This window comes from Eschrichtius robustus, chromosome 2 (genome assembly GCF_028021215.1).
Source record: "Eschrichtius robustus isolate mEscRob2 chromosome 2, mEscRob2.pri, whole genome shotgun sequence".
Taxonomy (NCBI): Eukaryota; Metazoa; Chordata; class Mammalia; order Artiodactyla; family Eschrichtiidae; genus Eschrichtius; species Eschrichtius robustus.
In genome coordinates, this window is record NC_090825.1 from 91694895 (window position 1) to 92848248 (window position 1153354).

The 1153354-nt window shown below is 39.3% G+C and overlaps 5 protein-coding genes, 3 long non-coding RNA genes and 1 other non-coding gene across 20 annotated transcripts; 4 read left to right on the plus strand and 5 right to left on the minus strand.

Moving 5' to 3' along the window:
• The first annotated feature begins 1561 nt into the window (after positions 1-1561).
• REEP5 (receptor accessory protein 5) lies at positions 1562-44345 on the plus strand. Its single transcript, XM_068535722.1, has 5 exons — positions 1562-1775; positions 2456-2549; positions 26787-26925; positions 36928-37096; positions 41929-44345. Exons 1-5 carry the CDS (start codon positions 1658-1660, stop codon positions 41976-41978), a joined length of 570 nt encoding a protein of 189 aa, XP_068391823.1. The 5' UTR covers positions 1562-1657; the 3' UTR covers positions 41979-44345.
• A 6833-nt stretch (positions 44346-51178) lies between these two features.
• On the minus strand, positions 51179-57415 carry SRP19 (signal recognition particle 19). Of its 2 annotated transcripts, XM_068535725.1 has the most exons (5): positions 57265-57415; positions 56518-56593; positions 54126-54197; positions 53924-54035; positions 51179-51725 (listed from the first exon to the last, which is right to left on the minus strand). In XM_068535725.1, exons 1-5 carry the CDS (start codon positions 57303-57305, stop codon positions 51592-51594), a joined length of 435 nt encoding a protein of 144 aa, XP_068391826.1. In that variant the 5' UTR covers positions 57306-57415; the 3' UTR covers positions 51179-51591. The 2 variants fall into 2 exon arrangements, with proteins under 2 accessions (XP_068391826.1, XP_068391825.1); XM_068535724.1 differs by lacking the exon at positions 56518-56593 and having other exon boundaries at positions 57265-57394.
• A 7884-nt stretch (positions 57416-65299) lies between these two features.
• Positions 65300-201928, minus strand: APC (APC regulator of WNT signaling pathway). 8 transcript variants are annotated; one of them, XM_068535729.1, is made up of 17 exons: positions 201637-201718; positions 154490-154642; positions 144515-144599; positions 137779-137980; positions 133568-133676; positions 129960-130073; positions 120126-120209; positions 102563-102667; positions 90361-90459; positions 87478-87553; positions 85675-85770; positions 84325-84378; positions 80464-80603; positions 79822-79899; positions 79416-79532; positions 74416-74630; positions 65300-72834 (listed from the first exon to the last, which is right to left on the minus strand). In XM_068535729.1, exons 2-17 carry the CDS (start codon positions 154622-154624, stop codon positions 66249-66251), a joined length of 8295 nt encoding a protein of 2764 aa, XP_068391830.1. In that variant the 5' UTR covers positions 154625-154642; positions 201637-201718; the 3' UTR covers positions 65300-66248. The 8 variants fall into 8 exon arrangements, with proteins under 8 accessions (XP_068391830.1, XP_068391827.1, XP_068391828.1 ...); XM_068535726.1 differs by having other exon boundaries at positions 87478-87856; XM_068535727.1 differs by lacking the exon at positions 201637-201718 and adding an exon at positions 168728-168777 and having other exon boundaries at positions 87478-87856.
• A 167913-nt stretch (positions 201929-369841) lies between these two features.
• On the plus strand, positions 369842-636789 carry EPB41L4A (erythrocyte membrane protein band 4.1 like 4A). 3 transcript variants are annotated; one of them, XM_068534088.1, is made up of 23 exons: positions 369842-369975; positions 484581-484685; positions 516848-516899; positions 523255-523333; positions 532995-533092; positions 534256-534376; positions 536978-537065; positions 539335-539423; positions 539977-540040; positions 561120-561211; positions 562594-562671; positions 568797-568918; positions 590230-590320; positions 592823-592906; positions 593895-594008; positions 602646-602693; positions 603791-603868; positions 614436-614555; positions 629529-629576; positions 630166-630234; positions 630845-630955; positions 632038-632119; positions 636632-636789. In XM_068534088.1, exons 1-23 carry the CDS (start codon positions 369877-369879, stop codon positions 636758-636760), a joined length of 2061 nt encoding a protein of 686 aa, XP_068390189.1. In that variant the 5' UTR covers positions 369842-369876; the 3' UTR covers positions 636761-636789. The 3 variants fall into 3 exon arrangements, with proteins under 3 accessions (XP_068390189.1, XP_068390197.1, XP_068390203.1); XM_068534096.1 differs by having other exon boundaries at positions 632038-632123; positions 636632-636756; XM_068534102.1 differs by lacking the exons at positions 602646-602693; positions 603791-603868.
• A 114-nt stretch (positions 636790-636903) lies between these two features.
• On the minus strand, positions 636904-640725 carry LOC137757416 (uncharacterized). Its single transcript, XR_011072337.1, has 5 exons — positions 640463-640725; positions 639662-639755; positions 638595-639297; positions 638403-638479; positions 636904-637157 (listed from the first exon to the last, which is right to left on the minus strand). It is a non-coding gene; the product is annotated as an uncharacterized lncRNA (long non-coding RNA).
• On the minus strand, positions 639824-639958 carry LOC137760355 (small nucleolar RNA SNORA13). The gene has a single exon (XR_011073309.1). It is a non-coding gene; the product is annotated as a small nucleolar RNA SNORA13 (small nucleolar RNA).
• A 163-nt stretch (positions 640726-640888) lies between the features above and the next one.
• On the plus strand, positions 640889-951449 carry LOC137757429 (uncharacterized). Its single transcript, XR_011072339.1, has 4 exons — positions 640889-641102; positions 821250-821403; positions 896469-896526; positions 950505-951449. It is a non-coding gene; the product is annotated as an uncharacterized lncRNA (long non-coding RNA).
• LOC137757423 (uncharacterized) lies at positions 746514-759562 on the minus strand. The gene is made up of 3 exons (XR_011072338.1): positions 759487-759562; positions 757325-757435; positions 746514-749111 (listed from the first exon to the last, which is right to left on the minus strand). It is a non-coding gene; the product is annotated as an uncharacterized lncRNA (long non-coding RNA).
• A 7274-nt stretch (positions 951450-958723) lies between the features above and the next one.
• On the plus strand, positions 958724-988500 carry NREP (neuronal regeneration related protein). 2 transcript variants are annotated; one of them, XM_068535736.1, is made up of 5 exons: positions 959290-959458; positions 959646-959687; positions 960995-961063; positions 982396-982473; positions 986748-988500. In XM_068535736.1, the coding sequence occupies exons 3-5, from the start codon at positions 961061-961063 to the stop codon at positions 986871-986873; spliced, it is 207 nt and encodes a 68-aa protein (XP_068391837.1). In that variant the 5' UTR covers positions 959290-959458; positions 959646-959687; positions 960995-961060; the 3' UTR covers positions 986874-988500. The 2 variants fall into 2 exon arrangements, with proteins under 2 accessions (XP_068391836.1, XP_068391837.1); XM_068535735.1 differs by lacking the exons at positions 959290-959458; positions 982396-982473; positions 986748-988500 and adding exons at positions 958724-959093; positions 973439-974195.
• The last annotated feature ends 164854 nt before the right edge of the window (positions 988501-1153354 follow it).

Genomic DNA, 1153354 nt, shown 5'->3' on the forward strand with positions numbered 1-1153354 from the left:
CATCTGCTACCCCAGTTGTCACCACTCGTCTGACAACCAAAGATGTCTCCAGACATTGCCACATGTCCTGTGGGGGACAACATCACTGCTGTTTGAGAGCCACTGAGACAGAAGAAAAGTAAAAGCCCAGGGGCAGGAGTGGGCTCAGCTTGTTTGAGGCACAGCAAGGAAGCAGGCAATAGGAGATGAAATTAGAAGGGAGAAGGATGAACCACACATATCATCTATGACCTTGAGGCCACTCTTTCAGCAGATGGGAAGCTACTGGAGGGTTAAGAGCAAAAAGACAACACAACCTGACTCACATTTTAAAAATATTCCAATTGGCTGCCACACTGTGAATTGCCTGTAGGTGCAAAGACAGAAATGGACACCTCAGCGGGGAGGCTATCACAGTAATCCTATTATTGGTTTATTTACTTTTTTTTTTTTTTTTATTTAATTTGGTCACTGATTTGCCTGGATGGTCATGGGACTACTGAGAGAATTGAGCTAAGATCTGGGGAAGAAAAGAGGAAGGAGAATTAGCACAAAAGGAAAAGCCTAAGAGTGGGCAAGGTAGCTTTTCACCGAAGTGTAAGGCAGTACTGTAAAGTCAATTTGAAAGAGCAGAGGGGTTGCACAGCACAAAGAGAGAATGTTGGGGGCAAGTCTGCGCAGGGCCAGTGAATGCTATACTAAGGAATGGGAGCTCTGGTCTGTAGGGAACGGAGAGCCTTTCAAGCTTAAGCAACGAGGAAAACTGCAGCAGGGTGCAGATCACAGGAGTAAGAAAGAATACTTTCAAAGGGAGTTTCCTGAAATAATACAGGCGAGCGATAACAAGAGCCTAAGTTTAGGTGGAGGAAGAGCCTGAGCACGACATTCTGAAGGAAGCAAAGTGAAGTCCTGCCCAAAGATTTGGAATTACCTTCTGCAGGGTAATTTTGCTTGTAGGCAAGCGCACACTACTGTCTTCGCGGCTGGGGTCTGGAAAAGTTTCCAGGGTATCAGAGATCAAGCAAATGCCAAGCCCACCATGAAATGGCTTAAGCAGTGTAGGGCAGGACTCTTCTTGGAAATGGTGTCCCCAGAGGAGGGTCTGTTAAGTTTCTTCAAGGGTCTTTTCAAAAAGACTACTATCTGTAAGTGAGAACTATGCCGAGTACTGACAACGAAGGGAAAAGTAGGTCTGCAACCAAAGAGTTCTTTCAGGATGGTCGAGCATTTCAATTTCTAGACTTAAAACGTCTCAGCAGGTTTAGCAGAGCAGGGTAGGTACATCAAACCAGTCCCGCTACTTTTTAGGTGGGAGCAACAAGGCCGCCTGCCCCCTCCTTTCCACGTCCTTTCGAGTACGATTTCCGAAGGGACCTCACAAGACTCACCACCCTCTTTTTACCCAGTTAACAGAGGCGGAGGGCGGCCGCCCCGCAGGGAGCAGCGGCTGCTCGGGCCGCCGCCCCTGGTGTGGCGCTCGCTGCGGACCGCGGGAGGGAGAGGGGGCGGCGCGGCTGGGCGGGGCGAGGAGGGGGGCTGCGGGGCGCGAGCGGAGGGACTCGGGAATCGCCCGCCTCCCGCCCCGCCCGCCGCCGCCGCCGCCGCCGCCCCAGTCACCTCGCTCTGCGGCCACCCGGCACCAGGAGTAGCCCCAGGCGGCGGCGCGACGGTCCCCGCCATGTCTGCAGCCATGAGGCAGAGGTTCGACCGGTTCCTTCACCAGAAGAACTGCATGACTGACCTCTTGGCCAAGCTCGAGGCCAAGACCGGCGTGAACCGGAGCTACATCGTCCTCGGTGAGTGTGGGGCTGCGGCCCGCGGGATCCCGCCGCTTGCCCGGCCCGGGAGCAGCTGTCGCATCGCAGCTGGGACCACGGGCTCGGTGACAGACGGGGGTCAGTGGCGTCGTCGGGGACAGAACTGGCCGCCTGCACAGGCCAGGGACCAGAGACCGCGCCCGGGGCGGCCCGGTGACGAGGCGCCCGGGACGTGGGGTCGGGGACCGGACGGCGCTGACGTGTCTGCCCTGCGGCCCAGTGCTGCGTGCCAGTGGCCGAGAGCAGAGCTGGCGCCGACTGGCGGGGCCCCTGCGGGAGGGAGCGCGGTCCCCGTGGCGGAGTACCGGGTCGTAGCCAGCCCCTCCGCGGAGTTGGGCGCGGGACGGGAGGGGCCGCGGGCAGGCGCCGGAATCCCGGCCTCCCCAGACCCTCCGGGAAGGAAGCGGGGCTCCTGCAGCTGGTGCGCAGTGTGGCGTGGGGCCCCTTGCGGGAGGGACTGGGGAAGGAAGGGCACAAAGGTGCGGCCTGCCGGGTATCCCCAGACCAAAGGCAAAGCCCCGAGAAGGCGCGGGCCCAGCCTCGGTGCGGTTTCTTTTTCTCCAACGCTTAGAACGGGCCACGCTTTGCGGTGTTGGCGGGGGCTGCCCGGCTGGAGCGCCTGTGTGCCACCCGACCCACTTCTCTCCTCGTGTCTGCAGGTGTCATCGGGCTGGTGGCTTTGTACCTGGTGTTCGGTTATGGAGCCTCTCTCCTCTGCAACCTGATAGGATTTGGTTACCCAGCCTACGTCTCGTAAGTGGCTCCCCCTGCAACCGTCCCTTCCTCCCCTTCACTCCCCCCTTCCCCCATCCAGAGCTGTGCTAGTTACTGTACCATCCCCATTTCCCTGGGAGAGTGGTCAGAGGAGTAGTAACTGACTGCTTAAGGTTACACATTTTAGAGCCTTACCTTGACACCTGATCTCCTGATGACTAGCCGAAATGTATATTTCATCAGCTTAAACTGGCGGAGCGTGTGCCTTCTAACAGCTGCACAAATGAAAGGCAGAGCAAAGTCGACCTTTACTGGTGGGACGATCTCAACGGGTACAGAGAGCCGATTCTTTCTCCCTAATAATTATTTCAGTGTGTATTTCACCTTATATTTATGTACACAGTAAAACCCCATCAATTAGAGCTTCTTTAATTCAGAGTTAATGTTAATTCAGACACTGGGGAGAATTTTGTCTTCTTTATATTAAAAAGGCTGGCCACTTATTACAGGCAAACGGGAAACACTTATCCTAGTATAAAAACAAAAACAAACCTTATAAAATGCATCCCTAATATATCTCCTTGGTTATATAAATGACCCATTTATATAATTAATCTAAATTACAAGTGAATCTTATCAGATTACGATCTGACTTTTCTGCTGGCTGAGGCTGTTTTTACTCTACAGTGTGTTTAATTTGAAAATATTCTACAATTTCATTTTTCCATTCATTCAATAGGAATTATGCTTCCCCACAAATAAATTTTGTTTTATTCTACAGCTCTTTCCAAGAAAGCTGGTGGGTTTTACTTCTATTGAATTGGTCTGTACAACTTTCCTCAACCATAGGGATAAAAAAAAAGGAAGAAAAAATTTCAGCTGGAAGGCTAAGACACCAATAACACATTATTACAACTGTGTCTATCATAGGCCAGGCTAGAATTTAGTATATGACTAGAAAGGGGAAATGTGTTTTAGAAAAAGTTCTGAGAAATTAAATCGAAATTACATAAGTAGTAATTACTGAATTACTGAATTAGTCTGGTACAGACACTTAGTGGCTCCAGAAAATCTAGCTACATATAGGACACTACTTGCTTTTGAATTTGGAGATCTTCTCCAGCATTATCTGCTAAAGTACCATCCACACTGTTTGTGTATACCACACGATTCTGAAGACAGACCAGAAAAACTGGTTTGACTTTCAGATCAATGAAAAAGTTATAAGAATAGCAGTTCTCCATAAAATAATAGATGGTGTAGATAGAAAGTCTGTAGGCAACACTGGTTCAAAATGGCTTGCACATCACTGTGTCTGGACAAAATAACCAGGTAGAACATTCCTTTACTTTTCTTCTGTTTGTGTATTCTACTTGTAAGAGTTCTTTTAGTAAGAAAGATTTTGAAGCATTTTTCAAGTTTGTGCTTTAGATGTTATTGATCACATTTAGTAACTGCCTAGCTGCTTGAATTGTTTTGAACTAGGGAAGACGGTGGATCTTTAAAAATACTGAAGAGCATAAAAAACATTTTTTCCACATCAGTGCTATTTGGTGAGTAATCTTGTGAGAAACATAACCTTGTCTGTTGGTGTGATTAGATGATTGATACGAGCTTTAGAAAAGTAAAAATCTGTTTCTGGGTGGGATGTGTAGATCTGTGTATGAGGAAGTGGATGTGACTGAAGGCAGACAGGGCTTGGACATGCTTTTCTTTGACCTAGTGGATTAATTCTAGCAGGAGCCGCTTTGTTTGTCTGTTTTTTAATTAATTTTTATTAGAGTATAGTTGCTTTACAATGTTGTGTTAGTTTCTGCTGTGCAGCAAAGTGAATCAGTTATATGTATACATATACCCACTCTTCTTAGATTTCCTTCCCATTAGGCCACCACAGAGCATTGAGTAGAGTTCCCTGTGCTATTCAGTAGGTTCTCATTAGTTATCTATTTTACACATAGTAGTGTCTGTATGTCAATCCCAGTCTCCCAGTCCATCCCACCCCGCCCTTCCCCCCTTGGTAACCTTAAGTTTGTTCTCTACATGTGACTCTCTTTCTAGCAGGAGCCATTTTTATAGTCATATTTTAAAGTAATTTCAAGCAAGTCAGTTTCAGTTTTTTATCATTTGTTTGAACTCATTCTTTCATTCATTTTCTACATAGTCAATTTAATATTATTGGCTCTCTTTATTTACAAGAAGCTAAGTGTTCGTGTCTATTGCTAGGAATTCTAGGAAATGGTAGAGATGGTCATGTACCTGAGTAGTTCAGGTAAGTGGGTTTTATATATTTTAGAATTTTTTTATTCACCAAGTAGACACACTTTTCTATCTGAGTATTCTGAGGCAAAGTGACATTTGTAGTACACTTTAATAGGAGTTGGAAGAGTATTAAAAATCTAAAAAAGGGGATTTAATGATTTAAATAAACATTCAGGAAATAATTTATGAGTATCTCTAGATTAATATTTATTCATAGGATGCTTCCTTTTGGTACACCCAGCTCTTTTACCTTTAAAATGAATACAAGATCCTATTATCATAAGGGAATTAAGTGAAGGTTGGTCTCTGTGGGTACTTGGATTTTTCACTAAAACAGTGCTTCTCAGCCTTGGCTGCCCATTAGAATTATCTGAGGAGCCTTAAAAAGTACTGATGCCTGGGCCCTGTCCCCAAAGATTCTGATGTAATTGGTCTGGGGCGCAGCCTGGGTTTTGGAATTTTTAAAGGAGTCTCATGTGCAGCCCACGCTGAGAAGCCCTGCTGTAGAGCAGCAGCATAACCTGTGCTTGTTACACTTGAAGAGGGGGTGAAAGGGGCAGAAGAACAGCCTGCTAACCCTGGGAAGAGTCCAGAGGCCCACCTGGCCTCTGCTTTGTGAAGGAGGTTCAAGGACACATGGGATTGTGTGCACAGTAAAAGCACACAGACCCCCAGTTAGTAAACATTCAGGCAATCACTGTTATATTAGTCAAATCAAGTCTGTTCATTGCTTAACCGATGTAATTGTATAATTGTCAGAAAGAAAGTCCTTGTAAGTGGTACTGTTAGTAGCACCACAATCAGTGTTACTTAAGATGTGATCTGTGACCACTTTAATTGTTCTCCTTGTCTCTTGGAATTCTCCCCAGCCAGAGTTATTTTTAAGAATACAGGTTCATCTATTTAGCAAACATCAAATGCCAACCGTGCGCCAGACACTGTGGCAGCACCTCAGATACACCAGGGACTAAGTTGCACATACTCCCCATCTTTGCATGACTAGTCTACGGGGTAAACTGCAATAAATAGAAAAGTAGTGACAGTGTGGTGAGCCCTCCACAAAGCACCCACAGGGAGCTGTGGTAGAGATTAACGGGAGGGGCCCCCTGTAGGTATTTATCTGAGCTGCTATTTGAGTTAAGACTTGAGGGATGAGAAGCTGCCCGCTGAGAGCAGAGTCAGGCAGAGGGAGCAGCGTGTGCCAGGCCCTGGGCAGCCAGGCGCTTGGGCTGTTGGAGGACCTGGTGCGTTGGAAGCTCTGAGAGGGAAGAGGGGCGAAGGAGGACCAGAGAGGTGCAGGTGCCATCAGGCACAGCTGGTGGCTGGCACACCAAGTGTGCATTTTATTCCAGGTAGCTGTGGGGAGTTGGCATGTTTTCTGATTGCCTTGGATGGGTTCTAAGTAGGAGGTGACATGTTACAATGTACATTTTAAGGTCATTCTGTCTGCTGTGATTCCTGGAAGGAGTTGGTGATCCTGCCAAACTATTGCTAATCCCTTCCTTTCTCACCTTTCAGCTTTTGCTCCTGCTGCTTCCTTTCCTTGGGCCACCATAGAGTGGCCCACAGATTGTGCTTAATGGTCAGTGATAGGCTTAGAGGCTGCAGGGTGCAGAAGTAAAATAAGGAAAAGCCCATTTGGCTTCGTAGCTTTTCTCGTGACTCACTACCCGGGGAAATCTTTGGGTGGGGCCCAGGTACACCTGGCTTCACACCACGCCTTGTCATGTTGGAGCACTGGACAGCTGGAGGCCTGGCTAGCCTTCGGGGTGGGGCAACCAGTGCCTTATCAGGTAGCCCCTTCCTACTGGTTACTCTTACTTTCGGCATATGTAATTTCTCTTTGAGAGCAGGGCCATTAATCCTCTACCTCTAAGTTTCCAGACTTTTTGGCCACCCTTTATATGCAATTTGAAATATAATTCTAGACTTACCATTATCAAGAGCTGTTGACAGAATGACTTTAATCTCCCTACTTCCTTCTATTTCTGATAAGAGAAGGCAGACTACTGGATAATAATAGGAACCATTATTATTACAGCAGACCTGCCCCTCCCCCCATTTTTTGCTGAGATGTAATTTCCATGCAACCCTTTTAAAGTGTACAATTCAGCGGTTAGTATAAGGTTTTGCAACCATCACTGCTTTCTTTCTTTTTTTTTAAATAAATAAATAAATTTTTTTAAAAAAAAGATGATGCAGGAAATATAACAGAAGCAGAAGTAAGATCTCACCCAACAATTTTTATGTAATGTTAACTGTAGCATTACCATTACCATTAAAAAATCTCCAAGGATTTTTAATCTTTTTTGTATAAATAACTTTCACTGCTCTTAAGTTTATGATCCCCTCTCCCGACTATGATTCTCAGGTCAAAAAAACAATGAAAATCGTCTAACAAATAAACCCTTAACAGCCACCAAGTGTGTCACTTTTATAAGAAAATTACTGAAATTTTGAGAAAAATAAGGTAAAATAAACTGGAATATAGAAAATTCATGACGCAAAAACTAAACTGTAATCCCTTGTGTTTAAAAATCTTAAAAAATTGTTTTACCTCTGGTGGAGTTCCAGATCCACCCCATTTTTCTCTCACACATTATTATGAAGAGAAACTACTCCAAAATAAAAATAATAATGTCCTGCATACTAAATACAGTCTTTAAAATATGTTCCACGTAAGAGCTCTTCCAAAGAAAAGCCACAAATTTCCTTTAATATGGAAAGTAAGAGTTCCAAGCAAGTATCTCTTTTGTAACAGTAAGTCTCTTAACAGTTTTAATATCCAGGTTTTATAAAACTATTGGCTACCATTCAATCCGAAATGTCTAATCCACAAAAAACAAAGTATGAATAGGTATCTTGCTAAGTATCAGCACCTAAGGAACTTATTAAAAATACACCTGGGGCTTCCCTGGTGGCGCAGTGGTTAAGAATCTGCCTGCCAGTTCAGGGAACACGGGTTCGAGCTCTGGTCCGGGAAGATCCCACATGCCGTGGAGCAACTAAGCCCGTGCGCCACAACTACTGAAGCCCGCGTGCCTAGAGCCCGTGCTCCGCAACAAGAGAAGCCACCGCAATGAGAAGTCTGCGCACTGCAATGAAGAGTAGCCCCCGCTCACCACAACTAGAGGAAGCCTGCGCGCAGCAACAAAGACCAAAAGCAGCCAAAAATAAATTAATTTATTAAAAAAATAAAATAAAATAAAATAAAAATACACATTATTTCAGGCCCTACATATTTATATGTCTCCCTTGTTTGACTTAAACAGGATAAACATTCAAGTCTAAGAAATATCGTTCCTAACATGGACACCAAAAAGAAGATTCCTATAATAAAATGTTCCCTACTTTTACAGGTTTCACACATTCTCCACAATAAATGAACATTCATTCATATTGCCAATGCAATTTTTGTTCTCTATCCATTATCATAAATTATAAAACGTATATCCCATCAGTTTGCAAAAAGTATGATGGAATAGTAGAATTAAAGATTCCACAAGTTTTTCTTTTTATATTAAAGCCAACTGCCCATCTATTCAGTTTAACTCTTTAACCTCCTTCAAAACCTGTCTAAACTCCTAAACCTAGAACTCTAGTGAGCAAAAGGCTAGAAGCACTTCAGGTGCCAATTAGAAAATACCTGGTCATTTGCTCTTATCATTTACACTATATCAAGAATATGATTTACTAACAATGTACTACATTAAAATGATAAAATTCTATAATAAAGCCATTGCAACTATCAAATATATCAAAAGAATAGAATTTTTCTTGTATCCCAATATTTAGTACGTTTGGCCTGTGTAGGAGATCTGGCTGCATCTTTACATAAGACAGCCATGAGAGTATAATCATCACAGAGTGACCAGCGGTTTCTAAGTACCCTGACCTCTCCTTGCTCTACCCTCTGAATTTCCCCCCAAAAGAGGGCTCCCTCAGCCTAATGACTGCAACTATCTACCATTCCCATAGTCAAGTCTCATGGGTCAGATAGAGATAAAGTGGCAGGGCATGTAATATTGAAGGAATGACCCAAGGTGCCTCTTACCCAGTCTCTCCACAATAATTTTATACTCTTATTTTCCATCTTGTACCTTTATACCCAGCCCTCTGGCGACCCTGCCCCAGTCAGTCAACCCACAGGTACAGAAATGAAAGAAAGTTTGAGCTCCCAAGAGAAAAAGAAAGTTATTTTGATTTCTGTTGCCACATGAATGAAATCTAGAGGCATTTAACATGAAAATATTGTTATACCTAGCAGACGGGTTCCATATGAATATACTTCAAGTACATCAGTGTTTAAATAAGCTGCTGTTGACTAGTATGGAAATCTAAGAATTTACAACATTAAAACCTCAAATACATTTCCTTATAGAGAAACAGTCAGACTAGTGTACATTTATAATACAGTCAATTTGTAGCTGGGAAATGCCTTTACTAAGATATGTAAATCTTATTCGAGTGCATTTATAATACTCAAAAGTACACTATATAAAAAAAAAATCACAGGACAGTCTTACTAACATCCCCCCCATTGCCTCAAAAATTTTATAATTCAATTTAAAAATATTCAAGAAAAAAACCAATCAGGTCAATTAAAAAAAAAAAAAAAAAGACAAACCTTTACATATAAAAATTAGTACCTGATCCATCTGTTCCTGAACCAGATCTGACAGACCCATCTGTGAAGGAAATGGATTCAGAATCAGAGTCACTAGCCTCACTTCGGGTGTCATAATCCTTTCCCTCTTCCTTCTGGTCTCTCTCATCCTGTTCATATTCTTCTTCCTCCTCCTCCTCCTCTCCATCGTCATCCACCTCTTCATCTTCCTCTGCATCTTCTACTGCTTCATCTTCTTCCACATCTTCCACCCCTTCCTCCTCATTCTCAGTGTTGTTGCCTTGCTTGTCGGAAGAACCACTGTTGCCAGTCTCATGGTCAGAGCCACCTTCTTCAGAGTTCACTTCCTCCTTAGGAGACTGGCTGTGTCTGCTTGCACGTCTGTCCACTTCAAGCCCAATTCTCTCAGAACCATCTGGCGTAAGGGATTTGACCCTCCTTTCAGGATCCCTTTTCCGCAGACAGGTTTTTTCAGGTTGACTCTTACAAGGTTCTCTGGAGGCACTGCTTGACAAACGAATTTTCCGATCAGCTTCTAGACGTTTGTTTGTTTCAGATCTTTGATATTCCTCATTTTTATACTCTGTGACTGACTTTCCTTTTGTACTAACCATCCTTTTGTTATTGTTAACTGATGAGCTCAGTGGCTTAGAAATCAATCGTCTTGAATGAACAGAAGGCTTTTGTCGCTTTGTGTCAGTAGATTCCATTTGGTCACTTTTTCTTTTTGAACCCTTTTTCTCATTTTTATCTTGTTCACTCTCTGAATTATAGAGTTCATTATCCTGTTCTGGTACTTCAGTCAAAATATCATCTAGAACATTAAGTTCTCCATCTGCTAGTGTTGGAAGGGCTCCTGCAGAGGTGGGGGGCGGCTGTGGCTCACCACGGGGACAAGGACACTGGCAGCAGAAATTCTGGGAGGTCCTCCTTGGTGTGTGCCCTCCTGGAGTCTCCATCACCGCTTTCTAATTCCAAAACGTGTTCATCACCCCAAAGGAAACCCTGTACCCATTAGCAGTCATTCTCCATTTCTTCTACACCCCAGTCCTCAGAAACCACCAATCTACTTCCTGTCTCTATGGATTTGCCTGTTCTGGACATTTCATACAAATGGAATCATATAATAACGTGGTTCTTTGTTTCTGGGGCGGCCCTGCTTTGAATGGCACAAAAGCGAGTCTTTCTGAGAGACCTCTCGGGGAGTGTGCTTTGCTGCACCGTCACATACACAAAGTCGGAGCCGGAGACCGAAGGTTACTGCCTCCCAGTGGTGCCAGAATGTGGAGGCTGCTCCTGCCCCTGCTTCTTTATTCAAGTGGACTTATGACGGAAGTCTATGACTTTGTTTTCTATTTTTATCTTTGCCCTGCAGCGAAGGGAAAGGATGAGGGTTGGATTTTGTCCAACTCAGCCATCTTTTTGTTTAAAATTCTATTAAAACGTCTTTTACTTTTCCTCTCATTTATTTCATACATTTCTTAAGGATCAGGTGGCCACCTTCCTGGGGCTATCAGAGCTGGGCCTTAGAGATCAAACATGTAGTCTGATCGCTTTTCAAAAGATCAAGGGACAGAGAGAGTTAGAAGGTTTTCCAAGGTCACACAGAGGCTAGACTTGTAACTGAGGGTTCCAGACCTACACAGAAATGTGAAAGCACATTTAAGCATACTTTAGTACCAAGCTTGAAAAGATTAAATATGCTTAGAGTCCAGAATTTTAACGTCTGTATTTAATATTTGGCAACACTTTTCAAATCTGATACCCAATTTAGTGATGTGTCATTTTATCTTCTGTGTGTCCTCACCAGCCCATTTTAACCTTTTGCTATCAGTACAAAGAGTGTTACTGCTTTTAGGTCTTTGCACGGCTGCTGAACACCTGTGCAGCCCTTAATTTAATAAACACTTAAATACCTCTGTTTAAGTGCTTTATAAATATAGCTTATTTAATCCTCATAACAACCCTGTGATATAGGTATTATGATTATTCCCATTTTACAGGTGAGGAAACAGAGAAAGAAGTAACTTGATTAAGGTCTCATAACAGTAGACGGTGACACTGATATTTAAACCTAGGGAGCTTGGCCCCAAAGCCCATGTTTTTAACTTTTCGTTATATTGCTTCCCATATGGCTCTTCGAGTGTCCCACAGATACATGCCATAACCTTATATAGAGATGAAAATTAACTATTGATGTAACTTTTTCTTTTATCAGTTTGACACTGTCGATACAAATACATGATCTTCATGCAGTGTAGTTCTCAAATAAGGTACTACCATCCCAAATCATATATCTGCACACATAGTCATTTGCAGCGTTTTGTGAACATGAGTTAGAATATATTACTAACAAGTTCTTTCTCGTGTTGGCTGTGGTACAGCATTGATTTCCAACAGCAGCAATATAGCTCATCATGTGCAGAGACCTGCTCTTTTTTTAAGCAGTGCATGCCCATCTGAAGATGACACACTGCTTTGGATCTCCTGAGGAAATGCAGCCTTGTCTGTAGTTCTTTGTCAGGAGGCAACGAATCTGAAGGGGGAGATGTTTGGGGATGGTCCCCCTATGAGGTCAGATCAGAAAAGGGGATCGTGGGGGAGAATATTTGAAGGAGACAGTCAAAATAACTACAAGAGTTGTAATACAGTCAACCACAAGTAAAAGCTACAGCATCTTAGCAAATGATGCACAGCAGATAACATGAGGGAATATAGGTTAAAAAGGGTTGAAATCTACTTATTTACAGTTTGCAATGGCAGATTGCTGAACAGGTTTACTACCCAGACGAGAATTTGGGAAAGTCGCCATGGTTCTGACTGATGGTTCTGAACCACTTTCTGTTTCTCAAGAGCAAGTCATCTGAAGCAGAGCTAGGCTTCCCTAATGTTGCTGGAGGATGTGTATTTGTGGTTGTCTTCATGGACTCATTAGTAAGGGGTGTGTTTGTTTTCTTGTGTTTTTTAAAGAACTTGTACTTATTTTTTTTCTTTTTTTACTCATGAGCACTTGGGAGCAGATATATTTTCTACTAAGCCGCTTATGTTCCTATTACACCAGCTTTTCTCTCTGCAACTGTGTGTTCTTTGTTACTAGCGCTTCAGGGCAGAGCAGCTCACGCCCACACTTTCCTTCTCTGGGTAGTGTGAAGCACATGCACATATTCTGGCCTACTGGGCACTTGGACCAAAAATATAACTGGCATTCTGTAAATGCCTTAAGCAACAGTGTAGTCGTAAACATTTAAACGTTTACCTTTGTCAGCTTTTTACTGGTTGTGTTTTTACTTAGTATTATGGCTAGCATTACTGAACTATTTTAAAAGGAAGGAGTTGTGGAGAAAACTTAAATGTTGATAATTAAAGCCAGCATTTTGGTTATGTTTTTGTTTTTTTCCCTTTGCCTGTGTCATAGAGAAAAGAAAGTTTTGAGGAGCAAATAAGATTTAAACGATTTATTCATGATCTAGTTTCTGGGCTCTAAAGCAGTTATGGAGGGTGATCTTATTCCTAAGACTGTTCTGGAGTGTTCCCTATGAACTTTAATGAACTTTTTTTGTTCTCTTTATGGAGGCGCTGGAGATAGGGTCTATTTGTCCTTCTGAGCTGTGTCCCTCTCCTCCCGTTCTAGAGCTCTCTTTTTTAGGACTTTGAATGAGAACTCTGTTTTTCAATTTAATATCCTCAGATAGTATTTAAAACAAGTATAAATATTTATGGGCCATTTTAAGACATTTAGTGCCTATCAATAATATTACCAAGTAATTAATTTTTTGAATAAATGATTATAGCAGAAGTTTAAAAACAATTTCAAAAATTGCTAATGAAATTACTTTTGTAGCAGTTGAAATATAAGCAGGGGCTGCAGAAACCTATCCTGATTTCATTCTAACACTCCCTGATTCCTGGGAGTGGAAGAATCAGGGAGTGGAGCTATCATGCGTCCCTCTCACATGGCTACTATATATATCCTGCAGCTTCTGGTAGTTTGGCCAGGTGATCTAGTAAAGGGATCACTTACACGTCAGAGGTAACTCTGGACTGCTGTCTACATCTTGATGTGGCCCTCTTTTGTCTGGGAAAGGTCAGTTTAGGTTGTTCTTGTGCAGGTTGTGAGGGTGCTTGAGCACAAGTTAAATTTTCTGATGCCAGACCTGACATAGATATTATATATACAGAGCCATCAATTTTATTGACAGAGGGTTGTCCCAGTAGGATTTGTGTCTGCTGTTTTTTTGTTTGTTTGTTTACTGAAGTATAGTTGATTTACAAAGTTGTGTTAGTGATTGCAATGTGGTGTACAGCAAAGTGATTCAGTTTTACACGTATATTCTTTTTCATATTCTTTTCCATTATGGTTTATTACAAGATATTGAATATAGTTCCCTGTGCTATGCAGTAGGACCTTGTTGTTTGCATCTGCTGTTTTATTGCTTCAGGCGTTCATCTTTTTTAACTGTCTGTTGAATAGTCTAAATGCATTCTGTTTTGAGTTATAAAATGTTAGCTAGGAGAGGTCTTAGAGATCAGGCTGCTGGGGCTATAGCCATCTTTAACATTTGGAAACCGAGGAGACAAAATGAAGTTTTATGACTCAGGTCACAAGTCTGTTGAGGCAAAGCCAGGCGTAGGTGTAGGGGTGCCTGACTCCCCTGGCCCGCCCACTGCCAACATTCCTCATGCTTTATATTCGACTGTGACTGAAGCTTCCATTTTGCATTAAAAAACAAAATGGTGAACAGTTGACAAATAAGATCGGTATAATTAAACACCAAAATATTTGACCACTAAATGACTGCTTTTGGTTTTTTTGTAATTTAATCTCCGTTAGAGATGTTTTACAGACTCATCTTAAAATGCATTTGCTTGTGAATTTACCTTATATTATGCATTTCATTAAGTCAGTCATTTTATACTATAGGAGAACACTATATTAAAAATGAAAGGAGCATGGTATATTTTTTTCATTGTTCTTGTATAGTCATCTTATAGTTTCTACATATTTAAGAAGCATATTTGCTGCTAGTGATTGTATCTCTTTTGTGGTGGGGAGGAGGATTGGGCATGATATAAACAGTAAATAAGCAAATTGGTTTTATTGTATGTTTAGTTTTTTCCCTTTGTTTGTTTGATCTCTTGCTCTGTTGGTTCTCTCTCTTGCTTTGAAAGCACACCTACTCTGCAGTGAAAAACAAGTGTACTTTTCTGAGTGCCCATAGTTTCTGACCTTCTTTTTTCCATGAAGAAGAAAAATCTTTTCCTTACTGGCATGGAAATAAAATACTGTTCATGTCTTAAAATGTGTGATTTTTTTTCCTTCTAATTTGACACACTGTATGTGTCAAATAATATTTGCAATGGCAGACTGCTAAACAGAGGTAATAGGAAATAGGAAAATTATTTTGAGCTGTTAGGAATTCCTGCTTCCCATTCTCTAATAAACACAGCCAAAAGCAGTCCTACACATAGTGGGCACTGTGGATGGTCACACTGTGTGTCTGCTGTATCAGAAAGGATTATGAACATTATGGTCCGTATTCTTCATATTCATGCTTCAAAGACTCTACCTTGAACTCTGGAATATTTATTATTAAACATAACTTACCACGTTAGAAATAAAACAAAGCAAATGGACCCAAAGTAGATTCCTTTCTGTTCTTTACCAACAGCACATCTCAAAGCTTTTTATTGTTATAGGTTTTTTTCATGAACTGCTTTTTTGATGTCCTGTCTGGTAATATAATCAACTCATTAAAATTAAAATCCTATTGATGAGTACAACTGGTTTCAGTAGTAAAGACATGGTCTGAAGACATATAATATTACTTAATTTTATGTCATTTGGCTAGTGTGAACTGTAGTGGCTAAGTTACATATGAACCATGTACAGTACAGGTAGCGTGTACCTAAGTTTCTTTGGTGTGAGTGATCAGAAACATATGTACATGGACCTGATAATTACTAGTTGAATTAACCCTTGGGGAAATAGATTAACTTTTATAGTACTCAATTTTCTCATATGTAAAAGGAAGGGATAAGTTAAACACTAGCACAGGATCAAGATTTTAGTTAAGTGCTTAATTAAGTGTGGCTACTTTTGATTAACATACAAAGAGGAAAACTGACAATCATAGTCATGGTTGTCTAACTCCATGTCATTGAACTTTAAATGATTAAGGAAAAACCTCCCAAGTAGTATTTTCTTTCACTTATTTTTTTCACTTACTCTTTTTCTGTTCCTTATCTTACTTTTTCCTGTACTTAGATCAGCAGCTTAAGACTTTGTTATTCTAAGGTGCAATAAAGTACCATAAAGTTTTCTTCTTCCAAGTTATAAATATGTGATATGGCCAGTGGTTTTCTTTTCTTTTGGTACCGTGGTATACATGTTCCTAAGCCCTGGGCATGGTTTAACGAACAATTTTTAAATATTAAACCTATTTTTTACTTGTTTTGTTTCCATTGAGATTTCCAGTTTCCCATAACTCCTTCATTGGACCCCTCCCCAAGCACACCTGTGCTGCTTACTTAAGAATGGAATGATCTTTTGACTGTTTTTGACTTTATGTCCTTGAGCATCACTGTTTTGGCCCCAGAGCTTCAGTACAGTGTCAGTGCATGGTCAATGCTCGGCTTATGCTTGCATCCAAATGAGCCTGTCACTGACAGTTGCGGTGGATTACCTAGACAGGGCCTCTCTGGCCATTTCACTTCACCCTCCACCACTAGGAATTGAGTGGAGAAAAGTAGAGCCAGTTAGGTCTTTGGTTTGTACTAATGGTAAACAATCTTACTTATTTTTTCATTTCCTTTTTATCTTAAGAAAAATTTTAACAAAGAAGATTAAGCCAGACAGTCTTATTCCCTGTTAGAAGCTACCTTTAAAGTAGACCATTTGGAATATAGGACATAGGAATAAATAATTGCAAAACTTCTCAATGAGCTTTTTGTATTTGTCATCTATCTTATGCTTCTCCTTCATTGTAGACATACATGTATATAATACTAAATATAATATACAGTTTATCCTTCATACTATTGTAGGAAATTGACATTTTTCAACTTAATGACATGAATGAAGGTTTTGAAATACCCATTAACCAGGAATAACCTTTGAGTCTGAAAAAGTTAATATAGTGTTAAAAATGCTTAATTTGTAACTACATCAAAGTAAGAGAATGCAACATCCATCCCAATGATAAACATAACTAAAGTTGTCATTGATGGAAGAAGAAAATCTCAGTAACAAATATCTATGACATATCTCAAAGGCTTAGAAAACATGGCTTTCCTCCACATATCTGCTTTTCCTATTTGCTAGTTTTAATTTCTTAATGATATAACGATAGAATATTTATAATAGTAAATATTAGGTAAAAGTTGGGTAGCATATTATTTGACATATTATTGTTTATATTTGTTAATTGTTTATACCTCTGAAAGCTATTTACATGTTACACATAATAAACATGGACTTTGTCCTAAAAAGACAAGAATTAGAGACAGAAATATAAATAGGTTGTACAATTCATATATAGAAAAGCATTTTTATCTATTTTGCTTACTAATAACATGAATCTGAATTAAGAGGATGTGTGTAAAGGTGAATGTTTCCCTGATGGATGTGTTGTGTCTGAAATAATTCTAAAAATAGTATGGAGAGTTAATCTCTTTCCTGCCCTCCTACGTGAGCATTAACTGTAAACAATGATATATTTAATCAATAGATAAAATAAAACCTCAGTAAGGGAAGCAGAGCTGTTTCTGACAGTTACCTAGATATCTAACGTAAGTTTGGTTTAGAAAGCTTTTGGTGAGGCCACTCACCTTTTATATCAGGGTTCAGTAAGCTGCTTCCATTAACAGTGGCCTGAGCCACTGAATTATCTAGCATAATAAGAAGTCTGGAGGTTGATATTCCAGGGCTGGGACAGCAGAGGTTCAGTCTTTTTTTCTGGTGACCTTGGAGTGCTGGCTTTCCTGCCCATGCCCATAGCTCCAAGGTATCACAAGACTGTTGCCTCCGTTAATGATTTTTGAACTAGTTCATCTCTAAAATACCTTCCTTTTGCCTCACAAAATTATTTAAACCCCTGGACTGTCCTTAGTTTACATGATTTCGTTCTAATAAAGTACTCAGGGGATTTGCAGTTTAGTGGTGCCTGTGGGTCAAAGCATATTTAGGTTCTCTGAATGATGACTCTTAATTTGGGAGGGAGAGGATGCTGGTAGCCCAGGACTGTATCTGCTCAAACTTTGGTTTCTTCACACATGTTTAATGCTATCCTTTGGCCATTTTTAGTTCATGATCTTGCGTTTAGAAAAAGCAGCAAAGAAAGAAATAGATGAGCCAACAAGGTAGAGGCAGCCAGTACCAGTCACTGGCGCTGGGTGGTCTGGACAAGGGCTGGCCAGTGGTTACCTCCCTATCAGTACCAATCCAATACCAGCGTCAAGACTTTTGGCCAGTCCTCCCCTGTAGCGTGGGCCTGAAAAATGTTTTCAGCAGCGTCCAAATTTGTTGCCATTGACCTGCAAATAGGATTTTTGGATTTCAGCTAACCCTTTACTCTCTGTAGCATTTGGGATTTGGAGAGTGAGGTACAATTAAAATTCACGAGTAATTCCCTAATCACCCTTTAGCCTTATTAACAATGCTATTAATCCTTTACCCATTCTACTTAGCCAGAAGGACTGGAGTGTTCTTATTGCTCTTTTCTTTTTAATCTCTTGCCTCCCTATGATAATAATAAACTATCACCACCATATTATAGTTACTACCTAATAAGGTAATATTTCTGAGTGCTTACCCTGTTTAAGTGCTTAACATGTATCAACTAAGTTGATCTTCACAGCAACACAATGAGGTTTATCATCTCTACTTGACAGATGAGCACACTGAGGCCCACGGTCATGTGTTGGGTTGGCCAAAGGTTCATTCGGTTGATGAATACGTTGTTCAATTAAGTTCTTGGTGAAAATGAAAAATGTGTCTACTTAAAACCAAACGAACTTTTCGGCCAACCAATACCTAGTAAGTGGTAGAACCAGGATACGAAGCTGCGAGCCAAGAATGGTGAAATGATGTAAAGCCAGATGAGCATTGGGAAGAAATGAAGGGAAAAGCCTGGCTCTTTCATAGTTCAGTGTAATTAATAATTTTTTGATAGTTTGCTTTGTTTAAGGAGGAAATCAGAATGAGTCAATCGCATAAGATAGGCTGTGTGACTTTCTTTTCTCCCTCTGTGTCTTTCTGTGTGTATTGAAGCCCTTTTAATGCCCTAAAACACAATAGATTGTGTCTGATCATTGTTAGAGAGGTTTGTTTGTTAGAAAATCATGAGCTGTTTCTTCAAGAGAGAAATTAAATGAATGTGTCTGATGTTCACTTTAGTGTTTGTTTTTAACAAAGCCCTAAAGAGAGACCTAGTCTCATAGGCGAAAGTAGTTGTATAAAGTCTGGTGCCCTGTGTTTTTTTTTCCTTCCAAACAGAAATATTTTTCCTCACTTTCATTATTAAAAGTAGTACATGCTATATATGTATAACTGATTCACTTTGCTGTACACCTGAAACTAACACAACATTGTAAATCAACTATTCTCCAATAAAAAATAAAATTGTACATGCTAGTAGACTCACAGAGAATAAACTAGTGGCTACCAGTGGGGACGGGGGTGGGGTGGGGCAATATAGGGGTAGGGGATTAAGAGGTACAAACTGTTAGGTATAAAATAAGCTACAAGAATATATTGTACAACACAAGGAATATAGCCAATATTTTATAATAACTATAAATGGCATATAACCTTTAAAAATTGTGAATGTCTGTACTGTACACTTGTAACTTATATAGTATTGTACACTGGCTGTACCTCAATTAAAAAAAATAGCACATACTCATTGTAAAGACCTTAAAAAAGTAAAATTCTGCAATCCCAATACTCAGGATTAACTGTATACAACTTGAAATATATATTTCTGAATACCATTCTTGGTCTGTAAACACATACAAATATATATCTTTCTTTTTTCTTTTAAACACAAAATTAGTAATCTCTTTTGACACAGCACTATATCTTGGACATCTTTTCCTGTTAATATCCTTTTCAAAGGCTTCAGAATATTTCATTGTATGGGTGTACCCAAATTTGTTTAAACAGTCCGTTCTGCCCTTAAAAAAATGTGTAAACACATGCTTCTATAATCTTTTTTTTTTCTATAATCTTTTAGTTTGAGTTGAGATTCATTTTAATATCACTCTTTCCTCTTTGAACTTCATTTTTTGTGTCTATAAAATGTAGAATTTGAACTAGTTCTTTAAGATATCTTCCAGCTCAACATTCTACAATTTCTGATTCGCTCAGTGAATTTTTTTTTTTTTTTTTTTTTAAATTAATTAATTTATTTATTTTTCCTGTGTTGGGTCTTCGTTTCTGTGCGAGGGCTTTCTCTAGTTGTGGCAAGCGGGGGCCTCTCTTCATCGCGGCCTCTCTTGCTGTGGAGCACATGCTCCAGACGCGCAGGCTCAGTAATTGTGGCTCACGGGCCCAGTTGCTCCGCGGCATGTGGGATCCCCCCAGACCAGGGCTCGAACCCGTGTCCCCCGCACTGGCAGGCAGACCCCCAACCGCTGCGCCACCAGGGAAGCCCACGCTCAGTGAATTTTTAGAACTGCTAGCTGCTCCCGTAATATTGCCAACCATCTTCCTCACCCTAGGCCCATCTCCTGCTCACCCAGGCCTTGCTTCCTTTTGCCACCTGCTTGAGGGAGGTGAAGCTCTGCGTCTAGGACATGGCAGGTGGCTCAGGAGAGAATAAGGAACCACAGCTCTGGGCTTAGGTGGCCAGGCTTTGGGCCACTGGTGAGAATGTGGCAGTAACAGTGGGCAGAGAGCAATGTAAGACCGTGGTGCCCGTCTTTTGTGAATTTATCCTTCCCGAACCCCTGGGAGTAGTTCTGAGCCCAAGGTCACTGCTGACACCTGCCATTTGAAGACGAGGTGGCACTAGAGAGACAGTGGCCCAGGACTGTGGAGAGAGTGGTGGAATTGCTGTCAGCTGCTGTTGGGACAGTTCCAGAGCTCCTCTAGGATTGAGCTTTTCTTCTCTCTTGGCTTCTCATTCATTGCTGGAAAGGGGTAGCCTCCCCTCTGGCTATAGCTGATGGGACCCAAATCAGTCATTTTGATTTTCTGTCCTAGAAATGACATGACGAAGTGGTACTGAAACTGGAACTTGGAGCTGGTGATTCTGAAACTTGGCTGTGTGTTAGGATCACCTGCACATGTTCCTAAAAGCACATACCTGTGCTGTATGTGGTAGAGAGTTTGAGTCACTAGATCTGAAGAAGGACCTGGGCATGTATAGTTTTTAAAAGTTCCCAAGGTGGATGTGGACCATCATCTAAGTTTGAGAACCAGTGGACCAGCAGCGGTGCCCAGCCTTTTTGGCACCAGGGACTGGTTTCGTGGAAGACAGTTTTTCCACGGACGGGGCGGGGGATGGTTCAGGCGGTAATGCGAGCGACAGGGAGTGATGGGGAGCGGCAGATGAAGCTTCAGTCGCGCACCTGCTGCTCCCCTCCTACTGTGCGGTCCGCTTCCTAACAGGCCACGGACTGGTACCCAGTCCACGGCCTGGGGGGTGGTGCACCAACTCAGAATACCATCCTGTTCACTTTTTTTTTTTAATTAGTTAATTTGTTTATTTATTTTTGGCTGCATTGGGTCTTCATTGCTGTGCGTGGGCTTCCTCTAGTTGGAGCGAGCAGGGGCTACTCTTCCTTGCGGTGCATGGGCTTCTCATTGCGGTGGCTTCTCTTGTTGCAGAGCACGGGCTCTAGGCGCGCGGGCTTCAGTAGTTGTGGCTCGCGGGCGCTAGAGTGCAGCCTCAGTAGTTGTGGCGCACGGGCTTCGTTGCTCCGCGGCATGTGGGATCTTCCCGGAGCAGGGCTCGAACCCGTGTCCCCTGCATTGGCAGGAGGATTCTTAACCACTGAGCCACCAGGGAGGTCCCATCCTGTTCACTTCTAATGATCCCCCCACCTCAAGGAAGCAGGATAGAGGGTGGAATGGTCCTTTAGGAATCTGGATGTTGAGACTATGACCTTTTCTCCTGTTTGCTCTGTGCCCAAGTTAACCTTTCTAAGCCTTGATTTTCTCCAATAGAGGACTCTGGTCCCTTCCAAAAGTAAAATTATGAACTCCTTTTGTATTTATATTTATGCAATAAATATTTAATTTATTAGCTGCCCACTTAGCACCAGACACTTTGCTAAGTGCTGTGCAGTCGGGTAGTGAGTGGTTCTCCCAATTAGGAAAACAGCTTGGGATAGAGAAACAGACACAGGCTTTGTTGGAGTTAGTCTTGGGTGTAAACCCAGTCTCTGCTACTGCAGCTGGGTGCCCTGTCCATGTTATTTTTCTTCCCTAAGCCTCAGTTTCTTCCTCTCAAAAATGAGAATAACGTTACCTATTCCATAGGGCTATTCTCAAGGTTACAATAAATAATTTTTAGGTTCCTACCCTTCCCATTCTTTAGCTTTGCCACTTTGGCTAAAGACCAAAAACTACAAATGACCTAAGGATAGAGATTGCATCTTAGGATTTCTTGAATCCCCTGTGTTGCCTGAAAAGTTGATACATCCTCATTCTGATACGTGAGTTGAAATACCATTTAGCATAGGTACATGGCAGTAGACCACACTGTCAAAGAATCACCCACGTGCAGAGGGCCAAATTCGAAGGCTTCTCCACACCAACAAGCAATTCTCAGATGCCAGCAGAGAGTCCAAGAGTTCAACTCAGTTCTGACACTTTCTACCCAGAGATAGAATCAAATTCCACAGGTAAAGGGCTCAGTCCAACAAGACTGCCTTCCATTTCAGACACCAGTAACAAGCCCGGGTTGTTAACCTGTGCTTCTGACCAACTGGCTATAAATCAGAGGTCCCGACGTCCCCCTCTTCAGGTTCAATTAGAATGGCTCACAGAACTCAGGAAAACCATTTACTCACTAGATTACCAATTTATTATAAAAGGAAACAAATCAATAGCCAGATGAAGAGATACATAGGCGAGGTCCCAAACAAAGGAACTTTTGTCCTCATGGAGTTTGGGGTCCAGCACAGTGGCACAAGGAAGCATTGTGGTTCCCCAACATGGAAGCTCTCTGAAAAGGGACAAAAAGCTGTCCTTTGGGGTTTTATGGAAGCTTCATTACATAGTCATGACTGACTAAATCATTGGCCATTGGTGATCGATTTAACCTCTAGCCCCCTCCCCTCCCGAGAGGTCAGCGATGCGACTGAAAGTTCCAGCCCTCTAATCACATAGTTGGCTCCAGGGACATCCAGCTCCCCTCCTTATGTGCTTTATAAAAGTCACCTCATTAACATAACAAAAGACACCTTTATCCCTCTCAACACTTCAGAAATTGCAAGGGTTTGGGGAGCTGTGCAGGAACATGGATGAAGACCAGATATATAGGAAAACTATATTTTGGTCTTTCGAATGACCAAATATATATTTTGCTTATAAATCACAATTTTGCATCCACTCATTTGGACAAGAAAGTATATACGTAAATAGCATTCAGAAAATCCCAGTATTAAGCTCTTTTCTTCTCTTACCTCTTTGAGTCTTAGGTTCCTCAACTGTACACTGAGTGGGTTAGATTATCTTTTACGTTCTTTCTTGTTCTGACTAGCTTATGATGTTATGACATGTAGACACATTTTAAAAAATGAACATTGTGCTATTTTAAATTAAAACTAATTAAATGCTTCAATAATAGAAGTTCTATTTAAAAAATCTCTTTACCTTAATGAGACTCTGTGATCTTTTCCTGTCTTTTTTCCTGGGCCTTGCTTTTCTACAAAGTTGTGTTCAATATATGTGTTCAATTTTGAGTTCTTCCTACTTTTCAGTGTTACTATAGAGTGTTCCAAGTGTATCAGCATGGAAACTTTTTTTTTTTTTTTCTTTTAACTGGTTGTGGTTATACTGTCCTATTCTGCAAATTTTTAAGAAACATAATTATATTAATTAGGGCTCCTTAGAAGAGGCCTTATGTGAGAGGCCATGATTCTTTTATTCCATTAGCTTCCCAGTAAATCTGCCTCTGACCATAACCCCAGCACCTAGAGTATATGGTGTATAGTAGGTTTATAAAAATGAGTTGTTAAATGCATGGGTTAATATATTAAAATGAAGAAAAAAGCAATGTAATATTGAATATAAGAATGACTGCTCCCTAATAAGTTAGGGAGCTTATTCCTTGAAGGACTGAACTTGAACTGTTAGAGTAGTTTTTCTGTTTTTGAACCTGTGGATCTTGACTAACATCTTAAAAATAATGACATAACAGTCTTCCAAGGCAATAGAAATAAAAGCAAAAATAAACAAATGGGACAAATGGGACCTAACTTATAAGCTTTTGCACAGCAGAGGAAGCCATCAACAAAATGAAAAAATAGACTACAGAATGGGAGAAAATATTTGCAAATAATATGACCGACAAGGGATTAATTTCCCAAGTATACAAACAGCTCATACAACTCAATAACAAAAAAACAAACAACCCAATTAAAAATGGGCAGAACCTTACATAGACATTTCTCCAAAGAAGACATACAGATGGCCACTAGGCACATGAAAAGATACTCAACATCACTAATTATTAGAGAAACACAAATCAAAATTACAATGAGGTACCATCTCATACCAGTCAGGATGGCCATCATTAAAAAGCCCACACTGGGCTTCCCTGGTGGCGCAGTGGTTGAGAATCTGCCTGCCAATGCAGGGGACACGGGTTCGAGCCCTGGTCTGGGAAGATCCCACATGCCGCGGAGCAACTAGGCCCGTGAGCCACAATTACTGAGCCTGTGCGTCTGGAGCCTGTGCTCCGCAACAAGACAGGCCACGATAGTGAGAGGCCTGAGCACCGCGATGAAGAGTGGCCCCCACTTGCCGCAACTAGAGAAAAGCCCTCGCACAGAAATGAAGACCCAACACAGCCATAAATTAAAAAAAAAAAAAAAAAAAAAAAAGTCCACAAATAACAAATGCTGGAGAGGGTGTGGAGAAAAGGGAACCCTCCTACACTGTTGGTGGGAGTGTAAATTGGTGCAGCCACTATGGAAAACAGTGTGGAGATTCCTCAAAAAACTAAAAATAGAGTTGCCATATGATCCAGCCATCCCACTCTTGGGCATATATCCAGATAAAACTATAATTGGAAAAGATACGCATATCCCAATGTTCATAGCAGCACTATTCACAATAGCCAAAACATGGAAGCAACCTAAATGTCCATCAGCAGATGAATGGATGAAGAAGATGTGGTGTGTGTGTGTGTGTGTGTACACACACACACACAATGGAATATTACTCAGCCATAAAAAAGAACGAAATAATGCCATTTGCAGCAACATGGATGGACCTAGAGATTATCATACTAAGTCAGACAGAGAAAGACAAATACCATATGATATCACTTATATGTGGAATCTAAAATATGACACAAATTAACTTATCTACGAAACAGAAACAGACACACAGAGAACAGACTTGTGGTTGCCAAGGGGGAGTGGGGGTGGGGAGGGATAAATTAGGAATTTGGGATTAGCAGATACAAACTATCATATATAAAATAGATAAACAACAAGGTCCTACTGTATAGCACAGGGAACTACATTCAGTGTCTTGTAATAAATTATAATGGAAACGAATATTAAAAAGTATGTATACATACACCTATATATAACTGAATCACTTTGCTATACACCAGAAACTAAGACAACATTGTAACTCAACTATACTTCAAAAAAAAATCATAATGACATAGAATGGAATTGAAAATATCAGTGGTTTCATAAATGTTTGTTTCAGTTTATATTTGTGTGTGGATGTGTGTTTCCTGGTTAGTCATGGACTGCTTTGGTTCCCAAAACTAAGACCTTAAGTGAAATATAACTATGTATCCCCTCTGCCCAGGATAGGTGTGTAAGAAACAGTTTTTATCGTAGTGATAACTTTAAAAATCCACTTAAATATAAATAGGTAAACCATATTCTATACTAAATAAAGCACAGAGGGGGAAAAAAATCTTACGTGTGAAGGGTATACATTTGTTAGTTCTTTGGTTCACATGCTTGCCTACGCTTTTCCTTTGGCCTTCTGTTACATCAGCTAGCTTCTACCTGAGGAAAGCTAAAACACACACAGTCCACATGTGAGAAGCCATTATTTTATAATTAGCTGCCTTCAATTCATTTTATGATTCTGTGTTTATTCTTGATGCTCAAAGCAGCATTCATTTCATCACTCCCTCCTCTCCTTTTCCTCATTAGCAGTCATCTCATTCAGCTATAATTTTTACCCCCTCGTCATCTTCTTAAAACACTCATGCAGGCACACACACCTACACCCACGGCTACTTCCAGTTAATTCAGAGGCGTTCTTAGGGGATGACTCAGCATGATTCATCAGCCTGTCTCTTTGGTGAACCCGTGTTACCAAGTAGCCAATGTATTTTTAATAGTTAACCCATCGCATAGGCCAAACAAGATTCAGGTTTCTTCTAGTTTACTGTTGTAGTCCAGCTCAGGTACGATAAGTATCCAGGCATGTATCAGGATAGGATAAAAAATTATGGAATTGAGGTTTAGAATGAAGGGATTCCCAGGACTGGAAGAAATTCCTGTGATGCAGAAGTAAAAGAAGGTTATTTTAAATTTAGTTCTATTCATTTACAGAATGAATTTTGTTTAAGCATTAGTTGATACTGAGAAAGTCATATTATTAACCGATAAGAGGAGGAAAGGTCACAGCCTGAGGATCACGTAATGTCAGTCGAAACCAAATGGACACCATGATGTTTGTTTTCACCTCTTTGTAATGAAGTGTGTTGTGAACTTTGGACAGTGCCTAAACTATATTCCAGAAGGTCTTTTATGGAATGCCTACTCACCATGATGTACTTCAGTTATTAGAAGTGCATAAGAACTGAGTTACATGAGTGAATTATTGATATATCCCTAGTGGCAGGACCCCACTTGAGAGTGGGGATTACTCTAGTTCCGAGTCATTGGTGGTGTTTCCTGGAGCCTTGGTGGAGACTCAAGCAGAGTGGAGATCCAGGGGACAACTGGTGCTGGTTTCTCTGGTAACCAGAGAACTGGTAACAGGTAGTTATAATGGCTTGTCCTGACATCTCTACATTGCTGCCTGTTTTCATGTTGTACTTTTGCATCTAGTGACATGATGCATGCATTTGCCTGAGTTTCTCAGTTGGTGTTGGAGGGCAGCTGTGAAAGTATAATGTTTGAAAATGTCTCATTGAGATCTTACTACATGATACCCTTGCTTTTGTGTTGCCTTTCAGAATTAAAGCGATAGAGAGTCCAAACAAAGAAGATGATACCCAGTGGCTGACCTACTGGGTAGTGTATGGTGTGTTCAGCATTGCCGAATTCTTCTCTGACCTCTTCCTGTCATGGTTCCCCTTCTACTACATGCTGAAGGTACGTTGGCTTTCCTGAACTGCCGTTTTCTTCCATCTGTGTTTTTGCTTTGCTCCCTACCCCTGAAATAAACTCCATCTCAGGACCTATATACAAGGAATAGGAACAGATGCTTGAATGTTGGACATCTGTGGCTCTGCCTCAGATTAATAAACAGGAAGACAGGATTCAACATGTCTAACTTATTTTGTATATTGTCTTGGAAACAGCCAAAGCAATTGTGTCTTTACAATGTGTTTGATAATAATAAAAGATGGAAATACTGTGAACTAGCTCAAGCATTGCTGTTTGCCAAGATCCTATCTTCATGCTCTGTTGTCTGTGTTTGATGCGTCAACATTGTAAATGTTACCAAGTCATCAATTATTCACAGTGGTGTGCTGGAGTCATTATTTCTGGAAAAAAATACTTATTAATAAGTTTGGAAAAAGCAGATGTGAAACGGGCTCTCTGAGGAAGTCATTTTAATAACTCTGGCAGGTGCAGTAGTCTGGGATCAGCCCTGCCACACCTTGTGTTTGCCAGAGAACTCACCTCGGCTACTACTGTGTGAGGAAAGGGAGTAGGACGTTGAACTCGTCCCTAATGGCACCTGTATCAACTCCAGCCTTGGCCTCCAAGGCAAATGACGATGAAAAGTTTGCATCTTTTGATAGATAGAGTGGTTGGTTCTTTTTCTCTAAATGGGACAGACTGTCTTCAGTTGATTCCTCAGGTGTCTTCCATGGAAGAGGCTTGCTTCCGGTTAGTTGCATAGGATGTAAATAGTTCCTCAGGTTCACTGACCCAGACTTCCCAAGCTGCCAAGGGTGGTGAGTGCAGCTCTTATGAATTCTGGGTCCTCTTCTTTTCCGTCATACTCTTATGTATTTGCTTTAGTAAGAGTTACACATGACATAGTTTAAAGACTCAAATAGCTCTGGAAGAGTTTTGAAGATCTGCACTCCTGCCCCTTATATTGCCCTTCCTTAAAAGCAACCGCTGTCCCTTCATTTATGACAGATTATTTTGTCATTTACCTCTGTTTCTAAATAATATCCTTGTTTAGTTACCTTTTAATTTTTATGTTTTACACGTTAGCTCTTTTATTTATTTATTTATTTATTTGACTGGGCCAGGTCTTAGTTGCGGCATATCTGGAGGATCTAGTTCCCTGACAAGGGATAGAACCTGGGCCCCCTGCATTGGGAGCACGGAGTTTTAACCACTGGACCACCAGGGAAGTCCCTACACATTAGCCCTTGATTCCCACCAGAAGATAAGGATTTGGCTTTCTTTCCTCCTTCCTCCCTGCCACACATGCAGGCTTGATAGTAATAAAAGATGTCCCCATCTTCCTCAGGGATAATTTTGGTTAGATAAGGCTTCACTGCTTTTATTATTATGACTTGTTAAGCACTGTTTAGTTGGGCCATATAGTATATATATAATGTACATGCAGTGTTAACTGCAGCTTTTTAGTTTCCCCGGAATCAATAATTGTTTCCTTATTTCTATATTTAGGCCTATTTTCAGTGTCCTTGTTGTTTTAATTTGTCCTAGTGTCTACATTTCTATTAACTTGCTTTTTAAATTTTCTATCTAAAGAAATGTAGTTACAGGAAATTAGACAGCGGAAGCTCTGTCATCCTTTGGCCTCCTTCCCCGCAGCCGCCACCACGTTGATATTACCTTGATTTTTAATTCTTGGTAATTATGGATATATTCTTTCTTTTCCTCTGGCCTTACTTATTTTTCAAACATATTTATTTGTATTTTCCTTCTTTCTGGGAGATTTTCTCAATCCAATCTTCCAATTTTCAGTTTTGTTCCATTCTGCTGTTTATGCCATACATTGTGTTCTTATTTCAGCTGTTATATTTTTCATACCTAGTAGTTTTGCTTGGCTCTTCCCTATGTTTTCTTGTTCTTCTTTCATGTCGCTGTATTTCTTTTAGTATAGCTGTTTTTAAATTCTTGGTCGTTCACTTCTAAAATTTCTGCTGCTGATAGAATCTGTAGTTGATTGTGTTGTCTCTGTTTTGAACTGGTTGTACTTTTCAAATACCTTGTTATTTTGGCCTGTAAGTTCCTTCTCCTCCAGGAGTATCAGCTATTCCATCGGGTGTTAGAATGGAGGAGGCCACACCCTGATCCATGCTAGTCCATAAGCTCAGGGTAGGGGTGTGTGAGTCCTAGGGTGGGGACTCCCAGGCAGCAGAAGAGCCACAGGTGATTACCCTTCCCCCGCTAAACAGCTCCTCAGGTGCAGGTGTCACCCTTTCCTCCCCAAGCAGCGCTAGAAGCAGCTGCTCCTAAGTTGGAATTCACAGCTCTAGGGGTTGGAGCAGGAGGGCTTGAGGAGGAACTGCCCTGGCTACTTAGTCCCTAGCTGTTCTCCCCAGTGCCTCACAGGGCAGGACTTCTATGCCAAAACCTCTGTTTTAGAAAAAGTATAGGAGAATGTTTTTTAACTTGGAAGTATAGAAACTAGACAGAAATTTCTATATGACAATGGGCAGTATAAGCAAAGATAAAATCATGACAGACTAGGAGGATGTATTTACAACACTTACACCAGATAAGGAATTAATATCCAGAATATATAAAAACATTTACAAGTAAGAAGAAAAGGAGAAAAATGAACAAAGGTTATAAATAGACATTTCACAGAAGAGAAAAAAATATGCGTAGTCAGTGATCTGGGAAATGTGAGTTAAAATAGTGAAATACCATATTACATTTAAATACCTGCTCGTTACATTGGCAGGTATTTAAAAGGTTGAGAATATCTGGTATTGGTGAATATATTGGGAAATGGATGTGTGGTGGTAATGCTATAAATTGGAATAGCCTTTTTAAAGGAGGCTTTGACAGTTTCTTGTCAAAATGAAAATGATACTCTAGCAATTCTAAGTATCCATCCTAAGGAGATATTCACCACGCATAAGAGAGCTGCATAAGGACATTTATTGCAGCATTTTTGGTTATAAATAAAAATTATTAAAAAAAAAAAACCCTGCAGGGTCCGTCAACTGGTAAATGGTAAAATGAATTAATAGTACATCCATACAAGTTAAATGAAATGAAATCCATTTGTAGAGATATAGAAATTTTGCATAATTCATTAATTATAAAAAATTATAGAATATTACAGTATGAAACCACTTATGGTTAAAAAAAAGAAAAGCTAAATAGTTTAAAAGCTTAAATGAAAACATGGATATTCTCTTAATTTTGAATGCTGTTACCACAGAGCACCTTTAACATAGCTGAAAATTTTTCCTTCAAAACAAATGGGAAAAAAATTGGTCTGTGGGAAGATTTAAGATTCCAGAGATTGCTGGATTTTTCGTGTGCTTTTGTTATCCAAAGATATTTAGCACTTATAAAAATAATTTTATAATCTTTAATTTGACTGTCCATATTTTAAACTTAAAATATTTTTGAACCCCTTAATAAGATCCATCTAACGGCAGTGACATCACATTGCGGTCTCTAACAGAAGGAAACTGGGCTTTTGCCTTGGGCCCCACTGCTCGCCCTGAACAGTATCCCGTCCGCAGAACCACTCACACCAGTATCTGACCTCAGACTTCCGAAACACAAGCCCGACTTCAGCCTGCTCCTGATCGCCTCTGCTAATGGGAGGCCCCTTGAGGTAGAAAGTATCCAGAATAAAAGATAATCACCAAGTCATTTGTATTTGATTTTGAAGTACATTACAAAAATTGCTTTGCAACAAATTTTCCTCCCTAACAGTAAAACAAATGCACATCCATTAGTAGTGAGCGTCCAGCTGTTTGATGTCACGGCGTCCAGAATGAGAGAGTGAATTTACCGCATATGTTCCAAATAGATAATATACTTGAGATGATTAAAAATTGATTATGCTGTCAATAAAAATGCTTTCTTCCTGCATTAGTGGCGTATTCTGAGTGGCTTCAGTGAACTGACTGAGAAAAGGTCTCTGAATTGCAGAGTGCGTAGGAGAATATCCCATTTTAAGGACTAGCATAGATCTTACCTGCCCCATTGCTACAATCACAAGGTGATTGTGTGGGAGGATGAAAAGGAGACCTGCAACTAAGGCCATGTTTACTATTTTATCTTTTGCAGAATTAGTATTGTTGGCCTTTTCCCCCCATTTTTCTAAAGCAGCCTGTAAGATTGCAGGAATATAAGAGGAGCCAATGATTAGGCATCAAGGGTTAGTCGAGAAGATACTGTTCAATGTATTGAGCTAGAAAAAGTGGATCCTGCCTGTTCAGAGCTTTGCTCTGAGGTCCATCTTTGAACAGAAGGTTTAAAAATAAATGTATTTATTTAAAAATAAATTTTTTCTCTGATTGTGAAAGTAGTGTATTTCTTTATTCAGCAGATATTTATTTAGAACCTCTATGTGCCAGAATCTGTTCTAGGTCGGGGGATTTTGGTGAATAAAACAAAATCCCTGCTGTCACACTGTTTGCATTTGTGTTGTGTGTGTGTGCATGTGTGTTGGGGCATGTTTTAGTTAGGGAAGAAAATAGTATTTGGAAGACTACCACTGTTATAATCTTAGGGTAGTCTTCCTTTTTTTTTTTAATGTGCAGATAAATTGCTTGATGTAAGACAATTGTTATTGTCTTAACCATCTATGTATGGTTGAAACCATATATATCAGGGGTCCCCAACCCCCAGGCCGTGGACCAGTACCAGTCCGTGGCCTGTTGGGAACCGGGCCACAGAGCAGGAGGTGAGCGGCGGGCAAGCAGGCGAAGCTTCATCTGCCACTCCCCGTCCCTTGCATTATCACCTGAACCATCCCCCCGCCCCCCCCACCCCCCCGCAGAAAAATCATTGTCTTCCACGAAACTGGTCCCTGGTGCCCAAAAGGTTGGGGACCGCTGATATATATGATATATGATTCTATAACTCACTTTTTTCAATTAACACGATATTATGAGTATTTTCTCATTCAATATTCTTTGACATAAATGTCTAATCCATTATAGGTAACAACTTATTCATTCCCCAGTTAATAGACATTTAGGACATTTACCTTGCTATTTTAACTAATGCTGCAGTGAATATCTTTGCACCTCATCTTTACTCTCATTTGAATCATCTTCTAGATTTATTTTTAAAACAAGGTTGAATAAACTTTGGCAAGTTGAAGTCCTGATCCAGACCGTCACCTGTATTGTTTCACCCATTGACAGAGAGCATAACATTTCTCTTCTTAACTTTGTAGGAGGCAAAAAAGATAGAAAAATCTTCCCCTTCCCATGTTGGTTTTTACCTTTCATTTGTGCATGCTGAGCAGTCTGTTTTAACTTTAGCCCATGACTATTCTCGTGGCTGTGTTGCAAAGGCTTCCCAAAGCCTTCTGTTTCTGATCAAGTGATTGCAGCATACCAGGAAGTCAGTGTTGAAATACATTTTTTTCTGACATTAACTCTCAGTTCTCACCAGGCTAGTCCCAAACCGTGCATATTAAGTATATCCCTACCTTGGAATATCTCTTCTAGGGGAAAATTGAATAGTGACAGCATTAGAATCATAGACAGAATTATCTGGCCTGTTGTAATTTGTAATTTAAGGATTTAGTGTGTCAGTGCTAATAGTGCCGAGAGTTGAGTTGAAATGGCATGCCCGGACTCTTTGTCTGAGTGGGCTTGTGTTTGCTGTTGCAAGTATCGTCAGCTGGCACTTTGAGGGCAGCTTGATTAAAAGGATGGCCAGATCTGTGTAGCTCAGGGTATGCCTCGGCTGTAGAGTAGTTACATAGATTAAGAAAAGGGAGTTGTAAAAGCTGGTGGCTGAATATCACCTTGAGAGTTGAATAGTAATTAACTTCATTTTTAATACAAGAAAGTTACTTCATATGAGAACTGGAAAATGCTCACGATGTAGGTAAAGAGCAGTAATTATTTTATTGTCTCAAGACGATAGCTAGAGGGTACCAGAAAGAACTAACTGAACAGCCTGGAGAATAGCCTATAAAGTTAATCACATTGCAGAGGTACAGAAATGTAGGCTCTTGGCTCTGGTCCTGTCTGGTAGCCATGCTTAATTCATCCAGAAAAGGTGAATGAATCAGCTTTTCTGGGTTGCTGAAGGGCTGTTATCTGCATAGGCAGGTAATATTTCAGAGATTTTTCAACAACAGTTAAGAACTGTAGGATGTGGTAATACTACTACTATCTTGTACGTTTTTTTAATTTGTGACTTTCCTAAAAATCCTGCAGAAGAGAAAATCGACTCTTAGAGAGGTTGTTTGATTTACCTAAAGTCATAGAACAGATACCAACTCTCCTGGTTCTTAACCCAGTGAGTCATTTCTACTTCACCTTGAGGCCTGTGGGCATGTGTGTCTACATCAATAATCCATTCCTGACAATTAGATATTCTACATAGGAATACGAGCCAGGAGACTATTTCTTACAATTTTAAATAGTAACAATTAAAATGTATTACATGTCAATTTAAAACTCCATGCCAATTTCCTAAATATTAATACAGCAAGATGCCCCTGTATAAATAACAAATATATTGGATGTTAGATGCTAAAAACTAAATCCAAATAGTTCCTGCTCTCCAAATAGTTAATATAGTTGGTGGGAAACTATTGCTTTGTTTGCAGTAAGTAGTACATGGCACATCCCCTTGGACACTGCATTCTCTTCAGAATGTCCACACAGAATTCCGATGTTCTGTCAAGCATGTAACTTTTCCTTTTCCTGTATATCATTTTGTCTAAATTGTTGTATTAAGTTTTAGGTGTGTGTGTATGTATTAGCGTTACCTATATAAGCAGCCGATGGAGGGATTTCCCTGGTAGTCCAGCGGTTAAGACTCCACGCTTCCACTGCAGGGGGCGCGGGTTCCATCCCTGGTTGGGGAACTAAGATCCCGCATGCTTTGTGTGTGGCCGGAAAAGAACCCCCCAAAAAAACAAATGATGGAAAACATGAATGTTTGGATACTAAAAACCACAGGGAAATGTTAACTAGAGAGATGGTCTCTAGGGTCTGCCTGTTAATAACCTGGCTGTAAGCAGAGGACATTAAAGCTAAAGCCAGTGAAAACTGCAGTCACGCTTAGTTCTGTGCTTTGGGTTAATGCAAATGTGTAGTTCAGAAAACCAGGTTTCTCTGGCGTATCTTCACAAGGATGGCTGGCCAAGCCCAGTGTGTGCTGGAGCAGAGTCACTTGGAAAACTAAAAGTAAATGTGGAGCTACACACACACACTAAAGACTGAGGATATTTCAAGGAATTGGCTTCATTTAAGAGCTTGGACCTGTAACAGAAGGTCTTACTTGCCACTGTGTGTCTGTGCGGGCTCACTTGCGTTTTGGGTGGTTGCATGTACAGCTGTAGTGAGACTACGAGATGGCCAGTCTGAATCTTTGCCCTTCCCCTTACTACTGCCATGCTTTCCCATCCTTTGCTTTCCTAACTCTGAACATCCCATTTTCAGTAAATGAGTTTTGGAGTCTGTCGCACGTAAGGGGTGGGAGAGGTAAAGAGAGGGCTGGCTTAAAATCATAACTTGTAGATTATGGCAATGAATTGCATTTGGCTGAATTCTCTGATATGGAAAGCAGGCAACCTTTTGGGAATACATGGAGAAAATTTTGTCTGTAGCTGTTAATAGTCACTGATTCTACTTATTATTTTATGTTGTTTTCTAATATAGTTTGGCTTGAATATTTACATTTTAAAATACATTGTTTTTTTATAAATTACTTTCACTTTGTTTTTTCTTTATATTCCAGTTAGAAGACTGTTTTGTTTTTTTTTTTGTAATTGTGTATGTAAGTATGTCATGACTTTGCATTTCATTTCAGGTAGTAAAAGGAGAGGTAAGAACAAAATAATTGTTTAAAAAGGGTGTATGTTGGTCCTGGGATTTGATTTTACCTGGCTTAAAGCTCTAATGAGGTAGCTTGTTACTGTTTCATGGATGTTGGTAGAAGACACAGTATTCTTGGGATAGGGACAGAGCCTTACTATGCTAGATGCTCCAAGTGTTTCTTATTTTCTTACAAAATCTGTATGAGGTAGATTTTTTTAAATTTCTATTAATATTTTTTTTTTTATAGAGTCAAAACAGACTTAAGCAATTAGGTAACTTGCACAAGGTTTTCCCAGCTAGTGAGAAGACTGGAACCAGCTTTTCTGAGCCCAGTTCTCTTACCTCTATATACTGTAGTATACAATTCTCTTAGTCCCCAGTTTGTTGGGTGGAGAGATCTGTGTATATCTTTAGATCAAGATTTTAAATTTTGTGTATTTTGCTTTGTATTCTTACTGATTTCTAGTTTTTTGATATATCAATTTTTGATGGAAATGTTAAAAATCGATTGTGGATTTTGTCCATTTATCTATATAATTCTGACTTTCAAGTTTATACATTTCAAAGCTATATTGGAAGTGATATATAATTATAAAAATTAAAATTATATAATTGTAAATATAAAAAACACAAACCTGTATATATTTACGTATTTCAAAGACATATAGGTTCAGGCAAATTGTTCTCCTTGACTAACTGTTTTCCTTCTTTATCACTGTTTACTTATTTTGCCTTATGTTTATGTATTATTAATATTACTATAATATATGAGCTAATTTGAGAGTTGGTATTTGTCAGATACATCTTTTTTCATCTCCTTATTTTCAGTGTTCCTAATTGGTTTTACCTCTGGTGTGTTTCTTATCAGAAGCATATAGCCATAGCTTGTTTTTTTAAAATCCAGTCTGGTAACCCCTGTCTTTTGAAAGCTCGCCCTCCGACCCTAATCTGTTTAGAACCTGCATTTTGTTTTGTATTTTGAGTGTCATAGAAGTTCAAAGTGTAATGGAAATTTCTCAGAGCCAACGTGGTACTGCTGGGGTGAGTTTTGGGCACAAATGTGTGCATTTTAACTCAAGCTCTCTGTCATTAGTAGTAGCCCCTTAGCAGGTTTGCATCTTTAGAGCAAACTTAAAAGACCATCTTAGAAAGGAACGTAGCTTCTTGATTATTTGAATACATTCTTTGGTTTGGAATAAAAGGACTATAGAAATAAATATATATGGCATAAGAAGTTGAAAGGTTTTTACTTTAAGGAGGAGAAGTAAAAACTACAGATTTGGAATCTCAAGAAATGACTTCTGTTTTTTATAGAGTCACCTATGCTGTGTGGAATACAATATAGTTAGAAGCTTTTAAGCTGAAAGAACACAGTATGCTGTTTACCAAACATTCTAGGGAAATGAGCATATCATTCTGAATGTTCCCTTTTTTGCTCATTCATTACATTATAGCGGAATAAATTGCTTGGACAACTTAAAGTGCTGAGTTATCATTTGAATAAACAGTAAAGGTTTTTTCAAAGTAAACATAGTGTGACAGTTCTTGTTGTGTAAGTGTTTAGGGTAGAACTCTTGTCAATTTTTCATCTCAATAGCAAAGTAGAGCCATAAAGGAAGAGTTAAGAATAATATCTACGTTCAAGGTGAAAGATGATGAACAGCTGACTGTAAAGATTCCTTGAAGGCTAAGATCTACCCAAAACTGAGATCCCACTAAGGGAAGAATTCAAGAATGGCCAGGGTATTTTTTTCTATAACAGGATGAATAAAGGTGACAAACTTACTGAGGTAAGCCTGTTGAGAACAAGCCTCATAGATACCTACGTGGACAGGGTTTACACACACAGATAAATACTATTTTTTTAATTGATTAAGAGTTATAATTAATAAAAGTCTCTTGTAACTCTCAACTAAAAAGTGGTCCAAGTTAGGAAGGAAGTTAAGCTGCTGGACTTGGTGTGTTTTGCCTTTCTTTTGTCAGTCTCAGCTTTTCCTTACTAGGTCATTATTTGTCATGTTTTTTCCACCTAAGAAAAGCGCACCTGTATCCTGCAGGAAACACTGGAAATGCTGTTGGGGCAAATAGCAGAGGCAGTGCCATCCCCAGAGTAGTGGTGGCAGCGTGTGTCGTCGGATGCCGCTGCCCTCTGTCACCATGCTGCCTCTCCTCTGTGCAGTGCGGCTTCCTGTTGTGGTGCATGGCTCCCAGCCCGGCCAACGGAGCGGACCTGCTCTACGCGCGCATCATCCGTCCTTTCTTCCTGAAGCACGAGTCGCAGGTGGACAACGTGGTGAATGACTTGAAGGACAAAGCCAAAGAGACTGCAGATGCCATCTCTAAAGAAGGTATGGCTCGGGGACAGCTGATTCAGCGTGTGAGAGGACATGGGATATACTGAGCCCACATAACAAGCTTCCTCACTTCATGTCCTATAACCTTTCCTCAGCCGTGTGCCAGGGCTAGTCTGGGATTTCTTTCCCAAGACTTTGCCTGTTGCCTTTACTTTTCCTGACATTCTTCTACCATGTCACATAGAACACATCATTCGGTCAGCACATTAGGAAAAATGACTTTCCTTTGGTGGGTAGAGATTTCAGAGAGTCATCTGTATTTATACACAAGTGCAGTCTCTTTACTTCATTTCAGGTTGAACTGCTTAATATGCTGTTTACACTGCTTTTGTTAGAGGGCCAAGAGAATGCCCTCTCAGCTCTCCTGATCCTTTCATTCAAATACTTATTTGTTGAGGTGCTTAATATGTGCCAAGCATGTTCATAGCACTGGGCATGAACCAGGGAACCAGACAGACCAATGGACCATAGTGAACTCATGAAGGTTACAATCTTGTTGAGAGAGAGAGAGAGACAATACCATTGAAAAGCAAGTTATATGGCATACTTAGCAGATGATACAGAGAAAAATTAAGCAGATAGAAAGATAGGGAGTGCCAGGGGCTGAAGGGAAGGTTACAATTTTAAATAGAGTGATGTAGCAAATCCTCACAAAGAAGGCTCTACTGAGTCAAAGTTGAAAGTGTTAAGGGTAGGAACCATGGGGAAGAAAGCTCCAGATAGAAGAAATGGCATGTGCAAAAGCCGGGAGCGGGCAGAGTAGGATTGGTAGGGGGTGATCTAGAGGGAGAGTTGAAGGAGACAAGGTTAGAGAGGTTGGGGAGTGGAGCTGGAAGAGGACAGATCATATAATGCCCTCCAGGCTGTTGTAAGGGCTTTGGCTTTTATTCTGCGTGAGATGGGCGTGAGATGGGCGTGAGATGGGGTGCCACTGGAGAACTGTGAGCAAAGGAGCAACATGATTCGTCCTCTGTTGGAACAGGCTTATGTTGGCCACTGTGTTAGGAATAGACTGAAGGGGGACAAGAAGGAAATCAGGAGACCAGTTAAAAGGTTATTGCGGTGATCTGGCTGAAGATGGTGGTGGTGGCTTGACTTGTTTGTAGTGGTAGCAGTAGGAGGTGAGAAGTCAGATCCTTGATATGTTTTGGAGTTAGAACCAGTAGGATTTGCTTATGGATCAGTAATGGAGTACGAGAGAGGAGTCAAGGACGAGGCCAAGCGTTTTTAGCCTGAACACATGGAAGGATAGAATTGCCACTGAGCTGGGGAAGACTGGGTGTTAACAGGTGTAGAGGGGAAAATAAGGAATTTAGTTCTGGACATACCTTTGTGTCTCCTGGGTACATGGAGAAGTCGGCACAGCCAGGTGGATATGGATGTTGAGAGTTCAGGAGACAGGGCAGGGCTAGGGATAGAAATTTGGTGGGGGTGTTACCCACATATGGACAGTATAATAAGCATGAGACTGGATGAGATCACAAGGGAGTGAGTGTAGTTAGAAAAGAGGACGTCTGAGGCCTGGGCCCTGTGGCCACCAATAGTTAGAGATTGAAGAAATGAGAAGCAACCAAAAAAGCAGACTGCTAAGGACTGGCCAGTTGAGAAAGCAAGAAAGCTCGAGACTGTGGTATCCTTGGGGCCAAGTGAAGACACTGTTTCAAAGAGGAGGGAGGGGTCCGTGGCCACATGGTGCAGACGGGTCAAGGAGGATAAAGGCTGAAAACTGACTCTTGGATTTAGCAGTGAGGAAGGCGCTAGTGGTCTTGACAAAACAGAGTTTGTGGGGTGGCGAGAGCAAAATCCTGATCAGAATGGATTTTATGGGAGGAAGGGCATGAGAGAACGTAGATTAGTCTTTTGAGAAGTTTCCCGCAGAGAGGAGTAGAAGAATGGGGCTGTAACTGGAGGAAGGTACTAGGGTCCTGAGGATGTTTATTCCTTTTTCTTAAGGTAGAAGAAACAAAGTAGGTTTGAAAATTAATAGGAATGATCCAGTAGAGAGCAAAAAAAATGATAGGAGTGAGAAGGTGAATTGCTGGAGCTCTGTCCTGGAATAGACCAGAGGAGACAGGGTCTAGAGTACAAATAGAGGGATCGGTCGTAGGAGCAGGAACAGTTTAGAATTATAGGAGGGGAATCAGTGTTGATGGGTGAAGATGCTGGTAGCTGAGCGTATGTGATGGTGAGAGCTTACAGAAGTGATTTTCTCATCACTTCAAATTCCTCAGTAAACTAAGAAGAAAGAAGGTCAACTGAGAGAGGGTGGGGAAGGAGGTGATTGAAAGGGGAGATGGTATAAAATAGTTACTTAGGACGAGGGTCAGCAAGCTTTTTCCGTAACGGGTCAGATAATAAATACTTCAGCTTTTGCCGGCCGTCAGGTCTCTGTGGCATCTACTCAACCCTGCCATTGTTGCTTCACGCAGCACGCAGCCAGAGGTGACACGGTGACCAGTGAGTGTGACTGTAGTGTGCTGGCCGCTCTAAGACAGGGGAGAGTGGATGGACTGGGTCAGTGTTGTGTGATCGCCAGGGGGCATTAGAGGCTCACTGGAGGTTTGTGTTCCTGAACTTACAGTGAGGCCGCGTAGTCTGCTTGTGTCTTCTTTTCCAGCCACATTTCCAGCTGCGTGGGTGCAGCTGTGGGATAGATGGAGAGCTGCGTCTGGGTTGACTTGGTTAAGTAGGAGCTCTGAAGGGGGATCTAATGAGTGGTTCATGTTTGATGGTGGAGGAGGGAAGTGAGGACAAAAGGGAAGTGAGGAACAGTGAAAGGGGCGATAGAATCGATGGATTATACAACCAGGTGGCGGGGGAAGAAGAACTCGGAGTCAGGAAAATAGAGGGAGCGGGCTGCAAAGATAGGAGGTGATGGTGGATTGGGACGCTCGGCACTGAGACCAGAAAGGGGCAGCCATTACTGGTTGTGACAGTGAGGACGTGAGGTAGGCTGGAGCAGGTAGGGTGGAATGTCAAGGTTATTGGAGGGGAGGAACCAAGAGGCCAGGATACTGGAAGAATATCGTAATCACTGATAATTAAAGTAAGAGTAGTGCTAGAGAGTGATATTAAGTTTGGAGGTAAAATCTTAAAGAAATGAGGCAGCACAGCCCAAGGGTCAGCAGACTGGAAAAAGAAGGGCAAGTGGGAAAGATAATCTGATGACATGAGATTCTGAACATGGCCCTGAAGAACAAAGGACGCTTTCTGGACCTCCAGACCCAGTAGTACCAGGGTCATGGAAGGAAAAAACAGCCGACACTTGAGAAAGCAGTGTCCTTAGGGGACAGCCAGGTTTCTGTAAAAGCAACAAGGTAAAGGACACATTCAGAGAAATGGATGAGGATAGAGGAGATCTCGCTAATGATGGGACTTAAATTCCAGAGGGCACAGTAAGGGTTTTAAAAAGTGGAGAATGGGCATAGAATTAGAGAATTAAAAAAAAAAAAAAAGTTCTACAATAATGAGAAAGTGGGAGACAAGAGGTGACCTGGCCCCTGGGGAAGGAAGATCCCCCAGACGGTCCCCCAGCAGCTGTGTGTCCCAGCAGTGGTGTGCTCTCCCCTCCCCCGCATCACAGGCCGTTCTCTCCCGACGCTTGCTCCTGGGCACATGGCTCCAGTCTCCTTCAGAATGTTTTTTACAGTTTCTTCACATCCTCCCACGTTGGGATCGCCAGTTCCTTTTTAAGAGATTTCTTAACTGTTCCTCCTTGCTCTTAGCCTAACCAGCAACCTCTGATGATGTCATTTCTGTCTAGTTTGCCCACATTTCTTAGTCTTTGATTCTCTCAGATCTCAGTACTCTGAAATCCGATTTTACTTTGATCCGATTTTACTTTGATACATTCCTAAACAGAGGTGTGAGAATGAAAATAAGTTAAGAGGAATTTAGGTGCTGACACATTTTAGACTTTTCTCCGAGTTTCTGGATTCTCCAAAAAGGACATTTTTGCAAAAGGCTAGTTAAGAGAGAAGCTGCAGTTTCTGTGTAAACTTTGTTCAGCAATTTTAATTGAGTGAAGGGAGAGCAGCTGTCAGGCAGCTGGTGAACAAGGAGGGTCTCCTTGGCTGGCATTCCCCTTGGGGCTCCATCAAGAACAGCTGCAGTTTGTGGAATCTCAGGAGGCCTGGAGGCTTCCAGAACACTCCCCGCTGCCCCATCACACATATCACACTCGTTCTTACAGCACATTCCAAGCCACTTGGTAATTAGGCAGGGTAGGTGGGGCTTAATCTCCCACAGATGTAAGAATATTTTCCTGATGAATGTAGCTTTGTGCCACGAACTTGAAGACTTACAGCAAACTCTTCCCATCATACAAGGAAATGGTGGCACAACGATAGAACATAAACATGCATATAAGTATTCCGTCATTTCTTGATTCGGGGAATGATGATTTTCTCTGATTTTTGTCACTAAGGCACAGACAGCCGACCCTGTTGTCATCAGATTGAGACATAGTGAAATTGTACAGGTGAGCGCCCAGACACAAAGGAGAATTTCTTGAATGTACAGGGGACACTATACGCTCAAGGAATCTCTACTTCTTGTGATGCTTAAAGGACAGAGGGCAATGGCTTAGGTGACAGTCAGTACAAGGGGGCTAGGCCAGACGACCTTCAGTAACTCTGCTCAGGTACTCAGGATTTGCCCTTGAAGAGGTCTCTTGTCCATTTCCGGGAAACTCTCCTAGCCCTGCCCACGAACCTCGGTATGTTCTCATCTGAGCATGAGTCATTCAAGTTGTTAATCTAGTAGCTACGTTAGGCACAGAACCGCATTGCAAGTAGCTCTGATGTAATTTTCTTTCCTCCTAACAGCCAAGAAAGCTGCTGTGAGTTTACTGGGTGAAGAAAAGAAGAGCACCTAAATCACTGACTGGATGAAACCTTTCTGCCCTCTCTGTACCTTCCTTTTAGAGCTTGATGTTATATTAGGAACTGTGGTATAATCATTTTAATAATGTTGCCTTGGAAACATTTTTGATATATTAAAAAAAGGAATGTGTAAGTTTTTTTGCTTACTTTTACTGTCTGTATACACAGGGAGCATTTAAATTTAATGTAATGGGCAGTGTCCAAGTTTTTGGAAAGTACATTTTGCCTCTGGGTAGGAAAAGACATAACGTCACCATCCTGCAGGAAATATAAACTTAAAATTATATATCCTACAGGCTTTGTACTTCAGTGGGCTCTCTCTGCATGCATCTTCTCTGTACTTTTAGGATACTCTATAACGGTCTACTTCATGTAAAGTACAACTTTGTATTAAATGTTTTTGATGTATTTGTGCACACACACGCATAGGGAAGTGTTACTGTCTGTGCATAACGCTCATGGGGAGCTCCTGCCGAAGGCTGAAGGTTCCACTGTGCCGGTGTGATCTGAGTAATACTTCAGAAAATCAATACACATGAGTAATGTTTCATATGAACAGTTAAGTGATAAATGAGGCTGAACTGGAGGTTGGCCTGGTGGTTTTCCTAACATTGTAGCAGCTGAATACAAAAACAGCTTTGTACAGCAGTCAGTTGAGTGATAAATGGGGAAATGTACACACACACATCACAGCTCCCAGTTCTGTAGAAATACTAATATTGTCTTGTAGCTCTTTAAGAATTGGCTGATAAGCTTTCAATCTGTCTGTTTTTAAGATGCTATAGTGGAAACCATCCCTGGTTTCACCTTCATAGCTGAATAATATGTTGGTTTAGTCTTGTTTCTTTTCCAGTCTTTTTAAAAGCAGTTAAGGAACCTCCGGAGGCTTGCCCACTTCTGATTACATGTACATTCTTGTTTTTATCATTAGCAACTACATGCTAATGATGACACCAGGCTCTAAGAGCAATTCTCGGAGAAGAAAGGAAGTGTGATATAACCCATAATCCAGTTGGCAGTGATTAAGACAAACGGCCTTCACCTTCTTTCCCTGGCCTTTAAGGTCAAACACCAGACGCTTCCCTAGTTTACAAATCAGAATCATTTGTAGTCCATTTACACGCCTTCACCTTTATGCGTTATTTTGATAAACTGCATACAACCTCATAGTTTAAGTACAGAACACAAAGTTAAAATTAATGTCACTAGCTTGATTAGCCACATAGCTTATAGGGACCTTGACAACTTGTCTGTACTACAGAATCTGAGCTTTGCACCAACCATACTGCTAGGATGCTTCTGAATTAGACTAAACTGACCAAAACAAGAGCCTAACAAAACTAAAAATTAAATATCCAGGCCTGTAAAATATTTCTTAAAGCAAATAAAGGTGATTACGTCCCTTTTAGATAACAATTAGGTAAAATCATAATGATGTCTCATGAAATCATTTCTCATGAAATATCAAAGATATCAAAAATAGGGCATAATATCACCCTAATATTATAATAATATGGAAAATATCACACCCAATATTATAATAATATTTTTTGGGGGGGGGAATGTGATGATTAGGCATCTTATTAACCATACCTTAAAAAATAAACTTTCAGAAAGCAAACAGAATTAGTTGTTATTGGAAGAAAATCAAGCCTCAGGTTAAAGATTTTAAAAAGTACCTCTAGGAGTATTTACATCCCTTTCTCTGTAAATAAACTATGCTTTTCTTGGTGGCAGAAGAATGAAAATTAGCAACTTCTAGCTAATCAGAATATATAATCAGATTGTTAGTATACAAAATATGTAACTTTTAGTATACAAAGTATCAGGCAGGGTGGAGCATACAAGTTACTATTGCTCATAACTACTTACAGGCTAATACCAGTTTTAAAACTACTAAGAAAATTCTGAATGCAATTTTTTTTTTTTTAATCCCTATAGCTTTATCCTACAGTGCATTCTGTAAGAAATTTTAGTTACTCTTTTTGGCAGTCAACGTGTACATATTAATGACAGGAGAACTTATATGAGTTGAGCAATTCTGTCTCAGTTTAGTTTTCCCAAATAAGATACTGCCATGGCTAGAGTATTTGAAAAACTAATCGAGCCTGTGTCTAGCTATAAGACAAGCATTTGTTTATACATGAACGCTATTTCGGGGATATGTAAAGGCAAAGAATTCCTACGACAATTCTTCTCCTACTTAAGAGCTTCTGATTGACAATTACTGCTACTCTGGGGAGTCTTGTACCTACAGCCTGAAGAACATGAGCATAGCCTTTAAATAAGTTACCACCTATCCTGAAGATGTGATATAGTAAATGAAAATGGATGTAAATAAAATTCCGTTATCTCATTGAGCTGTTTTAGTTCATTTTATTTGATGGGGCTTAAAAGAAATCTAGAATAATTTAAGCAAAATCTTAAGTAAATACAGATAAGTGAACCTTAAACACTGCTGTTTATTGACCCCATTCCTCACCTGGCCTGTAATTTTCCCCTGGTGGTAACTACCTGTCAGAGGAAAGACTTTCCCTAAAAACATACCAACCAAAAAAAGAGTTTCTACCAGTAATTAGCATTAGATGTAGAGGAAACCTAAACTACTCTTGACCTTTGAAATAACACAGGTTTGAACTGCACGGGTCCATTTACATACGGATTTTTTTCAATAAATACATACTACAGTATTACACGATCTGCGGTTGATTGAATATCCAGTTGCAAAACTGCAGCTCTGGAGAGCCGTTTGTTTGCAAAGTTATCACTGGATAGTTGACTGTGATAGCTGTCAGCTGTACTGCTTTCTACTGGCATAATGTATTACACACAGTCACATACAACTACTAGTTGGTGTTATTATTGCATGTAAGTATATTTTGATGTAGTAAACACGTATGTGCCTCCAAATCACTCTGTAGTTTAAGAGACCAAGAAAAGAATTTGGGATTTTATTTAAAATACCTACTTCTGGAGGGCGTACTTTGGTCAGCTTCATCTCCTACATTTGCTTATTACATGTCTGTATGTCTAGAATCATGGTGTTTAGAGTAATAGATACAATTCACATCCTTAGCCATCAAATATTACAGTTCTATATAATATAGCAGGAGAAAGTAAATATATTTGAGAATGACCTTATTTAGACGTTTTTCTGGCTTCTTACTACAATATTAGCTTATAAAGTATCTTTGTAAACACACACCTCAGAGAATTAAGAGCAATAAAGAGGTTATTTGGTCAAATCAGTGGTTCTCAAACTTGTGTGCATCAGGATTTCTTGGCGGGGGTTGCGGGAGCGGGAATTGGTAAAACAGATTGCTGGCCTCATCCCCAAAGTTTCTGATTCAGGAAGTCTATGGTGGGGCTGAAAAATCTGCATTTCCAACAAGATCCGAGGTGATGCTAATGATCCAGGAATCACAATTTGACACAAAACCACTGGGTTACACTTAGTATACAGAGGTTTTCAGGCCTGGGCTGTGCATTACAATCATCTGAGCAGCTTTCAAAAAATACTGGTATCTGCCTCCACTACCAGAAATTCTAACATTAATCTACTATACACCCAGGTGCCAGTATTTTAAAACTCTTCAGGTGATTCAAATATGCAGCCAGGGTTGAGAATGTGAAATAAAATTCGTATTTATGGCAAGACAAGAAAAATTTAAACATAAAAATTCTTCTCTGTCCTTTGGTCTCCCCTCTCCCCCCAGTGTGCATTGTGTACCCACATTATGCATTGACCAAAGCTCCCCCATCAGCAGGAATACCTGCAGGAATACCATAAATAGCAACATTCTCCTAGCATCAACAAGACAACTCCTTGAAAGATAACAGGCCTTCTTGAGCTTGTAAAGGTTCACATGACCCACCACGATGGCACTTAGATCTGGATTATGAAAACTGTCAAGTACAAACACATCATTTAACATACAGCCCTCTGTCTCCAAAAAAACCATATATAAATTGTGTCTTGACTTCTAATGGGCAGGACAATTCTCAGAGCTTTCTGAGATGCTCTTCCCGGGTTTGAGGATGCTCAATCCTCAAATTTGGCTTGAATAAAATTTTCCCGTTCTTTCTTAGATCGACTGATTAATTTTTTGCCAACAAGAACTACTGGTAGAGACTACTAGTAAGGTCAAGAATCCCAAGGTCTGGAGAGTTTGTCTTAGCTCATTAGTTCACCTGGTGTGTTAGTTTCCTATTGTTGCTGTAACATATTACCACAAATTCAGTGGCTTAAAACAACACAGATGTATTAGCTTACAGTTCTGAAGGTCAGACATCCAAGAGGTTGGCAGGGCTGCATTACCTCTGGAGACTGTAAGGGAGAATCCATTTCCTTGCTGCTTTCAGCTTCTACATGCTGCCTGCATTCCTCGGTTTGTGGCTACCTGGTACTCTGACCTCTGCTTCCCTTTTATAAGCACCTCTGTGATTACATTGGGCCCACCTGGATAATCCAGGATACTCTCTCCAGCTCAAGATCCTTAATCTCATATGCAAAGCCTTTTGCCATGTAAAGTAACATACTCACAGGTGGTTTTGTTTTTTTCGTTTTTGTTTTTTTCTTTGCGGGGGTGGCAAGTGGTAGGGAGAGCGGCCCATTCTGCCTACCCCACCTAGTCTCTCTTTGGGTACAGAAATTTCATTATAGTTACCCTCAATATCAAAATAACTGCAAAGAGCACCTTAATGTTGGGAGGAAACTAAAAAAAAAGAGGGTTTAGGGAAGAACTATTTATATCCAAGTAAAGACTGGAGGTTTATCCTCTGGAGATAGTAAGAGGATCTTTGGAGTAGGGGACACAGGCAGAGTTAAGGGAGGGAAGTTGCATTAAAAACAGGATTGAGCAACTAAATGCTGAGACCCATTAGCCCCACCCTGCCTTCTCCCACTAGGCTCCCAGATCTTTATCCTCCTGGAAGCTTCTTAGACTTCTCTCTGGGGAAGCACATCAGCCTAAGAGAAAACACCTCTGATCTTGGAAGTTTCCCCTAAAATGTCTCAGCCAGATATCCCTTTAGTGAAACTCACAGTCTGCAAGCCCTTCTTATGTGCTCAGAACTTCCAATCAACTTTTTTGGTCTTTCACTCTTAAAAAAAAAAATTAAGGAAAGCCACTTAAACATGACAGGGATCTAAATAAAAGCAATTTTTTAAAAAAGTGACTTGGAAGTAAAAGGATATAAACCATGCCCTCTAAGAAAGAATAAATTACATCCATGAAATAAGAATAGAATGCTAGAAAAAGGAAACATTTAGATGACAAAAGAGCTTCCAGAAGTTGAAAATAACAAGAAAAATGAAAAGTTCAATAGAAGGGTTGGAAGATAAAGCTGAGAAATTCTAGGAAACAGAACATAAAGACAAAGAAATGGAAATAAGAAGAAAAAAAGATAAGAAAATTTTAGGACTTGCCCCGCAGCTCCAATATTCAAATAAGGAATTCCAAGATCAGCTCTCCGGCTATAGGATGTCTGGATGCTCAGAGCCTGAGGTCGATGCCACAAGGACCCTGGGGGAAGAGGGGCTCTGTTCTCATCTTTCAATAAAGCTGTTGGTCTAATTTTTTTAAAAAAGCAATTCCAAGATCAGAAAGGGGAGAAAAATCATCAATGAAATTTTCAAGAAAATCTCCCAGAACTGAAGAACACAAGTCTCCATATTGAAAGGGCCCATTAGGTACCCAGTACAATAGACAAAAGGAGACCCACACAAAGCACACTATTGTGATATTTAAGAATACTGAGATCTGAGTTTCAGTAAGAAAAATGTGAGTCACGATAGATCATGAACTAGAATGGCTACAACAGAAGACCATGAAGCAATGCCCGTAGACTTCTGAAATAAAATGATTTCCAATTCTAGTTCTATACCCAGCCAAACAGTGTGAGGGTAGAATGATGACACTTTCAGATATGCAAAGTCTAAGAACATTTACCTCCCTTACCTTTTTCCCAGGAAGATCCTGAAGATGGGCTACACAAAACAAAGAAGTAACTCAAGAAAGAATACATAACATGCAGAAATACAGGATATCCAAAAACAGCAAAGTAGTGAAGCGAGTCACACTCTGAATGATGGTTAAGAGAGAGCCCTGAGTGAAGCTGTGCACTGGGTGGAAAGGGTAACTAGTAGAGATTAGAGCCAGGTGAAAGGCTCCAGAAGAGACTTCTTTAAAAAGATGAAATGAATGAACTACTTGGGCTTCCCTGGTGGTGCAGTGGTTAAGAATCCGCCTGCCAATGCAGGGGACACGGGTTCGAGCCCTGGTCTGGGAAGATCCCACATGCCACGGAGCAGCTAAGCCCATGCACCACAACTACTGAGCCTGCGCTCTAGAGCCCATGAGCCACAACTACTGAGCCTGCGTGCCACAACTACTGAGCCTGCGCACCTAGAGCCCGTGCTCCAAAACAAGAGAAGCCACTGCAATGAGAAGCCTGCTCACCACAACGAAGAGGAGCCCCTGCTCGCAGCAACTAGAGAAAGGCCGCACACTGCAATGAAGACCCAATGCAGCCAAAAATAAAAATAAAATAAATTAATAAAAAACAAAAAAAATAAACTATCTGACGTGAACAAACTATTTGTAAGGACGTTTTGACAACTGATAGTTTATGGCTGAGTTAGTGACAAATATTCAGAAAACTGAGCAAATAAAAGAAAAAAAATTAGCCCCAAAGAAATAAAAAATAACCGTAGCATACTCAAGAGTGTTTCTGGAGATCAGCTGGGGATCTTCCTAAATGCATTCCAGTTCTGGGCTTGGGCCAGAGATTCTGCATTTTTCACAAGCTCCCAGGGGAGCCCAGTGCTGCTGGATCCCTGACCGTAATTTTGAACAGCGAAAGTACTACGTGGTTCAGCTATGAATGGAATACAGGATAATAATGTAAACTCTGAATAGTGATTAAAATTATAAAATACAGTGGTAGGAGGGAAGATGGGAAAGATGCATGCATGTGTTGGGGGTAAAGGAAGGAAAACGAAATCATCCTCTTTTACAGATGGAAATTAATGCCTAAAATTGAAACTATTAAAACTGGCTGGCTCTTTAAATTATGTACAAGTATAATATTGATAACAATAAAGTCCTTAAAAAAAAAGGCAAAGGATGTGAACATAATTCACTGAAATAAATACAAATGACATTTCAACATATGAATAAATGCTCAATTTTGCTCATTAGAAAAGAGTCTATTTTTCACTTGATTGGGAAAGAAGCAAAGTTAATTATTCACTGATTGCAGCAAGATGAAGAAACAGCAATATGTTACAGCAGTAGTTGTGAAACCTTTTCTGACAATCCTATTGCCCCATAACTAAAAGAATTTTAGATTCTAGTCATCTTTCTGTAAGAAATCTTTTAAGTTGACTGCCCCAGTACCCACTCTCAACTACTCACTTCCTTGGCTGCGTCTACTATCAGGACTGAAAGGCTGTATTTCACTTTGTGCCAGAGTTCTCAACAATGAAACTTAAGTGAAAGTTGGCCAGGAGGGATTTTGAGAAATCTTTGGCTTTCCTTTTAAGGGGGGGACAGATGTGGAACTCTGATACAATGTTGGGTCTGGTAACAGCCCTTTTACAAGCTTGCGACAACTGTAAGGATGTTAGAAACATGCCATGGATAGTGGAGTAGAAAGGTATGAGGGCATCACTGAGCAACCTAACCAACACCTATAATAACCTTTGGGTTTCATGTTATTTGAAAAAATTTAATTCCTGCTTAAGTCCCTCATTGTTTTGTTACACAGCCAAACACATTCCTAAGTGATACACTTCCCCAAAGAGGGCTTCTCTGAATCATGTTTTGCACCCCTGTATTTATTTGTAAGTCTGATATATAAACTGCTGTACTATTATGTTCACTATAAAACGTATTAACAACAGAAGTCATTAGAGAGAAAAAAACCTAAGTAGCAATTCTAATACTTCTTCCTGCATACCAGTGGATCATCTCATACAGCCTGGATGTGTAACCCCTTTTAAAGCTCTGAAAGTCTGGCTTCGTTTATTCTGTAATCACTTGGAATTGTTTGATATCAAGCAATGAAAACTTAAAGAAATGGGGATTTAAAGAAGGACATAAGGGAGCTCATAAGATTCACAGAAGAGCTATACCAGGCCTCAGGAAGACAGGAATCAGGATAGCTCAAATTTGTAAACAATTCCCATCACCATCTGTACTTGTGTTTCTACTCCAGATTTAAAATTCGTGAGAAATAATCCACTGGCCTGGCTTGGATCATATCCTGTGGTCAGGATGCAGTCCTGTAATTAACTGCCCTTCCAGAAGCACATGGAGTCAGGGAAGGCAGTTCCCCAAGAGATGATCAGTAGACAAAAACATATGGCTGGATAAGGAGTCTCTTAAATTTTATACAAAATCACCACTTTTAGAACAGTGCTTTGGAATAAAGTCAGAATCACCAATCCAATTTAGTTTCTTGAAAAACTGTTTATGTCAAGGTGCTAAAGCATAGGTAATTTTAGAACTCCAATTAAAATAATATTCTTAAGTCTACACAATAAGCAAATCTAAAGCTTAAACTCCAGGACTTTCCACATGCCAACAAACTAGTAATTGATTAAACAATTCAATTACAATAATTGAGTAGAAGAATATATCTACAGAGTGAAGTCAGAAAGAGAAAAACAAATATCATATATTAATGCATATATGTGGAATCTAGAAAAATGGTATAGATGATCTTATATGCAAAGCAGAAAGAGAGACACAGACATAGAGATCAAACATAGGGATACCACGAGGGAACGGGGGGGTGGGATGAACTGGGAGATTGGTATTGACATATATACACTACTCTGTGTAAAACAGATAACTAATGAGAACCTACTGTATAGCACAGGGAACTCTACTTGGTGCTCTGTGGAGACCTAAATGGGAAGGAAATCCAAAAATGAGGGGATATATGTATATGTACGGCTGATTCACTTTGCTGTGCAGCAGAAACTGACACAGTAATGTAAAGCAACTATACTCCAAGTAAAAAAAAAAAAAAAGAATATGATCTACAGACTGCCTGTTCATAGACCTCCAAAAGGATTTAACCACTTTCTTCTGGTTTTAGGCTCACACTACGCTTCCACTCCCCGTTTTATCCTCTTTATCTCCTCTACTGGCATTAATTAGTTCGTAAGCAAAAGCTACAAAAGTCAGTTTGAAATTTTATTTCATTAACTTAAAAAGATGAACAAAATGTGTACTTCAAATCTCATTAAACTCATTTATCTGAAACACGTTTACACAGAGGACAAACAGATATAGGATTTCAAGTAACTTATGGTAGAGTCCACTGTCCATTTAAAAATATGATTCTTTCTTTCACAAAAATTCTGCATTAAAAGGCAAAAAGAAAAAATTTCTTTTATACTGCCTAAGAGCTGGATGCATACTTCTGATGTAAATTTATTTCATTGTCAACTCTGATGCTGAAGCTGGTAGGCACAAATGTTCATAGTTCAGTTAAATGATGCAAACAGAAAGCTTCTGTTTCTCTCAGATACAAATGAGAAACCTCCATTCATGTCTCTTACAGTAGTACCACATCCTTGATTCTCATACCAGGTCACTTCTTCTTCTTTCCTTTCCCTTTTTTACTTCCCTCTCCTTGCTGAAGACTTTGGTCACCACCTCCTGTTTTTTGTGTCCTTGTTTTCAGTTTAGGTATCATTTCTGCAGCATACAACATTACTGACTTACCTAGGAACAAGAAGTTAGGCTTAGTGTATAATCTGAGAAATAAGACATAAAAGGTTGCTAACTTGAAAATCATAAAGTTTAAGAAATCATCACCACATCAAGAAAATAAGAATTTAAAAAGAAAAAATCAAATGACCATGAAGACAATGATTTGCTCAAGTGGGGACCTTTCCTGGAGAAAACGTATTAAGAACAATGCTGAAATATTTAAATGAACAAAATAAAAATTTTGATCTTGGTCCTAGGAATTGACTTGAAGATCAAAGGAAAATATATCTAAACATAACAAGCTGGAAACAGAGTCAGGATATCATTGTAACTTAAGCTAGGAAGCACAAGCCCTCTCAGTCTTACAACAAAAACCCATGTCATTAAGCTACAAAATATGTTACTCACATGTCCAAATGATCTATGCATACATGCACCCCTGCTCTGGGCACCAACCACCTCCTCCAGCTCCAGTAGCTGCTTTCAACACACCCCACTGCTCAGCTTTGTTCTTTTTACTTTCTTACTATTTTCTTACTGGAAACAGTAAGCAACATCTTTTCAACTGTAATTTTTACTTCTATGTTATTAACTAGTCAAAGCAAAAGGTTGATGGTTTTTTTGTTTTTTTGTCTTTTGACTTGTAAGAAGTAGTGTAGGAAGATGCCAAAGAAAAGAAAAAATACACTGAATATACTACCTGTCATTCCCGAGTCAGACCCTTAAGTTTCTAGAAATATCTACCAATCCTGACAGGTTTTGGTAGATACTAATAACCAAATAATTATGTTAGAATAATAACCAGTTATTTTAATTCAATTAAAAACAATTCAGTTGTCACTTTGGGGTTATTGTGTCAAGAAAAAAATTAGCAGCTCCATTTAAAAAACCTAGAACATATTTTTTACAAATAAAAAATTCAGAAAAGTAAAGAATTACATGTAAATAAATACTCATCTTCCCAATACACCGAGTTAATATATTGGAATACTGAAGTATGTTTTGTTTGGTTCTCGTTGTTTTTTAAGAAATAAAACACTAGAACTAATGCTACAATCTACTCTGACCATCACACCCCTGACCACACTCCTCACCCCCTACTCGCCATTAGGTTAACTAGTACCTTGAGACTTGGTGTTTCTTTCCAGTCCATTTCAAAAGTGTTTATATATATATCAATAAACAATACTGCATATACATCAATCAATAAACAGTAATATTTTGTATTTAAATGTATACCTAAGTGGCACCACACTATGCATATCTCTTGCGTTTTTCACTCAATATGGCTTTTTATTTTTAATTTTTAAAATTATTTATTTATTTTGGCCACCCCACGCAGCTTGTGCGATCTTAGTTCCCTGACTGGGGATTGAACCCCAGGCCCCTGGCAGTGAGAGCACAGAGTCCTAACCACTGGACCGCCAGGGAATTCCCTCAATATGGCTTTTTATTTTTTTATTTAATAAATTTATTTATTTTATTTATTTTTTGGCAGCGTTGGGTCTTAGTTACTGTGCGCGGGCTTTCTCTAGTTGCAGTTAGCGGGGGTTACTCTTTGTTGCGGTGCGTGGGCTTCTCATTGAGGTGGCTTCTCTTGTTGTGGAGCACGGGCTCTAGGCACGCGGGCTTCAGTAGTTGTGGCACGTGGGCTCAGTAGTTGTAGCTCACGGTCTCTGGAGCGCAGGGTCAGTAGTTGTGGCGCACGGGCTTAGCTGCTCCACGGCATGTGGGATCTTCCCGGACCAGGGCTCGAACCCATGTCCCCTGCATTGGCAGGCAGGTTCTTAACCACTGCGCCACCAGGGAAGCCCTCAATATGGCTTCTTAAATTTACTGATAGAAATGAATAACAGACCTCAAGGGTCTCTAGGATCTGAAATAGCAGTAATGTATGACCATTTAATAATTTCACATTCTTAACCTGGGGACAATGATAGGACTTCCAGAGGTTTATAAAATGTTCACGCAACAATTTTTTTTTTTGGAGAAATGATTAGTAGGTTTCATCACATTCTCAAAGGTCCTTAACTTAAAAGAAGTTAAAAGCATTGTTTACCTCTCTGCATCAGCAGTAGCCCTTTTTCTAAATTAATCTATAGAATGCAAATTATGTTTTTGACCTGTCAAAAGGTCAGTTTTAGAACATTTTTGGCAGTGTAGAGGAGTAACCTATCCCAAACTTAATTCATTCATTAAAAAAAGCTTACGTGATGGGAACTGTACAAGACAGAGGCTGCCATCTTCCTGTTTGAGCTGGACCCGGACTCTGCCCCTGTACTGAAGATCACGATTCCATTCTCTAGAGTACATTTTATTTTTCTAACATAAAGAAATAAAAACAGGCTTTAAGAAAGTTATTATGTCAATGAGATGAGTATGGAAAATAGTGAACAAAGAACCACATCATACCTCAAGAAATACATTAAGTCCAACTGCTGAGCATACATCTTGAATCTCTGTAGCTGTAGGATTTTCAACAGCCTGAAAAGTTAAAAACAAAAACACTAAATAGCTCAGCTTTAAGTGGATATTGCTACATTGTTGTATAAATCATTTCAAATACTATGATCAAAACACATACCAAAATCCTAGGTTTCTTTTTTTTTTTTTTTTTTTTTACTAGGTACAGTTGTTTCAATTGTAATTTTTAAATTCCTGGGACTCACACTGATTCATACTTGTGTATCCACCTCCCTTCCAAGAGAACATAAACTTCACAGGGTTAATACCGGTTAAACAACTATTACAGATGCAACCATTTCCTCCCTCCCTCCTTTCTTTCTTTCTGTCTGTCTGTATTTACTCTTTGGTTTCCATACTCAGCAAATTATAAGGTATAACAACAGTATTCAGGATAGACAAAGCTTAGTATGGGTAATGGAGATTCCACTGCTTAATGAGGAGCAGTGTTTGTTCTTATCATCAAGTACCCTTTCTGGCTCCTCCAGAAGCCCTCAGAATTCTGTAGTCATTAATGGTACACTTTGATGGACACATCTGTCTATTAAATAAATATATGCTAGGAACTGTCTTTGCCACAAGGGTCTTTTTTTCAAGAAGTCTACATAATACAGATGCAACCACTTTAGAAAACTGTTTGGCAGCATCTACTAAAGTTAAATGTATGCTTTTTTTATGGCCATGCAATTCCACTGCTATAGGTATGTATTGAGGAAAAATACAAAATAGACAATCTCAACAATGTTCACAGTAGCACTATTTTTAATAGCCCCAAACTAGAAACAACCCAACTATCCATCAATAGTAGGCTGGACTGTGGTATATACACACAATGCAGTGCTACAGAGCAGTGGCTTTCAGCAAGGTAATTTTGCCCCCTGACATTCAGCAATGCTAGGAGACATTTTTGATCATCACAACTAGGGTGGGGTAGGGCACTGGCTTCTGGTGGGTAGAAGCCAAGGATGCCGCTAAACCCCCCACAGCACAGCACAGCACAGCCTCTGCAACCATGAATCATCTGGCTCAAAACGCCGGTGGTGCTGCTGTCGGGAAACCCTACAACAGAGCAATGAGATTCAACAAACTACACTCACAAGTGCAGGGTATAAGCACTCGTAAGCTGAAACGTCATAAGCTTCATGTTCACTGAAATCAGACAGACATAAAAGTACATAGTGTGTAATGCCACTGAAACAAAATAAGAAACAAGCAACAGTAATCTACGGTATCGGAAGTCAGGGCAGGGGTCATCCTTTGTAGTGAGTGTATGTGGAGGGAACAGAGACTAGGAAGGGACATAAAGGAATCTTCCTGAGTGCTGGTAACATGTTCTTTTTAAAATCTGGGTGCTTGGTTACCCATGCGTACTCATTTTATGAAATTTAATCAAAATAAACACAAGATTTACATATGTTTATGTATGTATGCTATAAATCAATAAAGCTAAAAACAATTCAATCATTCTCCAAATTATCCTGAGAGCTTGCTTCCAGAGGCCTCTGTCAATGTGGCTTGATGTTAGGCATTACTCTGAATCAGTGCTTTGGCGTCTTCTCTTTTACCCTGTAGCAGCAAAGTAGACTTTCCTCTACACATTTAAGCAGTAAAATGAGAGATATTAAATAACACAAAAATAATGTATTGCTTCAGGTCAAGTTCCTTAAATCCATCATCAGATTATAAAATGTAAATTAATCTTAAAAAATATAGACTATAACATTAATTTTGAAAATGAAAAGCTACAAAGACCCCCTTCACTTGGCACTAGGCACTTTCTAAACTTAAGCCACAAGGCCAACTAAGAACTCGGGTTTTTCTACTGAAACAGCACAAGGGGGAAATCATCTCTTTTAAAACTATAAACACCTACTTTTAAAAAGTATTAATTTTAAAGTAACTTTACCCCTCTCAAAAAGAAGACGATGACGATGATAACAGACATAAAACTGTAAAACTCAACATATCTGAATTTTCTGCAAGTCTTGTTTAAAAACTCAGCTGCATTCTGTATATCATATTGTACAATGCCATAATTTTGGTTTCCTTTATTAAGGGAAAGAGTGTCATAACCTTAAGTTTAAAAAAACAAAAACGTGCAAACCCTACAACGCTCCACCCACAACTTCCTTCAAACACAGGCTCATGAAGAACCACTTAAAAAATTCTTTCAGTTATGAATCAGTGCCCTCCTGCATCACCATTATTAACGAAAGCACCCCAATTGTTGGCTGCCGTTCTCCTCATGCCCCAAACAATGGAGTAAAGTAAAAGAAGTCTTTGTGGCCCTGACAATACAACCTCCCCAGGCCCTCAAGGACAGAAGCACCAGCCCGCTTACCTTACTTATGGGGATTCGCCGCCCCTCCGCTATGGTCTTCTTGTTATTTAAATAAGCAGGATAGATACAAATGAACCTGCCACAGGAAAAGCCCAGCTGGTATCACTAGAGAAATATTTCCAAAAATTCATTCATTCTTTCTTTCATCATCATCATCATCAGGATTGCCGGTACACCTATACTATTATGTGCTTAACTTTTTTTCTTTAAACTGCCTCCCCTCTACTTAAAAAGCGAACTTTAACTTACTATCTTAGATGGAAAAAAACATCACTTGCTAGAGGGAGGAAGGGAGGGAGGGAGAGAGGAAGGAAGGAAGCAGCGCCGTAACTGTTCAGTTAGATACAGGTGCCTGTCAAAAGCTTCTGAGGGCGGGGCCTGCTCTCTCATATAGAAACTAAGGAGTCAGAGGTATTAAAGGCTTGAAAGAACTCAAACGAGCCTTTCCGAACATACCAACAACTGAAAGAACAGATTTTTCACACTGTGATTACTTAACGTCATGTCCACGTAGCACCCAAAGTCCTCTGTCTCACGTACAGGTAAACACTGAGCTAGGTTAAGTTGGGATCTAGGGACCTGCGAACAGCCCTGGCGCAGCCGGCCTCAGGGAGGAACGGACGCCGGAGGACAGGCCCGGAGCCCGGGGCTGGGGCTGAGCTCCCCCGGCGAGCCTTCCTCAGGGCTGGGGAAGGCTGCGCAACACCCGCGGGCTCGCCGCAAGCCCCGTCCTCTCTCCGGACTCACCTGTCCTGGTCGGCCGGGGACCGCGCAGCGGCACAAGCCATCTTCACCCAGCCCCCAAGCCAAACCTGCAGGGAAACACCCGGCCTGAATTCAGCTCGGAGATTTCCCAGACCACCCCATTTCCGGCGGAAGTCCTGCCCACCGAAGCGCCTATGCGTCCGCCGCTTTTCACCGTCGGTTTGTTCCAGCACCTGTCGCTCGGCGTCAGGATGTCTAGTTTCTGACGTGGCGTCGAAACCTCTCGCGAGAGGGTTCACGAACGCTACTAATTACTTCGCTTCTCAAGATCTCGCCAAAACCAGCCCTTGGGGCGCTTGCTCTTTCACTAAAATTGGCTTAAGCGTTTACGCGCTTTCTTGGCCAATTTCACATTGCGTTTGGATGGTGTTAACTTCTCTCGTCCTTAGAGTAGGGCTCCACACCACGGGTGATCTGTGAGTTCCGAGCAAGTTGTTAGAGTAGGCAAGAAAATACCCTTTATGTTTAATCTTTAACCGCTCCTGGGCCCTGCAGCTTGCTTTCAACTTGGCAAAAATGGAACTAGCAAAATTACTTGGCAGTGTATTTCAGTGTGCTGTGTAATGTTAGAAATTTGACTATACACTTTTCAAAACCTTTACCCTAAAATTCACTGTATTTTTACATACCTTAGGTTAATTGCAAAGCACTGTTTGAGCATCCCATTCTTTAAACACAACTTTATTCCTATTTTCGTAGCGGCCGTTTATTCAGAAAACCGTACAAGGTAAAATAGGTATTTTCTTCTAAAAATGAAAAAACAAAATAAACAAAACAAAAATCTGCCCAAAGGCTTGAGTCTCCGCGAGTCTCCGCGAGGCTGGGTAATTTTCGCCATTCAACGCTAATGATGGCTGAGCATAAATACCCAGCTGGTCTGACTGGAAGCCCCTGATTTTTCTCCATCCCCTCAGTTCCTGTCTCTCAATCTTCCTTGTACTAGTGTCTTAGTTTGGTGGATTAGTTTGGTGCTGATGTATATAAATGTCTTACTTCTTTCTGAAGTGCACAAGATTCCCGTAAAAAGAGCTTCATGCAATGACCAAACCAAACCAGTTTCTACAGAAGTCTGAGAATTTGCCCTAGGATAACTGTCACGGGGGGTGGGGGGGGGGGAATTCCAGAGCACACCGTGGTGTTTATGAGTAAGATTTGTCTACATTCCATCTCCAGTCTCTGTTGGATTCATATCTATTGATATATCTTGGTGTAGGAGGGTAGACTGTAAGTAAAATTACTTTTAGTGAACCTGTTTCATTACAAATCCTTTAAGGCATTTGAACACAAGCAGTACTGCTTTGGTACTCTTACGGGGAAGTGTTATACCAAATACCAAAGTGGAGGACAGGTGTTCTTCCACTTCTAGAGGAATAGAGTGCAACTTCTGGACACCAAGAACTCCTGACAGTATGGTCCCCACTTAGGCACCACCAAGATTCTGGCTGGTGTCTAATGGAGAGCACTTTTGGTAGATCTGGTTGGTTTGAAAAGACATAACATGAGAACATTTACTGAGCTGAAGACTCAAGATTGAAAAGACTCAGTACTAAAAGATAGGGCTGTGAAAACAAACACACACATGGACTTACACTAGTAAAACTGCTTTATTTCAAGGATAAAAACAAAACTCTAAAAACACCAAGTTAGGAAATAAAAGTTATCTATAGGAGAAAAGAACTCTGACTGACTGTTGAATTTCTTAGACACAGTAAACATTAGAAGTTAAGAGTTTTGAAGAAAATGAACTGTGACTGAAGTTGTGACCCAAATTATCCTTTGTGTGAGGGCAAAAGAAAAACAATTTTAAACAAGCAAGGATTTAGAAAGTATATTCCCAACTTAGCTTTTCTGGGAAAAAACAAACAAACAAAACAAAACTATTTAAGGACATACTCCAGCCAAGCCAAATTATATTAACATAAAGATTTGAAGAAAGTGTTTCCTCTATGCTATATAGGGGAAACAGTGGTGAACACTTATATCTAAGTGAATTCAAATAATTATTAATAATGTGATGGTGAAGATAACTGCAATTGTTAAAACAAGATTCTGAAAATTAAAAACAAGTGAATCCGTTACTACTGGAACAGAGATTTTGCAGAGAACTTAGATTTCAACTGAAATAGTGTATGTCTCTGTTTCTAAAATCATTACCTGCTACATCACCAGGGTTTTCATAGGACCTTGACTTCTTACCATTTTTTCTGCCTTCTCTTTCCTTTTGTCTTCCTGTCTCTGTTCCTCAACCCCCCCATTCCTGGGTACCCCAAGAACCCCACGTTCTTGCCTCTCTTAAGCACACCTATGAGATTTTCTCTAATCCTCCTCCCACTCAAACTCCAGGCTTGGCTTTACAGATCCCAAACCCACCAACGTCCTCAGCTAAAGAAAAGGACCTTTTGAGAATTTTACCTTAACAAGAGCCACCCTTTCTGGAAGGAAGTTGTGGTTTTAAATAATAACTCTCCTTTTGTTTTGTATAGACGAAGTCATCTGTCAAAGACTGACAGTGTCACTGGTTCCATGGTTTTTGTCAGTATCCCTTTGTGTTTGTAATTTTGTTTCATACACTTGATGCTCTATCATTTGATGTTTAAAGAAAGTCATAACTGATGTTCACCTTCTTTTCATTATGTTTGATGTCTTTTATCCAGAATTATAGTTTGACATAAATTTACCTTTACTGTTTTCTTTGCATTTGCCTGTGCAAAAGTGGTTGTGCTTTTAGTTTTATACATTCTGGATCATTTTTAAAATTAATTAATTATTTATTTTTTATGTTTTTGGCTGTGTTGGGTTTTTGCTGCTGCGCGAGGGCTTTCTCTAGGTACGGCAAGCGGGGCTACTCTTCGTTGCGGTGCACGGGCTTCTCATTGCGGTGGCTTCTCTTGTTGTGGAGCACGGGCTCTAGGTGTGCAGGCTTCAGTAGTTGCAGCACAGGGCCTCAGTAGTTGTGGCACTCGGGCCCTAGAGTGCGTGGGCTTCAGTAGTTGTGGCACGTGGGCTCAGTAGTTGTGGCTTGTGGGCTCTAAAGCGCAGCCTCAGTAGTTGTGGCGCATGGGCTTAGTTGCTCCACGGCATGTGGGATCTTCCCAGACCAGGGATCGAACCCGTGTCCCCTGCATTGGCAGCTGGATTCTTAACCACTGTGCCACCAGGGAAGTCCCCATTCTGGATCATTTTAAATGTGTCTTTTACTAATGGCGTATAATTGGAGGATATTTTTTTTTACTTGACTCCAACCTGAGGGTTATTTTACCATATGTGCTCAATCCACTCATTATTTGGTATTACTGTGTCATTATATGCTTCTTTGTGGCTAATTCTCCCTCTCCCATTTTCTCCATTCTTTGATATTTTGTTCAAGTATTCTTAGTTATCTTTGACTAATGCTTTGGATGGAAATTTTTCTTTCTTTTTAACATTGGGGTTACCACTAAATAAAAAAATTGAATTTGTATTTTTCCAAGTTAAAAGTAAAATAGTATCTTTTGACACTGCCTACTTAAGATTAGAAATTTAGCATGCTTTTACGTCTTCTCTCCCTTGTTTCCCAGTTTGGGTTGGAATAATCTGGAATTTAAGATTATTAAAATTATTAAGCATTTCATCTTTTCAGTTTTGAGTTACATGGACATTCACAATGAGATTCATTATCAGATTAACCACAATTATTTACACATTCATTCAAGTTTAAAGGTTTTATTGCTCAAACCATTTCCTTAATAGTTTCCCATTTATTTTAATTGCTTGGGCAGCAAGAATACTATGGTAGAGGTATGTCATGGATTCTGGTTTCCCAGTGCTTTAGAAACGCCCCTCATAGATTTAGAGAATTCATGTCTCATGCATCCTGCTTCCTCAATGGAGAAACCAAACAACCGAGCGTTCCCAGACTCTACAGGCAGGTGACAGAGCTTCTGCCAATCATGTCCACCCAAGCAAGACTTCAATCCAGAATTAAGCAGTGTGAGGAAGCAAGTGCTGCACAGAATCTTAATTTATGGGGAGGGTGGTGTCAGAGGGTTCCAGAGGTTAGGGGCAACAACTTGTTCTTTTTGAAGCAGTCTCACAGTATGGTTTGGGTATTATTTCCACTGTGGTTTCCAAGTCTGATTTTCTGGCTCTCATACAGCTCCTGTGAGCTACCTAAGATTCCTTAAATGAATGTCTTGTCTTTCAGAGAAGGTCTTGTTGTTAATAACTATAATAAGAATCCCAAATGATACAAGTATTCCAGATAAATTAAATGCTAGTTTGGCTGGTTTCAGAATTCTTAGGTAGTATTTCCATTTGCTTCCAAATGCTGTATATATTGTTCCATTGCTTTATTTTCCTTTTTGGCATTTGGTATTGCAAGAAGAAATCTGATGCCAACCTATTTTTTTTTTTTTTTGGTAGGCAGCCTATTCCTCTCTCCCCACAGATGATTTTAGAAAGCTTTCTCTATATTAAAAAATCAAAAAACCTCACAAAGATGTGTCTAAAGAGTCTTCTGTTAGTTTCAAGTTACTTCAGGAACAAAGTGAGTTTAGAAGTTCATAAATGCCCCAAACACAAGGAAAAGTAGAACTAGGCCCCAGAATCAGCAGGGACTGAGGTAACGCCAGGAGCTAGTGACTCCTGTCTGTCTCTCACTTGCTTTCTATGCCTCCCTCCCATATCTGTTCCTTCTCTCTCTAGTGACTTGACTTTCTCTTACTTTTAGCTTCATGATGCCAATCATGGTGGCCTCAGCCTTAACTCTACACGATCTTTTAGTTCCAGCACTCAATCACCAACCAGAAATTTCCTTTGACTCTTATTTAAAATTGGCCCAGTCTTTTTTTTTTTTTGACAAGCCTCACACGTCTTTGGTCACTGGTCAGTTAATGATGAGTCTCCCCTGGGTCAGGCATCTGCCTCTGGTGCAAACAGCCATGGTCGGGGGGAAAGACTGGGTACGGGGTTCAGTGACCAACAGTGAGACTAAGTGTCTGGGTTCCAAAAGGTGGTGTAGCTGGGGCAGGTAATGTGTGCAACATTCTCAATAGTTCATTTTTCACTACTGTTGCTTTATATTCAGTGGTCACCTCCACTAGCATAAAGTTGAGTATTTTTAATTAAAAAAAGGAACAGTCTCGTAACTTCAAGAAAATAAGCAAATAGTCACAGATTTTGAGAGTTATCCTGAATATCAGAAGTGTATTTAGCACCAAGAACAACATTATACACACAAAAAAACATACAGGTTGAGAGAAGCATCAATGGTCTAACAAAAACCAGAATATAGTTTTATAGACCAAAGAACAGAGGAGAATGGCAGGAAAATGACCTGGTGTTTATAGGAGTCAAAGTCCATAGGTTTCAACGCTACAAAGTAATATTTAAAAGTAGGCATAATATGAAGGAATTAGAAATTAAAAAAAAAATTTATACACTCTATTTCAACCATCAAGACTCTTGAAAAATTATTTTTGTTTGGTAAGTGTGAACAATCTGATTACTGAAATACTCTTCAGCTCTTGGCAATTTTCTTTTTGCATTTGTGGCACTCTGTTCTTTTGCTATCTTAGATACAAGGAACCCCCTGTGATAACATGAATGCAGATATAGTGCAACTGGCTCCCTTCTCCAGCAAGACTCATCCCTTCAGTTAATTAACCTTGTGGTAACTAGTCTATGGAAAAAGTTTTTTGACTGTACTTAGAGTGCAATTTGATTCTTTTGGGCTTATCTTTCATTTCATTATTTCCCTCTCATTAACTTTCCTGTTAGTGCAAGGTAACTTGTAAAGCTTATTCTCAAATACCAATTTGCCATAGTTAATTGGTTGTTTGTATACTAACAAAACGGGTGCATTTTTCTTTCATCTGAAGTCAATCTGCCTTCACTTCGAAGTTCTCTTTCCCCTTTTCTTGGTGTGTGTCTGTCTCTTTCGATCTTATTGCAAATCCAAATTAGATATTTGCTGAAATTTTTGCCTTTTTGATAACCGTTCCAAAGGGAACACTAGTCAATCCCTCAGACACAGTCACTGTCTTTAGAATTACCTGCTCGTTCATGTCTGGCAAATTTGTCTACTATTGGGAGCTGCGATGGGCTGTATCAGATTGTATGGCTCAATATTCGAATCTTTCCTGCCTAAAGGAGAGGGAAGTTTGGTATACTTTCTCGTATGTCGAGTCCAGTGGTTGAGAAGAGCAGCTGGAACTGAAGGCAGTCACTCAAGGAGCTTCGCTGTGGTGACACAGGGCAGTGGCTCTCAGAGTGTGGTTCCCAGACCAGCAGCATCAGCATCACCTGAGAACTTGTCAGAACTGCACGTTCTTGGGCCTCACTCAGAATCACAAAGTGTGGGCGTGTGTCTTAACATTTTTGGTGATTCAAATGCACTCTAGTTTTTTCTTTTTTTTAAACCACAAAGGACATATATTGAGCATGTTTTCGTATTACAACATTACAGAATAAATGTATGGATTAATTTAAAAAATACACACAAACATACAATAAACAAATGTGGCTTGGATTTGCACTAAGATCAAATGCACTCTAGTTTGAAAACCACTCACTGCCTTAGGAGTGCTGTTTGCTGCCGTCCAAAGATAACAGGGCACTTCCCTACTTCTCTTAACAGGCGTTGCAACTCCACGCTGGGCTCAGTACGCCGTTTGTAACAAGCATAAACTGAGAATATTTGGCCTGCTATCACTTATGGCAGCACTCTGTGAAGTTCTAAAAGTAGAATTGAGATTTGCTCCTTTACCAATTCAGAGCCATTCTCTCTAACTAGAGGGTCTCACACAGCAACTTTTTCCTCAATGGGCAATGCAGACTGATTGCACCTTCTCCCAGTAGGCGTTGTCTACCAGAATTCCTGAATTTTCTGGCATATGGAAGGCACCCTTTTTTCATTTTCAGCATTGATGTTTTTCTCCTTCCTTGAGAAAGGCAATTTTATTCTAATTGACTTATATCCCATCTCTTTCCATAAAAGTATTTGAAGTGGTTTATAAAAATTGGCACGAGTAACTCAAAAAAATAGAAAATCAGGACTAAAGGAAAAGGAAATATGACCTATATCCATGTGTCCCTGTTGGATAAGGCAGCCTTTGAGAAAAACAGAATAATTTAGTATTATTACTTAAAAACTATTTCATTCAGATAAAATTTGACAAAAATTTAAATGTAGATATACTCCAAAGGTCAGTAAATTGAGGTGTTTGCAAAGTGGTGCAGTAGAAAGAGTATGGGCTTTGGAGTCAAATGCCTTATTTCAAATCACAGCACTTATTTACTGGCATGTTAGTAAATGACTTTAAAAAAAAGTCATTACCTGTAAATGATAAACACAGGTAAGGGTAGATAATTAACTACATGATGTGATTTCAAAGACACCAGGTAGATGTGCTTACTCCTCACCCCTTTTCCCAGCATCCTGCTATATCCAAATACCTTTTCCCTTCCCCCCAACGCAGAGTGCATGAATTTTATTATTAAAAATAAATTTTCATTTATTCAACAAATATGTGAGCATTTATCATCATCCTTACCCTCTGATCATTTAGAACAAATTCTGGGAAGATATATTAAGTTAGCTTTTTAAATACTTCTATCAGTTTATCCTCCTTCCTGAAGGATTCTCTCCCTGCTGTGTGAGGAAGGGGGAGCTTGAACACATACTCCGCAAACCTATCAAAAACAAAGTTTCCCTTAACAGACAGGGGTTTCTAAATAGTCTTTTGAATATCTTAATAGTGTTAAATCTACCTTTGAAGTTCAACATGATTTGCATTTTCTGAGCATGGCAAAGTGCTGATTTATACTTGGTGCTAATCACACAGTAACTTTTTTTTTCAGGAAAGGTTAAGTGCCAATGCATGGAATGGTTAAATGCCAACAGTCAGCTTCAATTGTTTTTATTACAGTAAGAGGAATTTTACTCTTAATGCATAGAATTTGAAGAAAAAAATTATATAAGCTTTTAAAAGAGGCCCTTTTGATAATTATTAATACAAATGTGAAATAAGACCCTTAAACAAATACCGATTTCAGTAAGTTTATACATACAGCAATAATTTATTCTGAAATGTTCATTTAGTTTCTGTTGAGACACGATTCATGTCTCATTAATAAAAGAGCAGCCATCTCACCTCAAATACCAGAATATACAACAAGTTACAGCATAGCAAAAATTCTACCTACTTTCAGATAAAATCTAGTTCAGGTAAAATAGTTTCATTCAATGTTTTACAGTTACACAGATTTTGTTTTGTTTGTTTTGAGCACAAAATAGTGTAAGTTGTTACACTATAGCTATCTATATGAACATCATGTGACCACAGAATTGTTAATCATTACTTCTGAAATTGAACCATCAGTTTCATTCATGCAGTAAAGCAAAGCAGGCTGGGTAAACTTGTTCGTCGGGAACCATATTACTGTGAATTTCACAGCCACATGATTATGATGTCAGATGGACTCACAAGGACTAAAACAGAATGGTTTTTGCATAAATACCAATTTCTCCCTGATGTAAGTTTAGTCAGTTTATAATCTAGAAGTGATTGATAACAGCAATATATCATATCTTCTATCTGTAGTGTTATTTTAAGACAAGCAATAATTAAAGGATGATGGGATGGGATGCTACTTAAATACATGAAAAACATACTGTACAAATATACTTGGCTTTACCATTTTCTTCCTAACTATCAAGAGTGCCTCCCAAAATATGACCAGTGAAGATGAAGTATACTATCAAATATGGCTTCCAGAACAAAAACCCTCTAACAAGAATCAAACCTATTTACAAAATTTTTCAGTCTTTTAGTTTCATTTGAAACAAAAATTTTTTTGAATTTTATTTTTTATACAGCAGGTTCTTATTAGTTATCTGTTTTATACATATTGGTTGAAACAAAATTTCTACATAGCAGTTGTAATTAACACATAACACATTCTTAGTTTCATCATTCCAGCTCTTTTTAAACAGATGTCACAAGGTAGGACCCAGAATGGCGTTTAGGACTTTGAGTTCCACTGGATTCTGTATTGTCAGTTTTTGAATCTCGTTTCTTTGTGTTGTTATTCACTGGTGTTGGGATCTGAGATGGTCGGGCTGAAGTGCTATCTGCGCTGCTTTTCCTTGGGCTTGGGTTGTAATTAAAAGGACTCACTCTGGCAGCAACAGTCCCACTCGGTGAACTGTGCTTGCTTGAGCTGCTAGAACTAAATGGGGTACGTTCAGCTATAGAACTTTCATTAGTCTCTGATGCAGGGACAGGATTACTTTGTCCCGGTTTTGCCTCAGTTCCTTTTTGGTCTGGGGTATCTACCTGAATAAAGGAGTTCAGGCGGTTTTCCAAACCCATGGTGCGTACAGGAGCACTACCATTGCTCACATTTTGTTTTCCCTGATTATCTTTTGAATCTTTAGTGTTTGGGTTTCCCTTTTCTGAAACAGTGTCAATCACTGGGGGAGTATTTCCTGTTGGAGATCTTCCAGATCTAGGGTTGTTAATGGGACAGTCCTCAATTCTCACCCAAACATCCTCTGTTTTAGAAACAGCAGGTGCCATTTGATAAATCAGAGTCTTTGATTCAGCACCATTTGCAGCACCTGAGGAAGTGGTCTGAGAAGTACTACTGGTGGGAGAAATTTCACTTTCTTTTATTTTTCTCCATGTTCCTTTTGTGGATACTTGGTTTTCTTTAGTTTGTTTGGTTCCTGAAATAGAGTTCACATGTTTTTCATCCTCACTTTTTGCTTTTTCACTAGATTCTGATGAAGCGGAAAGAATTGAAGATGAACTTCCGGTTCTCCTCCAAGTGCTTACTCGGGGAAGGGATGATGAGTGTTTGCTGTGCTCACGTTTCCAGGTTCCTGACCTATTGATGGGAAGTCTGGAAGGACTTTCGGAATGAGAGCGTGCTATATCATGGCGCTTTACTGGTCTTCCATCATTATACTCTATGGTGGGACTGAGATTAGGTGGGAGTTTTCGCCATCCACCAGCCTGAACAGACGAATGTGTAGACAGAGACATATCAGGGAGGGAAGGACTTAAAATTGGAGTCTGTGCCTGGGACCTAGTGGGAGAATCTGGTCTAGAAGATGGAGAAAGAGATTCAAATGAAGCAGATTCCTCCAATTTTCTCCTTAGGGTTGGGCTTGGAGCTTCTTTGATGAAAGTTGACTGGCGTACTAATACAGGTCTCTCTGACCTATCAGATTCACTTCCACTTGATTTAGTTGAAGACATTCTAGAAAGTTCTACCTTTTTATTGGCTCCATTGCTAGTACTCATTTGATTTAGTCCTTTGGAGGCAGATTCACTTCTTGGGACACTACTGACATTCTTGGATAAACCCGTTTGTTTGGTGAGGTTCTGTTGGCTCATCTGTCTGCCAGGAGATGTGTAAGACATTTTCCCAGAACCCGAGGACTTAGTTGAAGCAGTACTAGGGGATGACGTCCTTGGCAGCTGAGATAATTTGTTAGGAGGACTTATTCCATTTCTACCAGGAGAAATTGAGTTTCGCCCTGGAGACTGCATAGGTCTACTTAATGGCTGCTGGGCAGGTCTTGACGGAGTGGAATCTCTAGATCCTGATCTAGAAGGCCCTTTATTTGACCCAGGTGTCTGGGATGCCTGCCTCGTAACGGGGCTTAATTCTGACTTCACTGATGGCTTGGCTCCTCTGGGGGAAGTGGTAGCTGCCTGACCTTCACTAGGGCTTTTGGAGGCTGGAGTCTTAAGGGGTGGGCCTTTTTTAGAAACTGGACTTGTACTTGAAGAGCTATTCCGAACTCCTGGAATGTGAATCATTGTCCTACCTCGAGAGATTGAAGGCATGTTTGTTTGAAGGGGTTGTTTCATTTGGCTTGAAACTTCCGAATTAGATCGAACTTTTCCAGTAATCAAACTTTTATAAACTTTTTTCCCTCCTTTTATTCCTTTATTTTCAGATTCTAACTTCTTAGTTTCCAATGTACTTTTCTCCCCAGGTTTTAGAATTCGTGGGCCTTTATTACTTGCAAAGGGTTTTTCCTCTTGATCAGGTGTAAGATGAAATGGTGATCCCAGAGAGATTCCTGATTTCAGGGAAAGGATGGAATCTGAATCAGACGAAGCTTGTCTAGATAAACATGCGGCAGCAGCAGCTTGATGTAAACTACTTACTATGGAATTTGCACCTTCCTGAATAGCTTTCCAATCGAAATTTTCTGAATCAGGGGATAAACCATGTTCTGAATCTGGTCTCTGTATATCTTTCAAATCGAGTGTCAAATCTTCTGCTAACATGCCACCCATATTTCTGGGACTATGCTTTTCATTATCAGCCTTGAGTCTTGAAGGCTTTTTCTTTTTTGGCATTGCAGAACTTATACATTCCTGCAACAGGTCATCTTCAGAATCAATACTGAGAGAACTGAGAGAACTGTTTCTTGAGAAACAAACAGGGGTATCTTCAACGTGAAATGATTTAGGAGCATAACCTGATGCCTGAGGTTTACTTGGCTCTCCCTGTGAGTCAGGGGGCTCTGTCTCTTTGATAGGTTCATTTTCCTTGTTGTTGTTGTTTTCTTGATCAATGTCACTAAGAGAACTTAGAGAGGAATTTCGGGAAAAGCAAACCGGAGTATTTTCAATAGCAAAATTCTGTAATTTCTCATCTGTTGCTGCCCCTCTGTCTGGTATATCTTTGGAGGACTGGGGAAAAGTGGATTGCTTCTGCAGCACGGGTTTAGGCTGACCTCGATTTATTGGATGTTTTGGAACAGCTTGTGTCTTACTAGCTGATTGTTGGTTTGAGGTTAGTTCTGTGTGGTTGGTAACTTTAGATTCTGATTCCTTATTTTCCTTCCCCTTTCTTAATTCAGCCTTTTCCCTGGAAAGGTCGACATCATCATCATCAAAATCTAGAGAACTCAAAGAATCATTTCGTGAAAAACAGTATGGAGTGCCTTCAATAGGTGTGTAATGATGAGGTGAATCAAAAGTAAAACTTCCTCTGACTCGATCTTCATTATTTGGGACCTTATCATTGAAGTCCTTGGAACTATTTTTCAAGTTCTGTTTCTTTGAATCTTTGTTGTCTGAGAAATTTCTTTCAGCATTTAAATTATTTTTTGAGTCTGTATTTTTTCTTACACGTGTCCTGTATTCAGTATTTTGTGGTATAGGTTTTACTGGTGAAGTAGGTTTCTTTTTCTTACCATCTAATTGATTTTTGTTAGTTCCAGATGAAGACATAGATGCTTGTTGGACCTGGTCCATTATCTTTTTCACACGGAAAGGCTTGTGACTTTTTCCTTTGGGCATAGCAGAATTAATGCATTCTGCAAGAATATCGCCTTCTTCTGTTTTATTGTCATCCAGTTCAGGTATAGTTACAGATGAGGCTTTCCCTGTTTGAGCCTCATCTGTACTTCTGCCTTCTGTAGGAATGGTGTCTCGTTTTTCAAATTCACCTGACTGTGTTCCTGCTCTAACACCTTCTCCAGCAGCTAACTCATTTGGAGGGGATTCTATTGTTAGATCACTTAGAGATGTAGCTGTGGAAAAGTTTATAGGTGTCCCTTCTACACAATACACCCGAGGCATATCATCTCCTGGTGTAAAACTAACATGCTTTTGTGCTTGTAATCTGTTTTGTGATGGCAGAAGTTTGTACACAGGCAGTTGACTTGGTTTCCTTGCCACAGGTGGAGGTAATTTGGAAGAAGTCTGGGCTGGCTTTTTGGCTTTGCGTGAAGATTTTGTTGGCATGGCAGAAATAATACACTCTTCTAGTATTTCAATATCATCATCATCTGAATCATCTAATAGATCTTTTTCAGAATCAGTGGGTTTTTCTGCCTCTTTTTCCTGGTTTTCATTTGATTCTTCAGGCTGCTCATTTTCTGTTTCATTCCCATTGTCATTTTCCTGAACTGGAGGCATTATTCTTAATTCCACATCTTTCTGAATAAATGGCTCATCGAGGCTCAGAGCACTCAGGCTAGATGAACAAGAAAATCCATCAGGAGTACTTTCTGTGGCAAAATGTAACAAAGTATCAGCATCTGGAAGAACCTGGACCCTCTGTACTGCAGCATTTACAGCAGCTTGCTTAGGGCCACTTTCTCTCTTCTCAGCACTAGGTGCTTTATTTTTAGGTACTTCTTGCTTAGTCTGAGCTGTTTGAGGAGGAGGGGGAGGAGGGGTTTTACTTCTGCTTGGTGGCATGGTTTGTCCAGGGCTATCTGGAAGGTCACTGGGGCTTATAATGCCACTCACCATTCCACTGCAGGGTTCACTCTGAACGGAGCTGGCAATCGAACGACTCTCAAAACTATCAAGTGAACTGACAGAAGTACATCTGCTAAACATGAGAGGAGTCTCCTGAACGTAGTGCTCTGGTGGACTTTTAGGTGTCTGAGCACCACTCTTTGATGGAGATTTGGCCCCTGAAGAAAATTCAACAGCTTTGTGCCTGGTAGATTCTGAAGATAAACCAGAAGCCTGGAGTCTGCTGGATTTGGTTCTAATGTGCTGTGACACTGTTGGAACTTCACTCACAGAATCTTCAGTTGATCTAGTTCCACTGTTTTCTTTTATTTCTGCTATTTGTAGGGTATTAGCAGAATCTGCTTCTTGTGTTGTCTGATCACACCCTATTTCATCTTCAGCTGATGACAAAGATGATAATGAACTACATCTTGAAAAACATATTGGGGTATCTTCTACACAGTAAGTCTGTATTGTTTCTTGGTTGATAGAGGGAACTTTGCAAGAGGAAGAGGTGGCTTTTTGGGTCTGACCGCTTCTGCTCTGTGCTGAACTTGGATGGAGCTGATTCTGCCTCTTGGCATTAGATGAAGGTGTGGATGTATTCTCACTGCTTGAAGAGATGTGTTCAGTTTTAGTGCTTTGTCCAGATGAATTCTTTGAGAATGAAAATGCTGGTTTCTGTGAAGAAGGAATGTCTGTGGTATATTTTAAACTATAATCAATAGGCTGATCCACATGATGTTTTTCTTCATTATATTTTATGCTATAATTGGTTGGTCTCTCTTCTTCCTCATGTTGCTCTTCCTCAGAGTAACGTTCACTATAGTTGGTTGGCTTATCATCTTCATAGTCATCTTCCTGACACAAAGACTGATTTACATTTTGATTAATTCCATGATTAGAACCTACTCGATTTGTTTCTGAACCATTGGCTGCTCTTGACCTATATGGGGAAACACATTCTTGCTGTCCAAAATGTGGTTGGAACTTGAGGTGTTTATCATCAGTGCTCTCAGGATATACAGGATAAGTTGTGCTTTGACTCCTTGATTGTCTTTGCTCATTTTGTTTTATTTCATCTTCTATTATATGTTTGGGTCTTGCCCATCTTTCATTCTGTGAAGGACTTTGCCTTCCGGAGTTCAACTGTTCATCAGAATATTTAAGACTATAATTTATTGGTGTATCTAGTTCTCCATCATTATCATCCATATGATTTGCACTATGTATTTTATGGGCTAGGTCAGCTGGATACTGACCATAGCTGCAAAATTTACTTTCATCATCTTCAGAATAGGATTCAACTGAAGGTTTCATTTGACCTCTTTTACCATAACCATCACTACTGCTGACACTATTTAAACTATCATTTGAAGATCTCTTGTATTCTACTTTGGCATATGGCACTGGACATGTCCTGTTTGAGTTTTCTGACTTGGGGAAGTTGTAAGAGTTTGCATGTGTGTGGGCAGTAGAGCTTCTTCTTAGTGCATTCCTCTCATCTGTCCCACAGTGTAGTTCTGGGGTAGACCCAGAACTTCTGTCTTCCTGGGAGGTATGAATGGTTGATACTTCTTCCATGACTTTGGCAATCTGGGCTGCAGTGGTAGAAATCTGCAAACCTCGCTTCGAAGAGGTTCCTGGATTTTCTGTTGCTGGGTGGTAGTTGACTAGGCTAATACCTCGTTCTCTCTCCAAACTTCTATCTTTCTCAGAACGAGAACTATCTAAACTTCCCCTTGACGAAGAGGAGCTGGGCAACACTGTAGTATTTAAATATGGTGACAGGACAGTCATGTTTCCAGTATTAAAATTGTCTGACCTATTATCATCATGTCGATTGGTGTCAAAAACATAGTCACCATAGAGATTTTGCTTGTGTCTCTGCTTACTACGATGAGATGCCTTGGGACTTAAATTGTCAATATTGTCAAAAGTTTCTGATAAATGCTGAGCATCTAATTCTGCTTCTAGGGCTTTTTGTTTCCTGACATGAAGAGAAGGCAAGCTTGAACCAGGAGACATGATATTGGCATCCTTATACTTTGCAGGTCTATTTGCCATGAGATTCCTTAAAGCTGCAGCACTTCCCATAGCAATCATCTTGTGCTTTGAATGAATGAGGTTCTTGAGCATGCTGACTGCTCCCATGTCCCATAATGCTTCCTGATCTTTAGGATTTCTTGCTGAGAGATTCCACAAGGTTCCGCATGCATTACTGACTATTGTCAAACTGTGAGATTTCAAGTGTTGTAATAAGGTTTGTAAGCAATTATTCTCTCTTAGGATTTGCCTGAAATAAAAATATCACAAAAGTAAGGTAAAAATCTGTTCATAGTAACAACAAATAAAAGGACAGAAAACAAATTTAAATCTAAGGATAACTACTAAAGCTTATTAACAACAGGCATAATAAAATTACACCAAATTATACTATAAATTTCAAGCATTACCCATCTCCTTTTGTTCTATCTTAGTTCATTTAATGTTTATTGTTTTAAAGTACTCATCTGTCAGACTAAAAGAAGTAAAAGCATTAAGTTTAATCAATTCTGCATTTCCTATTCTGACCCAATAGCTTTAAACATTTTTTCTTGAGCAGATGTATTTACTTTATTTACACAGTGACGGAGTTTCTCAGTTTGAGGAGTACAGATGTATTATGAAATCTTAAGCTGAACAGGGGCTGTGGTAATTTAATCTCTGGATGGGCACCACAATGTCGACAAACTGAGACATCTCAGAAGAGGTAGACAGAAGAAACTGATTGACAACAGATCTTTACAAAGTCAGGGAGCACACTGTAAGCTCCTAGGTCAGCAGAATGACTTTTAGATAATCTTTCTGCCTCTGGTTTGATTATGTAATACTGCCATTCCCCCTTACATGTGTTCTCGGGCAAACTGTGTGTAGTCGTTATTTCTAAAAATAAAGTGAAAGAAAAGTTTTCAAAACATTAACTATAAAAACAAGAGTTAAGAGTCAGCATAATGAATGTTAGGATCTGAAAGAGCTATGGCTTGTTTAAGGCATGGTAAAATGAAGCTTAATGACAGCACAGTCGGCGCTGGTGGGCTTTAAAACTGATAGGCAAGGGTGCAGTAAGCTTTACCATGGCGGCTCTCTAGCAGTCCAGTAGACACCTGAGTGCTTACTGAGTCTAAGAGGTCTTCTATGAACAGAAGAAAGGGCTATAAGGCTTGTAGCTGGTGCATCAAAAACTTAAAGAAAAGATGTTTACATTCTTTTCAAAGCCATTTTACTAAAAGTACCTCATAGTCTTTTTGAAAATGAGAGAGGAACAATACAGGATAAAATAAGTAAATATGCTGTGAAAGATACCCATATTTTTTGTTGAGATAATACAGAGCTCAAGTTCTGAAAATATGTGCCTTGTATCTGAGGCGCTCTCTTAGGTTTCACAGCTCTAACAGATTGGATGAATGGCGGTTGGCTGAAAAATATTATGATTATTGATGTTATGGCACCACTAGAAAAATGTGAACCATTGTACTCTCCGGATCATAACCACAAGGTTTTGTTTTTTATAAACCTCATACTCGTTTAAGCCATGCTAACATATAGGAAAGGATTTTCTTCTCTGTAATATTTATGACTTTCATTTTTTCTTCTACACATGGGTTATACCTCTCAAGTATCATTTATTTCTAGACATCTTTATGATACTATGAACTTTTATTAGAATAAATATGTTAACGAATAAGTCAGGAATTAATAGTTATATTTTCATTGTCATAAATGTCATTTGGCTTAGAACTTGCATAATTACACAAAACACTGCATACAGCTGAGTCTTTCTGAGAGTATGAATCTTACAATTTCATTTAAAAGTAATATAAAACCCTGTATTTACCTGTGGTCCTCATTCGTAGCTATCAAGCTGGACACATTCCGTAATATCCCACCTCCGCTTTCAATAATAGCTAAAGTATTTGTCTGGCTCCGGTAAGTGAGAGTGCCAACCAAAAATGCAAGCGCACCATCTACGGCACATATATCAGCTTTATTCTCAGTGCAGTGTGCTGACAAATTCCATAAGGCACTCAATACGCTTTTGAGGGTTGATTCCTATCAAGAAACAGAATATGCGTCATCTAATTAGAGTTGGAATTTCCTTCTTATAACGTCTATGTTTACTTCTATTGAGGAAGCTTTTTTTTTTTTTCCTCTTTAAATCTTCCCTGCTGCCCATCCTTCACTGGTAAAGTATTAGGAACTCCTCATTTAGAAAAACTTTCATAAAATACCAAATCGAACTTAAGACAGTGATATCCCCATGAAACAAGCAAAACGCAATATTAAAATAATGACCTTTATGAACTTTATTCTAAGTGTTTAGATGGTGCACACATATCTCACAAGAGCTTATATTACAATATGAAACAGAACTGATGTGCATTCTGAAAAGATAGCATTTTCAGGACAACAGAAGCTAGAAAAAACCCTCTACATGCCAATATGGAAAGATATCTAGATGTATCATTAAATGAAAAGAGCAAGCTGCAGAAGAGTATCTGCAATCTTGTTTGTATAAAAACACACATACATATATTTATGTGTGGTTGATTCAAAAGTAACAATGTAACTTATTAAAAAGAAAGCATACTAGGAAAACTCCAATTTCTTAAAATCCCCAAAGAAACAAAGTAATTGAAAAACCAGAACTCCCTGGTATACAGTATCACAGTAAACTGACAAATTATAAATGTCACAGAAAATACTCTGAGTATACAGTTAAGGATATTTGGTCAAAACTTGCCATGATCCTGATGTCAGTCTTTCTTCTTACTACAAATCAATCAGCGAACAAACAAACATTCATTAGAGATCTACTCTGTGCCTATCACAATTAGAGGCACTCCAGAAAACATAGCAACTGATACTTGCTTTGAAGGTGCTAACTGTTTACTCTGGGGAAAAAAGAATGCAAAACCATACTTGAAACCAAGGGCTCTAATGGAAAGATTATTGCCATCTGAATTTAATTAAATAAGTAAAATATTTCATGGAGGAGAGCAGCTCTGCAGAAGAAAAGACCCGTACATTCAGAGAGAAGGCAGGGGAAGTAGAAGGAGGAAAGGCATGGAAGTGGAAATAAGCAAGGGAGGACTAAAGGACAGAAAGAAGACACAGAGGAAGTCAAAGTCCATGCTGGGGCATTGTGGGAAGTAAGGTCAGAGAGGTAAAAGAAGGCCCTGAATGTCATGGCAAACATTTTGGGCCTAACCCAATAAGGAACTAGCCATTGTATTCTCTTCATCAAGGTAGTAAATGAATAAAACAGTGTAGGAGCAGGTTTAGATACTACTTATCAGGAAGCAGGGAAGAAGTGCTTTCACCACTGAAGATGTGAAAAGGCTAAGAGCTCAATTTTAATTATATTGTGAATGAGGTAAAGGTGGGACATTCAAAGTATCCTGAGAACAGAAAAAAATGGCAAGAGTTTAGAGGAGTGAGCTAAACTTACAACTGACCTAGAGGTGAGAGTTGAAGGTAGGAAAATAGAATTTGCTCTCTTCAAGACTACATGTAGAGGGCCAAAGGTCTTGTTTCAAAGAAGCTTTATAGTTAAAGGAGACAAGGAGAAATGATTAGGTTTGGAAGTACACGTGGTAAAAACAAAGGGAAGAGATTCAGTAAGGAATGTGATCAAAAAGTATCAAATATAGGTGTAGGTAGAAAAGAAATACCCTAGTTAATCTATAAGTCTAGATTTTGTTAGAAGCAATATTAGAAAGGACTGAAGAAGGTATGGCCAGTTAAGAAATGAAGCAAGTGACTATGTGTTCAGGGTTTTGGTTCTTATAGGAAAAAGAGAAACACTGCAGAAGTTAGAAGAAGCAACAGAGGATTTTTGTTTTCATTTTCAAAATACTGGGCTTCTTACAGATAGCTGAAACATAAAAAAGCCTACTTCTCTACACCCAGTAGAGAAGATACAGAAGACAAGAGCAAGGGACTAACAGCTTTGTGTAAATAGCCACGCTTAGGGCACAGAGTGCAGGTGAAGGAAAGATTCTGCTGTGTAGAAGAGTAAGAGCCAGCGAATGATGGTAAAATGATGCAGTACGTGGGGAACATGGAAGGTAGTTTTGGTTCTTGTGGTCATTAGTAGTAAATGAAGTTGACAAGGAAGAGATGACAAATTAAAAAAAGAGAAAAGAACGTTCATAATGACGGTTGCACTGAATGTAGAAAAAGAGGGAAAAAATAAATTCTAATACTGCTAACCAGAGCAGGCCCAAACCAGAATTGGATATTATAAATTACTGATGGGCTACTTTTTCCAAGATTGGGCTTGCATTAAAAATATATAGATGAATTTAGGGAGAAATGATCTTTAAACTACTACTCTTCCTTTACAAGAACAGGCTATGTCTTTCCATTTACTATGGTCTTCTCTTATGCTTCTCAGTAGGATGTGTCTTTTAATCTAACTTTCTTGGTTTGTAGCAATTAGTTTGTATGTAGATCTTTGAGGTCCTTGAGCGACAATAAAATAATGAGCTATTCAGCAGCAATACAAGTTCCCATAATACCTACAAATACATTAAATCTTTCTGAAAATACACAAGCTTGATGAGAAAGGAGTCTTAAAGTGTACATGGCGCTAATTTTTTTTGTATACTTTTATTAAGGTATAATTAGAGAACAATAAACTGCACATATTTCAAGTGTGCAATTTGATCATTTTTGATGTGTGTGTATACCAAGATAACATTTATATCACCCCTTCCATTTTCCTCATGCCGCCCATAATCCAACCCCAACCCCAGGCAACGGCTATTCTGATTCCTGTCATTGCAGATTATTGAATGTATCAATAGGTCATTCTTTTTTTTTTTTTTTTTAATAGCCAAACTGTATTCCACAATTTGTTTACCCATTTACCTATTGATGGACATTTGTGTTATTTTTAGTTTTTGGCTATCACAAATAATCTCTCTGTGAATATTTGTAAGTCTTTGTGTGAATTTAAGTTTTTGTTTCTCCTGGGTGGCCAGGTTGTATGGTACGTAAATGTTTAATTTTAAAACACTGCCAAATGTTCTCTAAAGTTGGATAGGCATACCTCAGAGATATTGTGGATTTGGTTCCAGACCATTACAATAAAGCCAATATCGCAATAAAGCCAAGTCACATCATGTTTTTTTTTGGTGTGCATATAAAAGTTATGTTTACACTATACTGTAGTGCATATAAAAGTTATGCTTACACTACACTGTAGTCTATTAAGTGTCCAATAGCATTACGTATAAAAAAATGTACATACCTTAACTGAAAAATAATGCTGTTGGAAAAATGGCACCGATAGACTTGCTTAATGCAGGGTTGTCACAAACCTTCAATTTATAAAAAATGTAATATCTGCAAAGTGCAATAAAGCGAGGTATGCCTGGATGCCATGTAACATTCCCGCCAGCAGTGCGTGAGAATTCCAGCTGCTTAACATCCTTGACAACAGTTGGCCAATCTTTTAAATTCTAACCAATATAATATCTGTAATGGTATCTTGTTGTAATTTGTATTTTCCGGATGACTAACAATGTTGAGTATCTTTTCAAGTGCTTATTGGCTATTCACGTATCTTCTTTTCTGCAGTGTGAGTACAAGTGTTCTGCTGATTCGGTAGTGTTTTAAAGGTATCTTTATGCAGACCCTAAGTATATTTGAGTATTACCTTTTTTTCCTAGTTTTGAGATATAGTTGACACGTAACACTGTTTAAAGTATAAAGCATAATGATTTGACTTATAAACATCATGAAATAATTACCACAATAAGTTTAGTGAACATCTATCATCTCATACATACACAAAATTAAAGAAATAGAAAAAAAATTTTTTTCATTGTGATGAGAACTCAGGATTTACTCTCAACAATTTTCATATATAATGATCCAGCAGTGTTAATAAGATTTATCACACTGTATATTACATCCCTAGTACTTATTTATCTTATAACTGGAAGTTTGTGCCTTTTGACCACCTTTGAATATTATCTTTATATCCAGTTATTTAGTTGAATACTTATTTCTAACAATTCTTCAGTTGATTTTCTTGGGTTTTTCAGGTATAAAATAATATAATTTAGAAAAAATACATAAGTAAACAAACAAAATCCGCAGACTCTTCCTTCTCTGAAAAGGAAATTTTGAAGAGAAAAACATGTAGGCTCTGGATCAAGGAGGACTGGTTGGGTGAAAGGAAATTCAGATTAGCTAAAAAGACTTGCTTAGTTCCTCTCAAATTTCAATTAAAAAAAAAATTAGCTTAGTTTCTGAAGTAGATATACTATCTGGAGATTATTTCCTTTTGTAAACAAATTATTATTTGAGGGATTTCTCACCTTTGGGTCTGATTACCTCTTGACAGGGTGACTATCAGAATTTGAGGACTCAGGTAGATTGAGATTTGGGCAGCGAAGAGTTAACACTTAACACCAGTGATTGGCAACTGAGGGTGATTCTGTCCCTTTTCCTTTACAGAGGACATCTGGTAATATGTGGAGATATTCCTGATTGTTATGACTGAGGGGAAGGTGTATTGGCATCTACTGCGCAAAGGCCAGGGATGCTGCTAAACATCCTACAAGGCACAGATCAGTCCTCCAAAACAAAGACTTATCTGGTGCAAGATGTCAACAGTGCTGAGTCTGAAAAACCCTGACTTATACTAGGCTACTTTGTACAATCTTTTCCAGCTTAATACTTTAGGAGTTTGGAGCAGTCTAAGTCTAGGGATAGGTAAGATAAGAGGGTCAGAAATTAGTGAGTCTCAGGGGTGGGAGATGGCAGCAAAAAAGTAACCAAAGATGAAATCCATATTGCAATACTAAATGTTTTCAAAGGTACCTTTTTCACTTCCAAAGCACATTCCATCAATGCTTTCACACTTCCAACTTCACGCAAAGTCTTTTTACTATTTACATCTGCTCTCCAAGACAGATTTCTCAAAACACTTGCAATAACCTGCAAATGAATCAATTTTAGAATAATTTGTTTATAAAATTATTCATACTAGTTGCTTTCTTGTTCGCAATATTAAGAGTAGAAATATATTAATAAATAAATTTCTTCTAAATGCTAATATAGTGCCAAAAGGAATTCCTACAATATAATTATTTTCCTCTATTTTGGTGTTAACGTAGCCACAATTTAAACATGAGATGCTAAACACTGAGCCACAGCTTAAATTAATCTAAATCAGGGTATTAACCCACTAACAGCCACGAAAAACATTTGACATTCTAAGCAGTACCTGCTGTAAGTCCTCACTTTCAGATTTTAGTTGGGCCACAAGTGCTCTCATGCAGCCTTTCATAGAGCATAGTGTAGCCTGTAAATCAAATATTACAGAGGGTCAATAATAAGGCAACCTGGAGCCATGCTTTATTTTTGACTAGTAAACTTCAAATCCAGTTTCAATCGTCTCATTCAATCCTAACTAATGTTTTACCCATAAAAGAACTAGAACCAGATTACATAAATGAAAGACAAATACCCTCCTAATCCTTTGGTATTTGTTCTTCTCTTGGCAAACCGGAAAAATAAAGTGAATAAATGATAAGAAACAAAAAGCAAAGGGTTTTAAAGTCTTTTATTCGGATGGAACCAACACGTGTATAACACTTGCACCAAGATTTCCAGATTTTTGTTATCATTCCCAGGAATAGTATTTTAAATGTGATTACATAAATCCACTACTGTGTTCCATCTTTTGCCTTTGTTTAGGCATAAGACAACCAAATGAGTAAGGATATGCAGTGAGGTATGAAGTACAGGTTTTTGTTGGTCAGTGTTTAATGAGCAGAGTGACAAAAAGTCAGTGAAAAGTAGTTTGTATGAAAGTAAAATAACTCATACCAGAGATATCATAAGAAATGGATCTTATAAAACATACCTTGTTGGCTACATCTCCGAAAGTCAAGTTTGTCAAAGCCATTCCTGCATATCGTCTTAAGGTAATACTGTAGTGGTCAGTAGTAAGTCCATACATTTCACAGTCCACTTGCAATAATTCTGCAATGGCCTGTAGTCCCCCTAATTTAAAAAGGGCAAGAGGAAAAAGATAATAATCTAAAATAAAACAAATGGGTACCAAGTTTATAAATTATTAGGAAAAAAACCTCAAAGAATGAGAATATATAAATTTAATTTTGTCTTTAGAATTACAAGCTACAGAAAATATTATAAAGGACTCTTGTGTAATATACTTATAAAGTACAAGTGACAACTATTCCATTTTCTGCCAGTTTCTCCACCCTCCAGCCCCTTGCCTTACCGAGTGAAATGAACATTATACTCTATTTACTGCACGTACACTGTATCTTGTCATGGATGAAGAAGGCTGTTTTCTAACACTAGGTCTTCCTGAATGTAAGCAGTAAAAGGTAACTTATTTTTATTATTAGGACTTTACAAACACTCTTCATTGTCACACACTGTGGCCTAATTACTTTAATATATTTTTATCTCCCAAATAATTTTTAGTATCCTTAGGAATACTAAAACTTCTAAATGAAACTGTGCATGAAGCAAAGCTTATTTTTTTTTATGAAAAAGAATTACCTATTCAACTTATTACTGAACTCTATAAAATCATTTTTAATTTTTACTTTTTTAATTCTTACTTTTCTTTGATACTCATGAAGTGTCAAATACCAATACTAGGATTTAGTATTTTCTTTCCCCTTGATTCCCACCAATGGGTATACTTAACAATGCCCACAGTGGTCAGCAGTAGGAAGGCAAGGAGGAAAATGAAGGGAAAGGAAAGGAAAAGACATAAAGGAAGGGGTGGTAAAAAGATAAAACAAAACAAAAAGACAAAAGGTGAAGCAAAATGGTGAGGGAGTGAATAAAAAGAAAAATAAAAATGCATATGGAGGTTATTCAAAATATTATTCATCATCAATATTAATCATCACGGGACTAGAGATATTCTTTTGTCAGAGAAGTGGCTTAGACAGAAAAAGAGAAGATGAATATAAACAGGCAATTCTTGGATACTGTAAGTCTAAACAATCAGGTCATTAATCTGAAAGAGGATCGGTACATTTTTGTAAATGATCTAGAAGTGTCAGTATGTAGATGAATCAGCAAATCTGCAAAATAGACCAAGTTCTATCTTGGGTCAAGAATGCCAGGTCAGGGGATTTAACTCTTGGAACATTGGTGTAAATCTTTATAACTAGCACCAACGACAGATGAGTTTGAATGTAGGTAAGTAAAAATTAATTTGGTTAAGGAAAATCCAAACCATATTTAGGAAGATTTTCCTCCATCCACCCATGATGATGGGAAGATAAACAGCCAACAAAAAAAACAGCCAATGTCTTTATGGAGCTTACAGATTAGAGCAAAGACAGCCACTGAACAACTAATTTAAGTGTACTGGATTGTGTAGAAGCACAGGGCAAGATAACAGGTGAACTTAACCTAGACTGGGAGGATCAAGAAAATGGCTGAGGAAATAATGTTTAACTTGAGACTTAAAGGATGAATGAATATCTAAAAAGGGTGGGGCAGAAACAATAAGGAAGCATTTCAGGCAGATGAAACAGCATGTGCAAGGACTGCTGGGCCTGAAATATACAGCAACAAGGAGAGGGTCACAAGGTGAGGCTACAAAAATGGGTAAAGGCCAGATTATGCAAGACTTTGTGTGCCTCACCAAGGATTTAAGGCAGGGGAAGGAATAATCAGATGTATGTTCTAAACAGATTCCTATGACTGTAGGCTGCAGAATGGATTATGATTGGAAGTGAGGGGACAAGTAAGACAAACTATGGGAGAACAGGAGAGACGATAGAGGCTTGCTTGGGGTGGGGATAAAAAGAGCAGTGATTTGAGATATATTTAAGAACCAGAATTAAAGCATTTATGAGATATAGGGGATAAGAATAGACTCATGGATGTCTTCTAAGATTCTGGCTTCAGCAAGTGGGTTGACTGGAAGACCATTTTCTGAGAAAAGGAACCCTGGAAGAGACAGAGGTTTAGGGATGGAGGAGACAACAAACTCAGTTTCTGTCAGCTGAGTCAGAAATGTCTGAAAAATCATCTAGGTGAAGATGTCAAATGAGCAGTTTGAAAAATGTGTGTAAATCTCAGGAGAGAGAACTTGGATTAAGCTGTAAATTAAGCTGAAAAACAACTGTAACTGAAGCCATGGAGTAGAGGATGCTGCCTAGGGAGAGTGGAAGGAAGCCTAGTACAGAGCTTCAAAAAAGTCCACTATTTATTACTTTGGTAAAGAAGAAGGAACCACCGGTAAAAGAACTGAGAGTTTTGACCCAGGAAACAGATCCGGCAGTCATTGTTGACCTGAAGACAGTGGCCTTGTGTACTGAGGAGATCACCAAAATGTTGAGGATTATAAAGCAGACGATCAAAGCCAAAACAAAACATACTATGCTTCGTGCCTACATAAAATCCTGCCTGGCGCAGCAGTATCTGTGATACTGTTTTAAGAAAGGTGAAATGATCTAAAGAAAATCCCAAGAAGGCACTTGACTACTTTTGTATGGAAAAACCAAAAATCTTAGGACTTGATTGTGAAAACGAAGATTAAAGAAGGATTTGGTCAATGCCAATAAAACCATGAAGAACGTGGCTAATGAAAAAAAGGACATTCAATAAAATTTAGTGTGTCAGATAAAAGAGAGAGCCCTTTATGATTTCAGGCAGGTAAAAAGAAAACTTTCAGTGAATTTTAAGGCAAAGAATCTATACATTAAAACTATCAATGGATTCACAAAAATATGATGTGAATTCATGATCAATACAATAAAAAATAGGTTGCCCTAAGAAATATTAGGATGTTTCAAGGTAATGCAAAGGTCATGAACACATCCTTCCACATTTTCTTGGTGTCTATGTTAGAGAACAGTGGTCCAGATGAACCAAATACTATCTCATATGGTATCTCATAACCTTACAGATAGTAGAGGATCAATGGCTTCAGGTGACATTTAACAAAATCCTTAATTTAAACTTATCAAAAAGAGATAATAGAAAGATGATACTTAAGTTTTAAAACAGTATATTACTTTTCTTTTACTTGGTTTAGATAGTCACCATTAGCATGAAACGCCTCATTCTAAAATAAATATTAGGGGCTCAGCATCAATATTCTATATATTGGTGTTTCACAAAATTTCCCGATCATAAGAATCACCTGGGCCACTTATTAGATTTGATTCCTAGGTTCCCTCCTCCGGAGATTCTATTTTACTAAGCTTGCTTACCACGCACGGGCCAGAGAAATACATGGTTTGACAACTGCCTCTGGTGATCATTATGATCTAGTTTGGGAAACACTAATGCAAATTAACTATGAATTCCTTGAAAGTCAGGACCACGTCTTAATCATTTTTATACCTAGTGCCTAGCACAGTTTCTGAGACAGAGCTGGGAATTAATAAATGTATACATTACTGATACTATGGCCTGAAACTTGCAATACTAATAGGTGCAAACTTAAATGACCCTAATAGTTGTAGAATTTTCTTCTATGTACAAATGACAGTCCTAGCTGACTGGGCTTAGAAATTTCCCTTCATCCACCTGGGACTTCTTTCCTCCTTATTCCTCACTGTCAGATCCCTTGTGCTGTCTTAATCCATCTCCCCACGGTCCACACACCTTGATCCTTCTTTTGCTCCAATGCAAATTCAGAGGCTAGGAGTGAGAAGAAGGTAATCCCCTGTGGCTATATCCCCAGCAGTCACACCCCCAGAGGCCCCATCCTGCTCCTCACCTGAAAGCCCCTGCCCTAGCTCCTGTGATGAAATGCCCCGGGTAGCCTTCCTACCTGAAGAAGGAAGAGGAACAAATACTGAGTCTAGATTTTACTTGGAAATTCAGATGATTAATGTGTCAGTCCTAGTCTATAGTTCATTGGAACACAGGAACATTTATAAAAAACGTTTGTGGGAGCTAAAAATTGGATTAGTTTTCCCGTTTATTCATTATTTTCCCCATTATTACTAGCGTTAAAAAAAACACCCAAACTTAAAATTTCACCAATGCTGAGACAGTACTGAGGAGGGGAGAACTCATACGCTCATACTCAGTTTCACAGGAGGCTGGGGGCATGAGGGAAGGAAAGAGAATCAAGTGGGCCGACTGCTAGGGCTTGTGGGAAGAAAAGCATGGCTGGAGGGCAGGCGGAAATCACAAAGTACACAGCCTCCCAAAGTGATGACTCTGAAGGAGACAACACTCATTTTTGGCCGTTCAGGTTCTCTGTGTTTAAGAGTGTCATGACTTTGTCACTTTTAAGATAAGTGATGAATGATAATGATGAGGGGTGGCAGGAATACAAGGAAGGGGCTTGAATGAAATGTAACATAAACGGCACAAAAAGCAAGGGCACAGCTACACTAAGATGGAAACTCAGTGTATGGTTCTTGCTTGTGGCACGATTAGAGCGATCCAGTTCACATGAGATGGCTCAGCATGATGCAACTTATAAATACCACATGTGCAAAATGAACCTAGAAATCAAAGAAAAACCATTACATGAAAAATGGGGGGCACAAATGCAGGTTATATAAGGTTTAGAGTATGTGAGAACACATACCTAAGAGTAATCCTTCCACAATTAATGGAATGTTTCTAACATAAATCAGAGCATAATGCTTTTCCGTATTAATCAGTTTCAGAGATACCACGCTGCTTATCATGAAAATCTAGTAAAGTACTGATAACCATGAAGATAAATGAGAATCTTAATAATAATTCCTTCTGATGTCTTTCAGAAGTGACTGAGTTCAAGAATAATTACGTAGCCCCACGTCTCAAAACAATTCAAATTACCCTCCCCGTCAACTGTCACCCAGAGTCTACCTTGACAATAGGGGCAAGAATGGACCATTTAGTATTTTTTCCAACCTTTGGCTAAGATTTTAAAAATCCAAGTTAGGTTACAAGGGTAGCAGTTTCTGCCACTTAGGACATTGTCTGTCTCCTCTGGAAACCAGAGTATAGTCATTTGCTACAAGGAGGAAGCAGATGGTAATAAAAGTTAGTGGCCTTATATCCTAATTCAACAATGATGAAAAATCTTTAGTATTCTTCTATGGCATTAAGAAACATTTTGTCTTACCAAGTTCATTCATTGCGTGTCTATGCTCCTCATCAAACGAAAGTTTCATTAGAACACACACAGCAGGACAGATTTGATGTTCAACAGGAGCTGGCACTGAAAGATAAAATTGACATAAACCATATGCTTTGTTTTCTCAAAAGTAGTGATATTTATTATACTTAAAAAATACTCAGGGCTCACTAATACATCCCTAATGCATAGCAGTTTAGTGAATCAACAAGTTATTTGCTGAAGAGATGAATAAATACTACAAACATGGAAAGGAAAACGTAAGGGTTTTTTTTGGTTCCATAAAAATGTCTACCTCTCATCAGCCTTTGACCAAGTCTGCTGGACTAAGTCCCATGCAGGTTTATGCTATAATTCAAATAACTTAAAAATTATATTGGCTATATGAAATAATAAAAACGTTTTGGTATAAAACTTTTTATTTGCAATCTCTATTTAAACTTAAAGACACATGGCTGTATACAAATGTAGTAGAGAAACCTAGTATAAACCTAGTATAGAAAGCTTACTATACAGATACCAGATAGTAAACAAAAATTTAAAGACAAGGTGTCCAAGAAAATGTACCTGCACATTTAATACTATGCACAAAGTTTCAAAACTGTTACTTGAAATAAAAATTTAAAAAGCAAGTCTATTTTTCAGAAGTAATAATATTTATTCTATTTAACTTTTCTGAGAATAGGTATTAAGAGCACAAAATGCGAGTCATTATACAATTGTGGACAAAGAAAACAATCCAGAAAGACAATGTTCTTCCAGTAAAGCATCCTATAGTTCTCCTCATCCCTAGGACAAATAGATATAAAGGACATTTCTGCTGTATTCTATTCTTGAAAACTTTTAAATTTTAAATAAATTCACCTTTATACCTACCTAAAAAAAATCTAAATCTTTATAGATCATGTTCTCAACATCACTCTTTCTCCTACTCCCGCAATCAAGATACTGATACAATAGTCCTTTGTCATGTGTGTGTGCGCATGTGGGTGTTCTTATCAGGTGAAAGGAAGGTCTTACCTTATATACTTACTGCTTTTGGTTCTTGCTACAGGAATGAAGTAAGTTATGTCCCCAAAGGTCCCAACTCCCATGTTCCCTGCTCCTGAAGGAGAGGGGCTGGTGGCCAAGGGTTTCTCCCTGAGCAAAGAGCTGGGAGGCTGATCACCCCAGCAACTGGGGCCCCATGGCCTGAAGCAGGATGGTGAAGTAGGAAGAGCACTGGGCTGAGAGTCAGGAGATCTGACCTCTGATCCTGCCTCCACCACCCACTAGCTGTGAGGCCACAGGCAAGTCTTTTAGCCTCTCTGAGCCTCAGTTTCTTCATCTGTAAAATGGAGATGATAATATCTTCCCTTCCTACTTCACAAGGTTGTTGTAAGGATCAAATAACATATATAACACAGCTCTGTATCCACTGAGTAGAGTGATATGCAAATGTAAGAGATTATGGGTTGGTCACTAACAGCTGAAGGAACTTGTGTAAAGTCACTTTCTTGAGCTTAATCTCAAGAGATGGAGGACATAATCGCTCAAGTTCTTTCTAGATCTGCTATGCTATGACTCTGTCTTGATTTTCTGTTCTTTTGTGGTTGCACTGTAGTACATATAACATTTTCCTTTGCTAATTTTTTCTAGAGAAATAGAGAAATTAAGCTTTAAACTATGTTAGCAGCGTAGATGGCTAATATGAATTTCCCACGCCTATTCATAAAGACACCATCCTAATTTAAAGTTTTCATTTCAAAAACTTTTACATTTGCTTTGTAACATGCACCATACGGAACATACTTGGATTTTTGTCCTGGTCCATGCCTTGTTCATGGGCTTCCTGCCACTCCCAACAGGTTTCACAGTAAGCTCGTATCTGTTCCAAAAGATGAAGGACTCGGATTTCACGCCTGCCTCTCTTGTCATCAGGCTGTGAGTGAATGATGTTGTGGAGTGCTGCACTGGCCCTGGCCCGAGCCTCTTTACTGCCCCGGGAATTTCCCAACAACACAGAGTCTTTGTCATTGCCATGTAAAAGCTGGATGAGGAGAGGAAGACATCCAGACTGTCGCATGGATATACAGCTGTCTTGGGAGCTAGACATAGCTAGCAAAGTTCGCGACATATCATCCTTATCATGAGTACCAAGCATTGACAACAATGAATACACCATTTCCACCTGTGGGCCAAATGAGTTTAGAAACAAAATTATGACTTTAATATCCAAAAGCCAACACCAATGAAGTGATGAATGGGATATTTATTGTAACTCATTAAAAACAAAAACAAAAACCGCTTTCCAGGATGAAGTAATGAGCGTTATTTCAAAATCCATATAATATAATCATCACCAACTTGTTTATGAGTAAATATTAGTAGTGGTAGTATATAGTGTTGAAAAAGAGAAAGTAGGTTCTTGCATAAACCTAAATTGCTGTTTGTCTGGATCAGCTGGTGATAATCCACTGATTATAATGAATGACAATCAACTGATTTCTCTCTCTCTCTCTCATATCTCCCCCCGCACCACACACACCCACCCCCGCCAACACACACGCAGAGTCAGAAATGTGGTTTATCTAAATTCTTTACACAATTTAAAATTTTAATTTTTAAAATCTACAACCATAATCAATAAAGAGAAAATATTTTTCTGCAATTATTACTTACTAATAAGTACTAGCTCTCAGCAATTGGTAACCTTCACCAGATTATAATCACAGTTAAGTCCCCTACATATGGACGAGTTCCATTCTGAGAGCATGTTCACAAGTCCAATTTGTTCATAAGTCCAACAAAGTTAGCCCAGGGACCCAACTAACACAATCGGCATTTAGTACTATACTGTAATAGGTTTACAATACATTCGCATCTTTGAAAGTTCGTAACTTGAAGGTTCATATGTAGGGGACTTACTGTATAATATTGTTAAAGTTATGATTTCTCCCTTATACATGTAAAAATATCTTGTTATAAAAAGGAGAATGCTCTGATCATACAGGGATACAAAGCCAGGATTCTTATTCAATTTTTTTTTAAAAGCAGCTGGTAAGCATCAATTACTCCCTGACCATAAATTCTAAGAATTTACTTAGAAGCAGATTAGAAACAGGAAACAGTATCCAGTTATCCTGCACTGTGACCAACCTCATTTTAAAGTGAGAGCTACTGCATAAAAGTAGAGGCCATTACATAAATGTATCATATCTGTAAATTAGTGATTCTTAACCAGGGGCAGTTTTAGCCACCCTGAGACACTTTTGGCAACGTCTTGGAGACATTTTCGGCGGTCACAACTTCGGGAGGAAAAGCTTCGGGCATCTAGTAGGTAAAGACCAGGGATGCTGTAAACATCCTACAATGTAATGAGGAATTATCCAGCCAGTAATGCTGAGGCTGAGAAACTCTACTCTAAATGGGTAAACACACACTACTCTTAGATATGAAAGTTTTATTAGGAAGGCAGTACAGAACTGTGGATAAATAGTCTTTCAAATTCTGACTCCACCATTTACAAGTGAGTGGTGTGACACGACCAAGTTATTTGAATTCTCTGAGGCCCAGTTGTCTCAGTTTAAAAATGGAGAAATTTACCTAATAGGGTTTTCTTTGTGAAGATTAAATAAAAAACACATGTATAGCACAGTAACTGGCATTCAAAAATGTAGTAAGGTCTTAATATTATCATACATAAATCACTTCAAAAGGAAATGGTATTCTAGCTGCCAGTTTTCATGCAATAGTACTGTTGAATATTAAACATTTTCTTTATAGTGAAAACTACTTGTTGATGTTGGACAGATCTGGGGTTGAATTCCAATTTAATTACACGATTCAGCTGTCTGAATCTTTTTTTGGCTTCAGTATTCTCATTTTAAAAAGAGGGGCAAGAATACCTCAAAGGGTTTTCGAGAAGATCAGAGATAATAAACATACAACTCCCAGCAGTTACTGGCATCCTAGTGGTCCCAAGTAGTAACCATTGTGAGTTATTAAAAGGATTAAGTTTCATATTAACAATACCATTGATACTCTAAAATTCATTTCTTAAATCGACATTAGTTATTTCAGTAATGCTTTTCCTAAGAGCCACTATATTATTAAAGTAAAAAAGACTATGTAGAGTATGCTGTGAAAACAACTAGTGGAATTATTTAGATTTAACTGAAAATATACTGCTTAGTAATATTAGAATTTCATCTTTGTTCATATAATAGTAAAGCCTCTGGCTTTAAAACAATAATAAAATAATTATTTTCTTTTCAAACATACTATTCTCAAGTCCCCCAAAATATTTACTAACATCTAAGAGACCCTAAGAAAACTCACTTATCAGCAGTGGATAGGATAACATTCAATTTCAATAATTTTTCCATCCACTAAGTATTTATTAAACACTCATTATGTGCAGATTCTGTGCTGGATGCTGCAAAGGATAAAAAACAGTCCCTGTGCTCCAACTGTAGTGATTCAAAGGAGGTAGACAGATTGCATGGGGAGGTGAGAGGACCCTGGAAATCAGAAAACGTTTTGTAAAGAAGGAAAGCCCAAGAAGGTTTCTGAAGGCTGGCTAGGACTCTGACAGTCATTTTTCGGTGGGGTGGGAAGTGGAGGTGTGTGCCGCTGCAGGCAAGGCACAGAGGCAGAAGTCACAGGGAGTGCTCAGTGCTTATAATCTATTACCTTGGTTCCCAGATGACTTGTCAGCCTTCGAGGAGCAGAATGTGTGCTGCTAGAACTCAAAACACTGGCTGTTTCGTGATCTATTCGTGCAGTTGAACCCTAGAAATTAAGCAAATTATAGACAGTATAATTTAGATTATAGATAAATACAGCTAACTTCATGTTAAGGTACTCCAAATGAACTGTCTTTAGGGTAAACAGCTAAATATACCATTAAAAGTGTGAACATTATAACTGCTCAAAATGAATATTTTTACCTATAAACTTAAGTAGAGTTTAGAGAAACACTGAAGGAAAAAAGATTGTTGCAAAAGACAGTTAAAGTACAATGTGGAAGTAACCGAACACTGCAGAAATTCTAAGAGTAATATTCTTTCACAAATTAAAAGGCATGAAACCACATTCAGTTAAATATAAATTGATTGGTAGAAAGCTCCACTGAGTGACGAAATGCTCTAAATTACCACAAAACTAACTGTGAATTTCGTACAGATCAAGTTCTCCAGGAGCTCAGAGTAGAAAAAAGACTACTTGAAACCTCTATTGGAGAAAGGCATGAAAAAATAAATAATTGTACTGAGATATCATGAGCACTTAGTAAGAAGAATGCATAAAATACTGACGGAAAACAGAAACAACTACTTGCTTAAGAACTATTAAAGACTGAATAAGATAAGTTATACTTAAAGGTAGGCCTTGGATTTTTGGGAGAATGATGGAAGAGTCTGTGTAAAGGGATAAATATGGAAAGCATGCTAGAAAAGAATATAGGCAGAACACTCTCTGACATAAATTGTAGTAATGTTTTTTGGATCTGTCTCCTAAGGCAAAGGAAATAAAAGCAAAAATAAACAAACGGAACCCAACTAAACTTAAAAGCTTTTGCATGGCAATGGAAACCACAGACAAAACGAAAGACAACCTACAGAATGGGAGAAAACATTTGCAAATGATGTGACCAACAAGGGATTAATATCCAAAGTATATAAACAGCTCACATGACTCAGTATCAAAAAAACAAACAACCCAATCAAAAAATGACCTGAAGACCTGAATAGACATTTCTCCAAGGAAGACATACAGGCACATGAAAAGATGCCCAACGTCACCAGTTATTGCAGAAATACAAATCAAAACCAGATATCACTTCACACCTGTCAGAATGGCTATTATTAAAAAAAAAAAGTTTTAAGAGAAAATTACATTTGTAAATGTAACTGCAGAAAAAAACTGTAATGTGAAATCCATTTAACTGTATATTTTAAATGAGTATGTTAGTCTTTCCTCAATAAAGCTGATTTTAAGAAGTTGCAACTTGAGAGGTCTTTTTTATGTCTCCGCATATAAAAGCATGAAGACCCACTTATTCACACCCACATAGGGAAATCTAGGGTTAGATTAAGAATACTAGAACAGAGTCTCAGAGTGGCTACCCTTTCTAGTCTCTACTCCTTCTATGGGTCTGGATGCTTTATGTTGGTTAGTCCTCTAGGGATACTTCTCAATCTGGAGCAGCAGGTTAGTACCCCTCAGGGTAGGGAGAACAGGCAGCAGAGAAAGACATCCTGCAACTCCTTCCACTGCCACTAGCTACTGGGTGCTTCTATAATGGTATTTCAATTCACATGCAACCAAACAACAAACATTTACTGAGCTCTTGCTACTTTCTCGGTACAGTGCTGGTCACTAGGGATATAAGTGAGTAAGATATTCCCATCCTCACCGCACACAGACTCTAGACAGGTTGCTCAACATGTAAATATACAGTAGTAAGTGCTTTGACAGAGGCCACATGCACACACAGGAATGGCATATACTCATTCCTGGGAGTACAGAGTAAAGTGCTATTGATTTTGAACTACGAGGAAGAGTTTAGCTAATAAAAAGGAGGAGAGTTAGCCACAGGGCAGCCCAGATGAGGCAGAAGCATAAGCAAAGGTCAGAAAGAACGTGTGTGTGTGTGTGTGTGAGTGTGTGTGAGAGAGAGAGAGAGAGAGAAAGAGGGAGAGGGAGAGGGAGAGAGGGAGAGAAAGAAAGAGAGGGGAGAGACAGAAGCTGATTCACTGATTGATTTGGAGATAAAGAGCTTATTCTTTTTTTTTTTTTTTAATTTATTTATTTATTTATTTTTGGCTGTGTTGGTTCTTCCTTTCTGTGCGAGGGCTTTCTCTAGTTGCGGCAAGCGGGGGCCACTCTTCATCGCGGTGCGCGGGCCTCTCACTATCGCGGCCTCTCTTGTTGCAGAGCACGGGCTCCAGACGCGCAGGCTCAGTAGCTGTGGCTCACGGGCTTAGTTGCTCCACGGCATGTGGGATCTTCCCAGACCAGGGCTCGAACCCGTGTCCCCTGCATTGGCAGGCAGATTCTCAACCACTGCGCCACCAGGGAAGCCCCTAAAGAGCTTATTCTGATTGCAATAAAGAAGATGGAGTCGAGGCACGAAGACTCAAGGTAAAGAGAATAGTCAGGGGGCTTTTTAAGGAGACTCAGGCAAGGGGCCTCTCTTGCTCTACAGTAGAAGGGGAATGACTCCTTATCCTGAAGCAAACATACTGTCTCTTTTTAAAAAAATTAATTAATTAATTTATTTATTTTTGGCCGTGTTGGGTCTTCGTTGCTGTGTGCAGGCTTTCTCTAGTGGTGGCGAGCGGGGACTACTCTTCGTTATGGTGCATAGGCTTCTCATTGCAGTGGCGTGTCTTTGTTGTGGCTCGCGGGTTCTAGAGCGCAGGCTCAGTAGTTGTGGCGCGCAGGCTTAGTTGCTCCGCGGCACGTGGGATCTTCGCGGACCAGGGCTCAAACCTGTGTTCCCTGCATTGGCAGGTGGATTCATAACCACTGCACCACCAGGGAAGTTCCAAACATATTGTCTTTGAGGATATCTAAATATTTTTACTGTTTCTGGTAGTGAGGATCTAACACAACCCCTAACGATCCTTGTTTCCTGGTATTCACACGTAATCGCCCTGCCTTTGACTGTGGGCTAGATTTAGTGAATGGCTTCTAGTGAACAGACTGCTCAGACGTGATGAGAAGTCACTTCCAAGATAAGGTTACGAAGACTGTGGCTTCCATCCTGGACATCCTCTCTTGTGCTCTCTGAGGGAGGCCAGATACTACGTTGTGAAACGCCCTTTGTAAAGACCCTGGCGGCAAGGACATGATATCACTGGCCAACAGCCTGAGGACATGAGGCCTGCCAACAGCCATATGAGTGAGCTTAGAAGCACATCTTCCCCAAGTCAAGTCTTGAAATGACTGCGGCCCCAGCTAACACCGTGACTGCAGCCTGTGAGAGACCCTGAACCGGAGGCACTCAGCTAAGCTGCACCAGGATTCCTGACCTACAGAAACAATAATAAATGTTTGTTGATTTTGCTAAAATTGTCAAGCAGCAATAGATAATTAACACATTGTTTGAAACAAAAGAGAAATAAGAGGTTAAACTATGAAACAAGGGAAAACCCATGTCCACACTAAAACATGTTCCGGACATTCATTTCAGTGTAGATACCAAATCATCTTTAAGCTTCAGTCTCCGTACCTTCCTATACAGCTCCTTGATTTTGGGACACTCACCGCTCTGTTCTCCCAAACTCTCTAGCTAGAAATCCAGATGCATTTCTTATAAGGAGATTCCAAGAGAACATTCCCATACCCACACTACCTATAGGCCTAGAACTGGAGCCCTGAGAATCTTTCCTGGGCCTTTTTATTATGGCTAGGCCTGCGCCGACATCTTTCAGAGGAACCAGAGAAATGGTAACCTGCAAGAAATGGTACCTTCCTAAGAAGTATTTCCCACCCGACTCATCACTAAATTCTGAAGAAATGAGCGTCATTAACTCTCTCTCAAACTCAAGACCTATTAAATCAGCCATATTTTACATCCACTAAATCAGCCTTGCTCACTGTCCAAAACCTAAGTCCAAAAACATATCATTTCCAACTGTCAGCCTTAAGACGTGTGTGAGACACTATTTCCTACTATTTTCTTTCCTATCCAAACTTCCTTGTGAAATTTAGGTTCCATGCTCCATAAATACCCATACCTCCTCAACTTTTCACATAATGATCCTTTCATTCCTGGCCTTAACTGAAACCTAGCTCTTATTGGACACCACCTCCTCCTGCAGCCCTCTCTCCTATATCCCATGTACTTTGGCGTCAGGAGGTAGCATAAGCCTATGTTTTCCTCACTCTTCAACACCACTTTGAAACTATTATTTCTCCACCTTCCGGTAATAGCCCCAAATCTCCTTGTGTTATAATCACTTTTCCCTTTCCCCAGTGCTATCACCTACTAACCACTCAATCACTGTCTTCAATCATTAAACAACTTGGGCACAAGGGTCACTGACCTCCTTCTACTTCAATTACTGCCACCATTCTGGGTAACTTATGCCCCATTCAAAACCGTGGTCTCTCAGTTCTCTGGTATCTTCAGTGACGTTTTTCTCCTCTACTCCATTTTAGTCACTGACATCTATGGCTGTATCCTAGACCATTTCCATCACCCTAAAATGTACCATCTCTGAATAATGCATTTAGTTATCCTGTGGTAACTCTGAAAACCTATTCTTCTGGCAATCTCCTTTAACCTTCCCCAAGAAAGTGTCTTTAAAATGATTGGAATGTCCAGCGCATGAATGTCTCTACATACTCCACCTTGAATTTTTTCGTGGTCCATCACTTCCGTAATTCTTTTGTCAGTTTTCAATATCTTTGCCCCATGGCTATTCCATCCCACCTGCCTGGAAACATTGCAATTGTAGATGAATCCAACTGTCTGTTTTCTCTACACCCTAATATGGACTGCTGAGCAGTATTTGAGAAATATGAGCATGTGAGAATATCACACAATTCTCCAGGGTGCTGCCCATGTAACATTTATGGTCACCAATACACCTGGGCCCTTAGTCCTCCATCTGTAATCCTTGTGTTTCCCTAGTCAGCTCTCCCTTCTTTGCTCACAGTGGCTATTTTGGATATGTCTCCTTTACCACAAATAATTTTACCTTCTAATTTGCAGAGAAATAGAAGCCATCAGACAAAACTCCCTCAAACTTGCTGCTACCAAACTGACAAAATTACCTGCCTCCACACCCATCTCCATCTCCTCCTGCTATTGCTTCAGAGGCACCCCTTCTGCTACCTAAGGCCCGTCCCTTCATGTGTGCTCTAGATCCTTTCCCTCCCCATTCCTCTTTGCTCTTTTGGACCTTCAATCTTTTTCTCTACTGGCTCCTTCCCATTACCATTCAAATATGCTTATCTCTTCTATTTTATAAAAAGAAAAATAATCTCTCAATTTTCTCTCAAATCTCTACTCTGTGTCAGTTAATGGCCTTTTCTCTCTTGGGCAGTTCACACTCAGACTTTCTGAGTTAGCTAAAATTGCTCTCTTCTACTTTTTAACCTTCCAATTTAAACCTCAACTCACTCCAATATCACATGGTAGAGAAGAAAGCCAATGAAATGGCTCTTGCCAAGATCAGCACTGCAGTTCTTTTTTTGGTGAAACCTAAAGGAAAATTTTCAAGTCCTTACAGTCAATGGTGGATATTGTTAACTATTTCCTCTTTTGGAACAACAATGTTATTCCCTTGCTTTGGAATTTTTTAGCCCAGGTCTTCATCTTCTCTTTCTATAATCACAGGGGATATAAAAATCTCCCATACCTTTAATTATCACATTTTTCACCCTTCCCTTTGATTCCAAACCCACTATCTAATAGCCTACTTGACATTTCTGCTTCATTGTCTCAGACTTAACATCTTGAAACTTAACATTTTTGAAACTAGATTATTTTCCCTCACAAACTTGTTCCTCATCTAGTGTTAGCACTGAAATGTATCACCATCCTTGTAGCTGCCTATGACAAAAACCTGGAAGTCATTCCTGACTTCTCCTTCCTCCTCAGCCCTCGCATCCAACACTAACCCTTATGGATTATAGTTTCTAAATCCTCTCAGATACTCAGATATCTGCTGACTAAATGACTCTCTCACATCTATCAATTCTTCCCTAACCCCCAAGGCCACCATCATCTTTCACCTAGATTACTGTTCCTAATTTACCCAATCATTCTTAAGGTGTCAGAATAAATTAATTTGTAACTTCCTCTAGGATGAAAATCACCCCAACACTAGGTTAAGTGCTGTAGCACTACGTACTTGCCCTTTCATACTACTTAACACACTTTGTGGAAAATGCTCATCTGTCTTACTTCTAGATGATAAGTTTCTTGAGGACAAGGTAGCATCTACCTAGCCCACCACCACACCCGAGGGTTGAGAACAGTCTTGGCATAATGCAGATCCTCAGTAAACAGATCCTGAACAGTGATGAGTTTTATATTATCTTTCAGGTAAAAGGGGTGGGGGAGAAAGTTAACAGCAGAGTGAAAAATGGGCTAAGGAGCAGAGAGGTGGGGATAAGATGAACTGTCTGGAGGGGGCCCCTCCAAGTAAATACAATTCCTTTTCACTACATATTAGAATCAAGCATCTATCTTCTGATTCCCCTTTATTCACCCTTAAATATCCATTGCCATTACAGGCACTCAAATGTTTGCTGAGGGACCCTAGAAGGACTATGCCTGGCAGTTAAATTAGCACAGCTGGGATACAGTCAATTTCAATTACACTTGCTGGGTTGGAACCCCTCTTCTATCCTCTGCTTGCTCACTTTACAAAGTGACTCAAAAGGGTTCACCATAAAGGTAGCAACAGTCTCTAACTCACTATGAAACTTGACATGAGGGGGAAGAAGAAACCACTCCCCTCACCTTGCCTTGTTTTCATACAAACCGTATCTGGAAGTAGTCAAACAGTAGATAAGGAGAAGTTTCTCTTTATAGAAATACTACAGCTAATTTTGTAACCCCTAATGAATTAATGGAGCTAAGCATTAAGTATCAATGGCTGTTAATACCACAAAAAGAGAGAAAACCAGACATTTTGTGCTTCCTGATGGAAGACCACAATGCCATCTATGAAAAAGTCTTGTCCAAAAAAGGGGGGGGGGCCTTGAAACCAAATCTGATCACATCTCTAGATCTAAATACCAATTTATAGGAAATACAGAAGATAGAGGATCATGTCAAACTTCACCGTGGAGATGTTATCAGCAAAATCCAGACTATGGAAAACACTAGAAAACAAATAACTTTGGTTAGTCAACAAACATATAGCAAAAAACTGAGAGACAAAGAGGAAACCTATAGATTAAAAGAGGCTTCAAAGACATATTAACCAATCTCTGTGCACGAACCTTATCTGACCAGAGTCAAATAAACTGAAAAATTATGACATTTATGAAACAATTGCAAATTTGAATACTGACTAGATATCTGATGCTACTAAGGAATTACTGTTAGTTTGGCAGTGTAATAATGGCACTGTAGTTATGCACTTTAAAAAACTGTTCTTTGTCCTTTTTTCCCAGGATTGCTTTAGCAATTTTGGGTCTTTTGTGGTTCCATATAAATTTTAGTATTATTTGTTCTAGTTCTGTGAAAAATGTCATGGGCATTTTGATAGGAATTGCATTAAATCTTGTAGATTGCTTTGGGACTTCGGACAATACTACAAAGCTACAGTAATCAAAACAGTATGGTGTTTGCACAAAAACAGACATATAGACCAACGGAACAAAATAAAGAGCCCAGAAATAAACCCACACACCTACGGTCAATTAATCTTTGACAAAGGAGGCAAGAATACACAATGGAGAAAAGACAGTCTCTTCAGCAAGTAGTGTTCAGAAAGCTGGACAGCTACATGTAAATCAATGAAGTTAGAACACTCCATCAACCATAAACTCAAATTGGTTTAAAGACCTAAATATAAGACATGACACCATAAAACTCCTAGAAGAAGACATAGGCAAACATTCTCAGACATAAATTATAGCAATATTTTCTTAGATCAGTCTACCAAGGCAAAAGAAATAAAAGCAAAAATAATCAAATGGGACCTAATCAAACTTAAAAGCTTTCACACAGCAAAGGAAAACCAAAAAACAAAAAACCCATCAACAAAACAAAGACAACCTATGGACTGGGAGAAAATATATGCACAAATGATGCAACTGACAAAGGGTTAATATCCAAAATGTACAAACAGCTCATACAACTTAATATCAAAAAAACAGACAACCCAATCAAAAGATGGACAGAAGGCCTAAACAGACATTCCTCCAAAGAAGACATACAGATGACCAACAAGCACATGAAAAGATGCTCAACATCGCTAATTATTAGAGAAATGCAAATCAAAACCACAATGAGGTATCACCTCACACCGGTCAGAATGCCCATCATTAAAAAGTCTGGGAAGAATGTGGAGAAAAGGGAGCCCTCCTACACTGTTAGTGGAAATGTTAATTGGTACGGCCACTGTGAAAAACAGTATGGAGGTTCCTTAAAAAGCTAAAAATAGAACTACCATATGATCCAGCAATCTCACTCCTGGGCATAAATCCAGAAAAGAGGAAAACTCTAATTCAAAAAGATACACGCACCCCAATGTTCACAGCAGCACTATTTACAACAGCCAAGACACGGAAACAACCCAAGTGCCCATCAACAGATGATCAGTTTAAGAAGATACAATGGAATTTTATTCAGCCACAAAAAAGAAGGAAATACTGCCACCTGCAGCAACATGGATGGACTTAGAGAATATCATACTAAGTGAGGCAAGTCAGACAGAGAAAGACAAATATTATATGATATCACTTATATGGGGGAATCTAAAAAATAATACAAATGAATCTATATACAAAACAGAAACAGACTCATAGACGCAGAAAACAAACTTATGGTTATCACAGGGGAAGGAGAAAAGAATAGATTAATGGTATGGGATTAACAGATACAAATAATCTGAATAAAAAATTACTGAATCACTTTGCTGTACAGTTGAAACTAACGTAATAATGCAAATCAGCTATACTTCAATTTTAAAAAAAGTAATCTTAGACACAGAAAACAAACTTATGGTTACCAAAGGGGAAAGGGAAGGAGGGATAAAACAGGAGTATGGGATTAACAGATATACACCTCCATATATATAAATTAGATAAACAACAAGAATTTACTGTATAGCACAGGGAACTATATTCAATATCTTGTAATAACCTATAAGGGAAAAGAATTGGAAAAAAATATATGTATAACTGAATCACTTTGCTGTACACCTGGAAGTAACAATATTGTAAATCAACCATACCTCAATTAAAAAAAAGTATTCTTTTTTTTAAAAAATGTATTTGGTTGTGCCGGGTCTTCATTGCAGCACATGGGCTCCTTAGTTGTGGCATGCATGTGGGATCTAGTTCCCTGACCAGGGATTGAACCCAAGTGCCTCGCACTGGGAGCATGGAGTCTTAACCATTGCACCACCAGGGAAGTCCCCCCAAAATGTGTTCGTATCTTTTGGAAATACACAGTGAAGTATTTATGCAAGAAATGATGGCTGGGATCTTTTCCAAAAATAAAATGGGAGGGCAAGTAGACAGGGTACATGTAGATTACTATATTATTCTCTCTGCCTCTGTATATATTTGACATTTTCCATAATAAAAGGTTTAAAAACACATTACTAGCAGCAGAAAAGGTCCTCCTACCATTTTCTCTCTTTCCCACTCTTTGTTGAAGTTCATTACTACTTACTGGTTATATCACTAGAGATCTGGTTCTAAACATTAAACAGAAAAGCTGAGGATCAATTCATAAATGAATTACACACATAGTTATATACTAAGCAAGCAGGGATCTGATCTGTATAATTTACTTTTAGCTTTCTCTTTTCATTTAACTTCCAGGGGAGATTAATCACAGGTCAAGAAACCTTATTTCTAGAAGGGATGTTAGTCATTCCTTCCAACCTACATATATTTATTGTTGTTATCTACTATTTATCAGGGATTGTGGGGATATAAAAATGGATAAAACTGGAAAGGATCTTTGCCCTTCTGGAGCTTACAATCTACTGGGGAAAACAGAAATAATCACAGAAATAAACATAAAACTGCAAATGTGGTCTGCAAAGGAGAAGAACAAGCTAGGACAGCCTTAAATAATGGGATGTGGAGAGTTCAAGCCTCTTGAGAAAGTCATGCTGAAGCTCAGACACACACAAACGGATGTTAACTGAGTGGAGTGGGACGAGAAGAGCACTACATGGAACAGGAGCAGACGGTGTGCGGGCTGCAGAGGAGAAAGCCCAGGAAAGGTCAGCGCGGCAGAAGTGCCGAGAGCAAAGTGTGACATAAAGCTAACACGTTGCGAAGGAGCCAGATTATATAGGTCACAATAAAGGGTTATCTTATTCTAAGAACCAAGGGACGCCAACAAAGGATTTTACAAAGAGGGTGATTTACTCATGTAAAGATCATTCCGGCAGAGTGGATGTGGGCAGGAAACCAGGTGAGGTAGAATGAATTTCCACAAAGTGGTAGAGATAAGGGCACCAGGATAGCAGCTTTGGTAGATCATGCTACTGTGATCCTGAGAGAGTCAAAAAGATTATTTTCATTTTTAATTAGTGTCAATGGTTTTTGTCTCTGGAGCAAATAATAAAACAAAGCAAATGAACAAACCCCAAGCGGTTGTCACATGGGTAGATCCTATTAAGACAGGTTAAAGGAATCTTGGCATAACTGAATCACAGTCCCACAGATATATATCACTCATCTACATTAGGATCTGGGAGTAGCTGTAGCATCATTAATGTGATCTTGTAACTTTGCTATGATTTTATGGCATACTGAAGTTTTACATTTTTATATGAAACCTACTGTTCCTTTCTCTTATGGTTTCCTACCCACTTCATGATTATAAAAATTCTACCCTCATTTTCTTCTTATCTTTTGGTATTTTTAATAGTTTTCATTTTTGACATCAAATCTAATCTACTTAGAATTAATTTTGATGTAAGAAGTGTAATAGGGATCCGATTTTTTTTTAATGAATATCCAGCTTATTGGATAGGTGAGGCGTTAAAGTATATAATAATTGGAATACAACCCAAAGCACTAATAGTGGGTCTAATCCTACGCAAACAATTTTTTTTTTCTATCAAAAAGACAGAACTTTTTTTCTTTCTACATATGTGTAGGAACACATAACGTTCCCAAAGAATTCCCTGAACAATACACAAAGAAATAACCCAAATGTGCTATTTAGATATAATTTCCCTAATTTACCATCTATAGAGTTTTCTCCACTACAGTGCTCACCAGTAATATTAAAATGAATTATCTTTTTGTTTTAACTCAGTAAAATAAATTTAAGTACTCAAGTATGAGACATTTTAAGCTTTAAATTTTAATGAACTAATAGAAGCAGGCTCTTTTAAAATAAATAGTATCATTAAAAGTAACCTACGGACACTAAGGGAATATTTTATATCAACAGTAAGAAAATTTCCTTAAAATTAACTTAGTGAAATTGTATTTAAAAAAATGATTCATTTACAACATAAAATATTCATTGAAAAAATGTGGAGAATACAGAACACTCCAAAGAAAAATACTGTCATAGTAGGATGCATTCCAATAAAACTCTAATAGAAGACTGATGGCAACATAACAAGATAATAGTTCTACATTAAAAAAAAAAAAATTGACTTCCATAATTTTGCTAAAGATGACAATAGTAAACATCATTAGGCTATGTTTCTACTTGGTATGAGCATTAGAATCATCTTTTTCAGTGATAGGATTTAAATTTCTAGATTTATGTAACCTTGAAGTACAACATAAAACAAGAACTATAAGTTCTTATGACCATTTTTTAAAAACATAAAAATGTCTTTGCAAAGAATGCCACAGAGAAAGAGCAAACCTATTCAAATGCAAGCAATAATAACTAGGTCAAATCACATATGACCAAAATGCAGCTTAGTATTTATTTTTCAAAAAAATTCTTCTCACGCTAATCATTTTAGGCTAAAACAGTGACACACAATTTAGAGCTATAAGATATACTTAGAAATTTTGAAAGCATTATTGTTAGATATAATAAAGAAAAATGACATAGCATTTTGGTACTGAATTCTTCTGGAGATATCCATTCAAGACTAAGAAAGTAGATAAGATTTACAGATCTTTCTGAGAATCATCTCACTCTGTATTCCTTTTTAAATATTTAAATAGTTAATTGGAAAAAAAATTAATAAAATAATTTATTTACCTGACCACTACCCGAAGTTGCCATGTTGATTTCTGCCACTCCTTGACTTTCATTCTGTCGCTCAGCTTCATGTGAGCCGGCTTCATGCTTGCTCTGAGATGACCTCTGTCAATATGGAGTTAACATCATTACATACAAAAATGGTGTATGCTTTCTTAGCCCAGAGCTTTCCTTAGTTCTTGCTTTAAAGCTTTGAATGCCTCAATTATACAGGTTTACAAAAGCATGGAACTGCACTTTATACTTCATCAGCTCCAGCAGGGTTGACTGTCGACTATTGCGGTAAAAGGAAAGTGAAGTGTGTCCCTCGAGCATTAGAGCCACACAAGACAAAGGATTTTCTGAGACTCACAGAAACACCATCCTCTACCAGCTGTGCTCACATCACTATCAGGGATATAACCCAACTAGAACAAATAACTGTCTTTTCCGCAAGGTCACATGGCTCTGGCGTTTACTAGAGCTGCAAATATAACAGTTAAACTATTAACCTAAGCTTAAAAACACCTTCTGTATAACTATGTTTATACACAGAATATATATATATACATCTTCTGCTAATAAAAGTCATATGAAACCAACAGATAAGTTCTTAAGTTTCTCATCTGAAAAAAACCAAAAACCTTTTCTAATGTAGCCACCATCTGCTATGTAAAATGAAAGTGACAGATTATATCCAGTAAAAGCAGTCATTTCAAGAGAGATAATATCCAGTACAAAGCAGTCACTTTGAAAAAATATCACTGCAGAATCAAAGAAATAAAATAACTTTTCCATTATCTTTTATAGAAACAATCACAAATGTGCCTACCCTAGGAAAATGATGACGCAAAAATAAAAATTACACTTTAAAAAATTTGACATAATAGTGGAAAACTGTATTACAAAATGGCTTCCACTAGAATTTCTTTAAACATAAAGCTTTCCTAGACCATTTAAGATGTGACTTAATAATTTACCAATATTTCCATCAATAAACTAGTATAAGTTATATACAGGCAAAAGAGAGGTAGTCCCAATAATTCAGAAACAGAAGAAAAAATATCACCATGGGAAAGTTACACTACGAAATTCAACAAAATCAACCAAAGTAGAGAATACAAAATCAATCTAGAGACAAAATGAATCAAAAACCACTAAATCCACCAAGATTTGACACTAACATAATTGAAGACGTCAATATAAGAGTACTGAGTATCTGCCACGTTGGTTACTTTCACTAGGTGCTGGGGAATACAGCGCTGGCAAAGCCAGACACTGCTCAACGCACTCTTCAAGCTTCAGTCTAGTCAGGGATACTATCAAATAATGAGAGAAATGACAATAGAGTTAAAACTTTGACAAGTACTCTGAAGAAGGGTACAGGGCGCTGTAAGGATATACACCAGAGGGACGCCATATGTTGTGGGGACTTGGGGGGAAGAGCTCCCTTAGGAAGCCTTGTCTGAACTGAGATCTAAATACAAACAGGAGTCCTAGGAAATGGGATGGGGATAGAAGGTGAAGGTTTTAGGTAAACAGAAGACCATGTGCAAAGAACCTGGGCTGGGAGGAAACATGGCTTGCTCTAGAACATCAAAGAACTACAGTGTGAAGAGTAGAACAGAAAGATGGTAAAAACAAAAACAAAAAACTTACTGATTTTACTGAATTTAGTGTGATTCTCAGATGGCACTCTTGCCCTCACATAACTAATACCAGTAATACTAATGGGAAAAGGTGCATGTATTTTGATTTTTTTAAGTCAAATTTAAAATGGTCTATGTAGGTAGGAAAGAGAAGCGACCAGTTTGGAGACTATGTCTTAAAGTAAGTATTAGATAATGGTACTTTACACCTAGGGAAGCAGTGATGGAGATGAAAGCAGTGGAGACAGAGGTAAATCTGAAGGACTGCATGATAGATTGGATATGGCGAGTGGAGGAAGAGGTCTGGTGTCAAGAATTACTCCTGTGTTCTTTAGCTCACACGACTGAATAATGATGGTACCATTCACAGAGATAGGTAATACTAAAGGAGAATGAGGGTATTTTGGAGGATGTGGGGCTCATAAGGAGGACTTAGGAGGAGAAGATCATTAATTATGCTTTGGATATGTTGGATTTAAAGTGACTTTAAGACAACTAAGTAGAGATGCAGAGTAGGTACACAGATTTAGGAGTCTGGAGCTCAGGGCTAGAAAAATGAATTTGAGAGCCAAAAGCATACAGATGGTGAGTGAAGCCCTAAGCATAAATAAGATGGTCTCAGGGAGGGAGAGAAAATAAAGAGAAAAGTGAAATATGTCTTAAGGAATGTGTATGAACCAAAAAAGATGCCAAGAGTATAATATTTCAAGCAACAGTGTTCAGTAATGTGGGAAATATGAAGATGAAGACTGAAAATGTCAATTAGCAATATGGAAGTCATCAATGATCCATTTCAGTGAAACTATGAGAGCAGAGACTAGACTGGTGTGTGTGAATGGTGGGGAGGAAATACAGACTTGGAGTCTAGAAACACCTTTGGAGTGAAGATTAGGAAAAGACAATGAGGACGGGAAGGGGACAGATGAAGAACAGTTGCAGGGAGAGGTGGAATTGAGGAAAGTTCATTTTCTGTTTTTAAAGATAAGACTTGAGCATGTTTAAATGCCAATGAAAAGATGCTACAGAAGAGAAAGAAGATAAATATGAGAGAAACGAGGTAAGAGTACTAAGTTCCTGAGAAGGCAGGAGCTGAAAATCCAAAGCACAGGAAGGAAGGCAGAATGCTTCCTGGTAGGAAGGAGAGAGAGCTCTGACGATAGCTACTGTTTTCTCTGTGAAGGAGGAGATGAAATTATTAGAAGGATGAAGATTAGTAGACATCAGAAATAGTCGTTTCCAGTAGAGAGAGAATGGGGGATCCAGAGAAACACAGTAGGCCTGCAGGACTGCCAGGCCCAACTGATGATGGTGATAATGATGAAAATAATGAAGTTAAAAAAAAAATCTAATGTTTGTTATGCACTAATCACTTGGCATCTATTGATTTAATCCTTACATCAACTCTACGAAGCACGTACTATTATTATCCTCATTTTACACATGAAGAAACTGAGGAGGCACAGATGATAAGTATCTGGCTTTAGGTCACATACCTGGTAAACGGCAGAGCCAGAGCTGGGATCACAACCCAAGCAGTCTGACTCTAGGGCACAAAGTAATATTTAACACTTACTATCTTTATTTTCTTTGCTTATTTACTTCCCTTTATTCTTTCATTGATCCTAGGCGACAGGCCTGTCTGTGTTCTTTGATCACTATCTAAAACTACTGCTAACACTGAGAACAGAGAGATTGCTTCTGATTCCTTTGAAAGAATAATCCTATCTAGTCTCCTTATTCCCATAGTTGCTGGACACCTTCCCCAGTTTTCTATCCTAGGACTAAAAAAATTAAAAAAACAAACAAAACAATTTTGTTGAGGTATTTACATATCTCAAAATTGGCCCACTTTAAGTGTACAGCTCAATGATTTTTAATAAACTTACCAAGCATCACAATACTCCAGTTTTAGAACATTTTCATCACTCTAAAAAGATCCCTTGTGCTCTAAAAGAACCCTTTATAGTTAATCCCAATTCCCACCCACAGCCTCAGGTAACTATGAGTCTACTTTGTCTTTATGAATTTGTCTTTTCTGTACATTTGTTATAAGCAGAATATGTGGACTTATGCGTCTAGCTACTTTTATTTAGTATAATGTTTTTGAGGTTCATCTGTGTTAAGAGTATGTGTCATCAATGTGTTCCTTTTTATTGCCAAACCGTATTCCATTGTAAGGGTATACCACATTTTGTTTATTAATTCACCAATTGATACACATTTGCATTTTTCTACTTTTGGGCTATTGTGAATAATACTGCCATGAACATTCAAGTGAAAGGCTCTGTGTGGACATGTTTCCATTTCTCTTAGATAGATACCTACAAGTGGAATTGCTGTGTCATGTAATAATTGTACGTTTAATACTTTAGGTGACTGCCACACTTTTCAAGTGGCCAAACCATTTTAGATTCCCATCAGCAGTGTATGACGGCTTCTATTTATCCATAACTCTGCCAATGCTTACTGTTTTCTTTATGATTACAGCCACCCTAATGAGTGTGAAGTGGTATCTCATTGTGCTTTTAACTTGCATTTCCCTAGTGACTAATGATGTTGAGCATATTTTCATGTGTTTATTAGCCATTCCTATATATTTTTCTGGTGAAACGTGTATTCAAATCTTTTGCTCATTTGTAAGTGGGGTTGTCTCCTTATTAATGGGTTGTAAGAGTACTCTGCATGGGATTTTTTTTTTTTTAGCATCTTTATTGGAGTATAATTGCTTTACAATGGTGTGTTAGTTTCTGCTTTATAACAAAGTGAATCAGTTATACATATACATATGTTCCCATATCTCTTCCCTCTTGCATCTCCCTCCCTGCCACCCTCCCTATCCCACCCCTCTAGGTGGTCACAAAGCACCGAGCTGATCTCCCTGTGCTAGCTGCATGGGATTTTAATAAATATTTCTCACTGGCTATTTTCTAGAGATTTTTAAACCGTGCCATAATTTTCCTCACAGTTCGCACCCGTCTGAGCCCCCCCCGCCCCCAAATGTACCTGTTTGCCAGTAAACAACCTGTCTGAAATGATACATAAGAAAGTGGCAGCAAGGTCACGGAAGCAACCTAAATGCCCATCAACAGACGAATGGATAAAGAAGTTGTGGTACGTATATACAATGGAATATTACTCAGCCATAAAAAGGAACGAAATTGAGTCATTTGTTGAGAAGTGGATGGATCTAGAGACTGTCATACAGAGTGAAGTAAGTCAGAAAGAGAAAAACAAATATCGTATATTAATGCATGTATGTGGAACCTAGAAAAATGGTACAGATGAGCCGGTTTGCAGGGCAGAAGTTGAGACACAGATGTAGAGAATGGACATATGGACACCAAGGGGGGAAAACTGCGGTGGGGTGGGGATGGCGGTGTGCTGAATTGGGCGATTGGGATTGACATGTATACACTGATGTGTATAAAATTGATGCCTAATAAGAACCTGCAGTATAAAACAACAAACAAACAAAACAACTAATACTAAACTTTCATTGGGTTATTTGTATGGAAATATGTTAATATAAATGTTTCAGACATTACATGAAATTTCTAAAAATCTTATATTTGTATTTGTATGGAAATATGTATGGAAATATGTTAATATAAATGTTTCAGACATTACATGAAATTTCTAAAAATCTTATATGTTCTGGTATAATGTTATAAGTAATAATCCTAGTTATTACTTTAAAATGTATATCGCAGAAATAACTAATTTTCTTGTCAACTGCATTATTATGAACTTTCATCAAATCTTTAACTGTGGTCATTTTTAAGTCTTTTGTCATTTACAGACAGTTCTGGGTGTACTCTGATGCTTTTGCAAATATGTTCCTATAAAAGGGTTTCATCTTCAGGAAATTCATGGAAAAGACTCTGACAAGTACAGGTTTCTGGTAACTGACTGTACTGCTGAACTGAATGAATAAGCATTTTCAGAACTCTAATGAAAAACTGATGAACTCATAAAAGTGCTAACAAAAGATCAAGATGGAAAAAAAATTAATTACATGGGACTGAGTGAACTGATGAGGATCAGTATAATTTTTGTGACTTTCTGTCTGAATTAAAAAAAAAAAAATCCCAAAAGGACTCAGAGGCAAAGAATATACAAATCAATTTTTCACTGCAAAGTAAAGGAGCTGTTACAGTGGAGGATTACTGCAGTGAATGTCAATATTATGACATAGTATGAGTGTGTTTCATGTTTGGTAATTGCAATCATTGTTGCTTTTGTTGTGGTCATCCATGTACAATGCTTGGTGTCAGTCTATCTATCTCTTGTAAAAATAAAATACAGTGTGTGTGTGTGTGTGTGTGGGGGGGGGGGGGGGGGGGAAAATAAATAAATAAATTACTTTTAAAAACCCGTGGAAAAAAAAAAAGAAAGTGGCAGCACTGGTTGCCTCACATAGCCTTTTGGAACTTTTGAGATTTCAATCATGTGTAATAATTACATCATCTGAATTACGTTCCACATCTAGACCCTAAACCAGAGTTGTCGGCAGGTAGGGCAAAGACAATGTTATAAGATGCTTCATGGTAGAGAAATTATTTAGCAGACATCTTTTCTTTTCTTGTCTACACTGTATGTGACCTAATTTACGAGTATCTGATTCCCAGTTTTCTCTATTTTCAAGCTTCTCTCTCTGATCTATATTAGCAGAATGATAATAATGGAATAAAGAAACATCAAACAGCAAAATTAGAATTTTCTTTCTTGAATAAGACATAACACCTTCTTTTAGTTTTCATTCACTGAATAAATGTAAACATTTTAGACTATGAATGATATGACCATTATTATAACAAAAAGAAACAAAAATTAGATTAGGTCACAGTGGTAGACAGCCCCAAATCCAATGATCTAAATAAAATTTTGAACAAATACAAAAAACACAAACAAGCCCCCAACCTGCAATAACCTTATAATTGTGCTGGAAAATGAGAATTGCTATTAACAAATGACAATTTTTTAAGGAATTGTCAGAGGCCAGAAAGTTGGTAAAATTTGGAAATATACAGACAGGGAATATGTTACACCAAGCAAATGATGACACAAAGAAGGCCAGTGCAGTAATACTAATAGCAAACAAAATAAAAGTCAAGGTGAAGAGCATTAAATGGAATAAGGAGGGCTATTTCATACACATAAAGGAGTCAATCAAATAGAAAAAATGTGAATACTGATTTAGAAATAGAAAAAAACTCTGCTGATGCAGCCAAATAGCAATAATCAGAATATAAGAAAGATGGGGGGAATAAAAACTAACTATAACTAAATAAGATAGAAAGCAGCAGAAACTCAAAGCATAAAATATCAAAAAAGAAAATACAGGGCTTCTCTGGGGGCACAGTGGTTAAGAATCCGCCTGTCAACACAGGGGACAGGGGTTCGAGTCCTGGTCCGGGAAGATCCCACATGCCGCAGAACTAAGCCCACGTGCCACAAGTACTGAGCCTGCGCTCTAGAGCTTGCGAGCCACAACTACTGAAGCCCATGCACCTAGACCCTGTGCTCCACAACAAGAGAAGCCACTGCAATGAGAAGCTGATGCACCACAACAAAGAGTAGCCCCTGCTCACCGCAACTAGAGAAAGCCCGCGTGCAGCAACAAAGACCCAATGCAGCCAAAAATGAATAAATAAATAAATTTAAAAAAAAAACAACACAGTGCTGCTCAATAAAAACAAAAGCTGCCTCTTTAAAAACAATTTAAAAAATAGAGTGTAGTTAAGTTCGATCAAGGAAAAAAAAACACAGCTGCACAAGCCTCTTAGATAGCCTCATCCACCAGAGGGCAGACGGCAGAAGCAAGAAGAACTACAATTCTGCAGCCTGTGGAACAAAAACCACATCCACAGCAAGACAGACAAGATGAAAAGGCAGAGAGGGCTATGTACCAGATGAAGGAACAAGATGAAACACCAGAAAAACAACTAAATGAAGTGGAGATAGTCAATCTTCCAGAAAAAGAATTCAGAATGATACTGAAGATGATCCAGGACCTTGGATAAAGAATGGAGGCAAAAATCAAAAAGATGCCAGAAATGCTTAACAAAGACCTAGAAGAATTAAAGAACAAACAAACAGAGATGAACAATACAATAACTGAAATGAAAACTACACTAGAAGGAATCAATAGCAGAATAACTGAGGCAGAAGAACGGATAAGTGACCTGGAAGACAGAATGGGGGAATTCACTGCTGCAGAACAGAATAAAGAAAAAAGAATGAAAAGAAATGAAGACAGCCTAAGAGACCTCTGGGACAACATTAAACACAACAACATTCGCATTATAGGGGTCCCAGAAGAAGAGAGAGAGAGAAAGGACCTGAAAAAATATTTGAAGAGATTATAGTCGAAAACTTCCCTAACATGGGAAAGGAAATAGCCGCCCAAGTTCAGGAAGCGCAGAGAGTCCCACACAGGATAAACGAAGGAGAAACACGCCGAGACACATAGTAATCAAATTGGCAAAAATTAAAGACAAAGAAAAAATTATTGAAAGCAGCAAGAGAAAAACGACAAATAACATACAAGGGAACTCCCATAAGGTTAACAGCTGATTTCTCAGCAGAAACTCTGCAAGCCAGAAGGGAGTGGCATGATATACTTAAAGTGATGAAAGGGAAGAACCTAAAACCAAGGTTACTCTACCCAGCAAGGATCTCATTCAGATTCGATGGAGAAATCAAAAGCCTTACAGGCAAGCAAAAGCTAACAGAATTCAGCACCACCAAACCAGCTCTATAACAAATGCTAAAGGAACTTCTCTAAGTGGGAAACACAAGAGAAGAAAAGGACCTACAAAAACAAACCTAAAACAATTAAGAAAATGGTCATAGGAACATACATATCTATAATTACCTTAAATGTGAATGAATTAAATGCTCTAACCAAAAGACAGGCTCGCTGAATGGATACAAAAACAAGACCCATATATATGCTGTCTACAAGAGACCCACTTCAGACCTAGGACACATACAGATTGAAAGTGAGGGGATGGAAAAAGATACTCCACGCAAATGGAAATCAAAAGAAAGCTGGAGTAGCAATACTCGTATCAGATAAAATAGACTTTAAAATAAAGAATGTTACAAGAGACAAGGAAGGACACTACATAATGATCAAGGGATCAATCCAAGAAGAAGATAAAACAATTATAAATATATACGCACCCAACATAGGAGCACCTCAATACATAAGGCAACTGCTAAAAGCTATAAAAGAGGAAATCAACAGTAACACAATAATAGTGGGGGACTTTTAACACCTCACCTACACCAACAGACAGATCATCCAAACAGAAAATTAATAAAGAAACACGAGCTTTAACTGACACAATAGACCAGATAGATTTAATTGATATTTATAGGACATTCCATCCAAAAACAGCAGATTACACTTTCTTCTCAAGTGTGCACGGCACATTCTCCAGGATAGATCACATCTTGGGTCACAAATCAAGCCTCAGTAAATTTAAGAAAATTAAAATCATATCAAGCATCTTTTCTGACCAAAACGCTATGAGATTAGAAATCAATTACAGGGAAAAAAACGTTAAAAACACAAACACATGGAGGCTAAACAATACGTTACTAAATAACCAAGAGATCACTGAAGAAATCAAAGAGGAAATCAAAAAATACCTAGAGACAAATGACAATAAAAACACGATGATCCAAAACCTATGGGATGCAGCAAAAGCAGTTCTAAGAGGAAAGTCTATAGCTATACAAGCCTACCTAAAGAAACAAGAAAAAATCTCAAGTAAACAATCTAACCTTACACCTAAACAAACTAGAGAGAGAAGAACAAACAAAACCCAAAGTTAGCAGAAGGAAAGAAATAAAGATCAGAGCAGAAAAAAATGAAATAGAAACAAAGAAAACAATAGCAAAGATCAATAAAACTAAAAGCTGGTTCTCTGAGAAGATAAACAAAATTGATAAACCATTAGCCAGACTCATCAAGAAAAAGAGGGAGAGGACTCAGATCAATAAAATCAGAAATGAAAAAGGAGAAGTTACAACAGACACCGCAGAAAAAGAAAGCATCCTAAGAGACTACTACAGGCAACTTTATGCCAATAAAATGGACAACCTGGAAGAAATGGACAAATTCTTAGAAAGGTATAACCTTCCAAGACTGAATCAGGAAGAAATAGAAAATATGAACAGACCAATCACAAGTAATGAAATTGAAACTGTGACTAAAAATCTTCCAACAAACAAAAGTCCAAGACCAGATGGCTTCACAGGTGAATTCTATCAAACATCTAGAGAAGAGCTAACACCCATCCTTCTCAAACTCTTCCAAAAGATTGCAGAGGAAGGAACACTCCCAAACTCATTCTATGAGGCCACCATCACCCTGATACCAAAACCAGACAAAGATACTACAAAAAAAGAAAATTACAGACCAATATCACTGATGAATATGGATGCAAAAACCCTCAACAAAATACTAGCAAACAGAATCCAACAACACATTAAAAGGATCATACACCATGATCAAGTGGGATTTATCCCAGGGATGCAAGGATTCTTCAATATACGCAAATCAATCAATGTGATACACCATGTTAACAAATTGAAGAATAAAAACCATATGATCATCTCAATAGATGCAGAAAAAGCTTTTGACAAAATTCAACACCCATTTATGATAAAAACTCTCCAGAAAGTGGGCATAGAGGGAACCTACCTCAACATAATAAAGGCCGTATAACACAAACCCACAGCCAACATCGTTCTCAATGGTGAAAAACTGAAAGCATTTCCTCTAAGATCAGGAACAAGGCAAGGATGTCCACTCTCACCACTATTATTCAACATAGTTTTGGAAGTCCTAGCCACAGCAATCAGAGAAGAAAAATAAAAGGAATACAAATTGGAAAAGAAAAATTAAAGCTGTCATTGTTTGCAGATGACATGATACTATACATAGAGAATCTTAAAGATGCTTCCAGAGAACTACTAGAGCTAATCAATGAATTTGGTAAAGCTGCAGGATACAAAATTAATGCACAGAAATCTCTTGCATTCCTATACACTAATGATGAAAAATTTGAAAGAGAAATGAAGGAAACACTCCCATTTACCACTGCAACAAAAAGAATAAAATACCTAGGAATAAACCTACCTAGGGAGACAGAAGACCTGTATGCAGAAAATTATGACACTGATGAAAGAAATTAAAGATGATACCAACAGATGGAGAGATATACCATGTTCTTGGATTAGAAGAATCAATATTGTGAGAATGACTACACTACTCAAAGCAATCTACAGATTCAATGCAATCCCTATCCCTAAATTACCGATGGCATTTTTTACGGAACTAGGACAAAAAATCTTAAAATTTTTATGAAGACACAAAAGACCCCGAATAGCCAAAGCAGTCTTGAGGGAAAAAAATGGAGCTGGAGGAATCAGACTCCCTGACTTCAGACTATACTACAAAGCCACAGTAACCAAGACAATATGGTAGTGGCACAAAAATAGAAACATAGATCAATGGAACAAGATAGAAAGCCCAGAGATAAACCCATGCACCTATGGTCAATTAATCTATGACAAAGGAGGCAAGGATATACAATGGAGAAAAGACAGTCTCTTCAATAAGTGGTGCTGGGAAAACTGGACAGCTACATGTAAAAGAATAAAATTAGAACACTTCCTAACACCATACACAAAAATAAACTCAAAATGGATTAGAGACCTAAATGTAAGACCAGACACTCTAAAACTCTTAGAGGAAAACATAGGAAGAACACTCTTTGACATCAATCACAGCAAGATCTTTTTTGATCCACCTCCCAGAGTAATGGAAATAGAAACAAAAATAAACAAATGGGACCTAATGAAACTTAAAACCTTTTGCACAGCAAAGGAAACCATAAACAAGACGAAAAGACAACCGTCAGAATGGGAGAAAATATTTGCAAACAAATCAATGGACAAAGGATTAATCTCCAAAATACATAAACAGCTCATGCAGCTCAATGTTAAAAAAAAACAAACAACCCAATCCAAAAATGGGCAGAAGGCCTAAATAGACATTTCTCCAAAGAAGACATACAGATGGCCAAGAAGTACATGAAAAGCTGCTCAACATCACTAATTATTAGAGAAATGCAAATCAAAACTACAATGAGGTATCACCTCACACCAGTTAGAATGGGCATCATCAGAAAATCTACAAACAACAAGGGCTGGAGAGGGTGTGGAGAAAAGGGAACCCTCTTGCACTGTTGGTGGGAATGTAAATTGATACAGCCACTGTGGAGAACAATATGGAGGTTCCTTAAAAAACTGAAAAGAGAATTACCATATGACCCAGCAATCCCACTACTGGGCATATACCCAGAGAAAACCATAATTCAAAAAGACACATGCACCCCAATGTTCACTGCAGCACTATTTACAATAGCCAGGTCATGGAAGCAACCTAAATGCCCATCGACAGATGAATGGATAAAGAAGATGTGGTACATATATACAACGGAGTATTACTCAGCCATAAAAAGGAACGAAATTGGGTCATTTGTTGAGACGTGGATGGATCTAGAGACTGTCATACAGAGTGAAGTAAGTCAGAGAAAAACAAATATCGTATATTAACGCATATTATGGAACCTAGAAAAATGGTACAGATGAACCAGTTTGCAGGGCAGAAGTTGAGACACAGATGTAGAGAACAAATGTATGGACACCAAGGGGGGAAAACTGTGGGGGTGGTGGGGGTGGTGGTGTGATGAATTGGGCGATTGGGATTGACATGTATACACTGATGTGTATAAATTGATGACTAATAAGAACCTGCTGTATAAAAAAAAAACAAACAAAAAACACCAAAACACAGATAAACTACACTGGAAAGCCAAAAGGGGTCATAATAACCAGAATGCCACATACAGCAATGCCAATGACACTGAAAAAGAAGCAGAGATACTGTTTTTTTGGGTTATTTTTTAAAGTTCCTAAGAGTCAACATTGCAAAAAGGACACTTATTCTTTATATCACAAATATTTGGTTTATATTGACTTAGGACAGCCAGGTTAAACTACTTTGAGCAATATGACTATTACACTGTACTTAAACTGCCTATTTAGCAAATACATGTTTCTACATATTTCAAATTTAGATGTACTGAATCCAAAGATATTTAAAATGACAAGCATGGATGAAAATAGTCTTAAAAAGGACTCTACACTTTCAAAAATTGTACTTTTAGAATTAGAAACAGTTGTCTTCCCTGTGTATAAACGGGCCTGCACTGTTTTGGGCTCGAAACAGAACTGTTCATTATTTGATCAAATTTTCCACGGGTGGAAAATACGTGCTGGCCATGACAGAACATGACAAATTTGTTTTGTATACAAAAGTTTTCTCTCATTATAAAAACTGTACATAGTTAGTATAAAAAAATTACAAAACAACTGGCTAAGCCAGAAAAACAAGGAGGTATTAACAATGGTTATCTGCCTTTTCATACTATTTCTGATACACTATGTTTGTGTATATCTTTTAAAAAGTGGGATCAAAGTGTACATACTATTTTGTGTATCATAAACATTTAAAAATTTCAATAAATGCTTCATTGTGTTTTTAGGAATTATATTTAGAAAACAGCACTAAGCTGATGTTTCACTCTTTGCAGTCTCTTCTTTCTTCATGATCTGGAATGTGAGTCTGAATCTGGCTGCACATTAGAAACTTTCCACTGATGTGTCTCAAATCTGTCCCCAAATACTGGGCCAATTTTTCCTAGCAACAATTCTGTTGTTTATTGTTCAATGTGGATTTTTATTCAGCTTTTCTTTTGCTCCTGTTGCACAGAGACAGGTCTTCCTGCAGTTGACTAAAGAAGCAAATAATTTCCTGAAAATTTATTTTCTCTGAGCCTCCCACATGCTTCTCCGAAACTTACTCAGCAATAGTTCACTTAAGTCCCATGTAGGTTTTCTTATTATTTACCTATAAACAAGGTGAGAAGTGCCCAAATTCGCTGGCTATAAACAGATACGTGAGGGGATGGTCTTTTACACCCCCATCCTTCTATATGGTGATCAAAACCAAATTTCAGCTGCAGAGCTGACAAATACGCACAAGTCTCAGTAACATTCAGTTTCTAGCATGTATAAATATACAGTATTTGTGTTCCACTGAGATAGTACCTTCCTCTTACTTCCACTGCTTGGTCTTCTTGTTACTCACTGATAGTATATTAAACATGACTTTTCCTAGGATATACTGCTACCAACGTTTTTGCTTTCTCTAAGCTCCTCTTAAGTTCTTTACTAATCATCATTATCAAGGTATAATTATTAAGCCAATCCAGATTATAGAGGAAGTATAAATATCTTCTAAATGATAGCCTTGGCTCTTTTAAATGCTTTATTTTTATCATAGTTACACATAGTTGAAATAATCATTAGTTCTAAAGCCTTGTGACAATGAACAGTGGTCTTTCACACTTGCTTACTCTGTCCCATTTCCTGTTATCTTAAGGCAAACATTTTCATCTCCTTCAGAGGATTTTTATTTTTATTTTGGAACTCACCTCTCTATCTCTAAATAACCTGCTTGTGTTGCTAGGTTCTGCTTTTCTTAGTTTAATGCCTCATTTATTGACTTCCTATTATGTAAGATGAGGACTGATTTCTCTTTTATCAATATTCCACCCTTAACACACCATACTCATCCTGTTCCTCTATTTGTCCAATTTACATTTTATAGTTAGATAAATTGTTCACTATTTGCATTATTTTGACTATTAAATTATAGTCATGAGTATGATTCTTTCCTTTACAACTTCCTGTTGTCCATGGAGTAAGATTATCTTTTTTTTGTTTTGTTTATTTGGTGTTCTGTGTACTTGTGACACCCTCAGTTTCTCTCCTACTGTGTAAATTTCTTTTCCTTTCAATAAATTCAGAAACATTAAGTAGTCTACTGATTTCATCTTCTTAGACTCATCTCTCCCAGAATCTTCTCAACTGTGCCAATAGGGACTCGTTACTTTCTCTATCATTAGTCTCAGAATCTCCCTTCATCTTCATTCTGGGGAGTCTTTCATGTCTTTCTCTTGTATTGTATTCTTTATGTCTTGGATCCCAAATCTTCATTTTTCTTGCTTTACCTTCTCATTTTAACTATATCCTCTAATAGCTTCCAGAAAACAGTATAGAGAAATACATATTTTTGATACTTTGACTATCTGAAAATGCATTCTACTCTCAAATTTAATAGGCAGTTGACTAGAGATAAATTTACAGGCTCGTGTGGTATAATAAAAAATACATATATCTGGTCTTTGTCCCTTTGTTCTTTGCACAGAGCTTCAAAAACCCTTGGAATTTCCTGAGTTTGCCATGCAGATGAGGTGACCCATGGGGGATCCCTAGATAGCTTCAGGATGGGTGCTGGTCACCTGAAAGGCCAACCACATGACTAGAGGGTTGAACTAGTCAAGACTGACCTCCAGGGATGGGAAGGGTGCTGGAAACTGAGTTCAATCATGTAGCCACTTGTTTAATCAAGCATGCCTACATAATGAAACCCCAATAAAAACTCTGGACACTGAAGCTCAATGCAGCTTCCTGCTTGGTGAACACAAAGATGCCCTGGGAGAGTGATGTGTCCAGATTCCATGAGAGATCATGGAAGCTCTCTGCATCCTCCACCCTCACCTTCTCTAGGTCCTGCCTTACATGTCTCACTCGGCTGTTCCTGATCTGCATCCTTTATAATAAAACTGTAATCATAAGTGTAGTGCTTTTACTGAGTTCTGAGTCACTGAAGTGAATTATCAAACCTAAGGTTGTTGTAGGATACCCCAAATTTGCGGAAGCATGGGAGGCTTGGCATCTGAAGTGGGAGTAGTCTTGTGAAGGGCTCTGCCCTTAACCTGTAAGGTCTAGGCTCCCTCCTGGTAGTTAGTGTCAGAATTGAACTGTAGTGTAATACACCCACTTGGGTAGGATTTATAACAAGCTGGGCAGAGTGCAGGTGGTTTGGGACATCTGAAACTTGCCTGGTACCTGAAGTGAGGGCAGTCTTGTGAATGACTTCACCCTTAAATGTAGGGTCTATGCTAAGTCTGGGTAGTGTCAGAACTGATTTGAACTGTAGGACAACTAGTGGTGTCAGAGAACTGGTTTGGGAACATAGCTGAAGATAATCTTTCAGAAGTTTTAAGAAATTGCTACTCTACTTCCCAGCTTCTAGTGTGCTGTTTATATACCTAAATACATTTGTATTCCTGTTTCTTTGTGTGAAATTTGTTTTCTTCTCCTTCTCTACAAGGTTTTAAGATTTTCTCTTTATTCCCAGTGAGATGAAATTTCACCATGATGTGCCTAGTGTGGGATTTTCATCTGTGGCACTGGATACTGGAAAGACCATTTTACTTGGAACACTATGCCCTTCAGTTCTGGGGAATTTTAATTTATTTTTATGATTTCCTTCCTCTAGTTTCTCCATTCTCTTTCTGGAACCCCCTTTTTATTCGGATATCGAACCCTCCTAGAATGATTCTCTGACTTTCTTATCTTTTCTATTTTCCATTGCATTATTCTTTTGTTCTACTTTCTGAGAAATTTATCTTTTAACCTTTCTGTTGAGATTTTCATTTCTACTATTACAATTTTAATTCCCAAGAACTCTTTTTTAAATTCTCTGAATGTTCCTTTTGTATACCATCATTATCTCACTTTATGGATGCATTATCTTTTATCTTGAGAATATTAATGTTAGTTCTATTTTTCTTAAGTTTTCTTCTTCTTGCATAGTCTTTATTTCCATTAAATCTTTTTTATTAGAAACTTTCTTAAAATGTCTGGTGGTCTTTAGCTGTCTAGCCGTATTTAGGAATGGACTGCCTATGAAGCTCTGTGCCTAAAGGTTGGAGTCTGTCAGCTGTAGCCATCCAGTAGGGTGGTCTAGCTGGGATGTTTTATTGAGGAATCTGCCAGTGTCAGTACCTGTAGGTCTCTCTTCCTGGGTTAGTCACACTTCTTAGAGAAGTTGCTTCTAGAAACTTGCCTGTATTATAAACCTGGATGCCAATGAGGGTTTCAGCATTCAGTAAGGGAATTTTCACTGATTTCAGTTTTTAGTATGATACCTCCCTCCCAACGTCAACTATACTAGGATTACCCTTATCCAAAGACCCTTTGTTTTACCTTTTCCAGAATAAATCTCTCAGCTTTTGCTGAGACTGGAAAGTAGCAGTCACTTAGCCATGCAGAGTTGAAGAGAGGTTCTGGAGGCTCCACCGGCTTCTTAAACTTTCAGTCATCCTCTTGCTTTTAACGTCTTTCTTAATCCTCACATCCAGAGGTAGCACATCCAGGTGTAACCAATTCTGGGACCTTGTAGGACTCCACAGTGTAAAATGGGTTGCTACTGCTGACTCAGGGGTCAACTCTCTACCATATGCCAGAAGAGTAATTTGTTTATCTGCTTTCCAGCTCCCCAAATTTTATCGATGTCACCTCCCCCTGGTATTTGTGATTTTTCATTTTATCCTTTTACTGTCATTTTAATGGAGTTTGTAGAGTAAGCATAGATATATGTGTATGATCAATTTTTACTATGGATTACATACAAAGAGATAGCTTATTTACAAATCGTTAGTAGCCAAATTAAGTTAGTTATCTGATTATATGAAAACAGATAACTGAAGTAAAGTATCTGTATTTATGGCTCTACAAATTTTAACTGCCTTAAAGTTATGAAGAAACCAAAGTAGTAAAGGTTTTTGAAATCTATTTAATTTAATGAAAAAACTTATTAAGTGTCTCAATTCTTTAGAAGAACACCTATTTTGATGATGCCACGTTAATTATACCTATTTCTTCTTCTTAGAATAACTACCTATATTTATGTCTGCAAACAAAAGAGACAATTTACTAACCTCTGCTTCTGTTGCTTGGGACTGTAAAAGCTGTCGTATACGAAGTATGTCCTTCTCTATTTGTTGAATTCTGGTTATTCTTCGCTAAAATAAAATAAGTAACCAAATTAGATCTATTCTTATTAAAAACATTAGTTTAAATAACCGTACTATGGTTACCATTTAACAGCTTAGGGTTATACCAAATCACTCTTATATAAGAATTAGATATGTATATATATTCATACACTGATGACATATTAGGATCAGTTCAATTTTTTAATAAATCTAACTTTATACAACAGATCTCTAGATCTACTTAGGGAAACTGTAAAAATATAAGTCATATATCAAATTGTATGATGCATATAGTGTGAAATTGGTATTTAAAAGCTAGTCTCAAAAACTACTTCAACAAAGAGAAAATTACATCTGAATTTAATCTTCTATATTAATCCAGATGTCAGTACAGTGTAATGGATTTATACAAAGCATGGTATACCTGTAAAGGGAAAGAGCAGCTGATTTGTTTTAATAAACATCAGGCTTTAAACAGTAAGAATAATCTTCCCCAAAGTTATTCTCATTACAAGTCAGTGGTACCTTTCAGATTTAGCTTTCCCAAATACCTACTGCAGCTAAACATTATTTTTATTCCCAACACTAAGATCACAATGATGGTAAGAGCTACTGCTCTGCCCATATCCTGAGACCTTCAAGTGAACACAAAGCAGTAACTACAGATCAAACAATGTGGAACTGAAAAAATGTGGGAAAAGTGTTTTCAAGTATATGTTTTAAAAACAAGTACTGCCAGTGTTGTAACATCTTCTGTAATAATTCTATAGTTAACATCCTAATATTGGTATAAAAAAAATTGTATTATTAAGAGTAATTGTTTCAATGGGGAAAAAAGTGTTAGAAGCTAGATGGAGTCATTTCCAAACTTTTATGATTATGCACCCATCAATAAAAGATTTCTGAGCATGTATACCTCAATAGATAAATAATAAAAAGTACTGTAACAGGGCTTCCCTGGTGGCGCAGTGGTTGAGAGTCTGCCTGCTAATGCAGGGGACACGGGTTCGAGCCCTGGTCTGGGAGGATCCCACATGCCGCGGAGCAACAGGGCCCGTGAGCCACAGCTACTGAGCCTGCGCGTCTGGAGCCTGTGCTCCGCAACAAGAGAGGCCGCGATAGTGAAGAGGCCCGCGCACCGCGATGAAGAGCGGCCCCCGCTTGCTGCAACTAGAGGAAGCCCTCGCACAGAAACGAAGACCCAACACAGCCAAAAATAAATATAAAAATAAATAAATAAAATATTTTTTAAAAAAAGTACTGTAACAAATAGCTTTAAGTATATATAGTTATAAAACTTACATACAAAACTTACCCTTTGAGCATATCTAATTTTGCTTAAATACAATGTCCTTACGATTTTATTGCCATAGTAAAAATGATTATTGTTGCTATTTTCCAATGTTATGATAAACAAACACAGAAAAGCTCGAAAAAGTTGCGCTCACCAAAAATGAATCCTTCCTTCCTCCCTCCCTCCCTTCTTTCCTTCCTTTGTAACACTACAACTGTGCTGATCCTATATCATAATTCTGAAAATAGTGAACCTAAGGTAAATAATATTCTTTAATTAAGAAATTTTACCACATCCAATTTTCATCATGAAAACATGCTGAAGAAGAAATACCTGTGCTTTTGGTAGCTTTCTAAAGAGACTGCAAAGATGAGTGATCACCTCTACATCAGATGGTAAATACTTCCTGCCATTACATAAGCAATGAAACTACACACAATTAGTGGCTTTGTAATATTTTATTGTTCTCCCCTCTCTATGTAACTAGCTCCCCTTCACCAATAAAGTCCTAAGTCAAAATTTTTAATATTCAGAGGATGAAAAAAGGAAATCATATCTAATACTCCTCTCCACAGAACTACATTTCTGTATTGCTATCAGGTCACTAAATTCTGAAGTCAAGTCTGTGCCTTGATGATTTCTGACACAACAACCTTTGTGCTTCTGTTACTCAACATGAAAATGGAAGAAGCCCGTAGTATTTCTTTCCATTCCCTATATGACAATCTTGAATATTTATGAAATTATGTTTAACAAAAAATGCTTACTTGTTCAGGCATATGGAGATGGTATGACTTTTGCAAAACTGATTTAAAAAAATCATATAGTAATACAGTTCAATATGAATTCAGGACAACTCTCAACAAATTAGGAATAGAAGGTAAATTCCTTAACTTGATAAATGGTATCAAAAACCTTGAGTAAACAACATACTTAATGGTGAAATTTCAGAAGGATTCCTTTTAGAGCCAAGAGAAGATGAAGAAGACCAATTATCACTGCTTTTTATTCAAAGATGTATTAGAGTTCTTATTTAATACAAAGAGAAAAAAAGGACTGGAAAAGACAAAGTTATCATTACTTGCAAACAAAATAACAGTTTAAATGGAAAATCCAAGAAAATCTTAAACTACTGAGACAATCTACTAAAAGAGTTCAGGAAGACTGCTGGACACATAACAAATCAAACTTAGTAATGTAATTAAAGAAAATCCCATTCACAATGCAACAAAAACTGTAAGATATCTAGAAATAAATGTAAAAAAAAAGATGTGTAAGAGTTTTATGAAGAATATTACAAAACTTTTTCGAAGGACATAAAATAAGACCTAAATGAACAGAGAGATAAAAAATTAATAACAATACCTAATTATTTCCTGAGTTTTTTCTGTTTGCTGGATTCCAAGTGTTTTACATATATTAACTCATTTAATCCTCACATTTTACAGGGAATCATTATTTGTATTTTACCAATGGGAAAACTGAGACAGAGAGTTTACCCAAGATCACAGTGCTGATAAGTGACAGGTAGGGAACTGGAACCCAGGAGGACTGGCTCCAGAGTCACCCTTTCAACCAAGAACCAATCCTTATATTGTAAAGATATAAATTCTCCTCAAATTAATTATAAATTCAATGTAATTCTAATCAAAAGCCCATAAGGCTTTTCCTTGAATTAGATGAGTAACAAAACAGAATATAAACACATTTTTACAATCAAAAATAAGAAGGACTCACCCTACTAGGTACCAAGATTAATAAAGCTATAGCAAATAAAACAAATGTGGTTATCAGCACAGGGACAGAGAAGTTAAAACAGACTAACGGAATAGAGTCTACAAATATCCAGCAAATACAAACTTCTCAGATGCCAGAGACAGCATTACCAATCCATGGGGAAACAGTGGCACATCCAGTAAGTGATAATGGGAAATTTAGTTAAACAACATAAATATGCATCGATCTGTGTGTATCTGTGTTATGTATATGTATGTGTGTGTATACATGATTAATTATATATTATATAACCATTAATAATATATATTTATTCAATAATAGAAATTATATTGCATATAATATATATTAATTGTATGTACATTGATATAAAAATCATGTGTGTGTATATATATATAATTAGATTCCTACCTCCAAAACATATATAATAGCAAATTTGAGATGAATTAAAGACCTAATTGTAAAAATAAAACATTAAAACTATTAGAAAAAAATACAAGGGTATCTTTAAGGATAGGAAAAGATGTATAAATAGATCAAAGAAAGCACAAATATGGCAATACAATTAATTTAGCTTTATAACAAAAAATAATTTTTGTTATGAAGCTAAAGTAGGTAACATATTTGGCAGGGAGGGGTTGTGATATACATTATGTATAACAGATTGGTATCTAGAGGATATTAAAATATCTCTCAAATACATAAGAATAAGACATTTAACATAATAGAAAATGGGCAAAGGATACGGAAAAATGACAAAAAGAAAATCTAATGAATACATGAAAAGATAATCAGCTTCAGTAGTACTCATGGAAGTACAAACTAAATGACAAGATAATGTTTCAAATGCCCATTGTTTGTTAATTATAAAATGTGACTCACAATTGCTGAAAAAATCAGGTAAAAGAAACAGGAATTCTCACATATGACTAGGAGAAATGTAAACTGATAAAATCATTTTGAGCGCAATTTGGCACACACTATTCAAAACACTCATACCTTATGACCAGCAATTACGCTTTTAGGTACATACCCTAGAGCAGAGGTCAGCAAATTAGGGCTTGCTAGCCATCTGTATTTATGAATTAAGTTTTACTGAAATACAGCCATGGCCATCTGCTTATATATTGTCATCTATGGTTGCCTTCTTGCTACAAAGGCAGATGGCCACAAAGTCTAAAATATTTACCATACAGCCCTTTAAGAAAAAGACTGCTGACTCTTGACCTAGAGAAACTGTTGCACGTGTTTATAGGATATGAATAAGTATGTTTATCAGAGTTGTTTTTTTTGTTTTTTTGTTTTTTTTTAATTAATTTATTTTATTTATGGCTGTGTTGGGTCTTCGTTTCTGTGCGAGGGCTTTCTCTAGTTGCGGCAAGCGCGGGCCACTCTTCATCGCGGTGCGCGGGCCTCTCACTGTCGCGGCCTCTCTTGTTGCGGAGCACAGGCTCCAGACGCGCAGGCTCAGTAGTCGTGGCTCACGGGCCCAGCTGCTCCGCGGCATGTGGGATCTTACCAGACCAGGGCTCGAACCCGTGTCCCCTGCATTGGCAGGCAGATTCTCAACCACTGAGCCGCCAGGGAAGCCCCCCAGAGTTGTTTTAACAGTGAAAAATTTACACATAGAGGAGAGCAGGGACCACCATACTGGGTGCAAATATGTGTTGAACAAATAATGGAGAGAATAAATAAATAACCAAACTGTTAACAGAGACAGAGACTAACTCACACACGCATGGGCAAGAGTGGATTTTGTTTCAACTTTCCCTAAATTGTTCGCCAGTCATTTGTATGTTTTACTGGTCATTTGCATTTTCTTTTCAATAAATTGAATGATTACATCCTCTGCCCATATTAAAAGAGTTGTCTTTTTCTTACTGTTTGTAGGAATTCTTATAGTACAGGGATATTAACCTTTTCCCCTTATGTGTACAAATATTTTCCTTTAGTTTATTTTCTGCAGGATGAATGTTTTAAATTTTTATGAAATAAATCCTGTTTCCCACCCCGCCTTTATTGCTTTTGAGTTTCCATTCTTAATTAAGATCTCTCTTGTCCTATTAAATTTTATGTTTAGTTTTTACATTTAGATATTTAATCCACCTATAATTGTTCATGTACAAGATGTGAGTTAGGGATCTAATTCAATTTCTCTTCTACCAAACAGGTTCCTAGTTATACCTATGCATTTATTGAGTTATTTAACATTTTCCCCCAAATTTATAACTTTTATCATTAAAAGATTCCATGTTTTCTTATATCTTTTTCTAGTTTCTGTTCTGTTCTATTTGCCTACATCTATACCTGTGCTATCATACTGTGATTAGTACACCTTTACAGTAAGTTTTAACAAATGGTAAGGTAAATCCTCACTCATAATTTTCTTAAATATTTTTGGAAATTTTTACTTTGCAAACTTTAGAATCACTTTTCCGGGCTCCAAAAAAAATGTAAGGTTATGACTGGAATTGTATTATATATCAACATTTTAAAGGATATTAATAAAGTCTTCTCACCTAGGCTTCTTTATTTATTTATTGTTTTCAGCAACAGAGACATCAATGGTTTAATGGATGGGGGATCTTACACACCTGAAGCAAGGTCCCGGAGTGACACCCCGCCATGTGCAGCGGACAGCGGGCAGGACATGGCAGCGGGCAGGACATGGCAGCGGGTTTCCCTCCCGGTGGAAGGGGAGATTTGCTAGTTATAGGGAGAATTACCTCAGGCTGGCTCATTAGTTACCAGGGAAGCCAGCAGAAACTAGCAGAGGGGGACGTCCCTCACCGCCCCTTTGATGAGAACAATCACTAGCTGGGGCCTGGGGCAAGCGTGCAGGAAGGTCAGTCATGTGAGTGGGGTGTAGGTGAAGCAGGCACTGGTCGAGCTGGGGACGTACAGAGAGCAAGACAACAGCCATCTTGGGTGGCCTGACCACACGCTCCACCCCTCCATACCCTGCACGACCCTTACCATCAGGGTCCGCCCCTCTTCCGCGATTCCCTGGGGTCAGGTATGTAGGGGACACTGCAACCAGATACCCCAAATACAATACAGACAGCAGCACAGGCTCCTCTATTTTTAAGGCCACATTTTGCATCCTTTAGCAATTTTATATTTTTCTTCATGTGGGTATGCTCTAGGTATTTTAAAGTGTCCTGTTATTGTAAACAGGTCCTCCTACCCCATCTTCCATTTCCAAGTGGTAGCTATTGCTACTAGAGAAAACCTACTAATTTTAGTAATGTACCTTAACTCCAGCCACCTTACTCAATTCTCTCATTAGCTGAAATATTTTTTGACTCTTCTCTACGGCTTTTCTAGGCAAACAACCATATAATTTACAAAAGACAATTATTTGGTCCCTTCCCTTCTAGCTGGAAAATAGTGTAGTATTTAAACAACTTATTTTCTTTCTAACTGAATTAGTGGAGCCTCCAAACACAGTTAAATAATAGTGATGACAGTAAGCACCCAACCATATTAATGAGTGCAATGGTAATAATCTTATTATTTCTCTATTCAAGTTAATATAAAGTTGCCTTCTGGTTTCTGATACATAATTATTCCTTAAAAAACTTTTACTCTATTCTTATTTTATTTGGAATTTTTATCCATCTTTTCTCCTTGCAAATGAGATCCCACATTTTTTTCTCATGGCTTCAGGTCTTCCTGGGATCCACTTCCCCATGTCCATTAGCTGGCCATTCTAGTCTTACATGTTGAGTCACTCAAGTAGAGAGTTAGGAGGGAAAGATGTACGGTGGACAATTACTAACAAATAGCTAACAGAAACTAGCTATCAGCTACAGAAGATCAGCATCTAATTCTTCTTCCCTCATAATTCCAAGGCATAGCAGAACAGTATCAGGGAAATGAAATATGAAGCGAGAATTATTTGAACACTGGTTATGTTGCCCAGCAGCCACGGTAAATTATTCTTTTTTTTTTAACGTTTTTATTGGAGTATAATTGCTTTACAATGGTGTGTTAGTTTCTGCTTTATAACAAAGTGAATCAGCTATACATATACACATATCCCCATATCTCCTCCCTCTTGCGTCTCCCTCCCACCCTCCCTATCCTACCCCTCTAGGTGGTCACAAGCGCCGAGCTGATCTCCCTGTGCTATGCGGCTGCTTCCAACTAGCTATCTATTTTACATTTGGTAGTGTATATATGTCCATGCCACTCTCTCACTTTGTCCCAGATTACCCTTCCCCCTCCCCATATCCTCAAGTCCATTCTCTAGTAGGTCTGTGTCTTTATTCCCGTCTTGCCCCTAGGTTCTTCAGAACCATTTTTTTAAAATTCCATATATGTGTGTTAGCATACAGTATTTGTTTTTCTCTTTCTGACTTACTTCACTTTGTATGACAGACTCTAGGTCCATCCACCTGACTACAAATAACTCGATTTCGTTTCTTTTTATGGCTGAGTAATATTCCATTGTATATACGTGCCACATCTTCTTTATCCATTCATCTGTCAATGGACACTTAGAATGCTTCCATGTCCTGGCTATTGTAAATAGAGCTGCAATGAACACTGTGGTACATGACTCTTTTTGAATTATGGTTTTCTCAGGGTTTATGCCCAGTAGTGGGATTGCTGGGTCGTATGGTAGTTCTATTCTTAGTTTTTTGAGGAACCTCCATACTCTTCTCCATAGTGGCTGTATCAATTTACATTCCCACCAACAGTGCAAGAGGGTTCCCTTTTCTCCACACCCTCTCCAGCATTTACTGTTTGTAGATTTTTTGATGATGGCCATTCTGACCGGTGTGAGATGATATCACATTGTAGTTTTGATTTGCATTTGTCTAATGATGTTGAGCATTCTTTCATGTGTTTGTTGGCAATCTGTATATCTTCTTTGGAGAAATGTCTATTTAGGTCTTCTGCTCATTTTTGGATTGGGTTGTTTGTTTTTTTGATATTGAGCTGCATGAGCTACTTGTAAATTTTGGAGATTAATCCTTTGTCAGTTGCTTCATTTGCAAATATTTTCTCCCACTCTGAGGGTTGTCTTTTCGTCTTGTTTATGGTTTCCTTTGCTGTGCAAAAGCTTTGAAGTTTCATTAGGTCCCATTTGTTTATTTTTGTTTTTATTTCCATTCCTCTAGGAGGTGGGTGGGTCAAAAAGGATCTTGCTGTGATTTATGTCATAGAGTGTTCTCCCTATGTTTTCCTCTAAGAGTTTCATAGTGTGTCTGGCCTTACGTTTAGGTCTTTAATCCATTTTGAGTTGATTTTTGTGCATGGTGTTAGGGAGTGTTCTAATTTCATTCTTTTACATGTAGCTGTCCAGTTTTCCCAGCACCACTTACTGAAGAGGCTGTCTTTTCTCCACTGTATATTCTTGCCTCCTTTATCAAAGATAAGGTGACCATATGTGCATGGGTTTATCTCTGGGCTTTCTATCCTGTTCCATTGATCTATATTTCTGTTTTTGTGCCAGTACCATACTGTCTTAATTACTGTAGCTTTGTAGTAGTCTGAAGTCTGGGAACCTGATTCCTCCAGCTCCGTTTTTCTTTCTCAAGATTGCTTTGGCTATTCAGGGTCTTTTGTGTTTCCATACAAATTGTGAAATTTTTTGTTCTAGTTCTGTGAAAAATGCCAGTGGTAGTTTGGTAGGGATTGCATTGAATCTGTAGATTGCTTTGGGTAGTAGAGTCATTTTCACAATGTTGATTCTTCCAATCCAAGAACATGGTATGTCTCTCCATCTGTTTGTATCATCTTTAATTCCTTTCATCAGTGTCTTATAATTTCTGCATACAGGTCTTTTGTCTCCTTAGGTAGATTTATTCCTAGGTATTTTATTCTTTTTGTTGCAGTGGTAAATGGGAGTGTTTCCTTCATTTCACTTTCAGACTTTTCATCATTAGTGTATAGGAATGCAAGAGATTTCTGTGCATTAATTTTGTATTCTGCTACTTTACCAAATTCATTGATTAGCTCTAGTAGTTTTCTGGTAGCATCTTTAGGATTCTCTATGTATAGTATCATGTCATCTGCAAACAGTGACAGCTTTACTTCTTCTTTTCCGATTTGGATTCCTTTTATTTCTTTTTCTTCTCTGATTGCTGTGGCTAACACTTCCAAAACTATGTTGAATAATAGTGGTGAGAGTGGGCAACCTTGTCTTGTTCCTGATCTTAGTGGAAATGGTTTCAGTTTTTCACCATTGAGGACAATGTTGGCTGTGGGTTTGTCATATATGGCCTTTATTATGTTGAGGTAAGTTCCCTCTATGCCTACTTTCTGGAGGGTTTTTATCATAACTGGGTGTTGAATTTTGTCAAAAGCTTTCTCTGCATCTATTGAGATGATCATATGGTTTTTCTCCTTCAGTTTGTTAATATGGTGTATCACATTGATTGATTTGCATATATTGAAGAATCCTTGCATTCCTGGGATAAACCCCACTTGATCATGGTGTATGATCCTTTTAATGTGTTGTTGGATTCTGTTTGCTAGTATTTTGTTGAGGATTTTTGCATCTATGTTCATCAGTGATATTGGTGTGTAGTTTTCTTTTTTTGTGACATCTTTGTCTGGTTTTGGTATCAGGGTCATGGTAAATTATTCTTACTTTGAACTAGTGTCAAAGTAAAGACGGACTTTAACATATCTCTAATAATAAAATTTAATCAATGGTAACAGAGCTGTGTAATTCATTAGATTCTTAATAGATCTCTAGCTAGTGCTGTTTCATAGTTTAATAATAAATAAGTTACCTGTGCTCGTTTTTCCATATCCTGGCAAGTACCCAGTTGTTCTTCCATTGCAACTCTGATTTGCCTTGCTTCATATTCCAATTGCCTTCTGGTCATATCTGTTTGTAAGGAAAACTAAAACCACAAATAAAATGGAAATGTTAATATCTTGTGTGTTTATCAGTAAAAATAAAAAAGCATGTGAGTACCAATAAAGAAAATGAATAAGCAAATATGTAAGTTACTGTGCATGAGAAAATTAATTTTTACTCCAAGGACTCCTAAAACTTGATTATAAGTGCTAGGCTCAGACTGGGTCTCTGATGTGAAATGCAGAGTTGAAACACTTTTATTGCCCCATAGTCACAAACAGCTTTAATTAAATTGTACTCTTTCATTTAAAATATAATAATTGGGGACTTTCCTAGTGGCATAGTGGTTAAGAATCTGCCTGCCAATGCAGGGGACAAGGGTTTGAGCCCTGGTCCAGGAAGATCCCACATGCTGCGGAGCAACTAAGCCTGTGTGCCACAACTACTGAGCCTGCGTGCCACAACTACTGAGCCTGCGTGCCACAACTACTGAAGCCTGCGCGCCTAGAGCCCGTGCTCTGCAACAAGAGAAGCCACCACAATGAGAAGGCTGTGCACCAAAGAGTAGCCCCTGCTGCCAGAACTAGAGAAAGCCTGCGTGCAGCAACGAGGACCCAATGCAGCAATCAATCAATCAATCAATCAATTTTATAAATAAATAAATAAATAAATAAATTTTATAAATAAATAAAATAAAATATATAATCGGTCCAGTTAGGGTAAGCCTATCTTCAGTCACCTTATAATCCTTCTGCTCTGAAAAGGTACTACTTTGAATTATTAAAAACCAGATAGTAATAGTAATGTGGACAACACAGAATAATCAAGAATCAGGTCCATCATCCTTCAATTTATACCTGAATTTTAGGTACGGACTGTTGTATACATGTAGACTAAACAGAGAGAACTTTTCCATTTGTAAAAAGAAGAAAATAGAATAAGAAAAAGCTTTTATATAATACAATCATTAATTGTGAGACAACGCAAACTTTTTGGTAAAAATCCAATTGTGAACCCAAGTTGAAACAAACCAAAAAAAGTACTTCTTCACAGAGTGGGTGTTAATTCATTCAAAATTTTATTTGCCCTTTAACTAAAATTTCAGGTACTGTGGTAACTGCTAGGCATAAAAAAGGATGAAAAGGACAAGGTAAATAAACTTGCAAAGACATGCTCCAAGAGGTGATAAAGGCTAAAAATATGATTAGACAAAATGATAGGTAACAGAGTTATAATTTATGGGCCATGACGGGAGTAAGGAAGTGCTGTAGATTTTTCATGCTCTACACACCCAATAAAAAGCTGCATGTGTGGAATCCCGTGGTGGCCCAGAGGTTAGGACTCTGTGCTTTCATTGCTGAGGGCCTGGGTTCGATCCCTGGTCAGGGAACTAAGATCCCATAAAAAAAAAAAAAAAAGCTGCACGTGCACATGTCTGACTCAGAATAGCATTCTGTAGGCCTAAGGATCCCAAATTGTGTTGTCAGATAAGTTAGAGGAGCACTCACCCATTTCCCTTGCAATATACAGATGACATAAGCAGAATGTATTCCTAGAGGCATACCCACATTACGGGTTGCAACACAGATGAAATAGTCTGCATGTTATTTCTAATTCCCAGTGAGCCAGCTGTAACTACACTTATTTGTCCTCCACTTCCCCAACCCCCCTGCACAAAAAGTTGAACGTGACACAGAATGTTATAATAATGCAGTTTAGATCTGATGTTTTAAGCAATACCTAGTATCTTTTTTTTTTTTTAAATAAGTTTATTTATTTATTTTTAGCTGTGTTGGGTCTTTGTTTCTGTGCGAGGGCTTTCTCTAGTTGCGGCGAGCAGGGGCCACTCTTCATCGCAGTGCGCGGGCCTCTCACTATCGCAGCCTCTCTTGTTGCGGAGCACAGGCTCCAGACGCGCAGGCTCAGCAGTTGTGGCTCACGGGCCCAGTTGCTCCGCGGCATGTGGGATCTTCCCAGACCAGGGCTCGAACCCGTGTCCCCTGCATTGGCAGGCAGATTCTCAACCACTGCGCCACCAGGGAAGCCCAATACCTAGTATCTTAATAAGTATTTCCATATGAGAGTGTTCTTAACTTGGCTTCCCAATATAAAAGCAAAGTTTTGTGAAATTAAAAAATATTTATGAAATGGAAGCAATTTACATTCGCTAATGTTGCCAAATGGTCCATAACATCTTACATATCCTCTTAAATAAGCATGATTGGCTATTTAGTAAATTAATATGGGAATGAATGATTTGACAATTAATCTTTGTTTCAGATATTAACCAATCGATCTTGAATTGTCACATACACGACTGCATGCAGACAGTTGGACTCTAAATTTTGTATAGTCTAATTACCAAAGTGAATGTTGAGCAAAACAATGCTTTACTATTTTTAAGAGTAAAAATCCCACCAAACCCTCCTGAGTTCCTAATCCTCATGTGCCAAGAACTCTCCATGAACTGTTCTTTCACTAGTGGTGTCTCCTTAACGCCCGAAAAGACGTTAAGACATCGTCAGGAAGGGAGATTCGTTCCCTCTCAAAATCCTGGATGACTGTTCTAGGAGGCTGAGCACTTAAGCTTCTAGTTCTAGCTCCCACCAGGCAATGCCCACTCCAGTCAGGAAACTGACTATGTGTTTTGAAAAAGGTTTTCCTTCTTTGCACTTTTGCCTTTTCTTTATTATGCTCTCTCAAAAGTGCTATTAGAAAATGAAAGGGAGTTCCCTGGCGGTCCAGTGGTTAGGGCTCCCTGCTTCCACTGCAGGGGGCCCGGGTTCAATCCCTGGTTGGGGAACTAAGATCCCACGAGCCGTGTGGCGGGACCAAAAAAAAAGAAAAGAAAATGAAAAATTTAAGCTAAGAGAGGAAGATATATTTTAATTAGCCTATTTTTTCTCTTTTTAAAAATTATTTTTAAATTTATGGATAACAGTTAAAGTCTTGTTTAAAATTACTAATGTATTTCAGAAATGTTCTTACATGTGCCACCCCATGAATAAAACAGTTCACATGGAGAGGCTGGGTGGGGAAGAAGAGGCTGACAGAATTAAATTACTTTTTACATAGTTATATTTGCAAAACAAATTTAGTATACCTGCAAAAAGCCCTAAGATCCATACCACCAGATACTGTCGTTTGAATAGGACACACGTTATCTCAAAGATACTTTTATTGCAAAAATTATCTGGCATGAGTCCTGTAATATGGTTCAAAAAACAGACAGATGGTAATAAACATTTCTACAGAGTATGTCTGGTAATTGAACACACAGAATAAAAAACCAGTTTCCTAGTAGAACCCTGAGTCCTTTAGTATTCAAACTTAAGAGGTTTTCTTAACAAGGGACTTAAAATAAATATGCTTGAGCGTAATGAAGTTTTATCATCTTTATAAACAAAATTCATTATTACATATTTAGGTTTAAAGTTGGATAAAACATATTACTGTTTACAAATAACTATAAATGCAGTTATAAATTTATATATACTTTTAGATATTAAAAATAAGTCATTTTGTCAAGTTACTTACATTTTCAGTTAAAGGAAGACTATCTATTCTTTTAGTGAGATTCTGAAGTTGAGCATAATACCAGTCTTTTTCCTTTTCTTCTTTGTCAAGGTCAGCAAGAAGCAATGATCTGTTTTTCAAAAAAAGTTAAGTTTACACAATGCTAATATAGCACACACAACAGCAGTTCTTATAAGCTGTAACTGTACTGTTCTCTATTTAAAGTATAATGAATAAATGAAAATTTTATTAATTTTGGATTTTTGAAGGTGGGACTTAATACAAGAATAAAAAAGTATAATAAAGGAGTAAAGAAAAGCAGTAACTATGCAAAAAACAAACCTAGAGTACAGGGAACTACTGCATTGGACATAGATGTAGCTTTCGGCTTCTCAGCAGTCAAAACACTAAGAAATATATTGTCACTGTGTAATAAGAGGAAGTTATTCTGAGGGAGAGAAACGTTTCCTTAGTTTGGAATTTGAAGATGAATTTGTTACATAATTCCTCACAACCTAATCGATGATGTCCTCAATAACAATCTATATCAAGATACTCCATATCTGATCATTATAAAGATAAATGCAAAATAAGAGTGTTAATGGGAAAAAATCAGTAGGTACAAGAAGTATATGATCTATCTCCTTTCATGTGGCTCTTTCCCAAAGAGACCATTATCACTCTCTTGTATATATTTCCAGAGATACTCTATAAAAATGCAAGGATATATGTATATAATTACATGTACATTTTTAAACATAAATAGTAGCATATTTTTATGTGTGTTGTCCTATAACTTTTTTTTTCCCACTTAAAAATCTATCTTGGAGATCATTCTGTATCAGAACATAAAAAGGTCCTATGTGTTTTTTGCTAGCTGCAAAGATATTCATGAATCCATACAGGGATAAACTATAACTGGTTCTATGTTGGAGGGCATTTAGACTCTTTCTAATCTTTTGCTATTAAAAACAATGCTATTATAAACAATGCTGCACTGAATAACCTTATACATAAGTTCATTTCACAAATGTTCAAGCATGTACAGAAGATAAATTCCTAGGGTATGTACATTTTAAAATTACTGCCCTTATTAGGTATTGTACCTATTTATGCTCTTGCCACCTTCACCAATGCAAACGTTTTATCAAATGTTTAGAAAATTTTTACATACCTAGGATTTTAAGAAATGGTACATCACTATGGTTATAATTTGATTTCTATTAGTATGAGTAAGGTTAAGTATTTTTTCAAGTTTAAAATCCATTTGTATTTCCGTTTCTGTGACTTTTTCTTACTTATTTATAGGACCTCTTCTATATTAAGAATGATAGCACTTTGTCAATTATAAATATTTTTTCTCAGTTTACACTTGTTTTTTCACTATGTTTTTGCCATGTAGAAAATTTTAATTTTCCCGTAGTCAGATCTGAGGATATTTTTTATTATGGCTTCTGGGGTTTGCTCTTACACAGAGTTGTTCCCCACTCTGACACTGTTACTTTAAAATTCTATTTGATTATATTTTCTTGAAGAATATGTATGCATGTGAGTATGTGGAAGGTTCTATTCTTGCTAAAATTCCCTTTCCTTTACTGAGAAGCAATTTAAAAAATAAGAAATAAGCCTTCACTTTTGATGTGGCGACCTCAGTAGTGACGGAATCCATGGGAAGGAAGCCAGGCCCTGGTTATGATGTAACAACCTGGGGCAGGGGAGGTGTGCTGACCAATGAGAAGCTGTCCCCTCCCTTCCATTTTTGACAACAGAACCAGGAGAAAGCAATGTAGAAATCTTGAATCTCTTTCACAGGCTGGATACTAAAACTGACATAAAAATGAGATCTGATTCTATTTTTCAGTGTTCCCTGGTGAGTACCTGTAGGACCTACCAGGACTAAGGTGGGGAAATAAGGGATAGATGGAGATGCTATTTCTTCTGATTACTCTCCAATAAATAGGCTTATTTAAATAAGATCTGGGTGCTAAAAGTGCTTAAATGGATAGGCTAAGGTTAGTGATGGTAGTGGAGTGAGGAAAATGTTAAGGAGAATAGGGACAAGTTGTTACTCTCAAGTTTAAGACTGAACTGTGGCAAAATGCTCTGGGGAAGCAAAAGTTACCGAGTCTTGAGCCAGCATGATAACAAGTGGTTAACTGAGCGTAGTTGATCTTGTAACTCACACAACAGTGCTTAAGACTCAAAACTGAAACAAGGTCCAGACCCAGAAGCTGGTGGGTCTCTATGGTTTGTTTAGTGTATTAACGGCTTATTTACTGACTGCCAAGAGTCTTCTTTAAAATGTAAATCTCATGTCTTCTTAGTCCTCTAGCTAATTCAGGATCATCTAGAAGAGCATGGCACATGTATTATGCACTTAAATATTTGTTAAATGTATTAATGGCTAATGTGACAATAGCTGCCTATTGAGTGTATCAGAGTGCTAAGTACTTTTTTAAAAATCGAATTTTATCCTCACAACATCTTTTAAGGTAGTTATTCTTATGCTCATTTTACAGACTGGAACACTGAAGTTCAAAAAGGTTATGGACCTGGGTTTGAGTCCTGGCTTGACTAATTTCTAACACTTATCTCAATTATCTTGGGCAGTACGGAAGACAAGAAAAAAAGAGACACAGAGATAGTTGATCTATGACTTAAGGGATGTCTAGAAAGAAAGAATAGAAAAACAGAGGGAGAAAAATCATCAAAGAAACAACAGAATTTTCAAAAGCTGAAGAAAATAAATTTCCAGAGCAAAAGGGCACAGCGAGTGTACAGCATGATGAATCAAGAAAACACATATACCAAGGCATTCTGAAAGTTTCAAAAGAAGAAAAATGGTTCCCTGAAAAGGAATGTGAATCAGACCGATACCAAATTTCTCATCAGTGACATTGATTATGAAGAAGGAAAATAAGTTTGAGCCTAAACCTATCCAAACTATCAGGTGTGAGAGCAAAATAAAGATTTTGTCACATAAACAAGAACTAAATTTACCTCCAAACACAGTGAAAACCAAGAGGACACAAGATATATCAGAACTACACACACATATACTCTCCCCCCTCTCTCTGCTAATACAATTAGATTTTTATCTACATGAAGCAAAGTAAGTTCCTAGGAAAGTCAGTATGCTCACATTCCTCTTAACAGAACTCAAAGGGGACAAAGAGATGGAAGATTGTAGACCCTAGTTATTAGCTTCTTATTTTTCAAGATAGTGTTTCCTAGATTCTCAGAAACAGTCACGGTTCAAGGTACGAAATAGACTCATGTAAACTCAGGACAGTAAAGAAAGCTTAACACTATTTCTGGTCCAGATGATTATCCCTATTTTTAGAGATGGACAGACCTGAAACCAGAGGGAAAGTAGTAAAAGGTCTTTTGCCTCTCAGTGAGATATGCTAGGTATTTTCCATATATTAATATTCATTTTTGATAACTCTACAAGGTAGAATCATACCCCTATTTTACAGAAGGGAATGACACGAAAATTTAATGACTTGACCAAGGTCCCAGAGGTAATATGTAACATTTATACATTTGAATATTTCTTGAAAGTCTAATAGAACTTTTAGGAATATAAATATAATATGGTATTAATCACATATAAAGGAATTTATAATTTTTTAGAAGGTACAAAACACTTGACAAAGTTCCTAATAACGATATATATTCTGATACTCGTAGTGAGATGATTTTAACTTCAAGAAGAAAAGAATTAATAGGCTAGCTCTGAGAAACCAGAACTTATTCTATGTCAAGTAATGTTTTTTAGACTCGGAAACTGATAAATTAAAAAATGTTTCAATTGTGGCCACTTGTAATAGGCTTTTAATAATGAAACAGTCATCTTATACTGGATCTAGTAGTTATTTAATTCATTTCAAAAGATAACCAGAAATTCAATTAAAAATCAGTTACATACTTTAGCCAGATGTAACTATTGCGATCATGTGTATTACTCAATGTACAGAGCATGTGAGTATTTAAGTGACAAAGTAGAAGTTGAGAATCCCAAGAAATTGCCTCCTTTACATTTTTTCGATTTAAGGTAAGTACAATCAATAACATATTGTTTTTGAGATAATAAATGCAAAATGCTCTCTAAGTGTTTGTGATCATCCACTATACACGCTTCATAATTCCTATCTTGTATCATTAAAAAATGACAAAATACTAGCAAAAATTGGAGCATAAAAGTTTACTATTTAATGAAGAAAAGTTACCTCTCTTTTTCAAGTTCTTCTAAATAACCGGTATTTTCTCTGCTTCCATTTACAAACCCTCTTCTTGGAAATGAACCCATAGGAACAGGACTGCACTCTCCTGAACGACTAGATACAGATCCTTCTCGGCTTCCGTAAGAACGGAGGGACATTTTTGACCGTAGTTTCACTCCAGGGAAATTACTGCTATCTAAGTTAAGTTCTAAATAAAATACAGACAAGTTTTTAGAAAACAATTGCTTTAAGTGGTCTAAAATATTGCTAATGCAATTATATTATCTTCTTATTTTTTTAACATCTTTATTGGAGTATAATTGCTTTACAATGGTGTGTTAGTTTCTGCTTTATAACAAAGTGAATCAGATATACATATACACATATCCCCATATCTCCTCCCTCTTGCGTCTCCCTCCCACCCTCGCTATCCCGCCCCTCTAGGTGGTCACAAAGCACCGAGCTGATCTCCCTGTGCTATGCGGCTGCTTCCCACAAGCTATCTATTTTACATTTGGTAGTGTATATATGTCCATGCCACTCTCTCACTTTGTCCCAGATTACCCTTCCCCCTCCCCATATCCTCAAGTCCATTCTCTAGTAGGTCTGTGTCTTTATTCCCGTCTTGCCCCTGAGTTCTTCAGAACTTTTTTTTTTAATTCCATATATGTGTGTTAGCATACAGTATTTGTTTTTCTCTTTCTGACTTACTTCACCCTGTATGACAGACTCTAGGTCCATACACCTGACTACAAATAACTCAATTTCGTTTCTTTATATGGCTAATATTCCATTGTATATATGTGCCACATCTTCTTTATCCATTCATCTGTCGATCGACACTTAGAATGCTTCCATGTCCTGGCTATTGTAAACAGAGCTGCAATGAACATTGCGGTACATGACTCTTTTTGAATTATGGTTTTCTCAGGGTATATGCCCAGCAGTGGGATTGCTGGGTCGTATGGTAATTCTAATTTTAGTTTTTTAAGGAACCTCCATACTGTTCTCCATAGTGGCTGTATCAATTTACATTTCCACCAACAGTGCAAGAGGGTTCCCTTTTCTCCACACCTTCCCCAGCAATTACTGTTTGTAGATTTTTTGATGATGGCCATTCGGACCGGTGTGAGATGATATCGCATTGTAGTTTTGATTTGCATTTGTCTAATGATGTTGAGCATTCTTTCATGTGTTTGTTGGCAATCTGTATATCTTCTTTGGAAAAATGTCTATTTAGGTCTTCTGCCCATCTTTGGATTGGGTTGTTTTTTTGATATTGAGCTGCATGAGCTGCTTGTAAATTTTGGAGATTAATCCTTTGTCAGTTGCTTCATTTGCAAATATTTTCTCCCACTCTGAGGGTTGTCTTTTTGTCTTCTTTATGGTTTCCTTTGCTGTGCAAAAGCTTTGAAGTTTCATTGGGTCCCATTTGTTTATTTTTGTTTATTTATTTCTCTAGGAGGTGGGTGGGTCAAAAAGGATCTTGCTGTGATTTATGTCATAGAGTGTTCTGCCTATGTTTTCCTCTAAGAGTTTGATAGTGTCTGGCCTTACATTTAGGTCTTTAATCCATTTTGAGTTTATATTTGTGTATGGTGTTAGGGAGTGTTCTAATTTCATTCTTTTACATGTAGCTTTCCAGTTTTCCGAGCACCACTTATTGAAGAGGCTGTCTTTTCTCCACTGTATATTCTTGCCTCCTTTATCAAAGACAAGGTGACCATATGTGCGTGGGTTTAACTCTGGGCTTTCTATCCTTTTCCATTGATCTATATTTCTGTTTTTGTGCCAGTACCATACTGCCTTAATTACTGTAGCTTTGTGGTATAGTCTGAAGTCTGGGAACCTGATTCCTCCAGCTCTGTTTTTCTTTCTCAAGATTGCTTTGGCTATTCGGGGTCTTTTGTGTTTCCATATACATTGTGAAATTTTTTGTTCTAGTTCTGTGAAAAATGCCAGTGGTAGTTTGATAGGGATTGCACTGAATCTGTGGATTGCTTTGGGTAGTATAGTCATTTTCACAATGTTGATTATTCCAATCCAAGAACATGGTATGTCTCTCCATCTGTTTGTATCATCTTTAATTTCTTTCATCAGTGTCTTATAATTTTCTGCATACAGGTCTTTTGTCTCCTCAGGTAGGTTTGTTCCTAGATATTTTATTCTTTTTGTTGCAGTGGTAAATGGGAGTGTTTTCTTAATTTCACTTTCAGATTTTTCAACATTAGTGTATAGGAATGCAAGAGATTTCTGTGCATTAATTTTGCATCCTGCTACTTTACCAAAATTCATTGATTAGCTCTAGTAGTTTTGTGGTAGCATCTTTAGGATTCTCTATGCATAATATCATGTCATCTGCAAACAGTGACAGCTTTACTTCTTCTTTTCCGATTTGGATTCCTTTTATTTCTTTTTCTTCTCTGATTGCTGTGGTTAAAACTTCCAAAACTATGTTGAATAATAGTGGTGAGAGTGGGCAACCTTGTCTTGTTCCTGATCTTAGTGGAAATGGTTTCAGTTTCTCACCACTGAGAACGATGTTGGCTGTGGGTTTGTCATATATGGCCTTTATTATGTTGAGGTAAGTTCCCTCTATGCCTACTTTCTGGAGGGTTTTTATCATAAATGGGTGTTGAATTTTGTCGAAAGCTTTCTCTGCATCTATTGAGATGATATGGTTTTTCTCCTTCAATTTGTTAGTATGGTGTATCACATTGACTGATTTGCGTATATTGAAGAATCCTTGCATTCCTGGGATAAACCCCACTTGATCATGGTGTATGATCCTTTTAATATGTTGTTGGATTCTGTTTGCTAGTATTTTGTTGAGGAATTTTACATCTATGTTCAGCAGTGATACTGGCCTGTAGTTCTGTTTCTTTGTGACATCTTTGTCTGGTTTTGGTATCAGGGTGATGGTGGCCTCGTAGAATGCGTTTGGGAGTGTTCCTCCATCTTCTATATTTTGGAAGAGTTTGAGAAGGATAGGTGTTAGCTCTTCTCTAAATGTTTGATAGAATTCGCCTGTGAAGCCATCTGGTCCTGGGCTTTTGTTTGTTGGAAGATTTTTAATCACAGTTTCAATTTCAGTGCTTGTGATTGGTCTGTTCATATTTTCTATTTCTTCCTGGTTCAGTCTGGGAAGGTTGTGCATTTCTAAGAATTTGTCCATTTCTTCCAGGTTGTCCATTTTATTGGCATAGAGTTGCTTGTTGTAATCTCTCATGATCGTTTGTATTTCTGCAGTATCAGTGGTTACTTCTCCTTTTTCATTTCTAATTCTATTGATTTGAGTTTTCTCCCTTTTTTTCTTGATGAGTCTGGCTAATGGTTTATCAATTTTGTTTATCTTCTCAAAGAACCAGCTTTTAGTTTTATTGATCTTTGCTATTGTTTCCTTCTTTTCCTTTTCATTTATTTCTGATCTGATCTTTATGATTTCTTTCCTTCTGCTAATTTTGGGTTTTTTTTGTTCTTCTTTCTCTAATTGCTTTAGGTGTAAGGTTAGGTTGTTTATTTGAGATGTTTCTTAAGGTAGGATTGTATTGCTATAAACTTCCCTCTTAGAACTGCTTTTGCTGCATCCCATAGCTTTGGGGTCATCGTGTTTTCATTGTCATTTGTTTCTAGGTATTTTTTGATTTCCTCTTTGATTTCTTCAGTGATCTCTTGGCTGTTAAGTAGTGTATTGCTTAGCCTCCATGTGTTTGTATTTTTTACAGATTTTTTCCTGTAATTGATATCTAGTCTCATAGCGTTGTGGTCGGAAAAGATACTTGATACGATTTCAATTTTCTAAAATTTACCAAGGCTTGATTTATGACCAAGATATGATCTATCCTGGAGAATGTTCCATGAGAATTTGAGAAGAAAGTGTATTCTGTTGTTTTTGGATGGAATGCCCTATAAATATCAATTAAGTTCATCTTGTTTAATGTATCATTTAAAGCTTGTGCTTCCTTATTTATTTTCGTTTTGGATGATCTGTCCATTGGTGAAAGTGGGGTGTTAAAGTCCCCTACTATGATTGTGTTACTGTTGATTTCCTCTTTTATGGCTGTCAGTATCTGTCTTATGTATTGAGGTGCACCTATGTTGGCTGCATAAATATTTATAATCGTTATACCTTCTTCTTGGATTGATCCCTTGATCATTATGTAGTGTCCTTCTTTGTCTCTTGTAATAAATAGTCTTTGTTTTAAAGTCTATTTTGTCTGATACGAGAATTGCCACTCCAGCTTTCTTCTGATTTCCATTTGCATGGAATATCTTTTTCCATCCCCTCACTTTCAGTCTGTATGTGTCCCTAGGTCTGAAGTGGGTCTCTTGTAGACAGCATATATACGGGTCTTGTTTTTGTATCCGTTCAGCCAGTCTATGTCTTTTGGTTGGAGCATTTAATCCATTTATATTTAAGGTAATTATCGATAAGTATGTTCCTATTACCATTTTCTTAATTGTTTTCGGTTTGTTATTGTAGGTCTTTTCCTTCTCTTGTGTTTCCTTCCTAGAGAAGTTCCTTTAGCATTTGCTGTAAAGCTGGTTTGGTGATGCTGACCTCTCTCAGCTTTTGCTTGTCTGTAAAGGTTTTAATTTCTCCGTCAAATCTGAATGAGATCCTTGCTGGGTAATCTTGGTTGTAGGTTTTTCCCCTTCATCACTTTAAATATGTCCTGCCACTCCCTTCTGGCTTACAGAGTTTCTGCTGAAAGATCAGCTGTTAACCTTATGGGGATTCCCTTGTGTGTTCTTTGTTGTTTTTCCCTTGCTGCTTTGAATATTTTTTCTTTGTATTTAATTTTTGATAGTTTGATTAATATGTTTCTTGGCGTGTTTCTCCTTGGATTTATCCTGTATGGGACTCTCTGTGCTTCCTGGACTTGATTCACTATTTCCTTTCCCATATTAGGGAAGTTTTCAACTATAATCTCTTCAAATATTTTCTCAGTCCCTTTCTTTTTCTCTTCTTCTTCTGGGACCCCTGTAATTTGAATGTTGGTGTGTTTAATGTTATCCCAGAGGTCTCTGAGACTGTCCTCAATTCTTTTCATTCTTTTTTCTTTATTCTGCTCTGTGGTAGTTATTTCCACTATTTTATCTTCCAGGTCACTTATCCGTTCTTCTGCCTCAGTTATTCTGCTATTGATCCCTTCTAGAGAATTTTTAATTTCATTTATTGTGTTGTTCATCACTGTTTGTTTGCTCTTTAGTTCTTCTAGGTCCCTGTTAAACGTTTCTTGTATTTTCTCCTTTCTATTTCCAAGATTTTGGATCACATTTACTATCGTTATTCTGAAGTCTTTTTCAGGTAGACTGCCTATTTCCTCTCCATTTGTTAGGTCTGGTGGGTTTTTGCCTTGCTCCTTCATCTGCTGTTTCTCTGTCTTCTCATTTTGCTTAACTTACTGTGTTTGGGGTCTCCTTTTCCAGGCTGCAGGTTCGTAGTTCCCGTTGTTTTTGGTGTCTGCCCCCAGTGGCTAAGGTTGGTTCAATGGGTTGTGCAGGCTTCTTGGTGGAGGGGACTAGTGCCTGTGTTCTGGTGGATGAGGCTGGATCTTGTCTTTCTGGTGGGCAGGTACACGTCTGGTGGTGTGTTTTGGGGTGTTTGTGGCCTTATTATGATTTTAGGCAGCTTCTCTGCTAATGGGTGGGGTTGTGTTCCTGTCTTGCTAGTTGTTTGACATAGGATGTCCAGCACTGTAGCTTGCTGGTCGTTGAGTGGAGCTGGGTCTTGGCGTTGAGACGGAGATCTCTGGGAGATTTTCGCCAGTTGATATTATGTGGAGCTGGGAGGTCTCTTGTGGACCAATGTCCTGAACTTAGCTCTCCCACCTCAGAGGCACAGCCCTGACGCTTGGTTGGAGCACCTAGAGCCTGTAACCCACACAGCTGGTCACACAGAAATCCACGGGTCAGTGAGGACAGGTGAAACTTGAGGCTGGTTTCAACTGAAACTTGAACTCCAGAGATAACTTGCCACGTGAACCCAGCCCCCCCCCAGAGAAAACTTTACACACAGGGCAGTGAGCCACCCCGCGACTCCCTCCTCGGCACCGCCCGGCGCTTCTATCTTTTAAAAATGAAATCTTTGGTTCATATTTTAGCTCTCCAATTTTAAGCCATTTTATAATATAATTGAAAATACATTATATATATTACATAAAGCCTGTAGGAGCACTAAATTATGGCAGTTATTGAGCAGCAAATTTATACAGGAAACAGAAGAAATCCTTATCACAAATGCTGATGCTCAGAGAAATTCATTGACTCCTGGTTCTATAAGAGAAACAGTCCCACGAAAAATCAGGCCATATGTACATGAAGATAAAGCACTTCTATGCTGGACGGAACAAAGAAGGTCACTGACTCCTTCAAATGAAGCAATGGGCCCACTCTGTGGCATACAGCTTATTAAAGGCCTATTTAGTGACTAGCAGAACAGCAATGAGTTTTAGAAAGAGCTGAAAATTATCAAGGAAGGAATCTAAAATAGTTTATTCAAAGCCAAGAAAACCCAATACCAACATTCTAATCAAGAGAAACTGTACTTGGGTATATACACCTTAAGCTGACAACTGGAGCTTAAAAAAATTACTTTAAAACACTTCTTAAAAATCTATCTTTGATATATATATATGTATAGCTGATTCACTTTGTTATAAAGCAGAAACTAACACAACATTGTAAAGCAATTATACTCCAATAAAGATGTTAAAAAATAAATAAATAAAAAAGCTACCTTTGAGACGCTCTAATAAATCAATCTGTCCAGACGAAGCCATAGCTTCATCTTCAATACTTCCTTGTAGTTGTTTAAGTACTTCCTGTAAAAAAGAACACAATATATTAACATGACAAAATTCTAAGTAATTTTTTTTTAATAATATCAATTTTATTTTTAAAATTAAAAAAAAATTTTTTTGCTGCATTGGGTCTTCGTTGCTGCGTGTGGGCTTCTCATTGCGGTGGCTTCTCTTGTTGCGGAGACGGGCTCTAGGCACGCAGGCTCAGTAGTTGTGATGCGCGGGCTCAGTAGTTGTGGCTCATGGGCTCCAGAGCGCAGGCTCAGTAGTTGTGGCTCACGGGCTTAGTTGCTCCATGGCATGTGGGATCTTCCTGGACCAGAGATCGAACCCAGGTCCCCTGCATTGGCAGGCAGATTCTTAACTACTGTGCCACCAGGGAAGTCCCCTAAATAACTTTTTGAAGACATGCTTCTAAGTTTCTTGGCATTTAGGTCTGCTCGGGGAACAAAGTTATTTCAGATCTATCTGAAAACGTATCTATCTGTAAAGTACTCTACATATATTACCTATTACTAATTATGAATAATAAATTATAGCCCAACAACAGTGATATTTTGTGATAATGGTGATTATGGGTAGTCTCCATGCAATATACTATATATATGGAATAGTTAAGATATATTATCTGTAACTTCTGAAATAATATAGCAAAGTGGATCATTCTCATCTTTCAGACAGATCAACTGAGACTCAAAGACTTGCCCGAGGCGCAAAAGCTAGTTATGTGTTTAAAATCCATGTCTCTTAAGCTTACACCAACATGGCCATGAAAAACACCAGATTAACACAGTATGCTGTTTTATTTAACACCCCAATAAACAGCAAGCTTTTATATACTACATTTACGTACATTCTACTAGTACACTGATTTATAATCAGCAGATAGTTAAGTGACTGTATGCTCACTGTCTCCTGACTTTTGATCCATTATTTCTTTTCCCATCTAAATCCTTCTCTTGATAAATTTTTGTCAAAGAAGGTTGGGAACTTTCATCTTCTACTAGTTTTTCTATAATTTATATACATTTACATTTTATATATTCTGAGGCGTCCCATTCTAGTTCACAACAAAATCTTTTGTTGGTCAACTAGGTTTCCCAATGCAAAACAGTGTATTTGAACATTTACAGTCTTATAGCTATGGGCAGTGTTCCTCTATATGAAAAATGATCCATAAATAGATTGAAAAGGAAATCTGTCAAAAAGTGAGTAAATGTAGCAAAGACAACTTCACTGGTTTACCTTGACAGTGACATTATAAGCATTAAGAAAAGAATCCCTATGTTAACAACAAGAATTAGCCTGTGACCTTAAGATCTGACCTTCAAATAACAGACCATGTGGGAGGTTAAAAGGCTTAGATAAGTAGACGTGGGAACGTGGAGGTGACTGATATTCATGTTCAGAAATTATGTCAGAGTGTATCACAACTGTGGGATAGGAAATAAATTTGCACAGTGATGCCTTTCTCGAATGAATGTAGATTACTCTAAAACATTTGGTATAAACATCAGGACACCATCTCTTCCATAAAGTTTGATTACCACTGTAGGCTACCTGCAGTGTTTAGGATCCCAATTCTCCTTCCATCCACTGCTGCTTGTAGTCTTTCAATGATCCTTTAATCTTTTTTTTTTTTTAATTAATTAATTTATTTATTTATGGCTGTGTTGGGTCTTCGTTTCTATGCGAGGGCTTTCTCTAATTGCGGCAAGCGGGGGCCACTCTTCATCGCGGTGCGCGGGCCTCTCACTACCGTGGTCTCTCTTGTTGCGGAGCACAGGCTCCAGACGCGCAGGCTCAGTAATTGTGGCTCACGGGCCCAGTCGCTCCACGGCATATGGGATTATTCCCAGACCAGGGCTCGAACCCGTGTCCCCTGCATTGGCAGGCGGATTCTCAACCACTGCGCCACCAGGGAAGCCCCTGATCCTTTAATCTTATCCCTATTTCTTATAATCCCCAGTCTCACAATTCAACAACTGCCTTTCTCAAATAACTTCCAATTATATGTCTAATCCTAACCTCACTTGCAAATTTCAGACTCACTTTCCCAGTATGACTGATAGATGCTTTACATCCAGTGCATCTGGATGATATGCACTGCACGTGTAAATGTCCGAACTATCATTTTGTGCCACTAAAACCTGTTCTTCGCCTTGTATTCCTTCAGTTAAATGGCAGTAGCCTTCTTTTGTACCTCCAGGCTCAAATCCTCAGCATCCCCTCCTTCATCTTCCCAATCAGTTATCAAATTCTGTATTCTAGCTCTATCATCTCTCTTATAGCCATCTCTTTTCTACTCTGTCACTATCCTGGTTATTAACCTCAAAACTACTAAAATAAACTCCTAAACGGTCCTACCTTGCACAGAACTATCAGAGTAAGCCTTTTAAAACACAGCTCTGATCAGGTCTCTCTTTATACAAGATTATTCTCCAAAGCCTATCATCAAGAGTTAACAGGGGTATTCTATGGAAGTTAGAATTGCAAGCAATTTTTTTGCTTGTTTTTGGTTTCCTAATTTTAAAACAACAGGTGTTACAAAAAAATATTGTTTTTAGAAAAGGTACAAGTACTTAAGAGTTCAAAAACAACAAGAAAAAGAAATCCTTGGCATCTCATAGGACATACACCTAATTTTTCAAAACTACTGGCACATTAACAGTTTTTTAAAAACATGTTAAAAAATAATAAAGAAAAATTAAAATAACACCAACAATAGAAATTAAAAGGCTATGTAAACCTGCATGTCCAACAATAAAGGATTAAATAAATTTATGGCATTAGCCATACAACGGAATATTATAGAACTATGAAAATATTATAAAATATTTAATGACATGAAAAGATGACTATATTAAATTAAAAAGCATGCTTCAAAATATGATCCCATTAAATGCATGACTGCATAAAATGCACAGAGAGAAAAATATACACATTATCAAAGGTCACTGCTGGTATTAAAAACATTTTTTAAATGGGTGAATTTGATATCTCTTTTTGTTTGCCCGTATTTCCTAATTTTTAAAAATAGTAAATATGCACAACTTGTAATATGTTTTTTTAAAGTTTCTCTGCATGTGGTTAGAAGTCTGTTGATAAAAGCTCTAACCACAAAAGTAAAAATTATTGAAATTTATGGTTTAAAAAAATTTTTTTTAAGACTTTCAAAGCAGCCACCTTGGAAGCTACTTATTCCAGTATGTTCCATTAAACTTTTTTTGTACATTCTGAGTTATGAACCTCACCAAAAAAAGAAAAAAAATGCACACATTAATTCATAGTCAGATCCAGTTACCTTGCCTCAAGATGACATCATCCAGCATGACTAGATTACTCACTACTTTGTTGTGAATAGTTTATGGCTATTCCATGACAAAAATTAGCCCTAATTTTTTTTCTGTTTTACTGAGATACAACATACATATGAAAAGTAAACCAATGTTAAGTTTCTGATGTAATCTAAGTATCCATGTAATCACTACCCAGGGAAGACAGAGAACATTTCCAGCATCTCAGAAGGTTCCCTTTTGCCCCTTACCAATCAATATTCACTCCCCAGAGGTAACCAGTATTCTGATTTCTGTATCTATTAGTTGGCATGCCTGTGAACTGCATATAAATGAAATCATACAGTATAAAGCCTTTCGTGTCTCACGTTTTTTGCTCACCAAAATTTCCAGAGATTTATTCATGCTGTTGCATGTATCAGTTATTTTTTTTTAATGCTTTGTAGTTATCCACTGTATGAATGCACCTCAACTGATTTATCCTTTATCCTCACTCTTGATGGACATTTGGGTTGTTGCCAGTTTGGAGGCTATTATGAAGAATGCTACTATGAACATTTTTGCACATATCTTCAGGTGGACACATGCACTCACTTCTCTTGAGTATATATCTGAAAGTTTAAACGCTGAGTCATAGGGTTTAACTTTAAAAGAAACTGCTGAATGGTTTTCCAAAGATGATGTGCCATTTTATACTCCTACCAGCAATGTATAAGCATCTTGATGTTCCACATTTGGCATGATCAGTCTTTTAAATTTTAGTGATTTGAGTAGGAATGAAATGATATTTGCATTTCCCTGAGGATAAAGGATGTTGAATCCCTTTACATGTGCTTACTGACCGTTTACCTTCCTTTTTTAATTGTCTTTTCAAGTTTTGGGCCAGATTTTAAAAACTGGACTTTTTAAATTATTGGTTTGTAAAAATTCTTTGTATATTCTGAACCAAGTCCTTTATCAGATATACATACTGCAAATATTTTCTTCCAGTCTATGCCTTGCCTTTTCATTTTCTTAATGAAGTCTTTTGAAAAGACTTTTAAGTTTTAAATTTGATGACATTCATTTCATACCATTTTTTCTTTTATGTTTAGAGCTTTATGTGTACTAAGAAATTTTGCCTTCATGAAGGTCAAAGCAATATTATCCTATATTTTCTTCTAGAAACATAATGGAGTCTTTTGATGAAGAAAAGCTGTCGGTTTTAATGATGTCCAACTGATAAATTTTTAGTACTTTGGCGTTCTATTTAAGAAATCTTTGCCTACTCTAAGGAGATGAAGCTATTCCCTAAGTTTTCTTCCAGAAGGAAACTGTTCTGTCTTCACATTTACTTTTTTTGCATATGAGTTACTTGAATTACTTTTTTGCATATGATTTGAGGTAGAGCTCTTGGTTCTTTTTTGGTTTTTTTCCCTTCATACAGATATTTAATTGCCTCTGCACCATTTATTGAAAAGACCAGCCTTTCCCCACTGATCTGCAGGGATGCCTGGATCATAATAAATCAGGTGACCATATATACGTAGGTATTTTTCTCAACTCTATTGCTGTTAGTCTACTAATCTACTCTAATTACCACATTGTCTTAATAACTTTACAACAGCTTTACATTAATTCTCAGCCAATACGTCTTTAAATATTACTTTTGCTCCATTCTCTTCCCCTGCCCCTTCTAAGACTTCAATTATATTTGCCTTTACCTATTTGCCTGTGTCCCTCATAACTCTTACATACTCTTTGTTTTCCATTTTTCCTCTTCTGTGCTTCAGTTTGGATATTTTTCTATTGACCTTTTTACATGTTCACTAATTCTATCTTCTCACTAGTTCATTAATCCTGTGTTTAACCTGTGGTCAAGCCCATCCAATAAGTTAATGTCAAAAATATTTCAGTTATAGAATATCTATATGATTCTTCTTAATTACAGATTCCAATTCTCTGTTGAGATTTTCTGATTTTTCATCCATTTAATCCATCTTTTCCTTTTTTTTCAAAACATTTAAATTATGTTAAAATCTTTGACTACTAATTACAACACGTGGATCATCTTGGGATTTGCTTCTATTTTCTATTTGTTCTTTTGATTATCAGTCATTTTCCTATTTCTTTGTATTTCTTGTAACTTTTAACTGCATGCTAGTCATTATGTATACAAGAACAATAAAGACTTCAGATCAGATTTTGCCTCAAAGAGTTTGCCCTTTCCACCACTGGGGTCTGATTTCCTTCATCCAATAACTGAAAATAGGTTGCAGCTGCAGTTTAAGTGAATTTCATACCTGATTTGGTTTGCCAAGTTCCTTGACTGTCTCTCTCCTCTACACTTAGCCTGAGGAGACCTGTGGTATGAGTATTCCTCTAGCGGGACATGGCCTCCTAACATCCTGCCTCCATAGTCCATCCCCAGCATCCTTCCCCACAGCAAGACTCAGCCAATGCCCCATGCATTTGGATAAAATTTGGGAAAACTAGCCATGCATTTGGAGCTCCTCTAAATGTCAATACTTCACATCTGCCCACATGTTTGTCAAGACCTCCAACAGTTTCTTTCCTCCAGTAGAGTCCTGTGCCAGTGCTGAATTATCAGTCTGTCCCTAGAAATAGCAAATACCCCTGGGGAAGAAAATTACCAGTGATCTCAGCTCATCTAGAAAGGGCTCTTTCCTCTTAGGAATTTTAGTTAATACAGTCCCTGATGATTTCACAGTTCTCCAATGTCTTTAAAAGTACGATTTTTATTTTTTATCCAGTGTTTTCTACTTGCTGCAGTAGTACTGACTGATTGCCTGGGGCTGCATGCTGCATACAACCTAAAAGAAGTCCTCAATTTCAGAGAGTTTTTAAGAGAAAATGCAACACAACTGCAAAGCAATTCCAAATAAAATACTTCAAAAAATGTTTTGAGAAACGACAGCTTTTTAAATTAATATGTAAATTTTAAAGGAGAGAATATTCATTTGTATTTATAAATTCTGGAAGTTTGGTTTTAAAAAATTACTTAGTTACATTACATAATCACATTATTTTAAAAAACATTTTAAGATTTTAAAAACATCAGAGACTTAATTAGTAGAGACAAAATATGCTGTGGTCATATCAGTAAATAGGAAATATTTATCAATGAGCAACTGTGTCATTTCAAGGGGGTTTCTGCTTGACCCACTTCTGTTTTCCTCAATATATCATAGTTATTTATTCTTTTCATTACCAGATAAAAGTATACTTGGTAATTAAATCTTCAAAATAAATTATGAAATGTGCCAATTTGAATTTCTACTTCTCATTTTTTCTTATACTCTGAAAATAAAAGATACTTTCCATGTATGGTTTTATAGTTTACAGAGCAAGTTATAAATATTTCATTTTGCTAAAATACAAAAAAGATTAAAATGGTTGATTAATAGTTTACCTAAAGATAATTTTTTCTATGCCATGCCATATCTCAGTTTAAATGCTTCACAACTCACCATATTTACCTAGTTGCTATGCTCACCATTTTAAAGTAAATCACGTTGATTTCTAGCCCTGGAGTAAAAAATATAGTACATAATTTCTCTTAAGTTTAGCTGTAATTGCTGCATTTATCTGATCTAGATCCCACAAAATCTGTATTTTATTTTAATTACAGAAATGTCAAGTATATACATAAATGTAGAGAACAATATAACAAACTCCTATGTATCCTCACATCTTACTTCAGTAACTATCAACTCATGGGCTTCTTTCATCTATACCCATAACCATTTTCTCCATTCCCCCACAACCCAAATTTATCTGAAAAACAAATCTCAGACACACTGTCTCTTCTGTAAAAAAATTCGATATGTATATTTACACAGGGATTCTTTCTAAACACAACCACAATGCCATCATTATACCTAAAAAATAAGCATTTCCTTAATATTCTCAAATATAGAGTCAGTGTTCACATTTCCCTAACTGTTGTACACATATTTCCCTGACACACACACAAAAAATATTTTTATAGTATCAATGACATGTAATCAATAGCAAAGCAGTGTTCTCTTTTGCCACTAGATGGTACTACTGCATAAACTTCAGAAATCCTAAGATATCTAGTTGGAGGAGACACACCTTGCCTTCCATAGGGTAAATATGTTAATGATCAGGAAACATAATTCAAGATCATATGATGTATTCCGAAGTCTAATAGGTGATTTTTTGAGAAATAACCATTGTTTTGGACTAACTTTAATCCAATGTAGGAAGTGCCAATGTTTCCAAGTGTCTTTTCACAAATCGATATTCTAAGACAAAGTAAACAGGTCATGGTTCCTATTCTTTAACACCATAAAGCCTCTTAAAAGGAGAGATACATAAATAATTTCAGTACAAGGGCGTAACTGCTATGATACCATACACCCAATCCTGAAGAAATATGTGGATGGCTTAGCAAGGATGTCTGTAAAAGCACTTGCTGAGTAATGATCAATTCACAGTTGAATTCAGACAATATTAGTATTTAATTAGTATTTAATATTAAATAGTAATATTCATGATGTATATTATACCACATGGCTAAGAGGTCACCCTGATATTCCACTGTAGAAATTTAAGGGTCTGACTTGTATTGTTACTCTGAGAGACATTCCATTTCAACATGGAGATGGATCTAAAGATAGGTTAAAATGTTTCCCAAAAATGAATTTTGAATTTGCTCAAGCAGTTTAAGAAAAAAAAACAACAACTTTTAAAAGGGACCTCAGAATTCTGCACTACAAAAGAGACATTGAGATAGGCGTGCCAGGAAGAATTCCCTACTAAGTATACTTCTGAAGTAGATGAAAGAGTAGTCCTGCTGGGAATTTTAAGTTTTTTATCTTTAAACTTTTAAAACCACATGCCATGTACAATAATTTTAGATATATTATGTTGATCTGTGTTAAAATACCAGACTATTCTTTTTTAACCTAGTAGATAATTGAGTCAGCTGTTTTTAAGGTCACCCAAAGTCTGTGGTGAGAAAAAATGTTTCTTTATAGTCTACTTAATCTCCAAAAGGACTTGAGGTAGGTATCTTGGAGATCTGTCAATTGCTATTGCCATAGAAATAAGCAATTAGAGTGGAAAAGATTTATAGATACATAGGGAGGGAGGCAGGGAGGGAGGGAGAGAAAGAAAGAAAGAGAAAGAGAGAGAGAGAGAGAGAGAGAGAAAGAGAAAGAAAGAAAGAAAGAAAGAAAGAAAGAAAGAAAGAAAGAAAGAAAGAAAGAAAGAAAGAAAGAAAGAAAGAAAAAAAAGAAAAAGAAAAGCTCATATGAGTAAAAGGCTGAACTGTTATGATAATGAATACAAAAGTAAAAGAGGAGAGAAAATAGTTCAGGGATATACAGAAGCTTGAAGAATAAGGGAGACCTCAAAATGCATGGAAAAATAACTAGAAGAGACTAGGAAATGAATAAGGAATAAGAGTAGTGAGCAGACAGGAAGAAAGGGTCGGAAACCCAGATGTTAAAATAGCCAAGGCACAGAAACAAGACGTAGCAGGAAGAATTTTTTAAAAGAGAAGGAGGTTAACAGTTTTGTTGAATCTCCAATTCTATAAAGTTATTAAATTCAGTGAGAGGAGAATCTGCCTAAGTAGCTGGAAAGTAAAACAGTTAAAGTTTTAACCTTAATTATTTTGAAATTAGAACGTATTTTCCCCAGTGCAGACTGAATATTTTATAACTTTTCGTGGAGGTTATCACAGCTTTTCAATGTTATTTGGGAAACCAATTTCAGGGCGTGAAGGTGTCATGGAAATCATCTATGCTAGTGCAATGACTGTATTTTCCAAATAAGGCAACTTAATTCTAGAAGGGTACCCTAGAGTATGTAGTTTAGCTTATGGCAAAACCAGGAACAGGACCAGGTACTGACTTTCAGTTCAGGACTCTTCCCACTAGGGCACCCTGATTTTCTTGATCATCTATCATTGCAGCACTTAAGTGAAGACAAGATCTGAGAGAGTTGGGGATGATGGTAATATTTAATACTTGAGATATATTCTAAGGTTGTGAGGCTAGTTTCTATGAATTACACAGAACACCCAGCCTCACTATAGTGATGGTTAAGTTGGCCTTTTATTTTTAAGCTTAAAAATAGTTATTATTATTATATATATATATATATATATATATATTATATATATTATTATATATATATTATATTATTATATTATTATATATATTATAATATTATAATATATTATTATATTATTATATTAAATTATTATTTTTTATTATTATTTTTAAATTATTATTATTTTATTAAATTATATTAAATTATATTAAATTATTATAATATTATAATATTATAATATATATATATATATTATTATATATTATATTATTATAATAGTTATTATTATTTAGAACTAACTAATGAGTCACTGGGGTTTTACAATCATTTTCTTTATACGATTTGCTGGATGAATTCAAAACATTTTGTTTAAAAATATAAATGTTAACCTTTGCAAGGAAGAGTTTACATATTACTGTTTAGCTTACAACACACGTTTAAGTAAGTGAAGTGTCTAATCCCCAGTTTACAGAAAGGAGTACTGAATAAAAATGGATAAACTACAATTAAAAGTCACAGTCTTGATACCTTCATATTAGATGCCTCAGTTTCCAGTTTTGTAAGATGATTGGAATTATCTTCTAGCTCTTGTCGAAGATTTGAGTTCTCCATCTTCAGTGCCTCAACTTGCTTTAACAACTGATCATACGAAGCGGCAGCCATCCTTGGCTACCCTTGGACCTGTAAGGTTAAAAAGGATTTTGAAATTCACTACTAAAAATATAGTGGCTGCCTGTTTACAAAGAAAGGGATAAAGAAACAAAACCCTGGAGACACTTAATAAGAAGAATTGTGTTTATGTAGTAGTTTCCATCTCAAAACAACACTGTGCAAATAGCAGCATCTTTCTAAGAGGATGAAATACTGGGGTCTTAATTAAAGACAGATAGGACTAAAACAGACGAGAACTTCAGTAGTGTTTGAAAACATTTGTCTTTTCACAGGTGGAGGAGATTTCTATCAGGTTAGAATTTTTCCAAAGGTTTTAAAGCTATTTTAAATGGCAAGACTTAGGAAATATAATCATTGATAAGAAATTTATTTATATTGGTAATATGAATATACTTCTGGATTTTGCCCAATAGTCACACGATTTTAAAGCCAGAATGGATTAATGAGATTAGGTATTGCATTCTACCACTTTTCATTTGATAAAAGGCTAGTCTTAAACATTATCCATAGGGAAGTATGAAGTTCCAAGAAGGCCTCATTAAAAAGGCAGTCATTAACAAAATGGACACAAGGGAGAAGTTTAGATTGAGACTTCAAATCTTTTGGATAGAAAGATGATAATAATTACTAGTATAAATTCTAATACATTCATCCAAAAGGATGACTATAACAGGCCATGCTATGGCATATGCATCTTGGGACCCACTGTGTTCAGACTGAGGCTGAAAGACACTTAAAGAAAACTGATGATTTTAGGAGTGGAGACTGTCAAAGAGAAGTGAAGAAGAGCCTGGCTATTAATTACGTGACTACGAAAGAAGAGGGGAGAAAAGAAAGACATAGAAGATAGCCAGGTAATAAGAGGTCCTTGGCCTGAAGAATTAGAGAATGCTAGGAGTTACGTTCAGACTAACCAAGTTTCAAAGACCCAGATTCTCTTTTTAGTTTAATCCCAAACTCACTTAGGAATAAATAAAATTCTACCTATATTTAAAAGCTAAAAAGTACAACAAAGTTTGTACTCCAGGAATACTTAAAGATCTGGACATTAAGAAAAATATTTCTGTAATAAAAATCCACTACACAAAATAAGGCAGACAAATTATAACACTGGCTAGTCATTACAATATTGGGGGTTCAGCAACTGGAAGGTCCCTAACAAGGGAAATCAAAGGACTCAGGTCTCGTCTGTTCTCGAATGGCTAGAGTCAATGATAAACCTGGTGCGACCCACCGTCTCCTGAGGAGGAAACGGAATCCTGGGAGGAGGTGGGGATCACTCACAAAAGTCTTTACTGCTGAAAAGAATGACTTGTATTTGGAGATCTGGGTCTTAGTTTCAGTCTTGGTCCTGTTCTTACCTTTGCCCCTTCATTGCAATTCATTTCACCACTTGTACAATGGACATTTACTACCTGTTCTAATATAATTTACAGGGATATTGTTAGAATTAAGAAACAAAAGGAGGGTCTAAAAATAAAAGTGCTGTGTAAGTTATATTACGAAAATACACTTGAAACATAACTTCCTTAGTAAGACCTACTGTTGATCTATTGTTGTAAGCCCCAGTCCCCCAACCAAAGGACAGGAGGTGAAGAATAATTCACCCTCTTGCAAAGGACAGAGATGTCTCAAAAACAAGGGAGAAATTCATAGGTGGGGTCACTTATCTGTTTTACACCATACCACTAATAAGCAGGTCTGGAAAGAGCACATTAAAAACCATGTGACAGAAGTGGGGATCTGACAGTATTTAATAATGTAAGCCCTAAAATTCTTCATTTCAAATAAAATCCTAACAGGTAATTTTCCACTAAAACAATAAAATAAGAGAAAAGGTAATAACACGGAGAAAGAGCAAAGTACACAGAAGTATGCTAAGACACAGAGGTTATAACCTCACACAATCACAAAAAGAACCAGATGGGCAAAATGAACACGAGACTACTAAAAGTGCTCTTTACTGAAGGGAAAAGAATTCAGCCCTTCAGATGGACAATTAAAACATCTGACCATGGGACTTCCCTGGTGGTCCAGTGGTTAAGACTCCACGCTCCCAATGCAGGGGGTCCGGGTTTGATCCCTGGTCAGGGAAATAGATCCCGCATGCTGCAACTGAGGCCTGGCGCAGCCAAATAAATAAATAAATATTAAAAAAAAAAAAAAATTCGATCACCTTTTTTTCCCCCCTCCAGAATCAAATCATTTAAGTCATTTCTGCTTTAGAAAGCAGGGTGCTTTCATACAATTTTACAGGAAAAATAAGACATTTCATGGAGTAATACTTTGCCTTATATCCTTGCAGGATGTTGCAGCCATCCCTAAGTCAAAACTGCTTACTGAAAAATTTAAAAAATCATAAACTTACTTTAGAATGCCTTTTATACAATCACATGAATTTCATACCAAATATATCTTAAATGAAAGTCACTCAGCATCATTAAAAATATCAAAATTTATCACATGAAATGGGGAAAAACTCTGAATCTTTCACGCTACTGAGAATATACAAAGATCTAAATTTGTTTTTCAGTAAGGATACCCAGTAAAGAGATCCTCACCCCTTAAGAGTAAGGTAGGGGAGAAGAAAGCAAAAGGACTGTTATTTAGATTTTTATCCAAATGTTGACTGGAAAACAAATTTACAAGCATCCTAAGAAATTAATGCAGGGAGGCAGAAAAGCTTAGGCAGGCAATTAGAATTAAATCTGAAGGATTCAATCAGAATTAAATCTGAAGGATTCTTTATTATAATTTAAGAAGTTTGGGATCACTTTTTAAAAAATTAGTTAAACTGCTTTTATTGTTTTGTTTTAATGAATTAAAAAAAGATGTATTTGCCAGTACTGTTAGATGGTAATGAAAAAAGAGGAAAACACCAATAGAAAGAGAAGAAACCAAGAGTCATAAAAGACTACTTTGCTCAATTCTATGTAAATAAATTTGAAAACTAAATGAAACAGATAATTTACTAGAAAATGTAATTTATCAAAACTAACAACAGGGCTTCCCTGGTGGCGCAGTGGTTGAGAATCTGCCTGCCAATGCAGGGGACACGGGTTCGAGCCCTGGTCTGGGAGGATCCCACATGCCGTGGAGCAACTGGGCCCGTGAGCCACAACTACTGAGCCTGCACATCTGGAGCCTGTGCTCTGCAACAAGAGAGGCCGCAATAGTGAGAGGCCCGAGCACCGCAATGAAGAGTGGCCCCCGCTTGCCACAACTAGAGAAAGCCCTCACACAGAAATGAAGACCCAACACAGCCATAAATAAATTAAAAAAAAACAAAAACAAAAAGAGATGGAAAACCTAAAATTTACAACAAAAATCACTATTATAAAATTGACATTATTCAACATATTAATAGGTCTACACAGAAGAAAAATATTATCATGCCAAAGGTGATGAAAAGATGCTTTACAAATTCAATGTCCAGTTTTGTTGAAAATACTGAATATAATAGGACACTTTTTTTTTTAACACAATATATAGCAGCCCAAAGCCAGTACCACAGAATATGGAAACACTGGATATACTATATTGCTAAACTAAGGTAAAGCCCATTTTTACCACTCTTACTCATTATACCAGTCAACACAATTAAAGAATGAAATTAGAAAGGAATACTATTGGCAGATGATATAATTATATACCTAGAATATCCAAAAGAATCAACTAAATATTACCACAACAAGATAGTCTAGTAATTTAGTGTAGTACAAAATATACAGAAATCTTTCCTTCATATGTGCAAAGAGAAACCAGAGAGAAGATGAAATGGAAGAAAAGATCTTATTTATAATTAAAAAAACACACACAAAAAACACAGGCATAAACTGAACAAAGAGTTCAAAACATATTATGAGGAAAACTATAAAACGCTTCTGAAAGACACAAAGGTACATTTCAACAAATGGAAAGACATACCTTGTTTGTGTACGTAAAGATTCAGTATCATAAAGATGTCATTTCTCCCTAAGTTAATATATAAATTTTATATGGTCCCAATATAAATATTATATAAGACTGGTTTTTATTTTGTTTTCTGCAGCTAGAAAACTGAAAAAAACAAACAAGCAAAAAAGGGAAAACATGAAAAGAGAAGAATAGGAGTACACCTACCACATATTAAATTACTATACAAAGCCATTATAAGTAAAATAGTATGAAGTTAACCGTACTGTACCAGTAAGTTAATTTCTTAGTTCTGATCATTACACTATGGATATGTAAGATGTTAACATTAGGAGAAGCTAAGTGAAGGGTACATGGGAACTCTCTATTATTTTTCCAACTCTTTTGTAAGTCCAAAGTTATTTAAAAATAAAAAGGCTTTAAAAAGCCATAATAGGACTTCCCTGGTGGCTCAGTGGTTAAGAATCCGCCTGCCAATGCAGGGGACATGGGTCCGAGCCCTGGTCTGGGAAGATCCCACATGCTGCGGAGCAACTAAGCCCGTGCGCCACAACTACTAAGCACTCTAGAGCCCGAGAGCCACAACTACTGAGCTCACACGCCACAACTACTGAAGCCCGTGTGCCACAACTACTGAGTCCACGTGCTGCAGCTACTGAAGCCTGCACGCCTAGAGCCCGTGCTCCACAGCAAGAGAAGCCACCACAATGAGAAACCCGTACACCGCAATGAAGAGTAGCCCTCACTCACCACAACTAGAGAAAGCCTGTGCACAGCAACGAAGACCCAATGCAGCCAAAAAATAAATAAAATTTAAAAGAAAAAAAAAAAAGCTATGATATTGGCAGATGAATAGATCAACCAAGGGAACACATTTTTTTAAATTCCGGAAGTAAATATATGTAAATTTAGTCATAATAAAGGTAGCATCTCAAACACATGTGAAAAGATTAACTTTAAATAAACGACAATGGAAACAGGACAGCCGTGAGGAAACAGACAAAACTGCACCCTTCCTTGTACTACACACCAGCGTAAATTACAAAAGAAACAGGGATTTAAATGTTTAAGAACATTACGTGGCATTTAAATCATAGAAACAGTTCTGTTTTTAACTAAAGATACTTAAATGGAATATACCTGCTTCCAAGGAGGCTATTATGGAGCAAATGAACATTTTAATTTTAACTGATTAGTTAATGGGTAAGGCACATGGAGGGCCTGTCTGAGCTCTGAAGTGATGATGTCTATTACTAGACTAGGAGTGACAGATCGGGTTCTTAGGTTCCTTTAAACAAATGCGAAAGTTTTTACTTGGTATAAAAGCTTAACTACTTTCAAATAAATAGGATACATCCATGCAGTGGAATATTACATTGGCATTAAAAAGAATGAGGTTGATGTAAAAACAAACAAAAAAAAGGGGGAGAAATAAAAAAAAGAGTACAGATCACTATGTCTCATACTGTCCATCTTGTTCTAGTAAAAAATAAAAGGATTGTATAAAGATAAAATTGTCATTGAAAGGATATACAAAAGTACAGTCACTGCCTCTGGAAAAAACGGTCTCAGGTCTGCTGAGAAGAAGCTTTCCTTTTCATTGTACATCTTTGTGTAAAGTTTGAAGATCAGAGCAAAAAGTTGGTTTTTTGAAGAGACTGATTATGATCAGAGAGAGAGAAGAGCCCAAACATTTAAAATGAACAAAATTCAAAGGTGGGGGGGGAACTGACTCAAGAAGATAAAGAAAATCTTAAAAGTTCTGCAACAATTGAAAAACTGGAGCAGCAGTTAAATATTTCCCCTTTCCTTCTCCTAACACAAAAAATTCCAGATTCAAATGGTTTTACAGACACGTTCTACCAAACATTTGAGGAACAAAGTATTCCAACCTTTTCTTTGTTTTTTATAAATTTATTTATTTAATTTATTTATTTTTGGCTGCACTGGGTCTTTGTTGCTGCACGCGGGCTTTCTCTAGTTGCGGCCAGTGGGGGTTACTCTTGGTTGCAGTGCACGGGCTTCTCATTGCTGTAGCTTCTCTTGTTGCAGGGCACGGGCTCTAGGTGCGTGGGCTTCAGTAGTTGTGGCACATGGGCTCAGTAGTTGTGGCTCGCGGGCTCTAGAGCGCAGGCTCAGTAGTTGTGGCACACGGGCTTAGTTGCTCTGCGGCCTGTGGGATCTTCCTGGACCAGGGCTTGAACCCGTGTGCTGTGCACTGGCAGGCGGATTCTTAACCACTGCACCACCAGGGAAGTCCCTAAGGTACTAATTTTCTTCTTGATACAGCTTTAGCCATGTTTCATAGGTTTTAGTATAAAATGTTTCCGCCTCTATTTCTTGATAATTCATAATTTTAATACTGATTTCCTCTTTGACTCAGGGATACTTCAAAGATTCTTCTCAATTATTAGGTGTATAAGATGACTTGTGAGTCATCTTTTTATTGCCACTGATTTATTGTTTATTAGATTGATTGGAGATTGTTGCCTACAAATGTTACCATTCTGAATTTTTTAAGGTTTGCCTTGTAGTCAAGAACATGACTAATTTTCATAAATAGCTCACTGAAATTTAAAAAAAGGAAAAAGTGTACAAAGTCCTCAAACTTATATACCTATTTATTGACTGTAGCATATTATTTAAATCCTCTGCATATCTGTTAATTTTTGTACTTGATAGGTGAAATTTAGAAACCCTACCATTTATTGCATATTTACAATATGTCATGTAATACAATAAGTACCATATATTAATATATATGTAATTTAATCTTCCCAACTGTGAAGTAGGTATCACTTCCCATTTTAGAGTTAAGGAAGCTGGGACTTCAAAATGGCAAATAATTTTCGTAAAAACACAGATCATGTGGCTAAACCAGGATTCAAACTCATATTTGTTCCCAATGCTCATGCTCCTAAGACCATGTAAGACCTCTACAGGGCTTTCATGACCTGGTGTACCCGATACCAGTCTATGTTCCAAACTTATTTTCTATTAAGTTCCAGTATAACCCTTCTCCTTAAGTAATTCCCTCTTCACCACTCCATACAAACTATTTTGTACTTCTGCTCATAATTCATCTCCTTTTTTGAATGCCCCATCCTTTTCCCCTCTGCTTTGCTATCCTTTAAGGCCCAATTCTGTTGCCTTACGTAAAACCTTCCTGTCTCCTACAGCCAGCCAGTAATGAGTCTTCCTGCTGATTGTACAGTAAATACTATACAACTTGGCTTAACTGTTCTCTAATTATTCCACTTTACTTTGGCAAGTTTTGTTTTCTACCTTTAAGACAAGGTTTGTATCTAGTACTTAGCTTTTGTAATTCCCAAAATGCTTTACTCAGTGACAGCCACAAAAAGATAAATACATGCAAGAATAAACAGCCATGGAGAGCAAAGAAGAGAAAAAAGAGGGCACAAATTCAGAGAATGTCCAGGATGACTTCCCCATTAAAAGAGTAAGATGATGGATTTCTCTCTATGCGATTCAAATCGACAAACATTTGAGAACTTATTATTCACAAGACACCGTGCAAGTATTATAAGGAGATTTTTGTGGGTTGAATTGTGTTTCCCAAAATGATACATTGAGTCACAGGTAGCTAATCCCTGGTACCTGTGAAAAGTGACCTCATTTGGAAACAGGGTCTTTGCAGCTGTAATCAAGTTAAGATAAAGTCTTACTGGATTAGGGTGGGCCCTAAATCCAATGACTGGTACGCTTAAAACAAGGCCACGTGAGGAAATGAACACAGAGACACAGGAAAAACGCCAAGTGACAATGGAGGCAGAGACTGGAGTGAGGCAGCTGCAAACCAAGGAATGCCGAAGACTGCCAGCAACCACCACAAGCTAGGGAGAAAGGCATGGAACAGATGCTCTCTCGGAGTCTCCAAAAGGAAACAACTTTGCTGACGCTCTGATTTTATACTTCCAGCCTCCAGAAGTGTGACAGAATACATTTCTATGATTTTAAGCCACGAGTGTGTGGTACTCTGTCACAGCAGCTCTACAACACAGGGGAAAAGATAAATTGACATGTTCCTTATTCTCAAGTATCTTATTAACTAGCAAATGGGTAGTATTCCAGTAGGAAGGGGAAATAGGATCCATATACAAATAAATCAGACGTTTGTGTCTCATCTTACATTCTCTTGGCTCACTTTAACTCTAGTCATTGCCGCATCAATCAGCTCACTGCAAGATATAAACTGACAGCACAACGGCTGTCAGGTATCCTTTTGCTTTCTGTTCTAGTCTCAGTGACACCCCAGTGTGGGTCCCCACCATTCATGCATATACAGCCTATAAAAGAGTGAACACTTGATGGGACAATCCTTGACTAAAGGGGAATGGGAGCTAGTAAATATAATTCTTTTCCTTAGATGGACAATTTTATATGGCTTCTCTAAAAGCCCCAGCTTTCCGGACTTTCCAAATTATCCAAAGTGGTGACCAACTTGAGAACATATACTTATACTGGCTGTCCCTCTTCGCTATTTAACACTTTCTAAGCCACTACTCCTGTTCCTGGATCACTTCCCAAAGCAAGTATTTCGCACAAGGCCTTGTCTCAAGATTCTGACTTACAGGGGACCCATGCTAAGATACAAATTACCTACAATTCAGAGGCAAGTTTGGGTCCAAAAGATTGATATAGAGTCTATGGGAGTCACACCTTGCTGAGAAAATTGGAGGTAAGGGCACAAATATGGACTGGAGCTTCATTGTGGCTAGCTATCTTCACAGTGTGAAGAAGATGAGATTTGGATAGAGAACCCACAGAAATGGTACGATAACAAGGCTAAAAGGTACAAAGTCACGTTGCTTTAACGTTTCTCAGTTTCTATTATAAACAATGTCATTAGTAGCTAATATACTGACAGATAATTTATCATTTAATTAATGATAATAAAACCAAGAATCTAAAAATAGCTAGTGGAATATATATTTCAATATTCTTCATTGGATATCTGCTTACTATCTTAGTCACCATTGTATACCATACTATAAACAAATCTGGTAAATGAAAATCTGAATTTACCCAAAAAAGTAATGTTCATCCACAAAAATACAACTTAAAAAAAACCACTTCAGCTTAATACAAGGAACTGTATGTGTATGTCTGAAAACAGATGAAGACCTGTATGTGTATGCCTGGAGTAGACAGAACAGTGGCCCCACAAAGATGTCCATGTCCTAGTCCTGGAGACCAGTGAATATGTTAACCTTACAAGGCTAAAGGGACTTTGCAGATGTGAACAAGTAAAGGCTCTTAATATGGGCAAATTTTCCTGGATTATACGGGTGGACTTACTGTAATCACAGGGTTTTATAAGAAGGAGAGAAAACTCAGAGTCAGAGAAGGATATGTGAAGACAGAAAGGGGGTCGGAGTCAGAGTGAGATTTATTGTGCTGCTCGCACAAAGATGGAGGAAGAGGCCATGAGCCAAGGAATGCAGTTGGACTCTAGAAGCTGGAAAAAAGCAAGGAAATGGATTCTCCAGATAGCCTCTGAAGGAAGTACAGCACTGCTGCTATTATGATTTTGGTCCAATGGAAACCATTTCAGAATTCTGATCTCCAGGGTTGCAAGATAATAAATTTGGGTTGTTTTAAACACTAAGTTTGTGATAATTTGTTACAATAGCAATACCAAAAATTTCCTATGATCCAGTGATCCCTCTCCAAAGAATAAATTTCAGTGAAATCTCACTGACTGTGTAGTGATCTTAAAATAGATCCACAATTTCTTTGACCTTATACCTTCAACAGTGGAGCTTAATTCATCTCCTCTTGTGTGGGCTGGACTTAGTGACTCACTTCTAATACAAAGAATATGGTAGAAGTGATGGGCTATGTCATAAATGGCTTCCTTCTTGCTCTTTCTCTCTGGGATCACTGGGGAAGCCAGCTGCAATGTCATGAAGACTCTCAGGCAGCCCCTTGTAGAGACCCATGGAAAAGAAGCGAGGCCACGAGAAACAGACTGTGAGTGAGCCATCTAGGAAGTGAATCCTCCAGTCCAGTCAAGCCTTCAGATGACTGTAGCCCTGGCTGACATCTTAACTGTAACTTCATGAGAGATTCTGAACCATATACCCAATTAAGATATTCTTGAATTTCTGCCCCAGAGAAACTCTAAAGTAATAAATATTTGTTGTTTAAGCCACTAAGATTTGGGGTAATTTGTTGTACACCGATATGTAACTAAAATAGTCCATAAGAAGTCATATACAAGAATGTACACCATAGCAAAGTTTGTGGTAAAGAGATTTGGAAAAAACCTAGGACCTTCACATCTGATAAGACACTACAGAACATTAGATAGCAGCGTTAGAACCACAAACTACATGGACATAAAGTAAAATAGGTCTTAAAAACAGTATCGAGTTAAAAATGTTCAAAAGTTATGTAAATTAAAAACATAAATTTGGGTACATACCCCCAAAGAAGTGAAAGTAGGAACTCAAACAGATATTTGTGCATCCATGTTCAGAGTAGCATTATTCACAAAAGCCAAAAGGTGGAAGCAACCCAAGTGTCCATTGAAAAATGAATGGATAAACAAAATGTGGTATACATACACTGGAATACTATTCCGCCTCAAAAAAGATGGAAATTCTGACACATGCAACAACATGGATGAAACTTGAAGACATATCTTATATGAGGTTCTTAGGGAAGTCAAATTCATAGAGAAAGAAAACAGAATGGTGGTTGCCAGGAATTGGGGGGAAGGAGAAAACGGAGAGTTAGTGTTTACTAGGTAGAGTTTCAGTTGGGGAATGTGAAAAAGATCTGGAGATGGACTGTGATACATTCACAGCAATATGAATGTACTTAATGCCACAGAACTATATATACACTTAAAAATGGTTAAGCTGGTAAATTTTATGTAGGTATATTTTACCACAATTAAAAAAACCCTCATTAATTATAAAAAAGACAAAATGCTAAATATTTCACAAGAATTAACGCATATTTAAGAACATATGTGAATGAATGCCTATAAGGGGAGTGGGAATAGGGCCTGGGAATAAAGGGGAGAAGGCTTGCCTTTTATGGACTGATGATGTCATGATTTGATTTACAAAAACAATGTTCAAGAACATATCTATTACATAACATGTGAGATGTCACCTATACCAAAACAAGAAACCGTCTAGGTAGCTTTCCTTCTAAGAGGTGAACTTACAGAAATCAAGAACCACAGATTATTGACTATTAGAACTAGAACATCTAGAAATCACTTCATCTAACCTCATTTTACATTCAAGGCACTTAATACTTCAAAAGTAATTTGCTTTTCAGAATTATCTGCTATTCCAAGCAGATTTTACAAGGCATGGTGTTTCAAAGAGCAAACCACCACATTCTTTCAGTTAGAAGACATTTTAGATGATATAAATCTTTAAAGATCCTAGGAGTAGCCAAAGCAATCAGTGTTTTCAATGCAATAGCAATAATATTTCACATAGTTCTATTGTAAGTTTCTTAGAGGTTAGCTTCCATGTCTTATTTGATTCTTCTGAACCTTTATAGGTCTGGCATTTAGTAGGTACTCAAATGTGTAGTGAATGTATTTCCTCAAGTCATCTTTTCTATATTATATTGCCCTATCCTATATTATGTGCTATGTAAAATTCCAGAGTGTAGTACCAAAAAAAAAAAAAAAAAAAAAACAGAGGGAGGTCAAAATTAAAGAGAACATTTAATATAAAAGGACTGTTAAATTATGTAAAATTAGTAAAAAAAAAAAAAAAAAAAAAAAGAGAGAAAAATGGTAAAATAAAAATCCAAAGAGCAATGCATGAAAAGACTGCAATTAATAGCTTTGATTCAGTTCATAGACCTACTTATGAATATTTAACCTTTGAACTCCTTAATAGCTCAATTCTGGCAATATCAACTAACAATGAATAATTTCAAAGACCACTAAAGCCAACAGTACAGTCTTATATTAGGTATTTCATAATATAAGGGGAAAGAAATCAACTTTTCTTACTTTAGTTCTTTATTTCTTATTTAATTCCAAAAAATATCTCAATCTAATACTGTTCTGTTTAGTTGAGTTTAAGTTGATTAATAAGATGATAGTTTCATAGAGTTAGAACAAAATAGAAGACTTATGTTCTTTACATCCCTATATAATACATGACCTTGGATAAAGTCACAACATATGCAATTAGGAATAATCTAACATTAAAATGAAAATAATGCTACATTGAGCTGTTTAAATCATAAAATAAGATAATTTATGTAAAAATAAGAATCATAAACTCTCAAAAACTATACCAATTGGAGTTCAAAGAAATGAATGGTATTAGCTGTTAAATTTCACTTGAAAAAATTTTTTTAAATTATTGAAAAAAGTATCTTGAAGGATCTTCTGGAAAATTTGGATAAACTGCAAAAAACAAAAAATAAATAAATTTCACTTGAAAATTTAATGCAACACCTTTAATTCTAGGTACAGTTTCCATAAGATTTTAAAAAGAGATCCTAAGAACTATTAACCCTGATACCCATGACTAAATAATTCTTAAAGCAAAAATAGTTTTAAAAATAAAGAATAAAATCGCTTATTTATCAGTGAAAACTTTACATAGTCTAATTTTATTCAAGTCCAATTCCTTATTATCTTGAAAAAAATTACTGAAACAAAAATTATAGGTTCTTTCAAGACTTTCTATTACATAAACACTACTTAACAGACATTGATCCTGGAGGGCTTTATAAAGCCACTGCCATCCTGTTCAGAGAGTAGGGAGATGTGACAAGCTGGCTACCATAAATAGGCATAAAGATAAGGCATTTAAAACTGTACTCAATCTGAAAACTTGTTTTTAGACATTTAATGAAACAAAAATACAGTGCAACGGAAACACTCTATATCAAGAGTATATCTTATGAATATTCACTAAACAGAAATATACCTAAAAGAAAAATCATACTGCTTTAATTTGAAATATTTGCCTATAGACTTTATTCAATGATATCTAAAACTGACCAGAGTAATAAAAAATTACTTAATAAACACAGACCTTAAATATTAAGCCTATGAAAAATTTATCACTGTAACTTTTCACAAAGTGATTTACATTATAAAGTGATTTACTCTTGAGTAACCTAATTCATAGCATAAAGCTATACTAACAAAGGAAAAGATCCACTGCTTCATACATAATTTATTAAGATTTCCTATAGGATTTATTTAAAGCAAAGAATTTGAGCATCTCTTTTGTGATATAGAATCAAAGTGTCTGATAAATTCCACTGTCAAAACATTCATAGCCTGATATTCTTCCTACTTTAAAAAACTAAGTTATTCTTTCTATCCAGGTTGTAATTATAAACTATGGCTTTTTGTAAATAGACTTCTACCGCCAGCATTGCTGCAAGGGTTCTTATTCCTCTGCAGTTATCTTTCCAGCCTGGGAAGGAGAAAAGCACTGCTGCAGTCATCTGCAAAAAGGCACTACCATTGCATCTTAAAACTAACAAAGACACTGGTATCTTTTTGCCACCCTATACACTGGCAGTTCACTTAGAACTGCAAAAGCAGGCACTTTTGGTAACCCAAATTTCACCGATCAACCAAAACCACCACTGAAGCTCTGCAGTTCCTGCCTCCACCTCTTCCTCCTCTCCCAAGGAGCCCTTTCCACTAGGTTCGTAACAGCCATCAGCAGCAGCTTCGTAACCCCTCTCCTGGCTACCACTGCATGTGTCCTTGTGGCCAGGGAGGAAAAGCAGCCTTTCAGTGGGCTAAAGCTTTTGCTCCTCGCCATGAATATGCTCCATTCTTTGTTGTCCTCTACCCGTTTCCTTAGATACTGTTATTCCACTCGACTCTGTCAACATGCATTATAAAAACAAAACCTCCTTCTAGCTTCAAAAACAGCTCTTTCTCACCAGACTCCCCTTAACACTCCCACCCCTCCCCCCCTTCTTCCTCTTCTGTCAAAAACCCTGGATCAGAAGCACAGGAAATCCATCTCCTGTGCTGCAATGGGGGGTGGGGGGGTGGGGGGGAGACGCCCCTGCCTCCTCGCTTGGCATGTGGCATCAGACCCTGTGCCAAGGAAAGACCATCGGCTTTAGGCAGTGCAAGGGAAAATCGCCTCCTTCTCCCCCGGCAGCTAGCCGGGCCATCGTAGCTCCAGCACCTACCCCATTTCCGAGCTCAGCAGCACCTCCATTCCGTCTCCAGTGACACCCAGGCGGGCTGCGCCAATACAGCCACATGTCGGTCACGTGTGCCCACGCCCAGCCAATCGGAGGGTCCCCGACGGGAAAGGGGAGCGCCCTGGTCCGCATCCAGCGGATTACACAGCTGCTTCACGCTCCGCTTCCCGAGCCACGCTCCGCTTCCCGAGCCGCACTCCGCAGCACTCCGCACTCCGCACTCCGCAGCAGGACACAGGGCCCCGCCCCGCCCCACCTCACGGCTCCGAGCCCTAGCCCGCACTTAGTGCTCACCGACTCCACCTCCGGGCAACCCACTGGAGCTGATGGAAGCGGACAAGCATAATGCGGGTGGGGGTGGGGGAGGCCCACGGCGCAGGAAGATTAGCACAAGATACAGGCGGTGGGTGGGTAATAAATTACATCTCATTCGCTATTTTCTAAGATTTACATGCTTGCAACACAGAGAAACAGAATTTTACTAAATGTATTAAAACGAATAATTTTACATTACGTATCACCGATTTGTTAGGTAAATCACTGGAACTGTGTTTGAATTAAAAATACAGTCTCCAGAAAAGCTATGGTGGCAGTACAGCAGAGTAGTTGAGATCAGAATCATGGAGCCACACACTCTGGACTGAATCTTTGCTCCCGTCACTTACTAGCTGTGTGACTTTAGTCACTTTCATTTCCCCAGCAAAACGGGAGTAGAAATGTTGAATAGAGAAGTTAATATATAGGAAGCAGTATTTAGAGCAGACCCTGACACAGTAAATGCTGTTAGTCACTACTAATCTGAGACTTAAATATTTTAATGCAAATTCTGCATTTCACTTAAATTTAACCAAGTGAAGTTTGAATTACTAATTTTTTAAAATAAATTTATTTTATTGTTGGCTGCACTGGGTCTTCGTTGCTGCGCGCGGGCTTTCTCTAGTTGTGGTGAGCGGGGCCTACTCTTCGTTGCGGTGCGTGGGCTTCTCGTTGCAGCGGCCTCCCTTGTTGCGGAGCACGGGCTCGAGGCACGCGGGCTTCAGTAGTTGTGGCAATGTGGGCTCAGTAGCTGTGGCTCGCGGGCTCTAGAGTGCAGGCTCAGTAGTTGTGGCGCACGGGCTTAGTTGCTCCGCGGCACATGGGAATCTTCACAGACCAGGGCTCGAACCCTTGTCCCTTGCACTGGCAGGCGGATTCTTAACCACTGTGCCACCAGGGAAGTCCTTGAATTACTAATTTTTATGAGTTAGAAGGACAAAATCCAAATTGCCAAGAATTTAAAGTGGATTTAAATTCTGTTTAAATGGGGATGGGGGTGGAATCAGTTTTCATGATCTATTTCAAATTTAAAAGGATACTTAACTTTAGGTTTTTTAATGAAATGTATTTACTCTAATCTTTTAATTTTTCAAATTAATAGCATGAAAAGCAGCAAGCAAGCTATTAAACAGCACACTTGGAGCAATTTCATTTTATTAAAAATGGTATAAATTAGGAAAGTAATAGACAAATAGCAAAATGCTCGTAGATGTACACACAATGGATGTTCACAGTGGTTATCCATGGAAGGTGGGATTATGGAGTGACTTCTGCTTTTCCTTTCTGCTTTTGGATATTTTTTCTTTATCTCTGTATTATAATGCCTAATATATAGCAAATACCCCCTAAATATTTGTTGAATGAACAAATGAACCAACATCAATCACATATTACTAGTAATTTACTAGTAAGTAGAAAAATTATATATTATATAAAAGTTTAAATATATTTAGAAACACTTTCCCTTGATATTTGAAATAAAGGAAACATAAATCAATTTGGTTCTATCTTAAATATCTCTTTTGTCAAGATGACTTAGTTTTACAAAAGGCTTTCAAGATTCTCTTACTGAAAGTGCATGATTCATTGAACAGGCTTATTTATACAGTCATCAACTATTTGTGACAAATTCTGAATAGGTAATTTCTCATAAGGCCTAAAACTTCTGGAAAGGAAAAGTACCCTTCTAAACAAAGAATACATTTTAGAAGCTCCTAACAATAACTTAGTACCCTAAGAAACAACTCTATTACTCTTGACTCAGACTATGACTCAAGCTATTATTTAGTATACCAGTTTGTAGCCAAAATATTTGTCTAAATTTTTATTACATGTGTTGTAACAGTGTTTCAAATGACAAAATTTTAAAGAAAGCTATGACCATTATATGTTCACCAATCAATAACACTCAAATCAATCAAAAAGCAAGGCAATCTAAAAACTTTACATTTTACAATGTGGCCAACTGAATTTTTTCAGTAAAATTTTCAAACCAGTTTTCTCAGATTCCACAAAAGTTTGATTTGAATTTTGTATTAAAAATATACTTAGCTATTTTTAAAACTACAATTAAAAACATATACAATCAAAATGTTTTAGACCAAATTTGAAAACAATGGAGGTCACTGAAGCATTAATTTGTGCTACTAGGTTTATATGTATCTCAGGAATAAAGCTCCTGCCATCCCTATTTATATAAAAATGTTATCATTCAGGCTACATACATATGTATGCATTAAAAGTATTTTCTGATCAAAATTTACTACAGAAATAAATTGTACATTAAGGTTATTATAAGACTGTACTGACAAACATGCCCCTGATTTCAAGTATCTGTGCTCATTATGATTAGCTTTACTGTTTTTAATAAATATTACTAAGTAAATGTTATAAATATGAACACATAGTTCACGTTAAAAAAATAAATAACCTCTGAACCTTCTGTAACTTAAAAAAAAAATTGATGACTCAATAGAAATAATAGGATTCTTAATGTCTTAAATCCTGCATTCTATTTTAACATGAACATGTTAGGCTTAATTTAAGACTTGTGATTTTAAAAACTGACAAGAATATGGGCAACAATATCAACTAGAATAAAATGAGTTAAAATCAGTGCTCTGAATTCAGTTATCTCAACTCGTACTTCAATACTTAACTCTTTCTTTACTGGAGACCTCAGATACATTGATAGCAGAACAGAATCGATTTATGCCTACAAAGAGATCAACAAAAGTTTTTTTTCTTTAAAAATAATAATTATGTATTGTAAAAGCACATGCTAGTGCAAGTTCTCCAGGTGCTAAGCAACCAAATAAAGCTCAAATTCATTTAAAAATCTTCCAGTCTTCAGATTCATACTGGGTTAGGGTATGACAAAAAATCCTAAGAACAGAATAAAGTGGGTCAGAGACCGAAGACCAATTCTCCCAGTGTTTCTGTACTTCTCCTGGGACATGGGAAGGAGCTGAAATGTTGCGATGGAAATTGAATTTTTAGTGATGTATAAACTAAGTGAGAGATATATGCATGGTCTTCTACAAGCCAGACATATAGATGTGTTCTGTGTTACCTCAAAAAGCAAAAGTTTCTCAAAAGAAATGTTTCTAGCACCAATAATAGAATCTTAGTGTTTTTCCCTCCAATCTTTCTCCTCTCTAATCAGCAAATATCAAAATAGATTTTTACACCCCTGCTCAAGAACATTTCATGGCTTTCTGTTACTGACAGTGGAAGTGAGATAGTTTGGAGTTTAATTGTAGAGTGCCTACGCTAAAAGGCTTCCTACATGTATTAAGTTTTCCATGGCCGCCATAACAAATTACCACAAATTTAGTGGCTTAAAACAACAAAATTTATTATCTTACAGTTTTGTAGTTCAGAAGTCCAAAATGGGTCTCACTGAGCTAAAATCAAGGTGTCTGCAGGGCTCTACTTCTTTCAGGAGGCTCTAAGGGACAATCTGTTTTCTTGCCCTTTCCAGGTTCTAGAGACCAACTATATTCTTGGTCCAAGGCCTTTTTCCTCCATCTTCAAAGCTAGCAGTGGTGGCCTGAGTCCTTCTCAATTTGCAGCACTGTCACTTTGCTTCTATTGTCATTATCTCTTTCTCTGAATCTTGTTCTTCTCTTCCCTCTTTTAAGGACTTAAAAACCGTTCTTACGTTGGCCCACCTCAATAATCCAACAATCTAGGGTACCTCATTAGCAACTTTATTCCACCTGCAACCTTAATTCCCCTTTGTAACATAATCTAACATATTCATAGGTTCTAGGGATTAGGAACTGGACATCTTTAGGGAGCCATTATTCTGCCTACCACACTAAAGCTTTATCTTCAACTCTTCCAGAACTTGCATCCTAATTCCAGTCCAATCAAACTAAACACTTAGCCATTTCTTTTTTAAAAAAATAAATTTCTTTATTTATTTGTTTATTTTTTGGCTGTGTTGGGTCTTTGTGCTGTGCTCAGGCTTTCTCTAGTTGCGGCGAGCAGGGGCTACTCTTCATTGTGATGCGCAGGCTTCTCATTGTGGCGGCTTCTCTTGTTGCGGAGTATGGGCTCTAGGCGCGCGCTCTTCAGTAGTTGTGGCTGGCGGACTCTAGATCGCAGGCTCAGTAGCTGTGGTGCACAGGCTTAGTTGGTACGCGGCACATGGGATTTTCCAGGACCAGGGCTCGAACCTGTGTCCCCTGCACTGGCAGACGGATTCTTAACCACTGTGCCACCAGGGAAGTCCCCACTTAGCCATTTCTAAAACTCACCTTAGACATAGAACTTTCTGCCTTTACTATAATGTGGTACAGTAGAAGGCTCCAGCATATGGAGACTGAAGAATCAGGTTTAAAGTTCTGAATCTTTCACTTTGTAGCTCTGTGACTCTGGATGTTACTTAACTATCCTAAGACTTGGCTACTCTTTCATCTGTAAAATGAGAATAACTGTTTGGCTTATTTTATAGAGCTGTTATAAGGATCAAATGTGTAACTGTGAACAAACTTTATAAACTATGAAATATGTTTTACAAGTAAAGGATTATTAATTGCTCTATTGGTCCAAATCAAGATTCAGCTTAAACATACATTTCCATGAAGTAATCTACCATCCCACCTAGACTCCTAGACTCCTCACCCTCCTCTTCCCTCCATTGTTCCCTCCTTTTATGGCACAAACACATTGTAGCTCTGTGTGTACATCTCCTTTCCCATTCCTGACTATAAGAATCCGAGGGAAGAGCCACACCTGATTTTATCTTGAACGTCTCATGGTGTATACCATAATATTTTGTACATAACAGGTGTTCATTAAGTATTAGTATAAGGAATGATTTAAAATTAATCTCCAAAGGGCACCCAATGCAGATGCTCTCAAGGAATAATAGTAGAGCAAATGCTGAATAATGAATATTAGTACAAAGTATAACTTTTTACAGAGGAAATGGAATGCTTTAAATAAAAACCCTAGGCGCTGTAAGTGAAAAAAATGTGACGCAGCCTTGGGGCTAAGTTTCTGAGGTTAGGTGGCTGCACAGTAGAATCACTTTAGGAGCTTGAGAAGTTTTAAAAACACCATTAAGTCCGAATCTCTGAGGATGAGGTTCAGGCACTGGTGTGTGCTGCCAGGATTGCGAAGCACCACGCACCACTCTAGCTTCTGCTATCAAAGCTCCTACTGCACTATGATAGGGAGACCATTTTGAAATGCCTTTTAATTCAGAGTGCTATACAGATTGAGGCATTTGCTTACAGAGGAAAAAAACCTTCCTTTTTCCTGTCAAAAAGCTTCCTAGTCATATATTAGCAATTAACATAAGAAAAACAATAGGGACTAATAAATGCACAGAATATGTTCTACTACATTAAGGAATCAAAGAAATAAAAACAAAAGAGTATCATTTTCACCTATTAAATAGGCAATGATATTTTAAAATAATATTGCAGGTCAGAGAGGATACATTAAAAAAAATAGGCAGTAGCTTTTGAAAATCCTTAAAATGTTTAAAATGCTTATACTGAAATAAATCCAGTTAAAAGAAATTATCTTATGTACAATCAGGTACATGCACAAAGATTTATATTCAAAGATACTCAGTATTGTTTCCACAAGTGAAATTTTACAAACAACCTCAATGATTGATAACAACAGCTTGGTTAATTATACTTTTGGCACTCTTAAAGATGATTAATATTATGCCAGATATACAATTACATAAAAAAGCATAAAATACATAAGAATAAATTTACCCAAGGAAGTGAAAGATCTGTACAGTGAAAACTATACGACAGTGATGAAAGAAATTGAAGAAGACACAAATAAATGGAAAGATATTCTACACTCACTGATTAGAAAAATTAATATTGTTAAAATGTCCATACTACCCAAAGTGATCTACAGATTAAATGCAATCCCTTTCAAACCTCCAAGAGCATTTTTCACAGAAATAGAACAAACAATCCTAAAATGTCTATGGAACCACAAAGGACGCCAAATAGCCAAAGCAATCTTGGAGGAAAAAAAAGAAAAAAAAAAAGAACAAAGCTGGAGGCATCACACTTCATGGTTTCAAACTATATTACAAAACTACAGTAATCAAAACAGTATGATAATTGTATATCAACTATACTTCAATTAAAAAAAAAAAAAAGCATGGTACTAACATAAAAACAGACATGTAGATCAAGGAACAGAATAGCAAGCCCAGAAATCAACCCAAGCAAATATGGTCAATTAATTTATGACGAAGGAGCCATGCATATACAGTGGTGAAAAGACAGTCTCTTCAATAAATGATGTTGGGAAGGGCTTCCCTGGTGGCGCAGTGGTTGAGAATCTGCCTGCTAATGCAGGGGACATGGGTTTGAGCCCTGGTCTGGGAAGATCCCACATGCCGCAGAGCAACTAGGCCCGTGAGCCACAACTACTGAGCCTGCGCATCTGGAGCTTGTGCTCTGCAACAAGAGAGGCCGCGACAGTGAGAGGCCCCCGCACCGTGATGAAGAGTGGCCCCCGCTCGCCACAACTAGAGAAAGCCCTCACACAGAAACGAAGACCCAACACAGCCGAAAATAAATATAAATAAGTAAAAATTAAAAAAAAAAATGATGTTGGGAAAACTGGACAACCACATGCAAAAGAATGAACTGGACCCCTATTTTACACCATACACAAAAATCAACTAAAAATGGATTAAAGACTTACATTTAATACCTGAAACTGTAAAACTCCTAGAAGAAAACGTATAGAATAAGCTCCTTGACATCAGTCTTGGCAATAATTTTTTTGGATTTGACACCAAAAAACAAAGGCAATAAAAGCAAAAATGAACAAGTGGGACAATATCAAACTAAAAAGCTTCTACACAGTGAAAGGAACCATCAGCAAAATGAAGAGGCAACCTATCAAAATGTAGAAAACACTTCCAAATCATATATCTAATAAGGGGCTAATACTCAAAAAAAAAAAAAAAAAAAAATATATATATATATATATATAAAACAACCTCATAAACTAAATAGCCAAAAAACCAAACAACTGGATTAAAAAATGGGCAGAGGAACTGAACAAACATCTTCCCAAAGAAGACATCCAAACGGCCAACAAGTACATAAAAAGATGTTCAACATCACCCATCATCATGGAAATACAAATCAAAACCAAAATGATATCACCTTGCATCTGTTCGAATGGCTGTCATCAAAAGACAAGAAATAACAAATATTGGGGAGGATGTGGTGAAAAGGGAACCCCAGTGCACTCTTAGTGGGGATGTAAATTGGTGCAGCCACTATGGAAACAGCATGGAGGTTCCTCAAGAAATTAAAATTTAACTCCCATATGATCCAGCAACCCCACTTCTGGGTATATATCCAAAGGAAGAGAGATCTGCACTCCCACGTTTATTACAGCATATTCTTAACAGCCAAGATATGAAAGCAAGTGTCCATCAGTGGATAAGTGGATAAAAATCTCACACACACACACACACACACACGAAATGAACTATTATTCAGCCATGAGAAAGAAGGAAACCCTGCCATTTGGGACAACATGGATGGACCATGAAGGCATTATGCTAAGTGAAATAAGCCAGGCAGAAAAGACAAATACTGCATGGAATCACTTATATGAGGAATCTAAATAAAAAGCCAAATTCACAGAAAAAAATAAAATAAAATTGTCAAAGAAGGTAATTATATATAACTGCATTAAATAATTCATATAATATTAAGCGAAAATGCAGAACACTGTATATGCGTAATATGGTACCAACTAGCCTTGTCTTTTTTTAAATGAATTATATATAGGTGCACAGAGAAGATTGAAAGAGATCAACAAAATATCAAGTGTCCTCCCTGGGTGTGGAAATTATAAAAACTGCAATTTTTCTTAATTTTATAAAATTTCCACAACCTAACACACATAATTTCTGTATTTTTTTCCAAAAGTTAAGTGCCTTTTGGACACAATTTGAAATCACCACATGAGAAGAAGAGAGAAATTAACATTTCTTTCTCATCTCATCTGTAGCCAAAGGCAGATCCAGATTTTGTGGGGTTCAGGATCATATATAAATTATGGGGGAGCCTTCCTTAAGGAAAATACAAATTAATTCAAAATTGCTATTGCTGCTGCAAAAGAACCTAGGAAGGGTCCATGAAATTAGGTGCATTAAACTTCATTAGTTTCATGATAAATCTTCTAAACCAGTAGCAGACATTTTGATCAGCAAATATATATAATCAACAAATTCATCTAACTTGAATTTCTATAGAGATTAAAAACAGATCACTGTTCACACACATAGGCTCAAAGAAATTTCAAAATTCACTCAGGTCCCCACACAGTGAAGTGGCAGTCTGCCTCCTAAGCCAGTGTTGGTCAAACTGCCTCACCCTCCAGGTCTCATGAGCACTTCATGTTAGATCTTCTAATTAGATTTAAATGCAGTAGGTGCTCCATATCCTTGGGTTCTTCATTCAACCACTTAGGATTCAACCAGCCATGGATCAAAAATATACAGAAAAGATTCCAGAAAGTTCCAAAAAGCAAAACTTGAATTTGCCAAGCAGCCTCCAACTACTTACACAGCATTTACAATGTATTAGGTATTATAAGTAATCTAGAGATGATTTAAAGTATAGTGGGAGGGATATGTGTAGGTTATATGTAAATACTATACTGTTTTATATAAGGGACTTGAGCATCCCTGGGTTTCGGTATCCTCCAGGGTCCTGGAACCAATCCCTCGTGGATACCAAGGGACGACTGTGTGTCATCTCCTAGAGCAGCTTGTACTTCCTCCTTCAGAGCCTCATGCTTCATAAAAAGTTACTTGTTCAATTATTATCATCCTGATGATTACTGCAGCACCTAGCTCTGTAGTAGTAGGTGCTCAATAAATCCTTATTGAGTGAATACATTTTTTAATAATCAGAATAAGTGAAAACAAGAAATCTCAAACAGCTTTGAAAATGTCAACCTGGAATCTACAAAAAATCCCCTTAACCCATAAATTTTTATCAATGGGTAACCACAGATTTCTCCGGAAGATATCTAGAACAAAATTTCTTTAAATGCAGGAGACATTTTCACATTGTCATGTTAATTTAGTTAAATAACTAAAGAGAAACAGTTTGGGGTTGTCTTATGGGCGTGTGGCAAATACAAGGTAATGACTGATTGTGGGCATATAAGCAAAGGCAAAAGAAAGCAGAAAAACTGTGAATGACTCAAAAAAGGCTACTCTGTCAGAGTTAATTCTGCTTCACTGCTCTTGTATGATGTTAAATATGTTAAACATGTATTAGGCTAAATATGCCCTGGTGTTACAGTAGTGAATACGCTACATTACATGGTAAGAAGGACTTGGCAGATGTAATTAAAGTTATTAGTTGGCTGACTTTAAAATAGGGAGGTGAAATTCACTACCTGTCACTGGTTCGGCACTTTCTCTGCATGCCATATGGTATTCTGCGCCCCTAAAGGAGGTAACACACCCTGAAGGATGAGCTTATATGGGGAAGATGACCCCCAGAGCATTGTGACCCTTGCCCAGAAGTTCAGGAGTGATCAATGGCAGGATTTGTTTGGCTTTGTTTAGCTGAAATTTATCCAATAATGGTACTGAAAACATCTGCTTTTTTTGAGGCAAGTATGAATGTAATAAAATAAGTGCATTATTGCAGATGAAGAACCATGTGGAGACATGAGAAGAGAAACTGGTAACTTGTAAGGAACAACTCTTATAGCCGCAGTCAAACTCTTGAGATTCAAGTAGGCCAGCTCCAGAGCACTGCAGTCCTGGGCCTTTAGACATGGACTTTCCTTGAGAATGCAGGTCACTTTTGCCTTGTTTTTACATGACTTTTGGGTTAAAATCTTTGCTTGTTCAATAATGCAAATCAGTGCCTAATATTGTGCTAGTCATACGGTACACTCAATAAATGCTTGTTGAACAACAAAAAAAGGGGGAAGGGGGAGATGATCCTGGGTGGGCCCTATGTAATCATGAGCCCTTAAAAGCTACAAGCTGTTCACTGGCTTCCAAATGAAGTTAGAATAAATTTCAAATTCCTTAACTCGGTTTACAAGACTCTGTATAACCTACTTCCTGCTCCCATTCCCGCCCTCCTCCCTAACTCTCCCTTTCTTCCCTCTCTCTAATGCCTTTGCACTGCCTTTCTTTCAGCTTCAAGAACTCTGTTCCCAAATCCTCAAATGACTGCTCTATTGTATCATTCAGCTTTGGCATAAATGCCTCATCTTCAAAGAGACCTTCCATGACCATCGAATCAACACTGGTACTGTCCTTAAATTTCTATCACATCATACTGTTTTCTCCTCAAATCATTTAAGACCTAAAAGGTTCTACCTATGTATCTATCTGTTTGTTTAATTTTCTGTCTCCCTCATCGTTTCCCAAACTAGAATACAAATGTCATGAGGACAGGAACCTATATTCTCATGCACTGCTGTTTCCTTCACACCTAGAACAGTGTCTGGTGCACAGTAAGCATTCAATAACACTGTTGAATGCATGAATGTAGATGATACAAAGATGAATAAGACATCAACTTACAATCTGATAGGGGATCTAAAATGTGCACAAGAAAAGTTTTAATACAAGGCAACATGTATATCAAAGGATGAAAGATTAGATAATTTCTGGCCAGGTAATCAAGAAAGATTTCAGAGAGAAAGCAGCAAAAGAACTAGCCTTCAAAGATGTTTAGGAATTTTTTAGGACAGAGATTTAGATTTTGTCTGTTAGATTAAAAATTTTAGATATCTTATAGGCAACGAAAAATATAAACATTTCAAATAAGGAAGGATACATGATTACAGCAAGATCTACAAAAATTAACAGAACTAGTTGCTAGTTCCTACTCAAAAGAAGAAATAATCAGAAGTCATATGCATACTATTACTAATTTATAGTTAAATTTAATGGTCAAAGGCTTTTTCAATTGGAAAATATAATAGCAGGAAAAAAAACACAAAATTTTACACTCTATGAGAAGTTTAATTTTGTTTTATTTGGTCTTATTTTGGCAATTTTGACTACACACTTACTTATTAATTTATGTTGTTAATAAGACAAAAAACTCAAAATCACCTTTGGCAACCATTTTGCCCAATTAACAAATATTCAAACATTTCCATGCAAGTAAAGAAAAATTTTTTTCTAAATTCTTAACATGCCCTAATCTGATAAAGTTCCAGTTTCCGGTCAACCAATGTTTTAAGCTACCCTTCCCCTAGGGGGAAAAAAAACAAATTCTGATTAATTTTTTAAAAACTAAGTGTTTAAAGCAGAATTTTATGCTTGCCCATGTGTGTGTTTTAAGTATGTCTTGTTTAATGTTTTTAGTTTGATCTTTACTGAACACCCAAAGCAGCTGTAAGACTGCTCCCAAAGGTACAATTTACAATACAAACTTACAAACCCTATTCATAAAAATAACATTTTAACATTAAAGACTTCAGTGACTTATGTCACCAAAACAGCACCAAATGTTTACAGTGTCACTGTGAATTCAAGAAAAAGGAGCACACAGAATGAGTTTTTTAAAAATAGTCTTTCTCCCCAAATATAATTAAAACTCCCATCATTTCAACATTTAAAATATCATAAAATACTTAGATTACTTGACAAATCATTTATCAATTTATAACACACAAATTACCCCTTGAAATACATCAGAATTAATAACAAAAAATCCAATTTTTAAATTGATGTTTAAAACAAAATTTGGTGTATATGAAAGAATAAATTTATGGCCTAGTAATGGTGTGTATTTATTAGAACCTTAAACCAAATCCTTGGGTCAAGACTTTTATCCTTACACAATATCCCCAAATTCTTACCTTGAATGAGAAAGCAATGACTTTTTCAATACCCTATATACCAACTGAAGATGGTATTGCCTAATTCTATAATACCATTTCCTTCCTTTTTGAATAGCTTCTCTCCTTCTTGCTTTATGCTGAATTTTAATATATAAGGCACAGTACAGACTATAAAATTATTTCACTTCTGGATATCTAAAGATAAATGTTTGCTATTATAGGCTTAAAAATCCAAATGTCTTATTAAGTAAAATGAAAAAACAAAATCTACCTAGCATTACTGGACTGTGTCAATCAAATCAGAAACCTCTGGGTGACTTGGACTACCCACAATAGTATCTAATATATAGATTCATTTTAAAGATTAAGAGAATGAGTCATCTCATAAGAGTTCAACATGAACACTTAACTTTATGTTCTAAGAGGGAAGAGAGAAAGAAAAATCAAGGCAAACTAATAAATTTAATTCCTTTTTTCAATATAGATTGTTTTTAAAACTAAAACTTCATATTTATTTTGTTAAGTCTTTTAAAAAAACTTGCTTTGCCAAGTTCTCTAAGATTGGGTAGAATTAGTTGAATTGTCACATAGCTTTTATAGAAGCAAAAAGTAAGACTTCTTAAGAATTGGACTAAATTTCATTCACATTCAAATACCTTCCTCAACAGACACCAGCAGTCAATAAGTACCTTGATTCTCAAACCAGTCTGTACTTGATACAATATGAAAAAGGCATTTTCTTATTCTGTTCCCAAAGAAGGTCTGCTATTTAATTCAAACTAATAGTTACATCTGCTCAATTAAAACACTTGGAACTTTCATAGAAAAGATATTTTTGATACTTGTTCTAGAGAACGCAAAGTTCTTAGAAAAAAAAAAGTCTCCTGTGAAGTGATAAGACAACTCTAATCAACTCCAAAATCTTAATAAAAAAATCTCAATTCCCAAAGTTTCAGTCTCTGAAGCATACTTCCTATCCCTCTAGTTTATGCTACCGTCTCCGAATACAACATTCTTTTACCTCACTGGCTTCTTCAATCCAATGTTCTCATCAATTTTCACTATCACTTTCATCTTTACTTTCTTCCTTAGACCCAACAATAGCCATTCCCTTTCACTCAAACCCTTTATTCTTCTCTCCCTCTATTATATTTACCTGGTAAAACCCCAAATCTGGTTGAACGGAATGAACTATTCTACTTTTGCATGCCTTCATCAGGGCAGCTGTGTGTGTGTGTGTGTGTGTGTGTGTGTGTGTGTGTGTGTGTGTGTGTGTTGGGGAGAGTGGGGGTGGGGGAATGATCAGATAATAGGGGCTGGGCTGGTTTCACTTTAAATTCACAACTATAAACATGGAAGAATATTTAACACCGCCTGGCAGGCCTACTGTGTTTCCTATAAAGTCTGCTTTCTCACTACTTGAGTTAACTTCTTTACACCTTTTTTCTCTCCTCAAACCTGTAACATCTATTTTCCTACCTATGCCACTCTCAGTTGAAGATCTACTTCATTCCATTAAAGAGAAATTCCCTCATATTTCCCTACCATGCCTACACTGCTTCTCTCCTATTAAAATAGAAAAAGCATCCCTGCTCCTATCAAAGACCAATACCTTACTTGGGCAATGGAGTCCAGCTAATCAAGAAAACCTTTGATTAGCCCCTCTCTCTCCTGTATAATCAGTTTCTCCTTCTCTACTGGATCATTATCATGAACACACAAACATGCTCTAATATTACTCATCTTTACAAATTCCTCTCCTGACCTTAGCTCCCCTCCACGCACCCCCTCCACTAGATAAGACCATTTCTTTGTTCTATTCACAGCCAAACCTCTTGATCTAGTGGCCTTCATTTCCTGTCTCTATTTTCTCACCTCTAATTCACTCTTTAACCCACCCCAATCCTAAACAATCTCCTGAAGCTCAAATCAAGGTCACCAATGACCACCATGTGGCCAAATTCCATTGCCCTCATCTTAGTACAATAACCTCTTAGTAACATTAGACCAAGCAGATCACTCTTTTCTACCTGAAGTAGATGTCTTCTCTTGGGCCCTAGTGACATATTCTCCTGGTTTTCCTCCTCCCTCTAATTTCCTTTATTGGTTCTGTCTCTTCACTAGTCTTCTAAAACATGAGTGCCTCTGGGCTTGTACCAGGACTGCTTTCTCTCTTCACTGTTTTCTCACCTACTCCCAAGGCTTTTAACCATCATCTATATGATGTTAAATCTCAAATTTGTATCTCCATCCTAACCCTCTTCTGTGAATATCCAACTATCTATTTGATTATTTCGCTTTGATATCTGAGACATTTAAACTAAACAGATACTTGATCCACAAATCTTCCTGTCCTCTCCCTACCAGACTTAAATCTTCAAATTCTTACTCCTCTAAAGATTTCTCTCAAAAACAACACAAAGGGCATTTTTTTTTTTTCTCTTACAGTGGCAGCCTTATTCTTCCATACTATTCCAGCAGCGTAAGTATGCCAGCACCTAAAATCTCTGAAGACTATAGTCGGAATTCATTACTTTGTGAATGAAAGATGCCCTATATCTAGTCAGGTTTCTGAATGACACCTGGATCCAATGGCTAGATTAAAGCAGTAACATCAATAGAAGGTAGTGAAGATTTCAGCACTGTGTTAAAGCTCGAGGATGTATCCTACAATTTCTAAGAGGAAGCCAGAATTAGTATCTTCAGATATTCCCAGATTATGTGAGTTTTGTTCTTATCAGGCATCAAACATAATAAAAAATAAATCATTGTGAAAAGCTTGGCAATCAAACAGGCATTTTCCTGAACAGTGCATAAATAACAGAAAGGTGTGCAGCATTCTAAAAGCCTTACTTTTTTTTGCATAAATTCACCTTGAGATTACCATAAACACCTAATATAAGATTGCTGATCCAATACTTATTGAAATGGGGGGTGGGGCTATGGTTGGGAAGTACCACAGCCACTTTCCAAGATTATCCCTAATGATCTTTAAATTCTGCTATTCAAGCCTTTGTACAGTGCTCTCCCATGCTGAATAGAGCTGACATGTGTGACCAGTAAAATACTGCAGAAGTGTGTGACTTCTGAGGCTAGGTCATAATAGACATTGTAGCTTCTACCTTGGTCTCCTGAATTGCTTACTCTGGAGCCAGCCTCTGTGTTATAAGGATACTCAGGTAACCTTATGGAAAGGCCAACATGGGGCCCAAACCACTAACAACTTGCCAGCCAAATGAGTGAGTGAGTGACCTTAGAAGCAGATCCTCTAGCCCCAGTCAACATTTGTTGCCCATGTAGACAGGGAAAAAGCAAAATACACAGATTCTCTCACCTTACTGTAACCCACAATGGAAATTCCTCACAACCACCTTCTTGGGTAGCTAGCAAGTGAGCCATCCTTGTCAGATTTCTCCGAATTATCTTCAATCATGGAGCTGCTTTTGTTAAACTCCAAACCAGTAGGATTTCCACACTGAAGTACTGGATAATCAGATTTAAGTAGAAAGCTTTTTATCCTCTTCCAGGATCTGCTTTGTAATTTTTGAAGTGAAAAACTGTTCTGGAGCTTGAATGAGTTATCATTATAATTTAAAATTCCTAAGTATGTCATGTTCCAGAATGCTACTTTTTGATGAAAGCACAAATTAGATTTTACCACAATAATATATATTTGCCCTTCTAAAGAACATCCAACAGCTATGTTTGTGAGATTTGGGTTTCTGTGGACTGTAGTTTGAAAAGCTAAACAAGAAACTGGTAACAGCGATTGCCTCTGTGCAGGGGATGTGTGCAACTAAGGAACAGGGGTAGGAAATTTATTTTCATTTCATTTCATTTTCTCTTGTACTTTTTGAAATGTATACTACATGCATGTAACATCTGCTCAAGGATATAAATTTTAAAGTCTCTTTTCCTGACAAAACTACATTTTTTAATGTTTAAAATAAGAGAAACCTAAAACAACTTCAGTACTTATTCAAAATCATGCTCATTACTTTTTAAAGTGTACCAAGTAAGACATTATCTCAGTATCTTACTAGTGCCTACATTTAGGTTTGAGGCCAAGAAGCACGTTACATGTTACAACTCTGGAAACAACCAAGAAGATATGACAAGAAACAATCTGGCTTTAGTAACATAAAAGAGAAATATGATTTTTAAAATTGTATATGTAGATCTGCATTAGAAAAGTTATCTGACAGCTGTTCGCTATATCACTTCAGAAAAATATTCGAAAAAAAGCATAGTTAAAACGTTCTTTGGGGCTTCCCTGGTGGCACAGTGGTTAAGAATCGGTCTGCCAATGAAGGGGACATGGGTTCAAGGCCTGGGCCAGGAAGATCCCACATGCCGCGGAGCAACAACTACTGAGCCTGCGCTCTAGAGCCTGTGAGCCACAACTACTGAAGCCCACGCGCCTAGAGCCCGTGCTCTGCAACAAGAGAAGCCACCACAATGAGAAGCCTGCGCACTGCAATGAAGAGTAGCCCCTGCTCGCCACAACTAGAGAAAGCACGTGCGCAGCAACGAAGACCCAACGCAGCCTAAACAAAACAAACAAACGTAGTATGTCCTCATTTCGTGGACGAGAAAGCTAAATCACAGGAAGGTCAAGTGATTTGTCCTGATCTAGTTAGAGGCCGAGCCAGACTTGAATCCAGGTTTCATTTTCCACTGAAAAAAAGTAAATTACTTCTGATTTAGAAACCTAAACATATTTACTTTTAACAAAGAGATGTCTTCTTGTGCCACTGGTTGGTCCTTAATTTCAATAAAAAAATGGACAAATATAATGAGACATAAGTGTCAGATATGAAGAAAACTGTGTAAAATACCCAAAACTTAAATTAAATGATGAATATAGGTAACCTAAGTAATAAAACCAGAAGCCTCCAGTACTAGGTTTACAGAGTTCCTTACACAACTTCATTAAGAACCAATTAAAAAAATAAATAAAAAAAAAACCAATTAAAAGCCAAATAAAAGATTTTAATTTGCAATTCAGCAATGGTGATAGATTAGAATAGAATTTTTTAAAATTACATACAATAATCTACTTTTTTCAGGAATATAGTAAAGCAGTATACCAAACACTGCTTACAGAAGATGAGAAGAACTCTTTTCCCCATTCAGCTATTCTTTTCAATTCCTTACATTTTGGCAAGAAAACTGTCATGGTTCAAGTCCAGTCCTCAAGGTCCTAATAATAATATTTAATTAGCTGATTGTTATCAGAATTGAGATTTAAAACTTTTTGTCAAAGACCTAATTGGACACTAAATGAAGAATCTCATTAGTCCAACATAACCAATAGGAAATCATAGCATGTGGCAACTCATCATAAAATATCATTAAGTTGTGGGGGAAAAATTCTACCAATATGTACTTCCAACAGATAGAATGTAAATTCTTCTATAAAAGTGAAGCAAAGCTGGATTTTAAAGCTGGCCTAACACATTATATTGGTACAACAGAACTGACTTTTCTGCCACATGACTTTTGGTGTTTGAGTAAGCATTAAATTTCTGTGAAATTTCAAACTTAGTTTTAACTGAGACCCAACTCAGTAATTCATTAGAATAATGTGATATGAATGAGCACATAATTGAGCACTAAATGAGAACATAATTAAAATATATTTGTATATTTTGTCCAGTGTGACATTTTTCCAACCAGAGTTTATTTTCTTAACTGATGGCTAATATCTTTCAGTGATACTAATATATAACTTGACGTCTGTTAGAGAAGGCAGAGGAAAAACTCTTTTGTTAGAACTCCAAAGCCATACAAGAAATGCCACTGAAATATTAGAAAAGATATCAGCATCTCTGAAATGAAACTAGAGCAAAGACAGAAGAAATGAAAGAATGACTACAGTGAGAAGAGAAAATGCCCTAGGCCTAATTAAACAGAGGTACTAAAATCAGGCTCTAATGAACACGGATGAATACAACAAGGAAAATGTGTGGCAAGCATTGCAAGATTTCGGAAACAAGTTATTTAACAATGACTAAATATGCTAAATGTGTTATCATAGTAGAACAGTATCATTCATCCATTGTCTTAAGTACTTACTCTAACATAAGAGTTGCTTTACAGGTGATATTATTGAAGTAAAAATCTCCAGAAAATATATGTAAGAGTCCAACTCAGAAACAGCACAGACATTAACAAATGCTGAGACTGAATACCAAGACAGACACACCTGAGTTTAGTCACAGACAGCAAACTTTACAAAATTAAACACTAGACTCACGAATTGAGTTTAGGAAGTATAAAATTAATTGCATTTGCAATAAACATGTGGCTAATCAAGATGCATTAATATCTTACCAGATCTTAATAGTTACAGATAAATCATCATCTTATCTATGTCTGGTATAGCTAATGGAGTCATCTGGCTGAAAAGAACCTCAAGAAACTATGATGAGGAAGAGATCTGGGTATCAGTTCAGCGTAACTTTAGGCAAATCAAGTCACCCAGATCGGGCCTCTGTTTTCACATATTTAAAAAGGGAAAGGTGTGGGAAAGGGGCGCACATGAGAGAATTGATTCCTAAAATTCTCTGTCACCTCATTTCACCCTTCAGTTTTCTGAAGGGAAGCAAGCAAACCAAAAACAACCACTGTTTAAATCTAACATAGCAGGGAAGGGAAGGAACTATAATTAACAAGAATCTTCAACTTATTTTCTTTTAGCAGAGAGAAAAAAAGAAAGAATCAAGTAAACAAATACAAGTCTAGGTTTCCTTAAAAGAGAACTGCTTTTATATTTTGTCGATGCACCAATGTAATCACAAAGTGATGGATGGCATTTCATACTAAGAGCTGTGATTAACATCAAATGTGTCTTTAAAATAAAAATATATTGGTATGTTATACTAAATTTTCAACGTCCTTGCAACCACAGAAGAAAGTCAATTTATGTAAAGACTACTATAACTTAGTTTGCCTAGTGTGATTTCTAACCTGTGTGTTTAACCTCCTATTTAACAGATTTAATCTCAGAAATCAAATGCAAATTGTACCTATAATATTTTAAATAGATGTGAGTAGAAAGATTCAAAAGTTATATTCTGTCCCAGAGGTATACCAAAAAATATTTTTAAAAATAAAAATAAAACATGACATATATAGAGCTGTTGCATTAATTATTAGAAAGGCACCCCACTTCCAACAGAAATACTAAAGGAAAAATTTGTTTGCAGTCCCTCCTCAGTTCAGAGCATTCTCCCTCCCTCTTCACACATCTCCACTTCAAAAATGTTCACTTTGTATTCTCTTTGCTCACATAAAGGACAATTCCTACCCCAAAGCACTACCCACATGCTACAAGTATTTCTGACTTCTCCCATGAAATAAAATACCGTCTGCCTCCTTCCTCTGGAGCTTTGCAAAGTAATAAGAACTGAAGATTATTGCAACACACGTTAAAGTATTAAAAGGCAACCATACCTTAATGTTTACCTTTCCCAGGTATCTCATTTGTACCACAAAATGTGCCTTAAAACAAAGGAATGACTAACATAGAAATGTCAAGTTCTCCTTGAACAGTTAGTCAAAGAAATAGTTGGACTTCCACTTGTAAAAGTAGCAAACTACACAATTCGGACCAACTATCCTTCTGAAGTCAACTTAAAAAGTTAGACAAAATATTAAAATAATCTTAAAACCATCACATAACTACCAACATAGTGAGGAATGAATCACTAGTTCAAATTTACCAGAAGTCAAAACTCAGAAAGGTAAGCTCAGCTTTTGTGTGTGTGTGTGTGTTTATTTTTTTTTGAATTTCTCAATTTTATTTTACTTATTTTTTATACAGCAGGTTCTTATTATTTATTTTATACATATTAGTGTATATATGTCAATCCCAATCTGCCAATTCATCACACCACCACCTCTCCCCCATCGTCACTTTCCCCACTTGGGTCCATACATTTGTTCTCTACAGGTAAGCTCAGCTTTTGCCTTTTGTGGGTTTGCCAATAAAAAAGTGTTTAAGAGGCTGAGCTTTTATAATTTGTTGCCTGCCTTGCAGGACTGGGGGACAAAAGTCAGAGTCTAGGACCCACCGAAGGTAAGGATAATAAAAATGCCCTTGTCTTTGGGCTGGGACTCCAAAGGGATGCACCCTAAGAAGAGTAAGAAAGAACCAGATGGTGGTCCAGAAAAGGTAAACATTTGAAATTGGATTAAGATGGTCTCCTATTCTTCGCAATAGCAAATGAAAATCTTCTCTAGAGAAAAATTCACTTCATTTTATACATCAAATTATTTCTACAACAGACAACAGAATCAGACCCACAGAAACTTAACAATATTGGAATCATAAGACACAGACTGAAAAATAACTATGCTTACTACATTCAAGGGTATAAAAGTTGAGCTTAACTATTTTTGAATAGTTGAAACTGAAAACTGAATAGCTTGAAACTGAAAACTATAAAAAGTGACATGGTAGATTGGAAAAAGAACCAAATAAAAATTCTAGTACTGAAAAAGACACTAATCCACACATTCATGAAGCCCTAGGAATCCAATGCCTAATCACAGCATAATAGAACAACAGAAAACCAAAGACACAGATAAAAATCTCAAAAGCATCCAAAGGAAAATGTCAGATTTTTTTTTAAGGAAAATGAGACACAAAGAGCTGAGGATTCAACAGCAATGAATGTACTGAAATAAAGTAACCACCAACTTACCATGTACTGAAGTAGCTGCTAAACTAGAATTTTGTACCTAGCAAAAATATCCTTCAAGAATGAGGTAAAATAAAGACATTTCCAGGCAAACAGACTAAAGGAAATTCTAAAGAGTGTGTTTCACAGTCCTCAAGATCAAGGAAAATGGCCCTAAATGGAAGATCATAGGAAACGTAACGACATGGTAGACATATGCATTAACCTGAACTGAATATGGATGGTATAAAACAATAACAACAACGAGGAAGAGAATAAATAAGAATGAACTAAAATGCACAACAATACTATATAAGTAGGGCTGCAAGTGAATATAATTAAAGTGTATCATCTGAGAAGAGGATAAAGGCATTGATTAACATTAGACTTTATAAAATGCATATTGTATTTCTTGAATAACTAGTAAAAAAAAAGAGAAAAAGAGGTCATAATTTCCAAATAATAAGGGGAAAAATGTAAAATGATAGAATAGCCACCTCATCTAGATGGCAAGAAAGAGGAACAATTAACAAATAGGACAGACATAAAGTACATGATAAGATGGGAGATTTAAACCCAATCATGTCACAGGAGACACATCTAAAACGTAATACAGAAAGACTGGAAGTAAAAGAATGGAAAAAGATAAACCATGCAAACAATAATAAAAAGAAAGCTGGTATTTTCGTATCAATCCCAGACAAACTAGACCTTAATGCAAAAAGTACTTTCAGAATAAAAGAGAAATACTTCATAATGTTAAGTCACTAAGAAGATATAACCATTACACATTTCTATCCACCTACTAACACTGTCTGAAATATATAAAGGAAAAGTTGACAGAATACAAGGGGAAAAATCCACAACTTAAATGGGATATTTTAACACACTCTTGTCTGTAACTAATACAAGCAAACAAAGGTCATTAATGATCCTGAAGATTTGAAATACGGGACTAACAAGCATGACCTAATGGAAATATATAGAACATCAAATTCAATAACTGCAGAGAAAAAAAAGATAATATACTGGGCCATAGTGTAGTTCCCAAATTTTAAAGGTCTGAAGTCAGACCGCTGAAACACTGAAAGTGTTCTCTGATTAAATTATGTTGTTAGAAATAAGAAACAAATTCAAAAATAATCAGAAAACCTCCACGTGTTCAGAAATTGAGAAATATAATACTTTCAACTTATCCAAAAGTCAAAGTAGACACCAATAAAAATTAGAAAACATTTTTAAGTGAATTATAAAAGTACTACATATTAAAATTTGAGTAATAGAGCTAGCTAAAACAGTGCTTAGAGGGAAATGCTTAGCCTTAAATGCATATATTTAAAAGGAATAAATGCTGAAAAACAGTGATCTACAAGAAGTTAGCAAAAGAACAAAAAGTAAATCCCAAAAAAGTAGAAGGAAGGAAATAAAGAGCAGAAATCAATGCAACAGAGAACAAATATAAAATTTTAAAAAAAGGATTAGCAAGATTCAAAACTTGGTTTTTTGAAAGACTACTAAATCTCCAGTGAGACTTATAAAGGAAAAAGAAAATGTACATATAGCCTATAGCAGACGTGAGAAGGTAATTCTTTCCTGCAGTCATTAAAAGGATAATGATATTTATTATAAACAATTTTATGCCAGTAAATTTAAAAGTTTAGATGAAAAAGACAACCTCTTAGGGGGAAAATACCAAAATAATCAAGAAACAGAAAACCTGAATAGGCTTAAAAATGAGAAATCAAATTAGTAATTAAAAACCTTTCTGGGACTTCCCTGGTGGTGCAGTGGTTAAGAATCTGCCTGCCAATGCAGGGGACACAGGTTCGATCCCTGGGCTGGGAAGATCCCACATGCCACGGAGCAACTAAGCCTGTGCGCCACAACTACTCAGCCTGAGCACCACAACTACTGAGCCCACGTGCCACAACTACTGAAGCCCGCATGCTCTATGGCCCGTGTGTCGCAACTACTGAGACTGTGTGCTGCAACTACTGAAGCCCGCGTGCCTAGAGCCCATGCTCCGCAACAAGAGAAGCCACCGCAATGAGAAGGCAACGCACTGCAACGAAGAGTAGCCCCCACTCACCGCAACTAGAGAAAGCCCGCGCACAGCAACGAAGACCCAATGCAGCCAAAAAATAAATTAAAAATTAAAAAAATATATTGGAAAAAAGAAAGCAAAAATGGTGAAATAAACATAAGTCATATATTAAATAAAATAAATAAAAACCTTTCCACAAATTAAATTCCCAGCCCAGATGGCTTCTCTGCCAGATCCTCGTAAAAATTTAATGAAAAAATAATTCTAGTCCTACACAAACTTTTCCAGAATAGAAAATGAGGATCAGCTCATTTTACAAGGCTAGCATAATGTTGACTGTTGATTTCAAATCCTGACAAGGACAATACAGGCCACGTCACTCGTGAACACTGATGCAAAACCATTAGCAAAATATTAACAACCTGAATCCAGAAATATATAAAAAGAATAATACAGTAAAACCGAATTAGGTTTATCTCAGGAATTAGGTTAGGTTTAGCATTTTAAATAATATATAATTCAATATATTAACATAGTGAAGGAGAAAATTAATATGGCAATGAAAAGCTTCAACAGCAACAAAAAAAGCATTAAATTCAAACAAACAGAACAAAACACAAAATTCTTAGTAAACTAGGTATAGGAGCGAACTACTTTAACATAATAAAGGTTTTCACAAAAACAAAACAAAACAGAAAACAAACATTCAGCAAACATACTTGGAGTGAAAGAGTAAAAGCTTTCTCTTTTGAGATCAGGAACTAGAAGGGAGAGTAGCTCTGGGATGATGGCAGTGCTCTATTTCTTGACCAGAGTAATGACTTCACATGTGTTTACAGTAACACGTTAAGTTCTTCATGTTATGTTTTATGTACACTTTGAAATATATGTTAAAGACAAAAAAGAAAGAAATACTTGGAGATGAACAAAAGGTTGACCTAGGCTATCACTCAAGCTCAGCAACTCTGTAGGTCCTAATTTTTTCCCCGTAATGATTACTGTACTTTCAAACCAATTAACATTTATTGGGCCTATAAGACACTGTACAATTTGGCAATATGTATCATAAACCTTAAAAATGTGTAAGTGAATAAGGCCATGAAGCCTTATCCAGTAACTCCATCATCTATGAGCCTATCCTAAGGAAAAAGACCAAGATAAAGAGAAAAAAAATCCATAACGTGTTAAGATGTTCATTGCCCATATGATAATAAAATAGAAAACAACTAAATAACCAACTACAGGAAATAGTTAAGAAAAATAATTTTTATAATGGGATTATTATACAATCAATAAAAATAAGATTTACAAAATATTCCAAGAAATGTATATAACCTAATTTTTTAAAAATTAGAGATATATACACATGTTTATACTATAAAGTGGGGAAAAAGTGCTAGGCACAGACAAAGGAGAAAATGAGAGAGAGAAGGAGGGAGGGTAGGGAAAGAGGGAGGGAGGGGTTGGGAGAGACAAAAACTACACTGGTTTTCTTCATATAAGCTTATGAATGTCATCTGTACTTTTTTATCTGTACTTTTCATTGCATTTCCTGAATTTTCTTTAATGACTACATAAAAATTTAGTAATGGGGTATATAAGAACTGAAAAAGGGGCTTCCCTGGTGGCACAGTGGTTAAGAATCCACCTGCCAATGCACGGGACGCGGGTTCGAGCCCTGGTCCAGGAAGATCCCACATGCCGCAGAGCAAATGGGCCTGTGTGCCACAACTGCTGAGCCTGTGCTCTAGAGCCTGCGAGCCACAACTACTGAGCCCACGTGCCACAACTGCTGAGGTCCACGTGCCTAGAGCCCGTGCTCTGCAACAAGAGAAGCCACCACAATGAGAAGCCTGCGCACCGTGATGAAGAGTAGCCCCCACTCACCACAACTAGAGAAAACCCACGCGCAGCAACGAAGACACAACACAGCCAAAAAAAAAGAACTGAAGACAATAATCACAAATCTAAAGTATCCTAAATATTAAAAAAAGTTACTTTAATATTTCAATTTTTATCTCAGTATGATTTTATTTAGATAAATTATTTTCTAACATTTAAACTGTGTAGTCTATGATATGCTAATTACTTAGAACAGAGATAATTTCTAATTATTTAGTATTTAAAATATTATAACCTCAATTAGATCCCCAAAGATATATCATCTCCAATTTTCTTTCTTTCTCCAATAACATTCCCATAATTGTAAACCAGTTTGCTCCTTGACAGCTAAAGGAGAAAATGATCTACAAACAAGCTTCAAGTAGTTATTCCTATAAAAACAAAATAACTGTTAGTCTCTGAATATAAGACTGTTAATGGCTCCTCAGTTTCTTGAGCAGCCATTTTTCTACCTCGGTGTTGGCAACCCTGGTATTTTCTGACCAGTTTTGAGAGATGTTGCAAGTAATTTGATATCAATAATAAAGTATAACTGTTTTTAAAGCTTCTCATTAGAAATAATAATAAATTGAAGCAAACATAAGGTTATCCCCATATGACTTACTATACTTTGCATCCCAGTATACTTTATTGAGAGAGAGAAAATACTGTAAAGATAAAGCTTACATGTTGGGAACTCCACATTCACTTATTCAATGTTTACTAAGCATCTATTAGAGGCCAGGAACTAGAGGCACTGTGCTAACAATTGAAATAGAGTTGAAAATCATTAGATCATAGGGTTAAATATAACTGGCATTTTAGCATTTAAAGCCTTAAACAGACTAACCCAATCCTACTTTTCACTACTTGCCCAACACAAACTGTCTTCTTTAGTTCTCTGACTTTCTTTTAAAACACTGTAGACTTTGCCTGCTGCCATACCTCTGCTCAAGCTGTTCCCTAGCCTAAATGCTTTTTTGTTCATTCACCAGCACCTTAGAATGTTCACCACAAGCCAGGCACTATGCTTGGCATGATAGAAGAAAAAAGCCTTTTCTATCCTTTGTATCCTTTGAAGTCCAGGTCAAGTTCCACCTCTTTCTCAGAGATTTACTCACTAACCTCTCCATACTCGGGATGCTATAACTATTATTGTCCAAAACAATAGCTCCCAATCTTCGATATAAGAACCCATTTTTAGTACCAAAATGTTTCATGAATTCCATTCTCACTCCCCAGGTGATCTCATCTGGTCCCATGGCCCTAAATACCATCTATACACTGATAATTTCCAAATGTTTCCAAATGTTCCAAATGTTTATCTCTAGCATTGAATATATATACCTATTGAATGTCTCCAGTTGGTTTATGTAATAGGTATTTCAAACAAAGCCACATCCACAACAAATCTCCTGATTTAACTTTCCAAACCTGCTTCCCACCAACCCCTAACCCTTGCCCCATAGTCTCTATCTCAATAAGATATACCGTCTTTCTACCAGTTGCTCATGTCAAAAAATTTGAAGTCATCCTTTATTTCTCTTTCCCTCACACTCCACATCAATTCCATCAATGAATTCTCATTACTTTACTATCTAAATATATCACAAATCTGACCACTTCTCTGGCCCTCCACCACGACCACCCTGCCCAAGCACCATATTTCCAACCTAGATTACTGTAAGATTTTCCTAACTGGTCTTCCTGCTTCCATTCTTGCCTCATACAATCAATTTTCTACACATAGCCAGAGTAAACCTCTCAAAAAACAAGTCAAACCTGGATATTCCCATGCTTAACACCCTTCAATGGTTTCCATCTCACGCAATAAAATCAAGTCTTCAAATGACCTTCAAAACCCTACTTGATCTAACCTCTGTGTACCTGTCCTACCACCTCTTCTGCCACACTCCCCTTCTCTCTCTACTTCAGCCACACTAGCCTCCGTGTTGTTCTTCCAACATACCAAAGACACTTACTTCTATCTTAGAAGTCGTTGCTTCTTCTACCTGAACATTTCCCCCCAGATAGTTCCATGGCTTACTCCACTTCATTCAGGTCTCAGCTCAAAGGGCTTCTCAAAAAGCCTTCCCTCACCAACCTAGCTGAAGTAGTACCCCGTTACTTTTTATCCCCTGAAACCTATTTTATTTTATTTCAAAGCCTATTAGCTACCTGATGTGTGTGTGTGCGTGTGCGTGTGTGTGCGTGTGTGTTTGTGTGTGTGTGTGAGTGTGCACACATGTATAATGTCTACTGTCTCCCTTACTAACATTTAAGCTCAAAGAAAGCATAGGCTCTGTTTTGTTCCCCACTGTTGTCACATTATGTGCAAACAGCAGGCTCTCAAAAATATTTGTTGAATGAATGAATGATGGTAATTGGTTTTATTTTTGTTGAGAAAATAATGACAAAACACTACTAGAATTCAGTAAGGCTTTCAAATGAATTCATACGCAATCACAAGAGCATTACATACATACTTTGGTGGTAGAAGGAGTACAATGTTCATAATTCAAGGTTCAATAACAGCTACTGAAGGAATGGGGCCTTCTTGTATTTCTCTGCCCCTTCCCATATCCTTCCTCCGACATTCATTAATTCTTTCCATAAACGGTTACTGTGTACCACTAAGCCAGAGAGTATTCTGGACATTAAGAATACAAAGATAAGTAAGACAAGGTAATTCATGAGACATAAAAATAATACCCATAGAGTATGACATGTAATAGAGATATATAACTTGTAACATAACAGAGGAAGTAATCAACAAATACTTGCAAAATCAAATACAAAAGATATTCTTCACTTTACCTTATATATGAAATGAGGGTATTAAGTCTGAAAATGTTACAGTAATTTGCTACCATGAGATAAGCTAGCTTGAGAATGAAATCAAAACAAGGGGAATGACAGAGCAGAACGAATCACAGAGAAATTGAGCCAAGGTCCTTGATGATTTCAGGCTGGATGAAGCCCTAGCTAAAGTTCAACTACAAGATCTAATCATGCCTTTTATTGTTTAAGCAGTTTGAATTTGGTTTTCTGTCACTTGTAATATAAGAATACAGATGAATCTCAGTGAATTCTTTCAAAAACCAAAGCATTTGCTATTTCAGTGTATAGGGTTACTACCGGCATTTTGGAAGGGACAATTCTTGTTTTGTGGGCAAACATCACAGGACACTCAGTGTACCTGGTCTCTACCCGGTAATTGTCAGTAGGACCTCACAATCACTATGACAACCAAAAATATCCCCATATATTTCCAAATACCTCCCACCTCCAAGGGGAACCACAAATCTATTCCCTAATAGTTGTTATATATATATCCATTTCCCACAGTGCATGCGTAAATGTACTTAACAACAACCTTAAAAGAACTGGGATATACCACTCAAATATCCTAATTTTATATAATAATCCAATTTTAATCAGTCATCCATGACTATCTAAATGATTGGCCAAAATCCCATGTATAGCTTATATCAACTCAGTGCTTTAAGTCTGCTAATACTATCTGAAAATTCTCATTTATTTAAGCTTACTTCTCCACACAATACTATCAAGATACGTCACTGACATTGTTGGTTACCTTCCCTGTAGCCATTCAGCTAATTTCCTTCTAGACTGAAATGCCAGATATTGGTTTTTCCAGCCCCCTTGCAACTAGGGCATAAGCATGCCAGGATGACATCTGATACAGGGCTTCAGTGAAGGGTTTACTTGTCCCATCAAGAGATGGGAGGGCAAACTTCCTCCTGTCTTTGGTGGCTATGTAAGCATGTGATGCCTGGAGCAGAAAGAGCAACATGCAACCATGAGAGGATAAACCTGAGCACAAAGGTCAGCAGCTGTGGATACAGATTAAAAGCACGTGGATCCTTGATAACATCATTGTGCTGTTAAACTGACTCACCATGGAATCCTCCAACTCTGAACTTCTTTCTATGCGAGATACTGTTTGAATCACTGTTAGTTCAGTATTACGTATCCTGGGGCCCAACTAATTTAAGGTATGTTCAAGCTCTGATATCTGAATGAAAGTGGGAGAAGAACCAAGATGACTACAAGGTTTCAAGACTGGGTGGCTGAGAGAAAGGTGGTTAGAAAAAGGAAATCAGGAGGAAAAGGAATATATATACCTTCACACATGCACATGTAAACACATTAGGTGAGGGTAGGTGAATGGAAATCAGATTGATTCAGTGTGGTATGAGGTAAGCTTACATTAGTATATCTAAGGTAGAGATATATATAGCAAGGGGTAGAAGGGAAGTAGAGTTACAGCACTGAGAAACATACAAAAATGATGACTTACATCATTTAAAAGAGGACATGATCACCAAGAGAACACAGTGAAAAGCAAAGAAACCCCTGAAAACGCTTGCTATCTCCCCATGATCCATTCCACCTCCCTCTCATTTTAGATGGGATTTATCCACAGATTAGGCCAATTAGAATAGTTCCATCCCTCTTGACAAAGCTATTGTGACAAACTTGGCAGCATGATCTTCTCCGTTTGTTCAATCAAAGTACAGCTTAGGACTTTTGGGAAAAGACTAGGAGAAGAGAAGCCTTCTCTCTTTGGAAGTCAGTGAAGAAGGGTTTAACACGAGCATTGCCGACACCTGTCTTTTTCTAGAAGGGAAGCCAGTCTGAGCATGAAGCCCAAACAGGAGGACAAAGTTTAGCAAAAAGCAGAAAAACAGAACCTCTCCCCTGATAACAAAGCTAAGTTTATGAACAAACTACTCTTTAAACCAATTCTACCTATGCACTTGCCAATTACCTGAGCTAATACATTTCTTTTGTTTTTAAGTCCAGTTTGCATCCTAACTGATGTAGGAAACAGCTATGTTTAGCGGGAAGAGCAAAATCAAGACAGTGCAGGAAATGCAAAGAAGTTTTCAGAGAAGTAAGAGAATCAGGAAGTAAAATGCACAAGAACCAAGAAATCAGATCATTTTATTCCTTTAGAATATATTTCAAAAATGGTCTAAGGAAACCAAGGATGACTGAGGAAAGGCCATTAGATTTGGTAATTAAACTGTCATAGGTGACTTTTAAAAAAGCAATTTCAGTGCTGAAATGGTAAAGGAAGTCAGAGTGTAAAGGAAAGAATAATTTATATTTTTAAGAACTCCAGGGGCTTCCCTGGTGGTGCAGTGGTTGAGAATCTGCCTGCCAATGCAGGGGACACGGGTTCGAGCCCTGCTCTGGGAAGATCCCACATGCCGCGGAGCAACTGGGCCCGTGAGCCACAACTACTGAGCCTGCGCGTCTGGAGCCTGTGCTCCGCAACAAGAGGGGCCGCAACAGTGAGAGGCCCGCGCACGGCGATGAAGAGTGGCCCCCACTTGCCACAACTAGAGGAAGCCCTCGCACAGAAACGAAGACCCAACACAGCCAAAAATAAAAATAAATAAATAAATAATTAAAAAAAAAAAAACTCCATAATGTACCAAACCCTTGGAAAGACATGTAACATGGGTTAAACTCCTTCTATTACAACTCTGTGAGGTAACTGTAGCATTCTATTTTATAGATAAAGAATAGAGTCTCAGTAGTAACTTGCCCACAGACACACAGCCAGTAAATTGGTTTTAGCAGACTTCAAAACCAGATCTATGTGGCTTAAAAATCAATGTTCTTCCTACTATACCAGGCTCCTGGGATTAAAGAATAAAAATACAGTGGCACAACAGGCTCAAGATTCAGACTGGCCTCCTTGAATTGCACAGCACAGAGCACTGTATTTTGACAGCCCTGGAAAAGGTATACATAAACATGTATATAGGCTAGAGAGGGAGAGACTGAAAAAGGAGTGATATTGGACAATTATGGAGAAAGAAAGATGGAGAGGGATGATCGTGGACACATCTGGAGAGGGTTGCTCTTGAAAAAAAAGGAAGGACATTTCTTCTCTTGAGATATGAGTAAATAAGGAAATGACACCAAGATAGAAAAGATTATACCTCAGGTGGTTGAGATTTTTCTCAGGAAAGGAAGAGTTATTTGCTATAAAAACCTTCAGGAAATAAGACAAAAAGGAACACAATCAACACTAAAGATCCAGCAGATAAGCAGAACACTAATTGGTATGGAAGCAAACCAATATCCTCACATAACTGTCTCTTGTATCCTTCAAGATTTCTGGGATCAAACTGACAAAGCTAGTGATGAGACTTGTTCAGGACAGGGGACTAGAAAGATAAATCTACAGAAAGTAAAGCATTCTAAAGCATCAATGACAGCTTGGTAAAAACTGATGACCATGGGAATCCTAGTTACACGGGAAGGCAAATGAGTTGCAGCAGTAGGCTAATGGGTTGAATGAACAGAGAGACAAAGAGGGGTGTTTTCCTAAAGAGAGGAACAGGGGGAGAGAGAGAGAGAGAAAACAGGTTCCATTAAGAGTGGAAGAGTGATTGTTTGTGGCCAGAAAGGTCTCAACACAATGCCAGGGGCAGTGAGCCACTGATTGGGGCTCAGCAGTCCTACATCCTTTCAGCTTAAAGCACAAAACTGAGAGACAACCAGCTCTAAAAACATGCAGTCCTTGGTTGTAGAAAAGTGAAGGCTAGCAACAAACAAATGAATTAATTAGACCATACAGGAATCAAACATTAAACTACCTCCTCTCCTTTTAAAATGAACAATTCTAGCTCCAAAGTCAAAAGTCTACAATAAAGGGTAAGGCAGATGTGTGTCATGAAGAAGAATGAAAAGTTAACAAATCTGTCAGGCCAACTGTAACCCACCTGTTAAAGATTTTTAGTATAGAATTCAAATAGGGCAAGGATAGTTTGTGCTTTAATAACTTTGGAGAGCATCTAGCAAAGCTTCAACAAAATGATATCACTCAATTTAATGTTAATTTTAAAAGGTCCACCCGTTTGCAATCTCAATGGACAAGTTGCCATTTATATTTATAACCTCATTTTTACCATTCTGGGGCTCTTGATACATCATCCAACTACAGGAAAAGATGGGAGAATCAGCCATGGCAACTTCCTCCCCTACCACTTCGATCCTGCAGTTTGCACTTAGGAACTCTGGCAAGGTACCATGTTATTTAGGACAACTTCTTACACCATTAATTCTGACTACTCTTGCCCCAATATTAAAGGAAGGAGAAATGAGACTGGCACAGGCTAAATTTAACAGAAAATATCAAGTACTATACAGATTGTTAAGTAGTAGCAACAACTGAGAATCCAAGAAATTTGAGAAGTTTTGAGTTTAAAAAGCTTTTTCTCCATTTTAGTCCTTTCTAAATAAAACAAAGGGCTTGGACAGTATGGGATTCTAAGGCTTCAGTGGACAATGTAAGCTAACACTGAATAAAAGAATCACTTAAATCACCCTTTCTTGTACTATTACATTTCTTACATTCATAAAGCCTTCTTTTTAAGAAACGAACACTTCCCAATTCTTTCCCTAGATCTAGAACACTTACGCCCCCCGCCCAAAGTTTACAGACCAGATTTGCGATAGTCAGAAAAAGATTAATTTAGATGATCAGTCATTTGCCGTCACCGGCACCATTCCTCAACTCTACAGGAGTTCGATGGGTCAAGGAGTCAAACTCTCCCAAACCATCCCAGTCTCCTGGGGACTGGATTCCCCCAACAAGGTGAACAAAACCCACTGGCCTCTGGATAACAAGCTTCTTCTTTGTAACTCTGTAAGCCAGGCTATCGGCTAAGCTTCCCAGACAGTTAAAAACTTTTAAAGGAAGCAAGAAGATCGAAACCAGGAAGATGGGGAGGCGACTAAAACAGGAGGACGACCCACCCACCTAACGCGAAGGAGAGACCGCTTGCAGGGCTGACGCTTCACTAGGAGCCAGGAAAGGTGCGGAGGGCGTCAGGCGTCGCAACCCCCAACCACTGGGTGAGAACGGAGGACCTGCAAAGCCAGGGGCCAACTGGAGGCCTGAAAGGGGGCGCGGGGCGGGGAGGGGGTGGGACGTGGACACAAGGGAGCGGCAGAGTCCGGCTGAGCACCACTAGGGTCTAAGCACCGGCGGGGCAAAGCCGACAAAGGTCGGGCAAAGCCGACAAAGGTCTGCCAAAGGAGGAGACGCCGAAGCTTGCAGCTTCACTCACCTGCCAGACGTTCGCCCCGCGGACAGAAGAACGGACGCAGCCCCGGCGCTTCCTCTCCTGCCGGACACAGCCCCTGCCGCCGCCGGAGCTCCAGGACCCGAGAGGACAGGGTGGTGCCGAAGCAGGCAACGCGGCGACCGGACCCGAGCCGAGGGAGGCGTACATAGGGGGCACCGGGGGGCTCGAGAAGGCAACTCTGTGCTTCGCCTTCCTTACCGGTAGCCAACAATGCTTCCCAGGAACAGCATCCTGCCAGCCTCAGCCCACTGCTCCCGGGCCTTCACCCGCAGCTCCCCCCACCCGCCCCCCCCCCAGCAGCGGCCGGGTTTCCGGCGGCCACACCCCGCCCCCTCGCTACTTGGCCTCCGCCATCTTGTCGGAAGCGGGGAGAATGCAGTGCGCAGGCGTGCGCCGAGGTTGCGGGCGTCCCCTAGCCTCGCGGAGAGGGAACTATATAATGCGCAGCCGTATCGGCCACTGCGCACGGCTGTGGTGTTCCGCTTCGGCGTCGCTGTCTTCTGTCTAGCCCGCGTACTGCCGGCTTTTCCTGAATTGTACTGCGGCCAAATTAATAAACCCTTCTGCGCACCCCACAGTCATTCTGCAAAAACCTATCTCGTGCCTACTATGTGCCAGCTCCCAGGCTAGGCGCTGATGATAGATTAGTAGAACTCGGCTCCAGCGCTAAGGATGCTCATAATCTACTGAAAAAGCGAACTTTTCTTCTAGTGAAAAAGAGAGTAATTTCCTAATTTCTTGTTTTGTAACTGCACACGACCTCCTCTCTCTTGCCCCCGCAATTTTAATTCAAAACATACCTCTTCCAGGAAGTCCTCCCTCTCACACTGTTTGATCAGTTCTTTTACCTTGCGTTACCTCTTTAGCTTTATTTCATTCAGCATTAATTCAACAAATATTTGAGTTTCTATTATATACTAGATATGATTCTAGGTTTATAGCAGTAAGGAATATAAACTCATGGGACTTACATTCTAGGGGAGAAAATAATAAAAGACTAAAAGAAATCAACAAAATAACGGTCGATAGTGAAAAGGGATGGGAAGATAACAAACCACGAAAAGATGATGGAGAGTGAGAGGTGGTAATTAACGAGCGATCTCTCCAGAGATGACACTTGATCTGAGGCCTGACTGACCATAGGAGCCAGAAGTCATGAGACCATCTGGGGCAGAGCCTTCCAGACAGAGGAAACAGCAAAAGCAGAGGCGTGAGGTGGGAATGAGACCAGCACTTAAGGGACAGAAAGAATAGGTGGCATGGACACCTGGGGAGGAAATGAGGTCAGGGGGAGGCAGGGGCCAAATTAGGTAGGGCATTGAGGCCATGGTAAGAGTTGGAGTTTACTCCAAGCAGCCCCTCTGTCTCGGTGACACTGCCTGAACTACTCCTCCTCAGTCACTTCTAGCTCCTGACTGCCTCACTGCACATGCTGATTCCACTGTCTTGAAGACCCTTGCTCTGGTTCTTTACATATCTAGCTTGTCATCTTTCATGTTTCAGTTTAAATGTCACCTCAGAAAGGCTATCCTTCCTAAACTAAGTCTCCCTCCTGCCCTCTCATTAGTCTCCATCATTGCACCTGATCATTTCTTCCAGGGCACTCAACATATTTTTAAATTATATGTTCATTGTTCTCCACTGGCTCTCCACTAAACTGTGAACTCCACAAGAGAGGGAAGATGTTTCATGTACCAGTGAATACCCCATGCCTAGCTCCATGCCTGGCATGGGTGGTCACTCAGTATGTTTGTTGTATCATGAATGTGGAAGTTTGTCAGCACCTAAATAGTCAATGGTATACTACATTGTTTTGCACTTGTTGGTTTTTAAAATTAAATGAAAGTCATTTCCTGTTTATGTCTCCTCTGCTAGATTATAAATAGGAATGAGAGAGGGGGGGAGAGAGAGAAAGAGAAAGAGAATGAGATGAAGAAGAGTAGGTGATGGTGGGGTAGTGGGCAGAGATTGTATTGCATATTTTTTTAAATAAATTTATTTTATTTATTTTTGGCTGCACTGCGTCTTCGTTGCTGCGCGCGGCCTTTCTAGTTGCGGCGAGCGGGGGCTGCTCTTTGTTGCGGTGCGTGGGCTTCTCGTTGCAGTGGCTTCTCTTGTTGCAGAGCACGGGCTCTAGGCGCATGGGCTTCAGTAGTTGTGGCTCGTGGGCTCAGTAGTTGTAGCTCAAGGGCTCTAGAGCTCAGGCTCAGTAGTTGTGCTGCACGGGCTTAGTTGCTCTGCAGCGTGTGGGATCTTCCTGGACCAGGGCTCAAACCTGTGTCCCCTGCATTGGCAGGCGGACTCTAACCGCTGCACCACCAGGGAAGCCCTGTATTGCATATACTGATATTTGCAGGACTAGGAGGACGAAGGCTTCAACTTAATGGAGCACCTATTATATGTGCTGTGTACTCTGCTAGACACTTAATCCTCACTACACCCCTGCTAGGTAGTTATCCTTGTTTTTATACATAGAAAACTTCAGAGAGATTAAGTCACTTGCCCAGGGTTCTACATTAAGAGATAGTGCCGAGCCTAAAGCCCATGTCCTTCCCATCTAGAGAAACTGGATTTCGAGATGGGCTTGTTTGGTGATTTGAGTCTGTGTCATTAGCAGGCTCTCATTAGCGATTTCAGCTACTGCCATTTAAGAATCCCAATCATACTGCTATTCTTGTGCAGGATCTCAACAAAGGGCCTGATTGGAAACTGCTGTCATTCTTTTCTATCAGACTAGAGCAGAACTCAATTTACCATTTCCTTTTCATGTCTTTTTAAAATTTGTATTTCTTTTTATTAATAACTTCTATATGTTTGATCAAGGGAAAAGAGGAGATACAGAAAAATGGGTGCGTTCCCTAAATGCTAGCTGCATCCCCTCAGTTAGGCTTGTTACTGAATGACTAACTCTTTCATCTAGGTCCCAAGTAATACTTTAGTCATCAGAGACAGTTCTCTGGCAAAGAGTGACAGGGTTACTGCAACAGTCACTTATCCCATCTACTCATCAGAATTATACACCATTGTTTCCCTCTAAACAGGATAGCTGCCTCAGGATAGCTGTGAGGAACTACTAGAAAGGATGGGGCCACTATCTTATACCCAGGGCCATTCAGTTTTTATATGAAGGCCATTCATTTTTTTATTCTGTTAACTCACAATAACACACACTTGTCCACCAAACCCAGTTAGTCCATAAGCAAACCAAGTAGTGGGTGGGAATATATACCGAAAAAGACTCCTCTGCCTTCTACCCCACTGTAGTATGATTCCTCCTTGGAATAAATCCTGGAATCAAGGCAATGTCTTTGGTTTCTATGGTATTCTCTCCTCTTACGGTTAACATCTGTTATGGGTTGAATATTCCCCCACTCCTCAAAAGATATGTTGAATTCCTAACCTCAAGTACTAACCAGTATGAACTTATTTGGGAGTAGGATCATTGCAGATGTAATTAGTTAAGTTAAAATGAGGTCATACTAGAGTAGGGTGGACCCCTAATCCAATAACTAGTGTCCTTATAAGAAGACAGCCATATGAAGAAAGAGACACACAGGGAGAAAGCCATGTGATGACAAAGGCAAAGATTGGAGTTATGTAGCTACAAGCCAAGGAACACCAAAGTTTGCTAGCCAACCACAAGAATTTAGGAAGAGGCAAGCAAGGATTTCTCTACAGGTTTCAGAGGAAGCATGGTCCTGTCAATACCTTGATTTCAGACTTATGCCCTCCAGAACTGTGAGACAATAAATACCCATTATTTTAAGCTACCCAGTTTGTGACACTTTGTTACAGCAGCCTTAGAAACAAATACACCATCATATGTGTGTGCGTGTGTGTATGTGTGTGTATATATATATATATATATATATATATATATATATATATATGTATATGTATATATATGTATGTATGTATATGTTAGGGCCTGAAGTATAGGAAAGAGATGGGGATGAGCAGTGAGGAGGTCTGGGTTACTGTCTCAATTTGGCAGCAACCAGCTGCAAGACTTTGGGGCCAGTCCCTCCACCCCACGGAGCAAGTCTCCTCATCTGCATGAACAGGAATTATGATAGCTGCTCTGCCTACCTCAGAGCTCTGCAGCGATAGCTAACAAGTATTCCTCCAGAGATGATATAACCAAGATGACCTGACAGCTACTGAGAAACAATTATGCAAAAAAACAGGGTTCCTGCCCTGGGGAATTTTACAGTCTGGTTGAGGAGAAATGTACTTTCCTGTGATAATATAACTAGCACAGGTCAAGTGTCAAGTGTGTAGTTTGGATCTGATTCACTGTTGATATGGAAAGAAGAATCATTGTGGACAGGGGTGGAGAGGAGAGAACTCATGAAGAACCTTAGCAGAAAAGGCATTCATTAGAAGAATATTGGGTGCCTGCAGGATATTCAGGAGCAACACTCAACATTATGCCCAGAACTGGTCCCGAGGAGCCACCCCTGTATCCACTGCTAGATACAGATAACCAAAACTGGGACCACCAACACCACTTGACCTAGACACTGGCTGATGTCACTGCTGCCCCTGGAAACAGATACAGTTACTATTGCTGCCACTACTCTCATTAGAACAGAGGGTCACTGTGACTTCACCATGCTAGCTGTCAGTCCCAAGCCTGGGGACAAATGATTGACACAACCCAGACACATGTTAACACTCTAGCTCAATGCTGTCCAATAGAAATATAATGCACGCCATATACATAATCCTAAATTTTCTAGTAGCCACATTAAGAAAATTAAAGAAAAAGGTGAAATTAATTTCAACAACATATTTTATTTTAGCCAATATATCCAAAATATTATCATTTCAACCTGTGACGCTACTGCATTTCATGTGCTCCGTAGCTACATGTGGCTAGTGGCTATCATATATGACAGCACAGCTCTAACTGATAGGGAGGCTGGAAGAATGACCGCATGGACTTTGGATTTCCATTGTGAGAGGTGGGCTCTGCTTCATGAGGAAGGCAACTTCCCAGACACCAGAAGAGGGTTCAGATGCAGTCCTGTGAATGGAAGACAAAGTTGAAGGAAAACAAAGACTGGATTGTAGAGAAAGGGAAATGGTAGTGTAAGGATTTTCATTATCAGTCTTATCCTGTAGTGACTGGGAACCACAGAGGGTTTCTGAACTGGGGAAATCCTTTGAAAAGTTTAAGAAAAGTACCATGCAGATACAGGTATAACTTTAAGAATACTAAAAGTGGAATTAGAATCCTGGATTTTAGTTATGCTTCCTATCTGTGCAGCCCTAGGCAGGTTGTCCCTCTGGATCTGTCTTCTCATCTTCAAGGATGGGGATGATGATATCTGTCTCTCAGGCTTGTTGTGAGGATTAAATGAAATATTGTATGTGAAAATGCATGGCACCTACCAAGCACTCAATAAATGTTACTCAAATCTGGATGAATCTGAGTATTAGAGATCTAGATAAAGAGCAAAGAGGTTGAACTATTTCCCCAAAGCCAAGATGAACATTCTAGAGTGAAAAATCAGAAATATGTATTTCAGATACTTCAATTCTGTCTCAGCTTGAACAAGTTAAAAAAATGTACTTGTTTCCTAAGTAGCCCATTTCTTCCTTGAAGCTTTTACTGGTCATTCCTGGCTGAAGGTGTTCTCTCCTTCCACGGTCCCGGGTTCTCCTTTGGGCAGTATGACATGGTGTGTTGGGCTCATGCCTCATCTTCTTCACCAGGTACATACATGAGGGCAGAATCCATGTCTCATTCATCTTTGTATCTATGCCCTACAATGCCTTGAACTGGAAGCATCCAAACAAACAAGATCAGCAAAATTTGATAATTTTAGAACTTGGTTGATGAGAACCATGAATATCCATTATACCATTCTCAGTGCTTTTGGGTATACTTGGAAACTTTCATAATAAAGAGTTAAAAAAAAAAAAAAGACATCCAAGAAACTTCTGCTTCAAGATAGCAGACTAAGTACAAGTGTTTACCTCCCTTCTCTCTATATCCCATTAAAATGTCAGCAGGGCTTAATTTTCAATGAAACTAATGAAGGTTAAGCTTCAAAGACCCCCATTTGCACAGGCCCTTTCCAAGGTCCTGGAAGGTGCCTTAGCAATATGTTCATGTGTTTGTACGATTTTCTAAAACCTGCAAAAGTAATATACTTCAACCACAATTGGTTAAGGGCATTGTCTCTTCCTACTCTGATTTCCCCTCTATCACAGCTCTCCTTGTGTCAGGTAGTATTAGAGTGGTTGGAGTCATTTTGGGATCCAGTTAAAGGAAAGTTGAGCTTGGGATACAATTTGTTAGAATTGAGTGGGAGAATATTTATACGATTCACAGTCACTTCTGTGAGTAGTATTTTATTGCTAGCCATCCTTGCAGAGGAATAGCTTCCAGGAATACTCCTCCAGCCATTGTCTGACTTTCCCTGCATCGTAACACCAAGGTGCAGGGCCAGAGGTTGTGTTGCAATATGAACACATCCTATGGTACTTGTACCAGAAGTAAGTACAGAGCCAGAAGCTAGTCTGTAGAAAATTCTTCCAAATTTTATAGCTCCTATAAATGAAACCTAATAGAAACGTCCCCAAATGTGACTACAATCTTAAAAAATTACAAGATGCCAAGCTAAAAAAAAAAACCTATCAGTAATAAAAAAATTTTTTGATCAACCATACTTGAAGAAACACTGAATGATCTGTTCAATTGATACAAATATGATAAAACAAAATCACTGTCATATGCAGAGGCAAGTAAAGAGCATCCAGACAAAAAATGTAGGGAAAAAGTATTATAGAACTATGTCAGGCAGTAAAATAATAAACATACTATATTGTTTTTTGGATTTTGTGATATTTGTGGATTTTATGTTAGCATTCCAAAATGTATAATTTGTTGTGATTTTTCCTCATTCTAAATTAATATTTACTTCCTTACTTAAATTTGTATTCAAATTTTCTATTTTTTCTCTTACACAGGGACTCCAAAATTGATCTCTCATTAAACATTGATACCTGAAATTATAATTGGGGACTTCAACATCCCCCTCTCAGCAACTGATAGAACTAAGAGTCAGAAAATGAGCAAAGATATAGAAGACCTAAACAACACAATCAACCAACAGGATCTAAATGACATTTATAGACATTCTACCCACAATAGCAGAATGCACATTTTTTTCTTCAAGCACTGATAATAGACCAAATGCTGGGTCAGAAAACAAATGTTAACAATTTAAGAGAATTGAAACTATACAAAGAATGTTCTCTGACCATTATGGAATTGAATTAAAAATCAGTGAGAGAAAGGAAACAGGAAATTTTCCACATACTTGGAAATTAAACAACACCCTCTAAAATCATACCTTTTGGGGAATCCCCTGGTGGTCCAGTGGTTAGGACTCCGTGCTTTCACTGCTGAAGGCCCGGGTTCAATCTCTGGTCAGGGAACTAAGATCCCGCAAGCCACGCAGTGCAGCCGAAAACAAAAAAATATCACATCTTGTCAAAGGAGAAGTCTCAAAGGAAATTTAAAAGAATACACAGAACTGGGACTTCCCTGGTGGTCCAGTGGCGAAGACTCTGCGCTCCCAATGCAGGGGGCCCAGGTTCGATCCCTGGTCAGGGAACTAGATCCCATACGCCACAACTAAGAGTTCGCATGCCTCAACTAAAGATCTCACATGCAGCAACGAAGATCCTGCATGCCACAACTAAGACCCAGCGCAGCCAAATAAATAAATAAATATTAAAAAAAAAAAAAAAGAATACACAGAACTGAATAAAAATTAAAATACAACATTTCAAAATTTCTGGGTTACAGCTAAAGTAGTGCTGAGAAGGTAATTTATACATTAAATATTACTCAGAAAAATTAGAAAGATTACATTAGGAAAGTCTCATATCAATAACCTTAAGAAGCTAGAAAAAAGAAAGAGCAGAAATCAATGACATTGGAAAACAAAATAAAACAAAACAAACAAATGCAACAAAAAGCTAGTTAATAGACTTCCAGCAAGACTGCCAAAGGGAGAAGACACAAATCATCAACATCAGTAATGAAACAGTTTATCATTACAGTTCCTGCAGCCTTTAAAGGAGTAATAAGGGAATATCACAGACACCAATAACTTATAATTCAACAACTTAGAATAGACCAATTCTACACACCACCAAAACTCAAACAAGATGAAACAGAAGAGTCCGATAACCATTAAAGAAATTGAACTTGTCATTATAATTCCCTGGAAAAAGAAATGGAGAATCCTTTCAAGTATTCTGAGAAAAATTAGCACCAATTTTATAGAATCTGTTCAGAGAACAGAAGAGGAAGGAATACTTCTCTATTCACTTCATAAGGCCAGTATTACTATGATACCAAAATTAGATAAAGACATTACAATGAAGAAAACTACAGACCGTCTCCCTTAAACTTAGATGAAAATATCATCAGTAAAATATTAGCACATCAAATCCAACACTGTATTAAAAAATATACATGACCAAGCAGGACTTATTCCAGGTACGCCTGACTGTTCAACATTAAAAAAAAAAAAAAAAATCAATCAATGTAATGTACATATCAATAGGCTAAAGAAGAAAAACCACACGATCGTTATCAAATGATTGAGAAAAGCATCTGACAAGGTCCAGATCCAAAACCTATTCATGACAAAACCTGGACCTGCTCCCTGACCAATAAGTGTACATAAAAGGGAGAACACCCATGAATGTTGAGAATGGGAGAGTGTTCCGTCAGTTCATGAGAGATTTTTGACAAGTAAGACGGGAAGTGACAGAAGAACCAAGGTGGAGGAAAGACTCCAGCCCAGAACATAAGGGGAGGAAGACTCCAGTGGAGGACCACAGCAGCGGTGGTTGCTAGTTCTCCTTGGAGAAGTCTAGCAAAGATGCAGTTTAGCCAGTCATAGTTACAAACAGAAATGGGATGTGGAGCACTGTCAACACTAGTGCTTCCCAACCATTTTTATGTCATGGCACATGTGGGAAATAATAATATGCGTAAGGGATGGTTCTAAGGACGTGATTTCGGATCAACAACTTTCCTATGACTTTGTCTCTGAAACTGATTTGCCTGAGAAGGCATCCGGAGTCATACTGGTTCTCTTTCTCGACTCCAGTTCCACACAATAGCTATCCCACCACTTCACCAAAGAGAAGCAAGCATTTCTCAACGATTCATTGCCCCGAATGCCAAGCAAAAGAATAATTTAACATTTATTAATGCCCCCAGTCCATCTCATTAAGACACTGATTTCTAATTTTACTTTTTGTGCTGGTAATTTTTCTTTAATCAATAAGAATAATTTTAAAACACATTACCTTGTGCTTACAAAAATAAACATATAAGAAATTAAATTAAATTTGTTTCTGGCAGAGAAGTATGATAGGATTATTAATAAAGGTTTTCAGACACTTCCACTTCTGGATAAGATGGAGTAATAAGTACCAGGTACACCCTCAAGCTTTAAACAACCCAAAACTGGATGAACTGTGTGAAGCACTGTTTTTGTTTGGTTGTTTGTTTTTGAGGCACTGGACACCTGGCAGTGGAGAACAGTGAGCTCTGAAAGACAGGAAGCAAATATTATACCTTAGATGTTTCTCTTGCCTGTTTGCTCTAAGGGGGCCAGCTGCCATGGTGTGAGCTGCTTTATGGAGAGGCCCATATGACACGGAACAGAGGAGGCCTCTGGCCAAAAGCCAGCAAGATACTGAGGTTCTTAGTCCAACAGTTCACAAGGAATGCAATCCCACCAACAATCATGTGAGTGAGCCTGGAAGTGGATCCTCTCCCAGTCAAGCCTTCAGATGATACCACAGCCTTGGCTAACAGCTTCATAGAAAGACCTGGAGCTACAGGGAGCCAAGTAATTCATAAACTATGCTCAACTTCCTGACATATAGAAACTGTGAAATAATAGCTATTGTTTTTAGCTGCTAAGTCTTAGAGTAATTTGTTACACAGCTACAGATTAATACAGGAAGAAGATTAATACATGAGAAGGGATAAATTCCATTTCTAACACTGCTGGAATTGGACAAAGAGCAGGCTTAAAAATCTTCATCACATAACCAATTACACATTTTAACTCTTTGCCTTCTATCTCTTGTACCTGCTTCAACTTTTCATTCATAATAGAATAAACTGTCATTTATCTAAGCTCCACCTATTCCTTAAAGCTTTCCAACGAAAGTGACTAAATGTAATAAAGTAAGCAGCCAGAGATACTGTGTTTTTCCATCTAATGATAGAAAAAAGGAAAACACTTCATCTGGGTAGAAATTGATAATTAGCCATATCCAATTCCTGGACATCTGGCTTTTAAATGAAACTGAACATAGTAATGTTTGTTTCCGGGGGCATTCTTTTACCGAAAATGCAACTTATTCTTTTGGTCTTTAAAAGGATAACATCAATGCACTTTTAAATATCAAGTTACCAAAGATTTGTCTCAATTTTTTTACATATTACCATGGTGTTACATGTTTATTGTAGAAAATCTGTAAACCACAGAAAATTGCAAGAAGAAGGAAAAAAACCTCACCATCCAAGATAATTGTTCACATTTTGATGACTATCTTCCCATATTTGACTTTAAAAATAAAAGGAATTTCAGAATAATATTTTTTCCCTGAACAACAAATCCTCATTAGCAACAAGAGAATATTTTAATGGATGAAATTTAATGAAGAACACCAAACCATTTATGCCACTGAAATCCACATCCATTTTCTCATACAGTTTAAGATGTGGCTGATGACACTGATATTTTAGCCCGGACAACCAGTCTGAATGGCTCAGGGAAATATCCCACAAGGCTAAAGCAGCCCTGGCAATATATTGAGGGTAGTGGCGCTTGGGGAAGCAACATAGGTTTGCACGCATTCTCCCTTCATACTGCCTCTGCTGCTACAGAATTTGTGGTGGGGCAGGGGCTCATAGCCTTGCACTCGGATCCTTAATTGGCTGCAGCCAGCTCAAAGAAGTGCTAGAAAACTGACTGTTAAATTTCAGGAATTTTGTGAGCTAGTTCCTAAACACAGTCATTACTAAAAATTCAATGATGTAAGCTTTCAATTAAATAAATTACACTCAGAGCAAAGGTCATACTCAAAACTCATCATTTTTAATTATTTTACTACATTTTGCTGTTGCCTGTGTTCCTGATGCTGTTTCCATCTACTGTATCTGGATGGTGGAAATAGTGTATAACGGTGTGCTGGAGGACTTCTCTTTGTCCAGTGATTTCACGTTGGTAGTTTGGAATTGTTCAGTCTGAGAGTATTTAAACCATGGAAATAGAAGGATGCTCCAAATTTGGGCTCAATTTATTGTTTTGCTGATTGTATAGTGATGGAGAAAATGTTAATACTGTAGATTAAACTTAAAAATATGTCGTGTCTATAGCTGTTACACTGTGACTAGCACAAAGTTCAAGGAATTATTCCTCCAGTATTGAAAAACCATTATCAAATTCATCCAAGTCACTCAGGTCATTGGTGAATGAGTCAAGTTCCAACACATATCTTTGTTGTTTCACTTTCATCTTAATCATTAATGTCAGTGAAAATATCAGCCAGGATTCTTGTCAAAACTACACTTGTTTGTTATTTACAATGGTATGTTGGCTACAGATACAAAAGTTCAGCAAAAATCAGTGAAACATTCACTGGGAATCAATTGGGTATATGGAATTCACACTAAAGAATAATGTATATTCTATTATTATTTGTAAACTATGTGTTCTATATCCTTTATATCAGTAGAATTTAAAATAAATCTGTGTGTGCATTCACGTGTGTGTTTCAGAAAGCTGGTTGTTAATCATTTACTAGTACACTTCTATTCAGAGCAAATGCTTCCCTTTGCCCCACTCACCATAGCCTCCAGCAGATCCCTTTCAGCTAGGCACAGACTGATAAGTCAGTAGGGAAAAGAAGTGAAAGAAAAGAGCTGGGGGGAAAGCAGAAAAGGGAGGAAGAAATAGAAAAGAAAGAAAGGAAAGAGAAAGTTCTCCTTGTCTTGTCTTTCAACATCAGTCAGCAGCTGTCTACGAGAAAGGAGACAAACCACTGCACAACCCGTGTGACCTGGAATAACAAACATGTGTGGGATTAGCTGGCAACCCCACTTTTAGAGAGCTAAGAAGCCAGCAGTCTCCGTCAACAGTGACCATGCTGACTCTGGGTCAGAGGTTGTTTTAGGGTTTTTTTTGTTTGTTTATTTTTAACATTTAAACAATTTAGGTATAATTTATACACAGTAAAATTCCTCATAGGGTACAGTTCTATGTGTTTTGACAAATGCATATAGTCATGTAACTACCACTGCAATCAAGATATAGAACATTTCCATCATCCCCCCAAATTCACTTAAGCCTATTTGTGATCAACCCCCCTCCCCATCTCCAGATGCTGACAGCCACCAATGTTTCCTATCCTTCTCGTTTTGTTTTGTTTTCCAGAATGACATTTAGAAGGACTCATATAGTATGTAGCCTTTTGAGTCTAGCTACTTTCACTTAACATAATGTATTAGAGACTCCCTCATGTTGTTGCCTGCATCAGTAGTTCATTTCTTTTTATTGCAGTATACAGATTGCAGTATACAGTACCACAGTTTGTTACCCATTCACTGGTTGAGGAACACTTGCGTTGCTTTTAGTTTAGAATGATTATGAATAATTCCACGTGTTTATTTACTTACTTAAAGACTTTTTTGGAAGAGCAGATTTAGGTTCACAACAAAATTGAGAGGAAGGTACAGAGATTTTCCACATATCCCCAAGCACCTTGCTACATGAATCACCTTCTGCATTATTAGCATTACTCACCAAAATGGTACATACATTTGTTACCAAGTATGAAACTACCGTGACACATCACAATCACTCAAAGTTCATATTTATCTTAGGTTCACACTTGGTATTGTACATTCTGTGGGTTTGGACAAATGTATAGTGACATATAGCCATAATTAGAATCTCATACAGAGTATTTTCACTGCCCTTAAAAATCCTCCGTGCTCTGCCTATACCTTTACCGCCCCTCCCCAAGAAACAGTGATGTTTCTATTATTGCCATAGAGTTGTCTTTTCTAGAATGTCATATGATTGGAATCATACAGTATGAAGCCCTTTCAGATTGGCTTCTTTCACTTAGTAATATGCATTTAAGTTTCCTCCACGTCTTTTAAGGACTTGATAGTTTATTTCTTTTTAGTGCTGAATAGTATTCCATTATATGGATGTATTACAGTTTATTTATTCATTTATCTACTAAAGTACATCTTAGCTGCTTCCAAGTTTTGGCAATTATGAATAAAGCTGCTATTAACATCTGTGTGCAGATTTTTGTGTGGATATGTTTTCAATTCCATTGAGTAAATACCAGCATGATTAATGGATTGTATACTAAGAGTAAGAAACTTACAAAACTTAGTTTTGTAAGAAACTGCCAAACTGTCTTCCAAAGTGGCTGTACCATTTTGTATTCCCATCAACAATGAATAAGAGTTCCCATTATTCTACATCCTTGCCAGCATTTGGTGTTGTCAATGTTCCAGATTTGGTCTTTCTAATAGGTGTGTAGTGGCACTTGTTTTTTATGATTGAGTTTAGAGAACTCTTTACATATTCTGGATACAAATCTTTTAACCGACATGCATTTTACAAATATTTTCTCCCAGTCTGTAGCTTGTATTTTCATTTTGCGGTGTCTTTTGAAGAGGAGAAGTTTAAAATTTTGAAATCCAAATTATCAGTTGTTTTTTAAATAAAACATGTTTTTGGTGTTATATCTAAGAAAACTTGCCTAACTCAAGGTCAAAATGTTTCTCCTATGATTTCTTCTAGAAGTTTTACAGTTTATAGGTTGTACATTTATGTCTATTATCTATTTTTGCACATAGCACAAGATAAGGGTAGAGGTTCCTTTTGTTGTTGTTGTTGAACATGGATGTTGTAAATTGCTCACCAGTTCCCAGGGGTTAGTAAATTCCTGAGACAGGAAGCTTGGAGGAAGGCTCAGGCCTATTCTTCTTCTACCTTGAACTGGAGGGAATGGGAAGGCAGGCATCTGCTAAGAAAGAGAGGCATTATTTCCTTTCACTCTAGTGGCAGGAATAAAAGGCTTTAAGAAAATTATGATTGAAGCAAGAAAAGTCTTCTATTCCAGGGCTATCTTCCCTCCTATACTAGTTCACATACCTCCCCCTCCTCAACACACACCATAACCAGGTGTTACTAATCTAGTATTCTGAGGCGGAAGAGAGGTCAATTATTTTTGTAAAAATATTTTATGCTGGGATGTAGAATGGAGGTCACTTTGAAATACAATAGCATCATCTCTTCTTTTGTGTGCAGTTTCATTTCCCAAGTAATAGGGTTTTTTTTCAAACAGAATTTGCTTTGACCTAATCCTTTAAATTGTACGTGCAACCAAGCAATATGTGTACAAAGGTGAGTACATATTAATTCTAAAACTGATTCTATTTCTTAAATGTTTTACTTTTCTCAAATGCTTACTGTAGTGTATTATTTATGTTTCAAACCCCTTTACTCATCCATGCTGTCTCAGTAAAACATTAAGAGCATAGCATTACATTAATCTCCACAGCAATTAATATCATAAACCCCAGATGATGGCTTTGTTACTACATGTAGCAGATGGGAGACAGAGCTGAGAAAAACAAAGCTCCCTTCAAAACATGGTATTTTAAAAAGTTATTAAAACTGATAGCGGAGGGAGTACAGGAGTAGTAGCTCAAAGTAACTTGCATGATATTTACCTAAATTCCTTATTTACTTCTAAGAAATGTGCTTAGGGCCAAAATCTTATCTCACAAATTAGCTCATAGGAGTTACATAAGAATGAAGTAGAACATTTTGGCAAAATCTCGCCATAAGGAACTACTTGGATGTATTGTTTCTAGGTGTATTACCCATAAATTGCTATTACAAACTGGCTTTTCAGGTATTAAACACAGAAGATGCTGGACTTGCCTTCAGTAAAAGAACAAAAGGGCCCCTTTGGGTACCAGAATTTAATTAGTTTCTGGCTGAGGTTGGAGAAACATGATGCCCACCATTTGTTCCTGCTGGAGGAGATAGAAAGTTGCAGGGGAGGAGAAGATGGGGAGAGGGCTCCATTGCTGTACTTAGAACCATCAAATCCTGATGCTAGGAATTTAGGAAAAGCAGCCCTACAGAGCACAGAGCTTCCTTTTCTCAGTGCTTTCTGAAACAAAGGAAACAAGCCAGATCTCAGATGGACTCTTGTCCTGGACTGAAAAGCTTGCAGAGGGCAGGGCGGCAGTGAGGGCGGTAGCATGGATTGGTTTAGTCTCCACTTCTGCCTCTAGCTCCTTGGCTGAAAGCTTTTAGACTTAGGGGACCAAAGACTTCTGGGTCCTTAAGGTCCCCAGGGAACCATTTGGGCGGGGTCATCCCAAGCAGCATTTGACTAAAATTACCAGAGTGTCAGCTGGATCAAAGTGATTCTGAAAATTGAGGCAAATTGCCTAAATAATTCTGTTCAAACATACAGCTGGCTGATGCAAAAGTAGTCTTTTTGGCTTATCTTAGATAACAATGAAAGTTATTCACATCATTTAGTAAGTATACGTGAGAATTAAAATAATTTTTTTAGGAAAATGTATATATTAATGTGGATGAAGTTGTTAGAATACATTTATCCACAGCATTTACTAAGAGCAGATGACAATGTCTAAAAGACAGACTCTGATGGCAAAATTGTAGAGTGAAGTATGAAATCTACACATACCTTAATCTCAGGGTTAAGAGTCATAATGGTGACTTCCTCCATTGGGCTGTTGGGAAGCGTGTAATATTTTGGGTAAAAGGGGGCTCTTTGAGGCAACCAGTGGCTCTAATATACCAAGAATACCACAACATCTTTCTTAAATTTTCTATCTTAGTTTACTAGGCTGAAGTTAGTGTTGGCATTAGTTAGTGAAGATATTATTCTAATCTATATCCAAAGAGTTTACAATTCCTGGGCTCACAGAGCTCATGCTAATGCAAATTCCATCTTGTCATTCCACTATGTACTAGAGTGATGTGAGCTTTGCACTGGGCAAAGCTTCAAAGAGTTGGCAAGAAAATGAAGGGCCTGCCCCAAAGAATGTCCTGCTTCAGCCTCCACTGAGGAAAAATTCTTCAGTGGAGCATACCAGCTGCCCCAGAAAAGCAGAAGTACAAAATCCCAATCAGTGAGCCTAGAACCCACACTGTCCAACTTGAAAGTACATTGGTATTTGTTGAAGCTCACTATAGAACAGGCTATTGTCAAGTTCTCATGGTAAAAGACAAATAGAATCTCTTTTTCATTAGAAAGAAATGTTCATAATAAATACGATACATTTAAAATTGGATTTTATTGTGAAGATAGACTAGTTTTTTTTTTTAAGGTTAGCATTATCTTAATTTAAATATCTACAAAATGAGCTTCTTCCTTTGTACATTCAATGACTCTAGCTTATTTTCCCAAAATACATCACATAGTCAAACATTCCCACCAAGCTAAGAATAGGAACAAGCTGTTAGTAAGAGGGAGTGATGGGTGAGGACTAGACCTGCCAAGACTGAATGATTATAAATGATCCTAAGTTTAAAAAGGCAGAGATTTCCCCCCACTCCATTGTGTTATAACATCTTGCAACAGTAGCACAAATGCTTCTTTGATTTACAACCAAAATGGCAGTATTCCTTAGGTCTGGTGACTTAAAGAAGGAATCCTCCCCTGACCTCCTCCCGTAGTGGGGCATAGTGGGCCAGATGCAGCTCTCTTGCCCTTTGACTTCTTCAAAAGCAGATAATTGATTTTTTAAAATATCATGCTTTTCTTGTTTCTGATTAAGCAAAATGAAAGTTTATTACAAAGAGAATGTTGATTGGCTATTCCTCATCTCTGGTGAAGATGGAGAGCGAGGAATAGGGTTCAACTTCATTAGAAGGAATTTAGGGTTGACGGAGGAAGAATTTCGTGAATCCAGGAGTTATGAGGCACAGAGCAGATCCTGATGAATGTGCTTTTCCTGTCCTTGGAGAACTTGCAGGAACAAGAAGACATACATTCACGGGGAGAACTTGCAGGGACAATATGGCATACATTTAGGAGGAAGGAGGGGGTGATAACTGTAGTAATGGAATCAGGAATGCAAAATATTAGTTACGGAATAACAGGCCACTCAGTTGCTAAGGAATCCTAAAAATAGGGATGAGAGACTGGCTGAGAGGGGTGGGGAGGAGTAGATATTTCCGTGGGTTTCATCGGGCAGCCCAGACCTGACAAAGGCAGTGCAGAGCTGCTTCTGCAGCTGCAGCAACAGAGCAGCAGTGAGCATGCGCAGCTACCTGACCGCCGGCTATCTTGCAGAGCTATTCTCCACAGTGGCTGCACTTTCTTCCCGTGCAGGCCGGCCCCAAGGAACACAGACCTCAGAACCACAGTAAGGGCTGGAGGCTCAGGTCCTATAGAACAGGGGTCCAGCGCTCCTCCAAGAACTGTACCCATTTACACATCCCCAGTCCCACTCCCATCTACTTTTGACACTGATCCTCCAGCTTGGAAATATTTTGGATTACAGACTCACACCCATCTTTCCACAGGGTGTAAAGCTGACTATTGGGGAAGTGATGAAAGGAATCTAAGGGTAAGGAGCAGGATGGGAGATTTTATTTTAGAGGAAAGTAGTTTTTGTTTTCATCCTGGACAGGTGACCTTTTCAGTCTGATGATTTCTAGTCTGATGGTAAAATATTTTAAACAAATTTCACTGCATATTAAATAAATGGAAACACTCTCTAGGGAATTTGCCTGCATAGTTGCCACATCCTCTAACTGATAGCCTATCAATACTGTGCTACTGTTTTTCTCTAAGAGAAGTTCCTTTAGAGATTGTGACTTTCATCTGTTATTTCCTGCTTGGTGGTGTTTAAAAACATTCTGATGTTGCTATAAGGAAGCACTTTGCTCACCAGTTTATTTTTCTTTTGTTGATGGTAAAGCATGGTAGAAATGATATTTGGTCGCTGTGTGGACACTGGGCAGATGGCAGGAAAATGGAGAGAGGTGGGGACACATGGTAGAGGACATCAATTGTGAAACAGAACCCAACTCTCCTCCTCTGAGCAGGTGTTGCTACAGGACACAGCAGGTTGGGTTCATGTTCTCTGAATGCCTTTGATGCCTTTGTCCATTCTTTAAAAAACTGGCCCCCAGAAAGAAAGCTCAGGGCTGTTTCCACAGATTTCTACTTTAACCTTGATAGCAAAAATATTAGTTCGTGGGCTTAGAGGCTCACTTAGTGACTTTCTGTCTGTAGGGTTACACAAAGGACATCCTAACCCACAGGAAAAAAAATCTTTCCCTAAACTTTCACTGAGATTCTGTTTGTTTGTTTTTTTAAGTCATTATCTCTCTCTGAAAGGCTCTCTTAAATTCAAAAACCAAAAATAAGAAATCCTTGGTAGGAAAGAACTATTATCAGTATTAGACATTATAGCCTTACAGTCTGATGACAAACTAATAGGGTATAGGATACAGAATAGCTTTTTTCATTTTTAAAACAAAATATAATTTAGATTCAGTAAATTTTAGCCCTTTTACTGTCCAGTTCTGTTAGTGTTGACAAATAAACACAGTCACGTAACCAGCACCACAAACAAGGTGATATGGAACACTTCCATCACAGCAAAAAAATTCTTCTATATCCTTTTGTGTCAAACCATTCTCCATTCCTTAGCAACCACTGATCTGTTTTCTGATCTGATAGGTTTGCCTTTTCCAGAATGTCATATAAATGGGCACATATAATATATAGCCTTTTAAATCTGGCTTTATCACTTAGCATAATTTGAGATTCATCCATGCTACTTTCTGTTTCAATAATTTGTCCACTTGTATTGCTGAATAGTATCTCACTGTATGGAGGTACCAGATTTTATTTATTCATTGCACATTTAAGGGACTGCTGTGGACTGAATTGTGTCCCCCACAAAATTCATATGTTGAATTCCCTAACCCACAATATAATTGTATTTGGAGATAGGGCCTTTGGGTTAAATTGATTATAACCTTAATTATGGTTAAGTGAGGTCAAAAGGGTGGGGCTCTAACCCAATAGGGCTGGTGCCCTTATAAGAAGAAGAAGAGACACAAGCGTTCCCTCTCTGAGCACACACACTGAGGAAAGGCCATGTGAGCACACAGAGAGAAGGCGGCCATCTGCAAGCCAAGAAGAGAGTCCTTACCAGAAACTGAATCAGCTGGCACCTGGATCTTGGACTTTCCATCTTTAAGAACTGCAAGAAAATAATTTCTGTTGTTTAAGCTACCCAGTGTGTGGGATTTTGTTACAGCAGCCTTAGCAGACTAATACAGGGACGTTTGGGTTGTTTTTATTTTTGTAATTATGAATAAAGCCATTATAAACTAGAACTGGTAAGTTTTTAATTTTTTAATTTAATTTTTAGAAATAGCTAAAACACTTTCTTGTGGCTCAAAATTGTAAACAGTAATATTGTAGCAAATCCAATAGATGGGCTTGTTCAGCATATACAACTTATTGTACTGCACAGCACCAACACAGTGTATTATCAAATTTCTTTCTTTTTTTTTTTTTGCCAATCTAATAGGTGAAAAATATTGTCAGTGTATTTTAACTGAAATTTTTTTCATATGTTTAGGAGCCATTTATATTTTCTTTTCTGGTGAACCATTTATCTCTTTTGTCCCTTTTTCTATTGGTCTTTGGTTTTTCATTCAGCATCTTATTTGTAACAGCTATACTAAGTTAATTAGCTATGTGTTTATAATATGATTTGCAAATTCTTTTTCCAAGTTTCTTTCTTTTATTTGATTTTAGCATGTACTTTAAAATTATGTTTGATGTTTTTGTGTTATAGTTTAGAAAGGCCTTTACCATTCTGAGGATTTTCTCTCTTTTTATCATTCTTATATTGCTTACTTTTTGGAAAACGTTTAATTCTTTGATCCATTTGGAATTTATATTGGTATAGGGGAAAGGTAAGGGTCTGTGGGAAGTTGATTCTCCATGGATCTCTCATGTTTCTGTACATCTTATGACAGCTTTTGTTCTGAACTATCTTTTCAAGGATGTTTGTATAATAATCAGCCTTGGGAGATGGAAATAGTGTTTTCCTCCACGTCGAAGGGCAGATTTGTTTGCTGTCCAGCGTGATAAAGGTAATGTTTCCCTCTGGATCAGATTTGCTAGCAGTCCCCTTATAAGATAGAGAATTTCCTAAGCTCAGAGTTCCTCAACCATGACACAAACCCACTGTGTATGCAGCTTCTATCTGGACCAAACTCTGCATTACCTAGGGAGCAAGATGAACTAACGCAATCGTGAAGCTCATGCTTCTTGCTGGTCCATGAGTAAGAAAATCTTTTGTCTCTGGCCTAGGAGTCTCATGTCTTCTGACAGCACCTATGAAAACCTAGTAGGCGAACTTGTTAGCTTACAAGCAGGGTAAAATCTCAGACTCATCACCGTTCTTGACAGGAACTGCCTCTATTTTTTCCATATGGCTGTTACCCCATCACTATTTGTTTTGCAAGTGGGGAATAGTTCCTTTTTTCCCAACTGATTCTAGATGCCAATTTTGTTGTATGCTAAATTCTTGTATGAGTTCAGGTTCATTTCTGAGCTCAGATTCTATTCAGTCAATCTGTCTATGTGTGTGCTAAAAATTATTGAGACTATATAATGTTTAACATCTGGTGAAATAAATTACCACTTACACTCTTATTTTCCAGAAATTCCCTGTAACTTCCCACATGATTGTTCTGCTTATGAAATTTAGAATCAACTTATCCAGTTTTTTAAAAATTCCTTGTATTTATTAATGACAGTGTCAAACTTATAACTTAATTTAAAGAGGATTCACATCTTTATGATGTTGAATCTTCCTATGCAGGAACATGTTTTGCTTTTCTTTTCATTCATTTTTTTCTTCAAACACATGAGCTCTGTTGATTTCTGTATGTGAATTTTATACCCTGCTATTTAAAGAATTTTCTTACTATTTGTTGTAGTTTTTCAGTACTCTTTCTTGGATTTTCAAGTTTTACAATTATAGTAACTAAAATGTAGATAATTTTATTTCTTCTTTTAACACCTCTAAATCCCTTCTTCTTTCTGTTTGGTTTGTCTACTGCCTCAGAAATAACGTTAAATAATTGCAATGGTAGCTAATATTTACCAAACACTTACATGCACCTATCAATTACTTTGTTCCTATCAAGCTGTTAATACCTCATAGCAAGCAGCCTTAAGATTTTAAGTATTATCATTATCTCCATTTACAGAAAGGGAAACTCAGCAGAGAAATATTAAGTAAATTGCCCACAGTCACACAGGTTCTAGGTGGCAAGGTTGGGATTTGAACCTTGGTAGTGGTAGTTGAATACCAAAGTCCACAAGATTTACCATTTACTACAGCACCTCTTAAGAGAAGTGTGAGTAAATAAATATCCTTTGTTTGTTTCTGACTCTGGTGGAAATAATCCTGGTGGTTTCCCATTAAGTATGATGAAGGCTTTCAGGTTAAGACAGATCTACTCAGTCATGTTAGGGACTGAGAGTTTTTATGAAGAATAGATGTACATTTTTTTCAAGAGCTTTTCCAGCATCAGCGTAGGTAATATTAGATGACTTTTCTTACAAGATCTATTAAAATGAATTAAGTTAATAGAGTTCCTAAAATGGACTTACCCTTGCATCTCTGGAATGAAACCCACTTGGACTTGGTGAGTTATTCTTTTGATGTATTGCTGGATTTGTTTGATAATATTTAATTTATAATTTCTGCATTGTTATTAATAAGTGAATAGGCACAGTTTGACAGTAGAACAAATTCTGGTGTAGAGAAAGGAAGAGAAAGTTTTAGTTGGAGACCCCTTAGTGAAGAGGAGGGGCACTAGGGTGATGGCAAGCAGAGGAGTACGACAGCTATGTGTTCTCATCAAAAGAATTGATGAGGAGACTGAGGAATTCCCAAGCAATAAGAAAAGCATTAAATAGGAACTCTACCTACTTTATACGAGTTTCGTAAGAAATGGTTTCAAATCATTCAAAGAAAATGTTCCTATACCTCCTATATTTTTCCTATACCTCCTATATTTTTCCTATACCTCTTATTGTATGCTTTCTATTTAAAATATTCTAGGGCCTTCCCTGGTGGTGCAGTGGTTAAGAATCCGCCTGCCAATGCAGGGACACAGGTTCGAGCCCTAGTCTGGCAAGATCCCACATGCCGTGGAGCAACTAACCTGTGTGCCACAACTACTGAGCCTGCAACCTAGAGCCCATGAGCCACAACTACTGAGCCTGCGTGCCACAACTACTGAAGCTTGTGTGCCTACAGCCTGTGCTCCGCAACAAGAGAAGCCACTGCAATGAGAAGCCCGCGCACCGCAACGAAGAGTAGCCCCTGCTTGCCACAGCTAGAGAAAGCCTGTGCGCAGCAATGAAGACACAATGCAGCCAAAAAAAAAAAAAATTTAATTAATTAATTAATTAATTTTAAAAAAGGAAAGCACTAAAAAAAAGCACTAAAAAATAAAATAAAAATAAAATAAAATATTCTAGTGGTCAGAAGGGAAAATCCAGCTAGAATTCTAGTCACACCATTACATTATTAGTGACTAATAAAAGGATAATCATTTGATAACTGAATCATTCCCTAATGATTCATTCCCCTATGATGATGCATAGCTTTCTGCTCTGTTACAAAACTGTAAATGAGAATAACTGAGGGTCCATGGCTAGACCACAAGGGTTCATTTCATCATGGAGAAAAATTGAAGAAATGCCAGAATGAGAAAAGATGAATAAGTTGATAGCTGTCAAAGTAATGCTACTAACTGCCCTTAAGTCCTTTTTATGACTAGTTCTGCCTAAAATAATTCAGTATTGGAAATGCTCAATTCCGTCCTTCCACCAAGGGGAGAATTCAGCTCAGTTCCTCTGAGGGAGTCCTCTGCTGTTTCCTCAGGGTAGTGTTTGTTAGATGAGAGATGATGGGGCCATCTGCATCAGAATCCCCTAGGTGTTTGCTAAAAAGCAGGGTGCCCAGGCCCTACTTGGGGTGAAACTCTGAAATATAAAATTGTTAAAGTCAGACCATTCTGATGCAGGCAGTCCTAGGACCTCATTTTCAAAAACTGTTCCTTAAAGGTGGTTGATTTCTCCACTCTACCTTTTGTAGAATCAAAGCAAAATGCCATATTTTATTTTATTTTATTTTTAAAATCAATTAATTAATTTATTTTGGCTGCATTGGGTCTTCGTTGCTGTGAGCGGGCTTTCTCTAGTTGTGGCGAGTTGGGGCTACTCTTTGCTGCGATGTGCGGGCTTCTCATTGCGGTGGCTTCTCTTGTTGTGGAGCACGGGCTCTAGGCGCATGAGCTTTAGTAGTTGTGGCACGTGGGCTCTGTAGTTGTGGCTCGTGGGCTTTAGATCGCAGGCTCAGTAGTTGTGGCGCACGGGCTTAGTTGCTCCACGGAAAATGCCATATTTTAAACTTATCATGACTTAGATCCAAGGCCTGCTTCCCAGAAAGATGCATACAGACGGCCTATGATACATTTATGCAGACAATGCATATACATACTGTGACCATTTCATTATTTTTATGCAGAGAAAACCAGACAAATTGATATTACTGAAACAAATTCATCTAAAGGTAGACAACTGACCTTCCAGGATCCATGGGTTTCTCTCCATAAAACCTTTCAGTCAAATCCTAGATGTCAAGGATGCTAAATGACTGCACATCCTTTCACACCTTTTAGTGGGTTGAACACTGAAGGGAAAATTTCCTGTGGGCGTCGCCATGGGGCATTACAGGAAGACAGCTGTCCCTGGCTTCTGGTCAACAAAATCTGCAATGAAAAACGAATGTTTCAGTATTTCTGAATAATCTGCTTAATAATTTGGAAAGCAGAACCCATCTTCTGACGCTTACTAAGCATTTCTGGCTAGTAATTTGGACACATTTATCGTCTCTGACATTGCCTAATGGAGCTATCTACTACCCTCGTGAATGTTGAAAGTGACTGGATGAAGTGTATGCCTTCTGAACTCTACAATAAAGTGTGTGCCCCACAGATGGAAGCAGACCACCTTGGGCAGCCAGCCTAAAAAGTTAAACTAACCAGTTCTCCAGGAGCTATTCAGTGGGGGTATTTGTTATTTTAACCTCTTAAGTAAAATCTCAGATCTTTCAGGGCTGGTCTCTAGGAGTTAAAAAACGTTTTTAATCCCAGACCATCAAAATATATTCCAGTTTAAAAAAATATTCCATTTTAAACTGAGTGGGAAACAAACACTAGAAATTAGTTAAAGGGAACATTGTGATTGCTTTACCCAGGTCTCAATTCTTGAACCTGGAGAATGTGGTGATACTAGAAAAATGTGACTTATTAAGACAGTATAGATAGTTTTACAACTAGAATAAGAATCTCTGATGATACAGCGTGAAGTAAGTCAGAAAGAGAAAAATAAATATTGTATAATATCGCTTATATGTGGAATCTAGAAAAATGAGACAGATGAACTTATTTGCAAAGCAGAAATAGCGACACAGATGTAGAGAACAGATGTGTGGATACCAGCTGGGGAAGGGGGAGGTGGGATGAACTGGGAGACTGGGATTAACATATGTACACTACTATGTATAAAATAGATAACTAGTGAGAACATACTGTATAGCACAGGGAACTCTACTCAATGCTCTGTGGTGACCTAAATGGGAAGGAAACCCAAAAAAGAGGGGATATATGTATATGTGTAGCTGATTCACTTTGCTGTACAGCAGAAATCAACACAACATTGTGAAGCAACTATACTCCAATAAAAATTAATAATAATAAAAAAAGACAACAAATGACAAGTGTTGCCCAGGATTATGGAGAAAAGGGAACATTTGTGCACTGTTGTTGAGAATGTAAATTGGTGCAGCCACTATGGAAAACATTATGGAATTTCCTCAAAAAATTAAAAATAGAACTACATGACCCATCAAAAAAATAAAATAATATAAAATAAAAAATATTTCATATAGAAAAAAATCTCATGATGATGATGATGATGATGATGATGATGATAAAGAAGAAGAAGAAGAAAAACAATTGATGGAAGTTTTGGTCCATAATATCTTTAGTAAGTCTGATTAGAAATACATGGCCCCTAAATTAAGAAAAATAAAAGGGAGGGCAGGGGGCAGGCAGCCAGAGAAAGGAAGAATCCAAGATCCATGCTTATATCTTGTCCTTAAATTCATCCACAAAATGGCATAAATCTTGTAAAAGAAAGGTAAGCAGTGGGTTTTCATTGGCGCAGTCAAGTATGTACAGGCTCCTTCTAACTATCTGAGGAGAGATAATTCTAGGAGACAGGCTGCTTTTGCTGTAGGGGCATGTTCACTACTCTGATTATAAACTTTGGCACGGTAAGTCTTCCCAAACCTGTCTTTACCAATTCATACCTCCCAATTCAACACTTAACACTGTCAGCTTAGTTTTTCATTCCAAGAAAGGTGATAAAATCAAATATTACTAAAATGGCTCTTCATACAAAAACCTATTTGCATTTTATCCAGTTTCATAGAATTTCTGAACAGCTATTGAAAACTGAGTAACTGAAAGTTACAGATGGATATAAATATTTCAGTCATCCACTGTAATAAGTGTAGCAAATAAATGTTCTTGATGCTTTGGGACGCTTTTCTTTCAAGATGAATTCCAAATGTTAAATGCTACATTTTAGAGTTAGGGTTAGAGAATATTCAGACAGCACTGGTAAAGTCAGTCAATATATTTTCTTGAATTGTGACTATTCCCATTCAATCAGTAAAGCAGTTTCCCCAGAACAATCTCTAAATCTCTTGCTTTCATTTTGCTAAGGAAGTATGGGTTTTTGCTACTTTGGGAAGTTAAAAAAATAGTATTTCCATCCCTACCCCTAACCCAAAGATCAGGCCACTGGCTGCCCTTCCCCTTCCCAGATAGAGTTCACTATTGGTATAGCATCCTTAGAATCCGTTAAACTGATTATATGACAACATGGAAAATGAATAGGGTATAATAATAAGTAAATAAACCAAGGTTCAAAACTGGATTCATGAAATGATTGCAATTTTGTTGATATCATATATACATGCAGACAAGATTCGAAGGAGACAGGGGAAAGTGAAGCCAAATGATTTTTTGGGAAGTGAGATTTGGGATGAATAACTCCATTTTAAAATTTCCATTACTGTTCTCATTATATTGTTTGAAAAAATAACTTCTTTTAAAAAAGAATCTGATTGACTTGTACTCTGAAAACTATAAAATGTTGTTGAAAGAAATTACAGAACACACAAGTAAATGGAAAGCCATCCAGTGTACATGGATTGGAAGGTGTAATACTGTTAAGATGTCAATACTACCAAAAGTGATCTCCAGATACAATGCAATCTCTATCAAAATTCCAACAACCTTATTTTCATAAATAGAAAAATTCATCCTAAAATTTCATGTGGGATCTCAAGGGATCCCAAATAGCTAAACAATCTTGAAAAAGAAAAGCAAAGTAGGAGGTCTCACATTTCCTGATTTCAAAACTTTGTACAAAATCCCAGTAAACAAACAGTGTGGTATTGGCATAAAGACAGCCATATAAACCAATGAAATAGAATAGGGAACTCAGAAATAAACTCTCTCATATATGGTCAAATGATTTCAACAAGGATGCCAAGACCGTTGAATGGGGAAAGGACAGATTTTTCAATCAATGGTGTTGGAAAACTAGATATCCATATGCAAAAGAATGAAGTTGAACCTTTACCTTATACCATGTACAAAAATGGACATAAAACGGATCAAAGACCTAAACATAAGGGCTAAAACTATAAAACTCTTAGAAGAAAACAGAGGAAAATCTTCATGACATAGAATTTGGCCATGTGAAACTAAAACCACAGGCAACAAAAGAAAAAAAATAGATAAATTGAATTTCATCAAAAATAAAAATGTTTGTGCATCAAAAGACACTATCAACAGCGTGAAAACGTAACCCTCAGAATGGGAGAAAATATTTGCAAATTGTATATCTGATAAGGGATTGATATCTAGATTATATAAAGAACTCCTATAACTCAACAACGAAACAAACAACCTGATTAAAAAATGGGAAAAATGAGCTTCCCTGGTGGTGAAGTGGTTAAGAATTCGCCTGCTAATGCAGGGGACACGGGTTCGAGACCTGGTCCGGGAAGATCCCACATGTCACGGAGCAACTAAGCTCGTGCGCCCCAAGTACTGAGCCTGCGCTCTAGAGCTCGCGAGCCTAGAGCCCGTGCTCTGCAACAAGAGAAGCCACCGCAATGAGAAGCCTGCGCACTGCAACGAAGAGTAGCCCCTGCTCACTGCAACTAGAGAAAGCCCGCATGCAGCAACAAAGACCCAACGCAGCCAAAAATAAATAAATAAAATAAATAAATTTTTTTAAAAAATGGGAAAAGGACTTGCATAGACATTTCTCCAAGAAAATATACAAATGGCCGCTTAAGCAGATGCAAGAATGCTTAACATCATTAGTCATCAGGGAAGTGCAAATCAAAACCACAATGAGATACCACTCATTAAGATGGTTATTAAGATCACACTCATTAAGATGGTTATTATTTAAAAAAAAAACAAAACAGAAAAGAACACGTGCTGTCAGGGACGTGGAGAAATTGGAACCCTTGTGCATTGCTTTCGGGAATGTCAAATGGTAGAGCTGCTGTGGAAAACAGTATGGCAATCCCTCAAAAAATTAAAAATAGTATTACCACATGATCCAGCAATTCCATTTCTGGGTATATATCCAAAAGAAATGAAAACAGGGACTTGAACATATATTTATACACCTATGTTCATAGCAGCTTTATTCCCAATAGCCAATGGTGGAAGCAACCCAAGTGTTCTCTGATGGATGAATGGATCAACAAAATGTGGTATACACATACAATGGAAAATTATTCAGCCTTAAAAAGGAAAGAAATTCTGACACATGCTACGACATGGATGGACCTTGAAGATATTATGCTAAGTGAAATAAGCCAGTCACAAAAGGACAAATCTTGCATAATCCCTCTTATATGAGGTACCTAGAGTAGTCAAATTTATAGAGACAGAAAATACCTCCCTTTTCTCCTTTCTTCCACTCCCTAGGTTGCTAGGGTATTTTTTTTAATGAGTTTCTATTTTGTATAGAGTTTCAGTTTTGCAAAATAAAAAGAGTTCTGGGGAATTCCCTGGCAGTCCAGTGGTTAGGACCCTGCACTTTCACTGCTGAGGATGTGGGTTCAATCCCTGGTCAGGGAACTAAGATCCCACAAACTGCATGGTATGGCCAAAAATTTAAAAAAAGAGTTCTGGAGATGGTTGGTGGGGATTGTTGCACAACAATATGAATGTATTTAATATCACTGAACTGCACACTTAATAATGGTTAAAATGATAAATTTTGTTACATGTATTTTACCACAATAAAAGAATCTGATTAATTGCACACTGTAACTATTTTATCCTAGGCAGTACATCCTGATGTCCTTGTCCCTTTCTTTATATTCCCATTTCCCTTGGCTTTTCTCTTAATGAGATAGTTGCAGATTAATTGCCCTAATCTCAAATCTGTAGCAAGTTCTCTTCTGACTACTTCAGCTGTCAATTTCTGTGCTAATGGATTCAATTTTTGAGTTATAAGTATTTACTGATTGTGTAATATATGTGGGGCCCTGTGCTTGCTAGTGTGGACAATAAAGTAGAATATGGACCCACAGACTTGCAGCAGCAATACCCTGACAAGATGGGGTGCATGGGACACAGAGCACTATCTCCAAAGGAAAATGATACACACATAGGGAGTGCTTCCACCCAAAAGTGCCTTAGGAATTCAGGGAGAGAACTGGGACAGGTGGAGTTGAAGTAAGCTTTGGAGAATGAGTAGGATTTGATTACGTGGAGATGGGAGGCATTGAACTGAGGGGGCAATTGATGAATTAATTATTAACATGTGCACTTTCTCCATCTTGGCACCACTGACACTTTGTACTGTTCTATTTTTGTTGGAGGGAGCTGTCCTCTACATTGTAGGATGCTTAGCAGCAACCCTGGCCTCTAAATACTAGATGACAGTAACTCCCTTGTCCACCCCCATTGGGACAATCAAAAATGCCTTCTGTTTGAGAACCACTGATATATGGAGCCTGTCCCTGAGCTAGAAAAGACATCAATTTGATCGGAACAGAAAGTCCACTCATGAGAGTATCTTTCACCTATGTATTCCAAGTGTCAGTTTTGGCACTTGACACATCATGGATGGTGTATAAGTCTTTTTTGTTCATTCCTCTTTGAATGGTGCTATAAGAAAGTTGATTTGAAACCTTTAAAAGTTGGATAGAGAAAGCCTAGAAGTAGATGGACCATTCAGGAAGCTTCTGTAATAATTGAGAAAGAGATGTAAAGACCTGAACTAAGGCTGTGATAAGTGAAATAGAAAGGGGATGGATGCAAGAATTCGTGTGAAGGAAGAATGTACAGAACTTGGGGGCAGAGGATAGTACATCTGGGTAAGCTGCGTAGAAGACAGAAAGGGCCCTGGTCTTACTGAGAAGCAGGGAAATCAAAGTATATACAAGCAGAAGTCTCTAAGTAGATAACTGAGGGTTGAGTGTGAATAGTTATTGGTTATCAAATCATGGAAAGAATTTCTGTAGCAAATAAGCAAGCTGAATATGGAATTATCTTGCAGGTAAAGAAGGCAAGCAAATTTAGACTTTCTTTAATCTTCTCTCAAAAAGAAAAGAGAAATATAAGAAGGACAAGGAGAAAAGTACTACAAAATTTATCTTTCTTTTTTGTTGTTTCTGCTCTGTAATATCAGTCTGAGATGTAAAGATGAATAATCTCTGATTTAGGATTCTGAAATCTGCATTTGAAGCTCAGCACATCCCTTTAAAAGCCCTAAGAGAATAAAAACAGTGCTTTTTAAAATTCTAAACCATTTCCCCATCTTCCCGGAGGAAATGCAGACAAAGTAAGGGCAAAATTTCAGCATGAGGGCCTCCCCCTGGCTCACGGCCTTGGCCGTCACTAAGCTGGTGAGCATCCCATTGTCATTTGAGAAAGCCAGCTGCACAGCTAGATAGAGTGAGCCTGTCTCTGCAACTCCAAGACTGTAATTATGCTAAAATGGGATCTTGCAGCAGTGAATATAAAGAGAAGCCTTGGAATATCTCTCCTACACTAAACAACTTTATGGTTGAAAGGAAGCAATTACTGAGAACAAGATGAGGCTAAGGAAAAATAGCATAACTTTTCTAACTTGGTTACTGAGATTGTGCTGACCTCAAACAGTTTTTGCTTTTCTTTCCCCTGAAGCCATAGTAATTCCAGCTTCTTAGCCTGATTTTTAGATTAAGTGGGAAAAAAATTTTTAATTAACTATCTCCCTCACTCAATTTAAAGCAACTTTCTACATTGGCTTAAAAATATCAATAATTCTACCAAAGTCTTTAGGTTTAGTTATCCCTCCCACCAAAACCTGGAGAGACACTAGTATCCAATTAAGTCCTTTGCTATTTACTTGAAGCAGCAGCTCTACCTTCCTAAGTCACCACCGTCCAGCTGGGAGTAGAGTTATCTGGGGATAGGACAGATCTGAAAACAGCAGAACCTGAGGGCTCCTAATTACTTTCTTCTCCTGTGATAGAAGTTGGCAGAAATAGGAAATTGCAGATAGAACAGGATTATGTCTGAGGCTGGAAACTGCAAATGAGTATCACCTACAAAAGTGCACCCATCACCTTCTCATTCTGCCTCAGTTGTCTGCGATTAAAAATGTCCACCTCGAAGCTGTATCAAGATGGCGGACTAGGAGGACATGGAATTCACGTTTCTGCACAACTAGGGCACCTACCAGGCACCGGTGGGGGACCACGGACACCTAAGGGGACGGGAGGAGCCCCCAGCGACTGTGTAGGATGTGGGGTGTGGGGGGAGTGAAGGGGGAGGAGAAGTGGAGGCGGGATGGGACTGACGCCCCTGAGGGGTGGCTGGGGGAGGGGAAGGGATCCCATGCCCGAAGGGGGAAATTGGGGGACCACTGGGAGGACAGAGGATCAAAAGGGAGCGTGGCCAGGTTTCCCCTGCCCACTTGGGTCCCCGGGAGCCTGTTGAGACCCTGGGCCTGATCCTCTGCCCACCTAGGCCCCCTCCAGCCACGCAGGTCCTGAGGGAGTGGGAGGGAGGGAAGGGGGAGCAAAAGTAAAGGCCAGACCTCCAGGACCGGCACCCCTGAGGGGTGGCTGGGGGAGGGGAGGAGTTCCTACACCCAGTGGGACCCACCCACGGTTAGGGGTCCAGCAGGGACAGGGGAGACCCTGGGGGAGATGGTGGGGGAGGGGTGTGAAGGAATGGAAGGGAACGCTGGCCAGTGCTTTCCCTGTCCACTTAGGCACCAGGAAGCCTGTTGGGCTCCCATGCCTAATCCTCTGCCCCGGAGCCTCCCTCCTGTTGTGCAGAGCCCAAGCCCCACCCCTACACCCCCACCCAGGGCCCTACCTCTACAATTGGAGACCCCCTACAATGCGCTGGGCCTAAACCCCACCCACACACCCTCACCCAGGGCCCTAACTCCAAACTCCGGAACCCCACACTCCAGAGGCCCTCCTTTCCACGTGCTGCCTCTCCCCTTCCATGCAGGTCCTAAGCACAGGTCCTGCCCCACCCTAAACCTCACCCCTGCCTAAGTTCTACCCCCGCCTAAACTCCGCCCCTATAGCCAAGGCTTTTCTTATCTTTTTTTTCTTTTTTCCTCTTTTAGATTCGGATTCTGTTTTACCTTGTTGATTCATTGTTGTTGATACTTTTATATTTTTATTTTTCCTAATAAATTTTTTATTTTTCTAATTTTATTTTATTCTTTATACTTTGTTATTGTTCTCTCCTTTTGGCTTGTTCCCCCCGCTCCCTTTTTTGTTGTTGTTGTGGTTTTATTTTACCTTGTTGTAGTTGTTTCAATTATAGTTTTATTTTTCCTAATATATTTTTTATCTTTCAAATTTTATTTTGTTTTTATTCTTTGATATTGTACTGCCTCTTTCTTTCTTTCTTAACCCCACCACGAAGCTTGCAGCATCTTGGTTCCCAGGTTGGAGGTAAGGCCCAAGCTCCTGTGGTGGGAGCTCTGAGTCCAAACCGCTGGACTAACTGAGAACCTCAGACCTCAGGGAATATTAATCGGAGTGAGGCCTCCCAGAGGTCTTCATCTCAGCACCAAAACCTGGCTCTATCCAACTGCCTGCAAACTCCAGTGCTGAATGTCTCAGGCCAAACAACCAGTAAGACAAAAATACGGCCCCACCCATCAAAAAAAAAAAAAAAGAAATGACAAAAAGTACGTTACAGAGAAAGGAGCAAGGTAAAGACCTACAAGACCAAATAAATGAAGATGAAATAGGCAACCTACCTGAAAAAGAATTCAGAGTAATGATAGTAAAGATGATCCAAAATCTGGGAAACAGAATGGAGAATATACAAGAAACATTTAACAAGGATCTAGAAGAACTAAAGAGCAAACAAACAGTGATGGACAACACAATTACTGAAATTAAAGATACTCTAAAAGGAATCAGTAGCAGAATAACTGAGGCAGAAGAACGGATAAGTGACCTGGAAGATAAAATGGTGGAAATAACTGCCAGGGAACAGAATAAAGAAAAAAGAATGAAAAGAATTGAGGACAGTCTCAGAGACCTCTGGGACAACATTAAACACACCAACATTCAAATCATAGGGATCCCAGGAGAAGAAGAGAAAAAGAAAGGGTCTAAGAAAATATCTGAAAAGATTATAGTCGAAAGCTTCCCTAACATGGGAAAGGAAATAGTCAATCAAGTCCAGGAAGCACAGAGAGTACCATACAGGGTAAACCCAAAGAGAAACATGCCAAGATGCATATTAATCAAACTATCAAAAATTAAATACAAAGAAAATATATTAAAAGCAGCAAGGGAAAAGCAACAAATAACATACAAGGGAATCCCCATAAGGTTAACAGCTGATCTTTCAGCAGAAAATCTGCAAGCCAGAAGGGAGTGGCAGGACATATTTAAAGTGATGAAAGGGAAGAACCTACAACCAAGATTACTCTACCCAGCAAGGATCCCATTCAGATTCGACAGAGAAATTAAAACCTTTACAGACAAGCAAAAGCTAAGAGAATTCAGCACCCCCAAACCAGCTTTACAACAAAGGCTAAAGGAACTTCTCTAGGCAGGAAACGCAAGAGAAGGAAAAGACCTACAATAACAAACTGAAAACAATTAAGAAAATGGTAAGAGGAACATACATATCGATAATTACCTTAAATGTAAATGGATTAAATGCTCCAACCGGAAGACATAGACTGGCTGAATGGATACAAAAACAAGACCCATATATATGCTGTCTACAAGAGACCCACTTCAGACCTAAGGACACATACAGACTGAAAGGGAGGGGATGGAAAAAGATATTCCATGCAAATGGAAATCAAAAGAAAGCTGGATTAGCAATTCTCATATCAGACAAAATAGACTTTAAAATAAAGACTATTACAAGAGACAAAGAAGGACACTACATAATGATCAAGGGATCAATCCAAGAAGAAGATATAACGATTGCAAATATTTATGCACCCAACTTAGGAGCACCTCAGTACATAAGGCAAATGTTAACAGCCATAAAAGAGGAAATCGACAGTAACACAATAATAGTAGGGGACTTTACCACCCCATTTTCACCAATGGACAGATCAGCCAAAACGAAAATAAATAAGGAAACACAAGCTTTAAATGACACATTAAACAAGATGGACTTCATTGATATTTATAGGACATTCCATCCAAAAACAACAGAATACACTTTCTTCTCAAGGGCTCATGGACATTCTCTAGGATAGACCATATCTTGGGTCACAAATCAAGCCTTGGTAAATTTAAGAAAATTGAAATCATATCAAGTATCTTTTCTGACCACAATGCTATGAGACTAGATATCAATTACATGAAAAAAACTGTAAAAAATACAAACACATGGAGGCTAAACAATACACTACTAAATAACCAAGAGATCACTGAAGAAATCAAAGAGGAAATCAAAAAATACCTAGAAACAAATGACAATGAAAAACACGATGACCCAAAACCTATGGGATGCAGCAAAAGCAGTTCTATGAGGGAAGTTTATAGCAATACAATCCTACCTCAAGAAACAAGAAACATCTCAAATAAACAACCTAACCTTACACCTAAAGCAATTAGGAAAGAAAAACCAAAAAAACCCAAAGTTAGCAGAAGGAAAGAACTCATAAAGATCAGATCAGAAATAAATGAAAAAGAAATGAAGGAAACAACAGTAAAGATCAATAAAACTAAAAGCTGGTTCTTTGAGAAGATAAACAAAATTGATAAACCATTAGCCAGACTCATCAAGAAAAAAAGGGAGAAGACTCATATCAACAGAATTAGAAATGAAAAAGGAGGAGTAACAACTGACCCTGAAGAAATACAAAGGATCATGAGAGATTACGACAAGCAACTCTATGCCAATAAAATGGACAACCTGGAAGAAATGGACAAATTCTTAGAAAAGCACAACCCTCCGAGACTGAACCAGGAAGAAATAGAAAATATAAACAGATCAATCACAAGCACTAAAATTGAAACGGTGATTAAAAACCTTCCAACAAACAAAAGCCCAAGACCAGATGGCTTCACAGGTGAATTCTATCAAACATTTAGAGAAGAGCTAACACCTATCCTTCTCAAACTCTTCCAAAATACAGCAGAGGTAGGAACACTCCCAAACTTGATCTACAAGGCCACCATCACCCTGATACCAAAGCCAGACAAAGATGTCACAAAAAAAGAAAACTGGAGGCCAATATCACTGATGAACATAGATGCAAAAATCCTCAACAAAATACTAGCAAACAGAATCCAACGGCACATTAAAAGGATCATACACCATGATCAAGTGGGGTTTATCTCAGGAATGCAAGGATTCTTCAATATACGCAAATCAATAAATGTGATACACCATATTTACAAATTGAAGGATAAAAAACACATGATAATCTCAATAGATGCAGAAAAAGCTTTCAACAAAATTCAACACCCATTTATGATAAAAACTCTCCAGAAAGTGGTCATAGAGGGAAACTACCTCAACATAATAAAGGCCATATATGACAAACCCACAGCCAACATCATCCTTAATGGTGAAAAACTGAAACCATTTCCATTAAGATCAGGAACAAGACATGGTTGCCCACTCTCACCACTATTATTCAACATTGTTTTGGAAGTTTTAGCTATAGCAATCAGAGAAGAAAAAGAAATAAAAGGAATCCAAATTGGAAAAGAAAAAGTAAAGCTGTCACTGTTTGCAGATGACATGATACTATACATAGAGAATCCTAAAGATGCTACTAGAAAACTACTAGAGCGAATCAGTGAATTTTGTAAAGTAGCAGGATACAAAATTAATGCACAGAAATCTCTTGCCTTCCTATACACTAATGATGAAAAATCTGAAAGTGAAATTAAGGAAACACTCCCATTTACCATTGCAACAAAAAGAATAAAATACCTAGGAACAAACCTACCTAAGGAGACAAAAGACCTGTATGCAGAAAACTATAAGACACTGATGAAAGAAATTAAAGATGATACAAACAGATGGAGAGATATGCCATGTTCTTGGATTGGAAGAATCAACATTGTGAAAATGACTACACTACCCAAAGCAATCTACAAATTCAGTGCAATCCCTATCAAACTACCAATGGCATTTTTCACAGAAATAGAACAAAAAAATTCACAATTGGTATGGAAACACAAAAGACCCCGAATAGCCAAAGCAATCTTGAGAAAGTAAAATGGAGCTGGAGGAATCAGGCTCCCTGACTTCAGACTATACTACAAAGCTACAGTAATCAAGACAGTATGGTACTGGCACAAAAACAGAAATATAGATCAATGGAACAGGATAGAAAGCCCAGAGATAAACCTACGCACATATGGTCACCTTATTTTTGATAAAGGAGGGAAGAATATACAATGGAGAAAAGATATCCTCTTCAATAAGTGGTGCTGGGAAAAGCGGACAGCTACATGTAAAAGAATGAAATTAGAACACTCCCTAACACCATACACAAAAATAAACTCAGAATGGATTAAAGACCTAAATGTAAGGCCAGACACTATCAAACTCTTAGAGGAAAACATAGGCAGAACACTCTATGACATAAATCACAGCAAGATCCTTTTTGACCCAGCTCCTAGAGAAATGGAAATAAAAACAAAAATAAACAAATGGGACCTAATGAAACTTCAAAGCTTTTGCACAGCAGTGGAAACCATAAACAAGACGAAAAGACAACCCTCAGAAGGGGAGAAAATATTTGCAAATGAAGCAACTGACAAAGGACTAATCTCCAAAATTTACAAGCAGCTCATGCAGCTCAATATCAAAAAAACAAACAACCCAATCCAAAAATGGGCAGAAGATCTAAATAGACATTTCTCCAAAGAAGATATACAGATTGCCAAGAAACACATGAAAGAATGCTCAACATCATTAATCATTAGAGAAATGCAAATCAAAACTACAATGAGATATCATCTCACACTAGTCAGAATGGCCATCATCAAAAAAATCTACAAACAATAAATGCTGGAGAGGGTGTGGAGAAAAGGGAACCCTCTTGCACTGTTGGTGTTAATGTAAATTGATACAGCCACTATGGAGAACAGTATGGAGGTTCCTTAAAAAACTAAAAATAGAACTACCATATGACCCAGCAATCCCACTACTGGGCATATATCCAGAGAAAACCATAATTCAAAAAGAATCATGTACCCCAATGTTCATTGCAGCTCTATGTACAATAGCCAGGACTTGGAAGCAACCTAGGTGTCTATGGACAGATGAATGGATAAAGAAGATGTGGCACATATATACAATGGAATATTACTCAGCCATAAAAAAAAACAAAATTGAGTTATTTGTAGTGAGGTGGATGGACCTAGAGTCTGTCATGCAGAGTGAAGTAAGTTAAAAAGAGAAAAACAAATACCACATGCTAACACATATATATGGAATCTTAAAAAAAAAATGGTTCTGATGAACCTAGGGGCAGGACAGGAATAAAGATGCAGATGTAGAGAATGAACTTGAGGACAGGAGGAGTGGGAAGGGTAAGCTGGGATGCAGTGAGATAGTGGCATGGACATATATACACTACCAAATGTAAAACAGATAGCTAGTGAGAAACAGGTGCATAGCACAGGGAGATCAGCTCAGAGCTTTGTGACCACCTATTGGGGTGGGATAGGGAGGGTGGGAAGGAGACGCAAGAGGGAGGGGATATGGGGATATATGTATACATATAGGTGATATATATATATATATAGCTGTATATTCCATTCTTTTCAGTGGTCTGTATGTTGTGTTTCCACAGAAGCAGAACCTGAGGGAAGGAAATGAGTGGAAGTGGTTTATTTGGGAGGTGATCCCAAGAAGCACTGGTAGGGGGAGAAAAAGTGAGGGAGGGTAGGGGAGGAAGGCAGTAAATGGTGTGGTTTGAGTAGGGTACTTGTGTGGGCAATAGGAACCCTGGGAGACAGTGTAGAACACATAGCAGAGTCAGCATAATTGAGAACAGAGGAACTGGATATTTACCCCTGGTTGTCAGTCACTGACCGAGCTTTGCTTGAAGGAGGCATTACTTCCCCAGCACTTCTCTCTGCCCCACAAGAGGTCATGTGGGCTCAGCTGGTCAAAAACAAATACAAAAACAAATCAAAATGCTCAGAGAGTTGTAGGTGCTAGCGATTGGAAACCTGAAAAGCAAACATGGCAACTGTGAATGTTGAGGGGGTGTGGGCAGAGCCCCGACAGTGTCGATAGATACCTTTGGTTTTGGATTTTTTCCCCAATTCACCCTGGAACTCGAATCCTTGATGTTTTCCAGAGAGAGTCAACACCATTGACTGCCCCGTTCTCTATTTTTTTCCTTTCTCTCCATATCCATTTCCACGCATCCTCAGTCAGAAGATGAAAGAGATATACATATGTACTCAATATATTTCTCTTCAGATTGGTGAGAATCCTCAGGATTTTATTGCCTATCTTCTACAGTTTCTGGGAGTGGAGTGAAGTTAGGAGCTGAGCTTTCCTGTGTATCTAGCTTCTATGCTCTGTTCTTGAAGCTGGTGCCCCTCCTAAGCCCTCCATACTGCCCACACAGCCTTCCAGCTGCCCAGTTTTAGAAGTTTGTTGTGCTTCGGTTTAAAAATATATCCACAAATTCTTTGACATCCTCTCCCTAAAAGGCAGAGGCGCATTCCCCTCCCCTGGAGTGTAGGCTGAATTGTCTTCTAATGAATAAATATGGTGGAAGTGAAGGTATGTGATTAGGTCATGAAAGGCATCCTTTCTCCTCGCTCCTCTCTCCCTCTCAACATTCGCTCTGAGGAAAGCCAACTACCCTTTCGTGAGCACACTCAGCAGCCCGATGGACAAAGCCACACGATGATTCTGTGAACAGCCAGCAAGGAACTGAAGCCTCTGGACAAGAGCGTATGAGTGAGTTTGGAAGAGGATCCTCCATCCCCAGGCAAGTCTTTTTATGGGAAAACTGGAGCCACAACCACCCAGCTAAGCTGTTTCCAGATTCTTGACTCCCCAACACTGAAAAAAAATGTCGTTTTAAGCCACCGAGTTTGGGAGTGATTTGTTAAGCAGCAAGAGATAAATAATAGAATTGATTAGGATTTTCCATTTCCTAGTTAGGTTCTTTTTGGTAAATTTGGAGCTGGCTTTTTTTTTTAATTTTTAAAAATTTACTTTATTTATTTATTTTTGGCTGTGTTGGGTCTTCGTTGCTGCACGCGGGCTTTCTCTAGTTGCGGCGAGCGGGGGCTACTCTTCCTTGTGGTGCATGGGCTTCTCAATGCGGTGGCTTCTCTTGTTGCAGAGCATGGGCTCTAGGTGCACGGGCTTCAGTAGTTGTGGCACACGGTTTCAATAGTTGCAGCACATGCTCTCAGTAGTTGTACCTCGCGGGCTCTAGAGCACAGGCTCAGTAGCTGTGGCGCACGGGCTTAGTTGCTCTGCGGTATGTGGGATCTTCCTGGACCAGGGCTCGAACCCGTGTTCCCTGCATTGGCAGGCGGATTCTTAACCACTGCGCCACCAGGGAAGCTGGGGGCTGGATTTTAAACTATTTTTTGCTCTCCTTTTTTAAAATATGCAATTTAAATTCACCATGTTAAACACCTTTGAAGTTAACTCTTTTGTCTTGAACGTGGCATAATATGTTAAACTTTGCTTTTTACTCCTTTCTGTTGTATGTAAGTCATAGGGGACCTAGGGAATCTTTTGTCACTTTATTTCTTGGACAACAGTGAAGGCGGAAGCTGTTCAGTATGTCTTTTCCCTTCACATTTTATCTATAAAGAGAACAAGGTAGGAGGTTAATACTTTTAGTTGACAGAGGTACTCTAACAAGTTCTAGACAAGGGAAGGCTTTGATGCCATCTCCAAGAATCTCTCCGCTTTTTTCTACCTGCTTCTAAAACTCCTCTTGGATCCTCTGGAATGTCAGATCCTTCAGTCACCAGCACCGCTACTGTCTTCCCTCTGCTTCAAGCTGATTGGAATTGATTGCTCTTCTGTATCACGAGGTTCATAGTTTCAATCTTCTCTGTTTGAAATCTCTAAGAAGTACTTTTCTCCTATAAAGTTCACAGTGGCACTTCATTCTTAGAAATATTGCATGAAGGACATGGAACAAAGTGCGGAATCAGACAACTAGGGAGATTATGACTTCATGAATTTATGGTAGACTCTCTTCACACAGAAACTAAATAAAACAGATATTCCACTAGAAGCAACTCCTGCAACTCAGTTTTTATAATAACTTAAACCACTTTAAAATAAAAATCTTCTATTTTGAAACGTAAGAATTAGAGAATAGGGTCTCAAGCCAACCTTGATGACTTGAAGAAAAAAATCTCCATTAGAAACACAAAATCAAACATACTCTATGATACAAATCATGTGAAAAGTATGTGTATATGTGGAAAAAGATTAGGAGAACTAAAGGAATGTAAACAATTATTTCCTTTAGGCTGAGACATTATAGGTAAACTTTTTGAAACTGTGAAATCAAAATCTTTCCGGAAGAAAGAAATATAACTACGTATGCCTGGGTGGATTTCTGTAAACACTACAGAATTTCAAAAAGTAAACTGGGCTGGGTTATGAAGGAGAGAGAAAGAGACCATTCTTTCATTCTGGCTGAAGGGAGGCGTCTGAGCTGAGACTGCACTCGTACTGCTGAAAAACTCCCTCTGCTTCCTTCCCTTTCCAGCTCAACCCCATTTCACTATAGTCTGCTTTTCTTCTCTCTTGATAGAAAAATCTCCAAATTAGTTGAGAGTTGATTATTTTGTCTGAACAAAAATAATGATAATAACACTTCTAAAAAAATGAAGTCTGATAAGTCCCAATTTAGAAATCAAACCAACCAGGCGGCATCTCAGGGGCTGAGGCTGCTGTCACCTTTGGCTCTTAAGAAATGACAGCCTGCATCCTCCTCCCATGTCTGTAACTCTCTGAGTGTGGAAATGACCTTAGGGAATCAGCAAATCAGGCTGTGGAGCAGTCTTACAACTGGAAAAAATAAGTAGGCCTGCTTATTAGGTCTGTCTATAAAACTCTGATCTGTTACACCCCATTCATTAAAAAAGGTAATAAGCACCACAGGTTACATTACAGATGTGCATGTGGTTAACTTTAAAAATGTGACTATCTCCAGAAGGAATTACATTTGGAGAAGGGCCAGTTGCTGGGCAAGGTCAAACTTCTTCCATCCGCCCTGGGAACTGCTGAGCACCGATCTCTTATGCCAGGTTTTAGCATTGGAGTCAGCAAGGTCTTTGTCATCTCTTGGCAAGCAGAGAGGGGGCGGAGGTGTACAACGGACCAGAGGCGATAGATCTCTATCCAGAGGACCCAGCCCTGACCTTGGTGCTTGAGTAGAAGTGACCTTGCCGAAGGCTAGGTTTGTTTTTGTAGTCTTTTTCATTTTTTACCTAATTTTTTTTATCAGTCTATCTCCCTCCTCTGGAATGTAAGCTCCATAAGGGTAGGGAATGTTTGTTCATTGCCATATCCCCAGCATGAGAGTGCTAGAAAGTGGTTTGGTCAGTGTGTCCAGGCTGGGTAGGGATGACACAGGGGAAGGAGTTGGGGATAGGGGTGGGGTAAAATCTGGGTCAGAGAAATTAGATGTTTTCCAGAGATTGCCAGGGCCACGAGTCAGAAATCATCACCAAGAGAAGCCAAGGACAGAGCTTAGGTAGGTTTAGGGTGAGGCCTGAGGCTCTGCATTCTTAACAAGCTCCCAGATCATGCTGATACTGTTGGTCCAGGGACAACATTTGGAAGAGCAAGATTCTAAATTCAGGTCTGCTATGGACTACAGCAGAAACCTCCGTGTAGGAGCCTGGGTACGCTGTGATGAGTGGGAGACAAGAGTGAAGACCTGGGCAGGGTGATGGCCACGGTGGGTGTGTGAGCAGCTCGGGGCATGGGCAGTCGGTGTGCAGCCTCAGCTCTGGCTTTGTTAGCCCCTGGCTTTGGGAGAGGTGAGGTCTTTTATCTTTTTAGAAATAACCTGCTGCTCATTTTCTTACGTCCCATTTCATGCTGTGACTTGACTCCTACTACAAGGGCGGAGTGGTTAAGGGACCTGGGTGTGGGGAAGGACGTGCATAGGAAGTTCTCTGAAGTACCCCATTCTCTTTGCCCTCCCATTTTATCCTTCACCTTCATCTTATCCTTTACCTATGCACAGTGCTCAGAGCACTGGGCTGAGATATAGTGAGGTGAGTGGGAGGAGCCCTGAACTTGAGTCAAAAGATTGAACTGAGTCCTGGCTCTGCTGCTTATGGGGTGGCCTTGGACAAGTTGCATAACCACAGTGGCTTGCAATTTCCTCAACCATAAAATGGGTTTTGTAAGACCTGCTCTGAGTATCTCATGAGAGTATTGTGAGGATTGAGTTAATGTGTATGAAACAAGAGTTATTACATCAGTGACGTTGCTCCCTTTGCCCTTGACTTTGGGTATACCTTGAGTGTCTTGAAATGAACAAGTCACTCAAGTAAGTGTTTCTACTGCTAGCCTTGACCAGGACATATAACAGGTGACTTGTTTTTGTAAAGGTCATTTACATTTGGAGTGTTTTAAAAGTTGACTTCATCTATTTCTTCCCTCAGGAAAATCTCTGTTCTCTGCATGATAGAATCCTTACTCATCTTTTAAAAATTCTACATAAATACTGTAATCACTTTAAAGTCACTGGTAGGAAAAATAGGTTTCTTCAAGACTCCATCATTTGCTACAAAGGGTAAAAGATGACCTTGTCTGAAATACAGGGTGTAATTATTTCAGATTCTGAAAAAACTGTTCTTTGAACAGTCCATGCCTCTCCTTTGCTTGTTTCTTTTAAAAGAACTGCAAGCTCTAGTGAGAAGGATGCCACAAAAATAGAAATGCCAATCTCTAAGGATCTCAAGGCACTTGCAAAACGATAAATAATTAATTTTCACAGCATCCCTGATATGATTAATCTTGTTTTAGAGATGAAGCAAGGGAGGCCAAAAGAAGTTAAGGGACCTGCCCAAGGTTATAAGCAGCCAAGCCTGGAATAGAAGCCAGACTGGAACTCAGGGCTTGTAACAAAAAGGTTTAGTTTAGTACATTTACTGAGCATGCACTATATCCTAGGTACCATGGGGACTGTATCATCTAGGAGTTCATGATCTAGTGGGGAACACACACACACACACACACACACACACACACACACACACACACTCCCCTAATATAAAGCAAACAGCAATGAATACTATAATTAGATACCAAAAGTATATAAAAGTAGAAGAGGAGAAAAATTAATTATGACTCAGGCAGAGGGGGAATTTGGGAATGTTTTTATAGAGGAGATGAGATTTGACCTGAGGCTTGGAGAATGGGTTGAGCATTGATAGGAGAACATAGGAGGGGAAACAAAAGGATATCCCTCCAGGCTGGCCATTCAGGTTTGAGTCAATAACCAGGGTTTGGAAAGCAAAGGAGACATTCTTACAAAACAGCAAGTAGAACTGGGTTATATGCAGAGTAGGGATCAGATTGCCAAGGATCTTGAATTCTAAATTGAAGAGGATGGATTTTGTTAGCCATGATGAGCCATCAGTGGCTTTGGGGGTAGGGAAGATATAAGGTATCTGTTCTAATAGGAAGGTTACTATGGCACCGATATGTAGGATAAATGAGAAGAAGGAGAAGTAGCAGGCAGGAAACCAACAGTAACTTCTTCCAGTCATTGAACAAATGTTTGTGGGATATTTTATTATAATTGTGTGCCAGTTGTAATGTTGGGCACTAGGGATACCAATACAAAAAAGACATACCCTCTGCTGCTAAAGTGAAGCAGTGCTTACAGAACAGCCCAAGAAGTGCTGAGAGTGGTAGGAATAGGGTGCTGTGGAAGCATGGACAGGGCCATCTAAATGAGGGAAGACTGGGTGGGGGCAGGGAGATAAATTACGAGGTTGGGATGAACATATACACACTACTCTATACAAAATAGGTAAACAACAAGGGTCTACTGTATAACACAGGGAACTATATCTTGTATATATCTGTATCTTGTACAGGGAACTATACCTTGTAATAACCTATAATGGAAAAAAATCTGAAAAAGAATGTGTGTGTGTGTGTGTGTGTGTGTGTAACTGAATCACTTTGCCATACACTTGGAAATAACACAACATTGTAAATTAACTATACTTCGATTTTTAAAAACTTCAAAAAAAAAAAGAATCTCTAAACTCAATAACTAAAAATAATAATATAAATAAATAAATAAATAAATAAATAAATAAATAAATAAATAAATAAATAAATAAATGAGGGAAGACTTGCTGGAGGAAGTTTCCCTCTAGCTAAGTCTAAAAAATGAATGGGTGAATGGGGATTGGTAGGTGAATGAGGCATGGAAGCACATTCCAGGTAATGGCACATGAGAGGTACGAATCAGGATGACAGGTTCAGGGAACAAGGGGCTCTGTGTGACTGGGTTGAAGTTGTGTGTGATGGTGAGGGAGGAGAAAGCTGGGAGATGAAGCCAGAAGGCCAGCGAGTCTGGAGCATGAGAGGTTGTGTGTGTTGGTTAAGGGAATGAACTTCATCCTGAGAGCCTGTGAAGGACTTCTAAGTAGAGGAGGTACTATATCAGACCATTTAAGTGCTATTGAAATCATTCTGGTGAGAGATTATAGGGCTTGACCTAGGTCAGTGGGCAGGTGGTGAGACTAGAGAGGACTTTATCATTTGGATGGAGAGTTTAGACTAATGTACAGAATGAGATTAAAAATCAAGGTGAGGTATACTTAGTGAGATTAGCCAGACAGAGAAAGGCAAATATATATCACTTACATGTGGAGTCTAAAAAATAATACAAATGAATGTACACTTAGAAACAAACCCACAGACATAGAAAACGAACTTATGGCTACCAAAGGGGAGAGGGAAAGGGACAAATTAGGAGAATGGAATGAAGAGATACAAACTACTATACACAAAATAGATAAGCAACAAGGATTTACTATAAAGCACAGGGAACTGTATTCAATATCTTGTAATAACCTGTAATGGAAAATAATCTGAAAAAAAATAACTGAATCACTTTGCTGTAAACCTGAAACTAACACAATATTGTACAATATTGTAAATCAATTATAATTCAATAAAAAAGGAAACAGAAAGAAAGTCAAGGTGAGGTAAAAGGCTGAATTATGGATGGATGTCAAGGGCTCTGGGATTTTGAAGAGAATAATGTGAAGCCTGGCATATATTGGTAGGCAGGGCTCCAGGAAGGGGTAGGGCCTGCACTGAGGATGGTGTTCCAAGTAAGGACAACAGGGCAGGTGGAAAGAGGCAAGGTCAACTTCCATAACCATGAGAAGAAAGGGCTGCATCAGTGGAGAGCTTGTTTTATCATATGGATGGTAGTATGGTAGGGCTGGTTTATAAAAGACTTTAGAAGGAGCAAGACTAGATGAAATAAGCAAGAAAGAGACATTGAAAACTTTTGAACACAGGAGTGATCTAATAAAAATGACATAACTTGAGGGAGTTATGGGATGGCCAACTTTTGAAGGTTCTTGGGGTGACTTAGGAGATGGAGAGCGTCTCTTAATATCCTGCAAATCTGGCTGCAAGATGTGGATCCTTTCAACTTCTCTAACTATATGATCATATCTTCTCAGGGGATGGCCATGAAATAAATCTTTTTCTGTCACCACCAATAAAAATCTTAGAGTATTAGCCATCACTGGCTAATCTAAACTGAACAGTTGCTAGAAGAGAAGGACTACTTCTGGAAACCTAACCTCCTAAGGTGTAGAGCACTCAACTTCAGTGAAGAAAGACCCTGTGTCTCTCAGTGAATTTTCCTGGGACCACTCTGTGTATCCCTGATGAACTACTGTGTACAGACGCCAACAGAGTGGCAACTTTAAACCTGAGTGATTATAGCAAGGCTCAACAGCTAAACAAAGAAAGCTAAAGGCTACATAAAAGAGCAACAATTTGACATAAATCACAGCAATAATGTTTTTGGATCTGTCTCCTAAAGTAAAGGAAATACAAACAAAAATAAACAAATGGGACCTAATTAAACTTAAAAGCTTTTGCACAGCAAAGGAAACCATCAACAAAATGAAAAGACAACCTACTGAACAAGAGAAAATATTTGCAAATGATGTGACTGATAAGGGATTAATATCCAACATATATAAACAGCCCATACAACTCAACATCAAAAAAACAAACAGCCCGATTAAAAAATGGGCAGAACTGAATAGACATTTTGCTAAAGAGGAAATGCAGATGGCCAACAGGCACATGAAAAGATGCTCATCATTGCTAATCATCAGGGAAATGTAAATCAAAACCACAGTGAGATATCACCTCATACCTGTCGGAATAGCCATTATCAAAAAGTCTACAAATAATAACTGTTGACGAGGATGTGGAGAAAAGGGAACCCTCGTACACTGTTGGTGGGAATGTAAATTGGTGCAGCCACTGTGGAAAACATTATGTAGATTCCTCAAAAAACTAAAAATAGAGCTACCATATGATCCAGCAATCCTGCTCTTGGGCATATATCCAGATAAAACTCTAACTGGAAAAGATACATGCACCCCAATGTTCATAGCAGCATTATTTGCAATTGCCAAGACATGGAAACAACCTAAGTGTCCATCAACAGAGGACAGGATAAAGAAGATGTGGTATATACATATATACACACACACACATACATACATACATATATACACACAATGGAATACTACTCAGCCATAAAAAAGAATGAAATTTTGCCATTTGCAGCAGTGTGAATGGACTTGGAGGGCATTATGCTAAGTGAAATAAGTCAGATAAAGGAAGATAAATACTATATGATATCACTTATATGTGAAATCTAAAAAAATACAACAATCTAACGAATGTACCAAAAAAGAAGCAGACTCACAGATATAGAGAACAAACTGGTGGTTATCAGTGGGGGGGGGGGGGGTAGGGGAGGGGCAATATAGGGGTGGGAGAGTGGGAGGTGCAAACTGTTGGGTGTAAGATAGGTGCAAGGATGTATTGTACAACATGGGGAATATAGCCAATATCTTGTAATAACTGTAAATGGAAAGTAACCTTTAAAAATTGTATTAAGTAAAAAAAAATTTATTTTAAAGGAAGGCAATGAGTAAGAGAAAGACAAAGCCAAGAGGAGAGTTTAGAAATTGACTAAGTGTATAGATCTGTGACCTCGTGACCTAGGAAGGGTAGGCCTATGGTGGTGAGATTCTTAAATCATGGCTAAGACTTGAAGAAAGAATAATATATCTGTTATGGGCTGAATTGTGTCCCCCCCAAATTCATATGTCAGTGTCCTAATCCCCAGCACCTCAGAATTCAACTGTACTTTGAGATAGGCTCTTTAAAGAGGTAATTAAAGTTAAATGAGGTTATTAGGGTGGGCCCTAATCCAATATGACTGATGTCCTTCTAAGAAGAGATTAGGACACAGACACACACAGAGGGAAGATCATATGAAGGCAAGGATGAAGATGGCCAGTTACAAGCCAAGGAGAGGCCTCAGAATGAAACCATCTCCGTTGACACCTTGTGCTTATACTTCTAACCTCCAGAGTGGTTTAAATATTCGCTGTTTTGAGTCATCCAGTCTGCATTTTGTTATGGCAGCCCTAGAAAATTAATACAGTGCTCTAGAAAACTAATACAATAGTTCCCTTGGGGCTAGAAGAACTCAAGGACTTGGACCAGAGCCAGAAGTACAGCAGACTGGAAAGCAAGGTAGGAAGAGAGAGGCCAGGGCAGACGGAGGCACACAGATCTAAGGATCTCTGAGTGAGACGTCTCTCAGACAAAGTATTTAGGTTCTGCCTTGAGTCATCTGCTGGTTTTTAGGAGTAGCTTGGTTGCACTTGGGATGCCTGGCCTGAGGGTGTGTGCCTTTTGTGATTTAATGCTGATGAAAGACATGAGAGATGATAGTTCTACATCCTCAAATTATCCCGCTTCTGAGCAGCATTCAAAACAGTTGACCACCCCTTCCTTCTTGAAACTCTCTCCTCTCTTGGATTCTGTGATACCATGAGTTTCCTCTATTTCTGCTGGCTACTTTTTAATTTCATTTGCTGCCTTTTTTGTTTTTTTCTCTACCTAAATTCTAAATGATGGAGGTCCTCAGGGCTCCATCATGGATCCTCCTGTCTTCTCTGCCTACCTGATTTCTCCCGGTGAACTCATCCAGTCCCTTGGTTTAAACACCGTGTATAAACAGATGACCCCAAATCTACATTGCTGGCCGCTCCCTTGAGCTCCTGACTCATGTAAACAAACGCGTACTTGATGTTTTCCCCCTGGATGTCACACAGACATCTCAGACTTTGTGAGTACAAAATTATACTTGATTTTCCTGCTCAGTCTTGTTCCTTTGCCCATCCTTCCATTCTCAGTTATACATCATCACCATCCACTCAGTTGCTCAAGCCAAGTCATCCTTGATCCCTTCCTTTCTCTAACTCAATCCATCAGCAAGTGCAGACCATTCTACTTTTAAAACATATCCTAACCTGTCCATCTCCTTTTATCACCTCTGCCAACATTACAGTACAAGCCACCATCTTTTGTTGCCTGGACTACTGTTAGAGCCTCCTGCTTTGTACATCTACTAAACCCAGTCTGCACCCAGAACCATGGAGTATAACATTCTCGATTCTGCATAGTCCGCTCCCATCCTGCAATTCCAGCCTCATCTTGCTTTACTCTCCTCTTTGCCCACTCCCTTTAAGACCTTTTTTCAGTTCCTCTAATGTGTGTGTATCCTAGATTGAGTTCCTTTGAAATGACTTAGGGGCAAATTGGTAGTGGGAGGCAGGTCAGTGATCCAAAAGGAGTGAGGGCATGAGAAGAATGAGAAGGAAAAGGAGGGGAAAAAACAAAGAGCACAGTTTTGGAAATTGCTGTTGTGAGCAACATGTCTCTCTTTTGCTGAGACCTCCTGAGAAGTGTACAGAACGTCTCCCAGTGATGTTCACCTAAAGGAGGGGAGGCTGAGACATTTGTGGACCAGCTCCTGTGCCCCGCAGTTGAGGGTTGCCTGGCGGGGGTGGGAGTAGGGGACAGCATTAATACCCTGGCATTTCTAGGCTGCACTTGTGCCATTATCAGAGAAAGAAGAAAAATGCTCAGATGCTTGAGGTGGGTGGCTGTCAGACGGATGTGAGTTTGAGCTGTCAGGGACCGTCCGCCATAGCTGTGGCTGAAACAGAGGAGGGCTGAGAGGATGTAACATGGGGCACCAGAGGTGTCTCTGACTCCAAACTCTTTCTTGCATTGGTGACTTTGTATATGCTGTTCCCTCGGCTGGCCTTCTCCTCCTTCCTCCTTTGTGAGTAACTGGATCCCTTCCACAGCCTTAGGTCTCAGCTTAAATATCACTTCTTCAGAGTTGCCTTCCCTGATTTCCCAGTCTAAATTATGTCTCCTTTGGTAGCCTTTCTCATAGCACCTTCAGTGCATGTGCCAGGAGCTGTGATTCTATATTTGTGTATTCAGTGTTGTATCTGTCATTCACACAAGAATGTTCATCTCTGTACACCCAGTGCCTGGCATTAGACCTGGCACATAGTAGGTGCACAAGTGACAAATGAATGAAGAAAAATTATAAACCTAAACGTGTATCCCAGAAACCTGTCTCAAGTCTTTCTTTTGGCAGCAAAGGCAGGGAGCCTGGTTCTCCATCAGCCTGCATCGCTGCTGGAAGAGTTCAGGTTTCCCGGGCAACAGTTGGACAATAGTGGGAGGAAATTTAAGGACAGCAGAGAAAAACAGGGAATGATTCAACAAATATTTGTGGAGCTTCCACTGTGGGTTAAACCCTGCCTAGGTGAAGGGGATACAGAACTAGTGAAGACACAGTACCTCTTAAGGTGGTCATGGGGGCAGTCATAGGAACGTATAAGTGGCAAAGTGATTGGAAGACAGTAAATACCAAGCAATGTGAGGCCGTATGGTGATGAAAGATGCAACTAGATGGTTCTGAGGAGGCTTCCAGCCTTTTAATCAAAGGCATTCATAGTCAAGTGGGGCCAGACCAGGGGGGTGTGAGCATCTGAGGGAGATTCTTGAACTATTTAAACTCAAGGGGTACTGAAAATAGTTTTGCTCACAACTCTCCAGGGCTGCCCAGCACTTTGGAAGATAGTTTCAGATATAGAGTGCAGCTGTGCCATTCCCAAGCCAGAAGGGAGAATGTTGGTTCCCTGCCACTTTCCCTGTGGTAAATGAGTAGTCATGTAGGGTTAAAATGGGCCTACTCTCTTTAGTCTAAACTTTCATGATTTAATACATTTCTTTTTTGTGGCAATAGCCAAAAATGAGTGGTAACATTGAATAAAATTTGATGTAATTTATCTCTAAACTTGCAACTCAAAAAGTACATGTTTATATCAAAGATATTCTGTGGTAACATTTGCTTTAACACAATATCTATCTATCCCGTATCTACCAGTACGGGAGCTGAGTGGTAGAAAGACCCTGAGAATTGAACTCCTTCATCACGGTCCCAGGTCTCTCCTAAAACCACTTCTCCTAAACTACTTCTAAGTGTAGATGCTCCACTCATGCCTAAAGTGTTCAGAACTTCTCAGGAATTCAAAGAGACAACATTCTGAAGGCACTGGCAGGTCACGAAGGGTAGTGCAATGCGCCAGGATCTGGGAACTGGGAGACCTGGTTTCTAGTTCAGGCCCTGCCACTACCCAGCTGTGCAGCAGTGAGCACCAACCCCTCTGGTCTGTTTCACCACCTGTGAAGTGTGGCCTGGCTTTTCGGATCTAAATGCACAGGGAAAACACGAGAGGCAGGACACTGTGTTTGGGCCTTAGAGCCAGACTATCTGGATTCAGATCCATGCAAATCAAAGCCACTTACTAGCTGTGTGACTTTGGGCACATTACTTATCTCTCTGCCTATTTTCTCATCTTTAAAATGAACTAATGGTAGTTTCTGTGTCATAAGATAGTTATGAGGATTAACTGACTTTCTGTACATGAAAAACACCAAGTAAGAACTATCCAAGTTTTCGCTAATACTGCTCATTGTAGGGCTTCCCTGGTGGCGCAGTGGTTGAGAATCTGCCTGCCAATGCAGGGGACACGGGTTCGAGCCCTGGTCTGGGAAGATCCCACATGCCGCGGAGCAACTAGACCCGTGAGCCACAATTACTGAGCCTGCGCGTCTGGAGCCTGTGCTCCGCAACAAGAGAGGCCGCGATAGTGAGAGGCCCGCGCACTGCGATGAAGAGTGGCCCCCGCTCGCCTCAACTAGAGAAAGCCCTCGCACAAAAACGAAGACCCAACACAGCCAAAAATAAATAAATAAATTTTTTAAAAAAATTGCTCATTGTAGCACTGTTTGTAACAGAAAACGCTGGGCATAACCTAAGTACCCATCACTAGGGGACCAGTTACATAGACTATCAAACAAAGAATGAGGCACAGCTTGCATGTTCTTATTGAAGATCTCCAAGTCACTGGTTAATTGAAAAAAGCAAGGCACAAACCAGGGAAGAGCCTGCTGTCATGTGTGTGAGTTCACCTTTAAAGAGCACATATGGATAGAACTGGGCTAGTGTGTACACAGAATTTCTAAAAGGACATAGAGAAACTCTTAACAGCAGTTATATCTCAGGAGGAGACTAGGTGGGGACAGGTTAAGAGGGACTTAACTTTCTATTTATGCCCTTCTACTTGAATTTGTTGCCCTGTGTGTGAGTGTATTTTTCAAGAAATAAGCTAGTTAAAACAAAAAACGATAATGCTTGCTTTGTCTGTCTCAGAAGACCATTTTGAAAAATGTGAGATAATGTATCTAAAAGCATAGTGAAAATTGGAAAATGCTACATCAATGTAATGCATTATTAAAATAAGAGTGTTTGGCCTACAAGATCTAGAAGCCCTAAATGTACATGGTTGCTGAAATAAATCAGTGTGGCTTTAGAGTATTTGCCTAACAATGGTAACTTTCACAGTAGTATTAACAATAGTATTGACTAATGATAGTAAGTAGTATTGGGGTATTAGCAGCACCATTAGAGTAGTATTAGTAGCACCCAGGGTTCCAGAACTTTTCTGTCAGAAATCAACTTATTTTTCCATTTAAATAAAGGGTAAGGGTCCCTCCCCAAGACTTTTTTCCTTTGGAGTTCTAATTATTTTGCAGCTTTGGAAAAACAAATCCAATGTTAAATTTTACAGTATTTTAAGTATTTTCTCCTTCCTCCCAAGATGTATAACCATTAAGAAAATGTTCCCACATTAGATACCTTGCATCTTTCATTAGATATCCAACTGGTGAAAGAGATTTATCTAAATTGAAACTTAAAAAAAAAATTAAAATCAGTAAGAAATTAAAAGTCAGGTTAATGTCTAAGGTGAGGATTATATGTATAGGTGTTTTGATACCAGGCCTGGAGAAGAGAAACCAGGTGGGGATGAAAATGATGAGAAACCCTCCCTTCCCTGTCTCTCATTTCCCACAAAGTGGACATTTTGAGTCAACCTTAAGAAACACAGAGTTCCTGCCTTGTGGCTCGATTGTGAAAAAGGAGGTTGTTTAATTGTGTACATTGATTCCACACAGCATACACAAGAATGATCCTCAAGACTTCTCTGCACTGGGGTTTGTGAGTCTGGACACACAGCTTCAGGTTACCCGCTTTCCAGGCACAGGCCCTTTGGAACAGCTCCCAAACGTGAGCTTTCTCTTCCCTGTGCAATTTTGCAAGCAGGCGATCTCAGCTCATTCACCAGCCCCCAGCACTTCTGGTTTGTGGTTTCTAAGCACACTCTAGGGTCCCTGACAACTCAGTTTCCATCTCACAGACCTTTGATTAGAAAGCTGCAGTGTGGCTTTGTGTACACCGCTGGTCCCATCCATCCGAACAGTTTCAAGTCTCAGGGGCCGTCCACTGGGAGCCGTGCTGGAGTGCTGCCTCTTTCCCACTCCTTCCCACATCCTAGAGAAAGAGAAGTACATCTAGGGCGACTCCATTTTCCTCTCCACTGCAACCCTCTAAACTGGATTGCAAAGAGCTGCTTTCCCCCAGCAGAGGACTCTGCTGGTCATCCTGATTTCTTCGGTTGCCTGGAGGGCAAAATGCAGAAATGCTCATAGTTCATCCACTCTTTCCTGTTTCTCTCAGAAAAGCCCTCTTCCATGCAGTGGCTGCTGGGTGCAGTGACTCTGGCCCCTAGCTGCTCTGGGCAGCTTCTTACCTCTCCTCCCTGCCAAGGCCCTGACCATTTCTGCCTGCTGAGCTGCATGTCACAAAAACCTTAATCTCTCCAGATTTGGAGAGAAAGATTCGGATGCTGGAAGTAAAGTTATAAAGCATTCCTTTCCCCCAGTGACACAGGAATTCACGATCCTGCTTGTGTTTGGGAAAGGTGGCTATAAGAGAGGAGAGCACTTGGGATGAGACTGTGTTCCTAGGCACAGACTGCCTCTCTGGAGAGCCAAGGGAATGCCTTCACCACAGTTGCCTAAAGGCAAGAATGGAAACAAAGAAAGCTCTGCCCTGGAAAAACAATTGGCTATTGGGCTCTGATTTTGACAGTGTTCTTCCCCCTTCTACTACAGCCCCCAGGACCACAGCTCCGGCCCCCCAATCCAGAGCAGACATTCCTGCAGTCTGGGTAGCTGGGCAAGGAGACTGCCAATGAGCAATGACAGGCAGCAGGGGACAAAGGTCTAACGTTTAATTCCTTTGTCCACTTTTGGGGGGCAAATTGTGGACAAGTTGCAAAAATATATAACAAGGTCAACATTTAGGCTTTGAGGTCACAGAGATAATAATAAGTGATACTTTATAGTGCTCTCCAGCACCAGACACTGTCTTAAGTTTGTTAATAGTAAGTCATTTCATCATTAAAATAACACTTGAAGGTGGTTGGTTTTATTACCATCCTCATTTCACAGTTGTAGAAACTAAAACTTGGAAAGGTTAAGCAACTCAAGGAGGATCACCCATTCAGTAAGTTATCCAAGTACAACTGAAACCCTAGTATTCTGTGCCAGTGTCTGTAATTGGAACCACCACATTCTTCACCTTTCTCGGGTACTGCTGGTTTAGGGCTCTCTAAGGTTCCTGATCTTTGTTCTATGGGATAGACATATGAGTAGTCTGGAGACAAAAGAGGCTACTCCTAGCTTTATGCAGGGCTGTTGACCAAAAGAACCCAATGTGTGGAAGAGTTGATATGAATTTTGATTTTGATCTGAAAATGAAATGAAATGAAATAGAGGAAAAACAGAAAACACTAAGTAGGAAAGGAAGCTGAAAAAGAGAGAAAAAGGGGAAGGAAAAGTAGGTTTTATTCATTCATTTGTTCATTCATTCAGTTAATAGATGTCTTCTATGTGTTAGGCAATGTGCCAGGCACTAGGAACCAATGGTTAGCAAAAAAAAAAAAGAAAAAGAAAAAATTTTTGTCATTGAGGAACTTGTAGTTTAATGGGGGAAAGTGACCTTCATCAAATAACCACATATGTAGATGTCACATGACAACCCCTATTTAGTGCTACGAAGGAAAACATCTTGAGGCTCAAAATGGTATAATGGGGGACCTAGCCTAGTCTATCTCCTGGTTGAAATGTGTAGGGCAGAGGTTTAATACGTTGCCCGTTTCAGGGGAAAGGTCGAGTTGATTCTGATATTCTTGAATGAATAAATCTTTTTTTTTTTTTTTTTTATAAATTTATTTATTTATTTATTTATGCCTGTGTTGGGTCTTCGTTTTTTTTTTTTTTTTTGCGAGGGCTTTCTCCAGTTGCGGCGAGCGGGGGGCCACTCTTCATTGCGGTGCGCGGGCCTCTCATCGTCGCAGCCTCTCCCGTTGCGGAGCACAGGCTCCAGACGCGCAGGCTCAGTAGTTGTGGCTCACGGGCTTAGTTGCTCCGCGGCATGTGGGATCTTCCCAGACCAGGGCTCGAACCCGTGTCCCCTGCATTGGCAGGCAGATTCTCAACCACTGCGCCACCAGGGAAGCCCGAATGAATAAATCTTGCAGACATGATAGTCATCTTCATTTTTCATTACAGGAGCTTAGAAAGGGAACCACAATCAGTATGATTTTTTGCCTTTCAACTCTCCCCAATCTGCTCTAATTTTAACTTTCTTTCTCCTGGTTCAGTGCCCTTTTCCCTACAGTGTGTCTCCTAAATCACTTCGCTTCCTCTTCAGTAACAGGTTCTCATTGGGCAACTGTCTATTGAAGCACTCATTTGTCAATGCTGCTGCTGTCACTCCCTGAGCTTTGCAAGAACACATGGGAGCCAGTTGGCTAACCTCAATTTCCCTTCAGCATTTGGTTTACCCCCAGAAGGTTTACCTGAACCCAAGGCTCCAATATTCTCCATTGTTTATTAAATTCATTCTCTCTTTAAATTAACTATAGACTCTTTGTCATTATCTTTTTCAATGCATACAGTAAATCCTGTTTCTCCTAGTCTCCCTTCACTCCATATAGGAAAGCTTAGAACACTCGAAATTCTAAGATAATGATGTAAAACAACTAATTATACAGAAATCCATAATATCTTATGTCATAGGTAATAACGAATTTGTATATCCGAGGTAACATTTATTTTCAAACTGTTTTGTTGGAACAAAAAAAATTGATTAGTTTATAGAACTTTAGCTATCAGGAGTTATATTTAGTTGAAAATTGAGAGAATGATTGTTATTTTTACCACTATCATGCTGTAACTGCTCTTTGCCAAGGACATTCTTCATGTAGATGTTGAATGGAGTCCAAAGTGGTGGGTCATTGCCTCCTGACATAGGCTTCTTGTGTTTGGATTTTGGGATTTATAGCCTTCGTGGGAGTCAGCAGGCACCAGGGGAAAAAACACACATACTCAAAACATATTCTCCTTTCCCCCTACACACAACCAGGGCATAAAAATAGACACCAGAAGCTGAGGGTGCATGTTTACTATTTCTTTGCGGGACACACTGGGAACTCAGGCAAGAGCCCCTGAGGAAGAAACCTCCTCACAGCAGGGTGCTGAGCCCAGCTCCTCTCCAAACACGAAAGGGCATTAAATACCTTGTTTTCAAAAAGATGTGTTTCCCTTGTTTCTGGAAATGTTTCACAGCTGGAGGTGGCTGTGAGACTCTTTCTAGAATTTCCTGCTGTAGGCACTTGAAAGGCACCCTGGGTGACTGTCCTGACCCCTTTCAACCTGAGCTTTCACTTTGGGTCATTGCCTCATCCTGCCTGTAGCACCTTCCAGGAAGAGTGCTGTAGGGATTTCATTATCGAGAAATGTCAAGTGGAAACCGACGTTCAGATAGAAAGTGATACCTTCCTAAGGGAATAAGTCAAACTAAGTACCACGCATTCTGTCATTCATTCAGGCACTATCAATCAAGCAGCACTATTCACTCTTCTGGGGCTAGGGGCTGTGGCATACACAGTGGGAAGCAAAAGAGCCCTGGGCTCTGTCCTAGTAGAGCACACCATCTACCAGGGAAGATGTGGGAAATGATCAAAATGATCCCACAAATACATGAATACAACTGTGAGAAGTGTTGAGTGAAAGGCAGGAAGCCAGGAGAGTGGAGGTGGGTCGGGCAGGTCCACGGTGAGCTCAGACCTGAAGGACATCATCCTTCCGTGCCTTGCACTTGGCTGGCTCCTGCCTTTGTCTATGCAGTCTGCTCTGGAACATGGCCACCTAGTGGGGTAGGGATTTCACAGGGAGTAACTCATCCACGGAGGCTGGTATAAGTCTTTGTTTAGCACTTGGTGCATGATGCCAGGCCAGCTTCTTGTATCTTATGGAACCAGAGCCTGGGTTCTTAAAACAAGAGAAGTGTTGTTACAAATCTTTCTTGGCAGCATTTAAATGATTTCAACAGAGGATGTGACTAGGAAGTATAACTAAGAGTCATTCCACTTAACAGAGACTTTAACCACATCATCTCATCTGGTTCTCATGCCTGCCCCAAAGGTAGATATTCTTTTTATCATGCCCAGTTTTTAGATGAGGACGTAGGCAAGATTGGTGTTTCAGCTACTCATCCCTTCATGTCCCTTACTGTAACACTTAATACACTTTATTGTCATGACTTATTTGATTGTATGCTTCCCTCACAAGACCTTAAGCTTTATGAAGGCAGCTATAATCACCCCTATATCCCAAGAACCTAGCAAGTATCGTACACAGAAATAATTGTTTGTTGAAAGAATAAACAAGTGAATGAATGAATTGTTACAAGAAAATCTGTGTCCTGGAGGAAGAAAAAGACATTGAACTAATTTTCCAGTGGGATGTAACCAAACAAGACTACTTTGTCCCAGATGGGCTGGAATTCAAGACAACAATAAATGTAAGCACCAACCCAATGTTTCTCATGCCCGAACTGAAAATCTGTAAAAGACATGTGAAAACACACAACACTTATCTTAAGCCTCTCCCACAAAATTACTACCTCCACCTCTGACTGTTGTCAGCCCTGCTGCCAAGAGACACAATGAGAACTCCCTGTCCCACTTCAATTTCCTGCTCTGCTTCATGTCAAGATAATCTCTGAGTATGGCTTTTTACATGTCGGAGCTGAAACAGGAAGTCCTGCGGGGCTGTTTTAGAAACGTGACTTCATCAGGACAGAGGTAAGGTCGGAGCAGTAGTAGCTGCCCTGTGCCCTGTGCCCCTCCCCACCTCTCTTCTTCCTCTTTTGATAGCAAGAGGACTCCCTCTACCCTTTGATAGACAGTTGCTGTGTATAATCCAATGCTCTGCTTGTCAGCACTGTCTTCCCCTTGCTTTTCCACTGGCAGGGGAAAGGCATTTAGGCCAGAAGAATTAGCAAATAGGAAGACTTCAGGGGTCATTTTGTTATACTGATTAGACTGGGGGTTGGGTATCTCCGAGTTTCACACTGAATCAGGTATTCACTGTTCTAGGCTTTTGGCTCCTGGATCCAAATCAGAGTAATGGTAACTTGAGAGTTGGACCCACACTATTTCAGCTTGTGGCTGGCAGTGCAATGCCCACAGCTGTTATACTACCACCTCTGTTATCACTATTCTGGGGTGTTGAGTTTCCCACCCTAACAGCCGTTCAAAGAACTTCACTTGAGTCAATTGTATGAAACCCATTTCATTGTTGCTAAGGCAAAGAGGATTTGGGGGTAGGGCTGGATATGATGGGCTTAATGGTGCATTAAACGGTGTAAGGTTGGTGCTCCAGGCCTCACTCAGACTCCCCAGACATTGTTTTTATTTGAATGGGAGAGTTATCAAGACAAAGCAAACAAAGTAGAGATCCACAAAAAATTTTCTAAGCCCTTAATGATCCTATTTTAAATAATGAATACCTAGGGGAAAAAAAAATTGGGGTCCACATGGAAGAGGTCTTCAATTTATTTCTTCAAAGAAAAAAAATAGCAAAACAAAAATATGAGTATTTTAAATTTATCTTCTCCAGATTATCCACTATAAAAAATTAACTTACACTGGAAGCAATCAATGTACCATAAGAGGATTTAGAAATAAAATTATAGTGACTGAGCTTCTGAATAGACCAGGAATCAGGAAAGCAGTTGCTAATTTCACTTCTGTCCCTTAACTACTTGTATAACTTTAGGCAAGTCACTTCCCTCCTTTAAACCTCATTTACCTCATTTGCAAAATGGTGGGGCTGGGTTGGATAATTGGTGCTAGTTGCAGCAATAAAATTCTCTGGCTCAGTGAAATATTGTAAATACCTAAAGGAAGCCAGTATAATCTGTAGTTTTCAGTGAAGTGAAGTTGGCTTCTGAGCTCTCACTTAGAAGGAATTTTTAAACCACAGACCAGTAAGTGGCAATTTCAGTGAAACAATCTGCAACTGAATTTAAATGACATTAAAAAAAATCCAATCCTACTGGAGTATGTCTGAGAATGTTGAAATGCACTGACTATTTCAACATGACTTTTTAGTAGTAGTAATATTAAATGTTAATAATATTATAATAATATTAAAAAGAGAGAGAACTCTAGTAGCATTACTGTACCACAAAGAAACAAAACAATGCAACCCATATTATTAGTCAGTGCAGGATTCCGTTATTTTCCAATGTCATTGCCAAACATGTGCCATCAAGAAAAGAATGTCTGCTGGAAACCCTGCTAGAAGAACTAAGGCAATTGGAATGTTGGAAGCCATGTCTCTAAGGATTCAGAAAGTAAGGCTGTTCTATAATTTTATAGAAAAGAGTATTTCTCAGGTGAGGTCCCTGATATGCCTCAGAATCACCTTGGCTGTAAAAACGCACATCCTCAGGCTCCACACAGATGTATGGAATTAGAACTCTAAAAGCTGGACATTTTAACAAGCACACCATATGCAGAAAAAGACTTGAGAAACAAAGGTCTAGAAATGTACTTGGTGGGCGGAGGGGAAACCTTCTTTGCAGAGAATACCACAGTGGCCCTCTCAGAAGGAAGAGAATCATCCAGGTCCCTACAAATGAGAAAAGATGTTTTGTGTCAATTTATCAAAATCCAATTAGGAATAAAACTCATGAGATCCCTTTAGACTAAAAGAGGGCACAGGCTTGGCCACCTGCCTTGAACTTGGTATGGTGAGGGTGGCAGAGTACAGTGTTAAGAGCACTGGCTCACAAGATGGACAGGCCTGGGCTTGGGTCCTGCTGCTGCTTAACTCCAGGCAAGAGTGCAAGCTGGAATATTAGTACAGGCACTTAGTTTTGTTACAACCATCCCAGCACTGAATGATAGGATCTCAATAATTATTTATTAAATGTTTGTACTAGTTTCCTGTTGCTGCTGTAACAAATTACCACAAACTTAGTGGCTTAAAACAAGAGAATTTATTCTCTTACGGTGCTAGAGGTCAGAAATCTAAAGTGGGTCAGCAGGACTGCATTCCTTTTGGAGACTCCAGGGCAGAATCTGTTTCCCTGTTTTCCCAACCTCTGGAGGCCTCCTGCATTCCTTGGCTCGTGGCTCCATCCTCCATCTTTAAAGCCAGCAGCGTGACACCTTCATGTCTCTCTCTTTGGTTATCCCGTCTCCTTCTCGCCCTTTGGCCCTCCTGCCTCTCTCTTACCAAGACTCCGGTGATTACCTTGAACCCACCTGGATGAGTCAGGCTCATCTCCGTACCTCAATATCCATAACTTAATCACATCTACAAAGCTCTTTTGCCGTGTAAGGTAACATATTCACAGGTTCTAGGGATTAGGATGTGGATACCTTTGGGGGAGGGTTGCGGGACATTATTCTGTATACCACAACGTTGCTGAACAAAAGTTTCTTAAGGTCTCTAAACCTTTGGTTTTTCTTCTGTAAGATGGAGTTTCTATAAGGATTAAATGGAGTAATGACTGTAAATGCACAATAAAAGTAAGGTACTTTGTTACACCTTCTAATTATTCTAGAACTAGACTGCTTATAAGTAAGTGATTTAAATATACTAAACTCTTATTTATGTCCTTCTTGCTGATACTTCGTTACTAGGGGTATAAATTTAAATTCAGAAAACCTCAGGAAACTTTTAAGGAGCTGTATCAGTCAGGGTTTAGTGAAGGAAACAGAAAACTCTAGGTATTTTAAGTAGAAAGAAATTTTATACAGGGAGTTAGATAATTCTAAAACCATTGGAAGGGCTGGAGGAGCAGGGATCAGCGGCAGCCATTGCAATACTGAGTTTAAGAACACACTGCTGGGGCTTCCCTGGTGGCACAGTGGTTAAGAATCTGCCTGCCAATGCAGGGGACACGGGTTCGAGCCCTGGTCCCGGAAGATCCCACATGCCGTGGAGCAACTAAGCCCGTGTGCCACAACTACTGAGCCTGCACTCTAGAGCCCGTGAGCCACAACTACTGAGCTTGCGTGCCCCAACTACTGAAGCCCGCGTGCCTAGAGCCCGTGCTCCGCAACAAGAGAAGACACCGCAATGAGAAGCCCGCGCACCGCAACGAAGAGTAGCCCCTGCTCGCCGCAGCTAGAGAAAGCCCGCGCACAGCAACGGAGACCCAGTGCAGCCAAAAATAAACAAATAAAAATAAATAAATAAATTAAAAAAAAAAAAAAAAAAGAACACACTGCTGTAGTGGGGCTCTAGGGACCAGGAAGCACTGCCAAAGTGAACACAGCTTCCTCTCTAGCCCCTTAAAGCTGGAGTCCAGAAATTCGAAGTCTGAGTCCAGCCACCACCTGCTTCTTGACACACTGAGACCTTGTTTGTCAGCAGAAAGTCACAGGAAGATGCTCTCAGCCTCACTCCCAAACTCCAAACCAAATCAAAGTGCATCCAGTCACCAGAGCCCATGAGGCATCTAGAACTCTGGCATCAGGAGAGTCTGGAAAGTGTAGATTTCAGCTTTCCAGCCTCTGCTGTGGGGAAGCACAGAGAATGAGATTGAATGCATGGTGAGCGGCACTCAATCAACCACATCCAAGTCAACCATATCCAAGCCAGTCTCTCCCCAGCACCGCACCTTGTTATTTGCTGTTTGAAATATGTCCCTTGGAAGGAAGATCCCCTCCTATGATGTGCTGCACTGTAGGGCTTGAGAAACATTCTAAAACCCTTTCGATTGCAGCATGTAGATCTCAGAAGATATTCTTTTTTTGTATTTAAAACATCTCCTTTGGGGAAATTTCCAACTTTCTTTTCTCTAAGTATTATAGACTATGCAATATATTTTTTAATTGAATACTTAAAAATATGTAACAATAAAAATTTGAAATACTGAAAAGCTAACATGGTGGGCTAGGAACTGTGAACAGCAGTCTTATTTAACAAAGGTCCGAAACACAGTAGGCGCTCAGTGAATATGTTTCCTTTCCTAAAACATGGGTTGGCTAGCCTACGGATCTCCCATGTTGGAACTGAGTTTGTTGAATGAGTTAAAATGCATACAGCTAACTTAAATAGTGAGACTTAGTTCTCAAAGCAGGGTCTGGTGCAGATTAACTATGATCAAATATGTACCTTGTATTAAGTGGGTTCTCATTAAGGATTCTTTCTCTGTCCTTCTGGTCCCCATATAGTTTCTGCCTACCAGAGGCAAAAATGGAGGGAACCCTTGGTTTGGGGCTGTTCAAAGCTCATTCAGCCATATTTCAGCCCCAAAGAACCTCCAACCCTACTATGTCACATGGTTTTGGCCACATTAGCCTCTCTTGGTATAACCTTGAACATGGTGCACAATTCCTAAACCTTCTATCATAGTCTTGAGACGTATCAAAACAAAATAAAACAACAACAAGAGAGCAAACCATACAGGGTTCCCTTGCCTTTGTTTTTCAAGGGAAGAAGGATCTTTTTGAATTACAGCACTGGAATTACCTGATGTGAATTGGGAAATGACTACTCTTTGCAGAAACTAAAATTACTTTAGTGGCACCTAAACACACAACTACAAAATATCAATTTAGTAGCCTATGGCAAGCAAAGAAGGTCTATATTTTTGGATTAGGAACATTACATTCTCTTCCGTTACACTAATTTACATAGATGGATGTCACCTTTAATACTATGTAAAGTGTAATTTCTATTTAATCATGTCCAATGCTTCATTTATTTAGATAGGTAAAGATGTCTCCTTAACCTCACACATTGCGAAGATCTTACACTGAACACAAAGCACTGGTTTTTCAGTGTGAAATGAAATGCAAGTTTAGAGCATTGCTGCAAACCGTCAGAGCCCCTGCAGAACACCTTGGGCTGGGTGGTCGGTGCTGTGAGCAGCCTTCATGGCCTCCCCCCACAGTGGTGTGTTTGGAAAGTCCTAGCAAATCTGGCTCTGTGCAAGCAACTGAGGGGCACGTTTTTTCCCGTGAATCGAATGAAACACCCCTCCACAGACCCACCCACGGAGGGCCCCAGGAACAGCTGGGGGGAATTAAATGGCGTTTATTCTTGTATTGGTTATGGCCACAAGCCAGGAATTCTATACCCAAGACGCACGCAGCCTCCAGCACACATGAGCAGCGGAATTGACTGTGACTGGAGCTCCACTCTCACTGTAGACAGGATGTGAATGATTAATTTTTCTATTAAAAAATTCCTGAAGGATATGGAGGGACTGTTTATTTTTTTGCTCTGGGCCTGGTTTTCCTGATACCCGTGTCATTCTCATGGGTCTACACAAGAAAGAGGAGAATTGCACAATTATGCCATAGATTCATATGACTCACACAACTAATCTGGTCAGAAATGTCCACAAGCATCTGGTCTCAGATTCGCTAAGTAATTATCTCGTGATTTCATGTGACATTTTGAGCACTGGACTTACAGTCAGAAAGACTCAATATTATAAAAATATGATTTCCCTCAAATTAACCTGTAAGTTCATCTGGAAGATTAAATGTGCCGAAATAGCTGAGACTTCTTTGGGAAAAAAAAAAAAAAAGAAAGACTTATGTGGTGGGGACCAGCCTTACCAGATGAAAAACATGCTATAAAGCTACAGTAACTTAAAATCTGTGGTATTAGGTGAGAAGAGATATTCAGATTAATAGAACAGAATAGACAAGACCTAATGACTATGGGAATTGAGTATATAATAAATATTGTAATTAAAATCAATGAAGGTATAGATTGTACAGGAGGTTGTATTGGGACATTTGGAAAGAAATTAAGTTACAATGTTTCATTTTAGGATATACTACCTCTCTCTCACTCGTGTCAAGTCTGGATGGATTAAAGATTTAAACATTTAAAAATATATGAGAGACTAAAGAAAATATAGGAGAATTTCTGTGTGTGTGAGAGAGAGAGATGTGGAAGTGGAGAAGTCTTTCTAAACGCAGCTCTAAATCCTGGAGTCATAAGAGAAGAAATGGCTTCATTTGACTCCATGAAAGTAGAATAGACAGTTCACAGAAAAAGAAATACAAATTCCTATATACAGGGCTTCCCTGATGGCACAGTGGTTAAGAATCTGCCTGCCGGGCTTCCCTGGTGGCACAGTGGTTAAGAATCTGCCTGCCAATGCAGGGTACACGGGTTCGAGCCCTGGTCCGGGAAGATCTCACATGCCGTGGAGCAACTAAGCCCGTGAGCCACAACTACTGAGCCCACGTGCCACAACTACTGAAGCCCACGTGCCTAGAGCCCGTGCTCCGCAACAAGAGAAGCCACTGCAATGAGAAGCCCGCGCACCGCAAGGAAGAGTAGCCCCCGCTCGCAGCAACTAGAGAATGCCTGCGCGCAGCAACAAAGATACAACGCAGCCAAAAATAAATAAATAAAATTAAAAAAAAAAAAAAAAAAGAATCCGCCTGCCAATGCAGGGGACATGGGTTCGAGCCCTGGTCCGGGGAGATCCCACATGCCGTGGAGCAACTAAGCCCGTGCACCACAACTACTGAGCCTGCACTCTAGAGCCCACGAGCCACAACTACTAAGCCTGTGCACTACAACTACTGAAGCCCGTGCGCCTAGAGCCCGTGCTCTGCAACAAACGAAGCCACCGCAACGAGAAGACTGCGCACCGCAACAAAGAGTAGCCCCCACACCCTGCAACTAGAGAAAGCCCACGCGCAGCAACGGAGACCCAATGCAGCCAATAAATAAATAAATAAAATAAGTTTATTTAAAAATTTTTTTAAAAATTCCTATATACATATAAAAACATGCTCACTCTCATAATTAAGGAAATGCTAATTAAGCATAAAAGGAATACTTTTTGCTTATAAGGCAACTTTTAGAAGTTTCAAAATAAGATTGGTGAGAGAGTGAGGAAAGAAGGAGTATTTTCATATTTTGAAAGCATACATGATATAGCCTTTGTGAAGGCAACTTGACACTATCAATCAAACTTTTAAATGCACATAACATTTGCCTGACAATTATACTTTGATATTATGGCAAAAATATGCCAAGATATTTATTGCAGCATAGCTTGTACCAACAACTATAATTGAAACAATCTAAATGAGCAAGGAAAATAACTAAGTTATGATGTATCCATGTGATATAATGTTATCTAACCATTAAAAAAAGCCATATGTATTGATACATAAAGGTTACAAAATAGATTAATAAATGGAAAAAAAATTCATGATACAGAAAAATCTTTAAAACATGTAATAAATAAAAACATGATCACAGGTGTAAAATTTTCCAAAAATGTTATGTAGCTAATATAAATGTAGGCATATGCATATTATATTTTTTTCTGAAGTGAAAACTGTTAACAGTGATTATCTTTAGGGAGAGGATCCAGGGAAGGCAGTTTTGTGTGTATGTGGATGGCAGGGGTTGGGGGTAGGGGTGAGGAGAAATTGGTAGGAATTCGCCATGGAAACGTTGATTCAAGCTAATTTATGATTTGTCTTGAATCCCAAGTTAAAGATTTGGAACTGGAACTGTAGGCAACAGTAAACAATTACAGATTTTTAATAAATTTTATTTGAACTTTCGAATAAATATATTAACATAGTTCAAAATCAAAAGAAAAATAAATGATTTTTAGTGAAAAATTTTCCTCTTATCCTTGTCTTTCGTCCTCCCAGTTTGCCATCCCCTCAATACAGGTAACCACTGTTATTTTTCTAGTGTTTCCTTCAGAGTTTCTTTATATATTTATAAGCAAATATAACTATGCATATTTTTGATATATTATGATAGCTATTTTTCTTTTCTTTTTCATACAAAAGTTGGAGTATTATACATACTGATCAGCACCTTGTTTTTTTTTTTTTAACTTCAGGTTTGGGAGAACTTTCCATATCACTACCTACAGATATGCATTCATTTTTTTGTACAGGTGCATAATATTCCATTGTATGGGTCACCAAAGCTTATTTAATTAGTCCACTTTTGTAGGCTGTTTGGATTGTCTCCAGTACTTTTCTACAAAAAAATAGACTTCTTCGTACCCAAAGGGATAATATTTTAAAATTTCAAATTTCAGTACATCCGGGACATCAACCTTTTAGGATAGATACTGGCCATGAATTAACCAGTTGGGCTTTATGTGTATGTTCCAGTTAAATATTAGCCCTGAGAAATCTTTTTGCAGGTAAACAAACAGATCTGTAGAATGTGTAATCTGTAGAATCCATAGATATATTCTCAGAAACAGAATTGTTGGATTAAAGGGTATAGGTGTTTAACAAATACTGTCAAATTGTCCTGCATAGGAGTTATGCCAATTTTTACTCTCGCAGGCTCTTTCTTCTCCTACAACCTTGTCAGTAGAGTGTTACCACACTTTTGCTGATCAGATAACTGAAAAGTGGCATCTCAGGATAGTTTTTATTTTCATTTTTCTTAATATGAATAAGATGAACAACTTTTCATATGTTTAAGGGACATTTTTGGGTTTTTTTCCTAGTGAACTGGATGTTTACCCCCTTTGCCTATCATTCTATGTTATTCTGTATGTTGATGACTTTTTTTCCTTATTGATTTCTAGGAGCTCTGATGCAATAGGGAGATTAGCTCATTGTCTAAGATATGAGTTACAATCCCCACCCCTCAGTTAATCAGTTATCTTTTGGCTTTACTTCTGGTGTTTTCATTCCATGCTGAATTTTTTTCCCTCCCTTTACAGCTTCTTGATTTTAAGTCATAATTAGAAAGCCTTCTCATACTCCAAGATTATAATTGAGTTCTCCAATGTGTTCATTTAATAGTAGTGAAGTTTTCACATTTAATTCTATGATCTACTTGGAATTTCTCCTGCTGCCAGCTGGGAGGTATGGATCTAACTATGTAGCTTCATTGAAGATTTCTGCAGTTTGTCTTACACGACATCATGGTCATTTCCTGTAATGATGAATGATTTGCCTGATACAAAGTTTTGTGATGTATTTTCTACCCAATGTCTGACCACTCATAATTGGCATTTGTAGCAGACACTGCTGGCTGCCCAGCTGATAGCTATCTCCTCCATTTTCCTTGTTACAGAACCCTAACTTTGCTTGGGTGACTAGCCCTCCATGATGTGACTTAGGGTAAATCTTCATTAACATAAGCCTGCCATTCCTCTTCTCAGGGACTGGTTTCAATGGTGGCATGTGACCTCTTTCTGGCCAATGAGATGTGGGAAAGGTCTGCTGGAAGGCTTCTAAGAAAGTTTTCTTCTGTCTTAAAATGAGACCAAAAAGGGAAAAAACAATACTTCTTCTTCCATTTTGTAAGGCATTGTCAGATTTACATGGGGCTCTAGGAACTGAGACAGCCACTTTCTATGTGTGACACGAGCCAGCCAAAGGTGAAGCTGACTGCTATTTTTAGCAGAGCAGGACGATGAAAAGAACCTGAATCCTGGTTGGTGTCACTGAGATACTGAATTCACCACTTTGCAGCCATTCTTCCTTTAGACTTCCTGTTAGATGAAAATAAATTTTCTTCATTGTCAAGTAATAAGCAATGGGTTGTCTGCTAATTGTAGCATCCTAATGCAGTGGTCCACAAGTGTTGCACATACCGTGACATCCAGTCACACAAATACAAAGCACCTTTGACAAGAGTTTTAACATTGTCTTCAGGTTGGTTACTCAGCCTCGCATATTAACGTATTTAACGTGTCTCCTGGGCCAGCTCTGTGCAGCGCTGCCACAGCAGAGTTCTGACCAGAATGTTCAAGTAGGTGTATAAAAATTCACAACATTATTTTAAGTTTAAACATGTGATTTATACTCCAAGCAGAATTTTTTATAATTTCAATTTCCTGTATTTAATGGAGCAAATTATCGGTAATATATTCACAATCTATTTCTGAAAAAAAAAATTGGAAACATTAAACCATTTATATAGGGGTGTACCTTATTCCTTTTGCCTCAGGCTCCAACATGGCTTGGCATGGCATTGTTGAATCCTGTTTTTATTTAAAATTGTGCTCTTTTATTCATTATTTATTTTTGCATTAATTTTGATTTTTTAAAATATTGCATAAAAATAGTATTTTTCTTGATTATTGAGGGGTTTTTTTTGGGTTGCCTTAATTTTTGCACCTGAGGTGAGTATCTCACTGATCTCGTTCTAGTCCCAGGCCCTCTAGCCACCACGTCCCTGGGGCAGCACAACGTGTGCAAGGTTTCTAGATGATGTGACCCGATTCTCTGCTGTCTAACTTTTGGGATTTACAGCCCCCCAATTCTAAAGACGACTCGTTTTCCAGAGACTCTCTGGTATGCCCCTCCTATTTTTCTCCTTGTCTTAGCATCTTCATGTTAGGAAAAATGCCCCCTGCACCCTCTACCCCTCACCCCCAAATCCCCACTGAATAAGCCCTAACAGCAATTCTGTGTGTGGAACTTTGAATTATGATTTAGAAATGCAAGAGCCAGTTGTTTATTTTGGATCAAGTCAGCAGATTGTCAGGCCCAAGGCAATATATGTAAAAAGCTCTTTATAAGTTAAATTTATTTTATTATAATAGCAAGTGTTTTTATCTTTTCTAACCCATAGGCAAGTGAAGTATTTTCTGCAGTCAGGCTGGGACAGGAGACATTTTCGGATAAATTACCTCTTACTACACTCTGGAGACATCGTTCATGCTGCTGCATCAGAACTTGCAAGGAGAGGCTATCTGGCAGATTCTTAAAGTGGACAGAAAAGGAAATCGAAAGCGTCTTTCCTACTATAGTAGTCATTGAGATAAAAGGTTTAGATGAAGTGATTTTTACATTCAGGCCCCGGATACCTTTTTAAAGATGAGATTCAAATTCACTGGTAAGTACGATGGCAGAAATAAAAAATTGAAATTAGTGGGAAAATGTCAATTTCTCACTTAACAGGATTTAGAAATGTCTGTTTAGCATGAGGCTTAAAATGTGGCCGTTCTACTATACAGCTTCTGTAGATAGGAGACAGCCCACGGCTCAGCTGAGACTTTGCGCTCCTGTATCCTCGTCTTCTTGCTGCTGCTGTCAGATTACCAGCTCATTAGTATTTAAATCAGCTCATAAATATTTCCTGGAAATTCACAGTTGCTTAAGCCTCACCACTATTCATTTCCAGTTCTTCTTTAGTCTTATTTCAAGCCTTTGCTTCTTAGGCTGATAACATTGCAGGAGGGTGGATGTCATTACATATTCATCTTCCTGATGTATGGGGATGACAAAGGAATGGCGGAAGACCTCTTAGAGGATAGAGACGAGAAACAGAGAAAGGATGCAGAAGGAAATTTTACTCCATTTCCTTTGTACAAATACAATTATCTAATGATGGACCAAGGAAGTCTGTATAAAATAAGAACAGCCCCAAAGCATATGCCAATGCAATTTGACCTGAATGAACGTTTCTTTCACATACTCTTTAAAAGCTTTGAAACACAGATGAAACATTTCACTGGGGGCAGGCCCTGGATGTTCCCACTGGGGAGATGGTTGCATGTTACAAAACCTCTTCTGTTCAACATAAGAGCTGTATTTCTAATTATAAAATAATGATGACAGAGAAGGGCCAGTTCCATCACGATATTCTGTGTATTTCTTAGCATTCTGCCAGAGTTCGACCCTAATACCCACATACACTCCCAACAACCAGTTCTTTAAAATGTGTATGAATAAAATTTAACCAGTGACAAATGAGAGGAAAATAAATATATTATATTTCATTGAATTTAAAGTGCCATTGCTTCTAAGCTCCATAATTGTATATATCTCAAAGAAAAAAGTGCTACTGATTAAAGTGGGACATACTATTGATTGTAAGTACATCCTGATTTCGGAGGTGTGAAAAAAAAATGGGAACCAGTGGAATATGTTAATTTTAAAAACAGCTTGTTCTGAAAGAATAAAGATCATTTGGTAGCTATATTACTTGAAAGAATGTTGATAATAGTGTTAATCTCTTTAGCAGGAACATCCACACTAAGAAGCAATGACTTTTCCAAAATCATATGCCAGAGAGATGCGAGAAGCACAGAGAAGCTAAACTCTTGGGACAGACCCTGAGAGTTTGCCCAGGACAAGGGCACACTGATGGGGTCTTGTCATTGACAGTCTCATGGCATTCAGTCCTGTGCTCCAAATGTCTCCTAGAGACAAACTCCACAGTAAATAGAGACATATGCCAGGCCCAGGCAATTAAGATATAATTTGGGGCTACAAAGCACCCAGTCCTATTAAACATAGTCTAGACAACTTAGCCTGTGATTCGAGACCCCACAAAATCTGGTCTGAAACTTTCTTTTTTTAAGTTTTATCCCCCCCTCCAACTTTTCTACATGTAATCCATACTTTCACCAAATTAAATTATTGAATTTTCTTAAACACACAGTGTATTATCTCAGTTCCCTGTCTTTGCTTATACCAGAGTTTCTCCAACGTGGCACTGCTGACACTGTGGGCTGGGTACTTCCTTTTTGTGGAGGGCTGTCCTGTGCACTGCAGGATTAGTAACAGCATCTCTGGCTGCTGTCCACTAAATTCCAATAACACTTCTTCCCAACAACCAAAAATGTCTTTAGACATTGCCAAATGTCTCTGGGGTTAGCAGGATAAAATCACCACTGGTTGAGAACCTCTGCTTATACCATGCTGGTCTAGGGAAAGAAAGAATGCAAACTTTGGTCTCAAATGTTCATGAGCTGGTGGACATTTAAATGTGGTAGCCACTCAGCACCCGTTCTCTCTTTCTAACAACACCCTATTTTCTTTCGGGGGAATTTCCTTTCCCCACTGTATGTTGACTTGATGGGACTCTAAGTCTTGGAGATAGTGTCTTGCCCACCCCTCTCCAAGTGGTGGACATGTGGAAGTGAGCTTGGCCAATCCAAAACTTTCTGTTAGGACATGGACCATCTTAAGCAGAGTGATGGCAAAGATGGTAAAAAATGTTGGTGTAAACTGACTCCTAAGTGAGATGGTTGAGAAATCCTTGCTCTCTTTGTATCTGTCCTAATCCCTATTAGGACAGGAGTTTTTTCTGACTCAGGTTTCTAGATTTCCATCCTCTCTATATCCCTCTAATAAATGATATTCTTCGTTAAATATGCCAGAGTTGTATTCTGTTGCTTATCTACAAAGGTGCCCAGTTGAGACACTGCTGTTGATTAGCTTTGTGTTTTCAACCAGTCTCTTAACATCTTCAAACCGGTATTTCTCTTCTGCAAATTGAAAGTAAAAGCTTTCAAATTTGCAAAAGATGTCCTCCCCACAATCTCTGCCTCTTTAAATCTAGGTTCTGTGTTAAGTTCTGGAAATGAATGAGATACTGCCTCTGCCCTCGTGGGCTCACTTTCTTCCTCCGACAAAATTAGTGGCAGGACCCAGATAACACAACAGAGCAGAAAAGCCATTCTGAGTAGAAACAGTACCAGCAAGTCAAACAGTATTGGCTGAAACTGGCCTTTATCCTGGCCACGCCTGCATATCACTCCCTTTTGTGCTTACTCCTTGCTAAAGGCCTCCGTCCCTCCAGAGGGAAGAGAAGGCTCTGGTCAAGGAGCTATATGCACTCATTATTCTATACCCCCAGCCTGCCTAGGCTGCTGAAGTGTCTGAGATTCTGCAGTACTGCTAGGTTAGCAGCGGGAGCAAATCAAGGAATTCAGGGTCAGCATTTTCTGTTTCTCATCTGACAAACAAGGTCAGGTACTTCTTTGAGCACTGCAGTTCCAATAGCTGGGGGATACAAAGAGACAAAGAAGGGAAGGTTTTCCAGAAAGACTGGTGGTTAGGCACAAGGTGGGTTTAAGTTTTCAGCTTTTGTCGTGGGAGAGGAAAGTTCTCCTCAACCCAGGCTTCACCTTTTCAGAGTGGGGAAAAAGAATCTGGGGTGAGAGCCTCTTTTGTACTCCTTTGCTTCCTGCACTGAAGCAGGTGCAGAACTGAGTTCCCCAGGGAATTAGAACGTCATTTTCCATCAATGTTTATGGCCATTAGTCCCAATTCTTACTATTTATCACTACGGCCAACTCTGAGCCTTGAAACAGATGAAGAAGAAGGTTGCACAAGCCAGTGAAAGAAATAGATGCTCTGGCTTTCAGAGCCGAGAGAGCTGAGGTTCCGGCCAGAGGGGAACCTCAACTCAGGGCCTGTGAGTTCTTTTGTCTCTCCCCCAGCAACCCTTGGCCACATAAGCCCTTTAAATTGAAGGCAGCCTATGTCCCCAAACACCTTTCTGTGTACCTTAATATTTCTAACTCTCCAGGGGTATGTATTTCAGTCTCTTTCCTTGTAACAAATTTCATAACTAATGTTATTCTGGCTAATGAAGCAAGAGGGTAACATTTATTAGAGAGAGCTGGGTGAGTTGAAATCCTAGACCCTGGGACAAAACCATCTCTGCTGGGCTGTCCCTCCTTTGTTAAGTTAGTAAGCACTAAACACTCTGTTGTATGAGGATTGTCTAAAACATTCCTTTTAGAAATGTTTAATGAAATATGGAATGCTCTCCCTGGGCAGAAGAAAAGTGAGACTTCGGTCCAGACCCCAGGTTTTCTGTGGGACATCTTTACCTGGATGCTCTACGGTACCCTTGAAATCAGCATGTCTAAAGATGGGCTTATTCATATACACATTACTATATTTAGAATAGATGGCCAACAAGGACCTACTGTATATCATAGGGAACTCTGCTCAATGTACTGTAACAACCTAAATGGAAGAAGAATAGATACATGTGTATGTATAACTGAACCACTTTTCTGTATACCTGAAACTAACACAGCATTGTTAATCAACTATACTCCAATATAAAATTTAAAAGTTTTAAAAATACAGAAAAAAAGAAAAAAATGAGAAACTAGGAATAAACCAATGCTTATCAAAAAAAAAAAAAAAAAAGGGCTTATATCATTCACTCAGAAACTTCTTTTCACTTTTCTCCTCTCTTGGTGAATGGCACCATCATGCCCATGGTGGCCAATCCAGACACCTGGGAGTCATCTTAGCCCCTCCTTCTCCCACACTCCCCACCCACCTCACATTCCATAGGTCAATAAGGCCTGCCCATCTCTCAGAACCATCATCTGCTCCTTATCCCTACTGCCCCTCCCTTATTTCAGGATTCGTCATTTCTCACCTGGTCTCTGACTGACAACAGATTTTTTGGGCTGGTATTTAGTTCTCCATCTGCTTTCCTCCATTCTATCCTTCAAATGGCTGCACCAGTAACCTTTCTAAAATGCAAACTCTCATGGCTTTCACCTCTAACGTCTCTGTGCCCCAGTGAGTAATCCAATTCCCTGGCACCAAATATGAATGGACTCCTGCCAGATTTTCAGACTCATATTCTGCCATTCCTTTTGTACCAAGCACTCTGATCATGCCAAACTATTTGAAGTTTCCTAACTGGTCCATGGCCTTTCACACCTTCATCCCTATGTGTGTGCTCTCCATGCATTCATAAATAAACCTCTCTATTTCAGCCATATAGTATTCCAGCATGGAGGACATATTTCTTTTGCCAGTACTTTGATATTCTCTTGGGAAACCACCTCCCATACTGTTTTTTCATGTGGCTAATAAGTTCCCCTTCTCCCTTCAGGAGTAGGACTCTGATCCATACTGGGCCAACTAGTATCACAGGAATGGTGTGCCCCTATCTGGGCCAATCAACGCTGTCTCTGAGACTTTTGCTGGTTGCTAAGCTAACGGTATCCTGGGCCTCCTCTTGCCCTTGTTTCTACAACCTGTGAGCCTGGAACATTCCAGGAGCCGCTTCCATTACTTGCAGCAGTCTTCTCCAGAGAGTACTCTGGGACTCAGTTTCATCTTACCACCCGATTCTATGTGTTTCCCATATTTTAAGGATACTTTACAATTGCTGGCTCACAGAGAATATTACATTTTGCTTTTCAGGTTGGTTTTAGATTTTTAAAAAATAAATATTGTCACTTCTCTTATATGGTAACTGGCACATTGCCTTGTAATTACCTGTGTACTTATCTGTCTCTGGACTGGACTCCTTACGGATACACAATAACTAATTACCTGTCTGGCTGGCACTTGGTTGTCACTCATAAATGTTTGTTGAATCACCTACTAAACAAACAGTTGACCTTGCATTCACCTTTCCTGGATGGTTCCAGAGATTCTAGTGCTTTTCAATGTACAGAATTTTTGTATGACCTTGTAATCGATTAACTTTTCATTCATCAAATATTTACTTCTTCCACCAGGATTCCATGAAAACAGTATACTTCTCCTCCCTTGACTTCTGCTTTGGTTACTTCCTTTGGCCAATGGGATATAAGGGGACGAGATGTGAGCAGAGGCTTGGCAGTTGCTTGCCATCTCATACTTCCGCTTTTCTCCATGAGAAGAGCCTGCCTCAGGTAAAATGTTGGTTCAGTGAGGATGAGAGACAAGTGCAGCAGATCTGGATCCAACCAACAGCTTGGAGCCTAGATAAAAAGTACTCCAGCTTACCCACGGATGTGTGAGTGAGAAGTATTGATGCTTATTGTTGTCTGCCACTGAGATGTGAGTGGCTTGTGATGCAATATCATTGTGGCAATAGTCTACTGAAACACATCTACATCAGAACTACCTGAGCGCTTCTTAGGAATGAGATTTTTGAGCTCCACCCTAGACCTAATAACTAATCATCTCTAGGGTGTTTTTATATATCTGTATTTTACCAAGATCTCCAGGAGATTCTCATGCTTCCTACTGGGCTACAACAGTTATCACCATGCTATTTTCGTCGACATGGAAAGAGCAGTAGGTTAGCACCCACAGAGCTGCTACATTTACCTACAGAAAAGCTGTTCTGAGAAATTTGGGGCTGTAAAGAAGCCAGGAAGCAAAATTCCTCACTGAATCATTTAATTAAAGGGGTGGGAATTCAGAAACTTAAAGGCTTCTTGAGGTGATTTATAAACATAGTATTTCTCAAAAAGCTATCTTTGCACACACGTACCCAGTTAATATCTCCTGTTTAAATTTGAATAAGTTAAAACTAATTGGCCTACAGAACATTAATAATAACACAATATTAATTAAACATGTACTTAGTAAGCTCTTACTAAAAACAGCAGGCATTTCAGAAGACAATGGAAAAATCAAATATGTCAAAGAGCTTCTAGCTTAGTTAGGCATGTTCCCTCCATGTGCAGAGATGGGCAGTTTTAAGAAAAATAAGTGACACGGTTCTTGCCTTCCAAATGCTTCCACGGGATGACTGCTATCGTTTCTTTAGGCACCTAGTCATCTTTCTCCCCATTTGTTCTCTTTGGAACCTTTGATTCCTGTCTCACGGAGAGTAGTCTTTTTAGTCACAAGACAAAACACTCTCTCTCCTCAACCTGAATTCAACCCTGGCACTCTCGGCCCAGGTTTCTTCTTTAGTGTACTTGTATACTGCCCAGAAATTTCACCACTCAGCCACTGTGCAGGTGAGCAAACTTCTGAATTCAGGTTCTGCATTCTGTGTCCTCGTCCTACCTGGCCAGGAACATGGATCATGAACAAGAAATTTCATAATGGACCTTTCAGGTCATGAGATCCATGGCTTAAGAAAGCATTTTCAGTAGTAGGTAGAAGGAGAACATTGAAATCTGCAGGGAATCTCACTCTGTGATTCATATGCAGCTGAAGCAAGTATTGATTTGTGTTATTTGCTCATCTGAAGCTCATCTGTTAACCTCGGGGAATGGGTTACTCAAGTAACCTTTGGTCACTGACAACACAGAGCCCACAATATACTTCTTCCTCTCCTAACAGTACAACATCATGTACTTAGCAAATTGCCCTGTGCCTTTCCTCATGTTACTCATCCTAACCAGGGTTTTGCCCTGTGAGACTTAAATTCTAAAAGACAGCTAAGCTCCTATCATGATGTCATCCTTATCATCTTACATGGACAATTCCTAATGGCATCAAACTTTGTGAAATGCAAGCATTTCTAGCATAAGAATTGTGCATTTGATACGTTGTTTTCTACCTGGAGTTCCCTAAAAAAATATTTAACAACCATTAAATGGGGGAACAGAAACAGTAAGCTTGTGGGCTGAACATCTCAGTAACTCTAGCCCGTGAATCAATTGGTATTACTTGGCAGTTCTATTTTCATTACCGAGACATCCCATGACTGAGCATTCAAGAACTGCCAACAGCGATCCAAATGGCTTGGCTCAGGGGAACTTGCATTCCCTGCTGGATCCGCTCCTGGATGATGGTCTGGGGTTGGAATCACCACTGCCATTTGTCCTCTGAGGCAGATGCTATTGGTATCCCACCCAGATCCTCTTTTTCTAGGCTGGAGCTCCCACCCCACTCCATTTGCTGTGGGTGTTGGCTGCTCAAAGCAGCTCACAGCTGCCTCTTTCTTTGGGCACCTGCCCCTAGCCAGTGGGAGAGCCCTTACCCACAGAAGCCAGGGAGGTTATGACGCCCCTCCAGGGAGGGTGGTCCGTAACCCGTGACTGACTGACAGGGTGTGGTATACAAGTCCAGCCCCCTTGCCTCAGGCAGAACAAACTGTGGTACAACTGGTGTTCCAGAGTTCTCCGTGAGGTAAGGATGAGGCTAGACTTCTCCTGAGACAACACATTTTCTTAAAAATTTCCTTCCCCGGGCTTCCTTGGTGGCGCAGTGGTTAAGAATCCGCCTGCCAATGCAGGGGACACGGGTTCGAGCCCGGGTCTGGGAAGATCACACATGCCGTGGAGCAACTAAGCCCGTGCGCCACAACTACTGAGCCTGTGCTCTAGAGCCCGCGAGCCACAACCACTGAGCCCGTGTGCCACAACTACTGAAGCCCGCGTGCCTAGAGCCTGTGCTCTGCAACAAGAGAAGCCACCGCAATGAGAAGCCCGTGCACCGCAACGGAGAGTAGCCCCCGCTCACCGCAAGCAGAGAAAGCCCACGCCCAGCAACGAAGACCGAACACAGCCAAAAATAAATAAATAAAATAAATAAATTTATAAAAGAAAAAAAAGAAGTTTCCTTCCCCAATTCTGCTTCTCTCACTCCCTTACAGGTTTTCCCCGAGATTACTCTCTCACTGTGTCAACAAATTGCTTACACAAGAATCCCAGTCTCAGGTGTTGCTCCCAAAAAGCCTGTCCTAAGACATATTTTCAAATAGGGTGAGAGAAATCTGTCCTAATGATATATTGCTATTGAGAACAACGTGGCTGAGTACCCAACACCAGTGCGAAACTCTTCAGATGCACTTAAACACCACAGGAAATGCAAGAAGCTGCCAATTGGTCAGATGTAGTTACAACTGACACAGATCTGGATACGATGTACACAGACAGACCTCTTCATTTGAATTTGAATGGAAATATCTTAAAATCCAGCAGAGTTGCAAATAGGAACTCATCATTCATGTAACAGTTACAGTTATTAACCACTGGAAAATTCACCTCTGATAGCAGGTTGGCAAAGAATGCAAGTCACATGTCATGCTCACACATTTAGGTAATAACAGAGTGACAACAGAATTTTCAGAAATGAGTGACTATATAGTAATAATAATAATAATAATAAAATAATTGATATTGTTCATCCCAGGTAAGGTACTAGGTGTTTTATCCAAAGGCCTTGTTACTTCCACTACATAACTCTATCAACACCCAGTTAGCATAGCAAGAACCCCATTCAAGTGTGATTCATCAAAGGCACTTGTCTCTACAACTGCAAAATGGTTGGAAGATGGTGGAAAACTGCTACCGTGGCTGGGGCACCTTCCTCTGAATGAAAGATCAGTCCTTGCCTTTTTGAAACAATTAAGGTAATCACCACTTCCATCTTCTAAACGCCTTTCTCCTCATCCCAAGCATTTTCAGTCCCTTTCTTTTATGTTTCAATTAATGTACCACCTGTTCACTGGAAGCTGTGCTTTTAGCTGAACTACTAAAAGCAAGAAAGCATTAATCAAACATTAGCACTTTGTTGAAGTCATCTGTAATCTAGAAGTGGCAGACAGTGAAATCTTGACACATAACTACCTCTAACCTTCTTTTGAGAACTCATTTGCCTAGGTTATTTACACTCTTTAGCAGGTTCCCTTCTTTCCACGGCTGGAATTCTGAGTTTTTAGGCTGCCTGTGAGATATCGAGGACACGCAGAAATTTATGTACTAATTGGTTATATGTCTCAGAGAAAGGGATATGTGCGCACTCTGTCTTAAGAATGTCAAGGTGTTGGTAATGAACTTTCACAGGCAGGGAGTTGGCAGGGCCTGTGTATCTGGGCACCGCCTCATCACAGATGCTGCTTGGAAACTTCTCAAATGGAAGAAATGTCCATCCTATGAAATAAAGAGTCCCTCTGTGGGGGCTTCCCTGGTGGCACAGTAGTTGAGAATCTGCCTGCCAATGCAGGGGACATGGGTTCGAGCCCTGGTCTGGGAAGATCCCACATGCCGCGGAGCAACTAGGCCCGTGAGCCACAATTACTGAGCCTGCGCGTCTGGAGCCTGTGCTCCACAACAAGAGAGGCCACGATAGTGAGAGGCCCACGCACCGCGATGAAGAGTGGCCCCCGCTTGCTGCAACTAGAGAAAGCCCTCGCACAGAAACGAAGACCCAACACAGCCAAAAATAAATAAATTAATTAATTAATTAAAAAAAAAAAACAAAAAAAGAAAAACTCTTACTTTAAAAAAATAATAATAAAAAAAAAAGGAGTCCCTCTGTGTATGCTGGGGATACTATCTCAAGGGCAATGCACTAGTCTTTTCTCTCTCTCTTCAACATTCTCTCTCCTGGGGTAATCGGATCAGTGTACATGTTAGTTTCAAGATTATTCACCTTAAAACGCATTTCCCTTCCTTGATCCCAAATCACTAACTTATTGATTTCATTCTTCCCCTTCCAGCAAAACTGATAGGAAGAGTTGCCTATACATAGTGTCTCTACTTCTTTACCTTTCACTCACTCTTCCCTCTAGGGCAGGCTTACACACCCACCTCTCCACTGAAACTGCTCTCCTTGAATCATCAATGACCTCCGTGTTGATGACCCTACAAATGATAGATATTTTTCTGTCCTTGTCTCATTTGGCCTCTGGGTAGCATTTCATTGCTGAATACTCTCTCCCTCTCTCAGTAGTTTCCTGACTTCCATGCAGTGATGTGCTGGTAAACCGGCTCCAAGGAGGGGGAAAAGCCCTGATGTGTAGCATTTTCCTTTTTCCACAGTGTAAATAAATACTCCCATCATGGCCAATATCAAGCTCTCAATGGTTTAACAATGGCTCACATACCACCACTTCCATGAATGGAATCCTAACACCACTTATCCCTGGTTTTCTCCTTTAACCTCTTACCTGCTTCTTGCATTTTGTTGGTCCTTCCTCCACAATCAAAATTCTAAACGTCGATTTTCTTCAGGCTTTGGATCTGGGACCTCTTCTCTTTTCCTTTCTTTCTTCATAGAAGATCTCAGCTATCCACATGGCTTTCTTTCCTTTAAAAATTTTTAAAAATTGTATTTATTTTAGGCAATAACAATGGAAATTATATTAAAATACTTCAAGAAGTTTCATGTCTGCTCCTGTCCCCAACCACCCCTACCCCTTTACCCTTCAGGTAAACCCTTTTGTATTCTTCCTTGTATGTTCTTCCAGTGTTTCCTTTTGTATGTGCAAATGTATGCATATGTGTGAGTATATGTGTGTGTGTGTATGTGTGTGTATTCTTACTTCTCCCCTTTCTTACACAAAAGGCAGTATCAAACACTATTCTGCCTCTTGCTTTTTTCCCTTTACTGTATATGTTAGAGCTTTTTCTATATCAGTACAGAGATATCTGCATAATTTAATAAATACTATCTATATGCTTACTACTACTAAACTTATACGTTCAGTACAGACCTCTTTCCTCAATTATAGACTTTCCCGGTGCTTACTTGACCCTTGATATCTCAAATATTTCACACTATGTCCAAAATGAAACACTCCTTTTCACCTCCCGTGGCAGACATTACTTTGTTGGTCCACCCAATCCCCGTGACCAGGTCGGAGCATCCTTTCCCAGCTGCTGTGAGTACTGGCTGCTGATGGCTCACAGCTACACCCCCCCCCCCCCCCCCGGAGAATTGCCTTCAGCTGAAGTGACCCACCTTGTCCTAGGATTTATCCTCACAATCAACCACTCACTGATCCCAGTGTTAGGGAACTGTTGACCGAAACCGTCCACCTTGGCCAGACATGATGATAACCACTTGCATGAGTTGTCTCACAACAGGAGGTCCTGATAAAGAACTCGGTGCTGCCTCTGAACATTAACCCCTCCCCTCTTTTGGGAGGGGCCGAAAGGAGGGAGGGGAAGCCAGCCCATAATATGTCTTGTAAAACTAACCAGGAAGAATTTGGGAGGGGCCAAAGGGAGGAGCGAGGAGATGATGCGTCCTGCCAACCTCCCAGAAGCCCTCACGCTGGAATCCATCTTGGCTGAGAGACGTGCGTGCCACCAGGAAGAACACTGAGTCAGACCAAATATAGGCCAAGCAAGATGACGGGCCAGAGACAACCGGGAAACTAATCCCATTACCATAAAACCTGAGACTCTGAGCCATGTGGCAGAGCTGGGTTCCCTTACTCTGCTGCTCTCCAGCCGGGCTCCCCTTTCCAATAATGTGTTCTGGGTGTCTCCTCGAACAATTCATTTCCAAATGTTAGACAGGAGCCCATTCTTGGGCCCTGGAAGGGGTCCTCCTTCCTGCAACACCAGGACAGCTTGTCTTAATAGGGGACAGACAACTTTGCACTCTATACTTCACTGATTTTTTTTTAAATTTAATTTTATTTTTGGCTGCATTGGGTCTTCGTTGCTGTGCGTGGGCTTTCTCTAGTTACAGTGAGCAGGGGCTACTCTTCGTTGTGGTGCGTGGGCTTCTCATTGAGGTGTCTGCACGCTATACTTAGTGTCTCTACTTCTTTACCTCTCGCTTACTCTTCACTCCAGGGCAGGCTTGCACACCCACCTCTCCACTGAAACCTCTCTTGTTGAATCATCAGTGACCTCCGGGTTGATGGCCCTACAAATGATAGATATTTTTCTGTCCTTGTCTCACTTGGCCTCTGAGTAGCATGTCATTGCTGAATACTCTCTCCCTCTCTCAGAAGTTTCCTGACTGCCAGCAGCATAAGCCCTTCTTTGTTCCAGTCCTTCCCCTTCCCTATCCTGCTTTCCTCATTCCTTTCATGCTTTTCCGGAAAAGCAATTTTCCTAATACATAAGGATCTCCTACAAATCAATAAATCCAAAAACCCAATGGTAAAATGGACAAAGTATATAACAGATTGATTATAGAAAATGTAATACAAATGGATCTTAAAACTGGAAAATATACTTAACATCATTTACAATAAAATCAACATAAAATTGTATGGATTTTTTGCTTATCAGATTGACAATGATTAATAAGTTTGATACATACTGTAATGGCAACAGTATGGGGAAATAGGCGTCCTCAGGTATTCCTGGAGGGAGTGTAAGTTGGTGCAACACTGTGGAGGGCATTTGGCACTGCAGTCAAAACTGATATCACCTACAGTGTGACCCAGCAATGTTACTTCCAGTTGTTCATAGTAGCAAAAGACTGGGAACAATTTCAGTGTCTATAAATTGGGACTGGTGATATGAATTATAATAGTTCCATGTAATAGAATATAGTCAATAAAAAAGAATGAGAGTGTAAGGATATATAACACAGCCAGGAATGAGGACGGTGTAAGACTGCCATACCTATATACTTCTTATGCTCTAAGCTTCTTAGCAGCCATCACCAAAAGGAAAACCTGGTCAGATCTACAGTTCATGGGGTTCATCCATAAAAGATAGTGTAGAGATTTGGAACCTGGGCTTCTGCATTGGAGACGCCTTTTATGGGCTCAGTCACTGTGAACAACAACTCTCAATGTCTCAGCTTTCAATGGGGAAAATCATGGCACCTGCCTCAGCAAGTTGTTGTGAGGATTAAGGAAGGTAAGAGATGTAAGAAACGTGAAACTGTGCATGGCATATAGAAAGGCTCAATAAATATTGGCTACTAGAGTAACAAAATAATTAGTCAGTAGAAACATAACTCTAGTTGATACTACCTTCCTTATGAAGGTCCTCCATAAAGATTCTGTGAGAAAAATCACCAAAATATCCATTCATCAGCTAAAACAACAAGCTCCAAAGGAACGTTGATAACAGTGACCCTGAATCAAGACTGACAGCATCACCCTAAAGTGTAGCTCAGGCAACACGTTTTTATCATGACCCAACTTGGACCAGTTCAAACATACAGCTCTGCAGGTTGTGCCTCATCTGTAGCTGGAGTGGGCTGCTTAACTTGGGATACATGGATGGACTTGGGAATGTGAATACCCCAAAACTGTAAACAATACCTTGAGCATATGGAGAGAGACTTCATAGTAGTGCTATCCAATAGAATAGAATAATATTAGAATAATAGAATTCATAATAAAATATTATGAGTATAATGTTAATGACATTCATAATTTTCAAATTTTTAAAAATTTGTAATTTTACAGTAACCACATTTTAAAAAGTAAAAAAGAAATAGGTGGGAAACTAAAATATGACACAAATGAACTTATCTATGAAACAGAAACAGACTCACAGACATAGAGAACAGACTTGTGGTTGCCAAAAGGGAGGGGAGGTAGGAGAGTGAGGGATTGGGAGTTTGGGGGTAGCAGATGCCCTATTATATATAGAATGGATAAACAACAAGGTCCTATGTATATAGCACGGGGAACTATATTCAATATTCTGTAATAAACCATAATGGAAAAGAATATTAAAAAGTATATATATGTATATACTTATATATATAACTGTATAACTGAATCACTTTGCTGTACAGCAGAAACTAATACAACACTGTAAATCAACTATACTTCAATAAAATAAATAAAAAAAGAAAGATGAAATTACTTTTATTTATCCAATACACCCCAGTATTATTTCAACATGTAATAAATATAAACTACTACTTAGAGATCAGTTACATTCTTTTCTTCATAGTAAGTCTTCAGAATCTGATGTGTGTTACATATATGCAGCCCACCACAATCGGGACAAGACATTTCAAGTACTCAATAGCCACATGTGGCTGCTGCATTGGACAGCTCAGGGCTACAACTTTTATCACATTCATTAAGAACAAATGATCAGGGCTTCCCTGGTGGTGCAGTGGTTAAGAATCCACCTGCCAATGCAGGGGACAGGGGTTTGGGCCCTGGTCTGGAAAGATCCCAAGTGCTGCGGAGCAACTAAAGCCCGTGTGCCGCAACTACTGAGCCTGCGAGCCACAACTACTGAAGCCCACGTGCCACAACTACTGAAGCCCGCACGACTAGAGCCTGTGCTCCAAAACAAGAGAAGCCACCGCAATGAGAAGCCCGCATACCACAATGAAGAGTAGCCCCTGCCCGCTGCAACTAGAGAAAGCCCACAGGCAGCAACAAAGCCCCAACGCAGCCAAAAAAAAAAAAAAGAGCCAATGATCAGGATGAATGGACTTCATGAAATTCTATATATTATTGCTTTTTTTATTAACTGAATGCTCATTTTTTAAAACTGAAATCCTATATGAAAATAGAATCATCTGTAATTCCGCAGGTAAGTAATTGTGGTTGACATTAAACAATAAATTTTAAACATGAGCTTGGTTAGAATATTCAAACTGTAGAGAAATTGTTAACAGTTCTGTTTACTCTTCCAAAATATTTTCTGTGAATACATAAACACTGATAATTACATAATATATTTTATTTACAAGAAAATGATCATTATACTATTCACCCTGTCCTGTACATTGGTTTTTCAGTTAATAATATATCTTGGAGGATTTTCCATATTAGAATATGACATATCAATTCATGTTTGTTTCACACAGTTGTACGGTATTTGATTATATCAATGTACAAGAATTTATTTAACCAATCTCCTTTGGATGGTCCTTTAAGCTATTTCCACTTTTTAATCTTTTTTTGTTTGGCTGTTACAGACACTCCTGCAATGATTATGCTTATTTATATCCTGTTCATGTCCTTATTTAGTTGGTGTACATACCTTTGCAAGGGGTTCTAGAAATACATTTAAAATTTTGATTGATTTGCCAAATTTCTCCCCAGAAAGTCACTCAAGTTTATATCCTTAAGAAATGTAATATCTGTATGCCCTAACCATTTACTGAGTTTTATACATTTTTTTCACTTTGCAAATCTACGTAATAATGATATCTCTGTTTTGTTTCGATTTGCATTTCTGTAATTGAGTGAGGTTCTTTTACGTTTTTGGCCTTTTGCTTTTTTTTTTCTGATACCCTATTATATATGTTAAATAGTTTTATACAGCTTGCCTATTGTATTAATTTTCTTCATGAATCCTTTTTCTTTCTTTCTTTTTTTAACATCTTTATTGGAGTATAATTGCTTTACAATGGTGTGTTAGTTTCTGCTTTATAACAAAGTGAATCAGTTATACATATACATATGTTCCCATATCTCTTCCCTCTTGCATCTCCCTCCCTCCCGCCCTCCCTATCCCACCCCTCTAGGTGGTCACAAAGCCCCGAGCTGATCTCCCTGTGCTATGCAGCTGCTTCCCACTAGCTATCTATTTTACCTTTGGTAGTGTATATATGTCCATGCCACTCTCTCTCTTTGTCACATCTTACCCTTCCCCCTCCCCATATCCTCAAGTCCATTCTCTAGTAGGTCTGTGTCTTTATTCCCGTCTTGCCACTAGGTTCTTCATGACCTTTTTTTTTTTTTTTTCTCCTTAGAATGAATCCTTTTTCTGTCACGTGAGAAATTTTTTTCCTTTAATCTGTCATTTGTCTTTTTACTTTGTTTATGGAAGGTTTTTTTTTTTGCCTTATTTAACTTTTCATTGCTATGTGATCAAATTTATCAATCTTTTCCTTTATGCCTTTTCTCTTCAGCAGACATTTAGTTGGACATTTTCCAGATGTGTTTACTATAGAAACATAAAGCAAAGAAGTTCACAGCAGAAATTTGAAAAATGTAGGAAGGGGGATATAAGAGAAAAAGTAAGCATTGATATTCCCATTATTAGAAAATAATACTGTTTTTTGTATCTAGTTTTTTAATGCATCAATTTTTCTTGATGATGAGTGAACTGGATGCAGACTTTCCAGGTTTACAACGAGGCATGGTAGAATAATATTTTTAAAGTATTAATGTAATGTAATATTAATTAATGTAAATAGTTTAATACATTTAATTAAAACTTATTAAATAAACTTTAATAAATTTAATTAAAATTAATATATGTTTAAAGATTACTGGGTTTTGCCCCTAGTCTGTCCCCACACTTTGAGCCAGCATTTCTCCTATTTACTCTGACAGATGAAGATCCCATGGGCTGGGAATGAGGGAGAAGACGGGAAACACTGCTGTGTGTCTCTAAGGGTCAGTCTTGTGCTGGCCCCTCTCTGGGCTAATGGGAATGGGGGGCGGTGCTCAAGCGCTGAGAGTCTGACTTTTCTTCCCGGGGCAGGGGTCCCAGGAAAATGATGAAGGTCTGAGATTGTCTCGCACTTTGTCCTAGTGTGCAAGTCAGGAAGAAGAAATCTCAGCATAGCAGGTTAGTCCTGAGTCTCCCGCAGCCCAGAGTGGCCCGGAGTACATCCATGCTTGTCTGAGATGGGTACAGAAGTACCTCAAGGAGGCCTGGCAGACTAACAGATGCTTCGTATTGGGAAGAGGGGGCCCAAGAACAGATGTCAGCACTGTCCTTATATCAAAGGCCAGATGGGAACTCAGTTGCCTCCGTGGATGCCAGCGGGGAGAGAGGCTGACAATTGGCGACTTCGAGGAACAAGGACACAGCAGAGGATGCCAGCATGGACAGATGATAATCAAGGACCAGATGAGCCCCCTCTGTGTCCAGATGTTCTATCAGTCTCCCTCCAACTCCCCAGGGCAAAGGCGGGAGGGAAGGAGTAAAACCCTGAATGGATCAAGTTTACCTGGAATCGATTTGTTTCTAGTTCTGCCATCAAGAATCAATAGAATGGGGTCTCAAGACAGAAAGGAGAGTCAGTTATGGAAATATAGGTTTTCACATTTTTGCATACCTGAATTTTATGGTCAGAAATATTATATTCACTACAAAGATAGGGCCGAACTGAGACACCAGAAAAGGCCTTTGATAAAAGCATGACTGGAAACATTTTCCACTCTGGAAAAAAAAAAAAGCCTCAGTCTTAGAAGGGATTCTAGACCATAGAAAAGTTTACAGAGAGAAGGAGAGGAGTGGGATGATTTCTTTTTGCTGTGTGGGTGAGAGTTTTGGTGACACTTGCAACAGTTGACAGAAAAATGTAGTAGAATGGCAATATGTCACTCTATGGACTTTATCTTGATGCTCTCGGAAGCACAGGTCTGTAGTTTGCATTCAAGATTCACAGTATTATAATGAATCTACAGGAGGAAAGAGGTATTTGTAAATTCCTAATGTTCTGGTAATTCCCACTTCTGCTCAGAGACCCAGATTACTCAACAGTATAGAGTTTAGAAGGTAGAAGCGGTGGCTGTATTCTTATCCCCAAACAGATGTATTCATTAAAAGCAGAGGTTCTCAACCCTGGCTGCTCATTAGAATCATCCAAGATGCTTTTAAAAATGTTGATCTTGGGACTCGCCACCTCCAAAATTCTAGTTTAATCAGTCTGAAGTAGTTTGCCATTGTGGGATGCTAGAAAACCAGGGAGGAAGGGAAACTTGACTTTGCTTTGCTGAGCACCAGCAGCCTGGATCTTCCTATGGAAAATACTGCTGGTTGTCCCCTTATATCAGTAAGAGATCTTCCAATTTTTAGTCGATTCGTGGTTAGGTTACCTAAGACAAAGGCTGTATTTTGCAATGTCTTTGCATCAAGGTCTGGCCACTTGATTAAGTTATTCTGCCTCCTCTCACCTTTTTCACTAAGAATTTAGGATGTGTTTGGCTACGAGTAGCAGAAAATCCAGCTCGTGGTGGTTTAACAGTAGGGTTCATTTTTCTCCCATAACAGTAGGTCTGAAGGTTGGCAGCCCAGGGCTGAAGAAGCAGCTCAAAGATGTCAAGTCCCAGGCTCTTCCTATATTTCCACTCTGCCATTCTTAGCATAGCGGCTTCTCACATCATGGCAGGTAACACAATGGTTGTCACAGCTCCAAGCATCAGTTTCTCTAAGACAGGAAGATGATGGAAGGGACAGTTCCAGCTATTTCTATCCTTTTTGTTATTAAGAGAAGCAACTGCTTTCATAGAATTCCTTAGCAGACTTCCATATATATCTCATTGGCTAGAACTGTGACCCCTGGCCATTCCCAGGAACAAGAGAGGCTGCTAATCAGTATGCAGATTTTCTAGCCTCTACACTAGGAGGGAGAAGGGGGATGGAATGGATGTTGGGTCAGCCAGCCAACAGGATCCGCCCATCATATTCACCTATGACATCTAATTAGTCATCATTTCTGCTCACTTCATCTTATGGAATTGCTCTTGAATCTCTACTGTCACTTCCCTAAGTCAAAACCACATTATCTATAGCCTCCACTTTGGCAAAAACCCTCCAAACAGTCTTTATTTGTAATATGCATTTGCTGTAGTATTTAAGAGTATTCAATTTTGCTATAAAAGACAAAACAGACAAACTGGATGCATGCAAGTCTTAAGAAGTATGAAGTATTGATAGTAAGTGAACGAAGAGATTTTGAAATATAGGCAAAACTCATAGGATGTTTAAGAACAGAGAATGATTATGAATGGATAAAGAAGATTTGGTAAATATATATACAATGGAATATTACTCAGGTATAAAAAAGAATGAAATAATGTCATTTGCAGCAACATGGATGGACCTAGAGATTATCATACTAGGTGAAATAAGCCAGACAGAGAAAGACAAATACCCTATGATATTGCTTTTTTGTGGAATCTTAAAAAAAAATGATACAAATAAACTTATTTATAAAACAGAAATAGATCCACAGACACAGAAAACAAACTTATGGTTACCAAAGGGGAAAGGGGCGGGAGGAGAGATAAATTAGGAGGTTGGGATTAACAAAGTACTATATATAAAATAGATAACCAACAAGGACCTACTCTATAGCACAGGGAACTATACTCAATATTTTGTAATAAGCTATAAGGGAAAGACTCTGAAAAAGAATAGATAGATATACTATCTGGATCACTGTGCTGTACACCTGAAACTAACATGACATTGTAAATCAACTATATTTCAATTTAAAAAAATAGAGAATGATTAAACAAGTAGCATGGGAGACTTAGGTAGAATTCATATGATGTGCTCAAAATAGGTAGTCAGTTATTAACTTATGGGACATGCAGAGGATACATGGAATAAGTAGAAAATATGATATAACAAACGAGAGATGCTTATAGATGGAAAGGGATGACTGTGCTGTCACTGGGGTGACAGTGATCTGTCACTCGTAGTCAGTCACCCAATGGTGATACCCAGTATGATTATGATTCCCGACTGGCCCCGCGTGTGCTCTGCCTAAGAAGTGCAGGTAAAACTTGTAGCTGTTCAGCAGGCTATTTGGAAAGCTGCAGCTGTGGCCTGCGTACTTGCCCTGTTCCCCTTCAACAGAACAAGTGTGTCTTTGGCCTCAGGTACCTTCCCTCTTGGACCCCTTGCTCCAACCTCAACTCTGGTCCTCATAACCACGCCATCAGTGGAAGAGGCTGATGTGAGGGGAGGGGTGGGGGGAGGAGGACTTACAAACACGACCCAACTAGCATGGTCCTTTCACCTGCTTGCCGCCTATCCTGACTGTTAACATACCTCTTTTCTTGCCCCCTTGCTTCTCACCGTGTGTTATGGATTGAGTTAAGGAGCTGTGTGGTTTGAGCATTTTCATTTGTACAGTGAGCTTTTCTGTTGGCTGGGAGAGCTCTCCTGGTTGTGTATTTGGAGGCTACATTGCATCAAAGTCCTTTCCCACATGACACTATTCCTCTGTGTTTGCCACTTCAACACACCCTCCATATACTACCACAGAGTAATCTTCAAAAATTGCAAATCTGATCAGGGTTAACCCCTTTTTACAACCTTTAAGTGTCTCACCACTGCCAACAAAGGTACCGTCAATCTCTCTAGCATGGTGTTAAGGACTGGACTCTCCAAGAAGCAGAATCTGACTTGCAGGTTAGCGTGCAGGAAATGTATTAGGAATTGCTCTTGGGAGCCTTTTATGTCCGACCACCTAACATCAACAAGTTATAGAGTGTGGTGGCCCCTGGGGCTGTGACCCCGGGTGAGTAGCAGCTATAGACTGAGTCCTTCAGTGCTGGAGGGGGTGTCCGGGCAGCACAACCCAGTCCGAGAATGCTTTACAGGACTGGTCACTGCCTATCTTTCCGTCTCATCCCTTACTTTTTTTTCTTCTTTAAACGCAAAGTCACTAGAACTAGTTGCATTGTACAAACATACCATGCTGCTTCTTCCTCCATGCCTTATCTTTGCTCCTCCTGCCAACCCAGATCCACAGCTTCTCGGATGATACCTCTTACCCAAACCACGCACATGCATCTGCAGGTTAGGCTGGCCCTGCTCCAATCCCCTCTCTCGGTCTGGTGTTCACCTGCAGCTCTGAACTGGCTGATTGTGAAAAGAAGGGTTCTAAAGCCCTTGAATGAGGCACAGGTGATGAGTGCTGGGGCCGGAGGGATCGAAGGCAAATCATGCGCCACATTCTAAAATATCTCCTCTCGCCGAACATGCCCCTTCCCTCCCACCCTCCCCCGCCACCCCAAATCCTGTAATGAGAAACCTGGATTCATTTTTTAACAGAAAACTGCAAGCTACAGCTCTAAATTGTGCTTTAAAATTTTAATAGTAGGCTAAATTGAAAAACACATAGGGAGCATTTTGAAGATGCCCTGCAGCTGGATTTGTTTTATGCTAGAGCAATTTTGCTGCCTGGCTGCTTCCTGCTGAAAGCAAAGAGGATGTGCTGAAATGCTGCCACTGTAAACAAAACTAGATCAGGCAGAAGCCTCTCTCTTGCACTGACAGACCTACCTTGTAAGTTGCTGGCAGCGATGTTATTTGACAGACATGGTGCTAGGAAGCAAGTGGCTTCCAAAATAAGAATTGAAAGGGAGGAATTCCTCAACACAAGCTTGAAAAATGTCAGCACTGGAAGGGACTTCAGAAATCATGTCGTCCAGCTTCCGTAATTAATAAGAGAGGAAAATGAGGCTTAGGAAGGTTAAGGTACTTTATCCTAAGCCACACAGCTTATGAGTGGCAGCCTGAACTAAAACCCAGGTTTCCTGGCTCCCAGTCTAATCGTTATTCTGCTACATTGTATTCATTACTTTTCCTTAGTGTTTTTACTTTTGCCATTGTGCATTTCAGAGGACCATATGTAATTCCCATGATCAAAGTAACTGACTGCATGTGGAATGGCTATTGGTTGTGTCACTGGGAGGAAACAGTTAACAGATTCACTAATTGGACTTCTGTGCTCATTTCTCTCCTCAAGGCTAATTAATTGTTTAATTAAGGCATTTTGCCTTGATCATAAATGCAATCACATTTGATGAATCTTGACTTTGTGCTCTGAGGATCCAACATATGTATGAAGTGTTTTCATTAGAACGTAGGGAAACTAAACAACTATTAGCTTTGAGATATTTAAAGTTTAACCAAGAGCAAATTCATAAATTTTAGAATTATTCTCTATTTTGTATATTAATTTACACATGCAAAACCATAAGGGAGTTGAATTGTGGAAATCATGATTTACTATTTCCTTATGCTTTTGGGGGGGGGTAAAGCCTCCAACCTGCCACTGAGTTAAAGCAATTTGTTTGGCATTTAATACTTCCTTGTGTTCCTATGACACATTTTCCTCCCTGCAGCTCAAAGTACTTAATATATATCAGCTCAGGAATCCTCACCACAGTACAGCCAGAGAGAGTAGGCAGCAAGTATAATCCTCTTGATACACAAGGCCTAGAGTCTGTTTGGAAATCCAATGTGCCATTGACTTGTATGCTAAATGCATTACCAGAGTATTTGTGCACTGATTGGAAATTGCTGTCCAATCTATATGTGGCTAGTTATTTGCTTCTGGGCATCTTTTCAATTGAGAAAAGAGAAAATAAGAACAAGAGAGTATATTGCTGAGTTTAAAAACACCAAATTGCAAACTACACGGATTAACATAGGCTTGATTTTCTAAGGATGGTCTCAGCCATCGTTGAAAGAACAGCAGAATGACTGAATATATGGAATAAACCAATAATAACAATAAAGATTATAATTTACTGAGTTCCTACTCTGCCTCAGATGCAGAGGTGAGTATTTTACATATGTTCTTCTAATCCCCAAAGCAAGCCTGCAAGACAGGCCTAATTATCCTTATTTTTCAGAGAAGCAAGGTGCAGTTATGAGAATTTAAGGTGTATCATCCAAAGTGGTGGCACCAGTTAAAGGGACTCTAGGCCAGACTCACTATTCAGAAACATTTCTTCTCCTTTTCCCCAGTTTTCTGCCCTGCACCCCTCCCTCTCTTTATTCATTCAACAAACATTTACTGAGCACATACTGTGTGAGGCAGGTACCAGGCGTTGAGAATACGGTTGTGAACAAAGCAGTCAGAGTTCCTGCCCTCATGGAGCTTGGCTTCTAGGCTGAAGTCTGGATTTCTACAAGAAAGTGGTAAGAAACAAAGAGAATAGAGTTAGATGTGAGGCAATACCTGGCAAAGAGAACAAAAGACACCCATAAAAGATGGAGATTGTCTAACCAAACACTGATCTCAGAGTTGGAAAGTGTTATCCTTTCGCTTCTTCTCTTTAGAGATTTTATTTTGGTCATTTTGTATAAACCCAGCACCAAGCACCTTATTGTGGAAAGGAGGAGTAATACAGTTTGTAAAAAAATGGCAAGGCTGTTAGCTGGAATGGCTTCAACATGGAACCTTGAAGAACACTCAAGGTTTAGATGAAATATTCCCATTGAATAAGTTGTACCTAGAATGGTGGAGCTAAGGTGATAACCTGCCAAGTCTCTTCAACGTGACCCATGTTTCACCTACCCATTCCACAAGCCCCTTTCTTTGTCAGCTGACATCTCCCTCATCCTCTACCTCATCTCCTAGTGGGTTGAACAGTTTCTTCCCAAAATTCATGTCTACCCATCACAACTCTCCACAACCCTCTGTCATTTCTTTCTTGGAGACATTGTCTACTGTGTTCAATCCACATTTCATGACCCTTTAGCTCCCACTCTGCTGCCCCACCCCCAGCTCCATGCCACCTGCGAATAACTGTAGCTTTTGCTATCTGGTAACCTCCAGAGTGGACTACATTGCTCTCTATCCCCACCCCAGGCCATCCATCCAGGGGCCCCAAATGGCCATCTCCAAAACTGGCTTCTAATTGTCTTCTCGTGAGCTCGGAAATACTGCCCACGGAGCTTACTTCCCTCCTCAGAAGTGGCCCAACATGTGAAAAATCATTATGAGTAGGAATGCGTGGATTTACCCAACCCCTCTACCCCAGTAAGGGCCTTGCCCTGGCATCTGCTGCAGGAGGGCTCAGGGCACCAGTGGGGAAACTCATACCGTACCTTGTCTGGTATTACTAGAGCAAGCAAGGCCACATGGAATAGACTCTATTCAACAGAGGAAAAGAGTCACTCACCTTTACGCCTTAATTAATCCTGGCACCAATTCCTAGCCTTCTCCAGAGAAAACATTTCCTCACCAACACAGCCTATTAGAATGTGAGCAGGAAATTTACCATCACTCCATGTACACGGAACCCCATTTTTTTGTCTAAAGCTTGCATAAGCTTTCAGATGAAGTTCCTTTTTCTTAGGAAAGAACACTGTCATTGTTCTCTGGGCTGTATTGTTTTGCTGTTCCTATTATACATGTATTTGGGCCTGGAGGTTATAAATAAGATTCTGCTCTAGAGAAGAAGGGCAGGAAATAAAATTAGGAATGTCTCTGGATGCCAGGAACAAAATTGTTGTAGCAATAAGTAGATTGAACAGTAATTACTCAATGAAATGATTTTGTTTCCAAGGAGAAGGACAGAGGGCAATTTTGAGGTATAGGTTGGCAGAAAACAACCTGTTTGCAGGAAAAAAAAAATGCAAGATCCGATTCCTGATTTAATGATCCTCAAAGGGTGGGCCATGACACACAACCATTAGCATCATCTGGGAACTTGTTGCAAATGCACACTCAGGCTTCATCTTGAACCTACTGAATCAGAAACTGGGGGTGAGGACCAGCATTCTGCACTTTATAAACCTTCCTGGGGATTCTGATGCATGCTAACATTTAAGAACCTCTGGGTTTAAAAACCCTTCTTCTGTAGTTAGAATATTTAATTCAGGACACCTGGTGTAGGAAAAAGCTGAGGCAAAGAAATCAAGGGTCAGTTTTGTTCTACTTGGGAAACCCGTCCCCCCAGTTCTCTGAGTCAAGGCTGGGGGAAGCCCAAGAGCAGAGGCCCAGGTGCCCCTGCTGGTTCCTTTAGAATTCAAAGGAGGGCTTCAGAGCTGAGCTGCCAAAGACTTTGTAGCCAGACTAATTAGTCTCTAGGAATTTCCTGTAAGAGTTGAAGGGCTGGGCTGGAAACTTGCAACCAGTTGCCCTGGTGAAGTGGGGGAAAAAAGGACCAACAACACTGCTGAAGTACCACAAAAGCCCTTCTTCCTCAAGAGGGATTGAAGGCAGGCTTGTTTCTGTGTAGTAGGCTGTGAAAAGCCATTCCTTTGCTCTGATGGGAACTGGACTCAAGGGAGTTTCCCTTCCAGCAAGATGCTGAAGAATAAACCAAATGCTGGCCAAATCTCAAGCCGGGGTCCACAGGCCAGCCAGCCTGCCTGCTTGCTGGCTTTTCTTCTTATATACCACTTTTTCTTTTTCTTATGTTTCTTCCTTCCTTCAGCATGGTCAGAGGCCTTGGCTGTGATAGATCAGGTGACTGTTGGGGGTACCACCGCTGGACACAGAATCTGGACCTTGAGTCCATCGATGTAACCTCTTGGGATGGAATTAGATGTTCTCTAATGTCTCTTCCAGTTTTGATGTTTTTCTGCTGCAAATTTGCCCATGTCAAAAGCTTCATCCCAGTGAGAAATGCAGTGAGAGTTCTAGGGCCTATCATCTGCCTTTCACAAACTCACTAGTCCATCCATTGCCTTCTGTCCAATGACTCACTTTAGCTAGATCAGCTTCTCAGGACTGTCCCAATTTTTAGATCAGTGGCTTATGTTTCTGGATTCCCTCCTTCATGCATGCATTTGTGCATTCAGCAAAGGCTTACTGAGTATTGACTTCATACTGTGCTCGTATCCTTGGGCTCCAGGAGTATTGGGGGGCAGTGCCATGCATCTTTTTACTTCTCCATCTTTGCTTTGGTGGTACCCTGCCCTCTGCCTAGAACCACTTTCTCCTTGTCTAACTGGTGACTGCTTACTTAACCTTCATAGTTAAGTTAAAATGATATCTCCTCACTCTAGCTTTCTCTGATCACCCCATGTATGAATTTTTTCCTTTGTGTCTCCGTCCTTCCTTCCTTCTATTCTTTCTTCCTTCCTTCCTTCCTTCCTTCCTTCCTTCCTTCCTTCCTTCCTTCCTTCCTTCCTTCCTTCCTTCCCTCCCTCCTTCCTTCCCTCCTTCCCTCCCTGCCTCATTCCCTTCCTCCTTCCTATCTATCTATCTATGGCACATCTCTATTTTAAACACCACTCTACTTTATTCCACATATACATTTTTCCTTACCCAGATAGGCTGTGAAATCTTTAAAGACAAAAATCACATTTTATTCATCATGGTATCCTTATGCCTAGCACATGCTTTGTGTGTAGAAAGTACTGCTGAATTAATGCTGCATTGATTTAAACATTTATGTTTTTTATGCTGTTTTTTAGCATAAGGAAAAGTTGAAAGTCTATTTTTCTAACTTGTCCATAGGTATTTATTTTTAGTTAGAGCAATATTCCTAAAAGTGGACAATAAATATGTAAATGTAGTTGTTTAACTGTCAAAAAGAAACCAGAACTGGATGGTAGTTAAAGTGATAAAAATATTATATTCAAGACTGTAGGGGAAATAGAGATCTCAGTATAGAACTGAGCTCAGTTCCCAGTACATCATGGGCAAGTGGGGATTTATAACCAAGGAGCAGGATAGGGATCAGTGGATGGAAAATCACTAAGGGGAACCATTAGGGGTTAGGGGGATTCTGGCTAAACTGACTTAACCTGATCTTTGCTGAAGACAGGCCAGGGTGATCAGACATCATTTGGAGGATAGGGGAAGATGAGGAACCTGATTAGATATGGATGATGGGGAGCTCTTTTAAACTGACCTAGCAGGGTTCTGGCTACAACTAGATTTTATAAGGAGGTATATGGCTGCGCCTAGGAGAAGGTTCAGGAGCCTGACTAAAGTTTGGTCAAGCAAAGAATCTTTGTCACAACCTAGAGAAAGAACACCATAAACTATGAAAAATAATCCAAGAGAGATTGAAGTATCATCCTCAAAAGTAATACCTGTCTTGGGCTTCCCTGGTGGCGCAGTGGTTGAGAGTCTGCCTGTCAATGCAGGGGACACGGGTTCGAGCCCTGGTCTGGGAAGATCCCACATGCCATGGAGTAACTGGGCCCGTGAGCCACAACTACTGAGCCTGCGCGTCTGGAGCCTGTGCTCCGCAACAAGAGAGGCCGCGATAGTGAGAGGCCCGCGCACCGCGATGAAGAGTGGCCCCCGCTTGCCACAACTAGAGAAAGCTCTGGCACAGAAACGAAGACCCAACACAGCCATTAAATTTAAAAAATAAAATAAAAAAATCAATAGGGGGAGAGGAATTCAGGTGAAAGGGAAAAAAAAAAAACCTTTCCAATTTGCTTTGATTCAGGTGAAAGGGGGAAAAAAAAAACCTTTAAAAGTAATACCTGTCTTGAGCCAATAAAAATGTACGACAAGTCATTTATAGGATAGACTGCTTTCACACATTTGGTCGGTAGTATGGATGGTAAATTCTGTGGGGACGGGAGCAAAGATAACAAGGTTTTTTGGCCCATGAAGTTTTTCTTATTATTGACAAGGTTGGTGCATGTGCATGTCTAAAATCTGATTAAAAATGTTGTGTTCTCTGGGGCTTCATTAATGGGGTATTTTGGCACAGAAAAGTGAAAACCGGGAAGAGAAATTAATATTATTTATTCTCCATAACTAAGGTTAGAGTCTCAAGCTAATGATTGGGTTGCTAACTAGTCCATAATTTGACTTCTTACTTGGTTACAGCACTTTTAAAACCCGTCAGTTGAGGATATAAACCAAGCTAGCTACTGCGTTAAGGCATAAGTGTAGAAAAGAGTTATTTACATGCTTCTAAAGCACTGTCAGGCCAGAGGAAGCACGTGAAAAGCCTTACAATGAATTGAAGCCTGTCAGGGCCTTTGAAAGTGTTAAGTACCGTACAAGTGCCCAGCGGGGATTCTGCTAACACTGTTAATTGTCCTACCAAACAACGGTGGCAATAGCATGCCATTCCCCCACCGAGTTTAACATATCATTTGCATTAACAGTGTAAAGTTGTTATTAAAGACAGGCTATTTTTGCCAGTGCAAATGTTGCATCTTCTCTTTTCCTTCTCTTGCAGTGGTACAGTATTTAAGAATCTGCTGCTCACCCACCTGTTCATGTTTATTCCTGGGAGAACCATGTTCCTGTCATCAGCAAATTTCTTTCTTTGGTTGTAATACTGCCCCGAACTCATCTAGGATGATGGGCTTCAGAAGCACAGAGGTGGGCACCAACATCCCGGGAAATGTGTGGCCCAGTTTTGCCAGATCTGGAAAGGATCAAGCCCCAGAAAGCCATGAACATTCTTCCTCTTGGCATTGGATTTTCAATGTACCCATTGTTTCACATGCATGTGATCAAGCCCTGGAGCTTTCCTTCTCTGGACACCCCCATCACAAATATCCACGGGGTCAGGAAAACTCCTGGGCTTGCATGTTAGCTTGAGAGCATCCTGATGAGGAAATGGATACGTTGTGCAAAAGATCTCTTCCACTCAGATGTAGTCAATTCCAATACTGGTTTTATCTACCCGAAGGATGGTTTCATTTCCCATACGTCTCATTTGGGGTGACTAGGAAACACTGTGCAAAGGTCTTGGTTTTATTACAATAAAAATGTTGGTGAAAAGCTAGAATCCAGGACGTAAGCTAAACAAAGACAGACCAGAATGTCTCCTGCTCTTGGAATCTAATCTATGCACACCTCTGTCATTAGCAGGAGGAAAGGGCTAGAAAAGAGAGACAGAGAGAAAGGGAAGAAGAAATGAAGCGAATAAGAATTGGACAGAGTAAAAGAAGAAGACACATCCCCATGCTGGCCTGGTAGAGCCACACTTAATACATGGGCTTTAACAAATGCTGAAGACCAATAATTAAATGCAACAAGAACCCCGGGTCTGGTGCTCCTTCTAAGCAGGAGGAAAGGAGTAGGCTAAATGAAACTAATCTACGTTTACACCTCTGTCACCTGGGTTGTACAGAAGACTCCTAGGCTATCTGGGAGGCACTCTGGAGGATACATGGGGTTTTCGGCCACCAGGATTAAGAAACTAATTAAAGGAGAAGAAATACAAGCTGTTCTTGCACAAGGGGACATACTGTGGGGTGGAGGAAGGATAGGGACTCTCCTTCAGGAGAGAGAACTGGGCATCGGACAAGAGTGGGGGCCAGACTTGGACAGAGCTATGCGGACTTAAAATTTTAACAGTTTAAGTCCATCAAATCTTTAAAGACCAGGCAACCCCCATGCTACTTAAACCATTCAAGAGTGTAGAGGAGAGAAGTAAAGCCTCCAAATTATTTTATAAATATAGAACAATATTTATGACAAAACTTTTCAAAGCTATCACAACAAAAGGAACTATAGACCATATATGAATACAAGCATCTCAGACAAAACGTTTGTAACCAGAATCCAATAGAACTTTAAAAGAATAGACTTCATTCCAGGTGAGCAAAGGTCGTTCTACACCAGGAAATCTAGTAATATAATTTCCCATGTTCCTCAAACGAGTAAAACCATTTAGTCGTCACCATTGGTGCTTAAAAAAAAAAAAAGGATAAAATGTAACACATTTCATTATTTTTTAAACTGTCCTTAATAAAATAGGAATAGATACTTTCCTACTATGTTAAGATATATATAGAAGGCCGGCATCAATGTAAATTGGTGCAGCTGTTATGGAGAACAGTATGGAGGTTCCTTAAAAAACTAAAAACAGGGCTTCCCTGGTGGCACAGTGGTTGAGAGTCTGCCTGCCAATGCAGGGGACACGGGTTCGAGCCCTGGTCTGGGAGGATCCCACATGCCGCGGAGCAACTAAGCCCGTGAGCCACAATTACTGAGCCTGCGTGTCTGGAGCCTGTGCTCCGCAATAAGAGAGGCCGCGACAGTGAGAGGCCCGCGCACCGCGATGAAGAGTGGCCCCCGCTTGCCGCAACTGGAGAAAGCCCTCGCACAGAAACGAAGACCCAACACAGCCATAAATAAATAAATAAATAAATAATTAAAAAAAAATTAAAAAAAACCTAAAAACAGAGCTACTATATGATCCAGCAATCCCACTCCTGGGCATATATCTGAAGAAAAGCATAATTAGAAAAGATACATGCACCCCAATGTTCATTGCAGCACTATTTATGACAGTCAAGACACGGAAGCAACCTAAATGTCCCTCAACAGAGGAATGGATATAAAAGATGTGGTACATATATACAATGGAATATTACTTGGCCATAAAAAAGAATGAAATAATGCCACTTGCAGCAACATGGATGGACCTAGAGATTATCAAACTAAGTGAAGTAAGTCAGATAGAAAAAGACAAATATCACATGACACCACTTATATGTGGAAGCTAAAATATGACACAAATGAACTTATTTACGAAACAGAAACAGACTCACAGATAGAAAATAAACTTATGGTTATCAAAGGGGAAAGGGGCTCGGGGAGGGATAAATTAGGAGTTTGGGATTGGCAGATGCAAGCTACTGCATATGATAAACAACAAGTTCCTACTGTATAGCACAGGGAACTATATTCAATATCTTATAATAAACTATAATGGAAAATAATATGAAAAGAACATATATATGTATAACTGACTCACTTTGCTGTACACCAGAAACAAACACAACATTGTAAATTAACTATACTTCAATTAAAAAAAAAAAAAAAGCCAGCATCATGCTTAAAGGTGAGGTAAAAGAATAATTCCTGTTAAATTTGGGAATGAGACATAGATGCCCATTAACTACTCTTAGTTAACACTGTCCTATATAAGTATTAATTAATGCAAAGACAAGGAAAAGAAATGAAGTTGTAAAACAACAATTACTTGCAGAAGATTTAGTTCTTTATTTAGAAATTCCACAATAATGAGTTGATGTGTCATTAGAGAAAAGTAAGGAAATTCAGTAAAGTGGGTATTACAAATATAATGAGAAAATTAATAGCTTTCTATATACAATAGCTACTTGTTAAAATTTTAATCTTAAGAATCCCATTTACAATAACAGTAAACACAAACTACTCAGGAAATGGTCTAACAAGGAATGGATAGGAATGAATAATAGATTCACACATCTCATACTCTCTGAGAACTGTTTTTATGGTTTTTAAACTTTTAGCCTATAGGAAGGCCTGATTCCCAGTAGAGTCTGTGACTAATTATAGTGAACTTGGGCCCCCTGGAGCTAAGCTGCCTTGTCACCACATTTTAGAAGGGAAACAGCACTGTCCCCAGAGTCCAGACCCCAGAGGCCTGACTTGCTCACTAAGTGACTGTGTGACCTACACAAATAACAACTTTTTTGAACCTCGGAATCCTCAGGGTTTAAGAAAAAGAGTGGGTTGCACATATTGAATCAAATACAATAAACTGGAGTTCATAGATGTGTTTCCTTTGACCTGCTTGAAATTAGTTTTACTTAGTAGTCAAAACTGGGATACTTTGCATAAAAATCTGCATTCTCAGCTTCCTTTGAAAATTGCACGATCTGACATAACAGAGCTGGCCTCTCCCATTGCTACAATTAGCTGTAGCTGCAGAAGCTCTTGCCCCTTCTCTCAGAGCCTGGCCCCAATTTTGCAGACACCACCCCCCCACTGCCCACCATCCCAGGGTGACCACCACGGTGTCACCAGCCTGATTATTTACCTGATCAGCTGACCCCGAAGGCATTTCGTTGCAGCCCTTGGTCATTCTGTAAGACTTCTTTCACTTTTACAGTTTAATGATTCTAACATTTGGTCTAGCTGTCAGTCTAGGAAATATATGCCTTTTCCATATTACTTAAAAGCCTGGGCATTTTGAGCTACTGTGGGTGTAGCAAGCTCGGGCTCCATGCTTTTCTTTCTTTTTCCTTTTGCTTGTAGCAGACTATCCTTGGTTACCATGGTGATTACCATCCCTTAATGATACGCTGCTACCACACGGGGAATGTAATTTTCTTCAAGCGTGGTGGAAAGCAGTGGGGAACAGGAGTAGGTATAAAAGCTTTCTCCCCGCCTCTGTCCCTGGGTGCTCCTCAGTCACCACAAAGGACAAGAGCAGGCTGCTGATCAATCCCTCCAGACAAGCTAACACGGGAGCTGCTGTCAAGATGGAAATATCTTCCCTGGGTCCCAGTGCACATGTGGGAACCCTGAGAAAAGCTATTTTCAACCTCTGAAAAGTGTTCTGCATCAAGTCTCATGGGACTTAATTAAAATAATCAGATTTCACAGCCAAGGTTTTTGACTCTAACCTCCTACATGAAATGAGCATCTCACGTGCAAAGAGGCCCAGCTCACCCATACTCAGAGCAAGTGATGTCTCTAATTGCATGCTTGCCTACTGGTAGGGATCTCTGGGTCCGAGGTTGGCCCTTTCTGACCAAACTGAGGGCAGTGGCCCTGCCTGGACCTTCCAGGCCTCACTTCTGAGGTGTCAGGGGTTCTGACTGTGGCCAGGGAGGTGGGAGAAGAATGCGGGCTCTCTCTAGGCCACAAAACCCTCCAGCACGCAGGGGCTCCCTCCTTGCAATGTCACTTTGAGAGGCAGGTTGGATCTGCCCAGTGCTGACCTGGCTCACCAGGGCTTTGAAGTCTCTAACTCCTAAGGTCCATTTTAAAACCATGGTTAGAGAATAACAAAAAAGAAGCAGACTCACAGATATAGAGAACAAACCAGTGGTTACCATGGGGGGTGGGGGGGGGAATATAGGGGTGGGAGAGTGGGAGGTACAAACTATTGGGTATAAGATAAGCTCAAGGATGTACACACAATGTTCATTGCAGCTCTATTTACAATAGCCAGGACATGGAAGCAACCTAAGTGTCCATTGACAGATGAATGGGTACAGAAGATGTGGCACATATATACAATGGAATATTACTCAGTCATAAAAAGAAATGAAATGGAGTTATTTGTAGGGAGGTGGGTGGACCTACAGACTGTTATACAGAGTGAAGTAAGTCAGAAAGAGAAAAACAAATACCGTACGCTAACACATATATATGGAATTTAAAAAAAAAAAAAAAAAGGGCGGGCTCCTTAGTTGTGGCTCGCAGGCTCCTTAGTTGAGCCTTGCCAGCTCCTTAGTTGCGGCATGCAAACTCTTATTTGCAGCATGCATGTGGGATCTAGTTCCCTGACCAGGGATTGAACCCAGGCCCCCTGCATTGGGAGCGTGGAGATCTTATCCAGAGCCACCAGGGAAGTCCCACAGTCTCTTAGATTCTTAAGTGTACAATACAGTTGCTATCTCTAGGTACAAGGTTGTACAGCTCATCTCTAGAACTTACTCATTTTGCACAGCTGAAACGTTATGCCCGTTGATTAGCAATTTCCCATTTCCCCCTCCCCCTGAGGTTGAATTTTAAGAAATGAGTTAATAGACTAGAGTCACCTCTACAGGACTTACCCTCTCTTTTCTTCTTTCATGCCCCTTCAAATTTCCAAACAGTTAAATTTTGATTACAGTAAGTCACTGAATAGATATGTGATAAAGCAAGTAGAATCTAGGTGATAGGTATACAGAGGTATCCACTATAAAATTATTTCATCTTTTCTACACATTTGAAATTTTCATAATAAATACTGGAAAATAAATGACTGAAGCAGAGTTTACAAATGGGTGGCCCACAGGCCATGTAAGATCCACAGACATGATTTATTTGGCCTTCAAGATTTTCTTTAATTAAAAAAAATTTTAATACAATTTTTAAAGGTTACTTTCCATTTACAGTTATTACAAGATATTGGCTATATTCCCTGTGTTGTACAATATATCCTTGAGCCTATCTTACACCCAATAGTTTGTATCTCCCACTCTCCCACCCCTATATTGCCCCCCGACACACACTGCTAACCACTAGTTTGTTCTCCGTATCTGTGAGTCTGCTTCTCTTTTGTTATTTTCACTAGTTTGCTGCATAAGATTTTTAAAATATGGAATCAGTTGCAAACATTTTAAAAGGCAGGAGATGTCAAATAAAAATCTGGATTTCTGGGTTTTCTGGAAAAATCAAGAGATTCAACAGTATCAGGCCCCAGGTTCTTGCATGGAAACACTTGGCTGGAACTGGGGAGTGGCTGTCCCCTCTCAGTGGGACACGTCTTCTCCACTTGGACACAAGACCCACTAGATATGCACTCCTCATTTATCTTACTTGAATGGACTGCTTCTCAGTTGATGACGCTGATACAGAGCAACCTCAAAAGGGGGGAAAAAGACACAAAAGGATGGCATATGTGCACACATACAGTTGGCAGGAAAATGCAGTCCTGCACCTTCATCCTTGTTTTGTTTGGTCAGGGGGCAAAGCCTCCCCACTTGGTCTTCTGCTCACAGCCTCCCGAGATGCTGCTCGGTGCCAAGCCATGAGGCTAAGTGGGCAGAGCAGCCCATAAACAGCTCTGGGTGTGGCTGTATCGAAAGGAAGGTCTTGGGACTAGCTGAGCAAGGCTGTATTTGTTTTCAAATGTCTGCCTTCTGACTAAAATGCCTCAGTGAGCGCCCTAAATAGACTGTCTCCTATCAACTTGGTGCCATCATCATTTACCATAAAGCTTCGTCGTTAGATGCCAGGCAAAGAGAGCCAAGCGGAACTCAGTTGTCCTAGAGCCTAAATTTGATCTGTGCATATCACAATGGGAAAATTCTACCTCTTTCATTTTTCTTTCTGACATAAAGGAGGTGTGTGGGTTAAAATACTTTCTCAGAGGCAAATGGATGCTTGTCCCAGGGTTTAGTGTTTCCCCAAACTGATTTTTCCTCTGCTTCTGCCTTTTCCTTGCAGGGATCCACACTCAGAATGATGCTTCACTGGGGCGTGCTCTGCTCCCGGGGTCTGTTCTTGGTTGGGAGGTCCTAGGGTGGGAAACGCGTCTTTTAAATTTACTGATAATCAGTCCACTGCGAGCGCTGTCAAGAGCGCGGTACATCCTCTTTGGTGATGATACTAACAGTGAACTTTGCTCCCTCTGCCCTTCTGTCTCCAGTGCTTTCTTCTGAGCTTGGAATCAATTCTGTCTCCTTCCTTGGCCGACTGTCCTTACGTGGTCTGACCCCTGCTCACCTACCAGCCTCATGTTGCCCGGCTCTTCCCTGCACTCCCTGGGAATGTCCACACCCAGGCACACTTTCTAGTTCTTAAATAGAAAGCTTCTTCCTAATTCTCAAACACCCACAGCTTGTCCCTGCCCTGGGGCTGCTGCATGTGCTCTGCCCTCTGCCTAGACCGCTGTTCCTCCAGCTCTCCGCCTGCTGCCCTTATTCTGCCCTTGGGTCGCAGACCAGCCCCCTCAGAGGCCTTTCCTGACCTCCATCCTTTTCCCCTTACGCTCAACTGCTATTACATTATGCCCTCATTTTTCCACTGTAGTAATTATCTAAAGTTCATTTCATTTACTTATTCATTTCTTGTTGCTGCCTCTTCTACTTCAGTGCAAGCGCCACAAAAGCAAGGACCTTGTCTCTCGTTCACCATAGAATCCCCCATTCCTGGAACAAGTGTTTAATCCATGAATGTCCACACCCAGGATGATGAGGGAACTCTAACAATTGTGAGGCTGCAGGCATTAGGGCAAATGCTTCCAAAAAAATCAAGTCTATACACATTATTGGGTCTGCCTCCAAGAATGGCCTTTGACTGTTGGTAACATCTGGATGCCAATATTAAATTAAACCATGGGAGAAGAGGGCTGAGATTTAATGGTGCAATTTATTTCCCTAATTATTAGGAGTTTATAACATGGCTTTGACTGGTGACACAAAAGGCAAGGTTGCCACCTAGCGTTGAGATGTGTAGATGTATGGCACTAGCCATACCTTAAAAGAAAAAAATGAATGAGTCTATAGAAAGCCACACTTCCACAAACTGCTACAACAGAGACCAGAAATTACCAACGGAGCACAGTTCTCCACAAAGTGTGTCTTAGGGGGCCCCAAATGGACTTGTTCCAGTCTCATGGGCTTCTGTCAAAAGTTGAGATACTGTCTTTGTTAGCTACTCAAGAAATCCCAAGCAACCAAGAGAGCTGTGAAGCTCAGTTTCAGAAAGAAGCATATTCTCCAGACTGTGTTTTCTTAAATTCCACCTGCCTCCCCTGTCAAGGTGTGCTGCTTATAAAATAAGTGAAATCAGTGTTAAAGAAAACAACAACCCACTATCTCAATTGCTTTTTGTCCTGGTGACATAAGGAAGGACGTGTCCTCAAGGTTCAGGAACTCATTAACCATTTAGACCCCTAAGTGGTTGCAACCAAGCAGAAGACTTACCTGTGCTGAAAAATCTTGGTAGCCTTAGGCTGGGTATTTTCCATTTTCCCACCATGCTGAAGACTGGCAAGACAAAGGGAAACTGTGAAAAGGGGCCAGATGAGGGTGGCACCAGGAGAACCCATTTAATAAAGAGCCTTGGTTGTAGGCTCCTAAAATATCACTCCGGGAAACTAGGTTATTAGAAATGATGGAAAATGGGTGGTGAGATGAGCTGGTAGATGGGAATAACCATGGCAACCAAACTATCCGTTTTCTTATTATTTCACTTTCCTTGAGACTAAAAATAGATCAACTGTAGGTCACTGCAAACAAGTCCAGCAATGGTTTATGTCTCCTGCTACAGCTTTTGCTAGCTTATTTGTGGGCATTTGAAGAAATGCTCTCCTAACACTGAAAATGTATCATATACATTTTGTTCTAACCATACAGGCTGTGCTCTATATATTACCTTAATGCATATAGTGTTCTATTTTTGCTTTAAGATCTTTTTTCTAAGAGCAAATAAAAAATAGTTACGGAATTACAAAGCAAAAATTAGAATGCTTTTTGGAAACCACCTACTTAATGCAGGAATCTTTTTTTTTTTTTTGTCATCCTAAGAGATCTAGGCTCTGTTTAAATCTCTGCAGTGATAACACCTATCCTTCTGAAACTCTTCCAAAAAACTGCAGAGAAAGGAACACTCCCAGATTCATTCTATGAGGCCACCATCACCCTGATACCCAAACCAGACAAAGATACCACACACACAGAAAAGAAAATTACAGGCCAATATCACTGATGAACATAGATGCAAAAATACTCAACAAAATACAATGATACATTAAAAGGATCATACACCATGATCAAGTGTGATTTATCCCAGGGATGCAAGGATTCCTCAATATCCACAAACCAATCAATGTGATACATCACATTAACAAACTGAAGAATAAAAACCATATGATCATCTCAGTAGATGCAGAAAAAGCTTTTGACAAAATTCAACACCCATTTACGATAAAAACTCTCCAGAAAGTGGACATAGAGGGAAACTACCTCAACATAATAAATGCTGTATACGACAAACCCACAGCTAACATGATTCTCAATGGCGAAAAGCTGAAAGCATTCCCTCTAAGATCAGGAACAAGGCAAATATGTCCATTCTTGCCACTTTTATTCAATATAGTTTTGGAAGTCCTAGCCAAGGCAGTCAGAGAAGACAAGAAATAAAAGGAATCCAAATTGGAAAAGAGGAAGCAAAATTGTCACTGTTTGCAGATAACATGATACTATACATAGAAAATCCTAAAGATGCTACCAGAAAACTACTAGAGCGAATCAATGAATTCAGTAAAGTTGCAGGATACAAAATTAATGCACAGAAATCTCTTGCATTCCTATACACTAACAACAAAAGATCAGAAAGAGAAATTAAGGAAACAATCCCATTTACCACTGCATCAAAAAGAATAGAATACTTAGGAATAAATCTACTTAAGGAGCCAAAAGAGCTGTACCCTGAAAACTATAAGACACTTATGAAAGAAATCAAAGATAACACAAACAGATGGAAAGATACGCTGTGTTCTTGGATTGGAAGAATCAATATTGTCAAAATGACTACACTACCCAAGGCAATCTACAGATTCAGTGCAATCCCTATCAAATTACCAATGGCATTTTTCACAGAACTAGAACAAAAAATTTTAAAATTTGTATGGAAACACAAAAGGCCCCAAATAGCCGAAGCAATCCTGAGAAAGAAAAATGGAGTTGGAGGAATCAGGCTCCCTGACTTCAGGCTATACTACAAAGCTACAGTAATCAAAACAGTATTGTACTGGTGCAAAATCAGAAATATAGATCAATGGAACAGGATAGAAAGCCCAGAAACAATCCCACGCACCTAAGGTGATTTAATCTATGAGAAAGGAGGCAAGAATATACAGTGGAGAAAAGACAGCCTCTTCAATAAGTGGTGCTGGAAAAACTGGACAGCTACATGTAAAAGGATGAAATTAGAGTATTCTCTAATACCATACACAAAAATAAGCTCAAAATGGATCAAAGACCTAAATGTAAGGCTGGAGACCATAAAACTCTTGGAGGAAAACATAGGCAGAACACTCTTTGACATAAATTGCAGCAATATTTTTTTGATCCACCTCCTGAAGTAATAAAAATAAAAATAAACAAATGGGGTCTAATTAAACTTAAAAGTTTTGCACAGCAAAGGAAACCATAAACAAAATGAAAAGACAATCCACAGAATGGGAGAAAATATTTGCAAATGAACTGACTGACAAGGGATTAATCTCCAAAATATACAAACAGCTCATGAAGCTCTATGTCAAAAAACCAAACAACCCAATCAAAAAATGGGCAGAAGCTTTACATAGACATTTCTCTAAAGAAGGCATACAGATGGGCAAGAGGCACGTGAAAAGATGCTCAACATCACTAATAGTCAGAGAAATGCAAATCAAAACTACAATGAGGTATCATCACCTCACACTGGTCAAAATGGTTATCATCAAAAAGTCTACAAACAATAAATGGTGGAGAGGGTGTGGAGAAAAGGGAACCCTCCTACACTGTTGGTGGGAATGTAAATTGGTACAACCACTATGGAGGACAGTATGGAGGTTCCTTATATAACTAAAAATAGAACTACCATATGATCCAGCAATCCCACTCCTGGGCATTTACGCAGACAAAACTATAATTCAAAAAGATACATGCACCTCTATGTTCATAGCAGCACTATTTACAACAGTCAAGACATGGAAGCAACCTAAATGTCCATTGACAGAGGAATGGATACAGATGTGCTACATATATACAATGGACTATTACTCAGCCATAAAAAAAGAATGAAATAATGCCATATGCAGCAACATGGATGTACCTAGGGATTATCATACCAAGTGAAGTAAGTCAGACAAAGACAAATATCATATGATATCACTCATATGTGGAATCTAATTTTTAAAAATGATACAAATGATCTTATTTACAAAACAGAAAGAGACTTACAGATATTGAAAACAAACTTATGGTTACCAAAGGGAAAATGTGGGAGAGAGGGATAAATCAGGAGCTTGGGATTAACACACACCTTGTTATATATAAGATAGATAATCAACAAGGACCTCCTGTATAGCACAGAGAACTCTACTCAATAATCTTTTATAACCTATATGAGAAAAGAATCTGAAAAAGAATGATTACTTGTATATGTATAACTGAATCACTTTGCTGTACACCTGAAACTAACACAACATGGTAAATCAACTATACTTCAATAAAATTAAAAAAAAAAATCTCTGCTGCAACAAGGAGCTCACTACTCCATAATGTAGCAATTCCATTATTAAACTAATTGTTGGAAAGTTCCTTCTCTATTTCCATTTATTCACCTAATTGATATTGATTTAGCACCTCCCACTGTGCTGGGCACTTCAGATTTAGCGGTGAACAAAGTCAACTCAGTCCCTGAATGTACAGAAGTTAAAATCTGCTTCCCTGTATCTTTGCTGTGAGTATGTGCAACTGGAAACAATGTAGAAAAAGACCAATGTCTTTTTTCTATAGAAGTCCGCTAAAGTTTGCAGAGAAGCTTTAGATTTTTCCTTCACCAGCACAGCTTGTGGAGTCAGTGAGGATTCCTCAGCTCAAGCAAGCAAACTAATGAACAAAAGCCCTGGCTAAACATGGATCTATTTGAGAGAAGTGGGGTAGCTCAGAAAATTGAAGGGGGAGTGGAAGAATCAGGCCCGGAGAGAACAGAACAGAGGCAGCTTTGGGGATCCAAAGAGCAGGAACCAATGGACAGTATTTTCAAGGTGCTGCTTTTGTTTCAGCAACAATTGTTTTTAGTCTTTTGTCTCTGATCAGGGATTCAAATTTTAAGGAGAATCTGATTGGCTGGCTTGGGGCCCATGCTCACCCCATGCTGGAGGTGGCAGTGGGACTTCTTGATGTTCACAAAGAATGTAGCCAATTAAGCAACGCATGTTCCTGCAAAGAAAGATTAAGGAACTGCTGCCAGAAGGAAGAGGAATGGATGCTGGTGGCGACACCAACAAATGACCACAATGGTCGCCATCTTAACCACTTGGAGACAGGGACGCAAGGAGAAACCTGAAGCTCCTCCCTTAGAAAGGAACACTTGGCTGCAAGGTCTGATAGATTTATCTCATCTCTCTAGTAATAATCCCTGGGTCTGCTTACCTTCTGTATCTGATCATCAGGATGACCTTGATGACTTCTTCCTTGTTGGTCTTACTTCATCCTGGATTCATTTCCCTGGGAGGCACAGGAGGAGCCTACCTGGCCGTGAAGATTAAGACTCGGGTTTGCTCTCTGCTCTGCCTTTTGAAACCCGCCTGCTGGGTCCAGCCCAGGCACCAACACTGCCTTGAACTTACTTCCCTTACTTCCAAACAAGCATATTTACACACCAAAATTGTGAGCCTCATCCATTCCTTATTTCACCATTTTACCCACGAGCATGTTGTAGAGCACTTTGTAAATGTAAATGAGCTTAGTTGGTTCCACTAAGTTGGTGCTTGTTCTTGGGAATCAGGCAGTTTTGGTAAAAGTCACAAGGAACGTCCGAGATTTTTGCTGGAGATTAATGTGAAGACTAAATATCCATATACCCATTTTGAAAAGGGAAAAATCTTTAACTTTCTCCACTATTCTAGTTTTTTCTGGAGATGACTACAGTATCCCAAATCACGTCTGCAGGTTCCTTCAGTGCCTTGGAATAGAATTCATTTGGGCCCAGGTGTGCTCACTCTTGCATTTATGTGACATACCTTGCTTCTACCCAGTCTAATTTGAATACCAGTCTCCTTGCTGAAAGAGGCCAGAGAGCTATTACCTAGATCTGCCTTCACCTTGCAGAACTGTGCTATTTAAAAGAACAATGGCTTTGCAACCAGAAAGACCTGGGTTTAAGCTTATTTCTGTCTCATACTAGTTTGTGTCTTTAGTTCTGTTTCTCATCTATTCTATGTTTCCATTTTCTCATCTGAAAAATGGATATACCCTCACAGGGTTGCTGGATCGATTGTATCAGTCAGGAGACAGAAATCACACCAGTTATTTTAACAGAGAATTTCATATAAAGATGCATCAACCAAATACTGAAGAAATGAAAAGGGAAAAAAGAAACACTAAGGAAGTAGCTGTCTTAGGACGCAGCTACCACCCACCCTAAAACCTGGGGAATAAATGGAAGAGTTTGGGACTGTTAAGGTTAGAAGCTTGAGGATGGGTCCTACAAAGCTGAGACTCAAGCCTCTGAGCAGGTTCACTGCTCAGCTGTACTGTTGCCTCAGGAGCTTGAAGGCAGCATCCTTGGGTGAGGCCCAGACCTCTGAGGAGGGGCCACTGACTAGCTGGTGCTGGGGTCTCTAGGGTATGTCATGGTGCTGGTTCCATGAGTGCTGTTAAAAACGATCATTATGTGGGATCCTGAAAAGGAACAAACAAACAAGATTCTGGATAAGCTCAAATACCAAGGATAATTGATTTGTAATTATATATGGGTGCTTTTCAATCTAATAAGAGCAGTAAGGTTTATGTGTTGCAAATTTTCAATGTTTCCCAGTTTGTAGTTGGCCTTTCCATTTTTATATAAAAGAGTTTAAAATGTTTTATTTGAGGCTAATTTGTTGGTCATTTAATCAGAAAAAAACTCTATAAATATCCAAATAACATTTCTTAAACTTCTTTGGATTCTTTGAGTCTTCGTGCTGTAGAGTCAGGGCAGGGCTGGCAGGAAGTCAGAAGTCAGTTCCAGCTGTGCTCCCAACACTACCTAACACTCTGTGTGTGACTCTGGGTCTCAGTTTCCTCATCTGTAAAGTGAAATGAGTAGGTGAGATGATTTCAAGGTCTTTTTCATTTTAAAACTATGATATGAAATGACAAATGGTATGATTTCATATGACGTGACTGATAAAAGGATAAGGCAGGGACTGAATTAGCTAAGGATAACCATAACTTTCACATTTAAATTCAAAAATTTTTAAGCCTAACAGATTTTTTAAATGCTCAAGATAAAGCAACCATCAATTCATCTGAAATAAATACGGTATATCTGATGTCAGTAAACCTTGGTTCTATTTCTCCAGAGAATTGGCAAAAGATCTCCAATATTTACTGGTAGCAGAGAAATTCAGTCTGGGAGCTGGCAGCCAGAACCACATGGCTGGTTACTATAAAATCCATACAGCCTACTCAGATTACGCTGAAGGGCGTTACAGTGGGTTTTGTTTGATTCTCTATCTTGTCATGGCTGGATCAGAATGCCTCTTTTAATAATAAACATAAACAGTGACTTCCTATACTCAACACAGTGTAACTTGAAATATGAGTAAGAAGATGGAGCTAGAGAAAGGTAAGGAGGAAAAAGAGAAAAAGGTCTTCGATGAAGGGTGTCCTGTTATATAGTTTTATGTGTGTGTTGGGATCTGGTCCAGCACTCCTCTCGGGAGCTCAGACGCTTGGAAATACTTCTGAAAAGAAAAGCAGAGACTGGTGTGGGAAAAATGTGGCTCATTCATTTCTTGTCCTGAGGTACTTGTTCATGTTGGGTATGTGGATCCAGGGAAGCCAGACACACAAAGTAAAGCAAGAGGCACAAGGAAAAACTTGACTGAATTCTGGGATTCTGGCTTTGAGTTGACAGTGTGAAGGACAGTGTCTGAATCAGACTCCCTCCCAGAAGACCAGGGTGCTGGCCAAGAGGCCCAAGTGGGGATTGGATTTAGAATTCCAAGGTGGCAGGCAGGGCTCATGCTTTGCGAGCTTGCAACCAGTGCAGATGTGCAAAGTCTTCTGCTCAGAAGGATGCCATGCTTCAAGTTTAATGCTCTGTGATTGCCATCTTGAAATTTTTAATAATTTAATTTTTGAATTTGTGTTTTATAAGTGACGTTGGATGGGACAATGGAGCACGAACCAGGAACTTGGGGCTTCAGCTCATAAGCCATCTTGCTTTTCACCACTTCTTGCTCCCTGCTTCTCAACTGCCAGCACCCCCAGCATCCATTGGTTGGGGCCTGGGCATGAGGCAGGAAGGGCTGGGGCCAGGCATGCCACACACGGGTCGCCTGTTGAGTTGTGGGACTGGGTCACACTCGTCCCTCAAGTGTCCTCAAGCATGAGGGAGTGCAACATCAAGCAGCAAATAAAAAACACCATGACGAGTCAAGAGGGGGACCACAAAAAAAAGGGGAAAACTTTTTCTTCTGCTTTATAAACAAGAGGCCTCACTTTTTCATTTTTCATTGGGCTCCACAGATTATGTAGCCAGCACTGGTGAGAGGGTAGATGATGACTGTTCAAGTAGTGAGTGACTTATGTCAGAACATAGCGGGGAGGAAAGGCGAACACCAAATCCATGGGGCAAATATGGAGGCCGAAGCTGGGCAATGGAGTCAGGAGTTTGAAGGAGGGGAGATAAGAGAAACAGAAGGAAATTGAAATCAAGATGAAAGCATGGCTAGGGTATTCTGAATCCAAATTTAAACAGTGCTTCAATCTTGTTTATGTGTGGGTGAGGGCCCGTCAGACTCAAATGGCCAAAAATGAGGCCAAACAGTTCTAAGCCTATGCTAGTCATTGAGAGGGGAATTAAAGACAGTTATACACTTCTGATTCTGAAGGAGTTTATAGAAGGCTGAAATTTTTTTTTAGCCCTCCTTTGTGATGGAATGAATTATCATCATGAAAATTCAGTTGTCTGTTAAGCATTTAATATGAATGTAATTCTTAAAATGAATGACTACTGTATCTCTTAACATTCTTTTTTTGTGTGTTTTAATCTGTGGGGAAGGAAAAAAAAAAACCCTGATCGTTTCTCTCGTAAGCCTGTCATCTTTAGTCATATATATGGGGGACATTGATGTAGGCTGTTGCTCCTGATAACGAAGGCTGAAAGCCAGACAGCAAACTCTCCCCATCTGGGACTCCGTGATCTTGCCTCTGAAGTTGTGCAGAGATTGGGAAAGAGGTGCAAACAATGCTCAGTATCTCCACTATTTTTAACAAAACAGAATTTAATTAAACACAATTTTGCTCTCTATTCTTTGGAAACCTTTATAATTTCAGTTGCTACTGCTAACTTCAGGGTAGTGGTAGGACAGTTTTTAACCATATTTTGAAACGGAATTTACTTATCAGGAGGGCGGGGGAAGCAGAGAGGAAGTTTGCAAGGAAGTAACATCTGGCTTGTCCGACACCTTAAATTTTTCTTTATTTAACACACACGCATATCGTGCTTATGATGGTGTCAGGCACTGTTCCAAGTGCGTTACAAACTCTCATTAATTTTGTACTCATAACAATCAGGGCCGACTTACCCAGTAGGCACAGTGCCTAGGGTCCATGCAAAAAAATGTTTTAATTTTAATTTCTTTTAAAGTCCAGGAGGAAAAAAATTGAATGTAATAATAATGAATACATAAAAAGGAACCTAGCCTGGATTAAGTTTGTCTTTAGACCAGTGCAGTTGTAAAGTACAATTTTTAATATTATTTTATGGAAGAAGGGACCCGTGAAAGCAAATGTATGCAGGGCCCATGAAAATCATAATACGGTTCTAGTAACAACTTTACTATTATCTTAATTTGATAGACGAGAAAACTGAAGCATGCTTAAGTGACTTGCCAGTGTCCCAGCTGGTGATAACAGCTGAGACGGGCCAGGAAGCCTGCTTCCCGTGTTCCCTAGAGCACTGTGCTAAGCTAGGCTGATACGTTCTTCAATGAACTATTTCACTTGACTTTTCCAGATAGCTAAAAAATGAGCTCTCTACCAACCAAAACTTTTTGTTTAATAATTTTGGGAGAGGGTCTGCCATACATTTGTTACTTATTTCCTGTCTTATTAATTAGATTATCCTGAACATAATCTACTCTTTTTCAGGGATGACACAGTACCCTCATCCAGAGATAACCTTATTGAGTATTTTTTATGTATGTGGCACTCTTCTAAGTTGTTGTTGTTGCTGTTTTTAACAAACGTTAACTCATTGAATCTTCATAACCCTACAGGCAGATAGATTTTATAGATGAGGAAATCCAAGTTAAGAGAGGTTAACACACACACACACACCGATATACATAAAAATATAAAATAGATAACCAACAAGGACCTACTGTATAGCACAGGGAACTACACTCAGTATTTTGTAATAACCTATAAGGGAAAAGAATCTGAAAAAGAATGGATATATGTATACGTATAACTGAATCACTTCGCTGTACACCTGAAACTAACACAACATTGTAAATCAACTATACTTCAACAACAAAATAAAAGGAGAGGTTAAGCTACTTGTCCCACTTCAACCAGCCAGTTGGTAACAATGGAACCCAGGCATCCGGGCCCCAGAGCAGACCCTCTCAACCAGGGAAGAGCAGCAGCTTGACCCTGTGCAGAGTAGAGTGAGGCTTTCAGGAGCTTTATTCCCACCCTTAATATCTTCAGACCAAGGTGTTATTTTTAAGTCTGTGTCAACTCTTCAGGATATCTGCCTTCTCTCTTCCTGTCAGGCAGCTGGCTGATAGTTTTAGCTGTGTTTTGTTTCCAGTATTCATATATATCACTTGATAAATATATGGAGTGCCTACTAAGTGCTGTGTTGTATTCATTTGCTGCTTCCAACCTCCTTGAATTGAAGAAACAGAGAGTCCATTTTCTCAGCGTTGTGTGTCAACTAGTCTCTACATGTGCTGCGTGGAGGGAGAGATGCCCCTCTAAACAGCCTTGTGGTCCTTATTGCCTGGTCTTGCGAAGGTAATTTTGGATGCTTTAAGGGCTTTTGTTGGTTAATGTTATTTATTTCTTGGTTTTCAGCTAAGTTTTCAATGGCGAGTGCTGGTAAGTGGTATGGCAGATATTGTTATCTGTAAGGGGGAAATACCTGGCATGAAACCTTAATTGAGCAAGTGACTTGACAGAATTCATTTGCAGGGTAACTGCACTATCTTCATGGTCTTCATTGAATGGTGATAAAAATGATTTTAAGTGAAAAACAAGACTCCATTGGGTTATTCTGAATTATTCTTCCCTTATGGCTCAACCTGAATACAAAGCCTGAAGCTGGGAGGTATTCATCTTTTTAAATGTGTATCTGCCTCCCAACGTCTTTATGTGGAATAAATGCTTTTTATTTGTCTTGAACCCTGCTGAAACCCATACCCAAACATCACATTAGGCATAACCTAAATTTGGCCACCATGACTATTTTAAAGTTTATAATCCAATTGGCCATAACTCTAAGGCTTGAAGACCACTCCAATTTGATTCTTTTCTATCAACCTCATTTCAATTCTTGGCCTTCACAGCCTTCTCAGGAAAAACTGCTACCATGCCTGAGACCTTATTCTTTGTGACTGGCCCCAGAATGCTATGCTGATTGGGAATCAGTTAGCAAGTCTGCAGAGGCTTGACAGTTTCTGGGTCCTAATGGCTCAGTCATCATGGCAATACCTAAAGCCTTTTGTATGCTCTGGAACACTGACTGATATTTTGGATAGGAGGAAAACAGGCAACAGATGAGTAAATTTCCTGAAACATCTCATCTGTTTTTAAAAGAACAAATTATTCTAAACTACTACCTAAGTCAGAGCTTGCAAACTGGTGATCCACAGGTTGAATCTGGGCCATAGACATGTTTTGCTTGGTCTGCATCTTAAACTACAAAAAATTTTAAATCAATTGCTTTCATTTAAAAATCAGGAAATTACACCAAAAATTTTCCAGACCTCTAACTTCCTTTGAAAATTGAGTGATGACAGCATTGGACCCATATTCCTGCATAGCAGCAATTAGCTAGAGTTGCTAATTGGGTAGCACCTGGCCACTTTAGACAGAGCAGGCACTGCCCCCTTTGCCATAATCTATTTGCAGCCCAGTTTGCTTACTTACATTACCTGCCTGTGCTCTGGAGGCATTTGTTTTTGTGTCCCCCACTATGAGTCAATGAAGGCTATAAGCTCAAAAGTTCAGGACCACAGTACCTCTGCTTAGCTTTCTGCTTAGTTAATATAATCTTAAAAATTAATATTGAGGGGCTTCCCTGGTGGCGCAGTGGTTGAGAATCTGCCTGCCAACGCAGGGGACACGGGTTCGAGCCCTGGTCTGGGAAGATCCCACATGCCGCGAAGTAACTAGGCCCGTGAGCCACAACTACTGAGCCTGCGTGTCTGGAGCCTGTGCTCCACAACAAGAGAGGCCGCGATAGTGAGAGGCCCGCGCACCGCAATGAAGAGTGGCCCCCACTTGCCACAACTAGAGAAAGCCCTCGCACAGAAACGAAGACCCAACACAGCCAAAAATAAATAAATTAATTAATAAATAAAAATTTTTTAAAAAGTGTTTTAAAAAAATTAATATTGAAAAGTAATACATGCTCATGAAAAATTAAAACAGTACAGAAGTGGGAATTCCCTGGCGGTCCAGTGGTTAGGACTCTGTGCTCACGCTTTCACTGCCAAGGGCCCAGGTTCAATCCCTGGTTGGGGAACTAAGATCCCACAAGCCGCGTGGCACGGGAGAGGGAAGGAAGGAAGGAAGGAAGGAAGGAAGGAAGGAAGGAAGGAAGGAAGGAAGGAAGGAAAGAAAGAAGGAAAGAAAGGAAGGAAGGAAGAAAGAAAAGAAGGAAAGAAGGAAAGAAAGGAAGGAAGGAAGGAAGAAAAGAAGGAAAGAAGGAAGGAAAGGAAGGAAGGAAGGAAGGAAGGAAAGAAAAGAAAGGAAGGAAGGAAGGAAGAAAGAAAGAAAGAAAATTAATTAATTAAAAAAACAGTACAGAAGTATACACTGTAAAAAGTGTAAGTCTGGTGACCTCATTGATCAAAAAATTCCCTTTCTTCACTCTCCAGAAATAATATTGGTAACAGTATCTTTTGTATTCATTTAGAAATTTTCCATGAATATGATTTTTAATCCAACTGGGGTTACCTACTTTTTGTAAGACTGTATGTGTATATAAATATTGGGTCCCACACATGTGCAAAGAGTGATGTGGTATATTAAAGTAATTATCTGTATAATTAACAAAAACTCTTGCTGAAATGTCCAAATGTTGGAAAAAAATGTTTGTTTTTTTTAAAAATTTATTTTCTTATTAGTCATCCATTTGATACACATCAGTGTACACATGTCAATCCCAATCTCCCAATTCATCACACCACCCCCCCACCACTGCTTTCCCCACTTGGTGTCCATACGTTTGTTCTCTACATCTGTGTCTCTATTTCTGCCCTGCAAACCGGTTCATCTGTACCATTTTTCTAGGTTCCACATATATGCGTTAATATACGATATTTGTTTTTCTCTTTCTGACTTACTTCACTCTGTATGACAGTCTCTGTATGTTTAATTTAAAAGGTTTTAATTATCTGGCTAATTGCCTTAATTCATCATCCTTTCAGCTCCTTTCTTTATGGAAGGAATCCATCCATTCATTAGACATTCATTCATTTCCTATTACGTCCAAGGCACTCTGCTAGGTAAAGTAGGAAATGCAGAGATGAATTGAAAATAAGATCAACAGCATTAACATAAGAAATAAAATGATTAATTTTTTCCCCAAAAGGAATGAAATGAAGGTATTGGATTTTGAATTAAACATGCCCTATTTTTAGTGGACCAAGTCTAAGATTTGAGGGATTGCAAAAATCCCAGGAAGAATCCAAACCTGAAAAGATAGATCAAAAGAAGAGGTTCAGCTGAGTGGAGAGGACATGGGTGATGCAGAATTGGCAGGAGGTGGACCAGTCAAGCACTGAGCCATGAAGTGAGGTACAAAGGCGTTCTCAGTGATAAAGTATGACTTGCCAGGGTACAGACCTGCAGGCATTTGGTCTGTGTTCAGGCAGATAAAAACCACACTGAGCATATGACTGCTGTTCCCCTTCTCTCCCAAGTAGATTTCAATGACAATTTTGCTAAAATGAGAGAGCTACAAAAGTAGAAATAACATCAGAGATGTGCTCATGAGAGATTTAAAGAAAAAGAAATTTTGCCTTTGAAGGCTTGTATCACAGTTACCTGGAGACAATTTTTTGTTGTTGTTGAATATTCTCCTTGAATTAGAAAATAGTAAAAGCTGCCAATCTTTAAGGAAATAAAAAACCAAAGTCAAACCAAAAACCCATATAGTTACCCTAAGGTTTTATTCTCCTGTAGTTTTCCAGACAGTTAGGGCCTCTTAGAAATAATAGAAAATAAAATTTGTTATAGATCTGTGGTCGCTTGTGAATGAAGCATTAGGGGGGACCCATAGCATACCCAGAGGTTTGTTTGTGTTTTTTTTTGATTGATTGATTGATTGATTTAGCTTTTTATTTATTTATTTATTTAAAACATCTTTATTGGAGTGTAATTGCTTTACAATGGTGTGTTAGTTTCTGCTTTATAAGAAAGTGAATCAGCTATACATATACACATATCCCCATATCTCCTCTCTCTTGCCTCTCCCTCCCACCCTCCCTATGCACCCCTCTAGGTGGTCACAAAGCACCGAGCTGATCTCCCTGTGCTATGCGGCTGCTTCCCACTAGCTATCTATTTTACATTTGGTAGTGTATATATGTCAATGCCGCTCTCTCACTTTGTCCCAGCTTACCTTTCCCCCTCCCCGTGTCCTCAAGTCCATTCTTTACATCTGCGTCATTATTCCTGCCCTGCCCCTAGGTTCTTCAGAACCTTTTTTTTTTTTTTAGATTCCATATATGTATGTTAGCATATGGTATTTGTTTTTATCTTTCTGATTTACTTCACTCTGTATGACAGACTCTAGGTCCATTCACCTCACTACAAATAACTCAATTTCGTTTCTTTTTATGGCTGAGTAATAGTCCATTGTATGTATGTGACACATCTTCTTTATCCATTCATCTGTCGATGGACACTTAGGTTGCTTCCATGTCCTGGCTATTGTAAACAGAGCTGCAATGAACATTGTATACCCAGAGTTCTTTCTAAAGAAGTATTACTCTTCAAAAATCCTATATTTTGATCTCCAGCAACTTGATGCTTTTATAGGCTCAACATGGATAAGGAGTTTAAGAGTTATGCAATTCTAGTTTTGACATATATAATGACTATATAAGATATTAACATTATATAAAGCTTGGTGAAGGGTGCATGAGGCCCTCTGAACTATTTTTGTAATTTCTTGGAAGTCTTGAACTATTTCAAAACATAAAGTTATTTTTAAAATGGTCATACAACCAATTTTCACTTTGCTTTGAATGTTGTATCTTTTTTGTTTTGAATGCCTCAATTAGAGGTTCTAATTTTAAAACTTCTTACTTAAATGATTTTATGGTAATGCTAATTGAAATATCAATGAAATTGTCTGAATTATTCAGGCAAAAAATCTGTTATTAAAAGAAGAGCATTTTATTCTCTCTGAGTCACCTAGGCTAGAGGTCTTCAATGACAAACTTCACAGGATAACTGGGCAGCCTCAATTTCTCTTTGCTTTGCTTTAGAACTTTAGGTATGAATGGCTGTCTTCATTATAATTCCGTAAGTCTAAAATTTTTGGTTATTTTTTCTAAATAGTATATGAAGAGAGCTATTCAATGATTTTATTTTTATTTATTTATTTATTATTTATTTGACTGTGCTGCATGGCATGTGGGATCCTAGTTCCCCAACCAGGGATTGAACCCGCGCCTCCTGCAGTGGAAGCACGGAGTCCCAACCACTGGACCACCAGGGAAGTCCCAAAAGAGAGCTGTTTAAAATATCAGCAGTACCATAATCAACAACTGTTTATTGGTATTAGTTTCCCAACAGTTTTTTCTTCCACAACACGTTACACCAGTCTATAAATGCATTATGTTGTATAAAACCAATAAGTGTCCGATTTTCTTAATTCTGTACATTAAAGATGCTCTAAATCCACTTAGAAATAACATTATAGCCCATTAAAAAAATTTAACGCTATGGTCTCCAAAATAGGACTCACATGTCCCAGGGGATGTTCAGGTTGATTCATACTAATTGTCTAATTTGAAAAACTTAGATATAATCCAAAGCAGTGGTAGTATCAATATACCTGTGCCAATGGTCTTCAAAATTCTTAGCCAACATTTCTCTACAAGAATCTTCATAATAGATTAAGAAAACTTTTCTTATATTCATATTTCTAGTAGGTAGTGACTATTCTTTGGCGGGGGGCATGTATCAGTAATTTACATATTTCTATAATTTTGTAAAAAAATACAATGGCCTTGTTAGTGAATCATCGGAGTAATTGTTCATCCTTTTCATTCAAGAAAACATATAATTTCTGGTTAGAAAGGGTTTTGATGTTATCCAGCCCTATTGACAGCCTGCTACTTGAATCTGCTTTCTGAAATCCCCACCAAGAATTCCTCTGCTTTAGAATTTCATGCTATGATCTGCAGAGCCTCAGGCTCTCAGAGGCAGTGCTTCAAGGGCTACTATAGGGAGGAGGTGGGGGGAACTGGGAAAAGTGAATGCTGACTTGACATAGATCCAGTTCTCCTCATTCACTCATTGAACAAGAGCAGCTGGGATAGCATCTGATTCCCTTAATCAGCTTCTGCATCTGATTTAATTTACAGAAAGTGTTCCATTGCTCAAGGAAGGGGCTCTTGAGCTGAGTCCTAAGGATTTGTAGGAGTTAGCCATGCAAAAATATGGTAATTGGATACAACCATTTGAGTGGCAAAATATGTCACCTTAAATAAGCTACAGAGGAGTGATGTTAGAGAAAATGGCAGAGTAAGGACCACCACAAATTCTTTATAAAAGGAATAAGAAAACTGCTAAAAATTTTCAGTCCACTTTTTCAGAACTCTAGATATAAACCCCAAGCCTTGCAGCAATCTGAGGAGTGTTTATTCAGGAAAAAAATGGCTCAATCTCAGTAAAAACAGTGAGATTTGTGGCCTTTTAAGCTTGCCCTCTTCCAACCCCCTTCTCTAGCTCCATGCTGCCTTGAAAACAAACAGCTTGCAATCATCTCAAAAATTGGTAACCTGGCAGCCACTGGAAGTTGCTGAATGGAGTTAGACGCCCTTCAAAGCCTCATTTCCAGAGAATTATCATCCTTTGACTTGCCTGGTGGTTCCTGGAAGACCCTACTTGCAAGGCTGTCTATATTTGACATGACTCAGTGTGGAGTTCATCTAGTGGGAAAAGCATTTTCCACAGGGGTGTTTGGCCAAACAATTAGTGGCAATTGTTTAACACTCTGGCTGCCATGAGTGACAAATAAAGTTGGGATAAACAATACGCTAACCAAAAAGCTTTAAAGGAAAATATGAGGAATAAGATGTCCATAGGGACTTTGAAAGCTCTGACATATTCCTAAGAATCTAGAAAGTCAAGTGTATGTATGGGGCTATGTATGCCCAGAACTCCATGCATGCTGTGGAAAGACCTGAGGAGGTCCTTAGCTCTCAGTTCTGGATGACCTTGAGGGCCCACACAATAGAAAGTGGAAGCTAAGGCAGAGTTGTTAACTTCCTGAATGAATGTTGAAGGCATGCTCCAACACGCACACAGAGCCCTTTGGCAAAGACTGGGAGATTTACTGGTTCCAGGCATCTAAGGAAATCTCTGCCCAATGATTACCTGACCACTAAGTTAACTGAGCAGAGACTTGAGCAACCACACACAACAAAGAATACAGAACTTATTGGTCAGAAAAGTCCCTAAAACAAACAAACAACAACAAACAGCAACAACAACAAATGCTGGGAAGGGGAGAGAATCTGATTTTCAGAGTTGCCACAATTTATTATTTAAATGTCCAGTTTTTAACAAAAAAACTACAAGTGTGCCAAGAAACAAGAAAGTATGGCCTTTTAAACAGGAAAGAAAATAGCAAACACACTGTAATAGGAACGGTCCCTGGGGAAGCTCAGATGTTGAAATCACCAGACATAGACTTTAAATCAGCTATTAACCAATAAACAAGTGAAAAGATGCCAACATCATTAGTCATTAGAGAAATGCAAAGCAAAAATTTCATACCCACTAGGATGGCCATGATAAAAAAGACAGGTAATAATAAATGTTGGAGAGAACGTGGGGAAATAGGACTCCCTCATACATTCCTGATGGTAATGTAAAATGGTACAGCCACTTTGGAAAACAGTTGGAAGGTCCTCAAAATGTTTAACATAGCATTACCGTACAACCCAACAATTCCACTTCTAGGTATATACACAAGAGAATTAAAAACATATATTAAAGCAAAAAATTTTACATGAATGTTGATAGCATCATTATGCATAATAGCTAAAAAGCTGAAACAGCTCAAATTTCCATCCACCGATGAATGGATAAACAAAATGTGGTATATACATATAATGGAATATTATTTAATCATAAAAAGGAATGAAGTACTAATACATGATACAATGTGGATGATCTTTATGATAGCTAATTTTATGTGTCAACTTGACTGGATCAGGAGGTGCCTAGATACTTGGCTAGACATTATTTCTACATGTGTCTGTGAGAGTGTCTCCAGGTGAGATTAGCATTTGAACCGGTAGACAGTAAAGCAGATTGCCCTCCCCAATGTGGGTGGACATCATCCAATCTACTGAGGGCCTGAATAGAACAAGAAGGCAGAGGAAGGAAGACTTTGCTTTTCTGCCTGACTGGATGAGCTGAAACATTGGTTTTCTCTTGCCTTTGGACTGGGAATTGCACCATTGACTCCCCTGGTTCTCAGTTCTTTGGATTCAGACTGAACTACACCATTGGCTTTCCTGGGTCTCCAGCTTGCAGATGGTGATCATGGGACTTCATTTATATGACATGTCCAGAATAGGCAACACCATAGAGACAGAAAGTAGATTAATGGTTGCCAGGGATCATGGAGGGGGTAGGGGGGAGAAGGGAATGGGACGTGATTCTAATGGGCATGGAGTTTCTTTTCGTGGTGATGAAAATGTTCTGGAATTAGACAGTGGTGATGGTTGCCCAACCTTATAAATATACTAACAGCCACTGAATTGTACACTTTAAGAGGGTGAATTTTTATAACTTGTAAATTATATCTCAATAAAAAATAAATTAAATAAACTACATCCTAAATAGACCACACTGAAATTATGTTAATAATATGAGAAATTTTGCTTTTTAAATGTGACCTTATGAAAAGGATGAGCAATGAAGAGAAGAACAGCAAATATTCAATGAGGATCTTTTACATGTCAGGCATTGTAATGGGTGCTGAGGACATAGAGGGAATAGTTTATAGTCCATGCCCTTAAGGGGTCCAGTCCAGAAAGTCTAAAAGGGATGAATTATGATACAAATCAAGAAATGCTGTTGGGACTTCCCTGGTGGCACAGTGGTTAAGAATCCACCTGCCGAATAAAGAGGTAGACATAGAGAATGGACTTGAGGACATGGGGTGGGAGGGCAAAGCTGGGGTGAAGTGAGAGTAGCATCGACATATATACACTACCAAATGTAAAATAGTTGGCTGGTGGGAAGCAGCAGCATAGCACAAGGAGATCGGCTCGGTGCTTTGTGATGACCTAGAGGGGTGGGATAGGGAGGATGGGAGAGAGGCTCAAGAGGGAGGGGATACAGGGACATGTGTATGCATATGGCTGATTCGCTTTGTTGTGCAACAGAAACTAACATGGTATTGTGAAGCAATTATACTCCAATAAAGATCTATTAAAAAAAAAAAAAAAGAATCTGCCCGCCAATGCAGCAGACATGGGTTCTATCCCTGGCCTGGGAAGATCCCATATGCCGAGGAGCAACTAAGCTTGTGCACCACAACTACTGAGCCTGCGCTCTAGAGCCTGCAAGGCACAGCTACTGAGCCCGTGCACCACAACTACTGAAGCCCGCGTGCCTAGAGCCTGTGCTCCACAACAAGAGAAGCCACCACAATGAGAAGCCTGTGCATGGCAATGAAGAGCAGCCCCCAGAAGAGTAGCCCCAGCTCACCGCAACTAGAGAAAGCCAGAAAGCCCGAGTGCAGCAACGAAGACCCAAAGCAGCCAAAAAATAAATAAATAAAAAAAAGAAAGAAATGCTGTCAAAGAAGGCACTGTTAAAAGAATGAGAAACAGGGTTTCCCTGGTGGTGCAGTGGTTAAGAATCTGTCTGCCAATGCAGGACATGGGTTTGAGCCCTGGTCCAGGAAGATCCCACATGCTGCCGAGCAACTAAGCCCGTGCACCACAACTACTGAGCCTGCGCTCTAGAGCCCGCGAGCCACAACTACTGAGCCCATGTGCCACAACAACTGAAGCCCACGTGCCTAGAGCCCGTGCTCCACAACAAGAGAAGCCACCACAATGAGAAGCCTCCGCACCGCAACGAAGAGTAGCCCCTGCTCGCCACAACTAGAGAAAGCCCATGCACAGCAACGAAGACCCAACACAGCCTTAAATAAATAAATTTATATATATATATAAAAAGAGAATGAGAAACAAACCACATACAGGAAGAAATGCTATAAATTATATATCTGATAAAGAACTTCCTTGCAGAATATATAAAGAAATCTCAAAGCTCAAAAATAAGAAAATAAACAATCCAACTTAAAAATGGGCAAAAAAAAAAAAATAGGCAAAATATTTGAACACATACTTCATCAAAGAAGATATATAAATATAACTAAACACATGAAAAGATGCTCAACTTCATTAGCCATCAGAAAAATGCAAATTAAAACCATACTGTGATACTACTACAAACCTGTTAAAATGACTAAAATTAAAAAGACTGGCTGTGGTGGGCTGAAAAATGCCCCCTGACCAAAGCTATCCACATCCTAATTCATGGAACCTGAGACTGTTACCTTACATGGCCAAAAAGGGGGAAGGGTGTCTTTGGAGATGTGACTGAGTTAACAGTCTAATCCTGAGAAGATTATGGACCCTGAATGGGTGGACCCTGAATGCCATTATGAGTGTTTTTATAAGAGAGAGGCAGAGGGAGATTTCACAGACAGAAGAGGAGGAAGCAATGTGATCACAGAAGCAGAGACCAGGATGATGCAGCCACAGGTCAAGGAATGCAGGCAACCACCAGAAGCTGGAAAAGGCACGAAACAGATTCTCTCTTACAGCCTCTCTTACAGGGGAATGTGGCCCCACTAACACCTTGATTTCAACCCAGCGATACTGATTTTGGACTTTTGGCCTCTAGAGCTGTGAGAGAATAAATTCCTGTTGCTTTAAGTCACCAGATTCATGGTAATTTGTTTCAGCAGCCATAGGGACTAATACACTGATCACACCAAATGGCATAATCACTTTGGAAAACAATGGCAGTTTCTTAAAAATGTTAAATATACACCATATGATCCAGCCATCCCACTTATAGGGAAATGAAAGTATATATCCATAAAAAAGACTAGTACATGAATATTCATAGCATATAGTTCCAAACTGGAAACCTCAATGTTTCTCAACAGGTAAATGCATTTAACAAATTATGGCATATCCATACAATGGAATACTACTCAGAAATAAAAAGAAACTAACTATTGATATATACTACGATGTGGATGAAACTCAGAATATTTACTCTGAGTGAAAGAGGCCAGACGCCCCCCCTCCAAAAAAAAGGTACACACTTTATAATTCCATTTATATAGAATTCTAGAAAATGCAGACTAATCTATGGTGACAAAAAGCAGATCAGTGGTTATCAGTGCAGGGAGGTGGAGCTAAGAGGGCATGAGGTGATAAATATGTTTATGATCTTAACTATGGTGACAGTTTCACAGATGTATATGTCAGACAAAATTTATCAAATTCTATAGTTTAAATTTGTGAAATTTATTATACATCAATTATGTATCAATAAAACTGATTTAAAAAAAAGTGCACTATAAAAATCATACACAGGGAGCTGTGGTAGCATAGGAAATGAGGGTTTCCTGCAGCTGATGGGCCATAGGTCTGGGACTGACCTAGGGTCCTGCTCGGTTACATATTGAAAATTAAGCCTGATAGCTATTGTAAATCTACCAGTCAATTTTGATTTCTCCTGAATGGCCTTATCATTCCATCATTTCATGCGATATTTCTAACTGGGAGCAATAAGTCACTTTTTATTATATTAAGGATTCTGTTGGTGATAAATGTGGCCGTTGCCCTTGGGGTCAGAAAGATGGATTCAGGTGTTGCCAGGTGTTTGACTAGTTGAATGTGTCTCATTCTGCTTTTTACTTAGGAGAGAGTACATTTTCTTAAATCAGACAGATTTCTTGTTTCTATCTTTTCCAGTTAGTCATTGAAATAGTTGTTGGTGACTTTCAATAAAAATTATCATTGTTTTTATTTTTCTTCTCTGTGTTATGTCTCAGTCAGTAGTTACTTCTAAGTACTTGAATGATATCTTCAAACACAAAGTACAAAATAGGAGATTCAAATTGGTTTTAATCTTGAGACATCCAGAAAAGCAAAAGTCAAGAGCACTGTATTGGCATAGGATTGGTGTCAAATGAGTGATTTTGATAATTGCCTCTTATCTTCTTATTTGCATATCTTATACTGCAAAAAAAAAAGTTTAAAAATAGAATAGAATATTGTATATGTTTTTGGCATGTTTACCTAATTGAATTTTTGGTACTTCCTGAGGCAGTTCTTTACTTTGTTACATTTAGAGATTTTTATCCTCCAACCAACTCATTTAGTGAGTGGTCTTAGAAAAGGTCATCAGCACCTTCCTTTCCTTCCTCAAGGCCTCAGAGCCCTACATTGCTGGAGCCACCGGGATGCAGAAAGCTGGCTGCCTTCTCTGGCAGATGGTCAGCCTGAGCACACCCCACAAGCCTATTCTTTATTGTTTCTTGTTCTTTTTCAAAATCTCCAATCAAAGAAACTGAAATTCAAAACAAAATCAATTGGAATTCTTGACTGAAATAAGATTGGGATGATAAGCCTCCAATCTAGAGCTGCTTTCTAAGCAGAACCTATTTTAGTGTCTGATTAGTCAGATCACTCAGTCACTGCAGGCTTGTACTGGAGTGGAACATCCTATCCTCTTGAATGTAAAAAACTAAAGAAAGAAAAAAAGGTGGAGGAATAGATGAGTCAATCTTAGGAGACCAAAAATATACCTTGAGAGATGATCAGTATTTCAAAGGATCATTTTAATTCTTTCTTAGCAAGTTAATAAACAGGCTTTGGTGTTAGGCTCCAGAAGCCCTACCTGTGTTAGCAGGGTTTTCTCAGCTGAGAGCTGTTTTCTTTGGTGGATTTGGGGTTTGTGTCCTCTCGCTGCCACTACAGGTCCTGCTCTCTAATGGTCCCCTGTGGGGCCCAGCCACAGTCATCTGCTTGGCAGCAGGGACTTTGGCAAGTCCCAGCAAGGATGTCAGAGAGGAGTCATGAAAACATCTAATTTGGGATGAATTTAATTGTTGTTAAAGTCCATTTTCTGATTGGAAACTCTAGTAGTTCTAGACCTGCTGTCCTCATCTCCAAGCCTTAAGAGTAATGTTAAATACCCTGCATGTGACCCTATCCATCCTCCAAAGGGAGTCTGGGTTCTAGCTGGTGACCTCAAATTACTATCATGAAATTCACCCTTTATCATTCCTTTCTCTAATCAGAGCTTTCATATTTTAGCTCTGTAGCCGCCAAATTCTCAGTTTTGCTTTTAACAACTAAGCTTGACTGATACTTTCATTGAAGGATAGGGAAAAAAATTAACTAGAAACTTGATGATTGAAAGGGGTTAGTATCAGCTGCAACACAAAATCACCTGCCAGTTACAGAAGGCACCTTCGGTTCAAAAAAGCCAAGAGTCACAAAAGCAATCTCTCTGGACCTCAGTTTCCTCATCTGTAAAATGAAGAGGTGGACTACATAATTTTTTAGTTTTCTCTGACTTCTAACATGCTAAGAATCAGTAGATTCATTTTTAATTAGGATTTTAGGGTCTCCTATTTGCTTAAATCATACACCTTTTTTCTATCTTCATTCTCATTGATTTCTCCTGTATTAGAAAATGGCTCTTTATTAATTTGGTAAATATTTATTAAATGCCTACTCCGGATCAGGTACTCTTGTAGCTACTGAAAGTACAAAGACCCTGCCCTCAAGGAGCTTGTGGTCTAGTTAACAGATGCCTTGTCCTTTCTTTCCTCATCTCACATGGTAGTAAATTACTACTATTTACCCATCTCTTTCATGATCCCTTCTCACTCTCCTCTGATGGCTCCCCTTCCTTCTTTCACGTTTAATTAATCCTAAGGATCAGTCATCCCTCTGTCCTTATTTCCCTACACTTTTCCCCGAAGACAGCTCTACTAATGGATATTAAATATATATCTTCAAAAATGCTTATGCCCTTGATTTCTCTGAACTTTTGGCCTTAAGTCATTCTGTCAAACCCACATGCCAGGACAATAATGCAAGGCACAGACACTCTAGTTCTATTTCTTTGCCAAGAAGATTCATTACATCTCCCCTGACCTGCTCTAGTCAATTCCACCTCATTCCTAGTTTTTAGTTTTGTCTCCATTTTTGGATCTTCACCCATCTTTCACACTGCTCACTGAACCTAGTTTCTGTATTAGTTTCCTAGGGATGCTGTAACAAATTACCACATACTGTGTGCCTTAAAACAACAGAAATTTATTCTCTCACAGTTCCGGAGGCCAGAAATCCAAAACCAAGTTGTTGACAGCGCCATGCTCCCTCCAAAGACTCTTGGGAAGAATCCTTCTTTGCCTCTTCTAACTTCTGGTGGTTGCTGCCAATTCTTCACACACCTTGGCTTATAGATGCATCACTGGAATCTCTGCCTCCATTTTCACATGGCCTTCTCCCCTGTGTCTCTATCTGTGTCCAAATTTCCCTCTTCTTCCCTTACATTGGATTTAGAACTCACCCTAATCCAGTATAACTTCATCTTAACTTTATTACACTTGCAAAGACCCTATTTGTGTATGTGTGTGTATCTCTCTCCCTCTTTTTCCCCTACTGGATATATCCTACTGGTTCTGTTGCTCTGGTGGAATCCTTACTAATATAGCATGTGATAAACATTGGTTGAATGAATGAATTAAATGCAAAATGAACAAGCAAGCTTTCTATAGTTAGGCAGTGATCTCATTTTTCCAGCTTTAGTATATTCTGCCTTCCACTAATAGATCAATCTCCTTTAACATCAGTTTTATCAATTTATTCATTTTCCAAGGCATTGACTTCAAACTCATTGCTTGGATTTCCAGGAGCTCATAATGTGAGTGCTCTATCTTATCATGCAGTAAGACCTAGTGATTATAAACATGTTCTATGGCATTAAAAAGACATGAGTTCAATCCAAGCTTCACTGTTTACTAAATATGTGATCTTGGATGCATTATGTTATTTCTCTGAGCTTCATTTTACTCATCTGAAAAATGCAAGTCACCTCAAAGAATTATGAGGAGTAAATAAGACAATATATCTCAAGTTCTTAGCTGAATGCATGAAAGGTACTAAGTACCAAACAAACGTAATAGTCTCTTATTATCATCTCTGCTCTACTCCAGTATGAACTCGCCATTCTAGTCAAGCTGGTCTGCTCACAGCCTAGAGATTCCCAGCCTCATGTCCTCCTAGAAGTGCCCTCTTTTTTTCCCCTCTCATTTCTCCTCTTCTTTCTTACTCTCCTCATTTACTATTTTTGAAAGCTAGATTCAAACCTGTTTCTACCATCTCAATCCTCATTAGCTCAACCTGCTTCTCTGTGGACAACATCTTATTTATACTGAAAATGTTAGTTTCACTTCCAGGGAGAAGGAGTAGATGTGTTTTTCCAACACATCAGAAGACTCTGGAAATTACAGAGAAAAAGTCAAAACAGCTAAAGACTTGGGGACACAAAGAATAATACAGTGGTGAGTTCCCTGGGTTTTCTTTTTGTCTCATATGCCCGAACTTGGAGCTGAAGCAGCGAGGAACTTAGAAATGCTAAATAGGCAGACTGAAACAAAACAAAACAAAACAAAACCCCAACAAAAGACTATATCCAAAGGACCAAGAAAAGGGAAATCTGGCAAGACAGAAAACTTCTAGATAATAACAGCTCTACTCCAGCCAAACATCACAGAAAACACTACAGCTTCACTCCCGCCCATGCCAGCAAAGGCCAAATGGGGAGTCTAGGCTTCCATACTTGTGAGGCTGTAATGAGACACCCAACACTCTGAGTGGGGTGGTGTCAGAGAGGGTCAACTAGGGAGCTTGGGCTTCCATCCATCTCCCTTTCCCTGGAGAGGTCTCAGAGGGGGCCTCGAAGAGAGTCAGGACTTTCACAATTATCCAATGGTAATGAGGTCATTCCTGTTGCAGTGAACATGTGAAAATCAAAATTTAAAATGCAATACCATTTGTAAATGCTCAAAAAAAAACCGAACAAACAAAAAACACTTACTTAGGTGTAAATCTAGCAAAACGTGTATAGAGACATACCATGTTCATGGATTAGAAGATTCAACATAATAAAGATGTCATTTCTCTCCTATTGATATACATGTTTAACACAATTCCTATCAAAATCCCAGCAAGATTTTTTGTAGATCAAGACAAAATTATTCCAAGATTTATATGGACAGGTGAAGAAACTACAATAGCTAAAAAATTTTTTGAAGAATAAAGTGGGAGGAACCAACTACCTAATTTCTAGACATTATATAATGAAAGTAACCAAGACTATATGATATTGGAAGAGAGACAAACACATAGGTCAATGGAAAAAAATAGAGAATCCAGAAATAGACCTACACAAATATGCCCAACTGTTTCTTGACAAAGGTGCAGAAACAATTCTATGGAGGAAAGATAGCAAAACAAATCATGCTGGAGCAAGTGGACATCCATAGGCCATAAATAAATAAATAAATAAATAAATAAATAAAAGAGAAGAAAAGAAATTTGACAAAAGTCTTATGCCTTATACAAAAAATAACTCAAAATGGATAATGACTTAAATGTAAAATGTAAAATGATAAAACTCTTAGGAAAAAAGCATAGGAGAAAATCTTCGGTATCTAGGACTTGGCAATATGTTCTTAGACTTGACACCAAAAGTATGATCTATATAAAACAAAAAAATTGATAAATTGGGCTTCATCAGAATTAAAAATTTTACTCTGTAAAAGACCCTGGTAAGAGGATGAGAGAAAAGCTACAGACTGAGAGAAAATATTTGCAAGCCACATATCCAAACAAAGCACTAGTATGTACAATATGAAAAGAACTCTCGAACTCAAAAGTAAAAAAGCAGACAGTTCATTTAGAACATCAGCAAATACATGAAGAGAATTTTCACCAAATAATATAGAAATGGCAAATAAATACATGAAAAGATGTTGACATCATTAGCCATTAGGGAAATACAAATTAAAACTACAATGAGATATCACTACACACCTATTAGAATGACTAAAATAAAAATAACGACAACACCAAATGCTGACAAGGATGCGGAGAAATGGATCACTCATACACCTTTGGTGAGAATGTAAAGTGGTACATTTACTTTGGAAAATGATTTGGAAGTTCCTTCAAAAGCTAAATGTGTAGCTACCATACAACCAAGTAATCCAACTCCTGGGTATCCCAGAGAAATGTAAAGTATGTTCACAAAAAAATAATTTTACATGAACATTTATTAGCAACTTCATACATAATAGCCCCAAACTGGAAACAACCCAAATGTCCTTCAACAGGTGAATAGTTAAACAGTGATAATCCATACCATGGAATATTACTCAGCAATAAAAAGAACAAGCTATTGGTACTCACAACAACCTGGATGAATCTCCAAAGAATTATGCTGAGTGAAAAAAGCCAATCCCAAGTTGCTACACATTATATGATTCCATTGAAATGACATATTTATAGAAGTGGATTACAGATTAGTGGTTGCCAGGAGTTAAGGAGGGGGTGGTATCAGGAGGAAAATGGATGTGTCTATAAAAGAAAACTTGAGGGATCCTTGTGCTCACAGAAATGATGGAAATGCTCTGTATCTTGACTGTTTCAATGTCAATATCCTGGTTGTGATTTTGTACTATCGTTTTGTAAGATATTGGCATTGGGAAGAAACTGAGTAAAGCGTTTTTCTAACAAATGCATGTGAGTCTACAATTATTTCAAAATAAAAGGTTTAATTAAAAGAAGTTATCATATATTATAATCTCTTCCATATTGTTTACTGTTTCTTCCAGGTAAGATTATCTTGGCTCCGTAGTAGATTTTAAACTACTGAGAGTAAGGACTATCTCACCAATCTGATCTCTGTCATGGTGTTTGGCACAAAATAGGTGTTCAGACAGCTGGGTGAATGAATACTGTTGAATGAATGCTCCGCTGTGCCTAAGATAGGTAGATATAGCATACGGCTTGAGCTCATTTGTCAAGCCAGATGGAGGGAATTGGGGGAACAGATGTACTTTTAGCACTGCCAACATCCATGTTACTACCAAGGATAAGATATAGGAAACAAAGCAACACAGAGCCATCACAATATCCATGCCCAGACAAACCCTCTTCTACACCACCCCACGCCCCATTGAAATGCTGAAGGAAGAGAAAATGAGCTAAATATCTCAGTTATCTTTCTCCTGCTCAGAGAAGCTGAGAAGAAAGTTGTAATAAAAATAATCCAGCAGAAAGTTGATAAAAACCCAATGTTCCAAGGTTCAGCAGAGAGTAACCAAGTAGAAGTTTCTCTGTTATTTCTTGCTGTGCTGTCTATGTGTTTTCCTGGTCTGGGTGCAGCCCCTTAAAGGGGCTAACTGAGCTGGCTATAAACCAGAACGTTTTTAGGACATAATTAATAATACACCTTCTTTTGATTCATGTTTCTAAGGCTCAATTTAGGGAAACCAGGTTTTGTTTCTTTTGTTGTTGTTTGTTGTTATTTTTTATCTCTTGTTGCTTAGCTTTTAGTTTTTTATGCATGTCCATATTAAATGTTAATATCTGTCTCAATACTGATAAAAGTAAAAATACTAATTGGGTCCTAAAAGACGTAATGACTAGTGACAATCAAATCAATAGAAATTCACCTACGTTGTGGCTAGCTGCATGGATGGCTAAATTAAGATATGATTAGATGGATATTTATAGGTTAGATATTAATTGGTCCTTCATTGAATGTTCCATATTGTAGAGCATTAATGAAGATGAATAAGACATAATTTTTTTTCCTTTGAAGAGCTCACAGACCAGAAGATAGACATATAAAAACAATTACAGCCCTGTAATAAAAGCTGTAACAGTGGTGTGTTCATGGTGTTAATGGAAACATAGAGGAGAAACTAACTTAAACTGTATACAGTAGCTAGTTTCTAAGAGTCATAGAATCCTACGGTTTTCAAAAAAATCTGAGTTTGTTCCCCAGCTCCAAAATGGTCTCTTTACTTAACTGTGAGAAATTACAGGACACCACGTGGTTTAAAATTTAGGATCCGGCATTTCTAACATGTGTGCTATGCCTGAACCTGCCTGAGGTCAAACTGTTTCCAGGTACCGCCCGGAGAATCAGTGGGTGAAGGTAAGAGCCCAGAATTTGGAGCCAGACTCCTTGAATTGAAATCTCAGCACTGCTACTTATTAATGGCCAAGTCACTTAACCTATCTGGACTTTACTCTTCCCAGCTGTAAAGTGGAAGTAATAATGCTACACTTATCCCTCGCTAATTTCTGAAACCACCCATGAATTTAAATGGTATAGCATTTACCTCATTGCATTCTTATCCTATTACTTTCGAACATTTACATGACCTTTAGCTGTATAACAACAATAATACACTCAGCTGTATGATAATGGTGATCCACAATTTGTTTGATTCTCCATCCACTGTATAAGATAAATTTCAAGTTTCTCAAAATTTTCATGACAGTATGCAATTTTCTAAAACATATATACCTACATACACATTTGACCAGAAGCAAATAAACTGGAAGTTGTAGTAATTAGAATTCTGGCAGGAAATGGAGAGCATAATGCATGTGGGTAATTTGAGGAGAGTTTTTGAAAGGGACAGAGATATGAGGAGGGTGTAGGGAAACCACAGGGGACACTGTGGCCCCCAGGTGGAGTAATGGCAGGGAGCCATTGCCACTCTTAAACCTGAAGGGCAAGGGGAGGGAGCAGTTATCGGAATTCAGAGAAAGGCCATTCGACAGGAGCTATGACCTTTGATAGGCCCACGGCAACCCAGCAGAAAGCTATCTAGGGGAAAGATACCCTGATTTCCCTCTCCTCTCTCTGTGACCTTCTACCAGATTCTCCCTACCATTGGCCAAACCCAACAGAAAGCCAGACAGCAAGGGGATCATTGAGGCCATGCATACAGGTCAGCTTCCCAGAGCACAGAGCAGGGCTGAGATGAATAGAGCATAGTTCTGGAAGGCAAATGATAGAAGCTAATGTAGAAGACTATTTTATGGTGAGATTCTATTGCAACAACAACAACAGCAAAATGAAACAAAAAACAAACTCAAGACTGGTTGACAACTGGTCCCTAACTGGCCTCTTAGCCAGAATTCAAACCTAGAGAAAGATTTTCAAAAGCTGAGAAACCTCTAGGAAGAACATCCTCCTAAATGCTCACGTCAGATGTGGCCACAAGAGACAGTAACTAGGGAATGTCTTCTCCAAATGTATAGCCATGGGGCAAAGGAAAATAAACAAAGAGGATTTCCCCAGAGGGCAGAGCCAGGGTCAGAGGAAAGAAACTCCATTGCCTAAGCACAAAGGGCCTCATTCTTACTCTTACTGTCCAGCAGGATGTAATATGGACTGTGTGTTTCCCATCTGTACCTTCCCAAATGGGAGTTTTTAAAATTGTAGTTATCCTGTTTCTTCCTCCATCATCAGATACTCGGTGTATTTAGATCAGATATCATTAATTTTAAACTTACGTTTACCAAGTCACAGGGAACTACAGCCAGAACTATTGAAAAGGACTGGATCTTACATAGAGATACTAGACTTTGACCTGAATGTAGTAACTAGAGTTATATTCCTTGGGAGAAGAAGTAAATGTATTCCACATGAAATGAATACATGAAAATAAGGAAATGTGTGAATTATGTGTAGCCAAGGGGGTAGACTGTGGTGGACACCCTGGATGGGCTATCCAAGAGGCTTTCACAAACCCCCTTTTCCTGGCCTTTCTCTACTAAAGAGACTGAAAGCTAAAATACACATCTTTCAGACTCCCTTGCAGCTATAGATAACATAATTGTGGGTACTGAAATGTAGAGACTTCTTTCTAGAAGTCTCTAAGGCTGGGTTGCTGTTCTTTCTCCCTAGACTATAAACATGATGCCTAAAGTTGGAACAGTCATCTTCTGACCATTAGCATGAATTCTGTGTGCTAAAGATGATAGAGCAAAACAATAGATGAAGCCTCATTTCCTGATTACTATTTAGCAAGAATTTTGGTCAATGTAATTAATACAGACTTACCTCACAAAATGACTATTCAGTTGGTGCTTTTTTACTATATAGCTCTTTAAAACTCATCCATTTTTGGGCAAAGACTCTTTTTGTTGTCTTCATGACTTTTTCACTCCAGATGCACTAAGTAGATATACTATAAGAAGTGATATTTTGACATTACAGCTTCAGGCAAAGACATACTCCAGTAAATCCTGACCATGAAGTTGTTAGTCAGAGAATATCATATAGACCAAATATGAATTGTGCACCATATTGAGAGGGTTAAATTCATTAAAATAGGAAAAGCATTGAGAACAATGACTACTACATAACACAATCAGGGCCAGCTTCATAAGGCAGCTTCATGGGCAAGCAACCTGTGGAGTCACACAGGGCTCAGTGCTTAGAAAGATACCATGCTTGGTTTAATGCTCTGCTGCTGCTGTCTTGATATTCTTAATAATTTTATCTTCGAATTTTTGTATTGTAAATAAACTCTGATGGAACAATAGAGCACACACAGGAGCAGAGGAGATACTTGCAAACTTGGGTGTCCTCCACTCCTTGCTGCCTCATTTGCATATTGTACCTGTGGTACACCATGAGCACAGAATGCTGGTGGTTGGGAGTTGAGCAAGACTCAAAGCAAGAACAAAGTAAGCATGCTACATCTACAACAGAGTAAATGATGGCACTGACAGCCCCAGGAGACCATGTTCTCTGTTTGAACCAAAATTTTCTTCAAATGCGGAAAGAAGGCAAAGGCATTCTAAGAAATAAGAACAACCAAGGAACTCTATCATATCCTTCTTATTTACCAATATTAGCCAACCTGCACTGAAAATTATGACATAGAAGAAAAGAGAAATATAGGGCAACCCATAGTTCCTTTTCCTTTCAGTCCTCCTTCCCTCAACAGAAGGCTTAGGTAGAGAATGTTAATAGAATATGTAGGTATCAAGAAGCAAAATAAAAACAGCTGAGTTAGTTTTGTGCAGTGTTCCACTGTTCAGGTAAGAACAAAATGCATATACATGTATAAGCTGCAAAATGCAAATGGTATAATTTCAGTAATCCCATATACAAGTTAAATGTTCTTGTATTTGCATTTAAAACCCGCATCACACAATATAAAAATGAACGGCAAAAATTCATGCTAATAATTTAAAATCTTAATTTTTCTTTACTTAGAATAAGTAGAAATTTATAAACATAGGGTAAGTTGAGAGAGAGCACACAGAAGAAAAGAAAAAGCTTTATATTGTAGTACCTTTAATAGTATTTTCTTTGTTTGTTTGTTTTGAACAAGGAGCGCTACATTTTCCTTTTGTTCTGGACTCTGCAAATTTTGTAGCTGGCCCTAAATGATACACATTTACACACAGAACATAAACTGTAACTATAAGCTAGCTATAGTAAACAATAATTAGACATCCAATTAATAATGCCCCAATAGGGCTTCCCTGGTGGCACAGTGGTTGAGAATCTGCCTGCCGGTGCAGGGGACACGGGTTCGAGCCCTGGTCTGGGAGGATCCCACATGCCGCGGAGCAACTGGGCCTGTGAGCCACAATTGCTGAGCCTGCGAGTCTGGAGCCTGTGCTCCGCAGCAAGAGAGGTCGCGATGGTGAGGGGCCCGCGCACCGCGATGAAGAGTGGCCTCCGCTTGCCGCAACTGGAGAAAGCCCTCGCACAGAAACGAAGACCCAACACAGCCATAAATAAATAAATAAAACCAAAAAAAAAAAAGTTATAAAAAAAATAATAATGTCCCAATAAATGGCCTTTTAATAGAGGGGGAAGAAAACACAACTTTGCTAAGAGAGCTTATTCTATCTGTAAGTGTTTAGTCTAGCTTAAGATCCAGATCCTGTAATATTTGTGAAAAAACACGTTCTCTCGCAAATCTAATGTCAGAGAAAAGCGGAGAGGCAAGAGCCATAGGTAGGGATTAATACGGGACCCAGGACTTGACTCCCTGAGCTCTTCCATGCAGCTCCTGCCCTCTGCAACAGGGACGATCACTCTCACCGTGAATGTCACCTTGGATGTGGCTGCAGAGAAGGGGCAGATTAATGGTTTTTGCCTTACCTCTATTGTTTTAAATTGTCCTGGGGCAGAGGCCAAAGGGGTACCATAAAACTAGCATAGGCACCCAGGCCTATTGGTAGGCTAAAAATTTTTGAAGTCCAGGTTCTATATCCAAAGTCTATGACTCACATAGATCTAAGGCATTGGTTAATAGTCCATGGGATTGAAGCCTACTATGTTTTTTTAAGGAGTATCATGGTCAGAAAACCCCTAAGCATGGTTCAACCTGCTCGAGCCTCTAGGACTCGCACCAATAGAAAGTGGTCTCAGAAAGACCTACAGCCACCAGAACAGCCCCATTTCCACTGTTGTTCTGGGCTAGTAGACGAGGGAGGACTTCAGAAAGGAGAACGAGTGGTCAGGGAAATCTATGAGCCAAGGAGATGCCTCCCAAGATCAGAAGCTGGGGCAGCTGGTGGACAGACCAAGGACCACCAGGGCACGGAGTTCCTGCTATTCCTGTCCAGCAGGAGAGAATATACGCTATAGTCCAGGGACTGCTGTGTTCTCTCTTTTCCCAAATGAGAGATGTTATTGAAGTTACTCTCTTCTCTCTCCACTATTTTATATAGGGTTGCTTGACTTGGTTAAACATGAAGAGCTACATTTGAAGGGGGACTGGACAGCACCCAGAGAACTTGGACTTGGAGTTGCTTGAAGCACATAGAAGATACATGATTTAACTTCCGCTCGGGAGTTTGCAGGATCTGGCTTGTTAATATCCACTGCCACTGTCACAGAGGCTCACTGAGACTCTACTGATGTCCTGGCCGAGGGGGCTGCCTCCTGCCTCCAAAGCTGCCAGTGAATGGCTATGCTGCCCTCTTCGGGACGTTTCATGTTCTGAAGGCACACTGTGGCCTGTGCCTGACTGGGGAGAAGGTGCTTCCCCCTTATCTGGGCATAGAAGCAGCACTGCCTACATCCTCGCGTCTCAGTGTCACACAGAGTCCCTTATATAAACAGCTCCTTCAGCCTCTGCCTGCAGCCACTCTCTCCATTGACTCAACCCCTGCCCATGGGGCTGGCCAAGGTGCATCACCGAAACTCTACCCCATTCCCCCACATCTCCTTCCCTCTGGGACTTGGGCTCCTGCTTCTCTTCTTTTTCAACCAACAAAACAAAGCAGACCCTCTGGCAGGCCTGCCTTACCAAATCAGCAGACAAGTCTGGTCCCGTCTGAATCCCCGGTACGAATCACTGCAGAAAACAGACTGACCTGAATATTCGTATAGTCTATTTAAGAAAGCCTTAGTATCTTGGCGTGATTGAGCAGAAAACCAAAATTACTTGAAACTGACTTGCCATTTGATTTTTAGGGTAATCCACTGGAATTGAGCAGAGACAGTAGAGGAATATTATTTATTAACGAGCGAGGGGTATTGTGCATAACAGCAAAGAGGATTTTTCTTAATTTCATTTGAGAACAATTCATGGCAAGCGGACCCATGTTTTAAAGAGAGGTGCTAGACCATCTCTATAGGACTTGTTAAGAGGTGACTCCAAACTGGCTCTGCTGCCTCTTCCAGGTTTAGCGAACGATTGAGAATGAGGCTTTCTTGGAAGTCTGGTGGTCGCTGAGCTCTGTGGCATGGCCCTCCCCTCCCACTGGGACAGAGATGGTGCTACCCTCTCCCACCTCCAGCCAAGTGAGGGGGCTCCTCCGTAAGCCCTTACAAAGCTATGGTCCTGGAATGGCCACTGGTGAGAGCGTTCACAGAAGACTGTGACACATGACTCCCAGCGTTTAGAGCATCTGGGGTCTGACTCCTGCCCGGAAACTTCTAAGGTTCGAGGTTCTCTGGACCTGTCCCTGAAGCAGGGCAAGGGGAGCAGCTGCAGTGAGGCAATTCTGGCTGTCCTTCCCTCGAGGGACAGTAGATTCCCTGGGCCGGAGTGGCCATCATGGGACATTGCAATGGAAACAGGATTTGGGGAGGTGGGAACAAGTAGTCGTCTGGGGAGTGCACCACCCACATCAATGCACACATAGTGCTGGAGGTATTTGAGGGCAAAGAACCCCCCAAAAGAGAGCCAGCTTTGGTGCATCTGCCACGCAGGAGTCACAAGCACCACATTAGAACAGCACCCATTCAGTCATAACTGTTTACCTCCTTACCTGTCTATCTCCTCTCCCTGCCATCTCCTCCAACCCTGGAGGAGCCAAAGGGTGCACACTGAGTAGGAGAGGAAAAGTGGAGGAGCCACGTCGGGGAATTGTGAAAATATGGAGGAGATCAAGCCCCCTTCCCCACTGCTAGTCTGTGGATGGTGGCAGGGAGAAGCTGGAGAGGTCAAAGTTTTCATTTTATCCTACGGGATTTGTTAACATTGTGCCTGAAAGTAAAACCTTTTAATCTCTGAAAGGGACTGCAAATCTATAGGATCTGCTTAAGCTCTCATCCAGGGGCCAAGAAGGGAAAACAGATGGGAGATATCCGAAGATCAAAGTGGGAGAAAAATGAAGGTGCTTCCTGCCTGCACTCCCTGGAGTCCAACACATTCTACAAACATTTTACATCTGGGATACTGGGGAGAAACTGGAAGAAGTAGTTAACATGTATGGATTTCAAGTAAATGCCCTGCTGGAGATAAGTGGAATTGATGTTTGCAATGTTGTAGCTCACTATTAAATTTACAGCATTAGATTGGGAAGCATTAAATATGGCTCTTTCTCATCGTTTCTATCAATGACAACCAAAATTATTTCCCACCTCAGTAATTCATTCCTTTGGGAGAAAAAAATCTAAGAACTTGCTTTTTATACTTAACATTATATCATAACTATTTTCCATGTTATTTCATATTCTTTTGAGTGTAGTTTTAAATGACTTTATAACTACATCCTATAAAAAGACATTTTGATTACTAAGTTTTTTTTTTTTAATGAATAGCAAAGCATGTAGGTAGGACTTTTCACATATTTTAAAGCTTAATTCCTTTGCTTATATTCCAAGAACCAATGGGACTCTTAAGTCTCATTATTATTTCATTTTCAATTTTTGACAATTCAAGGTATAATTGATTCCTATTAATTATGATTGAAAGTAATTTTTGTTCTATGAATTTCATGGCCTTACTGGTTAGAAAAAGCAGTTTAGTCTAAAACTGATCACTTTTTAATTTTCCAAATCAAGCGCTCATAAATTAACAATTTATTCTTTGAGCCTTCAACTTCTGATTTTAGCAATAAATTATTTTGTGTTAAATGGCTTGTGTTTATTGTCCAAAAAATACTAGTTTACTTTAATCCTCATTTACATATTATATGTACTACATTAAGAGTAAATTATCTTTAAAAATATTTTGTGATTAAGAATTCTCACTTCGTAGAATAGCCATTTCCTTATTGTTGTCAGTTTGTGAGATTTTATCATAACATGCTTATAGCAAAAGACTCAGAGTTAAAGCAGAAGCTAACACACCATTGTAAGGCAATTATACTTCAATAAAGATGTTTTAAAAAAAAAAAAAAAAAAAAAGACTCAGAGTTGTTTTAAGAATTCAAAGTAATTTGAATTCACTGGCTAGACAGTTCTGTGGAAATAAAGTAACATACTACATATGAGAAAGTTTGAGTGAAGTTATTACTTATTAAAATTCCCTCATATTTAATAATAAAATAATATTAAATACATTGTATGAACAGAATAAAGTGTGTTCCACATTATTTTGCTTATAAATGTAGTTTCATAAAACAAATAAGGTTTCAATTGTCCAAAAAGAGGAAAGAGAAGAGCAATGATAATAAACTATGCCTGATCTAACACAATGATGTGGAAATTTTAAACAATGCCCATACATATGACTAATATTTAAGGACCTGCATTTGGCATCGTTATTTTTAATGTGTGCAGGATAATATGCATAAAGGTAACGTAATTTTAAAGCTTAATTAGAATTTTTGGCCCTATGTCTTTCAGCAAACTAAACTGGACTCTTTCCCCAGTTGCCTTTGGCAATAAACACTACAGTGACTGATCTTCATGACCTCATCCTGGAATTTGGCTTGAGTGACCAGTTTTAATCAACCTGAAAATAATGCCTCTTTGTCTATTGGAAAACGAATGGCGACAGATTGGCTCTTTCTGCTATAACCATGGCTCATCTGACTAGCTTTGTCCATGAAAGCCTTAGAAAAGTATGAAATACAATTTGAGGAGTTAGTTGTGTGTGAAAATCTTAATGAACTCAGTCACCTTGTAATTTAATGGCCAAGAAGCAGCTGTCTGAACAGATTAGCCATTAAATCTCAGATGTGGGGCTGTTTGACCTGAATTTACATATTTTTAAAATCCAGTTTTGCAGGATGTGGTTGGCTCTCTGAGTCAAGTGAGGGGTCTCTGAGCAGTGCCTCACTCCTATCACATAACAAGGCTACAGAGCAGAAGCTGAGCCAGTCACTAGTAGAAAAACAAAAGGTGACACTGCTTTCCTTTGTTTTACGTAGTTTTAGTAAATTAAAATGGTTTTACACAATTAGCATTCCCTCACTGGCCACTTGTGTTCTCTGAAAGGCTGAATTAACATTTAACTACAGCAATGGTGGGTAATAAGAACATCACTTATGTTGGTCTTTACAGTGTATTTATTTCTGAATACGGATATGACTGTTGTTGGGATAAGGAAAACTGAAAATAAAATAATGAAGACATTCAAATAGTGTTGCCAAAGGAAATGCCCAGAAGAACTGGGCAGGTAAAAAGTTGGGTTGTACGAGAGACTACTAATGGACCTCCAGGATTAGCAATAGAATCCTGCTCAGAACATACACTACACTTCTCAGGCTCCCTTGCAACTAGGTGAGGCCATGTGTTATGGACTGAATTGTGTCCTCCCAAATTCATATGTTGAAGCCTACCGCCCTCCACCCTCCCCATCACACCAGCACCATGCGACTGTATGTGGAGATAGGGCCTTTAGGAGGTAATTAAAGGTAAATGAGGTCATAAGTGCAGGCCCCTAATCCAATCGGATTGTGGCATTCTAAGAAGAGGATGAGATCTCTCTCTCTTTCTCTACCATGTGAGGACACAGTGACAAGGCTGCTGTCTGCAAGCCAAGAAGAGAGCTATCACTAGAAACCAAATCAGCCAGCACCTTGATCTGGGACTTCCCAGCCTCCAAAACTGTGAGAAAAAAAATTTTGTTATTTGCAATGCCTTGGTTATGGCGGCTTGAGAAGACTAAGATACCTTGTGATTAAGTTCTGGCCAATGCGGTATGAGCAGAAATGATAAGGGTAACTTCTGGGTTGTGCAATTATGGAGAATGCACACAACCTCCCCTTCTCCTTCTCTCTTTCTCATCAGCAGGAACCTGTTCCTGGTGGTAGTCAGCCATCTAGGACCACTCAGATGAGGACAATACCTTGGCTGAGCAACAACACAGAAGGGACCTGGGTCTCACACACAACAAGTCTGTCATCCTAGCTCTGTAATGCTTATGCTAGAATTATATTACATGAGAGAAAAAACAAAAGCATTTCATTTAAGTCACTGTTACTTTGGGTCTTTGTTTTAAGAGCAGAATCCATTTCTTAATTCACATAGTATATAAGTCAGTTGAAAGGAGGGGTTAAAGTCTGAAAAGCATAAAAATACAAGCTTTAGGAAACAATGTGCTTGCAAAAACAAAAGCAAACAAGAAATCTGTCTTAGGATAGATTGAACTAGTTTGCAGTTCTGGCTGTCATTTTTCAGTCTCTTTTCTGAAGCCCAGACTCAAGAATCCTTAGAAAGCTGCCACATCCCACCCCTTTCCAGGCTGTTCAAAGCATCCCTCTCACATAGCCTGACAAAGGTGATTCTGCCTGTCAATCCTTTATAAGATTTAGACCTAGGGGTGGGAGCATATAGTTTAGGTCCTTCATTATTGACTGGCTGATTAATTGTGAAGACAGGAAGTTGAAAACCAAGGACCATGGGTCTATGAGGTGCCAAAAGAAAAGGAGTTTGAGGATGGATTGGAGAGAAAGTACCCCTGGAGGGGATGGGCACAGGACCACCCCTTACTGGTGTGTAGATTGTGTATTGCACAACTGTAAGGGAGCCCATTCATGAAGAAGTCAGAGATTTGCATGTTCTGACAATCTCCCAACAAGTCTTAATGAAGTGCCTTGGAGTCAAGGCTCCCTTTGTCTAATTTGCACACTGTTGCAGTAAGGGCTGCATTAGCTATAGGGTGGGTGTGATATGCTGGCTGGAGCTGAAGACCAAGAGTGGGAGACTTTCTGGGAATATAGAGAGAGAAGGTGGCAATTGCCCCCGAAAGGAAAAAGTGACTTCCCCTTTGAAAAATCAGTGAGGTTTTGCAGTGCCAGGAGGGCCTGAGTTTCAGCATACACATCCACTATGTAGATCTTGAGACAGCCATGGGGGGAAAAACCCCACAAGAAGACCAATGAAGTGTGGGTGGTAAGGACACTTGATTAGAAAGGTTCCTATCTTTACAGTCATTTCATAGGAAATCCCAGGCACCCCAAATGGTGCTAGGGGATTGGGGTAGGGAGAGATTTCCAGTAACATATTCCAAACATTTTAAAAAACTTATTTTATGTCAACATATTGTAAGAGTAGCTGTTCCATGTTTTAGATATTTCCAAAAGTTGAGGGGAGAGGGAGAGGGAAATGGCAACGCTTTGTGAAATTCACTGCTTGTGTTTTAAATATTGTACTATACTACGTTCTATTGCGGAGGTTGTTTTCTGGCTGCTCAGGTCGGATTTGGCCTTGCAGTCATATTTTGCTGACACAGTATTTTTTTAAAATTGTAATTAGTTGTCAGTTTTTAAACAGAAGAAATTTCTCAATAAAATTGGGATGTGAGGCTTTTTTAAAAACTGGAAAATGTGGCAATACTGAACTCATGCTCCCTTATGGTAATAATCAATGGAGCTGAATAAAGGCAGCCTCTTTTTTTTTTTAAAATTGAAGTATAATTGATTTTCAATGTTGTGTTAGTTTCAGGTGTATGGCAAAGTGATTCAGTTATATATATATTCTTTCATATATATATATATATATATGTATATATATATATTCTTTTTCCATTATAGGTAATTACAAGATATTGAATATAGTTCCCTGTGCTATACAATAGGTCCTTGTTGTTTACCTATTTTATATATAGTAGTGTGTATGTTAATCCCAAACTTCTAATTTATCCCCCTCACCCTCTCTTCCCCTGTGGTAACCATAAATTTTTTTGTTTTTGTTCTGAGTCTGTTTTAATTTTGTAAATAAGCTCATTTGTATCACTTTTTAGATTCCACATATAAGTGATATCATATGATCTTTGTCTTTCTCTGTCAAGGCAGACTCTTTGCGATGGAGCCTCTACTCTTCAGGCCACCACAATTCCCAGTTCCCCCTAGCCTGCCTCATTTACGTTACCTGCCTGCTTCTATTGGCATTTGACTTGACTACCTCTGCTAGATTTCCAACAGGGACTGTTTTTCCCCACGAGGACCTAGTGTATTGCTGATGGAGTATGTGCTCGATAAAGATTCATTGAATAATGAATGAGTGAATGAATTGATCCTGCTCAGGGTTCACTACAGTCTGACGTCAGTGATCATCCTCAGGCTAGAATAAGTTATGGACCAGTGTTTTGATCTTCCTGCCTGGACCTCTGCTTCCAGCCAGGAGACAGTTGAACCATTGAAGCCGGATGTCATGAATCTATCTCCAGGGAGGCAGCTTTTGCAGTTATTCAGGATGAGTTTGTGGGACTTGGGGCTGCTCTTCATTTTTATTGAAAACTTTATTTTCTGACAGCCTACAGTCCTGTATTTAGGGTCTGACCTAAGTGATTTCTCAACCGAGGCCTTTCTGTTTGTGTGTCTTTGTAAAGCTGCGTTAGATTTTTGGTCAAAAAAGATAACTTTTGCCTGGTGACCTGATTTTGCTTATCAGCTTATTCAACAATTCTGTGATTTCAGTTATTTCCTCAGGAAACTGTGTTTGATTCCGAGTGAAACACTGAAGTGCTTTATCTGCAAGTAACACACAATGTGCCCCAAATGCACGGACTTTAATTTATGAGTCATTTAAGAGAAAGGTCTACTAAAGGAAAACTGGGGTGGAGGGTAGAGGGAGGGAAAGAGTAGACAAGAAAGGAGAGGTTGAGGTTGTTTTGTAGATTCAGCAGAAGGAACGGGGTGGGGATCTTGAAGGAATAAATTAATCTTGAATTACACTGGGGTATACAGGCATAAATTCAAGTGCAAAGCTCTTCTAAGATTGAAAGAAAATCATCCAATCCATGCTTTGGGGTGAAACCTCTCTGATTCTGGTTTAATATTTTTCGGCCATTCTACTTCGCCCAGTTGTTGTGGACTCTGCTCCTTTTGGTGGAAACAAGGAAGAAATTCCTCTAGAGTTCTGCAGGCTGGTTGGTGCTTCATAAGCCAGGAAGGATTTTATAAACTCCTCCCAGAAGGATACAGTATATTAAAGAAATAACATTAAAATTTTAGTTGCCTCATTGCTAAGATCTTTTATATCCCTATGTGCTAGGCATATTATTTCCTGGTAACTAAAAATGGCTCCCTCCATACAATTCATGAAACAAGAAGCATTTCCTCTTCTCACCTTGAGTGTGTATTTCCCAAGTCCTTTTCCAAAGCTTAAAATTTAAGGCAGAGAAAGGCATTCTTCTCATTTTGAAAGCATTTATTAAGAGTCTCTGGTGTACTGTACTTATTACCTGGCCAAACAAGAGGCAGAGGGTGGTGGTTGGAAAGTGATAAAGGGGCGCAAGACAATACAGAGAAATCCTACGATGAAATAGCTCCTGATCAAAAAGCCAGTCTTTGGGGGCAAATAAAACTTACATATTTTATTCTTTCAATTCATTCACTCATTCATTTATCCATTTTTCTTTAAACATTTATTAATTTATACTTAGAAAACTGTAACATGAACAAAGTCAAAGACCTAGAACTGACTGGGGAAACAGTGCCTGGTACATAAAAGCATTCAGTAATGGTTAGCTATTATGTTTACTAGAAAATTAAAAAGTTAGTATCACAGAGAGCTTCTACAAGTTAATGAGAAAAGGATAAACACTCACAGAAAATTGAACAAGGATTATGAAAAGGCAATTTATAGAGGAGGAAATCCTAATCTGTAATAAACATATAAAAATATGTCCAGCCTCATTAGAGGTCAGGGGAAAACATCGATTTAAACAACGAGATACTAGTTTCAGACATCAGGCTGGCAAAATTTTAAAAGGCTAGTGAGGATGGGGAGAAATAGTTGCTACAACTGTGGGAAAAGAAATCTGGTAGAATCTATTAGAAATAAAAGTACACATATCCTCCTTGGGCTATGGTTCATTTTGGCTAGAACTTGGTGAGTGGGTGTTTGTGGGGAAAAGTACACAGGGTGAGAACTGGGTATGTGGTGGGGAGCTTGTATCTGCAGGGGGAACCCCTGGCAGAATTTTACCTGGGGAGTGGAACGATGAGATCTAGGAGGTGATGAAGATCAGATGTAGTGCTTCAAAAGGATGCTCTGGCCACAGTGCAGGAAGAGTGATGGATAGTCACAGGGCTGGAGACAGGGAGACGAGTAAATGGCTGTGAAGAGAAGTCCGATGCAAGAAGATGAGGGTCTGGCACTAGGGCAGTGGCTGGAGAGGAGTGGGTACTATCAAAGCAAGCATTCAGGATGCGAAATCGACAGGCCACCTACATGAATACTCAAGGTCGGGGTGGTACAATGCAGGTGCCTCAGGAGGCAGAGGTGAGAACAGACTGAAGAGTCCAGGACACAAGACTACCCTAGATCAAACGGTGAAATAGCTCAAACGTACATTAAGCTCTTCCTCTTACCTTTTGGTCTGAGCCCTCATGCCATCCTGGATTACCCAGAACTCTTGACCACAGGGCCTCCCACTGGCAGTGCTGCAGGCTTCAAAAGGCTCTAGGCATTAAGCTGTGAGCCACTGGAGGGCAGGGATTGCAACCCATTCGTTACTGTGTCCCACCCTCTAGCCTGTCTGTCACATTGTAGGTACTCAATAAGTATTTTCTTATTTTGCGTTTTCAATTAGCTATTAAGAGGATAATTAACTAAGTCATACCAAAATATGCAAGAGAGCAACTTAACATGTGACCTTCCTAGAGTCGGTTGTTAACCCAAAGGAATGTATTAGTGATGGTGAAATTTCTGGGAGATGGAGAGCTTTTGGAATCTGTGTCTTCCTGTCAAATCACACAACACAGGCTATCACCTAGATAAACTGTATTAACCTGGAATGGCAGGAGAAAGTCCCGATGCCATGGCTGGTTATGAGAATCCAATGAAATAATCTACCAAAAAAAGTTTAGAAGACGGTAAAGTAGATCAGAGATTCAAGTTCTGTCACAATCCAATTCCTGCTCTACACAAAGTCACATATGGAATGGCAGAATCTGGGCATATTTGAGGCTTTTGATTTAGTTACATCAATCCGTGGTACCCAAACATGAAGTTTACGTTACGGGCTCTCTAGCTTGGTCTACAATTTCGTATTCCATATTTTCGCTGCTTTGGGCTTTCCACGATACAAACTTGCCCTGGGCTGATGAATTGCTCATCTGATTCCACTGACTGTTTCTTTATTTACCCCTTAGTGTGTTCCCAGCTCCCCTGGCACCAGCGATGGGTCTCCTCTGGGTCCATACTGGTGTGTGTTAGTCTTTTCCCTGTGAGCAATAGAACCAACTCCTGGAGGGCAGAGGTCTGTTCTCATCAGTGTGTCTTCTACAAGGCACACAGTGGGAGCACATTGGGAGCTCAATAAACGTTTGCAGATTTCAATTAGAATAAACCATGGACAAGGGCAGACTTTCAGCATCCTCTAATTAGGTTGAAAGGGAGCTGTATCTAGAGATAGAGCAGATCTATTGCTGGTCCCCAGAGAGGCCAGGCTCTTGCCTGCAAGGTATTCCACTTTTATATACCTCATTCATGTCACCTGCTCACAAACAACTTCCTTGGTGGTCAATAGCCACAACGATATCATAATGTAGCCATTTATTGTTTATGGGTCAAGCAATATGCCTAGCATTCTTTGTATCTATTAATTGTATTCTCACAACAACCCAGCAAGAGGAATTATTATTCTTGTTTGATCACTGAGTTAATACCAGAAAGGTTAGAAGACTTGCCCAAGGTCACTGGACTAGTAAGTGATGGAGTTTTTTGGTCTCCAGATAAAACCTGTGCTTGAGTCACAGCAAGGAGCTGTTCGTTTGCTTCTTCCCATCCCCATCTCCACTCACATTTATTTATCAGCGTGTCAGGCAGTTTCCTTGATGCTGGAAAGGTAAAGGAGTGTAAGCAAATCATTTATAGTAAAGTGTGCTTAGTGCTCAGATAAAGCAATGTAGAAAGTGCTATGGAAACCAAGGCAGAGATACCGAAATCAGACTGGGGTCGGGAGTAGGGCAGTCTTCTCAGAGGAAGAGATCCATGAATATAGTTCTGAAAACAGTAGGAGTGTTATAGCTGGAGAAGGGAGATAAGACTTGTTTGGGGAACTGCTAAGCATTGGGTTTAAATCCTGATTTATTTCTGCACTAGCTCTGGGATCTTGAAAAAGTTACCTAAACTTTTTGAAGTCTCAATATATTCATCTTAAAATGAGGCAATGATTTGTCTTATGCAGGGCTCTGGTGAAAGCCAATGGGAAAACATAGGTAGAACACCTGGCTTATTGCCTGGTGTGCAGAAGGTGTTTGTAAATGGCAGTGATGGGGGATGGTTTTTATCAACATGATCGAAGGAGGAGGCTTGTGTAGAGCCCCTGGACAGGCGAGACTGGTGAGGGGGCTACTGAGTAACCAGAGGCAGGAATGATGAAGCCTGGACTCAGGCAACAGATGTGGGGAAGGAGAAGAGGGGCAGATTTGAGAGAGATTTCAGAGGTTGTAGGTGAAATAGGAATAATCTGGTGATTGTTTGGCTAGATTATGAATTGAGGGAGAGGGAGGAGACTTCTCCAAGTTAGTGGCTCAAGTGCAAGGGTGGGGACAGCAGAACAGGGAGAAAAGATTTTAGCGCCTCCACTGTTTAGAGCCTACCACCCTTTAGGGTCAGGAGAGTCTTAAACCCAGTCACTTGGCATTTACACAGTGACTATGAGAAGGGGCTCAGCATGACTATAGGGGTTGGGAGGAAGATGGTGCTGCATATTTCTAACCCCTAACCTCATGTCCCAGTTAAAATCTGAGATCTTGAAGAAATGTTAGCATGTTGAGACGGTAATCCCAAAATTACTTGGGATGACATTGTTTCCTTAGTTATAAAGCATCTTTTACTCTCAGGAAGATTCAGAATTAAATACAGAGACAAACTTAGGACATCAATAATTTTTGTCTTAAGGGACCTGTGCATATTTTGTACTTTAAGTATTTGTTATATTTAAGGGAACTGAGCCTGTTAGAGTCAACAAGTAACCTTGTTTCTTATATAAATTTATAATTGAATAATTGATTTAAACCTGTGACTTTAAGTTGGAAAATATAAGGATATGTTAGTAAGTCTAAAAACAGGATTAGAAATCTTAAAACATTTAAAAAATATGCTTAATAGCCATGTATGAGTAATTTAGTTTCTTAAAAAGGGTTGGCTTGTTCTTTAGATAGTTGAAATATTTAAGATGGAAATAAAATGTATAAACGCTGTTTAAAATGTTTGAGGGTTTTTTTTATGAACTCAGTTTGTATATTAATTTAATACATTAATCAAACCTTCCTTAAAAGTGACTGTTAAAATTTGTTAGTTGTATGAACAGAATAATAATATTTGTAAGTGAACTAAAAGCTCGTAAAAGACCTAGACTTTCCATATTTAATTTTAATACATAACTTATCAAAAAAATGAAGTTCCTCAATAATCTTTTCTATTTACAAAAGCCTCTCAAGGTACCAGAAAACACCAGTAACACACTGACATGATGTATGCCTAAATTAAAAAGAATATTATATAGAGTTTCTCAGATAATATATTGTATATAAAAATATTTCTATATATAAATATATATTAAATATATTATAAATATTATATATAGAGATATAAATAAATATATAAAAATAAATATAAACATATTTATATTTACTATATTACTAATAATGTATACTTCTGTACATAATAATATAGTCCAAATATATATTTGTGTGCATATGTTTGTGTATTCCTTTTTCCTCTCATAGAAGAAGCAATGGTATGCAAACATTGCACACTAAGGGTTGGATGGTCTTGTCTGAAAGCTGTTTGCCACAGCTCTGATATCCAGTAACCTAAGTAGAGAACAAAGGGGTTTTGCTCCATGAAGCTTAATTGCTTGCTGAATAAATAAATAAATAGATGAAGTGCTGCAGGCGTCAAATGAAGGTAAATATTGACCTGACACCATATGTTTGCTGGGGTGCCAGCTGAAGTGTGCTGGCAGGTTTGATCAGTCAGGGGGCCCACCAGCCCAGCAAGCAGGGGCCTTGGTCATTCAGAAGCACAGTCTGGGAAGAGACTGAAATATCAACAAGGCTCTCCTGTTGGTACCTTAATCCACCCCCACGCCCAATTCTTTCACTAAAGTCCACTTGTGAAATCTGAAATCCAGAAAAGGAAAAATAGGATGGATATTGATTGCCTAACCTCAAGATGGTCCCATGGGAGGCTTTGTTAAATCAGACTGAGGAGAAGCATACCTTTGTTTTATTTCACCTTTACTTTAAAAAGGAGGAATTACTTGATTGGGTCAGACCCATGAGTGTGTAGGCAACTACAGCACGCCCAAGTGGAACAGACCCCCTCTCCCCACACCACCACTGGCTGGGGGAGTCCTATCACCTCTCTGAGCCCCAGTTTACTCAACCTTACAATGAGGATAATACTGGCCCTGTCTTTGTCACAGGGTTTAGAACCTCAAGTGAGGTTAATTATACAACAGGCCTGGGGAAAAGGGCTGTGGATTTTAAAAAGCTACTTAAAACGATTTCTGAGTAACAAGAAGTAATTCTGGAGTATCCCCTCACCCACCTTTGCTTTCTGCCCCCGTTCCCATTTCCCAAGTCCAGAGTGGCCAAAGGAGGGGCAAGGATAGTCAGGCTGCTGCTGCAGGTGGCCATGGTGACTTCTACAGAGGAAGAAATCCCTTCTTTTCTCCTAATTTTTTCTGAATTAATTGAGAAGTCTGAGTAATAGATTTTCAAAGAAATGGAATTTACAAATTTTAAGGATATACAGAATCAGAGAAGTTAAATATTTTCCTTCAATAATAGACAAAACTTATTTTCAAGGAGTGGCATAGAGCACATAAGTAAGTGGTCCTTAAAAAAAAAGGTGTGTAGGTTGTTTATTTAGTTCTTTGCTATCCTATACAGTTAGAAACACGACTGTGGGTTTCACACAGGATTACATTTGGCCACCTGTAACAAAAAGGCAAAACAAACCCCAAAAAACAAACAATAGGGGTTTGAACAGGTGGACGTTTCTTTCTTCCTTTCTCATAAAGAAGCCAAGACAGGCTGCCCCAGGCTAGTGTGGTGCTTCCATGTGTGCTGGGTATAGGCTCCTTTCTTGTTCCCTGCCATTGTTTTGACCTGGCTGTTTGAGTTCCAGCCATCCATTCAAATGCCAGCCACCAGCAGGGATGACAGATGGTGTATGTCTCCTTTCTTCTTGTTAAAGACTTTTAGGAAGACTTTTAAAAGGCTCTCAGGAAGTGCCATTGAATACTTAACACTTATACCTCACTGGCCAGGTCTGAGCCACATGGATATAACTACTAGCAAGGGAATTTGGGGAAAATGCCCAGTTAAAAACTGGGGTTTAATTTCAGAAGCAGATTATATGCCATATTTTGCTTTGATATATAGGTAAGGGGAAGGTAAACTTTAACCTCAAGATATCATAAACTGCAAAATCAGAAGTATCTTTTGGATAAATACTCAGGAACTACTTCTTCCTCCCTAACTCTAATCCACTCCAGCCATGCATACTACTCGTTTGGAGTAGAGACTAAATTGATTCATTAAAAGCTGGGGATACATATGATGTGCCAGGCAGTACTTTAGGTGTTACAGGTAAGAAGCGGAATAAGGTGCAGCCTCTGCCTTCAAGCAGCTCATAGTCTAATAGGGAAGACAGACCCATAAAAACATTTATAATTATAATACTAGAGTCAAAAATAATCTACTCAACCCCCAAAATTCACATAATGATCTTCTAGAGTCTTATTTGCACTTCTATCTTATACAATAGTGATCTAACTAAAGGAAGATTAATGCTTCCTAAGAACTATCATTCTGTGAGACTGCAAACTCCATGAGGGCAGAAACCATGTGCAGTTTGCTCATTTCTAAGCCTGGTACACAGTGGGTTGTCAATGTCATGATTGAGTAGTAAAATGAATGGAAATATGTGAGGAAAAGGGGAGTCTGAGTACCATTCTTTAAGTGTATAATTCATACAACATGGAAACTTGGTACATGAAAATAGATATTTGTCAAAGATATAAGGCAAAGGATGATTATTTATCTTGAACACATGGCCCTCATTTCCAAATATGATTTGTCAAGCAACCCTGTGTATTTAAATCATGATTTGGGTAGTGGACATTTGTTGGTTACTCCTACCTGCTTTCTATGCTTCAAATGCCTAGTTATTCCTTTTCAGTGCCCCTATTTGGGGATCCATGTGATTCCAGAGAAGCAAATGCTGCCTATCACTCGGGAGGTGACTTCTGACCTAGGCTAAGCCTTTCAGTACATTCTCCCTCTAGCCACAGTGATTGTTTCAGGGATGAGCAACACCATCATCATCACCACCACCACCACCACCACCACCACCATCACCATCACCATCACCATCATCATCATCATCATCATCATCATCATCAACATTATCATCACCATCATCATCAAAAATACTTTCATAGGATGTACTAAGTGCCAGGCACTGTTCTAACGACTGCATTAGTCCATTTACCCTCACAACAACTGCATGAGGTAGGTGCTATTATAACCCCGTCTTTGTGCTGCTCTGAGGCTCAGAGCTTGTAAAGAGTGAGCTGGGTTGGATTCTGAACTCAGGTGGTTTGGCTCTGGAATCTGTGCTCCTAATAACTCCACTGAACTGCGTGTGACTCAAGCTGGTCCATCAGAGTGAACCCTGGGCCTCCAACTAAGAAAGTTAGGATGGTTTACACCCTTTTCTCTGTGTGGTGTGGAGAACAGATGTGAGTATTGGAATTACTCCAGCATCTGATTGCTTCAAGAGAAAACAGGCTGAGTTAAAGACCAATACATGGAGGTGGTATAGGTAAAAGGTCACAGGGAATCAGAGTGCGTTCTTGGATGATGCTTGAAATTTGTAGTCAGCAAGGCAATAAACTCTATTTTAAAGATTGGTTTAAGTTGGGTTTTCAAAAGCATCCTCCTATCATTTGATTTACAAAAAAATTACATACATGCATTTTTTCTTGTATACTGTTACATGAAAATACTTATATCTGTGTTCTTCACTTATATTTACCAATGAGCATGGTATAAATACAGAGACATTGGTAACATTAATCAGTTATTTTAGCAGAAAAGAGTAGTATAAACATGATCCTAATTATCATCATACTTTGTTAGTTTTCAAGATGACATTTTTTCCCACAGGTTAGTATTTCTGAAATTGGGATATCTCTCATAATTGATAGTGTCATCAATTAATTCTTTCTTTCTTGGTGGTAAAAAAATAAGTTACTGATGGAATCAGTGGCATCTTAGAGTCAATGAAATATAGTAATTTGATTATGGTTGGATATATACCCCCTCTTAAATATTGCTTTATCTTACCTACAACCTGGACTAAGCATATTCACTATTCATATACACTATTGGTATATATAGTATATGTATACGCAACAAAACTTAACTTCATACTTTCCTAGAGTTTGGGGTGATGTTATATTGCAAGTAATGGTAAATTATAAATGAAAAAATTAAGAAATTAAGACTTAAGGAGAGGGGGATCAAGATGGTGGAGTAGGAGGACATGGAACTCTCCTCCCCCCACAAACACATAAAAAAAATCTACATATGGAACACTGTCATGGAAAACTAACTGGAAACTGGTAGAAGAACTCCTATACAACAAAAGCTACAAGAAAGATCTCAGTGCAACTGGGTAGGATGGGAAAAAAAGGCATCAGGTCTGGACCTGTGTCTCTAGGAGGGATCTATAAAAAGCAGAAGGTCCACATGGGTGGACCCTTGCCCTGGGGACTGAGCAGGATAAGCTATAAACTGAACGTCCCAGTCCGGGGGCATGCACAGAGACAGCCCCCTTGCCTGCTGGGAAATCTGCTGAGACAGAGAGAAGGGCTGGAGAAGCTGAGGCTCTACTGAAGAGGAGTGCACGTGTGCTGGCCTGCTAAAAATCAGGGCAGAGAGAGCCTTGTACTGGCAGCTGCAACCTTGTGATACCTACCTGACACTACATCCCCCCAAACCAGAATACACATTCTTCTCAAGCATGCATGGAATGTTCTCTAGGACAGACCACATACTAGGTCACAAAACAAGTCTCAACAAATTTAAGAGGATAGAAATCATTTTAAGCATCTTTTCTGACCACAAATATATGAAACTAGAAATCAACCACAGAAAGAAAAATGGGAAAAGATGAACACATGGAGACTAAACAACATGCTATTAAAAAAAAAGTAATGGGTCAATGATGAAATCAAAGAAGAAATTAGAAAATACCTCAAGACAAATGGAAATGAAAAAAAACCCCACAAAATTGATGAGATGCAGGAAAAGCAGTTCCAAGAGGGAAGTTCAAAGTGATACAGGCCTTCCTCAAGAAATAAGAAAAATCTCAAATAAACAACCTAAACCACCACCTAAAATAATTAGAAAAAGAAGAACAAACAAAACCCAAAGTCAGAAGAAGGAAGGATATAATAAAGATCAAAGAAGAAATAAATGAAATAGAGATTTAAAAAAATAGAAAAGATCAATAAAACCAAGAGCTATTTTTTTAAAAGATAAACAAAATTGACAAACTTCTAGCCAGGCTTACCAAGAAGACAAGAGAGAGGACCCAAATAAACAAAATGAGAAATGAAAGAGGAGACATAACAACAGATACTACAGAAACACAAAAAAATCATAAGAGAATACTAAGAACAGTTACATGCCAACAAATTGGACAACCTAGAAGAAATAGACAACTTTCTAGAAACATACAGCTTGCCAAAACTGAATCGAGAAAAAACAGATAATTTGAACAGACTGATCACTAGTAAAATAGAACTTGTAAAAACAAAACAAAAACAAAAACAACTCTGTGCAAACAAAAGTCCAGGACTAGATGGCTTCACTGGGGAATTCTGCCAAACATACAAAGAAGAACTTATACCTATCCTTCTCAAACTATTTCAAAAAACTGAAGAGGAGGGAACACTCCCAAATTCATTCGATGAAGCCACCATCACCCTGATACCAAAACCAGACAAAGACATTACAAAAAAAGAAAATTACAGGCCAATACCTTTATGATTATAGATGCAAAAATCCTCAACAAAATATTAGCAAACCAAGTCCAACAATGCATGGAAAGCATCATACACCATGATCAAGTTGGATTCATTCCAGGGATGCAAGGATGGTTCAACATATGCAAATCAATCAATGTACACCACATTAACAAAAGTAAAGGTAAAACCACATGATCATCTAAATAGATGAAGAAAAAGCATTTGAAAAAATCCAACATCCCTTCCTGAAAAAAACTCTCCCCAAAGTGGATATAGAGGGAACATATATCAACATAATAAAAGCCATTTATGACAAATTCACAGCCAACATAATACTCAAGGGTGAACAGCTGAAAGCTTTCCCACTAAATTGAGGAACAAAACAAGGATGTCCACTCTCACCACTTCTATTCAACATAGTATTGGAAGTCCTAGCCACAGCAATCAGACAAGAAAAGGAAATAAAAGGTTTACAAATTGGAAGGGAAGAGGTAAAACTGTCACTATTTGCAGATGACATGATACACTATATAGATAACCCTGAGGTCTCCACATGAAAACTATTAGAACTAATAAATAAATTCAGCAAGGTATCAGGATACAAGATTAATATACAGAGGGCTGTTGCATTTCTTTACACTAATAATGAACTATCATAAAGAGAAATTTAAAAAAATAAACCATTTAAAATCATATCGGGAATTCCCTGGCTATCCAGTGGTTAGGACTCCATGCTCTCACTGCTGACAGCCTGGGTACAATCCCTGGTCGGGGAACTAAGACCCCACAAGATGCACGGTGAGGCCAAAAAAAAATAAAAATAAAAGTCATGTCAAAAAATATTCGTAGGAATAAACTTAACCAAAGGTGTGAAAGACCTACATGCTGAAAACTACAAAACACTGATAAAGGAAATTGAAGATGATTCAAAGAAATGAAAAGATAACCCATGCTCTTGGGTTGGAAGAATTAATATTGTTAAAATGGCCATACTACCCAGAGCAATCTACAGATTTAATGCAATCAAAATAACCATGACATTTTTCATAGAACTAGAACAAACAATCCTAAAATTTATATGTAACCAAAAAGGGCCCAGAATTGCCAAAGCGATCCTGAAGAAAAAGAACAAAGCTGGAGGCATAAAACCTCCACACTTCCAAACAGCATGATATTAGCACAAAAACAGACATATAGATCAACTGAACAGAATGGAGAGCCCAGAAATAAACCCACACACCCACAGTCAATTAATCTATAACAAAGGAGGCAGGAATATACAATGGAGAAAAGACAGTCTCTTCAACAAGTGGTTTTGGGAAAGCTGTACAGCTACATTTAAATCAATGAAATTAGAATACTCCCTCACACCATATACAAAAATAAACTCAAAATGGTTTAAAGACCTGAATATAATACATGAAACCATAAAAATCCTAGAAGAGAACATTGGCAAAACATTCCTGGACATAAATCTTAGCAATATTTTTTTAGATCAGTCTCCCAAGGCAAAAGAAATACATGCAAAAATAAACAAATGGGACCTAATTAAACTTAAAGCTTTTGCATAACAAAAGAAACCATAAACAAGCGAAAAGACAACCTACAGACTGGGAGAAAATATTTGCAAATGATGTGACTGACACGGGGTTATTATCCAAAATATTAAAAGAGCTCATATAACTCAGTATCAAAAAACAAACAACCCAATCAAAAAATGGGCGGAAAACCTATATAGACATATTTTTCCAAAGACGACATGCAGATGGCCAACAGGTACAGGAAAAGATGCTCAGCATCACTAATTAATAGAGAAATGCAAATCGAAACTTCAGTGAGGTAACACCTCACACTGGTCAGAATGGTTATCATCAAGACGTCTATAAATAATAAATGCTGGAGTGGGTGTGCAGAAGAGGAACCTTTCTACACTGTTGGTGGGAATGTAAATTGGTGCAGCCACAATGGAAAACAGTATGGAGGTTCCTTAAAAAACTAAAAATAGAGCTACCATTTGATCCAGCAATCCCATTCCTGGGTATATATTCAGAAAGGATGAGAACTAATTCAAAAAGATACATGCACCCCAATGTTCATAGCAGCACTATTTACAGTAGTCAAGGCATGGAAACAACCCAAGTGCCCATCACTAGACAATTGGTTTAAGAAGATGTGAAATACACACACACACACACACAATGGAATACTACTCAGCCATAAAAAAATGAAATATTGCCATTTGCAGCAACATGGATGGACCTAGAGAATATTATACTTAGTGAAGTAAATCAGACAGAGAAAGACAAATTCTATATGATATCACTTATATGTGGAATCTAAAAACTAATACAAATGAATCTATATATAAAACAGAAACAGACTCACAGACATAGAAAACAAACATGGTTACCAAAGGGGAGAGGGAGGGAGGAAGGGACAAATTAGGAGCATGGGATTAACAAATATAAACTACCATACAGAAATAGATAAGCAACAAGGATTTACTGTATAGCACATGGAATTATATTCAATATCTTGTAATAACCTATAATGGAAAATAATCTCAAAAAATATATAATTGAATCACTTTGCTGTTCACCTGAAACTAACACAATATTGTAAATCAACTATACTTCATTTAAAAAAAAAAAGAATTAAGGGGCAGGAGTCCTGTGGTCAAATCCAACTCTGCCAAGAGTTAAACACTTCATCTCTTTGTGTCTCAATACATTCATCTGTAAAATAATTAAAAGGTAGGATTAGGTTATCATTAAAATTCCTTCCAGATTTCACATGCTATAGGTCCTACGTAATTATATTGCTTGTCGCTGTTTTATAATATTACCAACAACAACAACTCCAATCATAATATCAATAAAGCATCCTCTAAACCCGGATTAAATGACTTATTAGGGACTTCCCTGGTGGTGCAGTGGTTAAGAATCTGCCTGCCAATGCAGGCGACACGAGTTCGATCCCTGGTCTGAGAAGATCCTACATGCTGTGGAGCAACTAAGCCTGCGCGCCACAACTACTGAGCCTGTGCTCTAGAGCCCGTGAGCCACAACTACTGAGCCCGCACGCCACAACTACTGAAGCCCGCGCGCCTAGAGCCCATGCTCCGCAACAAGAGAAGCCACCGCAATGAGAAGCCTGCGCACCGCAACGAAGAGTAGCCAACGTTCGCCGCAACTACAGAAAGCCCGTGTGCAGCAACAAAGACCCAACCCAGCCAAAAAAAACAAAAAAACAAAAAAAAAACGCTTATTAGAGATTAATCCTCATTTTGGGGAACTCAACCAAGCTTTCTAAAGGAACAGATTATTGTAACTCTTTTATCAGTATCATCTTGGATATCAGCTCAACTGCAACTTCTAATAGTATTTGGTATTTATTTAATACACCTTGAGCGTAAACTCTGGTCTGTAAGTTTGCACAAAGAAAGCCTGAAGTTTTCACCACTGCCCTAATTGCTCATTCAGGTTACTTTCTACAGAAAATAAGGGGATATCTCACAACACTTCTGAGATCCAAGCGCCAACCACAAAACCCAGTAATACACAAGGCAATGAGAAGCCTCAAGGGTAAAGTGCACATTTCAATATATGACAAAGGTTGTATGCTTACTCCAACTCTTTATTACCACATCAATAAAAGCTGCTTTTGGTTGAGAATATAGATAGCTGGCAAAGTAAGAGTTTTTTTGCAAGGGAATCAAGTCCAGTTGAGGGTGCTCAAAAGAAATGTGCAGGTAGCATGCCACAGCTGGAGCTTGTACAAGCGATCTCATTCATTCATTCAACACATATTTATTGAGAGTTTACTGTCAGTCAAGTACTGTGACAGGTGCTTGGGACATAACAGTGAACAAGCCAAACATGGCGAGATTTGAGGAACTACAGTCTAGTAAGGGGGTGGTAATAATGCAGATTAGATTGGGACCCAACCCAGACCCAGGAGTCAAAGGAGTTTCCTGGAGGAGGGAGGGCAAAGTGGATTCCTGAGCAGAGAGTTGACTTACTGAGCTGAAAATGGGGCAGTGGGTGGAGACTTTGAAAGAGGAGGATTTTAGGAAGAGGAGGGTTTTAAGCTAGGAAAACGGCTCATATTGTGAAAGGGGATGAGGACTGAGGGGCTGAAAGTCAGTGATTCCCAGGCCATACCCTGAGAGCATCACCTGAGAGCAGGTGATGTGGTTGCTAATAGAGATTGTGGAGATTGTGTGATAACATCCCCCCTTGTTTTTTTTTTTTTTAAATTTATTAATTTATTTATTTTTGGCTGTGTTGGGTCTTGGTTTCTGTGCGAGGGCTTTCTCTAGTTGCGGCGAGCAGGGGCCACTCTTCATTGCAGTGCGCGGGCCTCTCACTGTCGCGGCCTCTCTTGTTGCGGAGCACAGGCTCCAGATGCGCAGGCTCAGTAGTTGTGGCTCACAGACCCAGTTGCTCCGCGGCATGTGGGATCTTCCCAGACCAGGGCTCGAACCCGTGTCCTCTGCATTGGCAGGCAGATTCTCAACCACCGCGCCACCAGGGAAGCCTTCTCCCCTTGTTCTGGTGTGCTCATTTGGCCTCCTTTTGCTCTTTATTTCACATTTTTATTTTGTAAGATTAATGCTTAACATTAAAAAGATTTATCTGGCCACAGGGGTGATATTCATGGAAGAAAATTTACAAAAATAAATAAAATCATAGAAAAGAAAACAAAATTCGCTCACAGTTCTACCACAAAGAGATAATCACTGTTATTTTCACATATATAAATCCAATCCTTAATCTATCCGACCCATTTAAAAAGATGAGATCATAAACTCTACTTTGTCTTTTTAAAAGTGACTTTAAAATACTTATTTCTGTAGTGACTAAGTAACACATGCACAGAATGAGGCTACAAAACTCCAAATGTGTAAAAAGGAATATGGTAAACGTTGTCTCCATTCTAGTCCTGTCCACCAATCTCCCTCCCTGTAGAAAATGACTGTATTCAGTTTTTCTTGACAATTTCCTAATATCAGAATCAGAAGGTTAGACATGAGTACAGAGGTCATCTACTCCAGATGTTTCTTGCCAGATGTTACACTGGGTTGTTCCTTTGGGAAACCTTTGTCATATATTGTTCCTTTTCCTTACAGAAAGAGCAATGTGTCGTTTCTAGAAGAGAGGGATGGGAAAGCAGCATGCTGGGCATGAAGATCAAGAGGCACCATAAGTCCCAGGTCCCTTATTTTATAAATGATGGGACTTCTCTAGGGTCACATGGCTCATCTAACGAAATCAAAATAATTGCATGTAACTAAAAGCTAAATTCCTTACCCTTTTCCTCAAATTTGTTTAGGTGGATTAATACCTGTATCACTAAATTGATGTTAATAAAGTTAAATTGATATGCCTTATTCAGGGTGCAAACCAGAATATATGAACCAGGCAAAATAGTCAACACATTAGAGTCCAGGTTAGGACTTAGAAAAGGCATTCATTCTTAAATGAAGGCCAGTTTCACTAACTGGTAATTTGACAATTATTCCATATAAAAATTGATTTTTGTTTTAAACTAATTCATGCTCATTGTAAAAAATCCAAACATTCTTTTAAAAACAAACAAAAATGGATGTTTCCATTTGCACTATTATACAAGCTGCTCTTTTTTTACTTCACTGCTTACCTAAGAGAACTTCCATGTCAGTGCATATACATGACTCTCATCTTTTCTAACAACTGCTGGGTATTCTATTATATGCATACACGAAAATTAATTTAATAACTCCCTATTGTTGGGCACTTGGATTGTTTAAAAAGTTTTAATATTATAAACATGCTATAGTAAATATCTTTTTACATACATCTGTGTCTATTATTTGATAAGGATAAATTCCTAGAAATTGAATTTCTGGATCAGAGTGTATACATATTTAAATTATTGTATTTATGACATATTGCACTTCAGAAAGCCTGAATCAATCTATAATTCCACCAACAATGTATCAAAATACCCATTTAACTCACACTTGCCAATCTTTGGAATCTCAATCCAACAGGCAAAGATGTTAATCGGTTGTTTAAAAAACTCAAAAAATATCCCCAAAGGAACTAGACTTATTGACTAGCTCCCTTGCTTCCATATTTTGCTAGTATATATTTGAACAGATAAGGGGAGACTACGGTATTTCAAAGTCAAGTTTCCAAACCTTTTATACCAAATACGAACCATACTGATGCATTCACCAACAAGGATTAAAAACTGTGCAAAAGGGACTTCCCTGGTGGCGCAGTGGTTAAGAATCCGCCCACCAATGCAGGGGACATGGGTTCGAGCCCTGGTCCGGGACGATCCCACATGCCGCAGAGCAACTAAGCCCGTGCACCACAAGTACTGAGCCTGTGCCTTAGAGCCATAACTACTGAGCCCGTGTGCCACAACTACTGAAGCCCGTGCACCTAGACCCTGTGCTCCGAAAGAAGAGAAGCCACCACAATGAGAAGCCTGTGCACCACAACGAAGAGTAGCCCCAGCTTGCTGCAACTAGAGAAAGCCTGCGCAGAGCAACGAAGACCCAACACAACCAAAAAAAAAAAAAATCAAAACTGTGCAAAATTAGAATTTCCCCTAAACCCCAAAGAACATTTATATGGAGATCACAAGGATGAAGAAACAGCTTAGATAACTATCTTAGGAGATGATTTCTCTTGAAATGTGAGTAACACCTTTGAGGCATTTCAACAAATGGGATCTAAAGCTTCACTACTTAGAAGAGAGGATAGCTGGTTAATGACATTTATATGAAGTGAGTCAGAAGGCAGGATGGGCTTAAAAACTGGATGTGCCTGGGCACATACTATATGAGAAAGAAAAATGAGGAGGGTATCCGAATAGACTAGGTCATAATATGATGAAACTCAAATACGGATATCTCTCTTCCTTAAAAACTACTCTTTGTGATGTAACCTACTTGGCAAGGTCTTCAATACTCTTTTCTTTGACAGGCATTATTTTGATGGATGAGGTAGAGTAAGAGGGAGGCTGCTGGTAAAGAATGAACTTTCCCCTTTTAAAATACTATTTGTAGGTAATTAGGAACAACTTTTATTACTTTTTTTGAGAGATAAGCTCTAAAGCAGTGGTTCTAAGTGTAGTTCCCAAGCAGCAGCAGCAGCATTCAGCTGGGAACTTGTTAGAAATGCAAATTCTCAGGCCCCATTCCAGACCTGCTGCATTCAAAAATCTGGGGATGGGGCCAGAATCTGTGTTTTAACAAGTCTTCTTGGTGATTCTACTGCATAGCCTTCAGGTATTGAAGTAATTAACTTATTTATGTCAATGTTTTAAAAGTGTTTTTTCTTTTTTCAAATTAGTTAACTTTCTGAAATTTGGAAAATACAAAATTATAAAAAGATGACAGAAGACATAGACTGTTTAAACACATCTTAAAGAGAATATGGTGCTTTAAACAGAATGCTGTGTCTGGCATTTTGAAGTGCATGTTTCAGCAAAGGGTAGGGGCCTGTTTTATGTAAAGTGAAACTGCTTCTTCCAGGATGAGATTCCTGCAGTCCTTCACAGATGGTCTACATATTTCCATAAAATTGTATCTACTCTGAATTTGTTTGTCATTTGACTCATCTACATGGGCTTATTACGACAAAATGTCATCTTGACCAAAGAAAATATTTTCTTAAAAATCTCTGAAGAGAGATCAAAGGTTTTGACACGAGGCTTTAAATAGACTGTATTATGTTATGCACATGTTGAAAAACTATATGATTTTCCTGGGGAGAAAATGCTTGAGTAGTATCTTGTTAATTTGTTTCTCTGGATAGGCAGAGAAAGTTTTCCTCCAAAATCCTGTGGATGGTTATATGTTCAACGTTTTGAGAAACTGTCAAAGTGTTATCCAAAGTGGTGGTACCATCTTACATTCACACCAGCAATGTATGAGAACACAAATTGTTCCTCACCCTCACCAACACTTGGTATGGTGGTGTAGTAGCCATTCTATTAGGACTGTAGTGGTATCTTACGGTGATTTGAATTTGCACTTCCCTGATGACAAATAATGTTGAGCATCTTTTCATGTGCTTATTTGCCATTTGTCTATCTTCTAGTCCAATGATTCTATTCTTTTTTATTTCAAAAGAAATAAAAGCACATGTCCACACAAGGACAAGGATCCTTGCTATGGACTGAACTGTGCCCCCTCCAAATTTATATGTTGAAGCTCTAACCCCTAAGGTGACTGTATTTGGAGACAGGGCCTATAAGGCGGTAATTAAGGTTAAAAGGATCATAAGGGTGGGGCCCTGACAGAATAGGTTTAGTGTTCTTATGAGAGAAGACACACAGAACTCATGCTCTTCCTAACAGCTCCCAGCAAAGAGGAGATCATGGCAGCACGCAGTGGGATGGCAGCCACCTATAAGTCAGGAGAAGAGGTTTCAACAGAAAGGAACCATGCTGGCATCCTGATTAGACTTCCAGCATTCAGAACTGTGAGAAAATAAGTGCCTGTTGTTTAAGCCACCCAGTCTATGGCTTTTTGTTTTGGCGGCCGGAGCTCACTAGTATAGTCCTCGTAGCAGGATCGGTAATATTTATATTATTTGTAATAGTCAAAAACTTGAAACCACACAAATGAATGGATAAACAAATGGTGGTATACACATGTTCAAAGGAATATTACTGAATAATACGAATGAACAAATGATTGATATACACAACAACATGGATAAATATCACAATAATTATGCTAAATGAAATAAACCAGACCAAAAGAAAAGAGTTGGCACTATTATTCCATTTATATAAAACTCCAGAAAATGGTGATAACTGATAGTGACAGAAAGAAGGTCTGTGGTTGCTGGGGAGGTAAGGTGTGGTGAGGAGTGACAGGGAGCGATTACAAAGGTACCGGAGCAAACTCTAGGGGGTGATGGACAGGTTTACTAGCTTGACTGTGGTGATGGTTTCATGTACGCATAAGTCAAAACTTACAAACTGTCTTTCAAATATACACAGTTTACTGTGTGCCAGTTATAGTGTTCCTGAACCAAACTTGGGTCCGCTAGCCCACCCAAAGTAAAGCCAATCTCCCGACCGGGGTGTGATGAATGAAAGTTCAGTGTTTATTGCAAGGCACCCAACATAGGGCCAAGCAAGGAGAATGGGCAGCTCATGTTCACAAAGACCTGAACTCCCTGATGGCTTTCCTGGAAGGGTTTTTAAAGACAAGGTGAGGGAGAGGGTGGATATCCTTCTGAATGGTTGGTGGTGAGGTAACAGGGTGGTGTTTCAGAAGCTAACATCACCAACCTTCTGGTTTGAACTGGTCTGGGGTCTACATGCAGTTAACTTCTTCCACCTGGTGGGAATTTTAGCATCTTCAAAACAACTCAAGGATATGGCTCAGAACATTATCTATAAGCCCTTGAGGAGGAACTAAAGGTCCTTTGTTTTATGGCTAAACTATTATTATTTTGTCTTGCTTCACTGTTTTCCTCTGTTTCTGCATTTTCTCACTTCTCTGATTAAATTTTCCCTTTGGAACTTGGGGAAGGCCTAGGAGACTAAAGCTTTTCTATAATATAAACAAGAAGCGAGGGGACATGAGGGTGGGGTCTGTTCCCAGGAAGGCCCCACAGTGTCCTGCTTGGTTTCCATAGCTCAATAGGCTGTTTAACAACAACAACAACAAAACACCTGTGGAATTCCTATTTTCTCCAGGAAACTCTAATTTTGTGTTAAGTGGATTTTGTTTTCTCCATCCCAATAAAGACATGGAAAAGAAAATGTGTCATCCAGAAAAGGCTGTCATATGTACAGGACTCCATGGCTTTGTACTTTCCCTTGTGAGGAGCCTAGAACAGAATCCCTGCCCCAGCCCAAACCCCCAGCCTTTCCATTACCATTGGAGGTAAAGCGAAACAAAATCACAAAATCAAAGAACATAAAACGGGGCAGCAAAACTCAAAACTGGAAGGCAAATGATTACACTTGGGCCTTATCTCTTGTTTTTGTAAGCTTAGGTGGCTCTATTGGATATTGTGGTAAAGAATGAAAATCTGTTATGCAATCTTTCAGTCACATTTGGTAATTTGTGTGAGGAATTATATTACAGAAAAGAAAAGCTTCCCCAAGTAAAGACACTAAAATCTAGAATAATAAGATGTCAGCTCACGGGAAGCAAAACTTTGCCAGTGCAACCCAAAGTTGGACACAGAATTTGGTTAGAATTTCGAAACCTGCTTCAATTTCACAGTAAGTTTGAAAGATAAAGCAGGGTTTGATTCTTAGCTTTAGGTAAAGTTCATACCAAACATAGTGGGTTTATCACGCTTTGGGGGTTGTGCTAATTTATGTTAGATGGGGCTGAGACAACAGGGAAGGAGGCTTTCTACAGAAGGTCCTTTGTGGCAAACCACTATGGGAGGAAATTCCTTCTAAAGTTGGCATTGTGCATTTCCATTCTATCATTCTACTGTGCTGTGGATGCCAGGTGGTTTTTTTAAAATTAATTAATTAATTAATTAATGGCTGTGTTGGGTCTTCGTTTCTGTGCGTGGGCTTTTTCTAGTTGCAGCAAGTGGGGGCCACTCTTCATCGCGGTGCGTGGGCCTCACTATCGCGGCCTCTCTTGTTGCGGAGCACAGGCTCCAGACGCGCAGGCTCAGTAATTGTGGCTCACGGGCCTAGTTGCTCCGCGGCATGTGGGATCTTCCCAGAACAGGGCTCGAACCCGTGTGCCCTGCATTGGCAGGCAGATTCTCAACCACTGCGCCACCAGGGAAGCCCAACCAGGTGGTTTTTGTTTTTTGTTTTTTTAAGTAGTAGCGTCCTAGGCTTTAAGCAAATTTTTCGCACTTGGGCTCCGTAGTTTAAAAGTGGTAGAGTAGAGAACTCAAAACCGTCTGATACCCAAACTCTCGCCCTTTCTAATACTCAATGTAAAGTAGAGAAGATTTCTGGGAGGCCTACCGTCCACCCTGGCTCGCGTCCTCCCCTTGTGCCTCCTATTTCACTTGTATTAACTTGCTTCTGGTTCCCAGCTGGAGTGCACAAACTGCACCTGCTCCGAAGGCCAGCCGGGGCTTTGCCTCACCCGCTGCTCAGCCTCGGTTGCTTGCGCACGGACACGAGTTCCCACCAGGGGTCACTGCAGCCTCAGAGCTATTGTGCCCGCCAATCCTGGACACAGCCGGTCCCGCGGAGGGCGTGGGACTGGGAGCGCGGAAAGCCAGGGTCCGACCCTCGCTGCGCCTGCCTTCCTAGAGCAAGCCTCCAGGTCTCCCCGGGAAACCGATACAGCGAGCCGGGCCAGGGCCCGCGACGGCGAGGCGGCCCCGCTCCTGCGTAGCGCACGTTCCTGTGCGGACCTCTCCGCACCTCGCCATTTGACCACCTCCGCTCCACCCTCCATCCCCGGCCGAGACCCCGCCCAGAAGGGGCGCCCCCTTCCCGGCCACTGGGTCCCCGCTTCGCTCCAGGGCCGTTTGCAGACGCCCGGCCCAGCTGCACCTGGGCTACTCCCGCCCGGGGCGCCATCCCTTGCACCGCCAAGAGAACTTCCCCGGGAGCCGCTGCGGCCTGGCGCGCCCAGGGCAAACCCCACCAGCCCGCCGGCCGCGTTCCCAGCCGGGGCGGCCGCTCCTCCGCCCGCAAGTTCCCCGACTGCCCGCTTCTCTGAATCTCCCGGGGAAGCAGCACTCCGCCGCCCGGGCAGGGGGTTCTCGGAGGGAAAGCTTCAACTTGGCCACACGTAGCCCCGTAATGAACTCGGGGATCCCCAGACGGGAGCTGCGCCCCGCGACGAGCTGACCTCCACTCGCCGGTCGCGGTAAGGAGTCCAAAGCCCTTTCCGACCCTTTTCGGGCTTCTCGGTGCCCGCGGGTTGGGGAGGTGGAGGTGGAGGTGGAGGTAGCCGACTGAGTGACGACCCTCGCCCACTGCCCCTGCAGTGGGGCTGGGACGTCGTGGGTACCCCTGACACAAAGGAACAGCTGAGTGCTCCCCAGTCGGCGGACCGGACCGGGGGCTGCGGGGTGGGGTCGGAGCTGGAAGTGCGCGTCCGCTGGGGACCCCGGAGGCGGAGAGGAGGCCGGTGCGTTCTGCAGCGCTCCAGGCGGGCGTGGGTGGAGGCGGCTGCAGAGCTTCTAGGGGCTTCCAAGTAGGGGGACGGCCTAGAGCTCTCGTCTCTCCCTTTTCTTGCCTCTTGTCCCCTTTGACAGACGATTTTTGTCGTCCCCAGGGCTACGGTTGGGGCCGCGGCCCCCCCGCCTTCGGAGGAGCCGGAGCCGCAGGATGCGCGGGGACGCGCCGCCGCCCTCTGCGCCCAGTTCCTCCGGCGCTTCCCTGGCCGCTCGCGGGCGCTGACTCTCTCCCGGGCTTCCCCGCCCTCCTTACCTTACGTCCGCGCCGGGCGGCTGGTCCGCGCCGCGCTGGACCCCGCCGGGAACTGGTCCTCTCGCCCTCGCCGCGGTGCGGACAATAACTTAATGCCTCGCGCTTGAGGGGAGGGGGCGGCTCGGCGCCTGGGTCGCAGCTTTCTCCCCTGGCTGAGGCCGGTCACAGCCGACATGGGCTGTTTCTGCGCTGTTCCGGAAGAATTTTACTGCGAAGTTTTGCTTCTGAATGAATCCAAGTTAACCCTCACCACACAGCAGCAGGGCATCAAGGTAGGCGCGGGCCGGGGGCATGTTCGGGGTCGGGGGTGCGTAGCCGGGCAGGCTCGGGGGTTCCGCGCCTTTGTCCCAGGGCTGTCACCCGGGCGGGGCGGACGGCGGTGGCGTCTCTGCACGGTGGGAACGAACGGCAGCTGCCCCCCGCGCTCAGGTGGAGCGTGGACGTGTCAGGGTGAGTTAACTTTGAGTCCTTCATAAAGGAAAGTAAGTTTGACGCCTTGTAGGAGGGTCCATGCACCAGCTCTCAGCTGCAATCCACTGTCCTGCAGCTGAGACCCAAACTTCCCTACGTCGTTTTCCTCCAAAAGCGTTTAAGGCCCCCGCAGCTCCCAAAGAGGCGCAGAATTGATTGTACGGGCAGCATACAGTGTTGAAGGCACGATCTCCCTCGGCTTTGTTGAAGACCTTTTTTCTTGATAGGATTATTGGGGAAGTAAAATAATTCACTCGTTGAAACACATTTATTGGGTGGTTGTGATTGTGTCGCCTGTATATGTGGTTGGGTAATGCTTCGTTTGGCCGGAAAATAATTTCCTTTTCCAAAAGCAACCTGGTTTATCCCAACATTTAAGTAAACATCTCTCCAAACGAGGTAATAACTTTGCGCCTCTTCGTAGGTCATTATAATGCAATTACTGGTATTAACCTAGAGAACCCAAACAAAAAGGCTGTGGGAGCTTACAGACATTCACTTCCTTAATTTTGGTGAGCTCTTATGTTTACGGTTGACAACCTGACCGAAGCGCCTGCGCGCTAGTTTTTCTCTCGCAACAACGTAGCTACCTAGAGATGATCGGAATCCCGAGTGTTTTGTTTCCCTTTCTCCTTCAGTTTTAAATCATTTAGGCATTTTAGATACCTCAACAGCTGAGTCTGATGAAGGGAAACTGTCCCCCTCCCCCCGCCAAGGAGGCTGTCTGAGAAATCAAGTTCAGGCTGCCAATTGTCTTGTCGTAGTCTTGTCATCTCAGAAGTTAATCCTAATGGCGTAGGCTCTGGGCATTTCCTTGTGTGAATCAGATTTTACATAGCTTTATGCACACTAGAGTAAATGTTCTTGGCCAAAAGCTTCAGCTTTGTTATTATCGTTCTTGGTGTACAGAATTTTAATTTCACAGCTGTCATTTTTTTTTTTTGCCGGAGAAAGAGGGCAAAAATGATCAATTAAAGCCACAAGATACAGTTAACCCTTTAGGAAATTGTTTTGAATATTGTTTCTCCTGTAATTGTAATAAGCAAAAGTCAATCAGATTCTCATTTACTGTTTCCTTTCAAGGACAATAAAAGACTCTTTGGTGGGGAGAGTGTTCATTGTATATTTTTAGCTTTTTATGTTCCAACTCTCAATCCCCCCCACCCCTATGAAATCAGGAAAAGAACTTACTTTACAAGATGACGTAACATTCTTTGGAGTACTGTGAGCACAAAATAGACAAAAGTAAAAAAAATCATACATTTTTGATAATACAGAGATTCTCTTTGGCTTCGAAACAATTAGAGAAAGATAACTGATGATCTGATACTAAAAAAAAACATAGAAATCTTTCTGAAGTCTAAAGTCATCTGGTGTGTGAGCTTCCTATTTAATCATGAAAGCCCTGCTCCTGTCAGTTGTGGAACATGTACATTATTCTGTCACGAGAGCAGCCAAGACTTGGAATCAAATGGAATAATTTTGTCAAAGAAACATGAATTAAAAATCCTGATCCATAATTACTTTTTATATCCTGATGGTGCTTATCTTGTTTTACAAATAGGTTGAAAATTGGTGAGGGATTCAAATGCAATAGCAACTTTATAATGCTGTTATTTTGGATATGTGCCATTTAACTGAACAATAATATAAGCATGCTTTTGTTGGAAGTAATCATTTTGCAACAGGCTTGCCCTCTTTCAGTGTCACAAAAGCATGCCACAATTATTTTGATGGCCATATGTGTAACACAGATGTCTGCTGAAGTTAACCACATTATCTGTAACTACCATGCTACCATAAAATGCATGTGTTAAGCACCTATCTGTTTGTGGTATGTACTAAATTAAACACATATATATATTTACAAATGGTATAACGTATGAACAGCATTTTGCACGTAGATGGTATTCAAACATTGAATGAATGTATGTATATTATTGTTCTGTACATACTTGGCATTTTCTTTAACTCCTATTTTATTATTATTATTATTTTCTTTAACTCCTATTTTAGTTTGTAAATGAAATAGTAAGCAATTACTCCAAACTTAATAGCCAATAACTACTATTACAGTGTTTTTTCCCCCCAGGATAGTACTCTTGATAATTTTGATTATCACTAATTAAAGTCGAAGTTAAGCATGTGACATTTTTCCCTGAAATTAAAATAGAAAAATCTTTTTTCAAAAATTTTTGAGATGACCCCTTTTCACATTTTATCTCAAATGAAGATATCTAATTTTGTGTTAAAATTATTCACAAATTTATCCCTTAATGGAAGGAATTTTACTGATTCCTAAATGGTTACTTAAGAATTTGCTGGCATTACTGTTATAATAATGCATTGTAGGTTAAAGAAGATTAACTGTAGTAAATTTAAGTAGAAAACATATGAGAGAAGCTTGGTAAAACATTTTTTTCTGTGTGCTATTTTGAAAAACACTCTCTGGATTTTTAACCACCAAATTGCTCATTGAAAAGTTAGTTATGAAGTGATTTTTCTGCAACTCAGATCAAAGTTTTTCATCGACTTTAAAAAAAAAATCAATGTGTTTGTTCCCATGGAAAGCATTTCAGCCTGAAGACAATAGTTACACATCTTATGTGTTAAGATGAGTAGCATTTAAATGGAAAATAATTTTCTGTTTCAAAAATAATTAGAAAAATAAAACCCAGTGTCTGTATTCATACTAATGTGATGTAGCAGTTTGCCTTCTTAAATTGCTTTAGAGCTAACCTCACCTTGTCAAGCAGAAAGTCTTTTGCGTGCAGTTTGTAGTTTGAGCCCTATGCAAGATTTAAAAACCCAAGTTTATATAAACTGAATGTTATTGGTTGTATGTCCAGCCACACAATAGCTTTTAGCTGTTTGTTCTCTGCTGCTATCTCTGTTGTTTATTTTAGTAAGAATTTCTGCTGTGGTTGGTCTCTTGGTTTTTTGAGCAGTGTTTGTTCAGGGAAACTTTTGTTATGTCCTGGGGGAGGTAGAGATCCTTCTTTTTGTTCTCTTAGAAAGCAAAACTTGAATGTGGCTCAGACTACTTTTATAAGTTGTCATTTGATTAGCAAAAGATTTTTAGGGAAAAAAATCACAAGGTTTGATGATTTAGTCCTCATAATTGCTGCTGCAAATGTGAACTAGATTAGTATTTTCATTTCAGCAAGATTTTAGTCCTCTGAGTAGTAATGTAATAAACACTGAGGTGCTTATTTTTCCCTCAATGTATTTGACTAAATTAATGAAACCAATATGACAGCAAGATGGAAATTCCAATAACTTTCTTAAAAAACTGCTTTATTGAGATATAGCATACAATTCACAAAGTTAAATTCATCCATTAAGTTTTAAATGAAGTTATTTCCTAATCATCCTGAGGTTCCTGAGGGAATATTATGAGTCAATTTTGATGTTTTGATCAGAAACTTCCTAATAAACTAGAAAAACAGAAGTTGGGGACTTAAATTATATGCGTCTCCCTTACCAAGAATTGTAATTTTCACTCCATTTGGACTGGTAAAGAAAACATCTGAGAAGATTTGGAAAAAGTGAAAAACAGTAGTTTTTCACAAATCATGTTAAGTGTATATCTATATCTTTTAATATCAGCTACATAAGATACACATTCAAGGACCTTATAAACATAGGTTGAAGCAAGTAATCATACACCAACATTTCTGTTAATATAAGATTGGCTGTGGGTCTTGACTGGTTAGTAAATTAGATGTGACTGGGATAGAAGTACCCCTCTTCCACACTGCATCTAGGTTTCTAAAATTCAGATGTGATATCCATGTTGTGACTGTTTAAGATCAGCTACTGTATAAATGCTCCTTCATATTTTTTTGTTTTTAAAAAATGAAAGTATTTTTTTCAGCTTTATTGAGGTATAATTGAAAATGAAACTGTAATATATTTAAAGTGTGCAACGTGATGATATAATATACATATATATTGTGAAAGGATTCCCACCATCCCACCATTGAGTTAATTAACATGTCCATCACCTCACATATTTACCTTTTTTTGTTGTTGAGAACAGTTCAGTTCTATTCTCTTAGCAAATTTCAATTATACACTACAGCCTTATCACCTATAAATACCATGTTATACATTACATCCTCAGACTTAAATGCCCCCTCAATTTTACAAGAAGTTTTTCTTGAAAAAAATTTGTAAAAATGTCATTTATCATTTATGGCTTAAAAGTGATTTAAAAACAATATAATGGGGAAAGAATTGTTTGTTACCTCTAGCAGGTAATGGCTAGCTATCCTTTTATAGGGACTTATACTTTTCTTGGTTGATGGTGAATCACACTTTTTGCAGCACCATTAATATAATTGTCCTTGAATTCTGTAATCTTAAGCTTAAACGAACTTTGAACTAAACTTAAACTAATGCAGAGCTTTTGTTTCTTTTGAGCATGGGTGGTGTCTTAGTCTGTTCAGGCTGCTGTAAGAAAATACCACAGGCTTGGTGGCTTATAAACAAGAGAAATTTATTTCTCATAGTTCTAGTGGCTGGAAGTCTGAGATCAGGGTGCCAGCATGGTTGGGTGAGGGCGCTCTTCCAGGTTGAAAACTTGTATCCTCATGTGGCAAAAGGGCCTAGGGAGCTCTTTTGGCCTTTTTAAAAAATAAGGGCGCTAATCTCAAAGGCCCCACCTCCTAAAAAACATTACCTTGGGAGTTAAGTTTCTGACATATGAATTTCAGGAGGGCACAAATGTTCAGACCGTAGCAGATGGTGGTAGAGTTAAACCTAAGTTGCAGGGTCAGAAGTCCAGACTTGACTGTCCATTAGCTGTATGGACAATGGTTGGTTATTTTTATTACAAGACAAGATGGGAAACTCATCTTTTCTTCAGTGGTTTGTGTCAGGTTGTATCTGAGTCCGGCCAGACAGTTCTTTGTTGTGGGATGCTGTCTGCTCCATGGCAGGATAATTAGCAGTATTTGTAGCCTCTGCCCATGAGATGCCAGTAGCACCTCTTGCCTAGTTCTAACAACCAAAAATATGCCTAGATGTTGCCAAATGTCCCCTGATGGGCAAAATCACCCTCATTTGAGAACCACTGCTGTGGAGGGTAGCAGTTTCCTTTATTCTTTATTTGGTACACATTGGATGCAAACTGACTTTTGGATGCCTTCTTTTTTCTCTTTTGGAGGAGTGAGTCATGTGCCTTATAGGTCAGTGAAAACAATATGAAATGTGTATCTTTAACTTGCTTAATATTCTTAGACTAGGAGCAATATACTGAAGTGATGAAAAGCATGGGCTGTAGCATCAGACCACCTGGATTTACATTTTGGCTCCACTGATTACTTATTAGCTGTGGGGCCTCCAGAAAGATACTTTTCTTCTCTTAATCTCAATTTCCCCATCTGTAAAATGGGAACAAAGTCATACCCACTTCATAAGTTCAAGGTGCCTTGCATGTGGTAAGCCCTCAGAAAATGTTGGTCTAGATTCTTTCTCCTCCGGTCCTCATCCTCTCCTTCTTCTTTTAGTGCTTCATTCCTGTCTGCATATAAAGTCCACCCTTCACTGTCTGATTTGCCACCCTACCTGCTCTAGACCTTCAGCAGTTCTGTGTGCCTACCCAAATGACTTGCTCTATTTGGGCATGCACAACTGCTCAGTCTCCCAAACATACCAGACTTGCTTGTGCCTTATGCTTGGGATTCCCACTGAGTGGTACTGTTTTGTGTTTCCCTAAGCACACGCTCATCTGAGCTCATCCTTTAAGACTTGAACCGAGTGTCCCATCTGCTAGAAAGCCTTAGACCCAGTGTGCCCTCGCAAAGTTAAGTGCTTGTCAGTGTCTTGCGTGCTTCTTGTTATAGCCCTTACCACACTGCAGGCATTATTTCTGGACACGTCTGTCTCCCCCAGAAGCCTGAAAGCCCTTGCCCGTGATCCCCAGCAGTTAGAGCTGTACACCACATGTAATAGATGCTTATTCACTGTAATTTGAATAGAAGAATGAATGGAGTGTTACCGTTGGAATAGGCCATAGTGAAAATCTTCTGGTTAATGAGGTTCCTTTGCCATTTTATTTTTACTCGAAAAGACCTAGAATAAAGAGAATCTTACTGTGAAAAATCTGTTGCCAAGATACTCTAATTTTTATATTGATAATGGGTAGAAAATGAGATGGTGCAGTGGACTGAGTGCATGTAGCGCATTGAAGAGCTGACTAGCAGCCATTTTAGAAAACATGAGTTACCAACATCTTTGTAGTGTAGAAGTAACTACTGAATCCTTCCCTCTCTCTCTCTTTTTAAAAAGTATAACTTTCCCCTTACAGCTTGAGAGTCTTTTGGAAGAAGGGCATATCTCACGAATGGATAATAGATCCTCACACTTTGCTTTTCTTCCTTGTCTCCTATTCTGTAAACCATTGGAGAACAGTATCAGTTGGTTTCACAGTGTGGGTTTACACCATCGGGGACCATTGGTATAATTTTTAATCTTGCTGTACCACCCATTTTACTCCTGAACCTCGTCTGACACTGCTCTAAGGCATAATGGAAAACACAGGGTCAAGAAGTTAAATACTGGGTTTTTATGACAAATGTTAAGTTTTTCATTCCGATGCACAATGGATTTTTCTGCAGGCCTGTTATAAACAAGACACATCAGACATCAGATTTGTCATAACCCTGCAGCTTCTCTGGGGTTGACTGCTTTGACCGAGCTTTGTCTCTGATATTTTAGTCACGCGTACAGCTTATACATAATGCTCCTGGATAGCCTGCTTTGGGTGGTAAGAGTAACTGACGTTTGCTCCTGCGTAGCAAGATTTGTTTCTAAGTCTCACATGTTAAGTTTAACCAGGCCTCTGTTATCACTTGTTTGGGTCTCGACTAGGTGTGTTAAGGTCAGGAACCAGCCAGTTTAGTTTGTGACTCAAAAAGCCTGTTACCACACTTGGGAGAGTCTGTAGCATTCTCAGAAATGTGGATTGCATTCCTGTGCCCTCTGAACCATGATTTCCTGTTTTGTTTTTTTGTTTGTTTTTTTTGTTTTTAAAGTGAAACAGTCATTTTTCCTTAGTGCCGCCTATTGTTAATCCATTTCTCTGTAACTAAACACTCTTGCTGTATCCCCAAAGGCTGAGATGGCTCTCTGCAGAGGCTCTCCCAGTAATCGCTGAAGTCATGAGAGGGCCTGGCAGTGGCTTCCAAAGGGGTAAGAAGTTTGTTTTCAAGGATACTGACATGCCAAGTGGAAGTTAAAACAAGGGAGAGTGCGGCAGGCAGGGAAACCCGCGAGGTGCTGAGTGCTAGCCCCCATGGTCAGTGACCAAAAGTTCAGACGGCAGAGGAGGAATCAGTTGACTTGAGACCAAGGAGGGAACCAAATATGGCAGCAGATTGTCGAGAAATGCCACGTTCTGAGCACGTGAGGAAGTGCAGTTAGTGATGCTGAGCGCTACCAACTCTGTGGGCACAGCGTCCCGGAAGTTGGGTAGAAAGTACCTTGTGTAGAATACAGCTTTCCGTAGGAACAGTGACGTGAATGGGGGTCAAGTTCCTGAGCTAGCCCACGGAGACCTTGAGCTTTTAAACCACTCACGTCCCACTTTGCCCTTCATTCAGAGCCGTGTTTGAGAAGCGGTCTTGGAGCCTCTGCTGCCTTAATTATCACTTGTCAAAATTGGTTTTTATCCACCATCCTCACTGCTCCCACTTTGCACCAACCAGCCTCCTAACTGGGGCGCTGTGTGGTCATCTTCAATCTCTCCCCTTCCCCTATCCTGCCCTGTGTTTAAATCCTGGTTTACCATGAAATTATTGGTCTTGGGATGGACCCCAGGACTCTTCTTTGAACTAGCCTCCCTTTCCTCATTTGTAAGCTGAGGAGTGTGATAACTGCCTCATGGGATGACTGTGCAAATCTGAGAAAAGAATTTTAGGCACATAGGATAAAAGGTGCTCAATAAATGATAGCTATCATTATGTGTGATCTATTATTTGCTAATAATTTTTTTTCTGAATTCCAATTTGGAATATCTAATCTCCCACGCCTGCCCAAAGTGACACTGGCTCCCTGAGAGACAGGGGTGGTTGTTAGAAGTGGGGGGACAGTGGTGGTTCGATATCCATAGATACCAGTGACTTTTCAGATCTCTGTATTTTTATTCACATTGCCTCAGCTACCACTGGGATGCTGAAACTTCGCATCTGTACCCCTAGTCCAGACTTCCTCACTCTTATCTGACTTGTATTTCTGATTGCCTACTGGAGGTCACACTAGATGTCTAAGCCCTTCTATTCACTCCAGACTCTCTCTCCTTGTGCTGCCTAGTTTGGCGAATGAGGCCACACTCCGTCTTCATCAGTTAAGGTGCTTTGATTCTCGGTTGCAGAGATTCCATTGCAGATTCTCTTAACGTGAGGAAGTTTGTTTGTTCACATCAGGTTCCCAGCTTCTCTCCATCTCTTCTGGGCTCTGTCATCTTGGGAGACAGGGTCATATGCCAGATGTAATGGTTCTAGAGACGATATTTGCACATGGCAATATGTGAGTTGGGAATAGAGACAGGCTCTTCTTTAGAAAGGAGAGAAGACTCCTTCTCCCCAAGTTCCCCATCAGACTTTCCCTTGTGTCTTTTAGCAGAACAAGTCTTGTGGCCATTCTTGAGCTACAATGGCAATGGGATCACCTTTAAGGCAACAGATTCTCCCTGGGACTGGGTGGGGGTGGAATCCATTTTCCCAAGGCAACTGGCAACTGGGGGAGGGGTTCAGTCAGGAGGAAAGGTAGGAGTTGTGGGTGCTATTGGCCCTCTGCCCCTCTGGTCAGGATTCTGGCACCTGGGCTCTCCTTAAATTTCCACAACCTTCCAGGTGTTTTAATTCCACCTCTTAAATATATTCCAGATTCATCTCTTCTCCCCTCCTCTGATTGCTCCTGCCCTGATCTGGACCACTCTCAGTTCTCAGCTGGACACCTGGAGTAGCCACCAGCATGATCCCCTGTGACTGCCTCTAGCGTGGCCTTTCTCACCCTGGCTTGGATACTCCCACGGCTTCTCAACCTCCGTGGCTTAGTTTATATTCCTGAGCATGATGGCCCTTCATGATCGGACCCCACCCCCCCCCCCCCATCTGACCTTCCTCCCACTGCTACCATATACCTCTCACGGATTCTAGCCAGACTGAGCTGCTTTCTAGTCTGAATTCTCCACATTCCCTCTCACCCTGGTCTTTTTCTGCCCGGAAAGCCCCACCCCACCTCATCTTGTTTGAGTGAAGTCCCAGCTCTCATCAAGCAGGGTTTTGCTCAAATGCCACCTTCTCTGAAGACTTCTCCTTGGTGAAGCACTGGAGAGGCCCTCTGCTGACCTGAATCAGGCCTGCATTTCATTGCAGGAGTTTCCGTACTTTCCTGCCCACCTTGCCCTGGGAGCAGTGTAGTAAGATGAAGAGAGAATGGGTCTAGGTCGTAGATAAATCTGGCTTCAGGTCTCCTTTCCATGTGTTAGTGCTGTAAATGTGGCCAAGTCACTTACCCTCAGAGTCACCTTCCTCATCTGTAAAATTAGGGTCAGGCTCTCCAGCTTATCCTGAGATACTGCACGTGAAACCCTGAGCCCTATGCCTAATGAGAGGGAGCTGTTGTTACTAGAGATGGAAAGCCTTGAGGGAGGGGACTATATCTTTCTTATGGGATCCCCAAGTCAAGCCAAGTTCCTAAGGAATCAATGAACGATTGTTGACTGCGTGAATTAATCTGAATAAGAAAAGTACTTCCAGATCGACATAAGCAATGAATCTGAGAAAGAAAAGACATCTTTCACCTCTTTACTTTCTAGGTTCCCTGGTACAAGTAGTGTACCTCCTTGACTCCTTAATTTCTCATTAAATTTTTAAAAACAGGTTTATTGAGATATAAATCACATACCATACGATTCAGCCATTTAAGGTGTGCAATTCAATGGTTTTTCATATATTCACAGAGTTGTGCAACCACTATCACAATCAATTTTAGAACATTTCATTACTCCACAAAGAAGCCTTATACTTATTAGCAGTCACTCCTCATTTCCTCCCAACCCTCTTACCTGCTCCTGCTAGGCAAACACTAATCTTTCTGCCTCTATAGATTTGCATATTCTGGACATTTCATATAAATGGATTCGTATAATATATGGTCTTTTGTGACTGGCTTCACTTTGCATAATGTTTTCAAGGTTCATTCATAATGTATGTATCAGTATTTCAGCCATTTTTTTGCTGAATAATAGTCCATAGCATGGATATACCATATTTGTCCATTCATCAGTTGATGGACTTTGGCTATTATAAATAATTTTGCTATGAAGATTCATGTGTAAGTTTTTATGTGGACATGTGTTTTAATTTCTCTTGCATATGTACCTAGGAGTGGAATTGCTGGGACATAGGTTTAACAGTTTGAGGAACTTGCAAACTGTTTTCCACAGTGGCTGCACCATTTTACATCCCCACTAGCAATGTCTAAGGGCTTCAATTTCCCCACATTCTCACCAACACTTGTTTTAATCTTTTTGATTATAACTACCCTTTTGGATGTGAAGTGGTATCTCATTGTCATTTTGATTTGCATTTTCCTGAAGAATAGTGACGTTGAGCATCTTTTCATGTCCTTATTGGCCATTTGTATATCTTCTTTGGAGAAATATCTATTCTTTGCCAATTAAAAAAATTGGGTTATTTATCTTTTTATCAGTGAGTATAAGTGTTTAAAAAAATCTATCTATCTATCTATCTATATATATATATATATTCTGTATACAAGTTTTTTGTCAGATACTTGATTTGAAAATGTTTTCTCCTATGTGTTGTTTTTTTTTACTTTCTTGACAGTGTCCTTTCATGTACAAAATTTTAAATTTTGATGGAGTCCAATTTATCCTTTTGTTTCCTGTGCTTTTGGAGTCATATCTGAGCAGCCATTGCCTATGCCAAGGTTATGGAGATTTACTTGTATATTTTTAAAGAGTTTTATGGCTTTAGCTCTTACATTTAGATCTATGATCCATTCTTCATTCTTTTGCGTGTGGATATCCAGTGGTCCCAGCTCATTTGTTGAAAAAACGATTTTTTCCCATTGAATTGTCTTGGCACAGTTATCAAAAATCAGTTGACAATAAATATGAAGGTTAATTTCTGGACTCCCAATTCTGTTCCATTGATTGACATGCCTATCTATGCATCTTGTTTAGTTTTACTAATTCCTTGGTAGGGTAGATGTGTGTAATTCAGCAGAGAAAACACTCCCAGTTAAAACAAATTTGACATTTAATATTTTGAGCAAAATTTCCTGTAAACTTCCTGGTGGCAGTTGAGTATTGTATATTTTATTCACTTTTAAATCCCTGAGAGCCTAGAAGAGTGGCGGGCACATGGTGGTGCTCAGTAAATATTTGTCATATTTGAAGAAAGACTGATAGAAGGATTGTTTTAGTCATGCTGCTGTTGCTTTTGTAACTTGAAACCTTGGTTGTTGAATATTTAGATTTCCAAAATCTTTTCTGTATAAGCTTTTGAGTGTTGCTGTTTATGTTGTGTAAAGGATTTGCCTTTGGTCCTTCCAGGCTCTTTCTGTAAATCACTTGATGGAGGGCTGGAAAAGAGTATTAGCATATGTTTTATGAATAACTTTCTTTGTTAGTTTTGGTAGGTGAAGATGTAGCATGTTCAAAAAGTTAATGTCATTTAAGTAGGTATGTGGATTTCATCTATTACTTGGCAACACACTGAGAATTTGCTAGAGATTTGTCCTGAGAGTGCAATGTGCAGTGTTCTCCTCCTGGGAAAATAATGTAGGTGGCTAGAAGACCACTTCTGAATGCACACACCCTCCCCAATCCCCATGACTCCCTTTCAACCTTGAACTTCCAGGATTCCTAGTGTGATTGCAGGTTAAAGCCTAGGGAGCAACTGTGGCTTAATGGAATTGAATTCCCTATGACTGAGGGAAATGGTAGCAAATCTTAGTGGTATTGAAAGTGGCCTAATAGAAGCTTTACAGCTTTTGTCTGGATTGTGCATTTTAAAATTGGTAGTATTCAAATACTTGACAAATCCCAGTAGATATGCAGGCTACAGGCAGCTTCCTCTGCGAAGAAAATTTCGAACGTCTAGAATCTAGATAATGCCACAGCCGTGTGTGTCAAAATCTTTCACACCAATTGGTTTCTACTTGTCATTGCTTTTTTTTTTTTTTTTTGCCAGCCACTCATTCTTTGCCCAGTAGTTCAACTGTCTGGTTCTCTGCACCAAATCTGAGTGTGGTCCCACGTCCTTAGTTAATTCAGCCCTGTGGTGCTTCTCCAAAATGCAGCAGACACCCGGGGAGAACGTGGAAGAGATGACATGAGTGACAACAGACTGGCTTTCACTGACCGTAGAAAGCTGGACTAGGCATGGGCATTTAGAATCATCTAATCCCGTCCTCCCGTTCCACAGCTGTGGGAACAGGGACCCAGGGAGGGGCAGTGATTTGCCAGAGCCCAGCACATGGTCCTAGAACCCTGTCTCTTGGTTTCCTGTCTGGTAATTTCTCAGTGCTCACCCACCCTCAGTTTCTTTGAAGTCTGCAAGGGAGGAAGGGCTGAGAGCTGGTTATAGGGGAAGAGGTCAGAATTTATTGAAAATCATCTAGGTTTATTGCCAATCCCATCTCTTCCATGCTCCCAACCCTTCCCCGTTTCCTTCCCCGCCCCCCTTAAATTAAGTCCTTCTAGGCCTACATCTGGCTTGATTGCCTTCTGCAGTCTTGGCATTTGGATTTGTGGAACTCTTTCTGGGTAGATTTTATGAGGGAGGGACTCTTTTGTCCTAAAGAATCTTTTTTTTTTTCCCCCTCCCAATTTGGAAAAGAGTTTGCTTATGTGGAATTTCTTTTCAGAATGATACCAACTGCATTGCATTTTAATTTTTTGGCTTTTTTGAAAATGCTTATTTATTTAAAAGGCCTAGAATAATTTATGGTTATGGCCATGGTTTTAGAGCTCGTATCACTCAGGGTTTTTCCTTGGTCTTTATTTGTAAAGTCTTTATCCTGAATTCTTATAGCTCCATTCTGGTATCTCTCCAGGAAAGAGAATTAAAAACTGATTAGTGACCCTTCTTATTGCCTGAGGGAGAGGGCAAGAGAGGAAAGTAGAAAGGTAAAATTGCTCTTTTGCTGAAAGGTTTCAGATGGGCCAGTCATCAGGAGGCTAATAGATCTTTCCCCCGATAATGATTATTTCATGCATCTGCTGCTGTTTACAAGGGCACTTGGAGGATGTGCAAATTTTCCAGAATTCCTCAGAGAGCCAGCTTCTTTTTCTTTCAGACGCTGTTTTTACATAATGATCTGCGGTAGTTATATGAAGATAAATAGGTTTTGAGTGTGAGGGTGTTTGGGGGGTCTGGACCAGTGCTGTGTGTCTGTAATTGTAGGTATTGCTTTGTGAACTCACTTTTAGGAGATTTTATTCAGAGCTTGTGTACCCAGTAGCACCCAGGATTTCTGGTAGGGATGATGAAATAGAGGGAACACTCTTGCCTTTTTTTTTTTTTTTTCCTTCAAACATAAGTATGGGTATATTTAATTCTTTCAAGTGCATACAAGACAGTAATTACACAGCAACAAATCTTTTGTTCAACAAGTGATTTGATTCATAGGTATTTGAGTGAAATTTACATAACTTCACATCCAGACTCTTGCATTTTTAAGTACTCTAAGTAAAAAAGCTCCCCAAATAACCAATTCTTATATTTCCTACTTATCCCTCTCTATATCCACACTTTAAAAAGTTACAAACTGAACATTATACAGAACATATAAGTCATGTTTAAAAACTTGAGGTTATAAAATCATTGTACTCCAGTACGACTCAAAAGAGTCCCCATGCTAACAAATGCAGTCCTAGGTGGTAAAATAAATTGGAGGAGGGGAAGAAAGAAGAGACAGACACAAGTTTGCTGTCTTAATATTTTCCTAATCCTGTCAGTTAAAAATGGTGATGTCATGAGAAATGACAGTTTAGGTTTAATATGAGGAATGGAGTTTGCCTCACAATTAAAAGAAGTTTAAAAAGTTAAAAGAAATTTAACTTTTAGGTGGAAAGACAAATATTTACTTATAAAATGACAGAATTCAATACAGTTCATAATCAAGTACTGGATTATATGGTGGAGATTCTAAGAGGTATAGACATTCTTATAAGAAATGATGTTTCTTATATGCCGAGGTGGGGTTAATCAGGAAAGGAGTTTTAGAAAAAGTGAATATAGGTTTGCAGTGCCTTATCTGAAACCCTTGGGGTAGGTGTGTTTGAAGATTCAAAATTTTTCAGATTCCAGCAAGGTAATATGGTATATAGACCATCCATTATGCAACATCCCTGGCCAGGTTTGGGGTGATACCTCATAAAACAAGCACAGTAATATTTGCACAGCTTATCATTTGGATATTCACAATAAGTGGGGTAAATAGAGACTATAAGTTGCCTTCTGCCAGTTTATAATAGATTTTGTCCCTGTATTAATGATCTATTGCTGTGTGCCACGTTACATCCAAAACTTAGCAGCTTAAAAGAACAAACATTTATCCCAAACAGATTCTGTGGGTCCGGAATCCAGGAGTAGTTTCGCTGAATGATTCTGGTTCAGGGTCTCTCTGAGGCTGCACTCAGACTGTGCCTGAGGCACTGGTGATCTGGGGACAGTGGGTCTGCTTCCAAGCCCACTCGCGGGCATGTTGGCAGGCCGTGGTTCCTCACCACATGAGCCTCTTCATAGGCTCCTGAGTGTCCTAACAACATGGCAACTGGCTTCCCTCCAAAGCAAGCGATTTTAGAGAGAGATAAAGCCCAAGATGGAAGCCACAGCCGTATATAATATCCTGTTACTTCTGCGGTATTTTGTGGGTCACACCAGCTAACCTTGGAGTGAGAGGGCGCTGGATAAGGGTGTGAGTACTGGGAGGCGGGGATCACTGAGAGCCGTCTTGAAGATGGACTGCCATAGTCATCAAGTGAGTTTTGGCGTCAAACGTTAAAGCTTTCAGTTTTCATATCTTTTTGGGTTCTGGATTGAGGATTTATGTAGACTCTGGCCTCCTCAAAGTGGTGACTTGAGAGGATGAACCGTGGCTCTGAAGGGGGTCAAGGACTGCAGGGTAGCGTGAACATAGAGAAGTGAGTTTGGTGGAGGAAGATGAGCGTCTGGGGAGTACGCAGTCTCATAGTGTGCTCTGTGCCAGGCACTGTACCTGACGTGGGGGGTAAAAAGGTGAATTAGATACATTTTTAACCATCTGGAGCTAGAATTATGCTTTGAGAAGTCTAGAGTTTTGTTTTGAAAATACTTGTATTGAGGGTCTACAGTGAGAAAGAAAGCCTGCATAGTGAGAGAAGCAGAGAATATAGACTCAGAAAATCTGGATTCCTTTGCCAGTTCCTTCATTTCCTACCTTGCAAAAGTCAAAGTTTTGGAGCCTTAGTTTTGTAAAATTAAACTGATGCTTATGTTATTCCATCAATATCAAAGTATTGTGAGACCCAAAGGAAGATAATGGCTGAAAAACCTCTTGCAAAAGTTTAAAGTGCTTTGGAGTGTTAATAATTATTATCCTGTGGCTCTGTCATTTACTAACTAGTGACCTTTTGCCTCAGTCTCATCATCAGTGAAACGAGGATAATACTACTATCTACTTCATAGATTGCTATGAGGTTTGAATGAAATAATACATGTAAGGGCTGAGAACAGTGCCTGGCACATGATAACATGAGAAATAACAAATATTAGCTGTTATTATTATGTCATCATATAGTGCTAAGCCTTATGAGGAATTAAAAGAAAAGTGAAATGATGACTTAGAATGTCCTTAGAAAGTTTTAAACAATGAGAAAAAAAACCAGTTTTCCTTAAAAGGCTTTTTATTATTTGTATTTGCATTTGCTGACTAGAAAACTGATTTATTTGGTTGGACAGAGATTATTTTGAAAACAGCTACCAGCTTCCTCCCTCCTCCTTTTCTTCTCTCTCTCTCTCTCTTTCTTTTTTGATGTTGACCTTCACGTACAGCTTTTCAAATTTTTAAAGGTCATAACTGAAAATAAATCCCTTTGCACTTCCGGTAGCATAGTAGTCAGCTTGCCTGTCCAAGCAGAAAGAGCTAAGTTCAATTTAGATAATCCTCATCACTTGATAAAGATGTGTTTCAAAAATGAAGCTTAGATTTGGAAGCCTGGCAGGATTTACTCATTAAAATTCCTTGTTGGAGTAAATTATGAGTCAGAAATGAAGACTTGCAATTCTTTTGTTGAGTTCTGTGATGAAGACATTTAGTTTATTATGATTTGGCCTTTGTAAGAATCTGAATAGCCATTTTTTGAGGATCATGAGAACTTCAACAAATCATTATTTTCTAAAATCTTTGTCTGGCAAACCCTGAAGAACTTTCCCTTAGAATGCCTTTATGCCATTACATGCACCCAGGGATAGCAGGCTGTGACAATGTCATGGAAACATCAGTATTGACACAGCCATTATGGTGACTACCAAAGAACAGCTATAAAGGAAACCAGACCCCAGGCTGACAGCAGATCAATCCCCTTAAGTCACGAATTTCCTTTGTGAATGGTGGTGAAAAAACTTGAGCTTCTTGTGTGTTTTCAGGTTAAAAATTCTTGAGATTTCCTTCTGCTTGAAAATGCTGAACTGTGTGTGTGTGTGTGTGTGTGTGTGTGTGTGTGTGCGCGCGCGCGCGCGCGCACGTGCCAGAGGGAGAAAGATAAATGACCTTGTGTCTAACTACCATTTTAATATTTGGGTAGTTGTGTTTAAGAGTAAATGTATGTAGAGAACAGACTTGTAGTTGCCAAGGGGGAGGGGATGTGGGAGTTTGGGATTAGCAGATGCAGACTATTACATATAGAATGGATAAACAAGGTCCTATATGTAGCACAGGGAACTATATTCAATATCCTTAAATAAACCATAAATAAAAGACTATGAAGAAGAATATATATGTGCATGTATAATCACTTTGCTGTACAGCAGAGACTAACACAACATTGTAAGTCAACTATATTTCAATAAAATAAATTTTTAAAAAAGTAAATGTATGACTGCTCTCTAGGAAACCATTTTTCTTGCTTTTAAATGTTGTTTTCAAAAGATGAGCAGTATTTATGTTCTGAAACAACATTTTCTTCAAGTGTGAGCATCGGGGCTACTGAAAACAGGTGTGCATATTCAACAAGATGTACCTTGCTTTACTTAAAAATTAACTATTATTTTGAAAAGTTTCATTGTGAATTGATTCTTGTTTTAAAATGCTTCCCATCTGGTATAATTGAAAAGTTGAAAACGACACAGAGATTTTTTTTCCCAAGGGAAGGGTGGTGATTTTGTGTCAACTCGCTTACAGATCACTGGGTCCTCCTTGTGCTTTTCCGTTTGCTTCAGTTAGTGCTGAGTTGAGCAAAGCCAAGTTCCTGACAGAGACTGCTGTGGTTTTCAGCACAGGCCTACCTCTGTGTTGGCTTTACCAGTGTATGTTTCCACTTTTGTCCTCAAATGGTTAGATAATTTTGTGCTTTCTGCCTGAGGTTGGGATAGCAAAGTGACAACAAAATGTACCATTTCTCCCTACATTTAATAAATTCTGCTGCTCTGAGTGGAACCCGTGGTTTATTAGACACGTCAAGTTGCTAGTTTTCTAAGCACGTTCAGCTAAAAATGATGAACAAAATGGCTTAAACTGGAATATTTTGGGTCTCTCTGCATGTATAATATTTGTCAAAGAGTTTGGCTCTAGTTTATTGGCCAATCTCTTCACGGAAGATTCACTGACACCACTTGGGTCAATTTGGCTGCCATTTCTTGTGTTAGGTTGTGTTAGAGTCCTCTTGCAGGAAAAAAAAGGAGTAGGAGCCAGTAAGAACCCAAATATTTATTATTTTTAAAAATTTATTTATTTTATTTTTATTTTTGGCTGTGTTGGGTCTTCGTTGCTGCATGCGGGCTTTCTCTAGTTGCGGCGGGCGGGGGCTACTCTTCGTTGCGGTGCGCGGGCTTCTCACTGTGGTGGCTTCTCTTGTTGCAGAGCACGGGCTCTGGGCGTGTGGGCTTCAGTAGTTGTGGCACGAGGGCTCAGTAGTTGTGGCTCATGGGCTTAGCTGCTCTGAGGCATGTGGGATCTTCCTGGACCAGGGACTGAACCCATGTCCCCTACATTGGCAGGTGGATTCTTAACCACTGCGCCACCAGGGAAGCCCCAGAACCCAAATATTTAGAAACATCTGTAATTTTTATACCGATTACTAATAGATTTTCCACTTCCCCATAAATTAAAACTTTTGGGCTGAGAATAAAGCATATACAATCCACATGTATATTTGTTATTACATGAATCTGGTATTTCTGGTTGTGTCAGTGCATGCAGGGATAACGTTTAAAAAAAGATCTTCAAAATTAATGAGACAACCTTGACTGAGAAATAGTTTCCTTACACAGGAACTTTTAGCTCTTAACTGAGTGAAGTGTGAGGAAAGGATTCTGCAGACCCTGGGTAGTGAATATGTTAATTGTATGTTTGACACAAGCATTTGACCATTAGAATAAATAGCTGAGCTTCCTTCTAGCTCTGAAAGTCTGATGGGTTGTGTCTAAGGTGGCTGTGATGACAGGTGCAAGTTTTCATATCTGGAGGTCGTGTCTGTGGTTTATCTAGTCTGGAGCCACAATCAGCTTTTCATTACTCAGGTTTCACAGATTACTGTGGCTTGTTCAGCTCCCCACATAGAGTGGACAGGGCCCAGGAAAAACAATTAGATTTCCTGTTTTGAGCAACCTGAATGATTGATTTGGTAGTAGGGAAAGGAGAGTGAAGCTGCCTCTTCTTTCTCAGACTCATGAGCATTTTGGATTTTTGGTTACTCCATTTTTTGGCGGAGTGGGGGCATTATTATTTTCTTCTTTAAGGCTGCTTCATAGAGTAAGCGCATATGCCATTAAAGGCTGCCCGTAAGAAAATGTGAGCCAGTCAATTCAATGGATGTTTTAGCAGTACTTACCATGCACGTGGATATTTTATACCACATGAAATGTCTAATACCCAGTGATGTTCAGTAAATGTGACCTTTTCCTTCTTTTTGACACTAGTCAGCCTGTTATGGGTGATACAAAATGAACATAAGTGAAATTTTAAGAGAACAGTTAAAATCTATACTAGGGCTGGAAGTATGATATTGACGTGTGGGACATGAAGGGTCTCATGGAGAAGTGTGTCTTGAATGTGACTTCTAAGGATAAGTGAGCTTTAGATACACAGAAAGTGAAGGGTTGCCCAGTAGAACTCCTGGGACACTGAGGAGGCTGGCTGAACCTGGAAGCAAAGGGGAAAACCAGATGGCATCCAGTTGGTGTTATTCAGTAAGGGAAGGACTTGAAAACCGTGAAAAGGAGTTAAGACCCTGCTGAGTGATAAGTCAAAGCAGAGGAGAGTCCTGGTGGTATTTTAGGAAGATAAGTTGACGGGTAACAACTACAGACTGGATTGGAGCGAGAGGAGCCTGGAATCTGGGAAAGCAGTCAGTGGTGAGGTGATGAGAGCTGGGATTCCACCGTGGAGTGGAGTAAAAAAAAAAAAAAAGATAGTAAGGATGTTTTGGATAGTCATTCACAGAACAAATATATTTGGAGAACCTTCCAGGTGTCAGGCACTGGACTGGGCCCTGGATGCAGTGATGAGGCCGACTCACACAGTCTTGACCTGCATGGAGCTTATAGCTTAGCAGGGGAGCAGGTGTGTGAGCGCCCAGGTGTGTGAGTGGCCAGGTGTATGAGCGCCCAGGTGTATGAGCGCCCAGGTGTGTGAGTGGCCAGCTGTATGAGCGCCCAGGTGTGTGAGCGCCCAGGTGTGTGAGTGGCCAGGTGTATGAGCGCCCAGGTGTGTGAGTGGCCAGGTGTATGAGCGCCCAGGTGTGTGAGCACCGAGGTGTGTGAGTGGCCAGGTGTATGAGTGCCCAGATGAGTGAGCGCCCAGGTGTGTGAGTGGCCAGGTGTATGAGCGCCCAGGTGTGTGAGCTCCCAGGTGTGTGAGCGCCCAGGTGTGGGGAGGAAACATTGGCAGTGACACGAGAGTGTACAACAGGGACTCTGATGGAATGGGAGGGAAGTTTCCTGAGGGAGTCATACTTGGGTTGAGTAGGAGTGATAGGGAAGCAGAAGTTCTAGGCAGAGCGAACAGCTGGTGCAAAGGCCCTGAAGCAGAAACAGAAAGAACCCAGTGTGTCTGGAGTACAGTCAGGAGGATAAATGAAAGAGCTGGTGATTTGTTACCATCCTAAGTGAGGGAGGGTGTTTCGAGAAGAATATTGATGGAAAATGAGTGGCTTGGAAGGTTTGATTTGGGTAGGGGTGAGAGTATCTGGTAGGGGAGGTGGGGAGAGGATGGATTCAGAATTCCATTTCTGCTGATTGACTGCTTCTTGCTTCCCTCCTCTCACCTGTATACTGGTCTCCCTCTAGAACCCCACCTACATGCTAAAGCTCATTTCCTGGGATGACTGATTTGTCTAATTATAATTTTACCTTCAGCAGGTGTCTTACTGAGTGTGACCTACCTGAGATCAAAGTCACAGCAGTTTTATTTAGGTGTGCTCGTTAATGGGTGTCCATTTTCTCGAGAAACGTGCCCTCAAAACACTGTTTTGTGTTTTTGGATGGCTGCTTTAAGCATGAAAGGCTTTAGGTTTACTTTTAAAGAGAATTCTTAAAAGACAGGGACTTCCTTGGCGGTCCAGTGGTAAAGAATCCGCCTTCCAATGCCGGGGATGGGGGTTCGATCCCTGGTTGGGGAACTAAGATCCCACATGCTGCAGGGCAACTAAGCCCGCGCACCACAACTACTGAGCTTGCACGCCTCAACTAGAGCCCACATGCCACAAACTACAGAGCCCACACACCCTGGAGCCCGAGCACCACAACTAGAGAAGAAAAAACCTGCACGCCACTACTAGAGAGAAGCCCGTGCACTACAGTGAAAGATCCCTCATGCCTCGACGAAGATCCCGCCTGCTGCAACTAAGACCTGACGCAGCCAAAAATAAAATAAACAAATAAATAATAAAGACATCTTTAAAAAAAAAGAGAATTCTTAAAAGACAGTAAAATAATGTTAAGTACTCTGAGTTCTAAGGCTTAAGAGTCATGAAGATGTTAGGAGTAAAGTCTATTTGTTTCTCATACACGCAGCTGGTCTCTGCCTTGGGGCCTTAGCTCCTGCTGTTCCTTCTGCTGGGAATGCTTTTCCTTAGAATTCTGCCTGTCTTACCCTCATCCCTTCAGGTCTCTGCTCAAGTGTCTCCTTTCTGAGACCTTCCTTGAGCCCTCTGCATACACTTTCCCTAAGCCCCTTCTGCTTTATTTCTCTTCGTCATACCTACCACCTTCTAACATAGTGTATAATTTACTTACTGATTTTGTTTGTTGCCTGTCTTTTCCACTAGAATGTGTACTTCATGAGGGCAGGAGTTTTTTTAGGATTTGTCCACTGAGATCTGCTCAGCATCGACTACAGTGTCTGGCACATAGTGGGCTCACAGTAAATACTTATTGAATGAACACCTCTTTTTTTTTATGCTTTCATTTTTTACATTTATTTAAAAAAATTTTAATTGGAGTATAGTTGATTTACAATGCTGTGCCAATCTCTGCTGTACAGCAAAGTGACTCAGTTTTACACATATAGACATTCTTTTTTAAATATTCTTTTCCATTATGGTTTATCCCAAGAGATTGGATATATTTCCCTGTGCTCTACAGTAGGACCTGGTTGTTTATCCATTCTAAGTGTAAAGTTTGCATCTACCAACCCCAGCCTCCCAGTCCATCCCTTGGCAGCCACAAGTCTGATCTCTATGTCTGTGAGTTTGTTTCTGTTTTGTAGATAGGTTCATTTGTGTTATATTTTAGATTCCACAGATAAGTGATATCATGTGATATTTGTCTTTCCCTTTCTGACTTAATTCACTTAGTATGATAATCTCTAGCTGCATCCATGTTGCTGCATATGGCATTATTTCATTCTTTTTTATGGCTGAGTAATATTCCATTGTATATATGTACCACATCTTCTTTATCCATTCATCTGTTGATGGACATTTAGGTTGTTTCCATGTTGGTTATTGTGAATAGTGCTGCTATGAACATAGGGGTGCATGTATCTTTTTGAATTATAGTTTTGTATGGGTATATGCCCAGGAGTGGGATTGTTGGATCATACGGTAATGCTATGTTTAGTTTTCTGAGGAACCTCCATACTGTTCTCCCTAGTGGCTGCACCAACTTACATTCCCACCAGAAGTGTAGAAGGGTTCCCTTTTCTCCACACCCTCTCCAGCATTTATTTGTAGACTTTTTAATGATGGCCATTCTGACTGGTGGAACACCTCTTTTTAACGTGGGCTAAACACATTTCTCTGCTGGCTCTAGTCAAGATGTACTGGAAACCGCACCCACCCCTCCACCCCTTTTTTAAGGCTAGGCTCACAATAGCTTCTTCCTTTCAGAAAACACCCTGACAGTAAGGAAAAAAAGTCTCAGAGGTACTGGATGAGCCACTTAGAAGCCTATGTTTTAAAGCCCATGTACATTTTACTCCGAGCCTATGAACTCAAATCAGCAACAGTCACACAAGTTAGTTGTAATTTCTGACTCTATAGCAAAGACAGGCCTCCTGGGAGGACCATATGTGAAAGAAAGAAAACCCAAGTTCTAAAAATGCGTTTATTTTGGGGCTGTTTATTATAGAGGCTGATAGACCTTCCCTCGCATTAAACTCCTGAGTTTGGACATTGGGCAGTCCTAGGAAAAAGTAAGGAAAGGCCTTTTTTTTTTTAAAAGAGTCCCCCATGTCTCCCCACATTGGGGAAAAAAAGTTAGATTTTTTTTCATATTGAATAATCATCCCTGTACAGTGAATGGGTTGGACTAAGTAATCTCTAAAGCTGCCTTCCGTCTTGAAAGCTGTATGATCCTGTTCTAAATATTCCACTCTGGCCAGTTTATTTTATACACCACTGTATGAACATGCTGCATGCATTCCTTAGCTTAGTGGCTTAGTTTATGATTGTCTCCAGCCTGAGTACTCTAGAAGGGGGATTTCTGGATCCAAGTGCTTGGAGATTTTTGAGGCTCTTGTTTCATAGGGCCAAATATTTTCTAGATAGGCTGCACTTTAGGGTAAGGTTTAATGTTTAGGATATTGAGTTAGCACAGCTGTGGTCAGCCCTGGGTCAGCCGCTTGCCAGCCATGTGCAGAGTTTACCAGATCCCTTTCTCTTCATTTCCTTCATACCTTCCTTATAGGATAGTGATGAAGATTAACTGAGAATGCACCCTGGCTGCTATTATTATTATTATTATCATTATTATTTTATTTTGTACTCTTAGAGTTTTCACAAGCATAGAATATTAGCATATAAAATATCCTTGTCAATTTGTTAAGGAAAATGTGAAGTTTTTATATTTTTGATTCCTTTTGAGTGTTTTTTCATGTTCATTGGTTACTTACATTTTTTTTAATTAAAAAAAAATTTCTACTTCATTTTGGTCACAATTCCTTTCTCTAAGTTTAAATCCTTATTACACCCATCACTCAGTTTACATGCATCTGGTGTTCTTAAGATCACCAAACATAGCAGGAAGAATGCACAGGTGGTGTTCAAGAGATACTGTATACATTTTTTAAACATATAAGATATGTGTATAATATGTGAAGATTATTTTGTTTTGGTAAAAATTGTTTTTTGATCAAGTCTATCGATAGCTTATTAAATAAATGAATATATATTTGGTTTTAGAAGAAAATCCCTTGCCAGTGGCCTGGTGAGTGAGCCATTTTGGAATTTAGTCTGTTGACCCATTCAAGCCTTCAGTGGACCGCAGCCGTGGCTGATAATCTGACTACAACCTCATCAAGAGACCATGAGGCAGAACCACCCAGTTTATTAAAAATGCCAGTACAAATCTATCCCCATACAGGGAAGTAATTTTGGATGAAATGTATTTCTCATATTAGAAAATGTTAGTTTTGCTTTTTAAATTATTGTACTTTCTTTTGTTTTTTTACCCCCACTCTTGTGCTCTGAACCTCCTGCTAAGCCCCAGACATTTGGGTTTTTTCATGTCCAACAGTTCTCTTCTGGGATGAGAAGTTACTTTAGCATAAGTTCACAGCTCATTAATTTAAGAAGCAACTGCTTCAGAGACCCGCAAACCTATAATTTACTCTTAAGTGTGTGTTTATGTCTGAGAACTCGTAGCAGGGGGCTAAAAGGGGAGAGTAATGAGCCTGGAAACTCCCTGCTCAGCTGGCTCACCAGACCCCTCACCGGCAGTGTTTCCACAGTCCCTCTCTGTTTTCTGGGGTCCCACTAAGATGCCCTTTGGAAGATTACAGACAGTTGTTCTGCATGGCACTTAACGATAGAGCAACAGAGCAAAGGGAGAGAAGAGCTTGGAGCTGACCCTGCACACAGAAATGGACCAGGTGGATGTATGGCTGGGCCAGGCCTTTGAGAGAGCCTTCTGCTGCCCAAGTGGGCACGGAACAGCCTTATGTCAGGGCAGCCTGTGGACTTGAGGTTTTTTGAACGCAGGTTATCTGTTCCTGCCTTCCAGTTTCCTTTTTCACTCCTTCTCAGGCCAGTGGGGCTGACCCCTGATTGAACAATAGTCACTTGGGGGAGCCTTGAAAACAACCGGAGAGGTTCTGATTCAAGTGGTCTGGGTGGGATCTGGGCTTGGATAAAGTTAAAAAACCTCCCGCTCGTGATTCAGATGCACTCCAGGACGCGAGAGCCAGGAACCCAAGCCAGGTTGGTCCACTGATCTGTTTCCAGACTTAGCCTTTCCAGGCTCCTCCCCTACCATTTGCCTTCCTTAAATCTGCTCTAGCAACAGCTCTGCCCTGCACTTTCAAACTTCGAACTTCGGCTGCTTGCCCTTTTAAATGATGGGAAGGAAGGAGATTGGTGAAAATTCGCAGGTTGTAATCAGGTAAGGGTAAGTTGTTAGTTTGCTACCCTGTTGGGTTTCGAATTAATTTAATGATCTGTGAATTTCTGCTGAAACGACTAGAATATCTAAGTCTCCTTTGTGGCAAAGCCCCTAGTGAGAAACTCTTGGGTTTGGTATCTTAAAACTTCTCTCTGCTGGTCCTCATGTGCTGGTAGAAGATTCAGGTGGTTTATTTCCTTTTCCCTTTATTGTTGTTATAAATTGGGCACACAACTTTTACATTTCTTTTTAATGCAGTGAAGGTGGAACATTAAGAATGAGTTTTGAATCAATCTCTTAGGGTTAATCTGAATTTCTAAGTTTTCTCTTTAATGTGATTGTATAGGAATGCCTCAGCATTCTAATGAAACCTACAATCTGCAGAACTGTTTCATATAAAATCTCATTTATAGATAATGTATATTTGACAATGTAGAAACTTTCCAAATCTACAGTTTGGAGGACTTTGTGATAAATGTTATATTATTTGGCAACTCAAAGGAAATTTTGCAAATTATTTAACACAGTTTCCTTAAAATATAGCCACTTAGTAAGAAACTGTTATTAGCCCATTCTAGGCGAAGTTTGACACTTACGTTCTAGTGGTGGTTCATTACCTTTGAGATACTTAAAGTGATGGGAAGGCTTTGGAGCCCTGATGGAAGCTGGGGTGTCCTGTGGGGATGGTGGTCGAGGTGGGCTCAGGGAGGGCCCCTGTGTTGGACATGGTCAGCCTCAGGTACCCGGACTTCATGCAGCTAGCTTAATCTCTGGTTGCATCTGGATCTGGCCAAAGTCTGCAGCCATGTGAGTCAGCCTAGGGACTTTTTTGAGCAGAGTTTGAGGGTTGAGACCATCGAGGGCCTCCAATTCAGTGAGTTTCATCCTCAGTGGTGCAGGACCCTGAATCAGTCCCTTGGGGCACTTGCTGACAAAGCTGAAGGGCAAGCAGCCTTCAGGCCTTCCTCCTCCGTGTCTGAATGGCTAAGTCTTTGCAAGTCAGTGCTTTTATGCTGTAGTTAGTCCCAGTGGGAAGGTAATTCTCTTCTCTCAGCTTTAATTTTCTGTATCAGGTGTGAGGCCCATGTCTCTTGGGGTAGATGTGGGCCTTCCAGGTGGACACACACACTTAAGGGATCCAGGCGGCAATTTGCTCTTGTTTTCATTTTTTTTTTTTTTCTCTTCCCTTAATCTTTTTAGCTAAAGCGGGGACCCACTGGTAGGCTCTCTTAATGGTAAGGTCAGTGTCAAGTAGGGTGGTGGAAGGGAAAAGGGTCTACCACCAGTGTTTGTTGTCTCTTAACTCAGTTGCTTCTGCTTTCTCCGTTTCCACTGAGCCTCTCCATCTATTCAGTCTTCCAGTGTCATGTCTATAGTATCTTCCTTTACTGTCCAATCAAAGTAACTGGAATCTATAACCTCAATTTTGAGATGTGTCCTATATTTATGATCCTAAATACGGGATTAAAAAGAAAGTTGATATCAGAGATTTGTTTTTTTATTTTTTAATTTTTATCAATTTATTTATTTATTTTTGGCTGTGTTGGGTCTTCGTTGCTGCACACCGGCTTTCTCTAGTTGCAGTGAGCGGGGGCTGTTCTTCATTGCGGTGTGCATGCTTCTCATTGCAGTGGCTTCTCTTGTTGTGGAGCACGGGCTGTAGTCGCGCGGGCTTAGTAGTTGTGGCTCGTGGGCTCTAGAGCACAGGCTCAGTAGCTGTGGCACACGGGCTTAGTTGCTCCGCGGCATGTGGGATCTTCCCAGACCAGGGCTCAAACCTGTGTCTCCTGCATTGTCAGGCGGATTCTCAACCACTACTCCACCAGGGAAGTCCCAGAGATTTGTTATAAAACTTTATTTCTACAATCTGTCCTGAAGTTAGTGCTCAGTCCAATTTCTTATATCTTTCACAGATCAGAGCCTGACAGTTAAATTCAACAATCATTTATTAGATTAAAACAACCTGGAAAATTCAATTACCCAGAAAACCCATTCCCTGAGCATCCTTTTAAATCAATATGGGGCCATATAGATGAACTGGGAAGTCTCTGTATTCCTTAAAATAATTACTGTGGATGTGTAAGCCTTTTAGAATCTATCAAAATCAAGTGTTAATTTTTAAGCTAATAAAATGTATTACTGAAGGTATGATGTCCCATTGGAAATAGTTTAGGATCAGACAGGAGTAATTTGCTGTAAGGATATTTTACATAAGGCTTGAGCAATTTCATGGACTGGGTTTATGAGGCTGGTGCTTCAGGGGCTGTTTCTTCACTGTATGTTTGCAGGGTTTAACATATGATGCCCATTCGTGGGTGATAGTGCCTTCGTTAGGTCTTAGTGCAAACAGCTGTGCTTCATAAAGACAGGCCTCACAGCTGAGAGGATGCATGGCATTGCTTCATCCCATTATGCCTTTTAAAAATATAAAGCGCTGGGGCTGAATTCTTTATTAAAGTAGCTAGAAGTAAGTGTAACTGAAACAACTAATTAAGCCATATTAAAAAGGTTAATTTGGCTAACAGTGAGCTCACAACTTTCTTTCTGAGACAGTAAAGCTTAGGGGGAGAAAGGAGTAATGTTCTAGTGACAAAGAAATCAATACATGGTGCTCACATTATTTTCAGAAATTCTACCAATTTGAACACCTACCACAAGCTTGTGAGGCTGAAATCTCCTCTGAGTGATATATAGTATTTGAAGATTTGAGAAATACAAATTTGCATCTTAAAAGTTCATTGGTGAGGTTAGGTATTACCCATTTGTTTCCCTCTGTTGAGGTTTCTGTCCTTTGGTCCAATGGAGTCTCTCAGCATCTTCTGGGTTTGGGGCTGCCTCATCTCTGTCACTTAGACTATAATTTTAATTCTTTTAATCTCAGGAGATAATTTCAGTGACTGAAAAAACAGAGACTGGTCAATGGATTTTAGTTTTTAATTGATTGTATTTTGGCTTTAGGTAACAGGTTTATTTTTCTCTGGAGGCAGGCAGTTCAGGATTGGTTCAAGGTTAACAGCTCTGGATTGGCTTTTCTGTGTTTCTTGGCTTTTTTCATGGTTGTCTGTGGTGGTTACAAGTTTGTTACCAACTGTGGGATAATGCACTCTCTAATGGTTTTCTGTACCGTACCAATACTCTACAATACCCTTTGTTAGACTTTCCCAAATTATACAACCTGAGTCCACGCTGTGTTTCTTCCAGGGACCCTGACTGAGACAGGTACATCTCTTTTCATAAGAGGGGAGCATTTTCCCCAGAAGCAGCACAGCCCCATCAGACTTCCTTTTCTGCAGGTTCCATTGGCTGGGACAGCTCACACTGTCAAGCTGTAGGCTGTCGGGGGGAGTACCTGGCAGAGTTCAGAGGAAGGTAGCTTCTGCTGACAAGGGCTTCTCCAGGTCTTTATAAAAGGTAGAGATGAATCCATATCCCAGGATCATATGTGCTATTTACAGCTTCTTCCTGAAGGTAGGAAGCTTCAGTGGATTGAAGGGTCATGAGGTCATGGAATGATCAAGACTGACCACAGAGGCAGTTTCAGAGATACTACCCTAGCAAATGGATGGGTTTGTTCTTTGTATTATTTTTCCCAGCATATATTGAGTCCTAGGGGAAAATTTATTTACCGCTCATGCTGAAATGTCTTCAAACCCAGGCAAAATCCCATCAGGACTTTTGTTTTGCCTTTTTAAAAGAAATTTAGATAAAGCCGCTTCAGTCAGGGTTTTGACAAATTACTCATTCTTCTTTAGTTTGATATCTAGGAAGTATATACCTTCCACTCCCATCTGCTTCCATAAGAAGGAAAAATTCATGTATGTGTGTGGCAGAAATTTGGCTGTAGTCGAAGGTTCTCAGCCTCTAAATGGGCATTTTACTGATAGTCCGCTTCACAACAGGATCATATTTTTATTATTATTTTTTTAATAGTAAAGTTAGCCTTGGTTTGCCATGTTAATTGCAACACGTTTACCATTATTTTGCCTTTAAACTCAGGTTAAAGAAGTTGTAATTTTTTTTTGTTGAGGTATAATTGATGCATAACGTTATATTAGTTTCAGGTGTACAACATAAGGATTTGATATATGTATATATTGTGAAATTATCTCTACAATATTAGCATCCATCACGCATAGTTACACTTTATTTTTTCTCATGATGAGAATTTTAAGAACGCTCTTAGCAACTTCCAAATGTGGAATAAATATTAGCTATACTCACCACACTGTGCATTATATACCTGTGGCTTACTTATTTTAAAACTGGAAGTTTGTACCTTTTGATCACCTTTACCTGTCTTACCCATGTGCTACCCCTGCCTTTGGCAACCACCAATCTGTTCTCTGTATCTGTGAATTTGTTTATTTGTTTTGTTTTAGATTCCATGTATAAGTGAGATCATGGAGTACTTGTTTTTCTCTTTCTGAATTATTTCACTTAGCATAATGCCCTCGAGGTCCATTCATGTTGTTACACATGACAGGATTTCCTTTTTTAGTGTTGAATTACACACACACCCCACACCTTCTTTGTCCATTCATATATTGACGGACACTTAGGTTATTTCCATGTCTTGGCTATTGCAAATAATGCTGCAGTAAACATGGAGGTGCAGATATCTTTCGAGATAGTGTTTCCGTTTCCTTCTGATATATACCCAGAAATAGATTATAAGGTAGTGCTGGATCATAAGGTAGTTCTCTTTCTAATTTTTTTGAGGAACCATCATGCTGTTTTCCATAGTGGATGCACCAGTTACATTCCCACCAACAGTGTGTGAGGGTTCCCTTTTTTCCACATCTTTGCCAATACTTGTTATCTGTTGTCTTCTTGATGATAGCCATTCAAACAGGTGTGGAGCTATATTCATTGTCGTTTCAATTTACTCTTCCCTGGTGATGAGGAATGTTGAGTGCCTTTTCACGTGCCTGTTAGCCATCTGTATGTGATAGAAAAATGTCTATTCAGATCCTCTGCTGATATTTTAATTGGATTGTAATTTTGCTGTTGAGTTGTATGAGTCCTTTATATATTTTGGGTCTTAACCCCTTATCAGATATATGATTTACACATATTTTCTCCTGGTTGGTAGGTTGCCTTTTCATTTTGTTGATGGCTTCCTTTGCTGTGCAGAAGTTTTTAGTTTGATGTGATCTCACTTGTTTGTTTTTGCTTTTGAGTTGTTTGTTTTTGGTGTCAAATCCACAAAAACATTGCATAGACTGCTGTCAAGGAACATATCGCCTACGTTTTCTTCTAGGAGTTTTATGGTTTAAGGCCCTGTATTCAAGTGTTCAATCCATTTTGAATTAGTTTTAGTGTATAGTGTAATATAGTGGTCCAGTTTCATTCTTTTGCATATTGCTGTCCAGTTTCCCCAACATCATTTTTTGAAAAGACTGTCCTTTCCCATTGTATATTTTTGGCCCTTTTGTTGTAACTTGATTGTAAATGTGTGAGCTTATTTCTGGGCTCTGTTCTGTTCCATTGATCTATGTGTCTTTTTTATGCCAGTACCATACTGTTTTGATTAGTATAGCTTTGTAATGGAATTTGAAATCAGGAAGTGTGATGCCTCTGGCTTCTTCTTTCTCAGGATTGCTTTGGCAATTTGGGGTTATTTGTGGTTCCATACATACTTCAGGGTGTTTTTTTTTTTTTCCCTCTATGTCTGTGAAAAATGCCATTGGAATTTTGATAGGGATTGCATTCAATCTATATAGATGACTTTGGGTAGTATGGGCATTTTAATAATATTCTTCTGATCCATGAATAGAGGGTATCTTTATATGTGTCTTCTTCAATGTCTTTCATCAAGGTTTTGTAGTTTTCAGTGCACAGATCTTTCACTTCCGTAGTTAAATTTATTCCTAAGTATTGTTTTTGATGCTGTTGTCAATGGGATCATTTTCTTTATTTTTCAGATATTTCATTAGCATATAGAAACAAAATTGATTTTTTGTGTTAATTTTATACTATGCAGCTTTATTATATTCTCTGCAAAGGAAGACAATTTTGCTTCTTCCTTTCTGACTTGGATGCCTTTTATTTATTTATTTTCTTGTCTGATTGTCCTGGTTAAGGACTTCTAACACTGTTGACTAAGAGTGAGTGAGGAGAGTGGGCACACTTGTCTTGGTTTTGGAGGGAAAGCTTTCAACCTTTAACTGTTGAATATCATGTTAGGTGTGGACTTTATATGGATCGCCTTTATTATGTTAAAGTATGTTCCTTCTTTACTCAACTTACCGAGCAACTTTATCATAAAAGGATGTTTGTCAAACGTTTTTCTGTGTCGATTGAGATGATCATATTTTATGATATCATAAAAATGAAAGATTTTTATCTTTCTATTAATGTGTATCACATTTATTTGAGTGTGTTGAACCATTCTTGCATCCCAGGGATAAATCCCACTTGATCATGGTATATGATCCATTTAGTGCTGTTGAATTCAGTTTGCTAGTATTTTGTTGAGAATTTTTGCACCTATATTCACTAGGGATATTGGTCTATAGTTTTCTTTTTTTGTGTTGTCCTTATTTGGCTTTGGTATCAGAGGAATTCTGGCCCCATAAAATGAGTTTTGAAGTGTTCCCTCCTCTTCAGTATTTTGAAAGAGTTTGAGAAGGACTGACATTAAATCTTCTTTATACGTTAGGTGGAATTCACCGGGGAAACTATCTGGTCCTGGAGATGGATTTGTCTGGATTGGCATGTGTCAGCTCTTGCTCTGGACTTTTCTTTCCAGCTTCTCCATGGGTCACTTCTAGCTCTTCAGACTGCTTTGTCATGCTTCTGCAAGTCTCTGTCCAGAGCATTTCCCCCTCTGCACTGAGCTACTTCTGATTCAAGTCTGGATTGGTTGTAATTCTTTTAAAAATATTTTTTATTCAGGATAATAGTAATATATTTTTTATATATAAGCATATTATATTATATATAAATATACAATATTTTTTAAATTGAGGATAACCTAGAAGAATTAGAACGCAGGTGAGGAAATCTGACAACTTTGTATCAGACACACCTGTTCCTATAAGCTGTTTCTTTTAGCTGCAGATGAGAATCCCCTCTCCTTTCCTCTCGTTGAATCCCTGGGCACCAATCAAGTTTCATACGCTCAGAAGAAACCCAAACATTCAAAAGATGTCATAATTATTCTTAAAGAGATATTCCTGCATTATAAAATGGAATATTTAACGCCCAGCCTGAATAACTGCATTTGAATTACTTCACCGGGTCAGAATTTCCCCAAGAATAGCCAAGTACTTGACTCCCACAGACAGGATTCTTTCAAGGGTAGATTTTAGCCTCTATGCTGGGTTGCAGACTTCATCCTCCTTACAGGTATACAGTGTCCTATCATTTGCCAAATAATGACGGTTTGCTTTCTACTTTCTGGCAGTTGTAGCCCTTCTCTTCTGACAACTATTGGTTAGAACTTTTGAATGACATGGAGAAATGGTGGTGAGTGATTAAAATGTTTTTGTCTTGGTCTTTCAAATATGATTAAATTGAAGTGAAGAACATCAGGTTAATGAAAGAGCTTTCTCTTCCTTACTTACTAGAGTTTAAAAATCAAGAATGGATGTTACATTATATCAAATATTTTTTAAAACACCAATTGATTTATTTATTTAAATTTGACTAATGTGAATTATCCTATTATAAATTTCTTAAAATTAAAACAATTTTATTTCTGAAGAAGTCCTACTTTATTGCATGCCATTGAGTATGATTTGCACATATTTTATTTAGAATGACCACACTGTTCCCCCACACCTTTTAGGGGGAGGTTGCCAGTCTCCTGACACTCCTTCACTTTGGGAAGAGCCCTTTCTTGGTGTGGACTTGATGGGACATGCTGCCTTTCACATTATGAAAGCATGGAGGCAGCTGGCTGAAGCTTAACCAAAGTGCTGGGACTTTGAATCTGCCAAGACAGAGAGACAGGTTAGAAAGTTTTCATAGCTGTGCCTGGTTGTCTAGAGTCCAGCAGCAGTAGTGATGTGTGTCCTGCCATGGCAGGGTAAAGACAGCAGTAGAGGTGAACATGTCCATAGCAGTATCCTAATTTCAGGACTTGATGTTGGTTGTGGCTTCTGCAGCTTAGCCTTCCTTAACTTGTGTTCACTTGGTGAGCTTGGTTCTCCAGGTTTCCCATCTATTCTGTAAGCTATCAATATGCTTTCAGAAAATTGCTTCTCTGCTTAGGTTTGCTAGAGTTACTTTCTATAGCTTGCAATCAAGAACCTGACTATCGGACTTCCCTGGCAGTCCAGTGGTTAAGACCCCATGCTCCCAATGCGGGGGGGGCACGGGTCCGATCCCTGATTGGGGAGCTAAGATCCTGGAAGCCTCATGGCGTGACCAAAAAAAAAAAACCAACAAATGTGACTATATAACAGCATGGTGGATGGACTTGGTGCAAGTCCTGTGCATGGTGGATGGACAGATCTTGATTCAAGTCCTAGTTATTTCATAAGCGGCTTTGGGCAAGTCGCTTAACCTCTCTGAACCTCATTTGTAAAACCTTGCAGAGTGGTAGAAAGAGTTATTTGCCAAGTGCATCATCCCTCAGAATAGGCATTTGATGAATTATCGGTAATTAACATTACTATTTATAGAATGTTCTGTAACAGGTCAATAATCCCTTCTCCACAATTCTGAAATCCAAAAAGTTCTGAAAACTTTTAAATAACTCATTTGAGGGACTTCCCTGGTGGCACAGTGGATAAGACTCCACGCTCCCAATGCAGGGGGCCCCGGGTTGGATCCCTGGTCAGGGAACTAGATCCCACATGCATGCCGCAACTGAGAGTTCACATGCCACAACTAAGGAACCTGCCTGCTGCAACTAAGACCCGGCGCAACCAAATAAATTAAAAAATAAAAAATAAATAACTCATTTGGTTGTAAAACCTGACGTGACTTGTGAGTATTTAAAGACCTGACTATGATGTGAGGCAATTTAAAGTCTTTTATTTATCACATTATTGTAAATATTCCCTTTTGCTGCAGAAATACTGTAGCTGCCCCAGATCCTCTGAAGGGTGAGAAATATATTGCATATGCCCCATGGTGTCTTCCCGGGAAGTTTTTGAATCTTGAAACGTATCTGGCCCCATGAGTTTTGGATAAGGGATTTTTGAAGGATTGTTGACTTACATACTGATTCTCGATCAGGGAGAGTGTCAGAATGGTCTGGGGGAGTTTTTTATTTTATTTATTTATTTATTTAAAAATATTTATTTATTTATTTGGCTGCGCTGGGTCTTAGTTGCGGCATGCGAACTCTTAGTTGTGGCATGTGGGATCTAGTTCCCTGACCAGGGATAGAACCTGGGCCTGCTGCTTTGGGAGCGCGGAGTCTTAGCCACTGGACCACCAGGGAGTCCCCTGTGGGAGTTTTTTAAAGCATCAGTGTCCTCTGGGCGAATGAGACAGGTACTTTCCTTTCCCTTTGGCTGAGTTGTGTGTACACGTATCTGTATGTGTAGGGCGATGGTTTCTCTGGCTGTTTTGGTACCGAGGTTCTGCCAGCATCAGAAAATTAATCGGTGACATTTCAGTCTTTCTCACATGCTTCGTAATACATTGTATAATGAGAAACTTACTGTTTCAGTGTATGTTAAACTATCTGAAACTAGAGGGTTTTTTATTTGTTTGTTTTTTTTCTGTTTTTGAGGTTATTCTCTGGGAACTTACTTGAGTATGCCAATTATTAGGGAGGATTTTTTTTTTTTCATCAGTTCCCATAAATTCATCCATTGGTCAAAGAATTTTCAGGTGGTAACATCATGGATGAGAAAAAGTAAGTATCTGTGGTCAATTTCTATCTTTATAGTTATTTTAACATTATTTTACAGAACATCATGAGTAAAGTTATAACAACTAAGTAATATTTTGCTAAAATAAAAAACAAGTAGGGAGAGAGGAAGCATTATATTTAAATATAGATAAGTACGTACTCTGGGAGAGTTTTCTTACTGGTCCTTAGTTGTTTTCAGTCACTTCTTAATCTAACTGTGGTTTTTCCTCAGGATTCGGTAGCATAGAGTGATGCTGTTTTCTAATTTGGCATGAGGCCCTTTTAACTACTCCTTTATGGTTCCTGCTCCCTGGGACCAGGGCTGAGCTCTCTGCTAGTGGGGACACTTTTGATTATATAGCCCTTCTCCTTCAGGTAACGATGATTAATCTGCCGGGAAGAGTAGATTCCATTTTGATCCGAAGATCATCAAATAGAGAAATTCTATGGCTTTTAATTTCCTTAAAACAGTCATCTCAAAATCTACTGGGTCGGTGCTCTGAGCAAAAGGCACCTCAAATGGCATCTCCCTGGCCTTGTAGAATTTCAGTAACTAATCGTATGTTGGCAAAAGTGATTGGTTCTAGATTTGGACTGATTCCATTATGCAGTCATCTTGACAACTCTCCTGTGAAATACTGGAGAAGGTATTGTGCCTTTGGGTGAGCCTGAGATCAAAGCTCTCTAGGTTAGTATGGGACATGCTTCCCCATAGCTTTTCAGAATGGCTGAGTTTCATCGCAGAGTAGATGGTCTTTCCATGCAGTTTGCGACTGGCGAGATCTCTTGCTCCCTTTAGATGAGAAAGTAGGCGTGATGAGGCTCATGAACATTCCAGTGTTCCTCCCTTACTCTCGTTTATGGGCAAACTCCCGGGATGGTGGCAGAGTGTGTGGTCTTAAGACTCGGTTCCTGCTGCCGGCTCTCCTCTTCCTGACATTTCTTCAGCCTGGTTTTTGTGTTCTTCACCTCTTTGTTTCATCAAAACCAGTCCTTAAAAAAGGCAATTTTAGGGCTTCCCTGGTGGCGCAGTGGTTGAGAGTCTGCCTGCCAATGCAGGGGACACGGGTTCGAGCCCTGCTCTGGGAAGATCCCACATGCCGCGGAGCAACTAGGCCCGTGAGCCACAATTGCTGAGCCTGCGCGTCTGGAGCCTGAGGTCGCGATAGTGAGAGGCCCGCGCACCGCGATGAAGAGTGGCCCCCACTTGACGCAACTAGAGAAAGCCCTCGCACAGAAACGAAGACCCAACACAGCCATAAAAAAAAAAAAAAAAAGGCAATTTTAGACTTTCATACTCTTTCAAAAAGTATTTTGATGTTATGCCCTAACTTTATTTATGGAACACAAGTCCTTTTTTTTTTTTTTTTTTTTAAATAATGAAGAAATTTTAGGTGTTCAGAATATGTGGGGGAAGTATTTTGGCACTGCCAGTTGCTTTTTAGGTTTATTACATAAAAGGAAGTGCTCAACAAACTTCTAATTATTTTAAGAAGAACTTTCCAAATGTTTGAGGGGAGATATATATGTTCTTTTGCCTCCATTCATGTCCACTGAAAGCTGGGGGCTGCCTTGGCTTCCCCAGTGTACTGGCCCCTCAGAGAATGAGTATCTGCAGAGATAGTGAGGAAGCGCTGGTTTGGTGCTGGCCCGGTGTGCTCTTCTCTTGTGTAAAGGTGTTCATGGATGCTCACACCTGCACACACCCAAACCATAGGAGGACAGGTAAGGATTTACAGGGAGCACGTCACAGTGGAATGGTTTCCATATTTAGCCCCTGACACAAAATAAGACTTAATTTTAAGTCAAAATTAGACTTAAAAAATACCTTTAGAAAGGTTCCCCCATGGAAACTGCCCTACCGGCTGTTAAACACGGCCTGTGTTTCCTCTTGCTTTGGAACTATTACTATATGTTCAATTGCGCATGAGACAAATGAAGAAGGGGGCTTGTGTTTAGAGGCTTTGTGTTGTTAAAAAAAAAAAAGAATGCACCTGAACGACTAAGATCAGACTCTGTTTCAAAGCACACCTGAGAGAGGCGTCGGGGAACTGAAGCTGCAGGAACGGGAACGGCCCCTGGAATTTCCTTGTCTTTCAGATTGATCTAGTTCAATGTGCATAAGTCAAATGCTGAGTACTCTCTGACCCAGCCAACCTGGCATTCTTAGGAGTGGCTAACATTGTGTGAAAACGAATTCCTCCAGTCACGAGAGGAAACAGACACAATTTTTATCAAGATGTGATGCAGAAGATAGCATGGCTTCACAAATGAAGGTTGTGAAGTATCAGAATAAGCAGTGGAATGGATTGTAGATATTCCCTCTCTGGTGTGTTTTAAATTCAGGGTAAGTTTTCACTTTCCCATGTTGAAATAAGTTACTCCCTGTGGATGAGGTACATGGATTCTTATGTCTTGGAAAGTTTTAATGACTATCCTTGTAGGTAAAAAGTGAAGGTGGCAGTTTTTTGTATTTGGACCCAATAATTGTGGATTCAGAATCCTCCAAATGTGAAAATAGATGAATTCTTGTTGTCCTAAATACACTGTAGAGTAATATCCTTTCTGGTTTCCCCTGAGAATTGGGTTTGTGATAGGAAAGATGAAGCATTAGGAGTAGTGACTTTTTTTCCAGTTCATATGAAAATGTTAGTCTGAAAGACCGGACTGGAAAGGTCATAGTACTGGACAGATGGGCAATTTGGCATCTTTCACTGAAGAGATGGAAGAGAACAAAGCAAGTAGCAGCATAGAAAATGGTCACTAGAGGCTGTGTGTGTCATAGGCTTGATAGCTAATATTATGTTGAATGTCACCAAGGAAATATTAGTCTTGGCAAGGCTATGGGGTCCCCTCCTTTACTGAATAAAATTAGTTAGGTTGCTGGGACTCATGAATCACGGATGAAATGTTAGAGCTAAAAATGGCCCATAAATAACAATCTTGAATATACATAAAGGTCACTTCCAGGTACTTGCTGTTCGCTGTATGTTGCAGTTAATGTTCAGTGGGCCAGTAGCCTTTTTTTTTTTTTTTTTTTTTAACTTTTTATTATGAGAGAATTCACATGCAGTTGTAAGAAATCCTACACAGAGGGCTTCCCTGGTGGCGCAGTGGTTGAGAATCTGCCTGCCAATGCAGGGGACACAGGTTCGAGCCCTGGTCTGGGAAGATCCCACATGCCGCGGAGCAACTAGGCCCGTGAGCCACAACTACTGAGCCTGCGTGTCTGGAGCTTGTGCTCCGCAACAAGAGAGGCCGCGATAGTGAGAGGCCCGCGCACCGCGATGAAGAGTGGCCCCCGCTTGCCGCAACTAGAGAAAGCCCTCGCACAGAAACGAAGACCCAACACAGCCAAAAATAAATAAATAAATAAATAAAAAAATAAAAGGAATTCCTTAAAAAAAAAAAAAAAAAAGAAAAAGAAATACTACACGGAGAGAACCTGTGTCCCTTAATTCAGTTTCCCCTGATGGTAACTTCTTGCAAAACTGTAGTCCAGTATCACAGCCAGTGTATTGACATAGATGCAGTCAAGATCCAGAGCATTCCCATCACCAGAAAGCTTCCTTATAGTGCTCTTTTACAGCCACATCCACGTCTCTGCCACTTCTACCTCTCCTTAAACTCGCTACCACTAATCTCTTCTCTCTTTCTATAGTCTTAATCATTTCAAGAACGTTCTGTCAGTGGGGCCATTTGGAAAGGCTTTTTTCATGCAGCATACGTCTCTGGAGATTCATCCAGGTTTTGTGTGTATTCCATGGTTTGGATGCAACTACAGTTTGGTTAACTATCCACCTGCTGCAGGACACTGAGTTGTTCACAATTTTTGGCTTTATGAATAAAGCTGCTACAAATATTCATACATACATTTTATGTATGAAAATAAAAATTTCATTCCCCTGGGATAAATGCTGAAGAGTACAATTACTGGGTCATGTGGCAGGTGCATGTTTAGTTTTTTAAAAAGCTGCCAAACTGTTTTCCATAGCGGCTATACCATTTTATAGTCCCACTAGCAATATGTGAGTGACCCAATTTCTCTGCATCCTCGCCAGCATTTGGTGGTGTCACTATTTTTATTCAGCTGTCCTGTATGGTATGTAGTGATATCTCATAGTAGTTTTTTGTTTGTTTGTTTGTTTTGTTGTTGTTGAACAGAGAATTGCTCATTGTAGTTTTAATTTGCGTTTCCCTAGTAGCTAAATATGTGGAATATCTTTTCATGTGCTACCTGTATATCCTCTTTGGTGAAGTGTCTCCTTCTGTCTTTGCTGACTTTCTAAATGGATTGTTTGTTTTCCTACTGTCGAATTTTTCGAGTGCTTTGTGTATTCTAGGTATTAGTCCTTTCTTTGGATATGTAGTTTGCAAGTATTTTCTCTCAGTCTGTAGCTTGTCTTTTTATCCTCTTTACTGGATATTTTGCTAAATAGAAATTATTAATTTTGATGAAATCCATAGCAGTTTCTACTTTCATTCTTACTTTCTGTGTCTAGTCAAAGCCAGCCCCTGGGGTCAGTCCTCTTGTCCCTTCTTCACATCTGAAGCCTTTGGAGACACAGACACTGTCAGTCAGTCCCCAGGGGGGTAGCTCCCCTCAGTCGTCCTCATCTTGGACTCATTCAGCAGTCTCATTCAGAAAGTCAGATTAGATCCATTAAGACAAAGGCAACTTGGTCCCTGGTGGCGCAGTGGCTAAGAATCTGCCTGCCAGTGCAGGGGACACAGGTTCAAGCCCTGGTCCGGGAAGATCCCACATGCCACGGAGCAACTGAGCCCGTGAGCCACAATTACTGAGCCTATGCTCTAAAGCCCGCGAGCCACAACTACTGAGCCCACGTGCCACAACTACTGAAGCCTGCGCGCCTAGAGTCCGTGCTCTGCAAAAAGAGAAGCCACCGCAGTGAAAAGCCCGTGCACCACAATGAAGAGTAGCCCCCGCTCGCCGCAACTAGAGAGAACCCACGCGCAGCAATGAAGACCCAACGCAGCCAAAAATAAATAAATAAAATAAATAAATTTATTAAAAAAAAAAAAGACAAAGGCAACTTACAGTGAACAGGCCCTAGGAGACCACAGGCCAGTGTACAGCTGGGATGGAGTCCCATGGGATCCTTCCCCCAAAGAAGCTTCCCAGCCTGCACCAGCCCACACCTGCACAGTTCTGTCCGGGCTAGCGATGAACCTACTTCAAGGACCTGAAGAACATGGTAGCATTTCCCTCAGTTTATCTAGCGTCTTCATAATGGCTCCTTGAAGAATTTTTATCGTGGCTACATAAAAATCTTTGTCAGATAATTCTAACATCTCTGTCATCTTGATGTGGAAATCTGTTGTTTTGTCTTTTTTCATTCTGTTGGAGATCTTCTTCGTTCTTGGTGTGATGAGTGATTTTTGAACAAAACCTGGACATTTTTGTATTATGTTATGAGATTTTGGATCTCATTTCAACCCTCTGGTTTTGATCCCACTCGAAAGGGGAAGGGGGGAAGTTGTCACCTAATTACTATCTGTGTCTCCAAGGGGTTCTTAGGAAGAAGGGGCAAGAGGATTGACCCCAGGGCTTGGCTTTAGTGGTCCACCATCACTCTGGGGCCTTGATATTTCTTTAGTATCCTCTATTCAGTGGTTCTCAACCCTGTCTACCCGTTAAAGTCCCCCGGTGGAGCTGAAAGCAGCAACTATACATGATGGTCCCTCCTTCTACCTGAGATTTTGATTCAGTTGATCTGGAGTGGAGCTTAGGCAGTGGTATTTTTAAAAAGCTCCCCAGGTAATTGTAATGTGCAGCTGGAGTTGAGAGCTGCCATTCTGCAGACAAGAAGAACCTGAATATTGACCATCACATTATGGATTCTTACATTATTTAAAAGCCTTGGCCTTAAACTCAAAGTTTTGTTTATATCCATTCTCAGTGGCAGGGATGGGGGGTGGGGGAAGATGTGAAAAGTCACAGGACAAACTTGACCCATCTTCCTGGAGTGCCAGTTCTACCCGATAGAAAAATCATGTTTTAAATTACCTTGCAAAAACGGGCAAGAAAATCAAAACAGATCTTTTTTTAGAGTAGAATGTAAAGTTTGCATGCATTTTTAAAGATAAAAACCAAACTAGGTAGGACTCTAGAGAAAGCTCACATTAGTGGTAAGCCCCAGCACCCAGGGATGGGTGTTAGGGCTCTCTTACTGGTGGAATTGTTTTGAGATGCACCATGAAGGCCTGGAAGGCAAAATACTGCTGTCTGTGAGTGATGTTTATAACTCCTATTGTTAGGTAACCTAGGTGACTGGACTAATGTGATGCTTTATAGTATGAATCATGTTTATTTAGAAGACTTTACCCCTTTTCATCATCTTTAACTGTCAAAAGTATTCATCCCCCTGAATACTGATATTTCATACACACACACACATATATATATATATTTTTTTTGGTTTGGAGTTCTGGGTGATAAGAATCCCATGGTTCTGAATTCTAAATTTAGGAAACACTTCTGCTCATTCTTAGAGGGTTAAAGCAGGGGGCTGTTGGATAATGAGAATATTCTAGGCCTTTTGTTTCCAGCCCCCATCACTGTCAGCGTGGATGAGCTCCTTCTGTATGGCCATAGCTTGTAACACCAGCTGAACAGTCTTGTTGGGGGCCTGTGCTATTCCGTGGGGATGCTTCTGACATTTGAAGAATGCCATTTATTTCTGAACTGAGCACTCATTCCACACTAATAATTCTCTTTGTGGGAAGTTCTCACAGAACATGGGTGCTTCCTCCCTGCAGACGTGCGCTCTGGCAGAATTGACAAGTATGTGCATGCGTTGCTCTCTTTACCACATACTCAGTGAAAAATGAATGTTTTCTCTTCTTCCCATATTAACCTGATTTTCTGGAAGTGATCCAGAACTTGATGGAAACAAACTCACGTAATTTCAGCACTATAGAAACCATATAAACATTCACCTCTACATTTCCCCATTAAAATATAAAAGTTGGATACTCCCTCTTTCCATTGAATCATGGACCTTTTGGTGGTTGACTGAGGTTTTTTCAGTTTATTCCTGAAGAATGAGTAACTAAAATGAGGCTTTGAAGAGGCAGCTCAAGTGGTTAAGAGCCTGGGGACCATGGGCAGACTGGCTAGTTCTAATCCTGCCTCTGTTGCTTGCTAGTTACTTAGCTTTTTAGTTTTTTGGTGTTCCCTTCTATAAAATGGGAATAGAATTTTTCTGAGGATGACATTAGTTAATACATTGAAAGCTCTAAAACAGTTCAAGGTGTGGATGAAAAATGTCGCCTGACATATCAGTAAACAAAGGATGTTGTGACCACCCAGCCAGCAGGTACTGCAGCCATCCCCAGCTGTGTGCACCCTGAGGGGATTCAGGATGGAGAAGAGTAGGATACTGGCCCTAGATAGTTAAGGTGTATATCAAAGGAATGATTTCAATCAGCCCAGCCTCTTGCATCTACCCAAACATAGAAAAGCGCTAAATTCATTAATTTGAGGAGGTGTCTGGTTTTCTTTAATTAACAGTAGTATTTTGATGTTCGACTACCTGGTTTTTGTTGCAAAACTCCTATTCCTGGTTCTTCCTTCACCTCTTCGAAGCAGTCCCTCAGAGCTGAGAGACTGTCTTCTGGGCTTAAGTCCTCAGTTTTGTCAGCCAAATAAAACATAATTCTCAACTTTCAGGTTGTGTAATGTTTTTTTAGTCGACAGTGGCATATGACAGCAAATGCTCAATAAATTAGCTCTTTGTATTGTTTAAATGGACATAAAATATAGGTGGCTACCAGTTTCTGCACATTTGACATATATGTGAAAAAAAATTCCAATTCCAAATTGGGCGGCAGGTGAATTTGTACCTGTAGCTTCCTGCACTTGGGACGTTCTCCTCGTCTCATGACTAGTGCACACTCAGCTCAGATATCCCCCTCATGGAAGGGCCTTCCTTATCATTTTGCTCATTTCCGTCCTAATAATACCGCTGTTGATAGTTACTTATTTACTTGCTGTTATCCATCTCTTCTACTAGAATATAAACTCCACGAGGTCCGTGTTGCAGGCTGACTTAAGTCAGTCTGTCCTTCCAGCCTTGTTGGGTTCTTTTGTTCAATATTGGAGACCTCCAAAATCTAGAAATAAGTGGGTGCTCTACAACCCTCTCTCCAGGCTTTGGCTTCCAGCTGGGAAATTACAACGAAAGCAGTTTCTCATCTTAATTCTGCCAGGCTTACAGTCATTTATGAGAAAGCAGTGCCAGCAGGTCCAGAACCACATACAATCTGGTCACTCTGGATGAGTTCCCACACTGTCCTTGGGCGCTGAGGTTCCTCCGGTACAAGTGCAGTGATGATTTTCTGATGACGAGGCTGGCGAGCTGTGACTCAAGTCAAGCAAGAGAGTCTCCTGAGGGGTGGAGAGAAGCGGGACAAAGGTTCCAGATCTTGAGCTGCACATTACAGGTGTCAGATTTTTGGCCTTGCCAGAGTTTTGATGTCTTGGCCTTGCAGAGATGGTGGAGTCCGTATCATCTTAACCAACCACATATCTCGGACACCACTCATTTCACAAATCAAACTTACTTCTCATTCCCTCACACAGTTTGCTAATTAACAAACCTTTTGTTGTATTTTAAAATAATGATACTTAAAGCGCTAAGCAGGAGTGTGAACTCCTGATAACAGAACTTGAAACGCTAACTAACTAACTAACGACTGCTAGGGTGTCCCTAAGTCATTATGTAAATATACAATACACACAGTGCTCATTGTTTATACCAAAGTTTTCCTAAATTACAGGAATTGTAATAGATGGGGACCTTCTCTGTTTTATTTCCTACAGTATCTCCATCACTTAAAACAGTACTTTGTACATGATAGGTGTTGCGTGAATGAATAAAATTATTGCTGATAGGAAAAAAAAAATCTATGTTCTAAACAACCAGTTTACAGACTTTTGGAGCATAACTGACTTTTGAGGATTTGTAACTTGAAAAATTAATCTTTTTAAAGAAATCCATGAATATTTTTATTTAATCTAGACCAAGTCGATGATTTGGTTATCAATCAAATATCTAAATTGATTAGGCCAATTTATGAATATGGGAAACACATCCATTACCATCCATATGCTTAAAAATGCTGTGAAAATGACAGAAAAAACACTTTTTGAAGAGAAAAAATCTGGGAATTCCCTGGCGGTCTAGTGGTTAGGACTCGGCACTTTCACTGTGGGGACCTGGGTTCGATCCCTGGTCGGGGAACTAAGATCCTGCAAGCCTCACAGCGCGGACAAAAAAAATATAAATGAATAAAAATTTTAAAAAGGAGAGAGAAAAAATCAAGTAAAATTCAAGAAAGATATAGAATGCCACTGACAGATGAAAACTATGGAGTAATTCCTGAAAGATGGAAAAGTTACCAGTTCTGTAGAGGAGCAAAAGTGGTTAAAAGGAGCCAAGGATTGCTACAGAGTAGAAACAGTTCTGCAGACCTACATCCCAGAGTAGGGAAGCAGCAGAAGCAGGTAAGCAACCCCGGGTGTTCATCGGAGATTAATGCAGAGCTTAGAGGCCAGGGAGCCTTCCCCAAGTTTCAGTACCTTTTGCTCCAGGCTAAGTGGGCCAAGGGGTCTGTGCCCAGGTGTCCTCTTGTCCCATCAGAAAGCTCAGGACTCCCAGAGGATAAGCTGCCCCACCTCCCTGACAGCATTTCTGCTGCCTCCCAGCAATTTCCAGTGGCACGCCGGTTATTTCTCAACATTTCTTCAGTTACACAATAGAGATAAAACAACTATCTTAAGAATTTGGAAAATATTAAATAAATGAATGAAAAAAACCAGCATAGCACGTGGTGCTCATTATATTATATAAAGAGCCCCAAGTTTGTAAGCGGTCTGTATTCAGTGCTGTGTAGAAACACTTAAGGTAGTATGAGGACATTGGCCTTTCTCAAGTAGTGGAACACATGTGGATGAATTAATTTAGGTTTTTTGGAAATCATTTCATGAGCCATGTTTCTTAACATTAAACTAGGATCATGTTGTCATAAATCATCATTTAATATAAGCAAAGCGTTTGAAAATAAAGTCACAAGATTTATGGCTGCTGCAGATAAACTCAAATACATTCCTAAGTTTTTCTAATTCATTCATTAAAGAAATATCTAGATCTGATTATGCAGCTGTTTCTTCAAGTCCCTGAACAGAAGAATGACTACAAGAGAAATAAGTCTCCTTTGAAAATCTATTGCAATAGAAACAATGAACTGTGCTGGTCTGATTTTTGGTATTGTTTTGTTTGCAGTTATAATGAAGGAAAAGATAGTGTTCTCAGGGCTCACCAAAGCTTTTACCTCCAAGAATTTTTCTTTAAGTCCTCTTTATTTACCAGTAATTTGATCCAAATCTAAATGATATTCAAAATACCCCTCAGATGTTTTTAATCATACTAACTTTTGCTTCAAGTCCAATTACCTTCATTAAGGCTCTTTGATTCAGTAAACATTTCTTGTGCCTCTGTGCTATGCTATGCCCTGAGAATACACCACTAAATAGGACAGGGTCTCTACCCTCTGGAGGCAGCACACAAACAGGTGATTTTAATTAGTGAGGCCAAGGAGGCTACCTAGAGGAGATGTCACCTGAGACCAGAAGAATGAATATGACTTTTTCAGGGAAGGGAGGGTATGAGGAGAATTCCACAGAAGATCAAATAGCATGAACAGAGACACAGAGCCATGGCATAGCCCTAGGGAACACAGGCAGGTGACAGCAGTCAGTTCTGTATTGCTAGAACATGAAACCAAGTAGAGACTAGGTGGGACATAAAGCTGGGGAAGTAGGTGGGCCTGGAACGGGAGTACCTTTATGCTCTATGTGCAGAGTTAATGGAAGGTCCTCTTAAGGGTTTTGACTGGGCTGCTGAGAGACATTTGTGTTTTCAGTAGATCTGGCAAGGCTGTGTCAGGGAAGTGAAATGAAGGAGGTTCAGAATTAAGGAGAGCCAGGTTCAAAATAAGGAGAACCAGGAAGCTCTGTTAGAGACTTTGCAGTGGTCCAGGTGAGACAGTAAGAACCTAAATTAGTACTGGGAAGTCTGTGTGGAAAGGAAGGGGGGAGGGATGGGTTTTAAAAATACTTAGGAGGTAAGACTTGCAAGATTTGGAAAATGAGGAAGAGGTTAGGATGATTCCATATCCCTGGCTTGCCAGACTGATGGTGGCTAGGCTACCCTTGGGCATTCATGTTGAGTCTGAAACACTGTAGGCATCAAAGCTGCCATCTAAGTATATTTCTGTAGCTGGAGAAAGGACTTAGGGAGCCTTTAGTGAAAGGTGAGAGTTAGAACCGTGGAAGTGGATACAACTGTCTACTCCAAGGAGAGCTTGGAAAGAGTGAGAAGGGGGCAAGGCAGTGGGAGGGATGAAAGAGAATTGTTGACAGAGGGGTGAGAAGGCAGAGAGAAAGACAGAGGTAGTATCAAAAGAGAACCATTAGGGACGATAATGTTTAAGGAGTGGGCAGAGAAACACCGAGAAAGCACAGTAAGCAGGAATGGTTAGAGAACTCCAGAACAACCAGAAATGAAAAAATTGCATTATAGTAGTCACGGGAAGGAGAGGTCAGTGGTATCAAACATGGCAGAGAAGGCCAGCAAGACACAGGCTGAAATGTATTCAGTGGGTTTGGCATCTACAAGAAATTGGTGGCCTTTGGGAGAGCAGATGCAGTAGCATGATGGTGTCTGGCCTTGGCTCAAGAAAAGGAGGGGCACGAAGTAAAGATGCAGGAGGCCAGAGCACCAATAGTCTTTCAAGTGAGAAGTAGGAAAGCAATGGGCAGCAACTGGAGGGACTTATGTATGGGCCAGGGAGATTATTATTGGTTATATTTTAATTTTAATTTTATTTATTTATTTTAATTTTTTGGCTGCGCCATGCGGCATGTGAGATTGAACCCGCGCCCCCTGCATTGGAAGCGCAGAGCCTTAACCCCTGGACTGCCAGAGAAGTCCCTATTGGTTATTATTATTTTTTTTAAAGGATTTGAGTGACTAAGGGGTATATATGAGCTGTAAAGAAAGTGTGAGTCAATGGGGACAAGATGGTGACAGAAGGGAGGGGACAACAGATGGCCAGAGGAGATGAGAGAATGGTGTCAACCATAGTATGGAAGGAATGGTGTCCAAGAAGAGACAATCCATGCTCTTAGATCAATGATGAGGAGGGAATAGAAATATTTTACAAGTGAAGGCAGAGAGATGAGATAGGTATGAAGACGTTCCGTTAGAAGGCCAATCTGTTCTGAAAGTTTACTCCTCATATCTTTAAAAATGATAATTGAGTAATAAGATTAATAAAAGACCTAAAAGCTACAAAAATTATTTATTGTTGGCTGCCTTTAAATTATTTTATATCATAAGCCTTATGAGCTATTTTTTCCTACCAAGTAGTCTCTGTACAAACCCATTTTGATAAATTAAATGCAATTATTGATCATCTCCTTTTATAAAGAACAATATTAAATCATCTGGTTTGTATTCCTGGTAAGGTGAACATAATAGCTCGTTGCCACACCGCTGCAGAGATTTAATTGTGGTTGATGGTATTTGGTGTTCTTTGTTTGATGGCGCAGGCTGTTCATGGTTTGTTAAAATAGCGACTTGGAACTTTATTGACAGCACGATCATAATGAAATGTAAACGTCATTCCTGTGGTCCTTCAACCTTTCATATTTTCATTGCATTTCCGAAAAGAGGAATGGGTGTTTTTATTAAATGCAAAGGCATTTGTGCACAGCACATTGAGTGCATGAATTCCTTAGGCACTTACTGTGTTGCCTAGTACAGTGCTGGTCTGCGAGGAAGTCAGAAGAAATAAGGAGGCATCTACTTGTCCTGGAAGGAGCTGCCAGGTAGGGAATGTGGAGTGGAAAGTACCGCGAAAGATGGCAAGGGCCCCAAGGCAGGAGGGCAGGGGAAGGATGGGTAGGGCATTACAGGGCCTTTATTCAGGGAGCTTTATGCAAGTAGTGGGTGATAAGGGAAGTCTGCTGTTTATATAAACATAGAAGGTCTAGTACCTCATTGAAAGTCTCCAGACAACTGGTTTTATAGGCTCTTAAGCAAGACAAATTATTTGGAGAAGTGGAATGAAGTGTAAATGAAGTTTTATTTTGTTCTCAGTCTATCAAGTGTAGATTCAAGGTCCAGCCCTGGAGCTTATGAAGTATTGGGCAGGATGATCCAGTGGTTAGGTTCTTCCTTGTTAGAACATAGGCGCTGGCCTGGGACCACAGGTGCAGACTCTGTTCTGTATTGACATGGGGTGTGGGGCAGAGCTGAGCGGTCAGTCTGGGTGCTTGTGAGCCTTCCCTGCAGCAGAGTCCTGCTGTGGTGGACCCAAGTTCCATCCTGACTAGTAGATGAGATGGGTATATTGCATCTCTCCTTTCAGGTAGACCTCCACGGCCTACTAGGAGGTTTGTGTTGGACCTAAGGTTATTTCTGTAAATCCCCGTCTTCCAGGAGTTCACAGTACAGTAGTGGTGATATGACAGACGAACAAATAGCAAAATGCAAACAGCTCTCTGAAGGGTGCCTTCCTTTCTGAACTGCCTGTCTTTTATTGGCCCCTCCAGATCCTTCCCCCATCCTAATCCACTCTGTTCTGTGCTCTGGGATGCTGACCTGTGTAGTCAACTCGTTTGCCTTCTGGTCTCCTTGGTTCCGGCCGATGGAAGATCCTAGCAGGGTGGGAGGACAGGAGAGTGAGGTGGGAAAGTCTGTTCCCCTAAGCTCTTGTCAAGTAGCCCCTTCCCACTCACTATTCTCCCAGGATGTTGGCATTTCCTTTCTTTCCTTGTTATTTCAGACTCGGTGAGGAGCATCTTCCCAGGGTACTGTACTGTCTCAGGTTGGTTTCTCTGCCCACATCTCTGTAGATGCTCCTTGATTAATCTCAGTTACTCTGCTGGTAATGCTCTTTCCTGCTGGGACCTGACCACGTTTTCTTTTCTTTTTCTGAAAATGATTAGAGACAGCTTACAAAGGAAGGACAGGCTGCAATGAATAGCTGCGGGAGAGTAGGGCAAAGGTAGGTAGTGGCAGGGGGGGCAACAGTCAGTACAGTTCCTGTAGTTGAACTCTAGCTTCAGAGTGATGCCTGGGGCACAGTAGATGCCAGGTGAGTTTTCTCCCAGCTCTCCCGAAATGTTTCCTTGGCTCTTAGTCTTCCTCAGGCTCACTTTCTCTAGGTTTCTTGTGATGTGTCCCCCAGCAACACTCTTCAGCTTAATTTCCTATTGCTTAAGTTCTCTACCTGCAGTCTGGAATTGAAAGCTGTAGTTGGCTTCTTCCCAGAATAGTGCATTTTTCATTGAATAAATGGGGAGACAAAGGACAAAATGTTTGCTTTGTACTTTGTCCTGTTAGAAATCTTTGAGTTGAATATTTTGAAATTTGATGTTTGCAAAACCAAAGCCTTCTAGGAAAAACATAAGACAAATCCAAATTGAGGGGCATTCCTCAACTCAGTACTTCTCAAAATTGTCAAGGTTATCAAACTTAAGGCAAGTCTGAGAAACTGTCACAGACCAAAAGCTAAGGAAATGTGATCACTAAATGTAATATGGTGTTCTGGATAGAGTCTCAGACATTAGGGAAGAACTAGTGAAATTCGGATATTGTCTGGAAGTTTGTTCATAGAAATGTACCAATGTTGGTTCTTTAGTTGTTACAAATGTACCATAATAATGTCAGATGTTAACAGTAGAGGAAACGGGGTGCCAGGTTTATGGGAACTCTACGTCATCTTTGCAACTTTTCTATAAGTTTAAAACTATTTTAAAATAAAAGTTCACTTAAAAAATCAGTCTTTCAGAGAGAGAAAAGCAAATATCGTATAATAATGCATATATGTGGAATCTAGAAAAATGGTGTAGATGATCTTATTTGCAAAGCAGAAGTAGAGACGCAGACGTAGAGAACAAACGTACGGATACCAAGGGGGCAGGGGTGGGGTGGGAGGAATTGGGAGACTGGGATTGACACATATACATTATTGATACTATGTATAAAATAGACAACTGATGGGAACACACTGTATAGCACAGGGAACTCTACCTAATGTACTGTGGTAACCTAAATGGGAGGGAAGTCCAAAAGGGAGGGGATATCTGTATATGTATGGCTGATTCATTTTGTTGTGCAGTGGAGGCTAACACAACATTGTAAAACAATCATACTCCAATAAAAATTAATAAAAAAATCAGTCTTTAATATCTAAATAACCTCAGTGGAATTGATATTAATGGTAAACTGAGGTCAGTGTTTTGCTTGACTTTTAAAATTAATGGTCTGCTTGTTTTATAAACTTAATAGTCTAATGATAGACAAGCCTATTTGGTTTAGTATAGTAAATAACCTAAGAATTTAAAAGTTTGCCTTAATGGCCTGGCTTATCAAGAAAGAAGAAAAAAAAATGTCAACATAATAAAACATTTTTAGAATTGGATTTGCTTATTTTCCTTAATTACTTTTGTTACCCTAAAACTGAGTTTCCTCTTGGTGGGTGTTGAGCCAAAAGACACAAGCAAGGGGGCTTCCCTGGTGGTGCAGTGGTTGAGAATCTGCCTGCCAATGCAGGGGACACGGGTTCGAGCCCTGGTCTGGGAAGATCCCACGTGCCACGGAGCAACTGGGCCCGTGAGCCACAATTACTGAGCCTGTGCGTCTGGAGCCTGTGCTCCGCAACAAGAGAGGCCGCGACGGTGAGAGGCCCGCGCACCGCGATGAAGAGTGGTCCCCACTTGCCGCAACTAGAGAAAGCCCTCGCACAGAAACGAAGACTCAACACAGTCATAAATAAATAAATAAATAAATAAAAGAACGTGAATTTCAAAAAAAAAAGACACAAGCAAGCCAAAGATGGGGAGAAGGAAGGATTTATTATTTGCAGCAAGTAAGGAGAACACCAGGAATCTCTCCCAAAGCAGTGTCTCCCCATCAGCAAAACTGGGGAAGTTTTAAGCTAAGGGTACATGCATATTCATGAAGGTGCTTGGGTGGTAGGCAGAGTCCAAGCTTTAGTTGATTGAAGTCATGAGGGTCAGAAAAGGTCGACATCATCATCCCTTAGATTTCAGTTGATCTGGTGGGTGAGCCCCCAAGGGGGGGGGGCGGTGATTTAAATTCTGCAGAACAGCTCAGACAGTGCTTTAGTCTCATCTTTACCACTGATACAGAATTGGGAGTCTTTACAACTGATTTGCTATCTTTGCTATTGTTACTTCTCTTGCCTGATAAGGTTGTTTCTGCATTCTTTTGTTCCCATGAGATCGTTGTTACTGAGACCTGTTCAAGGACAAGCTTTGTGGCCAGGCTTAAATCACACTGGCTTAGGCCAAAAATGACTTCTCTTATGTCAAGAAAGCCATGCCTGGTTCTCTTTCTCCTGGGACCCCGCTACCCTATCTGGTTACACTTTTACAAATGTATTGGATTTCTATTGGATCTAGTCTGGACAAGAGTTTTTTTAACAAAATGTAATTTTAAGTAATTACAGAGTTCAAATATATACTTTGAAATTTGAAACATAGTATGTTGAGATAGAAAGGGAAGATGGTGTATCATAATAAGGCTAACATTTTAAAACATAGTGATACATGACATATTTAACATAAACTCATCAAGGCTTTCAAGGACTTTTTTCCTACTTATCCTTGAAACTGAAGCAGCAAGTAAGTTGTTTCAAATTTGAAACTCAATCATTGTTATTCCAACCACATTAAGATTAGCGAGCATAAGGAAGTGAAAGCTTTTGAAATCAGCTATAGTAGATAATTGGCTGCCTCTGGCTATGTAGAGAGACGGAAGTTTCTCTAAGCAAGCACTAGGCTGAAAATTTGAATATCTCTGGCTTTCGTTATCTTTGTTGGACCCATTAGAGAAACTGGAAAAAAAAAAAAAAACCTCTGGATTCTCTTCTAAGAATATGTACATATACATAAATCTTTTAAGAACAATTTTATGGGGGTATAACATACAGTAAAGTACACAAATCTTAAGTATATAGCTGGATAAATTTTTACATATAAATACAATTGTATAAACACTGTCCAGATCAAGATGCAGAATATTTTCAGTTCCCAAGGAGGATCCCTTGTGTACCTTTTCAAACAGTACCTCTCTCCCCCTTTCACTCACCCACCCAGAGGTAAACCACTATTCTGACTTTCAGCACTGTACCTTAATTTAGCCTGTTTTTGACATTGTATAAGTGGAATAATAAAATATGTACTCTTTTGTGTGCTGCTTCTTTCACTTAGCATTATGCTTTGGGATTCTTTCATGTTATTGCCTGTAGCAGAAGTTCTTTGCTTTTTTCTTTTCAATTTCTGTGTGGTATTCCATTATATGAGTATAATACAATTTATCCATTCTGTTGACAGTATTTAGCTGTTATATATAAAGCTATTCTGAACATTCTTATACATGTCTTTTGGTGGATATGTGCACTCACTCATCTTATGTGTATAGCTAAGAAGTAGAATTACTGGGTCACAGAGTACGTGTATGTGCAGCTGATAGTTTTCCAAAGTGGATATACCAATTTATGCTCCAGATTGCAATATATGAGAATTCCAGTTGCTCCACGTGCTTGTCAAACCTTGGTATTATCAGTCTGATAAATGTTTGCTATTCTAATGTGTGTTTTTTTCCCCCCCGCATATGATTGCAGGGGGATTTTAGGTTTCCTAATGATTAATCATGTACTCACATCAGGATTTCAGATCAAGAACTTCATAGTTGGGTGATAGTTTACAGTATCTGTCTCTGGGTGTGGTTATTATCTCTTCTAATTTATTCAGAATTTCATGGAATATTCTGTAATCTAGAAACTAAACTGTAAAGTTCACCACCATGGCGAATCCTTCTTAAAAAGGATAGAGAAAGAAGTGAGGAAAAGCAAATAACATGGTGTATATGTATATATGTGTGTGTGTGTGTATAAGTTGGACAGAAACAGGACAAATCATTACCTGCTCCTTGATGGAAAGGGTCCAGTGTAATCCATCTTCCACCCAGTGGCTGCCTGATCCTTCAGGGGAAGGGGGACTTCCCTTGGGGAAGTCTTGGGGACTGAGGATTGGTTTCTTCTATTGGCAAGCTAGGTACTCACTGTTGGCAGGAGCCAGGTTAGCCTTTGTGAGAAGTCCTTGTGTGGAATCCATGCGTAGCCTCTGCTACGGTCACCATGGCCACTTCTAGTCAGTCTGTTGAGGATGTCCTGGGGGTGGCTGGTGACAGAGGCTAACTGACAGCCAGAGATTTGTAATTTTGTTTACTTGATTATTGAGAGGCCCCTCTGCGGTGGATGCCCTTCAGTGTACATCTACACGGGAGAAAAACATTTGTCACATACTGTGATCATCCTGAGAGGTCCCTCCATATATACCTCTTTCTAGATCTTCTTGTACCCTCTCTCCCAATACTGTTTTTTCCCAAGTTCTTGACCATCCAAGGTAACCATTAGCACTTGCCCATGATTCGGTGTAGATCCATAATTCTGGCCATTTCTCAGTGTTGATCAAGTGGACAAGCGAAAGTAGTGGTCGCAGTTGTGTCTGCTAGGATGATTTCTCTTCACAAAGTGTTTCAGGGATGCTGTTCATTGGAGATGTGAGGCTGCAACAGTCCTCTTTTGCTTGGTGCCAGATACCGTACAAACTATCTCTTAACCAGGCCCAAGTTTCCTTCTCAGTCAGCTGATCGTAAGGAATTCTCCATGAAGCTCTAGGTGTGGTAATATAATAGGAGTAGGCATTAGAGGTGTGTGAGCCATCTGCTTATGTGATTTCTTGTGCCCCGTAGACCTACTTTAGCCCAGTCTCTTTTACACCATTCACTTTTGATGGTTGATTGCTTCTGCACAGGCCCAACCTTACAGTCTGGTGGGTCAGATAACATTCAGATCATTGTAGGCAGCTCAGGTCACAAGTCACTTGATATCTTTTCATCAGGCTCTGCCAAAGGCTAGTTGCAAGCCAGGAGTCTTTTCTTAAAAAGACAGTTATCTGCAGAAGAGGGCATGGCTTTGTTCAAGAACCTTAGAGGTTTGTGCTGTGATTCTCTGGATTTTATTGGACGCAACTAATTGGACCTGCTGCATCTTAAGACCCAAGTGGCATAGCAGTTGGTACTGCAGACCAGACGTGCTGCATAACCACCTCTTGCTCTGGGCCCTACTCACCACTGGTGATCTTTAAGGTTACCTAGTAAAGGTAACCTATAAGTGTGTATAAATGTATTGTCTTTAAAATGTAAAGAGGCTCATGAAGTGTTGTGCCTCTTTTTCAATAGTAAGCGGTTCCAGGTTCAGCAACTTGCATTTCACTTTGGAGGGGATGTTCCAACATGTTCTAGACCACTGTATCTCCAGAAACTTTACTGACGTTGCAGCCCTTGAATTTTCATGGTGTTTTTTTCACCATCAAGCTTGGATGCATTATACTAAGACACCAAGGAATTTGTTATGTCCTGTTCAACAAGTCTAGTCTGCATGGTGTAATCAATGCAGCAGACCAGTGTGATGGTCTGTAGGATGTGAAGACAAGCAAGGTCTCTGTAGACTAAGTATGGCAGAGAGGAGAGTTGTTAAAACCCCGAGGCAAGAATGTTGAAACTGTATTCTTGACCTTGACCTGAAATAAAAGTAAATGGTTTCTTGTGTTCCTTGCATATTGGTAGAGCATTTTCCAGATGAGTAGCTTCCTATCAGGTGTCAGGAGCTGGATTTACTCCAGAGAATGTACCTCATTTGGTAAAGCCAGCCACATTGGAGCCACTGCTTGAGCCGTTCTCTAAGATCTGTCTGTTCTCTGCACGGACCAAAGAGGTGAATGTGATCCTTGAAAATTTCAAGTTTTTGGTGGTGGTATTAATCTCTACAGTTTTCCCATGGATGTAAAATTTCCTTTGGTTTACTATCCTAGTAGGGAGGTCACTTTGTCATTCCTATCATAATAGCCCATACCCAGTGGTCATGGAGCCATTGTGGGAAGTCTATCAGTGGTCGAGCATGTTTACTCAATAACACATTCAGAAACTGAAAAATAACCATAGGGTGGGTCCATGGATTTATTGGACCCACTGTGCGATGCAGGAGGCCAAAATATGATTCACCTGACTACAATAAACTTGACTTTGACTGTTAGTGTGGTGTTTTAGGTCCCTAGGATTTAGTGGAGCTCTAACTTTTCAAAAGTGGAAGGGGAAGGATTGCTGTCTGAGGGAATCAAAGCAAGTGGAACGTGGTTTGTTATGCTTTTGTTTCCAGCTCCAAGATCACTCGGTATACCTGTAAGAAGGGCAACCCTAGGAGTCGGTAAGGGCCAGCAGGTGAAGGAGTGGAATTCTTCGTGGGTGGTGGTCTGTTGCAAAAGGTAGTTCCTGCAGAGCTTGTAGTTGTGTTAGGAGAAAGCTTGAAAGAGCGTGTTTGTTTTCAAACATTCTTAATGCTCTCAGACCAGCTCCTAATGAGGAACCAGAAGTGACCTTCATCATATTGGAAATTGAGTTTCCGTTGTGAAACTCAATTTGTGCTGTACATAAACACATGTAGCACTCCACAGCCAGTGAAATATCAGTTTGAAGTGTGAAACATGCTTGTAGAAAAGAGGTGGTTAGGTGTTTCTTTTTCTGATGAGGAATAACTAGTTGTAAAGAAATTTCAGACTTACTATTTTTTTATTCAGGCAGTAATCTAAACGCAGTGGATTCATTTGAAACACTTGAGCTCCGGGCATTGCATTGCTTGAATTCAGCCACTTTAGTTGCGTAGAAACTGTCTTTGAAATAGCTTTTGACTTCCAGTAACTTATCTTACTAGTTGCAAATAAATGTGAATACTTTTTAGCTTCTTTTCTTTTGCAAGTTGATGAAATAGATTATCTGGTAGTGACAGTGAAATTTGAGTATAAATTTGTGTTCATTAAATTAATGTCTCTATGTGAAATTCTAGGGAAAAAGAAAAAGAACCTGCGCCCTAAGGCATTTGTTGGTGGTCAGATTTCCCTTCCTCCTACTTCTCTCCTTCTATTTTAGGGTTTTCCCTCTTTCTTTTGTTTGTTGTGTTACCTGTTCTTAAATCAAATTAAAAAAGAAAACACAAAGCTTCTTTCTTTAGTCATGAGTAATAGTTTTTCTTACCTGATGGTAATATGCTATGCTTATTAATGGCATTAGTGTTCTCTGAGACTTATAAAAGACATAGTTAAAAATGAAGATAAAACAGGTTTGCTAGTAGCGTCTTGGCATATATTTTGCAAAGACTTCAACATCCATAAGCCATGTTTGAACTAGACCAACTATGAATCATGAAGTATTTATTGTTCACTTGTGCAGAGGCGGCTGTTTGTTTTGGAGTCCTAATCAGAAAATGGGATTTTCATCAATCAGAAGCCTTTCCTGGATATTTTTTGTACAGGGTAACTATATGGCAGGGAAAAACAAACAATACAAAAAGCAGTACTTGGCTGATAGTTAACTTATGTTCACTTTTTTAGGGGAGTGGGTGGGGTTTTGTCAAACTGAATTAAATGTTTCTTCCATGTCCTTCCTTACCCTGCCTCACATTTGGCTTTCTCCTGACATGCCTCTCCCCATCCTCCCTTGCCCGATAGTAGTATATCACTTAGCCAGGGAGTGCGGTCTGCTTTTACTTGCCTTATCACTGCCCCTTCCAGGTTGTTTCTCTTCCCTTCGTTTAGTGTCCTCTCTTGCTTTCTCCTTATCTTCAACTCAGTCTATTCCTGACATGTGGGTTCCTCCTCAACACAGATTTAGGTGTTCGGCAGCTCACACCCACTGTTTTCCCTGTAGTTGTCAGCCTAGGTGACTCCAACAGCCACCTGGAATCATAATAACTAACATTGAATGAGTTCTTGTTATGTGCCAGGCACTGTTTTTATTTTTTTTAATTTTATTTATTTTATTTAATTTTTTTGGCCTCACTACACGGCATGTGGGATCTAGTTCCCCGACCAGGGATCGAACCCATGCCCCCTGGGTTGGAAGCATGGAGTCTTAGCCACTGGACCACCAGGGTAGTCCCCAGGCACTATTTTTATTTTTTTTAATTTTATTTATTTTTATTTTTTTGGCCTCGCTAAGCAGCATGTGGGATCTAGTTCCCTGACTGGGGATCGAACCCGTGCCCCCTGCATTGGAAGCACCGAGTCTTAGCCACTGGACCACCAGGGAAGTCCCCAGGCACTATTTTTAAAGCACGTTTATATAAAAGTCAATCCTCAGAATAGCCCTCTGAGGTAGGTACTGTCATTATTCCCATTACACAGATGAGGTTATTTGCTTGAAGTCACAGAACTCAACCAGCAGGTGTGGGTTTTGAACTCAGGTAATCTGATTCCAGAGTCCATGTTCTTAACCAGTGTATCCTGGGAGCTTTAAAAAGGGCTGATGCTTAAGGCACATGCCTGAAACTAATAAGAATCTCTTAGGAGCAGGACCCAGGTAGCTGTACTTAAGTCTCCCCAGGTGATTCCACCGTGCAGTTAAAGTTGAGAACCATTGCTCTACATCTGCACTACTTAGTATGGTAGTTTCTAGCTGATTGTGTTTATTTAAATTTAAATAAATTAAGGTTGGGGGCTTCCCTGGTGGCGCAGTGGTTGAGAATCTGCCTGCCAATGCAGGGGACACGGGTTCGAGCCCTGGTCTGGGAAGATCCCACATGCCGCAGAGCAACTGAGCCCGTGAGCCACAACTACTGAGCCTGCGCATCTGGAGCCTGTGCTCCGCAACGGGAGAGGCTGCGACAGTGAGAGGCCCGCGCACCGCGATGAAGAAAGAGTGGCCCCCACTCGCTGCAACTGGAGAAAGCCCTCGCACAGAAACGAAGACCCAACACAGCCAAAAATAAATCAATGAATGAATGAATGAATGAATGTTGAAATAAGTAAAAACTCAGTCCTTCAGTCTGCTTGGCACATCTCAAGTGCTCCATTGCCCCCTGTGGCTAGTGACGGCTGTATTGGACCAGGTAGATACAGAATATTTCTGTCCTGGCAGCAGTTCTGTTGGACAGTGCTAGCTATACTATGACGCCTTCCATCCCTCACACTGTCTGCTTCCTTGACCCCATGACCTTCACTGTTCCTTATAGCACTGACGTGGCTTAACCCTGGCCTTGTCATCACTTGGAACTTATCTGCTTTGCAAAACCTTTAACTCATAAATCCCTCTTTAACCGGAGCCTCCTATTCTGTCTTCTCTCTAGCTCATTTACTTAGTCAGCCTCTCCGCCTACCCATTTTCCCCGTCAGCTTCCTCCAGGCTTTCATTCTTTTTTTCCATTCAGTTTTGGACTCCAGGATCGGTAACGTCCTGGACATTTCCTCTGTGTCTTCTGTTTTCTCTTTCTTTTCCTGCTGTGCCCACAGTGGCCAGCTCTGATGCTGGATGTGGAGGTGTTGACGTTCCTTGCTACCCCTGGCTCCAGTGCTGCTAGAGAAAATCATCTGTCTTCAAATAGATGTTGCCTTAATTTTTCAGTCTCATTTGGAAACTCATATCTGCACAGCAGTCCTTTAAGTCAGTGGTCCCCAACCTTTTTGGCACCAGGGACCACTTTCGTGGAAGACAGTTTTTCCACGGACCAGGGGTGAGGGGGTGGGGGGATGGTTTCGGGATGATTCAAGCACATTACATTTATCGTACACTTTATTTCTGTTATTATTACATTGTAATATATTATGAAATAATTAGGCAACTCACCATAATGCAGAATCAGTGGGAGCCCTGAGCTTGTTTTCAGTTGCCACTTGCTGATAGGGTTTTGATATGAGTCTGCAAACAATTGATTTATTATGGTCTCTGTGCAGTCAAACCTCTCTGCTAATGATAATCTGTATTTGCAGCTGCTCCCCAGCACTTGCATCACTGCCTCAGCTCCACCTCAGATCATCAGGCATTAGATTCTCATAAGAAGCGCGCAACCTAGATCCCTTGCATGTGCAGTTCACAGTAGGGTTCGTGCTCCTATGAGAATCTAATGCTGTGGCTGATCTGACAGGAGGCGGGGCTCAGGCGATAACCCGAGCCATGGGGAGCGGCTGTAAATACAGAGGAAGCTTCGCTTGCTTGCCCACTGCTCACCTCCCACCTCCTGCTGTGCGGCCCTGTTCCTGACAGGCCACGGACCATTACTGGTTCTTGGCCCAGGGGTTGGGGACCCCTGCTTTAAGTCACACTTATACAGCTCTCTCTTTTCCCCCATAGTGGCTGCTGCAGACCTTTCCACCCCTGGCAGCCCGATCTCCCACCTCTGCCAGCCTCAGCAAATGCCCCCACCTCTCACCTGGAGGCAGTGCAGTGTAAACTCCTGTGCTTCCCTCCCCTCCACCTTCACACACCTCAGGAGCAGCGCCCACTCTTCGTTCCTTCCCTCATCTCAGAAGAGAAGCCCCACTCCTTTCTAAGGCTCACCTCTCCAGCAGGTCACCCAAGCCCCATCTTCCTATACTGGGGCTTTGCCAAGTCTCTCCTATCCTCTCCAAAAAAGTGAAAACAATGATACAAATGATCTTATTTACAAAACAGAAACAGACTCACAGACTTAGTAACATTATTGAACAGGGTGAGGCTCTAGGATGATTCTGTACTGGGAATACATAGCTTGCTTGGAGATAACTTGAAACATTCTTGATTTGCACATGTGTGCTTCTGAACGGACAGATGGAGTCCCTAATAGATGTTTGGGGGCTCACTGTCGAGGTTCACTTTCTCTGTCCACAGAACACCTGACCGCTTCATTAACACCACTGTCACGTCACTCGTCACGTGCTGTCTCACTTTGCAGGTCTGCCTTGATCTCAGCCCCCTGCCCCCCACACACCTGCCTCACACACCTGCCTCCCCACTGTCCCTGCAGAGGGACTCATGGGACTTCCCAGATGTTTTAGGTTTTGTCTGCAGCTAAGAAACATTGAGGACTATTGTGTTTTTACATCACATTTTCTAATAAAATGGCTTTTCATGAAATAGGATTTGGGCCCGTTATTATTGATATCTGAAAATGATTATTTAGCAGTTTAGGAGGACTATCTTTGTTCTTAGAGATATAAAGAGAAATAAATAAAACATGAAAGCCATGGCTTTTGGGGTGATTATAAGCTATTAGGAAAAGAATATATGTGTACCATTTGATTCTAATACAGGCACAAGGTGATAAGTGGACAGAGGTGGGGCATTTTATAGAAAGTTTCATGAAGGAGGTGGTTTGAGGAGAACCTTGAAGGACAGGTAAGAATTTCAGTGGGCAGAGACTAGAGTGAGGCTGAAGCAATCCAGGTAGAGGGACACCGTGAGTCGTGGTGGTAAGAAGTGTGGCACATGCTGGCTTATGTTGGATATTTCAGTTTGATTGATGCAAAGGTGTATTGGGATATTCACACAGAAGGATAATTTGAGTCACAGAATGGGGTGCCAGCCTATATAGTGCCGATGTGGTAAGTGGTAGGGAGCCTTTCAGGGCTTTTGTCAGAGGAAAAGTGTGAAGATGGGGTGCTGGGAAGATGCTCTGGCAGCAAGAAGGAAGTTGGAGGGTTTATGGGAGGGTTTGAGGCTGGGCATCTGTGGCTGGGTGAGGAGCCCAGGGAGGTGATGGTACTGGGACTCCTTTATTTTTCTGCTGGAGTGTGGGAGGCACAGGCTAGCCCTTGTCTGTGCCCCACTCTGATCTGACATTGAAACTATGGCCTTTGGATGCTCAGCTTCTCAAACTTAAGCTTTTCTCCAAATTTCTGCTAGTTCAGTCTTTCTGTCACCACTCTGCTCCACAAGTATTCAGTTATATTTTAAATGGATGCTCAAGGGTCAAGCAGTGAAAAGGGGGAAGAAGAGAAGCCACTTATAAAATGGATAATTAAAAGGAGCGTGAATGGCTTTCCTGGTGGCGCAGTGGTTAAGAGTCTGTCTGCCAATGCAGGGGACATGGGTTCGAGCCCTGGTCCAGGAAGATCCCACATGCCGCGGAGCAACTAAACCCGTGCGCCACAACTACTGAGCCTGTGCTCTAGAGCCCGTGAGCCACAACTACTGAATCCCGCATGCCTAGAGCCCATGCTCTGCAACAAGAGAAGCCACTGCAATGAGAAGACCACATACCGCAACGCAGAGTAGCCCTCGCTCGCCGCAACTAGAGAAAACCTGTGTGCAGCAACAAAGACCCAATACAGCCAAAAATAAATAAATAAATAAATAAATAAATTTTTAAAAAAGGTGCGTGAAGGTCCAAACGCATGTTTTTAAAAAAATATTTATTTATTTATTTATTTATTGAAATATAGTTGATTTACAGTGATTCAGGTATACAGCACAGTGATTCAGTTTTATATATATATATATATATATATTCTTTTTCAGATTCTTTTCCATTATAGCAAACAGAAACATTTTTGAGAACAGAGGATAGAAATAAAATTATATACTTTTTGAGATATTTATTGTCTAACAAATTGGTTTATTATTGTGGTGAACCTAAAAAATAACATATCTGATATAATGAAGTTTTTAAAAAAAATGTTTATTTATTTATTTATTTTCTTATTAGTCATCCATTTTATACACGTCAGTGTACACATGTCAATCCCAATCTCCCAATTCATCCCACCCCCCCACCCCCACTTCCCGCCTTGGTGTCCATACGTTTGTTCTCTACATCTGTGTCTCAATTTTGATATGAACAGAGCAAACACATGCTCTTAGCTGAAGCAAGTTAATGGCTCCAAGATGCTTGCAAAGTCATGCCTGTAGGAGATGGAATTGGGGGAGTGGAGAATCTGTAATTAAAGTATTAGTACTTACCTAAATTCTGCACTTTAATAAGCAGATATGAATTATCTACACCACTTGGTGAATTGCCAGCGTTGCTCAGTTTTTAAAAATTCAACTGATTCCTTCTGTATTTTTTTCATCTTTTTACCCACCATTGCTTTTCCACCATCAGTGCAGATGTCAACACAGTGAAAGAGGCAAATAATGTGGGCCCTCTTAACGGATCACACATTGAAAATGCTGGTGTGTGTGTATGTATGTGTATCTAACCATCTTTTGGTTATTCCAACTCACTTTTGTGGCTAGATGATGCTACTTGTAGCTTTCACTTGCTTTGCTATTTGCTTATTGTTTCCTTACAGAACTATGTGTAGACCTCAGTGGTTCTATCCATACTGTGGCTCAGGGCACTGTTGGTTTACTGGTTTTGTGCCCAACTTTGGTTTGGGATTAGGGTCAGACATACGGCTGGCAATTCAGGCTGTAACTGTCAAAATGCCAAATGTTGGGCATTCACTCTCAGGTCTTCCGGCTTGGTGTTACAAAGCTGTAAAGAGCACTGGGGATTTAAGAATTCATCTAGATGTAGCTCTCCTTTTAAAGCTGTGGCCTGAGAAGTCTCAGAGAGGATTTCTGTGCCTAAAACTTGTGTTGTCTGATGGAACAGGGAAATGATGGTTTGCAAGTTTTGTTTCACTAACATTTATTTTTGGTTATGACTATAAAATAACATTATAAAGTGTTGATAGGCTTGTACATGGTATACAGGCCTATAGTATGCTGGGCTGCCATACCGTAGTATGGTGTACGGCTGCCATATTTCTGTTTATAGTATGGTGCAGGGCTATAGTATGGTGTACGGCTGCCATGTTTCTGTTTATAGTGTGGTGCAGGGCTGTAGTATGGTGGGCGGCTGCCATGTTTCTGTTTATGAACCTCTATGGCTAACATATTTTTATGAAAACCATAAGGCAGTATCTATTCTCACAGTTTAACTTCTTTCAATTTCTATTTATTAAGCTTTAGGCATCATACAAGTTCTTTCTCTTTCGGTTTTTTTTGTTAGGTGAAAAGTATCTAATTTATCTAACTTTGAAGATCTTTTCTATCAGATATTTGATGAAAATATGACATATAGTTATATCTGTGTGAATAAGTGATTAGGCATTCCAAATTACTGGAAATCTTGGAAAGAGAACGCAAAAATAATTGTGGATTCTTGTGACTAGCAGTCTTGTTCCCAGTGTTTCTAGTAACCTAAGATTTCTGTGCAAATGAGTTGATCTCCCTTGTCCTTGTCAGTGAAATCAAAGAACTGTTTATCAGCTCAACTCTACAAAATAGCTTCACAGCGACACCTAGATAAGTGATTGAAAAACTGGGGACTGTAGCCCGGCCATGTTGACTCATAAAGGTGTGACCGTCACATAGAATATGTTAATGAACTGCGCTCATGTGCCCTCATTTCCCCCTGCAACGACCATAAACCACTTTTACCTCACCCACATCTTCATCCACTTCTCCCCTCCCTATTTTATTTTGAGGCAAATCCCAGTCACCATACCATTTCATCCACAAATGATTCAGTAGGTATGTATTTCTAGCCCAGTGCAGTCCAACAGAATTTTCTGCTATGACAGAAGTATTTATTCTATATCTGTAGCTGCTAGCTACATGTAGCTATTGAGCAGTTGGAATGTGGCGAGACTGAGAAAATAAAATTTTACTTGTGTTTAATTTTAATTAATTGAGAGTTAAACAGCCACAGGTGGTTAGTGGCTATGGTACTGGAGACCATGGCTTAAGAAGGTAAGAGCTCTTTTCATATAACATAATCCTGTTATCTTGCCAAGAATAGTTATTCCTTAATATTATCAAATATCCAGTCAGTATTAACATTTCCACTTTTTTCATAAGTGTGATAAAGTATGTATTTTTTCTTAGTTTGGGTCAGAATACAAAGAGAAAGTACCTTGCAATTGGTAGGTGTGTGTGTTTTCAAAACTGTAGGTTCTCTTTCTCTGATTTACTAGTTATTTGTTGAAAATATTGGGTGATTATCCTTTTTAGATACTGTATCCTACTCATTTTATAGATGACACGGTCACGGGTCGGTTGTGTAAGCTGGGCTCAAAGCCAGGTTTGTCTCCAAATTAAGGTTCAAAGTGGGGCTGTCTGGATCCAGAGTTTGAATTCTTTTTTTTTTAAAATTAATTAATTTATTTAATTAATTTATTTTTGGCTGCGTTGGGTCTTTGTTGCTGCACATGGGCTTTCTCTAGTTGTGGTGAGCAGGGGCTACTCTTCGTTGCAGTGTGTGGGCTTCTCATTGTGGTGGCTTCTCTTGTTGCGGAGCATGGGCTCTAGGTGCGTGGGCTTCAGTAGTTGTGGCACGTGGGCTCAGTAGTTGTGGCTCACGGGCTCTAGAGCTCAGGCTCAGTAGTTGTGGCGCACGGGCTTAGTTGCTCCGCGGCATGTGGGATCTTCCTGGACCAGGGATCAAACCCGTGTCCCCTGCGTTGGCAGGCAGATTCTTAACCACTGCAGCACCAGGGAAGCCCCAGAGTTTGAATTCTTAATCACTATGCTGCATGCTATATTTCCCCTTAAACACAGGGATGAGAAATTCATCTTGGTTGCCTCTTAGGAACCTCAACATGTTTGAAATTATGAAGCCAAATTTTACTGAGGACTTTCCAAGGCTATTGGGAGAATGAAACCAGTTAATGCTTGAAAGCACTTGAGGACCCTTAATGTAAAAGACTGTTACAGAAAGTGTTTACTTGTCTGTGAAGTCAACTGCCTACTATTCCCAGATTCCTATTTGTGTTTTGTATGTCAGTTGCTTTAAAATGGAATCTGTTCCTACAGGCCGCATTCTGAATATGACATTTTTATTTTAAATCACTTAAACGTTATAGAAATCCTCTAAGAAACCTGTTTAGAAACTCTTCTGTTTGAAGTACCTTGTGCATTTTCTAGATTGTTTTTCTCTCCTGGGTTAGGAGAGATTTGTTTGTGTCCATAAGATGGAATGCTAAAATGCACTCTTGGGACTGAAAGCCTCTGAAGTTTAGCAACTTGACACAAAACCTGAGTGTCTATGTGTGCTGGAATTTTCCTATTTTGTATGCCCATCTGCTAGCTGGAAGCCTGCAAGCTAATCCCTGTGAGTCTTAGTGGCCGCCCTTCCCGCAAGACCACCCCTTACTTCCTCAACCCAAGTGGCCGTGGAGCCTGCTGCAGCTCAACATGCCAAAGAGGAGTAGACGCCTCCAGCTCTAATTCCTTTCACGTGTATTGGATTAAACTGGTACCTAACGCAGCACACGGGGACATTGCCTGGCTGATAAACGGGTCTGGAAAATGTGCCTGGTGCAGTTGCTACTCTATAAAACCCCCTGTCAGCCCACCCACTCAGGACTGCCGGGCATCTCAAACCCACCCCACTGGATTGGGCTGATCACAGTTTCTAGAAATACATGGCAGTCAATGCTTTAGAAAAGTTATCTGGAAGTACCAGTGATAAGATAAGGTATATTTCATATGTCTACAATTCAATGGAAAGAGAGATAGAAGGAGAACAAGTAGTGAAAAGGAACGAAGAAATGGAAGGAAAAGAAATTGACAAGCCAGCTGGGACAATGTTTATTGTGTCCAGGAAGCATGGTTGTCTTCCTGCACACTGTATGCGGTATTTCTCTTTGTTGCCCACTATCTTTAAGGAAATGGTCTTCAATGGAAAGGGTTACTTTACTGATTAACCTCTCTTTTTAAAAAGTGAAGTTTTTAACAGTTCTTATTTAAGTGTCTCCCAAGAATATATTTCTCTGACAATTTATAGTTTCCAATTGCAGATAACTTTGCATGGTGTTTTATGAATTATTTTGGTCCGTTCTGTAAGATGGAATTGATATTTGGCTTTAAATAAAGATATTTGAAGGAATTTTGACATAATTAATTGCATATTCAATCCTGTTATACTGTCTTCACCTAAGCTGATATACAGAATTTTAGATTACTGTCCAAAAATATTTTTCAGTATTTTTTTTAGATACAGGATTCTGTCTTTAGAGTGCCCTATTTTTCAAGGCATGTAGTTAAGGATGAACAATATAGCTTTTAATATTTAAAATGACTTCCTTTCAGATAGTTGGATGTGAGCCATCAACAAAGATGTTAATAATAGTTTACATGCTTTGTTCATTTGTGAGGTTATGAAAGAGGTATTAGAGAATCCTACTACCATGATATGACATGACATGACAGCTAAAGCGTCAGAGCTACATTTGATGACCTCTGGTATTAAAATCATTGTATGCACACACAAAATACGTATTTTTGTAAACTTATTTCTTGAAGAATTGGTTGTGAGGGAGGTAAGCAACATTTGTATTAGTTTCAAGTAGGAAGGTTAATGCATTATAATTGAACACAATGAATTATATGTGGAGTTTTGGAATCTGATAAGGATTTATTCAATAAATTCAACTAAAATTTATGAAGTGCCGTATCTGCCAGGCTCAGGGGACAGAGTAATGAACTAAAACCAAGTCCCTGTTCCATCTGGCAAGAGGAGACCTATTACAGAATGAAAAAATAAATATACAATAAATGTTAAGAAGAAGAATAAAGTTGGGTGAAGGGGCTAAGAGTGATGGGATGTGGGGAGGATTGCTGTTTTAGAGCAGTAGTTGGGGACTTTTGATGAGGTAACATCTGACCAGAAACTTGAATAAAGGGAGCAAACCATCTGGCTATTTGTTAGAAAGAAACTCTTGCAGAGTGAACAGTAGGTATGAAGGTCCTTGTGTATGTATAAATGGATACTGATTTATGAACAGTACTTAAGTTTATATTAGGGCTGAGTGAATGCTATGGGCTTGCTGTCTAATTTGGATCTTTATCCAAGGAGTACATACGGAGTAAGATAAAGCTGTACATCATTTTAAGTGGGTCATTTGTAAGCAAAATTCACATCACAAAATAAAATTGGCAGACATGCATATATAGTTGTATGAGAACTAGTAAAGGTGAAAGGTAAAAATAAAACCTTAATATGTTGTTATTTAGCACTGAAAAAATTTATTATATTCAGAGCAGGGATCTGTTTTTGTTACTATTTAATCTTTATGTGAGAACTGGAAAATCATACTGAAGGAAGCAATCTAAGACAGATTCCCTGTTAGGCGTTGGAATGGGTTGAATTGTGCCTCCTTGAAAGATACTGAAGTCCTAACCCCCAGTGCCTGTGAATGTGACCTTCATTGGGAATAGGGTCTTTGCAGATGATCTAGTTAAGATGAGGTCATTAGGGTGGGTCCTTATCCAGTATGGCTGTGCCCTTATAAAAAGAAGGAAGATGATGTGAACACACAGGGAGAATGCCATCTACAAGTCAAGGAAAGCCTGAGGCTATGAGAAGCTAAGAGAGAGACATGGAATAGATTTTCCCTGTAACTGTCAGGAGGAACCAAGCCTGATCTAGGACTTCTGGCTTCCAGAACTGTGAGACAATCAGTCTCTGTGCTTTAAGTCACCCAGTTTGTAGTACTTTGTTATGTCAACTCTAGGAAATGAAAACAAGCATTAAGATATATTTCGTTTTCGTAAACAATCTAACCTTACACCTAAAGAAACTAGAGAAAGAAGAACAAACAAAACCCAAAGTTAGCAGAAGGAAAGAAATCATAAAGATCAGAGCAGAAATAAATGAGATAGAAACAAAGAAAACAATAGCAAAGATCAATAAAACTAAAAGTTGGTTCTTTGAGAAGATAAACAAAATTGATAAGCCATTAGCCAGACTCATCAAGAAAAAGAGGGAGAGGACTCAAATCAATAAAATCAGAAATGAAAAAGGAGAAGTTACAACAGACACTGCAGAAATACAAAGCATCCTAAGAGACTACTACAAGCAACTTTATGCCAATAAAATGGACAACCTGGAAGAAATGGACAAATTTTTAGAAAGGTATAACCTTCCAAGACTGACCCAGGAAGAAACAGAAAATATGAACAGACCAATCACAAGCAATGAAATTGAAACTGTGATTAAAAATCTTCCAACAAACAAAAGTCCAGGACCAGATGGCTTCACAGGTGAATTCTATCAAACATTTAGAGAAGAGCTAACACCTATCCTTCTCAAACTCTTCCAAAAAATTGCAGAGGAAGGAACACTCCCAAACTCATTCTATGAGGCCACCATCACCCTGATACCAAAACCAGACAAAGATACTACAAAAAAAGAAAATTACAGACCAATATCACTGATGAATATAGATGCAAAAATCCTCAACAAAATACTAGCAAACAGAATCCAACAACACATTAAAAGGATCATACACCACGATCAAGTGGGATTTATCCCAGGGATGCAAGGATTCTTCAATATACGCAAATCAATCAATGTGATACACCATATTAACAAATTGAAGAATAAAAACCATATGATCATCTCAATAGATGCATAAAAAGCTTTTGACAAAATTCAACACCCATTTATGATAAAACCTCTCCAGAAAGTGGGCAGAGAGGGAACCTACCTCAACATAATAAAGGCCATATATGACAAACCCACAGCAAACATCATTCTCAATGGTGAAAAACTGAAAGCATTTCCTCTAAGATCAGGAATGAGACAAGGATTTCCACTCTCACCACTATTATTCAACATAGTTCTGGAAGTCCTAGCCACGGCAATCAGAGAAGAAAAAGAAATAAAAGGAATACAAATTGGAAAAGAAGAAGTAAAACTGTCACTGTTTGCAGATGACATGATACTATACATAGAGAATCCTAAAACTGCCACCAGAAAACTGCTAGAGCTAATTAATGAATATGGTAAAGTTGCAGGATACAAAATTAATGCACAGAAATCTCTTGCATTCCTATACACTAATGATGAAAAATCTGAAAGAGAAATTATGGAAACACTCCCATTTACCATTGCAACAAAAAGAATAAAATACCTAGGAATAAACCTACCTAGGGAGACAAGAGACCTGTATGCAGAAAACTATAAGACACTGATGAAAGAAATTAAAGATGATACCAACAGATGGAGAGATATACCATGTTCTTGGATTGGAAGAATCAACATTGTGAAAATGAGTATACTACCCAAAGCAATCTACAGATTCAATGCAATCCCTATCAAATTACCAATGGCATTTTTTACGGAGCTAGAACAAATCATCTTAAAATTTGTATGGAGACACAAAAGACCCCGAATAGCCAAAGCAGTCTTGAGGCAAAAAAATGGAGCTGGAGGAATCAGACGCCCTGACTTCAGACTATACTACAAAGCTACAGTAATCAAGACAATATGGTACTGGCACAAAAACAGAAACATAGATCAATGGAACAAGATAGAAAGCCCAGAGATTAACCCACGCACCTATGGTCAACTAATCTATGACAAAGGAGGCAAAGATATACAATGGAGAAAAGACAGTGTCTTCAATAAGTGGTGCTGGGAAAACTGGACAGCTACATGTAAAAGAATGAAATTAGAATATTCCCTAACACCATACACAAAAATAAACTCAAAATGGATTAGAGACCTAAATATAAGACTGGACACTCTAAAACTCTTAGAGGAAAACATAGGAAGAACACTCTTTGACATAAATCACAGCAAGATCTTTTTTGATCCACCTCCTAGAGTAAGCAAAATAAAAACAAAAATAAACAAATGGGACCTAATGAAACTTCAAAGCTTTTGCACACCAAAGGAAACCATAAACAAGACGAAAAGACAACCCTCAGAATGGGAGAAAATATTTGCAAACGAATCAACGGACAAAGGATTAATCTCCAAAATATATAAACAGCTCATTCAGCTCAATATTAAAGAAACAAACACCCCAATCCAAAAATGGGCAGAAGACCTAAATAGACATTTCTCCAAAGAAGACATACAGACGGCCACGAAGCACATGAAAAGCTGCTCAACATCACTAATTATTAGAGAAATGCAAATCAAAACTACAATGAGGTATCACCTCACACCAGTTAGAATGGGCATCATCAGAAAATCAACAAACAACAAATGCTGGAGAGGGTGTGGAGAAAAGGGAACCCTCTTGCACTGTTGGTGGGAATGTAAATTGATACAGCCACTATGGAGAACAATATGGAGGTTCCTTAAAAAACTAAAAATAGAATTACCATATGACCCAGCAATCCCACTACTGGGCATATACCCAGAGAAAACCGTAATTCAAAAAGACACATGCACCCGAATGTTCATTGCAGCGCTATTTACAATAGCCAGGTCATGGAAGCAACCTAAATGCCCATCAACAGACGAATGGATAAAGAAGATGTTGTACATATATACAATGGAATATTACTCAGCCATAAAAAGGAACGAAATTGAGTCATTTGTTGAGAAGTGGATGGATCTAGAGACTGTCATACAGAGTGAAGTAAGTCAGAAAGAGAAAAACAAATATCGTATATTAATGCATGTATGTGGAACCTAGAAAAATGGTACAGTTGAGCCGGTTTGCAGGGCAGAAGTTGAGACACAGATGTAGAGAATGGACATATGGACACCAAGGGGGGAAAACTGCGGTGGGGTGGGGATGGTGGTGTGCTGAATTGGGCGATTGGGATTGACATGTATACACTGATGTGTATAAAATTGATGCCTAATAAGAACCTGCAGTATAGAACAACAAACAAACAAAACAACTAATACTAAACTTTCATTGGGTTATTTGTATGGAAATATGTTAATATAAATGTTTCAGACATTACATGAAATTTCTAAAAATCTTATATTTGTATTTGTATGGAAATATGTATGGAAATATGTTAATATAAATGTTTCAGACATTATATGAAATTTCTAAAAATCTTATATTTGTATTTGTATGGAAATATGTATGGAAATATGTTAATATAAATGTTTCAGACATTATATGAAATTTCTAAAAATCTTATATTTGTATTTGTATGGAAATATGTATGGAAATATGTTAATATAAATGTTTCAGACATTACATGAAATTTCTAAAAATCTTATATGTTCTGGTATAATGTTATAAGTAATAATCCTAGTTATTACTTTAAAATGTATATCTCAGAAATAACTAATTTTCTTGTCAACTGCATTATTATGAACTTTCATCAAATCTTTAACCGTGGTCATTTTTAAGTCTTTTGTCATTTACAGACAGTTCTGGGTGTACTCTGATGCTTTTGCAAATATGTTCCTATAAAAGGGTTTCATCTTCAAGAAATTCATGGAAAAGACTCTGACAAGTACAGGTTTCTGGTAACTGACTGTACTGCTGAACTGAATGAATAAGCATTTTCAGAACTCTAATGAAAAACTGATGAACTCATAAAAGTGCTAACAAAAGATCAAGATGAAAAAAAAAATTAATTACATGGGACTGAGTGAACTGATGAGGATGAGTATAATTTTTGTGACTTTCTGTCTGAATAAAAAAAAAAAAAATCCCACAAGGACTCAGAGGCAAAGAATATACAAATCAATTTTCACTGCAAAGTAAAGGAGCTGTTACAGTGGAGGATTACTGGACTGAATGTCAATATTATGACATAGTATGAGTGTGTTTCATGTTTGGTAATTGCAATCATTGTTGCTTTTGTTGTGGTCATCCATGTACAATGCTTGGTGTCAGTCTATTTATCTTTTGTAAAAATAAAATACAGTGTGTGTGTGTGAAAAAAAAAAAAAGAAATATTTCGTTTTCTTCTCAAGCTGTCAAAAATGAGAAGATAAATCTTAAAATGCTTTCTGTATCTTGGTACCTTGACAGTTAGGCATATAGTAGGGCAAATATAAATGCCTGCAAACCCCAACTGGATCAGAGCCTTTGCCCGTTCACTGTCTCCCTACATGTGATGGATACTTCATACTTGGTTATTGATTTCTTTATCTAAAATGGGTAATGTGATTTTTGGTAACGTGGCAGCCACATAAAACGTGTAACAGTTGAAGAATCCTCAAGAGAAGTGTAATGCTTTTCCAGGAATTCTGTCTCTCTATTATGTATTTACCATTTTCTGCTTGTTAGTAGTGCTTTGCAAGACTGCTGCTCTACACACGGTGTCCTCCTGGCCACTATTATAGGTTCAGGAGTGAGTACATACATCCTGAATGGGCTCAATCTGACTGCAGAGGTGGACTTTTCTTTCCAGGGCTGGAGGAGAGTGTTTCTCCCTCTGCCTCTTTCTCCCTTACCCCCTCCCTCGCTGTTGATTGGCAACAAGAAGGCATGGTGCCCCACATGCCACTGACAATGCCTTATGACCACATGAAGAAAGCAGTCCAAGAACACAACTCATACATACACCAATGGTGGTAGAGCAGAGAGAGAGAGAATGAACCTGAACTTTATGATTGAGCTACTGGATCGACCAAACCTGAAACACATCTTACTGCTAAACTTATTACATGAGATAAATAAATGCCCTAGTTCTATGTTAAAAAAAAAAAAAAAAGACTGCTGCTCTGTTATAACACATGAGAAAAATGAACTGAATAAACTTTCCTCTCACTGAGAAACTGAAACAAGCACATGGTCGTGCCTTCAGAAGAGGCCAAATTTTGCCTTTCAGAGGGAGGGAAGAGAAGTAGTAAGTTGAAGTTTTCTTAAGAAACAAAACTTGAAGATGCATGGTCCTTTTTTCATACTGGGAAATAAAGGCCTGAGGATGGAGGCTGGGATCATTGCTGGATGTGGTCAGGCAGCTTTAGAATGCTTGTGACTTGGGGTCATTGAAATCTGGTTGTACGTTTGTATGAGGAGGTGTATAGTTAGGAGCACAGGCTCTGAATGACATGACTTGTGTTTGAATCCTGGCTTCATGGCTTGTTGGCTGTGTGACCTTGAGCAAGTTGTTTGACTTCTCTGTGTCTCAGTTTTTCCTCCTCTGAAAACTGGGATAACAGTATTTCCAGCCTCAAAGGGTTGCTGTGGAAATAAAATGAGATGATCCCTGTAAAGTGCTCTCGAATAGTGTCTGGTCGCATTAAGTGCTCAGTAATTTATGGCCATTATTAGTAGGAGGAGGAATAGAAAATCAAGTTAGAAGGCAAAATGTAATAAGATGGAAAGATAGTGCAGATGAGGCAGATCTGTGAGGAAGAGGCGTAGATGCATTGGCCAGAGGAGCTCTAGGGAGAAGATGGCTCTAGCCAGCCCCTGGTGACTCCCCAGGGAGTGGGGACCTCAATGATGCTGAAGAATGGAGGCCTTAGTTGGTTCTAAATCCTGTTTGGAAGAAGTAGGATTTGTAACAGTCCTCACTGACTCTCCCAGGTTTCTGGAGCTGGCTTTAGTCTTCGTGATAGGATAGCGGGGGATGGGGCACGGGGCACGTCCAGGCTCCACAGGGGCATCCTGACCTTAGCAGATCCATGAGAGCGGTGACAGTGACAGCTAGCATGGAGTACACCTTAACGATGAAGCAGCATGTGCCAGCCACGCACAGTACAGGATCTTGTCATTTAATTCTCAAAGCCATCCTCTGAGGCAGTTCTTATTACCAGTTGTATTTTTTTTATTTTTTTTATTTTTTTTTGGCTGCATTGGGTCTTCGTTGCTGCACAGGCTTCTCTAGTTGCGGTGAGCGGGGGCTACTCTTCGTTGCGGTGTGAGGGCTTCTCATTGCGGTGGCTTCTTGTTGCAGAGCATGGGCTCTAGGCGCGCAGGCTTCAGTAGTTGCGGCACGTGGGCTCAGTAGTTGTGGCTCGTGGGCTCTAGAGCGCAGGCTCAGTGGTTGTGACACACAGGCTTAGTTGCTCCGCGGCATGTGGGATCTTCCCGGAGCAGAGCTCGAACCTGTGTCCCCTGCATTGGCAGGCGGATTCTTAACCACTGCACCACCAGGGACGTCCCTACCAGTTGTATTTTTAAAATGGGAAATCTTGTGCTGTGGAAGGTTGCTTTTCTAAAGTTACACGTTAAGGAAGTGGTGGAGCCGGGTTTCGAACGAGGTCTGTCTGATTATAGAGCCGGAGCTTCCAGCCAATCTCTCCCCCTCCCCAGCATCTGGTTCACCAATGAAGATCTTTTCTTCCTGAGGCAGGAACCTGATGACCTAGATTTAGTGCCCCAACACTGTTGGTTTCATGGGAGGATTATAACAAGAGGAAGGTGATGGCGAGTCAGTCTCTATCATCTGTTCTTTTCCATATGTATACATACATACATACATACGTACATACATACACAGAATATATATATTCTGTGTGTGTGTATATATATATATATATATATATACACACACACACATAATTTTTGTTTGATGACTTAAACCTCAATCTTGCAGTTATAAAATCGAGAAGACCAATTTTAAGAATATCATAACTTATGTATCTATGCGTATTTTTCAGCAGACTTTGTACATATAATAATGGTACTCCCATTATTGCTTAAAGAAATCAGTCTTACTTTCAATGTATTTCTTGTTTTTTAACTAAGAAATACCGTGTTATTCAGTGTACTCAACTCCTTTACTAAGACTGGTCTTCAGATAATTTTTTGGACTTTTCCCAACTTACAGCCACCCTCAAATGGCCATTTGCAAAAGTTGAGGATATTTAAAGAATGTGCTACATTCTCAGCAGGCAATTCTAGAGGAAGCACTAAACTGTTTTGACAGTTTGTCTGCCCTATTGGCAAAACAGCATAATAATCACAGGAGTTGTTTGGAGGTAGACAGCGCTCATTTTGAGACATTCATCCTGACACACTTGCAAAATTATTCATTGCTTGACCTCTAGAGCACTGGGCTTGTCACTAATGTCTGGATAGATTCTGTGCCCTTCTGTCTGCTCAGACGTCTGCCATTCTTTCCTGTCCCGACCTTCTGTGCTCCCTAAGAGTGGCTCTTTCCTCTGATGTGTTGTGAACAAGCTCAGGTTCTTTCATCTTTCTTGAACTTGCAGCTGCCACCGCCCTGTTTCCCCTCTTCTTTTCATAGACAGACTTCTCAAACTGGTAGCCAAAGAGAGAGGTGAAGATCCAGGTGAGAGAGGAGTCAGGAAAGCCACAGGACGGGTCAAGGTCAAATGCTGCCACAGTGGTTCCCAGAGTGTGATCTCTGGACCTGCCACATTAGCATCACCTGGGAACTTGTTAAAAGTGCACGTTCTTGGGCCCACCCCAGACCAACTGAAGAGGAAACTCTGGGGTGGGCCAGCCATCTGTTTTAACCAGGGCACCAGTTGATTGTGATGCAGTCTAAATTTTGAGAACCACTGTGCTACAGAGAGGTCAAGTGAAAGGTGGGCCAGAAGTCCCCATTGGCGTTCCTCATTGGACAGTTCTTTGTTTCCCTCATTTGCTCCCTCAGTCCTGTGCAGTCTTGCTTCTGTCCCCAGTGCTTCAGTGAAAGTGCTGGAAGTCGGCAGGACCTCCCTCCTGACTCCTCGTGCTGCTGTGAGCACTGATGATGGGAAGAGCCCTGGGCCCCTTGGCAAGAGTTCTGGGTTCTATTCCAGCCTCCTCCTCTTAACCAGCTGGGTGACTTAACCAGTCCGGGTCCTAGTTTTCTCATTTGTTAACCCAGAGCGTAAGATTTGCTAATCATTAAAGGATCTCCTCCATCAGGTCTAAGGTTTTCTATTTGCTTATAAACATTTACGCATTTAAAATTTATAAATTGGCTTATATGTATTTACTTGTTACTCTGTTGTTAGCCGTTCAAATTTAAGCATGTTATCTCTGGTTACCAAAACTTTGAATCTCCAGTATATATTTCAATCCCATAATAATGGAGCCAGTTTGTTAATAGGGGCTGTGCTGTGGGGGCATTGACTGACCTTGCCAAGGAGCCTAACACCTTCATTTCACACCCATCAATGGGGAGACAGCCAGCCCTGATGCAGAACTTGTGTTTGTGGTTTGATTAGAACCTCGTCCTTTGACTAAGGAACACAGCCAAGTTCGAAATCCTTCTGTTGCGTGATTCCTTCTCTTTTTGGTGGCAACCGCACGCAGTCACCAGGCCTGTTGATTTCCCCTCCGGCCTCTCTTGCATCCATTTACTCCTTTCCTTTCACACTTCCCCCTCCATCTCCCTGTCTTCCATTTAACAAGTGGTTTCTGAGTGCCTGCTGCTTGCTAGGTAATGCAACAGTAGGTCTGGAGGTAAACTGTGAGCACAGAGGGAGAGAGAGGCAGATTGCTTGACACTCGAGAGCACGGCTGGCAAACCTTTTCTGTAAAGGATCAGGTAGGAAATATTTTAGACTTTGTGGGTCATGAGGTCCCAACTATTCGACTCTGCCTTAGCAATATGGAAAATAATGGGATGCCTTTGTTCTAATCAAAGTCTAGGCGGTGGGCCAGATTTGACCCATGCATTATAGTCTGCCAGCCCTATTGTGGAGATTGAGGTAGGCCCTAAAAAATACACAATAAAAAATGTGTGTGTGTCTTTCTGTGTGTATATCAAGTTGTGATAAATGCTACGAAGAAAATAAAGCAGTGTGAAGGGAATGAGGCAGGCCGGGGTATGTGTGTAGGGGGTGTTCTTTTTTACATAGGCTGCAAGGGGAAGCCCCTTCATCTGGAGAAAGTGTGGGAACGACTGCAGAACATGTGGTGGGAGAGGTTTTCTGGTGCTGGGAAGCCAGTGCAGTGCCCCTGGCATGGCCACGTGGTAGGCTCGTTCAGGGAACAGCAGGACTGGCTGAGGTGAGCCAGGGCGAGGGTGGGCAGTGGCTCTGGGACAGCTGCCAGGGGAAGGGCTGGTAGGAGTTCACCAACAGACAAGAGAGGAAGGCCTTCCAGAGAGAGGAGGTAGCCTGTGGGAGGGTCTGGGGCGTTAGAGAGGACAGTCTGCTTAGGGGAAGGAAGAGATTTGGTTTGGCTGGGGAACAGGTTAGATGGGATATTTGGGAGTGAGAGACACAGAGACATTGGTAACTTGGCTTTGAATATCATACCAAGAAGGTTTGGCTTTATTTGTGGGCAGGTTTTTCGGGAGAGGAACACTGTCAGCGTGTGTATTAGAAAAGGGGACAAGGGGGCAAGAGGCGGGGACATGGGCTGGAGGAAGGATGAGGGCGTGACCTGAGACCCAGGGGATGGAGAAGAGGTGATGTGTTCAGGAGGGACCTTGCACTCGGCCCAGTGGAGTCCTTTTCTGTCTCTGTATGTGCCCCATGCCTTCCTACAGTGATGTCTTTGTTCCTGCTGTTTCCTCCCATAGGAATGCCTGCTCCTGACCTTCACTTGCAAGGAGTGGCCCAAAGGCTTCGTTCTCTGAAAAGCCTGCCCTGATTATGCTAATGAAACAGTCCACTTCCTCCTCCCAATGCTCATAACATCTTCTTCCTGGCAGTTTTTTTTTTTTTTTTTAATAAATAAATAAATACATTTATTTATTTTTGGCTGCGTTGGGTCTTCGTTGCTGTGTGTGGGCTTTCTCTAGTTGCAGTGAGCAGGGGCTATTCTTCGTTGTGGTGCACGGGCTTCTCATTGTAGTGTCTTCTCTTGTTGCAGAGCATGGGCTCTAGGCGCACGGGCTCAGTAGTTGTGGCTCGTGGGCTCTAGAGTGCAGGCTCAGTAGTTGTGGCTCACGGGCTTTGTTGCTCCGCTGCATGTGGCATCTTCCTGGACCAGGGATCGAACCCGTGTCCCCTGCATTGGCAGGCGGATTCTTAACCACTGCACCACCAGGGAAGTCCCCTGGTAGTTTTCTTACAGTACAGTCAGAGAAGGCTATTTGTTTACATGCTTTCACCACTTCTTAGGTATTTTCACATTCTTGAGGGCAAGGGATACTTTATTGATATTGGGATCATAGGATATAGTATAGTGGGGAATATGAACTCAGGAGGTTTGCTGTCCCACCACTTACTGTGGCACTGTACGTGAATGGCTTTGCTTCTCTAAGCCTGCAGTTTCTCATTGGTGAAAGGAGGTAGGAGTATTATGAGTCTCACAAGCCTCCTGTGATAACTGAGATACTGCATGGAAGCACTTAAAACGGAGTCTGCTCATTTTAAGTGTTCAGTAAATGTGTCAGTTATTAGTAGCATTACTGTTACGTTACATTAGTACTTAACACAGTGCCTTGAATAAAGTAAATGCTCAAAAAACATTGGTCGACAGAGGGAATGTGGTCCAGATAGAGCCTGTGCTAGATGGATACAGACCAACCCAAATTGTGGCAAAGCTGACTAAAACGGATCAGTTAGGTCTCTATTAAGATCAAATTATAGGCTTTAAGAGAAACAAATATAGTTAGATATCTTAGAAAGTTATAACAGAGGAAAAGCAATAAATTCTAATTCCTGTGTGAGTGAAAAATCTCAGTATACATGCATCATCAGTATTAATGATCAAATGTTCTTGCATCTTACAAAATCTGCACGTGACAGGTTTGAAAGACAAATATTGAGGGATAATAATGTCAGCAATGCATACTGCTTCCGGATTGAGAGAGCTAGCTTCTGTGCTTGGGCGGGAGACCAGCTAGGAGGCAGCTGCGGTAGTCTAGATGGCTCGGACTGGGTGGTGGTGGTGGAGATGGAGAGCCACGAACAGATTTGCGTCAGGAGATCTTGTCCTGATCATCACAGTGTCTGGCTGGTGTAATGGGGTAAAATGAACCATCTGAGAAATGCCAATTTGTGGGCCTGGGTTAATAGACTTGAATATCTAGAAGCATCCAAACCTATTTGAGTGATTTTATCATATTCCTCATTTCCTTTGGTTGTATAGATCTGTTTTTTTTAAAAAAAGAAAAGTTTCAAACAAAAAGTAGTGGTGGTATTTTTCTGCCTATAAATCTATATTATGTTTACCTTTTCCTGGTTAAAGACAATAGATTAATTCTTTATAAGACTGAAAAGATTTCTAACTGCTGAGGAAGGAGTGTCCTTTTGTGAGTTTGGTGCTTGGGTGGATTCAGGCTCTAGTCGAGGTACCTTTGGTTTTCTGCCTTTCAGTGATGGAGATCTTCCCCCTGCTCTCAGGTCCACCGTGCAGGGCCTTGGTCGGGTCCAAACAAGGCATCCTGTGTCCAGGCCTCTTGTGCCCAATCAGTGCAAAGCCACCCTGGCTTTTTTTTCTGATGACAGAGTAGTTCTTGTGCTACTTAAACTTAATGGAAGTGAAAAATCCCATTCTAGGCCAGAATTTAGTAGTATGTTTCCTAAGGTTGTCACAAATGTTTTTTGCAGTTCTTTTCCCTTTCAGAATTTAATGTTTGGCTTTGCCCAGTGGGGTGTCTGTGAAACACTCACACCCCTCATCTCTTACTTTTCATTTTCTTAGACTCACTGTTAATCATGCTTTGTGGTCCTTGAGATGACCTGAAGTGGGTGCTGAGTACGCTGTTTATGTATACCTACAGGGGAAACCGATGGTAACATCACGGAGTGTGCACATAGAATAATTCAATGTGATACCCCTCCTGGCTAATCAGGGGCCCCGGTAGGCAGCTAGGTTGCCAGAGAAGCATTTATGCAAAAGCCGAGCTGGTGGCATGTGTCCTGGAAAGAGTGGGATCAGAATTGCTGTCAGTATGTAGCAGTCAGAGAGAGACTCTCTTAACAGCGTGTAAGTGGAGGAGAGAGTGGGGGAAGCCAAGAGGACCAGAGGAAGTCAAGCAATTTGGGGAAGACACATCTTCCCCTTGTGGCCAAGCTATCCATTTCTGAGAACAGGGAGTGCAAACATAGCATCTTGGATCATCTCTGCTTTGTCTGTCTGTGTGTGTTTGTTTAATATTCATCAACACCCCGTCTCCTGGGGTTTGGTGTCACAACCATTATCCTTCCGTCTGAGACTGGCTGCAGCTTCCCGTGGAGACCAGCAGTGAGGCTCCTTAGTCGGCTGGTGGGGTCAGCAGAGCTGACATGCACATTCCTATCATTTTCCCATCCCCCCTGCTCGACGTCTCCCCCCACCACCATATGTTTCCTAGAGGGGAGGGCCCAGCAGAACCAGGAGGAGTTAGGGGTCTTGCCTGGGAAATGAAACCTGCTCAGGGATGTAGCTCCTTAGCGAGAGGCTCATTCCCAAAGTGATATACTTTAAGCTTTTCAGGGATGCCTCCATTTTATTATTATTATTATTATTTTGAAGTGTGGTTGATTTGCAGTATTGTGTTAGTTTCAGGCATTAAGCTGATGGAGGGAAAAATAGTCCTGCAGTTAGGGCTCCTGCTCAGCAAAGCGGCTACTAATGATTTCAGTATTCTTAGCATTTGCAGGTGTTGGGAACTCTATAGTATTAAGAACAAACATGAGTTATGCTTAAATATCAGTACCCACCATCTCCCTGTTCTTCCTCTACCACATGCTGTGAATGATCTGAGCCTATGAAGAACCTTTCCCCAAACCTTGAACACTAGTCTCTTGATTGGTATGTTGTGTTGCTTTTAAAACAGTAAAGGAAGAAAGCCTTCCACTATTCGTAAAGAGCCACAAAGTACATAAGCAAAAGTACAAAAATAATCATGTGCTTTTTAAAAATTAGGTCAATTTTTAAAAAGCTATAGTTCTACCATATCTGTGTATGTTTTCAATTCCTAACGTTAACTGTACTATTGGTAATCCATGTTATTCTGAGAGCTATCAGTGGGGCTTAAAATATAGCTTGGGGTGTCAGTCAAATATAAGACTTATTAGGAAAGAAAGAATGCACAAAGAAAGAGAGAAATGAAAGACAACCAGAAGTGGAAAAAGAGTGCCTGGACTGGGGAGTGGAAGGGTGATTTCAGAGAGGGCCTGGTGTCATTCAGGAGCAGCAGTGCCCACATCTCTTGTAGTGCAGATGTTATTTTTATTTATTTATTTATTTATTTATTTATTTATTTATTGAAGTATAGTTGATTTACAATGTTGTGTTAATTTCTGTTATACAGCGAAGTGATTCAGTTATACATATACATACATTCTTTTTTTAATTTAATTTAATTTATTTATTTATTTTTGGCTGCATTGGGTCTTCGCTGCTGTGCACAGGCTTTCTCTAGTTGCGGAGAGAGGGGGCTACTCTTCGTTGCCGTGCGTGGGCTTCTCATTGCGGTGGCTTCTCTTGTTGCTCTAGAGCGCAGGCTCAGTAGTTGTGGCTCATGGGCTTAGTTGCTCGGCGGCATGTGGGATCTTCCTGCACCAGGGCTCGAACCTGTGTCCCCTGCATTGGCAGGCGGATTCTTAACCACTGCGCCACCAGGGAAGCCCATTCTTTTTTATATTCTTTTCCATTATGGTTTATCACAGGATATTGAATATAGTTCCCCATGCTATACAGTAGGACCTTGTTGCTTATCCATTCCATATAAAATAGTTTGCATCTGCTAACGCCAAACTCCCAGTCCATCCCTTCCCCCCTTTCCCCCCCTTCTCCCCCTTCCCCTCCTTCCCCCTTGGTAACCACAAGTCTGTTCTCTATGTCTGTGAGTCTGGTACAGACTTAAAAAAATAAAAACCCATAAGCAGTTATTTCATGGCAGACCTTGTCACACTGAAATGGTCCTGGGTGGTCCCTAAGCCAGATGATTACTCCAAATAACAGAAATGGTACCACCCCACCTAAGGCTGTGTGTCAGCAAGAATGGTTCAAGAGTAAAATAAGTTGATGAGATGGTTTGGAATCAAGAGCTAAAACCAAGAAGACTGTTTTACTTTTCACCTTCTTGAGATTTTGGAATTAGAGCTTCAGAGGCAGAACTCTTGTAATGTTGTGCCCGCCTCCTTGGGGATAGAAGTGGAGCTCACGCATGTCTTTGCGTTCATTCCTACTCCCACAGGCCAGATCCCTTAGGTTTCTTCAGTTTCTGTACCCAGTTCACCTGTTTGGAGAGGGAGCTGCTTGGTAGCATCCTGTGCCTTAATAAGAAATACTTGCTGTGATTCTAATGCCCGTCTGCCCATTGGCAGTCGCCTGGACGGCTCAGGGTTGGAGGTGAAGGATCAGTATTTTGAAAAAGCAATCCAGGCCGTTCTCACATGCACCCAGAAGCAGGCACCCTTGGGTACCATGGACAGCAGATCCTCTGTTGAGTTAGCTGCCCCCCAGCTGCTGCTGCCCACGTTGGTGGGTGCTTATTCCTGGGGGCTGAGACCCCTTGCCTGCCAACTCCTGTGGCTGTGCTTGCGAAGATCTGCTGACCCTACGCCAGAGTGGAGGCTGACAGCTTTGCTCTGATGAGACTTGTCAGGATGCAGCAGCAGTACCCAGAGGGCCCTGCCCAGGTGGCCCTAGCCTGGTGCCCTCTGCTGCTCTGGCCCTGGATTCCCAGTATTTCTTTGGTTCAGCACCCCAGTGGGAAGCAGGATGTACCAGCCCTCTGAAACCCCAGGGAACCCTCACTTCTCCAATGCTGGGGGATCCTGAGCTCATGTGCCCACTGCCTATTATAAATAAGGAAACCAGGAAGCAGAGTTAACCTCCAGTTTGGGGCCATTTGTCTGGTGCAGCAGGTCAACACATCTCACTGTTTTATGTGTAAAACCAGCAGATCTGAGTAGTTATAAAGGGGGATGGAGCGGAAATAATATTCTTCAGCGATGGCTGGGCACCAATTTGGGACCGGATTCTTGGCGTGCATTGATCTTCACAGCAAGCCTGTGAGGAAGGTGGAGTTTTTTATTTGTAGAAGAAGCAGCTGAGCACAGAGGGCTAAGGAAGTTCTCCAAATGTCCATGAGTATTAAGTAGTGGGAATTGGAATTTGGGCTTGGGTTTGTTGACGCAGAGTCAGTGGCTTTCCTGCTATGTTGGTTTAAGGATTTGTAAGAATAGAAAGGTAGCTCCTTAGTGTGTTGAAAGATGACTTCCCTTACTTAAAATAGTCTGTGGACATAAACAAGGTGCACAAGGTCAGAAGCTTGAACCAGCACAGGAGTTTATAGAATGAAGAGTAGCAGCCTCTCACCCTGTGCACACCCCATCCTGCTAACTGCTCTCTCTGAAGGTAATCACTATTAATAATTTCTTCCAAATCTATATAAAATATGCATATGTTGACACTTAACTGATACATAGACGCACAAGTATTAGGCCTTTTTATTTCTACCAAGAGAGTATACTCTGCACGTTGGCAGCAGGTGTGAGCATGGACTGCATAGCCAGGTGGCCTGGGGTCAAGTCTTGTTTCTTCCTACCACATATAAGGCATAGTTACTCTCTGCACTTTAGTTTCCTCATCTCTAACATAAGTTGTTCTGATCAAATAGGATAATATTAAGAAGGTGGAACAATTCCTGGTGCATAGTAAATGCGGGATGAAGGTAAGCTGTTTATTACTTGGCATCATCCTGTTTTTTTTTAAAAACTTAAAAAATAAGAGATCTACATCTATTCTTTTTTTCACCTAAAAAATAAATGAATTTAGCCAAGTATCAAACTGTGCCCTTATTATCTTACAGTGCCGCAGAGCCTGGTTAGCGCGGAACACGCTGTGATTGTGCACAGGCTAGCATTTTATGAAAGGAGTGAGACCGTGACTGTGTATGTGGTGCTTTGTGCCTTTCAACAGCTTCCAGAGAGGTTTTATTTGATCTTCCAAACCAGCCCATGATGTGGGTTGGGCAGGTGTTATTAATGCGTTTTGCTGGTGAGGAAACTGAGTGTGACCATGATTCATCAGACTTGCCTTAGGTCACACAGCCTTGCCTGGAGCTCTGAAGATGCCCAGTACTTTGCTTCCCTTTGATGTTGCAAATAGTCCCGTGGGCCACCCACTGTGGGAAAGTCCTCTCACTTTCAGCTGAGGAGGGGGTCGGGGTGCTGAAAATATCCCCCGTGGTGGGATAGGTCTGCTCAGATTCATCTACACTCTCCTTTTCCTGTAGAGTGACACCCATTTTCAGGCCGGTCCCTGGGATTGGAGATGCAGTGTGGGGTCACTGAACAGATAAAATCAGGAAAGCGGTGTGATGCAGTTGTGCAGTGAAAGGAACAATGAACCGGAAGGCAGGAAATGTGGTCTCAGTGTCTTCATTGTTTAAAATGATGCCTTGGTATTAGTTCTCCAGGTTTACAGATGAGGATTTAGGGCTGGAGAGGTTAAGGGGCAGCTTTGGGTCACCCACCTAGTTAAGATCAGAGCCAGGACTAGATAGGGAGGGTCTGTCATAAAAGAATTAGTTATCAGGACTGTCAGAACCCTTTGGCCAACCCAGGGAACCAGCTGTCAGCAGTTGTGTTCCTTTATCAAGAAAAGCTTCAGTATAGTGCTGTCCAAAAAAAAAATAATGTGAAATACATCGATAATTTAAAATTTTCTAGTAGGTACATTTAAAAAGTTAATTTTAATAACGTTTTATTTAATATAACTAATATATCTAACCAATATATCTAAAATATTATTTTGACATATAGTTAATATAAAAATTATTCTGTTTTTATATTGTCTTCAAAATCCAGTGTGTATTTTATACTTACGGCACCTCTCAATTTGGACCAGACACATTTATTCAATCGCCACATGTGGCTGGCGGCTACCCTATTGGATGCATAGCTCTCAGGGGATAGGGGCTGCTTAAATGCACATTGTTCAAGTTGCTTCGAAACAGAGATCATGCCTCTTGGCCCTTGTCAACATTTCCCTGTGCATTTTCGTTAAACTCCCTTAGAATGGAGAAATTGGATGAACTGTGCTTTAATAAGTGCCACAGAAAAATTTATCTGTAAGACCTGTGATTTAGGAGTTGGTGGTTCACATTCTTTTTATACATTTGTATTTCCTTCTAATGTATTAACTGTTTTACCACCCGCCCCCCCACCCCAAAAAAAATCCAAGGAATTGAGAAGTTTTATTAGGTGCTTTGCTACTTGAGGATTAATGAGTTAAGTATTAAAATTTCAGAAAAAAGTCAGTGGTACAATATAGTTTGAATGATGAAAATTTGATTTTCTTGAAACTTTTTAGGGGAATATTGGTTGCTTACAAAGTGTTTACAAAGTGACCAACATTTTAAATGAGCGGGATATACATTGAGCAGTTAGGAGAATTGGATTCCAGTCTCAACTCTGGTTATTACTCAATTCTGGGGCAAATTCTTAAGTTAGCTCTATTTTATTACTTTATAACAAAATCCAAAATCACTTCATTTTTTAAAAAAACAGTTTAGATACAACCATTAAAATAGTTATCAGATACACAACCCTTTTCTGCACAAGGACTATCAGATACATAACCTTTTCTGCAGTAAACAACTCTTTATTCACAATATTATTTCTTTGGGAAACTTGAATTCAACTAAGATTATTTTGATTCATAGGATCTTTCTCTCCTAATATTTTACAGCATCTTTTTAAAGGACTATAACTTGCCCAAATATTAGAAATAAAATGAAGGTATGACGAAGAAATAAAATAAACTGATAGTGGAGACTGCACGTAATTAAAAGTTGTAGAACTGCAATGACCATGAAGGGTGGATTGACTGGACAACCAGACCCCACTTCGAATCCAATGCTTGCTTACAATTTCTGTTAAATAGAAAAATGTCTTACTGAGCAGGTACAGATAGTTTTGACATTTTCTATCCTTAAAAGGAGCTTTAGAAGATATTTATTTCTTAGAATCATTAAATTTAAACATGGAGGGTCCTTCTTTAAACAAGCCATGTTTACTCCATAATACGTTGAATTTCTTTTCTTTAAGGAAGCCTTTTCTAATTATTCTAGCCAGAAATACTGTCTGCTCTTCTGAGCCTTAACCTCATGTTCAGGAAGGACCATGACCATGAGCCCTTCCTCAGGTGAATATCTCAGCTTCAGCACTTAACTGGTTCCATGGCTTTGGCAAGTCACTCAGCTGACCTTCCTGAGCCTTAGTTTCCCCATATGTAAAATTGAGGCTACTACTGACTTATGCACTTGTTGTGAGGGTTAAATGAGATATTGAAAGTCTCTAGCATAGTGTATGGTAGATGCTCAGTGAATGTTTGTTGAGTGAATAGATGATTGATTCTGTGATCCTGTTAGTGCCCTATTGCCTCTGAAGATTTTTGGTTGACTGTAGAACTTACATGGTGTAGGTGTGTAAGTGGCTTTAGTCATTTGGTTGATTCTTAAAAGTGGAGAGCAGGGACAAGAAAAAGGAAGTAGGGGTGAAAACAAAGGAGACCGGGTGAGTTGAGAGCACCAGCCTTTGCACTGTGAACTGCTGTACATCACATACTGTTCAGGAGTGCTGAGGTAAGAACACTAAATGAAATAACAGGGCACTGGAACAAGACCCTGTCTTTAGAGGCATGGTGAGTAGAAAGCTTTCAATGACTAAAGCCAATTTGTAAAACTTTTTTTTTTTCTTTTTTTTTTACTTCTGTTCTGATAGTACGCCCCCGCCCCCTTTTTTTTAATATATCTTTTTCAGAAATTTGAGATGAAAAGAAACATAATTATTTTGAATTACCCCTTGGCCAGTAATACCAAGGGGTATTGCCCCTTCTATGTTTTATTGCCGCTTCTATGAAACTGGGAGGACCCTGTTTGACGAAGGGACTCCAGTGAACAGTTTCTGTGCTGTCTCTGTGTGGATCTGGCTGTTCTCTTGATCACCCCCTGGTGGAATTTCCTTCTGGTTGGGGGTTAGGCACGGCTTTCAGGTGGACTGACGGCACTCACCCTTGCCTAGATTTTGGATGAGTGTAAGTTCACAGAGAAAGAGGCCGACAGTGTGGGTTTCCAGAGGATTCAGTCTACAGCTTTTGTTACATATTCATTGACTGCCAGAGCCGGAAAGGATCTTTATTCAGTTCAGTGATCCCATTTCGCAATTGAAGAAACTGGGACCCTGAATGGTTAAGCAGCCTGCCTGAGGTTCAGTGAGCCAGGAGCAGAGCTGGATAAAAGCCAGGTCCCTGACTCACCTTCAGCTGCCTCTGAACACTGATCTGTGCTGTTCTCTTGCCAAGGGGTGACCTCCCTACCACCTTTCCTTTTCTTTTCTTAGATGGTTTTGAAGTTACAAAATTTGAAATTGCAAAAGTAAAACATACTGTTCTAATTAATTAAAAAAATAGAGATGCATAGAGAAAAACTTAATAATTCTTCATCACCCACTTAAAACACAACTCTGCTTTTATAAGTAAAATATCTTATGAATATCACTTCAACTTAGCACATATTTATTCAGCCCTTTTTTTTTAAAATTAATTAATTAATTAATTTATTTTTGGCTGTGTTGGGTCTTCGTTTCTGTGCTAGGGCTTTCTCTAGTTGTGGCAAGCGGGGCCACTCTTCATCGCGGTGCGCGGGCCTTTCACCATCGCGGCCTCTCTTGTTGTGGAGCACAGGCTCCAGACGCGCAGGCTCAGTAGTTGTGGCTCACGGGCCCAGTTGCTCCGCGGCATATGGGATCCTCCCAGACCAGGGCGCGAACCCGCGTCCCCTGCATTGGCAGGCAGACTCTCAACCACTGCGCCACCAGGGAAGCCCAATTCAGCGCTTTTTAATTGTTGCATAATTTCTCATTTTGAATGACTATGGTTTATTCAGTAATTCTTCTGTTGGTGGCCATGCAGGTTGGGGGATTTTATTTTGCCACTCTCAGTGCTGCAGTAAACATCCTTGATTATATAGCTGGTGCTTTTCATTTCCATAAAATAGATCCCCCAGAGTCAGATAGCTTGTTCTAAGGGTACCTGTGATAGCTACTGTCTGGTTACTTTTCAAAAGGTTGTCACTCCTTCACCACCATGTGCTTTTATTCTTGCCATCTATTTTTAATTTATCATTTATTATACTTTGTTGTTGTTTGCTCTTCTTTTCCTTTCTTTTGCTCCATGGTCACATTTCTGCTCAGTTCTCTACCAAACTCATCATTAACATGGGCATTCTTTGCTTGTTCATCCTTTTAGTGGTTCCTTTCCCACTGGATACTTCCAGAGCAGCTACAATTAAAAATTCTATATTAACATACAAAAATTAAATGATAAATATCCCCCCACCTTGGGCTTTACCTAGACAAGTTAGAATTTTTTTATTCTCATCTGTTAAGTTTCTTCTTATTGTATGTCTCTTAATAAACATTTAAATTATAAACTATAAATTCCAAGTCATAGTAGCTTCATCCCATTACATTGTGCCACTTCCCCCCTCTTCTTTGTCTTGCCCATCTTGAGGTCTCTGTCTAGTTAGAGCACATCTTCCAAGATCTCCTCAGGTTGCGTTCATTGGTTAAGTAGCTTCTTACTTTCCCATATTCAAGAAAGGCTTTTTGTCTTCCCTGACAGGTGAAGAACAGCTTGGTTGGGCTTTTTCTCTCAGTAGTCACTCTTTTAAGTGTGCTCTAGTTTTCAGTATTGCAGTTGAGAAATCTGATGCTAATCTGATCCTTCTTCCTCTGTTAAGTCCTTTGTTCAACTTGTTTGAGTGACTATATGATTTCCTCTTAATCTTGAATCTCTGACTGCTGACTCTGAAAAGACTGCAGAATAACCTATAGATAAAGAAAAGCCAAGTTTATTGCTTACTGCAGTGAGGGGGATCATGACATTGACTGAATGTTTCAGAGGAGGGAGGACAGAGATGGGGGATTTATGAGGTTCGTTAGGGTCTGGTTTGAGGCAGGCTGTTCAGTGCAAGGACATAGAATTAGACCAAGTTTTTGATAAAACAGTTTAAGAGCTGTGGGCTAAGTAAGGGGTATTTACTCTAATAAGGATTAGTTGAGCTGTCTATTGTTTAAATAAATGGGTTTTGGAAAGTTCCTGAAACAATAAAATTATTTATAACTTCATCTTCCTGGGTAAGGGTTTCCTGAAACAGTAAAGTCATGTTAATGAACGCAGTAAGATGTGTGGTTGCAGATGATTTTCCTTCTCGGTTTAAGTATTTCACAAGCCTAGGCATGTGTCTTTTTTATTCCTCGTTAATGCTGCCTGAGCTTTCTGTGAGCCCTCTCGGTCTAGAGAATTATCCCTTCTTTCAGTTCAGGGAGGTTTTCTTTTGTTTTGTCCTCTCCCACTTTCCCTTCCAATTTATTTCTTTTTTGTTTGTTACTGTTTCTCCTCCTCCAGGAAAACCTGTTTTCTGCATGTTCTGTCTTCTGGTTATGTCTTCCATTTCTCTAGTATTTTCACTTATGCTTGTCTGATCTTTCAGAACACTGAATGTTCTCAGTACTGATCATGCCCTTTTCCATTGTGTCTTTTGAAATTTTAATTTGATTTTAAAAGGTCTTTTTTGGTGTGTTCTAATAGTATCTCCTTGAAAATCCCCATTGCCTTTTCTCCCTTATTTTCTTTGGTCTTTTTATAGACACTGTTCTAGTTGTTCATCTTGGTCTCCCTCACTCAAGTGGTTTGAGACTTCTTACTTGGGCTGTAATTTTTCTTTGTCTTTTAGTGGATGCCTTGTCCTCAGACAGGCTAAGAGGGCTCTTGGGCCATGGTAAATCAAGTACTGGAAGATAAAAGTGTGTGTGTGTGTGTGATAATGGATGAGTATAAGCCATCAAACTGGGACCCATCAACTGAGGTATTTGGAGGAGATGATTTGGTCCTTGAGTGGTTTAAGTAACCAGTACAGTGACCCTTGATGTCTGCTGGCGTCAGTAGGGTGAGACAGCCCCTCTGAGGACCAGTCACAGTGTCTTTCCAAGTAGAACCAACTTAGATTTCTGGCCAGGTCATTTTAGGGAGCTTTAAAATCTGTGGTTAACCCAGGTGGGTCCTTTGGCTCTGACACAGATTTTAAGAAACTCTCCCTAGGAGTTTTGAGAGAATTCTGGCCTCACACCTCTTCTTTAGCTTTCCCAGTACAGTGTGAGGGCGTTTTGGAGCACAGGTTCTAGAGCCAGACAGCCTAGGTTTTAATCCTGGCTCTGTCATTTACTGTCTGTGTGCTCTTATTTAACCTATGGGTTCTAATGATCTTATCTGTAAAGTGAGGAAAATAATAACATCTATTTCCTTGAGTTGCTATGAGGATTAAATGAGTTTCCCCTTTATGGAAAGATGTGGTGTTCTTAGAACAGTGCCTAGTGCATGGCCGATAGCAAGTGTCGGCTACAGTATCATCTCCAACTCACAGGGCGGCTGTGAGCATTGAGTTAGTATATGTAAAGTACTAGTATGTGCCAATAAGAATTAGTGTTAGCAGTTTTGTTGTTTTATGTGATTTTGGCTTATATGACTTTGAATTATTATGACATAATAAAATATTACCAAAGCTTCACTTTATCTTTTAAATTTGGAATTTCCCCCAAATTAAACAAATTTCATAAAAAATCATATAATCTTAAAGTTGGGAGGCTGAGTGAATTCTAAACAGTGTAAATTCAATTACCCCTCACCCATAGATGCAGTTAACATTTTACCACATAGGTTTTATCATTATTTTTTCTCTCTCTTACTGAACCATTTGTGAGTAAGTTGAAAACATGACTTTTTACCCCTGAATGCCTTAGTGCAAATTACCTACAAACAAGGACTCTCTACTGCATAATCGTGGCACAACTGTCAGCATCAGGAAATGAGATACAGTATGGCTACTTAATCCAAGGCCTCGTTCAAATTTTGTCAGTTATCGCAATATTGTCCCCTTTAGAACAAAATAATCCAGTCCAGATTATTCATGGTATCTTGCTAACATGTTGTTTAACTCTCCTTCAGTCTGGAATGGTTACTCAGTACTTCCATGACCTTATTATTTTTGAAGAGACTAGGCCAGGTGTTTCGTACAGTATCCCTCAATTTGGGCTTGTCTGATGTTTCCTCAATATTAAATTCAGCTCAAGTATCTTTGGCAGGAAAAACACAGAAGTGGTGCTATGTTTGTTGCATCCTTTCAGGTGGTTCATGGTGTCAATTTGTCCCACTATTGGTAAAAATAACTTTGTTGGTTTGACTGCCAGGTTTTTTTTTCACTGTAAAGTTTCTCTTTTATCCTTTGTAATAAATATTTTGTGGGGAGATATTCTGAGACCTTGTGAAATATTCCATTCCTCCTCTGACTCTTCACCCATTCATTTTAGCATTGCTGATGATTCTTGACTGAATCAGTTATAACTATGATGGTCATTTTCTAATTCTGTCATTCCTTCTGCATTTATAAGTTGGCATTTTATTATAAAAAACATTTTCTCTTCTGTTTATTCATTAATATGTTTGTATTTCACATGGACTCAGGGATTCCTCTCAGGGTATTATAATCTGATGTTTTCCCTTATACTGATGTTCAAATTGCCCCAGATTTGACCAGTAAGAGTCCCTTCAAGCTAACACCTCTATTCATTTGAAAGGACCCCATCATTCTTTGAGCACTCCATTCCTTTCTGGTAATAAAAAAACATTTTAGGCCTTTTACTTCCCTGTCCCAGTCTTGAATCAGTCTGTTTTCAAAGGAGTAGAGGATGATATTTAGAAACCAAAGATCTAGGCACCAGGTTGGTCCTTGCTATCCGGGTGTCACTGCTCCCATGCCATCTCAGGGGGTAGATCTAGAGGAGTGGGGTGCATATACATACACACCTATATTTATCTGAACATACTAAGTCATGTACTCATATTGGTACCTCCATGTCCACAGTTTCGTTTTCTCGTTTTTTTAACTCCCTTCTCTAACAGAAGAAACCTGGCTCCTATTTTTCACCGTATACTTAGGTATTGCTTAATTCCTCTGTGTGTAACCGGCCTGCCAACTCTGGCCGCTGCCTTCCTCAGCGGCCATCCCTACTCAGACAACTGTCTGGCTCAACGTCCAGCCGCACCAGATAACCACTACGTATCCCTAACAAGCATTGAGGAAGGGACCCTAGTGGCTTTTCAATGGAATGTTTCAGTTATTCAGGAAGGAAGGGAGAGGAGGAGGAACTAATTTCTTCCACCCCTGTAAGTGTTTGAGACATGAAAGTAAAAGTCATCATTCATTTTGGGGTTATGCATTTTAAATCTGATACCACTTTGTACTGTGGAGTCACAGCTGCATGTATGGCTCAGTTATAATGGAAATGTAGGTTATATGACAATTGTGCAATGTGAATAGAATAAAATAAATGCATGTAAAATAGAAAAAAAAACCTACAAAAAGTACAAAAGCCTAATCTACTTTCTAATACCAGATAAGAGCTAAGTTACAAAAAAAGAACAGTATAGTAAGTTACAAGAAGAGTTTGGGTGTCCTGTACAAGTCATACTGCCTTTCACATGATGTATTTAAAGCTGATGGAAGAAAGGTGATCTGCTCTATCCAAACATATATAGGTGTACCTTGGAGATATTGTGTGTTGGGTTCCAGACTACCACAATAAAGAGAATATTACAACAAAGTGAGTCATGTGAATTTTTTGGTTTCCCATTGCATATAAAAGTTATGTTTACACTATACCATAGTCTATTAAATGTCCAATAGCATAAAGTCTAAAAAAAAGGACATACCTTAATTAAAAAATTCTTTATTGCTGAAAAATGCTAACCATCATCTGAACCTTCATCAAGTCGTAATCTTTTTGCCGTATAACATCGAAGATCACTAGGACAAATATAATAATAATAAAAAAGTTTGAAATATTCTGAGAATTACCAAAATGTGACCAGAGGCATGAAGTGAGCAAATGCTGTCAGAAAAATGGTGCCGATAGACGTGCTTGATGCAAGGTTGCCACAAACCTCCAAATTGTAAAAGACTCAGAATCTGCAAAGCACAATAAAGGGAAGTACATTAAAATGAGGTATGCCTGTAATTTGAAACATTACAGTGAAGATGAGTTCAGCAGAGGAAAAAAAAGAATATAACAGGTATAGAGAGAGATCAGGAAGTGAAATATGGTAGACTGTCTACAAAGATGACCACCAGCAATTCTTCCAGTCACTCCCTGTGCATTCATGTCATTCCTCCTTTCAAGAGATGGAGTCTCTTTCCCTTCCCTTTCCATCTGTGCTGCCCCTGTGACTGACTCTGACAGATAGGGTGTAACAAGAGTGACGCTCTGCTGGGCCGGGGCCTTGAGAAACTGGGCAGTGTCTCTTCTTGCTCTCTCAGAGCCCCCAGGCAACATGTAATGAAGTCGGACTGCCTTGCTGGGAGAAAGGCCTTGGAGCAGGAGAGACTGTGAGGTCGGGGAGAGAGGCCCCGCCAGCCCCCAGCCATTCCAGTCACCTGAGGTGAGATGTCACTATTGAATGAAGCCATCTCAGGTACTTGAGCCTACGGGAACCTCTTTAGCCAACAGCAGACAGAGCAGACACTAGCTGTCCCTTCTGAGCCCTGCCCACATGGCATAATCATGAGCTAATTGTGGTGGCTTGAAGCCACTAAGTTTGGAGGTGTTGGTTACACAGCAATAGATAGAAACATTAAAGTCTGAGAAAAGTTCATCAGTCTGAACGAGCTTTTATGTATGAAAACCATAGGTAGTACCTTGAAAAATAAACACATTTTAATTCCTTCACCTAAAGTGAAGGTAACTCATAGTCAAAAACATTCAGATGGGGACTTCCCTGGTGGCGCAGTGGTTAAGAATCCGCCTGCCATTGCAGGGGACACAGGTTCGAGCCCTGGTCCGGGAAGATCCCACATGCCACAGAGCAACTAAGCCCATGCACCACAACTACTGAGCCCACGAACCACAACTACTGAGCCCGTGTGCCACAACTGCTGAGCCTGCGTGCCACAGCTACTGAAGCCTGTGCGCCTAGAGCCTGTGCTCCGCAAGAAGAGAAGCCACTGCAGTGAGAAACCTGCGCACCACAACGAAGAGTAGCCCCTGCTCACCGCAACTAGAGAAAGCCTGCGCGCAGCAAGGAAGACCCAATGCAGCCAAAAATAAATAAACTAATTAAAAAAACAAAAAACCTTCAGATGGTGGTTAACAGTACTTGGTCTGAGAAGCAATTACCATTGGTGCCTGCGGAGTGTCTCCTCCATTGCCCCTGCTTTACCTTATCCTAACGGGCCTGAGCTAAAAAAAAAAAAAAAAAAAAAAAGTCGTTTCTGCTTTCCCAGAGAAACTGAAATCTATTATGTCAAAAATATTAAATAAAAGTATAGTGAATTTTTATAGGCTTAACATTAAAGAATTTTTCGAAGGGTTCATTTCCCCTTTGTGAAGGAGTAAGCTGTTTGTGTGGAACGTAATAGTTATCATTCTGTGCAGCTGGTAAAAACCTGCCTTTCTGGTTTGTAATGTTAATCTGCAAAGGTGTTGTTACTCATTTGAAGAATCCTTTGTTCTGGTTGAAAGCCTCACGGATGGTATTTTCAAATAAACTTACCCTGCCTGGGAGTCTTTCTCTGTGATTATAAGTCTCTTGTAGCTCCATTCTTTCCAGAATGTTGCTAGGATGTCAGTAATGAAAGTAATCTATTTCTCTATTTGCTGAGCTTTAAGTGGCATATAATTTACCATCCAGAAATATGTCACAGGCATTTATTTACTTTCATTTGAAAAGTAAATTAATAAATTGTAACATTTAAATGAAGTTTTTCTGAATGGAGTTATAAAAAGTCAGAAGCTTCCTTTATTTCTTTATTTTCTTCTTAAGTGCCTCATATCCAATCTTTTTTGTTTTCCTGATGATGGAAATCCAAATTCTTGTCAGATTTATTTTATTGCATAAAGAAAACTGTGTATCTTTATATTTTATGTATAAAAATTGAATATCAGGCCTCTAATTTTTTTGTATCTTACAAATTTCAAATGTAAGATACTTATACCAACGTCATAGTCTATTAAGTCTTTTGAAATTATATTAACACTGAAACAAATGTATGTTTTTCAAATTAAACATAAACCAAGTAGCTTTGAATCAGTGATTATACTGAGGTCAGCAGGATAACTGAATCCATCCATCTTTCTTCACTGTCATAGGTTTGATTGGTCAAGAAAAAAGGAAATCTTCATTGAGAGACAGGAAGAGAAGTTTAATTCACAGGCCACCACGTTTCCAATACTGCATCTTTCTCTTCCTTGTTTCTTGGCCCTTAGTATTTATTCAGTGAACTTTCGGGAGGGTCTTACTGTGTATGGGTTATCGGACTGACATGGAAAGGAAGTGGTGTGTAAGGTTCAGCACCTGCTTTCAAAATGTCTAAATATTGGTGGCAAAGTTAAGAGAGGTATCAAATGGCTTTAATAAAGGCAGAATAGTGTGAGTCTCAGAGAAGGACAAAAGTACGACACTGTAGGTCCAATGGAGGCCGAGGTCATAATGAGGTTAAGGGAATATGGACAGGCTTTATGGAGAAGGTGGTATTTGCACTTGGTCCTGAAGGATAAGTGGGGCTTTGATGAGGACAGAGAGGAGGGAAGATGTTCCACAGAAAGGGAACAGTACAGACAAGCCAAGATGCGGGGAGACCTCATGAAATTCTTTTTCTATTATTTGTGTTGGCACTCAACTCATTCTCTCAAAAGTCTCATTAGTGGATGTTCCTTATCTGTCTATGACAATATTTTATTCATTTTCCAGAAAATCCTTGGGCATGTTGCCAAGTGCTTTGGTTATAGTTATGTCTTATTTTATAGCATCTTGTTGATTTTCTCATTTTGGCAGAGATTTCTTCTAGAAATGGTCAGAAAGACTTGGAATGGTGCTAAATACAATCACATTCATGAGTTTCCTTTGCCAAACACTGAAAGAAGTAAAGTTAAGAAATAAGTTTATATTAAACTTCAGGTTAAACGAACCATCTCTCTTGGAAGTGAAGCCCGTGTCTCAGCGTTTCAAGGACTGGGGGCACTTGGCCTCCACGCTGGTATATGATGGCCTAGAATAGTTAGGTCTGCCTGCTCAAAGGGCTTGGGAAGAATTCAGATTAAAAAGTCTTAAAGTCACTGTTTTGAGGGATAGGAGCATGAATTGTTGGTGTAAACGTGGTCAGAATGTTGACAGCTCACCATCATAGTGCTATCTTCTCTCTCCGCATTTTCCGTACTTAATACCTTATAGCACATGAGCCAAATCTACAAAATAACTATAGCTGTGAGCAAGAAAAAGATAATGACGAGTTCCTACTTGGCATATTTTTTCTTTAAAAATTGTTTTTACTCAAATAAGACGTGCATAGTTACTAGACAAATGTACAAAAAAGCTTCTGAAAACCAAGTCCTTCCTTGTCTCACTTTCTAGAAGTTTCTTATCGCTCCATAGCCCCCCTGGCTTCTCCAGGGTTCTGATAGGGCAGTCACCTGCTTCCTCCATCAAGGTTCTTGGTATTATATTCCAGGTGCGTCTGACTCTCCTACAGCAGTCTTTTTTTTTTTTTAATTTTTTATTATTATTAAAAAACTTTTTAAAAAAATTTTGGCTGCATTGGGTCTTCATTGCTGCACGTGGGCTTTCTCTAGTTGTGGCGGGCGGGGGCTACTCTTCGTTGTGGTGCGTCGGCCTCTCATTGCGGTGGCTTCTTTTGTTGCAGAGCGTGGGCGCGGGCTTCAGTAGCTGCAGCACGCAGGCTCCATAGTTGCGGCACGCGGGCCACAGGGTGTGTGGGCTTCAGTAGTTGTGGCATGCAGGCTCAGTAGTTGTGGCGCATGGGCTAAGTTGCTCCACAGTATGTGGGATCTTCCCGGACCAGGGATCAAACCCGTGTCCCCTGCATTGGCAGGCAGATTCTTAACCACTGAGCCGCCAAGGAAGTCCCTCCTCTGGCATTCTTATTAGTGTACTTTTTCCATCTTATAGATATTAATCACTTGCTGGCATGTAAGAGGTACTCAATAAATGTTTGAATGAAGTCATGTTTCTTTCATAATATCCTTGATGATATTTTCTTTTCCTTTTCTAGTAATAAATCCTGGACTGGCCTGCTCCTTGCCCAGTGTGTTTCTAGTTTGTTCTTTGGCTCTCATGTCAGTTCTCTATCAGTTCTTAATTTCTTTATTCAAGGATGATTTCTTCAGAACCTGAAGACTTTCAACTCAAACTGCAACATATAGCCCACAGGCAGTCTCTGTGAAGAACCCATGTGAAGAATGAAATTATCCATAAGTGTAAAAGCAGAAGACATCCCAATGGAATACAACTGAGGAGGAAGGGGACTGAAAGGGGTCAGTTAGTGTAGGATGGGCAGAAATGTGAGCTGGTGGTGTCACCCTGCCCCAGTAGCTAATGTATTGCTGGCATGCAAGCTTTCTGAGTCTTGTCATATTGCAGTATGACAGATGAGAAGTTAAGCAGTTTTCATGTACATGTTTGCTTGAAGAAGTGACAGAAATATAGTATTTCCGAGGTCCACCTGGCTCTGTTCCAGGCATGTGTGCAGACACACCTGTAACGTACAGAAAGCTGTAGAGGGAATCATGAAACATCATGTTTTTTTCTTAGGTCAGCTCTGGATTCATTGCATAACAATGCATGCTTTCCTTGTGGTTTCTCTGTAGAGGATAACATATGCTAAAGGCTAATATTTGTAAAGTATTTTCAGCACCAGATTCTATATGAATGCAAAACTGTCACAGAGGATCAACAGACTTACGTTCTGGTATTTTTCCAATGATAGTTTTGGAGACGGTGATTCTTGCATGACATTTTTGCAATCTCCATAGACTTTCCAAACTTCTAAGCTGGTTTTCCAAGCTTGCCTTTGTGTATTTTCTTCATAAGCAGGGCATTTTTTCTTTTTTTATGCTTTTTGAGTAGATGATATGTGTGAACAGGCTAACATTTCTTGTGGAAATAGAGGTATAAAATGTTTTTGTATAAAGACAGCCTTGATTTAGATGTATATTTTTAAAAATCTTCCCTGTTTCAGTGCTGTAATTTCAAGCATAATTCATTCCTCTTTTTTTCGTGAAGCACTTTTTTACCTGCTTGGGATAGAAGGATTAGGTGGAGTTCTGTGGCTCTACCTGTTCCTGTCTGTGCCTGGATAGGAGAACGGACCCAGAGGGGAAATGAGATCAAGGTGGAACACTGGCTGGTATGCCAGCCTTCCAGAACTATTTTGAATAGGAAAGATACAGGTGCATTTTCCAGAACCACCTGAAAAATAGGCTGGTCTCAGTTGACCAAAAATTGTTTGAGAAAAATTCCTGAGACGAAAAGGCAAATGTAAAACAATTGAAGGTGAAGACCGTAGCCCAGAACTTGGGCAGGAGAACCATGAGAGGGCGTAGTGATGGATTAAGGATTGCTTCAGGTTTAGTGGCTGTGGATATTAGGATGAGGAGAAGACCCAAGCAACTGTCAGGTGGTATCTGTAGAGCCTGCAGGGGAGAAAATCAGTTGCTTTCCAATAGATTAACAATAGCCAGTCAGAAAGTATAATGTAACAGTAAAACTATAAAAAAGCTAAGAATAAGCCTGTATTAGTTTTCTATTGCTGCATAACGAATTACCACTAATTAGTGGTTTAAACGTACTCCTGTTGGTTATCTCACCATTCTGAAGGTCTGAAGTCCAGGACTGCATGAGTGGGTTCTTTTCTCAGACTCACAAGGCTGAAATCAAGGTGCTGGTCAGCTGGTCTCTTATCTGAAGGCCCTGGGGAAGAATATACTCTCAAAGTCTTCCAGGTTGTTAGCAAAATCCAGTTCTAGTGGTTGCAAGCCTGAGATTCCCATTTCCTTACTGGCTATCAGCTGGGGATTACTCTCAGCTCCTTAAGGCTGCTTAACATGGCCCCCTCCATCTTTCAAGTGGCAAGAACCTATGGAGTTGTTCTCATGCTTTAAATATCTCTGACTTCCCTTCTGCCTTCCTCTTTTGCTGTAGAAAGTGCTTTGCTTACAAGGACCCAAGCGATTAGGTCTGACGCACTCCAATAGTCTTCCTATTTTAATGTCAAAATTGTGACACATAACACAATAAGAGGGCTGATATTTTAACATACTCACTGGTTCCAGGGATTAGAGCAGGACATTTCTTTTGGGGGGAGGGGGCATTTTGTAACTTTTGCCTACCACAAAGCCTAAGTAGAATTTTGTAAGACCTACATGAAAAAAGTATAAAATTTCCTTGATGAATATAAAAGAAAACCATATAGGTTTCACTTTGTAAATATCATATCATTACCTCCCAAGTTGTCCAGTCTGTCAATTCAATTTAATGCCAGTCAAATTCTTAACAGAATTGTTTATTAAATTGGCAAGCTGGTTCTAAACTTCCTGTAGCAGAGAAAAATGTCTAAGAATTGGCAGAGACAAATTGGAAAGAGAATGATAGATATCAACAAACTATATTAAACTAAAGTTAATAAAATCTTGGAGGATTAGTCCAGAAATAATCCATGGAATAGAATGAGGATTCATTTAGTAGATGATAAAGTTGCTTCAATCAAAAGGGAAATGATGGCCTTTTAGGTAAATGGTGGTGTAGTTGTCTATTCATTTGGAAACAAAATTAGGCCCTTATCCCAAGCACAGAAATAGTTTCCAGATGGAGTGAAGAACTAAATATACTAAGTGAAATTGTACAAGTATTAGAAGTATTAAAGAGAATTTGCTTATAAACTTTGGGTTAGAGAATAACTAACCAAAATGCTAGGAATTGGTTAGTCAGCACATGATAGAGCACTTACTTCTATCAGTGTTAGGAAAATGCAAATTAAAATAATTACCCCCTCCCCTCTTTCTTGCTCAGTCAGATTGGAAAAATTTTGCTCAATCCAAATGCTGGCAAGGGTATTGAGACATGTACTCTCATTGAATGAATTGTAATGATCTTTTTGACAGTACCCATTGTAATTTTAAGTAGGCCTATCCTTCGAATAAAAATTTCACCAACAGATTTTTACCTTAGTTAAAGACATAGGTACATGAGCACAAAGAGACATTTTCTGGATGTGGCATTGTTATTATAGCAGAAAATGTCTAAGAACCTGAAGATTTATCATGGAAGGGCTTTTTGTTTATATATTATCTAATGGATTTTGAATAAAGGACCAATTAAGTTTAACCAAGGTAATTTAGAGTAAAACGAAATATCTGTGGGATTTTTAACAAGAACTGTCTTCTCACAGTGTGTGCTTTTATCACCTCTTATCACCCATTTCATTATATATTTAATCAAAAACATTTCCCTTATATTACAATACATTTTCTAAAAACAGTGCAGTGTTCTTATCATACGTGACTAAGTGTGTAATGGTAATTCTTTGAGGAAAGTGCAGCTGAACGAAGCCCTGCTTCATTAACATAATGTGTGACATCTTGGGGATTTCTTTTACAACCCTGTTGTACCTGTCATTGATGGGAAAAAAGAAAGGAAAATCTGTATCTGTACATACACCATCAAAATGGATTCTTTTCAAGATTAATGTGTATATGGAGTAATGTTTGCTGATTAAATGTTTATCTTATGTGTGAATAATATTTAATGTATTAGATGATAATCTTCATTTAAAGACGATGTAGTGAGAGGGGGAGAAGAGAGATTAGATTTTTTAGACAGGTATTAGCATTTACCAAGCAGATAAGGGAAATATTTTCCTTATGTCTGTGCTTATGTGAAAGAGATAAAGTCAAATATCTTCACAAGGGCTTTTCAGAACGTTAACTTTGGTGGTTTTTATCTTTAGGTTTATTAGTTAAGGATTGAAAATAAAAGCTTTGGTGATAGTGGCCAAGATGGTAGAGTAGGAAGACGCTGAGCTCACCTCTTCCCATGGGCACATCAAATTACAACCATTTACAGAGCAACTACCTCTGGGAACAACCTGAAGAGTTGCAAAAAAGATTTTCCACAAGCAAAGATAAAAAGAAGGAACCACAATGAGATGAGTAGGAGAGATTCATTACAGTCAAGTCCTACACCCCTGGGAAGGTGACCCACAAATGGGAGGATAACCACCATTGCAGAAGTTTTCCCTAAAGAGCAAGGGGTCCAGGTCCCACATTGGGTTCCCCAGCCCAAGGGGTTTGCATTGGGAAGACAAGCCCCCAGAATGTCTGGCTTTGAAGGCCAGTGGGGCTTACGTATGGGAGAGCTGGAGGGCTGTAGGAGACAGAGACTCTACTCTTAAAGGGTGAATGCAAAACCTCATATGCTTTGAGTCCCAGCACAGAGCCAGTAATTTGAAAAAAGCCTGGGTCAGACCCACTTGCTGATCTCAGAGAGTCTCCTGGAGAGGCAGGAAGCAACTGGGACTCCCTTTGGTGACATAGATGCTGCAGCAGCCATTTTTGTTCTACCATGAAGACACAGGTGCTGGCAAGGGACATTTTGGAGTTTTCCCTCTAGCCTGTTAGTGCCAGGTGTTTACTTGCTCACCAGCAGGCCAGCACCAGTTCCAGAACCCTCAGGGCCACAAAGCCACCTATGCTGGGACCCAACTCTGCCCAATGTTGGGCTGGCAACCACAGCACAAGGCAGGACCTGGCAGCCAACTGAGCTGGAGGCCAGTCTTGCCTATTACTGCACCCACAGTAGTTGGACCCACCACCAGAGAAGGGCAATGTACAGGAGAACCCTAGAGCAAATTGCTCTGGTGACTAGAGGGGACTATGCTGCTGGGACCCACAGGATGTCTCCTATATAAAGCTACTTATTCAAGACTGGGAAACATAATCGACCTACCTAATAAATAGGAATACACACAGAGAATTAGGCAAAATGAGGAGACAGGTGAATATATTCCAAATGAAGGAACAAGGCAAAACCTCAGAAAAAGAACTAAATGAAGTGGAGTTAAACAATCTACCTGATAGAGTTCAAGGTACTGATCACAAAGACGCTCAATGAACTTGAGGGAAAAATGGATGAACACAGTGAGAAGTTTAACCAAGAGTTAGAAAATATAAAGACCCAAGCAGAGCTCTGAAGAATAAAGTAACATGAAAAATACATTAGAAAAAAAAAAATACATTAGAAGGAATCAACAGTAGATTAGATGATACAGAGGACCAGATCAGCAACATAGAAGACAAAGTAGTGGAAATCACCCAAACTGAATAGAAAAAAAACAAAAAAGAAAGAAAGAAAGAAAGAAAAATGAGGATAGTTTAAGACACCTCTGAGACAACATCAGTTGTACTAGCATTTTGCTTTATAGGGGTCCCAGAAAGAGAAGAGAGAGAGAAAGGGGCAGAAAATTTACTTGAAGAAATAATACCTGAAAACTTCCCTAACCGGAGAAAAGAAACAGACATCCAGGTCCATGAAGCACAGAGTCCAAACAGGAAGAATCCAAAGAGGTCCACACGAAAAAATATTTTAATTAAAATGGCAGAAATTAAAGATGAAGAGAGAATGTTAAAAGCAGCAAGAGAAAAACAACTAGTCATACTCAAGGGACCTCCTGTAAGACTGTGAGCTGACTTTTCAGCAGAAACTCTGCAGACCAGGAGGGAGTGGCATAATACATTCAAAGTGATGAAAGGAAGAAACCTACAACTGAGATTATTCTACCCAGCAAGGCTATCATTCAGATCTTTTTTTTTTTTTTAAATAGGAAAGCATTATAATGTGCTTATTCTTTACTTGACACATAAAATTTCATTATTTTAACTATTTTTAGAAACTATTAACTAATTAATCCCTGTACAGTGTTTTAATCAACACATCCCTCTTTCTTCCAAGCTCAGATTCATTTCAGTTAAGAAAGTTTAGAGTATTTGTTGTTTTAATGCAGCTAATACCTGTGTTTTTTTTTTAATGTTTATTTATTTTCTTATTAGTCATCCATTTGATACACATCAGTGTACACATGTCAATCCCAATCTCCCAATTCATCACACCACCCCCTCCACCCCCCACCGCTTCCCCCCTTGGTGTCCATACGTTTGTTCTCTACATCTGTGTCTAAATTTCTGCTCTGCAAACCAGTTCATCTGTACCATTTTCTAGGTTCCACATATATGTGTTAATATATGATATTTGTTTTTCTCTTTCTGACTTACTTCACTCTGTATGACAGTCTCTAGATGCATCCACATCTCTACAAATGACCCAATTTCGTTCCTTTTCATGGCTGAGTAATATTCCACTGTATATATGTACCACATCTTCTTTATCCATTCGTCTGTCAATGGGCATTTCAGTTGCTTCCATGACCTGGCTATTGTAAATAGTGCTGCAATGAACATTGGGGTGCATGTGTCATTTTGAATTATGGTTTTCTCTGGGTATATGCCCAGTAGTGGGATTGCTGGGTCATATGGTAATTCTATTTTTAGTTCTTTAAGGAGCCTCCATACTGTTCTCCACTGTATCAATTTACATTCCCACCAACAGTGCAAGAGGGTTCCCTTTTCTCCACACCCTCTCCAGCATTTGTTGTTTGTAAATTTTCTGATGATGCCCATTCTGACTGGTGTCAGGTGATACCTCATTGTAGTTTTGAGTTGCATTCCTCTAATAATTAGTGATGTTGAGCAGCTTTTCATGTGCTTCTTGGCCATCTGTATGTCTTCTTTGGAGAAATGTCTATTTAGGTCTTCTGCCCATTTTTGGATTGTGTTGTTTGCTTTTTTAATATTGAGCTGCATGAGCTGTTTATATATTTTGGAGATTAATCCTTTGTCCGATGATTCATTTGCAAATATTTTCTCCCATTCTGAGGGTTGTCTTTTCATCTTGTTTATGGTTTCTTTTGCTGTGCAAAAGCTTTGAAGTTTCATTAGGTCCCATTTGTTTATTTTTGTTTTTATTTCCATTACTCTAGGAGGTGGATCAAAAAAGATCTTGCTGTGATTTATGTCAAAGAGTGTTCTTCCTATGGTTTCCTCTAAGAGTTTTATAGTGCCTGGTCTTATATTTAGGTCTCTAATCCATTTTGAGTTTATTTTTGTGTATGGTGTTAGGGAGTGTTCTAATTTCATTCTTTTACATATAGCCGTCCAGTTTTCCCAGCACCACTTATTGAAAAGACTGTCTTTTCTCCATTGTATATCCTTGCCTCCTTTGTCATAGATTAGTTGATCATAGGTGTGTGGGTTTATCTCTGGGCTTTCTATCCTGTTCCATTGATCTATATTTCTGTTTTTGTGCCAGTACCATATTGTCTTGATTACTGTAGCTTTGTAGTATAGTCTGAAGTCAGGGAGTCTGATTCCTCCAGCTCTGTTTTTTTCCCTCAAGACTGCTTTGGCTATTCGGGGTCTTTTGTGTCTCCATAAAAATTTTAAGATTTTTTGTTCTAGTTCTGTAAAAAATGCCATTGGTAGCTTGATAAGGATTGCATTGAATCTGTAGATTGCTTTGGGTAGTATACTCATTTTCACAATGTTGATTCTTCCAATCCAAGAACATGGTATATCTCTCCATCTGTTGGTATCATCTTTAATTTCTTTCATCAGTGTCTTATAGTTTTCTGCATACAGGTCTCTTGTCTCCCTAGGTAGGTTTATTCCTAGGTATTTTATTCTTTTTGTTACAGTGGTAGATGGGAGTGTTTCCTTCATTTCTCTTTCAGATTTTTCATCATTAGTGTATAGGAGTGCAAGAGATTTCTGTGCATTAATTTTGTATCCTGCAACTTTACCAAATTCATTGATTAGCTCTAGTAGTTTTCTGGTGTCATCTTTACGATTCTCTATGTATAGTATCACGTCATCTGCAAACAGTGACAGTTTTACTTCTTCTTTTCCAATTTGGATTCCTTTTATTTCTTTTTCTTCCCTGATTGCTGTGGCTAGGACTTCCAAAACTATGTTGAATAATAGTGGTGAGAGTGGACATCCTTGTCTCTTTCCTGATCTTAGAGGAAATGCTTTCAGTTGTTCACCATTGAGAATGATGTTTGCGGTGGGTTTGTCATATATGGCCTTTATTATGTTGAGGTAGGTTCCCTCTGTGCCCAGTTTCTGGAGAGTTTTTATCATAAATGGGTGTTGAATTTTGTCGAAAGCTTTTTCTGCATCTATTGAGATGATCATATGGTTTTTATTCTTCAATTTGTTAATATGGTGTATCACATTGATTGATTTGCATATATTGAAGAATTCTTGCATCCCTGGGATAAATCCCACTTGATCATGGTGTATGATCCTTTTAATGTGTTGTTGGATTCTGTTCACTAGTATTTTGTTGAGGATTTTTGCATCTATATTCATCAGTGATATTGATCTGTAATTTTCTTTTTTTGTAGTATCTTTGTCTGGTTTTGGTATCAGGGTGATGGTGACCTCACAGAATGAGTTTGGGAGTGTTCCTTCCTCTGCAATGTTTTGGAAGAGTTTGAGAAGGATGGGTGTTAGCTCTTCTCTAAATGTTTGATAGAATTCACCTGTGAAGCCATCTGGTCCTGGACTTTTGTTTGTTGGAAGATTTTTAATCACAGTTTCAATTTCATTCCTTGTGATTGGTCTGTTCATATTTTCTATTTCTTCCTGGTGCAGTCTTGGAAGGTTATACCTTTCTAAAAATTTGTCCATTTCTTCCAGGTTGTCCATTTTATTGGCATAGAGTTGCTTGTAGTTGTCTCTTAGGATGCTTTGTGTTTCTGCGGTGTCTGTCGTAACTTCTCCTTTTTCATTTCTAATTTTATTGATTTGAGTTTTCTCCCTCTTTTTCTTGATGAGTCTGGCTAATGGTTTATCCATTTTGTTTATCTTCTCAAAGAACCAGCTTTTAGTTTTACTGATCTTTGCTGTTGTTTTCTTTGTTTCTATTTCATTTATTTCTGCTCTTATCTTTATGATTTCTTCTGCTAACTTTGGGTTTTGTTTGTTCTTCTTTCTCTAGTTCCTTTAGGTGTAAGGTTAGATTGTTTATTTGAGATGTTTCTTGTTTCTTGAGGTAGGCTTGTATAGCTATAAACTTCCCTCTTAGAACTGCTTTTGCTGCATCCCATAGGTTTTTGATTGTCATGTTTTCATTGTCATTTGTCTTTAGGTATTTTTTGATTTCTTCTTTGATTTCTTCAGTGATCTCTTGGCTATTTAATAATGTATTGTTTAGCCTCCGTGTGTTTGTGTTTTTTACGTTCTTTTCCCCTGTAATTCATTTCTAATCTCATAGCGTTGTGGTCAGAAAAGATGCTTGGTATGATTTCAGTTTTCTTAAATTTTCTGAGACTTGATGAATGTTCCGTGTGCACTTGAGAAGAAAGTGTAATCTGCTGTTTTTGGATCGAATGTCCTATAAATATCAATCAAATCTATCTGGTCTGTTGTCTCCTCTAAAGCTTGTGTTTCCTTATTAATTTTCTGTTTGGGTGATCTGTCCATTGGTGTAAGTGAGGTGTTACAGTCCCCCACTATTATTGTGTTACTGACGATTTCCTCTTTTAGAGCTGTTAGCAGTTGCCTTATGTATTGAGGTGCTCCTATGTTGGGTGCATACATATTTATAATTGTTATATCTTCTTCTTGGATTGATCCCTTGATCATTATGTAGTGTCCTTCCTTGTCTCTTGTAACATTCTTTATTTTAAAGTCTATTTTATCTGATATGAGTATAGCTACTCCAGCTTTCTTTTGATTTCCATTTGCATGTAATATCTTTCTCCATCCCCTCACTTTCAGTCTGTATGTGTCCCTAGGTCTGAAGTGTGTTTCTTGTAGGCAGCATATGTATGGGTCTTGTTTTTGTATCCATTTAGCGAGCTTATGTGTTTTAGTTGTAACATTTAATCCATTCGCGTTTAAGGTAATTATCAATATGTATTTTCCTATTACCATTTTCTTAATTGTTATGGGTTTGTTTTTGTAGGTCCTTTTTTTCTCTTGTGTTTCCCTCTTAGAGAAGTTCCTTTAGCATTTGTTGTAGAGCTGGTTTGGTGATGCTGAATTCTCTTAGTTTTTGCTTGTCTGTAAAGCTTTTGATTTCTCCATCGGATCTGAATGAGGTCCTTGCCAGGTAGAGTAATCTTGGTTGTAGGTTCTTCCCTTTCATCACTTTAAGTATATCATGCCACTCCCTTCTGGCTTGTAGAGTTTCTGCTGAGAAATCAGCCATTAGCCTTATGGGAGTTCCCTTGTATATTATTTGTTGTTTTTCCCTTGCTGCTTTCAATAATTTTTCTTTGTCTTTATTTTTTGCCAATTTAATTACTGTGTGTCTCAGTATGTTTCTCCTTGGGTTTATCCTGTATGGGACTCTCTGTGCTTCCTGAACTTGGTTGGCTATTTCCTTTCCCATGTTAGGGAAGTTTTCGACCATAATCTCTTCAAATATTTTCTCGGGTCCTTTCTCTCTCTCTTCTCCCTCTGGGACCCCTATAATGCAAACGTTGTTGCATTTATTGTTATCCCAGAGGCCTCTTAGTCTTCATTTCTTTTCATTCTTTTTTCTTTATTCTGTTCCACAGCCCCGTGAATTTCACCATTCTGTCTTCCATGTCACTTATCTGTTCTTCTGCCTCAGTTATTCTGCTGTTGATTCCTTCTAGTGTAGTTTTCATTTCAGTTATTTTATTGTTCATCTGTGTTTGTTTGTTCTTTAATTCTTCTAGATCTTTGTTAAACATTTCTTGCATCTTCCCGATGTTTGCCTCCATTCTTTTTCCGAAGTCCTGGATCATCTTCACTATCATTATTCTGAATTCTTTTTCTGGAAGGTTGCCTATCTCCTCTTCATTTAGTAGTTTTTCTGGGGTTTTATCTTGTTCCTTCATCTGGTACATAGCCCTCTGCCTTTTCATCTTGTATATCTTTCTGTGAATGTGGTTTTTGTTCCACAGGCTGCAGGATTGTAGTTCTTCTTGCTTCTGCTGTTTTCCCTCTGGTGGATGAGGCTATCTTAGAGGCTTGTGGAAGTTTTCTGATGGGAGGGACTGGTGGTGTTTAGATCTGGCTGTTGCTCTGGTCGTCAGAGCTCATTAAAACTTTAATCCGCTTGACTGCTGATGGGTGGGGCTGGGTTTCCTCCCTTCTGGTTGTTTGGCCTGAGGCGACGCAACACTGGAGCCTACCCAGGCTCTTTGGTGGGGCTAATGGCAGACTCTGGGAGGGCTCAAGCCAAGGAGTACTTCCCAGAACTTCTGCTGCCTGTGTCCTTGTCCTCACGGTGAGCTACAGCCACCCCCCGCCTCTGCAGGAGACCCTCCAACACTAGCAGGTAGGTCTGGTTCAGTCTCCTATTGGGTCACTGCTCCTTCCCCTGGGTTCCGATGCACACACTACTTTGTGTGTGCCCTCCAAGAGTGGACTCTCTGTTTCCCCCAGTCCTGCCAAAGTCCTGCAATCAAATCCCACTAGCCTTCAAAGTCTGATTCTCTAGGAATTCTTCCTCCTGTTGCCAGACCCCCAGGTTGGGAAGCCTGACGTGTGGCTCAGAACCTTCACTGCAGTGGGTGGACTCCTGTGGTAAGTGTTCTCCAGTTTGTGAGTCACCCACCCAGCAGTTATAGGATTTGATTTTATTGTGATAGAGCCCCTCCTACCATCTCATTGCAGCTTCTTTGTCTTTGCATGTGTGGTATCTTCTTTGGTGAGTTCCAGTGTCTTCCTGTCGATGATTGTTCAGCAGTTAGTTGTGATTTTGGTGTTCTCGAAAGAGGGAGTGAGAGCATGTCCTTCTACTCCGCCATCTTGAACCAATCTCCTAATCCAGATTTTTTTAAAAAAATAAATTTATTTATTATTTATTTTTGTCTGCATTAGGTCTTCCTTGCTGAGTGCGGGCTTTCTCTAGTTGCGGCGAGTGGGGGCTACTCTTTGTTGCGGTGCGCGGGCTTCTCATTGCTGTGGCTTCTGTTGTTGCAGAGCATGGGGTCTAGGCGCGTTGGCTTCAGTAGTTGTGGCACGTCGGGTCTAGAGTGCAGGCTCAGTAGTTGTGGCGCATGGGCCTAGTTGCTCTGTGGCATGTGGGATCTTCCCAGACCAATGCTCAAACCCGTGTCCCCTTCATTGGCTGGCAGATTCTTAACCACTGTGCCACCAGGGAAGTCCCTATCATTCAGATTTGAAGGAGAGAGAAAAAGTTTTACAGACAAGGAAAAGCTAAAAGAGTTCAGTACCTCAAAACCAGCTTTGTAAGAAGTGTTAAAGGGGCTACTCTAAGCAGAAAAGAAAAAAGACCACAAATAGAAATAGGAAAGTTATGAAAGGAAAAATCTAATTGGTAAAGGCAAACATAAAGTAAAGGTAGTTGACCAACCACTTATAAAGCTAGTAGAAAGGCTAGAAGATATAGAAAATTATCTATATCCACAAGAAGTAGGTAAGAGATACACAGAACAAAAAGATATAAAATATAATGTCAAACACAGTAAACAGTGGGGGGGGGGAGAAAAATGTTAGAATGTGTTCAAACTTGAAATCATCACGTTAAAATAATCACGTGTATATAGGTTGTTAAATATGAACCTTATGGTAACTGCAAACCAAAAATCTATCATAGGAGAAAGGAAGAAAAAAGAACTACAAAAACAACCAGAAAACTTAACAAAATGGCAATAAGTACATACCTATCAATTACTTTAAATCTAAATGCTCTAGTCAAAAGACAGCTTGGCTGAATGGATAAAGAACAAGACCCATGTATATGCTGCCTACAAGAGACTTACTTGAGATCTAAGACACATAGACTGAAAGTAAGAGGATGCAATAAAGTATTCCATGCAGAGGGAAATGAAAAGACAGCTGGGGGGTAGAATACTTGTATCAGGCAAAATATACTTTAAAAGAAAGACTGTAACAAGACAAAGAAGGATAGTATATAATGATCTAAGGGATCAATTCAAGAAGAAAGAAAATACAACAATTGTAAATATATATGCACCCAACATAGGCACACCTAAATACATGCAGCAAATATTAACAAACATAAAGGGGGAAATTGACAGTAACACATTAATAGTAGGGGACTTTCACATCCCACTTTCAGGGAATTCCCTGTTGCTCCAGTGGTTAGGACTCCACTCTTTCACGGTAGGGGGCATGAGTTCGATCCCTGGTTAGGGAGCTAAGTTCTTACATGCCGCTGGGCACAGGCAAAACAAAAACCAAAACAACACCCCACTTACATCAATGGACAGATCATCCAGACTAAAAATCAATAAGGAAACAGTGGCTTTAAAAAACACATTAGATCAGAGAGACTTAATACATACAGTTAGAACATTCCATCCAAAAGCAGCAGAATACATTCTTTTCAAATGAACATGGAACATTCTCTAGGATAGATCACATGCTAGGATACAAAACAAGTCTCCATAAATTTAAGAAGATTGAAATCATATCAAACATCTTTTTCAGCCTCACTGGTGTTAGACTAGAAATTAACTACAAGAAGAAAACTGCAAAAAACACAAAGACCTGTAGACTAACCACTATGCTGCTAAACAACCAATGAGTCACTCAAAAAAATCAAAGAGAAAATTAAAAAATCTGGAGACAAATGAAAATGGAAGCATAACAATCCAAAATCTATGGGATGCAGCATAAACAGTTCTAAAAAGGAAGTTTATAGCAGTACAAGCCTACCTCAGAAAACACGAAAAATGTCAAACAATCTATCCTTATACCTAAAAGATCTAGAAAAAGAACAAACAAAGCCCAAAATTAACAGAAGGAAAGAAATCATAAAGACCAGAGTAGAAATAAATGAAATAGAGACTGAAAAAACAGTAGAAAAGATCAATGAAACTAAGTGCTGGTTCTTTGAAAATATAAACAAAATTGACAAACCTTTAGCCAGACTTAGCAAGAAAAAAAGAGAGGGCCCAAATAAATAAAATCAGAGATGAAAGAGAATTTACACCTTACACCACAGAGCTACAAAGGATCCTAAGAGATTACTGTGAACAATTATACACCAATAGAATGGACAACTTAGAAGAAATGGATAAGTTCCAAGAAACATGCATTGTTTCAAGACTGAATCAGGGAGAAATTGAAATATGAACAGACCAATCACCAGTAATGAAATTGAATCAGTAATTTAAAAAAAACTCCCAGTAAATAAAAGTCCAGTACCAGATGGCTTCACAGGTGAATACTACCAAACATTTAAATAAGAGTTAAGGGCTTCCCTGGTGGCACAGTGGTTAAGAATCCGCCTGCCAGTGCAGGGTACATGGGTTCGAGCCCTGGTCTGGGAAGATCCCACATGCTGTGGAGCAACTAAGGCCCTGCGCCACAACTACTGAGCCTGTGCTCTAGAGACCGTGAGCCACAACTACTAAGCCCTCATGCTACAACTACTGAAGCCCGCATGCCTAGAGCCTGTGATCTGCAACAAATGAATCCACCGCAAAGAGACGTCCATGCACAGCAACGAAGAATAGCCCCCGCTCGCCACAGCTAGAGAAAGCGCACGCACAGCAACGAAAACCCAAAGCGGCCAAAAAACAAACAAACAAACAAATAAATAAATAAAATTAAAAAAAAAAAAAGAGTTAACATGGGTCCTCAAAGTATTCCAAAAAATTTCAAAGGAAGGAATGCTTCCCAACTCATTGTACAAGGGTAGCATCATCCTGATACAAAACCAGACAAGGACCCCACAAAAAGAATTAGAGGCCAATATCACTGATGAATATAGATGCAAAAATCATCAATAAAATATTAGCAAACCAAATTCAACAATACATTAAAAAGATCATATACCATGATCAAGAGGGATTTATCTCAGGGATGCAAGAATGGTTCAATATCAGCACATCAATCGATGTAACATACCACATTAACAGATTGAAGAATAAAAGTCATATAGTTATCTCGATAGATGCAGGAAAAGCTTTTGACAAAATTCAACCTCAGTTTATGATTAAAAAGAAAACTCTTCACAAAGTGGTTATGTAGGAAACATATCTCAACAAAATAAAGGCCATATATGACAAACCTACAGCCAACATCATACTCAATTGTGAAAAGCTAAAAACATTTCCTCTGAGATCAGGAACAAGACAAGGAAGCCCACTCTTGCTGCTTTATTCAACATAGTATTGGCAGTCCTTGCCACAGCAATTAGATAGGACAAAGAAATAAAAGGAATCCAGTTTGGAAAGGAAGAAGTAAAACTCTCACTATCTGCAGATGACATTATACTGTATATAGAAAATCCTAAAGATGTCATCAGAAATCTATTAGAACTAATAAATGAATTCAGTAAAGTTGCAAGATACAAAATTAACATACAGAAATCTGTTGCAGTTCTATACACTAACAATGAACTATTGGAAAGGGAAATTAAGAAAATAGAAAACAGTCTCACAGTTATATCAAAAGAGTAAAATAGGTATAGGCCTAACCACAGAAGTAAGACTTGTACTTGGAAAACTATAAGACTTTGATGAAAGAAATTGAAGATGACACAAATAGATGAAAATATATACTGTGGGACTTCCCTGGTGGCACAGTGGTTAAGAATCCATCTGCCAATGCAGGGGACATGGGTTTGATCCCTGGTCTGGGAAGATCCCATATGCTGTGGAGCAGCTAAGCCCGTGTGCCACCACTACTGAGCCTGTGCTCTAGAGCCCATGAGCCACAACTACTGAGCCCTCGTGCCACAACTACTGAAGCCTGCGCACATAGAGCCCTTGCTCCGCAACAAAAGAAGCCACTGCAATGAGAAGCCCGTACACCACAATGAAGAATAGCCCCCACTCGCTGCAACTAGAGAAAGCCTGCATACAGCAATGAAGACCCAATGCAGCCAAAAATAAATAAATAAAATAAATTTATTAAAAAAAAGAAAATATATACTGTACTTACGTACTGAAAGAATTAATATGGTTAGAATGACCATACTCCCCGAGGCAATCTATAGATTTATCACAATCTCTATCAAAATACTAGTGGAATTTTTCATAGAACTAGAATAAATAATTCTAAAATGTGTATCAAAACACAAAAGACCCCAAATAACCAAAGCAGTCTTGAGAAGGAAGAACAAAGCTGGAGGTATCACATTCCATGGTTTCAAGCTATACTACAGAGCTACAGTAATCAAAACAATATGGTACTGGCACAAAAACAAACATATAGATCAATGGAACAGAACAGAAAGCCTAGAAGTGAACCCACACTTATATGGACAATTAATCTATGACAAAGGAAGCAGGAAAATATACAATGGGGAAAAGACAGCTTCTTCAATAAATAGTGTTTGTAAAACTGTACAGCTACATGTAAAAGAGTCAAACTGGACTACTTTCTCACATCGTATACAAAAATAAACTCAAAATGGATTAAAGATGTAAATTTAAGACCTGAAACCATAAAACTCTTAGAAGAAAACATAAACAGTGGGCCCTTTGACATCAGTCTTAGCTATATATTTTTTTGGATCTGTCTCCTCAGGCAGGGGAAACAAAAGCAAAATAAACAAATGGGACGACATCAAACTAAAAAGCTTTTGCACAGAAAAGAAACTGTCAAAAAAGTGAAAAGACAGCTTACTGAATTGGAGAAGATATTTGCAAACAATATATCCAATAAGGGGTTAATATCCAAGGTACACAAAAAAGTCATACAACCTAATGGCAAAAAAACAAACATCCCGATTTAAAAATGGGAAGAGGACCTGAATAGACATTTTTCCAAAGAAGGCAAACTGATGGCCAACAGATACATGAAAAGATGTGCTATATCACTAATCATCAGGAAAATGCAAATCAAAACCACAGTGAGAAACCACCTCATACTTGTCAGAATTGCTATCATCAAAAGGCAACAAATAACAAATGTTTGTGAGAACATGGAGAAAAGGGAACCCTCGTACACTTTTGGTGGGAATGTAAATTGATTCAGCCACTATGGACAACAGTATGGGGGTTTCTCGAAAAATTAAATGTAGAACTGCCATATAATCTAGCAATTTCACTTCTGGGTTTACCTGAAGAAATCAAAAACACTAATTTGAAAAGATATATGCACTCCAGTGTCCATTGCATCATTATTTACAGTAGCCAAGATGTAGAAGCAATCTAAGTGTTCATTGATAGATGAATGGATAAAGATGCAGTGTGTATATACACAGTAGAATACTGCTCAGCCATAAAAAAAAAAAAAAAGAAGCCTTGCTATTTGTGACAAAATGGATGGATCTAGAGGGTATTGTACTAAGAGCAATGAGTCAGACAGGGAAAGACAAATACCTGTGGAATCTAGAAACAGAACAAACTGATAAGACAAAATGAAGGCAGACTTGTAGATACAAAGGACAAATGGATGGTTGCCAGAAGGGAGGGGGCCAAATTGGTGAAGGGATTAAGAGGTACAGACCTCGAGTTATGTAATAAATAACCACTGGGATGTAATATACAGCACAAGGAATATGGTCAATAATATCATAGTAACCGTATGGGAAAAGATGGTTGTTAAACTTACTGTGGTGATCATTTCATAATGTATGCAAATGTCAAATCCTTATGTAGTACACTTGAAACTAACATAATATTGTATGCATACTATATTTCAATTAAAAAAATAAAACATAAAACCTTACTAAGGAAAATAAGAAAAAATTTTTAAAAGCTTTGGCTATTGTTATTTTAATTTTATATATCTTCTGCATTAGTTGTGAGAGTAATGATGTAGGTGAAAATTACTTTTTAAAGATGAAAGAACTGTGGGATTTTAAACCAAAGTAAGTTTTTTTGATGAATTTATTAGATGCACTTCATATAAAGTGTTATCTTTATTAAAATAATAATTTTGTCTTAAAGATATTTTACGGTCCTGTAAGAAAAGAACCTTATGTTAATTTAAAATGTACAACAATTAAAAAATTGTTTTCCAAAGCAATTCATTTAATACTGAAATCCCTTTCTTTGTAATTGAGACAAAACTTAAAGAGGGAACTATGGGCTAATAAAATTGTTCCCATGTGAACAAAGCTAATAAAAGATGAGAACTGTGACTGTGTCCCACTGAGAAAGACAAGGCACCTTATTAAAACAAAACAAAACAAAACTGTGAATTATTTTTGCAGAAGTCAACGAAAGGTTCCGTTGTCCTTGAGCACGTATTCCGTCACATAAACCTTGTGGAGATAGATTATTTTGGGCTGCGTTACTGTGACAGAAACCATCAGACGGTGAGTACAATGACTTCATATTAAATTTTTCTTGTATAAATTTCACTGTATCTCTGGCTTTTCCTGATCTTTAGGTTTTTGTAACTGAAAATGACTGAAAAACTTAAACATGTTTTCCATTGCTAATTTCTTTGCATTTTTTCCACTTCTGCCAAAAGTTGTAGAGTTGCAGGATTCATAGCTTATGTGTGTGCAGATTTCTTTGTAGGTGGCTTACATAGTTTCTGTTTTTTCGCAGCCATATTATAGAGAGTACTTTCCCTTTGTGCTGTTAGGAGGACTGAATTCGCCATTTCATGTGTGTTAGGAGCCAAGTGGCTAGTCTCTTGAAGTGATAGGCATTATTGCTTTTTAAGAAAGTAAATGGTTAAAGAGTATTTAAAGAAATACAGTGTAAAAAGGTGCCGATCTAAGTTTTATAAGTTGGACGAGCAATAATAAAATAAATAGGGGTTTTCATTCATGAGCTTCAACAGAATAAGAGTAATAACGGCAACCAAGCTTTTGGTGTAGGATGTCATTTGTTCATGAGGATTTAACTCAAGAATTCCTGACTGGTTGGATGGTAGAGAGGTACTAAGAAACCTACCACATTGGTTAGTATAGATTCTATTCGGCAAGACTGAAATTCTGTCTCTTGGTGATGAACAGAGGAAAGACTTTGGAGGTGATGATTTTGAGGTACAAAAGTATATTCATTAATGTGACTTTTGGTTTAAAAGTCTAAGACAGATCTTAACCTCAGATAGACAGTCTTATTTATGCTTATAATGCTTATATGCTTACCTTAAAAATACCGTATTTGACATATCTTTTATTTTTTATACTGTTAAAATAGGTTTCCTCCTCTTTCTTCCTCAGTTGTCCCAGGCTCCACTGGGTCATCTGGGTCTGGGGTCTGTTCATTGAGATGCATGATTGTCTAAGTGGGCCTTTTCTGTCCTGTTCCCAAGAACGTTCTATGATGAGAAGAGGCAGACAAGTGGAATGCTATTGATGGCGGTAACTTGTGATTTTTCTTGAGCTTGTTCCATAACCTATTTTGTTTCACATGAGCATTTCACAAAGTAGGAATAAAAGATTGGGTGTGTTGGTTAGCTTTCCATAGGAAGGAATTGCTTTCTAAAGGCGAGTGGTCATTAATGCGTAATGCAAAGAAAGGGAGCGGACATACTCAGAAGTTCACTGAATTCTGTCTTGTACAGGCCATAAGTCAATATAGCAGAACTGTAAATCTGTACTGAGAGATTAAATTGAAGGCTATAGAAGATATCTTGCATTACATTCATATTTTTGAAATACCATTTTTCCTAGCAGAGGGAAATTCAGTTTCCTGATTTTATCTAGTATGTCAGACCTTGCCTGGAAAGATCGACTGTCTTGCTAAAATTATATAGACCTTATCTGTCTGTCCTTTTTTTTTTTTTTTTTTTTTTACATTCCAAAGAAAAAGATGTGAAAAGCTAGAGAATTTTAAACAATGGCTCATATCATTGCAAAAGAATTAGCAGTTGGTATTGGTAGTTTATTTAAAGTTTTCTAGGGCTTATTCAGAACAGAGTTTCTTTCCTGTTACCTTTATTCCTAAGGGTTCGCATCTGTGATACAGGTTTTAGGAGAAAATAAATTACACAATTAGAAGGAGAAAACTGTTAAGTCATGCTTTTTATGTGGTAAAAACATCAGATGTGTAAATCACATGAAAAACTACTTTTTGCCTCCTGAATTTCTTTCTTTCTAGTAAACTCAGATAAAATAAAGGTGATTTGTAAACGTGACTTAGTCTTTGTACGTTCAAATGTATTCTCTTATTTTCCTTTTAATTGTAGGAAGCTATGAGAATAAGTTCATGAAAATTTACTCTTACTTTAGGTAACCATTTCTTCAAGGCCTGTCATTTCTGCAGGGCTGGGAGAATGTGTCTGGGTAGGAACACATGATTCCATTCCTGATTTGCTCCTCTTGGGTTCTGAGGTAGAAGTTGGGATCTCCCTCAGGAAGAAGTGCAGGCAGCCTTTTCACTCTGGAAGGGCAACCTCCCCAACTGTAAGTTTCTGAGGAGATTGTTGGTAAACCTAACTTCATATTTCCCTGTTCACTCTCTATATCCCATAGTTGCTTATGGTAAATAAGAATAACTCTATGTTAGAATAGCACAGGACATGGGGAAAAGTCCTTGTCCTAAAAATAGAGGAATGATTTCTGTGAATATGCCTGAATTACTGTCCATTAGATGGGATTTTATTTATTGCTTTACTCTTTCTGCACCCGAAAGTTTATTTTAATGGGGAATGCCTGTGTAACAATCTTCAGTGTAATTAAGATCTACATAGAGAAGACTTCGAGGCCCTAATGGGCACCACTTAGATCAACTCTTGAAGCAAATAAAAAGAGATAGTGGGAAGAGGAGCTGGGGATAAAATGGAAGAAAGATGACAAGGAAAAAGAGATGACTACATCAGTGAAAAGCTCTCCCTCCTCCTCCCTCCATCAGCAGTGGATCATGCCTTGGGGCCATGCCTGAACTTTGGCTGGGGGTGGGGGAATAAACTGGGCAGCCTGCAGCACTGCTAGTCAGCCTGGTGTGGTCGAAGTATAAGCATGCAGATGTAAGTGAGTTAGACTGGCAGTGGCTGCAGAGCTGGCAAGGAAGGGTTAGGGAGGGCTTTATGCCCACCTCAGAGAATTAGTGTGTGTTGCATGAGAAGATGGGCAGCTACCCTAGAGAATTAGGGTGCAACATGCCTGATGAATCTGTCCCTGGGACATGTGGACCCCCACATGGCAGGGAGCTTGTTGTCTGTCCTGGAGAATGGGGGTAACCAAGAGGCCTCAGCCTGTATCAGCCATCACCATTGTTGTCATCAATGTATCAGGAACTGTTGAACATTTTCTTGTGTTCATTACATGCTCAGGACAACTGTACAAATTAAATATTATTATCTTACCATCACAGATGAAGAAACGGAATCTAAAAAGATTAAACAGTTTCTCCAAAGTCACATAACTAGCAAGTATTAAGATCAGAATTCAAACCCAGTCTTCATGTCTCCAAGACTTTTCAACCACTATACTATCCTGACTTGAATGTGTGTAAGATAAAGAGGTTTTGCATACTTTGGGCACTAAAGAACTTTCTTTTGGGCTTCCCTGGTGGCACAGTGGTTAAGAATCCGCCTGCCAATGCAGGGGACATGGGTTCAAGCCCTGGTCCGGGAAGATCCCACATGCCGCGGAGTAACTAAGCCCATGCGCCACAACTACTGAGCCTGCGCTCTAGAGCCCGCGAGCCACAACTACTGAAGCCCGCGTGCCTAGAGCCCATGTTGCGCAACAAGAGAAGCCACTGCAGTGAGAAGCCCGCGCACCGCAACGAAGAGTGGCCCCCGCACAGCAACGAAGACCCAACAGAGACAAAAATAAATAAATAAAATAAATAAATTAAAAAAAAAGAACTCTCTATGCAATTTAGATATTAATATTTGTTGAGAAGAGTTAAATGGTAATTTCCAATAAGCAAACTTCTCAGATTAACCTGTGGCAAGAGAGCTCATTTAGGCCTTTGTGTGTTGCCACATTCATGTGGTCGTTCAGCTGTTATTTAATGAATACCTAATATATGCAGGCCATGTTCTGGAGCTTTCTATGTTTTTCATGTAGTCTGAGGAATTCTGAGGAAAGTGAATTTACTGCCTGGAATATTAAATGAAAAAATACAGATTTTATGTACATTCCATGGAACCAAGTCCTGGGAAATTCATGTAGCAAACACATTGATTTAGGTGTTATGTATGTGTAAAGAGTAACAGCTGGACAGAAATAAATCTTCTTAAAGCTAACGTCTCTCTAAGGGTACAGCTGACTTGATTTGGAACACTCTGGGCATCATAATTTCTTAACTTCACTTCTCAGGATGGGTCTGTAAAAGAATCTCTGGAAAATAAAAACAGTTCTTTGTGAAGACACGGTTACTGAGACTGAATTAACACAGTGCTGCCTGCATTACCTCAAGCTTTTTTTTTTTTAGAAAGCACCCTCTTAAAGATGAACCATGGGGGAGACTTCCCTGGCGGTCCAGTGGTTAAGACTTTGCCTTCCAATGCAGGGGGTGTGGGTTCGATCCCCGGTTGGGGATCCCACATGCCTCGTGGCTGAAAAACCAAAACATAAAACAGAAGTAATATTGTAACAAATTCAATAAAGACTTTAAAAAATGGTCCACATCAAAAAAATCTTTAAAAAAAAAAAGATGCACCGTGGGCTTCATGTACTTGCAGTTTCTTTCCTTAAAGACAGCAATAGTGAGAGCACTTAGCCTGGGCCTAGAACCTCCGTTCTGTTCTGCTCTGGCCTGTGTCATCAGGTTCGTTCTTAATCCAGACTGGTCTGTGCGGGGTATGTCTCTTTTATATCTGGGCCGTGGTTCAACTTACAGAAAATTTCCAGCCGTGATGGAAGGTGTCTGTGAGGCCGTCTGTCATAGGGGTTACAAGAACACACCAGCTTTGTCGAATGACCCTGCCGCTTACTAGCTGTAAATATTTAAAATTCTCTTAAAGTACTGACCCTTAATCTAGAACAGCAGAAATGCCGGGAGAGTGGGCTGCGTCCAGTGTGTTCTAGGACTGCCTATCCCCAGTTGGGGGGCCGTTCATTGGGAGCACCTTCCTGTTCTCCTCATGGCGGGTGGCCAGCAGCTCAGCTTGGAGTGTCTTTACTTTGAATGGGTACCAGCTTCCTCTGCTCAGTGTCCTAATCCCCAGCATCTGTGAATATTGTCACCTTATATGGCAAGAGGGACTTTGCAGATGTGACTAAGTTAAGGATCTTGTGATGGGGAGATTATCCAGGTGTGACCAATATAATTACATGAGTTCTTATACATGAAAGAGCAGGCAGCAGAGTCAGAGGAGATGTGACAGTGGATGCAGAGGTCAAAGTCATGTATTTGCTGGAAGGAGGCCTTGATGCCAGGAAGGCAGGTAGCCTCTAGAAGTTGGAAAGGGCAAGGCAAGGGTTCTCCCCTGGTTCCTCCAGAAGGAGCACAGCTCTGCCTATGCTTAGGTTTTTAAGCCCAGTGTCTTAGTCAGTTTGGGCTGCTTTAACAAATTACCACAGACTGGGTGGTTTAAACAAGCAACATTGATTTCTCACAGTTCTAGAGGCTGAAAGTCTGAAAGCAGGGTGCCAGCGTGGTTGGGTTCTGGTGAGGGTCCTTTTCCAGGTTGTGGACAGCTGACTTATTGTAACTTCACATGCTAAAAGAGTTCTTACAAGAGCACTAATCCCATTCCTGATTGACCTAAGCACCTCCCAAAGGCCCTACCTCCAAATACCATCACATTGGGATTAGGGCTTTAACATGTAAACTCCTGGTGGACACAAACATTCAGTCTGTTATACCTACTGAGACCATTTTGGACTTTTGGCCTTCGGAATTGTAAGATAATAAATTTCTGTTGTTTTAAGCCACCAAGTTTATGGTCATTTGTTGCAGCAGCAGAAAGAAACCAATACAGATGGTTACTGTGGGAAGCATTTTATCTTGCTTGCTCAGTGGAAACTTGAGGGCCTTCTTGTTTGGTTTCACCACATTAGGCAGAAACCTGAGCTGCTGTTACTTTCCTGGGTAATAATAGCATATATCCTTCTGCAGGTGCTCAGGATTTCTGTGATTAGGGCTGCATGTGTACCTGCAGATGTCTATGAGTAATATTAGTTGCTGCTTCAAGATTATCTAGATTCCTTATTATGAGGGAGGGATGGTAAGATCTGTTAATGATAGGCAGAGAATTGAAATTATGATACAGGCCTATCCCCTTTAATAATTAGGTGAATTTGAAATTACTCTGAAGCTGGAAGGAACATGAGCTGCCTTTGGGTGTTCAGAAGTTATTATAAGTGGGGTGTGTGTGGTAGAACAGACAACTGCCTTTGGAGTCGCAAGGTAGGTCTGAGTCCTATGTCTACTTCTAAGAATGGTCAAGTCACTTCATTTTTCTGAATATTGAGAATAATGCCTTCCCTGACCCGACATTCAGGATTGCTGTAGGACCAAATTAGAGACCACACATATTGTATAAGGTGAAGGCCTTTCCTCTTGAAACTAGGATGGAGGAAAATATTGCTGGTGATACATATTTTTAAAAGGTGGAATAGAGGAAAGAAGGAAACAGTCTGGGGGAAAGAAGAGAGAAAATCAAATAAGCTTTGGACTCTGAAACAGCTTTGGAGATTTTTGAAGATGAGTTTTGTTGATATTGAAAGCAGTAATAAGAATAAATGTGATATCTCAATACTACTTCTGGTTTTAAAATTAGTAGTTATAATCACATCCCGTTTTAACGTTAGCACTTGAGGTGTCTTTACAAATTACTCCTTCAAATGCAGATTCTATCCAGGTAGAGCTTTTCTCAGAATATGGCATTCAACCTGCTGAATCTGCTGTCCTATGACTTCAGAAGTCAAAGAAGGAGGGAGACAGGTAGCATACATATTCAGTCAGCATGTGAGTGTCCTCTTCGCCAGTGAACTCTTCTTTTCTTCACCAAGACAATAAAAGAAATCAGATGGAAGCCCCCTAACTCCTTAAGCCTTCTCACACACTTAGTTGCTCCTTACCCATCCTTTCCTCTCCTCTCAGTGGAAGAGCCCCAGTGCCTCTCCCCTGGATTTTATCACCTCTCATTTCTTCTGCATCTTCAGCCCTCTCCCTCTCTGTTCCCTTTCTTCTGTCAAGGTTTGGGCATGTTTAAATCTCTCACATTTAAAACCACCCTTCCCCCACTCCCATGCGATCCTTTGTCTACTGCCGTATTGACTCCCTCTGTGTCACACCTAAACTCCAGAAAGCTTTGCCTAAATTCATCGCCTCCACTTCTCAAATCTAATTCATCCTTTTTTTAAAAAAAATTATTTATTTATTTATTTAGGCTGCTCCGGGTCTTAGTTGCAGCACGCGAACTCTTAGTTGCGTGCGGCACGCACGTGGGATCTAGCTCCCCGACCAGGGATTGAACCTGGGCCCCCTGCATTGGGAGTGCAGTCTTACCCTCTGGACCACCAGGGAAGTCCCCATCAAATCTCATTCATTCTTTTTTTTTTTTTTTTTTAAACATCTTTATTGAAGTATAATTGCCTTACAATAGTGTGTTAGCTTCTGCTTTATAACAAAGTGAATCAGTTATACATATACAATATGTTCCCATTTCTCTTCCCTCTTGCATCTCCCTCCCTCCGACCCTCCCCATCCCACCCCTCTAGGTGGTCACAAAGCACCGAGCTGATCTCCCTGTGCTATGCGGCTGCTTCCCACTAGCTATCTATTTTACATTTGGTAGTGTATATATGTCCATGACACTCTCTTACCCTGTCACATCTCACCCCACCCCCTCCCCATATCCTCAAGTCCATTCTCTAGTAGGTCTGTGTCTTTATTCCCGTCTTGCCACTAGGTTCTTCATGGCTTTTTTTTTTTTTTTTTTTCCTTAGATTCCGTATATATGTGTTAGCATACTGTATTTGTTTTTCTCTTTCTGACTTACTTCACTCTGTATGACAGATTCTAACTCCATCCACCTCATTACAAATACCTCCATTTCATTTCTTTTTATGGCTGAGTAATATTCCATTGTATATATGTGCCACATTTTCTTTATCCATTCATCTGTCGATGGACATTTAGGTTGCTTCCATGTCCTGGCTATAGTAAACAGAGCTGCAATGAACATTTTGGTACATGACTCTTTTTGACCTATGGTTTTCTCAGGGTATATGCCCAGTAGTGGGATTGCTGGGTCGTATGGTAGTTCTATTTGTAGTTTTTTCAGGAACCTCCATACTGTTCTCCATAGTGGCTGTATCAATTTACATTCCCACCAACAGTGCAAGAGTGTTCCCTTTCCTCCACACCCTCTCCAGCATTTATTGTTTCTAGATTTTTTGATGATGGCCATTCTGACCGGTGTGAGATGATATCTCATTGTAGTTTTGATTTGCATTTCTCTAATGATTAATGATGTTGAGCATTCTTTCATGTGTCTGTAGGCCATCTGTATATCTTCTTTGGAGAAATGTCTATTTAGGTCTTCTGCCCATTTTTGGATTGGGTTGTTGGTTTTTTTGTTATTGAGCTGCATGAGCTGCTTGTAAATCTTGGAGATTAATCCTTTGTCAGTTGCTTCATTTGCAAATATTTTCTCCCATTCTGATGGTTGTCTTTTGGTCTTGTTTATGGTTTCCTTTGCTGTGCAAAAGCTTTTAAGTTTCATTAGGTCCCATTTGTTTATTTGTGTTCTTATTTCCATTTCTCTGGGAGCTGGGTCAAAAAGAATCTTGCTGTGATGTATGTCATAGAGTGTTCTGCCTATGTTTTCTTCTAAGAGTTTGATAGTGTCTGCCCTTACACTTAGGTCTTTAATCCATTTTGAGTTTATTTTTGTGCATGGTGTCAGGGAGTGTTCTAATTTCATACTTTTACATGTACCTGTCCAATTTTCCCAGCACCACTTATTGAAGAGGCTGTCTTTTCTCCACTGTATATTCTTGCCTCCTTTATCAAAGATAAGGTGACCATATGTGTGTGGGTTTATCTCTGTGCTTTCTATCCTGTTCCATTGATCTATATTTCTGTTTTTGTGCCAGTACCAAACTGTCTTGATTACTGAAGCTTTGTAATATAGTCTGAAGTCAGGGAGCCTGATTCCGCCAGCTCCATTTTTCGTTCTCAAGATTGCTTTGGCTATTCGGGGTCTTTTGTGTTTCCATACAAACTGTGAAATTTTTTGTTCTAGTTCTGTGAAAAATGCCAGTGGTAGTTTGATAGGGATTGCATTGAATCTGTAGATTGCTTTGGGTAGTAGAGTCATTTTCACAATGTTGATTCTTCCAATCCAGGAACATGGTATATCTCTCCTTCTATTTGTATCATCTTTAATTTCTTTCATCAGTGTCTTATAATTTTCTGCATACAGGTCTTTTGTCTCCTTAGGTAGGTTTATTCCTAGATATTTTATTCTTTTTGTTGCAATGGTAAATGGGAGTGTTTTCTTAATTTCACTTTCAGATTTTTCGTCATTAGTGTATAGAAATGCAAGAGATTTCTGTGCATTAATTTTGTATCCTGCTACTTTACCAAATTCATTGATTAGCTCTAGGAGTTTTCTGGTAGCATCTTTAGGATTCTCTATGTATAGTATCATGTCATCTGCAAATAGTGACAGCTTTACTTCTTCTTTTCCGATTTGGATTCCTTTTATTTCTTTGTCTTCTCTGATTGCTGTGGCTAACACTTCCAAAACTATGTTGAATAATAGTGGTGAGAGTGGGCAACCTTGTCTTGTTCCTGATCTTAGTGGAAATGGTTTCAGTTTTTCACCATTGAGGACGATGTTGGCTGTGGGTTTGTCATATATGGCCTTTATTATGTTGAGGAAAGTTCCCTCTATGCCTACTTTCTGCAGGGCTTTTATCATAAATGGGTGTTGAATTTTGTCGAAAGCTTTCTCTGCATCTATTGAGATGATCATATGGTTTTTCTCCTTCAATTTGTTAATATGGTGTATCACATTGATTGATTTGCGTATATTGAAGAATCCTTGCATTCCTGGGGTAAACCCCACTTGATCATGGTGTATGATCCTCATTCATTCTTAAACTTCTCACAGTTCAGCTTTGATGTCCGTCATACACTGAAACGGTCCTCAGGGTCATCACTAGTTGCTACATCCAAGTGACACTTTCAGCCCTTATCTTCCTTTCTGTTGTTGCATTGACCCTTGTTCTTAAAATCTTCTCATTTTGCTCTTCTGACAACACGTTCTCCTTTTTTTTCTCTTTTCAAGTTTTCTTCTGGTTATTCCTATTCAATCTTCTTTATGATCACTTTTCCTCTGCCTTTTCCTAAAAATGTTGATATGATTTTGTCCATGGTTTTCTTATGTTCTGACTGAATATACACACACTTAATGCTACTTCTTCTGGCCCTATTTTTTTCTGAAATAACTTCCTTAAAAAAATAGAAACTAAACTGTGTATATATTTGTATCCTCCCCACCGCCCCCAAATGCTCTGAGGGTTATTGAGCAAAAATGATCCCATCCATTGAGCTCTAGCAGGCAGGCGCTGCCATGAGTAATGGTATTCTTCTTTGCATTACGATTTGTTGTATTTTGCAGTGTGAGTTTGAGGTTTCACTTTCTGTAACTTTAGCTTCTGGCAAATGCCTGTAATGACTGATAAAATGTGTGTAAGTGATCACACAAGTCCTATTGCAAAGAGAGAAATTAAATTTGTCATGTTGGATTATTACAAATTGAAACTTTTATAGCCAAGACATGGAAACAACCTAAGTGTCATCAGTGGATGAATGGGTAACGATGTGAGATATATGTATGTATAAATAAAGTAATGGAATGTTATTTAACCATAAAAAGAAGGAAATCCTGCCATTTTCAACAACACAGATGGATCTTGAGAGCATTAGGATAAGTGAAATAAGTGAGACAGAGATAGGCAAAGACTGTATGATCTCACTTATATGTGGAATCTATAAAAGCCACACTCATGGATGCAGATAACAGATTAGTGGTTGCCAGAGGTGGGAGGTGGGGGATATGGGTGAAGGTGGTCAAAAGGTAAAATCTTCCAGTTATGAGATGAGTTCTGGGAATGTAATGTACAGCATGGTGACTATAGTTAACAATACTCTTTGTGTATTTGAAAGTTTCTGAGAGACTAGATATTGAAAGTTCACATCACAAGGAAAGAAGACTGTGTGAGGTGATGGATGTTAACTAAACTTAATTGTGGTGATCATTTCACAATATATACATGTATCAAATCATTATGCTGTATGTCTTGGACTAATACAGTGTTTTTTAAAACAAATTTTAATGAAGTATATTTGATTTACAGTGTTGTATTAATTTCTGCTGTACAGCAAATTAACTCAGTCATAAGTATATATATTCTTTTCCATTCTGGTTTAGCACTGAATATAGTTCCTTGTGCTACACAGTAGGACCTTGTTGTTTATTCATCCTATATATGCTAGTTTGTATCTGCTAATCCCAAACTCCCAATTCTTCCCTCCCCCACCCCACTCCCCCTTGGCAACCACAAGTCTGTTCTCTATGTCTGTGAGTCTGTTTCTGTTTTGTAGATATGTTCATTTGTGTTGTATTTTAGATTCCACATATAAGTGATGTCTGTCGTCTGGTATTTGTCTTTCTGACTTACTTCACTTAGTATGATAAGCTCTAGGTCCATCCATGTTGCTGCAAATGGCAGTTTCATTCTTTTTTATGGCTGAGTAATATTCCATTATATATATATACACACACACACACACACACACACACACACACACACACACCCCATATCTTCTTTATCCATTCATCTGTCGACGGACATTTAGGTTGTTTTTATGTCGTGACTATTGTGAGTAGTGCTGCTATGAACATAGGGGTGCATGTATCTTTTTGAATTATAGTTTTGTCTGGGTATATGCCCAGGAGTGGGACTGCTAGATCATATGGCAACTCTATTTTTAGTTTTTTGAGGAACCTCCATACTATTTTCCATAGTGGCTACGCCAATTTACAATCCCACCAACAGTGTAGGAGGGTCCCCTTTTCTCCACATCCTCTCCAGCATTTGTTATTTGTAGACTTTTTAATGATGGCCATTCTGACTGGTGTGAGGTGGTACCTCACTGTAGTTTTGATTTGCATTTCTCTAATAGTTAGCAATGATGAGCATCTTTTCATGTGCCTATTGGCCATCTGTATATCTTCTTTGGAGAAATGTCTATTTAGACCTTCTGCCCATGTTTCAATTGGGTTGTTTGTTTTTTTGTTATTGAGTTGTATGAGCTGTTTGTGTATTTCGGACATTAAGCTCTTGTCTGTCGCATCATTTGCAAATATTTTCTCCCAGTCTGTAGGTTGTCTTTTCATTTTGTTTATGGTTTCCTTTGCTGTAGAGAAGCTTGTAAGTTTGATTAGGTCCCCTTTGTTTATTTTTGCTTTTATTTCTATGGCCTTGGGAGACTGACCTAAGAAAACATTGGTATGATTTATGTCAGAGAATGTTTTGCCTATGTTCTCTTCTAGGAGTTTTATGGTGTCGTGTCTTATATTTAAGTCTTTAAGCCATTTTGAGTTTATTTTTGTGTATGGTGTGAGGGTGTGTTCTAACTTCATTGATTTACATGCGGCTCTCCAACTTTCCCAACACCACCTGCTGAAGAGATTGTCTTCTCCGCATTGTATATTCTTGCCTCCTTTGTCGAAGATTAACTATCCATAGGTGTCTGGGTTTATTTTTGGGCTCTCTATTCTGTTCCGTTGATCCATTTGTCTGTTTTTGTGCCAGTACCACACTGTTTAGATTACTGTAGCTTTGTAGTATTGTCCATAATCTGGGAGGGTTATGCCTACTGCTTTGTTCTTTGTCCTAAGGATTGCTTTGGCAATTCTGGGTCTTTTATGATTCCATATAAAATTTAGGATTATTTTTTCTAGTTCTGTGAAAAATGTCTCAGGTAATTTGATAGGGATTGCATTATATCTGTAGATTGCTTTGGGTAGGGTGGCCATTTTAACAATATTAATTCTTCCAATTCAGGAGCATGGGATATCTTTCTGTTTCTTTGAATCACCTTCACTTTCCTTTATTAATGTTTTGTAGTTCTCAGCATGTAAGTCTTTCACCTCCTTGGTGAGGTTTATTACTAAGTATTTTATTTTGTTGTTGCAGTTTTAAAAGGGATTGTTTGTTTGCATTCCCTTTCTCATATTTCATTGCTATTGTAAAGAAATGCAACCGATTTCTGTATGTTAATCTTGTATCTTGCTACTTTGCTTCTAGTAGTTTTTGTGTGGAGTCTTTAGGGTTTTCTATATTTAGTATCATGTCATCTGCATATAATGACAATTTTACCTCTTCCTTACCAATTTGAATACCTTTTATTTCTTTTTCTTGTCTGATTGCTGTAGCTAGAACTTCCAATACTATGTTGAAGAGAAGTGGTGAGAGTGGGCATCCTTGTCTTGTTCCAGATTTTAGCAGGAAGGCTTTCAGCTTTTCACTGTTGAGTATTATATTGGCTGTAGGTTTGTCATAAATAGCTTTTATTATGTTGAGATATGTTTCCTCTATACCCACTTTGGTAAGAGTTTTTATCATGAATGTATGTTGAATTTTATCGAATGCTTTTTCTTTTCCTTTCTTTTTTTTTTTTTTTTTTGGTTGCGTCATGTGGCATGTGGGATCTTAGTTCCTCAACCAGGGATTGAACCTGTGCCCCCTGCATTGGAAGCGCAGAGTCTTAACCACTGGACCACCAGAGAAGTCCCTACATTTTCTGCATCTGTTGATATGATCATGTGGTTTCTGTCTTTTCTTTTATTGATGTGGTATGTAACATTGATTTGCATATGTTGAACCATCCTTGTGACCCTGGGATGAATCCAACTTGGTTGTGGTGTTATATGTCAATTATATCTCAATAAAACTGGGGGGAAGAGCCTTTACTATCTAAGCATCTTCAGGTATCTGGTGAAGGAATAGGGCAAAGATCAAGGAGCAGAAAGGTTTTCTTCAGTAGCCCTTTGACCATCATAAACAGTGCAGCAGCCTGGGAGTACTGATGACAAAACATCAAGGGTACCTGGAAAAAAAACCCACAAAAAAACATGGCTGGAGGCTCTTCATGAGTCCAGAGGCCTGGAAGGGAATGCCAGAAGCATCTTCATAGGGACCCCCAGCAGTGAAGCTTCTCATTTTCCTGCTGTTGATTATGTCACTCTTCCTACATAATCTCATCTGCTCCATGGTTTAGATTACTATCTAAAGGCTCAGTTGACCCTCAAATTTGTATCACCAACCCAGACATCTCAAGGCATTATACTGTGTACAGACTCTCTGGATTCATACAACTCTATACTTGGGAGAGGTGTGTGGCATTGGGTGAGTCTTCTCATTTGTCCAGGCCTCAGTGTCCCCATTTATGAAGTGGGGATAATAATAGTACCAGCTTCAAAGGGTGGTAGTGAGGGGTAAAGGAGTCTATAAACACCCAGACTAGAGCTTTAAATGGTGTGGTCAGTGCAGTATAAGTGTTTGCTCTTATTCTGTACTTGGATATTCCTAAGGTCCCTCCAACACAACATATTCAAAACTGAAGTCATCATCTCTCCCTCCAGATGTGCTCTTTTTTTTTTTTCTTAATGTTCTTAAGAGTAGTGATTTTCCAGAATTAAAGAAAAAAACTATGTACCTGTGTATAATTTTAGGTTGAGAATAAAAATTTTATCCTAAGTTTAAATAGATGCAAATTTTTGGTTTATCATGAGTACCAACATTGTAAAATCTGTCACATTACTCTTAAATGTATACTCTTAAATGCATCTCTATATCATAGCAATTTTGGTACTCATCGTCAATGTTTAAAAAGTAGACATGAACAAGTTCTACATTAAAAGTCAGAACTGTCTGTGTTCCTTTTATCTTCTTCGTATTCTACTTTCTTCATAGAATTTTCTCATTATATTTTTATTAACAAAATATATTTATCCATAACAATATTTTTATAGAAATTGAAAGTTTAAAAGTTTATTTCATGAGACCTTAAGGCTTTATTATTGAGCCATAAGAATAGTTATTATTACCAAGGTTTTCAATTAAAACAGCAAAATATTATGCATTTTAATAACTCTTAAAACATAAAAAGTGAACATTTATTGGAAGTGCATCTCAATGAAGTAATGGGCTGCTTCTTCTCAGTTAGTTCATGTACCCCTGAATGATTATAATATATTCCTGGAGTGAGATAGGGCTCAGTATCAATTTTATTCCTATTTCTTGTCTTTATAAGGATGAGCACTGAGTAACCTTATCTACTAAAGGAGTTAGATTGAAAAGGAAGAAGTTTTGATAAAGGAAGATCACTTAATTCCTTGAACTCTCCTGAGTTATACGCCAAAAAAATCACATAGCGATCTGTCATCTAAAATTATTTTCAGTAATCTGTCAGGTATCTCCAAGGCACTGTAGTCATCACCAACCCCTCTCAATCTGCTCTGAGAGCAGAGATTTCTCAGACCACTCACTGGGTTCTCCTTCAGTTTAGTTTGAAAGCAATGAAATCAAAACCTCTTGAGTGGCGAACAATTTGTTAATCGTTATAGTAATTCAATTTCAGAATTTCTGGGAGATGTATTCAAAATGCTTTACCAAGATTTATCAAAACAATATTAATTATGCTTTTTCTCTTTTACTTAGAAGCATCTGATGTAATCTACTTTGGTTTTAAAGGATTAGGAAAATTAAAAATGGTTAATTTTAATGAACATTTGCCAGTACATGATTTTTGGTAAAATGCTTTTATGTATACTTATGTACTTTATATTTTTATCAGAATTGTGGAGCTGCAGATTTAGTTAATCCAGTTTATGGAAAATGTCCTACATATTACTTTGGCAAAGCCAGTTACTGTCAAACCACTGAGCTAAACCAGTGTACATTCTGTCATTTGTCAATTTAAATAAAAATGTTAACATGTATTCTGTGACGAGTACTTCACTTTGGAATTTGATTTCTGAGATGGGTAGACAGATAAGGCACAGTGTTTTGTCACTTAGATGAGATAGGCTCACTAGGGCTTTGATTTGTTTTATTCTGTGGGACTCTTCCTCATGAGCTAGGCATATTTTTATATATTTTGATAGTAGCTGGACAATGGAAGTTGCAAGATCATTAAACAAACTCCCTTTGCTGCCTTGTTCTATAATATACCTGAATTCCCAACAACCCAGCCAAGGACCAAAATACCATGTTTCTTTCATCTTGCCTAGTCCTCACCAGAAAGGCGTGTAAGGTAGGGAAAGACGGAAAGCCCTGTTTTTCTGGTTTAGGGTGTTTTATTTAAGGCAACTTTGCTGACACTGGTATTTAAAAATGTTTCTATCTTTCTGCTCGGGAATTTTCTACATCCTGGGGCAGTGCGCACTAGAGTTTGAAAGGGTGAGAGGTGCCTTCTGCTGTAAATGGGAAAAGAGGGTTGTGAAAGGGGAGGGCAGAGGGGAGAGCTGGCAGGACCTCTCATCAGGTCTGTGCTCACGTAGCTCAGGTCTAGAAAGAGTATGTGTGTTAAGAGGGTAAATCCTGAGAGTTCTCATCACAAGGGGAACCATTTGTTTCTTTTCTTTTCGTTGTGTGTATATGAGAAGATGGATGTTAGCTGAACCTATTGTGGTGATCATTTCACAATATAGGTAAATTATACCATTGTGCTGAATGCCTTAAACTTACACAGAGATGCCAATTATTTCTCAAGAAAAGTGGGAAGAAAAATGTATATGGAAGTTGAGAATCTGGGAATTAAGTCCCTTAAAACTATCTGTTGTCTTTGTACCCTTTAGGAAGTCCTCATGGTTGCATCCCTGGGGTGCCTGCCCCTCTGTCTGAATACCTTAGTGAATGCCACCACTCACGCTAGGGTGTCATCCTTAACTCTACCGTCTCTCCTTCTCCTCAGAGCTAACCCGTCACCAGGTCCTGTCAGTTCTACTCCTTCATAACTACAATGACTTGTGTAATTCATCATGCAACCCAGGGTACTTTTTTTTTTTTTAATTAATTAATTTATTTTGACTGTGTTGGGTCTTCGTTTCTATGCGAGGGCTTTCTCTAGTTGTGGCAAGCGGGGGCCACTCTTCATCGTGGTGGGCGGGCCTCTCACCGTCGCGGCCTCTCCCGTTGCGGAGCACAGGCTCCAGACCCGCAGGCTCAGTAGTTGTGGCTCACGGGCCTAGCCGCTCCGCGGCATGTGGGATCTTCCCGGACCGGGGCACGAACCCGTGTCCCCTGCATTGGCAGGCGGATTCTTAACCACTGCGCCACCAAGGAAGACCACCCCCCCACCCCAGGGTACTTTTGAGAGTGAAAAGGGTCACTGTTCGTAACTAAGCTAGGACAGCAGTTGTCAGCAGGACTTACGCTTACCTCTTAACCTCCCAGCCCTGAATCCTGGTTGAGGTGCCAGCACGGGAGCCTGGATTTCTGCAAAAGCTTTCCGACTGGTCTTCCTGTCTTTGCTCTTGCTCCCTCCCATGTTTTGCCCCCTGCAGTTGCAGTTTTCTTTCAGAAAGACTACTTTAAGGATGTCTCCTCTGTGGCTTCAGATTCTTTAATGGGTCCCAAAGGGAAAATGCAGGAATTCCTTAACAAGGATTACAAGGTCCTTCAAGAAATGTGGCCCTTGGTTGCTCTAGAGCTTTGCTTGCATGCTAATTCTTCAGCCCCCCACCAATCATCCTCCACCCAAACCCACACTCCAGGTACATGAAAGCTACACTCAACTACCTGCAGCTCCTTACCTGAACTGCGTGATGTACCTGCTGCTTCCCCGGCCTGAATACCCTCTTCGTCTTCCGTGCCTCATATTTACCTGTTGATCCTGCTTTTCCTTGCCACCTGATTGAGCAGTCTCTGATATTAGTCTCCTCCTGAAGCTTTCTCTCACCCCAGCAAGTGCCCTAGGCTAACCCCTGTCGTCACACACTGCAAGTCCTACATTGTATTTTTCTCTTAAATAATATCCCCCACTTGACTGGAAACTCCTTGAGGGGAGGGATTATGTCCTGTTTCTCACTATGTTACCACCTCTGCCACTGCCAACTAAGTGATCTCTCACCTAGACAGATGGCAGGCCAGAGAGAGGTCAGGCCTTGACAAGAATGCTTCTGCCTTGCCTTTCTGTGTCTGCTTGCTGCCTCCTTTCCCTGCTGTTCTTTGAATTTATTGCTTTGGTTCTCTTAAGAAAGACTTCTACTGCTGTTTATTTTAACCAGACGTCGGAGATATATATATCTATATATGTATGTGTGTATTTATTTTTTTTAAAGCTTTACTGAGATGTTAGGAAGTTACGTTGGAAGTATCTGGAATTGCAAGAAATTGCAGATACATGCTATCCTTAGTGTGCTGGCAGCTACTGGGTGCTGTTGAGAGTATTCCTGTCTAGTAAGAGGCAGCGTAGTGTGTGGTAGAAGGAGGTGTATGAGGATTTGAGTTCAGGTAATGACACCGGCGGCTGTATGGTTGTGGGTCCCATGGTTTTTAAAAATTTGTTCATAATAAACTATTCTTAATAAGACAGGTTTTTCTCTTTCTCTATAGTTGTTGAACAGTTTCTATTAAGAAAGGAAGTGATGGTGCTTTTCTGGAGCCGGTTTCCGTTCAGAGTGGGTCTGATCTCTTCTGAGCTCAGTCATGTGCTGCCTGGTGAGAATTCAGGAGCGGGCCTGCTGGAAGGAACACCGGGAAGCGCTGAGAGAGGAACCTGTCCACCTGCCAGCCGCTCCTGCTTTCCTCCCTGCTCTAGCCCTGAGGGAGAAGCAGAGCTTGCTCTGATTGTTTGTTGTGTGTGTTGATTTTGCCATGGTTTCAAAAATGCTTTTGAAGGACCTAGATGTGTCTAGAGTTGGCTCCATGGTGTATCTTGAACCTAACCCTCTTGTAGTTCTTTTTTTTCTCTTCCTTTTCCTTCAGATGGTTGATCATAATAGGCACAAATGTGTCTTCCATGGGTCATGTATAATGAAATATTTTATCCTGCGGCTTTCGTAAATTTGTGTTCCAGCTTTAGCAAGTTGAGACACTGAATTCTATCTTTTTTCGTTAATGGCACCAGTGTCTCTTTTTTTTTTTTTAAACCAAAAATAGATTAAAAGGAGAAACACTTGGACATGATAAAGGTGCAAAATACTTTAAAACAAAACTATCTGGAATGGTACAAACTTCACTGTATATACATGTCCACATATATTTGCATATGTAACAAAGTATGCAGGTATGCTAAGTGTTCTTCTTGTCAATAAAACAGGTTTTCTGTGACCAGTTTCTGTGACCCACACCTGCTTAGCTGTATAAGTGCATGAGAAGAATAGTGCTGATTTCCTTATCATGAAGATTTTATTAGATTATCCTTCTACCTGGTTAACTCAGAATGAGCTATACAGGATGGAATTTCAGACAGCTGATTGGCTAATGGAAAAGCAGCGGTTTTAGAGTTAATGATTCTAGACATTTTCCTGATAATCATAGGAAACTAGGTTTTTTTTTTTTTTAATCTAGTGTTTTGATACAAACCTCTGATAAGTTGACCTTGATTTAACCTTATGCTGAATCTTAAGCGGATTTTCTTCATGAATATAAAACAGATTTGATTGGGATGTGCCGGAAGCGTACTGATAAAATGCATTATTTCCTATATTATTTTGTCTTGAATTTCATAAAATGTCAAATATATTGCATGTGCTAAAAGCTAAGATGACTTGTTTGTCCATTTCTGTGTGACCTGTTCCAGTGGGAGAGATGCTCCGGGAATTGCTCAAAGTTGGGCAGGTACTTTTTGGGGTGACAGAGGCAAGACTTACCCACTTTCTCTTTTGGACTGTGAATTTTCAAAGTAGCTTTTTGAGTTAACGAAAGTAGGCCCTTTAAAAGCTGACGATATATAGGAGCTTAATTTTTCCTTGCCTGACGCTCACCACTTTTTTGCGGTTGCAGGATATTTTATAGAGAATATTCACTTAGGAAACTTCTTGTTTACAGTGTGATATCCTTACTCTCATCAGCGCCCCTGACCTGGGGCTGTGAAGAGATAAGAGCATTTGCTATTTCTCATCTCTGCTGAGTCATGGAGCAAATACTTACTGGGTAACCACTGTGTCTCAGCAACTAGGGTGCAGTGGTCGGCAAGAGACAAGGTCCCTGGCCTTAAGGAGTTTATATTCTAGGGAGAGACAGATCGTAAATATGTTTTCAAATATCATGTAGTGATGAGTGCTTTGAAAATAATATAAGATGTGCCAGAGTGGCTGGGAGACTCCTTCTGTCGAGTGGTCAGAAACAGCCTCTCTGAGGTGACATTTAAACTGAGACTTGAATGGCAAGAAGGGAGGGGCATGGCAGGCAGAAGGAACAGTTGTTCAGTGGCCTAAGGCAGGGGCAAATATGAAGTCTTCTAGAACTGAAAAGAAGACCAGTGGTGCTGATAGTAGTGAGAAGGAGGGTGACAAAGTGACTGGTAGGCAGGGTCTGTATTACAGAGTGCCCAGCAGCCTATGGTAGGCTGGGTGTATGGGAATCTATTGAAAGTTGAAGCTAAGAAGTGATGGGACCTGATCGAGGAGCTGGATTTTGGGAGTGGGGAATCAGGTGAAGCTTGAACAGGTGAAGCTTCATATGCCCAGTGGACATCCAGGTGGAGATGTTAGGCGAGTAGTTGGGCTCCTGAGAGGTTAGAGTCACATTTGGGAGTCCCTAGGTTTTTAGAGTCATGAGACGTTAAGGTTTTTAAAGGTCATTTAGGGAGAAATAGACTGTAAATGCAGAGAAGAGGGGCAGGGCTGCCATGTACACCTTTGCTAACTGTGTAATTCGGGCCTCTGGAGTTAGGCACAACTGTGTGTAGTGGTGCTGAATAGGAACTCCAGGTCCTATTTACTGCATAGCCCCTTGGGTTGGCTTGGCTTCTCTGTGACAAATTACATGGTTACTTAAAGCCATGTTTACATTCAGTTACTAGAACAGAGTTTAAAAACAAACTCTAGTTTAACCACCTATGTATTATTTCAGTTACTACAGTTTCAGAGCATGGCAGATTTAAGATTTTATTTCAAGATGAAAATGATTCCATAGTGTAACCCGTGATGCCTCACTTATCTAGATGTTAGAAATGTGTACGTAGCAACTTCAGTTATCAAAAATGTAGACAAAACTTCTTGAAGAAGAACTAAAGTCTCTTGAGCAGCACAAAATTAATATCTTAAAGTTCACTCACAGGATTCAGGACTTTTCTCATAGAATCTGTCATCCTTAAGACCTGTTTGTTTTTATTTTTAAGAAGAAATCCAGGGACTTCCCTGGTGGTGCGGTGGTTAAGACTCCGCGCTCCCAATGCAGGGGAACCGGGTTCGATCCCTGGTCAGGGAACTAGATCCCACATGCATGCCGCAACTGAGACCCGGTGCAACCAAATAAATAAAAAAGAAGAAGAAGAAGAGGAAATCCAAACTCATTTGTGATTCGATACACTGGCCCCTGAGAGATTAGGACAGCCTGTTAGATGCAATTATAGAGCAGCCTCACTGGAGATAGTCATGGCTTGGCAGGAAGGCATGTCCAAGGGATGATCTGTGGGCTTCTAGGAGATAGAATAGTTGGTCCCTATAATCCAACATGGTTCTATTAACAACCAAAAAACCAACTCATGTCTGACCTCTTTATTTGTGATAAAACTAGTATATTTAGAATTCAGAAAGATATACAGAAAAGTTGATATATTTGTGGATTAAATGAAAAAATGATGGTTAAATTGAAAGATAGTTTAGTTGGTTAAGCCTTAAGCAGAGAGAACTGATTTTTGAATTATATCAACTTAGATGGAAGTCTCTAGGTATGTTCCAGGGCTTACAACATTGATATCAGTACCTGGCATGAAGCTATGGAGGGCTAGGGCATGCTCACCAGGTTCACAGATGATTTAAGCACAGGAGGAAAAGCAAGCATGTTGTATGCAAGAGTGAGGAATCAAAGAGATCTTGATGAATTGGCACATGTTCCTGGTAATCATGACTGTATAACAAGCCACCTCAAAATTTAGTGACTTAAGACAACTCCGGGAATTCCCTGGCAGTCCAGTGGTTAGGACTCTGTGCTTTCACTGCCAAGGGTGCGGGTTCAATCCCTGGTTGGGGAACTAAGAATCCCACAAGTCATGTAGTGCAGCCAAAAAAAAAAGAAAAAAGGCAACTCTACTCATAAACCTGTGGTGAGGACAGGGCTTGGCAGGGACAGCTCAGCTCTGCATCACTTAGTCTCAGCTGGAGAGGCTTAAAGGCTGGAGGCTGAAGTTATCTGAAATCTCAGCCATGTGTCTGGTGGTTGGTGTTGGCACTGGCTTGGGCTTGGCTGGTGGTAGAACACCTACATCTGGACTTTACATGTTGTTGCTTGCCTTCCTCACAGGGTAGAGTTTGGGTTCCCAGGGCAGGCATCCAGAGGAAGATAGGGAGGGAGGGAGGGGCAAAAGCAGTATCACCTTTTATGACTAAGCTCAGAAATCAGAGAGTATTACTTTTGCTGTATTCTACTGATTTGAAGTGAAGAGAAGGCCAGCCTGCATTTAACGGGAAGAGAGATTAGATTATCCCGTTTGATGGGAGGAGTGTCAACTAAATTTGCACACATGTTTTAAAACATGAGAGTCTATCTTCCAGACAAAAATTATTTCTCTTCCTCCTACATATAAAATGCACCTATCCCTCCCAAGGCTTTCGCAAATCTCATTTATTATGGCATTGGACTCAGACTTAAGGTCCAAGAGCTCACCAAGTCAGACTCTTTGGGTATTGTTCTTCAAGTTCAATCTCTTGATCTGAAGACCTGTGAATTAAGAGGGTAAGAAGTATATATCCACATACCCCGACCACCATTCAGCATATAGTGATGGGACACACATGGGATAGGATAATTGGTGTAAAGAGTTGCATTTAGAATGAGGGAAAACAGGAGGCACATAGCAATCACTAGTTCATAACAGTTCTGAAATCTAGCTAGGCACATGTAGCCGTTTCTTTGATTAGAGCTTGGTCTTACTTCTTGTGACAGTTGGCTCTGCCCTCTGGGCTTTTGGAAAATTCTCTGAATTTTCCTTCCCTTTCTATAAAAAGTAATGTATGTTTGCAGCTGAGTAGTATTTTCAGTCTACTTTTTGCCTGATGAAGATTGGGGTCCAAAGACCTCTTTTCAGTGTGTAGGATCTCTGTCCTTTCAACTCTAGCAGATATAATTCCTTTTTTAAAAAAAAAAAAAATTATTTATTTATTATTTTTGGCTGCGTCAGGTCTTAGTTGTGGCACTCAGGATCTTCCGTTGCGGCACACAGGCTTCTCTCTAGTTGTGGCATGCGGGCTCAGTAGTTGCAGTGTGCGGGCTTAGTTGCCCCGCAGCATGTGGGATCTTAGTTCCCCGACCAGAGATCGAACCTGCATCTCTGCATCGGGAGGCGGATTCTTAACCACTGGACCACCAGGGAAGTCCCCTGATAGAATTTTTTTAAAGAACTTTGTGGATTTCATATGAATCAATTTATAATCAGCTTTATTAGACAAGGGCAACACTGACAAATCACTTCGAAATAAGCTCTTCTATACCTTAGATTCCTTGTAAAACTTTTGGGAAACAATGCCCTTAAGATTCTTAGAGGACCTTTTCTTAGTTTATGAGGCATCATATTAGATTTTTTGAAGACTTAATAAAGTTTTACAGTTACATTCATAATTTCCTGAGAGCACTCTGGATTCAGTCTTTGCCCAGGGGCCATTTCTTAATTGTAGCATCATTTGCCTTCTGATAAGTCTAGGGGTGAGAGAATTTTATTTCAAACCTAGTAAGTCCTGGATCCTTTGTATTTCACAGTTTGTTTTCAGCTTATCTCTTTCCTTTTAGATTTCATTGTCAGGGGCAAAAGAAGTCAATCAGCACTTTCTCCAGTCTGCCTGGAAATCTTATCTGGATCATCTAGTTCATTAGGTGCATCTTTTATTTTCCATGTTGCCCCAGGCAACAGCATTGCTGAACTTTCTTCCTGAAGAGTCAGGTCTTCTTTCTTCCTGCTTCCAACAGCTTTCTCTTCTCTTTCCTTTAGGCCCCCTTGAAGGCCTGCGCCTTCCACTAACAGTCTCCTTAAGGTCCTACCTGCTGCCTCATTCTCAAAACACACAATGGAGAGTGAAGGGGAGTAGGGCCAGATCATATAGGGCCTTATAGACCATCGTAAGGACTTTGGATTTTAGTTGAGTAAGAAGGGAAACCACTGGAGGATGTTGAGAAGGAGAATAAACTGATCTGATCTACATTTTAAAGCATTCCTTTAAATGCAGAGAAGAAGGGATACCATTAATGGAGTTGTTTAAGAAATCCAGGTGAATGGTGATGACTGCTTGGACCTGGGAGTGGTAAGAATTTGACAGATCCTATTTATGTTTTTAACATAAGCCAACAGGATTTGCAGATTGATAGAAGAGATAGACGATAAAGAGGCACTGACTGGAGCCAGTGGAAGAGTTTTGTACCATTTACTGAGATGGGGAAGACTGCAGGAGAACAGGTTTTTCTGGGAGGGAGTAGAATCATCCTTTCCTCTTTGAACATAGAAACTTTAAGATTCTAATAGGCATCTTAGTGGAGATGTCAAGTAGGCAGTTGGCTTCAGGGGACAATTCTGGTCTGGCCATGCATTTGGGAGTTGTCATGTATAGATGTCATTTAAAGCCAGGAGCCTGGCTGTAAGATGTGAGCCCAGGGCAATCCAGCCTTTCCTGGTTAGGAGACAGTGAACAATCAGCAAAGGAGATTGTGAAGATGTGGCCAGAAAGGTAGGAGGAAAGGACAGAGGGAGTGGTGTCCTAGAGACCACATGACAAAGGTATTTCAAGACAGTGGGTGAAGACTCTGCACCTGTCATTAGATTTAACAACTATTGGAGGTCATTGTAGTAGGAACTAGAGTGGGTTCTAAAGTGGACTGAAGAGGGGTGAGAGGCCTTAGCCCTTGGATAAGAAATTATGATCAAATTTGGGAAAAATAAATAATGAAGACTAGAAAACAGTTCACATAGCAGATTTATTCCACTTGAGTGAAGGCATAGTGAGAGAGTGGAGATGATGTATATTTTGGATACAGGCATATTTGAGTTTGAATCTCTGCTTCCCAGTTGGCCCATTGTGGAACTTTGGGCCATCATTCTATGTCCATCTATAAAATGGGGATAAAAGTACTTTTCTTAAAAGGTTGTCAAAAGGATGATATGAAAAAATAATATGCAAAACATCTAGTACAATGCCTGGCACAAAGTAGGTGTGCTAGACATGTAAAATACCATTGTTTTCATTTTTCTTTTTTTTAAACTACAAATTAGAGTTTTCCATGACCCTGATTTTCTTCTCTGGGTATTATTGGTGTGCTAGAGCAAATAACGATGTTAACCCATAACTGAGACTGTCTAGTCCACCCCACTACACTTTTAGTCTTCCTTTTGGCTTGGTTGTATACTTGGCCAGTGGTATTAGGATTAGAGGAAAGGGTACTGACCCATTGTCAGGAGACTTGAGTGATTCCCTAACTCATTTGCAATATGACCTTGAACACATCACTAGGCCTTTCAGAGACTTAAATACCCCATCTGTAAATAGGGACTCATAATCTAAGCTCTGTACTCTATCTGTTTTTTTAAAGTCTTCTCTAACCTGAAACTACTCCCCAAATTAGCACCGTACATGAAATTCCCAACACTCCATATGGCATTTTATAATTTAGAAAATGATTTCACATTCATCGACTCATAACAAGCCCTATCAACTAATTTATCTGCCCAGTACTGTGATGTGAAGAAAAATCAAACTTCTGTTCTACTTCTGTTCTACTGAACCTTTTCAATTGAACCAATTAAACGAGATAACAAATCCAGAAATGGGCTTAGAATAGTTCCAGACATATAGTGAGGCCAATAAAGGCAAGCTACAGTTGTTAAATCTCAAATTCTAGGATTTTTGATTAATGGGGCCATGTCTTTTATCTTGCCATGTCTTTGCATCTGTGCACATTCCAAAGTAGATAGGACATTGCTGGGTATAGAAGGGATGCATCCAATAAATCAATACTGACCAAATGAAAAAAAAAAAAAAAAAAAAAAAGAGGGGGTGAGAGGAAGTAGACTATAGAATTTTTTTCCCAGAGATTTGATTTAAAGTACAGAAGTAAAATGGGCAGATATAGGGATCAAAAAGTTGTGTGTGTGTGTTTTAATATGGGAGAAATAAAAGCATGTATTTAGCCAGGAATGATTCTATGGAAAGGGAAACTGATGGTGCAGGGAAGAGAGCGGAAAATTTGCTGGAACCGAGTTCCTGAATAGATGGGAAGGGATGGGCTTAAGTGGAGCGTGGCCATTCATCCACAGTAATAAGGCAGAGAGAAGACAGGACACCAGCACAGATGCAGGCAGGTTGGTAGATGCTGTGAGAATGCATACATGTTCTCTCCTCATGGCTTCAGTGTTCTCAGTGAAATAAGCAAGATCATCAGCTGAGAGCGAGAAAGGGGGAGGAGAAAGTGTGAAGGAGTTATCCAGGCAGGTGAAAGAATAAAATATGGTAGGACTCTGGGTGGTACCAAGGGTTCCCGATAATGACTTTAAAGTGAGCCCATCTGTGATTGTACAATTTGAGTCTCCAGTCATGGTCAGCCTCTCAGGTTCTGGCGTGGAGAAGGCAGAGAGTTGGCGGGTGTTTTTTTCGGTGGATATCATGGAGGGAAGATCGTTCAAGGGAACTGACGACAACTGCGAGTGAACGAAGATAATGGATCGCGAGCAAAGTGAGGACATGGGTTGGGGCAGGGAGGAGAGACGATGAAAAGGTAGTAGGATCTCTGACATGCGTATCCTGGTGGAATCAGAATATTAGCAGGGGTGAGCTGGGAAAGGAGGAGTTGGTAGTGAGTTGAATGTACAAATCTTGAAATTGAGATTATGCATTCCTTTTAGGACAATATTCTTGAGAAGGGCTTGGTTTGAGTGTAAGATGGAAGGGGCTTCAGTTCCTTGGACCTGCTGTTCTGTATTTTGGGGCAAGTTGTTTAATCAGTGGTTCAGTTTCCTCATTTGTCAAGTGGTAATTATAGTAGTTCCTAATTCATCGAGTTTTTAAGAGGACGAAATGAGTGAATGAATGTAAAGTCTTCAACAGTGCCTGGCACATGGTAAGCATTTAATAAGCTTTAGCTGTTACTGTTGTTACTTTTCTAGGTCTTAGGTGGCGCCAGGGTCCATGGGAAAGAACTGAGGAATAGTCCCTGGGGCCAGTGACACTTCTTGAGGAGCCAGATGGTCCAACAGTAATTAATTGGAATCCACTTTTGTTGAAAAAATGGGGCCCAGTTACGACCCCCCCCACACACACTTCCCTCAGTGATGGCCTAACGGCAAGCCCTGGTTTCTGTCCCTGCTGTGAGTTAGCTCTGTTACGGTGGTTTTACCTGAGGTCCCTAAGTCTTCTGTGATTGATGCCGAGGAGCAAATTAAAACCACATCCTGTGAATGTTGCTTAGAGGGCCTGAGATGTGTCTATACAGGGGCATTGGAAAATGGGTGTGGACGAAGCACAAATAGCTATCACCACAGTCCTGGATTTCTGGGAACCTATGTGCAAATTATGTCGTCCTAGAACTCCCCAGGAATGAGCCGTAGTATCCTTTTTTGAGATCTTTTTGGCTCCATTGTCACTTATAGATTGTCAACTTTTCATAGTCCCTTTGATCAAGAAGTTATTTTGTTATATTGATGAAGACTGTGTGCTTTTAAAGTCTTTTTTCTTTTTTGATCTACAGGAAACATTATTAAATATCATTGTGGTATTCTTAAATTCTCCAAAGGTGAGTCAGAATTATACTCCATGTTAAATAAGATGCAGCAAAGCTCTTTTTATTTGATGCTGTCCATGCTTTATGTAAGATGTTTTAGGGCTTATTCTACTGTTAGAGCTCTAGGAGACTCCAGAAGAACAGTTGACAAATGGAAGGTTGGAATTTAATACATATCTTTTGAAGATTAGGATATTGGTTTACTGGACAGCGTTAGAGTTTTAAAATCTAATTTTGAGACTGTTACGTAGCAAATTGATGAAATCGAGACATGATCAGCCAAGGTGGATAAAAGATGCTCAGGGCATTTAGCCAGGACTGTCAGAGAGTAAGAAGGAACTTGTGCCCATCTGTCATTTCTCTTCGGGTTGCGTAAATGCCATTATTAAGGTTGACAGGACTGAAGAGGTAAGGCCACCTAACTACTGGACTCCTGCACCCTGGCAAAGAGTCATTGCCAAGGAGGGCTTGTTATCTTGACTCCTTAGCGATTGGGTATTGAGGTAACAGTTTGTTAACGTTCTCCTGTGTTAGGAAGCCAACTGTAGAAATCAGGATGAGAGAGCAGGGTCTGTTTTGGTTAATTGTCACCTTATCTTCATGCAGAATAGGATCTAATTCAGCTTGTGAGGATACACAGAACTATAGGATATAAGTTTGAAATAGGAGAGAGAGAGGAGATGGGGGACAGGAAGGGGGCAAGATGGAAAGATTTTCCTAGAGACTGAACAGCTTGAATGTTGAGAGATGATGAGAGAGAGGGGGCTGTCTCTCCTCGTGACTGTCTAGGTAGCAAGCGCAGTTCAGGAAAGCTGTTCTGTAGCCCAGCACCACAGTGACCACTGCTCAGCTCTCTGCTTCTCTCTTTCCCCCAACCCAGGACAGATGGGAAGACTGAATGGGACAATGCTTCTGGAAGTCCGTCAGGTCTTCTTTTTCTGGAAGTCCTTCAGGAACATTGATTTCTTAGCTGCACAGTTACTAGCTATCGGGTAGCACTGATTTCAGGAAGTCCTCAGCTATAAAGGACTTGGAGTAGTATGTTCTGTGTTGTCACTTAAAAATGGATCCATTAGCTTTAAGAGCAGTGGAGCTGTTAGATATCATTCTTATAAAAACTTAGGGCTGTGTTCTCCATTTCTATTTTGGGCAAGTTTTTTTATTTGCGAGCATGCTGTTCAAAGGTTTTCTCTTCAATGATGCCTTCCTGTACTTACCCTGAAGAGCTCATTTTCTTTTTACATCATCTTTTTATCTCATATGTATTCATCTTATACACATGATCATCTCACCACATTATATTTCAACTCTGTGTCTATGTGTCTGGTAAACTGTGGGTGCCCCACGGTTAGGGAAAAGTTTCAGTCATTTGTGTTTTGCTACACTCCCCAAGACAAGATCTGACATGACATATAAAGAATATATGTAGTGGGTATTCCACAAATGTTAAGTGAATGAATGGTGTCACAGTTTTAGAGCCTACATCCATTCTGGATATAGGTGAATATTCTGAATGTAGACCCTAAAACTGAAACTGTGATACTGTGTTCATTGCCAAATTCTGTGCCCTTTTTTCTCACTGGTGATTGAGCAGCTGCCTGACGTGTTTCATGGTGATCACACATGTGCTATGTTTGATTGCTTGTTGATAATGTGTGGTGACAAGTGCCATCATGGGATGGCTGCTTTGGTTCCAAGGTCATTTCTTTCCTTTGGCTGAGCGTAAGTGGGTTTTACATTTTAAGATGCTAGCTTATGGAACCTGGTGGCTCGTGTTTTATTATGTACGTTCTGGGGCATTTATCACTGTCTGACCTCTGTAACCCCTGGTTTCCATTTAGATCAAATGCAATGCGTGCGTGGCGAGCGCTGGATTGATATTTGGCGTATCTAATGTGCAGTGAGCAGCCTTTGGCTGAGTCTTGACTCTTCCTTTTTTGCTGCAAAATTGTAATTTCTTACTTGTCTCAGAAACTTCATTATACTTTTTCACCTCACAAATCTGATTGCTCTCAAGGAAAGATTTATTTTAAAAGTGTACAGACTATCATTAGGTGAAAAATTTTAAGAGATTAACCAGTCTTTCCCGTTACATTTAGTTTAAAATTTCCTTCTTGTTTTCTGTACCCGGCTTTTTAATGACTGAAAATCATTCTGGAGGGGAAAACAAACAGACAACGATTTGGTTTGAGGAAAATGTTTGTAAAGTTTGTTTTGGGGGGGAGGATGATGTGAAAAGGAGACTCTTTTGCAATTTCTGTCTTTTACTGGTTTCGAGATGAGATTAGACAGAGGAGGAAGACCAGAGGCCTCTTCCCTCCCCTCCTTTCTTGCCCCAAGCACTTAGTGCAGTGTAAGGCCTAAAATTAAGGCCTAGTATTATGTGTGCCTTGACATCTGGAGAAAACTGGGAAGGCCTCTCATGGCCCAACTCCAAGTCTCCTCCCAAAAGTGCTCTTGTGGGTAGGGTCTCCTCCCCAAATAACCCTCCAGGACCCCAGCCAGCTGACATCTTGATTTTGGCCTTGTGAAACCTAGAGCAAAGAAACCAACTCATCTGCAGACCTTGGAGTTAATAAATGAGTGGTGTTGTAAGCCTCTACATTTGTGATAACTTGTTATGGCAGCAATAGAAACCCGATGCAAGTGTTTATGGTTGAGTGTGTTTTCCTTGGTTTTATCTTACTTGAAAAATCCAGGGATAGTCAAACCCTTTTGTTTAACATGAATTGCAAGAAACAGTCCACCCACCTAATGTTTCCATTTTGTGGGAAGCAGCCATAGCTTTATATACCTAGAGGAAGGGGTCTGCTCTGTGTCCAACGCACAGCTGAGCATTTGAATTGATTTTACTTGATTTGGATGAATCAGTGTTTCCCTGGGAGCCATTTATTTTAACACCAAAGCCACATCTTTAGCCATTGTGGGCTTCAAAAGCAGTTCACTGATTATGGCCTCTTCTTCAAATATATCTTTTTTTACTTTAAAAGTGAGTGTTTCTAGACCTTCAAAAATTGAGACACGATAAGGAGCGGAATAGTGAACATTGTGTCATAAGTTGCTACCCATTTATATTGGTTACCTTTTGAAAAAGTTGGAAAATCTGAAACTGCTCTAGGAGTTGCAAATAGTGAAGATTATGTGTACCTAAAAAGAGTTAAGTATTGTAATAAAATCTTACAATAAAATGATTATGACATTCATTTAGGGTGAATGATTTTTATATGTAATTAAGAATAAAAGGTAAGGGGATTGTATAAAATATTATAATTACTATTTATAATTACTGCTACTGTTATATAGCAGAGCAAGCATTTCTGCCCTTAGTGGAGGGGCAGGGAAAGGGAAGCTGGGCAGGAAGGTTCTCTTAGACTCCTTTTGTGGCTTGTGATTCTTGACCCAGTGTGGTCAGGAGAGTGTGAATGATTTCACCAGGACAAACACAAGAGTGCGAGGAATGAAGTGGCTCAAGGTGGACCAGCTCCTACCTCCCTGCTATGAGAATTGCTCCTTCTTCATCCAGGAACATGAGAAGATGGAAACTGGTTAGCTCGGCCCTTGGAATCTCCAGCATTTGGCAAGAACATGAGGGTGAAGGTTCCACCTTGCCCACCACCCCCGACTTTCCAGGCAGTGGAATCCCTTCGACTGTGTGCTTCCATGGGAGCCCCGGGTGCCCCCTTTGTACTTGGTTTGCTTCTCCCCTCCTCTTCCTCCACATGAAGAAGAGGCAGAAGGCTTGTTTCTTTTTCTTTCAGTGATTTTATTTCACAAAGGTGAGATTTAAAGGAAGGCCTCTCCACAGAGCCCCAAATTCTCCCATCACTGTCTAAAATTCTATTCGTCAAAAATTAATTTGAATTAATAAGCAAGCACCTTAGACTGGCTAGTGGCACTTATTAAGAATGACTATCACACCTTAATAATAATCATCACTAGCATGTGTTGCATGCTTAGTGTGAGCCAGGGGCTATTCTGAAGACTTTGCATGACTTAATTGATTTAATCCGCCTAGCAAGCCTATGAAGAAGGTTCAGAGAGAGAGGTCCAGTAACTGGTTCCAAGTTACATGGTGATGATGAGGGGAGAGGCAGGACAGAATCCAGACTGGTCTGCTCTGGGACTCGAACCCTCAGCCACTGTGCTGAGCCACCTCTCCTGGATACTTAATGAGGATTTGATTTGATTTGGTTGCTTTCTTCCTTACATCTAGCAGCAATACCTGTAAGGGATGGGACTGGACATGAAAAGAGTAAAGACATTTTAGGGGTAGACATGTCTGTAGGGGAATTGTTATAGGGACTCTGGAAAGAGATTGGGGGGCATTCTCTGCAGCCGTTGTTTTCCCACCAGAGGCGGTAAGAAGCTCACTCACTAGCATCTTGATGTTACTGATCTTATAACCAGTACGAGAATTCAACTAAGAACCCAGCATGGGTTCTCTCCTGTTTCTCTTCTCTGCTTCTCTCCAAACACTGACATTTTTCTTTTCTTTTAATGTTCTAGCAGCAGAAAACTCTTATGTAAGTTTACGTGTGTATATCATAAATGAAATGTTTTACTTATTATTTAAACGTTATTTAAAAACATAACACTTTCCAAATACTCTTGAAGCGAAGGCCAATGAAAAGCAACTAATTTCTGTAATTACCCTTTTCTTCCTCACACAGTATTGGCTGGATCCTGCGAAAACCCTAGCTGAACACAAAGAACTGATCAACAGTAGGTATTTGATTTTAACTTTGTTAAAGTTTGAAAACAGTATAATGTCCATGATTAGATGGGTGCGGAAAAGGCTTTAATATTGCGTAGGTGAATATTAGCACTTGAGTGCCAGAATATGGAGATGGGTGTTTGTACATCGCCAGGTCTCTGCAAACTCTGATTAGATTTGTGTAGGTAAAGACTCTGAGTGGATCTGAGTATCGAATCTGGCTTTTGTGTGCACCTGGCCTGGACTTTGGTCTGTGACTTTTCCATTGTCTTTAAAATCTCACCTTCAGACAGAAAAGGCAGAGAGGCACTGGTTTGAAAAAGAGGTGGACATTCGACCTTTTAAAGTGCTTGGGTTTCTTGGGTTAAGGAGTGGTTTTGCCCTTCACAATATTCAGTTGGCTGAGTCGGTAATTAAGGAGTGCCCTCGTAACCTGAAAGATTGCTATGGCTTCAGAAAGGACCCATCTGTTTTGGTTTCAGTTTTATCAATATGAATCTTACTAAGGTGACTCAGAGTCTAATTAAGGTTATATTCATTAACGTTACTTTCCATAACCCAAGTTTTTATTTATAAATGTGCATGTGCACAGACACTTGCAGCCCTTAAGTACGCAGAAGAGTAGTTATTTTTAAATCGTCTTTATTAAAATTATGGTAAAATATCAGTATATAACATAAGGTGGACCACTTGGAGGTGTACAATTCAGCAACGTTAAGTACATTCACATTGTTATGCAACCTTTACCACTGTCTATCTGCAAAATGTCTTCCATCTTCCCAAACTGAAACTGTATCATTAAACCATTTTGCTTTAATGTACAAATTATTGCTAATAAGATCTAGTGGATTCTTCTGGCCTTTCTTACCCCCATTCTGAGTCTGTACTTTCCATGTGTATTGGCTCACTCCCCGTGGTAAAATGGGTCACATGGTGCTTTACGGACCCCAAGGGCAGGAACCGAGCTGTGCCTCAGAAAGGAATTGGGAACTAAGAACTGCAGCACGAACGGTCAGGAACTCAGTGAGTACTGCTTCTGTGAACATCAGCATCATTTTTGTTTCTGTCTGTGGCCTGGCTCTCTTTGCCCCTCCATCTCTGTGGTGGAAGCCTCCTCAGTTTCCAAGTTACAGCTCTAGCCACAGGCAGAAGTGCACTGGCTGTCTCTGAATTGCAATTCCGAATTCTAGGGCGGGTGTCGGACCAGCCCAGTTCGAGTCAGTAGCTCACTTCAGTCCTGTAAGCTATGTCTAGGCTTTTTGCAAGGTCAGTGCACACATAGCTGCTAGGGGGGCCAGCATTCTGGATGGGAGTGGGCAACAGGTTTCAAAGATGGGGCTGGAGGCCTATGAGATGAGAAAGGACCCTCAAAATATATACCTTAGACATCATCAAGTTCTGCCTACTCCGCCTACACAGGAGTAAATCCTAATCAGAAACAGCTTATGACCTGCCATGGATGAGAAGCTGCTTGACAGCAGAGGGATGACTGAAGTCCTGACCTTCTGACTTCTAATACCACGTGCTTCTTGAGTGAGCAAACTGCCCACTAAAGGCTGAGGGGAAGCAGGAAGTTCATGTGATTAGATGTGAATGCAGATAACTTCCAAGAGGTATCCTCATGTGAATGGTAGGCACTCCAATTTAACAAGTCTCATCCCTTGGGATCTAGAAATCTGCACTTTTCCAAAAGATTCAGGTATAATAATAAATACAGTAAATATCTGTCTTGTCCATTTGAACCACTTACTTTAAAAATAGCAGTTCAACTAGAAAAATGGTACAGATGAACCGGTTTGCAGGGCAGAAATAGAGACACAGATGTAGAGAACAAACGTATGGACACCAAGGGGGGAAAGTGGCGGACGGGGTGGTGGTGGTGGTGTGATGAATTGGGAGATTGGGATTGACATGTATACACTAATATGTATAAAATGGATGACTAATAAGAACCTGCTGTATAAAAAAATAAATAAATAAAATAAAAATACCAGTTCAAAAATTTCAGGAATTGTTATTTTAAAACAAACGCAAAGGTTTTTTATAAGAAAAAGTTGAGATTTCTACCCAAATGATGAAGAAAAATACAAATTATTTTATTTAAGGTGTATTATTCAAGTGTTCCTAAGAGCATTTGAAGTATATATTTCATTACATGGCATGAAATATTATGTTTAATATCTATAATCTGTAATGCAATTACTTTCTCATCCTAAATAAATGTCATCCTGTTAAAAATTTGATGTACAGGAAGAATAAAACACTGATATTACAATTGAAAAGTTATGTAAGTGAATAATGCATAATTTTTTATCTCATAAGATAGTTTGATAATTAATGAGGGAGAATGGCTCTCACATCTCCAGCAGATAAGTCAGAAGGAATATCTGTAAAAATGACAGAAAATTTGCTAGTCGCCAGGATTCTCATAGGTGCATTATGATTTAGTTATCCTGAGCTAATGGGAGACTATTATCATTAAAGGCCTTGAAATTAGTCTTCACGAAAGGTAGATTAGAGGATTCCCAGTTTCTGGCTTCTGTCTATTTTGCTAGAGTAAAACAATATTAACTTACTTTACATAAGAATTTCTTAAAGGTAGGCTCTGTGGAAAGACGTAGATCAAGATGATAATCTAGGAATTTACTTCACCAGCACCTGATATTTATAGTCAGTCTTAGGCTAGGAGGCCAAAAAATACTTGGGTAGACATATCCTTGCTCCAAAATCTCCATTTCTTTAGCCTTTGATTGATCTATAAAACAGTGATGTATAAATGAAGTATTTGCTTGCTCTGAAGGTGTTATATTTTTTCCCTGAGAGCCTGTATGGACTAGTGGCCAGCAGGCACTGAACTCTAAGTACTAGCAAACGTGGTTCTCATCATTGGGATCTTGGGCGAGTTGCTTTACCTCCTTGGAGCTTTTCCTGCCTTGCATATGTTACCAGATGCTTGTTGGGAATCAGATGTTTAGGAAACATTTTTGCACATTATCAAATACAGTCGAATAGTAATTTATATATTTGGACCCCAGACACTTTGTATGTAAGTGGGAAAGGGAGGACTGATTTGGGCCAAAAGTCCTAAAAGAAAATTAGTCCAAACAATGTTTTTAATTATATGTATTTCAAATTTCTGCTTAACTGCTCGTCACTAAATACATTTCAACTATCTAGGCTTGGTCAATAGGGTGTAATCTGTCATGTTCCAGAGCATAAAAGCAGCTCTGGAGTCTGGACAAGGCCTTCCTGCCTTTGTGCACCATCTCAGCAGCATCTGTGCTCCTCCTGCCCCCACATGCCAACCCTCGTGTCCTGCAGGTGCAGGTGGACCCATCTGCTCAGTAACCCAGAGCTTGATTGGCACAGATCAGCAGCGGGTGGACTTCCCGGCTCTTCTAAATATTTAATAGTCAGTGCCTCCTTGACATCCGTGTTCAGGGGTAGAGGCCTGTTTGTCACAAATAGAAACACAGGGATTAAAGAAACATAGAACTCGGACATATGGAATCCACTCTAACGATAAATTGTAACAAAGTTTCTTTTAAAATTTAGTTTCTAAAAAAGCTCCAACCTAAGGAGTGCCTTACACAGGAAGGCGTAGCTTAGGGGAGCAGGGCGAGGCCCTAGTGTTGCTTGCCTTCTGTGTGCGAGGAACAGGGGTTTTATACACATAGCTTGTGTGTCATAATAATAATAAATAATAACATAGTTCATATATTATAAATTCATTATGGCTTTGTTATCTGTTGTTCTATGTAACTTCCTCTCCCCAGCTTCTAAATTGGTGACTTTATTTACTTAGTTAAAAATGAAAATAAACTGTATGTCTGTTATACAGTATCAGAGACTTGGGATAACAGTGTGTGGGTGGAAGTATTTTTACACAGGTGCCTGTTTCGTATCTTTTTTATTTGTGTGGGAGAGCTTTTGTTGGAGAAAAAAATTAGAAACTATGACCACCGTTTGGTGCACCAGGTAACAGATCCATTTTAAAACAGATTTAATATAAGATCTAGTTACCACATTGCTCAGAAGTATGCAGTTTTGGAAACAGTGCAGGTTATATTTGTACCTTCTGAAATAGAAATATTTCTAGTGAAAATATAATGTGGTTGGCAAACGAAGGGGCTTGTGTCCTCTTGCACAGTATGAGTGTTTAATTATATTTTATATTTTCCCAGGTACAATTCCAGATTTTGTTTCATATATGTTTGGTATTTGTGCATGTAGTTCTTCTGTGTGGGGTAAATGACTGAGATGAGAAATGTGTTCTTAAATATGTAAGAACATATTTTTAGATTCAGAAAAGTTTAAGAATGAAACAAATATTGCTCCTAATCCTACCACATAGCCTCACTGATAATTTTGTTTTTAAATGGTAAGAGATATACATGGTAAGAAGTTTCTGACTTATCAGTTTTGCTAAAAGTAGAATTTAAATGTCCTCACCGAAAGGAAAAGTTAGTATGTGAGGGGATGGATGTGTTAATTAACTTGCTGGGGAGTAATGCTTTCACAATGTATACTTTTAAATATCTTATAATTTGTCAATTATACCTCAGTAAAGCTGGGCAAAAAAAGTTTACAGTCCCTCTTCCCAAAATTTGCCACTCTTGGTAATTTCTTATGCATTCTTCTGTTGGGGTGTGGGCCCATATTTTAACAGATAACTTTCTTTTACACACAAAAGGAGTCATATTTCTGCAGTCAGAAATAGAGCTTGGTGATCTTTTCCCATCAGTACATGAAGTTCCCCGCTGCCCATTTAAACGGTTGAATGGTACCCTGTGTATGTCCTGTGGTTGACTTAAATGGCCCACCTGCTGCTGAGCATTTAAATTGTTTCCACCATTTTGCAGATTTTGGGGGTTACTTTTTGCAATAGTGGTAGGAGGATGGTTTTTAAAACTATTCATTTTGTTTATCAGTAATCTTTCTTCATTATGAAAAAATACATATGTTGTAGAAAATGTGAAAAATGGAAAATTTAGAAATAAGTAAAACTTGTGCTTATCTCACGAACCAGAGATGAGAAGAACTGGCAATATTCTAATGTATTTGGTCCTGTCTTTTTTCTTGTGTTTATGAGCACATAAACATAGATAACTACATAGTTGAAGCCTTACTATTGCCCAATTCTGAACTCTTGTTTTTTCATTTTGCGTTTTCTGTCTTTAGAAATTCTTGGTGAGTGTAATTTTTTAAACAACTTTGTTGAGGTATCTTTGACATAAAAAATTTGTATATATTTAAGGTGTACAACTTGATGTTTTGACAGATGTATACATTGTGAAAAGAGCACCACATCAAGCTAAATAATTTATCTATCACCTCTGCATAGTTACCGGGGTGGGCGTGGGGTGAGAAGATTTAAATTAAGATCGATCCTCTTAGCCAATTTCAAGTATGTCATACAGTAGTATTATACAATAGTTAACTATTATCCCCAAGCTCTACATTAAATCCCCAGAACTCATTCATCTTGCATAACTGACACTTTTTACTGTTTGACCGACAGCTTCCCATGTCTCCCTCCTCCTGGCCCTGGGCGGCCACCATTCTGCTCTCTGCACTTAGGCATGCAACTGTTTTAGATTCCACGTATAAGTGAGATCAGGCAGTATTTGTTTTTTTGTGTCTGGCTTGTTGCACGTAGCTTAATGTTCTCCAGGTTCATCCATGTTGTCACAAATGGGAGGATTTCCTTCTTTTCATGGCTGTATGTATATCCCATTTCTTTGTGTGCATTCATCTACTGATAGGTTGTTTCCATGTCTTGGCTTTTGTAAATAATGTTGCGGTGAAAATGGGGGTGCATACATCTCTTGGAGATCCTGATTTCATTTCCTTTGGATAAATACCCAGTAGTGGGATTGTTGGCTCATATGGTAGCTCTGTTTTTAACTTTCTGAGGAACTTCCATACTGTTTTCCCTAATGGTTTGATTCATTTCCATCCCACCAACAGTGCACAAGGCTTCCCCTTTCTCCACATCCTCACCAACACTTTTGTCTTTTTGACAATAGCCCTTCTTGCAGGTGTGAGGTTGGCATCTCACTGTGGTTTTGATTTGCATTTTTCTGATGATTAGCCATGTTGAATATCTTTTCATGTATCTTTTGGCCATTTGAATGTTTCCCTTGGAAAAATGTTTATTTAGGTTCCATTATTTTAACTGGGTTATTTGTTTTTTGCTATTGAGTTGTGTAAGTTCCTCATATATTTTGGATATTAACCCCTTATCCAGTATATGGTTTGCAAATCTTTTTGGTGAGTGTAATTTTTAGTAGTTGTGTAATATTACACTACTACTTTGACTTATTTATAATGTGAAATTTAATTTCTATTTCTTATTTTTAGCTGGACCTCCGTATACTTTGTATTTTGGTATTAAATTCTATGCCGAAGATCCGTGTAAGCTTAAAGAAGAAATAACCAGGTATAGTACTGACTTTGCTTTTGATCAGTACATGTATGACATATACAAAAGGCTTTATTTAAAACAAATTGGGGTCAAATATTTGGATGGGTGTCTGCAGGCATTTTGTAATGGACTCCTGTGAGAGTTAAATTTAAACTAGCATTGCGTGAGGCAGTTCAGTGTCTGACGATAGATGTGTTTGAACAATGGCATGGACCTGGGTGACATGGTAATAGATTCTGCATCTGCTGTGATGGGATATTTCTGTACTGTTACTGTGAAGGATGCATTCAGTCTTTGTAGTCCTGTAAACGTAGCCATCTGAACTGCGTAAATGGAGGATATATATTTTTTAAAATTTATTTTATAGAAGTACAGTTGATTTACAATGTTTTGTTAGTTTCTGCTGTACAGCAAAGTGATTCAGTTATACATATACATATATATTCTTTTTCATATTCTTTTCCCGTGGTTTGTTACAGGATATTGAATATAGTTCCCTGTGCTATACAGTAGGACCTTGTTGTTTATCCATTCTATATATAATAGTTTGCATCTGCTAATTCCAAACTCCCAATCCCTCCCTCCCCCACCCCACCTCCCCCTTGGCAACCACAAGTCTGTTCTCTATGTCTGTGAGTCTGTTTCTGTTTCATGGATAAGTTCATTCATGTAGGGACAATATTTTGTTGCTGAGTTTGCATATGTAATTATAAACGTGAAAAGCCACTCACTTCTCTTTAATTGTTGTAGCTTAAATATCAGCTGTCCAGGGATTTCATTAATCTCTATGGAAAATGAAAAGATAATTGCTTTTAGTATTAAGGGAGAGAAAAAACCCAGTGTTTTTTAATGCATTACTTTACCTTTGTCATCAAATATCTTATTTCAGTTAAGACAGAATTTCTGATTGGTATTGATTATATTGTTAAAGCAGCCCACGCCAGCATTTGAAAATGGCTTATAAAGAGCAGACAATAGCATTATGTTTTCACTTATTCCACTAGTGACCTGCCTGCATGTGGTAGCAAAAACAGAAGCGTTTTCCCTAACTTAACTCTAAATGGTCAGTTTTCCTAGTGAACCCGTCATTGGCCTGAGTAAAGCCTAATGCATTGCTCAGAAAATTGGAAATCATCTCCTTGATAACTAAGACAGTCTATGGTCTTGTTTCTATTCTATCCTTTCATCTTTTTCCTTAGACTTTCTTTTGTCTTGATTCTGCACTGCACACAGATGAGTGAGAAGAGGGTCAGCTAATCAGACCTTTTCTCTTCCGCTCTGAAGTGCTGTAATTAGGCCTCATTTGTAGAACTGTGCTGACATCTGCTTTGCAGCGAGCACTTGCAAAGACAGGGCTGCCTCTCCAGGGTTTCTCCGAGCACACCTCTGTGGGAGAAGGGACACTGTGTTGGGGAGAGGTTGAGGCAAGGGGTCATGTTTACATTAGAATTTCATGAAGAGTCTTTGCATTCAAGAGGGATTTCTGAGTTGAGGGCTTATGGGGAAACTGAGTCCAAGTGGTATAAATGCACATTTATATCTGTAACTCATTAGGGGATTACAGGGCACAACATTTTATGAAAATACAAGGAAAGTTCTTCATTTTGATTTTATCAGTAACCTCTCTGTGCTCAATTTCCTCACCTGTAATATTGGAGATGTACCTGTCTCGTAAGGTTTTTGTAAGCATTAAATGGAATAATGTTTGTAAAGCTCTTATAAGTTGGTTGTTTTGGCTCATAGTTAAGTGCTTGATAAATGCTAGCACTTATTATTTTGTTCTCTCTTTGCTCTGGTGGTTCAGTCAGTTACGTCTTTTTTTTTTTTTTGGCTGCATTGGTTCTTCCTTGCTGTGCGCGGGCTTTCTCTAGTTGTGGTGAGCGGGGGCTACTCTTCGTCGCAGTGCACGGGCTTCTCATTGTGGTGGCTTCTCTTGTTGCGGAACATGGGCTCTAGGTACGTGGGCTTCAGTAGTTGCAGCACTCGGGCTCAGTAGTTGTGACACGCGGGCCCTAGAGTGCAGGCTCAGTAGTTGTGGCACATGGGCTTTGCTGCTCCGCGGCATGTCAGATCTTCCCGGACCAGAGATCGAACCCATGTCCCCTGCACTGGCAGGCAGATTCTTAACCACTGCACCACCAGGGAAGTCCCCCAGTGAGTTACACCTTAAATGAGAGTTAGATTCCAAAAGATACTTGATTTAGTATTAAGAAGGGGGGAAAAGGGCAGTGTTTTATAATGCATTACTTCACATCTGTTTACCAAATACTGATGATGAAGAGAAATTTCCCTTTAGAAACTACTAACAGCTCATTAGCAGAATATATGGATTTGTGTGTAATCTACAACCCCACAATATATTGAATACAACCTTGTTTTCCTCAAGTTTTAGACCATTTCATGTAAAGAACCAGATGATATTGTTGGCTTACAGTTAGTGGCCATGATCTATAATAATTTGTTTTTATTGCACAAAACATAGAGTCGAATTTAAGTAAGTTAAACATTTAATGTGATATTATTGTATACTGACTCTTAGTATATCCTAGAGATAAAATCATTGATTTGCATGAATATGCTAACTTAAATGGTTAGGCATAATGGACTTTAAAAAGAGAAGGGAGTCAATTACATGAGATAATTTTGGCAAAGGCAAAAACTGAAACCAAAAGACAGAATCCCCCAAAATAAGCTACTAAAGGAAAAGCATACTTAGGCCAGCATTTTCAAGTCGAACGTTTATCTTGCTTCAGTTCATTGGAAAATTGTTCCAACTTACTCTGTACTGGCTCTTAGGTTGTTTGTAATTTTTTTCCTTCACTTTCTCTCTTCTATTTCTTTTTTCTTTTTTATGAAATTTAATTTAAAAAATTGAAGTATAGTTGATTTACAGTGTTTCAGTTGTAGAGCAAAGTGATTCATTTTACATACACATATATATTCTTTTTCAGATTCTTTTCTGTCATAGGTTATTACAAGATATTGAATATAGTTCCCTGTGTTATACAGTAGGTTCTTATTCCATCTATTTTATACATAGTTTGTAATTTTTTGATATGAAAAATAAAGCTACAGTAAACATGCTTTTTTCCCCTGAATTTTATTTTATTATTTTATTTATTTTTTCTTTATTGGAGTATAATTGCTTTACAATGTTATGTTGGTTTCTGCTGTACAACAAAGTGAATCAGCTATAAGTGTACATATATCCCCATATCCCCTCCCTCTTAAGCCTCCCTCCCATCCTCCCTATCCCACCCCTCTAGGTCATCACAAATAAACATGCTTTTTTTAAAAAAAATAATTATTTTTATTGTGGTGATTCCATCTAAGAACAGTTAAACGACAAAATATAGTACAGAGTCAAACACAGCTCCCTCTTTTTTTTTTTTGGCCGCGCGCATGTGGGATTTTAGTTCCCCAGCCAGGGATCAAACCTGCGCCCCCTGCATTGGAAGCACAGAGTCTTAACCACTGGATCACCACCAGGGAAGCCCCTAAACATGCTTTTACTTTTTCTTCCATGTACAGTTTTTTTTGAAAATCACACAATTTCCTACATACGGTTAAAGACCTCTTTCACCGTCTAACCCATTTGTTTTACTCCTGCCCTTGTGGATGACTACCCAACTTGTTTCCTTTTTAAAATTATATGTGATGCTGCATTGAATCTTCTCATGTAGATAAGTTATCATGCTAGATGACGTATTCCAGAAGGACATTGTATCTAGGGGGAAATTTTTTTAGATGAATGGGATGCATTAAAAAATAAGGCTCCAGACTATGAAAAATATAAGTTAATAGAATTGCTTCAACTTGGAGTACCTGCTATGTGCTCTAAAATGTTTCCTGAATAGATGAAGTTGGGGGACTCTGAGGTCATATATCCTACCCTCCATTTTTATAAAAAGTTCCTGAGATGTTAGTCAGCTTCTTTCTTCTTAAACATTTTAAAGAGAGGAAACCTTACTGCTTCACAAAGCAGTGGAAGTTCAATAAGAAATAAAAGATCTCTGGAACTTCTGTCATCAGCACTAGGTTTTCTTTCTAGGTTTATGCGAAATAAATCTAACCTCTTTTCTCTTTATCAGTTTTTTAAATAATTTGTGTCCTCATGACATCTGTTAAACTTATTTTCAATTCTGATTCAAAATATTATGACAGCCTTCCATGTATTATGTGTCATTCATAGCTATCTTCTGCAGATTCAATAAGCATAATGCACATATTCGTTAAGAAGGCAGACTTTGGAGGCAGACAGGCTGGGTTTTGCAGCCTTGCTCTGCCACTCACTGGTTGTGTTATCTTGAGAAGATTACATAACCTTTTAAAGTCTCAGTTTTCTCATCTGTAAAATGGCATTATAGTATTTCTTCAAAAAGATGATGGGGGACTTCCCAGGTGGTGCAGTGGTTAAGAATCTGCCTGCCAATGCAGGGGACACGGGTTTGATCTCTGGTCCGGGAAGATCCCACATGCTGTGGAGCAACTAAGCCTGTGTGCCACAACTACTGAGCCTGCGCTCTAGAGCCCGTGAGCCACAACTACTGAAGTCCGCGCGCCTAGAGCCCGTGCTCTGCAACAAGAGAATCCACCACAATGAGAAGCCCGCGCGCACCGCAACGAAGAGTAGCCCCTGCTCGCTGCAACTAGGGAAAGCCCGCGCATAGCAACGAAGACCCAATGCAGCCAAAAATAAATAAATAAATAAATAAAAGATGATGGGAGGAATATATAAGATAATACATGCAAAGTACTTACCATAATGCAAAAATGAAGTGTTCAGTAGATGGTGGGGGTAGCTAAAATAGAAATAATGATTATCTTATATTTTCAAATTACTGACTAAAAAATTAGGGAGGAAAAGACCAACTTGGAGCCCTGACGATAGGTCTTCCAGGTTAAAGTCAATCCATTAATCAGAATATCCTACTACTGCCCTCTAGCCTGCATTTCTTGAATTTGTGCATAAAGACAGAATTCACTCACTCACTCACCCTCCGTTCAATAACTATGTGGAGCATTCTTGTCCAGTGCACTGAGGACAAGGAGATTCTATAGTGACCAAAAGAGAGCTATGCTTTCAGTCCTCCAGAGAGAGAAGACGGAGAGTGAGTGAGTCTGAGTGCGTGAGTCTGCCTGTTGCTTTGCTGACAACCCTATGTGTGATGACACTGACATTTTAACTCTTTCTAAAAAGAGAATAATGTTCGTTCCAAATGACTTGTTCATGATGAATACATTTTAGCTTCTGAAAACAGGTGTTTGTTTTTTAATATTTTATTGTACTTTGTTGGGGATTGACATTAAGCTCGTCAATTATTTATAATTATTGTACTGGGTAATCCATATCCTTCTCTTTGTTAAGGTTAGTGTGTTTTAGCTTCTTTATGAGCTGAGTGACCTTCAGTCACACAGTCTCTTCCGGTGTCCCTGTCTCCTTCTCTAAGTGAAGTTAATGGGTCTCAACACATCAGAGTTGAGCTGTGGGTCACATTTCGGTATGGATGCAAAAGACATTGTGACCTTTAAAGGACTATATAAATACAAGGTGATACTGCTACTCTTTGCTCCTGTATGTTTATCATCAGTTTTAAACTGCAAAAATGTTATTCCCAATCTTTGTCATTTTCTCTTGAGAGTCAGTGGGTGCTTTCTCTCCTGCTTTTCTTTTTCTTAAGTCATACATGCTATTTCCCCCACAGTGTTCAGTACTATGTTATTATTTAAACCTTTCCTTCTGTCCTGCACATTAAGTTTCATCCAGAATGATTAGGCTCCTGTCACAGGCTGCATCCTTCTCTGTTGGATGCAGAAAACCGTCCTGCCTTTCCTGTAGGCAGGTGCTCTCCTCTCAGATGTCTCAGTGTCACATTTTGCTGGCACCAGAAATCAAACTTCTACTTGTCCTCATATCTTTCAGTTTCCTCACCAGGGTCTCAAGTCATTGGAAGGTGCACTTCAGCCTTCGTTGCTGTGAGCCTTCCTGGCTGTCTTGGGCCCCAGAAATCTCAGGAGGGCCTCCTGTTTGGGCTCTGGAAAGAAGAGCATCTCTTCTTTAAGCAAATCTCCTTTGCCTGTTCTTCTCATTTCTGACACTTGCTAAATTGTCTATGGTCCTTAGCAGCTTGTACATCCTGGGTGTCAGTTCAGCTCTATTCTATGAACGTCACGTAAACGCAAAATGGTGAGGCCAGTATTTCAGGCCCTTCTCTTGTGTTGTACTGGTTGTACTGTTGTGATGAGTGAGGATGGGGTGCAAGACGGAGGGCTTCTCCCCCAGGGCTCATAATCTAGTTTGGGCCACAGTGCATGTGCACCAGTTTGGTAATTTACATACAAAGATAACCAGTAATTGCTTTATGCGGCCTCTGCTTTGTACCAGAGTGTGTTCTGGAAAGCTTCCTTATTAGGAGGATCATGTTAAATCAACATTTTTTTTTTTTCCCCCAACGTGGGTACAGTGTAACTAGGGTTACAATATAATTTATTGTTCAAACCCTAACACTTGGGAGAATGATGAAGAGAGTTATTAATAATGGGGAATGTGTAACAGACTTAAGCTAGAACTGTCCTAGGCAAACTGGGATTTATTGGGTTAAAACCAGAGATAAACAAGGGCTCACACATGCAGTGATAGCCTTAATCAGAATGATGTAGAAGGAAAGACTCAGGAACTCTAAATCTGTAATTTAAATAAAAAATTGTAGTCTAGGTCCCATAAATGGACAAAATAAGTTATATATAGTTAAAAACAAGCCCTGAGATAAGATAAAATGTTCAGCATATAAAGATATGATTTTACCGTATGACAGATTTGTCTTATACAAAATTAATATGATGCTTGCTGTGATAAAAATTAATAAAATTATTAGTTAAAAATAGTTTACTTCTTTGATTTTAGTAGATTATTTTTTTTAATGGAATGACTTAAAGATCTCTAGTATCTTTAAAAGGCAGGCTACCCAGGGAAGTTTGAACAGATGTCCTTTTTTTTCTTCATGAATTTCGCAGAGACAACAAAGAATGTTCATTTTTTTCCATTTTCATCTATCTGTCTATCTGTTCATTCATATATCTATCATCAAGTCAACAGCTATTTACTGAGCAGTTATTGTGCGCTAAACCCTAGATACTGGGAATACAGTCACCAGTGGGGTCTGGTTCCTTTTTCTTTGTACCGGCTTGTATTTCTCTGTTTCAGCTCTGTCTTTGTAAAAGCAAGGAGAAATCATCTCCTTGGTTCTCTTTACCTTTCTCTCTGAAGCAAAGTCTTATGGGATTAGGTCCCTCAGTTTCTTTATTTGGCAAAAGATTTTACTATTCAGTCAAATGTTATAAAAGTCTTAATGGAGCAAGACAAATATGCCTCTGTGACCCATTTACTCAAAAAAATACACTTTAGGAAAAGAGATTCCAAGTTAACAATAGAGGAAGGGAGTGAAGCTAAACACAAGTTTCCAGCGAGCAGTAGTAATTCTGGGGAAATGTCTCTATATTTTTGCATTTCAGTTCTGCTAATGTCACTTTACTTTTCTCTTTCTCCTCTTCAAGAGGAACCCAGATGATTATAACAAAGTGGATTTGATATCGAAGATGAGCATTCAGGGAACAGAAAGTAGTTAGTAGGGCTGGGAAAGTGAACGCAACTTAAGGAGTGGGGTTAGCCATTGGTAATGGCAAGAGATTTGGCTCAAGAAATAAGCAAGTCTTGTAAGCTATCTTAGGGATCTTGAACTTTGTCCTGAAGGCAAAGGGAAGTGTCTTAAGTTTTGTTTGTTTTTAAATCAAGGGAGTGACATTATCCTAGCTACCTCTTGGAAGGGTCATTTGCAAGGGAGATAAGTATGACTAGTGGCAAGGGTAGTGAAGGCTTTAGAAACCCAGTGGTTAGTGACCTGGACTAGGAGATGGAGGAAAGTGTATAGACTCCAAAAAACAGGTTTAGTGATTGAACGTGGGTGCCAGGGGTTACACATTGTCCTGGGTTTCCCTTGCTTATGTGACTGGAGAACCGTGGTGACGTTTACTAAATGAGTAGTGGAGAAACACAGGGTGTTAGGCAGATTTTCACTTAAGCCTGTGGGTACAAAGTTGATTATCAGTCTTCTAGAAATAATCAGAGTAGCATCTAAAATTCACTAAGGACTTTGGTTGTGAGCCTTGGGTGAAGAAAAACTTACCACGGTTGATTTTTATAATTAATTTCCTATGCTTTTTTCCTGCCATTCCCAATGACAGCAAGCGTCACCTTGCAAAGAAAGAGAAATCACAGAAGACAGCCTGGTGTGTGTGTGTGTGTGTGTGTGAGAGAGAGAGAGAGAGAGAGAGAGAGAGAGAATAAGTGATGGTGGCTGAGGATGGCATGGATGGTTCATTGTATTGGTTCATAAACCTCTTTCACCCACTGGCAGAAAGGCTGTATGGGAGGGGTAGGGGGAAAGCTAGCTAAGGTTGCATAACATCCTGACTAAGAGAGTGCTAGGGTCACATTGCCTGGGTTCCAGTTCTAGCTATGCTACTTAACTAGTTGCAAGATCATGGACAAATTTTTTCATCTCTTTGTGTCTGTTAGCTTCTTCATCTGCAAAATGGAGATAATAATAGTACTAACCTCATTTTAAAGTCTTAAATAAGTTATTGTCTGTAAAATACTTGGAATGAGTTACTATATTTACAATGTTTAGAACAGTGGGTAGCACTATTATTTATTTATTTATTTATTCATTCATTCATTTATTTATGGCGGCTGTGTTGGGTCTCCGTTGCTGTGTGCGGGCTTTCTCTAGTAGTGGTGAGTGGAGGCTACTCTTTGTTGCGGTGCGTGGGCTTCTCATCGCGGTGGCTTCTCCTGTTGTGGAGCACGGCCTCTAGGTGCGTGGGCTTCAGTAGTTGTAGCACGCAGGCTTCAGTAGTTGTGGCACGCAGGCTCAGTAGTTGTGGCTCACGGGCTCAGTAGTTGTGGCTCACAGGCTTACTTGCTCCACGGCATGTGGGATCCTCCCGGACCAGGACTCGAACCCATGTCCCCTGCATTGGCAGGCAGATTCTTAACCACTGCGCCACCAGGGAAGCCCGGTAGCACTATTATTATACAAGGTTTTCTTTTAGCAGATGGAATGAGCAAAGCCGCAGATAATGGGCAACATCTTAATAAGTGGGAGGATTGATGGAATTACATTATAATGGCCTTTCTGTCCTGTATCCATGATTTTAGACCCTGGTAACACATAGCATATTGGCTGGGTCCTTGTAATTTGTTCATCCCAGTGAGAACATGTTGTAGTGTTAGTGGCAGTGGCAGTGATGAGAATGGTGAGACTAGCTTGTATGAAACCTCCACGTCAACCTGATGAGGTGTAGATACTTCATGATCTCACTTTTACCCTTGAAGAGCCTGGCTGTTATGTGAAGCAGCTGCCCAAGGCCAAGAGCTCGTGAGTCCTGGAGCTGGGAAGCAGTCCAGCTGGTTTAACTTGAGAGCCTGCACTCTTTAGCCACTACCCTGATTGCCTCTGCAGTGTGTGTAAATAGTCCCTGTTCATGCAACGGCCCCCTCACAAAAGAGCAGAAAGTGGCTTTATTTTCATTAAAGGTGATGTGTTTCAGGGTCTGAAACTACAGGTCAGGGTAGTGGAAGATAATCATTAATCTCTCTTTTCCATTTCTCTTTTAGATATCAGTTTTTCTTGCAGGTGAAGCAAGATGTCCTTCAGGGCCGGCTGCCCTGCCCCGTCAACACTGCTGCTCAGCTGGGAGCGTATGCCATCCAGTGTAGGTTCCACTTAAGCAAATTTGCTTCAGAGCTCTTGAGAAGAATGTTTGAATTTTTCTTTTTAAGCAAGTTTATAAAGTTCTTGTTATCAAATGACATTTTGCTAAAAAGAAATTGAATTTAGTCAGAATTCAAGTTTTAATCAGTGTGCCTTCAGAAGGGGTAAAAGTGAAGCCGGTTACATATCCCTTGTAGTAAGTTGCATGGAGTTTTAGTCACAGGAATAACACTGATTCTTGATTCAGTGGAAGGTCTGAAAATTTGTTCTAGTCTACATTCCACCGGAGTTGATTGATCCCTCTGAGCCGCTCTGCCTCAGAGATCCCACTGCTTCCAAGCGGCTGTTGTGATGACCCCACGTGGGCAGGTGCCATCGCCAGTTCAGAGCGTGGCCCACAGTCCGCAACCATTGTCCATCAGCTCTTGCCATCAATATGGCGGCCATGGGGGCAGCTCCAGGTTGCACTGTCGTTTTGGAGGCTGAAGCTGAGGCTGTTTCCACTTACATTTACTGAGCCCCTTCTAAGAATCAAGCAGGGTATGGGGGGGATAAGACAGCATGTTCCTTGCCTGTGTGATTCTTGCAGACCAGAAAAATGTTGCGTAAATGCACTGGGGAACTGGTTGGGTTTGGAAGGTGGATTAATGTAGGGAGAGTTTTTATAAGCATAACATAGTGAGCTCTCTGGTTTCATTTAGTTTCTTTGTGTAAACTGTAATGGGGTTATGTGCAGCATTGTATTATATTTCCATGACCATTATGTGGGGCAAATACGTTTTGAACCACATGATTTATCTCTTTGTGTCATTGCCTGAGAGAGGATATGGTTGTTTTTCACCTCAAGCATTTCCATTATATGTACTTTAAATTCTGTTTACAACATTTTACTTCATATAAACTGGTAAGAATAACTTAAATGAAAATGATAATCATAGTCTTGCCGAAAGCAAACATTTTATCTTTTTAAGGTAAGATTTTGTTTATACTATCCATATATTCTCATCAGAGTTGTTTTAAACTAAAATTAGTTATTATCTTATATAAATTTATTAATAAAGCATTTGAAGAAAATGTTTAAGCATGAGAAGAATACTTTTATTCCTGTATTTTTAGGAATATTTTCCTAAAACGGAAAAAAATTACAGTTTCTTTCTTTTTTAGCGGAACTTGGAGATTATGATCCGTATAAGCATACTGCGGGGTATGTGTCAGAGTACCGGTTTGTTCCTGATCAGAAGGAAGAACTTGAAGAAGCTATAGAAAGGATTCATAAAACTCTAATGTAAGAATCACATTTTATTAACAATAATCAACATGTTGTACATTAGGGCCCCAGAACTTCATCTTGAAACTAGAAGTTTGTATTCTTTGACCAACATCTCTCCATTTCCCCGCACTGCACCACCCCGCCCCGCCCCATCCCTACCCCCACCAGGCCCTGGTAACCACCGTTCTAGTCTCTGTTTTTGTGAGGTTGGCTTTTTTAGATTCCACATACAGGTGGTGTTATACAAGAATTTGTCTTTATCTGTCTTACTTCACTTAGCATTATGCCCTCAAGGTCTATCCATACACTTGAAAGTTGCTAAGAGAGTAGATCTCAAATGTTATCACAACAAAAAAGAAATGGTCATTGTGTAACGAGATGGAGGTGTTAGCTATGCTATAGTGGTGATCATTTTGCAGTATATAAATGTATCAAATCAACATGTTGTACACTTTTAACTTATATACTGTTATATGTCAATTATATCTCAATAAAGCTGGAAGAAAAAGAATCCCACTTTACATCGCATCGCCCATCAACCATCATTTTATGCTATTGACAGGCTTAAGAAAAGTTTCTTAACAAATTCTTCATCTGTGCCTTGAACATTTTTTCTTTTTAAAGCTTTTTTTTTTTTTTACTGCTTATAACACTAAAATGCACATAGGAAACCCAAACAGTTTAAAAAGTATAAAGGAAAAAAAAAGTGTAAAAGAGAGAGTAAATCCCAGTACCTAAAGTCAACATATTTTTAGTTAATGGCCTTTCAGACCTCTCTCTATGCATGATTTCCCATAGAGAAAATTTATTTTATATAGATTTATGTATGTATGATTTTACAATGAAATCATTCTGTGCATACTGTATTTTGCAATCTTCTATTTTTTTCAGTCACCAGTACCTTGTGAAATTTATTTTTTTTAAACTATAAATATATGTTATTACCACAAAAGCCTTAATGTATTCTGGATTTGCTCTGTCTTAAGTATGTAAGTTCTTCACAGTTACAAGCAAAACCCTATTCAGTCTCTAGCAATGAATCTGGAGATCATGATGCCAGTGTGGAGCCTCAAGGGGTATTATGTTAACACCACATGCGCTTCTGAGAAATAAACACACTCCACTAGTAGGATTTTCAATTAATGGCCTGCAGCATTGAAGTTATAATTTAATTATAGTTATTTTGGTTAAGTCCTCTATACTGATTTTTGCTTTATTGCCTCTTATGTAACATTCCCCTTTGAATTTGCTTGGTTTCTTTCAGATGTATTATAGTTCAGGTGAAAAAAATGTAGAATTAATCTGGTCAACAAAAAATGTTTGCCTAAAGGATCTGTTTCAGTGAGTAGCACCAGAAGTCAGTTGCTGAATTGCAATCAGAGAAACCAGGCTCTCCACCTTGTATTAACATGCCCCAGAATGCTCTCCAGCCTGGTTCTAGAGTCCTTCGTTTTAAGGTTTCACTGAAGTGGGTGCTAAGAGAGTACCTGTTATAACATTATGAAGGGCACCGTGTTTGGCACATTCTGAGAATACTGATTCTGCTCGGAGTTTCCAAGTACACTTATGTTTTGAAATTATCAGGGAGCTTTGATAAAGGGCCTTATCTGTTTTATGGCATGGTGTTGACAGCGTGACTGCTATTTCTAAGAGACTAAAGCTTGATCAAGGTTTGGTAGCTTTCTTGTGTCTAATTTGTGGTAAACATTCTTCTTTATAGATTTCAAAAGTATTATATTGCTGGACTTTCCAGGGTACCATGGCTGAAACATGGGATTGCATCGAAGCAGGATTTCTTAATTTTTAAAAATTTGTGACTCCTTTCGTTAACCATTAAAAATCTCTCTCTCTCATACACACACACACACACACACACACACACACACACACACACACACACACACACACACACACACACACACACACACACACACACACACACACACACACACACACACACACACACACACACACACACACACACACACTTCCAGTCATCCATGGGGATTCCTGGCAGATGCTTACCCTCTTTAGGGGTGAATGCTGTTTTCTGTATATTGTCACCAATGAAGATTTTGGGAAGATTTTTATACTTTGTATTAAGAAAGTGACAAGTACTTTTACAGTTTCTAAAGAACTACACGTGTGCTCAGGAGATGCTGACGAGCCCCGGTTGGGTGGTGAGGGCCCATTCTCTCTTCTTCCCTCCAACACTGCTCTCCTTCGTTTGCCTCCCGGTGGAGAGCTTGCCGGTACACAGAGACGTTTAACTGTCTGTAAAGTGTATGCTTTTTAATCTGAGTGCTTATATGCTCAGTAATCTCTTTGGGGGTTTCTGAAACTGAGACTTTTTAATATATGTGGGGCTACTGGGATCAGCTATAATGAGCAAAACTAGATTTGGTAAATGAAATTAACTTACAAGTATCACCTCGGAGTATTAATTCTGTCACCACGAAGGCAAGAGTCTTCTTGAAATACAAAGGCTTATGTTTGCATTAGCACAAAGGATTATTTATTTTTCCAGTGAATATAGTGAAAGTGGCTTCTCTTCCCTGTGAGCGCAGTAGCTATCAGTAAAGTAAGGCTCTTTGTTTGTTTTTATGCTGGGCATAGGGGTCAGGCCCCTTCTGAAGCAGAGCTGAATTACTTGAGGACTGCTAAATCCCTGGAGATGTACGGTGTTGACCTCCATCCTGTCTATGTGAGTAACATTTAATTAACACAAAGTATTTTAAGCTGATGACATTTTCTTAAAAAGTCACTGGAACTCCCAAAGGAAAGCAGCAGTCATGTTGTTTAACGAGCAGATGATACTTCTTCATCTGTGTTTTTGAACACAAAGAATCTCTTGCGTGGATTAAAGCCTAATGAGTTTTGCATAAAAGTCTGTGATTATATTTCCGTGTGTAGGAAACAATTAACGGGGCTTGAAAACACAACCTGGATAACAGCTCCAGAGGGCTTAGCTAAACATCAAAACAGTTTTAAATTGGTCTGTAATGGATTATATTGGACAGAAAACAGGAGGATTTTCCAAAAAATAGATTTTATGGCTGAAAAACAGTCATAAAATCACCTGCCTGGTAAAGTAGACTTTAGGCAACAGTATATGTGTAACTGTTGGTGGTTCTATGTTGGATATGCAGGTTCTGTCAATATTAGGGTTACTGCCTACTGTAGTTGTTGCCACTGCATAAATAGGAGAATTTTTGCAGTTTTTCTTCAGTGGCTGATGAAAACTTGCGGAATATGATCAGTGGGCACTTACACTGAATCTGTACTGAGTGTTCAGGATCCAGGTCTTCAACTTTGAGCCACTTCTCTAAGGTTACCAATTGGTTATTCTACACCAGTGAGATTGTAATGTCATTGTCTTTGATTTTATGAGAGTTCAGTTACCAATAGACAAATCTGATTATTTGAGAAAATGGACCAGGTGTCTTATTCTTTACACGAAGTGAATTGCTAAAGATTATATGTAGATTGAATGTTTGTCATTTGGATTATGGAGCTCAGTTGGGTTGTTTTGGAACTCAGTTTTTAAGAAACCCTGATAAGACTTACTGTAATGCAAACAGCTCATTGACGTATTCATTTTGTAATATGTCTTTTGCTCATCAGAGTTTCCTAAAACAAATCATCTCATATTATTTGTAAAGAATTAGAAGCATCCCTGGTTATACTGTTAATATGGCAATAAAAGTTACATATTTGGGAGAAGTAGTAGTTCCCTGATAAATTACAGTCTAATCTCATTAAACCATTAAATGCTCCATAGTACTGTCCTTTAAAAATACTTCTAAAACTTTGTGGAGTAATTATTTTTTTTTTCTTCTAGCCACATTAATCTTGTTAGGTTTTCAGTTTTTAAAAAAATATATTTTATAGGAAATGTATAAAGAGAGAGTGTTCTGCAAAATGCCTCTGCATTTGTATAATGTTTATTCTAATTCAAAAATATTTTTTTTGTGGGAGGTGGAAATTTATGGCAAATGAACTGAATTCGTTAGAATCTTCCATACATTCCTTTAAAATCGAATTTTTAGAACTGAAAGTGGGCAACAGCTGATATTTTTTGAAAATATATTAGTTATCTCATGTTCCTTGGGAATTTGACTTTGCAGGCTGTTATTTGACCTTAGGGTAGAAAAAAGATGGATACAAACACAATTCTCTGTGTGTTCTTGGTATCCACTCTGTTTGTGACCTTTTCATTTCAGAATCCCATTTTCTTAATTGGGATTTGTTATTGCCCGGAAATGAAGGGTTTCCATTCTTTACCTACCAGAAGAGATCGTATTTTAAAATTTTTGAGCAGTCTTAAAGTCACAAATGGAAATAGGAAGCAGCATGGTGGAGACCTCAGAAAATCCATGTGTATGTCTGCAGTGGCTGCCTGAGGTTTCTGGGGAGGGTGGTGGTGAACCAGGACTCATGATTGTCCCGATCAGAGAGTAAGATCAAGACGAGTCCTTGGAAGGGGCCCTTGAGAGCAGCCAGTGGTTGTCAGTTCTTGGCTGCACAGGAGAATCACCTGGAGTATTTATGTGTTTCTGATACCTGGGCCCCTTCATTATAGATTCTCATTTAACCGGTTTTGATGGTGCCCAGGCATCAGCATTTTAAGCTGCATGAGGGATTCCAGGTAATGTGCAACCAGGGTTGAGCACCACTGTAGAAGCAACATGGGGTGAATCAGTCAGTGGCTGGATTGGTAGGTAGTCCAGGTTCTCTTAATGAACTGAGGTGACCAGTTAAAAAGCACTAAGAAAAATTATCTTAAAAACTTTGAAAAAAATGAGCAACACATTAGCTACCACAATAGCTCAGCTAGCTTTCTAAGCTGATGTCTTTCAAAAACCAGATCTAGTATTTATGCAACAGATTATGTGTGTATGGCTAGTTACAGTCTGAGAAAGAGTTTTTACATGAACAAATTTATGGTTATAAACGTATGTTTGTTTTTGTAGGGAGAAAACAAATCTGAGTATTTCTTAGGATTAACTCCGGTTGGTGTTGTTGTCTACAAGAATAAAAAACAAGTGGGGAAGTATTTCTGGTAAGTTTAACTTGAGGGCAGAGTTGGTATTAAAGTTGTACACTGTATGTATTGGGCTTATGGGACTTGTATGTCATTGAAAGCGTTGGGGAAAGGCAAACAGGTATTTCCAGTAGTTGACAAGTAAATGAGTGAAATTGGGTATAAGTTTTCTTCCAATGCATATCAGTGTATCTTTTCTCTGTAAATTACAGGTATTTTGATTCTGGACTCTCTTGTCCATGGAAGCTGTGTGTAGTAGGATTTCCTACCCATTCCAGGGTAGGCTGTGGGCCCAGGACTCCTCTGAGTTCTAACTCTAAATGGGGAGGGATCTGAGAGAGATAGGGGAGCCCATAGCACTCACTATGTCTGGGAAGGCAGCACCACCAGGGCCTGGGGACTCCAAGCTTGTCTGCATTTACTGGAGAAGCCCAGGAGAGTGAGAATGGAGTTTTGTTCAAGCAGGTGTCCAGAGTAAAGGATGTACAGGGAACTCACTACGATTACAGTAGCAGTCTATAAACCAGTCTTTTTCTACTGAATACTTCCCACTATCTGTTTTGCTTTTCAGGCCTCGGATTACAAAAGTTCACTTCAAGGAGACACAGTTTGAGCTCAGAGTACTGGGAAAAGATGTAAGTTTGTGTTTAGTGCTTAGCTTCCTTGAGACGGGAAGTCTTGTCTACTCATTGATAACTCAGAAGACACGGTGAAGTAAAACCGCCATGTTTTCTTCAGCTGCAGCCACATGGAAGGAGGTTAATTGACTCATGTGAACAACTTGTCAAGGAAGGGAAGGGGAAATGAGTAGAAATGAATGAGTTGGTAATGGAGAAATGTCACTTCAGTTTTAGCAAAGGAAAAAAGATAACCTTTCTAGGGCACAGGAGAGAATAGGTTGTGATTATCATTATTAGTGTAATTCGATCTTCAGTATGGTCTATGAAGGTAAGATTCATGTAATCAGAAGGGTGCAGCCTGCATGCAGGATAAAACGTGTCCTAATTTTGTCCCGAAGTCAATTGAACAACAACCTGTAGGGAGTCACACTTCTGTTCTTTCCCTAGTTGAGCATGGTAGATAAACCAGATGGGAAATTCTGGATGCTTTCAAGGGAGAGTGGAAGCCAAGGGTGCAGAAATGCTGACGGTCACTCTGCAGGTTGGCAGTGACCTCCAGGACTGTTTGGGTACTGGGTACAGTGTTTGTCAGAGCCTCAGGGTGCTCTCGTGCATTGACAGGTAGCTTTTAGGAAACTGGGCAAAAGAAGACAGGATGTGAAAGCTTCCTTTTAATCTCCCTGTGAAAATAATGCTCCCTTGAAGTGCTATTCCTATAATTCATGTTTATGGGATACGTGGGTGAAAATATGACGTAGGAGAATTCATCCTTCTGTCTCTTTGATGCTAACTTTATGCTGAAAAAAAACTTAAGTGAATAGTGTTGAATTTACTTTCTAATAAGATACTTGTAAAAAGAAGTAAACAAAATCTGCTGATGCAGCCACAAGCTGGGATACAGGAAGCAAAGTGGCTGCAACCACAGTTGGAACCTGGTATCTGGCTTAGTGTCCCACATGTAGCAGGTGCTCAGTAAATACCTGTGGCCTGATAAGTGAACTGATGTACTGGGATGGTGGGCTGCCAGATCAGAAAACCTGATACTACTATTGGTTCTTCTTCTAGAAAAAATACAGTGATCCCTCCCAGAACTGTGTGATATGCTGCCAATTATTGATGAAACTAAAATTGGATTTTTGACATAAGTTTTAACTTGTAAGGAGGGGAAATTCCTGGTTTTTAAAGGAACGAATAGTCTAAAAAGCTTATAGTAGTTCTCAACAGTCTAGTCTGAAGAAAGTCCAGTTTTCTTCAACCTTAAAAGATGTGCTGATAAAAGATTGAATTAAAATTATCCAAAAGTATTATAGAATAGCTCATTAGATAGTAGTGTTACACAGTTTTCTTCCTATCCTGCTGCTGGTTTCACTTGACTTGGTAATGCAAGGAGTAAGGTCTGTTTAATACTTGGAAATAACATTTCAGGTTTTTAATAAGAATGTGATAATGGGAATTTCCTGGCAGTCTAGTGGTTAGGACTCCGCTCTCTCACTGCTGAGGGCCTGGGTTCAATCCCTGATCAGGGAACTAAGATTAAGATCCCACAGGCTGCACAGCCAAAAAAAAAGGAGAAAGTGATAATAAAATGATAAGGCTTTTCATGAAAACAAAATAAACAAAGGGGTTACATGAATCTAAAAAGTTTTGGCACAGCAAGGGGAACTATCAGCAAAACAAAAAGGTATTCAGGAATTCTGAATAAGTCTAAAATTATTTTTAGACTAAAATTAGTTTAAGTCTAAAAATATTTAAGTCTAAAATTATTTTAGACTTAAATTATTTTTAAGTCTAAAATTATTTTTAACTTAAAATTAAATCAATCAGTAGCCAAATTCCAACTCCTGTACTCCAAAAGAAAATAATAATAATAATGTCATCATTGCCACGGTAAAACTTGTACGTATTACATTAGATTCTCCTCTCAAAGAATTCATTATTTGTTGGGGGGTTGGTAAAAATGGATAAAGGGGGTCAAAAGGTACAAACTTTCAGTGATAAAATAAATTGTATATATTTGAAAGTTGCTAAGAGAGTAGATCTTAAAAAGTTCTCATCACAAGAAAGAAAACTTTTCTGTAACTATGTAAGGTGACAGAGGTTGACTTACTGTGGTGACCATTTTGCATTGTATACAAATATCAAATCATTATGTTGTATACCTGAAACTAATATAAGATTATATGTCGGTTATACCTCAATAAAAATATAAAAAAGAAAAAGACTTTTCATGGAAGCATTACTATTATTCAAAGTCATTTTTCCATTTAGACCTAAGTTATTTTTGTGAATGAGGCCCTTTGGTGAACTCCTTGTACATTATTATTACAGTGCCTTAAAATGTCTTCTACTACCTTGGGATAAATATTTGGTAAAGTTGCAGCTAACTCGAACTTTCAGCTTCTTACATTTCTTCATTATTAAGCGAAAACAACAACAAAATTGATGTCAGCATGTGATTTTTTTTAAAAAATGGCAGTCTCCACAGGGTGGCCTGGTTTCCTACACACACAGCTCAGTCCCTTTGCTGTAGCATCTCTGAGAAGGCACGGATGTTTGTTTGTGTGCAGCCTGAGGCACTGCGTGCTCCTGGGTCGTTAAGCTTAGTGGCAGTGGTCTCTAGTAAGGTGCCAAAACAGGTCACATATAACTCAGGCTTGAATCAAAGGAATTTTAAAATTTATTTTATTAAATAGCACATTAATTTAACCAAAGCACTCCATTTTCTGAGAATTCTGGCTTTGCAGACACTTTCTTCTTTCTCCACCAGGGTATCTTTGTGAGGTGGTGATTTACATAATGGTAGAATTAAGTTGATTATTATGGAGACCTAACTGTAATCATAGATTAAATAAAAAAGTCCCCTGAAACCCATTACCTGGAACAATAATCACAGTCAGCTTGATAAAGGATGGAAATCCTTATTCTACTGGTTTTCCAGTCGGCTGGTCCAGTCAGAGGGACTTAACTCTGTATGTTAGGAGCTGTTAGGGCCAAATTCAGAGATTCAGTTCCCAAAAGAACAGCAGTGTCCTACAGATAAAAGATTTTCCTGGTGTCACACTATACCACTAACACTGTCCAATTCCACTTTTTAATATTTACCATGTCCAACAAAACACATTGACATATCTTGTAGATAGTAATAATGTCTAACATCTGTTTGTATATTGCTTTGCATCCATAAATAACAATCTCATCTTTTTTCTTTTCAATATCCCCACCAATATTTTCTTTTTTTCTTTCTTTTATAAATTTATTGATTTATTTATATTTTTGGCTGCATTGGGTCTTCGTTGCCGCATGCAGGCTTTCTCTAGTGGCGGTGAGCGGGGGCTACTCTTCGTTGCGGTGCGCGGGCTTCTCATTGCGGTGGCTTCTCTTGTTGCGGAGCACAGGCTCTAGGCATGCGGGCTTCAGTAGTTGTGGCACGTGAGCTCAGTAGTTGTGGCACACGGGCTTAGTTGCTCCGCGGCATGTGGGATCTTCCCAGACCAGGGCTTGAACCCTGGATGTGTCCCCTGCGTTGGCAGGTGGATTCTTAACCACTGCACCACCAGGGAAATCCCAGGAGCCCCATTTTTAACATGATGAGTCTGAGGTGTCTGTTAGACTTCTGAGTGGGGACATTTAATAAGTGGGCTCTGTGAGTCTGGAGTTCAGGACCAAAGTCTTTGCAGAATATTCAAATTTGAGAATCGCTGACATATCCCTGGATTCAAAGCTATGACGCTGTATGAGGTCACTAGGAGAATGAGTGTAGATGAGAAGAGAAGAGGAAGAACCAGAAAAGGAGGCTGAGAAGGAACAATCAGGGAGGTAGAAGGAATCCTAAATTGTCCTCACCTTTGCCAAGTGAAATTCATGTATTAAGTAAGGTTCAGATGATGCTGACATGTCAAATTAGATAAGGACTGAGAATCAACCTTAGGATTGTAGAAGGTCATTGATAAGACCAGTTTCAGAGGATTGAAGAGTGAGTTTTAGCAACTCCACTCTTAGCTCTTTGTACCCTAGAGAATCACAAGGGACATGGATAGTCCTTGCAACACTTACGTGAAAGTAAAAAAGAAATAAATAAAATAACAGAGACGTTCATTCATAGGAGAATGGACACCTAAATTCATGCATGTTAAGAAAAACAAAAGAGGTAATAGGAGGAGTGGAATTGGAGATGGTGAGTGTGGACAGCTCTTCTGAGGAGTTTTGACACAAAGAGGAACAAATAGGGAGATACCTGGCGGGGGAAGTGGGGCAAGAGGAGGTGTGTGTTGTTTTGTTTTGTAAGTTGGAAGAAATAATAGCACATTTATACCCTGATGAGAATGATCCAATACATGGTGAAAACTTGATGTAGGAGAGAGAAATGCTGGAATGATATTTGCTGAGTAGAGGATAGGAGATGCCAGCTGTTGTACAAATGGAGTCATATACATGGTTTCAGAGAGCAGCCAAGGCAGTTCATCTCTGGTTTGCAGGCAGGAAGAAGGAGTGTGGGAATGTAGATTGGGGAAGGTGGTTGTTCTCTTATGACCATTCTGCTTTTTATTTTGAGGGAACTAGGTAGCACGGTCTGCAGTTGAGACTGAGGTTGAGGAGGATGTGTTGGGGTCTGAAGGAAGAGGAAGCTATTAAACAGTAATTTGGGAGAGAAAATGGACATGGGACATGTCGTTTGATGATGTCCTATGATAGTTTCATAGTGTGAAGTGTCATAATTTCAAGTGAGCCCACTCATGGTGTGCTTTTCTCCAGCCACATTCAGTGGCACTGGGGCAGGCATGGAGCAAGTGGGGAGTTGGTTTTGTTAAGAAAGCAATACAAAGAAAGAGAAGGGCAAGGGAACCCAGTGGGGCAGGGGAGTGATTATAGTGATTTGCCGTGGAGTTGAAACTGGATAAGGAGGTGACTGAGGACAGTGAAAGAGTGGTCGAGTCTGTGGGTGGGGGTCCTGGTTTAGTTGAAAGATTGTTGGGGGTAGAGTATTGGGGGGAGTTAGCTGGAGAGGGAGGTGGTGATCAGAAAGTTGGGTGCTAGGCATTGAGATTAGGGAGGAGCTTCAGTTATTGTAAAGGGAAAGTCCTAGGGCAGTGGTACTCCTGGGGGCAATGGCCTCTCATCCCCTGCTCGCCAGCCCTGGGGCTGTTTGGCAACATCTAGAGATATTGTTGGTTGTCACAGCGCTGGGTTGGGCAGGGATGGTGCTGGCTTCTAGAGGGTAGAGTTTGGCTGTGCTGCTAAACTTTTCCCAGAGTGCTGGGTGTTGGTACAGGAAGGCCCTCCTTCCCCAACAGGTGTCAGTAGTGCTGAAGCTGAGAAACCCTGCTCTGGAGTTAGGAGCATGGCGGTGAAGGGTGGAGAGAGGGGGCAAGACAACCTTGTTGGAGAAGAGAAGTTCAGGGAACTGAGATGTCTGGGAGTGGGAGGGATCTTTTTTTTACATATTAAAATTTCCAGTAGTTAATGCAGGAATAGTATTGGAGAGAGTGACAGAGACTGTAGTAGCATCAGCCTGTGAGGGAGGTGACTTAAGGGCGACAGCCACCATAGAGGTCACAGGTGATATATATTATCTGATGAGATTGAAACCTGGGAGTCCTATGGGGAGGGAGAGAGAATGGTCTGAAAGTGGCAATGGGGAGCAAGGAGGATCCTCCCCCGATTGCAGGCCCAGTGATGTGAGAAGAGTGGGGACAGAAGGCACAGCACCACATCAGCACCGCGGTGCACACTGTCCTCAGGGGAGAGCCTGGGTTGACTGGCTCAAGAGGGTGAAGGCAGCACCGTCTCTGTTTAAGAGAACAGATTGGAGCTGGGGGATTTTGCTGTTGGTAGGCTATGAATTCCAGAGGGCACCAAGGAAGTGTTTCAGGATGTGGGTAGCAGTGGAGGAGGGGGACAGACAAGGGGATATGCTGAGCATTATTTGGGGGTGACTGACATAAACAGATATAGGGGACATAGTGAGACGGGGTCCAGTGGGTTCAAGGCAGATGAAGGCGAAGAGGCTATGAAATTCGAAAGGGAGTGAGGGTTGGTTTTCCACGTCTGCTGTCCACCCTAGTGATGAGGGTAGAAGGCCTGAGGGAAGTGAGATGGTCCCAGTGCACTAGTGCAGTCCTCCCTTTCTTGGGAGAGGACTTCCCTGATCTGTGTGCGTGTGCTGGGTCTTGACGCTGACTGATGGACGGGAGGACTGCTGGGGGGACTGGGTGATGCATCAAGCCTAGGGCCTCACCCACTGTGATCACATTTACCTTTCAGAAAGAGTACTCTGGCTGCAGGGTGAACGTGGAGGTGAGAACAGAGACAGACAAGTTAGGAGACTGCAGACTGATCAAGGGGAGATGACGAGGGGGTAGTCACCACAAGGAAGGAGGCAAGTGGGCAGATTTGAGGGGCACTTAGGAGGTAAAATTGCTTCTGATTGGTAGCAGATTGAATTTTTTTGTGCAAAATAGGGAGAAATTCAGGATCATACCTGAATTTCTTGGTTTCATTAACAGGGAAAGAATGCAGTCCCCAGAGTAGGCCCGGAAGTTGGCATGTACTAAGCACATTTGTTGAATAAGTGGAAAAAAATAATGCTGTGATTACATTTACGTGAGATGCATCATGGAACTAACCTCAGCCAAACCTACCCAGCGTGACAGGATGTAGAACCAAAAGGTTTCTGGCAGCTCTGGCCACGAGTAATTAGATCCACTTGGCCGAACTCTCAGCCTGCATCGAGAAGAGGAAGTAATGGTGGCCAGGAGTTGTCACTGTTTGTCAACAAGCCCAAGAGGTTTTGCTTACGTAAGCTAGGGGTTCCTTTCATGTTTTTAATAGAACTACAGATTAAAAAAAATTTTTTTTTATTTGAAAATAATTCCAAATTTACCAAAAGTTGCAAAGATTAAAATATTACAAACAACAAGTTTCCTTCATTTTACTCACATTCACTTGTTAACATTTTACTCCATTTCCTTTTTTACTTACCTCTCTACACACACACACTTCCTTCTGAACAATTTAACAGTAAGTTTCACATGTCATGTGTCTCTAAATACTTCAGTGTGTGTTTCCTAAGAATAGAGATGTTCTCTAATGTGACCATAGACCACAGTACAGTTATCAACTTAATTTATGTTGGTAGAATACTCCTTTTTTTTTTAATTTTTGAATTTTATTTTATTTATTTTTTTATACAGCAGGTTCTCATTAGTTATCCATTTAATACATATTAGTGTATACATGTCAATCCCAATCTCCCAATTCATCACACCACCACCCCTCCCCCACCACTTTCCCCCCTTAGTGTCCATACGTTTGCTCTCTACATCTGTGTCTCTATTTCTGCCCTGCAGACCGGTTCATCTGTACCATTTTTCTAGGTTTCATGTATATGTGCTAATATACGATATTTGTTTTTCTCTTTCTGACTTACTTCACTCTGTATGACAGTCTCTAGATCCACCCACGTCTCTACAAATGACCCAATTTCGTTCCTTTTTATGGCTGAGTAATATTCCATTGTATATATGTACCACAACTTCTTCATCCATTCGTCTGTTGTTGGGCATTTAGGTTGCTTCCATGACCTGGCTATTGTAAATAGTGCTGCAATGAACATTGGGGTGCATGTGTCATTTTGAATTATGGTTTTCTCTGGGTATATGCCCAGTAGTGGGATTGCTGGGTCATATGGTAATTCTAGTTTTAGTTCTTTAAGGAGCCTCCATACTGTTCTCCACTGTATCAATTTACATTCCCACCAACAGTGCAGGAGGGTTCCCTTTTCTCCACACCCTCTCCAGCATTTGTTGTTTGTAGATTTTCTGATGGTGCCCGTTCCAACTGGTGTGAGGTGATACCTCATTGTAGTTTTGATTTGCATTTCTCTAATAATTAGTGATGTTGAGCAGCTTTTCATGTGCTTGTTGGCCATCTGTATATCTTCTTTGGAGAAATCTCTATTTAGGTCTTCTGCCCATTTTTGGATTGGGTTGTTTGCTTTTTTAATATTGAGCTGCATGAGCTGTTTATATATTTTGGAGATTAATCCTTTGTCCATTGATTTGTTTGCAAATATTTTCTCCCATTGGGAGGGTTGTCTTTTTGTCTTGTTTATGGTTTCCTTTGCTATGCAAAAGCTTTGAAGTTTCATTAGGTCCCATTTGTTTATTTTTGTTTTTATTTCCATTACTCTAGGAGGTGGATCAAAAAAGATCTTGCTGTGATTTATGTCATAGAGTGTTCTGCCTATGTTTTCCTCTTAAGAGTTTTATAGTGTCCAGTCTTACATTTAGGTCTCTAATCCATTTTGAGTTTATTTTTGTGTATGGTGTTAGGGAGTGTTCTAATTTCATTCTTTTACATGTAGCTGTCCAGTTATCCCAGCACCACTTATTGAAGAGACTGTCTTTTCTCCGTTGTATATCCTAGCCTCCTTCGTCATAGATTAGTTGACCATAGGTGCTTGGGTTTATCTCTGGGCTTTCTATCTTGTTCCATTGATCTATGTTTCTGTTTTTGTGCCAGTACCATATTGTCTTGATTACTGTAGCTTTGTAGTATAGTCTGAAGTCAGGGAGTCTGATTCCTCCAGCTCCGTTTTTTTCCCTCAAGACTGCTTTGGCTATCGGGGTCTTTTCTGTCTCCATTAAAATTTTAAGATTTTTTGTTCTAGTTCCGTAAAAAATGGCATTGGTAGTTTGATAAGGATTGCATTGAATCTGTAGATTGCTTTGGGTAGTATAGTCATTTTCACAATATTGATTCTTCCAATCCAAGAACATGGTATATCTCTCCATCTGTTGGTATCATCTTTACTTTCTTTCATCAGTGTCTTATAGTTTTCTGCATACAGGTCTTTTGTCTCCCTAGGTAGGTTTATTCCTAGGTATTTTATTCTTTTTGTTGTAATGGTAAATGGGAGTGTTTCCTTCATTTCTCTTTCAGATTTTTCATCATTAGTGTATAGGAGTGCAAGAGATTTCTGTGCATTAATTTTGTATCCTGCAACTTTACCAAATTCATTGATTAGCTCTAGTAGTTTTCTGGTGGCATCTTTAGGATACTCTATGTATAGTTTCGTGTCATCTGCAAACACTGACAGTTTTACTTCTTCTTTTCCAATTTGTATTCCTTTTATTTCTTTTTCTTCCCTGATTGCCATGGCTAGGACTTCCAAAACTATGTTGAATAATAGTGGCGAGAGTGGATATCCTTGTCTCGTTCCTGATATTAGAGGAAATGCTTTCTGTTTTTCACCATTGAGAGTGATGTTTGCTGTGCGTTTCTCATATATGGCCTTTGTTACGTTGAGGTGGTTTCCCTCTATGCCCACTTTCTGGAGAGTTTTATCATAAATAGGTGTTGAATTTTGTCCAAAGCTTTTTCTGCATCTATTGAGATGATCATATGGTTTTTATTCTTCAATTTGTTAAGATGGTGTATCACATTGATTTGCGTATCTTGAAGAATCCTTGCATCCCTGGGATAAATCCCACTTGATCATGGTGTATGATCCTTTTAATATGTTGTTGGATTCTGTTTGCTAGTATTTTGTTGAGGATTTTTGCATCTATATTCATCAGTGATATTGGTCTGTAATTTTCTTTTTTTGTAGTATCTTTGTCTGGTTTTGGTATCAGGGTGATGGTGGCCTCATAGAATGAGTTTGGGAGTGTTCCTTCCTCTGCAGTTATTTGGAAGAGTTTGAGAAGGATGGGTGTTAGCTCTTCTCTAAACGTTTGATAGAGTTCACCTGTGAAGCCATGTGGTCCTGGACTTTTGTATGTTGGAAGATTTTTAATCACAGTTTCAATTTCATTACTTGTGATTGGTCTGTTCATATTTTCTATTTCTTCCTGGTTCAGTCTTGGAAGGTTATACCTTTCTAAAAATTTGTCCATTTCTTCCAGGCTGTCCATTTTATTGGCATAGAGTTGTTTGTAGTAGTCTCTTAGGATGCTACGTATTTCTGCGGTGTCTGTTGTAACTTCTCCTTTTTCATTTCTAAATTTATTGATTTGAGTCCTCTCCCTCTGTTTTCTTGATGAGTCTGGCTAATGGTTTATCAATTTTGTTCATCTTCTCAAAGAACCAGCTTTTAGTTTTATTGATCTTTGCTATTGTTTTCTTTGTTTCTATTTCATTTATTTCTGCTCTGATCTTTATGATTTCTTTCCTTCTGCTAACTTTGGGTTTTGTTTGTTCTTCTTTCTCTAGTTCCTGTAGGTGTAAGGTTAGATTGTTTATTTGAGATTTTTCTTGTTTCTTGAGGTAGGCTTGTATAGCTATAAACTTCCCTCTTAGAACTGCTTTTGCTGCATCCCATAGGTTCTGGATCATCGTGTTTTCATTGTCATTTGTCTCTAGGTATTTATTGATTTCCTCTTTGATTTCTTCAGTGATCTCTTGGTTATTTAGTAACGTATTGTTTAGGCTCCATGTGTTTGTGTTTTTTACGTTTTTTCCCCCTGTAATTCATTTCTAATCTCATAGCGTTGTGGTCAGAAAAGATGCTTGATATGATTTCAATTTTCTTAAATTTACTGAGGCTTGATTTGTGACCCAAGATGTGATGTATCCTGGAGAATGTTCTGTGCGCACTTGAGAAGAAAGTGTAATCTGCTGTTTCTGTCCATTGGTGTAAGTGAGGTGTTAAATTCCCCCACTATTATTGTGTTACTGTCGATTTCCTCTTTTATAGCTGTTAGCAGTTGCCTTATGTATTGAGGTGCTCCTATGTTGGGTGCATATATATTTATAATTGTTGTATCTTCTTTTTGGTTTGATCCCTTAATCATTATGTAGTGTCCTTCCTTGTCTCTTGTCATATTTTTATTTTAAAGTCTATTTTATCTGATATGAGTTTTGCTACTCCAGCTTTCTTTTGATTTCCATTGGCATGGGATATCTTTTTCCATCCCCTCACTTTCATTCTTTGTGTGTCCCTAGGTCTGAAGTGGGTGTCTTGTAGACAGCATATATATGGGTCTTGTTTTTGTATCCATTCAGCAAGTTTGTGTCTTTTGGTTGGAGCATTTAATCCATTCACGTTAAGGTAATTATCGATATGTATTTAACTATTACCATTTTCTTAGTTGTTATGGGTTTGTTTTTGTAGGTCCTTTTCTTCTCTTGTGTTTCCCACTTAGAGAAGTTCCTTTAGCATTTGTTGTAGAGTTGGTTTGGTGGTGCTGAATTCTCTTAGCTTTTGCTTGTCTGTAAAGCTTTTGATTTCTCCATCGAATCTGAATGAGATCCTTGCCGGGTAGAGTAATCTTGGTTGTAGGTTCTTCCCTTTCATCCCTTTAAGTATATCATGCCACTCCCTTTGGCTTATAGAGTTTCTGCTGAGAAAGCAGCTGTTAATCTTATGGGAGTTCCCTTGTATGTTATTTGTCGTTTTTCCCTTGCTGCTTTCAATAATTTTTCTTTGTCTTTAATTTTTGCCAATTTGATTACTATGTGTCTCTGCATGTTTCTCCTTGGGTTTATCCTGTATGGGACTCTCTGTGCTTCCTGGACTTGGTTGGCTATTTCCTTTCCCATGTTAGGGAAGTTTTTGACTATAATGTCTTCAAATATTTTCTTGGGTCCTTTCTCTCTCTCTTCTCCTTCTGGGACCCCTATAATTCGAATGTTGTTGCATTTAATGTTTTCCCAGAGGTCTCTTAGGCTGTCTTCATTTCTTTTCATTCTTTTTTCTTTATTCTGTTCCACAGCAGTGAATTCCCCCATTCTGTCTTCCAGGCCACTTATCCGTTCTTCTGCCTCAGTTATTCTGCTATTGATTCCTTCTAGTGTAGTTTTCATTTCAGTTATTGTATTGTTCATCTCTGTTTGTTTGTTGTTTAATTCTTCTAGGTCTTTGTTAAACATTTTTTGCATCTTCTCGATGTTTGCCTCCATTCTTTTTCCGAGGTCTTGGATCATCTTCACTGTCATTATTCTGAATTCTTTTTCTGGAAGGTTGCCTATCTCCACTTCATTTAGTTGTTTTTCTGGAATTTTATGTTGTTCCTTCATCTGGTACATAGCCCTCTGCCTTTTCATCTTGTCTGTCTTTCTGTGAATGTGGTTTTTGTTCCCTAGGCTGCGGGATTGTAGTTCTTCTTGCTTCTGCTGTCTGCCCCTCGGTAGAATACTTCTATCATCTACTTTCTATATTCCAATTTTGTTGGCTGACCTAATAAAGTTCTTTAAAGTATTTTCCTGCTCCAATGTATAATCAACTTAGCTTCCTTTAATCTGGAATATTTTAGTAGCATTTTTGTTTTTTATGACATTGAGATTTTTGAAGACTACAATTCTACCCCACTTTTTGAAAATACAATTGACTCTAGAACAGGGAGTTTGAACTGCATGGGTCCACCTGTAGGTGGATTTTTTTCACTGGATAGGTAGTATAGGTACTTCTTGATCTGTGGTTAGTTGAACATGCTGAGGCAGAACCTTGGATCCAGAGGGCCGACTGTAAAGTTATACCAGATTCTTGACCATGTGGGGATTGGCGCTCCTAACCCGCTGTTGCTCAAGGGTCAACTGTGGAAAGCTGCTCAGTTCATATTTGTCTGTTTCACTGTGATTGAATGAGGTTCTGCATTCTCCGCTGGAAAGCAGCACAGGTGCAGTTTTGTCTCTCCCAGGGTGTCACACCTGGAGGCACATGGTAACCACTGCCAGCCTCCCATCGGTTATGTTAAGTGTGATCACCCAGTCGTGGTTGTCCCAATTTTCCACTCGATAATTACTAGGTTTTTATTTTTCTCCTTTGCAACTAATAAGCGATCTGTGGAGAGATAATATAATTCAGTGCAAATGCCCTGCTCTTCAATATTTACCTTAGGTCTAGCATTCATTGAGGACTCTTGCCTGATTCGATCTTTTACTATGATGCTTGCAAAATGCTGATATTCTAGCCGTCCTGCTGCCTCCACATTTATCAGTCTGCCCTTGGCACTCCACTGTAGGTGAGAGCCTCACCTTCTCTCCTTTTTATTTGTTATCAGCATGGACTGACTCCTATTTTTTCACTGGTTTGTAATACACTACTGTACCTAACTATTCTGGTATTGAAGTTGTCCTCAGTTTGGCCAGTGGGAGCCCTTTGGGACTCTTGTGCCCTTTTGACCTGCCCTTACCATTGTTTTGGTCACTTTCTTCCTTTTTTGGTATAGCTTGGTATTTCAGGTGCATCTTGTAGCTACCCTGCATCCACTCTGCTATCAGCCATTTCTCCAAAGAGCCCTGGTTCCTTTTAGTGGGGAACGGTCAAGATCTGGGTGTTAGGTGTGGTCATTGCTACTGGGGTGACTTTGTTTCTCGGCCTTTCTAGTGGGCAAAGCTAGGGAATACAAGCATGAATATACACATGTGTACAAATATAAATACATATGTTCACACACACGTGTGCGTATGAACATGCTTCTGCACATTTTAGAAATCATAAGTTCATGCCATACCTCCAGTTTCCATCCATCCCCACAGGGCTTGCTCTTCCTTCCCTCATTTCATTTTTTAAAAAAATTATTATTTAATTGAACATTTCCACTTTTTTTTAAATGATTGCTTTTGTGTATTTATTTATTATTTATTTATTTATTTTTGGCTGCTCTGGGTCTTTGTTGATGTGCGCGGGCTTTTTCTAGTTGCGGTGAGCGGGGGCTACTCTTCGTTGTGGTGAGCAGGCTTCTCATTGCAGTGGCTTCTCTTGTTGCAGAGCACGGGCTCTAGGAGCGTGGGCTTCAGTAGTTGCAGCGCATGGGTGCAGTAGTTGTGGCTCACGGGCTCTAGAGCACAGGCTCAGTAGTTGTGGCACACGGGCTTAGCTGCTCCGCAGTATGTGGGATCTTCCCGGACCAGGGCTCAAACCTGTGTCCCCTGCATTGGCAGGTGGATTCTTAACCACTGCGCCACCAGGGAAGTCCCCCCCTCATTTCCTTTTTGTACAGGCTTCCTTTGGCCTGGGAGAACCATGGCTCCCAATAACAGTAACATATTTACTTGTGTGCTCAGTCCTAAACTGCGTCTCAAATAGTTTCAGAATTGCTTTGGCTAAACCACTGAAATTGACAATTTTTTTGTGTGATTCTTTCACTCATGTATATCACATTGCCAAGACAGTATAGAGTCTAATACCGTGTTCAAAATTTACTTGGGTTGGCCCTTCCTTCCCTCCTTCCCTATTCCTGCGGCTGTGGGGTTCATTTGAGATCTAGTTAGGTTTACCTGTTTCAGTTTGCTTTCAGTTATAGGCCCCCCCTTCATATCCTCTTTTCTTTGATTTTAATTTTTGAAGATGTAGAAGATTAGCATGCTTCCAAAAGGCAAAAACTCTGCAAGAAGGCACACTCAGAAATATTGCTAACTCCCATATTCCTTCAGTTCCGTTCCCTTACCCTTCTTTGTAGGTAACCACCTTCAGTGTTTTATGGTTTATCCTCCTCCTTGTATTTCTATTTATAAAGATAAGCATATTAAAATTTTTTTCTTTCTTACATAAAATATAGCATACTCTATGTGGTCTTTGCACTTTTTCTTTCATTTAGTGGTATCTCCTAGAAATCTCTCTGTATCAGTTCATTGGGAGCTTTCTTGTTCTCTTGTACATCTGCATAGTACTCCATTGAGTGTCTGTAAAGTAGTTTATTCAACCAGTCTCTTATGCTGGGACGTTTAGGTAGTTCTTGATAGTTTGCAATTAAAAATTTTCCTTCAATCAATAACTTGGGGCATATGTATTTTTATATTGTTGGAGGGCTGCCTTCGGGGTAAATTCCCAAGAGTAGGAATGCTGGAAGGGTTAGTGTATGTGTAGATATGTTAGATATTGCCTTATTCCCCCATCCCAACCTTCACCCGCAGTTTCTGTGCCATTGTACATTTCACCTACAGTGTTTGAGTGTACCTGGAACTATAGGTGTTATATTTTCCCCTAAGTGTTCCCAAGTGTGACTCTGTTAGTAACATTTGGATCCTGATTCCATATGACAGTGTGGTTTGGAGTCTTTCAGATTCAGTGATGGATTACTAGACTAGTGGTCAGATAGCATGGTGTAAGTCCGGATCTCCCACTTCTCTAACTTCGGACAATTTCCTGAACGACATTTAGCCTACATTTCCTTATCTAAGAAGTGAGGATGATAAAATCTGTCTTACAAGGTTGTTGTGAGGTTGAATGAACCCAGTCCAAAGTTGGACTTGTAACAGGCACCTGGTACACGTCTCTGAGTCAGAAGTGTCTTGCCCTCATGCACTTAGAGCTCTTGAAGTTTTGCACAGGAAAGGGCTCAGGCAGCACCTTGTTCTTGACCAGTCTTGGCTGGTGAATAGCTCTTGCCAAGGCAACAAGGGGAGCTCAGGTCTTGCAGGCCCATGGAGTTTCCTTTGCTTCATTTGCTAGTATGTTTCTCCATAATTAAGTGAGCCATTTGTTTGGAAGGAATGTCTAAATTCTGGTATAAAATTTTTCTACATTAAGAATATCAATAGATCTTACCAGATATGCCTTCATTTTAGCAAGCTTAAGTAACATTTGTTATTAAAATTTTTTAAACGTTTGTAAGACTGGCAATGAAGATTAGTTACCATCAAAAAATGAAATCTACAAATATAAGAGAGAAATGCTGACATTTTAGGAAATCCTACAGTTTCTTTAAAGAAAAGATGAGGAAAAGACAGAGTAAAAACAACAATAACAAAAGTAAGCCATCTGGAATCCTGGGTTTGCATCTGTGCATTTTTTCAAATAGGAAGCAGAATAAGCTCAATGAAATAGTTTTCAGAGTGTACTGAAACATGATATAAATATTCTCTAATGTTTTGGCTCCTGTTTTCTCCTTTTGAATTCTTGGGAGGAAAGGGAGAAACGGGGGATGCAGCACAATTTAACACATCCTTTCCAATTCTATAATTTATGTTTCTGTGAACTAGAAAGATTTATAAACAATTCTTCATCAAGCAATTAATTTATTCATCTGTAAAAGAGGTAAAAAGGTTTTTCATCTTTAGTGTATAGTTTGAAATATAACCCACATAGCTGACGAAAGAGTTCTGGAATATTTTTGCTGTTTTTGTTCTTTTATTGTAGAATACAACATATATGTAGGAATGGAAATAAATGTTATTCTTCCAGTGCTCTGTTGAAATGCACAGTGATTTTTAATTCAAACCACATTATGTGCATTTCAAAAAGAATTTAAAAAATAACTGGTGTGTGTGTAGGGATGTTTATATTTTCTAAACCAGAGTAGTTGACATAAAGTTTTTGCTCATATAGATCAGGGAAACACCAGCTACCTTACCAGCTCTTGGAGAGTCACAGTACATGTTAGCTCAATAAAAGGTCTTGAGTGTTTAACCCAGTGTTTCCCAAACTTTTTTGACCATAGAACTCTTTTTATGCCAATATCATAAGACATTAATGTTGTAAGAAACACTTTTTAGGGAGCACTCTGTAAAGAAAAACTTGAAAGAACAAGATAATATTTTACTCAAGTGTTTTAAAATTCCCTTCTAACTTCCCTTTCCAAATAATAACAAGATTGATAATTTTTTGGTTGCAGGGGTTACTCTGAATTCTTTATCTGGCTTTGCACTCGGGATGAGAAAGCAGTGGAAAATATGGGGAAAGTGATTAAAGCAAACATCGTGCCCACTGTCTCACATACACAAATGTAGTTAAATTTTTACAACTGCAATCATTCAGGCTTACCATATAAAGACAGAATTTCTCTAATACTTAAAATTTTGTGGGACTTCCCTGGTGGCGCAGTGGTTAAGAATCTGCCTGACAATGCAGGGGACACGTGTTCAATCCCTGGTCTAGGAAGATCCCACATGCCGCGGAGCAACGAAGCCCATGTGCCACAACTACTGAAGCCCGTGAGCCTAGAGCCCATGCTCCGCAACAAGAAAAACCACCGCAATGAGAAGCCTGTGCACCTCATCGAAGAGTAACCCCCACTCGCCACTAGAAAAAGCCTGCATGCAGCAACGAAGACCCAACGCAGCCAAAAAAAAAAAAAAAAAAAAACTTGTGATATTTCTTTGGTATTTCTTTTTAGTTCAAGAATAAATTTTTTTTCTGTTCCACCATTTGCCTTCCTTTGCTTTATCAGTAATTAAGTTCTTTCAGTCATTTGCTATTAGCCCCCTGATTTTTATTTCATCTAGTGTCTAAAGTAAGCTAACAATTGCCAAGTACATATAAATCTTATAGCGATTGAATATTTGAAAAAAGATCCCATAAAACTGTAGGCTTGTAATCTTTGCACTTCTTTTTAGCCTCTCCTCTGCCTTTATGGATCATTGATAAGAAAACTCTCTGTTGTAGGCCTTTCCAACATTTATGTAATGATTGCATCTTACTGTTGTTAGAAGTACTACTCTCTCTACTCTTAAGTATTTGACCTTTGCAGTGTACCTTAGGTTACTTCTATTGACCGTGGAGGTGGGATGAATATATAATGACAGGATTGAGAAAATGTTCGTCCTCGTAATTCTAGGGAAGCTGAGGAAGGCAGATTGTCCAGTTGTGGCTGCTTCCCAAGACGGAAGCAGAGGGACCAGCTAGAGTAGGGACTGTGTGTGGCAAGCCCATTGGGCGTGGGAGAGGCAGTGAAGCTGGAGCCCAGGGAGACTTAGCTGCTGTGCATCTTGCAGTGTGAGCCCCTCCATGGCCCTGTCAGTAAACTCAAGACGCTTCAGAGAAGCCAGGCTAAAGTAGATTGATTTCTTCAAGGTTGCAAAGAGAAACATAGCCAGCAAAGATGGGAAAAGAGTGAGAAGAACAGAGGGAGTTAGGTTGGGAATTCGTCCATATAATCTAGGTCCTGAATTCTCACAAATGATGGAATTGGGACTTTGAGCCCAGTTTACCTAGAGATCCACAGTGTGATGAAGCCCATGTGATATCTGAGTTAGAGGTGACTTAAGCTTGATCTCTTTATAAAAGAAAAAGAAATAGATTCAGACCATAGCTTTGCTTCTGGCATAAAATGACCAAAACTATGAAGGTGTTTGAGGAATTTTGCCAAAAGCAAGCATTGGATGCTTGGATAAAGTATTTTAGCGATAGGTTGGAATGAACTTCTGAAGTTAAGCAGCTACTTGTCTTTGTGTGAACGAATGGAAAGGTGCTAATTGTCCATGTTCCTTGAGAAGAGGTTTAGTAGGTAGCAGAGTTTCAAAAAGAAAGACATTTGAATGCCGCATCAGTTACATTCATGCCAGCAGTTATTGTATGTGGCAAAAACACACAGAATTTATTCCGAATACCTGGCTCTTTTTTAAATTTATGTTAACTTGCCTTTTAGTATTTGGATCATTCTGCTAACAATGGGACAAAAACCAGGCAGCTGGTGTTCAAGCCCTGTATGAATGGGGGAATGAGTTTATACTTGTCATTTGCACAGGGCAGAAGTAATTAGGGAGCCTGTGGGAGGCTCTTTTTTTCCTTTAATATATTTATACCCACAGAAACTTGAGAAAACCCAATTCTGGTTGGATCTTAAATACCTTTTATCCTTTCATTAGGTGATGGTAGTTTTAAAAAATATATTAAAAGTTAGATTTCCTGTGACCAGGTCTCTATTTGAAAAGCAAAAGAATACAGATGTTTATGTGACGAATAAAGTGAAAACCAGTCCTAGAAAAGTTTAAGGAGATTTACTTTGTTTTCAAGTTTGAACATTGTTTTTGTTTCTCCTCCACTTTTGGAAATCTGGATGATAATATGTAATTAAATCACTTTGTGAAAATTCGATTTAGTATGTCAATTCCACCTTATTTGTGATGCTCTTGCTAAAATGTGAAGGTGTCTGTGTCACAGAATAGTCATTAGTAGCCACCATTTCTTGTCAGTGACAATGCCCAGTACGTTAGTCCTAACACACTTTGTGTTTCAGCTGTTGACAGGGAGATGGGTGCATATACTGAGGAAGGTGGTAGGTTGGGGAGCGGAAGAGCAGCCTGTCCTGTACTGGCTTCTTCTTCTTTTTTTTTTTTTTTTTTTGGTGAGGCTTGCTGGATCTTAGTTCCCCTACCAGGGATCGAACCCATGTCCCCTGCAGTGGAAGCCTGGAGTCTTAACCACTGGATCGCCAGGGAAGTCCCATGTAGTGGCTTTATCTTATTTATCCTGATATACAACCAGAAGCAAAATTATCTTAAAATTAATGACCTGTGTATTATATATTCGGATAATCCAGTGACTTTAAAACACCGGCATGTTATATGACAAACTCTTAATAGTGGTTGCCTCTGAGGAGGGGAATTAGGGACAGTGGTAGGAGGGAGATTGAGTTAGAATTGTGTTATCCACTTTGGTAACTTTTGGTGTTTGTACCATGTGTATATATTTAAAAAGGAAAAGTAAAAGAAGAAAAATTCCCCTCTAAGCGTTCCCGTCTCCTGACAGGAGGCTTGGTTTCTCACCCTGCCTCCAAGGATGTTCTGTGATTTCCTCTGTGCCCCTTCCTTCTCACCTCCCCCCTAGTTTCTCTTGCTTTTGAGGAAAACACTCTCTGAATTGATCACCTTTTCTTCATCACCTCTAATTTTGTAATCCTTACCCCTTTCACGAAAGCCACTGAAGATTTCTCCCCATGAAATACAGTGACCTCTTTTCAAGCCCTGCGACCTTTCTGGGTCACTTGAGACTTGCCCTCTCCTCCAGCCTTTCTGACACCATTGCCTTGAGGTCCCTTTTGACCTCTCTCACTTCACCTTCACAAGCATCTTCACTGTGATTCCACCATTATCCACTCTGTGCTCTCTCCCTGAGCAATCTGTTTTAGATTCTCAGGTGAAATTATCTGTGCCAGCAGATACGACCTCTCTCCTCAGCTCTACCCTTGCATGTTTACTGGCCCATTAGGCGTGTTGAGTTCCTAGTTCCATGGGCATCTCAGAATCAAAATAGCCTGAACTTAATGTCCATTCCCCCCCCATCCAATTCCCCAATTTTTTTCCACTTGCTGTATTTTACTACTTAGCAGCACCCAACTTAGAAACCTGGGACTTGCCCTAAGTTCCTTCCTCCACCTCACAAGGTTTTGGAATTACAAAGCCTTGCTGTAACATGCATATATTGGCTCAGTTTCCATCACACCCTTTCATTTTGCAAATAAACTCCTAAATTGGGCAGCCTCATTCTAGATGGACTTGGGAGAAATTTCATGCATGTAAATGTTCTGTCCTTGTTAAAAGTGTGTGTATAGCGGGAGGAATCGTTTCAGTTATTCTTCTGCCTTGACAACTTCCTGTTTATGAATCCATGGAAACCTTGTTCCAGGGGCACTTCTGCATTTGTGACTTGAGTTTGGTTTTTATTTGAGACTAAATTAGCAATTATATAACTTCACAGAGCTTGTGGTTTATTATTGTTTTAGTATGGATACTGTATTTTGCTTGATTTCCTGTTCAGTCACTTAAAAAAAAAATAGTATCTTTTCCTGCACAGTTAAAATTACCTCTAATATTGCCTTTGTTTCTTATGTATTAAAATAGATAAGTAGCTGCGAGATTAAAATGATAGTTAAAATTAATTGTATACCTAATATATGGAACTTCACATCTGTCATGTCATTTAATTTATTTCCCCCAATAACTTGATGCAGAATGGAGAAACTCAGTCCTGAGACATTATTTAACTTTCCCAGATTACACTGCTGTGGTGGTCACACCTCCCAGCGACCCCTCTTGAGATTCTTTAGTTTAAGTGTGGCCTGTACATCCCTGAAAAAAATACAGTTAAAAACTGGGTTTATGAGTGTCTTCTTTTTTTGGGGAGTTGATTTTCACACGGTCGGTATTTTTCCTGTTTTGGTGCTCATTGATGACAGAAGAGTTTGCAGTGCTTCAGTGCCATCACTCTGATTATCCGTGGTCATGGGGTGATGTAGAAGAAGGTAATAAAGGTGATGGCACTAAGATTTACATGGAACTTATATTTTGTATTTTTATCAAGAGATAATTATTTTTTTTAATGTGTTAACAGTAATTTCTCTGCTTACTTGAATTTTAGGTACCTAGAAGGGTGGCTGTCATCTGAAGAATGTTGTGGTCTGTAATTTATATTCTCTCTCTTTTTCTCTCTCAGTGCAATGAAACCTCTTTCTTTTTTGAAGCTCGAAGTAAAACTGCTTGCAAGCATCTTTGGAAGTGTAGTGTAGAACATCATACATTTTTTAGGTATGTTAATGTGAAACCTTTGTTCATTGTCCTAATAAATGAAAATTGCATTTGTTTTTGTTTTTGTTTTTAAATTTTTTTGATGTGCATTTGTTTTTATAACAAGAATTCTATCCTGTCTACAAGAAGAAATTTACAAGTGTTTCTCTTTTATTAACATTTTTGCATGCACACATATATAGATATTTTCTTTGCTCATGCTACAAGAAAGGGTCAAGGACAATTGCTTTTGACATTTATGTAATAAAAGTGCAGCTTTGGTATTGGTGGAAATTAAGTGTTCTACTGTGGACATACTAAATTTGAAATGACTGTTAGCTTGGAGGTACGGAATGGGTGGCTGGGTATACAAGGCAGGCAGGATAGACCAAGGTTGGTCATGTAAGTTTCGTAGGTATTAAGGCAGAGGGGATTGGATGAGGTCACCTGTGGAAAAAGTGAAGAGAGAGGAGCAGAAAGCCAGGGACTGAGCTGTGGGACCCTCCCAGCATTTAGAGGCCAGGAAGAACCAGCTGGGAAGTATGAGAAGGAGTAAGCAGTAGGGTGTGGGAAAATGGAATATGAGGAAGAAAAATGTCTTAGTGAATAAGGAGCTAGCAGCTGCATAGCATGCTCCTGGGAGGTCACGTAAGATGAGGGTAGAGAATTGACCATTGAGTTGTGGGGATCCTGTTTGTGTCACATTGTGTCACATGGTGTAAAGATAAAACTCAATTTTATCAGATAATACTTGAAACTCTATTTTTGGTTTTTAAATTTAAAACTAGATGAACTCTTCCCCTTATTCTTGTTTGATTTGCATGGAACAGTTTCCCCAAATAGCATGTTGCTAGAGAAGGAGCCTTATAAAATGACCCATGTCTGTTGTGGAGTTTGTATTAAGAGAGGGATATAGCCCAAAAGATCTGAGGCATTGCCTCTCGTCTAGTGGGGCTGGGCCTAGGAACTGCATGTGGAGGTGTGTGTTGAAGGTACCCTGGAATGGAAAGTACAAAGAAGAGTGAGCCACCCCATCGGATACGATCAACTGCCCTGAGAACCTTGGCTTGGGTAAATCAACGTAGTGACAAAAGTTCCCAAGATAATTTAGTAGAGAAATTAAATTGATTCACAATAAAAGCTTCCTTGTGCGGGCAGTGATGTATCTGATAGTCTTCAGGAAGTATGAGTGTTTTGACATGATACAGATATAAAATACTAGAATGTCAAGTATTACCTTAAAAATAATCGATTCTTATTCCTGCCGATATGTAGAATGAATAAAATATTTTGACTGTGTTAAGCAGTGTTGCACTATTACATATTTCTACACAGCTTTTGCTCAAGTGTTGCATAAGTATATTTGTGAGTCTCTATCTAATTTTCTTTTAAAAATTCATTAGAATGCCAGAAAATGAACCAAATTCATTGTCAAGAAAACTCAGCAAGTTTGGATCCCTGAGTTATAAGCACCGGTATAGGTAAATGGCATTTTTTTTTCCTCTGGGGTGTGTGTGGGGTGTGTATGAATAAATATTTAATGCAACTGTCCACATACATGCATGCACATTAAAGTTTGTGATCTAATTTTTTCCTTATTTTTCCACATGCCAATGAATTTGATAAGCAATAACAGTCTATTAAATTGTCTTGACAAAAATGATTTTCTAGGTTTAATTATTTAAATTCTACATTAGCTAGATTAAGCTTAGGGTTTTTAGAATGTAGTAGAGCTTATTATCTTCAGAAATTCATTTTGATCCAATTATCAATTATCTCTAATTATGTTGTGATTATGAAACAAAGTAGATATTCTGAATAGTAGTTTTTTGGTATTCTTGGGACATTCAGTTGATCCCCTATTGTAACACAGTGTATACTTTATATCAGCGGTCCCCAACCTTTTTGGCACCAAGGACCGGTTTCATGGCAGACGGTTTTTCCATGGATGAGGAGGGGATGGGTGGGGGAATGGTTTTGGGATGATTCAAGCACATTACATTTATTGTGTACTTTATTTCTGTTATTATTACATTGTAATATATAATGAAATAATTATACAACTCACCATAATGCTGACAGGAGGTGGAGCTCAGGCGGTAATGCAAGCAATGGGGAGTGGCTGTAAATACAGATGAAACTTTTCTCTCTCACCCACCGCTCACCTCCTGCTTTGTGGCCCGGTTCCTAACAGGCCACAGGGGTTGGGGACCCATGCTTTATGTTATGGATCAACCCAAGTGTTTTCTGTAGCATAACGCCTACATATAGTAATGCTAGCAAGTATATCTTAACTTTACAGAGCAGTTACTAAGTGCCATGTATTGTGCTAAATGTATTCCATTTATTGCTTCATTTAATCATTGCAGTCTTATTAATGTTATCCTCATTAATATGTGAGGAAACTAAGGCTCAGAGACGACAAGTCACTTCTCAGGGAAACCCAGCTAGGAAGCAGTAAAGTGGGGTCCAATCCCTGGCAGTCGAACTCCAGAGCCCTTTCCTTTAACCATTAGTCAGCCTGTTAGCATGTTACAGGAAAAGCCTGATTGTCAAGCAGGCAGGCAGATGCCTGTGTCTTTTTGAAAATGGGAGCCTTCTGTGTTTTGAAAAAGAATTTGTTTTGTTTCAATTCGTTCTGTTAAGTGGAGAGCCTGTGATGTGGAAAGCAGGGTGTTAGGTACCCAGAGGTACAAAGAATTAGATCTCACCATCTCTGCCTTCACAGAGCTACAGTATTATTCAGGCAGTGAGGCGGTCCCAGGCCCTGTAAAACCCAAGCAGGGTGCAGAAATGGCTCTCGGGAGGTGGGACACTGTTCTTTCAGTTCCACTGGAGACATCACCAAATGAAATGCTTACTTAGGAGACTTAAAAAAAAATCCAGGTCAAGTGTTTGCAAGATAATGATATGCCAGATTTTAATTCCTCTCTTTGATGAACCACTTTTTTTGTCTTGCTTGAAGCCAGAGATAATCAATAAAGGAGTGATTAATATTAAATGTTCAGTGCATTAATCTTTACATATTATTCACTTGGATATTTGCTCATTAGCTGACTTAAAATAACACTTAAGTATTATTGTGTTACAGATGTTCTTGATATTTGTAGGAAAGTATTCATGGAAATCTAAAAATTTAAACTTCAGGTTATCGAGGTTCTTCCCTAGATAGTGATATAATTACAGGAATTTAAGGAAAGAGTATTTACTTTTATACTGAGAAAAACAGCTCATAGTCAGTATTTGGGCTGTTCTTCCAGTTGGGGCATAACACATTTCAAGGGTTATAGAGTGAATGTGTAAATCTGTCTCTTTGTCACTGAAATGAAGCTGGTGAAAAAGCATCTGTCTTAATATCCTTACTGTTAAAAAATGTAATTATACTGTTTAATGTATGCTGTAGTTGGTTTCTACAAATTTACCCATACCTGATTTCTCGAATTTATTGAAATGCAAATGCTGTGGTTACTGGGAATTATTATTAGAAAGTTATTGGATTTTGCATATCGAATATCATTTCTTTCACAAAAGTAATTAAAGGTAACCTTTGCAAATTGGAAGCTCTGCTAAATCTGTTCAGTTTTGTGGCTGGTGTTAACTGCTTGGTAAGTCTTAATGAAATCCACATCTCAGTGTCTGTATGTAGGAAGCACTAACATTACACCATCTCTGAAAGAAAGGTGTTTCATCCCACTGCCCAGAGCCAGGCTTACGCAGAGGTGGGTCTCTGACTGCTGGGTGGTCGCCAGCACATGGACTGTTAATTGGCAAAAGAGTAATAACAACCGAACTTTAATAAACATCATATGCCTGTTCCTTTATTTTGAGGCGTTCTGGAGATATCCTGGAATGAAGGAAGAGCTCTGGAAACATAGGTAGCTTCTTCCTTTACCCTGTAGGCTTTTAGAGCATGGGGCATAACGAACAGCATAACCAGTGGCTGCGGTGTGTGAGTGTGGGTGTCTGTGTGTATAATTGTATATGTGTTTATAGTGGGATCTATGTGATAGAGAAAGACAGAGTTCTAGTCTTTACTCTCTTGCATCTTAGGGCTTGCAGAATACCAAGGAGAATCCAACAGAAAAACTAGTCATTACTTAAGAGGGGCAAATTAGATAATTTTAGTGAAATGTGACAGGCAATCCTTTCAAAATTTAGAATTAAATTTTGGGGAAAAGGCTGAGCTTAAACCTGACAGTTGAATTCTTTTGTTGCTTTATTATCAGTTACCAATAATCTGAAATAGAGATTGTTTAAATCTTTGGTTAAATATTTCGTTATACACTGCTCTCTCTTTCTCTGAGCCCCTGAAAAGCTAATCTTGCCTCTACCTTTTGTTAAGTTTGTAGGGGACTCCTGGTTTTGATGAATGAATGAGTTGTGTAGAGTTTATACTCTAGAAATGACACTTAGACCTAAGAACCACCCCTCAGGAACCCTGATGACCTTCTTGTAGAACTTAAATCACACAAGCTTTCCACATTTCTTGAAGTATGGAAGAGAGACCAAGTTCTCCTGAGAACCTCCTTTGTGTCAGGTACTTTCACCTGTGTTACTTTATTAAATCCATTCAGTGACCCATCAAAGGAGGTATCATATGCTCATTTGTATAGACAAGAAATATGAGCCCCCCAAAAGTAAGGTAACTGAACTAAAGACCTTTAACCAGTTAAGTGGAAAAGTTGGGATTTGAACCCAGGTGTCTTTCCTCTTGTTCTCTTCCCTCTACCCCACTGATGGCCGATTGTATCCTCACTTTGAAGCTGAAGGACTGCTGGCAGTGCCTCTCATCATAGGATGGGAGTATGTGTGCCACAGTGTGAGGGGCAGGGAAGTGGGCGATCCTGGGGACAATGCTCTGTCCTGTCATTGTGGAGAGCCACCGGGTGTGTAGGAGCTCTTACACCGACACTGAAAATCTCTACAGTTGTCAAGTGCTTTTTGCTACAAGAAAATACTAAGAATACCGTACAGGAGTATTTCTGCTAGGAAATAGTCTGGACAAGTATAAATAAGGAAGATGAGGCTCTAGGAGATTTAAAAAATAATCTGCTGAAGACCACACACTTATAGCAGAGCTGCGTTTTAAACTGGGCTTGTAGCTTTAAACCAGATGGCTCTGCACTCTGTCCCTTTTCCCAGGCTGCCAGGCTGTGCCACACTGGCCAGCTGGAGGGCAGAAAGCTTGTTCCAGTCCCAGGTCCCGTACAGCCTGTGCCAGATCAGTTTATGTTTCCGGACTTTAGTTTTATGAATCTTGTGATATGATTTTCCCATTTCTCCTTTATTCCTGAGAGAGAAACCATGAGGAAAAATTGAATAATAAAGTAAAATCTCATTATAAAATGCCTCAGCGGTCCACATATTATTGGGTTATGTTTTTAGGGCAAATATTTTTTCCTCTATGCAGTGAAGTACATACTACCCAAGTCTTAGAGTAAGTTTGTTGTAAGTAGATGTTATCTTCATACTCCAAACCATTTCTAATAATGGAATTTTGTTCTCTATATAGAATTTTTTTAAGATTTTCAGGGGAGAGATGTTGCTATTTGTGTTACCTTATGTACTACCTTTAAAACAAATAGTTAAAACTGTAGAAATATTCTCAAATTGATTATTTTTAAAAAATTATTTACTTGTATTTAGTAAATAATGATATAATATTTTTATGTGCCTGGCATTGTTCTAGAAAATGTATAACTATTTATACTTAACATTAATAATAAACCTATGAAGTGGTCATTGGTATTATTCTACTTTAGTAATGAAGAAATGGAGATACAGAGAGTTTGAGTAATGTTTCTCAAGGTCAGAGAGCTAGGATATGACATCGCTGGGATTTGAACCCAGTCTCCAGAACTTGTCTATTAACAATACATTAATATGTAAAAGAAAACAGCAAAATGAAAGCTGGTAAATGATAATTTTCTTATCAAATAACATTAGATTTTTATATATTTTTATTATATATAAGGAAAAAAAAAAAGTAGTTAAATTTCAAGTGAAAGAAAACCTCTCACAGTTTGCCCCCTACTCCCTCCCCTCCCTCTGGTTTCCATGAAGTCTTGAATATGAAGTACATACACTCATGGATGGAACCTGTCATTTTAATTCCTCATATCAAGTCATGTCCTCACTTAGCCTGATGAGAAACTGCTTTTTATGAGTGTTTTGGGCCTCTCTTTATTTCTAATAAAGGTGGATGAGGTAGTAAGGAGGGGAAGCTTTCACAGAAGAATGTAGGAGGTGAATTTGGCTTTATAAGTCTTATTTAATTTCTTTTAGGGAGAGAGCCACCAATATGTATTCCGTAAATGTAGGATGAATGGGATTTGTGGCCAATAAAAGACTTTTTTTCTTCCCATTAGGTGGCTCTTACTGTGGTGAATCAAAGTATTGATAGATACTTAGAAATGCATTTTCTCTGTACCTAAATGATACTTTCTGTCATGAAAGCCAGAGCTGTTCATTGGCTCAAATTCAGCTGTGGAATAAACTTTTCGTAGGATGAATGTTGACTGAAATACAGCAAATTAAATTACATAGTTCCTTGAGTAGATTAGTTTGTCCCCAGGGAAAGCTCTCCCTGTTGCATCCTCACATACTCTTAAGGAAGCGGTACTGTGCATGGGGTTTTAGGCTGCTTTAAATCTTCCTGGGCACTTCCTGACTCAGGTGAAGTGGGTGTAATCAATGGTTGATTGTGTCACAGGGTTCAGAGTGAAATCACACTAAGTGGTCCAACTGGGGAGGCTCTATGACTTGCCTTATAAGTACAGCACGGGGACGTGTTGATTCACGTAGAATCATTGCCTTCTGTAGTTTAGCCCAACACAATTTCTTTACTATTTAGTGGTAGAGCTGGAAGACCATCAGCAGCCTCTATTTCTAGCCTATCGTTCTACTTAAATCAAAACCTAGCTCCTCCTTTAATAAATCCTTTCTTTCCTGGTTCTCCCTCTGAAAGATCTTCCTTGTGTCGGCTGAGGGAAAAAAGCGCAACGTGAGAGCTGTGAGTTGTTTTATCTGGGGCTTACTGAGGACTAGAGGCTGAGAGAGAGCCTCTCAGATAGCTCTGAGGAACTGCTCCTAAGGGAATGCGTGCAGTCCAGCCCACACCTCTGTAGAAGGTTGCTGCTCGTCATGAGGAGCAGATGTCTCCGTTAATGCTTTTAGCGCTTTTCTAAGTATGAGAAGATGCAAGAAACTGGGTTCATACAATTTTCTCCTGAAGACACCTAACTATCTGAAGGCCTGTTTGGCCACTTTTTCCCAGCCTCATTCCTGATCTCTGTCCTGACCTCCTTTCAGAGTGTGTTGCAGTTCCGCGACTTTAGTGGCTAGTGACTTCATTCTTTTAGAACCAGATGGCGAGCGACATTCTTCAGTTGGCGCTTCTGTCTCACCTAAATCTTTCCTATTAGAGTTTATTACTTCCTTGGTTAACATTGCAGTGAGAATCAGTTGAAGGCCCTATATACTTATAACCTGTGTGAATCTGTGTTTTTTCTTCTCTCCATACATTGCAGATATTCTCCATGAGCTGTGGTGTAATTTTGTGACTGTGTGGTTTTACCTGTGTTACTCAAAATGTTGTTTTTTCAAGTGGCAGGACAGCGTTACAAATGAGTCGAGATCTTTCTATTCAACTTCCCCGGCCAGATCAGAATGTGGCAAGAAGTCGAAGCAAGACTTACCCTAAGAGAATAGCACCAACACAGCCAGCAGGTAAGTCACAGAGCGCCCCCCAACTCCTCATTGTAACCTTGTGTTTCCTTTTAGGCCCTGGTGTAACATACACTTAAGTGGTGACTGTAGCCCTGGAGGTTTTTAATTGTTAACACTAGAATTTTTAATTTGACCCAGAAAATGTCCACGCAATCAGAAATTATTAATAAGCAGGCAGGTAAGCAAGTTGAATCACCATAGCCTGCTTAATGACTATACTTAATAACTCTTTTTTGAAGGGATTAAATAAAATCTCAACTGCGTAATTTCTTAGTTTGGTGTAGCTGAGATTGGAATCGAAACAAAGTCTTTGGCAAAAGTCTTAAAAAAAAATACCGTTGACATAACAGTCTGTAAAGAATTTAGTTTTTTGTTATCGTTGGTCTTTCTTTTATTGTGAACTATAATAAAGTGCATAAAGTATACATAGTATATACCTGTGCACATACACATAAGTGTATGTGTGTTTATATACATATATAAATTTTTACACGGGCGTGCACATGCACACACGCACAATTTAACATAGCCTGGAGCCCCTGAAGTCCCTGCTGTTTGCTTGGTCACATCCTCACCTTCTCCTCTCCCCTCAACCAGTGAAAACCTCTGTCTGACTGTGTGATAATTATTTCTTTACTTTTCACTATAATTTTACTACTTATGTAGCCTTCTCTGAACAAAGTAGTTTGTTTTGCCTATTTTTAAAACATTATATAATTGAATCAAGGGGTGTGTTCCTTTGTGTCTTGCTTCTATCAGTGTTATATGTAATATATACTAAAGTGCATTCATTTTTCTTGCAGTGAGTTTCCTATTGTATGACAGCTTCTTATCCATTCTACTCTTTTTTATAATTTAAATTTATTTTTATTTATTTATTTATTATTTTTGGCTGTGTTGGGTCTTCGTTTCTGTGCGAGGGCTTTCTCTAGTTGTGGCGAGCGGGGGCCACTCTTCATCGCGGTGCGCGGGCCTCTCACTGTCGCAGCCTCTCTTGTTGCGGAGAACAGGCTCCAGACGCGCAGGCTCAGCAGTTGTGGCTCACGGGCCCAACCGCTCCATGGCATGTGGGATCCTCCCAGACCAGGGCTCGAACCCGTGACCCCTGCATTGGCAGGCAGATTCTCAACCACTGCGCCACCAGGGAAGCCCTACGTTCCCATTTTACAGATGAGGAAGACATGGTCCCAGTAGCTAGAAAGGGGTGGGGCTGGGACGAGAGGCCAGATCTCCTGGCTCTTTCTGCCATATTGTATGAAGAAAATTGAATTTTTAATAACAATAATTAACATGTGGGGGGTGGTGGTGGGATGAATTGGGAGATTGGGATTGACATATATATACTAATATGTATAAAATAGATAACTAATAAAAAAATAACATCTGAACATCGCATGACAGTTGGCAAAGCATTATGACAGCTGTTGTTTCATTTAACTCTCATGACAAGCCTATGAAGAATGTGTTTTGAGTTTGCTCCACCGCTGCTGGCTGTGAGAATGTCACCTGACTTACAGTTTCTAAAGTGAAATTAAATCTGATTGTAGGTCCCCTCCTCTCACTGGGCTGAGAGGAAATTAAATTCTTTCTGATGGTTCTACAGTGGCAAAAATAAGACATGATTTAATTTTGCAATGGGTTACCTGCCACATAAGTAATATCATTATCCCCATTTAGCTGATGAGGAAACTAAGATTATAAACGTAATTTGGCCAAGATTACATAATAAGCAGGTGGCTTAGGACAGAAATTCTATCTTTAATATTTAATATCTTTATCTTAATATTTTGTGATTATCTTTGAATATGATCAGTCTTAAATCCCATTTGGATCAAGTGCAATGTGGTATAGTTGATAAGCAAACTTTCAGATCCTTTGCTATTTCTTAAATACCAGGCCTCATGAAATTATTCTGAGACCAACCAAGAATTTCAAAAGCATTCCTCGCGTCAAATCAACATTTCATTCCACTTGAGATGCTGGGATCACACGTGCTTTTTACACAGACCTGCTCAGGTTGTTCCTTTTCCTCTCCTCCTGTGCTCTTAGAAAAATATCTGCCTCTGTAACATTGTGTCTGTCTGTCTGTCTGTCTGTCTGTCTGTCTGTCTCTCTCTCCTTGGAAGCCGAAATTCCAGAAGCTGATTTATTTAGGGACAAGGGGTTTTGTTTTTGTTTCTCTCCTGGCTTATGTAGATCCAGCCAAATGCAGTTTTCACAGAGTAGCCTGGAACTGTACCGAGCCCTCGCGTCCGTCTCCCCTCCCCACTAGTGTTGTATTAAAACACTCTCCCTCTAGGGTGGAGGCTGAGGAGGTGGGAGGTGGCTAAGGCACAGCCCGGAGTGCTCGAGGACAGCCTCTCAGCATCAGGCTGAGAATCTTTTAAAAAATGCAGCACATGTTATGCTTTTACTATTATAAACATACATCCTTGCTTTAGGAAATTGAGGAACCTCAGAACTCCCCCTCCCCTGCAAAAAGAATATCTTTCATATTCAGTTCCATTCTCTTAGTGCTAACACTATTTTATATAGCCTTCTGGTCATTTGCATATCTTTTCTGCAAAAATGATATAGCAGTGTTTTTATTTACCTTTTTATTTAATAATATATCATGAATATGTTCTAACAAATTTTAAGTGTTCTTATATAGCACCATTTGAATGTCCAAATAATTTTCTGCTGCATAGATGCATTGATGTGACATAATTTATTCAACCAGTGGTTAGTTTTTGGATATTTAAGCTGTTTCAAAATTTGAAAAATATAAATGTAACTAAAGTGAATATTTTTGTAGTGATATCCCTAAGTATTCTTGCTGATTTATTGTATTTTTTTTAAACAATGGTATATTTTTATAATTTTTACTCAAAAAAGAGGATCATACAGTGCTGTGTTTAAAAACTGAGACTGGCTGTGTGTACATTTCACTTTGATTTTGAATTACTTTTCAAGCCTGTGTTCCACAAAACTGTGATGTGTTCTGGGGACCCAGAGATGACCCTGCCCTTGACAGCATGATTGTACTGGGTGGGGAAGGACCATTTAGCAATGCCTATGGTGCAGAGTTATTTCAGTTGCTGTCATGCACATATGAAGAATGCTCTGGGGGCAGGGATAATGTTCTATGTTTATTTGAATGTTACATATTCTTTTTTTAATTTAATTTTATTTATTTATTTATTTTTGGTTGTGCTGGGTCTCAGTTGCGGCCGGAGGGCTCCTTAGTTGCAGCTCACGGGCTCATTAGTTGTGGCATGCAAACTCTTAGTTGCAGCATGCATGTGGGATCTAGTTCCCCGACCAGGGGTCAAACCCGTGCCCCCTGCATTGGGAGGTGGATTCTTAACCATTGTGCCACCAGGGAAGTCCCTGAATGTTACATATTCTTTTTCCTCTAATTCAAATGTACTCTCTGCTTTGAGCCTCAGTTGAACCCAGCTGGTAGAGAGACCCAGTCTCTAAGGTCATGGTGGGGTTCAGACTTGGAGTGGAACAATTGAAGAGGGCGCTCTTGTCTTCACCTACATCAGTCACTCTGTGCTCCTTATCCCACCCAGCGGGTCCCATGAAGCAGGGCAATTCTGTGTGAATCTGGGCCACTGTGAGTATGAGAGGGGAGGGGTTATTGGTAAGCCCGGGAGCCTCCTGTGCTTAGGGTCAAGCCTGCACCTTTAAGGCTCTGCTGTGGCGGGTGGTGGAGGGGAGGATGATGTGAGGGAGTGGCCTGTAGGTCCCTAGGTTGCTGTAGCCCTCAAGCCTCCATCTCCTTCCCCACCAAGCCTTTTCTGCCACTCCAGGCAGCTCCTGCAGCCCTGTCACTTCTGATTCCCACACTCTCAGCTCCAGAGTAGCCTCCTTGCTCCAAATCTCCCTGGTCCTGAGATTCGTTCATGGGTGGCTGGGCAGGAAAGGAACAATAGCTCAAAACAGTAGTTTTCTTTTTTTTCTTATTATTTTTTATTGACCAAACAGAAGCAAAAGTATTGCCTTACTAAATATTCCTGCCACAATTACTTAAATTTTTATTTGAAAATTTTGACAATTAAAATGGTAGAAAGCTTATTTTAAAACATAGAAAAAGTTTATTAGATTGTACTGCGTTTGGCAAAAATGGAATTGTGGTTTAAAAAGAAGATAGATTTAAAAAAAAAAAAAAACTCTAATGAGGCCAGCTATGAATTTTCATAAATTGAATTCTGGTAGGCTCTCTAAAATAAAACTTTAGAACTACAGTTCCAAGAGTCATTGGCATAAATTCTCACCTCTCATTTAACATTTATAGATACTAAAAAACAAGTTGTGATAGAAAGGAGACTTTAGCTTTTTGTTAGTTTATATCATTAATGTATACTACATGACTTGTAACTTTAGAAGATGTTATTTTATTTCCTCTGAAGTTAAAGTAATTCAGTCAAACTTGATGACCACTGCCCTTAACCTGCATCTCAGTTCTCTGCAGATTTAAAAAGCCTGTGTTTTCATTTCTCCGGCAGGAATAATAAATGCCCTGGTAGCTCAAAAGCCATTGTGTTTAGAATCCACCAAGATTAGACCTTGGCACCTCTATGAGGAAGTGCATTCCAGAGTCAGGAGCCCTGCACCCAGCCTGCCTTCTGCACCCCCCCCCCCCCCCAGAGGAGTTCAGCGCCAGGGCAGGCAGCCAGAGCATTCCTGCAAATCTGCTCGGCAGAGGAGCTTGGAGCTTGCGGGTAAAGCAGGAGGCGAGATGGCAGGAAGGAAAAGTGCATGTTTTGTACAGCCCTTTCTCTGACAAGCTCTTGGCAGCTCACGTAGGTGGGTTCCTGTCAGAAAAGAGTTTTTGCTGTAAGAAGACAGCAGTAAAGACAGGAAAGACAGAATGTTTAGCTATAATCCATAATGAGCTGTAAGAAAAGTAATGGGTGAAACCATTTACAGTGGATAAACAATGCTGTGATTGTCTGATGCAGCATTTTGAGTTCTTAAGCATATCGTACTGATGAACAGAGAAATAAATAGTTGCAGTGTAGTCTTCAGACAACTGAAAAGCCGGTTTCGGGTGACATTTTGGCATTCCCACTCTGCATCTGTGGAAGACGCTGCAGACACAATGCCGGCGGGATCCTGAAAATGAACTTGTGAGTGAGGATGGTTTGTGCCTGGTCTGGAAGCAGAGAGCTACCGCTCAGGCCAAGCCAGTGTTTCTGTGCAAGAGAGAGGACCCAGTGTTGTCAATCTTCCGCTGTCTTAAGGGAAGCATGAAATTTAGATATTTATAGAAACTTTCCAGAATTTTAAGTTTTGGCAATTGATTTCAGTTTGAAGAAAGTCTCTGTGTGCTAAATCAAACATTCCTAAGGGCCCAGTATGGCTTGAGGGCTGCTTCTTGAGAACCTCTGATTGACAGAGCTGGTATGAATGGCCGATCCACCTGTCCTGGGGTCTCTATGGGTTTCTGCAGCATCCCCTGTGGAGGTCACTGAATCAGGTTCTACACTCCATGACTCCCAGCAGGAACACTTTGTAGTTGGTAGGTCGGTTGGCCAACTCTAGGGGATGATGGTGCCACACAGGTCTGAACCCCCTAGCAAATGATTCACATGCGGGTAGCTGACTGACATTTACTGGTGACCTGAGCTGGATGTAGCCCAAAGCAGGAGAGACGGAGAAATGCTTTGATATAGCGAAGTACAGTTTCATCAATTTGATGTAGTGTAAAGCTCTGGGCTGCTGAGACATAGTAGTGTCAAGAGAGTAATAATCACTTATTGAGCGCTTGCTCTGGTTGGCATGTTGTGTCAGACATGAGGTCAGCAGAAACCCAGCTTGGCTTGTGGCGATCAAAAATAGATTAAAAAAAAATTTTTTTTTTTTAATGCAGACAAAAGGCAAGCTATGTGAGTAGAGACTGGCATATCAGACTGAGCTACATCTGATAAATCTGGGTTCAGCCTCAGTCATCCCTGTACTAACTGTGCAATGTGATGAAGTCACTTAACCAGGCTGAGCCTCAGTTTCTTTGTGGGTCCAGTGGGGGTATTACCTCCTGCCTCACGGGTTGTCATGCGGTTGGTGTCTGCACTGGGCACAGCATCGTGTCAGGAACGTGGAGGGGCTTGGCACACTTTAGTTTCTTTCTCCTAAATCAAAAGGAGTCTTTCTATACATAGTGTGGACCAGCCTGTGAGTCCACCTGACAGCCTTTGAATTATATTTACCATATAGCATCAACTTCACATGCAAAGGATAATATAATTATATGAGGGAGGTGTGGCCTTTTGAGATTGATGGGTGGAGAGAGTCATTCAAGTGCAGTGAATGGGCTTTGGAAAGACATCAGTTACCCCTGATTTATTCTAGAAGATTGGGTATAAACAAGTATGAGGGAAGTGGACAAGTCAAAGGGCCCCCTGTGTGTAGGTTTCTTCTTTCCTGCCTGCCTGAAGATCTCTGGGTACACGAGGGCAGCTGTTGTCAGGCAGTATTGGGAGCCCAGAGTTGGGGATCGTCCTACTTACCCTGTTCCTACTTCCCAGAGTAATCATTTTTCTCACCTTATTTTTACCCCCACTCCGTGCTCACCACTCTCCAGGCGCTCCAGCACCACTGGGATAGTCTATGGCTATGAATTGGGAATAACAAACGCGTTACAGTGAATCCATAATAATGATGAGATTGTATGCTGGTTTTAAAGTTCACATAGTTGATCATTTCATCTTCTGTGTAAGGTGGTTTTCCCTATTTGAGGTAATCAGGTACTAGGCCTATCCAAGTCCACTTTTCATGTCAGGCAGGCAATGGAAACAGAAGACAAAGGGCCAAGCTGAAAGGGCTTGGGGAGGGAAGCAGAGTTGTTGAATGAGGAGTAAACAGAAGCTGGGGCTGTGGATCTGTGATTTCATAAGTCAAGTCCCAACCTCAATAAGCTGTTAGATCAGCAACCTCACTTCTGCAGTATGAGCAGGGCTGTTGCTGTGTTTGTCATCACAGAGACTGGAAACTACCTAAATGTCCATTAGTAGGGAACTGGCCTAATAAAATAATAGATCTGTACCCCTAGGAAATACCATGTGTCTCTCAGAAGAAATCTGAGGGCAGGATTTGACGTTGTGTTGGTCCGATTCTATAGTCCCACCACGTCTGCCTTGAAAGGTCAGATCCCCTGAGGAGCTCCACAAGGCAGAGGAATGTTAATGACCAACAGTCATTGAGCCTCACTGCATGCCCGGTGCTGTACTAGGCACATGCAGATAGTATCTCCCTAATTTCTTTTAGAAGGTGCTGTGACTCTCAGTGTAACAGGTGAGAAGACAGAGGCAAGGACTTGCCCAGGGCCCCAGAGCTAGAATATGATCCCAGATCACTTAGAGTCTGCAATGTGGAGAGGAGGAACAAAAAAGAATGTGATAAATTTGTGTTGATATGGAATGATCTCCAAGAGATAGTATAAGCAAGAAAAAAAAAAAAAAGCCAGGGGTGGGGGCCAGCAGCATGTAATACGCTCCCATTACATAAAAATACAATTTAAAAAAATCAGAAATCAGGAGTGGGAGAGAGATTTATTTTTACTCTGTATTCTTTTTTTTTTTTTTTTAATTTTATTTATTTATCTATTTATTCATGGCTGAGTTGGGTCTCCGTTTCTGTGCGAGGGCCCTCTCCAGCTGTGGCAAGCGGGGGCCACTCCTCATTGCGGTGCGCGGGCCTCTCACTACCGCGGCCTCTCTTGTTGCGGGGCACAGGCCCCAGACGCGCAGGCTCAGCAATTGTGGCTCACGGGCCTAGTTGCTCTGCGGCATGTGGGATCCTCCCAGACCAGGGCTCGAACCCGTGTCCCCTGCACTGGCAGGTAGACTCTCAACCACTGCGCCACCAGGGAAGCCCCTCTGTATTCTTTAATAGCATTTGTGTTTTTACCATGTTGTACTTTAAAAAAAAGCCCTTCAGATACTTGTCATGAATGCCTTAAGTTCACAAGATGATTTCAAACGTCCGTTCAAGTTTCCAGATGAGGACACTGATATTATTCTAGGAAGCGTGCATCATAATTTATGAAAAAGTAATAGAACGATACGAGACAGATCATACAAATTCAAATGTTAGGATTTCTACTGTGCTGTTACAGATACAGCTCAAGTCTTCAAGGCAAAGGGCATAAGACATTTTCATATCTGTACATTTAAACGTAGGCCTTAAAGTGTAGGAGATTGCACTGTAGATCCTCAAGTCAGAGCATGCTTTGTTTCAAAGGAGGAAGACTCATGTAGGACCCACAATCCTTGGATTAGATGAAGTAGAGGACAATCGCTTTGTGTTGTAGGCAAGGAAACTGAAGCCCAGAGAGGTGAAATGATTTGCAAGTGTAGCAAGTTCTGGAACCTGGAGGGTATCTGGATGAGAGTCACTAGGCACTGTGAGGAATGTCTGGAAAAAGACAGTGACGTAATAGCTCTCACACCTATTGGGCACTTGATGGGTATTGTGAAGTGTTTGCATGTTTGTCTTCCCTAGGTCAGCTGAAGACAGGAAGGGAAGAGATTAGTGAAAATTGTCATACAAGGGAATTGGAACAAGGCATTCTGACCAAGAGTTGTTATGTGGGTAGTTTTGGAGAGGATTTCTAGAAAATTTAGGAGAGTGTTAACTTTGTTTTCGAAAGAGTGTGATTATGACTGTCCTCCTTCAAACCTGATAAGTCAGAATTAGGTAATCAACTGAGGTGTGGTCCAGATATGTGACCTCACTTTCTCTTCACCCTAAGAACTCCAGCGACTGATTATGTAAGCCTTTGCGTTGAGAAGGCATGTGGTACAGTGGCAGGAAAAAAAAAAACAAAACATGTACCTGATTTGAGTAGACTTGAATTCCTGGTCTAACTTGGCTGTGACTTGTAACACATCATTCAACATGCTGAGCTTTCATCTCATTGTCCATAAAGTGAAGCAATTCTTTTGGTAAACCTGTGGGAAGGTGGGTGGTATCCTCATCTTGCACATGAGGAAACAGTAGCTCAGAAACATTGAATACTTATTCAAAATTACACAGATAGTAAGAGCAGCAGCAGGGTTTGAACCCAGGTCTTTGGAATATTAAGGCACATCCTTGGAAAGTACATGGAAAACAAAAAAAGTGAAAGGTGATTTGAAAATAAGTATACATCCTCTGGTTTTCCCACTATTGTGTGATTCCTTTACTTCACTAGATCTGCTTATTTCAGCAGATACTCTTGAAGAGAATGCATTTATAGAGGAGCAGCAAGTCAGTCTGATATTATATCAAGTCATTTTTTTAAGAAAATATTTAAGTTCTTTGGGACATTTTACCCATGAAAGAGGGGAAATGGCAGTAACTGTGTTAATTGCAAGGAGAATTAGGTTAGGTCACAGAGTCGGGTGTATGGTTTGTTCAAGGCTGTCTTCCTTTGTTGACACCCTTTTCTACTCTGCCTTGAAGCTGATGTTTATTTTCATTCTGTAAAAAATGTCTTAATATATGGCAAGCTGGTTAGATTTTCTCTAAAAAGTTAATGATTCCACTCTTTCTGGGAGTGTTTAGCATTCCATGCATAGCTATCAAAATTAAAAAAGCAAGCAAGGCTAAAGGCATATTGTATATTCCAGTTAAATACCATAGCTTTAGTGAGTTACCATAAATGACACTTTTTATCCCCTTTACCTTCTCATTCAACAAGAATTTATTGAGTGCTTCTTTGGCATAAGACCTGTAATGTTGTAATTAATAATAAATAATCATTTGATGAAATTAGAACACTTCCTAACACCATACACAAAAATAAACTCCAAATGGATTAAAGACCTAAATGTAAGGCCAGATACTCTAAAACTCTTAGAGGAAAACATAGGCAGAACACTCTATGACATAAATCACAGCAAGATCCTTTTTGACCCACCCACCTCCTAGAGAAATGGGAATAAAAACAAAAATAAACAAGTGGGACCTAATGAAACCTAAAAGCTTTTGCACAGCAAAGGAAACCATAAACAAGACCAAAAGACAACCCTCAGAATGGGAGAAAATATTTGCAAATGAAGCAACTGACAAAGGATTAATCTCCAAAATATACAAGCAGCTCATGCAGCTCAATATCAAAAAAACAAAACAACCCAATCCAAAAATGGGCAGAAGACCTAAGTAGACATCTCTTCAAGGAAGATATACAGATTGCCAACAAACACATGAAAGGATGCTCAACATCACTAATCATTAGAGAAATGCAAATCAAAACTGCAATGAGGTATCTCCTCATACCAGTCAGAATGGCCATCATCAAAAAATCTACAAACAATAAATGCTGGAGAGGGTGTGGAGAAAAGGGAACCCTCTTGCAGTGTTGGTGGGAATGTAAATTGATACAGCCACTATGGAGAACAGTATGGAGGTTCCTTAAAAAACTAAAAATAGAACTACCATATGACCCAGCAATCCCACTACTGGGCATATACCCTGAGAAAACCATAATTCAGAAAGTCATGTACCACAATGTTCATTGCAGCACTATTTACAATAGCCAGGACATGGAAACAACCTAAGTGTCCCTCAACAGATGAATGGATAAAGAAGATGTGGCACATATATACAATGGAATATTACTCAGCCATAAAAAGAAACGAAATTGAGTTATTTGGAGTGAGGTGGATGGACCTAGACTCTGTCGTACAGAGTGAAGTAAGTGAGAAAGAGAAAAACAAATACCATATGCTAACACATATATATGGAATCTAAAAAAAAAAGTGGGTTCTGAAGAACCTAGGGGCAGGACAGGAATAAAGACACGGACATAGAGAATGGACTTGAGGACATGGGGAGGGGGAAGGGTAAGCTGGGACGAAGTGAGAGAGTGGCATGGACATATATACACTACCAAATGTAAAATAGATAGCTAGTGAGAAGCAGCCACATAGCACAGGGAGATCAGCTTGGTGCTTTGTGACCACCTAGAGGGGTGGGATAGGGAGGGTGGGAGGGAGATGCAAGAGGGAGGGGATATGAGGATATATGTATATATATAGCTGATTCACTTTGTTATACAGCAGTAACTAACACAACAATGTAAGGCAATTATACTCCAATAAGGACATTAAAAAAATAATAATAATCATTTGGCCTTCATCCCCATTTCTGGCACAGAGCTCCTAAAACACTTGGAATTTCCTAAGTGGTAAGAACCCTAAAGGTGAAAGGAGCATCTTTTGTTATTCATAACAAGCCCCTTTTAACCACACCTGAGTTTATGGTAATGATATGACTTCTGGAAAGCCCCAAACAGGGAGGGGGCGCTTGTTGCCAGGGAAACTAAACGCGAATAGAGGGTTGGAAACTTCAGTCCCACTCCTTGATTTCTGGGGAGGGGAGAAGCACTGGAGGTTGAATCAATCACCAATGGCCAGTAATTTCATCAATCATGCCTATGTAATTGATTTCATCAATCATGCCTAGGTTTTTTTTTGTAATAAACACCTAGAAAGGATGGGGTTCTGAGGGGTTGGTGAACGCGTAGATCTAGATGTGGAAAGAGTGGCGTGCTTACAGCATGGAAGTTCTATGCGCCTTTCCATGTACCTTGCTGTGCATCTCTTCGTCTGGCTGTTTCTGAGTTACATCCTTTTATATATAATAAACCAGCAATCTAGTAAGTAACTGATTGTCTGAGTTCTGTTAGCTGATGTAACAAATGAATTGAATCTTAGGAGGGGGTCTTGGGAACCTCTGATCTATAGCCTGTTGGTCAGAAGCACAGGTGGCAACCTGGACTTGTAACAGGTATCTAAAGTGAGGGCGGTCTTGTGGGGCTGAGCCTTTAAGCTGTGGGATCTGACACTACCAGGTAGATAGTGTCAGGATAGAGCTGAATTGCAGGATACCCAGTCAGTGTTTGCTGAGAATTGAAGAATTACTTGATGGTGCTGGAAAAAACACCCAGTGCAGACCCTATTCCATGGAACATGGGAAATGAATAAAACTTGGCCCCTGATCTAGAGACACTTCATCATATAAAAAGAATACAGCAGTTATTTAGCACTTGCTAAATGCCAAGCACTGTGTAAACGCTTTCTAGAAATTACCTAATGTAATCCTCATATCCACCATATAAGGAATTGGTGATACCTCCATTCTACAGATGAGAAAACTGAGACCCAAAGAGGTTTAATAACTTGTCCAAGATCACACAGTGGGTAAATTGGCAGAGCTGAGAAACATATTTGGGTTTGTATGACTTGTATGCTTAACCACTTTGTCAGACTGAAGAGGTAGAAACTGAAATACGGGCACACGTGTCAGGTGTCGTGGATTGGAGCACAGAAAGAGTTGTAAGTGTCCAGGAGGATAGTTTGCGTATGGCTAAATGTGTAATCCTTGATGCTGTTGTGAAGGAAGCGGATTTTGAAGGACGGGTGGATTAGGACAGAAGATTTCGAACTGAGTGTGCAGCCCCTGGTGGGGAGGAGATACAAGAGGGCTTCCAAAGGGTTATGTGGGCCCAGGCAGTTTTGATAGAATCAATTTCAGATTCTCTTTCCTCAAAGCAGTCTGCCTGTGATAGTAGGCTTGCCCCTTCCCAATGGACGTTTTCCCATTTTCCAAAAGAAAGGCAGACGTTTTTCCCATTCAGAATCTGTTATACTGCTTTGTCTTTAAATGTTAAACCTCCTGGGTTGGTGTTGGGAAAGTAAAATGACCTGAATTGTCAAGTGACACATCCTTGCATGTCATTTTCTCATTTTGACTTTCAGCAAAATTGGTGGAGGACCCAACTGATTTGCCACCTGATAGAAAATTCGAAATAATTTTAGATGATATATCACTACTTGTAGAGTTATAGGTCTACATGTAACTCTTAGAAGTTCTTTGGGACACTGGTGATATCTTTATAGCAGAATACTTAACAGAATAATATATATCTCTACTTAATGTGAACAGGGTTTCTCAGCATTGAAAATCTTTCCAAATAAAAATAAGAGCAGAATTGTTGCTAAACTGTTTCATTTTAGCACAAAATAATATTCTTGAGTGGGTAGATCCATGTAATCATTGGGAAAACAAAACTACCCTGTTTATCTCACTAAGAATTACTTTTCAATAAAAACTTACTTTTTATATTTAATAATTATTTATCAGCATTCATATGGTGTGCTAATAATATGCTGTTAATAATTGTAATGATAACTTCGTTCAGAAAAAAATTTTTACTATGTAGAGCTTTATGGTCATGGGAAATAAAACTTTTACTTTATTTCTATTTTTTTTGTCACAGAAGTAAGAGTGATGAATAAAAACTTTCAGGTATAAAACATACTACTTTGGGATACATTTTTGCAGAGGAGATGGAATTGAATTGCAACTACAAGAGAAACATGCTATGAAATTTCCAAATGCTAAACTCATTTCATGTATTTTTAAAATGAATGACTGGGTATCAAATTTCTATGGTATTTTATTACACTGGTTATATTCAAGAAAGTCATGAAACGGTTACATTTAATTAATTGATTTTTATTTCAGTTTTAATATTTTTATTGAACTATAGTTGATTTACAATGTTGTGTTAATTTCTGCTATACAGCAAGGTGATTCAGTCATACATATATATATATATATAAATATATATTATTTTTTATATTCTTTTCCATTATGGTTTTTTATAGGATATTATATGTAGTTCTCTGTGCTGTACAGTAGGACCTTGCTGTTTATCCCTCCTATATATAAAGCTTACACCTGCTAACCAACCTCCCACTCCATCCCTCCCCCAGCTCCTTCCCCCTTGGCAACCACCAGACTGTTCTCTATGAACATAGAGATTGGAAACAGTTACCTTTTAAAATGTCAATATTTACTGTATGCTGCACATGGCATCCTTTGGTACTATTTAAACTTTTGATGCAAAATGTTAGATATCATCTTACAAACATGCACTGAGGTACATCATTTTCCAAATTCTTTTAGTGAGTACTTGTGTAAAAAGCTTAAAGAACACTGAGTTAAGGCCTCCTAGATATGAACTCAAATATGGAAGCAGAAAAAAACAAAAATTTTCTCAATTTTGCCTGAGTCAAATAAGCCTTTTTAAAGTGATCTTTACACACAATTATACGTATTTTACATTTGTATATACTTTATATATTACTGTAATTACATCAAATAAAACCTCTAGAGCAGTGGCCTAGCGCACTCCTCTGGAACAGAAGCAACTTTAGGTCAGCTGTGGAACTGTCCACCTGCCCTAGACCAAGTGAGCATAAATGGGGGCTTGAGAAAAGATGGCTGGAGAAGGTTTGTGGTATGTTGCTCTAAACTGTGTCGCTTATGGGGGTTGTGGGTGGTAGGCTGGGGGGAGTGCAAGAGAGTACCAGGATAGGATGTGAGCATTTATTCCGTTTTCTTCCCTCAAACTGTGTCCTCCTATGACAGGAAGAAAAAACTTGATATCTAAGAGATTTGCCACGCTTCTTGCTTCCAGCCAACCATTCACAGAGAGGTGTTGGCATTGGGCCTAGGAGGGCTGAAAGGAAAGACGGGCTCCCCTCTGCTGTTAGTGCATCTGGCAGCCCCTCAAGCATATGCACGTGTAGATCACAAGTTCTTCAGTTGGTACAGCCCTTTCGTTCTACCCTGAGGGCCTGAGGGAGTAAACAGATGCTGAGAAGGGCCTTTCTTGGTTTTGAACCTGGCCTTCTGACCTGCAAGGAAGTGTGTTTGTGACCACCTCTCAGTGTGTGTGCCTCTGTAGCTCGGGCAGAGGATGAAGTGCCTTCATCTCATGCCCCCACGTTGACCGTTTTGGTCATGAGGAAAGCAGAGGGATCCAGGAGAGTGCTGCGTCAGAGAAGAAGAAATTGGAAGCAGACCAACCAGGAAAGGGATCTTTCGTGCATAGACATACTTTCCTAGCATCTTTCTCATCCTCACCCACTCTTTATAATCTACCCTACAGCTTTCTAGCAGAATGCCTTGTTTGATCTTGCAGTTGACATGTAGCAAAATCAGTGTCTTAAAAGTCTGTATGTTTATGGTAAAGAAGTAACTGTGTTTAAATATCACCCTTGGGACTTCCGAATACAGAAACAGAGAAGCAGGGGTCTGGCTGCCTCTTTGGGATGAATGGGCTGATGTCAGGCATTTGAACTTTAAAAAATTAGCCACTGGACACTGAAACACTTTTATTTTGCAAATCGTGTGTTTTGAAATTTAATTGTGTTTTACGTAATTTAATGAGTGTCGGTTCTGCCAAATATAAAACCTTTCATGATGATAGGAAAAAAATATATGAATATATGTGAGGTTTCCTTGGTCATTTTACTTTTTGACTGTAATTCATGGTGTTAGAAAAATATGTTTTATTTTTGCTAAGTTGCTCTACCATCTGCCATTTTTTTTTCATAGTAACCCAGTCTAAAGTTGGTGAAACCAAGGCAAAGTGATTTTGTACTATCAGTATGAAAACTAGAGCTAAATTTCCAGTTATTAGCTCATTCTTAATTCATGAATATCACATTTCTTCTGATAAGTCATTCTGGGTCAGATAATATGAAATCAGATTGTCTTTACTGAAACCTAATAATCTGTTGTGTTGGGAATAGTTAAAATCTGTCCTGATTATTTGTCTCAAGCATCAGATACAGTTTTTTAAAAATATAGCTCAGAAAAGAAAATGCAAAAAAGTGAGATGAAATTTAACCTAAAAGTTTACAAATGTATCATATTTGAGAGTTTTAAAAATGAAATCATGTATATATTACAATGCAGCTTAACTTATTGGCTATTTGTTCTTCTCCCCATTTAACAGAAGAAGGCATTCTCTATTTTTTCTTTTAATGTCACACGTTCGTCCTCCATGCCCACTCTGTAAATTCAAAGCAATGGCAACATTTAAATAACATCAATCATTTAACTAAGGTTGACAGGTGTAAAACTGAGCTATGAACTTTGTGAGACTCATAATACTATTTAAATGCAAAGTGTTTTTGTAACTGAACATCCATGTGGATTCAGCACCACATCTTGAAATCTTGATATCACCGGTTGACTTTTAAGAATTGCCCCCAGACCAAGTAGCTAAACAGATCCTGGGACAGCCACTCTTCTTGAACCAAAGGCGAGGGTCACTTACGATGAGGGCGCTCAATCGTGAACAGACCCAAACCACACAATAGCCTGGTCGTGGTCCGGTGCACACAGGCTGGAATCATTTGCATATAGGGTGTTAAAAAATTAACAGACAAGACCATGGAGCTATGGACACTGGCACTGCACTGCTGCCTAACTGGTAGGGAATTGTGTGGGACTGTATTAAGCTGTAGTGTCTAACAGTCCAGAGACAAAAATGATCACAGGTCATGAGCTAGATTTGGCTCCTTAATAAACTGTAGCAGTCTCCTGATAAACTTATTCTTCCACATGTGACCAGTCTCATGAATAAAGCCCTTTGTCTCTTCCCCAGCCCGGGCCGTGCCGTGCAGCATGCGGGATCTTAGTTCCCCCACCAGGGATGTTCCCTTGCCCCCTGCAGTGAAAGCGCAGAGTCTTAACCACCGGACCGCCAGGGAAGTCCCATGTCCTTTGTCTTTTTAGTGTGAACAATATGGAAAGTGAACTGGATGCTTCTAATTCTAACTGGTCTTGCTAGTGTTGATATTTTATGTAAAATAAAATACAGATTAACCTAGGAGCCTTAGTAACCATATGTCAGTAACTGACCTTTGTTGTAGGTGATCTGCGACTTTCATTTAAGAGAGTAGAAAAGAATTGCATGCTATGGTGGAAGGCTGCTTTTAAAGCTCTAAGAAGTAGCCCAGGCTTGTAGGATGTGGTACATGTCATCTCTTGTCCCGAATTTCCCATACGGCCACATCCAGATGTGTTTTTTTTTTGTCTTGGTTTTGACACATTTTAAACATAATATCATTATCCTGAATTTTCCCTTCTAGTGGAAAAAAGAGTAGAAACAGAAATACATCCTCTGTAATAACAGACCTTCACTGAGTACTCACCATGTATACGACACGGTACTGGCAATCACCGGAGCACAGTGATATGTCCTTCATTTTATTAAGATTTTGAGGGCTTATTCACTTTTATTAATAATTTTAAATTTCAATAATTGTATTATGTATATTATAAATATTTTATGAAATATGTACATGATAATTTGTGTTTCTAGATATTTTAGATGGAAAACAACTGTTTGGCCTTATCTGAAAGGAAGAGTTACACCAAATGGAGTGATTGTGTAGCGTAGGAAAATTTCCCTTAATGTTTTATATCTTGACGTGGGTAGTAGTTAAATAACTCTTCACTTTATAATAAATTTGTTAAACTGTTCATATATGTATGTTATATTCTTTTCTGGCGGTCCATTATAATATACAATGAAAAAGGAGTGGTGAAAAACGATTTCTTCAGCCTCAAAATTTCTCCTGGAGCAATGCCTGAAATTCCATTGTTATCAGTTAATTATTTTAGTTAATATTTGGCTTCTCCTTTTTCTCTTTAAAATGGAGCTATGGGACTTCCCTAGTGGCGCAGTGGTTAATAATCCGCCTGCTGATGCGGGTTCGATCCCTGGTCCGGGAAGATCCCACATGCTGCGGAGCAACTAAGCCTGTACACCACAACTACTGAGCCTGCGCTCTAGAGCCCGCGTGCCACAACTGCTGAGCCCGTGTGCTGCAACCACTGAAGCCCATGCGCCTTGAGCCCGTGCTCCGCAACAACAGAAGCCACCACAATGAGAAGCCCGCGCACCACAATGAGAAGCCCACGCATCACAAAGAAGGGTGGCCCCCGCTTGCCGCAACTAGAGACTAGCCTGCGCACAGCAACGAAGACCCAACATAGCCGGAAAAAAAATAAAATAAAATTTTAAAAGTACAGTTATTACTTTCAAGTGCGCATTTAGTAACATAAAGCTAATAAGTATTGCCTAATTAGGGCTTTTTAAGAGCCCTACGTTCATGAATAGAAAAGAGTAATTTATAGTTAGGATATGAATATTATGTGAATGGATACTTCAGAAGTGCTCCCATTGAGTTAAGGCTTGTAAGTGGCTTTTCTCCGTATAGTCTGTTTTCCTAGTAAGGCTTTTACACCATAGGCTTGTCCAGTTCACATAGCTATAGAGGAGGAAAATACATATAAACAGACTTTTTGTTTAGTAGTACACTGTTTTGAATATAAAAGAACCATAAATTAAATTGTATTACCCTATCTAGTTATGATGTGTATATGAGAGTTATATGACTGACATATATACCATTTTATGTTAGTAAAATAGTCTTGTCAGTCAAACAGTTTATTTTGAAGAAGCCTGGCTATGGTGTTTGTGAGTGTCTGAGAGAGAGCTTGTGTGTGATTTTTTTCCCTGAAATTCTTTGGGAAAACCATAGATCTAGTGTTTGATGTCAAGAATTATGGTTTAGATATTGTGAATAACCCAATGTTGGTTTCTTTAAGAAAAAACGTATGCATATATAGTTTGAAATTTTTCTATTTTAAGACAGTGCTCAGTTTTTTATGTTTTTTAAGTTTTTGGAAGCTTCAGAAGGAAACCAGGTGAAAGTGATCAGGCAGCCTCACTTTCCCCAAGGTTGTTAGACTAAGACTGCTCAACAATATTATGGTTACCAGGCGGGAGAGGGAGGGACGGGTAAATTGGGAGACTGGGATTGACATAGACGCACTACTATATATAAAATAGATAACTAATAAGGACCTACTCTGTAGCACAGGGAACTGTACACAGTACTCTGTAATGAAAGAGTGGATATGTGTATATGTATAACTGATTCACTTTGCTGTACAGCAGAAAGTAACACAATATTGTAAATCAGCTACACTCCAATTAAAAAATAAACAAGCAAAAAAACAGAAAAGACTGCTCAGTCTAAAGAGATGAGACTTGGAGCAAACCCAGGCCTATCCACAAGCTAGTTGTGCAGGGATTCAGTTAACAGTAATGCTCGCCTTCACTCAGTGCTTCTTCCACTGCTCTTATTGCCACTGGGCATTTGGGCTTTGGTCTCCCTGCTGTGCCCCCCGCCCCCTGCCATACCCCCCAGCCTGGGAAATAGCCTTGGGTACCTGAAGGTCCCTTGCAGTATAAATTAGTAATACCTGCTGAAAACAATACCCCATTTTAAAAACATGTATTCAAAACAATTAAAAATATTGATGTTGGGGTAATTCTGTCTGGGGAGCAAATGAATTAATCCCTCCTGCCACTGTCCCAGGGCCATGCCACATGGAATTCCACTTTTGAGAAGCAGCTCCATCTCCAATCTGCACCTGCAATTTTGGGAATCTGCCTAGGTGATTTTTATTAAGGGTTATGGCAAAATAGACAGTGACTGGCCACTCTGATGTCTGATAGCACATGGGGTTGTTCACGGGAGTTGGTTGTGTTCCACTTATTATACCTGGTGAAATTTTCCGTAGATCCCAATGTTATTGTCTTCTAATGCCTGGATTCTGAATGTTGCTCCCACATGAGCGTACCTTTAATGCCACGTATCTTCAGGTTCGCCTTTTCACTTCAGGGTTCCAAAATAGGAACAAAATTCAGATATTGAATCCATGTCAAATTCCTTGTAATTAATAGTTGTTGGAGCTCTTATTTGAAACCACTGTTTTCTTTCTGTGTTCAAGGTGTATGCCTTAATGTTTATCATTCTTGATGAGTGGCCAAACCTGCCTCCAAGTGTTCTGGAGGGAATGGCCAACTTTGGGGTGCTCACTTGTTTCTCTTGTTGTCTTTCAGTGTTGGTTGCCCTTGAGAGAGAATTCTTCTCTTAGTTGGCTATTAAATATTCTGGACATTCTTTTTTTTTTTTTTTTTTAATATTTATCTTGGCTGCGCCGGGTCTTAGTTGCAGCGTGCATGCGGGATCTAGTTCCCCGACCAGGGATCGAACCCGGGCCCCCTGCATTGGGAGCGTGGAGTCCTACCCACAGGACCACCAGGGAAGTCCCCTCATTGGACATTCTTTTCACTTATCTTCTAAAGAGTCTGTTTCTCCCAGTGGACCCTTAATTTACGCTGATTTTTGAGGATGAGGTGCAGGTGGTCATGGAAGGCTGTGTATTGTGGTGGCTTAGAGCTAAGACTCAGGAGCTGGACTGCTGGGTTTTAAAGCTGCTCCCCTCCCCCCAACTCATGACCTGTGGGACCTTGGCAAAGTCCTGTTTTTCTTATCTTTAAAAATGGTGATAATATTAGTATCTACCTTAGAGGATTATTTTGAGGATTATATGAGTAAATAGACCCGGAAGTACTTGGGACAGCACCCAACACATGGTTAAGTGCTCAGTAAATATTAGCTCTTATTAGTATTACAAACTCACCCCACGACTCGAAAACCGTTAGGGGTGATTACTCTTTGGATTGAAGGACCTGATCCGTGGACATACAAGGTGCCTTTCTGAGGAAGACACACCTGCTTGCCACATGGTTAATTTAACAAGGGCTTTGGACATCCCCTCCCTGGTTTCCCCTGTACCTTGCAGAGTGAGGGGCACGCCGCTAGAGAAAAGAAGACTCCTCATCAGTGCTGCACATCTCACCCCTGCAGGCTTATCTGCCTCCCTCCCAAGAATGGGATCCAGACTTCCTGGATGGGCCCATCTGCTGCACTTTATTTGGATCATGATTTCCAACATTGTGTCTGCTGGGGGCTCCCTCTGCTGGTTCATCTAGCGTGTATGCAAATCTGCGGAATAACAGCTTTTTAAAAAGTCAGTTTTAGACTTTAAGGGATATTTACATTAAAAAACACATTTGAAAACTTTTTTTTATGTGAGTGATACAATTCACGTCTATATTACTCTGGTTTTGCCATTTGCATTATGAGTTGGAATATTTTCAGGTTCGAAATATTTTGGGTAGGTTTGATTGAGAATGAGGGTTGTCATGGCATGCCAAGAAACAGTAACTTTTTCACAACGTAGTTACCAAGGACCGATTGGAATGGCTTACATTCCAATATAATAGTACTAAATATCTTAGATTCTTATTTTAACAGTTGATGTGGGGACTTTTTTAACTCTTAAAGTCTCAAAAGGTACGATTTTAAAGTGGTGCCATAACCTAGACCCCTTTGGACATTGTTATGTTGAGGGCTTAGTACATTTCAGAAAATAGTAACTCAGATTTATTGGGCAATTCATTGTGTATATGGAATTAAAATTTATCAATACAATGTGCCATGACATCCCTAAAGTTACATTTTAAAATATTTTTTTGCTTCTTTGTGTTTTTCTGACCACTATCTCCTTTCTTTTCTTCGCCACTATTTCTTTCCCCTCTTTGCTACTAGGATCAGACAGCATAAATCGGGTAACTGCAAACATGGAAAATGGAGAAAATGAAGGAACAACTAAAATTATCGCACCTTCACCAATAAAAAGGTCAGTCAGTTAACTGAAACGACACACCACTATGTGCTGTCACAGAAATGCTTTTTTTCTGTTGGCAAGGTTAAGAATCTTTTCACTCTGATAATTAACTAGTACTTTTGATGAAAAAACTGTGGGCCAAAGAATACTTTAAAATGCCAGTGAAATATAAAACATCAGGATATGTCCCTCTCATTTGAAGGAAATGCTCCTGCTGTCATAGCATGATGAAGTCAGAGATAGTGTGTGGTCTGCCTTCTCTGAGCAAAGTGAAAATTCCATGGGATTTTTTAAATGGCATGATATAATGGACTAACTCAGAGGGACCTGGGAAGTAAAGTAGATCATATTCACATTCATTGTACTGCGTTCGTTACAGCGGTGCATTGAACTGTGGCCCTAGAAAGAGGGTTTATAGCATTTAGAGGCGCAGGGTTTCAGAAGGCAGTGATTGCATGTGTATAAAGAGTTGTCATGGTCCTCTGCACCAATTTTCCCAGCAGCCTCCCCCAGCGGAAAGACCTTCTCTTAATATATTACGTGGACTGTTTCCCTGAAAGACCAGCCTTGTTCTCTGTTAAGGCGCTGTTTCAGCATCACTTTTTCCTATCTCGAATTATGTTCATGGAACAGGATGTTACACATACAATGAGTAGCTTTCATCAGCTCACTTCCTAAATAGAGATTGCTCCACATGCATCATGGAGAAGTCCAAGCAGTCAGAAATACGTGACCTTGAGAGACTTCTTAGATCATCTACTCCATCTTTCATTAGTAAATACTGGTGTTTTCATTCAACTGGGCTGTTGTTACTTGGAGGGATATAGTTTATGATTTCTCAGCAAAATAATTCTAAGTTATGAAAGTTCTCAGAGTTGCAGTGTGTCCCCAGGGTTTTGCCATCATTTTGTTTTTTTAGTTATAGGGCGCTCCCTGTACAGGTTTTCTTTTTGGAATGACAAGTTCTTTGCTTTTGCCTACACTTTCGTTTACTGTGCTTCCCTTAGTCAGCCTCACGGCTGTGGCTAGTGAGTCATCTTAATCTGTATGTACAGGATATGCTTATGGTAAGTCCAACATAAGAACAGTAATCTTGCATGAAATTCAGATCCCAAGCCTTTTTAGAATGTACAGAAGGAGTTCAATCCCCTCTGTAACTGCATTCTTGCCGATAGGACTGATACCTGAAGGGCCGCCAAATTTTCCCACTCAAGCTCCAGATGAGAAATAGCTCAGGCAGTGAATGCAATTAATTTGCCCCCCAGGTTTTCATTATTCTTTCACTGCTCTCTCAATTTCCCTTTCATCTCCCTGCTGCATTTCTCAATCTCCCTTTTCTCTTTTCTTTCTGATTTATTAAACACAAACTCTCTACTGTTGTATTAAATCTACCATATTTATTACTTTTCCTCATTTCAAAAGTAAGGTTTTACTTTAGAAATTTGATCTTTCAAATATTTTTTAACCTTTATAAGAATAATATGTTGCTCATATATAAGTAAAACATACCTACTATCTACTAATGCTCTGTTACGTGCCTTTGTCAAATATCTAATTTTTTAGGCTTAGGTTGTATTAATTCCTTTATGAATATAGTATGCTAGAGTACAAGTTTATTTTCATTTTTTGAAATGACCTTGTTATTTTCTCTCTCCTCTTTCTTGACTGTTACAAAAAACTCTGCTATGACCATATTCCAGGACTATTAAATAGAGGATTCCTCAAAAAGCCAGGGTTAAAAGTGGATTAAGAGTTAAGTAGATCTATCTTTTTCTGAAGTGAAGTCTCCCGGGGAAGTGAGAGGTGACACACCTCCCCTCCTCCCCTGGTGACGGAAGAGTTCTGATGAATCCTTTCCTTGTGTCTCCCATGTGTTTCTAAAACAATTTGTTGGGATTGAATAACAACTCAGTTATATTTACATTCTTAGGGCAGAAAGATAATACTAGGTCAGGAAATAGCATTTGAAAGTCATTCTGATTTGGAAGGATGAAGCCAAGATATGGCAGAAGCTGGGGGCAGAGAAAGTCAGTTCGGGTAGCCTGAACCTGGCCAGAGCTGACCGGCCTGCATAGATTCAGACCCAAGGCCAAAGCCAGTGGTCTCTGACCACTGCTGAAAAGAGGGAGCCAGCTTCATGAGCCCAGATACCCAACTTTCTTTTCTAATCAGCCTTCTTTTCTTGGCTTGCTGGTGCCCTTTTTTCCTATCCTGCAGGTGGACTCTTTAGAAAGGTTCTTAACAATTGATGACTTGGCATTTGGTTGACATAAAGAAATAAAACTAGAAAGAAAGAAGGGGAAAAGAGACCCCCAAAGTACTGCTGGAAACAAGTATTTTTTTAAATTAAGGTAGCCACTTTATATTCTTTCTGGAATGAGTCACAGGTATAAATAAAAACACATTTTAAAACATTTGTTAAATAATTTTACTGAAGAAATAAGTATGTGAGTTAATTTCCTTTTATTTTCTAGCTAATTTACTTTCTACACTCTTTTTATTTTTTAATTAAAGCTTTAAGAAAGCAAAGAATGAAAACAGCCCTGTTACCCAAAGAAGCAAATCTCATGCGCCGTGGGAAGAAAATGGCCCCCAGAGGTAAAGAGAATCGTTGTTTTTATAAAGGAGAACAGTATAAAAGGGGTTAGCAATTGCAGCTTGTTAAATAATGGAATCCAACTGCTTTGTGGCTGGTGATGACTAACTGTGGACAACAAGTCAGTCAGATTCCTAAATCTGTGTGATCGAGAACTTCTGAAGTAGAAGTCAACAGGATGTGTCCTAACGTGAAACTTTCTCCCGGACAGACAGAAAGGAAAATCTGTATATACTAAGAAACTGCCTGAAAGGGCATTAGGATGGCTTGGTGGTCATTAGAATATGCGAAATGACATATTAATGGTAATTTTCCCAATTTCATAGTTCTTGTAAAAACTTGAGTTGAAAACTATAGCTCATGAATAGTGCTTCTAGTAGACCTTTATTCCTAGAAATATAGAAATATTTAGTTTCTTTTGTTCACAACTACCATACCAGGAACAGCCCTGCATCATAACTTACTGGCCATATAGTTACGGTGGTTCCAGGTCTGACCACGCAGTGGTTCAGATTCTAGCTCTGCCTGTTTCCTAGCTACTTGACTTGGCTGCTTAATTAAACATTCTGTATTTCTGTTTTTTCTTTTCTGTTAAATGGGCCTAATAATTGTACTTCGGTGATTAGGGTTGATCTGGAGAAAAGCTGAGATAACGAATATAAAGCCCTCAGCTCAGGCAGCACCCGGCATGTGGTAGGTTCATCATAAGTGCAGATTGTTGTTGTTATTGCCACCATTTGTGTGTGTTGATTTCTTAACTGTTGAAGGCCAGTGAGACAAACCCATTCCTGCAAAATGAAGGTTTTTATGATTTGTTTACTTCTCCTTTCTTTCAAAAGTCTTGTCAGCAAAGAGAACCATGTGCCCATGACCCAGTATTCCCCTGCAAGTAACAAATGTGCAGTCATGAACGCTTCCCTAGATCCAGGTTAGGGTGTTGCTCCTCCAGGCCCTCTGCGGACGTCCTTGACCTTTCCTCTTCCACTCCAGCGGACTCTACAACTCCCCGAACGACCGCACGAAATCCCCCAAGTTCCCCTACGCGCGCCGCCGAAACCCCTCGTGTGGGAGCGACCATGACTCTGTACAGCCCACCAGGAGGAGGTAAGCTGAACGACCCTTGGTTTTAAATTCCCAACAGAAGCTCTGGATCCCAGCCGCATTTTAATCACAGGTTACTCTCATAGTATCATGATTGTCTCCCCATGGTAACAGAGAGCTTATGTTTTGGGTTTTTTTTTTTTTTTTTAAACATCCTTATTAGAGTATAATTGCTTCACAATAAGGATATATGTTTATGTTTTGTTTTTAATTGAGTTAAAATAAGCTAGGGGTCCTGAAGCATTTCTCTTAAACAGCCAGAGTTTCAGAGAATAATTTCATAAAATATTGATGGGAACTCGCTTTCTGTATTGTAGTTAAGACTAAATTTACAAAAATGTATATAATGTATTTTGAGGATAGATATTATATACTATATATAATATGTGGTGTACATAATATATATTGTATTAATGGTACATATTAATATATAAAAGATTTAAATGTTTTGATCTGAGAAGATAGGATTATGTTTAGAGAGAAATCTCTTAGTTGAGACTGAGTGCTTTGCTCTCAGGACTGATATTGTTGCTTAAACTTGAGTAAAACCCCTTTCAAAGAACAGAGAAAATGAATCCTGTTACACTTTACCCAGCAGGTCACATTGTTTGTGTGATTATATTTGCGTGTGTGTACTTAACTAAAAAAAATTCATATCTAGCAGTTTTGGACTGTCTCTGCAAAGCAGCCTGGGCAATATGACAGGTCCAAGAGATGAAGACCTAGAAATCACTTACCAGAGAACCTCATTTCATTTCTACCTGATGGGGACTGTGCTTTACTTTGGGTACCTACATAAATGGTATTTTATAAGTGACTTATAATTATGAGAAGTTCAGGTCATGTTTTCAGATAACTGTCAAGGTTCTTTTTGTATACACTGTAGATTTAGAAAGCAGAAGCCCTTCTCTTTTCTCTGCCCTTGTTCGTACTCACTTGCTGGTCCATCCCTGTTTGATGTCTTCTACTTCTGCTAGTTTCCCAGAGTCTTCATCCCCAGCTTCCTCAAACCAGGTCCAACTTCACTGAAATCCTTTGGTGATTAAGAAGGGAAAGGTCATCACCTTCACCTAGTAGGACCGAGAAGGGGGAGCTAGATCGTGAGCAACACGATTAGATAGAATAATGGAAAAATAGCTGGCATTTACCATGTTCCAAGTACTGAGCAGATTACTTGCTATGTGTTATCTCATTTGATCCTTATGATACCCCTATGGAAACTGGCATATGTATCATTCAGTCACTAGACCTTTCCAGCAGAGAGGGATTAATGCAGGGGTTGGTACACAAATGTGAGCAGGACTGAAGAAGCAAAAGGCAGAGAGCGGTGCACGTCTGCGACCTGGACACTGTGCGGCCAGGAGTAAGAGGAGAGACGGGGGTGTCACCCAGAGAGTCAAGGCTGCTTCCACCTTTCAGCTGGCCCTCAGGTGCCTGTGCTTGCTGCTGGCACTGCCGGGGGCTCCGCCACTGTAGGAGTGACTCTTGCTGCCACTGCTCGAGGTACCACCGCCATAGCTAACACTGTGGAACCCCCAGTTGTAAGGAGTGCAACAGTGGGTGCCACAGGTGCTGCCAGAAGCAAAATCACTTGCCCTTTCCTCCTGCCTTCAAATCTCTCCTGAGTGCCTAAGTGGCAAAGGAATCCAGGAACATGTGATATTAAGGCCTCCAGTCTTGGCAATACAGGGGAGATTAACGGTGGGTCCAGATGGGACTGAGAACCGATGGAAAATCCCTGGCCCAGCATTATTATCTCACTTTTACAGATGAGAAAACAGCCTTGGGGAGAAAATGGTAGCTGTTCCTTGTGGGTAACTGTTCCAGTCTAGAAGTGGATCCAGGTCTGTACATATGAAAAAGGCAGGGATAATGAGTCATCACTTAAGGCAGGGGAATAGATTTTCTGCCCTCCTTCCCTACCAACAATTGGTTCATCTTGGACAACACTTAAAACCAAGGCAACATCACTGGGAAACACTTTAAAGTGTATTTGTGTGTACATATGTGTTAAGGGGATGTGGGTAGTGGGAATTACTAAATATATTAAGAATTTGGCACTGTTTGATTGTTAAATAGATAGGTTTTTATAGTTTTTCATCCTAAATTATTAGCGTACTTTTTCAGCATTCCCTAAATAAAATAATTACACACATTGAGCAGATGGTCATTTTTATTTTAATATGCTTGAAAATGAATTTATCACGTTTTTACATTATTTATCAAAATTTACAATTTTTCCCCCGAACTAATTGCTTGAAATAGTCGGGAGCACACATATTCCCAAATCCAGACTTAATGACTTTTATACTGAGATACGTTTTCTGCTGGCTTCCTGTGAAATACAGAGAAGTAATTGTGGTGCGTGGACACAGGATCCTTTCATTGGCACCATCCAGAGGAAAGGCTTTTGATTTTATAGAGAGTCTTTTTGTCTGAGCATCAGAGCCTCTGTCTGGTGCTGTGTGGTACTTGAAAGGTCTCTTATTGGGCATGTGTGTTTTGAGGAGACTAGACATTGCTGCATGTTGGTATAAAGAGCTAGAGCTCATTCTTTGTTTCTTTCCACTCTAAATGCCCTATAATTGCCCTGTCCTTCTCAGTCTTGTTTTATCTTCACACATATTTACCTTGCCCTTGGGCACAAATCCCTGCATAGCTGGATAAACTCTGACATTTAAAACCGAGATTTGTCATCAGCATGGAGGAATCTCAAGGACTTAAATTTAATAATAGAAAATTCTATTTTGCAGTGCATGGCCAGGATAACATGTTTTGTAAAACATATCAAAATTTCCTATTTTGCCAGTTGTTTGTCATTAAATGGATAAATCTATCAAATTCTGGCTGAGTCTAGAACACTGATCCTTAACCTTTTTGGGTGATAAAACTCTCTGAGAATCTGATGAAATGTTGGATTCATTCCGGAGGAGGAAAAAGTACTTAATTAAATACACGTACAAATTTTCATAGAATGTTTCAAGGTTCATGGAGACCCAGAAGCCTGCTTGTTTAAGCAGTCCTGTTCTAGAAGAAGAAAGCTAGCATACTTCCTGGCCAGTACAAGTTATTTTCACCCCTATCCATTTTCACACTCAGAAATGTTAATTAGTGCCTACTTTATGCCAGGCACTGTGTTAAACAGCACTAGAGAAAGTCCCTGCCCTTTGGGAGCTTACAGTTTGGGGAAGAAATACATGAATCACACAAATGCCTGTGCAGTTATAACTTTTCTATGTCCTTGAGTGGGGAGTTAATAGGGTGCTTAGAGGGATTTATAAAAACTTGTTATTGTAACCTAACATGTCTCCAGAAAAGTACACATATCACAGGTATAACAGCTTGATAAATTTTAACAAACCAAACACTTGTGTAGCCAGCACCAATAGGGGAAGTTTTGCTGAGTCCTTGAGTCAAGGAGGTCAGGGAAGTGTTCCCTGAGGTTGGATTCTTGAGCTGGGTGCTGAGACCAGAGCAGGCAAGGAGAGGAAAGATCATTCCAGGAACGGGGGCAACATATTCAGGGGCCTTGGGATGGAACAGAGTGGGGAACATTCGTGAAAAGGTTGAAAGACCAGTGTTGCTCAAGCACTGAGTGAACAGAAATGTGTTGGAAATGAGCCCAGAGAGAAAGACGAGGCCAGATCTCAAAGGACACCTGGACTTTGTTGAGGATTTTGGTCATTAGACCAGTGGTTTTTCTAAGGGGGTGATACCACAGTTGCAATTGTATTGGGTAAAGATGATCCTTAGTGTTCTGTGGAGAAAAGGTGGAAGAAGGTAGTAGGGGAAATAGACCAGGCAGCATGAGTCCTGGCGAGAGAGAATGGGAGCTTGCGCCAAGGTGGTGATGTGGAGATATAAGGAAGTGAATGGTTTTGAGACCCTGTAGGAGGTAAAAGCAATGGGACTAGAAGGACCAAAATGAGGGGTGAAGGAGTGACAGATGTCAAGAATGAGTCCGGGCTTGTGCAGTTTCATGGATTGGGGTGTGATGCACTGAAATAAGAACCACCTGGACATTACAGGCTCAAAAAGGATAGCTCTGAGTTTGGTTGTTGATAAGTTGAATTTGTGGTACCTTTGAGAAGTCCACGTGCGGGATTTACATGGATTGTTGGATATAAGTCAGGAGCTAGATTAGCCATCCGGACTGAAATACAGATTTCTCGTAGGTGTTAGTTGAAATACGAAATAGAGCTGAGGCTGTCTAGATAGACAGTATGGATAGAATGCAAAGACAAAGCCAGTGACAGAGCTGTGAGAAACTTTAGCATTTATTTGCTTTAGTTGAAGAGGATTAATTTGTAAAAGAGTTAGAGAAATTGTGTCCACGTGAAAAATCAAGAGGGTGAAAAATCTGGTTACTAAATAGCTTCCGTCTCTCTTCATTCCCAGACTGCTAGAAGCCAGGCTTATATCTCCTAGGCATGAGATTAGAAAATCTCACTGTAAGATATGGACAGATACTAGGGAAAAGGCCTACAGATAGCAGCTTTCAAAGGATCCTCCAATGAAATGGTTGAGACTACCCACTTTACTTAGCTCCACATTGCAGTGAGGCCATCAGTTAACATGCACTGCACCATCCAGAGGGTTCCAGTCTTTTTAGTGCCTAATGCTTAAATACGAAGAGAGCCATAATCACCTGGCACTTGAGGATAGCATCTCTTTGGAAAGACAGAGACTGAACCAACAATTAGGAGTGCATGTGTGGGAACTCACAGGAAATAGAGACAATATAAGAAACACAGAAAAATTTCTAAAAAAGTTTATTATCTTTAGAAAAGTGAAAACTGTGGTATTGAAAGGAAAGAGTGCATAAGAGTTTTCAGATTTTAAATTCATGGGGTAGAATTTTACATAATTAATAGAAGGTTTGGAAGATAAAGTTAAGGAAATCTTTCCCAAAGTAGAACCAAAACAAAACAAAACAAATCCATGGAAATAAGGATTAAAAATGATCAAACCTGGATATCAATCATTTGACTAATAAAATTTCTAAGGGAAAAAAGACAAAAATTGTGGGAGAGGAAACTATTAAAAAGAAATAGTAAATACAGAAAAAAAAAGAAATAGTACAAGAAAATATCCCAGAACGGAATGATTTAACTCTATAGATAGAGAGAACCCACTGAGTATTTGTCATACTAGATTGAAAAATTAGATCCATACCAAGATCATTAAATTTCAAAACATTATAGATTAAGAAAGAATTTTTAAAACTTGGTGTCGGGGAGGAAAATGGGAGAGAAAAGAAAGTCCATGCACAAATGGTGACAAATCAGAATCGTGGCATTGGGCTGCTTAACAGCAAACGCAGGGAAAGAAGATAATGAGGCATTGCCTTCAAAATGCTGAAGGAAGATTATTTTCAATTTAGGATTCTGTGCCCAGATAAACCATAATTATATGTGTAGAATAAAGACATTGTCAGAAATTTCAGCTCTCAAAACAAAAAAAAATAATGTACCTGCCACGCAGTTTTCTCTGTCAACAACTGGAAGTTCCACCAAAACCAAGACAAGAGGCCATGAGACCTGGAAATATGGGAACCATCAAACAGAAGCAAAAGGAATTCCCTGGTTCATGGTGAAGAGAGTTAACCAAAGTGACATTTGTGCAGCAATACTAGACAGCAGGCTGTTCAGATACGAGCAGGAGGGCAGAGGGCTCCAGGAGGGATGTAAATAGAACTTGCAGATTATCTGAGTATTCGTGCATCTCAGGAGGAGCTTTGCAGTTTTCTCAGAGTTGGGATGAAGAGTCAGTGAGAAGCACAAGGAAGACTAAGCAACTGATAGGTACGTAGAAAACTAGGCAGTTATCATCGCTAAGAAAAACTTAAACCCATATAAGAATGGAATTGTGTTCCTGAAACACTGTTTAGATCATCTGTGAACAATAGTTATATAATTGTGTTTACATATCAATGTTATGTTATTTGATATAATTATGTTAGGAAAATGGGAGAATGAAAGTCGTGAATGTGGCATTAAAGAGCCATGTCTGCCCTGACTGGAGTGCAAAGGCACGTATAACAAAGGGTAAGGAAATGGAGACCAAAGGGCATAGATACCTCTCTCAAGAAGTGTGGCTTTGAGGGAGAGAGGAGAGACTGGGCAGGAAATCATGGGTGATGTGGAGTCAAAGTAGGTGTGTGTATGTTTAAATAGGAGAGGCTTGAGAATGTTGAAAAGCTGGTAAAAGAATTTGTTATGAGGACAAGTTGAATATATGTGAGCGATAGGAGGGTAGTTAGTGACAGTCACTGAGTAGATAAGAGGTGATGGGACCCACACAGCACAGGTGAAGGGACTGACCTTAATTATAAGGACAGTTCCGTAAATAAGAGAGGGAGATGTTGGTCAGTTTTATTTTTGGTAACAGGAAGAGGAAAGAGTTCCCATCTGATGGCTGGCTACTTTTTGCTTTGGAAGGAGAACACAAAGTCATCTGCTGAAGCAGTAGTACTGTGGGTCAGAGGGTTGCGAGGTGAAAAGAGTTTGAAACTGCTTTACAGAAACTGAGAGTACTTAGATCAGAGAAAGGTGGTAGGATTGCTGGGTCATGTTGTAGATCTACTTGAGGTTATGCAAATGGATTTGTAGTGTAGCTAATATGCCCTTTTATATAACTTCATCCAGCACTGCTCAGCCAGCTTTTGCCGGCTGGCTCAGAGAACCTGGAGAGTTGGATTCACCCATACTTGGGGTTTTGCCAAAAAGACTGAACAAAAAACAGAGTTGGAGGAAGTTCCGAATACTGGAATACATGTTATTGAGATGATGGAAATCTGAGCTGAGTCAGGGAGGGAACGAAAAAAGGTGAGGAGCTGATGGAAAGTTGCAAGGTCTATAGACAGATGGTACTACTGAGGTCAAAGAAAGATAGAACGGAAGTCACTGAATAAGCAATAATAGTAATACTAATAATAGCCAGCATTTATTGAGTGCTTACAGTGGGCCGGGTCCTACTCTGTGCATTTTAAATATATTAATTCATTTTATCCTCATAACAACCCTGTGTGGGAAGTACTATTAAAACTGAGGCTCAGTAGAGAAGTAATTTGTTTAAATCACACAACTTAACAATGGATGGGATGGGATTCACATTCAGGACTACAGAGCCCGCATATTTAACTAGAGTGCCCCATCGAAGCTGTTTGAAGGTAAATAGGAAGTGGTATTCAGGAAGGAGAGGAGATTTCAGTCAGAGAGCAGTGTTTGCGGGTGGTTACAGATGATAAAGTCCAAAGTGTGACCATGATGGGGTTGCTGAGTTGTAGTGAAGAGGTCATTAGAGAAGATGACAAGGGACGTGGAGCCCAGGGTGTTGGAAAGGGCATTTGGTTGAGAGCTGATGTCAGATTATGGCAGAACTTGGCTTGGTTGATTGTGTTACTGAATTGGGTTTGTTTGCCCAACTTTGCAGCAAGCCAAATGCTGAGATGCCAAGGTTTGCTTCAGAGAAACGGTTTATTCACGAGACAGCCAGGCAAGGTGAAGGGAGAACAAATCTCAAATCTGCCTCCCTGAAGATAGGGCTTAGGGCTATTCATGGGATAAAGAGGCAGGGTGGTCTGAGGCGTGGGGAGAGGTGACTAGAGGTAAGAAGAGGGAGGTAATTGGTGGTCTGTGCAAATGTAGTCGAGCTTCGTGGCTCTTCATAGGACACATGTTCAAAAGATGGTGGAGTTAACATGTTCTGAGGGTGGAGGTTTTGGCCCTCTGACATCAAAAGGTCATCCATCGGACAGTCACGCAGGCCCAGTTGAATGGTGAGTGGTTTCAGCTGGTCTGAACTGGGCAAGAACTAATTCCAAGTTCCTGAAAAACAACTTAAGCAACCATTACCATTGTGACCCATATGTCAGAGGTGTCATGTATAAGGAAGCTGTGGGCATCTAGTTTAAGATCAATTGAAAGCACGCGAGGCAGGACTTCCCTGGTGGCACAGTGGCTAAGGATCCGCCTGCCAATGCAGGGGACACGGGTTCGATCCCTGGTCCGGGAAGATCCCACATGCCGCGGAGCAGCTAAGCCCATGCGCAACAACTACTGAGCCTGCGCTCTAGAGCCCATGAGCCACAACTGCTGAGCACATGTGCCACAACTACTGAAACCCGCGCGCCTAGAGCCCGTGCTCCACAACAAGAGAAGCCACTGCACTGCGACGAAGAGTAGCCCCCACTTGCTGCAACTAGAGAAGGTCCGCGCGCAGCAACGAAGATCCAACACAGTCCACTCCCCCGACCCAAAAAAAAAAAAAAAAAAGCATGCGAGGCAGGTTAGGTTTGGTGGGCCTAAATAGGTTAGCACTCGGTTTCAACTGCAGACCTAGGAACTACAGATGAACCCCTTCGTTGGATGAATGGAACTTACCAGACATGTTGTGCATAGTTATTTATGATCTGTTTGTAGCCCCTGCTAGATTGCTGGCTTCTTGAGGCCAGTTGGTATTATGTTTCTGGGAGCAGTTGTAGGGCTGAGCATATATGTGTGACTGACGTGTTTGGTGAATGGATGACTATGTAAGGGATGTACGTTAACTGAAGTGAAACTCATTTTGGTATGCTTTCCTTAGCCAATTGATAATTTTCTATTCTCCTTAATGTCTTCGTTTGTTTGTTTTCCATAGGAAAGCCCATAACAGTGGTGAGGACTCAGATCTAAAGCAGAGGAGGAGGTAAAGAAAACAAATTGGAAGGAGGGTCAAGGGAGAGGGAGGGGGCTTAGCAGATTAGCACAGCCCAGACCTGAGGCAGGAGTGGGGAAACTGTTTTGTTTTATTAATGGCTGCTTTAAGAGTATTGTAATTTTTTTTTAACTTTGAAATATCAATTTTGGCTTCAACTGGTTCTCAGTCTTCCTTTCTTAACATCCTTAGGAGTTTCTCTTTTTTCTTTTTTCTGCTCCTTTTGTCTTAAAGGAGCTGTCTCAGTTATCTCTTTTTTTTTTTTCTTTCTTTCTTTCTTTTTTTTTTTTTTTTGCCGCACCGTGTGGTGGCATGCAGGATCTTAGTTCCCTGACCAGGGATCAAACCCGTGCCCCCTGCAGTGGAAGCGTGGAGTCTTGACCACTGGACCGCCAGGGAATTCCCTCAGTTATCTCTTGCTACATTAAAACCACCAAAAGCTTGGTGGCTGAACATAACAACAACCATATATATCTTGTGTGATTCTGTTGATTGAACAGACAGTTTGTTAGCTAGTCTAGCTAGTCCCTGGCAGAACGGCTGGCAGCCTGGGACCTCTCTCTGCCTGTGGTCTCTGCACCTGGCTAACTTAGGTGGCTGGAAGGAAGCAGAAGCTACCAGCCCTGTTAAGAGACTGTCCTAGAACTGGCAGAGTACCCCTTACACCTTCTTCTGTTGGTAAAAATCAGTCACAGGACCAGCACAAACTCAAGGGGAGGGGAAATAAACTCTCCCTTTCTCCATGAAGGTAGGGGTTTGACAGGACTTTTGTGTCCATATTTAGTCCACCCCAGGGGCTTTTAGCTTTTCCACGTCAGAGTTCTGTTGGAAGTATTTGTTTCTGTGGTCCCTTCTGGGAGCATGGTGACATTTGCTTTAATCTGCTCTCATTTCTGTAGACATTCAGATGCCTGGCTGAACTGAGAAACTGACTGGGAGAGGGCTACGACAGCTACTTATGTTTGGATTAGTAATTTTACTGCAAAATTAATTCTAAAGAACCAACATGAACCTTTCTGAAATTTTTCATCTGTCATACATGTGGGTTTTTTTGTTTTTTTTTCCTTTTGCTCTTATTTTGTTTTCAGGTCGCGCTCACGCTGTAACACAAGCAGTGGTAGTGAATCAGAAAATTCTAATAGAGAACACCGGAAAAAGAGAAACAGGTAATATTGGAAGGTCGTGGTTAACGGGAACTCTGAAATCAGAGGCTACCACTGGTCGTAGAAGCTGTGTGTCCTATGAATTTCTATGCCTGATTTTGCTCATCTGTGTTTAAGAAGGAATCTGGCATGATTTTAAAGCACTGTTTTAGGAAACCTCAGCTCTTTGGACTGAGTTTCTTATCTTTATAATAAGATGATTAAACAATTTGACAGTGAGGTTCCTTCTTGTTAATATAAAAAATGATGACCTGTATTTAGGTACAACACGTGGTGAATTTGTTTAAGGGTGGTAAGAAATTCTACCATTTGTAGAGTGATTTCTCCCTGAAGTGTCTTTTAACATGACATCACTATCCTTTGCCCAGCCAAGAAACGAGACACTCATAATTGCATAGTTTCGGCCTTATGTATGTGTACATGCAAATACGTGTTTATACTCGTGCCAGGCGCACACAGTTAGATGGGTAAATGCAATTAGTTCATATCTTTAAGACTTATTCTTAAGAGCTTGTGAATGACATGATTTGACATGTAATCAATGTCAGTGATGGCTTAATGCACTAATCAGTTCTTCCTAGTTCTGAAATACTTATTTGAAAACAAGTAATTATGTAATGAAAGAGCACCAGTTTGGCGAGGTGAGGGATTTGGTTACCAGTTATGCCAGTTTCCAACCCAGTGGTTCTCAAATGGGGACAGTTTTGTCTTTCCCTGTGTTCCCTGAGGACATTTGGCAATGTTTTGGGATACTTTTGATGTCACAATTGTGTGGGGGGGATTGCTGCTGGCTAGGAAGGCTGCTAAACATCTTCCAATGCACAGGACAGCCCTCTACAACAAAGAAATATCTGGCCCCAAGAGTGTCCGTAGGGCCACTGTTGGGAAACCGGTTCTCACCTGACGTGGAGTCTGGCTTGGTTGCTTTATTTTTCTGGGCCGTCTTTTTCTCCTCTGTAAAATGAGGAAGTTGGATAAGATAATCTCCAAGGTCCTTCTTTCGTGCTCAGAGCTCTTGTGCTGGTCATGCATTGAACTGGCCTCCCTCTCTAACTACAAAGGCTGTGTAATAACAGCCCAGATAGCATTGTAAGAGTGGGCCATTTTCTTAGGAAGCTTTCCATGTGGAGCCTTCTTAGGGGCTGGCATCACACTAGATAGAGGTGAGATCTCAGTGTGTAAGGACACCTTTCTCAAGGAAATGATTTCATTTTCTTTATCTATAAAAAGCCAAGTGTGGAGGGTAGCTCTCCCTCAGGTACCCTCTTCCTGCTCTAAAATTCAGTATTTCTGCACAGACAACACAAAACAAACAAACAAAACAGCCTCCCTCCCCCATTTGTACTTACTGATCAAGCCAGTATCTTAATAAATATATTTCTGTTTTGCTTGGTGTATTCTAAGTTGAGCTCATAGGTGCTCTATTCTCAACTTCTCAGAAGGTAACCTATTTAAAAACAGTGTCTTTTCAGGCCAAAAGTGCTCACGGTGACATTTGCTATTAAAATGAAACACTATTTAAAGGTTGCCAACAAGTTCCTAAATAGCTCATTACTGATCTAGGGGCACTGGCTTCAATTTTCCTTCTAGGTGTTTTCTCCCTCTACCCCAATTTCTCCTCCCACCCCAATTTCATGAACAATTTTTTAGACTGGCTTTCTTTGCACTGTATTTTAGAATGATGGTGGTTCTGAATGTTTAAATGCAAATGTACTTTGTAAGGCTATTAATGAGAAATTGCTTTCAAAACACACTGACACAAAGGTTTTCAAAATCATTTCTTTTACCTGCAGAGATATTGCCCTAGGGTTATATAAGCTGCCTGAGTCTGTAGAAGATGAGGTCTGGACTTTAGCTCTCAGGGGCATAGCAAAAAGTGGGCAGAGGAAGAAACATGTCTTGCAGTTCCAATATCCACTCCTGAAAATCCTGGTGTAGGTACAGTGTGCAGGGAAAGATGGTGCAACACATTACACTGCCCTTGGGTGCCACGTACCCATTATGCAATGCTGCCGCTAACCCCTCCGTCCCATTATTAGCCTTTAAAATTTTGCCAGAACCCAGTCATTCCACCTCGGGATACATGGGTCTGAGTATTTATACTGCGGCCCTGCTGATGGTCCCATTACAGACACAGTATGTCTTGTGTCTGTAATGAAGGGTTGTCAAATGATGTCTGACTTTCTGCCTTGGGGGAGAGAATGAATCTCTTCAACCTCAGTTGTCCTTCCTTATTTTGGTCGGAAGCATGACCCAGCCAAGCTCTCACCAGCGTCTTTTGTGCTTTTATTAAAGGACTCTGGTAACCCTAGAATGGGGCAAAGTGAATCTTGAACATGCTGATGTTCTGCTTCCTGCCAGCAAGGTCTCTAAATTCAGCCCTGGATTCTTCCTCACTTTGGAAGCCAGAGCCTGCACCTGACACACCCCACTTTCCTGTCTCCCCAGGGGAACTGTAGCCTGAGGCAGAGGGACAAAGACTGCACATTTGCTTTTCAAGCACTGTTTTGAAGCCCATGATGTGTGCAGTGGAACTCTGGACAGAGTTCCAGAGAGACTTTCTGGAGACTGTGTGTGGTCTTTGGGATGTTCTTCCCTATGCTACTGTTTCTTGCTGTTTTTTTGTTTTTGTTTTTGTTTGTTTGTTTGTTTAACATAAGGAAGGTCTCTCCTATTAGGTTTGAGACAATTCTGTGTAAATACTGTTTTTTCACAGTGCCTACCCATTGGATTTTAAGCTGTCTTGCTGTTCCCATGGATGACAATTTCAATATCTCAGATTTTGTGTTCGGAGAAACACAGGTTAACAAGACAATGTTCACAGATCAACTTTATCCAAAGCAGTAGTTGTGGCTTTTAACAACCATGAAAAAAAAAATCATAATCCACATCGACTCTGGAAGGCTAGTATCAGAAACAAGGATTGTTGTTTAGATTCAGTTTTAGAAAAATATGACTGTAGGTAAGCACCCCCTCTGTCAGTTTTGGGTCTAGAGCTAATGAGGCCAGATGGGTGAGGGCTGTGCAGTAACTGCAGGGTTTCATTCCACAGAAGTTTCCGACAACGCCAGAGGCTTCGAGCCTCCTTTGTTTGGGGAATTGTTTATGTCTTTCTCAATCCCCTTTCACTGCAGTTGTTGTTTCCTTACTGTTTTCATAATCTGCATGGGTACCTACAGTTCTCTAGATTTTAAGATTTGAGAAAATAGATTTTTCCTCCCTTTGTATAATACCTGGAAGTTGGAGCACAGTTTCTTGTGATAACATCTCAGATGACAGAAAGTCCTTATTTTCCCCTCAGTGTCTCTACTTACACCCTCATCTTCATTTCTCTTCTCTTGCCTCCCTTTTTACTATATCACATTATTTTTCCTCACCCAGTTCCCTTTTTTTTCTTTTCTTAGCTTCTTTCTCACTCTTTCTTTCCTGTCTTCTCTGACTTCTGTCTCTGTTTAGGAGCCAGTGATGTGTCAAAAAACCCCCAAGGGTGTGGGTCAGGGTTTTGGTTCTGCCATGTCCTGCTGTTTGATCTTGGGCAGCTCATTTAACAAATTTAAACTTAGCTTTCTCATCCCTAAAATGGAGTGCATACTACCTGATCTGCTTTCTTGAATGAGTTACTGCAAAGACCAAATGAAATCTGAGAGGTGATAGCGCTTTGGCGGAGGGAGCCGGACAGTTTAATATCTAATTTTGGAGTCACTGCCTCTTTCTTTGGCTGTCCCCACCTCTCCTACACCCTCTTTCCAGCCTTTTCCACTTTTCTTTTAACCTTGTCTTCCATTTCCCTATCTTCCCTAACTTTACACATTTGTATTTTCAGACTAGGCATTCTTACCCTCTGATTGATGGGTAGGTTTTAGGGGTCTCATAACCCCAAGAAATTGTATGTAACATTCTTTGTGTTTCTAAGTATACAATTTTCTGGCGATAGTCTGTAGATTTAATCAGATTCTTAAGGGGGTGTCTGACCTCCAAAGAGTTATGAAGTGGTCATTATGATCTAAATAGTGAGAGATAGATTGATATTGGGAAATGGAATTGGTAGGATTCAATTCACTGGTAGGATTGAAAACTAAAAGGCTACAAATTTCTTTTCAGATTACTTACTTTGTTATACTGATTTGTGAAAAAATCGGTTGAATTAAATTCATCAAATTGGAAACCTACCAAGTACAAAGCAGCATGAAGTTAATGTGAATATTAGATTGCATTATGTTTTACTAGTTAGAATTTTGAATCTTGTACCTAAGATCAGTCGTCTTTATGGGTTTGAGCCCCTGGGCCATGCTCAGGACTTGCCCACAGTGTATGTTGAAGGAGGACCTAAGAGGTAGACATATCAGAGTGAAGCCTTTCATAAACCAGCTTTCCCTGAAAATACCTTGAGCTTAATAAAATATCCTTCACGTTCAAAGAAACCGGTCTGCAAAATATCCTTTGTGCTGTTGATGAAAATCAGCACTCCTTTGGGCATTCACTGGGGAGGATCTGTGGATTACTCAGTCATTAGCTTTGATGTGTTGCTAGGCTTTTAGGATTTGAAGTGGGAGATTTGGAGGAGGTGGGCAGTGAGGCAGAGAACTAGTCTGGTGTTTTTTGCATAAGCATAAAAGTGGAAGTAACTCTGGAGCCTGGTGAGGATTAAAAGGGTAAGAGAAATGAGAGAAGCTGGGGGTAAAAGCTGGACTAGAATAAATTGGCAACAGGGGACCATTTGGACCTTTCCCAAATTTCATTCTGGGATGTTTGCATCATAATCACATGAGTTATGTACATGAGGTGATGTGTGTGCACACGTGTGTGCGTGTGTGGGTGAAATAGAGCTCAGAACAAAGAACGGGGGACAGTGCGTTATGAAGTTTGAAGATGCTTTGAAGATCTCTGTGCCTAGGAGCTGGTTCCTTTACCCTCTGAGTTTTAATTTTCACACATGCAAAGTGGGATAATACCTGCCCCGCCTACCTCACGGGGTTTATAAAGATCTGAGATCATGGATGCGCTTTGAAAAGCACAAAGGGCCCTGCATGGGCAGGTCCTATTCGATTGGTGAGAATGTTCAGCACTGCTCAGTGTTACCTGAAGTCCTGTTGGATCTGCAAAGTGGGGCCCAGCTCCCTTTAACAATAAAGAAGTCAGTATTTCTAACAGGAATTTGTTCTGCCACAAACGTTGTTAGAGTTTCCGCCTGCTTTTTAGACGTCTTTTAGAATCTGTATCTGAATAATGGATTAAGATGGTTTGAAGTATTTTAAATGTGTTCCACAGGTCTTTTATATTATTTTTCTGAAAAAAGAAAGAAACCATCCTCTGTGGCACTGCAGCTAACAGGGACAATACATTTGAGCCGGGGAGATCTAGATCACGGCTTTGGCAGGGTTTTGTTGTTGTTAGAGTGATAACACAAAGCAAAGCATTCCTGTCCCTCTGCCCTAGGGAAAAAATGTGGTTTTGATGATGGCAAACTTAAACCAAGGGACGTTTCTTCCACATGGCCTGAAAACAGGTAACTGTTTCCTTGCAAGCATTCCCTCCTGCCTGGTCCCTGTCCCTGATTGAAGTGTTGGGGCTGGCTGCAAACCAGGTAAAAATTGCGGGTAGGGAGAGGGCAGTTCGTGCAGAGCCAATGGAAATGATGTTCACCGTGGTACAGATGGCACAGGGTTCTGATTTCCACTTTAATAAGTTGTATTAAGATTTAGACATTTGATGTGGATTATTTAGGGATTCCAGAGCATAATCCAAGCTGACAGAGATGACTGTGGAAGTGCGGAGCTGCGGCAAATGAGGAATGCTGTCAGATGACTAAAAGCAGAGCAGGTTGAACATCCTGAAGACAGAAGGAGAGTTTGGGGAGGGAGATGGCACCAAACGCAGCCCGTTTTAGCAGGGAGAGCATAAGGAGTAAGTGGAAGAGATAGAAGCACCTTTAAGAGCAAATGAGAATAATTTATTGATGGTGGGGGAAGGTGGGAAAATGAATGAATTTTTTGCTTGCTGGTCTTCAGGGAGTATGTCGACAGATGCCTGGAACCAACATAAATTTCCCAAGGGAAGAAAAACTACTGAAAAAAAAAAGAAGACTGGTTTATAGCATGTGATCCAAAAATGAGAGCAGTGGTTGAGAAACACAAGTCCACAGTTCCCAGCTGGGAACTGCAGATTTAATATTAGCAATGGAGTGGTTGTATGAAGCAATTGTCTGGGAAGTTGTGCTATTGCTGAAGAGTGGAGAGTTTTTTTTTTTTTTTACCGTATCTGACTGGCTTATAAATAAAGCACAAATAGAGAACCATAATTTTAAAGCTGGAAAGGATCTTTACAATAATTCAGTAGATGAAGAAACAGACCTACCAAAGAAGGGTAAGCGTTTTGCCCAGGGTCTCTGAGTCAGATAATGACAGAGCTGGAACGAGGCTGAACTCAGGAGCGATGGGTATTGCTCTTATCACCTGGAAGTGTCATTATACACTTGCTCTGTAAGATTTCTCAAGTTCAGTATTACACATGGTCTTTATCTCAGTGAATGAGAAATGAATTAAGAACTGGTATAAAGGAAGGTCCTATTAGGAACAAAACTGCCCGGGTAAAGGTAGAGGATGAAGTAAAACCCGCGGGGATTTGTATAGGAATTCATTTGGTACTGTGAAGAATTTTGCAGAAGAGGCAGAACTATAATTGGGAAGATAGGGAAGAAGAGACTAGGAACAGTCATTATCTTCATTATTGTGGTCAAACGATTATATGACGTTTCGTCTTCCAAACCTTTTGCAAACTTTAATGCAGTTAAAATCTAAATTGCACGGATAGCCTGAAAAAGTAGGGTGTTGAAGTTTGGTGAGACATGGAGGAAATGTATCAGAATTCTCTTATTCTGAAACATTATTGGAGAATGCTCTATTCTAGAGCGACGCTGTCCCTCGTACCTTGATTAAAAAGCAAAAACCTTCTTACGGTAAGGCTTCTTAGCCCAGTTGCTAACTCTCCTTGGTTGTACATGAGGAAATAGACAAAATGTGATGCATGTAGAGTTATTGCCTTAATGGATACAGGAAAGAAACAGCATTTTTTGAGGTTCAACTTTAAATATGACATTTGAAAATGAATACATTCCCAGTGAAAATTTCAACGGACTCCTTTTCCCCCTTAAGACTTTCATGACTATCTGTCATATAAGACATTTTGACTTTCTAAAAGGTACTATATTGATATAATGCTTACAGTGTTATTATTCTTCATAATGTAAATACCCACATTAAAATTAAAATGTAGCAGGAAAGGAGCAAAAACCAACACTTTGTGTGTGCTACACCTAAAGAGAAATGAGACTTATAAGGTAGAATCATGATAGGATATGTCTTTTACGTTTAAAGATTTCTTTAGTTACTCATGCATAAACAAAATAGTTAACTCCTGCCTCATAAGGACTCAGTGTTACAATATTCTTGCCTGTAGGGCTAGGGTTTTTCCTTTCCATGTAGCATCTGTATTTTCTGGAGCAGTTCAGTGATGGAAGAAATGACACTTTCATTCTTGTAATGAGGTACCATTAACCAGAGGCCTTTTGTAAGGGTGTAATTTCAAACTTCATTACAGACTAAGGCAGCCACACCACCCGTTACTCAGGAGAATGTGCTTCTGTTGTGACTCTCCAATGAGCCTTACATTTTTAATGTACCTTGTTAGAATATTTATGAAAGAGTATCCCCAGTAGAGGGCAACTGTCTTTCGAACATGTGGGTCCCAAGGATATTAACTGACACGGTTTCACTGCTCTCACTTTCGACTTTTTGATTAGGAAAATAAAAGTTAAAGGTACATGCCATCGTCTGAAATTCTTTCTGATTTAGTTCTTATTATTAGTAAGGTACAAGAAATACATGTGTTCTTGTCTCAGGAGTTTTAATTTTTGTTATCAGAGTAAAGCCTCAATATGAAAGTAGCCAGCTAAATTCCACAATAGAAGAATGAGCATATACTGCTTGTGCTTCCTTTGAACTGTCTACGGAATGTTTCTCTAGGAAAAGTATGTTTGCCTCAGTCAGGTTTCACCCTTGCTGGTAGGCTTGACCTCTCAAAAATATTTAAGGATGCTGATTTACTGATTTAAAAAAAAAGTAGTGAAATTTTGTCCTGTCCACGAACTGTGCAGCGATTTAGCTCAGAATGGAAGCTGTAGTCTAAAAGACTCCAGGCTTAGGAGTTGCCAGGACCTGGTGTTATGTCTACCCCGGGCAATGCAAAGTGTGGGTTCCTGTGGGAGGGAAGACAGCTCCTTGCCAGCCTGACGCCTTCCCACTGTCTCTTCCTAACTTTGGATCCCTCAGTCCTGGGAGAGTCCAGGACAGTTCCCCCCGAGCAGGTCTGGTGGGTCACTCCCTGACTGTCACATGATACGTGGAATGGCTCGGAGGTGTAGGTTCTGGCTATGAAAATACATATACATACACGTGTGTGTGTATGCGCACATGGAATTTTCAAATGAGAGTGTTTGCTTCAAAGACTGATTAATAATTATGACCTCGTTGTATACCTTCTCATATTTTTCTTCAGATGTTTCTAATATTCAGATTCATATGTTCAGTTTTCATTTCCTCTGCACATGTCATTAGAAGAGGGAACTATGTTCCTGAATTTCTGAAAAATACCATGACTGTATCCTGTTAATATTCAAATAATAGCCTATTAGGAATGAAAGCTTTAGTGAGGAAATGTATACAGTTCAAAGACTTGAAGTGTGTTACAGATAATTTTTTACTTAACACCATTCCTCTTTAATCTAGAGAGATTTAAATAGCTTCTTCCTCATAAGCTACTTTTTTTTTAAAAATCGGAATTTGCTTTCCATTGCCTCTGTTTAAGTATAAGTGAGATGAATATATGTCACTCGTCTACTGGTTTGCATTATAAGCAAATCCAGATATCCACCCCACAGTCTGTACTAAGTGCTGTAACAGAGCAGCGGAAAGACATCTGTTCAGTGAGAGAAATGACTCCAGACTTGTCTATTCTTTTCATTTCTGTTTCGAGGCAGTTATGCTCGTGCAGTCACAGTACTGGGATGATAACCGTGCAATTCCATGCTGCTCTCCCACGTCCCGGGAGCAGCAGTCCGAAAGAAACACCCTGGAGTGGCTTCCTCAAGAACGTACATCAATTCAAAGTTAAAGATTCAAATAACAGGTGTTTGATTTTTGCAAGAAATACTCATGGCTTCACAGCATCATTGCAGTGCATTCCAGACATTATTTACACATTAATTAAGCACTTGCTTTAGTTAAGTACTTGGTTCCCTCTCTCCCCTGTAACACCTCACCCTCATTTTTAGAAAGACTTGATGCATCAAAAGTCCGAAACTTCTGCAGGCTGAGTGTGGTCCATGGATGGGTTTTGCCATGTCCATACAGTATTTCACATTCATAATTGGTTGCCATTACTTAAAAAATAGAAGAGTTTATTTTTAAAAAAAATCCAGATTTGTGGATTATCTTTTAAAAACTGAGAGGATGAGGTAACATTGTCCCGTGCTCTTACATGGCAAGTGCCTGTGCCCCCCAGTACCCCCTCCCACCTGTTTCCCTGTCCCTCATTTTGCATTCCCTGCAGGGCCCCTGGCCACGCTGAGTGCTGAGTGCTCAGCCCTCGTTCCCTCTTAAACATGCGAGCAGCAAAACCAGAATGCTCTGTGCCTACTCAGTTGCTCAGGCATTATGCCACCATATTTAAATTTTTTTATTTGTAGCTTCGTGTCTTAAAAAAATGGAAATTGTATCTGGCACTTATTGTGCATGAAAACTTGGACAATTTGTGAATTTTTAAGAGCATTTCAAAGGAAAACTATTCATTGCTGTTTTACTTAGTATATATAAAATGATTTTGTTTCATGATTTAAGATTGTGTAGCAGACACCACTGTTTTTTTAGTCGAAACCTAAATATGTTTTATTTTTAAATTTATTTATTTATTTTTGGCTGTGTTGGGTCTTTGTTGCTGCGCGCGGGCTTTCTCTAGTTGCTGCGAGCGGGGGCTACTCTTCATTGCGGTGCGCGGGCTTCTCATTGGGATGGCTTCTCTTGTTGCGGAGCATGGGCTCTAGGCGCGCGGGCGTCAGTAGATGCCGCATGTGCGCTCAGTAGTTGTGGCTCGCGGGCTCTAGAGCGCAGGCTCAGTAGCTATGGCGCACGGGCTAAGTTGCTCCGCGGCATGTGGGATCTTACCGGACCAGGGCTCGAACCCGTGTCCCCTGCATTGGCAGGCGGATTCTTAACCACTGCGCCACCAGGGAAGCCCCTAAATATGTTTCAAATGAGTTTTGGTTTTGACACATGTCTTTTTACTAGAAAATTTTAAGCCGGGGATGAAGTCTGAAAATAACCAATATATGTTTACGTATTTATATATAAATATTATATACTTATCTACTTATGGATATATTAATACGGTTAATACATTACTAGCTTTGAGTGATTATGGTAATATTGCAAAATAACTTTTAAAAACATGTTTAGGATGAACTGATAAAGCACCACATATGTGGATGTTAATTTTAGATGAATGGTCTTTCTTTCAGAATACGGCAGGAGAATGATATGGTTGATTCGGCGCCTCAGTGGGAAGCTGTACTAAGGAGACAAAAGGAAAAAAACCAGGCGGACCCCAACAACAGACGATCCAGACACAGATCTCGCTCGTACGTGCTCTCTCTTTATGCCTTGATTCAAAAATTCCGAGCTTTCGGTAGCATGCAGAGTCTAGGGCACATTGGGCTGTCTCTTTGAGGTCTTCTAAAGTGATTTAGTTCAACCATGATTATCCCACTGTTTATTTGTCATATATACCTTCTTATATTTGTTATGCTCATCAACTATATCTGAAGCAGTAGAAGTTGGAGCACAGCCAAAGCAAAATGTCATAAAAAACAAGGCTATCAAAATCATGTTTTGTTTTGTTTTTAAACAAAAGTATATATTCAACTGAATAAGTAGGAATAGTCTCCTTTGTTCTGGAGCCTGGCTGTTGGTGAAATACCTGCTGCTTATCTCAATTTGAGTCTGCAGAATCCTCTGAAGTCTTGTTCCAGATTAAACCAGATGTGAATAACTTCCCATCAAATCACCATTTGTGAGCAGTAGTCAGTGAGTGATTCATTACACCCCAGTGTTGAGATTGGCCTGCTCCTTCTGTTGCTAGGTAATGCCATGTGTGAGCATAATTACCCCATGATGAGGAGGTTGCCAGTTCACCAAATTAATTTTCTTTTGCACTGATAAAGTTTATACTTAAACAAAAATGTTTGCATCATCCAGATTTAGAGTCTCCACACCTGCCTCTTGTCCCAAAGCATACCTTTTTTTGTTGTTGTTGTGCAAGAAGTAGATTTACTAATACAGGATGCACAAGCGGTCAGGCAAGGGGGCTCTGCCCTGAGAGCTAAGTGAGAAAGCAGCTTTGGTTAGGGAGATTCACACTCCGTAGTCAGAGTGTGGGCCACCTTAGAAGGTGAGAGGCCCTGGGAGATACACCTTCCATAGACAGAACGTGGTCCAACTCAAAAGGTGAGAGCGGCCCCAAAGCATACCTTTTTAAAGTGAGCTGGACCTAACTACCTATCCTTTTATGATCCTGGGTGGTTAGATGTCTGGTGTTGCCTACTTGTGGAAGGAGGGATGGTGTCTCAGCAGGGCGGTGGGAGGATGCCTGGGATTGGATGGGAGGCAGAATCTAGAGGTAGGTGGGGAGCTCTGAGGGAGCCGGGCAGAAGGGTGCCAGTTCAGTTTCACAGAGGCCAGGAGCGGGCTCCAGAGGGAGCACCCCATAACCCTAGGGGACTCTGCTCAGCCTTAGAGGCTTGCTTTCGAATGAGAAGTTAACGCATAATGTGTGTGTGTTTTTATCAGTGGTGCATCATAACGAATGATGTCTGTTTCTTCTCTAATAGAAAATTTGCAGGTAGTCACTAAGCACTGTACACTCTATAGATTTATTCTTTACTCCATTTGTTTTTGTTCTGGAACCTAACTGAAATGTTCACTTTAAAGCAGAAGTTAATAAAAGTTTCCTTTGTCTTGCATACCACCTCTCCCTAATTCCATTAAAAAAAGAGAGGTTTAGAACAGGAAGAATCAAGCCCTAATTGTGGACAGTTTAACCAAAAGGCACAGAACCCCAAGATAGGATCCCAGCATGGTCCTGGGCATATCTTTTGCAACTATGCTTTTACCATTCCATGTGGAATCTTTTTCTATGAGGGACTTATTATACACAAGTTTTGGTAACTTGGGATTAAATCTTAAAAACAGCATTCAGCTTTTCTAATTATTTCTAAAGCACTCTAAATTCAACTAAATGCCAATAATAAATTTCATTTATTAAATAAAGGGAAAAGTAAAATGAAATTAGGAAAAATCCTATATATAAACTTTGAAGAAGCCAAAATACATTTCTGGGGACAATAGTAAATAGTGAATAATCATTTATAGATAAAATTGATAAAGAGAATAATCCAAAGTTGTTGAGTATTACAGTTACTCTAATTCAGTTACATTATGGGGCAAATATTGTAGATGGCACTGTGGATTTAATCATTTTTAATTGAGTGATCTGAGATTCATTTAACACCCTAAGGAATAAACCTTTTTACAATTGAGGTAATTTGAGGTGAAATTTACATCTAGTGAAATTGCTCTCACCTTATGGGTAGAAGTCTATACATTTTGACAAGTGTATACATAGTGTATCCATCATGCCAGTCAAGATACAGAATTTAGAAAGTTCCCTCATACTCCTTCTGTTCAGTCCCCATCCCCCATAGGCAGCCACTGGTCTGATTTCTATCACCATAGATTAGTTTTTTTCTCTTACTGAATGTCACATAAATGTAATTATACAATATATGCTCTCTTAAAATGTGGCTTAGTCCATTGTATGATTATACCACAATTTGTTTATCCATTCTCCTCTTGATGGATGTTTGGATTGTTTGCAGTTTTTGCTGTTTTGTGAAAAAGCTCAAGATACTCCACACAAGTGTACCTGTGGAGTACATTATCTTTTGCCTTGGGGTAAATACATGAGTGGAATTGCTCGGTTAGAGGATATGTCTAACCACATTTAATTTTATAAGAAGCTACTAAAATGATTTCCAGAGAGGCTGTATCATTTTATACTCCCACTAGTAATGTATGAGATTCAGTTCTGCTCTATTCTTGCCAATATTTGGTTTTGTCTGCCTTGTTAATTTTAGCTCGTCTAGTTGGCTTGAAGTAGTACCCTGCTGATGACTGACAAAGTTAACCACATTTTCCTGTGCTTATTGGTTATCCATATATGTTCATTTGAAAAGTGTTCAAGTTTTGCCCATTTTTAATTGTTGTTTTCTATTATTTATTTGTAGGGCTTTTTATATGTTCTGGATATAAGTTCTTTTTCAGATAGGTGTATTGTGAATATACATATCTGAAAAAGAATTCTCGGCTGTGGTTTGCTTTTTCATGTTCTTAACATTGTTTTTTGGTGAGCAGACATTAAATTTTGATGAAGACCAGTATACCTTTTTTTTTTTTCATTTATAGTTAAGGCTTTTTTTGCATCTTAAGGAATATTTGCCTACCCCAAGGTCACAAAGATATTCTCATATCTTCTTGTAGCAACTATATAGACTTTGCTTTTATATTTAGATCTGTGATCCATTTAGAGTTAATTGTTCATTGTATGAGGTAGAGGTAGATATTGAGAAGTGTTTTTTTTCCAGGTGTTTTTCCAGTACCATTTGTTGAAAAGACTGTCTTCATTGAAATGCCTTGGGGCCTTTGTTGAAAATCAATGGACTGCTTAGATGTGGGCCAATTTTGTTTCATTGATCTGTTGTTTGTCTAGTCTTAAGCCACCATGTTGTCTCAGTTACTGTAGCTCTACAGTAAGATTTGAATCATGCAGTGTAAATTGTCCAACTTTGTCCTTCTTTTTGTCAAGGTTGTTTTAGCTATTTTAGATCCTTTGCAGTTCTATGTAAGTTTTTGAATCAGCTTGTTAGTTTTTGCACAAAAAAAAGAAAAAAACCTGTAGACTTTAGATTAGGATTATGTTGAGTATCTATCGATCAATTTTGAGAAAATTAGTGTCCTACTCATCCATGTATTTAAGTCTTTAACTTCTTTCAGCAATGTTTCTAGGTTTCCAGTATAGTTATTGCATTTATTTTGTTAAATTTAATCCTAAATATTTAATATTTTCAATGGTATTGAACTACATTTTGTAAAATATTATTTTCAAATTGTTTGTTAGTATATAGAAACACAAATTATTTTTTTAATATTGATATTTTATCTTGCCATCCTGTAACCTTGTTAAATTGACTTATTAGCTTTGGAAGCCTTTAAAACATTTTTTTTCTTAGGATTTTCTACCTTTGCAGTCATTTTGTCTGTGAACAGAGACAGCTTTCCTTTATTACTAATCTTTTGCCTTTTACTTCTATTTCTTTCCTAAATGTACCGGCTAGATTTTCCAGAATAGTGTGGAATTACATTGTTGAGTCGAAGTGTTAAGAAAGCAGACATCCTTGGCTTGTTCTCTTTCTTGGGGAGAAAGCATTCAATATGTCACATTAAATATGATGCTAGCTATAAGATTGAAGAAGACCCCTTCTATTCCTAGTTTAAGAGTTTTTTTTGTTTTATCATGAATGAGTTTTGAAGTTTGTTATTAGCTTTTTCTGCATCTGAGATGATTGTATATGGGTTTTCTTTATTCTGTCAGTGGAGGAATTACATTGATTCAGTTTTGAATGATACATCCTTGCATTCCTGGGATAAGACCTTAGTGATTCTGATCTATTATCCTTTCCGTATATTGCTGGATTCTATTTGATATTATTTTGTTAATATTTTCTTTTCCTATGTTCATGAGAAATTCTGGTTTATAATTTTCTTGTAGTATCTTTGTCAGGTTTGTTTTTTTTTTTTAAACATGGTTATGCTGGTCATTTAAAATAGTTTAGGAAGTTTTCCTTTTTTTCTCTATTTTCTGAGAGTTAATGTAAAATTAGCAGTACTCCTTCCATAAATATTTGATATAATTTACCTGGGAAACCAACCCTGCCACAGATTTGCTTTGTGAAAAGTTTTAAATTACAAACTGAGGAATTCCCTGGTGGTCCAGTGGTTAGGACTCTGGGCTTCCACTGCAGGGGGCACGGGTTCAATCCCTGGTTGGGGAACTGAGATCCCGCATGCCACTGTGCGGTGCGGCCTAAAATAAAATAAAAAATAAACTAGTATCTCTTAAAAATAAATGAATAAATAAATTACAGACTGAAATTCTTTAGCAGATACTGGGCTGTTCAGATTGTGTCTACTTGTTATGTGTAGGTTTAGGTAGTAGGTGTTTTTAAAAGAATTTGTTCATTTTATCTAAGCTGTCAAATCTTTTAATAAAAAATTTGTTTGTAATAATTCTTTAGTATCCTTTGAACATCTGTTGTGATGTTACCTTCTTCATTCCTGATGTTGATAAGTTGTGTCTTCTTGTATTTTTCTCCTTAATTGTGTTTCCTAGTCTTTCAGAGAACTAACTTTGGGTTTAGTTGATTTTCTTTATCTGTTATCTATTTCATTGATTTCTACTCTTTATTACTTCCTTCTATCTATTTTGTCTTTTATTTGCTCTTTTTTTTCATCTTCTTAAGGTGACACTGATTTTAAACCTTTCTTCTTTTTTAATATAAGTATAAAGTTCTAAATTTCCCCTAAGTCTTGCTTTAACTATATTTCATATATTTTGATGTGTTGTTTTCATTATCATGCAGTTCAGAATTTTAAATTTCACCCGTGATTTCTTTGACCTTGGTTTTTTTTAGTAGTGTGTTATTTAATTTCCAAGTATTTGGAGATTTTTCTACATATCTCATTACTATTAATTTCTAATTTACTTATGTTTTGGTTAAAAAAAATCTGTAAGATTTCAGTCATTTCAAATTTGTTGAGATCTGTCTTAAGAGCTAGCATATAGTCTTTAACGATGAACGAGCTGGTGGACTTGAAAAGAATCATTCTCAGTTGTTGGGTGTAGTTTACAAATGTCAAGTAGATCTAGTTTGCTGATAGTGTTGTTCAGATGGTCTATGTCTTTACTGATTTCTTTGTTTACCTTTCAATCAGTCATTGAGAGAGATATGTTAATATTTCCAATAATGATTATGGATTTGTCTGTTTTACCCTATAGTTCTGTCAGTTTTTGCTTCAAGTTATTTTGAAGCTCTGGTATTAGGTACACACATATTTGTGAATTTTTTGGAGGGGGGTCTTCCTGATAAATTGACCTTTTTATCATTATGAAATGTCCTCTTTATTCTGGTGATACTCTTTACTCTATGTCCATTATAACCACACACTCGTGTGTGTATGTGTGTGTGTGTATTTATATAACCATTACACCGTTTTCATGCTCACTTTTTGCATGGTATATGTTTTAATACTTTACTTTAGACCTAAGTATATCTTTATGTTTAAAGCTCATGTCTTGATCTCTTGTAGACAGCAGTATTTGGTCTTTTTTTTTTTTTTTTAAATCTAGTCTGACCATCTCTAACTTTTAAATTGAATGTTTAGGATACTTATGGGTCATGTAATTATTAATATTTTGGGGTTTAAGTCTGCCATCTTACTCTTTCTTCCTGTTTACTGAATCTATTTTTTGTTAGTTTGTTCCTCCTTTCCTATTGTATTTTGTGTTAACTGAATATTTTTTGGTATTCTATTTTACTTTTTATATTGACATCTTAAGCTATACTACTTTTTATTATTTTTTTATTTAGTGGTTTCTTTATGACTTACAGTATGGTTCCTAATTTATCACAGTCTGTTTAGGGTTAATATCATAAAATTTTATTAAAACTTAGAAATCTTAGAAAAATATAGTTCCAATTATCCCCTCTTTGTTCTTTGTGCTTTTGTCCTGTATTTGATTTTTGCATGTTAGTAACCCCACATTTCAATGTTACCATCTTTGCTTCAACAGTACATTGTTTTTAAAAGAAATCAGAAAAAGAGGAACAAAATTTTATAGTTAATGTGGTAGGCAGAAAATGTCCCCTAGATATGTCGATGTCTTGATCTCCATAACTTGTGAATATTTTGTTAGATGGCAAAGGGGAATTAAGGTTGCAGATGGAATTAAGATTGTTAATCAGTTGACCTTCTGCCAAGGAGATTATCCTGAATTATCCAAGTGGACCCAAGTAACCACAAGGGTTCTTAAAAGTGGAACAAGGGACAGAAGAGGAAGTCAGAGTAATTCAATTTGAGAACAGCTTAACCTGCTGTTGCTGGATTTGAAGATGGAGGAAGGGGTCATCAACCAAGAATGTGGGCAGCCTCTGAAAGCTGGAAGAGGCAAGGAAATGGATGTTCTCCTAAAGCCCCCTGGAAGGAATGCAGCCCTGTCAACGTCTTGATTTTAGTCCAGGGACACCAGTGTCAGATCTGACCTACAGAAGTGTAAGATAATACATTTGTATTGTTTTAAGCCACTAAATTTATGGTAATTTGTTACAGTGGCAATAGGAAATGAATACAGTTGCCCAGTTTACTGTTACTTGTGTGTTCTGTTCCTTTCTCTAGATCCAATGTTCCATTTTCCTTCCTTTAGCATTTTTTGTAATACAGGTCTGTAGTTGATAAATTGTCTGTTTTACTTTATATGAACATGTTTTTATTCTACTCTTATTTGTAACAGATACTTTCACTATCTATCAAGTTTGGGGTTGATGGTTTTTCCTTTCACACTTTAAAGAGATTGTCTGTTGTCTTCTGATCTCTGTCATTTGTGGTAAGTTAGCCTTCATTCTGTAAACACTGTATGGAATTTGTCTTTTTTTCACTAGCTACTTTTATGACTTTTTTTCTTTATCTTTAGCTTTTTAGCTCTTTGATTATGGTGTGGCTAAGTGTGGTTTTCTTTATACAGTTGAACCTTGAACAACACAGGGGTTAGGGGCACCAGCCCTCCCATGCCCTCGAAAATTCATGTATAACTTACAGTCGGCCCTTGGTATACGTAGTTCCCCTTTATCCACGATTCCACATCTACGGATTCAACCACCTTTGGACTGTATAGGTACTGTAGTATTTACTATTGAAAAAAATCCATGTATAAGTGGACCCGAGCAGTTCAAACCCGTGTTGTTCAAGGGTCAACTGTATCTATCATCTTCTTCTGTAATTTGGTATTTTTCACCAAATTGGGGACATTTTTGGCCATTATTTTTCAAATTCTTTTTTCTGACTCATTCTCTTTTTCCTTTTGGGCATCCCGTTGTATATATGTTAGACCATTTGATATTGTCCCACAAGCAACTGAGGTTCTGTTCATGTTTCAAATTTTTCTCCCTTTTTCAATCATGGTAATTTCTATTAACCTGTTTTCAACTTCATCAACCCTTCCTCCTACCCTCATAGTCCAGTCTGCTATTAAACTCATTCAGTGAACTTTGTACTTCCCTGTTTTAGAATTTCAGTTTTGTTATTTTTATACTCTCCATTTCTCTGCTGAGATTTCCCATCTATTCATTGATTATGTTCCTATTTTCCTTTAAGGTGCTGTATATATTTATACAAGATGTTTTAGGGGAATTCCCTGGCAGTCCAGTGATTAGGACTCTGAGCTCTCACTGCCAAGGGCCTGGGTTCGATCCCTGGTCAAGGAACTAAAATCCCACAAGCCTCACTGTGCCCCCCCCCCGAAAAAAAAAAGATGTTTTAAAGCCCTTGGTAAATTCCCATATCTGGGTCTTTCAAAATCTATTTTATTGACTACTTACATTTTTTTTTTCTTTCCTAGATTATGACTATATTTTTCTGCCTCTCTGCCTGTATAATAATTTTTTATTGCATGCTGGAAATTTTAGAGGATATGTTGTAGGAGGTCTGGATTATATTGTCTCTGGATTATGTTGTCTTCCTTTAAAGAGCATCAAATTTTGTTCTGGAAGGCAACTGAATTACTGTTGGATCCTCTTGATCTTATTTTTTATGCTTTGATAGGGTGGGACTTTTTAGATTTTGTCCTTAGCCTAGGGTATGTTCTTTACTTTAGGCTTGGTCCTTATTCTTAAGGCCTGGCCTTTCTGGAGTCTTAGTTGAATGCACAGAGTGCTCAGCATGGCTTCTCCACTGTGACTGCAGCAGAGCCTTGTCTGCTACCACTTCACACAGCTCTCAGCCTTGCAGTGGCTGTTTTCTGTTAGGCCTCAGAGTCCCACCCAGCTTATGTATAGATTAAATGTAGTGAATGTTCTCAGCCAACCTCTTAAGGAAAACCCCATGCAGACTTCTGGAGTCCCACTTTTTTCTTTTATCCTGCACTGTAAATTTCAGCCTCAAATTTTGATTTCTACCTCCTCAGCCCTGTGAATCTGTTGCTTCTTGAGTTTCACCTCCCTGTACCACATTGGGAAAGTGCCCCCAGGCAGAAAACTCGAGCAAATTGGTGGGGGGCGGAGGGGGGCGGTTAACCTTGTGTTTCCCTTCTCTCAAAGATCACAGGCTTATGGTATCTGTTGCCCAATGTCTGACAAACAGTTGCTTTGTATATTTTGTTTTATTTTATAGTTTTTGAGGATGGGAAGGGAGGGTTTTGTCTGATATCAGTTACTCCATTGGACCAGAAGTGGAAGTTCAAGAATATTCTTTTGAGGTAGAGTAATATCTTTGAATTGGGTATTGCTTCTATCGGATCAACTGAAATCAGAAAAGAGCCTTATGGTACTTTGAATTTAAAATCTTATTTAAACTTTCTTTTAAATCTTACCTTCATGATAAAGATATCAGATCAGACAGAGGGTTATTTCAGAACAATGCAATTGTATGAGAGAACCCCATTAGGAGTTTGATGTGTACCTTCCTGGAATTTAGTTTTAAAGCAAACCATAAAAAGACTTAGTAAATGTTTGTGGGATGACGTTGTAACTGAACTTGATTGTTTAACTATATAGCTGATATGGCCAAAGTACAGTTAACAAAAAAATCTGTTTGAAAAGTAGTTCATTCAGAAGTTGCTCTGGCTGCTGAGTAAAAAGCAGATTGAGAAAGAAAAGGAAGCAGGAAGAGCAATTTAAAAATATTTTGGTGGTCCAGGTGTGAGGTGGTTTTAGCTCAGAAAAGATAGTGGTGGTGGAGATGAAAAGAAGTGGATGAATACACATTTTGGAAGGAGAGCCAACAGGTTCATAGTGTGAGAGATATCGTGGATGAATTTTGAGTTGATGGATTAAGTGGGTAGACATGCCTTTTTACCCACTCCATCCATGAGATGGAGTGAGGTGGTCTGGGGATGTGTGGGAAGTGACAAGATTTCTGTTCTATTAGGTTTGAAAAACCAAGTGGGTGATCAAATGGAAATGTCAGGTAGGCAACTGGATAAAAGTGTTCAAATTCTACAAGATGATGGATTACTTTATTTAGGACAAACTGGGCTCTGCCTTTTATTTGAGCTATGACATTAAAAACCTGAGGTTTGTTGACAATTAAGAAAATATCTGCTGGGTGCTATCGTCAGACCAGACCTCTGTCTGCCGTCTGCGTCTCCGAGTGTTAGCTTATTACCTAATCTCCACAAACTTCTAGAGTCATGTCTACAACACAGATGATACCATCCTCATGAGATTTTGCTGAACATTATTAAGTCAGATCACATATGTCAAGTGACAGCGTAAATACTCAATTGCAGTTACTGTAATTAGTAAGTTCTCCAGGTCTCAGTTTATCTGTATAAACAAGGTACTTGATTTTTTTTCCCTTGAAATGAGGAAGAGCTGAGAAGTGAAGAGAGTCGGGTGGGGCCCAACTCACATTAAAATTAGAATTTGAGAATTTAGGAATCACTACAGCTTTTTTTTTTTTTTTAAGTTAAAACATGGTTAGAGCACCATCTGAAGAAAATAATTAAAATTGTTCTTCAGATATATTTATTAGTATATGTAGCATTTCAGATATATAGTAAACCACATATCTCTCAGTTACTCCCATATTCTTGAATTCCTACTACAGTGTCTGTAAATTGCCCATGTAGAGGTATCCACTGAGGATGAATGTTATGATACATCATTCATACATGATTCACTCATTGTTTTTTAAATCTCCAATGATAAACTAGAAACTTGTGTTTATTATTATATGCCAGAGACATACAGTAGTATAAAATACAAAATCTTCTCTCCTAAAACACATTAAACTGAAATATGATTGGATATCATCTAGAAAAATGTGAGAAGTACGGTTTTATCCAGTTTATTTTTCAGCTGCATTGCCATGACATTCACGTTTGCTTATCATTAAGAAACTTAGATGAAACTTCTTTTCTACGTGGATGAGTTTTTACTAACTGGGATATTTGGAGGAGGCATCAAAGCTGAAACAATTAAGTTCTCATAGGTTAAACCTGTGTGTGCGTGAAGGCTCAGGCTCCCCCTGGTGGCAATAATGTCTTACTACTTCTATTGAAAAATGCTACCGTGGAAGATGAGGTTGTCAGGGTAGAATAATGTACCCAGTTAGACACAAAACAGAAGTCTGGTGCCTTAGATAAAGATTTAGCGTGAAGTCCCTGGAATTGACTCCTGAGCGATCTTCAGCAGCTAGGTTTCTGGGCTCTGTGGCTTTCTAATCTTTCTTTAATTCTGAGAGGGGGAGAGGGAAGGAGGGGAAGATTAAGACATCTCCTAATCCTATCTATTCTGACCACTCAGGAATATGATGAGGAATTACTGAGATATATGTTAAGTGCTTTGAATTCTTTAAATAAAGATGTTTTGTAAACTTAGTTTTCTTAGTAACACATTTTCAGCTCTAAATTTCCTTCTATGGCAGTGGTCAGTATAAGATCACAAAAATAATAAGTCAAATGCTGTCATACTTATTATTTTATTTCAGTATAATATAATACACAAAACATAGTATATTATCTACTATACTATAATATATAGCATATATGCTATACTATATAACATATGGCATATATAATATATAAACTATAATATATGCCATATATTATAGTATAATATTTTCTAGGTAATATAATTAGAGTATTTGGAGGATGCAGAAGAAGACTATAAGGAAGAAGAAAAATTATTTCTAAATGATGTCTCATCGAAGAAATTTCTCTGAAAGGTGAATATTAATTTGAGTTATTGGTATAAGGTGTGTATGAGGGATACTTTTGAAAGATATTGGACTAATACTGGACTGAATGTATATTTTATATATACATTGTACCTATGGACAACTCATGGTTCTATTTCCTTGGGAAATTATTTGGAGAGTTCAAGTAAAACACCTACATAATTAAGCCTTTTAATTAAGAAAAATGGCTGTTAAAATTCCACAGCTTTCTGAATCCGCAAAATGATGTTGAGCTGCACCTAATGAAATCATCCTAAATTATTGATGAAATTTGTGCAGATGTCAGCATAAAAATGATATAGTTCTCATTAGCATGTAGCCTGTGTTTACATTTATTAAATCACAGGTTGTCTAGCAGTTGGAGATTAGCATTTTTTTTTTTTTTTAGCCTTGGGACTTTTCCTTGTCTTAACGCTGTTTGAAACTGCTGGCATTTCAGAACTCAGTTTGGTTAAATATATGACTATTACGGTACTGTAGAATTTAAACATATAGACTAAATTCCTGAATTTTTTAAGACCAATATTTATGGCTAGAAGGACTAATGTTCTTTTAAGGTAACATTTCTGCTAATTTTTCTGAGATGGGAATGAAAGGCATTTCTTGTGGAATTGCAGCATTAATAACTTTTTTAAAAAAATTGACGTATAGTTGATTTACAATGTTGTGTTAGTTTCAGGTGTACAGCAAAGTGATTCAGTTGTACATATGCTTTTACAGATTCTTTTCTCTTATAGGTTATTACAAGATGTTGAATATAGTTTCCTGTGCTTGTTGTTTATCTTTTTTACATATAGTAGTATGTATATGTTAATCTCAAACTCTTAATTTATCCCTCCCCCCCATAGTAGCTTTTTAAAACATGAAAATACCTTTTTTTTTTCTGTTCTGATAATTAACATAAGAAATTCTCTTGGCTAAAAGAAAAAAATCAGACAAGATAGGAAAGTATAAATAAGAAAATAAAAAATTAGTCGCAATTCCAACACTCAGAAATATCTGTTGTTATCAATTTTTTGTATGTTGCTCATATTCATCATCTTTCACCACCACTAGGCCTGGTGGGGTGGACTTGGGGGGCGTGTCCTCCTTGCCCCTCATTGCTTTTTCTCATTCTCCTCCCCTCCTCCCTCAAAGCACTTAGCTTTGAGTCTCATGCCATCAGATTATTCCTTCGTTCTTTTAAGATTTAGTTCCTGCCTCAGTGTCATTCTCTCCAACACTATTCAATAGCCACATAATGGATCTTTACAATAACTTGGCCTCTTTGTTCCTTCACGAAACCTTAGCTGTTTTACTTTCTCATCATACCTTTGACCAGTGGTTTCTAATCTGGGGCAGTTTTTCCCCCCAGGGAACATTTGGCAATGTCCAGAGTCATTTTTGGTTGTCCCACAGGGAAGGTGTTACTGCGTCTGTGGGTGCTACTAATCATCCTACAGTGCACAGGACAGCCCCTGGCAACTAAGAATTATCTGACCCAAAATGTCAGTAGTGCTGAGGTTGAGACACCCTGCTCTAACTTGAAGATAGCCTCACTACTGCACCTTCCTGAAATAAGAATGATTCCTAGCAGAGTAGCTTCCTAACCTAGATATTATATAATACTATGGATTACTGGGTGACTTCCTGTGAGAATCAGATGCTGGTGTATAATTACAATGGAACCATCTCTCTCTGGGAACAGAATAATAGCTTAGTGCTTTTAGTATTAGCACCTTCTCTGGCAGTATCATTGAATGCGTTAGCGTATTGTCTAGTGAATCAGACCAGCCAAATGTAGGAAAGGCAGATCCCATATAGGAAATCCTTCCAAAGAAGCATTTAAGTTTTTTTAAGCATACAATTTTATTCTTTGTAACAAACTCTACCTTTAACAATACCATATTTTATATGTCTGAGACCAAGGCTTCATCTCCTCCCCTTTATCTTCTTTTAAAAAAATTTTTTTTAATTAATTAATTTATATTTGGCTGTGTTGGGTCTTCGTTGCTGCGCACGGCTTTCTCTAGTTGTGGCGAGCGGGGGCTACTCTTTGTTGCGGTGTGCAGGCTTCTCACTGCAGTGGCTTCTCTTGTTGCGGAGCACGGGCTCTCGGTGCGCAGCCTTCAGTAGTTGTGGCACTCGGGCTCAGTGGTTGTGGCTCGCGAGCTCTAGAGCGCAGGCTCAGTAGTTGTGGCGCACGGGCTTAGTTGCTCTGCGGCATGTGGGATCTTCCCAGACCAAACCCGTGTTCCTCACATTGGCAGGCGGATTCTTAACCACTGCGCCACCAGGGAAGTCCTCCTTCCCCTTATCTTCTGTGTTTGACTCCTTTTGAGTTGATTAAAAGGTCTTTACAGACAGATTTTTTTTTCTCCACAAAGGAAAAAACCACTTAGTCAATTCAATTGCTAGAAAGTAGTTTATTGTATTCTGTGGGCTCAGAAAGCCCTACCAGAATGCCTCAGCGATGCCCTTATTAACTGAGAAAAACGAAAGCAATGATAATATCATACGCTGAAAGTAATATTGAGCCCAGAAATGCTGACACAGATTATGGATGTAAAATTCCACAGGACAGTATCAGTGGCTTTGTTTAGCTCCAGACATTTTAATTGTTAGGGTTTGGGTCGTTTCTTTGGGCCTTTATTAGACCTTGGTTCTCTTGAAAGGACTGATGAAAGCTTATTTTCTCACTACGAAAAATAAATCATTCCATGGCAACAATTGCTGTGATCATAGATTTCCAGTTCTCATTGCTATTATGGGGAGTGTGAACACCTGAATGCTGGCTTTGAATTTCTTATTCTAGGAAATTAAAAGTAGTGGTACAGTTTCTGTTCAAGTAGTTCTTGGAGCAGAAGAGATTTGTGGGCTCTGTATATAGGATGGAGAAGGGCACGTGGGGGGTGGCAGCACAGACCACAGATAGGTTCCAGCTTTGTGGGCCCACACCGTGGCCCAGAAATGCAACGTCAGATGCAACAAGAAAGGACAGTGGGTCAGTGGCGCACAGTCTGCCAATCTGGCTGTCCCACCATTTTCTTTGCCCTTGCGGTGCTGCTTCCACTAGGTAATCACAGATCACGTTGGGAGTCGTTCATATTAATAGAATCAGGATGAATTCTTTTGCCTTTTCTTAGAAGTAATTAGCAGGACCAGAAACAGAAGTCTCAAATCATTCTTCATTGTGAAACCACCACTGGGGGGTGTGTAGATTTGCCCCTGTAGTTCTAAGCTCTTTCATTAAATGAAGCCCTGGTTATGGCTGATTTTTATGTGATTTTTTTTTTTTTTAGTGGGCTAGCAGATAAATTGTCTGGTATCTTTGTACTAACCATCCCACATTAGCCTTCCCTGTCCAGTCTTTCCTTGTCTGGTGTCAGCTGGCAAATAAGAACTTCACAGTCTGGAAACTGTTAACGTTGTAGCTCTTCTAAAGTTAGAGATTAGATTGTTAGATGAAGCGTGTTTGCAGAGATGAGTGTTGTTTTTTCTATTTATAGGAGAAGTCCCGATATTCAAGCAAAAGAAGAGTTATGGAAGCATATTCAGTGAGTACTGTTTTTAAAACCCATGTGGTTTGAAGGCATTTACAAGCAAGACCACTGACACCAAGAGGCAGCCTCGGGCTGAAGCCTGTCAGGTGGCCTTCACGGCCGTCATTCTGTGGAGACTGGCACTCAGTGGTGGTGCCTTACCACACCAGCAGACCTCTGCCGGCAGCCCTGACATCTCCTCTCCTGAGGCCAGCTAGCCTCGCCTGTAAATGAGCCTCAGACAGGCCAATATCGTATAAATAAATATCAAGGAAAAGAAATTTTAAGAAAGAAAGACACCTGCTACAGGGGAGAGAAGCAGATCTTTTGTAGGGAAATGGGGGTGGCTGGAGAGTCATCTACATTCTGGTTATAGAAAAACTGGAAGAAGGTAGAAGAGCTACAGAAAAGGTTTTCCTCCCATTTTTTCCTGAAATACATCCTAGTTTTAAAATCTTCGTTCCTGGCTTATATCTCTATTAGTTTTATTAACACCGTGTTTTGCAACAAGATTAGAAAGGGGGACACTCACCTGCCAATTGTGGAAGGTGTTAGTATTTATATCAGTATCAAAACTTTAATTCTCATGCTCATTCCCTTCTAGAAAGGAACTTGTGGATCCATCTGGACTGTCAGAAGAACAATTAAAAGAGATTCCATACACTAAAATAGAGTATGTCTTTGAAAATCTTTTTTAAAAAGTTTTATTAATATTTGTAAATGAGTAATCCATTCTTACTCTTCAGTGGTGTTCCATTCAGTGCTTTGTCTTACATTTTAACTAAAATTAAAAATAACTATAGAGGAAGAAGTAGAAAAGGAGGTATTAAAGCTAATTATTCATTCTGTACTGCAATCACTCTCTTATTAACTGCCTGTTTGTAGGTGGTCCACTTATGCTGGGATTTTTTACACTAAATAAGTACAACAGTACTATAGGATCCTGGTTGGCTGAATCCATGGAGGGATTCAGTCATGGAGGGCAGACTGTAAAGTTATATGGGGATTTTCGACTTCGATCAGGGTTGGTATCCCTAACCCAGTATTGATCAAGGGTCAACCGTACTATAAAGTTTTATTTTCATGTATGATGGAGGCAGTTTTCTTTTGTTAACTTGTGAGATTTAAGCCATTTAGGCTTTCCAAGCTTAGAGGAATCAAGTTCTTTTTAAAACTCTCAAAGTTATTATTCCTTTGCAGTTTCAATATTAAGGAAAATCTCCAAATTACCCTGTTCTGACTTCTGCTGTGTTTGTCTCCACGGTTTTTGGTGTCTTGTTTAGGACTCAAGGTGACCCAGTCCGCATCCGGCATTCTCATTCACCTCGAAGTTACCGCCAGTATCGCAGGTCCCAGTGTTCAGATGGAGAGCGATCTGTTCTCTCAGAAGTGAAGTAAGTAGGCAAGTGTGAGTACATCATCACCCTCATGGCTCCAGAACAGCACAGTACAATAGAACTTTCTGCAGTGATGGAAGTATTCTATATCTGTGGCTATGGGGTATTTGAAATGTGGCTCATGTGACCTAGAAACTAAAAATCTAATATTATTAATTTTAATTAATTTAAACTTAAGCAGCCATGTGTGGCTAGTGGCTGCCGTACTGGATAGCACAGACCTAGACTATACTTAGGCTGAATTATGGCCCTTCCAAGCTATGCACTGAAGCTTTTAGAAGAGAAAATGCATGAGCTATTCTATTTTGAATAATAAATGCATCCATATTTGAGAGAAGTTGGCATAAGTTTTTTTTTGAGCTGATGGCATTTTGTCTTCTTTTACTACAGCAAATGTTATATATTACAGTAGTTTGTTTCTTTGTGTTATTTAGTTTCTCTTTTGAGGAAAGTGGCCATATCTCAGCTTGACATGATAGGTACTATATGTTAAATGAATGTATTAATGAAATAATTATGCATCCATTTGTAAAAGTACTATAGTCATGGAAATTCATGTACTTGGTATTGCTGGGTAGGAATGTCAGCCGTTAAACACTGAATTAAGGCTTAAAACTTTGATAAACATTAACAAATTGGGAGATAGGCTAGCCCATTGGAGAGAGATATAGGCTGGGTTTTTTTTGTTTTGTTTTGCTTGTAAAATGTAGGCCATTGCTGTCTATAGCTCCATAGGTTTATAAAAAAAGAATAAATGGCCAGTAAGTGTTTCTCTAGAAACAAATCAAAAATCCATTTATACAACATATCACAGTAAGAAAAGCACATGGGAACCATACCTATGTTATATTCTTGGTTCTTCTAGTTATTTGCTGTGATTTTGGGCAAGTTACTTAACCTGTTGAACTTAATTCAAAAACATTTATTAAATGCCTATCTGTGTAAAGCACTGTGGTAGGCACTGTTAAGGAATACAAAGATATGTAAAACATGCTTACTTTGCTATAGCCCTTTTCCAACTCAAGATTGTGATTCTAGGTACTGTCTCAGTCATTAATTCTAAAACTGACTCTCTGCAGCTCAAAAACGGATCTTGTACCTCCACTTCCTGTGACCCGATCTTCAGATGCTCAGGGTTCTGGTGGCTCCACAGTTCATCAAGTAGGTAATAAGTTTTAAGAAGGTGTTGTACTGATGACAAGTTTCTGTGTTTAAAAAACACATGTACAAAACATGGAAGGAGAAGGAAGGAAGGGTGTGTGGTCAAGACAAGGCACAACCTGGGAAGAGCTATATTAGGGGTGAGAGCTAGAGGTAGTGTAAGGTCTAAAATGATCTGAGGCTTGGGGCAAAGCCAATGATAACAAAGATTGTAAGATTGTTTGGAGCCAGAATAAAGAAACAATGGGCTTCACTAATTTTTTTTTTTTTTTTTAATTTATTATGTTTATTTTTGGCTGTGTTGGGTCTTCGTTTCTGTGTGAGGGCTTTCTCCAGTTGCAGCGAGTGGGGGCCACTCTTCATCGCGGTGCGCGGGCCTCTCACTATCGCGGCCTCTCTTGTTGCGGAGCAGAGGCTCCAGACGCTCAGGCTCAGTAGTTGTGGCTCACGGGCCCAGTTGCTCCGTGGCACGTGGGATCTTCCCAGACCAGGGCTCGAACCCGTGTCCCCTGCATTGGCAGGCAGATTCTCAACCACTGCACCACCAGGGAAGCCCCGGCTTCACTAATTTTAAAAAGTATGTCTAGATTAGTTTTTGAGCCAGAGAAACAGGGATAAAGTGGTAGACTCAGAGGGGGCCCATGTTCAATCGTTAACTGATGGCAGACGGAGAATTACTCAAGTCCTGTTTTATTTCTGTCTTCTTCATCAAAGAGAATTACTTTTCTTCTGGAAATGTTTAAAAAATGTGGTCAAAACGGAATTCAAGGACATGGCAAAGCATCTAGCTGCCTTAACAAAATCAGTGTAACACTCAGCTGAATTAGATAGCTGTTATCAGGGGAGCACTGTAGCAGACGTATTTCAGCAAGGTGTTTGACATCATCTCTCATTGTATTTTTTTTTAATGTGATAGAAAAACATGGAGGCTGTGTAAGGTTGTTGGATGGATTTATATCATTTAAATCATTACTCTAGAAACAAACTTGATGTTTATAATGGATCAGTATCAGCCTGTTGTTTGCAGTGGATTGTTTGAATTGTGGGTCCCTTTGAAAGGCAATTGTAACTACTGTCTTTTTCCCATAAAAATGCATGTAAGCACATATTTAATGCACATAAGCATATAATTCAGGAAGTTCATGGACAACCTGACTAAGAACCCTGACTCCAGCGTATCCGTCATGTACTGCCCTGTGCTTATCTTGACTCATTTTTGTCAGTGACTTGAGCAAGTACAGAAAAAGCCTGTGCTAATTCAGGTTAGGTTCCCTAGGAAGAGATTCTGCAATGGAGGTTTGCATGAAGGAGGTATATTGGAAAGTGCTCTTAGGATCAACACTTGTTTGGGGAGTAATAGATAGGCAAGAGTTGAACTGAGTGGTATAGTCCCAATAAAGGCATCAGATGATCCCATGGGGAGCTCTGGAGCCGAGATGGCCCTTCTGATTCATCCCACTTGGAGACAAGGGGGCTGGGCCTTAAACACTCACCATGTAGCAAGTGACTGGGTAAAGGGTGCCCCTGGAAGGGGGCATGACCTTGAACAAGGTGGCTCTCTTCAGCACAGGGCTGTTCCTGGGGAGGGGCTCAGTTTTGGTTTTTTTAATATTTATTTTATTTATTTATTTTTGGCTGCATTGGGTCTTTGTTGCTGTGCGGGAGCTTTCTCTAGTTGCGGTAAGCAGGGGCTACTTTTCGTTGCGGTGCGCAGGCTTCTCATTGCGGTGGTTTCTCTTGTTGTGGAGCATGGGCTCTAGGCATGCAGGCTTCAGTAGTTGTGGCTCATGGGCTCAGTAGCTGTGGCACGCAGGCTCAGTAGTTGTGGCTCGTGGGCTCTAGAGTGCAGGCTCAGAGGTTGTGGCGCACGGGCTTAGTTGCTCCATGGCATGTGGCATCTTCCCGGACCAGGGCTCGAACCCGTGTCCCCTGCATTGGCAGGAGGATTCTTAACTACTGCGCCACCAGGGAAGTCCCAGGGGCTCAGTTTTGAGCTGTATGGCAGCCAACACTCCGAGCTGCTGGGGAATGAATGCCTCAGTCTGGAATGGAGATCTGAGTGGTTAACCACAACTTCCACTAAAATCTGTGTAATTTTTGATTAGATAAATCTGGGAGAGCTAATAGTTTATCCACACAAACAATTTGTTTCAAGTCAGTAACACTTTAAAAAAATTACATTCATGATTAGTTGAGGCTTCACATTCAGACAGGACCTGCATTGGTGTCTCCTTGTCTCCACACACCACTTGTGTGACTCTGAACATTGTTTAACTTCTAAGACTAAATTTCTTTGCAATGTAGATAATAACCTACCTCTTAAAGTTGCTGGGAAGATTAATAAGCACTGTTACTTTTCAAAGCTCTTTTTTTTTTTGTCTTAAATTTAAGTTGGCTTCAATACAAGTGGGAATTTCATGTATTTTTGCTTTTCCAACTACTCTAAGACTGTCTAATCACCATAATTTAGGAACCTCAGAAAACTTAAATTGTACACATGAAGTGTTGAAAGAATAGCCGTCACTGTGCTGCATACAAGAACAACTCACATGCATCTTTTAATCAATGGCACTGATCCCTAAGCTTGTCTCTGGGACACCTTTGATTTTGAATTCAATAGCTATCTAATGAGCACATCTAAGGAGTGACAAGGCACTCACTGGGACAGTCAGCAAACTACAGCCCAAGGGCTAAATTTAGTCTGCAGCCTGTTTCTGTACAGTCCAGGAGCTAATAATTGTTTTTATGTTTTTAAAGGGTTGCTTGTGGGGAGGGAAAAAGAATGTGCAATAGAGACAGGAGGTAGTCTATAATCTGGCCCTTTAAAGAAAATGTTTGCTGACTCCTGGCCTTGACACATAAAAGTAAACAGGTAAAACAATTAAAAAAAAAAAAACAACTAGGTAATAAGCATTATGAAGAAACAAAGGTCTGTGTTAGAAAACGAACATGACCTCACTTTAGAAAGACAGGGCGAAGGCCATTCAGAAAGTGACCTGTAAAGCTGAAACTCAAAGGTAGAGAAGGAGCCAACCATGTGAGTATTTGTGAAAGGCTGATGGAAGCAGAAGAAATAGCGTGGGAAAAAATGCTGAGGCTGGAAAGGGCCGGGGTGTCTGAGGTCTGAGCAGAGTAAAGGGGAAGGAGGGTGGATAATGCAGGGCCTTAGATGCCATGGGAAAAAGAGTTTGTTTGGATTTTATTCTAAGTGCCAAAAGCAAACAACTGATCTGGTTGCCATGTGGAGAAAGGATGCAAATGATATGGGGAAGTGGGAAAGCTGCATTTCCTAAGTTCCACAATGATGCCAGAGTTCTGCTAGTGGCCTGGCCTGCCTATACTTCACCTTACTTTTTCATGCAGAAGGCTGGTAAAAGTGGGGTGGATTAGGGACTTTGATTCATTTTCCTTATTCCTTTAAGGTGTGCAGGCAGAAGAGATAGGTTCAACCCTCAAAAAACTTAAAAGTTAGTGATTCTTCTGATATATTCTCTCTCTATTCCCCTGCCCTGACTCACTTATGCTCTGGTGTCCTCCTCCCTCTCCTGTTACCTAGGAACCTGTCCCAAACAGATAATGTCTGACGATCCCAAATTAGCTTGATTTGTACTCCTCATGCTTAGCAGAATTGTTGTTCCATTGGTGCCTCTTTGCATATGAGTAAATCAAATCAAGCCAGTCGTAGGAACAGATGAAAGACAGCCTCTTAGAGGGTAGTTTATTTTTAGCCCAAATGAATCTCAAAATAATAGAATTCTGGCGTGTAGCTCATTATGTATGGGCAGGTACTTGTGCGTTAGGAAATACGCTTGTTAGCCAGATCTACTGACAGGTTGGGCCATCTCTAAAAGGAGCTAAGAGCAGGTCTGTTCAGCAGAAGAGGGAGCTGTGGAGGCACTTTAGTGTCATCCTCAGGGCCTCCACGTGTGGCTGTGGGAGGACATGACCCACTTCCAGAAGCCCTGGGTGCGGTGCTCAGGCTCTGGAAGCTCTGCTCCCATTTCTCCAGGATGGGGCCACCGCAGCTCACAGGGAGCTCTAGCCCCAAGTGATGCGGGTCCCCAGGGCATTGTGTTGTACGGGTTTCTTTCGGTGACTACTGAAAATATAATCAGGGAAGAGTAAAAATTACCCCCAGCCCCCCATGCTCTTCATCTCTCTGCCCCTCCTTGGAAAAGTGGGAGGCCTGAGAGCCTGGGTCAGCAGCAACTACCATGGAAATGACACTTCACTGGGGGAATGGGTTGAGATTTATGCCTGATTTTCATGAGTAAGATTTGTTATGCATGTAACTGTCAGAGTAACTTTTTTAAGATTTAAACACAATCATGTTGTTTGTCATAATTAACTATTTAAATAAAGGGGATATTTGAACAGCTTTTGACATTACATACCTTTCCTAAATATAACTTGATGTCTTAAATCTTAGTATTTGTGTTAATAAAATTGATTTGGCTGTACTTTCTTCTCTGAATCTTACTTTCTGTATTTTTCAAATGCATTCTTTTCTAGAGAAGAAACGGGTCTAAAGATAGCCTGATTGAAGAAAAATCTCAGACATCTACAAGCAATCTGGCTGGAAAACACACAGCAAAAACAATAAAAACTACCCAAGCTTCACGCCTCAAGATAGAGACTTAATCCTAGTGAAGGGCTAGGGATGGGGGGTGGGTGGGAAGGGTGTGTGTGCCACCTTTACTTTGAAACTGTGAATTATAATTATTCAAGTATCTTGGACCTGCAGAAGTGTTTCTTCCGAAGAAAATAATGGAGTCTGTTGCATCTTAAAGGTTTAACTACAGTATATTTGTGCCTAAGGGCCTTTTAATTTGGTAACTGGAAAGACAGTATTTTAAAACTTATTCACTTGATGCCGTGTTTTCCTTCCTGGAAACTCCCAAGTTATCTTGTGTCTGCCACAACCAACACCAGATGCTTCGGTTCAAAGTTCTGGAATCCTGGACTGAAGCCGGCTTGCTGTGCAGTAGTACACCAAGTGGGATGAAAAGGTTCTTCCCAACTCTGGGTGGATCTCTGCCTGCGCACAAATGCATGACTGAAGCATCACTTTCACACTGCAGATATTTTTATTCACATAAATGTTCTTTGTAATACTGTACTTTGTGGCATTAAGTTCCACCGATTATTTGCAAATGTTAAAAAAAAGTTTGTTAAGTGCTGCTTTTAATTTCTCGTGTCCTTGTCTTGTGCTTTCAGAAAAAAAAGGCTATGTGTGGGTTTCAGTTGACCTCAGCTTATAAATTCATGACCCTCAACCTGAAATGGTCCCTCCAGTCTGCCTGGCTAATTCTCCCCAAATACTATTTCAGACATTTCCTCTCTGCAGATGACTGCAGTCTACAGGAAAAATAGAAATACTCATGCAGGACATCTTTCATCTTCCCCTTACCCAAGAGACAAGCCTCGCCATGGCTGCCATCAACCCTAGTCCTTCCCTTTCTCCTGTCCCCTCTAGCCCATCTCCTTCAGCCTTCTCATCCCTGCTCTCTCCAGTATTAATATATTCAGCTGCTTCCTCTCAGCTAGACTACCATCTAAAAAAAGTAAGCCAACCAAATTTCACAACCACAAATTCTTCAGCTACCACTTTTTTCTCCCATTCCAAGTTTCTCAAGAGGATTATCTGTAGCCAGTGTCCTCAACTACCTCAAACCATCTCTAATATGGATTCTCCCCCACTGTTCCACTAAAGTGGACCTCAAAAATCACCTTCATGTCACCAAATCCAAGTTAACTTTTAGGCTACCTTACAATATTTTCTTTCTTTAATGCATTTCCCATTGTTTCTACCATTCTGACTATCCTTTGCAGCTCACGCTGTTCCACCTCTCCAGTTATTTAAGAGTATCTCAAATCTAGGCCCTCTTCCGCTACCCCAGTGGATCTCATTTATTCCCACGGTTTATTTCTATAGCTTAGACTAAAAACCAGTGTAGTACCAAGGGGTCACTTAGATTTCTAAGGCAATTCAAATAGAGCTAGTTGAAAATGCTGCTCCCCAGCTGGATCTGCAAATGTACAAGACTACACACCTAGCAGACATTATGGACACATCCTTTTTTACTAACTCCTGTCTGCTATAGTTTTAACTATCTCTCTTCCTTAACTTTACCACCACCCTGGTCCAAGGTGGTCATCTCTCACATAGACAGTGGTAGTAGCCTCCAACTGGCCCATCAGCACCCCTTTTCTTGCAAATGTGCATTTCCATCATGGATTTCCCCTTGATTTATACAGAGCCTTAAGTAGTCTGGCCTCTTACCTGTTCAGCCTCATTTTGTAACACCCAGAGCTCCCATAATGGCCACCATCAAGCCTCATTAAGCACTCAACTCTTACCTAAATGAGGACACAACAGTCAGAAATCTGGACTTATGGTCATACCCATTTTTTTAGCTCAAGGCCTCTGTACATGGCACGGGGTCAGCTTTGCCTTGCATAAATGCTTACCTACCCTTAGTCCTAACTGCTTTCTCAGGTTTCCCTGACTCGGTCAAATCCTATCATACATGGAACTTGTCTCACGAAGTTTTAAATTGTGATGACATTTCCTCCATTCAAAGGTAAGCTTCCAAAGGGAGGAACTGTGTTTGTGCACCATTGTGTTCCCAGCTCCTAGTTCAGTGCTTTCAATAAATATTTTGAATGCCCGAATACACTATTTGTTCTTTCCTGCAAAGTGAAGGCAGATTTGCTTTTAGCTTAAAAAAAAAAAAAAAAAAAAAAATGCAGTAACATAGAGCACACCTGTGACCTAGAAACCAACTAGTCTAGTTCACTTCATCATGCAAGAGGCACTAGAAGAAAGCACGTGTTTCTCCTTGGAGCCTAGCATAAGCCTATATTTCATGAGGCTATCAGTGATCAATATCACTGAATGTTAATCTTAACAGCTGAGATTTAACATAATTTTGAAGTTGCTGGGAGAGGGAGGTACCCTATGATCCTTCAGTAAAAGAATGCTATTTTCTGGCAGTTAATCACTTAGCACACAAACCTCCAAGAAGCACATTGAATTATTTTATTTATAGCCCCACTGTTTTAGATGTACATTTATGGACTATCCAAAAGCAGTATTTTTTTAGCAATCCTGGAAATTTTAAATACTCTAAGCAACACCCGAAGATCAAGTTGTCAAGTTCCTCACCGAGGACATCCTAAAAGGAAAAATAAGGCACTCAATTTGACAAGCAAACATTTACATGCACCACATCTTAAAAACTTTCAGTACATGCTTCTTCGCTGGATAAGTTATGCACTTCTGGACTTTAAATGTCAACATAAAACATGCCTGAGATCTGGCAAGTGGTTTTTTTTACAATTCACATAAAATCATGTAAAGATTTCATGACAAGCTGGGAAGAAGCTATCCCATTTGCAGTTAACAACTAATACCAGTGAACCCTTAATAACTAATTTAAACTAATACCCACTAGAGAAGATCCCCCAATCTAGAAAGATAAAATTCACATTACAAATAACTGCTGTATGACAACTTCTAATTCAAAACTATCACCCTACCTTAGGTCATCTTTGTGCTCCCAGACAGTAAGTAGTCAGCTAGCAGCAGTCTATGCTTCAAGCGTCCATCTTTCACCTGAACCAAAATTAAAACCTGTTAAGAGAAACATACACTTAACGTTGGCAGAATCAAAACCACATATGTACATAATATAGCAGTATAACTGTTACTTGTGCAGCTCCTACACCAAAGATGTCAAATACTAAGGCAGGAAAAGGCTGCACAAGTGTTTGGTTTTCGCCTTTTTTGACACCTCATCCACTAGTTTCCAAAAGTGAACGGGCAACACAAAGGCGGCAAGAAAACCGCGTAAGGAATGCTGTGTGGCACAAAGCTGCGGACCCCAAAACAGCTGGCTGAGATGAACTGTTGCGCTGATGAGATGGGAGAGGAACTAAGCCCAGCTCTACAGTTTCCTTTACGACTCAACATCCGACTAGGTAACGAACACCGAATTAAAGTCTTTCAAATGGCTGAAACCTTAAAATGTCCAGGCAACTGGTCTTTTCTGCAGGAACACGAAAACTCGCCTGCAGAGCTGGTGATGGTCATTCGATTTCCGCCAAGTTCTGCACCAGGACACAGTTATCAAGATCTAAATCTGAAATAGCACTTCTGCGTTGACCTGATTTCCCACCGTGACAAGGTAGGCATACGTGCCGTTATACAGTGAGGCCTTTCCCTGTCACACGCCAAGAAAGCCCCGCTTCTATTAAAAATTCCCTGACATGCAGTCGATGACCAATCGACCCCAAAGCCCTCACCCCCCTCGCCGCATCTCCTGGCGTGGGAACACAGACCTGGGGCCGCTGCTGGGCTTTCTGAGGTCTCACCGACAACGTAGCGGAGGCCAGACCAGGCCGCTGCCCTCCACGCGCTCAAGGACCGGGAGCCTCGGACCCGGCCCGGCCGCTGCGCCAGCCTCACTAGACTAAGGGCGGCCGCGCGCTCCTGCCCTGCGCCCCAGCCGTCGGAGGCCAGGCGGCCACAGGCCCGGGGCCGTCCAAACCCTCGCCGCCATACAGTCCGAAAGAAAGGGGAGGTTAGAAAGAGCGCGCAGCCTTCCCACAATGCTTTTCTATGACTGGAAGGACCCACTGCTCGAGGGGCGCGGGGAGGACGGACTGTACCATCGGCCACCGCGCCCCGGCGAGACGCCGCCGTGAGGCCGGAGGGCGAAGTGCCCATTGATGGGCCGAGGGGCGGGGCTGCCCGGGGAAAAGAGTTCTGAGGAGCGCGAGTTCGCTGAGCGCCGGTCCGTCGGGCGGGAAAATTTTTCCGCGCAGGAGGAGGGTTTATCCAGTGTGGATACCCAACCGCCCCTCCACCCGGTGTCAAGAGTACACGGTCAGCGCTGAGCTGCGGGTGTAGCCCAAAGGACTTGAGACCTCGTGTTCTGGGAGAGGACAGACAGAGCTCACCGTCTCCAGCTGAGGAAGAGTAAGGTCATTAATTCCAGAAATATTTATTGAGTACTTACTGTGCTTCACGCTGTTCTAAATGCCTGGGAATCCGCTGTGAATGAGGCAGAGTTCCTGTCACGTTCTAGTTGGGTGAGACAGACACTAAACAGATAACGTGGACACTGTTAAGTCCAGATAGTGTAAGTGCCAAGGAAACAAAGGAGGGGAAAATGTGATAGAGTCGTGCTGTCCGGTAGGAATCTAGTGTGAGCCACGAATGTCATTTTAAAATTTTAGAAATGCCACATTAAAAAGGAACAAGTTAAATTAAGAGAAACTCAACATGTGCTAAGTATAACCGTTTCAACATTTGGTCACTATAAAATTATTAGTGATATACCTTGCATTCTTTTATTCCTACTAGGTCTTCAAAATCCAGTGTGTATTTTATACTTTCAGTACATTTCAGGTCAGACTAGTCACCTTTCAGGTGCTCAGAAGCTAGACCTCGGCCAGCGTGGCTGGAGCCACGTGTGGAGTGTAAGATGGCGTCAGAGGCAGCGGAAGAGACAGGCAGGAGTGAATCATGTAGGGCTTTGTACCTGTGGTAAGGAGTTGGGATTTTATGCTGGAAGTTTAGAATTGATTATTACCACCGAAAGAAAGCAGAGGTAGTTAATTACTTTCTTGGTGATACCCATAACTCCTTGAAGGGATAAAGACTGCGGTGATTCGGGCTGTGTGGTAGCACCTGGGTCTCCTTGCACCTGTGAGTCCTATAGAGACTCACCCAGAGACCACATCCTAGCACCTTTCTTTGTTTCTTTGAAGCTTATTGCAGAAAGAGAGGGAGGGAGGGGAAGAAAGGGAGGAAGGAAGGAAGGGAAAGAAAAAGAAAGAGGGAGGGAGGAAAGAGAGAGAGAAGGAGGAAGGAAAGAAAGAAAAAAAGAGAGAGAAAGAGGAAAGAAAGAAAGGAAAGGAAGGAAGAAGAAAAGAAAAAGAAAATTCAAGCCCATACATAGCCCAGTGGTCATCACACAAGGACTGGCCTGAATGATAACATCACTGTTGGGACAGTAGGGACAGTGACCTTACAGAAGTAAGTGTGTGTGATAATAAGGAGGGAAATAACTCTAAGTCCTTCATTAGGAATTCTCTGTAACATCTGGGGAGAGAAAGGTTGGGGAAGGAGAATGACACCTCAAAGAGTGTTATTTAAATACACTTGAAGGGTACCGTTTGAGGATTGTAACAAACTTCAATCTTGCCTTCTTGCTAGGGAAAGTCAGGGAGAGGAAATTTCCTTGGGCTTGAGCAGCCAGCAGACCTAGGCTTCGATCCAGCTCTTTGACGCTTGTGCTTTTGGGTATATGACCACCTCTCTAAGCCCAGGTTCCTATTTTGCACGATAATACCTTTACCTATGTACCACATAGGTTAGTTTAAAGAATTACGGAAGGTTTGTTGAATTATCTCACACTGTATTGTACACAGTGACACCCAATTAATGACTCTCATGAGCTAGACTCTCCTTGTTGACTGCCACCCCAGGTATGGAAACTTCTTGGGTTGAGTTCTTAAGGAAGGGGAAACTATGCTGCTGTTTTTCTTTTAATGGCTTGACATTTTGTTCCCACCCCATTCTTTCCTATCTGCCCCTTGTAACTCGTCCCTAAACTCTGGATGATTCAAGAACAGATAGAGGGGAGGCATTTGTTTCAATTATTGGATAATGTTGGTGTTAGGAAATTAATTCTAAATTCTTCATCTTCCTGTCTGCTTCGACCTCACGTAGCCTGGGAAGGAAAATTCAGTAATTCAGCCAACACAAGCAGAAAGGACGTGAGAAAAGGGGGATATTTTCTACCCTGTTGGAGCAGAGACATTACGGAAAGATGTACAAACAACATACAGTGTTAGTGCAAGCGTGGAACAGACCCAGTTTCCTTGTTCTGTATGGTAGGCAGACTAATGGTCCCTCAAAGGTGTCCATACCCTAATCCCCAGAACCTGTGAATGTGTTCCATTGCATAGTAAAAAAGGGGCATTGCAGATATGATTAACGTGAGGGACCATGAGATGAGGAGATAAAAAACAAAGAGGAAAAGTGGGGAGTCAGAGATGTGGCAGAAGAGAAGGCAGGAAAGGGACTCAACCTTCCATTGTTAGCTGTGAAGATGGAGGGGGAACATCTTTGAAGCCAAAGAATACAGACAGCCTCTAGAAGCTGGGAATGGCCCTCAGTTGACAGCCAGCAAGGAAACAGGAACTTCATTTCTGCAGCTGCATGGAACTGAATTCTGCCAACCACCTGAATGTATGTGGAAGCAGATTCTCCCCTGGAGTCTCCAGAAAAGAAGTCTCCAGCCCTACTGATACCTTGATTTTAGCCCAGTGAGACTCGTGACAGAATTCCAACCTACAGAGCTGTGATAATAAATTTGTGTTGTTTTAAGCTGCTAAATTTGTGTTAATTTGTTATGGCAGCAAGAGAAAACTAATGCACCCTGTAAGGGGTGGAGAGTGAGAAGTGGGCTGTTTTTCTTACCCCACTCCTTGTGCCATTCCAGTTTTCTCATCAGAAGCATAAGTAAGATTTTGCATATAAGCGGTGCACATTTCATTTTAAAGTGCTTAATCCATAGGGGGTTGACATTTTGTTTATGTTGGGTGTTAGGGATCTGATTTAATATACAATAGATATTAAATAATTTGAATACTTTTTATAATTTAGAAGCATTTGTAGATTTTCTTTGGATTTTCCCTTTAAACAGTCATATCATCTGTGGAAGCTTTCTTCCTTTCTCCTTATACTGTGTGTGCATGCACACATGTGTGTGTGTGAATGCTGAGACTAGGACATCTAGGGCAATGTTGAATAGAGTGATAATAGACATCCTTGTCTTGTTCACGGCTTTAAAGGAATGCTGTTAAAGTTTCAGCATGTATGTATGACGTGTATGACATTTTAATGCATTTCTTGTTGTTTATTGGGTTAGGGAAGTGCCCTATTTTTAGTTTGCTAGTAGTTTTTTTTTTTTTTTTTAAATCATGAGTGAATGTTGGATTTTATTAAATGTTTTTTTCCTGCCTCTATTGAGATGAACATAGGGTTTTTTCTTGTAATGTGTTAATGAAGTGAATTGCATTAATACATTTTCTAATGTTGAACCAATCTTACATTTCTGGAAGAAACCAAACTTGTCATTTCAAAAAATATTCTGTTTAGAATTACTGCATTTATGTTTACGGACAAGAGGGGACTGTGGTTATCTTTCTCATACTGTCTTTGATAGTTTTGATGTTAGAATTATACAGATATCTACTTAATATTAGTAATTTGTTTCTGAAAATCAGATGTTCTATGCAAAAATATTAATTGGGAGCCTATGGCCCTCCGTTTTAAATGGTAAAATTATAATGAGTTACTTGTTAACCCAAACCAACTTCCTAAAATGTAACTAAAATATAGTAAACAAACCTCAATTAAATAACAAACTATAACATTAGGCTGTAAATGTCTATAACTTTGCTTCCTGATCGCCAAACAATATAGTTGTTAACAAATAGTTGCTTTGTCAGCAGTAACATATTCTCTTTCATTGTTACTGCTTTTCTGTTTAGTTTGCTTCTTTTTCATTAATCTTTAACATTTCCTCAGCTTTTTTGGGTCTCATAATACAAAACTAGGGGAAAAAAGGGTAATATGAAATATGAAAGGCACTATGGAAATGTGGCAGAGAATGATTCACACTGAGGATGATACTTTAGTGCTTCTTTTATCACTACTGGCATCTATGTGAATATCCCCTTCATTGATATTCAGTGTGTTTTTTGATTTCCTGACACATGATGCTGAGAACATATTGTCAGTTGTGTTTGTAATGTAACTCAGGGCATTTCCCACACCTTTGTTGTTGTTGTTGTTGTTTTTGTTGTTGTTATTGGTAAAAATGTATTGAGTTTTGGGTCCTACATATATTATTTCCTATATACATAGTTGAAATGTTGTTTTGAATGATATATATGTTATATGATGTTGGAGTATTAAATACAAGAGTTAATTTATTGGAAAAACATTAATCAGGGAAATGTTCTGTGGAGTATGCCTATACTAGCTTTATAAAATTAGTTGGAGAACTTTTTCCTCTTCTCTGAAAAATTTAATGTCAGAATTAAAAAATAAACCTTGCTTTTAGAAGTATCTCGATCTAGTATTTTCTTTGTAGGAAGATTTTAAACTACTGAATTAATTTCTTTAATGGTTTTAGAAGCATTCAGGTTTTTTCTTTAGTCAGTTTTGGTAAGTTATCCTTCCGAGGAATGTATCCATTGTGCCCTGTTTTGAAATTTGTTGGTCCAGGAAGCAGATAGAGTTCCAAACAAGATCAGCCTAAAGAGGATCACACCAAGAAACATTTTAATTAAAATGGCAAAAAAGTAAAGTTAAAGAGAGGATATTAAAAGTAGCAATGGAAAAGCAACAAGTTTCCTACAAGGAAACTCACCAAAGGCTACTAGCTGACTTTTCAGCAGAAACTCTGCAGGCTAGAAGGGAGTGGCACGATATATTTAAAGTGATGAAAGGGAAAAGCCTACAACTAAGAGTACTCTACACAGCAGAGCTTACATTCAGATTTGATGGGGACATGAAAAGTTTTATGGACAAGCAAAAGCTAAAAGAGTTCAGCACCACCAAACCAGCTTTATAAGAAATGATGAAGGGACTTCTCTAAGGGAAAAACAAAAGGCCACAACTAGAAATGTGAAAATTACAATAGGAAAAAGCTCACTGGTAAAGGCAAATATACAGTAAACATAGTTAATCAACTCTGTACAAAGCAGTAGGAAGGTTAAAGTACAAGTAGTAAAATCATGTATATCTACAATGGTTAGTTAAGGGATATACAGAACAAAAAGTTGTAAGATATGATGTCAAAAACATTAATTGTAAGGGGAAGGGAGCAAAAAATGCAGTCGGCCCCTTGATATGTGTTAGATTAGGAGCCTACCCCTCAGGTCATAGCTATCAAAGTATGAAAATAGGCCTCTTTTCTGGAAAGACTGGGCAGGTTTCAGTCTGCTGGTTCTGTGCTGGGCCTGGGGGGTTAGCCATTGTGAGTCTGTGGGAGCCCTTTAGGAACTATCTTTTAGATCCCTATGGCCTTGTAGGTCTTATGGATGCAAGCCCCACTGGTCTTTAGGGCACCTGTCTCTCAGGTGGAGGTCTTAAAAGTTGGGGCACCAGATTGGGGGGGTGTCTGAATCCCTCACTCCTTAGGAAGAAGCTGGGAGTAGTGAGTTCCCTCCCAGTTGGGTGTTGCTGCACCAGGGGTGGGGTTTATGGCGAGATTGTTTCTCAGCTTCTCCTACTTAGCTTGATGCGGGTTTTTTCTCATTTGCCCAATGAGTAAGAGTCAGGTAGTTTCTGGATTTCCTTCAGAGGGAATTGTTTCGTATGTAGCTGTTGATTCCGTGTATCTGTGGCAGTATGAGCATAGGAGCCTCTTACATTGCTATCTTGAGCCGGATCCTATACTGAGTTTCAATGTCAATTATTAGAAATTATTTTTCTAGCATTTCTCTTTGGTTCTTTTTCAAAGATGTAGGTTACTTGTGATATCTTTTGTTCCTTTCTTATGTACCCCCTTTTATTTCTCAAAAAGTGTATTTGAGACTTATATTTAAATATAAACACACTCATATAGATATTCTCAAGGTCAAAAATGGGCATTGTCTTAACTGTTTCCACTCACTGTCACATGTTGTTTTCTTATAGGTTTATATTTTGTTTTTAAACTGTAAGCATATGTTCCTTGGAAACTAAGTTGTGGTAATCATTTGGGTGTGTTCCTCTAGAAAAGATTTATGTCTGGTGTTGCTAGGCATTTGGGGCACTTGCTACCCTGGGAGCACTGTCAGAACATCTCATCCATTCCACATAGAATAGGCTGTGCTCTCTCCTGCATGAGGGAAGGCTGGTGTTAGTCACTTTCAAGGGAAACGTTTCCCCCATTTTGTCCTTCTTAATAATAAGTGGGTTAATTATCTCCACTATTTCTCTCTGTAGGGTGATTCACTCCCCCCCCCCCCAGCCATACCTAATTCACTTACTGAGGGTGTTACCTTTCAGGGGTCACAACTTTATGCACGGGTCATTAGTTCTACTTTCCACTTGTTCAGGCCTCATGTCCTAACTCCCAACTGGCCCTATGAAGCCTAAGCCGCAAGCCACCAGGGATAGGTACGTAGATGTCCCAGGCAAATGCCAGCTCCAGAACTTACTTTGGGTTCATGCTATCTCTTATGTGTGACCTCTGAGGACTTCCCTTATTTTTCAACCAACTCAGCCATGCATTTAGAAAGTTATTTTTAAATATTTTATCCAGCATTTTAAATTATTCTGAATTAGGGAATTTCTCTGCATGCCTTCTGCCACATGGCAGGCACAAAACCCAGATTGAGTTTCTTCATCAGTTTGTTCCTTGAAAAGCGGTCCAGCTTAAGAGCGTTGGAAGGCTTATCACTAAGCCTGCTTTTTCTACTAACAACCTATCTGTAAAGGTAATAATTCTTACCCAAATAATTTATAATTTAGAGCAATTCTCACAGAGTCTCTTTATTAAAGTAACTTGGTTAAATTGTTTGGGAACTTCACAAAATTACTCTGAAGTTCATTTGGAATAAGAAACTGATGAGAATAGCCAGAAAAATTTAGAAAAAGTAGAGTAATGGTGGAGGACTAACTCCTTACTTAACACTAAATGTTAAACAAATATTCTAAACTTAAATATTAAAACATTCTCAACTTTATAAGGTAATTAACTCAGCGTGGTATTGGCACAGGCACTCACTGTCAATGGAATCGAAGATATAACTGATAACAGTTCCTGCTGTATGTTACATCTTAATGTGTCTTAAAGCAAGCATCACAAATCAGCAGAGAAGGAAGGACTTTGACCCATACCTGTCACTGGCAAGAGGGATTTGTCATTTTGGAAAAAATAAGAGTATTACTTGATATAAATCAAAATAAGGCCTGTGTAGTTTAAGGAATTAAATGGAACAAAAAATCAAATAATAGAAAGGCTAAGTGAAAACATTTGTTTGATTGTAGAAAGGACTTCCTAAACTTAACAATCAGCGACTGTTTCTGGAAGAAACTGGTTACAAGGAATGGTGATGTAGTAGAAAGACTTTCCTTGTTTTGGCCATGAGAAAGTATTACCTTTCAAATTAATAAATTATCTTTATTTAAAAAAATAAATAAATGGAAGGAGTAAAACACTAATTGATAATCTTGATTTGGCAAAATTTAAAACTTCTTTATCTTCAGTAATTAAAGGGAAATTCCATGTATCTACAGGCCAAAGTCTTATAATAGATATAATTTAACAAATATAATGTTTAATAATAAAATATTCATGTTAATCATTTGAATGCTGAGAACACCGTGGGACCTAAACCAAAAAGAGAAATTTCACAAAAGAGAAACATGAGTTCTGAAATATATCAAGAAGTATTAATACCTTAAGGGATTCTATGAAAACTATTTTTGTAACACTACTCATTTGCATAAATACAAGCCCCTAAATTTCCAGTTTGGTTTTCTGATATTCATATATATATATTTTTTAAATAAATTTATTTATTTATTTATTTTGGGCTGCGTTGGGTCTTTGTTGCTGCCCACGGGTTTTCTCTGGTTGCGTCGAGTGGGGTCTACTCTTTGTTGCGGTGCGCGGGCTTCTCATTGCGGTGGCTTCTTTTGTTGCGGAGCACAGGCTCTAGGCGCGTGGGCTTAAGTAGTTGCAGCACGTGGGCTCAGTAGTTGTGGCTCCTGGGCTCTAGAGCACAGGCCCAGTAGTTGTGGAGCACGGGCTTAGTTGCTCTGCGGCATGTGGGATCTTCCAGGACCAGGGCTCGAACCCTTAGTCCCCTGCACTGGCAGGCGGATTCTTAACCACTGTGCCACCAGGGAAGTCCTATTTATTTACTTATTTATTTTTTACTAAAAGCTCGGCAGGCCTATGTTTAAAGAGACTTTGTCTCTTTCTTTCATTTTGTTCTTCTTTTGTGGTGTGATTGGGCTTAAATTTTTTTCTTGCAGACATTATTATTAATTTACTAATCATTATGCTTATTGTATTTATATATAAATGATGTGTTTGAATAAGATGGGGTTCGTCTTAACTTAGTTACCAGAGACTTTATGTGCAATCTCTTCTGCACCACCATTTTAGAGATCTTAACAGAAGTACTGACTTGTCAATGACAGTGATACTGCAAAGAGACTGCTAAGTGAATGCTAATTCAGGAAATTCCTTACATGTCTGATATTAGTACAAGCAGGAAACCACCAGGTGGCAGTACAAGCCAAGCACAAAACCTGCACTATAATTTATAGATGCATATTCTCAGTTACACTTTAATTGGAATGAAATTAGCAATCGAATATCCACATTTGAGTAGAATCACCCACTTCCCTAGGTGTTTTTTAAACCTGGTTTTATACTAGTTTTTCAGAGGTGATGCTTTGATTTTTTTTTTTTTAAATATCTGGTCAAGTTGCATGGGAAAGACCTGTATGCTACTTTGAGTAATCCAAAAGAACATCTTATGTATTCCAGTCCAGACAAAAATGAGACATCTTTCAGTGGTAAGATTCCTGTGCTGCAGAACTATATGTCCTAAGCCGATCAGGAAAATAAAGCTGGTGCGTTTAGTCAGGAGCCAGCCTGCCAGGAAATATACATAGCAATTGGAGTTGAATTATTAATAGATACTTCTTTTGTGGGTTAGACAGCTCAATCTGTCTCAGTTTTTTTTTAAGTCAGGTATGACTTGATTGCAGCACTTAGTCACTTTCTGGAAATAAATAGTTGCTAGATAAAAATAAGATGTTTTATTTTTATAACTAAATATATGTGGCATGTGTTTCATATCCATACATTTCCAGGAGTATTCTTAGGAACATCTGTTTCCATATTAGTGACTTTTCTATTTGGTGGTGCTAGAGTCTTTCTTTGGGGGAGCAGACAGCATTGGAAGATCTTCTGTGAGACTGGTGCTCCTGTGAGGCACAGCATAGCTCCAACAGCACAAACCCCCAAACCTGGGTTTCTAATGAGTGGCTTTAGTTGTGTTCTTTTTTTTGAATTTTATTTTATTTATTTATTATTATTATTATTTTTAACATCTTTATTGGAGTATAATTGCTTTACAATGGAGTGTTATATTTATTAATTTTTATACAGCAGGTTCTTATTAGTTATCTATGTTTTACATATCAGTGTATACATGTCAGTCCCAATCTCCCAATTCATCCCCCCACCCCACCCCGCTTTCCCCCCTTGGGGTCCATATGCTTGTTCTCTACATCTGTGTCTCTCTTTCTGCCTTGCAAACTGGTTCATCTGTACCCTTTTTATAGATTCCACATAAAGTTAATATACGATATTTGTTTTTCTCTTTCTGACTTACTTCACTCTGTATGACAGTCTCTAGGTACATCCACATCTCTACAAATGACCCAATTTCGTTCCTTTTTATGGCTGAGTAATATTCCATTGTATATATGTACCACATCTTATTTATCCATTGATCTCTCAGTGGGCATTTAGGTTGCTTCCATGACCTGGCTATTGTAAATAGTGCTGCAATGAACATTGGGGTGCATGTGTATTCTTTTTTTAAAAAATAAATTTATTTATTTATTTATTTCTGGCTGTGTTGGGTCTTTGTTGCTGGGAGCGGCCTTTTCTCTAGTTGTGATCAGCAGACGCTACTCATTGTTGTGGTGCATGGGCTTCTCATTGCAGTGGCTTCTCTTGTTGCAGAGCATGGTCTCTAGGCACGCAGCCTCCAGTAGTTGTGGCATGTGGGCTCAGTAGTTGTGGCACACAGGCTTAGTTGCTCCGCAGCATGTGGGATCTTCCAGGACCAGGGCTCGAACCCGTGTCCCCTGCATTGACAGGTGGATTCTTAACCATTGCGCCACCAGGGAAGTCCTGCATGTATCTTTTTGAATTATGGTTTTCTCTGGGTATATGCCCAGTAGTGGGATTGCAGGGTCATATGGTAATTTTATCTTTAGTTTTTTAAGGAGCCTCCATACTGTTCTCCATAGTAGCTTTATCAATTTACATTCCCAACAACAGTGCAAGAGGGTTTCCTTTTCTCCACACCCTCTCCAGCATTTGTTGTTTGTAGACATTCTGATGATGCCCATTCTAACTGGTGTGAGGTGATACCTCATGGTAGTTTGGATTTGCATTTCTCTGATAATTAGTGATGTTGAGGAGCTTTTCAAGTGCCTCTTGGCCATCTGTATGTTTTCTTTGGAGAAATGTCTATTTAGGTCTTCTGCCCATTTTTGGATTGTGGTGTTTGTTTTTTTACTATAGAGATGCATGAGCTGTTTATATATTTTGGAGATTAGTCCTTTGTCTGTTGATTCGTTTGCAAATATTTTCTCCCATTCTGAGGGTTGTCTTTTCGTCTTGTCTATGGTTTCCTATACTGTGCAAAAGCTTTGAAGTTTCATTAGGTCCCATTTGTTTATTTTTGTTTTTATTTCCATTATTCTAGGAGGTGGATCAAAAGAGATCTTGCTGTGATTTATGTCAAAGAGTGTTCTTCCTGTGTTTTCCTCTAAGAGTTTTATAGTGTCCGGCCTTACATTTAGGTCTCTAATCCATTTTGAGTTTATTTTTGTGTATGGTGTTAGGGAGTGTTCTAATTTCATTCTTTTACATGTAGCTGTCCAGTTTTTTCAGCACCACTTATTGAAGAGGCTGTCTTTTCTCCATTGTATATTCTTGCCTCCTTTATCAAAAATAGGGTGACCATATGTGCGTGGGTTTATCTCTGGGTTTTCTATCCTGTTCCATTGATCTATATTTCTGTATTTGTGCCAGGACCATATTGTCTTGATTACTGTAGCTTTGTAGTATAGTCCGAAGTCAGGGAGTCTGAGTCTTCCAGCTCCGGTTTTTTTCCCTAAAGATTGCTTTGGCTATTTGGGGTCTTTTGTGTCTCCATACAAATTTTAAGATTTTTTGTTCTAGTTCTGTAAAAAATGCTATTGGTAGTTTGATAGGGATTGCATTGAATCTGTATATTGCTTTGGGTAGTATAGTCATTTTCACAATATTGATTCTTCCAATCCAAGAACATGATATATCTCTCCATCTGTTTGTGTCATCTTTGATTTCTCTCGTCGGTGTCTTATAGTTTTCTGAGTACAGGTCTTTTACCTCCTTAGGTATTTTATTCCTAGGTATTTTATTCTTTTTGTTGCAATGATGAATGGGATTGTTTCCTTAATTCCTCTTTCTGATCTTTCATTGTTAGTGTGTAGGAATGCAAGAGATTTCTGTGCATTAATTTTGTATCCTGCAACTTTACCAAATTCATTGATCAGCTCTAGTAGTTTTCTGGTGGCATCTTTAGGGTTATCTATATATAGTATCATGTCATCTACAGACAGTGACAGTTTTACTTCTTCTTTTCCAATTCGTATTCCTTTTATTTCTTTTTCTTCTCTGATTGCTGTGGCTAGGACTTCCAAAACTATGTTGAATAATAGTGGCGAGAGTGGACATCCTTGTCTCATTCCTGATCTTAGAGGAAATGCTTTCAGTTTTTCACCATTGAGAATCATGTTTGCTGTGGGTTTGTCATATATGGCCTTCATTATGTTGCGGTAGGCTCCCTCTATGACCACACTCTGGAGAGTTTTTATCATAAATAAGTGTTGAATTTTGTCAAAAGCTTTTTCTGCATCTATTGAGATGATCATATGGTTTTTATTCTTCAATTCGTTAATATGGTGTATCACATTGATTGATTTGCATATATTGAAGAATCCTTGCATCCCTGGGATAAATCCCACTTCATCATGGTGTATGATCCTTTTAACGTGCTGTTGAATTCTGTTTGCTAGTATACTGTTGAGGACTTTTGCATCTATGTTCATCAGTGATATTGGTCTGTAATTTTCTTTTTTTGCCATCTTTGTCTGATTTTGGTATCAGGGTGTTTGTGGCCTCATAGAATGAGTTTGGGAGTGTTCCTTCCTCTGCAGTTATTTGGAAGAGTTTGAGAAGGATGGGTGTTAGCTCTTCTGTAAACGTTTGATAGAATTCACTTGTGAAGCCATCTGGTCCTGGACTTTTGTTTGCTGGAAGACTTTTAATCACAGTTTCAATTTCATTACTTGTGATTGGTCTCTCCATATTTTCTATTTCTTCGTGGTTCAGTCTTGGAAGGTTATACCTTTCTAAGAATTTCTCCATTTCTTCCAGGTTGTCCATTTTATGGGCATAGAGTTGCTTGTAGTAGTCTCTTATGATGCTTTGTATTTCTGCGGTGTCTGTTGTAACTTCTCCTTTTTCATTTCTAATATTATTGATTTGAATCCTCTCCCTCTTTTTCTTGATGAGTCTGGCTAATTTATTAATTATGTTTATCTTCTCAAAGAACCAGCTTTTAGTTTTATTGATCTTTGCCATCGTTTTCTTTGTTTCTATTTCATTTATTTCTGCTCTGATCTTTATGGTGTCTTTCCTTCTACTAACTTTGGGTTTTGTTTGTTTTTCTTTCTCTAGTTCCTTTAGGTGTAAGTTTATATTGTTTATTTGAGATTTTTCTTGTTTCTTGAGGTAGACTTGTATAGCTATAAACTTCCCTCTTAGAACTGCTTTTGCTGTATCCCATAGGTTTTGGATCATCGTGTTTTTGTTGTCATTTGTCTCTAGGTGTTTTTTGATTTCCTCTTTGATTTCTTCAGTGATCTCTTGGCTGTTTAGTAACGTATTGTTTAGCCTCCATGTGTTTGCGTTTTTTACACTTTTTTCCCTGTAATTGATATCTAATCTCATAGTGTTGTGGTCTGAAAAGATGCTTGATATGATTTCAGTTTTCTTAAATTTAGCAAGGCTTGATTTGTCACCTAAGATGTGATCTATCTTGGAGAATGTTCCATGTGCATTTGAGAAGGAAGTGTAATCTGCTGTTTTGGGATGGAATGTCCTATAAATATCCAATTAAATCTATCTGGTCTATTGTGTTATTTAAAGCTTGTGTTTCCTTAATACTTTTCTGTCTGGATGATCTGTCCATTGGTGTAAGTCCCCCACTATTATTGTGTTACTGTTGATTTCCTCTTTTAGAGCTGTTAGCGTTTGCGTTATGTATTGAGGTGCTCCTATGTTGGGTGCATATATATTTATAATTGTTATAGCTTCCTCTTGGATTGATCCCTTGATCATTATGTAGTGTCCTTCCTTGTCTCTTGTAACATTCTTTATTTTAAAGTCTATTTTATCTGATATGAGTATTGCTACTCCAGCTTTCTTTTGATTTACATTTGCCTGTAATACCTTTTTCCATCCCCTCACCTTCAGTCTGTATGTGTCCCTAGGTCTGAAGTGGGTCTCTTGTAGACAGCATATATATGGGTCTTGTTTTTGTATCCATTCAACGAGCCTGTGCCTTTTGGTTTGAGCATTTTAATCCATTCACGTTTAAGGTAATTATCAATATGTATGTTCCTATTACCATTTTCTTAATTGTTATGGGTTTGTTTTTGTAGGTCCTTTTGTTCTCTTGTGTTTCCCACTTAGAGAAGTTCCTTTAGCATTTGTTGTAGAGATGGTTTGGTGGTGCTGAATTCTCTTAGCTTTTGCCTGTCTGTAAAGCTTTTCATTTCTCCATCAAATCTTAATGAGATCCTTGCCAGGTAGAGTAATCTTGGTTATAGGTTCTTGCCTTTTATCACTTTAAATATATTGTGCCACTCCCTTCTGGCTTGTAGAGTTTCTGCTGAGATATCAGCTGTTAACCTTATGGGAGTTCCCTTGTACGTTATTTGTCGTTTTTCCCTTGTTGCTTTTAATAATTTTTTTGTCTTTAATATTTGTAAATTTGATTACTACGTGTCTCGGTGTGTTTCTCCTTGGGTTTATCCTGCCTGGGACTCTCAGCGCTTCCTGGGCTTGTGTGGCTATTTCCTTTCCCATGTTAGGGAAGTTTTCAACTATAATCTCTTCAAATATTTTCTCGGGTCCTTTCCCTCTCTTCTCCTTCTGGAACCCCTATAATGCAAATGCTGGTGCATTTAATGTTGTCCCAGAGGTCTCTTAGGCTGTCTTCATTTCTTTTCATTCTTTTTTCTTTATTCTGTTCCACAGCAGTGAATTCCACCATTCTGTCTTCCAGGTCACTTATCCGTTCTTCTGCCTCAGTTATTCTGCTATTGATTGCTTCTAGTGTATTTTTCATTTCAGTTATTGTATTGTTCATCTGTTTGTTTGTTCTTTAGTTTTTCTAGGTGTTTGTTCTTTAATTCTTCTAGGTCTTTGTTAAACATTTCTTGCATCTTTTCGATGTTTGTGTCCATTCTTTTTCCAAGGTCCTGGATCATCTTCCCTATCATTATTCTGAATTCTTTTTCTGGAAAGTTGCCTGTCTCCACTTCATTTAGTTGTTTTTCTGGGTTTTTATTTTGTTCCTTTATCTGGTACATAGTTCTCTGCCTTTTCCTTTTGTTTATCTTTCTGTGAATGTGGTGTTTGTTCCACAGGCTGCAGGATTGTAGTTTTTCTTGATTCTGCTGTCGGCCCTCTGGTAGATGAGGCTATCTAAGAGGCTCGTGCAGGCTTCCTGATGGGAGGGAGTGGTGGTGGGTAGAGCTGGGTGTTGTTCTGTTGGGCAGAGCTCAGTAATACTTTAATCCGCTTGTCTGCCGATGGGTGGGGCTGAGTTCCCTCCCTGTTGGTTGTTTGGCCTGTGACCCAGCACTGGAGCCTACAGGCTCTTTGATGGGGTTAATGGTGCACTCCGGGAGGGGTCACACCAAGAAGTACTTCCCAGAACTTCTGCTGCTAGTGTCCTTGTCCCTGAGGTGAGCCACAGCTGCCCCCTGCCTCTGCAGGAGACCCTCCAACACTAGCAGGTAGGTCTGGTTCAGTCTCTTATGGTGTCACTGCACCTTTCCCCTGGGTCCTGATGCACACACTACTTTGTGTGTGCCCTCCAAGAGTGGAGTCTTTGTTACCCTCAGTCCTGTCGAAGTCCTGCAATCAAATCCCACCAGCCTTCAAAGTCTGATTCTCTGGGAATTCTTCCTCCCGTTGCCGGAACCCCCAGATTGGGAAGCCTGATGTGGGGCTCAGAGCCTTCACTCCAGTGGGTGGACTTCTGTGGTATAATTGTTCTCCAGTTTGTGAGTCACCCACCCAGCGGTTATGGGATTTGATTTTACTGTGATGGCGCCCCTCCTATCGTCTCATTGTGGCTTCTCCTTTGTCTTTGGATGTACGGTATATTTTCGGTGAGTTCCAGTGTCTTCCTGTCGATGATTGTTCAACATTTAGTTGTGATTCCAGTGCTCTTGCAAGAGGGAGTGAGTGCACATCCTTGTACTCCACCATCGTCTCAGGAAATTTTTAGAAGACGTCCACTTTACAACATAGAATAGTAGCTATGTTTCTCGCCTCCTCCCCACCACCATGCCATGGGGAGAGGGCAGGTGGGTGGACTGGCGACACTGCGCTGGCAGCTCGTGGCTCCCTTGCCCCAAGCTCGGCTGGCTGCCCTGCCCCGCTCTGCTCTGCCCTGCTGCCGTCGCCACCACTGCCGCAGTTGCTTTAGCTGTATTAATGTTAATATTTGTTTTAGTCACTGAAAGAGAATTCCAAGTTGCTTGATTAGAGATCTGAAGTCTCTCAGCTGAATAAATTAAATCCCTGAGTACTGAGGCAACTTGAAATTGACCACACAGAACCTCTGTCAGGAATCTGTGAGACAACATGGCGAGCCCAAGAAGGGCTGAAAGATGGGAGAAGTTTGAGGATTCTGATCCCTTAAACTTTTAAAAAGAGGAAGAAGTAATTTCAATAAACTCTGGTCTATAATGACGAACGTGGTCTCAATTCTGTAATGTACTAACAAATAAGTGATTGGTGAGTCCTTAAAAGCAGCATCACTTATTCATGAGAAGCCAGAATGGGTTTAACACCCATCACAGCAAGATTTCTTTTTTTATAAATGCTTTTTTAAAAAAAATTTATTTATTTATTTATTTATTTATTTTGGTTGCACCCGGTCTTAGGTGCGGCATGTGGGATCTTCACTGCAGCATGTTTAGTTGTGGCATGAGGGATCTTTAATTGTGGCATGCAGGCTGTTAGTTGTGGCATGTGGGCTTAGTTGCAGCATGCGGGCTTAGTTGCGGCACGTGGGCTCTTAGTTGCGGCATGTGGACTTTTTAGCTGAGCCATGCGAACTCTTAGTTGAGGCATGCATGTGTTATCTAGTTTCCCGACCAAGGATCAAACCCGGGCCTCCTGCATTGGGAGCATGGAGTCTTACCCATTGGACCATAAGAGAAGGTCCCCCAAATTTCTTTTTTAACAAGGCATCCAGACCTCCAGAGCTGGGAAGGGTGGAGAACCTAGAAATCTGAATTTGAACAAGACATGACAAAGTCTCTTATCATACACCTCTGGCTGAAATGAAACGTGTCATTGTGTATATTGATAATTAATTGAATAGGTACCTGGGGTGTTGTTTATAGGTTGATGTCAAATGGAGGGATGGTTCTAGGGATGTCTTTGACCTTTTCCTTTAATCCTTTTTATTGGTGATCTGGATAAAGGTGTTGAAGACACTCTTAACAGTTTGGGATGATATGAAGTTAAAGAAGATAAATTAAATGGTCAAACAGGATCCTAAAATCTTAGGCTTGTTGAACTTGATGAGTGTTAAAAGAATGATTTTAAAGAGCATATATGTAAAGACCACTACTTGTGTCCTAAAATCAACAGCATGTGTACAGGATAAGTCATATCTTAGCTGTAGCACACCTGGGAAAGACTTAAGGGAATGTTGTTGGCAGTGAATAGAGTATAAATCAGCATGTACCATGGCAGTCAGCAGCGTAAATGTTAACTTAGGTTTTATTAATCAAAAAGTGTGCCATGCTGAAGGAGAGGGATGTTTCCTCTTCTCTTGCCTGGACCATCCTGTCTTCATTTCTAGGCGCTATACCTCAGGTGGGCCATAGACAGGCTAGGGACTATTCAGGAAAAAGACAAGCAAGATAACAACAATAGAAGCTCTGTTATAAAGGAAGTGGCTGAAGGAACTGGGTATTAGAAAGTACATTATAGAAGATGGAGTGACACTGGCTTCACATGTTTGGAAGTCTGTCCTGTGAGAGGGGGAGTAGACTTGTTCTGTATGATGTCAAGGGATCAAATTAAGATCAAGGGGTGGAAACCTTAAAGAGGCAATTTTGACTTTCATATGATGACTGATGGTTGGAAGCAGTCCCAGATGGGCACAAACTGTTGAAGAGTTGGTGAGTTTCTCATCATTAGGGTGTTCAAGCATGGACAGGTAAGAGCTTAGAAATATCTTAGCAACTGATACATAATTGAATGAGTTTAAAAATCCCTTCCAATTCTGAGAGTTTATGGTTATTTTCTTAATGCATTATTTAGCTAACAGAACTCCTTAAGAACAGGCATCTTTAAAGATTTCTCAGTATTAATTTATCCAAATAATCCTAATATATGTTGTTTTTTCTTTTCAATGTCTTTAGTCAGCACAGGCAGTATCAGGATTTTAAATGTGACCTTTATTCTTGTTGCCTCAGAGATATGGTCAAAGCCTCAATACCAAGATAAACACCCTAGTTACCAAGTACTTCCAAATCCTGAAGAGATTACCTAAGCAGGTTGTGTTATATGACTGGGCAACCATTTCTGCCTATATTAGCCCATTGCTCACCACTGGGTTGGAGCCTAAGAATTGGCAATGAAGATTGTTAGATAGAGTCATTGGCATGCTGCAAGATCTCCGTCCGTCCCCCTGGGGGGAACTGCTGGGAGAACTTGATAGATATGGAAGTTTGGGAGACTCAAGGTCAGTGACGCTCACTAAGAGAGACTGTGGCTGGAGCCACCCATGCCTGCAGTGGCTCAGAAGAGAGAGAGAGCTTTGATGGGAACAGTCTCCAACACCAGGAAGGGGGTGGCAAAGGTGCATGTTTCCCCTAGACCACAAGTGAGGTTATTTTGAAAGGTTGCCTGGAGGGGTGGACTGCCAGCAAGAGGGCCTGATGGAGGAGACTAAAAGGAGGTCAGTGAGAAGAGATTAACTGACAAGAGCCAGACCATCTAGGTTCAAATCCTGGCTCTGCTGCTTATTTGCTTTGTGATCGTGGACAGAGGTGGAGCAAGAAATGTAGAAGAACCTAACCCCATGCTCCTGCCCAAATCTTAGGAAGATGGAGTCAATTTAAATTAGACAAGATTTTTGAATTTGGACAGTAAATAAAAGGGGCTTTTAAAATACCCAAGTAAGACTTTTCTTGCAACTTAAAGGGATAAAGAGAACTATGGGACCTTCCCAAGTTTCCAATCAAAGGTAGAAAATGAGCCCAGAAAGCAGGTTTGAAGAGGCAGTGGAAAAAAGGATAAAGCTGCTTTCTGTGTACAGCCTGTGCAGACCAGCTCAATAAATAGATGAACTGGTTACAGCAGTGAGTGGAAATGCCAGAGCCATGGATAGATTCTAGGTGTGGTTTTGTCACCAAATAGCCATGTCAATAGCAAGTCACCCTACCTCTTTGGGTCCTAAATTTCTTCACCTGTAGAAGATCTCCTGGTTCCTTTTAGCTTTGTAATTCTGTTTCCATTTTACTTCACAACCAAGATTTGGTATCTATCTATCATCTATCTATCTATCTAATTTAGTATTTATAAATATTTACTTATACAGAATTTTTTCCAGAAGAGATTTAATTAACTGAACTTTTGTGTTTTCTTCCTATTGGCATGCTGATTGTGTTTTGTGCCTAAATGTAGTGTTAAGATTATCTTCTGTGTTTCTCATTTCTCCAGTAGTTTTCCTCTCTGCTAAACTTAATATAGATAAGCTTTAGTAAGATACGGCATTGTGAACACATGCATTTTAAGCGTCTTACCCGTATTAACTCTGCTGATTCAGTCTACATGTGTTTTTTACATTTTATAGATGAAAAGGCACAGGCAAACTAAATTCAAGGAGGTAAAAGCAATGGTCAATTAAATACAATTAAATATTAAAGAATTTCTCAGACTTCTTGGAATTCATGAGACAGTTCTGCATTTTCTTACTCATGTGTGCAGCAAAAAATAGGCTTAGTTTGTCCTTGAATTTTAAGTCTCTTCGTAACACAACTGCTGTCTAAGGTAATATAATTATCTGTAAATTCCTGTCAGAGTCTCTGACATGGCCAGGAAAGGGTTGGCACAAGCAAATCATTTCTTTAACTAGTTTAGCTATTTAAAATTATACAGTAAGGTGTACATTTCAGTTCAAATGAAAATGAGACACTGATTAGAGCATCATAAAGTAGGCAGAATGAGTAGGCAACATACATTTTAATCTGCTCACTTCTTTGCTGGAATTCTTAATTTCTGGATTGGTCTCTTCAACAGTAGCAAGTTTGTTATAAGTTATACTAGTTTGTATAACTAGTTTGTAAACTAATATATATATTAGTTTTAAATTTTATAAGACATTCAGTCTTTGTAATGATACTGAATAAAGTATTTCCAAAGTTTAACACTATACCTGGATTACACATTTATACATACAGCATCTGTGTTACACATTGAACAAGAACAGCAGTAGCAACAATTGCCCCATCCATGGCCCCAAAGCCTGTAACTTGAGATGTCTTTTCTGTTTTCAGCCTATTTATTTATTTATTTTTTAACATCTTTATTGGAGTATAATTGCTTTACAATGGTGTGTTAGTTTCTGCTTTATAACAAAGCGAATCAGCTATACATATACATATATCCCCGTATCTTCTCCCTCTGCGTCTACCTCCCACTCTCTCTATCCCACCCCTCTAGGTGGTCACAAAGCACTGAGCTGATCTCCCTGTGCTATGTGGCTGCTTCCCACTAGCTATCTATTTTACATTTGGCAGTGTATATAAGTCCACGCCACTCTCTCACTTCGTCCCAGCTTACCTTTCCCCCTCCCCGTGTCCTCAAGTCCATTCTCTATGTCTGCATCTTTATTCCTGTCCTGCCCATAGGTTCTTCAGAACCTTTTTTTTTTTTTTAAGATTCCATATATATGTGTTAGCATACGGTATTTATTTTTCTCTTTCTGACTTACTTCACTCTGTATGACAGTCTCTAGGTCCATCCACCTCACTACAGATAACTCAATTTCGTTTCTGTTTATGACTGAGTAATATTCCATTGTATATATGTGCTACATCTTCTTTATCCATTCATCTGTCAGTGGGCATTTAGGTTGTTTCTGTGACCTGGCTATTGTAAATAGTGCTGCAAAGAACACTGGGGTGCATGTTTCTTTTTGAATTATGGTCTTCTCTGGGTATATGCCCAGTAGTGGGATTGCTGGGTCATACGGTAATTCTATTTTTGGTTTTTTAAGAAACCTCCATACTGTTCTCTATAGGGGCTGTATCAATTTACATTCCCACCAACAGTGCAAGAGGGTTCCCTTTTCTCCACACCCTCTCCAGCATTTGTTGTTTGTAGATTTTCTGATGATACCCATTCTAACTGGTGTGAGGTGATACCTCATTGTAGTTTTGATTTGCATTCCTCTAATAATTAGTGATGTTGAGCAGCTTTTCATGTGCTTCTTGGCCATCTGTATGTCTTCTTTGGAGAAATGTCTATTTAAATCTTCTGCCCATTTTTAGATTGTGTTGTTTGTTTTTTTAATATTGAGCTGCATGAGCTGTTTATATATTTAGGAGATTAATCCTTTGTCCAGTGATTCATTTGCACATATTTTCTCCCATTCTGAGGGTTGTCTTTTCGTCTTATTTATGGTTTCCTTTGCTGTGCAAAAGCTTTTAAGTTCATTAGGTCCCATTTGTTTATTTTTGTTATTATTTCCATTACTCTAGGAGGTGGATCAAAAAAGATCTTGCTGTGATTTATGTCAAAGAGTGTTCTTCCTGTGTCTTCCTCTAAGAGTTTTATAGTGTCTGGTCTTACATTTAGGTCTCTAATCCATTTTGAGTTTATTTTTGTGTATGTATGGTGTTAGGGAGTGTTCTAATTTCATTCTTTTACATGTACCTGTCCAGTTTTCCCAGCACCACTTATTGAAGAGGCTGTCTTTTCTCCATTGTATATCCTAGCCTCCTTTGTCGTATATTAGTTGACCATAGGTGCGTGGGTTTATCTCTGGGCTTTCTATCCTGTTCCATTGATCTATATTTCTGTTTTTGTACCAGGACCATATTGTTTTGATTACTGTAGCTTTGTAGTATAGTCTGAAGTGAGGGAGTCTGATTCCTCCAGCTCCATTTTTTTCCCTCAAGACTGCTTTGGCTATTCGGGGTCTTTTGTGTCCCCATACAAATTTTAATATTTTTTGTTCTAGCTCTGTAAAAAATGCCATTGGTAATTTGATAGGGATTGCATTGAATCTGTAGATTGCTTTGGGTAGTATAGTCATTTTCACAATATTGATTCTTCCAATCCAAGAACATGGTATATCTCTCCATCTGTTGGTATCATCTTTAATTTCTTTCATCAGTGTCTTATAGTTTTCTGCATACAGGTCTTTTGTCTCCCTAGGTAGGTTTATTCCTAGGTATTTTATTCTTTTTGTTGCAATGGTAAATGGGAGTGTTTCCTTAATTTCTCTTTCAGATTTTTCATCATTAGTGTATAAGAATGCAAGAGATTTCTGTGCATTAGTTTTGTATCCTGCAGCTTTACCAAATTCATTGATTAGCTCTAGTAGTTTTCTGGTGGCATCTTTAGGATTCTCTATGTATAGTATCATGTCATCTGCAAACAGTGACAGTTTTACTCCTTCTTTTCCAATTTGGATTCCTTTTATTTCTTTTTCTTCTCTGATTGACGTGGGTAGGACTTCCAAAACTATGTTGAATAATAGTGGTGAGAGTGGACATCCTTGTCTCGTTCCTGATCTTAGAGGAAATGCTTTCAGTTTTTCACCATTGAGAACGATGTTTGCTGTGGGTTTGTTGTATATGGCCTTTATTATGTTGAAGTAGGTTCCCTCTATGCCCACTTTCTGGAGAGTTTTTATCATAAATGGGTGTTGAATTTTTTGTCGAAAGCTTTTTCTGCATCTATTGAGATGATCATATGGTTTTTATTCTTCAATTTGTTAATATGGTGTATCACATTGATTGACTTGCATATATTGAAGAATCCTTGCATCTCTGGGATAAATCCCACTTCATCATGGTGTATGATCCTTTTAATGTGTCGTTGAATTCTGTTTGCTAGTATTTTGTTGAGGATTTTTTCATCTATATTCATTAGTGATATTGGTGTATAATTTTCTTTTTTTGTAGTATCTTTGTCTGGTTTTGGTATCAGGGTGATGGTGGCCTCATAGAATGAGTTTGGGAGTTTTCCTTCCTCCGCAATTTTTTGGAAGATTTGAGAAGGATGGGTGTTAGCTCTTCTCTAAATGTTTGATAGAATTTACCTGTGAAGCCATCTGGTCCTGGACTTTTGTTTGTTGAAGATTTTTAATCACAGTTTCAATTTCATTACTTGTCATTGATCTGTTCATATTTTCTATTTCTTCCTGGTTCAGTCTTGGAAGGTTATACCTTTCTAAGAATTTGTCTATTTCTTCCAGGCTGTCCATTTTATTGGCATAGAGTTGCTTGTAGTAGTCTCTTAGGATGCCTTGTATTTCTACAGTGTCTGTTGTAACTTCTCCTTTTTCACTTCTAAATTTATTGATTTGAGTCCTCTCCCTCTTTTTCTTGATGAGTCTGGCTAATGGTGTATCCATTTTGTTTATCTTCTCAAGGAACCAGCCTTTAGTTATATTGATCTTTGCTGTTGTTTTCTTTGTTTCTATTTCATTTATTTCTGCTATGATCATTATGATTTCTTTCCTTCTGCTAACTTTGGGTTTTGTTTGTTCTTCTTTCTCTAGTTCCTTTAGGTGTAAGGTTTGATTGTTTATTTGAGAGTTTTCTTGTGTCTTGAGGTAGACTTGTATAGCTATAAACTTCCCTCTTAGAACTGCTTTTGCTGCATCCCATAGGTTTTGGATCGTCGTGTTTTCATTGTCATTTGCCTCCAGGTATTTTTTGATTTCCTCTTTGATTTCTTCAGTGATCTCTTGGTTATTTAGTAACATATTATTTAGCCTCCATGTGTTTGTTTTCTTTACCTTTTTTTCCCTGTAATTGATTTCTAATCTCATACCACTGTGGTCAGAAGAGATGCTTGATATGATTTCAGTTTTCTTAAATTTACTGAGGCTTGATTTGTGACCCAAAATGTGATCTATCCTGGGGAATGTTCTGTGCGCACTTGAGAAGAAAGTGTAATCTGCTGTTTTTGGATGGAATGTCCTATAAATATCAATTAACTCTATCTGGTCTATTGTGTCGTTTAAAGCTTGTGTTTCTTTATTAATTTTCTGTTTTGATGATCTTTCCATTGGTGTAAGTGAGGTGTTAAGGTCCCCCACTATTATTGTGTTCCTGTGGATTTCCACTTTTATAGCTGATAGCAGTTTCCGTATATATTGAGGTGCTCCTATGTTGGGTGCATATATATTTACAATTGTTATATCTTCTTCTTGGATTGATCCCTTGATCATTATGTAGTGTCGTTCTTTGTCTCTTGTAATAATTTTTATTTTAAAGTCTATTTTGTCTGATATGAGAATGGCTACTCCAGCTTTGTTTTGATTTCCATTTGCATGGAATATCTTTTTTCATCCCATCATTTTCAGTCTGTATGTGTCCCTAAGTCTGAAGTGGGTCTCTTGTAGGCAGCATATATACGGGTCTTGTTTTTGTATCCATTCAGCCAGTTTGTGTCTTTTGGTGGGAGCATTTAATCCATTTACATTTAAGATAATTATTGATATGTATGTTCCTATTCCCATTTTCTTGATTGTTTTGGGTTTGTTATTGTAGGTCTTTTCCTTCTCTTGTGTTTCCAGCCTAGAGAAGTTCCTGCAGCATTTGTTGTAAAGGTGGTTTGGTGGTGCTGAATTCTTTGAGGTTTTGCTTGTCTCTAAAGGTTTTAATTTCTCCATTGAATCTGAATGATATCCTTGCCAGGTAGAGTAATCTTGCTTGTAGGTTTTTCCCTTTCATCTCTTTAAATATGTCTTGCCACTCCCTTCTGGCTTGCAGAGTTTCTGCTGAAAGGTCAGCTGTTAACCTTATGGGGGTTCCCTTGTATGTTACTTGTTGTATTTTCCTTGTTGCTTTTAATATTTTTTCTTTGTGTTTAATTTTTTTTGTGTGTGTGTTTAATTTTTGATGGTTTGATTAATATGTATCTTGGTGTGTTTCTCCTTGGATTTATCCTGTATGGGACTCTCTGCGCTTCCTGGACTTTGACTATTTCCTTTCCCGTATTAGGGAAGTTTTCAACTATAGTCTCTTCAAATATTTTCTCAGTCCCTTTCTTTTTCTCTTCTTCTTCTGGGACCCCTATAATTCGAATGTTGGTGTGTTTAATGTTGTCCCAGAGGTCTCTGAGACTGTCCTCAATTTTTTTCATTCTTTTTTCTTTATTCTTCTCTGTGGTAGTTATTTCCACTATTTTATCTTCTAGGTCACTTATCTGTTCTTCTGCCTCAGTTATTCTGCTATTGATTCCTTCTAGAGAATTTTTAATCTTATTTATTGCATTGTTCATCATTGTTTGTTTGCTCTTTAGTTCTTCTAGGTCCTTGTTAAACGTTTTTTGTATTTTCTCCATTCTGTTTCCAATATTTTGGATCATCTTTACTATCATTACTCTGAATTCCTTTTCAGGTAGACTGCCTATTTCCTCTTCATTTGTTTGTTATGGTGGGTTTTTACCTTGCTCCTTCATCTTCTGTGTGTTTCTCTGTCTTCTCATTTTGCTTAACTTACTGTGTTTGTGGTCTCCTTTTTACAGGCTGCACGTTCGTAGTTCCTGTTATTTTTGGTGTTTGCCCCCAGTGGCTAAGGCTGGTTCAGTGGGTTGTGTAGGCTTCCTGGTGGAGGGGACTAGTGCCTGTGTTCTGGTGGATGAGGCTGGATCTTGTCTTTCTGGTGGGCAGGACCACCTCTGGTGGTGTGTTTTGGGGTGTCTGTGAACTTATTATGATTTTAGGCAGCCTCTCTGCTAATGGGTGGGTTTGTGTTCCTATCTTGCTAGTTGTTTGGCATAGGGTGTCCAGCACTGTAGCTTGCTGGTTGTTGAGTGGAGCTGGGTGTTAGCGTTGAGATGGAGATCTCTGGGAGAGCTTTCGCCATTTGATATTACATGGAGCCAGGAGGTCTCTGGTGGACCAGTGTCCTGAACTCGGCTCTCCCACCTCAGAGGCACAGGTCTGACATCTGGTCGGACCACCAAGACCCTGTCAGCCGCATGGCTCAGAGGAGAAGGGAGAAAAAAGGAAAGAAAGGAAGGAAGGGAGGGAGGGCGGCAGGGATTGAGATAATAAAAAGAAATAAAGTTATTAAAATAAAAAAATTTAAAAATATCCAAAATTTTAAAAAAGTAATAAAAAAAAAAGAAAAAAGAAAGAAGGAAGAGAGCAACCAAAGCAAAAACCAAATCCACCAGTGATAACAAGCATTAAAAACTATACTTAAAAAACCCCCAGAAAACAGACACACAGAACCCTAGGACAAATGGTAAAAGCAAACCTATACAGACAAAATCACACAAAGATGCATACACTTACACACTCACAAAAGGAAAAAGGGGATAAAAAATCTAAATATATTAAAAAAAAAAAAGAAGAGAGCAGCCAAATCAATAAACAGGTCTACCAGTGATAAGAAACTCTAAATACTAAACTAAGATAAACATAAAACCAGAGACCATTCAGCTGCATATAGCAAACCCCAAGTGTACAGTTGCTTCCAAAGTCCACCGCCTCAATTTTGGGATGATTCGTTGTCTATTCAGTTATTCCACGGATGCAGGGTACATCAGATTGATTGTGGAGATTTAATCTGCTGCTCCTAAGCCTGCTGGGAGAAATTTCCCTTTCTCTTCTTTGTTTGCACAGCTCCGGGGGTTCAGCTTTGGATTGGACCCACCTCTCCGTGTAGGTCCCCTGAGGGTGTCTGTTCTTTGCTCAGACAGGACTGGGTTAAAGGAGCAGCTGATTAGGGGGCTCTGGCTCACCCAGGCTGGGGGAGGGAGGGGTACTGAATGCAGGGCGAGCCTGCGGCCGGCAGAGGCCAGCGTGATGTTGCACCAGCCTGAGGCGCCCCGTGTGTTCTCCCGGGGAAGTTCTCCCTGGATCACGGGACCCTGGCGGTGGCGGGCTGCACAGGCTCCCAGGAGGGGAGGTGTGGAGAGTGACCTGTGCTTGCACACAGGCTTCTTGGTGGCTGCAGCAGTACCCTTAGCGTCTCATGCCCGTCTCTGGGGTCCGTGCTGGTAGCCGCGGCTCACAGCCGTCTCTGGAGCTCGTTTAGGCGGTGCTCTGAATCCCCTCTCCTCACGCACCCCGAAACAGCGGTCTCTTGCCTCTTAGGCAGGTCCAGACTTTTTCCTGGACTCCCTCCCGGCTAGCTGTGGCACACTAGCCCCCTTCGGGCTGTGTTCACGCCGCCAACCCCAGTCCTCTCCCTGGGATCCAACCTCCGAAGCTGGAGCCTCAGAGCCCAGGCCCCACCCATCCCGGTGTGTTAGCAGACAAGCCTCTCGGGCTGGTCAGTGCTGGTCGACACCGATCCTCTGTGCGGGAATCTCTCTGCTTTGCCCTCCGCATCCCTGTTGCTGCGCTCTCCTCCGTGGCTCCGAAGCTTCCCCCACCCCCCGCCACCCGCAGTCTCCGCCCGCGAAGGGGCTTCCTAGTGTGTGGAGACTCTTCCTCCTTCACAGCTCCCTCCCCGAGGTGCAGTTTCCGTCCCTATTCTTTTGTCTCTGTTTTTTCTTTTTTCTTTTGCCCTACCCAGGTACGTGGGGAGTTTCTTGCCTTTTGGGAAGTCTGAGGTCTTCTGCCAGCGTTCAGTAGGTGTTCTGTAGGAGTTGTTCCACATGTAGATGTATTTCTGATGCATTTGTGGGGAGGAAGGTCATCTCCACGTGTTACTTGTCCGCCGTCTTGAAGGTCTCCCTTCACCCAATTTAGATTTAAGTGATCGCTAAGTTTTTTTCTGTCTCTGCAATCCTATGATTCAGTTCACAAGAGACATCATCTTTAAAGTCTGGCTATAAATTCAGCCATGGTATCTTAAACCTCTAAAATCTCAGTATCCAGAACACCAAAAACCCTGTTAGAATGCAATGAGAATATTTGTATGTTGGTGACAGAATGGATAGTTAAGTATAATAAAGTGCTTTTCCTTAAAAGTACATATATGTTCGTTTAATTTCCTTTATGTTCCCAGAATTGCTCCATATCGTGGTGGTTAAGAGGATTATAAAGAGTGATTATAGAGAAAGAAGTAAGCAAAAAGCCCAAAATTCTATTTCTGAGGGCAGATTATCTTCTTTCTGCCTTACTGGACTATAGACTACAAGTCCAAAGATGTAGTCCAGTGATAATGAAGGACAATTGCATATGTAATAAATTGGAGGGTAGCAATAACGTATTATTCCAGGCTTCTGGCACTATTATTTTTGCAACTCAGCACATTTCCTGTCCTTTTCTACTCCTTTAGTGCAGACTGCTTCCTCTCTTCACACAGGGATCAGCACAAGAACTAATAGGGGACTTCCCTGGTGGTGCAGAGATTAAGAATCCACCTGCCAATGCAGGGGACACAGGTTCAATCCCTGGTCCGGGAAAATCCCACATGCCATGGAGCAACTAAGCCCATGTGCCACAACTACTGAACCTGCACTCTAGAGCCTGTGAGCCACAACTACTGAGCCCATGTGCCGCAACTACTGAAGCCTGCGCACCCTAGGGCCCACATGCTGCAACTACTGAACCCGTGTGCTGCAACTACTGAAGCCTGCACACCTAGAGCCCGTGCTCTGCAACAAGAGAAGCCACCACAATGTGAAGCCTGTGCACCGCAACGAAGAGTAGCCCCTGCTCGCCACAACTAGAGAAAGCCCGCACACAGCAACGAAGACCCAGTGGAGTCAAAAAAAAAAAGAACTCATAGGGTCTAAGAGCTCCGTTCACCTGGCTATTGTGGTTGGTTCAGATATGACACATGACCCAAGCAAGGCCAGTGAGAGCCCTTGTCTAGGACTTTCCTATAGTGGAGTCAGTAGGGAAAACTGCTTTTGCTTCTGTGTTCCTGGAACTGGAAGGATATCTGTGTCTCCAGCAGGATAGCGCAGGCTCGCTCACATGGATGTTGTAGGTTTCCAAGAGAGTGAGTGGCACATGAAGTCCTCTCAAGGCCCAGACTAGGCACTGGTACCTCACTACTTCTGCTGCATCCTATTGGCCAAAGTACAAGGCCAGCCCTGACTCAGAGAATGAGGAAATAGTCTCTAGTTTTAATGGGAGGAGTTGGAAGCCAAAGGGAATGAGTATAGGCAGGCATGGAAAAATGGGAGCATAACTAATTTACTAAAAAAAATTATTATGTACATGTACTTCAAAAGTTAAGAAATTTCCTCAAGGTCACATGGCTAATAAGCGTTAGAGACAGGATTTGAGCCTTAATCTTCTGACTGAAAATCTCACTCTTTCAGCATTTCTCTCTAGTCTTGTTGATTGATCTGTGTAGTCCAGATGTCACAACTTAATTAGTTTCTAAAGTCCTGTTCTTAGATCACTTTTGAATGACTTGTAAGTTATTATGATGAGTTCTTTATTATAGTAAAGGTATTAACTGTCCATGAATTGGTTTTTCTTGAACCATACTTATAAGCATTTTTATTCATATTCATATCCACAACAAAAGGAAGTTCATATTTTTATCTTGCATCACAGCTATGATTTGAAATACCAGATGTTATTTTAGGAGAATAGATAAAATAACTTGTAGTATGTAGTAAATTCTTAAATGATACTTAGATGTAGTGAGGAAACAATGAGTTCAGGCAAGTGGGAAGGTGGAAGATGCTGAGAGCTATAAAAAGAGAAGAAGCCTGTCAACAAACAGAAGAAAGAGACAGTGGACCTCAATCCTGTGGGATGCTGAGGAGAGTAGTGGTGGTAGTGGCTATCATTTAAGCTGAGGAATCTTATAGCCTAGGGTGAAAGGCTCCATGCATATTCCAGGGAAAGCTCTCTCCAAGGATCCTCAAAAGGATAGGTTATGGGGAGCAGAGACAGGCACACAGAGCCTGGTATTGCACTCTAAGACTCAGATGCCCCATATTGTGCCTCTACCAAAATAATTTGGCTCAAACCCTCTGTGAATGCCTAGCTTAAAAGTCTGGGTGTTATAATTCTTCCTTTAGAACAGTCCTAAGGGTGTTGGGGGAAAGGGATGGCCACATAGGCAACTTTATCTCATGAAATTCAGTGATTAAAATGCACGATTGCTGTGAAGAAAGGAAGATTAGCAAGGGGTAGAAACAAACAGATTGTGGAAAATGGAAGGAGACAACTGTCAGAAACTTTCTTTCTGCAATTGAAGTAAGGGCTTCTCTCAGAAGGTAGCACTAGTGATTAGAACTGAACACTTGTGAACATTTCAGAGATCATCTGGTTTGAGGTAGGATGACTGTAACTCACACCTGGGATATAGGCATGAGAAAGGGAGTGTTCAAATTGTTCAAATGAGACAGGAGTAGGTGCAGGAGGACAAGTAAGATGACATCTCTGGATTGGTGAGAAAAGCAGATGGTTTTATGCCTTAGAAACTGGCTAGTAGGGGAAAAGGTCATATATATAGTTTCTAAACATCATAGTAGCCTATATCTTCACCTTCTTTTCATTACATTGGTAAACATGCCAATTTAATACAAGAATAGGTTCTGATTTTAGAATCTGGTGGTCAGGAAATGATGAGGTATCAAAAGAACTGTAGCATCTTCTCCTCAGAGGGAACAAGACAGGGATTACACTCTCCCTGATGAGCTTTCTAAGTGATTTATTTTAAGGAGGTTTGTGCATTCTGTGTTTAGAAGCACAGAGAACCTTGGAATGGAGAATCAGTTTTCCCTCTTGTCTGTTAGTCTGCATTCTGGCACTGGATGACTCTGCCTAAGTCAGAGAAATTTGGCCTGCAGTCAAGGCTGGATCCCAGGGCTGTGGGACCTGACGTTTCTGTACCCCAGGTCTGAGATTTTGTCTGTATCAGATTGTCATCTGATTGCAGACTCTTTCCCCTGCACTAAAAGGTGCAGGGTTCTAACTACGAGAGTGAGAATTCTGTATAAGCCTGAAATCACTTCTCAACATGAACCATTTGAGATAATAGATCACATTTTACGATATTAAGGAAAATAACCCAAGGAAATTAAAAGAAAACAGATCCATGGCCATTAGATAGGACTGTCTCAGAAAGAAGACCAAAAAACAAAAAAGCACGTTCAAGTAGGGCAACTTCATATAATCATTTTAAGCTTTTAAATCACAGGTTTGAGCTGTAGGAATGTCTTTGTTGATAAATACAGAGGAAGGATCAGCCATTGGAACCATTTATCTTGCATTTGTTCAAAGCACTGAATAAATTACAGCAAAATTTTTAGAGTTTGGAATTTTACTGTGATGTGACAAGTACTCAAAATCAAAGAGTTGTTGAATTTGCAAATTATATATATATATATTTACAGTGATTGACCCTTCTTCTAAATCTGTAATTTAAAAGGGGAGGGGGGCTTCCCTGGTGGCGCAGTGGTTAAGAATCCACCTGCCAATGCAGGGGACACGGGTTCAAGCCCTGGTCCGGGAAGATCCCACATGCCGCGGAGCAGCTAATCCCGTGCGCCCCAACTACTGAGCCTGCGCTCTAGAGCCCACGAGCCACAACTACTGAGCCCACGCACCACAACTACTGAAGCCCATGCACCTAGAGCCCGTGCTCTGCAACAAGAGAAGCCACCGCAATGAGAAGCCCACGCACTGCAACGAAGAGTAGCCCCCGCTCGCCGCAACTAGAGAAAGCCCGCGCGCAGCAACGAAGACCCAACGCAGCCAAAAATAATAAATAAAATTTAAAAAATAAAAATAAAGAAAATAAAAGGGGAGGAAAAGTAACCAAACAAAGCAATTTCACATTCTTCACTTCCAAGTTCTGGTTGAAGGTATTTGAAAGATCAGGATGGTTTTCCATCTCTGGTGATTTAGACATGCTTTCAAAAACCAAAAGTAATCCAAGAGTATTGTTATTAATATACGTGTTATTCTTCACAAATTTATAGATAACAGCTGCCACCAATTTTGCTGGCTACATAGGGATATCTGTCTGTGGACGCTTCTTTTTATGGTTTCAGTCTCTGAATATATATGTCATAAGCCAACTTTGCTTAACTATTTTATTAAGTACGCTTCTTATTTTGGAATAATTTTATGTGTATAGAAAATTTACAAAGAGTGTGTAGCAAGTTCTCATATACACTTCACCCATCTTCCCCTAATGTTTAACATCTGTAAGTGGGTGGAATCTTGGCCTGCAAAATATATGTCCACATCCCAACCCCCGGAATCTGTGAATGTGACCTTATTTGGAGAAAGAGTCTTCGCTGATGTAATTAAATTAAGGATTTTAAGATGAGATTGTTCTAGATTATCTGAGTGGGCCTTAAATCCAATGACAGAGATCCTTACGAAAGACACAAAGAGGAGAAACATATAGAGAGAAGAGAACAGGGCTCGTTTTTTCACCAATATTCCTTTTTGGACCTAGGATCCAATCCAGAGTACCACATTGCATTAGTTGTCATGTCTCTCTGGTCTCCTCTGGTCTGTGACAGTTTCATAGTCTTTCTTTGTTTTTCATGATCTTGATAGTCTTGAGCAGCGCTGGTCAGATATTTTGTAGAATATCCCCCACTATGGGTTTGTCTGCTATTTTTTTCATGATTAGACTGGGTTATGAGTTCTGGGCAAGAATACCACAGGGTTGTAGTGCCCCTTTCATTACATCATAAGGGATATATATATATCCACATGACTTGCCCCTGCTGATGTTCATCTTGATCACTTAGGTATGGTAGAGTTTTCCAGGTTTCTCCATTGTGAAGTCACTATTTCCCCTTTCCATACTCTATTCTTTGAAATAAGTCTTTAAGTCCAGCCCACACTCAAGTAGGTGGGAGATTAAGCTATACCTCCTTGGAGTGTGGGGAGGATGGTATGTATTCAAATTTTTCTGTAAGAAATATGCCTTCCTTCCTCCCTTTCCTCAATCATTTATTTATATCAGTATCAATATATGTATATTTATTTTATAATCCAATTCTACATTATGATCTAATACAACATTATTTATTTTTTTGCCCAAATTATTCTAGCTTTTCTGGGTCTTATTTTTATTATCATTTTTATTACATTGTATGGTATTAATTTAAGCTTTTTTTTTGTTCCTTGGTCCATTAGCTATCTGTTGCCACATAACAAATTACCCCTAAGCTTAGCTGCTTAAAACAACAAACATTATTATCTTAGGGTTTCTATGGGTCAGCAATCTGGGTGTAACTTAACTGAGTGCCTCTGGTCCCTCACAAGTCTGCAGTCAAGGTGTGAGTTGGATCTGTAATCTTCTGAAGCCTCGACTGGGGAGGATCTGCTTCCCCATGCTGACACACATGTTGTTGGTAGCCCTCAGGTCCTTGCTAACTGTTGTATGTAGCCATAAGCTCCTTGCCATATAAGCAAGAACCAGTCATAGACAGCTCACAACATGGCAGCTGGCTTCCCTCAAAGGAAGAGAGTGAGAGAGGGTGCCCAAGATGGAAACTGTAGTCTTTTTGTAACCTCATCTTGCAAGTGACAGTCTGTCACTTTTGCCCACATTCAAGGGGAGGGGATAATAGAATGGCATGAATATGAGGAGGTGGAATCCCTGGGGGCCATTTTAGAGGCTGCCCACCGCACCCAGTGTTGCACTCTTGTAGTCACTCACTTTACATCACTAGAACGGACAGAAGGAGAAGAGAAGGGGGAAGCTTTGAAAAACAAAACCCCAGTGGATTAAATGTTTTGCTAGCAATAATTTTCAACATCGTGTCACATACTACATGGTATCTACCTCTTATTATTGGTCATTTGTGCATTTATTTATTCATTCATTTAGGAGTATATGACATGTAACTTCAAATCCAGTGTGACATTTCTGACCCCAGGATGTGATCTGTCTGAAGTCTTTGGAAAACCTGTTTTTCTTAATTAGACAGCACCTGTGTGCTTATAGGTCATTTAAGCCCAAACACTGCAGTCCCGTTTCCACCAGGTGTCATGTGAGCAGAAGTGGAACAGTTATTAATTGTAATTGAAGCTAAATGTAATTACTTTTATAACCTTGAGTTGTTCACATTGAATTCATAAACATTTCATAATGAAACTAGGGAATTACGAAGAATTACTGACAATAACACCAGTAATTCTTCCATTTGAACTCAATTCATCTTTAGATCCATAACCTTTAAATAAAATCATTTATTTGTGTCTTCTAGTTAAAAAAATAATTCATGCTCCCTGCAGAACACTCGAAAATGAAGAAAAGCCCAAAGGAAAACAACAAAACCACTCCAAATTTTATACCATAGTGTTAACATTTTGATGCATAGAATTTCCACATTATTTTATACATATTTATGTATACATATATTTAACACCATTGGTATCAAATTTGTAGAATATTTAGAAATATATTCTGAATATTTTCCTAACTAAATCATTATTTTAGCAAGGATCCACTTGGCACACCATTATTGTCACTGAAATTCCTATGCATGTGAGTTTCTGCTCTGTGGACACCTCTGCACTCATCCAGTAAACACATATTAACTGCTTACTATTGGCCAGGCAGTGTGTTGATGGCACATCATAGAGAGCCTAGCACAGTGGAGACCACCTGCCAGGGATTTGGAAAACTCAATATTTCTTCCAGTTCTGCTACTAATTGTCTCATGTCATTGGACAGATAAAAACCAATAGCTAACATATATTGCTAGCTACTGTTCAAAACCGTTCATTTACACTCTTCACTTATTAAGTTTAATCGCAGCACCTCAACAGTGTAGATACTATTATAACCATACTCATTTTGTAGAGGAAAAGATTGAGGCCAGAGAGGTTAAGGAATGTGCCCAAAGGCACATAGCTAGTAGGTAGTGAAGCCAGGATTTAACCCTGGTAGCTGATTCCAGAGGTTATGTTCTTAATCACTACTGTATACTTTTGAAGTGACTATGAACCCTCCGGGCCTTAGTTTCCTCATTGGCAAAATATATGAGTTGTCCTAAAATAGATGGTCCCCTATGTCCTCTGCTTGTTTGTATGTATAATAACATTTTATCATATGCATAATTAACCTACTCAACTTCAAAATTTCCTCAAATGAAGAGAGCAGGAGATTGGTTCAAGATGGTGGAGTAGAAGGACCTGCTCTCACTCCCTCTTGCGAGAGCACCGGAATCACAACTAACTGCTGAACAATCATTGACAGGAAGACACTGGAACTCACCAAAAAAGATACCCCACATCCAAAGACAAAGGAGAAGCCACAATGAGATGGTAGAAGGAGCGCGATCACAATAAAATCAAATCCCATAACTGCTGGGTGGTGACTCACAAACTGGAGAACACTTATACCACAGAAGTCCACCACTGGAGTGAAGGTTCTGAGCCCCACATCAGGCTTCTCAACCTGGGGATTCCGGCAACAGGAGGAGGAATTCCTAGAGAATCAGACTTTGAAGGCTAGTGGGATTTGATTGCAGGACTTTGACAGGACTGGGGGAAACGGAGACTCCACTCTTGGAGGGCACACACAAAGTAGTGTGTGCATCAAGACCCAGGGGAAGGAGCAGTGACCCCATAGGAGACTGAACCAGACATACCTGCTAGTGTTGGAGAGTCTCCTGCAGAGACGGGGTGTGACTGTGGCTCACCATGAGGACAAGGGCACTGGCAGCAGAAGTTCTGGGAAGCATTTCTTGGCGTGAGCCCTCCTGGAGTCCACCATTAGCCCCACCAAAGGGACTGTAGGCACCAGTGCTGGGTCACCTCAAGCCAAACAACCAAGAGGGAGGGAACCCAGCCCCACCCATCAGCAGACAAGCGGATTAAAGTTTTACTGAGCTCTGCCACCAAAGCAACAGCCAGCTCTACCCACCACCAGTCCCTCCCATCAGGAAACTTGCACAAGCCTCTTAGATAGCCTCATCTACCAGAGAACAGACAGCAGAAGCAAGAAGAACTATGATCCTGCAGCCTGTGGAACAAACACCACATTCACAGAAAGATAGACAAGATGAAAAGGCAGAGGGCTATGTACCAGATGAAGGAACAAGATAAAACCCAGAAAAACAACTAAATGAAGTGGAGATAGGCAACCTTCCAGAAAAAGAATTCAGAATACTGATAGTGAAGATGATCCACGACCTTGGAAAAAGAATGGAGGCAAAGATCGAGAAGATGCAAGAAATGTTTAGCAAAGACGTAGTAGACTTAACAAACACCTAGAAAAATTAAAGAACAAACAAACAGATGAACAATACAATAACTGAAATGAAAAATACACTAGAAGGAATCAATAGCAGAATAACTGAGGCAGAAGAACGGATAAGTGACCTGGAAGACAGAATGGTGGAATTCACTGTTGCGGAACAGACTAAAGAGAAAAGAATGAAAAGAAATGAAGACAGCCTAAGAGACCTCTGGGACAACATTATACGCAACAACATTCACGTTATAGGGGTCCCAGAAGGAGATGAGAGAGAGAAAGAACCCAAGAAAATATTTGAAGAGATTATAGTAAAAAACTTCCCTAACATGGGAAAGGAAATAGCCACCCAAGTCCAGGAAGTGCAGAGAGTCCCAGGCAGGATAAACCCAAGGGGAAACACACCGAGACATGTAGTAATCAAATTGATAAAAATTAAAGACAAAAAAAATTATTAAAAACAACAAGGGAAAAATGACAAATAATGTACAAGAGAACTCCCACAAGGTTAACAGCTGATTTCTCAGCAGAAACTCTACAAGCCAGAAGGGAGTGGCATGACAACATATTTAAAGTGAGGAAAGGGAAGAACCTACAACCAAGATTACTCTACCCAGCAAGGATCTTATTGAGATTCGATGGAAAAATCAAAAGCGTTACAGACAAGCAAAAGCTAAGAGAATTCAGCACCACCAAACCAGCTCTACAACAAATGCTAAAGTAACTTCTCTAAGTGGGAAAGTAAGAGAAGAAAAGGACCTACAAAAACAAACGCATTACAATAAAGAAAGTGGTAATAGGAAATACATATTGGTAATTACCTTAAATGTGAATGGATTAAATGCTCCCACCAAAAGACACAGGCTGGCTGAATGGATACAAAAACAAGACCTATATATATGCTGTGTACAAGAGACCCACTTCAGACCTAGGGACACATACAGACTGAAGGTGAGGGGTTGGAAAAAGGTATTACATGCAAATGGAAATCAAAAGAAAGCTGGAGTAGCAACTCTCATATCAAACAAAATAGACTTTAAAATAAAGACTATCACAAGAGACAAAGAAGGACACTACATAATGATGAAGGGATCAATCCAAGAAGGAGATATAACAATTATAAATATATATGCAGCCAACATAGGAGCACCTCCATACATAAGGCAACTGATAACAGCTCTAAAAGAGGAAATCAGCAGTAACAAATTAATAGTGGGGGACTTTAACACCTCACTTACACCAATAGACAGATCATCCAGACAGAAAATTATTAAGGAACCACAAGCTTTAAATGACACAATAGACCAGATAGATTTAATTGATTTTTATAGGACATTCTATCCAAAAACAGCCGATTACAGTGTCTTCTCAAGTGCTCATGGAACATTTTCCAGGATAGATCACATCTTGGGTCACAAATCAAGCCTCAGTAAATATACGAAAATTGAAATCATATCAAGCATCTTTTCTGACCACAACATTATTAGATTAGAAATCAATTACAGGGGAAAACATGTAAAAAACACAAACACATGGAGGCTAAACAATACGTTACTAAACAGCCAAGAGATCACTGAAGAAATCAAAAAATACCTAGAGACAAATGACAACAAAAACATGATGATCCAAAACCTATGGGATACAGCAAAAGCAGTTCTAAGAGGGAAGTTCATAGCAATACAATCCTACCTCAAGAAACAAGAAAAATCTCAAATAAACAATATAAACTTACACCTAAAGGAACTAGAGAAAGAAGAACAAACAAAACCCAAAGTTAGTAGAAGGAAAGAAACCATAAAGATCAGAGCAGAAATAAATAGAAACAAAGAAAACGATGGCAAAGATCAATAAAACTAAAAGCTGGCTCTTTGAGAAGATAAACAAAATTGATTAACCGTTAGCCAGACTCATCAAGAAAAAGACGGAGAGGACTGAAATCAATAAAATTGGAAACTAAAAAGGAGAAGTTACAACGGACACCGCAGAAATACAAATACAGTCTCCTAAGAGACTGCTACAAGCAACTCTATGACAATAAAATGGACAACCTGGAAGAAATGGAGAAATTCGTAGAAAGGTATAACCTTCCAAGACTGAACCAGGAAGAAATAGAAAATATGAACAGACCAATCACAAGTAATTATATTGAAACTGTGATTAAAAATCTTCCAGCAAACAAAAGTCCAGGACCAGATGGCTTCACATTTGAATTCTATCAGACATTTAGAGAAGAGCTAACACCCATCCTTCTCAAACTCTTCCAAATAACTGCAGAGGAAGGAACACTCCCAAACTCATTCTTGGAGGCCACCATCACCCTGACACCAAAACCAGACAAAGATACTACAAAAAAATAAAATTACAGACCAATATCACTGATGAATATAGATGCAAAAATTCTCAACAAAATACTAGCAGACAGAATCCAACAACACATTAAAAAGATCATACACCATGATCAAGTGGGATATATCCCAGGGATGCAAGGATTCTTCAATATATGCAAATCAATGTGATACACCATATTAACAAATTGAAGAATAAAAACCATATGATCATCTCAAATCATCTCAATTCAACACCCATTTATGATAAAAACTCTCTAGAATGTGGTCATAGAGGGAACCTACCTCAACATAACAAAGGCCATATATGCAAACCCACAGCAAACATCATTCTCAATGGTGAAAAACTGAAAGCATTTCCTCTAAGATCAGGAATAAGCCAAGGATGTCCACTCTCACCACTATAATTCAACATAGTTTCGGAAGTCCTACCCACGGCAATCAGAGAATAAAAAGAAATAAAAGGAATCCAAATCGGAAAAGAAGAAGTAAAACTGTCACTGTTTGCAGATGACATGATACTATACATAGAGAATCCTAAAGATGCCACCAGAAAACTACTAGAGCTAAACAATGAATTTGGTAAAGTTGCAGGATACAAAATTAATGTACAGAAATCTCTTGCATTCCTATACACTAATGATGTAAAATCTGAAAGAGAAATTAAGGAAACACTCCCATTACCAACAAAAAGAATGAAATACCTAGGAATAAACCTACCTAGAGAGACAAAAGACCTGTTTGCAAAAAACTGTAAGACACTGATGAAAGAAAGTAAAGATGATACAAACAGATGGAGAGATATACCATGTTCTTGGATTGGAAGAATCAATATTGTTAAAATGACTATACTACCCAAAGTAATCTAGATTCAATGCAATCCCTATCAAATTACCAATGGCATTTTTTACAGAACTAGAACAAAAAATCTTAAAATTTGTATGGAGCCACAAAAGACCCCGAATAACCAAAGCAGTCTCGAGGGAAAAAAATGGAGCTGGAGGAATCAGGCTCCCTGACTTCAGACTATACTACAAAGCTACAGTAATCAAGACAGTATGGTACTGGCACAAAAACAGAAATATAGATCAATGGAACAGGATAGAAAGCCCCGAGATAAACCCATGCACCTGTGTTCAACTAATCTATGACAATGGAGGCAAGGATATACAATGGAGAAAACACAGTCTCTTCAATAAGTGATGCTGGGAAAACCGGACAGGTATATGTAAAAGAATGAAATTAGAACACTCCCTAACACCATACACAAAAATAAACTCAAAATGGATTAGAGACCTAAATGTAAGACCGGACAGTATAAAACTCTTAGAGGAAAACATAGGAAGAACACTCTTTGCCATAAATCAGAGCAAGATCTTTTTTGATCCACCTCCTAGAGTAATGGAAATAAAAACAAAAACAAATGGGACCTAATGAAACTTAAAAGCTTTTGCGAAGCAAAGTAAAGTACAAACAAGATGAAATGACAACCCTTAGAATGGGAGAAAATATTTGCAAATGAACCAACAGACAAGGGATTAATCTCCAAAATATATAAACAGCTCCTGCAGCTCAATATTAAAAAAACAAACAACCCAATCAAAAAATGGTCAGAAGACCTAAATATACATTTCTCCAAAGAAGACATACAGATGGCCAAGAAGCACATGAAAAGCTGTTCAACATCACAAATTATTAGAGAAATGCAAATCAAAACTACAATGAGGTATCACCTCACACCAGTTAGAATGGACATCATCAGAAAATCTACAAACAACAAATGCTGGAGAGGGTGTAGAGAAAAGGGAACCCTCTTGCACTGTTGTTGGGAATGTAAATTGATACAGCCACTATTGAGAACAGTATGGAGGTTCCTTAACTAAAAACAGAATTACCATATGACCCTGCAATCCCACTACTGGGCATATACCCTGAGAAAACCATAATTCTAAAAGAGTCATGTCCCGCAATGTTCATGGCAGCTCTGTTTACAATAGCCAGGTCATGGAAGCAACCTAAATGCCCATTGACAGACAAATGGATAAAGAAGATGTGTTACATATATACAATGGAATATTACTCAGCCATAAAAAGGAACGAATCTGGGTCATTTGTAGAGACGTGGATGGATCTAGAGACTGTCATACAGAATGAAGTAAGTCAGAAAGAGAAAAACAAATATCGTATATTAACGCATATATGTGGAACCAGAAAAATGGTACAGATGAACCGGTTTGCAGGGCAGAAATTGAGACACAGATGTAGAGAACAAATGTATGGACACCAAGGGGGGAAATTGGTGTGAGGGTGTGTGTGATGAATTGGGAGATTGGGATTGACATGTATACACTGATGTGTATAAAATGGATGACTAATAAGAACCTGCTGTATACAAAAATAAAATAAAATTCCAAACAAAGAAAAAGAGAGCAAGAGAGAAAGAGAGGAGGAGATTGAGAGAGAGAGTTTAAATAATGCAGGGGATTTAAATAGTCAGTAGTCAGTGCAGATTGGTCAAAACCTATGGAAATAATGTATAAATGATTTCATTTAAAAATTATTCTTATCATTGACAATGGAAAGAAATGTATTATTTAGGTGACCAGGTAAATTAGTGGTGATAGGTTCACCTACACTCTTGAAGAAAGAGTTGAAGAATTAATTGGTGAAACATTTACAAGGGATTAATTAGGTAGCCAATAAAATCATCGTACAGAGCTGTAAAAAAAATGCATTCTATATTTTTTAAGCAATGTAAGATATTTTAAGGATACATAACACTGTATGTGAATTTTTTCCACTTAACTGACTTTAAAATCAAACCTACAAGTAAGATGTGAATCTATTTTAATGGATACCTCTTCAAATTAAAATTTATTGGAAAGATACAAGTTTATATCACAGAATTTGAAAGTAGAGGTTCATTCTGGCCTTACAAGGGACTGTACTATGACCAAAAAACCATTAGGATCCAAGTAACAGTTTTCTGGATTTTTTTCTTTATTTCTCTGCTTCTGTATGGGGACTTGCCTAACTCTTTTCTCTTTTCACCCAAGCTTTCTTTGCTTATCCATGCATGGGTGGAAAATGGGCATGCTACGTAATTTTTGAGACCAAGCACTCAGTGAAGAATGACTAGTGTTTCTGAGACTTAATTCCAAATATTCTGGAGGATGTGCAGTCTTAGACAGGTTTGTGGGCCCCAAGCGAGTATGGCTGTATGTCCCACTTTCCAGGAGAAACCACGGGGAAGGAATCAGATCCAGAATGGGAACTGCTACGTGGTTTGTTTCAGCAGCTAGCCACCGATGGCCTCACAGAGGTTCCTGGATCCCTCAAGCAGGGCTCAGAAGCAGAGGGGAGAGTCACTGAACTCGCCAGGGCCCTGTGGACAGAAGTGAGGGAGGTCTTAATGGTGGTGAGAGAGTACCAGACAGGACATCAGATGACTTAGTAGGTGACCAACAGCATGGCACTTTGGAATCCTTGGAGACTTAGATGCAACCCAGGAAAGTGAAAGTGTGAAAGGAAGAATGCTAAACCAACAGATTAAATTTTAACCCCTCCAGTGAAATGGAGCTTGAAATAAAAGCTAGACTGAATCACAGAGAAGTAATATGTTAGTAGCACACCTGCTTTGAGGGTTGAGACTTGTATCTAATACCCATGGAGACCTGTCTGGAATTTCTGTGATTCCTCATGCAGCGTATTTCTGGACTAGAGATTGCAGACACACTCCAGAATTAGGGTCAAGTCACTTTGGGGGCAATACTCATGATCCCATGCAGAGATAAGGTTAGTACTCAGAAGACACCAGGGATCCGAAAACTGTGGACTGCAGTGAGATCAAGGTGGCAAGAGTTCTGCAAAAATGCTTTAAAGGTTTTGGGCAACCTGAGGGTGGTGGGCAGAAGGAAGAGAGGACAAATGTAACCTTAATAAAATTAATGGATGGATTTGAGTTCTATAAGTGTCAGGAAAGTAATTATAAGGTTAGGTGCATGGGATGTTCTTCTCAAGGCATCTTTCTCAGACTTTGGATGTAAAGAGTGGACGCTGAGGAGAAAGGAGTGATTCCAGGCAACACCAGCTCAGACCCTGCCAGATGGCATAGATGGCATACTTAGCCCAGCAGCTCTTTTGGGATGCCCTTACCTAGGCTGTTTGTAAGGTAGCTTCCAAGGCAGAAGGATTCTGTTGCTCTGCCTAATGGGTGTCCCCTTACTGTGTTACGGATTAATGCAATGGCCAGGGCCACAGTCAGACACTGTCTTGGGGAAGGAGACAGGACTCTGAAGCCTCTAGAGGGCACTGCTCTGCATTGGAGGACCTTTCTAAGACTGGTGAAGCACAAGCACGCCACTATTTTGTTTTGTTTGCAGGAAAAAAGGAACATTTTGATGGCGACTTTGCCTTAATGGAAACCCTCAGCCACTAACACTGGAGCTAAGGCCTGCTTGGTGAGGGTAGGATGAAAGGGTCTCAGAAAAGTTAGAGGACCAAAGAATAGAGCCTCTTTGTACCTAAGAAAGCGTCTGGGCGCAGGAAACCCTTACATCTCTTTTTTTCTCCAGACCTCTGAAGCCCAGAGATATTGTAACAGATGTCGGGGATGAAGTAATGGTGGAAATTCAGGTTGTGGGGCCTGCTCACACACCTGCTGCCTTATTTAAGTCAATAACAGTTTTTCACTTCTTGGGTAAAGTGGGCTCCTTAAGTCAGTGGAAATGATGGGTTGGTTTGGGAAGCAGGTGGCGAAGGGATTATTGATGGGAGATGGGAGAATTTCCTGGGTGACCTCAGATAAGGAGAATTATAAGGGCAAAAATCACCCAGGGTCTATTCTTATATAAATCACCTTTGGGAGCCCAGAGAAAATATCACTCCTGCGGTCAGGGGCTGCCTTGTACACAGGAGTTCTCATCCTTCTGAGATTTGGACCCAGGTCTGAACTGTGGTGTGTGTGTATCTGAAGGGGGCATTTGGTGAGGGTGAGGAGTGACGCCTGCATGTAGAGTAAATTTTCTTTGCAGGGATGTAAATATTTAATTCAGGAGGAGAATATGGTGGAATAATATCTTTGAAATTTATTATTTTATTTCTTTTGGCACATCTTTCCTCTCTCCATTGGAGCAGATGGTCAGCTGTGAGCTCATCACCTCGGGAAGGGAAGTGACAGTGTAGAAAGAGCCTCTCTAGAGTTGTGTTCCAAAACCCTAAATCCTTAGGAAACTAATAAGAGTATTTTGGGTATGGACAAAATATTTAGAAGCTGTAGGGGGAAGAAAACAGGCTTCCCCAAAGATTAGAGAACGATCCCCTGGGCTGGAGGGTGAGAAGGGGAACAAGCTGGGCCTCAGAGAGGGGCTCCATGCCCTGGTGCCTGAGTGCAGTTCTGGAGGAATGGCTGCATGGAATGCCTGGCAAGTGGGACCAAAACAGCCTCTCATATGTTGCTATGTACCAGGGGCCTTGAAGCAGCAGACAGTTTTCCATAGGGGATTTCCAGATGGTACCTTGTTCCACTTGTCCTGTGGTCATCCATCCATGTGGGTCTCCACATTCTCTCCATTCTTTACATTGAGTAGTTTCCATAGCCCCTTGGAGTGAGGTAGCTCTCTCTGATTTTTCCTCTCTGCCAGGCTAGAGGAGGTAGCTTGTGTACCATGCTAAGACACGGCCATCTGTGTGAGGCAGTCGGTGGCCCACCTTCCTCGATGTACCTCAGTCTCTGTTTGAGGCCCTAATACCTCTCTGAAGTCCCATTTTGATAACCAGGTGCTGGGACCTTCAGGTTCTTGGGTTCTTACTCATCATGTTTCCTCTGCAGAAACCACAGTGAGGCTCAGAGAAGCATAAGAGCTTGCTAAAAGGGAAAATATGTTTTATAGGAACACAAAGGTATACATGTTTTCACACTTATATTGGGAATTCTCTGTGAGTCATCTCCCCCACTCCCACTGCACTCATGAGAGCAAATTATGGTCAGAGGTCTCCAGGTCACTCCCTCTGAGGCAAACTTGAATTGTTTTCACAGTAACAGCTCTTTGGGCAGTCCAAGGGAGTTTTTAGAGGCAAAGAATTCAGGTTCTGAGATACAGACAAGTTTCTCCTGCAGTGTAGCAAGAAATGCTGTATCAAGCTCCTGCTACAGACTTTTAAACCACATCAGTCTCTCCATCTTGTGAACTTAGTATGACCATGGTCTGTACTAGCCTGTCACACAAAGGAGGGTCACATATTATTTTGGTTTGGTCACGAAATCAACACTTAAAGCAAAAATTTACAGTGACCACGACCTTAAAACTTTCTTAAATCTTCAGTTGAGCTTCATGTGAAGTAGGTGCCTCGTATTTAGGGACAGTGTTGTATTTTAAAAGTTTCTTTAAATTCTGGAATCACATTCAGTGTGGTGAGATGCTCACACTATGAGAGGTAAATTAAGGGAAGAGCACTTTACATTTCTCAGGTTAATCTCAGTTTGGGGTGTGAATGAAATGTGGGGCAAAGACATACACATTATTTATTACATTTATTATAATTCTCTCTCTTGGTAGAGAAAGTACAGAACAGTGTTAGACATGGTTGAAGGTACAAAGAAACATCCAGGAGCTTGATCTCAAGGGATACACTGTTCCACTCCTGAGATAATTAAATAGTAATATAAGAAGTAAATGACAGTGTAAAGGTCTCCCAATGATCTTGCACATCTCTTGGTTTTGGATCATTCACTGCGGCTTCATTCTTGGGCTTCATTTATTGGAAATATGTCTACCAATACTCCAGGTCACGTCCTCCCAGGCTGTGCCCAGTAGAACAGAGTTTGTCTTTGTCAGCAGTTCCAGCGCATCTCCTTGCATCTCATTGGACCTTATCGGTTCACATGCTCATTCTAAATTCATCTTCACCACAAAGTGGAATGGATGGTAAGAGGAAGGGGTGTAGAATATAATTCTTTGATTGATTATGCTTTAATTTTAGGCTTTAATTCTGGAGACAGGGGTGGAGTTAACTCCATTATAAGAAGACAGAATGAGGAAGAAGTTGGTTTCCCAGAGGAAAATTGGGGTAATGCAATCTGGAAAAAGGTGAATGGATACGAGGGTAGAGAAATGACACTCTTAAAAAGGTTTAAAATATTGGAAATTTCTGGGCAGAAGAATGATACTCCATTGTAAAGCCTTAGACAATAGGTAAAAGGGAAGTCAGATGGGAAGGAGAAGTCAAAGAAGCAAAGGGCTACACTGAATGGGATTAAGTTCAAGAGATAAGGGGGGATGGCACCTTGGGTCATGCCTGGGAGTGACATGGATAAAGCATAGAATTCAGAGGTAGGCAATGAGGAATGAACTAATTTCTGAGTCCCCATTTGAATTTTGGTGCAAAGTTGTTTTGTATTCCTCTGTCAGTCCTAAGCCATTTCCCTTCTGGAGTGTTTGCAGAGGGCGTGAGACTTTTAAGGGTGTCTCACCAGAAGAGCTGGAATCTAGGTGGAGGGTTTTACTTAAGAATGATAAAAAAAAAAATTCCAACAATTATTAGTAGGTTATAGTGCTTTTACCTTGCTCTTTTACTCTCGCTCTCTTTTTTTTCCTGATTAGGGAAACTATTTGAAAACCATGTAGAACAAGTGCAAGATTTGGTTCTCAAAAGATCATTGGAGCTTTCTCCTACATTTTTTGCAACACAAAAATGGGGTTAATTGAAAAATGACAGAATTGAAGACATGTTTCACTTGCTTTGAGCAAGTCCAGCTTTAATATAGAGTATTTGTATCATTCATTCTGAAAACAATTATGAGCTAATTTATATATTAGAGAATTGCTGTTTAAAGCCATTAAATTATCCAATTGAGTTCCTACAGAACTCCTCAAAAAATTTATAAGATGAAAAAAAAAATTAATAAGGTGAAAATAGGAACATTTAACATTCTGTATGTTATCAGGTGAAACTGTTAATTTCGTGGCAAGGTCTATATTATTATTGCATTTAGAAATACATGTTATTATTATGTTGGAATTGTCCGCAACTTGGACTGAGGACTTTTATAAACAAAAATAAGAATGGAAGCTTCTTTTCTATGAGAGTCTTGGTTAGTCTTACGTTTGTTTTGGAGATCTAATAGCTGCCATATGTTAGACTTATTAAATGAATGATGTAATTTAGGCTGCCTGTTGTCCTGCCAACTGCTCCATGCTGCCTCCTCATTTTTAGCGTGTGTTACTCCAATATGTCCATATATCACCCAGCAGTAGCTTCTTATACAGTCATGTTAGTCCTTGTGCCCTTAACCCCATCCATCACCTACATAGGCTCTAGCTCCTTCCTTCCAGAATTGAAACTAATGAAAAATAACGGTAAACCTTGGCAAAGAGTGTGCTTTAAGGATGATAATCAACCCAATATTCTGCCTCTTGAATAGAAAACCAAGGAGAGGGTTGATGCTTGAGACAAAAAACACAATGTATGATGAAGAGAATTCAACCTTCTTCACAATATGAAAGACAGAAAAATGCTTTATCTTTTGTGAAACATTAGGTGGTATATATCTCCACCCTAGTGAGCGAGATGATATAATGAAGATGATGAGAACAAAAATAAAGTCACTTATATTGTATGCCCTTTTCTTGTACCACTTCTGATGGCTCCTATCCAGGAAGATAAAAAGTTCAATCTGAGTATCTCAAATATTTATGTAGCTATAAACCACATATTTTCCATTTTTATAAATGGGGAAACAGAGAGCCAAAATTGATTAATGAGTTACTTCAAGTTGCCATACACGTATCAGTGTTTTTTAGAAGAAAATTTATATGTATTAAAAAATTATATTGGGAAAAATCCATTATCTATTATTCTATCAATTTAACTGAAATCTATTTCTTACCAGCCTGGGTTGCACTGTGCTACAAATATCCTAGGACTGTTTCTATTGCCATTTTCCAGTGAGTAAATCGGTTAGTGAGACTTCTTTAAGCATTAGAAAGGAATCCTAGAATTTGCCACTGAGCAGCTTCAAAGACTTATGTCTTTGTATTATGTCTTATGTATTCAAATGTTAGGACTACTTATTTTAACTCAGTATCTTAATATATTTTCAATATGGCAGATTTCTTTTTGCTACTTTGCATCTTCATGTATTTCAATGTTCTTCTATTTTTTTCTTTAAACCTAGGAACAGATAGATAATTTTCTTTAATTTACACCTTTTGAATGGTCCAGCAGGACCTAAAATTAATCCTTTCTTTTACTGGGAATGCTTAACAGTTGTACTCTTATGTAACCTGTTGGCTCCCACTTGTCATCTTAATGAACTTCCCCGTTTCCTACTGTTTTACCATCTGTCCTTTTGGCATCTTAAAACTTCCTGCACCCTTCTTCCTATGGTAAGTGTATTAGTTTGCTAGGGCTGCCATAACAAAGTACTACAGACTAAGTGGCTCAAGCAACAGAAATTAATTGTCTTACAGTGCTGGAGACTACAAGTCCAAGATCAAGGTGTCAGCAAAATTGGTTCCTTCTGGTGATCATGAAGAAAGGATCTGTTCTAGGCCTTTCTCCTTGGCTTGTGTATGGTTATCTTCTCCCTGTGTCTTTACATCATCTTCCCTCTGTACGTGTCAGTATCCATGCTTCCTCCTCTTATAAGGACACTAATCATATTGAATGAGGGCCTACCCTAATGATCTCATTTTAACTTAATTACCTCTGTAAAGACCCTATCTCCAAATATGGTAACATTCTGAGGTTAGGACTTCAACTTATGAATTTTGAGGGGACACAATTCAGCCTGTAACAGTAGGAAAGAAGAGCACAGAAATATTTAATGTCACATGGCATTTCTGGGGTATTGAGATTCTTTGGATCTCAAAAATACAGATCTTAATTATCAGGCAAGAAATATATGAACATGCTGCATAGTGGTATTAGTCTTCTAGCAGTCAAAATGCTAACCTGGTAGGATTTACTGCCCCCTCCCCCATATATGTCAAGAAAACAATGCAAGTTGAGTTAGCAAATGTGTGGAGAGTAGAGATCCTAAAACAGAAATGGGGAAGGAGATCCTCCAGAGCCTTGCATACCAAATGGTAATGAAATTTAGATATTCTTTTTAATAATGTAGGGGTATTTTCATTCAGATTACAACACATTCATGTAAACCAACTCCCACCCATCCCAACATTTCACATTCATATATTCTATTGAATATATGCTATTTCATGGGAGTCAACAATGTAATTTCTCTATTGTTTTCAAGTCTTTAAATGTAGAAAGAGATCCCGAAATAATTATAAATGGCCAAACAGATCAGAACCTATTTCTTGCAATTGTTATAAAATATCGAACTATGTAAAGAATCACATATTACTAGAAGGCAGATGAGCTGAGAAACTCTGTCAATAGCTTTGACTTTTAATGACATGATTTCCTCCTCTGAATCAGAAGTTGTGATTGTACTAGAGATCTGAACTTTCTTTCATCATGATCTAGTGAAATGACTTAGGGGAAGGCTGGTGGGTGCTTAAATTCTAGAGATGGAAGTTAGCTTGGGGGTTGATCCTGGGGATTTTTACCAAATCAAATCTATATCTGTCTGCTCTGATTGCTGGGCTTCCAGGTTAATTCTGGGGACAGCCCAGGGAGTGAGGCCCTGAATAGGGGAAGTGAAGGGTGGAAAGGGGATGTCCCAGCCTCATCCTTCATGAAAATTGGCCGGGTCTCTTAAAGGGTCGCTCTGGATTAAGAATGCCAGATCAGTGGATGAGCTGAACCTACTTCTTTAGTGGTCATATTCAGAGAAGGAGACAGGGAAGGAAATAGGGACTCCAAATAGCTCCACTTAGCTGCTTCTGTGAAAGGTTCTCAAAAAGGCTGGCATGTCATATATTCAAATTTAAAATGTTCCCTAAAAAGCATACATTTCTGCATATTGCCCATTTTGCTTTGGTTAGTTCTGTATAAGGATTATATTACACCGGAGTGTTTTTAGCAGGGTTTTAGAATTTCCTATATTAATCTGCTTGGTGTTCTTCAGAAGTCACATTTTTGGAGTTACGTTTAAAATAGGGTGAGTTTACCTCAGAAACAGTGGGGATTACTGTCAAGTGTTTTCTAAGCAGAATTTTCTTGAGCTATTATAAAGGATAGTACTCACTAATATGCTTAAGTTGAGAAATTGCTGTTTCACTAATGGATAAAAATTGGATGGCTTATCTCTTTTCTCAGAAAGTATTAGTGATTTCCTGTGGGAGGAAAGAAGTGGGAGAAAACCCTTCCTACACTCTTCCCCAGTTTCCTGTTTTATTTTCCGTGTCCTAAAGAGAGATGCATCCTGTTCTCCTTTCCCAGTTTATCACTTCCTCTCTTACACTCAATCCCCACACACCCACAGGGACTGATTCTCACTTCTGCTGTTTTTGTTGTGCATTTCATTTATTTCTCTAATCCTTCCAGATGACTCAAAAAAGTGGATGTATATGTATTCTTAGAGGTGTCATCTCACTTGTGTTTTTAAAGTATAACACCAAGTGGAATTTTAATCAACCTTCCTAGGTCAGTTAAATAAAAAGTTTTGGTATAAACCAAGAGTTATAGTTACTGGTATTTATGGAGTTTTCAATAATGGGGAAAAGATTATGGTTGTAAATGATAATTCTTCACCTTGCAGGTTAGGGAGTAGAATGATGTAAAGGCTCTCTCCTGTCAGTTTTATCCACGACATGAAGAGATCAATTCAATGTGTATATTCTTCAGATTCTCAAGAGTCTTCACTGAAGGGAGGGCCTGAGCTCATTGTGCATATGTACTATCAGTCCTTGGTAACGTGGTGGATATCCTGGACTCTTGTATTGACATTTTGGAGATATGGGGGCCTTTTTTCTTTTCTTTTTAAAAGCAAGTTAAGCATATGCTAGAGTCAGTGGCTATGTTAGACTATATAGTTTTAGAGGAGAATCAGTAGGATTTGGAAAGGTCTTTTAATGAAAGCCTTAGGGAAGTATCTGCTTATTTTCTGGAGCAGAGATTAAATGAATTAGCCAGAAGGTGATTGGAAAAATAGGCGTTTATTCCTCTCTATGCTTATATGAGGGCAGAGGGCTGAAAGGAAAATATTTACAGGCATGTTGATTGATCTGGGAATGAATTGGAAAGCATTGCTAAGGATAGACGGTTTTTGATAAATGGTAACCATCCTCAAGATGATAAAAACATGAGGAAGATAGGAGACAATACATCTTTCCTTTTTATAGGACCAATCAGTATTGCTGTATAGTTCAACCAATTAAGCCTTTCAAAGAGAGGGTTCCAAAGAAATATGCAAATACATTTCCAAAAAGAAAGGGACAATCTGTTTAAAAGCAAGAGCTTTTAATGTCTTTGCTGGTTAGCAGGTCAGGGATGTATCCCAAAGTCAACTAAATTATTAGTTAGTGTTCCTGTCTGTGTAAAATGGCTTTACCTGGTTAAGAACCTTCCCTCAGAGACATGAGGAAAAGGGCATAAATAATGACTCAGAGAGGCTTTTGAAAAGTAGGCAAAGCTAGTGTAATCTATCAGAAATTTATTAACAATTTATTGGACTCAAGGTATATCTACTATTTCTTCTCTTCAAATGAGCTAAGGACCCACGATGTTTCTTGGTCTGTGAGAAGAATTTATTGGAACTCTAACATGTCAAACTATTCTCAACATTCAAATAAAAAGATGTTTTAGGCAAATGAAAGGTGCAGAGAAAAATGAGACTGGAGATCACATAGCCAGAGCCCAGGAGACCACCACCACTAACTGAGTCAGTGCAGGTTAGTGCAGGGCAGCCTGAGATTCATGGAAGGAGCTTTGGAGTCAAAAGGGAGATGCTATTCCTGACCCAAGGGCCCAGAGAAGGATTAAGATCCCAGGCTTGGAAACGTAAGACTCTAACTATGATGCAAGTTCTATAAATGATGGACTGAAACCTGGGCAATCTGAATATTTGAAGGATAGGCGTGGGGAGCCCCACAGAATAAGAACAAACTGCAGAGAAATTACACTGACTTTTGGCAAAAATGGGTGACCATGAAGCTGAAACCTAACAATGAAATAAAGAAGCCAACGTATTGGATTTAATGTCCATGCAGTCCACATCTGTGTCCAACGGGACTGTGAATCAGGAGGTGGGTCCAGCATCCAGTCTTATCATAACTGGGATGCAGCTATATCCCATGCTTAGCTAAAAAGGAAGCCCAGGAAGGGGGCATGGAAACTGCAGCCCTCATTCCCATCATGCTTCTCTGGAATATGAGGGCATGGCCACTTTGTTAGCATTCTTGAAACTGGCATTTTGTCATGATTATATTTGTTAAGCCTTGTCATTTTTTACCTGCAGAGAAAAATGGTTGCAAAGAAAAAAAATGTCATTTGCTTGTTTCAGAGACAGGCAGTATGGGAGATCTTGGGTGGGAGAGGGGGGTCTGTACTGGCTTTCAGGGAGAATCAGGGGACAGAGGTGTCCATGGCAGTGATTCTCGATGTGGGGATGAGGTGTTTTGTCCCAGAAGAACATCTGGCGTTATATGGAGACATTTTTGATTGTCAGGACGTAGGAGAGCATGCTACTGACACCTAGCAGGGAAAGGCCAGGGTTGCTACTAAACATCCTACAGTGCACAGGAATCCCCACCCCCACCAAAAATTATTGGATTCAACATGACAGTAGCACAGAAGTCAAGAAACCCTGATCTAGAGGCAAGTAGATGATTTAGTTGAAAACAGGGAGAGGAGTGATTCTTACCACCAGGCCTGGTGCAGAAAAGGAGGGGACTGAGACCCTGTGGGTGGGAAACTGCTAGAAAGCAAATAGTGTCACCAGGTGGGTGGGGGGTAGGATGGAATGGAGTGGAGAGTATTTGGAGGAACATCCTTCATTCCTTAACAGAAGTTTCTGGAGGAGAAGCCAATATCTGTTACTTTAGAGAGGAAGTTAATTTTCTCCCGGTTCCTTTTCTGGAGGGATCTGTGGTGAGAACACTTCTTGCCTATTTATGCTCACTTTTTGCTGTCTTCAGTAAAAGCCTATGCTTCTTCCTATTCCACTGAGTCTATGCATCGAAAGTTCACCAATGCCCTCCACTTTGCTCTTCTAGCATCACTTAATAGTTTTTATTCTGCTTAACTCTCTCTTTCTGCTGACACTGTTGTCCACACATTTTTTTTCCTTGAAATTCTTTCCTTTCTTTTGTTATCTACACCCTTCTGGCTTCTCTTTTCCATCCCTAAATCCTTCTCTTGCCCCTTTTCTAGTTCAGTGCCTACTCCTGGTCTTCGTAGCTATGTCCTCTGTCCTACTTTCTTTAATATATTTTGCTAGTGATGTTGCCTCTTCACAATCCTCCATCAACTCACTGTGGATAATTCTTTTATCTTAAATGACCAGTCCAGTATTCTCTCTTAAGTTACAGACCCTTAGTGCCAACCTAGTGGACAATCTACTTCATTTCCAGGCCATGTTTGAGTACAAAGCTGATCGTACTCTTTTTTATCAGATAGGAGGTTGCATGATACTTTTAATAAGCCCACAGAGCAAAACTCCTCTGATGTGTACCTGATTTGCTTCTTTGGTGCCTGGCTTTCTCTGTAGCTCCTGAATCAGCTTTGCTTCAAGACTTTGGATTTTTGCTCCAGTGGGAAGATTCATTTTTCCCCAGTAAGTGAGCACCCGTACTCACTATGTTACTTATCTACCAAGGTTCTAGTCTAGTGACCCTGTATCTGCCTCATTTTACCCATACAAATATATTGTAGATGACATTTCAACTTTAATAAGCTTAGATTTCGCAGTCTCCCACTAATGTGTCAATTCACAATTCTTTTCCCTTCCACTTAAATCTTGCTGTCCTATCTCTCCTCTGCAATACTGGTATTTAGGCAAGAGTCTGTACTTCCTTGGGTCAAAGAGTGGAACCTATAGAAATGTCTGGCTCTGAGATAGAAGCCAGTGGGCAAAAATTGGGGCGGGGGTGGGGCGGGTAGGGAAGGCTTTTGGAACTTTTAAAATCACATGATGCTGGCAGCTGCCACACATAAGCTTGGCGCTGGCACCCTTAATGCTTCTTCTGTTTAAGTCTTCCTGCTTCATATGGCAATTACTACCCTACAGAGCTGGAACAGTCAGGTCTTGAGAGCTTTTCGGTAAGAGTGAAGGAAAAGGATGTGGGATGGGGAGAAATAGAAGGGAATTAAACCAACTTCCAGGGTTTCCTTGTTCTAGCTATCAGGCAAATAATTTAATAAGCCTGATGTGCTTTACTTTAAATACAGTTTTGAAAATTTGCGTAAATGAATTTCTGCAAATAAAGTGCTATTTCAAACATACTATTTAAAATTTGCTCTGGTAAATTCCACTGGGTTACAAAGAGTGCATAAAAAAATAATTTAGCTTTCATTTCATAGAAGCTATACTTATTTATTATCAAGTTTGTTTGCATTTATTCCACATTTGATTACATAATCACATGTCCACGAAAATAATTTCTGTTCTGCCACTGGTCAAGAGCTATATTAAAACTGCTTGCCTGAAGCTGGCTCAAAGAGAAGTAAAAAATCTGATCTTACTTCTGCTTGCTTTTCTCAGTATTGAAAGACAGGATGAGAAATTTATGCTAAAAGTGTATTCTGTAGACCAATTCAGGAATACTACATCAAATCCTTAACAGATTTTCACTTCTCTTTGTGCTGTTACATTTTATTCTTTGATGCCATCCAGCTTTGTCTTTGCTTCTCAGGAAAAAAAAAAAATTATTAGAGGTTTTTCCTTTCTTTCCTTTCCTTTTCTTGTCTTGTAAAGTAAGGGAAATTACTGAAGGTAATGAGAAATATGTGATATTGTATTTAGGCTACACTAGGTAGGCATTTACCTCAATGCTTGATTAATTCACAAAGGAGGATATGAGCAAGGTCAGAAATTCACTTAGTTCAGAAAGACGTATAATTTCTGTTTTTCCTAGCATTTTAACTGTATTTCCTGAAACATTACTTGTGGGAGAGAAATCAAGCTAGACTTATTAGTCATCAACAGCATTGGGTATTCCTTACTGTTGGCAGAAAAGTTCAGGAAAGATATCTGAAACACCCATAGTAATTCAGTTTAATTGAATTTTTTACTTTTTAGAACTTCAGGTTAGATCCTATTGTTTCTGTGAGTTGATACTTGGCAGAAAAAACCCCACCACGTTTCATCCAACAATGCAAAAATTAGAGAGTTTTTGGTTTGATTTGTTTGTTTTCTATTTCTGTGGCACACCACTGTTAGGGGTAACATTTTATCCATCTCGAAAAGTGCTATTTATAAGGCAGATGAAATTCTATTACTGCCAGTTTATAGAAGCATGAATTTCATAACGGCAAAAGCAAAGCTGAATGCAGCCAGCAGGTAGCCCTGTTTTCTGATTGTTTCATCTTGTAGAAAATGTCACCAAAGTATAATTTTGCTATTTTGCTTAGAAATTATATGGTGTGCCTAGGTAAAGTCCACAGAGTACAACATAAAGGCTTGGAACAAATCACTAGGGTCTGAGGAACAAGTGAAAAGGAAATTCCATGTTGCAATCTGAATCATCAGGATTCATTTATTCCTTTATTTTTATTAATATGATACTAGCAAATCTTTTATTAATATGACACTAGCAAATCTTTAGTTGCAAAATAGAGATATAAGTTATTTTCATGTGGGTTTTTTTTTTTTTTGTAGAAAATTCAACCCTCAGTTTATGAACTGTCCTCCTTAGGTCCACATGAAAACATCCATGGGTAATTATTTGCCAGGTTCTGACAGATTTCCAAATTTCTCTCCCACATAGTCCATTCTCCTTATGGAACCCCAAATAATCTTTAAAAAATTTAAATCAGGTCATATCATTCTGCTTAAAAAACCTTCAGTGGATTTTAGTCCCATTCAGCTTCAGGTAAGATCCGTACTCCATACCATACCATGACCTACACCAGCTTTCTTATTTATTTTGGTCTTGGGACCCCTTCACACTCTTAAATATTATTGAGGATACTCAAAAGACCTTGTTTACGTGCGTTATAGCTATTTAGATTTATTATATTAGAAATTAAAACAGAAAAATTTTAAATTGAAAAATATTAATTCATTTAAAAACAGCAATAATACATAGTACATATCACATTTTAATGAAAGTAACTATTTTTCAAAACAAAAAATTACTGAAAAGAATGGCATCGCTTTATATTTTTGCAAATTTCTTTAATGTTCGGCTTAACAGCAGATAGCTGGATTCTCATATCTACTTTTTCATTTAATTTATTACAGTAGCACATATCCTTTTGCTCAGGTCCTCTTCACTTTGGTCTGCACAGAGAGATCTTCTTTTTCCACCCACCTATACAGTCACCCTGTATCCCATTACTTTGTTTTACTTTCCCCATAGCATTTAAAATTGTACAAAATTATATTATCTAAGTCTGTGTTTATTATCCATGTCTACCCACTCATTTGTAAGCTGCACTTAGGCAAGGACCTTGTTTGTGTTGTAAATCATAGTGTAATAGTTTTCTATTGTTGCTTAACAAATTACCCCCACATTTAGCAGCTTAAAACAGCAAACATTTATTATCTTACAGTTTTTGTGGGTCTGGATTTATGTGCGTGTGGTATAGCTGGGTACCTCTGGCTCAAGCTCTCTTTTGAGGTTGGGTTGAAGGATTTGCTCTCAAGCTCATTCCTGTGGTTGTTGGCAGGCCTAGATGATCTACTTCTAAGCTAATTCATGTGGGCCAGGGCTGCCTCTGTCCCTGGCAAGCTGGCTTTCCCTAGGGTGACTGGTGAGAGAGAGAGAGAGAGAATTTGAATGAACCTAAGACAGAAGCTACAGTATTTTCATATTCTAATTTTGGAAGTGACATCCAATCACTTCTGCCATTTTTAGTCATTAAAAGGAAGTCACTGGATCTAGTGACTCGGGGAGGGGATTACACAAGATGAATAACGGGGAGTAGGGATTACTGGGGGTGAGAGGCTGCCTGCCATCAACTGTATCCTCAGGATCTAGCATTATGTCTGGCACATAGTAGGTGCTCAGTAAATACTTGTTGAATGAGCATAGTGCCTATAGAGTACTTAGTTATATGCTTGTTGTCAGAGACTTTAGCCTTGTTTTCTGAGCAGAAGGGGGATTATTTGCCTTAGAAGCCTTTTAAAATCCATGTTATTATTCATGGCTCCTCTAGTATGTTGTATTATTTAGGTAGTTGATACAGGCCTACATAGAAGGGAAAATATTAATTTCTTCTATGGAATAAGAAGACTTGCTGGTGTCTTCTGGGGCTTAAAGTGAGAAATTGGGTGAATACATTAGTCCGGGAGCTGTGATGTATTCCTGCAGGGGAAGTAGAACTTCCTGCCCAATAATGTATGTTTGCCCATTCTTCTTCTTACTTAAAATTTTATCATCTAGCGAGACTGTGCTCTTGTGGGGCCATTGCTCTCTCTTGGTGTCTTCATTTGCCTTCTCTAGGTTAAGGAAAACATTGAGTTGTCTGGTTGGCCATATTTGTTCTAAGATGCAGGAATTCCAAATTCATTAATGTTATCCATGAACAATTGTAATCATTTTCTAAATAAATATAATATGCTTAATTAATTTATTTACTAAATAGAACTGCCTTAGAGTATCTCCATGTATCTCTACACTATAGTACTATTTTGTTTCGGTCTTTTGAAGGAAATTATAGCTAGTCTTCACTTTCAGTCACAGTATAATAACTTTGTTTTTACACCTGTTTCCAGGGCTGTGTACATAGGTTACATATTGGTATGAATCATTCTTTAAAATTGTTTTCGTGACACTCAGCTGAGACTACGACAACAGTGATAATTTCAACTGAGAGTGAGAATGGAGGAAGAGATACTCTCCCTGCAAAGATTCTGTGGGAAAATACATGTAAAACAAATGCTAACATATATACTCAGTGTTCATATTGGTAGCTCTCTTTCCTTAGGTGAAGTTTGGCCAAACACCCCATTTTCAGGTTGGAGTGTTCTCGTTTTGTGGACACATCCAGATTTTAATTCAGTCTCTGTTTGCAACCCAATAAGAGCTGTCCTTAAAACAAAGAAGATGATCAGATTTGGCTGTCATTCTATTAGCTACTTACAATCTCCATGTATTAAAAATATCCCTGGGGAGTTATAAGCATGACAAAAATCCAGAAAATATCAGATTGTTCAGTACGTGTGGTCAACTCCACAGTTAAAGTTGTCATCAAACATCAAGATTTCTCATAAATTATGGAAGTGTTTTGAACAAAGCCCCTGATTGCTATGAAAGGAGAGGAAGTCCTAGATAATGAGAGTTATTAATATATGGCTAAGTTACTGAGGGCATTTGTAGAGTCTTCAGACTGTCTCAAATACTGTTTCAGCTCAATTAATCTATGATTCCCATGAAACAATATTTTCCAGAAGTATTATGGGCAATTGGTTAGTCTTTATGCTGTTTTTCAAAAACTTAAAATCATTCATAATTTCTAATTATGAATTATTTTGAATATACAAAAATTATAATAGACATATATTTACTCACCACACACTGACATTTAAGAGATGTTCATATTTTGCCATATTTTTTTTTTTGTAGACTCTCTTTTTAACTAGGTTTTACTTTTATAGCTAAAACTCCAGGTTTATCTCGTCTCCCTCCATTTCAGTATATTGAAGTCATTCCATTTCCATTCATGTTTTTATTCTTTATTATACATGTATATATCCATAAAGAATGCATGGTTTTGCTTTTGTGTTTATTAAAAAATTTTAACATGAATGGTTTCATATTATATATGTTGGACTTGCCTTTATGCTCTTCTGCCATCTCCATGATAGCATGCCCTGGGTAACCTGTTGGGCCCAAGACAAGGAAAGGCACAGACCTGGAATCTAGAATGGACTTAGAATCATCTAACAGCTTTGTGTCAAGCCTGGCCATGCCAGGCCTTTAGCTGAAGCCCGACTGACCTGCAGACAAGTGAGCAAGCAATAAGTGCCTTTGTTGTATATCACTGAGATTTTGTGGTTGTTTGCTATGCAGCAAAAACTGACTGACATATATTTTTATTATACACTGTATTAGGTATAACAGCATGCAATGTATTTATCTGTATTGTTCCATATGGTTAAGTAATTCATCCATTTTTATTCATTTTTTATGAGAGAGACTTAAATTTCTTACTGGATGTATTTTTCATAATGTCTCTGGAAACTATTGTCTTTATCTCATGGTATTTTATTCTGTAAACCAAACATATTTGTTCCAAAAAGAAGGTGTTTATAATGCTAGGTACGTTGTGATTCCTTCCACCAGTGGACCCAGACAAAATGAAATACAGGACAGTTATGGGTTAGGAACTGAGGATTGGCTTATATAATTTCTTAATTATATACTTAAAGATCTCAAGTATTGTTAATTCATGACATAGTGTATTTGGTATAAGAACTGGAATAGCAAAGAGAAATTTAAAACTGTATTGTAAAATTACTAGTATGGTTAGAAAAGCTATTCACTCTAATGTGTGGTTGGTGTACCTTTGCAGAGAAAAAAGCATCTAGAAGAATTTCACTAATAAAAATATGTTTTGTACCACAGATGACAGTGTTTTTGAAATGTAGGAAAGCATTTCAAATATTGAGTTTCCTTCTCAGCATGGGTAACTGATGCTGTCTAGGAGGCTTACAGGATCGAAATTATGTTTGTTATAATCATGCAGTTATTTTACATTTGAAACAAGAGATACATAAAACCTGCCACTCAGACCAAGACATGTGAAAGCCATTAGTGGTAATGAAAAATAGACTAAAATGAGATTAGCCCCTTTTGCATTTCCATACTACAGTTCATGGGAATAATAGAAACTAAGTCCAGTGAGTCACAAGTCTTCTAGGAGGCGTGCTTTAGGAAGTCTCTCTGAAGGGATCATTCAGGCCTGTAAATTCTTACCAGTAAATCATAACTTCTCAGAAACCTTTAGGTTGGGAAGGGATGAAGCCGATCCTGGTCATTTTTACTTTTTTGCTCTAGTTGAGGGAGAGAATGGGAATAGGCTAGATGACTGTCATTGTTTCAGCTTTTAGACTCTTGAACTAAAAATAATAGCTAACACTTATTGACTACTTACTCTGGCCCAGAAACTGCGCTGTCTTTTTTTTTAAACGTAAACCTTCATCCTCAAAAGAGCAAGGTAGGGATTGATAGGGCCTTTTGCAGATAGTGAAACTGAGGCACACAGAGGTAAAATGACTGACCCAAGGTCTGTGGCTGGTAAGTGAAGGATGCTAGATTGAACTCACCTCTATCTGGCTCTCTGTGCTCTTAACTTTACACCCATGCCACCTCTTAGTGGACAACATGAACCTAGTGGCTGTTATATGTGGACAATTATGTAATATTGTAAAATGTACAGAGGAAAGCAATTCTATTTTTAGGCCTTTTTCCTTATTTGAGAAAAGTTATACGATGCCACTGTCTACACCTTTGAATTGTAATGAATGTATCTCTCCCTTACAACTAGCAGTGTAGAAGTATGCAAATATATCTTATCTGAGATGAAAAAGCTTTGAGTTTGGTTAAATGACTGTTTATAACTTTGAGAAGGAGACTCGGAAATAGGTTTGCTAAAGGGGATTCCTTGACTTATGTTGACTATACCAGAACTGTTTGTTGCCTGGCCCCAAACTTTTTCCACCGTCTCCTCCCATTTTGTTCACATTTCACGTAGAGAAAATGATCTGAGCCACGGGACATGTGCTGGGGGCTCCTGGGAAAGATTTCTTTCCTGGTGAGAGAAAACTACCCTTCCCCATGCTTTTTGTCATTGAAAGTGATGTGGAAATGTGATATTTGGAGCTTCTGTATTCACTTTGAGACCATGAAGAACAAGAGAATTATAGAGTTGCAGCTTGAAGTCATCTGATTATCAACACTGAGCGAGAGTTGGAAGTGTAAGCCTCTGACTGAGTTGGCTCTTGAAGGTAGTCATTTATTTTACCATCCTTGTTGTTGGTAAAAACTATACTTTACCTCAACTCTTCTGTTTACTAGATGTTCATGAAAAAGTTCTAGCTTGTAGTAATTCAAATATCAAATTTTGTGATCTATATAATATTCACATATAAGTTTACTATAAACTTTTGCACAATAAGCCAACTAAATACTTTATTTGTTGGTGATGAGGTCACCAGATTCTTATCTTAGTGGTCTTTCCAGTTACTGTACAATTTTAAGTCATAATTAGTAATGACAAATAATTTTAATGTGCATTTTTCCCACAGAGCCAGGAGCCTGATTTTCTCTTAAAATCTAGACCTTTAGTTGAATTTTACATTTGGTTATGTTCAGCATTGCAACTACACTTTCAAATAGTCTTGATACTGCAGGAGCAAACTCCAAGATTCTCTCTTGAAAAACCTCTCAGGCCTGTGTGGGACCCTCTGCCTTTTTAGGAACCACCCCTTTGTCTTTGCTTGGTGAAGTCCAGGCAACAGTCAATACTTATTAAGCAGAGTTAAGCAGAAATAAACCTAAAGTCAATTTATGGAAGGTGTGGTTGTATTAATGGAATGGTGCACGCATGAGAGAGAGAGAGAGGGAAACAAGAACGAGAGTCACTGTATCTTAGATCACATTCATTAAAGGAAGAGTCCAAGACACAGATTTAGGTATATGTGAGTTGATGAGGAAGTGCTTTTCAGGACAGATCTGTAAGGGAGTAAAGGAAGCAGGATAAGGAAGGCAGAGAAGTTGAGCAATGATAAAGTCTTGGGTAAAGTCTAGCCTTAACCTGATTCAGAGGGCTCTGAGGCATAAATGGTCCAACCTGGAGCTGTCCTGCTTTGAATCAAGAGGACCAGACTCTGTACCCCATATCGACCAATAATTGGCCATCCCCTGGGGTGGACATAGTGGGGTGGTTATGGTGATATAATTTCCAAGGCATCTCCCGCTGAGGCAATGCTCTGGAGAAGGTCACAGGTATAAGATGTTAGCAATAGCAATTTGAAGAGCTGGGAAATGGGCATATTAACCTGTAAAAGGGATTTAAGAGAGGCACCCACTTCATCTACTACAGTTTACTTTTGGGTAGGAACCTGAAGTTTAAGGAAAGAGTTAAATTTAATTCATAACAAGTTTATTGAATGCCTACTATGTGCAAAGCAATATACTAGGGCAAAGGGGGTTACAGTGTGAATGATCTGTTGCCTTCAAGAAGTGCAGTGTATAAGAAATAATTAAACATACAAGCATTATATCTATTCCTGAGATTTGTTTCCAGTATCAGGCTTCGTAAGTTATAAATTCCTATAAAGATAGTTACCTTCTATACTGTAGTATTCCTATAAAGATAGTCAAGTGAATTTGAAAATGTCTACTCTAAAATTAGATATAAATTCTCTCTGAGATTATTTTTAAAAATTATAGCCTACAGTTAATATAAAGAATTGAGTTGACTCTTCAAAAGTTTAGACTATTTCCATGCATGTGAGAAGAACAAAATTACATACTTTTAGAAGTGGAGGTCTGGCGTTTTTATAGTTCATTTCTTTTTGGTTTTGTTCCACTGAGTGAGAAGAAATGATTGGCTTTTATGTGTTACTCAGAGAAATCTGTTATACTTTATACTCTTTATTGTGCACACAAGACATGTTTCTGCTGTGGCCACTGCATCAAATATCTTGATGGTTCTATAGATGACCTTTCTTAAATTGAAAAAATTGATTAGTGGTTTTCTGGAAGCATTCTATCTGGTCATCTAAACTTGAGCTGAAAAGGTACGGTGTATATACATGGAATTTTTCTACCAATGTTGTTATTGTAGAATATTTAGTATTTATTCTATAACATGAGGCGATAAGAAACTATTGTATCCCCTTCATTTTTCCAGGTCAGATTTTCTCCAAGTTCCCATCCTGATGGACTGCCAAGAAATTAAATCTTAATCATTACTAATGCTCTTTCCCTGCCACCTTGATCACCCAAAGGTTTTAAGAGTTCTTTACAGTTCAGAACATTATATTCCTCAGTCTTTAGTCTTTTTCTGTTTATTTATTTTTTTATATTGGTAGAGTTGGTTTACAATGTTGTGTTAGTTTCAGGTGTATAGCAAAGCGATTCAGTTATACATATACATATATCCATTCTTTTTCAGATTCTTTTCCCATATAGGTTATTACAGAATATTAAGTAGAGTTCCCTGTGCCATACAGTAGGTCCTTGTTGATTATCTATTTTATGTATAGTAGTGTGTATATGTTAATCCCAAACTCCTAATTTATCCTTCCCCCCAACGTTTCCCCTTTGGTAACCGTAAGCTTGCTTTTGAAGTCTGTGTGTCTGTTTCTGTTTTGTAAATAAGTTCATTTGTATCATTTTTTTTTTTTTTTTTAGATTCCACATATAAGTGACATATTTGTCGGGTTTACTTCACTTAGTATGATAATCTCTAGGTCCATCCATGTTGCTGCAAATGGTATTATTTCATTCTTTTTTATGGCCCTCAGTCTTTAGTCTTGACTGTTCATATCCTAAGTTACATTATAGCATTGTCATTTCTGTGCCAAGACTGGGCATAAGATCTTTCCCTAAGGTTCCCATGGACATGATTCTTAGTATTCTATGCCCATCACTCTTCACAGGTTACCTTTAAGAGCCATCAGAAAGCTACTCACCTTTTGGAAAGAGGGTGTGTGGATACATCTGTGTGGAGATGAGCTGTGGTCCTCCACCTCTTTAAGAGAAGCTCTCCTACTTCCTCCTCCCCCTACCTCAAAGCCCTCAACTTTCTCTTCTTTTTCTTTGGAACCCCAGTAATTCCTTCTATGAGTTTAAGTTTTTGAATATAAAATCCAGGAGAAGGTATTATATTCTGGATACTCAAAAGCTTCTGTTTTATATTTGGACACAAAAACATTTGAGGCAAGGCCAGGGAACACATAAACTTAGAAAATCTTGGGATGGAGAGGGGAAAATACCTATGGATGGGAGAATAAAAAACACATAGTGATATTTTGATAAATTATTCAGCCTTTTATTAATATTATTATTTGTTTTTATTTAAGACATTATTTTTTAGAGCAATTTTAGGTTTAAAATAAAATTGAGAGAAAGGTCAAAAGATTTCCCACATACCCCTTTACCCCACACATGGATGGCTCCCACCACTATCAATATTATTCACTAGAATGGTACATTTTTTACCAAGTATAAACCTACATTGACCCACCATAATCACCCTAAGTCTATAGTTTACCTTAGGGTTTACTCTTGGTGTTGTACATTCTATGGGTCTGGACAAGTGTATGACATATATTCATAATTATCATATAGAGTATTTTCATTGCCCTAAAATATCCTCTGTGCTCTGCCTATTCACCCCTCAACACCAACAACCACTGATCTTTTTACTGTCTCCATAGTTTTCTTTTTCAAGGCTGTCATAGAGTTGGAATCATACTGTATATTGCCTTCTCATATTAGCTTTATTCACTTAGTAATATGTATTTAACTTTACTCTGTGTCTTTTCATGGCTGGATAGCATTTTTCCTTTTAATGCTGAATAATATTCCATTGTCTGAATGTACTGCAGTTTATTTATCCTTTCACCTACTAAAGGACATTTTGGTTGCTTCCAAGTTTTAGTAATTATGAATAAAGCTGCTATAAACATCCATATGCAGGTTTTTGTGTGGATGTAAGTTTTCAGTTCCTTTGGTTAGATATTAGGGAGCACAGTTGCTGGATCAAGTGGTAAGAGAATGTTTAGTTTTGTAAGAAACAGCCAAACTGTCTTCTAAAGTGGCTGTACTATTTTGCATTCCTATCAGCAATGAACAAGAGTTCTCGTTGCTCTGTATTCTCACCAGCATCACGTGTTGTCAGTGTTCCGGAGTTTGGCCATTCTAATAGGTATGTAGTTGAATCTCATTGTTGTTTTAATTTGCATTTCCCTGATGACATATGATGTAGAGCATATTTTCATATGCTTATTTGCCATCTGTATATCTTCTTTGGTGAGGTGTCTGTTAAGGTCTTTGGCCGTTTTTTAATAGAGTTGTTTGTTTTCTTATTCTCATATTTTTCTTCTTCTTGAAAGAATAAAAAACAAAAGACATATTGATGTTCAGTGTTTAATTGTTGGTATTTGTTCTTTCAAAATATGTTAGGAATCAAAGATAACCTTGTTCTAGTCAACATGTCCTAACCAGAAGAAAGTTCCTATTTATGTAATAACTTCTTTTCCAAAGAACGTTAGAGAAGTTGAGCCAATAAATCAATTGAAGGTAGAAATAAGGACATAAGAGGAAACTTTTGCTTGATGATGTGTAGCTTTGTGGAAATAGGACCATTCAGAAGCAGACCTATAATGCATGCTGCGAGGGGATCGTGGTGGAAATGGGGATGGGAATTGGTAGAACCAAAAGAGGTTCAACTCTGACACAGGCCTGGACTACTATGTTTGGCCCTCTCTCCATCCTATTTAGGTAATTCCTCTGGCTTTCCATCGACATGTGTCTGCAGAAAGGGACATAACATGGGAAACCCAAGGGAGAATTTACCTTTGAAAGGAATTTAAGGACATTATGAGACAACCACTTAAAAAAAAATCAGATGCCTTCTAAAATTTCTGTGAAGTCTGTAGGAGATGACTATTATGTAAATAACCACAAATGGATAAGGTATGCAGAGTTAAATTTGTTCTTTAGTTCTAGGTGTTTTTGACATACCATGTTACTGCTTCATTGCCAAGTTGGAGAAATAGAGAAATCTGAATCTTAATAATTTTCTCTTCATTCCTAATGTCAATTTTTGCAGAAAGGCATAAAAACCTTTGGGTAAAAATTGAGATCTAATCACAGCATAGGGATTGTTTACATATATCTACAAGAAAAATATTACCACACAGCTAGATAATGAGAACTCCTTATCACGTAATTTCTAATTTTCCCTGTGAGTAAGTGCCTTGAAGAATGTACCTTATTAAAAGAATGAATTCTGGTTACTCATTTTGTGTTCAGTGCCTATCAGGCCTTCCTAGTGGATGTGATTTCAGTTTTTCTTACCAGATAGAACAGCTGCTCTGCTCATCACAAAGCAGTGTGTTTATATTCCAAGATTTGTGATTTGATAACTTTACTAACCTAGTACCATTCTGTTGTTACTAACTAGTTGCTTTACATGGTTATTGTATTTTATAGTGTAAAACTGGAATTGGGACTTTAAAAAGTCTGTAATTCAGTGGTTTCCTTAAAATTCCCTGTGGTGCCTTTAAAAATATTCAAATGTTTATATTCAAATATTCAAATGTTGAATCAGAGTCTTTAGGAACCCACTAATCTTGTCCCTCACTGTTCTTTCAGAAATGATACAACCTAAATCATCTGATAAACCACATAGTAAATTGATAAGTGGGGATACTATAGCTTTCTCATTCAATCAGACTTTAAATATATGAGCAGAGAATTGTAAAATGAGAAAATGGCCTCAAAATAAAGACAGTTTAGTTTTAAAGGTTTTCTACTTCATAATCTCTTTGTGTTTGAAACAGAAGATCTTAAAAGTATTATGAGGCTCTATGAAATCTTTCATCACTAATTGGAATAAAAAGTGCTGTTGTCCTCAATTGCAGTCTCTTAATCTGCCATCAATCACTATGGGATAAAATATGGACCTACCCTTATGTTTACGGTGTTTAGCGGATGTTTTTGTAATGTTTAGTATATTTTCATCATTTATACTGACATTTCTATCAAGAGTTTTTTTTTTCTTTTTACCTTCTTTGAATAAGAATTTGGTAAAATAAAGTGCAGAATGAAGATAAAGATATTGATGGTGTCTGTTTTTAGAGAAGAAGGGCTTCTTTCCCAGCAAAATAATCTTAAACTTTAAAAATTAAAGATTTTGTAATAGGGACAAATTGTTAATCATGACATTGATTTTGTTTTCCCTTTAAGCGAGTAATCAAGTCAGAGAAGAGTTACTTTGTTTAGTTTTGCCTATTTGAAATCTATACATGTAATCATTCTATGTACTTCTGTACCTTCCTTTTACTGTTCAGTGATAGGTTTTTGAGATTCTTCTTTATTTATACTCTTAGTATATAGCTCACTCATTTCCACCGCCATGGACATGGCAGAGTGTAAATATTCAAGTTTACTTATCTATTCTACTGTTAATGGATATTAGGATTATTGTCAAAATAATGTGTTGTTACAAACACTATTGCCGTGAATATTTAAAAAAATATTTATTGATACATAAATACCACAAAGTTCACTCATTTAGAGTGAACATACAGTTCAATAGTTTTTATAATATTTATAAAATTTTGAAAGTCTCACCAAAATCTAATTTTAGAACATTTCATCATGCCAAAAAGAAACCCTGTACCTATTTATAGTCACTCCCTACCCCCACCTCACCTCTTCCTTCAGTCCCTGGAAACCACTAGTCTACTTTCTATTTCTATAGATTTGCCTATTCTGGACATTTTATGTAAACAGACTCATATAACATGTAGCCTTTTGTGTCTGGCTTCCTTCATTTAACACATCGTTTTCAACATTCATCCTTATTGTATCAGTACTTCATCCTGTTTTATTGCCAAATAGTAGTCCATTGTATGGATGATTGCATTTTGTTTGTCTTTACATCAGTTGATGGACATTTGGGTTTCCACTATTTGTGAACAAGTTTTTGTGGAGACATAATTTTTTATAAGTTTCATATGTAGATACCTAGCAGTGAAATTGCTGGGTTATATAGTAACTCTATGTATCATATTTTGAGGTACTGCCAAACTGTTTCGAGAGTGTCAGTATCATTTTACATTCCCATTAGCAATGTATGAGAGTTCCAGTTTCTCCACCTCCTTGCCAACACTTATTATTGTATGTCTTTTTGATAACGGTCATCTTAATGGTGTGAACTGGTATCTCATTGTGTTATTGATTTGCATTTCCCTGATGACTAATGATGTTGAGCGTCTTTCCATGTGCTTATTTCATTCATATATCTTCTTTGGAGAAAGAAAGTATATTCAAACCCTTTTCCCATTTTAAAATTTGACATTCAATTTTTATTGTTGAGTTGCAAGAATTCTTTACATATATTATATATACGTGCTGGAAACAAACCCCTTATCAGGTATATAATCTGAAAATGTTTTCTCCCATTCTGTGGGTTGTCATTTCACTTTCTTTTTTTAAATATTTATTTATTTATTTGGCTGTGTCGGGTCTTAATTGCAGCACACGGGATCTTTGTTGCGGCATGCAGGATCTTTTGTTGTGGCACACGGGCTCTAGAGCACGCGGGCTCAGTAGTTGTGGCACGCGGGCTCCAGAGTGCACGGGCTCAGTAGTAGCGGCTTGTGGGCTCTCTAGTTGTGGCGTGCGGGCTCTAGAGCACATGGGCTCAGTAGTTGTGGCGCATGGGCTTAGTTGCTCCGCAGCATGTGGGATCTTAATTCCCCAACCAGGGATCAAACCTGCGTCCCCTGCATCAGAAGGCGGATTCTTAACAACTGGACCACCAGGAAAGTCCCTTATTTCACTTTCTTGATGGTGTCCTTTGAAGCATAAACATTTTAAATTTTAATACAGTCCAACTTCTCTTTTTCTTTCATTGCTTGCACTTTTATTGTCACATATAAGAAACCAAAGATTTCTTAATTCACAGTCCCCAAAACTACTTCAAAGTCCCAAAGACTTATGCCTAGGTTTTCTTCTAAAAACTTTATAGCTTTAACTTTCACATTTAGTCTTTGATCAATTTTTGAGTTAATTTTTTGTATATGGTGTGAGCTAGGGTCCAATTTCATCTTTTGCATGTAGATATTTGGTTGTCCCAGCGTCATTTATTGAAAAACCCCATTGAATTGTCTTGGTACCTGTGTTGAAACCAATTGAACGTAAACGTAAGGGTTTATTTCTAGACTCTAAATTCTCTTCCATTGACCTATATGTCTATTCTTGCGCCAGTACCACACGTTTTAATTTCTGTAGCTTTGAAATCAGGATGTATGCCCTTTATCTTTTACATTTAATATGATAACCCTTATTTGATCTCAGAAGTTTTACATTTTAGTAGTATAAAATTATAAAATATAATAAATAAAGAAAAAATGAATAATACTCATAATACCACCAACCAGAATTAGTACTTTAGGACATTCTTTTGGTCTCTTTTTAAGCAGCATTGTAAATTTAATTTTCAGTTGATCCACATGCAGTGTGATAAGCAGTGAGCATATTTTTCTTCCGAGACAATCTTCATGAAGTTCTTGTATAGTATTTAAACTTTTATATTTTAATAACTTAGATATAATTGAAACACGTAAATGTCAATTAATGACAAAGTAAGTTTTCTATTTGCACCTTATTTTTATGGTCTTCAATGCTGTTTGTAAGGGGAGACAGTTTACTTTCTTATATAATGCAGAGTTTTTACTGAGCTCAAGTAAGATTACTTTGAATTATATGGTTATTTTTACTTTTATATAACTTCTATACCATTACACAATTTCTGTTATAATCATAATCAAAGCTGTCAGTTTGCCACTTAAAAAAGGGCTTTATGAAGATTGTCAAAACCAGTGGTTACTCAGTTAAACAACAAAGATAATCAGAAAAATTATGAAACAAGCATATTCAAATAGAATCCAGTGGATTCTAAATATTTACAAATATCAACATTCTACTATATTTCCCCAAAGAGAAGTCTTTTCCAGGAAAAGTGAAGATTCAACCTTTTTTTATGTGTGATTGATTCCTAACTCTAGGCTATGAAGTTTTAATGCTTATGTGAGACCTCTGCCTCCCCAGGCCTTTGAGAAAGTCCCTTTGAAATAATTCCTTTGGGGGGGATGGGTGATCCTCCACCAGGAGTTGGGGCAACAAGGGCACAATAGCCCTGATGATGTGAAATCAACTGTACTGACAGATTGGCGAAGTGTGGGAAAAGTATACTCATAAAATATACTCTGAATTAATACAGTAGAGATCCAAATTCCTCATACATAGAGAAAAAATGACTCAAAATAAAATTATCTCTAATTGATAGAATGCTAAAACCAAGAGTCATTCTTTCTTTTTCAGCACATATCGGATTTATCACTGAGTCTTGTGGACTGTACCTTCAAATATATGATAAATCTGTCTACTTTTCTCCATCTTAGAGCTCTACCCTAAGCCTAGCTATGTAATCTCAACACTACATGTCTTCTGGCATCTGCTCTTGCATACTTAATCCATTCTCCATACAGTGTACAGATGTTTTAGAAATGTAAATTGGGTCATGTTACCTCCCCATTAAAAACCCTCCAATGTTTTCTTGCTGCACTTTCATAAAAATCCTCAAAGCATTAAGGAAGTGGCAGACATATTCAGTGAAGAAATATGTGTACTAAGAGAAACACTCAGATAGATTTATCTTCATTCCTAAGAGTATGTGAATAATATAACTTGAAATATAGTAATGGTTTAATGATGATCCAGAAAAGTCTTCTAATCCAATTAATAAATAAAATTTCTTATTATTACTTCTTTGTAGTGTGGCATGTCTGGCAGTCTGCATAAAGGAAAGTGGAAGTATAGAGGGAATAAAATTGAGAAAGCTTAGTAATAAATTGCCATCATGCACATGTAATATTCTGCTATATTTCTAATAACCTCTAAGCCATAATTTTCTAATGGAGTGAAATAACCGTCAGAGGCAAAATCAGTACTTTCAAAGTACACACTAATGTTCTGTGAAATTAGAAATTGACCTTTTTTGCTTTCTTTTTTCCTTTTAAAGAATAAGTACGAGTGGGTTTACATATTTGGAGTATATACAGCACTTGAAATACAAATCTCTTGATGATCTCTGCTGAAAAATAATGTGTGCTGTTATATGTCTTCCTTATTGATAATAGATTATAAATAAAACTTGTTTCTATAAAATATGGTTAATAATCAATTGACAATTTTTGTTTTAATATTTGGCAGCATATGTTGCTCAAATTACAACTTGAATAGAAATGAAATATTTTAAAATTAAACACTAAGCAATTAAAAAGTGAACACTATTTTCTCCCACAATGCTTATGCTTAAAATTCATACTAACTTGGAGTGAATATTCATATGAGATCTACTGTATGATAAAAAATTTTTTTCCACAGGGAACAAATTGTTGACTATAAATCAAGCTGCTATACTAGCTCTATGAAGTAGCTATGAAAACATTTTAGGTTTTAAGTTTTTTTTTCTTTTTTCTCTAGTTTTATTGACAAATAATTGACATATGTCATTATATAAGTTGAAGGCATATAGAGTGATGATTTGTTTTACATATATTGTGAAATGATTTTGTATAAGTTCTTGTTGAGATTGCTTAGTTGCTCTTACTGCGTTCAAGCCATTTGGCAAGTTATTGTTCTGGCTGGGGTTGTTTGAAAGGAAAGGTGGATGTTCCACATAAAATAGTACAGAAGTTTCTAATTCCATGGAATCTATCTACAGATTGTTAGATTGGCACATATTCAAGATATTTGTTACTTTTCAGTTTCTATCACTATAGTCTCTTTCATATTTGCTGCTATGGAGGTGGTATAATATAGTATATAATTAAGGCATTGGCTCTGAAGGCTACGGGGGCTCAAATCCTAGCTCCACCAGTTACTAGTAATGTGACCTTGGACAAACTATTAATTTTCTGGGACACAATTTTTTTCATCGGTAAGATGGAGATTTTAAAAAAAGTTCTCGGGCTTCCCTCGTGGAGCAGTGGTTGAGAATCTGCCTCCTAATGCAGGGGACACGGGTTCGAGCCCTGGTCTGGGAAGATCCCACATGCCGTAGAACAGCTGGGCCCGTGAGCTGCAACTACTGAGCTTGCGCGTCTGGAGCCTGTGCTCCGCAACAAGAGAGGCCGCGATAATGAGAGGCCCGCGCACCGCGATGAAGAGTGGCCCCCGCTTGCCGCAACTGGAGAAGGCCCTCGCGCAGAAACGAAGACCCAACACAGCCATAAATAAATAAATAAATAAGTAAGTAAGTAAGTAAGTAAAGTAAGTTCTCATGGGTTTCATGAGAAGATGAAGTGGGATGTTGCATGCAAAGCACTTAGAGCTATTTCCAGTAGGTAATAAAGCACAGCTCTCAAAAGGTTTTTGCCTACACTTTCTCATCTTTCTCTACCCCTAGGTGATCTTAGCTTTGGGAGAATGGAAGGAAATACATTCTCCCCCAGATTAAGGAGATGGGGCCTGAGATCTGCTTGACTCTTATCTGCTTGACTCTTAGGACAATAGGCGTGTACAATCTCATGAAGTGAGGAGAGGTTACGGGAAAAATGGAAGAGATGTATTGCAGTGCCAGGAATATTCAACCCAGAGAAGGAATACACGGACCAGTGAGGAGCAGCCTTTAGGGAAGCATCATCAATGTGAGCCTGAAAATTCCCCTACTCTCGTTCTTATCTGGTTCACCTTCTGCCGTGATTTACGATGCTCTACACTTTCATTCTACAGTTGACCCTTGAAGAATGTGGGGGTTAGGGGCATGGAGCCCCCAACCCCAGTCAGAGATCCATGTATAACTTTACAGTCATTCTTCTGTATCTGCAGTTCCACATCTGCAGATTCAACTGCTGGACCATGTAGTACTGTAGTATTTACTATTGAAAAAAATCTGTGTATGAGTGGACCTGTGCAGTTCAGACCCATTTTGCTCAGGGTCAACTGTACTTTGCTGTTGTTGTTGCTTATTTTTGTTTTTTTCTTACTAGTGAAAGTTTACATGTTAGCTGATAATTTGGGGTTTTACAGTTGTGGAATTGTAGGTTCCCTTAATCAGAATTCTTTTTTTAAAAATTAATTAATTAATTAATTTATTTTTGGCTGTATTGGGTCTTCTTTTCTGTGTGCGGGCTTTCTCCAGTTGTGGCGAGCGGGGGCCACTCTTCATCGCGGTGCGCTGGCCTCTCACTGTCGCGGCCTTTCCCATTGCGGAGCACAGGCTCCAGACGCGCAGGCTCAGTAGCTGTGGCTCCCGGGCTTAGTTGCTCCACGGCATGTGGGATCTTCCCAGACCAGGGCTCGAACCCGTGTCCCCTGCATTGGCAGGCAGATTCTTAACCACTGTGCCACCAGGGAAGCCCCAGAATTCTTATGTGAATGGTCATAATGGGAATCAGATCTTCTTTGGGAAATAGCATCTTCTACACTGGTGCTTCTGTGTTATTGTCTTTTGCTTTACACTGAAGGCAATGACTATCAATCCAGAGAAAGATGCTCTGGGTAGATAGCATGAGATGATTACTTAGCATGGAACTTAAGGAGAAGCGTGTCACTGTAGATTATTTGGATATTTAACCACCTTATAAAAATGCCATATAGTTTAAAAATTTACAGATATTTCCAAGCGCCTCAGCTAGGCCACAGCAGGAGGGAGATAGTGAGATTCAGACCAGTGAACAAGATCAACTCAACAGTGCTCACAAAGTACTTTATTAAAAGCATAAAATACATGTCCCATTGTATTATCAGTATTTTCACATCTTCTTCCTTAAGATTTAGGGCTCCTTGTAGGAAGTTATATAATCTTATTTGAGTTTGGATTTCTAATGCTCAGTACATGTGTACTGAATGAAGGAATGAATGAATGAGCAGACTTAGGTCAGTTTGCCTGTGATGTAGTAAGTCACGCGTGAGTAGAGTCTTACCTAGTGGTTTACACTGTTCTCTTGGAAAGCTCTGGTGCTACTTCTAACTTCCCTGAAACAACATTAGATCTATATTGAGGAATGATGCCATTATTTAATGCACATCTATCCAACTGATTGCTCTCTAGATAAGAATCAGGGCTTTTCATGAATTGCTACTTTAAAGTCAATTTTTATTTTGATTAAAGTGAAATACACACAGTTTTAAAACTAAATAATTCTAAATACCTGTGGTAATGTAAATTACTTTTAAAACATAATTTACTCCCATCAACCCCAAGTGATCCTCTCCTTACTGGGAATCACACTAGAGAAGGTTTTTAATTCACAACTCAGTGGTGTCAGACTTGGCCATGTAACTTGCTTTGGCCAATAATGTGAATGGAAGTGATAAGTGCTGCTTCTCAGCAGAGACTTTAAGAGCCATAATGTGGTTCTGCCATCATTCTTTTCCTTCTGCTACGCAATTCACGTGCCCCAGCTAGAGTCCACTCTTGAGCCTTGATCTTGTAATGAAAATGTGGAGAAGAGACACCCATGGTAAACACGAAAAGGAAGTAATTCCATTCCCGTTGTTGTCAACCACTGAGATTTTAGGGTCGTTTGTTATCACAGAATAACTTAGCTAGGCTGTTTGATACAGTGGCTTTTAATTAAAGTGACTATATGATTTATTGTCAAACCTGGACATTTTTGAGAGTTAAAGGAGGTTTTATGACCAACTTGTATAAGCTGGTACTGTCTCAACAAACAGAGGCTGAACAGTCATCCTACTTGTATAGGAAACAGAGTGATGCATGGGATAATTCTGGACCTACTTTGACACTCTGCCCTTTGACACTACTGCCCTTTGCTGCAGTCACTTTGTTGGAGCTTACAGTGCACAAATTTCTCTTTTTTGACTGACTCCCTTTTTTGCTGAAGCATATCCTTCAAAAGGGTGCCTGGGACATTCAGTAAAAAAAAAACTTTTAGTGTCTAAACTGACTCTTTTATTTTCACACTTTATTTATATTTTGGCTTGGATAGAACTTTAAGTAGAAAAAATATTTTCCCTTAGATTTTGAAGCATTGCTCCACTCCACTTTCTTCTGGCATTCAGTATTGCTGTTATGAAATTTGATACCATTCTCATTTTCATTCTTTTATATTGACAGGCTTTCTCTCTCTGGCAGCTTTTAGCATCTTCTCATTATCTCTGACATTCTGAAATTTTGAAATGATGCATATTCTTTCATTGCTCTAGTCACTCAGTAGACTTTTTCAAACTGTAGACTTTTGTCTTATAGTTCTGGAAAAATGTCTTGTGTTACTTCTTTGAGCTATTTCTCTCCATTGTCCCTGGTCTCTCATTTTCACACTCCTTTCATTCATTGGCCATCCTGGATCAATTCGAGAGGGATTTTTGTGGTTTGTTTTTTTTTTAACCATTGTTTTCGTATTTTCTGACTCTACTTTTTTGTTCTAGTTTCTTGGGGATATGTTCTATTTTAACTTTCAACCATTTGATTTCTTTTTTTTGTTTGTTAAGATTCAAATCTAGTCTAGGAGACATTGAACTTTTTTTTAATAAATTTTATTTATTTATTTATTTATGGCTGCGTTGGGTCTTCGTTGCTGTGTGTGGGCTTCCTCTAGTCACAGTGAGCGGGGGCTACTCTTCGTAGCAGTGTGTGGGCTTCTCATTCTGGTGGCTTCTTTTGTTGAGGAGCATGAGCTCTAGGGTGCGTGGGCTTCAGTAGTTGTGGCACACAGGCTCAGTAGTTGTGGCTTGCGGGCTCTAGAGCACAGGCTCAGTAGTCGTTGCACATGGGCTTAGCTGCTCTGCAGCATGTGGGATCTTCCCGGACCGGGGATCGAGCCTGTGTCCCCTGCATTGGCAGGCGGATTCTTAAACACTGCACCACCAGGGAAGCCCTGATTTCTTTATTTTGGATGTTTTGTGATGGCTAATTCCCAAGAGCTCTTTCTTATCCTCTGATCATTGTGTAGCTTACCCATATTGTTTTATGAATGCAGTATCTTTTATCTCACTGAGGATGTTATTTATAACTTATTTGAATTTTTCTCTGCTTTTGCTTTGTTTCTGTCTCTTCTATTTTCCTGTGAGCTCTTTATCTTTTTCTTTCACGTTGGAAGCAGGTTGAGCAGGAAAGGGTTAACTGAGCAGGCCTGGATTAAAGCCAGCACATTTCACAGAAAGGCCTGTCTTCAGAACTGGCCCTTGGCTGGCTCCTATAAGATAAATTCTGAGCCCCTGGAATATTCTACTTGATAAGATTGATTTTATATGCTTGAGGCCTTGGGCCACACTGTACCAGTGTGATCCAATAGTTTGTGCTAACTGTGATTTATGGTGAATGCCTGGTTTTGTACTGGGGGAGGGAGGCTGAGGTCTCAGTAGCTGAGGTCAGTCATACAAGTTCTGCTTGACTACATGACTGACTCCCAATAAAAACCCTGGATACTCAGGCTCTGGCGAGCTTCCCTGATTGGCACAACTTTACATGTGTCACATATCATTGCTGGGAGAATTATGTGTATCCCTATATGACTCCACTGGGAGGGAAGCCCTGGAAACTTGTGCCTGGCTTTTCTTGGACTTCACCCCACATACCTTTTCCCTTTACTGATTTTAATCTGTATCCTTTTATAGTAATAAAATATAACCATGAGTATAACAGCTTTTCTAGTCCTGTAAGTCCTTCTAGTGATCATTGAGCCTGAGGGTGGTCTTGGAAAACCCTAACACAAAAGTTATTCTTAATTAACTCTTCATATTTTTAAGTAAGTGACTAAAATGCACAAAGAGTTCTCAGAACATAAAGATAGGGTTTGTTCATTTGATTATAGTGCAGTGATTCTCAAAGTGTTGTTCGAGGACCCCTGAGATCTCAGAGAAATTTGCAGGGAGTTCATGAGGTCAAAATTATTTTCATGTTAATACCAGATATTATTTGCTTTTTCACTGTGTTAACATTTGCACTGATGGTGCAAAGCACTGGTGGATGAAAGTGCTGAAGGCTTTTGCCATGAACAAAGGACATGGCACCAAACCATACCAGTATTATTCACCACTACAAGCTATTGGAAAACATGCTGGATTCACTTAAGGTAGACCTTGGTGAAATAGTAAAATTTATGAATTGAGTACACATTTTTTTAACATTTTGTGTTAGAAAATGGCAAGTCTGCCTAGGGCACTTCTGCTACATACCGTATACAGTGGCTGTCTCAAGGAAAAACACTAGTGCAATTGAGTTGAGAGTTGAAGTTATTTTTTTTCATGGAAACCATTTTTATTTGCAAAAATGAGTGATAGACAAACTATGATCATTCACAGTTGGATATCTAGCAGACATTTTCTTAAAAATGAATACAGTGAGCATGTCACTTTAAGGAAAACAATTCACAATATTTTTTGCCAATGATAAAATTCAAGCTTTCAAGAAATATCAGAAGTTTGGAACATTTGAATTGGTCACTGGGAACTTGACAGCTTACCAATACTTACAGAATTTTCTGATGAAATCAGTGGTAATATTAACAAATGTGATTTTTTTGGATATTGTATAGTGAAATGTGTCAACATTTGGAAGATCTCTGTAACTCAGTGAGCAATGATTTTTCCAAATGATAAATGCACGATGTTACAGAATCAAAAGATATGTTCCAAGTACAAGATCAACCAATGGACTTTAAGGTAACAGAGTACAAAAAGTTCACTGATATGGTTTCAGATTCTGCCTGAAGGTAACCTTTAAGAAACTACTGATTTTCAAGTTGTGGTGGAGTTTCAATCTGCACTTATCCAAAAAGGGTGTTCAAATACTCTTCCATTTTCCAACTATATATTAGTGTGAGGCTGCATTTTCTTCATATACTTCAACAAAACAACATGTTACAACAGATTAAATGCAGGAACAGATATGAGGACCCAGATGTATTTTATTATGACAGACATTAAAGAGTTTGCCAAAACACCACTCTTCCACTAAATATTTTTTGTTTTGAATAATTATTTTCCATAAAAATATGTTATTTATGTTGTGTAGTAGGTTTGTTATTGTTATTTTGAAATGAATTAACAAGTATTTTTCTTAATTCCCAATTTAATTTCTAAAATGGTAAAATTTGTTAGCTATAATTTGCATAAACATGAGCTTTTTTGAGACATCAGTAATTTTTATGAATATAAGGAGGTGCAGGGAACAAAAATTTGAGACATGCTACTGTAGGTCTTAAAAGGAGGACCTTGTCTTTTCATTGGAATGCCCCCAAATGTTATTACTTGTAGATGCATATTTCTGAAATTGTTTATTTTCTTCCGGAGAGGAATCCCTCATTTCTTTGACCTTTGGCTATACAGTGGCATTTTGGGAGTGGGTCAGAGGAAGGGGGCTGCATATCCCTTAGTTTGCTACACTTTGAATTCATCCCCTAGTTTTCATCCTATGCCACACTCCTCTCCTCCATTCTATTTGATGGCCATAACTGCAAGGCCTTTCTGACTTTATTTCTCCACAGCATAATCTCTGCTCTCCTGTCAGGTTGGGAGAAAGACACTGGATAGATGCAGTGGCTCACTTTTTGTTAGTATTCTTTTTTCCATACTGTTTTCCACAGTGACTGCACCAATTTACATTCCCACCAACAGTGTGCAAGTGTTCCCTTTTCCCTGCATCCTCACCAACATTTGTTATTTGTGGTTATTTGTGTTCTTTTTGATGATCGCCATTCTGACAGGTGTGAGGTGATGTCTCACTGTGGTTTTGGTTTGCATTTCTCTGATGATTAGCGATGTTGAGCTGCTTCATCTACTTTAATCATCTAAAAAGTTGTCTTTTCTTAGATGCTGTTGATTCTTCTCCTGATATCTTTTTAGGCATGTGGTAGGGTGAATAACGGCCCCCTCGAAAGAGATCCATGTCCTAGTCTCTGGAAACTGTGAGTGTTCCCTTATGTGGCAGAGACTTTGCAGGTGTGGTGAAGTTAAAGATCTTGAAATGGGAGACTATCCTGGATATCCAGATGAGCCCTAAATGCAAACACAAGTATCCGTATAAGAGAGAGGCAGAGGGAGATTTGTTACAGACAGGAGAAGGGGATGTGATCATGGAGGCAGAGGTTAGGATGGTGCAGCCATAAGCCAAGGAATGCTGGCAGCCACCAGAAGCTGGAGGAGGCAGGAACAGCTTTTCCTCTAGAGCCTCCAGAGGCCCTGCAAACACCTTGATTTCTATCCAGTGATATTGATATCAGATCTCTAGCCTCTAGAATTGTAAGGGAATCAATTTCTTTTAAGTCACCGAGTTTGTGGTAATTTGTTATAGCAGCTTCAGGAAACTAATATAAGGCATAGTTGTTGTTTTTTCTCCTTCCGTGTCATTTTAATGGGGTTTTGCGAGTTAGGCTAGGTAAATGCATGTGGTCTTCAGATGTAACCGAAGCTTTGCAATGGGTTTCTAACTGCCATGAAGATGAGGCAAGCAGGGGAGAATGGAAATTTTGCCAGAATAGATAATTTTCTGATACTTTGGAATGACTCAGCTGTCTCCAGGGATAGGATGGGGGTGGGCCTTAGATTTCAGTCACTTTTTTTTGGATTCTGAGGAAAGGAAGCATGTCCAAATGGCTGTAACTTATCCGGGATTTTTAGAAATAGCCAACAACATGCATGAATTCTTGATCCAGCCCTAGAACTTGGAAGAGTTTGGAATATCATCAGGTTGGAGTAGGGGGATGAGTTACATTTCACATTTTCTATTGCCCTGGTGTGGGAACTTTTACAACTATCCATTTGAGACATATGATTTCTTTATATATGACTGCCTTGTGAGCCTTTATGCAGTTTAAATAAAGGAAGAGGGATTGCTGCTTCCCCACCTTTCCCCATATTTGATGTTAATGATGCTTCCCGCTTATGTTGTCTGCATAAGAGCCGAAGATCACGGAAAGCGGAAAGGGAATAGGGGTCAGGGACAGTGAGAGCTGTAACAGCACAGTGCAAGTATCCCGAGACCAGTGGAGGGACTGAATGACGGAACTGGGCCCTGGAAGGGGTGTCTTCTTTTCACAGTCAACAAATATTTAGGTAGCACTCACGAAGTATAAAGATCTTAGTACCACAGCCTCTTTGGTAGGAAATGGTAACCTTCACCCTAGCCTTGCTCTTATCTTACACGAGTAATCACGATACATAAGAAAGTGTAATGCATTAGTTAGTATACTATGTACCAGAAGGAATATGTTCTAAATTACTTGAGTTCCTGGAAATAATGAGAATTAAAGCAAAAAGTTTAACATCTAGAATTTACAACATTAAAACCTATAAAAAGACTGTTATTCAAATTGTCTTGATACATTATTAAAGAAATAAATCTCAGAATTTATAACAAAGTTGGGACTCAGATATTTTCTACAAATTAGATTTTTCTTTTCTTTACATGATTAGAGTTGCTTGGGAATTTTTAGTGATAGATATAGGTCTTTAAGAATAATGAATAAGTGATGACAAATAAAACCTAAATTGGCAGGGTAAGCCAAATATACAGAATTATATTAGACAGAAGCCAGAAAATGACCATTTTAGGCAGCATGCCCAGTGGGCTGTAATTAGGTCTAATGCCGTTGTTTCTGTTACTTCATATGCTGCTGGTGGTCAATGAAAGTTTAAAACAATCAGAAACATATTCTGCAGTAATAAATTTTATTTTTGCTACACAGAGACATAAATACACATATTACTGCCTACTAATTCAAAAAACTGCTTCCCCCAAACAAATGACTCCCCTTAACTAATACGTCCCAGTTTCTTGACGACATTGAAAGAACTACCTAATATCAAGAACTGCATTTTTTGAAAACTTACTGAATATTGGATAAGCTGATTAGTGTTCCTGATAAAAGTAGGGAAGAAAGATTGGAAACTACAGGGTGGGGGGGGATGACAGATGAATAATGTGTGGAGTCATGAGGGCATATGTTAACAGACAACTAGAGTACTAAATCCTTGACTTAGAGAATCCACAGTTTCTTTCTTCTACTGCCTGCCTGTTCCAGAAAGATCTTACATTTCCAGATGTGTGTGTGTGTGTGTGTGTGTGTGTGTATGACTATATGACAGTTGGGGGGGAAGGAGAGAGAGAAAGAGATGGGAATGAGAACAAGAGAAAGCAAAATGATACAATTTTAAAGGAAAAGAGAAGTAAGCAAGACAAAGGCATGGATATTAAAATGGAGCAAGAAATAACATTAATAATAATAATAATTTAAAAAGTCAACCACAAAGATCTACAAAGGCCCTTATGTTTATGTCTGATATTTTAGAAGCCATTCAGAAAAGAAGCATATGGAGTCAGTTGTACATACGATACGAACATATCTGTGGCTCCAGAGGTACAGAGATATCCCTGAGGCTGGGGACAGGCAGCTGTTTCCTGAATGAAGACTTAATGGAGATGGCATCTTGTAATGTAAAGAATGGTATTCTCAACACAGTTCTGTGGTGCACTGATAATTTCTCAGGGTTGTTGATTATCAGTGGCTTCACATACAACAACAGTTCAGCAAAATCACTCCTACCAAAGGCTGTTACACTACAAACCATGTATACAGCTGGATGGATGAACCAGAATTTGCTTCTGAGGCAAATGTGCTCTGGAAAGAAACAGGTAGAGACAGCTGAGCCTGGCCGTCTGTACTCCTTCAGTGCTTGAGAGTCATGAAGTGACTAAATGTATTTACTTATATGGAGAAAGAATGACTGTCTGCATAAGAGCAAGAGAAATGGAAAGTGCTCATTATATACATTTAAGCAGCCTAGAGCTTCCTCTTCATTAGTTTTATAACTCCAAGTGTGGACATAGAGTAGATTCTTTTTCCTCTGGCTGAGTGGGTAGTTCTACAACCACAGGCTCATAGAGTATGGATAAAATATAAATAATGTTTTTGTTTTATTTATTTATTTATTTATGGCTGTGTTGGGTCTTCGTTTCTGTGCGAGGGCTTTCTCTAATTGTGGCAAGTGGGGGCCACTCTTCATCGCGGTGCGCGGGCCTCTCACTATCGCGGCCTCTTCTTGTTGTGGAGCACAGGCTCCAGACGTGCAGGCTCAGCAATTGTGGCTCACAGGCCCAGTCGCTCCACGGCATGTGGGATCCTCTCAGACCAGGGCTCGAACCCGTGTCCCCTGCATTGGCAGGCAGATTCTCAACCACTGCGCCACCAGGGAAGCCCTATAAATAATGTTTTAATGATCCATCTTTACCTCCCAAGACAAGACTCAGTGGGGCTGATCAAGAGCTACCCATATTGCACAACTCCAGAGGTCATCATTTAAATGGGGGTTATGTGAATGTCCGTGGATGCCTGGAATTGTGCTACTTAAAAGCTCTAGGAGGACCTTTTGTCAAAGGAAGAGCAGATATAAGGGCTAACATTTTTCCCCATTTCAATCAGGGTAGAGTGAACATGATGTTAGGTGAGGAATGATTGTGCCTGCCCAAGTAAACTGAGTCCTTTTTTGTTAAGAGAAGAGTCAGTACTTCCATGAGTAGGTAGTAGAGATGCAGTAGCAGCACAGACCAGGGGCAAGCCCAGTTGCTACAGGCTTTTTTGGAGTGATGACTACTGGACCCTCCTGTAAATAAAATTTTCAAAGTTAAAAGTATAACTCATACAAGTATAAACAACCTGTCAACAATATCACTTAGCTTATCAAATAATGAAGGAACCAGTAAGATGAAAGGCTGATTACAGTAGCACTGGACATGTACAGAAACTGGACATTTATAGGAAATTCAGTAAGAGAATCTTAGAATGAGATTTGTAAGTTAGATTGGAAACTGGTTAATGGCCTGAAAGGCAATACACTGTAACATATGGGGTTATTTTTTCTACCAGGAAGAAATCATTTGGATAAAATTTGTTAATATTCCTTTTACAGAATCAGTTGGGTGCAGTCTTGATCTTTATCAGGAGTTGCTGGGTATCCTAATCACAGTAGAGCTGATTTAGGGTTGGGATGCTGTTGGATTTTAATATTTGTTTTTATAAATTTTATCCTAAATGCATACGTAAAGTATTGTGGGTAAGAGAGGTTTCTTAAGCACATCAACCCCTTTTGCCCCAGAACTCACCTCTAGGGTGATGTGATAAAAGTCAGGACAAGGGGGTTCCCTGGTGGCGCAGTGGTTAAGAATCCGCCTGCCAGTGCAGAGGACACGGGTTTGATCCCTGGTCCGGGAAGATCCCACAGGCCGCGGAGCAGCTAAGACCCGTGCGCCACAACTATTGAGCCTGCGCTCTAGAGCCTGTGAGCCACAACTACTGAGTCCGCGTGCTGCAGTTACTGAAGCCCACGCACCTAGAGCCCGTGCTCGCAACAAGAGAAGCCACCGCAATTAGAAGCCCACACACCGCAACGAAGATTAGCCCCTGCTCGCTGCAACTAGAGAAAGCCCGCATGCAGCAACGAAGACCCAACATGGCCAAAAAATAAATAAAATAAAAAGTGATGTTAAAAAGAAAAAAAGTCAGGACAAATGTCCTATTTGAGCTGCTGAACACTCCATAGGTGAGAGACAAGGAAAATGATTTTTCTCTGCTTAAAATGGGAAGGAGACAGCTGTACCCCTCCCCTCCTGAAAATGTCTCCCTGGAAACGTAATGGGCCTGAATCTTTACTTCAGCCCTTCGGTTTATAAATAAAATCTCTCCAGGAGCCAGAATGCCATGTGGCCTTTGCCACCAAGAGATGTCTCCAAGTTTTGGAGCTCATGCCTCTTTGAAATGTAAATACCTAGGGAGGTAACACTCCAGGCTGAGCAGTAACCATTTAGGGTCTTTTTGGATCAGAGCAGTTAACTCCATCATTAGGGAGACAAACGGTTGCAGATCTAATCCTTATGGTATGTGAAAAAATGTTTCTAGGAGAAATGGAAGCAAACTTTTTCTTCCTAAGACTTTTCTGTCTTTATATTGTATGCATTCCTGTATCGAGCAGTTAACTCCATCATTAGGGAGACAAACGGTTGCAGATCTAATCCTTATGGTATGTGAAAAAATGTTTCTAGGAGAAATGGAAGCAAACTTTTTCTTCCTAAGACTTTTCTGTCTTTATATTGTATGCATTCCTGTATCTCAGGAAGCTAGGGCTTTTGCAGGAGCAAATACTTTAGGCCAGTGGTTCTCAAAGTGTGGTCCCTGGACCAGCAGCGTCAGCCTCACTGGGAAATTTTTAGAAATGCAAATTTTCAGGCATTACATTACACCAGACTTATTGAATTAGAAGCTCTGGGTCCAACAATCTGTTTAATGAGCCCTCCAGGTGATTCTGATACAGGCCACAGTTTGAAAACTGCCACCATGCACCATGTGCTCAGGAGCTAGTCCCAGTCTTCCTCTTTATTTCCTACAGCTGTCTCTTTGCTCCCTACCATGCATTAGTAATTCTTTACCAACTTACAAAGTCTATCTGCTGCCATGATAAGGTCTACTCATTATAGTGAGTTTGGTAGTAACCCAAAGAGCAAATTTACATGTAGGAAGCATTTTGGTGTAATGAGGTTTTTTGTTTTTTTTTTTTTTTGTAATGAGGTTTTGAGATCCCTGTTTTTGAAAGGGTTTAAAAACTAGATAAGCAATCACCTGTTTTGGATGATTTAAATATGGATGCCTGAGCAGCAGGGGGATGGCCAAAATGACTAAACTTTTTCAGTTTCCTCAAGGCAAACGATATTTGGGACACCAAATAATAAAAGTTTCCTGATTGAAGAGTAATTGAGCAGGATTATCCCTTGTAGATTCAACATGTGGAAAGCAGACATTCAACATACATTATATTGCATATTGCATCACTAGTACATATTAGGAAATAATAATGACTACTTATACATGCTTCATAGATGTTTTTATGCTTTTAATTGGTTGGAATTCTGGTGTCATCTGTCTCTCTTGATACCAGAATTGTTTAAGGTGTTCTGTGGTGTCTGCCACTTGCCTTCTGCTGTCTTCACAAGGGTGACATCAGAATTCCCTTTATCTGTAAACAGTGTATTCTCTTACACAAAAGTGGGTTCAGTCTTACAAGTGAGAACTCCAGGGGCCTAAGAGAAACTACCCATTTGTTTAGAAATCTGTCCTTCTGGAAAATTAGTAAATGATATCTGATCATATAAAATTCAGTTTCTAAAATCCCCACATGATCTCTTGAAATTCCCTTCCAGCTTTATGAGTCTAAGCAAACAGAACATGTGGGATCCATTACAAACATTTCCAAAATTGTTGTTATAGTTCCATGAACATAAATCTGATTTGCTTGGCTTTCATGGGAAAGATCATAAGAATTAATCCACAACAGAGAAGAAATGCATCTTAAGGAAAATATAATTACCAGCATGTGTGTTTCTGTGCTGCACGATTAATGTTGACCCAAAAACACATGTGAAATAAGAAAAATAACAAAGAAGAAAAGAGACCTAACTTTAGATAGCACTATATTCCCTAAAATTAAAGAAGGAATAATCCAGGTTAATATAAATACTAACATATGACTATAAATGCTTCAGAAACAGAGAATGTTTCCTGTTTCTTGTAATACATGAGTATCACCCACTTTCATAAAGCAGAATTGTTTTTATGGACTGCTCAATTACTCCTTGCAGTACTATACTCTTTGTTGCTTCTGAAATTGGTTTGGAAGGGAGCAGTCGTTACTTTAAAAATTGCCAGTGTTTATCCAGGTTTCTGTGGCCATTTTGTTGAGGTTTTCAAAAGATGTCCCAAATATGAATATCCAAATATGTGCAAAGTACACAAATCTTTTTTTTCCTTTTCTCCTTGGAGGCTTGTTCTTGGGAGGGCTATTAAAGAAAGTTTCCTTTAGGGGGAACTTCTCTATATGAGGATTCAGTCAGTTGTAATTTCTCCTATCCACTTTCCAATGCTGGTATCCATGGTCTTTTGATTTTGAGACTGTGCAACACACCAAGTTGTGGAGAATTACTTTATCTCTTTAGTTTAAGGGGGCTTTGTAGTTTGGCTTGATAGGCCCACAATACCAGAGAAGAATAAATGCTACGATACTCTCTACCAACTGTCTTAGTAGGGAGAGGTGGTCTGGCCATATCTCCTTTAAAATGGAGAAAGTCAGAAAGATTTTTGTGTGACATGACCTTGCTGGGTTAGGTATGCTTGCTGTGGCATGGCGCTTTACCTAAATGCAAACCTGTTGGCGTCCTTTGGATCATGCACCTGTAACTGCTGTGGTGCAGCGTTCTCCCCACTCACTTCAGCCTGGCCCAAATATCCTCCCAGGGCTCTGGTGTTCTTTCCTGAAGGTCTTCCTCTTTACCTGAACCTGGAATCCTTCCTTGTTTAATGATGCTACTGCATACTTCTTTTGCGTGTGTGCGTGTGTTTTTCCTCTTTCCATGATTCTGGCTGAGGATTCAGATGCAGCCCTTTGAGAACTCCTTTGCTTTCTGTACCTAAAGACAACACAGAATCTTTTTATTTTAATGGTTTAACAACTACTCATGACAAGGGGGAAAGAAAGGAGATAATAACATGAAACTCCAAGAAGTTAGAAGTGTTTAAGAAATCTGACAAAGTTTCTTGGCTCCTATAGGTCCTTTTGTAATTCTCCGTTTTTCATTGTCCACCTTGAAAACCAATTCTAGGACAGCAAGAGTCATAGAATTTATCTATGTCTTATATACTAAGAACCCAGAAAACAAATCCTGACACAACAAAGGAACAAAAGGTGTTGGTTACAGAATACATTTTTACTAAAAACAAGCTCGGCCAAAGGGTGGAGGGCTTAGAGATTTTGGTTACAAAATTGATTTCTAGAAATTAACTTAAGTCTCTTTGTCATAGAATTTCTTAATTAAAACAGAGCCTAGAAAATACAAAACAAAATCCATTTCTTACTGAAACCGAGCAGAATGTAACCTTACTTCGTAGCTAAAAATAAAAAAGGGCCGAGGTGATGACTGAGGGTGTCTTTGTAGATTTCAGTACCATCATAACTAAGATTTACAAATACCACATTCTATACTGCCCCAAGGAAACCAGGATTATCATCTTCCTGTCTGCCCCATTGTCCTTCTGACTTGTGTAATTTGTGTACTTGTGTACTATGATTATCTGTCTTTCCTCTCCAGCTAGTACAGTTTCAGTGACTCCTGGAAGTATATTTCTCTGTGACTGCTTGGCACTGAGCGGTATGTCCCGAACCTAATATTGTGCTCTTCCTTAGGAAGAAAACTAATAATGCTAACTATAACGTTAACTCTAGCACAGTAAGCCGTCTACATTTTATGGTTCTGAGTTTTTATTCTTGGCAGTAGAAATATGCTTGGTAGTTAATTTTACATCAGGCTGCAACCCAAGAGTTTGTGTCTGACAGCTTTAAATAGAGAAAATGAGTATTTTTAAAACAGCCCAGCAACTATTGGTATGAATCAAGTAATTTTGGGATACAAATGGATAGTGAGTAAAATCTACTCTATTCTGTAATTTTGTTGCAACTACCTGCTTCTGACATGAAAAGAAAAGTGGGCACTAAATCTAGAACATATTTTCTTTGGCTCTGAGGGTGCCAGTGGGACCTTTTCCTCACTAAAAGATACACTGCACTAAGCTTTTCTTTGGCTTCCTAAAGCACCCAACTGCCCAAGGTAGTGAAGCAGGACGAGGCACCAAAGACCTGAGTGTGATTTCCTGACCTGGGCATAAAAATAAAACCTACCCCGTAAGGTGTTTTTGGGATTAAATGAGAAACGTGTGTAAAACTCAGCACAGAGCTGGTGCAGCCTACTCAGCAAATGTCCTAGCCATCCTTATTATCAGCTTCATCCTTGGGGGGTTTACATAAAATTGCTGAGTCTCAGTTTCCTTACCTGTGAGATTTAGAATGTATGAATCCGTACTGAATCATTAGGTTGTAAGGACTAAGGGCCCGCACTGAGTGTGGGCACAGTCAGTCCTCACCATCTGTTAATTTTATTTCGTCAGGAGTCCCAGAGAGTGTAGCTCTTCTGTGCTAGATCCAGAAATGTTACCATGCAACCAATTCATTGGTAGGATACCAGCAGGAGCAATTTTACTTCATTATTTATTTTCACCTTGCCCTCGATCAGCCCTTTCTGTCTGATCTCCCGTATCCACCCCCGGAAATTATCTAGGACAGATCTCATCGTTTTCTGGTCATATTCAGGCATTGGAGACAGTCTCATTTTCAGACATTAGAAAGTTCAGTCTTGTCTAAATGCAACGTCCATCTCTCACTCAATTAAAAACTTTCCCCTTTCACACCTTGCTCCTGTGAAACCTATAGTAGGCCAGGGGTGCACAGTTTGACCAATGATTACCCCTCCTGGGCTTTCCACATCTTTATCCCTGTCCTTGAGGTTGTTTCTGCTTCTTCCAGCATGAGGGTAGGGAGGAGGACAGAGGGGGAATGGGACATGCGAGTCTAAACTGACCGGGTTGGTGTTGGTGTTCCTCACAGCAGCTGCTCAGTGCTCTTCCTCTCACAGGCCACCCTGGTGAGTTCTAAGGAAGCTTCACCAAAGGGAATCTTCCATCTGCGCTTCCTTGGTGCAGGTGATGTTCTTCATGCTGACGCTTTTAGGTTCACCCTCAGGTCCAGCCCCTGGTGGTCCACTGCCACCTCCTTCTGGTAGAACTGGTCCCCTGCAGGCAGTGTTCTTACCTGCCATTGGTGGATGTGTGCCTGCGCCCATCAGGGGCTCTTCTCACTCTCAGTGAGGGCCAGCTGACGTCTTCAGGTGAGAGGGCTAAACCGAGCTCTGTGACCCCCTGGTTCCAGGGAAGATGGTCAGGTTCTCCCAAGATCTCCTTCCTGCATGCTCTGCTGTAGGCTTATGCTGGAGCCCTTGAAGCCTCCTGACCTGACAGCAATGCCATGTCCCCGTTGTTCTCACCTTCCCTCATAAATCAGTGGAAGGAAGGTGGTGGTGGGTGGGTGACAGGTGGGTACAGAGCCAGGGTGATGGTGAGTTCAGTGTAAATGGCCTGACAGCTCAGTTTAGGTGTATCAACTCTTAACACTCTGAGTTATAATTCTGATTTATGTTGTTCTTTTAAGTTATATAGTTTTCTTAACAGCTTCATTTGGTCTGGGAGGTCATGATTAGATCTGTTTTGTGCTTATGTCTTTCTAGTATGTTTTCAGTGTCCAGAGGGGTAGTATATGTTTTTTCTCTTTTTTCCTCCTATAACTTTGTATTGGATTTGATGTAGGTCCTTTTCTGTTGCTCATATTTATGTGAAACTAGTTTTCCTAAATTTTTAGAAGTTCTGGCTCTATTGCTCAAGGTAGTTTTCTTAATTTTTAGTGCTCCCACTTCAGTTTTTATACTTTTTGAAGCATTAGAGCATATGTTCACTTACTTTTTGAGATTTCCTGGCTCTCTTTCCCTTTCCCTATTTACCTGGGCCCTGTCTTTCATTTTTCTATATTGTCCAAATTTTTCCTGATTTTTTATTTCATTCTAAGAAGTTTCTCCCCATTGTGGGGTGCTCTCTCGAAAGGAAATTCTGGCTGTTTGGTCTTGACAGTTCATGTGACCCACACTGCTTCAGTCTTTTTCAGACTTTACTGTGGGTCCCTTGCAATCATCTACTATTGAGTTGGGCAAAATGCTTTACAGTTTTGGCTGCTGTTTTCAAATTGGCTGGTCTTGTTTCTCAGTGAATACCTGTGCACTGTTTTGCTCTTTCATTTTTCAGATCCACCAGACACCCCATTTCTTCTCTCTGTCTTCTTCCACACAGACACTGACACTATGTACATCTTGTGGATGCTGTTAATTTATTGTTACCTGCTGTGTTTAGGGATATGTGGGTCTTTTTTGTCGACTGGTTTTGTTGCAAAAGTTGTTTTGTTCTCCTATCTAGTTGATTGCTCTTTTTATGTGCAGATTCTTTACAAAAGTATTTTATTATACTGTATAAACGTGAACTGATAGCCCTAGTAAAATAACAAATTGGATTCTGTTATAAACAATATATTATGTTATACTTCTGTTTTTAAAATCAAGTGTTGTGATTCAATGGAAAGACTAATGATAAATTCTTTCTCCCCCATTTCAATAGCCAGTAAGAGCCAATGCCTAAGCATTTCTTTTATTAAGTCTGATCTGTTGTAGAATTCTGTAAGATGTCAAGGGTAGCGCAGCAACCTGGAGCTAGGAATAGTGGAGCTGTTACCACCCCTAGGCTGGAAGCTACAAGGGGAGATGTTAATGGAAGCCAGAAGGATGAGAGTAGGGCATACTTCCTTGAGAGAACCAATGACTTTCTTTTGAGGGACACAGCCAGGTTGAGGTGATTTTCCAAGGAGAGAATTAAGGGCGTAATACCCTGACCATATTCTCTTCTCTCTTTATTTTCTGCCTGAGCATCCCTGTTGGCTGAACACAAAATGCATGAGAGCCTGTGGGGTAAGAGCAGGGTGAAAGGAGAGATAAGGTACCTGTATTAAGCAAATATAAAATATCCAGTAAGCTAGCTAATTGTCTCACTAGAACAGAACTGTCTCAGGCTAAACATGTGTCCGCATGTTATGTGGTACATCTGCGGCTTATAAACATGTCATTGTTGATTCAACAATATCTCCTTCCCATTACTAAAACAGAGAGAAAGCACTCTTCTTACCTATATACATGCTGTTAACCACATGAGGATGAATTTATATTTTTAGCTCCACCTTCTCTCTCCTTGGAATATTATTCATTAAAAAAAGTAAACCAAAGTATTTGGAAATAAAAGGCAAATTGAAAAAAACCAATTATTAGTTTATGTAAATTATCTATAAAGATCTTTTTATCCACCAATTTATATATGTGCTCATTTATGTGTGTAGCCAACTATGTCATGAACTTTATTCTAGATTTGAAATGATAATACTTCGCCCCCAACTCATCTTTGTGGGTTATAATGATGACATCAAAAAGATCTTTCATTTTTTACCATGATAATTGATTAAGTATATGCATTTTTCAAGACAGGTTGGGTTATGCAGCTGTAACAGATCCCTCAAATCTCAATGGCTTAAAACCAAGAATACACCCAATGAGGTCCGGCAGTAGACCTCTACTCTTCACAGTCATCTGTGGTCCCAAGATGAAGACTGTACTACCATTTCACGACAGTTTCATTTCATAAAGTGTTTATCTGGTCAGCACAGCAGGTAGAGAACTCTGGAGGGTCTCATGCCAGTAATTGAATATTGCTGCCCTGAAGAGGCATGCAGCACTTCCAGTCATAACATTGACCAGAATTAGTTATTAGACCCTGCCAAATCACAAGTGTGCCTGGAGGTGCAGTATTATGTGTCCAGGAGGAAGACCTGGATATTAGTGAGCAGTGATAATGTCTATCAAAGTATGAGCTTCCTTTTTGTCCTAAATTGAATGAGATCAAGACGTCTTATGAATTACCATCTTTTCTCTTTTGTACATTCTCTATGGATACTCAGCCATGATCTGCCTCTAATCTTAACCCTTGAACACCTGGTACCAAAATTTCTTTCTTTCCCACGTCAGCCATGGTGGAGTTTTACTCACAGAGTGTCGTAATTTTGGATCTATCTTAAGATGATCACATACTTCAACTTGAAGGCTAAACTAGAAACAGACTACAAAAGACAAGGACTACTTTACTCTAAACCCATAAGTGAGGTTTGAATTAAAATGACTGTGAAGTACAGCTATCTAGCAACTATGAGAGATGTCACCCAGAAGATGAGAACGATATAGAGAAGCAAGCTGTTGCTTTTCTTCACGGAGGACACAGAGGACCATCCAAGGTCTGTATTCAATACACACACCCCTAAACTATATCCAAATTACAGAAAATGGGTTGATGTTGACTTCAGTTTCTTTGAGTCATCTCTATGCTTTTCAGTGGGAAGAAAATTAAATCCTCAGAGAACTTTGACTCTCTGTCTTTGAAATAATTTGTGTTTTGATTGGGAGAATTGGTTACTAAACTATTTTTTCCAAGTTCCTTTCATCATTTTTATCATTGCCTAGGCTATGAAAATATAAATATGTAGAGGCATAAAAATTAATATGTATAAATCCATTTACTATATTGTTTATTATGTAGAAGTCAATACTAAATTGGATTTTTTGGGTACTTGATTGAATCAATGCTAGGAAAGATTCACAAAATTTTAAGTCAAAAGGTCAAAATCCTCCTCTTCACTGAGCTGGGATACCAATTCCTAGGAGACCTTTTGCTGATAAGACATTTCCAAAGTGTTAATTAAGGAGCAGGACTGTCCAAGTAACTTCTTTGATTTTTAGTTTTATTGGAAACATCTCAAAGTATCTTGATGTAAACAACTTTCTGTTCCTTCCCCAACAGAATTCTTAGATTGCTGACTTGGCAAAGTACAATCATTTTCATTCCTTTCAGATCATTATTTATATAACTCATTGCTAGCTTTACATCATTTCTTGTCTAATGGTTTGTAAAATCAACAATCTGAGCACTTTGGGGAAATAGATTGTGTCAGTGTTGGGTGTTAAGGGGTAAAGCTTTGATGGAGACCATTGCATTCTCCTCTATTTTTATAGTGCATGAACAGAGGGGATGGGATGGTCACAACTGGGATGGAAATCAGAAACTTTATCTATGGGAGCTCTAGATATACACTTGGCAAGAAAAACTTAGCAATGAAATCAATGTAGAGGAAATGCTGTCTTTCTAAGCTTGCTTGCAATTTCATTTTACTTTTGAAATATTTGATTTCAAAAATAATATTTTCTTCTTATTAAAAAATTAAGTGCTACACAAATATTTAATAGTAAGGTGAAATTTCCTCATCCTCCAGAAGTAACTGTCACTAACAGTTTGTGTATATTCTTTATATTCTTCCAGAGTTTATTTTTTATTTTTTATAGGACTCTTTCCCTCCTCCTCCTCCTCTCCCCACTCCTCTGGCTTCCTCCCCTTTTCCTTCCCTTCTTCCTCTTCCCTTCATTCTACTGTCCTTATTACTCTTCCCCGTATCTCTCCATTCTCATTCCCCCACTCCTCTTCTTTCTGTACTCTAAATTAGTACATGTGGCATTGCTAGATCAAAGATTCTGAACCTTTAGAGTTTTAGTAGATTGTCAGTAAATATTTTGCCAATTGATATGTTATTGATTGCTCTGCCAAATAAAGTTGTATTAAGCTACACCTGTCTAGACACTCATTAATACTGACTAGTATCTGTCGTTGGTCTTTATTAATCTTTGTTAATTCTGTTTTAATTTAAATTTCTTTGTTAGGTTTAGCTTCTCTTTATAAGTTTATTGGCCCACAGAATTTCTTCTGTGAGTTTCCTGTTCATATGTATTTTTTTCCTGTTGGGTTATTTGCCCTTTTTTTTTTTTTTAACATTTTTAGAAATTTCATGTAATGTCTGAAACATTTATATTAACATATTTCCATACAAATAACCCAATGAAAGTTTAGTATTAGTTGTTTATTTGTTTTTTTATACTGCAGGTTCTTATTAGTCATCAATTTTATACACATCAGTGTATACATGTCAATCCCAATCACCCAATTCAGCACACCACCATCCCCACCCCACCGCAGTTTTCCCCCCTTGGTGTCCATATGTCCGTTCTCTACATCTGTGTCTCAACTTCTGCCCTGCAAACCGGCTCATCTGTACCATTTTTCTAGGTTCCACATACATGCGTTAATATACGATATTTGTTTTTCTCTTTCTGACTTACTTCACTCTGTATGACAGTCTCTAGATCCATCCACTTCTCAACAAATGACTTAATTTCGTTCCTTTTTATGGCTGAGTAATATTCCATTGTATATATGTACCACATCTTCTTTATCCATTCGTCTGTTAATGGGCATTTAGGTTGCTTCCATGACCTGGCTATTGTAAATAGTGCTGCAATGAACATTGGGGTGCATGTGTCTTTTTGAATTATGCTTTTCTCTGGGTATATGCCCAGTAGTGGGATTGCTGGGTCATATGGTAATTCTATTTTTAGTTTTTTAAGGAACCTCCATATTGTTCTCCATAGTGGTTGTATCAATTTACATTCCCACCAACAGTGCAAGAGGGTTCCCTTTTCTCCACACCCTCTCCAGCATTTGTTGTTTGTAGATTTTCTGATGATGCCCATTCTAACTGGTGTGGGTGATACCTCATTGTAGTTTTGATTAGCGTTTCTCTAATAATTAGTGATGCTGAGCATCTTCTCATGTGCTTCGTGGCCGTCTGTATGTCTTCTTTGGAGAAATGTCTATTTAGGTCTTCTGCCCATTTTTGGATTGGGGTGTTTGTTTCTTTAATATTGAGCTGAATGAGCTGTTTATATATTTTGGAGATTAATCCTTTGTCCGTTGATCTGTTTGCAAATATTTTCTCCCATTCTGAGGGTTGTCTTTTCGTCTTGTTTATGGTTTCCTTTGCTGTGCAAAAAGCTTTGAAGTTTCATTAGGTCCCATTTGTTTATTTTTGTTTTTATTTTGCTTACTCTAGGAGGTGGATCAAAAAAGATCTTGCTGTGATTTATGTCAAAGAGTGTTCTTCCTATGTTTTCCTCTAAGAGTTTTATAGTGTCCAGTCTTACATTTAGGTCTCTAATCCATTTTGAGTTTATTTCTGTGTATGGTGTTAGGGAGTATTCTCATTTCATTCTTTTACATGTAGCTGTCCAGTTTTCCCAGCACCACTTATTGAAGAGACTGTCTTTTCTCCATTGTATATCTTTGCCTCCTTTGTCATAGATTAGTTGACCATAGGTGCGTGGGTTTATCTCTGGGCTTTCTATCTTGTTCCATTGATCTATGTTTCTGTTTTTGTGCCAGTACCATATTGTCTTGATGACTGTAGCTTTGTAGTATAGTCTGAAGTCAGGGAGTCTGATTCCTCCAGCTCTGTTTTTTTCCCTCAAGACTGCTTTGGCTATTCGGAGTCTTTTGTGTCTCCATACAAATTTTAAGATGATTTGTTCTAGCTCCATAAAAAATGCCATTGGTGATTTGATAGGGATTGCATTGAATCTGTAGATTGCTTTGGGTAGTATACTCATTTTCACAATGTTGATTCTTCCAATCCAAGAACATGGTATATCTCTCCATCTGTTGGTATCATCTTTAATTTCTTTCATCAGTGTCTTATAGTTTTCTGCATACAGGTCTTTTGTCTCCCTAGGTAGATTTATTCCTAGGTATTTTATTCTTTTTGTTGCAGTGGTAAATGGGAGTGTTTCCTTAATTTCTCTTTCAGGTTTTTCATCATTAGTGTATAGGAATGCAAGAGATTTCTGTGCATTAGTTTTGTATCCTGCAACTTTACCAAATTCATTGATTAACTCTAGTAGTTTTCTGGTAGCATCTTTAGGATTCTCTATGTATAGTATCATGTCATCTGCAAACAGTGACAGTTTTACTTCTTCTTTTCCAATTTGTATTCCTTTTATTTCTTTTTCTTCTGTGATTGCCGTGGCTAGGACTTCCAGAACTATGTTGAATAATAGTGGTGAGAGTGGACATCCTTGTCTCGTTCCTGATCTTAGAGGAAATGCTTTCAGTTTTTCACCATGGAGAATGATATTTGCTGTGGGTTTGTCATATATGGCCTTTATTATGTTGAGGTAGGTTCCCTCTATGCCCACTTTCTGGAGAGTTTTTATCATAAATGGGTGTTGAATTTTGTCGAAAGCTTTTTCTGCATCTATTGAGATGATCATATGGTTTTTATTCTTCAATTTGTTAATATGGTGTATCACATCGATTGATTTGCGTATATTGAAGAATCCTTGCATCCCTGGGATAAATCCCACTTGATCGTGGTGTATGATCCTTTTAATGTGTTGTTGGATTCTGTTTGCTAGTATTTTGTTGAGGATTTTTGCATCTATATTCATCGGTGATATTGGTCTGTAATTTTCTTTTTTTGTAGTGTCTTTGTCTGGTTTTGGTATCAGGGTGATGGTGGCCTCATAGAATGAGTTTGGGAGTGTTCCTTCCTCTGCAATTTTTTGGAAGAGTTTGAGAAGGATAGGTGTTAGCTCTTCTCTAAATGTTTGATAGAATTCACCTGTGAAGCCATCTGGTCCTGGACTTTTGTTTGTTGGAAGATTTTTAAGCACAGTTTCAATTTCATTACTTGTGATTGGTCTGTTCATATTTTCTGTTTCTTCCTGGCTCAGTCTTGGAAGGTTATACCTTTCTAAGAATTTGTCCATTTCTTCCAGGTTGTCCATTTTATTGGCATAAGGTTGCTTATAGTAGTCTCTTAGGATGGTTTGTATTTCTGCGGTGCCTATGGTAACTTCTCCTTTTTCATTTCTGATTTTATTGATTTGAGTCCTCTCCCTCTTTTTCTTGATGAATCTGGCTAATGGCTTGTCAATTTTGTTTATCTTCTCAAAGAACCAGCTTTTAGTTTTATTGATCTTTGGTATTGTTTTCTTTGTTTCTATTTCATTTATTTCCATTCTGATCTTTATGATTTCTTTCCTTCTGCTAACTTTGGGTTTTGTTTGTTCTTCTTTCTCTAGTTTCTTTAGGTGTAAGGTTAGATTGTTTACTTGAGATTTTTCTTGTTTCTTCCTATAAACTTGTTTCTTTCTATAAACTTCCCTCTTAGAACTGCTTTTGCTGCATCCCATAAGTTTTGGGTCGTCGTGTTTTCATTGTCATTTGTCTCTAGGTATTTTTTGATTTCCTCTTTGACTTCTTCAGTGATCTCTTGGTTATTTAGTAACGTATTGTTTAGCCTCCATGTGTTTGTGTTTTTTACGTTTTTTTCCCTGTAATTCATTTCTAATCTCCTAGCGTTGTGGTCAGAAAAGATGCTTGATATGATTTCAATTTTCTTAAATTTAGTGAGGCTTGATTTGTGACCCAAGATGTGATCTATCCTGGAGAATGTTCCGTGCGCACTTGAGAAGAAAGTGCAATCTGCTGTTTTTGGATGGAATGTCCTATAAATATCAATTAAATCTATCTGGTCTATTGTATCATTTAAAGCTTCTGTTTCCTTATTTATTTTAATTTTGGATGATCTGTCCATTGGTGTAAGTGAGGTGTTAAAGTCCCCCACTATTATTGTGTTACTGTCGATTTCCTCTTTTATAGCTGTTAGCAGTTGCCTTATGTATTGAGGTGCTCCTATGTTGGGTGCATACATATTTATAATTGTTATATCTTCTTCTTGGATTGATCCCTGGATCATTATGTAGTGTCCTTCCTTGTCTCTTGTAACATTCTTTATTTTAAAGTCTATTTTATCTGATATGAGTATAGCTACTCCAGCTTTCTTTTGATTTCCATTTGCATGTAATATCTTTCTCCATCCCCTCACTTTCAGTCTGTATGTGTCCCTAGGTCTAAAGTGGGTCTCTTGTAGACAGCATATATATGGGTCTTGTTTTTGTATCCATTCAACGAGCCTGTGTCTTTTGGTTGGAGCATTTTAATCCATTCATGTTTAAGGTTATTATCAATATGTATGTTCCTATTACCATTTTCTTAATTGTTATGGGTTTGTTTTTGTAGGTCCTTCTCTTCTCTTGTGTTTCCCACTTAGAGAAGTTCCTTTAGCATTTGTTGTAGAGCTGGTTTGGTGGTGCTGAATTCTCTTAACTTTTGCTTGTCTGTAAAGCTTTTCATTTCTCCATCAAATCTTAATGAGATCCTTGCCAGGTAGAGTAATCTTGGTTATAGGTTCTTCCCTTTCATCACTTTAAGTATATCATGCCACTCCCTTCTGGGTTGTAGAGTTTCTGCTGAGAAATCAGCTGTTAACCTTATGGGAGTTCCCTTGTATGTTATTTGTCATTTTTCCCTTGCTGCTTTTAATAATTTTTCTTTGTCTTTAATTTTTGCCAATTTGCTTACTATGTGTCTTGGCGTGTTTCTCCTTGGGTTTATCCTGTATGGGACTCTCTGCGCTTCCTGGACTTGGGTGGCTATTTCCTTTCCCATGTTAGGGAAGTTTTCGACTATAATCTCTTCAAATATTTTCTCTGGCCCTTTCTCTCTCTCTTCTCCTTCTGGGACCCCTATAATGCGAATGTTGTTGCATTTAATGTTGTCCCAGAGGTCTCTTAGGCTATCTTCATTTCTTTTCATTCTTTTTTCTTTATTCTGTTCTGCAGCAGTGAATTCCATCATTCTGTTTTCCAGGTCACTTATCCATTCTTCTGCCTCAGTTATTCTGCTATCCTTCTAGTGTAGTTTTCATTTCAGTTATTGTATTGGTCATCTCTGTTTGTTTGTTCTTTAATTCTTCTAGGTCTTTGTTAATCATTTCTTGCATCTTCTCAATCTTTGCCTCCATTCTTATTCCGAGGTCCTGGGTCATCTTCACTATCATTATTCTGAATTCTTTTTCTGGAAGGTTGCCTATCTCCACTTCATTGAGTTGTTTTTCTGGGGTTTTTTCTTTTTCCTTCATCTGGTATATAGCCCTCTGCCTTTTCATCTTGTCTATCTTTCTGTAAATGTGGTTTTTGGTCTGCAGGCTGCAGGATTGTAGTTTTTCTTGCTTCTGCTGTCTGCCCTCTGGTGGTTCAGGCTACCTAAGAGGCTTGATGGGAGACTCTGGTGGTGGGTAGAGCTGACTGTTGCTGTGGCGGTCAGAGCTCCATAAAACTTTAATCCACTTGACTGTTGATGGGTGGGGCTGTGTTCCCTCCCTGTTGGTTGTTTTGCCTGAGGCAACCCAACACTGGAGCCTACCTGGGCTCTTTGGTGGGGCTAATGGCTGACTCTGGGAGGGTTCACGCCAAGGAGCACTTCCCAGAACCTCTGCTGCCAGTGTCCTTGTCCCCACGGTGAAACAGAGCCACCCCCCCGCCTCTGCAGGTGACCCCCCAACACCAGCAGGTAGGTCTTGTTCAGTCTCCCCCAGAGTCACTGCTCCTTCCCCTGGGTCCCGATGTACACAGTACTTTGTGTGTGCCCTCCAAGAGTGGGGTCTCTGTTTCCCCCAGTCCTGTCGAAGTCTTGCAGTCAATTCCCACTAGGCTTCAAAGTTTGATTCTCTGGGAATTCCTCCTCCCGTTGCCGGACCCCCAGGTTGGGAAGCCTGATGTGGGGCTCAGAACCTTCACTCCAGTGGGTGGACTTCTGTGGTATAAGTGTTCGCCAGTCTGTGAGTCACCTACCCAGCAGTTATGGGATTTGATTTTACTCTGATCGCGCCCCTCCTACCGTCTCACTGTGGCTTCTCCTCTGTCCTTGGACGTGGGGTATCCTCCTTGGTGAAGTCCAGCGTCTTCCTGTCGATGATTGTCCAGCAGCCAGTTGTGATTCTGGTGCTCTCGCAAGAGGGAGTGAGAGCACATCCTTCTACTCCGCCATCTTGGTTAATCCTATATCAGCAGTTTCTGTTTGCCTTTTTAAATACAGACTTTTATATAATGTTAATATATCATATATTAATATGTTAACATATGATACATAAATATATTATATATATTAATATATATTAGGGCTGTTAGACTTTTGTCTTTTCTGTGTATTGTCCATACTTTTCTCTGATCGACTCTGTCTTCTTCATTTTGTTATGATATATTTTGCCTTGCAGAAGTCTCAGATTTTCATGTGAACGTATGTGTTCGTTATTTATTTTATTGCTTCTAGATTTCATGTCATGCTTGGAAATAACCTGCTGCATTCTAAGCTTATGACACATATTTGCCATTGTTTCCTTTAGTTTATTTGTGAATTTACTTTTTGTGCCTTATATGTAAGTTTTTATTCTTCTGGAATTTATTTTGTAACAAGATATAAGTCATGGATTCAATTTAATTATTTTCCAAATTGCTATCCTTTTCCAAATGTCAGGTTCATTGTACAACCTGCTTCTTTCAATAGTCCATTTTTCTCTCCACTGATTTGAAATACCATCCTTATCAAATAGTATGTTTCTATATACTTGAGTCTTTTCTTTTATTAATTCTGTCTATTTCTGTGCTGATCCTGGGATGTTTTCATTATGGTGGCTTTAATATATTTGAATATTTAAGAGACCGTCCACTTTCCTTTACTCAAATTTTGGACCCAACTTTAAAAGTACAGTGAGGATATTGATTTTTATAACACTAATTTATAGATTAATTTGATAAAAAATGATGCCTTTAAACTCTTGAGTCTTTCTACCCCAGAATAAAATAAAACTCATTTTTCAAGTCTTTTATGGCCCTCATTGGAATTTTATACTCTTTTCTTATAGGGAAAATGTATTTCTGGTCAGTTTTCCCAGGGTGTTTTGTAGTTTTCGTTTCTATTATAAATATTTTTTTCACTACGTTTTATAAGAATATATAAAGTTTTTGATTTTTGTATATTAATTTTGAATCCAGCTCTGTGCTGAATACTTTGTTTCCTGCTAGTACTTTTAAAGTTGCTTCCCTTAGGTTTTCCAGAGAGACAGTCATACAGTCTGTAAATAGTAATGACGTTGCCTTTCTTTTCTGTATTTCTAAATCTTAGTCCAGTGCTCTGTTCCCTGACTTTTTCCAGTGCAAAGTTAAGCTGTCATGGTGATGTGAGGCATCTTTTCATCCTACTGCTTACTTTAAGATTTATGCTTCTGGTGTCTTAAATTAAGCATAATGCTGGCTTTTGGGTCGTATATGCTACCATGTTAATTAAATAACTATAAATGTTTATTGAAATTTTAAAAAATCAAGAATCAATGATTGATTTCAAACCAATTTTTATAAATAAATAAATTTTATCAAATGTATTTTTGCTATCTATTTAGATGAGTATATGGTGAACATTATTAATAGAATTCTTAATTTTAATCCATCCCTGCCTTTCTGGAATGGCTATCAGTAGATAAGTGAAATTAACCTATATTTTCTTTTTTAAAGATACCTTTGTATGATTACAGTAGCAGTGATATCTATTTTATAAATGATCTAGGAAGCATTTCTCTTTTTTCTTTTTACTGCACTCCAGATCATCTTTCAGTTGGCTCCATTAAGAATTCATGTATATTTCTTATTCAAGAAGAGCTTTTAGTGTTTTTATTCCTGAGGTATTATCACATCAGACACTACAGCCTGGATGGATATATAGTGTTTAGATCCCATTCCTTTTCCTTCAACCCTCTGTAGATGTAGTTCCTCTGTCTTTTTTGGCCTTCAGTGTTGCTGAAGTGAAGTCTGAGATTATTTTATTTTATTTAACACTTGTAGGGGATCTGATTCTTTTCCTCAAGTACTTATAAGAGTCTTCCTTTGTTTTGGAAATTTAATAATATCATTAGTAAATACAATTCTTTGTTTTTTCATGGAGCACAGTTAGCCCTTTTAACGTTAACATATAGGTGTTATTTTAGGAAAGAAATATTGGTGAATAATTTTTACATTCTATTCTCTGCTTTATGTATTGACTACCTTAGAAGTTTATTATCTTCACTCCTCTGTTATTTTCCTGAGCTTCCCTCCACATTACAACTGTATTTTCACCAGTATTAGTTCATTGTCTTGCTGCTTTCAATTTATTTTTTACTTCTGTAATGGTGTTTTCTCCTTAGCTTTTCTGGCTCCCTTTTATAGCTTCTTCACTTGAAATAGCATCTCTCCTTTGTTCTTTTGCATCTCTTCTTTTTGATCCAATTACCTATTTAAGATGTTTTGCCTAAAATTTTCTTCTGTTTTCTGGAGTATCTCCCATTTCAAAAATCTTTTCTTCATCTGTTATTTGTTGGGTATGTTCCTTTATTTCCTTAAAAAAAAAAAAACCTATCAACCATATTAGATTTTTTTCTACTGTATTTTGTTGACTTTTGACTGATGTAGCAGTGAGAGTGAAGCTGCAGATAAACGTAGGTATTTTCGTTATTTTAAGCACAAGGAATTTATGGCTGGAAAGTTTGTATTATGGCATCTGGAAAGACTTGAGGAGCAGGTTTTAGACTGGGTCACCAAGATTGATTCCCAGACTAGCCCTCGAGAACTGGTGTACTATGGGAGCTGCTTCGTCTGTGAAAGTCAGGAAGCTGCTGTGGTAACAGGTGACATATGAAAGACTGGCAATTGGGTAGATGTGGTAGTAGGAGTTTGTGAATGTTGTCCTCCAATTGCTTCAGTTTTCATAGTGAAGTTGGAAGCAAAATCATAATCAAGAGTGAGGATGCAGGAGGAGATGATGGAAGTTTGAGGAGAAATGAGAAAAAGTAAAATGAATTTCTAGAAGAGTAGAAAATGAACAGGCTACAGAAGTGTAGTATGATAGCAAGAGAGCATTAGGGGATTGTTTGAGGTTTGTGATCATGAATTCAAAGTGATACCAATCAAGGTAGTTGTGTGGTTTTTTAAAGCCACATCCAGAGGTGCATACATGTAGTGGTTGAAAGGTTAGATTTAACCAGGGTTAGAAATTTTCCAAGTATTTATAATGATGGAGGAGAAGGACAAGAGAGTTAAGGATTATGAGAGTAAAGCTGGTTAAAAAAGGGAGAGAAATAGCAAGAAGGTGAGGTACAGTGGAAGTTGGTAAGACCAATAATCTGGAGTCCTAGTGGGGCCAAAGGATTGTTGCAGTTTGCATGCTAGATAGAGTGAGAAGAATAAAAGGAGGTGGTTATCCAATAGTAGAATATGTGAAATAATGCTATGGAGAGGCCGAAGTTATAATGACAAAATCTGTGGGAGCAGATGGCTAAAATAACGTGGAAAACAGTATCACTAGAGGAGAGGGGTTCAGGGAACTGAGAAGCTAGGGACTTGAAAAGATTATCTACATGTATGTTGAAATTTCCAAATATTAAGAAAGGAGTAGTCTGGAGAGGAGGACAATGAGCCAGAAGTGAAAGTCTTTGAGACACAAGAGTGAATAACCTGGTGGAAGATCTGTAGATAAAGCAATATTGAGGGGTAGGAGATAATATAATCTGATGCCATGAAATATACAGCTGGAGGTTTTTAGGTAGTGGAACTGAGAAAGGAATGAGCAACAGAGAGGATATCCACCTCATTCCTGTGCTCAGGGACATAAGGGCTATGAGAGAAAATCAGCCGTCACTTGAGAGGGCTGTGCAGGAAGCAGTGTGTTCAGGGCAATGCCAGGTTTCCTTTAGAGTAAGAAGATAAAGAGAATCAGAGAAGGGGCTGGTGATGTTTGGGACCATGCCAGTAATGGAGTTCAAAAGTCTAGTCATAGGATTACAGGAGGGTTGGGAGAAGAGAATAGATGAGGAGCTAGCAGAACCTTGTGGGGATTACAAGGTAGGAGATAAGGGTGGACCTAGACACCTGGGTCTAAAGATTGACATATACAAGGCTAAAGGCTATAGTGAGATTCATTCTCATTGATTCAGGGCAGAAAGTGGTAGCAAAGCTGAGTGTTTTGGGCAGGAACAATTGGGTGTTTGAAGCTCCCTCTTGATCCCTATTGACAGAGGCAACAGGAAATGAGGAAGTGGGTCTTTGACCCAGTGTATGGACTCCAACTTGACATTGTATCATAGGGTTAGAAAGCCTAAGGGATGCATCTCCCTGAACTAGACACAGTCTGGGATTTGCTATTTATTGATGGGAGAGGGTCTGCCTTGAACCTTAGTGGAATTGGAATTCTGCGGGAACTTGTTACTTAATGTGCAAAGACACTCCCCCCCCCCCCCACCTTTATCACTGGTAATCTAGGTAGAAGGCCTAGAGGAGGATAGGTCTCAGTCTCTGTGAACAGGCCTCCTTGATGCCTGATGATTGGGGTTAGGGTCATAAATGAAGACTCTTGATCTGCTGTTTGTCAGAGAGTGGATGGGATCTCCATTATGCTTATGTAGGCATTGTTTAAATTGTCCCATTAAAACTTAAATGGAAAGTAAGATTTTATGTGTGTGTGTCAGGGGTGGGGGGCAGTGATGTGTGAGCTAGGATAGCAGCCAGCTTGTAGCCTTAGTTCAAGTATGTTGTTTCTAAACATTTTCCAGAAATGATACATCATCTGCCTTTAGACATGTCTCACTCTGGGTGTGTGTGTGGGTGTGAAGTTGGGGTAATATATGGGAAAGAGGTACTGCCTTCTAATTTTGTTTGTTTTAAAGATCATAATGATGGATTGCCCCAGTTAGGTTCACACAAAATAAAGATGACACAGGGCCCAGTACCATCTTCAACCTTGTCTCATTGTTTGTCCTTGGATGTGCAGATATGACTCTAGTGGATGCTTTTTTTCTTCTTCAAGGTTCAACCTGCCATTGGTATTTTCCCTTTTTACTTAAGGGATGTTATCTTTTTAAGAAAAACAAAAATTGATCAAGATTATGGAGGTGGATTTCATTTTGAAGTATTTAAAGTATTTGAGTCCTTCTCAAATACTTTATTTTCTTGCTTTCTTTAAGTTTTCTTTCTGATCACAAGGCCTATTGCTTTACAGTGCAGTAATATTTAAAAAAAAAAAAAAAGGTTTCCATGGCTCTAATTTAGTCAAAGGAGACATGCAATGAATTTACTTTGGAGACCTGCCTCTGGAATTTTTCATGACTACTCTTTCCCTCAGGGCAGAACTCATGATTCCTTGATGTGTTTTTCTACTCTAGTCATTATTTAAGTTTCTCAGACTTACTACAACCTGTAATCTCCACTCCCTTGATTTATTTAAGCTTCTAATCAAGTACGTACTGTATGGTTCATGTTTATTGAATGAATAGCAGTTTCTGTTCCACTTCATCTTGTGGCTATTTAGGGGGGTGTTTTGGTCTTTTCACAGTCATTTTTAACTCTCAGCTATCCCAGACAAGTAGAATACTGTGTCTCTTTGCCTGCCTTTATTACATCTATCCTAAAGTATTTTTTTCTAATTATCATAAAGATTAAATTCCATTTTTGGTTTGTGTTTCTTAATAAGCATTGTTTCTTCTTTTTCTTCTTTATTATTTTGCATTTTTTCCTATTCCAGTGAACTTTTGTGAATAGCAGGGAGTGTCCAATGAGAGGAAAATTACCTTCAGTAGATGTTCCATCATAGTTTGTAAACAATGTTTATCTCATAAACTAACACTTTATTAGGAAAAATAAAAACTTACACCCTATGAAAAGTTAAAACTGAATTACATTTCTTTAAGAGACTCAATATTTTTATAAATATCTTCTTAATAGTCACTGTACAGTATTTTCAGTTTTCCACCTGGACCAATGGAGGGACACAGATTAAAAGAAAAACATCATAAGGTTTTCTGAATGTGCCAGATGCTTTCCCTATAAACTTCTTCAATATTTCATAAGGAAAATTTCACAAAAATATGTGACATTGCTTTATAAGCTCTGCCTGGGGCCTGAAAACATGAAAATTAAGAATGGAAATGTCTGAAATGGGAGACTATAGTGAAGAGACTTACTTGAATTATATCCCTTTAGCCATGCCACCAGTGATCTTGCTTTGATGAAGTACTTAAGCACAAATACATTTCATTTAATGTGAAATCTAATCGTGCTAATTTGCCAAAAGAAAATGTCCAATTAGTGATTAATTTGCTTTCATCAAAATGTTTATTGGAACCTGATTATATCAGGATATATGAAGCAAATATAGTTTCTATATTTCTTAACATTTCGGTAGTATATCCTTGCATATCTTACCAGTTATACTAACAGATAAAAGATAGGTTACTTAGTGTAAATTTCCATTTTACACAGTTGACAATTTTTAATACTAAATCTATAACTGAATAAGGAAATATATAAAGAAAAAGCTAATTTATTATTGATGGTTAACTTCCTAAGTATTTTTAAAAAATCCTATATTGTGGGAGAATTCTGGGTCAGCTGATTCCAATGTATGTGTTGTATTAATCAGCTATTACCACAATAATACTGCATAAATACTCCAAAACTTCATGACTTAAACAACAACATGAAATTATTCTCATGCTCAAAGGTGTATATTTGACTGCAGAGTGATCTAGACCAGAACAGTTGGGCAATTCTTCTTAAGGCTGCTACTTGGAGTTATATCAGTTTTGTGTCCCTTTCACTGTCCTTGGACCAGTTTCTGCTCAGAGCACTTTTTTGTGGCAAAGAGCAGAAACTCTCTACACCCATCATCCTCTAAGGTTCCTCTGGCCAAAGTCAGTCACGTGGCCAAGCCCAGAATCCACGGGGCAGGGGAATATACCAAACCCATGGAGGAGTGAGGAAGGGTAGGAGTTAGTGTTTATTGAAGAGTAATCCAAACTCTCTTGTAATTTTTATTCTTTATGATAAATTATATGTAAGATGGAAAGGATCCCTATTTGTGAAATCATGTGCAGATACACTATACAGTATCCCTTCTTTTTCATGGCATCCAATAAGGTTAAGAGTAAATTTAACTATAAATTTGCCAATCCTTATTTTAGGACCCAAGATGAACTTTTTAGCAGCTGTTTGTTTTAGCAGGTATTTGCTTCATTTTTGGTTGTTTATTTACAGATAGAGGTATATTTGGTGGCTCAGTAGAGTCTGTTTCTTTTTGTGTTTTTTTTTTCTCTTATTTTTTCTCTAAGAATGAACATATCTCTTGCGGGAGAGAAGAAATGGAAAAATGGCTGCTCCACTAAACTGCTGTTCTAGGGCAGAGGCCACATCTGTCTCTATTCGCTGCTATGTTTCTGCACTCAGCCCAGTACTTTGCTCTCAGTAGGCTCTCAATAAATATTAAACTGATTACCAACTTGCAAAAGGGTCCTCTTGTGTCCCACCTCTATTTCTGCTTCATTTTGTGTTAATACATACACTCCCTGAGAATACAAATTGATGTTTTCTTTATTGTGGTAAAATACACGTAGCATACAGTTTACCATTTTAACCATTTTAAAGTGTACAATTCAGGGGTATTAAGTACATTTCATAAGGCAAACTTCACAAACATGATATCGCTTTATGAGCCCTGCAATACCATCGCCACTATCGAGTTCCAGTACTTTTTCATCACCTCAGATGGAAATGCTGTCTACATCAAGCAGTTACTCCCCAACCCTCTTCCTCAAAGCCTGTGGTAAGAACTAATCTGTCTTCTCTCTCTATGGATGTGCCTATTTTGGACATTTCATACAAATGGACTCATACAATATGTGTCTTTTTGTGTCTAGCTTCTTTCGCATAACGTTATGTTTTCAAGGTTTATCTATGGTGTGTAGCATGTGTCAGTACTTCGTTCCTTTTTGTGGCTGAATAATATTCCGTTGTATGGATATGCCATATTTTATTTATCTATTCATCAGTTAAGGAATTCAGGCAAGTAATATTTCATATACATGCTAATTGATTCTAGATATCAGATGAAGTCTAATAGGTTAACAATCTCAGAGGTTTTACTTACTTCTCCCTGTAGAATATATCAGTGGAGAGGAATTCTTTTTCAGAACTTGGTTGGAAAGGGAAAAGGAGAAAACTGGAAGACTTTCTAGAACAGTGATATGACCACAGTGTAGAGTGAATTCCCACTGCCCAATTAAACTGTGGTACTGTGTTGTTGTTTTTTTTTTTAACTTCAATCTAGATTACTATGATCAGGTATCATAGTCATTTGACAGCAATTTGGTAGGAAACCAGGAATCAGCAGCTGGTTATTTTAATTGTGACTTTAATCTTGCATCTTTTCCTTATTTGCTGTGATACATGCTTTAATTTTCTCTTTTATAAAATAATAACAATACCCAAACAGTACTTTCCTACTTCTTCCCATGCTTTCTGTCACAATATTATTTGTGCTTTCCAGCCTCCTCCTGCTCTCCAAAAATGTTTTAAACCCCAGGTCATGTGAGATTCTGATTTAAGATTTAAAAATACTTCCCTCCTTGAATGTTTATTACCCAATTGGAATCTGAAAGGGACTGCATGACTATTTCATTATCCATAGAGTCCAAGAGGAGTGCAATGGAATTAATTTAAAAGCTTGGGAAAATAAGATATATGAATAAAATTAAAGGAATTGGCATTATGTAACCTGGAGAAATGAGGACTGAAATCTTTAATACATGAAGAACTATTATATAGAGGATATAGAGGAGGATGAATGATTTTTCTCTGTCTTCCATGAGAACAGAATAAGAGGAAATGGATTTAAGCTATAGCACACAGGATTTAGATTAGAAATAAAAAGCTTCCTAACTCTAGGGAATGTAAGGCATTTTATCAGTGTCCTTGTTAAATCCCAAAAGGGATTTAAGGAAAAGAAATAGGAAGAATTACTTTTATTAACATTGTTTATTAAGAGATGTTCCTAAATACCCTTCCTTGTGAATGTTTAGAGGAGGATAGAGACCTACCTATTTTGGGTGGTCTCGGCTCCTGAAGAAAAGAGAGGGCACCGTACTGTCATGTTTCTCCTCTGTAGAAGTGTGGAGCACAATGCTTTGCAGGCAAGACCTGCTTATAAAATGTAGTGAAATGAATAGGCCCCTCTTCTTAAAGACAAGAAAACCTAGGTAGTGTAATAACTATATGCTCTAAGATCTAGCAGCTGGCTGCTTCTAGGATCAAATTCACACAATTATTTAAGACAAAATGTAGATTTGAGCCAGAGAATAGATTTCTACCTGTTTTATACCTAGAACACTGGATGAACAATCCAGAACTAGACTCAGGCGCACTCTCTCCCTGCTATACCCTGGATGCCTGGACTGTTTCTGGATCAACAATTTAGTAATAAGCTATGAACTGGTTAGGTGAGTCAATGACCTGGTTCTAGTGAGCAATATACATACAATACTGAGCAGTTTCTTTCAAAAATGATTAAAAATAATGTATTCAGTAATTATTCTTTGAGTTCCTATAGCATATGAGGCATTACGCTAAGTCCTAGGCAGTGCATAAAATGGAAAAGATGTCTGTGAAATAATGTGGAGATAAGCTGTCCCTTATTTTTAAAGGCATCTGGCAATATTAAGGCTAAACGTCAGGAGAAGGTAGATAGGAAAAAACCAATGGAAACAGCTTTGTGTTTTCTCAGAAGGTATTGGGGTGTAGGCTTATAAACTCCACATCTGTTCCCTCCCTGGCATCAGCCTCTTCCCTTTGTCGCCCACCCCTTTGTCAGTCCGTGCAGGCAGACTGACCTGCTCTTCCACCCCTGCACTGTACACCGCTTCCCGCATGTGCTTGCCATATCACCAGCTCGTGCACAGGCTTACAGCCAACATTTTCATTCTCTTCACTCTTCAGCCAGCAGGAATTCAGGGGTCCTGAATGGAGAGTAATTTGATGGCATTTGAAGGCCTGCTGTGGTGGTGGGAGTGAGCAAGGCCCTGTGGGGCAGAGGTCCACAGTCTAGAGCCTCGGGCCTAAATTTGAGGTACCAAGTCTAGAAATTTATTTTAACTTCTATGACGGGAATAAAGTGATGAGAATTAAAATCTACCATGGAGTGAAGAAAACTGTCAAGCAACACCGGCAGCAGGCACTGAGAAATAAAAAAAGAGAAAAAAATTGTTTAAAATGCTGGTTACGATAAATATATAAACCAATCTTCAATGATGCATAATCACCAGTAACATAAAATCACAATAACAATGATTCATCATTAAATATGCCAGATTAATTTTGCATATATTTCATTTCATTTCAATTTAAACTATTCATGTGACTCAGTTTTCAAAATTTCTTGGTTTTGTAGCATGGTTGTCTGTTCAGAGCATATAAAACAATAGAGAAGACAATACCTACCCATGGAGTACCCACCCATATAATTATTCATACTGTTTGGTTGATGTTTCATAAATAATGCTGGTTAAAAAAATTTTTTTTTCTGTTGAAATGGGAGGAGTATTTCAACGATATTTGAAAAGACAACAATTGGCATATTGTTCTGATTGCCTTAGCTGCCTTCCCTGAAGGAAACATGCTTGTTTTCAGGGCTGGCTAATCTTGGAATAATAATACATTGTTCTCAATGTTAAGTTGAGAGAAATTTAATCAGACTGCTTTCATTTTGGCAATTTCAGGATTTCTAGCTTCCATTTCCTGCCTCCCCAGCAAAAACTGAACAGAGAATATTGGATTTTCTGCTTCTCTGATACTTCGCTCAAGCATTACTTTTTTTTTTTTTTTAAATAAGATTTAATCAAAAGTAGTCTCTCCCTTGGCCATCCTCATCCTTGTCAGGCACTGTTTTTAACCTTGATAAAAGCAGTATTAAGTCTGTATTTTGATTTTAAGGTTGAAAAATTAATGTAGGCAACTAAAGGAATCAAAACAAAACTTGGGGATTAACTTTTACAATTAAGGCAAGAAGAAAAGCAATTAGTGGCTTGGCTATCAGATAGGCCTTCACCGACCCATTTAATGCAATTTCTTTAACCCACTAGTATCTTTTATCTGGATTGAGCAGTGATTCTTTGTCGGTCATCAATTAAATTTTTTTCCCTTCCCCTTGAAGGAGTTATTCCAGATTCCTGGCAGCCTTGCTGAACTGCAGTGGAGCCAAGGACTTTTATGTATGCAAATTCTTAATTGTAAACATTGTGACAAGCATCGGCAAACTGGGATTTGGCAGAGTTGGTGTGATGTCATCGAAAAGAATTTCCTTTGTTTTATTTAAAAGTGGTTTCCAAGTTTTTCCCCAGTTAGTCTGGCTTTTATCTCAAGCTCCAAGAAAGCCCTTTACCAGATGTCAGAACCAAGACATAGTCTTTGACTTCTAAGGACTTTATCCAGGCTGACCTGGATTACTCCCCTTCATGGATTGAATACAAACTTCTTAAATAACACTCCATTTCTCCAGGCTAATGTTCTCTCTTTTCCTTCCATTTATCTTACCCTGTCTATCCTCATCCTTTGTCTTAGGCAGAACTTTCGCGTTTCAATTCCCTTAGCATGAAAGTGACTCTCAAACACTGTCATCTCCTTAAAATATTTTCAAAACTAGGTTTTGATTCCCACCCTGATTTCATCCTGTGTAAGCAGTCAAGTTACAGGTTGATGAATCTGATGTAAGTTAGTGGCAAAATCCTAAAACAGAATATTCAACAAGTGGTTTGTTAGCACTTAGGGAAAAAGTCAGTGATAAATTGTGAGGGTCTGAATGAATTTTCTAAGAACAAATGGCAAACCAATCTCTCCCTTAGATAGGTTCCCTGCATTGGGAGGTCAGAGAAACTGTATAGAGCATTTTGATTCCAGCAAGATATTTGAAGTAGTTACTCAAGGTGGCTTCATGGACAAGATGTAGAAAACAGCTGGGTGAAATGGTCAGGTCTGGCAGAACAGCTGTGGCTACTTAGTGAAATTATATAATTTAGGAGGTGATTTTTAGAGGTGTCCCACAGACTCTAGTTGGCCCAACTTCAATAAGTGTTTTGATTTATGGTTTGGATGAGTCATGGAAGGCCCTTTTCTATTTCCTGTTTGATTGTCTATTTGATCTTCAAAACACCACCTCAGAAGTCTTCTATCATCCTTCAGTTTGATTTAGAGATCTCCACTCTGTACTGCTATAGTAGTTTTTCATAGAATTTACCACATTGTTCTGTAATTCCTCATTTTTCCTGCCTGTTTCCTTTTGTAGGCTGTGAAATTCTTGAGGTCAAAGACCAATCTTATTTAACTTTATATCCCAGAGCATCTGGTACTCAGTAAAAAAATTTTTGAATAGGTGAATGAATGAGTGATTTAGTGCCAAGTTTAGCATTACTTTCATGTAATACAAAAATGCAATATAGTTAATAATAGAATTAAGATTCAAAAAGAGTTGAGTGGCTAAAAAAAATGGCTCCAATTAAAATGATGAAGTTCAATACCTCGACTCCATTGATTTTACTGACCACCTTTGATTGTCTCTTACCCCCTTGCTGTTTTCTATTTCCTCCTCACCAAGCCTAATTTCATGGTTGATCATTATAATCACTCCCTTGCCCATCTCTTGCCTTGTCCTTTACAAAACCACAACCCTGGGTAAATCCAAGTCTCTACATGGATCCATGGATAAACAGGACTGAAGAAAAGCCCACCACCCTGCAGACTTGCCTCACTCTTTTTTTTTTTTTTTTAATAAATTTATTTATTTTATTATTTTTGGCTGCGTTGGGTCTTTGTTGCCGCACGCGGGCTTTCTCTAGTTGCGAAGAGCGGGGGCTACTCTTTGTTGCTGTGGGAGTGCTTCTCATTGCAGTGGTTTCTCTTGTTGCAGAGCATGGGCTGTAGGCGTGCGGGCTTTAGTAGTTGTGGCATGAGGGCTCAGTAGAAGTGGCTCACAGGCTCTAGAGCACAGGCTCAGTAGTTGTGGCGCACAGGTTTAGTTGCTCTGCGGCATGTGGGATCTTCCCGGACCAGGGATTGAACCCATGTCCCCTGCATTGGCAGGCGGATCCTTAACCACTGTGCCACCAGGGAAGTCCCACTAGCCTCACTCTTAATTCATGACCACTAACCTGAAGTGAGCCCTTAATGCTGCCACTGATCATTTTGTATGTCCCTAATCTCTTCCCTCTCCAAGTCTGTCACATGACTGTTTAGACTTTTTCTCTCTCTCCGCAAACACTATCACGTTCCCCATTCTCACTCTCAGTTGATGACCTTCCTTCTTTTTCACTGAAAAAAATGTAAGCAATCTCATGAAAACTTCCACATCACCCATCATCTCCTCTGCACCCACATACTTTGCCTTCCTTTATGTTACTAGAGAGATAAACTGTTACAACCAGACATAAAACCATCATCATATACACTGGATTCCACCCCTTTCATTTACTCAAGAAAATAATTCCAGGAATTCTGGGATTTCTTACAATGTCTTTTCTTTTTTCACTTTCTACTATGTCACATTCACAAGAATATAAACATACTATTATTTCTTCTACCTTAAAAAGTCTTCTTTAGATCTTCTGCCCTAGTTCTTTGCAGCAAAACTCCTCAGAGGAGTCTATTTGACAATGTCTCTAATTCTCTTTTCCCATTCTCTATTAAAGCCACTCTAATCAGCGTTTTGCCCCCATAATTCTTTTAAAACTGCTCTTCATCCTCATCTTAGTTGATTTGTTAGCACCCTTTGGTGCTTTGATTACCTCTTTCTTTCTGGTTGATATATTCTTTCTTTGACTTCCAAGATACCATTCTAGTTTGTTTTTACCACTACTTTATTGTCTACTCATTTTCAGTCTGTTTGCTTGTACTTCTCTTCTCTGCAGCCTCTTCTTCTTTATGAGCCCTAGAAGTAGGGCTCACTCCTTGATTTTCTTCTCTTTCTGCATTTATTGCCCGATGATCATCTGGTTTCATGGTTTCTGTATACTGATGACTTCCAAATTTGCATGTCCAGTTTAGATCTCCTTCCCAAATGCCTGATTCTTACAATTGTCTAGGAATGATTTCCCCCTGCCAAGTCTGCTCCATCTATAGCATTCCCCATCTCTCATTTAATGGCATTCTATCCTTAAAGTTTTTTGGGCTAAAAACCTTGATTTTTGTCTCCCTTTCTCTCACACTCCATATCCAGTATATTGAGAAAGCATGTTGACACTAATTTCAAAATAAATCCAAAATCTCATCACATCTCATCACCTCTACTGTTACCACCCTAGACCTAGACACTATTATCTCTAGCCTGGATTATTGCAGGAAACTCCTCCTGGTCTCTCTGCTTCTACTTTTGGTGCCTTCAGTCTGTGCTCAATATAGCAGCCTCTGCTGAAAATCCTGCTACATCTCACTTAGAGGAAAAGTCAGAACCTTGCAGTGGCTGCAGGAGCCTGCATGCTTTGCCCTTCCTCCCATAACTTTTACTTCATCTTCTGCTAGACTCCTCCTTGCTCACTCTGCTCCAGTCACAATGGCCCACTTGCTGTTGCTCAGACACACCAGTCGCAGTGCCACCTTAGGGTCTGAGTTGGCTCTTCCCTTTGCCTGCAGCACTCTTCCCCCAGATACCTGCGTGCCTTTCTGTAACCTCCTGCTTAAATGTCACCTTCTCGGTAAGTCTGCTCTGGCACACTATTAAATACTAATGATTGCACCCCAACTCCCAGCGCCTCTGATCCTGCTCTATTTTTTTTCTTTTTATATAACACTTGTTTATTTTTCAGTATACTATGTTATTTACTTATTTATCAGATTTATTGTCTTTCTCCCCCTGTAGAATTTAAAAACACTTCACAATTACATGATGGAAGAGTTGTGACTTACCATTTGCTTATGAGAAAAAACAAGAGTTTTAGATGTAAATACAAGACACTGTTATCTTCTCATTGCTAAAAAAGTTAAGCATCAGGTTGTGTTAATAGTAAGTAAAGGGAAGTAATCATTTTTCTATTTGTTTTACAAATATTTATTAAGTATGTCTTATGTTAGTAACTGTCATAGGTTCTGGAGCTACAACAGTGAACAAAACAAATAAAAATTCTTGACCTCATGGAGTTATATTCTGGTATATTTTATTGTACACTGCTGTATCTAGTGTAATGCACTGTATTCTGTATGGGCTATGCCAGACCAATCATACTGCATTTCCTTTGGTCATTACTCTTTGGATCACATTGGTTAAGAGCATGGGCTTTGGAATCAGAGAGACAAGGATTTGAATCTTGGCTCACTTTGACCTTGGAAAAATTACTTAACTTCTCTGAGCCCCACTTTCCCCATCAATAACGTGTGGGTACTGATACCTACAGTAAAAGATCATTTAGACTGTCAGGACCTGACCCATTCCAGATTAATATTTCTTACTTTAGGTATCTTAACTCCAAAAGAGTGCAATGATTTACAAAAGGCATTTTAGTCTGACAGTTTTGGTATATAATATGAGATGTCAAGTATAATAAGAAATAAACAAATTTAATATGCATAGATGTCTTACAGAATCTTTTTTATTACTTGAATGCCATGCAAATTACTTAAAGAATTCATTGTGTATCTGTGGATGTTTTGAATGAAAATATTTGTTTACCTGTGAAAGGAAAATATGTATCACATAAAATATAAATATTTAATGATGTAAATGTTGTTATATATAACTAATATATTTTGCCCACCAAATTTTTACTGCAAAATCAGACTTTATAAGCCATACTCATTTCCTTAAAAACATGGCTAAAAAAAGTCTGGTAATTATTTTAAGCACAAAATTTATTTTAAAAACATGAAATTTGTTCCTAATCTGCAGAAAGAGGTTTTGTAAGATCACTAACCATCAGGATTTGCTTTTTCTATAGCAGCCACAGGAGAGGATGATAGGTCTTTGGAAAAGATCAGGCAGGGGCCTCTGCTTGCTTGTGCCTTCCTTCATTTTCAAGGTTCTCTCCCATCCTATGCATTTGGAGTAACTTCTGTTTACCAATGAATACATTTTGTTCCATGGGATTTATGAAATTTTCACAACATCAAAGACCCTCATCAGAATCATTTTCTAACCATCCTTTATAGTCCTCACTGCCTTGTCCATTTTGTCATCACCTTCCTGTCATTTGCAGCCTTGGAGGTCACACCATCTCTTAGCACAGAACATTGTAGCAAAATGCTCCTCTGTTATTGCATAGTGTAACTAAAGATGGACAATCATGAAGAACCTTTTTTTAAGAATAAATTAGTTATTTGAATGCTTACAGTATTTAAACTTTCAGATAAATTATCTTAAATACAATTGGTATGAGGAATTCAAGAAATAGTAATGTATATAAAGAATTTCTCACAATGTATGGCACAAGGTAATTGCTTAATAAATAACTTTAATTATTATTATTGTACAAACAGATTAGTGTATATTTAGAGGAAAATTCCCAGGACTGTAAAGGGATCAGTATAATGTGAGGATTTTTTTAAAAAGTAATTGTCTTAACTATATACATACAGTTGTAGATTCATATTTCCTTTAGAGTTCTCTTCATACATTATCCATAATAGTGATGAGTTTCTAGTTGACAAGAACCATGCCAGTTTAACTTGTTTTTTTAAAATTTCTAACCAAGCACTAAGAATTTTGTAGGTACATTCTGTTTGCATTAGATAAAGCTAATTTAATATTTTTCTTACCACTGAAGGAGATTGGGAGCTTCCAACGATTCTTGGAAATCATTAAATTAGGATTAATGATTATCTATATAGAGAATCTATACTGCATGCATTAATGTTAGACAAGGTCAGGGATCTACATTATTCATTCATTTATTCAGCCTGTCATTTTAAAATCATTCAATAAACATTTATTGAGCATTTTGCACTCCTTATTAAGTATACTAGATGTTGGAAAATTAAAAATAACTTTTAGGCTCTATTATTAATATGATAGATATTTGTGCTGGAAGACTATTTATATGTGAGACATCTGTGGGGGAGTTTAGCTTTTACGATCTAAGGAAGGAGACTAGATTATACCATAAAGTTTTATCTTGAATATACTTACATACAAATTCAGGATTGTATTAGAGTTTTTTAGTTCAAGTAATAGGAAACCCAATCCAAATTGGCTTAAGCTAGAGAGGGAATTTATTGGCCCATATACATGAAAAGTCCAGGGTATTTCTTGTTTGAGTACTGCTAGATCCAGTGTATTGATGTAATCAGAACCAAATCACCCTTTTAATCTTGGTTTCGCCTCCCTCTGGAAGTTGGCTTCCCTCTCAGGTAGGCTTTCTCTTTGAGCTGTCCCGTAGCAGCTCAGACTTACATCTTTCATGCTGCAGAAGGGAAAGAATTCTCACCCTGTGCCCATGACCAAAGGCCTGGAACTTTCTGATGTGGACATATTCTCTTTGCTTAACTGATTACTGTGTTTGGGAGTAGGCGGATGATGTTCTGATTGTCCCTCAAGGATCAAGTGTCCACCTCTAGGCTTGAGGATGGGAGGATGGAGTTGGTTCCATGTGAACCACTTAGTCTGAGAGTTGGTAAGAAGTACCACCCAGGCCCATTACTCAAGGAAGAGGGATGCATGATGAGGAGTCACACAAGGATCCACAGCAAAGATCCTGTGACAGGTGTGGGACTGTTCCAACTGATGGGGTTGGTAAGAGAGAGGAGAAAGAGCTTCAGATTAACATTAATCTTATGTATTTTGCCATTTACATTGGTGATCAGACACCCTATCTAGAAAAACTGTCACTGTGCTTTCGATTTCTTTAATTGTAGTATGAAAGATCCCTTTCCAGAACCTCCACATAGACATGGAGGTTTTGATGTGCACACCTATATGAAAAGTGTGCATCTAAAGATGCTTGTTCTTTGTGTAGCTAGATGTGTGACTATCCATGAATGTGCATTTCAGACAAGGAATTTTCCAATTTTTATAGTATCCATGCTCCAAATATCCCTCTTGAAACTGCTGAGGACATAGTCCTTCTACTTTATTTAAAAACAAAAATCACAACAAGAGCAATAGCAACACAACAAAATGCTCCATTTACCTTTAAAGGTATACCGTGAATATGCATGTTTGGTTGTTTTGGGAGGGGAAGAAATGTACACTTGAATTCAGTGTTATTTGAGAATCTTATGGATGCATTGCAGGCACCTTCACACGCCAGACACTGTGAATTTACAAACTCATATGATTATCATAATGCCCAGCAAGGCAGATCTGATCTCTATCTTTCACATATCTCAAATGTCTAATCAGTCTTGACTATGTTTATATTTATGAGAGAAGCAGTAAAATACTGATTGGAATTGGTGTATTTGGCTGGGTCTTACCGATTGGTGGATACCATCAAGATGGTCAGCAGGATTTTCCCTCCGGATGTGAGATTCTGTTGATTTTTATTCTGGAACAATTCTCAGAAAGAGGATCTTCCAGCTTCCTGCCTGGAGGGTATAATGATGGCTTTTAGCATACTGAATGTGGGCAGGCAGAGGGGCTTGGGAGTTTCACTGTTTATTATGCTGATAAAATGTAATCCTCCAGTTTTCAGCAAGGCACCACATCTCACCCTGCTCTGTGCTTGGTGTCCCAATCTAGGGCCCTCTTGTTCAGTTTTTGTTGGAGGTGGAAGAGTTATGTTGCCTGGTTATGGAGGTGGGGACCTGAACTTCTCACTGCTCCTCGTAGAAATTTTCCAACTGGCTTCCTTAACAACTGCTACCTCCATTTCCTAAGACTTTCGAGGATTCTAGGATAGAGATGGCTTGCTTCTCATTTATATCATGCTGTTGTAGACTTAATCTTCCTGCTGCCTGCTAAGCCATTTATCATTTCTCCATCCACTCTCGGCTTTCATATACTATTTGGTTCAGGGTTATAGAGAGCCTCAGTCGTACTGAAGTCAAAGTATTGTTTCTGTTTTTTGTTACCTATGCTTTTTGAGAGTGATTTTTAAAAGAAGAGGGCAAAAATATTTTTACTATTTTGAAGCCAGATGTCATCTAATTTATAATTCTCTTGACCTCAGTGTCCTTATCTATAAAATGAGCTAGATGGCTTCTAAAGATGTAAATGCCATTATCATTATTGTTTTCATATTAATATAAGTGTATGTGTATTATTTTAAATTTCTAGTTCATTGATTTAGGATAAATTTTTCCTGTTGAGGAGGCCTGAAAAACTAAAACATCCTATATGTTAATTAATTTTACTTCAGGCATATAAGTACAAATACAGTTGTATCCACTATATTATAGGGTGTCCCACATAAAAGCAATTAGTTAATTGAAGCATATTCTTTAAATGGGGCATCAACCAAGCAGATCAAACCACAAAAAAAAAGGAATGTGATTGTTTACTAACTGCTCTAACATAAGATCCTTAGAGCTTTGAAGAAAGTGACTTTACCAAATGCTAAACTTAATTTTAGGTGATGCAACTACTTAGTTTTAAAATAGTTCAAAAATACTAACTTTATATGAAACTCTAACACATTTTTTTAGGTGAGCCATTTATTCTATAATGATTCAGTTGCTAACTCATGAGTTAGAGAATCAATTATTTTTAAAACAATTTTTTAAAGTTCTGTGCTCTTCCATTGTTAAATTGTGACATGTAATAATAGGTCCATTTTGGGAATTTACTCTGAATAAGACAGTTACAAAAATAATACAATATAAAATTTCAACCTATATTTGGGATTTGAGTATAACACACTACTCTGACGCATAAGCCCAAAGGAACACATTTCTTATTTACATGTTTCTATTATCCTTTCCTTCTCCTCTCTTCCCTCCATTTCTCCCTTTCTCTCCTGAATATCCTTAGTTCTATTTTGTCACTAAGAAAAAGTTTCTACATATCTGGCCAAAGGCCAAAAGTGAATACCAAGCAAACTCAGTCACCTCTTTGAGGATTAGTGATGGGATTTTTACCCAGCATGCCCTAGGTTTGCAGTGTTTCTTTTGCCAAGATGAATCTCTGGGCAATCCAGTACTTGTTTGGAAGAAGACTTGAGAAAAGTTTAATCATTTGTGGAGTTGATTTTTTGACAGGTCAGCAGAAAACTGCTTTTTTTTTTTAATCCAGATTAATGTGTTTAAGTAAGACTCAGGAAATAAAGAGTACTGGCTTTGGCAACAGGTTTGGGCAACAGGCAGATGCAGAGAGTTCTTGGAGAGGCATCAATAAGCATATGCATCTCTGGGGAAAAAAAATCCCACGGACCTATAAAGAAGCCAGTTTTTCAGTTATACGAACATCAAGTATTAATTGTTTCTAGACACGGTTGGATAGAGAAGGAAAAATTGGGGCCTGGCCTAGTTTTATCATGTGACCATAATCTCCAACAGCGACAACAATATCAATAAAACCGTGGGCTCCCAGAAAACCCTTCTAGAACCTTTAGTGAAGACCTTGGAGTAGAAGAGTAACCGGAAATCGAATTACCATGCAATAAGGATGGAGGAATAAAAATGGAAGTGCAGGTACTTACCAACAGCTAAATGGAGAGGAAGGAAATGGAAACTTTTAAAATGCTTTGAATGGACATGTGCTCCTGCATGCAGTCATCTAAAAGAGAGGCCAGCTAAATTTGGTCATCTTTTAAAGTTCCAATGACTTGTATTTCCCAGGAGTGACCAGGCCCTGAGAATGTGACTCATGCTTACCAAACTACTTGCATGACTGAGGTAGACACAGAATGATGATTGATTTATTAACAAAGGAAAATATAACTATTGTGTGGCCTGGGCGTGTATGTGAGAGCATGATCAACACAGTCCTTCTCTGTAGACAAACCTTCTTGAGAAGCTTTATCATGGTTAGAAACCATGGGAACAATACAATGATTTCAGGAATAAAAGTTATATTATCAGTCTGTTCTTTTCCTAAAGTTAAACAAATTGGGAATCACAGTGTCATGGTAATCCCAGACCCGGAAGAAGGGGGCTTTAAATAAACTCAGTGCACAGTGGTACCATTCCAGGGATATGTGATGTCTCCATCTCTTGAGAGGAATGGTTTTGCCAGATGGACCAGGGCAGTCACAGTCTGATGGCATGTGCTTCCAAGATCCTCTCAGCAATAGAGTGGCTTTGCAGTTGGACCGAAATAAGTATAAGCAATCTCCTTTTCAGTTTACTTGGATTCTCAGAACTGCTCAAGCCTCATCCTTAAGTCTACTTCTGTTTGATAATGGAGTGCTTCTGGGAACAGCCTTACTTGATGGATTATGTTCACCCACTGTGACTCTCCAGTATCCATCCATCTTTCTTCAACCAACCAAACTGGAGAATTAAATGGTAGTAGAATAGAAGCCACCACCCATTCATTTCAAATCTTCACTGGTGTTACCACATTGGCTAGTCCTCAGAATTGCAGTATGGCTTTTGGTTGAATATTGTGGTAGGGATACATGTTCCAGAGTATTTCATTTGTTACTTAGTCCTTTATTCTTTACTCTGTGAATCAGGAAGCTATCATGGGGGGGCTCTATGATTAAGGATATCCATTCTTCAGCTCCTGAGTTTGTATTTGTTTGTAATTCAGGGTCCTCCTAAACCCACTTTGAGGCTGTCAACATTCCATTTTAATCTGAATCCATATACCCTCTCTCTGACCAGTAGTCTAGAGTGATATTCTGGGTCCTCAGGAATTAGTGTTAGCTCAGAGCCAGAGTGCAGTAGCATTGATACAAAAGTTTGTTTCACATTCCCAGTTAATGCTGTAGATTTCTGTGTAGATGGATAATAGGAGTAGATGACACTTACTGAGCACTTATTATGCATCAGGCACCGTTCTGATTCTTGTTTCTAAATGTTCTAGATGCTGGTATCTCTTTCACCAAATATCCAAAATCTTTGGCATAAAGAATATTTTTGTGGGCCCACCCAGGGGTACATAGAGGAGATGGGCAAGTCACATGTTAAATCTACCAAGTGTTCCTAGCTTGTGAAAGGAGAATTCCCTTCAAATAAGAAATGGGGGGACTTCCCTGGCAGTCCAGTGGTTAGGACTCTGCACTTCCAATGCAGGGGGCGCGGGTTCGATCCCTGGTTGGGGAGCTAGGATCCTGCATACTGTGCGGCACAGCCATTAAAAGTAAATAAATAAATAAATAAATGCCTCTCAACTCAAACAAAAGTACGACTAGAAAATTAAAAAAAAGAAAGAAAGAAATGGGTCTGCAGGCCGAATGGCCTAAAGCAAAACAAAATATAGAGACCTGGTAAATGTCTGCTACACACATACAGGTCCACCTCTTTCCTTTAACTGCCGCATAGTGTTCTATTGATTTGATATTTCATAGTTTATTCACTACTCCTCCATTAACACAGTTTCCTTATTTATTGCTACTTCAAACAATACTTTATAAATATTTTTATATGTCTCTGAGCACATATGTGAAGATTTTTCTATGATTTGTATTAAAAGAAAGGTTTCATTATCAAGTGTGTTCATATTTTGCCTCTGTGTTGGAAAGGCTGAGTCCCCATAGCCTATCCTTTTTTTTTTTCAGACATACACAGTGTTTACTGGTACTTTTGTTTTGAGCTCTGTAACAAAACGGTGTTTGGAAACAATATTTAGGATAAACAGTTCATTTGGCTAAAAGGTTTTGCTTTGTTTTTGAGAAGAGAAGATTCAAAGTAACCATAGTTATGAACTATGGCAAGCAGAGACAGAGGGCTGTTCAGGAAAAACCAATGAATGGAAAATGAAACTCCTCCAAATAAATGAATAAAAAAACCACACAAGCAAAAAACAGCAACAAAATACAAATGCTTTAACCAACAATCTTGTCCTAATAATGAGAATCAATCTCATATAGATATCAGAAAACTGAAAAAAGCTAAGATAGCCAAATCATGTCCCCTAGAATCTGAGTAGGGAAAATTAAATAGGTTCCCAACTTTTAAAATACAGATTTTAAAAACTTTAGCTTTCTAAGCCAAATATATATAGCATATGGTTTTATATGTCCAATGCCCTCATCTCTTTTTTTTTCCCTCTGAGCTTACAGGAAAACACTGTGTTTATTTCTGACATTTGGGAAAGCTGTTTCAGCCCCAGTGTTGATTGATAGCAGTACATACCAGGGTTAATAAAAGAGACGTGTTCAGTGAGTCACCAGCACAAGAGCTAAAACAGGTCACATCCCAAGGTAAACCACGCAGGTCCCAGCATCACCCCATAGAGTTTTAGAGCTGTGATTGAGATTCAGAAAGGAGGAATGTGTGTTTGCCAAGAAACATCAATGCTTTTGACTTCTTTAAACCTAGACTGCTTGGTGGCATTTCCAGACAGCTGATGAGGTCTGGAGGGGAGAGTGTAAAGCTAAAGTCAAAAACCCTACTGAAGTGAATTTGCTGTAGTTTTTTATTTTAAATGTATAGATGTTTCATGGTGAAAAATTTGAAATGGAAGACGTTAGTTAGCATGAAGTGATATGCTAGTCCTCACTCATATCTTGGCAGGTCTGCCTGATTTTTCAGTAAGGGTCAAAATGCCAGGAAATTTCATGTTACTCATATTCCTACTCATATGCTATTAATGATATTCGAAAAAAAAAAAACTGAAAATAGAAGCCAAACACCTCAATCAACAATCTGATCCTAATAATGAAAATCAACTGCTATATAGAAACCAGAAAACTGGAAAAAAGATAGTATAGACAATATTATTGATTTGATATCCCAATCATAATAATACCACAAATACTTTATCATATTTTCCAGTAAAGGAGCTTCATACATAATTAACCTTGATCTCATCCTGAATAATCCTAGATTATCTGTTTACTTTGCAATTATTAATGTTTCTCTAATTTGTTGATGAATCTATACCTTTGTATACTATTATTGTTAATATGAATTAATAAGGCCCACATGCAAGAACCAGTGTGTCTCCTTGAAGTTGCCACTGCTTCTTTTCTTGTCAAGAATATGTAGAATTTTTTCTTTCATCAAGTGTGGGCTCTTGCTTGACATTTAATTCAGTTGTGTGGGCTCTGGTAAACTTATTTATTTAGAATTCAGTGGTAAGTCTCCCCGCCACCGCCCCCCTGCCCTCATCCATTCACTGCTGCTCTCTTTACAGAAAAACCTAACAAAAATAGATAACATGTGTTATGGGCTGAATTGTGTCCTCTCAAAAATACATATGTTGGAGTCCTAACTGTCAGTACCTCAGAATGGGCAGAATGGGACCGTATTTAAAGATAGAGTCTTACAGAGGTAATTAAGTTAAACTAAGGCCATTAGGGTGGTCCCTGATCCAATATGACTGGTGCACTTATAAGAGGAGGAAATTTGGACACAGGTACAGAGGAAAGGCAGCTCTAGAAAGCTAATACAGCACAGGTGCTTTGTTCCCCAGACTTTCCTGCCTGAAACGCCTCATACATTTTTAGATTTATCTGTCCAATACATTTCTATACACAAATAAAAGATCGTAATATAATTATTTCTTTTTCCAAACTCAACATAACATGACACACAGTCTTCACTGGAAATATTTTCAACTTAGGCCATCAAAATGAAGTCGTCTTTGCATATGATTTATGTATCATTTTAACTTTATTTATTTGTTTATTTTTGGCTGCATTGGGTCTTTGTTGCTGCACGCGGGCTTTCTCTAGTTGTGGTGAACAGGGGCTCCTCTTCGTTGTGGTGTGCGGACTTCTCATTGCGTTGGCTTCTCTTGTTGCGGAGCACGGGCTCTAGGTGCCTGGGCTTCAGTAGTTGTGGCACTTGGGCTCAGTAGTTGCGGCGCATGGGCTTAGCTGCTTCGTGGCATGTGGGATCTTCCCAGACCAGGGCTCGAACCCGTGTCCCCTGCATCGGCAGACGGATTCTTAACCACTGTGCTACCAGGGAAGTCCCTTATGTATCATTTTAATACTGTCAGATCCCAGGCTTTCTGGGACCCAAGGTAGGTTTTTCTTCCATTGCATATATACTGTAGGATCTTCTGCTAGCATGAGCATTTGCTTTCTTCAGATTCTTTCTTTTCTACCTTAGTGGTGGCTTGCTATTAATTTATAATTTTGGGGGTAGCCTAGTGTGACATGGCTGATTTGAGAATGTCTCTCAGTTCACAGGGAAAAGATAATCACAACCTCTGGCACTACCATTACAGCTCTATTTCCATCTCCTGGTGTTTAGAAATGCTTTAAACTTACCTTCATGGCCTTTTGGCCCATTGGTTAATTTTATAGTTTGCTGCTCTGGGCAGTCTGGACAACTTACCATTTAATATCAAAGCTCTTTGCTTTTCTCCCTTTATATTTTTGTCCATGTAGAATGTCATCTTCCATCAACTCAAGACCAAATTGAATGCATGAATATGTGACACACAAGTTCTTGTTACAGGTCACTTTTTGCGCCCTATTTACCATCTAGATGTGAATTGGAAATAGGATAAGGAGATTCTAAAGCCCTTAGTTTTGAGTTTACATCACAACTGGATGGTGTGTATATATATATACACACACACACACTTATGATTAATGTTGTGGTGAACACATAGAATTGGTGTGTGACTTATGAGTGATTCCTGATTCTTCACTATGGGCAGATGGGAGATAGTACGTACCTGAGTGATATTTACAAATATCAAATTATGTGATTTCAAAATTCAGTCTCTAAGGGAAGCATGTATGCAGATTAATAGGAGGTTGTAACCCTCTGCCAGTGGTTCTGTGTTTTGGCAAGAAACAGTTTCCTTGTGTAACTAGTAACTTCAGATGGTTGATAACCATTCAAGAGATTGAGAATTATTAATGTAGGTTTTCACAATATCTTGCAGGCATCGTTCTTATTATAACCTTATATGACACAATAGGCCATGATGATGGGTTCACTTTACGTTTCTCTGGGACTAAATATTTTGAAAATGATAGAAACTATTATATGTAGTCGAATGGTGTGCTTTATCAACTCTAGCAATGCTCCTCTTTACCAAAGAAGATACTTGTCAGATAGAACTTCTTTCGTTGAAAAAGAAAATAAAAAAAAGAATGGTCAAATATAAAATATAATTCCTCTATTTATGCTTTCATGAAGAAACAGATGTCATTAGCCTTTGAGTTTTGTGGCTTTTTTACTCACTGGATTCTTATGTATTTTAGGAAAGGTGTGGTTTAATGTTTGTGTTTGTGCCTGGGGTCAAATGTATCAGTAGTTTAATATGGGAGAAATCTAAGAGAAGTTATTGTAGGAGATTAGACTGACAACATATCTAAATTTCCTCTTGTCCTGAATCTCTTATGTGGCTGAATGTGTATATATATATAAAATACATGTATATATTTGAGAGCAATGTTGGAAAAGGAGGAAGAATGTCATCAGCAGGCAGAAAATTTTGAGAATTTTTGTGAATTAGAGAGAATGCAATCCTGAGATCCTCCAAGTTGAGAGTGACCTAATATAGAGGAGAGGGAGGTGAAGGAATAGCCCTCTGAGTAATTAAACAGGAGCTAAATCTGAGCAGCAGAACGGTCAGTCCTTTCACTTCCCCCACTAAACTAAATGACAGGCACAAGTGAAATTCAGTGTCAGGGTAAGCCTGAAAAGTATTATCAAAATAAAGCCTTTAGGAGTCTGAGTGAGAAGGAGAGCAGATCATGTGGTGACATGAGACGCACACGGGCACAGAGGGAAAAAAGGGAACAGACTGCTCTGCCAGGAGTTTCAAGCTCTGAAGTGCTTCTCTGCCAATGTACACATCTTCCTAAGTTGGCAAGGTGTAGAGCAGATGGGTACCCAGCCTGCCTGCCTGCCCGTGCCCAGGGAGCCTGAAGGGGTGTTGTCTGCTTGACCCACCCTAACAATTTATGTAAAAACTAAAAGCAGTCTTTTCGATCAAAGTTGAGGCCTGCTGGAACATTGGAACTGTATCACTGCAGAAGTAACCCATGCCAGCTATTAATGGACAACCACCTATCACCAGGTAGTTGATGAAAAACAATAGAAGGAACAAGATGAAGTAACAGAACCACAGATCTAAGGTTATAAAAGAAATAATTCAAGAAATGGATGAAAACTTAATAAGAAACACATAAAAAATATCTTTAGAGAAAGTCAAGTGACTATTATCCATTAAAAGAAAAGCAAAGAAGGAGGAAGATGAGGAGGGGAGAGAGAGGGGGAGGAAAAGACTCTTATGAAGATGAGTAATTAGAAAACACAAATTGGTTCTAGAAATTAAAAATCTCATTGGCAAAGTAGGGGAAAAAAATCAAATGCAAGGGCTGAAAAACAGGATGAACATTGCTGAAGGCTGAAGTAGTGTTCTGGACAATAAAATATTCTAAAATTTGGAGAAGAAAGAGAAAGGGATAGGAAAAAATGAGTTAAAAATTAAAACACAAGCATTTTAATCCTTGATGTTAAACACCCATAGAATAGGAGTTTCAGTAAAAGAGAACATAGGAAATGGAAGTGATGAAAAGGAGCTAGAGGAATTTCCCTTGAGCCGAAGGTTTTGGGTCTTCAGATTGATAGAATGCCCTTAAATAGCTACATCCTAATGAGGTTTCTGGTTTCCAAAGTCTAAAGCTTCCAGAGAGAAAACCAATCAATCAATCACACAAACAGATGGCCAAGAAAGGAGTAAGAGTCAAATTGTAATCAGACTTCTGGTTAGCAGCGCTGGATGCTGGGGAAGTAGTTTAAGGAGGCTTTTTCTGTCTGTGAGCAGATGGAGAAATCCTCTCCCCTTTTTTATGCCCACTTAGAATAATTTTAGTTTAGCCCTCTGTTTCCCAAAACTTCCTGATCATCCAGTCACCTGGGAAACTTTTGAAAAATTCAGATGCATAAGTATACCGAGAAATATGGGTGAAAGAGATCCAGGGAATGGTCTGTGAATCTGTATTCTAAAAAGCTCCTCAGTTGGGAAATAATTGGCTGAGCCCCTAGACACTGATGACTCAACTCCATTAGCTGTTTGGTCCATGTGACTCTACTCCATGGACCTGAGCTCCAATCTAGGGCTAATTCCTCCTTATTCTAGACCACAGTGCTGACTGACTCAGTGTGCTCTGTCTGAGGCCATATATGTCTCATGTGGCCAGAACCCAGGCCACAGTAATAATATTCATGGCTTCTGCTTTATTTTAGACTAAATGTGTACTAGATGACAAACTAACAAAAAATGTGAAATATTTTTGTAAATGCAACTCTGTTAGAAACTGTTATCTTTCATTTCTGACCCACCAATCATTGTTTGAAGCCTTAAGTTTCACGAATAGGATGAAGAACTTGGCAAGAATTTTCCAGTTAAATTGCAGCTGTTCAGTTCACATGGATTTAACTAGGTCTAATTAAATTAAAAGTTAAAGATTTGTCAGGTAACACTACAGAATTGTCATATTAATAGAGAAGCCCCTAGAGTTGCCTTTTAATTCTATCAAATTTGTCATTAAGAGAGAATGTCTTACACTGGCCATATCATCGGAAGTCACGTTAAGTAAAGAAGTAGCTTCTAGAATGTGGTGCATGACATGAGCACTGAGAAGTAGGGTCAGGTACACACAGGAATCAACATTCCATAATCTTGTCAGATCAATACAGTTTTGGCAGATCTTATTCACACTGTGGATGATTGAATCCACCACTCTACTTGCATGTTTAAAGACAGAGAATGTAGATTCTATGCAGAGGGCGACTAAGAAAAGGTTTGCCATTCCTACAATTGAATGCTGCAGCATTAGGTGGTATAAAACTAAGTAATTTTTTTTTTTTTTTTAACTCAAAGAGTTATTGTGAGGATTAGGAAAGAAAATGTGCGTGGGTGAAAGTGCACTGTAAGTTCCAAACACAAATCAGATGGGAGCTATTTATATTAGCATTATTTTTATTGTTATTGAAGCATTGGCGGACTTTTGAAGGCTCTCTCCTTTCTTTCCTGTTTTAATTTATTTTCTTATTACACTCTAATACATGACATAGATCCATCAAAAATTTTCACCGCACTTCCCTGCCGTGGCTCCTTTTCCACCCTCTGACTTCCCTCCAGTGAGCTTCTTCTTTCCTTCCTCCAGTCCTTTTAAAGCTCCTTCTTCTGACTTTCTTCAATATTAAAGGAGAAGGAGAAAAGTACAAAAGTTGAAACATTTATATAAATCAATTTTATTAGTAACTGTTATCCATTATGGCTGAACTGAGCCTATCGTTAGTTTATGAGGGTCCTGCCTAGCTGGCAGTACTTCCCCTTGAAGGCATAGCTAGCCATTCATTTCTTTGATACACCTACTGGTTAAAGAGTTTTTATTTTCATTTCTAATCAGAAAAGAGGGCTAAAATAAAATTTGGCTCCAAAGAAATCTCTGCGTTCACCTAAGCCCATGTTGGAATTTCCAAAAGATTATACTCCTCTCAGGTCCAATAAGTTAGAGGGAAATTTTGATTACCATGCCTGGAACTTGTGGTCAGTGAGATTAAAAACTGATTAAAGGTCTATCGAAAGATGCAATTGAGATAATGGCTATAATTTTAGGACTTAACAAAAATCATGACCTCAATGTTTCTGAATTTCTTTCAAAAAGTAAAGAATATTTGCTTTACCTCAGGAAATAAAAACAAATAAAAGTTTAGTTTATATGAGAACCTCAGAGATAGTCCCAGTGATCAGCTCCTAATGATTGTGTGTTCAGAGGAGAGGAGACCAAGCAATCCTACTTTAACCTTTTAACCTTTAACCTTTTATGGTATTTATTTTATACACGTTAAAGGGTTAGTATGACATTGTTCCGTTTTCCTTTTCTTTCTCCCTTTATTTTTTTAAATACATATTTATTTTTATTTTTGGCTGCATTGGGTCTTTGTTGCTGCACATGGGCTTTCTTTAGTTGTGTCCAGTGTGGGCTGCTCTTCGTTACGGTGCGCCGGCTTCTCATTGCAGTGGCTTCTCTTGCTGTGGAGCACAGGCTCTAGGCGCGCGGGCTTCAGTAGTTGTGGCACACAGGTTCAGTAGTTGTGGCTCACGGGCCCTAGAGTGCAGGCTCAGTAGTTGTGGCGCACGGGCTTAGTTGCTCCGCGGCACGTGGGATCTTCCCAGACCAGGGCTCAAACCCGTGTCCCCTGCATTGGCAGTCAGGTTCTTAACCACTGTGCCACCAGGGAAGCCCTCCTTTTCTTTAAATTGAAGATACATTGAGTGCTATCAGTACACTATAGGAATAGAATACTAATTTTATTAGAGAAAAAGAAAAAGTGGCATTTACTTGGTCTTGATTTAGAGAATAATTTATGTAAATTTTTTTAAAGGGCAGGAGATGTCAAGCTTTCCTGATAAATTTCAAACTAGATCAACACATTCATTGGCTCATCACCAAGGGATAAATTTTGCATTGCATCCTGTATATATTTGTTCTAAGGTTTCTGATTATATTTGTATTTTTGTTAAGAGAAAGCTATTAAAAAATAGTCTGGTCACATCTTCCAGGTAATGAGTGGTCATCTTGACCTCACTCTTGGCAGTTTTGTCATTTGAGCCCTTGTATTTGAAAAATGTCTGGAGCTGGCAACATCATTGATGTGCAACTCACTTTCTGCATTTCCATAAACTTATCAGAAGTGGATTTGATGTCCACAGACATATGTTAGAAGAAGTTTTTAAACTATAGTACCGTAGTAGCTTCATGATAGAAGCAAAATGATGGTGAAAGCTAAAGTAAGAGTAATAGCATAAATCAGGGGGTGGAGGAGGGAAGGGAATTGGGAGACATTCACAAAAGGAAGCCAGACTGATCCCTGAGTCTTTAAGGATACCCAAATGGGGACTAGAAATCAGTCGAATAGGGGTGGGTGTGACTGTAAAAGGGCAACACAACGCTTGTAGTGATGGAATTTTTCAGTATCTTGACTGTGGTGGTGGATATAGGAACCTCCAGAAGTGATGATACTGTGTAGAACTAAACACACACACACACACACACACACACACACACACATATACAGGTTCAAGTAAAACTGGGGAAATCTGAATAAGGTGAAAGGATTGGATCAATGTAAATATCCTGGTTTGATAAGCTATAGTTTTGCAAGGTGTTACCACTGGGGGAAATGAAGCAAAGTGTACAGGAGCTTTCTCTGTATTATGTCTTATAACACTGCATGTGAATCTACAGTGATTTCAGTGACATTAAAACAGAAACAATCTAATTATGTGGTACTGAAAATTGGTTTACGTGGCCATATACTTGAGGGCAAATACAGTGACATATATTTTTGCACTCGTAACCTCTAATGTGGTGACAGACGTATGATAAGTGCCCAGTAAATTATTGCTAAATTAATTAATTTGGGGGACAAAGGAGAGTGAGGAGTCAAAGATGGTTGACATTTCTATTCTGAAGTACTGAGAAGATGGTGATACCTATAATTAAAAAGACATAAAGAGTACAGGGTACAGATTTGAGTTGAAGTCTCGCTCTCTTTCTCTCTCGCTTTCTCACGCTTTTCTTGATGCACTGAATTTGAAATTTTAGTGGGATATCCAAGTATAAATATCTAGAAGACATCTTCAAATATTTTTATTCTTTTTAGTGTTCTTGTTAAACAACAAATGTTCTAGGTGTGACTCTATGCTTCAGGGTTATGTGTACTCATTACGTTTCTTGAAAAGGACTTAATTAAGCTTTCATAGTTCATTTTCTAGTCTGTAATACTGCATATTCAACCTGACAGTCCAAATTAAAATATAGTTGATTATCACATTCTGAATAGTCTCATTTTATAGCTATAATCTGTTTATTGGCAATAATTTTGATACAGAGTTTAAATTCTTAATCATTTGTCAGAGGGATTATCAGATGTTTTCACTTAAATCTAAGGGGTTAGGTATTGCTTTTAATTAAATCAGTTAAAAAATGGACATAAGAATATTTGCCATGAAATCATAATATTAGTCAATGGGCAAATATGTCACTTCTAACATCACTTGTAGGAAACTGTTGATTGTAAAACTAAGGTACAGGTTTTAGTATCATAGTCTAGAAAGGAACTTCAGTAATCATCTAGTTCTATGATCATAACAATCATAACAATCTTGAATAGCAGTCAATATTATTCTTGACAATCTCTAGGCATTTATATATTATATATGTTCCTTCAGCCAGTTCTTGAGTTTTATCACCTAGTTGGTCAAAGGAGTTCTTTCTTATGTTGAAATGAAATGCCTTCTACTGGCAGAGACTATGTTGTAATTCATCTTTGTGCTTCTGCAATCTCCTATTGTGTTAGGCAACAAGGCAGTGGCCTGTATTGTGTGTTTTTATTGATTGAAACCATGCCTAAATAAATGCTTTAATTTTATCCCATTTTTCTTCTGTCTAGGCCTTTAAGGGAAAGAAAAGCATAAAGCCACTCCTGATCATAAAGATAATAATCAAGGAAGCCCTTAGTCTTCTCCAAGTTAAAGCTGGAATTAATTTAACTTTTTCTCATAGAACCTAATTTCCTTTCCTAATTAATCATCCTTACCATTGTCCTCTGGATCTGCTTTAGCCTTCACATGTCCTTTAAAAATTTGTCACCCATTGGACACTCCATTCCAATAAGGACCTCATTAATTTAAAATATATCAGCTTGATTACTTCATGGATTATGTACATTATTCATTTGTTACACAGTTTTTGTCAGGCCACACAACCCTGTGACTGTTTCTGCCACATTATAGGCTCTCAATAAATATTTGTTAAATGACTGAATTTGCTTAAGATTTGGTCATGTTAATAGACCTGTCGCTTAGAGAAAAGAGTACCAAGCTGTGGTCCTGTCTGGTCCAATAACCTATAGATGTTAGTGAAAACAGCTCTTTCTGCTTTTACACAAAGGACAGAGGAAACTTCCAATTGATTGACAAGGCTGTCAGAATTACCCGCCTCTGACAGCAAGTGCATTTCTACCAGGCCAGGCTTACCTACCTAATCCTGTCTTCATGACACCGTCTTAGCAAGAGGCTCCTTTGGTTGGATTCCTGGTCAGCCTATTAAATCAAGCCTGTGGAATATCAGGCACATCTGAATTCTAACAGTGAATGTGGGGCTTACTCTGACACCGTTGTGCCATATTATAATATCATATTAACTTTTTTTTTTAACAAAGGTATTATTTAGATTTTTAGATTTTTAAATTTCCTGAAAAGCAGGAATTGTGTTCCACTCACCTTGGGCCTTGCACATGACGTGCACACAGTTGGCACTCAAGTATTTTTTGAACTAAAGGCTGTTGAATGGCATTTTCAGTTTATGATAGTTTAATGAATGTGACATATTTAATTTTACTAGTAATAGCAAACAAATATTTGCCTATTGATTTAAGCTGATATTTTAATGCTATTGATATAGCAACTTTGGCAAGTTATTATTTTAGCATTCCTGGGTTCTATTTAACTTACAGTTTGTCATTACACCAAGTAGATGTTCAGTATTTTCCCAGTGTTTTCTACACTGGGAGTTGGTTGATCAATAGGGCGATCATGGGCTGTTCTCAGGAAGTCACAGAGACTGTAGCCCAGTGCTCCAAGTAGCTATTTGGAGAAGAGGCAGTGAACTATGGGTGACCCGGCATTCTTTACCTACTGCCTCCCCTTGGGCGCTTCCTCCTTTCAGATTTGATGTGATACTGAGGGTGAGACCAGAGCTACTGCAGAAACTCTGTACAGTGAAAATGGAATTTATTTTTCTGTGGACAGTTGATATGAGTCATGGAAAACCCAGGGGAGTTCACAGGATGAAAAAGTTTAAGAAGTCCTGAGGTGACCTCAGGCTGATGCTAATTGAATTCCCTTGACAAAAGATCTTAAATGATGTAGAGCAGTTACTGTTTTTAAATGAGTGCAGGGAAAACAATTTTCCCAGGGTGTTTCATTGGAGACCAAAAGGTCACTCAGGTTCTGTGGTTACCAGTTATGTGCAAATCAGTCTTTGGATTAAGTGAGGACTCAATCCAAGGGATCTGGAATTAGAAGACCTGGATTTGTCCTGGTAATTGTCTTTGTCTTATTAGTTGAAAACAATGTGATTTCATTTTAGCATCAAGGCTTAAAATGTCAAGTAAAACATACAGATTTCTATTATCTTTAACAGAAGGAGTTCAGGATAGTTCTAAACATCTAGTCTATTAAAACATTTGGCAGCAGACTTGATTTATGTTTGTTGTATGTGTTTCTCTGTGTTTTACACATCTCACAGAACAGCCTCACCCAGGCTCATGATTTCCACCATCCTCATAGATAGGGTTTTCTCCAGACTTACTCATTTTAGGCCTATTTCCTGGGGAAATTATTAGTAGCCTCCTGCCTATCATTCTCAAAACTCTTATAAAGAATGGTTTTTTGAATTCTAGACTGATGGGTCTTTTTCTAGACACCTGAATGTTGAAATAACATAGACATTTTACCCTCAATGTGCCTAATACTGAACCAATTATATCCTCAGCACTCCTTTCTTTCCTGTATTCCTTGCTTCTTGTGACATTCCCTATCCCCTGTGATCTCCATCTGCGTGTTCCTCCTTCACTGATGTTCATGGCCCTCTACTCTTCTCAGAGTTGTTGCCCAGAAACTTTCTGAGTACGTCTCCCCATTTATTGAGGATTCTGGGTGGATCCTTCCTCATCTCTCTTCCCCATTAGTCCACCATCTATCTGAATTACTTCAATGTCCATGTATATGACTGTGGCAAACACCATTGGTTGCCTACCCCAAACCATCTGTTGTTCCATCGTCTTCCCAGACAAATGAGCTCTGCTTTTGTTCATGTGGAAGTATGCTTAGCTCCAGGAAATGAATCATGATTTGTCTAACTAGTGGTTCTCATTCCTGGTTACCTATTGGGATCTTCTTGGGAATTACAGAAAAATACCACTGCTAGGAACAGTCTCAGAGTTTTTGACATAATTGGTCTGAGATGGGCACAGATGTTGGTGTTTTCTAATTTGCTGTTTACTCTGCAGGTAATTCTAATATGCAACCAGGCATGACAGCCATGGCTCCAAGCCCATCATGGCAATCTCAGTTTCCTTTGTGATTGGTCCAAGGCTATGCACACAACCAAATATGGGAATTTCTACTGACGTTTTCTGGGAAAGCTTTGCTTTCATGATAAAAAAAGAATTTAACAAATTCAAAGTCTCCTTTGCCCTTTACTTTCCTTCTTTTATGGATGCTGTCCTGTGAGGATGCTTGTAGCTGTTTAGCCATCTGAAAACTCTGAACTGGTAAGTCAACCTGCTGAGGATAACAGAGCGGAAAAGTATAAAGAACCTGGGTCTCTGATGTCATTGTTGAATCTATGAACCAACTAGAACCTGGCTGACTCTAGACTTTAGGTTAGGAAAGCAATAAATGTTCTTATGTTAAGGCTGCTGTCTTTCATGTCTTATGTATTTTGCTGAAAGCATACTTGTGATAGAGTGCCCCATCTAACCTCCCAGACCAAGGGTCAAAAAACTTTCTGTAAAGGCCCAGATGGTAAATACTTTAAGCTTTGTGGGCCATATAGTGTCTTTTGCAGCTACTCAATGCTGCTCTTCTAGCACAAAAGCAACCACAGACAATACATGAACAAATGAATGTGGCTGTGTTCCAATGAAGTGTACTTATACAAACAAGCAGAAAACCAGATTTGACCTGTGAGCTATAGTTTGGGGATCCCTGTCCTAAATCATCATTAAGAAATGGCAGGGTATCAGATTCTAAAGGGCTAACTACATCTTTGATATTTCTTGGACAAGATAAGATTAGTTCCCTTTTCTGGGGCAGTATAGGAAATAACTGCAGAATTTGGAACTGAGAACAAGGGAGGCAAACAGAATTGAATTACCTGGACTCAAAAGGTAAGAGAGAGCACCATTTGGAGGCAAGAACCTTAGACAGGGTTACCATGGAAGTTTTAGATGGACATTAGTAATTCCAGAGATTTTGTGTCATGGGTGTAAAGAGGAGGAGATACTACCTCCATCAACAAAAGGCTTATGGGATTTCTCAAAGCCTCAAAGTCTATTTTGGCTCAGAATCTCAACGTTTGTTATTTGGAGAAAGAAAAATTTACTGGGGTATATAAATGATGGTGGGAATGATGCCAAAAATTGTCCACTGTGAACCAGTACCAAATCAAATCTCAGAGACAGAGTTTTGGGTGAAGTAGAAAAGAATAGCTTTATTGTTTTGCCAGGCAAAGGGGACACAGCAGGCTCTTGCCCCTCAAAAACTTGTGTCCCAACCTGGGAGGATTTGGTGAGGAGTTTTATAACAGTGGTTCAAGGGCAGGGTTGCTGATAAGGATCAGTGTGTGTGCAGGGCCTACACTCCTTTAATCTGGTCTCAGGTGGTCTCTTGTTGAGCTTCTCTGGAATGAAGAATGCTAACATCTTCCATTTGTTGACGTTTTAGTTCGATAAAGAGCTCAAAGATATTGTTATGTGTATCACTTAAGGCAGAACCAGGACCCTGCCCTAAGGCTGCACTGTTATTTCTTGGCTGCTCCTCCCTTGTCTGCATTCCCTCTGTTACCTGATTAGCAACTGTTTGAAAGGCTTCCATGCCCAGGAGCCCCACTGGGTCCTGCTCAGTTTCAGGAGGACAAAATGTCTAGGTGGGATTCTGATTTATCAGGCTGGGCTTCTGTGGGTTCCCTAATGAATGAACAGATTTTTCTTCCTGTAGCAGATTAAAATAACGAGACAGTGTTTGCCATGAGATCTGTTCTTTCTTTGAAAGAGGCACCAGCTAACTTTAACTCACCAATTCACAATTGTTAGTTGTGAACAAATTATTTCATCCCTCTATGCCTCTATTTCCTTATCTGTAAAATGGGGATTAATGTAGAGCATACTCAGAGGACTGTTGCAAGGCTTAAGTGAGGTCACATGGTGAAGCTCTTAGCACAGTGCCTAGCAAGTGTTTAATACATGTTAGCTATGATTAGTATCACTAATCAGTTAGCATTACTGATCTTAAGACTTTTATATCTGCTACTGCATATCTCCCCCTGGATTGCCCCATAGGTACCTCTAACTCCTGGTTCCTCCTGTCTCTCTCCTTCCCACCGAATGCCCTTCATTTGTGCTAATTAGGAAAATGCCTTGGGTGTAGCAGAAAGAAATGTGGTGCAGTGTGTGAAACTGTGTGTTTGGGCTTGGATAGACTTAATTCACAGAATATGCTATGTATTGTCTGGTTATCCAAGGAACCCAATAAAAACTGATCTCATCCTATTGATTAAATTTTCTGACACTCTTATCATTTCCTTTTGCAATCTTATGGTCCAGAATGATTCTGTTGCCAGTATCTTCTGATAGAAGGAATTACTTTTCCAGTCAGTTGCAATCATGCTGTTTATCAAAAGAAACTTTGGACAATCAGAATGGACTTCAGAGCTGTGTCCTGAGCCATCTGGCCAACACTGAGCAAGAAACTTTGTCCTTAGAGACTGAAGTACTAACAGAATTGGAATGAATGGAGTTGGAATTATTCGGCTTTGTATGTGAAGAATAACTTACTGTTTATGCATATGAAGGGACATTTTTAAAGAAAGGAAGCAATTATAGGCTGTTTGGTGCCTGCCTCACTGACCTCTTCATTTTAACCTTGCTTTTTTTACTTGGGGGATGTTTTTACTCTGTGTTTATTAATCTGTGTCTATGAATGCCAACACTTTATGTAATGCGTTCATTTATTCAATATTTACTGAATGCCAATGGTCCTGGCACCGTTTCAGGTGCTGGAATAGAATGGGGCTCCTGCTCCAGTGGAGGCTGAGCCCTGGCCTTGAGGTATGTTGAGGAGGAAGAAATTTTCTTTCTAAGGATTAAACTGTCATGAGACAGATTAGCAAGAGAAAATCAAACAGAAGATTAATAACATGTATACATGGGAGAGAGCCAGGAACAGGGAGTAACTCACCAAAATGGCCGAAACCCTCACCTTAAATACAGCTAAAGACAAAAGAGGATGTTGGGGGTAGTGGTCTGGGACTTCAAAGGGGAAGAAGGTAATTCACATGGAAATGAAAAGCAAATGTTTGGTAAAGTAAATGTTTGCTGGGCCATGTAGATACATGAGATACAGAGATGAATTGTAACAAACAGACTTTGCTAGGTTCCTCCCTATCACATCTAGTTCAAACTATAGTTATCTATGGTGATAGCTCCCTTCCTGGAACAGTCCTCTGTCTACATTCTTTTGGGCAGTTAGGGGGAAGATAAAAAGAAAGACTTCCTGAGTCTTCAGTTTCTTAAAAATGATCAACCTAAATAAATCCTTACGACAAAGAGATACATTTTGGGGTGGCCAATTTTGCTCCCCTTCAGGTATATGGTAGAACAGACTTGGGTTGAAGGCACTGGGGTGTAGCAAAGAGTAATGTGCCAGGAAACAAATGTCAGAGTTATTCCAAAAGGAACACTGGATGTAGAATCTACATTTCTTTTTTCTTTTGCTTTTCGAAGTAAGTCAATGTATTTTTATTGAGCGCTTCCTAGCACAAAGAGCTAACTGCGGTGAAATGTATTATGTGATTTATTATGAGAAACTATGACTAGTACTCTTATAAGCACATAAATGCATTTCTATGGAAATGCAGGGAAAGGGAAGAGTTAAATCCTATTGAGGATCCGTGAGAATGTATTCTGGGACGTATTCTACTTTCCAGCTCTGGAAATATAAACGTGCCAGTCATAGATGTGGAAATTGTTTGAATAAGACTAGAATCTGCATTTCTTAAAGTGTCAAGGATGCCATAAAACAAATACCAGTTTTTCTATCATGCTTCTAACTACACTGTTCACTATAATATTGAAATATTCAGAGCTCCTATTTAAGTCAGAAGCTGTTATACAATTTTTTCTGAATGAAGGCAGTAATGATTCCTTATAATACAGTTTATTATATGAAATTAGTAAAATCTTAGGCCTCAAAACATAATATGTACCATAAAATCATGATATAACATAGTTAATCTATACTTTGGGGTTAGCTCAGTTCCACTCAATTATCATTAAAAAAAGGTTTCAACTAGAAGAAAAAGCAGCTTAATTTGTAAAACAGTTCTATATGCTGCCTAACTTAAAGACAGAAAAGCAAGAGGATGGAATGTGCATTTGATGAAACACTGGCATAGAATACAAAGCAGCGGTGAGTCCTTAAGATAAATGCATTTCATTCTAATAATTGCTGGTGAAATTAATTATTTTAGAGAAGAATAACAGGAATGAATCAAATCTATTTCATGTTAGCATTTTGAGATGAGTTTTTTTAGCATTTTTAATTCCAAGTTAAGGAACACTAAATGTGGCGGTTTTAGTTTTCAGTGTGAACGTCTATGTTTATGGATATTGTTTCTATATGTAACATGTATATATTTTTAGTATATAACCATTTTATTTTTCAAACACTTTTCTTAGAACTATATCCTTTCGTAAACGACCCTGCTTCCCTTACATTAATCCTTAGGCTTCCAGATCTACTGGTCATATACCCTATCCAGTCAGTGTCTTTCTCAGGGATTTTAGAAATGGGAACAAAGCCTATTCTTCCTCTCTCTGAGTTGCTGAGGCTGTAAGATGTGTACTGGGGCAGTGTTGGCATCCATGTTTCTTACCATATAGTTTGGTCTGCAGAGTGGAAGAGAAGATGAAACATGAGCCCAGAGGAACAGGAAGACAGACAGGAGTCCTTGGTTCCAGTTGTTCCCAGGTTCTGTGCCAGATATCTGTTCTTGAATTGTGTAAGACACTCTGCTATCCTGATTTCCTCTTTTTGGTTCAACTAGTTCAAGTTGAGTTTCTATCATATGCAACCAACCAGTTCCCAAGTATTGCAATCATCCTCACTACTGCCCTATATAAGCCCTTCAATTAATTCAGGTGCTTCACTCAACTTCCTAAACTTTATTTGTGTTCCTTCCTCCACACCTCTGGATTGGGCCTGTCACCAGTCTCTCCCCTTATGGAGGTCCAATCCTTACTAGCATCCAGCTCAAGTTCCACTTGCCTTCTGTATCTTTTCCTAATTACCAGGGCATCCTTTCTGTCCTCAGCACTCACGTAGCCTTTGTTCTCAGTAAATGCTTACTGATACTTTCCTTTTCCTCAAACTGGATTGTAAAATCCTTGAGAGCTGAGACAATATATCCTACCTTTGTGTCTCTCCAGTGCCTTAAACATTATAGGTGCTTGGTTTTGATAAAGGTGGTGTTGCCAACTATTATTTTATAGGTATACGATAATCTTGAAAATGCAATTTAAGTGGAAAATGAATTTAAATATAGTGAACTCATGTTAGCTGAGCAATTACTTTAATATTAGATTAAATTAAATAGCAGTAGTTCTTATAGTGATGAGCTTTATACAGAGATGCTGCTGTATGATGTATGCACACACTGTTTGGCAAGGAGGATGTGTTTTGGGAAACAGGACTGCTAGCAATGTCATATAAGGTTGTTGCAGAACAGCTGTCAACACTATGAATTCCTGGCACTTTATGTTGACAGTACATCTTCCATTCTCTTCAAATGACGTGAAGTCAAGATTGCTGGTGGGCTGGTTTTCTTTGAGGTGTTTTTCCAACAATGGCAGGTCAATTATCCCAAACTACAGAGATGTTTATGATGCCATTCTAATGTCACTGAATTTCTACCAATCCCTGAATTATCTGCCTAGCTTCACCCTATGTTTCCACGTCTATTTCTTTGAGGGTAACATCAGTTGCCCTACAACTTGTATAAATACAGCATAAAACGTGATATTTTCCTTGCTTTCTTTGGGAAAGTCCAACTCTATCACTTTCAAACATTTTGTGAGCCAATAAGAGTAAAAATCTTGGCCAGAGCCAAAATAATTGGTAGAAATAAAGACTGGGGAAAGAGGAAGCCATACAGAACATACTAGCTATAGGAAAGCAAGGTAACAGACTCAGGTAAGGGTTTTTTCAGTATGTGTCTCAATTCTTGTTGGCCTACAGCCTGTAAATGTAGGTTGTACTCAGAGCATGAGGAAAATGTTCAGTGATAGAGAACTGAAATAGAGCGCGTACATATATATGTATATGTCATTTGGGGAAGTATTTCAGAAACAATTTGCTTTATAACAAATTAGGGGCAGATAAATAGCATTAAGCCTGGTAACTTGGATAGAAAAAGGAGAAATTAAATGTAAATATACACTAAATAATTTACAAATATGCCTTTTTTACTAAACACAAATGAAGGATTCAAGACTCAGGACTTTGATTTAGGCTTGTGAAAAGAAATGAAAGATGCTTAATATCGCGAATCATCAGAGAAATGCAAATCAAAACCACAATGAGAAATTACCTCACACCTGTCAGAATGGCTATCATCAAAAAGACCACTGATAAAAATGTTGGCAAGGATGTGGAGAAAAGGCAACCCTGGTACACTGTTGGTGGGAATGTAAATTGGTGCAGCCACTATGGAAAACAGTATGGAGGTTCCTCAAAAACCTAAAAATAGAACTACCATAAGCTCGGGCAGTCCTACTCCTGGGTATATATCCAAAGAAAACAAAAACACTAATTTGAAAAGATACATGCACCCCAGTGTTCATAGCAGCATTATTTACAATTGCCAAGGTATGGAAGCAACCTAAGTGTCCATCAACAGATGAAGTGCTAAATAAGATGTGGTATGTATATATCTATACACACATACACACACAGGAATATTACTCAGCCAAAAAAAAAAAAAAATGAAATTCTGCAATTTACCACAACATAGATGGACCTGGTGGGTATCATGGTTAGTGAAATAAGTCAGACAGAGAAAGACAAATACTGTATGTTATCACTTCTATGTGGAATCTAAAAAATAAAACTAATGAATATAACAAAACAGAAACAGACTCACAGATAAAGAGAACAAACTAGTGGTTACCAGTGGGGAGAGGGACAGTGGGGAGGGACAAGACAGGGGTAGGGAATTAAGAGGTACAAACTTCCATGTATAAAATGAATAAGCTACAAGAATATATTGTAGAGCACAGGGAATATAGCCACTATTTTATAATAACTTTAAACGGAGTATAATGTTTAAAAATTTTAAATCACTGTGTTGTACACCCGGACAGTGGGCAGCAGTGTATGCACCAAGCGTTGCCCTGTATGCAGTCTTGGTCCTGGGACAGCCTAGGGTGACGTGAGACCTGGAGGGAGCCACTGGGGCCAGGACCCAGTCTAGATTGGCGGTAGTGACAGCCAGTAGTGCAGCCTTGGGAAGGCTGTAGTACTGAGACGGGGCTATGACCCTGGCTTGGCTGTTGTCTTGGGAGTTCGTCCCTAGGGCTTTAGCACAACTATTAATTCTCTGCACTGAGCGCTGGTATAGGAACTGCCAACAGTTAAGTAAATTTTGCTAATAAATATCTGCAGAATAAAAGTGTACACATGGACCTTGCAATAAAGCATATTAGGGAATTATTATTATTTTTTCAAAGAGTTTAGAATCCCTGGGTTTGAAAGCTGCTGCAACATTGTAAAGCACATAGTGATGCCAAAAGCTCAGCTTCTCTGTACACTGGTGCAGAATCGAATTTCGAAGACAAGAGTTTTGGGTGAAGTAGAAAAGGATAGCTTTATTACTTTGCCAGGCAAATGGGCGATACAGTGGGCTCCTGCCCTGAAAAACTATGTGTCCCACCCTTGGAGAGGATAGTGAGAAGTTTTATAGTAATGGTTCAAAGAGGGCATGATCAGCTTGTGGACGTTCTTCTGATGGGTTGGTAGTGAGGTAAGTAGGAGTCAGCATCATCAACCTTCAGGTTCCAACTGGTCCGGGGTCTACACGTTTGTGGGCAGCATACCATCGTTAATAGTTAACTTCTCCCACCTGGAGGGGGTTTCAGTATCTGCAGAACAGCGCAAAGATATTGTTGTATGTATCCTTTGATAGGGAACCAGGACCTTGCCCCAAGGCTGCACTATTGTTTCTCTTGACTGTTTCTCCCTGGTCTCGAATCCCCTCCCTTCCCTAATTAACAACTGCCTGAATCTGCCTGTTGGAACTCAGGGAAGGTCATGGAGGCTGAATGAAGGCTATTTTCTGTAATCAAAGAAATGGGGAACACAGAAAGGCTTTGTGCCCAGGAGCCCCACAGGACCCTGCTCAGTATCAATAGCCACAGGCTTAGAAATACAAATTAAACGTAAAGATTTTAAAGAAAAGAACACTGTTTTCGTATGAAGCATCAGATGAACCAATTACTAATGAAGATGACAATTCTAAAATTGATTTTTCCTTTTAATTGAAAATATGATAAGATGTATAAGCAAGTGTTCTGAATTATTTGCAAATTCATGATGCCACTTGTGGTTTTCTTGTACAACCTCCATTTCAGGAACTCTTAGAGGAAATACTTAAACGTCATTGTACTAATTTACATTTATAATTAAATTCAGATGCATGAAACTGATCTGTATGAGGAATTAAATTTTTAAAAAAAATTTTTGCAAGAATCATTGGTTCTAGATATACTAAACTTTATATTTCAAAATAGTTTATCAGAAATTTATCCCAATTTTGACACAGTCTATGCAATACTCTTAATAGCTCTAGTAACAGTTATGTAAGCTGAAAGAGCCTTCTCACAATTAAATACTGTAAAAAATTACTTGCTATCTTTTATTTGCCAGGAACAATTTATGTGACTTTAGTTTATATCAATTGAAAATGAAGTATTCTGATGACCTGGTAAATGAATTTGCAGAAAAATGATCCAACAAATCTTGTGATCAATCAAGAGATTACATTAATAAAATATTACTTATCATATTATAAAATTATGTACCAAAGTATTATTTTTTGTATAATTTGTAAGTTATTGTTTATTCATATATTACTACCACCCCTATTACATTTTATAAATAATAAAATATTTTTAAAGGAAACAGCTTTATATTTTAACTGCATTTTCTCCCTTCTTTTTGAACAAATTACCCTGCATTTTTATTTTGCACAAATTCTGGAGCTGGACCTGCTTCCCAGAGTGGTGACCCCTCCATTAGCACACTCAATCTCTCCTGCCTTTAGGACAATCCTTGCCTTGAACAAAAAGGGTTGAAGAAGCTGTAGCTTAACTCCCTAAGAGTCAGTATTAGGTCACCTTATTTGCTAGTCTTTCTTTGACGACAGCTTCTACTTTCTTTTTAACATTATTTCCTCTATACCTCAGAACTGGTACCTGCATTTCTGCTCCTCTGTCTAGCCTCACTCCTAACCACTTTCCTACCCCTGCTCCTCCAGGACAAAGGAAAGAAAACTGAGACATGGTCAAACGTTGCTGAAGTTGCTATATCAAATGTGGCAGTTTGGAGAGACTCAACTTTGAACTAGACCGTCTAGTTGAGTGGAGCAGGTTCCGAAAGAGCAGACTATTTTGCTATAGAAATCTCAGAATTACGTGGCTTTGTCCCTAAATATATGATTCCTAGTTGTTTCTCATACCGATTTTCCCATTCTTCATCATAATAGACTTTTAAGCTGGGCATATGGCTGCCCAGAATAAAGATTACATTTTCCAGCCTCCTTTGCAGCTACAGGGTATCTCTGGTACCCCGCCTGATCAAGGGGATGTATGCTAAGACTGTAGCAGCACCAGATAAATTTAGTAGCACTAGATAGCTGGTGCATACTTTTTGCCCCATCCTCCAGGATTCTGCTTGAAAAGTGAATGTGACATCTGGAAATCTAACTTAGCGGGAGGACAAAGGGATGGTAAGCAGAAAGCTAGACTCTGTTCTGCCATCAGCCCAGAAGAGAAAGTTTTTGTGATTTAGAAAAAATCATCCATTCTATAAGCCCTTTATTGCCTGATGCAGGAAAACTGTCATAATAAATTCACAAATCTGTTTTGATTATTATATGAAAGGCGTCCTAGAGTTGTGCAGTGCACATTCTGCACAGCAAAACACAACAGTCTGATCTAGAAGGAGCCTGGATCCCTGAGGACCACATGGAACAAAGTTACAGTATCTGCCCTAATTAACCTACAGGTGGACTTTTATGTGTGAGAGAAACTTTCTTGTTTAAGCTACTGTTACTTTGGGTCTCTGTTGTTTGAAGCTGAATCTAATCCTGGTATGATGACTTATGTTGCTTGTCACTTTTTCACGTGCTCTAGCACAATTGCTTCTCAAATCTTAGTGTTGATATAAATTCCCCAGATATCCTGTTAGAGTGCAGGTTCTGATTCAGTAGGTGTGGAGTGGGGTATTTCTAACAAGCTCCGCACAGATCACCATTTGAATAGCAGATATTCATGAAAATACATTAATTGCTGTCTCTTCTTGGATGAGGGAGATATCTTTTAACCAATCATTGTTACAAAAATGTAGTTCATCAACAAATTTTCTCAGGTCTGATGAGAAAAAGACCACATAGTACATCTCTTCATTCCAATTTAGAATCCTTTAGAGATTGTTTCTCAGTGTGTAATCTGTTGACCTCCTGTGTAAAAAAATTTAAAAAAAAAAACAAACCCTTCCAGGGGAATTGGGGTTTGTTAAAAATGGTGTACCCCTCTCAAGGCAGCTATTAAATGAGAACAGCTGAGGATCGGATCTTGAAATCCATATTTTTTAACCAGCTGTCCAGGTAATTAAGAAGCACTCTAAATGTGAGAAGCACCACCTCAAGAGAAAGGAAAGGCAGGCAAATGAAGCTATAAGAGATCTGGCCAGCAAGATTTCTAGACGTATCTACTGCCTCAAAAAATGCATAGTGAAGTGGTGGGAATGGAAAATAAATGCAGACTAGAGGCCAGGAAGTCCCTAGGAGCCAGAGAGAATGAGCATGTCCGTGGATTGTTGATACAAAACCGGCACAGGTAAATCCCAAAGGAATGTTGGCCAAATGCCTGTCAACTGATGTTGAGAACTAAAACACTCAGACCGAAACCATCATTTTGACATTGATGTAAGAAGAGGAGACCCATGTATGTGGGCAGATAGCTTTATTTTATTTGATGTCTTGGGAACACAAAATAAATTCAAACAAAAAAATAAATTTAGAGCCACACATTTTAGTTCCAAGGAACAGATTTATTCTACAATTTGTTGTTAGGCTCTTACTTATTACAGTTGAAAAATTACTCCTGAAAAATGCCTAACAAACCTACATTGTACACAGTTTAGAAAAGAGAGTTTGCTGATCAGGTTTAGGAAGAGAAAACATTTTAAAGTTTTTATAAAGCATACAATGGAAAGAGAATTTTCTCTATAATTCTGTTAAATTTTATTCCAAATGAGTGTGGAAGTGCAATTCATCTCTAGTAAAATTTGTTGAGAGACAGCCAGAGTTCTGCTTCATACTTTTTGAGGATGGAGCAACTTTCCTTCACTAATCCCCACCCTGCCCAATCCACCACCATCACAGCTTTACCCAGTGACCCCCAGCTTTGTGGGCTACTCCAAGTTGTAGAATCTCAGAGTTCAAAATACCTACCTCATTCACTCCAGTCACTTCTCCAGGACTTGAATCCAACCTATAGCATGTATAAAACATCCAGTCTGGTAATAGAGGTTTTATTCCCTCCCATGGGTGTTTGCACTGTTAGAAAGAAGAATCCAAATTTATCTCCTCATATATTTTACCCATTGTATGTCAGACTTCTGAGGGCTGCTTCTACATGACGCCTCTTTAAATATTTAAAGAGAGCAATCAATCCACCTTCTTTCTTCAGGCTAAATATCACCAGTTCCTTTGCATTTAGGTTGTAGAGGACAGAGGAACATTTATCTCCTTTATTATAGCTACTGTATGTCTATTAATACAACCCAAGGTCATATTAGTTTCTTTTTGGAGAGAGAGTCACATGTTGAGTTTGCAATTGAGTGAAATATTTATGCCTTTTCCACAAATGGTTCTGCAATATCACTGTCTTCCTGTCTTGTACTTTTGTAGTTTGGTTTTTGAACTGGTTGAATTTCATCTTCTTTTGTTCCATCCAGCATCCCGGCTTCCTGGCTTTTTGTCTCCTGTTTCTGCCATTTACTTTATTTGCTTTCCCTCTCAGCATCATGATCTGTAAATGTGATGAACATGAGTTCCATATTTTTAAACATGTCATTGGACAAACAGCATTCTGTGATCCACCACTGGAAATCTCTTTTTAGGCTGGTAATTATCCATTAATTAGTCCTTGATGGTCGCTTTTCTAGTTACAGATTCTCCTAAATATCCTAGTATCTGGTTCACATTTCTCTAACTTGACTACAAAGGAGACTTAGGGAGACTTTGTTAAATTCCTTTATGCTATCTGGATGCATTTTCTATCGATGACATTTCCCCAACTCAGTCCTTTAACTCCGTTAAAATCTTTTTTCTAAATAACAATAAATTTGAAAAAAATTGACCTATTTTACGTCAAAATATTTACTTATCCACTGGGGTGGGGGAGTAGGTTGATGGTGGTGTGCAGATTGTTGAAGGGCCTTGAAAATCATGCTAAGTGGTTATGACTTTGTTTTGGACACAGCGGGGGACTCCTGCAGTTGAGCAAAGAAGCAACCTAATTACATCTAAATATGGTGTGTGAGACTGGTGGCTGCCCAGATGCTGAGAGAAGCTGGCACCCAGGGGTCTGAGTGACCAAGGATATGAAGTAATGGGGCTGCCTGTGTAGTGTGCATGAGACATCAAGGAGGGAATGCTGAAGACAAGGCCGTCAGTTTTTGATTAGGGCACATTTTCCCAACTGAAGTGATGGTCTTGAAACATTGCTGAAGGTCCTTCAAAATCAAGTGGAGGCAGGTCTTTGTCCTTATACTGAGCCAAAATCTCACTCCTGGCAACTGCCTCCTATTTGTTCTGCTTCTGTCCTTGTGAGCAACTTTGAAAGTTTATCTATTCCCCTTTCTGTGTAACAACTTCTTAAATATTTTTAAATAGTGCCCGTGTTTCTTTTATTCAGACTGAACGTTTTCAATTTCTGTACTATAAATATTGACTTAGCATTATCAGAAATAAGGGAGTAATTCTCTTCTGCAGTAGAGTTTAGAGGAAAAATGTAAACTCAATTTTCGTATTTTATTTTAATCTTATTTTTTGAGTCAGTAGGTTTCAGTATATTAAAAAACTTCTCCCTGCAGTACCTTTTTTAAAATTTAAAAAAACCCAAATTTTAAAAAAAGATGTGAATGATATCTCCCTAATTTTCCTTGCCTCCAAACCAAGGTTTTCATGAAAGAAAATCTCCATTAATCAGACGAGTGGAAAATGGAAAAATTATGATTATGTTACTAAACCAAACTTGTGTCTACCTGGCCCACGTTGCAGCAAAACCAACCTACTGACACCAGGTTGTGGTGAAGGAAATTACAGTGTTTATTGCAGACACCAAGCAAGGAGTACAGGCAGCTCACACTCAAAAGACCCAAACTCCTCTATGGTTTCCAGGGAGGATTTTTAAAGGCAACATTTGGGGTGAGGGTTGCAGGAGGCATGACTTTCTTCTGATTGGTTGGTGGTAAAGTAACAGGGTGGTGTTTCAGGAATCTTAATCATCATCCTTCTAGTTCCAACCAGTCTAGGCTCTGTGTGTTTGTGCTCAGCATGTAGTCACCATCCTCTACCTGGATGTGGGTCTTGGTTCTTGCAGAATGACTCAAAGATATGCATCAAATTGTTATGTATATCCCTTGAGGAGGAACTAGGACTCTGTTTTATCACTGAACTATTGTCATTACTTTTCTTGCTTAACTGCTTTTCCTTTGTTTTTGCATTCCCTCACTTACCTAATTAGTAATTACTTAAGTCTGCTCTTTGGAACTCAGGGGAGGCCTAGGAGACTAAAGCCTTTTTCTACAAACAACAAACAGGGGACACAGAGGGCCTTTTGTACTTGGGAGGGCCCCACAGGGTCCTGCTTGGTTTCAGTTCCCCCTTTCCTTTGATACTCCCCAGTCCTGAGAGGAACAGGGGGCAGGACAAGAAGGAGAATAAAGTTTTGGATAGAGAAGTTAATCATAAACTTGTCAGGGGAACTTGGTTTTAGGGGGACTCAGTTTCAATTAGCTGACATTGTTTTTGCCTGAAAATGTTTTTTTGTTTCAACCTTTAATGTTGAAAACAGTTTCCTGACATAGAATATTAGAAGGAACATACTTAAATTCTTTTCTATACATGAATTTTGTAGTAGATTCTGCCATTGTCCCGCTTATCACAATGGAAACAACTAAAAGGCAGTCGGGTTTTTCAGAATTATTCTTTACCAAAGCAGCAAGAGACAACAAGGAGGCAGGTTGAATAAGGTGAAGGAGGTAAAAGGAGAAAGATGTCTTGATGTCTTGGCTGGAGCAAAGGAGCTATGGGGATTTAAGGTGAGATTACAAAAGTGAAGAATTAGCCATTAATGGATGATGAGTCTAGTGTCAGGATGAGGACTTTAGCTTTGACATCATAGGAAAACAGAAGCCATTGCCATTCTTTAGGTGAGAGGGGTGAATTACAATGTCAGAAAAAATATTAGTCGGACAACTGTGAGCTTATGAACTAAAATGGGCCAGGAGATCATTTGGGAGCTTGCAGTAAACTAGAAGCGAGATGTTAAAGCATGCATTTTGATTGTGGTGAAGGTAATAACAAGGAAGGAAAATTGTAGAGAAAGAATTTATTGGACAAAGGAGAGAGAAGTCCTTCTGTATATGTTAATGATGCATGGTGGGCTGATGCCTTGGAATTATTCTGCATCTCCATCCACTAGATCTGGGATTCTCAGCCTGGTCCTATTGACATTTTGTGCTGAATAATTCTTTACTGGGGGAAAGGGGAGCATTCTGTTCATTGTAGAATGTTTAGAAGCAGCATTGGCCTCTACCCACTAGTTGACAATAGTACCTCTCCCTTATTGCTACAACATAGCCAAAATGTCTCCATACATTGCCAAATGTCCCCTGGGGGGCTAGATTGTCCTCGTTGAGAACCACTGTCCTAGTCCATTCAGCACATCCTGCCATGCCCGACTCCTGGAGAAGCTGTGCTGATAGTAAACATTTTTTTCTGTTCATTGAACTACTATCTCTGACTTGTGACTGTCAGACAGAAAAAAAATAGGTTGGAAAAGTGGAGACAGAGGACAGCAAACTTTATTTATTTTTTTAATATTTATTTATTGATTTGGCTGAGCCAGGTCTTAGTTGTAGCATGCAGGATCTTTCAGTTGAGGCATGCAGGCTCTTAGTTGTGGCATGCGGGATCTAGTTCCCTTACCAGGGATCAAACCCCGGCCCCCTGCATTGGGAGCACCGAGTCTTAACTGCTGGACCATCACGGAAGTCCCAGGAGGAGAGCAAACTTTAAAAAGTTTTATTATTTAAAAAAATAGTCAATCCCTTCTTTTAGCCCATGTTTTCTGCTTAATTAATCTCCTTTCCTTCTCTCATTTCTTGAATTTTGCCTTTATTCTGCTTTGATGTTTTTCCAATCTTATCAAGTCTATATATTTTACTTTGTTACTACAAATCATTTTTAGAATCAGGAGAGTTATTAATAAACAATACCATAAAATCTTATTAGCAGTATATCACTTCTTCTGTTAGCAGTTTATCTCAACTCCACATTTTTTTAAAAATCACAATTTCAAATTCAATACCAATCATTTCAAGTATTTACAACCTAATTTAAAAAACTAAATGTAGATTAAAAGCAAAATTGACTACAAAGAAGTGGTGAGTTGAAGTCATTATCTTTTATACTTTTTATTTTAATCAATAGCGTCATTTGCCAGAGAATTATAAATTTCTAGTCTTTTGCCATCTTTATTAATCTTTTGCTAATGGTTGGTTTCTTAAAAACAAATTCTTGCTGCAGTGATATTAGCATTAATTTCATGCTCTTCCCCACCCAACTTTAATGATGTTCATTTCTTTGTGATATGCTTTTCCTAAGAAATCTGGATCCTTAATATTTCTTGCCCTTTGAGTGACAGAGGTCTTCTAGATTGTAACCTGCACATTTCTAGGTGTGGCCACTGACCATGGTCCATGAGTCTTTTAGGAAGACCTTTCAGAGCCTGGTTGAGGCCTGTTAGTTTGGGGGCTCCAGCCTGTGCTCACATTTCCTTAACTGCCCATCCTCCTCATTTACAAAACCCTGACTTTTTTTCAAGAATACCTGGTCCTGCTTAGGAGATGTATCAATCAGTTGGAATGTTGCGGCCTTATTTGGATCTCAACTCAAACAAACTCTAAATACACACACAGACACACACACACACACACACACACAGACATACACACAGATACATATTTATGAGATAATTGGAAATATTTGAATACTAACAGGATATTTGTTGACTTAGGAAACTTTTTTTTTTAATTAATTAATTTATTTATTTATTTATGGCTGTGTTGGGTCTTCGTTTCTGTGCAAGGGCCTTCTCTAGTTGTGGCAAGCGGGGGCCACTCTTCATCGCGGTGCGCGGGCCTCTCACTATTGCGGTCTCTCTTGTTGCGGAGCACAGGCTCCAGACGCGCAGGCTCGGTAATTGTGGCTCACGGGCTTAGCTGCTCCGCGGCATGTGGGATCCTCCCAGACCAGGGCTCGAACCCGTGTCCCCTGCATTGGCAGGCAGGTTCTCAACCACTGCGCCACCAGGGAAGCCCAGGAAACTTTTTTTAAAGATGTGATAATTGTATTGGGGCTTTGTTTTTTAAAAGAGTCTTTATCTTTTAAAGACATATACTGATGTAGTTACAGATGAAGTGACATGACAGCTGGATTTATTTCAGAATAATCTGGGGAGAGAATGGGGAGATGGATGGGATATAGATGAAAGGAGATGGGGCATGAGTTAATTGTGAAGCTGGGAGCTGGTTTCATGGGATGGTGTTTATTATTCTATTCATTATGCTCTTCTGTAGGTTTAAAGTTTAATTTTCTACCATAAACAAATATATCATTATGTTTAATGATAGCAAAATTTAAGGGAAAAAAGATCAAGCATACAACCTCATTCCCATGGCTAGGTGCTCAGGGACAGGGCCTGTCACCAGCCTCTGAGTGTGTATTGAACACCTTGATTGGCTTAGAAGAGTTTTATTTCCCTATCCAGTGATTGATTTAGGTGGGGCAAGTGATGTAATTCTTACCCATGAGGTGAGAGAAAGTTTGCTGGGGGCTTCAGGGAAAGGTTATGTTACACTTAAGAGAGAAACATTGGAGAAGATGGCCTCTTTTTCCTCTGGATGTGATCATGATTGGATATGGTGTCTGAAGCTATTGTAGCTATCCTGTGGTTATGAAAGACCTAGCCTGAGAACAAAGTGAGAGAGATATTAAGGATCAGAGCAGGAGATGGAATTGCCTGGGTCCTTGATGTCGTTGTTGAGCCACTGAAACAGATAACACTGGATTTAACCTATGCCTTGATTTCTTACTATGCAAAATAGTAAATGTTCTTATTGCTTATGCCATTTTAAGTTAGAGTTACATATTTTTTCCTGCTGAAAGTGTTCTAAGTAGACTATGTGCACACTCTACAGCATAGAAATTGTACTCTGTACAGATATATACCCTAAAGATTAATAAAATATGACATGCTCACGTAATGGAATATTAAACAGCAACAAAATGAACAAATTATAGCTTTACACATCAACTTAGTTGAATCTTACAAATATACATTGAATGAAAGACGTCAGAAATAAAAATTTATGTATAATGATGTGATCCCACTAAATAAACAAAACTAAAAATATATTGTTTAGGGATACAGTACCTAAGTAGTAAGAGTATAAAGTAAAGCAAGTGAACAGTTGTCACTAAAGTGAGGGACTAGTTTCCTTTGCAGGGAAGGAAGAGGGTGCAATTAGGAGGGGCATGTGAGTGTTTCCAAGGGACTGGCAGTGTTTTAGTTCTTTATGTGGGTGGTGCTTTCACAAGTTCTTGCTTTATTACTATTGTTTTTTAAAATGTACATTTGTTTAATTTGCTTTCCTATATGCATTGGTAATACTTCGAAAGAATTTTTTAAAAAGCCTTTACCAGTGGAGATAGAGTAGTAGAAAATGAACAAGATTGCCACTCACCTTATTTGAGCATGTCACTACCAAGGGCTCAGTTTCTGTTTCTATAAAACGAGGGAGTTGAATCAGTAGAGTCACTTCTTATTGTGATTTTCTATTTTTCCATCATGTATCACTTCATTCTACGTTTTCTTCTTTGTCAAGCTTACTAGCTTTTGGTCTTGAGTACAGACTATATGAAACTTGTGAATTTGAGTAGGGTGCCATAGAAACATCTGTAATAAATTCAGCTGTGAAAACAGCATGGCCTGTTAGAAAGCCCTAAAATACATTTATGGACAGGGCCACAGGGAAGAAGTTCAGTCTTGTTTAATTAACTGCCTTCAGTTCTCGAATTGCTCTCTCTGTTTCCTCTGATTCTGAACTGGGTTTTGATGATCCATTTTAAATATCTCTTGTTCTGTGTTTCTGTGGTGGGATGATATTTTGGTACAAGGCTTATAGCTTCTGCTTCAGAGAGTTTCTCTGAGATGCTGTCACTCTCTGACACGTTCACTGAGTATTTAGGGAAACATCTATTAAAGAAGAAAAGAAAAAGTACTTGACAATGTCTTCTGTGATACTGATTTTTCAGCAGAGTAGATTATCAGGGCTGAGGATTGGAAAACGTGAGGAATGTTCTGAGTACATCAGTTTTATTATGTGGATTACTTTTCATTGGCTCATCCACCATATCAGTGATTTCTTTTTATTTATTTATTTATTTATTTATTTATTTATTTATTTATTTATTTTTAATTGGAGTATAGTTGCTTTACAATATTGTGTTAGTTTCTACTGTACAGCAAAGTGAATCAGCTATACATATACATATATCCCCTCTTTTTTGAATTTCCTTCTCATTTAGGTCACCACAGAGCACTGAGTAGAGTTCCCTGTGCTATACAGTAGGTTCTTATTATCTATTTTATACATAGTATCAATAGTGTATATATGTCAGACCCAGTCTCCCAATTCATCCCACCCCCCTTCCCCCTTGATATCCATACATTTGTTCATCTGTGTCTCTATTTCTGCTTTGTAAATAAGATTATCTATGCCAATTTTTTCAGATTCCACATATATGTGTTAGTATACGATATTTGTTTTTCTCTTTCTGGCTTACTTCACTCTGTATGACAGCCTCTAGGTCCATCCATGTCTCTACAAATGACTCAATTTCATTCCTTTTTATGGCTAAGTAATATTCCATTGTATATATGTACCACATCTTCTTTATCCATTCCTCTGTTGATGGACATTTAGGTTGCTTCCATGTCCTGGCTATTGTAAATAGTGCTGCAATGAACATTGGGGTGCATGTGCCTTTTTGAATTATGGTTTTCTCTGGGTATATGCCCAGTAGTTGGATGGCTGGGTCATATGGTAGTTCTATTTTTCGTTTTTCAAGGAACCTCCATACTGTTCTCCATAGTGGCTGTTATCAGTTTACATTCCCACCAACAATGCATGAGGGTTCCCTTCTCTCCACACCCTCTCCAGCATTTATTGTTTGTAGATTTTTTGATGATGGCCATTCTAAATGGTGTGAGGTGATACCTCATTGTAGTTTTGATTTGCATTTCTCTAATAATTAGTGATGGTGAGCATCTTTTCATGTGTTTGTTGGCCATCTGTATGTCTTCTTTGGAGAAATGTCTATTTAGGTCTTCCACCCATTCTTTGATTGGGTTGTTTGTTTTTTTTGATATTGAGCTGCATGAGCTGTTTGTATGTTTTGGAGATTAATCCCTTGTCAGTTGCTTCATTTGCAAATATTTTCTCCCATTCTGAGGGTTGTCTTTTCATCTTGTTTATGGTTTCCTTTGCTGTGCAAAAGATTTTAAGTTTCATTAGGTCCCATTTGTTTATTTCTGTTTTTAATCCTCATTACTCTAGGAGGTGGGTTAAAAAAGATCTTGCTGCGATTTATGTCAAAGAGTGTTCTGCCTGTGTTTTCCTCTAAGAGTTTTATAGTGTCTGGCCTTACATTTAGGTCTTTAATCCATTTGTAATTTATTTTTGTGTATGGTGTTAGGCAGATTCAGTGCAATCCCTATCAAATTACCAATGGCATTTTTCACAGAACTAGAACAAAAAATTTTGCAATTTGTATGGAAACACAAAAGACCTCGAATAGCAAATGCAATCTTGAGAAACCAAAATGGAGCTGGAGGAATCAAGCTCCTTGACTTCAGACTCTACTACAAAGCTACAGTAATCAAGACAGTATGGTACTGGCACAAAAACAGAAATATAGATCAATGGAACAGGATAGAAAGCCCAGAGATAAACCCACACACCTCTGATCACCTCGTCTATGACAAAGGAGGCCAGAATATACAATGGAGCAAAGATAGCCTCTTCAGTAAGTGGTGCTGGGAAAACAAGACAGCTACATGTAAAAGAATGAAATTAGTGATTTCTTTTTTAATGATACAAGTTTAGGGTAGTCTCCTCTTAGCTAATGATAAAGAATGAAGGGGTTTTCTCAGGCAAAAATAAGGTGTAAGAAAGGAAATGCAGTTGGTTAAAAACAAAGTTTGGTCATTGTTGGTCATGGTATTAGCATGAAAAGTATGGTATTAGCATGGTATTAGCACTGGACTACTGAGGCAACCTGAGCTTTGTGTTTATGGAGGCTGCTATACCTTCCCTGAGATTTGACTCCGCCCTTGACTGGAGCCCTAAGTTATAGAAAGCAGGACCTTCATTTCTAAAGGACCATCTCAATTTCTCTCCCCTTCTTCCTTAGAGTTTTTGCTAATTGGTCACTGATATTCTCTCTAACACTCCTGTTAAGTTTCTACATGTTTTCAAAATCCATGTAGAACAAAAAGACATGAACCTGTTCACTAAGTCCTCATCACTCCAAATTGTCACTTCACATATTTATGTTATTGCTTAGTCCCTAAAAGCATTCAAATTTGGAATCTCTAGTTTATAGATTCAGGAGACTTTAGGGAATTATCAGTATTTGACACTTCCTAAAGTGTAGGATTTACAAACGGCAGAAATTATACACAGGAACTATAGGACTACTTGAAAATCATAAATGTAGAGTAAATAAAAGGATGTATTTTTCATGCTAGAAATATGATAGACTCAACTCTAAAATACCATATAAAACTCTTTAAAGTTAGTTTAAATGAACAGAAAATATTATAGATGAAATTAGAATATTTTTAGCATGTTTTTACCATTTGTGTCCCATCAAATGTTATTTCATTCTACTGTCAGATTAAGAAAGCTCTGGTAAATTCCATCTCAGAATCCAACCTCTTTCCATTCCTGTTTGTCACAAGCACGCCAGTGAGCTACTTCGAGTGGGCTCTAGACCTTTACTGTGTTTTTTGATCCTCAACTTTCTTGCCTATTTAGGTCACTAGCACTGTACTCATATGCTATCATATTCAAATAAAGATGAAGCTTTTGACCCATCCACCGGATTGTTTTTCACATCGATGATGGATTTGTAATAATCCATCCACCTCCATTGCCATGCCCTTGTGAACAATGGCACACATTTTTAAAGACCTTACTGTGGAATTTAATCAAGCTAACTGACATTTATGCCTCAGTCCCCTCAACATCCATTCACTGAATGTGTTAAAGAATGAGTGAGTGATTAGTTCAGTAGTTACAGTGTGAAAGGTTCAGTCTGTGACTTTGATCTGCTCGGAACTGTTGTGGTATGGAGTAGAATAGTGATACCCAGACTTTGGGATGTCAGAGATCAGTGAGATTTCAGAAAAAAAAAAGTTGGGGATACACACGGGTTTGCCAACTTTTACTTTTGCTAGATGCAAACATTAAAAAACAGCCACCATTAATATTTGGTCACCATAATTTATAATAGAAAGAGCTTTTCTGTACTAAAAAAAAGTTGTAAGGACAATCTCAGAATTTAAAATATTAAATTATCAGATTGGTTTTATGGAAAACTTGACTCTTTTGTTTCTTCATTTGGTTCAGTGAAGAGCATGTCTTGGGCTGGCAGCTTTCCAGGTATAGCATTTTGGTATTTATTCCAAATATTTTATTGTTTTTACACTTCATGAAAACAAAAACCTGGTTATAAAACATGAAGTTGATTGAAGAACCCCCTCGTGAATCACAACATGCAGTTTGAAAAATACTGCTCTATGATGTATATGCAAAAGTGGAGTTAGTGAGTTGTAAGGTATATGAACTTTCAATTTGTATAGAAACGATGCTAAATTGTTCTTCAGTATGTTTAAAGTAGTTTATTTTTTCACTGATTTCGTATGAGAGTACAGTTTTCTCCACTTCTTTGTGAACTCTTGATATTTGAGTTCTTAAAAGTTCTTATCAGTGCTATAGGTTAAAAAAATTGGTACATTGTTTTAATTTGATTTTGTGAGTTTTTACAAAAATATATATTCTGGATACTCAGTTTCTTTGATATCTAATCCAATACCCTTCAACACTGTTTGCATTTTAATCATGTTTAGATATCTGTGTTTACTTAAAATTTTAAATTTAGTTAATATACATACAGAAAAATGCACACATATGTACAGCCTGATGTCTTTTCAAAAAGTGGAATCATCAACCAGATCGGAAGAAAAAACTTCACCAGCACTCAGAGGCCCCCCGCTATAAACTTCTCCAGTTATTACCCACCCATCCCTTCCTCAAAGGTAACCACTCTTCTGATTTCAATCACCATAGACTAGTTTTGCCTGCTTGTAAAATTTACATGAATGAACATATGGAGTAAGTTAGAGTATATTTTGATGTTTAGCCATTGTATATTTTATTTAGTCGAATATGTTTATCTTTCCTTTATGACTTTTTTTTGTAACTTGCTTAAGAAAACCTTCCCATCTGAAACTCATGTTGTCTTTTAAATAGGTTTGCAGTTTTAATTTCCACATTTAGTTCCCTAACCCATCAGATATTTTCCTTGTATGAAGTAGGAAACAAACAATTCTGCACACAAATTTTATTACATAATGAAAAATATCTCCTTATTCTTGCTTTCAGAAGAATGCTTCTAAAGTTTGTCATTACAGAAGATACTTGCTGTTAGTTTTTGAAAGTTCCCTTATAAAGTTCTCTTCTGTCACTACTTTGCTGGGTGTTTTTCATTGTTTGAATCATGAATGAGTATTGTTGATTTTTTATCAAGTATTTAAAAAAATCTATTGAGATGATCTTTTAAAATTTTGATGTAACCAAATGTATATGTTTTGTTCTTTATGCTTTTCTTGTGACTTTTAAAATCTCTATTTTCCCTAATGTATTTAACTTGATAAGTTTTCTAATGATGAACTATACGGCCAAGCCTACTTGATCATACTGTATTTTGTTACATAAAGCTATATATATATTTAGATATGAAGTTAGACTGCCTTAGCTAATATTTAAAGTTTTTCATTCATGTCATACATGGAGATTTCTTTATAATTTTCTTTTCTTTTTTTTTTTTTTTTTAAATTTTTATTTATTTATTTATTTATGGCTGTGTTGGGTCTTCGTTTCTGTGCAAGGGCTTTCTCTAGTTGTGGCAAGTGGGGGCCACTCTTCATCGCGGTGCGCGGGCCTCTCACTATCGCGGTCTCTCTTGTTGTGGAGCACAGGCTCCAGGCGCGCAGGCTCAGTAATTGTGGCTCACGGGCCCAGTTGCTCCGTGGCATGTGGGATCTTCCCAGACCAGGGCTCGAACCCATGTCCCCTGCATTGGCAGGCAGATTCTCAACCACTGAGCCACCAGGGAAGCCCTAATTTTATTTTCTTGTACTCTGTCTTGGTTCGGCATAAATTTACTAATGTCATAAAATGGATAAGATAATTTTTTTTGCATTATCTGGAAGAATTTATATAAGATAGGGATTATCTGTGCTTTAAGCTTGATAAAAGTATATTGTTCTGGCTTTATGAGAAGGAGTAAACTGCTCATTCAATTTCTTTAATATGTATTGATCCACTGAGATTTTAAAAATCCCTTATGGTTCAATATTGGTAGTTCAACATTTCCTAGAAAATTTCCCATTTTAACAAATTTTGAAATTTGTTGACATTAAATTGGTAAAGTACCTATATTATTTTGTCAAATCACAATTATATATGATGTTACCCCTTTTTTTCTGATATATACAATTTGTCTGTAAACCTGGCCCCCACACCCCTTGCCCCCAGTGTTATTCTTTGGAAGCAATCTCTTTTTGTCCTATCTGGGAAATTGAAGATTTCTCTTTAACTTTGATATTCTGCAATATCACTACACTGTATGTCAGTGTATTTAATTGGCATTTTAAAAATGAAGACTCACATATTTCTTTTTTTTTGGTGTTTTTATTGAAGTATAGTTAATTTGCAATGCTGTGTTAGTTTCAAGTATACAGCAAAGTGATTCAGTTATATATACATACATATATACATTGGGTTGGCTAAAAAGTTCATTCAGGTTTTTCTGTAAGGTGTTATGGAAAAACCTGAACGAACTTTTTGGTGAACCCAATATATATTCTTTTTCAGATTCTTTTACATTATAGGTTATTACAAGATATTGAATATAGTTCCCTGTGCTATACAGTAGGTCCTTGTTGGTTATCTATTTTATATATAGTAGTATGTATATGTTAATCCCAAACTCCTAATTTATCTCCCCCTCCCCACTATCCCCTTTGGTAACCATAAGTTTGTTTTCTGTGTCTGCGATTCTCTTTCTGTTTTTTAAATAAATTCATTTGTATCATTTTTTTAAGATTCCACATGTAAGTTATATCATATGATGTTTGTCTTTCTCTGTTTGACTTACTTCACTTAATATGATAATCTCTATGTCCATCCATGTTGCTGCAAATGACATTATAACATTCATTTTTATGGCTGAGTAATAATCCATTATGTACATGTACCACACCTTCTTTACCCATTCATCTGTTGATGGACATTTATGTTGTTTCCATGTTTTGGTTATTGTAAATAGTGCTGCTGTGTACCTTTGGGTGCATGTATCTTTTGAAATTAAAATTTTCTCTGTATATATGCCCAAGTGTGGGATTGCAGGATCATATGGTAACTCTATTTTTAGTTTTTTAAGGAAACTCCGCACTGTTCTGCAGTGACTGCACCAATTTACATTGCCACCAATAGTGTAGGAGGGTTTCTTTTTCTCCACACCCTCTCCAGTATTTATTATTTGTAGACTTTTTAATGATGGCCATTGTGACTGGTGTGAGGTTATACCTCATTGTAGTTTTGACTTGCATTTCTCTAATAATCAGTGATGTTGCACACCTTTTCATGTGCATGTTGGCCATCTGTATGTCTTCTTTGGAGAAATGTCTATATAGGTGTTTTGCCCACTTTTTGATTGGGTTGTTTGTTTTTTTGATATTAAGCTGTATGAGCTGTTTGCATATTTTGGAACTTAATCACTTTCAGTAACATTGTTTGCAAATATTTTCTCCCAGTCCGAAGGGTGCCTTTTTGTTTTGTTTATGGTTTCCTTTGCTGTGCAAAAGCTTTAAATTTAATTAAGTCCCATTTGTTTATTTTTGATTTTATTTCCATTACTCTAGGAGACAGATCCAAAAATATATTGCTGCAATTTATGTAAAAGAGTGTTCTGCCTATGTTTTCCTCTAGAAGTTTTATAGTATCCAGTTTTACATTTAGGTTTTTAACCCATTTTGAGTTTATTTTTGTATATGGTGTTAGAGAACGTTCTAATTTCATTCTTTTATATGTAGCTGTCCAGTTTTCCCAGCACCGCTTATTGAAGAGACTGCCTTTTCTCCATTGTATATTCTTGCCTCCTTTGTCATAGATTAATTGACCATAAGTGCGTGGGTTTATTTCTGGGCTTTCTATACTGTTCCCTTGATCTATATTTCTGTTTTTGTGCCAGTACCATACTGTTTTGATGACTGTAGCTTTGTAGTATAGTCCGAAGTCAGGGCGTGTGATTCCTCCAGCTCAATTCTTCTTTCTCAGGATTGTTTTGGCTATTCAAGGTCTTTGGTATTTCCATACAAATTTTAAAATTTTTTGTCCTAGTTCTGTGAAAAATGCCATTGGTAATTTGATAGGGATTGCATTGAATCTGTAGATTGCCTTGGGTAATATGGTCATTTTAACAATGTTGATCCTTCCAATCCAAAAACACTGTATATCTTTCCATCTGTGTCATCTTCAATTTCTTTCATCAGTGTCTTACAGTTTTCATAATACAGGTCTTTTATCTCCTTAGGTAAGTTTATTCGTAGGTATTTTATTCTTTTTGATGCGATGGTAGATGGGATTGTTTCCTTAATTTCTATTTCTGATAGTTCATTGTTAGTGTAGAAATGCAACGGATTTCTGTATATTAATTTTGTATCCAGCAACTTTACTGAATTCATTGATGAGCTCTAGTAATTTTCTGATAGCATCTTTAGGATTTTCTATGTATAACATCATGTCATCTACAAACAGTGACAGTTTTACTTCTTCTTTTCCAATTTGGATGCCTTTTATTTCTTTTTCTCCTCTGATTGCTGTGGCTAGAACTTCCAAAACTATGTTGAATAAAAGTGGCAAGAGTGGGCATCCTTGTCTTGTTCCTTATCTTAGAGGAAATGCTTTAGCTTTTTATAGTTGAATGTGATGTTAACTGTGGGTTTGTCATGTATGGCCTTTATTATGTTGAAGTAGGTTTCCTCTATGCCCATTTTCTGAAGAGTTTTTATCATAAATGGATGTTGAATTTTATCAAAGCTTTTTCTGCCTCTATTGAGATGATCATATGGTTTTTAATTTTTTTTAAGTTTTATTTATTATTTATTTTATTTATTTCTGGCTGCATTGGGTCTTAGTTGCGGCACGTGGGATCTTTCTTGCGGCACGTGGGGTCTTTTGTTGAGGCACGTGGGCTTCTCTCTAGTTGTGGTGTGCGGGTTTTTCTCTTCTCTAGTTGCGGCGCGTAGGCTCCAGGGCGCATGGGCTCTGTAGTTGTGGTGCACGGTTTCCATAGCACATGGGCTCTGTAGTTTGTGGCACACAGCCTCTCTAGTTGAGGTGCGCGAGCTCAGTAGTTGTGGCGCGTGTGCTTATTTGCACCGAGACATGCGGAATTTTAGTTCCCTGACCAGGGATCAAACCTGTGTCCTCTACATTGTAAGGCAGATTCTTTACCACTGGACTACCAGGGAAGTCCCGGTTTTTTTATTCTTCAATTTGTTGATGTGGTGTATCACATTGATTGATTTGCACATATTGAAAAATCCTTGCATCCCTGGGATAAATCCCACTTGATCACGGTGTATGATCCTTTTAATGTATTATTGGAGTCAGCTTGCTAGTATTTTGTTGAGGATTTTTGCATCTGTGTTCATCAGTAATATTGGCCTGTAATTTTCTTTTTTTGTGGTATCTTTGTCTGGTTTTGTTATCAGGGTGATGGTGGCCTCAGAGAATAAGTTTCGGAGTATTCCTTCATCTGCAATTTTTTGGAATAGTTTCAGAAGGATAGGATCCTATCAGATTACTGCTTTTGCCCTTGGTCACAGTGTGCATGAGACTTTGTGTGTGCCCTTTAAGAGTGCAGTCTCTATTTCCCCCAGTCATGTGGAGCTCCTGCAGTCAAGCCCCGCTGGCCTTCAAAGCCACATGTTCTGCGGTCTTCTCTTTCCAGTGCTGGACCCCCAGGATGGGGGCCTGATGTGGGGCTCAGAACTCTCACTCCTGTGGGAGAAACTCTGTAATATAATTATTCTCCAGTTTATGGGTTGCCCACCTGGGGGGGTATGGGATTTAATTATACCATGAGTCCGCCCCTCCTACAGTCTCATTTTGGTTCCGTCTTTATGTCTTTAGTTGTAGAGGATTTTCTCTGGTAGATTTCAGTCTTTTTCAATGATGGTTCTTGTGCAGACTGTTGTGATTTTGGTGAGCTTGTGAGAGGAGGTGATCTTAGGGTCCTTCTACTCTGCCATCTTGGCCGCTCTCCTGAGCTTAGAGGTGGTTTTGTAGGACAGGAAGAAAGAGGACTAGAACTTCCAGTCCCGACAGCCCCTTATTCTAGGTACCTTTGCAGAGCTTTTTGAGTTGGGCCCAAACAAGCGTCCTCCTGCCTGGTGTCCTTCATGCCAGTAGAATGAGAACAAGTTCAGTTCAGAAGCAAAGGAAAGTTTTATTCTTTGATCAAAGAATGGAGAGGAATGAGCTTGAGCTCTGGAGCACAAGCTCTCCACATCTTTCTTCACTTCTGAAAATTTTCAACTATTATCTTTTTGAATGTTGCCGCTTCCCAAATTTACTCTCTTTTTCTGGAATGCTTCTTGGATGTGTTTTGGATCTTCTCATACTCTCTTTCATGTCTCTTAATTAAAAAGAAAAATTTTTTTTCAACTCAATTAATTTTTCTCTTTCATTCTGGAAATTGTCCTTAGGTTTCTCTTCAAATATATTAATTCTCTTTTTAATTGCTTTAATATAATATTTAATTCTTCTATTGAGCTTTTTAATATCAATTTACTATTTTATAGTTTTCTGGTTTTGTTTCACAAAAAACAATTTCTTCATACCTTTGAAGACTTTAAAAGTACTCATTTTAAAATCTATTTCTCATTGTCATATTATTTCTTTGCTGTGAGTTATATGTGTTGTCTGTTTTCTGGATGCAGACATTCTCACGTGTTGTGTCATCCTTGTCTGTGAGTTCATTTTCCTGGAACATCATCCTTTCTCTGAGCTCCCTCATGTATACCCTGGATTGTGGACATTTCCCCTTGCAGCTTTACCTAGGGGCTGTCACTGTCCCTGGGCAAGTTCTTACATTTGTGTTTTGGCTCTGGGTTTTTTGGATTAAAATAGTGTAGCTAGGCAATCATATGACACAGATCCAAGATTCTGGAATTCCATGGGAAATTATTTCCAACCATGGCTTGAGTGGATGGTTTGCTTACCAGGTCCTGTTCTCTCACAGGAGGCCCAACTTTGGTTTTTCACCACAGGGGTGAGATGTGTAACTCTAACTCTCATCCTCATGTTGGTGTTGAAATACAGACCCAATGGTTCTGTTTACTCCCAGGATCTGCCTCCTATACCATGAGCTGCCAGAACTCAGCCTAAAATCACTCATTTCTGGCACCTGGGTATTTCTCATTATTCCTTTCATCCAGGTAATGTACATAAAAATAAGTATAATTTATATATCTTATTTAGTAGTTTAGTTATTGGAGTGGAAGTGAGGACTTAAGTCCTTAAGTGTACTTAATATGTCATCTTGACTTGAAAATCTCTAAAGTGTTTCCCTCATACAGACACAGAAAGAAATTACTTATGGGTCTCTATGTAAGGACAAGTTGTGTTTCTTACCACAAATCTTGTAACTGAATGTTTTCTTCTCTGTATTAGTCATAGGTAGTTTATAGCCCAGTTAGTCACTCACTTCTAGCACCTGTAGATACAGAGTCCTGGATGGCCTGCATGTATGTGAAATTTTTCCTTTTTTTATGACTTTCTCAACTATTAATTTTATATTTCTGCATTATATAAATTTTTACAAAATTTCTAAATTGTTTTTGTAGAATGAGGTGGCATATAAATAAAATATTCAATATTATTATTATTTTATTAACTTATATCTGTTAATCATAACAGATTATGACCTTAAGAAGTATAAGAATGGTATTCCTCTTTGGATATGTACAGACTGTGATCGTTCTTTGATTGTAGCTGGTGCTTAAAAAGTGCTGGTTGAGGGAAGGAATGAAGCACTGGGAGTGTGACTCTTACCACAACCCTTTACATCTGCTTCCCTATTCCATCTACATGTCAGGCAGGCAGAGGGTAAGTGTGATTGTAGAGGAGAATATCAATGCGTGCGGAGATACATTTTCCTTACTAGAGCAAACAAAAAATCCAGACTCACTATCAATTTCATTTAGCCTTCTTCCTCATGTATCTTCACTGGGAACCTGATTTGTTCTTTGTCACTTAATACAAAACATTTTTCAGAAAATTATTATGTTCTCAAGCACTATTGTGGGCCTTGAGTACACAAGTATGAACAAGACATAGTCCTTGTCTCAAGGACCTTCCGGTTTAGTGGTGGAAGAACACTTGCTGGCAGATAGTTTAAGCTCCATTGGGAAGCTGTGCTGGCAGAGTGGCCCACTCAGAAGCCTGAAAGCACACAGATGGATGGAGCTGGGGGAGAAGGATAATCATACTCAAGTCAGTGTATAGGAAAGGGTCAAACTGGGACAAACAAGAGAGTTCAAGAGGGTCAAGTCTTTGTGTTAGAAACTGACAAGTAGCAGGTCCATGAATAGAGTTCAGAGTTCCAAAGGCAAGAGTTGAAAAGCTGATTTATAAAGTCAATAAATAAATAGTTATTTTGACAAATCGTAAAAGGCAAAAAAGTAGGGTGTTAGAGGTCAGTTAGATGCCACAGGACATGCAAGGTAGAGATGAGAGTGAATTCTTTGGAACAGTAATGCAGGCACTGCTGTCTTTTGTCTGGACATGTCTCCCTGTCTGTTACATACTGTTATGGACTGAATTGTGTCCCTGCAAAATTCATATGTTGAAGCTGTAACCCCCCAATGTGACTGTATTTGGAGATGGGGCCTTTAAAGAGGTAATTAAGGTTGAAGCCATCAAGGTGGGGCTCTAGTTCAATAGGACTGATATCCTTTACAAGAAGAGGAAGAGACACAGGAATGTGTACACACAGAGGATAGGCCATGTGAGGACACAGTGAGAAGGCAGTCATCTGAAAGCCAAATAGAAAGGCAAGACACCAATCCTGTTGACACCTTGATCTTGGACTTTCAGACTCCAGAATTGTGAGAAAATAAATTTCTGTTGTTTAAGTCACTCAGTATGTGATGTTTTGTTATGGCAGTCTTAGCAGACTAATACATATACTCTCTCTTTTTCTTCTTAAAATAATCAGTCTGCTTCTGACAATAGGTTAGTCCTTATATAATCTGCAACATTTTGCACTTAGTCAGTCTTTTGTATTGGTTACCAATAGTCATCAAAATGTATTTTTCAAAAAGTTATTTAACATCCTGTTCTTGCCCTCTCTTTGCTCCTAGCAGAAGGTGGGTACAGCATGGTCTGAGGGCAAGGCCCCAGACAATCTGGAGACCCAGCTTCTAGCTCTGTGCAAACACTGGAGGCATTTAACTGCTTAGACCTCCCTGTCCTCATTGTAACATGAAGGGAACCTGTCACTTTCCATTTCACGTATTTATTCTTACTTTGCATTTCTGACCCAAACCAGTAATATGTTTCCCTGTAACTTTCATTTATTAGTTCCAGCTCTTCCTCTGGATCTGGGCATAAAATATGAAATCCATCTTCTACCCGACAGTTCTTCCAATATCTGAAGATGATCACATGATATACCAAATGTGCCATCATAGAGCCCATGTTTTTCCATCTTGGCCAGAATGTCATGAGAGAGTTAATCATGTGCCTGGCTGAAAATTAGATATCCATTCACTTTAATTAAATTCACATTAGTGAGATGTGCGGGGCCCTAGAGAATAATGTCACAATTCCTTAGCTGTCATATACCTCACTCTCTGACCCTAACCCATCTTACACTTGCTGGTACTTCCACAGGTACCTGTGCTCTTATTTCAAGGACATGCAGCTAGGAATTCCCACCCCTAAGAGTGGTTATTTTAAAAGTATTTCTCCTAAACATGCCATGTCTTTCCACATCAGTGTGCCTTTACATATGTTGGCCCTTCTACCTGGACTATCCTTCTACCCTTTCACCATTATTTTTCACAACCCAGCTCAAATCTTCTGAAAATATACCTCGATTCCCCCAGGAAGAGTATATTTCTCCATGCTCCCAGATCTAGACACTTGGTTCATGTTCTCCTCCTTTCCACTCTGTAATGTGACTTAAGTGTCTGTGAAATTTTTGAGGGCAGGGACCATGTCTTTTTAAATTTTTGTTTTCCAAGTACTTAAGCTCATTTATTGAGCTGGCCCTCCATAAATGTTGGTTAGACACATGATGCCCAGAGAATGAAAGCAAGCTCAGATAAAGCTTAAAAAAAGCCAGACATTTTAGAAGACAACTAGTCTGACAGAAAAAAAGACAGTAGTGGAGGAGGTTGCCAGTAATGCAGGAGAAAATCTTTGGGAACAAAACTAATGGCCTCAGATGGTCCTGTACCCATGCACAGTGTTCAAGCGGAAATTCATTGACTCATTCCCAAGGTGTATCATGGCCATGGCCATGTCTGCTGCGGAGTGGCCTCCCTGCATACCACACCTGCTTCCTCATTGCCCCTCTGGGAACTATGTGCTTGACAGGGCTTTGAGCTATGCTGCCCTGGATTACTCACCCCCATGGTGGGAAGTTCCTGCCTCCTGTCCTTAAGTATCAGCACACGTGCCTGTATTATGATAGCCCAACTTGTACCTCACCATGGCTGGAGTTATGCTAATCATTACTTATCGTATCTATTATTAATTGCTCTCTTCTTCAGCTTCTCTTCATGCTGGTTTTCTCTTGTTTCATCGTGACTTCCTCTCTTCCTTCCCTCACCCAGTTTTCCCTCTTCTCTTTTATCTGCCTTTTCCCTCTATAAATTCACCTAGATCAACAGCCTTTACTGCAAAATTGAAGCATAACTTGACATTTCATTGCTCTGAGTATGTGCCAGTAACTGTCACATATAAACTTCTTCCTTTACTTCTTGCCCTTCCCCTGCTACCCTCTTGCCTCATTTACCTATCCAGGTTATAGAAATATCCATGAGGAGGAGAATTTCCCTTATCACAGCCAACTAAATAAAAGAAATAATAATAACCTAGACTCTTGTAAATCAACACCTGTGTTCCAGAACAAAATTACAGGCCCTGGGAAGATAAAAAGCTGATTTCCTTCCATCAAAGAGCTTAATCAAAACTGGATAATGCAGAGTTACCTAGACAGGGAACCTCACCTTCAGGTAGCCAGAGGCACAGCTGAATCCTTCCTTCTCTCAACATATTCTCACTGCTGCCTAGCTGGCTGGCCTCATGTGTAGGTGGTAGAAATTGCCCTTCAGAGATACAGAGTGGAGACCATGTGTCCCATACTGAAACAGTAGGACTTGTCTCCTCTCTTCCCCCTATTCAACAAAAACCTCTGGGGGACTTCCCTGGTGGTCCAGTGGTTGAGACTTCACCTTCCAGTGCAGGGGGTGCGGGTTTGATCCCTGGTCGGGGAGCTAAGATCCCACATGCCTGGCAGCCAAAAAACCAGAACATAAAACATAAGTAATATTGTAACAAATTCAGTAAAGACTTTAAAAATGGTCCACATCGAAAACAAACAAAAACAAACCAAAAAAAAACTCTGGGACTATGTTTCATCGTGCAATTTATCTGTGAACAGAAGGAGTAAAAGGAGTATTCAGCAGGTATCAAATTATGAGCTATAGAAGAACTTGGTACACATGATCCAGACATACAGATCCTTAGAGATAGTGTGCCTGGGGTCAAGGTGTCGGGAAAGAGAATGGGATGTAGTGTTTGCGACGAGGAGCTCTAGGTGGAAACAAATAGGGAGGTGTCCACTGGCACTTTTGTGCCTCAGCCTGACCTTGGGATGGAGTTATACCATTGCTCTACCATTTCAGTTATTACCTTGAAACATACCTCACAAATATAGACATGAACCATTATAATAAATCCAGGATATTTGAAATGAAACTGCAAAATAAATGGACGCAATTTGAAAGTTTTTGAGATTTCAAGTGTTGGTGAGGTTGAGGAACAATGAGAATGGGGATGTTTTTATATTATTGAAGAGAGTATCAATTGGTACATTACTTTGGGAGGCCTTTGGCAACATTTGGTAAAATTGAATACTTACGTAGTCTTCAAACAGGTGACTGCTAAGTTTATACCCTAAAGTAGGGGTTGGCAAACTTTTTCTGTAAAAAAGTCAGGCAATAAATATTTTCAGCTTTACAGGCCATACATTCTCTGTCACAGCTACTCAATTCTGCCACTGTATTGTGAAAGCAACCATAGACAATATATAAACAGATGAGTATGGCTGTGTTCCAATAAAACTTTATTTACAAAAACAGATGACAGGCCAGATTTGGCCCAAAGGCATAGTTTGCTGACTTCTGCCCTAAAGAAACATTTAATTATATACACAAAGATAAGTAAATAAGAATGTTCATAATAGCATTGTTGGCAATAGAACAGATTAGAAATAAACTAAATGTTCATCACTAGAAGGATAGATAAACGAATTGTATGTATGTGCAATGAAATACTATATCAGAATAAATAAATAAACAGGAGCACTCTATATCATCATGGATAAATTTCACAATGTTTAAGCAAGAAGGATGCAGACGGTATGATACAATTTATTTAAAGTTTTACAAAATAATTACACATATTGTTTTAAGATATGTATATATGTAGTAAGAGTATAAAGACATTTATGGGAAAGACAAACACCAAATTTAGAATGGTGATAACCTAAGGCAAGAGTAAGGATAGTGCTGTCAGGGAAGGGCACATAGGGGCCTTAAATTGCACTTTTAATGTTTTAGTTCTTAAGCTCATGGGGGAGACACAAATGGGTAAATGAGTGCTCATTATACTATATCCTAGACCTTTTTGTTTGTCTCAAATATTTTATAATTTTAAAAAATTTCTAGGGTTTTAAATTTTGAATGCCTTTGTGTTGGATTGCAGGTTTTGACCCATTGTTGACAGACAGCTGCAATTACCTTTAATCTTAATGTCTTATTCAGTGGTGTGACCTACATGCTCCATCCATGGAGCCTGTGTGACAGCACTTTTAACATGAGAACATTTGTGTTGGGCAGTGAAAATGCTTTCAATAGCCTTGGTCTTCCAGGAACACTCTTATTTGTGATTAGAATAGGTTGCTATGGAAAATTGCTGGTTGAGGGGAGAAAGGGTTTTCATGATTTTGTTTTGTTTTGTTTTTTCATTTATTTGTCTTTATGTACTTTACTGTTATTTCAGTTTTCTTGCCCAGATTCTATGGTTTATTTGTTGTTATCTGCATTTTCTCTTTGAACATTCTAGTAAGAGATTCACCAACAATCTTTGTACTTTATTTCACATTTTAGATGGGCGTGTTTTGGTCACCAAAACTCAAGTTAGGTGACTTTCTTGTTCTCCAGAGAGAATGAGAAAAATTGGAAATGTCTTCTACATAGGGAATTGATTAAGTTCAGATTTTTCCCACACTGGAAAGATGCTGATTTGGATTCACAGTCATGATATGAGTCAGCTGCAGCTGGGAACATGTTGTCCACTTACAGTGAGCTGTTCCATGCTTGGGAAAGGTGACAGACTGACAGGGCAGGAGAGAGAAGTGCTGGATTAGTGTTTAGGAATTTTTTCCATGAAGACATGCCTTGGACTTGGACTACCACTTTTGCATGGCCCTTAGGCACAGCTGTCTGGGAAGGACTCTTGTTTTTGTCTCTGGGCATATATGACAAATGGTCTTTGAACTTGATAGAACTGAGTTAGCCAGAACAGATTCTAGCCTAGTGATGTTTGACATAGAAGCAAGTACCACCAGGGCATCTCTCTCTCATATCCTGTAAGGGCAGGGCTGAATTACAGCGAAGACTGGAAGTATATAGTTTGTATGGTTGTTGTTGTAAAATAGTGAGAATTCATTTTATTGTGTTTTGGCCAACATTTATCCAGCACACTGCCTTCTACTTTCTCCACAGCTGTTCACTGCCATACATTTCTGATCCAAAATACAAAGTTGTCCAAAAAAATGTGGAACACACTGACCTGATCTTTCCACCAGGGAAATAACACTACAGGAAAGATGATATTATTAGAATAAGGCTTTTGTGAGAAACTAAATATTTCTGGATTTATAGGGATGATTAGTCCCCTACCTCTCTCAACAGCAGTTTATTATTTAAAATTTGGGACCAACAAATGTGTTTTTCAACAAATGTAACTTTGATATCTAAAACATTTAATATGGCTCATGAAAATTGAGGTGGCAGCAAATGTTGAATTAGAAATTATGAGAAATGTGAGTGAGGGTTGCAGGTATGGAATATAGCATGTGAACTTAAACTGATAATAAATGAAGTAGCAAAGTCTAGGAACCTCTCAGCAACTCATAAAAAGACATTTATAAGACATCAAAAAGAAATACGTTTACTTCAAACATTACACGAATACTAAAATTTTCACGATAACTAAAGTATGTTATCAAGATATTCCTTGCCAAGATACCTTACTTTAAGGTATGTATAAAAATAATTTAAACTTACCACATCAATGCACTCTTCCAACGAGTGGTCACCTCTTAGAAGGAGGAAAAGTACAGTGTATTGGTTAAGAGCCTAATGTTTGGAGCTAAGGTCCAACCTGTATATATAACCCCTGAGTGGTTTCTCTCTGAGATTTAGTTTTTGCATCTGTAAAGAACAGATTAAAGTAATTGCCTTATAGATTTGTTGTGAGGATTTAACAAGATAATGTAAAGCAGTTAGCATAATCCCCAATCAGTACTCAATAAGTCATATCTATCATATTACATTATATAATTGATATGTAAATGATAAAACTAAAAACTATTTTTCAAAGTTGATAGATATCCCTCTATAATGTACCCACGATATTACCAATATTACCCACGATTTATCATGTCACATTTCTTATTAATATTATAAAGGTAGACAATTTATTTCAGTTCTTAATTGAAAGAGCACAGAATCTGAATTAATGAGATCTGAATTAAAGAGGTTTTTCTCTAGCAAGTTTGGTATTTAGGATCTCCAAAGACAATGTTTTAATTAATTTTAAGCAAGAATTTTAAAGTAGCTACTGTGTACAGACAACTGTAAAATATTGTGGAGGAGGGAATACAAAAACAGGGACTTCCATAGTTATTACTTCCACATTATTTCTTTGAATTTATACCTTTTGAAATGTCAAAGTTATTCTTGTTGAGAACACTTAAACTGTAAACTGTGCTTCTGAATCTTACAAATAGTCACTGCCCTCGGAGAGTTAAAGTTCACTATATTGTAGGAAAGAAAAATTTGGATTAATAGTAAGGAGATTGGAATTTTCTTATTTTTCTTAGTTAGAAGAAATTTTATATGTTTCTTGGTTGGTTGGTTTTGGTTTTGATCTCTCAGTCGGTTGACTGTAAAACTCTAGAAGATGTATGTCTGGAAGAGAAGCAGAGGTAATTCTGGAGGAAGTTGTGGCTGCTCTTGGCACGGGGTCAATGGGGATTTATTTTTTAGCTGGGGAGGAGAGTAAAGAGGAAATGCGGTGTCCTCTAAGCAGATGTCAGCCCCTTAACAAAATGGGTCCTGATAGAGGCAGTACTGAGGCACCTCCATATGCCTTCTTTACAAGTGACTTTGTTGGAAAGAATGAGAGGAGGAAGGGAGGAAATGACTGATTCTACGTGACAGCTGAGAAGTTTTCAGGGGACAATGGCCTGAGAAACAAAGCATTATGTGTAAAATGAAAAACTATATATTTCATGGTGATCTTATCCACATCAAATAAGACAACATGAAAGTGCTTTAAAATCAAAAGCTCCGTATATGTATATGAAGAACTTCAGTGTAAGGCCCATACTAACCTCTATAAACTTTTGCCATTTGTGATGTTGGCAGTACTCTGTCAAGGTTCATCTGAGGATCTTGTTTTTTGGGAGCAGCTGGTGGCATAAATTCTATGCCCATTTTGTTGTGAAAGAAAGTGAAGTACAAAGAAAATTGAATTAGCTTGACAAAATCTCACCAGTGGATGATTAGCAGAATTGGCAATTTCAGATTAGTAGATTACTCTGCTCACTAGCTCTTTCAAGTTCAGTTCTTCTTACATAAATGTGTGTTATGCCATATCAAAATCTCTTTGGAGTGTCTCCTCTCCCCCAGTCTCATCCATTTGGTTTAGTGGGGCTCACACTACCTAGCTTCAGGGATGAGGATGTGTCCCAGATCTGCTTAATGAGTGTACCACTTGTCTTTGGTCACAGTGATTGGTTCAGAATTGGGCATAAGATCCAAAGTGAGCCAATCAGAGTTAATGATAGAAATTTGGTGATGCTATCTAAATGAGCTGGCTATAAACTGGTTTAGATCTTTTCCATCTTTTTACAGAGACCCTGCATAGAATAAAGAAGATACTAAGGAAAACAGGGCTGTGAAATAGAGAAAGACACAGTGTCCTAATGATAGCATGTAAAAGCCTGGATCCAACTGTCCTGAAGCCAGATTCAACTCTTGCATTCCTAGTTATATGTGCCAACAATTTTATTTCTGTGGTTAATTTATTTTGAGATTGGGGGTCTGTCATTTCCAACGAAAATACACTTCTTTTAAATTGTTTTTCATTTTCCTCTCTTCCATTTCTTCTTTCTTCTTTCCTTTTTCATTTTCCTTCCCTTTCCTTTTTATCCTTTCTTTCTTCTCTTCCTTTTCCCCTTAGTTTAAAGGTCTTTAGTAAGAAACTAAAGCAAATACAATCAGATCATACAGGGACTTGAAAATTAGGATAACAGTGTTGGACTTTATCATTTATACCCTGAAGTTTTTTAATTTTGGAAATAGCGTGATAGGATTTGTACATTAGGATGATTACTCTGGTAGAAGTGCATAGTAGACATTGAAGAATGAAGAGAGTACATTCATGAAGAGAAATTAGGGTGTTTTTCAAACTTACAAGGAAGAGTTCTGGCCTTTGATCATCAGTCTATTAGAAGAGAGATGTAGCGATAGATACAGCATTAGTAGAAATTGTTAACTAATGAAATAAGAGGGATAAAGGAGAGTTGAAGATGATTCTGTGGTTTTGAGTATATATGACTGGGATTTTGATGGAACAAAGGTTTATTATAAATCAAGAAATGGGGGAGTGAGCCAGTTGAAGGCTGTAGGAGATTGTATGTTGAGTTTTATTCTTGCTGAATTTGAGTAGAAAGTAGTCCTAATCAAACTATCTTTTTTTTTTTAAGATTTATTTATTATTTATTTATTTTATTTTTGGCTGCGTCAGGTCTTAGTTGCAGCACGGGGGATCTTCGTTGAGGCAGGTGGGATCTTTCGTTGTGGTGTGCGGGCTTTTCTCTAGTTGTGGCATGTGGGTTTTCTCTCTCTAGTTGTGGCGTGCAGGCTCCAGGGTGCTATGAGCTCTGTAGTTGTGGTGCATGGGTTCCAGAGCACATGGGCTCTATAGTTTGCAGCACATGGGCTCTAGTTGAGGCGTGCAAGCTCAGTAGTTGTGGCGTGTGGGCCTAGTTGCCCCGCGGCATGTGGGATCCTAGTTCCCCAACCAGGGATCAAACACGCATCCCCTGCATTGTAAGGCGGATTCTTTACCACTGGACCACCAGGGAAGTCCCTCAAAGTATCTTTGATGTCTTGGGCCAGAGTTGAGTCAAGGAAAGCAATCAAGATAAGGACAGATGTCTAAGACTTTGGCTGTGGGAACAAATACAACTAGAAGGAAAAAGGAGGAGAAATGAGAAAATAGGAGAGAGGCATCAAAGTTGAAAAAGTAGGAAGAAACCTAAAAGTTCTATTGATAAATCAAGGAAGATGCAAATTTTAAGACAGAAAAATTGGTGGTCTCAAATATTTCAGAAATGAAAAAGACTGCTATCTAGCCATTTCTCATCCAACCTATTAAGAAGATTTGGAAATCTTCATAAATTGAATTTTACTGATACCTTATCGAAATAAATTCCAAGTAGAATAGAATGAAACATAAACAAATAGAGAAACTGGAAGATAAAATTGAATATTCATCAGATCTCCTGATAGAGAAAACATTTGTAAATTTAGAAGTGGTAGAAAAAAATTCATGGAAGGAAAGGTCATTAGATTTGATCATTTAAAAATAATAAATTTCTGAATGCAAAAAAAAAAATAAAGTTACTAGATAAGAAAATATCTGTAGTAAAATATGAGAGTTAATCAGTTTTATAAATTGCTAATGAAAAAAATCCCAAGAAAAGAATACACGTAATTATATAACTAATGATAGTATTAAAAAGACAGAAAATTAAGTATGGCCTATTTACTTGTTTCTTCTACTGTATCCTCCAGTTAGATTCTAAGTTCTATGAGGACAGAGCCCATTTCCGTGCTGTTTACTTTTTCAACTCAGCTTTTAACACGTTCCATCCTGGGATGGGATGGGGATGATGGTGCTTTTCTTCAGACAGGAACGCAAGATAGGAGAGGGTTTGGTGTGAAGATGAACTCAGATTGCCTGTGCTGGCTTTGTGGTACTGTGGGACATCCAAGTTGAAATGTTCAGTGCACATATATAAGGGTCTGGAGCTCTGGGGAGCAGTTCAAGCTGGAGATACAGCTTTGAGAATGTTCAGCATATAGTTGGTGACTGAAGATATGTGATCTTCACCACCCAAAGGAAAGTGTACAGAGAAGGGACTGGGAAAGAATGCCAAGGGAACCCAGTGTTTAAGAGAAAGGAAGAAGAAGCAAGGAAAATTAGGACAGTGTGTTCCCACGTGGGTTCAGGGAGGACACTGATTTAGGACAGTGGGGTATATACTTCACAAAAGGATGCATAACAGGAACATAGTGAAAGCTCAAAAAATGTTAGCTATTATTATTATTATTATTGAAGAGTAATAGCAGGGTGCTTTATTAATGTGTTATTGAATTCACCAGGGGACAGAGTGGAGATGCAAAAGGAGAGCCAATTGTCAAAGCTGTGTAGAAAGCTGAAGGTGGGGAAAAAGGAAAAAAGGAGGACATGAGAGAGCAGTGATGAGATGGGAGTGAGATCAAAGGAGAGAAGGAGGAGGAGAAGATAATATTTTAGCCCCATTACTGAGTGCTGCCTAGTGCCAGGTGTTGTTCTTAGTGCTTTAACTGACTCAGTCTCACCACAGCCCTACAAAGCACTACATTTGTCCACATTTTACCGTTGAGGAAACTGAGAAACAAAAGAGTTCTGGTAACTTGCCTAGCATTTCCTTTTACTAAAGGGTGAATGCAAGATTTGACCCCAGGCATTCTGATTCCTGAGTCCATGTGCTTGACCTCTTCTCTGTACAGCCTCTTAATTATATGAGTACTCATAGTAAAATATTTCTCTCTCTCTCTTGTTTTGAACTAAATCTGGAGTGCAAAAATCTATTTCCAAGGCTTCTTTAGTACCATAATCTAAAGCTATTTTTTTTAAATTAGTGTTTTAGAAGTCTTTAAATAGGAATATCAACTTATATATCGTTTCATATTTCTTTGCAATTATTTTGTAACCTATCTCTGATTTTTTATCTTGGTGCACACTTGCTGTTGTTATTTGATAGCACAAACTGCTTTGCAATGAATAAAAGACACCTGCAGTGTTGCAGATGTAGTGTAATAGAGCCGAGACACCAGGAAAAGCAACAGAGCCTATTTTAGAGACTGCTTTTAACCTGCACCAGGGATCTGAGCAATGACTGTATCACATGTGACCATGATTCTCATTAATCAAATGGGAATGCAAATCTCATGAGACTTTTTAAAGTGAGAAAATTCAGAATGCCCACAATTGAAGCAGATATGAATCATTTTGATTTTAGTGTTATTTGGTGTCATTCTCAATAAAAATGTTAAATGATATTAAACATTTTATGGTAAGCATCAGGTTAAAATTTTATTAACAAATAGCTATTAAATACTGGTAGTTTTTCCTAAAATAATTACCATAAGAAAATAGAGAAAAATGTCTTTCGTGAGGCTAAATTAATATAGTTATTTTTGTAAGGATAAGACAAGATAGTGCCTTATGGAATTGATCCCTGAGACAGGTACTCTTATCACAGAAGCAAAGAAAAAAAAAAAAGAAAATTAGTTTTGCTCTCCTACAAAATGTTGGATTGACTGTACCAAGAACCAAATCCAGAGTCCCCCCACATGGTGTTAAAATGCAAATTAAATATTTTGTATTGATATAAAAGTTAAATATGTTCAAAAAAGAAGACATAACTAATTAGGGTAGAAACCTTGTAGAGAATAACACAATTTAGAGATTTTTTTTTTAACATCTTTATTAGAGTATAATTGCTTTACAATGGTGTGTTAGTTTCTACTTTATAATAAAGTGAATCAGTTATACATATACATATTTAGAGATTTACATTCCGTTTTTTTGATTCTGTCAAGTCAACCTCTTAAATCAGCTTTAAGACATGTATGCCATGCTCTGGGCCAGAAGCACTAAGGCTTTTAGCTATCAGTTTAGCCCATTCTAACATCCTGTCTTAAAATGCTAATACAAGCCTTGCATTTGTTAATTGTAGAAGTGTTTGGCTGAATTGTGTTCACTGTGGGCTCCCCCCTCCCCTCCCCCCACCCCCCACCCCCCGACATTCCTATGTTGACATTCTAAACCCTAGTATCTCAGAATGTGACTGTACTTGGAGATAGGGTCTTTAAAGAGGTAATTAAGGTAAAATGAGTTTATTAGGGTAGTTCCTAATCCAATAGATTTGTGTCTTAAAAGAAGAGGTTAGGACACAGACACACACAGAGGGAAGACCACGTGAAGACTCAGGGAGAAAGACAGTCATCGCCAAGCCAAGGAGAGAGGCCTCAGAAGAAACCAATCCTGCCAACACCTTGATCTTGGACTTCTAGCTTCCAGAACTGTGAGACAACACATTTTTAGTTGTTTAAGCCACACAGTCTTTGGTACTTTGTTATAGCCACACTAGAAGACTAATGCAAAAGGGTATGATGTTGAGCTTTCAGTCCAGGTATTAACTGCAGATTATAACAAGATAAACTACCAGAAAATATGACTGTAATTCCCAGATGATTTTCACTGATTTCCTCCTTCACAGTTTGCAATTGTTTTAGGAAAGAAAAGTTTGATGTCCATTTATTCATTGTAACCCAGAGGTTGCTGGGATCCCATAGTCATTCTCTGCATCCTCTGGTTTTCCCCAGCAGCATCCTTGAATCAGGGATCAGAGTGTGTTTCATACCCAAAAAAGAAACCTATTTCTTAAAATATCAATGCACATTATGGATTTTACTGAAGATTTCATGGAAAACGGGGGAGAAGTTTTACAGCACACACCACTCAGCAAATTCTCATTAATCATTTTGTCTTCTCCACTCGTGATCCCTCCCCTCCCCCATCCAAAGTAGCTTCTAATTCCTCTCCATGAGCTCTTTTTTATGCAGAGCTACTTAATTTTATGTTATCCTAGCCCTTTCACTCTTTGAAGCCAACTGACATTCCAGGTTATCAAAACATTTATGCTACATAATGCATGTCTCTTTAGAGAGGGATTTTTTTTTTCTATTAAGGAAATTAAAAACATTTTCTCCATATCATACATGTTTCTGAGAAATAAATATCTGCTGTTCATAGCAAATCTCTTACTATGGGTGAGATAAAATGAAGATAAAATACATTATTTGTTTATGGCACCTATGACTCTTTAGGCATACAGCCCATCTGAGTTAGACTGAATAACGGACCCCCAACTGTGTCAATGTCGAATCCTTGCATGCTGTGAATGTTGCTTTATATAGCAAAAGAGGCTTGGCAGATGTGATTAAGTTCAGGATCTTGATACGGAAGGTTACCCTGGATAAGGGTCCTTATACCAGGGACTCAGGAAGAGTCAGGGTCACAGGAGAAGGCGATGTGATGATAGAAACAGAGAAGGGAGTGATGTGCTCTGAAGCTGGAGGAAGGGAATGCAAGCGAAAGATTCCAGGTGACACTAGAAGCTGAAGAAAGCACGGAAATGGAGCCTCCTTTCAGGACATTCAGAAAGAACAGCCCTACAGCTTCCTTGACTTTAGCCCAGTGAAACTGTTTTTGACTTCTGACCTCCAGAACTCCAAGAGAATACTTTTGTGTAGTTTTTAGCCACTAAATTTGTGTTAATCTGTCACAGCAGTAACAGTAAATTAGTACACCATTCCATCTCCTTCCGCTGGTCTATGAGATTCATGCCTTCACTCCTCTGCATCTCACCGGCCCTAGGTTCACCAGGCAGAGATCCTTCTGCATCAGTCAAAACATAGTGGCTCTTGGGCTTGTGGAAAGGAGGAGCAGCTGTTTTTGTCACATGCACAGAAGAATGGGCAGAAATCTCTAACCAGATGTGTAGCAAAGGATTTACCTTGCCAAAGAGAGATTTGGTTTTTGCCCCTGACTCCTGGGAAGTAAATTTTAGCCCTTGGAATGTCCTTCCTGATAAAAGTGTCTCTGTTCACCTGGGGGCCTTGAGTGATGGCAGATAATCTGTGGTGACAATGTGATTTATGTTGGGATCCCTGGGTCACACAATATGGTTGTCTACCATAGCTACATGACTGAGCCCCAATAAAAACTCTGGTCGCCAAGACTAGGGTGAGCTTCTGTGGTTAGCAATACTCTGTACTCTGTGTATTGTCATACATCTTTGCTGGGAGAAATAAGCACTGTTTGCATGACTCCGCTGGGAGAAGACCACTGGAAGCTCATACCTGGAACACTTTTGAGGCCCTATGTGCCTCTTCGCTTTGCTGCTTTTTAATCTAGTGAATTACTCAACCTGAGGGTGTTCTTGGGGAAATTGAAACTTGTAGGTGATTCCAGAGTTGGGCTTGAGGGCCCCCAACCTTGCATTAGGTGTCAGAAGTGAGGGTGGTCTTGGGTAATCCCAATCTTTGCAGTGGGTCACCTGTGTCTCTCTGTCTCAGGGCCAGGGCCCATCCCTGTAACTCTGACCCCCCTCCTTCCCCACTGGGATGGAGTAGGTGGTGGTGAGTGATAGAGAAAACCATGCCTGCTTTTGCCCTCTCCTCTAAGGCTTCTATAAGTTGTAAGAGAAGGGAGATATGTGAATACTGAGTTATTTTCCTCTGGGCCTGGAACATAGGGAGATAGACAAGTAGACACTCTGATCCCCTTGTCAGTATAGCCTCATGCCAGCTACAGCTTGTGGTATTAGAGAGACAAGGGCAACTATCTGGTGGGTGATAGGGTAGAGGGGTGACATTTAAATCAGTAGGTGGAAAAGGGAGGGAATAGTACTTCAATAATGATTTTTATCTTTTATCCCTGTCCTTAAACTAAATTTTGTTTTTGCTATCTCAGAGTCCTTTTTCACATAAGGTGGATTAGACATCTTTATAACAACAGGCTGGATACCTTAATTCAGTTTTTCAATTTATGTAACAAGTAAATTTATCTTGGAAGAGTAGTTTTGTTTTGACAACCTAGTGCACTATGCTTGGAGAGTGGCTAACAATGAGAATTCTTCTTGGAAAGAATTAATTCAGGTTTGGATATACAGTTGATTCTCATTATTTGTTGCAATTATTTTCTATAAAGTTGCCACAAACACTGAATTAATGACTACTGGACCATTGCCCCTGGGGGAAGTACAGGGTTAAGCTCCTGCAAACCTCTGGTCACAACATTTTTGTCAACTGATCAATACATAACCTTGTTTTATGTGTGTTTCTGTTTGAAGACACCTTATTTAATGTATTGTTGATTCAGTAACTTTGAACTCATGGCCAACAACACTATAACTCGTGCCTGAAGGAAGATTGTCTAACATGTATTTTCTCCCTAAGGTAGCCTTCTTGCACTCAGGAACACTAGACGGCAGTTCAGCACTACAGTTGGGAAACATTTTAAAGAGCGACATCACCAACAAAAAGCACAAAAATGCAAAAAACATGTACTAACTAGATTGTGAAAAGGAAGCTTGTTTATAGTATGAGAGCTGAAATAAGAAGGCAGAATATTGCCTTGTTTGACCTCAGCTGGGAACTTGCACGTGGGGCAGCTCAAAATTTTTGTACTCCATGTATGCCCACTAATGACTGAAAAAGTGCTGTGAATAAGGTTTGGGGGTTACAGATAAATTTGAGCAAGCAGGCAAATTCACAAGTATGGAATCCACAAATAATGAGGATCCACTCTATCATCTGGGGAAAATGCTGATTGCTCTAAAATATCTTTAAAAGGAAACTGGTACTCTGCTTATGATGTTCATGTCTCTGGAAGACATGAAAGCTCTTTATATTTTTCTGACCCACCATTCCAAAGGGGACATTGCCAGAATCTCTACCCCTCTAGCCTACCTAATGCATCAGATGTTTACCATGAGAAATCATCAGTCTTGATAAGGAATTTGGTTGGTTTGCTAGGCTGGAGGATGTTGCATGCTGGAGGATGTGAGGATCCTTGGACTCTTGGCCAAGAATGAAAGTATTTGTGAGGAGAGCAGGAGAAAAGGAAGGAAGACCAAGAACAATAGAGGTAGTTTCTAGGTACTATAGACCAAAAAAAAAAAAAAAAATCCATCTGAGATTCTATCCCAAATACATTTTGAATAAGACAGTAAGATTAGGGTCTCTATAGAGATGGACTGATCCAGCCTGCTCTTTCAGTGTAACCCTGGCAGCAGGGATATATTCTTTTTTTTCCCAATAAAGAAACTACTTCTTCATATTTTGTATAGAGACTTCATCATCTGTCTTAATTGCTTTGCCAGAAGATTCTGAGAGTATTGTTAGAGTTCATGGATGACCTCTGAACTGATGACTGTGGTAGACTGAGCCTCCAATCAGGAACAATGATAAGGGTAGCTAGTATTCCCAGAAGGCTTTTTAAGACCTAAATTCTGTTTCAAGTGCTTTATACATATGAAGGCATATTAAACCTTACAATAGGCATTTGAGGTCAGAAATCATATCATCCCCAGTTTGTAGATGAGAGAAATGAGGCAGGCATAGGTTAGGTAACTTACTCTAGGAATCATACAAATTATAAGTATCAGATTTAAGACTCAAAGAAGGCCATGTACTTACAGAGCCCATACACTCAGCCATTGATTGCATCATTCTGTTCTTTCTCAAGGAGGAAGTGAACTTTAAAAAATTTTAAGTTCAAATTTCACTTGCCTGGATGTTAAAATTAATTTAAAAAATTGAACTAAAAGGTACATAATCTATTATAAAATAAAATAAAAATAGGACACAGTTATTGACGATAACTTCACACAGTGTCGATTCAGGTGTTTTTGGTTTGTGAAATGTCTTTCCAGTAGTATTCAGTAGTCTGGTGACCCATCTGATAACCCTCTTATAGAGCAATAGACCTGGGAGAGGAGTGTAAGGATCAGTTTGTGAAGGGCTTTGTATCACAGACAAGGAATATGGGTGAGGAAGTAGAGAACTACCAGAAAAAATCCTACAAAAAGTACTCTTTCTTTTCTAGGCAGTCCTGTCATGCCCCTCCTACCCACCCACCTCACCATGGTTTGGGGCCGCATCCTGAATGTATGCGTTCCTCAAGGACAGTAGCTCCCACAGGCCAAGAAGCATCTGGCCGTGTGGGTGATATATTCTCCAGCCTCTCCAAAGTTGTGTAGGTAAGTCTGGCTGAAGTTACTGTCTCCCTCATCTGGGGGTTGCTGTTTGTTCCCCCAGGAAGTTCTCTGTCCTTGCTCGGCCACCTGTGTTGGCAACACTTCTCACCTAGGATAAACCTCTGTTTATCCTCACATAACAGATACTGAGCCTACTGCTTAAGGCATTAGGCAATGTGGGCTGGGTCCCAACATGGAACTACAGCCACGGCTTCCTCCTCCTGAGAGTCAGTGAGGAGTCTCTGAGGTGCTGATGTCTGGCTCCAGGGGGAAAACAGGCTAAGGAAGCCTAGGTCTTTTTAGGTTCTGTGTGGCTCCACTCCATGGACCCTCTCTGGTTTCTGAGACCATCTAAGTTCTCCCTAGCTTCTAGGTTAGTAGCTGTGGTTTGTGTTTAGGAATGCAGTTTCCCATGTGGTGTGATGTCTATCTTTCCCTCAAGCAAGGCAAGAACAAACGGTGCAGGTGTCCTTAAGCTCTTAGAAATTCTGGGACTGAGCAGTGCCCTTCATGGGTTGGCTGACCAATTGGATATGGGAAGTTAGGAAAGCTATAGATGAGGAATCTCTCATATCAGAGAAAAAATGGAACTTAGAGTATTGGGGGTTATGGGGGTGGGTGAGAAAGAATGTAGTCATTCCATCCTTGATCCAGATGGTAATACCCTCTCTCAATAAAGGATTATAGGCAATGGGTTAACCAGTTAATGGGTTAGCTAATAGAAGGAACCAGGAAAATGTCCAAACAGATTTACCAGCCATTAGGACCACAATATAGTTGTAGCATCAGAATCACATCCTTTTGAAAATTGACCACTCAAAGATTGCTCTGTAATTACTCTGTTTCTTTTCTTTGGGGGTCTTTTTCCTAAATGACAGTATATCTCATTTGTACTGAGGAAACTAAGGAAAAGCATTCATGTCCTCCCTTGAACCAGAGTTAAAAAGAAATGGTCTCCCTTCCTGGGTGGTAGGCATGGTGGCAGCTACAGGAATCAAAGATGGAGAGCCATGGGGATGGAGGGGGAAAGTGGGGTTTCTCATATACCTGCTTGCATATATTCATTTCCATAGATCCCATCTCTGCTGAGTCTTAAAGCCTTGATGATTTGATTTTAAATGGCAAAGAAATTCAAAGCTATAATTAGGAGAAGTTAGAGGTATTCTGGGCATGTCAGATTTGGCCTAGCCCCAGGACAGAACCATTTACTTTATGGGACCTTGTCTGGTTAGAGCAAGTCCTAATTGACTGCTGTGAGTGATATTCCTATTCACTCAGGAGTGTGGGGCTTTGTTCACTTGGCTTTGGGGCTTAACAGGATAGAATCCAGGGACTGACACTGCCAGTCAACAGGGCTTGGCTTCCTTGGCAATACTGGCTGCCTTGTTAGTGAATGATTTGACCTTTTCGCAGGCATTGGCATGTGAATTTGGGGTTTTATACACCAGAAATGGATATTTTAGCAATCTCTGTAAGAAGTTCTTTTCCTTTGACAAACATTTGAGAGGAAAAATTCTCCTGAAATATTAAAATAAGAAATTTTAAAGGAGGGAGCAAAAATTTTATTGTTTAATGGAAAAGAAGAAAATCTGAAAGTTTGGATTTTGGGAGAAAAATGCTAATCTTTTTGAGTAAATGTGCATGAGTCCTATTTTGCACATTGCACATTGCTAATTCTTGTGCCATTTCTGACTTGAAATCCAAGTCTAAACTTAGACACTTTGAATTACTCAAATAATGGAGGTGACTGTATCTCCGTAGGATGGCTATGGTATTTTGAGTATAGAGTTGAATTATTTTGATCATTCATGTTAATACATTCATTCAGTGTATTGTCATGAGCACTTTCTCATCCACACTCATGTTTCTCTGTGTCCTAAAGAACATTTATGTCCCAAGAAATTATCATAGGTATTTTTGTTGGGAGAAAGGAGCATCAGAGGATTATCCATAGTCACCCTAAATTTGAGAAATTCTGAGTTCAACAAAAGTTAAGCAGATTTCTCTACAGAAAGAATTCTCCAAAGTCTTCAATATGCTCTGTGTATGTTTTAAATCTCTACCTCCTCCCCCCCTTTTTGGTAGAATATCTGTTAATATTATTCAGGATACTTTTCCTGTAAGAAATTTTGGGAAGCACTACTCAATTCCAAGGATTCAAGATGCAATTGGTTTAATCATAACCAGAGGATTTTGGCCTCTCACCAGATGGTTGTTGAAAGTAAAGCCCTAGAACAACTTTCATCTCCTTTTATGGAAGGCCTTATGAGAGTGACTTCTTTTTGTCTCAGAGAGCATTATATGCTCTTTTAAAGAAGGAGGAAAATGAACCAGAGGACCCCTGGAAGGCCCTCTAATTCTCTGGCTTTAGGATACAGTCTTTTAGAACATTTTATCAATTAATGTACCTTTGTCTGAAAGTGACCTCAGCCTCACCACGTGGGCCTCTCCTTAGGCTGCTTGGGTGTCCTCATGACCCGACAGCTAGCTTCACCTACTATGAGTGATCTGAGAGAGAGTGAAGAGGAAGCCTTGGCACCTTCCAAGACCTAGTCTCTGAAATTAGTCACTTCTGCCTTATTCTATTTGTTAGAAGTGAGTCACTAAGTCTAACTCATACTCGGGGGAGATTTAGATTTCATCTCTTTTAAAGAAGAGGATCAGAGAATTGTGGCATATTTTAAAGCCACTACAGAAGGTTGAAATAATAAGGACATGAGAAGGGGCAAGATAGGTCAGTGCCTGAATTAATTTCGTTCAGCATCTGTGTGACGTTGTCAAGGATCTGAATTCTTTCCACCTTCTGTTCTGTCATGCTTGGTGCCTTGGCTTTGTGCTCCAGTTAGCTCCCCACATAGTTGCCAAATGACTGTACAAGTACTGACTACCATGCCCCATCACAATATCCAGCAGGAAAAATGGTTTGTGTCTTCCGTGTGACATGTAAGAAAACCTTTCTTGGAAGCTCTCAATGGTTTCCTGCCTTGACTCCCTGACCAGAACTGTCTCACATCCTCTAAACTAATGACAAGCAAGAGGAGTGGGATTGCCATGAGTGACTTACGTAAATCAGGATGTGTTCCCAAGCTAGGGATCAGGACGCTTGTCCTGAGGCAGACACTGAAGCAAATTAGAGTTCCCTTTGCAAGGAGGAGAGGGAAACGGCTACTGGGTTGGCAAAAACAGGTAGCTAGCTTTGGATCCTTGACCTCCTTCCATGATGGTCTTCCAATCACCATACCATGTGAACAGGGCAACATCACCTCCTTTGTAGAATATAAAGGCTTACACTTTCGGCAGAAGATCAAGTCCAGGCAGCCCCTCAGTAGCTCTTGATATAATACTCATTCTAGTTAAAAGGTGTAAAAAATTCAGAAAATACAATTTCAAACTACATGTTTAATAATATTCAGTGTTGGTGGAAGAGAGGGGTTAGAGATTAAATTAAAGTCACCACTTACGAGGGAATCATTATATCATTGGGGGTGGGGTATAGGGGACTGTTTCTTCTCATTTGGTGTTAGTAACAGGTAGAGTAAATTTGTCATTTGTCCTTATGAGACAGGCTGGGACCTGGGACCCTTTGCTGCAGTGCTGCAATGCTTGCACCTGGACACACCTCTCCTCAAGCAACAAAATACAAAGAAACTGTATGTGACTAAAAATAACTACATGCATGTGCAGTTGGGGCAAATTCTGGACAAAAGATACAAGGAGACCAAAATAACCCAACTGCCACTTTTGAAGAGCCCAGAGCAAAAGCAGGGTGTCAGGAGCAAAAGAAGGGTACTGAGCATGCCCCCGGCACACGACACCACCAGAGGGGTGGGCAAAACACCTAAGCCACCCCTCCAGCCCCACCCCTGGACACACCCCTACCCTCACCCCATATAAGGAACAAGCTCGCCCCACCTAGGGAGCGAGCAAGCAAGGGAACCTGTTGTTTGTTCTCGCTCCCCCCTGCTGCAGCAGGGGACCCAAAAAAGCCTTGCCTGAATTTGTTGTCTGGCCTCTGATCAATTTCTATTGACTAAGGAGGCTAAGAACCCTGGCCAGTAATACTTAGGGGAGTCTAACATCTAAAGGGAAGTTCTGAGCTGTGTATTAAATGGTCTAGTATTGCATTGGTTGTCTTATATTTTGTTTCACACCCTCCCTCCCCTCCAGTGCTCTTGCTCAATCAGAGCATAAGACAGGCCATTGAGGGCCATAGGCCTTGATGCTCTTGCCTCTCTGTGCTCCTGAGACCTGCAGAGCTATTCAGGGTGACTTCAGCATTGCTCACTCAAAGTGCGTCTCCACAGCGGTTTGTCATGTCTCATCTGTGCTCTGTTTTAGTCATTTCATGGAGCTTTTACAATTGCTGGACGATTGCCTGAAGACAAATTTAGGGGAACAGAAGAAACGTTTAAAAGATAATTCGAATAATTAGATCCCTGCTCTTGGAGGTCAGGGCTCAGAAGGAATGAAGCCCAGAATGGGATGGAGAGCAGGGACTGTGAAAAGGTCTGGAGCTATATATGTATACTGTATGCCAGAAATCACAACATTTTCAACTCTTTAAATGATAAAAATTCTAGATGTTAACTTAAAAGATCTGCGGGATGTAGATAGTTTGCAGAATTCTTTTAGGGGCTATTTGGGCAAAAGTATTTGAAGAGTACTGCCCTAGAATGTCATATTATCTTAAGATGGGGAAAAACAGGAGTAGTCCATCACAAAATTGTCAAGTGAGGAAGTGTCTGGCATTCATGCCTTCTCCTCTCTCCACTCTGCTTTTCCCCTGAAGTTTTCCTCACAGAGATTTCTGGCAGCCAGGCTTCCCCAGTCCAAGGCCCAGTTGATACGGTTGAGGAAACTGGAGCACACAGAGAGAAGGTAACTTGCTCATGGTCACACAGCAAGTAATTGGACAAGCCAAGGTTTGACCCCAAGGAATCTGACTCTAGAATCTCAGCTGTAAGTCACCATGCATAGGCACATGGCCCAAGTTCAAACAGTCAGACACAATCACTGCAGACTGTTATTCAAGAGCTGGTGCCTCAGGGAACCAGTGATAGGAGATTCTATCTGGGACTGGGGAGGGCCACTGTGGCCACCACATAGACTGTCCCAGGGCAACATGGCAGTGATGGCCGGCAGTTGGGGTTGATGGCTGGCTAGGGGTGCTGGCGTATACAGTGCATCTTGGAGTGCCAGTAGGGACAGCTGTGGACCACTGCTGGGGTGTGACTATGATTGTCGCTCGTGCCATGCAACTTTCTACATGGTTCTTTCTCTTTCCTGGTGGTCCTGGGAAAACTACCATCTATCTATCATCTATCTATCTATCTATCTATCTATCTATCTATCTACCTACCTACCTACCTACCTACCTATTGGACCCTGCTGGTGAGCTTTTAAAGGTGAAGATGGGTGCTTTTTTATGCTTGTGTCTTTCTTGGCTCTCAGCAAAAAAACCTGCATGGAGCAGGCGCTCAAAACACGTTTCTTACACGAATAATGAGCTGATGCACAGCAAGGTGTTAATGGGTGATAATGACTTATAGGGGCAATGCTTCTAGTAATATTAGCATTTAGATGCAGGCCCTTAATGTCCCAAGGCACTAGTTGCAACCCATTAATGGGCCCTGAAATCGATTTAGTTGCTTGCTGCTAGCATTTTAAAAAATGAAATAGACTCAATTATACCAAAACAATGGAAAACAGAGTGCATCAGAGGTAGGAAGATTAAGTATTATTTCACAAAATGTTTGTTTTGATTGTGTTTACATGTTTTGTTTACATGTGCATATGTGGGCATATATTGGGTTGTGGTATTACTATGGGCCAAAAGTAGATGTGACTATTGGTCAGTGTGTCACATCTTCTGGAAGAAGAGAAGAGGGAAGGATTTGGAGTCAGGGTTCTGAATTTTCTCAATAATTACCTACATCATAAAACATAAGACAGGCCCAAGGAACATGTGAATATGCACTCATACTCTTTAAGGTGGAAAGAGAAGGCCACAATTCACATTAACCCTCTCACTCACTTCCCCTTCACACAAACACTTTTTTAAACAAGACATATTTTTTCTCATTCATCTCTTCTAGAATACAAGGTAGTTCTACCTATGTGAAAGGCTAATAAAAGTAGTAAATTGTTCTAATGTTCTGTTCTCATGAACATTTTCCATATTATATAATCGCTAGTGTATTTTCACATATAAAATATTTACAGTAATATGCCAATGTATCTGTATTTTATAAACCTTTTTTCTACTCCCCTTCAGCTTAATTCACTTGTGCACTTTACAACTTACAGGTTTTGTGTGTGTGTGTGTGTGTGTGTGTGTGTGTGTGTTTGTGTATGCACCTCTGATGACAGGGTACGCGAGGGTGACCAGTCTTCTACCTCTGACCTGTGTCCTTGGGCATGCCTGCCGGAAGTTTGAGAAGGCTGTCTACAGTGAGGGGACTGGGGAAGGTGCTGTGAGAAACACACACACACACACACACACACACACACGATACAAATGTGTGAGTGGCATGGAGGTGCAATGGGGAGAGAAGCACTAGGACCCAAATGCTCTTGAGCTCCATTTCCCAAGACGGTGCTGTGCCTTGTATGTGTGTCTGTGATCGCCTCTTGCAGTGTTACCCAAGCCACTCCGGCCATTTTTTATTTGGGCTGGTGTCTTAGGTCAGGTTCCCTGGAGGCTGACTCTGAGGTGAGGATTTATGTGCAAGTAATTGACTAAGGAAGTACTCCCAAGAGAAGCTGGAAAAAAGTGGAGAAAGCACTATAAGAGAAGAGGAGAGTAAGTTGTGATTTCAGGCAGTCTATGGAAGGTAGCTTCAGCCTCAGTGCTCTCTTGACCTGAGGCCATAAAGCTGGTCTTTCATTGCCCCACACCATCAGTCATTGGCTCAGGGCTCAAAGGGAAGCAAACTCCCAGGCATGTCCAGCTCCCTGAGAGCACAGCTCAGTAGCTGGAGGGAGTCCTTGAAAGAACAATGGCCACAGAAAGCAATAGACAACAAAGCCAGCACAAAAGGGGCATAGAAATGGCCAAAAGGATCTGAGGGCATCAGGCTGGAGTAATAGCATTTGCTAGCCCTGGTTTGAGTGGTTATCTGTGTCTACCATTAAAAGGACTTTTATTCATGCGTGGACATAGTTCAAGAGAATAATCAAAAAGAAGAGCAAGATTTTTACAAAAATGGAAAGACCACTCCCTGAGAGCAACTTTGGGACACATTCCTAAATTCATATCAGAGAAAGTTGCGTGTTTAAACTTCTTAAGCTTCTCTAACCACCTAAGATGGAAATGTTCTGCCTTAAGGATGTTTTCTGTAAGCAGAGAGAAAGAGAGGCCAAGTACTCCCTTTTGCAATAAATGCTTCAGCTAAAGAGATACCAGCCCTTACGCTTAGATGGCTCTTTATACTGATCCTTGGACCTGAAGTGGGAATATGGCCCTTAGCCTAGAGCCTACTTTTGCACCAAACTGTCATTTCCATTTAAATTTTTTTCTATCAATGGACTCAAATCTAAAAGTACTATTGACCACAAAATAACCTTACTTTTTGATACCTATAGATGGTTACATTTCCTTTAAAAGCAAACTGGGCATGCTTTTAGTTTTTAAAGTAAATCTGTGGCTTGATTTGAATTTACGATGCCCTCATCCATCATTAGGTACCTTTAAGTGGTGATATTATTTCAGTGTGAAACTCTTCTACTTCTCTTATCCTGCCCTACCCTTTTGTCTTTTGTAGTAATAGCACCATCCCTATAATCAGAGCCAGAGATGAGAAAAAGAATAGAACTGGGAAATTACCCCTTCTCCCTTGTGAAGTAGAAAATCTTGTTTTCAGCACCCACCCCTTCTCTCCCACCCTGTTCTCTATTAGTTCCTTCTTTTGGCTTCTGGTTCTATGTCTCTTCTGGTCATTAAGTGTCCTTACCTTACTCCTCGGTCGTGTAGGGCATTGAATTACAGACTTATCCCCCTGTTAATCTGGGAAGATGCCTATTTGAATCTTCTTAAACTTCCTTTTCTTCCATCAAAATTAACCCATCCTGAGTTCTATTTATACAAGGCTGTTCTTTCTGCTAGGAGATAGCTTGATGGTCTTGTCAGCTAGTTTGTGGTAATGGATTAAAGAAAACATGCTAATTCTTCATCTCCTGAAAACACCTGCAAGTTTTAAGAGGAATATTTTTATAAGACTCCCTCAATAATGAGGCAGTGTGGTATAGGAGAAAGTGAAGTCCTGCTTTTGGAATTAAACGGACATTGGATCAAATCCGTCTCTCCTTCTTATTTCCTAAGAGATCATCCACAGTTACTTAACCGACCTGCCTAACCTACCTTTTCACACCCATAAAAAGGGGATACTAACACTTACCTTCCATGTTTTGGGGGCTATTTAATTAAAAATTATACAGAGTACCCAGGTTAGTGTCTGATATATAGTAGGTGTCTTACAAATTGTAGCTAATATATTAACAATACTGTAAACCAAATAAGTAACTCCAAGTAATGCTGGTAATCTTAATAAACAAATATTTCTTAGATACTCTGTATAGTAGGAAAGAAATACAAATGGTACCTCTTAAATTAGATTCTCCTTCACCTCTGCACTATACTAGCTCTTCTCTAGTCTATTCATCTACCAGCCAACTATCCATTCATTTATTTATTAACTTGTTTATGTACTTACTAGGTGCAAAATGCTAGAATGGGTACTCTGAAGGATACAAGATATGTGGTACATAGTCCCATCTTGACTTATAATTGAGTGTGGCTTAAAAAAAAAAAAAGTCTTTAGGTATTTTGGATATTGGAAAGACAAGAAAGAGAATATCTCAATCCCCTCTGAAGTTTGTCCATGAATATTCAGAGTCAAAGTAGAGACACATAACTATAACCTTCTGGAAAGTTGAGAGAGAGATCATTTTCAGATATAGAAAGAATATATTTTGAGTCAAGCTCTAGTCATAAGCAGGGTCAATATATGGACACAATAATATGCATCAGACCAGTAGTCAAGGTCATCAGGAGAACAGGGGGAAGAGCAAGGCTCTGAGTGGGTGAAGGGAGGAGGTTCACCAAGCAAATCCATGTCCACTTGAAATGTGACCGGGGAGACCCGAGCCATTTTGCCACGGCGGGTTCAGTCACTTACGGGAGCCACACCAGACTGGATGAAGGAGTCAGAGAGAAGAGCACGATGAACAAAGAGCAGGAGGAAAAGCCTGGAGAGTGTTGCCGTAGCAACTTGTACCAATTCATAAGCTTGGAAGAAAATTAAAGTGGCCAACAAAGTGTAAAGACTGCTCTAGTTTAAATATTGGATAGTCTAGCATAGAATTTATAATATCAGAGAAGCCTGGTGTACTAGATTTACATCTTTACAAAGTAGATGGTGCAGTGCTTATCACCCGAACTCCAGAGGCAGAAAGAAAGGAGATTACGTTTTGTCCTTGCCACTTATCAGCTGTGTACCTTTGGACAAATTATTTAGGCTCCCACAACTTAGTTATGCCATGTATAAAATGGGGTAAAGACTAGAATTTGCTCATGGGATGGTTTTGGACACCGAATGAAAGGCTGTGTATATGTCTTAGCACGGTGCTTGGCACATAGTAGGTAGGCAATGAGTACAGGTTCTTTTGGGTTTGGATTCTACATGTATGTCTAGAGGTCTCCTCAAGCTTATGTAACCTCACCTGTCATATAGTTGTGCCTATTTTTATGTCTATAGCTGGTCATAAAAATAACTTTTAGACCCTATGACTAAAGCCAAAAAGAAGTCAAGTGGAGCCTGAAGAATAGTAGCACACTTATGAGCCATTTTAATCTCTTGGGCATCTCATTTTCTCTCTTATTTGCTAATTATTTATGGGATCTGTGCTTTTGGAAAGAAGTCCAAACCTATCTCCATCTCCCTCAGGCTCCTGGAGGGTCAGTCCAGGATCCAGAAGGCTTTCTGCCACATAGTAGATGCTCAGTCAGGGTTTGTCTGGATGGATGGCATTGGAAATGTGGATAATAGCCATGCAGATATTTGGTATTCGTTGGGTTGAACTAGCAAACAGGTAATGTTTCTGAGGAAATGCATAACTAAAAAACACAAAATACGGAAAGTAAGTGGGTCCTTATTCATCAGTTTACTCAGAAGAGCTTGCTGAGCAGTTCGTGTGTGGCAGACACTGTCGGTACACTGGAGACCCTCAGAACAGTGGGTGCGGGGTGGTCTAGAGCAAGCGGCCAGCGGAATAGACACTGATGGTGATAAATCAGCATCCTGGGGTGCTCTTCTCTGCCAGGCGATGCCTCTCTGAAGCATCCAGGACCAAAAAGGGGCTGGGGTGGTAGGAGACCATTTGGGGGCATACACAACTGTAGCTGTATATGGACTAGTGAGAAATAATAATATAATATTTTGAAATCTGTGTTTTAGAAAGCTGGTCACACTAATGTATTCTGGCAGTGAACAAGATAGACAAGGTCCCTTCCTCATGGGGCTTTCTTTTTTGGGAGTGACTCCAATGGCATCAGAGGGCTTATCTCCTGGGAGAGCTTTGCGTTTCTTACAGTCACAGAGGCCAAGTTCCTCATCTCCCCAGCCTGGGGCCTTGATGTTGCCAAACGGCATTGTGCCTACACCCACACTTGGCAAGCATTCTTATCCTTAGCACCTTTCATATTTTTTTAATTTTATCTTTGATACAATTTAAAATTTACTGTAAGTTTCTTTTCATGGAGAAAGCCAATTATGATAAGTATGTGGGTCCTTCTGAGTTGTTCAGTTCTTCAGGTCTTTTTGGTTGTAAGGACACTCTGCTAACCAATCCGCCATAATACAGCAGCCAATTAATTCCCACACCTTGACCCTTTGTGATGTTCCCCATGAGAACTCTCATTATGGAAAAAAAGATGATTTAGCTTACCCTTTTAGAGAAGTGGCAAGTTTTTCATTTAATCTATATTTATAAAAATTTAAAATGCTTCCACGTCAGAGACTAAAATGAATGTTATCTTTTGTTGGTATCCAGAGTGAAAATTCAGGGAGGTATACGGGCAATCAGAAGTGCATATGGTCTATCCAGGGTATAATCAGGATAAATTTGGCCAGCTGAAGATAATTGAATTTAAGGAAATGAAAAATGTAACATCACTCTAGTCTACAACAAATTCAGTAATTTATATTCTCTTGTAAATGTGCATTATATGATACAGTAAATTATATTGTGCCTTCCTGAGACTTACTAATCAAGCCAGTCTTATACATGGAAAGAAAGAAAGAAGTCACAAATAAAGCTGTGGCCCAGACATTTAATCATAAACGCCTACTTAATCCACAAAACATGGATTTTATGATTAGAATTGCAAGAATGATAACGCAGTGATGGCAGAGCTATCTGTATCCAATTGTTCCTCACATGTTCATCACAAAACTGTCAGATGAATTGTTACTGCTAGATCTGTTATCTGGCGTTGACAGGAAAGGCTCCGAGAACACAGCTTGGTATTGAGGCTCTGGGTGGATTTTGTATTAGAAAATGAAAACTTTGACATATAGATGGGATACATTTGATGTGCAAGCCATTACAAAAAGATAATTGGGGATTCACACAAAAGTACTTTCCTGCTGTAACCTCAGTTCAAGTATCTCTGTTCTCATTTTGTGGTTTTAGATCATGAAGACTTAGAAGCCACTTGTGCTAGAAGTAGGTTTGCTTCACATGGGGAGAGCAAATTTACATGCCAATCCACTTCCCATCATATCTTGAGCTGCTAAACACAGTTATAGAGAAGCAGATCTTATTTCATTTTGTAAATGCATCAAATAGCTCTCTTTAATACACACTAAATCCTTTAAACAATCATCAATATAAAAAATGAAATTGTTTCAAACACTAATAACAAAACCAAGCCCAGATGTGCAAATTAGCATTTTATTTGTTGTTCTGCATTCACTTAGGGAAGAAAGCCAGCTCTGTGTGCATCTTTTTGCACCATCTTAGTTTCTCACAGGAATTTGTCCTTCTCCGTGTGTGTATGTGAGGGGGTAGGGGCTCATGTAACTATGTAAGTATTTTGTTTAATCTACACTAGTGAGAAAGGCAGGGCAAACAAACGTTATACAGATAAGAACTGACACTTACAAGCTCAGTTTTTAAGAGCAGTTTTAAGAAATAAAACATTTCTCTGTTCTTTGTTTTTAAATTATAGGCTCATCATCATATTTTATATTCTCTCAAATTTGAGATTAGTTAGTAGATGTATTAGCCTATGTATTTGTCCTAAGCAGTATAAGTATTTCCTTATTTGTAGAAGCAGGTGTACTAAATGATTTTCCTGTCCCCTCTCTCCTTCTTTCTTCCTCTCTATCCATCCCTCTCCTTCCCGTCCTTTCTTCTTTCTTTTTAAACCAACAGGTATTTATTTATTAGGTACTCATTATGTAAGATTCAGTAGTCTATACTTTATGGATATAAAACACTAGGATCAGATGAAAATGTAATAACTAATATTTACTTAAATGTTTATTCGGTTATTGCAGTTATGGAGAATAAAACATGTCTCTGTTAAATCACAGGGCTCATTACCTACAGACAGGAAGGCTAAATTGCATATTAATTTTCTTAGGCTTCTTTGTACTTCTGTGGCATTGCTCACATTCCTAAATAGGCACTTTTCACTTTGCAATGCAGTTGAGCCTTTTAGTTAAATTATGCTACTGCTTTGCCTAAAACTCTCCAGTGACTATTTCATTTCAGTAAAAGCTAAAGTTTTCAGAATGGCCTACAAGGCCCTACACATTCTGCCATGTTGCCTCTCTGAGTTCATTTTTACCACTTTCCTCCAAGGTTATGGAATGTGGCCACTTTCCTCCAAGGTTATGGAATGTGGCCAAAGTTGTACTTTGAGTAAAATTCATAGACTTGAATCCCTTTACTGTAAACAAGAATAAATTTAAAATGTTAACAAGCATTCAAAAGACAGCAAAAGTAATCAAGCAATCATATTTTACTGATATTTGATTAGTGGGAATGTTGGTAATTTATATTTTCTTTCTTTGTTCTTTTATGTCATTTTCCACAATATCATATATTAGTTGTAAGATCAGTAAAGAAAACATTTTGTCAGTGCAGAATGAGACATTTAGGTTAGGAAAATGGGAGACTTTATTAATAATGGAGAGCAAAGGTAGAGTAAACTCACTAAGCATGGAAAAGGAGAAAATATAATTCAATTTTTATAGTCTGTACCACTGTTTTGGTCATAATAAGATTGCAGTAATCAGGGAAAAGTTAAGATGCCAGCAAGGCAGTCTCAGGAAGATGTTAACAGCTAGGATAAAGACAAGCCAAGAAAGCAGACAGAAAGATAGCATGTTGAACACGGAAGGCAGACACACAAATTTTATCAAGCATAGAAAATTAGATTACAGAGAAGGAACATAGGAAAATATGCCTGGGTTGAGGACCAGCTCATACCATCTTCAGGAAAAAGTCAGGAGTTCACTTTTGGTGTCATATATTGTGAGTTACACTGTCATAAATGCATTGGCAGAACACTTTCTACTCTCTCAGTACTGAATTAAAGTTGTCTTATACTAGTGTTCCAATACTTTTCCTAACATTTACCAACTGTAGGACAAAGGGCAAATTATTTAATCTAACTGAACAACAGTTTCCTTATTTTAAAATTGGTGTACAAATATCTACCTTTTCTATGTCATAAAATTGTGGTAAAAATAAAATCTTAGCATAGGAAGTGCTTTGAAAACCACAGTGTGTTATTTAAATATAAGATTTCCTTTATTATTAACAGTAGTATATACTGACACCTGTTAAAACCAGGTTTGAATCTAATGGAGTAACACATGTCCTCCAAGACCAATGACAATTTAATAATAGTAAATGAAATGATGACAAAATGCATTGAATATTTTAAAAACAGACGGTATTTAATTGTGGGGTCCTGGGCTGTCTGGGGCTAAGAGTAAGGAATCATATTGTTACCCATGCAACTATGAGTTTCTTTCCATGCCCCTGTCCCCATCCCAGTCCCTAACAGATTTGCATTCAATTTTGCATTATCAGGAAATCCTTGGAAAGTGCACAGGAGTATTTGCTCAAGATTTTTCAGTAAAAAACAAAGTACAAAGGTCGGTCTGTTAATTGAAATTAAATGAGGCTAATCTTTGTAAAATGTAGGGAAGAAATTGAAGGTTATGGGAGACAGGCCATGAAATATACAAGTCAATCTTTAGAAAATGAGCAGATACACTGATTTAAATGGTTGGTGGCCTCTCCTGTGTTGATTACCTATGTAAGCATATACTTCTGGGTATCAGTTGTTTCTATATTGTATATGCTGGTGATTATCAAATTTATTCAGACCTCTAGACTCAAGTTCCCAGCTGGTGCTGGTACCTGTTGGACAATTTCATTTAGATGTTTCATTGGCATCTGAAACTTCAGCATACCTAAAAAAATTTTTTTGATTTTCCTTCTGAAATCTGATCTTTCCCATCTTTATAAATGAGCACCATTCACTCAATTGTTAAGCCCAAACTTAGTTATAGTCCGTGATTCCTCAGTTGCCCTCCACCTGTAGAATGTATTGTAGTCACTTTGATTTGTCTCCAATGCTGTGACTGTAGTTCAGGTCACCAGCATCTTGCACATAGATTTCTTCAGCCTCCTACCAGTGTCCCTGCCTCCTCCTATGCTGCCCTGCCGTGAAATCTGTTCTCTGCTTAGCAGCTAAAATGGTCTTTTTGAAAACATAAAATAAATCATGTCACTTTTTGTCTTAATAGACTGATAGGAGTCACTAGTGTAGCTTTCTATCACAATTATTATAAAATTCGAACTCCTTACCGTGCACTAATAGCAGGGCTGATCCAGGATGCACCAGTACAGTTTATGGGTTATTTACAGACAGTGCCTGGTCTGAGTGGCTAGTGCTCTAGCCACATGAGTTGTTCAATATTTTGCCTCTTGCTCCTGCTCTAAGGCCCTACATGAGCTAGTAGTTCTCAACTGGAGAGTCTCAAATGTTCCAAGGTACAGTTGGCGATACCTGGAGACATTTTTGGTTGTCACAATTGGGGAGTGCTACTGGCATCTACTGGGGAGAGGCCAGAAACACTGCTAATATCCTGTAGGATGCAGAACAGCTCCCTGTAACACAGAATTATCTGGTCCCAGATGGCAATAATGCCCAAGTCGTGACACTGTGAGATAACCATCTTCTTCCTGCCTGCCTCATCCATAGCACTCTCTTCCTCACTGCCTTCCTTCTCTACCTGGCAAATTACTACTACCCCAGGGTTTCTCTATCACATCATCTATTTAATTTTTTTTTCATAGCACTGAAACCATCTGATATTACCTTTTTTAGTTATTTTTGTTTCATCTCTGGCTCTCCCACCTAGAATGTAAACTGCATAAGAAAAGAAATATTTCTCTCTCCCAGCATGGAGAACAGTGCCTTAATATTTTCTGAATGTTTATCTGTCCTCTCTCCATCCTCCCTATTCCCTACACCCAGCCTCACTTATTTTTCACTACCACCAATTCCTGAGCTCTACTCTGCGCCCAACCTGTAAAGTGTTCGGTGAGGTTTAAGGACAAGATAAGCATGTCTGTTTCACATATCACTGGGTAATAAAAACAGCTGAAAGTGTATTGATTTGTTTTTAGTCCCCATCAGATTGTCTCTGAATTAAAATGACAGTTTCTTTAACATCCCCAGGATCAGCAGCATAAAGCAGCCTCAAAAGGCATGAGAGCCAAAGCCATGCCCCAGAACCTTCTATTCAGATGGTCTTCTAAGAGCTATTAACACAGATTGTTTTGCCTAGGCATCCTCTGCTTGAGTTATGACTTCCCTGGTGATTAAACGTCTTAACAATGTTGTTGCAGAGGATCCGATTTCAATTTACTGTGATAGATAAATATATAAATATTATGATGACTCTTCACTTCATGTGAATGGCCTCCCCATCCTGGCCTTGAGATTACCCAACTCTGGTCATAATCTGAAGGCCCACACCCATAGGGTTGTCTGCTGTTGTGCATCAACAATCATGTTTTCATTGCCTGAAAATAAAAATCATTCAATAAAGAGCTGGGCCAAGGCCTGAGTTGCTTTGAATCAGTAGGTTAATTTGTCTTGGGAATTAGAAAATCATGTTTCAACACACAAGTGCCTGTGCTTTTGGGAAGGTGCTGGTTTTCCATTTGGTTTGACTTTAAAAGATCAAATTTCAAGGAAAAGCACAACTGAATTCCCAAATCTCACCAAATTTACTTTTGTTCTAGCATAACCTCATACTGGAAAAAAAAAAAAAAAGTAGAAAAAGAAAATCCCTCAAGGTTATGCTGACCGAAAACCTAATTAGAATCAATTCATTCTAAGTCTTAATCACAGAACTGTCCATTAAAAAAGCAAATTTTCCCTTGAAACAATAAAATTGCTTATCATAAACATAGCTATTTAAATGGATTCTCTTCAGTACACTATACCTGAATTAAGATTAACCAAGAGTTTTTATTTGGAACATTTATCATTATTATATTATTATTTGCTAAAGCTAAAGTAATTCCTAGGTTAAAGTCATTGCATTTTTTAGACCTCTCTGTAAAAATTCTGCTCCCGTCCATTTATGCCTCATGACGGGTATAAGATTGTAAAATGAATTTTGAATGCTCAGGTCTCCCCAAAATTAAATGGGAAATCCCAGCAACTTAGATTCCTTACATCCCTTAAGATGGATGTATTTGCATACATCATTTTATTTGGCTTTAATTTTCTATTTTTATGTTCTAAACTTAGTGTACAGTTCTCTTGTTGTAAATAGTCTTTGCTTTGCTTTGGAAATATGGAATAAAGTTTTTCTAGAAACGTTTCAAAACGATACTTGAATGTCAAGTATAGTTTAGAGATAGAGAAGAAAGAAAAGGAGTTTTAAGGATTTACCCATTTAGTCTTTGCTCAATGAAACAACTGTTTCCTTTCTTAAAAGCCCTTAATTATTTTCTTCACTCAATTTACAGTGTATATAGAATCTGAGTATTGCTTAAGTTAATGTTTTTGTGTTATTTCCCTATTTAGTTCTGAACGTTTGTATGATAATTGCAATTAAAGCAAAAAGCCATCCTGATGACTGGACAGAAATTATTTGCAGCTGCTAGGGTTTTTACCCTTTGTTTTGTTTTCTTGGGATTTGGATGGTATCTTCATCTAGACAGGAAGATCTGGCTGCAACTATCATACAACAAAGCAAATCCTCTGACTGACCTGGACTTCCTGTGTAGTATCATGAGACCTGCTGCTGGTACTTCAGTGGCAAACATGGGGAATCAATAAAGCTGTTTTTCCACTGGAGTTCTAAGTTTTCTCCAATTTAATGATTGCTTCAGTTAATCAGTATTTCCTTTCACATAGTAGAAGGTTCATGTTGCTGGTAGGCTTGACTTTTGTTAATAAAAGATCCTCTAACCTTCAGATCCTAAGAAACCCAAGTTTTTATAGGGTTTATGGAAGCCCAAACCAAGGTCTTGAAAGGCTGCCCTGTGGCAACTGCTCTCCAGAGCCTCTTCTTGTGTTTTCGGAGTAGTTTTCTTAAAACATACAAAGAAAGTCAAGTTTTTAAATAAATAAGATTGTAGGCACTCTGCATGTTAAAATCTTAACCTACATTTCTTTCAGGCATTCTCTCCCTATTGGTGTGGGGGTTTTTTTGCAAAAAAGGGAGCAAATTGAATTTTTTTCAAAGTATCGCAACCCTTCTTTTTCTTAATTTTCATTTTTTAATCTAAATGATGTATGCACCTTGGTGAAAAAATGAAATTATTTAGACTTGCTTATATTGAAAAGTTAGAGTGCATTTTCAAGTAATTTCTTATATATATACATAAATGTGTGAGATCATCTTGATGTTATAGTACATAGATTGATTCCCTCCCATTTTGAGATGTGGCTTCTTCCCTGTTTCATCCAATCCATTCCACTCAATGTATTTTTCCTATAGGGTCCCAGGCACGATATGCAGAGCACATTGTTACTAGTAATTTAAGCGAGTACCTTCTATTATTATATTTTTTTTCCTTCTCCTCTAATCTTTACTCTCATTTCTTTCCATCTGCCTCTCCCCCATAGGTACCTGCAGTAATGTATTTACATGTCCTTAAAATATGTATGTAATTTTTAATAATATGCACTGTTGTGTTTTAGAGTCTTTAATTTACACAGATGACATTGTGCTTTCTCGTTGTTTTTACTTTTCTGATAAATTTTCACTTATTCTGTTTCTAATTTCTCTACTTATTACTGCCCAGTGTTTCATAGAATGCATTCACTCTTCTCTAATCATCCTTTCCCTAAGTCTCTTCCTGCTCCCCACTACCTTAATGGCCATTGTGTTCATGTGCAAAGACCATCTATGTACACATTCTCTGCAGACCTAAGTGAGAATTTCTCTGACATATATCCCAGGAGTGGGATTACAGTGTCATAGGCCGTACACATCGTTCCATTTTCTGGCTTTTGTATATTTGTTGAAATCCACCAATTCACTAAAAATCACCACCCGACTCTTGATCTCTTTGCTGCTATATGTTTCATTGTGCGCTCCTAAAATTTTATTTCAATGGAGTATTGAGAAAGACTGGAGGCAAATGTGTGTGCTCAGTCCAGCATTTGAACTGCAACTCAACCCTCTCCTTTTCAATGCATTATAGTTAGCTTGGGGTGTGGTACAAAGATGAGGAGTAGGAGAGAGTGATTAAAAGACATTCCTATTGATGGTAAGCTGGGTGCAATTGGCTGTAAGCTTTTCGTTGAGACCCATTACCTAGGAAGTGGGACACAGACTAAAATGAAAGCTTGCATCTAACTAAAGGTAGGTGCTGGCAATGATCATTGTTTCATAATTTAGAGGCAACAGCTTGACTTTCAATCCAAAAGCATAATAGCATTTCTGAAACCAAAGGCCTGTTGCCTGACCTGACCCCCGGCCCCAGCCTACAGTCCTTAATCCCATTCTGAGGTTACTGTTTTTCTTCAGTGCTACAACAAACTGTGCTACGTAAGGCTTGTAAAGTACGACCATTTTAGTAGTTCGTTCGCCAGGACTTTCCCTTCTATTTCAAATGGTTTTATGATTGCTCTAACAAGGTACCTCTGCAAATACTGCTATGAAGTAATCAGAATTGTGTTTTCTGGGCCCATCAGCTGGGTGGCTATGAGAGGGCCGAATCCAATTTGTACTTGGACAGAGTTGGAGCAGTTGTTCCACCACAGTCCTACTCTGTCTTGCCCAAATTGGACCTCAGCAGCTCGTAATTGCATCTCACTGAGATTAGTGGAAATGACAGCTTGTAGAGGCATGGTGATCTTGGGGATTGAGCACTTGATTTGGAGTCACGATTCTGCCTACTGTTACCTGCAGTTTTCTTATCTGTACACTTTAGATAAGGATAATACAAGTCTCCCTGCTATGTTAAAAGTTACTATGAAGACCAATAAAATAATATACCTGAGAGTTTAAAAGGTTTGCATTTCTGGTGTTATGGTCTGACTTGTGTCTCTGATGTTTCCTTCCCTCAACTTCATATATTGAAGTTCGAAATCCCAGGACTTCAAATGTGACTATAATTGGAAGTAAGGTTTTTAAAGAGTTGATTAAGTTAAAATGAGACCTTTAGAGTGGGCCCTAATCCAGTATGACTGGTGTCCTTATAAGGAGAGGAAATTTGGACACATAAAGACAGATACCAGAAATGGCAGCCTGAGCAGACTAACACAAGTACTTTCTAGTGTGTTGGAGTATCAGTCAGGCATATCAGATTCTAAACTTCTTACTGTTTTCTACTTGTTTGCTCTTTTTAAAAAGGTCTGTTTACTTGGGGTTTTAAAAAGATGATGCAAAGATTAGTAAAAAACTGAAACTACTCTATGAAACAAAATTCTTATTTAGCATATTAATATTTAACTTTAGCAGGCATAGCAGCAAATGATAAATGTTATACAGATAATCTTGGGCCTAACAGTCAGTTCCTCACTGTGGTATTGGTAAAGGCTTTTACCAGGGGAGATTTTAGCCCAGCCTCTGGCATAGTTCTAGCCTGAGTCTTCTTGTTCAGTTGTCCCATTCCAAAACTCCCACCTGAATTACCCACAATTTAAACTGTCCTCTTTGCTTCCAGTATCAATGAGGTTATTCTCGCTGGTGATCACCTAAGGGATTTCCCACTGCACTTATCTCTCCCTAGCTGGGGCCGCATATTCCAATGTGGCTCTGTTAGTGTCCCTGGCCACACTGAATTAGCCAGGGGAAACTCGGTCATTGACTCAACTTGGTTATTGAGCTGCTCCCCTGAGAGCTCAGTCAGATCTCTTTGAGTCTACAACTATGCGATCTAAAACTCGGGAGTTACAGCGACCATGCCTTCCATGTGTAGCCAGAGTGATGAATGGAGCAAAGCTGAGCAGAGGGGGGATTCCCAACAGTGTTCACGGCCTTAGTTCAAATTGTCCTGCATCTCCAGCTGCATTCTTAAGCCTGAGTTTTGTAAAATACTCTGGTATTATTATAAGATTTTCCTTTTCACTTAACTAGTTCAAGTTAGTTTCTGTCATATGTTTACAAAAGCAACCTAATTAATACAGCGTCCAGCATACCTGCCTTCAGTGGCTCAAAGTTTATTTTTCGAGGTGCAGGCTTTCTATGCTAATTACACAGACTTGTATTTCAAACATCATTTCAATTTCTCTCTAAAATTTTTTATTGTGCAGAAAAAGAAACTGTGATACACACAGCTTTGCCAAGAAGTTTCACCTTGACTGACCCTGAGTGCGGCAGTGGGGAAGGTTTTATAGGCCTTTTTGGCTTTAAACAGGAAAAGGATGACCTGGATGTGGTCTGTGCTGAGGCTCCATTTCTTGACATGAATGTCACCTCTAAAGATACCCACTCCTGCTGCTCTGTCCTGATGTGGAGTTATCTGTTTCATGGAGCTTTGTAAACTCAAAATCATTCATACAGCAAAAATTGGTCCAAAATTCTCTCTGTTCCAGGCTCTATGGTAGAAGTAGAGGTAAAATCTGAAAAAGACAGGTTTTGCCCCCAAGGAGTTCTCAGTGCGACAGGGGGGCAGACAGGTAAACAAACAACTACAGGGCTATCTGAAAGGCATCGTCATGGGGCAAAGAGTTAAAGGAGGAAAGGATTCATTTGCTTAGCATGGTGTATTTGAGGATGGCCTCATGGAGTAGGCAATATGGGAGATTTGCCTCAAAATATGACCCTTCGCCTCAATGCAAATGGCTTAGCACAGCCATGGCATGGCTGAGTATTGTGGGAGAGCAAGTGAGAGAGGGACAACAGGAGAAGAGACTAGAGAGTAGGTAAGACAGAATCCTGTGGACCTTTGTACCCTGCAATGGGGGTTGGAGTTTCCTCAGCAGATCTATACTGCTCTAAATTTAAGCGTATATAAAAATCTCCTGAAGCATTTATCAAAATTCAGACTCCTGGGCCTCATCCCCAGAAATTCTGACTCAGTAGGGTCCGGGTGACAGCCACAAAACCTTACTTTTAAAAAGATCCTTAGATGGACTTCCCTGATGGCACAGTGGTTAAGAATCCACCTGCCAATGCAGGGGACATGGGTTCGAGCCCTGGTCTAGAAAGATCCCACACGCCACGGAGCAACTAAGCCCGTGCACCACAACTACTGAGCCTGTGTTCTAGAGCCCGTGAGCCACAACCACTGAGCCTGCGTGCCACAACTACTGAAGCCCTTGTGCCTAGAGCCCATGCTCCTCAACAAGAGAAGCCACCACAGTGAGAAGCCCGCGCACGGCAACGAAGAGTAGCCCCTGTTAACCGCAACTAGAGAAAGCCCACGTGCAGTAACGAAGACCCAACACAGCCAAAAATAAATAATTTTTTTTTTAATTTAAAAAAATAAAAAGATCCTTAGAATGACAAATATGTTGGTGGTTCATGAGAAATAATTGGAGAGACCCTGGTATAGAGGATGGGAAATCATGAGAGGGTTTTTATCAGTGGGAGTAGTATGATTAGCTTGTGTTTTAGGATCATTGGAGAAAGAGTGGATAAAGGATGTGAAAGAAGCAACAGGGCATCTGTGGGGGAGGCTGTTGCAGGGGCCCAGAGAGAGCTGACAAGGGTGTAGCAGAAGCAAGAGATAAGAGAGGAAAGACTGAGAGACATGTAGGAAATAGAATTGACAGATAAAAGTGATAGATTAGCCTTCGCGAATTAACAAGCAGGTATCTGGCTTAGGGTAGATGGGTTAGATGGTTATGTCAGTAACCAGAATCAGTAGCATAGGAATAAAAGCAGATTCTGAGAACAAATTGTGATTTCAGTAGTGGAATATTGAGCTATACAAAATATGCCACTATTTTATTATTAAGGAATGAGAGCCAACTAAGTAGAATAGTTAAGAACAAAGACTGCCTGGGTTGACATCCTGATTCTACTGAGGTATATTTTAAATAAAAGAATGATGTTGGATAGTGTCTCCTCGTGTTGGTGGATTGTGTTTTCTTTTGTTTTGCTTTAGAAAGTGGAGGGATTTGGTACTCACAGCCCAAGAACACCAATTCCCCTCCTGGGACTGTGCGTGGGAATTTTACGTCATTGGAGACCAAGGGACTGCCCTTCTGAAGTGCTTTGGGATTCATGGTCAAGGGGAAGAGAGTTGATAAACTGGTACCCAGGCTTCACTCTTAGTTCTGAGCCCCATCATCACTGATGGCCAATGAAATTCGGGTGTGGTTTCCACACCTGCAAGAGAAAAACAGAAATTTCCTCAACCAATTAGAAATTAACCTCTATAGATTGGGGAGAATGAGGATTAGGGAAGAGGGCTTTCTGGTTTCACTTTATATATTTCTGTATTGTTCAAATTATTTTTACATTAAGCTCGTTTCATGCATTTCTGTAGTACTTGTAATATTTTAGGATGTTGTGTGTGCATTTTAGATTGCTGCCAACCTCAAGTAACTCTTATCATAAGTCAAATTGAACGTATTTAACTGAATGTATAGGAGTAATATAATATTGGCCGACCAAAAATGAAAAAAAAAAGAAAAAAGAAATTAACCTCTACCAGTCAGAAGTATAATAAGAGTTAAATTGAATGTTCCAGAAGTGATGGGTTAACTTGATTTTTTCTGAATGTGGTTTCTGCATTATAATGTTTTATCTATAATACAAGGAGATGTACTGAGAGAAGAAAAACAAAAAACCCTTGGAATAAACTTCTAAGAAATTAGAGCCGGCAGAGCTTGGTGTCGAAGAGCCATTATGTAAACTGTTGGTATATTCTGAGCGGTGGAGACTACAATAAGCCTCCCATGTTATCGAAATTTTACTTTTTTCTGTTACATTTCTGAAAAGTGATCCTCTCAGCAAAAATGCAATGAGGGCAATTTTTTCTTTTGTTTTGTTTTTTAATGACAGCTCCAGATCTAGTGGAAAGCATTTTCTATCTCTTTTTCTATTCATCTCATAAAGCCTATTATTAAAAGATGTTTTTAGGAATAGTACTATTTTAAAATTGAATAGTTAAGGGGAAGTTTAGGAAGAGAAAATTCTGAGAACTTTTAGCAAAGAAAGTCACAAAATGAGGAAAATATTATCCCTTGGCAAAATTTTGAGGTAGGTGCACCTTGTCTTTGGTTCTTCCGATTTTACTGTTCTGGAAAGCTTACTTCCATTTTTACTCATTCTCCATAAATCTCCTTGTAAAAATCTATTCTTTGGAAAGGTTCTGATAAAATATTCTCTTGTTCAAGAGGTGAGTGGCTGGTAAAGTTTGTTTCCCTTTACCTGTATTTGCATTTTAACAGAGTTTGGAGTCCAAAGAACAACTCTTTAGTAATGTGATTTCAGACATTCTAGTCAACCCAAGGATAGAAGGACATTATGGTTTTAGAGCTCATGTTCCAAAGCCATCTGAATCATCCTATTTAAATCATTTTATTAGTGGAGAGTGTAGAAGACAGTAGGGTCTTTCAGACACTCTGCTCTGTGACAAATGACCAGAAGCAAGGCTACACTGAGATAGGCCTAAAATGGGTCATAAGGTACTAGGTAGCCTACTTCACAAGTAAGTCAGAGTGGAGGGAGAAGTGTCTCTCCCACTCAGCCCACAGTTCCATGCAATCCTCAGAAGACGTCCTGCAAAAGTTTATGCTACCTGCCTCTCTGATTTGTAGTAAAAAATACTAGGCCCCCTACATTAGCAGCTTCAAACAAACTAATCTAAATAAAACCTGTTAAACCACAAAACTTTCTCCCTAGACAGGGCCAACCTTGCTTGAACTCCACAAATCATGAAAGAACTATAATGGAAAAACCCTGCTTCTTAGGATCAAAGCATTGGATAAAGGAACATTCACCTAAGAATCAAAACCCGTAGATCTCAATCAGTGAAGGAGTTTACATGTTCTTATCTTGGACTTGTGAAATGATTCTTTTTCACTTTCTTCCACATTTGGCTCTCAATCTTACCATAGAGCATACATGTAGTGTTAATACAGGTGACTTGCTTTAGCATTTTGACTAATAAGGAGAACGGTATAAGGAGAGCTTTAAAACATGGCTTATATTTTCACCTGTATCTGCAAATGAACATGTCCTATCTTAGGACTTTATGACACCTCAGATGCCCCATAGGGACTGGGCTCTGGTACATGTGGATTATTTTCTTTTTACATCTAACTCTCCTCATCAATATCTAGGCCCCCAATTCCTGAAGAGATGAGATTATACCACCACTCAGAACAAAAATCACCAGCCCAAACAATGTGGTCCTGTCTTAACACTGTGTCTTTGTCTCCACCTGAGACACTTTGACTGTCTGGGTTTGTGGAGAGAAAGTTGGGCATGGATGGGGTGGGAGTGGGGAGAAGATGTCTAGATCAGGGGAAGATGTGAGGAGATTTCATGGAGTTACTAGGACTCCACCTGCCCTCTCTCTCTCATTCCTTGTGGTAAGCAATGTAATGGTCCCCTCAAAGATGTTCACATCCTAATCCGGGTAATCTGTGAATATGTTACCTTATATCAGGAAAAGGACTTTGCAGATGTGGTTAAGGTTAAGGACCTTGAGATGGGGAGATTATCTTGGATTATCTGGACGGGTCCAGTCTAATCACACAAATCTTTAAAAATGGAAGAAGAAGTCAGAAGAATGGGTTAGGAGATGAGACGTGAGAAGGACTTGATCAGCCATTGCTGGCTTTGAAGATGGAGGAAGGAGGCCACAAACCAAGAAATGCAGGTGGCCTCCAGAAGCTGTGACCAGCCCTCAGTAAACAGCCAGCAAGAAATTGGGGACCTTGATTCTATAATTGAAAAGAACTGAATTCTTCCAAGTTGAATGAGCAGAAAACAGATTATCCCCTAGTGAGAGCCTACTAGACTTCAGACCTACATGACTGTAGGATAATAAATTTGTGTCTGTTTTAGCCTCTAAATTTGTGGTAATTTGTTACAGTACTGATAGAAAATTAATGCATTCCTTGTTCCCTCTGTTCCTTTTATTATCACTCCCATTTGCTCTCCTCGGTTATTTTTCTGGCCTGTCAAACATCATTTAAGATTAAAAATAATAAGGACAACTTTTAATGAGTGCTTAAAATGTGTCAGGTCTTATGATAAATATGTTACCTGAATTATGATATCTAATTTCGAGGTAGGTACTTTGTTTTCCCCAGTTTACAGGTGACTAAACCAAGATTTGGAAAGGCTAATAGCCCAATGTCAGATTGCAATTACATAAGCGATATGACCTAGGTATCAACTGGGAATGCCTTATGCCTCTGATCCAAGTGAAAATGGCTGGAATGCTGACAGTTTCTCAGTCTGTGAAAATCTAAAGCCCTTCCCAGAGATTTGGTCAAGTATGACTCTTACATTCTTTTCGATAGCTAAAGAAAAACATAAGAAATTTGAGAGTTGTGAGGTTTAACTACTTACTCTCGAAACTTGCCATCAGGATATAAATTAAAGCAAGTCTCACCTCAAATTCTGCCACAAATACAAACATTTATTAAACAAATATTCATTAGGATGCAGAGCCAACACAGTTCATAAATTAGCAAGTTCCAATATTTTATCCTTTAGATACTCCAACCCCACGTTGTACAAAAGATTCACTCAGGCAGATGTAACTACATTCCAGGGACAAGATTCTGTTACCCTTAGAGGTGGCACAAGCAACTATCAATACACCTAAACTAATGATAGATCACATGATTTCCACGAGATCAAGCGTGGATGCTGTGATGTTAATTTTATCTGTCAACTGGGCCACGAGGGGCCCAGCTATTTGGTCAAACCTTATTCTGGGTGTTTCTATGAGGCTGTTTTTGGATGAGATTAACATTTAAATTAACATTTAAATTGGTAGATTGAATAAAGAAGATTCCCCTCCACAATGTGGAGTCATTGTCAGTCATCCAATCATCTGAAAGCCTGAATAGGTTGACTCTCCCCTGAGTAAGAGAAAATTTTTCCAGCCTGACCACCTTTAAAGCTGAAATCAATTTTTTTCCTGCCTCTGGACTAGAATGTAAACATTGGTTTTTCCTGTGTCTCAAGCCAGCTGGCCTTTGGACTGGAACTATACATTGGTTCTCTTGGACCTCCAACTTGCTGACTCACCTTGCAGATTCTGGGACTTGCCACCTCCACAATCATATGAGCCTATTCCTCTTAATAAATTCCTTTATACACACACACACACACACACACACACACACACACACACATACACATGACCTATCAGTTTTGTTTTTTTTGGAGAACTCTGACGATTATGAATGCCATCCCTAAGGGTGCAGGGTATGATCCTCTCCAAAATCTTGTATCTTGTTGTGTTAGTTTCAAACTGATAAATGACCACAAACTAGATGTCTTAAATCAACAAAACTTTATTCTGTCATAGTTCTGGAGACTAGAAGTCGAGAATCAAGATGTCACCAGGACCATGCTCTCTGTGAGGCTCTGGGTAGAATCCTTCCTTGCCTCTTCCTAGCTTCTGGTTTTCAGTCCTTGGCATTCCTTGGCCTGCAGCTGTGTAATTCCAATCTCTGCCCCCATCTCCACATGGCAGTCTTCCTGTGTATATCTCGCTCCTTATTCGACATAAGGACACCACTCATTCTGAAAATGACCCACCTTACCAGCATGACTTTATTTTAGCTAATTAAATTTGCAGCAGCCCTATTTCCAAATAAGGCCACCTTCTGAGGTACTGGGGGTTAGGAAATCAACATGTCTTTTTTGGGGACACAACTGAACTGACAGTACTTGTTTATGAAATATTTCAACCAACCCACATATAATGAAGACCTTTAATTTCACCAATGAAATCCATTTTCAAAAATGCATCACGCTAATTAAGCCTTTAATTTCACCAAACAAAATCCATTTTTGATGTGCTAATTGTCCGTGTCAGGCTAAAAACCCTCAGATGTTGGGGGAGATACGGAGAGCTGTAGGAACAAGCTGGCTGACCACTCCTTCATGGTGCATTAAGGTCAATAGTCTGCCTCTAGAGTTTTAAACTATTGGATTGGCCAAAAAGTTCATTCGGATTTTTCTGTAAGATGAAAGAAAAACCCGAACGAACTTTTTAGCCAAGCCAATAATTGGCTTATACACAATATTGCAGAGTCTATGCTGAAGAAGTTTAAATCATAGACATTCTAATGTGTTCTGTCTTTTTTGCCCTGTATCAACTTGGCTACACATACATATTTCTCTATTAAGAAATTCACTCCCAGAAAACACGTCTTGCATTTGGTCAACTTTAGGCTGGTTCTTCCTATTTTTACTTACTCTATCAGGAAAGAAACAAGTTCTTCTCCTTGTCTCCTGCTTCTCTTGTTCTTGAGCATACTCTTAGGGTCTCACTCTTTCTTCCTTAGCATTTCTCAAAGCGTATCCCTTCCAAACAAATCCATTGTTCCTCTTAAGAAGAATCCTCATGACTCCATTTGTTCGTCCTTTCCATATGAGCATTTTAACCCAGGTCTCTCTGACTTTAAAACCTGAGCTTTTAGCCATGACACTGTACTGAATCACATGTATTACACTATTTAACACCAAGAACAGTATGACTATAAAACAAGTACAGGACAGCATGCAACTGCTCATAAAACTTGGGACATTTAGTTAAAACTTGATTAACACTGATTAATTTAAGAGCAATTATACTACTGGGTTTTAGAGGAGAAATGAAATGTAAACAAAATAATTTTGGAAAAGTCCTTGATTTCATATTTAAATGGTAGAAATATATATGTTTGAAATAACTTCAGTATAGTTTCAAGCTGCATGTTAACAAATGGAATTTAAGGAAATTCTAATTACTGTTCTTTGGCAAATGGGTAATTTTGGGTAAACCTCTGTGCTTCACAATTGCTTCCTCTGATGTTGGTAAATTGTCTCTCCTCCTTAACTAGTATGAGTATGGAAATTCTATAACTATACCTCCTTATCTGTAATTGTATCTATGTGAGAGAGATACATATGCAAATAGACTTAATTTTGTAAACTATTTGCTATTGCTCAAGTTATTCCCACCTCATGGCTCCTACATATTTCTTATTAGATTGTAAGTGAATTGTATGTACCTATGATGAGACCCAATGTGCAGTGACTGCCACATAAGCAGAAATTTTTGTGTACCTTTCAAAATAGTCCGGTTTAGTCATTGGTCTGCCACTCAAAAACTGTACTTTTCACTCAAGTTGCTAGATCTATAGGGATAGCAACTATCATTCATTTTGAGTATGGAAAATTCAAGATTGTGATAAAAAGTTGGATGATGCTTCAGGTTTGCCTGCCATTTAGATGGCTTTGTGCTTGAAGTATGATTAAAAGAATACGCCTGTTTAATCTCTCTGCAGAGGCTGTTGTACAATAGGAGAAGCAAATTCAAGCGCCATCAGGGGCCAAGCAGCTAACACATGATGGAAATGGACTAGATGCGGGCTCTAGTAAACTCGGTTGCGCATAATTCTTTCAAAACCAGCAGTTGTCTCTCACCTCGGCTGTAAGGGCCCAGAGGTGCCACTTAACCTAGTATTTTTTTGAGTGAAGTTAGAAATGTATACGTTTTGTGTAAAATTTACAGATATTACATTATTGGTTCAGTTTCTTTGGAAAATAAAATCTATCTGTGATTTTGGTCCATTTGTTATGAAAAGCCACCAGGTTGCAACTGGTATTCTACACGGATAATTAAGATAAAAAACAAAACTTCCCTGTTGGTGCTCTATCCATCCTCTTTGCTTGCCAAAGAAATCTGTCAACAATTTAATTTAGAATTTCTTAAATGTATTTCAACAAAAATCTGCTTCTTTGTTGAGAAGGGTATATGAGGACATGATATCCATAATTTTTTTTAGCTGTTTGGTATTATGCATTTAGAGATATCCTGGAAACAGAGATCTGCCGCATGATCTCTGACTCCATGTTTCTATGAAGTTGTCCTTTCCACAACAAAATAAGACAAAGACTCAGTTCTCTATGTTAAACTCTCTCTGAGTTAGTGGTACCAGTACCTTTTAAAATAGTGCCATTTTTTTTCCTCAGTGGAAAGAATAAGTGCACCTTTGTAACTTTTTTTTCCTGAACTTTAAAAGACCAATGCCAGGGACTTGGGTTAGGGGCAATAGAGAGTGACTACTTAACTGGTACGGGGTTTCTTTTCTGAGTGATAAAAATGTTCTGGAATTAGATAGAAGTGATCGTTGCACAACACTGTAAACATACTGGAAGTCCCTGAATTTTACACTTTAAAGTGGTTTAAGTAGAGAATTTTGGTATGTGAATTTTGCCTCAATTTAAAGAAAAAAGCCGTTGCCGTAGGGCCAAGATGCATCTTTATCATTAGAGGGGCATAAAGTATCAGATAATGGTACCATATTTTCTTCTGTTTTGTTTTCTGAATAGATGGCTCCATTTCTCAAGCTCTCCTTATGTAATTCTTAACCTCTCTAATAGTCAACCTAAATTTTTCTTGTGAATATTTAAATATTTCTTATCTCTGTTTATAGATGCTGTGGACTGAATTGTGACCCCCTCTTCCCCCTAAATTCATATGTTGAAGCCTTAACCCATAATGTGACTGTATTTGAAGATAGGACTTTTAGGAGGTATTTAAGGTTAAATGAGGTCATAAGGGTGGGGTCCTAATCCAATAGAATTGGTGGACTTATAAGAAGAGAAAGATTCTCTCCCTCTCTTTCTCTCTGTCTCTCCATGCATGCACTGAGAAAAGGCCATGTGAGCATATAGCAAGAAGATAGCCATTTGCCAGCCAGGAAGAGAGTTCTCACCAGAACTTGACCATGTTGGTATAATGATCTCAGACTTCCAGTCTCCAGACTGGGAGGAGATAAATTTTTGTTCTTTAAGCCACCCAGTATATGGTATTTTGTTATGGCAACCAGAGCTAAGATAGTAGTTTAATGAGAATTAACCACCATTCTCTTTCTAACAACTCCTATCTGAGTATCCATAGAGAAACACGCAAAGGAGCTACATTTCAAGGCAATGGAGTTCATCCAAAGTTTGCAGGGAGTGGCTACTATCCCCTGGTGATTTTTGGCATTAGCTTTTATGCATTGTTGAGCAGAATTTATGGTTTAGGCTACACCACATATGTTCACATTCTTTTTTAAATGGCAGTTGTGACCAGAGTTGCACTTGATATGACCTGGGAGTGAATTTGGGAAATGATGGATGATCTAAGTGGACTTTCAAAATTATTTTCAGTGCTTTGTATCCACAGACTGTCTGTGGAATTTCTATGCAATGAAGTCAGCTTCATCAATATCAGTTGGGATCATTGGAGGGAGATAGGAACTCTGACGATGAAATAGCCACTGTCTTGCAAAGCCAGTATTAGGCTAAGCCATAACTGTTTACTGCTTCCAAGTCTCCTCCTTATCCTTTCAGGCTGCCCTGTATTGGTTGTAGTGGCAACGTGGCACCATGAGGCCTGTGCCACTGGCTGCTGCTTGCAATACTGGGCGAGACTGATTCCCTCCTTAGGATGTGGTCCAGCTCCCAGTGCTACATGATGTCATTCACATACCAGGGTCAAGTCTAATGTTGCTCTTCTGGTGACTTCAGCAGTCAAAGAGCTACAACCCTACTGTGGATTTTCAATGTTAGAGGAGCAGAGATTACAGCAAGGACATATCTACTTGGCCAGTTTTCCATATGTGTGTGCCCAACTAGAAGAAGATTGCCAAGCGTCTAGCATGGCTACATTCTTCTGCAGTGTAAGTTGGGGCATACTGGTACATGTAAAAAAATTTTTTTTACAAATTTGGATGTTGCTAAGGACTTTTATTGTTCACATTGCATCTACTTCTCTGAATCTTATAGCTGCTTCTCCTGTCCTGGAGTGTGAAGGAGGGAACACTTTAGCATGAGAGAACTCCAGTGATCCTTCACACCCCTGGGAGAGGAATATGCTCTCTATCCCTTCAGAATGAAGCAGGTACCCATACAACCTGTATTTCAAAACTGTTTACCTTGAATATATAGTAATAATTGACTTTTAATGCTTTGCATTAAATGTCACTTTACCAGCTTCCCTTTCAAATAGTCAAGATAAATGAGTGAAATTGTTAATTACTTGCCCAGACTAGCCCTTTAAAAGTGCAAGGTTTATATACACTGTAATATATGCTGAAAGAGCTTCTATTTAGTAATACTATATGATTAAATAAAATGGATAACCTTCTCTTTAAATTTCATTTTTTAATTTAAATTTTGATAGATACTATCTTCCCATGGTTCTAATACCAAAAATGTGAAAGAACATACACTGAACATTCTTATTCTCATCACTTCCTTCTCCCAGTAGCTCGTTTCAGCTCTCTCAGGCAACCATATGGACTCATTTCTTTGCATACTTCTAGAAAAGTGTTTCTCAACCTTTTTTTCACCACCACTCTCCTAAGGAGCCTTTGAAGACATTTTTTCCTGATTATTGGTTCCCCCTTTAGTTTGAATACACAGGTATATTGTATATCCTTTTTTGTACTATATGTATAATCGTGCTTTATATATTAAAACATTGATTCCTCCCACACAAGAACCAATTTTTACCCCTTCAGGGATGATATCACCCCAACGAGAATGCTTATTCCAGAAGTGTTTTGTGCAAATACAAGTAAATACAAATGCATTTTATTTCCCTCCTTTTACACAGATGGTAACATATTATATACATACTAACCTTTGCTTTTTTTACTCAAAATATCTCATGGTGGCAGCAGGAGCTCCGGTGGGAAGGGCCGGGGCTCGGCCTCGGCACACGGCAGCCTGCGAGCAAGTGAAGCTAAACTAACACCAAGGAAAAAAAAAAGATCAAACGGCACCATCGTGCTATGTGCACGGGCGTCGAGAGAGGAGAAACTGCGCACTGTGACGTGTCCTGGGGATGTTGCTAGACGTTTCCCGCAGCCGGAATCCCCGGTGCCCCGAGCACCGAGCGCCCGCGCAGGGCAGGCGGGAGGCTGAGCGTTTGCAGCCGTGTGGACGAAAGGCTCTTGGTGCTCCAGCCAGGCATCAGGGCCGTGCCTCTGAGGTGGGAGAGCCAACTTCAGGACACTGGTCCACAAGAGACCTCCCAGCTCCACGTAATACCAAACGACGAAAATCTCTCAGAGATCTCCATCTCAACATCAAGACCCAGCTTCACTCAACGACCAGCAAGCTACAGTGCTGGACACCCTATGCCAAACAACTAGCAAGACAGGAACACAGCCCCATCCATTAGCAGAGAGGCTGCCTAAAATCATAATAAGGCCACAGATACCCCAAAATACACCACCAGACGTGGACGTGCCCACCAGAAAGACAAGATCCAGACTCATCCACCAGAACTCAGGCACTAGTTCCCTCCACCAGGAAGCCTACACAACCCACTGAACCAACCTTAGCCACTGGGGACAGATACCAAAAACAACGGGAACTACGAACCTGCAGCCTGTGAAAAGGAGACCCCAAACACAGTAAGATAAGCAAAAATGAGACGACAGAAAAACACACAGCAGATGAAGGAGCAGGGTCAAAACACGCCAGATTTAACAAATGAAGAGGAAATAGGTAGTCTACCTGAAAAAGAATTCAGAATAATGATAGTAAGGATGATCCAAAATCTTGGAAATAGAATAGACAAAATGCAAGAAACATTTAACAAGGACGTAGAAGAACTAAAGAGGAACCAAGCAATGATGAAAAACACAATAAATGAAATTAAGAATACTCTAGATGGGATCAATAGCAGAATAACTGAGGCAGAAGAAAGGATAAGTGACCTGGAAGATAAAATGGTGGAAATAACTACTGCAGAGCAGGATAAAGAAAAAAGAATGAAAAGAACTGAGGACAGTCTCAGAGACCTCTGGGACAACATTAAACGCACCAACATTCGAATTATAGGGGTCCCAGAAGAAGAAGAGAAAAAGAAAGGGACTGAGAAAATATTTGAAGAGATTATAGTTGAAAACTTCCCTAATATGGGAAAGGAAATAGTTAATCAAGTCCTGGAAGCACAGAGAGTCCCATACAGGATAAACCCAAGGAGAAACACGCCAAGACACATATTAATCAAACTGTCAAAAATTAAATATAAGGAAAACATATTAAAGGCAGCAAGGGAAAAACAGCAAATAACACACAAGGGAATCCCCATAAGGTTAACATCTGATCTTTCAGCAGAAACTCTGCAAGCCAGAAGGGAGTGGCAGGATATACTTAAAGTGATGAAGGAGAAAAACCTAACAACCAAGATTACTCTACCCAGCAAGGATCTCATTCAGATGTGATGGAGAAATTAAAACCTTTACAGACAAGCAAAAGCTGAGAGAGTTCAGCACCACCAAACCAGCTTTACAGCAAATGCTAAGGAAACTTCTCTAGGCAAGAAACACAAGAGAAGGAAAACACCTACAATAACAAACCCAAAACATTTAAGAAAATGGGAATAGGAACATACATATCGATAATTACCTTGAATGTAAATGGATTAAATGCTCCCACCAAAAGACACAGGCTGGCTGAATGGATACAAAAACAAGACCCATATATATGCTGTCTACAAGAGACCCACTTCAGACCTAGAGACACATATAGACTGAAAGTGAGGGGATGGAAAAAGATATTCCATGCAAATGGAAATCAAAAGAAAGCTGGAGTAGCAATTCTCATATCACACAAAATAGACTTTAAAATAAAGACTATTACAAGAGACAAAGAAGGACACTGTATAATGATCAAGGGATCGATCCAAGAGGAAGGTATAACAATTGTAAATATTTATGCACCCAACATAGGAGCACCTCAATACATAAGGCAAATAACTAACAGCCATAAAAGGGGAAATCGACAGCAACACAATCATAGTAGGGGACTTTAACACCCCACTTTCACCAATGGACAGATCATCCAAAATGAAAATAAATAAGGAAGCACAAGCTTTAAATGATACATTAAACAAGATGGACTTAATTGATATTTATAGGACATTCCACCCAAAAACAACAGAATACACATTTTTCTCAAGTGCTCATGGAACATTCTCCAGGATAGATCATATCTTGGGTCACAAATCAAGCCTTGGTAAATTTAAGAAAATTGAAATCGTATCAAGTATCTTTTCCGACCACAACGCTATGAGACTAGATATCAATTACAGGAAAAGATCTGTACAAAATACAAACACATGGAGGCTACACAATACACTGCTTAATAACGAAGTGATCACTGAAGAAATCAAAGGGGAAATCAAAAAATACCTAGAAACAAATGACAATGGAGATACGACGACCCAAAACCTATGGGACGCAGCAAAAGCAGTGCTAAGAGGGAAGTTTATAGCAATACAAGCCTACCTCAAGAAACAGGAAACATCTCGAATAAACAACCTAACCTTGCACCTAAAGCAATTAGAGAAAGAAGAACAAAAAAACCCCAAAGCCAGCAGAAGGAAAGAAATTATAAAGATCAGGTCAGAAATAAATGAAAAAGAAATGACGGAAACAATAGCAAAAATCAATGAAACTAAAAGCTGGTTCTTTGAGAAGATAAACAAAATTGATAAACCATTAGCCAGACTCATCAAGAGAAAAAGGGAGAAGACTCAAATCAATAGAATTAGAAATGAAAAAGGAGAAGTAACCACTGACACTGCAGAAATACAAAAGATCATGAGAGATTACTACAAGCAACTCTATGCCAATAAAATGGACAACCTGGAAGAAATGGACAGATTCTTAGAAATGCACAAACTGCCAAGACTGAACCAGGAAGAAATAGAAAATATGAACAGACCAATCACAAGCACTGAAATTGAAACTGTGATTAAAAACCTTCCAACAAACAAAAGCCCAGGACCAGATGGCTTCACAGGTGAATTCTATCAAACATTTAGAGAAGAGCTAACACCTATCCTTCTCAAACTCTTGCAAAATATTGCAGAGGGAGGAACACTCCCAAACTCATTCTACGAGGCCACCATCACCCTGATACCAAAACCAGACAAAGATGTCACAAAGAAAGAAAACTACAGGCCAATATCACTGATGAACATAGATGCAAAAATCCTCAACAAAATACTAGCAAACAGAATCCAACAGCACATTAAAAGGATCATACACCATGATCAAGTGGGGTTTATCCCAGGAATGCAAGGATTCTTCAGTATACGCAAATCAATCAATGTGATACACCATATTAACAAATTGAAGGAGAAAAACCATATGATCATCTCAATAGATGCAGAGAAAGCTTTCGACAAAATTCAACACCCATTTATGATCAAAGCCCTGCAGAAAGTAGGCATAGAGGGAACTTTCCTCAACATAATAAAGGCCATATATGACAAACCCACAGCCAACATTGTCCTCAATGGTGAAAAACTGAAACCATTTCCACTAAGATCAGGAACAAGACAAGGTTGCCCACTCTCACCACTATTATTCAACATAGTTTTGGAAGTGTTAGCCACAGCAATCAGAGAAGACAAAGAAATAAAAGGAATCCAAATCGGAAAAGAAGAGGTAAAGCTGTCACTATTTGCAGATGACATGATACTATACATAGAGAATCCTAAAGATGCTACCAGAAAACTCCTAGAGCTAATCAATGAATTTGGTAAAGTAGCAGGATACAAAATAAATGCACAGAAATCTCTTGCATTTCTATACACTAATGACGAAAAATCTGAAAGTGAAATTAAGAAAACACTCCCGTTTACCATTGCAACAAAAAGAATAAAATATCTAGGAATAAACCTACCTAAGGAGACAAAAGACCTGTATGCAGAAAATTATAAGACACTGATGAAAGAAATTAAAGATGATACAAATAGATGGAGAGATATACCATGTTCCTGGATTGGAAGAATCAACATTGTGAAAATGACTCTACTACCCAAAGCAATCTACAGATTCAATGCAATCCCTATCAAACTACCACTGGCATTTTTCACAGAACTAGAACAAAAAATTTCACAATTTGTATGGAAACACAAAAGACCCCGAATAGCCAAAGCAATCTTGAGAACGAAAAATGGAGCTGGGGGAATCAGGCTCCCTGACTTCAGACTATATTACAAAGCTACAGTAATCAAGACAGTTTGGTACTGGCACAAAAACAGAAATATAGATCAATGGAACAGGATAGAAAGCCCAGAGATAAACCCACACACATATGGTCACCTTATCTTTGATAAAGGAGGCAAGAATATACAGTGGAGAAAAGACAGCCTCTTCAATAAGTGGTGCTGGGAAAATTGGACAGGTACATGTAAAAGTATGAAATTAGAACACTCCCTGACACCATGCACAAAAATAAACTCAAAATGGACTAAAGACCTATATGTAAGGCCAGACACTATCAAACTCTTAGAGGAAAACATAGGCAGAACACTCTATGACATACATCACAGCAAGATTCTTTTTGACCCAGCTCCCAGAGAAATGGAAATAAGAACACAAATAAACAAATGGGACCTAATGAAACTTAAAAGCTTTTGCACAGCAAAGGAAACCATAAACAAGACCAAAAGACAACCCTCAGAATGGGAGAAAATATTTGCAAATGAAGCAACTGACAAAGGATTAATCTCCAAGATTTACAAGCAGCTCATGCAGCTCAATAACAAAAAAACGAACAACCCAATCCAAAAATGGGCAGAAGACCTAAATAGACATTTCTCCAAAGAAGATATACAGATGGCCTACAGACACATGAAAGAATGCTCAACATCATTAATCATTAGAGAAATGCAAATCAAAACTACAATGAGATATCATCTCACACCGGTCAGAATGGCCATCATCAAAAAATCTAGAAACAATAAATGCTGGAGAGGGTGTGGAGGAAAGGGAACACTCTTGCACTGTTGGTGGGAATGTAAATTGATACAGCCACTATGGAGAACAGTATGGAGGTTCCTTAAAAAACTACAAATGGAACTACCATACGACCCAGCAATCCCACTACTGGGCATATACCCTGAGAAAACCATAGGTCAAAAAGAGTCATGTACCAAAATGTTCATTGCAGCTCTATTTACAATAGCCAGGACATGGAAGCAACCTAAATGTCCATCGACAGATGAATGGATAAAGAAGATGTGGCACATATATACAATGGAATATTACTCAGCCATAAAAAGAAATGAAATGGAGGTATTTGTAATGAGGTGGATGGAGTTAGAGTCTGTCATACAGAGTGAAGTAAGTCAGAAAGAGAAAAACAAATACAGTATGCTAACACATATATACGGAATCTAAGGAAAAAAAAAAAAAAAAAGGCCATGAAGAACCTAGTGGCAAGACGGGAATAAAGACACAGACCTACTAGAGAATGGACTTGAGGATATGGGGAGGGGGTGGGGTGAGATGCGACAGGGTAAGAGAGTGTCATGGACATATATACACTACCAAATGTAAAATAGATAGCTAGTGGGAAGCAGCCACATAGCACAGGGAGATCAGCTCGGTGCTTTGTGACCACCTAGAGGGGTGGGATGGGGAGGGTGGGAGGGAGGGAGATGCAAGAGGGAAGAGATATGGGAACATATTGTATGTGTATAACTGATTCACTTTGTTATAAAGCAGAAGCTAACACACCATTGTAAGGCAATTATACTTCAATAAAGATGTTTAAAAGAAAAAATTATACTTAAGAAAAAAAAAAAAACTCATGGTAATATTTTTATAATGTTGTATTAAAAGTATCCCCGTTGCTTTTTAATGGATGCATAGTATTTAATTTTATAAATTTAAATTAATTTATTTAAGATAATTTAAATTAATTTATTTCATCCCAATGATGAATGTTTAGGTTATTTCCAATCTTTTCTGCTTATAAAACATGTTACCATGATTAGGATTATACATGTCAAATATTGAGGTCTGTGGTATATTAAAGATGTCATGATTTCTCTGACAGTCCTCCTTCAAGAAGTGTGGTCTGTGTCTCATACCCTTGAATCTTGGTGAACAACATGACTGCTTGACGAATAGATTATAGTAGGGATGATGTTGTACCATTTTCTGGGCTCAGACCGTAAAAGACTTCCTGTATCTTGGAATACTTGCTGATGGAGCTGGTCGCCATGGTGTGAGGAAGCCCAAACAGTCCCCATGGAGTGGTTCACATGGGAAAGAACTGAGGATTCCTGGTGATAATTCTGAGTTTCCAGCTGAAAGCTAGCACCAGCTTGCTGGTCATGCATATGAACCATTTTGGATAGGAATAACTGATAATGGAATAAAGTCTTTATCTTCTTCAACTGTTCATCACCATTTGACATTAATTATAGTCACTTCTTGAAATATTCACTTCCCCTTGATTCGGTGGCACTGCACTCTCATAGTTTCTCTCTCATTTCTCTGGCTACCATTTCTCAGACTCTTTGTCTTACCGTATTCCTCTCAAACTTGAGATGTTAAGAGTTCCATAATGCTTTGTCCTAGACCACACCACCATCCTCCTCCTCCTCCTCTTCTTCTTTTTTTTAAAATTTTATTTATTTTTATAGAGCAGATTCTTATTAGTTATCTATTTTGTACATATTAGTGTATATATGTGAATCCCAATCTCCCACTTCATCCCACCACCACCACTGCCCCCCCCATCCTCCTCTTCTTCCTCTCCCTCTCCCTCTCCTTCTCCTTCTGCTTCTTCTTCTTCTGCTTCTTCCTCTTCCTCTTCTTCCCTCTTCCCCTTCTTCTTCCCCTTTCCCTTCCCCTTCCCCTTTCCCTTCTTCCTTCTCTTTCCTTTTCCCTTCCCCTTCCTCCTAATATTCTCTGCAAGCAAACTCATCTGTGCACAAGTCTTCAACCATTTGGAAAGAGACAATTTCAGCACAGACCTCTTTTCTGACTTCCAAGACTGTGTATTCAACACCCATTAATCCACCTCAGTCTCTCTACTTGGGTGTTTTATGGGTATCTCTCATACAGCACATGCAAAACTGAACTCAAATCTCTCTTTTTTTTCCAATGTAATCTACCTCAGTGAGTGGCATTGCCAACAAAAGGAGACCAGGAAATCGTCCCCTCTTTCATTCACTCTCCACATTTAATCTATCACCCAATCAGTTTGATTTTAACTCTTACTCTTTCTTACATTTTTCACTTTTATCTATCTCTACTACTATCATTCTGCACCTCGCCACAACCACTTTCACCTGGACACTACCACAGCCTTCTAACTGGTCCCCTAGGGTCCATTCCTTCCTCCTTGAATCTATTTTCACCCAGAAGCCAATGTAATCTTTTACAATTGCAAATAAAATCATATTATCCCCTGACTAAAGCTTTGAATGGCTCTTAGAATCAATATTAAGATATTTAATATGTCTTCTAATGCCCTAAATAATCCAGCCTCCTGATTACCTTAGAAAACCTACTCTGGTGTCACCTTTCTCTTTTTCAGATGAAATGAGCTACACTGGTTGTCTCTTGATTTTTAAACATAACATGCTCTTACCTGACTCTCTTCCTTGTTATATATGTCACAATTATAAACAAATAATTGTGCAATGAGTAGTTTTATGTCCATCATCTTTAACAGATTATAAGCCCTGTTTGTCAGATTCCCTGCTCTGTTCCCAGAATGTAGCACAGGACCTGGTACAAGGAATTAGGTAATAAAAGTTGGTGCATCAATGAATAATGTTTACCTTCTGCTGGCCTATGATTGGTAACAGATTTATAAATGTGTGAAAAGATATAGCATGGTCCAGGTAGCCAATTTTTCTAGGACATTGACAGCTGTTTAAAAGTCCATTCTTAAAATTGCGACAGTCATATATCTCCATTCTCCCAATAATCCTGCCTTGAGTAAGAGAACTCCACGTCCTGGTGTTGTGCCTCAGAAGGACTGAACCTTCCCTGGGAGCCTCACTGTACTCTCCTTCATGCCTCAGAGAGAGTTACAGCTTCCTTTCTTGCATAATGAACTAGGTGCTAATAATAAGGTGCTCACACTTAGCTGGCTTCCCTGCTATCTGACCTATGTCCTTGGAAATATTTCAGTGACAGTCTGTTTTCCGTACCAATATGCCCCATCATCTATCAACCTACCAACTACTGGAAAAATTTACATGCCTCATGCATGGATAATTTGACTATCCTCAGGGGGTTTTAATTCTTGTCCAAAATATAGACATTTCACCAAACTTATAATTTCCAAGTGAATTCATTGTAAATGGAGGCTTTATACAAAGAATTGCACTTGGTTCATTATTTTCTGATATAGTATGACAGTGCATTTCTATTGATAAAAATATATATGCTTTCAAAATTATACTCATAACTTATTAAAAATAAGCAGTTTTTCTGTTTAGGGGAATATAAAAAATATAGTCATTATGCTGAAAAAGTAAATAAGAAAATCATCATGTGTAAATGTACCACCAAATGGTACAAATGTATTTGCACCATTTCATTTATTTCATTTTTTTACTTGGTATTTGAATGGCATAATGTCCTCACCCCCCTTGTGTATCTGTAGCCATCAGCATCACTACCAAACCTTTCAAACCCAAACATCCCAGGCATCAGCCCAGGTACAAAGACTTCTGCAGCCACTACTTGGCCCAGGCAGAAGTTAGAGAGGGGACACCGCACATCTGGCTGTTCCAAAAGCAGAGCCCAAGCCCACCACCATAGCAGTTGCTACAGGAACACTTCCTGTTCCCTGTCCCTGAAGCTTCTAAGCTCAAGGTGCCTTTGACCCTTTCCATTCTCAGAGCTGTTCTCTTTGAAATGCATTCTAGGCCGTGGTTTTCTCCATTATTTCTTTCTCGTCTGTTTTCTTTCAGGGATTCCTCATCATGTTTTGTTTTTCTTTGTTTTCAGAATTTTAAAATTCTTTTCTGTCACTTTTAAGGATTTAGGACAGAAATAGACACAGCCTTGTGTTCTCAGAGCACCACCTTGATCCAAACTCCAGAGCATTTGTTGTTGTTTTATGAGCAGTGAACCACAAAATTTTGTGTAAGCCATGTTACAAATGTTTCCCAAGTGTTCCTGAGAGATTTTTTTCCTTAATTCTTTACATTGATATAATGTTTCTGAATACATTAAGCATTTTCATATGAACTATCCTATTCTTTCCTAACACAATTACTTTTCACTTTGCTCTTTTTAAATGATATCTATTGTATGTTGGGTGATGAATAAGAAATACAGTTAAGATATGGAATACAAACCTTGTTGGATTTTGCTCTGGAAAATAGGCAAAAAAATTTTTTTCCTGTGTATGTAGATTGGAAACTGAGTTTAGGACAGAATGAAGGAGGGAGAGATTGGAATCTGGAAGGTCAGGTGGGAGAGTTCCACAGTAATCTAAGCACTAAACTGATGAGACCCAGGATTAAAGTGCAAATAGAATGGACAAGAAGGTATAAATGGAAGAAATATTTCAAGGAAACACATGATAGGTCTCGGCGAAATGTTGTATGTGATTGATGGGAAGAGGCAATCAAAGGGGATGCCAAGGTTTTCAGTGTAGTCTAAAGACAGTGGTGTCATTTGTGGAGACAGAGAACTCAAAGGGAGCGTGTCCTATGCCCTGAGTGCACACACAGTCACACTGGTGCCTTGATCTCATTCCTATAAGCCTTGAATTCAGTGTAAGCTGATTTCATCTTGGACCCCATCCAAGAAAGTTTATTCCTGGAAGTCCTAGAAGGATTTCATTACAACATCACTTTTCACTTAACAACATGATTATGCAACTTGCATGTAATAGGAAAGTCATAAGTGAGGCTCCAGAGTATTTGCCTGCCCTGTAAATTAGCCCAAAGACCTGAAGTCTGAAAGAAATTTTGGTGAGCCTATAAAGCCTAATTGATGCAAAGTAAAAATGCTAATAAAAATGTACAACATGACCTGTGCATTGATCCTGAATTAGTTTAGGTTTACGTTCACTGCCCAAGGAACATTACCAGTCACTGTTAGGAGTAGGATGACCTGATTAAAAAAGACTGGGCAGATAAAGTTGCCTGTGGGATGGTAGATATTTTTGGACTTCTCAGCAAGATTCCTGGAACCATTCTGTTTTCAGCCTGGCCGCGTGTGACCTCCTCTTGCGGCCCTTGGAGAAATCAATACGGCCAGGTATGGTAGGGGTAGGAGAGCAGTGAGCCAGCAGGGCCAAGGCTGTGCCGGGCTCCAGATCCCCAGCAGATCTGTGAGCACATTAGCATTGCCCTTTTTTTTTTTTTTTTTTTAGAGCATTGCCCTTTTAAGACCTGTCCTCCAAGCTTCACCCACAAGGCCTCTAAGGTGCTTTGGTGGCCTAATTTACACCAAACAGCAAGAGGAAATGCTCTGGGGCACAACTGCCTAGCACACTCTCTTCACTTACTCAAATATTGCCTTTTTTCCTTGGCAAAAATTTTCATTCTGAAAGCAATTTCTTCTTTCTAAACTTGTTATCTTTTGCCTTTCAGTGGATGGATCTTTTGCTGCAACATTTCAATTGTGCCTCGGGTTTTCTTTGGCTAGCTAGAACTAGTGTCTGTCTGCCTAATACCGTGGAGTCCCTTTTTGAGTGTCTAGCAGCCAAAGACAAAAATCTTTGCTCAGAATGACTCCCTCATAGATAAAGGCTCTCCAGCCTGAGAGAGATAAGGGAACATGCTGTCTAAGCTGTAATTCAAAGTGTTGGGAATGATCTCTTTAACCGCCTTTTCAGCCCCCAAAATTCACATTCTCTTATCAGAGGCACGTGGGCAGCAGGATCTACCCCCAGGGCTGTGAAGTAGGAGGTAGAAAAACTTTTCCTGCTTTTTGTCATTTGTTTTTCAAGACCAGTCCTTTGGCTGGTCACCCATATGTGGCCTTTCACATTGCTTTGGCTTTCTTGGGAAATGGGAATGAATACGGCAGTTTTTGTGAGAATCACTGTAGCATTAAAAGGTTCCATGCACTCTTGTTGGTGTTCAAAGTTCTGGAAATATACATCTTAAGTGTAAATGTAAGGTTATGTGGGGCATATTGCAGTAATGGTGGGAAAAGCTTGAGTGGCCAGACTGAGTTCTAGTCTTTTAAATGTATCTCTATTTGGTGTCTGCTAAGTTAAGTCTCTTTGATTCATTTTCCTCATATGTAAAATGAGTGATTCAGACCTTATGACTTCCAAAGCCCCTATGGCTCCTGCATTCTTATGAACGTTTGCTAAAACTTAGTATCTAGAATCGCCTCACGACAGTTACCCTACTCCCCCCCCCCCCGCAGAAAAAAGCTGGACACAGCTGCTTCCGGGACATACAAGACAAGACAAGGTGATCTGGACTTGGTGGGCAAAATCTGGGATGTGGAAAATCTACACCACGTAGGTAGAGGAAAATAAAAAGAAATAAAATAGAAAGGAGCCTTACCCTGGGCATGGTGGGGAGGTGCAGAAGCAAGAACTGTGGACCTCAAGTCAGTGGTTCTCAAACTTCAGCCTGCATCAGAATCACCCGGAGGGTTGTTAATACCCAGATTGCTGGCCTCACCTCCAGCATTTCTGATTCAGTAGGTCTGCTGTAATACCTGAAATTTTGATTTCTAACACGTTCCCAGTGATGCTGATGCTGCTATTTCCAGGGACCTCCTTTGAGAGCCATTGCTGTAAGTAATTTTCTCACTTTTAGGTGCCATAATCTGTAGGGGAGTGTTTTAGCTCTAAAGTAGATTCAAATAGCAGAGGATTGAATGGGTTATTTTTTCATGTCCTTTACAGTCGATTCCAGGCTTGGTATTGGAAGGGACTGCCACTTGGGACAGTGGCTACTGCCACTTGGGACAGTGGCTACTGTCACTTCCTATTGCATCTATGTACTATAGGAAGGTGGGCAGCTACTCATTTCCTCTCTGCCACCATTCAGAGGACAATAAAAAATAGCACATGCATTCATTTATTTTTCCATTCAACAAATATTTTATTGAGTTCTTACTATGTTCCATTCACTTTGCTAGAAGCTGGGGATCTAGTGATGAAAAAGACAGGCAAAAATCTGTCTATTCGTGGAGTTTGTATTCCAGAGTGTAGTAAGGAAAACTCAATGCAAGCAATTCCCTTTGTCCCAAGGAAGACATTTTAGTCATCAGATATTTTTAAGGTTTACCTACTCTACACCCAGCACCCTAATACACAGCTCACGCTAGGTAAGAACAACAAAGAATCCACACACTCAAGAGGCTTAAGGTTTAGTGGGTTGTTAACACCAAAACACATGAAGCTACCAGTTTGGTTCAGGGAGGACTTATTCAGGATGCTGCATTTTTCATTAAATGCTAAGTTGTGTGATACTAATTTTAAGGTCAGTAGTTAGGAGGGGAGGCGCATCATGTAGGCTGAAGAACCGTCAATTTGGCTTTTAGGTTCTGCTCCCTCGTCTGTGATGAGTACCACGGGCTTAAGGTGAAGCCAGTACCACAGAGCGCCATGCAGCTCCGCACTTCATGGCTCCAGTGTCCGGTCTAGTTCCTGCCCAGATGAACTTCTGGATGTTGTGACCTCTAGGTCCAACAACATGGGGGTGACAAGCACTCACTTGTGTTTTCTAAAGACTCCCACAATTACTCTTGGCTCTCCCAACCCTACTTTCCAGGGAAATGTGCAGGGTAACGTCCATTTGGAAATCCAGCACATGCGCTTTGAATTCCGCAGAAATTTCCTATTACAGCTGTATTTTGTCATCGTGTAGCAATAGTTAACTAGCGTGTTTCTATAAAAAGAAACAAATTTGAGGTAAAATTTACAAAGAGACTCAATTAAAACATACAGATACAAAAGTGACTTAAAATTAAGGAATACCAAAGTTGGCATCAAACTTACAAAAGCAATCTAGCACACAGTAGATCAAAACTGTATGTTGAAAGTATGAATTGATCAATCTATCAATACACCATACTGTCTCTTTTTTGTCAGAGGGAAGCTGAAAAGAAGACAAAGGCTTGAGTTTAAATGTTCTTTCAGTGACTCTGGAACAAATCATTAAATCCATTTCATTTTGGTATCATAAAATGGGTAAATTTGAATGCCTTGACAATCAACATGGTAATTATTTGGGATAAGCCCTGTCAGGTGGTCAGGTAGTTGAGCTAAGGGTGGACTGTTTTCTTTCTAGTGTGGAGAGCTGTTAAGAACTTGGCTCTGGAATTCAGACTGAGGTTGGTGAAAGTCCCAGCTTCTGTTCTTAATCACCCACCATACTGCTTCAAGCACAGTCCTTTATACAGAAGACCAAAGTCCAAGGCAACTGTCAGAAAGAATTCATGCCTTAGGAGCCTTGATATAAGGATCTGAGTTTGCTTGTTTAATTGGCTTATTACATATGGAAAGGACGATTGGGCTACAAAACAGGACACTTGGGGCCTATGGTGGCTCTGACACTCCTGTGTGAACTTAACTCTCTGGGCATCAGTATCCTTTTTTGTAAAGATTTGGGGGAAAAGAAAAAGAAAAACTATGTTCATATTTTATATTTTATATTTAATGACGCAGCTAGATTCAGTGGCCCTTTGGGGCAGTTCCTTCTAAGTGGAAACATCCCAGATCCTCCACCTGGCTTCTCCCTTCCTCTGTGGCAGGTGGACTAACATACGAGTAGCAAGAGAGGGAGGGACAGGCCAGAGCGGGACCTCTGCAGCTGGCGCTCAGCAAATTAACCAAGACTGGTTCATCCACAGTCTGTTGCTGTTCACGTCCTCACCAATAACACAGAGGAAAGTGGACAGAACAGGAGTTTTGTCTTTTTACAAACATTCTTAGAGCTGCAGATCATTTTCTTTCACCTTTCTTTTCCCCCCTCCAAGCTGTCTTCAGTGTTCATTTTAACCTGATTTCACCTGCATGAAAGAGGAGGAGAGGCCCCGGGCGATTTGTCCTGTTCTGCAACCCCTAGGGATGGACTTGCACGTGGGGTCAGGGTGGCCTGTGTCCTAGGTGGTTTGCTTCTTAAATATTAACGAAATCAGCTTCCTCCAAGAATGTCCTCAAATCCCCTGAAGGTTCTTAGATGGTGCAGTTTGCATTTAGCTATTTACATTAGCAAAGACTGTTTCACAAACAGGCACTGGCAGCCTGTCAGTCAGGGCTCTGCTGGCTTCACTTCAGAGAAGGACTCAGAAGTGTGAGTTAAATGAGCCCAGCAGGCATTTAACCTCTGGGTCTGGAAAAATCGTGACTCACGGAGTGATTCTCCAGAAGTGGGATGGCAGAGCCACTTGGTTAAGAAGCTTAAAGCTCCTCAAAACAAAACCTAGTAAAAATGATGATTAAAGCTAATGTGGAGCAGTTACTCTGTGCCAGCAACTGTCTAGTAAACCACAGAGAAACCTGTCATACATTTTACTCCTATTTTAATACGTGGAAACTGAGGCACAGAGAAAATACCTTGACCTATGTCCCAGAACTCTGAGTGGTGGCATGAGGGTAAATGCATCCAATCTGTCTCCGATCCTGTGCTTTTTTTTAACCATTATTCCACAGGACTCTGTGAAAATGTACTTCCTACAGGTGTGTCATTTGGCATAGACAGTTTCTGGAACAATTTATGAAAATAAGCACTGATTAACTAATTCAGCGGTTCCACTTATTATTGTCTACCTTAGAGATATGCACTCACTCATTCACCATGAGGCATTGGTTGTACCACTGTTTGTATAAGCGACCTAAATATCCATTAGTAAAGGTATGGATGAATAAACCACAGTTCTTACACTGTGGAATAACATAGAGCTGTTATAGAATGAAGCACATTATGGAGAGATGTTTAAGACCTATTATGGAGTGATAAAGCAAGCTGCAGAAAGAAGCAAATAGTATGATACCACTTAATGTAAAAAAACCAACACAGTACTGCCTATATTTTCTCTGCATCTATATGGGTGTGAAAATATCTGGAAGGATACCAGCAGAATAATAACAGTGGTTACTTCTGGGAAGGGGTGAAAGGAAAGGTAATGGAGATGTTAATCAGAGGGGTCTGGACTTATGTGTAAAGTGTTCTCTTTTTTGCATGTTTTCTTATTCATATTCATTTTCACATCTTCATGTTTTACTTATACAATTAAAAATAGAAATTGACAGATGGATAAACATAAATAAATAGATTAATTAAAAGTATTTTTAATGTAGTATTTCAGCCCTGGGAACCCCACCCCCACCCCCTGCCGGTAGGAATTTAGAATCACAGGATGGTGGGGCTGGAAAGGACCCTAGAGATTTTTTAATCTCACCTGCTCATTTCACCAATGAAGAAAGTGAAGCTCTGGGAGATTATGTAACTTGACTGTGGTCCCCCAGAGAGTCCTCATCATGGTGAACCTGGGTTACAAGCCTTCTGGCTCATAGGGAGGGCTCACACCCCTCACTGAGCTCAACTACCAGCGCTCCATCGGCAGGTGACCCTGCAAGGTGCTGCCTGACAGAGCCACCCGGAGCCTGGTCCCGTCCGTGCTCAGTGAACTTCGTGTACATGCTCTAATGACCCTGAGCACCCCAAGAGCTGCTGAGCCCCCCAGATGAAACAGCCTCTGGCCAGATTGTTCACAGACTTTGTGACAATCCTCCCACATGCATATTCATCATGAAGGAGAGTGTTTCCATCTTTGAAACTACATTTTTTTGTTTGTTTTGGGTGGCTGTGTGGCTTGGATTTTCGTTGTTAATTCTTCTCTGAGAATAAAGAGAAGGAAAAATCCTACATTGCTTTCAGCTTATGCAGCCTCCCCAGAGGTGTGAGATATAAACACAGTCTGTTTCCTGTATGGCTTTCCCAAGGGCACTGAAAATGTGATGATATTTAATTGGCTGTGCCATGTCTTCAGTGCCTTGGTACAACAGCCGATATGATCATGAAATGAGAAAGAGCATCTGTGGCTGAATCATGGAGAAGGAGAGCAGCTCGGGAGAAAAGAGCAGCTTCCACAGGCAGTTCAGGTCTCAGAGGGATGATCCGAGAGGAGACATCTATGAGATTATATTCCCCTTTTAAACAAAGCAATATTTAAGAAGTCTGAGTTGGGAGGGACCACTCTTTGTTGCTTGCTTGTACACTCTTATTCCCCTAAGATGCAACCCAGGCCTAGGTATGTTGGTGTGCTTTCAAGGAAAAAAACCTCGGTTGTTGTTTGCAAAGAAAGGGATAGTAATAATAGTAACTAATTTACTAAGTGCTTGTTTCTGTTAAGTACTTGTTTCCTTTTTTGTTTTATTTTCTTAATAAACTTTACTTTTTAGGGCAGATTTAGATTTACAGAAGTTTCAGTGGAAAGTACAGAGATTTCCCACATGACCCTGTTATTAACATTTTTCATTCGTGTGGTACGTTTGTTACAATTGATGAGTCAAATTGATACTTTATTATTAACTGAAGTCCACAGTTTATATTAGGGCTAGCTCTTTGTGTTGTATATTCTTTGGGTCTTGACAACTGTATAAGGACATGTAGCCACTGCTACAGATTCAAAAGAATAGTTTCACCGCTCTAAAAATCCCCTGTGCTTCACCTATTCATCCCTGGCTCTCTACCACCAATCCCTGCCACCACTGATCTATTTACTATAGCTATAGTTTTACCTTTTCCAGAATATCATATCATTAGAATCACACAGTCGACCTTTATTTTTAAAATTAGGGGTTTTATTTTTTTAGGTAAATTCACCCTTTTTAGGTGTATAGTTCTATAAATTTTAACAAATGTGTGCAGTAGTACCACCACAGTCAAGATATAGAATGCTTTCATCACCCCAAGCAGCTCCCTCATGGCCCTTGCTATTAATTTTTTCATATGTATTTTAAATCCTCTCTACAGACCTCTGAGGTAGGTGCTCTTCCCATGGCCACTTTATAATGAGGGATCTAGGCACAGAGAGGTTTCCTGATTTGCTCAGGGGCACACAGTTACTAAAGAGGTAGGGCCAGTATGTGAACCTCAGTGATCTTGACTCCACAGGCCACGTTTTTACTGTCTGGTTGCAATGTCTTAATGTCCTGCTTGTATACTCCAAAAACAATGGAACTGTATTGTATCATAGAGCATAGTACTCTAAAGAAGAATCTCCTAATTTACTAGTAAAGTAAATAAGCGCCCCCCGCTTATTTAATGGAAATGGCTTTCTCAAAGTCCCAAAGTGAGTGGTAGGATGGAACCAGAACCCAGGACTCCTCACTTTAAATAAAACCTCGAGGGCATGCTTTGCTCCTAATAGGCACTTTATAAGTATCTCTTCAATTGAATTGAAACATATTCACATTCTCAGGGGACATAATGACAAGTCAGGGTGACTGTAAGTCTGAGAAGCACTAAGATACTGCACAACTCTAGGCTTTGAGGCCATGTCAGTGTTCTCATCCGCGCCCCCGTCAGAATGTTGTGAAGAAAGCCTGACACGCAGGAGAATCTGTAGGGCAGCAGCACAACATTATGGTAACATGCCCTTTGGGACTTTGGCTTGACAGCAAGAGATACAAAAAAGTAGATTACACATATGAAGGTGGAAAAATTACACTGCACAGCCTCACTCCACCCCTGCCCCCCACTTTCCACCAACCACTGGGAAAAAAGTTTGACTGTTGACAGCCCATCCCCGAAGGTGATCTAGAACTGCCTCCCGACTGAAGGTCTTTAGGAGATTACCTGGCGTCTCCATAGAAGTGGCCCTTAGGAAATGATTCATGTCGCGCAGGACATTAAGTCTTTATTGTGAATATTCAGTGTGGGGAGGAAGGCTAAAAAGATGGTTCCAATCTCCAACGATATTTATGTAAGCAGTTAAAGATGGCTTGTTGTATTACCCGTTAGTATGGCTGTAACTTTTGTTTACCTTGATTTAAACTTTTCCTAAACCAGAGCTGAAGTAATCAAAGAGGCTTCCTTATTAAGTGATAAATATTGGAGTTGAAGTTATTTTTTTTTAAAACAGCAAAGCTGACTTTTTTCTTTTGTTTTAGTTAATTTATTATTTTTTTATTTTTTATTTATTTTATTTTTGGCTGCATTGGGTCTTCGTTGCTGCGCGGGCTTTTCTCTAATTGCGGCGAGCGGGGGCTACTCTTCCTTGCGGTGCGCGGGCTTCTCATTGCAGTGGCTTCCCTTGTTGCAGAGCATGAGCTCTAGGTGCACGGGCTTCAGTAGTTGTGGCTCACGGGCTTAGTTGCTCCATGGCATGTGGGATCTTCCCGGACCAGGGCTCAAACCCGTGTCCCCTGAGTTGGCAGGCGGATTCTTAACCACTGTGCTTACAAGGAAGCCCCTGAAGTTATTTTTTTAAGCAACAGTATTTGTCAGTCCTACTAAAAGGGAGGGTATATCAAACTGGAAATGGCAACGAGTGTAATTAACAAATTCTCCTGCTCTCAAGTAGCTTATAGACTATGTGAGAAAATGGCCAGCAAACAACTAGGCAGCAACCAGGTTCTCAGTGTAAGGACAATAGCTGTTTAGAGAAGAACATTCTGTTGACACTAGAGTATCTACAGAGACTTCATGGAGCTTGACACATCATAAGGGATGAACAGGATTTAAGTGGCTGAAACAGTGCCTGGTACCTAGAATGCTCTCAATAAATATTTGTTCAATTAAAAAAAAAGAAGGAAAATACGTATCTTACATGTGGAACAGTATGGGCAGAGGCACAGAGATGGAACTGAGTGCAGTCATCCTGACCAGGGCAGAAAAAAGTGGAACTGAGATGGGCTGGGTAGAGTAGCACTAGACTGTAGTTGCCCAACAGGGAGATGACATTTACTGACACCTTCCCTGCACTGCAAACTACAATAAGGATGACTTATCCCACTTGAATCTCCAGATATGAATTCTTACTATCTTTATTCATACATGTAACTATTTAAGCTTTGAGCAGTAAAGGAATTTGCTCAGGATCACACACCCAGTGATCAACAGGTTAGTAGTTCATACCCTGTTCTGTCAAACTCTAAAGCCCTGGTTCTTCCCACTGTGTCACACTCTTTCTTAGGAGATGGGTTTGGAAGTAATGTGATAAAGCCTTATCACTTCTATTCTTAGTTCTTAAGGAGGGAAAAGGAAAGGTAGTGATTTAGGAAATTGTTCACTGGGTCCATACTCAAGACAGAGTATTAAAGAATGAGAAAGGACATTGGGGGCCCAGCCAAAAAGGCTGAGTTGAATAGTGGCAGCAGTGATGGGAGGGACAAATATTAAAGTTATTTGAGACAAACCAAAGTAACCAAGCTTAGAGACAGGTTAGACATAAGGGATGAAGGATGAGGGGAGCAGTTCAAGTTAATCATAAGATTTGGGGGCTGACAGAGTAGAAGAAAATGATACTGCCTTGGAACAAAAAGACAGTTCTGGAAAATAGAATCTTGTGGGTGAGGGGAAGAAGATGACCGCCTCAATTTGGGGCATGTTGATTTTGGAATGATAGCTGGAGACATAAATGGAAATATGCTACAGGCATCTAAAAGTATGAGTCTAGACAAAGATCAGGCTTAAATATAAAATTGGAAGCCTTCTGCCTTGAATAAAAACTCTATCAACAGAGGAGCGTAGAACAGAGCCTTGAATCATACCCACAATGAGATAGAAAGACAAAGAGAATCCAGGAAAGCTACTACACAGAGAGTAGTTGGAGAAGTGGAAGGAGAACAGAGTTGATAGCTAGCTAGACAGACAGGTAGAGAATTTGTCATAAAGAAGAGACAATAGACAGCGTATGGGGGAAATGACTAGCTCCCAACACTGTCAAATGACATAAAGACTGTGTTAGAGTATTGGCTGAGATTCTGTAAATGAAAAATCAAAATGGCAGCGTTAAGTGCCGGCAGGGCTGGTATGTTGATTCCGCAGTCATCAGAGTCCAGGGATCCTTGTAATTTGTTGCTCTGCCTCCTTAACACTGGATGCAGTGGATTGAATGTTTGTATCCCTCAAATTCATATGTTGAAATCCCAGCCCCCGATATTATGGTATTATGGGGTGGGGACTTTGGGAGGTGAACTAGGAAGTTATGGGTTAATGCTCTTATAAAAGAGACCCCAGATAGCTCTCGTCCTTCTTCCACCATGTGAGGATAGCACAAGAAGGTGGCAGTCTGCAACCTGGAACAGGGCGCTTACCAGAACCCCACCATTATGGCATCCTTATTCCAGCCACCAGAGCTGTGAGAAATAAATTTCTGTTGTTTGTAAGCTACCTAGTCTATGGTACTTTGTTATAGCAGCCTGAACTGACTAAGACACTGGGCTTTCTTCTCATGGTTTAAGTTAGTTCCTCCAGGTCTTGCCATCACGTTTGTATTCAAGCCTGCAGAAAGGAGGAAAAGAGGAATGGGAACGGCCTACCTTGGTAGTTGCACACCTCAGTTTAGATTCCATGGCTGTACTTGGTTACAAGGGAACCTGGGAAATGTAAATCTTTGGGCAGCCACGTGCCCAACTGAATTTCAACTTCTTACTGTGTAATAAGGGAAGCATGGATATTGGGGGCCCACTAGCCCTCGCCATCATGAATAGAAAGGATAATAATAATTCAGAAAAGACCCTTGAATTTAACAAGCAGTTGGCTACTGCCAAAGCCTGTTTAACTTTTCTTCCTGCCTCCAGTCTTGCTGTCTTCCAACCCATTGTCCATGCGACAATTAGAAGTAATTTTTCCAAAGTGTCACTCCTCTGCTTGAACACTTCATTGACTCCTCAGCACTTTTAGGATAAAGTCTAAAACCATAAGTATAGCTAGGCTCTTGTGATTAGAACCTTACCCACCTTTGAAGACTCACCTCTCTCTACTCCCCTCCCTCACACAGCCCGTTAAACCCTACATTCCTCCCTCACTCAGTTTCTCACATTGACTGGAATGCAGGGTTCATTTCCTCTCCCTCCCATGTGTTGAATCTCCTCTTCCCCCTTCTTAGTATACTTTCCCCACTTTGCTTGGATTCTTCCTGTCTTCTTTTAGCTTAGATACTATGCCCACTGGGACACTTTCATAGGCCTTCCAGGATAGAGTTCTGTGCCATATCTACGTGTTCCGGAAGTACCCGGAGTGTCACTTGTACCACTTATCCAACTCTGCCTTGTAATGCTTGGCTTCTCCGTGTCACCCACTAAACTCAGCTCCTTTGAAGAAAAAGGAAGCCCATTATGCAAATCTGTGTGCCCGGAGGTTAGCACAGGGCCTGTTACAGAGTAGGAGACCCAAAAGTATTGGTTTCATGAAAGACAGGCATAACTCTGATGAGAGAAAAACTTAAAAGCTATTATTTATCGAAGCAGGTGAAAACACTTTGGATTTCCTGCCCATTTACTGTTGTTTCTTAGGCTCAGGCCCCTCTGCTACATAATGAGGAATTTGTTAATATGCTGACAAATGGCAAAGAAAATGAATTACCTTGACAAGAAACATTAGAGTGTGGCATTTATCTTACAACCTGAAACATTGTTGGATGTCATGATTCCATGTCTTAGAGCTAGTCAGATTGTTTTTGGCAATTCCCCATTTCAAGGGAGGGAAAATTGCCTATTGTAAAGGAAGCATCCACAACCCACTGTTTAGCAGAGCTGTAAGAGCTTATTTGCGTATTACCATAGCAACCACCAGCCCAACACTGCACATTAGTGTACTTGTCTAGACAGTACCAAATTCATCAGCACTTCCTCTTTTGTATGCTTGATTTTAAATAGGCAGGTGTAGATCCAAGGTGCTTCTGGGAAAGAAAAGGTTTTTCTTTCCATGTGGGCGAATGAGAGTGTTGAAGGCATCCTGTGAGCATCTAAATGGCTAGCTAGCATTGAAATCTGCACTAATTTGAAAGCTCTAGTTAGTCTGTGTTTTTCTTTTTTAATAAAACCTTACTAGAAATAAAGAACTAGAAATACACCCATATGGTCTGCCAACTGTGTCTAAAAATAATTTATGTGAAAGAAAGCGTACTAACTTTTAAATTTATAACAAACCAAGAATCAAAAATGTCTTTTTATTACACTTTTCTTCTTGTCATCAGTATTTGGACACAAAGACACCCAAAGCCATAAACCAGACATCTATTGACTTAGAGTATTTGTGGTGTTCCCTTCAAAAGAGGAATCTGAGCAGGACCCAACCCTGCAGACCCAATCTCTTGAGCCGTGCTCAATCACAGGGTCGGGCATTCCTCAGACAGAGCCCTCCCTAAGACTTGCTTGGTCTTAAATCTCTGGCAGTGCTGAAAAATCCACCAGCAAGTGTCCTCTGGGAATATTTTGGAATGGAGGACCTAGAAAGAACACATGTATATTTACCCTCAGAGTTGATGCAACCAGTGGTTTTGACTAGTTTATGGGTATGAATAGAAACTTTGAATTCTATTTGTATATAGTTAACTATGTGACTGGTAACTCTGTATGCAATTTATTCTAATCTGATAGAAAATAACTGCGGGTAGGCAGGGACATTTGGCCCAGGCCTCACGTTCACAAAGGGCAGCAAATTTAGAAATTTGACCTTGTCTCCAAACAAGCATATACAAAGAGTCAGAGATGTGCTTACAGAATTGGAACCAGACAGCATTCATCATATATCTAAACTTGGGTTCCTTGCTGGATCATACTGCTTTGCAGAACACTATGAGATAGTTCAGTTTATAAATTTCATCGTTATTGCATGGAGAGCATAATTATATCACATTAATTTGCATGTGTCCAAAGCATTGGTTTGTTAAATGTAAATATTTGACATGGAAAACAAAACACGTTTCTCATGTCTTCCTTTTTGAAAATATATCCATAGCCTCATGAAACTGAAGAGGCCACAGCTCTCTCACGGCTGAGAAGCCTCTGAGATCAGGCATCACCTTGATTAGTGTTTGGTCCCCTAAGTCTTTGTGCTTGACTTTATGACATTTGTTGGATGCTTAATAAAACATTAGTTTAATTCATATATGAATGAATGAACCATGAATATGAATAAACACATTTTGGTTTATAATCAAGGTTTCTTAAATTATATACAAATAGCATTAAATATGCCTTAGGCAACGTTACCTAATAAAAGAAATGTCATATTCAGAGAAAAAAACCCAGGCGATTTTGGTATCATCTCATTGAACTGTACAGCCAGAAAGTCACAGAGAAGAACACTAAAATATCACTGACGGAGCAAAAAACAGTGGGAATGGTAAAGTTGAATTAGTGGAAAGTGAACTGCAAAATATTTTATAAAAGAAATAAAGTTTTATTCTTCTCAAGTTCATGTAACTCAGAATAGACTGTGGTCTAACAGAGGTCAAGCTATCTGCTTAACCAAAGCATAATAACAGCAAGAAACCCTTTGTGCTGTTTCCTGTGGCCGCTGTAACAAATTTCCACAAATTTAGTGGCTTAGAACAACACAGATTTATTCTTTTATAGTTCTGGAGGTCAGAAGTCCAAAGTCCATTCCACAGGCTGAAGTCAAGGGCTGGTTTCTTCTGGAGGCTCTAAGGGAGAGTCTGTCTCCTTGCCTTTTCTAGTTTCTGGAGGCTGCCTGCGTTCCTTGACTCATATCACTCCAATCTCCTGCCTTCATCGTCACATTTCCAGCTTCTTCCCTTCACCTTCTTGCCTCCCTCTTATGACTCCTGTGACTACATTTAAGGGCACATGGATAATCCAGAATAACCTCCCTTTTACAAGATTCTTAACTTAATCATATCTGCAAGCCCCTTTTCCCATGTAAGGCAACATTAGCAGGTGCCAGGGATTAGGATGTCAGTATCTTTGGGGCTATTATGCAACTTACCATACCTTTGTATCCCGTGAATGGTTGTATCAGGCACCTTATTTTGTTTGCGTTTTATTTTCCTCATCTGTACAATGAGGAGGTTGTATTAAAGGAGCTCCCAACCTTTTCAATATTTTGAAATATTCCCCTTCTCACTGCCCTCCCCCAATACACCACCCCCCCCAACACACACACCCACACACCCACATACGCACCCCAGAGTCTAGTTAAGAGCACAGGTTCTGTAGCCAGTCTGTCTGGCATAGTACCTGCTCTCCACTTACTAGGTATGTGACCACAGTTACCTTACCTCTCTGCACCTCAGCTTTCCCACCTGTAGAATGAGGATAGTAATAGTACCTCCTTCTTAGAGTGGTGTGTGGCTTAAATCAGTTAAAACACATAGTTTGGTTTTGTTGTTCAGTAACTGCTGGCTCTTAATATTAATTAATATTCTTAATCCACAGAGTCATTCATAATTGCATTTAACTTATGTAAATTCAAGTAGCTCAGCAAAAAGAGTGGCCACAACATAAATAATGAGAATAATTACTCTTGTTGTTCTACTCAATTCACAAATGCCCGAGAGGGAGGGTGAAAGGGAAGATGTGAGTCACTGCCCATCTCAGCTCCCCCGGTCCTTGTGCTTCCCTAGTGTAAGCATCTTGCAGCCTTCAGAGTGATTCTAGAGTTTTAGTATCTGGTGTTTGAACAACATTTTCCTCCTGATGCAAGCTAATTTGCAGCTCAAGAAGAAATCTCACTCACCCAAGGAAGAGAACGTGGCTCCACCAAGGGTGAAGATGGGGCTATGCTGTACCACTTGGGAGATACTTAGGCTTCTTCAGCAGAGCTTCTTCCCAAGGGGTTTTCAAGGGTGACTTTGCCTGTACCCAGCTGACTCTTAAGCTCATCCCTACGTAACCTCCTTCTGCATAAGATGTGACTCTGGTGCAGGCTCCTGGACTCCTTACAGTAATTCTCAGCTGGGAAAGGCTGTGTTGTCTCCACTAGCCAAACTTCTAGGGCCTCAATTTCAATCATGAATTTGGAGCATGGACATATTTTCCCCTAGAAAAAGGAAAATACAGGCATACCTTGTTTTCTTGTGCTTCACTTTACTGCTCTTCGAAGATACTGCATTTTTTACAAATTGAAAGTTTGTGGCGACCCTGCATCGAGCAAGTCTATCGAAGTCATTTTTCCAACAGCATTTGCTCACTTCATGTCTCAGTGTCACATCTTGATAATTCTTGCAATATTTCAAACTTCTTGTTAGTATTATATTTGTCATGGTGATCTGTGATCACGGCTCTTTGATGTTACTACTACGTCTCACTGAAGACTCAGATGATGGTTAGCATTTTTAGCAATAAAGTATTTTTCAATTAAGGTCTATACTTTTTTTAGACATAATGCTATTACATACTTAATAAACTACAGTATAGTGTAAACATAATTTTTATATGCACTGGGAAACCCAAAAAATTTGTGTGACTCACTTTATTGTGATATTTACTTTATTGTGGTGTTCTGGAACCTAACTTGCAATATCTCCAAGGTATGCCTGTATTAGACATTTCAGTAACAGAAGAGCATCATAAGTTCAGTTAAGTAGAAATTAGCATTAATCTCATCGTTACCTATTACAGGAATCATGTGAAAATGAAATGAGATGATATATAGAAGTCAAGAAATGATCAGTGCTCCACAGTGGTGTTCAAGAGCAGCAATATGATCCCACCAGAGTTTTCCATCCAGAGGCCCCTGGGTGTTTCAGGGCTAAAACACAGAGTGCTAACCAGAGAGGCTTGTCACTGAACACATCTTTGACACTGGCCTTCCAATCAAAAAGCATGAAACATTAGCAATTATAAAAAGTTGAAATGTGAACCCCAACCCAATATTTTCTTGCCCCTATTCTGCTTATTGCCCAGAGCAGGAGTTTCTAACCTATTGGATCACCGAGCGCTCTGAAACTCTTAAGACCTTCCACTAAGAAAAAAATGCATACCCACACTCACATAAACAAACCTCTACATAAAATTCAGCAGTGTACCCAAAGTAGAGACCCCGGGTTTAAGAACCTTCCACCAGAATTCAAGGCCTTTTCTCATCAAGTCCTATCTATCTTTCTAGTCTCATCTCTAGATGTTCTCTCTTCCATCAAAACCATATCACAGTGTGCCAGACCACCTTTTGTGCTTAGCTTCATATCCCACTGGTGTACCTTTTATTCCAGCTATTGCTGCAGAGACCAGCTTCCTGCATGTATAACTAAACCTCTTATCTCTTGCTTTCTGTCCTGGGACTTTTCTGGAAGGAAGGCAAGGATGCTATTGATAACTTTCTTGACATTAGCACGTGTACAAACCTGAAAGTACACAGTAGTTAACAATCCCTGGGGCACCCTTGACTGATGGAGCACAGGAGTCGATTAATTAGCACTCTCATTTTCCAGACCTCAGGTGGACAGTTATGAGGTGTATTTTACACAGTCCCTTGGAGGGTCCCAACAAGACTGCACAAAGTAAGGTCCCACTTGATAATGCCCTCATGTGTCGGCTTTCTCCCTGTCCTTGCTTCATCCTTCCCAGACTCTTACACTTACTCCCTGGGATCATGTACCAAAATAAGTGACATGCATGTGAGCCCTTGTCTCAGACTCTGCTTTTCAGGAGAAACTCAAACTCAAGCACACAGAAATTACACTAAACAATTTCTGGCTCCACTTTTTATTCTGCTATACCTTAAGCCTAAAATACCCTCTCCTTTTCTATTTGGTAAATCTCCTTATCCTCAAACCCTTGCTCAAATATCATCTACATCAGAGGTCATACACTAGATTTGGCCTGGTTTGGGCCACAGTTTTTCCTGTAAACATCTCTTCTATCTATACTTGTTTACATGTTTGAGACTTGGCTTATGTTCTGTGGAACTAAGTAGAAGCATTTTGTCCTATTCATCATTGTATTTCCATATAGTGGCAATTTGTAAGCTTTGGATAAAATGTCATTGACCATTGAATGGATGAGGCAGCTTTGTAAAGTGTAAAGAATAATTGACTTAAATTAGTTTTCTGTATGCCCCTAATAGATTGTGTGATCTTGGGAATGTCATGTAAACATTCAGTCTCAGCCTCAGTTGGGAATGCATTTGGCTGTAGGTAACAGAAAACTTACCTGCATTAGTCTCTTTATCAAATAAGGGTTTATAGTCTCACATAATAAAATCAGAAATAAGCTGGCAAACCAGATTTTTTTTTTCTTTTCCTTCCTGGTCATATAATGGCTATGGCAGTTCCAGTCCTCACGTTCACATACAAAGCAGGAAGGAGAGTGGAGGACAGAGGCAACTGTATTAGGTCCTTTAAGCAACCATTTTTGTTGTAACCAAACAAAAATGTTCCAGAAACCCTAGCAGATTTCTCCTTTATGAGTCATGAGCCTGAACTGTAACACATACCCCTAGCAGCAGGACTGGGAAAAACAAATACCTAGACTGAAGCAGAACAATTTCTCTCTCAGACACAATCAGGATTTTGTTAGCAATGAAGATGGGATGGCGGGATGAATGGATGTCAGGTAGACACCCAATTGTGTCTGCCACATTCCCAGTCTGCAAAATGAAGTTAATAACACCTAACCTACCAACTCTGCAGAGTCCTATAAAGTTCAAGTAGGATCACATATGTGAAAGAGCTTTGCAGAATGCCATGCAAGCTATTAAGTAGTTTATTGTACACACAAATAGGAAAATATTATTCTATCCCACACTGAGCTAAGTACATGGTAGTTACACAATATTTATTTAGATTTTATGTTGAAAAATACATTTACCTTCTACTTCTGACAGAGGACCTTTATAAAATAATGTTATACACTGGGCTGGTGTGGTTTTTCTTCTTTTGGAATGTATAGGCTATCACCATAGCAATAATGGTAACCATAACAACAAGACCATCAGCACTTCATTACAATTTAATGGCAGGAAGGAAGGAAAAATATCTTGTCATTTTAGTTGTATGGGAGAATTTTGGTGAGAACATACTGTAACTTGGCCAGGACATCTGTACTCTTAAGAAAACAACATGGAGAGCCAAAATATTGGTTTTATAGCTTATTTGAAAAAGTCATTATTCTGAGGTATAGTGTCCTTGGGTGTCATGTGGAGACATGGGCCAAGTGGGGAAAAACTCACATTTTGAATCATCTACATCACTTCCTATGACTCTGGTCATTGCCCTTCATGCTCTGGAAGTAGAATGCCTTCTGGTCTCTCAGCTAGTGAGAGCTAACTGCATCACAGCCTTAGATTCCCTCTCATTTAATTTTTTAAGACCAATTTATCATGCAGTATAGTTGTTAAATATTAGGCTAAAACTTTGTTAACTATTATTCGTTATGCTAGAGATAACGTGGTTTATGTCCATGGGGATGATGGCTAGATTTATTGCCTTCATTTCACTAAAGGTTATGACTTCATGTAGATTTAGTCAATAGAGTATAATCCATCATCATCATGATATCTCATCCCTTAATACTTCAAACGGCATCTCTAAAAAATATTGATGTTTTCCTCCATTGACAAATTTACATTTTCCCACCTATCAAAACTGACAATAGCTCCTTAATTATTCAAGAAGTCCATGTTCAAAAATTTCTAATTGTCTCTAGCATATCCTTTAGAGCTCATTTATAATATATAAACACAGATTATATATATATATCATATATATGTGTGTGTATATATATGTGAAAACCATACATACATATATGAAACATACATGTATGTATATGAAAACCAAGGGATCGGTTTATGGGATTGTGGGAGCTGGCAAGTCTGAAATGTGAAAGGCAGGCTGGCAGGCTAGATGCTCTCAGTCAGGAGCTTCTCCCTCAAGGAAACCTCAGTTTTGCTTTTACGGCCTTTCTGCTGATTAAATGAGGCCCACCCACATTACCCCAAGGATAATCTCTTTTCCTTAAAGTGATGTGATAGTAGATATTAACCACATCTATAAAATACATCCACAACGACACCTAGATTAGCGTTTGGTTGAAAACTAGGTACTGTAGCCTAGCCAAGTTGGCACATAGAACTAAATGTCACAGTGTTGTTTAGCTTATTCTTCCAGCCCTGTGGTGTCCTGTATGGTAGCCACCAGTTTCTGAGCACTTGAAATGTAGTTAGTTTGAATTGAGATGTTCTGTAGTGTACAGTCCACGCCAAATTTAGAAGACATAATACAAATAAAAAGAGTATAAATAATCTCATTAATAATTTTTTATTATTGCAGATTATCATTAATTATTTTTATTATTGTTTACATGAAACGATAGTATTTTAGGTATGCTGGGTTAAAAAATGTATTAACTACTACAATTAATTTTATCGTTTCATTTTACTTTTTAAAGTGGGTTACTAGAAAATTTTAAATTATATATATGGCAACATTTTATTTTTGTGGGGTAGTGCCGCTTTAGCCTCCTATATTTTCGGTAACCTAGAAATTAGACTCTAAAGATTTGATTAGATTAAACTTAAACTTTCCCAGTAAGATTACATTGTCATGGTACATTGTCATGGCACCATGGTACATGGTACTATAGGAGTAGAAAGTATTATCTTGTATACTATTAGTGATTTAGAGTTTGGCCACAGGATTAAGGGGATGACCCTTTGAATCTTCCATGGTAAAATTATGGTTTTCTCCTTGTCACCAGAAAGTAAACCTCATGGTGTTAGTTTGCTGCCATAAGAACATTCCGTTTCTAATCACCAATTCACCAATGATTTCAATAGCCATTGATAATTCTTGCTTAAATCAATAATTTTATCAGAGATTTCAAAATAGCTAATGTCCAATTTTGTCACTCCTTACACATAATTAGTTATCATTAATCTGTAAAGTAGCAGTTTCCTGTTTAACTGAGACCATTTGGTTGCTATGAATACTTATTGGAAAGGTGGGATAAATTCTTATCTCTTACCTTTAATTGCCAGTTTTCAAAGTAAGGAATTGATTTAATGGATGCCATAAATGATGATAAATTACTTTTTTCTTGGTTTCTCTTTTTTGAATATTATAAACTTCTGGATTTTCTTCATATACAGAATATCTTTCAATCAACTTCAATCATTATTTTCTTTGTTGCTTGAATCTTTACATTTAAACTATGGGAGGGCCTTCAGTATGGTTCCAGTGCCCTTTGACACAACCTCATCAATCCTGGAAAGCTTTCTTGCTTTCTGGGAAAGCAATATTATATCCCAGACTCACTCTGTGCCTTCCTGCTCAGGTCTTGAATCAGTAATTTCTATGAAAAGCCTTGTTTTAGAAAGTGTGTTTAGAAACTGCAATCTTGTGCTTAGAGTCATAACTTTTCTTTATTTACTTGTAATAATATCTGAATTTTACAGTCATAAACTTAAGGGTAAAAAAAGTGGAATTTTATTTCCCTATAAGCAAACTCAATTTCCACTGATGTCAGTAAACTAAATCTTTCCAGTCCAAATAAATTTAGTCCCTTCTGGATTTTTCCTAGGCTTCGTTGGATTAAAATTCAATCAAATTTAGATCTCTCTCCTTCTTCGCGATCCTTCCCTTTTCCGCAAAGTTGGTATAGACTTGGGGTCTAGGGGCGTAAGAGTGTTTTATGTTGTCCTAGCACCTAAAAGGAGGTGTTTTATTCATGTGTAGGATGCCAGATTGTGCAAATAAAAACACAGGATGCCCTTTTTCATCAGTATCCACGACTAAAATGTACATGCTCTCTCTGCTCCTTGGTCACCAGGTCTTTGCAGACCACTCTCTGTGTTCCTTGTCCCAGCTGCTAGGAATTTCTAGATCTAGCCATCCATTCACAACCACTGCCACCTGCATCTGGGATGGAAGAAAATTTAGGATGCTCTCTTTCCCTCCTCTGGGGCTCTGAAAGGTTCAAGGGACTGTCTTTCTATTCCTCACCACATATTTCTACTTTAATGCTGGCTTCTCTTGAAGTGTTTTGTGTCCTACCCAAGGCAATAAATATTCACTAATTTTGGTGTAGAGGGCCAAAAGAAAGACTAGTGTTATTGTTTCCAATTTTATTTTGCTGCACATCACTTAGGCGAGATTTGCTATTCCCTGCCTTAGCGCCTACCATTTTTCACCTCCAGAATTTTGCTCACGTGTTCTTTTTGCATAGATTGACCTTTCCCACCCCCTCCCAGTCTCTGTATATTCAGATCCACCCATTCTTCAGGGCCCACACAAACCTAAAAAATAGTCCTTTCTCCTTCTATGCTAATTATACTTCATTTCTGCCTTTCTTGTCGGACTTATTATTTTATTCATTATTCATTCTATAAACATATACTAAGAAGTTTCTTCCTGCTAAGGTTTGTGCTTTTTAAATCTGAACTAGATTGTAGATTCTTTGGAAGGAGAATCAGTGTCTAGTACACCATTGTATTTCTGTAGTCAGCAAATATTTCTGAAGGAAGGAAGGCAGGAATGGCTAAATGAATAAGCATGAGAATTGCTGACCACCCGGACTGCAGGAACCTTATCTTTTCTCTAGCTCCTAGGGCCAAGATGCCTAAATTCTTAGCTTTCCACACTTCTCTTTCAAACTTACTTTTGTCTGCATCTATTTCCTCTTTGTCTTTTTAAGAGGAAGAAGAGATCCATTTTCAATCTCAGACTAGCCTTTCTGCTCATCACCTGTCTAGAAACCATCTTCTAATTTCCCTGGCATCTCGATTCAGCAGTGATCTCCCTTTCTCTATCTTTACCCTTTCTATTGGTTCCTTCTAGTCAGCATATAAACAGGCTCAAGTGTTTCAAATCTTTTAAAACCCTCTTCCTCTCTTGCCCCCAAATGTTCTTACCTTCCTCTCTATCTTCGTCTCCTGTTACTTGCAACCCTAAAGCTATGTTCCAGCCATACTGAAATATCTGACCCTCTATCTTCGTTCACCTGTCTTTTTTGCTTTTCACATGCTCTTTTGCTTGAATATCCTCTCATTCTTTGCCTCATTCTTTGCCTCCAAGTCTCCCTCAAGCATTCTCTCCTCTGAGGAGTCCTCTACAACTCTCAGAGAAGAGCTGGTCATTGCTCCCTTCTATAATTTCACCAATTTCAGATGTGTTATAATTATCTGTTGATTGATCTGCCTCCCCAAAGTGATTGTTGGATCCTTGTGGGCAGTTACACGGTCTTATTAATAACATGTGTATTCCCAGTGGCTGGCTATAGTAGGTCCTAAAGGCTATAATTGATATACCGACTAATGAATAAACCAATGAGACTGACCATCTCATTGCCTATAGCTGCTGCACTGTACTCAGGAAAAATCCCATGATAGTTTAAGCCAATGTGTGTTCCTCCTGTACCAGCTCTGGCAAGGGCACCCTGACCTTGGCAAGGTTGTGTCATGTATTGAATAGGAAATCAACTAAATTTCTTGTTTGTGTAATATGCTGGCCAAAGGAAAGATGGTTGTGTGGGGTGAGGGCAGCAAATGAAAAGACCTTCTGTGCAAGGAACGTTCCTCTCCTACATTACATTTCACAGGAGGTGCCTCCTTGAAATGTAAACCCTAATTCAAGGAGGGTTACAACAAATCTTGCTCACAAGAGCTAGGACAAGTAGTTGGTTGTGGAAATCTTTATTCCACGGTCTGAACTTCCCACTAAAGCAAATAGGAAAAAGAAAAAAAAATAACCTCATAATTACCCATCTTGGCTAAAAGTTCTTTTCTACCATTCATTGCAAATAAGAACTAGAAAAAAAAACAAAACGCTCAAAAATCATCCAACAAAACCCATTCATTTTGCTTACCCTAATTCACATTTTAAAGATGAATAGTCTAAGGTCCAGAGTAATGGGAGGAGACCTGTCTAGGGTCTCACAGCCAGTAATTGGCAAAACTGGTATTTGATCTCAGGTTTCCTGATATTCCACCCAACACTTTTTCAACTTCATTACGCTAATTAAGTGCATAAATAGAAAAAGTACATGAAGAGAAAAAGGGATGACCAAGCAGCTGGAAAGTATTATGGTACAATAAGATAGTTTAACAACTTACATATGATTCCAAACAGTATTGCATTTGTCATTTCCTTACATTGATCTATGACCTGGTGTTGATTTTTCCTGATACTTAAAATATTTTAGTTTGAAAATAACTGTTTCACATTTTGGTTCTTCAACTACAAAATGCATGGTTCTACTTTTGGAAAGATCATGAAGTCAATGACAGGATTAATAGGAGCCACAGTATTTGATAATGAAACTGCCAAATTGCCATTGGATAGCTGTAAAGAGCTTGGAAGGGTCTGAAGTTTTACCATACTTGTACTCTTTCAAGTCAGCTTCATGGATGCTGATGGAAGACACAAATCTCCTGGGTTAGAATCAAAGGACTTTATCACTCCTGGCAATAGCAGTAGCCAGAGTATCAGCATTTGCGCTGGTTTCCTAAACCCCAATTCCCGCGGGACAACACAAAGAAGGCCGGGTGACATTGGCACTCACAGTGGGTTGGTGTGATAGGAGAAGAACCTGGAGGCTAGGGAATTTGAATCTTCTATAATAGGCAGTAAGGCTGACTGCCTTTTACTTTAGAGGGAGACACCATCTCTATCTCCCAAGGCTGTCTGCTGTACAAACAGAAAAATATCCTTGAAAAGATAATCTGAAAGAGAGATTTGTCAGTACCTCTGCTCACAAAACATGTGTAAACAAAATGGACCCACAGAATATTGTCTCCCACTAATACCTACCTACTCATTTCTATACTGCCTTGGCTTCTGGTGAATTTTCCCATGAGTATGCCACTCCATCAGCCACTCTGCTTAATCTGACTGAGGGAGGCTGGCACTGAATCTGTGAAGTAGTTTTACACAGCATTTAATTAAGGGTACTCTTATCGAAACTTCAAGCAACAGGATGAGGCCATCTGCAGTGCTTACTTTAATTGTGCACCCAGGGTCCCACCTAGCTAAACAAATCCCATAAGCGATCAGTGTCTACTATAGAAAGTCAGGTGGTTTCTCCTTAAATTGCTTGGCCTGAGGCATTAATCCAGGTGCAGCAAGATGTATTAGTGACTGGACAGATTCCATCTTGGCCTGCAAGGAGGAAAGAAGTCTAGGATGATTCTGTCATCCAGACTAACTCTGGCCTGTGGACTGAGACTGACTTAAATGCCTTCCAGTGCCAAAGTGAGTCATCAGTCAGTTCAACTAAAGTCAGGGGAAAAATGTGTATTGTCTTTTGTAATTGAAGGATTCCTATTGTAGGGAAAACTTTCTTGAGGGTGCCCATAGATAACAAGTCAGTTCTCCCTCTGAGAATTTTCCCTGAGGAACTAAATGTAGCCTTATTTTGGAGAGATCATTGCAATTGTCTGAGGGCTACATGATCTAGAGGTGTTTCTTTAAACACTTTCAGGTCTCGTATGACCATCTCTAAGGTGCAAAGCACTGTGTTTTAAGGAGGGAGGCAAGTTAGTTCCTGGCTTCCACAAAGAAATACAGTCCTGGGGAGGTAGCTGTTGTTTACAGTCCTTGGGGCCCACCAAGTTGGGCCAACTTCAGTCAGGGGCACAAGCTGACAGTTCTTCATAGCCAGTGTGTCCTCAGGGCCAGCCCAGGTTCCAAGTTTACTTACAGTAATGTAATCCTTGCTTTTGGAGGAACTGCCTGAGGGCAACTTGACCTATTTGTCCATGGCGCCATCTTGGTGGCATTCATCCAACCCACTGAATGACTGAGTATTAGCTATGGGAATAGGAATAAAGAGATCCAGAGGTGCTGGCAGGTATTTTGCATGGAAAGTGCAGAAGCTGGGGCCTTTTCCCGCTATTTCTGAGATTGCTCAGTAAGGTTAAAGGAAATGGTAACTAAGTCAAGTCCAGAACCGTCGGTGGGGAATGGCAGAGCCAGCAGTCAGGTAAATTTAAAGTACTTGCAACAATCAGGGAAAACTGCACTAGGGCATTTTCCTTCCTGAGGAAGGCGCCGGGGTGGTTCTGAAAGACAAAGGTAACTATTATCCCTCCTTCTCGTGTACCTATCGAGGTCTAATGTGTTCCTTCCTCTGGGGCCAGAGTTCTACTGCCGTAAAATTGGCAAGTCCCATTCCAGTCCCATCTGTAGCTTTACCTTGTTTAAAATCATCTCCTCCTTACCCTTAGACCTTTCACCTAGAAGGTTTCAGTGTGAGAGGATAAAGAGTTGTAAGACTTACAGAGACTGTTTACGTCCACCACTTTGACCTCTATGGGTCACTTGGCAAGCAGTGTACCCAACCAAGTAGCCATTATCCTTAGGCCATCCTAGCACCATGTCAAACCCACAAGAGAACCAGATGGTAGCACCAGAATTAAGTTTGGATCCTCTAGGTTCCCATTAATCTGGCTGCCACCAGGAAGTTGTACCAACCAGGTTGGTCTGAGGTTGCCATTAGGGGAAAGAAAGAAGTATCTTGTCCAGGAAAGGTCAGGATGGAACCTCAAGTTTTCAAAACAGATGTACGTAATTCCTGATTATTACCCAGGAAGTGTCTGAGAGAAGATGATTCCTTTCTGGGGACAGCCACATTTAGTGAACAAACCCCCTTGCTAAAATATTGTAGACCAGGAGGTGAGACAGGTAGAGTCAGAAATCTCTGGGGGTTGTTTTTTGAGAAGGTCCACACTCCACAATGCAGAGTGTCTATGGGTGGTAAAGAGAGTGAAAAGTCCACTGAATACCTTGACAACGAGCCCACTATTGAGTGGTTTTTGCAATAAAAGTCACGCATTTTCAAACTCTAAAAAACAGAAAACATGACACAAGTTAGTTTCAAGGGTGCAATGGTGTGACCATAGTTGACTGATGGGACTGGAACAATAACACAGGATTCTGTGAAAGTTTCAGTAGAGGAAGGAACCACCAATAGCCCCAAGTAGGAATAAAAAATCCAATTTAGTCAGTCTTACAGGAGCAGACGGAATCCACGTGCATACAATGTGGTCTCTCTCCTTCACCTTGAGACCGACAGGTCAGCCTTTGGCAGGAGTCACAAATCTGGCATGCAGCAGTAGCCTTGGCGTTAGAAAAAGTGTTCTTTGCTTTTTGCCCATTCCATGTTGGTGGCTATGTTTCCATATCTGGTAGAACATGGATCTAGACAGGAATAGTAGCAATGTGGGTGGTGCAGGCTCATCAGCAGCTTGATTATAGTTGGTCTCATAGGAGAACAAGCCCTTACTGTGGGTTTCTACAGGAGTGACCCAGATGGTTGAATCAGCAGCTGTAATTTATTTTTACTGTTCACAGCCCCAAAGAGGGGCTGACCAAATTGCTAGGCCATTGGTAATAACCCAAGAGTCAACAAAACTGAAACAAGGTTCATCAAAGTGAGTATTGGACAAAGAACAGCCTTGAGTCCTGCCCATTGAGAGTAGCAACCATCACGTCCACTTTTGGTTCTGCATTGATGGCATTGAGATGGAAGTACCACAGCAGCACTTGGATGCCATTTGGTTTTAGCTGAGCTGAGCCATGGGTGAACCAGTCATTTAGGGGAACTTCTGTGCGTTGATGATCTCATTGAGCTAGTGGCTTTGCTTTAGGCAGTGTGGTGGGGAATAAAGTTTCCCCCAGGAGGATAACTGCCATTTCTTCATGTCAAGCCAAGATTCTGCTTGTGCTAGGCTAGCTGTGTTCTTGAACATTCCATTTTCATTTGACAAGTGAGGCTTGATGTGCCCTTCACATCTTGTTAGTTGTTGAGTCTGAGTTGATCCACCCCAAAATGGAATTTTCAGTCTAAAGAGTTACAAGTTTTTCATGGGTCGGGTGTTCAGTGTCAACAAGAGCCCAGTAACAAACTAACAGATGCTTCTCAAAAGAGATGTACCCAGTAGCCTTGTCAGGGAAGTGATGAGTCCAGAACCATAGGAGTGCCCCTGGTGGAGGCTTCCAGATGAAGGCATCTTTCGCCAGAGGCTTCAATGGGCAAAATCATCAGTCATAGAAACTTGTAGCTCAAAGGGGCCATTAAGGTTGTTGAGCCCTACTTGGTATGGGCTAGAGAGATGGTTGGAAAGCAATTTATATGTTTCACTAACACTTCTCTACGTGCAGCTTTTCCTAATCAGAATTCCTTCTGGCACTTACAGAACAAGAAAGTACAAGCATATAACATTAGTTCTTTTAATAGTGTCAGTTGTAGAAGCAGCAACAACAGTACGTTGAATTGGCCCAAAGGGCCCCACCCATAAAGTCACATTAGCTTCCCTGTCCCGCTGCAGGCCCTGCCAGTACTTATTAGTAGAATTCTGAGGTCCCCACTCCTCATGGAAGTAGTAGGATGGTGAATTGGGCACCTGTATACAACAGTCATAAAAGTTTGAGTCTTTTATTCTCCCTGAAATTCCCCAACATACTCTTATGGGTGTATCTAGCCATTGGAGACCAAAAGACCTTGGCCACACCCCTAATCACATTTTCTTTTAAAGTCATTTAGCCTGGAGAGAAGGGAGGCATCAAGGGGCATGGAGGGAGAAAGTGGCTCTGGGCCAGTAAACACATCTTTGCATTCACTTTCTGGTTAGAGTGTTGTGGTGGTGGATCATGATTCAATCAAATGAACTTCCAATATTTTGGGCTCACCTAATCCTCTATGTCAAAAGATGAGATCCTCATGGCTGATACCATCATTTCAGTTTGGGGTACCTTCTGACTCAGCAGTGGCAGTCACACTGCTTTCGAGCTTAGGCTGTGAGATTTGCACCCTTTGCCTGATTGGGCTTGATTCTTTGTCACTTTTTTTCTTTTTTTAAAGGAATCCTCTTTAATTTGGGGCATTTCCTGATCCTTTGTCAAAATAACATCTCTTAAATTTTCACCTGGTTTTAACATGTGATCTAGGGGAATTTTCCAGGGAGGCAGGGCTGATCATAAGACTTAACTAGATTACTTTGGGTAAGTTTCTCATCCTCTAGTGAATCACCTTCATCAGCATTGTAAACCCAATACAGGGCAGTAAGCAGTCATATCGTAGTCAATAACTCATCTATAGTTTCCCCCAGGAGTTTGTCTATGGCATAGTTTGTGGGTGAGGTAGCTGAGTTTAAAGGACCAGGAATGGGTTGGACAAATTCAGTAGCTATTCAAAGTCCAGATCCTCTGTCCTCTAACACAGAGGAATAGCAGGATGAATGGGGTGCTAGCCCTCAGCACAGGAGCTGAGTTCAGATAAGGTCTGGACTCACAGGGTCAGATACCAGGTATTTACTAGGTATTTGCTTTCTGAGCTCATCCATTGTTAGGTAAGAAATTTAGTGGGGGACTGAGCTTACAAGAGAAAGAGTGGATATAAAGGGGCAGAATCTGGAATCAAAGGTTGAAAACCCAGTGGGAACTTGATATATTTGGGTACAGATTGGGAAGAAGCCAGAAGTATCAGCAACATTGTCTTTATGGGCCAGTGGGTGTCAAGCTATCTTGGAGGAACAGGTTCAAGATAATCATCTCTCACTGGTGTTGTGAAATAAAGTCTTAGCTAGTTTCCCTGACTCCAGACTCTTCCCCTGCCAATACCTCTTCCATGTGGCTGCCAGAGTTCCATTTATGAAGCCCAAATCTTATTATGTTAGTTCACTGCTTGAAAACCCTTCTTTGGGCTCCCACTGCAAAATAATAAAGTCTAAACTCTTTTGTAGGTCATGTATCATCCCTACAGAAGCTTGACAGTCTGCTTTGCAACCTCATCTCTTGAGTCTCCCTAACATGTACCCAATGTTCTAGCCACATAGAATTATATGTTCTCCCCCAAATACACTGTGCTCTTTCATGCCAGTTTGCCTTAATTGTCTTGCCTGGAATGACCTTGCCTTTCTCTAACTGGAAAACTACTAGATTCAGCTCAGTCTCCCCCTCTAAATGGCAGGCTATGCTCCCAGGGTATCATATGTACATCGATTATGATGCCATGTTAGTGCAGTGGTTATGTCTGTGTTGCCACCAGACTGTGACCTTTTTGAGTGAACTTGTCTTATTGATTATGGTAGCCCCACTACCTACTATAGTCCTTGGCATATAGTAAACATTTATTCAATATTTGTGGAATACATTTATATCTTTATGATGTACGAAATTATTTCCTTGAAGATTGCTCAAGAAGTGTCTCATTTTATCATGTTAAAAAATCAGATGAGGACCCAAGAGTCTGGATTATTATAAATAATCCATCAAGTATAATATTAATGCCTTTATATTAGATATCCATTTTTCATTTCCAAAGCAATCAGCAGTAACTGCTGTAATTAAGCACTCTAATCTTTAAGGTTATTAAATGTGAAATTAAGCTAAACTCATCCAAGGGACAGCAGGTGAACATTGTTTTAGAGAATGAATGTTTGTGTATGGTTTTTTTTTAAAGCGACACAGGTTATACACATACTAAATAGATTTTTTCTGTGATGCTCTTACTTGGTCCCAAAGGCAGTACCTCCGACCCTCCACACAACCTTCCTCTTCATCCCTTGCCTAAAAGACAAATATCCAAAAGAAATAGAGATTTTGTGTCAAATTATCCATAAATACAAAAGATATTTATGGAAGCAGTTATTTGAAAGGTTGTCTGAAGGAACATTTGGAAAACATACTTCTTGTGCACTTTGTAGTGTATTGAATCTCCAGAGGATGCACGGCATTTATTCATCCTGAAGAACATTTGACTCGACCATTTTCTGGAAAAGCACAGTAAATGGAAGATCTTGTTACTCTGGAGGAATAACCTAGTTTCTCAGTATCTTAGGCATTAGGTGGCCATTTTGTGAAAAAAGTTCTTTGATTCTGACAGTGACCCTTGTCTTCATGCTAAATATTGTTGAAGGGAAATTAAGAAAAAGTTCAGCCTCCCTTAACAATCCTTCTGATGTAACACATTGATCTTCAAGGTTCCCTGACACTAAACTACAACTATATATAGGAAGCAAACCAAAAGTGTACATCCCCTACATTGATAAATATTGTGCAATAGTGCCCATTTTTCCACTAGGAAAAAGTTATATATTTAGAGCAATAATGGTCCTTCAGTATGTAAGAAGGACATCACCAATCAATCACAACATTTTCCCACTGGACATGGGAAAGCCTGCTACTAATAAGCAATTAGAATTGCCTTTCAAGAAAATATCCATTTTCTACTTTTACTCTGGTCCACAAGAATACATCTTCAAATAAGAAAATAAATCCTGGTTACAAAGAAGGAAATCTAACAGATACTAATTTGAGTGTTGTAACAGATTTTGTACATGAAGTCATTCACTTCCCATTTCAACCTTCTTCCAACTTGTCTTCTTCCACTAAAGAGGCTGAAAAGGAAAAAATCATACTTGCATACCCCCTTGCAATTAGACTGCAGACCTGTGACCTAGGTGCCACCAGTCAGATGGTCCTGAAGGAGACTTGAATACTAAAATGAGAAACTCAAGGCTGTGGTCTTAGAGAGAGAATAGATCTTCTGACATGCACAGTGGAGCTGGAAGCTGGTTCTTTTGGAATAGCTCTGGTAGAAGTTGTGGTGTTCATATTTTAGCATGCTCAGTGCTAAATTTTAGGCTGCAGCTGCAGTGGTTTATTAGAAGTGTCTATGGTATGAATTAGACATTTTTCCTGCCTTCATTGTACCTGGCTAGGTAGTATCCAAGTCTGGTTCTCTAGACCTCCTGGAGATTTGTAAGCTACCAAAAATCCCTTCTGTTTCAACAAACTAGAGTGGCCTCTGTCGTTTGTAACCAAGAATTCTGCTTATCTTTGGTGTACTAATCACATATTCTCTGTGCTTTGGTACATTCTAGAAGGGGAGATAGATATTAAACATAAACAGAATGAAAAACATGTAACTGCAATTGAGGAGTTAAAACTGGTGAGGATATAATCCTGTTAGGATTTTCCTGTTTTGGAAAAAGCATAGGGAGATATGGAAAATATTGGGGTTGAAGTTTGCAGCTGTAGCCCTGCTCTAATCTCCCAACCCAAATACCCATCAATCCACTTGCAGCTAAGGACTAGAGGAAGAAACAAACGAGCATCTTGCTTCAGTATGAGCACTGCTAGCTGGGTCTCTTCTGAAAATATAGAGAACCTCTGGGCTTTTTTTTTTTTTCCATTAAATGTCGAATGATCTAACATTGCTATTCATAAGTACGTATCATAACAGGATATTAAAGCAGTTTAATGCAAAGGGAAATGAGAGTCTGCATGGTAACTATCTAATATACATATCTCTTAACTCTGATACAACATCATTGCCCTCAACTCTGACTAGATAGGAAACAGTTAATGAAGAAACTTATATTCCTTCTCTGGTTATGAATTAGCTCAAGTACAACATAGATGTAAAAATAAATAAATGTAATGCATTTATTGAACTGTTCATAATGCTTTATATAGAGATCTATATCTTAATCCCTTTCTACTTCATGGAATTAATTTATTTTAACTAATGTATACCCTATGCACCTACATACTCAAGGCTATATAACTGAACACTGTGTGCTAAAACTTACCTGGAGATGATTATCAATAGTAGATACAAAAATTTTATATGGAATTCTATACACTTTTGAAATATGAGATCCAACTTTGATGAACTTCCTGGCCACACTCAAATTTGGAATACAATAGACTTCACATAAAAATCCTGTTAAACTCCTAACAGGATTATATCCTCACCGGTTTTAACATAAATCTGCCCACTCATCTATCTATTTCTAAAGATAGAAAGCACAGTGTACTTGAAAGAATATAAGCTTAAAAATTAAATAGAACTGTGTTTGCATTCCAGTGCTGCCATTTACTAGGTCTGTGGCCATGATCATATTACTTAATTTCTCTGAACATCATTGTATAATGGAAGGAGTAATACCTACTTTACAAGGCTTAGATCTTAAAATATTATTTCCTTTCCCTTTTTTCCTAATTGCCACTCCCACCTCTGGCTCCTCAGAATTTCAGGAAAATAAGTGTTCATTTCATTAATCTGTTAACTAATTTTAAAGGCAATTGTTTATATGCATGTGTTTATTTATATTTATAGATATATGCCACCCTAAAAATAAACTCATAAAATATTTAAAAATGCATTTGTAACTAGGAAACATCTATTAAAAAACTAATTGATTAGGCTCTCATTTGTCATCTGACTTCATAAAATAATGATTTTATTAGATTAAGTAAGAACCTGAGATTTTTTACTCAGAGAACATATTGAATTACTCCAGACTCCTCCTAGGAAATGTAAAACGATAAGAATTAAGTGATTTTTTGAAACCTGAAAACTTTATCTGTGACTGACAGATTAGACTATAATCTTATAAAGAAAGCTCAGCTCAAATAAATATATATTTTTCATTAATAATGGAATTATAAACAGTCCTAGTTAATGAATAACTCTATATCTGATTATGAATCAAATAATGTAACACATTTGGAAGTATATGGTATATGTAATGCTTTTACTGAACTATTTGTAGCTTTCTGTTTTAGCAATTAGACATTCTCTTTCCTTAGGGAAAAAAGTATATTAAAGAAAAACAAAAGATAAGTATATATGAGGGTTTTAATTGAAGTCAGAATTTAGGTTAATTACAATGATCAGGGAACAGAGCTGGATTGGGTAGTAGGCAGAAAGACAGATATATATGGTTTTCAGTTTTATAATTTTTACTTCATTCTTTTTTTGCAGATTTCAGTTCTCTGTTGATGTTCTTCATCTTGTCATCTATGTTTTGTGCACACTAATGGCAAGTATCTTAAAATCCTCATAACTACAATATGTGTTTTTTTTTCTGTTGATTTTGACTGTTCGATCTTGTTGCCTGGTATGCTTGGCATGTTTTTAAATTATCATTATTATTTCATGGCGGACAGTGTCTTTGTAGAGTAAATTTCAGGCTGTGAATGATTTTATGTTCCCACCAACAGTGTTTATATTTTGACAGGCAGGCAGAGTAAAGGCAGGTCACCTTCATCCAGTCTGATAGGAAACAGATATGGAGCTGAGTTTTGGTCTTTGTAAGGACTGGTCTGTTTCCTTTCAGCCTTACTTGTAGCATGTAGCCTTTCAGGGGTCCCAACTGATAGTCTGGGGGTATTTACCAAGGTGTTTCCTCTTTTGCAGGCCCTAACCTCTAGTTTTTGTCTCCCCAAAGCTCTACTGAGCTTCTCAGTCTCAAGTCTTCTCTTCGTCTCTGCCACTTGCCTCTAGCTTCCCAGTCTCTCAGATCTACTGTAAATTTACAAATACCTTCAGGGAAAAGTAACACCAAATGTCAGGCTCATTATTCCATACTTTCCCTCTCTATCCAGGGTCTTGGATTCCTAATCTTCACTGCTTTGGTAGCTCTCTGATGCCTTCAAAGAGCTAATTACCATTTTTTTTCCAGATTTTCTGATTGTTTACTTTGGGAGAATTGGTCTGAAACAAGCTAGTCTACCCTAACTGGAATTTGCCTATGCTTCCATAGGTGTACATTGATATACAGGCAACTCTTGCTAATACAGAATTTGATCAACCAATTTGCAAATTAATTGTGGTTTAAAAATAACAAAAAGTGCATTAAAAATATATATACAGAAAATATTTCAAGTGTTTTCATAGTAGAAGAGTTTGTTGCTGCTATTTAGAAAGCAACACAACCTACATAATATTACAGCAACATGGGATCATTCTGCACCCTCAAAAAAAACCCCAATATAAACATTTTTTTCTTCTGTAAACAGCCTTTTCTGAGTCCAAAGCCATAGCCAGGCAAACAGCAAAGGCAAGAGGGGGTTGAAGAAGGACCTTCCAGTACCAGAGTTGGGACTATGATGCTGAACAAATTAGATGAGGAGAGAAAGGAAGAAAAAGGGACACAAAACTAGTTAACATCTTTTGCCCTACTTGCTTCCTGTTTCAATATGTTAAACACACACACACACACACACACACACACACACACACACACACAAAACAACCAGGCTCAGCTAAGAAATACCAGTAGCAGACATTTTAATAGAGTAACTGTTGGTATGTGGTTTTCTCAAGAAATTTCTTTGATGTTTTTTGTTCCTAAATACTTGTACTTTGATTTGTTTCACATATTTGTATTCAGATTTATAAGTATAAATGTGTCCCTAAATATGATTACATTGATAACTTTAACTAAGGTTATATTAAATCTATTTTAGACCACATTTGCAAGTTTTTTTATATACATATACATGACTTAAGCAACTCATTTAACACTAAAGAAAGGAGTTGATTTTTTTTTTTTTTTTTTTTTAGAGAAGGGGCATGACAAAATGGAACTAAATATGTATGTATCAGGAGCTCTGTTTCATATTTCACACTCTTGAATGAGTCATTAGATCTCATAATTCCTCAGAATTCCAATCAGGAATATAAAAATAATATAACAGAGAAAGCACATGAGTCTAATAGGAATGCCTCTTTGCACAACCCCAGGAGGTACTGATCATGGGCTGTGTGCATAATGACTTCTGAAGTCCTTGCAGGGCAGAAGCCCTGTGTCTAAGGCCAACATCCAGTCTGTTGATTCTCAGTCCTAATTATGTGTCTGAATTATCTAGTGAGCTTTGCAAAAATTTGACTCCAGACCTACTGAATTAGAATCTGAAAGGGTTGGCACCCAAAGATCTGTCTGTGTTTTTGAAAGTAATCCAGTTGTTTTTGCAGCACAGCCAAGTTTGGAAACTTCTGGGTCAAATTCATTCCCACCTCTGTTTCTTTCTTTCTTTTCTTTTTTTTAAAATTAATTAATTAATTAATTATTTAAAATTTATTTATTTTTGGCTGTGCTGGGTCTTTTTTGCTGCATGCGGGCTTTCTCTAGTTGTGGCGAGCGGGGGCTACTCATTGTTGCAGTGTGCGGGCTCTAGGCGTGTGAGCTTCAGTAATTGTGGTATGTGGGCTCAGTAGTTGTGGCTCACGGGCTGAGTAGTTGTGGCACATGGGCTTAGTTGTTCTGCGGTATGTGGGATCTTCCCAGACTAGGACTCGATCCTGTGTCCCCTGCATTGGCAGGCAGATTCTCAACCACTGTGCCACCAGGGAAGTACCCCCACCTCTGTTTCTAAGATGCTGTTACAGATTTAGACTTTTCTTGTTCTCAGACATCATCTTCAATTGATGGTTTTCCTTTTCTTTTCTCAATAATCCACTTTAATCCTTGACAACTTTTATACAAAAATTATTCATATCTTATCTAATAACATTCATCTGTAATTGAAGTTTATTTTAGTCTTTAAATAAAACAATGAAGGAAGACAGATCACACTTACATAATTTCTTATTAAATATAAAATATTTTAAGTAAGTGGAAAATTACTAAAAATAATATATATCTATGATCAGCCATATGTATACCAGTTTTCTCTCTATTAAAAAAAAAATAGCAAATTCATTTGTAACCTTCCCTCACCCCTTTCCATTCCCTCTTTTACCAGAGGTTTATCATTATTCTGAAATTGGTGTTTATCATTCTCATACATAGTTTGGTAATTGTGCGATACGTGTATTAGGTTGGCCAAAAAGTTCGTTCAGGTTTTTCTGTAACATGTTACGGAAAAACCCAAATGAATTTTTTGGCCAACCCAGTATATACAGCCGATCCTCATTATTTGTGGATTCTGTATTTGTAAATTTGCCTGCTTGCTAAAACTCATTTGTAACCCCCAAATCTATACTCGTGAAGTTTTTGCAGACGTGTACAGAGTAGTGAAAAATTTGAGTCACTGGATGTGCACCTTCTCAGCTGAGATTGACCAAAGCAATGCTCGGCCTCCTTGTTTTCATTCTCATCCTGTAAACAGGTGGTTTTTTTCTGGTCTATTTAGTGCCAGTGTTTTGCATTTTTGTGCTTTTTGTTGATGATTTTGCTGTTTAAAATGTCCCCTAAATGTAGTACTGAAGTGCTGTCCGGTATTCCTAAGGGCAAGAAGCCTGCAGGACACCTCATGGAGAAAATACACGTGTTAGATAAGCTTTGTTCAGGCGTGAGTTACGGTGCTGCTGGCCCTGAGTTCAGTGTTAATGAGTCAACAATCTATATATTAAATAAGGTGTCTACAAGCATATATATTCATAAAACAAAGTTATATAGCGATCAGTTGACAACAATGTTGTGACCAGGGTCACAGGAACCTAACTTTGTGTTTCCCCCAGGAGTAGTGGTTCAGTCTTTACTAATTCACTGGTCATGATGACTATATAGGGCATAACTACCACAAATAATGAGAATCAACTGTATTTGTAAATAATAAATGGTATTGTTTTATGCATTTTAAGTTTAAATGGTATCATACTCCACCTCTCCTTTTTCACTCAACATTTTGTTGTTGAGATTTATACATGAATATTTAATTCTTTTATTTTAACCTCTAAATTCCACTGTACAAAAAGACCAAACTTTATTTATTCTTACCACTGCAATTAGATTATTTTAGTTTTTTTGCCAACTATGCAACAACAGATGACTTTACACATGTCTTTTTGTGCATCTGCATGAGAGTGTCACTTGGGTATGTTCCTAGAAGGCCTCATATCTTTAGTCAGTTTTATTTTAAATACTTGAGAGAAATCATTAACTCAACCCTAATATGTCTTCTTCATAGTCAAGTGAGGTATACTAATTCCCTACAGTGGTTTGTAAAATGAATGCTTTCCAGCAAACCATAGCCTTGAACTCAGCCAGCCAACTTACAAATGAATGTCGCTGACCATACAACAAAACAGAAAGCAGAAAAACTTCTTTATATTGATTATGGGAACATTAAAAATAATATTAACTGAATGATTATTCTTAGTACATAATCAAGGACTTTATTTACTCAAATATCTGAATGCCTTGCCACTACTATTCTTCTGAAGAATGTATTTTTTTTAACTTGATTTTTAAAAAAGAAGTCTCTTTGAAATTCTGTTGAAATTTTTAAAAAACTGCATCTTATAGTTAATAAAGTTGAAATTGTTGACACTTTCATTTGACTCTTCACAGCAAGTTACAATATTAGATTGAATCGTATGGAATTAATTTGTAATATCATGTCACTCCAGTTTTTCTGAAGAATATTTTTTTAAATGTATGGTCTTTTTAGTTACTTTTTCTTTCCTACTGATTGCCTGCAATTTTCTTCAGAGTTGCATCTTGCAATTAATAAATTTGAAATAGCTGATAGCTTCAATTGAGTAATTATTCTGGGTATGCCATAATGATTAATTGAAACTTGTGGAATTTCTGATATCCAACTGTCTTTGACCTATAAAAAATGGCTCTTTCATATAATTTTACCTAATATTTTTATTGAGAAAATATTCTCTTGCAGATATTGAACTTGTATGCTCAGAGTAAACTTCTAAGTATAGACTATTTTTTTGTATTCTAATAATTTTTAAAACAAAGGCTGAAAATACATAATCTGGAAAGAAATTAGGAAGAAAACTGCAAATTAAATTTGAACTCATAATGGTACAGATGACTCAGTTTGTGGGACAGAAATTGAGACACAGATGTGGAGAACAAACGTATGGACACCAAGGGGGGAAAGTGGTGGGTGTGGGATGGTGCTGTGATGAATTGGGAGATTGGGATTGACATGTATACACTAATATGTATAAAATAGATAACTAATAAGAACCTGCTGTATAAAAAAATAAAATAAAATTCAAAAAAAATAAAAATAAAAGATAAAGTATAAAAGATCATAAAGTTAACATCTATGGAACTTTCTATTAATAACAATATGTTTAATGTATTTTTACATTTTCTATAGTGAAACAGTTTCTGTAAAATGTTTTCAGTTACATATAAATAAGAAAAAAAAATTCAAACTCATAACAGAAGTTCTTTAATTGACAAAATCTATAAAAATCCTATAGCACACATCATACTTAATGGTAAAAATTTAAGCTTTCCTGATGGGATCAGGAATGAGGAAAGGAAGTCTACCATCACCATTTCTATTCAATGATGTGCTGAGGTCCTAGTCAGTACAATGAGGCACTAAAATTAATAAAATATGTAAGAGCTGGGAGGGAAGAAGTAAAATTGTCATAATTTGTTGACAACATATTTTTTTTGTCAAAAAATCAAAATAATCTGCAGATAAAATATTAGAATTAAGTGAAGTTATTCAGATGGCTGGATACTAGATCAGTATGCAAAAAAAAATTGTATTTCTATATACTAGAAATGAACAATTAGAAATAAAAATTTTTAATGATATTATTACAATATTATAAAAAGGCATCTGATATCTAGTAATAAATAAGTTGGTTCATGATATTTTCAAATTCCTGTTGTGATTTTCTCTTCAACTCGTGCTATTTAGAAATACATTGCATAATTTTCAAATATGTGGGGATTTTCTAGTTTTCTTTAAATTGATTTCTGGCTTAATTCCACTGTGATCAGAAAAATCATACTCCTTATGATTTTAATCCTTTTTCCCCAAAATCTGTTGTGATTTGATTTATGATCCAGTCTAAGGAAAAAGTTGATAAACATTCTATGTGCACTCGAGAAAACTGTGTATTATTTATGGACTTATTACAAACAATCAAGTTTGTTAATCATATTATGTGAGTCTTCTTTGTTTTCACTGATATATTTGTCCACTTGTTCTATCAGTTTTGTATAAAACTTCCATACATTATTGTGTATTTATCTATTTCTTTTACTTCTGATTATATTTTATTTTTTTATACTTCATGACTAGGTTTTTAGTTATATAAAAATCTATAAATGTAATATGTTCATACTGAATTGACCTTTTTAAAGAATAAATTTGTCCCTTTTATTTCTAGTAACACTTCCCACCCAAAAGTCTACATTTTTGGTTATTAGTATAGCTACTTCACCCTTCTTTTAGTGTTTTTATGATATATCCTTTTCTATCCTTTTATGCTTTCAACTTTTCTGGTTGTTATGGTTAATATTTTAATTTTATCTGAGAATCATAGAACGTTAATTGGAAATATTTAGACCATTTACATCTAATGAAATTGTCATCTATTTATTATCTTATTATTTTTTGGTAATATCAGTTTTTTCTTTTTTTTTTACTTTCTTTTGGATTAATCAATTATTTTTATCACTCTATTTTCCTTCTCTTAGCTTACTGAGTGTATATTTTTTTGTTATTCCTTTAGTGTATCCTAGATTTTATTAGTGTACCCTTGATTTATTAGAGTCCAACATTAAGTTAGTAACTTTAACACCTGTCAGACAGTGAGAGAACCTAACAATACTTTAAATTTATTTACCATGCTTTTACTTTTTTTACTGTTATTGCTCTTTATTTTCAGTTGATATATATTTTAAACCTCATAAGATATTACTATCATTGATTTAAACATCTATATTCATTTAGATTTACCTTCTTACTCTTTCTGGAGCCCTTTATTCTCTCATGCTCATTATTGTGCCTCCATCCAGGATCATTTTCCTGTTGCTTGTTGAAATCTTTTTGAATAAATTTCTTTCTTTGCGGGCCTGTTGACAGTGAATTCCCTTAGTTTACATTTATTTGAAAAGTTTCTACTTTTCATTCCAAAATTCTTTTGGAAAGAAATGTTTTTAAAAAGATAAAAATAATATTTCAGGGGAATATTTTTACTGATTTTAGGATTATTTTTTCTTTCAGCTTTTTTGCAATATAATTGACATATAGCATTGTGTAGGTTTAAGGTGTACAGCATGACTTGACTTACATATATTGTGAAATGATTACCAATTGAGTTTAGTTAACGTCTTTCTCCTCGTATAGATACCACAAAAAAGAAAAAGAAAAAGAAAAAATGCTTTTTTCCTTGTCACGAGAACTATTAGGATTTACTCTTTAGCAATTTTCACATATACCACACAGTAGTGTTAACTATAGTCATTATGTTGTACGTTATATACCCAGTACTTATTTATCTTATACCTAGACGTTTGTACCTTTTGACCACCTTTATCCAATTTGCCCACCCCCCCGATCCCCTGTCTCTGGTAACCACAAATTTAATCTCTTTTTCTATGACTTTGGTTGTTGTTGGTTTTTGGGGTTTTTGGTTTTTTAAAATTCCACATATAAGTAAGATCACGCAATATTTGTCTTTTTCTGTCTGACTTATTTCACTTAATGTAATGTCATTAAGGTTCATCCATGTTGTCTCAAATGGCAGGATTTCCTTCTTTTTTATGCCTGAAGAGTATTACATTGTATGTATCCACACCACATTTTTTTTTATCCAGTCATCTGTTGGTAGGCACTTAGGTTGTTTCTATGTCTGGCTATTATAAATAGTGCTGTTTGTCTTACTATTGCCCCATCTGAAGGCCATGTGTCTTTTTTCCCCTCTAACTGCTTTTAAGATTATTTTCTTTGTCTCTGATTTTAAGCAGTTTCACTCTGATGTGACTAGACGTGGTTTGCTTGTATCTTATCTTGTTTAGGCTTTATGAATCTTCTTAGATCTGTGACTTGATGTGTATTTTCTGTTCCTTTTACTCTATGTGCTTCAGTTTGGATCTTTTTTACTGATCCATCTTCTATGTTACTAATCATTTCTTCTGTTCTGTCTTACCTTCTCCCACACCCAGCTTTTGAATTCTTTATTTCATTGATTGCATTTTTCAGTTTTAGAATTTCCATTTGATATTTCATAGATACTTTCTCTGTTGAAAAATTTATCTTTTTATCCATTTTCTTCAACTTATTTATAATAGTTTAAACAAATCTTTGTACGATAATCATTGTATGCCTGGTAATTCTCCTTGAGTGACAACCAAAGTCTTTGTTAAAATTATATAGGTTGTAGATAGCTTTATTTTTCTTCAGAGATGATTTACTTTTCTCCTGGAGAGAAGTTAAAGGATAATCATCTCAATCCAATCAAATATGGAGTTGACTCAAGGCTGAGTTTCAGACTTGTCAATTTCCAGTTTTTTCTTAGTATTATGGCATAACCCTACTGGGTTCTAAACTGTCAACTGAAAGCCTGGGTGTTTAATCAGCCATATCCTCCTTGGTAGATCTTGGACTGAAATTCTTATCTCTTTAGCCTGTAAGACTGTGAAGATCTATGGTATAGCAGGTGTCTACTAGGTTTCTTTCTAATTTTGTCCCTATATCATTTAGGATTTGGCAGACGCCTTGAGGGCAAAACTGAGTTGATTATTGGATTTACTTCTTTAAGTTTCCTTGATAGGTCCAAATCCTTCCTGTATCCTCAGTTCCTTTAGTGTTTTGCACTCCTTTATTTTTTTCTTTCAGTAGTTCACCCCATTCTTTTCATTCCTTCCAATATTTTCCATACTCGCTGTACTGACTTTAAACCTCCCTATCATTCCTTTCAAACCCAATAATCACCAGTTCCTACCAACTACTTACCAGCATCCCAATGCCCCTCGGCCAATCCATTTTCTCCCATTAACCCCTAGACTAATCTGCCCTTCCAATCCTTTACACATACAGTCTTTCCAAGTCTGGCTGTTTCTTTAAATCCCATTCTCTCCCAGCAGAAGATGAGGGAGTTGTTTGTCATCAATACCCCTAAAAGTCCTCCAAAGCAGCCAGCACTGTGCCTGGTACATAGTAGTTGCTCAATAAACATCCGTTTATTGGGCAAGTCAGTAAATGGCAGAAATCAATCAAAAAGTGAGTCATTAGAGGCAGTGAAGAGGTAAAATAGTTATTTTTCTGTCTTTCCCTTTTTTATTTTCACTTTATTGTATCCCATAATACATTCTGGTATGAGAATGAAAAAGAAATCTTGTTTAAACACTTGCCTGTTCCTTGTGTCTTGATTAAACATTTGAAATTTTGTATAAATAAATAGATAAGTCAGAAACTTAACTCCCTTTGAATAATTTTTCTTTTTTTTACTGATCACATCTGCAGGTGCTCAGTGTCTCAAGTTAACATATCAGATAGTCTAAGGACATTATATTTGCATAACTGAAACTCATGCTTTTTGATTTGCACATGACTACCAGCCTTCAGCAGAATCCTAATCAGACAAATACCTCTGCAACAAAGAAAAACTGGCTGGAGGTTTTAAGACCCTCTTTTCTCCAGCACTTGCACAGTTTAGTCCTATAGCTGTTAATTAAAATTATTTAAGAGTATGCACACAAAAGAATAACAATAGCAGATTCCATATCTGTGGAATCTGAAAAATATCAGATACTAAAAGAACTAAGAAACAGCATTTATTGTGCTTATGTATATTAGTCCTTTGTTTCCTGAGAGGATGATGAGATAAGCCAGCCAAGAAATTATTAATGTGATCACTGAAAACAAAATTCTGCAGCACTTTGTTTCAAAGTGACTGCACTCGCTCCCTCTCTCTCTCTCTTTCTTTCTTTCTTTCACTTTTGCTCTGTGGTAACCATAACAACCATTTCCTTTCAGAGAGGTCAGTTACTAAAAAGAGTATATCATGTAATATGATCATCTATAAAGTATACTTTGGACAATGTTCATTTTTTACAAAAATTGTTTTTAAGGCTCTGAAAATGTTCTAAAATTGGAGGTTAAAATAAAGGAAGAAAAATCTATAGGTGTATCTAGACAATCAAATAGAGATGACAAATTTGAACATAAATGGTCATTTCTATTTTTTTTAACCATTATCACTAACCATCACAATTTATCCTCAAACAAAGCTATGAGGATTTCTAATTTGGAAAAAATATTTTAAGTGTTATTAAGTTTGTTTACTGAAAGTGGAACAACAAAAGAGAGACTTCTTTGTTCCTCTAACCATATATGCCATATCCCTTAAGGTCATTTGAGAGAAGTCTGTAGATGGACTTGCCATCAGGGGGCCAGCCGTGCCACTTACCACCTAAATAACCTCTATGGGCCTCAGAATCTTCATTTGTAAAATGGAAGTGATTAGGCCTGTTTCATATGTTGACTCTCAAAGTCAAATAAAATACTGCATGTGAACACAAAAGGTAAAGTACTTATAAAATGAAATACAGCATAGTAATTAAAAGGTAGCATTTTGGGTTAGGCTGGCCTAGGTTAAAATTTGACTCAAGAATGTACTAACTATTGACTACTACCAAGTTACTTAATTGCTCAGATCTTTAGTGTTACAAAAGATGAGAATAAGTTATACCCAGCTCTAAGAAATTGTGACACACACAAAAAAGTTCTAGGTAAGGTGTATTATTACTAATATTATACAAATGTGATGCTTATGCAACATATGGTATACATAGTAACTAATGATGACAGTGAAGTGACCGTTATTACTATACTAGAACTACCACTTATCTATATAGAAATGGCAACTTTCAGTTATACAATATGGGAATAAGGCCCTGGAGAATGTTGAGGATCCCAGGTGATTGGCATAGGTATGACTTATTAAAGGAGAGAGATAAAGATAAAAGATTTGTCTTATAAAATTTTGAAAAGCTGTTACTTTTAAATCCTTGGCTTAAATTGCTCAATAATATGTTGATTATAATATAGAATTAGATTTTGTTTTGTGTTAAAAGTAATACCAAAGCAGTTTCTCTTCATTCTCCCTTTTTAGCCATATTAAATGAAGAAATTAATGCATACTTACCATTTTAAAATACTTTTATTTTCAAAGATAATATTTCATGACTTTTGCTTAGGTCAAAGTAAGTATTAAAAATATCTAAGCCACAATATATTACTCTCTTAAGAATTAGAGTGGGACTTTGCAAAAAAAAGTTCAGGGACCAAATTGAGATGAAACAAGTGGAACCCAATTTCATCTAATTGAAAAACATTAGTCTCTAATTTGTTTAAAGTTATATTTACCTTTTGTAAACTGATCATTGTTTCTCCAGGACCAGGTATCAGTGAGGATAAGACTGAAAAAGAATCAGATCACTGACTTTTATTCTAGTTATTCATCATTGTATAGAAAACAAAACCCTTTAGGATAATCCCAATAATCTGGAACTAATGAAAACTGCAGCCAGGTCTGAACTTCAGTTTAGCACTTGTATCTCTGAAAAAGGCTTCTCTAATGTCAAGAGAAGAATAAATATCCCAGGAGAATGTTTGTCCTCCTCCAGAAAGCTCTTAAAACTCATTTGTTTTAAGTCCTTCCTTCTGGAGTTGATGACATTGTACTTTGATAATCTCCAGCCTCTGAGACTGGATGGAAGGCCAGAGACAGGTTAGGTTATAAGTAACTTGCAGGTGGTGTATTGAACAGAATTTGAGGAATTGCACACCTAATAGTTTCTATTGATATTTTGAGTGTGTGTCTATGAAAGGGATTGCAAAGCCCTTGTTGAAAGAGGTGGGCCCTGAATTCGGGGACTTGAAAAGGACAACCTATTCTGGACTTCTCTGCTATAGGAGCAGCAGTGACTGGTGACCAAACACATAAAAATGTTTCCCAAGCTGAGGCTGAAGACAATTCATGTGTAGTGGCACCTATATTCGTAATTGTTTTATCTTCTAGTGGTACTCAAAATTCCAGTAATATAAGAGGCTATTTCAGAATTAATCTGAGACCAGGTCTTGCAGCATAGTAGGCAAAAGAGCAGGGGAACACAGAGATTAAGGCTGATGGCAAGAGAGTGATTGATGAGGTACTTTGGATGCAGACTGGATAGAGAGAGAAATAATGATTAGAGGAATCTGAAGTTCAGGAGAAAACGGAAACAAAGATTAAGGGGCACAGGTCCAGTGTTCATTCCACATTATTGTACTAATTTTCTCAACAACATGTGGTTTTCTCCTCTACAATTGTTTCCTGTAAGTCTGCTTGGTTTTTCTTTTCCCAGTGAACACCAGGAATCAATTCCCTCAATTAATTTACAGAGTATTGACCAGATAAGCCAAGTAATTTTCAATAAGTGTGCAGTACTTGTAATGCACTTGAAAAAATTACTTCAGCCAACATTCAATATTACCTGTCAATGTGGAAACATAATTATAGTGCTCACATAATTCAGTAACAATTTTGTACAAAAAAAATATAAAAGACCCAATATGTATGAAACTTGTTAAGAGGGAAACCATTTTTAGCAAAGCAAGGTGCTCATTCATTCTTTGCAGTGATGGAACGGCTTATAAAATTTCAGCACCAGAAACTACATGACACAGAGGCTATACTGTGGTCTACACGTTGAAAGTTATTTCTATTTTATGAATTCCTTCAAGTGAAATTGAATTTCACTGTTTTATAAAGTCAAAATGAATCTGTGTGAAGTTTTTCAGAGTGACAGTAACAGAGATTCACACAGGATATCTTAAATCAAAAGGTATGACTATTGTAACTGCGTTTGGAAATAAAGAAGATTCAGATGCTGGCCACATGTCAGGCATTATGGGAATGAAAGGAGTTGTACAGTTTGATTTTGTGGAGAATGGCTTATGGGTCAGGAACTGAAGGGTGACCCACAGGCCAGCACAGCACTTGTGACCTGGTTATGTCATTGCGCCACACCACCAGAGGATTATTAATTCCTGATTTGCAACTGCTTCCAACTACCTCACATTCTATTCTGTATATTTTTCTTCTTCTTCTTACTCACAGCTTCTGTTGCCTCATGGGCTCTGCACACATGTCTTATTGCCTGATTTTCCCCTGTGTATCTACTATTTCCTCTCTTTCTCTTTCTCTTTCTCTTTCTCTCTCTCTCTCTCTTCTCCCTTCTCTCCCCTGTCTGGGTCTACCTATATCTCTGTCTGGATATTTATCTGGCTCACTAATATCTCATTCAGATTTCCCTAAGAGGTTGGTTTGATTGGTTCCTAGATCACTATTGTCCATGTTAGTCAGAACTTGCATCCCTGGCTGCTTCATAGATAGATTCTAGCTCATCTAGAGGTTGGTTGTTATTTTATCAAGAACCCCGAATAAGAACACACACACACACACATGTGCACACACACACCCACACAAACCAGGCCCAGTCAGCAGGGTGACAGAATTTACATATATTAACATAGTGAATTTTATGAAAAAGACTCTTTGGAAGGAGGGGGAGGCTGCAATAAAAACTCTACAGAAGGGAACTATGGATGTGGCAGCTGTTTTTCGTGTTGGACTAAAGTAAGCACAGAATTAGAAATGAATGTCAGTTTGTCCAGAGTCATATAGATCTAGACTATGGTGATTGGCCTAACTCAAGTGGAAGATACAATTAGAAGTAGAGGGACTTAAGGTGAGAATAGTAGGAAGAGACTATATTAAAAAGAAAAAAACATAGAAGTTGAGCCTTCATTATGTAGTAAATTAAGTGGCATTCAAAAGTTTTGAGCCAGACTTCCCTGGTGGCACAGTGGTTAAGAATCCACCTGCCAGTGCAGGGGACACGGCTTCGAGCCCTGGTCGGGGAGGATCCCACGTGCCGCGGAGCAACTAAGCCCGTGCGCCACAACTACTGAGCCTGCGCTCTAGAGCCCGCGAGCCACAACTACTGAGACTGTGTGCCACAACTACTGAAGCCCGTGTGCCTAGAGCCCGTGCTCCGCAACAAGAGAAGCCACCGCAATGAGAAGCCCACGCACCGCAACGAAGAATAGCCCTCGCTCACCGCGACTAGAGAAAGCCCGCACTCAGCAAGGAAGACCCAACGCAGCCAAAAATAAATAAAATTTATTTTTAAAAAAAATAGTTTTGAGCAGTAAGCTGAGGAAGGCAGAGTTTAAGAGAGGCCAACCTGGCAGTGATACAAAGGATGGAGAGAAGAGTGAGAATCTGAAGAAAAGGAGGTCATTTGTAATTATAATTATTATAATGTAATACTTTTTACTCAACAAATATTTCTTAAGTGCTCACAACATTCCAGCAATGCCACATGCTGAAAATAGAAAGGTTTAAAAGGTGGCGTGGTCCTGCCATCATAGGGCTCACATTCTGACAGAAGACCCAGAAAAGCAAAATAGCAATTACGATCTGAACAGTAAAGGCTATCATAGGAACACTGTAGAGTTCGAGGGTAGCACGTAGGAGGGGTACCAAGCCCTGACCGGAAGTTCAGGGAAGGCTTCCTGAAAGGGAATATTATCGAAATTGAGACCTGTGAGCTAGATAGAAATTATCCAAGCAGAGGATGATATTGGGGGGAAAAGGGTGGGGCATTCAGTTCTAGGCCAAAGAATAATTGCTAAACAAAAAATAACAGTACTAAGTAGTTCTGCCTGGTTACCTGGTATAATTGAGAAGAAAGTTTTTGGTTTTGTTTTAAACACCAAATATTCGGCACCGCACCAAAAGCTGGAGATATAACCCTGAACAAGATAGGCATGCCTCCCTCCCTGGTAGAGAATTACAACACAGTGGGGAGTGCAGAGGAGCAATTATCATAAGTGTGGGAAGCATTCTCAATGGGAGAAGCACCTGAGATGGACACCCATTGGAGGAGAAGCTAACACAGTCTTGGACATCACAAAAGTAAAACTTTGGTGTCATTCTTATAAATAACTAAAGGTTAACCAGGTGAAGAAACGAGAAAATTCTTGCTCCAGACAGAAGGAAGACCATGTGTATGTGTCTAGAGGCGAGAGAGAGTACAGAACTGTTGAGAGGTTATAAAGCAGGAGAAAAAGTCATCTCTAACCTTCCCCAAAGGGGGAAAACTGCATTTACGTTTTATTTAGTTGAATAATTGTGAGTAAAGAGCTTTGTTTTTTTATCTAGATGAGCCTTTTCCTCTTTTAAGCACCATCTTGGTGGGTTAACTTCACTCATGGAACTGCTGAGTCATTTTCTATGGAAATTTATGTGAACTTATAAAATGTGCATAGTAAGGCATGTTATAAAAGTTTCTAAATTATCCTTGAAATCTTTTTTTTTTTTAGTTTTTAAAGTTTCTTTAGGGCTTCTAAACATATAAATAACTCTCATTCGATTATCTCAATCTACCTAATAAAATTAATTTTCACCTTCTACTACTGTTTTTTTAAAAATTGTCTTTAAAACTTGCTACCTTTAAAGCAACAATTTCTTTGTTAAAAAAATCAGCAAAAAGAGTTTTAAAATAAAGTATATTTTTATAAAGTTTAAACTCATAATATGATAAATTTGGTTGAATTGTTTTCATCAATATGCATTTACATAATCTTTGGTAACTTCTGGGCATATTCCTTCATGTTTATTAGTTATTTTTAATAGTCATCTGAAAGAAACGTTAGAATTGTTACTCTCCAAAGATTGAATAACCTGATGGGCTGTAATAAAGTTAGAGATTTTTTTTCCATCTTATATGAGAGTTTGCAATAAACTTGGGCCTGGTATAAAGAATCTCTGACTTTCCAGTTGTTTAACACTGAGTCAACAACTATGAGGTATAAGATTTTATTTAGCGGTTATTTTCAAGCTGAAGTCTACAGTCAGATACATGAAGTTATTTATTTATTTATTTTTTTATTTAAGATAAATGAGATTTAATTACCTTACATGGAGCCTTGTAAAGACATCAAAATTTGCCAGCCCACATTTTTTAAAAAATAGACTTTCCAAGTCACAAATTCCCCAGCACAGCCTGTTCCTTCTCCTCCAGCCAAAAGCCACATCAAGTCTGGCTGTCCTTGGAGGTCCAGGCAGGACCAAGGCAGGTCTCAGGGCTCTTCTTCAGGAAGCGTGATCTCTGGGGTCTTAACTCCAACACCAGAAACCTCCTACTAAAGCACACCTTCCTACCCCATTCATACATATGAATTCAGATCAGACTTGTGAGACAATCCACAGTTTGGTCCATTTCTGGGGATAGGGTCAGAGGGAGCCATTCGAACTCATAGTAGAGAAAAACCAGTTCCTGTAAATAAATATCTAAGGCAAACTTTTGGATTGGCACCAGAATCCAAATAGGGCTAGGAGGCCTGAATTAGATGCTTAGTATCCTTCCCATGTTGGATCAAAAATTCAAGGCTAAGCTGCTCTCCAAGGCTGGAGGTTGTTAAGAATTAAGCTGAGTAGTTCATCCCCCACCAATAACACTTGGTGGGAAATTATTTTTCTCTTCTTTATTCTTCTCCATACCCTTGTCAACGTACTGATTTACTACAACAGACTATGAATACACATTGTAGATCTGTTATCCATGGAAGAGCATTGGAGGCCTATTCCTTCTCTACAGTGGACCTGTGATTCTTCTTGATGAAGGGTGGTACACATTTTTTTTTTTTAAACATCTTTATTGGAGTATAATTGCTTTACAATGGTGTGTTAGTTTCTGCTTTATAACAAAGTGAATCAGTTATACATATACATATGTTCCCATATCTCTTCCCTCTCGCATCTCCCTCCCTCCCACCCTCACTATCCCACCCCTCTAGGTGGTCACAAAGCACCGAGCTGATCTCCCTGTGCTATGCGGCTGCTTCCCACTAGCTATCTATTTTACATTTGGTAGTGTATATATGTCTATGCCACTCTCTCACCCTGTCACATCTTACCCCTCCCCCTCCCCATATCCTCAAGTCCGTTTTCTAGTAGGTCTGTGTCTTTATTCCCGTCTTGCCAACTAGGTTCTTCATGACCTTTATTTTCCCTTAGATTCCATATATATGTGTTAGCATACTGTATTTGTTTTTCTCTTTCTGACTTACTTCACTCTGTATGACAGACTCTAACTCCATCCACCTCACTACAAATAACTCAATTTCATTTCTTTTTATGGCTGAGTAATATTCCATTGTATATATGTGCCACATCTTCTTTATCCATTCATCCGATGATGGACGCTTAGGTTGCTTCCATGTCCTGGCTATTGTAAATAGAGCTGCAATGAACATTTTGGTACATGACTCTTTTTGAATTATGGTTTTCTCAGGGTATATGCCCAGTAGTGGGATTGCTGGGTCATATGGTAGTTCTATTTTTCGTTTTTCAAGGAACCTCCATACTGTTCTCCATAGTGGCTGTATCAATTTACATTCCCACCAACAGTGCAAGAGTGTTCCCTTTTCTCCACACCCTCTCCAGCATTTATTGTTTCTAGATTTTTTGATGATGGCCATTCTGACCGGTGTGAGATGATACCTCATTGTAGTTTTGATTTGCATTTCTCTAATGATTAATGATGTTGAGCATTCTTTCATGTGTCTGTAGGCCATCTGTATATCTTCTTTGGAGAAATGTCTATTTAGGTCTTCTGCCCATTTTTGGATTGGGTTGTTTGTTTTTTTGTTATTGAGCTGCATGAGCTGCTTGTAAATCTTGGAGATTAATCCTTTGTCAGTTGCTTCATTTGCAAATATTTTCTCCCATTCTGAAGGTTGTCTTTTGGTCTTGTTTATGGTTTCCTTTGCTGGGCAAAAGCTTTTAAGTTTCATTAAGTCCCATTTGTTTATTTGTGTTTTTATTTCCATTCCTCTAGGAGCTGGGTCAAAAAGGATCTTGCTGTGAATTATGTCATAGAGTGTTCTGCCTATGTTTTCCTCTAAGAGTTTGATAGTGTCTGGCCTTACACTTAGGTCTTTAATCCATTTTGAGTTTATTTTTGTGTATGGTGTCAGGGAGTGTTCTAATTTCATACTTTTACATGTACCTGTCCAATTTTCCCAGCACCACTTATTGAAGAGGCTGTCTTTTCTCCACTGTATATGCTTGCCTCCTTTATCAAAGATAAGGTGACCATATGTGTGTGGGTTTATCTCTGGGCTTTCTATCCTGTTCCATTGATCTATATTTCTGTTTTTGTGCCAGTACCATACTGTCTTGATTACTGTAGCTTTGTAGTATAGTCTGAAGTCAGGGAGCCTGATTCCTCCAGCTCCATTTTTCGTTCTCAAGATTTCTTTGGCTATTCGGGGTCTTTTGTGTTTCCATACAAATTGTGAAATTTTTTGTTCTAGTTCTGTGAAAAATGCCAGTGGTAGTTTGATAGGGATTGCATTGAATCTGTAGATTGCTTTGGGTAGTAGAGTCATTTTCACAATGTTGATTCTTCCAATCCAAGAACATGGTATATCTCTCCATCTATTTGTATCATCTTTAATTTCTTTCATCAGTGTCCTATAATTTTCTGCATACAGGTCTATTGTCTCCTTAGGTAGGTTTATTCCTAGATATTTTATTCTTTTTGTTGCAGTGCTAAACAGGAGTGTTTTCTTAATTTCACTTTCAGATTTTTCATCATTAGTGTATAGAAATGCAAGAGATTTCTGTGCATTAATTTTGTGTCCTGCTACTTTACCAAATTCATTGATTAGCTCTAGTAGTTTTCTGGTAGCATCTTTAGGATTCTCTATGTATAGTATCATGTCATCTGCAAACAGTGACAGCTTTGCTTCTTCTTTTCCGATTTGGATTCCTTTTATTTCTTTGTCTTCTCTGATTGCTGTGGCTAACACTTCCAAAACTATGTTGAATAATAGTGGTGAGAGTGGGCAACCTTGTCTTGTTCCTGATCTTAGTGGAAATGGTTTCAGTTTTTCACCATTGAGGACAATGTTGGCTGTGGGTTTGTCATATGGCCTTTATTATGTTGAGGAAAGTTCCCTCTATGCCTACTTTCTGCAGGGCTTTTATCATAAATGTGTGTTGAATTTTGTCAAAAGCTTTCTCTGCATCTATTGAGATGATCATATGGTTTTTCTCCTTCAATTTGTTAATATGATGTATCACGTTGATTGATTTGCATATATTGAAGAATCCTTGCATTCCTGGAATAAACCCCACTTGATCATGGTGTATGATCCTTTTAATGTGCTGTTGGATTCTGTTTGCTAGTATTTTGTTGAGGATTTTTGCATCTATGTTCATCAGTGATATTGGCCTGTAGTTTTCTTTCTTCGTGACATCTTTGTCTGGTTTTGGTATCAGGGTGATGGTGGCCTTGTAGAATGAGTTTGGGAGTGTTCCTCCCTCTGCAATATTTTGGAAGAGTTTGAGAAGGATAGGCGTTAGCTCTTCTCTAAATGTTTGATAGAATTCGCCTGTGAAGCCATCTGGTCCTGGGCTTTTGTTTGTTTGAAGGTTTTTAATCACAGTTTCAATTTCAGTGCTTGTGATTGGTCTGTTCATATTTTCTATTTCTTCCTGGTTCAGTCTCGGCAGGTTGTGCATTTCTAAGAATCTGTCCATTTCTTCCAGGTTGTCCATTTTATTGGCATAGAGTTGCTTGTAGTAATCTCTCATGATCGTTTGTATTTCTGCAGTGTCAGTGGTTACTTCTCCTTTTTCATTTCTAATTCTATTGATTTGAGTCTTCTCCCTTTTTCTCTTGATGAGTCTGGCTAATGGTTTATCAATTTTGTTTATCTTCTGAAAGAACCAGCTTTTAGTTTTATTCATCTTTGCTATTGTCTCCTTCATTTCTTTTTCATTTATTTCTGGTCTGATCTTTATGATTTCTTTCCTTCTGCTAGCTTTGGGGTTTTTTTGTTCTTCTTTCTCTAATTGCTTTAGGTGCAAGGTTAGGTTGTTTATTCGAGATGTTTCCTGTTTCTTGAGGTAGGCTTGTATTGCTATAAACTTCCCTCTTAGCACTGCTTTTGCTGCATCCCATAGGTTTTGGGTCATCATGTCTCCATTGTCATTTGTTTCTAGGTATTTTTTGATTTCCCCTTTGATTTCTTCAGTGATCACTTCGTTATTAAGTAGTGTATTGTGTAGCCTCCATGTGTTTGTATTTTTTACAGATCTTTTCCTGTAATTGATATCTAGTCTCATAGCGTTGTGGTCGGAAAAGATACTTGATACGATTTCAATTTTCTTAAATTTACCAAGGCTTGATTTGTGACCCAAGATATGATCTATCCTGGAGAATGTTCCATGAGCACTTGAGAAAAATGTGTATTCTGTTGTTTTTGGGGGTGGTCCACATTTTTAAAACCACATGAATCTCCCTCTCTCTCCCTGTATGGAGAAACTCTGGGCTAGCAGGAAATAAAACTATGTTGTTGTTGGGCTTCCCTTGTGGCGCAGTGGTTAAGAATCCGCCTGCCCATGCAGGAGACTCGGGTTCGAGCCCTGGTCCGGGAGGATCCCACATGCCGCGGAGCAACTAAGCCCGTGCGCCACAACTACTGAACTTGCTCTCTAAAGCCCACAAGCCACAACTACTGAGCCTGTGTGCCACAACTACTGAAGCCCACGCGCCTAGAGCCTGTGCTCCCAACAAGGGAAGCCACCACAATGAGAACCTTGCGCACCACAACAAAGAGTAGCCCCCGCTCACCACAACCAGAGAAAAAGCCCGCATGCAGCAATGAAGACCCAACGCAGACAAAAATAAAAATAAAATAAAATAAATTAAAAAAACAAAAAACGAAAAACTATGTTGTTGTCAAGGCTGTATCATCAGAGGCAGCAGTACCCATCCACAGGGAGAGTTGGCTGTATGTGCTCTTTGATACACATAGCTATTCCTGTCCCTAATATATAGGCATATGTATGCCTCTATACAGGACTAGATACACATAGCTATTCCTGTCCCTAATATATAGGCATATATATGTTCTCCACACCACAGCTTTTTATTTTGAAATTTCAAACCTACAGAAGAGAGGCAATAATAATACAATAACACTCATATAGTCTTCTCCTAGACTCACCAATTGTTAACATTTTGTCACATTTGCTTAATCTCTCTTTCTTTTTGCTCTCTCTGTAATAAACACACAAACATTTATTTATTCATTCAACCATTAATTCATTTACTTGCTGAAACATTTGAGAGCTAATTATGGGCCTTGCCATACTTTACCTCCAAATACTTAAATGTATATCTGTTAAAAAATAAAATAAAACAAGACAGTCCTACATAAATGCAATTATCACATGAAACAATATTTATATAGTACTATTATCTGATACACAGTTCATATTCTTATTTCATCAACTGTCCCAATAAGGAACTGTACAGTTGTTGGTTTTTTTTCTTTTGAAAGTCTGGGATCCAATTAAGAGCAAGTATTGGGGCTTCCCTGGTGGCACAGTGGTTAAGAATCTGCCTGCCATTGCAGTGGACACGGGTTCGAGCCCTGGTCCGGGAAGATCCCACGTGCCGTGGAGCAACTAAGCCCGTGCGCCACAGCTACTGAGCCTGTGCTCTAGAGCCTGTGAGCCACAACTACTGAGCCCACGCACCACAACTACTGAAGCCCGCACACCTAGAGCCCATGCTTTGCAACAAGAGAAGCCACCGCAATGAGAAGCCCACACTCCGCTACAAAGAGTAGCCCCCTCTCACCGCAACTAGAGAAAGCCCGCGTGCAGCAACAAAGACCCAACACAGCCAAAAATAAATAAATAATTTTAAAAATAAATAAATTTTTTAAAAAAGAAAAGATTAAAAAAAAATCTCAGAAAAAAAAGAGCAAGTATTGCATTTCATTGTAATGTCTCTTTAGTCTCTTTTTTATCTAGAACAATTCCCCAGTCTTAAATATTTTGTATTTATGTGACATTGACATTTTTTGAAGAGTCCAAACTAGTCGTTTTGTAATTATTCTTTAATTTCAATTTGTCTGATTGTTTCCTCGTGATTATTTTCAAGGCACACATTTCTTGTCAGGAATACTACATAAGGGATACTGTGTCCTTCTCAATGTATCGGTCAGGGGGCTCACATTTAAAAAGTTACTTGATTCTTTTTTATTCTCTTCTGTGTGGTTATGTTATTTGTTTGATATAACTAGGTTCATTTATTTCTGCTTGCATTGGATTCTGGATCCCCCTATCCTTTATTATTTAACTTTATTATTTAATATATAAAACATTAACATGGCTCAAAATTCAAAACTATATAAGGTGGTGTAATCAGTGAAATCCTATTCCATCCTCTACAGCTTCTACTCTGTTTCTTATTATGTACAACAGATTTTGTATATGTAACAGATTTCTTCCTATACCTATAGATTTATATACATAATATATATCTTCCTATACATAATAGATTTCATTGTTTTATTATTGTTTAATGTAGTTCAAATTGTTAATTGTATCTTTTATTGCATCTGGATTTTGAGTCATAGTTAGACATTTTTCCTTACACTTTTTGTCTTGAAGGAATTTACTCATGTTTTCTTCCAGTCTTTTTATGGTTTCATTTTATTTTAACATTTAGATCACTGATCTATTTTCAGTTTATTCTTGTATATGTGAGTTATCTTTTTCCAACTGACTGTCCAGGTGTTCCAAATCATTTATTAAAAAGTCTATTCCCCCAATGTTTTAAGATACTACCTTCAACATATACTAAATTTCCACATGCTATCTCTGTCTAGATTTTCTATTCTGTTCTATGCTTCTAACTAAGCATTCATGTGCCAGTACCATATTGTTTTAATTCTATAGATTTCTGTTTAAATGTCTAATGGAGTAGTCCCTCTTTCATTTTTCTTATTTTTCTCATATAATCTCATCTCTATTCTTCTTCATTAAGCCTTTCCTGACCATTCCAGAAAAGGTTTCATAGCAAGTTTGGAATCAACTTGTTAGTTCCAGAGGCGGAAAAAAAGATGACTAGTTTCACTGGGGTTGCATTACATTTATAGATTAATCTATGGAGAAGTAATATTTTTATGGTCTTTATTTGTCTTATTCAAGAATAAGGAATATCTTTTATTTGATCAGTATACTTTTATGTCACTGAGGAGGACTTTCACATAACTTGTTAAGGTTATTCTTGTATATATTATCTTTTGTGTCTATGCATGATTTTTAAAATCTTCCCTCTTCCAAATGTTAACACTGATATCTGTGAGGGACATAACATAAAATGAAATCAAAAAAATTCTATCAAGAAATATAACTGATAATACAGCCAGGGGATTTTTATATGATAGGGCTATTAATAATGCTGAATATTCTTGCTTTGTGACAATAATAAATATTAATATGCATTTCAAATGCGACCTTGTCTTTCCCACTTGCATCGACATAAATGCTCTGAGCAATAAAAGATAAACTTAACATCTCCTGCAAAGGGAGAACCCCAAACATTATAATATTATCAAAATGAGCAGGTAATTAAAAGGAAACAGATGAAAGCATCAGGAAAGAAAATCATGGTAAAGATGTGTACAGCATTTAGACACATCAATTAGCTGTCTGGTGAATGTGTATTTTAGACAAAATACTCATTTGGTTCCTTGTGACTGTATGTCAAACTGGATTTCTTGAAACCTCTCTGAAATAGTCTTCTCCACCTTTGGTAATCACCTCTGTCAGTTTTTGCCAAGATCTCTATTTAAGGCTTTTCCTTTGGAGGGTTCACCTACCTTTATAACTTCATTTCCTATCCAGATTAAACAAAATCCCTATTATTAGACTTTACCGAAGTAATAATTTCTTCTTCTGACCTCTGACTGTATGACTGGTAACAATGGCACTTAATAATTTCCACGGACTTGCTCCACAGTTGTATTAAACTCATCTTACCTAAAATCAAATTTACGTCTGAAATCTTAATTTTTTTCTTTGACACATCATTCTCCCAGTTTTTTATTCCACTGGTTCATAGTCATTTACAGTCAATCTGTCACCAAATTCTGTGACTCTTCCATCACATTATTTCTTGCTTCTGTTATTTCAACTTCATTCTTAGGGTCATTGCCACAGTCTGGTCCAGCATTGATCAAAGGTCCATCTAAGGATCCCACAGTCCCTTGCAGCCCACTAAATATTCTGCAGAATGTTTTGTATTTTCAGAGAAAAAAAAAAGCTATGAAATTATTTTTTCATATACACTTTGTGTGTTTTAAATATAAAATTAAATCTAATTAAAAATACATTATGTTTTAAAATAATTTCTGTCCTCTAACATGTGCTGAAGACATGTCAGTTTGCTTTGGCTAATGTTCAGGTAGTTGGGTGGACCTTAGCTGATATTTTTCGTACTATTAGTTTGTTATTTTTTACATTTGTTAAATATTATTTTTAAAAGTACTATGCTGATCTAGGCCCTTGCCATCTCTTACCTGGAACTCTGTGGTGTCATACTTACTGTCTTTCCTGCTTCCCATATTTCATTTCAACACTCTCTCCTACATAAGATACCAAGTCCGTTTCTTAGAAACATTCTGTTCTCCCTAATGTTTTCAATACTAGATCTTATCCTGAAAGTCTTTAACAATTTGGAGATCACCTGATTAATGATTCACCTATTTTTTTTGCCCAAGACAAACCATCTTCCTACTGTCCTTTCCAACACTGTATTTGACACACTATTAATGTTTTTATTCATTGGATTCTTTGCCTTAATATTTACGATCCTGCTTAAACTTATGCTCAACCAAATCTTACTTTTCCTTTAAGGCTCTATTCAATTCTTCTAAAGCCTTTCCTGACCACTCTAGGCAGCAGTGTCTTCTCCTAACAACCTATATTAGTGGTTCTTAATCAGAGTTACTCATCAGAATCCTCTATTTTACATTAAAAATTTTTAAAGTATAGATGCTTATGTCCTCTGTCTCTAGATTGTGATTCCATAGGTCTGAGATATATAATCTGGGAAACTTGTTTTTTAAAGTTCCACCAGTGATCAGAGCTGGCTCCATAATTTGCAGGATCCCCCACAAAACAAAAATGCTGGGTTCCTTGTTCAAAAAGCAGGGGGAAAATGCCATTAAAAGTACTAAAATATAAAGCTTTTTCTTTTTTTCCCGTGATCTCTCTCAAGTTACTATGTTAGTTTTTACCTACTATTTAAGTTTGTTATTTAAAAAGTATAAAATTTTAAGTCGTTAGAGTGAATTTTATTGTTTATCTTTATATTGTACAATGCCAGTTTTAAATGCAAATATAAGGGTATCTAGTTCAATTCATACTCCATAGCTTATACATGCATATGTAGTTTTTCTTATCAGAACAGTGGAAAACTTCACAAACTAACTCAACAGTTCTTTCAGTTCTTGATATGCACACATTCTATCAACACTCTCTACCTTCCACTTACTGAGGAGCAAAGAAAGACTGAAAGGAAAAGGACTTAGGAAAAGTTTTAACTTTCTCTTTCCTTTTATGTCATCATTTTATGCGTGTTTGGTGAACACAGGGAAGTAACACAAGTAAGAAAGGAAATTATATGATTCCATGATCACCATTACCTACTTTCTGCAAATTCTGGAAGGTAAGTGGACTATTGGCTAGGTCTTGGGAACATTTTATTTACAAATAATTTCTTAAGAAAATAACACTTTTCCTGGTTCGGGGTTTATTGAACCAGAAGTAAGTGACTATAACCTCTGGACAAACCTAAATCAGAAATAACTGGTATTAGGCCCAAATATTTTATTCCTTAGTGGAGATATGGACCTAAAAATCTCAGATTTTCATGCAAACATTTGCATATTCAGTACAAGAGCAGATTAGAAGCATATAGGAAACGTAGGCACTAGAAACAGCAAGACTACAGCCGAGGGAGAAAACAAAAGAGAAAGGTTTTAAAGTAATTGTATTATGGAGTCAGTTATCTTAGGGCAAAAGATCTTCAACATCTGTCAGTCCCATGTGGGATTTAACATTTGATAATGCCAAACCTCCCAGGAAATGTTAAAATAGCTATAGTACTCTCTATTGACCAAGGTGTGGAATTTTAAAATCCATTTCCGAAGATTTTTGTATTTCATTTTTAGAAAATTTGGGCCTTAAATAATTTAATTTCTCATTTCTCTATGGTCTTATGTAAATAGGAGTTCAATCATATTTGTTATAATTAAATTTTACCTGTCTTTCAAGATCCAGTTGTACCAAAAGAAATAGTCTTTTCAAATAACCATTTATTATATTCTTCAGGTCAAAATATCTAAGTTAGGTCATTAAATTTGAGGGGAAAGCTGTATCATTATTTAATTAGTTCCCAGTAATCTGTGCTTAATGTAAAGTTCCAAATAATAACAATGTGTAAAAGTGACAAAATGAATGATTTCTCTCTTTCTGGCAGACTTGATATCTTTTCCTATCAGTCTTCTCTTTCTGAACTTTATACACATTGCTTAGTTCTCCTTTTACCTAGACTACTTCCCTTCTTCCATAAATGTGTTCTATTGAATTGTCTAAAATCTACCTCTTGCTATTACAGTCTTTTTTCTAAGAAAACCAATTTTTCTAAAGAGGATAAAAGTCCCATCCTCATCAGGGCATTTGCAGTTGGAAGGCTATTCTGACTCATTCAGGCTGCTACCAGCTCTAGCACTTCAATTATCTTATTTAGTGGACTCATTTCATTTGAACATAAAGATGGCACAATTTTGGACTCATTTGACATCTGAGACACTGCAATCCAGCAGCCCTGCTTCTGGCCTTCCCAGTTTAGCTGCAGAGACTCTAAGAACTCTAGCAAGATTATCAGCTTTATATTTAGTATCAGAAAGTGCATATTTAAGTGACGGACTTCATAAATTCAAGGGAAGACAGCCCATCCAGAAGATGGTACTTGCAAAGTCTGGACTCTTGCTCAAGTCGTCTTTTCTTCTCTAAATTCTAGTATATATATAGACTTGATCCTGAAAGTGTTAGCACCTTTCACAGGATAACAATTGGGCCAGTATTCCTCCACCTAATTTTAAGCTATAAGTAAAAAAATTCAATTGCAAGAAAATAAAATGTCACAGTATAAATACAAGCTATGAGCTTTTTTTTAACCACTTTTTAAAAATTGAAGTATAGTTAGTTTACAATGTTGTGTTAGCTTCAGGTTATGAGCTTTTTAATATTTTTTCTCTGGCACCTGAATGGTGCCTGACTCATAATAGGTGCTCAAAAAATAAATATTCGTAGAATGGGTGAATTTTTGAATCTCAATTTTCTTCTCTAAGCTGTCCCATAGTCCATGTGTATTTACCACAAGTGAGTTTTTTACTTTCATTTCTTTATTTATTTATTTTTGCAGATACTGCAATTGTGTTTTCTTATCTCTTTGGTAAACACTGTCATTCCCAAGACTCCACTGTTTCTCTTAGCAGTATGGATCCCACTGATTCTTCAGTTTTCAAAATTATTATCCAGTTTTACAGCAGGAACAGCAACCCCCTAAATACAACTTAGTTCTTATTTATCAGTTTGGTAGTTGTTTTAAAGGTTTCATACAAGGTAAAGTTGTCTCTGAAATGTGATTTTTTAAAATTGTTGTACAGGCGATAAACGATGTTGTGTTAATTTCTGCTGTACAGCACAGTGATTCAGTTATATATATATACATATATATATTCTTTTTTATATTCTTTTCTATTATGGTTTATCACAAGATATTGAATATAGTTCCCCGTGCTATACAGTAGGACCTTGTTTTTATCCACTCTCTATATAGTAGTTTGCATCTGCTAATCCCAATCTCCCAATCCATCCCTCTCCCATCCCCGCGTCCCCTCGGCAACCACAAGTCTGTCCTCTATGTCTGTGGGTCTGTTTCTGTTTCGTAGATAGGTTCATTTGTGTCATATTTTAGATTCCACATATAAGTGATATCATATGGTATTTTTCTTTCTCTTTCTGACTTCACTTATTATGATAATTTCTAGGTCCATCTATGTTGCTGCAAATGGCATTATTTCATTCTATTTTATGGCTAAGCAGTATTCCATTATATATATATATATATATGTATAATACCATGTCTTCTTTATCCATTCATCTGTTGATGGACATTTAGGTTGTTTCCATGTTTTGGCTATTGTGAATAGTGCTGCTATGAACATAGGGTGCATGTATCTTTGTGAATTATAGTTTTGCCTGGATATATGCCCAGGAGTGGGATTGTTAGATCATAGGGCAACTCTATTTTTAGTTTTTTGAGTATCCTGCATACTGTTCTCCATAGTGGCTGTATCAATTTACATTCCCACCAACAGTGTAGGAGGGTTCCCTTTTCTCCACACCCTCTTCAGCATTTATTGTTTGTAGACTTTTTGATGATGGCCATTCTGACCGGTGTGAAGTGGTACCTCATTGTAGTTTTGATTTCTATAATGTGATTTTAAGCTTCTTGAGAGCAGGGGGAAATGCCACAAGCCCCTTTGTTGTACTTATAGGTCATATCAAAGTGTTAGTCAATGAATAAGTGATCATTATATTCTGAATGTGTGATTAAGTGAGTCATCTATTATTAGTTATTCATTAATTCCCCAAATACTTACTGGGCCAGACTGTGACACCACAGTAGGTTTGAGTAGACATTTCTTTCAAAATATTTTCCTTTGCCATGACTGTCCTCGTAATCACTGCCTCACAATACGATGAAAAATAAGAATTATGTAAAGAAGCAGAAAGCCCTGAGTCTTGTCTTGGCTCTGCTTTCTCGACTCAGTGACTTCGGGATGCCAATTAATATAGTTGTTGTAGTAGACAGAATAAGTGTCCCTCAAAGATGTCCACATCTAATTCCCAGAACTTGTGAATATATTACCTTACATGGCAAAGGCACTCTGCACACCTGATTACATTAAAGGTTTTAAGTTAGGGAGATTAACCTGGGTTTTCCAGGTGGGCCCAATGTAATCACAAGGGTCATTAAAGACAATGGAAGAAGGAGATAGAAGAATTGGAGAAGGAGGTGTGGGAACAGAAGCTAGAGGTGAGAGAAAGAGGGAGGGAGGAGGAGAGAGAAAGAGGGAGGGAGGAGGAGAGAGAAAGAGAAAGGGAGAAAGGGATTTGAAGATGCTACTCTGTGGATTTGGAGATGGAGGAAGGGGTCCTGAGCCAAGAGACACAGTTGACTTCTAGAAGCTGGAAAATGCAAGGAGACAGATTCTCCCTTAGAGCCTCCAGAAGGAGTGCAGGCCTGCTGATTTCTTGATTTTCGCTCAGCAAAAGTCATTTTGGACTTCTGACTTCCATAACTGTAAGATAATACATTTGTACGGTTTTAAGTTTGTGATAATTTATAACAGCAGCAATAGGAAACTACTGTGGTTGTTGACTCAGGCTTTACTGTTCAAAAACACAGCATTGCCTCAGTTATTCTATGTCCAAATGAGAATATTGAAAGCACATTCCTCTTAGATGATTGCTTAGCTATGCTTGACTTTTAATAAATACTTATTTGCACCAAGTATTCTTTTTTTTGATAAATACATTTTAATATTTTTTCATATACTTACAATATCCTTCACAGGGAAAAAGGAAATAGGAAATTCTTTTGAAAGGGAAAGATAATGGACATGTAAACACCGAGTATTCTGTTTCTAATTGATTTTAAAATATCAATTGTAGCTGTCATTTATGTATTTTTGAGCTATTTAATTAGCTGTTCCTGGAAGAATTAGCTAAATTTTACCAAAGCAACCTACTCTCAGAGTAGGTTGTATACTTAGTATAGCTTAACGCATGAATCATTTCTTAAACAAAAATATATGTTACTGGATTTCAGGGTTAAATATATATAAATTGTTTGACTTGAATATTAATAATAATAGTAACAGAAACTTTACCTCCTATTCAGTTTAGAAAGATTATTATTATTATTTTTTAAAGCATAGGGTGTAAAAGACAGGTGAAGACAAATCAAAAGGATGATTCAAGCAACTGTGGAAAAACTTTGATGTCAAGGGAAATAGTTCAGAATAATTCAGATTGATTGTCTACACAGCTTGAATTTGCCAAATGAAAGCCAAGTTTCCCCCACATTCTGCTGTGCAGGGCTTCTTTGTGAAGCAGCGTCAGCAAAATCACCTTGATGTTTCCTACAGGAATCAGCAGTCTTGAATAGAATATAGCCGTGAGGTAGTCAGTCCACTCCCTGGCTGCTGACATATTCATTTCATTTATTCTTGTGTATTCATTTAATAATGATCCATCTGTGCTTCCACATCTAGTCATACAAAGTGGAAAGATTAAAAGAGAGCAAAACAGAGACACAATATGGTGGAATATCAATATCTCCTTATATGTCTTTATAATGCTACTTGAATCAAAGATACTTATACCAGTTAACTATTTAAAGACAAGGCAATTTTTTACATCAAATTTCTATACTGAATTCTGAACAGAACACATTAAATTAATTTATTTTCTGTTTATTAAAGATGGATGCTATAGATATCACTTCGATTTAAGAAATTTTTTACAATGGATACTCACTCATCAACTTTCCCTAATATTATTGGGTGTATAGCATTATGCAAGAGAGTGAGGCAAATTGCTAAAACCTAACACTTCTCAAAATGAAAAAAAGGTAATTCAGTTGGGAAATGCCCATATTTCCTTTGAATTCATAGCACCCACTTGACTGAGTGGCTTGTGGAGAGCTCTGTTATTTGACGTGCCTGGTTATAGTTTTTAAGCAGTACCACACATCCCCTTTCCCTTGCGAAGGCCCATTTGTATCCTTTGTACAGCGATGTTCAACAGCAAAGAGCTAGATAAACTAGAAATCACAAAGGACCACCAAATAATAAGAAACATTATCACAAAGGAATTTTCGAATCCTAATGTGGCTTTAACATGTGCCAGTTTAGCCAAGTGTCAACCGTATTACAAATGACATACATGAAACTAAGTTATTATCTAAGTTAGTAAACTTAATAACCTAGTTATAAACTAAGTTATAACTAGTTGTTATCACTAGCAGAAATGAATTTTATTTGTTCATTTCATTCAAACAATTTCTTCCTATTTTTTCCCCTCCCTTCTTATTTCTTTTCTCTCTTCTTTCTCTTATTTTCAGGTGCCGAAAAGTTATCAAAATATTTTTTTTCTACTGGTTCTGTGGCATCTAACCACTCTCCTTTTCAAACTTTGTAGATATTATTTATATACGCAAAGTATCTTGAAGGGGAAGGAGAAAACTGTGCTTTACCCTTTTCTCACAAGGACCCTATTAGAGTAGAATCTGAGCTGTTATCTAGTTTGCTAAAACCACATCATCTGTGGGAAATTAGGCTATTTATTTTTTTATTGTACACCAAAGTTAAATCTACACAATCTTTACAGTATTTTTCTTTTAATATTAAGATGTTGGTAACAACATATATATTAAACCTTTTCCAAAAATATCATAAAGTTGGATTAGCTGGTTACTTAATAATGGTATCTCATAATAATAGGATATCTAGAGCCGTGTATAGAACTCTAAACAACACAATTAAAATTGGAAACTCAAAAATTTAACTAGGAGAATGAGACTGTCAGGGTGGTAGGTAAGTATGCATTCATGCAGGCCATAAGAGCTTGTATAATTGTAAAACCTGGGCCATAAAATGGGCTCTAAGCTGTCAATTAAATGTGAATCTCTTATTTGTCAATCCATTAAAAAATAATATATTTGCTCAGAGAAGCAAGTAGTTTCTTCACACCTGGGTCTAAAGCAAATTATTTTGTGTTAATAATAAAAATAATTCTCTCTCTCTTTCTCTCTCTCTCTCTCTCTCTCTCTCACACACACACACACACACACACACACACACACACACACACACACACTAACTCTTGGGCATTGGAACTAATATGTATGTAGCTTCAGAATGTTTTTCTACTAAGGTCACTGAGGAATACCATTGTCAGATGAGGGGTGGTTATAGGACCTTGAGCAGGGAATACTACCAGTTGGGACTTGGAAAGAAGCACAGTGAGGGATTATCCAACAGAGTTGAGAACATATGACAGAGACATGTTCTGAGCCAGCAGGTCTAGTGGCTGCTACTGGTTCCATGTGGTCCACTCCAATATACAAAATTCGAATCATTTTTTCCCTGTAAGGAGATTAACATTACCAAATCTCCAAAGATCCTAGTTCCCCAAAAGTGCTATCTTCAGATACAACCGCATTAGTTATGTGTTGTACATTGATTGCATTTATTTCATACCAAAATTTAGGAAGGGCATTGGATACCTGACATGTATCCAGAGGCAAGTGACAAGAATGGAGGAGGTTTCTCAAATTATCATATCTGAGGAACATGTGACAGGCTTGGTGATATTTGGAGAAGAAAAAGAAACACTTAGTGAATTCATGCTAACTATCTCTAAATATTTAAGACAGTCATGTTGAAGACTTTTTCTGTATAATTTAGGAGGCCAGGAAGGAAGCAGAACTAGAACCACAAAACGGAAGTAAGCACCAAGGACAGATATTTTAACAAATGTAAGAAAGGACCCTCTAGTAATTAGAGTTTTTTGAAAATTAAATGAGCTGCTTTGAGAACTGCATAAGCACCCTGTCATTGGAAGCAAACGATCAGAAGGTGAAGGAACATTAATGAAAGATACAGGCTCTTTCAGAGAAAATTGGACAAGGTGGCCTTTAAGGCCCTTTCCAGCTCCTCAGCACTTTGATGGAAAAGTAGAGATCTCTTTTCGTTTTTTTTCTAGCTCTTGCTCTTGCCCTCATCCTCCCTCTGCATCTTCTTCCCTCTACTTTTCCGTCTCCTTCTTGTAGTTTACACATGAGAACCAAGGGGACTTGGGAAGAAATATGAGTGCTTTAGACCTCACTCCTGCCCCAGTGTTGCCTCTCTCACCCCCTCCATTCCCACTCATTGCTATTGATAATCCATGTTTTCCCCAGTCTAATAAAATGTGGGGGGGGGGTGGGGCAAGCACAGCTTCAAGTCCTCTTTCTTTTCCCTTCCACCAGCTCACCACCTCAAGCCACTTCTTATGTATAAATTCTGGAGTCATCATGGCATGCACCTATTTTTACCAACAGTAGCTTCCAAAACTTGGAGTAATGATTAGTCACTTTAAGATAGAAATGAGTCACGTCTGAGTACAACATCTCTATGTTTAACAAAGTCATGCTTCTTGTTAATGAAGAAAATCATGATGGATATTTTGTGGTCCAAAGAATCTGTATCAAAGGAAGAAATGAAACAGGAATCTCAGTGATGGATTATTGCTAGGAACACTTCCTCTTATTTCTCTCCAGGAAGATAGGATACAGATTCTGGCCTGTGTTCTCTCTGGGCAAGATACTCAATGACTCTATAACTCCAAGCTTGAGGATGGCACCAAGGGAGCCCTGAGAATATAAGCCTTCCCTTGGCTGGAACAGTTTCTCCCTTTTCCAGGCACACCCAGCCTGACTTTGTGGAAAGTAATTTTGTTCCCAGATAGTATCATTGTATTTTCTCTATAAAAATAAGTGGGGGAGGCAGAGTCAAGATGGCGGTGTGGGAAGATGCAGAGTTAACGTCTCCCCACAACCAGGGTGCCTGCCGGCCACTGGTGGGGGACTCTGACGCCCAAGGAGACAGGAAAAATCCCAGAGTGAACCAGTAGGACATAGGGGGACTGAAGGGGGAGGAGAAGTGGAGGCCAGACAGGATCGGCACCCCTGAGGCTGGGGAGATCAGGAGAGGCAGGTGGAAGGGACTGTCCTGGAAGAGCGGGAGAGGAGTGAAGGGCGATCACCTGGCCCACTTGGTCCGGGGAGCCTGCTGAGCTCCCAAGCTGGCTCCCCACCTCCAAAGCCGCATCAAGGCCACGTGGGTCCTTGGGGGCATAGGAGGGAGGCCAAGGGGAGACCAGGAGAGGCAGGCGGGAGGGGCCCTGCCAGAGGAGCAAGAGAGGAGTGAAGGGCATTTGCCCCTGCCACTCAGGCTAGGGGAGCCTGTTGAGCTCCCAGGCCAGTCCCCTGCTCTCCAAGGCACACCCACCCCCTCCCGCCGCATTGGTCCTGGGGGCATAGGAGGGAGGCTGGGGAGATCAGGAGAGGCAGGTGGCAGGGGCCCTCCCAGACCCCAGACCAGAGGAGCAGGAGAGGAGAGGAGGGCGTTTGCCTGGCCCACTCAAGCCCAGGAAGCCTGCTGGGCTCCCAGGTGAGGTCCCCTGCCCTCTGAGACCAGGGGTGGGGGGCACGCCTGAGCCCCTCTGGTCCTTGAGCCTAAACCCCATCCCCCACAGCCCTCAGGACCTTTTCCAGCCCTGTGGGTCCTGAGCATTGGCCCCATCCACCGCCCAAGCCTCGCCCATGCTTAGGCCCCGCCCTCCACAGCGAAGGCCTTCCCCCACCCCCTGCCCTTTTTTATTTCTTTTGTTTTCTTTTCCCTCCTCCTCTTTTTTACTATTGTGGTACTGATGTACCTTCCAGTTGTTGATTCATCTATATTTTTATTTTTACATTCTTTCTAACATATCTGTTTCCTAGTCTAATTTTATTTTTTACTTTATCATTGTTCTCATTTTTTTTTTTTTTTTGCCACCTCACATGGCTTGCGGGATCTTGGTTCACGAGCCTGGGGTCAGGCAGAAGCTCCTGCGGTGGGAGCTCCAAGTCCAAACCACTGGACAGAGAACCTCAGAACCCAGGGAATATTCATCGGAGTGAGGTTTCACAGAGGTCCTCATCTCAGCACCAAGACCCAGCTCTACCCAATAGCCTACAAACTCCAGTGTTGGAAGCCTCAGACCAAACAACCAGTAAAACAGGAACACAATCCCACTCATAAAAAAGAAAATGAGATGGCAAAAAAATATGTCATAGATGAAGGAGCAAGGTAAAAACCTACAAGACCAAATAAATGAAGAGGAAATAGGCAATCTACCTGAAAAAGAATTCAGAGTAATGGTAGTAAAGATGATACAGAATCTCAGAAATAGAATGGAAGCATGGATTGAGAAAATACAAGAAATGTTTAACAAAGATCTAGAAGAACTAAAGAACAAACAAACAGAGATGAACAACACAATAACTGAAATTAAAAATACACTAGATAGGACTCAATAACAGAATAACTGAGGCAGAAGAATGAATAAGTGAGCTGGAAGACAAAATGGTGGAAATAACTGCCAAGGAGCAGAATAAAGAAAAAAGAATGAAAAGAATTGAAGACAATCTCAGAGACCTCTGGGAAAACACTAAATGCACCAACATTTGCATTATAGTGGTCCCAGAAGAAGAAGAGAAAAAGAAAGGGTCTGAGAAAATATTTGAAGAGATTATAGTGGAAAACTTCCCTAACATAGGAAAGGAAATAGTCAATCAAATCCAGGAAGCACAGAGAGTACCATACAGGATAAACCCAAAAAGAAACATGCCAAGACACATGTTAATCAAACTATCAAACATCAAGTACAACGAAAAAATATTAAAAGCAGCAAGGGAAAAGCAAAAAATAACATACAAAGGAATTCACATAAGGTTATCAGCTGATTTTTCAGTGGAAACTCTGCAGACCAGAATGGAGTGGCAGGACATATTTAAAGTGATGAAAGAGAAAAACCTACAACCAAGATTACTCTACCCAGCAAGGATCTCATTCAGATTTGACAGAGAAGTCAAAAGCATTTCAGACAAGCAAAAGCTAAGAGAATTCAGCACCACCAAACCAGCTTTACAACAAATGCTAAAGAAACTTCTCTGAGGGAAACACAAGAGAAGAAAAAGACCCACAAAAACAAACCCAAAACAACTAAGAAAATGGTAATAGGAACATAAATATCGATAATAACCTTGAATGTAAATGGACTAAGTGCCCCAACCAAAAGACACAGATTGGCTGAATGGATCCAAAAACAAGACCCATCTATATGCTGTCTACAAGAGACCCACTTGAGACCTAGGGACACATACAGACTGAAAGTGAGGGGATGGAAAAAGATAGTCCATGCAAATGGAAATCAAAAGGAAGCTGGAGTAGCAATACTCATATCAGATAAAATAAACTTTAAAATAAAGACTGTTACAAGAGATAAGGAGGGACACTACATAATGATCAAAGGATCAACCCAAGAAGATATAACAATTATAAATGTTTATGCACCCAACATAGGAGCACCTCAATACATAAGGCAAATGCTAGCAACCACAAAATGAGAAATTGACAGTAACACAATAACAGTAGGGGACTTTAACACCCCACTTACACCAATGGACAGATCATCCAAACAGAAAATAAATAAGGAAACACAAGCTTTAAATGACACAATGGACCAGATAGATCTAACTGATATTTATAGAACATTCCACCCAAAAGTGGCAGAATACACTTTCTTCTCAAGTGCACACAGAACATTCTCCAGGATAGATCACATCTTGGGTCACAAATCAAGCCCGGGAAAATTTAAGAAAATTGAAATCGTATCCAGCATCTTTTCTGACCACAACACTATGAGATTGGAAATCAATTACAGGAAGAAACTGTAAAAAAACACAAATACTTGGAGGCTAAACAGTGTGCTACTAAATAACAAAGAGATCACTGAAGAAATCAAAGAAGAAATAAAAAATTACACAGAAACAAATGACAGTGAAAGCACTGTGACCCAAAACCTGTGGGATGCAGCAAAAGCAGTTCTAAGAGGGAAGTTTATAGCAATTCAATCTCACCTCAGGAAACAAGAAAAATCTCAAATAAACAATCTAACCCTACACTTAAAACAACTAGAGAAAGAAGAAAAAAGAAAACCCAAAGTCAGCAGAAGGAAAGAAATCATAGAGATCACAGCAGAAATAAGTGAAATAGAAATGAAGAAAACAATAGCAAAAATCAATAAAACGAAAAGCTGGTTCTTTGAGAAGATAAACAAAATTGATAAACCCTTAGCCAGACTCATCAAGAAAAAAAGGGAGAAGATGCAAATCAATAAAATTAGAAATGAAAAAGGAGAAATCCCAACTGACACTGCAGAAATACAAAGGATTATGAGAGACTGCTACAAACAACTATATGCCAATAAAATGGACAACCACGAAGAAATGGACAAATTCTTGGAAAGGTACAATTTTCCAAGACTGAACCAGGAAGAATTAGAAAATATAAACAGACCAATCACGAGTAATGAAATTGAAACTGTAATTTAAAATCTTCCAACAAACAAAAGTCCAGGACCAGATGGCTTCACAGGCGAATTCTGTCAAACATTTAGAGGAGAGCTAACACCGATCTTCTCAAACTCTTCCAAAAAATTCCAGAGGGAGAAACACTCCCAAACTCATTCTACGAAGCCACTATCACCCTGATACCAAAACCAGACACAGATATCACAAAAAAAAGAAAATTACAGACCAATATCACTGATGAACATAGATGCAAAACTCCTGAACAAAATACTTGCAAACAGAATCCCACAGCATATTAAAAGGATCACACACCATGATCAACTGGGATTTATCCCAGGGATGCAAGGATTCTTCAGTATGCACAAATCAATCAGTGTGATACACCACATTAACAAATTAAGGAATAAAAACCATATGATCATCTCAATAGATGCAGAAAAAGCTTTTGACAAAATTCAACACGCATTTATGATAAAAACTCTCCAGAAAATTGGCATAGAGGGAAACTACCTCAACGTAATAAAGGCCATATATGACAAATCCACAGTAAGCATCATACTCAATGGTGAAAAACTGAAAGCATTTCCCCGAAGGTCAGGAACAAGACAAGGATGTCCACTCTCACCACTCTTATTTAACATAGTTTTGGAAGTCCTAGCCACAGCACTAAGAGAAGAAAAAGAAATAAAAGGAATACAAATTGGAAAAGAAGAAGTAAAACTGTCACTGTTTGCCAATGACATGATACTATCCATAGAAAATCCTAAAGATGCCACCAGAAAACTACTAGAACTAATCAATGAATTTGGTAAGGTTGCAGTATATAAAATTAATGCACAGAAATCTCTGGCATTCCTATACACCAACAAAGAAAAATCAGAAAGAGAAATGAAGGAAACATTCCCATTTACCATTGCAACAAAAAAGATAAAATACCTAGGAATAAACCTGCCTAAGGAGGCGAAAGACTTGTACTCAGAAAACTATAAAACACTGATGAAAGAAATCGAAGATGACATAAACAGATGGAGAAATATACCATGTTCTTGGATTGGAAGAATCAACATTGTGAAAATGACTATACTACCCAAAGCAATCTACAGATTCAATGCAATCCCTATCAAACTACCAATGGCATTCTTCACAGAATTAGAACAAAAAACCTTACAATTCATATGGAAACACAAAAGACCCTGAAGAGCCAAAGCAACCTTGAGAAAGAAAAACAGAGTTGGAGGAATCAGGCGCCCCGACTTCAAACTATACCACAAAGCTACAGTAATCAAGACAGTATGGTACTGGCACTAAAACAGAAATATAGATCAATGGTACAGGATAGAATGCCCAGAGATAAACCCATACACATATGGGCACCTAATTTATGACAAAGGAGGCAAGAACATACAATGGAGAAAAGACAGTCTCTTCAATAAGTGGTGCTGGGAAAACTGGACAGCTACATGTAAAAGAATGAAATTAGAACACTCCCTAACACCATACACAAAAATAAACTCCAAATGGATTAAAGACTTAAATGTAAGACCAGACACTATTAAACTTTTAGAGGGAAGCATAGGAAAAACACTCTTTGACATAAACCACAGCAAGATCTTTTTTGACCCACCTCCTAGAGTAACAGAAATAAAAACAAAAATAAACAAATGGGACTTAATTAAACTTAAAGCTTTTGCACAGCAAAGGAAACCATAAACAAGACAAAAAGACAACCCTCACAATGGGAGAAAATATTTGCAAATGAAACAGCAGACAAAGGATTAATCTCCAAAATATACAAACAGCTCATGGAGCTCAGTATCAAAAAAAAGAAACAATCCAGTTAAAAAATGGGTGGAAGACCTAAATAGTCATTTCACCAAGGAAGACATACAGATGGCCAAGAGGCACATGAAAAGATGCTCAACATCACTAATTATTAGAGAAATGCAAATCAAAACTGCAATGAGGTATCACCTCATGCCGGTCAGGATGGGCATTATCAAAAAAGCTAGAAACAATAAATGCTGGAAAGGGTGTGGTGAAAAGGGAACCCTCCTGCACTGTTGGTGGGAATGTAAATTGATACAACCACTATGGAAAACAGTATGGAGGTTCCTTAAAAAACTAAAAATAGAACTACCATATGACCCAGCAATCCCACTACTGGGCATATACCCTGAGAAAACCATAATTCAAAAAACATGCACCACAATGTTCATCGCAGCACTATTTACAATACCCAGGACACGGAAGCAACCTAAATGTCCATCGACAGATGAATGGATAAAGAAGATGTGGCACATACATACAATGGAATATTACTCAGCCATAAAAAGCAATGAAACTGAGTTATTTGTGGTGAGGTGGATGGACCTACAGTCTGTCATACAGAATGAAGTAAATCAGAAAGAGAAAAACAAATACCATATGCTAACGCATATATATGGAATCTAAAAAAATATATTAAAAATGGTACTGATGAACCTAGTTGCAGGGCAGGAATAAAGAGGTAAACATAGAGAATGGACTTGATGACATGGGGTGGGAGGGCGAAGCTGGCGCGAAGTGAGAGTAGCCTCGACATATATACACTACCGAATGTAAAATAGTTGGCTGGTGGGAAGCAGCCGCATAGCACAGGGAGATTGGCTCGGTGCTTTGTGACCACCTAGAGGGGTGGGATAGGGAGGATGGGAGGGAGGCTCAAGAGGGAGGGGATATGGGGACATGTGTATGCATATGGCTGATTCGCTTTGTTGTGCAACAGAAACTAACATGGTATTGTGAAGCAATTATACTCCAATAAAGATCTATTTAAAAAAAATAAGTGGAATGAGTGATGATTAGGAACCTTGAAAAGTGTAACTTTTTCTTGAATTGCCATCATTGAGTATCCATTGCCCTAACAGTTCTCAAACCAAGCCCTGTAGTTTTCACAGATGATTCGCAACTAAATAAGGTTTGGAAATACTTCACATTCTATTTTTCTTGGAGAGTCAAAATGCACATTAATATATTAAAAACCCTGAGAAGTCCTGCAGGAAGGAAAATTGTTTTAATATGTTTAAACTAACATTTCCTCAACTTATTTGGCCATGCAAAACCCTTTTTTCAAAGACCATTAGTGGTACAGGACACCATTCCTCTGCTGGATGTAGATGAGAAAAGCTACATTATAACAAACCAAAGCTGGTACAGCATACATATAGCCCAGTACCTGACCTTAAATAGCACCCAGCAGACATCTTAACTAAATCTTTTATCCTGCATCTACCTGGCTGACAAAGTTAAGGATAACAATGACCAATTGTGTTGAATATTTGGGCCAAATAATCTCCTTTCCCCAACATATAGAATATATGAGGTAATATTGGGAAGATTTTTTACCTTTTAAGAAAATTAAAATTTCAAATTATAAAGCAGTAAGACAAGAATTTATATAGGACACTTAAGTTAGTGCATCTGCCTTGCTCCATCTCTCATGGGGGCAGTCAGCACAGAGATTTAAAGTGGAGATATTGTGACCAATTATATAGTTTGTAAGTCTATTGGAAGTGTCATCTATAGTTTGGGGGTTGTCCCCTGCTGATATTGTAGAACAATTAGGCCTTTCTACCACAAGTTCATGCAAAGCCTGAGAAAAAGTATCTATTTTAAAAAATACCATGTGGTTCTTTGTTTTCCTACACCCACTTACTTGAATTTTCCACTTACTGTGTATATTGTGGGAAATTTCTGGTTTTTCTCTGCTTTACTCATCAAAGTGTTATTTTTAGAGATAATTTAGAACTCTCAGATGCCCAGAAAATCTATTTTCAGCTCTATTTTACAGAAGAGTCAAAAGTTTCATATAGTTAAGTGTAAATGAAATTAAGCACTCAAAATGTAAGAGAGTCTAATTTGAAACACAGATTCTCCAAGTTATGAATATGTTCCAAGGTTGGCAGAATATATGATCACATCTCTAAGGATTGCCATTTATACTCCAACACAGGCAGAGGTGAATTAATGCCTTTTTAGCCTAATAGCTAATAAATTGCTTTAGGTGAGGACATTTTGAATGAGTTCAATTTTATGGTGAGCTTACTAGTCACACTGATAAGCTGACAGTTCCATAGACTACAGAACTTTCCGTCCTCTCCTTATGGAAATCCAGGGACATAGGCCTGGAAATAGGAATGCAGAATTTAGTAATATGGACTGGCATGTTAGAGTAAATATTTGGAGGACTCAGTAGTTGCAGATACCACTTATTAAGCAATTACCTAGTGTTAGGTGCTGTGCTAAGCATAATATTAATAACAACAGCTAATATTCAAAGCATGCTTATTCTGTACTGGGCACTATGATGAACACTTTACGTGCATTTTCTCTATTGATCCTTACAATTATAAACACGGACGAGCCTCATTTAAGTTGAAGAAACTGAGACAAAAACCAGAAATTTTCCAGTCACATGGTTAGTCTAGATGGATTAATAGCTGAGTCCAGAGGAATTAATTCCTTATTGTGTCAAGCTACTTGTTTTCTCCTTGGCTATCCTTGGCATCTTCCTTTTTATTCCTGAAAGGTGAACCAGTGCCTCTCCTGTCTCAGTCTGTTTTGGCTGCTATAACAAAATACCATGGACTTATAAACAACAGGAATTTATTTCTCACAGTCCTGGAGGCTGGAAGTGTGAGGTCAGGAAGCCAGCCAGCATGATTGGGTGAGGGCCCTCTTCTGGGAAGCAGACTTCTTATTGTCATATAATGGAAGGGGCCAGGGATCTCTCTGGAGCCTCATTCATAAGGCACTAATCCCATTCATGACGGCTCCACCTTCATGATTTTCAGCACCTCCCAAAGGTCCCAACTCCCAACATCATCACCTTTAGGGGCTAGGATTTCAACATATGAATTTTGTGGGCACTCAGACATTCAGACCATAGCACGTCTCATCCTTCCTTGCACTGGTAGCCTTAGTCTTTCAGGCTACAGAACTCTTGAAGTTCAAAGAATAGTACTTAAGTTCTAACAAGTGCCATGAAAACAGATATGACCCAATTCTTTAAGCTTCAGAGAGAATTAGTCCAAATTTCATTACAAAGTTCTTTAATTTTTTTCTGAGGATCCTGGGAGTGAGGCTGTTTTATTTATCTATTGCAGCATAATAAATTTTCCCAAAATTAGTGGCTTAAAACAATAATAATTATTGATTATTTCCCAGACTTTCTTTGAGTCAGTTAGGACACGGTGGAGATGGCCTGACTCTGCTGCACAATGTCTGGACTCTATGCTGGAAAATGGGAAGATTGAGAACAGGAATCATCAGGCTTGTATGCCCACAGTTTTAAGAGTTGATGCTTGCTGGTTGCTTAGCTGAGGCTGTTGGTCAGAATATACCCACACATGGCCTTTCCATGGTGCACGAGCTTCCTTCCAAAATGGTAGTGTGGTTCTAAGGGAGACCCCCTGTGAGAAAGCAAGAGCCAGATGGAAGCCATATTGCCTTTTTGGACCTAGCCTCAGAAGTCATGCGGCATTCCTTCCCCCGTGTTCTAGTGGGTGAGGCATTTATAAGGATCTACCAGGTTCAAGGAGAAGGAACACAGACTCCATTTCTTGATGGATATGTATTAACCTCACATTGTAAAAAGAGCATGAGGGATGAGGTATATGTTGGTGTGGACTTCTTTGCAAAGTAACTCGCAACAGGAAGCAAGAATGAGAAATGTAAAAATTTTCCAAGTCACTGATGACCCTTAGCTCCTGCTTTTACTGAGTTAGTTCCACTAATAAATTGTCTGTTTTTTATGTCCTCTCTCTGTTCTCTACCACATACAATAAGACTTGAAATCAAGCCTGCTTCCATAATTTACACACACAAAGAAATACACTCCCTACCAAATAAACACTCACAAGCAAAAACACTCATTAAAGTATTTTCTGTGAAGCAGACTTGACTGAGGCTTGCAGCAATGGATGGTATTTACATTGCAGCCAAACAACTTAAAATAGAATATTGGAAAACCCTAATATGAAAAGCCCTCTGGATCCTTTCCTATGTTCCAGGGCTCTCCTCCCTGGTTTCCTCTGTTTTCTTCTCTATCCCTTCTCTCTCAGGAGTAATAACTTTAAATGCCTTCCATTTTCTTATAAAAATTAATTCACATTAGCTCCGCTGAATCTGCATACCCTATACTCAGCACATAGACTCTCTCTTGTGTACAAAGACCCACTAGTGTATTCTGCTAAACCACACAGGCCATCTAAATCTAAGCCTCACCCTTGCTCCCTCCTCCACCTCTTTCTGCAAAAGGAAAAGCGAAGAGATTTAGTCCTTCATTTGTATGAATTATTCCCTGTTTCCACCCCGAGCTTCTCCATGGAAAAGGCAGAAGTTGCTACATTCATTTGTGGTTTTAAATAACATTTTCCCCCTCTGCATTGCACTAGCGTGCATTGAATTGCAGCCAGCACTATCCACTTAAGTTTTCCATCTCTAATTTCCAGAACATTCAGGGAAAGTTTCAGCCTCAGACTTTATGAATATGCTTCAGAACAGATCTTCTGAGGCAGAAATCACCATTCAATCAAGAGAGAGCCTCCAAGTCCCCATTTATAATGAAACCAAATAGGTAAACTCCACTTTTGTCCTCTCTCCTATAGCACAATTCTGGGTTTGCTTGGGTTCCCTTTCCAAAGTCTATCCTTTGATCTTAGGAACTTTTAGAATTAGATTGACTCAGGAGAGGAAATATCTAAATACGATGGAGATGCTCTCTGACTAGTTCCTAAATAGCCAGATTCTGGAAGAACATTGCTTCCCATATGGCAACTATAATACAAATTCCAACTATTTTCTCCATAGTCATGTCCTCACTACTCCCATAACCCTCTTCTTAGCAAATCCACCCAAACCCTCTCCTCTCCATTCCCACAGCCCTGCTGAGAGGGAGTGCACCACATGATTCCACACACTTGCCTACAGAGAAATGGATTATGGTGGACGACTGGCTCAAACTCATCCAATCACATGGTTTTCCTAGGACAATGGGATAGGACTAAAGGATAGTAGCTAACATAGTCTGAGCAAAGCAGAGCAAACCTCTCAGCAACAACGGGGCACAAAGCAGATGCTGACAAATTTGACATGGATGCAAACCATTTGGCTTCCAGAACTGGAGAAAGAAATCTAGTTCCCCAAAGCCATCTAGTTCCTGCTTCCACCCCCTTGAGGGTTCTGACTCTTCCTCTCGCCCCTGGGTTGGCTGAGATATCCCCAAAATGAAACAATAAGCTGACCCTTATTGCTTCAATCACTTTGTAACCAAGCAAACAGATTATTCTACACGGAATATGAGAAAGAAAATGGAGAGATATTTTTATTTTCATTAATTTACTTACCTACTGTCTTCTGGGCATATATATTGTAAGTAGTGAAGAATTATAAATCAAGGAGTTTCAATAAAGTATGGTTGATGTTCCTCTCTGGTACTCTAGGACTGTTAAAAGGATAGAACATACTTTAATACTGAATGAAATATCATTGTGAACTTATCCTAGGTAATCAAAGAAATTTCTCAAGAAATGGTATGCTACTGAAGTATCTCTAAAGATATTTTGCATGAACTAACCCTTAGACAGTGAACTTTATTTAAGGAGGCTCCATAGCAGGGCTTTGCAAGATGCTAAAGAATATGCTACTCGACAGTTTTCTCAAGAAATCTCTATCAGCTCCTTAGGGTGAGCAACACAGCAAAAACAAACAAGCAAACAAATAAAAACAACCTTGTAAAGCATTTCTGAGAAATGTGTGCCCATTTCAAGAAATGGAGTCAAATGCATTAGTAAATTAAGAAATGTAATGGATTTGGGGAAAGCCTAAGTCACAATTGGAGTTGGACTCTGTATGAAGCTGCATGTATAATTCTTTATGTAAGGAATTCCTACCTCTGACTGACAATGGGCCATGTAACGCGCAAACAGGACATGGTTCAGAGGAAAGGAAGTAGGCTCTACACTCACTAACTGTTAAGCAAGCTATTTAAGCTCACTGAGCCTGTTTCCTCATTTGTAACATGAGAATAACAGCATTATTTACTTCAGGGGGATATTGTGAGGGTTTAACAATACAGTGCACGTAAAGCACTTGGCACATGCGTTGATGTGCTCAATAAATCTCATAATACTTGTATAGTAGTTGTTATCTTCATGATTACAACTCTATCTGGAAATTCTGGTGCAATTTTCCTGGTATACGGAGAGCCTGATGTGCTGGCTGGAGACTGGCAAGCAACTTGCCTCTCCTCACCCAGACCACTCAGTTTCTGATGTGTGTTTGTATGTGTGTGTGTATGTGCTTGCACACACGCTAAATTGATCCGTGCTAAATCCTGTAGTTTCTGCCATCAGGCTTCAGTTTCTTTGGCTTTCTTTAGCTTGCTTTATTCATGGGCAAAACAGAAAAACTGTTTTGATATTTTGCTGTCTAACCTTTAAAATTACCCACAAAACAATCATATTCCTGGACCTCCCTTAGGCTATTTGTCTCAGTTATCAGCCTCTCACGTGAGCCCTCACACAGGCAATCAGATGACAATTAGACTAGATGGGAAAAAGTGACCCAACCAGCTAGCAGAATATTTTTGGAGCCTTGCCATACTTTAACTATGTCCCTGACAGTTTTGGAACTTTGACAGTCTTAAATCATGCACCTTGCCCTCAATATGTTTACTTTTTCTTTTTTAGATTACTCAAAGTAATACAGTCAGCAGTTTTGGACTTAAAAACCGAGGTTAAAACATTTTTTGTTGCTAAATACCACTAGCATACATGTTTTGGTTAATGTGCAACTATAGTGAAGCATCATTTCATTTATTCCTGAGTGTCCCGCCTCTCTTACACTCCCACTTTCCCATTTAAAGAAAAATGTGTGCGTGTTTACATCACATAGTACACAATTCGAATTGTATAATAGGTCATACAATTAAAAGTGAGCTACACCGTTCCCTCTCAGAGGCAATCACTGTTAGTTTCTTGTGATAAACATATACTTAAGCACACAAAATGTAGCATACATAGATATTCTCAGCTAAATTTCCTGGAGAGAATTAATCTCTCAAACCCTAAGGCATCAGTTGTATGTGATAAATTAACTTTTCTCCGTGGCATCAGGATGGGTATTATGTACCATTCTTGGGAGAATTGAAGAAATAATTACAAATAATTTTCTGTGTGCTGTGGTTCAGATGAGGAACTCTAGTTGAGAAATGCTTTCACTTAACAATCTAGCTTGCAGATTATATACATGGATACATGTAGAGCTGCTGCCTTCCTCCTACACATCCTCCTACTCATCCTCATCCATTTCCATGTTCTTCCTCTTTTACTTTTTTTTACTGAGGTATAACATAAATTGGAAAGTGTGTAAAGTGTGTCAATCTTAAGTATATAGCATGAAGAGTTTTGTATATGTGTACACCCATGTAAACACCATTCAGATCATGATATAGAGCATTTTCATCACTTTAAAATGTTCCTCATGCCCCCAGAATCAACCTCTAGTCTCATGTCAGTCACTACAATTAGTTCTGCCTGTTTTGAAACTTCATATAAATGAAACCGTATTTGTATTTTCCTTCTTTCCTTCAACACATCAGAGAGATTTTCCATGTTGTTGTGTATATCAGCTATTATTTTTATTTCCCAGTATTATTCCATTTTATGAATAGATTCGCCAATTGATGGACATCTGGATTGTTTCCAGTTTGGGGACATTTTGAATAAACCTGCTAGGGACAGACTTACACATGTCTTTTGGTGGCTACAGGCACTCATTTCTCTTGGGGATATACCTGGGAGAAGACTGGGTCATAAGGTAGCCCTATGTTTAGCTTTAGTAAACATTACCAAACAGTTTTCCAAAGTGGTTGTTCCAACTTTATTCATTCTTTTTAACAGATGAATAGTGTTATATGATTTTTCCATGATGTTTTTAAACTAGCCCACTCTTAATAGAAATATAAGTTGTTTCCAAACATTTGCTATTACCAAATGTGTTTCAAATATTGTACTTTTACATAAATCATTTTTACAAATACAAGTTTATCTATAGGAAAAAGTGTAAGAGGTGAATTTGCTGGATTCAAGGATTTGCGCATTTTTAATTTTAGTAAATATGAACAAATTGTCTCCAAAGTGTTTCAGCTAGTCGATATACCTACTGGCAATATTGGACACTGTCTCACCTCATACTCCAGACACAGTATATCATAAAATGTTTTGAACTTCTCTGTCCAACAGGTATAAATTATATTTATTTGTGGTTTTAATTTGAATGTCTCTTATGATAAGTGATATTGAGTATCTTTTATAAGCTTAAAAAGCATTAGTATTTCCTCGTCTGTGACTTCTTTTAAAATATACTTTACCAATTATTCTTTGGGGTTGTTGGTCTTTTATTGATTTAGGGGAGCTCTCTTTACATTAAAGAAATTGGTCCGTTCTCTGTGACATGATTTGCAAATATTCTCCCCCAGCTTGTTGCTTGTCTACTACCTCTGTTAATAATTGAAAGAGTAATTTGAAATATCCTTTACATCAGGTTTCTAAAGCATATTTTACAAAGCTTTAGTCTGCCCTTTCTTCCGCCACCCACAAGATGGGTCTTGATATTATTAGTGAGTAAAAAGTTTATTCTCATGTATGCTCTAAATGCATTCTCTGAATTATTAGAAATAATCTTGCCCTAATGCACACTCCAGAGAATTGAAAGTAAGCCTGCTTATAAAAAAGCAATTGGCAGACACACAGAACATGAGTATGGCTGCTAGCTTAACAATTTTCTCAAGAAAGCAAAAGACAAGTTGCATTCTTAGTAAGATTCTGTGTTAGGGTTATTTGTTCAGCTTTGAAAAGTGTTTATGTGTGGTAATCAGATGCCTCATGCTTCCCTAGGGCAGTCCACAAGTCAGAGAGAGATTGGCAGGCACGGCACACTGTTCCCAAATCCTTGGTCAACTTGGAGCATCTCATAAAATGCCCTCAAAATGAGGCGTATTCTAAATAGCGATATCACTGAGATGCTTAAAACAATTAGTCTCATTCTTCAGGATGATTTCTCCTCACGCACTGACCTCTTCCATTAAAATCATAGTGTTATAACCTAACATTCAGTCACTTTCTTCTCCATTAGATTCTTTGCGGCCAAGTACCGCTTATTATTTGTATCAGCTTCCTATTGCCTCCATAACAAGCTGTCACACATTTAGCAATTAAAACAACACCCATTTTTAAAAATCTCATAGTTCTGCAGGTTAAAAGCCCAGGTCACCATAGCTTGGCTGAATCCTCTGCTTAGTGTTGTAAGACAGAAATCAGGGGGTCAGCAAGGCTGTGTTTTTTTCCGGAGGCTCTGGAGGTGAATCAGTTTCCAAGCTCGTTCAGGTGGCTGGCAGAATTCAGTTCCTTGAGACTGTAGAGCTGAGGCTCCTGTTTCCTTGCTGGCTGTCAGCCAGGAGCTTCTCTCAGCTCCTTAAGGCCACCTGCCTTCCTGTTTTATTGCCCCCGCACACCGCTCGGTTTTCAAACCCTCACCACAGCACTGGCTCATTCTCACATTTGGAATCTCTCTGAATTCCCCCTTCTGTGACATCTTGCTGCAGCTAAAAGAGGTTCTCTGCTTTTAAAGGCCTATGTGACTAGGTGGACACAACTGGATAATCTAAAATCATCTTCCCTTTTAAGGTCTGTAACTTTAATTATGTCTGCAAAGTCCCTTTTGCCACGTAAGATCACATATTCAGAGATTTTGGGGGTAGGACACAGGCATCTTTGGGAGGCCATTAAGATGCCTACTGTACCTATTATTATTTTTTTCTTCCTCTCTCCCTCCTTCCCTCTTTATTTCTCTTTTTCCTCCTCTTTCTTCTTTATTCACAGCATCTAGCACAATGCTGAGTTTGTAATGTAAGGAGAATGAACATTGATGAGTTGAATGATCTTTTTAGACTTCTTCATCTTGAGGCTTTAGTCTAAATTCTCAGAATGTATGTTTAATCCAGAATTTGTCGGGTGGTTTATGAACCGTCAGAAGATCAGAGTAGAAAAAACACAAGGGGCTTCTCATCACCTTTCTCCTGCAACCTCGGATGAAGGGCCTGTCTGGTCCAAGAGTGTGGCTTTGTGTTTCTTAGTCTGAGGAAACACTTGGGGTTGTCCTAAGCACCTCAGGGCTGCTGTGCCATGCAGGGCTCTGGGGACAGAACAGGTAAAACTCTGTGATGACACAAGCCAAATTTGGACTCGCCGGGGTTTTTAGAAAAACAGAGAAGAATATTAGGCACTCGATAGAAGGCAATCTGTTTTGGAACAAAGAAATACTGTGGTAGAGGAAGAACTTTATATCACTGTAACCTTATCTTTGGTTCTGGGCTCTTCTTGGCAGAAAGCAGAGACATCTTTGCATGAGAATTTTGATCACAATCTACCCAGAGGCAACTGAGAAAGACAAATTCTCACCGTTCCCCAGCAAATTTCACTGAAGATAAATCCTTATGGTTAAATATTCTCCGTGGAATAAACATCTCCAAATTTCTTGAGCAAAGAGATTTTGACTAATACTTTAGCTCCGACTGCTTGGTTTGAGTGAAATAAAAGCACTATATCATTATTGGTTTTTTGCAATGGTCAAGGACTAATTAGTTACCTTCAAATACTATTTATTATATTTGTTTTAGAGAGTTAGATATTTACTAGAGTTTTTATGTATGTTTACAACTCAGTCTCCCCTTAGGCTGCACCTTCCTTGAGCAAAGGATTCATCTTTAATCCAAGGACATAGTACAGTGTTGGGCATATAATAGTTCCCTAATTTTTAAAAAATAAAGGCTCAGAGAATCAAATGAAAGTTATTTGCACTGTAACTTGCACAGTTGGATCTGTTGGATCCCTCAACCAGAGACATATGGATGATGTATAAACATAATTAATAGTTGAAAGAAAATGTGTTTATGTGCAGTAAAATTCTGGAATTATCAATACTATGTTGACTTTAGTTGAATACAGATAAACATGGAACCTAAAATAGATCATCTGAATATCATTACTCTGCTACTGAAGAGAAACTAAGCAGCAGTAACCATTAGTAACAAGATAACATTACCTAATCCAAAACTGCCATGCTATGAAACTCAACATCATTTGTATTATACCTCCATGATTAATAATATGTAATAAGAAAGATTCATGAAAAGAAACATTTCAGGAAAATAACATCTTTCAAGTTGAGTCAAAAGTTATTCCAGTTACGTTCTTCATGGGAAACAAAGCAACCCCCTACTCAGAGGGTATGATTATTAGTTCCCATAAAGAACCAGAGACATCCGTGTCAGTGTTTAGTGAGAAGCTGGATGAGATGACTTGGTTTTGCAGCTCTCAGGCCTTACGCCTGTTCCTTTATGTGGGACCAGACTAAGTATGCTCACCAAGTGCATAAAGAAGTTCTCCCAAACCAAATGATGATTTGCTTATGGCAGCTGAACTTCCAGACTTTCAGAAACTAGAATATTTCTTAGGTAGAAATGAGATTGCCCTTTAAAATAAAGCTTTGCATATTAATGATGGACATCTCAGAATCATTTCTAAAATTTAGTGAAACAAGCACTGACAAAAATGACAAAGGAAGAGTATTTCAAAACTACTGAAAAATTTAAAAAAAAAAACCTTCCATCCTGTCATTTCTGATTGCTTATCAGGAATGCAAAAGTGAGGAAGTGAGCAAATAGAGTGTGACTGAGATAATAATTTTACAAATCATCACAGTTTGAGGGCAACTAAAGAATTTCATTTAAACAGAAGACCACACTTATAGATTTTCATACAATAATTCCATTCTAAGCTTTAAAGTCAAAGGATTTTAGAGTGTTAGAACTGGAAGGGATTTGGAGAAATTTCCAGTCCTCTTCCATTGTCTTATAGATCATGGAATTCCAGTAAGTCAATTTCCTCTAAAACTTTTTCTAATTACATTTTCTTATAGTGGCATTTGTAACAACCTATAAACTAAGCTATTTTAACAGCTGATATATATTTTTAAATCATTCTGTAATCACGATTCTTTTGCTTCAGTTTTTTAGCTAAAACTGTGGTCATGAAGAATGTTCTTAGGGATTTTGATATAATTTTTGGTTTATATTAGAAGGATAGGGAAATACTAAATTTTGATGGCACAATAAAATCCTGCCTCTAAATTTTCTATTGGATGTGTAATATATATGGAATATATACATGTTCAATTGTTTTATATATATAAATATGTACATATTACATATACACATAAAAGAATATGAAGCATCTGGTCAGACAGTCCTGCTTTCAAATGCTATCTCTGTCATTTAGTAACTGTGTGTGATCTCAGGCAATTATTTACTCAGTAATCCCAGATCTGTTAAAATGAGTTTTAAAATGCCTAACTCAAAGAATTTTGTGAAGTTTAAGGGGGATTATGCAGGTGAATGTGCCTAACACAATACCTCTCAAAACATATCAGCTCAGGGCTTCCTTGGTGGCGCAGTGGTTAAGAATCTGCCTGCCAATGCAGGGGACACGGCTTTGAACCCTGGTCCGGGAAGATCCCACATGCAGCGGAGCAACTAAGCCCGCACACCACAACTACTGAGCCTGCGCTCTAGAGCCCGTGAGCCACAGCTATTGAGCCCACGTGCTGCAACTACTGAAGCCCACGCTCCTAGAGCCTGTGCTCTGCAACAGGAGAAGCCACCGCAATGAGAAGCCCGTGCACCGCAACAAAGAGTAGCCCCCGCTCGCCGCAACTAGAGAAAGCCCGTGCGTAGCAACCAAGACCCAACGCAGCCAAAAATAAAATAAATAAATAAATTTTTAAAAATGTTTTTAAAACCCATATCAGCTCAATAGCTTCTTCTTTCATTCCTTCCTTCCACCAGCACTCATCTGTCTTTACCTACTACTTAAACTCATTCTGCATCATTTCATTATTTCTAAATGAAGTATTAGTACTATTCTCCTAATAGCTGTAGGAAAAAATTTTTTTAACTTTAACATGGATGAGAAAAATAAATGTAAACACTTTTGTTCTTTAGGTGAAAATAGAATTTTCGATATTGAACGTTTCTTTCCTGGGAGAAAAAAAGGTTCCACGCATGAGCTTTGGAAAATACTTTGAAAGTACTCATTCAAATCACGATGTAGCGCTTTTTTCTCTTGCTTGCCCAGGGAGAGGGAATAATTGGGAATAATTTGTTATTTTTCCTTCCTGAAGTCTAGTCAAGTTAGCATCAACTTCATTTCAGCTTTGGCACTAAATCAAACTTGAGCTTGATGTGGTTAAGGATTAAGAAAAATAATTTTAACACCTCAAATGAATTCTAAAGCTAAGAGCTGCCTTTACAGCCTAAAGAGAGAAACTATAGTTTGCTTTTATAATCCTCCACAAGTTCTGTGCATATTTGAAGTTGAATATTGATAATTTATTAAACATTTAGTAAAACTTCATTATCTTGAACCATTTGACCACTTAAAACTCTATTTTTGAAGAAAAACTTGTTCTTTTATACTTATACATTAAGCAGATATTTTATCTACTTAGTGCCAGGTTTTATGTCAGACATCAGGGATCCAAAAATCAAAAGTAATCCCAAAGTCTGGTGATAAGACAAGCAGACACAATGAAGTCTTACAATACAACATAACACATCCTAAACTAGAAGAATGCTACCTTTCTGATCTCATCCTTGGTACTCTTTTCTCTTCCTCATTACACTCTAGTCACATTATCTCAATCACACTTTTCCTATCCTTGAACACCCCCACTGATTCATGCCTCAGTACCTTTGTACTTGCTTTCCCCCGCCTCTGATAGGGATGCTTATCCCCCATATCTTTCAATTGCTGGCTCCATCTCATTATTCAGGTCTTAGCTCAAGTGTCATCTCAAATAGGCCATCCCTGAATACCCCTTCCCTCATCTTGCCCCGGGTCAATCTTTGCCACATCATTTAAAAAAATTCTTCATCTAAAAATGCCTTGCTTACTAATTTTTTACTTGTATCTTGAATATGTGATTGTAATTGTAGAATTAAGTTCCATTAAGATAGTGCCTGGATCTATCGTGTTCATGGCTCTATCTCCAGTGCCTAGCCCTTTGCCTTGCACACAGTAAGCAGATGCTCAATAAATATTTGTTGAATTGAATGAATGGTGCCATGAGGAGTAACTGGGGCCATCAGGAAAACTTCACACAGAGGGTAATGCTGAACTTGAGGCTTGAAGGACCATATTTGAGATATGGGATTAACACCCAAACTGGGGACTGTTTAGAAGGATTTAAGGAAGGTTTCCACCATATGTGAATGAGTGTGTGGAAGTGTGACCATTTGCATAAACAGAGAACAGAAGATGGTCCCTTACTTCCAAGGGAGATGATAACTTCAGTTTTGGGTAAGGTGAGTTTATGATGCCTGTGAGTCATTCAGGTAGGGACGTGTCATGGACACTTAGACAAAGGGAAAAAGATCTGTCTTGGAGACAGAGATTTCCACTACTTTTTTACCTTGTAAAGCCACTCAGGAGAGTTGCCAGTGAACTACTCCTAAGCATAGATCATTCAGGGACTGCTTTAATAATTTTTTTTTTTTGTAATTTGCAGCACATTTTGTGAAAATTACTGAAAATGTGCTGAAGCCAGACTTTGAAACATAAAGCTAGACTTTGAAACATAAAGCTAAACTTTAAAAACTTAAATTTTGTTTATCTCATTAATTTATCTCATAAAATCTTCCTTCATATATGTCCCCAAAATACACCTCTGTCTAATCTCAGTTTAGCCTAGCTCAAGTTGAAGCACTGACTGCATGGATTCCATTTATATGTCACCAATTTAGGCTTTGTTCATGTGTGTCCTTAAATCCCTGGGGTGGAGGAGAAGTTAAAGTAAATTGCAACTTATGAAAATTGGACAAAAAGAACTCAGGACATTTTAAACTGCAAAACTATAAAAGGTAAATTCGTTGACAGAAGGAACAAAGAAGGTTCTGAACTTAGCAACCAATGAAAAATTACCATTCATATGATTTACGACAGAAATTTTCTCTTGTCCAGCTCTTCCAGGGAAAAAGCTCTCACCAACCCCTTTCCTGGGCCTTCAGCTGTTCTCTCCCACCAGAACCGGAAGGACACCCGACTCCCTGGAGGAGAAATCAATGGGCTGCTAATTTGAACTTGAAGTTGTGAAGAGGAAGCAACAGAACACCAGGGAGGATGAAAAGAGGGGGAGTGCGGGAGGCAAAGGGCTAAGAATGCCTAGTAGACAATGGAAGGGAGGGAGACTCAAGGAGAGAGGCTTTCAGATGTCCATCCCAGGTGGACTCAGTGTGTAGGAGGCAACTGAAGATGCATAATGGAGAACCACCTTGCACCACCCTCTGCACTTGTGATCTTGATTGTCTAAACCTAAGAATTTTCTCTCTACTAAGGAGCAGTGTTTAACCCTTTCAACTTTTCAGGGCATAGTTAAGGGATTATAGCTGGATTCTTTAAGGCTCTGATCTTTTGGTGCAAAATGAGGCAAACCCATGCAAATGAAGACCTGGCAGTTTTTCTTGGACTCTTGTGATTTCAGCTTCTTAATGTGCACATTCTCAGAATTCTCAGGAAAGTCTCATGGGACTTTCCAATCACAGAGTCAAATTCTCACTGTTTTATTATGATGCCTTTGAGAATCAACAAAAATAAAACTTCACCCTGTCTTAAAAAATGCTTAGGACACCTTTTTCAACTCTAGAAAGATGTTTAATTTAGGGCCAACGCCAAAAACACACAACTCCAAAACTAAGATGAACCTGAGGTTATGAAATCTGTGCCCTTTTAAAAGGAACCGTAAGGATAGGTATGTAAATGAATGTATGTTTGTGGTGCGTGGGGCGGGGAAGAGAACCTTAGGTTTTCAGTTCTGTTTTCTGACAATACGTCATTACCAGTATTTGGTGGAGTAACTGGCACATGGTGTCATTCAAAACCATTTGTGAAATAAATGAATCACTTCAAAGAGTCTCAAGTTTACAAATTGTCCTGCCTGCAGAACCATCTCTTTTCTGTAAATTGCCAGAATTTATGGGGTAGAAGACGGAAGATGAGTCGGTGAAAAGGTCAAAGAAGCCAGAGAGTAAAGGCTAAGAAATTAAGGGGAGTCAAGGAGTGAAGGACTAACCAGTGTCCATTGGATCTGGGAATTTCTAGGCCTCAGGGCACAGCAGTGTGGGTACAACAGCATGATGATTAAGAGACAGGATTCTGGAGTCAGACTTCCTGAGTTCAAGTCCCAGCTCCACTCTTTACATGGTATTAAGTAATTGGGTGGCTTTCTTTTCACCTCAGTTTTCCGTCTGTGAAATGAGGATACAGATGTAACAGAATTGATACAAGGACTCTATAAGCTAACTTTCAGCCCAGGAGGAATTCTTGTTTCTTTTCTTTCTTTTTTTTTTTTTTAATACATTTATTTATTTTATTTATTTACTTTTGGCTGGGTTGGGTCTCCGTTGCTGCACGCAGGCTTTCTCTAGTTGTGGCAAGTGGGGGGCTACTCTTCATTGTGGTGCGCAGGCTTCTCATTGCGGTGGCTTCTCTTGTTGTGGAGCATGGGCTCTAGACGTGCGGGCTTCAGTAGTTGTGGCACATGGGCTCAGTAGTTGTGGCTCGCGGGCTCTAGAGTGCAGGCTCAGTAGTTGTGGCGCACGGGCTTAGTTGCTCCGCGGCATGTGGGATCTTCCCGGACCAGGGATTGAACCCGTGTTCCCTGCATTGGCAGGCGGATTCTTAACCACTGCGCCACCAGGGAAGTCCCGGAATGCTTGTTTCAAATGCTATTTTCTGGGGACTTGAGGGCTTTTGGTGAAAAGTAATGCAGTCTAGTCATGGTTTAGATAGTCCAATCAGTGTTACTAGCTAGAGTTGTGATCCTAAGTGACTTCTTTCCATTTTTTTGCCTTTTTCCTCATTTGTTAAATAGGAATAATAAAATCTGTTTCTTGAAGCTTATGAGATATATATATATTGGAAGATTTTTACAAGATAAAAGAAAGTACAGCAAAAATATGTGAAAGTATTATTATTTTTAAATTCAAACACTTTGATCATTCTTTGCATGTGTATTCCCATGAATTCCAGGGAACTACAACATTTGATGTCTGAAGTGTCTGGCAAGGGTTTACCTTCTTGAGTATCTCCACAAGGAGAGGAAGTAAATCACTCCAATTTTTTAAAAGAAGAACTTCATACTAAAGGCAAAGAGCCTTCTGGCTTCCAATCAGCTGTTTCTCCCTTTGGTCAGCCTCCTCCTTCCATCTCCATTCTCCACTAAGTGGTCAGATGAGAAGGGTGATGAGGTGAGGAAAGTACCTAATGAGGGTTCCCCAAACTATAACCCTGGGTATCTCAGGTTCTATTGAATCCTGAAGTCTGAGGATGACAAATCCCACTGTAAGGGGACAGAACTTGGCTCAGCTGTCAAGGTGCTTGAGTTAATTTCAAAAATAGATTTAGTATGTATAGAATTTTGTTTTAACCATGGCACAGTATCAAGGGATATTTAAATCTGGAGACTTTTTTTGTTACTCCATGTCTTGAATAAGGTGAGCACTACCTTCATATAATAAAATGGTGTACGTTCTGTCAGCTTCTTAGAGCATGTTTCTGCATTTTCCCAGTGTTATGGAGAATATCCATTGATTACTTTAATCAGTTTTTAAAAATTCACAATTTCCCCTTCTTCTTTGTTAAGACCAATTAGCTAACACACACACACACACACACAAACATACATGGGCACACACACACTGGGACTTTTAAATTCCTTATACTTGTTTTGGAACAGCATTTACCACTCGTATTATTTTTAAAGTTTTGCACCACCATTCAGATAAGTTTTAAGGCAAGCAGAAGGCTAATTTTAAAATACGTTTCATATGGGTCTGTTTTGCATAGTAGGATAATCTGAATAAATCTTCCTTTGAGACATTCCTTCCATTTATCTCTTTGTTTCTACAACAGCAAGCTTGTTCTTCACCTACAGGAGGGCTAACTTGACTTTTCCAGGGACTTTCAATTATTTCTAGATGCTGGGCAAAATACAAGCCTGAGATCACCATGATTTTCAAAAGTTCCTCATCTCTTACATTTGTCCTTTATCTTTCAAATGCTATGTTCATCATTATGTTTGATAGAGTGACGTAAGTTGGAAGTTATCCTATATTCACTTTTATGTTCAGATTTCACAGTTTGCTAAATATAAACCTATTTTTCCTCCTTTCATTGCCAATGTCCCCAACATCAATGGCTCAGTTCTTGATGTTTTGTGTTACTTCCTGAGACTTACTGAATTCTCAGATATGAAGACACTTTTCTGAACATATTCTCAGTGTGGGTTTCTCAGTGGTGGAGTGGAGAATCCTCATCTGTGCTGCCTTCAGCAGCTGTGTAAATACAGCTGGAAACTTGCAAGTGGACAGCGTTGATTGTAAATTGGTTTCCTTATGTGTTTTGGAATGCTGTTCTGAGAACCATGAACCCTGAATTTCAGATGAGTTTCCATCGCTACAACTTTCATATACATATTTAATATTACTTTCTGGGTTTGGACAAAGCCTTGCCCTTAGTGGACATGTTACTTCTTTAGGCTTAGGCTCCTTCTTGGACTTTCTATTTTACAATATCCTAAAACTCATAACAAACAGAAATATTACAAATCCTTTAGTCTTCTGGATGTTTGGGGTAAGGCAGGTGTATTAGTCTACTAGGGTTGCCATAACAAAATACCACAGACTGGGTGGCTTAAACAACAGAAATTTATTTTCTCACAAATCTGGAGATCGGGGTGTCAGCAGAGTTGGTTTCTTTCAAGCTTATCTCCTTGGCTGGTAGATGTCCATCTTCTCCCAGCATCTTCACACAGTCTTTCCTTTGTGTGTGCCTGTGTCTTAATCTCCTTCTTATAAGGACACCAGTCACATTGGATTAGAGCCTACCCTCATGAGTCATCTTACCGTAATCATCTCTTTAAAGACCCTATCTCCAAATATAGTCACATTCTGAAATACTGGGGGTCAGGACTTCAATGTATGAATTTTGGAGGGGACACAATTCAGCCTATCGTAGGAAAGAAGCAGGAGGAAAAGGGAGGTAGTGATAAGAAAATTACTCAAAGCTTGCTGTTGGAGTATTGAATGTATGAGTTCTACACTCAACAGGTACAGAACTGAACTTATCATCACCTCCTTCTCCTCCCAAATCCACTCTCCTTCTTGTGTTTTCTGTTTCAGGAGGGACCATCGTCATCTAAGCAGTCACAGAGCCAGAAACCTGGAATCATCTTGGACTCTCTTCTCCAGCTAATCCCCGTTACTCTATTAAAACCCTAATGAGTCCTGCAATTCTACCTTGGAACGTATCTTGACTCCTTTCCTCATCTCATTTCCCATGGTCTCTACCTTAATTTGGGCTATTTATAATTACTCACCTGGATTACTGTAATAATCCCCTAATTCATCTTATTTCCTCAATTCTGCCCTTTCTTCCTACTAAAATTCATCCTCCAAACTGCTCTAAGAGTAGTCTTTCTAGGAAAAAAAAAATCTGGTCATGTCACTTTCAGATTGAATTTCTTTAATGGTTCTATATTGCTTTAAGCATAGAATTCAAATTTCTTAGCTCTAATATGCAATATAATTCTTTCCCTTCAGTCTGATGGTCACATGTTCATTTCTGGATGAGCATTATTAGATCCAGGCAATCCAATACACTGATTGGCTAAAATAACTAGCATCTACTCCTTAGGGTCATCTTCCCTGGAATCATGGGCTGGATGGGGGAAAGATGGGGCCCAGGACAAAATCAGGGTTTCACTAAGAATGTGGAGGAGGAAAGAGACAGTGGGTGTCAGGCAGGTAACCAGTCATGTCTTCAGTCTGTTCCTTCATGGAATTTGCAGCCTAGTGGTGAAGACAGAAAAATAAAGGCAAAGTTACAGGGCAGTGTGATAAGGACAATTGTGGAGTTTTGCACAGGGTGCACAGCAAGCATGAAGGCTCCTTTGTAAATTAGACCAGGGCTTCAAAGAAAGTTTCCTAAAGGAGGTGATACACAACCCAAATTTGTGAAAAATGAGCAAGAGTTAACACATTGAAGAAGAGGAAAGAGGCATTGTGGCAGCAGGAACAGCAAGTGAAAAGGCCCAAGAGTCATGCAAGAGTCACTGGGGAGCCACACATCATTTGGGTTGACCAGAGAGGAACTATATATGTCATATAAGTTTTATTCTATAAAGTTTCCGATAATACTTCTATTGTATTCTATAAAGCTACTGTGTATGTACTGCTAACTAAAGGCCAAACACGGTACGCAATTCCACTTAATACAGCACTCTGGGGTTAAAATGTAAACCCCAACTGAAAGATGAAGAAACTCAGACTAAAAGGCTAAAGAACTTATCCAGGGTCATATAGACCTGGCTCTAACCAATTTTATACACAGCCTTTCACTTAGAATTCAACCTCATGAAACTTGTTACCTCAAGCAATGACATAGGCTGAAAACAAATAGAATTGCAGGAACATACATTTGGATATATTTGAGAACCAGATATCTAAGAGAGATGGAAGGAAAACCCTGTTTCTAAAGTACATCTTCTCTTTTTGACCAAGTCCTCTGATGGACTATTCTTTGGCATACATGTCAGGGATAGAACACAACGGTCAGTTTCTGACGCAGGGTTCTTCTGTCACCTGGCTGTCACCAGTCAGCAATCAAATTTCTTAGCTCATGATCTGCCCCCGTCTCTGCTGGAATGTCTCTTTCCCCCTTCTTCAATTTGCTGCCTTTTGTTCATTCTTCACAGATTCAGTTTAAGCATCACCTCCTTTAGGAAACTTTCTTTGAACCCCTGGTCTGGTTTAGAAAGGAGGCTTTGTGTTCACATTGTACCTTGTGTAGAACTCTACAACTGTCCTTATCACAGTGCACTGTAACTTTGGCTTTGATTGTTTCCCTACCCCCTCACTCCAGTCTGTAAAGTCCAAGATAAGGACATTGCATTCTTCTTTTTCCTCTTTCCTAAGAAAACCTCAGTTTTGTTCAGGTCTCTGTCCCTCCTGCATGTGGTCCACATAGCTCAAGAGAGGCTACCTCTTTCCTCTCACGAATGGATCTGATTGTTTAAGCCAGTGATTCTCAACCAGAGGTAAGTTTTCCCCTCCAAGGAACATTTGACATTGTGTGGACACATATTTGGTTGGCACAGCCAGGGCTTGCTACAGGCATCCACTTGGTAGAGGCCAGAGATGCTGCTAAACATCCTACAATGAACTGGACGGCCCCCTATCCCCTCCCCACTGCGCCCCTTGGCCCCATCAAAGAGTCATCTGGCCCCAAACATCAGAATACTACTGAGGCTGAGGCACTCTGGTTTAAGTCAGTGTTTGTGTGACTTTGTTTCCTGACCGTTAATGGCCTAGGGATGAATATGAACCATACGGATGCAAGGGACTGATATACCATGAATGGGAAAAAGATGGGATGATAAACCTAGAAAGCTGGATTGTGGTTACGTTGTGGCAAATTTTAAGTGGAAGACTAAGTATGGTCTTTGTACTGTAATGGAGCAGGGAGTAAGTACCGTGGTTAAAAAGTATTTCAGGCGAGTGGGTCTACCATGTCACCCGCAGGATAGATGGGAGTGGGACGGAGCGTGACAGCCAGGAGCACCTGAGACAGCTAGTGCTACATTTCCTGAGTGAGGTGACATGGTGGGTGGTCCTATTTAGGTCCCTAGTGGTTAGTGTAGTCTCCTACACCCAGAGGGACTCAAGAATGTTTCTTGAATAGTTGGTTTGCAACTGTTTTCTGGAACACAGTAAATAGATCATGATTCTGACCCAGTGTTCTTATTACTTAAAAAATCTGTGTCACCTAGATGTCTGTGATAACACGTGAAGAAAAAATAATGTTTAATAAATTCCAAATTTCCCTGTGTTTTGAAAGGACATCCTCTTAGGTAAATTTTGCATAAACACTAAAGGCAGTTTTTGTGTGTGTTTGTGTGTGTGTAGAAATGTTTTCTTGTAGAAGTAACTTTTGAACATACTTTCCTGGGATAGATTTTTGGTTCATGTGTCAGTGCCCTGTTGGGTTTCGAGTCTGACTCTGAGGTGAATGCCCAAGATCTCAATGTTGGGGTACCCTTTACCAGCTTCCTGGGCTTCAGACCTGCAGAGGCAGCCCCCAGGCTTCTGCCCTATCCCACTGCCCCGTTTACTCCACAGACCTGCCTTCCATCACTTTCCTGGCTGGTGAACACTGGCCCTGAAGGCATTAGGGAAGTTCACTGAGACTTGTTTTTTCCCTTTGTTCCTAGTAGTGGTTCCAAGGTAAGCTTTTTTGGCAGGAAAACGACTGTAATGTTTTAGATTAATTCAGGGAAGCTCCTAGTGGACCCCTTAAACATCGCACCCACAGGCAGCCTAATCAGTACTTGCTGCTTTGGTAGTGTGCAAGGACATCTATAGTCCTGGCAATAAGGTTACAGAGAATGTAGTCTTTATAATTGAGTGTAAAACATTGCTTTTTAAGGTGTGCTTTTCTGTATTCAAAAACACTTAAGACTAAAAAATAAGACATTCTATAAATATATGTTTAATAACTTAGTTTTCTAAGTCCACCCCCCCTTTCCTTTTGATTGTTATAATGGAAAACATTGCTTTCAGTGATTAGAAGTAAAATGTTGATGGCAAATTTAAAAGACATTATGATCCTTTATATCTTTTTTCTCTTGGCAAAGCAATTTAATTAGGAAATAATCTTGTCCTCTAACATCTGACAATTACCATAAAATTATATCCCGTTTGGTTGGCAACAAAACCAGTTTGTTCGAATCTGTAGCAAAATTTTGAGCTTTTACATTACTGTGAAAAGACAGTCAGATTTTAAATAAGAAAGATAAGGTTTTTTAAAAAAAATCAGAAATGCAAAGAACCGCTTCTAAAACGCAATCTCCAATTTTCAAAAGTACGATTTCAGTGGGGCTGAGAGTGGGGAACCTACTAAATCCTTCAGGGAAGGAGAAGGGAGCACCTGGGGAGGGTGCTGATCACATCAGAGCTCAACTCTTGTTGCCTGTGCACGCGTGTGACTGTGTGCACGCACGCGTGTGTGTGTGTGTGTGTGTGTGTGTGTGTGTGTGTGTCTGCCTGCGTGTGTGCGCGCGCGCAGCCACAGGGCCGCTGGGGTGCTCGGGCCGCGGGCTTCCTCGCGGCCGGGAGCGGGGCGCGCGTCCCCGGCTGGGCAGACCCGGGTCGTGCGCAAACGCATGCAACGCCGGCCCTTTGTGTGTCTGTGTGGCTCCGCGCCGCCGCGGGCACCATTTTCTGCTCCGCTCGGGACAGGCACATAAAAGGGAAGGCGGCTGCCGCCCGTCGCCGTCCTCTTTCCCTCAGATGCCCTCTGCTGCAGGTTTATTATTACAGTACGGGCCGCGCCGCCTCTCCCCGCGGCCTTGGCCAGCCGCCGGGCTATGCAGCGCCCTGGCCGCCTTCACGCTTGGCTCGCCCCCAAACCGCCTCCTCCGCCTCCTTATTTGTCTGAAAAGCAACCGCACGTCCAGGCGGAGAAGTCCGCCGGGGCGACAGAGGCCGGGCCGGCGTGAGTGCGCGCCGCGCTGCGGGGGGCGGGGCCGGGGTGGCGCGCCTGTCTGCGGGCCCCTTTGTCCCCCAGGCTCGGGCCAGCGCAGTGGGGGCAGCGGGGTGCCCGGGGTGCCGAGGGCCGGGGCGCGCGCTCGTTGGCCGCTCGCCGACCGGGCCCCGAGTCGCCGATTCCTGCCGAGTAAGCAGTCTGGCTCCGCCGCGGCAGCACAGTGGCAGCAAGGCTGGGGCGCTGGCGCCGCACCAGCCCATCAGAATTAGCTCATTGTTCACTAGCACACTAGCAGCAGAGAGAGGGAGAGAGAGAGAAAGAAACTGACTCTTAGAGAAAGAGACACACACTCTTGGAGAGAGAGAGAGCGCGAGGCAGGGAGACCTTCCCCTCCTTTTTCCAAGGCTGCACTTCTTGGAAGTGAAGCTGGTTTGGGTTTTGTTTCCCTTCCCCCTCCTCCCTCCTCTTCCTCCACCCCTTTTCCCTCCCCCTGCCCCCTCTCCCCATCCCCCAGCTGTCTTTCTAGCATGATACCCTTTTTCATCCACATTTGTGTTTCAGGTGTAGAGAGGAGAGAGTGAACAGGGAGCGGGGCTTTTGTCTGTAAGTATATGCCATTCCCATCCTCGGCCGGGAGCGCTGCTTTCTCTTTTGTGTCGATTTCTTGCCGTTGCTCTTAGCTGGACCCTTCAACCCTGCAGAGTTCATGCTTCTTCCCTCTTAATATTAAAGAGCTGAAGCGTGTACTTGGAGAAATTCTGGCATTTTGGGTCCTACTGCATTAAGGCTGGAATTTAACTTGGGCTTTTTTTAAAAAAAATGCACAAGTTAAGAGGGAGAATTCTCTTGCGAAGGGGTGGGGTTTTTTGCTTGTTGGTGTGGTTAATTTTTGTTCTTCTTGCTCATAAAGCATTGTTAGGAACTGTTTTGTTTCTTTTCATTAGATGCACTTTGGTGCATGCAAGCCTCCCCCCCGCGCCCCCCACCCCGCGCCTTTTATAAAATGAATTTGTGTCCCTCCATCCTTAGACTTTATTACTCTTTCAAAGCTGCTGTCGCCTCCAGGGGTCTTTCCAGGCATTCGATCTTGCAACACTTTTTTTTCTGCATTTTCTTATAAAGCAGTTGAACTTCAGGGGAGGGAGGGCTTAAAAATAACTGACTGCTTTTTGCTTGATGATGATAATAATCTGATTTGCATTTATATGTATCTGTAATACCATTATAGGAAAACTCGAAGAGCTTAAGATACCCTGTTAGAGAACTTTTAGTTTCTCCATTCATCTTAATTTTTGTCTTAACTTATGTTAACAAAAGAACTGTGTTCTGATGACACAAAGGTTGAGAGGAAAATCACTGCAGCATGTACATTAATGTTTATTTGGTTTAGGGAGAAGGGCATAATGGTGTATATTCCTGACTTTTCCCCCTCAGTGTAGTTTTTTTTTTTTTTTTTTAAGCACGGAAGGTTATGTAATGCAGTGCCATTTCCAAAAATATCCACTCTGAGGCATTACACTACGCGGTGGAAGGCTGATTCCTATTCTGCTGTCTTGATTGCAAATATACTGCCAGTAGTATGTCTGGGAACAAAGAGCAGCCAGAAAACAATCTATTTTTATCACTTGGTTCTACTTTTAAGTTTGAACTCCTGCAATTTAAAGATGAACCCAACACTAAGAATAGCCCAGGACTCTGGGAAGCTAGGTACCAGGGATTCCTTTGTCCCCTATTTAAGCCTACAGACGGATTGAAAAGCTCTTTCAGAAGCCCCAGTGGTTACAATAATTTGCATGTAACTTAGCTTAACCACAGAAAATGGTTATTTGTCTGTAGCTTCTAAACAGGCTTTCTCATTTGCTGACCTGTGGTATGGCAATTTGTCTACTGTATTTAAACATATTTTGCAGGTTGGTTGGTCTCCTTGGACTGAAGAGAGGGAGGGTGCAAGGCCAAGACTGTTAAGGATTCTCAAAATGGTAAGCATTGGTCATCAGAGGAGATTCTCAGTTGCTTTTTATCAGTCTTTATTCCATATAAATATCAACCACCCACCTTCATCCTGCCTGAACCCTCCATTGTTCCTACCCCATCTGACCTTTCAAAGGTTCTGTCTGTAGCCTGGGGAGCTTTGCAGTACAGCAATTTATATGAATTGGATGTGGTGAATTAGGGATTAGGTCTTTGATTTTAAATCGTTTTGAATAGAAAACTGAAATTCCTCTTTCAGAAGTGATGATTTATTTAACTCCAACAACAGAAACCATTCTGTTCTTTAAGAAGAGTGATATGTTGTGACATGCGTGGAAGAGGTGGCAGCAGTAGGGCTCAAACAAAGCAATGACTCTTCTATTAGAGATAGCCAGAACTTATCCCCAAAAGTAGGAGTCTGTGTCCAGCTAATCCAACAGCTATAGGGTCTGCTGTCTTTGAAAGCATTATGTACATAGAGCATGGACTTTTATATTAATACACTGTCTATTGTATCTCAAACATAATTAGTGTTTTTTTGTTGTTGTTGAGTTATAACTTCATTTATGAGAGATATCTGCTCGGTTTTAGAAGATAAGCATGTTATCCTCTAAATGAAAGTGTAACTATTTCTGATAAGCATTATGATCCACAGAGGAGGCAGTTAAGTGTTTGATGACTGATTAAAGAGATGAAATACACATTAAAAACAGTTGAATAAGTGTATTAATTGTCTTTGAAAAATTTCCTCTATGGAAATAAAGTTGAACTGAAAAAAAGAACAAATGTCATGAAACTTTTCACTTAAGTACAGCATGTCCTACTGCAGATGTTTATGCTCTTTAAAACACCTCTTTGCCACTTAGAGTGTGTGATTTCCAAATTTAGTTTTCATTTTTTCCTTTAAACGAGGGAGGAATTTAATGAATCAAAATTGAATCCGATGTACTTGATGTTTTCTTTGAGAACAATCCAAGTATAAGCTTCCAACGAGAAAAATGAATCAGAAGCAGTTAAATGAATTCTGTTAATAAGTAAGCTCTTATTTTTTGTGTATGCCTCACCTGTCATTTCAACAGGTGGGTGTCAAAGCACCTAATCAAATAGATCTTGTTTGGACATAGATTGATAATGACCAAATTAAGGAACTTAAGGTAGAAGGCAAAAGGGATGAAGAGAAAATTAAACTAATCAGTAGGTTTTGTGCAAATGTTTCCTAACTCCATATTAAATTCCTAACTAGCCATTGTCACAGAGTTCTAGGATGGTAATAAAATAAACTACTGCAAAGTATTTTTGTTTATTTAATTATCTTTTACCATGACTGGCCACATCATCTTGTCTTGTAGCTCTTTATCCCAGAACCTTACCCTTTGTGTCACCATAGGTAGACCATGAAGATTCATGTGTATTGTGATATGTCAGGTGACCAGTTTGGTTGAACATCAATTTGACCACTGACTCTGCCAAAACTAGCCCTATAGATCAGGCTCAAAGAGTAAATATCATGTTTCCGTAGTAGTGAGCGGAGTGAGCTTTGTGGAAGGCAAGCATGTGTGCCAAAGCCGAGAATAAAAGTTGGAACGATTTGCATGCCGAAGAGCAAATTCGAATTATTACTACATGTTGTCAGTTTCTTACAGTTGTCATTTACGTATGGTGGCAGAATGAGAAATCACAATTTGTTGCTCTTGGAAGGATTTTGAGTCATGGAAAAATTCTCACAACTTTTTGGTGATCCTTTCATCAAGATGTCAGTCCCTTTTGGCACAAGCCCATTGCCTGAAATGAAACCACGAACAGTTATTGTCGGTGGGTGATTCCAAGTAACTTTCTAGCAATTCTCTTATTCCAGGAGGTCTGAGGTCTTCAAAGTCTTTTCACATTCTAATGTAAAAAAAAAAAGTTTCGGTTGTGTTTTTTTTAAACTGATATTAGAGGGGTCTTATACCTCCTTTTGTCCTTTTTGGAAAAATGAAGTTAGTTTCTTTCCTTGATTAAAACGGATTACTTTGCTGATCTCTGTAACTGGCTTTTTAAAGACTTGGCCCGTCTACAGTAGAAACTAGTGCTAAGGAAGCAATAGAGTTAACACCTGGCCACCTCTAGGAAATATACGAACATGCCTTTTCTGTTAAATGTGTATTTCCATTTGCATAATTTAAAACATTAAAGAGGATCTAATTTCAGTGTATTTGACCTGCTTAGTAAAGGGCTTATTCCAAATACAAATTTATAATCAGCTCATTCCAGAGTGAGAAATTAACTAGTAGACTCCAGAATTCAAAACAGAGTGATTCAATATTTAGACATTTGACATACCCTAAAGTGATGTTTCACAACGATAATTTGAAGGCACTAAAGAATACTAGTGTGCCTTTTGCATTATCAAAAAAATACAACTGCTTTGTTAACACTACAAGGCATTAATCACATTGTATTCTGTGTAGGGGACCCTTTGGGCACAACTCCAGGGGGCACCATTTACATAGACTACAGTTCATCTGGGGTTGTGCGTTTTAGGAGGACTGTTAAAAGTTTTAATTTTGAGTGTGGTTTGCCTTATCTTAGTTTTCTAGAATGTTTTTTTTAATAACTCATCCCTTAGCTTTTTCAGTTTTCTAGTAAACATACCTTTTTCTAGTCCCCCCCCCCACCCCCTTCTTTGCAATTAACAAGATATTGTGAGTCTGCAGAAATCTTCAGCATTTCTTTAATTTATATTTGGCTTTTTGTTAAATTTAATTTCTAAGATTATATTTTATATGGGTTTTTGGTTTTTACTTAGCTGTTTTATTTTAAAGGTACTTGCTTCAGGTACATCACTGAGAAGAAAATACTTCAGAATGAGCAGATGGGTCTTATTGAATAGTTTGAAAAACTAAATTATTTAATTCAATGTCAAGAGTAAGTCCTTATTTTCAACATGACTACTCTCTGTGCTGTATACTTGCCTCCAAGTATGGATGTGCCATGGATTCACAGTGGCATAAGCATGGGCTCATTATGTTTTAACAGAGACCTAGGAATTGGAACAATTTTAGATTCTCTCTAAGACCGATGCTGAGCTTTTCAAAAAGATGAGTTGACTCCATTGTACCGTTCATAGAGCTCTGCTTTCTGTACAGTCTGTGAAGTGGCATTCATGGGCTTACAAGGAGACTCTTTCAATAACCTCTCCATTAACATAAGGTTTCCTTGTTTAAAGAAAAAGACAAAGATTGCGGAGGGATGAGGTCCTGTTGGTAGCTGTGCCATTGGGTTTTGGAATGTAAATTTACAAGTTGCTTAGTGATTCTTGATTGTGGAGATGCTGAAAAGTACCTAGGAGGGTAATTTTAGATGGTACTATCTTCTCTTTCACCAGGCCTTCTAGCACACTGTGAGGGGAGAATTGGGAATTGTTTGGGGAATGAGGACAGTAGGGATGGTCTATCTGGGTTTAGCCCCAGTCCTGCTTCCTCTTGAACTAAATAGATATTTCAGGCAGGAGAAGATATTTAAGCAGAAATCCTGGAATAAACAGTTATTTAAAGCACCATTCTATTTTCTTTTGTTTGTTTCTTCTATTTTAACCTGATGCAATTCTTAAAAACTGGCATGTAAATCAGATCTTCATAAATACACTGAAGGAATTCACTTTATTTTAAACCCTAAGATGAATACTTTAAAATCAGAAAATACACTTCTAAAATATGAATACTTTACTAAGCCAAATGAGTAACCTCCAGATTATGAGTCTTATACATCGTGTTCACTTACATTGGACCGACTGGGAGCCTTGGAGTGAAGTACTGTGGCCTCCTTGCTCTTGCACATATTTTTTTAAATGCTGTTTCTGGCTGGAAAGTCTTTTAAGGCCTTATTCTCACAACCAAAGTGAAATGGAGGGTTGAGATAATTATCTGAATAATTATGCTTAAAACAAAAAAAAAAGTTGATTTTTGTCTGATTCATCTTGGCTATTCAAAATGTTGCTGGAGTGAGGTAGGAGTGGGAGGGATTTGCCTGAATTATCTGAATAATTCCTTTGTTATACAGGAAAAGACTAGCAATAAGGAAATCTTACCAGCAAATCCAATTTGAATATACCAGAAAATATATTGCATGTACATGGACTGTGTCATCTTAGTTGATCAAGATATATTTAAAAAATTCTAATTTTAAACCACTCCTTTCTTTGTACTGGAAAACAGGTTAACCATAAATCTCAGCCCACAGCTGTAGAAATTATGGTTACTAAAAATATTACTTATTGGTTCTAAATTTATCTGAAATGGGTATTTCTGGACATATTTTGCACCTAAGGACAGCTTCAAGAATCTCTCATCTCAGTGGTTTAAAAAACAGCAGTGATCCTGAAACTGATCTATTAGCGCATGACAGTATTAGCAGCTCTAATGGTTTGGGACTTAAGCATTAGCATGGCTCTCAACTAAATTCTAAATATCAATTCAGTTATTAGTAGCAATGACATGGTATTAACCTAGTGTAACACTAGATTATACTCTCCTGCATTATTTGTTAGTTGGATCACATACATTTCTTTCACTGACCAGCTAAATTATAGGCTCCCAGAGGGTTTATAAACTTCATATACAGTGCTTAATAAAGTATTAAATATATGTTAGAAGCCCAGTAAATATTTGGTCTATACATGCTAATATCTGTTAAGTTGGACTTTCAAAAAATTCATCCTTAATGACTTAATCTTGTTCAGTTTTGGTGGACTAGAAGTAATTTGTATCCTTCCATTCTTCTGAAGAGCTAGGAAGTTGAAGTGAGTGTAATTTTAGTTTCCACAGCAAATTATTTTCCTTTTTTTTTTAATGTACCTCAATGACGTATTGATTTTTTTTAAATAAATTTATTTTATTTTATCTTTTTGGCCGCGTTGGGTCTTCGTTGCTGCACACGGGCTTTCTCTAGTTGCAGTGCACGGGCTTGTCACTGCAGTGGCTTCTCTTGTTGCGGAGCATGGACTCTAGGCACGCCGGCTTCAGGAGTTGTGGCACGCAGGCTCAGTAGTTGTGGCTCGTGGGCTCTAGAGCGCAGGCTCAGTAGTTGTGGTGCATGGGCTTAGTTGCTCCGCGGCATGTGGGATCTTCCCAGACTGGGGCTTGAACCCGTGTCCCCTGCATTAGCAGGCAGATTCTTAACCACTGCACCACCAGGGAAATCATCCATTATTTATTAACAGGAGAAAAAAATTGTGATTAAGCCATAAAGCCACTTGCCAAAAAAGAATGGCTTGCAATTGCTCACCTTTACCAGCGTTTAGAGCCACACTCTGAACAACCTGGTACGATGCTAGCTCTCTAGGTTTGATCCAGCTGTGGTACTCAAAACTCACAGCAGCTTTTCCTGCAGTCCTAAAAATCCCCTCTGGGATCCAGGAGGACCTTTGCTCCCAGTATTGGAACTTTAAAGCCTTTACTTACTTCCAGTATAATCTCATTCTGTGATATTATGAAAATGGTCCCAAGAAAACAAAGATGCCATGTCTGAAAGTACTGAAGAAAATGAGAAGAGTTAGCAGTAGGGTTATGTATATATTCCTGTGTCAGCTGAACAAGTTTTTTTTTTTTTTTTTTTTGAGCATTTTCTTTGTGCTTAGTTCTTTACATTATGGAAAGTGCACAGTTGGCCAGTGCCCTCAGTGGATTTATATTTGAGTTGTGGCAAGAAGACTAATATGCATGACAAACTTAAACATTGTCTTGCAATATAATCTAGTGCTGAATTGTAAGATGCAGAAGAGTGGTATTATTGGGGACTGGGGATTATAGGCGAAAACTTTTTTTTTTTTTTTTTTTTGAAAACTTTTTTTTAAGGAGGTAGAAATTCAGCTAGACCCAGAGATGACAAACGTATGGCATGTGTGCCACCACTGACCCTGCTATATACCTGTGGCAGACATTGCTAATCGGTGTCTTGACGCTCATTATTATTATTCACCCTGAATATGATTTCCAAATCCTCACAATCTTGTTCTGTTAACAACTGATTGGAGTCAGCACAAAATTTGAAACCTAGAAGCTCCTTGAGAGCAGGTACTATGCCTTCTTAAGATTTTTAGGGCTTAGCATCAATCCTTAATAAATATTGAGTGAATGAAGAATTAAGAATATTCCGGTAGATTTAGTTGAGAGAAAAGCATATTTCTCATAAAAGAAAAGTATGCTTACAGGAGTGAGCATAATGCATTTTTACTACAGTAGGGAATGTCCTCCTCCCTGTTTAGGGCCTCTTTGCTCTCAAAGACAGACCTCACACACTCGACCTAGAAGTTGAGGACTTGATGTGCTGAGCCAGAGGAAGCCACTGAGCGGGCATCTTGGAGATGGCCCGAGGCTCTCACTCAGGTTCCAGCCTGTCTCAGGTTCTTTGCGTTTTGATTGTGCCCAACAGAAAAGAGCACACACACTCACATACACCTTCTGATTGATTGTAAGCCTAATTTACTGCTGCCTCTCACTCTCTTTGGGTCAGGGTGGAGTGGTGGAAAGGAAAGAAGGTCCCTAGCTGGAAGGAATTGGGAAGGGAGCACACGCTTAACCTCTTTCTTGGGAGAAGGTGGCAGCACTTCCACTGGTAAATGCCGGCGGGTTCGTCAGTGTCCACTTGGCCAGAGAGGGTGTTGCTGCCGTGCCAGCTGCATGAAAGGAGGCCCCATGCGTCCCTTCTGTGAGGCTGACTGGGTGTAGCCATGTGCTAATCAGTTGCAGCCACACGCACCCAGCTGGTTCTCTCTCTGTACTTCTTCCTGATTAGCCAGACGTACGTATTCAAAGTTCAAGCCAACACTTACATCACCATAATAAAATTGTTTACAATTTGAGGCCTACAGGCTGTTACTAATTTAGTCAGTAGTCTAGTGACCATCATAAGGGAATCTTGTCACATGATACACAAAAGCTGGGGAAAGCCAAGACCAAGAAGGATTTTTCTGGAATCTCTTCTGGAAACAGCACAGACTCAGAAGGCATCAGCTGCAAGGTTTTCAATATGAAATGATTTTACCAGCTCCTTTGGCCCCTTCAGATGAGGTTGGACTCATCCCCTAAGTCTCTCAGTAAGTGACATAGGTAAGCACTATTCCTTGAATTCCTTAAGCCTACTCCCACCTCATACCTTCAAGTATTTTTTTTCAACTTCGGTGTTTAAGCCTTCATAAGTTTAATTTCTGTGGCTGGGCAGCCATGCCAGGAACTCTGTGAACTCATCTTTTATTTCTAGCTACTATAGCATATATTTTCTTAGAGGGACCAGGCCACTTGTTATTCTGAACATGCCCCAGGAGGCCCTCCCTCTGTGCCTTTGCTTACTCAGTCCTAGAAAGAATGCCCCTCCTGACAAAATAAAGCTCTTCTTCCAGACTGAATTTAAATGACAACTCCTCCATGAAACTCACCCCAGGACATCCAGCAGGAATGATCTCATGCTCCTCTGTACACTCATCACACAACAGTCTACTTGTAGCTGGCTTCTTTCTGCATGCTTTTCTACCCTCCAAGATTGTAAACTTGAAACAAGAACACTGACCGCTAGTAAGTGAACATCAGGCCTCTTTTTATGATAGCAGTTGAGGCTGTGATGCCTCATTTTTTTCCTTTTCCTCTACCAGGATGGTGAGTTCAGATGTGGGAAAGTTTCGTCATTGAGAGGGAACTCTAGAACAGCTGGTGAAGTTGATTGGCATTCTTTTCCTACAAAGTAGAAGGAACCCCTAACCTTCATGGACCTTAGAATAGATTGCACCTCCATGAACCAGTCTGACAATTGCTCCAGTACCTGTGTAGGAACTGGCACATTCTTAGTAATCAATAAATGTCTATGGAATAAATGAATGAGTCAGACCTCAGGGATACATGGAGATCTGTTATTTCTGGGCAGAACCGGGTGGTTCACCTTGAGATTTACAACTAGTAATAGCCCAACACTTTGCAGGGTCGCGACAGTGCAGACTGTAGAATGTATGACCCAGGAAATGAGATCACCATGGACAGGTGATGAATTTGCTGCTGAAAACCCCTCTCACTGAATAAAGAAGGCTCAGTGTTTGTTAGGGAGGTAAAAGGGGAGAGTTAAGTGAAGTCTAAGCACAATACAAAACCAGCTCTGTAGTTCTGTGCTCCCTTCTTCTACACTTCTTTAGACAGAAGAGGCCCTGAGAGTGTCCAGAAGGTTGGTTCAGTGTGGTCTGCTGGAAGAGGACTCTCATCTTTAGGGTGGAGTCACACATCCACCCAGAACACTGGCTGTGGGGTGCCGTTGTGCTCCGGGTTATCAGTGGCGTTTCACCAGTGGTCCCAGTTTGCCTCTCAGCAGTCTGACTGAGGCATTCATGACGGTAGAGCATCATCCGCTCTGGTTTCACAAGGTAATGAAATCTTCATAAATGAAATGACTGCCTCTTATTACCTTAGAATGGTTTCCAGTCTAAGCTTTGTGCCTGAAAAGTGTTAGGATTATCTAGCTGGAAGTATTTTTAAACCCTTGATTTTACACTATGCTTGTTTATCCTCACTCGTAGACTAAAATACAAACGTAATTCGTGTTTGAAAAGGAGAAGGAGAAGATATTTAAGAGCATGTGCTCGATGAAAGGAAGGTCTCTTTGCCCCTTTTAAGCTGAGATTGGGAACCAGAGCCCTTGACTGGAAAGAAAGGGACAATGGCTGAATAGTTGTTGCCAGTGAAAATATGAGCCAGAGGCTCATACCAACAGGCAATTAAAACAAGAGGGAGATTCATAACGTGCACAGAAGTTTTGGTGTGGTTGCTCGGTTCTAGCTCTTCTCCCTTCTCCACTCCAGCCCTTACTCAGATCACCATCACACACCAGTGTCCTTTGATTACTGGGGCAGGTAACAGCCTTCCTGTCTGAATTGTGTTTGATACAATTCCAGCAGGGAAAAATACTGCAGTCCAGTGGCTGAACAGGGAGAAATCTACAAAAGTTGTGTTTAAAATGGGTCCAGGCATTTTGAGGTCACTTTTATTGGATAAAGTCAGTGTCGGATATAGAACCCATTCTTGGACAGGGAAGAGTAGAAATTAGGAGAAGATACTGCGTGTTTGGCAGCCAGCGTTCAGAACTGTCAAGGAAAAACTAGCGTCTGTAGTTAGATGAAAAAAAACTTACTGACTAAGATACTTTTAAACGTGACCTAAGTAAGGGATTGTTATCAAGTACTTTACTAAGAAGGACTGTTTCATGTCCTTCATTGTCATCATAGTGAAAGTTACCAAAAGGCTTATTGAGACCATGAGGGGAGAGTCTGTCCTTGTGCACCTTTGCCAGGCGGTTGCTGAACCTGCGCGCACTGTTGTGCCATGTGGGTTTGGCAGCACATGGTTGAACATTTAGCCTAGTGCCTGCTGCGTTGTAGGGACTCAGTTAACACTGGCTGAGAGAATGAATACTGGGCAGGGAACGGACCCACTGTTTGAAAGATGCGATCTCATGTACTTTCTGTGGTTGCATGGCTAAGAGAATTAGAATTTGAAAAGATGAATTCATTAACTAGCCCTCTCCTTTCCTGAATAGATGTCCAGGATTTGGTGGCTTAGCTCTAGAAAACTTTTTTGGAAAAAAAAAAAAAAAAAAGTGTTTTCTTTGCTACTTTGGCACTTCCAGCCCAAGCTAATGGGACATTTTCTTTGATAATATGTTCATTCTCTAGAACTGAAAGCTACCTACTAAATATTAAATGCTTCACAGAAAGTAAGTACTTGGTAACTATTTCTTGATTTATTGATTGGATAATCAATTAATGTATCTAGTCAACCAATTCAGTTAATAGAGCATCAAAAATTCTGCCCACATCTTCCTGGAGCCCTTCTCATCTTTGTAATTTTGATCCTTAGTCACCTGGATTTGACTGTTTCCAAAGCCTAGATGCTCTGGACCGCAACTAAGGCTCCATTTCATGGTGCCCTGTGGAGACTTAGGTCTAATTATACATCACGGAATGCCTCTGGCCTTTGGATATTTTGTTCACTTCTTGATAATAGAATCTTAAATTGTTCTGATCTTGTTATCAAGGTCTGGGAGTCAAGTCTCCATATCTTTTCATTTCATCTTCATTAAGCCTATGCTTTTTTTTTTTCATGAGGACTCCTTTTGAAACTTTAATTTTCTTTTGCAGGATTAACTGTCTACACTGTCACAATCAATTCAATCAGAAGTTCAATTAAATTTGTTTTTTTGGCATCATGTAAACAATTCATCTGATAGTTAATGTGAATTTTTACCAAATTGATCAGTATTCTTACGTTGTTCAGACAAACCCAGAGGGGCACTATGTCTTTGACTGATTGAATACAGTACTCTACCTGTAGTCTGAGTATCAGATACTACTTTCCGTGTTATTTTCTATTTGTTACCTTCATGATAGTAATAACTAATAATTGGCTTGTTCCCTGATCTCTATTTTTCCATTTTTCTGTCTTTAGTACTGACTGCATTTCTACTACGTTAATTAAAAGTTTCCAAGTGGAATAGGGTTAAATTTTTTTTTCCTTCTGAATTACCATTCTTAATAGTTTCCACACTGCCTCTCTGGTCTAATAAGTGTTTATTTTCTTCCTCTTCAACTAGGATTACTTTATATGTAGTGTATGGTTTGTATATCTGCATATCATTGGTAAAGATAAGAGTTTAATTCTCCTTTGACTAAACAGTTTGTTCTGAAATTGAAATTTTGAAAAGCAAAGTTAACAGTGAACATGACTCCAAAGGCATCTGATGAAAGAAAAATATTCTGAATTAGACTGTCCGTTACTAGGCCATCAGAGAAGAAGTCGTTTGAGAGTTCATTTAGGGGTCATATGGAAACAATTTGGTTTCTCAGCAAATGCCCTTTGTAATTAGCTGCAGTGTTTGCTAGATATTTGTATTGTGCTGAACATTTCCTTCCAGGGAAAATTGAAAAAAGACAAAACTGTGGTGATGAGTGTTGCTTGGGTTTAATTAGATCCGCCGTCCTCATGTAGCCAAGCAAGAGTTGCTGCTCTAAGAGTAGTCTTTCCCCAACTACTGTAGTGACACGTGGACGAGCACACCCTCTGTGCCCTCAGACAGTGCTGATTTTTTTAGGTAAGTCACTTTTGAGGGCAGCTATTTATCAGAAACACAGCTGGCAGAGCAACAAATATTTCTGAGAAAACTACTCTTGATAGTAGGTGTCAGAAATCTATCTAAATTTCATCACAAGGGCACTAAATGGAGATGCGCAGCACCTACTTGGGGGTTGAAAACAGGCCCCAGCTCTCAGGGGCTTCATGATGCCACTGCAGGTGGCTCTGGGGAAATAGCAGAGAAGATTGATATTGAGAGACCGTGTTCTCTGAGAAGAGAGGCTGGGTTTGCATCCTGTCTTCTCCATTTCTTGGCTATGTGATCTTGGGCAGGCTCCCTGACTGCTCCCCATCAGCATTCTCAACTGTCAAACTGTGAGGATGATGGTAATAACAGCTACCCCAGATCCACTTAGTCCTTGTGTGCTGGACCCTGTTGCCATGGCTTTACAGGTATTGATGCACTTCGTCCTTGCAGCAGCACCCTGAGGATTAAATGAGTGTGCCTGGAAAACATGCCTAAAATTAAAAAAAGAAATTATAATGAACTCTAGTATGCATTGCCATGGAAAACTGGGGGTCTCCAAATGTACATACTCTGCCCATGTGGGTTCCAACAACTCTCATGCATCGCTCACAGTTCTCTTCCTTTGGAGTAGTATAGTTTTGCTGATTGGTTTGCAATCGAAGAAGGACTGAGGGGGAAAAGCCCAAAAGATGTCAATGTCAATGTATTCTGTTGTCGCAGAATGCAGTCAGGACTCGGAATGAAGTTCTGAGTTTCCAAAGCTGTCTTTTTCGCATTAATTGGAATATGTGATCCCTTTCCCAGGGAATTTAGCCTCCTAATTTGGCATTCCTTTTGCAGTTATCTTCACAACTCTTGAGGTAGTTGTTGGGTGACTCCCAGTACCGAAACACCTTGTCGATTTGGGTTGGTGGCCGCCCCCATAGGTCTTCTCTGCTTCCCATGGTACTGCCTGACTGACCTTTGTCAGGGAGAAGACTTCTACTGAATCAGACCAAGCTGTACTCAGTGGGGCTGAAAATCCAGATGGTGTACAGGGGCACATCCATCCTAACCTTAATTCTATTCCTCTTGTACTTTTAGTTTTTTGCCAGTTTTCATAGAGGACAGGTTACTGGAAGCCTCTTAGTGCCCTGTTTGTGACCTAAACACTTATAGCATGCAGATATGGATCTGGCTATATTTTCCCCCTTTTTAAAGCCAATCTTCTTATAAGATAATCAACTAGCCTCTGATTTAAACCAATTTTAATTACACCCTCTCCACAACAGAAACCATTTTCCCTCCAAATTTGGTGATCTGTTATGATGCCGTTTGCTGTTGAAGAGTTATCAGTCTTCGAATGACCAAGACGGTACAAGACAAGCACTGAACTGTGAAATGACTTTTGCTAAATGCTGAGCGGTTTGCAGCTGCCAGCAGAAGAGGGTGCATTGATGGAAAGCGAGAATAACTTCTTTCGGAATGAGCACTTTGGGAGAAAATACACACTTTCTGGAAAAGTCAGTCTTGCTCATGTCATCAATAGGAATGCTTTGAAATGTCCACAAGGTCGTCAAAAGCAACTGGCTATCTCATCATTCATCCAGATCAAGAAAAACCCCAAATCCTTATGTCCAGATAAATAAATACCTATTTCACTAGCCTTTGATTGAGGGCTTTAGCGAAAGAAGTCGGAGTTTTCAGGACTTATTCTTCCATGTTGTTGGTGAAAAGTTTTATAAGATTTTAGTGGATAGTGCAGTAACTTCAGGACAAGAGGAAAGAAAAATCAGTATTCTTGGTGAGTAGAAATCAGACTTCTTATAGTTATTTGAAACCCAGCATACCTAAAATTATTCAAACCAGCTAATAAAAGCAAGTCTAGATGTTTCCTATTAACCTTGGAATGTGCTTGGAAAAAGTCCTGCTAATTCCAGATGTCTAGTATTGGAAAGCATATCAACAGCATGACTCTCATTTGTGGCAGAGAATACAGTTCAAAAATTCATAAGTGCAGTTTGGTGCACTGGGGCCCAATATGGTTTTCTTTCTTTCTTTCCTTCCTTCCTTCCTTCCTTTGTTTTCCTGTTTTTCAGTCTTTTGCTCTCTCTCTTTCTTTCTTCCTCTCTTCCCCCCCTTCATTCCCTTTCATCCTTCCCTCTTTCTTCTTTTCTTTCACCTTAAAAGTAGGAGAAACATTGCAAGATGTGGTGTTTCTGATTTCTTGGTTACAAATGAAAACCAATTTATATAAGGGAATAAGGTGGTCCAGACTTAGAGCTCAGATGTGTTAAGTAAATATTTATTCTGGTTCCACTCCAGGGAGGTAAAAGATTTTATTAACATATTTGTTGAGGTCATGGGGCAAGGAGAAGCTTATGCTGTGCTTAAATGCCTGGGGGGCCTTTTTTTTTCTTGCTAATTAACAAAGGCCAGTATTTTTTTTCTGCTGAAAAGAGCAAATGTCTTGTTTTGTGGCCTGCACTTTCTTATTGTTCACTCACGAACTGCTTAATCTCAAACTAGAGTTTTTAAAAGCTGCTTTATTTTTTCCCTTCGTTAAGAAAATCTCTTCTTAGATATCCCTTATGAGATTTGTTTCCAAGCTTTCTTCTTGTACTTTTTCTCCTGGTTTACTTTGGGCTGTTATCAGCTTTTTGTACTTTGTTTTGTCTTCATCACTGAAAAGAAAAATCACCCATTAAAAGTCTAGATTTGAAGTGTTGAACTTAATTCCCTGAGTCCAGTGCACAGTTTGGCTCTGATTACTGTACCAGGCTGACCTCCAGCCCAGGGGAGGGTGCCTTGGCAGAAATCTGAGAATTCCTCGATCAGTAACTCCCTTTTTTGGATTTATGGAGCCTTTAGGTGGATGGCTTTGTGTTAAGCGTGTTCCTGTTGGAAAGGAATGAGGCTGGGATGAGAGGAGTTTGCACAATACAAACGTTTGCAACTGACCTCGGGTTCAGCACACTGAGTTCGACAGCTACTGCTTCACCCCTGCCTTGAACCACACGCCATCCAAACCCCCCAAACTCACATAACGCATGGTTTCAAAGAGGGGTGACAAAGCAGAGTTGGGTAATGTTGTTAACCTTTTGTGGCTTGCTCTTGACTTGATTCCTTGCTTCTCTAACTAAGTCTTTGTTCTTATTCTTAGAAATCAAATTTTAAAAGACTCAGCAGCCAAACAAGCAGAATATTATATTGTGGAACAGAGTGACTGTGAAAGCTCTTTGTGCTGACGATTAATTTCACATGTAAACACTTTCATTTTGTTGCCAGTGAGGAGACTTCCTTTTCCTTTCTCTGCCTAGTTGAAATCTAGAAATGAAATTCCACAGCTGTCAGGCTCCCACATATTCATCAGTGGCCTCTCAAGATGGCTTCACAACCAGCAGAGGGAAGCTAGAGGATTCCACTATTAAACTCTACACAGCTTGTTTCAAACACCCCAACTCACAAAGTAAAGAGATATGAATCCTTTGCCTGCCTGACCTGTAATCACGGGCAGTAACATAATCTGCTGCATAATAGTAATAAAATGTGGACATTTTCTGTGCCCATAGTAAACATATGCACCCAAAGCAAAGTTAATGCCCGTGGGCTTAACCAGTTTGTGAGCTGTGAACCACGGTTGTCTCTCCCACCCTTATTTCTACAGATTAAGAATTTACCAGGCCATGGAAAAACCGGGAGTGTCAGCAGGTGTTGTAATACAGCAGTGCCCTAAAAGGCCATGCCTTCCTTTCTAGCAGGAGGGCATTTGTGGTTGAGTGCAACAGTCAGGTGTTTGTAAGGCTTTCTCTGTGATTACCCATTGTTACCACAGCCAGCTCCTCTGTGTGTGTGTGTGTGTGTGTGTGTGTGTGTATGTATTTAAGTTAGGTCGCTGCATGTTTCACTTAGTTCTCGAACCAGAATGTTGGCCAACTTGGGGACCAACTAACACTTTTATTTTACTTTCCAGAATCTGCAGAGGTGACGTACACTATCTGAATGACCCAGTGTTCTGCATATTTATCTTTTGGTCTTCTAATTGCAGGTCATTTCCCCCACTGTGTACTCCATCTCCAAGCAGCATTCACAGGGTTATAGGCAGATCGCTAAGAGTAGGTCTCTAGAGAGGCAGCTCAGTGCATCATCTTTTGGCACCATCTAATCTTTGATGTAATGCTGTTCAGAGAAAATGACCTTGTAACTCATTTATGGTTTCGGTTTACATTCTGCCCTCTCACATGACCAGTAACACCTGGGAGAAGACTGGCTTTTGAGGGAGATTCTTTTTTTTTTTTTAATTTTTATTCATTTATTTATTTATTTATGGCTGTGTTGGGTCTTCATTTCTGCGCGAGGGCTTTCTCCAGTTGCGGCAAGCGGGGGTCACTCTTCATCGCGGTGCACGGGCCTGTCACTATCGCGGCCTCTCCTGTTGCGGAACACAGGCTCCAGACGCGCAGGCTCAGTAATTGTGGCTCACGGGCCCAGCTGCTCCGCAGCATGTGGGATCCTCCCAGACCAGGGCTCGAACCCGTGTCCCCCGCATTGGCAGGCAGATTCCCAACCACTGCGCCACCAGGGAAGCCGAGGGAGATTCTTAATAGCACCACTTCAAAGGGTATTTGCAGAAATGAAGATCATGTATGTGCACATAAATTCTCCTTGTATTACAGTACTGGGTTTCACAACCTCCCAGCCAATTAGGCAGAATAGAACATGGATCCACACGCACACACATGTGCGCGCACACACACACACACACACACACACATTGTCAGAGAGATGATAAAATATACTCCTTTGCTGCTCAAAGAATTAATTATGCAGGTTGGACATCTGCTGCTCTAGTTCCCTCTCCTAATTGCTGGGGTGGGCACCTATCCTTGGTAAATCATAAAAAGGCCATTGTTTAAGCACATAGAATCCCACCAAGGGTAGAAAATAATATTATAATTATGGTCATTAACAAGCAAGCCATGCAACATCTTCATAGCAGGTTTCTGAGAAGTTACGTTAACCAGTGAAGTAAGCAGCATATATGTCTGTGGTATATTTAGGCTCCGAATAAAGCCATGACCCTGCTTTGAAGATTTTTCTCAGATAACAGTCTCCCCAAAGAAATATTGATAAAGACAGTAAATGAGCAGAGGGAAATATGAATTTAGAAACAGGTAATAAATAGATATAGTTCAAAATTTACATGCAGTATGGTAGAAGTGATAGGAAGCATGTCAATTAGATTGATGCTGTATGTGGACTATACTGTTGGAAAATAAATAGCAAGTTTTGCCATGAAAAGCTTGAGAGGTTAGAAAAAAGAATTTGAATGATAATCTAGTTGGCATTTTGAGGGGCCGGGGTACCTTGCCTGAGTGGTCCCTGATTCCTCCACATTTTATTTTTCTAATTTGAACAAATTCTAATTTGGCAATAATCATTGCAAGCTAATTGTCTTATAGACTTTAAAAAATGAAGTTAGTTTTCACTGTGCATTGCCCTGAGAATAAAACAAGCCTGGAAAGAAAGAAGGAAATAAAGATTACAAAAGGCAAAAACCATGAGCATTTTCTTCTAAACTTGTATGCAGTGATAGACAGTTGAAACTTAAATGCCCAACCATCAAATACATTTAAGGGAATCAGGAAGAAATAGTACCTTTTCTCCATAAAACTATATTAGTGGGCTAAAATATATTCGGTATACTTGAAAGCAAAAAAATTGGTTTTAACTAAGAATTGCTCATGGATATCTAAATACATATCTATCATGATTAGTGTATTTAAACCAACATGATTCTTCATGTTCTGTTGTTTCTAAACAGTCATCAATGAGATAAATGTAGCATTATAGAAAAAGACGCATTGACTAACGTATTCAATGAGCATAAACCCTCAACCTTCCCCCGAATTCAAGCAAAACCTTTGCATGTTCTCCAATTTAAAACATTAAAATACTTCATCTCCTCTGTATTTTCACAAATACTGATGTTTTCTTAATTGCTGAGGCTATAGCTTGCTTCTCTGATTCCTGACATCTGGAAGAGCAGTATTCGAGAGGGTTTGAGGATTTTACTTGAGCAAAAGCAAACAATTGTTTATTTTATATACGGAAGACAGTTTTAAAAGAACACACTTCTCTTGTGAAGACTAAGACAAACTTTGGTTTACTTGTTTAATAAGACAACAGTTGTGAGGGATTCCCATGTGCTTACATTTCTGAGGTGCTCACACCACCACCACCAAGAGAGAACTTGGTGAAGTTTAAGAGAGGAAAAGTTAGTTGAACCGGTCTTCATGAAAAACACAAACTTGAATCCAGAAACCTGAATGCAAGGGATACAATTTAAGCCATGTGTCCACTTTCGGAGCATCAGTTGACTAATACCAAGAAGAATGAACAGCGTTGGGGTCCAGCAAGAACAGATGCTCTCCGGAAAGATAGATCAACTTACCCTCTTTTCTGACCCACATAGTATCAGCACTCAGAAGCCTGTATCACAGGGTCATTGTCAGCTTCTAATATTCTGAACTAGGTAAGAAGCAGCCTGTGGGGTTGCATCTGTGTTGTTACTATTGTGGCCACTGAGAGCTGTAGCGAGATCTGGCCGAGGAGGCGCCTCCCCCCACAGAGTTCATTACATCCTTACCCCTCAGCCTTCTGTCTTCCTTGGCTTGCATCTGGCAGCCATCACATACCCTCCCAGATCCCTTGCTGCCACCCTTATTTCCTCTGTTGACAGCACTAGTGGATGTCTTGCTAAATGTTGGTTTTGTTTGTTTTTTTAAATCTGTTGATGGATATTCCAAGCCCTATTACAGTTGACATAACCTATACATTTTTTTTAAATTGCACTTAAAACACACTGTGTTAGTTTCCTAGGGCTGTCAGAACAGAGTACCACAGACTAGGTGGCTTAAACAACAGAAATTTATTTTCTCACAATTCTGGAGTCTCGAGATCTGAGGTCAAGGTGTCAGCAGGCTTGGTTTCTTCTGAGGCCTCTCACCTTGGCTTGTAGATGGCTGTCTTCTCCCCGTGTCTTCACGTGGTCTTCCCTCTGTGTAGACGTGTCCTGATTTCCTCCTCTTGTAGGTACACCAGTCATAATGGATTAGGGCCCACCCATATGACCGCATTTTAACTTAATTACCTCTTTATTACCCTATCTCCGAATACAGTTACATTCTGAAGTATTGGGGGTTAGGACTTCACCGTATGGATTTTGGGAGGAACACAGTTCAGCCCATAGCACATGCTTTAAAATGATCTTTTAGAGGATCTATCGCCCCTGCTGTTTGCCTCCCCTGCCCCTTGATTTGAGCTCTTAAGAGTCAGGAACTCTATTTCTCTTCTTGTCATATCCAGAGTCTAACTGTGTGCAGCACACTGCGGGTATTTCACAAACTCACGGTGAACGCCCGCGTGGACAAAGGTATTCTGAGTTATTTGAGAGTAAGGATAATGATTGTCATTGATGTTTTTCCTCTTAAGTCTTTCATGTTAGAGGCTTCAAAACACCACAGGTATAGGAATGAACAAAGCAGTAATGTAGGTAGCATATATTTCTAATAATCTGCCACCTTTTCCCAAAACCAAAAAATAAAAGTTTAACTATTCCCCTTTAGATTCTGTGTCCAGGGATATACTGAGTTCTTAGAGACCAGCCAGACAGGTGTTAAGAATGTAATTGAGATTCTTATATGTCCCTGCCATTTTTGGCTTAAAATTCTGACTCAGAAGGAGACTAGATGAATTTACCACAAGGCCAAAGTGACATTTATTTTTCCTAACGTATACACTGATTACTTTATGATTCACACACTAAAAAAATGCCTAATTAGAATGCCCTTGGTCAATCTGTAGCTAAATTAATATGTTTCAAAAGAACAAATTTGAAGTAGGGAAGGAAGTTTCCTTAGTCATGGATTTGCTGGCAGATACTCATTGGCATACAGTCACTGGCTGTTTTTCTTTGAAAAAGGAAAGTTCTCGGAAAAAAACTTGTAATAAGTATTGTAACAGTAAGTATAATAATTTCTGAGGGGTAAGCTGTTTTTCCCTAAAGATCAGACTTGGGTGGCTTCAGTATTCATGTTTTGGACCTAGAAGTTAAATGCTAATGTAGTGTCATTTTGTTAAAGTAGAATACCATAAAAAAGCATAAGAAAACAGATACAACATTTACTTGATTTTGCTTTTCATTGCATCCATGTGCCTACTATGTTTCTACATGTATCAATGTCTTTGGTTTACAATAGAATATTATTTCTTGCTAATACATGTCATGTTTTTAATAATACTTAAAGCATGCCTTGCAAAGCAGTAGTATAGAGATGTCATCGTCTTTTATCTATTTATATTAAGTGAATTTACAGTAGATCCCAATTTGAGATCGCCTATAATTTCCCAAAGTGGGATTCTGTGTGCTGTGACTTTCTTTTAAGCCTTAAACAAAGCTTGTGCATCTAAGATTGCAGTTTTGTTTTTTTCACCCATTCCTGGTTCAGGGGAATGTCAGTGGTGTCTGTTTGTCCCAAAAAAGGCAGATGGTGGCGTTCTCCTAGAAGGAGCTGAGCAGAGGAGGGAAAGCTGAGCAAGAGGAAGGAGTTTGGGGTTGGGGGAACCAAATGGCCCAGAAAGCAGACCCAGTCCAAAGTCAGAAAACAGGCCCAGTTCTTGCAGCATGAGCTCTCAAATATTTAAGACCTAAATGTGTGTGGTGGCTGTGGACTGGTGTAATTTTGAAAGAGGTGGTAGGCAATTTGCATTCTGGGATAATTCGAGGACATCAGGATGGCAGAAAGGACCCAGCTTTAGAACCTGGGAGCCCGGCTTGAGTTTGAGTCCTATCCTACACTGTGTGACTTTGGGCAAGTCACGTGACCTTTCTGAGTTTCAGTTTCCTCTTCTCTGTAATGATAAGACCTATTTACAACCTACCTTCGGGATAAACTAGGTAATGCATGCAAAATTGCTTTGTACAGTGGGATGTGCCATAAATGTCCCTGGGGTTGAGCAAAGATAGTTTCTGTTAGACTCTCCCACAAAACCAGCACAGCCATCACATTTTGTGCCTCAGACCCCCTGACCAAAGTGACTGATGGGGACATTGAAAACATTGCAGTCAGCCCGATGATTAGGCTATCACATCTAGTGCTTTCAGAAATAAACAAAAAAAGATATATAAGTCTGTTAACCAATTAATGAGGTGTAATTCTTAATATTATTTATTAAACGTGAAGCTTATTTACAGCATCTAGAGGATCAGATCTGGAGGGAATCTTACCTAATTTTCTCCCCTCCCTTCAAGCAGGGCTGTATCAAATGTAAATTAGCCCTGACAGATGGTTGTTGGATTCGGTTTCTAAATTTCTTAAAGAAGATTTCACAGTTTTCCTCTCTAAATTCTTTTAGTAATTTAACAATTCTTATGCCAAGTTCTTCCTTACAGCTGACCTAAATCTGTAGTTGTAATTTAAGTCCTTATCCCCCTACTCCTGCCTTTACCAGCGATGGAGAACAGCTGGTCAGCAACCTTCTTAGGATGGTCATAACCCTTTTTAATATTGAAAGAAGAGTTGCTCAGTGGGACTCACTCTCTCCACCTCGTCCCACCCCTGCCCCACCCCCCATATGCAACAGGTAGTGTCCTCTGAATCATTCATGGCGATGCCACCAGTCCCCTGCCCTGCCCCTCTCTGAGACACTTGGCTACTTTCAGGCAGCTGGGCAGAGTGTGTTGTCAGCGGACGTGTGGATCTGGGGAGGATACAGGCTGCTTCTTCCTTTCCTCCATATGCTTTGTGCATAATTGAGCCTTCTAATAAATGAATCAGGATTTAACAGTGTTTGGTGGGTACATGACACATTTATCTCATAAACATGGAGTTTTGCAAGGATACTTATCACAGGTTGCTTTGAATATTAGGCCTCCCCAGTGCCTTAGTTTGCTCAGGCAGTAAGCCATGAAGCTACCACTTTGCATGCTAAAAGATAGCACTGACTGATATCTCTGCTCTGTTGGACTTGGTCTTGGAAGACATTGAGCTAAAACTCTCCTGAGTGCAGTGTGCATTCAGAAGCACACTGACAGTCTGAAAGAGCGGTCAGGCTTCCCCAACACTCTAAGTTGCAATTGGCAAATAAATGACCATTGAGGAGAATTGAGCTCATTAAGCTGTTCCCAAGTGGTTTCAGAGTGGATGCAGTTTTTAATCTGAATGTGTGTGCTTTTATGTCTCTCTAGGTTTATTACCCAGAGCTTTCTGTCTGGGTCAGTCAAGAACCATTTCCAAACAAGGAAATGGAGGGAAGGCTTCCTAAGGTAAGATCTCTAGCTGATGTTTTGTTAAGGTTTTTTGGTTTTGGTTTTTTGGTTTTTTTCCATTTAGAAACAATTTTTTTTTCAAAACCCAATTATTTCTAATTTTAATACTCATTATTGTCTACTATAATAATCCATTAACCTGATACTATTATGACCTTGGAAATAACATATACTACAAAAAGAAAAAGAATATCCTAAAGTCCTATGACTCTTACAGTTCATACTATCTTTCTTTCTTGACAAGTCCAAAGTCCAAAGCAAATTTTCATTTAAGAATCATGGAACCAATTTGTCAAATGTACCTTTTACAGGTTTTTGATTTGTTTGTTCCATTCCTGGGTGGATAAACTCAAATATGAAGATATCTAACTAAAAGATATCTTAAAAGTATAAGATGGTGACAGTTTTGTCTGGTAATAATACCTGACTACCTGATAAGATTACCCATGAAACAAAAGAGAAAGAATATAAAAAAGCTGTTATATTTTTTCTTCTAACTTTTAGCCTAAAAATATTTTCTATAAACATGCTTTCATTGTTCAGACATCTTAAGGCATGACAATTCTCTGCCTTAAGAAAATTTGTAAAATTTAGATTTTAGCAGCATTTCAAAACAGCAACAACAACAACAAAAACATTTACCAGTTTTTACTGTAGATACCTTTGGACTTTGCCTGTTAGGGTAAAAAAATCAATTTGACCTTAAGCAAGGAGGACTGTACTTTTTACCACTGACCTATTGATTTTGCAATTAAAAAAAAGAGTCCATTGAAAATAAAATTTCCATTTTAAAATTTCTTAAGTGTAATTGACCAACGGAGAGGACTCCCCAGCTACTACTGTCATTTCAACTTTGGGAAACTATCTTACTTACCCTTAATGGTTTCAGCAATTTCCTATCTTTTATTAACAGGCAGACATTAGTTAAAGAGATTATGTCTACTGGCAGTTTGCACTGAAAGAAAACAATTCTAAATCACTTTTAATCTTTCAGAGAATTTCTGAAGGTCAAGGTCGAAATCATTGGCAGCAAAGTAGGTGAACCAAATGATTTGGGCCCTGCCTGACCTAGAGTTTTTCTGATCTTGTAGAGTTGGAGTGGAGGTGTGCTAAAATACTGGAGCTTTACTTAAAACACACCCACACCCCACCTCCTCAGCACGACCACACCACCGGGGGCGCCGTATAGTCTAGACATTCTTTACTGGGCCACCTCAAGGCATAATTCCCCTGAGTAGCTGAGGGGAAGATGTGATTATGGAAGAGAAGGGGGAGAGTATAGTCTTTTCGTTAGTTCCTGCCCCATTGAGGCCTCCAGAGGTCCTCTCTTTGATACTGGTGGCATCAACTAGAGGGGCAAGACTGGGCAAGTTCCTCAGTGAGGTCAACAGTGCCTCCCTTTCCTCTTGGAAGGCCAGTCTGTGTCCTAGGCCTTGCCTGCATTGAGGTATGCTCCAAGGGGGCTGGCATAGTGGATCCTGGAATTCAGGTCTTCGGTTATTTTGAGTTCTTTCCTCTCTAAATATATGAATAGTATTTTAAGCATAATATATTTGTCCTTTTTCTAGCTGTTGCCTTCTGGAAAAGCACGTCTTTGCATAATCATATGAAAAACAATCTTGGCTTACTTGGCCCAAAGCACATTATTGAGTAACTGGGGGATTCATGTACTAACAGTCATCAGCAGAGAGGGCCATCCAACCTAAGGTACCTCAGCGAAGGGACGTCTAGGAGCACATCCCCTCCTCCCGCCTTCTGGATTACTCAAGTTCCTCAGTCCTGTAGGGACCATTATATGGTGGATGATAGAGGAAGATATGACACTGTGTGTATGAATTCTTGCAAGGCCTTACTTGTGGGGAGTAAGACATCTTTGTGTCTCCTCTTCAAAATACGTCCTCCCCTTGCTGCAGAAGCTTGAAATTCCTTTAATGGGGGCAGAAATATCTTTTTTTTTTGTTAATGAAGGACAGGAGGTAGGGACTGAAATCTAGTAAATTCCAGCCTCCAAAGGGAGGATGCACAGAACTTTATCTCCCCAGGAGCTCCCCAGGGTGCCTCTTAGCAGAACTCCCTGCATGGTTTACCACCACTGCCTTGTTATCTTCCAGTTATTCAGGTGGCTCCCATACAGCAAGTTAATTAAGGGCAGGCTGGAGGGACTGCTTTTGTCTCTGTTGACTGAAAATCTAATAGAGTGCTCAATCCATATAGTAGGCACGCAAAACATGAATAATGAAGGGAAGACACGTGTGAACATGTTGGGGCCTTGAAAGAGAAAAAAATAATAAACATGATAAATTCAAATCTGAAATAATCTCCTTCACATTTTTTTTCCTGAAAGGACTTCTTTCCCAATTACCCAGATCCCACCCAGCTCTTTATTTCATTTTGTTGTTTATTTCTTTATGGAGATAAGAGATTAGTAAAACTGTGACTTATATAAGGACCAACTGATGTTCTATATATTCACTTCACAGTAAGTCTGAAGGAGGCAGTGTTAAGGCCAGCCATGCAAAGAGTATAGCTGTTGAGTGAAATGTGTTATGAACTTTTGATTTCCCTTTCTAGGCCTATGACAGTTAACAGCCATTGAATTCTTCATTTGTCCAAAACTTAAGCTTGTCATATCCTGAACCATGATGCTAACTGGTTGATAGGGGGGGAGAAACAGACATTAAAGACATCAGGATTACAGTGGATTTCTTTTTTTAAGTAGTGGGATTGCATGCCAAAATTTCAAGACTGAAATTATTTTCACAAGTGAAGGGAACTGCCCAATACAATGCTTTTGGATATTTATCTAGATCCTTAAGTGTGTGTAGATGATGAATTATATTTTAATTTAATTTTCTGGTTTGGTCCTGTTGGTATTTAATGATACCAAAACAACCTCTAAATCACAAACTGAGACTGGAGCATTAAAGTACGTACTGAGTGGATTTCATATACATTCTAAAAATGTTACATGCTCTCAAAGTCTGAGATTTTTCAAAACTATTTAGGTATAACAGATGTTTAATATGGGAACCCTATACAGTAAATAAGACTTCTTAAAGTTGAATTATCTGTTGCATTTAGTTCACTCTGGCGGCTGCTGAAAACATTTATTTGGTTTCAAGTTGCTTGGAAGTCCCTGACTTCTGAATTAAAAAAATTCGAATAAAGTAATTTGCAGATCACAAAGCAAGATTATCACTTTAACCCAAGTACTTATATCCAGTCAAATTGGCTTATTATAACCATCCTGTTAGAACATGTGACCTGAACAAAAAGGAAAAGAAAAAAAAACAGATCTTTTAAAACCATAGTGGATAATTTTTTTTAAGACAACTCTAGTAATTGTTAGGCTAAAAGAGACTCTTGTCAAAATGTTCACTGTATTCATTTCTGAATGAGGCATAAAATCTAGTTGTGATAAGACCTTTTTTTTGCATCATCTTTTGGGCAAATGGGCTTCATTGTCCTGTCCTCTTGCTGTTTGGTTGTGATGGGGAGCTTCTCCCCGTGGGTACTCAAAGGATCATCAGTCACAGTGCGTTTGGATTCTCCTAGTCAGAAACACGAAACCCTCACTCATCAGGATCGTGAGGAGAGACTGGAAAAGCCCCAGTCAGTCCAATCTAGCTGAATCTCACTCTCTTCTGGCCTTGGTTTCCCACTAGTCTCCTCTTTTCTGCAGCCGCTGCCTTCCCACCCCCAGCCCACATGATTTCCCTCCCAAACACTCCCCTGCCTTTGGTACCCACTTCTGGTTCTTACTGTAAGGCCCATAGGGACTGTCCCAGTTGCTTCTAGAATAAACTGTACCTAAATTACATTTGTGCAGTTGTGGTATGCTTTAAATATTTTTATTACATATTAGAAAATAAGTATCCCTTCCCACCACGGCCACTGAACTCTTTTTAAAAAAAGTGTTAGCACTCCTAGGAACACCTCTCACCCAGTCTTCTGTCGGGGGTCCTATCGGATCCTGGAAACTGTCTTCAGGAACCTGACTCTGGGCAATGCTGTCTCCTACGTGGCTGGGCCCAGCCATCAGGGACGCGCTTGATGCCACTGCAGCCATGGCGGCTAGTGTTTAATTACTTCATGCCCCGACAGACCTAATATTTACATTCAGGTGAACTGTGTTTAATACGTAAACTCTGCAAAAACACCAGGAGTTCGGGGATAAAAGGCGGGAGAGAGAAGCAAAAGTTTTCAAATGGTTTTAGGAGCGTGACTCAGTGTGTCTCTTTTCTGTGTGTGTCTGTCTGTGTGCTCTTCAGGGAAGACTTCCTGTCCCAAAGGAAGTGAGCCGCAAGAAGGATGGCCAGACCGAGGCTGCCTCCCTGCATCCACTTGGCAGCAATGAGCTCCACTCCCCGGGAATCAGTCACCTCCTCTCTTTTTAATCACCTCCATTTGTATTACACATGGTGTATGGGTATTGATGAGGTCATGGTATCATATATGGGATTTTTTTCTGTGTAAATCATCAAGTATAAGAAGAAACTATGGGACTCTGAGCCTTGCTTTAGAGAATTTACAGTGGACAAATAGGTATCATCAAACCAGTTTTTAATCATTCTGACTCAAGTGAAAACGCTCAGAATTTCACACTGTGAATCCACGTTTACAACCCTTACAGGTGGGCCTTCAGGCCTGGTTTGCTACGACGATGTCTTCCACAACTCAAACCCCCTCTGCTCTCACACAACCGGTCCACTTCTGCCTTTTCACTCACACAGCTCCCGACTGCTTCTTGCAGAGGCTGAGAGTCCCCATTTTTTTTTTTTTTTTTTTTCATTTAGATGTAACAAGCCTAGTAGTTTATGTTCATCAATTGTCTGTATATCTCTATATTTTATCCATGTACTCTTTCGATGTATAGAAGTAGTTTGAAACTCATTGTTTCCTTGTGGTAAGTGACCGAGATGCTGCCACAGGACCTGAGACACTGATGAATGGTGCTATTTTGGACTTTCAACATGCTCCTTGGCAAGGTAGCTCTGATGGAGTTATTTTTTATTTTCATGTTCTAAGAAGGTGTTGGTACTCTGTTTCCCCGAATGTTGTTCTCTAGACTGGATTGACTTGTTCTCCTTGTGTCTTCAGTGTGGCTTTCTTCTTCAGCGTTGTAGGTTGAGTGAGTGCCACCACAGAGCGGGAGAGACCCACGTCTCATGGGCTGGCACTCCTGGACACGCAGTCACTGTAGCGGGAGCAATCACAAAACTGTAATTTCCTCACCAAATCTCTTCCTTTCCATAGCCTCGCCTGCCTCACTTAGAGAACGAAAAGCAATAATTTGACAGGCGTTTTTAGGTGTCTCCTTTGGTTCTTTTCGTTTGAAAGAATATTTGGGGAAAAGAGGGCAAACTTTTTTTTTTTTTTTTAAACAAGTGCCCTCTGAAAAAAATCTGAAAAACTGACATCTCAATAGGAACATGAAAATTATACCTTTCCCAAAAATTAGGTTGGAAAAAAATGTTTTTACAAATTTTTTTTTAAAGGCAGAGCACTCTTTTTCGGCAGTTCTGATAAGCAAGGTGTAGATTTTACATTTTTGTCCTTGCTCCCAATGAAATGGATAAACAAAAATACAATCAGACAATACCATCCACTCATGGAATGTTGTTGTGTTAGCCAGTCTGAAAGCCCACCTTAATTTTTATATAACTGTCTTTTAGCTCTTCCTTTGACAGGGCAGGCTTTGTTCTGAACTGTCCCGCTTCTGACTGTTACACATCAACCGACGCATGCACTGCACTTCTTCGTTCTCTTCTCGCTCCCCCATTGGCCTGAGTTTCCTGTGCATTTCCCCCCTCCCTCCTTTGTTAGAATAGGTATATCCGCTGTGTAAATAGAGCAAGAAAACAGTATTCTGCATCTGTGGCATTTCCGTAGAGTTGCAGTTGTGTACTGCTGAATATGCAGGCTTTTGTAACAATGTGATCTTTACTGATGCACTCACAACAAGTACCCAATGTATTTTAGCTATTTTAGTAGTATTCAATAAATATGCAAGCTGTATGGTAACTGGCTTCGCTCGTCATTGGAAAGGCCTACTTTTGAATGCTTTCACTTGTTCATGTTAATTCATGTGCTCTCAGAGCCCCAAAAGTAGACCCAAGGACAAATATCAAAAGAGATAGAATCAGCTCTGCCTTTCATGCATTTTCCCTTCTGAGGGTTTTATGAGATTAGGGGCTAGGCAGTGGCTCATTAGGATGGTATTTGCAGAGCTGCCTCTGGGTACAAAGGAGAATTAAACCGAGACCCTTTTATTTCTATATTTTCTCTTTCAGGGCACTCCCACGCACCTCAAAACATTCTTTCTTACCCCTTGCCATAAAGACCTACTCTGTGGTATTCTTTACCCATCTCAAAAGATACCTGACCTTGCTGCTTCATGGAATATTTACACACACACACAAAAGTGTACAAATGTGTAAGACAAAAGGCTTTATCCACTTGTAAGTGGATAAAAATTTGAGATAGGATTTTAAATCATGAATTCATATATAGCCAGCTACCTGGAATCTAGCAAATGATAAGCTAACATCACAGCTGGGAGGAGTTACGTCTTGCCTTCTTCTCCTGGTTAAACTGGAACAGGAAAGGTGATGAGGCCAGGCCAGGAGGATGGTAGGCTGGGTTGCTTTATGCCCCTCTGTGTTAATCTATTGCCACCTAGCAAATTACAACCACACTTGACATCTTGGAACGACAAAATTTGCTTGTCTCACAGATTCCATTTGTCAGGAATTCAGGAGCAGTTGAGCTGGTGTTTATGGCACAGGATCTGTCCTGGGTTTGCAGTCAAGAGGTGAGCAGGCTGCAGTCATCTGAAGGCTTAACCAGGGCTGGAGAATCTGCTCCCAGTATGGCTTGCTCACATGGCTCTTGGCAGGAGAACTCAGTTCCCCCATGCATGGGCTTCTCCACAGGGCCACTTAAGTGTCCTTATGACCTCTGGCTGCCCCTGCAGTGAGTAATTCAAGAGAGAGCTGGGAGCAAGCCATAATGCCTGTGACCTATTCTCAGAATCACTATCATCCATCATATTCTATTCATTAGAAGCAAGGCACTAAGTATAGCTCACATTCACAGGGAGGGAATTAAGCTCTACCTCCTGAGGGGAGGAGTATCAAAGAATTTGTGGACACATTGGAAAACCAGCACACCATCTGAAGTTAAAGCCTCAGGGTAATTGTAGGCCAGAGGCTGGAAGTGAGAACGGCTGAGAGCAGACCTATAGCTATTTCTTTGATTGAAGAAGTTTTTACAGTCCTTGGAGCTCCAGAGACTGAAGGCAAATGAGGAGAGCATCCAGGAACTATAATACTATTTACTAATCCAAGTGCTATTAGCCCTGAAAGGAATATTTAGAAAATGTTAATGGAAGCTGTAAAAACAGGGAAGCTGAAATAAATGATGTTTAAAAGTCCATCCAACTAAATGGCTTGGGTTTGATGATGACAACTCCCTCAGTCCCCATGAAGCTTGAAATACTAGATAATTGACCATGCACTTCACTCTAAACTTGCAGGACCCACGTGTGAATCAGCTACGACTCGTTCAGGGTTAATAAACTGCTGAAGCGGAGCTGGAGCTAAGAAACTGGAGCAGTAGCTGGAGTCAGAGCGGGAGACCCAAACTTTAGTTAAAGACTGCTTTGTTCTCTCTCTAGAGGTAAAAATATCACCCAGGTGCCTTTGGGCGGACAGAGATTGGTAACTAACAACCGCAGACCGGATATGACCTGTAGACTTGTTCTCTTTGGCCTGCAGTGTGTTTTATAAAAATGTTGATTTAATTGCCAACATTTACAAATCGGAAGATTTTCACATGAAAATTCAGGTTTTTGGCTTCCCTTGAAAAATGGGAGCTGAGTAGCAGCCTCCATCTCTGGTGAGGCCTGGCCCCTCCATTGTCCAGTCTCACACCGCTAATCTCAGACCCAGTCTGCTTTGTTCGTTTACATCACCTGCCTCCCTCTGTTGGCCTGTGAGTCTGCAACATGAAACTTCTAGTTTCAAAAGATGATGATGTGCTTATTTGCACCAACAAAGAGCCAGGGGATCTTCTACTTTCTGTTTGATAGCTGGAGCACGTGCATGTCTGTGAACACCAGACTGGAAACAGGCTCCTCATTACTGGTCCCCAAACAGGGGCTGCTGCAGTTCCCTCTGCACCTCCGGGCCCTCTTTTCAACTTTTCAGTTACTCTCCTCCAGTGACTGAGATCCCCAGGCTAAAATGTCTTGGACTGGGTTAGGTTAGGCTACATACGGGTCTGATAAATGCAGGGTTTTCAAGCCGGGGTATGTGTAACTCAGAGTATGTGAAGTCTTTCCAGGGAGTACATACATGCTCATGGATAGTTTTAAGGAACTCATTTCTAGACCCTCTATGCAAACTAGACGCGTTCCTAAGATTGTTCTGCTGAGAATGAGTCTGTATTCACAATAGTCCTCTCTCCACATTATATAAAAAAAGATACAGGTCTCATACATCCCAACTCTTAATATAACAAATTGCCCTTAATATGACACAAAAACCCCAGATGTGGCAAACAAAGAGAAAGGTTCCTTTAATGATTAATCATAAATCCATAGTGCTTTGGGCTTTCCCTTCTTATACACACAAACTGATAGATTAGAAAACACAGAAGTGAGGTGTTTGGACTCATTTGGATTTTCAGAATTCAGATAATACTGGTAAAGTGGAGTGATGGAAATAATGACAACTTTTATTTAATGCTTTTTCCTCTTTCTCCTCCTGACTCTTGTCAAAGAATGCCTTGCACTTGAGGGAGAGTCCTGAGTGAAGCAAAGAGAAAATCAGTAGGAGACATCAACTACCCAAAAATGGCTTGTTCATGTAATTGTAAGCAATTTTTTCCCACTATTCTCCATACTTATCCCTAGGATATTTCTTACCTGGGAGGAAAGTAACTTAGAACAGCTAAAGCAGTATAGGTTTGCAATGCTGATTATTTTCAATGTAATTAGGATGCCTTTTGAAAATACTCAATTTTTACACAATAAAATGGATAAAACTCAAGAATAAAAAATTTTCATATGGATTGTTTCAGACGTGATGTGCATTAGTTAATAAAATTATCAAAAACCTGTGGTATCAAAACAGCATGAAATATTTGTTTCAATTATAGTCAATTCTCATCATATTCTGTCTTATAAAATGTTTAATATCTTTTTCATAACAACAAAAAATATTACGTGCTGCTAGACTGATTAGCAGCCTAGAACCTTTCTATTATTTGTGGTGTTTCTGATTTTTACACTAGTTCTTATTTAGTGTAAAAATTTAGTTCTTATTTAGCTGCTGACTGACTTCTCCAAAGTCAGTCAGCAGCATTCAGTAACCTCACACAATTTTACTAGAGATACATCATGCCTTTCATCATTCTTCTTACTTGATTAAGAAAGTGTATGGATCATTTTGTTTTTATAACTTATTTAAACATGCAATAATTAATTATATTAGCTCTATATCATTTTCATTCTGATTGGTTTTAGTGATCAGTTTCACAAGATATGCTTTTAATTCTCATTGATTTTTATAATAATCCTCAAAATAGCTATTTGAATTGAAAAATGAAGTCAAAGTTTTTTTTCTGACAGAAAGTGAATCTGATTTGACTAATTGGGTTAACAGTGAAGACTGGCTCTGCCAATGCGGTTTGTGATGGACATGTTCCGTAAATGGGCTGAATCTGCAACTCCAAGGTAACAGTAATATGGTTAAGGGAAGAAATAAGATCAAAATATTTTATCCAAAAGCATTATTTTGGCAAAAGTATAATGAAATTAGTAATATATCTGGTTTTCCTTTCATTTCTGAAGACATGGGATTTAAAAAGGTGGGTCTAGGTGAAAGCGTTACAGCATAATTAACAATCATTTGGTAAATCGTAGCAAAGATCTTTCTTCCCAGAAATTGAGAAAGTGAATTAGATTCTAATGACGAGAAGAAATCTCTTTGCAAGTCAGGGTGCTTTCCAATTCGTTGCTTATAAGAAAAATGCAGAAGGACCTAATCAAGTTATCAGGTGACAGAAGATTAGAAATATTTTTTGATAATAGATCATTATATGAATTTTGGCATATAACATGGAAGGAGATCAAAGAGTTGAATTACACTGCTATAATAAAACACTTTCAATTTCTACAGTTCATAGCTTAAAAACAAACAAACAAAAGAAATAGAATTGATGACAACCCCTGTCTCATTTTAGCAATAAGTAATATTCATTCACGGATACTAGAACTAACTGAAAAAATTCATCGTCTCATTGAGGTGCATTTTCATTATAATTTCAATTTTTGTGTTTAATAATTAATATAATATATGCATGTAGTTTTAATTAGTAGTGAATTGCTATTAATGCTAATTCATCCACGCAGATTTTTTTAATGCTTACAGTTTTATGGTCACAGAAGATAAAAGTTTTAAAATTTAGATCCATTTTTTTATTGCAGATAAATGTGATAGGGTGATCCATATTTATTAACATAAGATTCTTAGAGGGAACTGCAATAAAAATTTAACTTCATGAAAGAAAAAGTCAAATTTCTGCAAGTTAAAGAATTGTTTGTTTTTAAAAATAAAATTATGGATTATCAATTGCACGGTGTTTGGATTTTATTGTATACATTTATGAAAGAAATTCAACTTTTATGTCAAAACAGAAACATTTACAATGTACTCTAAATTATAACCTTTGAAAGTATTTAAATTTACGATGAAAAACTTTACTATTAACTTAAAAATTGCATGACGGAAATACTCTATTAAGATTCTCCTTTTTTAGAACAAAAATGTTGTAAGATCTCTGAGCTAGATAACCACTTATCCACTGGGCTTTGAGGAACTCACTCTTGGCCAGAAATACTTCTCACCCAGCCCCAGTGCCTGAATTCCCCCATTATTCTTCTGAATGAAGGAGCCTTGAAGTTTGCTGGCCATGAACTTAGTGCACTGCAGGGAACCAGACTCCCAGGGAACACAGCAGGAATGAATTTTGATGGGGAAGGGAAAGAAAGATCCAGACTACCTTTCAGTAGATGGTCCACCGAGGCCCTACTGCACAGGGAAACGGCAGGAGGAAGATCTCAGAGATCAGTCTTCCTGGGCTGCGAATTCAGTAAGTCGGTAATTCTTCTCAGAGCCTTTACTTCATTTCCTTACAAGGTCAAATCTCTTTAGTGCTAATCCTTTTCTTCCAAATTCTTTTAGACACTTCATTATAGCTCTATCTAGCATATCCAAAAGTCGGGGATGGTGGTCAGTGGTCACAGGAGAAGGGGGCCCAGGTCAGTGAGAGGTGGGGTTATACAGCCGGCTCCCAATCCTTGAGTCCTTGGGACCCCAGCACTGCTGGAGAAAAGCCCATAGAGCGGCAGGCAGCTTGGGCATCAGGGCAGAAAAAGGGGGTCGTCTTCTTTTATTGTGTGTGTGTCCATTAGGCTTACCTCTGAGCATAACTACATAGAAATAATGTGAAATTGATCTATTCCCTCTCACAATACACAGTGCCATTAACACATAGCTTAGCTATTTCACTGAGAGACCCATGCAGCTAGCGTGAAAGCCTCATGGAATAGAGAATCTTAAGAATGCATTAATTTGCTGATCCTTCAAGTCGGGCAGCTTTAATTATTAGTTGGAACCTTTCTGAGCCTAACGCTTGTATTACTTTCCACCCACCCTTTGGTCCTAGCTGAGTTCTCAGAGCTACAGAGATTAAGTGGGCTCTTTCTTCCACACAACAGCCTTTTTCTCCTCCAGGCAGAACTGCCTCAGTTCCTTTAGCCAGTTCCCCTGTGATCTGTTTTCTGGAGCTTTCAACCCCCTATTGCCCTTTTACAAGAACCCTTGTTTGTGGCTGACCCAGCTCCTTTTTAAAAATGATCGCCGAGGTCTGGGAAGGATCAAGGGCGGAGGCTTACAGCAGGGACACATCCTATGGCTCGCTGGCCATCAGGGTGTCCTGTGATGTAGCTCAGCTGAGGGAGCAGGGGTCCCGTTACTGTCCCTACAGCTGCTGTAGAGCCCCTTGCCCTCTGCTCCCTGACACGTGGGGCAGCCCCAGTCCCGAGCCAAGTCTCCATCCTCACCATAGTGCCGCTGCCAGGGCCCCTGAGAAGGAGGAAGACAGGCACGTCTTTTCTCAGAGGCCCTAGACCTTCTCCTGTTCCCTCCTCTCCCTGGGCTGTTTGTACCAAAGGTTCTGGAGAACTGGGAGAGGGGAGCAAGCAAGCGTAGCCACTCAGGCCTCTTCAGAGGCTGCTTCCCTGGTTCGCTCCTTCAAATCCCAAAGCTAGCTGCTGAAAAGCAAATGTTCCCTGCAGAGCTAAGGGGCACGGCTTTCTTGGAGAGAGGGGTGACCGGGATGCTCGAATTTGTCACTAACAGCTAGGACCCGCTTTGTCAAGATGTGATAATGAAGGAGCGTTTGATGTGAGTTCTTGTGGAGGAGGACTAGCTCAGAGGGACGTTTAAAAAGTGTGGCAGCAGCTCCTGGGAAGAGTGTGAAAAATAGCCGCTTGCTCGTTGTCTGTGTAGGACACTTGAGGAGCTGCCGCTTATATCACTTCACATATGGCCCCTCTGCAGTGATACGAGGTCAGAATCATTAGCTCGGCTGAGGGATAATGAGTTGCCCAGAGTGGAATAGCTTGTCTAAGATGGCAGAGCCTTTTCCTTAATCTTTACATTTCCTACACACTCTTACATGGCTTTTGGGGATATAACACGGTGTTAAACGTAGACTTAGCGTGTTGTTCATCAATTCCATGCCTAGGTGTACAGCCAAAGAACTGAAAATATGTGTACACAAAGCAAATGTATATGGCAGCATTATTCATATTAGCCAAAAAGAAGAAATGACTTAAATGTCCATCAACTGATAAACAGCTAAACAAATGTGACATAGCCATACAATGTAATACTGTGCAGCAATAAAAAAAGCAATGAAACACTGATACATCTACAACGTGGATGAACCTTGAAAGCCTTATGCCTAGTGAAAGAAGCCAGTCACATAAAGTTACATATTGCATGATCTTATTTATATTAAATGTCCAAAATAGGCAAATCCATAGAAATAGAAAGTAGATTAGAAGTTGCCAGGGGCTGAGGAAGGAGAGAATGGAGAGTGACTGCTAATGAATATGCCTGATTACCATGTTCTGGAATTACATAAAATGTCATGGTTACACAATCTTTTGAATATACTTAAAACTACTGAATTGTACATCTTAAAAGGATGAGTTTTATGATATATTAATTATGTCTCAATTTTTAAAAATTCAACAGTAAAAAACCATCCAATCAGAAAATGGCAAAAGACATGAAAAGACATTTCAACCTAGAGAATATACAGATGTGGCAAGTAAGATGTGAAGATTGTTCGACATCATTAGCCATTAGAGAAATGCAAATGAAAACCACAATGAGATACTACTACACACCTATCAGAATAACTAAAATAAAAATAGCGCCAACACCAAGGGCTGCTGTGGATGAGGGAAAACTGCATTGCTCATACATTGCTGGAAGGTAAAAAGTTCAGCCCCTTTGGAAAACAGTTTGGTAGTTTCTTAAAAAATTCAGCATGCAACTAATGTATGACCCAGCTATTGCACATCTGGCCATTTATCCCTGAGAAATGAAAAGTTCTGTTCATGTAAAAGCCTAGGCGTGAATGTTTATGGCAGCTTGATTCATAATACCCTCAAACTGGAAACAACCCAGATTATCTTTCAACGGGCTGGTGAAACAAACTGTGTACACCCGTATCATGGAATACTACTCAGCAATAAAAAGAAATGAATTATTGATACATGCAACAACCTGGATGAATCTCCAGAGAATTAGACTGAGTGAGAAAAAGCCAACCCCAAATGCTTACATACTGTATGATTCCATTTATATAACTTTTTTTAAATGACAAAAGTGTACAAATAACGGATTAGGGGCTAAAGAGAGGGTGTGGGCAGGATCAAGTGATTAAAAGCACAACATGGAACTTCCCTGGTGGCGCAGTGGTTAAGAATCTGCCTGCCTATGTAGGAGACATGGGTTCGAGCCCTGGTCCAGGAAGATCCCACATGCCGCGGAGCAACTAAGCCCATGCGCCACAACTACCGAAGCCCGGGTGCCTAGAGCCCATGCTCCACAACAAGAGAAGCCACCACAATGAGAAGCCCACACACCGCAACGAAGAGTAGCCCCCGCTCACCGCAACTAGAGAAAGCCCTCGTGTGGCAACAAAGACCCAGCATAGCCGTAAATAAATAAATAAATTTATTAAAAGAAAAAAAAGCACAACCTGAAGGATCCTTGTAGTGATGGAAATGTTCTGCATCTTAACAGTCTCAGTGTCAGCATTCTGATTGTGATACTGTGGTACAGTTTTGCAAGACGTTATGACTGGGAAAACCGCGTAAAGAGTACATGAGATCCCTCTGCATTAGTTCTTACAACTGCATGTGAGATTACAATGATCTCAAAATAGAAAGTTTAATTTTAAAAATAGAGGAAGAAAAAAAACATTGAATGGCTGCAAAATATTCAATTATAGCAAACTTTCTTATCTATTACCTTATCTCTGATGAAACTCTTTGCCCCCAAAGCTATATATGTATCTGTCATGTTTCCTTATTATATTTTGCCAAACTGCTTTCCCAAAAGCTTGTACCCACTTACACTCTTATCAACAGGGTAGGCAGAGATACCTGTCCTACGACATCCACACCAGACTTGCAGTACTCACCTGGTTTCCAATCTGCTAATTTTGTAAGAGTAAAATAGTACCTCACTGCCCCTATTTGGCTTTCTTTTTTTTTTTTTTTTTTCATATTAGTGAGGATGAACATTTTAAAATGTTTATAAATCACTTATATCATTTTATGATTAGTCTATTCATCAAGGACCAAGGGATTCCTCTGACTCTTCATGCATGAAGCAATGGGCACAGGAAAACATTATGAGCTGGTTAAAAATTGATTGTCATTTATTAAAAGATACAGTAAAAGTAACAGGTTTGGGTGTTAAGGAAATCCTGAGGTGAAATATAACCAAGAAATGGGGAGATGAGCAGACATAAGCAGGACAAGGTCAGAGTTGGGGTCTAGACATGATTTAAGCCTAGGAGAAGTCAGGAGGTGATTTCTGTAGAGATAGAGGTATTACAGCAAGAATTTCATAGATAAAGAGTTGCTTGTAGCCTTTCCCAGTGGAGAAAAGGAGCACAGAGGTGGGTAAATATACAACAATTGTGCAAGAATCAAATGGCATAGAAATACAAATGGCAGAAAGCTAGAGAGGTAGCCCAGGGTACAATTTTAATCCCAGAAACAAGGTCCTAGTCTATTCTTTAATACAAATATGGGGTGAGGGTTGCTTGAAGATGTGTGTGACTGTGCATGTAAAGTGGGGAATGGGAGATGTCAGATTGGTGATCGTGGACTCACCTGAAAGAAACGTGAAAGCAGAAACAGGAATAAAGAGGTAGCAGAGAGCTTGTGACTGTTTTTCAGGAAAAGGACACAGAGTTAGAAATGAAGAAAAAAGTGATCTCTCTAGACCAACCTTCTCAATCTGTAAAAGTACAAGACTAGAGGACCCTCCTATGACCACACATGGATAATCACATCTAAATTACACCTGCCAGGAAAGAAAAGGGGCCAATATTGTAGAATCTGTGTGCTGGAGAGAAGTAAAGAGACCTCTCTACATCTAATCTTCTACCCTCAGCAGGAATCTCCTCTGAAACCTTAGATAAATTTCTGGTAAGACCAAAGACAGTTTCATCTTGGATACTAACCTTGATAGGAATTTATTTCAGCAAAAGATACCTTCATCTATTTTTGTAATGCTCTAATTGCCAGACAATTACTTCTTTGAGTTGACTCACTATTTTCCTATTTCTCACTCTCACCCATAAACTGTAGTTCTCTCTCTGGAATCACACAAAACAATGACAATAATAGTTTATATTTTCTGAGTGCTGGCTATTTGACACTATGTACATTATATGCATTATTTCCTTTAGTTCCCACAACAATCTTAAAAATAGGTAATTTTTATTATACCTGCCTTACAGATGAAGAAATGGAAGGCAAAAGAGATTATGTAAAATTCCCAAGTTGATGTATGAGAACAGCCAATATTTGAATTCAGGCTTTTTTTCTAAAGTATTTTTTTAGGTTCTGCTAAGCTGCCTTACAGGTCTAAGCCTGTGCCCTCGTGAAGAGCCCTGTGAAGTTTTGGAAACCAGCTCCCCCATAAGAGGTACAGGTTTCTGCCATCAAAATATTGCTACATCTGCTTCTAGAAACATCTCCATGAAAAGTATGGTCAGATGACATAAAAGGACAGAGAACGGGCACTTCAGATTGTATGAACTGTTTTGTGCCTATTTATTAATAGATGTTTGCTTAATAGACGTCTGATAGACGTGTGGCAGAATTTGTTTGGAGACCTGCTTTCATTATAACTTGGTAGTGACTTTGTGGGGAGGTAACTAATCTCACCCATTTCTATTATCTACTAAAACATCTGCCATTATTCACAAAAACAAACTAAAAAGAACCTCAGTGAATGATCTAACTGGCTCAGGACGGTTAGCAACAATTGGTCTTAAAGACAGGTTTCCAGGAGTGAGCATGGTATGTCAGGGGATCTGATCAGTGTAGAGTGGAGGGAGGTGATGGGCTCCCTCTCTCTGGACACTGACCTCTCTGCTCAGTCCAAGATCGTGGCGACCCTTGGCAGGTTCAACATCACGAGACCTCCACTGGAGCTTTAAGGACTCAAACTCCAGCCTTCGTCATTTTCACACTTGCTGCTGGCCCATCCCAACTTTGGACAAGCTAACGTGAGGTTTTGATTCACTCAAGGATAGCTTGTCTATGTAGAAAAGACTATTCAGGTGTTGATTTTGTTCTCAAAAATTGATACTCACTTTGTTAATGCTTTTTAATAACCTCATTCTTCCTTAGGCTCTAAATGCAATGTATAAATCCTATTATTCTAGTTATGCCTAGCAATTTTAGCAATCACTCTAATGGCCTTAGAACAACATTTGATCACATTTAAAACTAGTTCATTAAACACTTTCACATATTTTACATTGCATTAATAACTTTAATATATTTTATTTCCATTTAGAGTAATTTGTTTGCCTGATTGGCAAACTTTCCCAAGTACTAAATAATTCATATAAATCTAATAAATTAAGTTTATAAATATTGTGAACCCTGAGTTATCTTAAGTGATACTATTGTATCATATGGTTAGTAAGAATTCCACTGCAAACCAGAAGTCTGAATCAGTTACTTAAATATTTTACATTGAAGTTACAAAGCTGTCATTCAAATGCAATTCCCAAACATTACAAGTATGCAAAATGTTGAATTTTAAGTTTCCTTGATGCAAAAATGTTAATATTATTGGGTTTTAATTTTCTAAGATATTTCTCTACTCAATTTTCAGTTCTGAGATTGAAAGATGCTTACCTTTCAAGGAGGGCAAGTACCATCGTTGTTAACTGATGACTAGCGTTTTTGGCCTGGACCTTGATGAGATGCAGTACACTTTTTTAATACTTGAGTCCATAACTTTAAGAAAGGTATGCCATGTGATCTACATTTTTGGATTCAAGACATACACATTATCTATTTTTTCCTGAAGTCTACTCACAGAAATCTGTAACTCACCATTCGTGCGCCAAAGTGACCACATTATTGATTCTTTGTCTCACAAGATCTATACATAATCATCTTCCTGCCCAGACCGAAAGACCTTTGACCATGGCCAGATCCCTGCATTCTTTTTCATTGACTTTCTAATATTACAAATTATAAAATGAATATTAGATGTCTCCCCTGTGACTTGAAGTCATAGGTGATGTGAAAATTTTACTGACAGGCTTTTTTTTTTTTTAACCTAATCTTTGGTTTTTATCTGGTCAGACTTAGGCTGAGATCATTTCAGATGCTAACTCTGCCATCTTGTCCAATTTCATGTCATCCTTGAATGTGATAAACTTCTCCTACTTATCTGAGACACTGACGAGGGTGTTGACTGGAGCAGAACACTGCATGGCATGTTGGGGTGTCTCTCTTCAGCTTGTCTTTGGTCTGTAAGTCAGCTTCCTTCAGAGGTGTCATGCCTGCCTGCTCATGGGAGTCATCTGGGGAGATTACCAAAACCTGACTTCTGGAATTCACTCCAGAGCCTAAAGAGCTATGGCACAGTCGACTCTCTTGGACCATTTAACAAGCTCCCTAGGCTACTCTTAAGCAACTGTTTCGGCAGTAGTCCAAGGATTAGCTTTCATCACTGCTGCCTCTTTTTCCCTGACTTGATTACAAGGACAGAACTTAGGCTTTGTCAGGTGACTTGCTTAGGTCTAGACTCACTCGGTTTAAAGCACCCCCATCTACCTGTAGAGTAATCATAGCCATAAAGGAAACCGTAGCCTGGCATGACTTTTCCTTGTGACACAGATTGGCTCTAAAAGATTAACTCCAACCTCATCGTGTGCTCGGGAAAAATCCCGAGAATGATGTTAAATTTAATAGTCTTCAGCATCTACTTTATTCTCCCTTTTAAAAAGTTAGGTCATTTCCCCCCTCTGTACCATGCTCCCTCCCCCCCCCGCCCACTAAATCCTCCAGCTCTGTCCTTGGTCTCCATTGTTAGTTTCTCAATAGTCATCTGTGATGAATCACTGACCTTATTGTCATCTTTCTTTTACCCATGAGTGTAAATTTTCCAGGTCTGAAGAAACAAAATAGCTATATATTTAAAAAAATAAAACCATACCAAAAAGAATTCCAGCATGAAGACATAAAAAATAGGATCTAGAACAATGACTCTAGTTGTCTTGATTACTTAAAACTACTTGTCTGGTTTTTATCTGAATTGCACTTTGGCAAAATGATCTTTCTGCACTTATGATTGAAAATAACTTTGTTGCTTTTACTGTTCTCTTTGTGTTCTTATTTTCTGGTATTCCCCAAAGTCTGGCCCTTTCCCCACAACTGCTACCCACCCCTCTGCCCCATCCTGCCACTGTCTACTCTCACTATCTATTTTTTTTCTAGTTATTCTAAACATTCATAATAGAAATGCATTTTATCTTATGGAAAAATATATGTCACTAGAACATGACCTCTTGTGTGAATATCCTTTCCAAATCCCCACTTTGTATGGGCATCTGTGACTGACCAGTCCGAGATGTGCAACTCTAAATCTCCCTGGCCAACCACCTATCTTGAAAATCTCTTATTCCAACTGGGAAAAATATTTGCTAACATGCCTCTGATAACCTCCTCATGGAGGGCTTTTTCTTGGTCCCTTTCCTAGTACGCCCTTGGCGATGGTGGAACATCCTCCTGGCTCAGGGCTCCATTCTCCCCTCCCTCCCCTTTCTTCCCAACCTCCTTAACTTCATGCCGACTTCTGCTTTATCCAAAAGCTCAGGTTTCTTTATTTCCTCTCACAAAAGACTTTAATGGCCCAATCAGTAAGAGACTTGACTCTACTTTAAACATGAGCCCAAATCTTCAACATCAAAAAAACTGGCTTTACTTCCCCAATGTAAGGCAATTTTAATCCTCAGACACACAATTACTTGATCCACTGCCCAGGATGAACAGGGCATACTTGTGTTCCATCCTGGGGAAGGTCACTTTGTATCTTGGAATGCGCCAAGAGATTAAGAATGGGTTGAGATTTTATCCCCAAAACATGTTCATTCATATCCTGAATTATATGTCATCAGCTCACCTTTATAGGTGAGTATCCAGATAGGTGGTAAGAGGGTGAGTGGGCAGGAGGAGGGAAGGTCCTGGGTCAGGGGAAGGAGAGTATGTGGATAGGAAGTGGGAGGCTGGAGAGTAGGAGGTGGGAGTGTGGGTGGTACTCTGCAAGCTTGGGCTTGCCTAGAGCTGGGAAGATATTTGCAGCACTCCAAACCTCTTAGAATTCTCTTGTCCATTATATCTTATAACCCAACCACTTGAATTCCTTTCTTCTTTCTTTTCTTCCATGTGCTTTCAATCTTTGCTTGGTACACTGATTCCTCATAAGAATTCTATGATTCCAGAGAGAAGGAGGTGATTCTAAGTAGAAATAAACAGCACCAAGTTTTTGTAAATTCATAATTCTTATTATGACACTAAGCAAGGCATTTTTCAAGGTTTTGAAATTCTAGCCTCATCATAGCAGAAGACATTTTATGCAGAGAAGACTGCCAATAATGGAAATGAGACTCAGAAAAAATAATTGCTGTGTTTTTGAATACTATTGAGTTAAGTTGAAATTTTGAATAAATAGATAACTGGATTTATTATTCTGTAATAGAGGAATAATGGTACTAGACAGCGTATAAAGGTATAATCTTGTGGCTCTCATTCCAGGGATAACAGTGGCAGTACTGTTGACTAACGTAAATGGAATTATGTTCATTTAAAAAGTATCTACAGAAAAACTGTCAATTAGAAAATCATCATTGAGCACTCACTGAAGGCATCTCCTTTGTCTCCTGGAGAATTTCATTTTTAGCAACTTCAAGGAAGAAAGTAAGGTTGGTGTTCACCATCCACCACCCATCCACACATGCAAGGCACCCGATTTCAAAACACCTGGAACCACCCATAAGGCCTGGTTTTAAGTTCAGGGAGATTTTTTTTTTTTTTAATTCTAGAATTTTTGCATATATTTGCATGTTGACTTTTAACCATATGGAATCATATATACAAAAATAAGTTTGATAGCGTCCTGCTATTTTGGTGGCCAAACTCAATTCAAAGAATTGTCACATGTAAAGGATTCTAAATTGATTAGATTCTGGAGTATAGGAGAAAAAAAATACATACAGTGACACAGAAATGTAAGGAAAGAAGAGATGACATTTAAAAGTCTTCCTAAATTCACAAATGGAGCTATATAAAAAGAAATTTATACCATGAACAGTCTAATTAAATCCACTTAAAAAATATTCCTTTGTTAATATTGCCTGGAATCCTGTATCCAATTCAATAACAAAGGGGTGCTTTTTTCTCACTCCTCACCCTGGGAATTCTGGGAGATTTCCTTAAGCTTACTGTCAAGCTGCAGAAGCACCGGAAGAGTCAGATGTAGAGAGCCGTGGAATCATGACATCCTAATGTCATTGAGAGACATTTTTATGTGAGTGCTGTCACTTTGTGGAAAAGAAAGTAAATGCAAAGCAGTTAATTTCAAAAAGGTTAACAAGGGGGTAGGACCTCCTTGTTAGCTTTCAGTTTCCTGTGAAAGAAGAATGTCTTCTGTTATAGTCTCTTACCAAATGCCCATTATTGACCTCCCTTGTTTCCAGAATTCACATAACATCTGTTGCTATATTTTCAGAATAGGTTTCTTTCCCTTCTTCCAATTATGAAAGCAAAACATAACTGTAAAATCAAGTTCAAATGTTCAAAGAGGGTGAAAATGTTCCAAAATCATATAGGCAAGTGATAACCTCTTTATTTTCCAGATCCTTTTGTTTGCATATATAACTTATTACACATATGTTATGATTTGCTTTCAAAAGCCAAATTGTTTTAGACGTACTGCATGCAACTTGCTTTTTTTTTCACTTAACAACACGTTGTGAACGTTTTCCATGCCAGTTTATGCATCTCCATCTTGTTTTGAATGTCTGCTTAGTATTCTGTTGTTTTACTATATCACAATTTAATTAACTAGTACCATATTGATAGACTTTTAAGTTGTTTCCCATTATTCATTACTATAGATATTTCTGCAATGATCATACTTATGTAAATTATCTTTGTGCCTGTATGTGGACATTGCAGTGGGGAAGGGAAGTTAGACTGTTCCAAGAAATGAAGTTGTCATGAGAAATATATATAATGGAATATTACTCAGCCATAAAAAAGAATGAAATCTTGCCATTTGTGACAACATGGATGGGGCTAGAGGGAATTATGCTAAGTGAAATAAGTCAGAGAAAGACAAATACTGTATGATTTCACTCATATGTGGAATATAAAGAACAAAACAAACCAACAAACAGAACAGAACAGAAACAGGTTTACAGATACAGAGAACAAACTAGTGATTGCCAGATGGGAGTGGCGGTATGCATTGGGCATAACAGGTGAAGGGGATTAAAAGGTACAAACTTCCAGTTAAAATATATGTCATGGGGATGTAGTGTGCAGCACAGGGACTATAGTCAGTAATGTTGGAATAACTTTGTATGGTGACAGATATCTACTAAGCTTATCATGGTGATCAACTCATAATGTACATAAATGTTGAATCACTATGTGATTTTACTATGCGAAACTAATGTAATATATATCAACTGTACTTCAACACAAAAAGAAAAAGAAAAAATAATCTTTGTGGCATGTGAAAATAATATGAAATTCAAATACCAGTGTCCAAAAATAAACTTTTATTGGAATTCAAAAAAAAAAAAGCATTTATCCTGCTATAAGGATACAGACAGTCTCTGATGAACTCTGAATTACAGATACTCAAACACAATGTTATGAGGTTAGAGAAATGAAAAAGATAGATTCTCCATTAGGGGAATCTCCAGAACCTGTGAATATGTTACTTTACATGGTAAAAAGGACTTTGCAAATGTGATTAAGGATCTTGAGATGAGGTTTCTTGGAGTATTCAGGTGGACCCAATAAAATCACAGAATTCTTATAAGAGGAGGGCTAGAGAGGAGGCAGAGTGATGGCAGAAGCAGAGAGAGATTTAAATATGCGACCCTGCTGGCTTTGAAGAAGAAAGAAGAGCCACAAGCCAAAGAGTGTGAGTAGCCTCTAGAAGATGGAAAAGCCAAGGAAACCTCCTCTAGAACCTGTAAAAGGAACATAGACCTGCCAATAGTTTGATGGTAGCCCAGCGAAAGCCATTGCAGACTTCTGACTTCCAGGATTATAAAGGTATAAACCTGTGTTGTTTTAAGCCATTAAGTTTGTGGTAATTTGTTACAACGGCATTAGAATACAGAGGAGTAGAGACAGTTTAATGGAAGGTAATATTTCGGCTGAACTTTGATGCATAGGTAGGATTCTAATAGGCAGAAATGAGAAATGGAATTCCCAGCAAGAGAGCAGCATGGGCAAAGGCACAGAAGTGAGAAAGTACAAGGTGTATCCAATAGATATTAAAAAGCACGGGAGCCATTAGGGAAGGAGAGCCTGGGGGACACACAGAAAACAATACCTGAACTCACATGCTGTGTGTTCAGGGAGTACTTGGATGACCTCAGAGAAGAGGTGGAGGGGATCCCTCTCGAGCAACGCCTAGGAAAAAGAATTTGGGTCTGGCAGCTTGGCTAGCATTAGGTGAAGGGTGCGGGAGGGGCACTGGCGGAGGGGAATGGGATAGCAAGAGGCAAGAATCCAGCCCTGACAAGAACGGGCAGGGTAAGGAGCTGCTGGGGAGAAAGGAAGCGGGGAGGTTTGGGGCGGGCTAAGGTATGCCTCTAATACCGAGCTGAGGATTGTGACCTTCTGCAGGGAAACACTGAAAGCATTTGAGGACACCAGTAATATGAGTTGCTTTTTGTATGCCTTTGTTCCCTGCAGAATGAGTGTGCAAAGCCACATCGTGCCCTTTATCTGCTCCAGGGGCTGGCTGGTAAGGGAAATGGACAATTCTTGAGGCAGGGAGACAAGAGTAGCTTTGGGCTTTTTGGCTGCACAACTCACGTTCTCAGACCTCTTATTTTGTCTGGCATGCAGAGAGCTGACTTGTATGGACTGGAGGCTAGGGTGGCACTGTGGGATGGGTGGGATGGTGCAGAAGCCCTTGCGAGACACATGGTATAACAGCATGAACCCTGAGCTAGAAATCAGGGGACCTGAGTTATGGGCTCAGCTTTACAGCAATGAGCTAGCCACACGAACTTGGGCAAATGACCGTATCTCTCAGGGACTCAGTTTCCTCACCCTTGAAATAAAGGTCTGAGCTGGGCTGTTTGGCAGCGGTAGGGGATACAGTGCAGCTATGCTGATGACCCCTGAAGCATTTCCACTTTGACTGTCCAGAAACCCTGGGTTTCTGGGCTGGTGAAGGTGCTTTTAACATGCAGCATTGGACAACCCAAGTCTTTCCTCAGCCACTTGTCACTCAATGACCATGTCTTGGGCTCTTTATTTGCAAATAGCAGGTCACTGAGCAAATCTCCCTTCCTATTTGGCCAATAGCACAAGGCAGGAGTTCAGAGCCAGCCCTGACTGATCCCACTGCCAAGTTGCCAGATGGAAGGGAGAGGGCACTGTTGGGTGGATGGTCTTCTCACAGGTGTGGATCCTTGCTGAAGACTGAGGGAAAGAGAGCAGAATAGGAGACCACAGAAGGAGGGGGACCCAGCAAGGTATGCTTTGATCATCCATGTAAAAGTACAGCAAAGTCATATGCAAATAGCATAAAATAAGCAACCAGCCAAATTTCTAACGTGTAGTAAGAAAAAGAAAAATTGCTTCAAGAAAATTGCAGAGGGTTCCCCCTGGAAATTTGCATTTATGACCAGCATGACTCTCCAGATTTCAAGGGAGTTGACTATACAAGTCATCCATTGGGCAAAAATTCTTGAATTAGCCACAGGCTAAGTGCTCTTCTAGCTGTAGCCGTAACTAACACTGGAAATCAAGATTTCAAGGGGAACCCAGGGTCACCGTTTTCAGAATTCAGTTTGTGTATTTTCTTGGAAACGTTGGATACCAGGCCTCTTTCTGAGACTAGATATGGGGCAGAGGATTCGGTAATACAGAATTAATTCAAGTTCAGACACTGTTAGGGGAGTGACCTGATACAGGAAAATCCTCCTGACAGTGAAATATACAGGAAACACTGCCTTTCTGCCCTGGAAAATGTTGATGGTTTTGTTGCATTGGAGTTTTCCTGGCAGATTTAACTGAACACTATTTTGTGGTCTCGTCTAGCTTTATGATTTGGTGAATCAAATTCGTCTCCTTAGATGTCATCTTCAATCAAGGAAACTGAAGGAGAACCTCGGGCAATGCCAGGTAAGTTACAGCGTAAGAACAAGAACAAGAGCAAAGTGATATCACTCAATAGAAAGAAGTTCACTTTTAATGCATGGTTGTTATTGTATCAGTGAATTGAAGAAATAAGCCTGTGCCAACCAAACTTACTACTACGAAGCCATTAATTGTTAATTGCTAAAAGACAGATTGCTTCTGACCTGAAAATCCGGAACTTGCTTTCTGCCGCCATTAAGAATAACTGCATGGGCATCCTTGATGCTTATGTCAAGAATATTTGTTCTAGAAAACAAAATTCAGAGAACCCTGAGGGACTTTGAAGTAGACGGTGAAGCAAATAGCATGTCAACATCCTGGATACCTTGTGTAATTTTCTCGGCCGCCATTAACTCAAAGAATGAAGCACAGGAAACCTGCCAGAGAAACGTTCAGCAGTGTTGGAGTGCTTTGCCTTGAGTGTGTTTGAATGAAGTGCTGGATGCCCCAGAGGCAGTGGGGAAGTCGAGTGCTGAAAGCAGATCTGTGTGCAGCAAACCTGTCACGTCTCAGCCACGCTCTTCCTGCTGGGCCGAGAGACCGGAGGCTTCCTTCATTTCCTGATTTTTACCCTGCAGTCCTTCCCACCACACCGTTCCACTCACCCCTAATGGAGACCTCTTTATTAAAATCTTCGAGAAAGCATCGAGGAGACAGCCTAGGGTTTTCAGAAAGACGATCAGTTAAAAACAATGCCATGTTTTGCAGACAAAAGAGAGGATCAGAATGAAGAGAAGAAAGGCTGTCACCCTGACGTTGATGGCCACCTGCCTCTCCTTCTTTTATTTTTCTAGACTTTAGGGCCTAGATGTTATTGCCTTTTGACATCTGTATTAACCCCTGAATTGTGTCCCTCCCAAATTCATATGTTGAAGCCCTAGCCCCCAGGACCTCAGAACATGACGGTATTTGGAGACAAGGTCTTTAAAGAGGTGATTATGAGGTTGTTAGGGTGTTCTTATAAGAGAGGGAGAGACACCAGGGATGTGTGTGCCCGAGAAAGGGCCTCGTGAGGACACAGCGGGGAAATGTCCGTCTGCAAGCCAAGGAGAGAGGCCTCAGAAGAAACCAGTCCTGCTGACACTTTGATTTCAGACTTCTAGCCTCCAGACTGCTAGAAAATGCATTTTAAGTCATGCAGTCTGTAGTATATTGTTATGGTGGCCCTAGCAAACAAGGACAACCCCAATGTCGGCAAACTCTCCAGCTTTTTGGGTAATTTTTCCTTTTAATTCAAACAATGACAGTAGAAAAACAAACACAATGATAGTCTGGAATCCTATCCCGTGCCATATGGAAATCTGATCTTCTCACATTCTTCTCTACCCTCCCACCACCCCTAGTAAACTTTTGAAAATTTGCTTAGGGATGATTTTATGTTCCATTAAATGACTTGTTCTCCCCTGCACCCCTCAGCTGGCTTTCTTGCTCTGACTGATATTCCTTGTTTACTAGTCATTCATCTTTTGCCATCTCATAACTTGCTTCCTCCTTAAGTACTGACATTGGACCCTCCCATATGGACATGGATAATTCCTCCAAGTACCAGAGAGTCTACAGCAATGTTTAACATAGGCTTATTGAAGTATTAGGTGTAAGAGGAGGGAATAATAACGCAGAAAGAGAAAATTTAAAACTGGCTTCTAGATAGGATGTCTCCTGGAATCTCCTCCTAGGGGCTTCCACAGGCTGCCTTGGTCCTGAGCTCCCTATACCCTGCCACGAAGGGATCCCCTGACCTCTGTGCATGGGACTGAGCTTGTTCTCCTGTAGCCAGCATGGAGGGCTCCAACCTCAGCTCAGTCCCAAGAAAAGGGAACAGTCCCCCTTTATGAGGGTGGGATCAAGGCATGACTTAGTTTCTCCCTGGATCTATGGTTGATGAGGAAAATCCCACCTTCCAGAGGACATCCCCACACCCACTCCCAGGGGGTGGGTGTGCAGCAAGGCAATCCCATGATTCCGTGCTCAAGTCTGGCACACAGTTGTGTAACTAAAGGGAGTAGTTACACAGGAGACAGTTTATGAGAGTCATTAATTAAAAAGTAATTTTAAAAAAAACCACAAGATGTCTGTGATGTGTAAGAGATTCCATTTCTGGATTTAGTAGAGAGCAAAAGAATCATGCCTCAGATTATTGCTTTCCCAAAGGGTTTCTTCATGGTGGCTGATAGTTGTGAACAAATAAGAAAAAATCTTTCCCCATGAAAGAAGAACATTTAGGGATAAGGAGAGACATCACTCAAAAGTATATGCTTTTCTCATATTCTCCTTTCCCAACTGTAATCTTGTAACACCTCTACCATAATGATGACAACCATGAAATAGACTTCCTGAGCTAGACTGGTAATTGCACTTCACTGTAAAAATAACAATAGCAGCAACAATAAGAGTAATAATAATACAGACACCAGCTATTTGGGTCTTAAAATGTGAGAGGCATTGCCTTATTGCTTTACAAACATTATCTTTATTGGTCTTCATCACAACTTACTCTGAAGTAGGCAATATTACCCCTGTTTTCTAGATGAAGAAACTGGGTTTAGAAAGTAAAACAAGTTACCCATTAATCTCAGCTCTCAGAAAGATTTTTTTTTAACCTTTACTCTCTTTACTTAGTTCTTCCTAAGCTGATTCCAGGGTTATCCTTTTGTCTAAGAGAACATGACATTGATGATATCTTACTTAATTGGATACTGGCATTCCACTTAGCCAGGATCATACTCGACAGTTTGTTTTTTCTGGGAAAACCTAATATCCTGAATTGATTTTGGAAACATAAAATTATTTTAAGGTCAGCTTCTTTTAGGTTAGTAATTTAATTCATTTGGACCAAGATTCAGTGAGAGGCTAGAAAGGCCACTGTGGCCACTGAGCCATGAGGGGACCAAGTTGAACAAGAGGCTATCCCCGCTTCAAGGACTTTACATTAGCATTGTCAACTAAAGCCTCCTCTTTAGGGACAAGTTCTCTATACATGCGCTGTTTGCACATGCTCTCTGTAAAATGCTTCAAGTAGCATGCTTTGAGGTGCTAAGCTTATCCTTGGTACTCTGAGAGTAGGAATTGAATTCCACCACATGATCCATTTGAAATGTCATCTGGAAACAATTAAGGACCAACAGCTCTTCCAGATGGCTCATAAGTGATACTCTTGGCACTTGGTGGCCAAATATTTGCGGAGGAGAGGAAAACCCACTCTTTTCTAACCACAAATGAAAATACAGTAAGTGCTAAAGCCTGACTCCTCCTTAAATAGTCTTTCGGGGAAGGGCCAAGGTGACAGGCTGTCATGTAGTCAGGTAATTAGAAAGCACATACTTTGTGGCAGTCACTGGTCTAAGTAATACCCAACTTACTGGCAAAAACTGAGGAAAGGAATTAGCGAATTGGGCAATGATAAACCACGGGCAGCCAAATGTTGAAGCTACTAAAATTTCTTGGGTTGGAAAATGATGTCAAGAAATGTAGCATTGCACAATAGCTCTTTTTTTCAAAAGAGAAAAAAATACTCATATACCATTCAGAAAAACTAATAATCACTAGTGAATACTTGTGGTGGGCACTATCTCTCTGGTGGGAACAATGCTATTATTTATGTGTATTAGTTTTTTTAATGCTCCTAGTCTTATGAGGCCTGCTTTCCGGGTGAGGGAACAAAGACAGTAGCGTGCTAGGATGGCTTCATTCCAGTTTGGAATCCAGTGGGTTCATCCCAGTCAGTGCTGGTTTATGACTCTCATAGTCCTTAGATGCTTTGGCCTTTGTGGGCCCCTTCTCTGTTTAAAAGTTAAAATTAAATTTTACAACTGCATTGGTGTAAAGACAAATGTAATCCAGACTAGATTCATTGTTATATATTCATATTCGGTATATTCTTTTTCCCTTCTGATTTTAAAAGAAAGTAAAACGAAGGCATTTTTGTAGGCTCCTAAAAGTATGGTGGGCTCTAGGCACTGTGCCTAATGGATTGATTAGCCCTGCTCAACTGAAAATACTCTTTACCTGACTCTCTTGCAGCTAAGGGCAGCCTTGTGACATCAGCTCAGAGTTTCCTGGAAATTTTGGAAGGGGTGATGCTTCCCTCTTCTTTGTTCTTGCTGCCTAGAATTAAGGACACGAAACCCTTAATAGACACAGCAGCCATCTTGTAACCGGGAGGTGATAATGTCTTCTTATTAAGGACAAGAGAGGAACCTTGCCTCTAATGGTATTTTGAGTTGCAGCATTAGTTAAAAGTCTTGTTAGATAAGGGGGGAGGAAAAGATAAATCCTACATATTTAAGCTAGTGGGGATTTGGTTTTTTGATATGAGCAGCTAACTTCTCTCCTAGTTCATGTAATGCTGCAGGACCTCAGTACTGTTCTTTGGTACAATGTCAGGACGTCACACAAATCTGTTCCAAACATCAGGAAGCAGCCTGAGGACCTGGAAACGTGTATAGGAGCCACTGGCACAGTGAGTGACTTAAGACTTAATAGTTCTCTGAGAATAAATACAGAGTGAAGTTTTGCCCTTTCCAGGTGTGACTACAAAGCCAATGGACCCTAAGAAACTATGCTCATTCAACAAACCCACAGGAGTCTTCACTTCATCATGAGACACAGGAGCTTGAGATCCAGGCTTCAGCTGCCTACACTCAGCTGATTTCTCTACGTTTGCAGTTGTGGAGAGGTCTGAAAGGGAAGAGTATGATGGGAAAGAGAATGGACTCCATCTTTTCAGAGACATTTGGCTGCTGTATAGGACCCCTTGGTGATGGGGTAAAAGGCTCCATGTCCTGCGCAGAAGAGGGACAGAGTTCCCCTGCGGGAGAAGGTCAGTGCACAGACTTGGGGTGGGCTCTGTTCCTGTTCTTTTGAAAACCCAGGAGCAGGCAGGACAGTTCCTGGATTCCAGGGCTGAGCTGGATTCCTTAGCAAGCCTGCAGTAGCAAGTGAAAAATCAACTGTGTGAAATATTGATAAAAGCTGTATCAGAAAAGTTTCTTGATGGAATTCATAGGGCAAACAAGTCAGACTGTTGAACATGTGAAGAGCAGTAGTCCCTGTAAGTCTATTATGAGAAAGTCAGACAATTTATTTTAGGTAAATGACTTTTTGGCAGACCCTACTCTACCGGGGGCTGGTGACTTGGGTAATATCGTTTACAAATTCATTTTTATTTCTATTTTTGTCACTCATTTATTTATTCAACAAACATTTATTCACCGCTAGTGTGTGTCAAACACCGTTAGGGAAACAGACTCCGTTTCTGCCTTCAGGGGGGTGAATGAGCTGGTAGGGCAGATTAGATGAAAGCAAAGACAAAACAAGCCAACAAACTGACAATACCTGTAATGAAAATACAATGGAGGATGGAAAGTAGCTTGAGTTTTTAGAGCAGTGGTTCCTAAGCTTGTTGTTATTATTAGAGTCACCTGAGGATCTTTTAAAACTCCCAGAGGCCTGGCTGTACCTCAGACCAGCCATAATCTCTGGGATGAGACATAGGGACCAGTATATTTTGAACGTCTCTATGTGATTCTAATGTGCAGACAAGTTTGGCCACCACTGATATAGAGGAGGGGGGTGGCCCTCTTCTTCTAAAAAAAATTAGGGGTATTCAGAGCTGAGACCCACAATCATGCTGCTAAAAGTGGGAGCTTGTTAGAAAAGCAGAACCTTGAGATCCACCCCAGATGTACTGAATCAGGCTCTGCATTTAACAAGATCCTCAGGTTATGGTAGATGCAGCAAAGTCCAAGAAGCAGTGCAAAGCAGTAGTTCTCAATTTGTAGGCCGCAGATCAGCCTCACCGGCAACATGTTAGAAACGCAAATTCTCATCCCCACTCCTGACCTACTGAATCAGAAACTCTGGGGGTTGGGCCCTGCCAGCTGTGCTGTAGCAAACTCACCAGGTGATTCTGACGCACACTGGTGTTTGAGAAACACTGGCTCAAAATAAGAGTATGGGGAGACCTTCAAGATGGCAGAGGAGTAAGACGTGGAGATCATCTTCCTCCCCACATACATCAAAAGTACATCTACATGTGGAACAACTCCTACAGAACACCTACTGAATGCCTGCAGAAGACCTCAGACCTCCCAAAAGCCAAGAAACTCCTCACGTACCTGGGTAGGGCAAAAGAAAAAAGAGACAAAAGAATAGGGATGGGACCTGAACCTCTGGGAGGGAGCTGTGAAGGAGGAAAAGTTTCCACACACTAGGAAGCCCCTTCACTGGTGGAGACGGGGGGTGGCGGAGGGGGGAAGCTTCGGAACCATGGAGGAGAGCGCAGCAACAGGGGTGCGGAGGGCAAAGCAGAGAGATTCCCGCACAGAGGACCGGTGCTAACCAGCACTCACCAGCCCGAGAGGCTTGTCTGCTCACCCACCGGGACGGGTGGGCTGGGAGCTGAGGCTCAGGCTTCGGAGGTCGTATCCCAGGGAGAGGACTGGGGTTGGCTACGTGATCACAGTCTGAGGGGGGCTAGTGCGCCACAGCTAGCTGGGAGGGAGGCCGGGAAAGAGTCTGGACCTGCCGAAGAGGCAAGAGACGATTGTTTTGGGGTATGCGAGGAGAGGGGATTCAGAGCACCGCCTAAACGAGCTTCAGAGATGGGCTTGAGCCGTGGCTATCATCGCGGACACTAGAGACGGTCATGAAACGCTAACGCTGCTGCTGCAGCCACAGAGAATCCTGTGTGCAAGCACAGGTCACTATCCACACCTCCCCTCCCGGGAGCCTGTGCAGCCCGCCACTCCCAGGGTCCCGTGATCCAGGGACAACTTCCCCGGGAGAACACACAGCATGCTTGAGGCTGTTGCAATGTCATGCTGACCTCTGCCACCGCAGGCTTGCTCCACATTCTGTACCCCTCCCTCCCCCTGGCCTGAGTGAGCCAGAGCCCCCTGATCAGCTACTCCTTAAGCCCCCTCCTGTCTGGGCAAAGAACAGACACCAGAGGGCGACCTACATGCAGAGGCAGGGCCAAATCCAAAGCTGAACCCCAGGAGCTGTGCTAACAAAGAAGAGAAAGGGAAATCTCTCTGTGCAGCCTCAGGAGCAGCGGATTAAATCTCCACAATCAACTTGATGCACCCTGCATCTGTGGAATACCTGAGGAGACAGTGAATCATCCCAAAATTGAGGCTGCGGACTATGGGAGCAAATGTAGACTTGGGGTTTGCTGTATGCGCCTGACTAGATTCTGATTTTTATGTTTATCTTAGTTTTTACTGCTTGTTATCATTGGTGGATTTGCTTATTGGTTTCGTTGCTCTCTTTTTTTAAATTACTTTTAAATTTTTTTATTTTAGTAACATATTTTTTAATTTTTAATTTTTATTATTTATTTATTTATTTATTTAAATTAATTTATTTTTGGCTGTGTTGGGTCTTCGTTTCTGTGCGAGGGCTTTCCCTAGTTACGGCGAGTGGGGGCCACTCTTCATCGCGGTGCGCGGGCCTCTCACTGTTGCGGCCTCTCTTGTTGCGGAGCACAGGCTCCAGACGCGCAGGCTCAGTAGTTGTGGCTCACGGGCCTAGTTGCTCCGCGGCATGTGGGATCCTCCCAGACCAGGGCTCGAACCCGTGCCCCCTGCACCGGCAGGCGGACTCTCAACCACTGCACCACCAGGGAAGCCCCTAATTTTTTATTTTAATAACTTTATTTTATTTTACTTTTTTTTTCCCCTTTCTTTCTTTTTCTCCCTTTTTTTCTGAGCCATGTGGCTGACAGGGTCTTGGTGCTCCAGCTGGGTGTCAGGCCTGAGCCTTTGAGGTGGGAGAGCCGAGTTCAGGACATTGGACCACCAGAGACCTCCTGGCCCCACATAATATCAATCAGCAAGCGCTCTCCCAGAGATCTCTGTCTCAATGCTAAGAGCTAGCTCCACTCAACGACCAGCAAGCTCCAGTGCAGGACATCCCATGCCAAACAACTGGCAAGACAGGAACACAACCCGACCCATTAGCGGAGATGCTGCCTAAAATCATAGTAAATTCACAGACACCCCAAAACACACCACTGGATGTGGTCCTGCCAACCAGAAAGACAAGATCCAGGCTCATCCGCCAGAACACAGGCATGAGTCCCCATTACCAGGAAGCCTACACCACCCAATGAACCAACCTTACCCACTGGGGGCAGACACCAAAAACAACAGGAACTAGGAACCTACAGCCTACAAAAAGTAGACCCCAAACACAGTTAGTTAAGCAAAATGAGAAGACAGGGAAATATGCAGCAGATGAAGGAGCAAGGTAAAAACCTACCAGACCAAACAAATGAAGAGGAAATAGGCAGTCTACCTGAAAAAGAAATCAGAGTAATGATAGTAAAGGTGATCCAAAATCTTGGAAATAGAATGGAGAAAATACAAGAAGTGTTTAACAAGGACCTAGAAGAACTAAAGAGCAAACAAACAATGATGAACAACACAATAAATGAAATTAAAAATTCTCTAGAAGGAATCAATAACAGAATAACTGAGGCAGAAGAATGGATAAGTGACCTGGATAAAATAGTGGAAATAACTACCGCAGAGCAGAATAAAGAAAAAAAGCATGAAAAGAATTGAGGACAGTGTCAGAGACCTCTGGGACAACATTAAACGCACCAACATTTGAATTATAGGGGTCCCAGAAGAAGAAGAGAAAAAGAAGGGGACTGAGAAAATATTTTAAGGATTATAGTTGAAAACTTCCCAAATATGGGAAAGGAAATAGTCAATCAAGTCCAGGAAGCACAGAGAGTCCCATACAGGATAAATCCAAGGAGAAACATGCAAAGACACATATTAATCAAACTATCAACAATTAAATACAAAGAAAAATTAAAAGCAGCAAGGGAAAAACAAATAACATACAAGGGAATCCCCATAAGGTTAACAGATGATCTTTCAGCAGAAACTCTGCAAGGTGGAAGGCAGTGACAGGACATATTTAAAGAGATGAAAGGGAAAAACCTACAACCAAGATTACTCTACCCAGCTAGGATCTCATTCAGATTCGATGGAGAAATTAAAACCTTCACAGACAAGCAAAAACTAAGAGAATTCAGCACCACCAAACCAGCTTTACAACAAATGCTAAAGGAACTTCTCTAGGCAGGAAACACAAGAGAAAGAAAAGACCTACAAAAACAAACCCAAAACAATTAAGAAAATGGTAATAGGAACATACATATCGATAATTATCTTAAATGTAAATGGATTAAATGTTCCCACTAAAAGACATAGACTGGCTGAATGGATACAAAAACAAGACCCATATATATGCTGCCTACAAGAGACCCACTTCAGACCTAGGGACACATACAGACAGAAAGTGAGGGGATGGAAAAAGATATTCCATGCAAATGAAAATCAAAAGAAAGCTGGAGTAGCAATATTCATATCAGACAAAATAGACTTTAAAATAAAGACTGTTACAAGAGACAAAGAAGGACACTACATAATGATTAAGGGATCAATCCATAAGAAGATATAACAATTGTAAATATTTATGTACCCAACATAGGAGCACCTCAATACATAAGACAAATGCTAACAGCCATAAAAGGGGAAATCGACAGTCACACAGTCATAGTAGGGGACTTTAACACTCCACTTTCACAAAGGACTGATCATCCAAAATGAAAATAAATAAGGAAACACAAGCTTTAAATGACACATTAAACAAGATGGACTTAATTGATATTTATAGGACATTCCATCCAAAAACAACAGAATACACTTTCTTCTCAAGGGCTCATGGAACATTCTGCAGGATAGATCATATCTTGGGTCACAAATCAAGCCTCAGTAAATTTAAGAAAATTGAAATCATATCAAGTATCTTTTCCAACCACAATGCTATGAGACTAGATATCAATTTCAGGAAAAACACTGTAAAAATTACAAACACATGGAAGCTAAATAATATGCTACTAAATAACGAAGTGATCACTGAAGAAATCAAAGGGGAAATCAAAAAATACCTGGAACCAAATGACAATGGAAACATGACGGCCCAAAACCTATGGGATGCAGCAAAAGCAGTGCTAAGAGGGAAGTTTATAGCAATACAATCCTACCTCAAGAAACAAGAAAAATCTCAAATAAACAACCTAACCTTACACCTTAAGCAATTAGAGAAAGAAGAACAAAAAAACCCCAAAGTTAACAGAAGGAAAGAAATCATAAAGGTCAGATCAGAAATAAATGAAAAGGAAATGAAGTAAGTGATAGCAAAGATCAATAAAACTAAAAGCTGGTTCTTTGAGAAGGTAAACAAAATTGATAAACCATTAGTGAGACTCATCAAGAAAAAAAGGGAAAAGACTCAACAGAATTAGAAATGAAAAAGAAGTAATAACTGACACTGCAGAAATAAAAAGGATCATGAGAGATTACTACAAACAGCTATATTCCAATAAAATGGACAACCTGGAAGAAATGGACAAATTCTTAGAAAAGCACAACCTTCCGAGACTGAACCCGGAAGAAATAGAAAATATAAACAGACCAATCACAAGCACTGAAATTGAAAGTATGATTAGAAATCTTCCATCAAACAAAAGCCCAGGACCAGACAGATTCACAGGCAAATTCTAGCAAACATTTAGAGAAGAGCTAACACCTATTGTTCTCAAACTCTTCCAAAATATAGCAGAGTGAAGAACACTCCCAAACTCATTCTATGAGGCCACCATCACCCTGATACCAAAACCAGACAAAGGTGTCACAAAAAAAGAAATCAACAGGCCAATATCACTGATGAACATACATGCAAAAATCCTCAACAGAATACTAGCAAACAGAATCAACAGCACATTAAAAGGATCATACACCATGATCAAGTGGGTTTTATTCCAGGAATGCAAGGATTCTTCAATATACACAAATCAATCAATGTGATACACCATATTAACAAATTGAAGGATAAAAACCATATGATAACCTCAATAGATGCAGAAAAAGCTTTTGAGAAAATTCAACACACCAATTTATGATAAAAACTCTCCAGAAAGTAGGCACAGAGGGAATTTATCTCAACATAATAAAGGCCATATATGACAAACCCACAGCCAACATGGTTCTCAATGGTGAAAAACTGCAACCATATCCACTAAGATCAGGAACAAGACAAGGTTGCCCACTCTCACCACTATTATTCAACATAGTTTTGGATGTTTTAGCCACAGAAGTCAGAGAAGAAAAGGAAATAAAAGGAATCCAAATCAGAAAAGAAGTAAAACTGTCACTGTTTGCAGATGACATGATACTATGCATAGAGAATCCTAAAGATGCTACCAGAAAACTACTAGAGCTAATCAATGAATTTGGTAAAGTAGCAGGATACAAAGTTAATGCACAGAAATCTCTTGCATTCCTATACGCTAATAATGAAAAATCTGAAAGAGAAATTAAGGAAACACTCCCATTTACCACTGCAACAAAAAGAATAAATTACCTAGGAACAAACCTACCTAGGGAGAAAAAAGACCTGTATGCAGAAAACTATAAGACACTGATGAAAGAAATTAAAGACGATACCAACAGATGGAGAGATATACCATGTTCTTGAATTGGAAGAATCAATATTGTGAAAATGACTATACTACCTAAAGCAATCTACAGATTCAATGCAATCCCTATCAAACTACCACTGGCACTTTTTACCACTAGAACAAAAAATTTCACAATTTGTATGGAAACACAAAAGACCCCAAATAGCCAAGGCAATCTTGAGAAAGAAAAACAGAGCTGGAGGAATCAGGCTCCCTGACTTCAGACTATACTACAAAGCTACAGTAATCAAGATAGTATGGTACTGGCACAAAAACAGAAATATAGATCAATGGAACAGGATAGAAAGCCCAGAGATAAACCCACGCACATATGGTCAACTTATTTTTAAGGAGGCAAGAATATACAATGGAGAAGAGACAGCCTCTTCAATAAGTGGTCCTGGGAAAAATGGACAGCTACATGTAAAAGAATGAAATTAGAACACTTCCTAACACCATACACAAAAATAAACTCAAAATGGATTAAAGAACTAAATGTAAGGCCAGACAGTATAAAACTCTTAGAGGAAAACATAGGCAGAACACTCTATGACATAAATCACAGCAAGATCCTTTTTGACCTACCTCCTAGAGAAATGGAAATAAAACCAAAAATAAACAAATGGGACCTAATGAAACTTAAAAGCTTTCGCACAGCAAAGGAAACCATAAACAAGACGAAAAGACAACCCTCAGAATGGGAGAAAATATTTGCAAATGAAGCAACTGACAAGGGATTAATCTCCAAAATATACAAGCAGCTCGTGCAGCTCAGTATCGAAAAAACAAACAACCCAATCCAAAAATGGGCAGAAGATCTAAATAGACATTTCTCCAAAGAAGATGTACAGATTGCCAACAAACACCTGAAAGGATGCTCAACGTCACTAATCATTAGAGAAATGCAACTCAAAACTACAATGAGCTATCACCTCACCCCAGTCAGAATGGCCATCATCAAAAATCTACAAACAATAAATGCTGGAGAGGGTGTGGAGAAAAGGAAACCCTCTTGCACTGTTGGTGGGAATGTAAATTGATACAGCCACTATGGAGAACAGTATGGAGGTTCCTTAAAAAACTAAAAATAGAACTACCATATGACCCAGCAATCCCACTACTGGGCATATACCCTGAGAAAACCATAATTCAAAAAGAGTCATGTACCACAGTGTTCATTCCAGCACTATTTACAATAGCCAGGGCATGGAAGCAGCCTAAGTGCCCATTGACAGATGAATGGAAAAAGAAGATGTGGCACATATATACAATGGAATATTACTCAGCCATAAAAAGAAATGAAATTGAGTTATTTGTAGTGAGGTGGATGGACCTAGAGTCTGTCATACAGAGAGAAGTAAGTCAGAAAGAGAAAAGCAAATACCGTATGCTAACACATATATATGGAATCTTTAAAAAAAAGTGGTCCTGAAGAACCTAGGGCCAGGCCAGGAATAAAGATACAGACATAGAGAATGGACTTGAGAACAAGGGGAGAGGCAAGGGTAAGCTGGGAAGCAGTGTGAGAGTGGCATTGACACATATACATTACCAAATGTAAAGTAGATAGCTAGTGGGAAACAGCCGCATAGCACAGTGAGATCAGCTAGGTGCTTTGTGACCACCTAGAGGGGTGGGATAGGGAAGGTGGGAGGGAGACGCAAGAGGGAGGGGATAAGGGTATATATGTATACGTATAGCTGATCCACTTTGTTATACAGCAGCAACTAACACAACAATGTAAAGCAGTTATACTCCAATAAAGATGTTAAAAAAAAGTATGAGTATATTTTCTACAGATGAGGAGGAGTGGATGTCAAGGGCACGAACACATGAAATTCAGGCAGGCTGTTAGGGAACGAGGAATGACAAGAAGTGGGAGGAGAGATTAGAGAGGTACCCCAGGAAGAGCACTGAAGGCCCTCAATCCTGTTCTAAAATATCCCGCGAAGGTGATATGTATATTAAAACAATTCTGCCAGATCAAAAATTTTTGATCCTTCTCTATATGATTGACTTCAGAGAAAATAAAAAAAAACAGATTCACCCTTTTTCATTCGGAGTTTGTAACCCCAAGTGGGCCATGCATCTACATTATCCAGCTTGGTCCTCCTTTTTATTCTCTGGATATCTGACTATTTTCAGACATTTGATTCATTTCTGAAGAATAAAGATTTATTGCAATTAGAAATACTCAGAGAAACGTACTGAGGACTGTAGACAATCTGAAAAAAATATTTTCAGCATTATAGAATTTATAGTCTTTCTAGGTAACTGTTAGGAAGAGGATAGCATTCATCTGTATGTAAAGGCTCTGGTTTGTGTAATCAAAAGTCAGCTTAAATAGTTGAAATTGTTCCTTAGTCAAGATAAATTGTATTCTACCACTTCTTGATGAAAGGATGCATTACAGTTCTATATGATTAATTGTTCTGAAATGAATTATTTCAGAATGGCTTTGGTCTATGTATATTACACAAATATAATGTGAATATGCATGTGTGTGTATGTGTAAACAACTCAGAAACCTGAAAATATTAGCTTTATATATACATGCACATACATACATGTATACATATGTATGTGTATGTATGTATTTATTATAAGGATTTGGCTCATGTGATTATGGAGGCTGACAAGTCCCCAGATCTGCAGTCAGCAAGCGGGAGCCCCAGGAGAGCTGATGGTGTGGTTCCAGTGCAAAGGCCAACAGGCTTGAGACCCAAAAGAGTCACTGTTTCACTTCGAGTCCAAAGGCAGGAAAACATGGATTTTTCAGCTTGAAGACCATCAGGCAGGAGAAATTCTCTCTTATTTGGGGGAGTGTCAGCCTATTGTTCCACTCAGGCCTTCACCTGATTGGATGAGGCCCACCCACTAGGGAGGGCAATTTGCTTCACTCAGTCTATTGATTTAAATATTAAACACACCCAAAATCACCCTCACAGAAACACTCAGAATAATGTTTGACCAAGCATGAACCTTGTGACCTATTCAGGTTGACACATGAAGTTAACCATCACATCCACTTAGAAAAATGTGACCTAGATGGAAGTCAGACCACCTCTATAGGACCTGAGCTTTTCCTGAATTACTTACTTTTTGCTCCAACAAATTTGCTTTCCAGGTTGTTCACCTGAGCCAGTCCTGCCTGCTCCGTTAACAGTCTGAAGGGCTTGAGGCCAACCTGAAGACTCTTCTTGGTGAATCATCACCCTCTGTTGTCATCTGGGGTTCCAGGATCTGGCACCATCATAAAGGTACCCAGAAAAATAGGGCATTCACCGCTATCTGGCAGTGCCTTCTCCGTGCTCCCCTCCATGGCTAGCCTGCTACTTTGAGAAACGTGGTCCTGTAGAGTGTAGAGGAAAGATGAGTGAGGCTGGAATCAGGAGACTTAAACCCCAGGTCTGCTCCAATTCTTTGTTTCCTTAGACAAATAACTTTTTAGTCTCTTTTTCTCTATCTGTAAAATGGGAATACCCACAGCCCTCATAAAATTTTGTGAATCTTAAATTAGCACAAATCATCAAAAACTATACAAATGGCACTTCCTGTTATTAATTTTTAGTAGCTAGAACTAAAAGCATTTGAAAGAGTCATCGACTTATCACTATTTTTACATTGTAATGACTACTTGGACTGTAAACTCCTGGAGGGCAGAAACCAGACCACACAGTTGTATAGTAGCTAGGCAGGCATCATCCACACATATATGCTTAGTACAAATGTAGCTGATGACAAAAGAGTAGTTTTCTAATCTTTTTCAGTTGGCTTAAAATTTCCTTATTTATGGCACACTAAATATATCTTCCAGAAATAGGACTGCCAGATAAAATTCAGGATGCCCAGTTAAATTTGAATTTCAGATAAATAATGAATACTTTTTTAGTACAAGTATGCCCCATGCAAATCATTTGCTTTTTATCTGAAATTCAAATTTAACTAGGCATTCTGTATTTTTATTTGTTAAATCTGGCAACCTATCCAAAAAGGGAGTTGGCAAAATTTATGTTAAAATTGAACATTAACATTTTCTTAGGTGATGAATATTTGAAATATATGATATAAAAAAATATTATATTTAAGAGTTTTTAATGGTTCATACATCTGTTTGGCATTTAAAAATGATTTACTTAAAAAGCTAATGGACCTAAGTATACGTTGTAGCCTTAGTAGTTTTATTCATACGATGAGGACAATAATATTTAATGCACAGGGCTGTTTTGAAGTTTACCGGGGATTACATGTGAGAAAGTTCTTTGTAAACAGACCCAGAAACAGAGTCTCAGAGGAGCATGAACTTTGTTGTCTTTGATTGAGTTTCACTGTTGCCATTTATTGCTGTGTGAGCTTGGAAAAGCTACTTAACCTCTCTATGCCTTGTTTTCTCATCCATAATATGCGGGTAATAATAAAAGTGACCAATAAGATTTTTATGAGAAGGAAAAAAGAAAATGCATATGTAGTGCTTAGTGCATAATAAAGCACTTCATATAAACGTTAGATTGTATTAAAAATCTAGAAACTGTCCCTTTCTAGAAAGTCACTAATACGCGGTAATGGGAAGTTATGGACCTGACTCCAAGTATAAGCTCCTCCTGTGTCTGAGGGTTCCTTAAAGCAGGGCACGTGTTGCTCTTGCACCATGAGGTGCCCAGGCCGTGCTGTTGACGGGAAGCGCTAATAATACACTGGCGCTCGTGCTTGGGGTTCTCACTGCCAGTCCTCTTCATGAATACTAAGGATGGTGACTCTCTTCCTACTCTGCACGTGTCATTACAGGCTTTCATGAAAATGCAGCAAGCCCCCAAAGGTTTGTATCAGTTCAGATCATTGTTGTTTTAACTTCGTAAAGAGCATTAATATCATCATCAAGAAAAATACGGCAAATTTTACAACTGCTGCTTTAACCTTAGCAATCAGCCTGGTGGGGCAGTAACAGTGGCGGTGCAGCCATACTCCTTCTTATCACAGAGTCTTGGGTGTGCTCCTTCTGCAGAAAGAAGCTGAAAGAAATCATTAAGCATGAGAAGTCCACCTGTTAGGTCAGGATCTCAGACCACCAGGCGGAGCTTAGTGAGGCACTGGGGACTGTAATGGGCTTGTCTGTCTTGGAAGGGGGTTGAAAGGTCAGGTTCAACCTACAAGGTGAAAGGCTATACGTCTTTTTTTTTTTTTTTTTTAAATCAGTACCACTTTGCTTTTACTGTGTTGGAAAGTTCTAGGTTCCTCACGGCTGATGAATATTTACATTAAACTCATGGCCAATGAATATATGCTCTCGAATGTTCCCGCTGAATTGTTCAGCTTTTCCTGGGGCTTCATGAAGACAAGGAATAATTGGATCCCAGTCCACCTATTTTTCTCCCAAGGTTCAAGTTTATTTGGTTAATTAGATGATCAACAGCCGTTTGTTCCATTAATTATGTTCTCTCTTGTTGACCCTGTTATCTTAAATCCCACATTTTAAAAAAGTAAATATGACTACTTGGGCATAGAGGCATGCTTTATTGGATGAATTGCCAAGTTTTTTAAATGGGACTTTTTTTTAAAAAAAAAAAAGATGAAATTGATAAAGTTAAGACAAAAAGGGGAGTTGGACTCTCTAACTCGTTTTTTATGGTTAGCTCTGCCTGATGGCATCCTGCCTTCTCAAACCCCCTCATCCCCGCCCACTCACATTTCTCTGAGCAGCTGTGCCAGGATTTCATACAGGAAAGGCTTTATGCCACACGGCCCTTTCAGACGTCACGTCTAAATCATCTTCATTAACCTTGAAAACTTGGATCCCTAGCGGGGTTCCTGGCTCCCCAAACAGCGGAAGCCCTGTATGTGAGCTTGAGGCATGAGGCCCCAGAGGCAATGGCATCCTCTGGTTGAAATGCATTTTCAACAACTTGTGTGCCACTGAGCTGCTGCTTCTCTCCTCCTTTTGGTGAAAGGAAACTTCAAAAGATTTGGTTATATGAGATTTACAATGCATGTTGAACAGAGGAAATCATGCATCCTTTAGACGTTTCCCTGTGTTTAAGGAGACGTGTGGTGGTCATGGTTTCTAATGTAAATATCAGAACCCTTGACTGTATATGTTGACGTAAAGGGACAGAATATCTAAAATCAGAATTATAGGTGGTAAGCACGCCTCTCAGGAGTCACTAGACCAATGATCTTTCTTTGCTTCAGGATCAGCTAGGAAGTCAGTCCTCTCGTCTCTTCCCAGTTCTCTCCTGGTTTTTCTAGTCTCTCTTCAGTGCTTTATGTTTAGAGAGATTCTTTTTTTTTTTCTTTTCCCCATGAATTATTTATCTATAACCCAGGCCACAAGGAGAAACATCAAGATATCAGCATCCTTCATGCTGCTGGGAACCTTACTAGTTGAAAAACTCATATGGCTCCCAAACATAAATGTGGCTAATTTGAGCAGATTCTATATTCCATGAGAAGCACCCTCTAATCCTAGACTCAACTCTCTGCTCCTCATTCAATGCTAACTCTACTTTTACCCTAAAAGTATTCCTTCTTCAGAATAATAGTAGTAATAATAATACTGATAATGATAACAATTGATATTTAGCCAGAGCTTCCTAAGTTCTGGGGGACTTACTAACTCATTTAAATGTCCACATAGCTTCCTTTAAAGTCTTCCTGGGAGTTTAGAGAGCTTCTCTCTAAGGATAATATTTTTTAAAATTTAGGATAAAACCGTATTTTATTATTAGAAACAATACTTAGAATTTTGGGAGAAAAAAATCAGAAAATACGAATAACCAAGACAAAAGGAAATGTTGAAAGCACCCTCCATCTCTTGCTCCACAGTGTTCACCAGCAAAGTCCCCAGGGAAGCGGTGCTCCTCCAGGGCAGAGGTCAGGAGGAGACGCCCTTCCGGGCAGTGGGTCCACAGGTCCCCATGGGCTCTGAGCTTCCCAGGCTTTGTGCACTGAAACCCGAAATCCTAGCCTTTGAGCTTAATCCTCCCTCCCCTGCACTCATCCTGCCCCCCACCCCCAGAAACCTGGAAAAGTTAGGGAGAGGGCAGGGTGCCAGATGTTTGCACAGGAGGAGTTCAGGTATAGGAGGCTAAAATGTATTTACAGTGGGCAGCTGGGGAGCTTGTCTTGAAGCTGCATTTGCACACAGGCATACTACGTTTACTCAGAATATTTAAGAAATGGACATAACTGATGTTGGATGCTGACAGAGACTGGTGGGGCAAAATTCCTCCTATGATAACCCTTGACATTGGCTTGTGATTGACCCCACTAGGGAAAGAAACTTGATAGCACTTATGCCCAGTGAGCCAAGAGAGAAAGGGCAGCTGGGGCAGAGAAAGGGGCCCAAGACAAAGGCTGTTATGTCATCTGCTTGCCTGGGGTTGGTTCCCCCAGGACCCAAGCAGTGCAAACTTAGCTTGCTTTCTTTGTCTTTATTGAATTAGAAGGAAGTCAAGGAAGCCTGTATGATTTTAAGTCAGGGAAATGCGAGTGGCTATGAAAATCTTGCAACATCAAACTTTCCCATTGGAACTAAGCCAACCCAGGGCAGATGTGTCAAACGTCTACTTTGGCTGCTTTGCTTGCTCACTCCAGGAAGTGGCGGGGGCGGGGGGGAAGCAGGAAGGGGGTGCAGAAAGATGCAAATATCGTCAGTAATGTTGCATTCAGTCCTAGGGTGGGAGACCTACAGGTAAACGGAGCCCCACTTATTGCAGAAAACTGTCTGGAAAACAAGAGCAAAGACAGAAAACCAAACAGTTCTCTGCACAGGAATGAGGGAGGAAGGGGGCGAACTTGGTGGAACGTCAGGGATGCCTAGAGGCAGAACAAATAACCACAGGCTGGAAAAGTACAGTGGAGGGGAAATGTGGGCCAGGCAGATTCTTCACAGGGCTCAGCGCAATTTTCCTTGGCATCCTATCAGTTCTGTTGCTGTTGCCTCTTGGAATTGGAGCATCTCGTGCTCTAAGTAAGCACATTCTCCATATTTTCACAAACGGGGAGTGGGGAGAGCCTTCTGAGGTCCACAGGAGGCCCAGAAACCATAAAAGAAAAGGTCGACAGATTGGAATAATTAAGCCAAAACTTCTGCTTGGCAAAATCAGCTCACATGAACAAATTTAAAAGTCAGATGAAGACTGTGGGAAAATATTTGCAACACATAGAAAAGACAGAGCTAATATCTATCATAGCTAAAAAACTCCTCCAAAACAGTATAAAAAGACAAAAGGGGAAAAAAGGGGCAAATGATAAGAGGCATTTTAGAGAAGAAATTACAAATAGACAATAACATTTGAAAAATGCCCAAACTCACTAACAGTTACAGTAATTGAAATTACAACAATAGTTCTTTTTTGGGGGGGTCAAGTTGGCAAAAATTGAGTAAGATTTCGATGGCATATATGACAAGACAAAGCCCTTTACAATTTTGTTAATGGATGTGACCTTTTTGAAAGACAATTTAGTAGATTTTATCAAATTTAAAATAAACAAATTTTCCAACCAAGCAGTCCCACATACAAGATTCTGTCTCAGAAAAGCTTTGACTCTAGAGGGAAAGGTGTGTGTGTGTGTGTGTGTACACATTGTAACAGCAAAAAACTGGAGACAAACAATACCATCAATAGGGAAATGGACAAATAAATCATAGAACATTCACGCCAAGGAATATTCCAGGACCACTGAAAAGATGAGATGGATCTGAATGTACTGACATACTAATATGTTAAGTGAAAAAAAGACTCAGAAATATATTACATATATATTATATATATAAAACACATGTGTAATATATATGTGCATATATAGACATATAATGTAATTCTATTTTATGAAAATGAAAGCAAATATATTATCTGTGTTTGTATGTACAGTGAAAAAAAGTATGTACATAAAAGACATACACACACACACACATACACACTCCAAACTAATAAAAGTGGTTGAATGTCAGGGGATGAGGCAATTAAGTAATAGAAAATTGGTTTTTATTTGTTATATTTCTGTGTTGCTTGAATTTGTTGCTACAGTCTCTGTTACTCTCCTAGTGAAAAAGCACAATGAAGCGATGTAAACAGAGACACACATGCATTCCTATTACTCTCCTGTTGTAAGCAACATGCTAGTTGTAGCGTAAGAGTGTGGTGTACAGACAAGTTGCCAACAAACACATGAAAGGATGTTCAACATCACTAATCATTAGAGAAATGCAAATCAAAACTACAATGAGTTATCACCTCACACCGGTCAGAATGGCCGTCATCCAAAAATCTACAAACAATAAATGCTGGAGAGGGTGTGGAGAAAAGGGAACCTTCTTGCACTGTTGGTGGGAATGTAAATTGATACAGCCACTATGGAGAACAGTATGGAGGTTCCTTAAAAAACTAAAAATAGAACTACCATATGACCCAGCAATCCCACTACTGGGCATATACCCTGAGAAAACCATAATTCAAAAAGAGTCATGTACCACAGTGTTCATTGCAGCACTATTTACAATAGCCAGGACTTGGAAGCAACCTAAGTGTCCATTAACAGATGAATGGATAAAGAAGATGTGGCACATATACACAATGGAATATTACTCAGCCATAAAAAGAAATGAAATTGAGTTATTTGTAGTGAGGTGGATGGACCTAGAGTCTGTCATACAGAGTGAAGTAAGTCAGAAAGAGAAAAACAAATACTGTATGCTAACACATATATATGGAATCTAAAAAAAAAAAAAATGGTTCTGAAGAACCTAGGGGCAGGACAGGAATAAAGACACAAACGTAGAGAATGGACTTGAGGACACGGAGAGGGGGAAGGGTAAGCTGGGACGAAGTGAGAGAGTGGCATTGACATCTATACACTACCAAATGTAAAATAGATAGCTAGTGGGAAGCAGCTGCATAGCACAGGGAGATCAGCTGGTGCTTTGTGACCACCTAGAGGGGTGGGATAGGGAAGGTGGGAGGGAGACGCAAGAGGGAGGGGATATGGGGATATATGTATATGTATAGCTGATTCACTTTGTTATAAAGCAGCATCTAACACAACAATGTAAAGCAATTATACTCCAATAAAGATGTTAAAAACAAAGAGTGTACAGAACAGAACCCTTTCCTGCTCCTTCAAGTTTGCTGACTGGCAGTAACAGGTAATTGTGGAGACAGTTCTAAACTGAGGATGAAAGAAACTGGATGCCCTCCCCGCTGGGATGTTAAGACGAGGCACTTTAGCAGAACCTCTGAAGCAGTATTCTCCACACTCCCATCTCGGTGTCTCTAAAACAACAACAAAAAAGTCACCTTCTTTAGAATTCCCACCTCATTAGTGTCCTTGTGAGGATTCACCGAGGTAATATGTAGAGCATTTGAAAGGCGGCTGGCACACAGTAGGTGATAAGTAGATTTTATTATTACTGAAGTGGTCAGTATCCCTTTCTATCTCACCTCCCAGTGTGGAAGGAAGGGGATTTCAACTGCTTTCCTAAAGCTGAAGTCTTCTAAGTCTTCCCTAGTGAAATGTGGGCAGATGAGCTAAAGGGGAGCCTGGCATCTCCTTCCTCCTGGATGGTTGCAGGTGGTGTTCCTGGAGTGTGGGAAGGGGTTTTAGGGAGAGTCAGAGAAGGGGAGGGAAAGGCGAAAGGCAAGGCTCATCCCCCTGGTTTCTCATGAAATCGATCCAAGGTGACTCAAGAGATTTTTTGCTTTTCTAAACCCGGACCAGCTGCAGAAGAAGAAGACACAACAACCCACTGGTCATTCTGTGGAACTTCCAATGGAAGTACAAGGTGAGAGGGAGAAAATGGCCCTGAGAAGCGGGATCCCCAACACAGTGAGGACCAGCGGGGCCCCTGATTATCCGCGATGGAGCTGGCCAGTGGCTCTGATGGATGTAGAGTCTGGCAAGTGTCGACCTGAGCTTCTGGTTGCCCTCCAGCTAGGAGTCATTATTCTAATAAGCCGGCTGATGCCCTTTCCTTCCCAGCTTCTCACCAAAAGGTTAAAACTAGATGGTGGAGAATAGGGAAAGAATCTTGAAATAAGAATATTTGGGGGTTGAAATTATAAAGTAGAATTTTTATAACTGAATTGGACTAAAAAATATCACCGTACTAGACTAAGTTTAAACTGGAATGAGAAAAAGTTAAGGACTCTGTTCCAGGCTTATTTTGCAGCACGTGTCTATTCGTGGGAGGAGGAGGGCTTGCAGAAAAAAAGGGTCAGGGGTTTGGGGCCAAGAAAGGTACATGTAGTTCCTGAAATAAGGAGGCATTATGCTCGTACGCTTTTCCCTTCTTCCATCTGCCATTCTCTATTCCTTCTTTTTGCTCCTAAGGAGACATTTCCCTCCCCCTTTCATGGACTCATATAGATTGAAGGGGTCCCAGAGAAAGGAATCAGCTCACCTTTAAGGTAAAAAGAATCAGGAGGTCTTTTTGTTATTGTTGTTGGTTTGTTCGTTTAAGGCAATATACTAGAAAGAGCACTGAAAATGGAATTCAGGAGATCTAAGGGATCTGGGATAAATATCTTAACCTCTCTTCAGCTCAGTTTCCTCATCTATAAAGTCTGGCATTTGGTACAATTAGATGGACTCTAAGATTTCCTCTAGCCCTTATGTTATTTCAGCTTTACTTCATAGAACTGAAAGGGACCCAGGCTGGCATCTAGTCAAAACCCTTACCCTATGTAAGAATATTCAATGGGAAAACTCAAGAGATGTATTGAGTTTCATGAATTGAGTGTTTCTGTCTTAGAGTAAATTGGTACTTTCCTTGAAATATAAATTATCTAGATTCAAACAGTGGTTTCCTCCAGCCATGTTACCCATTCCTTTTGTGTGTGACCATAGCATTTATTCATCAAGGACACTGAGCTGGAGCCCCAGGCTGAGTTTCCCAAAAGTTCCCTAAAGAGGAATATAATGGCTATGGACCATTGACACCCTTTAGCAGAGACCAGGGATGCTCGAGGATAAACACCATTAGGGTTAGGTTATGCTAGTGGCAGCGATGGACACACCCCTAAATCTCAGGGGCTCAACAAACACAAAAGTTTATTTCTTGCTCATGTGAAGTATGTGGGTCAGCAGGGCTGTCTGTTATCCAATGGCTCAAGGGTCCAGGCTCTCTCCATCTTGTGCTGCCAGCATCTCAATATGTGACTCCAAGTTCATCCTTCAGGGGAGGAGATGGATGGAGAACGCACACTGACAGTTCAGAACCTAGGGTCAGAAGTACCATATCCCTTCTGCTCTCATTCTTCACTGCCAGAACTCAGTCATAAGTCCCCAACCCAAGTGAAAGCCCCCCGGAAAGTGTCAGAGAGCATGTGGATAGTCAGTGAGAACCAGCTGTCTCTGGATAAAGTGATGACTCAATCAGGACATAAAATCACCAAGTGAGAGGCTGTTCCCTGCCTCGCGTGTTTGGAATGGGTGACCAAAAGCCTTGGTTTTTAATCTGTGGCTTCTTGAAACTATTTCTTTTTCTTCTCAAAAAAAGATTTTAGCTTGGGAAAACTGCAGCATCTTGCTAGGAAGGAGGTCTTCTCAACTCTACCTCATCCTCCCTAGAGGTGGGGCTGCCTTCAAGTGGCGGCATCACACTGTTGATTCACAACATCTTTAAGACAACTAAAATCCTCATGTCGTTGTTCCGAGGAACTGCTGCCAAGCCAGGCCTTCACATTTTCTAACTGTGCTCTTCACTCTACTTTAAACCTAAATGCAGGACTTTCCATTTATCCTGTTCAGTGTCATCCTTTTATGTTCAGACACTTGCTTCAGCCTTCTGAATTTTTCATTCTATCATTTATTGTAATAGCTATTTCTTCAGAATTTGCATCCTACACCAATTTGATGAGTATGTCTTCTGTGTCTACATCCAAGTTCTCGAAAAAAATAGGCCACGGGCAGAGCCTCCAGTGGAACCCCAGAGACCTCCCTGAGGGGCATCGCAATTCATTAATAAGCACAGTGGGTCCATTTGTTCCACTAGCTTCAGATTCTCCTTACCATACCATCAAGCAGTTCACATTTCTCTGAGCTCTCAAGGACTTCTTGAGATTTCACGACCCGCCTGGGTGACTCTGAATTCCTCGACTCACTCCTACTCCTCAATAGTCTACTGGTTGATGGCACCGTCCAGCCCACATGCCGGAATCCTGGGAACAATCCCCGATCCTCCCCCTCCTTCACCTCCCTCAGGAGTGAACTGGTGTAAAGCAGGAAGGTGCTGCCACTCCTGGACTGGCTGCTCCCCTCTTGTGCCTGGGCAATGGCCTCTAAGCATCTCCCCAGGTCTCTGGTCTTTTCTCCTCCCGTCCTTCCTCTTCATCCTCACTGGAGTTCTTTCAAAACCGCAGGTCATATTCTATGGCACCCCTGAATAAAACCACCCAAATTCTCCAGTGTAAGGACAATATTAAAAAGATTTAACAAGTAGTTGAGCATGGACAGCGACCAAAGACAAGGCCAGCAGGGCTACTCGAGATCGAAAGCAGGGCACCTTCCACCCTCAGATCCCTAATGTCTCCCAGCAGCTCTGTCCCACACCCTCCACCCCCAGGCAGGGGTTTCAGCAGACCCCACATTTGCATCTCAACACTCTAGTTCTCCTTCCTCCATCCTTTCAAAGCTCCTTCTCCTTCTCAGAAAAGGCCTTGTCTCCTCTGAGGCTGTAAAGCTGTTTTTGCGTCATCATGCATTTTGTCCCACTCCCTGGCTTTTGGTAGAAACTGGCTAGTCTTTCAGGCTTGACTCTATTGAGTCAGAGCCAAGGTTTTAGCATTCAAAAATAAATAAATAAATACAACAAGAGCTACCCCCCCATCTCCTCCCTCCCTCAAACTCCAGGCTCTTAGAAGTGAAAGCTTTCAAGGCTTTCTTTTTATATTCTCAGCCAGAAATTGGACGCTGTTCTGACTGGATCCTTTTGTGTCTTTTCTTTGGGGGCAGTCAGCCTTCGTCTCTTGGTCTGGTTAAATGGTGAAAGAGTCACAAGGTAAAAAAAGATTTTCTGAGAAAGAAAAAGACTTCTCATAGTATTTCAAAATATTATCGCAATTCTTTGTTGATATGGCCACCAACTCTACTAAATTCAGCTCCACGTGGGCAGGGACCAATGTTTGATTGACCTCTGCTTTCCCAGTGTCTGAGACATATTAGACGCTCATTAAATGCCTACTGACTGAGTGATTAAATCAGTGAACAAAGGGTAGACCATATTTATGGCATTTTGCTAATCTGCCAGTATATTAATTTTATAAAAAAGGAAATGGAACGATTTGACTTAGTTCCTGTTTTTGCTTGGCTCAAACTACAGGAATAGGAAAATGTATTGCGTCCTTTGAACAGGATTTCAGAAACCACAGGGATTTCAGGACCACATCCGTGGCAATCAATTTTTGTAGGGGAAAAAAAAAAAGGATGTGTGCTTAAGGAAAGAGAAAATTTAATAACATAGTATTTGCAGATAATAGCTAATTCCTGTGTACTGGGGATGCATAAGTTTTCAAAGAGAAAAAAATACATTTTATTGTCTTCTCACCTTTATGGCTGTTTTCTCCTATTATTATTTAATTAATGTAACTTTATAAAAGTAAATCAGTGATGTTGTCTGGATCCCTCTTTTCAAAGCCTGCCCAGCTTACTGGACTCCCTAGCCCAGAACCAGGCCTTAATAATGGGTATATTAACATAACAAAAAGTAAAATTATATTTCTAAGGTGCTAAGTATTAGACCTTCTTAATTGTTTGTTTCTAGAGGGCCTATTTTTCTCCTTTATGTGATTCCCTCCTTCTTTTTATGTGACATTTAAAAATAAATTACCATTGACCTTGCATAGTCATTAACAGATTACAGTGGCTTTGTGCCACTGATGGGTGTCCACAGCTGGTGCCACATCTGTGGAATGCATGTGAAAGCCATCATTGCTGTGCTCGTAGAAAGCCATATAACAAAGAGGTGAGTCGGTGAGTTCTGGATCCAGAGAGCCTGCTTTGAATTACTGCTCTCCAACTTGCTTGGAGGGAATTACTTCTTACTCAGAATATGACTGGAATATTTTATAATAATGATGAAGATAACACCAAATCTGTTGATTACACTGGTGACTCACTACATCCCTTTGATCTCACCGAAAGAAGAGCTGGATGAGAAAGTGGATGTGAGACTAGCCCATGGCACGAGCTGTCCGGATGGCCAGGGCTGCCCCAGCCAACCTGGCCTGCTGGGGCAGTGGCCTCCTCCTTCCCTCCACTCCGTGCGCTTTTCTCAAAAAGCTGCAGCCTTTGCAGCCAGAAGCCCTTCCTGAACCCCCTGAGTGGTTATGCTTCCCCATCGGATGGGCCTACAGGCTCTTAGGGTCCATCCCTGGGTCAGGAGGCCTTTTGTTTCCCCGTCTCCAAGTGCTGGCTCATCACACAACCAGGCAAGTTATGAAAAGTACAGGAGGAGATTTTCTTAATGCATTGCATGGCTACTATATTAGCTGTGTGTGCATGTGTGTGAACAACTAAATATAGTGGGTTTTCTTTATCTCCTGGTTCCATTTTTATACCCGGTTCTTGAAAAGACATTTTACTCATTCTTAGTTCAGAAAAAATTAGGCCCACTTCGCAGTTCAGCTGTTTTCAGTTATGTTACTCCACCCACTCTCTGTTTTTCTGGGCACTCGTTTACCCACTAAAGGATTTATAAGGCAGCCCTGTGCCCTCTCCCAGCCACGGTGGTCACCCTGCCTCCACACACCTAATATGTACCCCCGGGAGCTTGCTGGTCCTGCCTCAGAGACTGTGCCAGGTAGAATGTCAGCCCCTCTTCTTCCCCCACCCCCCGCCACTCCCAGACATTTGTTGGTACATGAATATCAGCCCACGGATGCTATGTTGCAAGAATCATTCTGTTTCTTCATATCTTTAAATCAGTTTAAATCTGCCCTGGGCCCTCCTCCCTCAAGGCTGGAGGGAAACGTAATTTCAGTCATTATTGGGACTCCCCACTTTCAAGGCCTGTGCAAAGGAACTTATGTATTGCCCAAGCAACAGGTTGGTCCCTCTGGTCACGGGCTATGGTGCTTGCTGGCTACTGCTGAGATGCATGTGGTTCAAGTCCAACTGGGGCCATCAGCCCCAGCAGCCATCTTCAGATTCCAGATTTCATCCTGGAATCTTAGGGATAGAGCCCCGTCTACCTAGGGCCATCTTTCCTAGATGCCCTCTACAGTTGTTCTTGGGGTCTCTTCCCCTCCTCAGGCTTCTGTCAAGGAGCAGTGTGTGATCCCCACCATTAGAGAGACTCTCTGACCTTCATCCTTCACCATCTTGGGAAATTTCTCTCCCCCTTGAGAGTTGCCATCTTTTCTCTCTTTCCTCTCTGGGACACCTGGCATAATTTCTTCAGAGGGTTTAAGCTTTCACAAAAGGCAAGAAAGACCTTTGATGTCAAGTTTTCTGTTGTGCAAAATCCCTGATGCAAGCAAAGTGTTAGGATGCTTGAAGTGAGAAGATGGAAAAATACTGCGAGTCAATTATTTGCTCAAATACTATCCTGTTTGCTCTTTTTTAAATGAATAAACTCTAGTTAGGAGAACCACCTAGGCAAGACCTGGAAGTGAGGAGAAAGGCAGGGGTGACACACAGACATCTGTAGGGGGTCCTGGGGAACAGGGATGGCTGTAATGGACCCTGGGACGGGGATGGTAGTTGCTATAGCATGCGAATTCTCACAGTTCCCCTGAAGTGAATGCCCCCATGAGGCATCTGGACTCTACTTCTATGGTGCTCCACTAGCATTTCTTCCTTTGTACCTTTCTTGTCATGTCTCTTCTTTTATTCATTGCATTTTTCTTCTTTTTCTTTCCTCGACATAATTTCAGGTGGTGCTCACAGCTATAATATGACTACCATACAGTTTGATATTCTTTGTTAAGGTATCCAGATACCACGAAGGCCTGGTTTCTGAGCGGTTAGTCACTGAGCCAACTTTATAAGGAAAACAGCCCATAATCCGGTTGTTGCATTGTAATATTCAGATGACCAGATTGGATCAAATGTGATTTGAAGGTTGAGCAATCACCCAAGTGTTTGAGCCATTTTAATGCATAACTGTCTCCTTAATTATGGAGTCAACAGCGGCATTAGCTGTTTGCTACAACCTGGGCTTCTCATGCTGTTTGCATGATTGCCACCTTCTTGCCTTCTTTCAACTTATAGCAAAAGGGAATTTCTGGGCCATTGTTTTCCGTTTCACTTACTTTCCATATTTATGCCAGTTAAATATTTATAAATGTTTAAGCTTGTAAAAGCTGCTTATTGTATTTCTATTATCCACCTTTTTTGTAGAATATCTGTTTTTTTTCATATGCTCATTACAGAAAAAGTATTTGAGCTAAACAAATGTACCATAAGTTTATACAATTTTGCAGCACATCATTTCCTGTGTCCTTTTTCTATCACAAATTGCTTTTCAATTCTTTTCTCTACATTTTTTTATTCTGTGGAACAGAGGTCAGCACACTACTTCCCATGGGCCAAAACTAGGCCATGGATTTAGTTTTGTAAATAATGTTTTGTTGGAAGACAACCATGCCTGTTATTTTAAGTGTTGTCTATGGCTGCTTTCACATTACAGTGCCAGAGTTGGGTAGTCATGATGAAGACTGTATGACATGAAAAGCCTAAACTATTACTACCTATATTTTTACAGAAAATGTCTACTGACCCTAGCTGTGAAACAATAACCAAAAATCATTTTCATCACAGAATCTTAAGAGTTTCAGAGCTGGAAAAGATATGAGCCCAAGAACTTCCTTTTACAGAAGATAAAACAGGTCCATGCAAGAGTCAAGCATTACTGAATGCTCATTATATGCCAAGCGCTGTGCCTTAGCAAATACTATCTCACTTAGTGCCTACAACCAATACTATTATTTCTGGTTTTTATAGGTGAGTAAATCAGGACACGAGAGCTTAAATAACTCTCCTGTGGTCACAGAGCTATAATAATAAGTGGAGATGGATTGGACTCAAGAAATAAGACTTTAGAGTCTAAGAAGAAAGCCATTGCACAATTCAGCCTCTAAGTGAAGGAATTTTCTGGAAGTCCCACAGAAAGTAAATGTCAGAACTAAAGCTAGTGCCTGGTTTCCTGTTCTCCCATGCCATCTATTAAAAGTAAAGATGTTTATTGACCTCTGTGTTCTGTGACCAAGGGAAGAAAAGGTCTTCTTCACATGTCTTTTCTGAGTCTTGACTGAAAATATACTACCCGTTGGCTGGTGGTAAGACATTTGTTCTAGCAAGACTGGCATCAGTTTTTTCCTGGGTGAGTCACACAGCTATGGCTATGTTCCCTGGGAACTTGCTTGGGCCTTGACTTAACCTGTTAAAATTCTTTGTAAAGTGGAATGGACCACCCATTAGAGGCCCCTCTGTTCCCATGAGGAAATAGGACTCTTCCTCCTCAAGTCAACCTGTTATGGCTTAGCCTTCCCTGTGTTCAAATAGTAGAACAGGAACTGCTATTTGCGGTCATAAAATTCATAACTAACATTTCCAATAGGAACAACCTGGGGCAACAGGCTGTAAGACTTATTGATTCTGCATTAAATTAAGCTTTTGTTGATTATACTAATACTTGCAGCTTCATGATCACTGGGGCTCCACGTGGTCAGGACCCCCAGGGCCTCAACACCCATGGCCTGGCCCCACTGCCTTAGGAACATATACTTCTCAATTTTTAGTCAGTCTTACCTTCATGTTTTAATGCCTTAGTCTTTGTTTGTTCTCTCTTCAGTTTTCTGATATTGTTCTTCCTAATTATTTTCTCCTGAAATGAAGGCCTTCCCAGTGCTAAGCCCAGGCTTCTCCACTTCTAGACAAAGTGGCCCAGCTGGGCAGATTGCTGTCTCCCTAGAAGTATGGTCATTATCTTCAGCTGGGTGCTTGATGTGGAACAGCCTGGCAATCTTCTCTGTTTCCCTGGTCAATTCACATTCCCATTTCTCCCTCAAAATTCCCCCCAAACTTCTGACTCTCTCACTTACCTCATCAAATTGGAACTCTCCAAATCTCTACACTGATCTGCTCTCACATCCCTTTCCTGCTTCGCACCTTGCATTTGAAAAGGAGGCCCTGGGACTTCCCTGGTGGTGCCAGGGTTACAATCCGCCTGACAACAATGCAGGAGACACAGGTTCGATCCCTGGTCCGGGAAGATCCCACATGCTGTGGAGCAACTAAACGTGTGTGCCACAACTACTGAGCCTGAGCTCTAGAGCCCATGAGCCACAACTACTGAGTCCACGTGCCACAACTACTGAGCCTGTGCTCTGCAACAAGAGAAGTCTCCGCAATGAGAAACCCATACACCGCAACGAAGAGTAGCCCCTGCTCGCCACAACTAGAGAAAGCCCGCGTGCAGCAACGAAGACCCAATGCAGCCAAAAATAAATAAAAAAATTGTCTTTAAAAAAAAAAAAGGAAAAGAGAAAAGGAGGCCCTCCTCCTATGAAAGGTCAGATGTTCCGTAGGTTTTACCCATCACATCATGTCTCAACATCTCAGGGAACTTGCACTGACCATTTCCCTATCTTCAGGTCACCTGCGCAAGCATGCCAATTTATAAGAGGTGAAAAAACATCCCTGGAAAAAGTTACTGTAGAAATATAGTATCAGTTAATCCAGGTTTCCATGTGTAACCATAAAGTATAAATTGGTTCCCCTCCTACTGAATAGAAATTGAAACCAAACAAAATAAAGCAAACAATAAACAAGCAAATTCTCCTCCAGCTGTGAGCTACCACACATGAGTTCTTGTGATCTTTCATGTTGCAGGATGCAACCTCGGTGTTGCCACCGACACAGAAATCAGTTGGCTGACTATTGTTTGGAGTCAGCTGAACGCCTTATACCCCGTACAGTGGAAAAGCATAAATGTGTATTTGACTTCCATGAAATCAATGATAGATGAGCCATTAAAGAGAGAGCAAGAAGAAAAGTGAGAGCTGAGAAAATAACAATTTAAATATTATGAGCCATTCTGCCTGCCAGTCTCTTCACTGCTCATATGACCTACAATCGTGTTGTCAGGGAGGAGGAAAACGAATCCCTGGAGTGTGTACTGCGCCCATCTTCATGATCTCATTCCTCATCACACAGACGCTGAACTCATCATTATTGTCAGCATCAATCATCATGGTGAGTCAACATTATTACCATCAGAGCCAGGCAAGGATATCCAGGATGCATGGTGAGTATTCAGTAGCATTGTTTCCCCTGCTTTGTTAAATGTGTCTTTCTCCTTATCTTGCTATCCCATAATTTAATATACTGTAGAGTTATATTTTTCATGTGTACACTGCGTTATATCCTCTGTGTGTTTTACACATGTATATATACATGCTGCCTTAGAGGAGCATATGTACCAAACCACATATATTCTACTGTATGTTCAATTTAAAGGATTCTCAAGGATTACTTTGAGAAAACATGATTATCATTTTGCTCTTTGACTTTACAACTTAACCCCCTACATATGCTGTGGCCAACTACAGTCTAGAGAGTAATGCTGTTTTCCAGGAAAGAGTGACTTATTACCTAATAATTGTACCTAAAGATGTTATCTAATTTAAAAAGATCACAATAGAAGGCAAGAATTAGAGAATAACTGGGAAACTTTTGCCAACATGAAATCCAGGAGAAAGAACTTTAAACATATTTTGAACAAAACCTGTGGCTAACATGTTTATTTCCATCCTTTGAGAGTTAGAGTGACCTAATAACCTAACCCTAACCCTAATCCTACCCGTAACCCTAATACTCTATCAAATCTAAAAGCCAAGAAAAGAATAGACATAATAAATTATATAAAATGTTTAATCCTATATGGAAGAAGATGTCATAAACAAAGTCAGTAAACAAATAAAAGATCAGGAAACATATCTGCAATATATAATCCAATAAAAATTTAACATATGTAATTGTATTAGTTATCTAATTCTGCAAAATAAATAACCCCCAAACTTAGCAGCTTAAAACAATACACATTTATTACTCACAGTTTCTGTGGGTCAGGAATCCAGGCACAAATTAACTAGGTCCTCTGCTTTAGAGTCCCTCACAAGATTGCAGTCTAGATGTCAGCCAGGCTGCAGTGTCATCTGAAGGCTCAAATGGGGAAAAATCTGCTTCCAAGCTTATGTGAATGTTTGCAGGATTCATTTCCTTGAGAACTGTTGGAATAAGGGCCTCAGCTTCTTATGGGCTGTTGACTGGAGGCCACCTCAGTTCCATGCCAGGTGGCCCTCTCTATCAGAGCAAGCACATGAGAAGAGCCACAGAGAGAACACTAGCAAACTGGAAGTCATGGTCTTTGTGACCTAATCACAGAAGTGGTATCCCATCACTTTGCTGTATACTAATCTCTAGAAGCAAATCACTAGATCCAGCCCACACTCAGAGAGGGGGATTACACAAGAGCATGAATACTAGGATGTGAAATCACTGGGAGACTTTTTGGAAGGCTGCCTACCACAGCGATGTACAGATTGCTTGTACATATTGGTTAGAAAAAGATAACACAATATAAATGTGAGCAAAGGATAGGAATAGGCAATTCACATAAGAGAAATCCAAATGATCATTCTACATGTGAAGAGATTCTCATTCTCTACAGTAGTCATGGAAATGCAAATTAAAATGGCAGTGACAGAATCACATTAACTCTCAGATAAGACTCAAATTAATTATGAACATGAGGAAACAGCACTCATACATCTATTGCTAATGGAAATATGAATTCTACAGCCTTTTTTGAAAGCAATTTGTTAATATCAATGAAAATTTAAAAAATATCTTCCCTTTGACTTAGAAATCTAATCCATCAAGTTAAAATCAAGAATTCACACACACATACACACACACACACACACACACACACAAACCACACACACGCCTTCTTACTGTAGTATTGTCTTGGTACAAACAAACTGGAAACAAAATAGATAGCCATCAACAAAGAATTAGTAAAATAAACTGTGGCATGTGTATATGTATTGAATAATATTATGCAGCCATTAAAAAGGATGAATTAGAGGAAGAGAATGCATGCCAAAAAAACAAAAAAAAGGGAAGACAGAGGGGAAAAAAGAAAGGAACAAAAGACAAATAAAGATGGAACGAAAGAGTATAACTATGAGATCAAGCATATATTTATATAAAGTTTTATTTATTTGTGGCTATGTGAACAAAGAAAATAGACGGAATAACTTTTAATGGGTTAATTCTGTATTCAGTGGAGGAATTTCAATCATATGTTTATGAGTCTACTTTGAACATTAATCAATAACATAAAGTACACATAGGATGACATAAGCATAAGGAAAGATATGGGAAAATATGCAGCAACTTTTTAACATTGATCACCTGGGCTGAGTTTGTTAGAGAAAATGGTGGAAGAAGAGGATAAGGAGGAACCTATGCAATAAACAAAACAAAAACCAAACTATTATTTATACCTAACAGTGAATATGATTTAAAAAGCAGGTATAATCTTATCTTATTTATATACTAAGATAAATATATATGTATATTTGTATACATAGAAGTGCAAGAGTCACCAGAATGTTCATAGTGGTTGTCTCAAGATTGAGAGTCCAACTAAGTTTTATTTTCTTTCTTATAATTTTATATATTGACTTAATTTTTAAAAATAGCCTGTATTTATATAATTGGAATGAAATGAAATTTATTTATAGATATATATACTTGCACACATATGGATACACGCACATATGTTATGTATAAATATAAGTTATGACTGTGAATGAGCCCGAATTGGCAGACAAGATTTCTGTCGGCAGGAGAGGAGAAAGAGGGCATTTTATGTCAAAGACGCAGTACAAAGAGAGATGCCGACTCAGAAAAGCAAAAAATCATACGAAGGGAACACAAAAGATTTGATTGGCTCATACGGAATGGGTAAGAAAGTAGTAGGATTCTACGTGTAAGCTGGAACCAAATTGCGAAGGACTTTAAAGACAGTTCAGACCTTATCTAGTAAGCCGTGGGGAGCAGCATTTGAGTTTAAGGTGACATGATAAAAATCTGTTGGAAGATGAATCTGGTCCTGGTGTTCTGGACAGAATGGTGAAGAGGGCCCGGAGTCAGGGAGAGCGTTACTGAGGTTAATTATATAGACTGGGCTTGAGGCAGTTGGGGCCGGAAGTGGGTTGTGTCGGGGGAAGAAAAGGACACGTTGAGCACTGCAAAAAATGGCTTAATGATGGGGTTCCTGGCAAGGAGATTTTGAGGAACAAAGCATCTACAAGCACCAATTACACCAACACACTGCCCTTGTCCTTCTGCTTGTGTAACAGAAGATATGCAGGCATTTCTGAAATAAGTAAGAATAGCACATTGTGTATACATAGACCTTTACCATTTATTAAGGACTTATACATTTACTGTCTAGCTCTTATCTTCACAACAATCAAGCGAGAGGTGGAAAGAAGACGTGATGTCCCCCTTTCTCAGATGAAGGAGAGAAAGCTTCAATATAAGCCATGTAAGCTATGTAAGCTTGCCCAGCCTTACATAGCTTAATATCAACCTAAAGACTTGACCAAAATTTTCTCTTTGAGTTGGTCTTCAGCCCTAGCCTTTGGAAGGCCTTCATATAGCGTTTCTGACAGTATTCCTGATCAACAATAATTTGAACCACCAGGGTACAATAACATCTAATCTGTGTAATGACAGTTAAACATAACAGGCCACGCTAGTTGAGTTTACTATTAATAACTGAATATTCACTTTCAAATATAAGGAAGCATCCCAGACACAAAGAGAAAACCTACTTATGTGCTTTACATGTTGAAATTCTTACAGTTTGTAAAATTCTGCCATAGCTCATTATGACTGTGAAAATCGTTAATTTTATGTAGAATAATTTGAAGTTGATTTCTAAAAATACTTAGAAAGCATTTTCTTAAAGCAATGCACAAAGCTTCAGTTTGTGGCATTGTTTCAATAAAATTATATCTTCTGGTATATGATAAGAGAAGATAAGTCTTTACCTTAGTATATTACTACTAAATAGAAAAAAAAAAAAGTAAATCCTAGGTGGCAACATCACTATTAGCAGTCTCTGAGACCAGCAGAACTGTCCAAAAAAAAAAAAAAAAAATATATATATATATATATATATTGCTCCTCAATTAACCTAAATGGAAAGTGATTACTTGGAATTGCAGATTTACAGTGTAATGACCATAGAAGCAATCCAGTAGCTGACATTACCGAGAAATTGTTGTTCCTCTAACGTAATGTCCAGTTTTAAAAAATTTGTCAACTAAAAACTTTAATAACAAAATTATCATAATAATTAAATTGTTGTTGGACTAGAAGCATCCATTCTGTGATGAACTGAAGTTTAGAGTAGCCTTAGCTTTGTTGAAATTTGACATGAACACTTGTCTACAGAATACTTTGTGTCCCACTGAACTACCTACTATAACCAGCTAGTAACTGTGAGAACCAGGTTCAAACTCAGTCACTGGCTTCCAGCCTTGTGCTCTTCCCTGCTAGAACACTTGCTCCCACCAGCCGGGGAAGGGATGAACACAGAGAAGCCCTTAGCTTGCCAAATTATTTGGACAGTACTGTTTCTCTTATTATCACTTTCTCCTCAAAGCCTTAGCGTTAGTAGTGAGATCATGGCCAGTTCAAGCCACTCAGAAATATAATTTGTATCACCTCCTGGAAACTTCAGTAGCTTTCATGCCCTGAGCAAAAAATGCCTAAGTGTTATGTCAGTATTAACTGACTTGGGTCTGGAAGAGGAGTCGATTCTGACTTAGATTCTTGCACAACAATCAATAGTATTATCCAGAACAAACTCTGATTGACCTAAATTAATTTCTTGGAAAGTGTTCTAGGTATTTTCCAAAAAAGACTAGAGAAGTATAGGATGTTAGCCAGCTTGGCATTGTTTATCCAAGAAACCTGCCAAAAAACCTGCCAAAAGTCTGGTCCCATTTGCCGGTGTCAATATTCTAGTGTGCAAACATATTCTTGTGCAAGGGACATTATGTAAGCTAGAAATTAATCTTAGTCATTCATTGTCCAAGGATAGATGCTACAGAAGGAAGCCCCAGTAATTCCAGAATCAATGTACTCCATGGTCTCTGGTGAAGCTATGCTTTATTGACTTTTCAACAAGGGAGGGAAGCCCTTGGAGAGCTTGTTTGAAACAGTGTTGAGGACAGTCGTGTGGGGAACTGCTGGTGGAACTAGATGGGGACCCATTGTCTTCTTCATATCTGTGTCCAAAGCACTAGAACTAAATATGTGATCAAAGACCTTTTGCTTTCAGCCAGGGTGGACTTTAGTCCAGTTATTCTCTGTCTATATCACAGCAGCAATGACTAGAATGAAAGTCGATCTGAAAATGTCAGTCCTAGCCCAGCATTATTAAGCAGGAGAATATCTTCATCTCTAAGACCTTATAATTTGAATTGAGTCACAAATAGCAATATGGATGTAAGGATAATACCATACTATCAAGTCATGTCAAGACATATCATGATGTCAAACATGATCTATCAAGATGTCACTGTGAAATGTTTAGGATGATAACGTCTCAGTACTGTCAGTTACTAAGCAGTAGAATTGAATCTTCCACTTTAATGGCTATTTGGGCAAGTCACTGACTGGGGCTCAGCTGCCTTACCATCAAGTCAAGGGGTTGGGGTGAGGCTGGTCACAAATCCTAAAGTTTTGTGTGGATCATTGAATAAGAGTTTGTCTAGCTTACTTTGTTGAAAAAGGCCCCTTCCTATCCACTGCCCTTCCTTCAGGCATTGGAATAAATATAGTCCATCTCTCTCTTTATGGCTCACATTCAAAACTTAGAGACCAGAGAAGAGAAATGAGAAAAGATGGGAAAATATCTTCCCAAGGCCATAGCCTCATTTCCTTCTGGTTTGGCTCCTTGTCTTTGAGCTCCAAGGAATGTGGGCAAATGTTTGTGCTTGTGATTGATTTAACAGGAATAAAAAAAGATGAGGCAGTTCAGGTTGCTCTTGTCAATCCAGAGATCAGTTTCCAACTCCACTTTTCTACATTCTCTAAAGTAATGGGCCTGCCCAAGAGAGAATAGAACAAAGAAACTTGTATGGGAGATCATGATCTCTGCCAAGCCAAGACCACCCAGTGGACTAATGGAAGGACAGAGGCCAGGCAGGGCCACAGGATAAGTATTGAAAAGGATATCTACTGAGACATGAGAATTGCTACTCTCAATGTCTCATTTCTCCAAATACTCCATCTCTTATATAACCAGAAACTCTCTTTCCGTTCATTTGTTCTACTTCTGCAGCTCCTTCTGAAACTGATCACTTGTTCCTTTGCAATTTTGTATCTTGTTATGGGTCATTTTTCTAACACTAGAGATGCTAAAAGCTGCAAATTCTGCCAGAGAGTGACTCATAAATCTCATTTGCATTAAAAATTTAAAAACTCATGGAGTTTGAGCCAAACACAAAACTACTCTTCTTGGGATGTTTGAAATCCTTTGAAAATGAAAACAAAGACTTTAAGTAGATAGCATAGTGAATAAAGAAATTAGTCATAGTAATAGCTGTCACTTATTGAGGACCTACTATGCACTTAAAGTCACCAATGACCAAGTTTCATTGGAACAGCATCTGTTAAAAGATAAAAAGATGGTCTTCAAAGCAAAAGTCTGGGTCTTTTCAAAGTGGCTTCTGTAAGTTACCTAGGGAACTCAGGAGTATATGTGTGTGTGTGTGAGTCTTCACCCTGGCACTAGAGATGGAATCATAGGGGTTTTGAGTCCTTCAAAAAGTGTTGATGGTGGCCAGTTGATAGTGAGCCATGGTGACCGTTGTCAGATAGTGGTGTGGAGGGGCTGAGAAGGAGAAGAGTGGCCCAGTTCTGCCACCATGACCTTGTGGGTTTTCATGGCCCTTAACTTCACAGTGGGGGCTGGACTTGAGAGTCCAGAATCAGCTAAGTCAGAGTTGGTGGACAATTGGATAATCACAGGCTTGAGCTCCAAGGAGGGATGGCAAGGTACCTTTTTAGGTGCTTCCAGCAACCAACCACATTTGCCATTTTGCCTCCCCTTCACTTCTAGAATAATTTTAAATAATAATATTTAGCATATACTCAGTGCTTGTTTTGTTCCAGCTCCATTTAAAGTAATTTACATGTACAGTAAGTCCCCTACATATGAACGAGTTTCATTCTGAGGGCGCGTTCATAAGTCCAATTTGTTCGTAAGTCCAACAAAGTTAGCCTAGGTACCCAATTAACACAATCGGCTATATAGTACTGTACTGTAATACGTTTAAAATACTTTTCACATAAATAATACATAAAAAACAAACAAACACAAAGCCTAAAGCAAACTTAAAATCTTACAGTACAGTACCTTGAAAAGTACAGTAGTGCAGTACCACAGCTGGCATACAGGGGCTGGCATTGAGTGAACAGGCAAGAAGAGTTACTGACTGGAGGAGGGAGAGAAGGTGGGAGATGGTAGAGACAAAGGATTGCCAGCAATAGGAGACGGAGGGCAAGCTGCAATTTCACTCACGCCTGTCGTTGATGGAGTGAAAGTTTGCAACTCAAAGGTTCGTATGTAGGGGACTTACTGTATTAGCTCACCCAAATAACAACTTACGAGATAGCTAATATTATCATTCTATATTCACAGATATGAAAACTGATGTTCAGAGAGGTTTAGTAACTTGCCCAAGGTTAAACAATTAGTAGGTGGTGAATCTACAATGTCTAACTTCTGGTTACGCTATGATTACACCCCCCTCTAAGAATAATTCCTTTCTTGCTCTATCACCCTGCATGCTGCCCTTTTTCCTATGTGCCTACACTATTTCTTGTGCAATTTCACACTCTCTTGCAAATTAACAAGTAATTGTACAATTTTTAAAGATTCTATCCCACTCGGAAAGGTCGGACAGATTACTTAAATATATTGTGCTTCGAGTAGAGATGCCCCCTTCCCCCAGGGTGGGAGCACATAAAGTGTAAACTCTTTCCTATAATCAGACTAATCCACAATGTTTGTGAGAGTAAAAAAACCCAGGTTATCCAACAATCCGGCAGAGAGTCCAACTGTAATAGATACAGTGAAACAAGATAGGTTACAATTATGACAAGAGGCTCTGCAAGATCCCAGACTATCTCCTCAGTTACCAGTCTTGCTACTTATCAGGGTACTACTAATGCGCATGTATTAATATAGTTCTGGTTCCAGTGACATGGTAGATCGAGCTAACTAATATTTAATGTTCTAATGCAATTATATAGAAATGCTGAACAAAGTAGAGTGCAGAAATTTTATATTACAGCAGAGCTCAGAAAAGGAAAATTTCCATGTGCCAGAAACGAAGAGTGAACCCAAAGTCAGAGCTGTGAGCAAATGATTGGCTGCTTTTCTATGAGCCTTGATGCAGGGACCCAGACTCTCTGTGCCTTATGGCTCCACCATCTTTGTTATGTAATTTCCAAGGTCACTGTGCTTATTTTCATCAAGCTGATGGAGGATAAAAGAGCACAGAGGATGGCCTGTTGGAAAGTCTTATAGGCCAGGCCTAGAAATAGCCTATACTACTTCCACTAACCTTCTGTTGAACTCATATCACAGTGGCTGGGGATGCAGGCTAGCTCTGTACCAGGAGGAGGAGGAACGGTGTTTGGAGATTATAAGTCTGTGTCATGTAAGCTAAATAACCTTACCTTCTAAATAGTCTGAATAAATGGGACTTGGAAAAAAAGATACAAACTCTTTAAGTCTCAGTGGCTTACCTATTCAGGAAGAACAGATTGAGGAACTTTTAAATAAATTAATTAAAAGTTAAAAGTCTTTGTCTGTGGGTACATTCTCGTTTTACCTTATGGCCATGGCTGTAGATGGATTCCATGTCTTTACACTTCTCTTTCAACAGGTGAAAGTATGATATCCAATTTTACAGCAAAGGAGGATGCTTTACTTTTCCATTAATGAGTTCTTATATGCCTAATAAAGTTATTTCTCAATTCAGGGAAACATGTTTTCCTTTCACTACTCAAAATTGGCATGTATTTGTTGCCTTCTGTAGCAAGCTATGAAGGCATACAAATCAGGAGGTTGAAATATCTGCACATGTTTTTAGAGATAACTGAGTTCAAGTGCCAAGGCCAAATCCACTGAATTATAGATGTATTCAGTCAGATGAAAACATTAGTTTTTATATTTCTGAGCATTTGCTTTATAGTCATCTCACATAAGAGTTTAGTTTTGCACAAAGGTTGAAGGTTGGCTTGATTTTTCTTAGTTTGCCCTAAAATATATAGCACATTGGCTAGAGAGGTAAGGAGCAAGAAAGAAGAGAGTATGCATTTAGTTTTCTTCCCCCTATCTGGAAGCTTTTGCAAGCTTCTCTTTATCCATGTGATGTGGAAGTCCTTAAGACAGACTACCAGCCCCCTCAGGCTCAAGTAGGGATATTCACTGCTCACTGTGCTCCAGAATCACTGTTTTCTTCCCTTCCTCCCTCCCTCCTTCCTTCCTTCCTTCCTCTTTTTTAAATTGACATATAATTGACATAAAAGATTGTATTAGTTTCAGGTGTACCACATAATGATTTGATATATGTATATATCACAAAGTGATCACCACAATAAGTTTAGTTAACATCCATTACCACACGTAGTTACAAGTTGTTTTTCTTGTGAGGAGAAGTTTTAAGATCTACTCTCTTAGCAACTTTCAAACATACAGTACAGTATTGTTAACTCTAGTCATCATGCTGTACCTTACACCCCCAGGAGTTACTTATCTCATAACTGGATGCTTGTGCCCTTTGACCACCTTCACCTATTTCACCCACTCCACCCCACTGCCTCTGACAACCACCAATCTGTTCCCTGAGTCTATGAGTTTGTTGTCTGAAGATTTTTTAGATTCCACACATACATGATTACATACAGTATTTAGCTTTCTGCCCGACTTATTTCACTTAGCATAAAGCCCTAAAGGTCCATCCGCGTTGTCACAAATGGCAGGATTTCCTTCTTCTTTATGGCTGAAAAATATTCCATATGTATATATCTATCTATATCTATCTATCTATCTATCTATCTATCTATCACATTTTCTTTCTTATTACCATGTTTCGTCCTCTTCCTTGGGCCTCCTGCCTGCTTTTCCCTCTGCCAGGAGCGCCATCTTTGCTAATTAACACCTGTTCATCCTTCAGATATCAATTTAAACTTCATTACAGAAACACACAGCCCCAGGAAGCCTTTCCTGAACCATAGGTTGGGTCAGTGCCCTTATAATATACTCTGTAAAACTGGGTACGTCCCTGTAGCAATTTAGCACACTTGCAGTTAATTACTTTGTCATGGTTTCCCCTGTGAGAATATAAGTCCCGTGATGGGAGGGGTCATCTGTCTTATTCACCATTGTATCCCTGGTTGCTAGTTTAGTGTCTGGTTAAGATGGTCATCCATAGATGTTAACTGAACAAATGAATATTACGATTATCCACAAAAAGTTTGGAAAGCCTTGCCTGTGTCCCTTTTATGGAACTCTGTGGCTTTTTATGAGGAGAGGGCTAGAATACACCTTCACAGACCTTCACAGTTGAGAACGTCTCCGCTCAGTGGTCTCTCTCTGCTGCAGCTCACTGGTGGCTCGATCTACTTGTCAGTGTTCCAAACACAGCTTGGTGGAATCTGCAAGAGGATGGGCAGGTATTGTCTTTGGCCAGCCACAGGCAGTGGTTTAAGAGCTGTGGCATATCAAGCCTCTTTAATTGTGCCTAGACATGTTATTAGAGTAGGACAAAACCTAGGAAACCAGAAACTGTATTGGAAAGGCTTGAGATCCAGAGGTAGATTTGGGGGTGGGGGGCAGGCGGTCAGCCTCCTACAATAGTGTTAATAATATACGTGGTCTGAATCTCAATACTGTTCTCTTTGTACATGGGGAGTAAAGCCATTGGGTCGGGCTTCAGGGTGGCTCAGGTCTGAGGACAAGCACTGACCCCTCATTCTCTGCACTTGGCTTCCACTCAACCATCTGAGAGGACTTTGGGATCTCAGGCAAGGGAACTTCTCTGATTCTTTCATGATTCCATTTCTGTCTTTGCCAGAGGGCTTATGGAGGATTTTTCTCAAGACCACGGCTGCAAAGGGGTTGTCTCAGGTCAGTGAGAAAGACGGATCCACTCCTTGGAGTGAGACTAAATAAAAACTGTAAAGTCAATAAGGTTGCATTTTTCACAGGGATCCCTGAGAAGACTCAGGCCATCCAGGGCCACTGGACTACCGTCAGCAACACGTGGTGTGGACCTGACCCGGGATTCCCTTACAGCTGGAGTGGAGAAGAAAACACCACAAGAGAGGTATCCGTTCTGAGATCCACAAGTGAGTGTCTGTGATTCTGCCCTTTGTTTACATTTAAATTTTCATCATTTGGCTTTTATGGACTGACAGATGTGACTCTGATCCTTGCTTTAACTTTTTCTGTGGCAACAGGTGAATAAATTGCATGTCTTTTCTGTTAAACCTTGAGAGGGGTTCGAAACTAACCTTTTGAGGAGAGAAGGAACTAGCAGACCCTCAGCTAGTGTGAATCCGCCACTTGGCATCTGGGCTGGAACCTTCTCTCAACCAGACCCTCAGTACTGTAACTCCACAGGCCTTTCCTCCTGAGTTGTACCTTCATCTATTGCTTTTGCCCTGTGCCTCTTCAGCATTCATATCACAGTATTCTGCAAAATTGCTTTTCACAGATGTGTTATTCTTAATACAAGCTTTCTCTTAAGCTATCTAGGAAATAGGTTTTTTCCATGAACTGAGCAGCAGTTCTAAAGCCACCTATTTGGTTGTGTTAAGTGGATGGGTCTCGCTGCACCTAGAGTTACCTTGCCCTTGCATATACCCTTGTCTTTTGTTTGTAGTGGAATCTGAAAGGGGTTGTATGTGCATAATGCCCACAATATAATGGCATGTAACTTATAGAGTGTCAGCAGATGGGTGGTCTGGGAACAATAATAGGTCTGACATCTTGACTTAATTCTCATATATCCTTCTTTTCCTATGATCAGTTTTTGCAAGTCCTGCATTATCAATACATGAATTTGATAATATAACCTGTATATATTACATGCATTACCCATAGAAATAGAAAACTTAGAGAATACAAACATAGGTTCCTCAAAAGTTAGGCATTATTTCACAGAATCTTTCCAATTTCTCTCTAACATTTCCCTCTAGAATGAATTTACTGCAATATTCTGCACAGAAACTGCTAGCCACTTCCCATTACCTATGTTCTGCTTCTTGACCATAAGTTGGGTACATTGCTGCCCAGCTAAAGGCACATTTCTCAGCCTTTCCTGCAGCCAACTTTTGCTAGGCCGTTAAGTTTCAGCCAGTGAGTTGTAAATGTAATTTTTTAAAAATAGATATCACATACATGTTTATTCATTCATTTATGCTTTCAGTATATAGTTAATTTTTAAAAATTAATTTATTTTTGGCTGCATTGGGTCTTCGTCGCTGCACGTGGGCTTTCTCTAGTTGCTGTGAGCGGGGGCTACTCTTCGTTACGGTGCACGGACTTCTCATTGCAGTGGCTTCTCTTGTTGTGGAGCACGGGCTCTAGGTGCGTGGGCTTCAGTAGTTGTGGCACGTGGGCTCAGTAGTTGTGGCGCACGGGCCCAGCTGCCCCGTGGCATGTGGGATATTCCCAGACCAGGGCTTGTCCCCAGCACTGGCAGGAGGATTCCCAACCACTGCGTCACCAGGGAAGTCCCGTAGATGTAATTGTTAAGTGGGGTTTTGGGGTAGAATTCCCTTAAAAGAGAGTCTCTTCCATTTGCTGTCTGGTACATAGATGTAATTAGAAGACTTGTGGGGGCTTTCATGAACAAGGACCACATCATAGGGATGATGATACAGAGGCCTGGAAGGATCCTGGGTTCCCGATGACTCTGTAGAGCCACCTCATCGGCTCTAGACCTTTGTATTCCTTTTGTGTGTGAGAGAAATAAGACACATCTATTATGTTTAAGCCACTGTCATTTTGAGATTTTCTGTTATATATTGCTGATCCTAATCCTAACTCATAGAAACATCTCCCATCCACTTAATACCATTGATTCAGGGATCCCTGAATGAGTATAGTAAGTATTTTCAATCTATGACTTTAAGGATAAAAATGGCAAAAGTGAGTATGATGACTCCAATTTCAGGGGCTAAAGTAATTGCTAAGATTCAGGAAAAAATAGACCTCAGAACCTTATTTTCTTTCTTGCCCTTTCTGTCAAGTGTAGGATTATTAAAGTCATTACCCAAGAGAAATGTCCACTGCTACGTAGAATCTGTAGCTTCACATCCCTCATTTCATTCCCATCCTTACACCGTCCTACTTCTCTTCTTAGTACATATGAAGTTAAATGGTTTGCTACTCAGTCAAGATTAGAGAACTTTTGCCATCAAAGTGTGGTTCCTGGGCTTGAATGAAAGAAATTAATTAGCATTTGTGTGTATGATTACTGGGTTCTAGAAAGGAGTAATTGTTCAAATAATAAATCAGTTCATGAAACAAAATGCCAAAAGTGTTGTTTATTATAAGAATGACATCAGAACCCTCCATTGTTTTCCAACCAGACACAACAAATCTTAAACTTTGTTCTTAGTGGTGGTTGTTTGAATTATGGATACTAAGGTCACCAGGATACCAGAAAGGAAAAGACAGAGCAGAGGCTATGTAACGTTTTCAGAAAGGTGAATAAAGAAAGAGGCATATCTTCAATTAAGTATGATCCGTTTCTTTAATACGTCCACCTCAGTTCTCCTTTTCTATTTACATAGAGTTGAAATTAGAAACATTCCGTAGATCAGTGAATCTATTTTAACTAAAAAATATAAGTAGAAGATACTATATAAGGAATGTCTGACTCCCTCTTGGTAATATTGACAAGCATTGAAATATGTTAATTCTCTTGAGTCCATTTGTCCCCAAATTGTGTTTCTCTCATTGCAAGCATATGCGGTGCCATATTATTGGCAAAGATTATCTTGTTAGAGTCAAAAACCTATAAAGAACTAAATATGTATGGAAGGAGCTTGGAATATCCTTTTTCTAGAGTGAACTGCGTCTGAATTATAATAGTTGATAGTTTCATGATCATTCACTTCTAACCCAATTCCCAATACCTCTGAAAGAATTGGCAGAACACATGTCACCATTATATCTCAGGCCACTTAATTGATCATTATAAAATTATACTCAGTCAACTCTCCTTTCTCATTATGGAGAGAAAGGGGGCAAAGATAATTCCCAATTAGAATGAAAACCAAAGTATAGTCAACTATTGATTAAGTGTGATGACTTAACTGTGGTTAAGAAGAACCTTTATGCCCAAGCTTTGGTCTTTTCAGTCCAGCCAGTGTCAACAGTCATCATTACTCAGCCAGTGCCCAATCATGAGCCCTAATCAGACACCTACTCCTCACCTCAACCAGGATGCACAAGTTATTCCAAAGCAACATAATGTAACAACAGCAATGATCATCCTAGGTAACACAGTGTTCTACTCAGTAACACTCAACAGGATTCTTTCAAGCCAGGTATTCACTCATTTATTCTTTACAATAACTCTCTGAGATTCTATTTTAAAGATAACTTCACTGAGGCAAGAGATTAAATAACTTGCTCAAGGTCACTCAGCGACTAACGATACATCACAGGTAGTCTGACTTCAGATCCTGTGGTCCTAACCACTCTAGTGAAGCAAATAAAACAAGGAAAACATGTTGGAGAACATTCTAGTAAAACCTGATCTTTTCCTGCATAGAGCCTGTCTCTTCTCAATGTGCAAAGGTGTTAGTATCTGATTAACAATTGCCCTCAGGCGATAATTCTTAAAGGGAATATTAACAAACCTCTTTGGCCATGTGTTCTACTTAGGAACTTTGCTTAGTGAAAGCGAGTGTGAGTCATGCATTTAGAATTATGTCATCCTCAGATAAGTATCTCTCTCCCAGTCTCCCCTCCGCCCCAAGTTCAGCCTTTGAAGGAACTTTAGTATTTATCATTCTCTGGAAATGCTCCCATCCTCTCCAAGTGTCACTGTGTGGACATTTCAAATGCATTTATCTGCTCTTTAAATGCATACACTATGTGCTAATAACTCAAGGAAATATTCTATCACCTTTCTCAAAGAAAAAAACGTCTTTGACTCTGGTGTTTTCAATCTCCTGTTCTTTCTTAGTGTAATAGTTTATAAATTATTAAAATTCAACTTTTTTCCTAGGAAGGCTAAATTAACAAAAAAATGGTTCATTTGTTTTTATATAGGAATAGTAATTAGGTAAGCTTAGTAAATCACCAGCGTAATGAACCCGAACCTGGAAACCAGCCTGACTTGAGTGTCATGCGGTAAACTCAGCCTCTGAAAACCCTGTCTATGAAGATGCAAAATGCTTTATAAATATTGAGTCTGATTCTATCCTTTGTTTCATAGATTGTTAGACTCAGGGGGCTTCTACGACATAGAATCTATGTTAATCTTTTCATTTACAAATGGGGATAGTGAAACCCAGGAAGTATGAGTGACTTGTCTAAGGTTACACAGTTGTTGGCAAAGCCAGGATTCAGCCTATGTCTCCCAGCTTTCTGCCAGTGATCTTGCCATTTCATTGTCTCTCTCGGTTAATTTAGAGTCATAGAAAAGGCCTCTTCTGAAATCGTCAAGGGGTGTTTAGGGTGAGATGAATGTTAGGAAAGTGTCACGTGCTCTGGCTCAGGAATCTCAAGCCCAATTTTCAGGAGCTAAGGCAGGCATTTACTATCATTCTCTCAAGAGCAGCTGTAGGCTCTACTACTTTACCTTTTCTAGAATTCCCAGGAGAAGGGGTGGGGGTGGGTGGGAATACAGAGAATGTTACTATGCATCATGGTGCTACTGCAGAGACACATTGATTAAAGATAGTACCTTTTCTCTGCAGGTCTCAGTTGTTCTACTTTTTGGTTTGCTGCTTTTGTTCTAGGTCAACTGTAGTTCTTCTCAAAGCACCCTAGCCTCTGACCCTTAGAATTCCCCCAAGTCCCTGGGCCCATCTTCCTTCTTACCCTTGCATATTGTGACCCCTAGGCCCTACCTCCATCCCTTGCCTTGTGAGGCTCTCTTCCCAAATTCTGCTTTCAATTTTTAAAAATATTTATTTATTTTAAATTAATTAATTTATTATTATTATTTTTTTGGCTGTGTCAGGTCTTAGTTGCTGCACGCGGGATCTTCACTGAGGCACGTGGGATATTTTGTTGCAACGCGCGAGCTCTTTGTTGCGGCACGCGGGGTTCTCTCTAGTTGTGGTGTGTGGGTTTTCTCTTTCTAGTTGTGGTGTGTGGCTCCAGGGCGCGTGAGCTCTGTAGTTGTGGCGCATGGGCTCTCTGGTTGAGGTCCGTGAGCTCAATAGTTGTGGTGCGCGGGCTTAGTTGCCCCGTGGCATGTGGGATCTTAGTTTCCCGATCAGGGATCGAATCCACGTCCCCTGCATTGGAAGGCGGATTCTTTACCACTGGACCACCAGGGAAGTCCCTGCTTTCAATTTTTACAGCTACTCTATTTCTTAGCATCATCCCTTCCAAACCAATAGCTGGCTTCCTGCGGAAGCCCTAAGAAGCCCCTCTCCTTGTAGCCCCTGACATCCTCCAGCTGACTTCTCTAGACCCTCACTGGATTCGTGCTGTGGATGAAACCCCAACCTCTCCAACAATAGAAAATTAGGAATTCGTCCATTTCCCTGGAAGTCTTGCTTAAATTACCTTAGGTTCCTTCTCCTCCATTTCTCTTTCTTTGGTATAGTAGGCGGAACACTGGGTTTGGAATAAAAATAACTGGGTTATGGTTCCAATGCAGTAATCTCACAGTCTTTAGTTCGGGGCGGGGGTGGGGGGGCATTTACTCTTTTTGAGACTCAGTTTCCTCATCTATGAATGAGAGTGGATGACAACAGCCCTAGCTACTTCAGTGGATGATTATGATGTCAAGTGAAATGACAGATTTCTTTGTTCATAAATCAACAGATGTTGGCACCTATTTAGTGTCAGGATGTAGCTGTAGTTGGGGGTAACCAACTGTAACCAAACAAGCAGACTCATTGCCATCTCAGATATGGAAACTGTTTGTAAACTGGGAATCAGCATACCATTATTATTTTGTACAAATTCCACCTCCTGGAATTTCCTTGCCCCTTCAGGCTTATTGATTAAAACCCCAGGTTCCAAGGAAGGCTTGACACTCATGACATACCTTAGAGCCCCAGGACATGCTTGGCCAGAGGAATGAAGATTCAGGCACACGGGAGAGAACTTATACAGAGGATACCAACCCTACATCTACTCTGAGAAGCCAGAGAGAGACTTCTCAAAAGTGCTTGCAAATGGTAGTGGGGTGGGGTGGGCTGAGGTGGTGATGGAAGCTGCCATCTGGCTTTGTATCTCAACCAGCCCAGTCTTGGCTTCATGCACTGTTAGTTGGATCCCACCTTGCTGCATGTTTCAGCTAGCACAGACTCGGGGGTAGAGGGAAGCAGCATCAGTCATCCTAACTACCTCAATCTGTTTCCCAGACATTACCTTTTGGTTTATCTTAGAATACCTCAGAGAGTCTCTTTCTCTCCATTCCTGATGGTCCCTGAAAGATTTTTATTTGGAAGTATGAGCATAAGAGCAGGACTCTCACCTTCCACACCCCAATCAGTAAACAAGAGAGAGAAACAACTTAGCAGCTGTCTGTCTATAACGTGCATTCCCCTGGATTTTCTAATCAATGCTAATTTCCTTGCTGCCAACACAGTCTCTGTACATTTAGACACTATATGTTGAAGATCACTTCCAAAGTATAATATTAAAGGTTTTCACTGATTTTCCTGAGCCCCGTTTACAGTGAACCAATCTGTCTCAGCAAATTTTGGGACTCATAGCAAAAATTCAGACTTTGAGAAATATCTTTGCAGGGAACTAGTTATATATAAGTTAAGGACCTGTTAAACTGACTGAGTAATCTTTCCTCATTCTCCAGCTTTGTCTAGTGCCAGGAAATTCTGAAATAAACACTTAGCTTGAAGCTGATTTTGAAGAGGAAGCATCGCTGCAATTCAGGGTTTTGCCGTGAGGAAGTCTATATCATTCCTTCTTATAAATAAATCCAATACTTATATAATCAACTGAGATCATTCTTGGAGCCGATACAGATAGTAGTGACAACAGCTGATGAAACAAATTTTTTTAAAAAGTGAGGGTGAAAAGGTGAGAGATGTATCAAAGCATCCTCATGTTATAGGCTGGCAGTGAAGAATCTGGTAACACAAAAGGTCAGAAGTGTAGGCACATTCCATGCTCCAAGAAAACTAGAATCTTTCTGAGTCAAAAAAAAAAAAAAAAAAAAAGGAAAAGTTACTGCAGTGGCTTTGCATTGTCTACCTCATTTCCCAGCAGAATGTACCACCTGTGCTAAGAGCTAAAGTCTTCTTGTTGTTGACAGGTTGCCAGGAAACCTAAGGTTGTGTGGTGAGGGCCCACCAGGCATGGAATAGGTTCCAGTGAAACCTGAACTATTCTTTCCAAGGTGCTGCTGGCCTTTAAGCCAGCATATCTCAGATGAAGAGCCTTAGGAAAAACAGGTGTAAAGCATGTAAACAACAAAGTCTTATGTTGTATCCAAACACATGGGGTCTGTGTCAAGCTGTGGCAGTGTCACAGGGCTGGGACAAGGTATCAACGTCCATGCTCTGACATGTCTTTTTGTAGCAGGAAAGATTTTCCAAATTTTTCATATTCAGAGTCAGTAAGATATTTCAGAGAAAGGCAATGAACTCCCACATTGTTTATTGACCTTACTTAAGCATTCATACCAGTGTGTCTGGCAGCTTTGGAAACTATTGTGTAAGTGGGGTTACCCAGAAGTGATTGCCAACATTCTGAGAATATTTCATGATCAAGGATTTGGCAAATTCAGTGTGAATGGCATTACCCCTAACCCTTTCTTTTATAAACCAGATTTCAGCTCTGAAACAGACCTTGGATAATTATCTCTTTTGAAAATGCAGCCCTGCTTGGCAACCCAAGCAATGCACGTCAATGCGAGGACCCATTTCCAACCCTCCAATCAGCTCTCCTGTTCCCACAGGCTGCCATCTCTCACTGATACCTTTGAGAAGAGTAAATCTGGGCTGATGACGGAACATTCTTTGCACACAAAGGAAAAGCTGCACAATCAACAACCTGTATGGGCTCAGGAAAGCATCACAGGTTGAAAATTAGGCTGAAGAGTGTGTATCAAGTATCAAGCCCTTTTGGGAAAACCCCAGACCTGGCCGAAATCCCTTGGCAAGAGCACAGGGCAGAGAGCCTGAGGCTTGGGCCGCCTGAGCGGCTGACTGATATTTGGTTCTTTAAATAGACAAAGAATTCAAATCGAATCAGCAGACACGTCTCTAGACAGATAGACGGAGAGAGCAAGCTATGTGTCTAAGAGTGCAGGATGGGTCAGGGCAGGTTTTAGGTGGGATACCTTAAAGCCTGCAGCTGAAACGGTCAGAGATGAAATCGCTGGCCATCACTGTGGAAGGTGTTTGGGCTTCAGAGGAGAATGTAGGGCACACTGTGGAAAGTCGGCTTTGTTGCAAACCAGCTGGCCACCTTGGCAAGTTACTCAACCTTTGAACCACCTTGGATAACAATGAGAGCACCCTCATAGGGTTATGATGGAGACTAAATGAAAATTGGCTGTTAGTTAGAGAGTCTCAGACATAGGAAATGCTCAAGAATGGGGAGCTAGAACAATCAGGGGCTTAAGTTAATGAACGAACTCGTAAGGTGTCTCTTTAAAGCCGGATAAATAAATTCAGGACTTATAGACAGATAATTGATTTATGCAGCACACTGAAGATAGGCTTTTTAATAGATGGTGAATGTGGGGCAGTTGAAGATCCAAATGAGAAAAAAAAAAAAATGTTGGCTGTGTATCTCATTTCATACCCAAAAATCTGTTCAGCATTGATTATAATCCTAAACGTAAAAGGCAAAATTATAAAGCTTTTAGAAGAATCTAAGATAATATCTTCCTGAGCTCAGGGGAGGGAGTGTGGTGGTGAGAAGCAAGGACATTGAGGGAACTTCTGGGTCCTGGCAAAGTTCAGGTTCTTGACCTGGGCGATGGGTCTGTGGTTGTGCACTTTGTAATTATTCTTTAAGCTGCACATAGATGCTTCATGCACTCTTTTCTTTGTATGATCTCTCTTTTCTTTCACATTCTCTATGGTTTCCATGCTTCCTATATGTCCTTTTAGCACATACCATGGTCAGGCCATTTAGAGGACAAACACCATTTTTAGTGGAAAAAAAAAGAAATCAAATATAATAAATATTTAAACACAGTAAAATACAAATATTTTATGTATATGGTTGCACAGATAGGCAGGCTATAAATGCACGGGGACTTTTTTTTTTTTTTTGTAATCTACTGTTTTATTTATAGCATTGTCATAAGTGTATTTTCATCTTTTTTTTTTTTTTTGACACAGTTCACAGTTCCATATCAGTCAGGCACACAACAAGATGTTAGCACTCTCTTCTTCTTCTTCTTCTTTTTTTTAAAATTTCATCGGCTCCTTGTGCACACATTCTGCCCAAGCCCTTTATCATGCTACAGTCCCTAGGCCTTTCCTGCTTGCACTGACTATTTCTCCTAAGTCACTACCTCTTTCCTGCTTCAAGTCTTTGTAGCCAAGTTACATCTTCCTGTTGGTGGATAAATGTTTAACTTCTCTGCTTCATGATACAGTTTCTCAAATGCTTCCTCTTCTTTCTTCAAATTTGCCCCTCTTTCTAGATCACCAGGCCAAAATATTGATTGAGGGACTACATTCGCATCTTGTGGCCTTATCTAACCCTCATGTGCCTATCCATTTTAAAGCAGCAGATCTAAAATCCATACTTACCTATTTACCAGAGCACCTTTGGGGCCTACATTAAGAAAGATTGAAATAGAATTCACAGAAAAATTGGCAAAAGAGTAGTTCTTTGTATTACCAATGTTAAGCACAAAGCATATGCTTAATAAACACTTACAATAAAAATTTAGGAAACTCAGCATCAGATGAAGTATTTAAAGTATCAATATGTTAATGTTCAAATAGAGACAATACCAACTGGAATCTAGGAGCACTAAATTGATCTGCCTGATACATTTATTGGTAATGAGTGTTTTGTATGAATGCTCTTATTTTAAATAGCTTAGTTTTTAATAGAAATGCTTAAGTTACTGGATAAACATTGTATTCTCTTTGTTAGCTGCCCCCCTGCCTGGGAGAAACCTACTCAGTTACTTGGCCCCACTACACCATACTGACCACTGTCCAGTTTGTAGCAAAACGATCTAGAAGGAAATCATCCGTTTCTCAGTGCCTAGAAGGAAGTAAAGAGGCAGCAGATGACATGCTGCTTCTTGTGATTTCCCCTCCACATAATGTCCAGAGCACACCTTTCCTGACATTATTCCTCTCGCATCAGTGTCTGATCTTTTCTGTAATCCTGCTCCTAACCTCAATAACCTGAATCCTGGCTCCTCTGGAATTGATTTTTCAACGTACTCTAGTCCTGTATCCTTCTCCAGCGGGTGTAGGTTCTGGATTCATCCTGAAGACGTGGGAAAGTGCTGCCTCCAAGGTGCCCTGCTTCCCCTACCCTGGGACAGAAAGCAAACCAGAGGGATGAGAGGAGAGACACAACTCAGACATTGCTCCATGAAGTCCGAACTATAATACTCATACTTCAGGCAATATGATGATGCTTGCAGATTTTTCTAATGCCTACAGTTTAGCTGCTATGTGTCCTCCCAGAAAAAAGTCAGGACAAGATGGCACTCCAGAGAGGACAGTAGATCGCAGAGTCATTTACTCATTCAGTTGTTTATTCAGCATCTACCTTGTTCCCAGATTAGACAAAAATCAATCAATAAATAGAAGGAGTATAAACTGTGGTCTAATAACAGCATGAGAGAGAACAACAATAAGTACTATATGAGGGGTTTTTTTTTATTGTTTTTTTGCCTTTGTTTTTGTTTTTAGGAGAGGAAGGAATTCTAAAGGGACCAGAATGGTCCAAAAATGCCTTGTGGAGAGGTGATGCCCAAACTGGGACTTAAAACTAAGGATTATTAAGGAAGGTAGGGAGGAGAGGACATTTCGGAGAGAGGAAAAATCAGAAACAAAACTAGGATGCAGGGATGTGGCTTGATTATTTGGGAACAGTAAAGGGACCAGGAGAGTTAATGATTGTAGAAGGAAGCAATGGGAAATAAAGTTGGGCTTGAGGGTGGTCTTCCAGGTAAAAACACATGGGACTTTTTCTGTGGGTAGCATGGAATCTTGGAAAGTTTTATCTGACAGTACAGGGCAACAAGACTCAAGAAGAGAGACAGAGAGAAAAGCTAGGATGCCAGGCAAAGACCAGGTGAAAGGAGGTGCCGAGGAACAGAGGGAACCTTGGGAGAACTGGATCATCCATTGCCTATCCATTCCATTGTAGACTGGGAAACTGGGAACGAAAACAAAGTATAAATGGATGTGAAGCTGGGGCAGTGAGACAGGAGGAGCAGGGCCTGTGGTGTGAGGCTCATTGAAGGACTGTGTACAGATGAAAGATTCCGATCATACTTAGTGCAAGAGGGCAGCCTGCTCTCCTTTTGACCACTGGTGGCTCTGCAGAGTCCCTGCTTTCCTCAAATGCAAGTTCTAAGGTAACTGCCTTACTCTGAGGTAAATCATATGTACTATCACTCATGAAAATCCTTTCCCTAACTGATTGTCTTTTGCTAGATTCATGCCATCTTTTCAAGATGAATGATATCAGGAAGCTATCAAGATTAGTAAGAAATTTAAAAATAGTATTTATTTCATTTATCCCATCTTTATCCCATCTTTTTATTTCAATTTTATAATGTTTTATCATGTGCAAAATATATTAGAACATTTGTGTGCATGGGTGTGTGAAATTTATAAGTAAATACATATACATATATTGGAAATGCTCACCCATATATATATATTTTTTAGCTCATAAGGGTGTGTGATCAAAAAGTGCAGAGACAGCTAATGTGAAATAACCCTTGAGGTCAGTTCACGTCAGCTTGAGCTATAACCACTATCTAAAATACAGTGTATATGGGAAGGTGACTCCTGTCATTAACAAGAACAGAGCCAGGAGGGATTCTCCTCTCCTGCACTCCAGATGAGGAGTCTAGAGGTTGAAGTGGAGCCCTCACCACCAGCAACACCAGGGCCAAAGAAAATTTTTGTCCATGGAGGCACCAGCCTGGACTCAAATATCAATTCATGAAAACCTCTGGTGAAGGAAACTTTAGTTTCTATTTGATACAAATCATTTTTTAAAACATGTTTTTCACTTTTCTTATGAAGTTTTTATGGGACACACATTTTGCATTTTTTATTATAAAAATTTTCATGTATATACGCATATATATAAAAGAGTTTACTTTAATGGATTCCTTCTTATCTGTTACCTAGATTCAACAAATATCAACGTATTGCTATACTTCATCCAGCCCTTCTTTACTTTTTTTAATTGCTTGCATTTTAAAGCAAATCCCTGCCATCATATTACCTTGCCCAAATATTTTTCAGATAGGAATAAAAATAAAGACGTTTTCTTATATAACCAGGACAGCTTTGTCACCCAGACAAAATTATCAATAATTCTTTGATATCATCTGTCTGTCTGTCCATTTTCATATTTCTCTGATTGCCTAAAAAATGTTTTACAGTCAGGTTTTGTTTGGTATTGGGGTCTAAATAGGGTCCACATATTGATGATAATGTATTTTACTCTTCAACTCCATTCTTTTAAATTGAGGTATAATTTATATATAATGAAAAGCACAAATCTTGAGTGTACAGTTCAATTAATTTTTGACAAATGCGTACACTTGTGTGACTCATACCCTGATCAAGATATAGAACATTTCCATCACTCAAAAGAGCTTTCTTAAGTCCCCTCCCAGTCAGTTCCTACCTCCTACCCCAGAGGCAGTCACCGTTCATAGGTTGGCTTTGACTGTTCTAGAACTTCATAAGAATGTTACTATAGAGTATATACCCCTTTTGTGTCTGGCTTTTTTTGCTCAGCTTAATGTTTTTGGGATTCACCCATATTTTTGCTTCTGTTAGTTATATATTGCTTCTTATTGCTAAATTATTATATTATTCTATTGTATGGGATACCATGGTTTGCTTATCCATTTACCTATTGATTAGGTTGTTTCTAGTTTGAGACTATTATAAATAAAGGTGCTGCAAACATTCTCTTTTAAGTCCTTTTATGGATGTAAGTTTTCATTTTTCTAGGGTAAATACCTGGGATTGAAATTGCTAGTCCATAATATGGTAAAATGTATATAAACATACATTATATAAAACTACTCAGGAGTTTTTCAAAGTGTCTGTACCTTTTACACTCTCATCAGCAATGCATGAGAGTTTTGGTTGAATCACATCCTTGCCAATATTTTGCATTTTCAGTGTTTTAAAACTTTAGCCATTCTAGTAGGTATAAGAGGTTATCGCTGACTCTTTTAATCATCAGTTCACATTCTAGCCATTATTTTTTCATTTGTTTGTTTTGTTTCTTAAAGAAATTAATTGAGGAGATCTGAAAAATGTCCCAATGTTCTGGATTTGGCTGATTGCTTTTTCATGGTGTAGTTTAACTTGTTCCTCTATTCCCTTCATTTCCTGTAAACATTTCTGGTGCATTTTATTATTTTGTGTTTACGTTTTTATCTGGTATAATGTTACTTTTGCTTGAAAGATTTATTTGTACTTACTTGTATTTCTTACAGGGAATATGTATTGGCGATGAATTATTTCAGCTTTTGCATGTATGAAAAGCTTTTATTTTCCTTTGCCTTTGCAAGATATTGTAGTGGAATAGAGAACTCTAGATACGATGTTTTTCTTTCACTACTTTAAAGGTGTTGCTCCATTGCCTTCTAATTTGAGGACAAGAAATCAAATAAGATTTCAAGCAAGAAATCTGCTATCATCCTTACCGTTGTTCCTCAGCATGTATGTAGCACACCTTTTTTCCTCTAACCGTGTTTCTGTATCACTGGTGTTAAGAAATTTGATTGTGATTTGCCATGGTGTAGTTTTCTTGGTTTTTCTTGTGCTTGAGTTTATTGAGCCTCTCAGATCTGTGGGTTATAGTTTTCATCAAATTTATAAACTCTTAGCCATTATTACTTCAAATATATATTTTTTCTGTCCCCTTCCACATTTTCTCCTTCAGACTCCAATTATACTTATCTTTGGCTAGTTCAGGTTGTCCCTCAGTTCACCGATGCTCTGTTCACTTTTTTGTAAGTCCTTTTATCTCTGTTTCATTTCAGATAGTTTATATTTCTGTCTTTAAGTTCACTAGTCTTTTCTTCTGCAATGTTAAACGTAATCAATTCCATCTAGTATATTCTTCACCTCAGACATTATAGTTTTCATCTCTAGAATTTTTATTTCTATATACACTATGTCTCTCTTAGCATGTTCAACCTTTCCTCTAGCTTGTTGACCATGTGGAATAGTGTTATAGTAACTCTGTTAATGTCATTGACTACTAATTCTATCATCTCTGTCATTTCTGAGTTAGTTTCAATGGACTTATTTTTTCCCTCATTATGGGTTGTATTTTCCTGCCTCTCAAGATGCCTGGTAACATTAGATTGGATGCCAGACATTGTTAATTTTGCCTTAGTTTCCTGAAAATATTCATGAGCTTTGTTCTGGGACACAATTACGTTACTGGAAGCACTTTGATTATTTAGGTCTTGGTTTTAAGCTTTTTCAGTGGGACCCAAGCAACATTTAGTCAAAGGCTAATTATGCCTCACAACTCAGACAAGACCTTAGTTAGTGATATATCCAATGCCCCATGAATTATGAGGTTTTCCATTCTGACTGATGGGAATCAACACTATTTCCAGCCCTGTGTGAGCTCCAGACATTGTTCCCTTGAATCCTTTTAGTGATTCTTTCCTTGGGCTCGGGTAGTTTTCCTACATAGATGCTTTATCCATACTTAACTGAATACTCAAGGGGGACCCTCACATGATCTTCCAATTTTTCTCTCTGATTATGTCTCCCTTCTGTTGTACCCTACCTCATGAACTCCAGCATGGAGCCATTGGCTATTTCAAACACCCAACTCCATCTCCACAACTCAGATCTCTAATCTCTGAACTGCAGCCTGGAGACTTTCTCTAGGCAGTAACTTGGGCAATTGTAGAGCTCATTTCGTTTGATTTTTTTCCAGTCTTGAGAGCCATTTTTCACATATTTTGTCCATTTTTTAAATTGTTCAAAGCAGGAGGATAAATCCATGCCTGTTACACCATCTTGATCAGAAACATAAACCTCTGTTTATGTTTAATTTGTTTTAAGTCAGCTTTACGGGAGGAGCTTCTGAGACACAGAGAAGGCAAAAAACAGACCCCAAACCACACAGGCCAGTTGAAGAGGAAAACTGTAATACAGGACTCTTACCCAGAAAAGTAGCCTCATACACTTTCTCCAACACAATGTGGACTTGGAAAGAGCTTCACACATTTCGCTCTAGCAAGGGCTGGGAGATAAGGATGTGATGGTTAGACTGAATCCTAGGGAAGAGAAAAGAAAGATTAAAGCAATGGCATAGACCTCAGCCTTGGGTTATGCAATTTGTATTGTCTACTCTGTCCTTCCTACTTCCAAAGCCTCTGGAAGCTTACCTTGACTTCTTTACCTTCTAGGGAGAACAGCACCTAAGTCCATATCAGTGTGATCTTTCTGTAAATTCAGTGTTCACACCGCAGCACAGAACATATGTAAAGGCACCTGCAAAGGTGTGGTTCTCAGAGCAGGTTGTTGAATGACTTGCAAAGTGCACCCAGAGGCATATAGCAGTTGCTGTCGTAACATATGATCCAATTCAGCCAATCCATAGCAAATATTTTTATTTCTAAGTTTTTGGAAACTAATATGGGCAGTGGCGTGACTTGACAGCACACTGAACATCAAAAAGGTTAATATCTATCCCCTGCCTTCACAAGGCTGAGTACAGTTAATACCACCAAAATCTAGAGGTTCAGCCAGGATGGCTTCTGGTATAGAGAGGAGATGGAGACAAAAACATAGGGTGAGAGAGCCCTAGACAGAAGATTGTTAAGAAGCATGGTCTTTTTCTCACTGGTAGATAGTTGTAGGATTTGTAAACTCCAAGTTAGTATGCAGATGTACTCATTATTGGTACTATCATCATTAAGTGGACCACAGACAAGTGTTATCCTCTAGGAGACAAGTGTTGGGACGTGAGGGTTATCCTGAGTGACCAGGCTGGGAGCCGTGGGGCTCAGCTAGGCTGACATGGGCGGACCATGTGAGAATATCCTGCCAGAATATCAGTTAGCTCCCAGGGAAACACAGAGAGTCTATCCTCACTTTGAGAAATCCTTTTTGGAATGTTTGTAATTACAAAATTTTGTGCTATGAGAAAACCAAGTCTACCTTCAAAGTACCCTTCAGCTTACTAAGGAACAATTGGTTGTGCTTCGCTGTCTGCAGTGGTAGCTTAGAAAGCTGAAAGAACAATAGACAATCCTGGCAAAAAGCAGTTAGAAAAACTGACTCTGTTGGAACTTAGCCACGATGCTGATTCTGAGAGGATCAAATAAAGCTACGGAGCTAAGGGCTTCCTTGGGGACCTTTCTTTTGCCCAGATCCTCAGCTAGGTCATGTCTGAAAGTGAGAGACAAATGATCATAAAAGTTCGAATTCTTCAATATCACTGTTTATACAGAAAAGGAGAGAAAGCTATGCCAATGGACTCTTTCTTCTCTCTAGAATTGTCAAACTAATCTTCCTAAAACATCTTTTGGATCAAGTCACTCTCCAGTTCAAGATTTTACAGTGACTTGTCTCCTTACCACATGAAGGCTAGGTCATTCTAAGTCTCACTTTCAAAGTCGTGAAGAAGAGAGGTCTCTGCCCAACCTCTGCCTGTCTTATTGTTCACTCTCCCCAGAAAGACGGAACACATCAAGTTGTGTTAAAAACCTACTACATGCAAAGCACTAGTTGACATTTACATACATGTTTTTTACTTAATTTCCCTCATTTTAAGGGTGTATACATTCAGATGAAGGTTCAGAGAGCTTGAGTGACTTGCCTAAATTCACAGACCCAGCAAGAAAAAGCCAGGATTATAAAAGCCAAGTTTGCTTAATTCCAAAACTCAGGCTCCTTTAATTGTATCTTACAGCCTCTGCACCATATTTCTTTCTTTTAATATATAAGTAATGAATGAATACATCTCATTATAAAACAGTCAAGAAATATATTACTATGTAGGAAAACATGCGAGAGCCCTCACTCACCCACATGGAACTCTCAAATGCCTCCCACATGTAAACATTGCTAACAATTTGGTATTCATCTTTCTAGCTTTGTTTTAGCATTTATAAATATGTATGCACAGGTACACATGGGATTTTTTTTTAATTTAAATGAAAAAGAAAAGTTCTCAAACTTACTTCTTTTACCTAATACCCTTTCACATTGATAAAGTCCTAAGGCAGATATAACTCTATCCCAATATTTATAACACTTACATAGCATTTCATAGGTTGGATGTGTAACCTTTATTTAGTCACTGAGGGGCATTGAGGATTTCCAGATAAGCACCTTGGCAAACATGTGTGAATCTTTTAGGATAGATAATCACAGGTAAAATGCTGGCTAAAGGTATATACATGTTTTGCTATCGCTGGCTGCATAGGCTCGTACTAGTTTATCTGTAGTCTGGTCTCACCTCATGGATTATTATAGAAGTTGATTATCTTCTTAACTTTATTCATCATTTGCATGTTTTGCTCTGTGACTTGCTTGTTGATAAGTTTGGCTCACTTGAGAAGGGGGCCGGTTCCTTGTCATTTTCTTATTGATTAGTAAATCCTCCCTTCATATTATGAACATTATTCTTTGTTATATGGGCCCTAAATGTCTTCTCTCAAGTCGTCTCCTGTTTCTTGACATACCTTATAATGTCCTTTGTCAAGTCAATTTAAATTTGTAATTGTGAATTTGTAATGAGTTTAATTTAAATTTAAATAAGTTTAAATTTGTATGTGGTCAAGTTTATTAATCTTTTTTCTTTATAGCATCTGGGTTTTGTGTCTTGCTTAGAAAAATATTCTCCTCCTTTCATCCTAACCACTACCTTTGGTCAGGATAATGATATAGAAATTATTCATTTTTCCCCCAATATATATATATTTCATTTACAATTTATGTTTGTGTATGATATTTGAGGGCACTGAATTACTTGTTTCCAAAAACTGAAGGTTCCGGAACCTCTGTTTCTAGGAACAGTAGGCTACATAATTTTGACCAGACTTTCTACTGAGAGTAACTAAAAAGCTAGAGAAAAAGGTTACAGTCTTAAAGGCACCAAACAACTAACTAATGGGTGGAGGAGACTATGACTTCCAAACCAATGAAGGAGGGGAAATGGAGCGATAAAACAATATAAGTTATTATTCATTTTACATTTTCTTGGAATTAATTTATTAATATATTATTTAGGACTTTCGCGTCTTTGTTCAAAGGTGAGATTTGTTTCCCACTTCCCTTCTACATGCCAGTCTTTTGTGCCTTGGGTATGAGGGTTATGCTAGCCTCGGCTCGAGTTAGGAAACCTTCCTTTTTTTCTATCTTTGCAAGAGTTTATAAAACAGAAATTATGTGTTCTTGAAAAGTTTGGCAGCTATAATCTATGGAAGAGCAGAAATTACTGCCTTTTATGGTATAGATCTTTGGGAATCTTTTCTAGTTTTCCACAGGTTTGTGCATTTTTTTCTATTCTTCTTTAGCCAGTTTGGGTAATGCGTTCCCATAAAATTTTCATTTCATAAGGATTTTTCATATAGCATTGTCTCATAATTTAAAAATTTTATACCTAATTATAATTATATCTTATTTCTCATTTCTGCTTTATTATTCTAGGATCCAGTGTGTCAGTGGAACATCTTATGCCAAATTGATTCTTATTTCTTTGAGGTAACTCTAGCTCTAACCCTAAGAAAATTGTAAGATTCTCCTCTGTGAGTTTTAAGATTTTCTATCATTAGTGTCTTACATTTCATCAAAATGTATAGAAACAAGACACTTTCCCTATTTATCCTGCTCAGCACTCACCCTGCTCACCATTTAATGTAAAGCTCCTTTCTTCCCCCTTAGATTTTCCCCAGATCCCATCTCCATCTTGTTCTTTATATTCTCTTTTGGGATGGAAATGGAAGCTTTTAATGTACCCTTCATACCACGTAAATTTTCTGTCATATTTCCCAAATCCTTGCCATTTTGAAGTGTCTTCTGGGAGTATTTTTACTTACTCTCTTTTACCAATGTACATTCATCTTTTGCTTTTTATGATCACATTTTAAAAAATTTCCATGCGTTTACAGAGTAATAAACTCTTGTTTGCTGAATGCAATACCTTCTCTTAAGCTTCTATAGATGTTAATTATGCTAACTTTAATGTATTTGTCTGTTTGTTCTGACAATTTTTTTCTTTATGTTATTTTATTCTCTATGTATCTTTATTTTTTTGTACTTGGTTTTCTTCCAATGTTTTGTGATTATTAGTAGCACCCTCATCTTTCCATCTGAGACCCTTATTCATGTCTCTGTGGAAGCTGTTTCTGTTCCTGTAGCCTGTTTCTGATTAGTAGGGGATGCCATGGTTTCATTTTTGGTTCTAGGTCTGGATTCCTTTCCCTTCTGAGGGCTAAGTAAGTATCTAGTCCAGTGGTTAGCAAACTTATTCTATAAAAGAGCAGATAATAAATATTTCAACTTTGTTCAGGGCCGCATGGACTCTGTCTCCAAGATTCAGTTCTGTGGCTGTAACACAAAAATAACTATAGACACTGTGTAAACTAGTGAGCATGACTGCATTCCAAAAAACATTATTTACAAAAATTGATGTCCAGCCAACAAGTTTGTCTGCCCCGACTTAGACCGTGACTTCAAAGATGGCAGTGATGGGCCTTCTGTTGTCCAGTCCTGAGTGTGATAGGTGCTGACCTGTGGTGTCAGGGAAGTTTAGCTAGAGAAGCCCCAGCATGGTTGGGCATTGTCTGGGGCTGTGTAACTCTATAATTTGATTCTATTTTTCCTTCTCTATCCTGGGAGGTGGTTAAAAATATTCCTTCAGAAATTTCTTTTCTGCTTAAAATAGACAGTGAATTCTGTTGTTTGAAACTTAAAGTCTGATTTATACACTGTCCTCCTTACATTATAGTAAGTCCTCTAAATTTCTGTTCAGTAAAGGTGCTTATTTTCTTATACAAGTATAAATTAATTCTATCTTTAAAATTGTTTTCTGTCGTCTTATGCATTGTACTCATTCTGTCACCTTGCTTCATTATCGCTCAGTTAGTTTGGGTGGAATTTTAAACAGTGAGTGTTTATTCTCTTCAGCCTTTGCCTGAGGATCTTGCAACTTTGACTCTTGTAGCGTGTATTCCTCAGCCTCCTCCTAATGTGTAATGCTCAACTCATTCATATATCTAAGACATGGCAGGTGTTATTCCCTTACCTTGAAAGTCCCACCTGTGTACAAAACTGAGTGTCACCACCTCCATGAAGCCAACTCAGATTTCATCAGTATATCTGTGCTCTGAGTTCTCAACATGGCTAATATTGCATGAGTTGGTTCTGAATTAACCTACTGTTTAAGGTAGTTAATATAATAACAAGATCTAACATTTATCAAGCCCTTACTATGGCCTTGACATTATTCAGAACACTTCAAAGTATTAATTCATTTAACCCTCATTACTCTCTGAGGCAGACACCGCTATTATCATCCAGTTTTACAGGTATAGCATAGATTAAGAGAATTGTCCACGGTCTTAGAGCTAGTAAGGAGCACAGTCAGGATTCAAATCCAGAGAGTCTGGCTCCAGAGCCTTGGTTTTATTCTTTATACTATGTTACCTGCTGTGGCTTAGTTTTTTTCCCCTGTTGAATTGCAAATCTTCTCACTGTCCTCTAGGAGCCTAGTTAGCATGATGGACCAGAATGGATATAACTTGGTTCTTGCAGACTAATTATATCACCGTGTGATGGCCATGTAGCCACTGTGATATAATATCAGTCAAAGTTACTGTAATCCACCTGGTTCCTCCATGTCTAAGCAAGAAAAATTGTCACTATCCACCTGAGAAGTTCCTAAGACATCTGAAGCCTTATGTGGCTGTGCCTGTCAGGGAACAGCCCTGGGTCTGAAGGTATCCAGCAGTTATCAGAGGTGGCCCTCGGTCCCAGGTGAAAGACACAGCTCCCCTTTGACAACTCCCTGTTCTAACCAGTTAGTGGGCTTTGGTAGAGACCATGAGCGTAAGATCACAATACTCATTGGGTGATCCTGTTTCTGCTCATTTTCAAAAGACTATGAGTGACTTGAAACTAGAAAATAGTGTACTCATTCCCTTTCAACTTGCCACTTTCCAGAGCAAAAATAACACACAGTAAGTATTTAATAAATGCTGATAGAAATTGAAAAGCATCCCACTTTATTTCAGTGACCACAGAAAGATGAAAATGGTTTGAAGAACTAGCTAAAAGTCACGTGTGGCACGGTGACAGCTGCAAACCAGAAGGTTTTGATTCCTGGGATTGATGGATGTTACAAGCATCATCTCTAAGTAAACAAATGCAGGCAGAGGGATTTCTGTCAAGAAACACGATTGCTCCCATTTACAGTGTGTAAGGTTGCTTGACACCTTGTGAATCATAAATATTAGAGACAAAAGACCAGATCATCCCTTGCCTCATTTGGGAAATTATTACATTTTTTGCTGCCACTTATTACCAGACTGCATTTGTTGTCAAGTTGAGGTGTGTGTATGTGGGGAGAAGGGGAGGTGAGGTGATTAGGGAAAGGAGTATTACAGGGAAGGGTGGAAGGGTAGAGATTTCCTACAGATTTTTGTCTTCTCTCTTTCTAAACAGTCTTTTAAATTTCCAAATTTGCCTCTAATTTATAAACATTTCACTTTTAAGCCACCATGATGCTTCCCCTTTAATTTCTTTCTATCTTAGAGGATAAATCTTGCATTTTCTTGGTATATATTTATTCCTGTTTCTTGTCTTTACTGTCTCCATTGACTCCTCATTGCTTTCCCTGAGGTTTTAGAAGGAAAAAGATATGGTGATAGAGGCAGAGGTCCAATAGCATAGAGTCAACAGGGACATCTCTGCTCTTGGGGATGGAAGAAAGCTCATGATACTCAGCCATCAAAACCAAGTGTAGACCTCAGGAAGACAGAAACAGATCCACAGACACAGAAAACAAACTTATGGTTACCAAAAGGGAAAGAGGAGGAGGGGTAAATTAGGAGTTTGGGATTAACATATACACACTACTATATATAAAATAGATAATCAACAAGGACCTACTGTATAGCACAGGGAACTCTACTCAATATGTTGTAATAACCTATAAGGGAAAAGAATCTGAAAAAGAATATGTATATATATTCATATATATACATATATTCATATATATGTATATATATGAATCACTTTGCTGTACACCTGAAGCTAACATAACATTGTAAATTAACTATACTTCAATTAAAAAAAAAAGAATTGTGTTACATTTGAAGACACCCCCTCCTCCTCCAAAAAAAAGAAGATTGATTCTTCCAGGCTGCAAAACCAGAAGTCTCAAAGGCATGCCTCTGAGCATAGGCTTCTAATAAACACAATTCTGGAATTATTTCCCACACCAGTGGAAAAAAAATCCACTTCTTTGTCCAGTCTAAGAGAAGGCCTTGAGAAGAAACATGCTACCTCATAAAGGGCCAGATGTGTACCCACATCAAAGAGCCCAGCCTCCCTGTAATCCATAGGGATGAAATGTTTGCATTGTTTTCAAGATGGAAAATTGCTGTTAATCTTGACCTCTGAGGGAAAGGAGAAACAGGAAGCCACTGGGAACACAACATAACATGCTGAACTTTGAAATTATAACAGGAAAATTCGCTGCCTGACTTGCCCTCTGAGAGCAGCTTTCATTGTCCCTTGTAGAAAATAAAAGGAATCTCTGAAAGAGACGCTAAGTCATATATGTTTGCTCACAATGTTTACTGTAACTTGAGAGTCTGACTTCAGAGATGTTCGCTCAAGTAAGAGCGTCTGGTTTAAAAAGGAAGTTTCAAATACCACTTCTTGCTTTTCCTTCTCTTCCATGTACCTTGTGTTCTTTTATTCCAAGATCGATAGTAATGTCTACTAACATCTCATAAATGGTTCCATAACCATGAGAAGCTATATTAATTCATGTCATGCCTGCCAGTTCAAAGGACTTCTCAAACCTTTTCCATTAGCACAGTGTGGTGGAAAGGAAACTGGGCTAAGACCTGGGATCCATTTTAGCTTTACTAGGGATCGATTATGAACAAATCAAGTGATCCTTCTGCTCTACAACTTTATTTTTTTTAAAAAAAAGAGGGGGTGGACTTCACCAGAAAATATAAAGTCCCTTTCAAATGATCTGACCCCAAAGTTCAAGCTTGTTGATGCTTAAATTACATAAACTTCACTGGAATATAAACCGTGAGCACAGGGTCTTAGTCTGTTTTGTTCACTCCAGTATCCCCAGAACCTAGAACAGTGCCTGACTTTTAATAACTTTGTTAAATGAGGGATGGATGAACAGATAACTAGGAGGCATTACTTCATAAAGAGTTGTGATCCGAGCAGAATTATTATGTTGCACAATGGGAGCAAGGAGGATTCAGCTTCCTTGATCTCAAAGGGAAGAGCCCAACAGGAGCTGAGAATTTAAGACAAGGTTCAGTCCAGAGAAAGAGGCCCTTCTCCCAGCCTCTGAAAAATATGTGCTGGTTCTATGGAACCAAAATGGAGAAATGAGTAAGAGGAGCATGATGAACAAGAAAGAAAGCCTCCATTCCAGGGGCCAGACGAGCACCACATTTAAGTGTTGGTATGTAGAGTGATGGGTATAAATATGGAAAACCGCAAACAGAGGAGAGCGATTAACGCAACTTACACAAGTACGACAGAAAAAGACCTGAGGATCAAAGTGACTGTAGATATAACTAAGAAAGCAATATATGCTGTCACTAGGAAAGCAGTCTTTTGTAATTGCTGGCATTGGTGAGATCCTTTTTAGATCCTTCATTTTTAAATGCAGAAAGGGTCTATAATGGAATAGGAGAAATAAAATATCTAGAGGAAAGAAAATAAGCCAAAGAATTCACTATTGCTTTATTTGGAGGAAACTTTCAAGTATAGAAATATAAGGAAAAAGGTTTTATAAAATTCATTGTAGAGAAAAACTTCCTGGTCATGAAGATAACAAGAAATGCACAGTCAGGGAGCAGGGTGAAATCTCTTGCATTGTGCATATAGTATTTTCAAAAAGTATAAATTCATGTGGAAACAGTCTGGCAGTTCCTCAGACAATTAAATATAGACTCTGCATGATCCAGCAATTCCGTCCCTAGGTATGTATCCAAGAGAAATGAATACACACGTCCACAAAATCTTAGACATGTATGTTCATAGCAGCATTATTCATAATGGCCAAAAAGTAGAAATAATAGAAACAACACAAATATCTATCAACTGATGAATGGATAAGCAAAAGGTGGTATATCCATACAATAGAATTTTATTCATCGGTAAAAAGAAAGTACTGATTTATGCTGCAACATGAATCAACCTTGAAAACATTACGCAAAGTGAAAGAATCCAGCCATAAAAGGGCACATATTGTATGACTGCACCTACGTAAAATGTACGGAATAAGCAAATTAATGAAAACAGAAAGTAGGTTAGTGTTTGCCTAGGTTGGGGGGTGGGGAAGCGGGGAATGGAGAGCGGCTGCTAATGGGACAAGACTTCTTTTTGGAGTGATGAAAGATACTTTAAAAATAGATCATGGTGATGGTTGCACAACTCAGTGAATATACTAAAACCCACTGACTTATACACTTTAAATAGGTAAATTTTGTGGTATGTAAATTTCATCTCAATAAAACTGTTAAATTTTTTCAAAGTGTAGACATTCATCTGGACTGAAAGGGTCTACGTGTAGCCAGGCTGAGGCCAAGGATGTACCATATGACCTCTTACCAGCCCTAGATACTATTACCCTCTGACTTTGACCCACAAAGATACCAGACTTAGATGTGATCCAAAGGATAAGTAAATTGGATTTTTCAAAAGGGTCACAAAGATCTCTTCATATAGATCATAAGGGAAGATGCTTTACTCTGAATGCATGCACTTAGATGCTACTGGAAACCAGTTAAGACTCAACTTTTACTGTCCGGAAGTGAAAAGTCCTATATGTAGAGTCCAAGCCACATACTCTCTTTCCTAAATGACTGGCCTTTGTTCCAAACTACTCTTCCTCCTCCCACTCTTGCAATCCTCTACAAAGAGAAGACAATGTGATCTTTTAAAATGTAAATCAGAACGTAGATTCTTCCTATTTTACTGAACTTGAAATCCAAATACTTACCCTGTCCTGCAAGTCTCACATGAACTGATCCCTGCTTCCCTCCCCACTCTCACTTTTACCCGCAAGCTCCAGCCACACTGGCCATTTTCTGGTTTCCTGGGGGTGCAAAACTTGTTTCCAGCTTAGGGCCTTTGCCTCAGCTCTGCCCTCTCCCAGGAACGCTCTTCCTTCTGGCTCTGTGTGGCTGGAGGCCTCCTTCTTTGTCCTCTAGCCTCAGCTTCTCCTTAGCATGTCAATTCCATAAGAGGATACTGCTTTATCCTTGGGGCTTATCATATATTAGACACTCAATAGTATGTGTGGGAAGAATGAATTACCGATTTCTTCATTTTGAGGAGCTATGGTATTTACCTCCTGGAACAAGCCTAGGAGGGTCCCCATTTTATAAATGAGAAGGTAGAGACATGGCCTGTAAGAGGCTGCCTAGCAAGTAGAGGTGGATTTTGTTGTGTGTGAGGATAATTTATCGGGAGAGTAATTTAATGATTCTCCTTGTATTTCCCATCTCCCACTCTGTCAAGCAGGTTGTCAGGCTTTTCATTTCCTTATGTCAGAGATTGCTGCTGGGTTGTTTGAAGGCAGCTGCTCTTCCTGTGTTTGGATATCCTTCCTGTATTTCTTCCCGTTGAAGAGCTGATGCTGGTGTGCTGGCGGGGTGAGGGAGGAGGAGAATGGCTTTGAAAAGAACTGGTCTGAGAGGGAAAATTCCAGCAGACCGAGGATGAGACCTGGGGCCGTGCAGAAGCGTGCCCAGCTCATTGCAATGGCGGGAGAAATCAAGACCTCAAAGGGACACGGTCCCAAGTATGAGTCAGAAGGCCAGGGCTTTCCTGCCCCAGCACAGTTCCACTTCCCTGGGCAGGTTACAGGGGCAGAAAGTTGGATATTAAGAGCTTACTGGGGGGGGGGGGGAGGAGAGAAGATGGCAGAAGAGTAAGACGCGGAGATCACCTTCCTTCCCACAGATACAGTAGAAATACATCTACACGTGGAACTGCTCCTACAGAACACCCACTGAACGCTGGCAGAAAACGTCCGACCTCCAAAAAGGCAAGAAACTCCCCCCGTACTTGGGTAGGGCAAAAGAAAAAAGAAATAACAGAGACAAAAGAATAGGGACGGCACCTGCACCAGTGGGAGGGAGCTGTGAAGGAGGAAAGATTTCCACGCACTAGGAAGCCCCTTCGCAGGCAGAGACTGCGGGTGGCAGAGGGGGGAAGCTTCGGAGCCACGGAGGAGAGCGCAGCCACAGGGGCGCAGAGGAAAAAGCGGAGAGACTCCCGCACAGAGGCTCGGCGCCGAGCAGCGCTCACCAGCCCGAGAGGCTTGTCTGCTCCTCCGCCGGGGCAGGCGGGGCTGGGAGCTGAGGCTCAGCTTCGGTCGGATCGCAGGGAGAGGACTGGGGCTGGTGGCGTGAACACAGCCTGAAGGGGTTAGCGCACCACAGCTGGCTGGGAGGGAGACCGGGAAAAAGTCTGCAGCTGCCGAAGAGGCAAGAGACTTTTTCTTGCCTCTTTGTTTCGCTGCGCGCAAGGAGAGGGGATTCAGAGCGCCGCCTAAACGAACTCCAGAGAAGGGCGCGAGCCGCGGCGATCAGCGCGGACCCCAGAGACGGGCGTGAGACGCTGGGGCTGCTGCTGCCGCCTCCAAAAAGCCTGTGTGTGAGCACAGGTCACTCTCCACACCGCCCCTCCCGGGAGCCGGTGCAGCCCGCCACTGCCAGGGTCCCATGATCCAGGGACAAATTCCCCGGGAGAACGCACTGCATGCCTCAGGCTGGTGCAACGTCACGCCGGCCTCTGACGCCGCAGGCTCGCCCCGCCTCCTCTGTACCCCTCCCTCCCCGCGGCCTGAGTGAGCCAGAGCCCCCGAAGCAGCGGCTCCTTTAACCCTGTTCTGTCGGGGCGGGGAATAGACGCCCACAGGCGACCTACACGCAGAGGCGGGTCCAAATCCAAAGCTGAACCCCGGGAGCTGTGCGAACAGGGAAGAGAAGGGGAAATCTCTCCCAGCAGCCTCAGAAGCAGCGGATTAAAACTCCACAAACAACTTGATGTGCCTGCATCTGTTGAATACCTGAATAGACAACGAATCATCCCAAATTCAGGAGGTGGACTTTGGGAGCAGGATATATTAATTTTTCCCCTTTTCCTTTTTTTTTTGTGAGTGTATATGTATATGCTTCTGGGTGAGATTTTGTCTGTATAGTTTTGCTTTACAATAGCTTTATTTTACTTCACTATATTATAGCCTCTTTCTTTCTTTCTTTCTATTTTTTCTCCCTTTTACTCTGAGCCGTGTGGACGAAAGGCTCTTGGTGCTCCAGCCAGGCATCAGGGCCGTGCCTCTGAGGTGGGAGAGCCAACTTCAGGACACTGGTCCACAAGAGACCTCCCAGCTCCACATAATAACAAACGGCAAAAATCTCTCAGAGATCTCCATCTCAACATCAAGACCCAGCATCACTCAATGACCAGCAAGCTACAGTGCTGAACACCCTATGCCAAACAACTAGCAAGACAGGAACACAGCCCCATTCATTAGCAGAGAGGCTGCCTAAAATCATAATAAGGCCACAGACACCCCAAAATACACCACCAGACGTGGATGTGCCCACCAGAAAGACAAGATCCAGCCTCATCCACCAGAGCTCAGGCACTACTTCCCTACACCAGGAAGCCTACACAACCCACTGAACCAACCTTAGCCACTGGGGACAGATACCAAAAACAACGGGAACTACAAACCTGCAGTCTGTGAAAAGGAGACCCCAAACACAGTAAGATAAGCAAAATGAGACGACAGAAAAACACACAGCAGATGAAGGAGCAGGGTCAAAGCACACTAGACTTAACAAATGAAGAGGAAATAGGTAGTCTACCTGAAAAAGAATTCAGAATAATGATAGTAAGGATGATCCAAAATCTTGGAAATAGAATAGACAAAATGCAAGAAACATTTAACAAGGACGTAGAAGAACTAAAGAGGAACCAAGCAATGATGAAAAACACAATAAATGAAATTAAAAATACTCTAGATGGGATCAATAGCAGAATAACTGAGGCAGAAGAAAGGATAAGTGACCTGGAAGATAAAATGGTGGAAATAACTACTGCAGAGCAGGATAAAGAAAAAAGAATGAAAAGAACTGAGGACAGTCTCAGAGACCTCTGGGACAACATTAAACGCACCAACATTCGAATTATAGGGGTCCCAGAAGAAGAAGAGAAAAAGAAAGGGACTGAGAAAATATTTGAAGAGATTATAGTTGAAAACTTCCCTAATATGGGAAAGGAAATAGTTAATCAAGTCCTGGAAGCACAGAGAGTCCCATACAGGATAAACCCAAGGAGAAACACGCCAAGACACATATTAATCAAACTGTCAAAAATTAAATATAAGGAAAACATATTAAAGGCAGCAAGGGAAAAAAAACAAATAACACACAAGGGAATCCCCATAAGGTTAACATCTGATCTTTCAGCAGAAACTCTGCAAGCCAGAAGGGAGTGGCAGGATATACTTAAAGTGATGAAGGAGAAAAACCTACAACCAAGATTACTCTACCCAGCAAGGATCTCATTCAGATTCGATGGAGAAATTAAAACCTTTACAGACAAGCAAAAGCTGAGAGAGTTCAGCACCACCAAACCAGCTTTACAACAAATGCTAAGGAAACTTCTCTAGGCAAGAAACACAAGAGAAGGAAAACACCTACAATAACAAACCCAAAACATTTAAGAAAGTGGGAATAGGAACATACATATCGATAATTACCTTGAATGTAAATGGATTAAATGCTCCCACCAAAAGACACAGGCTGGCTGAATGGATACAAAAACAAGACCCATATATATGCTGTCTACAAGAGACCCACTTCAGACCTAGAGACACATACAGACTGAAAGTGAGGGGATGGAAAAAGATATTCCATGCAAATGGAAATCAAAAGAAAGCTGGAGTAGCAATTCTCATATCAGACAAAATAGACTTTAAAATAAAGACTATTACAAGAGACAAAGAAGGACACTATATAATGATCAAGGGATCGATCCAAGAGGAAGGTATAACAATTGTAAATATTTATGCACCCAACATAGGAGCACCTCAATACATAAGGCAAATACTAACAGCCATAAAAGGGGAAATCGACAGCAACACAATCATAGTAGGGGACTTTAACACCCCACTTTCACCAATGGACAGATCATCCAAAATGAAAATAAATAAGGAAACACAAGCTTTAAATGATACATTAAACAAGATGGACTTAATTGATATTTATAGGACATTCCACCCAAAAACAACAGAATACACATTTTTCTCAAGTGCTCATGGAACATTCTCCAGGATAGATCATATCTTGGGTCACAAATCAAGCCTTGGTAAATTTAAGAAAATTGAAATCGTATCAAGTATCTTTTCCGACCACAACGCTATGAGACTAGATATCAATTACAGGAAAAGATCTGTAAAAAATACAAACACATGGAGGCTACACAATACATTACTTAATAACGAAGTGATTACTGAAGAAATCAAAGGGGAAATCAAAAAATACCTAGAAACAAATGACAATGGAGACACGACGACCCAAAACCTATGGGACGCAGCAAAAGCAGTGCTAAGAGGGAAGTTTATAGCAATACAAGCCTACCTCAAGAAACAGGAAACATCTCGAATAAACAACCTAACCTTGCACCTGAAGCAATTAGAGAAAGAAGAACAAAAAAACCCCAAAGCCAGCAGAAGGAAAGAAATTATAAAGATCAGGTCAGAAATAAATGAAAAAGAAATGAAGGAAACAATAGCAAAAATCAATGAAACTAAAAGCTGGTTCTTTGAGAAGATAAACAAAATTGATAAACCATTAGCCAGACTCATCAAGAGAAAAAGGGAGAAGACTCAGATCAATAGAATTAGAAATGAAAAAGGAGAAGTAACCACTGACACTGCAGAAATACAAAAGATCATGAGAGATTACTACAAGCAACTCTATGCCAATAAAATGGACAACCTGGAAGAAATGGACAGATTCTTAGAAATGCACAACCTGCCGAGACTGAACCAGGAAGAAATAGAAAATATGAACAGACCAATCACAAGCACTGAAATTGAAACTGTGATTAAAAACCTTCCAACAAACAAAAGCCCAGGACCAGATGGCTTCACAGGTGAATTCTATCAAACATTTAGAGACGAGCTAACACCTATCCTTCTCAAACTCTTCCAAAATATTGCAGAGGGAGGAACACTCCCAAACTCATTCTACGAGGCCACCATCACCCTGATACCAAAACCAGACAAAGATGTCACAAAGAAAGAAAACTACAGGCCAATATCACTGATGAACATAGATGCAAAAATCCTCAACAAAATACTAGCAAACAGAATCCAACAGCACATTAAAAGGATCATACACCATGATCAAGTGGGGTTTATCCCAGGAATGCAAGGATTCTTCAATATACGCAAATCAATCAATGTGATCCACCATATTAACAAATTGAAGGAGAAAAACCATATGATCATCTCAATAGATGCAGAGAAAGCTTTCGACAAAATTCAACACCCATTTATGATCAAAGCCCTGCAGAAAGTAGGCATAGAGGGAACTTTCCTCAACATAATAAAGGCCATATATGACAAACCCACAGCCAACATTGTCCTCAATGGTGAAAAACTGAAACCATTTCCACTAAGATCAGGAACAAGACAAGGTTGCCCACTCTCACCACTATTATTCAACATAGTTTTGGAAGTGTTAGCCACAGCAATCAGAGAAGACAAAGAAATAAAAGGAATCCAAATCGGAAAAGAAGAAGTAAAGCTGTCACTATTTGCAGATGACATGATACTATACATAGAGAATCCTAAAGATGCTACCAGAAAACTCCTAGAGCTAATCAATGAATTTGGTAAAGTAGCAGGATACAAAATAAATGCACAGAAATCTCTTGCATTTCTATACACTAATGACGAAAAATCTGAAAGTGAAATTAAGAAAACACTCCCATTTACCATTGCAACAAAAAGAATAAAATATCTAGGAATAAACCTGCCTAAGGAGACAAAAGACCTGTATGCAGAAATTTATAAGACACTGATGAAAGAAATTAAAGATGATACAAATAGAAGGAGAGATATACCATGTTCCTGGATTGGAAGAATCAACATTGTGAAAATGACTCTACTACCCAAAGCAATCTACAGATTCAATGCAATCCCTATCAAACTACCACTGGCATTTTTCACAGAACTAGAACAAAAAATTTCACAATTTGTATGGAAACACAAAAGACCCCGAATAGCCAAAGCAATCTTGAGAACGAAAAATGGAGCTGGGGGAATCAGGCTCCCTGACTTCAGACTATATTACAAAGCTTCAGTAATCAAGACAGTTTGGTACTGGCACAAAAACAGAAATATAGATCAATGGAACAGGATAGAAAGCCCAGAGATAAACCCACACACATATGGTCACCTTATCTTTGATAAAGGAGGCAAGCATATACAGTGGAGAAAAGACAGCCTCTTCAATAAGAGGTGCTGGGAAAATTGGACAGGTACATGTAAAAGTATGAAATTAGAACACTCCCTGACACCATGCACAAAAATAAACTCAAAATGGATTAAAGACCTAAGTGTAAGGGCAGACACTATCAAACTCTTAGAGGAAAACATAGGCAGAACACTCTATGACATACATCACAGCAAGATTCTTTTTGACCCAGCTCCCAGAGAAATGGAAATAAGAACACAAATAAACAAATGGGACCTAATGAAACTTAAAAGCTTTTGCACAGCAAAGGAAACCATAAACAAGACCAAAAGACAACCATCAGAATGGGAGAAAATATTTGCAAATGAAGCAACTGACAAAGGATTAGTCTCCAAGATTTACAAGCAGCTCATGCAGCTCAATAACAAAAAAACCAACAACCCAATCCAAAAATGGGCAGAAGGCCTAAATAGACATTTCTCCAAAGAAGATATACAGATGGCCTACAGACACATGAAAGAATGCTCAACATCATTAATCATTAGAGAAATGCAAATCAAAACTACAATGAGATATCATCTCACACCGGTCAGAATGGCCATCATCAAAAAATCTAGAAACAATAAATGCTGGAGAGGGTGTGGAGGAAAGGGAACACTCTTGCACTGTTGGTGGGAATGTAAATTGATACAGCCACTATGGAGAACAGTATGGAGGTTCCTTAAAAAACTACAAATAGAACTACCATACGACCCAGCAATCCCACTACTGGGCATATACCCTGAGAAAACCATAGGTCAAAAAGAGTCATGTACCAAAATGTTCATTGCAGCTCTATTTACAATAGCCAGGACATGGAAGCAACCTAAATGTCCATCGACAGATGAATGGATAAAGAAGATGTGGCACATATATACAATGGAATATTACTCAGCCATAAAAAGAAATGAAATGGAGGTATTTGTAATGAGGTGGATGGAGTTAGAGTCTGTCATACAGAGTGAAGTAAGTCAGAAAGAGAAAAACAAATACAGTATGCTAACACATATATACGGAATCTAAGGGGAAAAAAAAAAAAAAAAAAAAGGCCATGAAGAACCTAGTGGCAAGACGGGAATAAAGACACAGACCTACTAGAGAATGGACTTGAGGATATGGGGAGGGGGTGGGGTGAGATGTGACAGGGTAAGAGAGTGTCATGGACATATATACACTACCAAATGTAAAATAGATAACTAGTGGGAAGCAGCCGCATAGCACAGGGAGATCAGCTGGGTGCTTTGTGACCACCTAGAGGGGTGGGATGGGGAGGGTGGGAGGGAGGGAGATGCAAGAGGGAAGAGAAATGGGAACATATTGTATATGTATAACTGATTCACTTTGTTATAAAGCAGAAGCTAACACACCATTGTAAGGCAATTATACTTCAATAAAGATGTTAAAAAAATAAATAAATAAATAAAATTAAAAAAAAAAAAGAGCTTACTAGGTTTAGACCATGATGATGTCAGTGGGCCCATCATGTATGGAGATAAGAAAGCCTTATTCCGTAAACTATGCTATGTCATCTCCCCTTGAGGTTGCAAAACTCAAGGGAAAATGAAAATCATCCATTTCTCTGAACAAAAGATCACACATTTGGGTAAATATTTGACCAAACTGACATGTCCATTAGGAATCTATTCAAACCACCCCGGGCAAAGCAAACACCTGCTCCAGGCCTGAAGGAGAGAAAGACAGCAGAAGGAGTGAGGCGTCCTGAGGCATCCTGCAGGGAAAATCAGAGCCAGTGCCTTTTACAGAGCGCATCGAGGGAGGACAGACGGGCGTGTATTTTTAAATAAGAGGGTAATTTGGTCCTCTTAGCTGTTGGCTCAGAGGTGCCCAGCTAAAGATAAATCATTGCCACTTTCAAAAGTTTACCTGAAGGGAATTGGCTGAGCCAGTCAGTGACCTGTTGAGGGTTCAGCTGCCCTGGGTGCCATCTTTTTAGTGAGGTTCACTGGGCAGTTGATGAGATTCTGATTCCATGGTCTGTCCTCCCAAGGCGCGTGAGGACCTGCTCTAGGGAGCCGGCTCTTTCCCCTCAGTCACCACGGCCTCCATACCAGGGGCCATGTGCTCCCCACCCAGGAATGCAGAGAGGTTCCACTCACACCGCCAGCCCTCTGGAGAAGGCAACAAACCTCCTTCACTGAGTGGTGGGAAAACAGGTCTCTGCCAATATTTAACTGGTGAAACTGCTTAAGTGGACTCCCAACTAGGGTGACATGAGAGCAGTAAGTATTTAAGCAAGATTTATGAGGTAGCGCATTCCTGGGCAGTCAAGGTTGCTGCAGGCATCCAGTTATCAGTGGGCTTAAAGCTGCAGATTGTCTCAGTCACTCGTGAAACTGCAATGTCTATAAAATGGCATTTTCCTGTCTTCAGAAATCCCTAATAAGTCCCAAACTTTCTTATCAACATGAAAAAACATACACTGTTGGGACTTCCCTGGTGGTCCAGTGGTTAAGACTCCATGCTTCTCTTGAGGGTGGCCCGGGTTCGAGCCCTGGTCGGGGAAATAAAATCCCGCACACCATGTGGCACTGCCAAAAAAAACCACTACGCTCTTGCTCTTGCTTTGCTGGGTTGGCTGTCTCTGCCTTCCACTCCACTCAGCACTTCACTAGAAGGACCCTCATTTGCCCTCTCCCAGCACGCCAAGCTCCAAGCATGCTGCCTTTCAAGCAGGACACCTCATCTAATTATTTTCTAAGCTAAGCTGGATACCCAGCCCGCCTGAGTATTAGACAGTGGCCCAAAAGAGTGCACGAGACTCCTGCCCATCTTACAGTCTTGGTCTCTCCCCTTCCCCCTGAGAGAAGCCTCCAAGTGGATGTTTTGTAGACACATCAAATGCAGTTTAACCAAACACTGAGCCCATATTCTCCTCCAAAGTGGTCCTCTATGCCAGCATCTTTCTGTTTGTGGCACTCACATTCCCATTTCCCCAAAAATTATCACATCATCAGACTCTTTTTTTACCTTCATTTCCAATATTCATTCTACCATATCTAAGATGTTCCCATTGCAGACTTCTTTCATGCTGTCTCTCCTTTCCCACGTTCCCTGATCCAAAAATCTGGGCTTCTAGCTCAGTCTCCTGGATGGTTCTGTAGCCTGCATTCTGTATCCACCTCATTCTTCCAAAGCCCACCCCCAAGTGACCCTTCCTCATCTATTTTCCGTTGTTAATTCATTCACTCAACAAAGATTAAGTTCTTACTATGTGCTGGGTACTGTTCTAGGCACTGAGTGTACATTGCAAAAAATATGCACAGTCACTAGTATTTTGGAGCTCACATTTCTAATGGAATAAACAAATATATAGTAAATCAGATGGGGGTGAATGCTGCAGGGGGGAAAGGAAAGCCTTTAGTAAGAGGCATAGGGAATGCTGGGGATGGTGTGTTGTTGTATATTGGGTGGTGAAAGAGGGTGCTTCTGGGAAAGTGATATTTTAGCAGAGACCTGAAAAAAAGAATGAATGGGTGAGTGCACGAGTCATTTGAACATCTGGGAAAAGAGCAGTCCGTGGAGTGAGAGCTGTAAGTACCTCAGAGGCAGGCTCGGTGTGTTCAAGAAGCAGTTAAAGAGACCAGTGTGTCTGGAGCAGAGCTTGACATGAGGGAATAGTTGGCTATGAGGGCAGAGAAGGGGGCAGGGGGCAAGGCCAGCCAGTATAAGCACTTGTATGCTGTTGTAAGGACTTTAGCTTTTATTCTAAGTAAGATGCAGAGCCACTTGGGGGTTTTGAGCAGGGATCTAATTAGAATTTTAAAAGGAATACTCTGGGGACTTCCCTGGTGGCACAGTGGTTAAGAATCCGCCCGCTAATGCAGGGGACACGGGTTTGATCCCTGGTCTGGGAGGATCCTATATGCCTTGGAGCAACTAAGCCCGTGCGCCACAACTACTGAGCCTGCGCTCTAGAGCCCGAGAGCCACAACTACTGAGCCCACGTGCCACAACTACTGAAGCCCGGGTGCCTAGAGCCTGTGCTCCACAACAAAGAGTAGCCCCTGTTTGCTGCAACTAGAGAAAGACTACACGAAGCAACGAAGACCCAACGCAGACAAAAATAAATAAATAAATTTATTAAAAAAAAAAGAAGGAATACTCTGGCTACTTTATTGAGAATCAAGGGGAGATGGTGAAATGAGGGAGCCCAGCTAGGAAGCCATTACAGTCGTACCGGTTGAACCAAGGCTTAATGGCAGGGGTGCCAAGAAATAGTTGAATTCTGGAAATATCTTAAAGGTAGAGTTGTTAGGATTTGCTGATGGGTTGAATGTGGGGTGTGAGAGCAGACTCCAAGGTCCTCTACCCAAACCATTGAAAGTCTGGAATATCCATTTATTAAGATGTGGAAGACTGGGGAAAGAGAAAGTTGGTGTTGGGGAATGAGTGTGAAAATCAGGAGTTTGGTTTTGGACACGTGAAGTTTGGAATGCTTTTTAGATACCTGCGTGACAATGTCAAATAGGCACTTGGATGTGTGAATGTGGAGGTCAGAGGAGAGATTAGGTCTGGATATGTACACTTGACAGGTATCAGCATATGGATGGCATTGATGAAACCAGATGAGATCACCAAGGGTGTGAGTGTTGGGAGCTCATGTAGGGTGTGCAGTGGCTCTGGGGATTTCTCACTGACTATAGAGAACAAAAGCACTTTGCACCCTAGGCTTCCCTCCAAGGCTGTCTGGAATCCAGCCTGACCTGGCTGTTCAAAAACCCGGTCTTGCCTTTTGTGAATCCTCTACACAGTCATTACTTTCATCTTCTCCTCCCTGAGTCCCTGGCATACCTTGCACATTTTTTATTCTAAGCCTTAAATGCTATCCATCTTAAGAGGTCCAATTCAAATCCCACCTTCATTTATTCATTTACTCCCCAAATATTCTTTGAAAATCGACAGTGTTAGGTGCCAAAGATACAGCAGTAACAAAACAATCACTTTCCAGAAAGCCTTTCCTGACCTCTTGTCTCATTGCCCTTTCCCTTATTTTCTATAGCAAACAAACCCATAAATATTAATTGGCAGTATGGTACAGGCTCCATGGAAGGCGCTGGGACAAAACTGGAAACAAGAGATGGTCACAGTCTATTGCAAAAGCAGGTAATTAATATGAAATTACAAAAAAGTATGTTCCTTGCTATCACAGGAGAATGCACTGTATTAGGCAGAATAATGCGTCTCTGGCGGCAAGATGTCCACACCCTAATGCCCACAACCTGTGAATGTGTTAGTTTGCATGGCAAAAGAGGAATTAAGGTTGCCATTGCGGGTGAAATTAAGTTTGCTAATCAGCTGACTTTAAGATGGGGACATTATCTGGGCTATCCAGGTGGACCCAGTGTAATCACAAGGGTGCTTAAAGGTGGACGAGGTAGCAGAAGGGAAGAGTCAGAGAAAGATATGTGACGATGGACGTTATGTTGTTGGCTTTTTTTTTTTTTCACAATTTTAAAATTTACTTTTTTTTTTTAATTGAAGTAAAATTGACATATAGCATGATATTAGTTTCAGGTGCACAACACGATTCAATATTTGTGTACATTGCAAAATGCTGACCATAATAAGTCTAGTTAACATTTGTCAGCATACATAGTTACAGGTTTTTTTTCTTTTTTCTTTTTTATGATGAGGACTTTTAAGACTTACTCTTAGCAACTTTCAAATATGCAATACAGTATTCTTAACTATAGTCACTATGCTTTTGACCCCCCTGTTCACTTGTTTTGTCCATCTCCCCCTGCGACCCGACAACCACCAATCTGTTCTCTGTGTCTATGAGCTTAAGTTTTGTTGTTGTTTGGTTGGTTTTGTTTTTAGATTCCACATATAAGTGAGAACATATGGTAGTTGTCTTTCTCTTTCTGACTTACTTCACTTAGTATGATAATCTCTAGGTCCATCCATGTTGCTGCAAATGACATTATTTCATTCTTTTATTTTTAACATCTTTATTGGAGTATAATTGCTTTACAATGGTGTGTTAGTTTCTGCTTTATAACAAAGTGAATCAGCTATACATATACATATCCCCATATCTCCTCCCTCTTGCGTCTCCCTCCCACCCTCCCTATCCCACCCCTCTAGGTGGTCACAAAGCACCAAGCTGATCTCCCTGTGCTATGCGGCTGCTTCCCACTAGCTATCTATTTTACATTTGGTAGTGTATATATGTCCATGTCACTCTATCACTTCGTCCCATCTTATCCTTCCCTCTCCCTATGTCCTCAAGTCCATTCTCTACGTCTGCGTCTATATTCCTGTCCTGCCCCTAGGTTCTTCAGAACCATTTTCTTTTCCTAGATTCCATATATATGTGTTAGCTATGGTATTTGTTTTTCTCTTTCTGACTTACTTCACTCTGTATGACAGAGTCTAGGTCCATCCACCTCACTCCAAATAACTCAATTTCGTTTCTTTTTATGGCTGAGTAATATTGCATTGTGTATATGTGCCACATCTTCTTTATCTATTCATCTGTTGATGGACACTTAGGTTGCTCCCATGTCCTGGCTATTGTAAATAGAGCTGCAGTGAACATTGTGGTACATGACTCTTTTTGAATTATGGTTTTCTCAGGGTATATGCCCAGTAGTGGGATTGCTGGGTCATATGGTGTTGCTGGCTTTGAAGGTGGAGGAAGGAAGGCACAAACCACAGAATGTGGGTGACTTCCAGAAGCTTGAAAAGGCCAGGGAATGGATCCTCCCTCAGAGCCTCCAGAAAGGAATGCAGCCCTGCTGGCACCTTGATTTTAGCCTGATGAGACCTGGGTTGAACTTCTGAACTGCAGAACTGTAAGGTAATAATACATGTGTCTTGTTTTAAGACCCTACATTTGCAATAATCTGTTACGGTAGCAATAGAAAACAGCACTTGATGGTGATGTAGCTCTTTCACAGCTTTGTGTGATCTCCCCCAATATAAATTGCCAGTTTCCAGAGATCAGCAACAGTATAAATATCTTTAAAAATTCCCTCTTTTAATGCTCATATTAATCAGGGTTCTTTTGGTTGGAAGTAAGAGGAAACTTAGCAAAAATTTTCTTAAGGTGCAAAACTGGCTCCATCAATGACAAGTTCTGGAGTAGGTCTAGCTTCAGGCACAGCAGAAGAGATGATGAAATGAGTTTGACATTGCCAGAAACCCACCTCTCCTCTGTGCTTTCCTGTGTGCTCACTTTCTTCTGATTGGCTGTTCTTCAGTGGGGGCAGCTCCAGGCTTACTTTCCACGGGCTTAGCAACCCCCAAAGAAAGAAGGAAGCTTTTCCTCAGCTCTAGGAGTTGAAACTCATTAGATTTATTTGTGTCATCTGCCTGACCCTGCTCTAATCATGGTGGCCAAGGAAGGACCATGGTCTTACCACCGGGCCAGGGTCAAGTGCCCAGCCCTGGAGACCAGGAGCAGGGTCAACGCCCTCTCTCCCCAGTGTGTGGAGAGAACAGGGGAGGGCCCACCGTGACCTCCCTTTCCCTGTAATGCCAGAGCAAGGAATAAGTGTCCGAAGCAGGCTACGGAGAAGTGTATGGACTTTGAAGTCAAATAGATTTAGCTTCAAATTCCATCCTTGTCTTTTCCTAACTGGGTGTTGATCAGCAGTCTTACAACCTTTCTGAGCCTCAGTTTCATCATAAGCGGTTACGTAATAGTGTCTGACTTACTGAGCAGTTCTTAAGCCAGATTATCTGCATAAAATTGCCTAGCACTGTGCTTGGCATGGACAAGGTACTCAGGAAGAGTAGTTCCTTTCCCTCTTCCCATTTAGTGAAGGAGAGAGTCCTGTAGCCCGGCAGCTTCCTACCAGACACCTCTTCCTGGCTCACGTTCCTCTCATCTCCAGAAAGCCTTACTCTTCTCTCCCTGCTGCCAACTTGAATCTACCAGCTCTGCAGGGGAGTTCTTGGCCATCTCAGAATCCTTCATGCTCTCTAGCTGAAAGGGAATGCTCTTCAGTTACTTATTTAGAAGCAATGACCCCCCGTGCTCCTGCAAGAGGGATCCCTTGCACGAGATCGCTGCTAGGACCTTAAATCTACAGCGGAAGGAAAATACAGGTGTTAGCATGCACAAAGAACTGCTTTCACTTTCCTCACAAGTGCCATGGAGAGAGGGGGCTGCCACTTATACTTCAAGATGGAGCAAGCAAAAACAGAATTTGTTGGATGTTCAGCAAATCAATAGTGAAGCTGGGAGCAGATATTTAGAACTAAATGGAGCCAAACTTGGGTGGTTCTCAAAATTATCAACTTAAGAAAAAAATCTATCTGGCACTGTCCCCAGAGCTATCCCGTTCACTATCTCACACCTTACCTCAAGCTATCACTACCCACGTCAAGCGCTAAAACAGGATTGGCAGAGCCTTGCACAGAATTCCAACCAGTGCTAATTCATTTCCATGAGGACTCAGTACAGAAAGACTAGGAAGGGGTAAAGAGAGTATCTCTAAATCCTTAAGACCTGTCATTAGTTCCTTACTTCCTCAGTTGTTTTAGGTCTGGCCTTATTTTAGAGACTGGCTTAGACACCCTCAACTCCAGACCTCAACCATTTCTGGTAGGTAAGTATTGTTAGAGCTTCTGAGTTTGGATGAAGAGGGTTTTCCTCATCACCCACATGCAGCCAGAAGATAGAAAAACTTCTAAAAATTCCATTCCACTAGAAACCAAGTGGAAAATCACATTGCAGCCCAGTTTCCAAGCCAATAAAGATGAACAATCCAATAGTGGGTAGGGTAGGGCAAGAGAGGGGGGAGTGTGGGAGAGAATGAATAGAGGGAAAGAGAAAAGAAAACCCTAAAGCTATCTTGAAATGTCAGGGGACAAAATGAAATTAAGTTGCCCAGATGCACAGAATGAAAACATTTAGTCATTCCCCCAAATCTTCAAGCATGAATAATAGGCTCTGTATTAGCCTACCCAAACTAGGCAAAAATCCCATTAGCAGGTCTACTTTTTAAGAAAACAACAAAATCTCTGCAAATATGGTTAACTCACCCTAAATCTGCTGCCAGAGGAAAATGTCAAGGAATGAAATGAGATTAATAGGAAGATGAGGGTCACAAATAAGAGAGGGTGGTAGAGTTAATGGCATCTTTGGGATCTGAGAGGAGGCTATGAAAATGGCTGGCTTTGGTTTCACAGAGACAAAATAATCAGCTTGCTTACTGCACCAGTTTTCATATTCTGCATTTTCTTCCTGAGGCAGCAGGAGGATTTGCAGTCTTATTTTGCATACTCAGCTTCACAGAAGGAAAGCAATATGGTGTACCATTGTGGGGGAAATGACAGAAGTCTGAACATTTAAAGCAAAAATTGAATCAAAGTACTGCCATGTTAGCCTTCCATCAGAACCTGAGTTAGATTTATGTTCACACTGGTTGATTGTTGGGCAGGGAAGGTCACAACCTTACTTCTTTCTGAGCCAAGGAAGGTTTTATGGCCTTTCTGAACGTTATTGACCCCATCTCCTTCAGGGACATTCTTTTCTCTGAGCTTTGCAAATACCACACTCTTTTCCCCTCTACTTCCTTGAAAGTCTTCTTAATCTACTATGGAGATGACTCTTCTCTTCTTGATGTTCCCTGGGGTTTGATCTGGGTCTCTCCCCTTTACTGTTCTCTCTCTCCTCAGGCATTCTGATCTGCTCCCACAACCTCAGTTACCATCCTTCTGTTAAGGGCTGTCTTCCCTTTTGAGCTCCAGAGCTGTGTAATGCAGTGTATCCTTCAAATTCTTTAACTTTCCTTCCAGAATTGCTGTGTTCTTGGCCCTCCTGCCCCAGTGAATAGTTCAACTATACTAGTAGAAAACTGGGCAACAGCCTTAACACCTTTCTCTTACCCATTCCCCACATCCACTCAATCCTCAGGTCTGTCTATTCTACCTTCTAAATATTTCTTGAATCAATCCACCTTATTATAACCATCTTGCCACCACCTTCAACCAAACCGACATTGGGAGGGAGTGTAGATGTTAAGAAAACTGTCCCTGAGCCCAGGTTTAAATTCCAACTCTATCTTATATTACTCTTGAGCAAGTTATTTAATTGGTTTATCTTTCAGTTTTCTCATCTATAAATTGGTATGATAACACAACAACCTCATTGAGCTGTTGCAAAAGTTAATGACGATACTGTATGGCTGAGTCACTTTGCTGTGCACCTAAAACTATCACAACATTGTTAATCAACTATACTCCAATATAAAATAAAACGTTAAAAAAATTAATGACAAATACATGTGGAGTGCTGAGAAGTGGGCCCAGCATATAGTTAGCTCAAGATAGTGTTAGTTGTGGCTATATATTATTACTATTATTATTACTGTAATTATTATTGCCCATCTCTCACCTAACTTCATCTCCTTATATTCACTAATACTTCTCTCCAATCCTTTCTGCACATAACATCAAGAGTTACAGTTTCTAAAGGCAAATCCTATTGTGATACCACCTTGATTATTCAATTTCCCTCAGGATAAAGTCCAAATTCCTTCACATAACTTAAGAGGCTCTTCATTACCTGGATTTTCCCCGCACCTCTCTTGCACCAAGTCCTTTCTGACATTGCTGGTCTCTTATTATTATTTTTATTTATGTATGTATGTTTTTATTTATTTATTTTTGTCTGTGTTGGGTCTTTGTTGCTGTGCACAGGCTTTCTCTAGTTGTGGGAGTGGGGGTTACTCTTCATTGTAGTGCATGGGCTTCTCATTGCAGTGGTTTCTCTTGTGGAGCACAGGTTCCAGGCGCACGGGCTTCTGTAGTTGTGGTGCGTGGGCTCAGTAGTTGTGGCTCGTGGGCTCTAGAGCGCAGGCTCAGTAGTTGCTTAGCTGCTCCGCGGCACGTGGGATCTTCCCGGACCAGGGCTCGAACCCGTGTTCCCTGCATTGGCAGGCAGATTCTTAACCACTGCGCCACCAGGGGAGTCCCCTCTGGTCTTTTTCACATGACAAACATGCTTCCCTCTCTTCACACGGATAACTTCTGCTCTCATATAAATTCTCCTTTGATTGTCCCTGGCCTGTATTGGGGAAATAAAATCAGAAACAAAATCTCCCAATCCAGAAAACCTCCCCACAAAGGTAGTAGAGAGAGGAAGCAGGTTTATTATTGAATAAACATAAAACCAGAATGTGATGTATATATCACAGGCAATCCACTAAAAGATGGTGAAGACAAAGAAATCTCTCACCCTTTTTTGTAACCAAGTAGATACAGCCTATTACATACATGTTTTCAAGATAGATAATAACTAGTCCACAAGTAAGAGGACTTGATAACATCATTTGTTACACATAGTTCATTCCTAGTTTACCTGGTAATTGGGGTGACCATCTGTGTTAGCTAATTGGCTTTATCCAGAAGAAAAACAAACTTCTCATACTTTTATGACGGGAGGCAGTTTTGCAACTTGGAGCAAGGTACCCACCCAAGGTAGGCTCCTATTCTCCCTTAGAAACTGGGAGGTAGGCGTGCTATCTCTCTTGATGTTTATGTTTGGAAAAGATAGCTCCCAGGTTTTTGAGAAAGACATTCTCTAAAGCTGGCAGGAAGCCTACTTAGTTTTCAAAAGGATTTATATACATTTCAAAGAGAGGAGAAAGTACTTTACAATCACAAGTTTTCTGTAGTAAATGCTCTGAGTAAAAAAAGAAAAAAAAAAGAGAGAGAGGGGGGAATCTTTTCCTTTCTTTCCAACAGGGAGAATGGAGCCTCTTAATTTGTATTTATTCTTACACTTGCACCAGAAGAGGTTACGAGCCGCCATGTCTGCCCACAGCACCCTTTTCTTCCTCTGTATTACACTTGAAGCACCATTCAGTATTTCCTTCATTTACTCTTTAATGAGTGCCTACCTGGTGCTGGATACTGGCTACACTATGGTAAACATACTGACATGGTCTTATCTGAATGAAACTTCCAGTTACTGAGGGAGCTAGACAAATAATTAAACAACTGTATGTTTATTTATCTATTTTTTCCTTTCAAGCACGATTTCATTAGATCGCTTAAATATCCTTTCTTTTTAAAAAATTTGTAAAGGTTACTTTCCATTTACAATCATTACAAAATACTGGTTCTGTTCCCTGTTTTGTACCATACATCCTTGAGCCTATCTTACACCCAATAGCTTGTGCTTCCCACTCCCCCAACCCTGTATCGCCCCTCCCCACCTCTCCCCACTAGTAACCACTTGTTTTTTCTCTGTATCTGGGAGTCTGCTTCTTTTTTTTGTATTCACTAGTTTGTTGTGTTTTTAAGATTCCACATGTTAAGTGATATAATTTAAAATGTGATGAGTATAAAACAAACATGTTGCTTTTGAATAGAAACATTTTGTTCAATAATTAATTAATGATTGAATAAGCACATTTCTAGAGATCCATAATTTAAGGAAGAGAGATTGCTTGGGCAAATAAAAAGAAAAAATTAGGATTGGAATTTGTCTCTAAACCGCATAGAGAGTGACAGCCTCTCATGTAGTCAGGATGGGTTGAGAGTGAGGAAATTGCTTCATGCTGTTATTGTCTGCCCCTCTCTTTAGAGGATAAAAGGATGGTATAAACAAACTTCTTATGAAGCTGATATATTATCAATGTTGATGCAAGTTCAGACAGTCAAGTTGTGTGGCTCTAAAATTAGTGTTCTATTTCTCAGGACATCAGTTAGGACAAATATTCAATTTTCTAGATGTTGGCTGACTGGTAACCTCAACCAGGATCATATATTTCATCCCAGGACTTGTAAGAAAGGGTTGGTTAGCAGAGATTTATATAAGAGAAAGAAAAGGCAACCTCGTAGCCAGTTCCAGTGGGCCTACTTCCAAGAGTGCTGCCCATGTTGGCAGCATCTGTGCCTGATTTTCACTCCTATTCTATATCCCAGCCAGAGATATGCCCTACTGCTCTCCAAGATAAATCCAGCATTCCATTCTATGCCCTAACCTCATATATATTTTTTACATGTTAACTCTGATCCAGCCAAGGAAGCTCCCTTGTTGGAAGACATAAGCGTAGCTTAAACAACAACTTTGAAGCTGATGTTGGTTGTATGAATGAACATCTTTAAAGATAAACGCCAGAGATATAATGCTCTGAAACTATAGTAGTGACCTCTAATTTTGATGTCATGGGCTTGAGAGAGAAGTGTTCAAAAAGAGGCAATGATTTAGAGTGCATCAGACTGACCTATAGAGATTGGAGTTTCTAATTCATTAGGTCTGTGTTGGAGCCTGAGAATATGCATTTCTAACAGTTTCCCAAGTGATGCTGATCCTGCTGGCCTAGGGGGTAAAACTTTGAAAATCACTGTTTGTTGCTGATGGTTGCTAATCATCTGCACATTAGAATCATCTGGCATGCTTTAAAAAAATACCAATGCTGGAGTACTACATTAGACCAATAATGCCAGAATCCCTGGGAATAGGGCCAGACATCTGTATCTTGTAAAGTGCCACAGTGAAACCAGGGTTGAGAACAACTATCTTACATAAAGCCCTGGGAAAGAAAGCAGAGGAATGAGGGGAAGGTAGAAAGGGTAGTGTGTGAACATAAGTGAATATATTCTCTATACATGTTGTAAGGTATAGAGAGGAATCAGAACATGGTAGATTATGATTATATGTGGTGTAAGCCTCTCCTATGCAAGCTGGACCAGAGAAGGGGAGTGACTTGTCCAAGATTTCACAGCAGATTAATAGCTGATCTAGACCCTGAGTTCTTATGATTTCTAGTCCAGTGATTTTTTTTTCCTTCTGCCACTGAACTTGGACTTTACCTCTGACAGCCTAAAAACACTTATGAGAAATTCAAACTTGGGGACAGACACGAGAATACCATGTGATAAATCCCATGCTATGGGAAAAGGAACACCAAGATGGGTCATTTAGCTCAGTCTAGGAAGGTAAAGTGATGAGTGGGCACTAACCAGTGCAGAAAGAAGGGCAGTTCAGAGAGAGAGAGAGAAAAGTGCAAGCCAGGGTGTAGAGGTTGGTTTGTGAGGGATCTGCAAACTTTTCAGAAGAGCTGTAGCATAAAGATACAGGCAGGTAGAGCTCAGATCTTGAAGGACCCACATCCTATAAGTAATGGGGAGGACACTGATGGATTTTAAATAGCAGGGTGTAGAATAACAGGATAAGATTTGCATTTTAGATAGGTCACTTTGTCAGTGATGAAGAAGTTTTATTTGAGGAGAGCTAGTCTGTAGGCAGGGAAACATTTAGGGCACTGTTGAAATAGTTCAGGGGAGATACATATTTTTAAAATTTTCTTGAAGTACAGTTGATTTACAGTGTTGTGTTAATTTCTGCTGTGCAGCAAAGTGATTCAGTTATACATATATATATATACACTCTTTTTCACATTCTTTTCCATTATGGTTTATCACAGGATATTGAATATAGTTCCCTGTGCTCTACAGTAGGACCTTGTTGTTTATCCATTTTATATATATTAGTTTGTATCTGCTAATCCCAAACTCCCAATCCTTTCCTCCCCCACCCCCCTCCCTCTTGGCAACCACAAGTCTGTTCTCTATGTCTGTGAGTCTCTTTCTGTTTCATAGATATGTTCATTTGAGTTGTATTTTAGATCTCACATATAAGTGATATCATATGGTATTTGTCTTCCTTTTTTCTGACTTTCTTCTCTTGGTATGAAAATCTCTAGGTCCATCCATGTTGCTGCAAATGGCGTTATTTCATTCCTTTTTATGGCTGAGTAATATTCCATAGTGTGTGTGTGTGTGTGTGTGTGTGTGTGTGTGTGTACCACATCTTCTTATCCATTCATCTGTCGATTTACACTTAGTTTGTGCCCATGTCTTGGCTATTTAGTGCTGCTATGAACATAGGGGTGCATGTATCTTTTTGAATTACAGTTTTGTCTGGATATATGTCCAGGAGTGGGATTGCTGGATCATATGTCAACTCTATTTTTAGTTTTTTGAGGAACCTCCATACTCTTTTCCATACTGGCTGCACTAATTTACATTCCCTCCAACAGTGTAGGAGGGTTCCCTTTTCTCCATACCCCTCCAGCATTTATTTGTAGACATTTTAATGATGGCCATTCTGACCCATGTGAGGTGACAGTTTTGATTTACATTTCTCTAATATTTAGCAATAATGAGCATCTTCTCATGTGTCTATTGGCCATCTGTATGCCTTCCTTGGAGAAATGTCTATTTAGGCCCATTTTTCAATTGGGTTGTTTGGTTTTCTGTTATTGAGTTGTATAAGCTGTTTGTATATTTTGGAAATTAGGCTCTTGTTGGTCACATCATTTGCAAATATTTTCTCCCATTCTGTGGGTTGTCTTTTCATTTTGTTTATGGTTTCCTTTGCTGTGCAAAAGCTTATAAGTTTGATTAGGTCCCATTTATTTATTTTTGCTTCTATTTCTAGTGCCTTGGGAGTCATACCAAGAAAACATTGGTATGATTTCTGTCAGCGAATGTTTTGCCTATGTTCTCTTCTAGTTTTATGGTGTCATGTCTTTTGTTTAAGTCTTAAGGCCATTTTGAGTTTATTTTTGTGTATGGTATGAGGGTCTGTTCTAACTTCATTGATTTGCATGTGGTTGTCCAACTTTCCCAGCACCAATTGCTGAAGAGACTGTCAGGGGAGATATATTAAGGGTATATCTTAGAGCAGAAATATAGAGTAGGGGAGAGAGCAATGAATTGAGAGACTTTTAGAACTGAATAACCCAAGGTTTGGTGATTGATTTGAGATGGTATATGAAAGATGAGGATGGATCAAGCATGATGCTGAGCTTCCAGGGCTGGGCAATATGGAGCAACTGCAATAGGAACATTGGAGGAGAAACATATGTGGAGATGAAAAATGCCATTTGGAGAACGTTGAATATTGAGGAGTCTGTAGGTTAGCCAAGTGGAGATGTCTAGTACATGTTGAGTGAAAGAAAATTATTCACAATTCCCATTCAAAGAGAGAGTTAGAATCACAGGAGTAGCTGATAAAAACCAGCAGGGCATGATTGACTATTTCTTTTCCCATATTAGGGAAGCTTTCAACTTTCTGGAAAGTTTTTATCATAAATGGTGTTGAATTTTGTCGAAAGCTTTTTCTGCATCTATTGAGATTATCATATGGTTTTTCTCCTTCAATTTGTTAATATGATTTATCACACAAATAATATACAGGGGAACTCCCATAAGGTTAACAGCTGATTTCTCAGCAGAAACTCTGCAAGCCAGAAGGGAGTGGCAGGACATATTTAAAGTGATGAAAGGGAAAAACGTACAACCAAGATTACTCTACCCAGCAAGGATCTCATTCAGATTCGACGGAGAAATTAAAACCTTTACAGACAAGAAAAAGCTAAGAGAATTCAGCACCCCCAAACCAGCTTTACAACAAATGCTAAAGGAACTTCTCTAGGCAGGAAACACAAGAGAAGGAAAAGACCTACAATAACAAACCCAAAACAATTTAAAAAATGGTAATAGGAACATACATATCAATAATTACCTTAAATGTAAATGGATTAAATGCTCCAACCAAAAGACATAGACTGGCTGAATGGATACAAAAACAAGACCTGTATATATGCTGTCTGCAAGAGACCCACTTCAGACCTAGGGACACATACAGAATGAAAGAGAGGGGATGGAAAAAGATATTCCATGCAAATGGAAATCAAAAGAAAGCTGGAGTAGCAATTCTCATATCAGACAAAATAGACTTTAAAATAAAGACTATTAGAAGAGACAAAGAAGGACACTACATAATGATCAAGGGATCAATCCAAGAAGAAGATATAACAATTGTAAATATTTATGCACCCAACATAGGAGCACCTCAATACATAAGGCAAATGCTAACAGTCATAAAAGGGGAAATTGACAGTAACAAAATAATAGTAGGGGACTTTAACACCCCACTTTCACCAATGGAATGATCATCCAAAATGAAAATAAATAAGGAAACACAAGCTTTAAATGATACATTAAACAAGATAGACTTAATTGATATTTATAGGACATTCCATCCAAAAACATCAGATTACACTTTCTTCTCAAGTGCACATGGAACATTCTCCAGGATAGATCACATCCTGGGTCACAAATCAAGCCTCAGTAAATTTAAGAAAATTGAACTCGTTTCAAGTATGTTTTCCAACCACAATGCTATGAGACTAGATATCAATTACAGGAAAAAAACTGTAAAAAATATAAACACATGGATGCTAAATAATATGCTACTAAATAACCAAGAGATCACTGAAGAAATCAAAGAGGAAATCAAAAAATACCGAGAAGCAAATGACAATGAAAACACGATGGTCCAAAACCTGTGGAATGCAGCAAAAGCTGTTCTAAGAGGGAAGTTTATAGCAATACAATCCTACCTCAAGAAACAAGAAAAAATCTCAAATAAACAACCTAAACTTACACCAAAAGCAATTAGAGAAAGAAGAACCAAAAAAAAAAAAACCCCCCAAAATTAGCGGAAGGAAATTATAAAGATCATATCACAAATAAATGAAAAAGAAATGAAGGAAACGATAGCAAAGATCAATAAAATTAAAAGCTGGTTCTTTGAGAAGATAAACAAAATTGATAAACCGTTAGCCAGACTCATCAAGAAAAAAAAGGGAGAAGACTCAAATCAACAGAATTAGAAATGAAAAAGGAGAAGTAACAACTGACACTGCAGAATGAGAGATTACTACAAGCAACTATATGCCAATAAAATGGACAACCTGGAAGAAATGGACAAATTCTTAGAAAAGCATAACCTTCTGTGACTGAACCAAGAAGAAATAGAAAATATAAACAGACCAATCACAAGCACTGAAATTGAAACTGTGATTAAAAATCTTCCAACAAACAAAAGCCCAGGACCAGATGGCTTCACAGGCAAATGTTATCAAACATTTAGACAAGAGCTAACACCTTCCTTCTCAAACTCTTCCAAAAAATAGCAGAGGGAGGAACACTCCCAAACTCATTCTACGAGGCCACCATCACACTGATACCAAAACCAGACAAAGATGTTACAAAAAAAGAAAACTACAGGCCAATATCACTGATGAACATAAATGCAAAATCCTCAGCAAAATACTTGGAAACAGAATCCAGCAGCATATTAAAAGAAGCATACACCATGATCAAGTGGGGTTTGTCCCAGGAATGCAAGGATTCTTCAGTATACGCAAATCAATCAATGTGATACACCATATCAACAAATTGAAGGATAAAAACCATATGATCATCTCAATAGATGCAGAAAAAGCTTTGGACAACACCAAATTCAACACCCATTTATGATAAAAACTCTCCAGAAAGTAGGCATAGAAGGAACGTACCTCAACATAATACAGGACATATATGACAAACCCACACCAACATCGTTCTCAATGGTGAAAAACTGAACCCATTTCCACTAAGATCAGGAACAAGACAAGGTTGCCCACTCTCACCACTATTATTCAACATAGTTTTGGAAGTTTTAGCCACAGCAATCAGAGAAGAAAAAGAAATAAAAGGAATCCAAATCAGAAAAGAAGAAGTAAAACTGTCACTGTTTGCAGATGACATGATACTATACATAGAGAATTCTAAAGGCTCTAACAGAAAACTACTAGAGCTAATCAATGAATTTGGTAAAGTTGCAGGATACAAAATTAATGCACAGAAATCTCTTGCCTTCCTATACACTAATGAAGAAAAATCTGAAAGAGAAATTAAGGAAACACTCTCATTTACCATTGCAACAAAAAGAATAAAATACCTAGGAATAAACCTACCTAAGGAGACAAAAGACCTGTATGCAGAAAACTATAAGACAGTGATGAAAGAAATTAAAGATGATACAAACAGATGGAGAGATATACCATGTTCGTGGATTAGAAGAATCAACTTTGTGAAAATGACTATACTACCTAAAGCAATCTACAGATTCAGTGCAATCCCTATCAAATTACCAATGGCAGTTTGCACAGAACTAGAACAAAAAGCTTCACAATTTGTATGGAAACACAAGAGACCCCGAAGAGCCAAAGCAATCTTGAGAAAGAAAAACAGAGCTGGATGAATGAGGCTCCCTGACTTCAGACTCTACTACAAAGTGACAGTAATCAAGACAGTACGGTACTGGCACAAAAACAGAAATATAGATCCATGGAGCAGGATGGAAAGCCCAGATTTAAGCCCATGCAAATATGGTCACCTTATCTTTGACAAAGGAGGCAAAAACATACAATGGAGAAAAGACAGCCTCTTCAATAAGTGGTGCTGGGACAACTGGAGAGCTGCATGGAAAAGAATGAAATTAGAACACTCCCTAACACCATACACAAAAATAAACTCAAAATGGATTAAAGACCTAAATGTAAGACCGGACACTGTAAAACTCTTAGAGGAAAACATAGGCAGAACACTCTATGACATAAATCACAGCAAGATCCTTTATGACTCATCTCCTAGAGAAATGGAAATAAAAACAAAAATAAACACATGGGACCTAATGAAACCTAAAAGCTTTTGCACAGCAAAGGAAACCATAAACAAGACCGAAAGACAACCCTCAGAATGGGAGAAAAATATTTCCAAATGAAGCAACTGAAAAAGGATTAATCTCCAAAATATACAAGCAGCTCATGCAGCTCAATATCAAAAAAACAAACAACCCAGTCCAAAAATGGGCAGACCTAAATAGACATTTCTCCAAAGAAGATATATAGATTGCCAACAAACACATGAAAGGATGCTCAACATCATTAATTATTAGAGAAATGCAAATCAAAACTACAATGAGGTATCACTTCACACCAGTCAGAATGGCCATCATCAAAAATATCTACAAACAATAAATGCTGCAGAGGGTGTGGAGAAAAGGGAACCCTGTTGCACTTTTGGTGGGAATGCAAATTGATACAGCCACTATGGAGAACAGTATGGAGGTTCCTTAAAAAACTAAAAATAGAGCTACCATATGACCCAGCAATCCCACTACTGGGCATATACCCTGAGAAAACCATAGGTCAAAAAGAGTCATGTACCACAATGTTCACTGCAGCACTATTTACAATAGCCAGGACATGGAAGCAACCTAAGTGTCCATCAACAGATGAATGGATAAAGAAAATGTGGCACATATACACATGGAATATTACTCAGCCATAAAAAGAAATGAAATTGAGTTATTTGTAGTGAGGTGGATGGACCTAGACTCTGTCATACAGAGTGAAGTAAGTCAGAAAGAGAAAAACAAATACCATATGCTAACACATATATGTGGAATCTAAAAAAAAATGGTTCTGAAGAACCTAGGGGCAGGACAGGAATAAAGACGCAGATGTAGAGAATGGACTTGAGGACACGAGGAGAGGGAAGGGTAAGCTGGGACGAAGTGAGAGAGTGGCATGGACATATATACACTACCAAATGTAAAATAGATAGCTAGTGGGAAGCAGCCGCATAGCACAGGGAGATCAGCTCAGTGCTTTGTGACCACCTAGAGGGGTGGTATATGGAGGGTGAGAGGGAGATGCAAGAGGGAGGGGATATGAGGATATATGTATACGTATAGCTGATTCACTTGGTTATACAGCAGCACCAAACACAACAATGTAAAGCAACTGTACTCCAATAAAGATGTTTAAAAAAAAAGTAAATTTTAATTAAAAAACAAAAACAAAAAACCAGCAGGGCAATGCAATCATGGAAACTTGGGGTGGTGCCAGAATTTCAGGGGAAGGCAGAGCAAGAGGGGTCATTGAAAGAGAATCAGTGTGTAGTGGAACAAAAGTACTTATATGTGAGTCATCACCCCTGTTAATCACTTTTCCTCTATTTCTTACCCATGCTTGAAGAAGAAATGTGTATTTGGCCCCTCATTTCTTGCTTCTTCCCCTTTCCAAATTAGTAAGGAAAGCAGAGGCAGAAAGGGCAAATAAATGTATATAATAAAGAGATGGATGGAAGAAGAGTGTGGGAGAATAAAGAAGAAGAGTCTCATCTCTGGAGCTCAGGAAGAGAATTTTGGAGATTTCGGTTTGAGAGGCTCCAAACCAGCTGTGAGGTTTAAGAAAACTTGTGTTATAGGAATCTTTGAAAAATGTGGCTGAATTAAATTCCCTTTAATATTCTTAGAGGGATCTAAGGCTTAATGGTTTTTAGTTGTTGCTCTGGACATTTTTGGGAAAGTCTCTGTGTAGGGACTGAGCAATAGGACACAACAGATTTACTAGGGTTATAAGAAGGAATCATCAGGGATGTAGGTGGCACCCAAAAGGAAAAATGCCACAGAAACCAACAAGATGATGGAGCAGCCCTCAGCACTGAGTGCTGCTGAGAGATCAAATAACCAGGTCAGCTTTTGCCAGTGCAGTTTCGGAAGAGTTGGGAGTCAGAAGTCCACGGGCAATGAACGAATGATAGGTAAAGAAGTGGGACAGTGAGTTTGATATACTCGAACGAAAAGCTTGACTGATAAAGGACAGAATTAGGAGTAGCTAATGGGAGATAAGAAGCCCATTTGAAGTGAGACATCAGTTTATGCACGTACAAAGTGATTGATCTGAGCAGATGTTTCAGTTCAAACACTTTGATTCTCTCTTGCTCTTTAGCCAAAGGCCAGCTCCTCTTGCCTGATGACAACTGCACATCACCCTCATGGAATAATGCTAAAGAAAGAGTAAATAAGAAGGAATTTGGTTCTTATCCAAGAATATTTGGGAGAGAAGTTCCCATGCTTTTCTGTGTGCTTACTATAGCCGTTTTGTTGTTTTGTTTTCCTTTTTTAGTTTAGAGGTTCACTTAGAAAAAATTATTACAGAAAATTTTTAAAAATGAAATCATCTGACTTCCATTCTCTTTTAATTAAAAAATTGAATAATACATATATATATTTCAATAGTAAAAACGGTGTGTCTCCACAGGTTAGCCTTTGTGCACACTGGAAATGAAATGTCTCCTGCTTCCTCTGAGTGAAGCAATAGCTTCTTTAAAGAGGAAGATGTATTTAGGAGGAGAAAAGTTAAACCCATGGCCATCCTTACATTCTTACTTGCAAATTCAAAACTCTCTTCTTTGGTGCCTTCAAGTCAAGATCAGCTTGCCTTGAAAGCAGGCTTGTCAATAGTGTGCTAAGAAAGTGGTAAAAATATCTTTTCAACTATTGTAATAGAGTTGATATTTTGCTATTAGACCTCCATTCCTTAGGGTTTGGGATTGTCCTTTCTCAAAATGTCAGACCAGTGCCACACAAAATGTGATCTGTAGAAAAGCAGCAGAGGCAACACTAGGAGTGTGTTAGAAATGCTAATTTCCCCACCTCACTCTAGACCCACTGAATCAGAATTGCTGGGCGGGGGTGGTATGTAGGGCCCAAGAATCTGTATTTAACAAGCCCTCCATGTGATTCTTGCATCTGCTGAAGTGTGGGAAGCACTCTTGCAGGCTCCTAGGAAGGAACCCTGTCTCCTCCATCTAAAGCATGTTCGGTGTCTTCCTTTGCTCCTTGAGATCCATTCCCCTGCATTCTCACACTGCTGGGTCCTACGAAGCAGATCTGTATTGGTAATATCAGCAGTATCCTGGGAGGATTGATTGATAGAAGGCACCAGAAGGAGATGGATGTGAGAAGAGTGTGGTCTGAGATGTTTATTTCTTCCCAATGCCCTTTCTGCAAGGTCATCAAGGGCTGATGGCTTCCTTTAACTGAAGGTCACAGCTTCTTATCAGTTGGCTCTCTCCACACAGCTCTCCCTGCCTCAGTTTCCCTCCTTTCACCTCTTTGTAGTGGTGGTGATGAATTCCTTACTACTGTCCTAGTAGCCCCAGGAAATTGCACTATCCCTGGTCCTTTCCCTGTGTTTAACTCCACCTAACAGATAATTTGTAAATAGTCACTTTATAATACTTCCTTTAAATCACCCAACTTAAGCGTGCCTTCCTTTTCCTTTCAGGACTCTGACTGACAAAATCCATACATTCCCAATGCCTAGAATGATGATTAACAAATCTTTATAGTAGGAACAAATGAAGGACAATATAGATGGTCCTATCTTATGATGGATCAACTTACGATTTTACAACACTTAACAACAGTGCGAAAGTGATACACATTCAGTAGAAACTGTACTTTGAATTTTGATCTTTTCATGGGCTAGCAATAAGTGGGATGATACCTTCTCGTGATGCTGGGCAATGGCAGCTCCCAGTCAACCATGAGATCATGAGGGGCAAGAACTGATACACTTAGAACCATTCTGTACCCATATTCTGGTTTTCACTTTCAGGACAGTATTCAATAAATTAAATGAGATATTCAACACTTTGTTACAAGATACGTTTTGTGTTAGATGATTTTGCCCAACTGCAGGCTAATATAAGTGTTCTGAGCACATTTAAGGTAGACTAGGCTAAGCTATGATGTTCGGTAGGTTAGGTGTATTAAATGTATTTTCGATTTATAGTATTTTCAACTTATGATGAGTTTATTGGGATGTAACCCCATTGTAAGCTGAGGAAGATCTGTATATATGGAAAGGCATAACCCTCTCCAAGAGCAACAGTTATTAGTAGCTTAGTGACTATACTTTTTAAAAAATGCCAGTAGGCCTATTTTGTAATGGGATATGGAAACATGGGATATGGATTTTAGAGACATGAGGTCCAGAGCATTGGCTTTGGGAAGTACTGGCCCAAATACTACCCTAATGCATTAAATGGGAGGTGATTGATCCCAGGGGCCATCAAAATTCACTGTCCTCGAAAATTTCAACAGTAAAATAGGTTAACACAGTCACAAGGAAGGGAAAAACTTGGTAGGCAATTCAAAAATAGTGACTAAGCCTTCAGGAATTAGCAAGTATGGCTGGTGGGAGAAGAGGACCTTACAGCAGTATATTAAATCCTGGCTCTTACGGGTGGTCCAAGGATATTCAACTGGCTCATGCTTAAGATGGGGCAATATTAAAGACAAAGCTCTAGTGCTTGGAATGATGCCATGCTGTATTATTATTCAGTAGGCATTGTGAAGAGTGGCTATTTTCTTTTATCAAAGAAGAGATCTACCAATATCAATGTCCCCTATCTTAATAGAATTTGCTCATCTTTCTTGTTAACTGATCTGTGGTACATTCCTTAGCCTTTGCCAGCATTGAAAAGCACAGTCAATGTGAATCAAAAGGGCTTGGAAGATTTGGCATTTGGGGACGTGGTGTACAACCCCACTCTGTACTCCATCACCTTATTTTATTTCCCCCAGCTCAAGCTTCCAGGGCCATCTATAAGCACTGATCACTATGTAAACAAACACGAAGAGATGGGCAATGGACATTGTTTAGAGTTATGATATCCTTACTGTGTATTTTATGTATTTTAAAAATTCTTTCCTAAGAGTAACTGAATTTACCAACCAGCTTATCAAAACAGGCAATCCTTGGAAGGTTGTTTTTTTTTTTTTTTTTTAAAGTTTCCATCTGCAGCATAATGTTGTATATCCAGACCTGCTTCTTTTATCACTTCTTTCACCCAAAGTTCCCTCAACACATCTTGAATCAACTCTTCAAATTTCTATTCTGGCTCACCACATGTCAAATCTTGCTAAGCAAATGAAGAAACAACACTCAACATATCTCTTCCTGTCAACGGCAACATCTGCGTTCGAGTCATTAAAGACTAGATACTGAATTTTATCCCACTGTTTACTCTCATATCAAACTTGGTAAGGAATGTATACAAGCACTTTCCCTTATAATTATGGACTGAGGTATGCAGGGCTCAGAATCAGCGCTCTTTGGTTTAGCATCTTGTGCCTTGATAACTAATTAAAGTAACTCATCTCCAACTAATTCCATCACATGATGCGTGTCCTGCCTGACAGGATGCAAATTTAACTACTCTGCTAGACACAGGATACCTTCTACTGCAGACAGGGAAACTGTAGTCACCAGCATGAAATGTCATCTGCTTAAGTCATTTTAACTCCAAAATAGTAGTTTCTGTATCTACTTAGATACAGAATACTTAGTATTACCTAAGTTTTTGTACTTTAGTTCCTGCAAAGGTTGTTTCTACTTGACGGCACTGAATGCCAGTAGATCCTAAAAAAGTTACTAAAGCCAAAATAGTCATTGTGCCCAAGAAATGACACTTAGTCCAGGAAGACATGAAAATGTTTGGGTAGCTGGTAATTTGCCATATTTTAAGACCCATCTGAATAAATAGTGAATGAGGGAACCACCCTCTCCGCCTAAAAAGCTTGATAGAACAGTTGTTTTATACACATTAGAAACTAAGCTATTGGGTTTTTAAAATTCAGTAAAGAAAGAAATATGGACAGTAGTTGATTGTATGTGCAGGTTTCAGCTCCCCCTGCCCACTTACACCAAGTGTCCAGCACATCAAATTATTCATCTCATATCAACAATCTCCTGTTGGAAATCCAACAGTCACTTCAAACTCAGCAAGTCAAAAACTGATCTGATCACTTTCCCTCTTATATTATGCTGCTTCTTTTGACTTTGTTATCTCAGTGAACGGTAACCTACTTACCCAGATGCCCAAAGCTAAACTCTGGGAGACATCCCCACCTTAACCAATCACCATGCCCTCTTTTTTCTTATATGATATTTGATAGTATATGATATTTCTCAATTCCTTCCTTCTTTATTCTCAACATCCAGTGTCTTTATTTTGTTCCTCAAAATTTCTTACCTGAATAAGTGACATATTCTGCTAATTAGTCTTTCTGACTCCAGACTATTGAGTTTCAATTAATTCTCCAATTGTAGGTCAAACCGGCTTTCTGAAAAATACAAATATGATCCTTGGGCTTAACTATCTTTCAGTACCTCCTCATATCTTTAAATGTTTTTTTAAAATCCAAACCCCTTATCATGGCACACAATCTGCTTTATAATCTGACCCCACCCTTGTGCCTTCACCTGATTTCCTGCCACTCTTCAACTCTCACTTGATACTCAAACTGTAACAAACTACTTGTAGTTTCCTGAACAAGGCCTGTAGTTTCTCTCTAGCCTTTACACCCTAGCTTGGATCTCAAGTGGGGCATCTGTGACCACAACCCCCCAGAACACATTAGGCAACATCTGGAGACATTGTTGATCGTCAGGCCTGAGAGGGGTGCTACCGACATGTACAGCACAGTCTCCCACCACAAAGAATAACCCAACCCCAAATGTCAATAGTTCCAGGATTAAGAAACCCTACCCTGTTCCTTTTCCTTCCCTTGTGTGGCAGAGATTACTCATTATTCGCAGTATCATTCTCCATTTTTCTTTGAATCATCAAACCTCCCAAGTTTAGCTGGGCCACATTCCCCAGCTTCCATTGCAGCCTAGTGTAGTGTGCAGTAAAGGGTTATTATTGTGGGCCTGAGATTTCTATCCTTAGGAAGCCCTGCTTGCAAGGCTGACCATTGGCTGGCATCTGGGAACTCGAATTTCAGGAGGGTTCCCACCAGTCCCTGATAGGAGTGGGTCACTATGCCTAAACTGTATAAAAATATATAGTTTATGGTGACCTCTTGCTTTTCTTCTGGCGATCTGGAATTTTGGTACATTCTCAAGTAGAAAGTGACATGACCAGCTCCAATAAAAACCCCTGGTACCGAGTCTCTAATGAGCTTTCCTGGCACAGGGCACTTCGTACATGTTAACCACAGTTTGTTCATGGAGGAATTAAGTACATCCTATGTGACTCGACTGGGAAAGTACTTTCGGAAGCTTGCAGCTGGTTTCCTCTGTACTTCACCCAATGGGCCTTTTCCTTTGGCTGATTTTTCTTTGTATCCTTTTCTTACAGTAAATCTTGGCCATGAATTTAACTGTAGGCTGAGTCCTGTGAGTACTTGTGTATCACTGAAACTGGAAGAAGTCTGGGAATTCCTTACAAAACATGTAACTAAATTCTGGCCAGGGAGAAGTGAACAGAAATCAACTTCTGGGTCACATCCTTAAAACAAATTGTTTCACTCTTCTTTCTCTTTTCCTTCTTCCTATATACTGGCTTGTAGATTGGTACTAGCCAGCCAGCTTCAATCAGGTGGGCAAGGACCATACCCTGGAGTAGAGGTTGGCAGACTTTTCCTATAACCAGGCCATATGGTCTCTGTTGAAACTACGCATGTCAGCCACTGTAGCACTGAAACCGCCATAGACAATATGTACACGAATGTGTATAGCTGTGTTCCAATAAACCTTTATTTACAAACACTGGAGGGGGGCCAGATTTGGCCTGCGGGTCATGGTTTGCCAATCCCTGCCCTAGAGAACAGAGACAGAAGGTGTCGAAAGACAATTCTCCATGGGTTTAACTCCTGTGATGTGATCACCCCCACTTGCTATCCATACAAATATCCTAGGAGAGTCCTCTCCTAAGTGTTTCTGTCTAGTCCCATATATATATATCTATCAAAACAATTACTCGTCTGAATTGTCATCTCTCTACTCCGTTATTCTGTAAGCTCTTGAGAGCAAGGACCATTCATCTCCATATCTTTAGTGCCCATCACAGGGCTCAAGATGTATCGGGACTCAAAACAATTTTTTTGATGTGGTTAATCAAGTACACTTTACACTTTGCTTCTTACACTCTTTTTTTTTTGAATTTTTGAATTTTATTTTATTTTTTAGTACAGCAGGTTCTTATTAGTTAACCATTTTATACATATTGGTGTGTATATGTCAATCCCAATCTTCCAATTCATCACACTACCACCACCACCCCCCGCCACTTTCCCCCCTTGGTGTCCATACGTTTATTCTCTACATCTGTGTCTCTATTTCTGCCCTGCAAACTGGTTCATCTGTACCATTTTTCTAGGTTCCACATACATGAGTTAATATACGATATTTGTTTTTCTCTTTCTGACTTACTTCACTCTGTATGACAGTCTATAGATCCATCCACGTCTATACAAATGACCCAATTTCGTTCCTTTTTATGGCTGAGTAATATTCCATTGTATATATGTACCACATCTTCTTTATCCATTCGTCTGTCGATGGGCATTTAGGTTGCTTCCATGACCTGGCTATTGTAAATAGCGCTGCAATGAAATTTGGGGTGCATGTGTCTTTTTGAATTATGGTTTTCTCTGGGTATATGCCCAGTAGTGGGATTGCTGGATCATATGGTAATTTTATTTTTAGTTTTTTAAGGAACCTCCATACTGTTCTCCATACTGGCTGTATCAATTTACATTCCCACCAACAGTGCAGGAGGGTTCCCTTTTCTCCACACCCTCTCCAGCATTTGTTGTTTGTAGATTTTCTGATGACACCCATTCTAACTGGTGTGAAGTGGTACCTCATTGTAGTTTTGATTTGCATTTCTCTAATAATCAGTGATGTTGAGCATCTTTTCATGTGCTTCTTGGCCATCTGTATATCTTCTTTGGAGAAATGTCTATTTAGGTCTTCTGTGCATTTTTGGATTGGGTTGTTTGTTTTTTTGATATTGAGCTGCATGAGCTGGCTTGTATATTCTGGAGATTAGTCCTTTGTCAGTTGCTTCATTGGCAAATATTTTCTCCCATTCTGAGGGTTGTCTTTTCATCTTGTTTATGGTTTCCTTTGCTGTGCAAAAGCTTTGAAGTTTCATTAGGTCCCATGTGTTTATTTTTGTTTTTATTTCCATTACTCTAGGAGGTGGATCAAAAAAGATCTTGCTGTGATTTATGTCAAAGAGTGTTCTTCCTATGTTTTCCTCTAAGAGTTTTAGAGTGTCCAGTCTTACATTTAGGTCTCTAATCCATTTTGAGTTTATTTTTGTGTATGGTGTTAGGGAGTGTTCTAATTTCATTCTTTTACATGTAGCTGTCCAGTTTTCCCAGCACCACTTATTGAAGAGACTGTCTTTTCTCCATTGTATATTTTTGCCTCCTTTGTCATAGATTAGTTGACCATAGGTGCTTGGGTTTATCTCTGGGCTTTCCATTCTGTTCCATTGATCTATATTTCTGATTTTGTGCCAGTATCATATTGTCTTGATTACTGTGACTCTGTAGTATAGTCTGAAGTCAGGGAGTCTGATTCCTCCAGCTCCGTTTTTTTTCCCTCAAGACTGCTTTGGCTATTTGGGGTCTTTTGTGTCTCCATACAAATTTTAAGATTTTTTGTTTTAGTTCTGTAAAAAATACCATTGGTAATTTGATAGGGATTGCATTGAATCTGTAGATTGCTTTGGATAGTATAGTCATTATCACAATGTTGATTCTTCCAATCCAAGAACATGGTATACCTCTCCATCTGTTGGTATCATCTTTAACTTCTTTCACCACTGTCTTATAGTTTTCTGCATACAGGTCTTTTGTCTCCCTAGGTAGGTTCATTCCTAGATATTTTATTCTTTCTGTTGCAATGGTAAATGGGAGTGTTTCCTTCATTTCTCTTTCAGATTTTTCATCATTAGTGTATAGGAATGCAAGAGATTTCTGTGCATTAATTTTGTATCCTGCAACTTTACCAAATTCATTGATTAACTCTAGTAGTTTTCTGGTGGCATTTTTAGGATTCTCTATGTATAGTGTCATGTCATCTGCAAACAGTGACAGTTTTACTTCTTCTTTCCCAATTTGTATTCCTTTTATTTCTTTTTCTTCTCTGATTGCCGTGGCTAGGACTTCCAAAAGTATGTTGAATAATAGTGGTGAGAATGGACATCCTTGTCTCATTCCTGATCTTAGAGGAAATGCTTTCTGTTTTTCACCATTGAGAATGATGTTTGCTGTGGGTTTGTCGTATATGGCCTTTATTATGTTGAGGTAGGTTTCGTCTATGCCCACTTTCTGAAGAGTTTTTATCATAAATGGGTGTTGAATTTTGGCAAAAGCTTTTTCTGCGTCTATTGAGATGATCATATGGTTTTTTCTTCTTCAGTTTCTTAATATGGTGTATCACATTGATTGATTTCCATATATTGAAGAATCCATGCATCCCTGGGATAAATTCCAGTTGATCATGGTGTATGATCCTTTTAATGTGTTGTTGGATTCTGTTTGCTAGTACTTTGTTGAGGGTTTTTGCATCTATATTCATCAGTGATATCGGTCTGTAATTTTCTTTTTTTGTAGTATCTTTGTCTGCTTTTGGTATCAGGGTGATGGTGGCCTCATAGAGTGAGTTTGGGAGTGTTCCTTCCTGTGCAATTTTTTGAAGAGTTTGAGAAGGATGGGTGTTAGCTCTTCTCTAAATGTTTGATAGAATTCACCTGTGAAGCCATCTGGTCCTGGAATTTTGTTTGTTGGAAGATTTTTAATCACAGTTTCAATCTCATTACTTGTGATTGGTCTGTTTACATTTTCTACTTCTTCCTGGTTCAGTCTTGGAAGGTTATACCTTTCTAAGAATTTGTCCATTTCTTCCAGGTTGTCCATTTTATTGGCATTGAGTTACTTGTAGTAGTCTCTTAGGATGTTTTGTATTTCTGCGGTGTCTGTTGTAACTTCTCCGTTTTCATTTCTAATTTTATTGATTTGAGTCTTCTCCCTCTTTTTCTTGATGAGTCTGGCTAATGGTTTATCAATTTTGTTTCTCTTCTCAAAGAACCAGCTTTTAGTTTTATTGATCTTTGCTATCATTTCCTTCACATCTTTTTCATTTATTTCTGATCTGATCTTTATGATTTCTTTCCTTCTGCTAACTTTGGGGGGTTTTTTTGGTTCTTCTTTCTCTAATTGCTTTAGGTGTGAGGTTAGGTTGTTTACTTCAGATTTTTCTTGTTTCTTGAGGTAGGATTGTATTGCTAAAAACTTCCCTCTTAGAACTGCTTTTGCTGCATCCCATAGGTTTTGGATCATCATATTTTCATTGTCATTTGTCTCTAAGTATTTTTTGATTTCCTCTTTGATTTCTTCAGTGATCTCTTGGTTATTTAGTAATGTATTCTTTAACCTCCATGTGTTTGTATTTTTTATGTTGTTTTTCCCTGTAACTGATTTCTAATCTCATAGCATTGTGGTCAGAAAAGATGCTTGGTATGATTTCAATTTTCTTAAATTTACTGAGGCTTGATTTGTGACCCAGGATGTGATCTATCCTGGAGAATGTTCCATGTGCACTTGAGTAGAAAGTGCAATCTGCTGTTTTTGGATGGAATGTCCTATAAATATCAATTAAATCTATCCGGTCTAATGTGTCATTTAAAGCTTGTGTTTTCTTATTAATTTTCTGTTTGGATGACCTGTCCATTGGTTTAAGTGAGGTGTTAATGTCCCCCACTATTATTGTGTTACTGTTGATTTCCTCTTTTATAGCTGTTACCTTACGTATTGAGGTGCTCCTATGTTGGGTGCATATATACTTATAATTGTTATATCTTTTTTTGGATTGATCCCTTGATCATTATGTAGTGTCCTTCCTTGTCGCTTGTAACATTCTTTATTTTAAAGTCTATTTTATCTGTTATGAGTATTGCTACTCCAGCTTTCTTTTGATTTCCATTGACATGGGATATCTTTTTCCATCCCCTCACTTTCAGTCTGTATGTGTCCCTAGGTCTGAAGTGGGTCTCTTGTAGACAGCATATATATGGGTCTTGTTTTTGGATCCATTCAGTGAGCCTGTGTCTTTTGGCTGGAGCATTTAATCCATTTACGTTTAAGGTAATTATCAAAATGTATGTTCTTATTACCATTTTCTTAATTGTTATGAGTTTGTTTTTGTAGGTCCTTTTCTTCTCTTGTGTTTCCCACTTAGAGAAAGTTCCTTTAGCTTTTGTTGTAGAGCTGGTTTGGTGGTGCTGAATTCTCTTAGCTTTTGCTTGTCCGTAAAGCTTTTGATTTCTCTGTCGAATCTGAATGAGATCTTTGCTGGGTAGAGTAATCTTGGTTGTAGGCTCTTCCCTTTCATCACTTTAAATATATCATGCCACTCCATTCTAGCTTGTAGAGTTTCTGCTGAGAAATCAGCTGTTAACCTTATGGGAGTTCCCTTGTATGTTATTTGTCGTTTTTCCCTTGTTGCTTTCAATAATTTTTCTTTGTCTTTAATTTTTGCCAATTTGATTACTATGTGTCTCGGTGTGTTTCTCCTTGGGTTTATCCTGTGTGGGACTCTCTGCACTTCCTCATCTTGGGTGGCTATTTCCTTTCCCATGTTAGGGAAGTTTTCGACTACAATCTCTTCAAATATTTTCTTGGGTCCTTTCTCTCTCTCTTCTCCTTCTGGGACCCCTATAATGCGAATGTTGTTGCGTTTAATGTTGTCCCAGAGGTCTCTTAGGCTGTCTTCATTTCTTTTCATTCTTTTTTCTTCATTCTGTTCTGTAGCAGTGAATTCCACCATTCTGTCTTCCAGGTCACTTATCCGTTCTTTTGCCTCAGTTATTCTGCTATTGATTCCTTCCAGTGTATTTTTCATTTCAGTTATTGTATTGTTCATCTCTGTTTTTTTGTTCTTTAATTCTTCTAGGTGTTTGTTCTTGAATTCTTCTAGGTCATTGTTAAACATTTCCTGCATCTTCTCGATCTTTGCCTCCATTCTTTTTCCGAGGTCCTGGATCATTTTCACTATCATTATTCTGAATTATTTTTCTGAAAGTTTGCCTATCTCCACTTCATTTAGTTGTTTTTCTGGGGTTTAATCTTGTTCCTTCATCTGATACATAGCCCTCTGCCTTTTCATCTTGTCTCTCTTTCTGTGAATGTGGTTTTTGTTCCACAGACTGCAGGATTGTAGTTCTTCTTGCTTCTGCTGTCTTCCCTCTGGTGGATGAGGCTATCTAAGAGGCATGTGCAAGTTTCCTGATGGGAGGGACTGGTGGTGGGTAGAGCTGGGTGTTACTCTGGTGGGCAGAGCTCAGTAAAACTTTAATCCGCTTATCTGCTGATGGGTGAGGCAGGGTTCCCTCCCTCTTGGTTATTTGGCCTGAGGTAACCCAACACTGTAGCCTACCCGGCTCTTTGGCGGAGCTAGTGGCGGAATCTGGGAGGGCTCACACCAAGGAGTACTTCCCAAAGCTTCTGCTGCCAGTGTCCTTGTCCTCACGGTGAGCCACAGCCACCCCCTGCCTCTGCAGGAGACCCTCCAACACTAGCAGGTAGGTCTGGTTCAGTCTCCTATGGGGTCACTGCTCCTTCCCCTGGGTCCCATTGTGCACACTACTTTGTGTGTGCCCTCCAAGAGTGGAGTCTCTGTTTCCCCCAGTCCTTTTGAAGTCCTGCAATCAAATCCTGCTAGCCTTCAAAGTCTGATTCTCTATGAATTCCTCCTCCTGTTGCCGGATCCCCAGGTTGGGAAGCCTGACGTGGGGCTCAGAACCTTCCCACCAGTGGGTGGGCTTCTGTAGTATAAGTGTTCTCCAGTTTGTGAGTCACCCACCCAGCAGTTATGGGGTTTGATTTAATTGTGATTGCACCCCTCCTACCATCTCATTGTGGCTTATCCTTTGTTTTTGGATGTGGGGTATCTTTTTTGGTGAGTTCCAGTGTCTTCTTGTCGATGATTGTTCAGCAGTTAGTTGTGATTCTGGTGCTCTCGCAAGAGGGAGTGAGCGCATGTCCTTCTACTCCGCCATCTTGAACCAATCTCTGCTTCTTATACTCTTTACTACTTATTCCCCAGAGTCCTTGGCAGTCAAATCAAGAAGGCAGTATTACTCATCCAGTCAGAACTCTACCCTATAGCATTCTCCCAAAGCCTTCTAATCTCTAAGCTACATCTCAGAAGGACACTCAGGGGTGCACATGTCTCACTTTAGGGGTGCACTTGTTCTAGACCTTACATAGCATTTAATGCAATAGAACAGGATATACACTGATAGAATGTTTATATCTCACTCCCAGAATCAGGTCCAGCATTTTAAAATTTTACCCAGTGAACTTCATGTTCATTGATCACAGGATAATGCTTCTGCTTCTGTGAAAATAAGGGTACCAGAAATGTCCCAATAATTCAGCTGCTGTCACTTTTAGGAGTATTTGCTAACACAGCCAAGGGACAAATTATACCCAGTGGGACTTGTCTTGCTTATGAGACACAAAACTGCTCACTTGTCGGCCAGAATTTCTGGCTCTTGTACATCCTCCAAATCCTGCTCCACTGTGCACACTCTCTACAAATGAGTTCCAAACACCTTCCTATAAACCCTCCTCTATTTTTGGAAACAGCCCCACTGGGCTTGTTGAAGCTATAGCATCCTTATTAACATAATTCCTCTTTCTTTTCCCTGTGGCCATGACTGGATGTTAATCCCCTAACATCCAAACTTGTATGAGATAAAGATTTGATTGTAACTGAGAGACATCTGGCGCAGGTCAGAACATGTTTTATGGGTAGGCTGTCCAAGTGCAAAGATTTGGGTGTATTCTCTGCAGGCTATCAACTTCCCTATGACTAACTGGGCCATCACTTGCAGTCCTGATTAAGCACCTCACTACCCATATGAAGTATTCTCTGGTTCCAAATGTTCACATTTTTCCCATCATGGCTATCTTTCCTGGTACCTGTCTTCAACAGTGAAGTGGCATCAACCCCTTGACAGTTCCCTGAGGGAATCAACAGAACCAGCCTGTTTCTGGCCTCAGTGTCTCCTGAGGCTGCTGGTATACCTCCTTTGGATGTCAGTTATTGGCTGTTAATTGTTTCTTAGTTTGAAATAGAATAATTAATAGAAGGACATTGAGACTTTCTGAAACCCAAGATGGATATGAATTACATATTCATAAATATTTGTAAATATTGACAAATTGGAACTTATCTGACTTGACCGTTCATAAGGCAAGAGAAGCAAATGTTATATGAAAGTGGTATGTCAAAGACTGGGCGAAGCCTGGGTTGGAAATGAATGATCCCAAATAGACAATATTCAGCACAATAGCATAAAATTGTTGGCCGAAAGAATATGATGATATTGAAGGAGCATATGGTGTTTTGGCCAAAGTTTATGAGAACTGGGAGTGTCATCCTTAAACCCAAAGGGCAGATGTAAGTAAGTACCTAGGGATTATCTGAATCCGTATCAAATAGAAATCAAATTCCTTATCTTGCATCATATAAAAAGGTAATACAAGATAATGAGACAAAATGATAAATCAACCCAATCTGGTCTGTTGTCCTATGCTTTACTTAGTTCACTATTTCTATGTATCTGAATAAATTCAGATAATTTTTCTTGCATTAAAGCCTTTAGTATCCATCCACCATTCAATTTCTACCCATCCTACAAAGCCTACTATAAATCTATTTCTACTCGGAAGCATCCACTGCTCTCCCTTTAGGCTCCATCTTTACAGAACTTGTCTGCCACTCACATGAATACCTTCATGACACACAGCCTTGTGTTACTCAATGTTCCTTTTTATGAATTATTTTTATTATCTCACCTCTTGAGATCGGAAGCCTTCACCAAAGCAGTTAGCTTAGCACAGCTATGTGGCAGCTACTCACACTTGTTGATGGGTGGGTTTTTAAACATTGTAGAAGTGAAGAAAAACCAAAATAACAAACACTGTGACGCAATGGACATGAACGATGTGAAAGCCAATTTGTATGGGAGCTGGGGCCTCCCAAGGAGTTTCGGGGCTTCTTTCTCAAGAAGTTCCCAGATGCCAGGCCTGAGGCAGAGTTCCCAGGGCAGGAGCTCCTGGGCTGTTCCCTTCCCCGAATTCTGAAGTCCAGTATAAAGTCCTAGTCAAAGGCCCCAAACTTGCTGTCCAGAAAGAAAACTCAGGTTTGTACTGTTTGACAGGTCACCTTGCAGGACAGACCCTGGACTTCAGCAGTTGTCTGCAGTGACCCAAGCACGGGTAGGACATTCTGCAGGAGTTCTTGGATCCCAGCACGAGGCCATGTAGGGTGAGTCATGTGGGGCCTGAGAAAAACCAGATGCTTGGGAAAGAAGTAACAGGAGATACTGGAAATACTGTATGGTCTAGACTGAATGCTTCAGTGGTCTCAAGATAAATAAAGTAGGCCAAGGGTGAAATGTGTGAGCTCAGTCAGCTTTACCCAGGAGACTTCCAGCTCCTATCTTCAGGAAACAGCTAAGGCTCGCTTATGTGACCACAGGCAAACTTGGCATGCACTTTCCTTGCTTTCTTTCAGCCTGATTTGTGTACTTGAATTTATAGGATGGCACATTCCCATTACAAGCATTTCTCCAGATCCTAGGGCCTGATCTTGGGGCATATGGAAAGGCAGTCTCTACAGGCATTTCATTCCTGCAGGAGGTGTTAACTGAGGTACCTTCCCCTGCCGAGGAAGGATGGGTGTTCAGGGGCTCTTCTCCGGCTATTTGCTCTCCTCAGATGTTACCTGCAGGTGGATCGGTGCTGATGATTGGCATGTTCACCAGAGACAGATTTGCAAAGGCTGAGGGAGGACTGGCTGGTCCCAGGAGGGGCCTGAGCCTAATGGTGCCTTAGCCAGATGGCATCAGAGAACGTTGTCATTCACACGGACATGAGAGATGGTCAGTGCAAATCTTTCGTTCAACAGGCTAGGGAAACAATGCTCCAAAACTAGTGCTTGCAGAATTGTCTCTCAACATTGTGTTCTTCACATCAGGTTCGGAGGTTCCATCCAGGCTCCGGTACTGTCATAACACGGGTCCTGTCCAGCTGGGCTCACCCATCTGTGCCTACAATATGCCAGAGCATTGTCTCAGCTTTCCCAGGGTGAGTTCCTGAGTTGGCTTTGTTTCTAATCATCCTGTTTCTGACCCTCACTTTGATCCTTTGGCTCATGTCCCACTCAGCTCCTCTAGCCTGATGAACTTTTTGATTTATTATTCTTTTGACTTGACTTAACTGGACTTTTAATCAGCTTTCTTCCTCCTGATAGTCCTATGCAAGCCCCTGTTGGCACCCTTCCAGGCCCCCTCCCACCCTTGCAGACTTTTCTCCAGGATAGCCTGACTGGGGATGAACTAACTCCACCCTCCCTCCCGCATCTGACTTTGCCTGAGAAGGCTGTAGGAAGCAGCTCTGCAGAAACAGATGTGTAATCAAGTTATATGAGGAAGCCAGAGTCGTTATACTTAACAGACCCAAATTCTCCATCAACGAATAGACTATCATAATATTTAGTCTATTGACTAATCAAATTAATGTTGAAACCACCAAGCCCTTAGAGGACCACAGGTGGCAAGTGTCAAAGAACTGACCTCGATGGGCAAGTAAACTTTTAAGTCTTTGAAGAAAATCCAGGCTTGAGATCCCAGGCTTACAAATGGAATTCACAACTAAGCTTGTGATTACAGTGGCAGTATATAGTGGTAATAAAAAAATGAAGAAATACAAGTCTTCTGAAGAAAATTGAAATTGTATCCACATGAGCATAATTTAAGTAAATACTCTGAGCACTAATGCAATGCCTTTCAGATTGCCAGCTTTCCAGGCAGACATATTCAAATACCCGAGTCTGCATTCCCAAGATAAATTCAGTTTTTCACGCCTCTCAGACCTAATATGTGAAGTTAAGGACTGTAAGTGAGCAGTAATGTTTTTCTTCATTTTGTTTTACTATTTATTTAGCCCAGCATTGCCTCTGTGATGTTTCAGTCTGCACAATGGAGAATAAAGCACCTTATAACTTCTTCCTTTGGGTTTGTGGTTCCACTGTGCCTTCTACCCAAGAAATTTCCCCTCTCATCTCTGTTTTTCCAAATCCAACCATCCTTGAAGGACAGTGAAAGTCCTGCCTCTTCCTTGAAGCCTTCTATGATGTTACCAGCCAAGCATGTTTTGTTTTGTCTTATCTTTTGAGCTTTTGTACTGCTCATTTTCCTTCCCATTCTTCTAGCGTTGCTTGATTATATGAACCAAATATTAAAGCTCATGAAAATTTCCCCGGGGATACAGATCAACATACGACCTCATCTAGCATGCTTTCTATCAAAATACAGTTCCTTAGTTAGGAATTTGGATTTTTATTTTAATGATATCTTAGTTCTAGGATTAAGCGTGGCTTCCTTTTAAAATGGGTTGCAAACTGGCAGCTTGTGGACCATATTCAACACAAGAAGTGGGGTTTTTTTTGCCCTACACAGTGTTGGGTGGCCCAATGTTTTAATCAAGTCAAATTATTATATGCTCAATATTTTAAAATTTGGAACTTTCCTCAAAAATATATATTTCTTGCTTTGCTTCAGCTCTCTGAAGATTTGGCAGCACGGGGCCCTCCTGATTACCTGTAGGAGTGACGCTCACTCCAGATAGAGTCAGCACTCCAATTGCTCCAGTCCTTATGTCACTCGTGTTTCTACAGCACGGAAACTGAGGGCTCTTATGCCTTCCATCATCTTCCAAGCATTTCACTTCATCCATTTGCCTTATCTGTCTTGTCTCCATAAGCATCTGAGTTTGCAAGGTCCCTTTTCACTACATTGTTTTTACCTACAGTTTAACCTAACTCTTTTTGCTTTCTTCAGATTTTAGTAGCAATTTTAAACTTCCTCTTGTCTTCACTTTAGGTGTCAACATTCTCTTACCTAGCTCACTGGCTGCTGAGAGTCTTCAGAACTTCAAAGCAACTTAATTTCAAAAGCTCTTAAGGACATACCTTGACATAATCTGTCTTCTTAACTCTTAATCATTGAAATACTTCTCATTCACTCTCTGCTCCCTAACTCTTTTTTGAAGAGAAACTGACTTCTGATCTGTATTGCCTGCTCCATTCTGTTTGGTGAAAGTTAGAAAGAGCAAGATGGTAGCATCATCCCCCCTGCCCGTGTCCCTAGACAGTGGAGAGCAGCCTATTTTGCAATACAAGTGAGAGAAGTCTTCCACCAGCTTGAGGGTCATGCTGGCATCCACATTATTGTCAGTCACCTCCAGGAAGCAAGAACTGATACCTGCAAGGACCACACAATTGTGATGATCTTCCCTGTGAATGAGACCCAGGGAACCAACCTGGCACTTATGGAAACTAAGCCTGGAGAAGGGCTGTGCAGTTCAGCCTGTTCTCTTCCTGATCCAGTCTGTAAATATGCAGTCAAATCTCGTGACACTCTGAGCTAATGGCGTTCAGCTACTGGAAGGTCTTTGGAGGGCAATCAGGTGCTAATAAAAATATGCTAATGGCAGCTTGTGATCTAGCAGCAGGACCCCAGGATTTGGGGTTGGCATGGCAACTGCCAGCAGCTAGTTCACGCAGAACAGGAACAACGGAAAGAATTAGAATGAGCTGCTTAAATGCAAGTGTTAATGAAAAATGTGAAACACAATTGAGGATCAGAGAGAATGTTTGGTGCCCTCAGCGGCAAAAACAAAACACACAAACACACAAAACAGAAAACCTGTAAGCAAAATGAAGCCCTTCCTTTCTGCTATGGCCATAGAAGGCAAGCCAGCCACTGGGAAGAAGTTAGTATTTAGCCTGATGGTTTCATAGAGGACCTATGACCCTGTAGAAATCTGTGTCTCATATGTGGATGAGAGAAGTGTCATATGTGTATGTGTCTCCCTGCCAAGGCTGAAAGAAGAGGTCTGACAGGGAACAGCTTTTAGCAATCTACTGTATCAAAGGCAGTACAGATGGCAGTTTTTGCTTTTAGTTTAACTGAATGTCAAAGAAAAAAAAGGGGGGCTCCCTCACAAGAGCATATCCAATATGTAGAAAGAGCTTGAAACTGGGGCTTGTACCCATGTGCATATCAATCACCGTGAACACCTAAGGCATGTTTCAATGTGTGTGCACATGTGGGCATTCCTGTATTTTACACATGCCCTGCACTCTTTCCCCGCTTTGCCTGAAGCTGGAAGTTTCATAGTAAGTCAGCCTCTGCCACTGTGGGCTTGAGACCACAAAGAACAAGATTCTTTCCTGCTTTTCCACTGCGAAGAGTCAGTGCCGTTGGAAATGATTTCCCATGGCGGGGACGGACGAGAAGCAGGCTAAGTTCACTGTCTCCGTTAGCCTTGCTAGCTTATGTGGCTGAGGGGAACGACACAGAATAAAATCATTTGGAAGGGAGCTGTCTGAGACAGGCAGGGATGGGAATGACTCCAGGAAGACAGAAGTAATTTATCTGCAGCCATCGCAGACACTCTCACGTGCCAAAGATGGAAGTGAAGCCAGCTATGCAGAAAATGAGGCATGCGTATCTCTGGGGGCGCAGAGGAAAAAGGAAACAGAGAGGTAGATGGACCATGAATTGAGTTTGGGAATATAGGGGATCCTGGGAAAATCTGTAAAAGCTCAAAGCACAATCCATAGGCAGAAGAGTAGGAATTCAACTCCTAAGATTCGTGTTTCCTTAGCCTCACCTGAAACTTCTACTTTGGGAAAAGGTTGTGTCATTTGACAAATACACTTTTCCAATGACTTAGGCATAGCTTCCTTCTCTTAGTCACTTCCTTCCTTCTCTTTGATACAATAGGCCCTTAAAGAAAGACCAGGGGAGAAAAGCTGGTGGAAATGCGTGAGACTTGAAACAATTGCTATTGTCCTAGACATGGTCAATCTAGAAGTGACTGACAGGTGTTCTGCTGCTAAAAGGATGGTCCTAGGTATGGCTTCATGTAAGTAATATCTGGGGAAATCTAGACTTTGTGGGGACAGCCTGAAGTTTATATAACTGGGGAAGCCCCATTTAAGAAAAAAAACCAGAATTACAATACAAAATTGCTAAGACCCTCCTAGAGCCTTGGAAAGGGTCTGGGCAAGCGAGGAGCACGCCAGATAATATTCACTACCTGCCGTATATTATTATGTCAACACCTGCGGGGGCAGGGGAGTGCCTTTCCATTGAGGGGCCCTTAGGCAAGAAAAAATAGGGTCCATTTACTCTTTTTAATTTAAGCAGTCAGCCAAGACGTAGCCTGGGCTTAAAACACCCACACTGTTGTCTGCTTATTAGACTAAATGCTGCATCCTGTACTGTTAATAGCACTTCCTGAGGAAATGGGCTGAAATTCCAAGATAATATCACTAAGAAACCAAGCGACGTTAAGGTGACGGGCATATTTCTAGAGACACCTACATGACTATAGTATGTCACCTCAAATAAGGCACAATCTCCTGGTCTTGTAGCAGACCTGATGGTGATGTGTATGGTATAAAACTGAAAGAAGCCAAAAGGTTCACTTTGAATCCTTCTAGATGCCAAAGGCAGGCAGCTCATTGCTTAGAGGATAAGTACAAATTTAACTGGAGCTATTGTAAATAGTATGAGACTCCTAAAGAGTGATGTGACATAAGAAAATAGAGCCCGGAGGTGATAATAGGAGTCTTTTGTTTTGGACTCACAGGAACACCTGTGCTTCAGCTCCACAGGAATTTAAGGGAGCCAGGGAATTTCTGTCTTCATCAGGGGATGTCTTCCTGCTGGTCTCCTCTGAGGGGCCTAGTTTCTTCTGAGAAACTAGGCATGAGGCACAAAGGATATGAATGGATGAATGAGGACTTTCTTCTGCAAGGCCGCCCTCTTGTGGGAAACTCATTAATTATCTTGCAAGGGAAGGGGCTGTCCACCTACCCTGTCATCTTACACAAGGCACAGTTGTGAAGATTCCCAAAGTTTCCTATAAAGCCTCAAAGACCAAGTCTCATCCAGCACTGATCTCTCCTCTCTCTTCTCACTGTGGCTGAACTGGTGTATTTCTCAATTCTATGAGATCCTTCTAAACCGGTAACCCAGTTCCCTGTCAGGCAAAGTGAGTGTCCTGAACACAAACTGCTTGCACCCTCCTCGTTCATTTTCCTGAATTCTCCTAAATACACAAAACCCTGAATTAATCTGTCCCTTACTTGCCTCTTCCCTGGCCTTCACCCTTCATTCCTGCAAAGTCTTTCAACTCGCTTTTGCCTCCAGGCTCTCTCACAGGCTATTTTCCTTATCTGAAACACACGTCCTCTTAACCTTCTCCAAATCTTAGTGATCCTTCAGGTCTCAGCCTAAAAATCTGGGGAGACCTGTTCTCCTCCTCCAAGCCTGGAGTTGGGGCATGTCCTACAAGCACCCACAGTGGTCTTTGCTTCCCAGACATAGCTCTTATTGGATTCTGTTTTAATTACCTTTTTATTTATCAGCATCTCCCACTAGACCAGGCTCCCCAAAGGCAAAAATTCTGTTTCTACCTATTTTGTTCCTGGTGGTGACACCAGTGCCCAGCCTGTTGTCTGTCACTTAATAGGTGTTAAATAGGTGTTGGATGATGAATAAATGAGTGACACACAACAAGACACCATTCTCTAACACTGCACACGCTCCTTAAACACTAATGCACACACATTCAATACAATTCCTGGGCAGTATTTGATCACCACCAGTTTAGTAAACAACTACCCAACACCTACTATGTGTCAAACACAGAAATTGACACAGTGTAAAAGGAATCAACAGAGAAATTACAGAGAAGTAGAATATAGCTGAGGCTAGAGCGCCACAGGAGGAAAGGGGATCACACAGGAGAGGAATGATCCGCTGAAACTTCACCTGCTGAGAAGGCAAAATTCTCAAAGGCTTTACCACTTAGGTGATCTTTGTTAGAAACATTATCACGAGCAATTTCAGTTGAGTGGTGAAAATGACTGGCTTGTTACTTTTAATCACATTTGGAGGCTTCTATGATGAATAAGGAAGGAGTAGGCACTTTTGTGTCTATTGCAAGAAAGATCCCTGAGCAGGTTTTAGTTTTGATTAATTCTTGGCCTTCACGTGGCTCCAGTAAAAGGCTCTGATTTGACCAGCCCTCTAGTCAGGACCACCGTGGAGCTTCACATCCCCCAAATCTCCCTGCCTTCTTTGAATATTTAGCCTCCTTGTCTTCTCATAGGGCTCAAGGAACAATCTAAGATTGTGAGAGTAGGGTAATTGCTGTGACTCACTAAAGAAGGCCTCCCAGCACCAAAGTGTTACCATGAGCTCTAAAACCTGCAAATCTTATGATAATTATTCCTGAAGCTCCTTGGCAGCCCTTAAGTATAATTATCATGTAATCTGCAAGGCATGTTATGTTTTCAAAACAAGCATGAATGGAAAAGAAAGCTAATGAGCCTCTCCCTTTTTTATTAGTACAGCCCTACTCTGAGGTCAAAGGGACCAAGGCGTAGGTAGCCACAGGTCATGTCCGAAAGCGCCTCCCTCTGGTGGGAGGTCTGTCACTTTGTAATCTATTGCGACAGCCTTCCGAACAGTGACTCTGTGACATCGTGCTTTGTTTCCTCTCTCTGACACTGCGGGTGGCTCTAGCAGTTCCTATGTGAAATATTCAAGTGAGTCCTAAGGATTTTAAGATGAACTCAGAACAAATTACCTTTGTCAGGCCTGGTGGACGGAGGCTTTTCAGTTTGCTTAGATTGCCATGTGGAAAGGGGGGAATTGGGATAAATCGGCCCAGAAAGCCTGTCAGTTCTACTCCTGATCCACGAGGATTGGGGATTTCCTCCTGGAGAAGAGTATGGTGATTACCTATCTCCTCTGGAGCCATCAGTGCCCTGGTGTGAAATGGGGCAACTATGTTTAAGAAACAAAGTGCAACACAATTTTACAGCTCAGGGCAGAAGACCAAGAAAGGCGAATCGTGTGGCTACTTGGGGAGATATTAAGTGAAAGGTAATTTTGAAAACTGCAGCCCATGTCCAGCAGAAGAGAGCTTATTTAGCTGCAGCAGTGACAAGGGGCTTGCCTGTGTAGGATGGCAGTTGGAATCACTGGATGCTGAGGTCCTACAGGGTAGAGGCTGTGCCTCCGTCCTCTTGGTGTTCCAGGACACAGGTTCTGACACACAGAGAGATCTCAGTAGTGACTGAATCACTATGATCCACACAGAAATGGAGACTCTTTCCAGAGCTCTTGGAATGTAGTAAATTGAGACAGTGGACTGGAGAGAGAAAACAGAATGGAGTTTGCTAGTGTGGAGGCTACAACCTCTGTCTCCATGTGTTATCAGGTGTACTCCTGCTCTCGCCCAACCCCCCACGTTCCCTGCCCCAACTCTGGGGAAACTCTCCTCCAGCCAGGGCAGGAAGATCTTTCTTTTCAAACATCTATCCCTTGGCCAGCTGGTCAACCCTCAAGGACAGAGCAGTCAGATTCAATATAGGACAGTGCTTGGTCTCACAACAGAGACAAAATGTCAAAAATGGATTTTTAAACATAAAATTTTGTTATTTGATTTATTTCATAAACCTATTTTAAAAAAATAAGTAAATATAGAAAAGGCCTGGAATCACTGTAGCCTTTGATAATATTTTGAGCATATTTCTTTCTTATCTCTTTTTCTAAGCAGTATTTTGTTTTTTCTGTAATTGTGGCATATGGCACAAAGCGTTTGTATCTTACTTTAACTTAAGCCATAATTGTTTCCCTGTGATGTTATTATGTACTCTCCATAAATATTTTTCATGGCCCTATGATGATAGGGGAATAGTTTATGTACCCATTGCTCTATGGTGGCAACATGATATTATTTCCACTTTTTCACTGTCACTAATAGTGCCATAAAGAATGTCCTTAGGCATATAACATTTTCTTTCTTTAAAATTATTTTCTTAGGAAAATCTTTTATGACCTAGGGTTAAGCAAAGAGTTCTTAAGAATGACACCAAAATAGGATCTGTAAAGAAAACAATTAATAATTTGAAACTCAGCAATTTAAAAACTTTTGCTCTGCTTAGGATATCACCAAGAGAATAAAGAGACCAGTTATAGATGGGGAGAAAATATTTGCAAATCACCTTTCTGACAAAGGCCATGTATTCAGAATGTATTTTTAAAAGATCAAAACTCAACGATAAGATAGCAAACAACCCAATTAAAAAATGAGCAAAGGACTTGAACAGAATCTTTGCCAAAGAGGATATAAGGATAGTGAACATAAACACACGAAAAATGCTCAACATCATTAGCCGTTAGATAAATGCAAATACAAAACCACAATTAGATATCACTACACCCCTATCAGAATGGCTAAAAGAAAAAATGCTGACAATACCAAGTGCTGACAAGGAACTCGAACTCTCATACATTGCTGGTAGGAGTGCAAAATAGTACAGCCACTCCAGAAAACAGTTTTGTGGTTTTGTATGAAGTTAAACAGACTCTAACCACTGACCCCGCAACCCCACCCCTGGGTATTTACCATAGAGAAATGAAAACTTAACGTTCTCACAAAAGTCTGCACACAGATATTCATAATATTGATAGATTTGTTTGTAATAGCTAATAGCTGGAAATATCCCATGTCCTTCAATGAGTGAAGGCATAAACAAACTGTGGTATATCCATACAATGGAACACAACTAAGTAGTTAAAAGGAACAAACTATTTTTTTTTTTTTAATTTTATTTATTTATTTATTTATGGCTGTGTTGGGTCTTTGTTTCTGTGCGAGGGCTTTCTCCAGTTGCGGCAAGCGGGGGCCACTCTTCATCGTGGTGCGCGGGCCCCTCACCACCGTGGCCTCTCTTGCTGCGGAGCACAGGCTCCAGACGCGCAGGCTCAGCAATCGCGGCTCACGGGCCTAGTCGCTCCGCGGCATGTGGGATCTTCCCAGACCAGGGCTCAAACCCGTGTCCCCTGCATTGGCAGGCAGACTCTCAACCACTGCGCCACCAGGGAAGCCCAGGAACAAACTATTAATGTACTAAACAACTTGGAAAAATTTTGAAAGCATTATGCTGATTAAGAGAAACTGGTCTCTAAAAGTTACATATTGTATGATTTTACTTATTTAACATTCTCAAAAAGACAAAGATAGAAACCAGATTAGCGGTTGTCAGGGGCTAGGGGATGAGGGTGTGACTATAAAGGGAGTTTTCTGGGCAATGGGACAGTACAGTTTCCTGATTATGGTGGTACAAGAATCTATCCATGTGTTAAATCTCATAGAATTCTACTCCAAAACATAAAAAGTCAAATTTACTGCATGATCATTTGGGGAAATTAAAGTAAATTTTAAAATAGAGTTATTTTTTAGGGAAAATCACCAGAAGTTGAATAAATGGGATAAACAGTCAGTCACAGGATGAAAGAGCTATGAGGAGCTTCATTGGAGCTGAAATCTTATTAAGAACAATATTACATATCTGTTGGTTTGTAAACTGGCCCCCATGCAAGGAGGACAAGGAGAAACTGAAGAAAGAGGCAGACCACTCCAGATTGGCAGGTGGCAGTTTTCATAAGCAAGAAAACTTACCTAGGAGGCTTGTCTTGGGTGGCTGCAAGACCAGTAGATCTCTGAACCTGATAGCCAGAATATGAGCTTATATGGGGGCCTTAACTGGGTTCAGTCACATAACCATCCACATGGTCTCAACAACACATTACTCTCTCAAGGCTGCATCCCTGAAAATGGCTCCAGCTGTGGGAATGGTGGGCGGAATGTATATTCCAAGGAGGAGAAGAGTGTGGGGAGCCTCTGATTGCCTGGGTTCAGCTTACAGGTCACCAGGCAGTCACGTCCACTCGATGACCTCCTCCAATAATATCTAGTTTGAATGTGTGTCAAGAAATCTGTTCTAAGATATTAACAAGCTGAAAAGTTCTTAATGAGCTTGCCATATGTCGGAATGTTGAAAACGCATTTTTTTCCAAATTTATTTGATTTTATTCAAATAAAAGTTGAAATTGTAGGTTTTTTAAGCTGTAAGGTGCTTTAAAGATTCCTTATTACCACCCTTACAGATGAGGAGATTGAGGCAGGAAGAATCCCACAGCTAGTTTGTGCAGAGCTGACGTCTGCTGTGAGTTCTGCCTCCTTCCTCTTCCTTCTGCTCTTGAGCAGTTCTCCTTCCCTGGCCCCTAAAAGTGTTGAATTTTTCCTGACTGGTTGGGTGAACTTCCGATTGGTCAGATAGCCTTCTGGTAACATAGCCTGAATACAAACAGAAGATATGCTTGCTAAAGTTTCAGAGCACTGTGTCCTGAGGGGCAAGTAAAATGATCACAGGTTTATCCATTTTCCTCTTTATTTTACATAGAGCTAGAGAAAATCTAGAAGGGAAAAGGATAGAAATTGTTTTGTTTGCCTGCTACACTCTGGATATCCCTATTTTACCTCAATATTTGGTTTGGGGAAGTAACAGGAAAATGTGATAATGATTAAATTGCAAAATCAACTGAGGGAAGTATTTTAGGAGAGGCAATTAGATTTGTTGTAGGGAAAGAGGTTTTCCGATGAAGCTGGGGGTTTGGTGTTGGACAAAATCAATTACAATTGAGTTACACCTATCTCCAACTTGACTGCACCTTGGCTTGTGAGTGGGGTCTACTTGTATGAATGCCAGCTGGTAACGGGCAATTAATGTTCAATGAATGAATGAATGAATGATTTTCTTGCCCCATAAAATGTCGACAGAAAGTTTTAAAAGTATTAAGATGATATCTCAGTTCAATATAGAGAAGAATTTTCTTAATTTTGTTTAAAAATGGAAGAGAAAAACTGTTAAAAAAAAAAAAAAGAATGAGATACCTTGTAGAATATTTACTCTTTTATTCTCTGTGCAAGCAGAGGCCAGAAAACCACTGATAAGGAATTTAGTGGATGGTGTGAATATACAAAATCTAGGATTCCTTCCAACTCTAAGATTCAAAGATTCTGTGGTAAAAATGTTGCCTCATATTCAAAATTATTCAAAATGCTATTCTTCTGTTCACATCTTTATTTTTTCCTTCAATCTCTTAAATCAAAAGATTTGGTAAAAATGTTGATGAAAATTGAGGTAGTTATGCTATATGAATATAATATCTATCTTATATCTATCATCTATTTCCAAGCTAGGATAAACATTCATATATATATCACATATATTCATGTAATTCTACATATGAGATGATTTTAAAAATTCTAAGATCTCAGTTACATAATTGATTTATTTAGGTATCAATTAATTTCTTATATCTGTCATGAATGTCAAGTGCCAAAGAGTGATATCTGGTCATTAAGATCAGCAAAATGCCCCAAGTGGCTATTTCTATTCCATTTACTACCAAAAGGGATTGGTTATTTGGTGATTCTGTCTACAACTTGGCAATGATTCTATACACCATTTAAACTTATGTAAGTATGAATCTATAAGCCTCAAGTGGGAGTTCATATTTGAACATTTTTTTTCACGTTAACCTTTCTCTCAAGGAAATGGTAATGATAATATGATAAATATTTGTATAGGAATTTATAGTTTGTAGAACAATTCTACACATTTATTTAATATAGTGAATTTTACACCTTGTTATAGCCTCAATGCAATTCTGCTGTGACTACCATTTTATAGATTAAAAACACTCAGATTCAGTGCAGTTGGGTGTCTTGCCCAAAGTTACCCAAATAGTAAGTGATTGAGTTGAGACTGAAAACCCAGTTTCCCAATTCCTGATTCCACATTCCTTCCCCTTTACACTAATATTGATAAATGTTCTCAGCAGTTTCTTCAGAGGTAATTGAGTTAATAATGGGGTTCTTTGATTTCTATCTGAATGCTCTTCAGTGTAAAATGTAGGAATGTGATAAATCTAAGTACTGGAGAAATAGACCCTACAGAAACAGACTGTTTGATTTATAAAATTTTTTCAAAGTCCCTTTACAAAACTGTAATAACGACATATGACTTTTTAATAAACGTAATTTGGAAGCATTTAAATGTTGGCAAGATCTGCTACTATATAATGAAATGACCAATCAAACTGTGGTATAATCCCAAATAGGAATATATCATGACTGTATCTATATGACTCCAAAATAACTGCTTTTTTAAAGAAAATTGATATTGCAGAGTCTAATTTTTAAATTAATCTTTCCATTCGTTGGTCATATTTTTGACATAACAGAGGCAAAGCCTCTATCTAAAAAATATAAATACTCAAATGAAAATTGAAGAATTCCGTCCAATATATCTGGTTTTTCTTACATGCAGTCATTTTTATATTTGACTTCAGGGTCTGCTCTTAGATCTTAAGCTTCTTGAGCACAAACTGTATCTAGATTATACTTTTCTCCAAGACACCATTAGGCATAGGGGAGTGGTCTAATAAATGTGTACTGAGTTGAATAAAACATCAAACAGATGGGCTTCCACAGTATTCTACTCTATGATCTGTGGTAATTTTCCACAGCTGTTTAAGTTTCTCACCAAAATGAGAACCATTCCTTTCAACATGGACAGCCACACCTTCTTTCTTAAAATCATTTCATCCCATGGCTTGAGAACGTTTCTCTCCTGGTTTCCAGCTCTCCTTCTTGTTTTGCCTTTCTCTTTAATGTTGGCACTTCCCAGAATCCTCTTTTCTACTGCCTTCTGATCCCTTTACCCGTTATCCCTGGGTATCTTCATATATTAATTATCCCCAAATCTATATCAGCAGCTCATAACTTTCAGTTGAGGTCTAGATCTATATATCTAGCTTCCCACTGGGTAGCTTCACATCTTCACTTGAATATTGCACAAACACATCAAACTAAACTTATTCTCTTTCTCCACAGCTGGCTCCTCTTATTATGTCCATAATCCACTTGTCTTCCAAGCCAGAAACCCTAGAGTCCTTGCCTCCCTCTGCCCCTTACTTCCCACCTTCTATGAGCCCCCTTGCCATGCACATAACATATTCATAGGTTCTAGGGATTAGGATGTAGATATCTTGAGAGGCATCATTCTGCTTACCACATGGTCCACCAGATTGTCCTGTACTAAAATGAAATGGCTGCACCTTTCTACCTCTGCCTCAATCAGTTATTGGATGGAGAGCCACATCCCATTGGATCTAAACCCCAGGAAGGTTGTGACCTTGGTGAGGTCTCTGCGGCAGAGCTGGTTCCTGATGGGCTGACAGCTGAATGTTGTCTACTGACAGCGCTCTTAGAAGCTGGGACAATAAGCTCCTTTCTTGAAGGAAGAACTGCGTGGTGCATCTCCATGTTCATCACAGTTCACTCTTTGAGCCATCTGGATCCACTTCTTCATAGCTATTTGGGAACAGCTCCTTTTGGATTCCGGTGGGTCTCTTAAACTGGGGGAGTCTTAGAGGAAGTAATGGGAAAAAGTACAATTCTGAGCACTGCTGCAGGTCTTGGGGTCCCAAGTGATACTCATTGTCCCCCTCCCCCACTAGCAAGTCTAGATTCCCCTTACCCTCAGAGAGCTGGCCTCAGTGGCTTACCTCGTGGCACAACCCAGATCCTCATCTCTGATTGTGGCACTTGTTCATTTAATTATAACTGAATAAGGGAGTATGAAAGTGGTGCCCAAATGAATAACTGAACAAGGGAGTATCAAAGTGGTGCCCAAATGAATCACTCAACATATTCCTCTTTGCCTCTATTGTATAACTATAGCTCTGCCTCTTCTTAATGACTGGCGTCAATGACCTCAGCAAAGATGTTGACTTTTCTTCTTGCCTGCTGATACCTGTATCCCTTGGTGGAAGAGTTCTTCCATAGAAGACCAAGATTTCTAACCCTGCAAAGGCAAGAGCTTTGTGGACAGGAGGCCCACATTTCCCAAAGGGGTCATGGGGAGTCAAGGTAAGTGTGGTCACTTCTGCTTCCACCCCTTGGCTTCTAGACCCATGTAGTCTTCCTAATGGGGATGCAGCACTATATGAAGCCTTTGATTCAAGGTATATCCTGTGTCCTGGAGGGGGTTCCACCGTCCTCATAAAGTATCACCCTCAAGCTGGTGTTTTAGCTGTACTTCCAGGAAGCTGTTCTACTTCTCTTTCCAGAAGCTTCTTGGTGGTGCAGTATGTGATATGACCAGTGGATCCCATGATCATGAGCCCCCTCCTGTGCTTCAAGTAATGTGAGTTAAGTGATTTGACATAGTGTTATGTGGGATCTCATGCCCATAGAGCAAACACTCTGTAAGCCCTTGGATAGTAATGCTGGCTGAAACCCTGGAGGTTGGAAAGGCAAACCCATACCAAGAATATGTGTCTAGTGTAAGCACGAATCACAGGCCTTTTCAAACTATTAGTGGCCCAATGTAGTCAACTTGACCAACAGGTGAACTGATGGTCAGTTCATCTCCTCAAGGAATGGTGCCATATTGGAACTCTAGTATTAGTCTCTGTTAATGCCAGGCTAGACATCTGGCAGCAGTAGCAGCAACATCAGCCTTTGTTAAGTGGGTGCCTATATTGCTGGGCCCAGGCATACCCTCCATTTCTGTCTCCATGGCTGCTTCATTCATATGCCCATTGTGCTGGCACTGGGGTGGCTGATGACAGGGCCTGGCTGGTGTCATCTGGCTGAGTTATTTTGTCTACTTTGTTGCTTAGTGCCTCTTCTGTGGTTGATCCTCTTTGGTGGACTATAAAATGTGATAGAAAGGTTTTCACATCTTTTGCCCACTCCCATGTGTCCTTTCATATGTCTCTATCTAGTCCTTCTTGTCTCCCTGTTTTTCCAATTTTCCTGCTTTCATGCTCCTGACCAGCTGGCTAGACCATTTGCCACTACCTATGAGTTGTATATATTCTAATTTGGGCCATCTCTCTCTATACAAAGTAGATGACCACTTGAAGCTCTGCCCATTGGGAAGATTTTTTTCCTTGCTACAGTTTTGGTTCTCAGGGAAGATACCTGGAGGTAGAATATGGTGTGCAAGATATCTATTAAGGACTGTCCTTGAAAGGACTGTGGGAAAAAGAGAAAGGAAGCAAGATTAGGTAAAGGGAGAAGTATAGCTTGGTATGGGCCTAATGGCAATCTGATAGGAAGCTCTGGAGTTAAAGTGATCTTTTAGAGTTGTCCTATGTTGGTCTATTATGACTGGGCCTTCATATCTCCACCTCAATCAGTCAGTGGGTCTCGGCTGCTCTGAGAAAGTCATGACTCTGGTCAAGGTGTTTCTTTGAGGCTGAGTCAACCCCTGAACAGTTTGACAGCTGCAGGCTGCCACTGATGACACTCCCAGCAGCTGGACAACAAGTCCTCTCTTGAAGGCGGATTGGGTGGCACATCTCTGTGTCCACACAGAATCAGATAGCCTGAGTTCAAGTCCTGTCTATGCTGATTACTTCCTGGGTGATCTTGGACAAATTACTTAACTGTTTTGCCTTTCGGTTTCCTCATCTGTAAAATGGGGGTGGTAGTGTTATTTATTTCCTAGGGATATTGTGAAATTCCAGGACATAATTCATGTAAAGCATATTATACGGATCACTAGGAAGAGCCCAGTGAAACTTAACTATTATTATTTTTTATTAGAAAAAATGGATCAGGCTATGCATCATAGTATTACCAGGACCTTTATTGTTGGATAGCTATCATCAGACCGTCTCCTTTAAAATGTTTTCTATTTTTTTTTTTTGTCTGGGTTTAGATATAGGAAGTTAGCTATCCAGTATTTAGATTCAAATCTCTGGAGAAGCAGTCTGGTGTTTTCTTTGCACACACAGCACCTCTTGTATGTAAGAGGCTTGCGTGTCTTCTTGCAGCTAAAGGGTATGGCAAACACACCAGGGAATCTTGGAGCAGGCTGAGTGCGTGGATGGCTGTGCATCAGCATCGCTCTCTCCTGACCTCAGATGACGACTGGCTCTCCAGCCACCTCCACCCCAGCTACGGCGAGTCTGGCAGGCTGTGAAGGGGAGCCTTCTATCTGGCAGTTACTCAATGTTGGTTAGCTTTCAATAATTCCTAGCTAAATATCATCTCTTGTAAGGAGCCTAGGTATCCTGGATTTAAGCTGAGCAACCATACTTCGTGAGGGCTCAAACTGGGCCCCCGTGAAGGAAACAGTGAGACCAAGAGCCCCAGAGAGAAGCACCCCAACCCAACATCTTAGGCAAAGCCCATAGGGCGATGGTTTTCAAACTTTAGATTGCAACCCATAAAATGCCAAATCATTTTAGTGGATGGTGATCAGCTTTTTTTTTTTTTTTAAATGAGCTAAAGAAATAGAAAATATCTGAATGTATTTAACCTAGTAGTCTTATATGTTGTTTCAGAAAACCTTTTCATTTGTACACGTATTGCTTTCTCTGGGATACAGTGTAAAAAGAGTGTGTTTGGTTGTATATCTGGCCAAAATACATAACCTTAGGGAGAAGATACTTGTAGCAAGAACAATTACCCTGACACTCTGAGCCAGGAAGCCTTACTTTTCTTTCCTTTCTTTTGATGAGGAAAGGCTTGAGACATTTTTCTTAATCCTATCCATTTCATTCACCTTCTGTTCATCATACTTGGGTTAATCAAGGAAGAATGCATTTTATTTCTGTTCCTCCTATGCCCCGTCTCAGTTCCAGGTGGTTTCCAGGTGGGCCTAGAAGGCCGGACTGCTCCATTTCTCTCTCCTCCGGGGCAAAGCAGTCAAGAGTGAGCTAGGTTGCTGGGTTCTGGGAGCGGGTTGGAGCAGCCGTCTTATCTGAGATAGGTGAAGCCAATGAAGAAATTACAGAAAATCTCATTTGGATCCTCAAACCTAGGTTGCTAGACAGAAATCTGGAGCCAACGTGCAGAGGCAAACAATGTTCGAAACAAAAGTGGAGTTGGAAGGGTTGATCTTGCACTGTTGAAATAGGAGGAGGGAAGGCTAAAGGGAGGAATTCCCAAAATAAGGAACATCCACAGCAATGCTTCATGATCTGAAAATGAGAAAAGCTAAAAACCTATAAGTTGTTTCCTTATCTATACACTTACATATTTTAAATGTGACCAGAAGGAGATAATAGGGGCGTGTGTTATATGGGCGTATCCATTTCCAAATTATACAGCTAATTGTGCATTTCAGTATGTATACATTTTACTTTAAAAAACAATAAGCCCCTCCCACGATGGGAGGATACAGCGAGACTGCTCCAGCTATGAACTGGGGAGGACGCCCTCACCAGAGAAGGAGACCATGATGGTGCCTTGATCTTGAAATTCCAGCCTCCAGAACCAGGAGAAATAAATTTCTGTTGTTATATATAGATATAAAATTGAATAAGAGTGGGAAATGTGTGGAGGTACAAATGGGTCAAGAATGGCTGATTTTTGAGGCTGGGTGATGGGTACATGGGGATTCATTATACTATTCTGTTTACTTTGTGTTTGAAAGTTTCCACAATATCTCAAATGCCTTTAATAGTCTTCCTTGTAATTAATCCATCCAAGGGCTGATATTACCTTTTTCTCCATAACCTCAAATCAACATGGAAGCAATGAATGGGTTACACTTTTTCCACATTCTTAACTGCTCCCAACAGCCAAGTCCTGAAGTCAAGAGAGACCAAGCTCTCTAGGAGAGGCATATCAACCATAGTCACATTGGGCAATCAGAAGAGATCTAAGAGAGACAGTAGATTTGTGTCTGAAGTATTTAGTAAATCCAGCATTTCTCCATGGGCTCCACAAATCTCTTTAATGTCAGACCTTTCCAGAAGTCTATGTAGGTAAGAAGAGACTCGTTATTTCAGTTGTGCATTGATAATTAAGGAGGCAATAAGACCTATACCTACCTAGAAAGTACCCGATGCTGTGAATTATGACTAGAGAAGGTGGGTGGCAACAGCTGGCAATTCAAGACATGTGGTTTGCTCTAACAGGAAGCCACAAACTAATCTTTGAGGCCCAACGCAGCATGAAACCTGCAGAACTGCTTGCTCAGGGCTAGGAATATAAAACCTTGCTGGTGAGGAAATGGTCCCCCTCATCTACCTCCTTATTAACAGGTCCTCTGTACTGCCAGAGGCTGATCTTGATGTCTAATGATATGAGGCAGAACTGGAGCACTGATGTGAAATGATGTAGTAGAAAGGCATTCTAGTCTTGAGTCTTCAAGTAACCATACAGTATTGGACAATCCATCCAGCTAAGCTATACTTTCCTTTCCTCATATGTAAAATGATTCGGTTGAATTCTAAAGGTCCCTTTTATTTCTAAAATTCCATGATTCATTTGCCATAGTTAAAGTTTCACTCACCCATACCCATTATATTGGCAAATTGTCAATGAGGCAGAATTGTTCTCTGCTCATGCATTACCCTCATTCTTTTTTTTAAATTGAAGTATAGTTGATTTACAATACTGTATTAATTTCAGATAAGAGTCAGTCTCACAAGGAGAGTAATAATTACTTCTATGTGATGATTTAGGGCATAATAAGATGGAATCCCAAATTTGCAAACTCTTCACTAGCTGTAGCACTTCCTGAATTACACTAGAAGAGATTTATCTCTTTGCACTTTGGAGATTTCTCTTTAAGACTCCCTTATTAAAATGGAAATGTCCCTGGAAGAATACTCAGTCCTTAGCGCTGATTCAAAACTTTATGGAAGTAGTCCATTAGGTAGATCTTGTGGGCAGGAGGAGAGGAAGGGGCTGAAGAAGAGTCCAAACACCAATGTGAATCTATTGCACTTCTTGGGCTCCACTACCCTGAGTGATGGATTAGTTGTTATAGGAAAGGTAATATAGAGGGATTAAGGTTAGACAATAGTTTGGGGAGGGTTGAATCAGTTGGAGTCAACATGAATTTTAGCACATGACTCTGAAATTCCTTCCATCTCTGTTATGGACTGAATGTTTGCATCCCCTCAAATTCACATGTTGAAGCTCTAATCCCTAATGCTGTGGTATTTGGGGATGGAGCATTTGCGAGGTAATTAGGGTTCAATGAGGCTATGTAGGGTGGGGCGCTCACGATGGAATTAGTGCCCTCATAAGAGGAGACTTGAAAGAGTTTGCTCTCTCTCTCTCCACACACACATACCAAGGAAAGGCCATGTAAGCATGTGGTGAGAAGGTGGCTGTCTGCAAGCTAGGAAGAGAGCTCTCACCAGAACTGGATCCTGCTGGATGTTGATTCTAGGCTTTCCAGCCTCCAGCACTATGAGAAAATTAATTTCTAGTTTAAGCCTCAGCCTGTGATATTTTGTCTCAGCAGCCTGAGCTGACTAATACAATCTCCTTTTAATCATGTAGCCCCCTTCCCTTCCAGAGTTAGCCATGAGCCAGTTTGCCAAAGTAAGCATGACAGAAAAATCCTCAAAACATTTGAAAGCATTATTCTTAAACATTATTCCTCAACCAGAGGTTACCAGGCTGGTCTTTCTTCTGGAACTGTTGCTGAAGTTGACTACTTTTGGATGAAGTTGACTACTTTCAGATGATCGATTCAAACAAAGTGGTTGCATTTCTTCTTTCTTTCTTTATTTATTTATTTAAATCAGTCATCAATTTTATACACATCACTGTATACATGTCAATCCCAATCGTCCAATTCAGCACACCACCATCCCCACCCCGCCGCAGTTTTCCCCCCTTGGTGTCCACACATTTGTTCTCTACATCTGTGTCTCTACTTCTGCCCTGCAACCTGGTTCATCTGTACCATTTGTCTAGGTTCCACATACAGGCGTTAATATACGATATTTGTTTTTCTCTTTCTGACTTACTTCACTCTGTATGACAGTCTCTAGATCCATCCACGTCTCAACAAATGACTCAATTTCGTTCCTTTTTATGGCGAGTAATATTCCATTGTATATATGTACCACAACTTCTTTATCCATTCGTCTGTCGATGGGCATTTAGGTTGCTCCCATGACCTGGCTCTTGTAAATAGTGCTGCAATGAACATTGGGGTGCATGTGTCTTTTTGAATTACGGTTTTCTCTGGGTATATGCCCAGTAGTGGGATTGCTGGGTCATATGGTAATTCTATTTTTAGTTTTTTAAGGAACCTCCATATTGTTCTCCATTGTGGCTGTATCAATTTACATTCCCACCAACAGTGCAAGAGGGTTCCCTTTTCTCCACACCCTCTCCAGCATTTGTTGTTTGTAGATTTTCTGATGATGCCCATTCTAACTGGTGTGAGGTGATACCTCATTGTAGTTTTGATTTGCATTTCTCTAATAATTAGTGATGTTGAGCATCTTTTCATGTGCTTCGTGGCCGTCTGTATGTCTTCTTTGGAGAAATGTCTATTTAGGTCTTCTGCCCACTTTTGGATTGGGTTGTTTGTTTCTTTAATATTGAGCTGAATGGGCTGTTTATATATTTTGGAGATTAATCCTTTGTCCGTTGATTCATTTGCAAATATTTTCTCCCATTCTGAGGGTTGTCTTTTCGTCTTGTTTGTAGTTTCCTTTCTTTTGCAAAAGCTTTGAAGTTTCATTAGGTCCCATGTGTTTATTTTTGTTTTTATTTCCATTACTCTAGGAGGTGGATCAAAAAAGATCTTGCTGTGATTCATGTCAAAGAGTGTTCTTCCTATGTTTTCCTCTAAGAGTTTTATAGTGTCCAGTCTTAGATTTAGGTCTCGAATCCATTTTGAGTTTATTTTTGTGTATGGTGTTAGGGAGTATTCTAATTTCATTCTTTTACATGTAGCTGTCCAGTTTTCCCAGCACCACTTATTGAAGAGACTGTCTTTTCTCCATTGTATATCTTTGCCTCCTTTGTCATAGATAAGTTGACCATAGGTGTGTGGGTTTATCTCTGGGCTTTCTATCTTGTTCCATTGATCTATGTTTCTGTTTTTGTGCCAGTACCATATTGTCTTGATTACTGTAGCTTTGTAGTATAGTCTGAAGTCAGGGCGTCTGATTCCTCCAGTTCCGTTTTTTTCCCTCAAGACTGCTTTGGCTATTTGGGGTCTTTTGTGTCTCCATACAAATTTTAAGATGATTTGTTCTAGTTCCGTAAAAAATGCCATTGGTAATTTGATAGGGATTGCATTGACTCTGTAGATTGCTTTGGGTAGTATAGTCATTTTCACAATATTGATTCTTCCAATCCAAGAACATGGTATATCTCTCCATCTGTTGGTATCGTCTTTAATTTCTTTCATCAGTGTCTTATGGTTTTCTGCATACAGGTCTTTTGTCTCCCTAGGTAGGTTTATTCCTAGGTATTTTATTCTTTTTGTTGTAATGGTAAATGGGAGTGTTTCCATAATTTCTCTTTCAGATTTCTCATCATTAGTGTATAGGAATGCAAGAGATTTCTGTGCCTTAATTTTGTATTCTGCAACTTTACCAAATTCATTAATTAGCTCTAGTAGTTTTCTGGTGGCAGTTTTAGGATTCTCTATGTATAGTATCATGTCATCTGCAAACAGTGACAGTTTTACTTCTTCTTTTCCAATTTGTATTCCTTTTATTTCTTTTTCTTCTCTGATTGCCGTGGCTAGGACTTCCAGAACTATGTTGAATGATAGTGGTGAGAGTGGACATCCTTGTCTTGTTCCTGATCTTAGAGGAAATGCTTTCAGTTTTTCACCGTTGGGAATGATGTTTGCGGTGGGTTTGTCGTATATGGCCTTTATTATGTTGAGGTAGGTTCCCTCTATGCCCACTTTCTGGAGAGTTTTTATCATAAATGGGTGTTGAATTTTGTCAAAAGCTTTTTCTGCATTTGTTGAGATGATCATATGGTTTTTATTCTTCACTTTGTTAATATGGTGTATCACATTGATTGATTTGCGTATATTGAAGAATCCTTGCATCCCTGGGATAAATCCCACTTGATCGTGGTGTATGGTCCTTTTAATGTGTTGTTGGATTCTGTTAGCTATTATTTTGTTGAGGATTTTTGCATCTATATTCATCAATGATATTGGTGTGTAATTTTCTTTTTTTGTGGTGTCTTTGTCTGGTTTTGGTATCAGGGTGATGGTGGCCTCATAGAATGAGTTTGGGAGTGTTCCTTCCTCTGCAAATTTTTGGAAGAGTTTGAGAAGGATGGGTGTTAGCTCTTCTCTAAATGTTTGATAGAATTCACCTGTGAAGCCATCTGGTCCTGGACTTTTGTTTGTTGGAAGACTTTTAATCACAGTTTCAATTTCATTACTTGTGATTGGTCTGTTCATATTTTCTGTTTCTTCCTGGGTCAGTCTTGGAAGGTTATACCTTTCTAAGAATTTGTCCATTTCTTCCAGGTTGTCCATTTTATTGGCATAGAGTTGCTTGTAGTAGTCTCTTAGGATGCTTTGTATTTCTGCGGTGTCTGTTGTAACTTCTCCTTTTTCATATCTGATTTTATTGATTTGAGTCCTCTCCGTCTTTTTCTTGATGAGTCTGGCTAATGGCTTATCAATTTTGTTTATCTTCTCAAAGAACCAGCTTTTAGTTTTATTGATCTTTGCTATTGTTTTCTTTGTTTCTATTTCATTTATTTCCGCTCTGATGTTTATGATTTCTTTCCTTCTGCTAACTTTGGGTTTTGTTTGTTCTTCTTTCTCTAGTTTCTTTAGGTGTAAGGTTAGATTGTTTACTTGAGATTTTTCTTGTTTCTTTAAGTAGGCTTGTATAGCTATAAACTTCCCTCTTAGAACTGCTTTAGCTGCATCCTATAGGTTTTGGGTCGTCGTGTTTTCATTGTCATTTGTCTCTAGGTATTTTTTTATTTCCTCTTTGATTTCTTCAGTGATCTCTTGGTTATTTAGTAACGTATTGTTTAGCCTCCATGTGTTTGTGTTTTTTACGTTTTTTTCCCTGTAATTCATTTCTAATCTCATAGCGTTGTGGTCAGAAAAGATGCTTGATATGATTTCAATTTTCTTAAATTTACTGAGGCTTGATTTGTGACCCAAGATGTGATCTATCCTGGAGAATGTTCTGTGCACACTTGAGAAGAAAGTGTAATCTGCTGTTTTTGGATGGAATGTCCTATAAATATCAATTAAATCTATCTGGTCTATTGTGTCATTTAAAGCTTCTGTTTCCTTATTTATTTTCATTTTGGATGATCTGTCCATTGGTGTAAGTGAGGTGTTAAAGTCCCCCACTATTATTGTGTTACTGTCAATTTCCTCTTTTATGGCTGTTAGCAGTTGCCTTATGTATTGAGGTGCTCCTATGTTGGGTGCATATATATTTATAATTGTTATATCTTCTTCTTGGATTGATCCCTTGATCCTTATGTAGTGTCCTTCCTTGTCTCTTGTAACATTCTTTATTTTAAAGCCTATTTTATCTGATATGAGTATAGCTACTCCAGCTTTCTTTTGATTTCCATTTGCATGGAATATCTTTTTCCATCCCCTCACTTTCAGTCTGTATGTGTCCCTAGGTCTAAAGTGGGTCTCTTGTAGACAGCATATATATGGGTCTTGTTTTTGTATCCATTCAGCAAGCCTGTGTCTTTTGGTTGGAGCATTTAATCCATTCACGTTTAAGGTAATTATCGATATGTATGTTCCTATGACCATTTTCTCAATTGTTTTGGGTTTGTTTTTGTAGGTCCTTTTCTTCTCTTGTGTTTCCCACTTAGAGAAGTTCCTTTAGCATTTGTTGTAGAGCTGGTTTGGTGGTGCTGAATTCTCTTAGCTTTTGCTTGTCTGTAAAGCTTTTGATTTCTCCATCAAATCTAAATGAGATCCTTGCCGGGTAGAGTAATCTTGGTTGTAGGTTCTTCCCTTTCATCACTTTAAGTATATCATGCCACTCCCTTCTGGCTTGTAGAGTTTCTGCTGAGAAATCAGCTGTTAACCTTATGGGAGTTCCCTTGTATGTTATTTGTCGTTTTTCCCTTGCTGCTTTCAATAATTTTTCTTTGTCTTTAATTTTTGCCATTTTGATTACTATGTGTCTCGGCGTGTTTCTCCTTGGGTTTATCCTGTATGGGACTGTCTGCGCTTCCTGGACTTGGGTGGCTATTTCCTTTCCCATGTTCGGGAAGTTTTCGACTATAATCTCTTCAAATATTTTCTCTGGCCCTTTCTCTCTCTCTTCTCCTTCTGGGACCCCTAAAATGCGAATGTTGGTGCATTTAATGTTGTCCCAGAGGTCTCTTAGGCTGTCTTCATTTCTTTTCATTCTTTTTTCTTTAGCCTGTTCCGCAGCAGTGAGTTCCACCATTCTGTCTTCCAGGTCACTTATCCGTTCTTCTGCCTCAGTTATTCTGCTATTGATTCCTTCTAGTGTAGTTTTCATTTCAGTTATTGTATTGGTCATCTCCGTTTGTTTGTTCTTTAATTCTTCTAGGTCTTTGTTAATCATTTCTTGCATCTTCTCAATCTTTGCCTCCATTCTTATTCCGAGGTCCTGAATCATCTTCACTATCATCATTCTGAATTCTTTTTCTGGAAGGTTGCCTATCTCCACTTCACTGAGTTGTTTTTCTGGGTTTTTTTCTTGTTCCTTCATCTGGTACATAGCCCTCTGCCTTTTCATCTTGTCTATCTTTCTGTAAATGTGGTTTTTGTTCCACAGGCTGCAGGATTGTAGTTTTTCTTGCTTCTGCTGTCTGCTGTCTGGTGGTTGAGGCTGCTAGTGTTGGAGGGTCTCCTGCAGAAGCGGGGGGCAGCTGTGGCTCACCAAGGGACAAGGACACTGGCAGCAGAAGTTCTGGGAAGTACTCCTGGGCGTGAGCCCTCCCAGAGTCCACCATTAGCCCCACCAAAGATGGTTGCATTTCTTAAAGCAATTTTTACTCTCTTAACCTGTCCTACATGTGATGTAGGTTTATTAACTTGATACCTGTTGGAGCTGGAAAGGCTTTTCAAAAAATTATCAACATTTTCAAACATGTTCCAAAGTAAAGAGAATGGTACAAAGAGAACTCTTATAATCATTACCCAGATTCAGTGATTACCGGGATTTTGCTGGTGAAGATTTTAAAGAAAAATATCAGTGAGAGACAAAGTATTATATTTACAAAGTACTAAGTGTGCCATGGGGAAAGTAAAGTCATTATTTTGTGGAGTGTAAATATACTGTTAAGGTAGAGAAAAATGTGTCTAATTCTTCTTCGACTACATGTAAAGGTAAATTTGGCCTAAGCTTTAAAAACTAGATTCTTTAATAAAATGGAAACAGTAAATATTTAGTGATAAATTTTTTTTCTGTCAGTAGTTTTTTTGATGTTTTCTTCTCTTCAGAAGGTCCCAGAAAGTGGTTTCCAGGAGACGGCTCCACAAATAGACAGGTTCTCCCTCTTCATATCTGAGTTCTTTTGAACATTCTCCTGAGGGAGAAACTTAGGGGCACTCATTCTCCTCACCCTGCTGCATCTCCTCTCATAGATTCTTATCTGATTCTTCTTACAATCACAGCTAAATCCTTGATTTTTAAAGCCTACTCTTGACTGGCCTCCTAACAGCTTCATTTCCTTACAATTCTACAAGGATGTATGCCAGTGGACATATTTTTATCACTCCTATCTTCAAGCCACATAGTGGTTCTGCTTCCCTGTAAAATCAATTTCCTCTGCTCCCAGACCATAGACTAGACTTACACGTCTCCCCTCAGGTCACTGCTTTCTTCCTTGCTTCCTTCAACCTGCCTCACCTTGTTCCCAGTGGGTAGTCTTCAGGGTTGTGACATGGTACTTTGTCTTCGCCACCACCCCTTTGCTTAGAAAGTTCTTAACTGTGAGCTTTTCCATACCTCTTCTCTTTTTTACTTTGCATCTCTTTAAAATTACATCTACTTAAAAAAAAAAAAAAACATAGCAAGACTTCACCTGGAAGAGGTGACCTTCCTCCTCTCCTCGGTTATCCTCAGCATGAGATAGCAGGTGCTGTTTTAGTTACACAGTGCATTTGCTGGTCTATTGTGTTCTCATTTTGGTGCTGAGCTTTAGTATTTGGGAGAGGTTTAAGGGTGTCCCAGATAATTTTGGGGCACATCCTGTAAAAATATTCATTTAAAATTTACACTCTGAGATCTAAAACACCATGTGTATTTAAATTTTTCCCTGAGTGCTGAATATATAGTGTTCGATGTTTCAGGTAACAATTGGAATAGTCTATGATGACATGATAGTGGATAAGAAAAAGAAGAAGAATACAAAATAGTTGATAGAAACTTTCAGAGAGAGAGTTTATTTTTATGATTTTTAAATATGTACACTGCCTCACATGAACCCAGTGTCTGCCATCTCAACCTCTACTCTGATTACTGCGATTATAGTTGTTCACAGTTGTATACTAAAACCAGTGATGGTCAAGGAGGGCCTAGAGCAAAAGATCATTTTCTAGTACCACCTTGTGGCCAACCTATTAATATACCTTTATGTAGATAGGAAGGTAGATAGATATACAGAGTATTAGCAAAATATATATTTTTGATGTCTGTGTAATTATACATGTAATAAATGATTGAGCTGGAAGAAATTTCACAATTAACTCAGGTCGTGGGGACAAATTTCACTCCACAGATTCTGATATGCAGGACTTCCTTTCTCTGTAATTAACTTAATCTCAGTCAGTTCAGTGGCCCCTAGTCCACCCCTAGGCTTGCTTCTAATCTCTGGAGGACTTAAGGGGTATCAAGGCATCAGGAAATGTGGGAAGGGTTTCTCTCTTTGGTTGTCAAACAACATTGGTCACTTCTGAGTCTGTCATTCCTTGTTCCCAGCTGAACAAAACCTTCAGGTCTGATGTATGTCTCTGCCAATTCTGGGCCCCTTTTGGACACCAGGAATCCCCTGCTGTTCTACACCACACTGAGCGCCCCCTGCCTAGACGGCCCACACCACCACTTTCCCAGGCTGCCTCCTTGGGGATCCACCTGGGAAAGCTGCACAGGTCAGGCTCTTAGAGGATCTCCCAGACCATCTGGAGTTTCTGTTTTGTTCTCTTCTAGGAGGGCAGGGCTCAGGATTCTTTTTAAAAATTAATTAATTAAAATTAAAAAAATTTTTTGGCCGTGCTATGCAGCATGCGGGATGTTAGTTCCCCAACCAGGGATCGAATTTGTGTCCCCTGCAGTGGAAGCTTGGAGTCCTAACCACTGGACTGCCAGGGAACTCCCTTAGGATCCTTTTTAGTGACTCACAGGCATGTTAGTACATGACTTCTTCCTCCCCACAAGTCTCTCCATTTCTTCCACCTCCCAGCCCCTGACAAGCACCTTTCTATTCTCTGTTTTGATGAGTTTGACATTTTTTTCTTTCTTAAAAAATCAAATCCACATATAAGTGCTTATAATTCCACATGCAGTGTTTGTCTTTCTCTGTCTGACTTATTTCACTTAGCATCATGTCCTCCAGGTTCATCCATGTTGATGCAAATGATAGAATTTCCTTATTTTTTAAAAAAGTGTGAATAATATTTTATTGTGTGTGTGTGTGTGTATGCCATATTTTCTTAATCCTTTCATCCACTGACAAACACTTTGTTTCCTACTGTGAAAGATGTTACAATGAACATGGGAATACACATATCTCTTCCAGATAATGGTTTTGTTTCCTTTGGATTTCTACCCAGAAGGAGGATTGCTGGATCATATGGTAGTTCTACTTTTAATTTCTTGAGAAGTAACAATTCTCTTTTCCACAGTGGCTGTACCAGTTTACATTTCCACTATTCGTGTACCTGTTGGCCATTTGTATGTTTTCATACAAATGAAGAAATACTTATTCAGGTCTTTTGCCCATTTTTACTTGGGTTATTTGTTGTTTTGCTATTGTGTGAGTTCCTTATATATTTTGAATATGAACCCCTTATGGGGTATGTAGTTTGCAAATATTTTCTCCCATTTCATAGGTTGCCTTTTCATTTCGTTGATAGTTTCCTTTGCAGAATAGGTTTTTAGATTGATGTAGTTCCACTTGTTTATTTGAGCTTTTGTTGCCTAATCCAAAAAAATCATTGCCAAGGCCAATGTCAAAAAGCTTACTCCCTATGTTTTATTCTAGGAGTTTTATGGTTTCAGGTCTTATGTGCGAATCTTTAGTCCATCTTTAGTTAATTTTTGTGCATGGTGTAAGATAGGGGTTCAGTTTCATTCTTCTGCTTGTGTATGTCCAGTTTTCCCATCACCATTTATAATTAGAATCCTTCTGTAAGGAAGAGCTGTCCTATCCCTCCTTTACTTATACATCCAGTTATGTATTAATATTACTGTGGGCTCATGGATGTTTATTTTATTTTATGGGTTATATTCCAATACTATCACTATTTTATTAGTCAGGTTGTGCCAGCATTAGCCCCTAGGAAAGAGCTCCTTGAGGTTGGCTCCTGTGTTCTTTTGATAAACCTGTATCCTGTTTTGAGCAATTCCTTACCTTCTGACACATAAAAATGTTTCAGGTTCATCTTGTTTCTGTCCTGTCCCAGCCCTGGAGTCAACCATTTCTTTAGGGAACCTTGGTTCTTTTTATTGGAGAATGGAATTTGGAAACTAGGATCTGAGTGCTAGATGTACACAATAATATTAGGATGTCTGCTTCTAGGCCATCTCAGTGTTTACACTCACACATACATTCTTACATAGTTATTTTTATTTCTCTACCTATCCCTCTGTGTATATATATTAAAAGCCATGATTTCATACTGATACTGCTAATTCCAGTCCAACACCACAGACCTCATTCTGGCTTTCCCTCTTTCCTTGTTTGTAATTCCTTCTTCCAAAATCTGGCTGCAGACTAGAGAAGAGGGAGAATCACAAGAGGGGTAGGATAAATCACTTCTGTCCACATTCCATTGGCCGGCACTTAGCTATTTGGCATCACAATTTCACAGCAAAAATAGGGACAGAAACATTGGAGAATATGGGAGAAATGTGGTCCAGTGTGCTTAGAAAGAAGAGGAGAAACATGAAAATTTATGAGCACTAGCATTTTTGCCATAGCCACAGTGCCATGCAAATATTGTAATTTTCTATGTGTGCCATGAAGTGAAAAATTTGAGAAGTACTAGAGAGACTCAATAACTTGTCAAAATTAAGGAGCAGCTAGATTTCTTCCAATTAAATCATATTATCTAATTAGGGCTGAGCACAACAACTTTATTATTATTATTATTTGGGAATATTTTTGATATGTAAATAATGAAGTCAGTGGGAAAACACCAAAACTTGAGTGTAATAAATAGACTCAAGATTTCAATTCAGAGCACATTTTGTTCACTTAAGACAAATAGAAATCTGAGTGTTTATGTATGTAAGTCTGTTTGTTGGGTTAGGTTTTTGGGTTTTAGTTTCTAAATTATCATTATTTGTAACTCTGTGACATCCTGTGAGGTACTGTAGGAAAGTGACTAACGTGGTGGGACAATAATTATTCTTTAACTGATACTGAGTTGCTAATTCAAATTCTATATGGATATATTAGGAGTTGTGTAGTCTTTTCTACTTTAGTGAAGGAGACGGCTGTTCTCTGTGGCTTACTTTCTAATTTCTTATAAAGTCTTAATGTATCTTCTGGGATTTAAAATATTCTGCCTTCCAAGATAGCCGTTCTTCCCCTTTTAGCATAACCATATCTGAGATATTTTCTTGTGGGTAATTAGACATATTTACTTTAGATAAATTAATTATCTGAGCTAAACAGACCTGCAATTTAGTACCTTGTATAAGGGAATATTTAATTAATACAGAATATTTGATCATTCCATTTGGATTGAAATTATATTTCAGTTTAAAACATAAAAGATCACATAACAACTCTGTTTATCTGGAGGTCCAAGAATGACTTTTATAAAGGAGGGAATATGTCTTCTGATATTATGTAGGAAAAAATAGTACTAGACTCAGAGTCTTGTAGGTTATTTTTTTAAAAAACAAATTTATTAAGGTATAATTGACATACAATAGCACATATTCACAGTGTATAATTTTAAAAGCTTTGATATATGTATATGTAAGTGAAACCATGACCCAAATCAAGGTAATGAATATATCCATCACCCCAAAGAGTTTCCTCATGTCCCTTTGAAATTCCTTCCTCTCCATGTGATCCCTAGGCAACCACTGATCTGCTTTCTGTCACTATAGGTTAGTTTGCACTTTCTAGAGTGTTACATGAATGAAATTATATAGATGTACTCTTTTTGTCTGACTTCCTTCATTTGGCATACTTATTTTGAGTTTCATCTATATTACTGTGTGTAACAATATAGTTCATTCTTTTTATAGTTGAGCAGTATTGCATTGTATGCATATATCACCATTTGTTTATCCATTCACCTGCTGATGAATATTTGGATTCTTTCCTGTGTTTGGGCTATTACAAACAAAGCTACTATGAACATTTGTGTTCTTGTCTATGTACAGGTATATGCTTCTATTTTTCTTGGGTAAATACCTAGGAATGGAATGGCTGGATTTTATGGTAAAAGTGTGTTTTACTTTTTAAAGAAGCTGCCATACTGTTTCCAAAGTGGTTTCTTTCCCATCACTAGTGTATGAGAATTCCAGTTCCTCAACTAGCTCTCTAATACTTTGTAAAATCAGTTAATTTTAGACATCCTGATAGGTATGTAGTGGCATCCCTTTGTGGATTTAAGTTGCATTTTTCTAATGATGAATAATATTTAGCATTTTTAATGTGTTTATTTGCCACCCATATAGCTTCTTTGGTGAAGTGCCTGTTCAAACTTTGCCCAGTTTAAAAAATTGGGTTGTTTGTTTTCTTATTATGGTATTTGAGAGTTATTTATATATTCTGGACATGCCTTTTATCAGATATACGATTTGCAAATATTTTCCCACCAGTCTGTGTTTTATCTTTTCATTCTTTTAACAATGTCTTTCAAAGAGCAAAATTCCTAACTTTGATTAAATCCAATTTATCAATTCTTTCCTTTAATGGTTTGTGTTTTTGGTGTTATATCTAAAAAGATCTTTGTCTAACCCAAGGTCACAAAGATTTTCTCTTATGTTTTCTTCGAGAAGTTCTGTAGTTTTACCTCTTATATTTAGGTAATGCTTATAATCCATTTTGAGTTAATTTTTGTGTATGGGGTGAGGGAAGGTTTGGGATTATTTTTAAAATTTTATTTGCATTTGGCCATTCAGTTCCAGCACCACTTGTTGAAAAGGCCAGCATTTCTCCAGTGAATTATCTTTTTTACCTTTGTCAAAAGTCAGTTGTCCAAATATATGTGGGTCTATTTTTGGACACTCTATTCTGTACCAATGATCTATTTGTTCACCTTTATGTCTGTACCACACTATCTTGTTGAATGCAGCTTTATAATAAGTCTTTAAATCAGGTTGTGTTAGCCCTGAAATTTTTTTCTGCTTCAAAGTTGTTTTGGCTATTTTAGTGCATTTCCATATGAAGCATCAGCTTGTTACTACTTTAGAAAAAAATTGTGCTGGGATTTTGATTGGGATTATGTTGAATTCATAGACTAATGAGAGGAGAAGTGATATCTTAACACTACTGAGTCTTCTGGTCCCTGAACACAGTATATGTTTTCATTTGTCTGTCTTTAAGTTTTTCTCAGCAATGTTCTTTTGTAGTTTTGGGGTTTTTAAATAATTCGTAATAAGATAAATTCACTTTTCTTTCTTAGACATGTTTTGTTAGTTGTTTGCAGCTAACTGCAGTGAAAAGTGAGGTCAACATGAAAGTGAAACATAGCACTTCAACTCACTCCTCATTGGCCAGAACTAATCCTATGTTCCCACCTAACTGCAACAGGGCCAGGAAGTACAGTTCTGGGACATCCCTGGGAAGGAAGAAAACCAGAAATATTTGAGGAACATCACTGTTGACTGCCGTAATATCTTTGGTTGCCTACCCAGTAGTCATTCTCCATCCCTTTTTACTTGCTATGAGAACCCCAATTTTGTCCATTCTCTTCTAGGTGACCACCTCGTTCAAAAAAGACCAGGCTTTTCATGGTAATCCCATTTTTCTTTGCTGGTTATTGGGTTAGCTATGTTCTGGCTAGGAGACATAAGGATGTCTATGTCTGGGACTTCTAGGAAAGTTTTTCTTTATCTTGAAAAGAAACATCAGATGGGGGCACTTATCTTGCCTTTATCTGGTTCTGTGTGATGATGTGCTTACTTGGATCTACAGCCAAAAGGGGAGTGTCAAACACTCTTAGGAGGCAGAGTGCTAAGCTGAACAGATTCTGCATGACTGAGGGCATTGGTGTACAATGTTGAACTAATCACTCCTGGAACCACCCTATCCCAAGACTTCTTGCTATGTAAAATGATAAATGTCCTTATTTTGGGCCTTTTTTTATCTTGGGTTTCCTGTTACTTGAAGTCAAAAGCATCTAGGTAGTACTGAATGCTAAGGATGAGCCAGGAATTGTACTAAGTACTTCATCTGCATAAAGGTAATACAGTCTAACTTAATTCCCATAATAATGCTGTGATATAGGTGTTTTTATCACATACGTTTTATGGATGGGTAAATTAAAGCATAGGGAGATTAAGTCCTTGCACAAGGCCATAACTATAAAGTGGTAAAAACAAAGATTAAAACTTTAGGTCTATCTGACACTAAGTTCAACTTGAAATCATTTGTAAATATTCCATATCTTCCTTATTTTTAATTTTTTTCTGAAGCACATGTAAAAAGTAGAATTGCAGTGTTCACCCTAAGCACCAGAAATTTCTAGGAGTATGCAAAATCATTAGATAATGTAGAATCTGATTGACTTTATAATTTACTGCTATGTAACTTAAGTGAATATTCTCTTTTATTTCAATGAACATATTCCATATGTTTACTAGGTACTAGGAATACAAATATTTTGGCATTTATTCCAAAAGAAAGGAAAGAAGGAAAGAAGAAGCACACATTAGATCAATGCCTAATACTTACATATTATGTCAAATTCACAATACTATAAAATGAATATTAAATATACCCATTTTACAGATGGAAAACCAGGAGCTCAGAAGGCAAAGTAAGTAGTCAAGTCACAAAGCTAATAAATGATGGAGCCAATAAAGTGTGGAACAAAGAGGTTATCGAGTGAGATTGAAAGCAATATGTGTCTGACCCCACATAAAATGTTTTCAGTTTTATCACAATATATTTGGTGCATCCAGGTATTATCTTCTATTTATGATTTGTCCTGGAATGAAGCTAGGCCTCATGATCAGCTGGGCTTTTTTTCCATTACGTCATTAATTATCACTAGCATGGCCTTGGACCAGTTTTTAACCTCATCCAGACTGTTTACTCATTTGTATCATGAGGTAATATAACTACTTTATATATGGTTTTGTGAGGATTGGAAAAATAAAGACAGTGCCCCTGGGCACTTAATAAATGGCAGGCATTATTACTGAACAGCTAAGGAAATTAGGATCAACATAGTAGAAAATGTTCACACAGTTCACTGGTAACCATGCCAGGACCAGGACACAGGACTTATTTCTGCTTATCCAGAACTCTTTCTAGTAGCCAATCAAATTGATTAGGATCCCAAGGATTATGAAGAAAGTTTTCAGAGGATAGAGACGACACATCTTCATTCCAGATTCTACAATATGGAAAACCAATAAATATTTATTGTATGACCATACAGTTCTAGCTACTGATGAAACAGTGGCAAACAAGATAAACAAGGTTCCTGCTCCTAAAAAGCTTATGTTATAGTGGGAAGAGCAAATAATAAATATATAAATAAACAAAATAATTTCAAACAGTGGTAAATGATAATGGGTTGATGTGGGAGAGCCTATCTAGGTAAGGGATGGAATCCTGGCTTATATGAGGAGAAAGAGGCATCCATGTGAAGTACTGGAAGATTGTCATGTGCAGGAGAAAACTGTGCAAGTGGCAAGTTCCCCTGATGGTAATAAGCTTGGTGTGTTCAAGGGACAGAAAGAAATTAGTGCATTTGAGCACTGTGAGGATGAGAATGGTGCGAGGTAGACAGAGGCCAGATTAGGCAGGGTCTTCAGGGTCATGGTAAGGAATTGAGGGTGTTTTATAGTTGCAATGGGGAGCAATTGGAGTGCTTTGTGTAGGGGTGTTAACCTACTTGGCTTGTACAGTTGTCTCTCTGTGGGGATTGGTTCCAGGACCCCTTGAGGATACCAAAATGCAAGGATGTTCAAGTCCCTTGTATAAAATGGCAGTAATATTTGCATATAACCTATGCACATCCTCTTATGTACTTAAAATAATCTCTAAATTACTTATAATACCTAATGCAATGTAAATACTATGTAAATAGTTGCAGTGCACAGTAAATTCAAGTTTTGCTTTTTGGAACTTTCTGGAATTAAAAAAATTTTTTTTTTTGGTTTAGTGGTTGGTTGAAGCAGTGGATAAGGAACCCAAAGACACTGAAAGCCAACTGTGTTTTTAAAAAGATCACTCTAGTTGCTTTCTGGAGAATGGATAATAGGAAGACTAGAGTGGAAGCAATTAGGGTGGCTGGGTTTAGGTTTATGTTAGTGGAATTGTATACAAGCAAATGGACATTCTCATAATCTTCCTTGACATCCCAAACT

Excerpts from the sequence above, each read along its gene's own strand:
- REEP5 (XM_068535722.1), top strand. The coding sequence starts at position 1,658 with ATGTCTGCAGCCATGAGGCAGAGGTTCGACCGGTTCCTTCACCAGAAG. Across the intron at positions 2,550-26,786 it reads GGTTACCCAGCCTACGTCTC|AATTAAAGCGATAGAGAGTC; the intron begins GTAAGTGGCTCC and ends GTTGCCTTTCAG. Across the intron at positions 37,097-41,928 it reads AGATGCCATCTCTAAAGAAG|CCAAGAAAGCTGCTGTGAGT; the intron begins GTATGGCTCGGG and ends TCCTCCTAACAG.
- NREP (XM_068535735.1), top strand. The coding sequence starts at position 958,966 with ATGCAGCGCCCTGGCCGCCTTCACGCTTGGCTCGCCCCCAAACCGCCT. Across the intron at positions 959,094-959,645 it reads GCGACAGAGGCCGGGCCGGC|GTGTAGAGAGGAGAGAGTGA; the intron begins GTGAGTGCGCGC and ends TTTGTGTTTCAG. Across the intron at positions 959,688-960,994 it reads AGGGAGCGGGGCTTTTGTCT|GTTGGTTGGTCTCCTTGGAC; the intron begins GTAAGTATATGC and ends CATATTTTGCAG.
- APC (XM_068535731.1), bottom strand. The coding sequence starts at position 201,801 with ATGTACGCCTCCCTCGGCTCGGGTCCGGTCGCCGCGTTGCCTGCTTCG. Across the intron at positions 85,771-87,477 it reads GGACCAGGACAAAAATCCAA|TGCCAGCTCCTGTTGAACAT; the intron begins GTATGTTCCGTA and ends TTTATCTTTCAG. Across the intron at positions 74,631-79,415 it reads GTGCTTTGGAAGTGAAAAAG|GAATCAACCCTCAAAAGCGT; the intron begins GTACCTTTGAAA and ends GTTTCTTGATAG.
- EPB41L4A (XM_068534088.1), top strand. The coding sequence starts at position 369,877 with ATGGGCTGTTTCTGCGCTGTTCCGGAAGAATTTTACTGCGAAGTTTTG. Across the intron at positions 603,869-614,435 it reads CACCGGAAAAAGAGAAACAG|AATACGGCAGGAGAATGATA; the intron begins GTAATATTGGAA and ends TCTTTCTTTCAG. Across the intron at positions 614,556-629,528 it reads TCCAGACACAGATCTCGCTC|GAGAAGTCCCGATATTCAAG; the intron begins GTACGTGCTCTC and ends TTCTATTTATAG.
- SRP19 (XM_068535725.1), bottom strand. The coding sequence starts at position 57,305 with ATGGCTTGTGCCGCTGCGCGGTCCCCGGCCGACCAGGACAG. Across the intron at positions 54,036-54,125 it reads GACTTAATGTATTTCTTGAG|AAAAATAAAATGTACTCTAG; the intron begins GTATGATGTGGT and ends TCTTTATGTTAG. Across the intron at positions 51,726-53,923 it reads TCTTGTACAGTTCCCATCAC|GTAAGTCAGTAATGTTGTAT; the intron begins GTAAGCTTTTTT and ends TCTTGTTCCTAG.